The sequence below is a fragment of the Rhinolophus sinicus genome, linkage group LG04, assembly GCF_036562045.2.
Source record: "Rhinolophus sinicus isolate RSC01 linkage group LG04, ASM3656204v1, whole genome shotgun sequence".
NCBI lineage: Eukaryota > Metazoa > Chordata > Mammalia > Chiroptera > Rhinolophidae > Rhinolophus > Rhinolophus sinicus.
This window is the reverse complement of record NC_133754.1, coordinates 51,668,434-52,821,866: the sequence shown is the minus strand read 5'-3', so window position 1 is coordinate 52,821,866 and position 1,153,433 is coordinate 51,668,434. Positions and strand designations below refer to the sequence as shown.

The 1,153,433-nt window shown below is 38.1% G+C and overlaps 3 protein-coding genes, 3 long non-coding RNA genes, 1 other non-coding gene and 3 pseudogenes across 12 annotated transcripts; 6 read left to right on the top strand and 4 right to left on the bottom strand.

The window, feature by feature from the left end:
- Window positions 1-45,410: 45,410 nt before the first annotated feature.
- LOC141571297 (uncharacterized) lies at window positions 45,411-70,978 on the bottom strand. Of its 2 annotated transcripts, none has more exons than XR_012496057.1 (3): window positions 70,714-70,978; window positions 52,568-52,640; window positions 45,411-47,729 (listed from the first exon to the last, which is right to left on the bottom strand). It is a non-coding gene; the product is annotated as an uncharacterized LOC141571297 (long non-coding RNA). The 2 variants fall into 2 exon arrangements; XR_012496058.1 differs by having other exon boundaries at window positions 70,832-70,978.
- Window positions 70,979-106,867: 35,889 nt separating this feature from the next.
- Window positions 106,868-133,970, top strand: IRS2 (insulin receptor substrate 2). 2 transcript variants are annotated; one of them, XM_019731068.2, is made up of 3 exons: window positions 106,868-111,371; window positions 122,725-122,948; window positions 133,595-133,970. In XM_019731068.2, the coding sequence occupies exons 1-2, from the start codon at window positions 107,357-107,359 to the stop codon at window positions 122,931-122,933; spliced, it is 4,224 nt and encodes a 1,407-aa protein (XP_019586627.2). In that variant the 5' UTR covers window positions 106,868-107,356; the 3' UTR covers window positions 122,934-122,948; window positions 133,595-133,970. The 2 variants fall into 2 exon arrangements, with proteins under 2 accessions (XP_019586627.2, XP_019586628.2); XM_019731069.2 differs by lacking the exon at window positions 122,725-122,948.
- Window positions 133,971-555,076: 421,106 nt separating this feature from the next.
- MYO16 (myosin XVI) lies at window positions 555,077-1,098,051 on the bottom strand. 4 transcript variants are annotated; one of them, XM_074329517.1, is made up of 36 exons: window positions 1,097,296-1,098,051; window positions 1,029,649-1,029,819; window positions 958,068-958,331; window positions 926,033-926,103; window positions 917,137-917,280; window positions 897,755-897,863; window positions 890,111-890,235; window positions 881,785-881,910; window positions 872,770-872,845; window positions 869,925-870,078; window positions 855,891-856,041; window positions 846,767-846,877; window positions 838,359-838,424; window positions 832,417-832,544; window positions 827,459-827,564; window positions 818,690-818,807; window positions 806,660-806,807; window positions 769,816-769,927; window positions 766,454-766,571; window positions 765,581-765,652; window positions 763,014-763,155; window positions 736,011-736,083; window positions 724,850-725,002; window positions 720,663-720,860; window positions 700,306-700,381; window positions 695,105-695,280; window positions 692,569-692,649; window positions 692,087-692,292; window positions 653,918-654,020; window positions 637,047-637,143; window positions 631,785-632,031; window positions 629,656-629,927; window positions 617,972-619,096; window positions 595,458-595,616; window positions 582,297-582,388; window positions 555,077-556,454 (listed from the first exon to the last, which is right to left on the bottom strand). In XM_074329517.1, the coding sequence occupies exons 2-36, from the start codon at window positions 1,029,722-1,029,724 to the stop codon at window positions 556,227-556,229; spliced, it is 5,703 nt and encodes a 1,900-aa protein (XP_074185618.1). In that variant the 5' UTR covers window positions 1,029,725-1,029,819; window positions 1,097,296-1,098,051; the 3' UTR covers window positions 555,077-556,226. The 4 variants fall into 4 exon arrangements, with proteins under 4 accessions (XP_074185618.1, XP_074185617.1, XP_019586622.2 ...); XM_074329516.1 differs by having other exon boundaries at window positions 720,663-720,863; window positions 1,097,296-1,098,050; XM_019731063.2 differs by lacking the exon at window positions 1,029,649-1,029,819 and having other exon boundaries at window positions 720,663-720,863; window positions 1,097,296-1,098,050.
- Window positions 681,713-682,361, top strand: LOC109447071 (large ribosomal subunit protein eL29; annotated as a pseudogene).
- Window positions 740,483-766,413, top strand: LOC141571025 (uncharacterized). Its single transcript, XR_012495492.1, has 3 exons — window positions 740,483-740,528; window positions 758,212-758,300; window positions 766,345-766,413. It is a non-coding gene; the product is annotated as an uncharacterized LOC141571025 (long non-coding RNA).
- Window positions 876,838-876,925, bottom strand: LOC141571437 (U6atac minor spliceosomal RNA; annotated as a pseudogene).
- LOC109447070 (glycerol kinase) lies at window positions 963,496-965,157 on the top strand. The gene has a single exon (XM_019731066.2). It carries the CDS (start codon window positions 963,496-963,498, stop codon window positions 965,155-965,157), a length of 1,662 nt encoding a protein of 553 aa, XP_019586625.1.
- On the bottom strand, window positions 1,021,607-1,021,708 carry LOC141571389 (U6 spliceosomal RNA). Its single transcript, XR_012496137.1, has one exon. It is a non-coding gene; the product is annotated as a U6 spliceosomal RNA (small nuclear RNA).
- On the top strand, window positions 1,054,402-1,056,845 carry LOC109447055 (branched-chain alpha-ketoacid dehydrogenase kinase; annotated as a pseudogene).
- LOC141571024 (uncharacterized) lies at window positions 1,096,451-1,147,251 on the top strand. Its single transcript, XR_012495491.1, has 4 exons — window positions 1,096,451-1,096,534; window positions 1,096,704-1,097,131; window positions 1,107,013-1,107,151; window positions 1,146,241-1,147,251. It is a non-coding gene; the product is annotated as an uncharacterized LOC141571024 (long non-coding RNA).
- The last annotated feature ends 6,182 nt before the right edge of the window (window positions 1,147,252-1,153,433 follow it).

Here is a 1,153,433-nt window from a genome sequence, read left to right as displayed (position 1 = left end):
CAGTATTTCCATGAACTGGATAATAAGCAAGAGCTGAGTCATCTCAAGTGATAGAAAAGTTTATGCTTAAAGCTTCCTTGGAGCTATTGTATCCAAGGAAGTGCACGCAGGTGGTGAAGTAATTGTGAACCTCCCTAGTTTATATCAAAGGTGCCGGTGGCATTGGCCCTGAGAAGTTGGACCTGACCACATTGCTATTCCCAATCCATATCAGAAGTGCAAATTCTATTTCATCTGGGGTATTTCAGATCACACTTCTAAATCATAAAGCCATCTGCACTGGTGCCTTTGAATAATTGGGTTGGTTTAGAATCCACTATGAATGACTGAAGCCACGATGCAGCCATCACCACAAATGTTATGATATGAAATTCAGGGAGAATCACCCCTCTGCTGGGACTCAGTTTGGCTTCCTGGGTATCACTGGCTCTAAGTTACGTTGAAATGTGCGTTTCTGATTGCTTCAGCTCATAAATATGCTAATTATGAACATCAAGTGACCAGGGAACACATATCTAAAAAAGATTTACAGGCATATAAAACTAAAATTAATGGCACCCTCAACACTAGAAGAACGTGTTAAGATGGAGGTTAGCACACGATGTCTGCAGGCAGCCAGGGAGACAGAGACTCCGAAGAGTGTGATTTGTGATTCTAAGCCTGCACTTTGGGGAAAATGCAGACTCAGATGATGGGCACCCCTGGGGAGCGTCTCATGCCAGCTGCAACCCTGAAGTCAGCTGCAGGAGTGCTGAAAAGCAGTGGCTCTGGGGATTATGTGTGAAGTAACTCCTAGCGGAGATGAGGTTAGCTCAGCTTCCCTGATATTCCAGGGGGAGGCTTCCTTCTTGGCATGGCTGCTGGAGCTGGCGGACAGGGCTGGGTCTGGACCCTGGAAGGGGCCAGGCACTCAGACAGGGTGGTTGTTGGCCATTGGTCAGGCCTGATTTCCCCTTCCTGTGCACGGCTTTTTCAGAATTGAGACATTCATTTCTTTGGTCTTTTATCATACATACTTGCATGTGCCATTGTAAAATAAAAAACCTTTTATAGAAGAGCCACGAAGAGACTTTGAATTCCCACTGAACAGAGCTGTTGAAAGCCACAAAGGTTACTAATTGTTACCAGTGGACAGAACATAGATTAAAAAAAATAGATTATACAGTGTGAGAGTAATTTATTTGTACAGTATTTTGACATAGAACTGTTTCTCTTAAAATTTGTCTAAGAAATAGACATTAGAGAAATAATAAAAAAGATCACAAACTCTTAAGAGGAAATCAAATGTTCTAAAAATCTAGTTTGGCGACAGTCATAAAGTACCGTTTTAACATATTTATTTGCAACATAGGTTGAGTTAGTTCTATCAGATGCAGCAAAGAGTGTCATCTTGCTAACTCAGAGGACCATTACGTGAGATATTCACAGAGGCTGAGCCAGGATGGTGCTCTCAGGATAGCACTTGTCCCAGGGACCCTCAGAATAACTTGAGCCATGAAGCCATCAGGAATGATTCAATGCTAGTGAGTGGCCATCCCCTGGGTCCCGCTTTCATTGGCTGCCTGATTTTGTTTCTTAGTATTTCTGAGTCTGCATATGTTTGCTCTATTTTGTCTCTTCACTGTGGCTTCTCATCTTCTCCTGTGCATGTTACTTGTGGTTGTTTTTCTACTCCCTTTCATCAGTGCTCCTTCCTAATTTCAGCTCACCATGATCTGCTATGGCTCAGCCTCTACCTCATGGAATTTTCCAATTTCAGGTCATGCCATTAGTTGCTTTATTTTCTTGTTATTTCCACATCTAAACTCCCAAGGGAGGGATCCTGACTGGCCCAGTTTGTCCTTTCACGTTAGGTAACTTCTTGGGTCAGCCCATAGACTCTGTCCCTTGGGTTCCACAGAGATGACTGATGGAGTGGTGTCGACAGAAAGGAGTTCTACCAGGCAGGCACATTTGCTGGTGTGTCCAGCATGACAGGGCCGTGAGAGAGGGTTAAGTGAACAGAGGAGGATTGAGAGTGCTGGAGGTTTCCATGGCAGGCTGCCCCAAGGAGGTGAGTTTTGAAGACAGATAAGATCAAGAATCCACAGAGGCATTTCATAGTGAAATGAGAAAGAATAAATGATGTGAGGTGCTGTGAGATTTGTTTGACTTGAGGGCATTGGTATTTTGAAAATGATAGTACCCAAAATAAGTCAATGTATATTATTTAATGTACAGTTAGCTATAACGAAAAAGTGTTTGGGAAGACCCGACATATATCTATTAACATAGCAAAGCCCTTGCATAATAGTTAACTAAACCAGTAACTTATAATACATTCAAGTATTAGAAATGAGAGTGGAAAACTGTTCAAAATGAGCAAATCAAATCATTTGCTTCTCTTGTGTACATCACTATCGTACTTACACTGTCAAAACTAGTTCTATTTATGCTTCTAAATAACTGTTGTGGTTGGTACCAGTTCCAATAAATATGAGTAGCAAACCCCAGCCTCTCTCTCCTACCATAAAGCAGTTATCAGAGACTCTGAAAGCAAATAGCAGCAGGCAAACTTGGAATGATTTAGATGTACCACCAAACCAGTGGGGAGCTTATTATTATTATTATTATTATTATTATTATTATTATTTGCTCCTGTCCTCCTGCCATTTGGCCCAGGCCTAGCTATAGTCACAGGAAGTGTGTGCAGAGTGAGATAAGTAAAGACCCCATTTTTGGGACAAAACATCAAACTGAAGAACATCAGGAACCTGGAAAGTAATGGGAAGATCATGAAGAGGATAGATGTTCAGAATGTAATCTTATAAAGTTGTTTATGAACTCCTGGCCTCATCTTTTATCTGTGCAGGAAAAGCTCTAACTCTAAGGAGCGTGCTAAAGACTGAGAACTGACCACACCGCCCACACTCCAACAAGGCCACAGGGTGGCGTTCACACGGGACAGACCCAAGCCGTACTGCAAGAGCTGATTTGACATTAGAACACAAAGCTCAGATGATAAGATGGAACTTGGAACCTGGAACCTACCCAGATCAACAACTTGCCCAAAATATGAACATTTTCCATAGGAAAAAGACATAAATCTACAGATTCAAGAAGCTCAGAGAACACAACCCATACCCAGACATGTCATAATCAGTCATCTGAAAATTAAAGACAGTGAGAAATCTTAAAAGTAGCCAGAGAAAACACATTATCTATAGGGGAACAATGGTTTCAGTGACTGAGAATTTATCATCAGAAACTATGGAGGCCAGAAGACGAAGAAGTGAACAAAGTTTTGAATTGCTGAAAGAAGAGAACTGTCAGAATTCCATGTCCAGTGAAAAAATCCTTCAGGAAAAATGAAATAAAGACATTTTCAGATGAAGAAAAACTCAAAAATGTTACCAGCAGACCTAATCAAAAAGAATTGCCAAAAGAAGTTCTTCAGACAAGAGGAAAATGACATGAGGAGAAAACTCAGAACAACAGAAATAAAGGAAGAGAAACAGAAATGGAAGATATCTGGGTACATATAATAGACTATTCTCCTCTTGAAAAATATGTCAATATAGTAAAAAACATAATATACAATTTAAAATAGCACACCATAAAATGTTTAAATAACTAAAAAAGAAAAGGCAGGAAAGGAGAAATAAAAACAAAAAACAAACAAACAAAAAAACAGAGGTAACAAACAGAAAACAAGTAATAAAAAGCCAGACCTAAAAACCAAACATACCAACCATTCTATTAAAAGACGGAGATTGTCAGAATGAATTTTAAAAACATGACCCAGCTATATGTTGTCTGCAAGAATCTCACTTCAAATGCAATAAGATAGGTAAAAAGTAAAAAAATAAAAACAGAAAAGATGTACCATGCAAATACTAATCAGAAGAAAGATAAAGTGGCTATATTAATATCAGACAAAGTAGATTTCAGACCAAAAAATAACTATCATAAGTAAAGAGGCACATAACATAGAAATAGAAGGGTCAACTCACCAGGGAAATATGATAATACTAAATGTATGTAAACCTAATAACGGAGAATTAGAAATGTTTTCATTTCCTTTGGATATATTGCTAGAAGTGGAATTGCTGGATCACATTGTGGTTTTTTAAAACAAATTTTTTTGAGGGTTGGATGGATGGTTCAGTTGGTTAGAGTGTCAGCTCTTAACAACAAGGTTGCTGGTTCAACTCCCGCATGGGATAGTGGGCTGCGCTCCCTACAACTAAAGATTGAAAACAGCAACTGGACTTTGAGTTGAGCTGTGCCCTCCACAACTAGATTGAAGGACAATGACATAACTTGGAGGTGATGGGCCCTGGAAAAACACACTGTTCCCCAATTAGAAAAAATATATACATATTTTTTGAGGATCCTCCATGCGGTTTTCCATAGTGGCCTCATCAATTTACAATCCCATTAACATTGCACAGGCATTCCCTTTTCTCCATGTCTACACCAGCATTGGTTATCTCTTATCTTTTTGAAGATGGCCATTCTAACAGTCATGAGGTGGTATCTCATTATGGTTGTAATTTGCAGTTCCTTAATTACTAGTGATGTTAACCATCTTTTCAGGTATCTGTTGGCCTTTCATATATCTTCTTTGGAAAAACATCAGTTTAGATTTTTTGTCCTCCATTTTTTTTGCTATTGAATTGTATGAGTCCTTTATATATATTGGATATTAACCCCTTATCAGATACATGGTTTGCAAATATTTTTTCCCATTCTATAGATTGTCTTTTTGCTTTGTTGATGGTTTCTTTTGCTGTACATTTGGACTTGTGCATTTAAAATATTAACCTTGTACTCTAGATATAAGTGATTTGGTAACCTGGTTAGACATTTAGTCAAAGCAAGGTTAGAAGTATCATTTTCTTCTTCCTGACTCATCTAAGAAGATGTTATCTAAACTCTAGGCTATTAATGGACCAGCAAACAATTCTGGGTGAAACTCACTCTCCCTGTTCCCTTTTCAACTGGCTTGTCATAATTCCGTCTTTTTCACTATAAAACACTCATACAGGGCTGTTGACCTCTGAATGGATGAACCCACACAGAAAAGAGAAGAAATGTTAAGGGAAAATTTTAACTTGAAAAGTTAAAAGACTTTAGAGCTCAGCGCATATATGCTAATAACACATAAATTACATACAAATCATATGCAAATCTATCTCTCATCTATTCAACTCACCTACTTTGATGTGGCCCTTGGGAAGAGTCTTCCTAGAGATCATTAATCTAAAGAGTTGATTTAACAGCTTTCCCATTCTTTAACCTTTTGTTATCTAATTGCCTTCATTAGCTAGAATAGTGCATAAACGCATTTCCTAGAATTTTGTAAGTAACAGCCCATAATTTTCACAAAGGGATTTTTATTCGGTAAATAGTAATATATATGTGCATATATATATATATATATATATATATATATATATATATATATGAAAATATGTACACACAAATACATGCATATATATACATACAAAAGCTCTATTTTGAAAGATGTTATTAGAAATTAGAATCCAAATAGAAGATAGGAGTATATTTATAATAGTTACCACTTTCAAATTAAACACATTGAAAGGAAGGCCGTCTTAATGCCATCCTTAAGTATTGCCTTTTTTGATTACCCTATATCTTTGGTAAAACAAAGCAGTCACATTTAGGTATATGTCTGACAAAAGCTGTATCACCAGATGATGAAATTATACTGATTTTTAAAAAATCTCTCTTATGTACATTGTTGGACATCAAGCAAATTGTCCATAAGTATTTTCTAAGTATTTCTAAGGACACCATGGGAGCAAACAACGCTGAAATCTTTTTTTTTCTTTTTTTTATTTTAAGTGTGTTTTTTCCAGGATGCTTCAGCTCCAAGTCAAGTAGTTGTTTCAATCTAGTTGTGGAGGGTGCAGCTCATAGTGAGCCATGTGTGGTTCGAAACAGCAACCTTGTTGTTAAGAGCACAGAGCTCTAACCAACTGAGCTAACTGGCCACCCCACAATGCCCAGATCTGAGAATGAGGAGGGGACTCATTGCTCTCATCTCCTGTGTTCACAGGCTGATACACAGAAAACACTCAGTAAATGTTTGAGGATGGCAGACAAACCCACAGACCTGTTTACATAAGGGTCATAGCTTCAGGGGACAGTGTAGCAGAAACCTCCAATAGCAAATTAAACTAACAAAAGTTCCTGTTTTGATGAAGTCACTGGGAAACTGCATGTGCAGAAAGAGTAACCAAAATTTAACCAGCAGGCATCCTCCCCTCCCCCCCACCCCCCCACCCCCCCAGCTTCACTTTGGCCTCAACAAATCAGCAAATACTATCTGAACACGTCTTGTGGATGAGATCCCATAGCTTGCACTAGGGGGAAAACAAAGACATAAAAATATACACCAGCTACCATCAATTAAAATCATCTTATAAACCAACATCCTATTTAGCTATTAGCGATCTCATCCCTGAGCTTTTTCTCTTCCTGCAGCCAAGAGTGAGAATATAAAAACATGAAAAAGCATTTGATGGGAGAAGGCGGACTTTCTGCAGTCGTACTGTGGGCCGTGGGCCTGGATACATAATATAGTCTGCAATGGGTAAAAAAGAGGTTGACTTTGTTAAGAGATATGATAACCTGAACAGTCTTATTAACATTATATTGCATTTAAACAACATTAAGGGGAAATTTTTATTATAATTTGACACTTACATGTGTGAGTGTATCTGCAAATATTGTACTTCTCTTTGCACATTATTTATCAATTTATTTTTTCACTCACAGATTTACCTAAAAGCTGAACATCTCATGAGTATAAAAAAGAATAGATTCAAAGCAGTAGTGCCCTTCTAAAGGGAACTGCCATCCCAGGCACTGCATTGATCTGCAGACAGAGCTATCCAGGCATAAAAAAAACTGACTTAATTTGCTTAGGTTCTCACCATGCAGATTCAAACACAAGACCATCTAGTTCCAGAGTCTAAGCCTTTAATTACTACGCTATGTTGCCTTGTGTTTTAGTAGACACACATGATATCCTAAAAACTTCCGAAATTTGGTAGTCAAATTACGGAAGAGTGACTCCAAGAATTTGGTGCTGGAGGTGATCCCAAGCAAATTCGTTACCTTCCAAATTGGGAGGAAAACCTACTTCCAAAAGTCTATTAAGAAATGGAAAAAAACTTTGCTGATAATCTCAGTGCAGGAAGTGAGGGACCAATCTGGTTATCATCTGAGCTATAGGATAGTTGCGTTCTGTTCTGCCAGAGATAGGAGTGTGCACTGCAGATGAAGTGCAGGGCCAATTATTCCCAGGGACCAGACTAAAGATTTCAGCTGAAGCAGAACAGAAAATGCCTAAGGTTTTGAAAACTGCAGCCAGGGAGGAAGATAAGGTGGAAAGCAGCCAGACAAAAATCAAAGAATCCCGAAGCAGCCTCTCTAGCGCTTTCCTGTGATCCGCAATGCTGCCGAAAGGCAGGACCTGAAAGGGAAATTAGAGACATTTGTCAATGGGCAGGCATTCTGGATCTAGTTTTCAAAACAGCTATGTGCTTCTCCTTGGAGAGGAGCATTGGAGAAGTCATGAATACACGTCTTGTCAAGCCCACCCTCCGTTTTCTCCCCTGCCCCTGGAGGAGATGGGGCTCCTTCTAAGTCTGTGGAAAGAAATGACCTTAATCGGTCATTTGGCACCTTCTGCAACCTGGCTTCCATTTTCTCTGCCACCCACCTTTTGACTATACATTGATCTCAAATATATACTTAATTTTTATTAGTTATTCTCTAGCCAGTCAGAAAATTTAGACAGAAATCGATCTTTTTAAGAGAACTCAGATTTAGCCAGTGTTGGGTCTAGGAAAGCAGGAATTGTTACAGAAAGAAGTATCGATTTAGAGTGCATCAAGTTTGGTTCTGAAGGGTAAGCTGGGTCAATTCCACCCAAGCACACTGGAACATGTGAGTGTTATATGGGGATTCAATGCTTATTAAGCATCCAGCATGTGCTCACATCACATTGGGGTGCAATCACTGTGTCTGAGGGGAGAGGCCAACCTGGAGGGGCAGCTCAGCTGTGCAGACCTGGCAGTGCCCAGGCCAGACAATGGCACATCCGACATTACCAGTGAGGCTAGTTGGTAAATACTGAGCACTGTGACCGAAGAGCCTTGTCTGGGTTAGTTCAGCCAGGTGAGTCCAACCTGTTTTAACACGGGGAACCCACTTGGGTATTAGGAGCTGAGATGTGGTACCACCTGGGTCACAGACCTGGGAACGGAGAGACTGAGGGTAGATGGTTTGGGTTGGCAGTGACCAGGAAGTAGTCTGTACAAACTTGCAGCCTCTGTGTCTAGGATTGATTTGTATAAATTCCTAGTATACATTTCTATTGAGATTCCAAAGTTCTGAATGTTTTTGTGGCATGGACCCTTTGACCTTCTGATGATAAATATGCAGCCCTTTGCAGATAATGCTTTTAAATGCGTAAGACAAGATATATAGGACTATAAATAACACTTTTATATTAAAATACAATTCTATTCTCAGAGTCCTTGCCCCAGGTTAAAACCTAGAGTGTCACAGTGAAAGATCTAGGTGTTTTCTAAGAACCTCCCTGGGAGCAGATGGTTCTATCTCTATGTCACAAACAAGGGAAGCGTTAGGTCTCAGAGGTTAAGTCACTTGCTAAGACCCAGAGACCCAGGTGCGAGGGATTTCAGCCAGGACTGAAGATGGCTTTTCTGACTCCAAACTGCCTAACTCATGTTGCAGCTGAGGGACAGGCTGAAGCTGGCAAGGGACGCAGAGTCAGGGTGCGCTAGATCTGCTGAGTAGCTGCTCTGCTGAAAGCTGATAAAACAGGGATGCAGGTTCCAGTGTGCGCATGTCCTATTGCTCCCATAGAGGGCGCTTCTCAGTCTGCCATTGACATTTGGGGCATGTATCTCTTTGCTGAGGGGGCTGCTCTGTGCACTATAGGAAGTCAGTAGCATCTTGGTTTTTACCCACTCAATGCTAATAGCACCTGCTTCAATTGTGAAAAATCGACCCGTTGAGAGCCACGACTATAACATGGTGGAGGTATTGGGACCTGTTGGACAATTGAATAAATTTAGAGCTCTCTCTGTTTTTTATTAATTACTCTCTAGGTTGTTCACTCCCAATGGACCTAGTCTCTCCAGTTAAAAAGTGAGACACATGATCCTAAATGTGGTCTGAACAGGAGGCACAATGCTTACAAGTGGGATCCTGCTTAAAAATCTCAGACATACGGCTGATGAAACTCTGAAAGCAAGCTTTGCTGCGGGTTTGATCCTCTTCATTACTGGTGTCTGGGGGAGACCCTGTCACTCTGACTAGGCCAGGTCTTGCTTAGAGCATCAGTGCTCTTCCGAGTAAACCTGGGCGTTCCCCAAGAGACCACACAGCCTCCCCTGTCAGAAGTCCTCATTTCTAGGCCTTCGTCACTCAGGATAGTGACGGAAGTTTGGGGTCGCAAGGAGTGTGCCTTCATCTTTACCCACATCCTAGAATCTCACAAATGCAGTATATCTTTATATTAGCTCTGTCCACCCGCAGCATACTTATGGTTAATACTGAGTTGGTTTGTCCTTAATGAAGATTCTTAGGTGCAAACCCAGAGCTCAAAATCTGTTCACGTAGTTAGAACTTCCCACTTCAGGGTAGGAATCTGTGGATGTTTGTAAAGGAAAGCACTGTATCAGTATATTGTATCACCATAGTACAGTGCCTGCAATTATCAGTCAGTGAGTTCACCGTGTTCTCTAATTTCATTCTGTGGTGTGGCACACCCTCCACCTTTAACTTTCCTTAAAAATATATATTTTGGAAGAATTTTACATTTGCAGAAAAGTTGCAAGGATAATACAGAGTTCCCTTATATTTTTACCCAGTCCCCACATTGTAAACCACTTACATTACCAGGATACGCTGGTCTAACTAAGAAACTGATATTGGTGCATTAGTTTAATTAAATGCCCAGCTTTATTTTGATACCACTAGTGTTGCCATTAGTGTTCTTTTTGTGTTCTAGGATCCTATCCAGTGTACCCCATGGCATTTAATCATCACATCTCCCCAGACTCCTTCGGTCTGTTACAGTTTCTCAGTCTTTCCTCATTTTCCAAGACTTTGCAAGATTGGGAGAGTGCTGGCCAGGTATCCTGTAGAATCCCCCAAACTGATTGCATGATATATATATATTTTTTTTGTTTGTTTGTTTGTTTTTGGGTAGTGACTAGACTGGTGTTTTTGGGGTTAAAATGTCCTTCATAAGACAAGCAATTCATTTTGCCTCTTCTGGCTTTGTGTGATTTGCAGATAATAATTGAGCCTTTTTTATATGTCATTAAGTTGCTAATGAAGATAGAGGTGTGGATAGGGACAAGTGTCTCTACCACCCTAAACCCTAATTTACAAATGAGGCAGGTTCGATATGTTCCCTTACTCTTCGGTGTCTAGTTATCACAGTTTTCCTTTTAATACTGCATTCTAAAGTTGTTTTATTTATTTTTGTTCTGGGATAGACATCAAATTTATCTGCTTGGGCCATGTTCTCCTGCTTTTGAAAATGTGTAATGGTGTCATGCCCATGAGATTCTATGTTAAGTGATGTATCTGAGTTACTGAATTAGCACATGGTGAAAATTCTGTCGGTAGAGTTTTTCTGGATTTCAGCCAGGCATTTAACAAGGTGTCTCAACATAGTATAGACCAAATAGAGTGACATGGACCATCTAAGAGTGGAATGAGGTGACTTTGTTTCTGGTTGAGTGACAGTCCCCAAGTTTTCTAGTAGCGCTATGCCATGAGTTCCATTCTGAGCTACACTTGTAGCCACAACTTGTAAAAATACAAAAGGCAGGATAAGAAAATGAGTGGATGACCCAAATCTGGTAGAATTACTTATCTATCTAACTCCCTAGGTAAAAGCAACAACAAAATAGAATGATCTTGACAAATGAATTCCCTTTCCTTCCTTCCTTCCTTCCTTCCTTCCTTCCTTCCTTCCTTCCTTCCTTCCTTCCTTCCTTCCTTCCTTCCTTCCTTCCTTCTCTTTTAATTTGTCCTGTTAAATAATTCCTTTAGTATATTCCTCATGTTCTGTTGATTCAATTTTTTTCATAGGAAAAAAAAATCTATTTAAAAATCCATCCTATGGCATACAAGACTACTAATTCAAAGTTCTGTTCCACTGGACCCTGAATAAATCATGCCAGGCTCTGGTGAGTTCATAAGAAAGTTTTTGAAAATAAGAGAGAGCCAAAGCAAAAGCAAAGTCCTTGAATGCATGTAACAATTCAATGTTCTTGTGCAAACAAAACCACTGTAAATAGTTTTTTGTTTCAAAGAAAATCACACAAATGTTCATGTAAGAATCAGTACAGAGTGTTTTCATCTCAGGGAGAGAAGATATAAGGCATATTATCCATTAGAATAGAAACTGCAGACAAGCCTTTTCTGTCTTGTGATTATGGGGCTAGCATTCACCAACAATAATTAAAATTCTTCCCAGGCTTCAAGGAGCCCTATATCTCTCTCCTCGCGGTCTTGACACCACAGGAAATTCCAGCTACAGTTTCATAACTGGTTTACGCCTTTTCTCATGCTACGGTTTTCACCTTCTGATTCTTGCTCTCTCAGTTCATAAGGGGTAAGAATCACTCTTCATATTCACCTGTAGATTTTCCATGATGACTGCCAGAAACTTTCCAGGAAAATTTGCCACTATGATGGCTCAGGAATGCTCTCTCCCCACTGACCCCACCCCTTGCATATACATAGAAAGGTGACCTGGAGGTCATTAGAAGTCCAGTTGAGAATTGTTTTCTCAGCATGTCCCTGTGTCTCACCATTGTTCCATCACAACCCAGAAAACAATGTGTCCTCAAAAAGAGATGCACATGTGTTATAATATCATGGCTAACACTTCTAGCCCATCCTCTGTCACACCTTATATGAAATCTAGAGTGTTCACAAGGAAGTTAGAATTAGTCGTAATGTTTATATAAAAATACACCCATTGCTTTCTTGGGGTTTGTTTATCTTCTTGAATTAAATGCTAAATTTATCTCTATTTCTTTAATTCTTGATACAATTTTTAAGGATGAACTGTTTTCCTCTGAATACAGCTTTAGCTACAACGCCTAGATTTTGCTACTTAGTGGTCTCAATGTTTTATTTTAAAAACAATCTGTAATTCTAGTTTTTATTCCCTTTTGTCCTAAATGTTATTTATTAACATTTTTATTCCCATATTCTATGTTTTAATAAAATGAGAAAATTACGAAAAGGAAACACAAAGCATAATAAAGCTGTCATGCCCATTCCCATTATTCAGCATAAAAAATATTACTGTCAGTTAGTATTTCTTCCAGTAATTTTTATAACTGCACATGTAACCAATGTGTATGTTTTTCATAAGAGGTAGAAAAAGAAATAAATATTATAGCAAAGCTGACTTCTCCTTCGATGGCTAGGACAGTCCCATTTCTAACTCCCAGAGCTCACTAGCATGAGTTACATATATACCATTTTGTTCATGTATTTAGTTTTAAATTTCTTTATAGGAGTCAATCATATTCTACCTTGTATTTATTCATTCCCCTATTGAGGCCTGTTTCTGTTATTTGCCCCCTTTCCTTCTACTACGAGCATTGCTATAGTGAACCTCTTGCATTTATGTCACATTGCGATCCCGTAGGAGTGTTTCCTGAAGGTGTGCAAAGAGAAGGACACAGTAGAACTGTTGCATATGCACGTTTCTAAGTCCAATAAATACTGTCCAATTGTTCTTCAGAGTCCCTGTAGCAATTCACGCTCAGAGGTTAGCGTTTTAAATGTAATCTTTTATTAATAATATCTAGTTTGCAAAGGTTCAGCGCATATGGCTTTGTCATGGAGTCATAAAGAAATAATAAATGTCATTATATTACATTTTCCTTGAATTTAACAGATCTTAAATTTTTTCATAGTATATTTTTGATGCATTCAAGTTCATAGCTTTTTTTCAAAAATTTCAGTTTAGATTATCCCCTTTATCAATATTAAGTAACCTCAGTCTCATTTGATTTTTTTCCTTGTGTGTCCTAAAATTGTGTTAAATTATATCATTGCTCTGCTTTTTTTGTTTGTATTTGCTTAATATTTTGCCCATTGTTTTATTTCTCCCACCCTCGATGTCATCCAGTATATTATATACTCTATTGTCTTCTAATGTGTCACTTGGCCAAAGAGAAATCTAAGGGCAGTTTCATATTTGTTTCTTTAAGATAACTTGTTAATGGCTTGCATGCTTGTAGCAATTTTCTTTATAATTGCAATAAAAATTCAATATTTTCAAATGTTTATTTCCTTTAACTTTTTTTCTAATTGTGTATTTAAATCTATATTTCTAAGTCATTTTCTTCAATTATGTTTTCATTCTCTGCATGAAAATATCTTAGTTATTCTTCATGGTGCAGCCCTTTTCTTCTGCAAAGTTTTCAGCTTGCCCCACATTACTGATTTTTTTTCTAGATTATCAGTTCCACTATTTACTCCTCCTCATGCCGATTTACTTGCTTTGTTGCATTACTTGAATTGTTTTAAGTTTTTGTTTTCTCATCCACATTCCTTTCTTACAAGTCTTCTGGAGTTTTCCTTTGGCTTTTTGGAGACCCTTCTCCCATTCCATTAAGGTCATTAAACCATATAGAAAGCATTATTCTAGGTGTGTTGTTCAACTTTCAGAAGCTTCTTCTGCCTCTGAGAGTTGAGGGGATGACTTCCACGTCCTTTACGTGTTGGATTTTCCCATGTTTTCTCCATGGGTGCATGTGTATGTACGAGGTCTGACAATTAGGTTCGTGAACTCATGTGAGAAAAAGTGCTACATACCTCATTGCTTAATATCACTATGATCACCTTCAAAGTACTCTCCTTGGGAAGCTATGCACCGATGCCAGCATGTAGTCCACCCTTCAAAGCAATTTTGGAACTCTTTTTCTGGAATCGCCATCAGAGCTTTCATTGTATTATGTTTGATGTCCTGAATGTCATCAAAATGTCTTCCTTTCAATATTTCCTATCTCTTCAGGTAAAGAAAAAAGTAATTGGGGGCCAGATCAGGTGAGTAGGGAGGGTGTTCCAATACATTTATTTGTTTACTGGCAAAAAACTCCCTCACAGACAGTGCCGTGTGAGGTGGTGCATTGTCGTGATGCAAGAGCCATGAATTGTTGGAGAAAAGTTCAGATCATCTAACTTTTTCATGCAGCCTTGTCAGTACTTCCAAATAGTAAACTTGGTTAACTGTTTGTCCAGTTGGTACAAATTCATAATGAATAATCCCTCTGATATCAAAAAAGGTTAGCAACATCATTGCAACAAGTTCATGAACTTAATTGTCAGGCCCTGTATATACTCATCCTGAAGGGAGATTTATTCGGACCCAATATTTGCCAAAGGGCAACATAGAGCAAGTGCCAACATCCATGTCCCAGTGCCTTGGGTAGTGAGAGATGCCCATTCATGTCAACCATGGGACTCAATGGAGATAGCTCCGAGTTCTCTGTCAACATCAGCTAAGTTTTCTTTTAGAGTACTTTCCTTTAGGTATAGACACGTAGAGAGGCTCTTCTCAGTGCCTCAGTTGGTCCTTTGGTAAGTTGAACTGACATGATACACACAGGTCCCACCATGCTTGGCCACTATGCATCTCTTCCCCTCCACAAATACTTTACTTAATGGAACTACACTGTCCCGAATTTCCAGTGTCTCCCACATCTTCATGTTCCTTCTCAATTTAGGGTGTTTCTTCATTTTTCTTATTTTTATGCAGACATGGTATGAATATGAAAAATGGTGATTGATTGTGGTGCTGTTTTGGTGTAGGGGGAGCTATACTGTACAGTCCCTTCAAAACAACACCCATTTTTAGAAAAAGATTGGCTGCCAAGTTTTCTGTTCCCTGAGCAGAGAGTGGGGAGTGAAGGAGGGAGAAATGTCTCCTTATCGCTGTCTGTCTGGCAGTTTGCTCTGTTTGGGGTAGGAAGGAAAACATGTGTAAGATGTTCATTTCAGTGGCTCAGATTAGCACCCTGTGAATATATTTTTTCTAAGATCTATGTAAGTGTCATTATGCTTTCCCATCTTTTGCTTTATCATAAAGACTGTTTCAGAGACTCCTGGCTAGGATTCATGCAACATGCATCTTAGTAGATTTTCTGGAAATCCCATTTCTCTATTATAAATGCTTTTCATTAGCTACACACTAACATTGTTGAAACAGCAAATAGTTATCAAATAGCATCAGTACCATGGAACAGTTAAGGGAAATCATCATGAAACAACTCTTTGTATAATGAGTGCCTGGAAGTCAGGGAATAACTTACTCATGGTTGGTGCTCAATAATGTGGGTGGGCTGACTGCCTGGATTTACAGAAGAAAAGGAAGGAAGGGAGGGAGGAAGGGAGGGAAGAAGGAAAGGAGGAATGGAGGGAGGAAGGACTACAAAATAGGATCCAAAATCTGCAAGATAATTAGAAACATTCATGAAATGAAAGAGTAGACCATTTTCTACCTATAGATCAATGTAAGTAAAAATCCTAATTAAAAAAGAAAATGCAACATTAAAATAAGCCAAGTACATTTTATTTTATGTGCATATATACTAATATTTTAGTTAAAAGCCATAGCCAGAATACAAATTCTATCCAGATAGTTTTATTGCTATTTTTGTTATAAATTTAGAAGCATAGGACATACTATAGTTTTTATAAACGTCACAGCTTATAAAGTCACTGGAAAGCTGGCAAAAATCCACAGTTTTTCTGTATTTCAGTAATAATTCCCATGCTGTTCTTTTGTGTATCCCCTTCTTCTGCCAAGTGCCTCCACCAAACAATTCATTTATTTCACATTAACTTCAGACGTGCTCTGCAGTTACTTCATCCATAGCCTTAAAAGTATGCAGTTAGGCTTGCCAAGCATGTTTTCATGTTTCTGCCTTGCTTATGGTTTATCTGCTTGTTTCTATAGCTTTCGATTCCAGACTTAAGTGACACAAGAAAGAATGCATTGGAAATAACTGTCATCCCCTTACTATTTTTAGATGTCCTCTGAATGCTGTCTCTTTGGAGAGACATCCTCCGGCCCATACAGAATTTTTCTCTGATAGGCTATGGAGAAGTCTTCCGGACATCGAAATTTTCTTTTCAGGGAAATTGTTTTCCCAGATAAATTGTGACTTTGTGCCAATGAATCAAACAAACTGTCTGGAGTGTTACTATGTGTGATTCAGGACTTGCATTTGGTTTTTATGAAAGTGGCTCCATTTGGCCATAAGCCTGCCATGCCCTCAAATTGTTATCAACATGGAGTATTACTAAGGATGACGTCTCAGTAGGAAATCCTGTAATTTTTCACAAGCAACACGCTAAAATCACAGTATATTTTTTGCTTGCCAAAAAATAATTACCTTCAAAATTACAACGTGTAAATTTTTGTCAGAAATTCTGCTCACAAAGGAATGTGAGTTGATAGCTTTTTATGTCAACCTGAGGATCTATGAGTAAGTCACGGCCCCAAGAGTGTTTGGAAGACATAGGTCTAAATACCATCCTAATTAACACCCTTAGACAAAGATTAATTAGTTTACCATGGATTCATAGGGCACCTGGAACATGATTATTCATTATAAAGGGGAAAAAAAATTCCACTACACTGAGATGAAATGCCAATTCTGGAGTGTATGAGACCTGACAGAGCTTAAACAAGCTAATAATAGTTTAACAAAGATCTTAGTAACATGTTGATGAATAAGACCAACGGGAAAGCATTTTCAATTACACCATAGCATGCTCTTGTCTCTTGAACTATAAATAAGAGAGTCGTGGACCATCACTCACATTGTTGCACATGGGAATTATTCACCACTGAGCTCACTAAAGCTCATTCTGGATTACAGGTTAATGACCCAATTGTTTTTTCCTAGAAGGAATGAGGGGTGTGTGTGTGTGTGTGTGTGTGTGTGTGTGTGTGTGTGTGAACTACGTGAGTTGCTAATTCAGTTCCTCTCTTCATTAGGTCTGGGTCTATTTTCAGCAAATGATATCAATGCAGTCGATAGAAGGAACACACTGCATTGCCCATGATGCCCATATGTGAGCAGATTGCTTGCAGTTTTTTATGCCAAGCAAAGGAGTTTGGCTTTGGTAATGAGAAATACATAAGGACAAAAAATAAGAGAAGGGAACCCAAACATTAGGCACCAATAACCTAGAAAGAAGCAAAGGAAGGGTGATGTGAGAGAAAAAGCCTTAGAGAATAACTAAATTCAGAAAAAAATTGCTGTATCATGGAAGTCACAAAAAAGTAAGTCAAACATAATTTAATTGTATGTTCTGTTTAAGACTCATGATGGACACGACACCTCTGCTAGCAGATAGGAAAATGTAACAAAGGGGAATTGTCAATTCCGGAATTTCCCAGTAAACCCCCTCCCATTCTTAAGAATTTTTAAGGAACATAAAACTTTTAGAATGGTGTAATGGTGACATGACATTCTTTTAAACCTCTCTTCTTTCCAAATTATTTGCAAGTCAAAATGCAGCTCTTAGGAGGAAGAACTCTTCTGAAATAGTAACATATTGAAACTGACATTTACTTTGAGCCTTTTAAGTGCCATGAGCTTTATTGGCATTATTTCATCATTTAAACCTTCTAGCAATATACAATCAGCACTATTGTCTCTGCGAGACCTGCTACCCCTTGAAAAGAATGCCAGGTCCAAACAGTTTCACTGGTGAATGCCTTCCAAACTTCAAGAATAGTGCCAGGTCTATTTAAACCACTAGAGAGCTTTAAAAAGAGTTGTTTTATATAAAGTCAACAAAGCTACAATATCAAAATGTGATACAGACATCACTCTGGTACACACACACACAAAACTCAGATGAAGGTAAATTCATAAATTTATAAGTATTTATAAATATGATTTGTAAATATCAACATAAAAACCCTACTTAAAATAATAGCAAATAGAATTAAGGAACATCTAAAATATAATTCTTCATGACCAAGAGTGATATGCCAGGCATACAAAGAAAACTTTCAATTAAAATATGTATAATATATGCATATGAGTATGTAGCACTTTTTCTAGGATGAGTTTGCAAACTTAGTTGTCAGACTTTGCACATATAGAAGTGAGGGGATAGGAAGAATTTCTTGATATGGGAACACTCTCCAAAACTATAGCATTTCATTACCTGGCAAGGACCCTGGAAGATGGAGCTAATGTTGTCAGTTTAGCCTTGCAGTCTTTTTTTAATTGTTTTTTATTTTAAGAAATACATTTTTGTGTGTATTTACATTGTTTAAATATATAATGTAATGTTTCCACCTCAAGATTAAGAAGATAAGCAACCCAGTAAAAAAATATAAGGAGGTGTGTGGAGGTACTTTACAAAAGAAGATATGCAGATGGGCAATAAACACATGAAAAGATGTCAGCCTCATTAGTCATCAGGGAAATGCAAATTAAAACCACAATGGGATGCCAACACACACACCCATTAAAAAGTCTAAAATTCTCCTTGCAATCTGTCCCTTCTTCTACCCCAGCTAACCGCCTATTTTATTCCTGTCACTAGAGATTAGCTTACGTTTCATAGAATTTTATATATGAAGTGTGATCACAAAATGCGGTGAATGTTTAAATTTAAAAAGTTATTACAGCAAAAGACACGTTGCCATTAATCCCCCTCGACATACTTCCCCTCATTCCGAACACACTTATCTCATCATTCTTACCACTTTCTGAAGCGGTTCTGGAAGTCCTCTTTCGTGAGTGGTTTTACTTCATCCTCCATCATGACAACGCTCCGTAACACACATCGCTTCTGGTACGGCAATGTCTGTCAAATAAAAACATTGTGGTGTGTCTGCATCCACCTTATTCACCGGATCTGGCACCACGTGACTTCTGGCTCTTCCCCAAAGAAAATGATCATGAAAGGTAAATGTTTTGAATTGATTCTGGACAACGAGGCAGCCAGGACAGCGCAACTAAAGACACTCATGAAAGAGGACTTCCAGAACTGCTTCAGAAAGTGGCAAGACCGATGGGATAAGTGTGTTCGGAGTGAGGGGGAGTATATTGAGGGGGATTAATGGCAATGCATCTTTTACTGTAATACATTTTTTAAAATTTAAACATTCACTGTATTTTCTGATCAGAACTTGTACATTATTTAATCCTTCATGACTGGTTTCTTTTGCTCAGCAAAATGGTTCATTCATGCTGTTGCATGTATCCGTTTTTTATTCCTGTTTATTAGTGAGTAGTATTCCATTGTATGGATACATCAAAATTTGTCTGTCCTGATTATTGTGCATTTGGGTTGTTTCCTGTTGGGCTTATTACAAATAAAGTTGCTGTGAATGTTTGTGGACAAATACTTGTGGGGGCATATGTTTTTGTTTCTGTTGAGTAAATACCTGGTAATGGGATGGCTAGGTTACATGATAGGTACATTTATAACTTTTAAAGAAACTGTTAAATGGTTTTCCAAAGTGTTGGATTGAACTGAAGTGAACTGAAATGCTTTTTACAACACTCAACCTCTCTTGAACTTACCCAACAAGGCTTTTATCTCCAACAGGTTGTTGAAAATTTCTTGCCAAGGACATCAAAATCCCTGTCCTCATGCTTTATCTTACTCTACCCATTAGCAGTCTTTGATGCAATTAATCACTCTCTCCTTCTTGGAATGCTTTCTTTGCTTCTTCCCAAGACAACTTACTTTCCTGCTTTTCCTTTTACCATTCTGTTCATTTCTTTCCCTGCCCTATAGGACCCCCGCTCCTCTTCCAAAGGTCTAAATGTAAGACTGTCATAGGGGTCCACGCTCGGTGCTCTGCCCTTCTATGTCTCTGCACGTTGTGGGTAGCTCATCTATGCTTGCCGCTTTACATGCCACAGTATCTCTGATCTGTCTACATCTCCATCTAGCTACCTATTTATCTTCCTTCCCTCCTTCTTTCTCTCCCCTCTTCTTCCCTCTCTCTTCCTCTCTGTTTTTCTAATCTTTTCCATCTATCTCCAGTCTTGACCTTTTAATTTGAGCTCCAGAATTATATATGTAAAGAGCTATTCAGTCGGGACAGATATGTATATCTAACAATAGACATGTATGTAGTTAAGGAAGACCGCTTGATTTCCCTTCACCTCCATCTTTAGCCCCACCCCAAACCAAGAGCTTTGTCGTCTTAAAAAATAACTCCATTCACCAAATTGCTTAGGGCAAGTTAATATTGATTTCTCTTTTTCTCACATACCCTGTGGCTAAGTCATCAGCAAATGTTTAATTCCAAAATACAATCTGAATTTGAACACTTTCACAATCTCACTGCTGTTGGCCTCGTTCAGGATACTGTCATCATCTAACAGGATCTCCTGAAAGCCCCCTGTTTGCACTCTTGCTCCCCTGCTGTCTGTATTCCACTCAACAGTCAGATTGAAGTCTTTCCCATATAAATCAGGTCACATCACTCCCCTGCTCAGCAACTTGCCATGGCTTTCGTTAAACATGGACTCACATCAAGTGAAAACCATATAACTGAGCAACAAGGTCCTGCGTGATATGGACCTGCGTGTTCCGTTCCTCGAATAAGCCACGCTCATCTGGCTTCTGGAAATGTGCACCTGCTCTTTTCCTGTCCTGAAGTGCTTTTTATTCAGTTTTTTCATGAACTACCTTCTTTGCTTTTTTTCAGATGTCTGATCTCTTCAATAAAAACATCTCCTAAACATCTGCTCTACACAGCCTGCTCAGTCTCTCCTTACTCCACTGTCCTCCAATGCACTCTTTCCACGTAAAACAACCAGGACGTAGACTCTTTGTGGCCTGGGACTTCATCTGTTGGTTTCAGTCAGGTGGTCGAGGCAATGCTGCACTTGCAAATCACCTTAAGATTTCTGTGCTCAATGCCACAGCGGTTTGTTTTTCACTCATGACAAGTCCATCGTGGGTCTGGATGGGTCTTCAGGGCCAAAGTCCGTATGCTTGGATGTAGCTATCAGGCTCAGACATGCTCTTCAATCTTCTGGCTGCACTATCTGGAGCACATAAGCAAGACACTGGAAGATACCAAATGGAGAATTATGCGCTAGATCTTAAATACTTTTGCCTAGAACTGACACAAGTTTCTTCTGTTTATACTTTATTTATAAAACATGTTACTCGACCACACCCAACTTCCAAGGGCCTAGGGGAAGAGGAGAACCAACTGAGAGTGAACAACAGCAGACATGCCTACCCCACCTGTCTTATTCATCTTCTACTACCAGCACCTGGAGTTTGGCAACTAGGGCTTGGCTTAGAGTGGATCCCTAATAGGCATTTGTTGAATAACACAAGACTGACTATGTCCAGATCTTGGTTTATCTTGCCATGGAGTAATGGTCCTCAGAAAACCAAGATCTCTGACTGTTCCTTCTGGGTGCCCTACCGCCTTACTTCTGGCACGTGTTATTAGACATACAATTCTCTTGTACTTCACTTTCCATCCCACTAGAAATGACTTATTTGGTAATGCATTCACACAGTAGTGTGAATTAGTTAAATATGTCATCCTCCTGCCAAGAAGAATTGATGTTACACATAGTGGTTGCAGTCTGGGAAACATATTTTTTGTAAGGGAAATCTTTCTGGTGCTTTCAAAATACAAGACAGAGGCAACCACCTACTTCTAAAAACATTGTGTTTTCTGATACTTTTTTTACCTTATTAATTTTAATCACTAATAATGTTACCTACTGATGTGCAATACATCCTAAGCCTAGTGCAATGGACTAAAGCGAGGAGGAAAAAAAAGCGACCCTGATTTTGAGTGCTCCTTAATTTTCGCTGGTTTCAAGCAGGTCTTGTCTTTGTGTAGAATGACGTACTCAGTGTGTTAGAGAGATCGTCTATTCGGACTTGCAGATGAGCAAAGAGGGAGCCTGAGACGTTGAAGGTGTGACCCAAAGTTATGCAGCTGGTTCGACAAGAATTAAGCATAAGAACGTGAAGTTCCCACTGCTAACCGAGAGCCAACTTACACAAAAAAACCAAAAACGTATACTTTTATTTTTACAAGGGAGTTGATTCTTTCAAAATTCTTGAAGATGGGAATTAAAAATCTATCTTAATTCAAATATGCCCGTATGAAAGCACTATCTTCTCTCAGAAAGAACATTAAATTCCCACTGTACCCTTAGATCATTATAACTGAGTCTGAATTTATTTAAAAACAAACAAACAAACAAACAAACAAACCTTGAGGTTTTCATGAAATTTCATCCTTCTGAGGAAATAACACAGAAATCCTTCATCTTTGAGAGGAAATAAGTAGGATGTGAATTAAACTTTTTCTAGCAATTTTGTGTACTCTATATATGTCAAGCCCTCAGGACTGATGTCATTTTTATTGTGGAGGAGAATTAAATTCTTGCCAGCTCTTCTTCAGGAGAAGTCATGGAGCCTATATATTCTTGGAATAATTAAAGAAAGAACTAAAAAATGAGAGAAAATCTGGTTTCTTTTTCAAAGGCTATTAAAATCTCAACAGTGTTACCTGCTTAAGCAGCACATTCCAGGCAAAGGCAACAGAGTGTGAAGGTTAAAGGCACAAACTCTGGAACCAGACCTTAAATGCTAATCCCATTGTCTTTTACCAGCTGTGGGCCTTGACAAGTCACTGTGCCTGTTTCCCCATCTATGAAATAGGGATGCTAAAAATAATAATACCTACCCTATTGGGTGGTTGGGAAGATTGGATTAGATATTAGAGCAGTGGCTGCCACAAATAAATGCTATAGAAGCATGAGCTATTTTGAGTTTTGTATGCTGATCAATCGGCAATACTCACCTCTTACATAGCTGTTACCAGCAGTGACAGAGCTGCCATATTGGCAGTCTCTGATGGGAGTAGAAAAGCCATCTTCCCAACAAATAGTTTTTGGTACCCACAGCCACCATTCCATGGAGGTATCTCAGACTTCAATTTAGTGCACATAATTACCTGACTAATATTAGCTAATTACAGAGGTCACAGGGCCACCCCATGCCTAAATTATCAAAACTCAAGTAGTGCGAAGTGGAATATGTATTTTTCCTCTAGAGACTTCCTCTTCTTATACAAAGTTCCATGAGTGCTCTGCCCATCCACAGGGTCACTCACGGGAAAGGCCTCAGAGCCATCTATAACTGCTTCCTCTTTCTCAACCCTACTTTCAGTCACTCCTCAAATCCAGTCCATTTTATCTGATAGATATGTACGTCGCCTACTGTGTGCTGGCTCAGAGTGCTGAGACACACCTGTCAAGTGCTGTGTCCATTCATCACCTCCATCAGTGTCTGCCTGGATTAATGCAGTGGCCTTCCCTCCACCAACAGAGCCCCAGTCCACACAGGTGTTCGTTCTAAACACTAATAGGTTTGTGTGCTGCCCTGCACAGAAGTAAAACAAGATAAAATAAGTAATTTCCCCCAAGATAAGGCCTGTCATGACTGACATACCATTTTCCTTTGCAGGGGATTATTCTTGATTCTACAAACTTGGGCTCCAAGCCTCATGTATATACTCTCTTTCTGCTGCTTGGAATATCCTGTTTTATTCATCCCTGAAATTCCTCACACTCCAAAGTCCAGAAAAATACACACCCCTTTTGTTCAGTCATCCACTGGACCCTAAGGGTTCCCATTAGGAGCCCTGCAGCTCTCCCAGCATGGACCACACTGTTTTCCATTTGTTCCTACCATTCCCTGTAAACGCTGAGCTACTCAAGAGAAGCGACCTCGTCTTCTTCATCATTGTATCCCCAGGGTCAAACCTGACACACTATACATTCTCAATCAACATTGTTAAACAACCATAAATTGTGGAGACAGGCCAGAAAGCAACCCTCACTCCAAAATGTCTGTTCATTGAATTGCCCTGAAGTGGCCACAGCTCTGTTGACCCTTTGTTTCAGGCATTTGTCATTCCCAAGTGCAGTGGAAAGTGCATGGCCTTTGATGTCAGGCTGGCAAACTCCACTTTTTACCATCTCAGTGACCTCTAGCAAAATTCCTGCTCAAGTGGAAGGGCACTGAAAATGCCTGCCCAGTGCCTGGCCCATAGTGAATGCCTCTGGCGCTGGTTCTCAAGCCAGTCTGCACATTGCAATCGTCTGAGATGCTCCAGCAACTACTGGGGGCTATAGCCCCTAAGATGATAATTTAATTGGTCTAAGCTATAGCCTAGAGTTGGAGAAATATCCCCCAGTGGTTCTGACCTGCACATGTTTAGGAAGCACCGGCTTAATAGATAGCTATTGTTGCCATTCCCAACATTATGATCACATCCAACATAATAAATAATAATATAATTTAATGTACCATAGAATATGTTTAATATACATGATAGAATTTAATCGTATCTAGAGAACTAGGAAGAGTTTAATGCAGATTTTACTTGGGAAGATAAATTTATTAAAATAATTATTTCTATGTCTGGGCTAGTTTATCAGATTACTCCTATTCTTTCTGAGGGAGAAACTAGACTACAGAAACCACACTGACAGAAGGAAAGGAGCAGAGAGCTGACAGCACAGAGAGGCCCTGGAAGGCTGTCTTCTCTAGACTCATCTTGCATGGCTCAGTTGCCTTGGGGTCTCCATGCTGCAAGGGGAAAAACACTGGGCTGAGGGAGAAAAACACTGGGCTGAGGGAGAACACGAATCCCCAGAGCGTCACTTCAATCCTGCTTGCCTCTCAGTTCTTTAAAACGAGATGGCAGCAGTACCGGTGTTAAATCTGCCGTCAACAAACAGCTGACACCAGGCTGGCCCTCGAGTGGCTCGCTGAAGTGTTTGGTATATACCCAGCAAGTGTGCAACAAACCACGCAGTTCATCCTAGGTGACCCTGTGATCAGGCTTAACTCTCATGTCTTGTATTATAATTACTTCCGTTTCTTTGCTATCATCCTCTTAGTATGGATTTATGTCTTTTTATGAGCAGGAAATTTTCCACAGGTTTTTTTTTTTTTTTTTTTGTCATCATGCTAGTTGTTTGTGTTGAATCATCTTTATTAGAAAAGAACTCACAGGAAGTATTTTTCTTTAAAAGGGTGTATATTTTTATAATTGTGAGAGGGAACATTTGCTTTATCTACACAATTGTATTTTCCAGACACAAAACATCATAACACATAGAATCAGTTGGATTATTTAGCTACAGTTTTCTCATCATCAGTATTTGATATAGTATGTTGCGCGTTCGTCAACCTAAATTATGTAGACAGGCAAGAAAGTTGTTTTGATTTTAAAATTCTAACGATAATGATTGTAAAATTACAGAGAAACTGATAAACATTCAAAAATCAAGTGATAAAATGTTTATGTTCGGAAATAGGTAAAAAGCAGTGTGGTGGTATCATTAAATCCACAGTCAAACTTCTGATAATACTGGGAAGAAATGTCGCACTCCAATGTGTTTTGTATAAGGAGACACAGAGGTGGAGGACGATGGGTCCACAGGTGGGGCGTCCCTGCTCAGTGAAACAGCCTGCAGCAGTCGCCTTGTGCCTGTGAAGATGTCCCCACTTCCTGGTTCCCAAGACCCTGACAAATAGGAGGATGTTTAGGCTGGTATCCTTTTGTAAAAAAAAATGAAATGTCTATTTGGAAAAACATCAGCTAGAACCACTGACGGGAGGACATGCTCTATAAATAGCACCTCCATTCTAGCTTCTCACCACGACCAAGCTCTGACATTTGACAGTATTTGACAGTGTTTTAAGGGACAGAGCCATGGCCTCGGCTGCCTTCGATGAGTTTCTATCCACATGCAGGGTTGAAGGGAACATCTGGGGCCGCCCAGTGCCTTCACGTACAGCCAGCACAGAGTAAGGCCACCCTTCCCTTTCTGGCTGTACCTGAACTTGCTGCTGGGAATCTCTTCTTCACAGCGCAGCACGAACCTCAGCCCAGTTGCTCCTGTACTCCCACAATAACCTCTATGGGCCTTCATTACAATATTAAGCACACAGTTTAAAATTCTCCCAGTGCTCTGCAGGAACTGGGTCTTGTTTATCTCCGTGCTGCTGGATCTGACCATGGTACCTGGTGTAACCTGTGTCTCTTCGACACAGAGCTATAAATCCTCCCAGCACATTCGTGGCTTCTCAGTCTGCACTCCATGGATGAGGCATCAGCAGCAGCAGGAGACTCGATGTACCGAATCGCAAGCCCCACCCAGACCTCCAGCATCAATCTGCGTCTTGCCCAGCTCCCCCGGGATGTGTGTCCACTCTGAAGTGTGGGAAGTGCGATCCTAAAGCCATGCAGAGTTAACTGGATTGTTCAACACCGTCTTTGCTTCCTGAATGCGTCTTAGATAACGGGAGGCGTGGAGAAAAATGATTAAATTCGTGAATCTCTTATTCCTACATTTGATGCCACCCTACCATTAGCTAAGAAATGAGGGCTCCTGTGAAAGTGGCTATTTCTGTAACTTCGCTTAACTTTTGTTTTCCATTAATAAAACAGACCCCCAAAATATTATAGTCTGAATACCACTTACTTGTTCCATTTTTAGCTGAATATGGTACCTAGAGAATTAAATACTAAACCTGAGTGTCGTGAAATACAGCCTATTACTTCTTCTGAAGAGAAAGGAAAAAACAAACAAACAAACAAAAAAACAACTTACCTCAGCTACCAAACTAATTGTACTTGAAACTTAACCCATTTTTCTGATCCATGACCTATAAATAGGTCATGACCTACAAATATGCCTCTTCCTTCATTTACATGCTCTATCACTCCAAACTGCATTTGGGTAGCACACGTTCATGCTAAAATAAAACTAAGGATACACTACTTTCAATCGAGTTTGATGAGTGATCTCCATTTATATGATGTTTCTTTGGAATTATTCAATTATTTTGTTACATCTTTATTATTTATTTATTAAAAATATTTTTGAGCTGGATTTAAAGCTAAAGTCCTAGGGACCCTTGAGCTGTGTGTTTGTCAGCTGATTTTCCTTACAGGGACTCACATTCTGTGACCAGGCATGTCTGGCTAGCGTTCTAGTGTGGAATTCTCCATGCACCCCTGCCATGCCTAACACAACACCTGGAATATTCAGACTTACATTTTCTCTCACCCAGCCCTTTACAGAGGAGGAGAGGTCACTTGGGTGAAATATAGACTCAAACCTTCAGGTTCTTGGTCCTCACTCATTCTAAGAACAAGTTGCCTCCAGCATGGTGGACCCATGGGGAATTGGGACCTGCTCCCCTGCAGGCATTGTCAAGTGCAGTGACCTGAGCCCTCCTAGCTGCATCTGCCCCAGGAGCACCGACCCAGAGCACTGTGCATGGGGAAAAGTGTGGAGCTGATGACACCATGAGCTGTAGTCACTGAAAACAATACCTAGAAAAGGAAAACAGCACCATGTGTGGCCCCGGATTTGCCTTCAGTCTGCCTCCTGAGACTGTGAGTCTGGCTTCCCTCCCTGCTCAGTCTTGCAGTATTCTGCACAGGATCATCAATATAGGAAGTGTTTAATGCATGTCTTTTTGGATTAAAACTCTCTGAAATATGTTATCTGGGCGTGGCATTTTAACCTTATGCCTGGCGTCCCTAATTGTGTGACATTGAGCAATGATAAATAAAATTTTATTACATACACTCTTTTGAGCCTTGGCTTTAAAGGTGAGTGGGGGTGAAGAGGAGATGCCTGGTTTAATCAAGAAGAGGACCAGAAAGAACAGACTAGAAACATTGAAGAGAAGATTTCAAAAAAAAAAGAGAAAGAGAGAGAACATTTTGAAATAGAAGGATGATGAAGAGTTACCATAAATTGAATTTTATTTAAACATACCTAAAATGACATGCTTTATAAGCATGGCAGCTGCTTCTGCCTCGGTGGGTGGACGCCATGAGTGCTGCTCTGTTTAACCTGTCAGAGCCTGTTGGTCATGGGAGCTAGCACACCTGGTACTCTTGGGAAGAATAATGTGACATAACCACTAAACTAATTTTGCTTGAAATCTAAGTCATAGTTTTAACCTCCAACCTTCTGACCTCTGACAGCTCAGAGTGATGCTTCTTCCTTACGGGAGTGTGTCTTTGGTCTCCTCGCTCATCTACCTTCCCCAGTGCTTTTCTTTGAGATGTTTCTTAGGGTTGTGACTTTTCTCTCAGTGACTCTAAGTTTCTGTGAAGTTTATTCTCTCACGTACTTATATTCTGTGGTCATGAGAAAAGCTGAAGAGATGTCTGTACTGAGCCATGTGAGGGCAGAGCTTTCTTCACAGTGCCACCAAACACTGGTTGCCATAGGAACAAGGTTGTGAGTGCACACGTTCAAATAAATAGCTGCCTGTTTTCAAGCCTTTTAGGAAGGGAAAGTGGCATTAAGTTACATGTCTCAGTCTGTTCCCCGTAATCTGTGTTAGAATCCATTAGATACCTAGTTCCAGGTAAGGGTCTTTCCCACTGTTTGCAGCCATGGCGGCTGATTTTGATTTTCCAACTTTCCCCCTGCCTCCCCCCTCCCCCCACCCCACACACTCACTCCATGACAACGCTGATTGCCATTCTGTGAAGTAATAGCTTGTGAGCTCCCATGGCAGGAGCGGCCTCCATGACCCAAGGTCACTAAATGCAGGTGTGACACACACCCATGAACATGTTGGGACGGGTGAGTGGTTTTAATATTAAAGTACTGTCTGACTGTGCGTGGCCTTGACCTGTCTGTTTTTGCACAAATGTATAGTCACTCTCTGCTGTACACAAACCTTAATGCAGTGAGACAGATCAGCAGTGAGATTGCCCCGCTTCTGACTGTGTTGCTGTTGTTGCTTCTCCAGGTGAGCATTTCAGGTGTTACTAGATCTATTTTAGCACCAGCTGTGGAAGAGCTCTCTGGTCTGAGCTCATGGAATTGAGGAAGGAAGCTTAACATTTTTGCTGTGACATTCGTCTATAGTCAAATGATATTTCCATGCCCCTGACCGCGCCGTTCTATTTTACCCCACAAGCTCAGTGTTCCACACAGGAAGTTTCGGAAAACAGATGTACATTTTTCTATATTTTTGTGTTTTTCAAGAATGAATAACAATAGCAATTTTTTTATACTTTAAAGTAATCATTCATTTTAATAAAATGTAGCACCTTAACTGTATTTCCTTAAAAATATACTGTCCTTATTTTCTGTGGATTTTTCACACATTGTGGAGAACAAACTTGAAATCAATTAATGCACTGAAAAGGTCAAAGTTAATGTAACTGAGCCTCCCTTCCACAGACGAGGAAGATGAAGGTAAGAGAAGCCCTCACAGGCTTCAGGTCACTAGGTGTAGTAAAGTCAGAGCCAAACGTCAACGGCAACGTTCTTGTTCTTTATCCAAAAGTGTTTGGATATGAAATAAGGAACTGGATTTTACATATGTCACATTATAACTAACAGTGTGAGACGGTAGTAAAATATACTAGAAGGAAGCATATCTGGGTTATTGATCTTATTCTACAGCTCAGTTTTTGTGTGATTTTTGAGCAAATCTCTTCAAGCTTCTATCACACGATTGCTTCATTGGGCAAAGTAATCTAATAACCCCTTGCCTGCCTATAAAGGTAAGACCAGATACATTGTTGTATCGAGGTCACTTCTGACTCTCAGAATGATTGCTCATGGTAAAGGGTGCTTCCTGCTGCATTCAGACAGGACCTCTGGCTAGCGGGTATGTGCCTGTGTGACATGCTGCCTGGCATCCTTACTAAATGCTCAGGATTTACTCTGAGAAGCTTTGTTAAATATTTTTAATATCACCCTACATAAAAGATGTCTTTTCTTAAGTTCCTTATGTTTCCTATTCATTCCTTTAAAGGTGTACAAATTTGAGATAAAGATTTTTCCTACTGTTTGAAATCATCTGATATTAATCTGATCTTGACTCCCTAGCAGGTTCCTTTTCCAATGATTTATGGACTCTTTTGAGTAATGTTCTCTGTACAAAATCATCCACCTGCTACCTCTATTTTATTTCCCGTCAGAAAGTTTCCCATCTCTCCAGCAATATCCTACAATTTATTCCAGATTTTTCCAATGCATCTTAAAGCTTCTCCAGTCCACTTGTGCTCAATTCCCACAACTGTAATTTCTTTTCACTTTCCTTTGGAAAAGAAATCATGCTAAATTCTATCTGTATATATGCTTATTTGGCTGTCTGGATTTTCAAAATATTCTTGAATTTTTGCTGCAAGAACTTCATTTTTTAACTTAAACAAAAATAATTTATTAACCTTTATAGAAACACATTTTTGCAGAATAGGAAATGTCACACATTTTTATTGATTTAATAATAGAAATACATTATGAAAAAAAAGAATTTCAAATTTTTATTATTTTAAGGAAAGATTAAAAGTAGCGTATTAAACATTAAAAATACAGTTACGTGTGTGCTAAAGCAAGTAAATAGCCAGTAGACTTTGTGGCACACCATACAACGATGGCCACACCTATATATATTCCATGTCACATGTCCTTACAGTGCAGTGTTGACATCCTTCCAGTTAGAGGTGGGGCCCTGTGTTCCTTCCCCATGTTTGTAATTGCCTCAAACAATAGATTGTGTTGAAAGTGATGCAGCATTTCTAAGGCTAGGTGGGAAAAAGCTTTATAGTCTCTCTCTCTCTCTCTTTCAATGATTGCCTTTAAAATCCAGACACCATCTTGTGAGGAAGGCCGGACCACGTGGGGGCCCGTGTGTGGGAATTCCAGACAACTGCTCCAGCATAAACTACCCTTTATATAAGGATGAGTCCTCAGATGATTCCAGTCCCTTGAATTAGAGTGTTTTAGATGAGCTCCAGATTTCATGGAACAGAGATGTGCCACACCCAATGTGTCCTGCCTGAATTCTTGACCCATAGAAAGCATGGAAAATAATAAATAATTGTTGTTGTATTAAATTGCTAAATTTGGAATAATTTGCTATGCAGCAATAGAAAACTAAAATAGGCTTTAAAACTCCCTTCCTGTAGTAGGTAACTTACAAATAAATGTAATTTGTATGTAATTAACTGTGAAATACATTCAAATTACAAATATGTAAATTACATTCCTTAATTATGGTCAAAGAGATTAGGAAAAATATAAAATATGCTTATTTGCACACCAGTTTTGTTATTTAATTCTAATTCTAGTTCTATATATGCATGTATTTATTTAAACACAGTTATGAAATTTTAAACAAAATTTAAGCATCATTTTACAGTACATTTATGTTATTGATGCTTTTTTTATGAATCAACTTTGTTCTTTGTTTTGTAGTTTCATGTTAAATGGTTAGACATGTAATTGACTAAAAATTTGTATATTACACTAATTAAAAAGTTCACCCTCAGGATAAATAAATATTTATGCTGTGGGAATATTGTGCAGTTTCTTGAAGGATTATTTCTATGGCTAATTGGAGTTTAACTTTTATTTTGCATGGAATTTTTCACACACACACACACATACACACACACACACCCTCACACAAAGTGTGACAATTAAGTTCATGAACTTGTTGCAATGATGTTGCTAACCTTTTTTGATATCAGAGGGGTTATTCATTATGAATTTGTACCAACTGCACAAACAGTTAACCAAGTTTACTGTTTGGAAGTGCTGAAAAGTCTGCATGAAAAAGTTAGATGAAAACGACCTGAACTTTTTGCCAACATTTCCTGGCTCATGTATAACAACAATGCACCAGCTCACACGGCACTGTCTGTGAGGGAGTTTTTAGCCAGTAAACAAATAGCTGTATTGGAACACCCTCTCTACTCACCTGATCTGGCCCCCAATGACTTTTTTCTTTACCAAAAGATAAAGGAAATATCTAAAGGAAGACATTTGGATGACATTCAGGACATCAAGGGTAATACGATGACAGCTCTGATGACCATTTTAGAAAAAGAGTTCCAAAATTGCTTTGAAGGGTGGACTAGGTGCTGGTGTCAGTGCATAGCTTCCCAAAGGGAGTACTTTGAAGGTGACCATGGTGATATTCAGCAATGAGGTATGTAGCACTTTTTCTAGGATGAGTTCGCGAACTTAATTGTCAGACCTCGAGCTTGTGCGTGTGTGTTACAATATTTACCTAATATATATATAATATGTATTGTATTTATATATAAAATATATATATATATATATTTCCATGTGAAATATCTAGATTAGCTAGGTTATTACCAAAGTGATAATAATCCAATATAATGACATATATGTGTTATATATTCTAGCATAATATCATATATATTGTGATAATTGACTCAGAGAATTGTAGTACACATGTACATTTAAGCCACATGTTATGGTCAAAAATTGATTTCTAACATGATCAACTCAAATTAACTTTGCAAAAATGTTAAGCAAAAGTAGGACTATTTACTAATGAGACCAGATTTGGGACATATTCTGAGATTCCATGGAACCAAAGACACACATACTTCTTTTATTCATAATCTTAGCGATCTTTTTTTTTTTTTTTTAGTGAAATCTAACTCTAGAATTAAAATTTATTTAGTTTTATCAGGAAAGTATTTCTATTTTTTCTAAAATAATCACCTTGATGAAATGTTTATCCAATCAGAAAGATTTCACAAGTATGGCCGTGCTGATTTTTTCGGACTCTCACGCCCCACTTTCCGTGCTGCATAACACAGGGGTTATTCAGCTCCCACATTGATAAGACTTCTAGCGAACACTTGGATTTGCAGCCTTTTTAAAACCTGAAACCTATGTAACTTTACTAATACACGTTAATTAAAAAAAAAAATTTAGCATGCCCTAGATGCTCTTTAAACTTTGTTTTGGGCTATTTCAGGATATCAATGTTTATCCTGGAAAGAAAATAGCAAAGTAGCAGTTGCTTCTGCTTTGAAGCCCCATTCTTCTTTCATTTCCCTACCTAAATACCATGTCCCAACATAGCTTGGGGGTCTGGGAGAAGATGTGCAGTGGGGGACACTGAGAAGGAGCAGAGATGTGTCCTGCTAATGCCACGCCTTCTTCTGAAGTCCCCTGTGGGGCCTCATGCCACTCTGACACACGTCCTCATGAACAATGACTGTGCCCCCCTGACAGGTGTATAGGGCTGCTTTTCAAAACTAGTTGCAAGGGCAGTGGCCCTGCTCTTCTGCCACAGGCTGATTAGCCACACTCGTAGAAACAGAGATGGGCTTCTCCCAGGTCAGACAATGGGTCACGGGACACCGGGAGAAGGATATTCGTGGGTCGTCTATCAGCTGGTCATCCTGGTGTCTAGTCCCCAGAAGCTCATGAAAATTCCTTTTACATATGTAAAATAAGCAGTGATAGCATTAATAAGGAAATACATGATTAACTAGGAAAAAAATCAATTTACATTCTGTCACTTCTTAGGTACTTGGGGTGGAGAGAGGACTGGAAACTCCTCACAGAGCCCAGCCTGTCCCAAGTCCCTGCCTTCTACATAGCCATATCTGTTCTACACCACGGTCTCACCAAGGCAGGTACCTCCATGTACCCCCTTGCCCTGTGGAACAGTGGGGCATGCACAATAGCTACAGAAGTGTGAAAGCCTGAGAGCTCACACATGGCAAAACACCTTTTAAATAATGAACATTGTGATTGGAAACCCAATTTTCCCTTTTCTGAGGGCAAATCCTGGCTTATGTCCCAAAGTGAAACCAACACTGAATGAATGAACCTTCCTCGTTTCCATAATTGTTTCCTCCCTCCCCCTTCCTTCTTTCCTTCCTTCACTTTTTCCTTTCCTCTTTTCTCTTCTCTCTCTCTCTCTCTCTCTCCCCCTCCCTCCCCCACTTCTATTTGCTCTCTTTCTTCATTGCTTCCTTTTTATTCCCTTTTTAGCCTAAAGTACCCAAAGTCTCCATTAAATACATTCCAAAAATGTTATTTTGAGGGGCATTATGCATTAACTCAGCTATGGTTTCTAACTAGGGCAGACTGTCCTGTGTCATCAGCATTATGTTTCTGCTCAGCAGGCCATCACAAAATTAAAAGGCTGTGCATGGATAATAGTCTCCATTTACTGTGTGGAGATGAACCGGCCTCTCATTTTTTGATACCTGTCAAAACCTGGCCAGAAACCAGGGAGAGTCAGGCCTGTTGTGGATTTATTTTACCCACAAATCAGTATCAAAAAGTACTTGTATGGCTGGCCCTTAAGTTTCTTGGATTTTTCAGATGTTTTTCATACCAGTTAAAATGATTATTTTATCAGTGACCTTTGTAGACTAACTCTGTAGTAAACAGGAAAATATTCAGCCACTATGAATTATGTAATACTCTGAAATTGTCTAGACAGTGTTAGGAGGACAACAGATGGAGCAAATTCTTAGAAATGAAAAGCAGTTTAGCAATAGACTTCCCAACCAAGATGATGTCCATCTCTCTCCTGTCACAATCCCTCTACCCCTCTCCTTTGCCCTTTTGCTCCTCGATCCTTTGGCCCCACGACACAGAAGGATTTATTTGGAGTTGGTTTTGGCCTACCCTGCCTGCTGATTTAGTAATGGGTGCAATGTCTGCTATGTGCTCATCTCCCATATTTCTTTCTCAGTCTTCTTGCTGCCTGGTGACGTTTTAATAGGTGAAGAGTCAAGGGTTTTACATAGCAAATAGAATCCTCAGCTGTGGAAGTTGTGGCCCTGGTACTTTGTGTACACAGTGGGGAGAAACAGGGAGGACAACAATTAGGCCCCTTTGGATTGCATTGTTGTGTAAACACAGACATCATCTTTCTCCTAGAAGTGCTTTATTCCTCCCATTACAGACACCGTGTGTTCCTGAGCTTCCCCTGGGGAATTCAGTGCAGGGATGGAGGGAGGGGAGCAGGGGCTGCCCTGCTAGGATATTCCAACCGTCCCCACAGAGACTCTAATGTGAGACTAATATGAAAAGATATGAGGAGAAGTATGTCAAGGAAAGTATTTGGCGACGTCATTGACAATTTCAGTCTATGAGTAACTATTTCTTGGAAAATTTTGTAAGAAACCTAACAATTTATTAATTCTAGATAATTTACCTTTTGCCAGCTGCCTGCTTTTTCTCCACTGGAAAGAAACTCAGTGTTTTGTGGAAACACAATGATTGATGCTGACATACCATGAGAAATGGAGAGGGTACCTAAATAGAGACCTGCTTCTGTCATTTCTACGTCCCTTTTAAAAGGATGTGGGTGATTCAATTAGTGGATTCAATTAAAATTGATTGAGAGCCCCCAGACACCACAGGATCAGGTGTCCTTTCTAGCCTTCTCACCTTTCATTGTCTGGAAATTAACCTCCTCAGGGTTGTCGCATCAGAAACATTAGCAGGGTCTTTATGTGATTACTTGAGAGAACAAATGAGACCAGCATTTTTCATAAGCGTTGAAAAAATAATCTCCCCTCTCAGCTGTGTCCTCCCCAAACCAACAGACCACTCCTCCCTCACTTTAAATTTCTTCTTTGTGCTCACTGAAAATGACCAAGTGTGTGCAATGCATTTAGAGAGGAAAGTCAACTCGCCCGACAGGTCGCTAGAATTCCACTCGCCTCTGAGGAAGTCATGTATGTTGCTTGAGCCCTCCAGTTCAGAAGACTTTTTTTTATATGGAGCAGAAGCAGAAGACAGAAAGAGGACGAAGGAGTTGTAGGGTTAGTTGCAACCTTCTCTGCTTACCATTTAGACAGATACACGTATTAAGTATATGTCAGTGTTCACCGAGGGAGGATTCTAATTTACATATATAACTAATAAGAAACTAACTTACATTGCCGACCTCAGAATAAAATTTGAGAAAAGGTATGTGTATGTGTTTATGATGTCCTGTATTTTGCCCGTTTAGAATAGAACTGCAAGGAATAAAACTGCAAGGTGTTTTATCATTTAAAATGTGTATCACATACAGGATTGCTGCCTTCATACTTTATAGTGCTAACCAGCAAAAACACCTGGTGGGTTGTTTTTACTTTTCCCCACCGACGTGTAGGGCCTGGAAATAGAAAGAATGCAGATTTGTATCTTCTTCCTGATGTCTGAGTCTGAGGTTGCATATGTCATCACGGTGTGGTGATCAGATTCTTTGCTTTTTTTGTAGGAAGAAACTGTGAGTTTGAGCTATAAAATTAAAAACAACAAAGCCATCTCTCTCGATGCCCTCTAAACTGTATTATTTGCATGCCTCTGCTGCTGTGTTAATTGTTCATTTAACCATTTATTTCGCACTCACCAGGTGCTAAGAAGACAGGCTAGATATACATGGTTGGCTCTCTTGAGGGGCTTAGGGGCCATTGGAGGGGACTCCAGATTCTTTCAGCCCCTTCCTTGAAATCCCCTCCTCCACGTTTACCTGGTTAAATCCTCCTGAACTCATAGATCTCAAGTGATGCCTCATTCTTGGAAGCCTCTCCTGACTCCCCAAAGTAAGAAATGCATACCTTTCTCTTCTCATTGTTCTCGTGACACACACATCTTATGTTGTATTCTTGTAATTGTCCTTGACTCGACCATCCTACTACATTCACAGAAGTGGGAGCTGTTATGTCCTATGTCTGAGCAGAAAAGCCATACATATTTTACGACAGAATGAATGAAATCAGCAAAGTGGAGTACACAATCACGAGCTACTTGATGGGTGTGCATGTGACGGAGATTTCCAAGACCAAAGCATTGCAGAGTTACAAAAATAAGTAAGAATTTGTCCAACTGAGAGTGGAGAACAGCCTTGCAGGAAGAAAACCAATATACACAGAGGCACCACTCTGTGAAACTGTGTTGCTGGGGCTCCCAAACAGATCTCCACTGTGTGCTGTAGGGCCCCTGAGTGAAAGAGGAAGGTGAGTCCAGAATGGCAGGCGGGAGGCAAAATAGAAAGGACATTGAAGAGATAACTGGTGCGGTGATGGGAGGATCTTCCTAGTTCCCTGATGAGTTGAGAGACTTTGGCAGGTTACATAACCCAAAGGTTCTGAAATGATTGCCTGTGGAGTAGCTCCACTGAAAATCTCCTGGAGGAACATTCTAAGATGGACTTTCTTAGGTCTCAGTCCCAGTGGTTCCGTTCCATCGGTGTGGGGTGGACCTCCTTCTAATTCAGCAAACATTGACATAGCCGTTATAACACGCTGTTCTTAGAATTTATACCAATACTAACTCATTTAACCATCACAATCACCCTGGAAAGTGGTTCTGTGCGATTCAGTGTACAATTTGAGAAGACTGGGGCTGAGATGTTAAGTGACTGTTACAAGGTCTGGCACCCACCATGGGGCATCTCCAGGGTATTCTGACTGGTAGCCCGATTTGGGGAGAACGGGCAACCTGTGCCTGTTCATCCAGATCACAAGCACCTTCTGTGTGGCCTCACACTGTGGTGAGGGGCACAGATGGAAAGATCAGCACGGAGATGCCAGCACTGTTTTCATGGCAGACAGATGCTGTTATTCTATCATTTTTATTAATTATGGTAGTTACAAAATTACTAATAGTTCTGTCAGGGAGGATGGAATTAATCATTCCATTTTTCCTGTGAAGGCTTCGTGAGAAAAGGAAGTAATTGCTTCTCCACTCAGCCCCACCCTTCCCTTTAGAATCTGGTCGGGTTCCTTTGAGATTCCTAGTCTGTTTCTAGTCTGGTTTCTGCGTGGTGCAGTTTTCCCGAGTTCCTAATTTATTCTCTGCCAGCACAAGGAGGGCCTTCTGGGGATCAATGAGAGAATGGCGGTCTCTCCTTTGTAAAACGGAGCCAGGCCGAGTTTTCTGCAGTGTTCCTGCCGCCTCCTCCCGGGCCAGCAGCATCTGCTCTCTTTTGTATGCGAGCGAGCAGAGGATCAGCCCTGCTGCCTTTTGTCTGAGCTCCCAGCCTGTGTTCATTGCCTGGCAACATGCTGGTGCCTCCAACTTCAGAAACCACTTTCTCTTCTCCTCATGTCATGTGTGTACTCACCCAGAAAGATGACAAAATGACTCCTGGGTCGGTCGTTTTCTCCTTCATGGCTTTTCTTCGCCTAGTGGTCCGTGTGCTGCAGATGGTTCATTTGCAGCTGATGCCTGATTATTTTTCAAGTGACTGTTCTGTGTTGTTCTCAGAAACGTGGCCTTTTTCTTTCTGTCTGAAAGGAGGCTGCAATGTCTGCCTCCAGGAATGAATGGAGGGAGAGTTTTGAAATGAATGATATTTTCCTCAGCTTCTTGGTAACGGGGCGATGGAGCCAGGTCTGCTTTGCATCCTGCTATGACCCTTCCTGACAAATGAGGACCTAAGTTAGCAGGGGGACCTATTTCTGTATTTCCCGTGCAGCTACTCCAGGCTGGGATTTTCTTAGAAATGATAACAACTAGATATTTTTCTCCTATGTGTTAAACAGGCACTCTCGTAACAGTGGATCCAACTGGTTGACAGAAATTGGCATAGAGCCAGCATATTGTTTATCTAGATGTGACCCTGGGATTACTCAGGATTCTTCATCTTTTGCTTCAGTCTTATTGTTTTTAATATTTCAAGGCAACAGAAGGAATTTTTGAAGTTGGATGACCTAAGGTCAAGTTCTTTCTTGGAATTTTATGAGCCATATAATCTTGAGGAGGTAATAACAATAAAAATCATTGTAATAACTAAGGCTGGATCTATTGAGCCCTTTCTATGTGCCAAATATTGTGCTAAGTACTTAATAGGAAATGTCACATTTAAATCTCACAGGCACTCTAGGAGGCAGGTGAGTCACTCACCCTATCTGTTTAATGTAGTTTAATGTAAGGATAATTAAGTTGCCTTACTAAACCCAAAGAATGTCCTGGAGATCAAAACAAATGACCTACTTGAAAGCACTTTGTTCCCTCCAGAGTACCATACAGATGTGAAATGCTATTGCTCTGGTTCCTGTCTGAACACATTGACTCACCGTTCATAGTACAAGCATGCAAAGGTATTTTTCCCAGAGCAGTGTGAAGCGTGTGCTGTTCAGTTCAGCACACACTGCTTAGTGGGTAGCCCTCGTGACTGTAAGAAAAGCAGCTAGCACAGGGCAAGCAAGGTCTTAGCTCTTATCACCCCACAGCCCTGCATTGGAACGACCTGCACACAAGAATCTGAAATTCTATCACTCATGACTCTTTGGTAGTATTAATTTTAACAATGTTTTCTTAATTTTTAATAAAAAACTGACATTTCTCTGTGTAACTAAGTCTGAAAAAGCAATTGAATCCAATTGTAATTTCTACTAGTGACACCATTTCCTCCATGGAATAATTTTGGATTAAGGACCAATAAATAAATTCTACTGAAAAATGATGTTGGACCCCTTTCAATGTTTTAGTCATATATCTAGAGCTAAGTTATTGTGGCTGCATTTTTTTATTGTCCCAGGTTATATGTTAAATACAAAATATATATGTATTTTGAACTTAGCTATGAAAATTTGCCACTAGGTATTAGAATAAAATTGTATTTTCGAAGAACAAGCTTTGATCAAAAGGTAGGATTTTATTAAAGGACTAAATGTTTTATGGTCTCGTGTGTGTGTGTGTGTGTGTGTGTGTGTGTGTGTGTGTGTGTAGCTATAAATAGTGTTACTGGATGAATTATGTATTCCCCAAATTCATATGTCAGAATATTCACCCTCAGTACCTCAGAATGTGACCTTATTTGGAAATAGGGTCTTTGCAGATGTAACTCGTTAAATGAAGTCATTAGGGTAGGCTCCAGTTCAATATGACTGTGTCCTTATAAAAAGGGGAAATTTGGACACACAAGCACGTACACTTAGAATGTCATGTAAAGATGAAGGCAGTGACCAGGCTGATGTGTCTAAAAGCCAAGAAATGCCAAAGATTGCCAGGAAGCCACCAAAAGCTAAGTGAGAGGAGCAGCTTCTCCCCCACCTCCTCCGAGGGAACCAACCCTGCCCACACCTGGATCTCAAACTTGTGGCCTCCAGAACTGAGAGACAATAAGTTTCTATTGTTTAAGCCACCCAGTCTGTGGTATTCTGTTATGGCAGCTCTAGGAAATTAATATGAATTTATAGATAGATGATAGATAGATAGAGAGACAGACAGACAGACAGACAGACAGACAGACAGACAGATAGATGATAGTTAGATGATAAATTCAGGATACAACCTATTTTGTATACACAATTTTTTCTTGTCTGTTTTAACACATATATTCATTTTTATTGAAGTAAAATATACATTCAGACAAGTGCACATGTAATGAGTATGCAGATTGATCATTTTCCCAAAGTGAGCATACCTGTTAACCACCATCCAGATTAACCAACAGAACCTGACCAGCAGGCTAACAGGCCACTCTCATGGCCCCTGGTAGTCATTGACCTACCGCCCTCCCAGAGACTACTGCTGCCCTTATGTCTATCAACACAGGTTAGTCTACTGATTTTGAAATTTATAAATATAAAATCACATAATATGTAATATTTTGTGTCTGACACTTTTTTTCTTAATATTGTATGATTAATTCATAGTGTTGAGTATAGCTACACACCATTCATTTTTATTGCTAGATAGCATTCCACTGTGTGAATATATCACAAGTGGTTATCATGTTACTATTGAAGGACATAACGATTGTTTACAGTTTGGGACTACTACAAATAATATTGCTAGAAATGTTTTCATTGAAAGCTGTGGTGCACAGCTACAAATGCATTTTGGGTGAACATATACTAAGGATTACGGAGTATGCATATGTTGAGTTTTAGAAAATACCACCAGTTTTATACAAGAGTTCCAGTTCTGCAAGCTCACCAACATTTTGAATTGCTCTATTCTTTCTCTCTCTTTTTCCTTCATCTTACTTACTTGCTTTTCTACCTGTCTCTGTCTCTCTTATTTCTTTTCCTTTTTGTCTATTTTTTTTTATAACTGTAGCCACTCTGGTGAATATGCACTATGATCTTATTCAATTTTATTTTCATTTCCATGCTGAATTTGAGTATCTTCTCATATGCTTATTGGCTACTTGGGTAGACATTATTGTGAAGTACCATTTCAAGTCCAGGCTTTTTCTTTTTTCTTAAGTTTCTATCTGCTTTTCTTATAGATATGCAGAAATTCTTAATTTATTCTGACAACTCTCCTATTAGATATATGTACCACAAGATTTTTACCCACTGTAGTTTGAATTTTCAAGTTCTTTTTTTGTCATTTTTATTTTATTTTATTTTTTAAATTTTATTAAATTTATTAGGGTGATATTGGTTAATAAGATTATATAGGCTTCAAAGGTACAATTCCATAATACGTCATCTGTATATTGCTTTATGTGTTTGCCACCCAAAGTCAAGTTCTTAATAGTGTCTTTTCATGAACAGAAGTTTTAATTTTAATGAAGAATGGCTTATCTTTTTCCCCCCTTTCTGGGGGAGAAATTGCATTCTGGTTAAGAATTTTTGCCTTCTCCAAGGTCATAAAGATACTTTACATTTCATTTTTAGATCTACAACACATCTGGAATGTATTTGTGCGCGATAGGAGTTAAAATGTATTTGTAAAACACAGACGTTCCATTGATTCTGTAGCATTTATTGAAAAGATCACTTTCTCACTGCATTACTATGTCACCTTAATTCTTATATTAAACAAATGCATATGAATAGGACTTTACCTAGGTTTTCTTTTAGTCTATTTGCTTATCCTTGTGACAGTAACACACTATTTTAAAAACTGTAGCTACTAACAAGTTCTCTAATTTTGCTGTTCTTTTTCAAGATTGTCTTGGCTATTCATCTTTTTAAAACCCAATGTTATTATATAAATTTCATATATAAATATATCATGTAATATATAAATTTAAGGCTATAAATTTCTTTCTAAGTATAGTTTTCACATCACCCCACAAGTTTTAGTCCGTTGTGTTTTCATTGTGATTTAGCCAGAAATATTTTCTAATTCCCTTTCAGATTGCTTCTTTAACTCAGAGGCTTTTTATTAGTGTATCACTTAATTCTCAATATCTGGCAGACCCTGGTTATAATTTTATTGATTTCTAGCTTATTTCCACTATAAGATAATCTTTCAGTGTTTTGAAGTTTGTTAGCCCATTATATTTTCAGCTTAGGTAAATGTTTATGTAGTATTTACAGAAAAACCATGTTCCTCACGTGTTGGTTGGTGACTGCTAACTTATTTTTGGATGCAATTGGAGGACACTTGTGTCCTTTTGTCACTCCATTGGCTTTAGGGAGAAGAAGAAAAAAAACTTTAAAGTTCTGGAAGCCTACGTAGCCATCAGCAAAAGGACATGCTCTGTTAATGGGACAGGATATAAGTCAAGCAAAGTGGAAGCTCAGTATGTGAACAGGAGATTTGTTCTTCATCTGAGGTCTCGTACCTCACTGGGGGCATACGCTTTGAGATAGACTTGTTCTTCTTTGTAGAAGAGTACAGAAATATTTCAGGCTGTTATAAAGGTGTGCTTTTCTTCCTGTGGTCCTAAGATCTCCCTCGTATCTCTTCTCTCTTGCCCTTGTGCCTTCACTTTCTTTGCACAGGTTCCCATCCATCCTTCTTAGAAAGGACTGCCAAGCTCAGTGCCAACAGACTCCTGACTGGCCCTGTTGCCTCTAATCTCTCACTTCTGCAAATATGATTGTTCTTAAAATCTAGGCAGGGCCACCTCACCCACATCTTTAAACTCCTTTAAGTGGCTTCATGCAACCTATATAACAAAATCCAAACATACAATCGTGGTATCTGAGGCCCCATGACCAAGACGTACCCTTGTATCCTACCTCATCTTCTAATGCACTGTGTGACCCAGCTCTGCCTGACCACCAAATATGTATGATTTGATGCTATGTCATCAGCATGAAATGCTTGTCCCTCCTCATCAAAGCCTATTTATTCTTTGTGCTTCAGCTCCATTTCAGCATCCTCTCTGAGACATTTTCCTAAACCCCTCCATAATCCCACAGTCTTTTTTTTTCTGAGATCCTCTCCCATTGTGTTTCTACTGCTCCAGTTTTGTTTTATTTTGTTTTTCCATGCATAGTGTCTTGTGTGTCTCTCTACCTGACTCACAAGAGTGCCAGCGCCTGAAAAACAGGCGGCCCTCCCCCTTGTTTAAAGCATTTTTGGTATCCCCTCCAGTATTTTACGTGGGTCTTTGCAAACTCACTCAATAAATGAATGTGGAATTGAAATCCCCTGGAGTCTCTTATTGCTCATAGTAACTTATAAAGTATATCGCTTCTTAGAAGCGGTTTTTGTTAAGTGAAATGAGTCATCTGAAGGTCAGGTTATGTCAATGTGATATTTTGTAAGTAAGCTAAAGCAGGAAGCATGAAGAAAGCAGCAGCTCAGAGTTGGGGATAAACAAGATTAAGTAGAAAGGGAAGTACAGGGTCGCCTTCCAACTCAGAAGATTAGAATTTCCACTTTCTGTGTATTAAAAATAAATCTACTATCAAAGGATGTGGTCAAGAGGTATTCCCTCTCCTGGCTCCTGGGAGAGCTTTGCTTCTTGGCAGTCAGTGTTTCAGAGTTTGCCTCTAGAGTCCTGAGTTCAAATACATCAGCTGCAGCTTGAGATGCTTGAGATGGGAGTTATTGAATTGGCAGCGAAATATTATAACCAAGAAGTTGTTCACGTCCTAATGCTTCTCTGGAAAAAACAGGAGAAAACTATTCTATTGTATACCATAGTTTAGTGGGCTTCACATCCACCCAGCTAGAAACCAGGCTAGAAACCTTGGATCAAGTTTCGATTCTATGTCTCTCATTCTTTTCTTTCTCTGCCAACAACTGCTGTTATTTCTTCCTCCGAAAGCGACCTCAAATTAGATATTTCCTTTCCATTCTGTCTCCTCTAATCACCCCTGACTACATTGTTTCCTGCTGTTTCTCTTGCCTTCAGGTTTCTCCTCTTCAAGCCACTTTGCATATATCTGCTGAGTTGTCTTCCTTAATCAAGGTTTAATCAGATAATCCTGTACTGAAGAGCACATAATGAATCCATATTGCCTCAACAACCATATTCCACCTCCTCTGTCTAATTGTCAAATCCATCCATTACTTGGGGCCTCCTTATTTGTCGAATTCTGTTTCCTTCTTCTTTCCAAAATGCAAAATCTAGTTCAGAAGTTGTATGACATAAAGGTTAAAAATATGAATTTGGCTCCATCATTTATAGGCTGTGGTACCTAAATAACCTCTCTGTGCCTCAGTTTCCTCATAGGCAAAGTGGGTGTAATCATATCACCTTACACACTTTGGTGAAAATTATAAATACTAAAAATTCTTACAAATATATGTAAAGGAACTAGAATGGCACCGTATATGTATGGTCAGTGCTGTAAGTATGAAGAAGATGACAGTTACTGCAATCAAGTAGATCTACTTACTTTTACTAGCTCTGCATTTGCTCCTGTCTCTCCTTTTCTATGGAATTATCTAAACTCTGTAGTCTTTCAGGACTGTGACCACATCTCACATCACTCACAAAGATTTAGCTCTTCTGTTTGCTACACTCTTCCATCTTGTTCTTAGCATCAGCTCTTTGCGGACAAGCACACTACTAGATTCTTTTGTGATGCTTCATTTTATGTGTCAACTTGACTGGACATGGGGTGCCCAGATTAAACATTGTTTCAGATGAGATTAGCATTTGAATCAGGAGACTCAGTAAAGCAGATCCCCTCCCCAGTGTGTGTGGGCATCATCCAATCCACTGAAGGCCTGAATAGAACAAAAGGTAGAGGAAGGAGGAATTTGCCCCTCTTTCTTCCTGCCTGCCTGCTGTGCTGGGCTATTGGTCTTCTTCTGCCATCAGACTGGGATTTACACCTGCTACCCTGGTTCTCAAACCTTCGGACTTTGACTGAATGATGCCGTTAACATTCCTGTGTCTCCAGTTTGCAGATGAAAGATCCAAGACTTGTCAACCTCTATAATGATATCAGCCAATTTCTTTTAATAAAGAAATGAAATCTATCATCTATCTATCTATCTATCTATCTATCTATCTATCTATCTATCTATCCTGCTAGTTCTGATTCTCTGGAGAACCCTGACTAATATGTTTTTCAAGTAGATTATGTTGATCTCCTCAGATAAATTTTAATCTTCATTCATTCATTTATTAATCCATTTCCTCAACAAATATTTATTGAGACCATGTACCTGGCTTTACAACTTTCTGTTCAATAAATGCATCCTGGGTTTAACTGTAATATGCATTAATATAATATAATATATAATATAATACACATAACGCAATAAGCTACTTTAAAAATTTTCTCATTTTTATTTCAACAAATGTTTATAGGCATTAGATGCGCAAAGATAAGACAGAGTCCTGCCCTAGAGCCCACTGTCTATCAGGAGATAGAAACTTAAAAACTTCTCATTTTAGTATCATAGCATCAGAGCTTACATTTATTTATGTTCTGGAAATGTTTGCATTTGCATTTTTTCCCTCTTAGTAAAATTTCCTGTGTATCCCTTTATGTATGTACATATATGTGTGTATATATGTATACATGTATAGATAGATACAGCTATCGCTATAGCTATAGCTAGATATAAATATAGCTATAGATATACTGGGGGTGCTAAAAAAAGTATACACATTTTAAGAAAGGAAAACTGTACTAAAATTGTAATAATATACACCGATAACAAGATGAATACAAGTCACGTTTGACCTCTGCAATTACAAGAGGTGCTCAAAGTTGTTAGATCAGCATAATTTTAATACAGGTATTTCCTTTCTTAAAAAGTGTATACATTTTTTTGGCACCCACACTGTGTGTGTGTGTGTGTGTGTGTGTGTGTGTGTGTGTCTGTATGTATGTTCCATTCACATATACATTCTGTTCATATATAAATTCCATATATATCATATATATTATCTATATTTATATATATATTATACATGTATTATATATAATATTGTATATTTTAGGCAGCCTCACGTATTCATACCTGTGAAAAAATGTTGATTGGTTAATTAACGTATGGAGTTTTCACTGTGCAAGGAGGTTACTGTTCAAAGAAGTTTTGGAAATGCTGACTATTAGAAATCCCTCTGTGATACTGACAATGCACATCAGTGTGTCAAAGGCTCCAAGCAAGCCTTCAGGAAAGAAAATGATTAACTTTGTTTAATTCAGTATTTTCCACCCTCATATGACCCTAGACATATTTTCCTGGGAAATGCAAAGGGAGAGTAATTATGACTAAAACTCTATTTCGTAAAAAGGAGTTATCATGGGATTTTGTAGAATTGAATGTACCCACAATAGATCTGAGAAGATCAAATATTAAATGACTAACCATGCTACCATGGCAATTATACTGTTAGTGTAAACATAAGTATGCATATATGAAAGTTAATTGTCTGATTAAGCTTATTATCTAAATTCTTAATATTCTGTTTATTCATTACCTAGCTGATACAAGTTAAAAAACAGAATTTCATGTTAAGTTACATTCCTATAGTATTCAAGGTTAGCTTGTTTTTTTTTTTTGTTTGTTTTTTAGGATTTTATTGGGGAAGGGGAACAGGACTTTATTGGGGAACAGTGTGTACTTCCAGGACTTTTTTCCAAGTCAAGTTGTTGTCCTTTCAACCTTAGTTGTGGAGGGTGCCGTTCAGCTTCAAGTTGTTGTCCTTTCAGTCTTAGTTGTGGAGGGCACAGCTCAGCTCCAGGTCCAGTTGCCATTGCTAGTTGCAGGGGGCGCAGCCCACCATCCCTTGTGGGAGTCTAACCAGCAACCTTGTGGTTGAGAGGATGTGCTCCAACTAACTGAGCCATCCGGGAGCTCAGCGGCAGCTCAGCTCAAGGTGCCGTGTTCAATCTTAGTTGCAGGGGGCGCTGCCCACCATCCCTTGCGGGACTGGAAGAATTGAACTGGCAACCTTGTGGTTGAGAGCCCACTGGCCCATGTGGGAATTGAACCGGCAGCCTTCGGAGTTAGGAGCATGGAGCTCTAACCGCCTGAGCCACTGGGCTGGCCCAAGGTTAGCTTTTTTATTATATGGTGGTTTTTTTTTTGTTTTTTTTTTAAATGTTAAGAACCCATAGGATTTGGCTGTAATTAAATTTGATTAATTAATAAACCAACTCAAAATTATCCATCATTCCCTTATTTTAGTGATAGTTTTATTTCACTTTGAATTTTCATGGCAAGTGTCCATTCTTTGGTTTTTAGCCAATTCAAAAAATCTGTAAGTTTTTACCATAGAGTACTAATACACTAAAATGGTCTTTGAGACGTGTGGAAGTTTGGAAAGACCAAGTTTGTGGGGTTAGGGGGAAATAACACACTTTTTTTTGTGGTAGACAGAATAATGGACCCCAAAGATGTCTCTGTTTTTCTCCAGAACATGTAAATAAGTGATGTCACATGGCAAGGGGAATCAAGGTTGCAGATGGAATTAATGTTGCTGATCAGTTGACCTTGAGATGGGAGAGTATCCTGGATGACTCAGGTGGGCCCAATGTAATCACAAGGTGGGCCCAGTGTTGTCTTGATGAGTGAAAGGAGGACTTGGGATTCAGAGCCGGAGTGATGCCATGTGAGAAAGGCATCTCCTGGTTGGAGATGGCAGTTGGCCATGAGCAGACCTATTAGCATCTTGATTTTTCCTAGTGAGACCCATTTTGGACTTCTAACCTGCAGAAAAATAAGATAAAAAAAATGTATTTACTACCAGGTTTTTGGTCATTTGTTATAGCCGCCATGAGAAACAAATACACCCTTAAGTGATGTGTGGGAGGAAAGTTGAAGGATAACAATTCTCCTGAGTATCAGTGTTTGTTCTAGCTATTTAGACAGAGAGGATTGAAAGCTTTGTGCTTGTTAGTGAGGAAAGAAAATACCACCATACATGAGGCCAAGAAGTGGCATTTACGCAGGTACAGTAGCTTACCTAGGTTCCTAGCCCTACACACTCCCTCCCCTCACCTAGCTCTCAGGCATGAACTATGGATCTTGTCTCCACAGCTGGGGCCCCAATTCCCACATCAGCCAGGGATGTAGGAAGGAACCATCTTTAGTGGAAATTCAGGGGATCCTCCTGAAGTCCACCATCTTCTACTCCTGCTCAGAACACCTGTCCCAGTTGTAGTGAAGAGGTTGAGAACTTACTTTAGTGAGCACACCTCACACATACCTATGTAAAATCTTGTATTTTCCTTTATAAAAACTTGCAATATCTCCCTAAAGCTAAGTCCCAAATTCCTAAGAAAGACATTCCTAGTCATTCATAATCTGTTTAAAGTCTATTGTTTTTCTTAACCTCATCCACTAGGTCTATATTCTAGATCAGTGATTCTCAACACAGGCTGAATGTTAGAATCACCTATGGAGATTTAAAACACCAAAGCATCAATGCCCAAGACTGGCTGTAAATCAGAAACTCTGAGAGGGGGGCCCCAGCATTGGTGGTATGGAAATTAGAAAAGGAGTAGACAAGGGTTCCTGAAATTGAAGGGCATACCTCTTTCTGTGACCTTCTAGCAGGTGGCATTTAAATCCCACTCTATAGCAAAGAATCATCCGTATTTGTTGGAAAAATGAAAGAGAGAGGAGAACATTCTTCCCTTTGCAAAGGCAGCCCTTCTTGTACTATCCATAAATAAGTATTTCATTTTCATTCCAATTTAGTAAAGATGAAAGCAAATGTAAGAAGTCCCATAAAATATGATCTACCAGTAATTAAGACATGCCAGGGGATGCATTAACTTAATTGGTCTATATTAAATAGTATAAAGGAAAGTAACAGAGTGGTCTTCATGATGTATCATAAAAGCATATTGTTTAGATTTTCAAGAGAAAATCATAAAGTGACATGCGTGTATGCATGTGTGTGCTCATGTGCCCATTTGTGTGCATGCATGTGTGAGTGTGCCAGTGCAAGTGTGTGACTTCTTGTGTGAGGGTGTGTGTGAGTGTGTGGGTATGTAGTCTTGAATTCTCTTCTTTAAGTAGATTTTGCGAAGTCTGACTTCAATTGCTTTTCCACTTGGAAGTTTTCAAATCCTCAGTGGGAACAAGATTTAACTAGTATTCTCAATGGTGATGCAGGCCATTTTTAAAATCTCAAACAAGTTGAAAGAATGAAAACAAGTTTTGCCCAATATTTAGGCTTGTCTTTAATTTGCTAAGATAACATATTGAGTTTTCCATGATATTCCCTGCATGACTGTGTGATTTGACTCTTTCAAATAGTAAAATATGTTCCATTTAGTATCATCATTTTGATAAAGTACCATCTCCCCCAATAAATCAGCAGCTGGCTGAAATATTTTTCTTAGACTTTCATTTCAAAGTTATATGTACTAAAGGTATATATATACATATATATATATATATATATATATATATATATATATATATATATTATAATATATATATATATATATATATATCCGGAACTGTTAAAAACTATTCTTTGGTAGATAATGGTAGCAGTGTAGTTTTTGAATCACCTTAAATTCCTACCCACTCCCCAATTAAAACTCACAGTACAACTAGGGTAACAGCAGAAATGACAAAACAACAACATTAGTAACAAAACTAGGTAAAAAAAGATAGCCCTATGACCTTCAAAATACAGATAGGAAGCAACGACAGCCACAAGACTTGAGTGGAACCATAATCTGTTTGGGACCACGTGGAGGGAAGTGGCGAGACAGCTTATGGCGATGAGAGCAGGAGAACCAATAGCCTAAAGACTCACCGGAAAGCGCAGGGGCCAGTCTGAGAACAGTGGTAGAAACAGGAGAGGCTTTGCAAATTCAAACTGTGGGTGAATGAAAAGGGTCCACTCTCAACCTGACCGCCAAGCTCCCTTCCAGGACAAAGGTCCACACAGAGTCGAAGCTGCTGTGGATAGAATCCAAAATGAGCAGGCCAGAGACAATTGGAGAGAGAAGGAGAGACGAGGGGTGGTGGTGAACACAGCCAGGAAGTCTCAGCAAGGGCCAGTCACACCCCGATTGTTCACAGAAAAAAGAAAAGGGAGCTCCAGAGCCAGGAAGCTAGAAAAGCTCTTCGAACTCATCTCTCCTAAAACTCAGAAAAGTTCATCTCAGGTTAAAATGAGCAACAGAAAAGGATCCCAGTATAATTTCATACAAAGTTATTCTCAGAAAAAGAAGACTAAGGACTAGAATGATGTTCCTGTGGATAATGGGACTATACCTAAAAGACATGTCCACATAGCTGATGAAAAATGGAACCCACAATATTTGAACACGAGCTAAAAGACATTAAGAAAATAGAAGATATTAAAGATCAATTAACTCAGAACTAGCAAAATTCAGGAATGTGGTGGCTGTCTTCAGGAAATTCCTTTTAGAAATGAGAGCTAAATTAGAGAACCACACTATGCCTCCGTGCGAGTAGAAGATGAAAAGGAAGAGATGTTTTCAAATCAAAAGGAAGGGGTTGAAGAAAAAGAGGAAAGATATAGATTATAGGCAAAAAAAGTTTTAAAGTAAATATAATAGAATTTCCCAAAGAAGAAAGGAATGCAATAAAGAGTAAACGCTATAATTTAATCAATCTTTCCTGACATGGAAAAGGAAGACAAACTACATAGTGAAATGGGGCACCGCATTCCTGAGCAGAACCATAAAATTATTGCATTAAATATGCAGAACCATAAAATTATTGGATTTTTTAAAGAGAGAAAAAAATCCTTTGGACATTTAGGGAAAAAGATTATTCAGTATATTTACTTCGTCTCTTATTTTGTATTTGTGTTGTATGTAAGAACACGATGTGAGATTTACTCTGAACAATTTTTCAGTATATAATGCATTATTGTTATCGATAGGTGCAGTGTTGTACAGCAGCTCTCTAGATCTTATTCCTCTTGCATAACTGAAATTTCATACCGATTAGCCAATCTATAAAGGAAAGAAAATCAGATTGTCTTCAGAATTTTCAATAGCAACTTTGAGTAATATTTATATTTATCATACTCACGGAAACATATGAGCCAAACATTTTGAATTTCAGGAATTGACTTTCAAATATAAAAGTTACAGTTATAAAGTTGTAGAAACTTGAGAAACATTGTCCTCATTGGCCTTCCCTGAGGAATGTACTGGAGAATAATGAGCTTCAGACAACCACAATCAACACGAGTGATACAAACGACCTGAGAAGTCCCAAGGTGAAGCACCAGGGGTACTGTGGAAAGAAATATCCTTCACTGCCTACTTTTAACTACTTATCGAAGGGTTTTTGCAGCCAGAAACATTGGCCATGAATGGTCCCTGGGAAGCAAGTCCACAATACACAGAGGGTGCCGAAGAAAGGTATATACATTTTAAGAAAGGAAAAACCTGTATCAAAATTGCAATACTCAATATATACCAATAACCAAAGATGAATACAAGTCATGTATGACTTCTGCAATTACAAGAGGTGCTCAAAGTGGTTACCATCAGCGTCCAGACACTTCTGATTACGGCGAACTACTGCTTGAGTAACGTTGACCAAAGTGTCCACTTATATACATTTTTTTTGACACCACCGGTGTATAGAAGTTTGATGACTACTGTGGTCAATGCTTGAATGCCACCTGAGCTATCAAAATAAGTAATCTCCTATAAGAGAAGCAAGAACTCTGAACTTTTACAGATAAATTACAATTTGGAAATTATATTTTATTGAAATCATAGTTAGGAACATTATGTCATCTGGGTAGAGATGGACTATGACCTTACCCCAGTATACTTAAAAATAGTTTACATGTGGTTGTTAGAAATTATTCTTTCCTTCTATATATGTACCTTTCGATACTTTCCAAAACTTCCCACCCTCAACACTGATTAGTTTTATATACCCCTAAAAGTTATTAAAGATGGGTAAATGAAAATAATTATTTAAAGCTAATAGATAGTCACTTTAAAGAAGGGGTCAATTTATTTGAGTTTTTAATTCTGTCAGAGAAATAGTTAATCAAGGAAGCAGATGAGCTTGAATAAGTCTAATTCAGCCACTAGTGGTATTAGAAATAAGAAAAGCAGCCTCTTTAAGGAGAATATTGCTAATGTTACCATCCTTTATTAGACAGAACTGGTTGTTAGCATGGTTCATTCACAGGGATATTTCCTATTGCTTTTTCTCTTTTTCCATATCAGATACATGGAGGGATGAGATACTCAATCAGAAGGAAACTAAGACTTAGGACAAATAATTTCTATAGCATATTTTTAAAAACTGCAATTAAAGCAATGCTCTTTGATCAGGAAACCCCTCCACTTTGGGCAGGTCATCTCAAGTCCTTTGCTGGCAATTCCCTATCTATTTCAACACTGTTTTCCTATATACCTTTTATTCCACCTCAAAATATTTTTAAAATTTTACTAATGACAATATTCTTCCCCACTGTCTTTCCGAGGCTAGCTGTCCATCCAGCAGTCACCGTGCTTCATCCAGTGGCCATCGTGGTTCAGTCCCATTCCCCTCCTAGGATGTTTACTATGGTCACTCACCTTCAAAACTGCATGCGCCATCTCTCCTTTCCACTGTCTTTCCTCTTTGCTCAGTTTTCTTTTACATGGAAAACTAAAATGAAAATGAAATAAGGTCACCCCTCAAACAATCAGCGGCTCAAGTTTCATTTTTCTCTTGCTTATGATGATGCAACTTCTCATCAGAAGTCATCTACTCTAATGTCACCCAGGGTTCCTGTCTTCAATCCATGACCCTCTTCCTTCACTCCCACTGTAGGTGGAGGAGACTGCTCTCTCCAGAGACCCAGACGGCTTCCAAATTTCCAAACTCTCCTATGAAGTCTCTTGGTCTTGGCTTCCCTAAGTCCACCTTCCTGTTTCTCCCAGCACCTCACCAAGTTCTTCTCCATCTCTTTCACTGTCTGACATCCTTCCCACCCCATGTAACCCTAAGACCTTTCTACAACCTTCCAGAGGATATTATATGCATATGATGGCCATATGTGTCAATATTCTTTGTATTAACGTAAAATATGTTTACACTGTGCTGCATCTTAAGTTAACTCAAATATTGTCTGATGTGCCCATGTGTAATTATCTGTAAGATAAATTTTAAGAAATGCAAATGTCAGTGTATGTGCTTTCACTACACATAGTTTCATTATAGGTAATCTGAAATGGACCTCCAAAGACGATGTATTAAATTTCTCTTCCCATGATTTCTGAATGCTATTTCCTCTTATGCTCTTCAACAGAATGTGTTTTCAAACTTCAATCTTTGCCAGTCTGCTAAGTGACAATGAGATTGTCTTGTGGTTTTAATTCTCATTTCTTTTCTTATGATAATGGTTGAACAACTTTTCATGTTTAAAAGCCACTTTTTTTTTTTTTTTAAATTGTGAGTTGCCTATTCATATTGTTTGCCTGTTTTCTGTTGGGTAGCAGATTCTTCTCTTACTAATTTGTAAACTATGTTTTGGTACGTTAAGGAAACTAGGATTTGGTCTATCAAATACAGTGCAACTCTCTTTCTTAGGCTTTGCCTATCTTTCAACTTTGTATTTGTTTATCAGAAAAAAAGTAGTTTGGGACTTACAAATGAAGAAAATATTTCCATGCAACTTTTTCATAACTCGGAGTATCTTTACATAGAAAAGTCTTCGGCATCAGTGAAATGGTACGGCATCAATGCCGGTCACTTAGTAAGCTCTTTCTGTGTGAAACTAAACAAGAAATCTATTGGTAAGGATAGATTGATAGATTACCAACTTTATCAGCCTTTTTTATTGCTCCAGAGTTTTATATCTTCCTATATTGGGTGACTTCTCCCATATTTAACTGCCTATAGAACATCTCCAAGTGGATCTCCTGTTTTCACTTTCAATTCATATATAGAATTGAATCCGTCCTCACTCCTAAGCCTATGTGGACTTTTACATTTTTGCCCATGTCTTCATTGTTCTACTAGACAGTCATGGTTGAATGCTTTTCTATGTAAGGATACTCCAAGTTATGACAAAAGTTGCATGGAAATATTTTCCTCATTTGTAAGTCCCTTGAATTTCCACAGTCATCAAAGTAGCAAAGGAGACTCTCTCCTTGCAATCCCAGATCACTAGCCCAGGGACAGTCTTCCTGTAACCAATCCCAGCCCTCTCCCCATCAATTTGAAGGCAAGGGAGGCATCTCACAAATCTTTATTTAAATGTATGCATGCTATTGTTCAACATCGAGGAAAATCATATAAGGTCAGACAACTAAGTTTGTGAACTCATCCTAGAAAAAGTGCTACATACCTCATTGCTGAATATCACTACGGTCACCTTTGAAGTACTCCCCTTGGGAAGCTATGCACCGACACCAGTACCTAGTCCACCCTTCAAAGCAATTTTGGAACTCTTTTTCTGGAACGGCCATCAGAGCTGTCATCGTATTACCCTTGATGTCCCGAATGTCATCAAAATGTCTTCCTTTCAATATTTCCTTTATCTTCGGGTAAAGAAAGAAGTCATTGGGGGCCAGGTCAGGTGAATAGGGAGAGTGTTCCAATACAGTCATTTGTTTACTGGCTAAAAACTCCCTCACAGACAGTGCCGTGTGACCTGGTGCATTGTCGTGATACATGAGCCAGGAAATGTTGGCAAAAAGTTCAGGTCGTTTTCATCTAACTTTTTCACGCAGCCTTTTCAGCACTTCCAAATAGTAAACTAGGTTAACTGTGTGTGCAGTTCATACAAATTCATAATCTCTCTGATATCAAAAAATGTTAGCAATATTGTTGGAAAAAGTTCACGAACTTAATTGTCAGAACTTGTATGATCTTGTATAAAGTCTGCTCCGTTTTTAATTGTTGCAATTGACAAATTGGGTGCCAATAGGTATTTATCCTGATATCTCTATATTGCATAATTGCAGTTTTTCACAGTACAACAACAAACATATAATATGATTGTAAGCTATTCATCTGAGTATTCTCACCTTCAGTGACAGAATTACCAAGTGACAGAACTACCTAGTTGAGAAGAGACAAAGAAAACCAAAATAATTTTACATCCTAATGTTGTTTTATTGCTGAAATAGTATCTGTCCCAATGCAATTCTCCTAAAGCATAAAATCAAATAACTAGACCTGCATGGGGTTTTTCCTTTCGACAGGTTTCAACCAGAACTCAGGGTACATGAAAGAGTGTGCGCATATATATGTGTTCAGTTCATGTTTTTGAGAATAATGTTAGAATTTGACAACATAAACATGGAAAAGAAACCAGTGAAGAGAATTATTTCAAAACTCTACTTTGTTTTGAGATGTGAAACCATAAGTTTACTGTGGTTTCTATACTTAGGGAAACTCATTTTCTTTTTGTAATGAGTTTATCCAGACCCTACATCCAGAAAAGGAATCACTGCAATAAGTGGATATTGCCACTTAGCACATTCTCTTTCCACAAGCGTTATCCAAAGATGCATCAGGTGAAGAAACAGACCAGCACAGTAAGATGAGCTGCCTCCCACAGCAGTAAATTAGGAAGCTCCTAGGGCAACCCCGGCTCAGTCATAAGGTAATTTTCCCCCTTAATTAAAAGAAAACAAAACTGTGTGGGCTGAAGTGTTTACTTATGCTATTAACATTTATTTCCTGTTTGGAAATGTCATCAGATTCAGGTAATTGATAAAGTTCACACACGACCTCTTTTTCTGTCACAGGTATTTTGATATTCCAGTAGTGAACAGTATAATTTTGTGTCCATTATGATTCTTTTGGGTATTCCCTAATTGGTTGCAGAATTGAAAATTGTTTTTAGTTGTGAAAAATAAAGAATGAGGATGTTTTGAAAAGTTCATTCTAAGTATCTCTGAAAACAGCAAAATGATACATCAATGCCGGTCACTTAGTAAGCTCTTTCTGTGTGAAACTAAACAAGAAATTTATTGGTAAGGATAGCTTGATAGATTCTCTTAAAGGCAATCAAAATTGATTGAAAAATAAAACTTTCCATATTTTAGATCAGAAAATAGACAATGCCTAACTATCGTATGCATGTTTAAGTATGGGATTCCCCAAGAAAGGGACTTATCAAAAGAAATAAATTGTTTTTCAGACTAGAAATAAAATGGGAAAGAAACAAGGGTTATTTACTCTATTTTTTATTTTAAATTTAAAAGTTTAAAAAATTTTAAATTTATTACCTAGTTAGTGAGCAAACTTTAAAGTACTATAGATAATTTTCCAGAAAGGGTATTATAAGTAGGAAGATCACTGCACTGTACACCTGAAGCTGAACAATAATGAATGTCAACTACAAGTTTATATATATATAATATATATATATATGTATATACTTACAAGAAGCAGAGTACAGCATTAGGAATAGAGACAGTGGAAATGTAATGGCTCTGTGCGATGTCAGAGGGGTAGTGGATGGGGGAGGGGGGTTGACACAGTGTGAGGGATATAAATGATAAGCGTCTATTACTTTGTTCTGTGCACCTGAAACTAATATAAAAAAAAAAGAAAAAAAATAAGTAGGAGGATTACCAGAGATGGTATTACAACTAAACCAAATGAGCAAATATTTGGTAAAGAGGGCGTGTAAAACATCCCAGTTCCTTAGAATTCCGCAGAACATAAATGGTCTCTTAAGAAATAATAAAATGTACCACACCAAAGTCATATATTCATTTAACTTTCAAATATTAAAATTTAACTTTTGAACTTTGTTGTTAGGTGCCAAAGTACAGCAATATCCTAAGGACGTATTTTGCTTTTATGGAAATTGAAGAACAATAGGAAATTCAGGAACACTTTTTTATCTATACCCATGAAAGGAACAGTCTGATGCCTCTTTATATCTTCCCTTCTGACCTCACCACCTGTTCATCTAGTTTGGGGATTGTAACCCCCTGGGACAACCCTGCTACCCTGCTAGTCTCCTCATCTGCCTGCATTCACACAACCCCCTGTTTCAGCTTCCTGAAGCATACATTGACAATCCTACCTAAAACCCTAAAATGACAGCCCCATACGCCATGATGTCATACTGAATAAAGTCCAAACTGCTTCCCTGGCATGGAAGACCCTCCAAAATACAGGCCTAGTCTACCAGCCCAATTCTTAATACAAGGATGCGTTTTCCTAGACTACTGTCAGTCGGGGCACACAGCGTTCCTACCCCATGTCTTCTAGTCAAGCCATTCTTTCCCTCAGGAATGTCAATGTCTAATTAAGGAAAATAAATGCCCATACCTTTGGCCTTCATTTTTATTCTTCAAACTTCTATATTCTAAATTTCTATGAAGTATATAAATTTATAATTAAAACATTTAAAGAGGGACAATTCCTGCCCAATTTTCCCAGCTCCTGCTGCTGTGTCATCTCTTTGATACCAAATTGTTCAGCGAGAGCTTCTCTCTCCCTCCCCTTAACTCCTAAGGAAGTTTCTTTATCCTCCATGTTCCTCCTATGCCAACTGCCATGCACCACTTTGTAGTGTGGATGAAACGTCATTCAGGAGTCTTCAGGATCTACGTCTGATTCAGGCTTTTATCTATCATGATGAATCAGACACTTTAATCTTTTTCCAAAGACATTTGTGACAACATGGATGGACCTTGAGGCCATTATGTTAAGTGTGATAATTCAGACAGAGAAAGACGAATACCGTACTATCTCACTTACATGTGGAATCTAAAGAAAACTGAACTCATAAATACAGAGACGAGAATGGTGCTTACCAAGGCCTAGGGGTGGAGGGTGAAGGAATTAGACTGATATTCTTTAAGGGTGCAAACTTGCAATGGGTAGGTAAATAAGTCCTGAAGATCTAATGCTCAGCATAGTGATTATAGACCCCAATATGTATTATAAACTTCAAAGTTGCTAAGAGGCTAGATCGTAATTGTTCTCACCACACACACCAAAAAATGATAATTATGTGACACGATAGAGCTAACAGTAAGGTGGTGATCATATTGCAATGTATAAAGGTATCCAATCAGCACTTTGTACACCTTAAACTTACACAATGTTATATGTCACTTATATCTCAATAAAATAAAGACAGTGAGTGACCTTTGTCCCAGAAGTTACATCCAGGTTCATATATCTGTTACCTCCCAAGAGAAAAAAAATGACATTTCTGTGAAAACTGGCAATTTTTAGTAAAGAACGAGGAGCTATGTCTTTGCATCTGGGAGTATGTTGAAATGAGTTAATGTTTGGCAAGACTCTACTAATAGAAGCGTCGTCTATACCTGGTTGCCATAGTGAGAGTGACATGTTGCTACTTTGTTTTCTAATTAATCTTAAAGCCCTCAACTACCTTCTGATGCATTAAGTATCAATGGTGATATACTAGAAGATTTTTATTTCGATAACAAAGTAAACCCCTAACTTAAGTTAGAGAGTGACCACCACCTCAGACCGCCCAGAAAACAAGGTCTTGCTAGAAGGCAAGAACATGTGCTAAGAAAAATATTCTCAGCTGGCATGCTGGAAAGGGATTAGATCATAAAGAATTCTTGGTATTTTATGAAACACTTGTGCAGTTTTAAATTTTTGCTTGGTTTTCTTTTGCTGCCTAACTTTGCCAACCCTTAGATTCTTTTGCCCTTTCACTAATCAGTCTGAACAAAGGGAAAAACAGTGGCGTTCTGGCCTATTGTTTTTTTTTTTAAGAGATTTGTTATAAGTTAGAGCCACTAAATAACAGACTTTATCATGAGGTAGTGTGAGGCACTGAAAAGACAATAGATTGTGGGCTGATAAACCTGCATTTAAATTACAACTCTGGCATTTATTAGCTGTGCAACTTTAAGTGGCTTAATTGATTTCTCTGACCTGCAATTTCTTTATCTATGAAAATGTGGATGATTTATAGAAGAGAATCAAAAGAGATGAAGTATGCCCAGTAAGCATTCTGGACGTCTTAGTTTCCTTTCTCTTCCTCGTCTTTCACTCAATTTTGCCACGTTGTTGCCATGGGTGACTGACAGTTGGCTTAGTTTTATTTATTTTTTGAATACTTTAATGGTCCTGCATAAGTCTCTGGTCAAATATCAACTGACTCAAAATCTTCCTGCTCAGGAATGCGCGGTCACAACTCCCAGGCTGACGTATTTTCATACCTCGTGGTATGCAAGGGGTGGGGGTCAGAAGGACATTGCAGCCTTCACCCCACAAGGCCAGCTGGACCAGCTGACTCAGAGGGAGCTGCTCTTCCTCCTGTTACACCCCACGGGGGTTCCTGAGCCCTGCCACCTGCTGGCCTTGCACTCCACCGTGGGGTTCCCTTCTCCTGTCTTAAGTTTCATGTCTGTGGTGGGGTAGGGTGGGCCCTTAGTCACCCAGTGGTTTCTCTCGTGGCATCATACTTAGTTCTTGTCCTTCCCAAATATGGGAAGGGCTGAGTTCCTTCCAAAGGAACAGGCTCACTTATGATATTATTTGAACATGTTTTGAGATCTATTTTGCTTTCCTGTGAGTTAGCTGAGTAACACTCACTAACTGAATTTCATTTAAATAGCTTTTACACAACAAAAGATGGGATATTTTAAAATTAAGACCGCATACGAAATAGAAAGTGGCTAAGTGCCACCTGGTTAGGTATAGAAGTTTGATGTTGTTAACAGGTATTTGGGTGGCTCACCTTCTCCAGGACTCAGACTGGTCATGTCAGTGTATAATATGTCTCCACGGACTGAGGTGATGTCTGCCTAACATTAGGTCTAGTGTTATTGGGAAGGTAAGTGGTGAATAAAACAATTCTAATGATTCATATCCTGGAGCATGTTTGAAAAATGAAGGGCAGCTATTAGATTTAGTTTTCCGAGGCATCACTAGGTGACAGCAGATGGGACCTAGCTTACCACACTATTTTTAATAAATGAGATCACAGAGTATTTATATGTACTCTTGGGGCAGGCCCCTGATTGAAACAGGAACCAACAAACTTACACTGTAGTGACCCACTGCTCACCAACTTCTAGTTTCATTACATTTAGAATATGGTATTATTTTTGTACAAAGAAGTAGAAAAGTGAAACAAAAGAAACAAAACTAATGGATGAGGAAACATTGTCTTTTTACTTTCCTCCAAAACTGTCATTTTCTTCATTTAAAAAGAGAAGACAGACAGACTGTGATACATCCTAACAATGGAATATTATTTCTTGATAAAAAGAAATGAGCTATCAATCTACAAAAAGATGAGGAACAACCTCAAATGCATATTGTTAAGTGAAAGAAACCAGTCTAAGAAGACGGCACACTGTGTGATTCCAGCTGTATGACATTCAGGAAAAGCAAACAAGGAGACAGCAAAGGTCAGTGGTTAGGGAGGAGGGGAGATCGTTAGGTGGAGCACAGAGAGTTTTTTCAGGGTGGTGAAACTGTTCTGTGTGACACATGCCACTACACATTTGTCCAAATCCACAGACTGTACAACATCAAGAGTGAGTCCTGAACTATAGATTGTCACTTAATAATAAAGTATCAACATTGGCTCAGCAATGCTCACAAATATACCACATTAATCCAAGGTGTTAATAATAGGGCAACTTGCTGGGGGTATAGCTGCCTCCCTTTAGCTGCGGGGGGATATGTTCCAAACCCCCAGTGGATTCCTGAAACTGAATAGTACCAAACTCTACATATGCTATGTTTTTTCGTATACGTACATACCAATGATAAAGTTTAATTTCTGAATTAGGCGCAGTATGAGATGAACAACAATAACTAATAATAAAATAGAGCAATTATAATAATATGCTGTAATAAAAAGTTATGTGAATGTCGTCTCTCTCTCTCAAAATACCTTATTGTACTGTACTCACCTTTTCACTTGAAGGAAGCACTTAATGATTCTATTTGACAGATGTGAATTGCCAGCATCACTGCTCTTGTGCTTTGGGGCCATTATTAAGTAAAATAAGGGCTACTTGAATACAAGCACTGCGATACTGTGACAGTCAATCTGATAATGGAGACAGCTAAGTGACTGACAGGCAGGCAGTGTACACAGCCTGATACACTGGACAGAGGGATGCAGCAGAATGGTGTGAGATTTCATCATGTGACTCAGAATGGTTCCCAATTTTTTATTTCTTATGAATTTTTTATTTCTGGAACTTTCCATTTAATATTTTCAGACTGCGGTTGACTGTGGGTAACTAAAATAGCTAAAGCGAAACCGCAGATAAGGAGGACTATTGTATATGGAACTCTGTAGTTTCCACTCAACTTTTCTATAAACGTAAGACTGCACTAAGCATACAGTTTATTAATTTATTTTTTTAGGTGAAGATATAACTTGGAATTTCTTAGAGCCCTTGCACTGCACTCTAAAGGGAAGCTTTGGGCCATTTGCTTCTTCCCCTTCTTTTGCTCCTTCATTTTCTGTCTCACTGCTCTAAAGAACCTCTCCCAAGAAACAAGAGTGCAGTGAAATTAGCTGTCAATTTTGTTCCTGTGACTCCTTTCCTGGCCCTCTGTGCATCAGGCATTTGCGTGGCTGGCCGGAGTTAGCCCTCTTTGGAAGCTTTAAGCCCCTATTCCACTAGCATTTCCACTGAGAACATCTAGTCCCCTTTCAGTGACTTTAGTGAAAACCAGCAACTTTCTGCCATGTTCTCAATGTCGAGTGCAGCATAAATGGTGTTTCTTTTCCTTCAAGATGACTCCCCATGGGATGAGAGAGAACCCCAGGTGTTCAGTAACAATGTTTTCCCACACTCGCGCTGGTCCACAGCACTGCCGAGAGGTGTCTGCACGGTACCCCTTGACAGACACTTCAGGGCAGAGCCTCTGGCTGGCACTGACCCAGCCCCACTCCATGGGCATCTTCCAGTCATCTTTTAAGTGCCAAGCCCTGTACCAGGCGTGGGATGGACACAATGGGACACCAGACCTACCCCCAAGAGACTTAGCAGAAAGGATAAATCCAGCAACACAGTAAGTGCTGTGCAGAGAAAGAGATTTTGCAAGAAGGGTGTTTAGAGCCTGACCCGAAGGATCAGTAGGAACTAGCCAGACCCCGGGGAGGGGAGGAAAGCTCCTCCTGGCTCCAGAAAGCAGCCAGGATGGGCCCCACAGATGCTCTGTCTGAAGCCCAAAAGGTGGGTGCAAGGTTGCTATTTCCTATTTCACTGTTTCCCCAGCTCAACTCAGCTCAGCTCAGCTCAGCTCAGCTCAGACATCTCAACAACCCCGGGGTGGGGGTGGGGGGCAGTCCACAGCAGACAAGGACCTGGCTTCCCACTCCTGTGGTATTTACGTCACTCCAAGGATCTTTCTTACATTACTCTAGGGACGTATTCTTCAAAGGTGAAGAATAATCCTCATATGAAAAATCCCTGGAGCAAGGTAAGTAACATTTCCAGTCTTTAAGGACAGTTGCCTTACAGAGTAAGCCCCTGAATCACTATAACATTTAACACATCTAACTCATCTTGTCATCTAGTATCAAAGCTGGAAGGAATGCGAAAGCCTCGTGAAAGCTAAAGCTTAGGAATTCCTGAAGCCCGGCAAGGTTAATTCTGGTTAAGGGTTTCCCCTACACTGCAGAGATATTTCTCAGAAGCAAGGCAACAAAAACAAAAGAAGTCTTGTGGAACTCTCATCTCACTGGGGCACATCAGGCTTGAGCAATGGTATATTTATCACACCAAGGATACAAATCCTCTGTTTTCAGAGAAGCCCATAAATTACATGTAAGTACATGGTCCAACCTTTCTCAGGATGCTGCCCGCATACCCTATTCTTGGTTCTCTTGGGCAAAAGCACAGGCGTGGGGACTTTTTGTGCCATGCAACATTCCCTGACTGGCAAGAAGAGTATGTCTAGCTAAGTTGTCACCACTAACACACCAACAGTAAGACACAGGCGTGCTGGCCAGAATTCCCAGGGCAGATTCCCAATTCTCTCACAAGGATAGTGAGCGAGGTCCCCTGGATCGAGCACCTTTATTTTGCCTTGATTTACCTCTTCGGCATTATCTGTTGCTTTCCCTTTGTTTTATTGGTTTCTAGTTTTCTTAGAAGAGGATCAGAGCACTGCAGTGGCTTTGCTGTGTCACATTAGTGGAAGTAAAACTGAAAAAAAATACTGATCTTGGCATTATGAGTGAGTGGCATGGTTGGTGACAGCTTCAAACAAAAGTGTTTAAAGAGGGAAGCTCTAAATAGTTTCTCCAGGATGGCACCAGCAACAACAATGACAATAAAAACACTAATAATAAAAGGTAAGTTTTGCAGTTCCAAACTTTTAAATTACTTTTATAATTGTGAAACAGCAAAGTTCTAGTTTGGAGAGAGAGAGAGAGAGAGAGAGAGAGAGAGAGAGAGAGAGAGAGTGTGTGTGTGTGCCAGTCTTGATATCACTCATGTAATATTTGGGCTATAAACTCCAGGGGCTCTTTATGCTGAAAATATTTTGTTGGTATTGGTTCTAGTAACAGCCAGAAAGGAATCCCACAGCATAGGGAGAAACAGGGCCTGGGTGTTGTGCTGGGCCCCGTGTCTCACACTCCTAGTGACTCCTGAGCCACAGTGCCCTGCCAGTTGCAAACCTTAACTTACAGCTTTAAAGTGGCTGCAGTGTAAATGTCACCACCCAATGTAAGCAGGGATTTTCTCACAGCAGAGTGAGGCAAAGTAAAATTACATGCAATTGTTCCAAGTGAACGTTACACACCAGGGAGAAGGTTTAGAACAGATTTACAAACGCATGTGAGTGCCACCAAGATGGATCCTCCCACGTTAGCCGACTCCTGCTCTTCAACCTCCAGGAGTCCTTCCCACATGGTGACTGGAAACATATTTGAGAAGGAAGTGGGTAAGGGGGTGGCTAAGCCACAGGGAATGTGGCTTGGTTATCCTGATGACAAGGCTCAAGGTTTATCCTTGTCTTTCATCCTGCCCTGGAACTCAGGGTGCTGGGTGCCCACACCGCGCTTACTTGAGTTTGACTTTCCAAAACCTGGCCATTCTCCTACGTGCCCAGCTGAGCAGCTCCTCATTCTGTGAATCAGTTTAGATGATACCTCTGGGAAAACATTCCTATCCTTGAGATACCCTGTGTGCTCGTTCTTCTGTGCTCCCAAAAGCCTTCCTACAGGATGGCAACGTCACTGTGTGTCTCCGTCTTGCCTGGGCCCCTGTACCTGCGTCCCAGGGAGCAGAGGTAGGGTCCTGAGTCTCAGTGTTCCCAGTACTGGCAAGGAGCCTTCCACATGCTAAGTGTTCAACAAATGCTCTTCTTCAAGAGGTATTGAGATGAACGAGAGCCTGGGGGTCACTGGCAGGATGCAGACAGACAGTGACAGCCACTGCATGGCCCCCACACTTGCTCTGGGCTGGCCCCACTGTTAAGCTCCTGATTTGTAGGCCACAGGAAGTACACCCCACACTTAATGGTGGCTTCGTTCCTCCACTTTTAGGCTAATCATTTTTAAACACTCTTCCTGTTTTCTCTTAAATGCCTTTTGTCTTCCATAATTACATGTTTTAAAATGTTTCCTGTACCTTTGTTCTTTTGATATTGGTTGTCTTAATTATAAAAAGTGGCTGCCTTTTTTAGTTTAACTTATATGTTAGCTTATTACACCATTTAAGGTGTGTAACTTGTGCTCAGGTTGATTTATCCACAATACACTTAATTCATTCAAGGTAAGTGTACTAATTTTTATTTTGATCTCTCATGATTTCAATAAAATGTCTTTTATTTTAGTATATGCCCTGCTCAAAATGGATATGTTATGCCACAGCCATCAAAGAAAGATATTGTAGAAGAATATCTAATGGCATAAGAAAAATCTGGCATACATTGTTTATTAAATAGAAAAGTGTGTTAGGGTTTCTATTACATCATGATCCCAAATATAAAAAGAAAAAAGTCATAATTATGTCAAGTTGGCAGGCTTATAGAATTATTTTAATTTTTTTCTTTATTTTTCTCTGAATAGGGGAGTTTTCTATAAACAGAAATTTTTTTGTATCAAGGGAAAAAAAACTATTAAAAAGTCTTTAGTATTTTGGAAAGCTTAAGTTCTCCTTTTTCTCAGATACCTAGAGAGTGAGGGCCCCTTAATTCATAGAAAGACCAGGGAATTCCTGAGCTCTCTGGGAAATCATTTCCACAGTAGGTTTATGGCAGATGGGATGTCATCAGGGTTAGAAGGTTGGGAACCTGGATTTGGGAAAGATAAGAGCCTTCTGTAATTAGATAAGTCATTGCTGAGTCAGAAAACTCATATACATGCTCAACCCATGGGCCATGAAGGGGAACTCATTGTCATTTGGGGAACTCTTATATTCAGATAAGTCTAGGTGATCAGCCCTCCAGGAATAAACACTGGGTTTTATAATAGATCATTTTCTCATATGGGTACATACTGTCACCTCATTACTTGCCTTCTGAGGTAACTACACATAACAGCTTATTGAAGGACGGATAACACCAGATGATGGTACAGCTAACTGATACAGTAGGATGACCCAAGACTGAAATCAGGCAGGCTATCCTATCACATCCGCCAGCTCAAGGTGCATTTAGAAAGAGGGACAATCACATCTCCAAGTATCTTAATCTATAAACCAAGCATTTTACAGACAGCATTCTGGCATTTGGTTAATGTCTGTAGAACAGGTGGTGTCTTCGTTATACAGTGAGGAAGAAAACTGAGGCCCCAGGAGGTCATATGTCTAGAGTTAAAAAGAGGCAGAGTTATAATTCACACCTGGTCCTCAGATTCCATCCAAATTTCATGCTTTCCCACTACCTGGTGCCTCATCAGCAACAACATGAGGTGGCTACTTGGCCTTGAACAAGCCAATGTCTCCAAGCTTGGGTTTCTGTCTGCGAAATGAGACGACTGAGTTAAGTGGATTTTGAGGTCTTCTTCCACCCTCAGATTTTATGATTCTTTAATGGTTTTTCTCAATACTAGAATGATGGCTTAATACAGTTTTTAATGAAATGCTACATTCTCTCTGGCATTGACTTCACACAGTCCCATGAGCAGTGCACTGCAAAGCAAAGAAATGGTTATGGGTTCAGATAATAGAGGACTCCAGGAAGGCCATAATCAGAACTGCTTTTCCAGAGGCCTGTGCCTTCCCCCACTGAATAAGACAGAAACGTAGGTGAAATTGAAGCATTGCCTGTAGTGTTGGAGTTTCTGAGTAGTACATTTAATTATGCATTTATATCACTATATCTATCCCCCTTCTAACGTTTACAGGATATGTACAATTTGGGATGCACACATTAAATTTTCATCTTTTGGCAATTCTAATTTCCTTAAATCTTTTGAAATAAGACCTCAAAATGGCAAATAGAATCACTTCCACCTTCACTCTGATACTCAACTATGATTGAAATAAACATATCAGTCTCACAAGCACACAATAGCAAATATTTTCAGTATGCTGTAAAAGGTCTGAGTTTGTGAGATGGCTACAAACCAAGCAAGTTAACAAATGCAGCACTTCAGACAACTCACCAACTGAACTTCTATCTGGACTTTTATTGTTCATGTTGTGCGTTCTTTGGACTAAAGATTTTCTGCTTATAATCATTATTAATGTCTGGAAAGAAGAATATGTTTGAATGCAAAAAATGTCAAAATTGCATGTGTTTTTTATCCAATGATAGAAATGGGAAGTTCAGTCCATAATTTTATATGAAGGTACGTTTATAAAGGTATACAAATTATTTCAATGAATTCCTGAGAATTGTTGAGAAAGAGAGATGTTTGGGCTTTTTGGAGAAAGACTATGAAGAACAGTGTTTAGATTTCATTTATGTTCAAAGTTATGTAAAAAGTACCTAGTTGGCTCAAGTTTCTGATCGCAGCTGACATTCAGTAGTTTTGGCCTGGGGACTCAGGAAGCCTCGATGGCTGACTTCAGGCTATAGTGGGGAGAGGCAGTTTGGGGATTGTTTGGAATCCAGCTCTGGATTCAAGGGAGGCTGTGCTGTTCAGAGGATGAGTGATGTATAGAGGAGCCATGCATTGGCATTAGCCACCCCTCTGCCACTTCTTTCTTCCTGAGCTTTGCTGGTTATATGGCTTTTTCTCTTTCTCTTTTTTAAAGCACCAGTCATTTGATGGCTCTTGCCACTCACTTATTCTCACCTCAAGAAATAACTCTCACTTTCATTTTCTCATTGTGACTCTTCCTTGTGTTTGTGGGAAACCTGAGTTAATAAATACTCATCTCCACCTGCCGCGGGTCCAAGGTGCTGTCTCTGTGTTTGTGCAAGGGACGTGTGCAGGGTGGAAAAACTTAACTGACAGGCCGAAGTTATCAGCCAGAAAGCCCTGGTTATGTGGTTAAAGCAGCCTATATGACGGTGAGGAATCCAGACAAGCTGGTTGTCCAGAAGGCCATGCAGCAGGACAGGGCACAGGCAGACAGAAGAGAATAGTGTGCTCCATGATAAGGACGAGGGCATGATGAGTCACATGGCCACCCTTTGCCAAACTGCAATTTAAGTTCTTTTTCCCCAAATTTGGTCATGATTCTCCCTGGACTGTGTGGTTAATCTTTGATGGACATCATGCAACTCTTGGAGTCACTTTGTCATTAATAAATATGAAATAACACTATATGTCAAAGTTTCTCTTTGTAATTTGAACAGGGGAGAAAGATAAATATAATTTTTAAAAACTTTAATAGCCTCAAAATGGATCAGAGTGCAAGGCCCATCATCCATAGACCAATTTTGTCATTGGCTTGGAAAATGGATGGAAAGAATTTTGGCAAAAGTTCTGAAGTCTTGCAATGCTAACGAAAGTAGGCCAGTTTGCAAAATTCTACTCTTACGGGTATTGATTAATCTGCAGGCAGCCATAAAATGAAAACTTCTGAGTTTAAAAGGTTAATCACTTCAGAGCATCCAAAAGATGTTGCCGTTTTACCTATTTCTCATTGAGGACCAGCAAAAGCACAGACGGACTAGTTATTCCGTAATTTTTACTTCAAATGAAAGAGCATGTCAGAATCAAAGGCTCATGCAGGAAAAATAAGGCTATCTTATGGGTATTTCCTTAGGATGGGCCCATTGCTGATTTTCCTGACCAACAGTATTTCCCCAGTGATTTAGTCCATGAGTGAGGGTGATATTTAGAATCTAAAACATGACAGATGCGTTTTCATAAAAAATACAGTCCTATGATCTATTATCTGTGTAGTCTGCCAGATTTTTAATCTCATTATAACATAAGAGATATAATTTTTAATATTATGTATGCCTGGGATTCAATTAAAAATATAGCATCCAGAACAATTTGGATTAAACTGTACTTTGGTGCTTTAACCTCAGGAAGTATAGCGCACTTTTGATGACAATGGGAAAACGTGGGTTTTCGAGTAAATTGCCCAAAGAGACTAGTTTAAAAAAAATATTCTTCAAATGGTTAGGCATGCGAGGTATGAAAATTAACTTTGAGAAATTGTTGCAATGATGTTGTTAACTTTTTTTGATATCAGAGGGATTATTCATTATGAATTTGTACCAACTGGACAGTTAACCAAGTTTACTATTTGGAAGTGCTGAAAAGGCTGCATGAAAAAGTTAGACGACCTGAACTTTTCACCAACAATTCATGGCTCTTGCATCACAACAATGCACCAGCTCACACGGCACTGTCTGTGAGGGAGTCTTTAGCCAGTAAACAAATAACTGTGTTGGAACACCCTCCCTACTCACCTGATCTGCTCCCCAATGACTTCTTTCTTTACACAAAGATAAAGGAAATATTGAAAGGAAGACATTTTGATGACATTCAGGACATCAAGGGTAATAGGAGGACAGCTCTGATGGCCATTCCAGAAAAAGAGTTCCAGAATTGCTTTGAAGGGTGGACTAGGCGCTGGCATCGGTGCATAGCTACCCAAGGGGAGTGCTTCAAAGGTGACTGTAGTGATATTCAGCAATGAGGTATGTAGCAGTTTTTCTAGGACTTTATTGTCCTACCTCATATGACTCGGTTCCATTGCATCAACTAATAGGGAAACCAAGCTGCAAGAAGAGACACAATTTGTTTCATTTGAGACTTTAAAAAAAGAAAGGAAGAAACAGATGATGATGTGAACAATTCTGCCAGCAGAGTACAGCTCTGTCCTGGGGAATGACAGGACCAACTGAAAGAGCATTACATCACATGTTGACTTGTTTATTAATTTTATAGAAAGACAGTTATGTTTCCTTACCCTGATCAACAACGACATTTCCTTATTCTACTGCATGCTGATGCAGGGGATTTTTCAAAAAAAACGAATCTTGAATACTTCCTGACTATTCATTCAAGCTATTCGTATTTTGTCTCAATTGATTTCAACCACAGCCACATGTTTATTAATGGATCTCTACCCTGCTGTGAGAGAGAACTGCTCCCTTCACCCAAGGGGATGGTGTTCATAGTAAAATCTATCATCGGGGAAAAGGAAGTGGCACTGGGCCACTGTCACTGGCTAAAATCCTGTTCCCACCAGAAATCCAGGACAGCACATGGGACACATGGAAAATGATGAGCAGCTAGAATATCTACTGGGGAAATATTTCAAAACTAGGAAATCTCGATATTCTGGTTGTAAACCCTATCGTATGGCAAAGTAGAGTCACATGAGCATAAAGAGATTCTCTGATCCATTGGTTGTTAAAATATTTCTTAGCAGCAGGTCCTGTTCTCAAACAAAATCTTAGTTCTCTAATATTACAAAGTAAATAGTAAAGAGAAAGGAGAAACTGGTTTACTAAAAGCAGGGGTTGGGTGGCTAACCCAGAAAGACTCATTCTAGATGATTCTAGATGGTTCTAAAATGATTCTAGATCAGAGCAGCAACCCCGAAGAGCAAGGAGATTACTAAAGCACTATTTTGCTATTCAGTGATCCAGCAGTGGAAGCAAAAGTACTGCTAAAACCCAACTCCTTTTAAAAACTAAGAACACGTGTGGGTGATGTTCTTTCTAGTACACATTATGTCAGTAAGAAATGTTCAGTTAAGTGTGGGGCATATTGTTTAAGAAGCTGAGATACCTACACTTTAGTTTAGAAAGCTTTCTATTAAGTGGTCAAATTAATATATTGGGTGTTGAAAGGATTCACCTCTACTTATCTAGATAAGTTATTCTCGTGAGAGAAAAACTTCATTTATATAACACTGGATAACACATGGCTTGGTACATATGTTGATAACAATAGAAATCCTTTGCTCTTGTTTATTATATTAGTAATAAACCTCACACCTTTCAGGGCCTGGGGACCCCAAACTACAATATACATCATTCCACTCTCCTTCTCACCATCACCAGCTGTCCTTGTCATATCTTGGAATTATCTCATAATCAAGATGCTATGCCCCATGTCAGCATGCTTCCCACTAGTTTCATTGAAGGTAGTAACATTATCTGTGTGAATCAAAGAAGAAGTTCTTCCTTTCACAGTAGTGTATAGTAAGTACACGGGGCATGTTTAGCCACGGGACCATGGGTTGTCAGAAGCAGGATGATACAACAGCAATGTAAGGTACTATCCATGGAGAAGAACAGTTTTAAAGATCTCTCGCTCTACGATTTTTGCAACTTCTTGTTACAAAAAAAAAAGTTTTTTTTTTTTTTTTTTTGCTTTTTTTTTAAAGCCCTGGGATCTCACTTCTAGTTGAGACTTGCCCATTCTCCCCACCTTTCTCTGGGTACACCGCCTCCACAGCACAGGTCGGCTGGCAGCAGTTGGCCAAGCTCTAGGAGAACCATACTTGAGAGCAGCACTGGAGCCTGAAGAAGCTGAGGGACTCCCATACCTTCTCTTCGCCCCTCCTCTGCGTCGCCAGATCCAGGCTCTCCACGCACATCAGCCATATGACCAGGATGCCCATAATTTATGATGCATCTATTGCTGTTTTGCATTCAGTATCCATGTCCAAGTCTGTGTATGACAGACCTCTTGAAATGTGGGTTTAAAAAATAGATTACCATAGAGGAGGAGCTCACGGGTTTCCAGCTTTAAAACACATGGCTTTCTAGGTACTTTTCAGTGTTGCACACCAATCTCTGTTATGATAACAGAGCTAATCAGAGGGTGCTCTGTGGGCTCACTGTGGGACGAGGGCCAGGAGTCTGGAACTCTTCCTGTGTCAGTTTGTTTGGAGGTATAGGAAATCTAGGTACTTTTTTCCCCACCAACATTAAAGTTCTGTATCAAATGAGTTATATCATAAAACAATGGGAAAACCCAGCAAGAAATTTTCAAGTAGTTTCCCAAATATTGCTCCTTTGAAAACCACTCATTTACAGTGGTCACACTTCTAATAAGACTTATGCCACATTGTATATACACGGAGCTTTTCCCTCTGAGATATGCAAATCAGAAACCTGAAACAATGAAGCAGAATTAAAACATCTTCAATAGGCCAATGAAAACATTGCATTTCTGACATGTTGGCATAGCCACTGTTACTTCTCACTATATCACAATTCTAATGATTGCCAGATTTGCTATTTAAAAAGTTTCAGTTGTGAAAATTTTTTTTTGGAAAATGGTATTTTCTAATTTGCAAACCCTGACTGCAAATGAAGTGCATTTAAAAATTTTCTCAGGGATTTGAGTAAATTATTAAAGATTTGAAAGTAAAGGGAAATAACTAATCCTTGTCTTTGAAGTCCATTTGAAACTTAATTGACCGTTAGACCACCAACTACCTTGGCACATGACCATTTAATAATGAGAAACTCAACCTTACATTAGGAATGAGAGCAGCATAATTCATCAAAAGCTACTCACCATTTACATGACTTTCTGTGGAGCTTTCTTGGGGGGAAAGTACAGAACACAGTTTTAATTAATTTATGAGCTTTTTAGTAATGCTATAGCAATTAAGTCCTGGCAATAATGAAAATGTCTGTCTACAACTATGCTTAAGTTTTATTTGACTTGGGCAGCGATTGTACCTCATCTCTTGCCTCAGAAGCTCAGGCTGCAATAATGAAGTCCTGGGCGGGGCGGGGGAGGGAATTTTTGAAAAAAACTTGGTAATACTGATAAATATAAACATCTTAAGTGTTTAAAAGCAGGATGAAACAATAATACCACTTTATATCCAAACAAAATATATTTGTCAAATTGCATTACTATTCTGAAAAATCCCATTTGATCCATATGGATTCAGTTGTTAAAATATCAATTTAACAATTTTCAAACTTGAAAAAGCATTACTCTCACATTAACCCTATGATAAGCTTATAACAAAGAAGTATGAGCAACACCATTTTTTCAAGTTTTAATCTGAAAATGGGCATAAAACCCTGACCACTGGTGGACCACTGGTGAATTGATCCCCAAGGGCTTTTCTCTCTTGAGCAGTCCAGCATGATATGGCAGTAGGGGGATTCTGCAAGCTGGATGCTGACTTTTCCTTTGACCAACTCAATGGCCTTGAATATTGCATTCAGTCTCTGTGAATGCAGATTCCAGTGTGTGATTCTAAAATGTGATGTAGAATTGTGATTTTCAAGCTTTGTGCATATGAGGACCATTTTTATGACATCCATAACTATTTAGACCACCATACAGTAATAGATTTACCTTCATTCTCCACTGATGAAAAACGTTATATCTATATCTATAGATCTATATCTATGTCTATATACTGTGTATCAGTATCATCAGGACTTCTACTAAGTGAATGTGTAATGTAGTAATAACAATACCATCTCCAAGTTCTATAATTACTACCATGTATGTGTGAGAAATGGAATTTATTCAGTCCATAAAACCATCAGAGCTGAGCCTTACCAAGTACTTACGTGGTAAGCATAGTGCTAATTACGCACTCGACATTATAAGTGTACATTATTAGTATAGTTATTTTACAGATGAAGGAACTGAAGCCTTGAGAGATTAATTAACTTGCTCAAGGTCACAGAACTAGAAAGATATGGACATAGTGAACCCTTGCAAATTACTGCAGACACCTAAACTCCCACGTTCCCAGACCACATGTTGGGTACTGCCTGAAATGACTAAGCTAAGCTTCATCATTTCATTATAATGCTTGACTCTAAGTAAATTCTTCCTCATTAATCACATCAGATGGAAAGACCATACCCTGTTTTATTTATTGCACAAGAATTTATTTACTCAGTTAGGTGCAATGGTAGTTGGTAGATATATGCACGATGTAAGTAAATAATTTATTAACTGTGTAGGTGAACCTGTCATTGGCTAATAACGTGTTTTCCTTTTGACTCCATCTGACTTATAGAATGCCCCAGATAAGAACCATAGAAAGCAATGTATTTTTGGAAAAGCTGGCTTCAGATGAATAAACAAAATGCTAACTTTAAACTTCTTTTCATACACGTAGACTCTACTGTAATATTTATCAAATGGTGTAAATGCCAAAATTTAAGGAGCTTTCCCAAGTAAAAAATGGCTGACTCTTTCCACCTGCCCTAACATTCAAGGAGAAATTTCCTGCCTAGATTTTAAGATATGACCAAATTGTCCACCAACATTTCTGTGAGGATACTCACTGTTATATAATTTAGCACCTCTAAAATCATTTTAAATGTCTCTGCTAGAAGAACCTTATTTTCCACGGTAAACATTGGGCAGACATAAGACACACTTTTAAACTTACACCAAACAGAGACCAACTTACCTCTGATAATGTTTGTGTCATAAATACAGCTCTAGTCCCTACATTCTAATCAAACTCCTTAAGCAGCTTTGTACTTGGTTAATCCCACCTGTGATTCGGGAAGACTCTTCTAACTACAGGATTCAAGTGTCGGGTGGGGGTAGGAGGTAAGAGTTGGGGACGACCCAACAACAGCAGGTACAAACGAATCAGTACATCTATTTGATCTCATTGTTATTTTAGGTTGACATTTTATCTAATCAAGCAATACCTCCCTAACATTGCATTCTGTACATATGCATTCATATAGTTTTTCTAGACTGAAAAGTATATCCATACACACATTGTCATCACTATGAACAACAGTAAAACATTCTAAATTGATATATTTTAGTGTATTGATATAAATCCTGCTATGAAAGGTTTTTACATATGGAATGTTATTTAAAAGAAATTGTCATTCCTAATTACTTCTTAACCATATCTTTTATTTATTAAATTGAATATTGACTTCGGTAGTCCATAAGAGACAAAATTTCCATATAGGAATCTACTTATTCTGGAAATATTTTTATATAATATAATTTTGCAGATGCCAAGTGTTGTCCTTTTTCCAAGTTCTATTTGTTATTTGAAATTTGACCAACAAGTATTTACCAACACTTCATATAATTTAACAAGGTGCAGAAATGTTCTTAATGATGCTTTTAAGAGAAATATTGTCTCAATGATACTTAGATTGAAAATTAAATAAGTGCTTCAAGAAAGTGCCTTAACATGCATGAATAGTCAATGCATATGTACTAAGTACCAAGAGAATAGCATGATATATTGACTTCTGTAATTGAAATTACAACAAAAACCCCTCAACCCTATGTGTTGTTTCTAGTTACAAAAATGCAAATATGTACTTTTTTTTATTATTAGTTTCAGGTGTACAAAGCAATGTAATAGACATTTACATCCCTCACAAAGTGATAACCCCCCTCCCGCAATCTACTATCCCTTTGACATCGTGTACAGCTGTTACAGTTCCACTGACTCTATTCCTTATGCTGTACTCCACATCCTGTGACTCTACATATATATATATTAAATTATAGTTGACATTCATTATTATTCAGCTTCAGCTTCAGGTGTACACTGCAGTGGTTAAACTTTTCAATAGCCTCACATTTTTCCTACAAATTGTATTCATAAAATCTTACTTTTGACCAAAATTATATATTCCAGGTTAGCCTCTCAACATTAGTTTTACATTCATTTTTTTAACTGAAGTATTTAGTTGCTAAACCTGATGGCTCATTACTTCCCTTTAAACAAAAATATAAACCAGAAATTTTTTTCAAAGGGGTATGTCCTCCAAATATTTGACAGATTCTAAAAAAAATGTTTGGAAGGAGTTCTTGCCTGCACTGATAAATTAAACAGCTATTGAAGACCTACTAGTTCCCAGACAATTAGCGTGTCAGTGAACACAACAGATGTGGCGCTGACATTCTAACAGTGGGAAACAATAAATAAACAGATTATATTGCAAGTTACAAAGTGACTTCTATTATGAAAAATAAAGTAGAAAATGGTAAAGAGAATCAATTTAAGTGACATGTCAGCAAAGTCCTATGGAAGAAGGAAGGCCAAAGGATGTCAGGGTAAGATCAGCAAGGCCAAGCATGGCCCCAAGTGAAGTGTGCCTGGGGTCCAAAGACACCAAGTTTGTTGAAATACGGGAGCAGTGAGGGGCAGAGAGTTAGAATAGAAGGCAAAAGAGAAAACATGGCTCCAGGTGCAATAGGTCCTTGTAGCCCTTGGCTGTTTTCTGTTGAATGAAATAAGGAGCCAGATGGTCATCTGAGAGAAAGCAAACTATTCAGAGGAAACAAAAAGGCACAAATCTGCTTGTAGAGTTGAATCGTGTCCCTGAAAGATACAAGGTTGGACAATTAAGTTCGCAAACTCATCCTGGGAAAAGTGCTACATACCTCATTGCTGAATATCACTATGGTCACCTTCAAAGTGCTCCCCTTGGGAAGCTATGCACTGATGCCAGCACCTAGACCACCCTTCAAAGCAATTTTGGAACTCTTTTTCTGGAATGGCCATCAGAGGTGTCGTCGTATTACCCTTGATGTCCTGAATATCCCCAAAATGTCTTCCTTTCAGTATTTCCTTTATCTTTGGATAAAGAAAGAAGTTATTGGGGGCCAGGTCAGGTGAGTAGGGAGGGTGTTCCAATACAGTTATATAAAAACTCCCTCACAGACAGTGCCATGTGAGCTGGTGCATTGTTGTGATGCGAGAGCCATGAATTGTTGGCAAAAAGTTCAGGTCATCTCACTTTTTCACAAGCTTTTTCAGCACTTCCAAATAGTCCAGTTGGTTAACTGTTTGTCCAGTTGGTACAAATTCATAATGAATAATCCCTCTGATATCAAAAAAGATTAGCAACATCGTTGCAACAAGTTTGCAAACTTAGTTGTCAGACCTTGTATGTACCAGTGAATGTGACCTTATTTGGAAATAGCATTTTTGCACATGTGACCAGATTAAGATGAAGTCATTAGGGTGGACCCTAATCCAATATGACTAACGACCTTCCAAGAAGACAGGGAGACATGCAAGAAAACACCATGTGAAGACAGAGGCAGAGATTGGAGTGTTTTGTGTTTATACCAAAGATCCACAGCCACCACCAGAAGCTGGAAAAGGCTGGAAGGATCCTCCCCTAGAGCCTTCAGAAGGAGCAGGGCCCTGCTGACACCTTGATTTCAGACTTCAATCTTCCAGAACTGTGAGAGTGTAATTTTCTGTTGTTCTAAGTGCCCCTGCCCCCCAGTGGGTAGAGGATTTGTCACAGCAGCCCTGGGAAACTCATACATCAGCTGAGAGTGAGGATGAAGCCAAAAGTGATAGAGGTTTAAGGGGAGAGGAGAAGGAGTGGGGGAGTGGAATGAGCACAGGATCACAGAAATGTTGCACAGCTGTTCAGCCATCCTGGGCTTACTCAATGTTTGTGTTTGTGAAAATTCACTGAAGACCAGTCATTGTGGCCTGTATTTTCTCTTGCTGCACTCGGCTGTCTGGTGCAGCTGCTCAGTGGTGGAGAATTGCACATAAGTACAAGTGGGTATGTTACAGGTGAGCGAGGGAAAAGGCAGCAGAGGGTATGTTTGAGGGAGTGATATTAATAAGGTGACCTTGGAATTAAAGTTGGGTACAGAGGGAAGTAATGGCTTGAGGGAGGGGTGAGAAACCATGTAAAGCGGGAGAAGCAATGAATTCTGGGTCCCACTAAAGTTACCTGTTATTTTCTAATTCCTGGCATAGTACCTCATATATAATTCTGTCCAATTCTGTCTTGGCTAATTGAAATAATAAAACCTAAAAGCTGTATTGCTTACAAGATTAGTTCTCTGGGTTTAAACATTGGAGAAGAATATCACTTTGTAGAGCAGAAAGAAGCCTTACCAAGCATTTAGCCAGATACCCACATATTTTTAGATGAGGAAATACTTAGGCTAAGTACACTGCCCATTACGTAGCTACTAAATGGAAGAAGCCGAGACAGAATTCATGTTGTTGGTTGCTGTGTTGCTGCCACATTTATACCTTACTTGACTTAAATGTCCATGAACAAACCCATGCTGGAAACAACTTTGAAATGCAGTTCTATTCGTGTGTCTATTAATGATGATTTAGAACAGTTTTCTTTACAGGACGCATTTTCAGAATCAAGTAGTATTAGAATACAGAATAACTACATTATTATCTCTATTTTCTATTTTAACCTATTACCTTTTCCACTGTTACATCATAAAAGGAAAAACAACACTACAATTATTTTTGTGTCTTTTAGTAACGTAAGCAAATGCAGTTACTAGGCAATTGCTGGGAGGAGTATGCGTACGGTGAAAAGGAATTTTATTCTCATGTAGTCATTTGCATTAAAATGTATGCCAGATGCTTGGTGATAATTTATGGACAGTGCCTTCCCTTGCATTCCCTTGGTTGTCACACACTGACAGAAAAATATCAGTCATATGTGGGAAAATCTGCACCATCGGCCATATCTAATGCACGATTTTGTGTTTCAATAAGCTACTTTAGTGTGGTCTGGAATTTCCAGCACTGCCGAGCATGTTTGTTCTTGGCCTTCAATACACTGTTCCTTTGAGCGATTTACCTATTTAACAGAATGTTGCTATAGCCTCAGTACTTTCATTTTCCTCCACACAGCATCTCACAGCTACAGACACCAGGGTACAAATACTAGACGGGAGAGGGGACTGCATGTCTGTTCCATCGAAGATGAGAGCAAAGTAGATGTTAAAATGTAAAAGGGCTCCAGTCTTTCCTGAATGAATCAAAAGCCTTTTGTGGGCGGCTCTCCCACAGACTCCTCCTGTGGGACTCCTGTTTATGGCGGACTCTCCAGTTCACTGTCAGGGCTCCTAACAGTGGACAAATGTTATTTTCTTGACCCCACACTTCTCTTTCCACTGGAGAACATTCCTTATTCATTCTAGATGACTCTGGTTAGATGGTTAACTCTGGGACTGCCTGTCCCCAACCACAGAAAGGAGACATGACTGAGTCTGGCAAATCCTGGTATCCCATTTATCCTCTGCAGGGATGGGTTCAGGGGATGGAGACAACTCCCAAGCAGGCTCAGTCAGAGTCCTTCTGTGACAAGTGGGAGAAAGAGGTGCTTTCTACCCTTAGATCACTAGCTATGAAGAAATAGGAGGAGGTTGCCAACAGCCATCTCTCCCACCATATGGAGACAATAAAGCCAACAAGGAAGCATAAAACAGATTGAAAAACAACAAACAAACAAACAAACAAAAGCCAGAAATAAGGGGAGAGAGCAGATTACATTACACCATTTAAACTCCAGACCCAAATGTACATTCAGCCCATTCAACTGCTGAGCTTAGAGCTGCAGTTCAGTACGTCTTGTCTTCTGATTAAACTCGTGCAATCACCGGCACAGCTGACTTCAAACACCTTCTACACCTTTCCCCTGCTCTTTCCTCCTAAAGGTACCTTAAACCAGTCCCATTAACTTTTCTAGTCACTCTTGGGTTTTGGAACAATCACATTCTCAGATATTTAAAATCCCATGCCAATCTAAACAAAACTTTACTCTTTCTTCCTGTCCAAAGATCTCTGCCTCCCAGCTCAGGGATTCCCTGAAATCCCGGGGACCATCAATGAGGAAAGGGCTGGCATTTGTCCCTCCACCACTAGTGTTCTGGCTCTTCCCTCACTTCTCTGGCTTCTCTAGAAGAGAAGGGAGAAAGTCCCACTTGAACATATTTCATAATCTGGCTGTTTACTCCTTCTGTTTGCAAATGTTGACTCTCTGAGTGTTTCTGTGTTCTAGTGTCAGAAGCCCCACCCTTAGCTGAGGACTGCTCCCTGGCATTTTCTTTTCCCTGCAGCCCTCTTGGGAGATGTCTTTGAGTGGGGTTCCAGCTCAGCTACTTTTCCTGGTATCCAGCTAGTCAACGCAAAAACTTTGTAGCCTTGCCCCGCCCCCCGAGTCCCCAAATTTGGAAAGAGCATATTTCTCCCACAGCTACCCTGTCTTTTTGGTCCTGTCACTGTGGGCTACTCCAGCCTTCCTGCCTCCCTGCTTCTCCAGGTAACAGTCAGTCAACAATCTGTGTTCCAATCTGCCCACCAATTCCAGGGGGTCCTTTCAGCCTCTCGGAACTCCTGGCTGCACGTTTCTTGGTCCAATGCAGGTCTTGTGAGATTTTACATGTCAGGAAGTCTCTTCCTCTTGACAGTACATCCTTGTTGCTCAAAGATGTTCATGGGTATCCATCAGTTGACTGGGGAGCACAAATGACATAAAATTCAAACTAGATTAACAACTCTCTTCAAGGAAAATGAGCTCAATAATCAGTCTCCTTGAATCCTCGTCTCCTTTTACATTGGCTGGCCATGGATAAGAGGCAAAGGATCTCAGAAATGACTTTTTGCAAGTCCTATATATATTTTTTCCCATTAGCGATGAGAACCATCCTGCCCCATTGTCTTAAATCTCTGAGGCACTAGAGAAGTTCAATTTAATATACCAATACAATGATTTTAGTTTAAGTTGTGTCCGTTACAAGAAAAGGAGTCCTGGCATGTATACCTCCTGTTTCTTATTCATTCCCAAGGCTTTGGGGTACTGTTTATAGAAACTCACTTCTCCCCCAGAAGGCCCCTATGAATGCCAGGTTTATTACTGCTGTGTGTCAATTCTCTACCATCCACTTGGCATCCCCTAGGAATTCCCCTCTGCTTACATAGAGGTCCTGAATATTCTCTTTCCCACTCCTTGGCAGCAAGTGGTTGATGAATGCACAGACAAGTCAGCACAGGAATCCATGCACTGCTATCATCTTGATGTACTCAAGCTAGTAATTTTCCATGTGAGAGTTCATGACCAATTTGCAGTACTCCTGATAGACCATTTTCCCTCCCCACACAAAAGTGTGCGTCTATCTCTATAAAGACATGTTCAGCACAGAGAGGTAAAGTCTTTCAAATGATCAAAAAAGACAAGGAGGGCTCTCAAGAAAGGGCAGTGAGTTGCTACCAGCTTGAAAACAATGTGAAGAAAACAGGAGCCTTTTATGGGACAAACTTATAAAACACAGGTACCGTGGCACCCTGAACATATGCAGAACTTAGTGAATTGTGACAAAGCCAATGAGATAAAAACAACTAGCAGGTCAATACAATGAACCATGTCAGCCTCCCCAGAAACCCTGCATGTGTACTTATCCCAATGGTAGGTTCTCGCCCCTCCAAAGTCACCACTGTCCTGACTTTTATACTAATCATTTTCTTGCATTTTTTATTGTTGTACTTAAACTTGATATATTCTTACATCCACACATCTCTCCTCCGATCCCATTCTTTTTCTTAAAAATGTGGGCTATTTCTTTTTCTTACAGTTTATCTGTTGAAGAATGTGGGTCATTTGTCCTGCAGTGTTTACCACAGACTAGGTCTTGCTAATTGCTGGTTGCACACAGCAGTTATCCTATGTCCTCTGTGTGCAGCTGGATTCAGAGGTTTGATCAGATTTGAGTCTGATTCCTTTGGCAGGACCACTGGTGGCACTGGGCTCCATCATCAGGAGCCACTTCATGTCTGGTTTTTGCTCCTTTTCAACAGCAATAGCCATTGGTGCTCAATGCTTCTATCCTTAGAGTCATTGGAGATTGGAAAATAGCCGTATTCTAATTCTATCATTCTGTTTTCATTTGTTAGCTGGCATAAATCTGTAAGAAGACCTTTCCACTCATATACTCTTTAGTTAGATGCATACAGTTGGTATAGGATAAGTGTAATAAGTGCTTCATTCTTTCCTTTTCTTTACTGAGGTTTCCAGGTAATGGACTCATTACTCATCCCCCTCAAAATCTGACCAATTTGTTTTTTAAAAATATCATCATAATTACAAGGATTTAAGCCTGTATGATATATGTCAATCCTTGCCATTACTACCCTAACTGAAATTCAAATTTCACCCTTTTGGCCAGTGGGAAATTTGTCAAGCTGGCTCCATAGTTCTTTTGAAATAAGCCTAATAGTTTTTTATTGCTTCTTAATTATGTGGCACTACAAAATGTTTTAGGCTAATTGTATTAGTTTCCTAGGGCACCCCTACCAAAGTACCATAAACTAATGGTTTAATGTGGCAAAAATTAATTCTTTCAGTTCTGTAGAGCAGAAGTCTGAAATCAAGGTATCAGGAGGGCCATGCACTGTCTGAAGGCTCTGGAGAAGAATCTGTTCTGTGACTTTCACTGAGCTTCTGGTGTTGCTGGCTTTCCTTGGTGTTCTTGGCTTGTAGACACATCATTCCAACCTCAGCTTCCATCGTCACATGGTTTCTCCCATCGTCTTCCCCCTGCATGTGTCTGTCTCTGTGTCTCTTTTCTCTGTGTTTCTCACATCATCTTCCCCCTGTGTCTGTCTCTGTGTCTCTGTCTCTGTGTTTCTCACATCGTCTTCCCTCTGTGTCTGTCTCTGTGTCTCTTTTCCTCTTCCGTAAGGACACAAGTCAAGTAGGATTATTAGCCCACATAATATACTGCCACCTACGTTGTGGTATAAAAAGGAGACACCCGTGTCTATCTATCCCTCACTTCCATTGTTTGAGAGTTGCCATGTGGTAAGCTAAGTCCCCTGTACTTCCAGGTAGCATACACATGAGTGCTGAAAGCACATTTCCTTGTATTTTCAGTATCAGAAAAGCCCAGGGAAAACCAAGAGAGGAGTGGCGTGCATTTAAGTTGAGGTGCTATCAGCATGAAGCAAGCTGCAGCTTCCCTGCACTACCAGCCATCCCTGTAGCTAGAATCTGAGATGAAGCTGAGAAGATGGGAGGGATTGCACAAATGCATCCAAAACATGGGCCTTTGATTGGGCTCAATATCAATCCAGATGTAGGCGGTGCAGAATTGGTAGAGCAGCTCCGCCATCCTCAACACAAATCTTCCACCTGTGCATCCAAAGTGGTTCAAAAGCTAGAGAGGTACAAAAGCTCATGCCAATTCTGGAAGGGCTTATACTTGAGGTGGCACCCATCACATCCCGTCACCTAGAACTCAGTGACTCACAACCATCAGGCTCCAAAGGAGATTGGAGAGTCCTTAGCAGGCTCAGCCAGGTGGTCTTGTGCTACCCAAAGTCACCATAAAAGGAAGTAGAATGAGAGAATGGATATCTGTGGACATGGATGTCAGGACCTACAGTGGAAGAAATGATGGCAGCAAACAAGAGCATAGGAATGCTCATGGAGTCCTTGAGAAGGGCAGTGGTGACACTTAGGCCGAGACTGGGAGGACCCAGGGGAGTGCCAAAGATTTAAAGCTTATGGGATCCCTTTCTTTCATTAGTTAATTGTGGTTTCAATATGAAGGAGTTGGTATTCTTTCTTTTCAATATTCAGCCCAATCTTTTGCTGGTTGATTCCCCTTCCTCTCCTCTTGGACAATAGTCCTTTTGGGCTATACCAGGATCTCACAGTAACTTTTTCCCATCTACCATACCCGTATGGCCTGAGGCAAATATATAATAACTGTTCCAAAGATTTACAAAGAACAATAGCTTAAAAACATTTATACCTACGCCAATTTTTCAAATAATTTTGTAGCCAGGTACTTCCAGGAACGCTCTTAGCCCGTCACATTGGCAGGCACCACACTAAGCCCAGTGTTCAGTGCCAGGGCACATTCAGTGATGTATTGAGGGGTTGTTTAAGTCTAGGCAATCAGACTCAAAATACAGACAGGCTTCCCCAGGGCACCCCTCACCCGGAGTTAATTGGAAGGATCTAGACAATAAGTAACCATCTGTGGATGGAAGTTCTGCGAGTTACTTTGGGGATTCTGGTTGTCATTCTGCTGACTAAATAGTCTATTGGTCATTCTCTGAAATTCGAGGCATTTCGTGAACCAAACCTAGCTCCTTCAAGAATTTTTGGGCTAAGAGTGGCCTTAGGAATTGCTCATTCTCATTCTGTCTCCCTCCTGATCTTCGTGACCCAGAGCGTCTCCACTGGGAAGAAAGGAAGAGGTGCAAACTCAGGATGCTACCCTGGGTGACTGGTATAAAATAAAAGCTTAATCAGTGTAACCATCCATTACTATTTCATCTGTTTCCTACCCAATTTTATTATAAGATTCCTCGGGCAGAACCTCTGTGACATGCTTCATTTTCCCGCCCTCTCCCCAACACATAGCACAGTGAATTGCACACAGTAGGCCCAATGTAGCACTGTTTGCTTAGCTAATGAAGAGCATGGAGAAAAGCACGTCACTGGCAATCTTCATTGAATACTGGGTCTGAACCTGCCCCGTGGCTGAGTGCATCACACAGCTTTAGGAGGATGTGTCCAGTGTGGCCTGCAGAGCTCAACCTCCCGGCCCTGAATTTCACTCTGCTATTTACTGGCCATGTGATTTTAGATTAATTACCTCTGTATGCCTTAGTTTCATCATCTATAAAGAGGGAATAATGATCCATGTGAAGTATTGAGGATGATCCCTGGTATGTCTTCTATTTCCCTTACGCAATTTTGTGTCCCTGTCTCATTTCTCTTTGGGTCCTCAGGAGCCAGGGTTCCTGCATGCAGAAGTTGCACAAATGCTCAGTGAACTGAACAAAGCAGCACTCCCCAGGTATCAGCGATAAACTTCCCATTATCTTGCTAAATCTGCAGCATCGTAGAGACAGTACCCATCAGAACTGTGGTAGAGATGGCTGTGCTCACAAGTGTCTAGCTCTTCTTTCCTTTCAGCACACAAGACCACTCTTCCCAAACACGAGGCTGTGGGACAAGTTCCAGCTCATGGGCAGTGACTGGAAGTGTCCCGTGAAGCTGCCGTGTAATTGTAGGTGTAGGGCCTTCTACTCTCTTTTCTGCTGTCTGGGAAACAGGAGACTACAAGTTTCAGGTGGCAGAACCTCCACCAGCCTATTCCACAAATTTTACAGAGCTGAGCCCACAACAACCTACAAAGACACATACTATGAACTATAAACCTTGTTGTGTTCAGCCATTATGATTTAGTAGTTGTTATTCATAGCTTAGCCCAGTCTAGTTTGATTAATGCAACTAGAAAGGAACACATACACATCTACACAAGCACAATTAATGGTGAGAAGATTGAAAATTGAGAAATAAATAATTCTAACTCGCTCAAGAGAAGTGACTGATCTTGTGACAAGAATCTAGATTCTGTCATTCCCACACCAGTGTTCTCTTTTTCCCTCCCTCAAGGCTGCCCCCATCAGATGGATTTCTTTGGTGTCTCCCCACCCAAATGGCACTCTCTTGTGCCTAGATTTTGTACAAGTTATTCTTTCTGCCTAAAAGGCAACCCCATACTTCTCTAGCTTATGTCAATTCTAGACTCCCAGATATTTGTCTTTCTGGGCTCAGCGTAGATAGAACTTCAATCTGGGAAACATATATAATCCCCGAAATCCTGGTGAGGGATTTCTTCTGTGCTCTCCCATGGCTATCCTTTGCCCCACCCTTCTAAAATAGAAAAGACCACACTAATGTGCATTTACACATTAACTTCTCTATAATCTACAACTAGACTGAAAATATTGCCAAGCCAAGACCACGTCTGTCATTGCTCACTGTGCCGTCCTCTAGTCTCGACACTGCACCTGTACATGGTGGAGACTCCATGGATGTTTGTTGAGTGAATATATGAACATTATAGCTACCACTTTGCAGGTGCTTCTCAAGTGCCAAGTTCTGTGCCTGCCTCTTCACATAAAGGATCCCAATTTTTTAACCAATATTGTGAGGTAGATACTGCCATGACATATTTAAAGATTGGGAAAACATCTGAATCCAGAGAGATTTATGATTTAAAATTTAAAAATATGTTTAAGCCCAGAGAGATGAAAAGTCTTACTGAAAGTCACACAGCCAAGTGAGGTAGAAGCAAGATGTGGACCTTGGTCTTACTCCATCAGGCTACTTGGCTGCACTGCAGAGAGCACACAGAGCAGCCGACCCATGCTGCTCTGGGAGAGATGGGCTGAGATAGCCTGCATGTCTGGCAGTTTATATTGATGTTTCCAAAAGAGTGGAGATGAATTTCAAGAAGGTATGGTTCAAACCTTATGTCATCGTAAAGTCTTTCTTGCCCATCGTAAAGCATAGTATTTCTCCCTCCTTTGAATATTCATAAATTATCCTTCTCAACTCATGATTTTGCCATGGACTATTCCTGTCTTACCTCAGTGCACACCCATTTATAATTCACAGAGAATACACACATGCTCATGAGTGCTTACATAGATGAGCGTGTGATTCTCCTGTCACCACCTGACACTCTAGGTGCTCCGATGCGTATGGCTGCCAGAGGAGGGTGTGCTGAGTATGGGATGGCCAGACAGAGTCACTGTCAGGGAGGCAGGCTGCCTTCCTTTCTCCTTTGTGACAATCCTGGCATAATGTTTAGATGCTTCCATCCAAAGAATAAATTATTCTATTTGCCTTCTTCAGACCACAAAATACACTTTGGGATGAAGAGAGCGAGCCCCCTATGATAGCGCCACAGAAATGATCTGATGCACTTGGGCTCATTGGCATGTCAGATAAGGAGGATCTGCTGTCTGCAGCAACAGCCTCTTCCTTGGAGGCAATAGTTGGTCAGGGCCAGCTCAGGACCCCTTTACTCTTATAATGAGGAGCCTGAGGCTACCACCAATGCCAATAAGGGCAGGACAGGTGCTGACCCACACCTGCCCATGGTGGCCCAATGGGGGTCCTGGAAATCCCACTGAGAACCATCGGATGCTATGCAGCCGAGGTCCAGCACTGCACTTAGCACCTCGTCACCCTGAGAATGTCAGATGTATCCACCCACAGGGGCTTCTGAACTATCCTCTGAAGCCAATAAAGAGCACTGGAAATTGGATTTCAAAGATTTAAACTTTACCATGTTCCATTTAATATATATCTACTTAACATTAAGCAGCACAGGAACTACGATTGCACATGTCTCACCAAGATTTGACATTACAGCATTAGCTCCAGGGATGTCGGCCCACTGGCCCTCAGCATAGTGATGGCACCCACACTGGGTAGCAGGGGGGCAGGAGGGGACTTCTCGTGTCTGTGCTAACGCCTTCCAGCACTCTGCTAGGACCTCCTTGTAGCTTCGATCGGCCTCAGCCTGCTAATAAAAGGCCAATATCTAGGCTTTGTGGACCGTAAGATTATGGACACATCATCAACAGACAGTTTGGAGCCAGGATTGGAACTCAAGTTTATCTGAATCTAAAGCCCCCGAACTTGCCCCTATGGTTACCCCCAAAACATAGTGATTGTTTATACTTATATGCCTATATATGCCCGATATTATTTTAGTACTCTTCAAATATTAGCATATGCGATCCTCACACGTCAAGAATGTAACCGATTTGGTTCTACCTAGTATAAGGTAAGGATGACCTTTATCTCGAGGCACAGTGTGTGCTACTAGTAACGTGCCTGGGGTCACACAGATGGCTGTGAAGGTGCTGGCATTGGAAATCAGGCAGGCTGCCTGGACAGCCTGGGCTCCATGCTAAACCACCATGCTAAAACACAGGTGAACCAAACGCCCATATAAAAGATGCATAAATTAATGCTAAATTGGGTGAGAAGGACTCCAAGTGAGCCCAGAGTTTAGAGAAAAGTCCACCTGGAACAGAGTGGTCAAAGCGGTCTCCCGAGTGATAGGAGAACAGGTAAGAGAGGAGGGAGGGACTCTAGTCAGAGAACGTGTCTCAACAGCAGCAGGAGACAGTGCTGGTTTGCACGGAATGGAGTTCCTTGGTCCTTGTCCAGTTACGTGGTAGCTATCTACGAGTATAACTAAAACTTATCAAGCACTTATATTGTGCCTTACCCCAGTAAATGCTATCATTTCCCTACAAGACAAATTAATCTGTTTTACCAAATAATTAGAGAATATAAAAACTAAACATGGCTTTAAAAACCATCTAGAGAGTTCCAGCTGCCCTCCTGAAGGAAAGACTAGTTCAGCACACTGGTGTTGACACCTGGCAAATAAAGGGCTTTGCGTACTGTACTACCATTTTCTGAAAGACTTATCAGGTGGGGCTTTTCCTTGTTCAGGTGGCAGACCATCCCATTCAAACTGGCCTAAACCAAACATGGGGAGTTTAGTGGCTGCATCCCGAAGGTCCAGAGCCGTCCCCTAAAGCAAAATCAGCTGTGCTCACAAAGTGGCAGTGGGAGCTGGTGTCCTGAAAGGAAGCTATGTCTACTGCATTCAGTCGTCTCGGGCTGGTGCTTCATCCTAGGCTCATCTCCGTTTCCTTATCCCCTCTACTCTAAATACTTTAAAGAACTGGTGTATTGAATGTAAAATCTTTAAAACTGAGTCATCACTTTGCCCCCACCTGAGTATCCTGTGATTCCTGCTATCTCCTCTTACCTCTGCCACCACCACCAATACTGCAGCGGAGTCCTTCTTGACCTGGCCCAGAACATTAGAAGGCCCCTGGCTCAGGGTCCCAGGGGCTGAGCATGTGCCCATGAGAACCTGCACTACCCGTCTTGTAGAGTGTGTTCTAAAGACCCTGGACTTGCCTGCCACACACGGCAAGGGGCCACACATTCTTCTGTGGCAGGTGGGAGAATCTGAAGCACAATGGAGGGTAGTCTCTCTTCCTGAATTCTTATCTTTAACCTCATGTTGCATAAAGCTAAGGAAATACTATAGCTATCCAAGAAAGAAAGAGAGAATAGAAAGAATAATGCTACCCGACTCACTGTGATATTAAAAGAGAGTGGAACAGTGGGAAACTAGGACAAGAGAATTTCTTTGGCTGGTCCCTTTGGCTTGAACCAGGTTGTTTGTACAGCTTTATTATGTAACTTGAAGTTCTTCATGAGGTTGAATTGGTGGCAAAAATCCAACAGACTTTGTCCAGCTTTGTAGGTTCTCTGAAAGGTGCACACAGAGGTAATAATAACATTTTCTAGAATAATTTCATGCATCTGCTCCTGTTTGTTCATTGCATTAACCCCACCATGAAGATTCTCATTTCATACGTGCATACCTAAATGCTCAAGAATGTCATCTGCCACAAGACCAGGGCCATCACTCTGCACAAATCCAAGGGCCACCATTCATAGTGTACAATGACCCTGAAGTTGTGTGTGGCTTTATGTGGTAGTCCTGACCAACCAGACGTAAATTGTGAAAGGTATCACTCAAAACTAGGTTTTGTCAGCTCATTCCAGAGTACATGTCACTTAAATCCGCCAGTAAGCAAAGGAAGATTTCTGCTCTGTCCTTTCTCTTCCCATATTACAAAATATAACTTATATTGCAAATAAGTTCCCATTCACATATAACTTACTAAGGAAGTGAATCATCCTGCTAGAGCTCAATATCTTTAAAATGTTAACTTTGTTGAAATATATTTTATTTCATACAGCTGTCTATTGGCGTGATATAGTATTCACCTCAAATGTTGTTTAAAGAATATGTATAAAAATATCTATAAGCTATAAGTGTAAAAAAAAGGAATAAATCACAAGACAGATTTCTAGATTGAATTTAAAAATTTGAAAGCCTCTGGTTTTCCCTTTCCAGCAAACTTATAGATTTGCTATCCTGAAAAAAATTTCTGTTACAAAATATCTGTTATAAAATAAAATAAAAATCCACATCTTTTTAAGTTTATATGAACTTGAAAGAAAGTAAGAGAAATCCTCAGGGGTCAAAACCAAATGGGGCAGGAGTCCAGTGGTGAGCCAGCAGTATGAATAAGGGCTCCCTGGAGGTATCAGCCAATAGTCTGAAACTTTGTGCATTGGGTTTAAAATAGACAAAGAAGCAGAAAAAAAAACAAAAAACCTAGGGCTCTTGGAAGAGGAGAGTCTGGCTGGACCTTCTCATGCAGCCAGAAACTCCAAGAGCACGTGCAGCAAGAGGATGGATATGGAAACGTATCTGTCCCTCAAAAAGAGACAAGGTAACTTAGACATCTAGGCACAAAGGTTGACAGTCAGCAAACAAACAGAGATGACAATTCAGACACACAAAATCAGATGCTGGACTTATCAGACACAGGGAATTTATCTCAAGGTCGGTTTTTATGGGAACTCAATGTTAAAAAATGACCAGGTTAGATTTATTCCAGAAATGCAAATTTGATCTAACATTTGAAAATCAATCAATGTACTTTGCCATACTACTAAGTTAAACTAGAAAATCTAAGGCCATCTCAGTAGGTGTTGAAAATATTTGATAAATATTCAAATCCCTTCAGCTGAAAACCATCAGCCTATTGGAATAGAAGAGAATATTTTTTTTAAGCTAGAAGAATGGATTCTACCAAAATCCTAGAGTAAACATTGTATGAAACGGTAGAATGTAAGGCATTCCCTTTAAAAATCACTAAGACAAGGTTGTCCTTACACCGTGGACTGGTGGCTCTAGACCGGGGGTGTCCAAACTTTTTTCAATGTTTTTTACCAAGGGCCATATGCGGTAAAATACACAAACAGCCGGGCCACTCACTCGACGTGAAGTACGTATTGCCTCACCTGGTTTATTTAAGTAAACTAAATATATTTTTGGAATTTGCTGTGGGCCAATTAAAAATGGATTGTGGGCCGCAGTTGGCCCACGGGCCGCAGTTTGGACACCCCTGCTCTAGACAGTTCAGTAAGATGAGAAAAATAAGGAAATAAAGAGTTTGAAAAGAACACACCAAAATCCCATTGTTTGTATACTATGTACGAAGACACTCCCTCCAAACATCTTTAAATTATTCAAATTAATATAACAGGGTTTAACAAAATTGCTAGATATAAGATAAATTAAAAATCAAGTTGATTTCTATCACCAAGCAACAAAGAGAAAATGTAGTTTTTTTAAATACAGGTGCTATTTACAACAGCAACAGAATATATAAGTTGCTGGGAGTAAATCTAACAAAATACATTTAAGATCTCTGTAGGAAAAATTATAAAACTTTATTAAGAGATATTTTTAAATTCCCTGAATATATTGGGAGATGTGCCATATTCATGGATAGAGGAACTCAGTATCTTAAAGATGCCCAATCTTGCCAAACTTATCTAAACTTTAACCAGGTGATTTATTAAACCTGTCAAGCTAATTCTAAAACTTGTAAGAAATAGGTTTATGAATATTCAAGATGCTCCTGAAGAGGAAGGTGAAGGAAATATTTTACCAGACAGTGAGATTTATTAATAAAATACAGTAATTATTATAGTGTGGTATTGGCATAGGAAAAAGGAAATAGAAAAGTGGAAGAAAGAGAGAGCACAGTATTTACCTGTGCAAACATGGAGACTTACTGTATCAGAGAAGTGCTGATTCACATGGGTGGGGAAAAGCTAAATATCCAAAACAAGCTTCAGAAAGAATAAGAAAACAATGAACTAGAACCCTTATTATACACTATACACCAACATATAATAAGAGTTTTAAAGTGATTTAAAGACAAAAAGAAAAACAAAAAGTAAGGAAGAAAAGAAGGAAATATAGGAATAAATGTTTATGACTTTAGAGATAGGGAAATTCTTTTTAACACCCCTGCCAAAAAAAAAAAAGTACAAAACCCAAAAGGGAAGTTTGATAAATTTGAATCCATTAAAATTTAGAATTGCTGCTCATTCAAAAGACCACATGAAGAAAATGAGGAGACAATAACAGATTGGGAAAATACATTTTTATCAAGTATCAGTATGCAGCAAAAAATAAACAGCTCCTACAAATCAGTGAGAAAAGACCAACAGCCCAGTAGTAAAATGGGCAAAAACTTGATATTCACTTCACAGAAGAGGAAATGCAAATGGCCAATAAACCCATGAAAAGAGGCTCACCCCAATTAGTAACAGCGGGAAATAAAAATTAAAACCACAATGAGGCACTATTTTACACACATGCACACAGGAAAATTTAAAAGTTGATGATACTGTTTTGGTGGGATTTTCAATGTGTATACTCACTTTAAAAAATAAATTTTAAATATGTATTAAAATTGAATATGGGCAGAATCGAGACCAGACCTTCCATTCCTGTGTCCTATTATGTGCATCATAATACCTATGTACATAAAAGCAGTTGTTAAACAGTGCTTTAATTGGTAAACAAACACTTAACTGTTAAACATACATTTTTAAAACAAGCGAGGTTAAAATAAAAGTTAAAAAGTAAACTACAAATAGCCTAAATTTTCATTAGCAGAAGTGAAAAGTTGTTATATATTTATTCCAGTTGAAATGAATGAGCTAAAGCTACATGAATCAAAGGCGATGACTCTGAAAAACAGAACGCTGACTAGAGACAGAAAGTAGGTAAGTGATGGACGCGGGTGGGGGGAGGAATCAGGAGTGAGTTACTAATGGGCACCAGGGTTCTTTCTGGAGTGATGAGAATGTTCCAGACTTAGATAGTGATGGTGATTTCACAACTTTGTGATTATGCTAAACCCCACTGCATTGTATCTTCTTATGTTATGTGAATTACATCTCAATAAAAGATTGAGTAACACAAGCAAGTTGCAGAAAATACAAATTGTATGATAATGCTTGTATAATGCTTAAACATAAGCATAATGCAGAAATACATTATTTAGGTTTATGTACATATGTGGTAAAATCATAAAGATAATCAAATACTAATAAAACAAAATTTCAGATAGTAATAAGACCAGTCAATAGACTTCAAAATATTGGTAATGCCCTATTTATTAAGCTTGGAGCTGATTATATTGATTTCACATTATTACTTATAGTTGCCATAAAAGTTAAATATCCTTGTGTGTGTGTACCAAATTGTATAATGTCAAAGAATTCTTCAGATAAACAACATTTCATGAAATATGTGAGAGAAAAGTTGGAAGAGATGATATCTGCCTCTCAGAGTGTGAAGAATAGAAGAGATAATAAGATAAATAAGAGATAAAAAGAGACAAATAAGGAACTCAAAAAAATTAAGACAAGGAATTGACACAGAGGTGAGTGGTGGTAGAAAGAAGTGAATAGGTTTATGAGACATTTTAGATGGAAACTTAACAGGACTTGGTAATATAATAGACTGGGGTTGGGAATGAGAACCATAGCAAGAAGGACATCGGTTTTTAGCTCACATGACTAAATATATTGTGACGTACTTACCAAGATAAAGAACACCACAAAATAATGTTTAGTTGGTGCTGTTTAATTTTTAATGTAAGAAATTAGCAACAACAAAAAAAATGGGCAAGTTTAAAACAGTGGTTAAATGAATCATGATACAATTGCATGGAGGAATGATGCGTAGCCACACAAAACCATGTTTTAAGAAATTGATGACATTCAGAAATGTAAAACCAGACTAACATCTGCATATGCAGCATAGTTCCCCTTTTACACAATAATATATATGCGTAGAAAGGGACGGCAAAAAAGTCCTTACATTGCTAACAACGGTCGTCTCTGGATGGTACAAGTATCATTCATTTTAATTTTCTTTGATTCACTTTTCTGTAGTGTAAACATTTTCTACAAGAAGCAACTATTTCTTCAATAATCAGGACATATATGTGGCATTTTCCATTGCGACTGAAATCATTGCCAATCTCTTCAAATGTATGTTAAGACGTTGAAGTTGTACGGTAGGCTGGGAAACCACATATGAAACTGCAGGTGCTGTGAGATAGTGTGGGAAATCAATGGGGAAGAGACATGTTTGTTTGTTATGACATAATTATGTGGTTGGGGTTTAAAAGCCTCTTTGGGCAATCAAATTACAGCTTTCATTCAGACACTTTTAATGCATGATGATAAAGCCTTCCTTTCAAGTCCATCCCCGGTGATTCAAAGTGAGTGTTCAGCACAGCACATTCTGGCACAAAACCACCTTAAGAAAGAAGGCTTGTTAATTTATCAGAAATAATTTTAAAAAAAAATCCTGGTGGGATGACAGGCACTACATGTTTTTCTCTTCTTAATTTTGGAAAGTCACAGTTTTGCATGTTCGTCCTGGCTTTGCCCTTCTTTCTTCATTTTCTCTCTCCTTTTCTTCTACTCTTCTTTCCTTTCTTCTTTTTGCAATAAGGGCATATTTTGGAATAAATATTACATTTTGGTTTGTCTGTTTGCTACAGTAGGAAAACCATGGTGTTACTTGAGCTCTCTCCGTAGAGGTGAAATGCTTTATTTATGGCAAATATTTTTTAGTAAAATTTACATTATATAAAAATAACTATGTTAAAATATACACTTCAGTGACTTTTAGTACTTTCTCATGGTAGTTTTATTTTTTTAAGACTTTGTTTTTTAGAGCAGTTGTAGGTCTAAAACAAAATTGTGAGGAAGGTACAAGGAGTCCCCCCGCCCCCACAAGCCAAGCCTCCCCCACTCTCAACATCATTCATCAGAATGGTACATTTTTTACCAAAGATGAACCTAAACTGACACACCATAATCACCCAAAGTCCATATTTTACCTTAGGACTCACTATTGGTGTTGTACATTCTGTGGGTTTGGATAAATAGGTAAGACATAGATCCATCATTATACTATCATACAGAGCATTTTCACTGCCCTAAAAATCCTCTGTGCTCTGCCTGTTCATCATTCCTCCCACCCCAGCAATCACTGATTTTTTCAATTGTTCCCATAGTTTTGCTTTTTCCAGAATGTCATATAGTTGAAAATTATACAGTATGTGGCCTTTTCAGGCTGGCTTTTTTCACTTAGTGATATGTGTTTAAGGTTCATTTATATTTTTTCATGGCTTGATACATTATTTTGTTTGAGTTTTTCTATAACCACAAAAATGTTTAATTAGAAGAAAACGTATGCAAGTATAATACACAAATATAGAAGAACAATTGTGACAAGAATGTATTGAGCATCTACTATGTGGTAGGTTCTTTAAGAAATTGTATCAAGAGTAAAGAATGAATCAACAAATGTCTAGGGCAAGTTCAAAGGGCCATTAGGAGAAATTCTTTGTGAATGTGCAGTCAAGAAGGGACAGACAGTCTGTAGGACTGAGTACAGGAGGAAATGTCGGGTGTTAGTTTTCATGTCTATTGCAAATGACGCCCACATTTGATTCCACATGTTTGGTAACATCTGTCTTCTAATGGAGCAGTCTCTGGAAATTCTTGACCTGAAGGCATTCAAAGGGACTTTCTGAATATAAACAAGTTGCATCCACTCCCAGGTATTATATGAACAAGTTCTAACAAGCTGTCAGCTTGTGAGTTGAGGAAAGGGGGATTTTGATCCATGTTCCAAAAATGAGAAAGCTGAAAAGACAAAATGATATTTACTTTGGAGGAAAAGTCAGTAATGGGGGTTCTAAGCTTTACAAGGAAACCATGAGATTGAAAGGAGTGATGGAGAACCACTGCCCAGATATGACAGGGGCCCTCCAACAGCTCTGTGTGGGGATCCCAGAGGCACTGACTTACAGAAGGACCCCAGGCACACGTGCATCCCTGCTTCTGCCTGTCCTACACGAAGGACCCCATGGCTGGAGCCTCTCTGTTCACCCATGCCAGCTCTTGCCGCACCTACCATGGATGCCAACACAAGCAACACAGAGAGAGTGAGTCTTGAGTGCCCTCACAAAGGCCAGGCCTCTCTTTGTGGCTATAGTTTAATTAGTGTCTTCATAGACACAAACCTCAACCTGCCATCCTTCATAATTCTGACCACAGTAGAAGCCCCTCCAGCCATCCAGCTGCTCACACAGGGTTATCTTAACTGGTCCTTGCCTTTCAACCAGCCTCATTTTCCTCCTTTATCTCCCAAACACTCCCAGTAGGTTCTTTCAAGTGCCCATCCCCCTATAAACCTGAGTGTTATCTGAAACCCAGGTCCATCCTGAGGACACCAATTGCCCTTTGCTCCTGGAAGATGCTGCTACTCCCCACCTCAGCTTTCACCCAAGTTCAGTGCCTTTCTTGGTCCCCACTTTTCCTGCCAGCACAATACTTTCAACCCATAAAAGGAATGTGTTTCACTCATTAAATTTCATCCTCAGGGACTCTGGCCATCTCTCATGCCATCTCTGGGCTGCATTCCACCTCCCCATGATTCTACCATGAACACCCCATGAACACCTGCGGAAACTAAGTGGGTCTAAATCAACAGCGGTTTCCATGTTCCAGAGCCACCTCACTGGATTGCTCAAGGGCCCGCTGATTCCTCCGCCACACTCTCCTCTGCTCACTCCTGTGATTCCTCACTTGCTAGTTTTCTCCTGCTTCAAAGATGCTTCTTCCTCGTGTTCTCTATGGGCTCCGCTTCCTGCCCCTGCCTTGCAATGTTAGACTGGTCTGGGCACAATTCCGGTGCTTCGCTATCTCATCTCTCGCACTATGAGCAGCTGTATGCCCCTGACTCCCAAACCGGTACCTCCAATCCAGACCTCTCTGAGTCTACCTGACATCTTCTCTTGGATTACTGACAGTCAATGTCAAACCTCCAGGGTCACACAATCAGTCTCCCAGTTCTCCTCTCTCCGGGGCCAGTCTCCCTTATCACAGGGAAGGGTGCTACTGCCTACCCAGTTCCTGGGCAAGACATTTCAGGAACCATTCTTGATTCTTGCCTTCCTCCCTCACACACAAACCACCAATGTCTACTGAGCTTTTAACATTAAAATGAATTATGTGTACACTTTGAATATCTAATAGATTCTGCATTACAAAATTCAGAAAATCCAAAAAGTAACTTGGTGAAATGCGAGTCCTTTCTGTTTCCCATGCCCTCACCCCCGCCAAATCTGCAAGTTGCCAGCTTGTGTGTGTGCTTCCTGAACGTCTATGCAAGTACACACACATTTGCGTTTTATAAAAATGGTAGCACTCTTCTGTACACATTTTCGGGCTTATATTCCCATCTTACGTTGTATCCTCAAATAGTAATCACGAGTCAGTGTAAAGACAGCTGCCTCATTCATGTCACAGTTGCATAGTATTCTGGTATGAATATGTATATTTTTTAACCAGTTCTAAATTGTTGGCATTCAACTTGCTTCCAAATTTTTACTATTCTAGACAAGACTGTAATAAAGATACTTTAATACATATTATTTCACACATGTGTATAAATTTTTATTCTAAACAATAACGCAATAAATACCCTTACCAAGAAATCATCTCATATATGCACAAGTAATACCTAAAGTTAAATTGTGGGTCAAGCAGCATAGACATTTGTCATTTTGATAGATATAGTCAAATTGCTGTGTATAGATGCTGTTTCCATCTCTACCACCAGCAACCCTGGGTGGGAAACTTTCCCAACATTCTGGCAAACATACTATATTATCAAACTTCTTGATCTATGCCAGTCTGATAGGTGAATGGTTGTACCATGCCATGGTTTTAATCTGCATTTGTCTTATAATGAGGAAATTTAAGCAATCTTGCATATGTTTAACACTTTCTTGCATTTATTTTCATTATTGTGAACTTTGTGTTTAGATTTTTCACCCATTTCTATATGTGTTTTTGGTCTCTTTATTATTGTCTAACAGGAACTTTTAAGGTATTAAAACTCAACCTGCCATCCATCATACTTCTTCTGCCTATAGTAGACGCCACCTTCAGCCATCTACTTGCTAGAGCCTACAGGGTTATCCTAACTGGTCCTTGCCTTTCAACCAACACTATTTTCCTTCTTTAAAAAACAAGTATTTCTTTCGATTATAGTTGACATACAGTATTATGTTAGTTTCAGGTTTACAACATGAGACATTTATATAATTTATGAAGTGGTCACTCCCATTAGTCTAGTACTCATTTGACACCATACAAAGTTATTACAATATTATTGACTATATTCCCTATGCTGTACTTCACATCCCGTGACTATTTTTATAACTGGCAATTTTTACTTCTTAATCCCTTTCACCTTTTTCTTCCAATCCCTCAATGCCCCATCCATTTGCAACCATTAATTTGTTCTCTGTATCTACAAATTTGTTTCTGTTTTGTTTGTTCATTTATTTTGTTTCTTAGCGTCCACATATAAGTGAAATCATATGGTACTTGTCATTCTCTGTCTGGCCATTTGTGGCAACGTGGATGGACTGAGAGGGTATTACCCTATTCTCCTCCTTTATCACTCAAACATTTTCAGTAGGTTCTTTCAAGTGTCCATTCCACTGTAAACCTTTTATAAAACCATACATAATTAGTACTTCATCTGTGATACTCGCTGTGATGTCTTCCTAGTTAGCTATCTGCACTGTTTTTACTGTATTTTTTCGCACAGAATTCTATTTCAAAAGTCATATTTATCAATATTTCTTTCATAGTCTTCTAAATTTTATGGTTTCACATTTTAATATTTAAATCTTTGATTCACCTGACATTAGTGGAAGACAGGGATCCGACTTTAATGGGTCTTCAGATATAAGTTTTCCAGTTATGCCAACTCCATAACCTATCTTCTCCCCCAGTGAAATAAAATGTCAACTTTATAATACACTAATTTTCTCTGTAATTGGATCTATTTCTGAACTTAACCCCAGTGGCCCTTTGATTTGGCTATTTGCCTATAGGTTCTCTCTCTCCCACTAGACTGTGAGCTTCCTGAGGGCCCTGCTGGGGTCTGAGATTTCATTTCACTTCCCTTACAAACTGATCAGTTAGCCTGCTGCAGGTGACATGTGTGCTGGCAGAGTACCTGAGCATCTTGAATCAGAAACTCCTGGCACAGAAAACAGCAGGATTCCTTTCTGTTCCTCTTGCCCCCCAAGCACTATGTGGGTACAGGACATTTGTCACAGCTGACACACCAGGCTTGGGGAACCCACCTCTTCTGTAGCAGGAAATAAGGAAACCAGGTATTTGTCCTGGATGGAGCCATCACTGTATCCCTTAGGGTGACTGGCTGCAAAAGCAATCCTGTAACCTGGCTTGAGTAGAGGGAGACCAGGGACTTGCATATTTCATTTATCCAGCAAGAGGTTTGGGAAACAGAAAAACCCATGGAAGATGTTGCTCCCAGTTAGGAACAGCTGGGGGGCTGCTGTAGGTTTGCATTTTGGTGCCCACAGGACCACACACAGTGTCTAACACAAAATGGATCTTAAAACATATTGATAAATATAATGGAATCAAATATTTCATGCGGTTAGTATGAATTTATCGCCAGACTACATAACTGGGAACCATCTATTCACTATTACTCCATACTAAGCAGATTCTGAGTTCTGTAGACCTAAGCGGGATCAGTAGTCTAAAACATTAACTTAAAAAAAGAAAAATTAACCTAAAAATAGACTAAATAGAATTACTGATGTTTGACTAATTAAAACTAATTTCCATGAAACGAAATTTAGAGGCTTTATTTCATTCCCTGTGAAGTATTCAGCTGATAACTTTGAAAGCATGCACTGAGTTTAAGCACCCTTAATAGCTTTTAAATGGATGTGCCTTATTTATAAAATGGGCACTTGGTTATTATCACTAAAATGTTGTAATTATGCAGTATTATGTTTGAAATTGTAATCCAATCATGACTAGGAATGCCATCCAGAAAACAACTTTGGGAGACTAAAAGGAGTTTCCCCCGCCTATGAAATTAGCTCGATTGCAAACACATTCAGAAGAGAGAAAAGTAAACTTGTTTAAGAACCTTAAGGAAAAAAGGAACCAAAGGAAAGCAACAGTGAGACACATGAGCAAATTGTTTCATTATATTTAAGGAACATTTTGAAATGAATGACAGGGACTTCAGTACCATTAAAAGTGGTGTTGTTACTCTGTAACTGAACATTGAATAATGGAAGAACCACAGTGATGCTTCTGTGGGAGCACACGCAGGATATCTCACAGCACAGACGGATGTGTCAGCTACCACATAAAGCTGCAGTACTGAAGACAGCTCTCAGGTCACTTGCAAATCAATGTACATGTTAACTGCTCAACACCTAACATCAATAAAATAAAATAAAAAGGCATTTAAAACAAGATTACTTTGAAAGTTGCCTCACTTCACCTTTGACTTGTTTTAATTTTTCCCCTTTCTTCTAAGAGCCAACAAAATTTTAATTAGAAGTTAGTTCTATTTAACCAAGATGAAGTTCAGTTCTTCTTTTCTTACTGTATCTTCATATTACCTTTTCCTAGAATTTCTCTGAATATGTAATCTGATATGATATAAGACGCTTTGTGAAACTTCCTAGACTCAAAGATGAAAATCGCTTTTTCTACCAGGTTATTACTAGTAAGAACAGGCAAGTATAGCAACATTAGGAATTAAAATAGATCTTTAAGAAAATTAAGAAATGCCAGATGATGGTTGTAATAACACATAATGATTTTCATTTCCAAATTACGCGGCCAATATTGCAATAAAAGGTGCAAGAAATAGAAATTTTTCAAACATAAGTAATTGAAGGAAAATAGTGCTATATTATTTAGATGGAAAACTCAAGGGGGAAATATCTATTCTAGATAATTCCTAAAATATGTTTGATGCTTAACAAATACTTCACATGTTTAATAATTCAGTGTTTGCTGATTTTCATATTTTGAATTGAGAACTATATACATTCACCTGTGTAATAAATTATAATCCTACTGTTTTTATTATTCTATAAGTGAAAAAAAATGATTTTAAACAATGAGGCTCAATGACATTAATCATATTAATTTCCTTTTAATTTATACTGTGAGGGATATAGGTATTATTTTGAAATTTTAATACACTTTTACTCTGTAGAAGTTTTAAAATTAGGTACACATTTACCAAAATAAAAACTGAAAAATGTCATGTCTCAAAATATGAATATATATCATTTTCTGTGTACTTTTTAATAGCAGTGGAAAACATAACATTTTAATTCTTATTTACTACCTAAAAAGACACTCTTGCAGTATAAAATGTAATTTTAAGAAATTTTTAATATAATTCTTATTTTTTCTCTCTCTTTAGCAAGACATCTTAATAAAGAACTAGCATACGTGAAAATGCAGGCTGATGTTTACACTTCCAATAGTAATTCTTAGAATGAGTTTATCTAAACTGAAATCTCCATTTAACATTTAACAGTCCACGGGAAATAGCAATAAGTGGCATCTGCTTTAATTTCACAAGTTGGTGCTTTATTTTTTTATGAACTTCACTAATCCCTATTTCCTCAAGTTACTTCAGTTTAGTTAATACCATTTGTATTATAAGTGTTCTAAACAAGGTAAGAAGTGTAATGTCTATGTAAATAACTAATCATTCTTCTTAAACATTGTATGAGGGCTCAGAGGACAGGTTATTAAAGATCACCCAGTAGGCGAATTAAAAGATCTAAGCTCTATTGTCAGTTGTGTTGGAATCACATGTTTATAATATCGGCATTAGGAGAGACTAATATATTTTTTTATTCATTCCACAGACTGGTAAAAAGCAAATGTCTTAACATACATAAATATACTGATAAACTACTCTCACTAGTTTTATTATTATTATTATTATTATTATTATTATTATTGCTATTTTATGTACCAGCTTTTTGTTTGTTTTTGTGCTTTTTTTTGTTTCACCCACAGATGAAGGTACGTGGAGGACATGTTTGGTAGCAAACAAATCAAGTCTTCTGATCTCCTCACTCTATTTGGATAACTTATTTGGATAGCTCTAAAATACTATCACTAACTGGAATATCTCTTATCATTTGCATCGCCTAAAGATTTAGACTAAAGCAATTAAGAAAGATCTAATTTATACGTTTATAGAAAAAAGAGAGCCACTTTTGACACATTAACTGCTATTTTTTAATAGTTTAAAAATGTTTTTTGTTATTTATAATTTTAAAACTATATTTTCTTTCCCATCCATAGTTTTTCAAATTTTGCTTTTCAATATCTCTAAAGTACACTTTGGCTCATTCTAAAAATATGAAACTGATAGGGAAATTTAGTGGAGAAATATAATAAAAAGTTTATCTTCAGGACAAGCAAATCTTGATTGTAACTCTTATGTTTGTTTTAGGAAACATTCCAAAACAATCCTGAGTTTAGATTCGTGTTGGTTTTTATTTTGTTGACCAAATAGTTTTCTAAAATCTGAATGGATATTGATACACACTTTTTTACACAATAGCTGTTCTTGGTAAGTAAATATGCAAATTGAGATATAAAATGTATTTAAAAGTGTGAACATATTAGCTTGATACTTTGTCATAAAAAATTAAGTTCTTAAACTTACTAATGTATCCATTCCTCATTTGTCATTTGATATTGCCCTTAGTCACTCATTGTCAATGTTTCTTTGTTTTATCTCAAATTATTTATATCAATTTATTTTAAAGATTTGTGCAAAGCAAATGTAGTTAGATTGTAACCAACTTTCTACAAAAGCAATCACCATTCTAGCTGTAACAACTTGCAGGAGAGCCCCGTTCTGTCTTAGGAAAAAACATTGCCAGTTGGTGGCAGCATTCACAAGAGCGGGTCACATTTCTTCTGTTATCTTTGGGTTGGATTTCAAAACAACTCTAGAAAACAGACTCAAAGGCAAGCCTAGAAACAGCACGTGAATTGCAGAAAAGTGGAAGATGTCTGACTGCAATCCAGTTCCACAAAACACTAGAGCATCTGGCAAAAAGCAGGGTGGCTCCTATCCTAGTATTTACCTCCTGAGCAGTTTAGAAAAACAGGGTGAAAGCTTGCTCCTAGAACAAACAGTGGGATCAATGAACACTGGCTGATCTTTCTCCTTCCTAACATTTGCTCTCTGTTCAAGGACACTCCCAGCCATCCTGACTGCTCATCCCCCCTCCCTCTCCTAGAAAATATAGCTGTGTCATTTTAGAGACTTTTTCTCATGTCATTTGCTCATGAGCTACAGATTGAGAAGCAGAAAATTTTGTTCTGCTCTGACAGAAAACAACAACAACAAACAAACATTTTAATCCAGCAGCTAGAACACCAACAGCAAGCACTACATAAGGCATCGATTTAGGCAGGCAAAACGTGAGTGTATTAGATTACAAGTCCAGCATTCCAAGGAAGAGGGATGGTGTAAGAAGGAATCCTTCTTCTTTTTCTTTTCTTTTTTTTTCTCTTTTCTTTCTTTCTTTCTTTCTTTCTTTCTTTCTTTCTTTCTTTCTTTCTTTCTTTCTTTCTTTCTCTCTTTCTTTCTTTTCTTTTTCTTTCTTTTTTTCTTACTACTCAGCAATGTTATATAGTCAATAAAGTGAAATTTTGTTTTCAATCACGAAAAGTTTTTGGGAAAAAATTGTTTTAAATTTAGAAATACATATTCAAAATTCAAACACAACAAAATCGAGAGGTGAATTAATAAGAATTTTAAGTTACTAACTGCAATCATTTTGTAATTGGTTGTTTATATATTTAAATTACTTCAACATAATTACATTTAAAATGAAAATGTTTTGAATATTGGGTTAGCTGTCCTTGTGCCTAATGAGTAAATGAACATTTTTCTACACAGTATTAATTCCATGCGTACATTTTACAGAATTCATATTTTAAAAGTTATGATAGGGGGTGGCCGGGTAGCTCAGTTGGTTAGAGTGTGGTGCTAATAACACTAACGTTGCCAGTTCGATCCCCACATGGGCCACTGTGAGCTGTGCCCTCCTTAAAAAAAAAAAAGAAATTATGGTAGTTTGCTCTACCATATATGCACATGAAATAGTCATTTATTTTAGAAATCCTTTCTCCCTAAATTAATATTTAAGAAAGAGAAAAATACACCAGTATTTTTAATGAACAAAATAAATAATAAAGTGGAAAGTCTTTACAATTTCCAAGGAACTGACCCAATCTATTAACAAATCCTGATTCTTTAGACATTTGGAATGACATACATAGATAATAAGTGATCCAAATAACAGTTGCATTCACTCATGTAAATCATTCTGTTGCATAGAATTAGCATGTTACAAAATTCTTGTGAAATTTCAGTTGGAACATATTAGCAAATATATTTGTGAAAAAAAAAAACAAAAAAACTAGCTGCTAAAATGCAGGAAGTCCCCTTATGAATCCTAAATGAGGAAAAGTCTGTTTTTGCATGGTTCATTCATCAGAGAAAGGGAATTTATTAAATGAGCTACTGACATACATTATTTAATAAAGCAAAATGTGATGAAATATTGCCATTCTTTTAAAAGACTAAATATATCCCCTGACATAAACCTCTGAAGTTAAAATCTATATCTCCTAAAATACATTTTAAATTAAAGCTATTTTAATTGGTCATACAGTATTCCACTTAATGATCTGCTTAATCAATTTTTAGATAGAATTGATCTAGATAGAAAATATTGTCAAATAGCTACAGGATTGAGAAATAAAAAAAACAACAACATAAAAGCACTGAAATGTTATCTACTTTTGTCCTCCTATACATGCCTTTCCTAACTGAAATAGAGAAGAGTATAAGTGATGCTTACTATTATTAGTAGTAATAGTAGTATGGACTTGTGATACATTGTTAAAATCTATGTTTTTATGAAATTGACTATTTCATGAAAGGTAATTAAATTATTCCAGAAAGGACTTTTTGTTTAAATAAAAGAATCATTGCTTACGATTTTATGAAAAAACAAACAAACAAAAATAAGCAAACTAAAAAAACCCAAAACACTCCTTGCTAAAAGATATGGCCATTTTGTTATCCATTAAAGGAAAGGTAACTTCCGGCGAAAGATTTTGGACCATGAGAAAAAATTTCACCCAGGCTGCTTGCTGGCAACAGGCCATGGAAGCAGTACCCATCTCTGCGTGGAGAGCAGGTTGGCAGATGTTGTTAGCTGACTTTTGCTGAAAAAGTATGGGAAAACAGTTGGAAAAATCACAAGGTGTCGAACAAGCTTTAAAAAAATAAATAGCTTATTTGGCAATAGAAAGGGAGAAAGACAACGAGTTCCTTCATTGAGGAAGAAGCTGGAATATTTCTAATTAGAGTTCCTTACAGCTAGTTTCCTGGACTGACTTCTTAATGAGAATGAAAGTTGTATGTAGAGGTTCTAAGACTTCAAAATGGCAATTAGTTTGCAGTTTTGCTGTAGATTTGTGATATTCTTGTATGAGACCACTGATACAGGTGATAATTCTTCACCCTTCCCTCTTCTGCTCCTAACTGGTGACTGAAGCCATATGCGTACATAGGGCAAGTGCCAACTGCCAATTTAGAGCTTCTGACAGCTTAAGCTGAATGCTGGCTTTTAACATTAGAATAGTCCTGAGGGTTGGGGGGAGACCCCGGAGATGACACTGTTAATATCTGATGGGCACAGCAAGTGCCCAATGAGTATGTGAAAATCTAATGTTGTATTAAAGTCAAAATCAAAAAGAAATGAATGGAACTATTGCAAAAGATACTTTTCATGAGAAACCATTATCATATGATGCTGAAAAGAGGTTGCTCCATGATCCGTGCCTGCTAGTTAGTTTTACTGAACATATAGCAGGCCCGTTTACAACCCTCATAAAATGTGATGTAAATCATCACTAAGCCAATAAAATTGGACCACATTTTCTTCAAGCTCCAAGATAAGAATCCCTTCATCTCTCTTTTCTGAGTAGACATATTGCTAGGCAACGTTTGTGAACATAGAAAGAGCAACAAGATCTAGAAAGGAAAGAAAACCAGAGAACAATGTCCCTAAAGGTGAGTCCACCAATACATACACGATCATACCCCTACATACACATATTCGTACACACATACTCACATCTATAGACACACATATACGTACGCAAAATCATACACACATATACATGCATACATTATACACTTATAGATACACATATGCATATACAAATGCATACATACACTTAAAAACAGCATTCCTAGAGGTATTTTTTAAAGCACGGTTTAAAACGGAGGTTCAACTTCAAATATACCTCTCTGAGCAAATTCTATCATATTTGCCTCGCTGATTATTCTTCCCAAATTTATGCTACTCATCATAACTGTATACATGCTAAAAATATTAATAAAAACGCTATGATCTTTGTGTAGGTAGGGATCTCTTGGCACGTAATGTTAACTAGCAGAATCTTTAAGTCACATTCTTTAAAAACTTAAAATATATCATCCTTTCAAAAATTACAATCTTTAGTTATTTTCCTTAGATTTACGATTTCATTGCATTTAATAAAATAAAAATTTGTATCTACTACAGAGGATATTCAAAAGCAAACTTCCAGGACTTCATAAAAAATTAGCCAACATTATTGTTTCAAATTATTTCATGAAGAAACACAAATTTTAAAAAGGGGTCGGGGTTGTTTTGTTGGCCTTCTTAGTTTCTGCCAAGACCCGGAGCCTGCTGGGATCTAAACTCAGGGACTCCCACCCTCACCAGTAACCCTCACTTTGTCATTTAGGAGAAGCGACTGTATGGGTCCCTATTTGTAATCGACTTTTGAAAGTCACAAAAGCCGGGGAGATGTAAAAATTCGAGGCATCTTCAACACAGCAGTGGCTGTCTGGGAAAGACGCAGTTCTGGAGCCGCCCATCTCCTGCGCCTCGTCGCTCGGTGTGGAGGGTCTGGTGGGAGGGGGGCACTCCGCCGCGAGAACCAGGCTGTTTTCTCGCTGGAGCCCGCCCTCTTTCCGGCGCTATGGAAACTGCATTTTTCTACGCCTGCTCGTCCTCCTTCTCTTTCTCCTATTACATCCCAAACAGACGATTTCAACTTCCCGAGAACCTGCCAAGTGAATGGCGCTGATGACGCCCGGGAACGAGCCCACGACCCGGATGCGGGGGAAGGGCATCACGAGCTTGTGGGACCCCGGGAGCCACCGGAGTTGGGGTGCCGCGCCCGCTCCTCCTCCCGCACCCGGCTCTCCTTCCAGGAAGGGACACGAAGCTCCTATCGATCCAGAGCTCACCGATGACTAATGTGATGCTCGTAAACAAGCTGCCGGCGGGGCACCGAGGAACCACCCAGGCGCACACCCACTGCGGCGGGCAGGCGCGCGCCCACCCAGAGCCTGGGCGCGGGATCCCCTCGCCTGAGAGAGTGTGTGTGTGTGTCTGTCTGTGTGTGTTGGGCGTGCGTTTACGAGATGGCAGTCAAGTTCCTTGCCCCTTCTTGCCCACCGCGAATGAGGCGGCGGAGGGACGACATGGGGCCCAAATGGGGTGCTACTGCCCCGTCCCCTGCGTCCAGCCCTCACGGGCAGTCTGGGTCCTCGATTGCCGCCAGTCCCGCCCCCCGCAGTGCCCCTCCTGCTATCCCCTCTCCCGCGGAAGCTCGGAGCCCAATTAATTGAGTCAAAGGCGGGAGGGACGGGCCCTCCGCGAGACGACCGCCCGCCGCTCCTTCTGCGCGCCCCTTTTCCCGCCCTGGGTGGCATCTCCTCCGCCGGCATCAACAACGAGCCTCTGATTAATGAGGCTCAGGCCGGCCCCCACCCTTCCCGGGCCCCAGCCTCAGCGCAAGGGGGGGAGGGGACGGCGGGAAACATAACCCCTGGAGAAAGGAGGGCGGGGCGGGGGTGCGCTGCCCGCCCCTCCGCGCCCCATGCTCATTGGTCGCGCGCGCTGTCCGTCCGGGGGTGCGGCGCCAATACTGGGAGTGGGGCGGGGCGGCCGCGCCGTGTGTGCCTGCGTAACGCCGAGTCACATGTTGTTTTGCTCTTCTTAGTTCAGTCACTGGGTGCGCGATGTGTTACTCACTGTGCGGCGGGGACCGCGACGAGCCCGGGTCGCCGTTGGCAGCGGTAGCGGCAGCAGCAGCTCCGGCGGCGGCACGGACCTTGAGTGCCCAGGCGCACCCCGGCACACCAGAGCGCGGTGCGGCGGCAGGACCTGTGTGGCCGCGCGTGCTTTAGGCTCGGCTCTGCGGCTCAGGGACCCCCGACTCTCGGTTCAGCCAGCGAGTCCCCAGGCGCCGCCCGGTAGGCAGCGGCTGCGGGCAGCCGGGCCAGGGGGCGGCCACCGCCGGCGCTGGGCATCCTCTGGGGCCGCGGAGGGCGCTGCGCCACCGCGCGGTACCGGCCCCCGCGGGCCTCCCCGAACCTTCCCCACCTCTTGGGCCCAAGGGACGCGGGCTCCGGCGGGCGAGCAGGGGTGGAGGGAGCCGCCCCTGCCCGCACCCCCTCCGCTCCCTTGAGCCCCTTCACGCCGGGCCGGGCGGCGCGGCCTGAAGTGCCAGCGATGGCGAGCCCGCCGCTGCATGTCCCCCCTGGGCCGGCGGGCGGCGACGGCCCCAACCTCAACAACAACAACAACAACAACAACCACAGCGTGCGCAAGTGCGGCTACCTGCGCAAGCAGAAGCATGGACACAAGCGCTTCTTCGTGCTGCGCGGCCCCGGCGCGGGCGGCGACGAGGCAACGGCGACAGCGGGCGGGGGTCCGGCGCCGCTGCCGCCGCGGCTCGAGTACTACGAAAGCGAGAAGAAGTGGCGGAGCAAGGCGAGCGCCCCGAAGCGGGTCATCTCTCTCGACTGCTGCCTGAACATCAACAAGCGCGCCGACGCCAAGCACAAGTACCTGATCGCCCTTTACACCAAGGACGAGTACTTCGCCGTGGCCGCCGAGAACGAGCAGGAGCAGGAGGGCTGGTACCGCGCGCTCACCGACCTGGTCAGCGAGGGCCGCGCGGGTGCCGGCGACGCGCCCCCCACTGCCGCCACTGCCGGGTCCTGCAGCGCCTTGCCCGGAGTCCTGGGCGGCTCAGCCGGCGCCGATGACAGCTACGGGCTGGTGGCACCCGCCACGGCCGCCTACCGCGAGGTATGGCAGGTGAACCTGAAGCCCAAGGGCCTGGGCCAGAGCAAGAACCTGACAGGCGTGTACCGCCTGTGCCTGTCGGCGCGCACCATCGGCTTCGTGAAGCTCAACTGCGAGCAGCCGTCGGTGACTCTGCAGCTCATGAATATTCGCCGCTGCGGCCACTCGGACAGTTTCTTTTTCATCGAGGTGGGCCGCTCGGCTGTCACGGGACCCGGCGAACTGTGGATGCAGGCCGACGACTCAGTGGTGGCACAGAACATCCACGAGACCATCCTGGAGGCCATGAAGGCGCTCAAGGAGCTCTTCGAGTTCCGGCCGCGCAGCAAGAGCCAGTCGTCGGGCTCGTCGGCCACGCACCCCATTAGCGTCCCCGGCGCGCGCCGCCACCACCACCTGGTTAACCTGCCCCCCAGCCAGACGGGTCTGGTGCGCCGCTCGCGCACCGACAGCCTGGCTGCCACCCCGCCGGCCGCTAAGTGCAGCTCCTGTCGGGTGCGCACAGCCAGCGAGGGCGACGGCGGCGCGGCGGCGGGGACTGGGGCGGCGGGCGGCAGGCCTGTGTCGGTGGCGGGCAGCCCCCTGAGTCCCGGGCCGGTGCGCGCGCCCCTGAGTCGCTCGCACACCCTGAGTGGTGGCTGCGGCGGCCGTGCGAGCAAGGTGACTCTGGCGCCGGCAGGGGGCGCCCTGCAACACAGCCGCTCCATGTCCATGCCGGTGGCGCACTCGCCCCCGGCTGCCACCAGCCCCGGCAGCCTGTCGTCCAGCAGCGGACACGGCTCTGGCTCCTACCCGCCGCCTCCGGGCCCGCACCCGCACCTGCAGCACCCCTTGCACCATCATGCGGGCCAGCGGCCCTCCAGCGGCAGCGCCTCAGCCTCTGGCTCCCCCAGTGACCCCGGTTTCATGTCCCTGGATGAGTATGGCTCCAGCCCTGGGGACTTGAGAGCTTTTTGTAGCCACAGGAGCAATACGCCTGAGTCCATTGCCGAGACACCTCCGGCCAGGGAGGGCAGCGGGAGCGAATTGTACGGGTACATGACCATGGACAGGCCCCTGAGCCACTGTGGCCGTCCCTACCGTCGCGTCTCTGGGGACGGAGCTCAGGACTTGGACAGAGGGCTTAGGAAGAGGACTTACTCCTTGACCACACCTGCCAGGCAGCGGCCGGTGCCCCAGCCCTCCTCCGCATCCCTGGATGAATACACCCTGATGCGGGCCACCTTCTCCAGCAGCTCTGGCCGCCTCTGCCCGTCCTGCCCCGCGTCTTCTCCCAAAGTGGCCTACCACCCCTATCCCGAGGACTACGGCGACATTGAGATTGGGTCCCATAGGAGCTCCAGCAGTAACCTGGGCACGGACGATGGCTACATGCCCATGACCCCTGGTGTAGCCCTCATGGGTGGTGGCAGTGGCAGCTGCAAAAGTGACGACTACATGCCCATGAGCCCCACCAGCGTGTCTGCCCCAAAGCAGATCCTGCAGCCACGGGCTGCCACTGTGGCCTTGCCCCCCACGGGAGCTGCAGTGCCAGCGCCTGCCTCTGTGGCCAGCAGGGCCTTTCCGGTGAATGGGGCCAGCTACAAGGCTAGCTCCCCAGCGGAGAGCTCCCCCGAGGACAGTGGATACATGCGCATGTGGTGTGGCTCCAAGCTGTCCATGGAGAACACAGACAGCAAGCTGCTTCCCAATGGGGACTACCTCAACATGTCCCCCAGCGACGCGGGCACATCGGGAACCCCGCCAGACTTCTTCTCAGCAGCCCTGCATGGCGGTGGGGAGATGCTCAGGGGCGTCCCTGGCTACTGCTACAGCTCCTTGCCCCGCTCCTACAAGGCTCCCTACACCTGCAATGGGGACAATGACCAGTATGTGCTCATGAGCTCCCCCGTGGGGCGCATCCTGGAAGAGGAGAGGCTGGAGCCACAGGCCAGTTCGGGGACCACACCGTCGGCCAGCGTCTTCGTGGCTGGGGTGGGTGGCGGTGGCCACACCCAGCCTCCTCATTCTGTAGTGCCTTCGCCTGGGAGACTGAGTGGCAGCGGCAGTGGCCGCCCAGAAGGCTTCCTGAACCAGCGCTGCCGGGCAGTGCGGCCCACGCGCCTGTCCCTGGAGGGGCTTCAGACCCTGCCTAGGATGCACGAGTATCCTCTGCCGCCTGAGCCCAAGAGCCCGGGCGAGTACATCAACATTGACTTTGGCGAGGCGGGGGCACATTTGTCGCCACCTGCCCCTCCGCTGCTGACTTCGGCAGCCTCCTCCTCCTCGCTCTTGTCTGCCAGCAGCCCAGCCTCATCCCTGGGCTCCGGTACCCCAGGCACGAGCAGCGACAGCCGGCAGCGCTCCCCTCTCTCCGACTACATGAACCTCGACTTCAGCTCGCCCAAGTCCCCCAAGCCGGGCATCCAGAGCGGGGACCCAGTGGGCTCCTTGGATGCCCTCCTGTCCCCCGAGGCCTCCTCCCGGTACCCACCGCTGCCCCCACGCCCTGCCGCCCCCTCCTCCTCCCTGCAGCCACAGCCGCCGCCACCGCCCCCCCCAGGAGAGCTGTACCGCCTGCCTGCAGCATCCACGTCCCAGGGCCCCAGCGCTGCCTCCTCTTCGTCCTCGGAGACTGGGGACAATGGTGACTACACCGAGATGGCCTTTGGCGTGGCTGCCACCCCGCCACAACCCATCGTGGCTCCCCCGAAGCCGGAAGGTGCCCGCGTGACCAGCCCCACATCTGGCGTGAAGAGGCTGAGTCTCATGGATCAGGTGTCTGGGGTTGAGGCCTTCCTGCAAGCTGGCCAGCCCCCAGACCCACACCGAGGAGCCAAGGTCATCCGCGCAGACCCGCAGGGGGGCCGCCGCCGCCACAGCTCCGAGACCTTCTCCTCGACCACCACTGTGACCCCCGTGTCCCCGTCCTTCGCCCACAACTCGAAGCGCCACAACTCAGCCTCCGTGGAAAATGTCTCTCTCAGGAAAAGCAGCGAAGGGGGTGGCAGTGGCGTCCTCGGTGGGGGCGACGAGGCCCCCACATCCCCCCGCCAGTTGCAGCCACCGCCTCCCCAGCAGGGGCGGCCATGGACACCGAGTCAGCCTGGAGGCCTGGTTGGCTGCCCTGGGGGAAGTGGCTCTCCAATGCGCAGGGAGACCTCTGCCGGCTTCCAGAATGGCCTCAACTACATCGCCATCGACGTGAGGGATGAGCCAGGACTGTCGCCGCCCCCACAGCAGCACCCGCATCCGCAGCAGCATCCACATCCGCAGCCAGGCGACAAGAGCGCCTGGGGCCGGACCCGTAGCCTCGGCGGTCTCATCAGCGCTGTGGGGGCCAACAGCACCAGTGGGGTGTGTGGGGGTTCGGGCCCTGGTGCCCTGCCCTCCGCCAACACCTATGCCAGCATTGACTTCTTGTCCCATCACCTGAAGGAGGCCACCATTGTGAAAGGTGAGGCCCTTTGACCTTGTGGCTAGTGGGAGGAAGGGTGGGAAAGTGGGTGAGTGACTGGGTTCACTTCTCCTCCCTTCTTTGGTACCTTGACCTAAATGCCAAAATATTGGCTCAGGCTTCTTGGGTTTTTTTGTTTGTTTTACTTATGGCTCCTGTGTTCTCTTTCCCCAAAGACCTTGCCAAGAGCAGTCAAGTTGTCTTTGAGTTGAATATGAAGCTCCTGACTCAGGAGAGTATATTTTGTTTCTTTGGTCCAACCCGTTTCTTCTTTCCCACAGCTCTTCTTTTCCCATCTGTTAGCATTGGATGTGCTCCCCAGGTCAGCCACTCCAAGGAGGTGGCAAGCATTGTCTTGCTGATCTGCGAGGTGGGAAAGTTCTGCTAGGAAGGACCCTGAAGTTATGACTGCTCCCAGGCTGTAGCCTTCACCTTTCTCTTTGTTTTCCTGGAGCTGAGTCCAAACTGATTCTTGCTGAGCCTCAAAGTTTATAAAAACAGGCCCGAAAGTCACTTAGGAAATAAGCATCCATTTTCATGGCTTCTAAAGGGAACAGTTCACCATTTACAGTTTATACATAAATTGTGGGAGCTGTTGTTCCATCAGACATTCTTTTCCTCCTGAGGGGCTGAGATGGTAACACTGCTTCAACACAGCTTAAAAGTAGTGATTCTCAAACTGGAACATACCTGGGAGTCACCTGGAGAGTCTGCTGAAACCTGGATGGCTGGGTTACGTAAAGAGATTCTGATGCAGTAGGTCTGGGGTGTGGCCCAGAATGTGCATTTCTAAGAAGTCTCTAGATTGTGCTGATGCTGCTGGTTGGGGGACCATCCTCTGAACACCCTGCCCCAGGTTAGACCCACTTGAGGAGGTTTGAGAAATTACCCATTAAGCCTCACCCCAGACACATTCAAGGGAAGCATCCAATGGGCACAGCTCAGGCAGGAACATTTTTCAATTGTCCAGGTTATGCTAATGTACAGCAGGATTTAGAATCAGTGCTTTAGACAAAACAAATGAAAGACAACAACATGGGGCTTTTCAAGAATAATTGGACAGGATTGTGCCCCGTATTGTTCTTCACATTCTCATCAAATATCCATGAGGAGAGACAGACTGCTTGCTTTGCAGCTGGTGGTGCATTCTGACTGTCTCAAACTTTGAGTGATGAGAGGAGAGAAGGAAGTATAAGGGGGCGAGGGGAGGGGGGGTAAACATTCAATTCAAGAGAGTTTCTTCTTTAGTTTTGTAGCTGTTTCTGTGCAGTGTTGACAGTAAGGCAGAGGCTCTGTGAGCACCACAACACATAGTAGTGGGTAGTGTTAACTGAATGCTGTCCTAGATGCTGGCCTAAGGTCAACAGTGTGCCAGGGTTACAAGGAGGTGATCACGGTGCCATGGAGATCCCTATGCCTTTTCTTAAAGTAAACAGACCAGTTTAGTACTGTCTAAATGCAGCGTATGTTTGATAATATCCACGGGATTTAAAATTATAGCTGTAGGGTAAATAAATACCCTGTTACTCTAATATAATAGAGGAAAAGCTATTTATGTTTTTATTAAAATCATAGACTAAAAAATGAAAAGAGTCACAGAAAATTATCAGGGGTTTGGTGCTTCAGCATCTAATGAAATCAGTTGGAAGTTGTAAGAATGTGTCCCATAAATGATGACTCTCAGCTGAAGGTCACTTTGCTTAGAGTTACAATAAATAAGCACTACAGGTACATCCGAAAAATTGCTCGTGTATCAGGGAGTTGAGGATTAACTGTTGTCTAAGACACAGACCACATAAATGTACCAGCATAACTAGATTGAGTGGGGAAAAAATACATACACAGATTTATTTGGTATGCCCAAATGGGTATATGCTATAGTGAACATGAAAGTACATTTTACTGAAATCTGATTCTAATCAGAAAAACAGTCTGAGAACATAACACCTTTTACTGCTTTTGGCGGAGTAGGCAGTAAAAACCTGGACTGGATTCAGGAGGGCCCCAGGAGTGGGTTCTTGCAGTAACAGGAGGAGTGAGCCGGAGTTTGCGCCTACAGGCCTAAAAGGATTCAAGACCTTTCTGATAACATAGATACATTCAGAAACGTGATTCATGTATGATATAATGCCCTTTTCAGACTAGGGAAAATTTTAAACTGCAAGAGATAAGTTTGGTTAGAGACCCAATTTAGCTTGTTTTGTTTAAGATTTCCCACCAGTATAAAATTCCTTTCAACCTATAGGATTCAGGATTCTGAAATCAAAACAGCAGTTTATATGTTTCACGGTGGCTGAACAAAGATGAGAGATCGTTTTTGGTTGCTGTTTTTCCAAAGTCTGTGTAGCATGATGGTAAACACCCTTTTAAGAAGGAAAAAAGCTCTTTTTAAGCAAAATAGATAACTGTAATCGATCCATTGTGCCAAAACCACATTTTAAAAAAAAGGACTGCATGGTAAATGAATGTCTTGTAAACTCATTAGAACACAGAGAACAGTAGAATAGGAAAGACGAGGGTGTCATCCTAATTAATGTGGGAGCTAAATTGTGGTCTGTGAAGCCAGAAAGAGAACATTTAGAAATTCGAAATGAATATCCTCTTTTATTTAACTCACGTATGACCATAGACATTTGTTTGGGGTGCTCATAAATAAAAAGCTCACAGGAGATAAGTATTCTTTGAGAGAATGATTCTAGAAGGAAGACTTGCAAAGCATTTCTTTGAAGATGAAATAGAAGAAAAAGAATTTCCCGGGTCATTGCATGCACTGCTCGGGCTCTCAGAAGGAGCATATGTTTCCACATCGAGCTTCTCGGGTTCTGCATGGAAAAACTTCATTGGTTATGCTGAAACAGAATAATTTGGGGTCACTTGGGTAGTGTTTTGTATTTGCATAAGTGGTGACACTTAGATTGCAGCAGTGTTTGATAGTTGTTTACGCGAGAATTGGGAATGGGGGTGGGGTTTCAACACCAAAGCCTATATAGGTATAGGTATGTGTACAGAGAAAATAAATAAAAATTTAACTCTAAATTATGGCTCATTTGGGCATAGGGGAAGGTTACTTACCATGTGTTTTGTGTGTGTGTCTGTGTGTGTGTGTGTGTGTGTGTGTGTGTGTGTGTAGAAAAATCTAACCAACCTGATGGTGTCTTTTTGGGAAACTGGAGGTATGTTACTGACTTTAAACTGCTTTTTAAAATTAACTTTATATATTTTTGTGTTATGATTATAGATTGGTGCATACATAAAATAGGCTATTTTAGTGTTGCTTTTTAGTGGGAATTTAATTCTAAAATTGGTTTTTATGTGTGTACAAGGCAGATTAGATAGGAATTGCCACTGAAAGCATCTATATTTAAGTTTTATTTGGTAAAAAGACTAGTTATTCATATCCTATGATAAAAGAATTGTGGAACAAGAGAAATGTTTCCACAGGAACAACAATCACAATTTATGTTTAAAAATATTGCCTGTTGAAGTCTTAAAACAAAGAACTTGAACATTTTTAGAACTTCATTGAGATTGCTTGACAAACCAATACCCTTTATTTTTTCTGTTGTGGATGCTTTTCTGCTTTAGCTGGCTAGCTCTTGTCATAATAAGATAACAATATACACTACTCCCACCCTATTCCCAGTAACAGACAACTAAGGTTCTAATGAAAATACACAGAGGCTTTAGTGAATGAAAGTCACATGACTTGTTCTATTTCCTTTATTGAAAGAGAAACCTTGACAAAAATAGTGCTTTGCAGAAGGAAGCATAGTGTGTGGAACACTAAACCAGGAATCAGGAAACCAGGTTTCTAGTTGCTGATCTTAATGAGTTATTGTGTGACTAGAGGGAAGCCATTTAATGCCTCTTTCTCACTTTCTCTGTCTGTAAAATGGGCCAATTATAAGTCTCTCCCTTCTGTGTCACAGGACCACTGGGAGGTCTAGGAGATAGTAAACATTGAGAGTGGTTAAGCTCTTGTAAAGAATTGTGCAAATGAATCCAGTGCCGCTATTGATGCTGGTCACCTTGAAACTGTGAGCATATACAGGAAAGACACTTGTAAATGGTTCTTAAATTAAAAAAGCAACAAAACAAAACAAAAAACAAAAAACTCATAGTGGTTTGAAAGTAGAGCCAATACCTTCTTAAGAAATGCCTGCCTTTTCTGCTTGATTGCTCGTTCCTCTCCAGTCTCCATTGTTTTTTCCCTCTTTATTTAACTTGAGATTTTTTTCATAGATAATAATCAATAGTACCATAGTGTTTTAAATTACATAGTAAACTAACAATTAAGGAAAATAGCATCCCAATCCTGAAACTGTATTAAAACTACTTTTGATTACCTTTTTTGATTTGTTTGTATTATATATTAAGAGAGATTGTCAAGATGAAAATGTATAATTACAATATACATTTGCTTAAATTTACAGTATTGTCTCTTAATGGGGGATACATTTAAAGAAAAACAGAACCCTTAACAGTTCACTAATTGAATCATCCATTGTTCAACCTTGTAGTTTCAGTCTTTGCAGTTGGTTTAATTAGGGTGGTCACTCCAGCACTGTTTTGATTTGTCAAACACGGTAGGAAAACCTGTAGTTTTTTATTATTTTGTTCTTCATATGCCCACTTCCCCCAAAAAGGACTTTTAATAGATAATTAATGTTTCATATTCTTTAGAACTGTTAGTATTAAAATGAATCTTCTTCTGGAAAGGGGGACTTGCAGAAGTTTTAGCAATAGCACGTGTATAATGGGTTTTCTGTTCAAATTCCCACTAATGCATTTTCTGTAGAAGCATAGTTCCAAGAGCTAGTTAACTTTTGGTATCAGATTTGGCAAGTGGAGAGGTTTTTTTTTTTGTTTTGTTTTTTTGGGTAGCACAGAATCAAGTGTTCCCGTTTCACCTTAGAAACTTAAGGGAAAATGTAACTTTACTCTTTTATCTGCATTGCCAAGTAGAGTGGGGGAAACACTCAGAGGGACGCAAAGCCCTGTGCCTTGCCCCAAAGCCAGTTGTTCAGAGGCCACGACAGAAGGTGGATTCTCTGTAGACTCGACTACAGACATGAGCTGAATGTGTATTTCTATCCAAGATGGGCAAGGCATTTTCATGTTGGCATTTTAATAAACAAATGAAAAACATTTCGGAACTTCCATAATTATCAGTCAGTTCACGTTATCAGGTGGCAGGTATTGTGACAACAGTGCTAGCTAGCCACATTAAAATGGGGACACTCTTTCTGTGTTAATTTTATTAATTGGAGCGTGTTCTTTGAGATTGCAATGGTTGTTTTGAATCGTTCAAGGTAGATTATTGTAGATAGAATTGAGTGGTAGATTTTTTTTGTGATGAGAACTGGTGAAGTCATCACTCAAGGCAGAGGAAATGCTGAGGTTGATAATTGCTACAGATTATTCGATTTCTTTCTAGATAGCTACAGAGACATATTAACTGCACTAAACTAAAAGGCACAGAAGAAAGTCCTGACTAGAGAGAGTTAGAGTATGTGATGTATACTAGCATTTTGCTTTGTGGATGCAAATAATGCCAAGAATAGTTTTCTGCATTGTATTAGAACTGAATTCATTGAATTCTGCTGAAGTAGAATTTAGTTAAAACATACAGGCTGCCTGTTCACAAATGATAAAATAGTCAATTTGGAGATTCTGATTTCTTTTCTGTTGGGCTAGAAAAATACTAAATTTGCAGAAAGTCACTTTTACATGTCCAGAAACTTTATAAAACTTGATCAGGCAAATGTATCTTCAAATTTGGCCCAGTTTATTAATGCTATCTGCAATATTTATGCACACAGACAAGATTTATAAAATATTCCTTGTTGGGCTGAAAATTCCCATTAGTGAAAATGGGAATATTTGGTCAAATATTGTGATTTGTAATATACTTTAAAGATAAGTGATCACATGCATAGTGCTCTGTAAGCACTGGGTTGGTTAGTACTCATTTTAAAGAGTATCGGATTTTCTAGAAATAAATGTGTGTGTGTGTGTGTGTGTGTGTGTGTGCTGTTCTATAACATCTCAACCAGTCGTGCTCCAGGAGGCTTGATGTAGATTTTTTTGTATTGAAACTCAAATACTGAACAATGTTGTGTGCTCGAGTGATTATAGTCTTACTGTGACTTTAATCCATCCATATGGTATTGGTACAGATACTTCAGTGCATTGTTATGGTGTAGAATTAAATTGCAATTTTTTCAATGTGTAAAAAGAAGTCTTATGATAGAGTGCATTATATTATGTGATTTTAATTGTTACCTTAAAGTCCATATTTTTATCTTATGAATAACTTGTGCGTTTGCATAGTATTAATGCATAATCTTTAATATTTGTCAATGTAACATAGGCCTTTTTTATACAAATTTAAAAATAGTGACATAATGCCTTTCCATGCACATTTAAAAGTAGTTACTTAAATCAGTCTATCTTTTGCCTCCAAATTATAAGTGTAACTAACCCCCAAAATTGATGGGCAATGAATGATTTTGAAAGAATGCTAATGAAGTTGGAGCTGATGAAAATGTAACCATTATTCTGATCAATATTGGAAGACAATTGTAAGCCCCTCTCTCTTTTGGATCAAAAGAATTGTTTATAATTAAAAAGGTGTTTTTTTTCTTCACTTCATAGTGCCAAGACATTTTTATACATATAGTATCATGTAATACTCCCAAAGCCCTATGACATAGGCAGGGCCATCTGGATCCCCATTTTTTTGAAATGAGGAACCTACCGCTTATAGAGGACCAGTGACTGGCCCAGGATTCCTGGGTCAAAAGGAGTAATGTTGGGTTGAACCACAGAAAGATGCCATTTTACCAACATTTTCCTTTGTTTCCACCTGGTACCATCTTCCCCTCCCCAGCTAGTGCTTTTTATAGGATACAAATTGTGTCTGCTTTGGAAGCTCAGATACAATAGTTGCATTTAAGATTTTATCAATAAACTCCACCTGAGGCAACTTTCAAGTTAACAGTTTGTGTTTTATTTCACTTGGGTGATAGTTACTTAATTTCTCTTCCATACATTATTCATTTAGAGTAAAATGGGGACAGTTAAGCAGTAAGACTGGACATTGGAGGAAAACCCTGTTTGTTTTTTAACCAGTTTTTACACCTGCGAGTTTGAAGAGCTTAGGATTTGATATTATTTTCAAGGCTCTCGTTTTGTCAGTGAATTTTAGGGTTGAATCAAGTTGGTTGGTCATCTGTTCTGGGCTTTTCCAGCCTTGCTTCCTGGACTTCTCGTAATCTGCCAAGTGGAAAACTTATATTCCTTCCCCCATTTTTGTTTTAGTAAAGAAAACTGTATATCCTACTTGATAACAGAACTTCCCATCACCACCACCAAATACACTAAAACTCTTTCCATGTAGTGTGGTGACAATCAAAAATATATAAGGTCATTTGGAGGGAAAAGGGTTGGGAACCATTGTATAATGTAACTTATTTAAGGTTGTGAAAACAGAGCCTGAGGGAGGTGGGGCATCATTTCCAAGGTCACTGATTTAATTAGTTGGTAGAGAAGTTTGTAAATATTATCAAGAAAGAATAGAGAATGCTCTGTCTCTCTGAGTCTTTTGTGTACTGATGAATAACTTTTTCCCAGGATATGGCCTGTTCTCTCTAGAACAATCTAGTATTTGGAAAAGTGGCATGGTCTTCTCACTTTGTAACATTTCAGTAGATTGCTTCATGCATAGACTGGGTATGCTAGTGGGCAGAAATAGAGCATGCAGAGGCACCTAAATAAGGAGATTGTACATCCGGGAAATACAGCTGCTGACGACCATGTGGGCAGTGTCACTGACGAGGCAGAAGAGTGAAGGTTTGGTCAACATTCAAGATCATGTGCTTTACTTGTACAAAAAATAGAAGAAGAGAAAGAAGAAGAAGAAGAAGATGGAGGAGGAAAATTCTTGGGATAATTCAGATTGAAAGCTATTTGGGAAAATGTTAACTTCTTGCTCTTTGTGGATTAATTCCTCCTGGTCCACTGATCTGGTAGCTAAGGCGTCAACTTGTGTTTCCGTCACTGCTTGAGTTGTCTTTAAAGTACGTTTTATTCTGTAAGTGGAATATCATACACTCCTCATTATGAATCAGTCCATTAACAGTTTGCTAAGATATGAGTCATTCACCTGTTTAATGTTGAGTTATTTGAAAACCAACCAGTTTAGAATTTGCCCAAGGACCTCTAAGTAACTAATCAGTTGTTGCTAGGTGGTAATCTTCAGGGGAGTAGAGTTTTTCACCAGTGCTCTTCTTGTTTTAAAGATCCTTTTCTTTTGTTTCTAAGAAAAACACTTAACCGGATTTTTATATGAAGAGAAAATGTTTTTTTTCAGAAGGTGCTACCTTTCTAGTGATATGACTACAACCCCATATTCAAAAGAATAAAGAAGACGTATGCAAACATAAAATGCATAAGCTATCCATATTTTTCAAAAGTGTCATTGGGAATCTATGGCCTGGTGCACGTGCGGGTAACTCTCAGGGTTTTGTTTCCATTAGCTGTCAGTTTCTCCAGCATCCTAGGAGAGAGTACTTTCTCCTAGTAGATGGCAGCCTCAGGGCTGGGCGCCTGCCATGGTAAGCAATGAGCACAGGTCATCTACCCAGCATTTCTGTTGACACCTGTCCGAGTGGAGACTGTCTGCTGCACAGGGTAAACAAAATAGGGGAAGGCCTTTTCCTTCTATCGGGGATTAATAGAGTGATGAAACTGCTTTTCAAGTTAAGAAGAAAGCAAAGTTCAGAATACCCTGTCTTACAGTATTGGGTCTGTTGTGCACCTACCAAGTTAGGTAGAAAAGTTGACTGGATAAAGATTCTGATGTGCTGTGTAGGGAGTCGTCATAAGTAAATCCTGCAGGCTTCCCCCTGGGTGAGGTTTGGATCCCTTCTGTGAAATCGTGCCTTCCTCTGAGGACCTGGGAATTGAGCACTGGCTGTGTTTCCCAGGGCTGGTGGTAGGAAGTCATTGCAAATAGGGACGGAAGTCAGTGACCATCTGATGCCTGTGAATTCTCTGTTGTACATGCTACCCCCAAACCACCACGTGAGTGGCATCACCCAGCCGCTGCCCTGCCAGAGCCCAGCTCATGCCCATGGGGGGCCTTCTACTTCCCTTGCCTTATTCCGCGCTTCCCGAGCTGCTTGGTGGAGGGATGAATTGGGGGGAAAGTGCGGTAGGGGGAGAAGTTTGGAAATAGGCCAGGATGTTCTTACTAAATTTAAGAATGATGCAATGAATACTTGAGGAACTCCAGACAATAAGCAGGATTAAGCATGGCATGGATTAAAGTGTGGTGAGCAGCTTGATTTTGTGTGAGGATCAGAAATAGAGGTTCCAGCACTCTGACATACTGTGGACGGCACGGAGCTCCTGGGCTTCTAAGACAACAGACAAATCCTAGACAGGAAGGTTTTAGTGGTTAGTTGTTTTACACCACAGCCTGGATGCATTTGAAAAATAAATAAATTACTAAAGGTATTTGAGGCCATGTTACGCTTCTATTTTATTTTTCTATGATAGCAGGGTTTTTTGTTGTTGTTGTTTTCCAGCATAAAAGTGACCTAAAATAACACTTATGCAAATGAAACAGAAAAGAAATCCATAAGCTACTCACATGCTCTTCCAGTTATATATATCAAATAAGTTTGGTGAAACTTCTACAAAGAACTGTTGTTACTTCTCCAAGTAGACTTCTAGTAAATATACAGTTCAGTTGAATATATTCAGGTGTGCTTTAGCAAAATATAGTAGTTGCAAAACTGGAAAATCTGTATTTGTTTCCTTCCTTAGGATATTATTCAATCCAGGAGTGTGAATTTATTGTATAGTCATTTTCAGAAAATTAACTTGAACTGGTTGAATAAACAAAAACAAAAATTAAAACTTTAATAATGAATGGTGTGGAAATATTAGAGATGAAAGCCTGATAAACTATTATGACTATAAACATTAATGAATTTTTAAACATTCTTTAGATTTTAATTTGGCAAACTTTAAATCAGCATCTTCTTTTAAAGTTTAAAGTTTATGTAGCTTCCAAATGACATTTTGGTAGTTAGGGTCATATCAAAATTTTAAGGATGCAGTAGAACTGACTCCCCTTAATTCTGTTTTTCTTATCATTATTTGCAGTTTAGCTTATCAGGAGTGCTGGTTTATTAGCAGTCTTAGTTACAAATTAAATAACCACTGTGGTAAAATATCCAAGTTTCCCCAGCATGGAGCATTTAATTAAGTTCTTAGAATAACTCTAGGTGATAAGAATTCATCTTCGCAACTCTGGAGTCCTGGCAGGTCAGCTGGAGTGTTCAGAATTGATGGGGTCTTCAGCAGTGTCCGAAAGCTGGAAGACAGCTGACAGTTATAAGCCAACCAAGTTACTCAGAGTTCATGGTGTTCCAGCACAGGAGTGGGTGTTCTGGGAGATACAGGGGAAATCGGAAACAGGCTTCTGTCCATTCGGTGCCTTTATAGTCAACTTGGACAGCACCCCACACAAGCAGTTTTCTGGGCAGCCACTCAGTCCTTCAGCAGATGCCCATTCTTCAGGCATTCTTGGCCGAAGACAAAGAAAGCATGGATGTCCCTGCTGGGACTGTGGGTGTCCTTGCTGGAAAATTCTGATGGAACCACTCAAAGGTGTAGCCCCCTCCCCCCACACACTAGGGCTGCATCCAATGAGGCCCAATTTCCAGATCAGTTTTCTGCTCTGAGAAACCAAAGATTTCATTTTGCGGGGGTCCAGCTCCTAGATGCTAGCCTACTCTAAGCTCTTGGCAGCCTGGCCTCATAACTATCCCAGTGTGTGTCTTTGTGCACAGGCAGTCTTTGTTGGCACTGGTAGTATTCCAGAAACTTCCCAGTGCTAGGATATTGGTCTCCTTTCCTGTGCCTTCTGAGTCTTTTCAGCTTATCCTTAACTGTTGCTTTAAAACAATGCTCCCTCTTTAATCTGTGTGATATGAATTCTTCCTGTGAACTCACCGCTTCTTTCAGAACCTCTCCCTGTGCATTCATAGCTATAGATGTGAGAAAGCTCACATTTTACATGTGTTTAATACAGCTGCTTGCACGACTATCCTTCCATAAAAAGGAAACATTTAGATCTTAGTTAATACTTTCCTCATAAGTAATCCACAAACACTGAATATAATCATAGCTCTTTTTATATTTTATGCTTCAAAATTGCTTACTTTTTAGTCGTCCTAATAATTTCAAATAAGGTTGTGTTTTCTTAAGACACACCTATGATGACATGCAGGTGGCTTTAAAGTTTTTTTTTAAAGTGTGTATCCCGTCCTTTTTACAGACATCCATGATCTATCCAGGAAGACCCCCTTCTCCTCCTGTGCGGAGGAGGCCTCCTGGCCACCATCAGCCCCCTCCACCCTTAATGCCTCCTGCTCTGAAAACCTGCCGCTGCTGGACCCTCTGCCCTCTGCCACAGTGGCCACTGTTGTCAGAGGAGGGCAGGCCCACTTGGCTGGGCAGCTCTGGGTTACCAACCCATCAGGCTGATGGAGTCAGTTCCAGGTGAGTTTCCTGTCGTTCTTACTTTTTACCACCTTTTATCTATTCTTTCCAGAAAACAAACAAACAAACAAGAAACGACAGGAACTTCACTTAAGGACTGCTTGGGAGGGTAGAAGGATGGGCCGTGAGGCAGGAGGGACAGGCAGAAGGAGTTAGATTTCCTTTCAACTTTCATATTTACCCAAATTGTTAAATTTTCATATTTTTCATTACAAAGATGCCAGTTGTTAAATACATTTTGAAATATTTCACCCACTCAAAAAGTATTGAAGTCCAGACTAGTAAGAAAGATTTGGTTTCCAAGCTAAAAAGAAAACAGAAGGTAGAGAGTCTTCATGTCTAACTTTGAAATATAGGAAATAAGCTTAATATGGAATGGGTTCAGAACACGAAGGTGGTAATAAATGCTCTAGGAAATAAAGCAGGAAAGAGAAAGAAGAAGGTGACAACTTGAAAGTGGTGAGGAAGCAAGTCTTATAGATATTTAGAGGAAGAGTCCATATAGGCAAAGGGAATGAATAGCCATGCAAAGGCCCTGGGGCAGAAGATTGCCAGTAGTTCCAGGATAAGAATATAAACCCATGTGGCTGATCAACAGGGAGAAGAGAGAGAGTCACAGTGAAGTGAGGGTGGTAACAAGGGGCTATGATGTGTAGGGCCTGGGGTGCCATTGTAAAGACGTTAGTTCATATCGATAGTGCAAAAGGGAACTGTAGTCTCTTTGGAACAATATGTAGAGCAATTTTAAAACTTTTCTACTGGAGTCATCTTAATTCGGTCATAGTGTCTTTTTTTTTTTTCTTAGTGAGGTGTGTGTCAATTCTTGAATTTCCTCCTCAAATATGGTACATAAAATGTGAAAAAAATACCTAAACTTTTTCTAGTGGAATAAAGACACTGAGATATAATTAAAGTGGGGAAGACAGCCAGAAATTTTCACAAGATAAACAACGAAATCCAAGTATAAGTATTTAGTCATAGACTTGCAGACTTGATTACACAAACAAACTTGTAAAGCACCTGATAATTTATAAAACATTTTACAATGGCGTTTAATCCTCAGAACCTCCTTGGAGGGCAAGTTCTTGTTTGTTACTTTCCTTATTTTTAAAAGGAAAAACCCAAGGGTGGAGAGATTTAGACACAGGCCTGCCAAGGCCATACTGGAGAGCCTTTCCCAGCTTGTGGGGGGGATGGCTGCTGCTATCTGGTTCTGTGTCTTCTAGGGAACACAGTGCCCTCATTTGTTAAAAAAAAAAAAAGACCCTCTCCCAGGACAAACCCTGGACAAACCTCTTGGAGCTGGTTTAGTGACATGTGTGACCTCTTATTCCTAACTCTCACTGACCTGGAGCGTCCCGAATATTCTGCATTCCTGTAAGAGGTGCTAAACTCAGGCTGTACAACAAATTGATTTTTGGTTCTTCAGCTGATTTGGAAACTAAAATAATAGGTCCTTTATTAGTCTATATATTTCATAGAGATTCCACCTCAACAAGAATACGCTAATGGAGTGAGTTTGGAGCTCAGGGTGTAAAACTTGAGCAACGCTAGTGCACTGCGTGTAAAGGACCCTACTCTCCTTCTAGCCTGTCTGTGAGGAAAATGCACGTTTCATAAATGGACATGGACCAGTTACGTCTCTCACCTGCAGGGGAATCTAAATGCCGATCTCCGTTTCGGTTCACCTTTGTGTATAAACGAGAGAGAACAGACTAGCCTGTGGCCCCGACTAATCTGAGCCCAGCTAGTTAATGACGCCTCACGCTCACTGGTCACATGCGACATAAAGAGGGATTTATGCATTCTCTGATGGTGCAGCTGCCTGCACATGGACACATGCGACCCCTGTCCGGGCGTTTTGTCCCATCCCCAGGGTGTGAAGAAAGCAGCTAGGCAAGGCACTTTGTGCAGCCTTTAAGAACTATTAGCTGTAAATGGCCTAGAGTTACCCCCAGGAAAACAATTCTACTTCTGTTCTGCTTCTATCCAATTAAAACAAGTTTATTCATTTTATTCCAGGAGCTATTTGCCATTGTTTTTGTGTATTCGTCAGTTGATTATTTGCTGCTGAATTTGCAATTGTTCATGATGTCATTCATGGATATAATTTTGAATGAAGGAAAAGCTGTGATGGCACATGTGCTCGGAGAGACCACGGCTGTGGCTCCACAAATTAGCTGAAGAGCAGGGTGGGAGGAGCAGGCTCAGCTTGGCAGCGAGGGGCTGCCCGGGCTTCAGAAGTCTTTGTAGTTCAAAACAAAACGTGTGGTTACATGTGTACATCATTTAAAGGTGCGTGAAGAAAGCAAAGGGATCCAACCACAAGATACAAGTCATGCCAGTAGCATGGGCTTCTCGGCATATGAAAAAAATTTATATATGTATTGTTTATATAGATTTATACATTTTATACATAAAGTCTCATTTGTTAGTTTCACAATGACCCAGTAAGAAATTCAGAGCAGGAGGAGAATGTCCCCATTTTCATAAGAGAGAACAGGCTGGTAAGTGCTGCCCCAGGACCCTAACTGGTGAGGCCAGTGGCTTTCCACACCTACGTCTTCTTGAGCCATGGGAATGGCATGTGGTTTTAAGGCGTGGGGGCAGCTTGCCCTGAGTCATTCCTAAGCTCCCAGGAATGCGTTTGAGATGGCTGATGGTGGGAATGAGGACTAGAGAGTGTGCACTGCAATTCCTGAATAGGGTTTGACCTTCAGCCTTGATCTTACTGGTAAATCCTGCACCTAAAGGCTGGGTGCCCATTTGCACAAGGCCTTTGAAATTAGATATATTCTTCCTCCCAAGAGGCAAAGCTGACGTCCTGTATTATGCAGATGTTTCAGATGGGAAGGAAATTGACCTACAGTTTAAAAGCAGAGGCTGCTCAGGCCACTTCACGTTTGTGGCCTGTTGAATCTCAGTGTCTAGAAGGAGGATGGCCCTGTCACTGGCTCGGGGTGGCCCTGTCACTGGCGTAGGGAGTGGCAATCGATTGCACAATTTTTCCCTTTTTTCTTTAACCTTTTTCTGTTTTTCTGCAATGAAAGCTGTACTTCACTACACCTATTTTTATACACTTTCAAATTACTGCATTTTTGTTAAATGAGAAAACCAGAGGATATTTTGAATCCCAAAGTTATCCCTTTTTAACTATACTCATGAGTATGTTTCTTATTCAGTGATATTATGCCTCATAATTGAGTTGTATTGGGCATAATTTCAGACTTCCAGAAAATGCTCATTTCAATGTCAATGGTAAAAACAAAAAAGGAATTGAATCATAAAACTAAAACAAAACCAAAAAAAAGTAATAGCCACTCTTAAATATTTGAAGGAAAAAAGATCTATTTGTAATGATATATAACAACAGGCTACTGGGGATTGATGTATGTTGAATAAATTGTTACTCTACGTTACTTTCATAGGAAAAACATACAATTTAGGTTCAAGAACTTCAGCAACATAAACAATTTTATAGTGTACATAAAAGACATATTTTTTACATCAATAGAAAATTATAAATAATGTATTAAATCTGAGGGAAGAATTACACTGTACATAGGATACTTGCAATTTTAAGGCAAGCTATTTTCAATTGCCTTAAATATTACATTACCATATTGTAGGTTAGAAACATAATGCTTATATTCACATTCTCAAATGACCTGAGAAAAGATTTGGGCCCTTTTGAATTGCAGATCTAATGTCTATAAGTTGACCTCTGTAAAGCTGAGAGTAGTAGTGTAGGATATATTTAGTAATAATCAGAGTTATTTAGTACTTTTGTGTTATTCATGAAAAAGCACATAGAAGAACCATAGGTAAAGGAAATTAATTCAAAAAGTGTGCTGGCTTCATAAATGATTTCATGACTTGCTTCCTCATTTTCAGTGGGGTCTGTAATTGGATCGCATGGTTTTTAGTAGATAGTATTGCATTTCTAATGTACGTAAGTAAGCGTGCAGATAATTTTCAAAGGGGGTATCAGTTAGTCTCCAGGTGTAACATACAGATGGAAACATGCAGTGTTATTTTGACAAATTTGCCCTTCATTCTCCTCATTGTCTTACTTATGTGGTGGGGCATATAGTCTCTGTAACAACCACTCAACTCTACTGTTAAACTGTGAAAGCAGTCATGTGCAAATGAATGCATGTGGCTGTGTTCCAATAAAACTTTATTTACAGAAACTGGCAATGGGCCAAAATTGGCCATACTTTGCTGACCTCTGTTTTAGAATTCCACTCTCATGTGAGGTCTTTTCTCTTGGGCTTCAGACAGTTCTAAAGTTTTGTTCTCCTTTAGAAGATTTTATTTAGCTTTTCTGTCTATGAGAAATGGCATAAACCACATGGGTTTTTATTTCGGTTTAATGCAACAAAGCTTTATAAGGACCAGACAGGCACTGTGCCAGATGCTGGGGACAGGCATAGTCCAACTAACTCCTCAACTTGTAAGGAAGACAGATGCACAAAGCAGAAATTCATTGTCTGTGCAGTATTCGGTGTCATTGGGAGAGTTTTAGAAAGAGCTAATGGTACTATGTAAAAGTTTAAACTCTGGGTCCCCAAGTGAAAGTTCCAAACCTCTTCCCCATTCCAGCCCCAGTTGCACTCCCCTTTCATTATTTCCAGAAATTGACAGTGATGGCAGTGAGGAAAGTTCTGGAAGAAGTTAAGGACTCTCCTATTGACCAGCTAGTAGGCTTTGGGCAAATCACTGATGCTCCCTCCTCTGGATTTTACCTAGAAAGGTCTAATATTTCAAAATTGAAGAGAAGAGTCCCCCAGCAATTCAGGGGGCATTTTTGCCTCTTGGGTGTTTGTGCTGAAGAATAATCAATATTTCTCCTATGACATTGGGCACTGTGGCTGCAGCTGTGGCGATGAGCCTTTGCCATAGAAGAATAGTTGATAGGATATGCGTGTCATGCTTTTTAGTAACAAGCACAAAAAAGAAATGAATACTTAAAAGTATTATGATATAAAGTTGGCTGAGGCTATACACTCTAAAATTAACACGGGTCACTGTGAAACTGATTATGTGGAGAAAGTTTGAAGTACCGTCGTTAACAGGCCAGGAGGCCTGGTTGCCCTAGTCTTTGGTGATTAAGACAAAGTCTTATGTGATGGATTACACAGGAGCCAAAGAAAAAGAGATACCTTTTATTAACCCCAGCCTTATACGAAAATTAGATTGTCTCATCCTGTTTCATGTTGTGTCGTTAACATCAAGTTACAACTTGATGCTCGGAAATTTCTTTAATAACAAACATTCAGAATGAAATGACTTTAATTGTCAGTGGAAGTGATGAGCTCATATAAAAGAAAGTTTTAAATCTTTCACAAGTAGGGTTGGTGAAGTAATAATGTACTGCCCCCATTTGTCCTGGGGAACTTGTTCTTCCATAGGTGATTTTTTTTTTCAATTTAAAAGAAAAGTCCAAGTGACCGTTTTTCTTATTTTCTCAGAATCTCTGGCTTGTTTGTTATCATACCCGACCTTACCTTTTTTTTTTTTTTTTTTTTTTTGTACGTCCTGAGAGTACTTTGCTTTTAGTAAAGTAAGGAGATACTGAATTATCAGGTTTATTTTTCTAGGAATTTCTCATGTAACTGAAAAGTGTATTTTCTCCCGTAATTCTGTGTTTAACACAAAAAGTCTAAATGAGCCTGAAGGACATGTTTGGGCTCACAGGAGAGTTTGTTTTTTTCCTTAATCATAGTTGATACTAGAAACATAAACTTTAATCTTAAAAAGTATATTGTTCCTGTTTGTCATGCAAATCAATATTTGTAGCACTCTTAATTCAGATATGCCTGAAAATGGTAAGTTATTTTTACCTACTAAATGGATTTGCACTGTTTGGTCCAGTGCTGCTCACCAAAGGCCTGTGAGGCCACGTTCCCTTCAGCTGTGCCTCAGAGACCCTGTGTACATGGGGGGGTGCGCATGAAACTGCACTGGGCTCCACAGGGGGCCTACATGAGGCCCTACATTCTAGACCTGATGTTCACTGTATTTTCCACTAATATTACTGGAATCATGGAGCCCCGCTCACAGGTGGCATGACATGTCAGTGTTTTGACATTTCTGCTATCCAGAATAAGGGAGCTTCCCACTTGTTTTAATGTCAGAGTTTTTCAGTGATTTGTTTCCTTCCCTTCCTTCCTTCCTTCCTTCCTTCCTTCCTTCCTTCCTTCCTTCCTTCCTTCCTTCCTTCCCTCCCTCCCTCCTCCTCCTCCCTCCCTCCCTCCCTCCTTCCTTCCTTCCCTCCCTCCCTCCCTCCCTCCCTCCTTCCTTCCTTCCTTGCTCCTTCCTTTTGTAAAGCAGAGCAAATTGAAAGCGAGGTCTTTACCGGACCCCACCTGTACTCTTGCTCATTTGCATTCTGATTGCTCTTTTAAATGGAAGAAAAAAGGCATGGAATTATCGCAAGTCACCAGGGAATCATGATAACTGGTACATGGGACTGTATCCCTCATGTGAACATCATTTGTCATATGTGACAGAGCAAATGAAAGACGGGGAATAGCTGGCCTGCATGACCTGTCATATGGAACAACTTTAATCTTTTTACTGACAGTTTTTTGGTTTTTTTCATCAAGTAAGTCTAGATCAATGCTTTTGTGAATGGGTTTCTTTACAAAGCAATGTATGAGCTACAGAATAGTACAGTGTGTAATTATATGACAGATTCAATGAGTATCAATAAGTTTAAATTATTTTTAGATGCATTACCTCTAGGAGCAGAATTGGTATAGGTTTTTCAGTAATTGCATTCATGAGTAACACGTGATTTCTTGCTATAGTTCTTTTTTGTTTTGCTGCTGCACCTAACATGTTCAAAGAATGTTTCACATCTTAAGAGTATTCAGCGTGAAGTGATCCCAAAATTAATCATTTGTTCTTTATTTCTGCTAGAATTAACATAGATAATAAATAAAATTTTGCTTGAACCTCATCATTAGGAAGCATAAATATTTAAAGGTTGAGGATGTCAGATTAGTGGTGTTGGAAGGCTTTTTTTTCCTAGTCTGGATGAACTAGATTAATTTTCGGAGGGAGGGATAATTGAACTTACTTCAAAAGTAAGTCAATAAAAAGGCAAACAGTGTTCATATTTCCAGGTTCCAGCTCCCGCCTCCTTCCCCTTCAGGAGTGGTTTCCAGGTGGCCTTCTGTGTTTGATGACACCCAGTCCAACTCCTGAGAGCCAGCTTGAGTGACAGCACGTGCGCTAGTGCTTTTAGCCCACGCATCTTTCCTGACTAGTTTCCACGCCACGTTTCCTGTCATCTGGTTCCCTCCTTGTGGTCCTAGTTCAGAACCCTTGCTGGCATGTGCATCGGAGATTCACAGCTGGCTCGCTAGGCTGGAAAGGGTGTCTTAGACCTCAGCTGAGATGGACAGCTTCTGTCTTGGGCCTTCTTTCCATAACACATTAAGCATTGTAATTCGATTTCTAAAATGGACCCCTTTTTTTCCTCTGTGCATTCTTGGCATTTACGTTCCATAGATTTTGTCTGAGTCCTTTTGCTTAGCAAATCATAGTCATCCCCATCTGATTTGGAGGTATCCACAGCCTTTTTCTTGCTTTCCTCCTTTTGTACCTCCATAGGAATTGTTTCTGATGGCTAGCTCTGTTTATGTTTGGTGGGTTACTTCTAAGACGTGGCACTGGCTCCCTGAACTGGCTGAGCGTGTGGAGTGGGGGAGGATGTCCAAGGAGTCCATAGTAAACTGCAGGTGTTTCAGTGGCTGGCTGCTGGGTGGCGTGGATTGAAGTTCCACAGGCCATGAGGAGGCCCACAGGTTTCTTCTCTCTTCCTTTGCTGTGACAGGAGGTGTCCATGGAAAGCAGTTGTTTTATAACCTAATAGGAGACAGGTTGCATCCACATTGTGTTTGCTCTAGTGTACATCTATAGATTTAAATATGTGTTGGCAGCACTGCATACCTCATGCCCAGACAGCTGTCTCTGAGCTGGTGGCCATCCTCTTACTGTATCCCACGTGCCACAAACATTTCTTTCCCTGTGATAGCCCGTGTGTGTGTGTGTGTGTGTGTGTGTGTGTGTGTGTGTGTGTGTGCATGTGTGTGTGTGTGTACATACACACATGCATTGAGCTTCCTCACTGGCCCACATGTATGATCATGTTCCTGCCCCTTCCTTTCCAGAGAGGGCTGCTTGGCCTCTTGGGGGAAGTGGGTTCCTTACTGTCCCAACATTAAATTGCATTACTGGGTTGCTGAAAGCCTCACTTCTGTTGAGCCTTTGGAATAGCTTTCTCACTGTGCTGGTAACCGCAGCCTGGCAATCCTTCACAATCCAGGCGTTTGCAGAGTGCTGCCCACATTTGAAAGGGCTGCTTTCACTCCCTCCCTACAGAATAACTGTCACGTGACTCCTAGTCTGGCGGGAACTCTCTCTCACGCCTCAATATCCCATGTGCCTCAGGGAGGCCCTGCACCAGAGTAGAATTTTTGAAAAATCTTGAAAGGTCATTGCATGAATGAATTATTTCCTTGCCTTTTATCAACTCTTTTCTTTCATAATGTAATGCATAGAAATTAAGGTTTTGATAATTGTATCATACTTCAAAAAATAAAATTACATGTTCGACTTGATTAGAGCTCACGAACATCTAATGATAGGACTTGTTTCATAGCAATAAAGCATCCTTGAAAACAGTGAAAATGGCTGTGGGCCTATAGATTTGCAAATGGAAATGGAAAGTAGATTTTACAGCAATAGTTAACCCCTCTGTTTATGTGACTGTATGTTTAAGTTTGGGGAATTAAAGAACTTACATGTTTAGCTGTTTTCAAGATAATGGGTTTAGATTTAACAGGAGACAATTTAGCCACATGTAGCAAATTATTAGTGTAAAAGTAAAATAAACTGTGAATAGAAATCTTTATGTAAGCGGACCCAGCGGGGTTTTGATGACCTATTCTGGGGTGGTGGTGGGATTCGTCTCACAGTCAAGGCCTGAGTGACAAAATGAAAACTCATTTTAGGGTGAGAGGCAAATCCAGGTGGATTTTAGCAAATGTCTGCTTTTTAAGGGATGCAAATGTTCAGGTTCTCACTGCAACCTCTTAGAACTGGAAATCACAGTGATAATGAATGAAATTGCTGGAGGGGACACAACTTTCCTTCAGAGGAAACTTTGAGCCCTGTTTTCCATTAGGTTTCATTTGCAGAACAGTTTACTTACTAATTTTTTTGAAGGACCTAAGTAAGGCTTTTTAAAACTAATGGGATAAAGTTAGCACTGCCTTAAAATGTCACATTGTAGGGAACTTTTAAACACAGTCCTGAAAAGATGCAACATTTATGATGTACGTTGACAGCACCGTGTCTTACAGGCTATTGTTTTTCTGGCTACACACGATGCTGTACTTCCAGTGTGTACCAGGGAACGGCCTGGCATGCAGAGCAGAGTGGTTTCACACGCTCATGCTCGGTTACAGGGCACACTGGAAATGTCTCTCTTCCTGGGATCATTCCTCTGAACTCAAAAGAATTAGATTCATAAAAAAGTAAACCCAAGAGTATGGTGAACATCCAGGGTCAGAATTCTAAATGATCAGAAATGGAGGTTATGTACCTACAACTGCAAGGAAGAAAATTGACCCGTTTAAGACAGGGCGTGACCAACAACGTTCACATGTGATCAGGTAGCTGCGATTGTGGTGAGTGATGAAAACAAGCAACTTGGCATTTTTGTTAAAAAGCCTAGCGGCTTTTTAAAAAAGGGTAAAATATTATGAAATGTCACTGTCTCCCAAGTTGGTCTTGTCCCTTAAGGAAGGAACACATCAAGTGCTGAAAATGCTGGAAACTGGGAAAAGGTTACAAGAGACTGAGTCTGCAGTCTGGAAGGACAGAAGCAATTAGAACTGGTTAGGGGTGTAATGCTCTGTCTGCACCACACTCAGCGGAGAGCACATTATTGGACCTGAAACATGGGGAAGTTGGGCAGATGGAGGAGGGTATGTAACAAGTGTGTCAGTGCAGGAGCTTTTGAAATCTTGGGTCATTTTAGGAATAGGATAGAGTATCTAATTGGATGGGTGTTCTGAGGGCAGAAGTGTGGACTCATTACTTCTCCCACTTTCTTACTGTAATACACATTTGCGCAGTTGGTATAGTTTACAACACATTTTAATACTATGTGTCATGTTTTTTTCAAAAAGCTTATCAGTAGCCTTGTCAGGAAGGCAGTGGTTCCACCCCCAACCAAACACACACACACAAACACACAGTGCACGTGAAGAACTGAGACCCAGCAGTTAGAGGGGCGTTGCTTGTTAGAACAGCCCCATTCTTTAAAGGGTAGAATTATGTCTCTACCTGTCCTTCAGTGGAATGGAATGTCCTTCACAAAAGCACGTGAATAGTTTCCTTAAATTGAAAATATGAACCTCACTCTATGGACCTCACAGCTCACTCTCAACCTAATAGTTCTGCCTCCAGGGAAACTGAATAGGAGTTTACCCAGGGAAAACAATGAATACATGTTTGCTTCCCAAAGCACATCATTTCATGGAAATGCTACAGATCGGGACAGCGGGTTACGAAGGACCTTTTCTCTAACTCTCCTGACACTCATTACTGACTTCTTTCTTTTTCAGAGTGACGCTCTGTCTGGCTTTCTCACCATGACATCACACATCAGAGAATCACATTAAAAGAAGATGCTCAGCATTTTTTTCTGACCTGAAGCTGCTTACAATTTTTCTTTTGGATCTGAGCAATTACTATGTTTTGAGACATCTGTGACTTTATTAAACATGGAACCAACCAACAAGGCAAGAACACATGCCTCGCGCGCTTGTTCCCATAGGGGGCATTCATCCTTGTGCTATTTGTATTGTGTTTTGTTTTGTTTTCTGACACAATTTGCCGAAGGAACTATTCTCAAGAAAATGGGATGTTTTCATTGGCCTTTTCAGTTGTGGCCAGTGTCTTAATTGCTTCTTATTTTCATTTTGGCAAAGCAAATTTGTCCCTCAGCATGCTAGGCAGTTCTACCAACACCCATGAAAGTGGTAAAATCTGGTATTTACTGGCATACACTCAAACTACCACAGTCCTACCTCAGTTCCAGGTAAAGCCGGATTTGCGTGGTTAGGGGCCGGCAGGACCTCCTGTGTATCTGTGCTGAATGTGTCGCAAGTGTGGTCATCAGCCTTACTAAACTGGTTCCAGTACACAGCTGCTTGTTGGACTCCAATCCAGGTACTTGCGTGTTTACTCACAGACAGAGCCCAGTGTGGGACTGACATTTCTCAATTGAAATGAAATTTGAGATTGGACTTTGAAGATGGATTAATAAATAATAAATATATGTAACTGAAGCAACCTACTTTTGAAAATCATCAACTGTATTGGGTAGTAGGGGTGGGGGGCAGGGGTTTGGGAAGGGGGTGAATATCTCTTTTTACCTTTAACAAACTTGGTTAATCTCTCTATGTAGATGTTTATGTAGGTACTTCAAATTGCAAAAGCCTTTGATCCTATTTACAAGCTCAAATGTCTCTGCTATCCTTAATCTTGAGCTTGCATTTCTTTAACCAAAAATTCACGTAGGCATGCTAGCAATTCAAGGGTGGTCACCGATTTAGCAGATTTTAAAAAAATGTATTTATTATCTTTACTCTAATGCTGTCATGTGGGGCCACGAGACTGCCCTGAACAATAAAAAGAAAAAAAAAAAAAAGGAAGGAAAGAAACTGATAAAACAGCCATTCTGGCCCCTCTGTTACTAATGGAAAAAGACAAGAAGAAAAACAATCTCACAGTACATGTCACTTGTGGAAAAACTTCCTGACGAGACGACCGTTGTTTTATGTTTTCAGTGTTCTGAAAATATCAGTGTTGTGGCGATTATCACAGGTGTCACCTAAAACTGCTGCCCCTGACCAGCAGAATGTCATGTCATCTCGCTGCTCCCTTGACACGTGATGGAGGGCTGTAGACCTTTTTCTCCCATGGGTGCATCCCCAGTGCCTATCTTCTTTGATAGTCCTGTAGAGGTTACACTAGTTCATTGAGGTGTGAGCTTTTTTTTTTTTTTTTTTTTGAGAAAAAATATATATAAATATATAGATATATATATCACTATAGAATAATGCATTAATAAAAATGAGGCTTTTTTTAGAGGAAGACCAAAAAATTCAATGTCTTAAAAATATATTTAATGGCAATGCAAAAGTCTTCCTGCTTCCATGCTGAACTTTTAGAACAGAGGATTGTATTGCAAGACAAAGTTGAATGTAAAGTGATCCCCCTGAACATTTTTAAAGTTTTACTTTTCTAAAATTACCCATCCCAACAGTGCATAGACCATACAATGTTAGTTTGAAGGTCAATTTCAGTGTATAATATATATACTTTATAAAAATGTATAAAATGTCCTAAAGTTTTGATTTAGTTTTGGGACTAGGAATCGATGGGTGGTATTTGCTTTGTAACGCTCCCCAGGTACAATAGAACTGAATATGGACCCCACTGAACACAGTGTATGACACGTATTTAAGTAGTTCTCTATACTTAGAGTAGTCATGCCGCTATACAAATGGTTCATGTTCATACTGCAACTTACAAGCAAAATAAAAAGTTAATAATATACTAAATTTTTCTCTATCTTGTACATTTCAAAAAAAGGCATATGCAATATTTACATTTTTAATTTAGTTTACAGAATGGAACCAAAATGTATAAATGTTATGTTTGCTAAAACTTCACAATGTATATTGGGTCTTTGTACATTTTGCCTGACTTACCTTAAATTTAAAATATTTTTTGCTATATAAACTTTAACAGTTATTAAACAGTGTTTTCTTTTTGGGTACGTATTGTTTCTGGATATCGAGATGTTAAATATATTTCTTGCTATTGTGATATGACAAAAGACTTACCTTATCTTGCTCTGTCTTCCACTGTACACGCTGTATATAAGGGTCAATGTGACGCTGCTGGAGACGAGAATAAATGGAACTAGAATAGTGCATTGTATTTAGTCTGTATTGATCATGGATGCTCTCCTAATAGCCATATGCAATAAAATAAAATACATTATTTATGAAATGAATAAAGACTTGAGGATATTTTTTCTATGTGGATTCTTAGTTTAACATAAAGCCACTCTATTGGTGTTTTGGAGTAAATAAGTAAATATTCACCCCCTAAAAATACTTGGACACCTCTTAATTCGGAAATATTTATTCTGGGAACCAGAAAATACTCCTCAATCACAAAATGTATGAAAAGTCAAAGTGTTAAAAAAGACTTTGTTGACTTTACAAAACGGAACCCTTGCAAGGTGCTGGGTGCTGTCCTAAATGCTGGAGTAACATTAAATCCTTCACAGCTCACAACAACCTCCGGTGTTAGGAGTCGTCATCCCTATTTTCTCAATGAGGAGACTGAGGCACAAAGAGGTTAAAAGACTTGCTGGAGAACAGAGCTCCTGAGAGGCAGACGCAGGAGTCACCGCCAGGGGCTGTGCACGTGTGTCCTCTGCCATGCAGCCGCCCAGACACTCACAATTAGGACTAGACCAATGCACACATCAAGAAGACAGAAGTAAAGACAACAGAGCCAGGAGATGTAATTTAGGAGGCAGAAAATGTAAAAAGGATGCCTATTGATTTTTATCAAAGATGATTCTACTTCCTTAGAAATATTGTTATACCTCCATTTTACCCTAATATTAGAGTAATGCAATAACCTGGGCGTCATCTCTTTTGAACGAATAAAAGCGGAGGAACTTGGAAGATGATTTTAAAATAATGGCTCTTAATTCACATGACTGGCATGCACTATGTGGTATTTGGGGACTTGTAGGTGACCGTGTGGTCTGTTTGTGCCTAGATGACAGCTGCCATTCTAGGGGTGTTGTTTAAGGCAGGAATCAGCAAATGTATTTACCCAAAAGAGCTGACGGTAAATGAAGTGAGGAGTTGTTTTAAAGGGCCGTAGATCCTGGAAATAGTCACTCAAAACCAATTTATAAACTTTTAGGAGAAGGCTAAATGTTACACGAGATACGGAAACGAAAGATAAAGACCGCACTGCACTGCCTTGATTCGGGAAGTTTGATTCTGACCCATGGATGGTCTCTGTGGTCAGCTTAGAAGATGCAAAAGGGCATATGGTGCGGTCATATTCTCACGGTGGTGTCATATTCAGAAGTCCAATATCTTTGAGCCAACCTGCAGGATCATAGCGAGTCTCTCTTGAAGCCACAGTCCCAGGTTAAATATCACTTAGCAAGTTTGCAGGTTGACTTGGGCAGACTGTTCCTTCACTTGTGCATCTAAGTAGACTAGAAGTCCTAGTATGTGAGTGATGCAGCATTACTTATAGCAACTCTTAGATGACACCAGGTGAAGGATACAGTGCATAACTGCTTCTTTTAAAATATACAGTGTCTTTATCATTGCTCTAGTAGGGCAGCTCTTCCATATTTCGCTGATTTATACAACTAAGTGAAATATGTTTACAATGCTTGTTTTGGCAATGATCTCTATGTGATCTCTCTATGTAACTATGTAGTGTCGTGTTTTTGACAGTTTGAAAATGCTGAACATCCCTTCAGGATCTCCTGTTGGCATTTTGACTCTTTCAGCTGCATCTCTGTTTTTGTCTCTTCAACCTGTTTTCACTCCACAGCTTTAAAGGACCCTGTGTAGCAATTTGGTGGTTTCCTTAGCACCCCCTTGATCTGATGCTATAATTACTTTTCTTGAATCCACCTGAACCCTCAACCTCTCGTGGCCTTTGGCACTGCATGTAGAAAAAAATTCTGCTCTCTTCTGGGCACTGGTTCCGCTGATCTGAGCTGTATCTCCTGTTTTTCTTTTCCCCCCTCTATTTCAGAATTCCCTTCTTTCACCTGGGAACTCTAAAAGCTCTAAATTTTTACCAAAGTTCCTTGTACCTCAGAAAACATACCTCAACTCTTGACCAGCCTACAGAGGTGGCCCCAAACTCTTATCAGAAAATATACAACATTTTCCCATCTCTCCAGACTTTCCCATCCATGACATTGTAGATTCTCAGATGACTTCAATATAAAACAAAAATATCAAATTGAGTTTCTCAGAAAAGACATAAAATACAATACAAGTAGCTGTATGAATTAAGATGCGTTTAGCTGCAAATAATAGAAAACCCAATTCGGTGGTGTAAACCAGTGGTTCTCAAATGTTGGGGCTTACCAGAATCCCCTGAGTACTTGTTAGACCAGTTTGCTCGGCCCATTCCCAGACTTTCTCTTCAGTAGGTCTGGGTGGAGCCCAAGAATTTGTGTTTCTGACAATTTCCCAGGTCATGCTTATGCTGGGACCACACTTTGAGAACTACTAAACAGTAAAGGAATTTATTATCTCATATAGCAAGAAGTTCGGGGTTGGATTAATAAGGCAGCTAAATGACATCATCAGGGGCCCAGGAGCTTTTCATCTTTCCACTCACTCAGCCATCATCAGGATCTTGACTTGTATCTCTCAGGCTTGTCCCCTCGTGTTCACAAGATGATTATAGCAGTTCCAAACAGCATATCCTCCCATAATAATATCCAATAAAGACAGTGTCTCTTCCTTGGGTATCTTTTTGGAGTGGTGAAAACAGTCCCAGAACCACCCGCCTCCACCCAGCTCTGCCCTACTTCCATGACCAGCACTCAATCCCATGGGAGGCTGTGCTATGGCTGATTTACACTAAAAGAGATTCACTCTCTAGCCTGGGAAGAAGTCAGCATCCCATGAAGCCCAAGGCTGCAAGATATGGAACAACAGGTGGGTTGTGGGTAGTATCCTATTGGGAGACAGCTAACAGAGTCTACGATGGCTGGAGAAAAATGAACATGTGATGAAAACATTTCCCAAATGCAATTACACCTCAAGTGTGTTCATGGTGCACATATTCACAATGTCCACTGATTTTGAAAAGGTAGATTTCTAATAAAGCACAAGTATAAAGAATGATTAATTTAGAATTATCAGGAACATAATAGTCACGCTGGCCTATATTTACAGAACTGTTATTTTCAAGACCCCGGATGTAATTCTACTACTGTGTTTTTCATGTATGTTTGTTTTTCTTATTGAATTCTGTGCAATATTGGAACTGATTTTATGAAAGATCAAGATACAAAGGATGGAAAATTGGACCTTTGAAGGTGCATTAAAGAGCAAGGAACATTAAGATGAGAAAAGAGAAACCTGTGGTGATTTATCAGCATCAGTTACATTAGACGCTATGATAAGAAATGATTTGTCAGCCGACCTTCTCAAAGGAAGATATACCCAGAAAAAGGGGCAAAAGACAGGGAGAACAATGTGTTCATCGTCCACAAGAAAAACTTTCATAATAAGGATTATTAAATACCAATATTGATTTTCAGAAAATTTTAGATTTTAGATTACATTCCTTGGAGGCCTTAAAAAACCTAGGACTTTGTAGCCTTCTTTCTTTGAAGGGATGGGGGAGTGGCCGGTAGGCCATACCAACTCAACTAGCGTTTCCCACTGGGGCCTCCACATTTCACAACTCCAGAGACGGGTGCCCCTCTCCTTGGTGCTCACGTCAACAGCTCCCTGGTCTTGTTTCATGTCTTGGCATGTCTGCGGATTAGCACACTACTTAGCATTGAATTTAAGCAGCAAAAAGGAAATTATTATAGTGTGCCTTATACCTAGTTTACTTTGTAATGAAAGTATGTACCAAAATAGCATTTAAGAATCTGAAAGAAAGATCTAATCACTTGAAGGACAGATCAGGATTTTAGATTAATCTTGACTATCGTCTAGTGTTGTAAAATCATGCTGATAGAGCATCTCTAATTCATGTCATTTCAAGAGATTATATAAAACACGATGTAGCCAAAGTGACAAAATAATCTTTTCTTTAAGATTTTTATTACAAAATAGAGCTAACATACAACATTATATCAGTTTCAGGGGTACACCATAGTTGTTCAACATTTATAAACCTAAAGAAGTGATCACCATGATAAGCCCAGCAACCATCTGACCCCGTACCACGCTATCACAATATATTGACTATATTCCCTATGCTGTACATTTCATCTCCATGATTTATTTGTTTTATACCTGGAAATTTGAACCTCTTATCCCCCTTCACCTTTTTACTCCCTTTTGTAATTTTTAAATTACAGTTGACATTCAATATTATTTTATAATAATTTCAGTTGTACAGTATAATAGTGGTTAGACATTTATATAATTTAAGAAATCATCCCCCTGTCTAGTCTAATATCCACCTGGCACTATACATAGCTATTACCATATTATTGACTATATTCCCTGTGCTTTATTTTACATCTCTATGACTAGTTTGTAACTAATAATTTGTGCTTTTTAATCCCTTCTCCTTTTGTACTCACCCCCAATCCGATCTCTCCCATCTGTCACCCCGATAAATCTACTACCCATCTGACACCATACATAGTTATTACAATATTATTCACTATATGCCTTACGCTATACCCTACATCCCCGTGGCTACTTTGTAAAAACTAGTTTGTACTTCTTAATCCCTTCCCCTTTTTCATGAACCCCTGATCCCCCTCCCATCTGGTAACCATCAAAGTGTTCTCTGTATCTGTGAGTGGTTTCTGTTTTGTTTGTTTACTTTGTTCTTTGGATTCCACGTGTAAGCAGAATTACATTGCATCTGTCTTTCACTGTCTGACATACTTCACTCAGCACTATATCCTCCAGGTTCATCTATGTTGCTGCAGATGGTAAGAATCCATTCCTTTCCACGGCAGAGCAATATTCCATTGTAGATATGTACTACCTACTGTGTATCCATGCATTTATTGATGGACACCCACGCTGCCTTCACATCTTGGCCATTTTAAACAATGCTGCAATAAACATATGTATATACACGTCCTCTCGAAATAGCATTTTGGGTTTCTTCAGGTAAATACCCAGAAGTGTGATTACTGGGTGCTTCTTTGTCTCTTATAGTAAAGACTATAAGTCTATTTTAAAGACTTAAAGTTTTAAAGTCTATTTTGTCTGACATAAGTATTGCCACTCCAGATTTTTTAAAAAATATATCGATTTACATGAAATAATACTTTTCTATCCCTTTACTTTCAGTCTGTGTGTGTCTTTCAATCTGAAGTGAGTCTGTTGTAGGCAGCATGTGTAAGGCTTTTGTTTTCTTATCCATTCAGCCACCCTATGTTTTTTATTGGAGCATTTAATTCATTTACATTAAAAGTAATTGTTGATAGATATGTAGTTATTGCTATTTTATTCATATTTTTTATCCCTGCCTCATCTTAAAGACGTCTTTTTAACATTCCTTGTAATACTGGCTTAGTGGTAATGAATTCCTTTAGCTTTTTCTTGTCTGGGAAGCTTTTTCTCTGCCCTACTTTAAACGATAGCCTTGCTGGGTAGAGTACGCTTGGTTGTAGTTTTTCATCACACTGAATATTTTGTGCCCATCCCTTCTGGCCTGCAAAGTTTCTGTTGAGAAATCAGCTGACAAATTATGGGAGCTCCCTTATAAGTTACTAGTTGCCTTTCTCTTGCTGCTTTTAGGATTTTCTCTTTGTCTTTAGCATTTGCCATTTTAATTATAATGTGTCTTGGTGTGGGCCTGTTTGGGTTCATCTTGTCTGGGACTCTCTGCACTTCCTGGACTTGTATGTCTATTTCCTTTGCCAGGTTAGGAACATTTTCAGTCATTATTTCTTCAATAGGCTTTCAATCTTTTGCTTTCTCTCTTCTTCTTCTGTTACTCCTATGATACAAATATTGTTATGCTTGATGTTGTCCGGAGGTCTCTTAAACTATCCTAATTTTTTTGGATTCTTTTTTTTTTCTTTTTGCTGTTCTGATTGGGTGTTTTCTGTTACCTTATCTTCCAAATCGCTGATTTAATTCTCTGCTTCATCTAGTCTGCTGGCAATTCTTTCTAGTGCATTCTTCATTTCAGTTATTGTAGTCTTCACTCCTGATTCTTTTTATGGTTTCTATGTCCTTTTTTATGCTTGTTGTCTCTCTGTTGAAGTTCTCACTAAGTTCCTTGAGCATCTTTTTAACCATTGTTTTGAACTCTGTCTCTAGTAGGTTGCTTGCCTCCATTTTATGTATTTCTTTTTCTTGAGTTTTCTCCTGTTATTCCATTTGGGAATTATTTCTTTGTTTCCTCATTTTGGCTGCAATTCTGTGTTTGTTTCTATGTATTAGATGGATCTGCTACATCTCCCAGCCTGGCCTGGTGGCCTTAGGTAGTAGGTGTCCTGTGGGGCCTTGGCACAGTCTCCCTGGTCACCTGTGCTGGATGCTCCAGGGTGTCCCTAGTGTGGGTTGTGGGTGCCCTCCTGTTGTACTTGAACCTTGATTGCTATTGGCACATAAGTGGATAGGATTGACCCTCAGGCCGACTGGCTATGGGGTTTGGCCACGTCCACAGCTTATAGGCTGCTGGGCAGGAGGCTTACCCCGTGGAGTGGGATTTGCCCCAGTGGGCGTTGGTGCCTGTTGAGATCGCCCTTTGTGTGTGCCATTTGTGGAGCTCATTGGGTTGTGTTCTGCTATGGTCTGAAGCCAACCTCCAAGTATGATGGTTCTGAGGACTGTTGGGAGGGGCTCCGATGCAGGTCCAAGTCTCCCACTGCCTGTGACTGGCAAGAGACCACCTGGTATGAGCTACATAGTGACCTATGGTTGGTTGCTGCCTGTGCTGGAGGTGAAGGCATGTGGGAGAGGCCACGCTGTGACTCTAGGATGGCTGCCACCAGTACTGAACCTGGGGTAGCTCTGCAGAAGGCCAGGACGCTCCCAGGCTTGCTGCCACCTGCTGGCTTCCATAAAGTTCAGCTGCTGATAAAGCCTCCAACAGTAAGCCAGTTGGTGAGGCAGGGTCTCAATGAGTCAGCAGGGTGGAGCAGCGGAGCTCACCAGACCAATCAGATTCCAATTTGGCCTGTGGGGGTGGGCTCAACACAGGAAAGATGACGCCCGCCTGCCAGCTGCATGAGAGGGGGACCTCCTCAGAGGGAAAATGACAATTGCCTTCCAGCTGTCTTCTCAAAGCCACACACCTCAGTCTGCACCTCATATGTCTCCAATGCCCCCTGAGTTACCATTCCTCCACCCGAACCCAAGGTGAGTTCTTGCGAGTGAGTGAGTCTGTACGCGGGTCATTTAAGAGGATGTCTGGGTTTCCCACAGCCTTCCATCCCACTGGGATGGTGGGAATCCCCACTGTTTTCCATAGCCAAATGTTGTGGGGGCTCCTCTTCCCAGCACACCTACTCCAGGCTGGGGTGCCTGGTGCGGGGCTAGGAGGGAATCTCTGAGACTGAGATAACCCTCCTGATCCTCAACCACCACACGCAGGTGTGGGGCCAGCCAATTCCATGTCTCTGCCTCTCCCACTAGTCTCTATGTGGCTTCTTTATATCCTTAGTTATAAGAATTCTTTTCAGCCAGACTTTAAACGATTCTCCAGGTTGATTGTTCTATAATTTAGTTGTAATTTTGATGTGTTCATGGAATGAGGCAAGCACAGCGTTTACCTATTCCACCAACTTCCAGAATGAACTTTATAAATGTGTAAACATGTTTCCATCAGAGTAAAAAATCCCTTGTTTAAAATTTTTTTACCCCTCCCCTCCCCTTATTATCTTATAGGAAAAGTAAAAATTCCTTAGCCTGCTAGACCAAAGTGCTTTATTATGTGGCTTCTGCCTACTTCCTTAGGTTTATCTTCATGGCCCTTTTCCCCATGTTCCACCCTTTCTCATAGGGTATGCCTGAGCCTTATTAAATTGGATGAATTTCACCCAGCTCATGTATGAAAGGAAACATATAATGAAACTGAAAAGAATGAGTGAACTTGAAATAAATGTCTATTTACTAAGAGATATTGTTTCTTTCATAAAAGATCCCTCAAGAAAAATTAATGCAAAATATCAGAAGTTGGAAGCATTTTTAAAAATATAGATTTAAAGGGCACACATTATTCCTTCACTTCTTCCTTTGAAATCTGAGGCCATTCGCATTCTCATTTCCTCTCACTGTGTCTTTCCTCTTTTCCCTCCTCATATTTATTACTTACATTATTATTTTTGCATTGTCAAGGTAAAGTGATGCCTATCTTCTATAATATAATTAACATTATTTTAAAATATTTAACCTCAACTTAAAGCGATTCATGTCCTGCCACTGGTCCTTTGTATGTGCATACTTTTTGATCTATTAATTGTCTGGATTTTGTTACTAAAACCAAGCAAACAGAAAACTCAAAACTTTTTTCAAAGAACCTTTATATCTGTGATGTTTCCTGAGTTCTCTCATATATGAGAATATTTGCCTGTTGCCTTTACAGATGAGCAACAAATTGTTTGGGTAAGGATATGCTGAGGTCACATGTTCTTTTCTCAAGAATTTGATGTGCATTTCCCCATTGCCTTCTGGCACCGAATGTTGGTATATAAAGATCTTACTTAACCTGATTTCTTACTCTTATAGTGATTTTTCTTTTCTGTTTAGATGCCTTTATCCTTTGAAGTTGAGTAGCTCAACCAGGGTATGTCTCAGTGTTGAGTATTTTATATCAAATACTTTCAGCAATACTGTGAACTCTGCCTTTGCAGGTACAGATCTTCCTTTATGTCAAGGAAATATCCTTGTTTTATACATTTGAACACTTTTCATTTTTAATTTATTGAGTGTTCTACTTTAGGGACAATAATTATTTCTATGGGCTTAGTCTTGACACATGTTCATATCCCTATCTTTAGCTTCTGTCTAAATGTCTTAATGTCTTTCTTCTTTTTCACCTGTCTGAATTCATTATGATTAGTTGAAGTTTACTCTCCATCAGTAACTCAGGTTTCAGCCATGTCTATCCCGTTCCTTATATTTCTAATGTATGAGTTAGTGCTACGCCACTGTTGTTGTGGTCCTCAAGCCATTGATGTTAAGACTACATCCCCCATATTCATCTTATTCTAATTTTTGTTTACTATTTCAGTTTTGAGCTCTTAATTTATTGAATTCAGAGGTTCTGTTGAATGGTGTCTGAGTTTGAATCACTTGTGGGGAATTGGCCTTGTTAAGTTGGCCCTGTACACAATGCCCCTCTCCACCCAACTTCAGGCTCAACTTCTGCCTCTGCCCCAAGCTCCCAGTGTTGGTAGTAGGTGCATTGAACTTGTCTCCAAATGTTAATCTTTTGTGTATCTGTGTCTTTGCATAACAAATTCCCTTTGCCCTCGGGTGTTGAAAACTTCTTTACTTGGAAATTGGTACTCAGTCTTCAAGCATCACCGGATCTGTTGGGATAAGTTGGTGATCCCACAGTGATAAGCAACCCTCAAATCTCAGAAGCTAATTTCTTACTCACAATAACATCACCAATGTGTGGGTGGAGGGAGGAATGGGGTGTGGGTTTTGGTAGCTGCCAGAGACCTAGGCTGATGGAAGCACCATCATTTGCTCCCACAATCACTGCACAGTTAGTAGGAAACATGGTAAATTGTTCACTGCCTCTTAAATGTACACTCAGAATTGAAACATGTTGCTTCTTCTCATGTTTTCCTTGGCCAAAGCAGATCCTATGCTACATCTTCAAAGGGCATGGGATGTAACCCCACCATATGTCAGAAGGAAGACATCCAGAAATACTTGGTGAACAATTTAATAAAAACACAACCTATTTTCAACTTACCTAACTAGAGCTAGTTACTCACTTCTCTGGATTCAAACACACATTGCTCACCCCTCTGTTATTGCATCTTCCAAGTTTCACTGTATTGTTATGCATGTTTCTCCCATGAGAGAGCACCCTGATGGAAAGGGTCACATTGTAGATATGAGAGCTACCAAAACTCTGTTTCCATACTGTGGAGCGATTGCCCTGTGACATTTAGCCACATTCTCATTTCACATTCACAAACCCTCTTGGGCTAAGTGTTATTCAGTACACCGGAACTCAGAAAGATTAAACAACTTGCTCAAGGTCGCACAGCTAATAAACCATGAGTCAGAATTCAAAGCACTTATTCCAAGTCCCAGCTCTTTCCCACTACATTTTAGTAAAACTAGCACGACACATGATACATAGTAGGTACACAACAAATATTTGTTGAATATTTTGAATGCATGCATTTGTCTTATGTTTTACTAGAATAATACCAGTCCAGGTGAATGTGTTGGTTTTAATGGCTATAATGTATGCTTGCATTATATATCAATGTTTACCTTGTTTATTGGCTTTATAAAGGTATAACATCACTCATAGAATTAAAAATATATGCTCTGATTTATAGTGACCAGTATTGAATCCCAATGCTCCCCCAATAGCTAACTTGTATGGGAATTACACATTTAGCCTCGTATAACAGAGAAGCCAAAACAATAATGGTTTAAACATGTAAAGGTTTATTCTCTCAGGTAAAACTAGACCAAATGTGGGCATCCTAAGGCTGGTATGGTATTTCCATCGAGTTTCTCAAGACCAAGTCTCCCTCTGTCATTGCCAAGCTCAGTGCACATCTTTTGTCTTCAAGTTTGCTTCATGGTCCAAGGTGGCTCCTGCAGCTCCAACCATCCCATTTGCTTTAGCAACAAACAAGATGAATGGGGAAAGTATAAAAAAGGTGACCCTCCTGAGCCTTCTGTTCAAGTCTTACAGGAGGAGCATTAGACACATGTAAAAGCTGCAAGAGAAGCTGAGAAACAGACTTTGAACTGGGAACATTGCACCGCAAAGTGCAGTCAGGTCTCAGTCTAAGGGAGACGGGGAGAATGATGTTTAGGTAGACAAAAGCCACCTCTGATACCTTATATATCTAGCTCTGACTTCAAAAGTAGCTGCTGCTTTGGTGTTAACTTGATCATGTGTTTTGATTTTTAAAAAAATATATATCGTTTATTAGGTTTCCTTTTTTTTTCAAGGATTTTTAAAGTAGCACACTCTGAATGGAATGAAGGTCTTAGTCTAAAGGTAGAGTGTTTGTGGATAAGTGCTAAAAGCATTGGGCACAACAGAATAATGGTTTAACTAACATGCACTTACTTTGACTTAGGCAATGCTGGATTGGAAATATACATATGGATGTATCCCCTGAAAATTGCATTATCTTATCTTATGGGAACACCTCAGTTTTTTCAGGGAAAAGTGTACAAATTTAAGATCACTAAAATTACATGTGAACCTCAATTGTGATAGGACAGTCTTAGCTCTGGTCCCTCACCCAGCTGCCCAGAGGCAAACAGAAATTCGTTCAACACTAATTCATGACAGGAACTGCTCGGCCTTGCAGAAAATGTACTCAGCCTCCCCTCTTACTGAAGACATAGAAAAGCACAACCCTCCCTGTCCAATTGTGAAGATGGCTGCCTTCAGGTAATCGAGAAGGCAAATCACAATATCTGCCTGCATATTTGAAACACTTCACTGAGAACATTTCTTTTCCATTACTCATTTCTTCCACAAATGTTTACTGTATAGCTCCTCCATACCAGGTTCTCTTCTAGGCACTGGAGATAGTGTAGTGAAGAAACTTGAGTCACTGCACTCACCAAACCTCCTTCTAGTGAGAAACAAATAAACAAACACAAAACATGACATGAAGACAAACAAGACAGGAAATAAATGTAGAGAGGGCTAGAGTTAAGGTGAATGGCAGGAGCACTATTTTTTGTTAGGGTGGTGGAGAAACACTCTCTGAGAAAGTGATATTTAAGCAGAGTCCCGAGGGGGCCATCCATGTGGCTATTCAGAGGAAGAGCAAAGGTCTATGGACCAGCATGTGGAAAGGCCCTGGGGCAGGACCAACTGGAAAAACAAGAGGGAGACCAAAGACTTAGTTCCTGCTCTACTCTTTACAGTTCACTATTTAGCTCTCATGTTTAAATAAGAACCAATTATGCAAATAATCTATCAGAGTCTTGCCATTTAAATGTGACCATTAACAGCTTTGGTTTACTGCCTAATACAAAGAATGGCTGAAATAGGAGGAAGGACAGCATTAAGCAAACAAAGAGAAACTTCCCTTGGCTTTGAAGGGTTATTCATTTTGGGGGCGAATATATCCTATGAGAAAGGTTAGGACATAGGTAGCCTGGATATTAGTGTAGACAGTGTATCTTCTAACAGAGGGAATGTGTGAAGTCCCCACACCCCAGAAGGGCTGTAAGTGAAATATCAGGCAACACTGAAGCACTCAAAACCAGGTTTCTGCTGGGGAACAAAGTACTTGATTTCCTTAGTGTCCCAGAGCTGCCGCAGAAACCACAGGTGACAGTACAGTGATCCTCTTCGTACTAACAGTGAAGGATGGACAGTGTGTAGGAGCCGAGGTGCTCAGGGCCAGCATGGTCATCGCACGTGGGCATGAGCTGATAAGCTGTTGTCTTCGGCACAAGTGCCCTGCCTTGATGAGGCTGGTCTCTGCTGCACGATAACACACATGCTATCTCATTGCTGGCTAATCCCATAGGAGCCTCCCTTTGAAAGCTATGGTTGGAGTGAGTTGGGCCCCATGCTAACAAGATTTTGATGCCAATGAACCCACCGTCCCCACATTTAAGATAATTTTGTGAGTCAGTGTAATCAAAAATTACTAGGCTGTATATTTTGTTTATCCACTGATACAATTATTGTTATCTCTTATCTTGGTGTCTGTCATCATCTGTGACGACTGCTAAAAATGTCTATTCTGTCCAAAAGAAAGCAAAACACACAAAAGTCACGGTCCCTGTTCTCACACAGTGATGAGTATTTACTGACAGACTGAGGAGCAGACATTGGCATGTTCTGTTGAAATAACCAGAGAGAAGGTTTTTAAAAAGGGGCCATCTCTCCTGCTGTGTTTTACATGACATCTCACTGCACCATCCAGGGAGGCCAGAAGATGCCTAGAGACCAACACGCCCACATTGGCTTTGTAAGATTAGAGATTTGGTTTATACCTGTGTCATGCTGGGTGTGGGTGAACAAGTTTCCCCTAAAAAGCAACAGAGGCCCAGATTTTGTGATGGCAATAGATGATGAAAGATAGGGTCTATCTTTGTGAAGCTCCTTTATCCTTGCAGATGTGTTCTCGAACCTCTCAGACTCTTTGCAACAGAGAAAGGGAAGCCTCTGGCTAAGACAAAGCCAAGCCCTCCATAAAGAACTCCATAACTGTTACCTGAGTAGTAGCACAGCCTTCGCGTGAACAAGCTCTCTGGCCAGCTAGAAGCACCAGCTAGCAAGAGTGCAGAATGATGCTTTGCTCTCCATCCCGCTGAGCCTGGGTTGGGCTTTTCCCCAAACACCAAACCCATGCAAACTCTACCATGGCCCCACCTCGTGGAGGCACAAGAAGAGAAGGAGTGCCGACTGCCCCAGGCCCAGCAGCCCTTGTCCAGCTGCCCCATTCACAGCGCTAAGGAGTCCCCATCACTGGCCTGAGCTTTCGAGGATCTGTTAGACATGTCAGCCTCTCCTCCCTGGCAGGCAGCCAAGATTTTGTTTACTGCTCTCAAAGCAAACTCTCACTCCTTCCTCCCGTCCAGTCCATTTTTTGAAAACATTAAGCACTTGGCTCACGGTCATTACTTCCTGCTTTCATCTGCTTGGCCTGAAGTGATAATGTCAGGCTAGTGGCCAGAGCCAGCCCTCCAAGGCAGCACTGCTGCCCCCACAAACACACAAAGGACCATGCACACTCGGGACAGCACTTGGTGCTTCAGAGAACTCTGTGTGTTCCCTTTTCTTATTACCTTCCCCTACAGTTATTAAAAGTTAGTTGATTTTTGAAGACTGCCTATGAAGGGGAGTGTGTCTAACTTGGGTCATGGTGATCTAAAACTAAAATAATACAGTAGGTCCCCTTTACCCTCAGGGAATTCAGTCCAAGACCAAGAGGGGATGCCTCAAACTTCAGAGAGAGCTAAACCCTACGTATGTCATGTTTTTCCTATCCATACGTGCCTATGATAAAGTTTAATTTATAAATTAGACACAGTAAGAGATTAACGACAACAATAATAAAATAGAACAGTTATAACAATATACTGTAATAAAAAGTTAGGTGAATGTGGTCTTTTTCTCTCTCAAAATATCTTATTGTACTGTATTCACCTATCCACTTAAGGGAAGCTCTTTACGATTCTTTTTGGCACATCTGACTTGCCAGCACCACTCTTCTTGCACTTTGTGGCCATTACTAAGTAAATAAGCACTGCAGTACTATGACAATTGATGTGCTAACCGAGAGGGTGAAGTGATGAACACACAGGTAGCGTATACAGTGTGGAGACATTGGACAAAGGAATAATTCACGTCCTGGGCAGGATGAAGTGGGAGGGCACAAGATTTCATCACACTCCTCAGAAAAGCGCAAAATTTAAAACTTATGAATCATTTATTTTTGGGATTTTCCATTTAATTTTCCTGTGGTTGACCACTGGGAACTGAAACTATGGACAGCGAAACCGTGGCTAAGGGAGGACTACTTTACCTCTGCATCTAGTTTAGTCATGCGATCATCCCACCTTGGTTTCACAACATGTTTGCAAGATGGCAGCCCCCTGAGTTTTTCTTCCAGTGTTCTCCTAAATCCTAGAGCTGTTCTGGTAACAAAGCTTCCTGCTAACATCTAGAAGCCTAATTGAATAGAGCAGGAAGTAGTCATGAGAGGCTAGTAGCGTATCTACTACTCCTTTAAATTGCACATGTTTCTAATAGGAAGCAAAGCTGCCACATTCTGAGGAGAGTAAGTAAAACACACAAAAGTGTTTTACTTACTCTCCTCAGAATGTGGCAGCTTTGCTTAACTTTCCCCCTGCACAGACATTCCCACATTCCAGTTATTCAAAGGTATGTTGTTTCCATTCCACTAAAAGTTTTCTTCTAATTACCTGGAGGCATCCAGGTGTGGCTGCAAATATGCTCAACCCTGGGAGTAAATATCTGTACCTAAGGGCAGTGATCAGCAGAGCAAGACAGCCTGTGCAAGGTGCCTAGTACGCACAGTAACCTGTAGCTATTTACCTGGAGACTCAGGCAGGATACACAGGCCAGATGCTTGGCATATTGAAAAGGCTGATGGGTATTTTTTGATTGCTTAAGAGTAAGTATATGAGGAAGGGGTTTCAAACAGCCTCATCCTTTCTGTAATCCCAGAGGTTTTGGGTTTTTTTGTTTTGTTTTTTTTTTAAGATTTTTATTAAAAAATATAACTAATATACAATATTATATCAGTTTCAGGTGTACACCATAGATTCTCAAAATTAATATACATAAAGAAGCAATACCATAAGTCCAGCAGCCATCTGAAACCCTACCATGCTCTCACAGTATTGTTGACTAGATTCCCCGTGCTGCATGCTACGCACCCATGACTCACTTGAGCCATACCTGGAACTTTGAACCTCTTATTCCCCTTTACCTCTCCCCCCCTTTTAAATTTTTCCATTACAATTGGCATTCAATATTATTTTATATAAATTTCAGGTGTAGAGCAGAGTGGGTAGACATTTATGGGATTTGAGAAATGATCTCCCTGTCTAGTCTAGTGCACACCTGGCACTATGCATCGTTGTTACCGTATTATTGGCTATATTCTCTATGCTTTATTTACATCCCCATGACTATTTTGTAACAATTTCTACTTCTTAATCCCATTCATTTTTCACCCACCCCCTCAACCCCTACCCCATCTGGCAACCAACAAAATGTTCTTTGTATCCATGAGTGTGGTTTTTGTTTGTTTGTTTGTTTGTTTGTTTTGTTCTTTAGATTCCACATATAAGTGAAATCACACTACACCTGTCTTTCTCTGCTGACGTACTTCACTCAGCACAATACCTTCCAGGTCCATAGTGCCTCCACAGATGGAAAGAACCCATTCCCTTCCGTGGCTAAGCAGTATTCCATTGCGTATATGCACCACCTCCTCTTTATCCCTTCATCCATCAACAGAAACCCACACTGCCTCTACATCTGGGCTGTTGTAAATAATGCTGCAATGATATATGGATACAGACAACCCCTCGAAGTAGCATTTTGAGTTTCTTCAGATAAATACCCAGAATTGTGATTACTGGGTCCTTCCTTTTCTCCTGATATAAGCTTTGTTTTAAAGTCTATTTTGTCTGGTATAAAAGTATTGCTACCCTACCTTTTTTTTTCTTTTTCATTTTCATGAAATATCTTTTTTTATCCCATTACTTTCAGTCTGTGTGTGTCTTTCAATCTGAAGTGAATATCTTGTAGGCAGCATATGTAAGGGTTTTGTTTTCTTATCCATTCAGGTACTCTATGTTTTTGATCGAAGCATTTACTCCATTTACATTGAAAGTAATTGTTAATAGATATGTAACTATTGTCATTTTATTATTCATTTTATACATATATAATTCTTTAAGAAGTAAATACATACATATATATCATACAGTCCCTGTAATGCTGGTTTGGTGGTGATATACTCCTTTAGCTTTTTCGTGCCTGGGAAGCTCTTTATCTGTCCTTCCATTTTAAATGTTAACCTTGCTGGATAGAGTAGTCTTGGTTGTAGATCCTTGCTTTCCATCACTTTGAATATTCCGTACCAATCTCTTTTGTCCTGCAAAGTTTCTGTTGAGAAATCAGCTGACAGTCTTATGGGAGCTCCCTTGTAGGTAACTAACTACCTTTCTCTTGCTGCTATTAGGATGCTCTCTATGTCTTTAACCTTTGCCATTTTAATTACAGTGTGTGTTGGTGTGGGCCTGTTTGGGCTCATCTTTTTTGGGACTCTGCGCTTCCTGGACATGTATGTCTAATTCCTTCGCAGGTTAGGAAAGTTTTCAATCATTATTTCTTCAAATAGGTTCTCAATCCCTTGCTTTCTTTCCTCTACTTCTGGTACATCTATGATGTGAATGTTGTTACACTTAATATTGTCCCAGAGATCTCTTAAACTATCTTCATTTTCTAAAAACTCTTTTTTCCTTTTGCTATTCTGATTGGGTGTTTTCTACTACCTTGTCTTCCAAATTGCTGATTCAATCCTAGTGTGCTGGTGATTTCTTCTAGTGCATTCTTCATCTCGGTTATTGTATTCTTCACTTCTGGCTCTTTTTTATGTTTTTTATGTCTGTTTTATACTTGCTATCTCTCCGTTGAAGTTCTCCCTGAGATCATTGAGCATCCTTATAACCAGTGTTTTGAACTCTGTCTCTGGTAGGTTGCTTACCTCCATTTAGTTTAGTTTTTGTTCTGTAGTTTTCTCCTATTTTTTCATTTGGGACATATTTCTTTGTTTCCTCATTTTGGCTACCTCTCTGTTTGTTTCTATGTATTATGTAGATCTGTTATGTCTCCCAGTCTTGACCAGGTGACCTTACATAGTAGGTGACCTGTGGGGTCCTGGCACAGTCTCCCTGGTCACCTGCTTCGGATCCTCCAAGAGTGTCTCTTGTGTGCCTTGTGTGTTCTCTCCTGTTATATTTGAGCCTTGATTGTTATTGACATGTCAGTGGGTGGGAATTACCCTCAGGCTGATTGGCTATGGGTTTTGGCCATGTCCACAGCTTACAGGCTGCTGTGCTGGGGGATTACTACATGGAGCAGGATTTGCCCCATTGGGCTCTGGTGCCCGTTGAGACCACCCTCTGGGTGTGCCACTTGTGGGGCTAATTGGGTGGTGCTCTGCTGTGGTCTGAAGCCAACCTCTAAGTATGTTGGTTCTGGGGCCTCTTGGGAGGGGCTCTAATGCAGGCCCAGGTGACTGCCTACCTGGTGGGAGCTACAGAGTGATCCACAGTTGGTCACTGCCTGTGCTGGACCTGGAGGCATGTGGGAGAGGCCACATGCGAACTGAGGATGGCTGCACCCAGTACTGGGCCTGGGGTAGCTCCACAAAAAGCCAGGACACACCAAGGCCTGCTGCTGCCTGCTGTCTGTTGCCAGTTCCAGTAAAGTACAGCAGCAGATAAAGCCTCCTGTGGTATGAAGTTGGGTGGGGTGGGGTCCCAGTGAGTCAGCAAGGCAGAGTTGCAAATCTCAGCAAACCAATCAGATTCAGATTTTCTGTAAGTGTAGGCAGCAGGCTCAACACAGGAAAGATGGCACCTCCCTGCCAACTGCTGGGGAGGAGGCTCCCTCACAGGAAAAATGCTGACTGTCCTCCAGGCCTCCCCCGGAGGCCACACTCCTCAGTCAGCCCCCATATATCTCTGATGCCTCAAAGTCTGAGTCACTGTCCCTCCACTGAAGCCCCAGGTGTGTACCTACAAGCTAGTGAATCTGTGCATGGGCCCTTTAAGAGGACGGTTGGGTTTTCCACAGCTTTCCATCCCCCCTGGATGGTCAGAATCCCCACTGTTTTTTACAGCAAGATGTTGTGCAGGCTCCTCTTCCCGGCACCAGTGCTCCTGGCTGGGGAGCCTGGTGTGGCTGGGATTTCTTGCTCCTCCGTTGGGAACCTCTGTGGCTCAGATAGCACTCCCAAATTTCCTCTGCCACATGGAGGTTTAGGGCCAGCCTATTTTGCATCTCCACCTCTCCTACCAGTCTCAGTGTGGCTTCTTCTTTATATCCTTAGTTATAAAACTTCTATTCTGCTAGTCTTCAGATGGTCCGGGTTGATTGTTCTATAATTTAGTTGTAATTTTGATGTGTTCATAGGATGAGGCAGGCATTAAAATAACACTTTTAATAATGTTTCCTTTACATTTAAGTTCAGGTAGAAAGATGAGACTTTCAATTCTTGAACTGCACCAAGATATACATGTATGTAAGTTTAGAAAATACATTGAAATAGTTTTTTGGTTGTCTATAATTTCTAATCTTTGTTGTGGTAGATTAAATGTTTGTGTCTCCCCCAGATTCATTTTTTGAACCCCTGAGGTGATGGTATCGAGTGGTGATTAGGTCATAAATGGGATTACCACCCTTTTAAAAGAGGCCTGAGGAAACTCCCTCGCCCCTTCCACCATCTGAGTATACAATGACAAGTTGGCAGTCTGTATCCCAGTAGAGGACTCTCACCAGTCTGGCACCATGATCTTGGACTTCCAGCCTTCAGAACTGTGAGCAACAGATTTCTGCTATTTTGAAGCTATTTGGTTTACGGTAATTTTGTTAGAGAAGCCCAAACGGACTAAGACGTTTGTAAAGTACCCACTTGTGACTAGTATTTGGAAGTAGCTGAATTGACACAGATAAATTAAAGTCAAAACTAGTAGATGGCAAAAAATGATAGAGTTTGCTCCTCTCAGTGTTTGGCACAGGAAGATTGCAGGTAACTACAGTATCAAAGGGCCCGGGGTATAAACTCAGACCCTGGGTCCAAGTCCTGCACAGCGTAGGGCAAATGGCCAACATCACTTAGCTTCACTCTCCTTAGCAGCTGTTAGAGGGGTGATCTCTTAGGCTTCTGCAGGGTCTGCAAAATAGTGAACATACATAAGGGCGCTCTTTAGAGAGTGAGAGAGTGCTGTAACAAGTAGGTATGAAGGCCATATCAGACACTAAGGTGAACATCAGCAATCTGCATTGTTTCACTGCGCTGCTTTGGTGTACACCTGAAATAGCTCAAATGAGCCCTTTACTGAAAGGTGAAGGGTTTGTGTAATTTCTTTGAAAGTTTTTCTTTGGAAATGCATAAGTGGAATGTCATTTCATAATATACAATAGTGCTTCTCAAACGTTAATGTGCACATAGACATCAAATGCAGTTCTGATTCAGCAGGTCTGGGATGGAACCTGAAATTCTGCGTTTCTAAGGTTCCCAGTTGATGCTGATGTTGCAGGTCTGGGGCCCACACTTTGGGTAGCAAAGGGGTATAATGCAAAGCATGGAGTGAATGGGAAATGCACATTGGGAAAAGGAGCTAATTCTTAAAAGTTCGTGTCTTCCACCTTGTTCCACTCTTCCTCAAAATCTGCCTTCCCCAATTGGCACAATAATAGGGCTAATGAACTAGAGCAGAATTGATAGGTCAACTCATGACATGGTATTAGGATAAGTGTTAACTGGTAATCTGAGTGTCTCTCCTCTGAGACTTAAATGCTGAGGGGCTTGGCCTTCTTGGGGAGCCTCTAAGGCAGGATGGCCTGGGCCCTCCTGGCATAAATCATTCAATTGTCCCACTAATGACACCGTGAGGTGGAAAGCATTTCTGCAAAAGCATCCTGAAATGGGAAAGGACTTCTTCAATGAATAACTGTCTTTTCCCTAAGCCTCTCCTTACGTCACCCTCAGAGGTCCACACAAGAGTTGTTTTCTGGTATTTGGGGTGAAATGATGAGAAGTCACCCAAAGTCATGGTAAGAACTTCTTTCCTTTCCCTGTTGATCCATGGGGTCCTACTCCATTGTGGTCAGAGTATGACTTTCCTTCTCCCTTTCCACGTATTTACTTGAAAGTACCTTAGGTGTGATTACTAAATCAAACCCTGTTTTCTTACATCTGTACTGCTTGGTGGCCAGAATTTTCATGCTTGGTAAGAAAGGACGCTGACGCTAACCCAGTTGTACGAAAGTGATTTCCTCTTGATTAGAGTTTGTATAACACAGCTTCTTTCATTAGTGCATTTTCTTCTCCCTCTCCTATCAATCAGTGTTCTTATCTGTCCCACTCTCACCTCACTCGACATCCTTCCCTGGATGCTCTCATGCACCCTCATTACTTCAAGTCTCAAATCTATAACCTGTCCTATATCCAACTCTATATCCTATCGTATATCCAGTCCTCAACTCTGACTTTCTTGACTCTCAACTCCCAGTTGGATAACTTGTAAGAGTGTACCACAGGCACCTCATGCTCAACATATCAAAAAAGCAAATCATATTTTTGCCTAGACCTGCTTTTCCTCCTGAATCCCCCATTCAGCTATTCTTGCCAAATATTCTCTCCATCCTCCTCATTATCACCTCCCTCTAAAACATGAAATCTGGATGGCGATCTCACAAAAACATATGGCCCCAAATATCATCTATATGCCAATGACTCAAATCTACTGAACATCTCCACCTGCGTGTCTAACACATACCTCAAAATCAACATGATCAAAAAAGACCTCTTTATTTAACACAGCCCACCCCACCCACCAGTCTTCCCCACTTTAGTAAAGAGCACCACCAAACTTGCAGACCAAGAAGCTGAGAATCATCTTGGTGTCTTCTTTCCATCTCATACCCCACATTTAACTCTTCAGCACATGATGACGTCTTCATCTTCATCTTAAAAGTATGTCCTGCCCCAATCCAACCCCTTCTCACCACCTCCCCTCACAGTTCCAGTCACCATCATTTCCTGCCTGGGCTGCAACCGCCATCTAAGTGGTCTCCCCGTCCCACCCTTCCCACATTCCAATTCATTCTCCATACAACCCAGTGAGATGTATGCGCATAAATCAGATCAGATCACTCCCCAGCGGCTTTCCAGTAGATTTGAAGCAGAATCCACACTCCTTTCCATGGTTGACAAATGGCTAGCCATTTGTTATAGCCATCCATACTAGTACAGATCTATATAATCAATACATTAACTTACCTTTAAGTGTTTTAGAGATTAGGGAGTAATTGAAAATGAGAAAGGTCAAAAAATGATTTAATTATTATTAGATAATTAATATTTACCCATTAATTTGAATTAAAAGTTCATACATAGATATGTATATCTGAATATTCACACAGACATGGAAGTTTTAAATATAACCAATATATGAATTTATATAATCAATGACTAAGAATAGGATCCATTATAGAATAAATAGGAGCCCATGGTTTTTTTGTTTGTTTGTTTGTCTTTTACAATTTTATGCCAACAAACCCAATTCTAGCACCCTCAGCTATCACTTGCTGATCATTTCTGCTGCTGCTACAGATGTTTCTAGTCAAATCACTTGCGTATCAGTCACTTCCCGTAGTGCATGCTCGTCCTGGAACCTTGTCTTTGAGCTATTTCCTCTTTTCTTGACTATCTTCTGCAGCATGATTCCTCTGTGGTCTGGGGCTGTTCTTAGCCAAGGGCCCTGCAGTTTGGGAACGGAATCCCCATTTGCTTCTTGACAAAAGGAAGCACTGACAAGCAGATTAAGAATATAAACACAAAGATCCTCTTTTACAGAAGCCTTTCTTGAATAAATATGGAATTAGCTGTTATAGGAAGTTTTGAGGCTGAAATAAACAGGGTATGATAAAATGATTGAACAACATTCGTGGGTTTGATTACCCAAGCCCTGATGTTAAGTATAGGCATAGAATCTGGTTCCTTATATGATAGGGTAATCTGTTTCATACCACATAATATGTCATGTTAGCCACAGTACTTCTTTGGAGAAGATGGGTTAAATAAAAATTATTATGTGACTTAATGTTACTGTGACTTCAATCACTTTCTCTTTTCTATCACTTATAAAAAACTTATTAAGAAAGAGTAAAAAGGAGATGGGAAACACTAGTGTTCAGGAAAAAGATTCTTCTCCTCTGTGACATTGAGCAAATTATCTTCCTTTTCTGAGAATTATCTCATAGTTGACTAGATGAGATTCATTCAGCAAATATCTATACCACTTATATCACTTATCTTGTATCAGACACAAGCCTTTCATGAAGTTTATTAATTTTATAATGGGTCATAAGCATTAAAATGTATCATATAAGAAATGCTGAAGATTTCTTACCCGATTCACTAAATGACGTTCTGCAAGACAGATTACAGTATCCATTAGAAACTCCAAGATCCACTCATCAGGCCTCACCAGTGAGTTGAAAGTGATCCATCTCCAAGATTTCAAACTTCGAAGTCCCCTACCTGGCCACTCCACCAATCTTCTTTGTTCCCTTTCTCTTCCTCAAACTTCACATAGTAAAACAAAATTAAAAAAAAAAAAAAAAAGTCCCACATACTCCCTTCTCTGGCCCTTTGTGATGTGACTTTGATCCTCTTCTCCTCAAGAAATGGTTTCTTTTTCCTGAGTCTGGCTGGGCTGTGACTTGCTGTGGCCAATAGGATGTGGAGGAAGTGACAGGTACCAGTCCCAAACCTAGTTCTCAGGAAGCCAGGCAGCTTTTGCTTGCTCCCTGGAACCCTGCCCTCACTATGGAGCAAGACCTGGCTAGTCTGCTGGCTGAGGAGAGACCACACGGAGCAGACACCAGTCAGTCTGGTTGTCCCAAACACATCTGAGAGCCCCGTCTAGATTAGAAGTCACACAACTGACTTACAAATGCAAAGCAAAACCTCCAGAGCAAAGGTAAAGGTTTATTGATGTCTCCCATGGAGGTTCTGTGGTTTAGCTTGCAGCATCATGCGACAATAGGTATTCCTCTTGGACTTGTACGCCAGTCAACTGTTACTGCTAGTCCCTCACTTCTCTGTATTATCCCAGACCATCCTCTCTCCATGGTTTCACATGCCTTTCTATTCATATTTACCCTGAAGCAGGTGTTTAAGCATAGGTAGTCAAGAGATCAGTCAAGAAAGGCCTGACAGATGTCAGATTCCTGACCCCAGGTCATCCTGTTGTTAGGGGGCATTCCTGACCTTGGGTTGCAGGTGACACTCCAAGTCAAATCTATAATTTCTCATCTCATTTTGGGTCTCTTTGATGTTTTGTTATTTTTGTTTCTTTGTCTTTTTTATTGACACCACAGAGCTTAATTTGAACCTGTCATATGACAAGAACACTGCATGGGCTTTCTCCCTCCACCTTCTCTGTCCTAACCACCTAACAGTGGCCATGGTTTTGCACAAGTGATCCTTATTTCCATATGATTGCATTCACCAAGCAGAGCTCCCTTCTCCCCTTTCTTTAAATTCTCCCTCCTCCTCACATACTCTTTCTTCCTTCCTTCTGCCTCATCCATAGTCAGTCAGCTGTTTAACAGGCACTTAATTTGAACCTGTTATATGACAAAGACATCATTCCTATTTGAGTCACACTCCGTCTAATCAGTGTGGGCGGGTTGGTGGAAAACAAACATGTAAGAAAATGAATGACTGGATTGTATCACTGGGACCTAATATAAAGAACAAAGACCCATGGAGACACCAGAGGCTGGAGCCACTAATTCTGTTTTGAAGACTGAAGGAAAACTTTCAAGGGATAAATTGTCAGCTACAACTTGGAAGGAAGGCAGAAAGATTTTTTCCAATCAAGAAGGGAAGACAGAAATGCCTGTCTATTTCCTCCCTAGTCACTCACTCCCTTCCTACTGCTTTGCAATCTGGCTGCAGCCACTCCAGCCAGTGAAATGGTTGTGTTGACAACTTTCTAGTTACCCAAACAATAACTCATTGCTCCTCTTGAGAAGCTCCCTCTGTTGACTCATCTCTACTTAGTGAAGTCACAGCACCATTTCTTGAGTGCTAGTTGTGGGCTAGACCTCCCACCAAACACCTCATATCTCATTTCACCTTCACAACAACTCTCACTGAAGACATGATGGAATGCTGACAGACAGAGTTGAGACCAATTTCTCTAGGTTTCTTGACCACAGAAGAGCAGCAGGGCTCACAACCCAGTCTGTCTTTATCCAAACCTGTAAACAGAGTCACCATGCCCTCCCTCCTTGGTCTCTGATTGCTGAGCTATCCTCTTCCTTCACCTCTTCTGGCTTCTTCTGTTCTATAAACCTCATCAACCCCAAGTTTCTGTCAATGACCTTTTCGACCTTTCATTTCCTTCCTTTGTGACCTTGCTATTTGGTTCCTACTCTCATCTCTCTGCAGCTGCATCTCAAATCCCAAAAGCCACAAACTTGCATGTACTCATATGCATACAATTGCCTGCAGGATACCTTAATTTGGCTGTCCTAATGGTATCTTAAATTCAACATGTCCAAAATTGGATCATTGTCTTCCCTGAAAACCAATTCTACCTCCTGACCCCTTTCTCTGAGTCAGTGAGGCTAAGGCTTAGAGTGGGTGGCTTATTTCTGACAGCCTCCTTCACACATCCAAACAATTTCTATCTTTGACATGTCACTGGAATCCATCCCTTCTTTGCCATTCCCACTGATACATTACTTATTACACCTGGACTTCCTGTCCCACTTTATCTCACTTTCAGTCCACATCTGCACTAGCCAGATTAATCATTCTGATGCTCAACTAAGATTATATCACTGCTCTATGCACAAAATCTTAACAGTTCCCTGTTGTTATCAAATAAAGTCCAAAGTCTACATTAGTGTTCCAGGACCTCACAGCTCAAGCTTCAACTCCAGCCTTATCTCCTGTAGCTCATCTGCACATCCCCTGTGCTACAGCAGCCCAGTGGCAGGAAGGGATCAGGTGACCACATCTCTGTATGGTCATACATCCTACTTTCACTTGTCCCCTAACTCTGTCTGGTAAAAGCTTGCCCATCATTGAAGGTCTTTCTCCAGTGTTACCTCCTCCATGAAGACTTCCGTGATCCCCTCAAACACATGACTGACCCATAGCACGTTTTTTGGCCCATATTTGCCCCTGAATTGGGGTTGAGGTTTGATCCCTCTACTAAAGTGTATGTTCCTTGAGTGTCGGAATGAATAATTGTCCCATCTACCATGAAACTTGACTCTCATGGATGTAAAGATTTAGAAAATTGACTCAAAATAATAAGTTATGATTATAAGAGTATGGTGATAACTATGGTATTATAACTCAGGGCTAATCCTTTTAGAAATGTGAAAATGCTCCAAAAGAGTGAACTGAGAGGTGTGCCACGTGGTTACTGAGGAGCAAACAGCTTGAGATCTAAGGGGTATTGGTCTCTCACTGACTTAAGTTTTTGTACTAATAGAGTTGGGTCTCTTAAAGAATGTGAATGTTTGGGTTTTCCAAATCATTTGTTTGTGGAATTGTGGGTTGGTTTGAAAAGGCAGTTCCTTAGGAAACTGACTTTGTATTTTGATAAGTGACTTTTTGTGGCAGGTTTGGATAGCTCAGCTATACTCTTCTGTATATGAAGTGTGATAAAAAACTACAGTGAATATTTAAATTTAAAAAAATTATTACAGTAAAAGACATATTACCATAATTCCCCCTCTCTTTGAACACACTTAGCCCATTGTTCTTGCCACTTTCTGAAGCAGTTCTGGAAGTCCTCTTTTGTGATGTCTTTAGTTGTGCTGTCATGGCTGCCTCAATGTCCTGAATTGATTCAAAACTTTTACCCTTAATGGTCATTTTGACTTTGGGGAAGAACCAGAAGTCTCACGGTGCCAGATCTGGTGAATGTGTATGAGGACACACCGTAATGTTTTTATTTGACAGAAATTGCCATATCAGAAGCAATGTGTGACATGGAATCTTTCCACTGTGATCAAGAAATATGGTGAATGCTGCTGCAGAGTGCCATCCAACAGAAAGGCAGGGATCTTCAATACCGGAAGTAACACATTGAACCTTAGTAACAGTGTGTGACAAGTTTCAACTTGTTTGGTGCAGTTAGTTGGGTATGAGCTATGGCTGAGAGAAGGTGTGTTTTAAAGTGTGCCATAAATCATCCTCCATCACGACAATGCTCCATGTCACATATTGCTTCTGATATATGGCAATTTCTATCAAATAAAAATATTACGGTGTGTCCTCATCCACCTTATTCACCAGATCTGGCACTGTGTGACTTCTGGCTCTTCCCCAAAGTCAAACTGATTCAGGTCATTGAGGCAGCCACGACAGCACAACTAAAAGACGCTCACGAAAGAGGACTTCCAGAACTGCTTCAGAAAGTGGCACAAATGATGGGATATGTGTGTTCAAAGTGAGGAGGAGTATTGTGGGGGGGATTAATGACAATGTGTCTTTTACTGTAATATATGTATATATTTTATTTAAACATTCACCCTATTGTTTGATCACGCCTCATATTTTGTCAGGTATGTTCTTGAAAGATATGATTATGTGTAACTCAGGCAAATATATCATAAGTGTGTATTCTTTTTTTTTTTTTTTTTTACCTCTTAGGTTTAATAAACCTATTCTTAAAAGGAATCCTAGAAGTTTCTTTACAAAAAGAAACATATAACCAATTGATATTGGCATTTTGAGAAATCCTCTACCTGAATTCCCTCATTCCTTGAAAATTATGTTAAACCCCACAATATGCACGTTCATTTATTTTAATGTGTGGGTACATTACAAGGAATCAAGTAACAGTTTTAGTTAACAGCAACAGAATACAGCTTTCCCTCCACTAGGCTAAGGTATCTTAACAGAAAAAGAACATCATTCCCACACCCACACTTCTTACCCCATCAGTGACAAATGCAAAAGTTTCCTCACTTTAATAAGTTGGATTTCATATTCTCCACTACATTTAAGGCTCAAAACCCTGACCTGGTGTCAGAAAGGCAAACACACAAGCAAGCACACAAGAGGTGACTTGTTTTAATTCACACTTCCTTCTCTTCTTTTCCCCTCCATTTTTTCTCTCTCTCCTACTCTCTCTCTCCAGATGGTTCAGTCGTGTAGATTTGACCTAATAGTGGCCTCTGACACAATTGACCATTCTTTCCATGACCATGCCATCCAATCCCATGGCTGTAAATATGCAGACATCATCCATATGCCCAGGGCTCTCCACTTTACATCCCCAGATCCATAGAGCCCCAGGCCTCCTCAAATTATTCATAAGCATTGGAAGTTTAACACGTCCCTAAGTGAGGCTCCCCTCCACCTTATTGTTCCTGTTGCCACCCCAACCCACTTTATAGCAGCTGCATTCTTCCAGTTACTTAGGCCAAGACAGATGACAATCTTCCTGCTGTCCAGCGTGGCAGCAAATCCTGTGGACTGTCCCTTCAAATGTGCCCACTGGTGAGGCTTCTCAGCTTCCCCTGCTACCACTTGACCCAGCTGCCTCCTCTTGCCAGGATCTTGGCTTCCTTTCTAACTGATCTCCCTGTTTTTCGCCCTGGCCCTTTTCCAGTTTATTCTTTATGAAGAAGCACTGTGATCCTTTTAAGAAAATAGGTCAGATGTGTCCCAACTTCACTGGGAGTAAAAGTCTAAATGTGTCCTGAAAACCTTTCTGGTTTGGTTCCCAGCTTCTGTTCTGAAAGTTTCTCCTTAAACTCCTGTGCCCACTGCCTGCTGTGCTTCACCAGGTCACCCTTCAGCTATAGCTCCAAGTCACCGTAGCAGGGCTTGTGGCCCACTCATGTCCCCCCCTCTGCTCATCCTGAAGGGCAGCTCCCTGTGCACGATGCCTTTCTGCCTCCTGTGCCCAAAGTCCCTGTCTGAGGCAACGCCTGAGCTGTGTCCTCCATGTGTATTGGCGACTCCGCCACGTTGAGTCCCAACTGCCCTGGTGCTGACTCACGCTCAAGCACACCCTCCACTGCATGTTCCTTCCTTGTACACCTCCCTAGTGACCCACTAGGCTGAACGGAGTTGCCTCCCAAATAAGTGACTTCAACCCACTAGATAGTCCCTGAGGCAAGGATTTGGGTTCAAGTCATTTCTTTTCCAATGGGTATGACATTACAGACTCTTGGAGTGGAGCCTTATTTCCTTCTCAGTGCAGAAACTTCAGATGACATTCCTGACTGATAATCAATCATTTCTCTCTCCTTGGATTACTCTTGTGATCGGGACTTGCACCTTTGCGCAGTCTGTCTGTTCCTCTGCTAGAGATCTCCACTGGCTCCGTGCAACAAACATTGCTAAGAGAATGCTGACTCCAGGCAGAGCGTATGACGTGACAGAGGCTGGCCCCACCTGCAGCTCCAGGAGGAGTGACTCAGCCACCACCAAGCTATTGAATGGTTCAGGATTGCTTTGATGACGTGTGACGGAGGCTTGCAGGGCTCATGGAAGGGGTTTCCCAGCCCTATTGAGAAGTCTTTTAGGAGCAACTCACTCAGGGGAGGTAAGTTCTCAGTCAATCAGCCCAGAGCTCCAAGAGGTGCCAGCGTGGAGACAAACCAATGAAAGATGAATGGGCAGAAAGACTGAGAAAATGAGAGACTGATGACACAATGGACTTGTGGCTCCTTCAGTCATGAAACAGCCCTGCCTCTCGACTTTATAGTTACAGGAGCCACTAGATTTCCTTATGAATTACACTAGTTTAGTTCAAAATTTCTGCCATTTTACTGGCTCATGCACAGTATTCAGAAAGGTTATATCATAGACATATTTACAAGGAATAAGTCAACAGGGATGGAAATTCTGATGATACAGCTGATATACAAGGCATGAAGGTCACGTTTTCATGGCACCTCTAAACTCTCATTAGAATGAATCCTGAACTTCATTAATCTGTCTGGAGTTTTATAAATAAATGTTAAGTAGGAAATATAGAGAGTAGCTTTGTTTTATTTTTTTTCCCAATAAATCAACAGGATTTGCTTATGTATACTGGGATCTACTTCCAGCTGTCAAAAAATACGTTACATAAATTTTGGAATAATTTGCTCTTAGTTATATAAATTTAATTGCCTTCATTACAGATTACAAATTTTCCCTACATTTGGAATTTTATAGTTTAAATCACCTTACACTTAATACTATTGGAAAAAAAAAGTTGTCTAAAATCACAAAGAAAAGTGTTTATTTAACATAATCAAGAAGTCCACAGATACAGTCCAAATTATAATTCAAAACTGAAAAAATTGTGTATGGTTAAAGTATCCAAAACTTAAGGAAGAAACTATGACTTAATTTTATTGTCTTGTGGCAGATACAGTAACCATATGTAGCTAACTAGAAAATCAATCCTGGCATTATTATATACTTAAGCACCACTATGAACGTTCAACACTTAAAAAAATGATATTTAACGTTGCAAATCGGGACACAAAGTCTGATAATGGAACACGTTGTTAGAATATAAACTCTGTTGAACAATTTCACACATCAAGTGGTCAGATCTTCTGTGGTCTTCAAACTTTAAGCCACCATGATTCCCCTAAACTATGCAAATTCAAACAAGTCAACTTATTCATGAAGTGTGAGTTGTTTACAGACGTTTTCCAAGCACTGCTGGAAAAAGAAAAGAGAAGGAAAGAGGCTCATGAGTGAGGTAACCAGGGTTGGAGAAAATGTTTGGCCTCTTTCTCAACAATTTCTTCCTCAACACAACTCCCCTGAATTTGCTCTGCACAATCTGTCTTTGGGAAAAGGAAGCAATGATTTTTTAAAGCCATATTAAAGTGTGTGCTCTCCCCAGCCACGTCAGTGAAGGGAGGACCTGGTCTACAGCAGACTTGGGGGAAGTTCAATCCTTGAACTCTGCATAGCCATGGCTGGGGCTGAGCGGCAGGGAATAAACTGCCTTTGCAGAACCAAGCCAGCCTGCAGGCATTCCTGATCTGAGGAAAACACTTTAATTAATATGTAAAACAGCAGTGGGAAGAAAAGCAAGGCTAATTTCCAAACCACATCACTGCGGGCAGCATCCAGGTTATGAAACCCGAGGACACTTACAAGAGTTCCTATTTAAAGGCACAGAGGTACTTTTGTGTGTGAGCAGCTTCTAAGGTGCTCAAAGCCCATTTATCCCATCCCCAACCTCCCAGTGGTATCCCTTTTGCTGTGCTAGAAAACACTGCCTTTGACTGGCAGGCTGTTGTTTTTAATTTGCAATGCACCCTCCACTTTGTGAAACCACCGAGGGCCTCCCAGTGGCCTAAAAGCCATGTTGATGGGGGCGGAGAACTGCTGGCTTCCTTTCTCTTTCTTGCTGTTTCCTTTGTTCCTGCTGCAGGCTACCTTTGGAATGTGCAAAGCAGGCTGTCTATGGCCACTCAGGAAACTCTTCTGTACTTGCCTGGGGTGAGACGGTAGCTCATTTCCTGCGCTGAGGTCTCAAACCCTGACCTGGGCAGAAGGTGTCACATTCTCACTTCTCTGAGGCTCAGTCTCTGGCTGAAACATGGATTCACCAGGTGAGGTGTGTGAAGAAACAGACATGACAAGTCTTCCCTGGATTGAACTGGAGCAGCTTCATTTGGTGCTTGAACGATGAACCCAATTAAAGAGCACGTGCAGCTGCCTAAAGACTTGCCAGCGTGTGAATGTGTGTGCACCTCCTGGCTCCTGCCTTCTCAGGGGCTCACAGATAACTCAAGAGCAACGAGTCTACAGACTGCCCTCTTCTTAGACACCCCATGGAGGAGAAGCCAGAAGCTTGGAGGTGATGCTGCATCCCTCCTGCTCCTCATTATCCAATAAAATACCCAGTTCTAGCCACCAAACACCCTAGCGTCTCCAAAATATAGGGACACTTTCTTTGGTCAAACTTCTTTAAGAATTCAACTCCGTCCCCCCTCCCCCGGAAGAAATGCATCTATGCAAAATTTTACACACATTTTCATGTTTTTCACCCCCTTCTAGCCCAGTTAAGATGTGTCTCTAGAATCTGCTCCTCTGTCCCACTTCCTCTGCCATTGCCTCCATTTGGAGCACCACGCACCAACTGTCTCTTACCTGGATTGTTATTATAACCCCCCCACCACCACTGCCCAAGTCTCTGGCACTAGTTTCCCTCCCATCCAGAATGCTAGCACAGTTGTCTTTCTGTAGGTCCAAGGGCTTCTGGTGGCCTTTAGAAGAAAGTCCAATCACTAGCTTGGCATCACAGTCCTGTGGAGTCCCTCTCTTGCTCAGGGTATACCGAATGCCTTGGCTTTTCCTGAACTTTCTCGTTTACCTTCCCGCTTCTCCCAGTACATTCTGTTGGCTCTCTTCTCTGACTGGATAGCTCATATTTGGCCCTGCTAACTCCCTCTGGGAACATTCCTTGCTCCTCGTATGGAACCTTATGTCCCCATATATACACTGGAGCACCCTGGGTCTATGTCCTTTAGCGTATGCTACACAGCTGGTCTTGTCACTATTGGCTGATTGTCTCCCTCCTTCACTTGACTTTGAAGTTCTGCCGTTATAGCTTCTGCCTTCTGTGTCCTCATCTCTAAACATTCCAGGGCAGTGGCATCCCCTGATTTCTACAGGGAGGATGGTGACCTGAAGGGAGGTGGTGATCCAGGGAGGGCACCTTTTTTGAAGCTGAACTTCATAGCAAATACAATGTTCTAACTTATATTCTATATGTATCTGACATAGCTTGAAGGGTTCGAGAATACACAGAGTGGGAGCTAAAGCCCTAATCTGACTTTGCAACTACCCCCTTGGGAGTTGTTACATCTCTGCGCACATTGCTTGGCATGTAAGGTTCTCATTACATGTTTGTTGGATGACCAGATGAACGCCTCTGGAGAGACATAGTGTAGACATACGGGTAGAAAGAGCAAAATCTGAGAGTTGGAAGTTAAGGATTCCAGCCCAACTCTGCCCTGAGCCACGTGATCTCTCTCTCTCTCTCTCTCTCTCTCTCTCTCTCTCTCTCTCTCTCACACACACACACACACACACACACCTGTACCTGCACCCATGAGTGTCCCCACTTTCACTTTGTCAAGGATGTTAGCTCACAGGTTATCCCATATCTCCTCACTTTTCCATTGCTTTGTTCTCACTTCTCCCCTCGTTTTGTAAGTATGCAGCAATCCCTTCTCCCACCTCCTAGAACAAGCCCTCCTCCAGGCTCTACACTAACTACCCACCCTTCATACTCTGTATCATGAGGCGTACTCCCAAGACAACTGCTTGTAGCATCTACTAGATCATTTGCCAGCTTAGTTTTGCTCCTCTCTCTCGCTCACTCTGCTTACCAGCTTTCTTGATTGGCAAATTCAAAGGACCCTTCTAAGCCCCAGCCTTTGACCTCTAAGAGGTGTTTTAAGCCACTGACCACATTCTGCTTCTTTGGGAGCACTCTATGAAGTTGACTACACAAGTAAGCACTGTCCCCTCATTCACTGTTCTCTTTCCTCTGATCTCCTACAGCATTTTTCTGGGCTACTCTTTCTCAACTCATTTAGCAAAAGTAAAGATACATTTCGCTTCCAACAATTCAAATCTTTCTTCAAAGGCTTCATTTTCTTTCATTTTCTCTTCTTTGGTATAGTTTTATATTGTTTTAATTATGGTGTTATTCAATGGCCAGATCTAGACTTCTAGCCCCACCATCTCTCTGTGGCCCAGACTTTTTTGCTAACTGCTTTCTGCTTAATTCTCCTGTACGACAGGCAACTCAGATTTCATATGTCCAGCAGTACGTTCCAGTGTGTAGCACTCACGGTGTCAGATAGTATTTCCATCTGTGTAGCTTCAAATTGCCCTTTCTTACAAAGATCAACGGGGTGTTTTTTGTCACATATAAACAAACAAAGAACAAAACTAAAATCCTCAAGAGAACTTATGTACTGAACATCTTATCATTATAAAATAATTAAATTTGCTTGTAAATTAGAAAAAAAAACTTTGTAAGTTAATTTTTCATGAAAATAACTCAGAACTATCTTGTTGTTTTTTTCTCTTATTATAATCAAAGTCTATGCGAAAAACAGGAATTTATTGGCTCATGAAATGAACAATTCTATGGATTGATCTAGAGCAGTGGTTTTCAAATGGCTTGTGCATCACACTCACTCTGGAGGGCTTGTGAAAAGACGGAGCTGGGGCCCGGCCCAAGACTTTCTAATTCAGCAAGTCTGGGGTGGCTGAAAATTTGCATTTCCAAAAAGGTCCCCAGAAATGTTGATGCTGCTGTTCCAGGGACCCCACTCTGAGAACCACTGTTGAAACTTGTGTTTAGTGACATTCCCAGGCAGCTATTTCTCTCCTCACCTCTCCAGGTCGTATTCCTCTGTGTTGATGCCCGGACACGCTAAGCTCCTGTCAGTCCCAGGCTTATATCCCCTTTAGTGTTAGTAATTTCAGGAAGAGATTTTCCCAACATCCATAAAAATTTCCCCCCAAATGACTCTGGCTCCATGCGAGTCACACGCTCACTCCCAGACCAGTCACTTGGTATCTTGTGGGGTAAGCTCTCCGGCTTACCCACATTCAGAGTCCTATTTAAAGGAAGGAATGTAGGGCAAACCAAATGTTATATATGTTACTATATATTGAGCTGGGCAAGGTACTCAATTTCTCTGAACCTCACTTTACGTCTCCAGATAATTGATTCAATAATACCTACATTTCATGATCATTGTGGAGATTAGAAATATAACCTGCTTAAAACAGCCAGCACATTGCCTGACACATAAAATATATGGAATAAAAGGTCCTTAGATACTAAGGAAACTTGCTTTGTTCCGGACTCCTACCTCTCCCAGTAAAGGTAGTTCATTAGGTGCCTGGCAACAGACTGGGTGGACGCCGATTGAGGATATGTACCCTATCATTTGTCCTCACCCATCTTTTGCTCCTTGACCAGTGACCACCCCGCATTCATGTGAGGGCTGAGGTTCTCCATTGAAAAATGAGGCATATATTTAAGAAACACTCATCCATTTAGCATCAATCAAGTATCTGCATCCCTTGGGTCACAGATGCTAGGGTTCAAATGGCGCTCCTTCTTGCTGCTAAGTGTGGCTCTCACTGTTTCTGTCTTGCTGAAGCCTTCTACAAGACTTCGGGTTTTCACAGGTCTGCAAGGATGCAGTGAGGTGAAAATTACCCTCCTGTTTTAACTGATAATTACAACTTTTTAGTTCTTTCTTGCACATCTCTCCTCTGAATTCCGATATAGAGAGCTCCTCATGGAGCTTATATTAGGATAATATTAGGGTACTCAGTTGTTCGAAAGGAGGTATGGGTCAAAGACCTCCACGTACTTTGCTTCTCCGTTGTAGACTTCCTTCAACCACAGCAACCTGGGGGGGAATGATAATAATAACTATTACATATTTGCTGAGCACTTGTGGGCTGGCATTGAATCCTCACAAAATATAGGAGGTAGGTATTCAGTTTTACAGGTGAGGAAACTAAGGCTCTGTAAGGTAAATATCTCCACAAAGCATGCAGAGCTGAGGAGCCAACTCTCCTCTGACTGGCCTATGAGTGCAGACCTCCTGCTGGGTGCACTGTTCTTTTGCTCTCTTCGGACCTGGGCTGGATTTCTCCCAGGCAGAACCTGGAACATTAAGTTGTTGATGTTGTTGTTGTTGTTCTAAATTGGATTACATATAAATTCTCTCTCCCTTCAATATTCGGTGAGATTTCTGGCAGTCACTGAAGACTCATTGCTTAATTGTTGCCACGGGTGATTTTCTGAAATCACTGCTCTGGGCCCCAGGCCATCACACCAATTCACCACACTGAAGAGATGCCTTTGTTAGTGCAAAGGCAACCTCAGGTAATCCACATTTTGATTCACCTCTGATTTTTAAGCACTAAATTAATTTTAGAAGTTGCATAAGGAAAGGTCGACCCTTCTGTTTTCTCTGGGAGTGGCAGCCATAGCTCTGCTCGGGGGTGAGCAGGCTCTACCTTTGTCCCCGCTCTCACTCCATTTCTGCTTTCATCAGGCCAGAGGTGCATTCGGGTGGGTGGAGAGTACTGCTCCAGTGTCATTGACAAGCACTTGACTTATAATAGCTTGAAGATAAAAATACTGGCCTTTAAATCCCAAGGAGTCCTATCGTCCTGTCATAATCTAACATGAAACTTAGCACACCAGTTCTTTTCTTGGTAGGGACATGCGTGTACTTGAATTACACTTTAATTCTTTAGAAAAGATAAAAATAATCACAATTAGGGGGCTCCCCATGGTTTTTATTCCTTCCCGGCAATCCCACTACTGTCCTATACATGGCTCTGAAGCAAATGAAGAATGAATGAATGAGTTCTCTGAACATAATGAAATCAAACACTGGAGAACACAAATGATGATAAATATGTAATCTAATTTCTCTTTGGGGCCAATTAGAGCATCTTAAAATTTTGGGACTAATTGGAAAGCGCCACAATTTATGGAGAAAATAAATCACAAATTTCTGGATGTCTGACACCGCGTGGAGAATACCCCTTACGTCTCTGAGATTGAAAACAGCTCACTGTAAACCTAGTGCTGTATCTCTGTCAGGACTCTCCCTTGACCTGAATAGGTTCCGCTGAATGACGGTCGCATCTGCTGAGGTTTTATTCGACACCCAACTGGGGGAGAATAAGGCATGAATTATACTAATAGTAAGCCATTTTGTCTGGCAACCTTTCTCACGTGCTTGTTTTTCCTTCCCCTGTTTTTCATTGTTTTTTGGGGAGGGGGTGTATTACCTGAGAAGAGGGGAACGCCAATCACTATCTGATTGGGTGTTGAATCAAACAAAGACTGGAAATGACAAGAGGAAACCTTATGATTGAATATTGTCTATTAATGAAAGTCCATATAAATCACTGCTCACATGGTTCTTATATGAATAAAATATTATACCTGGAGGCAGAAGGATGTGATATATTTTACTATCTTCATTAATCTGGAAGTTTTCTATTCAAGGCTGAGGCTACTCATCACTGTACAGAAGAGATAGTCCCTTCTGTATTTCTGATTTTAGGTCAAGAAAACGTCCTTTCTTTAGTAAGACAAATCTTTTTCTCCGATAAACACCTGACTTAATTTTTTTCTAGGATTTACAAAATTATGTAGACATATTCAGTTCAGGGGTTGGTTAAGTGCTTGAACCATATCTTAAGGCGACTACTGCTTGTATTTCATAATGATTGTTTTACTCAGTTATACTCAGGTCAGACACATTATAATGATAAGGTCCATTGTGGGGTCAATATAGTAACTGATCTACAGACACGCTGCACAGGCTTCTTGCCATCAGCACAAGCCAGGGTTTATAAATGAAGGAATGTAAGAAAGCTTGAAGCTTAAGCTCAGGTCTTTGGTGGGGCAGTTATCATGAATTCTGGAAAATTCGATACATTAAATATTTTGGTATGGTCCAATCAAACAGTGTTCATGACCTAGTTTGACAGTTATTCAGGATGTGCACTAAGGTGATTTTTCTTTTCAACTATCTTATCAACCAAGCAGATTCTTCCATGTGGCCATCTGCTCAGTTTTGCAGCCCTCAGCTGTTCTTGGAGCTAAAAAAAAATCTTGCTGTGGAAAAATCAATGTACTTCTCACATAGACATAGATTTAATATGTCACAGGAATAGATGCCATAGAAATACCTAAATTGATAACACTGATTATGCCTCCATTTCATTGAGAGATCTAAGTGTAACTAAAACGTGGCTCAATGTAGGGTCAGTCAGATTATTTGGGTTATTGTTTTAATAATAAATTTAACAGTTTTACAAAGTAGGATAAGAAAACTATAGCATTTTTACACTGAAAAAGATTTCAGACATCTTTCCTGTAGTAGTCTTGTCTATACTATTTTCTTGGTGTTTTTAAAACTGTGGTTCTGTTTGTAGTTTCAAAAATAAAAGCTTTGAGTTGGCTCTGTTTGGGATTCAGCAAATTAGTGCAGTTTGTTCTGGTTTATATGTGAGGTTCTGTCTGGTATGAGGCCCAGGAGTTGGTGCCATGTTTGTGAATAGGGTCCATTTTCATCGGAGCATGTAAATAACAGGAAAAGCTAGGTTGGCAGCACGCCACCATACCTGTGCCCCTATACACACACAGATTTTCATTCATATCCAAAACTCTGCCTTTGTACCTGCAGGTAAGATCAGGGCTTCCCCAATCTAGATTTTTAGGGGTGAGCTGAATGAGAGACAGCAAGGATGCCAGTTAGTGGGTAATACAGAGATCAAGATATTGGACTTCTGCTCCCAGCCCTAGCACATCTAGGGAAGGGTTGAGACACACCTGTCAGTGCTGGTGTTTGTCCTGGGAACAATGCAGAGGTTTCTAAAGGGAAGGGGGCTGATTAGCATGGACCAAATGCCTGTCAGCTGCCAGGCAGTGTTGTCAGTCCTTCCATATACATGAACTCAGCAGTTACAGGAGCTCCGCTGTAGGCCATGTTGCCCCCACTTTCACATTTGAGGATAATCAGACTCAGAAAGGACTCATGTTTGAAAACCATATGACAATAAATGGTGGAGTTTATTCAAAAGCTTTTTGGCTCCCAAGCGGTCCTGCTTTCTATCTTGTAGCCTCCATAAACACAGGTAGACAGTAGCACAAAAATTGTAAACTTCAGCATTTTGGCAGGCCCAACATCTGTGAAAACCACAGTAGTATAATCATAAAAATCTCATGTAAATGAAATATTTTAATATGGTAAAACCAAGTAACAGCAACCACTTTTATCTGAATACAGCTGCATTATTGGCCAAACAGTGTTTTCATAAAAAATAATCCTATCTAGTAAACCTGTTATTTTTTAGAAATAGTTTCCCTCATCCTTGCTATAAGAATGGCTATTTTCTGGATAAAAATAGACTATGGAGCGCCTATCTTGTTTATTGTTCACCAGAAATGGGCAGACCAGTGGGAGTGGGGGAAGTAATACATTTACAATAGTTTCATCAAGCCCCTTCACCTTAACCAAAGGGGATGGTAAGACACTCACTGTTCATTTAGTCAGGTAAACACTGAAGTTCAATCAGTGACTCCGTTACAAAATGAAATTTATATAAATCTCTACTTTCCATTTCCTCCAGATTAGTTAAATCAAGCAGACAACAAGAATATGCTGCCAATGTAGAACATGAATAAAATAAATAAATGAAGTATTTCCAGCAGCTGTGATTATTAATTTTAGTACGTAGTAAAACTCTTAGAGTGTAGTCTGCTGTAGAGGTGTTTTTTGAGTTTTTTTTTGTTTGTTTTCTTTTGACTTTTTCTTTTTTTTTTAAATTAAAGAATGATGTTTCGGTTTCCTTCCCCCCCACCCCCCCACCTTTTTTTCGTATTTTGCGATTTCTATTCTTAGGTTTTCCAATTCGTTTCAACTACTTACACTTTCAGCTCATCTTCCTAAGCTGTGTCTTCATATATCGTTACAATGACCCTTTAAGTGAACAAATGGTCCCTTTGAACCATGGAACAGGTGAACAACCTTTGAAACGAACACTCATTCTGGTGCAATGCAGCCAGAAAAACCAAATGAACTGACAGCCAAATAAAAAGTGATTGGTTCTGTTGAGCTACACCTGCCAAATCAAGGCTTCCAGCTGGGAAATTCTTTTGCATTTTCCTAACTGACTTTTATATAAAATATTGAAGCTATGTGTATCTGTAAGTAACCACTGCTCTGATATTTAAAGAGCCTTGTTCTTTTATTTTGCCTTCCTGCGATGGAGCATCAAGAGATCAGGGTTTATATATTGAAAACGGGAAACCAAATCAAACAGTGGATTATTCTTTAAAATAAACAGAACAAAGGCTATCAGTGACAGATGTAACCAATTGCTGGCTTTATGCAGACAAAAAGGAGATTATGAAAACAAAAATCACTTCCACTGAAATAATTATCTTTAATTACTGCGCTGCTTTTAATGTTTTTAATATGCGCAGAATTTTAAGGGTAAATGATGCTGACAAGTACAAATGAGAAAATGGGAAAGATTGGTGTATACATTTGGGTGGGCTCTGAAAGTCCGTCCTTCAACATTTGCCTATGTGGACTCTGCTTTTCCTTCAAAGCTCTACAGGGAGCCTCCTAGACCACCCCAATCCTTTGCAACCTCCTCTTCTCTGTGTCTGAAAATCACAATGTCCTACTGTCAGTGCAACACTGTGTCACTTGGTTTAGCTTGTTCTCTTTAGCTGATACCTTGGAGGAATGCTGGCTCCACCCAGGGATCATAGTTGAAAAACAAAGTAAAAACCAGAACACTTTTGATTAACTCTATTCTGTTTTGTATATTGTCTGTCACACCGTCTCACCTTAAAAGGAGCAGAGGTACTTTACATCTGTCTCTTTCCTCCACAGCCCCTGGCACCATGCTGAGTCGAGTGTGAGTGCATTATGGATCGAGGGATGTAGAAATGTGCCCAGGTGATTGCACTCTGGCTTTACAAGTTGATTTAGATATTTGGAACAAGATCAGAGACTATCTCCAACAGGTAGTAAAATTCAATCCTTTAGCTAACTAGCCAAAAGTGAACAGACTGTCTGTAAAATTGTTCCAGTGTCACGCCTGCTGCCAGTTCCCAGAGAACTTGAACTCTACTCTTGGTTACTCTGTATCAGATACCAGGCCTGATCTCTGATGCCTGTGAAGTGGTGTGTGGTTGTTGTTGTTTGGCTTCTCAGGTCTGACCCTGGTTGGAGCCATTCTGTGGCCTAACAACTTCTGGGAGGACCAGTTCAATGTGGTGGACAAGTGTTGCTGTGGGAGCTGGGGTTTCCTGGTGACATCACTGGACCCTTCAATAATCCCATGACTGGTCCCTTATCAAAAGTCCTTAAACAGAATATGGTCAGGAGTCTTTGACTCTTTGTTAACACAGGTATTGCCAATTTACCTGTTCACCTTAATAGCAAATTACTTGGGACATCTCTCATAAATATCTCGCAAAATACTAATTTTTTTCTCCTACAGAAGCAGTAGTTGCTCTCTTTTACTGTTTTTTATCATGTTCTATTGAGAACTGTGAAATATTAAATCCCTGTTATATATGACAGACCAGCTATTCATTCTAAGTGTAAAACTAAACTGTCATATAAATGTAAGCATAGTCCTTTAGTCCTGGTGATAATATATCTCCATTAAATGATGACTGTGTGAGGATGTATTAAGACATAGATTTGGTATAAATAATTATTATTAATATATGTAGTACAAATATGTGATAAAAGGTATATATGTGGTATATATACATATATAATATGATATATACTTATTACATAAGTATATATATGTGTATGTGTATATGTACCATCAACTGTGAATCAGGTTCCAGGAACAATTGAGGCTGTTTTGCCTAATCAATAGAAGAATTTTATTGCTTTTTTCCCCAAGTCTTCTTTACTTTCTCTTTTCCTAAAGTTCTGCTCTAGAATCTCTTTTATGTTAATCAATCAGAGTCTCTGTATAAATATCTGTTTATATGAATTTGCTATTGCCCAGAAGAATTTCCAAGTACTCCTTAAAACAAAGAGAAAAGCGTATTTTGTAGAAAGTTGAAATCGCCCACAAGCTACTTACGATCATATTTATAATCAACACATTGAATTAGGTATTTTGAATTACATTTTGTGTATGTGTCCCATTGACTTTATAAAAGGACATTCTTCTTTCTCATTTTTGAGCTGTAATTCAATCACAGTTGGCTAATAGGTATATATGAAGTGATATTATAATTTCTTAGAAAAATGAGTTTGACCTTCGAGATAAAGCAGATATTCTCTTGTATTAAAATCAAAGACAACAAAACCACACACACACACACACACACACACACACACACACACACACACACAAACCACCCCCAAAAAACCCTAAAAACAAAACTCTAAGTCTACCCAAATATTCACTGAGTCTTTTCCATACCCAGGAATCTCTATGTTCCCCATGCTATCAGCTCAGGGACAATGTAACCTAATTCAGAATAGAACGATTTCTTCTGGGCCACCTCTCAGGATGGCTTCCTCAGGGGATTCTGAGATGGAGCCAGACAGCCAGGGTGTCTCCGTGAGCTGTGGTCTCTACAGCCTTCTCAGTGAGGAGTGTCCTGAGCAATTCTCTAGTTCTCCCACGTGTTGATCCCTAAGCTGCGTACAGCCATCCAGAAGGGTCCAGAACTGCGGAACTTCATATAACTGCAGGAAGGAAAAAAGAAAAGCTAACATTTTTTTGTGTTTACGATGTGTAGGCTCTGAGGTAGGTGCTTTATATACATTACCTCATTTAATCTTTGTTCCAGCTCCAGAATATTCAGCTTTGGCTGACCTTGAGCTTCAGAGAGGTTAATTAATTTGCCCAGTCACAGAGCTGGTAAGTGGGGGAAGAGGGAAGGGAACCCAGGTCAGCATCAAGCCTGCGCTGCTGCAACTTTCTTTCTGCTCTTAGTTCCTCTGTGGCAGATGTCCTTGCTTTGTCCTTCTATCCCATGGCCTTAGAACTGCAGATTCTTGATGGGGTTTCTTATATCTCCAATTCATGTTCCAGCATCTGGGACTGTGCCACTTACCCCAGACATGTTGAATATGAACCCTTAATGATACTAATATCCTGCCCACCATTCACCTATTCATTCATTCATGTAGCCACTCACCGCCCCCCCGACCCCCGCGGCCCCAAGTTATCTATTACATTTAGGCACTTGGGTAAGGATTTCAAGTTTCAAAGACATCATGTACCTCACTGGAATGAATGACCTTTGCTCCAAAAATGACCATAATAATTATAGTAATAACAACAATTACTATTATTATTTATAGCAACAGTGTTCTGGGTTAAATTGTGTCCCCTCTAAATTCATATGTCAAAGTCCTAACCTCAGCATGTACCTGTATTTGGAGACTGGATCTTTACCAAAGAAATTAGTTTAAAATAAGGTTATTAGTGTGGGCCCTAATCCAATATGACCGACATCTTTATACAAAGAGGACATTTGGAAACAGAGACGTGCACAGAGGGAAGACAATGTGAAGAAATGCAGGGAGAAGGCGGCATCCACAAGCCCAGGAGAGAGGCCTGTACCAGATTCCCCATTGTGGCCCTCAGAAGTCACCAACCCTGCTGACACCTTAATTCTGGACTTTGAGCATCCAGGACGGTGAGAGAATACATTTCTGTTCTTTAAGCCACAAGTCTATGTTACTTTGTTATGGCAGTCCTAGCGATGTAATAACAACAGCAATAACTAAAAAAAAATTTAAAAATATATATGTCATATACTATAGGCCTTTAATATGCGCAAGGAGCAGGGCAAAATGCTTTTAGTGCACCATCTTGTGTAAACCTCCCAAAAACCTTAATGCTGCTAATACCACTGCGATTTAGAGATGATGAAACTTGCTCAAGACCACACAGCTAGTAGGCAAGAAATCCAGGGTTCAAACCCACACCGTGTACCCGCTCCAGAGCTTTCGCCCTTTGCCAGCACCGTCAATTATTCTCCTCAGTCTAGCTTCATGAAGTCCTCTGAGTTGGCTGAATCTGAGCCGTAGGTGTCCCCACTGTGAACTGCTCCTGTGTCTCAAATGTCAACAATGTTAAAACAACAATGATTTTTTTTCAAATCACTACAATGTTCAGGGGACATTAAATTAAGTAGGGGTTCTCATATTCCCAGTCTCCGCATAGCAGAAAAATCTGCTAGAATGAAGAAGGTAATCTCATCAGTATGCCATTATCTCGGAACTGAAGAGTAAACATGGTTGTTGTTATTTCTGGCAACAGGGCTTTGGTCCCGATCAAAAGTGATCCTGGTACAACAGAGTATGTACTTTTATGAATAGGTCACTGTTTACTACACACAACGAAATGTTGCTTTAGAATCAGCCTGGTTTCCTGTCATGTGGGTCAGGGATTGGCAGCAATAAATTTGTGTGTGGCAGATCTCTGAGGGTGTGTGGAGAGATGGAGTATTTCAGGTTCCCTTCTGCCCCCGCCCCTCGCTGAGGCAACTGAAGAATATCATTTTCTCTTGGCAGACGTAGAAATTGAGGTAGGGGCAGAATGAGAGTGAGGCTTTGAAAATCAGACATAATAGAGTATATATTATACATTCTGATGAGCCCATGTTAACAATATGTCTTTCAAATTCATCCATTTTGGGTTGAATCGTGGCCTTTATAAGTGGGTTTCTCTGACTTATATTTTTCATGCTGTTCAACATTGAATACTTTCTGTAAGACTTACTGATCTTACTAAGATTTTCATACAAAGATTTCAGGAAATCAGGATAGATTTAGAGTATTTATACAGCTAACTAATACAACTTTCTGCTAAAACTGTTCAAAGTCCAAAATCTAATAGCAAAAGATCGCCTCTCATTTTTGGCAGCCTTCCTCAAATCAGATCAATTGAATGACTGTTCCTGTCAATTATGTGGAATTCTTGTACTAACAAGGTGAAATACATGGTGAATCCAGGGGCTGTGTAGGCCCTCATTACCACTTGATATTTTGAATTTTTTATGTAATGAGAAGTTGAGCATTCCTCCCGCTTTATCCCTAAAATATGGCTCATTTCACCAATTAGTGTGTACATTGAAACAATTATTCTTTGTTAATGGTTAAGATTCTAAACTAAGAACACATTCCTCCTTCGGCAGAGAGAGAATATAATGGAAAGACTGGAGGCAGCAGAGTCCTGTGGGGTAAACCACACATAGGACTGAGGCGGTTTGCATGATATAATGGACACCTGACAAGTGATAGGCATTTTAGGAATACACACTAGCTTTCCCCCTCAATGAACTTGACTCTCACTGTGGAATCCGACAATTGTGATTGGAAAGGAACCATCTCATTGTGGCCAAGTGTTAAATATTATGGGAGAGAAACCTAGAGATAAGAGAGACACAGTGACTTGTCCAAGGCCACGTAACTAGTAAATGGCAATATTGAAATTATAGCCAAGTCTCCACATCATTAGTTCAGTGTTTTTCAAAAGAATTCTGATGTGACTAATTAGTTCATAAGTCAGACCCAGTTTGCATGATGCGGTCTTGAAAGACATGGTCCGTGCTTGCTCCTCTTGTCATTTCATACCCAGTGCATGGTGCACAAAAGGAGCTCACCGGTCTGTCCAGTTAAAACATAAAGAACAAATATGCTTTCTCTTAACAGTCAGTTTCCAATAATTCTAATATTCATTTAAGAATACTAATAGTTTTGACTGTTACCTTGCTCATAAGTATGATCATCTGAGGATGAAAATAAGGAAAACAGAGTAAAATTCACCTGTTTGCTACTCGTTTTTAGTGATAGTGAAAAGTTTCATGGCAACAGAAGATAAAAATCAATGGGACCATGGAGTGGAGAGGTTGCTTTTGATATCTTCTGTCAGTGGTATATGTGTTCCTCAGTATCACAAATGGAGAAGTGGAGGTAACATGAACAAAATATGTATTTACAAAGTTCTTACTCAGAAATTTTTGATAATATTTAAGGCCATTAGGGTCTACCAAGACAGTTATAGAACCAAAGAGGTCAATTAGACTTTGAAAAACTTGTTCAGCTCTATTGCCTCCTAGGAAGTCTATGGGAAAAAGTGTGAACAACTCAACAAATTATTTTCTCTATATGGTATGGTTCCAATAAAACATTGTGACAGGTTTCTGCCCTAAGTCAATCAATACAAGTAGACATTTGAATGTCTAAATACTATATCCAGAGTAGTAAGAAAAATTAAAAATAGATTCCTGAAACATAGGAATATAATATACAAGATGGTGACTATAGTTAATAATACTGTATTGCATATTTGAAAGTTGCTAAGAGAGTTAATCTTAAAAGTCTTCATCACACACACAAAAATGTTTTGTAACTATGTCAAAAAGAGAAAAGGAGATTCCTGAGACAAAAGAGAAACGTATTTTTCTATTCCTTCAGCAATGTAGTTTTTTGTAGGGGATCTCAGCTGCTACACTAAAAGAATCTGATGAGTTTTCAGTATGTAGATTTATCAGTGCTTTCTGTTCTGTTGACTGTCTTTTACCACAAAATGCACTTGTAATTTTTTTAATGTCTGCTCTCACATGCACAATCACTCCTCAGGGATGGTCTAAATATGTTTGACGTTAAAAGTAAGTAATTTTCAACTTTACTTAGGGTTAATCTTGTTTTCTCCCCAAACTGATTCAAGTTACTTCCAAGATAATCTGGGAAATTGTGCTGAAAAGGTTCATATAGCAAAGAAGGTAGCAATCATTTATCTTTTTGGTGAAATGATAGCATCCTGAGGTTGGAAGTCTGGACTGTAGATCCAAATGCTCTTGAGTAGGTGAATTAGTCTGTTTATCAACTAATCGACAGATGTGTTGACTAGTTAAACTTTCTCCCCCAGACCTAGCTTTCCCTCTATCCCAGGCACTTTGCCTAAATCTCATTCTTTCTCTCTGCTAATCTCTCTGAAAATGTTAGCTGATAATTTAAGGTGTGACCACTCCCAGGAGTATTGCATTTCAAAAGAGGCCTCCAGATAGAAAATACTTCAATTAAAGGAGCTGGGGAAGGGAGGACAGTTGTTATTTAACTTACTTGTAAGTTGAGTTCCAGACCATTTAACTCAGTCTTTAGCTGGAGAGCCCCCTCTGAGCTCCTTCCTGCACTTAATTTCCTCCAATTCAGAGAGCCAATGACTGAGCAGCATTTCCTCCCTTTCAAGCATCACATCGCAATAATTTCAGCCTAAAATCTAAAAATCTAGTTTATGCACCTGTGTCTTAGCTACAGATTGTAGCTGAACAGAAACATTAAAAGTATTTAGTTCCTAAATGATATCTTAACAGTGTGTGAAAGAAAGAATTTGTATTTCCAGGATCCTGGACCTGCTACACGTACTCATGCTTTTGTAAACGTGGTTACATATTTTATGCTTTGAGTTTAAAATACAATTACAAATTTGGTTTCCTTTTTTCTCAGATATTTGGACATATTTAAACTGGAAGCATTCAGTGTGCCAGGGCTCACTCACTAAGGTATTTTTCTGTCCAAGTCTCTATGAACAATATGTATATTATACATACTTCTGTACGTTAATATGTATATGGGATGTGCCAGCATTTCCAACTTATTCTCATATAATGAGAGTTATAATAACAATGATTTCTATGCTCAATAACAAATGTTTCTGGAGTTCTTTCTATGGTCGGCCAACACTAGACATTGGATATACAACCAGGAATGTATACATGGAACTTTAGTTTATGAAGGTTTGTTTCTTTCATCACACATTTCAATCTTTCTCCATTTTTCTCCTTCAAAAATAGAAAATTAGAAAACAAATAAACACAACTGTTCACAATTTAGGGAGATATGCTCATTTTTTGGGGGGGAGGTTTCATTAGCTCTTAGTGTTACCATGGTCTACTTTCTATTTGAATTTATCAAGGATCACAACAATATGAGACTATGCTTCCTAAAGTGGCTTTGTCTTATATATTTAATATTCACATGCACATATGTACTGTAGACATTCAGGTATAGATGGCCAGCCTTATGGACTGTAAGGGAAGTGAAGATGTTTATGGCAGTTTGCTTTCCCCACCTGCCTTCTGCTAATTAATTGGTTTCAGTGATCTGCGCCCAGGTGGAAAGATCTATTTTGGTATATGAGCAAAAATAAAATCAGTAGTCTTGATTTGTTAAATTTGGTGAATAATTCCTTATAATTTAGTTTTCAAATACTTAACATCTCTAAATATTTTTTAAATCTTTTCTGAATAATAATATTGTGTTTAAGGTTGGGGTTTAAAAAATGGCTTTCTCCCTGAAACAATGTGGCAGCTCTGTTCAGCAGACAGTTATGCAATAGGATAGAAGGTATTACACAGCCTTTCCCCCTTCTAGGTGATAATTTTCCAAATCACCTAGGGCAGTTGCCTACACTGCATAGTCCTAGACACCTGCAGGCACCTGCTGGGAAACAAATCTGAAGATGTCATTGTCACCCAGTTTTCAGTTTATATTGTTTTCTTCGGAATCTTTCTCAATAAACTAATTTTGAGTGACACATTTATTTGTTAATGGATATTATTGTTTTATCCTCATTTAAAAACATTTTTAATGAGAAATTTTAAAAAAGTTACTAAAGTAGAGAGCATGATCTAAAGAGTCGCCATATGCATATCACCTAGTTTCAACAATTACAAACTCATGACCCATCTTGCTTCATGAACATTCCTCCAGCCAGGGCAAGGAGGAGTAGAAAAAGGAAGTGCTTAGAAGAATAGAAAATTAATGAATTAATGATCCTGGGGAGCAGATATCGTCTGTGTGTGTCTTCTCTGTGTGTATATGTGTGTGTGTGCATGAGACAGCAAGAGACAGAGAGAGACAGAGAGACAGAGAGACAGAGAGAGAGATTTATAGGATTAGGGCTTTAAGTGTTCTTCCTTTTAAAGTTATTTTAAACATAGCTTGTGGATGCTTGTAATATTAGTATCGTAAGTATGTTTCCAGAAAACTTTAAACCTACATTTTTATTTTAAATTTCTTGACTTAATGTGTTTATTTGCAAGACATCAGATATCAATGTGTAAACAGAAAAATACAGTCCACTTTCTGGAAGTCCATATATCTAGATAGCTATCGTTTTGTGGATAAAACATCTCGTTTGTGTTTAACAAGGAATGAGGCAAGAATGGGAAGAATGGGCTCTGGTTATGGAGGAAGAGTGACCCTGGATCTTGTCACTGCAGGGCGACCTTAGGCAAGTCACTAAATCAATTACTCTGGGCTACACTTTTCTGCTTCTTTCATTTTTAAATTCAACCTGTATTAAGCGATTATTTTCTACCAGGCACTGTGGGGAACGCAGGGACAAATAAATCACCATTCTATTAATAGACACAAGGACCTCCAATCTAGAGAAGCTGGGAGTAAGTGCTGGATATTCTCCAAGGCCATTTCCAACTCTGGTAGTATGTTTTAATGATTTGTTTTATGTTAATATTCTTTTTCTAAGCATTCACTATTCCTCATTACTTACAGGATAATACTTTTAGTCTAATATTTGAGAATGACCATACTCTGACCAAAATCTGCATTTCTAACTTACATTTCTACTTTACCCCTACTAAAATCATTCTCTCCAGTTACAATGATTTCTATGATTATTGTTACCTGAACAACTGGATCACCAAGGAGTCCTCTCTGATTCTGGGCCCTCACTGCTTCCCTCTAAGCATTCAATTTCCACCTGTTCTTTAAAAGCCAGCACAATTCTGCCCTTCTCTGTAGTTCCTTCCCCCACCGTCCCTACCATTTTTGTGCATTTCCAGCAATTGTAGCATCCCTTCTCATTTAGTATAGAATCATGTCTTCAGATGTCCACCTCTCCCAGAAAAACTCCCTGACCTAGCCAGCCAGCTCTGGATTCTCATAGTAACCACTGATTTCATCCTCCTCACCTCTCTTTCCCATCAGGAAGTTTGTGAACAGGATGTAGCTTATGAACAGGAAGAAAAATTGTGGACAGGAAGTTTGAGTACAGCAAATTTGCCCCATTCATCTTTGAATCCCAAATGCTTAACAAACACAATGTTTGCCCGAAGGTACATGTTCAGTAAATGATTGATGGTGGATAAATGGATGCCTCGGTACATTTTTTTCCTGTTTTATAATGTTATTTTACCTTTAGTGTGTGGGGAAGAGTAGTGCAAAGCTTTAATTCCTTCACGACACCCAAGGTATGATTTAGAGAGAAGCTTTTCAATTAATAGGATTCTGTTTTCAACTTATGAAACACTTAGATTTTCAAGTCTTTCTCAAGAGCTAATAATTTGCAAAAATTACTTAATCACTTGCTAAAGATTTTATAAGACACTATAAAGGTATTCTGTGATAATTGATAATGACACACAAGTCCAAATGTTTAGATATTTGGAAACACCTGGATGTCCTTAGTAGGTACATTAAATATGTTTTTAATGTTTTCACAATCTCATTGGTGAAAACTTTCTTAAAAATTAAAAAAAATTTTTTTATTAATTCTGCTTCAACTAAAATAAAATCTTAAAAACCCCAAATGAAGGTAATCCTTATGTTCAGAGCCCCTGAAAGGCATTTGAAGCATTTTCATGGATCCTGTTTTGTTCGAGCCTTAAAATAGACAGTTAGGTAGGAGGTTTCCAAGCTTACATGTTTATTCACATTTAGTGATGAGGAAACTGGGTTTAACACCAAATCTTTGTAGTGCTGTATAAAGAGCAATAAACAAGCTACAGTCTTTCTAGTTTGTTTGGGCTAATCTGTTAGCCACATAACTTGAAAGCTTGAAACACATCAGGAATATTCATAATCTGAACAAGATGAATTGAAAAGCAAATATGACAATCAAGAAAAGATAAGGATTCTAAAAATTGTTGTTGCTACATAACAGAGTTTGAGAACAGTGACTGGTCCTCAACTCCCTGACGTCAAATACCGCCTTCCCTCACCCTCTCCCCTTAGGCCTACCCTCTGGGGCTTAGCTTCCTCCTCTGTGGAATGGGAATTATGTAAAGATTGATTTGCTGCAATATCTGAAAAGCCCTTGGCTCAGTTCCTGACGCACGGCCTGGTCTGTGGTGCGTGCTTGCTTTTATTATTACACACCTGAATTTGATAACAAGGTACTAACTAAGTCAGCTTTACGCCATATCTTGTTTGGGTGTATTTTGCTCTTTATTCAGTTCATCTATTTATCCATAGATAAAATAAACTATTTAAATAACGACTTTTAATTCACATGGTTATATATGTTAGTTGAGTGCCTGTTATGAGAAAAGCAGTGTGCCAGGTGCTACATATTCATGTAAGAGCTGGAGAGCAAGTCTCTCCACCTGGGCGCCGAGACTGCAGGAGGATCACGGACATCATTCTCACCAAGATCTCTCCCAAGGGGATGTGATGTAAGCTGGGTATGCTTCCCGCTCCCTCCCCGCCCAGCCCCTGCACCACGGGACACATCCTCATAGCTTTCCTTCTCTTCACCCAGTCCCCCTGCCGGCCTGGCCAGCATTCACCTGCTGTGAGATTCAGCAGGCTGCCTTTGCTCCTTGGGAAGTAGGGAGCAGAAGAAGACGCTCCCTTTCTAGCCCCCACAGCCTCCAGCCTAGAAGGGCACCAAGGACCACTACACCACTCCTGATTACCCCCTTTCTTAGCAGATGTTGCTATGAACACTCTATTCTAATCCCCCTTCCCATGCCGCTGAAGTGTTGACACAGACATTCTGAAAAAGCATTGCACTTTTAATCCGAAGATGTGTTTCATGACCCCCTGACTGCAATAATTTCCACTCCGCTTTAATTACTGGACCCTGATTTTTCTTCAGAACCACACAGTGTTTCCGTGAACACTCCCAAGACGTTCTCTGCCCTACTCTGCCACGGCTCAGCTCCCACTCCCTGGTTCTCTGGAGAATTTCCACACCAGCTGCAGAATTACTCCCTCCTCTCTTTAAATTTCTCCTGTGACAAGATGCGTATCGCTTTGCATCAGGTTGCATCATATGATGTCAGAAAGCTGAAAGAAAACAAACTTTTCCCTAAGGCACAGGGCACTGACAACAACAAAAGGAGACTGTGGGAGGGAGCCACTGTGAGTTTCGATTACAGAACATCTACCTCTGGCTTTAAATAATCATTCTTTAGATCTACCTTCTGTGTTGTATTTTTTTCACGCACATTAAAAACACATCCTTTTTTCTTAGGTGTTTTGTGAGGCTTAAAATTCATTTTGTTTGTATCATAATGTTCAAGGTTCAACACCCTACTTGATTTTGTGTTCATCTTATTCCAAGGATGGCTGATTAAAATATCATCAACAATATAGGAGCACCTTGTCGAAAACTTCACCCCAGAATTAATATAATATTGATGACTGTCCTGATTTGCTAAAAACTCACTTAGTGTGCAAAACTTTCTTCGAATCTGATGTTTGAAATAAAAATTTATATGTAAAAAATGTATGTGTTGTTGTGCTTAAAATAGGCAACAATTTGACTTGGATTTTACTTATTTTTATCATGATTTCTTCAGCTGGTGCTGTTTGATGAAATTTCAGAAAAAAGCCTTTATCTCCTATGGATGCTTTTGCTCTAGTGAGATGCTGGTCCACAGGAAGCTGCACAGCCACCTCAGAATGGTCCTATCCCGTTTGACTAGAAGGTGCTGAATTGCTTTTCAGGGACCAGGACCGCAGGTCATGCAGCCGAAGTATGAGCAGAGGAGAGAACTTTGGCCTCCAGCTGCACCCAGAACCAAAGTCTCGCCCCACCCCCCAACCAAAGGACCAGGACAGAGCCAGGACTTGAACACAGGAACCCTTTTAGAAGCTAAGGGTTCGTTGTCCAGGAAGATTTGGTGCTGACACCCCTTTACCATAAATGACCAAGTTCCAAAGTCCTCCAGTGAAAACTTGCCCCCCAGCACTCCTGCATACTTATTCCCGCTAGCCCCTTAAAAACCCTTAACCTAGTCCACCAAGGAAGATGGATTTGAGGCACCTTTAGGTCTCCCATCTTCTCAGTGGGCACCTTCTCGATCAATAAACCTTTCCATACTCCAAACTCTGACGTTTTGGCTTTTCAAAGCATCAAGTACATGGACTTTGGTTTGGTCACACACATAACCAAGATAAAATTTTTGAGGGTACCAGGCCCTGTGGGGAACTGGCTGAGATCCTTTCTCAGAGGATGAGGTTCAGCTATGCAGGCCTTTGGAGTGGTTATGGACCTGCCCCACTGCACATGTGGAGTCTGCGCAGGAAGGCTTTAATGTGCTAAACTTCTCTGACACCAGGAACGCACACGCGGATATGTGGGAAACTAACTCACATGCCATGATCTGTCCCTGTAACTCACAGTTCTAGGATAAGGGTAAATAAGATAAAATCAGTCCATGTCCTTCCCAGCCCATAATTATTCCGATGGGGAAACCAGACCATCATCAAACCTTTGCGACTATTGTCACCTGCGTGACTTTCACTCCCCTTCCATAGGCCAACCTACTTTGAGGGGCATCCCCGAGACAGAAGACCTGAAAAAGTAGGGTCAGGGATTCTATCTTACGCTCTGTTCTTCTAAGATAATCTAGACCTTTCAATTTTGTTTGAGGACATTTTCTCAACTACATTTCAGACGAAGGGCAACTGGTTCCAATGTTGGTGGGAAAATATGGAGGTCAAAGGAAAATAATAGTGTATAGCTAATGACTGTTGTTTTGCTTACTTTGGTTCTGAGCACGTCTGGGATTGTTGAATTCCCCACCTGGGAGTAATTCTATGTAGAATAATAGGGGTTTAGGACAAGGAGCCCTTCAAATGATTCAGTCTCACAGTTCTTGACTTCTTCAGTCTGTGGACTATTAGTAAATCCACTAAAGGTCATAGAACAACACTTGACAGGAATCAGATTTTGTAATTTTATGTGCTCTGTGCCAGGGCAGCAGCCAGACTCTCTCCACCATCTGCCCACTTCGTCTTTTCTCTCTCCATTCCTATCTGCATGTGGAAACCTGATTCCTGCCCTGCTCAATGTTGTGGCTGCGCGTTGCGTGGCATCTTCCTGCCCAGCCTTTTCTTATTCCATGCCTGATGCCTCTTGTTCTTCCCCTCTGTTCTCCAGCCACATGGATTGTCTTCACTTACTTGAGTACACCGTGCTCCTGCAGCCTCTGGCCTTTTGCAGCTGCCACTCCCTTTGCAGGAAGCACTCTTCACTTCCTCTTGGACCAGTAATTCCTGTGGCTCCTTCAAGCTCACCTCAAACATTATTTCCTTAAGGGACGTTTTTATTTTTCTTCGTTCCCTCTCAGATTAGGCAGATTCCCTTGTTTTATGTCAACTCAGAGCTATGTATTTCTTCAATTTCTTACAAAACAGTGTAAATATTCTTGAGGTACACTGATGTAATTTTATGTTTTGCATTTCATGGTGTATAGCTTTCTCCTTTCTCAGCCTGGGCAACCACCTGTCCTGGAGGGAAGAGGGTGATCAGCAATAATGTAACAAAACGGGTTATTTGAGTGCACAGAGACACACAAGGCCTGAAGGCTAAACTTTATGCAGAGAGAAAAAGGTTTCCCAAGTTTGGGGATCTCCCTTTTTGATATATGCAAAACTAGGCAAAGCAGATTTGACCATGGAGTTTTGTATAAGGAAGGTGGTAATGAAACAGAGAAAAAAAGGGGACAGCCTGTCTGTTCCCAGCAGAGAAAATAAAGCAAATCGAGATAAAGTTAGTTGAGTACATATCAGAGTACATGTCCATCCCCAACTTTGGGCCTGCTCTTCAAGATTGACAGGGCACAATGTTGGGGGGTGTGGATGGGAGTCCCATGCAAAAATCCAGAAAGATCCAGGGTAATCTGTCCAGAGTAGAGGGCTTTCGTCACGTCTCTTATAGAGGATTTTGGGAGAAGAGAGCCATATAACTGCCCTGCTCCAATACCTGAGGTGACAGTGACTGCACAGCACAAAGAGGTAGAGTGAGTTTAGTGTCTTAGTGGCCAGTGGCATGGAAGGCATCAAGATGTTCCCACAGATCTGTGGTGGGAATAGACAGTAGCTGAGAACATTCCAGAGCATTTCTGTGGTGAAGGCTGTCTGGACCTAGACCCCAACAGAAGTCATGGACAATTTCAGGAAGCACATAGGGCCAAAGGAGAGTGAGACCCAGAGAGAAGGGAATGGCTGGTGCTTTCCAGAAGAATTATTAAGTTAAAAGAGACTAGTTGTTGACCAGCCACACACTTCATCTAGGAACGGCAGGAAAGCATTAGAATGGGTCATTTGGGACAACTATAACCCAGGGTTCACACAATCTGGGAAGATTGTGTGAAGCCTGGAGCCTGCACATATTAGTGGTCAGCACATTCAGAGTCACTGGCTTTGCAGTCAGGTCTGTATTTGAGTCTTGCATCCACCACACACAAAGTTATTTGAACTCTGCAAGTCTCAGTTTTTCATTGACAAAATCTTATTTTGTTGCTGTGAAAATGCAGTGAGTTTAACCAAGTAGAGAAGTGAGAATAGTGCCCCCTGGGCAGAGAGCGCAGTGATGTTCACCATTGTTCTGTTAATATGTTTTATTAAGATTTCATTTTTTAGAGCAGTATTAGGTCCACAGCGAAACTGAGGTGAAGGTACAAGAGTTCCCATACTCCCTCTTATTTCACACACACACACACCAGCTTCCTCCATTATCAATCTCCCCCCAACCCCCAAAGTGAGACGTTTGTTACAATTCATGAACCACATTATCTCCCATTGTCTATACATGAGGATTTGCTCTTGCTGTTGTATATTCTGTGGGTTGGGACAAATGTGTAATGACGTGTATCCATCCTTATAGTATCACATAGAGTATTTTCACTGCCCTGAAATTCCCCTGTTAATATTTTCAGAAGGTAAGCTTCAACTGGTGAACATAAAAAGCAAATGGCTTCAGCTCTTCTCCTCAATTCCACTTGTATGCTCTGTGTCCTTTTAAATGTTCATCTATCTATCATCTATCTATCTATCTATCTATCTATCTATCTATCTATCTGTCATCTATCTATCACCTATTTATCTCTGTCTAATTTATATGTGCACATGTGTGTATTTAGCTTCTATAGGATAAGATTATTCATTTGTTCTGCAACTTGTTTCTTTATGACATTATGGATGTCCTTCCGTGTCAGTGCATAGTATTTTAATTATGCAAATTTTATTTCCTTCACAACAAGGTGTGTGATTGAACAGGTAGCAAAGGAAATGTAATCCCAGGGCATTCATTCCCATTCATTCCTACCACTTGAAGAAGAATGATCCAAGGCCACACTTTTAGATTCTTTAAAAATTCATTGGAGTTTTCTTAGCTTCCTTGGTATAGTTGCCCCAGGCTCATTTGCATCATATTGTCCTCTGTCTTTTGTTGCGGGAGCTTTTAGAATTTTCTTTTTCTTTTTGGTGTTCTTAAATTTTATCAGGACCTACCTGGGTGTGGATGCATTTTTTTCTTCATCCTGTTCTGTCCTTGGTGGACCCTTATATAAGAAACTTCAGCTCTGGAGAAGATGATTCAATTATTTGTCTTATTGTTTCTTTCCACTAACATTTCTGTTGTCTATTTTTACAAATCTCTATTAGACAGTTTAACCCTCCTGGATATATCTGACAAAACTTTTAAGTTTCCATTTACTCATCTGCTTTTTCTTTTTTTTTTTCCCTTTGCTTTTAGATCTGGGAGATTTATTTGACTCTATCTGCTGATAGTCTGGTCTCCACAGTGACAGAGAGCCCTCATGTAGATAAGCAGATTGGTATTTCAATCAAATTTTTATTTTGTCAATCCTATTTTAATTACCAGTACCTCTTCCGTTTCTGGGAGTGCTGTTTTCTTCTTCTCCTTCCCTTCCCCCCTGCTTCTTCTTCTAATTGCAGCCAATTCTAATTTTATGGGGGCAATTTCCTCTCTAATATCTCAGGATCAAATTGAATTATTATCATTATCATTATCATTATCATTATTATTATTATTCCTATTTTCTCCCAGGTGAGCTATTTCATTTGGTCATTATTATCATTATCTTACACGTTGGTATTTTCCTTCTGTCTGGGGTGGCCCTTGGTTTGGTTCATTTTTATGAATGAAGGCCTGGGTTGATTTACGTAGGCGGTGATTGTGGGTTTCCTCTGTAGTATGCACATCTGTTTCCTGGACAGGCCTCTTCCTTGAATGGCTAACTACAGGCCCCATATAAGTGGGTGAGGCATCAACAGCAGGAAGAATAAGCAGCGGACATCCTGAGGACCTCCTCCTTCCCCACGCCCCTCCTGGGCCAAGTGCCAAAACGGGGCAGTTGTTCCTTGAGAGTTGATAACACAGCAAAGCGATTTTCTAGCTTTTTTGGTTCATGGCTCCTTCATTGTTTAACTGATTTTTCATAGCACCCTTGAGCCAAAAGAACTTCCTAACAGTCCTTTTTATAAGTATTAGGTCTACGCAACTTATTAACTATTTATGTCCTAACAACTTAGTAGCCGTTTGAAAACTAAAACACACAAATTAAAAGAGAAAACAATGTTTTCCTTTCATGCTTAAGTAGCCCCCATTAATTAGTCGTGAGCAGTATGTACCCATTGGGAACTGCACAATGTCTCAGACCCTGAGATCAGATTAGATATCTCTTCCCACACTTTCTGTTCCACCTTGATTTTTCTAGTGGTACTTGCTTTTTATCATAGCAGCTGCTGGAAATCTTGCTTCTCTAAGATATAAATGATATCATGGAAAAGAATGTAATGCAATCTAAAGTTGAAGCTGTGAACTGCCTAACACAAGCATTTCTCCTGGAGTTCGTTATCTTTCCAGAAGGGCTGTTTACTCCCCAAATGCAAATCACCACAGTGACCCTATGGGTGCACATGGCATCCTGGGGCCCGTTTGTTTCTACTTTGGATCAGCTTTAGTAATTTCCCTTCTGGTGGCCTTGCTGTCTTTTCTTCCTCATACTCAAATGGAGGTCTGGGGTTATTTCAGCCATGATCTGCTTCTTTTATGTCCCCCAAACCTCACATCTGTTCCAACCACTAGGCATTTTGCTTGCCAGTGCCAGACTTACCATAAATGAGCTGTGTTTTCTCAAACAAACCAACTAGTATCCTTAGGCCTCAGCTTCTTTAGCTGCAAAATGAGGATTGGACTGGGTCACTATATAGATCTCCATTGGTTGTAAGACCTACGACTTCATGGTTCTCTGAACAGCTCAGTGGCCCATCCATGCAATCATGAGATAACAAACCATACTCACAATGTTTTAGGGTGGACATCCTTGACTCCTCTCTTCTGTCCTCCTCTAGCTTTTGGGATTTTTCTTTCTCCTGGTTCTTCTCTTATCTTTGGCCATGCATGCTCAGGTTTCTTTCTTCTCTATTCTTTTTGGATATTGTGATTCCTCTAACTGCATTCCCAAAGTGCTTGCTTTCCCCCTGACCCTCTATACATACATCAGAGACAACTTCATCCATACATATGACTTGCACTATTAAATTGTTACTATGATGGTCTCAAACCTCTTTCCAGAGCTTCAGACGCAGATATTCAACCCCCTATACGAGTAGACATCTTTGCTTCAATGCCCCATAAATGTTTCTAACTCCGTATGTTCAGAGCTGAATTCATTATCCCTTGTCCTTAATTGATCTCTCTTGCAATAGAATACTAATTGATTTCTTTTTCTTCAATGTAACTCTCTCCAATCTATCTTCCATACTGTCAACAGAATGATCCTACTAAAACCAAAATCTAATAATCTTTCTCTCATGATTAAAAATCTTTAGTTTTCCCATCACTCAAAACTCATTTAAGAACTCTGTGCAGCTCTTCATAGCCCTGTCTTCACCTACTTCTCAAGTCTTTGTTCTTTACCACTTAAACATTGCAACCACACATTAAAGTTGACATTTTTCTTTCGGTGTGCAGTTCTATCAATTTTGACACATGTATATATTCCTGTGACCATTACCACAGTCAGGATACAAAACAGTTCCATCACCCCAAAAAGCTTCCTCTGACTATCCCTTTATAGTGACACCCTCCCCCACCCCCAGCCCCTGTCAATCAAATCTATTCTTCACCACTATGAGTTTGTCTCTTCAGAACATTCAAATGTAATTATACAGTGTATAACCTTTTGAGATTGGCTTCATTCACTCACCATACACCTTTAAGATTCACTCAAGTCATTGTGTGTATCAAGTTTATTCCATTTTATTGCTGAGATGTATTCCATTGTACCAGGGTTTGTTTATTCATTCACCTGTTGAGGGACATTACGGTTGGTTCCAGTTTAGGGCAATTACGAAAAGAACTGGTGTAAACATTCATATACAAGTTTTTGTGTGAACACATATTTTTATTTCTCTAGGGTAAACACACAGGAGTAGAATTGTTGAGTCATATGATAAGGTTATGTTTAACTTTATAAGAACATACAAAACCGTTTTCCAGAGTGGATGACTATATTTTCAAAAACCGGATTCATAGTTGATGCTGATATAGTCTTAGTCTGTACAGGCTACTATAACAAAATGCCATAGATTGGGTGGTTTATCAACAACACACATTTATTTCTCACATTTCTGGAGGCTGGGCTTTCCAAGAGCAGTGTGCTGGCAGATTTGGTGACTGGTGAGGCTCCACTTCCTTGTTCATAGACTGTCTTCTCACTGTCTCCTCACCTGGTGTAAAGGATGTGGGAGCTCTCTTGGGTACTAGTCCCATGCATGGGGGCTGCACCCTCTAACCTAATCACCTCCCAAGGGCTCATCTTTTAACACCATCACTTTGGGGGTTACATTTCAACGTACAAATTTTGTGTGGATGCAAACATTCATTCTAAATACACAACCAGTTTGTGTATAAACCATGACCTTGTATCATTATTTACATGTTCGTCTCCTTCATCAACTATAAATGGCTTGAAGACAGAAACTATGTGTGTTTATGTTTGTAATTTCTGTATCCCCATAAACCTAGCTGAGTGCAGCACATACTTGATTATAGCTGCATAAATAAAAGAGGCTGTAGTCGTCCATGGGGGTGATAAATGGGGTGCCAGTGGGCTTGTTTTCCCGTGGTGGTACATCCAGAATATTTGATAAAAACTACAAGGTAGTTTTTAACACACCCCTCCTCCATGTAGCAAAATTATTTTTAGTGATGGTCATGTAATAATCAGTAATAATGATTTTTTTCTTTGTTCCTTACTTATAAAACAAATAGTTAAAATAGTACATTTCTATTTAAAAATATTTTCCAACTTCGGTAAAATATTTTATGAACTAAAATTTGCACTTAACAAATAAAAATATTCCATCTTGCAGCCCCCTCTGCGTCACTGCTTTAGATTTTAAGCATAAATAAAAGCTCAGAATGCTCAATTTGAAAGACATTTTGAAATAACTCGAGTTGTGTTTCTTTGTCTTTATGTCACTGTACTATTATTTTTTACTTAGAATTTAAGTTTTTAAAAATATTTTTTCTAAAAATATAGTTAGCATACAATATTATATTAGTTTAGGTGAATACAATAGTTATCCAACATTTATATAACTAAAGAAGTGATCACCATGCTAAGTCCAGCAACCATCTGACACTGTACCATGCTATCACAATATTATTGACTATATTCCCTAAACTGTGCATTACATCCTCACGACTTATTTGTTTTATACCTGGAAATTGGACCACTTGTTGCCCTTAACCTTTCCCTCCTTTTTTCATTTTTCAGTTACAGTTGACATTCAATATTATTTTATATTAATTTCAGGTGTACAGCATATGGCTAGGCATTTATATAATTTAAGAAGTGATTCCCCTGACTACTCTAGTACCCACCAGTCATTATTTTTTCAACTAGGTTCTCAATCCATTGCTTTCGCTCTTCTCCTTCTGGTAACTTAATGATGCAAATGTTTTTACGCTTTATGTTGTTCCAGAGGTCTTTGAAACTATCCTCATTTTTTTGGATTCTTTTTTCTTTTTGCTGTTCTGATTGGGTGTTTTCTGCTACCTTAGTTTCCAAATCACTGAGTTGATCCTCTGCTTCATCTAGTCTGTTGGTTATTCCTCCTAGTGCATGCTTCATTTCAGTTATTGTATTCTTCACTTCTGATTGTTTTTTTTTATGGTTACTGTGTCATTTTTTATGCTTGCTATCTCTCTGTCAAAGTTCTCCCTGAGATCATTGAGCATCCTTATAACCACTGTTTTGAACTCTGTCTCTGGTAGGTTGCTTGCCTCCATTTCATTTAGTTCTTTTACTCGAGTTTTCTCCTGTTCTTTCATTTGACACGTATTTGTTTCCTCATTTTGGCTGCGTCTCTGTGTTTGTTTCTGTGTATTAGGTAGGGTTCCTATGTCTCCCAGTCTTAGCCAGGTGACCTTATGTAGTAGGTGCCCTATGGGGCCTAGTGGCACGTCTCGCTGGTCAACTGAGCCAGGTGCTCTAGGAGTGTCCCTTGTGTGGGTTGTGAGTGCCCTCCTGTTTCTACTTGAGCCTTTGATTGCTGTTGGCATGTCAGTGGGTGGTATTGACCCTCAGGCTGACTGGCTGTGGGGTTTGGCCACATCCACACTTTATGGGCTGCAGTGTGGGGGTCTGACCCCATGAAGCAGGATGCACCCCAGTGGGCTCTGGTGCCTGTTGAAACAACCCTTTGTGTATGCTGCTTATGGGGCTAATTGTGTGGTGGGTGCTCTGCTCTGGTCTGAAGCCAACCTCCAAGTATGTTGGTTCTGGGGCCTTTTGGGAGAGGTTTTGGTGCAGGCCCAGGTCAGCCACTGCCTGTGACCAGCTGGGATGTACCTGGTAGGAGCTACAAAGCAATCCACATTTGGTTGTGTTAAATCTGGATGGAGGCACGTGGGAGAGGCCACACTGCAAACCAAGGATGGTGTGGGGACAGAGTCCCAGAGAGCAGTTTCCAGGCTCTCGGCCTCATGTGGAAAGGTGCCGGCTCGGGTAGTGGATGGCCATCAACTGTGACTAGTGGACCAACAGCTGTAACCAGTTAGCCAATTAGCCACTGATATAACTGCCGTGGCTATGCTAGGGGGTGCGTTGCTTGGCAGAGAAACGGATGGAGGATCACAGATTGTGTTGATCCCACTTCCTGTGTCTCACCCAGCTGCCAGTGAGATGGGGGTGCAGGAAGACCCCTTGTTGGGGTACTGGCGGATGTTTGCATTTGTGTCTCCAACCCAGCTGCCAGTGAGAATATAGTGGTGTGACTCCTCTATCTATGGCTCCGTTGGTGTTCCTTGTTGGCCTCACCATATCCTGCATTCTGGTGTGGGGAGCGGGAGCAGAGACCCTACATTACACATGGCTGCCACCAGTACTGGGTCTGGGGTAGCCCTGCAAAAAGCCAGGACACTACGAAGACTAATGCCACCTGCCAGCATCCATAAGGTTCAGCCGCTGATAAATCCTCCTGCGGTAAGCAAATTGGGTGAGGCAGGTTCTCAGTGAGTCGGCAGGGTGGAGCAGTGAAGCTCACCAGGCCAATCAGGTACAGATTTGGCCTGTGGGGGCGGGCTCAACACAAGAAAGATGGCGCCTGCCTGCCGGCTGCACAGGAGTAGGATGCTACACAGGGAAAAGGGTGACTGTTCTCCATGCCTGTCCTGAAGCAACACACCTCAGTCTGCCACCCATATGCCTCTGACGACCCCCGCCCCTGCAGTCACTGTCCCTCCGCTGGAGCCTAAGGTGAGTGCCTGTGAGGGAGTGAGTCTGTGCGTGGGCCGTTTAAGAGGATACCTGGGTTTCCTGCAGCCTGTGTCTCACCTGGACTGTTGGAATCCCCACTGTTTTTCACAGCCAAATATTGTGGCGGCTTCCCTTCTCGGCACCAGTACTCCAGGCTGGGGAGGCCAGTGTAGGGCTGGGGTCCCTCGCGCCTCTGGGGGGAACCTCCATGGTAGAGATATTCCTCCTGATTCTCAGCCACCACACACAGGTATGGGGCCTGTTCCGTGTCTCCACCCCTCCTACCAGACTCAGTATGACTTCTTTATATCCTTAGTCATAAAACTTCTGTTCAGTTAGACTTCAGATGGTTCTCCAGGTTGATTTTGCTATAATTTAGTTGTAATTTTGATATGTTCATGGGATGAGGCAAGCACAATCTTTATCTACTCTACCATCTTGGATCTCTAGAAACTAAGTTTTAATGCAAGAATGCATATTACCACAGGGGTTAGAGAAGCACCTAGAACAAGTTTGAACTGGTCTATGCTGTTAAGCTCCTCCCCTCCAAATGAAGGCAGGTAGCTGAGTTCTTCTGTGCAGGGGCCCGCTGTATAACCTGGAGTTTTCTGGATTAACTTTCATGTGGAATACGATGTTTATGAAGTGACATAAACCACAAATGCATTAATTAAAGTTTGCATGTCTGTATTAGTTTTCTATGGCTGCAGTAACAAATTACCACAGACTGGGTGGCTTAAAACAACAGAATTTGATTCTGTCATAGTTCAGGAGTCCATAAGCCTGAAATCAAGGTATAGGCAGGATTGGTTCCATCTGAAGACTTTGAAGGACAATCTGGTCCAGGCCTCTCTGCCAGCTCTGGTGGTGGCTGGCAATCCTTGATGTTGCTTGGCTTGTAGGTGCATGGCTCCAATCTCTGCCTCCGTCTTCACTGGCCTTCTCCCCGGTGTGTGTCTGTTTCTCTTCTCTTTTTATAAGGGCACCAGTCGTATTGGATTAAGGGCTTACCATACTTCAATATGACCTCATCTTAACTTGATTACATCTGCAAAGACTCTCTTTCCAAATAAAGTCACATTTACAGGTACCAGGGGTTAGGACTTGAACATAAGTTTTTGATGGACACAATTCAACACATACAAAAAAGTCAACTGTGACTGCAATAATTGTTTAGAACTTAGACCAACAAATGCTTTTATGTGTGTGGAGGAGTATTATATCATTGTATTTACACTGATTAGCTTATGGTGACAATAAAAGCAATCAATTTTAGTTGATTTTGTTATTGTATTTAAATTCTTTAAATTTAAAGATGCACCCTCAGCTGGAACCCTCAGCCCAGCCTGTGGGAGCAGCTGACTCAAACATGTCAGTAGGTTTGTGATAGTGCTTGAAATTCCTGGTATTGTTCCTTTTGCCTTACGGCCATGCTTTCACACAGATGTAGAACACCATGAAGGGCATTAATAGCTTATTGTTACCCCAGTTCATTGAACCTCTGGAATACGCACCACTTTTCTTCCTGGACCATGTATTTTACTTGATGGTAGGCAACTTAAATATTGACATAAACACAGTATAAAGTAGGTTGTGAATGTTACATGTACTTGAAACATTAAAAGAAACCATAATTCCAGGCACCTGAACTTACTTTCCTGTGTCATTGTGTTAAACAAATGAAGAGTGGAACCAAACCAAGAAAACATGCAGCATTTCTAAGTATGACTTCATCACTTATTTGCTCTAACTCATAAATGGACATAGGAATCATACCATCTTCTTGTTATCTCCTTAAACAGTTTGTAAACAGTAAACAGTAAAATGGTTTGTGTAAACGGTATCTGTCATAAGGGGGGAAAGTGCCTGAGTTCTCAGAGGCATGTTGTTTCCCAAGTTCTTGGAGGTATCTCAGAGCAGGGTGGATGATCTTTTCCCGCAAAGAGCCAGGTAGTAAATATTTTAGGTTCTGTGAGTCAGGCTTCTCTGTCCTAACTGGTCAACTCTGCCATTGTAGCCTGAAAACATCCACAAACAACACACAAACAAATGAGTGTGGCTGTGTTCCAATGTGATTTTATGAAAACAGGCGTAGGCCAGATTTGGCTCATGGGCTGCAGTTTGCCAACCTTTGACTTAGAGGAAAAAATAATTGGGAGAACAGAGTATGCACTGATAGAACAGAGGGGACGGAGCTAAATTTTTCTCTATTAATTTTCTGTCTTGATGGAAAATTTGAGATTTTTATACTTTCATAAAACAAAGAAAACTGTGACTTAGAGTTCACAATTTATGTCATTGATTTCAGCAGCTTTGGTACTTGAAGCATTTGCTATCAGTCTCCTGAGATATTGGGGCATTACATGGAGACGAGGGATGCAGGAGGAATTGGGAGGAGAGGAATGGGGAAAAGGACCCCTCTTTGCTCTCACCACACCTTATTTCTATGATAACCCAGAGAGACCCTTAACTGATGGTTTTTGAGCTGCGGGGGTCCTGACTATTTGCAGGTCACTAAATCAATTTAATGTGGTTCATGATCTGCATTTAAAAAATACATCTGATTTGACTACATTAGCTTTGCATGAAAAATAACAAGGTGCATCATTTATAATATGCAGTATTTTGTGGCTTTTTGTTGTACACTTGAACACATATATGTCTGTTAGGTTGCCATACTTAACCATAAAGAACTATCAGTAGGAGAAGAAAGTTATTCCTGTGAAGTTAAAGTTTTGGAAAGAATATAGTCAAGTCACTAGTTTTTTGTTTTTTTTTTCTGTTAAGTTGTATGTATATGTGGCAATTATGAAAAATAAGGAAGCAAACAAATCTAGAGGGATTTAGCATTTAGATTGTCTCCCAAGGGCTTCTTAAATTCTTTTAAAAAGTTCCAACTAGAATTTGGGAACAGGCACTAAGGGTGTTATTTATGTAGAAAGAAAAAAGGAAAGAAAAGAAAAGGAAGGTGCTAAACTCCGATTACTAATCCATATTTAAGAAATACTTTTATCTCTAAGCAAAATATTGGTGCATGAGTATACAGTGTTTGGACAGATCATTTTTATGATTGCCTGCATGTGCCCAGCTTTTCTTTGAACAGACAGGCTCACAGTCCCAGTTCCTATCTGTTAAGACACTGCTTGCTGAGGATAGCAGATACTCTCTCCTACCTGTGAGCTGAGGTAAAAGTGAGAATGACTTCAGGAGATGTGAGAAACAGCAATTTCCCTTCCTCACCATCTTGGTATGGTTGATTTTGATCTCATTATTCCACTGTCTCCTCCTCACCCACTAATACAGATGGGCAACCCTGGGCACAGAGGACTTGAGGGGTGCAAGATGGAGTGTAGCAAGGCAGCCAGACAAGCTAAGCCGCCTCCCTAGGCTTCCTTTCCACCACAGAGCATCTCCCCCTCCTAGCTCTTGGTGGAGCGTGCACCTTGCATAACCTATGCATTTGCCTCGTCTGACCTGAATGAGGGTCGGGACTCCATAACCATCAAACGACCTCCTGGTACTAAGTGGACTCCAGAGAAGCCAGCAGAGGGTTAATCTAAACAGCAGGCCAGCAGCCACAGGTAGTCAGTGCTAAAGGCAGGGATAAATAAGCATTGGGAAATACACTTCACAACCCCAAGAACTCAAACACAATTTGTAATGTTGAGGCTAGCGACGATTTGTAAAGAACACACCACTGGATAGAAAAAAAATCTCCTGCTTTTGCAGTTCGATGAATTCTCCTTAGGAGGGTCTCTTGGGAGTTGGGGTGGGGTGGGGGTGGGGGAGGGGTTCATACTAAAAACAACAGAAAGCAGGAAACATTCGCGTCCAATGCTCGTCACCTACCTCCTGCCTTCACGGCTCAGCCCTGGCACTGACGTCTGCAACCTGGCCCGGAGCCTCAGCCCATTAGTGCCAGGCCAAAGCGCTACTCTTGGCTGCTGGGCTGGGGACTGCGTCCGGCTGGTGGCAAAACCTACCATTCCAAGTCTGTGTCCACGCAACGGGTGATTCTCAGCCCTGGGGAAGAAATGTTTTGTCCCAAGCAAGGTGGCATTATATGGAAGTTTAAATGACAATCTCTTATAATATCATCAATTAGCTACAAATAGACCCCACGGAGTAAAGTGGTATCTCCTCTGCTTTTCAGGACCCTGTGGGGAGAGGAGGGAGGGATCTAAATATTAACTGCAAATGCTATCAATGAAAAATATACAGGTCTATTTAGCACAATAAATTGAGGCTCAAAACATCCAGTGGTGTTTTTATTAATATATTTGATTATTACATATTAGTTACTATTTATTATATATTCATTATGAAATATCTATATATTTTATTAAAATATGTACATATGTAAAGATAGACTAATGTAATGAACACTCATGTCCTCACCGCCCAGCTTTTGTGTATATTATTATTAGCATTTTGCCACATTTGCTTTGGATGATTGTTAAAGAAGTAATACATTAGATTCTAGAGACGCCCATCCTACTTCTTAACATCCCTTCTGAAATATTTTAAAGGATCCTTTTTGTAAAGCAGCAAGTTAAACAGCTGATGCTGTTGCCCGATGGTTTCTTTCTGAGCTTGAAATGCAGAAGTCGCACTGCAGGAGAACATGAGCTGCAGAATACACTGAATTTCAAACTAATGTCCTTTCTGCGTCAGTCTTAGTTTTGGTTTTGTGATGGAAAAGATATATTTGCTACTGTGAGGATACGTTCTTCCCTGATAACTCATTCTATCCCTGGATTGCCAGGAGGCCTGGAATGAAATACATTTCTATCTGGTCCAGTGGGACAACTCAAGCTCTGTCAGACCTCCAGCACCCACCTTACTAGAAAGATTGGTGTACCTCACTTGGTTATGGATATCTTTGCTGCATTTCTGTGAAAAGGTAACTTTCTAGTAATGGCCACTGAGCTATTTCTGATTGTATGGGAGAAGGAAGTCCCCCATTTTGATTGCAGAGGTTTACGCCCTGCTATTAGTAAAACTTCCATGGGCATGCCAGCTCTGTGCTCCCACTGCCATATTCACAGCAGAAGAAAAATGGAGACTGACGCTTCTCGAGAGACAGGGTGAGATTTCTCTTTGTAATCTGCAGTGAGAGATGAAATGCGTTCTGGACAGGTTATTCTTAAAAGCCATCAGGTGGAACCAGCATGCCAATGGCATAGTGTCAATTGACGTCGATCATTGTGAAACGAACTGCTGCAGCATTTGGGTTGTTCCTGTGCTGGTTGCACTGCGAAGTTGCAGGGGGTTTTGACTCAGGACCATGGAAACCCTGGCCTTCTGTGGAGAACCACGCGGCTCTGTGCTCTGAGGGTGGTTGCTGTTCACACACCAAGTGCAAGTAGAACTGGGACCCTGCTCCCATTTGCTCACTTGTTTTCCTGGCTGTCGATTTCAAAGAAATCTGGGTCAAATGAGGAAGCTCTCCGAGAATTTTCAGGAAAATATGGAGCTGAGCTTTGGCAGGAACCAGGTGCCTTCTCAAAGCAGACTAGTTGCCTGCAGTCTCAGTGAGTTTTCTCACTGAGGATGATTGCCAGAGCTCATCCTTCTTGCCCCCCTTCCTACCTCTCCCCACCCTCCCTGTGCAGTGAAAGTAAATTAGTAGAAATCATAAAAAGAATGCTTTGAAAACTTGCATCTGAGGTTGCGGATACGGGAGAGTCTAGTGGAAGTAATATGGGGATTTTGAATAGACAATGAAGTTCAAGCCTAAGGACTTTGCCTTTTGCAGTTATCTTATAAAAGAAGTCACTTGGAGGCTATTCAAATGTGTGAAGCTACAAAGGCTTTAGGGACACATTGGTTCTAGAAGGGTTAAAGAGCAAACCCTGCCCAGAGCCAGACACCTGCCATCCTCTTCCTGGAATGCTCCTGTCCCAGATAGCTGCATGCCTTGCCCTGCATTTTTATTTAGTTTCCTGTTTAAATGTCACCTTATCTATGGGGCCTTCCCTGACCACCCTAAGTAAAACCTCCTATAGCCTGCTTATTTTTAATCATAGCCCTTCCTACCACCTGCCACGTTGTATTACTAAGTGTGATTTAATTGTTTGTCTCCTGTTTACCCCTTCCAGAATGTCAGTTCCATGGGAACAGGTACTTGATATATTTTATCTACTGCTTTATTACCAGCCCTGGAATTGTGTCTAGCATAGATAGAACAAGCTCCCGTTAATTGTTTGCTGAATGAATGAAAGATTGAATAAATGACTAATTTAAAACTCTAAATTTCTAGATTTCAAAGTTTATTTTGGGGGGTAGGGTCAATGTTTGTTCTTGTTTCTGTATCTAAATAACTCACTTATATCTTTTTCAAAAGGATGTATATTGTCTCAAAAAATGTGTGGGGAATAAGATAAAAATAGTCAGTGAGGTCAGAGCCAACTGAAACATAAGTGTGGTTTCAATCTTGTAGGCAGAAAACACGTGTTCTAGAAAATACATTCTAATATATTGTAAGACAGAACACAGGCAGTGAAAGACATCTTTGGACAATGGATCTCCAACTATAGTCCAGTGGAAAACCGTGTGTTCTACAGGCTGAACGAAGGGTTCTACCACTAAAATAAAACAAGGGCCTTTTCCTTCCACTCCACACACAACGTTGAGAGAATGGATAGAATTTTCTCAATTTAGAAAGTTTCCCAATAACTTTTTCTCAAATCTTTGGCACATTCTACTGGTTATCTGCCCAAAAGCACTTAAACTGATAAGAAAAAGAATGAACAACTACCAAACCCTTAGCAGAATACCTTGGAAACAGCTAATTGACACAGTTTGACAGCTGGATTTTCATGGAGAGCTATGTACATAGCTGTGAATTTGTATCACATGCTTTCAATATTGACGTAGTTTTAAGCACTAAAACAAAAATCCTAGATTTGGAAAATAGAGTTAAATATCAATATTTTATTATGTTTCATAACTTACTGATGTTTCACTCCCAAAATAATTTTAAGAACCCGTGTTTAGACATAATGGCTCTACTGGATAGTCAAAAACATGAACTGAGGCATTTTTCCTAGATAATTTATGCCCAGAAATATATTACTGAAAATAAGGAGGGATCGGTTTTACTCAAGTTTTTATTTGTTTTTGTTTTTTTTTTTTTTTGTGTGTGTGTAGATTAGCTTTCCATTGATCAAATTTCCCCAAATAATTGTTCAACACTTCAGTTGATGTTGGCTATTTTGTCACATCCTAAAATGTCAACCAGAACATTACCCTTTAAACACGAAAGTCCAGGTTTGCCCCAGTGACTTTGGTCCAACAACTTTTATATTTGTCTTTAAAAGGCTCAATTTGCTCCAAGAGATTTATAATGAACTGGTTGCAATATTCAGCAAATGGCAAATTTCAGGAGCATAAATAAATGGATGGAGAAATCGCAATGGTCCCCTATATAATAACATGGATTTGTGTAAATTTATACAGCCACTCCTCCTTCCTTCCCTGCTCTCATCCCTCCCTCCCACTGAGGTTCTGAGACACTGCCCTGAGTATTCATTCTGTGTGGTTTCCAGCATGTCGAACCAACACACAGAGAAAATCCAACGTGTGCTGAACTTCTTCTCAAAGGCAGGCTTGGGCCGCCTTCCTCAGTCCACTTTCTCAACCCTTCCCTTCATTTTCGCCTGTTGACATAGGCTTTCTGGGCTCCAGATCTCAATCTCTTTTCAGATGGTTGCCTAAGTTTCCCCTTTAGCCTAAACGTAACAGAGCTGCCTTGGCTAGGGTCGATGGCAGTGACACTGCGTCATTTGCTGCAGTTCCAGCTCTTTTGCTGCAGAAACCTCCACATTTCCCGAGCCCTGCAGTAAACATCACCTTTTCCCCAGTGGACCTGCTGGTGTGCTAAAAACACACCCACCCCTTCCTGCTCGTATTACAAACTTAGACTTGACCATGGGCCAAGTTCCTTTTCACACAGGAGCAATATCTCTGCCTCACACTTGGTTTTCCATGAGCAGCCAGGACTGAGGACGACTTAAACAATACCTAAGTCTTTTTATTCTCTGGGCCTCAGAGAGCCACATAACATTTATTTTGATTAAGTGAAATTTAATGTGCAGAAAGCAACTGGAAGGCCATTTCTCATGAGTCCCATTTTCAAAAATTTGTTGGTTCCCTGTCCAACCACATGTCTCTCTTTTCAAGCAGATCGTTCGAGTTCTGAGTTAAATTTGCTCAATCCCTCACTTGCTTTGGGGGTGCCAATATATCCTGTGAAGGTTCTACATCTGGAGCTCTTGCAGGTTTGTCCTGGGGCAGGCTTTATTATATAGATGGATTAGGCTGGTTCTTGGAAATGTTAGAAAAATCCAGTGCTACTAGGTGAGTTAGGCCATGAAACACGTTAAGAAATATGTTAGGAAATTCACATACCATAAAAGCAAATCAAAGAACTGGAAGCTCCTGAGTTAGATGTAAGTGTTCTGGGAATGGGGTCAAATTATCTTACAGATTTGCCCAACTTTATGTAGTTTAAGAGAAGGGCTCTTCTTGGCTTTATGAAGCAAAACTTGCCAACTGCATTATGCTGCTGGTGCTAACCTGCCCCCACACATACATCACTAGAGCCCAGGCCGGGATCATATTCTGGAGCTGCCAACCCGTTGTGCTTCGCTTGCTTTTGGGAGCACCTGCTGGCTTATGAGCTTATTCTCAGCAGCAATCCCATCCCTGCACCTCTGTTCTTCCCCTCTGCACCTGAGCGTTGTCAGAGGTCTTCCCTAGAAAATCACACAACTACGTCAAATGATGCCACTGTGACTGATGGTGTGCAAACAGCTGGGTGTTGGTGCTGCTGTGGGGGGGCGATGAGGGGAGAGGTCCTCTTTCAGCTTCTGGAAAGCTGCCTTTCCTGTGCTTCTCAGGGGTCATTTTAAACTTTCAGTTTCCTCTAACTCCCCACCCTATCCCTTAGCCACCTGCCCCCAACCCACACCGAGCAACTAACCGTGACTTTGACTTTTCGAAGAAAACAGAACAAATGCCTCAACTTGCAGATCACTCCCCCACCAACTTAATTCTATCTGTTCACGTATCTTTTTTAAGCTCGTATCCGTGGAGAAGTTATTTCTCTGTTATTAACTGAATGTTTGCATGCTCCCAAATCCATATGCTGAAGCCTAATCCCCAGTGTGATGGTGTTAGGAGTTGGGGCCTGTGGGACATAATTAGAGTTCGATTAGGATGTGAAGGCAGAGCCCTCACATGTAATGGAATTAGTGTCTTTAGGAAAGGGATGCGACACCAGAGCTCTCCACAATGTGAGCACACAGCAAGGAAGTGTCCATCTGCAAGCCAGAAAGAGGGCCCTCCCTAGAACCTAAGCATGCGGGCACCATGATATCAGCCTGCCAGCCTCCAGGAGTGTGAGAAATAAATACATGTTGGTTAAGCCGCCCAGTCTGTAGCATTTTGTTATAGCAGCCTAAGCTGACTAAGATGCTCCGTCACTCTTCAAGAAAGCACTAAATACTGCCTTTTTCTTCATCAACGAATCTGTCACCTTCCCCCTCTTGTGTCTCTTCCGTCTCTTTTGTTACTACCTTAAAAAGATAAGAGCAAACCTTCTATATACCTTCAACGTTAAATATTTTCGTCAGCCTCCATCTGTTTTCTCTACATTTCTCTGCACGTCTCTTCTGCTAGATATCTCACGTTCTCGAAGCCTGTTTTTCTATACTCAGTACCGCATTATCATTATCATGCTGATGCTTACCATTTCACACTCATTCAACGAATTTTTCGGTATGTACCTTACATCAAAAACTAGGTTGGATCTTGGAGGATAAAAAACAAAAACCAAAAACTACAGCTGTAGTGTACCCATAATTTTCAGAAATTATGTTGCTGATTTATGTAATTGCTTATTTATAAGCATCAAAATTCCAGACCTTGTGCCTTCTCTGCTGTATGCCCAGTGAGTGGCTGGTATATAACAGGGTTGAAAAAATAGCTTTTGAATGAATAACCAAAATTTTCTCCAGGAGGTTATAGTGCAGGAGACAAAAGTAACAGATCTTAGCACAGCTGTGCATGTGATGTGGTCTAAAAAATGTCTTCAAGGTGTGCTGTGGCAGAAAGTGCTCCCATCTCTGGCTGGTGGGGAAGGTTTTTTTTGTTTTGTTTTTTTTTTAAGCTGTGTCTTCAAGATGAAAAGAAATGGGTCAAGTGAAGGAGAAGAGAGGGAGTGGGAACCTTCTAGGCAAACAGACAAGAAGAAAGCTCAATGGTGAGGGGCTGAGAATCAGATTGATGTGTTCAGGGAGACTCTTAGCAGGAGAGATTTTCAGAGGACAAGATGGAGCAGGTGTGGACTCGAGGGGGAGGCCTTTGCAAAGATGAGCTCAAGCTTTGTAGCTTCTGACTATGGAGAGCCATTGACAGAGGATGTTCTAGTTGGCGTTTATAAAGATTTTGTTGATTGCAATGCAGAGTTTATTAGGATGGGACAAGATTGCAGCAGGAAGACCTTTCTGGTGACTCAGGTAAGGAATAAGGAGGGCTGACTACTGGCAGTGATGATGGGGTTGGATGGACGAGCACAGGTTCCCTGGGCCTTGAGGCGGGCGACATGAAGTCCTCACGGAGTGGGGCAGGGGGAGACATCTGTGAAATTCTCCTTGGTTTGGGAACAGGTTTAACTTTACAAACAATTGATTCTATGTTATTTATCCCTCTAATTTCCTCAAAAAAACAGCTGCTGTGCTATTGAAGGGCAGATGACTTGTTTTTCTATGCAACGAGGAGCTTGTGTGAGGGCAGGGAGTGAGAGGTGGAGGAGCGAGGGGGCCTCCCCTTTGTCCAGGCTGCCTGTGTTCTGGTTTCCAGGCCCTCGGCTCACACTGGCTGTGGACTGTTTCTCAATTGGCTTCTATTGTCCTTCTCCATAGCTGGCTTGGCTCCCAGATTTTGGCAGTGGGTTGATAGGCAGTCTTGGTTTTCTCTGTTGTGTTTTATCCTTTTCTGTGTTTTCATAGGTATTCTAGTAAGAAATAGAAAGTGTGTGAGTCAGGCACTATTTGAAAGATATCATTTTAATCCTGAAGCACCTCTGTTTGAAATAACTGTTTTGGGGAGAAAAAGTAACTTGTCGGAAGACAAAAAGAGTAACAAAAGTGAACTACTTGGTGTTCAGAACTTTCCAGGCAGTGCGTGTGCTTGTGTATGTGTATGTGTGCATACATGTGTATACTAAGAGTGGCGAGGTGCAAAAACAATGTGGTGTTCTGGAAAAAGCATAGAATTGAGAAATATGCAATCTGAGTTTGGTCAGCTGTGTGACCTTAGTCATTCTTTAACCACTGCGGACTTCCTTTCATCACCTGGAAAATAAGATTAATAAACTATCAGTCCTGCATTTCTGTGAGGAAAAATGAGATTATTATATAGGAAGCATGTAGTTTGAGTTGAAAATGAAAGCAGTGCATACTTAAAATCCATTTATTCAATAAAAAAATATTTATGGTGCACGAACTATGTAGGTAAATCAATGTATGCCACACCCCATTTATACCACCCAACTCTCCCCAAACATCCCTGCCCTCATAAAGCTAATTTTCCAGGAGGGGAAGGCAGACAATGAACTATATACATAAGAAATATGTCACAATATAGTATGCTAGTATATGGTATATGGCTGTAAAGCCAAGACAAAAGTAAAGCCAAATGAGGGGGTAGGGAAGTTGCTAGGGGGTGGGGAGACTGCAGTTTTAAATATGGTGGTCAGAGTGAGCCTTATTGAGACAACCTAATGTGAGAGAGAGAGAGAGAGAGAGAGAGAGATTAGCCAAGTTTGCATTTAATGTTACAATTGTTCAGAGGTATATGGAAAGGAATTTCTATTTGGAATGTAATCTATAAATAAGGCTTGTTGGGTTTTGAACATAATTTAACTGTATTTTTTTCTGTAGCCGTACATTATAACTCTCCTAGAGGTAATGAAAAAATTAATTGAATAATGTAGTAGAGTTTTTATTATAAAGGGAGATTTATAAATCCTACAGTAAATGGCATTGATTCTATCTTAATTTTCAAGCTAGGATCCAACTATCTAATATTTATCGAATATATGTACCTGGATGAATTCTCTTTTTTAAGTTTCTCATCTGTTATCTCACCCATCTGGATGTATTTTTTCTATTCAAATTTCACTAATTTTCTCTTTGACTTATCCTCCCAATGGTTTTTTGTCTTTGTGATAAGTAATTCATGTGTTAGGAAATAATATTTATGAGTATATTGATTGCATTGCATGTCACCACAGCTCTGTAGTTAGAGTTATACAAAGCTGAGTTTCAAAACAAATAAATTAAGATATATATAAAGCTATGACTCAAGATCAGTATTTTTTATTGAAATTTTTATTCAGATAATTGTAGAGTCACATGCAATTATACAGAATAATATAGAGAGACCACGTGTGCCCTTTACCTACATTTCTCCAATGGTGACGTTTTGCAAAATGATGACATTTTGCAACATTATGTCAACCAGAATGTTGACATTGACACAATCCACCAATCCTGTTCAGATTCCCTCAGTTTTACTTGTACTCCTTTGTACAGCACACACGTATATTACTTTCCAAATATCTGTAGGCAATCTCATGACCAATACTAAACTATAAACTCTACATCATTGAATTTATGGTAGCTTTGGTTACATGTTTTCTCAAAGTTTTTTTTTTTCAAACAGCAAGATCCCTTCCTCACTTCACATATACACTCACACACACTTAAACACATACCACATATACACTCAGACATACAAACTCACACAGTTACAGACATTCACACATAGCACACATGCACTCACAAAACACCACACAAACACACACAATTACACACACCGCTTACACTCACACACACATGCACACACACACGACACACAGGTGCTCACATACACCACACATACACACACACACATACTAACACACATACACACAAGTTACCCAGCCCTAAGAAGCAAACTCATTAGGCCCAGGGTGCGGTGTGGTCATCTGCATTTCTGAGGTTCCTGGGTACTGCTGATGTTGCTGGTCTGGGGACCACACTCTGAGAGCCCCTGTAGATGGGAAACCGTAGATTCATGTACTATTTCTTACCACCTACTCATCCCACTCCTTGAATAACTGAATTCCTCTCCTGAGTGTCACCAGGGACCTCATTATTGCCCACTTTCATGGCCTTCCGTTAGCCCTGTTGTCCTCTTCCATCTTGGCAGTGTCTGACCCAAATGACCCTTCTAGGAAGGCCCTCATCCACAGCCTCCTGTTATCCTGTACTCAGCTGCTATTATTCCTCCTCTTTTACTTCCACTGGCTCTCCTCTTCTTCCCAACTCTTAGATATAGTTGTTCTCCCGGGTTCCTTTCTTGAAGCCTCGTCTCTCAAACTCTTCTCACCTAGATTCATCACACCCATTTCTAAGATTTCAACCTTCCTTACTAGGCAAGTGATTCCCTAGTCTCTGGTATAATCCATCTGACTGCTGAACCCCAGTCCCTCACTCTTAGCTGCAAAGCATCCCTCTCCCCCTGAACACCTGCTCTTACCTTTGACATGAATCATTCAAAACATTTGAGTCCAGTCTTGCTTTCCAATTAGCTCCCCTTGTTCCCTGTTTCTGACAGAAGCCCCGTTACCAGCACTGCCCAGTTTCATATCTGAAGAGTCACCCTGGAAGCCTCTTCATTCTGATCCTCCCAACCCCTCTACAGAGCCTTTCTCCTCTTTTCTCTCTCTTTTCTTGTTTACTGTCACCAATATCACTCGCCTTGGGCCTCATTGATTCTCAGATGGATTGTGCCTCTCACTCCCAATCAGTTTTTTTCTAACTTTGGGTGTTTGTTTTTCCAATCCATTACTGCCAGGTCCAATTTCCTGAATGCAACTCAGATCTTGATGCTCTCTAGCCAAAACCTCGGCTTCAAGTCCAAACTTCTCACCCTCTCATTCGAGGTCTCTTACTCTGGATCTGGCAATATTTTACGTGCCTTGTGCTCTAGTCATGTCAATGTATGCAACCGCCTTTTCTCAGCTTGCTGCTTTTGCCATGCTCGTCCTTCCTCTCGTCCAAAATTACAATGATCATTTATTGTTAATTAATAAACACCTTTAGGAGCCTTTTTTATATGCCAGACACTCCCCTAAGCATATAACAAGTGCTAATTCATTTACTCTTCACAGACACCAATATAAATGCCAATATTATCCCCATGTTATGGAGAAGATAACTTTGCTGAGGTCACCCAGTTCCTAAGTGGCAGAGCTAAGGTTGGAACAAGAGCCTGTGCTGCTACCCACTACAGTAATGTAGGTTAGGTTTGGCGTCTACTCTGTTTAACACATTAAAAGCTCAATATACTTAAACGCATAAGACAATAAACCTTCCCCTGAGTTGCCATCCCTCACAGCTGTCTGGGATTATCGGAGCAGTGGTTAAATTGGGGGTGGTGGTGCTAGAACCAGAATGCCCGAGTTAAATTCCAATCCTGAAACTTGCCGGCTCGGTGTACATGTTTCATCACCTGTCAATCAGGGGTGATAACAGTGGCCACCTCGATGGGGGTGAGGGAGCTTCAGCGAGGTAATACTGGTCAGGCAGCAACACCAGTACTTGACATGCGTAGGCACTTCTAGTTATCATTGTATGGTATTCAGTAACATGAACAGACTCACTCTGCAAATTTTGTTTTGAAAAAGAACTTAACAAGATTTGCTTCTAATTTTACGAGAGTATTTGAAGTTATTAGTCCCACTGTGAACAAAATATGTTCATCCGGTATACTTGTAGTGTGTGCTAATATTACAAAACATTTTCTTCTTTACTCTTAATCTTGTAATAGGGGTCCATGGAATTGGATTGTTAATAGTCTTTACAAAAAAATATCATGAGCCTTCAGGAAATAATCTGGAGATTTCTGAGAGTCCCAGGTACAGAACTATAGTCAGATTATAAATGCTGCGATTCTTATTAACTCTATTTTTACACTGGAATGGCAAGGAGACATGACTTCACTTTGCCCTGGCAGACAATCTTAAAACAGTTTTACCAAATAAATATGTTATTTTAAACATGAGATGACTAATCATGACAGCTCTGACTCTGACTATACTCTTCTTCAAATGATACTGGAAGCTCAGCTCACTTGAGCAGCTATTCATTGTGTACCTACTATGTGCCAGGTATGCCATATACGAATAAGACTCGGCTTTATTGGGAGAAGCTTGATTCATAAACAGGTGATTGCTATGGAGTGTGGAAAACACACATGACCCTCCCCGCAGGAAGAGCTCACCCCACTGTCCCTTCACGTGCATTTCAACTTTGCACAGCCTCTCATGGAATCCCTCGTCAGTTTCTGCCTTCACTTGTCTGCCCACCTCTATCTGATCTTGTACCTTAGAGACCAAGAACCTGAGCTTTAGAGAGGTAGAGTCCCTGCTGAGGCACATAGCCCATCGGTGGCAGCCAGGATTCAAGCCCAGATTTCCCGACTCCCAGCTATCAGCACACCATCATGGTGGAAACCTCGGGATTGGAAATCACAGTTCTTAGCATGTAAGGAGCTCTGCACTGTGCTCCTCCTTTCAAGTGTTACCACATTGGGTAATTTCCCTGATTGTGATCAGCAGGATATGGAAGAAATTCATTTGTTTATTTCCCTTGGTGAACAAGAGTTGTTGAGGATTAGCCTCTCCAGGAGGCACTTTAAAAGTCAACAGGGCAATGCTTGGGGTGAGTCACAGTCAGCTCGCTGCTCTGTGCAGGGTGAGAAGCTGGGGAAGAGAGGGCAGAAAAAAAGAGGAGCATATGTATGGATCATAAGGGCAAGAATGTGTGGACGTTTGTGTACGAACAATGTGAAAAACCAGGAAACTGGGTGAGTTCTGACAGAGTTGTGGCCTTGGGAACTGTATTTTTATCTTTTACCTGTCACTATAGAGTGGGGTCCACGAGAAAGCATATTCCCACTGAAATGCCTGAGGATTGGGGACAACTGAAGTCTCTGTCGTCTATTCATATTCTTATTGCCTTTAGATCCACTTCATGTCTTCTGTGGTTATAAGGACACCATGCCATTTCCCCCGTTTATCTGTCCTTGGTGTCCAAGCAATTAAGAAATATAATTTCTTACTCAACATTTACTGATGTGGAAATTGGGGATCTCAGCCAGGGATCTCTGTTGCCATCAGCGCACGGGAAGTGTGCATAATGGAACACAAAGGCAGCATACCTAGGTTGGGAAATCAGCTTGCCTACAAATCCAGCTCAAGTTGGCAAGGAAGCCATCTCCTATAGATAGCAAAAAGAAAATCCCCTGACACTAGTTAACTGAAAACACATTTCATTGAGTTGGGGATTTGTTATGAAATACACAAACGTGCGTGGTTTCCAGGCCAAAGTTATTCAAACAACTAAGGTCTTGGCTAAGTTTGCAGTTCCTTCTAGATGTCTCTTAGTTTCACTGCAGGTTTATTAAAACTAAAACTCAAAAGGGACATGTGAGTTAGCCAGAAAACTGAGTAAATCAGGTCCTCTAGAAAGTTTCATTGTATAATAACATTGGGTACTTGTCCAAATCCCAGTGACCTTTGCTTCAAAAGAGATTATTGCATAAAAGTGGTGCAATGTTCAGGCCTGGTGCGAAGGTGTAATGGATAAGGAAAGTCTTTCCCGCCATTGTCCCTCATTTATTCTATTTTATTCCTTTTGAGATATGATTCAGATATCAAGTATCCACCCGTTTAAAGTATACAGGACAATTGATTTTAGCATGTCCACTAAATTGTGCAACCGTCACCACTACCCAATTCCAGAATATTTACATCAGCACCAAAAAGAAGCTCCATATCCATTTGTAACTCCCCATTTCTCTCTAACCCCAACCCCTGGAAACTCCTAATCTACTTTCTGTCTCTATTAATTTGGGCATTCTGGATGTTTCAAATAAATGGGATCATACACTATGTGGCCTTTGTTTCTGGCTTCTTTCACTTAGCATAATGTTTCCAAGTTCATCCATGTTGTAGCAGGTATCAATACTTCATTCCTTTTTTATGATTGAGTAATGTTCCATTGTACAATATATTACATTTTGTTCTGTCTGTTTTATAAGATTTCTTTTTAATACACCAATGCAGTACGCTATTTTTTTATTTTTATTTTTTTATGTACTAATCCTAACACAGTAACGTCTGAGATGTCGCCCATCAATGCTCCTGTGTTTCTTTGGCGATTGGTTTACTTCCTCAATAATGTTACATTACTATTTCTATCCTGCCTGGGTTCTATTTTGTTGGCTTGAAAGTGGCTTTGACAGCACCCTTATGGTAGGTGACTGCTGCTGGTCTGAAGTTGTGATTTTCAGGTTTTCCCTGAGATGCACTCTCTGGGCTGCGGAAACACAGGATTTTCTGAACTTACTGAGGAGAAATGCATTTGCTAGCTCCAATACTTGTGCAGCACATACTTTTCCCGGAGTTGAGAGCCAGCCATGATGTGTATGGAGGGGTATGGAAGAGAATCAGTCTTTTGTTTCTGATAGCCTTTCAAGACAGGGAGCAGACTCCCCAGAGAGAAGTTGGTGGTCCTGAAGATTTTGTTTTCTCCTTTCCATTCTCTGATCCTCATGAGTTCATTGTAATGAGCTGTTCTGAGGCTGAGTACCTGGTGGGGTCCAAGCATTTAATAACTGTGTAGGGGTGAGGGGCTCTCACCTTGACATGACGAGGGACTCAACAGGACTGACTCGATGCAACATCACAGCAGATGTGGGTGTTGGGCCGAGTGGGGGGAGAGGAGGGGTAGTGTTGGGTAAGAAGAGACAGTTGAGCTAAAGCCACTGCATGTGCTCCAGCTGACTCCATAGGTCACATCAGCCACCTGGGAGGATGCGTCATCGCAGACTGTAAGGCCAGGATCCTGCATGGGTTTAGAGGAATAAACGCCCTCCCACCTTCCGCTCCCAGAGCGATGCTGCATTTGGCTATGTTGCTCTCATGGATGCAGCCCAGAGCAGGGATGATGAGAGAAGGGAGAAGGCTCTTTTAGTGCAGGCTTGTGTGTCGTTCAGCTTTTCATCCTTCATCCCCACTCGGCCCACCATGCAGCACATGGCCAGCAAGAGGTTGTGAGTCATTTTTGAAGTCAGCTACGAAGGTTTCTGGCTCTGAATGTAGTGTTCCCTCCTTTCCAGAGCTGTGTTTTTGTTTTTTCTGTATGAACAGAATTAGTAACTAAGCATGTCTCTGAGGATGCCTGAACAAAGAAATCCAGGAGATCTATTGTGGAATTATCTTATTTCAATTGGCTTAGAACAGAGAATGTAGAGTTGGGCCCATGGTTGTTACTTAGGTCTAAATATTTGTTGGATTGAGGTTTACAAGATTGGCTAAGTCCTAGTTTAGAACAACATTGGAAGGAAAAGTTGTCATTGTTAAGGGGACCATGGATTTGGACTGGGTGGAGACTGACCCTACTGAGTCAATTACGAAACTGCCAACTAGTGTTTGGCCTTGGATGGCCTTTCGAAGGCTCTCTCTGGTACATTTTAGGATGTGGACTTCTCCCTTAATTTTTGGATTTATTTGGTGATAATTGGCTCAGGAAATGTCAGCAGAGGTTGAGTCTGACCTGACTGAGTTTCCAGCTGACGCCAGATGGACACTGTGGGGGTTAGAGCTCATCCCAGATCTTCTTTTCAGGAGAGCAAAGGAGGGTTGAAAGTCCAACCAAGCTACTCTCCAATCCTTCAACAGATCCTAGATTGTAGGAGTGCAAGCTCCTGCCCACCAGTGGGCCCAGCAAGTGGGCTTTGAGCCAAGGTTGGCTCACCTGCTCTGTGGGCTTTCACCTGGGCGCTGGGGAAGGATGCCACTGAGCACATCTAGAGCATCTGTTTAAGATCTGTCCTCACAAAGTGATAACCCCCCTCCCCCAATCTACTACCCTACTGATGAACTAGTACATTGTTTTGCACACCTGAAACTAATAATAATGATAAAAAAAGATCTGTCCTTAGGAGAGAACTTTCTCAAAATTTTTGATTAAAGACAGCATGGCTTGGACAAATGGACACACTAGAGAAACACTAAAATTCCTCGGACCGTCAGTGACAGCAGCACAGCTTGGACCCGTGTCTGTGTGAACCTCTGAACTGGATGCTTTCTGTCTACTCTCTCTCCTGTGGGGCAACTGGGACAGCAAACCTCCAGGCTCCTAGGCCCCAGCAGGTGCTGCCCAGGGGACAGCAGGCCACAAAGCCCAGGAGGACACTCATTCCATAAATGTTAATTGTGCTCTTTCTATGCGAAGACTTTGCTCACCATGTCTTTTTGCTATGGAAAGTGCTGCAGTTCCAGAGGACACAGGAAAGCACATTCCTAAAAAGGTTCTCATATCCTAGGAAGGGGTAGAGAGGAGAGACCCATCCTACCTGATTCCTCTACCCCTGCCCGTTCTGCCTGCGTTGTGATGCAAAGGAGTATACAAGGGGAGCATATAGGCTCAGCAGAGGTGGAGGTGCCCAGGTCCTCAGAGTAACGGAAACAAAGTGGTCTCCCATAATTCACTGCAGATCTTGGGTATAATTAAAATTTGAATTACAACCTTTCATGAAAACGCACTAGAAAACCGGATCCAAATACTTCATCTCATACCAGCGGGGCCTAATTTTACCTGACAGTTTTAAGCCTTTTGGAAAAATATCAAAAGGAAAAAAAAAAAGGCAGGGTTATGTTTCTAACATGGGAAAAGCTCAAGTAACGAAGCTTCTCTCTTAAATGTACACATATCTTTATAAATGAGTGTATCCCACCTTCCTGGCTACCTGTAACTATGTGTTTTCAAAGAAGCATTCATTTAAACACACACACACACACACACACACACACACACACAAATGACTTGTCCTGGTTCTTTCAAAGCAAGTATCTGTAGGGACGTTTATCACATAATTGTATCTCTGGTTGAAAACAATTATATTTTTGACTTGATAGATTTTTTTAACTGTTCAAAGCTGCTCTTTTATTCCCCAATGTAAAATTTTAGCTTCAAAGTAAATACCTAGCCAATCAACACCAAACAAGGGGGGGGGGGAAATGAAAGAAAGAAAGGGAAAAAAAAACACACACACAAAACCCCAACAACCTCACAAAGCCATAGATTGTAGGGACTTCTAATCAGGTTTCAGAAATTCCAGTCCAAACAGGCATTCCTAACATATTCCAGGCAGCTCTGACCTCCAGGCACTTAGCAACGCGCAGTCTTTTGAATTTGCTTAAAACTATTAAGAAGTAATTAAGTAGTTAAAGGGTCTTTTTCAGCCTGGCTGAGGTTTGGGAGGTGGGTTAAGTGAAAGAGAACAGCACAATCGCCCAGCCTTGCCTTCCTTTTAGCTGACCTTGCACGCTAATAAATTCATCCTGTATTTTTCTGCTCCTGCCAATTTATGGCCTACAGGAAACTAATCTTGTACAATAACTACCTTCCTGTACTTAGTTCCTAAATAGAGCCAAATGGATTTGGTGGCGGAAGAGCTTCTCCGCGGTTCATGTGAAACAATGCTGAGCCCGCAAGAGCGGCGAGCCCTGGGTGCTCACAGACCCCAGCGTGGCATTAAGTTCTTGTTTTGGCTGCCACACACTTAAGAACAGAAAATAAAGAGCAATCTTCTGTGCAATCCCTACGACAATGATCTCAACTTCAAGCTGGAGGGGAAGATGTGTATTTGAAACATGCTAGATAGACAGGGGCAAGCTTAGGGAGTGAGACGCACACAGGCAATCACCGCGGCACTGACGTCTTTGATAAGAAATACAAATCTGCTCAGAGATTTAAAAAAAAATAATCACAGCGGAGTGGAGTTTTTAGTGAGCTAATGAAAGAATTGTGTTCTCATTTCAAAGTCAAGTGCCTTATTTAGGATAAGGGGAGGAGGACAGAGAGAGGAAGAGAAAGAGAGAGGGAGAGGGACAGAGAGGTGGGGAGGGAGGGAGGACGAGGGAGAGAGACTGAATTCAAATTGAGCAACATTAATTCAGTAGTTTACAACCAGGTTGAGAAAGGCATCGAATAAAACAAGGGAATATTGCCAAAAGGCAGGATAAGCTGTGTGATATCTTTTTAGAGCCACCAATAACTGGGGGCGGGGAGGGAGGGTACTGAGTTTGTCCTTTAGTGAAACCAAAAGCACTTAGGCTTTGCTAAGCGCAGGGCTCCTCAGTGTCGCCCCTTCTCTACTTCTGTCCCCACCGGTCTGATGACTTCATGTTCACACCGATCGGTGCCGTGTGGACAGAGTCCACTTCCTGTGTTAATTTAGAGTGTTGTTCTAGAAGTGTAATGAAGCCACTAATGCAAAGGGAAGTGGAGCCTTCTGTAAAGGCCTGAAAATATCACCCTGACCAAGATGAAAGGAGGGCATAACTAATCGCAGCTGGCTCAGAGGACACTAATCTGTGGAGCTTTTAAACTCCAAGAGGTCAGACCCATTTAGACATACTGGATTGGGACCCCTGGGGCCACACCCCGGGTGGGTGTTTCCCAAAAGGTCCACAGGGACAGACTGGGTTAGCGCCAGGGGTTGAGAAGGACTGCTCTTGGCCATTAAATATCTCAGATGTAGTAAGACACCTATGGCCTCTGTTGATGATGTATTCTTTCTTGTGAGGATTAGGGATTATGAATAAAAAGTAACAAAAATGCTGTCTATGTTGGGTGATACCATCAATGGTTTTCAAAATCTCTATTACGTTAACTAGCCAGTATTATCATCATTGTTATTAATATCAATAGGAGTCTTGTATGATTCAAGCGGTGCTTTTGAACTGTGGTCCTTCTATGTGGGATTGGATCACAGGAACTGAAGGTTCCAGAGTGGGTTAGAATGAACCACATAAGGATTATTGGAAGTGGCTAATAAAGAGATCAAAGAAGTAACTTTGTTCCTAATTCATTTAATAGTCATTCCACCTCAGGGTCCTAAAAGTAACTAGGATCATAATATTTATGCCTTATGTTCTTACGCACTTTATAGCTTGGCTATTCCTTTTATGTCCCTTGTCTACTTGAAACATTTAAGTTGAAACATGAAGCAGGAAAGAAGTGAATGTGGAAGAACACTTTCCACATCCCAGAGGTGCCAGAATAGTTCCAGATTGTTATCAAAAAAGAGAAAAAAACATCAAGATTTGGCCCTCCTCCCTCAAGAGGGCTTGACACTACAAAGGAACAGGGAAAACCTGAGGAAAACAGGGCTCAAGAACAGAGATGTACTCAACTCTGACTCACAGCTAGTTGTGGAGGCTGCATATTTGAGATCCATCCCTTCTAATTTCAGCCTTTCATTTCCTGCCTTAAGACATGCGTTGAAACCATGTTTTTAATCGGCTTAAAGGGCATCTTGTGTAGGGAAGCTCCTTGCAGAGTTACTCCATGTTGGCTGCTGGGAATATTGGAGTTTTCTGCCTCCTTCTTTTTGCAGCACAGGGAAGATCCTCAGTGTATGTTGGGGTCAACTGGGTAAGAGAATAGATGAAAGAACACTGTGGGACTGTCCCCAGAACCAGAGCTCTCCCCAGGTTCTCCCTTGCCTCAGATCTTAGCCTTCCACTGCTGCCAGGTGCAGTAGCTCAGCCCTCACTCAGACAGACAACAGGGGGACATCATTGGTCACAGGGAGGGAGGGGCAACATGATAATTACACCCAAGTGAAAAAGAGATGACCTGGTTGGTTAGCAGCAAGGTTAACTCCAGGTTGGCCATGGAGCTCTGGTTGCTGCCATGTACCTCTCCTGTATCCATGGGCGTGTCCCCCATCTACCATCTTCAGTCATGGGGATGGCCCTAATGGGTACAATGACTATGTTTAGACCTGAACGTTGGCGTTATTTATATATTTCAAAGAAAAGGCTCAACAAGAGCAAGGATGTCTATTGCCGAGTCCCCCAACCTGGGAACCCCTTATCCTGAGCATATTGGGTGCAAGTTCGAGTTGCAAGATATCACTTTACTTGCTTGGATGTGACAAATCTAAAGAGTCGACTGAAAGCATAGAAAGGACATTGGGGAGATTGGGAAATAGGAAGGAATGCTGTCTGCTTCCAGCACAAGTGGAAAGAACTGAGCAGAAGGCCACTGCCAGCCAGGAGTGGAGGTTGAACCTAAGAAATGCTGTTCCCTGACTCCAGGTTGCTTAAAAAGTAACTTGCATTGAAATGTGCTCACATGGCTTTTGCTTCAGAGTTCTACCTTGACAAGGACTGTATCAGTGAATGCAAGCCCTGGAAATAAGGGGTTTCAGGGGGACACAGGGCTCAGAGAGCAGGTCGTGAATGAGAAAGCCCACCGATTGTGTGGCCACAGGCAAACCACCAAGCACTGCTCTTCTTTGTCTCACGTTCCTCATCTATGAGAGAGAACAATTGTGCCCCTTTGTGGGATTACAGTGATGATTAAATAGCAGAGTGAGCTTAACCAGGTAATTTATTTATATATTAATTTCTTTATTGAAGTATAATCAGCATAATACCATTACACGAATATTAGTTTCGGGTGTACAACATAATGATTCGATATTTGTATATATTGCAAAATGGTTACCACCATAAGTCTAGTTAACATCCACCACCATATGCCAGGTTATTTGACCTTTCTGAGCCTCAGGTTTCACATCTCCCATGAGGGTACTAATTATACTCACTTCGAAGGGTGGTTGCGATGGTCACATGAGATAGTGTGAGGACAGGATTTAGCACAGAGTGTAAATGGTCACTCTGGTTATTTTTAGTGTTGCCATTAGCCCCGGTCCTCAGATTCTCTAATCTCTTCTCATTGGATGTTCATTTGACTGGATTCCAGGGGCAGACATTCCTTGACCTGCTCTGGTAGAGCCAGTCAGCCTTTCTGATCCTCTTGGATTGGCAGCCAATGGACATCATCTGTTGGTCTCACTGTCCTTTATTTAGGATGCTGGCAGAGTGCAGCAGTTTTCATCACCATGCACGGCAGCGGCATTCTGGAGCATGCCTGTGTCATTAGAGCTAACACTCCTGTGACCTGGGAACCACTCCAGGTCAGTGCTAGAGAGAGTGGAGACGAGAATACCCCAGGTGGGTGCAGAGGCTGTGAGGAGTCCCAAGGACATATTTTTATCAGAAATTGTTATCCTCCCTTCATGCTTAAAGGTACCACCCATAAGAAGTCTAAATGAGTGTTAAAACAAGCATAAACTATTGACAGAAAAATTGCAAGGCTAGTACAAATAATATTTTTTCTGAAATTTTTGAGAATAATTTGCCTACATGATATCCCATAATCCCTGGTATTTTGGTGTGTTTTCTAAACACAGTAATATCCTCCCACATAACCACGATAGAGTCAACAAAGTTAAAAAATTAACAGTGATACATTACTACCACCTAATCCTCACACCACACTCACATTTGCCCTTAAAATGGCCCTTAAAATAGAAGGATCCACTTCAGAACCACCTGTTGGATTTAGTTGCTGTATTTCTTTATTCTCCACCATCCTAGAAAAGTTCCTCAGTCTTTCTTTGACTTTCATGACCTTGGCAGTGTGACAATTACAAGCTGGGTATTTTGGGGAATTTCTCTTCATTTGGGTCTGCCTGATGCTTCCTCATGACTAGATTCAGGTCATGAGTCTGGCAGGAGGGACACAGGAGTGATTTGTCTCGTTACTAAGGATGTTCATTGACTGCTTGATGGGGGTGGTGTCTGCTGGCTCTTCACTCCTTTTCTCCATTGTAACTAATCCGTATTGGGTGGGAGGCTACCTTAATACTATGTAAATATCCTGCTCCTCCAACATTTAATTTATTCATTTCTGTATTTATCTCAAGCAGTATGGACGTGTTTCCATCTCATTCAGTGGATTATAATCTTATTATCATCACTTATCTTCATGCTCAAATGTTCTCAGATATGGGGGAGTCTGAGAATGGAGATCCTTCAAGCTGGCCTATGTGTCATCATTCTTTAAGCCCTTCTTCACCATCTGGCTTGATGATAGGCTTCACCTCATCTTGGCTCTTCTCTGCCCTGGACCATAACTCAGCCAGTTATCCGGGGAGCACTTGTTCCTCTCAGATGAAAATGGGATTTAGAAACCAAGATCTGGGGCCTAGATGTATTGATCTCAGTGGGATTTGACACCATGGCTACACCACATCCCCGTGGGTGCCCACCCATCCAGCTTGGGCTCCAGTGAGCCTCACCAGATGCCATCCTCATCCTCCATGCTCCTCTGTGGCTCCTTCCAACCAACGCAGACATCCACCTTGCTCAGACCCACATAGTAGTTGTAGGATAGCATTGTTTGGGAAGGGAAATGTATCAAAGAGAAGAGAAAGACCTGAGGAAATGTTGTAATACTTTTGAGAACAGTGTTAATAAAAATTCACTCTAAATACTCATCCTATTATGCCCTAAGGATTAGAAGGCATGAAGATTGGTAAGGAAAAGGCATTTTCTCACCTAGATCTGCATGTTGATCAGCAGTGCCTCTGGTGTAACTGGAGATGAGTGGGGGGCACCTTGTGTATTTGCTTGACCCAGTTTTTGATAGAAGTACAATGGTAGTGACTTAGTCAGGAGCCTCCATTTAAATATCTACAGTTGGACGTGCTCTACTGTCCCAAGCTATTGGATGGATGAGACCCTCTGGCTTCTTTCTTACCCCTCCTGTTGACCCATTAGGTGATTCTGGAAGTCCACCTGGGCAGCTGATGGCAGCATGTCAGCTCTTATGCAGTGTGGTCAAGGGCCCAGGGAAAGGCTCTCAAGATTCTTCCCGTGGTCTTGAGAAACAACTTGTATCTAGAGGCTGTACGCACTGTGCCGGGTTTGTTTGGTCTGGCCCAGATTTTACATTTGCTAAACACTTCAATATGCAGTAACTTGTTTGGTAAGCTGCAGTTGGGATTAATGTTTACTCAGGAAATGCCAAAGAGCCAGCAAAAGGAATCCTGAGCTCAGTCCTATTAGCAAAGGTGAGTTGTGTAGACAAGGAGAGGAAGCAACCGTGGGAAAGGGGTGGCTCACCAGAGAGATTTGTTCTCTATCTTCTCAAGTCATACAGGTGTTGAACTCTTCCCACCTCATCTGTAGGTATTGACAATCTTTAAGAGCATTTTTAGGGAGAACTGCCTATAGATAAAGAATTTATTATGTGATAAAGTAGGCATTTTAAAATTAAGTGGAAAATGACAGTTTTCTTTAATAAACAATGCTAGGATATCAGGTAATATTTGTAAAAACAAAACAAAGCAACAAACAAACAAAAACTTAGATTCTTACTTTGAAGAAAATACTAAAAGAAATCCAGGTGGATTAGAGAGTCATAAATAAATAAATAAATAAATAAACTATAGTGTAGGTAGAAATATAGCTAACATTGGGAGGATGTTTTCTAAGTATAAATCAGTTGCAGAAACTACAAAGGGAATAGTCATAGTTTTGACTATGTAAAAATGAAATACAAAAAGTTTAAATGAACAAAAAAACAAAAGCAGGAACAAAATTAAAAGGCAAATACAGATAACGTAAATATTGACAACATTTTTGACAAGTGGTTAATGGCCTTAATTTATGTAGATCTCTTGCCAATCAGTATAAAAAGGATGATGACTCCCAAAGAGAAAATTTCCAAGGATAAGAACAACGGAAATACAATTGGAAATGGCCTAAAGGAACTTTGGTTAAGTATAGAACTAGAGAAGGATATTCCAAATTGATATGTCAGTGCTGATGTAAAGACAGTCTCGATTTGACATAGATTGTTGTGAAATATTCTGGTATTACTCACAAAGGAGAGTGAGAAAACATTGTAAGAAAAATTCTTATGTCTTACATAGGAGCTTTGCCAACCCCCTAGCAGGCAGAGTGTGGTAACACAGAACCCCACTAACTAATCTGAATTATATATGCTTTCATGATGACACACAGCTTATTTCATGATGACACACAGTTTATTATTGTATAAAGTGTGTCATACATTTTTCCAATTAGTTTTCCACTATGGGTATTGACTCCCTATCAAATAATTGATCTGATAAAAACAAACAAAAAAAATAAAAGTGATACTAGCTAACTTCTGTATTAACATTGTATACAATCACCACAATAAGCCTGTGAGCTGGTGTTATTATTATTATCTTCATTTTATGGGTGAGGAAATGAAGCGTTAGTGCCTGCGCCACGTGCATGTGTCAGTTAGTGTCAAAGACAGAATTCAAACCCAAGTCCCAGAGTTTAGCTTAGTGGTCGAACATCGCACCTTGATGTTGGATACTTGTCACCATCATTATCATTCCTGCTTTCTAATTCTTTAACTGGTGTTAGTTATGAGCATTTCTCAAAAGCATCACCTTGGAAGGAATAAACTGCCAACATACAATTTCTTTTGCTTTAAAAGGAAAGATGGTAATTGTGGAACGAAATACTATACTATAACTTAAGAAAAAAATTCAGAAGTTTCCAAAATGCTTCCCTGCTTCCCATTTATTTTCCTTTTTTCTGGTTTGATTATTAGGAGTGTAGATTCAAGACAGGCTTTTCTGAAAGCCAGACACTCTCCAGGCAGCTGATTTAGGCTTGAGTTTTCCTTTCCTGAAACTTATAACCAGAGCTACTGGCTCTGATGTATGGTTCCCAACCTAGATTTTACCAGATTTAAGCCCCATGCAGGCAAAAGCCGAATCTGCTTGCTTATAGCTGTGTACCCAGTGCCTCACCCAAGGCCTCACAAGAGTCATTGTGTAATAAGATTTGCTGAATTCCCATCATGCACATTAGGCTATGAGAATATGTGCATTTATCTTAGAGATAATACTTAAAATAAATGAGCAATTTCTACAAATTAGGTACCTTTCAAAGAAAAGTCATTGAGATGATTTGATAGTTTCTCCAACTTTCAGTTTTATTAAAACCTTTGCCTTCTAATTTCTAGAACCAGCTGGCCTCACAAGAATCAGCTTGGTAAGTTAAGTGCATTGAGGGGTCCCCATTGAACCAGAAGAAAGGCCGAGTTCCTAGTTCGGCACTGACTGTCCCCCATGATCTGGTCTGTGCAGCCTTGTTTCCAACTGGCCTTTCCCAGGCTCCTGTGCCCTGTATACCCCAATGCTACAATATTCTTCCAGTCCATCAACCACACAGGCTGTTAAACAGTCCTGGGCCCAGTTGATACTGCTCCTGTGCCCCAAATACCTGCCACCCCATGACCTTTGACACCTCCCCCAACTTTGGCTGTGGAAAGATATTTTTCTCTCAAGGTGCATATCAAATGTCTCGTCTCTACATCTTTCTGTGGTTCCACATCCTCAACTCCAGGTGAACTGATCTCTCCCTATAGGCCCTTGTATCTGTTCTCTAGGGCTGTTTAACGAAGTATCACAAACTGGGCGGCTCAGAGCAACAGAACTATATTCTCCCATCGTTCTGGAGGCCAGAAGTCCAGAAATAAGGTGTTGGGAGGGTTGGCTTCTTCTGGAGGACTCATAGGGAGAGTTTCGGTCCCATGCCTCTCCCCAGCTTCTGCTGACAATCCTTAATGTTCCTTGGCTTGTAGACTCATCACTCCAGTCTTTGCCTCACATGCCATTCTCCCTGTGTCTCTGTTTTTTCTTCTTATAAGAACCCTGGTCATTGGATGGGACCCACCCTAATCCAATATAACCTCATCTTGAAGTTATATCTTCAAAGTCCCCTTTTCCAAATAAGGTCACATTTTGAGGTTCTGGGTAGACATGAATTTTGGGGGAACTCTATGCAACCCAGCACAAGACCCACTCAAACATGGGACTTCCATTATACCAGAACATCGTCCTACCCTGGTTCCAAATACCAACCATTGGAGACTTTAGGATTGATAGAACGGTAGTATAACTAATAGATCAAAATAGCTTTTCTAACTACCCTTTCTTGCGAGGGCTCTTTTTTATTATGGGATTATGTCCTTCCTGTTTCTTTTTCTCATTAAAAATTATTTTTTAAATGAAATGATGGTAGTAGTTGACAGGAAGTATTATATGGAATTATCTTCATTTTGAAAGTTGTCTTTAATGGCAACTCTAAATTTGTCTGTCATTTTTGTTTTCTTTTAAAAAATTTTTTATTAAATTTATTGGGGTGACATTGGTCATTCTATAATACATCATCTATCTAATGCATTGTGTGTTCACCATCCAGAGTCAGTTCTCCTTCCATCACTGTATATTTGGCCCCTTTCATCCTTTCTACTTCCCCTCCTCCCCCCTTACCCTCCGGTAACCACTAAACTGTTGTCTGTGTCTGTGAGTTTTTGTTGCTTGTTTGTCGCTTTCAGTTTTATATACCACATATGAATGAAATCATATGGTTCTCAACTTTTTCTGTCTGACTTATTTTGCTTAGTATGATAATCAAGATCCATCCATGTTGTTGCAAATAGAAGTATTTCATCTTTTCTTATGGCTGAGTAATATTCCACCATGTATATATACCACATCTTCTTTATCCAGTCATCTATGGTAGGACACTTTGGTTGTTCCTATGACTTGACCACCATGAATAATGCTGGAATGAACATCAGGATACATATATCTTTACGAATAAATATTTTCCGATTTTTGGGGTAGATACCCAGAAGAGGGATTGCTGGGTCATATAGTAATTCTATTCTTAATTTTTTGAGGAACCTCCATACTGTTGTCCATAGTGGCTGTACAAATTTACATTCCCATCAGCAGCGTATGAGGGTTCCTTTATCTCCATAGCCTCTCCAACACTTGTTATTATTTGTCTTTTTTTCTTTTACTGTCCACATCTACTCCTCACCCCATTTTAATTCACTGATCTATTAAGCCCATGTCTGGAGACCACAGATTTATGGTGATTATTTATTTGTACATCTGTTACCCTCTACCTGATAAAATTATTTATTTGTACATCTGTTACCCTCTCCTTGAAAGTAGAAATGGAATATTTTTTACTTTTATTTCTTCACCGGTAATCCTCTGTCTAGCCTGTCATACTCACTGAAGGAAGAAATAGGTGATGAGTGGGCACAGGAAGTGGTGATGCTCTTCAGGCTGTGGCTACATGGCTACATTTAAGAGAGAGGACACTTTTGAGCAAGACCAGATGATAAGGCCAGCAGAGTTCTGGTCATGAACAAGAAAGAGTGCAACGTGTTAATTATATCAAACTGCTCCATAGGGAGCAGCCTGTATCTGGTTAGCCATGACTGGCTTTCCGGTGGGAACATTCGTTTAGTAAAGGTACTCAGGTAACTCAAGTGATAAGCACCTAAACATTCATTGCCTGTTTACTCCTCCTCCCAATTGGGTCATGACAGGGCCTTTAGCAAAAACAAACCCATGACTACTGTGTTGGTTATTTGTGCCCCAAATGATGTTTCCTAAACAAATTGACAGGCTGTTTTAAAAAAATAGGTGCCTTTTCTCTGAAGAACTCATTGGTTGTACAATAGCTTTCATATGGTCCTGGTAGCTTTTAGAATGAATGTTTTGCTTTCCTGACACTGAAGAGGAAGAAGGATAAGAGAATGTGTGAAGGGCTGAATTAACCTGCCTGAAAGGATGGGTGTACTTGGGAAGCTGAAGGTTCTAATTGTAAATAACAGAGGTCTGGGAGAACACAGGTTTGGGGCTCAGGGGTGACTACCTGGAGGAGAGGAAATCCCTTTATGTTGGTATACCTTTCCTGAGGAATCCTTTCAGAAGAGAAAGATTTTCCTGTTTTCAACTTCTTTAACTTTTGCAACTTACCTCTGTTTTCAGAGGCTCACTGCAAAATCTCAAGCTACCATCCCCATAACAAGCTGCCTCCTGCCCAGTTTTCACCCTGAAGGCATGCTACTGCATTCTCTGAAACGCGACCATTCTTCTTACAAAAAAAGCCGCTTACATTCAAAATAGATAAAGAGCAAAATATGGATAACCGAAAAGAAGGAAAAACAACCCATAACTCCCTGGCCCAGAGATAATAACAGTTAGAATTCTGGTGATTATTATTCCAGAAATCTTCCATACATTTTGCTTATGTTTACAAAAAGACAATCATACTTGGCATACTAGCTTGTAACCTGATTTTCTTCTCTCCACTTAACACTATTTGAGGAACATTTTTTCCTGTCATCAAGTAACTATGTCCAATACTATTTTGGTAACTCAGCAATATTGAATTGTAGAATATGTCCTCATTTATTTCAGTAATTCCCTATGATTATATAAGCTATTTGAATTAACTCTCTAAGAGCCCTCATTTAAATCCTTGGTAAATTCTTGACATTCATCTTTGGAATGTATACATATTTAATTTAAAATAAATTAATTTTTAATTAATTGAGAAATTATAGCTTAGACCTGCTTGGGTGTCCAGTCCTATAAAACTGCAAGTTATGGGTATGTAGAAACCATGGAATGAACACACTTCCTATATCTGAATCAAATAACTTGGTTACATACTTGAATTGGATGAATTCTGGGTCACCTGCTCCTTCCAGAACCACAATATACTATGCAAACTATAGCTACAACCAATAGGCTCAAAAATTCTTGTGCTCATTTTGGAACAAATGAAGTTATTTGATAGCTAAAATGGACTTATTTGCTGACAGAAAAAGTTACATTTATTAGATTTCGCTCCATTTTCTGTGGAATTTGACTCATTAAATATGCCTTTAGTGAAAAGGTTAAACACTAAGTATGCTTCGGTGATCTATCTCCTGAGACAAGTGAGTGATGCTTCTGAGCTGTGGCCATCATTGTTTTAAAGCAGTGATGAGAAATTATATGAGCTAGTTATCGAAAGAAGATATGTTGATCTGCACCAGCATTCATCAGGGACAAATACCAGATCCACTTGCAATTTTTTCCTACTGTTGGCAAGGCATTACCAAAATAAAAATTGGGCTGGTGTGAGTGAGTTTGGAGATATATATATATATATATATATATATATATATATATATATATTTGTTTTAAAGCGATGTTCTAAAATTATAGCTGAAGTGTATGGGCTCTGGTCCCAGAGTACCGCATTCCCTTCCATGACAGCACTGCTAGAGAGAAAATGTGTTTACACTAGTAAGATTTGCTTTTAGGATTTCTGAATTTGTAGCTTGCTAGAACCCATCCAGAAAGATGAACAGTTTTTAATCCAGTCTATTCCAGTAAGCAAATATATATCATTACGTGTGAAGCATATTGATATCACCCACTTAGATAGAGGCACATAAATATATATATGAAAGCTTTTGTTTACATTCTTTGATTTAGGGTTTAAGATAAGAGCGATTAAAAAAAATGTGCCAAGTTCTGCCCACTTCCCTCTGAGTCTCTCGAGACTCTTTCCTCTGTCAAATTAAATAATTTCATCTTTAGCACAAATGTTTTCATACGACTTAATTCTTTTTAAAATAAAAACTAAAGCGTCACATTGCAAATCTGAGACTCGAGACCCTGCAAAAATGCGGCGTTTGGATTCTCACTGCGTGGCAGCATCAAGCATGGGCCATGGTCCTGAAGCTCATTCAACGATTAGATGGTTGACTCCATGGCCATCTGCTGACACAGTCAGTGACAATTGCTGTGCTTGTTCATTCTGGTTGTCACCAGTAAAAACGGACAGCCATTTTCTCTTGTGTGCATTTTGTACAAAGATTGGATAGTGCAATGGAGAGAGTAGGGACAGAATAAGAAAGATGTCAGGTAGGAATTGCGGAGGGGTAAGAAAACTAAACAATCTGGCCAGGTGAAACTGACATGGAAGGGAGGGCTTTGCAAGATAAAAGGCAACTTAACTTCCAGCAAACACATTCAACAACATTCTGAGCTTCCTCCAAATTGTAGTTTATACTTGGGGAAGGTTTTTCAGATCAAAACTAGACAAGACACGAGCCACTGGCAAAGGGAGTTTCACCACTTTCAATATCATCATAAACCAACTTTTTATTCCTGGTGTCTGGATTAGCAGAAGCCTCTTCAGATGTACTTTAGCCCCCACATTTTAAAAGAAAATGCAGAAGAGAAATTCTGTGCACGTAGGAAGCAACCATCTCATATGTCTTGTCTTAGGCATTTTAGAGAAGTCCAGTGAACTCTGGGTTACTGTGAAGGCCTCCATGGCAAACTACCACTTCTTACTTCCTGGTTTGGTTCCTCTTCCCGACCTCCCCCACAGAGCATACTTCTCCTCTAGCATCCACTTGGCTGTCCTCCCTGAAAACGACTTGCAAAGCCTCTAGCTGATCAAACTTCCCAGCCACGGATTCCTTCTGAGAGGTTCAGATGGAATGCATGGCCATATAAAGCCACTTGTTAATATTCATAAGTGCGAGGCCCTGCTCTAAGCTTTTTTCATGTAATTTCTTATGCTTTCCTCTCAAAAGCTGCTATATTCACCCCCCACCACTTTTTATAATTGAGGAAAGTCCTAGAGGGGTCAAAATTTACCCAGCTCTTATGTAGGAGCAGGCAAGATACAAAGCAAGGTGTTTAACTTCATACTTTTCAGTCTTAACCAAGCAGGCGGCTGTGAGTAGGTCTCCTGACTTACTGTGAGGCGGTCCCATAAACCCAGCCTGGCCTCCCCAGAGCACCCCTCACAGAACTCTAACTGGGCTGAGAGGAATGGACAGCTAATCATCTATGTGATACTTTTGACTCTTACACTATCTCCGATACTCTCGAGTGACGTGGGATCCAGGGGGCTTCTACTGTGAGCCAGGAAGGAATTCTGCGAGGGGGCCCGTACAGAAAGTTCTCAGAAGGCTTGTATGGCTAAGAGTTGTGATGCCTTAGATTAATCCGCTCTGTATCGACACTTTGTGATTGGTTCTCACCTATTCTACATATGATAGGTTTTTTCTTGTTGTCCATCACTGTTTTGGGAGAATCCATTGAGAAATCCCTCACTTGTTATTCGACTGCATGTTATTTTTAAATTCAAGAGGAGAAGGACAAAAACTGGAAATGAAGACATTCTTTGTTTAGAATTTAACTCTTCTCCTGAAATTGGAAATAAGTGTGTCATTTATGTTGAAATTTCGGCCTGGCTTAGCTCACAAAACACCATCTAACAAAATTCCTAGCTTGCAGAGTCACGCTGCCAGACTCAATTAGAGAGTTAATTCTGCCCTAACTGGAAACAGAGGTTTTGGTTCATTTCCTCTCCAAAATCTCTGGGGATGCCTTTGATACAATTCTAGTATGTCCAAGTTCAAGCCAGTTCAGTGTGAATCAATGGGCGCTTTCTAGCTCATCTTTTATGAATATAAACACACACACACACACTCACACCCACACCCACTGACACACCCTACAGCCACACACATACACACATGCACTCAACACACATGAATGCACACCCTCACACACATGTGTGTGCACACAAGCGCACGTACACACACACGCACACACACACAGAGTCTGAGGGTCCCTTCTGGCATTTGGTCAGCATATTTTAAATGGTACATTCGTATTTTCTTCAATATTTGCAAGCCATATATGTTTACTTCTTTGCGTTTTTTTCCTCATAATTTGTGTTTTTAGAGTGCTGCTTTCGTTCTCTTCCTCATTGCAAACGTTACATTTAGATGAACAGGAACTGACAAGAACAGAACACTGTGTCTTAAGTGAACTCACCACAGTCTGTATTACAACATTGCTATCATCAGATCACTTCCTGAGGCTGAAAGAAGTCTTGCCAGTTCTGATATGCAATCGAATTATGGCTTTAATTCCTCCTGCTAAGAATAACGTGGGCAGTCTGATGTAGCGCACATCGTTCATTATATATCTGTTCTGATGCATGTAGAAAAATATATTTGCATGAATATATAACATGGAACTCCAATACATACTATTCTTCTCCTTCATTAGCTTCAAGATAATATTTGCAGTTTTCTGCTTTTTGTTCAACCAGATGTATTAGGTAAAACTGCACAAAATATTATTTCATAGGTGACAGTGACCGAATATGATGACTTTTATATGTCTTACTAAAGTTAAGCTTACATGGTTAAAAATTTCAGATATAAGAGGAGTCTGATTTTTGACATTATTGTAAGATGTGACAGGTAGCTCAAAACAAAGCATAAAACTTTAAAATGTATTAATGAATGAATTAAAGTATGGTAATTTTCAAAAACAAGACTACATAAATACCTGAACTTTCTAAACAAAGACACTTATGTTTAACAACAAGCTGTTGCATAAGGCATAAGTAAGCATGTACTTCAGTAGCAAAATACAAAAGTACATGATATGATCTGAGCAGATATTCACATTTTGTGAAATGATAGTATATTTAATTTTATTTATTCTCAAGATATTAATAAAAATCATACTGTGGTCATACAAAGCAAAATACACTCCTGAATAGGAAAAGCACTTTGTAAATTGTATATAGCTAGTATTACCATAGGAGAACCTGAAAGGTAGATTAAATTAAAAATAAAAATAAAAAAACACAGAAAGAGCAGATTCATAAAACTATAATTTAATGGAAAAACAGTAGTTTTGCCTTTCTTTTGTGAAGATGAACCATTTTGATTTTAAATGTAGCTCTATTACCAAATTTCATGTTAGTTTTTCTTATAACTGGGGATTTTTATAACATTTTTTAATGCTAGTGTTTGAATAGCCAGTTGCTAATAAGGTCAAGTCTGAGGAAACATTCAATGTTCAGAAGTGGTTCTTCTGAAATGGGTCAGTTAGCTAATGGACATACTATGGGGATTCCAAAGGGCAGAAGAAACCCAGGCCTCAGCCTTGTAGGACCGTGGTCAATAAACCTCAGATCCACGTTAGTCCGAATTTCATTTGGGAGGAGGAATGTAACATTGTTATTTAGCTGGGTACGTTCCTTTCTGACACTAATTCTGGACATTTAAATCCCATGTCTTTGGGTTCCAGGTGAGGGGTTAGTGGTCAAGAATGTTGACCTTGGTGTCCAACTTCTTGAGTTTGAGGTCCTCCTTAGTTGTATGACCTGGGGAGAGTTATTGAACTTGAGAGTCATGTTCCTCCTGTGTAAAGTTGGGGTAACAACAATCTCTTCTTCATAGAATTGATGCAGGAGTTAAGTTAGAAAATCATATAAAGCTTCCAGCACTGTGCCTGTCACATGTTGAATTCTTGGTCATTGTTTTCTGAATTACTTTATGTGTTGGGACTTTTAACCCTATATCTCAGGCCTTTGGCAATAAGGAAACACTTCATTTCCGACTTGGGAGCAAGAACCATGACTCCAACTTTATGACAGGAAATACAATCCAAACAATACCATTTTCCCCCTAGGCTTAAAATCCTTCTGAGAACTCCACCATTGCCTTTGCTTGAATCTCAGCTGGCTATTACAATAGCGGTTTCCAAAGGCTAGATTTGTAAGAGAGTCCTGTGCATTTCAGGACATGGAATATTTATGTTTTGCATGTCAGAATTATCTTGCCCAAATGATCTGAGTGGGAGCTCTAACTCTCCACTCTGTCACTTTTCCTACAGAGGAGAAATTTCTCCTTTTTCCTAAGAGGAGAAATTCCTAATGGGATCAAAGGAAGCATTTGGATGCCAGAACTCATTGGTTTCGCCATAGTGTCATAAATCTCAGAGTTGAAGGGAATGTTCAATATTATTATTCTAATCCCTTCAATTTGCAGGTGATGAAACTGAGACTGAGAAAGGAGAAGGCAGATGTGTGTAGTTATTTCCTTGTAACTTTGCAGAATTTAAATATTATAGTCTACTAAATCTTAAAGAAACAGGACATGGTAATAAGCTCTTCTTAACAGTTACTCATTGTAAGTCTTACCTCTTTGCCCTGTGAGCAGCGCACCTGACTATTGACCTGACGCGGCCAAACTGTGAATGTGGACATTCATTAGAAGAAAATTGTAGGGGATTTTCCTTCTTGTGCAATTGATAAAAAATAAAATCCCAGCACTTTTTAGAATTTCCATATGCATGTACTGCTTGCCATTTTGTGCATTTCCCCTTGGCGTTTGCCTGACCAGCTGGAGGGCCGGTTGGAGCTCCACTGTTCAGTTAGTTCCCTGTGCATATTTTCTTTCCCACTTTTGCCTTTTGAAGTGTCTGGCTTCCAGTCATCCAGAACACTGTCTGATTGTAGCATGATCTTTCTGTCAGGGGTATAAACAATTTCTCTCTGATCTACTGTCACAAAGCAGCGTAAACTCAGACTGGTCCCTGAGCCTCTGTAATTTGGATTTACTCGAGGTTAATGCCTTCATGGAGCTCAGATCTGGAAGGTATCCAAGAGAACAGACATACAACCCATGCAAAGAGCAGACAAAGATTTTTTTATTTATTTTTTTTTAATTCTCCTCTCATAAATAGTTTAAGGAAGTATTCACTTCATACTTCTTTTCTTTTTAAATTTACTCTGGGAATGTTTAAAAAGTGAAAAGCATAATTATTGTTCAACCTCTGAATTAGTTGATACCTGCACATCTAGACCTCCATTTACCTGTTTACAATGCACTTGTCGTCTTCCATTCTTCTTCATTTATTTTTTATATCATTATCTGTGTCAGAAGCATTTTTATTGTTTCCAACATTTAGCTTGGATAAAATTACCAAAATTAGGGGAGCAAGCTGATGTTCATCATATTCTGTAAATCTAAAATATTTACTATCTGTAAACAGATAGTAAATACAGATAGTAAATATTTCAGGCTTTGTGTCCCTATATTTTCTGTTGTAGTTGCCATTGTTGCACAAAAGCAGCCACTACAATAAGTAAACAATTGGCCTACCATTGGTTCCATAAAACTTTATTTGCAAAAACGTGTGGTGGACCATGAGCTGTGGTTCACCATCAAAGCTGGTGTAATAATTACTAAAATCTACCTTCTGTCATTGTTACCAAACAATTTAGGGTTTTTGTATGCCCTGGAGTGAGTGGGCTCTGTGCTGAAGGCCTTCTCTCCTGTTGTCTAGACTAGAGGTGGCAAAATTATCTTGACTGTAGATTTGTTCATGTACCTTTATCTATATCCAGAAATCGTCATGTATAATACTAGTAAAATAATCATCACAGAAATTTAAATCGCCAAGTTATAATTATCATGCAATAAGTGTGTGAGTTAACATATGCCGTGGGGGGCACTTTTAAATAACCTGTCTGGTAAATCTAGTTAATCAATTCCACTTAACTGAAATTTGTTTCTGTAAGATTCATTTGCCTTTCATGTAGTTGCATTCAGAGGTTACTTCTTTGAGAAGTGTATTGTTCATTCTGAGATGTTACTTTTTAAAAGAAAATATAGATTTTATTTTTTTAGAGCAGTTTTAGGTTAACAGAAAAATTGAGCAGAAAGTATAAAGTGTTTCCATATAATCCTGTCCGCATAAATGCATAGACTCACCCAATGTGATAGCTAATTTTATATGTCAACTTGACTGGGCCATGGGATGCTCAGATATTGGGTCAAACATTATTCTGGGTATTTCTATGTGGGTGGTTTTGGATGAGATTAACAAATAAAACAGTAGACTGAGTAAAGCAGATTGCCCTCCATATGTGGGTGAGCCTCATCCAATCAATTGAAGGCTTGAGTACAACACAGACTGACACTCCCCTGAGTAAGAGAGAATTCCTTTTGCCAGACTGCTTTTAAACTGGGACATTAATACTTGCTCTGCCTTAAAAGTCTACTGGCCTTGGGACTAGAACTTATACCATCTGCTCTCCTGGGTCTCTAACATGCTGATTGGAGATCTTGGGATGTGTCAGCTTCCATAATCATGTGAACCAATTCCTTAAAATAAATCTCATTCTATATGTACATTCTACTGGTCTTGTTTCTTTGGAGAAGCTTAACTAATACATCCATCGTCAACATTCCCCACCAGAGTGATACATGTATTACATTTGATGAACTTTCATTGAGACATCATAATTACCCAAAGTCCATACTTTAATTCACATGAGGGTTTACTCTGGGTGTTGTTTGTACATTCTATGGGTTTGGACAAATGTATAATGATCTATATCCATCATTATAGTATCAGAATAGTTTCACAGTCCTAAAAGTTCTCTGCTCCATCTATTCATCACTCTGTCTCCCTCCTCTCCACACCCTGACAACCAATGACCGTTTTTACTGTCTCTATAGTTTTGCCTTTCTCCAGAATGTCATAATTAGAATCCCATAGTATGTAGCTTTTTCAGATTGGATTCTTTTGCTTAGTAATATTCATTTAGGTCTCCTCCATGTCTTTTTGTACTTTAATAGTAAAATTATTTTTAAAGCTGAGTAATACTCCATTGTCTGGATGGACCACAGTATATTTATCCACTCACCTACTGAAGGGCATCTTGGTTACTTCCAAGTTTTGGCAGTTATGAATGAAGCTGCTATAAAAGTCTGTGTACAGGTTTTTGTGTAGACATGCTTTTAACTCATTTGGATGAATAACGAGTAGTATAATTGCTGGATCATATGTTAAGAGAATGCTTAGTTTTGTAAAAAACTGAAAAGATGTCTTCCAAAGTGGCTGTGCTATTTTGCATTTCCACAAACAATGAGTGAAAGTTTCTATTGCTCCACGTCCTCACCAGCATTTGGTGCTATCAATATTCTGGATTTTGCCCATTCTGATAGGTGTGTAGTGGTATCTTTTTGTTGTTTTAATTTGCAATTCCCTAATGACATATGATGTTGAATATTTTTTCCTATGCTTATTCATCATCTCTATATCTGAGATGGTGAAGTGTCTATTGAGATCCTTTGTCCATTTTTGTTGTTGTTGTTAAGTTGGGTTGTTCATTTTCTTATTGTTGAGTTTTAAGAGTTTTTTGTATATTTTGGTTAACAGTCCTTTGTCAGATATGTCATTTACAAATCTTTTCTCACAATCTCCTGTGGCTTGTCTTCTCATTTTCTCAATGGTGTCTTTTCTAGAGGAGAAATTTTTAATTTCAATGAAGTCCAGCTTATGCATTATTTTTTTCATGGATCATGCTTTTAAAGTTCTATCTAAAAAGTCATCAGCAAATCCAAAATTATCTAGCTTTGCTCATCTGTTATCTTCTAGAAATTTTATAGTTTTATATTTTTCATTTAGTTCTATGACCTATTTTGAGTTAATTTTTTTGAAGGGTGTAAGGTCTGTGTTTATATTCAGTTTTTTCCTGTGGATGTCCAGTTGTTCCAGTACCATTTGTTGAAAAGATTAGCCTTTTCTCATTGATTTGCCTTTGCTTTTTGTCAGAGATCACTTGGCTATATTTGTGTGAGTCTATTTCTGGGCTATCTATTCTGTTCCATTGATCTATTTTGTCTATTCTTTTGCCAATAACATACTGTTTTAATTACTATAGCTCTATAGTAAGTCTTGAAGTTAGATGGTATCAGTCTTCCAACTATTTTCTTCTTCAATATTTCGTTGGCTAGTCTGGGTTTGATAATCTTTTTAAATTTTATAAGATTTTATAAGATTTTGAGGCATGGATTCTTCACTCTTATCTCTTTTTTGTTACAAATCAAAATACATATGGATTTTAGTATATATCTCATATATATTAATATCAATATACTATATATATGATATATATGTATTATATTCCTTGAAAGTTCTTCCTTGTAGGCTCCAAGTCTTCCCTCTATTTTGAACCCCTTGGCATTCTTGTAGTACTTGATTTTGTTTTATTTTTCCTGTTGAGATAATCACGTGTATAATGATGGTTTTTGTTATAGTAAAAATTTTCTATAAAGTTTTAATGCCCCACTTATCATCTGTAGAAGCTACAGTTTGACGATTAGAGACTCCTTTACATGGCTGAGAAAAGTGAATTTCCCAGTGTTACATGGTGTGGACTTTGGCATGTTCAGTAAAAAAAACACACACAAAAAACCCCACAATAGTAAAAAGGAATTTCTAAGAACATTCCCTTACCTATGAGTAATCTTGTTTTATTTCCTGTTTGACCTGTCTAAAAGAAATTGATCCTCCTGGGAGTACCCCTTTGTTTCATGAGACCCTGAGGGAATTGTAGTTTATGGTCAGAGCTAAAAGGAGTTGATAAGCATTGATATTACGGAAGAGGTAATTGACAGCTTTGCTTTGTGACTAAAGATTGCTTGCTTTCACCTTCTCCTGCCTAATCTGTGAGGTTTTTTGGGGGGATCCAGAAATGTGATTGAGGAAATCAAGTAGACTAGAAAATGTCATTACTAGTGGTTTAACACATGCCTGTCTGGATATGAGTTTGATAGAGCGACTGGTATAATTGTTACTTGAAAGGAAATTGGAAATTGTCCGTTTTGAGATTAATGTTCATTTTTAAAGCAGTGGTTTTCAGTCTTTTCTTTCTTTCTTTCTTTCTTTCTTTCTTTCTTTCTTTCTTTCTTTCTTTCTTTCTTTCTTTTTTTTTTTACACTTTGGGAAGTTCTTAGCAGTTATAGATTGGGTTCCTAGAAAAATACAGTTACACAAAATTTTGCTTATAATTTTAAAGGGATTAACTCACAATGAGAACCCATGTTTTAAAATCCTACTTTAGAATTTACATTTTGAAGGGCATATATCACATATACTATATAAATTCTTCTAAGTCATATTTTATGGGTAAATACTTTGTTTACCATGACAGTTTTGTTTTAATGCCATAAGCCAGGAGTGAACAAACTGAGGCCCAGTGGCCTGATATGGCCAGCCACCTGTTTTTGTAAATATTGTACCACGGCCACAACCATTTGCTTATGTGTTGTCTATGACTGCTTTCATGCTACAAAAGCAAAGTGAATAGTTGGGAGAGAGACTGTATGGCCTGCAAAATTGAAAATATTTACTATCTGGACCTTTTAAGAAAATGTTGGCCAACTCTTTCTACTATAAAGAATGAGATTTGGGACAATGAAATTTATAGCTTTATATTTAACACATCAATAATTAACTATTTTTGAGACATTCTCCTAATCACATGGCCTTAACATTTATGTAGGAGGATGCTCAGTGGGACTTTTCCTGTTGTCCCAGAATTTGTTCCAAGTCTCCAAGCTGAAGACAAAGATTGCTCAGGGTGAATGCAAGGCCCTCCCAGGCCCAACCCGCCTCCCTCGCCTCATCCCTGATCCAACCTGCAGCTGCTGCACTCAACCTTGCCTGTTTGATTTGTCCCTATATCCCCTGCCCTTGAGCATAATGTCCAGTAAATAAATGGGTAAAACTCCAAAAGTCACCATTTTATATTAGTGGAGTATAATGTGTACTTACCTTCCTCCCGCTACTGCTATGAGAATCCAGTAAGAGTATGCATCTTAACCCCTAGCCCTCCCTTTGAACCAATGTTCCTACTTCTAGTAAAAAAAGTAGAAACAATCAGTCCTGAACTTACTAGGGATAATGTAGGGTGGTTTGGGAGTTTCATTCATTCATTTCTTCAGCAAGCATTTATTGGGCAGCTTCCACATGTGAAGCTCTGTACATGATACTGAAATAGAAAGCCAAATCAGGCATTGATGAAGGTCATGCAGCTGGTGGCAGAGTCTGGACTCCAATGCCTGCCAGTGAGCTGTCATTCTAGGGCTCTGTCTTCCTTCTTCTGACCAGCTATCAGAAAGGAGGCTGCCCTGTAGGCTGGGTTTGCTCCAGTCAGTGACTGAAAGGAAGTCCAATCTTACAAATGTCTTATGCATTAAGATTTGTTCATCTTTGTCAGAATCAATTCACAAGAGTGTAAATACATCCCAGTGAGTGGGCCAACTCTGCCATCTTGGCCAGTTTGCATCTTCTTGGTAGAAGAGGATCTGAAATGCAAAAACTGTTGGAGGTGAGAATGTGTTGTGATGAGCCAGCCCAGATGGTTTCTGGCTGCCATGCACCCTTGAGAGCCACCCGACTGGAATGCATCTGCGGGAGGGTTCACCCTGCAGGAGCCACGGGTCTGCCCCTCAGGGAGCAATGCTGGTTGCCAACAGCTGGGGAACCCCATCTGCAGCTGGTGGGCATCTGCTGGGAAGAGTGGTCTGGAGGAGATGCCATTGAGAGCCTGTTCTTCCAACTGGCTTTGCAGGGGAAACAAAGCCACAGCTGAAGAGCTGTTTTGCTCTGATCTTTGCAGTGCTGAGCTAGTACTGGGCGCGGGTTGAGATGGCACGTTCTCTCACCCTTCACAGGAGGATGAACTGTAAGAGCCACATCTGCAACCCACAAAAGATGGCCGGTTTTGATTAATGCTCAAAGGCAGTGCGCATACCTGTTACTGGACATATGCTTATCATTACGGCCATCTGCTGGACTGGCATGTGGCCCGCGCTCAAACACTGGTGCCAAACACAGGCTGTGGAGGCATCAACTGAAGGTAGGCTGTGTATCAGTAGGGAAAATATGCTGTGCCTGGGGGGCTGATGTCTTCACAGAAACAAAGTAAGTGGGGACTGTTTCTTTCTGAAAAAGGTTACAAAGGTTCCCATATTGAGGGGTATTGAGACATCATAGGTCTTTTGTTTGTGTAAAAGTTAATATGTATTTTATTTGCTACTCATAACAACTGAGATATTTAAATATTTTTTATCAACCTATTAAATAGTGAATTTCTTTTCCTACATATGATATGAAATGCCTGACAATACTTGTCACTTGGCACCCTTCCAACATCACATTTCTTGCCCTCTTACTACCTTCACTCAATCCTCAACCAACATCAAAGGGAAGATGTAGTCAGCCAGCATCACATTTCAAAAACCTTTAGTCGTCCATGGGAAGAAGTTGACATTTCTATACATGGGGAAATATACAGTAATTTCATAAAGTTTTAAGATAAGAAGGATCATTTATTAAGAATCACTCATTTGGAAATAGGAAAAGAAACAATTCAAAGCTATAATCGATCTCCATGCACCTCTTTTTATAAATGAAATGGAGAAATCATTGATTTAGTATAACATCTGTTCTTAGCAGGGCAATATTGTTCCCAGCAAGCAAAATTTGATTCCTAATGGGCAAAAAACCCTTAGATATCACAATAGTTTGGGGGCCTTCAAATGACCACAGTACACAAAGATATAGTAAATGTGTGACATTAAAATTTAATAGGAAGAGGTTAGGAAAATAATGTCAAAAAGGCTCCTTAAGGGGACAATAGTGAAAACATTTTAGAAACACCAATGTAAAGAAATAGCACACATTGGTGTGCAGTCACTATGGAAAACAGTATGGAGGTTCCTTGAAAAATTAAAAATCAAACTAGCTTATAACCCAGCAATTCCATGCCTGGGTCTTTATCCAAGAAATCCGAAATATTAATTCAAAAAGATATATATACCCCTATGTTTACTGTAGTGCTATTCACAATAGACAATATATAGAGTATTACGGTGCCATAAAAAAGAATAAAATCTTACCATTTGCCACAACATGGATGGACCTAGAGGGTATTATGCTAAGTGAAATAAATTGTACTGAGAAAGACAAATACCACATGATCTCACTTATATGTGGAATCTAAAGAACGGAATAAACAAACAAAACAAAAATAGACTTATAGATACAGAGAACAAACTGATGGTTTCTAGATGGGAGGGGTGTTGGGGGGATGAGTGAGAAAGGTGAAGGGATTATGAAGTACAAATTGGTAGTTACAAAATAGTCACAGGGATATGAAATGCAGTACAGGGAATATAGTCAATAATAATGTAAAAAATATGTATAGTGTCAGATGGGTACTAGACTTACTGGGGAGATCACTTCATAAATTATATAAATGCCTAACCATTATGTTATACACCTAAAACTAATACAAAATAATATTGAATGTCAACTATAATTAAAAAATATATAGTCACGGATGTCAAGTAGAGCATAGGGAATATAGTCAATGATCTTTTAACAGCTATGTACAGTGTCAGATGGGTAGTAGACTTGTTGGGGTTATCCCTTTGTGAGGTATGTACATGTCTAATTACTGTGTTATTTTGTACAACTGAAACTAATAGTAAAAAAATAGAAGAAGAAATAGCACACAGAGACTACTGAAGCATGCATGTGTGGCTAACGTAAAGTCTGTACAAATGTTGCAGCATTCCCTTTCTTTGGTCCAAGAATGGGTTGACCAGAAGACAGATATTTAGTAGTTTATATGACCATCCTGGGGGATCCTCACCCACTGGCACTGAGCCTAGTAGAAAAGATAGACAAGAGTTTACCTCCAAGGAGATTGCATTCCAATGGGGAAAAGGAGAAAAATATCAATTTTGAAAACAGAAGGACCTGCTTGAATAGGTGACTGGAAAATCTTTTCTGAAGAAGTGCCACTTATGTTGAAACCTGAGCAATGAGAAGAAGCCTGCCATGCGGGGTCTGCAGGCCTATCCAGAGGAGGCAATGAGAACAGAGGGAAATTAGAGGAGCCCAGGGCATGAGGGAAACTTCAAGGAAAGTTCAAATGTGACTCAGATTTGGGAGTTATGCTGGTTTGAACAATGTCCCCAGAAATTCATGTCCACCCAGAACCTGTGAATGTGGCCTTGTTTGGAAGTAGTCTTTGCTGAGCTAAAGATGTTAAGACACACACAGTGGATTAGCATGGCCCCTAATCTATTGCCTGGCGTCCTTATATAAAGAGAGGAATTTGGACACAAACACACAAAAGGGAAGATGACCATGTGAAGATAGAGGCAGAGATTGGAATGATGCTGACACAAGCCAAGAAATGCCAAGGATGGCTGGCAACCATTAGAAGCAGTAAGAAGCAAGGACAGATTCTTCCATACAGGTTTCAGAGAGAGTGTGGGCCTGCCCACACCTTGATTTTGGACTTCTTTCAGGTCTGTGAAAGAATACATTTCTGTTCTCTAAGCCACTTAGTTTGCGGTACTTTGTATGACAGTCCACTGGAAACTAGGATAGTGGCTGAGCAGCAACAGCTCAGTCAGGGCCATGGGAAAGATCTTTAATTAGTGTGGTCATATGATCCTATTTCCATTTATAAAGATCTTCCCCTGTTGGGTAGTGAGGAGGTATGAGAACAGTAAGTGGAACCCAGGAGATGGTAGCAGGCTACTGCAATGTCCAGGTGACAGGAGTTGGGGCTCTATCCAGGTGGCGGCAGTGGGACATGTGCCATAGAGCTTGCACATAGGTCCAAGTACACTTGTTATCAGACACCACATTGTGGAGGGACAAGCGTGAAGCTAGGTTGCAGGAGGGAGGTTGTCAAAGTCATTCAGGGAGAGATGGCGGAGGGCAATTATAGTAGAAATGGAGAGAAGGGGATGGTGGTGATGGGCTTGGAGGGGTGAATAGAGGGAGTGCAATTCCTGGGTTTCTGGTTCTAGACACTGCGTAGATGGAGGTGCCATTTACTGAGATGGGAAAGATTTGGGTGAAACCAGGGTGGAGGAAGAAGATAAAGTGTTCTGCTCTGGAATTGTCAATTTACAGACATCTGTGGTAGTCTGAGTGGAGATGTTACCATTTCTATCCCATTTGCCTATCCATTGCACTATTTTTTTTTTTTTTCAAGGCTGGGGAACATTTTTCTCTCATTCTCAACCCTGGGAAGACAAACATTTAATGATATTCACAGTGACATAATGTTGGATTTAGAACATGTAGGTTTGGAAGAGGCGGAGCGTATCCACTCACAAGCTCCCCCTGGGGTAAGTCGGCCAGTCCCTCATTGAAATGGCCTAGCTGCAGCCATAGTGCTGATCTTGGGACCCGGGGACAGATAGTCCTGGGTACTCCTGGTGCCATGGAAGGGCAGCTTCCCCCCATCTCCACCAGGGCAGGGCCCCATCACTCCTAGTGGCCCTGTCTACGTACTCATGCTCAGGGACATTTCTGTGGACCACTGGACCACTTGAGGCTGCTCGGTTCCAGGTGGATAAGGGACATTATCCCACCAGCATCTGAATTCCTGAGCAGCTTTCCAAAAAGGATGTACTGGCTTATTCCTTTCCTCACTGTGCCTTTTTAGTGTAACACATTGTTTTTAATTCAATTTAATTTTTCAGTGTCTTACAGTTCTCTGTCCCAAGGAACTTTGGAAAAATTTACCTGAAGCTTGTTTGGGGAGATATTTATAGGGTCCCACTTGCTGTGCCCCAACACCTGCTTTCCCAAGATGTCAACCCAGCCACAGTACAAGCCCTTTCTTGGGGAACCTCCCTTGCTCCAGCAGGGTGGACCTTCAGAGGGTGCAAATAAACTGTGTTGCCTTCTATTTCAAAAGGCTTAACTCCAACTGATAACCTGCCTGAGCAACAAAGATCTGTTTGCCATCTCATGCTTGTACACCCCTGTGTCGCTGGACAGTCCAACACCTGGCCACTCTCCTTGCAAGTCAGGACTTCAGTAGAGCATCTAATCACCAGGAGGAACCTTCCAGAACCCTCTTGATGCCTACAAATATGTTTCAACTCTCTTGTCACAATCAATATTCCTTTACGTAGAAGCAAGAAGGAAAATTTATAGTTCCTAATGAATTGATTTTCTCCAGAAATTTATCACATAAAATTAAGTTGAACAAGACATGATGCATTTTGTAATTATTTGTAATGTCTTTGTGGAATCTTCCTTTTAAAAAATAGGAATGTTTTAGTGCTCAAGCACTCTGCAAGTTGCCAGGCACCAGTTCACATTTTGGTGTGACATAGTGCAGAAGTTTGACAGGGCAATTGTCCTCCTGAGGCAATCATTTTCCATGTAGAACAAAATGTCGGGAAATGTCAGAGAATTAGGGGTCTTCTCATTTTCTGACCCAGAAGGGCTGATCCAGACTCATTTGTAGAGACTTGAGCTGCATCAGCTATTGTGTAGAGTAAATGGAGCATTCTGAAGTGTTTAGCCTGTTGGCAATTACATAATCGAAACCACTGGATCAAAACAAACAAATAAAAACAATGTTTTGGTGTTTGTGGGAACCTACTGCACAATTTGAATTCATGGCACTGACTGTATAATTAGTTATGAAGGCCCCTGACATAAAGATACCTGAGTGAGGTGGAGGGAGCATGAACAAAACTGCAAAATTCTTATTTTTGCATAACCTAACTTGGCCTCATTTCTCCCGAAGCGTAAGTCATCCATTTGCGCAAATGATGTCCCCAATTTACAAAATCTAAGAGTTTGTAGATGCAATGAAACTAACAAAAATGAAAAAATGAAACGATTGGTGGGGAAAGAGAGAAAAATCTAAATCAATTCAACAATATAAAGAGGTGAGGAAAAGCAGGTGGTTGTCAGTGTAAAACATAAAATAATGACATGGAAGTAAAACATGGGACTCCAGCTCTCTCCTCAACCATGGTCAGACTGTGCCTCCTTTTTTAATGTGACACGAGCCCTGGAAATATGAAAATGAAATATGGCAAATTGGTACCCTGGGTTTTTTGTGCTTTTGAACAGCACAGACTTTTTGCTTATGATGAAAATCAGTATATGAAAAGAAATCGATCTATCAATAGGTTCTTGTTTTTCTCCACCAGCAAGAAGCTCAACTTATTTTGAAAAGCCGAAAGGAACACGGGCTGCTTCTTATAATTAACTTCCCCCAGGAAGCTTAGCCTTTGGAAGTCACACTTTCTTGAGGGACAATCAGAGCTACTTAGCTTGTCTGACCTTGTAATGGTGGTGAAAGCAAGACTGTGTTGATGAGATGCACTTCCTCTGTGCCTCGGAAGCTGCGCTGCTGCCCACTGTGGAGAGCGGGTCATGCAGGGCAATCCACAGGGGCTCATGTGGTTGAGAAGAACATAAACTTCTGCACAATAAGAGATCTCGGGGATGCAGGCCGACAGAGATCAGGGCACCTTCTTAAGCTCTCTTTCAAGGAGCTCTGTGATTGACACCTGGCTTAGCTAGAGAAATACACTATTTGACAATTACCAAGTGCCCTGAAAGTTTGGGAAGCAGAGGCCAGACAGGGTACTCTAACTCCCATGAAGTGGTTTATTAAGAAAAATAATGTAGCCTTAATCTGTCTTCTGTCTACAACTCCCTCTCCCCCTGTGCCCCATACCACCTTGGCCTCCTCATCTTAAAGGAAAGAAAAAAGAGAATTTATATCAAGCTCTAGGGTATTCTTGCTAGACCTACTAGATTCAATTGTTCATAGCTCTTGGATTTGTGTAAACAAACAACTGTGAAAGCCCTAAAACCTCGAGTAATTTGAAATACACAGTAAATGAGTGACAATATTTATCTTTTGGAAAAGACCTTTAAATAAAGACTCAGAGGAAAAACAAAAGAAAAATAATCATTTGGTGTGTTTCCCCAACATATTGGCTTTTTAATTGTCTGTGTATGCATTTTAGCTTCCACCAAGAAATCTGCATCCTGCTTATTACTAAAGATTGAACATCACCAGGAATGTCTGTTACTATGGCAAATGCTTTTATCGGGAGAGGAATGTAAATGAGAGGAACTCTCATAAAATGTACTGCTAAAACATGAACACAGGAAAAAATTCATCATTCTTGGGTTTCAGCATTTTAATGGATATGGTGACAATTAAATCAGCTATAAATATTTTAGCAATAAATTATTATGTAAACAACCCTATTTTAAGAGCTGTGGAAGATACAAAAGCAAACAATGAGATCTGCTTCCTGGTCTCAAGGACCTTCCATTCTAATTGGAGAACGCAGATGTAATCACATGATAAGTTAAAGATAAGCTCAAAATAACAGGCAGATGATTACCTTAATGTAATACATACATGATCAACTGAGAAATAAATTATTTAGACATTAGTTGCTATAGGAATCCAGATGAGGAAGATATAATAGCAATGTTTGATTAAGAAAGGCCTCATTAAAAAAGGGGTTTAAATATTGATTTTTTTTTTTTTTTAACATTGATTTTTAATGGTGGATGGCATTGGGACCGGTCAGGGAGAGAGTAAGGATTATGGAAAAGTTAAAACATATTTGAGGGAATTGGCTCAAATAGGGAATCTGTGAAGGGAAAATTTGGAATTCCAGATTAAAAAGATAAGTCTACATTCCAGGGGTTTCCTTTGGAAATGCTAAGGGATTTGGATATTATTCTGTAGGAAAGGAGTAAATGCAAAAGATTATTTTTGTTGGTTTCCCACTTTTTTCTAAATAATGACAACAGTCTAACGATGACAGTCGGGTCAGCCTTGCCCAGCATGGTCTCAGACGGGGGAATGGAGGTCGTCCTAATTCAGTAGTTCATTTGCTCACCATCCAGTCTTGCTCTAGTTCCCATTCCAAGGCTGGCAAACACATCCGTGAAGTGTATTATACTTTGTGTTTCCATACTACCTCTCACATAGTTCAACCTCTCCAGAGCTTAGGCTTTCTGCCAACAAGCCCCAATCTGCCCATAAATCAACTTTCAGTGTCTGCTGTGGTATCTTCCCAAAGCTCAGTGCCCACCTGCTTGAACCTGCTGGTTTCCAGGGCTACAGATGCAGCCAGCTCCTGCTTCACCATGCTGACTGTGATGGGTAGTTGTGGGCTTTTGTATGGATGGCACACTCCAACACCCTTGACCAACCTCCAGACAGTCTTCTGGTTACCACTCAACTCTTGAGACTCACATTTTCAAGTGCCTGTTTCTAGAAAAGTCAAATTTTGATCATGCTTTCATAGCTGGATGCTTAGACCTAATGAATATTCTGACTCCACCTGGAATCTTGGCTCAGCTCTTCCTCGCCTAATCCATCTCATAGCTAAGTAGTTAAGGGAAAGCAATATGATAAATAAAGCAATGCATTAGGAGTATTAAATATGCTATTCTGTAAAATAAGAAGAATAAAAAAATGGTAGCAAGGAGACTACCATTAAGAGGATTTAAATGTACCATGAAGTAAAAAGATCTGGGCTATGATAGTGGTACTGGAATTGAAAAAAAGGTGATGGTTTATCCCGTGAATACAGGATAAATGTGTAATTTGGGAGTAAGAAATTTACTGATGGTCAGTGGTGCAATTTCTCTCTAGTGGGTGGAAACAGAAGCCAGACTAAGCTAGCCAGCAAGTCTATAATTAGAAATAATGCTGGAAGTTTGCACCTAGATGTGGGTATGAATAGTAGTAATCACTGAGAAATTTGACAGTGAGTAAATGAAGAATTCTGCTCTGTGTGTGTAGGCAAAGAGAAACAAGCCCCTGCAGTTGTAAATACTTGAGAGACATAGGTAGAGAAAATAGTTACTTAGAAAGGGAGAAGCAGGTGGAGTATAGTTCTCATGCCTCTTGACCTGTTTTGTAAACAAATTGGAAGTGAAATCATTTATTTAGAAGGACTATGGAGGATTGGGAACTTGAAGAAAGGGAAAATGGCAGGGATAGTCAGTATAGATTATGTATTGGGGGAAAACACAGGCACAGAACCTTAAGAAAATCATAGTGACACATCAGTGAGGGACAATTCAAAGTAGAGAACACAGTGAGTTCAAGCAGCTTTATGAGAACACGGACGTGGGGCCCAACAGCTGGGTAGGAAGCAAACAGTGAAGATGACCCAAAGGTAGACCTTTTCCCAGTACACCTGGCTGAAGTTTAGAGGTGAAGGACGTCCGTATTAGTAAGAGCCCAAGCAGCTGACCTTTCAGTCCAATCTGGACAATGTTTGAAGTTCACGGTTATCAACAGGGGACTAGAGAGCGATAGGAGTTTGCCAAGAAGGCACAGAGGTACAGATCTGTTTTGGGGTAGAAGGTAAGGAACAAGAAGTAAGTGGAAGATGAGTTGGCTGAGAGGGAGGGTGCCCTGTTTCTTGGCTGGTGCGGAGTATTCAGAAGGGTCTGTGACATCATGAAGTGAGGAAGCAAGTAGGTGGAGGCACTTAGCAATCCCATTAAATCTCATTTTAAATATGGACCTTTTAGACAGAATTTCTCAACTTTGGCATGTGACACTCTCTGCTGTCCTGTGTGTTACAGGATGATGCTTAGCGACATCCCTGGTCTCTGTACATGAGATGTAGTGGTGCGCCCTGTCAAGACAACAAAAATGCCTCCAGACGTTGCCCTCTGGGGGGAAGGTCTGTGTGCAAAATCTCCTCAGAATTGAGAAACTCTGGGATGAATGACATTAATTTCAGGAAACAAGAAAAAAGTAACCAGCAAAGAAGTTGTCTAAGTCAGAGAAAGGAGTTGACAAAATGCAAGTGAATTGCTGAATGGATAACAAAATGTGGTGTACGCATACGATGGAATATTATTCAGCTTTCAAAAAGGAGGCATTTCTGATACATGTTACAACATGAATGAACCTTACAGACATTAGGTGGAGTGAAATAAGCCAGACACACAGAACCAAATATTGAATAGTTCATTTATATGAGGTACCTAGAGTAGCAAATTCATGGAGACAGAAAGTACAATGGCAGTTACCATGGGCTGTGGGGAGGGGAGAATGGCAAGTTATTGTTTAATGGGAACAGAATTTCAGTTTCGGATGATGAAAAAGGTCTGGAGGTGGATGGTGGTGATGGTTGCACGACGTCAATGTACTTAGTGCCACAGAACTGTGCATTAAAAATAGTTAAAATGGTAAATGTTATGTATATTTTACCTTAATAAAAAGTTATTTTCATGCATTGGTCACGCATGATGCTACACTTGTTTTGGTCTCTGATATAATGGTTCCAGAAGGGCAATTAACAACCATAGTGGTGATTTGAACACAGTGGAACAGAGTGGTAAGCATGGGTTTGAGGAGTCAGTGCTTCTATATTAGTCAGCTTGGGCTGCCACAACAAAATACCACAGGCTGGTATGATGGCTTAAACAACAGAAACTGATCTCAGAGTGTTGGAGGCTAAATGTCCAAGACCAAGGGGCCAGCACAGTCAGTTTCCAGTGAGGCTACTTTTCTGGGCTCTTTGCAGATGGCCACCTTCTCACTGATCCTCACCCAGACTTTGCATTGTGTACACACACTTCTGGTGTCGCTTTCTCTTCTTATCAGGATACCAGTGCTGTCAGATGAGGTCTCACACTTATGACGTCCTTTATCCTTGGTTACCTCCTTCAAGCCTATCTCCAAATACAGTCCCATGGAGTGTTAAGGCTTCAATGTATGACCTTAAGGGGGATGCAATTCAGTCCATATCTGCTTCCTACTCTTCTCCTATGTTGACTGGGCAGTGAATGGGCAGAGGCAAATTTGAGAGGACACTGGTGGTCGTAGCTTCAGTGTGTTCCTGAGTGAGGCACAGGTTTTGCTTTAGGTAAGGAGATGATGAAAAGAGATGATGTAGAGAGTGGACAGAGCAAGAAAAGCAGCAATTATTCAAGGGAACAGAAACAGCAGTCTTGACGGGAGTGATAATGAGAACTAAATGTCACTAGTAAAATGCATACATGGTTTATAACCTCAGGAATAAATGACAACCAAGGCATTTGTTTACATAGCAGAGAGCAGCGTAAAACCCATAAATATTTGCAGCACTCTAAATGTATCATTCCTCCAAGGAGAGTGAATTAACCCACTCTTTTTCAGCACTATTAAATATTAATAACAAAGTGATGGCCTTCTCTTTAAAAGCACTTGGGGAGATTTGTGCCTTGCAGGTGACAGACTTGAGTTAATCCCTGACCAGCGAGACCAAAAACATTTAAAATAACAATCTTTACGGGTCCAGTGTTTTGGGTTTCTTTCCCCCCATTTATTCTAAAGGCCTAATCTTCCTATGCTTATATTCTCATGCAGCTGTGTTGAAATAAGTGCCATTTAGCTATTCAACATGATGAAACGCTAAATATGGTTTATGCCAGATTTAATTGCCACTACAAATGACATCAAGACTCTGTCCCTTGGCATAAAATTGTACTGCAGCTTGACTGATCTTGTCATTTTGGTCATTTCTGTGACTGATGCAAATCACTGCAAGATTCATTTGACTAACATTGATTGTAAAGAGAGCGCACGTGAACAGTTGGGCTGGACCAAAGTCTAGTTCAGATATTCAGTTGAGATATAGCCATAATCTAAATGCACATTTACAAACACAAATTAAAGAGTGAGGAAATGTTCAAGGTGGATCAATAAATGCTTGTTCCATGAATGAAGGAAGAAACAAAGGAACAAGAATTCCTGATCATATTTGTATTTCAAAAAGAGAACTGCAGACTGGGAAATTGATTGGAGGAGGCAGGAGTGAATTTAGGCAGACCAGGCAAAAAGCAGCTGCACTGCAACAGACAGTAGATGATGATGGCTGGGTCCAGCGTGGGACAGTGATGCTGACTAAAGGAGCACGGCAGACTTGTGTTACAGTGCCCTGTGTCCCGCTGAGGTCACAACCATGAATTTCCAGCGGTACCAATGCACCTGGGTGTGTGATATGCTCTGACAACATTCAATATTTTCAGCATAGGTTCAGAGAAGATGGACATTTTGATTCATTTCCTCCCTCTCATTTTCTAGGCAGATGAACGGAAACTGGGGCAAGGACTTTAGTCTGTTGTGAAGAGAGCGACTGAAGTTATGGACAAGCAAATATAAGCTGGAAAAATGGGAAAGTGAAGAGGAAGAGAGATGATGGTGAAGGGAGAAGAGGAAGAGTTGCTGGGCCAGAAGGATGAATGAGGTTGAAGGAAGTTGTGCTCAAAGAGTAAAATGTCTAATTTTAGGGGTAGAGCAATTTTAGGTGGTAACAAGTAGAAATGGAAATCATTAGAGATGAGTAAAGAAACTGAGTAGCCAAAATATACTGATGGTTGTCTGTACAGACACTGAATCCTATGGGCTGCTGCAAGATTTGGTGGTGAGGAAGACTGACCCAGTTAGTAAAACCTTCAGTAAAACCCTTCAGGAGGTCAAGACAACTGCAGGAATCAAGCTTCATCATTTGGGAATGTTCCCATGACAACTATGTGCCAAGCAGCATTCCAAGAGCTTTAGGTGTACTCAAAACAAAGTAGGCTTTGTCCTACTTTCATGGAGCTTTCTTTGTTGTGGGGAAAGATGGACAGTACTCAACACACAAATAAAGGACAACAAGGGACAACCATTTGGTTACACTATATGAAACTGCTGATATTTCTTAGAACTCTCAGTCAATACATCTGCTTACAACTCATTGGCCAGAACTTAATCATGACCACACTTGCAAAATGTAATGCAGCCACTGGCCCAGATAAAATTAGGGATTCTATTTCTATTGAAGACACACACACACACACACACACACACACACACACCCTGACAGTTCTCGGAAACTTACTAAAAGATAAGTTGTGCATACTCTTTGCTATTTCTTCATAGTTCTTCCTACATCCTGTGTCTGGAATGCACTTATGATTGCTGGAGCTCTAGCAACACTTTTGGAACATGAGGATAAGGGCTATATCCTAGTGATTATAGAGAGGTAAGCTGGAAATCGAGTGAATCCCTAAAGTCTTTGGTGGCAAAGCCACTATATCAGTCCTGCACAAATAGAGAATTTTTAATTTATTAAGCCAATGTTATTTGCAGTGACACCTACTCCTAACTGATACATAATGAATTTGAATTATTTTTTTATATGTTTGCATTCTCACTAGACTGAGTTCCTCAAGGGCAGAGGTTATATTTTTATTTAATTAAAAAAAATTTTGTCCTATTTTACTTTTATTTTCAATTATTGTTGATATACAATATTATATTAGTTTCAGGTCTACAACATAGTAATTCAACATTTATACAAGTGTACCTCATGAAATGATCACAATAGGTCTAGTAACCATCTGTCACCATACAAAGTTATTATTATTGACTATATTTCTTATGCTGTACATTGCTTCCCCATGACTTATTTTATAACGGGAAGTTTGTACTTTTTAATCCCCTTCTCCTTTCTGGTCCATCCCCCCACTCCCTCCCTTTTGGCAACTATCAGAAACAAACTCATAGATATAAAAGAATTATACTTTTAAATCTTTGCACCCTCAAGCATTCAGTAGAAAGCACTGGGAATCACATATACTCGGTAATGTTTGTAGAGTAAACTGCTTTGTTGTTTTGAACACAATGATTCAATAATAGCTTATGTGAATAAAAGACAACATTTAAATATTATCAAAGTTAAAGACAAACAGACTCTGAAAGAATACCAATAAATGAATAGGAAAATAGATGAAATTATAATGCACAGACATTTTTCACATGAGACAATGTCAATATATATCAAAGTATGACAATAGATATTTAATTTTGGTGAGAAAAACTCACCTAAAGCACTTCACTCACTCTGAGATTCAATAGATTGAAACCAATAAATAGTAAACAAAGGAAATGGTCAATAGACACTTTTGGAGAAAGATGCAGGAAAAAAATGATAGTTGGCGATACGTGTAAGTTTCTGCAATAATTGACTTCGATGGGACTGAAACCTGAGTAAATCTGCAGACATAGCCTCAACGGGAATCCATGATGTCTAAGTTCAAATGACGCCAGCAACCATCTTTTTTCAAAACTGAAAAAGTTAGAAATTCTAAATCTTCTTTCCATAAATTATGGTTTTGTGTTTTAATTGCCAGGAACAACATGAGCTCTGCACATAGTAGACGATAAAATTCTTACATATCAGAAATCAGGCACATGGCTTCTCAATGACTATATATGATTGTATATTGCAGTCTACACCCAGTTCAATTCAGCCTATAAATCATGAGCTTCATAATTAGATGATAGCAACCCAATTTTCACTCGATGTGAAGAGTTTCATAGTGCAATTAAAACTATCAAAATAATCAATTTCAAAATCTAAACAAACCATTAGGATGAAGGAGCCCTCGTAGATATCAGGGTCAATGTCTAAATCAATAATATTGTACCAGTCAGATATATAGCAAAGGATCAGTTTTGCTGCTGCAAATGAAATCACTAGCATTCAAATATAATTTAGTATCACAAAAGACATGTGGCAGGTATAATAGATCTAATTTCCTCCTCTGATCAAGGAAGAAACAGCTCAATTATTGTTTCATTCACCGGAAAACAACTTGCTAAAGAAAAAAAAAATGTTTTCACTATGTAAAAGACAGGCAGGCAAAGGTAACAGTGGCAGTGTAACATTACAGAAATGGAAAGGGATGAAGGTGAGAGAATCTGAGATTCTAATTTGATCCATTCTTCTTCCTAGCTAGCTGAACTTGGATAAGCCATTTCACTTCTCCTGGGTTCAGCAACTTATATAAAATCAGGGAATAATGGTTTTGGAGGAGGGAGAGTTCAATGAGCTGTGAAATGTTTTGGGAGGCAGTACAACTCACCTGGCCAATTTGGAATCATGGAGAGAGGGGAGAGGTGGCTTTAGGCAGAGCCCACAGCACAAGCAATATGAGAGGTGGAAATAGGCATCTGCTTTTAGAGAATAGGAAACGAACCAAACTGGCCTAGTAGCAGGTTAGACCAGTTCATCAGACCCCTCTTGTGCACCATCGTGAATTTCTCCCCTTCCTTCTTACTCCATCAGCAACCTGCTCTGCCCAATCTTCAGGCAGCTTTGTGAGGCTGCCAGCGTTCAACCCCCAACGTACCCCATGTCTACCAGTTTCCTAAGGCTACTGAGCAGCTTAAAACAACAGAAATTTATTGTTTCACAGTATTGGAGGATGGAAGTCCAAAATCAAGTTCTCAGCAGGGCCATGGCTTTCTGAAGGCACTAGGGGAGGATGGAATCCTTTGCTGCCACACCCTAACTTCTGGTGTCTCCTGGCGATTCTTGGTGGTCCAGGCATGTAGAGCTATCAGGTGCCTCTATCTTCACCTCATCTTCCCTCTGTGTGTTTCTCAGTGTCCTCTCCTCTGTTAATGAGGACATTTGGAGTTAGGTCCCATCCTACTCCAGTAGGACCTCATCTTAATTTACCTAAGTCTATCTGCGAAGACCCTATTTCCAAATAAGTTCAAATTCTCAGGTTCTGGATGACAAAATTTTGGGAGGACGTCATTCAACCCACCACACCCTGTATTTCTCATCTGCCCAGAGGTTTCTCTGTAACATTCCATGGGATGCCCTCAGGAAGTGACGTAGTCAGTCACATGTGTCTAAACTACAAGTGACCTATGACATGCTAAACATTTGGAGCCCCTAATTTCTGCTTGTTCCTTTGGCCCTGGCAGAGCTGGAAGATTACAAAGGCCACCAGAATGACGCAGTGGGTAGAACCCAGCTTCCTTCAATGCCCTTCCTTCTTTCAGGAATTCACATCTCAGTTTCTGGCTGACTTGGTTGCTCTTGAATGCCTTAACACTTGTGTGTGTGTGTGTGTGTGTGTGTGTGTGTGAGCGTGCACTTTATTCAGTTGTTATAGTTGTTCTTGGAAGGGTTGGCCTTCTACCAGCCCTTGTCATAGCTGGGGGCAGAAGTGTGCTGCCTTCCTTATGTTTGCAATCTGTCTGCTTGTCACCTGTTCTCCTTTCAGTAGGACAGAAAGAAGTACTTTATTGAATTTACATATACTCCATCTCCCTCAAATACCATAATCTCAGGACTGTTTCGAATCTACTAAATCTGGGAAAGCAGCACTGGTAATTTAAAACAGTTCTTTCATATATACCATTCTGACAACCAACTCTGTGAAGGCATTAATGTAGATATTATATCCCAATCTTGAATATAAATAATGATGCAGAGAGTTAAATGACTGAACTAGGGCCTATAGCTAGTAAATTGAACAAATCTACACATCCTTGCTTTCTAACTCCAAACACAGTGCTGTGGGAAGGGATTATCAGGTGACAAAATAAGGAGAAGACATTATAGACAGATCATAATACTGATTTTATGTGAAATAAATTTGTCACATTTTTATCCTGTATATTTCCATTTTGTTTAGAAAACATATAACTAATTAAATATTATTAGTCCATTTGGCTAACTTTCAGAAGGTGGGCTTCCACTGGGAAAAATGATTTATTCCTTTCCATAGTTAAATTGATTTTTGAGCGTTTTTTGTCATTTATGTTCTAGGTAACCCAATCTATTCTAGGCTAATGGTTCCATCTTGAGCCTACATTTCATGTGATATTTGTGAAGGTAACTCATGGTAAATTGCAAGTTAGTCATTTAACCTTTCTGCTTCAGTTATTCAGTTTGCAAAACAGTGATAATTTAAGCCCTTATTAGGAAAGAAGAAAGAAAGAGAGGGAGGGAGGAAAGGAAATAAACTGAATATGCAACTTTATCAGAATATGAGGAAAGTGGCATGTTCAATATATTAAAACACTGTTTATGTATGTATAATGTTACTATGTGAAAACATTTATATGAACTAAGACTATGTTAAAAATGGTACGTACTCACTATACTGCTGAATTTGAAAGATAGGAAAAAAAGGTATTTGATATTTAATGACACTTTTTCTATGATGATCAGAAAAGACTAGTGATATTCAAAAGCACATACTAGACAGCCCTTGCAGTTTATGAATAGTGTACATAAGTATCATCTCACTCAATACACTCCATGGGAAAAACACTGGAAAAGGAGGAATGTGGAGAGGAAATGGAAGTTTCATTTTAGCAAACATCAATTTGTGTCTTTTGATGATTACCTTAACCATTCTCTTGTGAGTGTAGAAATGATCCTTCTCTGTAGTGTTTCCCCACATGCCACACTCACAATGTGTAGCTTGCCAGATGATTTTAGGTGCTTTTGGCTTATCGGTTATGTTTTCATTTATGTAGCTGCCTTCTATTGATGGCACATGATAATGCCATAGGATATAGCAATGAGTATAGAGACTCAGTGTAAATCAACCTTAACTAAAACATAAAAAATATGAAGTAAATAATAGACCAGGTACTGTATGGATATGGCAAAAATCACGGGGAGCTCCTCCAATGACCAAGTTGGGGAAGACATTGTTTTACCACATTCCTGAGTCATGATAAGGAGGAGTCGCCAAGTCATGGCAAATTGGTTTTAAAAAGAAAACTAAAGATATTTCAATCTGAAGTCTCTTACAGTCTGATGAGGGATTCCTTGTGTTTTTCTTAGTCGAACATTATCCATCAGTAATGTGGGATACCCTTCCACTGCTAGAGAATTTTCCATCCACTGTGTTAAGGGTGCCAGAATCTGGAAATTCAGGGAGACATCTAGAACTAGTTCTGATGTTTTAGAAGAGAGTATTTATCCGCAAGGGAAGAACTGCATGTATGTCATCCAATCATATTGTAAAGATTCTACCACTGACTTTTATTTTAAAGACTTATTTTAGAGCAGTTCAGGTTTACAGCAAAATTGAGGTGAAGGTATAAGGATTTTCCATATAACCCTGCCTTCACACACTCACAACCTCTCTCTTACAAACATCCCCCCACCAGAGTGGGACAGTTGTTACAATCAATGAACCTACACTGACACGTCATCACTCCATAGTTTAAATTATGGTTCACTCTTACTGTTCTACATTGCACATTTGGCTTTGGGCAAATGTACAGTGACATGTATCTACCATTACAGTACCATACAGAATATTATCACTGCCCTAAAAATCTTCTGTGATCCCCTTATTCATCATCCGTCTCCCCCAAAAACCTTGGGCAACCTCTGATCTTTGTACTGTCTATATAGTTGTACACTTTCCAAAATGTCATATGATTGGAATCGTACAGTATGGAGCTTTCTCTGATTGGCCTTTTTCACTTAATAATAGGCATTTAAGTTCTTCCGTGTGCTGTCATGGCTTTTAGTGCTCATAATATTCCATTGTCTGGATGTACCCACTGACTTTTAACAGACTTTTAAAAAAATGATAATACATACAAAAATGAAATTCAGGGCAAGTGACACAATTTGAAGTGATTTAAACATGTTTTTTCTCAGAAAATCACATCTTTTGCCTATATCTCAGGCCAGCTTACTTTCAGCTCTTTGATTTGTGTGCTGTACTTTATATTCTGTGCCATCATGTTCCTTGTAATTTGACAGTAGACAGGCAATGAGAGAAAGATTAAAATGGTGGGGAATTTTAGACATGAGGTTTCATCTGGTCAGACTGGATAAGTGCTAGAGATTGGTGTTGGGGAGTTGTGTCGAGTTTGGTAATGTTGGGGGTGGTTAGTGGGGATAACACAAACAGGAAGGTGATGGATATGGTACAGTGAGCCAAACATGAAAGTAAGAACTCCAACATCTTATTTATTCAACCTCAGGCTCATAGAGAGACTCTAGTGTCCAATCTTTTTCCCGGATACAGGTTAGGTGGTCCAAACATACAGAATGAATAAAATCATTAAAGTACATGATCAGATAACTTGCATCCAAATCACAATCCATTTGGTTGTAACAGTCTTTTGAAAAATGGACTGGGATCTTGATTTACATATTTACTTAGGTGTTTGTTAGTCACCTACTGTATAAAAAACACCATGGCCTTTCCTCTCTGTTTTTTTCTGTGATTTTTTTTTTTGTGATGCCTTTGTTGATCAAATTTCCTTACCAGTAGATTAGTCTTTCTGTTACTACCTTTCTGCCAAGCTCCCTGATAACCCAAATGAAAACTTGATAATATTTTATTTACATTTTTGGTTTTTTTTAAAAAGTATCTGTTTAATTTTGCTGAAGGTACATAATATTTTGTGGTATATTTCTTCTTTAAACTTTATTTTTGCTGTTTGTCTTGCTGCAGTGGAGAGCCTAATGTGTTGGCATTCTTTCAGATTTTTTCCTTAAGAGTGCTGTCTCCTCACTAATACCCAATGAGCCAGGTTCGCCCCCTGTTTTATCATTTTGTATATTGAATTATGGAGTATGCTAGTAACTGAAATATAAAATAAATTAAAAACATAAAATACATGAAAACAATGAAAAAGTTTGTGCTTTTGATAAACAAACTGGTTTTGGATAAACATGCAAATAGTAAGGAAGGAAAATTTTAAATTGTCATTTAATTTAATACCAAATTGTGAGGTGAGATTTGAGGGCTGTAGAGATTGAGAGAAAAAAATTAAGGATTTCTATGTTTTATTAGATAGGAATGTCTTATGCGGTAGAAACAAATGAAACTGGTACTTACATGAAAGCGTTTGATTTGGCAGGTGTTGTAAAGGATGGAAATAAGAATGTGACAGATTTTGAGCAGCAAATGTCTTTAAGAAGGACCAGGAAGTTTGGGCATGACAATACTTGTTTTAAAGTTCTTTGTTTGCAAATTGTTAGAGGTAACCTGTTAGAAAGAGATATAATCAAGTGGGGTCCCTGACTGCCAGAGTGAGGTGTTAGATTTGCCTAGTTACCAACAGACAGTGAAACTTTATTATTATATCAATATTTTCTCATAGGTAATGCCTATTTTATTGCAGAGAATTTGGAAAACACATGAAAGCGTGAGGAGTTAAATATAAGTCACTTGTAATCTTACCACCAGAAGGAAGCACTAGAATCATTTTAGTATTTATTTGTCCTGGCCTTTTTTGGGGGGGACTGTGGGGAGAGACTGTATATAGGTACATATTTTCTTAGTTGAAAATGGAATTCTTCTCCATAGATTGTTAATATCCTGCTTTTTAAAATTAATATTATCCTATAGTTATTTTAAAGTCATTATTCTTTGAAATATGTTAAATGCTACTCATATGTTCTCTAATACTAAACTATTCTTGTATTCTTGGAATAAGTTTTTCTTGATGATTATGTATTACTCATGGAATATGCTGCTGGATTAAATTTGCTAATTAAAGAAAACTCTCTATTCATAAAGAAAATTGTCCTGTGGTTCCTCCTTCCTTGTGAGTACAATTGAAAAGAAATGCATCAGGCTTATATAAGTGTTGCTGAATTAATTAAGAAGCTTTTCATATTTGCCATGCTCTGAGAAAATTTAAATACAACTTGGACAAACACTGCCTGTATTGGGACTTCTGGTTCCAGCAACGAGTTTGACAAAATTAACATAGAACACTCCTATTACAATAGCCAAGTTCGAGAGAGACAGTAGGTGAGGCTTGATCTCAATGTCAGTACAGGGATTTGAGATTAGAGGAAGCATCACTACAGTTGGGGTTTGAAATTGTTTTCCTCTTTTAGCGCTGGGCTTGGCAGTATCAATGCCCTTGTGAAAAGGGCAGCATGTGAATAACATCCTCTGGATTTCAGACTCAATTTATATATTCAAAGGAATGATAGAAACAATTATTTCTGTTATATCAACAGCAATAATATTAGGAGACAGAAAACACAATATCTTCAATATCCTGAAAAAAATAAATGCTGCTGGCTTACCGTGTTTCCCTGAAAATAAGACCAGGTTTTATATTAAATTTTGCTCCAAAAGACGCATTAGGGGTTATGTTCAGGGAATGTCATCCTGAAAAATCATGGTAGGGCTTATTTTCCAGTTAGGTCTTATTTTGGGGGAAGCACAATATATTTCTGATCCAGCAAAATATCTTAAAATAATAAAGACAAACTTTATTTAATTTTAGAAAACAAATGCTGAAAGACTTTGACTCCAGGGCACTAATTAAGGGAAATTTTCAAAGATATACTTTAAGCAGAAAGAAAGGGAATCCAGATGGAACAACTAAGATAAAATAAAGGATAAAGAGCAGAAAGTAGTAAAAGTACAGGTTAATCTAAACAAATATTGAGTATGTAAAACAATAATTATGGTTTCTTATGGGACTAAACATATAGAAATAAGTTGCATAATCAATAATAACATTCTCATTATGAAGTGTAATAGGCTTTAAGTATTTTAAAGTTTGTATATAATCTAAGATGGTAAATGTCTTGGTTAACTTTAGATTGAATAAATGAATGATGAATAATATAATTTTTAGGGTATCACTAAAAGAATAAAGGGAGTGCATAACTTTCAACAAATAGAGAAAAAAGTGTGAAAAATACTTATTTTTTAAAAGAAGAAGTGTACAAATTTGGGACAAATAGAAAACATAATATTAAATAATAAATACAAATAAAAACAACAACACAGCAGCAATTTCATTAACTATAAAGGGATTAAGTACCCCAGTCAAACCATGATGATTTCAGACAGAATGAAAAAAGTAAACCTAACATGTAACAGATAAGCAAGCATTCCAAAAGATTTAATGTTAAGGGGATATTTTGTGAAATTGGACCAAAGAAAATTATGTGACAATATTAATATAAGATAAAATAAAATTTAAAACAAAAAGCACTAATAGACATAGAGGTTACACTATAATGATAAGAGGTTTAATATACTAGCCTCCTCCACCCTTCCAAAAAAACCCCAGCAAGAATTTGTATGTGCTAAAATCTATAGGGCAAAAATTGACAGAAGAAATAGATAATCACAGTGGGTAACTTAACACATGTCTCTCTGTAACTGTGATAGAACAAATAAACATAAATAATTGCTATAGAAATGTTAGACAACACAGTGAAAAAATATACTCAGTAGTCATATATAGGACATGGCATCCCTTAGCTGTAGAATGCATATGAGACATTGACAAAAAGTTGATCATATTCCAGATGATTTAGCCAATTTCAATACATTTCAAAGGACAGAAATTGCACAAGGTATTTTCTCTGAATATAATGCAATTAAACTAGAAACCGGTAACCGAAAGATAACTAGAAAGTTCAAGCAAGTTTGGAAGTTATGAAATACATTACCAAAGAACCCATGAGTAAAAAAATATTGTAATGGATAATAGAAAATATAATACTCTGAACCTAATGAAAATACTACATAGCAAAACTTGTGGGATGGAAGTAAACAACAACTTAATGGTAAATGAAAGTATCACTTTAAGGGCATTAAGAAAGAAATGGTAAAAATTAATGAGCTAATGTTATCTCAAAAGTTATATGAAGACTACCAAATAATTCCAATGAAATAAGATAAAAAATAAATATAAGCGAAGAAATTAATGAAATATGAACATATAAGAGAGTGTATCAAAAAAGTTATACAACTGACAAAACACTGGTGAAATTAACCAAGAAAAATAAAATAAAGACACAGATACAACTCTCAGGAATGTAATGACGGAATATTACCATAGTTGCTGCTCCCATTAGAAAGATAATAAAACAATGAGAGAATACTGTGAGAAACTTCATGAAAATAAATTTGAACATTTATTTTAAAAGAAAAAAATCTTAAAAATATATTACTTTCAATTTCATATCTCACATATCAGTGAAATCATATGGTTTTCGACTTTTTCTGTGTGACTTATTTTGCCTAGCATAATAATCTCAAGATCCATCCATTTTGTTGCAAATGGCACTATTTCATCTTTTCTTATGGCAGAGTAGTATTCCATTATGTATCTATACCACATCTTCTTTATCCAATCATGTATCAAAGGACACTTTGGTTGTTTCCATGTGTTGGACACCATCAGATATAAAACTGAAAGCAAAAAAGTGACAAGACAAACAAATAAAGAAACAAAAACTCATAGACACAGACAATACTTTAGTGGTTACCAGCGGGTAAGGTGGGAGGGGGGATGGATGGTTGATGAGGGTAAAAGGGATCAAATACATGTTAATGGAAGGAAAACTGACTCTGGGTGGTAAACACACAATGTGATATAGATGATGTAATACAGAATTGTACACTTGAAACCTATGTAATTTTACTTACCATTGTCACCCCAATAAATTTTAATTAAAACACACACACACACACACACACACACACACACACACACACACTCATATATTACTTACCTAAACTGACTAAAGAGGAAATAGAAAATTTGAATATTCCTACAACTGTTACAGAGGTTGAAACAGTAGTTAAAATATTTTCCCAAACAGAAAATTGTAGCCTAAATGGCTAAACCAGAATATTCTATCAAACATTCAAATAACAAATATTTCTAATCTTACACAAATTTTTCCAGGTAGTAGAACATGAAGATATGCTGCTCCCTTATTTATTTTATGAGAGTAGCCAGGGAACAATCTAGGTTTTGTGGAGCCTCAAGCAAAACAATTTTGAGACTTTTTAAATGAGAAAGTAATATAAAATTATGAATATAAAATTATGTAATGGGCATTTGGTGGAGCTCTATGCAAGTAAGAATCCCTGAAGCTCAAACTTTATTAACATCATGGTAAATCTACCTCTGAGGCTAATAAAGCTTGAGATTGATAGCAAGAGCTGACAAGGATAATGTGATAAAGAAAATGACAAGCCAATCTAATTCATGAAAATAGAATATAAATAAAAAATTTAACCAATCATACCCAACAATATCTTAAAGTGAGATAATATATCATGATAAAGTTGGGTTTATTTCCAGAGCGCAAAAATTGACAAAAATTAGTTAATATCATTTACGTTATATATTGATATAATTTACATTACCAGATTAGGGAAAGACATCTGATTATCTCAATAGATGTAGAAAAATATGTGATAAAATGTTTCTATCCATTTGTATTAATATTCATTCATATATTTTTTAAAAAACATCTTTTAGCCAACTGGAAATAAAATGGAACTTCTATTGCTTCATGAGAAGCATCAAAAAATAGCCTTCAGCAAATAAATACAATGTTTAGTGAAATAACTGAGAAAACCTTTTAAGATTGAGACCTAGGCACGAATGCCTGCATTACCACTTCAATCAATAGCATATAGTAGGTTTTACCTAGTATAGTAAGGCCAGAAAAATAAAAGACATAATAATTGGAAAGGAAGAAACGAAAAGTGTCACATGATTATGTAAATAGAATATCCAAAGTCTCTAGTAATAAATTATGAGAATTAATGAAAGGTTTAGTTAGTTGATGGACACTAAATAGAATTGCATTTCTACGTATGGACAACAAATTAGAAAATGCGATAAAAACACGTCAGTTAAAAGAGCATAAAATACAAAGCACTTTTATACAAAATTTGTACAAATATAATCTATGTAGAAAATAATGAAATTTTACCAAGAAACATCAAAGATAATGGAAGTATCTAACATTTGCCTTGTTAGAGCACTTATTAAAATATTATCTCATAACTGATCTATATATTTAGTAAAGTCACACTAAAAATTCTATCACTATTTTTTTCTTTATTTTGTGCAGCTTCATAGCTTCCACATATAATGTGTGTTGAAGCACAAAGATTTACAATAGGAAAACATTCAAACAAAATAAGGTAAGACCTATTTAAAAGGTTTAATATTTAAGAGAGTATAGTATGAGATAGAAATATAGAACAATATAAGAGGACAGAGAGCTAACAAACAAACATATGCCTAAATGGACTTTTGATATACGCACATGACATAAATTCTATTGCAAATAAATGCAGGAAAGGCTTGACTTTTCAACTAATAGTTTTGGTATAACTGAGCACCCATTTGGTAAAAAGGAAAAGAAAAAGGGATAAAAAGGAAATATGAGTCCTACCCTATATCATCAAACTCAAGCTTCATTTCCAAGTCATTAAAGACCTATAGGGAAAAATTACAAAATTTTTAGCAGATAATATAGAAGACTTTATGATCTCATTGTGAGAGAGGATTTCTTAAGCATGAAAAATACTAACTATGAAAGAAAGTATAAATAGATTTGATAATATTAAAATTATGAATTTCTGTTCATCAAAGACTACTAAGAAAATGAAAAGATAAGTGATACTCTAATGAAGATATTTGTAACATAGATGATCAAGAAAAGACTAGTACCCAGGATATATAAATCACTAAGGAAAGAACAAATGAACAGGTGACACAATAGACAAATAAACAAAAATCTGAATAAGGACTTCACACACACACACACACAAATGGCCAGCAAATATATTAAAATAGATGTAATCTTATAATTAATCAGAAAGATGTAAATTAAAACCAAAATGAAATACCATTACTCACTGACCAAATAGGTGGAAAAAAAAAAACACAACAAAGAAAAGTCAGACAATATTGTTAGTGTGGATGTAGGGCAAAGTGACCTCATATGCAATGTTTTGGGGAATGTTAATTAAATCTACTTTGGAAACCAGATTGATATTATCTAGTACATTTGTAGATATCCATACTTTTTGACTCAATAGTTCCACTCCTAAATACATATCTAGAAAAACTATTGCCTTTGTGCATGAGGATAAACATTGAAAAAATGTACAAAGCAGCACTTTTTATAAAAGCAACACTTGGAAAGAATTACGATGTCCAACAGCTGTAAGTGGATATAGTAAAATTGTTTAAATATGTACAATAGAATTCAACATGGCAATGAAAATTAACAAAATCACATCTGTTTCCAAAAAGATGGATGAATTCTACAAATACAAAGTTAGGATAGGGAAGTTCAGAAAAGAATATGTTATGGACTAAATTGTTCCCCTCCGTGCCCCACCAAATTCATATGTTGAAGTCATAACCCCCAATGTCAGTGTATTCAGAGACGGGGCCTTTAGGAAGTAATTAAGGTTAAGTGAAGTCATAAGGGTGGGTCCTAATTCAATAAGATTGGTGTCCTTATAGGAAGAGCAAGACACACCCAGGATGTATGGTCATAGAACAAAACAAAACAAAACAAAAACCATGTAAGGATACACAGAAAGTGGCCATCTGCAACCTCAGGAGAAATCAAATCTGCAAATACCTTGATTTTAAACCTCCAGCCTCCAGAACTCTGAGAGAAGAAATTCTATTGTTTAAGCTGTCCAGTCTGTGGTATTTTGTTATGACAACCCTACTACACTAATACAGGATGCATACTTGAGATAAATGATTTCATTTAAGTAAGTTTCAAGAACGGACAACATGAAATTTTATTGCTTAAGAATATATAGGAAGGTGGTAAGACTATACAGAAAAGCAAGAAAATGATTTTCATGAAAAGTCTAGATAGTGGTTTTCTGTAGGAGGAGGGAGCTGAATATGATGGGAGAAGATTCCAGAGAGTTCTTCTGAGGGCTGGCAATGATCACGTTCTTTACCTGGATGGTGATTGTACCGGTTTCTCTGTGTAATTCCTTGTTCTGTACATATATTTTATGTACAGATAACTTTCCATAACAATGATATAAATGATAACTTTCACAATTGAAAGAAAAATGCTGCGTATTGCTATAGAGATAATTTAAGGTGGTGCTTGATTCTGTGGGAGGAGCCAGGAATGAAATGGGGAAGGCAGAATGGGGAATGCTCTTTTTCTCAACCTGATAAGCGGTGGAAATAAGGGTGTTTATTCCATCACTGTTAATTTATGATACAGATAGAGTTTATATTCACCTTGTATCTACTCAATATTTTAGAAAAGCAATTGTTTTTACAAAAAGGAAAAAAGAGGAATGGCATTTAACCACCTCAGAAATTCAATTACTATTCCACTTACAAAGGTGCCTAACTAACAAGATTGCTAGAAAAAATACAGGATACCCAGTTAAATTAGGAATTTAAATAAACAATTAAAAAATAGTGTGATTTGTCCCAAATATTGCATGGAATATACTCATACTAAAATTTTTTTACTGTTTATAGGGAATCAGATTTACCCAGCTGTCCTCTACTTTTATTTACAGAATCTGACAACCTTACTTAACATCAGTGCCTGAACAATTCCACGGCAATACTCACTCCCACACTTTAAGTGCTGAGATTTATTTCCTTTTTTTCATATCATCAATTCTTCTCTCTTTTACTAGCAAAGAGCTGTTGCACAAATTTCTTCATTTCTTGGACATCTCCACCTAACAGTGTCTACGAACAAGCTCATTATCTTGTCTCTAAAACAAGATAATGGCTCACCCCTGAAGTTCCCTATTTATGTCAAGAGTGCTGTTTTAGGATTCTTTGTTGTAAGTGACAGAAACTCAATTCGACCAAATGTAATCAAATGACAGTTTATGGCCTCATGTGGTTGACCTGCTTAAGAGGCGGGAAGCAGTAATTTCAGGGAAGATGGAAACTTGAACTTGAAATACTTCCGCACTGCTTTTCGTCCCCGCTCTGTCTGGTGGGTAGCTTCATTCCTACTCAGCTCTCAAGGCTCCTAATGGATAACCTGGGCTTAATTCTGTTTCTGCCACTTTATAGTATGGATGTTGCACAAGTTTGTGAACCTTTCTGTGCCTCAATTTTATCATCTCTAAACTCCCTTCTAAGTCTGGTTCTCTAGAAGCAGATCCTGGGGTGGGGAATTGGACACATTTGGTTTACTGAAGAAATCCTCTAAGGAGAAAAGGAGGGAGGGAATCAAAATAGGCCCATGGAAGAATGTGGACTCAGCTAGTGTCATATGTTCCCTCCGATTCCACAGGAGCTCTGCAGAATGAATTGCAGTACAAAATTGGTCTCAGTTTGAGGCAAGGAACTGGCCTTTAAACCCCTGTGTTACTTGGCTGCAGCCTGCCTCTTTGGGAGGCAGAGGCGGGTAGGAATAACTTCCCAGGAACAGTGTCTCCCATTTGGTCAAGGGCAGTTAAGGAGAAGGGAACATCCCAGAGGCATTAGCAGCCATGACACCCAGTAAGAAAGGGAGCCAAGGTAGAGCACCAAAATTTCCTAAGCTAGAGATGAGACTAGGTCCTCCCTCATGGTGTCATGTGTGAATGAATGGATACATGTGAAGTGCTTCAATCATTACCTGGCATACAATAGGCACTCCATAAATGTTACATTATGATTATAATTACTTCTGTTACTAGTAGTATTATTTCTAGGAAAACAAAAAATAGGAAAAAAAATACAGATACCAATATTTTCCTGGGAATCTAGGGTTCAAAGTCGGAAGATATCATTAGTTCCACCTTCTTTCTCTATCATAATCATCTAATCCTAAGGCTGAATCTAAACTTTTCAATCTGTGCGACCCTGTGATATGTCCAGGCCCACACTACTGAAACTGTCCACAGATTTTCCTCTCAACAGCGCCATCACACACACACGCACACACACACACACACACACCCTCAGCCACGTGATGTTTTCTTCCTCTCTTTCTATTATTGTCTTTCACAGGTAGGGCTTGATGTCTGTTGTAAATATTTATTTTTACCCAAATAATGCATGCATGTTTAAACTAAAGCGAATAGCAGTCAAGTTGTATAACAAAATCCAGGAACTCTCTGCCCTACCCCTCAATCCCACTCCCCACTGCTGACCACTTGAGCCCTTGTAGAGATTTCTCTGTTTATCTACCTTCTTCATATGTTTGGAATCATTCAGCATTTATTAATTTTAGGTATGATCCATTTTCTTTCCGATATGATGGATGAGCTCCCATAAACAATTCCTCTCCTCTATTTATCACATTCTCATAATGACATTATATCATAATGTCTGGGTAGCTCAGGAAGCTCTGTCTACATTTGTACATTTTCATTATTCTTTTGCAGAGCCAGGTAGTATACTATGATTACATTTCCTTTCTCATACAATCCTTTAAACTGGAGATACATGTTTTATGTTTTCTACATTTGCATTGAATTCTATCCCAAGGCCCTTGCATGTCTCAAAATGTCATTCATCTTCCCTTGCATTTAGTATTTTGAGTGATTCTAGAATTCTAAACTGAAGATTATTTTCTCACAGAATTTTAAATATCTTGCTCCATTTTCTGTAGTACTCAACACTGCTGTTGGGAAGTCGTGCGTCTTCTGATTTCTATTTCTTAGCATGTTATCTGTTTTGTTTAGTTTTGTGCTGAGACTTCAGCTGCATAATCAAATTATAAAGTGTTGCAGGTATGAGGGATCACTGAAGATGCCTTTCCCTCACTTCACTCACTGAAACTTGGACCTGTTGATAACTTACTCACACTAAGGTTTTTCTCTTCCATCCCCTTTCTATTCTGAAGTTCTCTGTTGTTGTTTTTCCCCCATGTTCTTCTTAGCATACATTATATTTCACCGTGAGTCACTCTTTAGCGAATGCCTCCAGCACACCAATTAGACTGTCCTCATTCAGAGCTCAAAGAACACACCCTATGCTTCTTCAGATCACCAGAACTCGACACAACTTTTGGGTTTTGCTCAAGAAATGTGGTCGGTAACCCACAGTCTTCCCAATTTTTTGCACAATTTCTCAAATTCCAGATATTCCACAAAGTCAACATCTATGACAATCTTTCAACTTTTGAAACACATTTTTCAACTCCAAATCACAGGTCGTTTTTGTTATTGTTGTAAGTCAGGCTTTAAAGTGTGGATCAAGGAGATAGTACTATCTGTTCCTATTCATTCATTGGCAGTCTCTCTTTTGCTTTCTGATCTAATGATAGTCCCAAGATACACAAATATATTTTGCAAGTGGGATTATGTGCAATACTGTATCAAATGTCTTAAAATTGTCATTCTAGACATATTACATCAACTCCATTGCTTTCATCTGTAAGTCTTGTAATTCCATCAGAAAAAGCAATCAAGTTGTCTATGGAATGATTTGTTCTGCACAAATACCTGGTGATTATAGCTCCTGGTTCCATTATCCTATGGATGCCTTCAGATTTTCACCTTTCCTTCATTCGTTATTTACTGGAGATTCAAGGTGCGCACAGATAATTCAAATTTACCGTGCATCACTGATCATTTTCTAATGCCATTAAATAGGAAGAAGTTAAAACAAAGGTATGTGTGAATTGAAGTCCAGTGATCCAACTGTAATTTTCTTTGAAACGGAAAATTCGGTTTGGACAGAGACCACTTTGCTCATCATTTTCTTAGTGAAGTTATTTTAGTGAAGTTATAGGTAACCACATGTATCTGCCTACATAAAACCAAAGCCTTATCAGTGTGGTTCTTCTCAATATATTTAATTTGTAGTGACAATTTTTAATACTTTCTCCATTTTGCACAATTTGGGAACACATCAAAATATTGTAATTCATACACTCATTAAGCCAGAATGTATCAATGTGCATGGAATAGGTGTGGCCCTCAGTCCAAACTGCAACACTGATCAAGCTGTAGGACAAAGAAGATGGTTCCAGGTGGCCAGCTCCGCTGCCTTCGCCCGGGGCAGAGCACTCAGAGGCTGTGGGTATCCACTCTTTTCTTGACAGATGATTAGTTGTACTGGGCTTAGGGAAAGAAAATAAGAGGAAGAAGTGGAGGAAAGACGTGATGGAATTTGTTTGTGGCTTGAATGGAAAGTGGTAAGCAGGATATGCACACAGCATTTGCTGTCTTCATGTTAGGAACCTGGAATGCCTTTCATGTAAACTAGCTCTTTTCTGCCAGAGGGCACAAGAAATTGATGTGGACGTTTAGGAGTAGAGAGGGTTAAGCTGTACTAGTCAATGAGGTTTTGAAATATCAAGTTTAGAGGCTAAAGATCAAATTTCAGTCAGAGCAATTCTGGAAAACTATTGGCACAATTGCTTTCCAACATTGTATTTTGTTGAAAGATGAAGGAGAGTGAGGTGGCTGTTTGTAGACCCTGCAGAGATTCCTAAGATACTGGGGGACTGGGGGATGTTAGTTCTATTCACTGGCAAAGGCAGCTTCATCTCATCAGACAATGGGATCTGAGAGAGGGAAGCCTGGGCAGCTTGCCTGCTGGGCTCAGGTCTTACAAAGAGAACAGGTTTCTTCAGTGTCTGAAGAGAGGGTAGAGCATATTCAGGACTTACTGTTCATTGCCAAGTAGAAATGAGTAAGGATGCTTAGTCACATTGTTTTTACATTTGGTGACTGTCTGTGGTTGCAAGGCAAACATTTGAGGGAATCACAAAGTAGGTTTATAACTGGAATTTACATGTATGCATTTGATCTCGTTTGTTTTTCTTCTTGTAGAATGATGGCATTCAATTTATGTCATCTACACACTAGTTGCCAAACACACATGCAACTCATGAAATGAAGACAGAGAAGAATTTCCAAAGCATTGGATTAAAGAGATACCATGAATAGATATTTTGTACGTGAATACCAGTGTGCTTGTATCACAAAACTCTACCGTCTCTTGGATTTTATTGGCACTGTAATGGAAACTGATGGGTTACATAAACACTTTAGATATTTATGAGAGAAATGCTCTGGACCAAATATGCTACATTTACTGTGGGGTCAATATTTCCAGCTGTATTCACTCCACCGCTTGTACTTTGCACATAATTTAAGCCATGTGCTTTTTAATATGTATAAAGTGTAACATACTTATTCTCAAAAACAAGTAAGACTTGCTCCTATTTACTACAATTCATCCAACTGCAAGTTAAAGGTTGTGAAACTGGATGTTCCAGACTCACCCTTTCCCATCCATAAAAGCAATAGCCCTGTGGAGATGGAAGCCATCTTCTGGGGGAGAAAGGCTGTGGGCTGAGTATAGGCACCTTCTGTGACTGTGGGAAGCTGGCAAGCGTAGGAGACAGTCCAAAGCTTGCAAAGGGGTCTGTCTTCTGCTCTTAAGACGAAAGCAATGGGTGTCATTGGCAACAGAACTCCCATCACTGGGAGTGGGCAGGCTGGTTTGTTTTGTTCTATGTCCATCCTCAGGGTAGCACAGATTGTAGTGGATTGTGAAACCCTTGGGGAAGGATGTGAAATGAAATGTTATCTTCTTTGCTATACTCTAGTTTGTGGAAACCATTCTCCATGTATTTCCTGAGCCCTGCTCCTCCAAGAATTAACAGTCAAGTGAAAACAGTACAATTTTGATGTTAAACAGATGTGAGTTTGAATTCCAGCTTTGCCTCTGTGTGACTTTAGGCCTCTATTCATCTGTGTGAATCCTCTGTTTCTTTCTGTGGATGATGGTTGTCCTGATAACTGCCTTGCTAGATCTTCAAGCGCTTCATCTGTGATGTATATGCAGCAGTTGGCCGAGGAGGATCATCTTTGAAATTGCAGTAATTTTTCCTCCCTTTATTATAACAGGTAAATAAATGAGGAAGCATGTTATAATGTTCTGGATCATTTTGCTTTCATTTAATCTTCAGCAGTAGTTGCAAATTATCCAGAAAAAAGAAGAAATGGAAATAGCTTTGAAAAACTGAATAATTTTGTATTTCTTGTAAAACCATCTAATCAAGAGTCTATCGATTAGCTCTGATGACAGGTGACTTCTGACTCCCGAATGACCGTATTCTGCCTATAAGAGGTCATTGTTTCCTCAAGAGTTCAATTCTTTGGCCAAGGTCAAGCATGAAAGACAAGAGATATTTCTTTAGTGAAAAGTGATGGGGAAACGTTTAAATAAATAAATACTTAAAAACAATAGAATTTATTCCAAATAAATACAGGTGACTAGAAATTCCAGAGCGTAGGAATACAGTTATTTAGTCATTAGTCAGGATCTAAAACCTTATCTGTTAAATTTTTCTTTTGTTTTATTGGTGCTAAGGATGAGAATAACTTATTATCTGATAGATATTTGTATTTTATCTATGACTCAATTTGTAGATCTTATTAGGAGGTGTTTACTAGTAATACTAGTAATACTGGGTAGTTTTAGTCTATAGAAATGTGTATGAAAGGAACAGAGAAGTGCTGATGCTTGCCTGAGTACATGTTTGCTTAAGGTTAGATATAGGGGGATCTCACAGCAATGAGTCCAGGAAGCACAGCCAGAGTACAGGGAAACAAGAGAGTGAGAAACAAGAAGTTTCTCTCCCCTTGCCTTCGCAGCTTCTCATCTCAGCACATCTGGGAGCATCTACGCTCTTAAGGCCACGTTCCCTTGCTTCCACGTGGCCTGACCAGAAACCAATCACCCTCATGTCCAGTTCATCGTAGGTTCTCATTCATAGTAGTTATATTCTACAAAGTCACCACAAACGCCGAATTAGTGAATACTAGCCCATTGCTTTTAGGGAACATGGAGGATTATGTTTCTGTGAGCCTCTAGTTGTGACATTTTTATCAACTAATCAATACGTAACCCTGTTTTATGTGTGATTCTGTTTAAAGACAGCATATTGACTACATACTGTTGCTTCATTAACATTGAACTCAAGGCCTTCAGTGCTATCACTCAGGCCTGCAGGAAGCTCATCTAACACATGTGTTTTCTCCATGAGGCACCTCACAGCCTGAGCTTAGGAACGCCAGACAGCACATCAGCATGATGCTTAGGGGCCAATTTAAACAGGGAACTCCCCAACAAAAGTGCACAAAATATGGCACTGAGTAGACTGAGACAAGGCACTTATTTACAGTATAAGGGATGAGATGAGAAGGCAGAGCCTGGCCTTGCTTGAACTTACTTGGGCACATGTGGGTCAGGTGACTCAAAAATGTGCTGCTCTGCACAAGTCCACGAACAACCGCAAAAAACCCTGTTAGTACTATTTTGGGGTTATACATGTATTTTCATGAGTAGGAAGCTTTGCAAATATGTACTCTGTGAATAACGAGGGTGGACTGTCTATGACTCTGTAGTTCTCCTGGCCTCAGCCTCTGTATTTTGACACCAAGACATGTGGGAGAGAGACTCTGATTTGCTCTTCTGGGATCAAGCTACACCCTGCTCCAATCAGCTCGCTGGCTGCAGAGCCCCGTGGAGGCCAGGGGACTTTGGGGTTTTGGATCTCTTTCTTCCAGGGCTGCTGCAGCCAGAGTTGGGCTTTAGCAGAGAGTGCTAAGGAGGAAGAGGAGGAGACTGGTACATCTGGTACTTAGGTTCCTAGCAGAGTCCTTCACGTCCTCTGCATTGCTGCAAAGAGTGACTTAGCACCCCAAATACTGAGTGTTAGAGGCCAGAAGTGCAAGGCTGCATTTTGCAATTGGACCTCTCATTTTCCTTGCCCCATAAGTTGTCATGGGAGCCCAGAGAAAGGAGGACTGACCCTACTTAGTGTTTGCTTCTGTAGCGCACATGCAGAATGGTTGTAAACACTTTGCTCATCCTGTTGAAGCCCTAAGCCCGATGTCTGAAAGACAATGGTGCTGTCACCTCTCAGGATTACTGTGGCAATCAACCGAGAGCCTTAGACTCGAGTATATACAAAAATATACAAAAATAAGACGTGTCAGTTTGGAGTCTTGGGTTTGTGGCCCCAGGACTGCCAGTGTTTGCCTATAACTGTGGCACCAATAAACAAAGGTGCTGAGGAAGCTTCCACCCTGAGACTCTCAGGACTATACATGGACAAGAGAATGTCTATGGCGATGCTCTCTGACCCTGTCCTCTTTCTCTGGGGTGTGACTGACACCCTCTGTAGGATATACCTCAAACCCAGAGGGTAGGGTGATGAATAGGTCACTTTTTAACTACAACTACAAGCCTTTAAGTGGAGGCAGACATCTGAGAAGTATCCCCATCTCTCACATATGTCTTTTTCTGCCCTATATAACTAAAGAGGCTTTGGAGTTTTCAAAATCTTTCTCCTCCTGGACTATGAAGGTAGGGGAACAGAATGGATGGCCTTTCTGGGCATCCTCCAAGCCCTTGATTCTGATTTAAACAGAGTCACTAAATAAACACAAAAAGACTGCTGAAGTCAAGCTCTGTGGCAGTCAACCCGCTCATGGAAAGGAGGATGGTCTGAGACAAGAGACCCTGAGAGGGACCCACCTGCTCACTGAGATTCTGGCTTGGCAGCAGAATTTACAATGGAATTTTGTCCCAGCACTAATAGCCAATCCCCAGAAGAAGTCATAAATGGGAGGAATACACGCTGAACTAGACACACAATTCAGAAGGACTCTGAAGTTTTGTTTTTTGAGTCAAATCCTGCTCTCACCAAAATCTCAGGTAGGAAGACAAAGAGAATCAAATAATTCAATTCTAATAGCTGTTCAAAATCTTGAAGGTGGTGGCACCAATAACTATTCCACTATTAGTGTTTGAGACAGCCCTCTAATTCATATGAGATGTATTGTCCAAAAATTGTGCTTCACAATTGCTTGTCCAAATGTTGAACAATAGACCAAAATGACACAAATGGCAAGAGGGCCCATTTTACCTATTATAATTTCTTTCTCCCAGGTCTAGGCAGCCCCACTGCCATATCACTGGGAGGTTCAGATTCCTTGTTTCCTCTTCCCCCAGCAGTATCCTTCTTTCCCTCTCTTGGGAGACCAGTCTGCACCTGTATTTTCCAGGTATTTCTGCTTCTCCCCCAGATTTTATGAATATTAGGAAGAAAGTGGTTTAGCCTCTAAGTTGTAAACCTTCCTTCCAAAATTATTATGTACCTAGAGCGAGAGGAAAAAAAAATTGTCTCTCAAGGTTCAAAACTCATCCTTGTGTTCCGATAATCCCATTGGGCATCTCTCCGGGCTGCCAGCTCACAGCACCTAGCACATTAGCATGAGTGAAGACAGTCAGCACAGCTGGGTATAGAAAGGTTCTGTGGCTTGATAAAGCACTGCCCTCCTTGTTCAGGAGGCCCAAAGAGCAAACAAGTTCCAGTCCTCTGGGGTGGATACAAAGATGGATGAGATTACCAACACCAATCACCTATTCTGAGAGGGGTTACATAGTTGGCTTTTGTTTGACTGAATGCTTATGACGGCCTATTCCTGATATGCCCAGTTAAGAAGCTAAAAAAGAGAGAGGGAAATAAATGCTGATGAGGTCCAGAGAAACAACAACAAACTGTCTTATCATTTGAGACAAGTCATTGCCCCCAAACATATTGTGACCCTCACTTCCACTGTCTCAGTCTTCCTCTCCTTTCAGAGTTCCCCCAAAATGACAATCCAGTGAGTAAGGGATTAACAGAGATTTAGCTAAGACCTGCATCCTTCTCATTGGTCTGATTCTATGGCATGCCAGTTAACTATTTTGAATATCACCCTGGTCTGCTGCACAATATTGCCTTAGAAAGAGGAGGTATTTGTTTCATATAACACATCATAGAAAGAGAATTATCTACAGCCAAATGAAGATAAAGTTAGAAACAAAGAGGATATTAGGGCACATCGTGGGGATAAGAGCGTAGCATTGCTTTAATTGAGATGCCATCTTATTTCCCTCCCAGCGTCCGACTTAGAAGACTGTCACCCTGATGGTGACAGCCAAATGGGAAATAGCACTGAGGTACCACAAGCAGTTGGCAAGAAGGATGGCACAGGGAGCAGGGGATGATTTATAAATGCTTCTTAGAGCAGACAGCCATCTTCCTATCAGTTTTATAGCTGATTCCTCCAGCTCTCCTCTCACAGACAGACCTGTGATATCTGCATTATTACAGCTTCCTGCATTCATCCCTCGCACTTTTATAATGTAGAAAATAGAGAGATTAATTGTATGGTGAAACTCTTCAACAATTTGCTGAAGCTCTGCATTCCTGACATTAATCTTTCCCCAAGTGCCCTATCATTAACTTGAAAAATCAACCGGGCAAAACCTTAGAGTAGGTTCATGCAAATGGAAACACATAAATAGTGTGCAGGATGGAGATGGGGAAGGCTGTTTGGCTGCCTGAGAATCTGTATCAAGATGATATATTAAGCTTTTTTCCAGAATGCTTCATCCATGGAGCATGTCATTTATCCATAACCCTGTAGTATTGAGTTAGAATAGTTTATTTTGGGCCTGGGCCTGGTAAGAGCATGGAAAACATTTCCATTTTCAAGTTGTTTTCAGATTATGCAAATGAAAATATCACTTCTCTTCCTGGTTTTGAAAAGAAAATGTCTTTTTCCTCTTCATTTATGGAATTCACAACCAGCTGTCTTTACCTAGATCATCTTCAATGTGAAAAGTAAAGAAGCAAAAGGCATTTATTTGGAGATTTTCCCATATAATAAATGTTTTTATATTGCCAAATTTGATTAGTCTTATCATACATAAAATTGGCTAGAGCCCTCAATTTATGTATTAATTTTGCAAGTTTTGAATCTGCTTTTTCTGAAAAGACTCTTCTACTCATGAATTTGTTCTTATATAAATAGAGCTCTCTATTTGTACTCCAAGAGTAATGACGATAAGACAGATGGAAAAATAGAGTTTCTACTGAGGAGAAAGTGGCCCTCGAATGAAGGTTGGTGGGTATGGATTTCACCCCAGAGGTAGCCCCTGGGGTGACCGGTGCAGGCTGTGTGGCTTTGCATAGGTCACTTCTCTGTTTGTTCTCTCTTTCTGCCGCAAACTGTGATTTAAGTCTTTCATTACAGAATTGGATATTAAAAGTTGGTAGTTTTAGAATGAAAAGTAAATATGCACCATTGGTTTACCAACTACTTTTGAACTTGATTGTTTATATCTGCACTGAGTTGAATCTCCTCAACATGGAGCAAACGCTCCCGCATTCACCTTCACCTGTCACCTGAAGTAGGCAAAGTGAAGAATACATAATTTAAATAAAACTAGGTTAAACGAACAGATATAACAAGAGATTCGTAAAAAAGGAAATTTAGGCATATGCTCAGACTGTTTTCTAGGTTTGCTTCAAAGTTAAATACATAAATCATACCCAATCTGTAATGTTTGTGGTTGAAATAAAAATGAAAGTGGAATTTAAGATTGAAAAGTAACTCATCATTGATTATATACCTTTTTCTTGGTAAATGGTAAGTGATTATATGATCAAGAAAGTTAAAACTGAGCAAAAGCCTGGATTTAAGTAAAAAGGCACGTAGGCTTATTTTCAATTATTCATTCAATTAATGTTTATCAAGAGTCTCTCGGGTATGCATCTCAGTATTGAATAAGGCAAACGGTCAAGAATCTTATAATTTAGACAGCCCAAGACAAATAGCTGGATAATAGTTAACGTAATCACATGTAAACAAGTAATATGCAAAGTCTCCTGGAGCCAACCCTCTTCTGTCTCCCTTGCTAGTGTCTATAGCTGAGAAGAACCAAAGAATAATTAGAGGCTTCATGATCAAGGATTGTTTGGACTTTGACCACTAACTAAATTAATACATTAGTTTTATAAGCTAGATATTCAACTTAAAGTCATTTGAGTTTATGTGCAAGGTAAATATGTTTGTATTTCCACACTTTTCTGTTTTTCTTTTTTTTTTTGTATCATATCAGGGAGTCAGATTGGACTAAAATATGGCGGAAATATCATTTACCTACACAGATCATTTTCTTAAGCTAAAAGTAATAATTCATACTTACATAACACTTACCAAATGCTAGGCACTGCTCTAAGATACACAAACACACACACATAATCCATTCATTCCTCTAAAGTAACCTTATGAAGAAACAATCATCATCTACATAAAACAGATAAAAGATGGCAGAATGTGTCACCTGAAAATATGCCACTTTGGCATAAGGACTATTTTGAGTTAAAGCCACTTGAAAAATAGTAGTTGCAAGGATACTCTGTTCCCCCCTTGTCTTCCTGAAAGCAGGAGATAAAACTCCCATGTGAAAGGTGCCCTCCCTGTACCAGGAGGAAAGAAACAGTCTGATCAACAGAGGTGGGAGTGGAGGCAGAGAGAAACCTGTACAAACAGACCTTGTGAAAATAATTCTTATCTTCCTTTGGCCTGCCCCTATTTTTTAGTTACTTTTCCACAATTTACTGTCTTTGTTCAACCCAGTATATGGGCACTTAGATTTTTGCCACTCCTTTGGATCTTCCTTTTTCTGTGGGGACTCCCATGTACATGGAAATATCTACATGTTTTTCAACTGTTAACCTGTCCTATGTCAATTTAAATCTCAGGTCCAGCTGGAGCCCCTACGAGGGTAGAGATAAAGTTTCACCTCCTCTACATAAATTTGTGCAGCTCAATAGCAGTATTAATAGAATTCTTTCTTTTTCAAGGGACTTAGGGAATGATGGAGATCAGTCACACATTTTTCAAATACCTACCGTATGGCAAACACGAGATAAAAGATGGTCAAGACCTGATTCTTACCCCATGACATGCCAGCAGATGAGTGCAGAGGGTGGTGGGGGCACTGTGATGGAGATCCCTATGGATGGAGTGAGACATGCAGTTTCCCTAGTCTTTACAGAGTATCTGACACATTGAACTCCTGGGTTGTTCTTTTTTCTATAAGGTGGCCTGGACAAGTTGAAGTCACGTCTAAAGATTCTCAAAATTATAACCATGTACTTGAGGCAATATGGTGGTTGTAGCTCTAATCTTTTACCAAACAGAGCAGTGATCTAGGTTAATCTCCTGAGCAAGTAAGAAAGTGTGTTGCTAGGTTTGTTACCTAATATAAAGATCTTGGTCAGCACCAGGAGGCAGAGAATGGAGACAATGTCCATCAGTTAAAAGTAGAAGAAACTAGAGGTCTCTGTACAAACAGAACTTGTTAAAATAACTCTTACTTCTTTTAGTCTCCCCCTATTTTTGCCCCATTCCGTTCATGAGAAAATCCATCAACAACAGTGCCTGACATTGACGCAATATCCAGAGTAATAAGAATATAAAATGCAACAACAAAGGGAAATGAATACTTTTGAGAATCATATAATCTAATGATTTTAGTAGTACTTGAAATTATTCAGTAAACAGTTTTGAAAGAGGAAACATGCCAGGGCTTACAAAGGACTTCATGAGAGCAGCGTATTAGAGTAAGATCGTATGGATGGTGTTGCCCAGTAGCTTGTATGTGCATGCTTTTGTGTGTGTGTGTATGTGTGTGTGTGATTTAACAGTCTCAAATAGTGACATGTGATGTATACATCCCAACATAATTTACCTAAGACCCTTTACCTAATCCTGTAAGATCAGGCTCCCTTGCACATACACACTCATATCTAACTAAAATCATGCACATTCTATAGTTGTTTACTTATGCTAGCTCCACAGTGGATAAGGTTGAACTCCTGCCCTGAGCACACTATAAATTTTCACATGATAGCATTTTAATAGAGTTTCAAATATTTGTAGGTCACTAGCAATCTGTCCTAACTTTTAAAAGGTGAGTAAATCGAACATGTTATTCAAACCATGAATTCCTGAAGACTCACTGAGTTGGTTATTCCTGGCTATCATCTTGCAGCACGCTGTGCATCTTAATTTTTGCCTAAGGAATGTGCCTGAGGGAAATATTTGCCTATTTGCTCTATAAAAACTTTATCAGATGACTGGGCACTGGTTTCATAAAAGATACACAGTAATCATAAGAAAAGTCAAAGTTCCAATTAGAATATATAAATAACCTCTATGAAATGGGAGGCAAATCATGAGTTCCTCAGCCTTCCAGCCCGAAACAACATGTGTCACTTGATTTCTCTCAGCTTGCACGCTGTATTCTTTGTCTGCATTAGGGAGACGCACTGAAGGCCCCAAGGCAATGATCCTTCCTGCTCCAGGCGAAGTTTGAAAAATGGCTGTGCCACACGGAGAGTATACAATGCCTGCAAGGAATTCCCTTTCCATAATTCTGGAATCCTGGCATGCCGGGTGGCACAGGGATTTGAGAAGCTGTCAGCATAAAAAAAGGGTACCATTTCTCACCACCCCTAAAAATATTATTATAGTGTGTTTCATCATATTCTTTGATATGAATTCTGAGAAATTAAGGCACATTATTCACATGCAAGTACAAAAACCTTTCTGAAACAACTGCTGGTGTGGATGTGTAGAAATTAGAACTCTCATCCATTGCTTGTGGAAATGTAAAATGGTGCAGCCATTTTGGAGAACACTTTGGCAGTGTCTCAAAATGTTAAACATAGAATTACTGTATGACCCAGAAATTCTGCCGCTAGGTATATATTCAAGAGAATTGAAAACTTATGTCTATGCAAAAACCTGTACACAAATGTTCTCATCAGCATTTTTCATAATAACCAAATTGGAAATAACCCAAATATTCATCAACAGATGGACAGATAAACAAAATGTGGTATATTTGCACAATGGAATATTTGATATTTTATAAAAATAATGAAGTTCTGATACATGCTACAACATGGATGGACCTTGAAAACATTATGCTAAGTGAAAGAAGCAATAATAACAGGCCACATATTGTGTGATTCCATTTATATGAAATGTCCGGGTTAGGCAAATCCATAAGCTACAGAAAATAGATAAGTGGCAATTACACAGTGAAATGGTTTCACAACTCTCTGAATATATAAAAAACCACAGAAATGTACACTTTAAAATACTGAATTTTATCGTTTGTGAATTTTATTTCAATGAAGTTATTATATTAAAAAAATCTGCTGCTTCAGATAGTCTAAGCCTATAAATTGTAAATCCCTCTAAATTCCTGTAAATAATCAAAATTTAACTAGTTATTTTGAGATGTATTATAACTTGAAGATGAAATAAAACATTTTTTTTAAGATAAGCAAAGACAACAAAGCAATAACAAGTTATTCTTTCACATGTGTTGGAATTTCATGTTTTCAAATACCTGAAGGGAATCATCTATAAAATGAATCAGGATGATAATAGATATGTTTTTGCAATGCTGTCACAGATGGTCTTATTCAAACACATTCCAGGTAATGACAAATACAGAAACGTATAGAGTTACATGCTATGAGATTCTGGATTGAAGATGAGACTAGACAGCAAGTTCTCTGAGGGAGCGTTTCTTATTTGTCTTTGCATTTTCCAGGGCATGGAGTATGTGATAGGTGAAGGAAGGATTAAATGAGTCATTGTTTTATAGTTGTCTATTTCTGAGGGGTTTCCCTCAACCAGCAATAAAATAAATATCCCTTTATCTCTGAGATAATGCAATTTTAAAGAATAACCCATTCTGGAATGTGGTATACACTTGAGAAATGTTTCACGAAAAAATGTAGGAAGTAATAAATATGTGAATGAATAAATGATATATATATCAATGGAATCAGAGCAGAACCCCCTGCCGTACTTCTTTGTATCCAACGTAAGCGTTGGAATTCTGAAGCATTTTTAAGAAAGGAAATGAAATTCCTTAGACACGTTGGGTCACTTGCCATTTTTTAAAGTATTTTTTTTAGCAAAAATCAGCAGTCTTCCTTCATGTTATTGCATTGGCATAGCTTATAGTTACTAGATTCTGATAATTTGTTGATCTAAAGAACATGAAGGTCCTTAGTGAACTTTCTCTAAAATAATCAACAAACAATGAATCGATTCACACTTGCCATTGCCTCCATCAACATCTGTTTATGAGGTCAGAGCTCACAACCCATGAGAGAAAAAAATGACAGGTCAAATCAATTGATTTTTAAACATTTTGAGAATTCCTTACTGATTTATTTACATGTATTTGCACCTTCTGAGATCAGATAAGAAGTACATCAGATTCTTCATGGAGAAATTGTTAAGTTAAAGAAAATGGTATGAAAATATTACAATATTTGCCAACATCACTGTGTTTTACATGTAGAAAAATATTATACAGTCTGTTCTCTTACTTCCAGAGTATAAACAGTTATTCTAGTTTTGTCTGATAATGTGGCACCTTCTTCCCATCCTTTGACAGCTCATCGAAACTAATAATAAAATAAGAATTCTTCATCGCCTTCATTCTCAATCACATCTCAAACTAGTCCTGTTCATACACACTCCTGTCTAGTCAAACTCTCTGAATTCTTGGCCCTCTAATTTTATCGCCTCTATTTCCTTTTCTGGCATTTTTTTCCTATCAAAATCTTACTCAGCATTCCTTAACTCCAAATTTGTGTATGCTGTAAAATGGTCTCTGTATGAAAGATTACATGTATATAATCCTATTCCTCACTCTTAACAATTATTATCTGTATCAGACATGTGGCACGCACATTTACAACTTTGTTTTGAAGTGAAATGTAGGCATATTCATGCCCAGAGCAAGCTCATAAATTCCTGGAATTCACGGACCACCCTGATTGATTTTTGCAAGGTACTTCACACAGGGCAGCCTTGCAACGAATGTCTGTTGACTGCGTGAGTGAAGGAGAAGAGATGAAAACTGAGGCAGTTACTCATCTAAGAGGTGTCTAAACGGTGACTGATTAAACAAACGCAGTAACACATAGTGTTCTCCCTTCTGACCTGTGCTGTTGTTTTGGAAGCCCAGATCCTTTAGTCACTAAGTAATCAGATGTATGGATATACTCCTTTGAGGTGTACTTGCAAAGGACTTTGATCATCACACACAGAGCAACAATGAGGGCAGATCTGGTGCCAGCCTGCTCTTGTTTTTTGCAAAGGGGCCTTCTTCATGTAACACCCTTTGGCCACAAAATGGCCATCCATTGATCAAAACAGTGTTTAAAATTTCGCTTCAGAATGCTTACAAGTAACCCAAGAATGACTAGATGGATTTTGGGATGACAATAAGTTTGATTCTGTAACTGAAATTGTAATTTTGGTCTCTCTTATGTAGCAGGGTGGTATAGCAACAGAGCTGCATGATTTCAATAAGTACCATAAGGACCTTCAACCAGGTATATTGTTTTCAAAAGTTTCCAACACAGACCACGCGGTACAAAGGGTCAAATGCAGTCCAAACAAATGCTTGACAATAACAGGTACAAAGGGCTGTGTCCTTGGTGAATGATTAATCATAAGCTATCATAAACAAAAGTGTTCTATACATTTGATAAACAGGTTCATAAAAGGGCACAGGAAATATAGAGGCAAGTCACATCTTTCAGAATTAAATGTCAGTCATAAGACAGCTGGGTGATACTTTGAGCATTTATGTATTTGAGGGGCTTTTGTTTAACACTTTGAGTCAGGCTAGGGTGCCTATGTCTGCACCCTTACATTGGTAACATATATTGCAGCCATAATTAAAATGTACCCTTAGCATTCTTACAGATTTCTTTCATTCCTTTCTCCATTCAGTAGATTATGTTATGCACACTGACTCCCAGAAGCCGATGTAAAGGGACACCACTTTTCTTCTCTTATATTTTCTCTTCTGCTGGGAACTGAGGGAGCAGTAGCCACGACAACCAGTAGGACAGAAAGGCTGATAAACCCACTTTGCCAAAATAAAAGCAAAACACCTTGTTGTATCTTCAGAGCAGCCTAAAAATAAAAATGGGACTATAAAAAAAAGAATAAGTTTTTTTTTTTTTTTTTTCCTACAAATGCGCTGGAATGATATAGCCAACCGCATGTGACCATCCCAAGTGCCCTCCCTGGAAAATTACACAAACATTTTCCAGTTTTCTAATAATTTTGCGGTAGTTCAGGACAATTTTAAAGCTTAACTCTTAAGAATTTTATTGAGCACCACTTTGTAAGTCACATAAAAATACAACTTTCCTAGGTAAGAGTCAAACGTAGCATGGGCAGAGTTATTAGCACCTTTCTTGGTGTAAAAGAGGTGAACTAACTCAGCCCATTATGCAGGGAGAGAAATGATTGCAATAAAGGGCCAACCGTAAGTTAGGCAGGCCTCAATGATTTATGGAAATTATCATGAAAATGCAAAGGAAATGGACCCTAGTGATGACAGTGCTTTCAAGGGGTCACATGTCAATGGAAATGCTTTAGAAATGGTTTCTTAGCCTAGTCACTGGGGAAACGGAGCCTCCTCTCCCTCTTCTTCCACCACATTTCCCACTTCTTCAATACCAAGGTCCGTGCATCATGTTTCTATAGACAATAAAAGCAAACAACAACGAAAACAACAAAACATGAATTCCAGCACATTTTGGTCATGAAGGATAAGCTGTCTGGTTGAAGCATGGGAAAAAAAGGAAATAAACAAATGGGAAGGCACAAAATGTAGACCCACGAGTCCTCTAAAGTACATTCTTTCTCTTATTTGGATGATCTTTTTTTTCTTTATAAAATTCTAGAACCTGTATTCTCTTCATCCTCCTCCTCTCAAGAATACAAGGTCTGAAGGATCCATGAATGGAGTTTTCCACAGGAAGCACTTTTTCTCTACTTTTTATGGTGGTCCCTCCCATAGCAAAAATCCCCTGAGTGGATGTGTAGCCCCAGGCAGGATGGTCCTGTGAGTTTCCTCTTCTGCCCTAGCCTCCCAGTGCGCTCCCAGTATTTAAACTCCTCTTCTAGTCAAGACTCTTGCTTTCCTTCTGCCCTGCCCGTGCTGGATCCTGGAGGCCAAAGCTCATGGGTTTTGAATGAATACGTATTACAGTTTCTGTGATTTTGTTAGCATTTTATGCTGGAATTCTCCTTACAACATTTCTTTGAGAGGTCCTGCAATCACCTGGGACTCTTTCCCTCTGAGAGAAATCTCAACCCCCGCAAAGTGATACAACCATTAAAGGAGACAATGCATGTAACTCATGTAGTGCAGGGCTGGGGTACAGGGGGAGCTCATCTGGTGAATTATTCCTCCTTCAGAAAGCTCGGTTGATTCTTCTGTGTCTACTGTTCCCCACGTCACACAGTCTTATTTTTAGCTGTTTCTCACAAGATGTGATTGTTCTCCTATCAGGTTCCAGTTTATTTTTACCTGTCAGACAAATATTAAAAATTATCATTTTGATGGATATGTTAATGTATATGTGCATCATTCATCAAATTGTAAATCTTAAACAGATACAAGTTTTAATTGTCAACTACACCTCGATAAAGCTAGGAAATATAATACAATATATTATATATTTATAATATTTATATGTACATATATCATATATATATCATATTGTTATACTATTTTGTAGTTTATTTTTTTAACCTGTGCTTCCCTTTCTAAAATGTTTTCAAACCATGCTTAAAATTACTTTAATTAATAATGGTGGTAAGAGTGAATATGTAATGACCACATGTAGACCACATACTGTATCAAACATATTTCATTCATGTCAATACTCTGAAGTAGGTATTCTTATCATCAGCACCTTACAGATAAAAACCACAATCAAACTACAGTGTATACAGTTCAAAAGCTACCCAAGCTCACTTGGGAAGAGATGGACAAAACCAAGATTCAAAGCCAAATATGACCAATTCCAGAGCCCACACTCTTCTCTGCATTCTGTTGTACCATTCTGGTTCTCCTTTTTATTTTGACTATGGCTAAAAGGTCCCTTTTGTTCCCTGTAAACATTGTGTAACTTCAACTCTTTGGAACTTTAGCTTAGTGATAGTATTTTCAGAGGTCCATGTTTCTCTCCTGTACTTATCTTTGTTCATATGTCTATCTTTCAAAATTATGTACATTAACCGCAAAGAATCTGAGCCTGTAGATTATGTATCTGACACCAGTCAACCTCGTGTTTTCAGGCATGTTCCCTTTCTTCATTTGAATCAGAATTGCCTTTCAAGATTCGTTTCATGGGATCTATTTATATTTCCTCAGAAACTATAACTATTGAACTGTATTGCTGATGCCATGGTTATATGTATGACTTTGGAAAGCTTTTGTCTCTGCCTCCTAGGATATCTATTTCTTCCTTTTTATCAACGAGTTTTTTTTGTTATTTTGTTTGTTTTCAATTTTTGACTTGCAGGTTATATGGTCTCTGTCCCAAATGGTCAAATCTGCTGTTGTAGTGTAAAAGTAGCCAGAAGCAATATGTAAAGAATGAGCAAGCTGTGTTCTAATAAAAGTTTATTCCTAAAAGCATTTGGCAAGCTGGATTTGCCTGTGGGCTATTGTTTGCCTCCCCCTGACTTAGATTATAAAATTTCCTTTGGAAAATCAAAGTTGTTATCCAATATAAAATTATTGTGAATTGATGATTAAGTTCAACATAGTAAAAACCAAACTTCTTTTTCCACTAAAATTAAGTCCATCCCCACATTTCCCTATTTTTGTCAGTGATGGGAATATTTTCTAACTCATACACATTTAAAAATGTGGAGTTGAATATTTGATTCCTCTTTTTTGCCAACTGCCATATATCTCACATCTGTGTATTTCCATTTTCATAGCTGTCATTATTTTATCACTTCACATCTGTATTTATATTCTTGGCTGAACTAACTCATTTGTCTACAGGTTTCCACTCAACTCATTCTTAGCATGGTTTTTGGTTTAATAATCACTAAAATGTTACTTTTATTGTTTACTCTCCAATCTTTAAAATCTACCAAATTCTGATCTCAATCTGTCTTTCTCCTTCTCTTACTCTCTGCATATGCCCACTAATGCTCTTTCCTTTCCTTTCCTTTCCTTTCCTTTCCTTTCCTTTCCTTCCTTCCTTCCTTCCTTCCTTCCTTCCTTCCTTCCTTCCTTCCCTTCCTTCCTTCCTTCCTTCCTTCCTTCCTTCCTTCCTTCCCTTCCTTCCTTCCCTTCCCTTCCCTTCCCTTCCCTTCCCTTCCCTTTCCTTTCCTCCACTGTATTAATGTATTCTTGACATGGTGAGAAGCTGTGCATATTTAACGTGTACAACTTGATGAATCTGGGATAAGCTTGCACCATGAAATTATCACCATGATCAAGGCCATAGACACATCCATCACCTCCCAAAGTTTCCTCCTGCCCCTATTATTATTATTATTATTATTAGCGTGTGTGTGTTAAGAATGCTTAATATAAGATCTACCTTCTTAGCGAATTTTAAGTATATAATACAGTATTACTAGCTATACATACTATAGTGCATCTCCAGAAATTATTTATCTTGCATAACCGAAACTATGTACCCTCTGACCTTCACTTCCCCATTTCTCCCTCCCTTTAGCCCCTGGCAATCACTATTATGCTCTCTATTCTATAAGTTTGACTATCAGATTCCACATACTCATATAAGTGACCTCATATAGTATTAGTCTTTTGGTATCTGGTTTATTTCACTTTATACAATGTCCTCCAAGCCCATCCATGTTATTGCAAATGGCAGGATTCTTCTTTTAAAAAATATTCCATTGTGTGTGTGTGTGTGTGTGTGTGTGTGTGTGTGTGTGTGTGTGTATCCATTCAGCTTTAGGTATTGATAGATTTTTAGGTTGTTTCCATATCTTGTCTATTGTGAATAATGCTGTAATAAACATGGGAGTGCAGGTATCTCTTCAAGATTTTGATGTTACAACAAAATTGAAAGGCAATCTATGGAATTGGAGAAAATATTTACAAAACATGTATCTGATAAGGGATTAGGTTCCAAATTATAAAAGGACCTTCTATAATTCAGTAGCAAAAGAACAAATGCTGCTTTCCTCTGACAAGGACATCTGCCTTCTTATGTTCTACCTGTGTCCTTCTGCTCACACGATTTCCTCAGTGCAGAATACCATTCTAGCCACAAAACACCTACTTACTTTGCATCCATTTTCAAACGCAAAGCTCAGTTCTTACCTTCTCCATGAAGCTTTCTTTGTCTACTCTGTCCCATAATGATGTCTCCTGCCTGTGTACTCTTGCAGTATGAGTTGTCTTTAAGACTCATTTGTCACCTAATTCTATACTACTTGCATCGTTTTCTAATGTTTCAGAAGTGTTTGCCTTATTCCCTAATTAGAGCAACATTTGTCAAGGTCAACAGCATATCTTACAATGACAGGTCATGCTATGGTTTTATAGAAGTCAGTCAACATTTTTGGTGAATGAATGGATATGTGAATGAATGGATGAATACTGATGATCTTTCTTACCCACACATCGCCCTGTTCTAGCTCCTTATCAGCTATTGAATTACAATAGGATGTAGCTTGTAAAAAAAGTTAACTGAATTACTTTATGGGCAATCCCCAATTTTCAAATTAGCTATGTTTTAGATGTTCATTTGTAAGTTAAATGCTGAAATTCAAACTACTATTCCCATAGAAATGCTATTAGAAGTTATAATAGGATCCCAAATCACTCCATCCAAGGCTATTGTTCCAATAAGTGGTTTGAAATCCAAGCAGATGGATAGCCACACAAAAGAAAAAATGCCATGCAAGGCCCATAATTAAAACAAAAATAAAGTGTTTCTCTCTCTATGGGGTGGGGGGGATACTTGTGCTTAAGATAAAGCAAATTTTATTATAAGAAAATAAAATGATAGGCAATTTTGTGGATTTACTGAAGGGGATTTTTATGTATCTTTAAAGATATTAGATGTTGATTTTTAAAAAGTGTTTTTTTTCCTAAATATCCAATTTTCCTTCAAAATTAGTGGCTTTCATTTTCTTTTAGACATAGGATTATCATTGCTAGTGCTTTTATATGTATCAGCTTTAATTGAAATCCTTTTGTTCTGGATCAAAAATGGAAAGAAAACATTCATGAAGCATAGCCTGCTTAAATGAACCATCATCTATTTCTCACAGCCTGCAAATTAAGAATGATTTTTACATTTTTAATGTAAAATACTCTGAAAAAATTAAACAAAGAATGATATTACATACCATGTGAAAATTATATGGAATTTGAATTTCAGCATCCATAAATAAAGTTTTATTAGAACATAACCAGGACCACATGTTTATGTATTTTCTGCAGTTGCTTTTGGGCTGCAATGTCAGAGTTGAGTCAGACAGAGACTTATAAGGCCCTGAAAGTGAAAATATTTACTGTCTGGCTCTTTACTGAAAATGCTTGCTGACCCCTGCTATGCAGTAATAAAATTAGCAAACAAGAAGGAGCACTTATACAAACACATGGAGTGAAAAAAGCTAGACTTGAGAGTATACGCTATATAGTGCAGCAATGTTAATCCATGGTGAGCTAAATCAGGAGAATGGTGATTTCCACTTGGGGTGAGTAGGTGAACTGTGTGAGGAAGGTTTCTGGATGCTGATGTTACCATAGGCAGAAAGAATAGGGCCTCGAGGAGAGAGGGGGAGAAAGGGAGGGAGGGAGTGAGGGGAGACAAAGGAGGGAGAAGATGAGATCATCCTTAAGAAAAAGTGCACTTCTCTAATGATTAGTGATGTTGAGCATTTTTTCATGTCTGTTTGCCATCTGTATGTCCTCTTTAGAAAAACGTCTCTTCGGGTCCTCTGCCCATTTTTTAATTGGGTAGTTTGTTTTTTTGGTGTTGAGTTGAATGAGTTTTTTATAAATTTCGGATATTTTAACACCTTATCAGATGTATCATTGACAAATATCTTCTCCCATTCAGTGGGATGCCTTCTTGTTTTATTGATGGTTTCCTTTGCTGTGAAAAACTTTTTAGTTTGATATAGTCCCACATGTTTATTTTTTCTCTTACATCCGCTGCTGGAGGGGATATATCAGTAAAAATATTACTAAGGGTAATGTCTGCAAATTTTCTTCAAGGGGTATAAATATCTAACAATTACATTGTTTTGTACACCTGAAACTAGTAATAATAATAATAATAATAATAATAATAATAGTAATAATAATAATAAAAAGAAAAAGTGCAGCTGCCAACCAGCCAGAACTAGATCTTGGTGGCTGAGAGCAGATTTAAGATGCTATCTTGCCACTCTAGGTGAACTTTAGCTAATTATAATGGATTATAATGTTATTAGCATTGCAGTTTAGGAAAATCTACACCCCCCACTCCTGTCACCATGACAGTTTCCATAGAACCAAATACGATGAATATCCCTCCGCCCAACAGGAAGGAGTGGTCAGTGAGGCCCCGGCTAGAAATGCCTATAACAGCCACCCCTAAGTCTTCATTTCGCGCCTTTATTTTAAGTATAATAAATACCAGAGCCTTCTTTTCTTCCGGGCAGCGGCTGTTCTCTGGGCCAGCCCCCTCTCACCGTCTTGAGAGTGGACTGTTCTTTAATGAATGTACTGCTTCCACGGCTTACTTGGTGTGTCCTTGAATTCTTTCCCGTGGGGAACACCAAGAACACTTTTCGGCAACCCTGGCAATGATCTACTTCTTGACCAAGGTTCTGGATAATTGGTGTGTTCCCTCAAATTCAATGGATGGTTAAGATTTGTGCTCTTTTCTGCATTCTTGTCATACGTTAATCTTAAAAGTTGACTTTAAAAGAAAATGGAGGCTAAGAAGACTTTTTAAAAATGATGGAAAGGAGAAATAACAATAGAGGAGAGACAATGTATGCTGAGGAATAGATGTGCCTGGGCCTTGGTTGGAATGAAATGGCTGGAAGAGAGCTTGAGACCCTTTGCACGCACTATTAGGTTGGTGCAAAAGTTATTGCGGTTTTTGCAATTATTTTTAACCTTTTAAACCGCAATTACTTTTGCACCAACCTAATAGTTTAATTGTATGTATCACCAGTGCCGGGCAAATAATATCATCTTTGTTGTATAGAAAGGGAAACCGAAGCTGATAAAAATCCAGCATCCTGTCCCATGACTCCCAAGTTATTTGAAGGGAATGTATTGTAATCTAAAAGGAAACCGGCTTGTTCGTCCTCTGAAAGAGAGATAGACGGCTGGAAGAAATGACCAAGATACCCTCAGTGACTGCCAGGAATGGCCCAAATCTTAGAATGGCTGTATCACACCTTGGCGTGGGTAGGCTCGGGTCCTAGGGACATTTTGATAAGAGCTTTGGAAGACAGAGACCCTGTCTGCATCTGAATATTTATATCACTATTTGGCATTCTTAACTCAAGAGGCTCTTGCTTATTTACAGTTTTTAATTTCTTCCACGTATGGTGCAGAATTTTTCCCGTCTCAAGGTAGATGGTTTATTCATATGTGATATCCATATGTAAACTATAAAACCATTTTAAGGGAGTATAATGTAAAGATTAGTTTTCAATAAAATAAAATATATTGTTAAAAATTATTGGCTTGCATATAACTTTGAAGTATTCTTGACTATAAAGAGAAAACAGGAAAACATGTTCTCTTTTGAAATGACATACAGTTTCCAAGGTTCCTTTTCAGGATCACATCTATATGGGCCTGAATGAATGCGGATTCTGATTTAGCTTAGAGGAAAATTCAAATCGTTGAATTAGATTCAGTATAATAAAAACAAAATGAACAAATAAACGTCAAAGTACGTTATTTCAGTTTGTGGGTAAGCCTAAAGTTAATGTTTGTGTTTATTTGTTGTTCTTTACACATATGTGTTCTGTTTCTGTGTGAGACTTGGGATTCTGTTTGGTAGAACAGAATCTGTACATTAAGAAAGTAGGTTCAAAAGGACAGTTATAGAAGCATTTGGACATTCAAGCACTTCTATAAATTATGCATACACCTCACTGGTAATGAGTACCAGCCAGTTTCCAGCCTAAAGTAGACTGGCTCAGATACTGGCTTTAAGTTCCTTGACTTATTAAAAACCACCACCAGCAGCAACAACAACAAAAACCAAACCCCCTCACATTTCAAAAATTAGTCCTCTCCTCTTCCTTCTGCTTATTTCTCTTCTAAGCAATTGAATATGGTGTCCTGTCACCACATGTTAAGATTCAGAGATATCACAAGAGTTATAACTCCCAAATTTTTTTTTCCAAGTCAAGTTGTTGTCCCTTCAATCTTAGTTGTGGAAGATGCCATTCAGCTTCAAATTTTTGTCCTTTCAGTCTCAGTTGTGGAGGGCGCAGCTCAGCTCCAGGTCCAGTTGCCATTGCTAGTTGCAGGGGGCACAGCCCACCATCCCTTGCGGGAGTCGAACTGGCAACCTTGTGGTTGAGAGGACACACTCTAACCAACTGAGCTATTCGGGAGCTCAGCAGCAGCTCAGCTCCAGGTGCTGTTTTCAATCTTAGTTGCAGGGGACGCTGCCCACCATCCCTTGCAGGACTCGAGGAATCGAACTGGCAACCTTGTGGTTGAGAGCCCGTGCTCCAACCAACTGAGCCATCCAGGAGGCAGCTCAGCTCAAGATGCCATGTTCAATCTTAGTTGCAGGGGGTGGAGGCCACCATCCCTTGTGGGACTGGAGGAATTGAACTGGCAACCTTGTGGTTGAGAGCCCACTGGCCCATGTGGGAATTGAACCTCAGCCTTCGGAGTTAGGAGCATGGAGCTCTAACTGCCTGAGCCACCGGACCAGCCCATAACTCCCAATTTTAATCTACTTACCTTTTTTCTATTGACAAACAACCCCCAAGTCCATTTGTTTGTTGTAATACCGTCATGATTCTTCATTCTCTTCTCTAAAAATGTGAAACTAGGAGGAACACCACTCAACTTACTTTGTTTAAATACAAAACTACAACTTTCCATCACTTTTCCTATGTGATTGATAAAACAAAATGTTATTTCTTTCTGGAAAAAATTTCTATAATGATATATTTATAGAAGAACACATTTCCAGTCACCTCTCAAGACAGACCTAAGCCCTAGGCTAGGAAATGGCATTAGGCTTACTGGGACCGGTTCATCTAGAGACAGAGAATATCTTGTCTGTGCTGCTTACAATGTGGACACTTGCCACCTCCTATGTTGGCCATTTGGGAAAGACTAGTAAAGGTGTTTATCTATTATTGTTGAAGGGAATCCATTTATTGAATGTAAAAGGAAATACCTTTTCTTTGATCCCAAGTGGGTCATTACAGCAATCCAAACTCTGGTGATGAGTGAATAGCAAATTACTGTTTCCAGACGTGATTATCCAGGAAGTGACCTCTGAAAGGAGCCAGAACCATCCAATATCAATAAATTGATGCCCGAAATGTCACACATTTTTATTTATGTTTCATGTATGAATGATAAAAGTACTATGCTAGTAAGAGACATCTGTAGATGTTGTACATTTGGACTCACACACCAACTTATTTTAGTTTTGAAAAATGACACTATGAACACAGGTACAGGTGTGGCTGTACCTACCATGTGAGGCACCTGACAGCTCAAATGTACTACAGGTGCGTAATGAGTGTCCTTTGGGTAGCGATCACAGCCGTTGTTTGCAGATCTTGGGTTGTCACAGTGGCTCTGACTCTTACATTTTGACAGCAAATTGACTCCCTCCGCCCCCCTTACCCCCTAGTTGATTTGGTTATAGAGTGAGGTGTAGCATATTAATGACTGATATTCCTGTCAGGAGATTCAATTGAATGCACTGTAATCCAAATTAGCTATTAAGATGTAGACATAGGAACATTAAAAAAGAGAAAGAAGTCACAGAGTGTTAAACTGACGGCTCATCTCAATCAGCACTCCCTCTTCTACAGTAACAGAATAGTTGATTTATGATCTACCCCCCACCCCCAAGCATTATCTCCATCTCCAGTATGTTACCTGTCAAGTTGCTCTGTTCTTCATTGTGTATTTTTCTATATGCTTTCTTTGTAGCTTTACTCCATCCTTGAACAAAAATATGTTTTTATAAATAAGAGATAATTTATTCATATTGAAGATAAGCTTTATTTGTTCAGAAGATCTTGAAAGTCTTTGGGTGATCATTAGGATCCTTGCCAGGGTGCCCAATCAGGGACTATCAGGAAGGATGCTCAGACAAAGAATGGGGAAATGCAAGACCCTCTCCAAACCCTTGAAACACTGATACTCTAGATATGTGTGTACAAATGGTCTTTGTATATAGCTTTGATTTATTATTGAGCATGAAACAAAAAAGAATCGGAGAGAGGTGACCTTTCTTTGGCATCTTTCTAACGTTCCTTAAGACCCCTACCTTCTAATTATGGTATCCTGTTTTTTCTCCTCTCTTATATTGCTGCTCCTTTGACAGGTGGTAGGAGAGACATGAGAACAGAAATATGCCAAGCTTGTGGTTATGGACAAATGGTGATGTGTGGTACTTAATAAGCAGCATATTATCTCATGATATTATCAAAATAATTCCATGGTTTAGCTTGTTCCCATTTTAGAGGTAAGGAAACAGAAATATGGAAGTGCTACATAGTCATGCAAACTGTATCGTCCTTCTAGCCCCTTACCTCCTGTATTAGTCAGTGTTCTCCAAGAAACAGAACCAATAAGATGTTTTGATTCCTTGTTTGTTTGTTTATTATGAGTAATTAAGTCACATGGTTATGGAGGCTGGGAAGAGCCAGGGTGGGCAAGCTGGAGACCCAGAAGAGCCTGTGGTCCAGTTTCAGTATGATTCCAAAGGCTTGAGGAAATCCAGGAGAGATGATTGTTTAAGTTCCAGTCCAAAAGCCAGCAGGCTGGAGATCCAACAAGAGTCCATGTTTCAGCCTGAGTCTGAAGGCCAGAAAAGCCCAATGTTCCAGCTCAGTAGTCAGGCAAGAGTTCCTTCTTACTGAGCCCTTTTGTTCTGTAGGTCTTTAATTGATTGAAGCCCATCGACATTAGGGGGAACAATCCACTTTACTCAGTCTACTGATTCATATGATAATCTCATGCAGAAACATCCTCACAGATACACCCAAAATAATGTTTGGTCAAATGTCTGGGCATCCTGCGGTACCAGTCAAGTTGACATATAAAGTTAACCATCGTGCCTCCCAACCCACATTCCTAGCTCCTTTAAAGATATTTTAATACTAAGAAAGAAGGTTACATCTTCCTCTCATGCCTCTCTTGGAGAACATTAGATATACTAGAAAATGGATGATAACCACTGGCAGTCTAAGAGAGTGAACTCTGGGTAATACTGTGCATGAGATTAATGAGATATGTGATATAAACAAGCAAGTTTACAATAGGCTTTTACAGCATTTTACACACTAAATAACTGCAAGTACATCAACTATAATTTGCTTTTCCAAATAAACTGGCACTCGTACATCTCCATGCAACCTGAATGCACAGATTTCTCCCTGAAGCCGCCTTAGGCATATTCTAAAATCTCAGTGAGCCAAGTGTTGTTGAAATTATTCTTCATATCGTTTTTCCCTTTCTGGAAGTAAACATGAGAGGGGAAGACAATTTACATGCTGTTTAAATGTCTGCCCAGTTTCACAAGATAACCCCTCAATATTCCAAAAGAAGGATGGGTCTAGTATTAGAAGGGTACATGCTTCAACTCTCCTACTGCTGGAGGTCATAGGCCTGTATTTAAGTACGATTTTCATGGAGAAACACACACGTACACACACACAGCACACACACATACACACATGCACACATATGCACACACATGCACACACACACATGCAGGCACATTGGACAACTGAAAAATGAGAAGGGAAAGGAAAGATACCAGTTAAAAAGCGATGTACCTCCGGGACTTCTGCTTTTCTTAGGCAATTTTCATGTCAGTGGGAAAATAGAAAATGTGAGTAAGAGCTTGTTTTTCAAACCTGAGGGAAGATTCTATCTTTACCCCCCAAACTCTAGTGTATTCTGTGAGAGCTGTCAATTAGGTAGGCTTTTTAAGTGAGGTGCCTAACTCACCTTTCCTTTAGATGGGGAATGGCTTACTGTCACATACATAATAGAATCTCTCCTCCTTCCCCTATATCTTGACTATTACAGAAATCTATAGCTTTGCTATTTTAAAGTTAGAACTGTTACCAAAACTCAAACCTTTCTCTTTAGGTAAAATAACTCCTTAGTCCCATTTTGACAATTTCCTTTCTCATCACTGTAGCTGATTAGAAGTATCCCATGGGATTGTACTAATTTAAATTAATTCTTTTGTACAGAGATGATATTGGCTAGGTTATTCCTTTCCATCGTTTCAATAGTTTCTAAATTTTACTTTTCTGTAAACCTCTATTGGCTACCAGACAGATTTAAGGCATTGATTTCTATCCATTCCCAAACTTCTAAAAACAGCCACCTCAGGCCTTCTCAAGAGGACCTGTGTCTCTCAAGATGCCTTCATTAATTTGCTTTAAACTAAAAGTAAAATGTAACAGAAGTGTGCATTTTGTTTTATAATCTGGGATTACCAGCTGAGTATTTTTATGGGGGTCTGTTTCTACGTGTACCTTTGTTGCTTGTTCCCAAAGTGTTTGTCTTAGCTGGGAGGCTCCAAGGGTAGATCTTGACTATTCATTTTGAATAATGGGTATCAGGGCTCCTTCAATAGTTCAAATAAATATTGTTGATTATAATAAAGTGGAATTCTGGAAGAAAACCTCAGTTTAACAGACCTCGGCCAGGCTTCAAAACAGTATTTTAATATCATATACAACTACAAAATCATTTGTAACGTGAGTTAATTGTTATCATGATTTATTGACCTGATTCCTCTCAATGTCAGGCAATGGTTCCAATGACATCACAGTATACATATTGCTTTTTGCTTACCATAGTAATAGTTCTCCATGGGGTGCACTATTCCACCGGGGGGTCCAGATGTATGAAACTGGGGTACTGTGCGGAAAGATAATTCTGGGCTCCATTCCTCCTCATTAAGATCTCAGCAGCCAGAGGATTTATCCACTAGGTCTGTATAAGAAATCACTCTACTTGACAACGAATTTGTTTCCCTTCTTTTCCCAGCAACCCCATACAGATTCTATATATATTGTGAACTTGGTGGTACTCTAGGGGTGGAGGTGGGGTTGAGGGTGGGGGTTGGACAGAGGAAGATGCTATTTCATTGCTACCTATTGGAAAAAGGATCAACATTGTCACTAAGTAAAATGTATAACAACTACAGTGTAATACTGTAGCCCCATTAAGAGAATTACTTTGGGAAGTTACAAAATTCTCCCTGAGAATGTTGCTATCACTGAAACATATCTTGATTCACAGATATTTTTCCAGGATTTCCAAGGCAAATCCCTTTATTTATAATTACACTTCCTTTAACACTATTAACAATGTTATTTAGCTTCAGAACTGATCCCATTTACTTAACTAGCATTGAGATATTTGCTTGTTTCCCAAAATCAAACCCTCTCTCAAAGTTGGATGATTTCATTCACTCAGGGATATTCAAAAGAGTGCTTTGCCCTTTGAAGGGAATCTTTAAAAGATGAGTTCCAAGAGTGTTTAGAACAAAGGAAGGACAATTGAATTAAAAGCACTGTCTACCAGGTGATCCCATTGCCCCCGATGAACTAGCTTGAAAGTATGCGAGTTCCTATGCTAATATTTTTAAAAAGGCCCCCTGCTCTGTACAATCAAATACCTAGGTGTGTGAAGAGAAACACATTGGTGGCCAACACCTAGAGATGAGCCATCCACACATTCCCTATTCTAGTTTGGATTTTGAAGAGCTCAGTTGTGACTGAACACATGTGACTTTCTCCAACCTGCCCCAGTCATGGACCATTATAGAAAGATTCAGGTTCTGAATCTGAATGTCTGGATCCTCCCAACTGTCTGAAAAAAAGAAAAAAAAAATAGAACCCTTCCTACCAGGTCCAAGGGAAAATGTCCAGTAGCCCTCTGGGTAGCCTACCTCTGGCTCAAGCTTTCTTAGGGTATGAATGAAGTCAGTTTGGCTTCAATAGGAACAAGTGCAGTGAACCTTGAGAAATCGTATATCCTCTTCCTCTTTTGCTTTTCCTCTTGGCAGGTTTTCATGGGAATCTATGTTTATTTGTTGAGGGCAGACCTTTGCGTTCCATTCGTAGTTAATTGAAAAGGATAAGTAGGCGGAAGAGGTAGTCAAATGGGCAGGAAAGGCTTCATTGACAAATGTGGGTGTGTCTAAAACAAATTTTGATTTTTTTTTTGAGGACTTAATAACCTTTCAAAATAATTTTTAATCTCATCAGGTTTTTAAAATCTAATAATAATAATAAGATAATGACGATGGGGCTGGTAATCATGGCAGATAATGTTAGAGAATCATTTTAAAAGCAGGCTACTAATTCATGGTTTTTTATTTCTTTCCTTGCATTTTCTAACTTTTGCACAGTCAGGGAACAGAATCTTATTTTAAACACAGAGCAATTCTAAGGAGAAGGTGGGAGACCTATCAGTATTCCTCAACTGTAGAGTACAATTGAGACTCACAAAAATCTCTAGGATTTGCCCACGATCTCAAGGCTGATGGCATACAACTGACTATAGGACAGAACAGGGTCATTTCATTTCAAAGCACATGATCTCTGTTCTCTCAAAGTAGAGGTTATCTAGCATGCTATGTCAAGTGGAATTTTCTAAGTGATTCTGGTCTGCACACAGATGGACTATGTCAAGTCAATGACGTGTCTCTCTTTTAACACAAAACAATTTCCCTCACAGTTGTCCCCTTGTGCGTAGATGGTGGCAAATTATTGTTTGCCAACCCTTCTATCTCCTCCCTTTCTGTATTCCATTGAGATCATGGAAATGCAAAGTAAATAACCATGGAGTAAAATATCTCAGAGAGTATTTATTTAAGAGTATTGTTCCAGGATATGCGCAAAGATAAAGACTGTGTAATGAATGAGTGACTCCAGAGACCAAATACCAAGAAGTTGTATTTTGTCCCCAGTGTGCTCTGGCCAGGGTGAGGTTACTACAGGCTCCCTCGGGACATGCCCTTAAAAAAGAGTCATCTTGCCAGGGTAAAAGCCAGTCTTTCAAATCCACAGGGTCAGGAAGAAGCTCAAGGAAAAGGAATACAGGAAAAACTGTGGGCCATTGTCAGTTTTTCAAAATTGCGAGGTGGAAAGTAGGCAAACTAAAACTGGTTCAAGAGGGAAGGACAGGTCCACTGCAGCAGCCAACATGTGGGGTGTCAGACATCAGAGAAAGGCCATCTTGGAAGGGCAGGCCTGGGGCAGCCTGGGCACAGTTGTGGAACTGGAAATACTGACAACAGGCAGCTTTCTTTTTACTTGGTTCTTCAAGGGCCAAAGAAGAAATAGCAGTTTTTGCTTTGGTGTCATGCAATCTCCGTATGAAAGGCAAGAAAACCATTGTTATTTGGTAATCCAGTATAATAGGTTTCAATGTCACCCCATTCCCTATAGAAACAGCAAACAAACAAACAAACAAACAAAACACTGATTGCCTAATTTGGAATAAAACACAAAGGGAAAGCACACAAATGTCTGCATGTTTAATGATTATTGACTTTTTAAATTGGTTTTAAAATAAAAGCTTTCTGGATGAAATGCAGATTTGAAAGGATTACTAGAAAGTGCAGTTTGGGCACCCCACTTATTTTACATTAATTCCTTGCCTTTATGCATTAAGCTCTACCATTCCTCTAATTTCCCATAAATGTATATCTGCAGTAAAAATTGCTTTACCATGGAAAATGCCATCGATGCAATCTAATGGTGTAATGAACAGATTTTCTTTTTCTTCTTCTTTTTTTTTTTTTTTTCTATAAACAGACCTTTTATTCACCAATTGCATACGAAGTAGGCTGTAAGGTGCTCGTAAAGAAAAACACAATTGGACAAGACAGATGCTGTCTTCTTCAGGGAGTGGGGCTGATTGTTTTACATAATAAGAACATAAAGAATTGTGCTTTCTTGATATGGGAACACATTTTATTGCTTTCTCTGATTTAACGTATTTACCCAATGTAGTGGATTAGACTCTCCATTTCATTAAAATGAGATTACTGGCCCTGTTTCATTATCACTGTTCTGATTCTTCCGATGGGGGAAGGAGGGTGGGAATCTTCCACATAGCTTTTTGTTACTTAATTATTATAGTGGGTTGTGATTGTAAAATTTTTATGGAACTCTCATTGTAGAAAATCACAGAAAGCATGGTCTTTATGTATGGGGCATAGAGAAAGCAAAAGATTTTCTTTCTTTCTTTTTTTTTTTTTACTAGGTAGCCATAGTGGAAGAAACCCTTACAGCTCACAAGTGATTCCAGAGATTTTCTATTAATCATACACTATATGATTGTTCATCACTGGTGTACACTGACTGTCAGGTCAGTTGGATTCCAAAGAAATACCCATTTCATAGATGCAAATACAGAGAAAGTCTGTGTCAGTAACGCTCCCAGGAAGAGAAAATATGCCAATGGAAAGGCCAAGAGGAGAGTTTGAGATGCTCCTAACTTCTCATCGACAACTTAACCCAACACAGTCGAAAAATGGCATTGGGTCACAACCAAAGTGTTTGCTAATTGATATGAAATACAATCTTTTCAGTGTCTCCTCTCTTGTCATGGACCCAAGAAAACCCTTTGTTTGTCTCTTTCCCAAATGTTCTGTTCCCCTTGGACGCTTGCCTGCTTCCAACAGACGATCCCTCACCTGCAGCCGCTGGCCCTGCAGCTGCCAGCAAACGCAAGCCAGTTCAGGCCGCCCACAGATCCACAGGCCCTGCTGCCAGGGAACCAGAGGGCATGGCTCCCTTTGACACACCTTGTCCCGTTTTCTGTCTACACTGGGAACGGAAACACTTACCCAGCAGCCATTACTTGTGGGAGATGCTTACAAAAAGCACAGAATTGACCTCACAGGGCTGCTGAGGATGGAAAAAAAGGCATCATGTGTACAATGCTAGAACAGTCCCTTCTACCTGGAGAGGACACAGCTTATACCAGCTATGATTTCCGTTATTCCTAATAGAATATTGATACTAATACCATTATCTCCTTTAATGTCCCATCCATGGGTTCTCAAGCATAAAGTCCCCCGGGAAGCTGCAAAAACACTGAACCTGAAAGTGCTACCACATATTGTGGTTCAGCTGGGGTGGCCCCAACCTGGCTGTAAACCTCCCAGATGGTTGTGATAAGCTGCCATCATTGAAAACCCACTGCTCCAATCCCTGAGGTGGAAATGACTGTCCCCTAATTTACAGAGGAGAATACAGAGGCCCAAAGAGATTTAGTCATTTGTTCAAAGTCCCACAGCTATGATTAGTGGGAGCATGATTATAACCCTAGGTTTTCTGAGCCCAAAGCCAATACCCTTCAGACAATAGCTCCCAACTCTGGCTGAGTATTAGAATCATCCAGGAAGATTTTATAAGGACCTCAACGTCAGATCCCACAGCAGGTATTCTTATTTTCAAAGTTCCCAGAAGAATCCAATGTGAAGACTGGATTTGAAAACAATTTCATTAACCTAAAAATGAACCACCTGCATCAAAATTTCCTGGGATGCATGTTAACAATATCTATTTCAGGAAAACTACAGCAAATCTACCAAATCACAATATCTGTGGTACGGGCCAAGGATCTGGATTTAAAATATAGATAACGCTTTCCTGGTAATTTTTTGTTTTACGCACAGAATTTTGTGAACTAGTGTCTTCCATTATGCCCCAGTGTTTACATTTAAGTAGATTTCTCTCTGCCTCTCTCTCCTCTTCTTCTCACTGTTTCCCCTCTCACTTTTCTTTTCCCCACTACATCTTCTTTCAATTCTTATTGTAATAATACTAACGATAATTTCTAAATTATATTTTATTTGACCTCTGTGACCTGCAAGTATTTTATTAGTCAACAGCAGTACACAGAAAAAGATTTGGCGCACGCGCGCACACACACACACACACACACACACTCACATACACACACACACACACATCGTTAGTAATTTGTGTATGAAAAATAATGAATCCAGCTTCTTAGGATAAACTTATTTTTAGACTGACAACTTTTAGCAGAAAATTATACATGATTCTCGTCTAGTAGTGAAGTTATCTAAGAAGTACAGTCTTGCCTTTCATTGCTTAGCAAGCAGAGTTGTGTATATGTTTGAAATTTGTTTCATTTCTAATTTAGATTAATTTGGTGCTGTCGTTCCTTTTCTTGACAGTTAGGGTAAAGTGGTAAGGTATTCTTTTATAAACACTTCCTGAAGCCACTGACCAGAGAACAGAGGAAGGGAGAACACAAAATGGGGACAAAAGGAAGAAGATGAAACTGTGGAAGATAAAAGGACAAACTGAAGGTAACAAAGCAATTACTGAAAGGGATAGAGTAGAAGAGAGTCAGAAAGGAAGGGAGATGGAAGAAAATGGGAAGCTGGAGAAAGGTGTAGAAGAAACAGAATAATAAAAGGAGAGGGAGAACCACGCAGACTTTTTGTTTTTGAGAGTTTCACCAAGTCCTTTCTTATTGGACCCTCAAACAATCCTGTAAGGGAAACAGATCATGTGTCAACAAACTCATGTAGCCCATGAGAACTTTAAGGATCAAAGAAGTCAAGGACCTTTCCTATGGTTATCTTGCCAGGAGGTGGTGGTGAGAAACCCAAATCCTCTCTTTCTGATTGCTCTTTCAGTTTTGCTTTCTGTTCAACCAATTTTATGAAAAGCACACATGAACATTGTTTTCCTTCCAGGCAGTGGGTGCTGGAAGAAATAGATGGAGGGTGTGAAACGAGTAGAGAGCGAGGGCCCAGGTCTTTACCTTTAGCTTTGGCTTGCTGGTCTGCACCTGAATTGTCACGTCAGGGAAATCCTAACTCAGAGCACAAGTCAAATATGCTTTTAGATTTTTAGTTTTCTTTTTCTTGCCTAACTGGGGCCAAAGCTCAAGTTTCAATCCAATGTGAAGGCTTAGTTTCAAGGCGACTGGAATTTTCTTCCTGGTGGTTAGGAGAACCCAGAAGGCCAAAACCTGTGGGTGCCCTGACCTCTATGGCAATAACTAAATTTGCATAGTTGTGGGGCAATGCCATCGCTCCCCACAATGCCAGCTCACATGAGTCCACACTGAGCCGACTGACACAAAAGGACATTGGTGTGTTATACGTTATAACTTGCCAGCGTATCTGCCTTTTCTTTTTCATGCTTTAAGGAAGAGGTGTTTTAAATTTCCTGTCTCTTATATCTCCTCCACGGCTTAGAAATACACAGAGGGAGCCTGCTGCCTCCAGCTGATTTTCATGACATGCTCTCTATGGTTGTTTTTTCTCTCTACATTTAGAAATGTAGGAAGTAGTTCTTTTGTAATTGAACGTAAACACATAATAACCACCTGCATCCAGAGCTCAGAGTAGGTGGAGGTCTGGGAGATAAGATAGATATTCATTTTTTTTGTTTAACTGTTGTTGATGATTTTCTAAAAAAATTAAAGTATAACTGACATACAGTTTATATTAGTTTTAGATATATGGCATAGTGATTCAGCATGTATATACCTTATAATATGATCACCACTATGTATCCAGTCACAATACAAAGTTGTTAATGATATTATTGACTATGTTCCCTGTGGTATACATTACATCCCCGTGACTTATTCATTTTATAACTGGAGGTTTATACCGCTATTCCCCTTTACTTTTTTCACCCATTCCTCCACCCTCCCTCCCACCCCCCCGGCAACCATTAGTTTGTTCTCTGTATCTGTAAGTCTGTTTCTAGTTTGTTTGTTTTTATTTTTTTAATTCCACATACAAGTGAAATAATATGGTATTTGTCTTTGTCTGTCTGACTTATTTCACTTAGTATAATATCCTCTAGATTTATCCATGTTGTCACAAATGGCAAGGTTTCATTTTTTTCTATTTATGAATAATATTCATAATAATAGTAATGTCATATATTATCTATGTATCTATATATCTCTATATACAGATATCTATATCTATATCTGTATCTATCTATATATAGATACAGATATATATATATATATATAGATACAGATATATATATATATATATATATATATATATATATATATATCACATCTTTTTTTATCCATTCTTCTGTCTATGGATACCTCAGTTGTTTCCATATCTTGGCACTGTAAAAATGTGGACATTAATTTTAACCAGATGGAGCAGAAGGAAAAGATTCCCACTAGAGAACCAGCATGGACTAAGGAATTGAATTAAATCAGTGGAAAAAGTATAAGGCTCATAGGAATTAGGGGAAAATAGGAAAAGTATACAAACAGTCTGGATAAATTTACCAAAATCTGATGCATTACTAGGTCTAGGCGCGTGAGATACACAGGGAAGAAGCATCTCTCATTGCCCCCTGCCCCGCCCCCCCCAGGTTGGGTAACTTAAAAAGCTTCTGTTTATTGTCACTGGATTATTTCATATGCCTGCACTTGTCCTGTGCTAAGGATGGCACATCAGTGGAAAAAACCGTCACAAGATTATCGTGTTTTCCTCCACTTATCACTAATGTATGTTTTATGAGCCAAAAGTTGTGTCATCTGAGCAACACAGGAGTAAAAACAGGGGCACAAAGATCCTGCTGTGTGTGCAAGTCTCAGAAATCTGTTTTCCTGAACAAACAAGTTAGTTAAAAGAACAAAGTCTGAAAGTGAATCATAAACTCTTGTTTTGTTAGAGCAGAAACTGTTTTTGAAAACATCTCTGTTGGATTTGAGGACACAGATGGGCAATGGAAGACCAGAAATTAACTATAAACTTCCAAGGAGAAGCTAGACCAGCTGACAAGTCTGTTCTCTTTTCTTTTCTTTTTCATTTTCAATAATTCAAAGACAAGAGAACACAAATTTTTCAACACATTGAAAACACTGTATACTGTTTAAGGCTTCAAGTAAACAGCTTTTGTTAACGCTCACATAAATGCATTTAATAAATGGAAAAACATCCTTAATATAAAAAGCTTTGTCAGAAGCCCAAAATGAATTTTGAATTTGGCTTCTCTGGAATTAATGTAAGTAATCTGGTGATGACTTATTTTTTTAAATAAATCCTAAGGCATTATGAATTATTTAAAGTTATGTAGCTGAAAGAAATCCTCTAAATTGTATTACTTTCACTACTGGAAGTTGTTATTACTCTTTTGAATGGGAAAGCAAACTACATTAAATTAAAAAGTCCAAATACTTGACTTTCAGATAATACATTCAAATACTTTTTTCTCAGAACATTAACATATCTATTGGGAAAGCTTTGGACATCTGAATGAAATGTAGATGGCTACTTAGAATGTAGACATACTTGCTTAGACTACTTAAACACTATTTAAAATTTATCTTTAACATTATGATATGGGGATTAAGCCTAAAGAGGCCAGGTTTCTATTTGCATACACACGGTGCTTCTGTGATATTTGTCTATTTGTAAAAATTGGCTGACTTTGAAAATGTCCAAGAGGACTTGATCAAGCAAAAATACAATCTGAACTTAAGCTTTAGGCAAATTATTTCAAAACAAAAACGAGGAGTTTTTCCTGAGTTGTAAAATAAGTATGTTTATAAAAGTTCTCCACTTTCGCATAATACATAAAAACCATAATAACTTTAATTTCGGGGGGCAATCCCCGAATCAAGCTCTGTGTCCAATTCCCTTTGCCTCCAGCAGAGAAACTGACCAATATTTGATTAAACCAAATGACTAGAAATATATAAAAGAATGAATTCTCTTCTTTGACTATCTGTCCTAACTTTATTTTTTTTTTCTGGCTTACAAAATATGTGATCTATGTTGCCTCCCATTCCCTTTCATGGCCATATCTAAAGGTTCAGGACATGAAAATATAATTTTAGTTCTGTACAGGCTGAGTTTTCAAACAAAGGTATTTGACTAGTTTCTTACTTTGTCGTGATCTATGAGTGTGAGCACAGGCCAGTCATTACTTTTGCTTCATACGACTGAGGACCCCAAATGTGCTAGAGAGCGGGTGGTCCCTAGTGAACATTTACTGAATGCCCGTGCCCTGCACCGGGCAGTGCCGCCTCTCAGGCACAGAGTGCCTTTGAACGTGCCGTTTAGGTGCGGCACGGACGTGATTTTGTTTACAGGGCAATGGTCCTCCTGGTTACAGCCTGACAGGAATCCAAGCTCTTTTCCCAGAAATAATGCTTTTCCAAAGAGTAGATAAATATCCCCTCCCATTATATGGAGAGTTAATAAGATAACCCGAGAACTGCAGGCACACACCCAAGGGCAGTGTTGAGTGTAAATGCTGGAAGCATGAACCTGTCACGAGGAAGACTGAGGGCATGCAGGGCACCAGATAGGTGGCGGGACAAAGCAGCCCATAGCCCTGGGTGCCAGCCAAGAGGGGGCTGCTGCAGAGCTGCAGAATCAGAAAGAGCAAGGAAGCACCTAAGTTATACAGAAGAGAGTGCAATAGAAAAACTGAGACAAGGATCTATCTGTAAGTGGTGGGAGATAGGTTAAAAAAATAAATAACCCTTATACATTCAGTTATCAGTGTACATGGTGAGCGTAATAACAAAGACTAGAGAAAGAGTAGTTAATAAAATAATGTCTGTTTCCTCAGAACACAGCCCAGAGGAACCAAAACACATGAGGCAAACAATTGCACCTCAATGTCGGTATGAGCTGAGAACTGGGCCAGAACAAAGGGAAGAGCTAACTGTCCTGGGACTGTGGGAAATCTCTGCTGAGGAAAATGATTTGAATTCTGTCATAGAGAATGAGATATAATTCTCTAGATGTAAACTTGAAAGTTAAGTATATTCTTGGCATAAATCAATGACAGGAAAATGCACACCTAAAGCATCATAAGAATTTCGGGGTGACTGGAGCAAAGGTGGTACGTGGGGAAAGAACGGGGGCTGGAATGGGAAGGGATAGGATATATGGGAGAGACGAGGTTCACAGAGAAGTTTGGGGCAAGACTATAAAGGACAAAATGAATTCCTGTGGCATTTAGATCGGCTTCCGTGGAGCATGGGAGGTGTGTGTGTTGTGTGTGTGTGTGTGTGTGTGTGTGTGTGTGTGTGTATACGTGCACACCCATGCATGTATGTGATTGTATCGATGCTTATTTCATTAACTGAGAATGAGAATAGAGATGGAGGAGCAGACTCTGAGGGAAAGATAATGATTTCAATCTTGGCCATCTTCCACTTGAAATGCTGTGAGACCTCCATGTAAAGATGCCCAGAATGCAGATCAAATTGCAAGTATAAGGAAATATTAAACAAAATGATACCTAGCTCCCTCCAGGTTGGCCCAGGCAACCTGCATCCATGTAAGAAGTGCAGCTGGAGGCAGGACTGATTCGCCTTCCCCTCAGAGAGAAGCACAGCGTGCCACTTCTCCCTTCAACACAGTCGCACCTATGTCGTTATTTCTCATTTTCCACATCACTCTCTCGCACCACAAAAAAGAGCTTGGACTATCTAAACAGACATAACCCAAGGTGAATAAAGGACTTGCCAGAGGATATTTCTGAGAGATTTCCATTAAAAATAATCTGTTTCACAAACACTGTATAAAATGAATATGCTGTCAGTTCTAAGCACATATTAATGTACATTTTGGCATCTCTGAGGTTGCTATGCTCCTGCTAAGCACCGAGGGCCCGGCAGTCTTTGCGCTCATTACGTGTAACCTTCGCTATTGCTCCTATGGCTTGATGGAGGACAGTGAGAAACCTTCAATATTTCAGCCAATGTAACACTTAAAGAATAAAAAGCTCATTTGACAATGATAAAGGGAACAATTCATCAAAAGCGCATAACAATCCTAAAGGTTTATGTTCATAATAGAGCCTGTAAGTACATAAAGCAAGAACTGATAGTGATGCAAGGAGAAATAGAGAAATCTAGTCAGAGACTTCAATATCTATCTCTCAATAATTGATAGAATAAAAATAGAAAGTTGATAGAACAGAAGATTTGAACACTATCAACCAAGTTGATCTAATTGACATTTATATCCCAGTACATACCGATACACAGAATTTTCCAATGCACACAGAGCATTTACCAAGATAGACTATATTTATGGCCGTACAATTTAAAAAGTGTATTTTCATACAAGGATATGTGCAAATGAAAAGATTCTGTGCCTGGAAGTTTGGGTTGGGAGCCATGAGTTTAGAAAGGCAATTGAAACATAAAGAAAGGATAAATCCATCAACTCAGGGAGGAAGAGATTAAAAGAGAGACAAGATCAGAATTTTAAGGACAAATGAAATTCCTGCAAAAGGAGCCTTCTAGATCCCTTCACTAGATACAAAGTTCTGATAGAAGAGAGTGAAGAGAAGACAATGGATAGAAATAGGGCAAGTAGGAAAACAGCCTTGTCTTTGTTGGACCATCCCTACATGCTAAGGGATGCATGGTCCAAACTGCAGTACATGCATGCAGAACAATTGCAATTACTAGGAATAACTATGTTACCTGTATGAGGTGTTACATTAATAACTAATAACAAGACAACACTACATAATTTTGCCCTTTAGTATAACACTTCAACTTTTAAGAAATGCACCTTTCTTCTCTCCAAAAGGAAGTTTTGCAAACAAAACTAACAAACCAAACCACCAAATGAAACTTTCAACGCAATGGAAACAAAGCAGGATAAAGGAGCTAATTGCAAAGAGTCAACACCAAACTTGAAGCTTTGTGGCAGCCACAAGGCAGCAGAAAGCATAGCACTGTACAGCCCGTATCACCTGAAAAATGGAAGCACAGAGCAACTCCTGAGGAGAGATTCCTTTCCTCATCTCCTGCTCCCAGCCTAGAAGATTCAGAAGCTACATTGGACAATCACATCACAACAATTTCACAACAAATACATTAATAGTACTCATCTACATATAACTAGAGGCAACTTTTAATACAAATCAGACATAATATTGAGGAATAATTTCATCTAGTCATTAATTGGGTCCAAAGATAGAGCTTAGAACACCTTGATTAGAATATCCCTTTGATTATTTCCTCAGTGCTATTTCACTGAAAGCAGGCTTGGATAGCAGCTGGGTGGCAGGAGATAACAATGGCAGTCGTTAGCATGGAACACAGACCATTTTAATTGCTGACTGGGACAAATACATGAACTTTGGCAGCCAGATAAGCAGGGGTAGAGTGAATTCTTCCCTTAAAAAATTAGGGAACACAACAGGAAGCCTACCCCACTATGCACAGATGTGAAATGTAGGGGCAGCTGACTGCAAAATTGTAATTTTTCTCAGAAAGCAGTTTGGGGTCTGTCCCAGATGTGAGCCTATGTTCTGTTGAGTTCTCTGCGACAGAGCAGTGATTCTCTTCATGTTGCCCTCCCACCTGTCCCTCAGGCTTTCTCTACCCCTGTTACCTGAAGTCCTTGTAAGGAATGCAGACTCCTGGACCTTATTCCAAACCTGTTGAATAGGAATATTAACAGTGGGAAAGCTAAAAGATTCATGGGTCTGTGGTTTAACATGCTCCCCAGTTATTTATAGACTCTCTGAAATTTGATAATTATTGTCCCAAATTGTTATAGCTTGAAAAACTCTTAGAGCTGGTGTTGTTATTTAGGTGGGGGAGGAAGTACCCCCTCTTCCTTCCATCCTTTGTTTCTATTTTTATTTCTTCCCTTTATTTCTTCCTTTCTCTCTTCTTTCCTCATATATTTATTGAGTAAACAACTATATTCAAGACCCTGCATAAAATGCTTAGGCCACAGAAATGAATGAAATATCATCCAATATGACTGACAGGAAGAATTAACTACAAAAGAAACCCCATGGAGTGAAATAACCTGATCTATGGGAGTTTTATTTTTTTTTATTTTATTTTTTTTAATTTATTGGGGTGACAATTGTTAGCAAAATTACATAGATTTCAGGTGTACAATTCTGTATTACATCATCTATAAATCCCATTGTGTGTTCACCACCCAGAGTCAGTTCTTCCATCACCATATATTTGATCCCCCTTACACTCATCTCCCACCCCCCACCCCCTTTACCCTCTGGTAACCACTAAACTATTGTCTGTGTCTATGAGTTTCTGTTTCTCATTTGTTTGTCTTGTTCTTTTGTTATTTTTGGTTTATATACCACGTATCAGTGAAATCACATGGTTCTCTGCTTTTTCTGTCTGACTTATTTCGCTCAGCGTTACACTCTCAAGATCCATCCATGTTGTCACAAATGTTCCTATATCATCTTTTCTTACCGCCGAATAGTATTCCATTGTGTATATATACCACAACTTCTTTATCCATTCATCTATCGAAGGACATTTTGGTTGTTTCCATGTCTTGGCCACCGTAAACAAAGCTGCAATGAACATTGGAGCACATGTGTCTTTATCTATAGATGTTTTCAGATTTTTTGGGTAGATACCCAGGAGAGGGATTGCTAGGTCATATGGCAATTCTATTCATAATTTTTTGAGGAACCTCCACACTGCTTTCCATAACGGCTGCACCAGTCTGTATTCCCACCAACAGTGTATGAGGGTTCCTTTTTCTCCACAGCCTCTCCAACACTTGTTACTATTTGTCTTGTTGATGATAGCCATTCTGACTGGGGTGAGGTGATATCTCATTGTGGTTTTGATTTGCATTTCTCTGATGATTAATGATGTTGAGCATTTTTTCATATGTCTATTTGCCATTTGTATGTCCTCTTTGGAGAAATGTCTCTTCAAGTCCTCTGCCCATTTTTCAATTGGGTTGTTTGTTTTTTTGTTGTTGAGTTGCATGAGTTCCTTGTATATTCTGGATATTAGCCCCTTGTTGGAGGCACTATTTGCAAAAATCTTCTCTATGGGAGTTTTTTTGATGTTTAAAACTTAAATATTGGGCAATATCCACCACAAATATCTTTGTTTTGACATGAAGAATGTTTAGCTGATTTTGGGGGGAGAATAGATAGAAACTACAATCATTTATTTGTCTCATAACAATTTCTGGTTCATGATAATAAAACTCTGAGCTGTTTGTGCTTCAAATTCCAGCTTAAAGACCCTAATATAATATCAAAAAATTCAAAACGTAGGTGCCCCCTGCCTAGGCTATGTTATAGAACCAGTGTCTGGGAGAGGTGAACCTCACTGAATGAGTCCCTCTGAAACTTTGCCTGTTTGGTATAAAAAGATGAAGAGGGGATTACACATTAATTAAGCCCTAGGACACCTGGGCATTGTGAGAATTTAACTTTGAATTCTTATAACATGCAATGTATAAACTGCAGAGATTTAGCCAACAGCAAACATTTCTTGCATACCCGCTATTTTCTAGGCATCATACAAACTTCTGGGAATTTAAAGATAAATAACATTTAGTCCCTTTGCTTATGGAGCTGAGGGCCTGGCACTGGAGAGAAGTAAGTGCATCCAGAACAGATACATTCATGGCTCCTCTGAAATCTGTCTTGATTATGATCAAATCTTATTTTTTATTGATTGATTAATTCTTGAGCTTATTTTTCCTTCTGTTCTCTGCCTCCACCTCTCACCCCATCCAGAGTAAGGGTGTAAGTGCAGAGGCCCCAGCTGTTTTTGGAGCCCAGGGCAGTTTCAGGCAGGAAGCAATTGTCTTGTGTGGAGCAGTCCCCACTAGTGTGCTAGTTTCCTGTTTTTAGCTGGGTGTGGAAATACCAAAAGGACAGCTTCACTTTCTGGCTGTATTCTGATATTTCTCTTTGGGATTGCAAAAGAAGTATTGAGGTTTCAGAAGCAAAGCCTCAAATTGTTAACCAAACACTTTAAGGTTGACAGTCGTTATATCCGGACAAGACACATGTTGCAATAGGAACCCTGACCTGCTCAAGATGCTATCACTCCATATGAAAAAAATGCCCAATGATCAGGGCCAGAGAGGGAAGCACTCCTTCCTTGACAGGGTTAGTGCCTCTTCCTCTTCACTTATACGCTCTTCTGATGTACACCCCAAACTACCACGTCATTGTTGATGTGCCTGTCTGTCTTCATGGCAAATATGGCACCCTGTTTTCTTTATTTATTCTTTCATTCATCTATTTAATACATAGGGCTTTCCATGTGCTAGGCAAATGTGGTGTTCAGCTGGCATAGCATGGTATGGCCATCCAGTTGTAAAATAGCTCTTGCCTTAGTTTTTCAGGTGTCCATATATCCTGCTTAGCTACCTCGGAGGTTGCGTAGTCCCAGTGTGACAAAGAACCCTAAATATTTCATCACATAACATGGTGCACATCCCAAGGAATCCCTTCTCTACATCCACTGCTACATCCTTGACATACAAGGTGACCTGATGCACAAAGGTTTGCATGGTGCTGCCCTCAGCACTCAAGGTAGACGCTGCTTCTCAGTGGAGACGGGATTCGAGGCACAAAGGCTGACGTCAAAGAAAAGACAAATTAATTAGCTTGTCAAATCCTTCTTCTTAGATAGCACAAATGCAATAGATTCTTGCATAATGAAGTATCATTTCCCAGTAATGTGTAGCTTCCATTACCCTGCTTCTCTTCAGACACTAATTTCTGTTCCAAAGGTATTTGTGAATTGGCACAGATTTCACAATAGTTGTATAAGACAGGTCAAGGAACATTTTGCAACATTAAATATGTCAAATTACTCTAAAATCTATGTAGGTCTAGATGTTACAAGGTTGAAACATGACACCGTTTTCTTACATAGGAACTTAATGGATATCAAACAAAATTGTGAATTATTTTTAGTAAAAGTAGTTAAGAGTTTTATTAAACTTTCAAAAGCACATTTCAGCTTGTTTGAATATTTTGATGTAAAATTTTGTTATTCATTAATTTATGTTTTTATTTTGAAGGACTATCACGGGGAAGATTCTTGTGCAAATAATCCTGAGATGAATTTCTAAGGAGGCTGTTCTAACTAACCATAAGCAACATAATTTTACTGTTGGTTTCATTTAAAATTTTCCTGCATTGAAAAATTTGAAAGGACCAAAGAAGTACTTTGTGTATCTAGCTACTGACTTAAGTTAAAATTGCATTGTAAATAATAGTCATTTATAGGATAAAATTAAAATATTTTTGTATTTTCTTCAATAGCAATGACTCATCCCCTCCAACCTACACGTTCAAATGCGATATGTCGAACAGGTAGAACTCGTAGTTTATTTTCAAATCTATTAACTGTTTTAAGAATTTTATTTATAATTTCAGTTTCTGTTGTTCAGCAGTGTGATGTTTCTTCAAATTGAAATAACGAAAACTTCCTACAAAAATCTCAAAACTACAAGGATCCAAGGAAGTTTGCTTAATGTTATTACTGTCAGTAGAACACACATTATGTAAAAAAAAATATTTATTGTAGCACCGTGATTAGTACATTTTTTAAAATAAAGGCAAGAAAAATTATATGAAATAAGTATATAATTTACTAATTTTGTATGTAACTATTTTATTACTTATCCAAATATGTCCAGTCCATTAAAAGAACATCTAAAGCTATGTACATTTAATTTATTTTGTAATTATAAAGATATACTTGTCAAGGTAGAGGATAGATGGCATTTTATTTAGCAATTTGTTAGTGCTTTAGTCCATTTGGGCTGCTATCACAAAATACCACAGACTGAGTATCTTATAAACAGCAGAAATTTCTTGCTTATAGTTCTGGAGGATATAAATCTGAGATCAGGGAGCCAGCATGGTTTGGTGAGGGTCTCTTCATAGACTTTTCATTATATCCTTACATTGTCAGAAGGAGCAAGGCAGCTCTGTGGGGTCCCTTTTCTAAGGGCACTAATCCGATTTATGAGGGCTCTACCCTCCTGACCTAATCAACCCCCAAAGATCCCACTTCCTGTTACCATCACATTGGGTGTTAGGATGCCAATGTGAATTTTGGGAGAACACAAACACTCAGACCACAGTAATTTGATTTGTACCTTTTAAGTGTTGAGACATGGTATGCAGGCCTTGATTTTTACTCTGACACTGGTCTCTCTGATGTCAGGGGTGAGCCTGGATGAGGGAGAGCACAGCCTTCCACCAGAACTGATGGTGTCAGAATCTTTGGCTTGTTTTGGGGGAATTATTGGGGAGGGTATTTGAAGAATCCATTGTCTGTTGAACTTTTCAATAAAGGATTTAATTCTGTTGTTGCAGACTCCCACAATTTTTACTGTAGCTTCTTGTGTCAATGGTCAAGTAAGTTTACAGGTGTTTGAGTATACAGGTGAACCAGGATAGCATTAATCTAGACAATTATAATCCATGAAGGAATTGTGCTAAAGTACTGAACATCCCATTTTATTTCCCTATCTTCATAGAAAGAATCGAGGTTGTCAAAGCCAAAGTACACTGAGTAATTAAGCCCTAAAAACTTGACATTGGAATATAAAGTGTAAGGAGAAATAAATTTCCCCAACCTTCACAGAGGCACTCTAAGGATATCAGTAGTATCACAGAGCACAGTTCCTGGCACATAGTACATGTTCAATGATCAAACAAAGGAATCAATGAAACATACTCGTATATGTATATAACCTCATAGAATAACTAAATTCTAAAAAGAGCTTAAAATTAGCTTGATGTTAAAGGTGAAGTGAGAACCTATGTACATAGTGCAATCTGACATCTGTCAAAGTAACTGTGACAAGTGGTTTATTTGGACCAATGTCGAAATATCTAACATTTTCTTCCAAATAGTTCTTGCTTCTGGAAGGCCCCTGAACTCCTAAAGTAGGGGAGGAAGTAGATTAGGCATCAGAAGAAAAAAAAACCAGAAAAGATTTTTTCTTTTTTTTTTGTATCTTAGAGTATTTAGTTATTATGACTATGTAATGGTGACTTTTAAATATTGCCTTAATTCTATAAGTATACTTCCAGAGTTCAAAGGCAAAAAAGAGGGATCTCTATTTTCCTATTTGATCCTCGTCAGTCTAAAGCAGTGAAAAAATTGCCTAGATTTTCCAACGACTGAGGTGTTTCTGGGTTTGAGGAACGCCTCCTATGATAGGTTTCGGATCACAGTGACTCCACTTAGCATACTGGCTTGGAAGTTGCATGTAATTTATAAATGAACTTTGCTAACTTACACACCAGCAGTGGTCTGGGAACAAGGAGAATTCAAATTTTGGTTTTTAAAAACATTGAAATGGGCATGCCTATTAAATGGGCACTCATTAAAATTAAGAGTAACTTGTTAAACTTTAAAAAGGCAAAGATCAATGGAGCATCCTGGGACTGTCAACATAATTGTAGCCCAGCATCTTTAAAATGAAAAGCAACACTGGTATTACTCGAATTCCCTGAATCATCATCTCTTCCAGTTTTACCATATGCACGTGGCATTTCACTGTCCTGAAATCTATTTTCCTTAAACTGGTTCCTTTGTCCAGTATTTTTATTGCCTCCTTAGAAAGATCTAAAACAATTTTGACAAGTCCCTCTAATTAAGAAAGGGATTCATAGTGTGGCATTTCCATATTATATGAAAAAAATGCCAGAGTAAGAAATTAAGAAATAAGATGAGTGGAAATCCAGGAAGTCTCGTGTAAGTACCAGTGACCAGATTCGGCTTGCTTTTGTGAGCTAACAGTAGTCTTGCGTCATTTCAAATGAGCCTCATTTACTATCGAATTTTTCCTAGTTCTTTGAAATAAAACTATTATATGGGATCTCAAGCCATAATGAATATTTACTAATAAGCTTATATCCCAAAAAGTAGATTTAAAATTTTAATCTGGACTGACTTTTAAATGTAATATAAGCCCAATACGAATCTCTATTAAGAAAGAAAAATCTGAAGCATTATATAGCTTTGGCATAGGCAGAAAAAGTGCTGATCCTACGCAATTATGAGCTCCCATCCCCCTCCCCTCGTTTGGAGAATTAACATATTATGTAAATTATTTTACAAATATGGTGCAGATGTCATTAATAAAACATGAAAGTGGGATCTGTGTCCCCAATTAGCATTTTCATTGTATTTCCAGTCCAGTCCTAGTTCACAGCTTTCTCTACCTTATGAAAAACTGTGTTGCCATCATAGAAAACTCTATTCAATAGTTACAGCATAAAAAGTGTCTGTGCTGAAGAGTTGGTTGGGAAGGTCTGATAGAAGATGAGGAAGGGGACAAGAGGAAGAAAGTCTGGGTAGAGTTAGCATCACCCCAACCTATCCTGGTACCTCAGCCTATCCTGGAAAAGCCAGGAATCCATTCCACTTGTTTCCCAGGTGATGACATTATGGGCTTGTTTATGGACGCTCACTAAGCAGAAGGTCGAATTTAGATACGGTAGAGTTTACTTTTTTCTAATAGGTTGAGATATTGTTTGGTGGCTGGATTCAGGTTGTCAGCACAGTGTGGTTTGACCTTCAGCCATTTGTTCTCAGGTGTTTGTTTTTGAACAGGAGATGCAAGTTTTCTATTTCAAGGGTGAGGTTTCTGGTAGGCCATGGTAGAACAAGCATTCGTTTTTTCTTATTGTGGATATTTAAAACCAAAGATGCTTACTTCAAAGCAACCCACATCTCTCTGTCAATATGCACATACTATTTCAGAGGAAAATAAGGTTTTCTTTTTTTTTTTTTAAACACCGGTAGTGTAGCAATTGTCGTGAATCTTAACAAGACATCACATAGAACGAGGTGAGGCTGCTAAACTGCATAGAAACCATTGGAGGAAAATTACTCTGGAAGTTATATCCCAAGCACATATTCTGAAATTAATTTCTCAGGTGAGTGAAAACAGGGCTGCTGATAATTAAAAGTTATGTGTTATCAGAGGGCCAAATAAGAGAAGAATTTATGTCTCTTAGCTCAGATCTACTCAGATGAAATTATGTAGACTATTCAGCAAGAAAGGGACCCTGCTGTTGCCTCAATTAACCAGTGGTAAACTGAGGAGAATGATAAAACCAGGCAGGGTCTCCTAACCCTGCCAGGCTGCCATGCTGACCACAGTCAAGGACTGCTACCTTTCCCTTTCTCTCTGAGCTGGGCGGGCTTAGCTACAGATCAAATGTGTAACTCCTTTCATGTTTCGGAATTCCCATTTTGTTCTCATTCACAAGTGACCCTTTGTGACGTTGTCAGCAGCTCATAGGTGAGGATGCACACATGAAAACCTGAACTATCCAACAGGTAAGATCCACGCAAAGAAAATACCTGATCCACAAATGCCAACGTCTTTGCTCACCACAGCTTCCAAAATGTTAGCAGGAGACAGTGACACTGAAGCATGTCACCCACGTACCCTCTCTGAGAGACTCAAGCTGCATTGAGTTTTCAAATATTTAACTTTAACCTGTTTAATATTTAGTAAGGCTAAAGGAATAAAGATGAATTATTGAAGAGATTAATGTTTTTAAATCCCCCCCCCAAAAAAAAGTCACAGCCATGCAGCTTTGTATCAAAAACTCATTTCACAGGCATTAATTTTTTAATAAAATACTGATTGTGCGATGAAGTACATACAGTGTTTCTAATAAGCTCCAATATTCAGTGGGAAGGGTGTTCTTATTTTCTTGTGCTAAATGCAATGTGAGCTGAATTCTTTCTTATGTGGGCTCCAGAAACTTGGGGGGAAAAAAAAATCAGGAGGAATAGACCCTTCAGTTTTCTTTGAATTTGTAACCTGAGTGAACAATTTGAAACCCCATGACACTGGAAACCTCCCTCAGGAAGGGGAGAACATGCCTTTTCAGACCATAACTCAGCAGACAAAGGGATCACCATTAGGAATTGTACTTTCTGGGGGCAAAAGGAGAGGGAAGGGAGCCAGGGTGGTGAACTCAAGCAGAATCAATAGGTGGGGCTTTGTTAATGGAGAGATCGAGCAGGAGCCAGCACAGATGGCGGGTGGGGGAGGGGCGGGCATCTAGGAGGGGCCAGAGAAAGGATGGTGGCTATTTTCTCCCCTCCACCTTTTTTTTTTTTTGCCATAGATGTAATTTGCAATATCATCTTGTATTTCTGTTTTACATCTGCAGTTGAGAAAAGATATGATCCCTCCATCAACTATTGTAACTCAGAGAAGCTCCTTAGTAGTGCTTCCCAGGGAGCAGATATTTTCAGTGGTCTATGGATGTAGTAATGCTAGAGAACTCTCCATTGCATATTGTTTTTAAGTGTAGATAGAGGCATAAAAAGAATGTAGATGAACAAACTGCAACTTGGGGAACAATGACAGGGTTGAGATTAAAAGACCTTGTCACCGGGAGAAATTTTCGAGGTCACAAAATCAAATTGGAAAAGAAGGAGAGAGAATCTGGGATTCAGAAAAAGGTTAAATTGTTTTAATTGGAAAGGAAGAAGAGAGTCTGTCCTCCCGGCAAGCGCTGTGAAATTTACTTTTTGCCTAGCGGCAGTTGGTGGGGGTTTAGGCCGGCCCCACTGCAAGGGTGCATTTGTAACTGCATATTTATAAGTCTTCCTGAAGCTCAGCAGCAAAGCAGGGTGACATGTGAGGGCTCTGTTCCGGAAGTGACTGACTCCTCTGCCCCTGGGCTAAGAAAGGCTCCAATTATCATGAACTAGGGACCCTCTGTGCTCTTGGGGGAGACCAAGTCCTGCGCTGCTCTAGACATCTTTCAGAAGCTCCAAGAGCCGTGCGTGCGTGTGTGTGTGTGTGTGTGTGTGTGATTACAAGTGTGTGTTATTACAAAGACAGTACTGGTGGTGAACATTGCTTTGGTGAGCAAGAGGAGAAAAAGACAGGCTAGCTCTAAAATAAATGGGAAGGGACTTTCTAGAGATTCTATTTCAACAAACTGGAGACATTCCTTTTGTGTTTATTCTTTTGAAGGAACAGAAATTAGCTCCCTAGGTGAAAGACAGTTGTAGTTGCACAAGGAAACACATAGTCCTGTATTTAACTTTCACTGGAGAAAATGCAAGACAGTGAAAACTCCTTTTCACAAACATCAATACCTTCTATTTATAGAGCTTGTGACAATGATTTGAAGTCAAAAGCAATAAGAGCCAATGCTTTAAAACTCTACACATGCAAAATAAAGTTACAAAGATCTTTTAAAAAATTATGTCAAAGGTCCAGAAATGTACATCTGAGTCTACATAAAGGTGGGTATTTAAAATGACCCCAGAAAACAGTTTTTATGGCAACTCTTGCAATCTGATCTGACCTAACTCACATGTTTGCTTAAGAAAGATTTCTAGAAATTTGTGGGATGATTTTTTTTTAGTAGGTTGTGTGTTTTATTTTTACTGAGGTACAACTCACATATTTTAGAGAAAGAAAAAAATCTCAGTTTATGGATTATAATTATGAGAAATTGTTCATTGCAAACGTTTGTGACTGAATAGTTTTAGAATCACACGAAGATTTTCAAAAGCACTATTTTACTTGAACATGATCGATCAAGGCTTTCAATCAAATAAACTTTTTCCATTTGTGGGGGTGGACGGTGGGAATATGAGGTAATTTCTCTTACAAAGCCCTTATTACGATACACACACATACATCCTTGGTTTTATAAAATAGTTTATTTAGAAAAATATTTGGGACGCCTTAAGGCGCCGATGGGGATGGTTTTATCTGCATATGAATTTGCTTCCTACACCTACAGAATCAAGAACTGATTCTTATCAGGCAGAGCTCTGAGCATCTTGTGACACAGAGACCACACCAAATGTTTCCTGTTCTTCAGGCTGTCCACCTAAATCCCGATAACTCTGAACAGATGGCCTCCTTTTCAAATTTGCTGAGATAAACATACCAGGTTATTTACTATTCTCTATTCTTCTGCATTGATTTTCATCTTTCTTACTTGCACCCTCTTCACAATTTTTTTTCCTTGTCCAGCTAGGAATACGTTTTTCTCCAACAGTGGTCAGCTCTGTCCCATTGCCCACATTGTCCCTGACTTTTCTTTCAAGGCCCCCTGCATGCAAAAGCATGCTGCCTCCTTTTCTTGACCACCTCTCAATCCTTGACTGCATGCAATTTGACTTCTAACCCCGCTGCTTGATAAAAACTGCTTGTGAAAATCACTGATATACCTAAAATCCTCCAGTGCAGGTTTTCCTTCCTCCCTCTGGGACCTCTGTCTTCCTTCTGGCCCCTCCCATACCACCGCTGTCCAACTTCCACCCCATCACTGTTCTGAAAATTCTCATGGACCCAGATCCAAAGGACGCTTCTGGAATCCTGGTGAGTGAGGGTTACCTAACCCATGTGAAACAATTCCCCCCAGGCTGAGACATCTTGTCCCTCTGCTTCCAGGAGCCCAGATAGGCCTTTCTCCATATCTGTCTCTGAGATAATCATCTCTTGTTTAGCTTAGTTTGCTCATCCCATCTGAACAACAATTCTGAGTGCTCCCGAGGGTTCCCTCTTCATTCCTTTCCCTGCAGGTTCTCATCCAGCCCATCTATTTAGAATCACGGGTGGAGGCATTTCTTGTTGCGTACAAAAGACAGAGAAGAGCACAGTCTCCCAGGAGCTGCAGGTAGCTCAGTGTGCGTGGAGCAAGAGTGAAAGGTGACGACTGTACAAGGAAGGAGATGGGGGCAGACAGGATTTTGTTGCCTTTTACAAACCTTTGTAAAGAGCTGGTACTTTAGCCTGGGTCACTGAAAGGCTTTTAATCAAAGGAGTAAAATAATCATATTTGCATTTTAGAAGGTGGACTCTGACAACTCTGTAGAACACTAACTGGATGGGTTTCAGTGACAAAGCAGGGAAGACTATTAAGAAGCAAACGGAAAACTTGCAGTAATGTAGGCAGCAGATAAGGCTTGTGTGAATTAGCATCATGGTGGCTGAGATGGATAGACAGAGAGATTATTGGCAGACAGGAGACTCACTCCTAATTTTAAACTCACTACTAGCTTAGCAACTAATGCTGGCAAAATTGGACCATCTTTACTGATAGCTTTGGTAGATAAATTCTAGGGTGGATTCTGAGTTGCCTGCCTTCAGTCCTGTGGCAGGGTTATACACAGCCTGCCTTACAGCTGAGGCAGGCTAGGGAGTAACATCAGCTATGATTCTACCACATGAAAAGCGCCCCTATAAGAAGAGTTCTTGTGTTATGAGACAAAGGGGAAAATAATGCAAAAGAGTCTAAAGCAAAGTAAGTCTGTGACACATTTTTTTTAATTAAAAGCACTTTCTCCTGTGTTTCTGGAAGGCTACATGAGGAAGTAAATATAAATAAAGGCATCTGTCAAAAAACATAAAATTATAACCTGCTCGGTGAGATTCTGACAACACAGTTTTTCCACAAAGTTTCTGATGCAGATATAAGTGTATCTACATCACACCACACAGTTCAGTGACACTGTGCACAGCTGTGTCTCGGAATTGGAAAAGTGAGATAGATGCCTTTGTGGTTCACAGTCCAACTTTTCTAGCGTCTCAGCGCTTCCTAGAAACAAAGGCTCCTTTTGCTCAGGCTCTCTTCCATTTCTAGAAGAGAGCGTTATCATCGTCGGTACTTATCAATCCTTTTATGTTTTGTGCTTTGCTTTACAAATTCCCAAGCTTATACATAAGGTAGCAGCAGAAAGAAGAAGTGGGAGGAAGAGAAGAAATCTTCAATAACAAAAGTTGTCAGAGAGTGCAAGCTTATATAATATAGTGGGAGGATTGGGAAGCTTCAGTTTGTACTTTCATTCTACCAATAACATTTGAGCGTCTCGTATTCCAGTGCTTTCTAGGGCTACAGATACAGAAACTAGTCAAAGATCATCTACTTTGAAATTCATATCTAGAGAGACAAATCGATGTGCTCTTAATTATAGTGCAATACATTAAGTGCTTTGAAAAAGACCAAGCGGAAAAAAAAAGTCTATGAAAAATACTTGTAAGTCCCAATTCAGGAGGGAAGCTTTATTATAAACATCATCTGTGTTGTGGAATAAAAATAATAGAAGTTATACAAAATAAAAATAATGGTAACAAAAGTATATGTTCCACGATGTATCAGTTATTTTAAAATTGAACTATCTCGTTTGGGTATGCATGTCTGAGAAAGCACAGCTTTGGTGCCTGTCATTGCTTCATTAACCTACTTCCCATATTTCCAACGTTGAAACAGATGTTGGGATTATGGAAATGCATCAGTCATGATTCCTACCTTTAGAGAACTCACAGCCCAGAGAGAGAGAGAGAGAGAGAGAGAGAGAGAGAGAGAGAGAGAGAGAGAGGAGAGAGAGAGAGACACCAACCAGGTAAAACATGGGATAAGTTACCTAAGTCAGAATACAATATGACATGTGTGATAACAAATGTGGAAATCCCTAGTTCACGAAGGGGCAAGCTCCTGCCTTTGCTTACACTCACAGAGATGATAGTTTATTGACCTGGAAAATCAGTCAGTGTTGACCAAACATGCTGCATCTCCTCAAGCAAGAAGAACGCAGTACTACCACTAGAAAACGCCAAGACTCACTTTTCGGGAGACTCAATGGGTGGGAAATCTTCAGGTATCAATGACTGCTTCCAAACACATTGAGAAAGTGCTTTTGTTCTGATATTTGTAATTTTAAAACAGATCTTCATTTTAACCATATTTATTAAGTAGAAATTTCCAGCAATTTGGGGGTGGGCTTTGGAAGCAGAATTCTTCCTTGCTCTTCTTCAGTTAGAGGGTTCCTGCTGGGGTTGCCATACTCACAAAGGTCTACATCCAAAAGTGAAACAAAACACTATTTTACAAATAGCTGGGCAAGCCCTTGATTCTCCCTGATAGCTGGTGAATGCTAAATTTGACAATTTAGGTTAATGATTAAGCAACGTGAGGAGACCTAAGCAAGGCCTTTTGCTTCCTACTATTTCTTCCCCGAAACCAGACTTCATGCAGCCATCCACCACATAGGGTACCGTGCTAAGCTGTCCCTCAGAGGCCAAGCTCAGTTGTTTCACTGCAGGTCTTCTCATCCACAGATGCCAAGTGATCAGGCCGCCTACCAAATCGACTTCATGGCAAAGAGAGAGTAAGAAGTCTGACGATGGCTCTGTGCTGCTAGGAAGGGGAAGTGCTTACTAGTAGAGTCAAGCTTGAGTCTAACCCACCAGGTAGAGTTTTGTCCAATTGTGGCATGTGGCAGGGTGGCTCAGAAGTGTGTGTGCATGTGAGTGTGCATGTGTGTGATACATAGTGGTAGAGAGAAAGAGAGACCTCGGAGCCACAGTTCTCTCCTCCTTTCCGCAGACTGGAGGAAGAGCCCTGCCTCAGAGCAACTACAGTCGAGGAAGAAAGGGATGAAGAAAAGAAACATGGGAACCATATTTCTCTAAATACGTTATTCTGCCTTCAGGGAGCTTAGACTCTAGACAGGAGCAGCCTTTATTAAACAAAACTGATCATTAATAATACAAATTAGCCTCATAGAGGAGTTGGAGAGAGCAAGAACACTGAGCTGGTGTCATTAGGAAAGATATGGTACTGGAGGCAGGGCTTTAATTAAAATTTGAATGATGAATTCCATTTCAATAAACAGAGTGAGAATGACATTTTGATGGGTGAGCCTAAAGCAATATTAAATGTTCAATTTCTTACCTGGTTATTCAATAAATCCTTTGATTTTGGTGTTACTAAGTTGTAGCAATGACCAGGTAGCCTGATAATTTCACATAAAACATTTCTTTCTGTTTTACAGAAAAAAAAATGTAGTTTTTACAGAAGTAACCAAAAAAAACCCCAGGATTTTATCAAATGCTACTCCTTCTCCACTTAATATCTATATTTTAGAATCCACGGTAATTGTATTAGCTGTTGCACAAATAATGAATAGTTTTCTTGTCTTCAACCACTTTAGTTTCTGAAAGTAAAGCTAGAATTAGAAATGTTAAAATAAAAATTCCCCAAATATTGGAGAAATCATGCTTGGAGCGGGGACATGTTTGTCATTTGAAGTTGTGTCTCCTTGCCCTATTTTCAGATAAGGCAGCTATTGACGCATTCGAGTTTGGGTGCATTGAGTCCTGTCATACAATCATCCAAAGCATTACTACGGCCGCACCACATGGGGAAGAAGTATGGTCTGTTGTGCAGATTCCAGCCATGGTTTTGGGGATTGTCCTAACCTCAGATCAAAGTGTGTGAGATTGAGGAAATTGGCCTTCATCACTGTCCTCCAGTATTCTACATCTCGGTTGCTGTCAGCATTTTTACTTGACAGGCGAAAAGAAACCCCAGGCTTCTTGGAAATTCACCCAGCTAGTAACTGAGCATGATTTTTTAAAAAGTCCATCTCTTTTTATCTCCAAGATAAAAAGCACCTAGAAGCAGAATTGATCCCATTTAACACCCACTCCTCATAAACTTCTTCTACTCCATGACCCAGATATTTTATTAAAGATACTTACATCTTTCGCAGAATCCAGTTACTGATTAACTGGTCTTCCATAAATCATTACACTTTTCTCAGCCTCAGTTTCTCCATCTGTATGCATCAGGAATGATAACACTTACCCCACATAGCATTATAATTATGTGCAGGTAATTTTACTATATAGATTGTTTAAATTCATATTTTAAAATGCATTTATTTATAAATCAAACCTTATTCATTGAGTGTCTAGCATGGGCCAGGAATAATGATAGCTAAGGTGTAAGAATGAACACAACAGATTCTCTTACCCTCTCGTGGAGCTTACAGTTAAATAGAGGAGGCACAGACCATACATCTGAATAGATACAGAAACAAGCCTGGTGTGAGTAGGGCGCATTGAAGAAGATCAGCACTGGTGTCCAATTTGTCAGTATCAACACAGTCCCCTTTGAGAAATTTACCTTTAAACTGAGATCAAATGGTGGTTTGGATTAATCCATGCAAAGGGAGGGAGATGGCACATTCCAGAGAGATGGAAACAGCATGTGTTGAAACAAAGTGAGCAGCGCCTGTGGGTGTGGTGCATATTCTAAAGGGCCACGTGGAGAATATGGGTTGTGCTTTAAAAGTGAGGGGAGCCACTTAATGATCTTGTTATAGCATAACGTGTCTCTCCTTCTCTATTGTAAACTCCGTGAGTCTAGAAACCAAAACGAACATGTTGTTGCCTCTCTTACAGCATCAGATACCATGATTTGTTAACCAAATATTTTTTAACTAGCATGCCCTAAAGTTACAGAGATAGCAGAAGTACTTTCTGAGGTATTTTTCTCAAGCTTCACTGCAACGTGACTAGCCATGAAGCTGCATGAAGAAGAGAATGTTAACTTGGTTCTATCAAACCTTAAAATTAGAGGCAAATACTTCACCCAATATAGACCATGTGTATATTTGAGTAATGACGAATAACTCCGCATATTACATTTCCTTCCTTTTGAAGTGATTCAGATTTGTTTTTTCTTGTTCCCTTTGGGTTTTTCAGGATATTACAATGATGCTGGTGAATGTTTCACGTGGCTCTTGGCTGTCACTTCACAGAAGGAAAAACAAATAGAAAGACCTTAGGGTAATTGTCTCTATGTTCTGGACAGGTATCAGTAGCCATTCCATAAACTCGTGCTCCTTGTGTAGCAGACACCAGATCCAGTAGTGGATGTTTCATTTCATTGCTTACAGTGTGAAGGAACAGCGGGGGTGTCCTTTCCGTAATAATAGTTCTGCTATCCTGCTATCCTTACTTCTGCTACTTTTATTTATGGCTTTTTACACCGCAGAATGAACACTTGATATCTCCTTCCAGAAAAGGTTCTGTAAAAATTGAGAAGCTCAAATTCTCATTATGCTTTATATGTGGTTTCTCAAAGTGTTTCTCGATAAATGCACCCTTTTGTAAATTCATCATTATAATAATTAGGTATACAAACAGATTTGATACAAAATTCTCTCAATTCTCTCAGTTGTATCTATTTCTCTATATGTTGGGTAAAAAATGCTGAGGAATTTGTTTTACTTTCATTCAAGCCATTACCTCAATGTGAAAAATGCCTTATTATGAGAATATTTTTTAGTGTTATCATTGGGGAAGGTGAGTTTTCTGAGGGGCAGTAGTGTGCTACAGGAGGAGAAAACTGAACTTTTTATAGTACTAGGAATTCAGTTGATGCCTGGAGCCTTTTGTATTAGGAAAATCATAGTGGAAAATATTCATTTGATAAATATGAATTGAACGGCAATGAAGACACAGAAGTGAACAAAACCCAATCACTTCCTAAAGGAGGTCGCTTCTGCTGGGTAGACGCTGGGATGAAGGCACTTTGGCTGTTCACACGTGTCAGGCTGTGCAGCTTTCAGTGACCAGAAGCAGGAAGAACTGTGGGCTTCCTCCCCAGTGATTGTTACCACCAGTGATATGACAGCGGGAAAGCAACTCACAGGCCAAATTCCACATGTCCAAACTTTTATTATCAAGTAGGCACTGAAGCAGTGATACAACCTTTTCTGTATGTTTGGTGAGTCTCCAGTCTATGTTTTTTTTGTTTTGTTTTGTTTTTCCATGCAGTCCAATGAGTATTTTATGTGAAAGGACAAATACAATAACATTCTGATGACAGGATCACTTAACCTAGTGATCTTCAAAGATTTCTGTTCCTGTGCCCTCTAAAAATTTTGGAATAGCTATGTACTTCTTCACACATTTGAATTGAAAATGAGAATTTTACGACAAGTGTAACACTTGCAGGGATACACTATAATGTGTACTGTGGCATATTTGTACTAAACATCATTTTATAAAACCATGGAGTTGAAGACTTTTCCCATTACATTTATGTAAAATGTTTGTCAGGTAATCTAACAGAACGAGCCAATCCTTATGGTCAAACCAATTAACTAAGGCAGACTTATTTTCTGACAGAAAAAGTCTGATTTTGTTTTCTACTTCAACTAAACAGGCCCCTGTGACAACCATGTCAGTTCTGAGTTCCATCCTAAAGTGGGTTGGTAGGTAGGTACGTAGGCACTGGACTTTGCTGTAAACATAAATTTGTCACCTAAATGAAATAACATGTTCCTCCTTAGTATATCTTTCCTAAGCTTTCTTTGTTTATTGCCAAAGGACTCTGAATGTCATATTCTCGCTTTGTTCAATGTCTGGAGTCTCACCCCCGACCCCAGTCCAGTCAGCATGGGTGTGTATGACTCTCTTTGTTAAAGAGGGAGGTGAGATGGACAAATGTGAATAGGGGTTTATGGGGGTGGGTGTCATTTCAGGGTAAAGGAAAGAACATCTATATAAAGTAAGGGTCTGAATAATGATTCCATTATAATTATTTCTCCCCAAATACTACCTAAAAATCTCATACCACCAGTATACATGCCCTCCCAGATTGAAGACTGCTTGCCAGGATGTCTCTGTTGTAGATAATAGTAAGACACCTTCATAAATGACAAGATATGACAAATGTACTGGAGAGGGAAAAACGTCTAGAAAAATAATAAAAGATGAATTTGATTTTTGATGTGATTTTGATATGTAACTTTTGACGATGGTGTGAAGATGTTCTTAAGCTCATTGGAGTTGGACTCTGGTCCCACCTGGTCCTCCTTCCTACTTGCCTTCATGGACGACCCACTTACTCCTCTCTGAGACAATCCTTCACCTTTGGATTCAATCCCATTCACATTTTGGAAACTAAAAGACTTGGGAATCAATACAACTCAGTTATCAGTCGCTGCCTGTGACTGTTCAGGGACTACTTCCTGGGAGCTACAAAGCACTCTGTGGTTGTTTGCTGCCTGTGCTAAAGCTGGAGGCGCATGGGAGAGACCATACTATGAACCAAGGACATCTACCGCAAGTACCGGACCTGGGGTAGCTGTGCAGAAAGCCAGGACACCCCAACATCTGCTGCTACCTACCAGTTCCCTTAAGGTTCAGCCACTGATGGAGCCTCATATGGTATGCAAGTTGGGTGAGTCAGGGTGTCATGGAGTCACTAAAGTGGGAAGAGTTGTGGTCACCAGGTTAATGTAAATTCTGCTTGAGTCCAGTGCTGAGCTTGGAGCTACTCAGCAAAAGTCTCAGAGCACACTGAGTCCAATCACTGCCCACTGGAAGCCTACCAGACTTCCATAGTTTTCCAAGAAAGTGCAATGCCGGCGGGGCTGGCTGCTTGAGGAGAAAGTTGGAAGTTGGGTGGGGTGAGGTCCCAGTGAGTCAGCATTGTAGAGCAGTAGGGCTCACCAGGCCAATCAGATTCAGATTTGGCCGTTGGGGGCGGGCTCAACACAGGAAAGATGGCTCCCGCCTGCTGGCTGCATGAGAGAAGGACCTCACACAGGGAAAATGCTGACAGTCTTCCAGTCCTCCCCCCCTCCCCCGGAAGCTACACACCCCAGTCTGTCCCTGGTATGTCTCCCATGCCTTTGGATCATTATCCCTCTTCTGCAGCCCAAGGTGAGTGTCTGCAAGCGGGTGAGTCTGTGCGCAAGTCGTTTAAGAGGTAGTCTGGGTTTCCCGCAACCTTCTGTCCCATCCGGATGATAGGAATCTCCACTGTTTTTCATAGCCAGATGTTGTGGGTGCTCCTCTTTCTGGCACTAGTAATCCAGGCTGGGGGTAGGGTTGGTCCCTTGCTCTCTGGGGGCAAGATCCAGGATATATCTCTCCTGATTCTCTACCACCACATGGAGGTTTGTGCCCTGTTCCACATCTCTGCCTCTCTTACCAGTCTTGGTGGCTTCTTTATATTTTTAGTCATAGGACTTCTCTTTGGCTAGATTTCAGATAGTTCTCCAAGTTGATTGTTCTATAATTTAGTTGTAATTTTAATGTGTTCATGCAAGGACACAGAAACAGTGTTTATCTACTGCAGTATCTCGAATCTCCTCCCAAGTCTTATCTTCTCAATGACACCTATCCTGATAACCCTGCTTAAAAATTATGCCTTGCTGTCATTACTTCTGGTATCTTTTATCTTGCTCTACATATTTCTCTGTTGTATTACTTAACACTTTATAACATGCTCTATCATTTCATTATCTATTATGTTTCGTATTTATTGTTTGCTTTCCTTTGGATAAAATGTCAACTCTATGAGGGCTGGGAGCTACATCTATTTTGTTCAGTAGTATTTATTTCAAGAACCTAGAATAGTGCCTGGCACATGGTAAAATAAACCAGTCATTAGCATTAGAATGAACACTGAAAGTAGGGAATAAAAGAAGAAAAAAATAGATGCTTAAATTCAAAACAGAGGACTGCTACATACAGTAGATGGAGAAAGAGGCACAGTGATAAACAATTGAGAAAAAACTATTCTCCAGCGGTGCCAGATAATGAAGGTCTTGGAAGGAGTTTCTGGAGCTCAGTAATACCAAGTTTAGGAGAGAAACTGAGGAATTAAGAACTGAGACTTGACAAGTGGCCCCTGGGAGGGAAGAAGGCACTGTCACTCTTAGAGTTTAAGTGAAGAGCCAAATTGGAGTTCCAGACACAGGCAGGATCCCTAAGACTAGCACACATTTTGGAAACTAAAAGACTTGGGAATCAATACAATTCGGTTATCAGTTTCTCAGAAAGTGAATTTGTCCTTCTCTACCTCATTTTCCCAATTTGCCAAATGGGAATGATTTTGGTTTCTTACAGTTTCCAGAGGATATCAAGTTTAAAAGAGAGTGACAGAGAACTCTGGGTGTTCCCGCAGGTATAGAGCGCTATAAACACAGGTTTTGTTATGGTGATTCAGCCAGTCTGTGGGAAGCACAGCTGGCCATACCTGCATTGCTGGCCTGGTTTCCTTTTGACCTATCAAAAAAGAGTGACTGTCAGCAAAACATTCTCCGTTGCCCTGCATTTGCTGATTTGCATCTTATAATGTTCACTGCCCCCTTTTACAATGAGACTGCCTAGTGATTAAAAAGATTAATATGGAAAAATGACTAATGTGGTCAAGGCCTGGCTTTTGTTCAAAATGTTCTTAAGTTTTTATTAAGTAAGAATCTTGAAGGTGAAACTCAAAGTATTTTTCTTCCTATAAGGAAAAAGAGGTCAGATATTTCCCTAGCATTTTAATATTAATGCCTCAGAAACATTTTAAATGACATAAAATGCTACACTATTGAAAAGAATTGTACATTTGTAAATACTGAAATACTGTAATCTTTGAATTTTTAATAAGTTTTGTTACCATCTGAGTGTCAATAGGCGTCTACTGAATTTCCACTCTTTACCCTCTAATTGGAGATTCTCTTCAGCATTAGAGTTTATATATTATTAGAGCGACATGGACTTTCCCCTCAATATTTGTCTCGTGCATTAATTCAACAATTTGTTGCTATCAGAAAACCTACTTAGTGCAAGTTGTTTTTTCAATGCTCTGGGAATTTAAGGAAGTGCAAGTCATTGTTGCTGCCTTGGGGAATTTTAATGCAATTGCTGAAAGAACACAGAGGAGAAATTAGGGAACAGAGCTTAGGCTACCAGACAAATCAAAGAAAGCTTTGTGGATAAAAAGAGACAGTTATTGAGTAACATATCTGAAAGGTGTCAACCCAAACCTGTCATTTCAAATATGAAGAAACAGAAGCTAAGGGATTCACCCAAAATGAAGGTAATCAAAGTAGAGTAAATAGCATGGATCAGTAGAAAAATTGTTATTTTTTTTGTTGTTGTTTGTTTGTTTATTTGTTTGTTTGTTTTTTGATACTGGAAACTATATATTGAGAAGAATATTAAAAGGAACAAAAAAGGATAGGAAAGGTAATCATCAGTAAACTGCCTGAGTTAAGATACAAAAGACCAAATGGGTAGGTCAGGCACCATTTTGCTCTCTAGTCAAAGGGCTGGAAGAAGGTCTCACAGAGCAGAGGACTGTAGATCTTATGCCGTAGCCATAGGCTGGTGCTCTCACTTTCAGCAAAGAGAGCAAGACAGAACCTACTCATCCTTCTCTTTCTTTCTCGTTGCCGGTCACTTCCTTGCCCTTGGAATTTTCCCTTCATACCCTTGTTATTCACACCCTGTTCTTGATAATTTCACTGCTGTCTCCTTAGTCTGGGTTCTCTTCACCTTTTCAGCTCCTAACTAGTCCCTTGGTTCTTCCTCTGGCTGAATGTAGTCACCCTCCTTGCACAAGTGTTGGCAAATGTTGATGTGGTTATTTAGTTTTATCTTTTGCTCTTTCTGGGGACTTTTCCTCTCTCTGATTTAAATTGTCTGACAAGTCCTCCTTTTTAATGTCCAGTGTTCTCACCTTTATCAAATTATTATTACCAAAGATGGTTTTAATTATGACATTCTCCAGCTCAAAAAACAAACCAACAAACTCAAAAGAGTTATAATGTCAGTGATAAATTTCAGCCTCCTTTGCTAGCCATTCAAGAACTCCTGCAATTTAGTCTCAAATTCCGTTACCATCTTATCTAATTGACTACATGATTTTTACTCAGTGTGGGGTGAATAAATGACTCCGCGGATTATCTTAGGTTACCTGCTATTTGTATTTTTCTCCAACCATTTTGCCTACCTGGATTACCTTTCCTGTTCTCATCTATTTCTGTCAAAATTTTACCATGCTTTCAACCATAACACAAGCTCCAACCTCCTCAATAGAATCGCACTGAATCCCTCCCTAACCTTCTTTTGAAACATTATCGATAACACTTGTACCTATATTGCTTTTAAGTCACTCCCTAGAATCTTCCTGTTTGGGAATCACTTCTGTGCTTCTGTAGGTAAGCTCCTGTGTATGAATAAGGCCAAAGCATGAAACCTTATATACAAAACGTAGGCCACAAATTAAGAAGCTTTTGAAAGTCTGACTGATGAAATAATGTGAAAATTATCCCTCCTATATTCCCTGGAATAGTTCCCAGTACATAGTTAAATGAGACTTCTGCTGGGACACGATCATCTAAGGGGGATTCGGGGGTTGTTCGATCTTGTTGTATTGCCATGCATTTAGTTGTATATTTATTGAGGAGTAGATTTCAATAATATTGCAATGGGTCATAATTTTTTCTGGACACTGACTTACAATGGAAGCTTTCTTTCTATTTCTTTCTTTCTTTCTTTACTTTAAAAAATATATTTCAAAATAGAAACAGAAGACTTTTAGCTGATTTTTTAAAGGTTTGTTTGTTTTTTAACTTTGTCAAACGTTCAAATGACATTGGAGAAAAGGCATTAAAAGAACTTATGGTAACCCAAGTTAGCACCCCCAAGTTTTAGGGCCACTATTTAAAAGCAGATTTTTGCAATTGGCTTTGCTCCTACCACTTGATAGTGAGTAACACTGAAGTTTATTTAGTCAAAAATATACTGAAAAGAAACTAAATGTTCAGTCACTGGAAATCATCTTTTCCATGAAGAAATAAAATGAAAGCTTAAGGGTAAATTTATTCCTCATCTCAGGAACTAGAAAGCCAGCTGCAAATATATACAGTAGTTTCAAGCTCTACTGAGCCAGAGTTGTCCCATTAAGTATGGATGACATTATGTTTTAAACAAATAAAAATTGTTTTGCACTCACCTTTAGAACCTCCTGAAGGAAATGTTTGATTCCCAGTGAGAATCATTTTGCAAAGCTCAGGTCTTGAATTACTAGAAAAGCTACAGTAATATTATGCCATCCAAAAATATAACCTTATTTTGTTGATACCTGATTTCCATTTTATTGTGTCCTGTTATTTAGTGGGAGGGTGGAGAGGAGGGAAGAACATGATTTTCTCTCCAGTTGCTGAAGAAGATTCAGTAAACAGGATGATGAGGGAAAGCTTCCTCTCCAGACCAAGGATTGTACCTATGCATTCTGACATTTTCTTCTATTCTGGGCTCATGGCAGATACCACTGATAAGTGAAAGCTTTTCCTCTCAGCCCAAATGCAACTTAAGACTTTGTTAATGCCACTGCTGGGACTTCGCATAGCTACACTGACTATTGGAAAAACAAAACAAAACAAACAAGCAAACAGAAACGGAATTTGTTAAGACGTAGTACTCAGGTTAGCCACTAGCAATTGATGGAAGAGGTTGACCCAGTATCTCAGTTACATCTTATCAAAGTTAATAAATCTGTCTTCTGGGTTACTATGAGCATGGATGGGTTGGTCTGGTCTATTCTACTCTATTCTGGAGGTTCAAAGTATTTTGAAACCTTTTCAGAGCTCCCTTCTGGACTGCTGTGTGGTATGGATAGAGACTATGATGTCTACACTTTGTACAACCCCGTGTCTGTTTTTCCATGTGCTAATTGCCCAGTTTTCTTCTACAGTACCAACTTTTGGGAGGAGCCCCATGGGAGGGAAGGTACTTTCTCTGTTATTTTCACCATTGTTCACATGAGAAGTCACACATTGGAAGCTCAGTCTATGGATGCTGGGTGAGGCTTAGTGTGGGGTCTGCTAAAATGGTTTCTTGGGGTCACACCTTGTCATTCACCTTCAAGGCTTCTCTACTTGGCTCAGAAATCTCTCTTGACAATCTCTAGGCTGCAAATATGATTTAATGAAGAAGGATACTGGATCTGGAATCAAAAGTCTTAGATTCAAATCCAGTGTTTTATTTATCTTACAAACAAATATCTACTGAGAGCTTATTATATTTTATATACTGAACCTTAACTTTTTAACTTCATTATCTCATTTAACTTCACAACACCCCTCAAGCAGATTTACTGATTATCTATATTTACTGTGACGAAAATGGAGGAAGAAAGGCTAGGCAGAATGTCACATGGAGACAATGTAGAAGCTATGATTTGAACCCAATTTTAGCCATTATTGGAGATAATGCTCTCAATCAAGATACTAAATTGTCCCTTGCCAAATCTGTGACCTTGGACAAATTAAGCAATATCTCAGACCCACTATCTTCCCATCTGAATTTCAATTTTCCCATGTGGAAAGGTGAATGTAATAATAACCTTAGGGCATCATCATGTTGGTGAAAGGGATGTGAAAGCTTGTTATAAGCATTCCTGGCCTATAAGAAGGTTGTTATTTTTATAAAGAAGAAGGAGAACACAGTTTAGAAGTGGGGAGTTCATGAGAAAGAATGAAGCAAAGACTTCTTTATGCCTATCCTGAGAGTGCCTTACTTTCTGATCTATAAGTAGCAGGAAAAGCTTAAATTTCTCTTCACCCCTGGACTTTATGCATATGGAATGATCTGGTAGAGCAGCGATGACAGGAGCTTAGCTTCAAAATACATAAAATTGAGTCAATAATACAGTCAATAAAATTTTAATAATATTATGGTATAACAATAATGTTGTATAGTGTCAAATGGGTACTAGATTTATTGGGAAGAGCATTTCATAAGGTATATAAATAGCTAATCACTATGTTGCACACCTGAAACTAATATTATATGTCAACTGTAATTGAAAATAAATTTAAAAAAATTTTAAAAAGTAAAGAGACTCCACTTCCTCCCCAAAATAAATAAATAAAATATAATACATAAAATTGATATTAGAATAGAGACGTTTATACCACATACAGATGAATGCATAAAACAGAAAGAAAGGAAGAAAGAGAGAAGGATGGAAGGAAGGTAAAAAGGAAGGAAGGAGGGAGAAGAAAAAGTCTACAGTTTCATTAAGTAATAGATTGTAGTCATAATGGTAATAGATGATGAGAATGTCAAGAAGAAAAAAATTTTTTTATGGAGATATGTTTTTTAAAATATTTTTTTACTGGGGAATATTGAGGAACAGTGTGTTTCTCCAGGGCCCATCAGCTCCAAGTCATTGTCTTTCAATCTAGTTATGGAGGGCGCAGCTCAGCTCCAAGTCCAGTCGCCGTTTTCAATCTTTAGTAACAGGGGGTGCAGCCCACCATCCCATGTGGGACTTGAACCAGCAACCTTGTTGTTGAGAGCTCGCACTCTAACCAACTGAGCCATCCGGCTGCCCCAAGAAAATTTTATCAGTTCCTTATTGGTGATGATGATGGGGAGAAGCCTATTCACAGAGAATCTAGGCTTCAAAAATTCATCCCTTTTTCAAAGAAAGGTTTATAAAAATACTGATAACATGAACATGATAAAATTAATACTAAGGTGAACAGGGCAAAGAGAAGAAAATAAAGCAAAGTAAGGCTAGGACATGAAAATGCAAATCTTATGGCCTATACAGGTGAGAGGCAGGTAGCACACTTTATTCTGGGCCTCCTAGCAGCCAAGTGAAAGTGTGATAAAATTAAACAGACAACAAATAAATAGCCAGGCAGGTGGAACACATCTTCTAATATTTATATACAAGCAGCATTTCTCCTATGGCTCCTCAGAAATGGTATATATAAAATTATGGGGACCTATACATTAAATAGCTTTAATAATGACTGTTAGGAAGGTGGTTTTTAAAATGTCCATCAATGTCGTTCCATGAAAAATCACAGCAATGTGTCCCTCTGATTGTATGCCTTGATTCAAGTGGAGAAATAAAGCTGTAGATTTCCCAACATCTCAAGGAAGTGGGTGTAGGGGGTCATTGTCTGTTCCTCTTCACCTGGTGGATGAGAAGTTGGCAGAACCCTGACTGCCAAACTCAGAGCCAGAACACACAGGGCTTGGAGACTCTGACATAGCTCAGAGCCTGACCCACAGCTTCACAGATGATCTACTACTGAAGTTTGCAGGACTACACTTCACAGAGGCCACTTGGCGATGGGCATGGAGATTGACCTTGAGCTGATTTCAGGTATAAAAGGAAGTCACAGATAAACAAAGATAAATCTCCTGCAGTAGAGGCTGCCACTCCTTCCTATAATCTCCCGTAATCTCTTGGCTAGTTGGGTTTCCTGGCTTATTAACTATTCATTGAACTGTTCCATAAACATTTATTGAATCCACTTTGTCCCAGGAACCATGCTGAGCTTTTGGCTATAAGATTATTCCTAACTTACAGGGGCTTATACTGTCTCAAAGAAACTTGACATCATGTGTAATCGTCTCAGATCAGGAAGCACAGGAGGCCAGGAAACAGGGCTAAGGAAGGTCTCCCAGGGCAAAATGATTAAGTTGAGCCTCCAGTGAAGGCAATAACGATAGATGTTGGAGGAGAGTGTGTCAGGCAGGAGGCAAGGAGGAATATGTACTATTGTGGGAGTGAAAGAATTCTACTATGCCTGGAAGATGCAGGGGTGGGAAGCATAATGGATAGCATGAAGAAATTCAGGAATGGAAAAGACAAAAGAAAAATATAAGAAAGGAGACAGAAAGTGAGATAATTGATATGTTGGTGCTATTTTATAAAAATTAATGGGAATGGTTTAAAGTACCTTATTAAAAATTAAAAATGCTCGGATTTCATATATACAAAAAAGTAAATTCCAACCATACATCACAAAGTCTAAAAATGGATAAATGGAAAACACATACCTGGGAAAATGCAAAGAGGAAGGAAAGATGGCAGAAAGGGAGAAAGAAAGAGAGGAAGGAAGAAAAAGAAAATTAGTAGACATAAATATGATTCAGTCAAGGTATAATTCAAGGTACACATAAAAAAAGAAAATATAAATTTGAAAAATTATAAGTATAACCTGGAAATAAAATATCACAGACATTCCAAATATCAGGAACTCTGGTGTCTTTCCTCTAGTCCTGCCAGGTGAAGCAGTGGTCAGTTCATAGCAACTGATTTGCTGTTCTGATTTTCTCTAGTTACGGCCGTCACAGCTTGGGATATTTCTGTGCCATACATGTCAATTTTCACACAGAGCAGATAGTTTAAGGAGGATATGAGTAAAGATGCTGTTAAAGAGTATAATGGAGTCAAAAGGCTTCCTATGCTTATTTCAGACACAGGAGCTAAAACTGTTTTGGGGACTCAACTGGAGAGCAATGCAAGTTGATTTGAGGGGTACCATACCCTTTCCTAAGGAATCTTTCGGGGAAATTTTGATCACTACAGATGTATTCAACTAACTGGTAGCCAATGAAACAACCTTGAAATCACATGGGTGAGGGATGGAAAGTTTGTATTTGAAAGGCAGCTGCTTGACTCAAGCTGAGATGATTCACAGAGGGAGAACACAGATGACGCTGTGGTGGGGGAACTATGACAGTGACTCAGTAGTAAAAGGTGAAAAAGTAGGCACGGAGTGGGTGGTATAGATCTGTCACCCACATTCCAGTTCATGGTGTTCCAGTTGGCACATTTGCACACACAACTCCAAAAGGATGACTCCTACCTTGTTGAGAGGGAGAAGAGCTAAGGATGGGCAACATATTGTGATGGTTTTCCCTACATGAAGAGGTTTTCTTATGGAATAGATAGTAAACAACCAGGTTGAGCAATTAAATTAAGGCAGATAAACTTCATTCCACTGGGTCATAAACCTGGAATGCAGTATGGTGATAGGAAGAAAAAACAGTGAAGATACCTGGACCCTTGGCTTTGTATCTAGAATCTGGTACTAGTATCTGTGTGACCCTGGTCTCAGTTTCTATATGTGTCCGTGGGGTATAATAGATGGACTGGCTTTCATTTTCTGCTATACTGTAGTTATAGATGCAGAGCAAGATGTCTGTTGTAGTCCTGTTGTAAGTAAGCTCAGGAATTATGTTACTGCTGTCAAGTGTTGGTTATATACCATGTATGGATTTCTGACCTGGAGATGGAAGGAGGAAAATACCAGATGGGAATGCATTGACAGAGGGTTCAGGAAGAAGACACACAAAGGTGCCCCCAGCCATGCACAGAAATGTGGGTCAACCCTTCCCACCCAAGAGAGGCAGCTCCAAAAGGATGCAGACAGCTGTCTCTTTTCATGCCCCACCTTGAAGCTCTTCCATGGCTTCCCAATTACCTTCAAATTAATGAGGTGAACAGGACAGATTTCACAGAATCAACGTGAGGACCAACTTAATGAACTAAGATGACCCCCGCCCTCTGTGATTTGCTGCGTGTCCAGGTGACTGAGGCCCAGCTACAGGTCTACAAGACACTGACAGGATTAACCCCCTTGGTCTCTTCTAATCCCACAGTTCCTTAACTTCTTCTCTGGACATGCAGTGCTAAGTCACTGGTTTTTGATGATCCCTCCTGTCTTAGGGACCCACCAGACTCTATTCCCTCCCACCTCAGATGATTTCACCATTTCCTGCCCTCCCAATTTTTGTGAACTATATTCCCCTTTTAAGACAACAGAAGTGTCTCCAATTTGAGGAGAACGTCCTTGACCTGTCTCCCCTGAATTGAGTGGTCAGTGGTAATAACTGAGTTATATACAAACATGTGTGATTATGTGTTTGTCTCTCTCACTAGGCTGGAATCACCATGAGGTAGATACTGATTTTGTTCCCAGCTGAATTCCTAATACTAGTCTAGTCCTGTATATAATACGTGTTAAATAAATGAACATACACAATATATCTGTCACTGCACTTTGAAGACTTTCTAGCCTCCTGTTGTGGGTTGAATTATGTCCCCCAAAAAAGATATGTTGAAATTCTCAGTCCCAGTACCAGCGGATTTTCACAGATGTAATCAAGTTAAGATGAAGTCATTAGGGTGGGCTCTAATCCAATATGACTGGTGTAGTTATAAGAAGAGGAAATTCCATGTGAAGACAGACCTACAGGGAGAAGGTCATGGGAAGATGGAGGCAGAGACTGGAGTGGTGCGTTTATAATCCAAGGACTGCTGAAGATGAACAGCTACCACCAGAAGCTGGAAGAAGCAAAGAAGGATTCTACCCAAAGTCTCAGAACACAGTCCTACTGATACCTGGATTTGGGACTTCTGGCCTCTAGAACTGAGAGACAATACATTTCATTGTTTTAAACCACCCCAGTGTGTGGTTCTTTGCTACAGTAGCCCTAGGGGAAGAAAAACAAACAAACAAACAAATGAACAAAAACTAATGCATCTGCCAATGTATATAAGGAAAACCTTTTGACGTGGAGTCTTATGAAAGATTTCTCTGAATGAAAGAGAAATTCATGTAAACAATGAATGCTGAAGTGACATTAATTTTCTTATGATGTTTGAAAATCCTTACAGAGATTTAATCTGTAAAGAATACCAAGACGTCAAGATGCAAATATTTCAAGTTTTTTTAACATGTTCCTGTTGGTGAGAAAAAAAGGACATTATCACAGCCTAAAAATTTCCAGGAAGTTTCCATTTCTAAATGTCATCCAGTTTTTGAGCATGCAAAGATGGAGGACATTTAAGTGTTAACGTATGTTCTGAAATCGGTCACTTATTAATAAGAATGCCCTTGAAAATTTTTTCTTTTTTTTTTTTTTTTGCCCTTGAAAATTTTAAACATCCCTGTGCTTCCATTTCATCGCATGTAAGTGGAAATAACCAATGCTATTTATAGTGTATTAGCATCAAATAAGATAAGATAAGGTAAGATAAGAAAAATTCTTAGAATAGTCCCAACATATATTAAACACACACTGTTATTTTATCATTACTTACATTACTAAATATTCTATTCCAGAATCTAGTTCGAAATAGTTTTCTCTCCTGTTTTGCTCTTTGATGTCTTCATCCCTTATCTGATGCTCTCACAAGAATCCCACCTGGATTTTTGAAGTGACCATTAACATTTGTGTTACTATTGGTACTCCTTTGCATTCTGTTTAATCAAGGACTTTCAACATCTATCTGCTTTCCCCAAAGGAAGGCAATTTATATAAATATATAATATTTCTAACTAGAAAAATTTGAAGAAAAAACTTTCCTGGCTCTTTCTGGACCAGGAAGAATAGTATTAAAGGAGGTACCTCAGGGACAGAGAGCCTGAGACAACTGTGACAATAAACAGAGACTCAGATGTCTCTGACCCCCAATGCCCCAAGGAAAGGAGCCGGGAGAGCACCAGCAAGTGGCTGCTCAGTACACATCCTACTGCAGCTGTTTTCTGGGATGCCACACAAGCCTTGGAAGAATCCACATCTCCCAGGTGGGACCCAGATCATCCCTCACAGCCTTATGGCTCCAGCTCTCTAAGGAATCTGGCAGCGCCAGCCCAGCCCAGGCTGTGGGCTTTCTGAGGTGCGTGCATGTTCTGGTCGGGGTTCTTCTGTTGGCGGGACAAGTTTCCCACAAGCTCAGACTCAGGCTGAAACAACAAAAGAGGAAAAAGCAAAGGAATTTTGAGCTTGACTGGGGCATAAAGCGCTTGGCAGTGTAAAACAATGATTTTTTTCAGTTCAGTTCCAGCCCACCACTTGTGCAGTTCCTTCTTGAGTATAATAACCCCCTGAATATTCATATGTAACCTTTCTAGTGCTGTGTTTAGTGCTTTAGCTTATTCACACTCTCACTGTGGGTGCTGATGACTCACGGTGCCTGTTCCGGGGAACTAATGTTCTTCTCCAAGTCCCCATCCATGCTTATCCTTCCATTCATTCTCCATGGAAAGTTTGTATTGGTATTTATTTAGGACTTTGAAAAGACATGCAGGGCTCAGTGGACTAGGTCATCTGAGCCTTCCATGCCCTCCATCCCCTGCCCTGCTTGTCAGGATTTGCTGACCTCATCTCCGAGGAGAAGAAAGCCACCACTGCTTCCCAGTGGACCAAGCCATTGTTACAGCTTCCTGCCTGTGCCTGTGCATTAACTATGGTAGGCAGGACGATGTCTTTTCCTTCTCCTAAAAAACCCATGTCCTAATTCCCAGAAACCATGCCTATGTGACATTACATGGCAAAAGGGACTTTGCAGGTGTGAATAGTTTAGGGTCTTCAGTTGGGGAGGTGATCCTGGATTCTCTGGGTGGACCCAATATGAGCAAAAGAGGGAGACAAGAGATTCAGTGTCTCAGTGATACCATGTGAAAAACATTGGACTAAACATTGCCGGCTTTGAAGAAGGAGCCACGAGCCAAGGAACACAGCAATCTCTAGAGGCCAGAAAAGGCAAGGAAATGAATTTTCCCAGAAAGAAGCAGCCCTGCAAACAGCGTGAATTTAGTCCAGTGAGAACCATTTTGGATTTCCAAGCTTTTTACAAGTATATAAGCTAATGCATTTTTGTTGTTTTAAACTGCTAAGTTTGTGGCAATTTACTACAGCAGCAACAGGAGACAAACACAACACTTTGTCATCTTTAAATGCTGCATTTCCAGTGGTGTTTTCTTTCCAGCTTGTAAAGTATATAGTGTGGTGATATAATTGATCATGCAAACCAGGACACTTTCTTGGGAATGAAAGAAGGTGGCGTTAATAATTATATGGAAACAATGGGCATGGCTGAGAATATCCAGCTCAAACTATGATGTCTATTGCCCTATGAATACACGAGAGAAACATTCCCGTGTATCATTTGACTCAACTCTGCCTGTTTGGTTATTGTTTATGTGGAACATTGTGAGATGAAAGAAACAAGTAGATAATCAGAAAAGGTGGGTGGTAGCCTTTTCTTACTGCTCAGTCATCTCACTTCAATACAATGACTAGGGCTGTTTCTGCTTCAGTCTTTTTTCCTCAGCCACCATCTTCCAGATACCTTTGCTCAGATGTCCAAAGAGACCACATAAACCCTGGTAGAAAAGAAGGAAGAATGAAGCTGAGAATGTGCGTTGAAGTCTTGCCCAGGGAGGAAATGATAACATTGAAGAGGGTAATGTTTTTCCGCAGTTCCAGCTCTACACAATTTCATTCCTCATCATCTTCTAGATCCATTACTCTAGAATTTCACTTTCCATCTTTCCTCCTCTCTTTTCTATCAGTAATTTAAACATGTAAATAAAGCAACAATAGACCCCTTAGAATCAAAGAAGGGTAATGAACTTGGGATGCTGGTGCTGTCTCTGAACTCACCCCAGGCTATAGCACAGAAGTCGGAGAGTTGGTGGGATTCTGAATGTAGTAGCAGTGAGAATTCCCTGGGGACCCAGGAGCTGATTCAGCACCCATTGAATATGTGTCCACAGAAAAAAATATTACTAGGCATTTGACCAGTACCACTCAATAAGAGAAAGAACACAGACTGAATAACTTGTTGCAGGGAGAATAGAATTAACGGACAATACAGAAGTTAATTTAAAATAATATGTGTCAAGAATTGGGAAGAGTAAATGAGGTAAAGTTTTCCTACTTTACCTCATTTACTCTTTTCAGTAGCTCCATGATATTGGTAATTATCTCTATTTTACAGGTGGAGGAAATGAAAGCCAAGAAGAGTTAAACATCTTGCTGAAAATCACACAGCTAATAAGAGCCAGAGCCTCAGTTCACACCAGGAAATCTAGACCCAGAGCCCACAGACTTAAAGTCAGAAAGGTAAGGGATCATAGCGGAAATATGAGATGGGAGCAAGCCATCACCACATAAAACAAATGGAAATATTTTGTACAGAGAATATAATAATTGAAATAAAGAGTATAGAAGAAGGCCATATAACAGAATGGTTATAGTCAAAGTATGCAGAAGTGAGACAGAAAATTGAGAAAATTTCAAAGCACTTCTGATAGGGTAAAGAGATGGAAGCACTCAAAAATGAAGTTAAGAGAAATGGAAGAAAGAAGTTGAAGTATCAAAACCCCTAATACAGGTGAATAAGTACTGTGTTTCCCCAAAAGTAAGACCTAGCCAGACCATCAGCTCTAAAGCACCTTTTGGAGCAAAAATTTATATAATACCTGGTATTTTATATTATATTATATTAATTATATTATATTATAACCTGGCCTTACATTATATTAAAATAAGACTGGGTCTTATATTAATTTTTGCTCCAAAAGATGCCTTAGAGCTGGTAGTCCAGCGAGGTCTTATTTTCGGGGAAACACGGTAGGAGAAAAATAACAAACAGAGGAGATGAACTATTCTATTAACAATGACAGAGAACCTCCCGGTATTAAAGAAAGATGTATGACCTATGATTGAAAGGGCTCACAGCGTGTCAACCAGAAAAGATAAGAGAAAATCCACACCTAGATAGGTTAGAGGGCATTTTAGAATGGAAAGAGAAAAAAAAAGCACTGTAACATGTTCCAGAGAGAATAAACACATCACTTTACAGAAGAAACAGTCAGGTTGGTATGAGACGAGCCAATGGCAAACTGAATGCAGGAAGACGAGTAAGTCACATTTCCAAGTGTTGGAGGAAGGAAACCTCATGTACAAATCTGTGTCTATATAAATACTATTTAACATGAGGATGAAATAAATGTATTCTCTGGCATAACGGCCCACAGAAGTGTACCACACAAGTTTCCCTTTGAAAATATACTTGGAAGACATGCACCTACAAGGAGAGAAATAAACGTATGAGCTCACTGTATATAAGGGACCAAGAGTTAGTGAAGGCATTAGAACATTTCCTTGTTTTCTCAGTAAGGAGTGACCAAAACTGAAACAACACCAGCAACAATAGTAACAACAACAGCAGAAAAGAGAAGGAATCTGAAACCCTGACTCTGGATGACAGCAACATTATTGGGAGGTGGGGAGTCCAATGGCAAGACAAGCAAAAGAACAGCTCAAAGATCATTGGGAAAAAGACCATGCTCAGTAGGTAAATACTATCTTATTCTAAGGAGAGATAGAGAAAATGATTGACTCACTAAATTAGTAGGACAATTTAAATTATAGGTCTTATTAAAGTAAAGAGAAATATAAGTAGATTAAAGATAGAATAAATTACTTTTTAAGCCACTAGAAGAAAAGAAATAATTAGAAATAACAAGGATAAAAGAAATAAAAAATGAAGTTTAGTAAGTAAAACAAAATAGAAAGTATTAGCTGTATGACAGATATTCTCAGATTTGGTGGATGACGAAAAAAATCAAACAAAAAACAGAATCAGCAATTAGTTGTCATGAAGAGACACATTGAAAACAAATATATACTGCATTTTCTAAAATAAAGGGATAGAAGAAAGATATGCTATCAAATAGAAACCATAAGAAACTTGAGATGGTGGTTTTGTCACTAGACAAAACGAAATTTAAGCCAAAACAGTTGTGAAGGACACAAAGGAGACAGTTCTGATAATATGGCCATTTGACAAAATAGACAACAGTGATACTAGGTGTACACATAACCCAGAATGTACACATTGTCAAGGACACGTGATGCAGTCATGGGACTACATCCTGCCTTCGACTACAAAGAAAACCTCAGTTAATTCTAAACTTTCTCTGGACATGATTCTCTGTCCATAATCCAATAAAATTGTAACCCCGTAACAAAATAATACTTTAAAAAAACCCACATAGGAAGAAACAAACAAAAATATATTAAATAACTTTTGTTTAAAAAAAAGAAATAAGGAGTGAACCCAATTCAATACAGATGTTTGCCTCAGCTCACGGATCCCTTCCCCAAGTCACGGATTGTGTCCTTTCTAATTCTAGTTGTCTATTGTCATTCGTCTCTTACTTGGCCCTCCAAATGTATTTGAAAAAGCACATTCCTCCCCCTTCCTTGAAACATTTTTTCTTGTTTTCCAGGATGGCATTCTCCATTGGTTCTCCTTCTATCTCATTGGTTTCTCCTATTTATGTCCTATGCTAATCCCTCCCTTTGTTCCCACCATCATCTTACTTCTCAAATCTGGTTCTCATGCTCATTGTTTCCATCTCTGGAATTGATGATAATTCCAGGTACTCAGTTCAGTTACTCTGAGTTTCTTTAACTACCTTCTTTCTTTCACATCCCATATTGATTCTACTCAGAAGTCTTGGGATCTAGTTTAAAATACATCCATAAACTATTTTCTCCTCACTCTCACTGCTATCACTTGGTCCAAACACGGTCCATTTTCTTTCAACTAGTAATGAAATAGTAAATGGTCCCCCTCATTCCTGGTAGGGTAAGAAATCAGGTTCATTCATCCTGGAGAGCATTCTGTGGCATTTATTAAAGACAAGCATGCATACACTCTATGAATCAGAGAAGCTCACACAGGTCCACATGGGGATATGTTCAGTGTTGTTTGTGGTGGGAAGAGTTGGAAGAAACCTAGGTGTCCATCCCTAGGTGAACAGATAAGTATATTTGATGAAAACATATGGTTGCATTTTATGTGACAGTGAGAAGCAAAATTTAGCAACATGGAAAGATCTTGAAAACACATCATTGACTGAAAAAAACAAAACAGGATCTGTAGCAGAAAATCATTTGTGTGGTTTAAGTTCACATTTATACTGTCTTTCAAGGATACACTTGTATCCAAAGACATTTAATAAACACATTTGATTTGGTGCCTTGGTATGGACAAGATTGCGTCCATGATGACCAGTGACAAGGAAAATAATGACATAAAATAAAGCAAGAGGGCCCTTGGATAGACCAGTAATTAGTGTGTGCTGTGACTCATGCAACTCTCTTCACTGGCAAGAAAGAGAGGAAATTAAAGCAAACAGAAGTTTAAGCAATTATTTGAACCCAGTCTCTGCTTTTAACACATACTATCATATCCAGCACTAACTGAGCTTCCTTCAGTCATTCCACAGAAGATCAATTAAAAACTATAGGATCCAACTGTGAAAACTGCTCTTTTACAAGAAGCGCTGAGTTTTGCAAAAAGATTTGCTGATGGAAGAGGAGTAGACCAGGTTTGCTAAAATGTCCTCATACTGAGTAACTCACAAAAAAAAAAAAAAAAAGAGAGAGAGAAAGAAAGAAAGAAAATAAACCTGTTGCTCACCACACACACACACACACACGCGCGCGCGCATGCATGAACACATACATCCCAGAACTCTTTAAGGGCTAGAAAAAAACATGACTGAAGTGAAACCAGAGCTGGGTGAAGGCAATCATAGAAGCCAATGTAACACAGTTTGGGGACAAATGTCAATACTGGAAACCTAATTCTGGGGATTGATGTGGCCACTTAGGGGAATGAGAGATTGGGCTTTGAATATGCTTGCAAAGTCACATAGTTGAATTCACGTAGTGAATTCACATGGGTGAAGAAAACTTGACCACCTGAAGGGAAAAAGAACATCTCTAATTCTGTCCTTTTCCAAAAGGAAAAATAGTCTCCTCTGAGAATATGTGATTACAAGTTTAGTTCCGTGAGGATCTGGGTTTAACTGTAAACTACCCGATGCTCAAAGAACCCCCAGGCTAAGGCATCATGTGAAAATTTTCCAGGCAGGTGGCATCCAATATATTTTAAGCAAATCCCCTCTGGAGAAAATTACCCTCAATTCTGGTCCCTAGGAATTTCCACATATTACATTTGGCCAGATATTAGCTCACAATAAAAACAAATTACCACACCATAAGGAAATACGTCTTTATGAGGGAGAATAAGCAGAAGCCATAAATGGCTTATTTCAATTCTCAAAGACTTCACAAAGTATAAGGATCAGACTTAGAATATAAAATGGCCAAGAAAACAGAATGTGAGGGAAAAAGAAGAGTTAAAAACTGAGAATTTTTCAGAACTGCTTAAAATAAGTGAAACCAAATACACATACCAAAACAGAGCAGTGTGCTATCTTTAAAGGAATGGGAAGAATAAATTTTGGTCTAAATTTCTGTATATGACAAAATGATCTCTCTAGATCAAAAGTGAACTAATAACACTTTTTTGAAAAACAAAAACTGAAAAAATTTACAACCCCACATCCTTCCTAAAAGAATTTCTAAAGGCTCAACTTCATAAAGAATGAAAATTATCCCAGAGGAAAGTGTGGGGAACAAATTACCTGGGAGCATGTGTGAAAGTCTAAGTTACATTGGGATGGGATGATAAATGAAATGTCTGCTTTAATGGGGTAAAGTTAGTACTATAAGATCATATGAACAACAATAGCCCATAAGCAAGAAGAAGGATGATAAGAGAGCATCCTAAGGTCTCTGTCTTTCATGAGAAGAGTAGATACGTTGAATTAACTTTAGACTTATTATTTTAAGTGGAGATATACATATGTTAAATATATTTTATATATCAATCTGTAAAATAAAAGAAAAAGGAAAAAGAAAAAAATGATACATAAAACAGAAGGACAAATAGAAAGCACAATATGAGGTGGTGGAAATAAATCCAAATATTAATAATCACAAGGAATAAACTTTCTAGGTGAAAAACAGATTTCCAGATAGGATTTTAAAAATCAAGGTATACGTTCTTTGCAAGAAATACGCCTAAAGCATGAGAACATAGAAATGCTCAGGTAATTAATTGAAAAAATTGTGTGCCAGGCAAATAACCAAAAAAAATAAAATAAAATAAAATAAATCTGGCATAGTAATATGAGTATCAGGAAAAAAGGCTAAAAAGCAAAAAACATTATTACAGACGAAGAGGGTCATTAAATCTTGATTTAAGTTTAAATTGCCCAGAAGGGTATAAAAATTCCAAATATTTATGGATGTAATAAAATAGCTACAAAATATTTTTAAAAATTATAGAAGTACAGGGAGACATGGGCAGATGCACTAACAGGTTTAGATATATTCATATAACTTGGTTGAGGATTGATAGGTCAGGCGGAAAGTATTTTGTATAGATAAAAAGATTTAAACAACACAATTAACAAATTGAATTTAATGGGCATATAATAAAAACTCTGCTCAACAATTTGAGAATACCATTATTTTTATTACTGCAAGGAGCATTTACATAAATATCATGTACTGTGCCACAAAATAAGTCTGAATAAAATTTGAAAAATTAAAATAAAGTTGGCCACATTCTGTGTTCATAATGTAATCAAGTTGTAAATCAAACAAAGGAAAATGACTTTTGAAAACTGCATATATTGAGAAAAAATTTCAAACTTGTAATTCATATGACAAATATCAAAGAAAAATCCAAATGCAAATAAAGAATTCAACTAAACAATAAAATACCACATATCAAAATATGTGGGGGATAATTCAAGTAAGGCTTCAGGGAAATTCAGAACATGATATGAGAAAATAAAATTAATGAAATATTAATAAGTTAAGTTTCCTGTTTGAAAATTAGGAAAAACAAAGCAATAGAAGCCTAGAAATTGGAAAGAAAGAGATGATAAAGGTAAGAGCAGAAATAAAAATGAAATAGCAAACAAAGATAAAGTAGAGGGTCAAAAATATCCAAAATTTGTTCTCGGAAAAGATGGGAAAATAAACCTCTGACAATATTGATCAAGAGAATTGTGCGGGGGTGCACAATTACTGAATATTCAATGGCTTTAAAGAGGGAATGGCACAACAAAATTATTATTATTTCATGTTCCTCCTTTCAGCAAACAGTCCACCTATGCCTGTCATTCTCATCTCTTAGGAATCCCTACAAGGGCTGCCCTTTGAGAGTCATGATGACCTCTATGGATAAACCAAGGTGGGCCAGAATTGAGTCTACACTCTAAAGGGACAAAGAAGGAAGAGATAAAAACGAAGATACACACTATTTTGTAATTTAGATTTTTTTTTTTCCTTTCCACAAATCTTTGAGACTTCAGGCCAAATGACAGCTGAGAGAAATGAAAAAGAAAAAAAAAAGGGGCAAGTATGTTCAAATTTCTATATTTAAATTGTTCATAATTTGATTATTTTTGCTGGTTCTACTAATCTTCAGAAGAGTAGCCAAATGCAAATGTAGGCATTTTAAGGCATTACAAGTTATGCAGAAAAATCTGAGTAAAATTCCAAGAATATGTATGTATATGCAACATATACATTATAATTTAAAGGACCTTTCCAAGAACATTTGCTTAATAAACAGGAACAAGAATGGAAATTTTTGCATTGCTAATTACTATACTACTTTCTCTCTTCAAATCTTACAAGATGCTAACAGATATGTTACAGGTATTCATTTGGAAGAGAAATGATCTTTAAGACCTATTTCATGAGAAGAATGAAAGATTAAAGAAAACCAAAGTATGTAGTTCAGAAAGGGTATTCCAGAATATTGTACATATTAATCATTGTTTGTGTAGTGATCGAAAGAAAACATATTTACTCAAAGATAACAAAGAGCTTCACAATCTTAGTCCAGGAAATGGGTTGGAATAAGTTCATGCATCATTTCAAAAATAGAATATGGAGAAGCATGATTCCGACCATGATTGCTTAAAGTACTCTTTCATTAAGGAAGAGGGTATTGTTATAATAGAAGCCCTTACCTCTAAAGTATTTGCACTACCAGATCACAAGAGTTCTCAAGCGATATCCTCGCACTAACTGGCCTCAGGTAGGTTCCGCAGAATGGAGAAGTCAGGCAAGAATTCAGGAATGTGAGTGAGATCACATTTCTTCCACCTCTGGATGATCTGTACCAATTTCAGTGCTCCTTCAGTTACTGTTCTGAATCCTTTTCGTTTTATTTTTTTCTCCAGGTAGAGGCAGATTTCAGCCAGTCCCACTGTAGCCAGTTCAGAAACTTAGAAACAATCACTAATGGTTCAGGATGAGTTATAAAAAAACAATCTATTGAAAAATGCTGGATGTTGCCCAGGAAAGTGAAAGAAAGTCTCTCCTTGATTAAAATATTTGTCCCAGATCTGTGCCTGTTTGTTGTTGCAATTCTTTCATGCTGGACACATAGATGTGCCCCATAATTCTGACTCCTTGGAATATGAGCCATAAAAAAACATCAAAACATAAACATAACGTTGCGGTTTGGCAACCATGTTCTCTGCCCCTAAAAGCCTGTATAGATAGATGGTGGAAAGCACTGGCTCCTCCACTGACTGTTGGGCAGTGATATGCCTAGCAACTGAATTCCTTATGTGAGCCCATACTGAGAACCAATTATCACTCCAGAGAGCCCTGGGATCCTGGCTGCAGCAGAACAGGAAACCCCTTGCATAAAGCTTGTAAAAAGTTCAACTGTGTGGAACAAAGGTATTGTAAACACAAGCAAATCATTACTTCAATCTTGTAAGTCTCATTTTTCCCTTTAAAGGTGGTAGACTATGCCAAGCTTTGTTAATACTGAGAACTGAAATTAAAAGAGATTAGCTAGGCAAGAAACCCATTTTCCACAGCCAAGCCAAAGAGCTACCATTTAGGGCCTAGCTGGAAGTGTCCTTAAACTTTGTGGTCAGTTTTGGAGACACCTTCATAATCATGCAGGTGTTTTATTGAGGGAATGAGGAAAGTGTGGCTCAAGCTTTACCTTAAATATCTAAGATGAGGATAAAATTAGTTCAAATTCTCTCAAAGATGGTATGTTTCTTATTGTTTGAAACTCTGAGATATGAATGGAACTATAAATTGAGTGGAGATGTGCATTCCTTGGTGCCATTAAAGTGGCTTAAATTGCTATTAAATCAAAAAGTAGTTCACTTATTTATTATTTTGTTTATTTTTCTTATGTTTTGCTTTTTCTTCCCTCCCTCCCTTCTTCCCTCCCTCCCTCCCTCCCTCCCTCCCTCCCTCCCTCCCTCCCTCCTTCCTTCTTTCCCTCCTTCCTATATACCTTCCTTTCTTCCTTCCTCTCTTTCCTTCCCTTTTTCCTTTCCTACATCTTTTCCTCCTTGTTTCTCTCCTTCCTTCTTTCTTTCCTCCTTGTTTTCTTTTACCTCATGTTCCTAATGTTTTCACCTATCCCCACATTCTCCCATTTACTCCTGCTGCTGTCGCTATCAAACATTGGAGAGGTAGAAAGAGAACCAAACTTCTGTCACCTCAACATGCTTCCCAGTAAGGGTTAAAGTATATTCTGGTTTCCCCACTCCTCTGCCTCCCATCTTTGGAGTATGATGGGGGGTTTTGCATCATCTTCACAAGGGCAACTTGGGAGACAGAACTGGTGACTTTTATCAGGCAGCTGAGTTTCTGAGATTCCAAGCAACGAGACAGATGTCTTTGATTTTACACTTTTTTTATGTTATCAATTTTGATTTCTAAATAAAATGATGGAATTACTTATTGGCTTTATTATACATTGCATAATAATTCTTTTAGAAAATAGCACTATTATTACTAATAATATGATTCTGAAATAGCTTCGGGTTTTATGCTTTGTATGTTTTTTTAGTTCTTTTTGTCCTTGCATTCTATGTCCCTGAGAAACCACAGTGAAATTACTGTTTTATAAGTCACTTGAAATAACTCTTTGTGTAATTATGCCACCATCTTAATCTGCAGTTAGGTTCATTTATCCCATTTTCTTTTCATTTTTAGGTACTTATTTATAAAATTATGTAAATTATATAAAACATTTACATAGTTCCAAAATTACATCTACAAAATATAGTATACACAAAGAAGCTTAGCTCCACTACTCTTATTCCCTTTTCTCTCTTTTGAATTATAGATGGCCTTTTTTATAGATATTGGCTTAATTTCCCATTTTTACATATATATGTGTACACATATAGTTAATATATTCTGTTTTGGTTATTTGTTGGTTTATAAAATCTGTCAGAAAACTAAATGACTTGAAAAAAACAATAATCATTTTAGTATCTCTCTCAGAGTCTGTGGTTCAAAAATTCTGTGGATCAGCTGAAGGGCTCAGGTGGACAATTTGAGTAGAGGGTCTCCCAGGCTTATAGTCGGATATTACCTGAAGTTGGAGCAGAAAATGGAGTTGCTGGGGGCAGCTGGGCATTTCTTGTTGTAAGTCTCAGGACTTCTCCAAATAGTGTCACTAAATGGGAGAGTTTAGTCTTCCTCATAGCATGGCAGCTTTCAAAGATTACTGGAGTGATGTAGAAAAACTTAGGAGTCTACTTGAAGTAATCCCCACTGGCCAATGGATACTACAAGCATTACTAATAATAACTGCATCAAAATGCATCAAATATGTTTAAATCTATTTGTTCATAGCTATTATTACTATTATTATTTAATCTCATTGTCCTTACTTGTTTGGAAGATACTAGAGAAACGACTACTTGGAAAACTGGCAAATAAAAGGAAAAACTCAAACATTTATCTTGTATTTCCTAAAAGAATACAGTAATCAGAGAGTTGATGAGGGAGAGTTTTATTTTATAAAATTTTCTGGCTTATGAATGAAAAAACAACAAAAAACAACTAATAGCAGAATTAGAACATCACCATTTTACTATCCACAGGAGGAGTTAAATGTTCTCATATTAGAGTTGGCCTTTACACCAACTCTATCAAATTCTCTCCGCATCTGAACAGTATATATTAAATAAAGTGTCTTTAAACAGAAACACACAAAAAACAAGTTTATGTATCTATTGGTTGATAAAAAATATTGTGACCAGAGGCTAGCAGGAGCCTAACCCTATATTTCCCCTAGGAGCAATGGTTCTGTATTTGCTACATTCATTGTTCTTGGTGACTTTATAAAACATAACTACCATTACCTACAAAAATTGACTCCTTGGAGGTACATGAGGTAAAAGAAAGCAAGGAGGAGAGAAGGAAGGAGAGAAGCAAGGAGTGCAAATGCGAACTCCAAGGAGTCCATCCTGACGATGCGGAGGAACAGAAAGCCATTTGGTGAAGCTTATTCTCAAAGCTCATGAGTGACACAAGCTGTGCAAAGGGAGAGTTGCAACTAATATTACACTGTTTTGTCTTCTGCCTAGTTCTGCCCACTCTGATTATGTCTCACGTATTGATTCATGCATTGGCTGTTTGGGCTGGAGACACCTTTCCCTGCACCGGAGAGGAATGGAAGCTCCAGGAGATCCTGACTTTTTACTAAATTCCCGCCTCTGCCTAAAGGTTGGCACATGACAGATGCCCCATAAATATATGTTGAATGAATGATCATCAAAAGCAAACAATGTCAGGAAGTACTGGAAAGAAGGCCCATCTTGCCCATCAACTTGCTGTTGAGCTGCCGTCAGTTAAATAATTTCAGCCTCAGATGGTCTGGGTGTAAAGCAAGTCATTTAAGCATTTAGTCCTATATACCTTAAAAGACAAGTGTGAAAAAATTTTAATTGATCTGGAAAGTTACCTCTGGAAACCTCTGTTCATTTATTGTAATGGCTGATGTGAGGAAGTCTGGAAAATTGGTGATGATTTTAGATCAATTCTCCTATGATTAATTTAAACCCACCTTTAGGTATTACTTGTATAAAAAAAAGAAAAATATCATCTTTTTCCTTATCACATAATAACCTCATGAAGAAACATGAGGAAAAATCAATTAACTATAATCTGTAAGATTTGTAGGTAGAAGAATGAATGCGAAGCAATGACTTTTGTAGAAGGAAGAACACTGTTTTGTCTATTCTGTTCTTTGTTATAGCCATGATTAGATACTCTTTTAAATTAAAGCATATATATTAAATCACTTCATAAGAGCCTATCACTAAAAGAGGAGCATTTATTACATTCAAACATAGGTAATAGTATTCTAATTTGTAATGTATCATACAGTATTTGCCTCCTATCCCCATACAGCATGAGTAAAGATAAGTGGAAGAACTGAGATTAAGTAACATAACAGATACTGTACTTTATCCATCACCCCACAGGACAAATCTAGTTCTTATAATGAAGCTTTCCCTTGTAAGATAATGTAGCTTCTTTTTTGAGAAGGTGAGTAAACATTGTTAATGCACTAATACTCCCTGGACAATACGTTAGCTTTATGCTAGCTTTTAATGTTTGTGGCTAAAATCAAGTTGATATTTCTTCACAAACACAGCACTTTATGTCATCAGCTTTATGAGGTAACTGATGTCAATCTGCAGCTGATTAATAGCCAGTGGTTAAAAATAGATTGTTCTTGAATAGTGTGCCATTATAATAACATCTACAACACACCCAGAAATGATAAACCGGGGCAGCCAGTGCCAGTGCCTGTCTGTGTTTGTGACGAGGCATTCTTTTGTCACTCTTCCTGATCTGTAAAGCTTTCTAGAAAACAATTTCTGTGAAATCTAGGTTGTCAGCATGAAAAGAAAGTTGTTAGAACACAGGGTTTTGTTGCTAAGCAATCCTTGGCAAATGTGATATGTGTACATTATGGCATTTGATGACACCTTCAGGAGAGGAGAGATTCCAACTGGATGGAAAAACACAATTTCCAAGAGATGGGTGAAAGACACAAGAGCTGAGCGTGGGGAGTCCGTCCTGCCTGCCTGAGAACCCCAAGCCTGAGGTCACTTCAATTGGGAAATAAAATTAAGTTCTACTTAATATTTAGCATAAGTACTTTCTGCCTGTGTCTCCTCTTACCTAACTTTTGTAAAGGAGAGCGTGATGTTTCCATGTATCACTATGTCAAAAGGGAAATTTAGTAATAGCCCTATGCGTAGGTGAACAACAGCTTATAGGGCTTCTTCAGGGCAATAGAGAAGAAAAAGAAAATTGTTTACCATTACTACATGTGCCATTGGGAAAGCATCTAGTAAAATGCCAGAGGTCTTGTGATTTGTAGCACCAAGTTCCACTCAATTAGACTGGAAGAGGTTCTGAGATCAGCTGGTCCAATATCCTATTTTCCATATAAGATCGAGATGCAAAGGGGTTAATGGATGGCCCACTCTCGGTCACAAGGATAACTGATGACCTGCTGGACCTGAGTCTACCCTCAGTACGTGGGAATGTCTCTGCAAATAAAACGCCAGGTAAAATACACATGCTGATCTTTGAAAATCACAGAACCTTAATTTATTATCCCTTTAATTCCAGTGAGAGTTACCCTTAATGGTTCAGCAAAGACATGTTCCAAATTAGAGAAACATGAATGAAAGATTTGATTACGGTATCGCCAGGTTGCTTAGTGGAGTTTCCACAAACACACACATGAGCTCTGTTTTCTCAGTTGGTTTGGCTGTGGATATGTCCCCCTTGATTTTAACTAAATAAATCATATTTATTTTCAATGAGAATTGACACCTTCATCCAGATTTTCTCAACACTTCAACATGACAGATGTACCCATGATAACCATGCAGCCCTTCCTGTATCTTTTGTGTATTAACATTATAGTCTTCATTCTATCTGCTTCCATATAACTGTTGCATATGGAAGATGGTCACCAGAGTGATCAGCAATAAGGAAACTTGACAAGCGTAATCTGAAATTTGTAACACTGGCGGGGAAAAACATTTTGGAACAGGATGTTATTCAGGAATGAGGACATTCTTTAGTGAAACAACATGGACTTGACAGTTAAAAATTGCTTGATTTAGGTGTATGTTCAACATCCATCTCATTTCGATGGAGACTACTTTACCAGATGTAGAAGAACAGCATAACTGAAAGCTTCTTATATTCCTTAATCCTCCACAATTGACACTCTTATAGTTTTGTTGTTAACAAATGGGAAAATTCCCAATGCAAGGATTTTTGAAGGCTGTGTCAGAGTTTAATCCAGGGGCCTTGAGACTTACAAACTTATTCTCTGGATGCATTTAGATATAACAGGGTGAGAAGTCTTGCTGTTACCCACTAGCTGCAAAACTGGATACGTCACAGTCTCTAATTTTCTGTAAAACCTCACCTGTAAATTGCGGAAAATAAAACGACCTACCTTTTAGTTGTTACAAGAATTAAATGACTTAATATGTGTAAAGTGCGTAGTACAATAAATATTTGTCATTATTTCTTTTTTCAAGATTTTTATTAAAAATATAGTTAGCATACAATATTATATTAGTTTCAGGTATACACACTAGTTATTCAACATGTATATACCTAAAGAAGTGATCACCCTAATAAGTCCAGCAACCATCTGACACCGTAACATGCTATCACAATATTATTGACTATATTCCTTATGCTGTACATCACATCCCTCTGACTTATTTGTTATATACCTGGAAATTTGGGCAACTTATTGCCCTTCTCCTTTCTCGCTTTTTAATTTTTTCAATTGAAGTTGACATTCAACATTACATTAATTTTAGATGTACAACATATGGTAAGACATTTATACAATTTAAGAAGTGATCCCCCTGTCTAGTTTAGTACCCACCTGGCACTAGTCATAGTTACTACCATGTTGTTGACTATATTCCCTATGCTTTACTTTACATCCCCATGATTATTTTGTAACTACCAATCTGTACTTCTTAATCCCTTCACCCTTTTCACCCTGCCTCCCACCCCATCCTATCTATCACCCCAACAAATCTATGACCCATCTGACACCATCTATAGTTATCAGAATATTATTGACTATATTCCTTACGCTATATCCTACATCCCCCAAAATACTATGTAACAACCAATTTATACTTCTTAATCCCTTCCCCTTTTTCACCCACCACTCCAATCCCCCTCCCATCTGGAAATCACCAAAGTGTTCTCTGTATCTATGAGTCTGTTTCTGTTTTGTTTGTTTATTTTGTTCTTTATATTCCACATATAAGCAAAATCACATTTCATCTGTTTTTCACTGCCTGACATACTCCACTCAGCACAACACTCTCCAGGTCCATCCATGCCGCCACTGATGGCAAGAACCCATCCCCTTCCCTGGCCAAGCAATTTTCCACTGTATATACTCGTATGTACCACCTCTTCTTTATCCATTCTTCTATCCACACCCAGGCTGCCTCCACATCTTGGCCACTGTAACAATGATGCAATGAACATATGAATGCATACATTCCCTCAAAGTAGCATCTCGGGTTTCTTCGGATAAATACCAGGAAGTGGGATTACTGGGTTCTTCTTTGTCTCTTGTTATAACTTTTGTTTTAAATTCTATTTTTTCTGGTATAAATACTGCTACCCCAGCTTTTTTTGAAAATTTTTATTTACATTTTCATGAAATAACTTTTTTCATCCCTTTACTTTCAATCTGTGTGTGTCTTTCAATCTGAAGTGAGTCTCTTGTAGGTAGCATATGTAAAGGTTTTGTTTTCTTACCCATTTGGCCACCTTATGTTTTTGATTGGAGCATTTAATCCACTTACATTGAAATCAATTGTTGATAGATATGTAGTTATTATCATTTTATTATTCATATTTTTTATTTCTCTCTCTCTCTCACTCTCTCTTTCTTTCGATCTTAAAGAAGTCCCTCTAAATTCCTTGTAATACTGATTTGGTGGTGATGAACTCCTTTAGCTTTTTTTGTCTGGGAAGCTCTTTATCTGTCCCTTGATTTTAAATGATAGCCTTGCTGGGTAGAGTACTTTTGGTTGTAGATCCTTGTTTTTCATCAGTTTGAATATTTTGTGCCAGTCCCTTCTGGCTTGTAAATTTTCTGTTGAGAAATCAGCTGACAGTTTTATGGGCGCTCCCTTGTAGGTAACTAACTGCTTTTCTCTTGCTGCTTTTAGGATTCTATATTTTTGTTTTATCCTTTGCCATTTTAATTATAATGTGTCTTAGTGTGGGCCTGTTTGGGTTCATCTTTTTTGGGACTCTGCATTTCCTGGGCTTGTATGTCTATTTCCTTCACCAGGTTAGAAAAGTTTTCAGTCATTATTTCTTCAAGTAGATTCTCAATCCCTTGCTTTCCCTCTTCTCCTTCTGGTACTCCTATGATGCTCATGTTGTTATTCTTCGTGTTATCCCAGAGGTCTCTTAAACTATCCTCACTTTTTTGGATTGTGTTTTCTGTTCTGATTGAGTGTTTTCTGCCACCTTATCTTCCAAATTTCTGATTCAATCCTCTACTCATCCAGTCAGCTGGTGATTCCTGTTAGTGCATTCTTCATTTCAGTTATTATAGTCTTCACGTCTGACCCGTTCTTTTGTATGGTTTCTATGTTGTTTTTTATGCTTGCTATCTCTTTGTTAAAGTTCTCACTAAGTTCCCTGAGCATCCTTACAACCATTGTTTTGAACTCTGGTAAGTTACTTGCCTCCATTTTGTTTAGTTCTTTTTCTGGGTTTTTTTTCCTGTTCTTTCATTTGGGATGCATTTCTTTGTTTCCTCATTTTGGCTGCCTCTCTGTTTGTTTCTATGTATTAGGTAGGGCCTCTATGTCTCCCAGTCTTGGCCCGGTGACCTTATGTAGTAGGTGTGCAGTGGGGCCCAGTGTCACAATCTCTTTGGTCACCTGAGCCAGGTGCTCTAGGAGTGTCCCTTGTCTGTGTTGTGCATGCCCCCCATTATAGCTGAGCTTTGATTGCTGTTGGCACGTCAGTGAGTGGGATTGACCCTCAGGCTGATTGGCTATGGGTTTGTCCACATCCACAGCTTATGGGCTGCTGTGGAGGGGGGCTTACCCCACAGAGTGGAATTTGCCCCAGTGCTCTCTGGTGCCTGTTGAGACCCTTTTGTGGGGCTAATTGGGTGGTGCTCTGCTGTGACTCCAACCTCCAAGCATGTTGGTTTTGGGTCCTCTTGGGAAGGACTCCAATGCAGGCCCCAGTCACCCACTGCCTGTGACTGCCCAGAGAGTAACTGGTAGGAGCTACAAAGCCATCCACAGTTGGTTGTTGCCTGTGCTGTATCTAGAGGCACATGGGAGACTCCACACTGTGAACTGAGGATGCCTGCCACCAGTACCAGGTCTGGGGTAACTCTGCAAAAAGCCAGGACACTCCAAGGCCTGCTGCCACCTGCTGGCTCCCGTAGGTTCAGCTGCGGATAAAGCCTCCTGCGGTATGCAAGTTGGGTGAGACAGAGTCTCGGTGAGTCAGCAGGGTGGAGCAGTGAAGCTCACCAGGCCAATCAGATTCAGATTTGACCTGTGGGGGCGGGATTAACACAGGAAAGATGGCGCCTGCCTGCTGGCTGCATGAGAGGAGCTCCTCACACAGGGAAAATTGGGACCGTCTGTCCAGTTCTCACCCTGAAGTTACACAACTCAGTCTCTCCCCATATATCTCTGACACTCCCAGAGTCAGCGTCACTCCACTGGAGCCCAAGGTGAGTGCCTGGGTTTCCTGCCTCCTTCTGTCTCACCCAGATGGTCAGAATCCTCACTGTTTTTTGTAGCCAGAAGTTCTGGAGGCTCTTCTTCCTGGCACCAGTACTTTTGGCTGGGGAGGCTGGTGTGGGGCTGGGTTCCTTTGCTCCTCTGGGGGGAACCTCTGTGGCCGAGATATCCCTTGTAATTTTCATCCACCACATGGAGGTTTGGGGCTGGCTTGTTTTGCGTCTCCATCCTTCCTACCAGTCTTGATGTGGCTTCTTCTTTATATCCTTAGTTATAAAAATTCTGTTCAGCTAGACTTCAGATGGTTCTCCAAGTTGGTTGTTCTGTAATTTAGTTGTAATTTTGATGATGTGTTCACGGGATGAGGCAAGCACAGTGTTTATATCTACTCTGCTATTTTGGATCTCAGGTTGTCATTATTTCTTCATCTGTATAATTACGATAATAAAAAATAGCTACCTCATAGGGGTGTTGTGAGAATTAAATAAAATAAGTAAAGTACTGTAGGGACAGAGCCAGGAGTGCAGTTTCCAGGCTCTCGGACTCACGTGGAAAGGTGCTGGCTCGGGTAGTAAATGTCCATAAACTGTGATTGGATGGCCATCAGCTGTGGCTAGTTGGACATCAGCTGAAACCAGTGAGCCATTGGCCACTAATATAACTGCCATGGCTACACTAGCAGTGGATGGTGGCTGGCAAGTGTGGATTGCAGTTAGCAAGTGAGGTTGGTTGACAGAGAAGCAGATGGCAGGTTGCAGATCATGTGGCTCCCACTTCCTCTGTCTCCAGCCCAGCCGCCAGGGAGAATATAGTGGTATGACTCCCCTATCTATGGCTCCGTGGGTGTTCCTTTTTGGCCTCACCATATCCTGCGTTCTTATGCGGAGAGCGGGAGCTGAGACCCTGCATGACACCCTGCATGACAAGTACCTAGAATATGCTCAATAAGTATAGCTAAAATAGTATTGATAATGAACCTCCATTTTAGCGAATTAAGAAGATTATGGAGTCCATACCAGTATAAGTCCTCAATCATTCCACCCTATCACTAGGTTTCTGTTGATCTAGATGTCATGCAGGGCGGCCTGCGGAGCCTCTGGTCCTGCTCCCCACATGAGAACACAGGATATGGTGAGGCCAAAAAGGAACACCCACGGAGGCATAGATGGGGAGTCATACCACTATATTCTCACTGGCGGCATCTGCCTCTCTGCAATCCGCTCTTGCTAGCTCAGCTACCACCTTCTTGCTAGCCCCCATTTTCTGCTAGCGTAGCCACGGCAGTTATATTAGTGGCCAATGGCTCACTGGTTACAGCTGACAGCCAATTAGCCACAGCTGACGGCTATCTACTACCCTTGCCAGCACCTTTCCACGTGAGGCCGAGAGCCTGGAAACTGCTCTCTGGGACTCTGTCCCCACATAAATTACCTTTTTTGGGTAAGAAGTCTTACCCAGGAGATTTCTGGAAGAAGAGTGTGCCTAACTTGAAAATACATATTTAGCAGTATCCAACTTAGGGGGCTTCATTCTTAACTCCCTGAGATCTGTTTCCACATTACTCATACCTGACATAAATCTATGTGACCATGTAATACAAACTATACATTTCATATCAACAAAAAGGTGTGTAGTATCTTAAGAGCAATTTCTTTTTCCCATGGGCAAGTCAATAGAAATTATGATACAATATAATATCCAAGTAAAATAGTTTACCTTAGCAAAAGAAAACTGTAATGAAACCAATTAGTTTCATTACAATTCACATGTGATGTGCATTATCAAAATTTACAAAGATTATTTAGCTGTATTCAAAATCACCAAATGAAAGAAAACAGGTTCTGTCATCACAAAAATCATTGGTTTGGTGCTTTTACACACAAGAAAATGATTGCAAGTTTAAGGCCCAATTATCACTGCTAATTTAAAATTTCACAACCAGATTTTAAAGGAGTTGTTAGTATTTAGTAAATAATAATTATTATTTTTTTGTATTTTGTGCAAACACTTCAAAGAAGGAATTACTCTGTTTTAAAGTGCTATTGGTCTGGGGTTAAAAATCATTTAAATGTTTACTCATAAGGAGTGAGGAGGGGAGAAGAGAAAGTTAGAGAAAGGGAGATGTGTGCTAAGGAAAGATGTTCCCATTTATTCATAATTTAAAAAACAAACAAACTGGAGATTCTATTATGGGAGACTGTATACTGTTTCCCAGAGTTTTCTCAACAGTTTAATTAACGGGAAAATAAAGGGATGAGGTAATATAACTTAAAAGAAACTTAAAATATAAATCATTTTTTAAAATGGGAAAGCCTAATATGCACACTTTGTGAATAATTCACAAAGAAATATAAGGGAGTGATTACCATGAAAGTTAGGATATAGAGAGGGTTTTTGAGGGGGACAGGCTTTATGGAAGTGTTCTAACAAATGTCTATTCTGTACCTGAATGGTGGGTAGTTTACTAAGCTACACCTTTGTCCTGGGTGCTATTCTGAATATAGGCTTTATTTTACAATGAAAGGGATGTAAAAAATCTATAATACAAAAATAAAAGTTACTATGAAATATAACATACATTCATTCTTATATTTATTCAGCAAATATATAAAGAACACTTCAGATGTGCTAGGCACTGGCTCTACACTGAATATTGTCCCTGAGAGAATGCCAAAAAGAGCCAGAGGTGAAGAGTGAGATTAAAGCCTCAGAAACTTCAGAAACCTGGGATCACAGCCAGTTAACTGGTTTTCTGAATCTTGATCAGTATTCCAACCAATTTGAAAATAGAGGTAAAACACTCAAAGATGTTTACCCCTGAAGGAAAGACCTAAAATTAAGCATTGCCATTTGCAGGCATAATGAAACCAGTTCTGAACACTCACCTGTAGGTCTGGAATGTGAGAGGCATGCTATTATAATCCCACGTCCTATAGATTTTTGACTAGTCAAATCTCAGTTTAAAATGCAGCAGAAGACACACACACACACACACACACACACACACACACACACACACACCTGCGCACGCTCCAACAGTTCCACCACAACATTTTCTAACAGCATTGGCAAAGAAGAAAACTTTATAGAAGATACTTGAATATAATCTAGATGCCTTAAGCTTGTGTTATAAATTAGGAAGCAAAGTGATTGGAAGTGCTTCTAAAACAAACAGCAAAAGTAAAATATCTATGTAGGTTCCAGCTTGTGTCCACAGTATAAGACAAAAGATTGTCTTTGAGGACAGATATTAAAGGACATGTCACCTTTGGCAAAGGATTTAGTTATTGGGAAAATATCTTTATTTAGCGACACTTGATCCCTTTGTTAGAAGCTATTTTATGTTGCATTTGTATGTGAGAAAGGAAAGTTTCTAAGCAACCGTATTGTATGCTGACTATCTTAATCCCAGTAAAACCAGAGTGGTTTTTTTTCCTTGAAAAAGGTGATGTGTCTATTTCTTATAAACTGAATCCTTCAAGCATATGTTGCTTGGTTTTCAGAACTGTTTGGAAATTGATAATATTTTTTACATCAAAGTTTCCAAGTGAGAGAAAAGAGAAAGCCAAAGGGATAACAGACAGAGCCTAGATTGTTTTCCTCTGCCCACAAATAAGATACCTACAGCTTATTCCCATTTAATCCCTTATCCTTGCTGACAAATAGAAAAATCAAATGAGTTTTCTTTTTCCACCCAACAAACCCATTGATGGATATGACGATAAACTGATGAAGCATCTGTTGCCCAATGAGTTTAACTGGTTTGGACTTGTGGAAACAGTGTTTCCCCAGGAGAGTCGTTCTGTCAAAAAGGGCGGTATGGCCAATTTCTGTCACTTCCCCTACATTTGTTAATGAACAAAGCAATTTTTCTAAGTCTTCCAATGAAGCTAGTTTTATCCAGTAGCTTGGGGAGTTAATTTAGATGATTGCCTTTTCATTTTCATATGCTCTCTTCCTGATAGATAGTATCTGCTTGTTTTTGATATAACAATGTTCAATTCATTATATTCTACTTACAAAGCAACACTATAAGACAATAATTATGGGACCAATAGTAAACAGTGGTTCTTTTCTTAGCTCCTTGGAGTTGGGTGTTAAATGCTGAGAAGCTATGTTTCTGTAGATACGCATGCAGACTGGCCAGACGAACTAGGTTCCCTTCCTGGATCTGCCACGCATTACCTGTACTTTTGGACACGTTAGTCTCTGTGTCCCTCTATTTCTTCTTTAAAAAAAATGGAGCTAATAGCTTCTCTCTTATATTGTGATACAAATGCTCAACAGATGTTACCTATTAGGTGAGATTCTGTGCTCAGCACCACAATTTCTCCACAAATCAATATTTATATCAAAGTAATAATGTGTGAAGGGTTTTATTTTCTAGAATTTCTCTCTCTCTCTTTTTCTCTGTCTCTCTGTTTCTCTCTGCAAGAGATGGCATATTTGAGCATGTTTGACCTCTATTTGGGAATCAATCTTTGATCTTATTGAAGTGTTCTTTGAACTATACACTCGAGAAAAATTTAGAAAGTGAAAAACCCTGGGCCTTACTTCTGACCTCGAGAGGATAGGATGTAGCTGACTCATTTGTGATTTCTGTGGTCAGCGGGCCTGCCAAATGGTTTTGTATTTAGTACGAACAGAAAATATCTCTCCTTGCATGTGCCCATGTTGGAGGAGACCGGTTTGGTTCTGAGCAAGACCATGAAGTGATGTGTCATTTTTTGTTTGTCAACATCCTTTATCCACTGCCCCTGTTTCACTGTCCTTCTCTCTCTGAGGAACCTTCTCCACCATAAACACAGTAACCAAGGAGAGACCATGATAGAATACTAAATAGAAAACAGCCAAAGGATTCAACCCTGGGTTCACTGCCAGGTCATCTGGAAGCAGAAAGGAAAAAAGAAGCCAGGAGAATAATGAAGCTGGAAAGTGTGCAACTTGGAACATGGACAGTCCTAAGTGGACAAGTGCCAGTGAATGTCTGAGCATGCACTGTGCATGCGTGTGCCCCAGGAGGGATGAAGAGAGAGACCTCAGTTATCTGGTGTCCCCTGCAGAGCACAGCTGAAGGCGCTCCTGGGATGCTCTACTTTACCTCCATGTACGTTAGTTTTTGAACTTTGACAGCACAAGATATAACCTCAGGGAGATTACAGAAATGCCCCTTGAATATCTAGTATGCAGTGTGCACGTCGCTCACCTTCTGCTAGGATACAGCAGGACTTGGGTAAAGGGGTGGGAGTGTGCAGGAAGCCGGCAGCCTCTGGACCGAAGAGAGTAGATGGAGAAGCTCCTCGGTGTCAGCACATGCCCGCCTTTCCTGTGCCTCTGTCAAGTCCTAGGAGATTCATGGCCTTTCCAACTTTTGACTGTGGCACCAAGGAAAAGCGCACAGTAACAAAATCAATGGCAAGTTTGTAAGAGCAGAATGAAGGTAGGAGAGGGTAAGGAAATGAGAGAAAGCACGTCTCTCTTGCTCCTCCATGGTTCCACAACCTCTGGTGCTCCGGGCACCCTGTCTTCTCCACCTGCACCCTCTGCTACAATCAGTCCATCCTTGGGTAATTGCACCCTTGAGAGAAGGCCTGGTTCCATGGCTTCATCGAACGCCTGTAGATTAAAGTGAAGGCCCCCTGCAGGGAAGAGAACCGTGGGGTTGGCGATCCCTAGTCACCATTTTCTCTCAGCTGCAGCATTGGGCTGGAATCCCATGTAGAGGCCAGCTCCTCTCCCTGACCTAGCCCCCCACTTCCCTCTCCATCTTCCCCTTGTCTTCCCCTCACTGAAACCTGCAGTTCATACAACAGAAGCTACTCCCCTGGGCCCTCAGGGCTCCCAAGTCTCCTGCTCCCTGAGGACCAATGTTCTCACACCCCAGCTCTGTAGCGCCCCTCAGGAATGCTGGCAGAGAGCTCACTGAAGGTGGTGTTGACATGTGCTGCTGGCCCTCTTTCTCCTGCTCTGGGCACCCACATCTGTTTCTCAAACACTGGTAGCCACCCAGTCAATGATGACAGAATTATTCTAGTTGGTCATGACCACTATGATTTTAGTGAAATAGAATAGAAACAAAAGTCAGCATTTGTCACATTTGATAAAGACAGATATTACTTAAAGAAACTTTTCATTCCAGTGGGTTGTGTATGTATGGGTGGATGCACACCCACAGCTGAGGTTTTGCAATGTGTAAAATGCATTATCGTGGGTCATGGTCTGGGAAATCAGAGTTAGAGCAGAGCTCCATGAGGCCAGGATTGATGTGTAGTACCTGCCCACCCTACCTGGCACCAGTTCACACCTGATGTGAACAGATGGGGGGGTTGAACTTCCAGATACTACAATTGAACTTGGCCCACAACTCTCTTCAAATCACTCTAAAAAGTCACTGACGTAGCAGATAGGTGGCCTATTTTCAATTTTCGCTTTATTTCATTTGATACTTGATGAATTCCTTATTCCTGATTGTACTTCCTTGATTTCTATGCTTTGTGTTTTCTCATTTCCTTCGGTCTCTTCTTCTGCCTGTCCCATAAAATGGCTGTCTACTGGGGCATGGCCGTTGGTGCTCTCCTTATCTCTTAACAATCATGACTGTGCTTAATATGTCCAAACTAATGTTCAAACTAAAGGTGTTTAAAATGCTACATTTGATTCTGTTATAGTCTTCTCTGATTTAGCATGGTCTTCTTCTCATGAAATTAATATAATAGGTAGACACATTACATGTGGTTACAGTTTCCATAATTATGAAATTCATAATTTCAAAATGTATTTTATATGTATATATATAAACTAGAAAGAAAGAGAGACAGGCTTCTTGATATTCTCTTGTCAGAAATGAATGCTTGTAAAAAAATGCTTCGCACAGCACACACATGTGCCAGTGTGCTACTTGTAATGACGTATAACAAGAATGCGATTGCAACAATAATAGTTGGGCCCTTCAGTGTAGAGCCCCACCTCCAGTGAGGAAAAGCTTTCCAGGAAGTGATATTTTCTAGAATTGATGGTTGGCTGGCCTAAGGCTCTGACCTGATAACCTGACACTCTTTGCGGGGCAGTTTTTAATGCTTCAGCATGCATTGGTTGTCCATAATGGCCACACAGAACAATTAAAACATTTCCATGCTGCATGTTGTGCTTTCAAAATCATTTACACCATCCACAATTCTTTTCCAAGTCAGCCTTTTCCTGTAGGTTCCACTGTGTAATTTTCTATGCAGCTTTTTGTTCCTAATTCTATGGCTAAATTGGTCTTGAGCACCACATTCAGAAAAGGGAAATGAAGCTTTTGAAACTTGCTACTGATTCAGAGAGCTTCTCTCATGGCGTTATCTATGGTCTCAGCAATTATATATTGTTTTCATTGAAGACATTTTTATGTGAATAAAATAATCTCAGTTTCTTAAATGAGACAATTGAACTTTATTTTACCTTGTTTCCCCTGGGCTGTGAGTTCCTTAAACTAAGAGAACACCTTTGTTCAAGTCCCTGATAAGAGCACAGCTTTTATTTTCTTTATTGACTGACAACTATGTTCGGAATATTGCACAGCTGCATTACATGGACAAGACAGGGTGGAGTTGAGCATTACCCTGTGGATGCTGTCTGAATAACTTAGACCCACATGATAACTGCCAACACAGGAACTGAGCGTCCTGCTGTCTTGTTTATATCGTCTTTGGGTCTGTAGCTCTTTCTCACCAACCTATGTCCTGATAGGAGCAAAGAGTTAGTTACTCCACTGCCAATTCTTGCAATTCCATATGCACCAGCATTTTTCTTCTATGTTTAAGGCCTTGTAATTTGCAACTCTACTATCTCTGGGAGAACGTAAGTCCAAGAACTCAAAGTCACACGTAAAGACTGTTGCAATGGGGAAAGTCCTTACTTCCTGAGGTAGATTTCGTTTTTTATTGTTCAAATATTCATTTTTCTTTCCTGGGGACATGATACTTCTTTGCCAATGGCTGTCAGGCTTGGCCATGAAACAGTAAATGTTTCTTCTGATAGGATAATTTGGAGAATTCCGTAAGCCCAGCACCCACCTTGCTGAGTGGCATGTCACTTGTGTGAACAATGTAATGTGAAAGGAATGACATACATTGTCTTTGGGCAGAAGCCTCAAAAGTTAGCTCATGGTTCCCCTTATCTCTCTTTTCCTTCTACATCAAGACTGACAGCGTCCCAGAGAATGGCTCCATCAGACTAGGTCCCAGATTGAAGATAACACCGAACAGAGCCAAAGTGGAGTCCAGCTAGAAATAGAACATGAGCAAGAAGTAAAACTGTGGTGTCATAACCCCTAAGAGGTGAGGGGTATTTGTTAATTAGCAGTGAAACTTAGACTTTCCTGACTGATACACTTTCTAATCTGTGGGTATTTCCTATAGAGTTAACATAACTTTGAATCTGGAGCTACTATGAATCATTCTTTTTTCCCCCCTCAAATCATAGGATTTGAGTTCTATTTATCCTCCTCAGTAAATATTGTGCTATACACATTTGTGTGTGTGTGTGTGTGTGTGTGTGTGTGTTACTAAATTATACAATGACTCTTAAAGAAAGGTCTCCAATGCAGGGATGTCAACCCTGATGATGAAAGACATGTGACCAAAGAGAGTTCCTGGGATGACTTGGAGAAGGGTCTGTACCCACAGTGCAGAAAACACGTGATTGATAAGGGATTTGCCTGTCCTGGCTGGAGGTTGCTACAGCTGCTCTTACACTTGCTGGATGAGCTCAGACTTCTTTTGCAGGATATGTGGAGCCTTTCAAACATAAAATTCATAAACATTTTGTCCCTCTGCATTCCATCACAAGTTTACATTCCATCTACTATAATGGCCTGCACAAATTTACATCAAAGCTCAAGAGATAGGAAATGGTAAATGAAATCCACCAATACCATTGAACTGGTATCGTATGACTTCCACACATCAGATTTAAGTGCGAGACTGTAAAAGAAAAACAGACTGGGTGAATCTTGTTCACTTAAAAAACATTTCTAATTGAACTATTATATAAAATTTGTGGATATATAATGTTTATCTGTGTATGTATTTATGTAGAGATGTATACTGATTTTGGCAGGTGCATTGGGCACAAAGAGCTCACAAAATTCATGGAAAAGAGGAAAGTTTTTGTTGCTGTCTAAAATGTTAGAATATTTTAGAAACAAAGATTAAAGTTTTTGGATGACACTCTTCAGAGAGTTAGAGAAAAGTGTGCCTGCAGGGGTGGAGGCAGTAAAGTAATATATAATTTCATAATGATGTATAGCTATTTCCCTAGACTGTGCTGGCCTTGGAAAAAAGCAAGAGTGTGATTAATAATTATGATAATACTGGATATCTAACAAAGTCAATATAAGTCTATATTTACCTTTTTCCCTTAAGGTCTTAGTTGCTACTATTATTCTGACTTTTTAACGTTTTCTTTCTTTCTTTCTTTCTTTCTTTCTTTCTTTCTTTCTTTCTTTCTTTCTTTCTTTCTTTCTTTCTTTCTTTCTTTCTTTTGTTTTTTGCACTACTAGAATACAGACTCTAAAGTTAGATGAACTAGGTTCAATTTCTTGGGAAATTTACCTAATTTCTCTATCTTTGTTTTTGCATCCATAAAATGAGAGTTTTGAAAAGTACCTATCTCAAAAGATTGTTTGGAATATTAAGTTAGATAATTCGTATAAGTACTTAGAATAGAGATTGTCACTCTGTTAGCTGTGAATATATATTATAATGTTCTCTGTGCTATTTTATTTAATTTTGTCATTATTTGATACAGTTTTTTAAAATAATTCTCTTCTCCATCTATCTTCTCCTTGCACTTACCTTTTTATAAATTTAGAAAAATAGGTATTGATTATTTTGATTATTCTTCTAACCAAGATGAAGTTACAGAGACTAGATTTCTATTCTACTCAAAACAATAGAAGAAACAGTCAAGAATATGAAACAAGGTTTTCTGGTATTGGATATCATCTAGAGCAGGACAGCAGTTCTTAGAGAAAGGAAACAAACAGAATGCAGCTTGTAATTGTTACCACTTACTATCAGGAGAGTCTTCAGATTCAATGTAAGAAAATGATTCCCCAGGAGAAACCTGACTATTTCGCTGAATTGAGGAGATGGAACTGAGAATTCAGAGGTGAAAGTGGATGGAGTAGCTCCTATAGGTACCTGGGAGGAGAGAGAGAATGCATTCTGAAAATCTGTAGAGGGGTCCCCTGAAATCTTCAGCTGAGGGTCATTGCTCATAAGGAAACTACTCTCATCTGGGAAAAGCACTACCTGAAAGAATCAAGGAAACAGTCCCTGGAGTTTGCACAAGGAATAGCATGTGTTCCCACCATCCAGAGAAAAAAATACTTTTAATTCATGGGGTATCAGTAGGGTACTGAGTGAGATTTTGCCTGAGGAGTGGGCATGCATATCCCTGGAATAAAGTCTTCTTTGGTCCCACTGAAAGAAAGACCTGAAAAGTCCAAACTGTTCCCAAGTAACATAACTGTGTCCTAGAACAAAGACCAAGGATTTGTATAGGAATAGAAATATCCATCACGGACAAGATACACAATGTCTATCATTCAATAAAAAAATTTATCATTTATAAAGAAGCGGACAAATTGAAAGAGACCCAAAACAGATCTGAAAATGACACAAGCAATACAATTATTAATAAAGACACGAAAACATTTGTTATAACAGTATTCTACATGTCCAAGAAACTACAGGAAAAACGGAGCGTGTTTTTGAACATTGAACAAAAATTGAGGCAGAGACTCAGAAGATGTAAAAATGAGTCAAATCAAACTTCTAGTGATGAAAACCACAATATCTGAGTAGAAAAATTATACTAGATGAGATTAGTAACAGACTCGTCATTGCAGAGGAAAAGATTGGTGAATTTCAAAACACAGCGAAAGAAACTATCCAAAATGAAGCAGAGAAAAAAGACTGACAAAAAAATGAAGAGTGTCATTGATCTGTAGGTCAATTTTAAGCAGTCATATATATGTATAATTGGAGTCCCCAAAGGAGAGAACAGAGGAGGAACAGAAAAACTATTTGAAAAAAATAATGTGAAAAAGTTTCCCAAATTTGGTGAAAACTATAAAATCAGTTCTCCAAGTAATTCAACCAACACAAAAAAGCCTAAAGAAAACAACACAAAGGCATACCATAATGAAATTACATGAAGAGCTCTCTTAGCCAAATTTTCAAAGGTTTGGTATGACAGTGAATAAATATTTTAATTTTTTCCCCAAAGGCTACTTGTTCTTTTTTGTTTATTTAAGTCCATTGAGATGAACATATCCCAGGACTTGATCTGGAGGGTCATTCATTGTCCTCAGTGCTCTTTGGCCTGAACAGAAACTTTGACCGTAGACATGTCCCCTCGTACCTCAAGTCTTTTCCCACTAGCTTCCTTTGGGAGTTCTGGGATGACCTACAGCATCCCTCCATTTCTTTTGTCTTTCCTGCCTCTGCCTGGGGCACCTTCGATCTATTCTGTGTTTTTATATCTACTATAAACAGAATTCCTGATGGCCTGTTCTGATACTCCTGCAAATCCAAGGTGGGCAATTGGATTTGCCAACACTTCCTATCTACACCAATAGAAATTTAAATCACCTTTGTTATTTTCACTTTACTGCTTCGGGCTACTGATAGACTTTGAGAGATCAAAAGTCAACCTGTAGTCACCTTAGCTATAATCGATGTCAGGCCTTTAGAGAGCATCATTTTTTTCTCCTTGGACATGACAGATTTTATTTCATAAGCACATTTTTATTTGCTTTTTCCTTCACTTGGGAACATTCCCCTCTGCATTTCACAGGACTGTGATCTTTTCATTTACATCCCAGCTTAAATGGCCTCCTTGCCTCAAGTGGATTCCATTGTTATTCTCCATCACGGCACCGTATCTTTCCTTCACAAACCTTATCACACCTTGTAGTCAGGCCGATTTTGATGCAATGGTCTCTTTCTCTTTCTCTCTGATACATGAAAAGGGGTAGGAAGGACCAAAGAGTTAGGGGAGACACTATTATAGTCAGGAACCCAGAATGCTGCGTTTCAGTGCATGAATTCATACCACCAACCAGCTGATATTAACCCCGTCAGCCCTGGGAGGGAAAGCCAAGAGAACTGCCTTCCTTGCACCTTTTGAAGCATCAAATGGAAACCTCTCACTGATTACATAGATCACTGTCACACCATGACACCGTATTTTACCCTAGACACAACCCTGGTTAATATTGCATGAGGTGCTCATTAGCATGCACAGAGATAATAGCTGGGCAGAGGGCTGTGGTGCCACTTGTGCCCTTTGGAGGGTTTTATAAGTAAATAAAATTGTTTTAAAAACAAAAAGGCAGGGATGGGGCTTGCCATTCCAGGAATTATTCCCAGGACACACTGTATAACAGGATGAACGTGTTTGAGCATTAAATGGAAGAGCCATGAAATTCTTGAATTAAAAATGTATTTTGGCCTAAGAAAGGGGAAAATATTATTTTCATGGTGCTATAAAGGAATAAAGTTTTGGCATAGCTCATGAAAATAAATGGTAAGCTAATAGAACACACAGACAAATATGTATTATCAGTAAACTCTAGAAAATACTGTCAGTGAAAGGAATTTTCATATACTCATGACTTTAACATGCAATAAAGAATAAGTCTTTTACGAGGCACAGGTAATTTGGTAATGATAAAATGTGCTAGGTGGGTGGTTTATTCTGCATTAATTAGAAGTTAGGGATTATTAAAAAACACATTATTATACACAAAGTATTACTGTAAAAATTGCTCACTCATATAATTCATTACTTAACTACAGTTAAGAAACTATTTTCATTACATTTATGTGCGCCTGTACACAGATAGTAGATATGTTTATGGCTTCATGAATTTTATTAGAATGTTTTATTTATCAATCCTGTTTTACTATCTTCAACATAGACAAATACATTGAACTATCTTTTTTGTATTTGTTATTAGGCCTCTCATCTGTTATAAGGAGTATTTAAGTATGTTTCTCTCTCTCTCTCTCTCTCTCTCTCTCTCTCTCTCTCTCTCTCTCTCTCTCTCTGGCTCTCTCTCTCCCTATACCCAGCAAATTTGCCCTCCTCTGTATTGAAATTATGTAAAACACTTAGAAACCACAAAAACACTTTATTTTGGGAGTGGACATGTGAAGGCAGGCCTTCTCTATACCGAGGAATTCTTTGAAATGGAAAGGAAAATCCCAAGAGTGAAATTTAACAGTAAATTTAATCAAGAATAAAGATCAATAGTGTAAATGTAACAAAGGACAGATCATTTATTGCTTATAATTTACAAAACTACAACAGATGAAGCATATTAATAAGACTCCTAATAAAATAATAACAGAGAAACCATGAAAGAGATTTTCAAATCCTTTGAAATCCCTAACTGGTTAATCCTTGAGAGTTTAGGGGTATTTTTCCAAGTTATATAGATGAGGAAATTGAAGGAGGCTATGGCTCAAGGCCATGAAACGAACAAATAAAAGGGTAAAACTTGTAACCAACAGCTCTGTACTCAGACCACAAAGAGAGACAGCATTTCCAGCTTACAAAAAAACAAAACAAAACAAATCCATTGCTGTTTGCTGAATGACGGGTACAGCTGACATACGTATTTGCAACTGACAGAACCTGCTTTTGCTCTCTCTACTTTCTTTTACACAAAGCACAGTGCTTGGCACAATAAGCATTCGTTTAAGAAACAAATGAAAAGAACAAACAGGTAAACAAATAGGTTTCTGAGAGAATATCCTTGTGTAAACTCGGTTACCAAATGTTTGACCACAATGTTCTCAAAGAGAATCTGATCACGTAGGCAAAATCAGAAAAACTAGGAAATTATTTATTTGACAAATTAACTCTGTGGCCCATTCAAATGATCATTTTTGATACTAAGCCAGAAACAGCTGGTGGTTATATTGGAAAGACAGCATGTCAGTAATGTCGTGCTGGATCTGGGCTTCTTAGGCTTCCTTACTCTATTTACCAAAAATCATTTTATTCTGTGTTTATGGACTGAGAATAATACTATTTAATAGCTAAGAATTCCGTTTTTGTTGTTGTTACTGTTATTTCTGTTGTTGTTTCTTCTTCTCAACTTCTTAAAATGACCCCGGCAACAGTGAGATCAGTACCTTTCTTCACTTAGAACTATAGGTTTTGTAACTGAAGTTGTGACATGTGCAAATTTATGTACACAGCAATGGTTTAATTATTGAATGTCCTGTTTTCTTTCCCTGACCTTCCTTTCTATTGCTTAGCATAGCCAAGTATACCAAATACCAGCATTTCATGCAACATTATTTTATCAATTTAGTAATGAATTCACAAGAGACATTACCCACGCCCCCAAATGTCTGTTTATAAATGTACACTGACCTGGTCATCTTCCTCTTGCTGTGTTCCCTTCTTCAGATAAGATTAGCTGCTAGACTCGAATTGAATACAGTCAGATGAAATGGGAGTATATGGATATGTGCCAGTTATGGGAGCTGGTACCACACTTAAGCTTCAGAGAGGTGAGACCAAGTAAATGCTTGAAGGGCACCCCTTCTCAACATCTCAGGGTGAAACACTTGGAAAGAGCAGACCCTTTTTGTTGGTTGCAAGTTAAAAAATATATGTTGAGTTCAACAGAAAAGCCAGTAGTGGGCCATAGGAATTATGAAAAAACATCAGAATCTGCCAAAAATGGATTTCCTTTGGTATAGATCTCTTACTTCCTTTATCAAGTGTGAGAGTTACTTTGACTAATAAGATCAAGAAGACAGCCTTCAGGTCCAGGCTTGTTTGTCTTCAGGAAAGACAGACAAAGACAGATAAACTTCAGTCAAGATAATGCTTTTCTGGACTGAGAAGGCACACAGTTACTGACGGGCATTTCATTTTAATTAAAAAAAATTTCAGATGAGAGGACAAAAATTTTTAGCCAATCAGCATAACTTGTTCTATTTATTCACAGTGGCACTAAATTGAAACATTCGTGACTTCCATTCTTGCTTTGCAATAGCACAATACATTTCTAACTATATCTATTATAAACATGTCAGTCTATTATCACTAAAATGTATTTTAATGCACTTTAAGTTTAAAAAGTGTATTCAAATTTACTGGTGAAAGAGGTTTGTGCAGGGGATGTGTGGTGTTGGAAAATCAAACAATGAGGTTGTACAATCCCTGAAGTCTTGAGAATCCCAGTGGGAATCATTCTCCTAAAGTTTTCTCCAGTCCTTTTCCTCATCCATTGGCCCCTGACCTCAGATATATACCATCATCAGTGACTTCAGAACAGCTTAAAAACACCTTTCCAAACTTCCAACATCCCTACCACCTATTTCAGGATGTCTTGCTTGTGTTCCCTTGTGCTTATTTGGTGAACTGGACCCTTTTGAGCACAGCACAACATCAGTTCAGGGCCTAGTCAACATCAGTTCTCATTCCCGTTTGGTAAGATGGAAACTAAGCATTATAGCTTTTATTTCATGGAATCACGTTTAGGCAGATCTGGCTTTGAATGTTAACTGTCTCAGTTCTTTCTTGGACTTAGCCAATTTCCATTAATCACCAACAATCACTGAGAACATACAAGGCTGTTCTCTTCAGGTCCAGAGACAATGACTGCATATTAGTTTTTACCCCACAAAAAATGGGGTTGGAAAGTAATTTTTAAATTTTATTTTATTGGGGAATCTTGGGGAACAGTGTGTTTCTCCAGGGCTCATCAGCTCCAAGTCGTTGTCCCTCAATCTAGTCGTGCAGAGCACAGCTCAGCTCCAAATCCAGTTGCTGTTTTCAACCTTTAGTTGCAGGGGCGCAGCCCACCATCCCATGCAGGACTTGAACTGGCGACCTTGTTGTTGAGAACTCGGGCTCTAACCAACTGAGCCATCTGGGCGCCCCTGGAAAGTAATCTTTTGTTATCTCACATCTGGGGCTGAAGTGCCATGCAGAGACCCATCAGAAAGCCTGTCACTCCTCCAGGCAAAGAGTTTGTCCAAGGCTTCTGTCTTTCTGATTCTCTGGAGCTCTGTGGCACTGTTCTTGTTCCTGAGCACTCACTTGCTGCCTACCCTCACCCCATCCTTGTCAGACCTGCTGCCAAGGGCTAAGCCCTATTTCTAACTGTGCTCCTCATGTTGGACTCATGGGCACAAGGTGGTGAATCTGATAAGGCCACCATCCGGCCACCTCCTTTTTTTCTTTCTGTCTTCTCACAATCTGCGCCTGAAGTTGGATCCCAGTTTGAGCCCCTCCCTTGGGTTCCTGTGTTAGGGATTTACAGCCCTCCCTGGGTCCATGGGGAGAGAAAGGCTCCCACGCCCACTCCCACTCATGATTCTTTAGGTCAGCTCTTCTTATTTCTGATCTTGCCCTTGTGGAAATTCTTAATGACCCTAATTACATAGGTTTTAGACAAAGTATGTATATTTAAAAAAACAAACATCTATTCCCAGTGGGGGCGGTAGTAGGAATTAAACTTGGTAACATACGTGAATGGGTCTAGAACAGGCCTGGTAAGTGCCTGGTAATGGTTTTCTTTCTCTGCTGAGTACAAAATACTTAATCTCTAAAATACTTAAATGTTAGATATGACAACATTTGACTTGGTGTAGATACTGGATTATCAAAGATTATTTAAAAGGAAGGATGGTGGCTTGAGCCCAAATCGTGACTTGATGGTCCAACAGTCAAATACAAGTTCTCTGTTTTATAGAAACATGGAGGTAAGTATCAGCCACAGGGGCATTAGCTTAGCTTCACTTTAAGCACTGCAACATCTTCTGGGAACAGCCTTGATCTCTTAGACATTTTATTAACACTGTTTAAATTTTACACACTATTAAAATTCTCCCCAAAATGGCTGGGAGGAAGGATAATAAGAGACATACTTGGACACTGTGAGTACATTGGATGGGTGTATATGGCAGATCCCATCTGCTGAGTATCCAGAGCTCAGACACAGGGGAAGGGATTTCTGTCTGTTTTGTTTAGTGCTGTAATGCCAAAACCTATTATGGCAGTTGGCATAATCAGTAAAGACTTGTTGAATGAATGATATACATGTTATGAGGGGGCAAGCAAAACTTGGGGGACACTTTTTCAAAGCAGGTTTCAATATTGCCTGTCTGACTTTTAGGTTACAATGTATTAGTTACTAAAAAATATTCTCCTTGATCTTAAAAGATAAGCAAACGACAATTGATAGATATTTTTTCTTTCTACAGTTTCTATTTTTATGTGCAAGTTTGGCATTTTGTAACACTATCTGAATGAAATCACTGTCACATATAAAGGACAAGGTCAGCTGAACTGAGAAAGCAGCACAACAATCATTATACAGAAGGGAATGGCAATATTCATATCCATAAAGTAAATTGTGACCCAATAACCAGAAAGGGAGGTAGAAATACAACCATATGGTGGCGAATGGAGAATTCCTATCTCCATTCTTTGCTGAAAACACGCATTCATCATTTTTTTCTCTCAAGAATGAAAGCAATAAAACAAATAAGAAACCTAATCTTTACTTCAAATAAATGAAAAAAATGGGCTGGGATCTGCTCAGTTCCCTGAGAGAAATAATAAAAATGAGGTTTATTATGAGGCTTTTGGAAACCAATGATCAGAAGTCAGATATAGGAATGCGCTCTTTGACAACATATGGTTAATCAGTGCTGCTATGTTTCAACTTGGTCTAAAAGGGTGTACTTTTGCTGCACAGACTTGAAGATGCTGTACATTGACTAAGAATGTGTGGAATTTCAGCTATAGGTAACCTTGCCCTATCCCACTCCCATCTGTTTTTAATGTACCACTTTACAAACATCTCTGAGCCACCATTTTGGTTCAGTTGAATCAGATGCTCTGAATGAGGATGGACATTCCTTTGGGCCAGCCTTGTGCACTTACATAAGCACAGATTTTCGCCCAGATACCATTCACCTTCTTCAAAATGCATGCATGTCCTCACAAAGCTGTGTATGCAAGTCTAGAAAGTATCAGCAGGTATAAAAAATTAACGAATAAAAAGATATGACTTAAGATTGTCAGACTAATATCGTCATCTTTGACTTCCATCTGAAATCCATCTTTGTGTTTATAACTTCCTTTCCCACTTGCTTCCCCTCTACACTTACCCAACTAAGACATTATCTACCAATGGCTGTGGACAAATCTTGTTGTTAATGAGCAGATTCCTCATTATACATCATTTATTAAGATGACCATCTTGTTTACAAGGAAAAGCTCCCCCAAATTAATGTGTCATTTACATAAACCCCATACTACACTTTCTGCTGTTCTACAGAACACTTTTGACTTAAAAACTTTATGTAGTCTCCCACAAAAAAGTACTATTGAACTCCATAAACGTTCATACACATATCAAAATCCACAGGATGGGTGTGTACTTGCCTTCCTAGATTTCTTCCCAGAGACTTGTCTCATTATGCTCCCCTCATCCTCATGGTATTTGCACACACAACAGCATCTCAGTACTTTGCATGTGTTACAATAGTTATGAAATAGAAGGAGCTGGACTAAAGTTCATCTGTAACTAGCTATATTTCAAAGTTATTATGTAGCCAAAGAAAATGGAAAGAAAATTATTTAAATTCACATTTCATATTAAATGTCAAAATAAACTTTGAATAAGAGCTTAAAAAATAACCAAGAATTTATGGAAAAACCACGAAAAATATTTTTCTAATTTCTCACAAATTTGAAAAATGTATGCCAGACAAGAAATGAAATTATGAAAGAAATGGTTAACAGACTCTTTACTATAAAAATGTTAATCATACAAAAGATAAAATGCAATAGAAATTAAAGAAAACAATATTTGAGAATAACTGTCATGTCCAGTTTGCATCAAATAAACCAGATAAAAGGTTAATATTTATAATAAATAAACTGTTCACAAATATAATAATGACAAAGACCACAATAAATGAAAAAGCTCAGGATATGAATGGAATATAAATAGTAAGAAGGAAATGTCTATCTCCCTAGCTATCAAAGAAATGCAAATTAAAGCAAAACCTGCAACCATTTTATCCCTGTTAATTTTTTTAAAGGCTAGCATTTAACACTATTGGGCCTGTTGGAATATTGTCATAAATAATAGGTGGGAGTATAAACAGACACAGTTCTTTCTTGGTGAAAGTAATTGGATAATATTTCAATGCCCCAATTTTTCAGTCAATCTCTCATTCATTCAAGATATATTTGTTGAGCATCTACCATGAGCCAGTAATTCCACCATATGTTGGGAATTCAATGACAGACATGATAGACATATTGTCTTCATAGTTCTTACAATTTCTCTAAGAAAACAGGTACTAAAAAAATAACATAATACATATTTTCAATAGTTGAGGCAATTCTGATAAAACACAAGCACAATGTGTAATTAAAGTGGATTATATGTTGGGAGACCAGATGCCTTAAATCAGCAAATGAAAGGGGGCTGTAACCAGACAACGGGTAAAAAACCTGAACTGCCTCCATAAACCAGGACAAACAGTGACCTTTGTTACAGAAGATTTAACTTCTCTGGGATCTGGAAAAGTTTCCCTAGAAAGCAAAATTTCAGTTGAAGACCTGCAATTTGAGTAGAGCCCAGCAGGTAAATAGGGAAGGAGAAAAGAACATTCCAGAAGGTGAGCAGTGAGAGGGAAGCACTAAGGTAGGAGGGAGGGAGCTGCACGTTCATGGGGGCTCCTCCATGGTGAGTGCAGGGGAGACTGCAGGGTCCAGGAAGATCTGAGTCGTGCAAGGCCAGTAGATGATGCTGAGAATTCGCTTCTTTATCCCAAGAACCATGAGAAACCATCTGGAAGGGATTAGCAGAGACAAGGCATGACTTCAATTTATAAAATATCCATCTGGCTGCAATAACCATAACGCTGGGGGCAAGGAAGTGGGGATGAAAGTGTATAGCAGGATTCCAGAATGGATGATGTTGAGATATTCTAGGTGAGAACAGATGATGATAAGTGGTCTCTAAATTGAAGTAGGTATAAGTACCCTTAGAGATACACAAACATTTTCCATGTGGTTTGGAGCAAATAGGTAGCATTAAAAAAAATCAGTTTCAAGATCCTCAAATTCTTTATGCAATCCTTCCGAAAACTCATCAAGCTGAAAACAGGACTGCAGTTTTTAGAGAACATAATCTAGCTTTCCTTTCTAACCTCCCCTTCAGCCAAGACCATTTATCAGAGAGGAGCTTGGCTGGAAACTCTTCAGGCAGCTGCAGGATGAGTACCCCTGCCCTGGAAGGAGGCCTGGGAGGTACTCCTACAGCATCCACTTGATCTGATCTTCTACAGCATGCACTTGATCTGCTCTCCTAGCCTCATCCGTTTACCCCACTGGGAACAGCTCTTCCAAGGTTCTGGTTGGGTTTTTCTTGGGAATCTTATCAAGAGTCAGACTACTGTTACAAAGTATAGATCACATTGCTATAGATGGTCATAGGCCTTCCACTGATACTAATTGCCTTCCTCCTTTACTACTCACTCTAGATTTTCTTTCATCTTGACCATCTTCTCTTTTGGTCCATGCAGCTTACCTGTGGACCCGACCATCATACCTAAGGAGATCCAGCCCGAGGTCACCACTCCTTCCTCAGGCTGTGGTTGCTGTATTTGACAGTTACCATCAAAACTGAGCAGGGACTTAAGAGATGCTCCAGTGGATCACCTGGGGACTAAATATATTTTTTACCTGCCACCATTTGTGGTAGGATCCATAGTTCCTCTTGATGACCACAGTCAATTACCTTTGTGTAGACTGTGGCTCTTTTCCTTGTCTGCTGGTCTCTTGGCACAAGGAGCTTGAAGTGACTGGGTAAGATGCATAGCTGAAAGTTTAATGGGACTCTTTCTGTGTATTATGATGGAAGTGATCCACCGCTAAACCCACAATATCTAGAGTTCCATGCACAAGAAAAACAAATTCTCTAAGCAAGCCACTGGGAACACGAGAAAATGGGGCTACTCCAATTTCCACACCTTGGTTCTTGGAAGCATGCATCCTACCTACTGGGGACCTAACATCTTACAGTGGTATTTGATTTGAGGTGTGTGATATGTAATGGAGAATGGTGTCCCATTATCAAATGATATCACCTCCAAACTTACTCCTCAGCTCTGCCTTCAAGAAGTTGCCCCATTGCCCTATCAGATCAACAGTCTTGTGGGTGGTATGGTACCTGAGAGGACCACTGTGGCACATGTTCACTCTTCATCAACTTTACTGTAATATGGTTTCTTGGTCCAACACGATGTAGTCAAACAATTAAATTTCTACAAATCCTTGAAGAGTGGTATTGGTTGAGGTCCTACAAGGTAGAAAAGGCAACCCATAGCCAGAATATATGTCAATGTCAGGCAAGATAAATTGTTGTCCAATCCAGAGGAATCAACTTGCTACCAAGAGGCTCATTGGCCTCCTCAAGGGTTGGTGCCATACTGCGGGGGAGGGGACTCATCATTGGTCTCTGTTATTATCAGGTTGAATACTCTGCAACAACAGTAGTAAATTAGCCATAAAGAAGGGAAGACTTTGATGTTGGGCCAACATAGCCTCAATTCCTGACATGCTGGCACTCCACTCACATGCTCATTGTGCCAGAGCTAGGGTAACCAAAGATAGCCACTAGCTTACATCACCTAGCCAAGTCTTTCTGTCTACATGGCTGTTCAGTATTTCTTCCACAGTGGATAGTCTCTGGTAGAAATTAATCCATATGGCTCTGGTGGGCATTAATGTGCAATATGAAGATTTGCTTACTTTGCTTACTTATAGATATATCTTCTTGCATTTTCCTGTACTGTTTTATACGCAATATTTATTTCAATGTTTTTCTTCCACATCCCTGACCAAGTAGCCAAGCTATTTGCCACTGCCAATGAGTCGCTATAAATTCTTGCCTTGCCCACTTCTCTTTCTACACAGTCTGGATAACCAGGTGAAACACCTGAAACTCTGCCCATTGAGAGGATTTCCCCTCACCATTGACTTCCAGTGTCATCCCAATGGGATTGTAGTTCAATACCAGTTCTTTGTCAGCTGGGACCCATGTACTGAACTGATCTATTTTCCTCCAAAACAAGTTATAGAACATTTACAAGTTCACAATATCTAGTTATTAAAGGAACTTTGTTGGCCAATTCCTTGTTAGCTTTGTGCATTTATTGGACTATGATAAAATTTTACTTCTTAAACATTCTATAATTCATATGTTGAACATATTTTAGTCTTTATTATTCAACAGAGACTTCACATTCTGTTCAAGTATGGTGCCTTTTGATGAACTTATGGGAAGCAAGGTGAATTTGTTCAGATCTATCTAGATAGACTCCAAGACAAGATTTGAGAGATTGCTTGGAGTGAGCGCAGGATATGGTGAGGAGATCATGTAGACCATGAAACAGGTCTGACACCTGTGAAAGGAGAAAAGAAAGGAATAGGGACTGGGTACAAAGAGTCTAGGACCACAGTGCAGTTCTAAGAGAAGGTCGGCAAGGACAGTGGGGAGTATTGATCTAAAGTTCCCCAGTAGAGGAGTCTTGCATAATTAGTGTTTAGTCATTTGTGAAAAGCCTGTGGGAAGTGATGGTGGTGGCTGATCCAGAAAGGCAGCAGCTGGGAACATCAGTCGTTTACGCTCCCTGCAGCAGGAGATCTGAGTGTTGTATTTTCATGGCAACCACATCAACTCTGGTGTGGCTGGACCCATTTTCCATGGCCTGCTTGTGGATTGACATTAGGAGAAATAGCTATGCTGAAGTCAGGCATCAAAATCAAACATGTCAAAGCTTCTCAGATTGCAGTGATACTTTCTTATTTTTACCAAAAAATTACACGTGAGGGAAGGGTCATAACATTTTATTTCAATGAACGTAAGATTTCAGGGAACATTTTTCCAGAATCATGTGATGCAGAACCAAGGACCATACTTTCCTGGTGATTATAGACAATATCAGCACAAAGCATTTATTGAATTTCTGGAATATTTCTAGCTTTTCATGAGTTATTCATGTAAACCCACATCTGCTCTGCGTGACTATAAGAACGTTGCTATGTCTCACACCAGATTCTCTTCCTGAGAGCTGATTAAAGCATTCTATGATTGGAGAAAGTCGTTGGCCTGTGTTTTGTTGACTTCACAAGGGTAAGGTTGTACTCTAATCACTGTGGTGTCTGTTAAAGATTCATTGTACGTAAACACTCAACGAATGTACCTTGGCATGTGAGTTGCTATTTTTAGCCTAAACTGTGTTTCTTTCTTTCTCTTTCTTCCTTCCTTTCTTTCTTTCTTTCTTTCTTTCTTTCTTTCTTTCTTTCTTTCTTTCTTTCTTTCTTTCTTTCTTTCTTTCTTTCTTTCTTTCTCTCTCTCTTTCTCTCTCTCTCTCTCTCTCTCTCTCTCTCTTTCTCCCTCCCTCCCTCCCTCCCTCCCTCCCTCCCTCCCTCCATCTTTCCTTCCTTCCTTCCTTTCCAATAGAAACTTCACTCTGCTACTCTTATCTTAAGCACTGAAAAACTATTTTTGTGATTGATTATTAAGAAAAAGACAGGAATTTCTCATGGAATTACTGGGGGGAAAGTTGAAGCTTCATCTCTTGCTTGAGGGCATTTGCATTGTGCTTATCAAGTCTATTGCTTGGCTTACAATCTTCCAGTTGATGGTAATGGAAAGGCTTCCTATGTTTTAAGTGGAGACTAAGTGCTTCCTCTGAATAGATAATCAGAGTATAGATCAGAAAGAAGAATTATGCCCATAATAAAACACTAATATGCCTCAGGAACTATTTGCCATTGCCTTTTCAAATTGAAATTGCCTTTTTACATCAAATACCTAGTGACAAGGGTACATTTTTAAGCTTGAATTAAAAATAATAAAGAACTACAGAGTTTTATAAACATATTTAGAAAAGTCAGCATAAATCCAAAAATAAGCCGAAGAGAAAAATAAATAAATAAGCTAGCCCCATACTAAGGTTTCTTTATTTGAAGTTTTAGCTTGAAATAGTACATTTAGTGGATGCTGAAAAAATTAGAGTAGAAAGAAGGTACTGGTACTTTTCTAACTCTTCTTATGAATTGCAACTAAGGCTTGCAATATTGTGAAATTTTGTTGGCTGTTGTGAGATCCAAATAGGAAGGAGATGATCTTTAAATTATCTAGAAAGAAAGGTTGGTGTGCTAAAAGGATCAGTTCCCCTTATTCAAAACAGACTTAGAATACTCTTCCAGTTGTAGGTTCCTTGACTGTATCATATCTCACACTTCTTGAATTCCAAGAAGGCAGAAACTGTGGGTTACTTGCCCCCGACCCATGGCCAATTTGCCTTCCTAAAAAAGATTACAGTCTCTTTAAAGAGGCTGTGAATTCAGGTCAGGGTGAGTACAACTGCCATTCCTGGGGTGGCTTTTGCTTAACTCAAGCCAACCCTAGAGGCAGATTCTTCTTTTTAGAACTGAGTTTACACAACGGCATGTGGTCTAATTGTAGCCAATGATGTTAAGAACAGATTTGCTGGGGTATTTGTGGAATATTTCTTTGCTCTAAAAAAAAAAAAACACACAAAATACCCTCAGGGAAATAAAGGACAATTATAATCATGCTTGTGATGCTTGGATGCATGGCAACTACCTTATAACTATGAGAGATATTAGGCTGAGATGTCCATGTCCCAATTCCTGAAACCTGTGGATAGGTTACCTCTGTGGTAAAGAGACTTTGCAGATGTGATGAAATTAAGGACCTTAAAATGAGGAGATTGTTCTGGACTATCAAATTGAGCCCAGTATAATCACAAGGGGCCCAATCAAAGGGAGAGGGAGGCAGGAGTGGGAAGGAGATTTGAGGATGGAAGAGAGCAGAGTGATGTAATATAAGAGGGATTCAACCCCCCATTGCTGACATTGAAAATGGAGGAACCGGACCATGGGCCAAAGAATGTGGGTGCCTGAAAACAGATTCTCCCCTTGAGCCTCCCAAAAGAATGCAGCCCTTCCAAACCTTGATTTTAGCCCAGTGAGAGTGTGTCAGACTTCAGACTTACAGAACTGTTAGATAATAAATTTGTGTTCTTTTATGCCACAGAGTTTGGTAGTACTTTGCTATAGTAGCCATAGAAAACTAATATAGTGTTCAAAAAATACTTATTGAAAGTGAACCAAAGAACTTACAAATATATAATATATGATACATTAAATATACATAGAGAGAAAAGAATTTTAATGCTAGAAGTTCCAGTTATTAAGTTCCCGATCTTCATGCTTCAGGGTATGAGAATAAAGATAGGACTTGATTTAAGATTCAGAAAGGAGAAAATTTCCTTATTGTGAGACATTGCAACCAAGTTGAAGAAACATTATGCACAAACTTCTTTGAAGCGTCTCCTGGAATAGTGTTCAAAAAATAAAAAATATTAGACAAGACATGGAAATTACTGCATTTCCATTGCTTTTATATATATTTTTTGAACTTGCATTTCTGCAGCACATTAAAAAGTGATTTAAAGCCCAGTTAGTGGCTTTTCTTTTGTAATATATTCCTTAGAAATCCTCATTCCCCTTTTCTGGTTCATGACTCCTCTGATTAGGTAAGGTTTTGCTTTCAAGAGCTCTGCATGAGAAATAATGGTTTTCGTTAATACAGTATTGTGCAAACTAGCAGACATTTCTGTCCTCCCAAGTTATGTGTCTGATGAGATAATTGAGGGACATTACATCTTTTTTGTTCCTAGATAATTTTTATAAATCTTATTCTGATACGTAGTCGTAGTAACTCAACACTGAAATCTGCATTACTATAAATGCTTCCTTAAACCCCTAAGAATAGTATATTACTAAAAATCTTTAATTTTTCCTTGTAGCCATATAGATCTACTGCTCTATAACTAGATTTGAGAATATAGTACAATTCTTCCTGAAAAAAAACTTATTTTCCTTTTTTATCCTTTAGTTTCTAAAAATAGGCTGGAATTAAATGTCATGTACCTTTGGAATTCATTTTATAAATACACATGGTAACTAGGAAACTCACATTGTCATTATTTATAATCTAGGAATTCTTTCCATGGTAACTGTTATAAGGTCACAATTATGGAGCCACCATGGAGGCTAAGAGGCTATTTAAGAATTCACCAAAAAAAGTCTATTCACAGGAGGTGGTAACGTCTGATGTCCTGATCACCCAGATTTATGAGGTGCAGGCTTATGGATTTAAGTGAGTGGCCACACCTACAGTTCAGCTCTGTCTTCTCTGCCATAGATGTATTTTTGGCCAAGAAATGTTGCCAGCAGTGCCAACCCTTTCATTTTACAGTCCTTGGAGACTCTGTGTGCCATTTATAGTGTTTTCTCCTTCTTGTGACATCATGTGTAAGTTAATTATATTGGCACACAATAGGGCCGCCGGAGCCCAAGATTTAGGGGAGAAGTGGGAGGCAGCCTCCATCTGAGGCTCTGTCTACACAAGTTCAAGTACAGTTTTCACCATATTCCAGAACTTTGCAAGGTATCTCCTGAGGGAACTTGGGAACAGGCTCCCAGAGACAAGTCTCTGTAGTCCAATCCCACAATAAGTAGAAATGAACTCTTAAATAGTCACACAAATGACACTTGCTCTGAGATGCCTTCATAATAAGGAGGAACACAATCCTCCTATGAGTGAGCTGACAATCCTTACAGAGCTGACATCTACCCTAACCCTCCCAGACATGGAAAGCAAGTTGAATTAGAACTGTAAGGTGATGACAGACAGCAGTCAAAGAGGATCCAGGTGTCTAAAAAGGATCAAAGAGTTTTGCTTTCCTTACAACTAGAGTTGTTAAGAAGGACTTAATCCACCACCCCCTTTTTTTATATAACAGTAAGGAGAGATATTGGTGTAATCAAACACATAAAGAAAAATGATGTAAATTAAGAACAGACAGAATGAAATTCATTAAAATAAGGATCTCATAAATGCCAGAAAAACAAGTTAAAAAAGAAATATCTTAAGGTAAATCACATGGCTCATGAGATTTGTTCACATAGTTCCATAAAATTAGCAGTAACTACCTGATACAGCGTGGTCTCACTGAAGTTTGTTATTCAAGGGACTTGATATTTAAATATCAATATGAAGAAAGGAAATAAGTACCACCTTACTCATAATTAAATAATAACAAATAGAAATGAGTTTTTTTAACCTAGCAGATTGGCAAAGACTGAAAAGTCATATTTAACAGTATACAGAGGATGTGGGTCAACAGATGCTCTCATCTGCAATTGGTGGGAGTGAAATTTGGTAGAATCTCTTTGGAGAGCGTTTTGGTAATATCAAACAAAATAAAACGCATATTTATTTTGACCTACCAATTTTACTTTACCTTAGAGTTATACGTATTTTCATATCTACATGAAGGCCTGCACAAAATTTTCCTTGTAGCAGTGTTTCAAATACTAAAAGTGGAAACACTATAAATGTCCATCAATAGGACATTGATTAATTAAATTATGGTACATCTAGAAAGTAGAGCTATTTTTTTAAAATGAGATAGCTAAATCTGTACAAATATGGAAATTTATTCAAGATACATTGTTAATGTTTAAAAAAGTTACACAATAATACAAATAAAATATTCCCATCAGTATCATAAAACAAAGGAAAAAATATACATAGGTGTTTATAGACCTAGAAAATTCTGAAAGATACGTAAGGAACTGTTAATGTTAGTTTATTTTAAAGATGATGAATATAGATTCTTGAGAAATATTTCTATTTTATTATAGTTCTACTTGACTCTGTGGTGGGGGGGAAGAGTGTACAATACGCATGAGTTTCTTTTAATTGTAAAATTAATTAATTAAAATTGCCCATTTATTAAAGAAGCATGCCAGGGTGTAGCTAAAATGAGTAGCACAATTAGGGGACAAATTTCATAAGGTATGTATCTTGACTCAATGTTATTACTTTTAAGAAGCAGCCTAAGAAAATTATTTGGGGTATCTGTATAGACAGAGCTAAATATGTGTCCACTGAAGATTTATTTATAACAGCAGAACAATTTTACAAATAAAACAAGACAATTATTTTAGGTCGTGATAAAGTAACTGGGACCAGAATAGCCCCCCTGGCTTAAGTAAGTACAAAACTGCATGATATAGAAAAGGCAACCATTTTCAGTTATCAGAAAACAGGAAGTATAAGGCTATGTTCCTACAGAGAAGAGAAACACACAAGTGAGGCCCAGATCAGCTCAGTTGTCTGCCTAGAGGCCCTCTGTGGACCAAAGGCAGGGAAGCGGAGCCCAAGCAAAGCAGGGTTGGGGCTTGCAAGTAGCTGGCATTTGTGGGCGAGGCATGAGACAGAAGGAAGCTGTGCAGTGAAAGAGCTCCAGAAAAATGCCTTGGGTCCTCCCAAGTCTTTGGGCAAATAGATGTACTTGTTGTGTAGGATGGGACTGCCTGGAGCCTGAGGAAGGAGAGGTCTGGGAAGCTGTGAGCTTCAGGAGATGCTGGCATCATAGCCTGCCTGAAGACAGAAGTGCCATCCAGCCAGAGAGAAGATGCCTCGCAGAATATCCAGGGCATTCAATCACAAGCCAAGAAAGAGCACTTCTTAGGAGAGGACTACGCAAGTCGTATCCTAACAAATTTTAAATAAACCTTGAAAGGATCAAGATGGCAGAAAATATCATGATTATACTGGGCTAATTATGGTTATCTATACAATGTACTCCTATAAAGCGGTGACTATGATGTTGAAAAAGAATATTTAATAATGCAAAAAGATATTGTCTTCGTCAGTTTAGAACTCTATAACACAGTACCATAGATTGGTATGTTTAAACAACAATAAAAAAGCACATTTATTTCTCATGGTTCTAGAAGCTGGACATTTTAGATCAGGGTGCCAGCACGGTTGGGTTCTTGGTAAAGACACTCTTCCTGGTTTTGTCCTCACAGGGTCTTTCCTTGGTATCTTATATCTCGTCCTCTTTTTATAATGGCATTAATCTCCTCATTGGAACCCAAGCTCATGACCTCAGCTAAATCTAATAACCTCTCAAAGGCCCCATCTCCAAATACTATTACATGGGAAGTTAGAGCTTCAACATATTAATTTAGAGGACAAAGTCAGTCCATAGCAGATATTCACCATATTATATTAAATAAAGAATGTGTTTGTGTGTGTGTGTGTGTGTGTGTGTGAGAGAGAGAGAGAGAGAGAGAGAGACAGAGAGACAGAGACAGAGAGACAGAGAGAGAGAGAGAGAGATCTGAAAATATATAATTTAAAGTGCTAAATGCTAATAATGTTTATGTCTGTATTTTCTATAAGATCATGTATAATAATTTTCCAAAAAGCACTTCTGTTCTGTTTTAGGGTCTTCACAATTGTTATTTCTTCTCCTTGGAATATCATGTCCTCTTTAGTCATTAGAAAATGCACATTTAAACCACAATAAGACCACCTCATAACTATTAGAGTAGCCAGTTTAAAAGTCTGTGAACAATTAATTGTGATGATGTTAATTCATTGAAACTCTCATACATTGCTGGCAGGAGCATAAAATGATTAAGCCACTGTGGAAATAATTTGGTAGTTGAACATACACCTACCTTATAACCCAACAATTCCACTCCCAAAAGAAAGGAAACAAATGCTCACCATAAGATTTATAAAAAAATGTTTGTAGAAGCTTTATTCATAATAGCCCAAACCTGAAAGCAGGACAAAAATACCCATCAACAGGAGAATGGACAACAAATTGTAGTGTACTCATGTGATAGAACACTACTTAGCATTAAACAAAAATAAATTACTAAAATAAATAGACAACATAGATGAATCTCAAAACAAAACATTATGTTGAGGACAGGAAGCCAGACACAAAAACGTACATTTTATATGTTTCCGTTGGAAGTTCTAGAACAGGCAAAACTAATCTGTGGTAAAATAAATCAGAATAGAGGCCTTTCTGGGGCTAGGATGGCTTTTGGGAAATGACTAGAAATTTTCTGGGATGGTGGAAATGGTCTGTGTCTTAATAGGAGTATGAGGTATATAGGGAGACGCAAAACTCAGTGAGCAACACTTATGCTCTGAGTATTTCACTGTATGTAAATTATAACTAAATAAAAATATTAAAAGGCAAACAAAAGGAGCACCTTAAATATTCAATAATAAAAGTTTAGCTAATAAATTATGGTGCAGCCATGGAATGCTCTTCCCTTTAAAAACAATTGATAAACCTGTACATGCTGATATAGAAATATCATCAGCATATGTCATTAAATGAAAATAACAAATATAGATTGGTGTCTAAAATATTACCCTATTTGTATATAAAAAAAGAATATACACACTCAAACACACTCAGATGCATACATTTGAATACACATGGGAAATTTCCGGAGAAACACCAGAAACAGTTAACTGTGATCCGAGAACAGTTAACTGCTTCCGAGAAAGAGACTCTGGGTCATTGAGGACTGGGATGCGAAAGGTGGAGGTGATAGTGAAACTTGTTATTATCTGGCTTTTTACTATTAAAATTGTTTACCATGAGCATGCATTTAACTGAAAGTATTCAACTAAATATGAATTGTCAACAGTGATGAAGCATGCCAGGGTTCAGCCAATTTCAGACTCTCTTTGAATCAGCAAACTTATGTCTAGAAATTTACCTTAAAGATAATAAGAACGTCCTTGAGAGAGCAATTTATAACAGCATAAAATTAGAGGCAATTTAATATCCAAAAGTAAGGGTTTGGTTGTATCAACCACCGCATATCCATACAAGTATTACCATGTAACCTTTTAACTAATGTTGAAGAAAACATTCAACAATCCAAAAAATAACAATCACCACATAGGATTTCAGAAAAGATGTGCATACACGTGTGAGGTATGGAAGTTATGCCATGAAACGCTAATAATGACTATGTCTTTATCTTCTCTAAGAACTTGTCTGAATTTTCCAAAAAGCCTGTCTGTTTTTGCCTGAGAGAGTTCTTGGAAAGCTGTGTCCTGATGACAATTCACAGGACTGGCTTCTCCTCAAACTTCAAGTCCCAGCTTCCGTTACTCTGCCGCCAAGCCTATTCTGGAATGGTCCCCAGCCCTGCACTGCCCCAGCAGTATGCTTAATCACAGCTCTGTTCTTTGCTCTCATACTGCTGTTTGTCTCCATTTCCAATTCTGCGATGATTTATTCACTGTCTGATTCCCTCCCACTCTCTTTAGATTGTGTGTAGGGACCATGTCTATTTTGGTCACTAGTGTGTACCCAGTACGTAGCTTCATGCCTGGCACACAATAAGCACACAGCATAGATTTGTTCAGAGAGTAAATGAAGAGACAAGAGAACAAAGCTATGTACAGAAGGGTCTGGGGTGGGGTGGTCACAATGTCATCTACACTGAAACCTACATACTCATATGTCAAAAAAATAAAAAGCAACTTCTGTATTTTATCTGTAGCAAATGTCTTTCTCACAAATGCTTCCCATTTTGGATAGAAAAGGGGATGAATGTAATCAAATTTGTTGTACTCTCAGGATGATCTAAAAACGTGACCAGCCTCTGTGGTCACCCAGAGCCCATAGAATCGTGCTTGGCAAATCTTTGGTGTTCAGTAGATGTTTGTTGAAGAACTGAAATTAGCCTGTTTTGAGCAATTGCTCAGTTTTTCAGATTTTCACCTCTTCCCTTGGTTGAATTGCCAGATGATGGTGGGGTGCTTATGTGACTTGCCTTTTTTGGTCCCTTGCTAGACCTACAGGCTCCTCAAGGATTGGAAGCACGTGCATGGAGCCCTAAACTGGAGATCTGGTGTGTAGCTCCCAGTTGCAGGTTTATTTCACCTCGTGGCAGGCTCCTCAGGCCAACACAACCTTCTCTACATTGCCCAGGAGTACATAGGAGTTTCTGGCCCCTTTCTTTCTTGGAAGTGCCAGGCCAGTCTCTGTCTCTAAGTATGAAGCCCCACAAAATCTGTGCATGGGTGCCTAGCAGCAGAATCTTCTTGATGAATCCTGTGGTGGGCGCACCCAATGGTCATTTCCCCAGTCCCTGAATGTATAATCGGATTGACTTATTTGGTATTTTGCAAAATTCCATATCAGGTCCTCATCCTGTAGGATAAAGACTATCTTAGTGGGGATGGTCTTTTGGAAGCTTCAGAAAGTGCATCTCTGGCCAACAATATTACCTCCTGGGGTGAGGATAGGACAAATGAATGATACCCTAAAGGATCTATTGTACCCCATTTAATTTACCATGTTGGTTCCCCCAAATCCTGCATGGGTCCTGGAGACTGTCAGTAGACTGTCAGTAGACAAACTCAACTACATATTATCCATAAGCTGCAGCTGTGATTTCATATGTAGTCACTTGCTCTGCAGATCAACGTGGCCTCAGCCAGCACATTAGTGCTTGATGTGCCAGCAGAGATTTCCACACAATATCACATCAGATGAGGGGTCCCACTTTAGGGAAGGGGATGCGATAGTAAGACTGCATACCACATAATGACCCACCCAGAAAATCCAGCCAGCCAAATGGAGGAGTGGAATGAACCGCGTAAGGTACCAGTTTTGAGGAGGTGCTTCTTTGAGAATCAAGTGCCATCTTCCAGGATACACTGTATACATTTAATCAAAGACCTTTTGATGGTGCCCTGTCTCCTACAGGAAGACTATCTGGGGCTGAGAAGGAAACATTGGAAGTGGACTGACCTCAACTGTCATCCTTCTGAATGGCCACCTGAGTGAGTTATGGTTCCTATTCCCCCAATCCTGGGTATAGCAGGTTAAGGTCCTGGTCCCAAGAGGAGAGTCCTGTTGGTCAGGGGACACAGCAGCAAGCATCCTAGTTCTATTAGACTGCAAACTATGGCTGCTGCTGGAACACCTTGGATTTTTTGTGTCCAAGGACCAGCACATCAGAAAAGAACTCACCATCTTAGCAGCAGGAATTGCACCTGACCATGGGTGGGAGGGTGGGGTAGGGAAAAATATGCATGGCACCCAACCAATAACTGAGTTGCTGCAATTGGGTTGCAAAACTCTTGCCTAGTTTTGATAGTCACTGGGGATGTGAAACTACCCTCTCTGAAGAAGGGAAGAATGACCAAGGATTCAGAACCTTCTGGCATAACATTGTTGGTCATGCCCCCAAGCAAGCCACTGAGACCAGTACATGTGGTAGCTGAGGTGAAGAGAATCTAGAATGGATTGTGGGCGAGGAGCATGAAAGTATCAGTGTGGCCTTGTTGTGGCAAGACCTATAGTTCTTCCAACTTTCTAATTTCTCCAAAGAAGAGAGATTCATCAGGTACGTGGCATGGCTCGTTAACAAATGTACGGGAAGAAGCAGATCCCAGGGGCACGGGAATGGACAGCTGTGGGCAGGAAGCTGTGTCATCTAGAACGCCTTTCAAGGAAAATACTTGTTGACATGGCAACTGGCAGAGAGGCCCCAGCTGTCAGCTCAGAGCTGCCTCACCCAAGAGCCCACCTCTCCTAAGACAACTAACATCTACCAAGTGATCTTGGCAGGTGAATAACAACCCAGCTACTTCAGCTCAATATGGGAAGACTGACATGTCATGTACATTTGAGTTCTTCATGAAGGTGGCTGAGGCTTTGCTGGAGTGCTTTGGAGTTGAACATCTCACTCCTGCAAACTCCCATTTCTCCCCCTCTCTTCATAGTTGTTAATTCCTAAGAAATTCCTTGTATCCTAAACTTCATCTCAGCATCTGCTTCCCCAAAATGCAACTTATCAATCCTAGTCAGGAAGCAGGGTAAATAGCCTGCTTTCAACAGCTTTTGTCCTCTCTCCTAAAGATTGAGACTTTAGGGAGTTCAGGACACACATGTCTCATCACCTACTTTCCTTATCTGTTGACTCATTTCTTTCTTTCAACCCCTGAGAAGCTAGAAAAGATGGCTTCCCTCCTTCTACTTGTCCTACTGACACTTCCTCATGTCACATCTTCCTACTTACTAAGGTGGCAGCAGCCACTTTCTGCCTTCTCTGATGTTATTATGGTAGACGTATTGCCAGGAAAAAATATTTATAAAGAAGATCTCTTTACTAAGTATTTTGAAAATGTAATCCCTGCTATACAAAAGACGAGGAGGTAAAGGAAGAATGCCCCTACCAGGAGATAATTCCCGATGGTTTCTCATGTTTCTCTGTATCAGATGAGCAGAGCCACTGAGAGCTCAGTTCTCGACTCTGTCTGGAAGGATGTTTGTGTAGCAAGTTGCCTTGGAAGATAGAGGTAGTACCTCCTTCCAGAGCAAAGGGTATGTTTTCTAACAGCCTTGGAAGACAAAGATAATGTCTCTCTCCAAAGCAATGTGAAGATTGGCTTATTGTCTGGTATAATGATTTGGGTTCCTCTCCTTTAAGGGCACCTGCTGTGTGTACCCAACTGTAGTGACCTTTCAGGACATGGGGGCAAAGGAAGCTGATGCAAATAGGTGCATGCTCATGCAGCTTGCTGTGCTATGAATAATGAAGTCTTTTGCCTCTGACCCAGGAGTCTTGTATCTTTTGCCAGCATCCATGAAGCTGTGCCAGTCTACCTCGATGGCTTATAAATAAGGTAGAATCTTAGGCCCTTCATGGTTCTTGACAGCTCTGACAGAGCCCAGAGGCTGGCATTTTTGGATATAGACACTGAGCCACGTGTTTCATCAAATGTGGACACATGATTCTTCTCAACTTTCTTTGATCTTGAGCATTACTTTATTATGGCTCAACTTGAGTTTGGGGGGTAATTTACAGCTTCTGACCTTGGATGCTGGTCTCTGTGCTCCTCTCTGAGCTCAGCGAGTCTTCTTGTTAGGGCAGACCCCTCCTATTCTAGGAACCACCTTGCTGGTGCGTGACTCTTGCAGGCAGCTCCACCTGAGGGCTTCCTCCAAATAGTAACAATTTAGCGGAGGATTACAACAGAGGGGGGAAATGGCAGCCCTAAGTCAGCTCTTTCATCCAGCAATAAATCAAATCAGTTTTTAGGACACTGCCAGGGTTGGTCAAAAGAAGTGTATCTCAAAGGGATCTAGTTTAGGAGCATTTCTCTGAGTCTCACAAATAGGACATGCTCCATAAGAATTTATTGAATTAATGAACAAACTAAAGCCAATTATTGGTCTTTAGATATGAAACAATTATAGTATTTCAGCAATTTTACAGAGAAAAACAACGGCAACCTGAAGGAACATTAAACTTTAGTCTAAAAGATAGAGTGCAAATTGACAAATGATCAAGGAACTGCTTGGGTAACTATAAGGGGAAGAGGATACAGCTGATCTGTAGTCTCCAATAGAATACCGACAAGTTACAATAACACAAGTGTTGCATTTATCTCTTTGATCATGTTGAAAATGGTATCATTTTTCTTTACACTAATGTTAACTTTCAGTAACTAGTAATTTGACTTTAAAATAACATCCTTTAAATAATCAAAGTCAATCATAAAAAATTATATGGATGTGTTTCTGAATATTTTTGCAGTGAGAATGTTTCATTAAGTTGTGGTGTCCGGTTGGCTAGTGGAAAAATTGTGACTAGAAATCAGCTTCTAGAAAAATAACAAATACAATGAAAGAAGAATGTAAAGGGTTATTGTCTTTTTCTTGAAAAATGAGCTATAATAGTACATAAACTTCCTAATATAAAATTTATTAAATTATTGTTACAATTGTGACCTAATTATGTTTATGGATGTCTGTAAACCTATCCTGCTTAAATTTTGTCTGTTTACCTGTCTGGGAATAGATACAGGATATGCTATTTCAATGCCTCGGTTGCAGTGTATAACATTTTAGAGAAAAAAATCCTTACAGTGAGCCATATTCCATCTAGAAAGGAGAATAGATGCATTTAGGTGGAGAAACAGAACTTATATGTGCAGTATAAATTCCAATGGTATAAAAACTATGGTGGGATCCTGGACAAAGTCTTTTTCTTAAGGCTTAATTACCTTTGGATCAAATAATGGAAAGAAAGCCGAACTGAACTCACCATCTTCCTGTGCATGCCTGTGTGGATGCTGTGGTATGGTAGAGACTGCCCCACAGTCTGGAACCAGATCGGAAAACTTTTAGATGTTCACTTTTTAAAGCATTCCTCTATGAAGGCCAAGGTTATGAAGGGATACATCTAAAAACACCTAAACATAAAATACCAAACAGCAGAAAATGAAAGAAATTCAGTAAGTAAGATACTAGCCCCTCTACACACACACACACAAAGTCAAAAAAATTTCCTTTAGTATGCATCTCACAAATAAACCCCAATCTCTAATTAAATTTAGAGATTTAACTTATAATAGGTGAAACTACTTCAGAAATTAAATAGATGTAGTGTTGCCATTCACAGGCGCCTGACTGCTTTATTTAATCAACTTATCTCATGAAACTGAAGAACTCATGGAATACAGAGGTAATAGATACCCTGGTGGTCAGCCAAGTAAGGAGACCTTCCCATGTGCCCTTGGGCATGAAGCCCAGCTCCCTCCGACACAGTCCAATCGGCCTTATTTCCTGTGCCACCTCTGTTTGCTGGGATGGATAAGTCAGACAGGGAGGATGTGTGCTCAAGGCCAAAACAAAAATAAGAATGACAGTGTTTCTTTTGTTGTCTCTTCTGGATTTTCACTGGTAACATCTCTCTCTCTCTCTCTCTGTCTCTCTCTCTTCCCCTCTCTCTCAATATATACACATGCACATATATTATACACACATGTATATGCATACATATATATGCAGTATATATTATATATAGCTATTGTGTTTCTGTGTTTTACAATTCCAAAATATCTTCACATCTGTTACTTATTTTATATTTATATCCAAATAGTTGATTTGGAAGATAAGACAGATATCAGTTTATTTGTTATTTACAACTCATCTAATAATTAAAGCAAAAACACCAAGAACATATTACACAACATGAAAAAACTTAGCAATAAGACTGAAAGTCATAAGACAGAATGAAAGAAAAATTAAAAATTGTATCACATAAACAAGATTGAGGATGTCAAAAGGATTGAGTATAATACTTAACAGCCAGGAATTTTAAGGCTTTTAAATTCTCACTGCCTAATGAAAAGAAACCATAGGAAATATTAATTTTGTTTTCCAGACAGTAAACTGAGACACAAGGTGATTTAGAGATATTTTAAGGTCACATGACCAGCTGGCATCTGACTCTCAGTTCAAACCTGGATTTCTAGATTACAATGTTTGTGTTCTTTTGACCAGACCCTGTAGTAAGACAGGCTTGCTCAGTGCTGAACAGCGAGTTACAATTTCAGGTGATTCTGCTCTGCTTAAAAGAGCCACTAGCTGAGTCTTTATAACTTTAGCACTGTCTTTCCGATACTTTAGAATCTCTTTCAGCTCAACAACAATTTTTATACAATTGAGTTGGCCAGCGTGTAATGGGTATTGATTGTGACAATGGCCCAAACAGTGATTGAGTTGGGAGAGCTACATTCTGGTTCATGGTTGATAAATAGACAGACTCTCACTCTGTCTACACTGAGGAAAAAGCAAATGTTTTAATGGGAAGCAATGCTTATGCTTTCTGGGTGTCATTAATGCCCAGATGGCTATGAAACATTCAGTAGTAGGAAGTCAGCAGACTGACCTAATAGATAGATGATTGCCTACCTGACACATTGCTAAACATGGCTTTACATAGGATAACCGTCCTACTAACTGTCCTACACTTGAGTACAGAACAAATCCAACTGGTGTATGTAAATTCATTATGCAGAAACTGGTATGGGTGATTGGAAGCTGTGGCGTGCACCAATCCAAGATGTTTGTTTGGACATGCCTGACATGCTTTGGTCTGGAAAACCAAAGCACAGAAAACTGAACTCACTTGCCCAAAGGCTGAACACCTTCAGACTGGGATGAATGCAACAACACAAAGGCAGCTTCAGGCTCGTTCTCCTCTAATCCCAGTGCTCCACAAACCACACACTCTCAGCAGCTGGGGATGGTTTTCCATCAGGAGAGATTTATCATTGACAACACTCACATTCTGTTGTCAAAGTACTTCCCTAAGCTTAGAGCAGGCAAGCAACCCTCTTATTAGCAGTTCTAATTCAACTATCTTTCTATGTCTCTCCATATCTTTCAATTAACTCCAACCGAATTCCTCCCAGAGGATCTGACTTAAACTGAAGCACGGCAGAGCCATTCTTTCCTTGAAAATACCTTTTCATTCTCAGCTCACTAGAAGTCAATTCTTATTTGGTTTGTTATTTTGTTCAACACAGATCAGGAGTCCTTGCATGCGTGAAACCAATTTCCACTGGACATGGAAACGGTCCTCTTTAAGAGACCAGTTACCAATAAGAGTTTCAGCAACCATCATTATCACTCTGGAAAAAAGTACAGTTTTGTTTTTAAAATCTCTGCTTTCATCTTTTAAGAATTACATTATTTTTATCATCTACAGAAATACTTTGACTCTTTTACACTGTGCATTTCTCTCCTTTATGTCATTTATAGCATTGAAAACTAAATTCTATTCCTCTTTTACCAAAAATTGTAATTTATTTTGTAGTATTTCAAAATACTTAAAAATGTTTATTTTAATTTATTAAAATTTATTTAAATGTGTTGATATAATTTTAAATAACAAGAGTTTCTACAATAATGTGGGGTTCATTTTATAAAGAAAATAAAAAAAACTTTATTGTTAAAATATTTATATGAATTTATCCAGTAATTCTTGTACCCAGTGATACCATGGTACATCATAGCAGGATACATGAAGAAGGCAGTAAAATGGGATCACACTCTGAAAATAAAATCTGAGAAAAAAAATGTAGAGGGAAATGATCCAAAATTTAACCTGAGTTGTGCTGAATGAATAGTGACTTGTTTTCTTTTCTCACTTCTCATTTTTCAGTAAAATGAAAACCTCATTAAAAATTATGCTTCATTTGTCACCAATGAAAGCATGTCAGTAGATGCTGGACAGTGTAAAACTAACTTAATATAATACATTGTTTGAAAACCCCTTCAATAATGTAGTTATAATTATTCATGCTATTTTGCATATGGGTTATGTGCTCAGATGTTTTAGGTGTACAAAACAATGCACAGTTAGACATTTACACCCCTCACAAAGTGATAACCTTCCCAATCTACTACCCCTCTGACATCATATATAGCTGTTACAATTCCATTGACTGTATTCCCTACTCTGTGCTTTACATTTTGTGACTATATATATATATATACATATATATATACACATATATATACAAAGTGATCTCCCTGCTAAGTTCAGTGCCCATCCGGCACCCTACATATTCATTACAACATTATTGATTATATTCCCCACACTGTATTTCATATCCTCATGACTATACTGTGACTACCAATTTGTACTTTCTAATCCCTTCACCTTCTCCCCATCCCCCTCCCATCTAACAACCACCATTTTTTCTCTATATCTCTGAGTCTATTTCTGTTTTGTTTGCTCATTTATTCTGTTCTTTAGATTCCACATGTAAATGAAATCATATGGTATTTGTCTTTCTCAGCTGACTTATTTTACTTTTTTAAAGAAATTATGCTTCATTTGTCACCAATAAGAGCATGTCAGTAGATGCTGGACAGTGTAAAACTGACGTAATACATTTTTTGAAAGCCCTTTCAATAATGTAGTTATAATTATTCATGCTATTTTGCATATGGGTTATGAGCTCAAATATTTACGCTCTTTGGTCTCCATGGCCAACGTGCCTGTAAGTCAGACACACTAGCTCAGAAATCGCTGTCCACTTTCCCAAGTCACCATTGGCTAATGCTTGCACACTGGCAGTGAAAGGAGTGCCCTCTCAGAGTCTTGCAACCAGAAATTTCTTTGCTGTCCTGAACATTGTAAGGTATAAAAATGTTGAATCACTATATTGTACACCTGATACTAATATAACCAATACAAGGTTGTATACCAACTATACTTAAATTTGAAAAATATACATTGTTTAAAAAAAAAATCTCTCCCTGTTTTCATTTTATCTATGTGGCCATAGAAAACAAACCTAAACCTCTTCTAGTTCACAATGGCTCACATACCTGTAGATAATGCTAAACCATTTTTGAATCTCAAGGTCTCCAATTCCTTTCTCCCTGTGTATGGATGATTCTAAATTTCCCCACTGACTTTAGTCTCTAATCTGAATATGCATCAATAGAAACTTAAAATGCATGGACACTCCCTTTTCTACTTCCATTGTAGGTAGGCAAAGACGTGCTATTTAATCTCCGCCAATCAGAAGTAGCTGCCTGGGATTTGACTTGGGAGCAGATGATGGGAGAAGCAAGAATGGCAAGTCAAGCTCTCTCGATATTTCTGTCTCCCTCTCTCCCTCTCCCCCTCCCTCTCCCTCTCCCTCTCCCTCTCCCTCTCCCTCTCCTCCTCCCTCTTCTCTTCTCTGTCGCTACAGAGCCAGTATTGAATTTCCAGCAAAGAAAAAGCACTGTTGCAACTGCTCTCCTGACCAGTACTAGCAGGTGTAGTTTTAGGAATTGTTTCTGGAAGCTTTGGCCCCAAGCCTGGGTCTAAAACTATTCCAGTGATTCTATAAACTCCACTATAAACTCCTCTATAAACTCCATTGAAAGTATACCCTCAATAAATTCATTTATTTTACTGAAATCAGCAGAGATCAGTTTCTATTGTTTACAAATAAGGACTCTATCCAGTAATTCTCTCTCTAAGAAAGCGCTTCCCAAATTTTCTCTATTCATGGCACCCTAAATGCCTTAGTACTTTTTTCATAGCATGCCTAGACCACAAGAAATATCTAACAGTACATATTTATTAAATACTTATTTATAACTAACATTTTTAAGCAGTTGGGTCCAAACATCTTAGTATTTTTACCCGAACAACTTAGTTGTCATTTGAAAAAAAAAAATGCATATGTTGAAAAAATATTTATTTCACTCTTAAATAATCACAATTGCTTGCTAAAGAATGTGTATGTCTGTTGGGCACTTACAACTCACTCAGATTAAATAAAACATCATCCTTTCCTGTTCACATTGATGTTCATGTAGAACTTAGTTTTTATCATAGCAATAGCCAAAATTCCAGCTTTACCAAGATACGACGTCATCAAATGAAGTGTAACTTGATTTAATGTTGAAACTGAATTACTTTGAGCTGGTAGATCATGAGATGTCCAACACATGTGGAATGTGGCTATATTTTCCTCAAATGTGCAAAATATGTGTTTGCTGTGCTCCCTGAGGACACCTCAGTATACTGTTTGAGAATTTTATCTCTAGGGTAATACAACTTTTCATCAAAATGCACGATACAGGATAATATGCAAAGTAAGAGTCGTTCATGTATTCAACAAGTATTTACTCGGTGCTGCTCTATGCCCAGTGCTCTATTAGCAGCCCAGATGTTAAGATACATAGTTCCTGCATTCAAGGACCTTGGAAGCCATTGAGAAAACAAACATCTGCAGAATCTAAAATACAGTTAAGTTTTTATTTTTATGGAAGCATGTGAGAACTGTATTGGGAACACAGAAAGAAGAGAACTAAACTCTACATGAGAATCAGAAAGGGATTTATCAAAAAGTCAACACAAGGTGAGACATGAAGGATGGGAAGAATATGTGCCTGTTGGAAAGATGGACTGAAGGCATTTCAGGCCAGAGGAAAGAAGCACAAAAGCCAGAAGTGGTAGAAAACTGGTCTGACGTGTTCTGGGATCACAGTTTGAGTTGAAAGGGAGAGAGGCATCAGCTGAGGCTCAATGCAACAGGTTTGAGACCATAATCTGTGATGACAGTGCAGTGAGAAACTGTGGACAGGACAATGCTATCTCATTCTCATGATTCAGTGATGAATAGAGGCGTTTTTGGCATTTGGGAATTACATCGGGAAATAAGGGGGAGATGGGAAGCTGATAGCAAAGCTAAGAGACTATAAAGGAGGTATAATGTTGATAAATCATCAAAATAGAGACACAAATTGGACGTAAGATTTTAATGGGGGAGGAGAGACAGGTTCTAAACAAATCAGAGAGGTAAAATATATCAGGCGGTGATAAGAGCTAGGGAGAAAAATGAAGGAGGTAAATGAGATCACGATGCCTGGTGGGAGTATAAAATGGGTGCAGGATGGGTTGCAGTTTTAAAATGATGGCTAGGTGTGGCCTCACCAACAATAAGCCATTTGAGCAACTATCTGAGGTGAACACAACATGTATGAATCTTGGGAAGAGCATCATAGTAGCTCTTAACTGGGCATAATTATGCCTCCAAGGGGACATTTACCTGTGTCTGCAGACTTTTCTGGTTGTCACAACTCGGATGGGGGTGGCTGCAGATAACTAGTGTGTAGATTCCAGGAATACACTAAACATACTACAACACACAGAACACCACCACCAACCCACCCTCCACAGGGATCCTGCCACAACAAAGAATTATGCAGCCCAAATTGTCCATAGTGCTGAGATTGAGAAACCCTAGATGGAGGGAGAAACTAGAATCAAGTCCTGAGTCATTTCAATAGCTGAGAGAAGATGAATGTTTGAAATGAAAATGTGACAGTGGAGATAAAAAGCAGTGGTTGTATTCACAAAATGTTTAAGGGGTAGATCCACAGAATTCGGGATTGATTGGATATGAGCTACAGGAAGAAGGCTGGGTTCAGCATGGCACTCAGGTTTCTGAGAAAAGCGACCCAGCACATGGGAATACTGCTCATCACAGCAGGGAGCATGCAGGGAATGGTCTGGGATGGGGCATTAATGAATTTTACCCTTCGGTAATTTCTTGACCTAGTAGGAGTTCAATATCTGTTGAATGACTGAAAATTGATTTTGAAGGTGTTTGAAAGTCCCAGGTAGAGATATTGAGTGGCTCTGCCCTAGGAATCTATCACATCACAACATTTTCTTTTCTTCGTGCTAGTGATTTAAGAAGGTTTTCTTGTCATACATTTGTTCCCTGGTTTATTGTTTCTCTTCCTTCTAGAATGTAAATAGATGTGGGAATTTTGTCTACCTTCTCGGTTGCCATGTCCCCAAATCCTAGAACTGTGATTGTCATGCTTTTTAAGAGGGTGCTCAACGTGTAATAGTAAAATGAATGAATGAATGAATGAACGCATATATACATATGTGCATATATAAAAGAAACACATGTATGAAACTTAGCAAAGTCCAAGGATGGAAATAGAAATGGTGGAGTAGATGTTGCCTATGCTTTTGACATTGTGATGATAATCTTGGGAAAAGAACAGCCAGACGGTGAGGAAGGCACTTTAGGAAGAACATATCCCAAAAGGAGAGCACACACTGTAATGACGCCACGAAACAATACAGTTCAATAAGGAATTGGGGCAGCCTGTCTAACCTGCCGAGGGGAGGCCACTGGTCACTTGAGAAAAGGTGCTCTATGCCTGTGACCCCTTGTGTGAGCAGCTCCCTATTTATGAGCGTAACCCTGACCAGACCCTCCCTGACTGCAGCCCAGTCTCCCCACTGCAGTCTGGGCCTCTTTCTCCTTCTTCCCTGCCCCCACCCAAGGCCCCATTGTATAGAATTTTTGCTTCCTCTGTCAAGGGTCTTGCCCCTTTGCCTAATGGATCCATTTATCACTTCTAGCGATAACTTCTCAGAGGTTCCTGACACCCTATTGCAGTTTCTCATATTCCAATAGCAACTGGCATGCAGTAGGCATGCAATAAGTAATTGTTAAACTAAATAATTTTGTGGTGTGGAGATAACTCAGATCATGATGGGTTATAGAACTGAAGGCGAGGGAAGGAATTAGAAAAAGCAAAAGTGAACCATTGTTCCTGGAAGCATGACTTTTTAAGAAAATAAGAAGTGTGAATATACTGATTCTCCCAAATGTATCATCATACTGTCCACATTCCTTTATCTTGTCCTCAGAGATAAGCATCAATAAATCTTATAAAAATGTCTTGCCCAATCCCAGATATTTTTATAAGAGCAGCAATTAAGCCAATATTGTTTGGGTACTTCCCATGTGCCAGGCAATAAGCTCCATAACACGACATAATTTATTCCTTACCGCAGCACTGACATGGCAATATCCTTGTATTTATGAAAAGAAGACACCGTTCTCACCGTCATATTTGTGTACTGTTGTATTCTCAGCACCCAGTAGAGGGTCTGGCCCTCAGAGATGCTTAGTAAGCATTTGTTGAAAGGAAAAATAAATAACTTTACAAATGAAGAAACTGTGACTCTAGAAAGATTAACTTGCTAAAGGTCTCACAGCTAGCCAGTAAAAGAGCAGGCATCTACACACTAACTCTAAATGCTGCTAGGACAACCCCTTTGATTTCCTTACCCCCTTGGTTGCTAATGGTCTGACATGAGGTGTTCTAAACTTCCGGGGATTACTGCTTCCTGTGCAAGAGCTTACTACCCACCTTTTCATAACATATTTTAGGATTTCACCTATAATCGCGCCCCCACCCGCCAACTCCTGTTATTGCAGAAGATACATGCTCTCTCTGTAGATGACATTTGGGCAACTGAACAAGAACCAAAGGCTTTACTAGACCTGATGAGTCAGGTGTTGCCATCTTTAGGAGGAGAAACTAGATCCACTCCTTCCCCAGGAAGCCTCTTTGGTTCCTTCTAAAGAATTCTGGGATCAATAATTCAAGGAAGTCATCTTTGATCCATCGTTGGTTTTCACCTTCTCACAAATAGGAGATTGTTTCCTGGGACTATTGATTTCAGGATTCTTGGAAAAACAGCAAGTGTCTTCCTGTGTGTGTGTGTGGTAGTGGAGGAGGGGGGGCAATTGTCGTGAAGTGACTGTTATATGCATGTAGGGAAAGTTTCAAGTGTACTTGAAAATATAAACATTCACATCACCCTGTTATTCATGGGTGCCTTGCAAGCACTAACTCCGTATTAAAATTTCAGTGCTCAAACTGTTAAGATCAAAGATTCCTTGTTATTTAATCACAGTAAAGTGCCTGTCCACATAGTTAATGAAAGCACATCATCCTATAAGGCTGTTAAAAATGATATAGACGAAGTATAGAAAATGCTCAGCAGGGAACAGTCTCATGCTGATCCCTTTAGGGATGATTGAGATGGACTAATAGTTCTCTTTCATGTCTAATTTATATGATTCTAATTATAGAGTCATTTTCATTCCTGTGGTTATTCTCATCTGCCAACATAAATGTGCTATGCTTGTGACCCAGCTGGCCCTTCCTCCTCTCGGTAACTCTCTCTGGGGTCTTTTCTCAAACTTTGATATCAGTCCTTTTAAGAGACATTTTATAAATTGCAGACTTTCTCAAAGCAGCAGTGTACATTTAATAGGGAAGGGAGAAATCCAAGACAGAACCCTTTTTCTGTGACGAGCATAAAAATGCTTCTTATGGGTAAACAGAGGGAAATGATAGACAGAACCTCAGGTTAAAGGAACATGTTGATCTCTCCACGGAATCTATGATCCTGTTCATTGGTTGTGACTGGATATGATGTATCACATTCACATTCAGCATTTATGCAAACACCTACTGTAATTGCAGAGAGGATGGAGTATGTTCTGGATCTAAGACTTTGGAAGTTTTTGCCTCTACTAAAATTCAGCAGATTTCAAAATGGCTGAGAAGGAGCTCCAGGAAGTGCCATGCAAGCCACAAAATTCTCCAGCTTGTGCTTAGTTTGGGGCAAGCACGGGGGGAATGCCTGAGCAAATTCAGGATGCTCTTAGGGCGGAAATGCTTAGCCCAGGATACATACCCCGAAAAGAACTTCTGAAGCCTGGATAGTTCACTCTTCTCTCTAATAAAACTGCGGAGGAGGGAACTGGGCAGACAAATGGAAGAGCTCAGAGAAGGTCACAGACCCCTGAGATGGTTTTAGCCCAGGTGCTGGCTCTGGAATGTGCTTCTCTATGTCCTGCAGGGCCATGTGTGCAGGAGGGGAAAAAGAACAAGCTGAATAAGGCAGTGGGCATTTCTCCAATTTGTTTCCCTGGTCTTTGTCCCATTTTTAATGCGGTAGAGTTATGAAATCCATTGCTCCAGTGACCACATGTATATTTTACCTGCATTATCAGTTTTTAATCATTCCATAGGGCTATTTCCTTTTAGTCTCTGCAAAGGCTACACCATGTTTCACTGTGTTCGATTTTCTCAAAAGATTTAAGTGGCAGTGGTGGTGATGGTGGGCTGGCAGACATAAATATTCAGCCTTGAAAATCCACACTAATCAAACAATTTCCCTATGTCATTTGCATATTTTGGTTAATAACAGATGAAATTAACTCACCAGGCAATCTTTACATACACTCTTTCTTCATTGGAGAATTCTAACATAGTGTCCTGTATGATATATATTTTGTTACATAAGGACACTACATCCAGATGGGTATCCTGACCTACTGAAAAGTGTACTCTGACCTATTGAAAAGGGAAATAAAGCAAAACACTCCACTAAATAATTTTAAGTGTGTTTAAAGTGTGACGTTGTTCCTTGGGTCCATTAAAGCAGTCTGTCTGAACAACAAAAGATGGAATCAACACAGGACAGGATTGGAATTATGCATGTCATTTATAATGAACCTCATTATACAAGGGGGCCTCATTCTATTATGAAAGCACTGCAGTTTACAATCTTATTGCTATTCAGCTTTGAACAATGACAAAGGAAAAAAAAAAAAACCTACCCTGTGTCAGAGCTAATCTTTTTTAATGCTCACAATTTTGTATTGTTTGTATATTTCCCTCAAAGAGAATTCTCCTGCCATGTTCGTTCCACTCAGCAGCATGCATCCTTCCTTGCCTATATTTGGCATCTCACTTTCGCATTTCTTAAGAACAGAGAAAGAATTCCATGCACCATTTTGCTTCTGAGAAGTCATGACACAATGGCCACCCCCACAGACTAATCTGGCATTATATTTATAAACAATAAGGTCCATTTACCATTCCATATAAGCCTCTGATTCTATCAGGTGTTTATGTGCCTTTCCTTGACAGAATTACAGCTCAGTGCACATTATTTGGCCCAATACTATGTTGTAGCTGTTTGCATGGCTCCTAGGTTTTATAAGACTATTCACCATCAAACCCTTTTTACACATTTTTATTACTCTACAATAAATACAGAGGGGAGATTCTGTTTGGTGCACGCATATTTTGAGGCATTTTGGGGCCATTATTTTTAAGCACCAACTCATAAATTCCAGAATATTGTTTTAAATTCCTGAGCATTTCATCCTGGTGTGGCTCTCATTTCTAACATAACACCCTGGAGCCTACATATGTCCACTCGGAACTGTTCACCTGGGGTATTTGTCAACATCTTTTATTTATCTGCACCGAGAAGAGTGTCATGTTAGGGCCTGTGAGGAGATTGAAAAGAAATAGAAAAAGTAACCTTGTTCTAGCAGAGGTATTTGTCTGTTGTATATTTAAGGAAGTGGAGGAACTACCTGTAAATAGAACACAAGGGCATTTAAAATGCCATGAACAATTAACTGAAAATGAATAAAGGGAAGTGTGAAACTAGATTTTTCCTTCTTTTTTCTCCTGCTCTTCCTTCTTTCCTCCCCTCTCCTTTCTATTCTTCCTTAGGTAGAGAGTCTGTGACACTCAAGTTTGGATTCTAGCTCCATTATTTGCTAGCTGACTTTAGGCAAAGTATTTAATATCACTAAGCCTCATTTTCCTCAGTTGTAGAATAAAGGTAATAATAATTCTTACTTCATATGTATGTTGTTAAAATTTCATTCACGTGAGATATGTGTCTAAAGCACAGTGTGAGGTTCATAATAACCACTCAGTAAATGTTAACTATTATTTACATTACAGCTTTTCTTTTAAACTTATATCCATGTCAATGAAATAAATGAGAGCATTAGATTGAAACTTGTGTTTTTTGGTAAGCAAGGCAAAAAGGAAAACAATTTGTTGTGGGGTTCTTATTATCTGAATCATTATTGCAACAGTGATCAGAGACAAATTAGAGCTCAATTTGGAGACTAGTCAGCAATAACTGACCTGCTGTATCCGCCTCAATCACCTCCCTGCTGAAACATTTATGAAAACACAGGAGGATATTAGGTCATCAAAAGGAATGAAGTACCAATATACGCTACAACATGGATGAACCTTGAAAACATTATGCTAAGTGAAAGAAACCAGTCACAAAAGACCACATATTGCATGGTCCCATTTATATGAAATGTCCAGAGCCGGCAAATCCATCGAGAGAAAGTGGATTAGTGGTTGCCAGAAGCTGAAGAGAGGGGGCCTCAGGAGTGAGTGCTAATGTGTATGGGATTTCTTTTTATAGTGATGAAAATTAGATAACTGTGATGGTTACTCAACTCTGTGACTAAGAACCACAAATTGTACACTTAAAAAGGGTGGATTTTATCGTATGTGAATTATATCTCAATAAACCTGTTATAGACAATGTATATTGAACAGAGCATGGGCCAAGTTCAGAATTTTGAGGCTCTTACTAGAGATCGTGTTGTGGTTTCATAAGTAATGAATTATTTAATGGGTTTTTTAATGGGATTTATTCAACAGAAATAAATCCACATAGCATCCAGCACACACACACACACACACATGTATGTACACACAGGAGACGTGAGGTTGCAGTATTTCTGAAAATACAGAAAGTCCCTGCTAATCCAAATGTAATATGTCTCTGGATAGAAATATAAGCTAAATATGAGAGTTGAAGATGATTCCTGCCTTTCTTCTCCCGGAAACTACCCTTCACCCTTATTTGCTAGCAAAAAGTTTCCAGTAAAAGAAGATACCTAAATAAGGAAAATTAAGATAACGGCATGAATCATTTTGCTACTATAAAGTGTTTGAATAGTGTAAACTCCTGAAAAATTTTACCAAAAGAAGATTGATAAAGACAATGAAAAGGTTTAGAATGAGCCACCAGAATTTTCAGCACTATTTATTGGTTGGTGCAAAAGTAATTGAGGTTTTTGCAATTATTTTTAACCTTTCAAACCACAATTACTTTTGCACCAACCTAATAGTAGTTAGAAATTATTGAGTATTTTAGACACTAAACATTACATAGAACTTTATAAAGATTAATAGCGATAAGAATGCTTCATTGAAAATTAGAGTTGTAAGCCCTGTTATCACAAAGCTTTTATCTACTCAAATAAGATAGTAACTTCTTGAAAAAATGTAAAAAATCAAGGCAGTAAAATTTCAATCGTTATTGAGAATAGGGGATTCATATAAAACTGTTTTAATAATTTCATGTGAAATTTAATATATTTGAACTTATTAATGTTTTCTGGTGATCGTGGGGAGATGCAAGGAATGTCATCTATAAAAACTCAAACCTTATTCTTCATACATGGGAAAATATTTTAAAGAGAAAGATTTACAATAAAATTGTATGGAATTTTGTAAAGATGTTAGCAAGGTAAATCTATGGAGAAAATCTGACATTTCAGCCAAAATTTAGAAACAATTTTACACATTAAAATTTGGCAACATCAAAGCTATTATAGCTACATCTGGATATGCTATCAAAATATAAATTAAATCAGTCACTTTACCACTAGTCCAGGTCAATCTCACATTTACACTATGTGCCAAATAGACAAATAAAAGAACATTAAATAACATATCTAAAGAGGTAGGGATTCAAATAAGGAAAACTGGAAGAATATTTGGATGTCAACAGTAATACAGTAGTGCTAGAGTTGCAAAAACTGTTTGAAAATTATATTACAATTTGTCCATTCACTTTAATAGCAATTGAATGTGGAAACAGTTAAACATTAGAAAATAATTATTTTTGAAATTTGACTTTAATAAAAATTCTGAAAAAGTCGTTACTCTCTTTGGCTTAACAGTAGAGACCTGTTTTCCGTTATTAAGGCTGATCTATTCCTGCAAATCTCTTTGGGTTAAAAGTGATTTAATTAATAAAATTAAGTCAACAAATGGCTAGAGCATGCCAATAAATGATGTTTGTGCCTTTGATAACAGAAGTATTTAATATATATAAAACTCAGTCTATATGACTGAGACTAGAAAATACTTTGAGTATAATTGCTGTTTGTGTGAAAAAATACTGAGTGTTCGACAACAGTACCAGTGACATGGATGATCATAGAAATTCTCTGCTTCATCAGGCTACAAGTTACCTACTGACTATCAAGTCAGTAGTTTTCTTTGGAAGCCTGATGCAGTTGCCTATGTCAAATTCTAATGTAGACCAGGTCATCATTTACCTAGTGATAGTAGATTACAGAAACAATTCCTAAACTACCAAAAAATAATTTGGAAATCAGTATGATGATTTTAGTGAAATGTATGATAAACATTTCATGTGGTAAACACATTTTAAAAATATGTGTAGTTTAATTCAATTAGTTGATGGACAAAGGAGGATTTTTTAAAACTTTTGGTTCATATATTTATTCATATATATATATTAAAATTTTAACAACTGTTAGGATCATGTAATCATATATATATGTATGATGATATGTATTATGTTACATATATGATTATATATTATATGCATGTATGGTTATATATGTATGATATATGATTATATGATCCTAACAGTTGTTAAAATTTTTAATATCACAAAAAACCTACCATTTTCCACAAAGGGATATAAAACAACTTAAACAAATAAGAGCTAAAATTCAGAAAACTGAATAAAATACTTTTTTCTTCTCAAAATTAGCTTATGATATAGGTTTAGTACAATTCCAGTCAAAATCCCCATGGGAAATTTTTAGGAATGGAGGTTATTGGCAAAGTGATTCTGAAGTTTATCTGGAAGATCAACCATATGGAATTAAAGAGTTAAAATTTGAGAAGTTAGGGTAATGAGGGGCATTTTTGTCAGACATAAAGCTTTGGTAGAGAAATCACTTTGGTCCTGGTCAATGCATCAATGGGTTAAATAGATGAATTAGCAGCACACTGACATATTGCAAAAACAGTAAATAATAAAAACAACATCATGAAGTTATGAAAACTAGAAGAATTATATATTACATTTTTCTGAAACAATGTATTATCCTTTGAGAAAAACAAAAAAAACAAAAACAAATCAGAATCTATCATCACATATGGTGGAAAATGCAGGGGAAATGGTTCTCTGTTTTAAAGATGATGAAGAATTTTATCATCACAAAGTGATAGAAGAGAACATGATGCAAACAATCAATACAGTCAACTACATAAAGAGCTTCTCTATTTCATAAATCAGCATAAATATTATTAAAAGGCAAACAGCACCTAGGAAGAACTGCAACAAATAGGGCAAACAATAAATTATTGTCCTTCATGCATAAAAGCAGGGTATAAATCAATAATGGAGACAATACATTTGGGAGAAAAGATTGCAAAGAACATGAATGGGCAGTTTATTAAAGGAAATGCATATAACAAGTATAATATGCTAAATATATTACCTTTACTTTCAAATTAAACAACTGTATCTATCGTGTTAATGACATTTCCCCCCTGAGGATGCTTATAAAAATATGTTGTGTTTGCCATGTTTTCCCACAGTAAAGTTACTATTTTTCCCTTTGTAATTAATAAGTATTACATAGAGAAAGAATTTGAGATTATGTAAATACCTTGTTTCTCATCATGTTTTGGGTACTTCTTTTAGCATCCAGTGATGATTTTTGCTTGAAATAATATTTACTGTGGTGTTTGCCAAATGGGGATTTTCTATGTTCATCATCCTTTCTATATTTATTAATTATAATTCTACTGAAAGGTCAGATTTAGCCATTGGTGAAGAAACCTGGCAGACACCACCACCTATGGTGTCTACCAAATGGTGATTTTCTATTTCTATCTTTCCTGCTACAGTTGATAATTGGGATTCTACTGTGAAGACAGATTTCTCTGTCACTGGAGAAAGCAGGCAGAAGCCACATTAACCAAATGATCAAAGTTAACATCATCAGTGATGGGGTAAATTGACGTGTGTCCCTAGGTGTGATGAACCAAGAACCTAACATGTCATGTCAAGAACACAAAATGAGAAATATTAGAGCAAAATGGAGGGACATTATATAAAGTAAATGGCCAGTAATTCTCCCCAGTGTCACAGACTGATGGGCTATCCCAATTAAAAGAGATAAACAAAACAGGGCAACTGAATGCAAACAACATGTGATCTTGAATTATATCCTGTACCAGAAAGTGGATATTAATGAAACAAGTGATGAAATTTGAATGAAATGTGTAGGTTAGGTCACAGTATTGCACCCAGTGTTTCTTTAATTTTTTTCTAATTTTTATATCTGGACTGTGGATACCCAAGATGTTATGGAAGGAATTGGAGTGAAGGATACACAGAAATTCTTTGTTTAATATTTGCAACTTTTAAAGTCAGCAATTATTTCCAAATGAGAAAAAATATGTAAGGTGGAAAAGAATGCATACTGTGGTGTGGTGGGACTCTATAATTATATGGCCTTTTTGAAAATATTCTAGTATCTATTTCAAGACACTTAACAGTGTTTCATGATTCCTCTACTTCATACTTCTGGATAACTATCCAAAAGAAATCATCAGAGTTACAGGCAAAAAAAAAAAAAAAAAATTATATATATATTCCTACCAGGATTTTAATTTTCATATAAGTGTAGCATATTTGTATAAAGGTGCCATAGAAGCAACAAAATTTGTATTTAAGTATTGTTTTATGACATGATATTTGGGAGTTTAGTGGGGGTTTTATACATAGGAAAATCCTACACCAGACCAAGAGCCTCAAAAGAAGATTCATCCAAAGATAAAAATGAGTTGAAAGTGTTCAGGTACAGTTCATTATTAAATAGGTCTACTGTTATGTTGATGTGTTCAGATGAGTCTTGTTACTTTAAAAAATATCATACATGTGGAAGAGAGAAAAGACAGCTGCTCAGACCCCATGGTGGCTATTTGGGACTTTCAGAGCTTCTTGGGCTCCTGTAAATGTTCTAAAGATGAGAAACAGAAACTCATAGACACAGACAATAGTTTAGTGGTTACCAGAGGGTAAAGGGGGTGGGGGGGTGGGAGATGAGAGTAAGGGGGATCAAATATATGGTGATAGAAGAACTGACTCTGGGTGGTGAACACACAATGGGATTTATAGATGATGTAATACAGAATTGTACACCTGAAATCTATGTAATTTTACTAACAATTGTCAGCCCAATAAATTTAAAAACAAAACAAAACAAAAACAAACAAACAAAACAGCAACAACAACAAAAAGATTGATGTTTAAAACAAAAATAAAACAAAAACAAGACAAAAAAATCCCTCTGTACTCACAGCCTCTAAGCAAAGTAACTGCTCATCATGACTATGGTGTCCAAGATATTGCACCACCTCACAGCCGTTACACATGGAAAAGGTTTACGATACCAATGTAGGTTATGATATACACTGCACTTAAACATTCTGTGTGGACGTACAGACAGAAGGATAAATGGAAAGATAGAGGCTAGATCATCAAAGATAGGCAAATGAATATCTCGTAGCTAGAGGCAGCCACACCACACTACAGTGGGGGTTGGGGATCCAGGAAGGCTTGGGAGTGAAAACTAACTCCTATAGTCTTTTGAGCCCAATTCTTTGACTTTTTATCGAGGTCATGCTGACTGTGGGTCCTCTGCACACAGGTCTTTTCCAAGAAGTTCATTCAGGGAGGTGAACAAAGATCTGTCTACTTGTCTACCCCATTTCCGCATTACGTTGCCCCCTGTGAAGAGTTCTCATTTTTTTTAGGTAAAATTAGGACCCAACTGTCTGCTCTGTGTAGATCAAGATCTTCCCCAGGAAACAATTGGCTTACTCAAATAGCAAAACTGAGAGGAGTTTAATATAGTGACTATTCTCAAATTTGGAGTTTGAAACACATTGGTTTGGAGGACCTACCAAAGGATGAGAAGTCAGTGTGTGGCTAGCAACACAGAAAATCTTTATGGTTTCCTGGATTGACAGGCTAAGAGGAGAGTGTCCAATGTCTGAGAAAGTACCTCGATGAAGCACTTGCACTGGAGGGAGGCCCCAACTCTCAGAGACCGGCAGGTAGGACTCCTGGGAACAAAGACTCCCTCCTCACTCTCCACCCACTCTCTCATTTCCCACTTCTCATTGGCTGACCAAGTGGACCAGGAAGACCTCTGATGCCCTCCGTCTAGGGTAACCTATGGGTAGTGTGTGGTGGGGGAAGGCAGCAAGGTGGTGTCCAGCTCAAGGCTATACCTACTTCTGAACATTTTGATTTTTCCACTCTCAACTCCCAGGCAGAAAAGATAGACTCCCAGCTTTTCTTTCTTGATTACCTGGAGCTTTCTCTGGTGTGAACCTGTACTCTAATTACTCTAATCCACCCAACCTGGCATGTGACGTGTTAAAGGAGGTGGTGGAAGTTAGTAAACCCTTTCTCTGGGCAGAACAATTATGAAAATGTCCCTGAACCATGAAGTGTGAATCACTGACCCCTCTGAGCCTGAGATGAAGACAAACAAAATACTTGTCTTTCTCAGCAGTGTCTTATGGGGGAGAAAGTGCCATTTTGAATGCCAGGAGCTGAATCTTACTTTGGGTATCTCTGATATAAAATCTCCTCAAGGAAGCTCTGTATTTGGGACAGGACAGAGACTATTTTATAAATGAAAATGAAAGAAACCCAATATTTTCATATTCATATGTTTTCTAATTTATTCTTCTATTTCTCTAGCATAGGTGAAAAAATAACTAGAAATAAAAAATGACAAATTAATATTGGTTCTATCCAAGAGATGGTATTGTGAGAAATTCTTACTTTCTTCTTTCTCATGCATCTCATTTTTCCAGAATTTTCACAATGAATATTATTTGGTCTTATAATAAGGGGAAAAAAACCACTTTTTTTCTCCCCCGCCCCCCCTCCCCCGCCAAGTGACCAAGGTTATAGGTTGATAGAACATTGGAATTAAAGAGGTTATATTTGGGGAGAATGAAGTAAGTCTAAGTAAAAGACACGTTACCCATCATTTCTCTGGGTACTCAAATTCTTTTCTTTGATAAATTTTGATCTTTATAGGCACACATAATTATATTGTATTAGCTTTTGGCAGAATCACGTTTTCCAAATTCTGTTATAGCCTTACCTTTTACTCAATGTTACTGCTCTTTAACAATTTATAAGACTTTACATGCTTATGTTAAAAGATATCTTATAAAATAAAATTGCTCTTTTCTTTGTAACATCTGTCTTCCTTATGTGGCAGTTAAAGGGCAATTTCCTGGAAAATTTATTATTAAAACAGGGGAAAGAAAAAAAATCTCAGGATAAACTATGGAAATTACGGTGTGTAAGTCATGATTAAGAGATAATATGCTCTCTAACACTGGAATTCTGAAAAAGGCTTTTTTTTTTCTTTTTCTTTTTCTGTTTAAATTTTCTTGCTTTAATGTGAATAATTTGAGCTCACTTTTTGCCTCAGTTTCTAGGGTGTGAGATTAGTTTGAATATATGTTCAAAGACAGTTGGCACAAGCTAATATTTGGAAATATAAAAGCACTATATCCACTTTCTTTCAAAAACTGTCAGTTAAATTGATATTTTCTTCAAGACACCATAACAGGTGCCAAATTAAAAGGCAGTTTCTGCAACAAATGTCTCTGTAGCGTAGAGTTTTTATTTTATTAAACAGGAATTATAGCAACTGCCCAAGAATTTGCCACTCGGAGGAATGGTGTGACCTGGCTAGTAATTGTTAAATATTCTCCCTCCCATCTCTCTCTCTCTCTCTCTCTCTCTCTCTCTCTTGCTCACTCTCGCTCTCTCCCTCTCCTCCTCTCCTCCCCCCCATAAACACACAACACAATTTAATGTCAGCAAACTGCAAGGCACTATAAACTTCAAGGCACTATCCAGGATAAGAATTATATTTTAAAATTCTTATATATTACAATTTTTCATATATGCCTATTATTCATATTTGATAGAAACAAGAATGCATAAGTTGTAAGGTCTGAACAATAAAGTTAATTTTTTCTTATTCATACTAACATGCTACATATCTTGAGTACTAGCCACATACTTCTCTGCTTTTTAAAAATTATTATTATTATTATTATTATTATTATTATTATTAGGAAGGAAGCCCCGAAAAATGAATTCACTCTAGAGTCTGCAAAAATCAAATATTTAATAAAAGTAGACTATTTGTTCAAACCTATAGTGACACACTTACTTATGTGAAGGGGACAAGCTGGAAAGATGAGGTTGAGACACTGCCTAAGATACGCTATGGAATTCAGCCAGGGTCCTGAAGACATTCACTACTTCACTCAAAACACAGAATTTTAAAATATAAGACTGTAGATCATCAGAAGGCACATTTCCTAGGACTGAGGGGCAGGTAAGGGTGCTGAAACTTATCCCTATGGACCACTAGCAAAACCAGTCTGAATTTTCAAAATTAATTTTGCAAATGTAGATAAGGAATTGTAATAGATTAGATTGGGCCACACGTTTTATACTTTCCTGACATACTGGAATATAGGTGGCTCTTTCTTTAATGCATATATATAATGCATAAGTTGTAAGGTCTGAACAATATATATATATATATATATAATATATATATATATATATATATATATATATATATAATCTTTATATAATATATATATATAATCTTTAAAATTCATCTCCTGAAAAAATACATGAGTTCTATGTAATAGGGTTTATTTTTCAATTCACTATGACCTATAGTAAAACTTCTTATGTAAAATATCTCTTTAAATTGTACCTTTTTAAAAATATTAGGCCATTCTCTGAAACGAGAATTTATGATTAGTTCAAAGTGAATAAGCTATAGTTCTTTTTTCCTGCGTGATCCTTTAAAAAGTAGGAGAAACGGAGTTCTGTATTTTTGTCTAAGTACAATGAAAAAGAAAAGAAAAGTTCTTTCACTATGTACAATCAAAAAATGCAAGTTATTTGTCCCATGGTGTCTGATCTGGAAAATCTGTTAGCCACGGGGCATTTTAGTGCTTTGAAGATTTCATTATAACAAGTAGAATAACACATAATATAAAGAATGCACATCCAATATGGAGAACATGCAGCATATAAACTTTTATTGAGTTAATTCCTTCATTAAATAGGAGAAGTTACTTTGAACTGCTGGGTTAACACCTGCGGAGTAATAAGCTTCACATGGATTATAATACTTCTATTTGATGTTTAATGTTTCTTGGAATCACTGTGCACATCTAAGGTTTTGACTTTTGAGGTTGGAGCTAGTGCATTTACAGCGAGCCCTAATTGGGAACTGTGAACCACCGAGCTCTTTTAAAGCAACAGTGTTTTAAACCCTGGCTCTCTATCTTTCTGAACAGTCAGGCTCACTCTCCTTCTCAACAAGGAAAATTGGGTTCATCATTTGCAAGCAAATGCCCTTTCACAGATAACTGCAGTGGCTGCAAGAGCTTTTCCTTGCAGGCAGCCACTCACTATTGGAGAGGGCCAACTGCTCTGCAGAATTAAGGGACAGATGCAGTGCCCTTGAATCGCAGTGTGACCCTTGCAGCGTTTCTGCGACAAGCACTTTTGGAATGTAATGTTTTTAAAGGAAGCCTCAGCGAAGGGCCGTAGGAGCCTGCTTTTGGTGTTGAGAATAACAACCAAAACATACGGCCTCTCCCTGTCTAGACAGAATGGTACTGTCCCAGACAGAAAGGTCTCCACAGGCCAGACAGTCCATGTAGCATGCAGTGCTGAGAGTGCCACGATGCCCTGGTGTGAGGGGGCAAAACACAAAAACAACCATCGTGTCCCAGGGATAACGAGCAGGACCAGCTCAGCAGACAGCCTGTGCTGTGTGAGTGAGTGTGAGTGTGTGTGTGTGTGTGTGTGTGCGCACGTGCATGTGTAGTTCACTGCATGAGGTACATGTTCTTGTACAAAAATTTAAACACAAGCCTGATGCAGTAACAATCCCTGTGGAGTTTTAAATGAGATAAGGTGCAAGAGTAAATAATTTTGAGACTAAGATTGCTTATAATGAAAAACAAACTGCCGTTTTAAGAATTTATGTTAAAATCAGTTTCCAAATGCAGCATTCAAAAACTTAGAATTCAAAGAATTATAAGCAACACCTAAGTTTCCTTGGATTTTGTATTCAAAAGAAACATGGTTCAAAATAAGTGTCATAGGGAGGCTGTATATTTTTAAATCTTGACCTGGAAAATTTCACACTTAAAAAATAATTCTCCTCATTTTGACAGCTGGTTCACAGCTACAAAAGACAGTGACCACCTGGCTGTCCTGTCGGGGTGCCCTGTCTCTCAACTAACTTCTACATCCATTTGTCATTCCAAGTAGCTGTTGGGTGTCAGTGGACCCAAGACAAAGCCTGTGTAGGTTTGGGGTACATTTAATTCTTAAGGGTCTTACTTTGCTCTTCCACAGCCCTTATTGAGTGTCACAGAGAAGAGCAATTTAGTCCCTTTTATGATATTTTTCTGCTCTAGGAAAACAGCAAAATGTACCTGGCTTTAAACAACTTGTACTATGTGCTAATTTGGACATGGAGTAAATAGTCACTGTGTATCTCAGGGTTTATTCTGATCGGTGCCTATTAAATGATGAAAATTGCATGCTCTGCTTATGGACTAGTGCGATTAATTGCTTTGTCTAGAAATGACAGAGATGTGAGAAACAGTGCCTAAGATAACGACATTGAATTCAGCCAGAGTCCCAAAGATGCTCACTGCTTTACTCAAGACATTATAGAATTTTAAATATAAGAACGTAGATATCTCTGCCACTGTTATTTCAAGGTGTAACTTTTAGACTTAATGGGTAGGTGAATTTTCTGAAAGATACTTCATAAGAAAATGTTCAGAACTTGTCCTTGTTTAAAGGAATTATTCTGTTAGCAGAAGAAGGTGTGACCAGGAGCACAGCAGTCATTGTGCCTGCTGCTGCTCTGCGCTTTGTGTCCACGGACAGGACATAGACTAGAGTGGGCTTTGGGTGGGACTGTTGTCTCCTCCCAACCACCAGTCCTCATGTCAGTACGTGCGTTCATCTTCAGGCAAGCATAGGTTATGCAATGCTAGACATGGAGTCACTGAAGTTTGAGAGTCAAGTGGGATCCTAGACGTCATTCCCCCAATAAGATGGCCTCTCGAGGTTCTGGAGGATGTGGTCAGTGAGAAGGTGAGCGCAGATGCCACGTCACATGCCTAGAAAGATGCCTCAGCTGTACCTTTGTCCTGAGGAAAATTATTCTTCTCCTGTCCTTCCATTAGTGTTCCTCAACTCCTGCCCCACATGGCATCTGTTTCCTGTGCATTATGGCTGGTAGCCTGCCAGTCAGGTTATATTTGTCCCTTTCCACCTATCCTTAGAGTCCAGCCAAGGATAAGCTGAGCATTTGCTTGCACACAGCCAAACACACTAAAGCTTCCCCAAGCTGCAGATGGCCACAAACTGCTAAGAGTCTATTTTTGTCTATTTTGTAGAGTCTGGACATGTGGGCCAGCACTTAATTTTATGCCTAATATATAATCTAAAACTGTTCTTGAAAAAATGCTTAGAGATTGGTTATCAGAATGGGGAAAATGTATAAACAAAATGATAACAGTGCAAGACCCCAGATAATAGCTGCCTTACACAAGTCACAAGGAGAAGCTATTGTACTGAAATTGGTCCTCCAAATACTGCTTGAAAGGTACAGAAAGGTTACAGCTGAAAAATTGGTTTCTTTGAATTTTGGTCTACAAAATTTTAAATTATATTTTTGATATTTACATATGTAAGACTATTTAAAATATTTTAATAGAAAAATGTCCACTGTAAAAATAATTTATCAATTCTCTATATTTAACAATCACAATAATAAGTGCATTTTCGTAAAAAGTGTACTATATCATTATATTTCAAAGTACAGAAGTCAACTGCAAGAAAAAAACTAAAAAGCAAATTCTTATATCTTTTAGTATTTTTTTTTTTCAAGGAATCACTAGTTTAAATGAGGCATCTAATTGAAAGATGTGGAAAAGTGTAAAAATTGGTTATTCTGGAAGGATGAGATTATGGGGAAATTATATTTTTTTATGTAAAAGGTTTTATATGTTACAAGTTTTAAATAATAAACGGTGTTAATTTTTAAATCATAAGAATGCTCATTTCAAGTAAACAAAGAGAGATTATGCATTTCTGGGCAGGAGAGAACGTTGCTCCTTTTCAAATTCCTTCTGAGATTCCACTTTTTCTGTAGCCCAAGTGTTTATTGTTCACTGGGTCCATCGTTTGGGCTCTCCATTTTATGCCCTCAGTCCTAGCACATGGCTATCACACTTGACTTACCATGTATATTCTTATCACCTCCACAAGGAATTATTAGCCCAGCTGCCCACATATCCCAATCCCCTCTGTGGAATCCCTAAGGCATGTCAAAAACACCTGAAACCCAACTTTCTGAATTCATCTGCTTCACCCAAACTTCTTTCTATCCTATATTCCCAGTCTTCACTCATTGAAGTCTCCATCCAACGGGGACTTCAACAAGAAGCCTAAGTCTTTCTTTGATTGTCCCGCTACAGCTGCCCTCTGTAATGTCATCAATTTCTGCCACTTTCAAACTACGAAATGCGTGTATAGTGCGCTCCCTCCTCACCATTGCCAAGAGTCTCGTAATTGGTTTTAGTAGACTTTATTCTCACCCTCATTCCTTACCAATTTATCTTCTTTCAAGGCTGCCGAGCTGATTTTTATTTTTAAACCAAATCTGAGCATGCCATTCCTCTGCGTCTGATCTTTCAGTGGCTCCACATGGCCCTGAGATGAATTCAAACTTCATAGCCCTGCCAGAAAATTCCATGATTTGCAACCTCATCTACTGAGATGCAACTAGCTCTCCTGAGCTGGCTGGCTACAAAAATATTTGCTATTTTTTAAATGAGCCCCATTTTTTTAAGCTTCCCCGACAATGAACATGCAGCCCTTGCTTCTCAAAATGCCTTGCTTTTATTGTCCACTGAACAAAACTTCCACCTTTTATTTCAAAACTTAGATCTATTGTCATCTCCATCAGACTGTACATAATTTCCTTCAGCCATTCTCTTCTGCTCTAGATTTTGAACTCTGTAGAGGCAGGCATGTTTTTCATTCATCACGGAATTCCCAGTGTTCTGCACAGTAGCTGGCATATAGTAGGTGCTCAATAAATATGTTGAGTGGATGAATGGATAGAGGCTGTCTCAATAGATATTTATGACTATATGTAAATAGATTTTGGTACCATTATGATGCCAATTATGATTCATCATTGTGAACTTCAGGATACGCCATAGTTTTTAATGTTTTATTTTACAGTTTCTTATTTGATACATCTCAGGCATGAAATTATAAATAATATGGAAATGTAAATGAATTTTAGATAGTGTTGTTAGATAGGAAAGCCTCCTACTGAAGGTGAAAAGCATAGATCTTGCAAGTAACATACGACTGGGCTCATATACCATGTTTTCCCTAAAATAAGACCTAGCCAGACAATCAGCTCTAATGTGCCTTTTGGAGCAAAAAATAATATAAGACCCAGTCTTATTTTAATATAATACAAGGCCAGTATAATACAATACAATACAATAAAATACAGTACAGTACAGTACAGTACAGTACAATACAATACAATACAATACCAGGTCTTATATTAATTTTTGCTCCAAAAGATGCATTAGAGCTGATTGTCCAGCTAGGTCTTATTTTCGGGGAAACAGGGTAGCAGCCCTGGCTTACTAGATGACTTTTAGGCAGATCATCCAGCCTCTTTGAGCCTCCATTTATTCATCTATAGAGCATGTCTGTAAAGTTTATGTATGAAATACCTACACTATATGGCCATCTCTTTGGGTGAGGGTGAGGAGTGCTTTAAAGAAACCGAGATCCAATTGTAGCCATTTTCAACTTAAGAATTTCTCATTCTCAACAAATAGTTCATTTTTTTTTTTCAATTCTCAGCTTCACTGAATGTATTTTATTAGGTGTTATTCTCCAAATAGCTTGGCATCTTTGTGTCTCTCTTACTTTTTGTCTAAATCTGGCCTAGTTTTAGGTTGTTATAATAAGTATTTTATTTTACTTCACTTAATATTAGTTATCTTTGATGCCTAGATACACAGTTTGAAACTAAATCAATATTTAGAAACAGTAATCAATTATATTGAACTAGTGTATATCTCTTAAAGATTCATTAAAACAGTCACCAACACATATGAAAAGTCTCAATCTAAGATTTTAACATTTCTTTTCCTTTGAGACTGATCTACTATATACTTAATTGCCAATAATTGCCCACCAGGTATAATATTATAAGATGTAAATATCAATAATTAGTAATTGTGTAAGGCAGTTTAATTTTTTTCTTTGGAGAGATTTATTTCTAACTGTTTCTCTAGTGTGTTGCAGTTGAAATATTAGATAATGGATTTGTATTGATTTTAGCAGAACATTGAAGATGTACAAAATACATTTCTATAACTTTGATGGTCATGAGTTTCAGAGTGTATTGATTGGATTGATGTAATACATTTGTTTGTTTAGAATATTAACGTCATAAGAAGAGAAAATGCATTCCAGCAGATTGATGTGACATAGGCCGTTCGAGGAGGAGGAGAAATATTTGAGTTTAATGCCAGGGATCAGGCTGATTTATGGTGTGGTTCAAAGGCCCACTCAGCTCATATATACTGCTGCATGCTTCTGTTACAGAAGCACATCATGCAAATGCTGACTGGCTTTAGCCTTCCTCCCTTTTAAATGAGTGAGACCATAAAGTAGCAACTGCCTTTTAATATGTTTGGGGAAAGAGGGCTTAGGAAAACACAAGCTACACTCTCTGTCTTTCACAACAATTAGGCAAGTGATGGTTTTTCATCAGGGTCGCTTTGAGAGGAATGATTCTTCAAAGTGACGGTAGGAAAGGAGTCCCAGAGGCTGAGTTATGTATGGGATCTTTTTTCCTTCCTTAGAGAGATCTGAAAAGTTCATTCAAATGTAAATGGCATTCGTGACAAATGCTATGTTAATTTATCAGAGACCATTTGGGTTAGATAATTAGTCCTAGGGACGGTCTTTACATCTGAAATAACTGGACCACAGCAGAGTCAATCCAGTTACTGTAGCCATCTCAGAAAATAAATCAAATTGAATATATAATCAATCCAATCATTTCCCCGCCTGTGGATCTGGAAAGTTGGAAACACAAAACGGATGGTGCACAGCCCGTAGGACTGCATTCCCTAGCCTTGGTGGAAGTAGATTTTCCACTAATTGCTAGTGAGTAATTGCTACCTGTTTCCCTTTGTGCAATAGCGAAAAAGCAAGTGTTCTGAAGTCAGAAAAGCTGTAAATTTGAATCCTGCCTCTTCCGTTTAGTAAATAAATGATAGTGGACAAATTGGTTTATTTCTCATATTATCATCATCTATAAAGTGGGAATTAAAAGACCTAGCTCATAGGTTTGCTATAAGGAGCAGTATGCCAAGTGTATATGATTGCTGTTCAACATCTGATGGTTTCCACCTTCCTCTTCCCTAATTGGGGGCTCTTCTCAGCTTACTGTTGTTTTGTCAGAGAGAATAGTTGGTTTGGGGGGAAGGGAGGTGTGAAAGGTGAAATAATACACTTTTTAGAATAAAACATAAGAGAACATCTTTATGACCTTGACTAGGAAAACACATCTTAAATAGGAGTTCCAAAACACTAATCCTTGAAAAGTGATTAATTTTACCACATTAAAATTAATAAATTCTGTTCACAAAAGAGACCATTAAGAGACTGAAAAATGTCAGCTACAGAGTTGCAAAAGGTATTTGAAATTTCATATAAAAAACACTTGTATTTGGAAGATGTAAACAACACCGACAAATGATCAATAATACAGACACAAATAATCCAGGAGAAAGATTAATTTAAAAAAACTCCTAGAGTCACATCAGGAGAGAGAATATCCAAATGGCTGTTTAACATATGAAAAGGTGCGCCACTTCATGATTCAGGAGGGAACTGCAAACAGAAGCTGCAGTACAGTAGTACTCTTCCACACTCCCCAGAATGACCAAGTGTCAGTGAGATTGTGGCACAACCAGCACATGGGTACATGGTTCGTGAGAGTGTAAAAGGCATAATCACTTAGGAAGACTCGTGAAACGCCTACAAAGGTAGAGTATGTGTATCAACTATGGCCCAGCAATTCCACTCCTAGAGATGTGCTCAAAGAAATGTACGTGTAAGTTTACCAAAAGTACATATAAGAATGTTTATAGCAACACTGTTCTCATTAACTCAAAAATGGAAACAATCCCAATGTAGCATATTGATAATATGGACATGATGTAGCAAAGAGAGTGAAAAATCATTGTTACATGCAAGAGCATAGATGAATTCTCATAAGCATAGGGTTGATCTAAATAAGTCACACACAAGAGTAAATACTGCACTGCCCTCCATTTATTAAAAAAATTCAAATTCTGTGGTGTTAGAATTTATCTTTGAAGGGAAGTAATGATTGGAGGGGGCATGAGAGAGGCTTCTGGACATACTGGTAATGTTTTCTTTCTTGATCTGGATTCTGCTTACATAGAGGTGTCTACTTGAGGAATTTGTCTGGCTGTACAGTTATGATTTGCACAATTTTATTAGTGTATACTGTAATTAAAAGGCGGGGGGGGGGCTGTAAATTTCTGGTGACAACTTCTTGAAGAAAAAAATTCCTGAACATGAACACAATGAATGTTCATTATCAAGAATTTAGACCATATAGGGCAGGATGTTAAAATCACCTACAAATCTGCTGCTCTATTTGTTTTGACATATTCTCTTCCAGTGTTTTTCCTTCTATTCACACATTGTGTGTGTATGCAAAACATAATATACAGCATATCAATTTTTCAACCTGCTTTCTTCACTTAATGGTATGTCCAGAGCACTCTCTCTTGCCATTAAATACTCTTCAGGACACTTCAAAAGCCTACTTCTCCAGACGTGGCCCACTGCTGCATTTAGCCCATGGCTTTGACCATATGTACTTTCATCTCAGCATTGCTTAAACTACACATCTGCTGGAGCCTGAAGGTAAAACCGGGTCATTAAAAAACAAATCAATTGAGACCTAACAGGATCTTACCAACAGTCTTTGGCAGTGGGTGGCCCTGAACCCAATATTACTTAATATTGTCATTGTTGACCTGGGTTAGGAAGCCCTTGCAACATCATCCCCCGCAAGGAGCAGCACTGATTGCGTGCAAATTACGTCCCACACCCACGTCTAGTCACTTGCTCCTAATGCAGCAGTTGGCAAGATTGTGCAACAGGAAGACGCCAGGGTTAGGGAGACTTGGCTCAGGGCTCCAAGGGAACCTGCTGGGCAACTACCAGCAGTGTGACTCTGGGCAAGTGACCTGAGAGTCAGGGCCCAGTTTTTCAGCAGGAAAATGAGGATAATAACTCCTACCTATAGCACAATGTATGTATTTACACCGAGTGGCATAGGTACATAATAAATTATAGAGACATTTAAGTAAGTAACGATCTCAGCACTTCCTTGCTTACAACCCTTAGAGTCAGCTCCTTAGCATGGCAGTGGAAGCTTCATGCTCCTGTGCAGCCTTTTCTCCCAGCGATCTGCAACATCAGGCCCTGTGTACCAACCACTCAGGGTGATTTGCAGCTTTCTGAATACAAAATGGTTTGCACAGTTTTTCCTATCTGGAACCTACTTTTCCTTAATTCCCCACCTGCCTGCCACCAATTCTCACTCGTATGATTACTGATTTATACTCACCTGTATGTTTTTATCCGGATTTGCTATCTCACCATAGAAATGGTCTCTGATGCCTCCCTCCCTCAGGCCTGGTTCGAGTCCCCTCCCGTGAGTTCCTATTCCCACCTCCCACACCCCTGGACTTAACCACATCACAGGAATTATCACAATGTATTGAAGTGGCCTATTTACCCTGAGACCCAGTGTAAAGTTTCATCCTTATATCCCCTGGCAAATAGCTACGGCACATTAAATCTTTGGTAATTGAAGAACTGTATGTTGCATCTTAATTTCAATGAGAACTAACTTCACAAGGTCCAGGACAGTGAAAGTCAGAACAATCAAGTTTTTCCTCCCCCGAAAACCAACATGAAAAACCAAATCACATCAGAGGGAGAACAGAGTTTTCTAACACCTAGAAAAGTCAGAAGACTCTGGTATCTAGTACCTCTGGCTGAGGGTTTTTCAGGCACCTATCCTACTGCAGAGACAGGATACTTTTCATTATTCCTTTTTCTGATATTTCATTGTTAGTGTAGAGAAACACAACTGATTTCTGTGTGTAGATTTTATATCCTGCAACTTTACTGATTAGTTCCAGCAATCTGTGGGTTGAATTTTTAGAATTTTCTCTATATAAGCTGATAAGGGGGTGGGGGTGGGAGATGAGGGTAACGGGGATCAAATATATGGTGATGGAAGGAGAACTGACTCTGGGTGGTGAACACACAATGGGATTTATAGATGATGTAATACAGAATTGTACACCTGAAATCTATGTAATTTTACTAACAATTGTCACCCCAATAAATTAAAAAAAAAATCATATCATCTACAAATAACAACAGTTTTACTTCTTACTTTCCCATTTGGGTTCCTTTTCTTTCTTTGTCTTGCATAATTGTTCTGGCTAGGACTCCAAGTACTATGTTGAATAGGAGAGGTGAGTGGGCACTCCTATCCCTGATCTCAGAGGAAACGTTTTTCATCTTTTACTGTTGAGTATGATGTTAGCTGTAGGTTGTTGTACTGTGTTTCCCTGAAAATAAGACCTGACCGAAAAATAAGGCCTAGCATGATTTTTCAGGATGACATCCCCTGAACATAAGCTCTAATGTGTCTTATGGAGCAAAAATTAATATAAGACCCAGTCTTATTTTCAGGGAAAAACAGTATATGGCCTTTATTATGTATAGGTATGTTTCTTTTTCACCCAATTTGATGACAGCTTTTATCATGAAAGGATGGTGTATTTTGACAAATGCTTTTTATGCATCTATTGAGAGGATCGCGATTTTTGTATTCCATTCTATCGATGTGATGCATCTATTATTGAATTGTATATGTTGAACCACCCTTGTATCCCAGGGTTAAATTTCACTTGATCGTGGTGTATGAATTTGGTTTGCTAATATTTTGTTAAGAGTTTTTGCACTCATCAAGGATACTGGTCTCTAGTTTTCTTCTCTTGCAATGTCCTATCTATCTTTGGTATCAGGGTAATGCTGGCCTCAAAAAATGAGTTTGGAAGTGTTCCCTGCTCTTCAGTTTTTTAGAAGAACTTGAGGAGGATTGACATTAATTCTTCGTTATATGAGATGGTTTTGTTCATGGGGAAAAGAATGCTTTGAAGTATTTGAATAAAGCTCTGACTCCTTAAACAATAGATAAGCAATGCCTACCGTTGTGTCAGCTACTGTAATTTTGTCTATGTGTTCATAGCCCCATCCCTCCCCAGCCATTCTCCTAACAGTGGTTTTCTTTAGTCATACAAATATTTCCACTACATTAAAACTAAGTTTTGTAGGCCTGAGAGCTGGTCGTTTTTTTTTCTTTAGGTTGATTTTCTATCTTTGCTATAATATGTGCTTATTTCATAGCTGGACTCTCTAAAATAAATCTTAACTTTAATATTCACATTATTGAGATGCACCTTCCTGAGAAGCACCCATTATAGACTACAGCTTATCACTGATTTTATAATATGAATATATAATAATTATTATAATTACAATATATTATGTTTATAATATAAATTATATGATACGGTTATAATATACAATATGGTCCTCAATCTGAAGAACTTGCAATCTGATTAGGGCCTGAACACATGAATTAAAAAAAAATAGTGGTAATTTATCATAAGAATAGTCTCAAAGCAAAGAATTATTACAAGGCTTTGTCACAGTGTTAATTATTTTAGTAAAAATATAGAAATAGCCAAATAATTGAAAATTTAAATCATAATGGATTCTTTTGGTGCTGCTGGAATTATACTTTAAAAAATACCGAACAATGTTTCTAAAGCTAATTCACTTAGAGAAGAAAAATAAAGAGCAAAAATTCAAAATAGAAAGCCGTTATCTTCTATTGTTATTGGAGGAAAATGATATGGATATTGGAAAAGAAGGTGTGCTTAAGCCAACAAAGTTGCATTTTAAAAAATTAATCACAGGTATATTCTACTTTTATTTACTGTTCAATAAAGATTTATATCTTTAATACTGGTGAGATTTATTTTTTTGGTAATTAAAATTTCTTGGGGTGACTATTATTAGTAAAGTTACATAGGTTTCAGGTGTACAATTCTGTAATATGTCAGCTATATATTACACTGTGTGTTCACCACCCAGAGTCAGTCCTCTTTCCATCACCAGCTATTGGATCCCTTTTACCCTCGAGATTTTTCCTAGCCTCTTATTTTTAGTTCTGAGTTCTCTGGCAATGTCAAGAATTTGGAACCCTCTCAGAGAAGGGCCAGCGTGTGGGTGGGAGAGAAGGTTGTAGTGTAGATGCCCATTTTCTACAGTTCTTGAAAATACGACTATATATTTGGTCTCTCTCTGTCCTGGTCTTAGGTTTGATCCTGTGTCAGTATATGAAGATTGCAGGCTCATGCATGATCTGTTTTTAAATCACTCCTAGGAAAAAAAGTGCTTTCTAGGTAACTGTCAGAGGGCACTAAGCAACATGGGTTTTAGTTTTGCAAAGACCCTTGATAGTTCTAGGTCAACCTCTTTCTTTACGAATGGGGAAACTAAGGTGCAGAGAGTCTAGGGGACTTGCTCAGTACCTCATGGCAAAACTGTTTACCCTGAGTGTCATAGTCTACTTGCTTTATATTTGGCAGATAAACCTGCAAGGCTATTTGGGCTAAGGCTCTGCCATTGTCTGCATTCTTACTGAGCAGTGCTGGAAGACCCAGGAGAAAGCAAGAGCTGATGAGTGTAAAGGGGTGTAGCTAATTTACGGTGGCATCAAGCATGGTGAGCCTTCCAGAGCACATTCCTAGGCGAGGATTTAGGAAGCAATAGAGAAAACTTCATGGCAGTGTATGCTATCCTTAAAGCACCAGGTTTACTAGCTCTGATATACCTACGTTTTGATGACATATTTATTTTCTCAGAATTATCTGTATTAACTTGAAAGCCTTTAGGAGATAATATCATAGGGATGGAAATAATTTAAGAAACTAAAGTGACCTGATATTATCACGTTTTAATCATATCGGAGGAACATTCCCGAGAAATTCAGTTCAGAATTAAATTTGGGAAATAAAAATAGTACTCTAAACATTTTTGGTTGACCAGGGAATATAATGAAACTGTTAAGGCAATTATTCTAAAGAAAGGCTATTGCTGCTTTGCATTCAATACCTTACAGCTGGTAATTCTCTTTAAGATTCTCTAGATCATGGTGCACATCATAAAGCAGGCAGAATAATACTCTCCCACTTTCCTGTATTCTTCTCTCACCATTAAGAAAATAAAACACACAGCCAATTCTTTGACCTTCAAAGACCAGGTGAGGATACTGGGTGAAACTGAATGTCATGTTACCCGTGGGGTATTTTCTTAAAGAAAACTTGGGAAGGGCCTCTGTCATGTGCTGGCCTGACCCAGCTGGTGGCAGCAAAGCCACCGGTGTTTTCCCTGGACTTCACCTGCAGAATACTGCCCAGGCACCTTTCACTAGATCCACTGTTGCATATTTCCCTTTCTTTCTCCAGAAAACCCATTTTTGAGGAGTTCAAATGACCGCTATTTCCCAAGGAACAAAGAGAGCAATGCAGGTATAATTTTACCTTTGTTACTTCATTAAAGGGTCACATGCTCACCTGTACATCAAGTAGAAGGGTCCCTAATGGATTTCGCTCAAACCAAATATATATGTTTTAAATCTGCTGGAGTCCTTCCCTTCACCTTTCTTCAGTTTTCATGTTTAAGGAGTGGAAAAATCAATAGAGCTGAGGACGGCAGGACAAAATTATAACTCATCTACCCTCCTTTGCTATATGCAAGATGTAATATGACCTCTATATTTGCTCTGCAATTTCCTAACGTTAACCATCAATTCCTTGTTTATGTGCTTCCCCTCCCCTCTGACTGTGATCCATATTTTGGTAAGTTGTCTTGTTTTATATGTCAGTTGATTTAAGTGAATAATCAAAAAAGAAATTGATGCCTAATATTGTCACAAGATGAACTGAGGATTAATGTCTGGAGAGAATGGTCCATGGTGTGGCTGGGATATCTCCCGCCCTGTTGTTTGTATAAATATGTAAGTCCTTCACGCTGAGATGATGCTCAGGGTTGTTTGAATAAATTACTCTGAACCTGTTATCCTTTCTACAACCATAATGCGTGCAATTTTTTTTGTTTGTTTGTTTTTCTGCTCTGTGGTTGCAGCAGTGCCCTGTTTATAGAGATGTTTGCTGTTCCCGATGATAACCCACACTGGTCTTGTTTATGTTTTTACTCCATCTTTTTTCTGTGTTTTGGTCTGCTACAGACTAATATGTTTGTCCACTAGCTGTTTCACTGTAACATTATTTCAAGATGTTTAACTATATTCTGTCTTTCTTTTCTCCTCTCATATTGTTTCTAATTTCTCTACCAGAACTTTCCATGGTACCCAAGACTGTCCTGGTTTCCCACCTGTTGTCCTGTTATTATTAGCAATAGTTCCCCTTTTCACGCTGAAAAGTGAAGGCATTGATATAAAAGTTATTTCTTTACCCACACAGTCATTACTTCTTTCAGGTATTATATCTGCCTCTTGAGAATCTTTATTCCAGGGAAAGACTGATTTGGTTGGTATTTAATTTACAGCCACCTTCTCCTGTCATGTATGAAACACAGCATGGCCAGAGCCAGCACCTGACACCATGACAAGTAGGTCCTAATGGGATGAATCTCAATAACAGGCAGGATGGGGAAAACATTGAAAAGTCCACTAATATCCTCTGGTCATTGCTGTTTACTCAGAAATTGTGTATGATTCTGTACTTGTCAGCAACGATTACTCTACTCCTTATTTTCTTCCTTTCCCCAATGGATATTTACTACGTCAGATAGATTTCCTACTGTCGTGGTGTTTATTCCAGAGGATAGTAAAGTCACAAAACTAAAAGTTAAATAATTAACCAAAGAGTAAGATAATGTTGAGTGTTGTTAAAAACAAAAATTAAGAAGTGAAGCAATAGGAAGTGGAAGTTGTCTCTGAGAGTAACTTAAAATGGGAGATGCAGAAAGTGTCCTCAAAGGAGAAGGAATTAGCAAAAGAACTAAATGGTAAGTTGATGCCAGTCATGGGAGGATGTATAGAAAACACATTCCAGCCTGAAGAAACCATGAAAGCAAATGTCCTACGGAAGAGGGAGCTTGGCGTCGTTGAGGAAGAGAAAGAAGACCAGTAAGGCTGGATGTCACAAGACAGAGGAAGAATGTAAGGGGTAAGGCCAGAGAGACACAGGGGCTAGGTCGTTAGGGGTAGGCCAATGCAGAGAGCCTGAATGGACATCTAGGTAGGTATGGTTCACATGGCATTGACAAACCTTGAAGTACATTAAAAAACATTCTGGCTGTTATGTGCAGAACAGAGTGAGAAAGGCAATTAAAGAAGCAGAGAGGCCAATTGGATGGCTCCTATACACTCCCAGGGGAAAACGATAAAGGCTTTGGCTGGGGTGAAAATAGTGGACATAGGAAGAGGGGAACTTATTTGGTATATTTAGGATGTAGCTTATCATGACTGGCTAAAAAATGGGATAGAGGAGGTGAGGAAAGATGATAACTCAAGGATGCATTCTAAGAACTGTCTGGAGCAACTGCATAGGGAGTGGGCGTCTAGCAGGGCACATAATGGTAGGGAGAAAAATTAAGAGTTTTGTGTTGTCATGTTCAGTTTTGAAGCCCATTAGATTTCCAAGGAGAGATGTCAAAGGGAAAGTTAGCTGTTTGATCCACAAGTCTGGTATGACGGCAGAAGTCAACCCCGAAGATATAAATGTGAGAGTCATTAGCATATAGATTATGTTCCACGTCATTGGACAGAATTGGATAATCTAGAAAGGAAGAATAGTGAAGGAATCTCATCCAGACCCAGCATTTAAAGTTTGAGCAAAGGAGACTGCAGCATAAGAAAAATATGAGAGTGGGTATCATGGAAGCTAAGGGAAGACATGTTTTAAGAGGTAAAGTATATTCATCCATGCTGAGAGGCCTGGAGAGCAAAGAAGGGAGATGAGACCTCTGGGTCTGGAAGCAGCAGTGCCAGTAGTTATCTGGGGAAGAGAGCTACTGGGGAGAGTTCAGAATATGGAAGAGAATGCAGGACAGATGAGGCCTAAGGAAGCAGAAACATTGGCTCCAGATTCTTTCAGGAAGATTTGTTGTCTAGGGGAGTGAAGAAATAGGGTTTTTATTAGATTAAAATTGGAAATCAAAAGAGATTTTTTGTTTTTCAATAAAAGAAGCCAGGACACATCTGCATGCAGAAAGGAGTGATCCAGTAGAGAGAAAGTGATGATGTAAAAGAGAGAGGTGACAAACGCATTAGGAGGACAGGGGATGGAGTAGAGCAGAAATGGATGGTTGGCCTTTGATGGGAAAAAGAGCAATTATCTACTGAAACCAGAGATGGGAGAGATAGGAGAGCGCAGAGAGATAGGAAAACTCCACGCTGTTAGGCTAGGAGATGGTGGCAGTAAGATGAGGGATTTCCTCTCCATTTACATCTGTTTTCTTAATGAAGTATGAAGCAAGACTGACAGATGCGTGGTTTAGGACAATGTCGCACAGTGGAGATTCAGTAGGGACTATTTTGACCGACTGTACCTTGTACATCGTAAGATGACTTTCTGCCTGTACTTCGAGACTGGTTGGAAAGGTGCCCTTTGTGCTATGCTCACACCATGAAAGTCCTTACCAGTCACTGAGCTTAGTGGTGCTTTGCTCAGATGTCTGTGCTTACTAAATAATGCTCTGCAGTCTTGGTCCATCTACATTTTTTCCAATATTTTCTCACATTTCTCTACTTCACCATGTCTTTCTTACTGTTCTCCATTCTTCTCTTGAGACTTACTTCTTCTTGACCCTTGTTCCCATCATTTTCCTAGCTGGAATATTCATATACTACGTTTGCAAGGGAAATGGGCCAATTCTTTTTATCCCAGTTCACATCTTCCAGATGACACCTCCCTGATAACCAACCCCGTCTCCCTCCTTCAATCTGAAATGAATGAGTTCTATCTCTGGAGCCCACAGAACTTTTATTCATTATTCATTCATCCATCCATCCATCCACTCATTCAGCAACATTTATGGATCATTTACAATGCACTGGAAGTATGTCAGTTAGGCTCCAGGAATACAGTGATGAACAAATTGACGTGGTCCTTGTCTGTATGCAGCTTACAATCTAGAAAAGGGCTATGGTGGAGAAGATACCCTCAGCAACTTTATCCCCTTCATCTCCTTATTTTTAGCTGATGACTGGCCATCCATTGCAAACTGCATTTTTTTTTTTTTTCATATTTCCTTGCATCTAAGTGTGGCATGTGAATAACTTCTAGACAATAGATTGCAAATTGTAGTGTCATGTCCAATTCATGGGATATAGTCTTAAAGTGAGAGGCATGCCTCTATTTTTTTTCCTATTTCCTTATCCTGTTGCTTGGAATGTAATTTTGATTCCTGGAGCTTTGTTAAGCATCATGGACAATATGGTGAAGGCCAAATATTAAGTTTGATTAGAGGAAGATTCTAGAAAGACCCTGAGTTCCTGGCAACTTCAGAGTTCCATTTGGTTCTGTTCAACTGTGCACTTTTTAAATAAGATGGTATAGCCTTGTTGTTTTATTTCAAGTTTTCTGTCACACACAGTTGTGTCTAATTAAAATAAAGGCTGAGGTCCAAAAAATACAGGATGCTCTAAGAATGTGTAATATAATCCAGTCTGGTGACTCAGAGGAGTATTTCCAGGGTTGTAGACTTGGCGCTGAGATGAGAGGAAGATCTGGAGTTTAATACAGCCGTGGAAGGACAGTATTCAGGTGTATGTGGAGGGGAAAGTCTCGTGCAGATTCTAAAACAGGAGCGATCATGCAAAGATCCAAAAACTGTGGCTTTATCAGAGTAAAAGAGGAAATGAGTGGTTCAGCGTGAACCTGGAGAGGTCGGCAGAGGCCAGGTTACCCGGGACATTGTAGGCTACGGTGAAAATTTTGGTCTTTATTCTAAAAAGAAACAGGAAGCTATTTAAGAGTTTTATGTGGGTATTTCAATGATCAGATGTGGGCTTTTAAAATCCCATGCCGATGGCTGTATAGAGAACTTCTCTGCATGAGCAAGGGTGGGCATAGGAAGAACATCTAGGAGGTTAGTTAGCATGGTGCTATTTTTCCATAGAGGAGGAGGAAATGTCCAGAAATAGAGCACGCATTGAGTAGAACAGGGAGCATCAGGGAGAGGTGGGCTTTCTGACTTCACCTGGATTTCCCTTAGACGGGAATGACTTCTCCTATATTTTTTAGATTAACTACATAATTTGCCTCCTCTACTACATTACAAACTCTATTTTATGCATCTTTGTGTCTTCTCTCCCACCCAGCAGAGTGCCTGCTCACAGTAGGTTCTCAATACATATTTATTGATTTAGTTAACGGATGGATGAATAAACAATAGTTGTATAATTCTTCCCAAAGGAATCCAATGATGCTAGCAGAACTTGCTAGAAAGCTCCTTTGAGACTTGTTTATTTGCTGACTTTGTTGATATTTGTAGCTAAGGCAGCATAATCTAGAAGACTAGGTCTGATTTTGCAAATTCATTTGCCTATGAAAACAGCCCGTCGTATGGAGCTACCAGTATAAGCAATAGGAATGGTGCATTCTATGTTCTCCGGCAAATATAGTTTCTGAGGGAAAAAAAAAATACAACTTTAACCCACTTGCTCTTCTGCAATCATGTAGCAATAACTGTAGGAGGCTAGTGGCTTTTTCTCCTTTATAATAATGTAGGTTTGAGTTGCAAGTTTTGAATAACAAATGATTTCACTACATCTGGTTAATTATTGTGGGTGGTTTATCAATTGATTTAATGCTCTTTACAAGTATCAGGAAATGAACAGAGAAACAGAAAACCAACTTCATCACATATTCTGGGAATTGATAGTGACTAAAAGAATCAAATGTTCTGTGCTTAGCGATATCATTCCTGAGCTGTGCTCTCATTTCAGGATGAAACATTCCATGGCGGTTAGGAAGCCCAGGGTAAGACAGAGCCACATTCAGAAAAGCACACGGCTCCGATGTCAGCGAGACCGTATGACAAATGGGAACAAGAATGCTCGCAGACCACCACACAGGGGCTGCTGAAAACAATGCTCTTTAAAATAATTCAGTTTACTCCTGATTTTAAGAGCCCATTCAGCATTTTGAATGGTGGTGTTCTCACCACCACGTTCTTACTTAAAGGAGTGACAGAAGTCAGTGAACCTACTAATGGTCTACAGTAACCACAAAATGGGGCACAAGTTGTAGCACTTCAAGGAAAGAGTTTTAGATTAGGAGGAGTTTAAAGATACACCAGGTCTCCTGAGAGCTGTGGAGGGATGGTGTTTTTTCCAGCAGCAGGTCACCATATTCTCCGCTTACATAAAATTGTTGACTGCCCCCCATGAATCACTTTGTCTTAAAAACTTCCCTGTAATATGGTATAATTCACGATTTGAAAAAAACAAACAGAAAACTGCATGAATGTATGCATATTTTTCATCTCCCTCACATACTTTCTCTCTCTCTCTCTCTCTCTCTCTCTCTCTCTCTCTCTCTCTCTCACACACACGCATACACACACACACTCCCTATAAATAAATTTTGGAAAGTCACAACTCTCTTGATTGTTGAGCTCCCAGTTATTAATCAACAAATTTAAATAACTCAATAATTATCAAATAATTAAGTCATCCAATAAAACTAAAAACAACTACTGAAAAAATAGATTTAGGTCAATTTGGAGGCTATATTATGGGGCTTTTGGCTGCATTATTGCTTAGTTCTCCATCTCATTTTATGACTATCAGAATTAGCCCTGCCATTTAAAAAAAAAAAATAGTTACTATGCAGGTGGTTTCCCTCCTTTCTGTAAATAATTTTGTTTTAATTAGGAATGCATTCTACATTCACTGCAGAAAATTTAGAAAATACATAAGGATATAAAGAACAAAATGACCTGAAATCCTATTTTGAAGATTTTGTTTCATATTCTGGAGTTTTTCAAATGTCCAGATGTATATTATTTGAGATAATAACGAGCATTGATTGCACACAGTATACCAGGCATTGTGGGATATAATGTTCTGACATCAGCTGATTTATTCAGTCAATTCTGCATGGATTTTACATTTTCTGTTGTGACGTTTTAGCACTCTACTGTATTTCCTTCTCCATGTCATTAGACATTCTTGGTAAACATGGCTCTTTAATGTCTGAACATTTTATAGTATAGATGTACCATAGCAGTTTTACGTAACTCAAATAATTAGATGTTTCCAAATTTTTATTAGTGTAAGGAGTATAAATATTTTCACTTACTGCAATTGTATTACACATATTATTATAATGAAATTATAAATTACATCTTTGATATTAATCCTGATACGTGTTTCTGATTTCAGAGCTAAGATATGTTCCCAGAAGTGAAATGCTGGGCTGAAGACTTGGAACATTTTCTATGCATAGTATTTTTTAAAGGGGAATTTTCACAGTAAGAGATATTTTACTTTGATTAGCTGTACCTCGTTGAAATGCAACTCGAGGGCTGAAATCAGTTAATTAATCATACATCTCTCCAAACAGGCAACTTGAGTGATTGAAGCCCTTAGTTGAGTATTTGCCTCTAATCCTGTTCTGGTTTTATTCAGATTCCCCATGGCAAGTGGGAAATATCACAAACAGTTCTCCCCTTTCTGACTATCTTCAAGGACCGAGGTATATGAATGCTATGAGCCAAGTCTGCCTGTTTATCAGTTTGAATGGTGACAATGGAAGAAGGACGTTTGTCAGGAGATCCCGGCAGAGAGGGAGCCACCCTGCATGAGCCAAGGATGTGATGTCTGCAAGCCAATGTTGGGGTATCTAGTGCTAATAATGCTCTGCCTTCACTCCCTATGCAAGAGGACAGTTTTGTCAGGTCTGTTCTCATCAGAGCAAGTGAATGCCAACATCCTTTGTTCAGTACCCAGAGAGTATCTCTCTGACTCACCTGCCCTTTCAAATCCCAAGAGTGCCTTCCATGTAGAGAGAGCCAGTTTGGGGGCCACATGTAAAGGCCTGGCTTAGTAAATCTCTGAGGACATCATCTTCTTTCTCTTTCTCTCTTTCTTGAAAGTAAGGACTGCAGTGCTTAATACAGAAATGAACTTGGTATAGACGCAGCATAACTGAATAAGACTCCATTTGGGAAACCAAAAGGCAGGAAATTAGATAGATGTTCATAAGGAAAAATCATTGTGATCATTTTATCCCACTTCATGCTTAGAAAAATGTACCTGAGATAGTGGAGTAAAATTGAGACAGTATCACTGAAACATGAATTAAGCATATGAAATGACAATGAAGAAGAAAATGGTGGAGTGATTTATAAAACATGATAGGTTATAATTTACTCAGGAAAATTTACTCTGATTTGATAATTAAGTGATAGGAGAAATGTTGACAAGATTTTAGATTTGGTAAAAGATTTTGCATATTTGGTGAAATATTCAAGCAGAACATAACAAAACGCAACTCATTCTATGAGATTAAAAATGTAGATTTAATTTGAACAACTTTGTTGAAGTATGATTAACAACGAAAAATGCACATATTTAAAGTGTACAACTCGGTAAGATTTGGCACATGTATACACCCATAACTCATCCCCACATTTAAGGTGATGAACACATCCATTATCCCCAAAGCTTCCTCGTGCTCCTTTGTAACCCCCCCTCAACTCCTTCCCCAGGCAACTACTATTCAGCTTTCTGTCACTATTGATTAGTTTGCCAGAATGTTCTAGAAAAGACAAAACACAACCATTCATTCACTGATTTAAGAGTAAATAATACTACAAGCAGCATTTCTTTAAATGATAAGAAACAGCAATGCTATAGAAAAATTCATCGTCTTGGTTGAGGCAGGGAAGCTCATAGTTACATGGATCATAGTTTTTTCATTTTCATCTTTCTGCCTCCGTCTCTCCTATTTTGCTGGGCCAGGGTATAAGACTTGGTATTATGTTATGCTATGTTATGTTATGTTATTTTATGTATGTCATACCCAGTCTTATATTATAGTAAAATAAGAGCAGGTCTTATATTGTGTCTTGCTCCAAAAGACACAATAGAGCTGATTGTCTGGCTAGGTCTTATTTTCGGGGAAACACGGTGTGTAACAACGTAGTGAGATGTTCACGCACTCTCACTGCAGGCAATGCAGGTGCAAATTCCTCTCGCCACAGTAAATAATATTAGCAGCAATAGCAACTTCAAAGATGGAGCAATGTTTATGCCTAGAAAATCGTAAGATAATAAGACTAGGTGATTATTAAATACTATGTGTCTGGTACTATGCTATATACTTGATGTGCAATAGCTTTTTTTCCCACTCATTTCCCGAAATCTCTCTCTATAATTTTTTATTCACATTATGGTTATTTCCTTAATATTATGTTGTATGCATTTTCAGTATCATTAACACTGTAAGTAAACATCTAAGAAACTCTATTACAGAGACAATACTTATACCTAGAAATAAACAATTGATAGCATTGTTATAAAATCCCCAGTAACATTATTATGGCTCCAATTAAAGTAAAAGCAAAGAAACAATTTTGGGAAAATATGGCTCAGAGAATATGCGCTAAGGAAAGGAGATTGGGCCACACACGTAAGAATAACATGCAGGTGATAGCTCAGTTAAATGGCAAGAAGGAATCTGTTAATGGGCAGTGGGAAGAAATTAGAATACACCCGGGAGTGTGGGGTCAGGCCACTCTGGGCCTTGACCAATGAGCTGTGTGCTAATCTGCACATTTAGAACATCCTTTGGGTCCAAAGAGAGTGCAGGAGTGGTGGGCCACCTTTATAGTCTGCCACCTTCACAGTCTGCATGGTTCTCTGGGCCATAGGAACTCCACCAATTTGTAGCACTAACACCATAAATAACTTACCCTGAAAGAGGGTTGTGAAGAACATGTTCAAGGTTCTGAGTAATTTAGACTAGATTTGATTTGGGGTCTCGGGTCACCTGTATCAGGAAGATCATTCAATCTTCCTATATTTCCATCATCTAACACTCCCAGGAGCTGAAAAATGTTATTGATTTGAATGATCTGTTCTATGTGGGAGGTTTAAGACTTACTACAAGCCCAAACAGAGTCTTTTGAGAAGTTGATTTTGTAAGGAGAGAAACAAGAAATGATTTTTTATTCTGCCTTTGAGAACAGGCCTGGTGCCAGTGCCGCAAAAACATAACAGATAAAGAATCACATGGCCTTACTTAAGAAGATGGATGGATGGGAATGGATCAGGAGTAAGCAATGTGCTTACAAGGAAACGCAGGTCAGGCATGGATCTTGGTAAGAAGGGAACCAAAAACTCTCAGGTCTACTGTACACAAATAAATACCAGCTCCAAGGAAGTAATACTCGCAGCAGTATCTGATGTTTAGATTACCTCTACCTTTTCCTTGCTAATTATTCAAAATGCTTATCTTAACCCCTGAGTCATGAACTCACCAACTCCGAGAGCAGACCTTCCCACATTTAAACATCTGAGCATGCCCTGAGGTTCTTGTTGCCTTTGCGCTTGTTTGTTTTTGTTTTGTTTATCTCCAGTTGGAATCTCTCTGCCCAGAGTTTCCACCCCCCTGTCTAAATTTTGTACCTTAGAGCTGTATAGAGTGTGTGCAGTCTCATTTCCTATCCTATTATTAGGCTGACCATTCTGAGTTTCTTTTCACTTGTCTCTGGTTTGTTTCCCTTCACTGTATGAGTCATTTCTCCCTTCCACCTCTTCCAGTTTCCATGGTAGTCTTCTGGATGTGATGTCCCACACGCAGCACCCCAGCATGTGATTTGGACCCCAGGGATGTTCTAAATGTGCAGATTAGCACACAGCAGAGTGAGTGATTCCTCCTCACCCTCAGTTACTGTGCAGGTAGAGGCAGAGCAGCTCAGGGCCTGCACTCAGGTGCTGTTAGCCTAGATGGCACCTTGTGGCCAGGCCACATCTGCCATGTGCTAAGAGCCAAAGAGTAATCCCAGGCCTTCCTGCTCTGGACTTGGACTTCACACTCCTTGGGAAATAGCAGGCAGTTTTTTTTGTAGGGCTCAGTGCTGCCGTGTGTTCAGAACTTTTTGGGGTTCTCACTCTGCCATCCATTGTATTTGCTGTCCCTTGTACTTTGGGGACTTGCAGATTTGATGAAATATTTTCCATCCTTGCATCAAAACATTGATAAAAATGCCAAACAGAACACAAACTGAAGACTGCACACTTTCCTCCATACCAACACTGATTCATTAATCAGTAACCTTTGATTTTGGTTATGTAATATGTACCGACTCTCTTCTCTTAGCTAAAGCTGCAGTCACCATGGAGTGACAGCCACATTTTTTCATCTTTGTGCCCCTAGTACTAAGCAGAGTGCCAGGCACATGGCAGCTGCTTACAAATAGATATTGGTTGGATAAGATGCTTGTCAACATGTTTTGTTTTAATATCTGATCTAGTCTGTAAGGATATTACAAGAGACCCTGTTATACCTGACTGAAGTCCATAAACACATTTCTATGAAATCTGCATGGACTAATCAGTCCTACCAAGGAAAGAAATGCTGTTTCATGGCTCATTCTTCTTGACTCTTACTGGATCTTAGTTAGCATGATTTTCTCTTTAAATGTTCTCTGACTCATTTTAATAACCTGTTCTGGATTCTTTCTAGGGATCTACTGTGAATTCATCAATCTATATTTTGCCTTGAGCGAAACTTCTTTTGTGTTGTGATTATTGAGTCCCATTTAGTCACTTATGTCTTCTGCAGTCATTCCTTCCTCTCTCTGTTTTTCAAAGCTCACAAAGATGTTTCAGCCACCACATTTGGGAGTTCTCTGGCTCCTGCAATTGTGTTTAAGATGCTCACAGACTGTCTGTTTGCTTTACTCACGTTGGGTTTCCCATCTACTAACATTTACCTGAAACTGACCTCCCGTTTGTATCAGCGCATATTTATTTTCAAGATTACCCTCATGATGAAAGAGAGAGAGAGAGACAGAGAGACAGAGAGACAGAGACAGAGAGACAGAGAGAGACAGAGAGAGAGAGAAATAGAGAGAGAAGGAAAAAGGAAGAAGGAAGGAAGGAAGGGAGGGAGGGAGGGAGGGAGGGAGGGAGGGAGGGAGGAAGAAAAGAAAGATGGATGGGAGGGAGGGAAGGAGAGAGGGAGGAAGCCCTTTTGTCCCAGCATTATCTTGTCCCTGAAAAATAGAGCTTTGGATTTGAGTTAGTTTGGCTCAAAGTGTGGGGGGCTTCAGAGAGTGAGGGAGCGGAGTCAAGTGTTATGAGCATTTGGGCACAGAAGAAAGGATATTATGTCGCTGGTGCTGAGCTCCTTTTCCAAGGGACAGGGAATAGGTTTCAATTTACAGAGGGAAACATTTAACAAAGCCTGTATTCTTCTTGTGGCATCGGCATTCTTTAAAACCCACATGTATTTCTTACCACAGCCACCCAAGCAATCTGGGATCCCACACAAACGTGCAGTGCCTTCTGGAGAGGAAGTTTTTATGAATATTTTAGAAACAACAACAACAAAAACAAGAACAAAAACAAAACCACCTGGCAAAGTCTGAATCTCAAAAATCTGAAAATTCTTATGCATTTTTTTGAGACTTTCGAAAACAATATGCACATTCTCCTTGGTAAGTCAATAAGAAAAGTCACTCTTAGGAACAATAATGTTCTGTTTTACTCAAGTTGGGGAACTGAAATGATGGAGAAAGTTTCTGCTCTTAATTTCTCTAACTAGATGAAATCTAAAAAAGCATGAGGCTGGAGTCATCACTGGGTAAACAGAAACAGGACTGTGGAACACACATGAATCTCCAACTAGCTGGGCACTCACACATTTTCCTTCATTCCCTGAAGAATTGCTAAAACCAGCAATTAGGAACAGTAAATACCAATACTTTGCCTTGAGGGGAATTGGGGGTTGAAACTAAAATATCTAAGAGGGTTGAAATCTGTAATTAAATACAGTCTTGGTCTTAAATGTCCATAAGCCTCTCTTTGTCTTTGACTTTCTGCAGTGACTTCTCTCTGAATGGCTCTACCTCAGTTTACCAATTTAGCTTTCTTTTGTAATAATCTCCATAAACAACCACCTGAACAACTGGTCTTCATTCCTGTATTGTTTGTCCAGTCATCTTAATTGGAATAAATGAACATAGGACTTGAATTTAACCTATCTTTTCTTGTGCTTAAAACAAAGGGTATAATGTTATTGATATATGTTTGCACTTGTTTATTTTCAGTCCCAAGGACCTCACCAATGTGAAGTAAGTGGTTAAGCAAAATGGGGGAAAAAAAAAAGTTATTCTTACCCTTTGCTGTATCCTAAGTCAATGGTGCAACAAAAATAAAAATGGAGTAATGATATTTTGGATAGTATGTTCTTTGCTGAAAAGCTAACTGTAGTTGTATTTTGGACAAAAGGAGCTTGCTAAAAATATTCTGTTGAAATATTTTCGTGGTATAGTTGATTCTCATTATTAGCAGTAGTCATGTTCCAAAAAGTCACTATGAATACGCAATTATCAGATACTGAACCTCACTCCTAGGGGAAATACAAGGTCGGGTTTCTGTGAGCCTCTGGTTACATTTTCACCAACTAATCAATTCAAGCCTTTGTTTTCTATGTGTTTCTGGTTAAAAAGACCTTATTTAATGTATGTTGTTGATTCATTAACATTGAACTCACGGCCAATGGCACTGTAACTCATTCCTGGCTGACGCTTATCTAATACATATTTTCTCCATAAGGCACATCACAACCTTCTTGTACTTGGGAACACTAGACGGCAGTTCAACACTGCACTTGGGGGCCATTTTAAACAGCAAAATCACCAACAAAAATCACAAACACGTGAAAAACATGGAACTAAATATCACAGAAAGGGCGCTGGGTTATAGAGAGCTGAGACAGGAAGGCAGAGTGTCACCTTGCTGGACCTCAGCTGGGAACACGCACATTGGATGACTCAAATTTTGGCCACTCTGTGCATGTCTGTGAATGAACTTGTGTATTGATTTTGGGGTTACAAATAAATTTTAATGAGTAGGTGAATTGTGTAAATACAGTCTGTGAATAATGAGTATTGACTGTACTTCTGAAAGAATCATTTAAAGTGTTTATATTCGGTACTAATATATAATTTTGCCAATACTGACACTGTCACTTCTGAATAATCCCAAACATTCTCCTCTTAGAAAATCCTTTTGAATTAAAAAAAAAAAAAAATTCCCCTGGTATTACTCTTCACACCCACCCTCCAATTTACTAAGGATTACATTTTTGGTTATTAGTTGTTAACATGTAAATTCAGTGATGGGAAAGGGGGTTGCAGTGGATGCAGTGCCCCCTCCCACATGCCCTCAGCCCAACCCAAATACAACTTGCAGACATGCTCCTGTCTTTCTTTGTCTTTTTGTCTGAGACATTGTCTATCCAAAAGAATATGACTGACCCACAGAGGGCAGACTAGAAGTGAGGCAGACAATACCTCAGGAGAATCCAATATGCCACCTTCTTACCCCTCAGGGAAACAATTCCGGGTCACCTTCCACATTGTCTCTAAGAGGGTCCTGGCAGGATTGTGCCCTGTCACCCACAACACTCACCTGAACTGTTGCCCGTCCCACCTTTCCTGTCTCAACACCCCACTCTCTGGTTTCCCTCTCACATTAACTACTTTTATTCAAATCATTGAATCAGGTTCCGCTTTTATGGTAACTCACACTAAGGTAGAAATACTTTTCTCTGAGAAACCTGATTGGACAATGTGCATTTCTGAAGAATTGTTTGAGCTTAGAAACACAACAGGGCCTACTGGAACAGAGTTGTATCAGACACCAGCCTGGGTTCTGCCACTGACTGTTTCCTTGGTGCCCATGTTAGTATCCTAGAGATGCTGTAACAGATTACTGCAAACTGAGTCACTTAAATCAACAGGAAGGTAGTCTTTCACCGTTCTGGAGGCCAGAAGTCTGAAATTCAGGTATCAGTAGAGCCATGTGCTTTCTGCAGGATCTAAAGGAAAACCTGTTCCAGGTCTTTCTCTTAGCAGCCTCCTGTATTGCCAACCGTCTTCGTTGTTCCTTGGCTTATAGATGCATCACATCAAACTTTGTCTCCACCATTATATATGTGAATGTACGTGTGCATGTGTCTATATCTTTTACCCTCTTCTTATAAGGACACCAATCATTGAATTAAGGCCTATTCTATGACCTCATCTTAACTGCATTGTATCTGCGAGGGCCCCGTTTCTAAATAAGGTTACATACAAAGGTTAGGATTTGAATATAATCATTTTGGGGACACAATTCAATCCTCAACAGTGCCAGACATCCCTCGTTTACAAAATTCAAGCATTTCATGAAGAAGATGATTTCTGCGGCCCCTTTTAGCACTATAGTTCTGTAATTTAGACTTCAGAGATGAGTGTTACTTTGTTTCTATGATTCTTTTTCTCTTTACTCTCTTATCTCACCATTATCATCACAGCATACATCCAACTATGATTCCTTTAAAAAGAAGTACACATATTAACGCCTGTTAAATTATAGAGAAAACAAAGCATATATCAAATTGATGTCTCTTAAAATAATTATATTCTCCACCCTAAGCATTTAACGTTCTATTTCAACCTAAGATACTCATTGAACATTTGTCAAATATTTTGAAATCACTGGGTAAAAGGAACAATTATTAATGTCATGAATTTCCTCAAAGACTGTTATGTTGCTCAAGCTGTGTTTCTCAGGTACAATCAGATAAAAAAAAAATTAATGTCAGAATTCTACCTGGCCAGGACTAGATGTGAGTTTGCAAAGTTCAGGGTGCTTTCCACACCGTTGAATCTCTCCTGCCAGGGCATTTGTACAAATAAGGCCAAGCGTATTTTATTTTTCTCTAAGTTATAATGTATTCTGTACAACTACGCTACTGTTGACTGGAAATGAAAACAACAGGTATAAATCATATCATTTACCCTGAGGAGCAAAGCTTTAGAAAGACTGCTTCTCCTTGAAGGTTGTTTTCCTTCTGATTGCTTATTTTGTAAGATTTTTACTTTTTTTAAATGTTCTGTTTATGCTACGGCAGCCAATGGAAATGAAAACCAATTACCCTTGGAAGGAGGTACACAAGTTGTTTACAGCACTGTGCAACAGAGCCCCAGGCACATCCGCTGAAAGGCGAGAAGAGGCCTGGCTGCCAAGGTGCTGATGGGAGCAGAGCTGGACCCACTGAGCCCAGCCCCAGCAAAGTCTGTTGGGCTTTAGCGACAGGAAGTCACATGTGGTGTCATTTTCAGCTGCTGAGAGAGACAGATGCACCCAGATCAATATCACTGTCCAGTATCAAAGACTTATTGTTATCTCACTGGGCATTTTAACCAAGGAGAACAACACAACTCTTATTCCATTGGAATGAGCAGGAGCCTCCAGGGTCTTTCCCCTTCTCCTGGTCACAGGGGGGAATAAAGTCTTCGCAGGTGATTGGGATTCTTATTTTTGGAAACCTCCTTCAGCTAAAAGATATTACAGTCATTTTGCTCTAATTATATTGCTTGTTGGTGTCGTAGAGTCTGTAAGTAAGCTAATGATGGTAATAACCCTTCTGACCTTTGATGACTTTAAAGGAGACAGAAATGTTTTTTGTCTGCGGAATAAGCTTGTCACCATCACACCTGTAGCATTTGTGTTCCATTTCAAAATGTTCATGAACTTTTTTCTCAAGATGGACAATTAAATATTACTATTCTCAATGTTGGGGAGAAGGGGAGTGAAAAATGAGAATTTTTTTCAGAAGTTACTCAAAGCAAAGTCAGGTAGAGAATTAAGCTGAGACAGAAAAAGAGAGATTGGTTTTGTTTTTCTATTAACGGGATAATTGGCCTAATTTTCCACTTCACACTGTGGGTAACCATGAAGTTAGATGCTTCTGACAGGTAGCTTTTCCATGGCTTTCGTATTTGTCTTCAGGTGCCACCTACCATCAGACCATGTGGTATTTAGCAGGCGCATGCAACAGGTGTGGGGCGTTGTAAGAGACCTTCAGAGTCCCTCCAAGGTCATTTTCTACAGGTATTTCCATAGGTGGTGGAAAGAGGTTATATTACCACATGCCTGGAAAGTGGGAAAGTAGCAAACATTTTTATATGCATTTTAAGAGATGGAGATGAAATGACATCACTGAGGTCATTCCAGGGCAGAAACAGTGAAGAATATTTGTGAGGCCCAAGTCCTAGTTCGCTCTACTGCCCACACTGAACCAAAAGGCAGCGGTCATAACACAACTAGATTCAGGGAGAGGGACGCTAGCTGACCCCTGAAATAAGAAATAGACATACTTTTCTTATGCAACTGGAAACTTTTAGTCACTCACATTATAGCCCTTACTATGTATCTTTTCATTACCTACTTACACTGTTGACTTGTTTGGGTGAGAACCAATTCAGAAGGGTGAAACTATGCAGAAAACATTATGAGGGTGAGACTCCATATACTGTGATAATGGCTTTTAATGCCGTTCTCCCGGTATCATCACAGAACACAGCATGCTCATTATCATAATGTTTCCATTTTCTTATGAGAAGAATTTTTGGTGAAAGAAATAGCCCAACAGTTTATTTAATGGGTAATAAAAATACATTCTTAAGGACTGACTTGGAATAGTCCAAGGTTTCCAACCTGAACTGGAAAATGGGCTGCCATCCAGCACCTGTTAATAATGTCCCCAAAGCCGAAGGCTCCAGTGAACAGATAGGCTCGACATACATTTGGGTGCCCATTAAAATATTTTAAATTCCCCAAATCTGGTGTTTAATCATTTACATATTCTCATATCACATTGTCTGCCCAGTGATTTCTTCTTCAGAGAGCCTTTAAATGTTACTTAATTAGATAATGTGCTCTTGCTGTACCTTTAAGTCCAATTCACAATTGCATCTGGCATATGGTGCCAAAGGAATCTGTCCCAAGACACCACTGACATGCACAGAGCAGCGTGGAGGAGACCTTCCCATGTGGCCCCGTTCCCTGCAGTGAATTAACAGAAGCACACAGAGTGCTGTCTAGAAAGAAAAGAAGTCAGATGCCACTAAACTCAGGAGAGACTTTACCAAAGGATCAAACATGGTTTTCATCCTGCATCATTAGAAATATGTTGTTTTATTTTGCTTGAAAAATAAAAACACGCTGTTAATGGGTTCATTCACTTATTCATGAAACAAACATTAATTGAGTTGAACAAGGGCCAGAGACCATGCTGGAGGCTGAGGGCTCAAGGTGAGGAAGCACACCTCGCCTTCCACAGTCAGAGGCTCCGAGAAAGACAGCTGAGGAGTCCTCTGAATAGAAGCCATGTTATTTTGACAGAGCTGATGTAATTAGATGTACAGGTGATGGGTGCCATGGAGAGCTGCCCAGGTTGCCCTTGCAGGACAGGGCACTCCTTTCCCTGTGTGCTGGGAGTCCCTCAGCTGGAGGGAGCTGATTTGGCCAGATTTCAGCCCTTCCCTACGGCACTGTCTGTCTTATTTCATTCTGACTATAACAAAAATACAGTAGACTGGGGGTATACACAACAAACTTACTTCTCATACTTCTGAAAGTCTGAGATCAGGGTGCCAGCATGGGGAAGGGGAGGGTTCTCACGAGAACCCTCTTTTGGATTGGAGACTGCTGCATTCTCACTCTATTTTCACTGCTTACATGGCAGAAAGAAGATGGGGGAGGTCTCTGGTGTCCCATTTATAAGGGCACCAATCTTATTCATGAAGACTCCACCCTTATGACCTAATTATCTTCCCAAGGCCCCAGCTCCTAATACCGCCATACTGACGGATAGGATTTCAACATAATGAATTTGGGAGGAACACAAATATTTGATCTATTGCATCTCTGTCCAGTGACTGGCCAATGCAGGCATACCGAAACTCTGCCCATTTGTCTTAATTCTCGGCAACTATCAAGGACCATCCCAGCTCCAAAACTCCCTGTAAGATCAGTGAAGTGTAGGTTGCAGCTGCGTTGCACTTCAGTTTCTCCTGCACGATCCTGCTTTCTGGCTCCCTCGTGGGTGCCATTCCCAACTACTCTCCCCAGTATGCTTTCTATATGCAAATATGTGTCTGCAAGTCAGCTTCCTGGGAACTTGACCTGTAAGAATTGGGGCCAAGGGCAGCCAGAGAAAGCCGCAGGACAACTAGCTATGACAGCTGTCACTCATGGTACACAGAGCACAGACAGCCTCTGGCATGCAGTAGGGCTGCAACTGCAAAAACTTCCACTGCAGGTAATCTGGGTTGGGGTTGTGGTGAAAGGGAATTCACAGGCAGGTGCATTACCTTAGGTGGTTTAGAAGTTCCAGGGAGTCGTAATTCTAAGGACTATGAAATCCAATGTTTCTTGCTGAGGGATATTGATTCGTTAGTGCGATGGTTCTCATCAAGGACGTATTTTGCACGCAGAGGGTATTTGACAATGTAAGGAGACTTTTTGCTTGTCACAGCTGAGGAGGCAGCATTGCTACTGACTGACATTTGGTGAGTGGAGTCCAGGTATGTTGCTAAACACCTACAGTTTACAGGAAAGTCCCTCAAAGCAAAGAATGATCAGGCCTCAAATGTCAATAAGTGCCAAAATGGAGAAACCCTGAATTAGAGAAAAACAATGAAGGGCTACGAGTGATTAATTCAAGGCAAGTGTGGAAGTCAGAGGGCCTCTGCTATGGTCTGAATGTTTGTGTTCCCGCTACCCACCCCCATCAGATTCATCTATTGAAGCCCTAACTCCCAATGTGATAGTATTGGGGGGTAATTAGGTTTAGATGAGACTCTCAGAGTGGAGCAGTGTTGGGATTAATGCCTTTATAAGAAAGGAAGAGACACCAGAGCTCTCTTTCTGCCATGTGGGGACATAGGGAGAAGGTGACCATCTACAAACCAGGAAGCATGTTCTCACCAGGAACTGAATCTGCTAGCACCTTGATCTTGGACTTCCAGCCTCCAGCACTGTGAGAAATAAATGTTTGTTGTGTAAGCCACCCTGTCTATGATATTTTGTTATAGCAAATTGAGCTCACTAAAGCCTTTTTAGCAAAATAGAAAGAGATTACCCTCTCTTTCGCTGGCGGGTAGAAGCAGCTGAGAATTAAGAATCAGACAGCACTTTGTTCTTAGCAGGGTTGTGGGCCTCAGAGAAGACTGAATTTTCAACTGCAATACATTTGTAATACCATGCTCAGGACTCTGATTTCAAAACAGTGGGGCCCTGAAAATTAGGGCAATGAACTTGAAAATCTTGACTCTCAAGACACCTATCAACCCTCGGTGACTGCACAAATGGCTCATGTGTCCCTGATCCCTGGGAAAGGCTGGCACTCTCGTCCTGCTTGACGGTTGTTTGGTGCTCTCTGCCTTGCAGGCACACCCACCAAGTACACTCAGAATCTGCACTCACCTCTCCAAATCGTAGCATAGCCCAGCTAAGGAAGGGCAGTGTCTGCTAAGGTAGGAAACAGACTTTGTAGTGAGGGCACTACAGGATCTGGCCGACATTTTCAGCAGAAGCCAGGAGACGACATGTGGGGATAGATATTGAAGGTGCTAAGTCATGGTGGTGGCAGAACACTGAAGAGGAGAAAGAAAAATGTACTGATATGGAGGCGCCTAATACATACAAGATTTAACACCCTATCAAGGACATGGGGAAAAATGCTATGGCTTTGATGCTTGGATGTTTAGAAAAAGTGATGGGTGGCACTAAGTCAACTTAAAATGCTAGAAGTTCCATGGTAGATGAAGGGAGTAGGGGAAAGTTTCAGAGAATTGGCTATATTGTTTGGGAGCCAAGTGTCAGAAGTAGGGGTGACCAGCTTACCACCGTCCCCAGTGGCTCCCTGGAAGTTGTGTATTCCGTACCCGTGAGCTCACTCCGTGAGTTTGGACATCCTTGACCTCAGAGGGGGTGTTTCCATTCAAAAGAGTCTCATGCAATTTTAATCCATGACTGCTGCCCAGTCCCACCCAGCGGGTCCCCATGCCAAGATGCCAGGGGAAAGGAATCACTGTCCTGGTATGGGTAACAAGCCCTGGTTTCAGTTACAAACATAATAGATTTATACAGTAGGAGCACAGAGGAGAAAGGGGTTACTACAACCAGCACACTCTGTGGAGTCTTGGGGTGGGGTGGCCAAATAGATGAGGCCACATGTGTGCAAAATCATTGAGTCATCTAGAAAAAGCAGGTCTTTAATATATATATTTTAAATGCCTCCATACATACCTGGTGTGGGGATAGAGACTGATTACAGTAGTTCTCCCTTTTCCATGGTTTCACTTTCCACAGTTTCAGTTACCCATGGTCAACCCAGGTCTGAAAATATTAAATGGAAAATTCTAGAAATGAACAATTCATAAGTTTTAAATTACATGTTGTTCTGTGATGAAATCTCACACCATCTCGAAACATCCTGCCCGGGATGTGAATGGTCTCTCTGTCCTGTGTGTATCCATTCTGTATATACTACTTGACCCTGAGTCACTTAGTAGCTGTCTAGGCTATCAGATTGTCTGTTGAGGTATCAAAGTGCCGGTGTTCAAGTAACCCTTATTTTACTCAATAATGGCCCCAAAGTGCAAGCGTAGTGATACTGGTGACTCAGATACGCCAAAGAGAAGCCATAAAATGCTTCCTTTCAGTGAAAAGATATGTATATATAGAAAAAAACATAGTTATATAGGGTTCAGTGTTATCCACGGTTTCCGGCATCCACTGGGGGATCTTAGAATGTATCCCCTATGGATGAGGGGGACTACTGAACATATAAAGTGAAAAATACTGCAGGTAAGCAAACAGCTGAGAAGATATTCAAGTTCATGTGTTGAATCAATAAAAATAAACAATAAAGGACTTTTTTTTTTTCACTTCTCAAATAGCAAAATTTTAAAAATTCTAATATTCAGAGCAGAGTTAACAGTTCTGTAAAATAGACTTTTCATCCACTCATGGGAGTATGATTGGTTCAATCTTTTAGGGAGCAATTTAGTAACTATATCCTTTGAATCAATAATTATTTTTCTGGGAATGTACCTAAGGTAATACATCTAAATTTGAAGAAAAAAGTTTGACAAAGAAATATGTTTAATGGAGAGGTTTACAAGATAAAAAAAAATAGTAGCAAAACGATTAAAACCATATTCAGTAGAAAACTGAACTGGCTGTGTAATGATTATGGAAACTTTATAATAATATGGAAATATAGATAGAATAATATTGAAATAATATGGTAAGTGCTTTTAACGCAATACCAAATATAAAAAGTAATACAATATAAAAAATTAAAAGTATATAAAATATTTGCTTTGAAATGGAAAACTTATCAAAATAGATACTTTTTCTGTTATATTAGAAAGTCAGAACTCTTTTATATGCAGAATGGTTTAATATTTCCCTGCACACAATTGACCCAAATAAAACACTATTTCTGAAATATTTTTCTTAATAAAATATGAGTATAAATTAATAAGCACACTACCCCCTGCCACACATAAAATTTATATAGTTACATGCCCTACTCAAAGGCCTCCAGCCTGAGGTGCTTTGGGGCTGATATCCAGCCCAGAGTTGGGTACCTGGGTCTATTTCCTCCTGCCTAGTGGGGGGAATTTTCTAGAGGGCTTTGCAAAGGAATTCCATGGGTAAAGTGATTTGATCCATAGAGGACTTCAGCGTTACACAGATCGGCCTCTCCTGGATATGGGGCTTGAGTAACTTACCTTCTGTAAAATGGGGATGTGTAAATGAACTAGTATACGGCTAGCTTTTCCAGGTGGTTCTCTTTCTCTTCTTCTCCAGCTCTCCAGTGAAGATCCTGCTTTCCTGGACCAGTTCTTGGGCTTCGGTGAACAAGCCAGGGCGTACAAATACTGGAGGCAGGTGCTGGGAAGCTGGTGGTGTGGATCTTCACCAGTGCCATGACTCGTGAATGTGGGGGCAGGAAGATGAAAAGGGAGGAAACAGGATGCTGTGGGGTTAACACTATGTATCTGCTGGCTGCCTTGGAGAAAGAAGGAGAGTAACTAATGAACATAATTACCTTTAATGAGCAGTGACTACCCTTGAGCACCTTTGGAGACACAGCTTGATGACACAATAATAGGACATTGACCTCATGGAGCCCTGGTGATAGATGCCTGGCACCTAATAGGTGTTCCACATATGTGAGATTCCTGCTCCATTGCCTTTCCTCTGAGACGGAAAGGAAATAGGAAAACAAGAGTGGGCTATCAATGACAGCCAGTATGGATTGAAGCGGTTTTCACTTGCCCGATTCCCATTATCTGGGAGGTAATTTGAGGGGCAGGGTGAGGACGCCAAAGGAAGGTGGAAGTTGCAGTGGCAGCCCCAGGGACTGGGAAAAGGTGCTGACCGAGGTCAAGGGAAGTGATGACAAGTGAAATGGCAATGAGCTGAGTTCTGAGTACATTGGGTGATGCATTCCCCCTTTGTTGTGCGACCGGGAACACCGTGTTGGTTTGTGTCTGGGCAGTGCTTTTGTGACTGCTTCTCCATAACAGTACAGGAGGTTTCTTCTTAGTGAGATGACAAAGGGTGTCCTGAGCCAGCCTCTGATTTGCAGCAATGGAGTGGACAGCAGTCAGTGAGCAGGATCAAGTGCTCTTCACGCCCTTGATGTCAAGTGGCGGCAGAGAGAGCATAGGAAAATGAGAGCTTTTACCTCAGGGTTTGGAAAGGAACGGGAAGCTCCAGGAAGCCCTTTTATGGGATAGCAGGCGACGTGTTTCGGAAGGTTCTGTCCTGGGTTCAGGTGCCTAGAAGATACAGCCTGCTGAGGCAGCGCAGCCAGTGATGCCGCTCGCTCGGATTCCCTGGGTGAGGTTACAGAATAAACAAGCAGCAGAAATAACGAATGAGAGTTCATCAGAAAGGCTGCAAAGCCAGGACTGGCAGAGGCAGCCCTACCTCCCCCATTCACTGCAGGGAGGCCATGGGGCTGTGCCTGAATCCCTGCTTTCAGCCGACTCCAACTGGGGAATTCTGAAACTGGTGACCCACATGCTTTGAATGGATTTTTCTATTTTTGCCACTGCCTCTGCTGCCACTGACAGATTCCAGCACTTTCTATTCTTTTTACATCTCTTGCTGCCTAGATGGAGACAAAAACATAATACATTGGGCCCGGGCTCTTCAAAATCAGGACGCCAGAGGAATTAGAACAAGAAAGAAACATATTTTTATGGTGTGTTATCTTTTCTCTGCCAGCCTATAGCACTTGGGTATGTCACTGGGGTGGAGGGGACAGGGGGCTTATTTACTATACATTAGCATTCTGGTGACTTATTGCTGTTTCGGTGATCTTTAAAAAGTAAGCCTGCCTCTTGCCCTGAAATATCAGCTGTAGAGATTTTCTATACAGGACAAATATACAAGAACACACACACACACACACACACACACACACACACACACTCACAGAAGTTTTTCATTCAAACAGCAATTTTTAATATGTACTACAATTAATTTAAAGAGAAATAGTAACCCTTTATAATGAAGCTTAGAACAGACACAGGGGCTGGAATACTGAGACATTATCTGGTTAATTTAACCAAAGCAAATAATGGTCGAGAAATTTTTCAGTAGGACCAGCACTTGTTTGGGTCAGAATACCCAAAACATTACATCAGGGCTCCTCTTCCTCCAGCTGACACAGGTCAACCCCTGGGTTGGAGCAACTGGGGCCAGAAGGAATCATGACAACTTTTTGGTGGTGGCCCAGGGGAGCTGCTCTGCATCGGAAGACATCTAGAAATTAAATGATTAAAGAGATAAAAACATAATCAGAAGTACTTAACTTAGCATTTATCCTGTTTTTCCTACCCTTAATATTACCTAGCATGATATCTGGCCAAAAATATGTGCTGAAAATATGCTTGTCCAGTGAGTGAATAAATAGCTAAACACATTTCTTTGTGTTTTCTTGTCTTTTCTTTCTTGTTCTTTAGGCCTGTTTGTCTGTTACAGATGCAAACATCTGCACAAGGTTTTCTTCTTTCACTTGATCTTTCTGTCACTTAGGGCATAGCCAGAAAGACCTACTATTGTTATAAATCTCTTCATCTGAGGTTCTCCTAACACTCAATGTTGATGTTATTTAATATGTTCAGAGTCTAAGTAAAAAGCTGACGGTAATACTACACAAGTGAGCAGGTCATGAAAAGGGCTCATTTGGAGGCTAAATCCTGAGAGATTTACTCCTCTTAGTTCTGGGAATGAAACCACATAGGGAAATGGGAGTTCACCCTGGGGTTTGGCACATGGGGTCTTTGAGGTTTGAACAGGGGAAGGAGGAGTCAGAGTGTTAAAGAGATTGTCCCAAAATAAATTTGGCCCTCGATTCCAGAGCTTTGGTTATCGGCTAATAAGTAGAGGTGCTGTGATAGTTTCCTAGGGTGGCAGTAACAAAGTAACACAAAGCGGGTGGCTTAAACAACAGAAACTGATTGCCTCCCCACTCTGGGGAGACCAGAAGTCTGAGATCACTTTGTGAGGTTTTGGGAGCTAAGACTTTCTTTCTTTCTTTCTTTCTTTCTTTCTTTCTTTCTTTCTTTCTTTCTTTCTTTCTTTCTTTCTTTCTTTCCTCCCTCCCTCCCTCCCTCCCTCCCTCCCTCCCTCCCTCCCTCCCTCCCTCCCTCCCTTCTTTCTTTCTTTCTTTCCTTATGGGGGACACAATCAATCCATAACAAGTACCAATGAAAACTCTGCTCTGCCAACTCATGCTCTGCCCTAGTGACATGTTCTATGTCACTTGTTTACTGTGAAGGAGCTTCTAAGTCCCCTAGATAGAGCTTACTGTCTAATCAGAAAGAGCTTAAAAACAGTATTAAAATTAAATATTTATCCTGATCTTTCATAACCCTACTTCCAGGAGGGACAGTTAGTGTCATGCTAATTAGTTTTACCAACATACAGTTCTTGGCAATAAAAGGCTTTGTACATAATCAGTGTGTATTGAAAACAACCCTGGCAAATACTAAATATTTGATAACTCAAAATAACTACGTTGTACTTGACCATAGAATGCACAATTCTGGATTCAGAGTGTGCTGATGGGATAAAGGATTCATACAGGAAATGTGTCTGTAGCTTTAAATCTTACCTGGAGCAAGCTGACCTCTGACCCTTTGCAGTTCAGCTGAGTTAAAGCCCCTGGTTCCCCTAAGCGGCTCCTCCCTAGTAGCTGCCTTAGAGCCTGCTACCTGTAGCCTGTCCACATGCAAGACAAAATGAGAAACGGAGCTAGCGCTCTTTCCACCAGACGGCAGGTGTGAATGTCATGTGTAGAAGTCTTATCACGATTTTCAGTTTCACTCAGGGATCTTGAGATTGAGACAGTGTGTTCTGCCAAAAGTTCAATTTCTTAGAAACAGTCTTTAAGAAAGTACTTTGTGCACTTTAAACTATGACACAAATGGAACTATTGTGCTATCGTTATTGTCATCATCATTTGATTACTTCTTCCAACACTGCGAGTGTGACCTTCTGTGTCTGTGTGTAGCCCTGTTCCCAGGCTGGGACCGACAGACAGCTGTGTAGGCAGCATTTTCACATGCGTCCCAACGACCCCCACTCCCTGCATGCATAGTCCCCTCCCCTGGCTGTGGCTAGACTTAGTCACATCTCCTAATGAACAGCTCGTACAGCAGAAGTGCTGCATGCCATTTCTGAAGTCAGATTTAAAGGTATGACTCCTGTTGTCCTGCTCTCCTCTCCTCTCCTCTCCTCTCCTCTCCTCTCCTCTCCTCTCCTCTCCTCTCCTCTCCTCTCCTCTCCTCTCCTCTCCTCTCCTCTCCTCTCCTCTCCTCTCCTCTCCTCTCTTCTCCTCTCCTCTCCTCTCCTCCTCTCCTCTCCTCTCTCTCCTCTCCTCTCCTCTCCTCTCCTCCTCTCCTCTCCTCTCCTCTCCTCTCCTCTCCTCTGCTCTCCTCCTCTCCTCCTCTCCCCTCCTCTCCTCCTCCTCTCCTCTCCTCTCCTCTCCTCTCCTCTCCTCTCCTCTCCTCTCCTCTCCTCTCCTCTCCTCTCCTCTCCTCTCCTCTCCTCTCCTCTCCTCTCTCTCCTCTCCTGTCCCCTCTCTTGTCCCCTCCCCTCCCCTTCTTCTCTCTCTCCAAATGCTTGCTGTGATGAATCTAGAAAAGCCCACAGGACAAGAAATGAGGGCCGCCTCTGACCAATTGCCAGTGAGGAAGTGAGGCCCTCAAACCCACACCCTCACCAGTGAGCTTAAGACGACGTGAGTGACCTTAGAAGAGATCCTTCTCAGCAGTCTGAGATGACTGCAAACCTGGATGACATTTTGATTGTAGCCTGAGAGAGACCTTGAGCCAGAAGTCCCAGCTACGCCGTGCCCAGGTTCCTGATTCATGGGAATTGTGAATAATAAATACTTTAAGTTGTGCTAGGGACTGAATTATGCCTCCCCCCTATTCATATATTGAAACCCTAACCCCCAGTGTGACTATATTTGGAGATAGGGCCTTTAAGGAGGTAATTAAGGTTAAAAAGGAAGTCATAAGGGTGGGGCCCTGATCTGATATGACTGGTGTTCTTATCAGAAGCAAGAGACCCCAGGATACACACACAGAGAAAGACCATGTGACGACACAGTGAGAAGATGGCAATCTATAAGCCAAGGAGAAAGATCTCAGGAGAAAGCAAACCTTCTGACACCTTGACCTTAGACTTCTGTTTTGCAGAACTGTGAGATAATAAAATCCTGTTGTTTAAGACACCCAGTCTGTGGTACTCTGTTATGGAAACCCCAGCAAACTAATACAAGCTGCTAAGTTTGGGGGTAATATGTTACAAAGGGACAGGTAAATAATACAATACTTAATAGACTTTGGACTCCTATTCCCTCTGGGCTGGGAACAAGATAGAACAAGACAAAACCTCTGGTTCTTAAGAATCTCAGAGTGTGCACAGGGAGACCAACAAGTAAGGTAAAGTGAAAGAGCTCAAAAACAACAACAAAACAACCATGTTATTGGAAAGATGGGCAAAGTGTAATTGGAGATTTGGGTCGGGGCACTTTACTCTGCCATGAAGTCGGGGGAAGGAACTTCACCTCTCTGAGGGAGGAGTGGTGGCTGAGGAGACACGTAAAGGATGAGTTCCACAAGCTGACCAGGAGGGGACAGTGTATGAAGAAGGCAGTGCTTTGCGAAGGTATGGACACAAGACAGAACATCACATGTCTTCCCTGCTTGCTCTGTACTCTGTGACTCCCTCAGCAGTACACAGGCTTTGCCTCCTGTGGTCCTCGTAGTGACCCCCTGAAGTCGGTTCTGAAATTATCTTCATTTTGTAATTGAAAACATGGAGGCTGAACAAGGTTAAGTCAGTTGCCTACGGTCATATAGGTCATTGTATGGTTGCCAAGATTCACACTCCGGTCTGCAAGGTGAGAAGAATAAGAGATATTTGGAAGATACCAACTTCTAAGAGGTCAAAAAAAACAACATAGGAGACAAATTGAGAAAGCAGGATAAGCAATGAAAGATTAATATTGTTCCAGAATCCAAAGAGAGTTTTTCTAGGTTAAGACAGTGTTTGCTGCCAAAGATAGTAGAGCCATCAGGTAAATGGGCTTTTTGGAAAGTCTTTGGTGACAAGTTTCAATGGTTTAATAAGAACAAAAACAAGATTTCTGTCAAATGAGTGGGAGGTGGGAAAGTAGAGACCATAACTCTTCCTTCAAGAAATTTGATTGTAAAGTGAAGGGGAAAAGTAGGCAATGGCTGAATTATCTTGTGGTAAATTCTGGTGTGGGATCCTTCCTTACTTTATATCTTCTCCATCGGATGTAAGAAATTTCTGAAGTCAGTAGGGTGTTGAATATCCAGACATCTGCATACTGCTCTCTTTGAACATTTTCTTCCTCTATAATTGATTCAGAATATCTCTAGTAATTATGCCATCTGACTTTAACCAGCCTGTGCCTGAGAAAAGTGCTGAAGTTCAACATGAGGCAACAAGAGATCTAATTATAGTCTATTTGTCCATAGAGAACATACCTCAGAGCAAGTTCCCTGCAGCAAGGTCCTCCCAGCATCACCCATCCTGTAAGTATGGGGCAATCGAATTCTTGTGCCAAAGAGAGGGTTGAATTGGAAAAGATAGACTTCAGAATTTCTTGAGATTTTGATTTTTTAAAAATCCTGTGAAGACTCTCTGAGCCAGTCTTGGCCCAAAAAGTTACTAATTCCCATACCGTGGCGAGGACCTATGAAAACAATACACTTTCCTATGATTTTTCAAGCTAATACTATCTTTGCTTTTCATTTGTTTTACCTTGATATCCCAGAGGGTCATGTTTATAAGGGACAATGAATGCTGGAAAGTTGCAAATGCGTCTGCACACAAACATATTTGATTGCACGGTGAGAGATTAAATCTATGAGTGGAGTGATCATGGAAGCAAGGTTTTAGAAGGGAGTAAGAAAGCTAAGAATTAGAGCAGGGGGGTGCTTAGGGCTGGATAGGAAGCAGGAGAACAGAGACATCGTGAGAGGAGGAACAATGGATGCAGAGATGTCTGCAGTGGGTGTGGGACGTAGTTGGGGTCCTGCTTCATCTCCGTTCTGTAAAAAGACATGCAGATTTAGGTGATGCTGGATTCAGTTGGTCATTTCTAAATCCTACTGTGGGATTCCACAATGATCCGGGGCCCGATTCCATACGTTCTCCAATAGAACATGTCACGGTAGGACTGCATCAATAATCCAGCACAACCCTGGGTGGACGTGGTTGTCTGTGGAGACGTAGAGCCCACGATAATATCATATTGAAGTCGTTGTTGGAATTTTGTAACTGTCAGAACCGTCCAAAGAGACATGACGTCTTCTAGTTATACACTGTGACAATGTAAAACTAGCAAATTGACCTAGAAAACCTAGGTTTCTGAAGAGAGCTTGTGTGTCCCATCTGATGGCGAGACCAGCAATGACCACAAGTGAGCTACGCCCAGACGGCCCGCACCAAGGTAGCCCCTACGCTTGCCCGATCTCATGAGGCTGCTTGCTATTTCTCTACCTAGTGCTTATTATGAAGCAACATTTGCCTGTTAATTCATATTTCATTTATTGTCTGATGGATTGGCTGTTTATTTTGTTGGTCTCCATCCCCAAGAAGATGTAATCTATATGACATTAGGGCCATTGTCCCTCTCATTCACTGTCGTCTCTCCCACTCCCAGAACTCTGCCTGAACTGTTAGGCACTGCGGTAAAAGGCATGAATGTACCCTCCATCTCTTCCCACCTTCCTATTTCCAACTCTTTCCTGCTGTGCCTGTGGAAAGGCTGCAGGGATAACAACTTGAGAGTCAAACTTCTAGTCACAATTATGTCCTTAATTTGCTTGATTATTTTAGGTAAATGCTATGGGTTAGAAATTTGTGTCCTAACCCCCAGTATCTGAGAATGTGACCTTATTTGGAAATGGCGTCATTGCAGATATAATTAGTTAAATGAGGTCATACTGGAGAAGGTGAGCCCCTAACTCAATGCGTCCTTATCAGAAGATGACCGTGTGACATGCAAGCAGGCATGGAGACAAAGGTAGATATTGGGGTGAGACAGCTGCAAGCAAAGGAAGGTCTGTGGCTTCTAGACACTGGAAGAGGCAAAAGATTCTCCTCCAGTTTTTACTGACACCTTGAGTTTGAACTTCTAGTCTCCAGACACGTGAGAAAATAAATTTCTGATGTTCTCAGCCACCCCGTTTATGGGACTTTGTTACAGCAATCCTAGGACACACATACAACAAGTATTGCGTCTTCTCTAAACCTCACATTCCTCACCTCAAAAAATGAGAATAACTGTTACTTAAAGAAAACAATTAACGAAAATTAAAAGAAGACTTTTATTAAATTAATAAACATACATTGCACTTGTTTTTCATCATTAAAGTTCAGGCAGTTTGCCTTGTAAAACATCAATAGATTGATCCTTGCAACAATTTTGCCACTAACTTGCACCCAGTTTTCTCATCTTTAAAACTAGTGCTGGGGTAATGACTCTACTCCTCTTCATTCACCCTCACAAAAATGCAACAGTTCTTACACATTTAATTTATTTTTTATTGCTATCTCATCTACTTCCACCATGGATTTGAGGCAGCTTCCCATCAAAACATGGATACCAGTTTTATTCATTCCAAGCATGGTAACACGGGTAAGACAAGACAGTAAAATGCATGATAATATATGGTTATGTGCTATACTACATGTTGAAAGGGTGATAAATTTTTGTGACTCATGTATGAAGATGTATCTTTCTAATACTGTGTGACTCGGGTTATTTCATTTATTTATTTCATCAATTTTGTTCTTTTGTTTTCCTAGCGATTTCTAGGAATGACAAACTGATCATGGTTTAATACAAACTGTGAATCTTGTAGTCCCCTGTGTGTGACTTATACGGTAATGAATGGCGGCGGTGGGATGCATTTTGAAGACACTCTCAGTTTTCTCTGTCTTTAGGCAGTATTCTGCTTGATTGATAGGTTGCAGGTCACACATCAATTTCTGTTTGGTAATGCAGGCTGCATGTATAGTTTTGTGTCTACGGGTGTACTCTCCAGCACTGCTCTGTTAAGCAAGACAGGGGAAGGCTGACAATTGAGACTTCTGGCTGGAAGAGGTAAGGACATTCCCCACTTTATTCCCTCTTTTCCTACTAACTCGTTCAAGGCCAAGGTCAAATCAATTGTCACTTACCATTTCACATAATCTTTTGCTTCACTTTTTAACTAATTAACCAAATGTGACTTTATATTAGCATAATGATTTATGGTTAATAAATTACTTTCATTTTAAAGTAATTATCGTGTGTGTGTGTGTGTGTCTGATCATTTCAGCAACAAGGAGACACCTGACTTGTCCCAGGCCACTCTTTAAGGAAGTAGAAAAGCTGATCCTGTTGTCTACTCTTTCCAGGACACCTGGACTTGCAGGCAGAGATTCTGAATTCTCCTTAGGACTTATCATAACATGCAATACAACAAACACTCCGTACACATGTGTCCTAATGATCAGGATTGGGAATGGTTTGGGGGCACGGATACAAAGCAGAAATCCCGTATATGCTCATTACCTTCAGAAGACAACCCTGATGAGTGTTCATTAAGTGGAAAATTCACTTCCGTGAACTACCTTTCCATCAGTAAGGTGTTTAGAAACATGTCAAATGCTTTCAGATTAAGAAGAACCCAGATGGAAACCTGAGGAAGCAGCATGTTTGTCTGTTATGGAGAAAGAATGTTGAATTATGGACTAAGGTGGCAAAAAGGGGGGACAATAGCTTTTCCCGGAGAACAGAAGAGCGAGGCAGTGTAGGCCACCACCTCCAGAGTTCTTCCCTTGGATGGAAGTTGCAAGACACGTGAGTTGATTCTTCCCCTCTTTTTCTCCCAAATCAACAGATTTTGTAGACTGTTATCAATTGACTTTACTAAATGTTATGCACAGATTAAAAATTAAAAAAGGCAGGGGAAGACTGTTATCTGCCTTCGTGTGGAATCCTGTTTGATTTCTGCTTTCTATCTTGAACTCCTTTACCTTCCAGTGTTAATGGGTCATCTCAAGTATACCTTTCTTTAGTCTCTTGAGGGAAATACCAGACATGTTTTCCCATTAGAGACTATGAGTGGGATTGATTAATCTTGCTACCATTGTCCTTGGATCTAGTGTGCTTGGGGTAAACATGGATGCCAGCCTGCCTTTGTAGCATCAGTTTTATTTTTACCACTTTGTGTGAAATATTGACTTAATGGGTCCATGCAGAAATAGGAAAGCAGGGCCAGGTGAGTGAAAAATTGAAACATGGGATAAGGAAAAGGCCAGAGGAGAATTACACTTAATAAGTATCTGATAGTATAGGGAATATTTTATGACTGACGTGAAACTTCAATTCCATCTGTCATTACAGGATGTCAAAATTGGTTTTTCTTCTGTGAATGTGTCTACATGTCTTGTGGAGGAGACTATGTCTTTATGTCCTGAATGATTAGGAGAACTGAATATCAACTCTCATATTTACTTTTCATATGTACATCTAACTAGTTCATTTCAACTGGTAAGTACCAGGCACCCGGGATGTGAAGGTATGAACACCATGGAGTTTGTAACTGAAGTAATATTTTGCCTAGTGGGCATGGCTATAGGTATTTCTCACAGTAGTTCGTGTTAGAGCTACAAATAAATGGAAATATTCTGATGGATCTGGGTCATGTTAACTATGTAGAAAGCAAGATTTAAAGTATCTACGGAAAGAATATTAAAATTTTGTAACTAGATAAGTAGTTTGTGTTGGAGTATATGGCGAGACAGTCTATAAGGAAAAATGAATTAAAGAACCAGTGGTCTCTTACAATGATGAAGAATTGTGTAAAGTAGAACTGTAAGAAAGATTATGGAAGTAATTGAATTTCTCTTTTTAGTTTTCTTGACACTTCTGTGTTACGTGGTCATCGCACTCTTCCTCATTTATCTACCTCTGAGTAGACAGAGGGGTCTGGATACACCTAAATACCGTAGTGATAGAGATATATTAACAATTTATCCATAGCCAGCTAGTGAGCAAGTCATATTTCATAGCTCTAATGTAATCAGAGGCTACAAAATTTAATCAAGGGCTACAATATTTCATGTTTGTGAGGCCATTACTTTGAAATATTGTGGGGCACAAGAAAAGACCAGTACTTACAATGAATTTTAAACCAATACTATAAAATATTTAAAAGAACTTAGATGAATCTTGTACTATTTAGCTCACATGATTGGAAAACTTAATTTTAAACCTGAAAAGATTTTCCAATGGGCAGAGAAAGAGCAAAGTTATCAATTGTTTATTTTTCTCTGATTCCTCAATGAGGAGATGACTAACGGATGGCAAATGCATAGTGCCAAGTCAAAAGGGAGACCGATATTTCAGTTATAATTATTGCCTTAAAATAATTTTTTTTCTGGATCATTTTTAAAGCCAAAATATCAAAGAGTGATACTAAACTTAATGTAAAGTACTGAAGCATGATTAAACTGCCCAACAACCTATGTCATGTTTTTTTGCAGCAGAGTTTTCCAATTCAGGGCCTACAGAACTCATAGTTAGAAGGGAGAGTATATAAAAAGGTTCAATGATCAAGTAAATTATGGAAATATTACATATATGTCTTATTTGCCTTTTGAAAAGTCACTAGATATATTTGCAAGTTAAAGACTAGTGATTCCTACAGCAAAGAGACGTTAAAAATCATTGTAATTAGGCAACCATCATACAAAAAGCAAAGGTACCTATATACATCTTTTTGTTCTGAAACTTGAGTGGGTAAGCAGATTATTCAACAGCACTGTAGAAGGAAACATTACCTGACACATTTTCAAAAGGTGATACCTATGTTTTCATTTAATTTATAGGTATGGAAACAACTTCATCACCATCTGTCATACAGAAGACCTAAAATTGCTTTTAAAACAATCTCTTTGGCTTCTAATACAATCCAGAATTTCTAGGTATCATGTTCCACGGTGCGTGATTTGGTACTCTTCAAAATTGGATCAATTTTCCCTGTCGTGATATTACTTCAGATGAAAAGCAATGGCATTGAACCACAGGTTACAGTAATGCACGACGATGGGCTTCCCTTTTCTCACTACCTTATCAGGGACTCCAGTGATCACAGGGAGAAAGTGGGTTAGGCCTGGTGCTTCAAGTGAGGCTGACAGCTCATCTAGATAACATTCTAAAAGGGAGTGAAGAAGGAAGGAAGTGTGGAAGAAGATACATAACACTCACAGTTTAGGTTCTTTGATTTCATGAATAGTAATAGTGTTGTAAGTTGAATTATATTCCCCCAAAAGATATGTTCACATCCTAACTGTTGGTACCTGTGAATGTGGCCTTATTTGGAAATAGGTCTTTGCAGATGCAGTCAAGATGAGGTCATTAGAGTAGGCCTTTATCCAATGATGGGTGTCGTTAAAGAAAAAGAAAATGCCACGTGAAGATAGACACACAGAAGGAGTACACCATGTGAGGAGATTGCAGTGAGGTGGCGGCAAGCCAGGAAACAACAGAGATTTCTGGCAAGAACCAGAAGTTAGGAAAGGAACAGTGCCCTGAAGATACCTTAATCTTGGACTTCTGGACTCCAGAACTTGTGAGAGAACAATAAATTTCTGTCTTTTTAAGCCACTCAATTTGTCGGTACTTTGTTATGGCAACCCCAGGATGCGAACACAAATACATAGCGTTTTTTTCCCCCCCAACTATTTTAGGCACGGTGCTAAGCCATTTACATATTTTATTCCTTGCAACGGCTCTGGCAGGAGGTCTGTTATCTCCCACTGTACAGATAACAGAATGTTTTGATGTCTTGGAACAGCAGTATTAGCATCACCTGGGAAATTGCCAGGAATTCAAGCTCTCAGGCCCACCCCAACCTAGCAAATCAGAAACTCTGGGGGTGGGCCCAGCAATTCAAGTTTAACAAGATCTCTAGATAATACCGATGCATGATTAAGTGTGGACACCGCTGATCTCAATATCCCAATAGCAGTGAAACAGAGATTTGGATTCAAATGTCTCTAGCTCAAAAGCCCATGTTTCATTTGACAAACTGGGTACACATACACACTCACACACAACCACTGTGGGGACAGAGTCCCAGAGAGCAGTTTCCAGGTGCTCGGCCTCACGTGGAAAGGTGCCGGCTCGGGTAGGAGATGGCCATCAGCTGTAACCAGTTAGCCATTGGCTGATATAACTACCATGGCTGAGCTAGCATACGCAGATTGCAGTTAGGAAGGGGTTGGTTGGTTGGCAAAGTGGATGGCAGGTTGTAGATCGTGTGGCTCCTGCTTCCTGTGTCTCTAACCCAGCCACCAGCAAGAATATAGTGGTATGACTCCCCTATCTACTGCTCCGTGGGTGTTCCTTTTTGGCCTCACTATAACCTGCGTTCTTGTGTGGGGAGCGGGGCTAGAGACCCTGCATGACAACCACTCACTCACACATAAACACAAATTCACACACAACCCCTCCCACACACAAACACAAATTCACATGTAAACACATCTGAACATGCAGTTTAAAAAAAGAAAAGACAAAGAAAGAAAGGAAACACTTGGAGACAGAGAAGAACGGGTAGTATTGGAGGACTGTTCCTTTTATCCCAAACAGCAGAAAGCCCGGGGGGCACTTCCATAGTTTCTATTATGTCTTGTAGGGTCAGGCTCTCTTATTGCTTCAAGTCTGTAATAATAGCTATTGTTTCTACTCTGATATATGTCAAGGGCAAAGGCTAAATGACAAAAGCCAAGCAGCCTCTTCATCCGGGAAGAATGAATTAATTCATTTAAAATAATTTGTTTGCCTTGCTGCTCTCTTTTCAAGGATCTTTGTTTTTTTAACATAACAGTTTCATTTTGCCGAATACAAGCTTTTGGTAGAATCTTTTCACCTGCTTCTATATGAAATAGTTAGCCATCCTGACTCCAACCTGTGAAGTTTAAAGCATTTGCAAAACAAGCAGTTTTCATTTTTTAACGCCTTGGCACTGAGGCCAAACAGGCATTTCAGTTGCTGACTTGGGAACTGAAGTGTAGGGCGAGCCCTGTTTGTGACTCAAGCTCTTTATTCTTCTGCCATGGGCATTAGCTAACAGTCTGCAGCTAATACACTAGACTGTGATATAACATCATATTGGTCATATGATAATTATACCAGAAAAGCCAATTCTCTTTCTTGTGAAAACAGCCTGAGTATAATGGCTCAGGGGTTTTCCTACCATCAGATGTGTGGGAGCTTCCAGAGACCCCGGATAACCCCAAGTTTATCTGATTTACAGGTCACCTCTGTTTAGATGTATCTGTAGTTCATAAGTAAGCATTTAAAAATCTTGGGCCAGCCTGGTGGCTCAGGTGGTTAGAGCTCCATGCTCCTAACTCCGAAGGCTGCCGGTTCGATTCCCACATGGGCCAGTGGCCTCTCAATCACAAGGTTGCCAGTTCAATTCCTCGAGTCCCACAAGGGATGGTGGGCAGCACCCCCTGCAACTAAGATTGAACACGGCACCTTGAGCTGAGCTGCCGCTGAGCTCCCAGATGGCTCAGTTGGTTGGAGCGCATCCTCTCAACCACAAGGTTGCCGGTTCGACTCCCGCAAGGGATGGTGGGCTGTGCCCCCTGCAACTAGAAATGGCAACTGGACCTGGAGCTGAGCTGCGCCCTCCACAACTAAGACTGAAAGGACAACAACGTGACTTGAAAAAAAGGCCTGGAAGTGCACACTGTTCCCCAATAAAGTCCTGTTCCCCTTCCCCAATAAAATAAAAATAAAATTTAAAAAAATCTCATTGGCTGGATGCTTTCTAAGGTTTCTTCTGGTCCTTGATGCTTTACAATCCTGTCTGCCTAATCAGGGGACTTTGAAGAACTGAGAGTTCTGTTTTGCAAGCTTTTGGCTTTGCCACTATCTTCCCTAGCCAACCTCCGTCTAAGAATTTAGTGTTAGGAAGGATTTAGGTGGAAGTACTAGGAGAAAGACATGTTTTTGCAGAGCTTGTCTTTGACAATACATGCACCCAAAGCATAAAAATTCATTTGACTCTGAAATTGAATCAAAACTGTGCCTCTTTCCCTCCCACCTCAGGACTGTCTTCAGAAAGTTCAACATGCTTTCCAGTGGTAGGTCCCTGGAAGTGCAGAGAATAACTGTCTTTAAATAGCTGCTGACCTTCATATCATTAATTTCCTGCTCCGAAAACTGAAATGCCTTGTAATTATCCAGCTGTAGGAACACATAAGACAGTACTAAATTTTGCTTAAGTACAGCCTATTGCGAAAACGGAAGCCAAAATATATAATTAGGTTGGCATTACCATTCGATAGCTGTGTGATCTCGGAGTGGCACAATGGCTGGGACACTTGTGAAGGGCAGGCTGTCTGGGTAATGTAGCAGAAACACTTATCTAATAGCATGCCCTCCCGTGCCCCTGTCACAGTGCCAGAATATTAGTACTATTCCCAGTCTGCGAATACAGTAGGATTCCACTTTGCAGCCCCTGCCAAAATAAACAGCCTTCCCTGTCTTAGGAGAGAATGTCTGCACACATAAATGAAAGTGAAAAGTAATTAGATTATGGTGTTTCAGGCTGAACTTGGTGCAAGAAAATAGTCCATCTTGCCCATTTACATGAATAAACATCCCACTATTCTTCCCAGACGATGTTCACAGGGCAAGGGTCATGGTTCTCCATAATGAATTCCAAGAGAACTGTTTAGACAAGGAAATAAAAGTGGTTGCTCTGACCTATCACCTGCCTATAATCGTAATTAAAAGTCACTGGTGATTTTGTGACAAGTATATTGTTTCCATTTCCAGTCATGATTTTTAAAAATCTGCCAGGTGGCTATGTCAGGCCAATTTAGACATGCGGGCAAGAAGTAAATAAACATTTTCTGCTTAGAAGTTGCTTACAGCTTAAGACGTATTCTTAAGAAACAAAATGATGTTGTCAGTTTGTTAGAGGGCTGTCTAGTATTTAAACTCTTTTGACCTATAAAAGGGAGGGTATTAGCCATGGTAGCTTGGGGGAAAAATCCTAATTACTATTAATGAGATTTATTATAATATAGTGTCTCCCAGCAATGAATTTTAAACATCCCTAGTTGTTTTTTTATCAACATGGCACAGAAGAAAACACCTGCCCCAGAGTGCTTACGGAGTTGCATTCTTATTAGCTGATATGGATAATCTATTTATTGTTGTACTTGTCATGTTGGTAAATGAGAGATAAATCCTTCCCTCAAATCAATTTTTCCACTGAAAGCTAAAAGCTAGGGTGTTTGTGTGGTATGTTTTTAAAATCATATATTAAAAGTAATTGAAAGGAATTAAACTCTAATTCCCTTTTTTCTTCTTTTCTCTGTTTTTTCCTATTTAGACTAATACAAATTACCCTCATTGTTTCTTGTTATCAGGGGGAACTCCATGCTAATACATTTCAGAAAAATCAAGTCTTTAGTGAAAAACATAATTCTCACTCTTTATTGGAGGCTTAATAAAATCTTCCTAGAATTTTACTGTCTTGAAAAGTGATGTCCAATAGAAATGTAAGCCACATGGGCAAGTTACAATTTTCTGGTAGCCACATTGTCAAAATTGAAAGCTATATGGGCAATTAGCTTTAATAATGTTTTATTTAAGCCAATAGATCTGAAATCTTATGTCAACATATAATTAGCATAAAATTGTAAATGACCTATTTTGCTCTCTTTTTGTATCCTTCACTTCACTGTACTGTTTGAAATTGTTTAATTTCCATATGCAATATAAATAGTGATAAATCATTTGTCTCTACATGTGGAAGATATAAATTGCTTTATACCTTGTGGGAACAGAGACCCAGAGAGCAGTTTCCAGGCTCTCGGCCTGACGTGGAAAGGTGCTGGCTCGGTTATTAGATGGCCATCAGCTATAATGAGACGACCATCCACTGTGGCTGGGTGGCCATCAGCTGTTACCGGTTAGCCATTAGCCACTAATATAACTGCCGTGGCTATGCTGCCAAGGGGGTTGGTTGGCAGAGAAGCGGATGTGGATGGTGGATCGTGTGGTTCCTGCTTCATGTGTCTCCAACCCAACTGCCAGTGAGAGTATAGTAGACTCCCCTATCTATGGCTCCTTAGTATTCCTTTTTTGGCCTCACCATGTCCTGCGTTCTTATGCGTGGAGCGGGAGCTGAGTCCCCGCATGACACACCTACTGAAAGTTTTGGCCAGATGTAGATATTTCTAAAGAGCTGAAACCATTTGACTAATGAAAGCCATCCATGCCTAAGGCATTTACTTAAGTCTTAGCCTTTAAAAAGTGTTTGTATTTTAGCAATGACAGATTATTCAAACTTTAAAAAGTAAGGCTTAAGAGCTGTAAGATGTTTATCCTATTCTAGGGAAACATAATTGCAAACAACATTTTATCTAAAGAAGTATAATTGCAAACAATTTTTTTTAATCATCCATTCCAGTTTCTCAAGTGAGAATTAGAGAAAAGCATTTCCTCAGAACCAGCTCTGTCCGTTGTGGAAGCTGCTAGCCACATCAGTCTGTCAAGTTCTCGAAATGGGGTAGTGAAGGGCTAGAAGCGCTCCCAGGGACACGGACCAATATTTGTTGTACTAAGATTCCCAATAGTTAATAGCTTCCTTGCGCTTGTCTGCGCCAGTGGGTCAACTCATGAGAACACAAGCTGAAAAAAAAGATACTAGTTCAGATCATTAAAGCAAAGCTTCCAAGTTGGATCACACATCATCACCCACCACGTGCCACAGCCCCACACAGAGGTCCTGTCTCTAGATTCTGGTCTGTTATTCTTGAATCAGATACAGATGTCCAGTGTCCTGCAGTCCAAGGGTAGTGCCTACTCTCAAACTTCTAAGGCTGAGCCTACTATGCTCTTTCTTATTCTTATTCCAAATCAAGTATTTCATAGAAATGTATAAAACCTTTTTGTTTTAATTTTCATTGGGGAACAGAGTGTTTTTCCAGGACCCATCAGTCATTGTCCTTCAATCTAGTTGTGGAGGGCGCAGCTCACTGGCCCAGGTGGGAATCAAACCAGCAACCCTGTGGTTCAGAGCTTGCGCTCTAACCAACTGAGCCATCGGCTGCCCCCTGTATAGAATTTTCTTATGTCAGTTCTCATACGATTTAATTATGGAGATACTAGGGAAAATCAGGAATATCTTGGAATTTTTCAGGCATGTCAGACATTATCCGCAGTCCCTGGTTATACTTTGTAAGGAAGAGCATCCACGCAGTCCCTTCAATTTGAGGACATAGAGAACCACTACCGGTCACTTTATGGTTTATTTTCTAGAAGGGGACCAGTCAACATTTGACTCCAGGTCTTCTAACTCTTAGTCAAGAGCACTTTCTACTCCATACTCTCTGACTATGATCTAGTAGTAACTGTTAATGAACAAACTTGTATTGACTTTTAATTCTTTGTAGTAATTTTTAAAACTTTGTCATAATCATTCCTTTGTAGGCCTTTAAACATTCTCTTGTTTGATGTTAAACTCTATTTTTCCATTAGAAATGGCAGAACTACTCAGTTTTGCCAATATTTGGGTGGTTACTCCTACTTGCAAAGGTCTTTAGAGAAACAATAACTATGTGTTTTTAGCATTTAAGCAACTTTAACAAGTTGAAAATCATTATTATTTATTTCTACAGAAAACCCTGTGACCTACGGAGAATGTGAAAACACTGACTTTTATCTGGTTGTGCCCAGGTATCAGTGGCAGGGTTGGGACTCGATCATAATTCAAGGGAATACTGTTTACTGCATAATCCCTTCCCATTCTGGATGCAATATTGACCATTCAGTGTTTCATGTGTACTCTTAAATACTAATATATGTGTCCTGACTTTAGCTGGTTGCTCCAAACCTTGAAATTTCTGCCCTTTATTGAGGGAAGCCCTAATATGTCACATGGGCTTGATTGAAATAAACTTTTGTACCAAATACGGTATTCTAATTTTTCCTGGATGATTTGTAGGTTCTATCCTTGCTGCACGTTACTTCCAGGCTCTATGCTACATCAATTCTAAACAGTTTCAGTTTGTAGAACAGCCTGAACCACCACTACTTCTGGTCTTTGCATGTTCTCATTGCCTAAGCGACGCTCTCCAGACCGTTTGTCCATGCAGAATATTCTGATCATCCCTCCAGACAGAGCTCAACACAATTTCCTCATCTCCTCTTTTCTGAAAGCCTCACTTCTCCCCCAGGGACTATTATCCTGCATTTTTTTGTGCTACACTAGTATGGTAGATATTTATGTTATTTTTTCCTGTTATGTAATGTCCCTGAATTTTGTGTTTGTTTTCTTAGTCATTGTTACTAAAGAGAGATCTTTGTTTGAAAAGCTCATAAGATACATACAACTGGAAGTGATAAATGGAGTGACACCTTAACATGTTTGGCACGAATCTAAAAGGACATGCTTTACCATTTCTTAGGTAAATTGAAGAGATTCACTTTTGTAACATACACTTTTATAGTTGAACATTTTCATGTAGTTTCTGGATACTTCTCTCTTTTTCATTCCCTTAGTTTCTTTCATGGTTCATTTTCACATTAGAAGTTTAATTTTTAAGGGCTCTGAAACAAATGCATGCTTGTACAACTGGAATGCTATAATTCAAAGCACATAAATTATTAATTTAACAGGAATTTATCTAATGATCTGTTGTGCACTTGGCACTGGGCCTTTACATCTAGTAGGGAATTAGAATCTCATTAATAATAATTCTAAAGTATTTTTTCAAATCAATGAAACTACAACAGCAATGAAAAAGTTAAAAGCATTAAGAAGAGTGACTGCACCTCAAATGTGTTATTAAACATCTTTGGGAGTTAGAATATGATATAGTATATTTGTCATTCATTTCCATTTAGTTATTTGGAAGTGACGCATTTTATATATCTACATATCTCTATCCTTATCTATTGATCTATTATCTATCTATCTAATTTGTTTTAATCAAAAGATGAGTTGTGATCTTTTGAGGTATTCAGGATTTTCACTATTAAAAGTGGTAATTATCTGTGTATGTAAACTCAACTTCTTTGGAAAACATCCTATCTATTTTTTTTCTTATATAGTGTAGAGTTGATTCAAATGACAGTTAACACTTTAAAAACTTTGATAGTAGAATTAATAAATGCCAACAATTGATAGTTCTATTCAGCCTTTTTCTTCCCACATGTATTTTGATGTCCACTTGAGGTCTCATCTTTATTGCTCCTAAGGATACAGCATCATAACTGTCATAGAGATATTCAAGCTACAACAGCAGGAAAAAATCCCACCCACAGATGTTCAGGTAGATCAATACTCCAAAATTAATGCAACTCTAAGAAATATTAATAGGTAACAAATCTTTTCCTTTTCTACAAGTTTAAAGTAATTATTGATTAGGCTCAGTATCCTCCCAAGTTTAAACTTAGTTGAGAACGAATAGGTAAAGCATGTAGAAGAGTGGCCTTGTTAATTTTCTCATTTTTGCATATTTAGTGCTGATATGTGAGACAAATTTTAACAGGACATATTTGATCACAATCTTTGCTGATTTTTTTTATTTGGCGTTTCCATTTCTTGATTACTGATTTGGAAGAGGTTTCAATATGTTAAAGAGTCTTTAGCAAGCTGCTATCATTATCAAACTAATGTCTTAGAAATACTTACCTTTCAGCAAAGGGCAGATCTGGTATCAGGGAAACTGACATGAAACATGTTGAACTAAGAAAAAGGAGAAATGTCAGGGAATAGTGTAAGATAGTAATAAGAGAAATGAAGAGGAAGTAGAGTCAGTAAATTATGGAGGTGAAATCAGAAATCGATAGATCTACTGGATACACAGAGGAAAAGAAAATAATGGTTGTCTTGATCAATGCTTTGCCCTGTCCTGCTATAAGGGAATTCCATGAAGGGCAGGCTTGGGAAAGGCCAGAAGAAGAGGAAAACATGATGAGATGGATATGATTCATGGTCAGAGACTATTAAACAATCAACCATTTAAGACAGATTAGTAATTCTTTTTAAAAATTCCTATTATATCACCAGCGAATTTGGTGAGGAAAAAAATTTTTGAGGCTGATAATAAAATTATGTCTCTAAAGAGTTTAGATTTTAAAGTCATGTACAAAAAGTAAAAGGAGGGACACATAATCAAAAACTGTTTTAAAAATGTGGCAACCAGCATTTACTATCAAGAAGGGAAAGCTAATGTCAGTGAGCTCACCCATTAAAATGCCATGGATAATAATGGTGACAATGAGATAATTAATATTGATTCATTTAATATTGATTCATCAATTAATATTCATGCATTTACTAGGTGCCAGGTACTGTTCTAAGTATGTGAAATGAATAATCTCTGTTCTTGAAGAGGCCTATCAGGTAGTGCTGTGATTATCCCAATTTTAACAGGATGAAATTGAGTGGATAGAGGCGAAATTATTGGCTAAAGGACTCTCAGCCAGAGGAACTTTGTAAGAATGCTCAGAACAAGTGCTATCGAGAACTGCACAATCCCACAGTTCTGGGTCAATGTTAATAGATGTCAGAAGGCAAAACTGCTCCTCAGCTACTTTTTTCCCAAAACCTTCTCTGTTAAGGAGAACAAACAAGGAATGATGGGAGGTGGAGTCCCAGACAGCTGAGGAGATGATAAGAGAGCTGGCTCCTTGACAGGGCTTCAGTCTCTAGGTCCAGATAAATTTTATCCCAAGATGTGCAGAACTTGTATGTGTGATTAGAAAACCAATTTCAGCTATCTTTGAAGAATCACAAAGAGTGAAAGAGTAAAGCCACAAGTGCCAGAAATGTCAAACAGACATACTTGATAACATTTCCATGTAAAATTGTAGAGTGGAATTACTAAACGATAGATTTATAAGCCCTTTAGAAAAAGAAGTGATGATTTCTAGGAGTCAGCATGGGTTCACTGCCAACAAGTCATACTTCATTTGCTTTCTGACGCTTTTACTAGACGGGCAGCTCATGGGATGACACGGACATGGTATATCTGGGTCTCATCAAAGCATGTGACAGAGCCTCTTCTAATGTGTTCATGGAAATACAACAGGATGACGTGCACTGACTGATAGTAAAATTGGATAAAATGTAAAAAGGGAATAACTGTACAAAAAAAAAGTAGTGATTAATGTACTGATATCAACCTGAAAGGAAGTTATTAGCTGTAAGCCAAAAGGTTCTGATATAATTAAATCCAGTCAAACACTTTTATCATTCACTTACTTGAAGGCCTAGAAAACATGCTTTTCATGTTAGTGTGTGATCTAATAATTGAGGGGTGGGGTGAGGAATCTACTACAGTGGATTAGTGCATCGAGATTCAAATAATCCAGGTTGCCAGTGTGAAGCTGAAAAGGAGATGTCAGAAACTTCCATAGAAATCTTTCAAAGCAAGGTAGGTACTCATTAGTTCAAATTTGGTAAGGATTTCTATTTTTACCATGGTGAAGTGAAACTGGCATTACTCTCCGTCCTCTAAGAAATAACTCCAAAATAAGAAGCAAAATAGAAAAAAATAAAACTCACTTTTGATGACACAAAGAAGGTGGAAAGGAGGAGGAGGAGGAGAAGAAGATGATGAAGAAGGAGAAAAAGGAGAAGAAGAAGAAGAAGAAACAAAATAGGAGGACAGTTTATCAAAAGCAATTGGATGTCAAATATGGTAAATATGGAGGGTGTACACTTGTGGTTTTAGATCCCAAAAGTCAATGAAGTCCACTTCTTTAAAGTAAATGACAACTCAGAAGGCCAGGTCCAACCTCATCTTCACAAGATAGAAATAAGTTGCTTGAGTTGGCCCTAGGAGTTACCTCAGAATGAGTCTGGTTCTGAGGAATAGTGTCTGAGAGAGGGACCACACAAACACAACTTGGTAAGTTAGATCTAATTAATAAATAGCAAACACATTAAAACTATAATGAGATTCTGTTTTTGGCAAACTCCAAATTGGCAAAGTTCACTACATTTTGTAACATACTGCGTCAGCAAGAGTGTCATGGAACAGTTGCTTTCATGCTTTACTGGGGGAAGTATAAAGGTGAATAGTATTTAAGGAGGGTAATTTATCAAAATTCAAAGTGTATATAATCTTTGACTCAACAATTCTATTTCTAAACATGTATTTTACTTATATATTTACATGTTGGCAAATGATGTGAAAAACATAATATGTAAAGTATTATTAGATTACTACCCAAACATAAAATAAATATTCATGCTCCATACTGATTTTTAAAAAATGATAATATAAACTAATGAGAAATAAAAACACAAATAAATCTCCAATGCAGAAAAATTAGAAATAAATTATGTAGATTCTTCACTCTCAAGGGGGGGGCATTGCTCCCCACTTTACAATGGAAAAACCTGGCTGACACTATACCTGAACCAGGTGATCAAGGTCAACATCAACAGTGATAAACCATGTTGATAGTATGTTCCAGGATATAATGTGATGAAAATGGCACTTTATCTCTGGGATAGTCCTCCTAAAAACCCATAACCCCAGTTTAATAATGAGAAAAACGTCAGACAAATTTCGTGCTGAGACATTCTACAAAATGCCTGACCTGCAGTCCTCAAAATTGTCAGAGTGGTCAAATAGAAGTGAAGTGTGGGAAACTGTCAGTCAAGAGAAGCCTAAGGAGATGTAGCATCTAAATGTAAATCCTGATGTGAGATCCTGGATATGATCGCAAAACAGAAAAAGTCATTAGATAAAACTAAGGAAAGCTGAATAAACTATGGACTTAGTTAATAACAAAGAATCAATATTGGTTCATTAATTGTAACAAGTACACCATACTATCACAGATGTTAATAACAAGGGAAGTTGCATGTGCTGGTATATGGCAACTCTCTCTTCTTAATTTTTCTATATTTCTAAAACTGTTATAAATACAAATTTATTAAAATTAAGGGAATGGTAAAAATGGAAATCACAGCATACCAAAACCTGTGAGATGCAGCTAAAGCAATGTTTAGAATGACATTCATAGCTTTAACAGATTGCATAAGAAGGGGAGAAAGTTTCAAAATCAGTTATCTAAACTTCTACCTTAAGAAGATAGAAAGAAGATCAAATCAAAACCAAAATATTAGAATTAGGAAAAAAAGAAAAAATGGAAATCAACAAAATACAAAAATAACAAACCATAGAGAAGATCATCATTGAAACAAAAGCTGGCTTTTTACAAAAGTAAATATAATTGGCAAACTTCTAACGAGGTTTAAAAAGAGAAAGAGAGAAAGACAAAAACAGAGACAGACAACTTTTCATCTTTTTCATATTTCTTTGTCATATTTTGCTCACGGTCTCTCAATTTTAAAGAGATTTTTACATATTAGATATATCAGCTGTTTGAGTTGTTTGTTTAGAATATTTTCTCCCAGTTTTTAACTGCCTTTGCTTATGGTGAATTATTGACATAATTTTTTGTATATTTTATGTAGTCAAATTTATCAGTCTTTTAATGAATCTAAAATGTGAAAGTTAGAAATCTTTACACCAAGTTCAAAGAGAATTTCCATTTTTCATCGGGTGTGTGTATTTCTTTCATTATATTTAGTTCCCTAATCCATTTTGAGTATAATCTTAAGTATAGTGTGAGATATGAATCTAATTTTATTCTTTTCCCAATGGCTGCTCATTTGTCCCAACTCTATTTATTAAGTCCATCTTTTGTCCAATAAATTGAGAAGGTATCTTTGTTATATACTAAATTTCCATATGTACTTGGGTCTAATTCTATACTTTATATTTTCCACTGATCTATTTGCCTATTCCCATGCCAGCACCATATTATTTTAATTATAGGAGATATATTGTATGCTTAAATATATGATAGAGCAACCCCCCCTTAATTTTTTTCAGTATTTCCATAGGTATATTTTCATATTAGTTTTTCCGTATAAATTTTATCAAGTTGTCTAACACTATAAAATACCTTGTTAGTATTTTCATTGATCTTACATTTATTTTATAAATCAACCTAGAGAGAGCATACATCTTTAAAATGTTAAGTCTTCCTAACAAAAAACAGAACTAACTTTCCATTTGGTCAAGTCGACTTTTTCAACTTCCATAAACCAATTTCAAATGTTCCTCATATAGGCTTTGCACTTTCCTTACTACATTTATTTCTAAGTATTAAATTTTTTATTGCTATTGTAAATGGAACTTTCTCTAACTGTTTATTGTTTGTATGTATGACGGCTATTGATGTTTGTGTGTTAATTTTATATCCTATTATATCACTGAATTCTGTTATTGTTTGAGTTAATTTTATCATTGATTCTCTGAGGTTTAACAAGTATACTATCATATCATTCGTAAAAAGAAAAAAAGTTTTACATTTTTTTTACCCATTCTCATATCTATAATTGATTTATTTTGCATGATTGCATTGGTTAATACCTCTCCTACAATTCTGAGCTGTAGTGAAAACAATGGGCATCCTTGCTTTGTTCCTAATCCTCGGGGAAATGCCTCTAAATATCTCCATAATTCTTAGAATCCCCCCCTTTAAATAACATGGTAGATTTAGGACTATATCTATATCTATCTATGTGTGTGTGCATGTGTATGGAATGCATGTTCTCATTTTTTTTTAAAATCCTTTTTTCTTGAGAATTTTCATCAAAAAGGGGTGTTGAATTTTGCTAAAGGCTTTTCTACCATCTATGGAGATTGAGAAGAAATATAAGTTTAAATTAAACTAATTTTTTTAACTGAAGACATCTCAAATCTTTTAATTAATAATCATTCAAAATCATCACGAAAATACAATAAACAGTATTTCTTAATTTAAGAAACAAAATCTTTTTTTCAAAAGTGATCTTTCCAAACTGTGTATCAATGAACATACTTTGGAAAACAACAACCGTGTTGATCCCATCCTATCTCCTTTATTTTATGTATGGGTAATGGTGGTCCTGCAAAGAGTAACACAAGCATTAATCAGTGTTAACAGTCAGAATGGAAGCCTGCACCTCAGCACCCTTATTCTCATGGTAGCCTACCTTTCAAAGCCATTTTCAGGAATTTTGTTACAAGATTTCAGCAGAGCTCTCACATAACAAGCCCAGCCAATTGGTATGGTTATCTTCAAAACCAGGCTATTTGGAGAAGGCAGCACATCATTATGGAGAAAACTGAGCATGGGGTAAGTGCTCACAGGAAAGAAAAACTTTCGGTGGTAAAGACTACTGACATCTTGACAAATTATTTTGCATGTGTTTTTTCTTTCTTTTCTTTTTTATTATTCCTTGTGAATTACCAAGGTTTCTACAAGTTAGACTATATGAGAAAATGGATTGTTTGGTTTGTTTCTTCTTTATTTTTCTTCTTTCTAGTGGTGAAAGAGGCAGGACATAGGATAAAACTCCATGGTCAAGACTGTAACTGTTTCTGAGTTGAATTCTAAGAATAGAATCACTGCAACTGGAATTGGAAAAGAGGAGAGACAGAAAGAAAAGGGGTGCACCTTTAGCAAGCAAGTGTTTCACATCACTCTCTTTGGCTGGGCTTTTAGCCCAATGAGTTGGCTTGTCTTTAGGGCCAACTCTGCATAGCCTTAAGTTCCAACAGGTGTGTTAAAGCTACACGCATCATGATTTGCTTTTTCCTGGAGGATGGATTACATTGTCCACCATCCAAATGGGCACAGACATTTTTACTGTCAAAACTGAAAACCCAGTTTTGCTTATCATCTGGTAATATCCCCCAGCTTTTATCAGTTGTCTCAGGAAATGTGACTAAAAAGTGCCAGATGAGATATGTAGTAATGAACAACCGCAAATGAAGGCAAAGCCACCACAGATGTGACATTTTTGCTCTTTGCCATGTGTTAATTGACCTTGTATTTTCATGCACACAGAAATAAATGAAATCCAAATTTGATCTTCATCTATTCCTCAGAGCTCCAGGATTTTAACAACGACTATAAACCAGCATGCACAGAGGGCATGATTTGCAGATGTATAAAGATAACCTATTTATCTCATTATGGCACAGACATTGTCATTTTATGTTGTGGGCTTGGTTACATTTTTTCTTGTAGCAGAATTAATCATTTTGTTAGGTGTCCGTTTCCGGTCTTCCCGGTTTGCTCTCATCACCAGTTCTCTGCAGGGACTCCTGCTTGTAGTCATGGAACGTTTTGCAAGTTGAGTCAAGATCCCAGTTTCCCCTGAAGTCTTGGACCTTGGGCTCCAATGCAGTCTCTGCAGTCCTGACCTGATTTTCTTTCAAATCCCTTTGGGCTATGTTTGTATTCACTGTCTGCTGGCAGATTTATTCTGAACCTTGAGGCTTAAATGCATTTTCTCAGGAAAAGTCAGCCATAATGTTGCATTAATGAAACGTATTCATTTAGGTTATGCAGCATTCTTTTCTTCCATTGATGTGCTTATTTAGATCCCATTAGTGGTGAATTATGTGGACGTATTGACATAAGACTAGATCTCTTGGGCTCTATGTGTAGAGTACATTTGTTAATTGGGAAGTACTTAAAAAATACATCCCACAAATCAGTAAAAAAAATAATAATAATAATAAAATTACTTGGAAAGAAAGAAAAAAAAATCTTCTGCTGACTTGGGAAGGTTCTGGTTTGAGAGGATGCCAAGCTATAGTTTCTAAGTATTGTGGAATGTTTCTCCCAGTATGAGGTATCCAGAAAGAATTGCACCATTAGTTCGTCCCAGATCCTCATTTTTCCCTCAGTTCTTTCTTGCCATAGTCTCCTTGGGTAAAAACCATTCTCTTTGTAGCTATACTGCTTCTGATAGAAAAAGGGGGATCCCCTGCACCCACCATAGTACGTCCCTTTGTGGACACAAATGTACATTAGTTGTGAGCTTATCTCAATAGAGCTTCTGCTCAGAGGACTTTCTCTTATGACCTTTGTCTTACAGAGACTGTTCCCAGGATGCCGGCTAATTTAAGATGCCTTCTCTGGTGTTTCCTAAAATCTGTTAGTTCTCAGAAGATGGCCAATCCTCCAGACTCCCTTTGGACAACTTGTTTGCCTGTCCCGAGCTGTCTCATGGTGATTATGGTGAATTTGTGAGTGATAATTTTATAGCGCACCATACACATACTATGGAATCAGTTTTTTGACCAGAGCACATTCTGAGTCATCCTGTTCCTTGAATGGCACATTACGTCACATAGCAATTTACTTGCATTTCGTGGACTCTTTGGTTCAACTAACACAAATGAATAATTTTCATCGCAAGGTGCAAAAGACTCAGGTCTGCTCTGAAAAAGTGCTCTGTTTCACCGAGGCTTCCTCAGGATTAGACAACCTGACCTGGTGTGACAACCTGCACAGATGGTGTTGGCAGCTGTGAGAACCAGGTGCAGATTTGGACTGGCTTCAGGAGGTTGACCGTATTGTCATGACGATGTACATACTCTCCAGAGAGCAGCACAGAAGAAAAAAGAGTGGGCAGGAATGCCAGCTGTCCCTCTGGTCGGCCTGGGTTGGCACACCCCTTATGTGACCTTCATGTCACCTGTATAGAAAGCCCGGCTCTCACATCATCTGTATAAAAGCCTGGCTCTGTCACTGTCTCTCCAAGCCATGAGATGTCACAGAAGCCACAGTGGGGAGATACAGAAAGTTACCTTTTCTTCCATTGTTAGGTGTCCATTTCCGGTCTTCCCAGTTTGCTCCTCATCACCAATATAAAATTAATATTATATAAGAGCCGGTCTTATATTACAGTAAAATAAGACTGGGTCTTATATTAATTTTTGTTCCAAAAGACGCATTAGAGCTGATTGTCTGACTAGGTCTTATTTTCGGGGAAACACAGTAAATACTCATCAGAAGCACAGGAAATAGTAAACAAAGGCTTTTCTCTCCCCTCAACTGCCCCCATTTCAATTGGAGATGTAAATATATTCAAATACTCTGCCTGATACACCCTAGGGTGGTGCTGGGAATTTGCTGCCCTAGGCAAGATGGGGAAAAATCCACCTACCCCTTCACAGCTTACAGACCCTCCCATAATAGACTCACTAAAACATTTCACTGCCCTAGGCTACCACCTGCTCTTCCTGTAAAATCCATCCCTGGCACAACTTAATTCTTCTCTGCCCAGTGGATCCTTATCGCAGGTAGACAATCTAAGGTCAGGGCAGGACAACAATTCAAATGCATTCTGATATAAAATTGAACCTTTACCGCCCACCCCAAACTAGACTGCCTTTCTGTTCTACTTGTGAAACCATGGATATTCAGTTCCCTACATTACTGTCATATTTTCTGTGAGATGACAAATGCTAGACAACTAATTAGGAAGAAGGAAAGAAGGATGCTTGAATGAGATTTTTCTCAGAAACAAATTTTAGCTCTTTCCCCTCCCTTCTAACCTCTTTCCTAATTTTCTTATTATTGTTTCTACCGCATATCCATTCCAATGTTACTAGGTCAATCAATCACTATATAATTTTTAAAAATCCTTTTGAGGGGCGGACGGGTGGCTCAGTTGGTTAGAGCACGACCTCTGGGCAATGGGGCTGTCGGTTCGATTCCCACATGGGCCAGCGAGCTGCACCCTCCGCAACTAGAATGAAGTCAATGAGCTGCAGCTCAGCTCCCAGGTGGCCAGATGGCTCAGTTGGTTGGAGCGTGGGCTCTCAAGTGCAAGGTTGCTGGTTTGACTCCTCGACTCCAGCAAAGGATGGTGGGCTGCGCCCCCTGCAACTAACAATGGCAACTGAACCTGGAGCTGAGCTGTGCCTTCTACAACTAAGATTAAAAGGACAACAACTTGACATGGAAAAGTCCCGGAAGTGCACACTGTTCCCCAATAAAATCTTAAAAAAAAAAAAAATCTTTTGAAAAAGGACAGAAATAAACAAATCAAAGTGATTCCACATAGAATAGTCTCTTGGTGTTAATGTACATGCTATGCATCTGTGTGATGCATATACTGTGTGGAATTCTGCCACTGACATTGGGGGAGCCAACTCTACAATGTAAATGGAGACTTTGCACCATTCTCATAGATATTATACAATTATAAATCAAACCCATAAACAGCTAAATAAGACTATTCTGTCTACCTACCTCGACATACATATAGAAATAATGATGTAAAAGGCTGGGTTTGAATTTGAGCTAGAACAAAGAGGACCAGGAATCAAGGACCAGGTCCCTTTGTCTCCCTTTCTACACTTGGCCTTGTGTGTGTCCAGCAGGGCATCCAGCTGACAAGTCCAGCTTCTATGCTCTACCCACAACCCCCCCCCCCCCACCGCCCGGGGCCATGAGTACCCCTCAGGAAGATGGATGGGAATGTGCTCACAGGCCTCGGCCGTGAACTGAAGACTGTTTCCTCTGGATTTCCAGGCTCCTGGCCATGCAGCACATAGACTAGAAAAGAAAGCAAGTCCCCTTGGCCCATTCAGCATCTTGCTCCTTTAGAAGGCCAAGGCCAGTGGAGGAACAGAGGAGAAACTGTAAAGGCTGAGACCGACAACAGGCGCTCCCTTGTCCAGGCCTAAGAGTGACACTGAAATGGCTGGTTGTCTTGTGTTGATCTTGTAAGCTTGACTCTAAGAACAGCACTGGCCAGGAGTCTGCATTCTGACCACACATTTCATATTCATGATCTCATTTAATCCTTACAATTCCTGCAAGGTGGGTATTGTTCCAACAAGGAAGGTGACCTTGGAGGCTTAAGGTATCCTGTTCCTATAACTAGTAAATACAGAACAAGAAACTATACTCTGGCAGAGCCTGGGAGGGGCTTGCTTGCCTTCCTACTCTCTACCTCATTCCCTGTGTTAGTTAATGTGAGCAAATGTAAACAAAGATGGGAGGGACATAATTGGAAGCAGTTGATTCTGATAATGGGCTTGGAAGGAAGAAAAAGGATCTGAGAGTGAGGAACAAAAAAGACAAAGGAAGGAGAGGTGGGGGCTTGTAAATGAAGACAGAAGAATAAAAAGTTACCTGTGGGCATCCCCTTAGAACAGTAAAGCTGCCTGGCCAGAGTTAAGAAGATACCTAGGCTTCATGTGTACCTAAGTACAGCTCTGTCACACCACCAAGCTGTTCTTAAAGGGGCCCGTGCATTAATGTGAACATGATTCAGCTTGACCTTTCATCTATTCTCCGTTCCCAATCTCCTCTGGCCTGTGCTTTCAAGAGGTTTTGGAAGCTGAGGTCAGACACCTGTTTTACAAATTATGACTGCTAGAGAAAGTGGTCTTTATGACCCCTGCAATGAGCTGCTGTACACAGGAGGCCTCTAAGTCCTATCTGGAAACTTAACACCCACAAAGCTCCACTCCTTTCTGAAACACCGATGCCTTGTATTCTGATATGTCTGTTTAGAATCATGTTCCAAACCCTGAAAGTCAGGGGTTGCAATGACAACATTTCCCAGTCCACAAGCCTCCTTCATCACGTAGGTTTGGGTAGCGTTGCTATAGTAACCTCTAGCCTGTTTTGTGATACGCTGATGGTCACAGAGCACATGACAATGGAGAAAAGATCAGGTTACAAGGCCAGCCGCCTCCATCAAACATCCTGTGTGATGAACACCTAATTTCCCAGCACAGAGTGGTTTCCTCCACTGGGGAAGGAGGAGAGACGCACAACGTCACAATACAACTCGGGTTTGCAAATATTGATTGCAAACATCATCCAACAATTGTGTTTGAATTGTACTTTTGTCTTCCTGAGGCATTGAGTCGGTTCCTATTCTTCACAACTATTATCCCAAACTGTAAGTGTCGAAAAGAAGAAATACGATCTGTGAAATTATTCTTTTGTGTTTAGATGGAGAAATAGACATAGTGACTGAAAAACACCACCTTCATTTTCCATCTGCCTTTTTGCACGGCAGTCTTTAGTGTGCGGTGGGAAGCAGCTAAACGCACCCATTGGTCAACTGCCAGCAGAAGGCTGAGAATTCCAGGGAGGTGGGGGCAGGGAAGTAAAGAGCACTGAGACGTGCTGAGTGACGCAGTGGCCTGCACAGAGCGGTTTAATGACCACAGCCAATATTTGGTAAAAAGAAAAAGTTAGGCAGTATTTCTTGTCAAATTAAACTGACTCAGAAAAATTAAGAACATTACACTTACAGTTGAATCATCTGGTTCAGAAACAGATCCATTCTTTGATTTTAAAAGACCACAAACACTCTGTACTGGAAACATAATATTTATGCCATTATTATTGACGTGTACAACACAAACAGGAAAGAATGCTGATTAAATTTAATGTGGAAATGATGACCTGTTTGTCTGTTGCTTACATCACTATTACATCAACAGCTTGTCATCGTGCAGGATGAACAATTTGGTATATTAAAAAAAAATCTAGGCTCATTGAGAAAGCAAAGTGATTGTTAATTAAGGGTTGAAGCAATAACAGAGATGCCTGCTTATGACTCATCCAGGTCAAAAGCAGATTATGAATCTTGAAACTCCGCACTGATAATACAGCACACATTGTTTCCTAAATGCTACGTGGATGGTTCCCTGTGCTTGCAGAGGGGCTAACTAGCTGTGAGCTCTAGGGCTGCTTGGCCCTCAGGGCCGCCTCTTGTGTATCAATAGAACGAGGGATTGGGCACTGGTGATTTTCAGTCTCCACTGCATTTAGAATCATCTCAGTAGCATTTTTCAAAACCATGATGTTGGAGTCCCACCTCAGACAAATTGAATTTAAATCTCTGGGAGTGAGACCCAGGCATATGTGTTGTTTTATAAGCGCTCCAGATATTTCCAATTGCACCCAGGATGTAGGACTACTATACTAGATACATTCTTAAAATCTCTCTTGCTCCTAAAATAATGTGTTTTAGGGCAGTGCTTCTCACGTTTGAGTGCATCAGAATCAAGTGGAGAGCTTGTTATACCATAGATGGCTCAGCCCGCACCTCTGAGTTTCTGATTCAGTAGGCTTGGGTGGAGCCTGGTCATTTGCCTTTCTAACAAGTTCCTCAGTCGTGATGCTATTGCTTAGGGAGCAGACTTAGAGAGAGAATCTCTGCACTAGAGCACATTTACACAAAAATACCCATCTTAATGTAAAACACAAAACAATTTTACAATTTAATGATATGTGTGCTAGTTTGGTGTGATTTTGCAACCCAGTGACTTTGCATTACAGAATCCCCAAATCAAATGATTGCATTTCTGTCGTTGGTTAATGGTGACACAGCCCAGCTGGTAGGAGATTGTGAAGTTTCCTGAGGACAGACACACTTTTCTGGAGTTGTCTGGAGTGTAGTTCTTAAGTGTCATAGCCTTCGATTTCTGATCAAGTCTGGAACATGCCCAGGGAGTGACAACGCCTGGAGTAGTTTGAGCCATACTGAGGTGATTTGGATGCTCTGAGTATACCATGCTTAGCACTGTTTTGTTCTTATGACATTCGTCCAGAACTGGTATGTCTCTAATACATTCATGGCACTGGGATCGTTTTTTGTTCCCCAGTGCTAATCAGGTAGGAGGAACCAATCATTTGCAATCGTAGAATCTGTGGATCTTTCCCAGGATGCCCATGACCTGTCCATACACTGAGGCTTTGCATTATTATTGCTCAAGTCTTAACCCAAAACTGGCAGAGACATTTGGTTTTCCTGCCGTGATCTTTGCTCTTCCTCCACTTCACTCATTGGTCTACAGCCCTGGCTTTGAGGCTAGCATAGACATAATAAAGAAAGAGGGTGCAGCCTCATTTGTGCTGTTTGCCCTATCTTCCTAGTCCCCCCACTTCTTGGTACTTAGAAGCGTCACACTTTCTGGCCCGTTGGGGAGGTAGCACCGTGTGATGGTAAATTGTGAGCTATGTGCCCTTGTCCTTAGCAGGTTGAGCATTCAATCGCTATTATGAAATACCCATAAGAACATACCTTTCCTTCTGCCACCTTCACAAGCTCTGTTTCTATTCTCTTGGCCTTAGTTGCCGAATGAGGACTGTGCTGATATCAGAGGAGAGTCCCAGGATGGTGGGCAATGGACATACAGAGTAAGAAATAAATCCTGCTGTTGTTAGGCCTCAGAGACTCCCAGGTTGTTTGTTACTTCAGCAGAACTGAGCATATCCTAACATAGACCCTGTGAGGTCATATTGCCTTTGTATAGACTCATGCCAACAATGAACTATTCCAGTTCTATGGAAGTCTAGTGCACTATTAATATCTCTGCTTTCATCTCTTCTTTTGGTATACATTACTGCCTTTTTGGAAGAGGACTTTGATATTGCTACTTTAAAAATATTAATACAACTAGAGATCTTTAAAAGTACTTGATGTCAACAAGAGAATATACAACTCCAGCTCTGGTTTTTTAGCTTTCACAGTTAATTTTTCTTCAAGACAGTGTCACATGATACCAGATGCAGAAGAGACCTTAACAAGACTGGTGGCCTTTGATTTCAATGGTCTGTAAGAATTCCAGTGAACTGTCACTTTCCAAATTGACCCGTGCCCCTGACTGTACATTTCATATTTTCCAGTATGTGCTGAAAAATCCTCTCATGGTGGTAAGTATTCACCTGGTATCCTCCCCTCTGCAGCTTCTTTCTATAAGCCTGCTTCACTTACTACAGCTGGTTCTCTGAAGAACTAGTTTGGAGGAAAAATTAAGTGTTTTTATTTTGATGCATCAATGATAAAATTGTACATTTAAAATGGGGTTCATCCAAATGTACTGATGTGTCATTTCCTATGTTCTAGAAACTCAATTAAGAGCTTCACATGAATCATTGAACCTTCACAACACACTGTGAGACAGAAATAAGTATTGACTACCATTTTACAGATGAGGAAACTGAGCCTCAGAAAGAGCAGGCATGCTGTCCAAGGTTATATAACTGGTAAATAGCAGGGGTAAGTTTGGAATCCAAGTCCATTTGAACACAATCAGTGACCCTTCTAACTGATTGACCAATGTGGTGATGTAATACTTTATAGATGTGGGAAACAGAGCCTCACCTGGAGACATAACCACTGGGAGAATTTCTATAGTTATCCAACCCTAACTACTAGAATCGTTTCTCTCCAGGAAACTTAATTCAAAGATAATGGTGGAGAAGGATGTGACTGGGTAGGAAGAAGAAAAGTATATTAAAATGCTTTTATATTTAAAATGGTTTATTATAAACAATGGGGAGAGAAATATGCCAAATTGATTAACTGCTCTAAGAGGCAGACAGAGTTGATTCCTTTTCAACATACAAATATTGAACAAAACCTACATTATCTAATTCCATTTCTGAATTTGAAAGTGCACATATATGGCTAACATTCAAGCCACATTCTTATTTCTTTTCATTTCATGAAGAGTGTTGAGTTTTTCCCATAAATTTTCAAATAAATGAAGAATTTTTAATAAACTGTAAAATCCAATTTCTGCAAGAGGCTTTAAAAGTGCAAAGTATGGTGCTGGGTATGGGAATTTAATGTTGTTTCCAAAGGCTGGAATGAATGGAGACTCACCCCAAGCAGTTCTCAAACATAATAGCTCATATAACTATTCTTGTTAGTGACTACCAGTGGCATATTATTTTCTCTGAAGTCATTCTGTCTAATTCACTTTAGGTATCAGTAATAGGCACTTTCAAACTGTAGGCTGAATGGAAATGATCCACTCAGCCATCCCATAGTGGGAGCAAGACAGAGCAGCCTGGATAAAGTACAATTATCTTAATACACTCCCCATCTAAGTCTAATTTGCAGGGGCATATGTCTATTTTCATTTTCTCTCGAGATAATCCCATAAGACAAAGCTTCTACACTGGAGAACATTCTACAATGGAGGATGAAGGGGCCAAGCTGTGCACTGAGGATTTACCTACAGAGTATCAAGCTCTATGCCTGGGCTCAGCTCGCCTACGTCCCACATCCCGTGAAGGAGAGGATGAAGCCCAACCACTCTTGATCTAGCTCCCTCTCAAAGTAGAAGACATCTAGCAAATCATCAGCTTCCATTTGACTAATTCATCAGAGAAACAAAATTAATACTTGTGAAATTTGGGAGGCAGCTTTGTTTCCCTCTAAAAGGATTTGCCCATCAAAACTTAATTTCTGCAGAGTCTAAATAAACACAGATTAACTGAAGACCTTCAATTTTTTTATTTATTTTTTTTTGAGTTGGAGAAAGAAGAAATCAATTCCTTTGCACGGAACCAAAATGGAAAATAAAAATTTTTTAAGTTTCCATCTCTGAATAGTTGAGTTTTACGTAACAGTTTTGATTTATTTGGAGAAGGGAATCACTTTTGAAGCTTCTGCTATGTTTTGGAAGTGAAGAAAACAGCCAAAAGTGAGGGAACGACATTCATTTTTGTGAATGATAACAATTGGCGTTCAATTCTCTAAAAAACGATAAAAATAATCTCCTTACTGAGTCTAAAGTTGACTAACCAGGGGTGAGGTAGAGAATACTCATGTACCATATTTTTTCCACTAAAATATGTTACAATTTAGAATTATGTTTAGTGATGTGTAAGTGCAACCCAAATAAATACGAGCCAGGCAGCTTATGGGAGAAAACATCATGGCCGCACACATTTCTCGAGGCTGTTCTGCAGATGGCTGTACCTGCGCTGTGTCTGCCAAATGCTGTGTTCCTTTTGACTGACTGCTTAATGCAAGCAGATCCACAGAAACTAAGCATCCGTTACACCAGGTTCAGCAAGGCTTTGATGTTTATGGGATAATCATTTAGGTCAGTTCAGCTATCTGTATAGCCTAGAACCAACTTCCACCCAACACATTTTGCTCTATTATTTAAAGAGATAATAATTTCAAATGTATAGGGAGTTGCATTCTTTACCTTCTGGTAACAGAATATGCAGCGCAGATGTACCCCAATTTTAGCTACACACACGCTGACAAATTAGGGAATGACTTAAGTATATTACAATTTCTTTTTGCTTTTCAAATAGTTCAAATTCAGTACAGTATGTTATTTTTTTCTATTTCAATATAACCAAAGGATAAAACACTCATCTACCATTAACAACTTTTCATTATTGCCTTGCCTCTCACTAGAACTCATATGCAACTATTCCAGGGGTAATATCCAAATCTGGGTACAGGATAGAGTTTGAAACCATTTTAGGTAATTCTGATATTCCACCCACCTCAGCCATAGATAATATTCCATTGTGTAAGAATTAATGTTTTAAGTGAGTATTTGTTCAATACATTGAAAAAGAACCTAATAAACTAATGAATACAATACATGCCTCCCTTCCTCCTCCCCACCTTTTCCTTACCTCTTTTTTTTTTTTTAGTAATGAATGAAGCATGGCTGGCTACAAGGCAACACAGGAGGCTAATCTTACATGACAAAACACGCATTTTTGGTACTTCTATTGAGACAAACCATGGTGTTCTGCCATCGAGTGCATTTGTACCTTTTATTTTCCACCTGAAATTCCACCTTGGTTTCAGAACATTGGCTTCTATCAAATACAAGAGTTTGGTTTTTTTCTGTGTTTTTTTTTTTCCTTCCCATTCTATTTTATTAGCCATTAGTGGAATAGCACACAGGATAGCTTATTTTTATCATCTTGATTGCCTCTGTCTAGTCACCTCAAGTGCCTTTCTCAATGATTGGTCTGAAGAACATCTAAAGACTCTGTTTATTTCTCTAATAGCTAAAATAAAGAAAAACTACCAAATGAAAAATTTCCTCACTAGGATGGCCTCTTGATTCTACATGACTCTAAATAACTTATTTGATCTATTATGTCCCCAAATGTATTAGATTCCTTCTTGAATTAGCCAAAAGTTTTTATATTCCACAGAGACAACCTGTTCACCATACTACCAAGGAATTAATATCTATCAATATGCTCCCTTGCTATTCAAGAAGCATCCCAACTGTTACTATTCATTATGAACCTAAAAAATAAATAAATAAATAACAAAATAGGCATGGCCGGTTGGCTCAGTTGGTTAGAGCACAGTGCTTATAACACCAAGGTCGCCGGTTCGATTCCCACATGAGCCAATGAGCTGCGCCCTCCACAACTAGACTGAAAACAATGACTTAACTTGGAGCTGATGAGTGCTGGAAAAGCACACTGTTCCCCAATATTCCCCAATAAAGAAATAAATAAAAAAATAATAACCATTTGACTTACTTAGAGACAAGCGTGGGGAGGATTTATTTTAAGGAATTAGCTCACAAAATTGTAGAGGAGCTTGTCCAGGATCCACAGGGTGGAGTGACAGTCTGGAGTCCCAGGGAAAGATTGCATATGTGGTTAGCTCTGATTCTAGCATCATCTCCTAACGTGACGCTCCAAATATCATCTCCTAATATGAGGCTCAGATCATAAGCATGCCTTGCATGACGCCCCAGATGCTGAGGGTTCTCTCTGAGGATGTACACACCATCAGTCCCAGCCATGCTGGGAAGGGCCACTTGAGAAGCTCCTACGACGCAGGCTCCCCTGTGTTGGGATCCAAAGGGTGATTTTCAGCGTACAGTTCTCAGCAAGAGCCTCCGCTGATCATGATTCATCTGGTGGGGTGATCTGAACATTTATTCCTACAGGGTCTGGGACATAGCAGTCCTACTTGTATAGGATGGTTGTAGTTTTTCATTAACTTGCACTGCAGGACGTGGGAGAATTAAGAAATATCCCAGACACACACTTCCCTGCCCTCACTGTGTAAAAGCAACCCAATTTTCCCTTAATAATCAAGATTGATTACCCTAGCCAGTAGAGTAACACACTCATTTGACTACTGGTTCACTGGTATGAGAAGCAAAAATGGCCAAGAGGAAGTCTGACCTTCCATTTAATGGAACCATTGTGGCCCCTGGTGGAGGCATTTCTCCCTTGGCAACTAAGATCTATAAATCATCAGAGTCCAAAATTGCAAGGACAAGAAGGAATAATTTTATCAGCAGGGTTTTAGTGAGGGGAAGGGGATTTGGGGATCAATCCCAACTTGATTCCCAGACCTGAATCCTGGCTAACAGAGAAACATCACCATATCTTGGTTGCGGATTCAGAGAGCCTATACCACATCCTGTAAGACATGAACCCAGCACCACACTATGTGGCCACTGACACACACATAACTAACTCTTCGATAAGCCATTTAATTGTTTTCTCAGGTCAACTGCTTCAAGGTGATGAGATATATGATAAGACAAATGAATTCCATGAGCAAGAGGAAATTGCTCCACTTTGTGGCAATATGAGTTTCCTAATCAGAAGCCATGCCGCGAGGTGAACTAAGACTCTGCTGACTGGAATATGATGTAATCCTAAAGTATGACAGAGTAGGTAGACAGCTGGCCCTACCAGCTGAAAGCAGACAACCTCTAATGGTCCTTATCTACAGATCTAGGGAAAAAAGAAATGCATCTGTCATATCAATAACTACATACTGGGTGCCCAGGGTGAGGAATGGAGCTGCATTTGGAGGAGTAATATGGTTGAAGTCACCATTTGACAAAGTTTATGATATTCTGCTGTCATTTTCCAAGATATGCACAGGACAAAGAGGTGAATTGAATAAGGTTCTGGTAGGAATTGACACTCCTGCATCCTTCAAGCCCTTGATCATGGTACTAATCTTTGCAACTATGACAGAAATAGAATACTGCATTGTTTTCCTACTTTTATTTAATAGCGGAAGAGACCATAATCATCATATTAAAATTAATCTTCCAAAGTTTAAATATAGCTACCTGAAAGATATGTCCATTTTTAGAAACATTTACTTTCTTTATAAAGTGTATCTTTCTTGACACTTTTCAGTTTTTTCAATATGCAGATTTATCTTTCTTCAAGTCTGCAAAACTTTTCTATTATTATCCCTTCAAGTATTTCCTTATCTCCATATTTCTCTTCATTTCCATTTGTAATTTATGCTGGAGTTTTTTAATCTATCTGCAATGATTTTAGCAAAAAATCCGTGATGTGTTCTAGGTGAAATTTTCAATTCTAGTACCCAATTTACCAATTCTCTTTTCAGCAGGGTCAACCCTACTATTTATCTCCTCTACTGGAAATTTTGTATCAATGACTATATTTCATTTTCAAGACTTCCATTCAGTTATTTTTTTCATGTATCTGTTTTAATTAACAAATTCCTCTTCTTGTTTTAGTAATATTATTCCCTCCCATATCTCTTGTAGCATTTATATATTTATTTTAAATTTCTTTTTTAAAAGTTGATTCATTATTTCTCTTTTCTTTGGTGTGAACTCTCCCAGTTATTAAGTCTGATGACTGACTTTCATGACAATGGGCTTCCTTTTGCTCTTTGTAAATGTTGTTTGCGAGTTCCTTTCACAAAAAAGATTTTCATGTTCATGTTTGTTTCGCCTCAGCTTACCCCTCCCCACATTGTACACCCTGAATCGTATCTCATTTTAGGAATTCTCAGCCAAATTGCAGATTTCCACCCCTATAGGCAAGGCTACCTCGTTTCCATTCTTCCACAGTTGTCTCTTATTTTTCCATGAGACATAGACAATATCAAGTTTCTAACTGCAATATTAGATAGAGAGGCAGAGCTATTTCATCCCCAATTCACTCTCAGAGAGCTTATATCCCACCACTCAGAGAGCTTAGCTTCACACAGAGAGCTTGATTCTGCTGTTTGAAAATGTTTATCATTGATTCTTGCATGGCATTGAGGACCCAGTCCCCAGTGTTCATATCTAGGCCTTTCTCCCATAAATAACATGGCTTTAGGTCCTACTCACTTCTCTCCATTCCTGGATCCATGGGGATTTTGCTCTTGTTTGCAGACATAGGTATAATTGCAAATTTATGATGATTTATGATGATTTTTTACATTTGGAGAGGAACTGGGAAAATGACCCTAAAAATGTCATTTCCTCTTCAGTTTTCATTTATTTTGAATTAAGGAAACATTGTATCAACTAAAGTGAGTTAGTAGGTGACTGACTCTAGGAGGTAAATTAAAGTCAATTAATCAATTTATTTATATACAATATTTTTCTGCACCCATAATGTGCCAGACAGTTATTAGTCCTTGGGTAACAAAGGTTAAACAGACTGTAATCAATAAACACAACTCAAAGTGATTTAAGCAAAAAAGGAAATATTCCATTTATACCACTAAAGTCTTCTGGATCTAGGAACTCAATTAAATACCTCAAGTCTCATTTGCACATTGGCTTCATTCTTATATGTTTGATTTTCTTGGCATAGCAGGAAAAATGTCCTGGGAATTCCAGAATTACATGCCTTTATCTCTCAGAAAGAGAGTTACCCCTCTCCCACAGCAATCACTGTGTTCAAGGGTGTGCAATACTCAATTGCCCAGCTTAGAGGAAGTCCTGGGGGGGAATCAGCCCTCCTGTAAGAAGGTGTTTCCAAGTAATGACTCTTCATTATTTTGCTCCCTCCATCTCATATTCCTCTTTGTTCTACTGATCAAATATCCTTTCTCTGAAAATGCATTTCTACACCTCCTTTCAGATGTATACCTTACCTAGTTTATTGTCTATGCTTATCTTCAAGAAGTATATTTGAACTTCTTTTCAAATATGTATTTTATTTTGTTTACATTTTCCCTATGTCTCAAAATATACATGCAAATGAATATTATCAGCCTTTGTTTACTTTTGAATATAGTGAATTTTTTGCCCTATGATCCTTCAGTGCTTCCTATAAGGATAGTGGGGGAGAGGGGCACAGTGAGGTCTTAAGCTGTATTGAAGTGTAAAGAGAACTTGAAAACCTGATGAGTTCAGAACTGAGGAACTGAGATGTGAGAATCCCCTTTTTGTGGCTGGGGGGGTCAGTCCTTCTCAATTCTTCCTGCATGCAGTAAGTAAACACAAAAGCCATGATTCCAAATTTCTGAGCATGGGGTTTTATTTTAACAATAATGGGGCTGTATGATATATAAATCTAGTTAGTATATAAGGGGCAATTCTTGAAAGAGAATCTCTAAGCAGACTCGAGAAATAGCATCTGACCCTAAAACCTGGAGTTTCAATTACAAATTATTGCAGTGCAGGGTGGAAGTGCAATGACAGACACATTCAGTGCTAGGAAAATGAGAGGCCATAAGATGCCAGGAGCGGAGTCCAACTCCAGTTCTGCAATGTCAGGGGAGGTTTCTTAGAGGAGGAAGCACATGGCCCCTTGGGGTTTCCATATTTGTGACTGTTGTTATTATCGATACAAGTGAAAAGTATGACACTTGTATACAGCACAGCCCTGTCACCTCCCAAATCCTCTATTAATGGTTGTAGTTATATTAATTAATTTAAAGCACTGGTAATATTTTTGGTACTGGTGTGGGAGAATTTCTCACACTTTATCCCAAAGATGAGCCACAACTTTTCTTTAATATAGAATCTGATCTCATTTGTACTTGTTTGCTTCTCAACAGGCCCTTGTGGTTGGGAAGGGGAGGTTTGTTTAATTAGAGAGATGTGTGCAATTTTGGCTCGTGGTTAAACATGGCCTACAGTGGTGCGAACTCCAAAGTTAACAATTATCTCAACACAATATTTACCTTATTAGGGGGAGTTGCGCTGTTTGCCTGTTCCTTCAGTGAGATCTCCTACTGAGCCCCGCTCAAAACAGTCAAGACAAATGTTAGCTCTTCGGAGAACAGTGCTATGGAGCTGGGAAATGATGAGAATCAACATGGTCTCGTGTGACATTCAGATCTTTACAGTGATGCCACCTCACTGTGGCACTTTAGGTGCGTGTCAGATTGATCTCTTCCAGTATGTTGTGTCTACATCTACACATCTTTCTTCCAATGTGTGCCAGGCAACATGGTGAAGCCCTGATCATTTTCTTCTGCTAAAAACAAGTAAAATTTTCTGAAAACATTACCAAGAGGTGACTGTATTGACTATTTTTATTGATTATACTCTCCAAGTGTTTGCCCAAACTCCCTTTAACTTACTGCCATGTAAACAGTCCTAGGATGTGGGGCACATGGCAAATCATAACTGAGGTCCGTTTGAAGCTACCAGAGAGAGCAATTGACAAAACCATAGCCCCAGCTATGTCTTTATACTGACCCTATAAGCAGGCTTCTATACCTATTGTACAAAAGCAGCTAAGATCTCTGACTTTTCACCTACATTCTGAATTATTTTAAAATGGAGGCTGACTATCAAATTACTGTCCTCTTTTCTTAAGATGTTGAGATGCCTCATTTGACTATGGTATACTGATTACAGATCTGAAAGGTGAACATAAAATCTTACATAGATCTGCAACCTGTCAGCCTCTAAATTGACCTCTGGAAGGAAGAGCCTCTCCCTCTCTCAGTGAGGGCCCAGCTGTGGAGGATACAAGAAAATATGACAGTATCATACTTCTCTGAAAGAACTTAAAACCAGGATGAAAAGATTAATGGTCAAGAAGTAATTAAAGAATAATACAATTTAGTAGATAGTAAAGCACTTAACAGACTATAAGTATGACCACATTTATGAGAAGAGGTGTTTAATGAGTGCTGAGAGTAATAGCTTTTTTGAAAGAAGGAGAAAATTGAGTTAGATTTGAAATATTTTTATTCCACATATATAATATATATGTAGCTTTGCCAAAACTTATTTATGCACAAAATGCAACAAATTTAGCACACACAACACTGCTGTTTGAAGTGGTTTGTTACACACACACACACACACACACACACACACACACACACAGTACTATTTGCTCCGACAATACTAAACTATTTTAGTCCTCAAAGAAGTGGCATGATGCTTCATTGTTTTGTTGTACTAATCCTCTGCCTTGACCACACAGATAAATCACTGGGGAGATTTAATAATTAGCAGTGTCTGAAATACAGTAGTCCCCCTACCTGCGGGGGATACATTCAAGACACCCCCCCCATGGATGTCTGAAACTATAGTGAATACAGAACCCTATAAACTATGTTTCTTCCTATACATACAGACCTATGATAGAGTTTAATTTATAAAATAGGCACAGTAAAAGATTAACAATAATAACTAAAAATAAAGCAAGTGTAACAACAGACTGCAACCAAAGTTACGTAAATATGGTCTCTTTCTCTCTCTCTCAGAATATCTCATTGTACTGTACTCATCCCTCTTCTTGTAATGATGTGAGATGATGTGTGCCTACACGATGTGATGAAGTGAGATGGATACAGGCGAGGTGGATAGGTGGACAAAGGGATAATTCCCTTCTTATACAGGATGGAGCAGGATAGGGCAAGATTTTATCATGCTACTCAGAATGGTATGCAATTTAAAACTTATGAATTGCTTATTTCTGGAATTTTCCATTTAATATTTTCAGATTGTGGTTGACTTCTGGTAACTGAAACTGCAGAAAGTAAAACTTGTGATAAGGGGAGACAACTGTAATCAAATCCCAGAATTTGCAGGTGGGGTCCAGGACCTGCATTTGGAGGGCTCCCTGGGTGATTCTAAAGGGCAGCCAGGGTTCAAACACATTGTCGTGGACAAACACACTATGTCTTCTCTCAAATTCCCTCTGTTAATTTTTTGTCTTTTAGGTGAACCCCTCTTGACCCTTCAAATCCCATCACAGGGTTAATCTTTACAATAAAATCTCTGCTCTCTCCGCCTCCCAAGCTGATAATGAAAAGAGTCATCATTTTCCTTCCATTTTTTCTTGAACTGTTTTCAATCGGCTCTTACCCCACCACCCCACCAAAACCACACATGAAGCGTGCTGCTGGCTTCCATGCTGTTGCTCACGCGTTCATCTTTTTAGCTTCCAGCAATGTTTGACACACTTGATGACTCCATCTGTGAAAAAAGACATTCTGGGTTTTCTCTACTTCCCAGGTGATTCCTTCTCAGTCTTTTTTTGCTGGTTCTTCCACATCACTCCAACTTCCTAACATTGGAGAGTTCCAGGACTCTGTTCGTGGTCCTCTTCTCTTTATATGAACTGGTGACTTCAACCAGGTTCATGCCTTTAAATACCCCCCACCTCCCAAGAACTTCCAGTCCAGACGTCTTCCCTAAACCTCAGCACTTGGATGGCTCAGAGGCATCTTGGATTGAGCACATCCAAAACCACAGAATCACTGCTGCCCAACACACACACACATACACCTTTCCCTTCCTTTGGTCTTCCGCCTCTCAGAACACCATCCTTCTGGTTTTTCATCTTTGACTTATTCTGTTTTTCACAGTCCACATCTAATTCATCATGAAATCAATGGCTCTCCCTTCAAAATATACCCAGAACCTGACCTCATCATCTCTGCCATGACTGCCCTGGTCTAAGCCTCTATCATGCCACATTAAGGCTTTGGAAGTCGCCTCCCAACTTGGCTTTCAGTGTTCATTCTTTCCCTCCTACAGCACATTTTCAGCACACTGATCAGAACATTTATCATTCCTCTGCTCAGAACCACCCAATGGGTCTCCATTTCTCTCTGAAACCAAAGTGCCTGCAGTGGTCAACAAAGGCTTCCATGATCTGACCCCTGTATTTCTCCAAACCTCACCAGCTGCCTTGCTTTCTTCAAACCTAGCAATAGGCTCCATCCAAAGCTTTTGCACTCGCTTCTCTCTGCTCAGAACTTCTCCCAAATATTACAGTGAGGTTTTCCACACTATTTAAAGTTGCAATTCCTTGCCCCTTTAGACTGTCACTATCACTCCCCCTATTTTAGTTTTCGCCCTGGCATTTTCACCACCTGACAAATTGTATAAAAGTTCTCTGCACTTCTCAGTTCTATTTAATTCCCAAGTTTGGGTGCTGAGTTTGAATAGCAGGAGATAATGCATTATCTGAATTTACTTGGTGCCTGAATTTCAGATAGCAAGTAACAAGAATTTGGATAAGAGATGTATCCCAATATTTACCTGTATATGTGCAGTTCCTGAGTTTGGATAGTCAGGGATACTTATTAAGTTTACTTATTTATTTTATTTCTCTCCCCAAATATGAATATAAACACAATGGATTTTGCCTGTTCACTGCAGTGTCCTCTAAAACAACACCTGGCACAAAGCAGACATTCAATAGATATTTGTTGACTGATGAAAGGAAGGAAGGAAAGAAGGAAGGAAGGAAGGAAGGAAGGAAGGAAGGAAGGAAGGAAGGAAGGAAGGAAGGAAGGAAGGAAGGAAGGAAGGAAGGAAGGAAGGAAGGAAGCAAGGAAGGAAGGAAGGAGAGAAAAAATAAAAGACATAAACTGAACATAGATTGAGGTGGGGGTTGGGGTGGAGAGTGAATATATTCACAATAGATTTACCTCTTCCAACCCTAAAATACTGGCATTCAATGTTTCTAGCCTTATTATTTCTAAAAACAAATGGCAATTCTGGTCCCAAGATCACATGTCATCTCTGCACAATTCCATACATTTCCATGGATTTCCATATCAAGAACCGTACCTTCTGAAAGTAGACATTTTTCTTCTGCAGCCACCGTTGAAGCAGTGGTGCCTATGTATGCCATGGTCCTCTATAAGATCTATCTGTCCAAGACATTGATTGTAAAGCTTTCAAAGGGAACAAAAAGCCCTTGCATGATCCTTCTTTCTCTGGGTGATGATAGAGGCTGGACCCCTGGCACCAAATACGCTTGGTTCTGAGGGCAGCAACAGGAGTGGAGTTTTTGCATCAGGCCATTTCTGTGATGTGTTTTGCAGCAGTTATGGGAAGCTTAGCATTACCCTCTTAAAGTAGCCTTCAAGACAATTTTTTGAACTACCTAATTTTCTTTAATAAACTTCTTAAGATAGCCAGAAGGGGTTTTGATTTTTTCACAGGTTAGTACCAGATCTTGGAGAAGTTTTAGTTTCTGTGATACTTCCTATTGTCTCTGGTGGAAAAGGAGGGGAAATGAAGCTCCTGGTAGTTAAGGCTTTTAATTCTGCTTTGAAACTCTCAAGGTTGAAATGCTTGAATTCCTTTGTAAATTATTTAACTGCAAAACAGGTACTATAGGCCAAGGTTTCTCAACCTTGGCACTACTGACACTTGGGGCTGGACCATTCTCTGTCGTGGAGCTGTCCTGTGCACTGGAGGATATCTCAAATCATCTCTGGTTTCGACCCACAAAAGGCCAGTAGCATCCCTCCTCCATTTGTGACAACCAAAAAATGGCTTCAGATGTTGTGCAATGTCATCTCAGGGGCAAAATCACCCCCAGTTGAGAACCACTAATGTAGAGGCAGTTGAATGTATTCTACTGTGTATTTCCTTGTCATGTTAGAAATCCCTAGTACAGAGACCAAACCAAGTACTTTGTTCCTTGGATATGAAATTCAGAAAAAATAGTTTTAGTCCAATACATTCTTTTTGCTGTATTAAAAATAAAACAAAATACTTGCTATGAATCATAAATATCCTAAACTGTTTCATTGCTTAAATATGTATGACTCAGTCACCTCTTTGTAAGAAATGCCATACTTTAATATAAGACACAATTTCTTGAAATGACTCAGTAAGCTGTCTAAAGCTAAAAGAGTAGTGACACTTTTGGAAAAGTATATAACTGGGGCTAAGCGGTGATAGTTTATGTTTTTTTCCCCCAAATCAAACTTTGTTTTCTGTCAACCTATTCTCATTTAGACCACGAAGCTCTGTTATTTTCACATTTATGCTGTGCTTTGCATTATCAGTCACTCCCCATTTTACATTTTGCTAGAAGTTTTTTTAAAGCTATTTCTTGTAATAATAAAGTAGATGAGATATTTACGGCAGTCTCAATTTTGAAAATACTATAAAAACCTACTACAAATCTAACAGACCATAACTAGAATTTTGATTTGTGGAAATTCTGTCATGATCATGAAGAATTATTCATTTTCTAGCATAGCTGCTGAGACTGCTATGGCTACCAACAAATTTTAAAGGTTTATAAAAAACAAACGAAACTATTGTTCATATTATGAATAATTGATTATCATTTATTTATTACAAATAGTTACCTTTAAGCAATTATCACAGTCAACAAGTGATTGCTTTGGGATTATTGCTTAATTATTATTAAATAACAAAGTACATATGGCATACAAAATTCATTGTTTATTATTATTTTTGCAAGCACAGATGGCTTAGTACAATCAGGAAGACAAATGGAGAGTAATCTTATTTAATGTAATTACCACATGATTATATCAAATGACTTTTTTTGTTTTGTTTTGCTAACATTATTATGTTATTTTAATTAAGAAGCTAAGGACAGTAATTTTTCCCACCTCACTAGAAAGAGAAGGAAAAGATATACTCATATTTTTAAAGCTTTATTATAAAAAATCTATATTTCATAAATATTAATCCCCTTGGTACATCTATATCTTGCTTTCATCTCAGCTGAAAAATATTGCATTTAAAAAATCTATGACTCAGTGATAGTTCAGTATATCATAGGACTCTGTATCAAAATAACAAAATATATATTGTGGATGGATTTAGTTTGGGAAGGAATGGTGATAATAAAGGAAGACGGTAACTGTGACAACTGCCGGGGCAGAAGATAAGTCAGATTTCTGCAGGTCTTTATGAGGCCAGTATGGCTATTCATAAAGACAACATATGACTCCACATCATTTTTGTGTATCTGGAGCTGATAATACAGATATATAGTTGTAGGATGTGCAGATGACTTTTTAATTGAGGGCTTGCCTTACCACCAATATCTCCCTTCGAGGCTCTGAATCCCACCTTGCGTTCCCCGTGATTGAGGCTGACATGTGCTTTGTCCAGATCCAATCAAAACCAAATGGGGGCAGAAAATAAACCCGTGAGGGTGTGGGGGCCTGGGACTCTCAGGAGGATCAGGGTTTCCCAGAAGAGCTGATTCACAAGTTTCTTCCTGACACCTAGGGGACTAAAGGACTTAGCTAAAGTGTCAAAGCAGATCCATGCTATCTTTGGCAAAAAAGGGCAAATGGTCAACTGACTTCCTGTAGGTTGTAGGAGGATTCATTTTGTCAAAACTGAATAGCTGGCTAGAAATCTGGATCTCGTGTCTGGTCAGAATTATTGCTTTTGGCCACAGATGGTTGCAAGATGGTGGCACATATGGTTATTTCCGACACTGGCACCATCAGTATTGTCATCTCCTAATATGAGGCTCAGATCACAAACAACATTGCATAACTCCTCAGGCAGATGCTGAGGGTTCTCCCTGAGGATGCAGACACCATTGATCCCAGCCACGCAAGGAGAAGCGCCTCAGGCCCAGGACCCAGCTGTATTGGGATCCAAAGCCTGGTTTCTAGTGTACAGTGGTGACCTTGTCCAGATTTTGTGCAGTTTTTCTTTCCAGTGGACATATCACTTCCTTCTACTAAGGCAATTCCCAATTGTCAAAAACATGTATTTTCTGAAGGAACCTCTCCTTCCCACTCAGAGGCAAAGCACATATGTTACTTGCAGAAAATGGGAGGACTTGGGGCTGTGCGACTCTAGTAACCTATCCCCAGTGTGTTGCCACTGTCCTCCCCTTTACCAGCACATCCCTCTCATGAGCTACTAGCCCTCCACTAGTCACCGTGCAAGAGGAAGGACGGCAGCATTTACAAGGATCACCTCCCTCTCACCTGAGCTGAGACTAGAAAGGTCCAGCTTCTGGGACAAGTTGGAGCTCATTTCTTTTCATCATTTGTGGCTTTCTTTGTCCAAAGATTTATTTAAAGTCTTTCATAATTCTAGTTCAGGCCCTTATCAAAAACTATAGGCAAATCACTAGAATTTATTGGCTTTTGTTCTTTCCTCCACACTACCATGAGAATACATTTTCAAAAGTACATCTTGAAAGCCATCATGATCCTGCTCGCAGATCTTCAAGGGATCTTCATGCTACTCAACAGTGATTCCCAACATTAGAGTCATCTGGGTTTTTTGGGTTTTTTTTAACTACCTAAACCCAGGTCATATGCACATTCTCACATCCTTAAGGAGAGAATGGTTTTCATTCTGTCTAACATTAAGCCTTACCATTTATTAAGAAAGTCTCATTAAATAAATGAAACGGTTTTAAACCTATAAATTGTTAATCAAGAAATGATGAAGAACTAGGCAGAATAACCAAGGTTCTTTCCTGATTCAAGAAATAAATAGGAAAGGAGAGGAGAGGAAAGTGAAGTGAAGGGAAGGGGAGGGAGAAAGAAAGAAAGAGAGAGAGAGAGAGAGAGAGAGAGAGAGAGAGAGAGACAGGGAGGGAGGGAGGAAGGGAGGAAGAAAGGAAGGAAGGAAGGAAGAGAAAGAAAGATTACCCATAGGAAGTCTGACAGTTAAGTTCGTGAACTTGTTGCAATGATGTTGCTAACATTTTTTTGATATCAGGATTATTCACTATGTATTTGTACCAACTGGATAAACAGTTAACCAAGTTTACTATTTGGAAGCGCTGAAAAGGCTGTGTGAAACTGTTAGACGACCTGAACTTTTCGCCAACAATTCATAGCTCTTATATCACAACAATGCACCAGCTCACACAGCACTGTCTGTGAGGGAGTTTTTAGCCAGTAAACAAATAGCTGTATTGGAACACCCTCCCTACTCACCTGACCCCCCAATGACTTCTTTCTTTACCTGAAGATAAAGGAAATATTGAAAGGAAGACATTTTGATGACATTCATGGCATCAAGGGTAATACGACGACAGCTCTGATGGCCATTCCAGAAAAAGAGTTCCAAACTTGCTTTGAAGGGTGGACTAGGCACTGGTGTTGGTGTATAGCTTCCCAAGGGGAGTACTTCGAAGGTGACCGTAGTGATATTCAGCAACGAGGTATGTAGCACTTTTTCTAGGATGAGTTCGCGAACTTAATAGTCCCACCTCATATAACACTTATTTAGGCTGTTCTGCCAAGAATAATTATCATATTCTAAAGAAAATGATGAATTGTTAATTTCAATAATGTAAAAAGGCCTTCAAATACACTGTTTTTGATTGAGAAGAATAAATGATAAATCACATATACCAGACCTCACCAGGCTTTGACTACATGTGTGTATCCTACACACTTCAAAACATTTCCCAGTTATTTTTGCAAGGTTTTTGAGAACTTGTAATCCAGAAGCAGTCCCCTCTTCCTGGCTTCTTCTCTTGTCACCCTGTCACTGTGGTGGCTGATAACTCTCTGAGATTACTGATCTGCTGTGCACGGCTGCATGGTCAGGATATGTGTGGTCCCACAGGACCTCAAAAGGTGTATCCTACTGCTCCTGGTGACAGACATTCATCCTTACTGCCATATAGATTGTAAGAATTCATTCACAACTCAGATGCACCCAACCTAAGCTTGAAGTCTCTGCCACAGTTGCCTTGGAAACTGGCTCTCATGGATACTTCCTCAATGCCCCCTTCACCGAGCTGCCTTTGGAAGTCCAAGCGAGTGCCCACAGTATCAGCACTGACCTGGATTTAGAACTCACCCCTAGTCGGAGCCCACAAGGTCAGCACAAAGTACCCCATCGCAGGAACTACTCTAGGCTGCCTCTTGTGGTAGAGTCGCGGCTGAAATCGTAAGTCTCACAGAGAAGAAGAATTTCCATCCTTTCTGATCTAACAGGCTCCCCCATCTCTTACTGAAAAATTATCCAACACCTAAAACCACTGAGCAAATCCCTTGACCCCTTTTCTTTTCTCTTGTCTTCTCTTTTCTTTTCTTCCTTCCTCCCTTCCTCCCTTCCTTCCTTCCTTCCTCCCTTCCTTCCCTTCCTTCCTTCCTTCCTTCCTCCCCTCCCTCCCTCCCCTCCCCTCCCTTCCCTTCCCTTCCCTTCCCTTCCCTTCCCTTCCCGTCCCGTCCTGTCTTTTCTTTTCGTTCTCTTTTCCTTTCCTTTTCTCTCTCTCTCTCTCTCTCTCTCTCTCTCTCTCTCTCTCTCTCTCCCCCTCCATCCCTCCCTCTCACCTTCCCTCCCTCCTTTTCTTTCTTCCTTCCTTTCTCTCTAAGCAATTATAAAATATTGTTAGATTATATATTTTTCAAAGTGTAGTCAACACTATCCAATACAACTTTCTGTGAGAGTGGAACCCTCCTGTATTTGCACCATCTAATATGCTAACAACCAACCACATGTGAACATTGAGCACTTGAAATATGGCTAATGTGACTCAGGAACAATTTTTAATTTAATTTAATTTATTTAAAATTAAATAGCCTTAATAGCTAGTGGCTACTGTATAGACAGCATAAGTCTACACTAGTCAGTGGTCACTCTGTTATAGATAGGTTATTTGTCATGTTTAAAATTAGGATTATCAAATCAAACCCATCATCCAAACATACGCTGAAAGTGTTTTTCTAAACCATCGGACTATCTTAATAGTTTGCCTCAAATTCTGCATTGGGGAATGCAGAACTTCTATGAAATCCAAACTTCTTAGGAAAGCATGCAGTCTCCATAGGATGGACCCAATCCCATCTCATCTATGTCACTTCCCAAGATTCACTATGTAACACTATTGGTTATACTGATTAGCATACAGCAACATGACCCTAAATTAAATTGTTTGTTGAATGAGTTGATCCTGAAATAATAAAAATACTGTAATCTTTCACCCATCCCTTTATTGATAGCAACATAATAATTATTGCATTATTATTATTTTTTTTGCCAAGCACTATGTTAAGTGATTTCCTATGTTTTTTCTTATAATCCTCATAGTAACTCTACAAATTGTCTATGCATAGGCCACTCTTACTACTAAGGAAACCGATCTTCAGAGAAGTAGCTTTCCCCTAGTTTTCACTATCAACTGATGGGACCAGTAGAATGTAAGGTCTTTGAGAGTGAAGGGTCCTACCTCATTCACTCTGCCATCCTCGTTACCTGGACTAGTACGTGACACAGTGAGGACATTCTATCAATGTTTGTTGAATGAATACATGAACCAGGTTTTAAATCCAGGTCTATCTACCTCCCATGTACATATGTATTTTTGACCGCAACTATACTGCCCCACAATCAATCATTTCAAATAATTTGGAATTTAAGTCTCTCTAGGGCAGGGGTTGGCAATGTTTTTCTCTCAAGGGCCAGCTACTGAACATTTTAGGCTTTGCAATTTATAAGATCTCTGTTAGAACTACTCAGCTAGACCACTGTAGTGCAAAAGCGGGCAGAGACCTAATGGATAAATAAGTGAGTAGAGCTGCATTTCAACAAAACTGTACTTGCAAAAACAGACATAGCTGGATCTGACCCAGACCATAGCATGCTGACCACTGCTTACTAGCAAGTGGAAAAGTTCCATATGCTTTGCAAAGCCACATCCAATAATCTGGCCAGGCATCTTCAGCCTGAAACTTCTCTTTGTCATCCAAATGTCAGTCAGGTATTTTGTATTAGTTCTCTGTCACTTAGATTATTAGAAGAAGGATGTTTGATTCCCCTGCACAATTCCCTTGCAATCCCATTAGTGATAAATACCCTAGAGGCTGGGCTTAAATTCACACCCACTAATAAGGGTAATCCTGTCTAATAGGAGCTCTGATGCATTTCCCAGATGCCAGCACACAAATGGAATTTTTGCTTACTCCAGATCTCAGACACTTGTACTCAGTAGCTGGGTTGTTTTTTGTCATAAGAGGAATAAGTGATATTTGGACTTTAGAAATACAGACTCCAAGGATGACTTTAGAGTTCATCGGACATGAATAAAAAACAAAACACAGGATGCAGGAGGCAATCAAGGAGCCTGTTTCTAAGTGTTTGATGTGAGATCGTATCAGTTAGATCTTGCAGTAACGCTTCAGTGCAAGCATTTTATGTTTTCATCTTTTTTCCCCCCTGTTTTATTTTGCTCATGTTGTTGGAATTCACCTGAAATGATGGGAACTAAGTTCAGGTTTCAAAAATAAATTTGGTTGTTAACCTGCTTTTGTTTCAGCTTGATGAACTCTACTGGGATCCATCCACACCTCTAAGTACTTGTGCAGACTTTGTCTATATATGTGAATGATAAACTCCTAGGAATCACAGAATTCCAGCTAGAAGGACCCCAGGCATGAAGACCACTCTCCTGCCCGCTTGTTCCTCATCAAAAGCCATCATTTGTGACTGTTAGTTTGAATGCCCCTGGCCAGACAGGGGGTGAAAGTGTAGACCTGGCCTCTGATGAACAATGAAGGCAGAATGGTGGTGAGGAGCAGCTGGAATGAGGAGCCGTGGAGTCAGTGCTCGACAAATGGCAGACATAAAGTCAGATAAAGGACTGGAACATAGCCCCTGCCAATTGTTGCATTGAGGAAATGCCCTGGGTTTCAAATCTAAGTTTTGAGTATTGGTGTGAAAATTCCTGATTTGGAAAATATCAGTAACTTCTTGTTTTTCTCTCCATGAGGAAAAGGCCAAACTTCCTCTAAATGCCAGTTGCATCTGATCTGATGGTTAACTGCTACTGATCTCTGCTTTAGCTGTTTAAGACTGTTTTAAGTTTTAAAAATCTTCTCTCAAATATAAAGAAAATAACCTTGGGAGTGGTAATAAAATCATTATCAATAGATTTTGTGTTCCAGAAAATCACTAACCACAAAAGACCACCCTGTTCTCACTTGTTCTAAGATAAGACCCACCTTCACCTTTCCTCAGTGACCAGATAAGACTTCTCTCCAACCTTCACCCAATTCCCATTACCCAGGCACGACCCTTGTCTACTTGCCCTGTCCACCCGCCTCTGAAATCCCAGGACCCTTCTTTTCTTTGAGATATTACTGATCAATGGTCTCCCTGTTACAATAGACTGAATAACACAATTTCCTTAATTGTTTGGTACACTGTGTCTTTCTCACCTGTGTATGAGTATGTTTCCACATAAATGAAAAAGAAATACTGCAACTACTACTAGTAATAGCCTCTTTATATGGTGATAGTTGTGAGTTTTAAATGCACTTAGCATTTAAGTGCTTAGCAAGATACTTATACACAACAAGTGCTTAATAATTGTTAGCTATTTTTACCAGTAACAATACATTTGTATAGTAGTTTATGCTTTACAAAATAATGTCAAAATTGCTTTTATTTAATCATTGACAATTGCTCTCAAGACAGATAGTATTTGCTCCCATTTTATAGATTAGAAAACTGAGAAAGATCCTGCAGCTCACTCATATTAGCTACCTAAGGGGCAAAGCTGAAATTCAAACCTATAGTATTTTTAACCATAGTGTAGTTTAGAGTTAGAGCTAAGTTTTCAAGGCTAGCTTTGAGGAAAAAGTAGAATCTCATATTGATTTCCCATTTTCCCTCTTTCAAGGCATTTTAATACGTGCTGTCGCCTCAGGAGGGTGTGATGTGAGTAGGCCATTCCACCTCTGACAACACACTGATCTTAATGTTGCAAAACAACTAAATAGTGCCATCGTCTCTTCTAGGCCGCAGGAACAAGACCTGCAAACATCCTCATAATTGATTTGCCTGCAGTGCATCTGTTCGGAACAGGAAGCCTGCCTGCCTCCTGCAAAAAACAGCCTGCTTTTAGTGTGCTGACTGCCATGGCTTGGGCCTTTGAAACGTGCCCGGAGTTTAGAAGATTTAGTGACAAGAATAATTAACTATCAAAATAGATTTGAAAACTTCCTTTTTATAAAATCAATTCATCTAAAGTACTTATTTATGAATATGTCTACACTAGTATCTTTTTTTTCACTACAATATCAGTTTTAGTCTATTGTTAATCTAATGAGCCCTAAAAAACATATTCAATGCAGCAGACATTTACTGATTGCTTTGCTCTCTGTCAGGCACGCTGCTTGTGCTGCATAGAACAGCAGGATGCATTTGAACAACATAGTGTGAGAGACACAGGAAGTGTAATTGGATAAGTGAACGCATTCCTATTTTCTTCCTCCCTCACTCCCTCCCTCTCTTCTTCCTTCCTTTCTTCTTTCCTTCAACTATTTGTTTAGTATCAACTGTGAAACAAACACTGAGTATATATTGGTGAATCTATTAGACATAGTCTCTGTCTTATATAGCTTGCAATCTGGTGGAGGAGACAAATAATAAATAAGTAAACAAGATTGTAAAGTGCCCTTTTAGGCTATGATACACAAGAAGAATATTGAATGCCAGCAGAATGGTGCTGTTCTGCGTGGCAGATGCTAATTGCACAGGAGCTAAAAGTCATGTTGTGTCCCCTTCACCTTTGTCAGATGGCCACAGATCACGCTTGTGCTGAAGCATGGCCCATCACAATGGCTTATTGGTGTGGTTTAGTTGGCACTTTCTCTTACACATTTTGTTGCTTCAAACAGAAGCACTACTATCTTTCTCACCCTTTTCAAAGGAAAGGTTTTTGTTTTGTTTTTTTCCATCTGACCCTCCAAAGCATTCTATTCTGTGCAGATGTTGGTGGCAGGATGTTAGAGAGTTCCCTGGCAGAGGGACAAGTCTGTCTTTCTAACAAAAACAAACAAACAGCCAAATGTGTAGGACAGGCAGGCTTGGAAATAGCTTAAGAAATTAGGCTATCTGGCTTTTATTAGAAATCTAGCCTTCCTCTCAGGGTGGAGTTGTCATTACTGCATGTTGAAATACAGTTAGAAAAGTGGGTTCTTCTCTTTTGGATGAACAGTTTTCTCTGGGACTCAGGGGCCCTCCGTGGCCGATCAGCCGTGTGAGACAGAAAAAGGCAGAATCTGAGAAACAAATCCTATGTATTAGATCCTACAAGACTTTTCTCTACGTACATTTTTTTTTTCTCCAAGTGATAACCTCAGAAGCCACACAAGTACAGAAACCGATTTGGAAGAGATTTTGCAAACAATGTGAAAAAGTCTACCAGAAATCAATTACCCCCTTCCACTTGAATAAGAAACAGTCACAGACAGTCTGGCCATGTTGAAATGACAGTAACGAATATGAACCTAAGTTGTGGGTAGAACGACCCAGGTCTTCAGTTATATGAATTGAGAGAGCCGTCTGTCTAACGCCTCTAATCATAAGAAACACAACAACAATCTCTGGCATTTATCAACCATGGTATGTTTCTCAGTGTTTTCATGTAGACATTCTATAGTACACTTTGATGTGAATCTGCACATGTACTGTCAGTCACATATATCAACAATTTGAATTCAAATAGTGTGAAAGACAACCTGGGCTGAATCTTACTAGAAGACAGGTATCTTGCTTGCCCACTTTCTCTTCCCTCTTTTCCTTTACTCTTCTGCATCTCCACCCCCCGCCCCCACCACCCACCCCTACCTTTACCTTTTAAATGATGACAACATTGCCTTCCTTTAGGACAAACGCGTACCAAAGAGTAGGATGACCAGGGTGGGGGAGACAACACAGGGGAGCCACTGCTTTGGGAGCTGAGGCCAACAAGACCTCCCTGGACTGCAAAAAAGCTGAAGTGATAACTTAGGAACAAAGAAGGCACAGTAAGGCTAAACCTTAGTTTTCCAAGATCAAAAGAGCTTATGTTGTTATAAAAGTAAAAGCGTAACCATTGTTAAAAACAAACAAACACAAACAAAACAAAAAACGTAGACAATACTATAAATTTTGAAGAAGGAAAAATCATAAGTAAATCTCTTCGGGAAAACCACTGCTAATATTTGATATTGGTTTCCAGAATTTTGTCTATGTTTGCATGTTAGGATGTATACTTTTTAAAAGGTTGTTAATTTTTCTAAAATCTGCCTTTTATTTTTTCCCCATGCCAATAAATATAGATGTGTTTCATCATTCTTAATGGACACATATTGTACATACCTACAATAATTTATTTAATAATGCCCCTATTAATAATCAATAAGGTTTCTGACGTCACTTATTTAAAAGCAAGGTTGTGAACATTCTCCCACCTTTGTATACTTTTCCTCTTATCTCTTTGGATCAATTTCTGCCAGGGGAATTGCTGTGTCAAAAGTTGCTGACCTTCAAATTGTGATTCTTATGGCCAGATGGCCATCAAAGAAGTTGACAAACTTAGAGTTCCACAAGAGGAGCATGCCCTATGCTCATCCCAGGCAGATGGAAGGAGAGAGTATTTAAAATGAAAGATGAGCAGGAGTGTTGATTGCCCAACGTCTCTGCTGACTCAGTGGCCTTCCTCTGTGCTCTCAGAAACATTTAAAGGACCAGCTTCATCCAGAGTTGTTACCCCCAAAATATGTCCTCTTTACTCTCTCTAACTTTCCACAGGTTTCATAATTATCAAGAAAAGACTACTGAGAAATAAAGAAGAGGTGGAGAGGTATAAATGATTTTCAAGTACTAACTGTGTGAGCCAGGAGAAGGTGACAGGGCCAGAGGGGTGATTGGGCTAAAACAGGAAGCTGTGAGGGAAGTAAGGACAGGGATTGTGGGGATGAGAAGTTGGGCAATTCTGCCAAGCTGGTCAGGTGATACTTAGTCCCATTTTTGTGTAACAAATTACTCATTTCATCCAAGCACTTTCTTAAACAATCACTATTTTATTCGGCTCACACTCTGTGCATCGACAAGAGTCTGGAAAGATCCACATTAAACTTAATGATTCTCTTCCAGAGAATGGGATTGGAGGGACAAGGATGAACTTTTTAAAATTTTGTATTTTAAAAAGTGCTATTGGGAGTATTTTAAATTTTATTTTGAATTTTATGATTTTTATATATGAAACTAAGTATTTGTTGATTGAATAGCTGGAATTTTAGAAGGTGGAATTGTTCTAGGTCTACCATAGGGAAACCTCGTGTTGTAAAGAATACAGACAAAAAGAATCTCTTGCTGAAAAAATCAGGAATAAAAATAAGTCACACAGGTAGGAGTGAACATGCTCTGCTCATTTTTCCTTCATATATTCCACACTAAACAAATATATAATAAGCCCAGATAGTCCAGGTATCATGCTAAGAACTAGGGACATAGGGGAACAGATAGACATAGTTCTTACATGGTCTACTGAGGAAGGTCAGCTATTGTTCAGTTCATTGCATATGCCCAAGTATTACAAAACGCAATGATTATAGCTAACATTTATCGAGCAATAACTGTGTGCCAGACACTGCTGCTTTAAGTGCTTTATGGGTGTCATTTTAAAATTATCACAACTACCCTAAGATTCGGGTATTGCCACACTGTACAGACAAAAGAACTTAGGCAGTGAAAGGTAAGTCATTTGCCTAAAGTCACATGATTCAGTAAATAAAATCTGAGGTGTTATCAATTGTAAGATATACCACGATTTTATGTACTATTATAAAGAAGTGCTGCTTATTAACAATATAAAATGCATGGATCGAAAGACTGATTTCAAAGATATTAACATGTGAAATAATGTGCGTCTTTTGTTCAAGGAAATATGGGAGTTTGCAAGTGTTTAGAGCTGTAATTTGAACACCAGGTCTTCCCTCCCCCAACTTACACACTTCTGAAACTGCGCCATTTGATTATTGACTACTACTCAACATTGAGCAAATGATGCTGGCTGCTGTAGGAGTGCCTCATAATATTACTGTACAGAAGCCCACACTGAAGGCTGAGGCTGGAAGTGATGGCAGAGTAAGTTAAGGAAATACTATTACAAGGATTCGTCATCAATCTCAAACCCAAATAGTGCCTAAAAATTAGCCAAGGAGAAAATTTAACAATGTTCTCCTTATAAACAGGAACATTGTGCTTTACAAGAAACAGAAACAACCTAGAGAGGTGAAAGCTGAGAAATGCGGTGGGGGATGTGTGAGTATGAGAATGGGGAGGTTGGGGAAGATGCCATGGGCGGATTCTGGGAGAAGACTGGAGAGGAAATTAGGGGTCAAACCTGCAAAACTCAGTGGAACAAGGTTAGGGTTATAGTCATACCCTGAGATAATGGGAAGGTGTTTAAAACCTTGAGATGGCATAACCAGATTTGTGTTTGAAGAGAAGAGTCATTTTCACTAATTAGTGAAGAAGAAATTTGGGGAGGGAGGGGGTAGGGACATCTGGAATGGTTAGAAGCAGAACAGTGAGGAAACTGTTGTGTTCTTAGAAGTGTGAAAATAAAGCCTCACCCAAGAAATGGTGTTGTGATTCCATCTTCAGGACTGGGAAGTATGCCTTGCCAAATGGTGGAGATAAGATAAAAAATGAGCAAAAGGGGGCTGCCAGGTGGCTCAGGTGGTTGGAGCTCAGTGCTCCTAACCGAGACCGTCGGTTCGATTCTCACATGGGCCAGTGAGCTGCACCCTCTACAGCTAAGATTGTAACAACAGCTCTCCCTGGATCTGGGCTGCCATGAGCAGCTGGAGGTTGAGGTTGGCATAAGCTGCCGTTGGCTGCTGTGTGCTGCCGTGGGCTGCTGTGTGCTGCCGTGGGCTATCATGAGTGGCTGGCAGCCGGCAAGAGCTTCTGTGAGCGGACAATCGACAACTGGCAACCGACTGCCTCAGCCAGGGGGAGCGCAAGGCTCATAATACCAGCATGGGCCAGAGAGTTGTGTCCTACACAACTAGACTGAAAAACGACTTGAACCAGAGTGGGGGAGGGGGGAGAGGCGGAAGAAAGGGGAAAAAAAAAAAGAAAATTATCAAAAGAATGAAGACAAATATGGAGGATTTTAAAATCCAAGTTGAGGAGTGTACACATTGTTCATTCACTCCACAGCTACAAGAGTCATCCTAAAACCATGAAAGGAGCACCAAGAATACTGAAGACATCTCAGCTCAGGTCCCTCTGAGCCTCCATGCCATTGTCAGTAACTGCCCATCTCTAAACTTCTTCCCTTTTTGGTGAAGATACTGAGGCTGTGTTACTGTGGCATGAACCCTGCAGGTTGGCTTGCAGAACTGGATGGAAGCTAGTGCCATTCATGGAAAGAGGGAACACTAGCAAATGTACCAGGTTGGTCTGGTGAAGAAGGGAAGCATGCAAAAGAGACAGAGAAGGAACAACCAGAGAAATGAAAGAGATCCCTGAAGAGTGTCATGTCATGGAAGACACGGGAAGTAACTATTTCAAGAAGATGGGAGAAGGTCAACTGCTTCCTGGGCTTCTAAGAAGTCAAGTTAGAGGGCATTTGAATTCACCAGTTTTTGAAGAGTAGAGGATCCTGACAACTGCAGAACATATGTCTATCCAATATTTATTCTTTCCATCTTTTCTAACAGAACCTACTTTGATTTGGGTAGGCATTATGTTTCCCTTACAGCAGTGATGGCCACATGGTGGGGCCTGGTAACAGAGTCTCCCTGGCTGCACAGTCTTTAAGATATTTTAAAGGCCACACTCAACTTTGCCTTTCTTCCTACCTAGAAGTCAGATGTATGGCTGACAATGGAATAACAATCTTACACTTATCAGATAGTCACGAAGATAAAAGTAACATGCTAAGAATGGTATCATGGCAAGCTAGTCAGCTGGGATCTTGAGGACACCGTGCAGTCACCACGTCAGCCCTTCGCTTCTTGTTACATAAAAATAAATCCCCTAACAAATAATTTAAGGCCAGTATTTACTCTGGTTTTCTGCTATGATAAGCCCTACATCATTCTAAGTGATGCAGTCATCTTAGGGAGTACTGTTTTATTGTGATGGGATGAAGTCTAACTGGTAGATTAAAGAGTAAATTAAGAGAGATTACATGTTCAAGAGATGGATAATCTAAGAGAAGTAGCCTGGGGGATTGAGGGAACCAAGGGAGTGTTGTGAGGATTTTTATTTTTTGATGAGAAAGACTTGGGAATGTTTAAGTGAAAGTGAAAAGGGCCTAGGAGTGAGGAAGAGGATGAATACAGAAGATAGAACTGGTAATCATATTCTGATTACTAAATAGGTGAGATAAAATGGGATCCAAAGCACAGGGGGAAAATGTGGCTTTAAATTCAGTAAAAATGGTTCTTCTGTGTAACAAGGGAGAAGGAGAAGAGTTGGTGTGATGCTTACAATGGTCTTTATGAATAAATAATAAATCATGAATATCTTTGATGGAAGAAATGGCATGAACAACCCCTGTAGCATTCTGCATACGGAGGAAAAGCTGGAGTTTTGGAGATTGACTGGGAGATCATGCAATTACTGCCGGTAGTAGGTGATAAGAGCCTGAACGAAGGTTTTCATGTTGCAACCAGAGAGGGAGACAGATAGAATTTCAAGGAAATTTCCAGTTTCTCCCTATCTTTTTCATTGCTCACTAAAAATCAACAAAAAGATAATAGTCATTGCTTCCTGCTTCCACTCTCACTTCTGAGCACCAACCCAACCCCCTATTTGCGGGGTTCCAAGTCATCCAAGTCTCACCTCACATGCTGCCTCGCTTCTCTGCTTCGGTCACTTGATGGTGAGCATGTCCACCTCAGAGACCACTTACCTTATCAGTAAGAATTTGTTTTACATTACCTTTCTTGTGTTCCTATCATTTTTTAAATCTTGAATTATAATGACATATGTTCCAGTTTCATCTCCTCCATGAGATTATAAAAAGATTACCTCCTATCATCTTTGTTTTTTCATTCTTGTGTCCCCCTCCCCTTATCACAGCACAATGTGGTACTACTAAGCTAACATTTGTTTAACCAATTAGACACATGCATTTCAAACGACACATTGAGTGCCTGGTTTGGATGTGAGAAGAAGAAGGAAAGAGATTATAAAAAATGATTCTTAGGTTTTGAAACTGGGAGACCAGAAGACAGAGAGTCATCACTGACAAGAGGCGGATAATTGAGAATGACAAGAGGCGGATAATTGAGTCTTATCTCCCGTACCCTTCCAATAAGGATAATGGAGAAAAAAATACTCTATCTCACAGGCAGTAATGATGAGGAAATAAAAAGAGTGTTGTGAAAATACTTTTTAAAGCTTTATAGGACTTTTTGTGTGTCAGTTGTTATTATTATGAAATGTCCCCCAACATTATTTCCTGTGTGAGAAATAGAGCGAGCTCTGAAGCCAGATGCCATCTGCAGTGCTTACTTCATCGGGTTGTTGTTAGGGTTAAATAAATTAATATATGTAAATTCCTTACAACAGTATCTGGCACATGATAAATGCTCAAATAAGAATAAAACACTTCCTACCAAGCGCATTGTTATTGTTACATGAATCTGTGAATGGAATGAGTATAGAGTGGGGAATGCATTGTAGGAAGGCTTACTGATTAAATAAGATAAGAAACAAGATCTGACTGGGGAAATTTCCTCAAGTGGGTTATTTGGAAGCAGTAGATCTCACCCAAATGACATGTTTTCTTAAGAGCCAGTTTAATTAGAGTTCAAAATCACCCATTTCTCTCACATAGCTCAGGGAAATGTGGTCCTGTTGTCTCTTTCTGGAAGCTCAGGAAAACGTTTTTCTCAATATTCAAAGAAGGCAAATAAAACAGAACCTGAGGTGTGGCAGAAGTACTGCCTGCTAACTGTTCACATGGGAAAGGTCTTTACTTTGTGGTTTCTGATTCTATCCTCCAGAATCAATTTATTTTGCAATAGGAAGATTCCTAGGAAACCAAGCAAGAGCTGTGAGCCAACTGGTTGTAGGCGGAAGACTGGAGAGGAGACGAAGCTGCAGGAAACCGAATGCCAGGTACTCAGGACCAGCCCCTTCCTCCTTAGTCAACCATCTCAAAGTGACATGTCATGTGTGCAAAGAGTCTCCTATGCACACTGAAAGTTTCCCCAGATTTTGAATCTTCAAAATAATAATTGAGGAGTTTTCATCATGCTGTCTCTTGCAGTGAAACAGTAAATGAAGATCAACTTACAGGCTGTCCTTGTGAGCTCTCACCTTCAAAGAAGGGAGTTGGCCCAGAGTTGGTGTTCTAAATGCAGCCTTCCAAAGGGAGGCCAACCAAGTTCCTGTGTGGCCAAATGAGTAAGCATTGGCTATAATGACTTGTTTGGTCTGTAGTGATCTGAAGAGACTCCAAGTTGATTGGCTTCAGAAAGATCTGCCCTTTCAAATTTGTTATTTCTCTCACAGCCATTCTGTTGTGAGTGAGAGATAAAATAAATAGTAACCTCCACTTGCTTTCATCCAAGGATCAATTGTTGAAAAAAAAAAAAAAGGAAGAAAGAAAGAAAGGAAAGGAAAAGGAAAATACAAAGCAAAACAAATATCTCTAGGCAACCATTACTTTACAAAATAAAAATCCCTATTAACAAGGCGTATGTCCAGAACACTTTTGATTGTTGCAGTATATATGTTTGCTGTTTTGCTTTACAAATGAACATATACTTCTGGTATGAGATTCCTATGAATGTACTGTTAATTGCTTCAAATTCACCGGTTTTTCAAATACAATGCCCCAGCCAGCTGCCTCCCCTAATGTGATACGGTAATCCTCCTAATCTGTAGGGGATACATTCCAAGACTCCCCGCCATGAATGCCTGAAACCATGGATAGTACTAAAACCCTATGTATGGTGTTTTGGTTTTTTTCCTATACACATATATCTTTTCACTTAAAGGAAAGACTTTACAGCTTCTCTTTGTCATATCCGAATTGCCAGCATCACTTCTCTTGCACTTTGGGCCCATTATTAAGTAAAATCAGGGCTACTTGAACACAAGCACTGCTATACCGAGATAGTCTATTGGATAACTAAGACAGCTACTAAGTGACTAACGGGTAAGAAACATATACAGCATGGAGACTCTGTGCAAATGGAGTGTTCATGTCCTGGGTGGGACAGAGTGGGACAGCTAGAGATTTCATCATGCTACACAAAAAGGCATGCAATTTAACACTTAGGAATTATTTATTTCTGGAGTTTTCCATTTAATATTTTCAAACCTCAATTGACCAAAGGTAACTTAAACCATGGAAAGTGAAATACCATAGGTAAGGGTAGGGGAACTCTTGTAGTTAATTTTACGTGTCATCTTAGCTGGGGTACAATGCCCAGATGTTTGGTCAAACATATTCTATATGTTTCTGTGAAGGTATTTTCTAGATGAGATTAGCATGTAAATCAGTAGACTGAGTAAAGCAGATTATTTTCCATAATGTTGGTGAACCTCATCTAATCAGTTGAAGGTTTTAATAGAAAAAAGGCTGAACTCTCCAGAGGAGAAGGGAATGCTATCAGCAGACAGCTATTGGACTCTAATTGCAACATCAACAATTCTCTGGGCTCTAGCTTGCCATTCCGCTCTACAGATTTTTGGATATACAGAGGGTGCCAAAAAATGCATATATATTTTAAGAAAGGAAAAAACTGTATTAAATAGATGGAAACACATGCCATGTTCATGGATAGGAAGAATTAGTATAGTTAAAATGTCCATACTGCCTAAGGCAATATACAGATTCAATGCAATTCCTATCAAACTACCAAGAACAGTTTTCACAGAAATAAAACATATAATCCTAAAATTTATATGGAACCATAAAAGACTCCAGATAGTTATGGCAATCTTGAGAAATAAGAACAAAGTGGGAGGTATCACATCAAATTATACTACAAGGCTATAGTAATCAAAACAGCATGGTACCAGCATAAAAACAGACACATAGATCAATGGAAAAGAATAGAGAGCCCAGAAATAAATCCATGCCTATATGGTCATTTAATCTATGACAATGGAAGCAAGAATTTATGTTGGGGTAAAGGTAGTCTATTCAATAAATGGTGCTGGGAAACCTGGAAAAATACATGCAAAAAAAATGAAGCTGGATCACCTCCTTACACCATATACAAGGGTAAATTCAAAATGGATTAAAGACTTAAATGTAAGATCTGAAACCATAAAACTCCTAGAAGAAAATTTAGGAAGAAAGTTTGTAGACATCACCGTTAGTAATATTTTTACTGATATATCCCCTTGGGCAAGGGAAGTAAGAGAAAAAATAAACATATGGGATTACGTCAAACTAAAAAGTTTTTTTACAGCAAAGGAAACCATCAATAAGACAAAAAAGATATCCTACTGAATGGGAGAAGATATTTGTCAATGATATACCTAATAAGGGGTTAATATTCAAAATTTATTAAAAAACACATTCAACTCAACACCAAAAAAATAAACAACCCAATTAAAAAATGGGCAGAGGACCTGAAGAGACATTTTTCTAAAGAAGACATACAGACATATGGCAAACAGACATATGAAGAAATGTTCAACCTCACTAATCATTAGAGAAATGCAAATAAAAAGCACAATGAGATCCCACCTCATCCCAGTCAAAATGGCTATCATCAATAAATCAATAAATAACAAGTGCTCGCAAGGATGTGGAAAAAAGGGAACACTTGTGCACTGTTGGTGGGATTGCAGATTGGTGCAGCCACTATGGAAATCAGTATGGAGGTATCCCAAAAAACTGGAAATGGAATTATCTTAGGACCCAGCAATTCCACTCCTAGGTATCTATCCAGAGAAATCCAAAACACTAATCTGAAAAAAATTCATGCACCCCTATGTTTATTTCAACACTATTCACAATAGCCAAGACGTGGAAACAACTGAAATGCCCATCAGTAGACGACTAGATTAAGAAATAGTGGTACATTTATACAATGGAGTATTACTCAGCCATAAAGAAGAATGAAATCTTACAATATGCAACGATATGGATGGACCTAGAGAACACAATGCTAAGTGAAATAAGTCAGACAGAGAAAGACAAATACCATATGATGTCACTTATATGTGGAATCTAAAGAATACAATAAATGAACAAACTAATCAGAAACAGTCTCAGAGATACAGAAGAAAAACTGAGGGTTGCTAGATGGGAGGGGGTGGGGATGAGGGAGAAGGTGAAGGGATTAGACAGCACAATCGGTAACCACGAGATTGCCATGGGGATATGAAAGACAGTTTGGGGAATGTAATCATTAATGTTGTAAAGATTTCGTAGGGTATCCGATGGACACTTGTCTTATTAGGGAAACCACTTCATGGATGGTGTAGATGCCTGACCACTGCAGTGTACACCTGAAGCTGAAGCTGAACAATAATAAATGTCAACTATAATTATATATATGTGTGTGTGTGAAAAAAAAAAAAAAAAAAATATATATATATATATATATATATATATATGGTCACAGGAAGTGGAGTACAGCATAAGGAATAAAGACAGTGGAAATGTAAATGTCTATTACATTGTTTTGTATACTGAAACTAATAATAAATAGAAGAAAGAAAAAAATGTATTAAAATTGTAATACTCAATATATACCGAGAACAAAAGATGAATAGAAGTCATGTGTATACATTTTTGGCACTCCCGGCATGCCCTATTGAATGTTCTTTAAGGAAAGTAAGATGGGGTGAGTGCAAGTCGGAGCAGCCTGCAGTCACTGCGTCAAGTAGAAGGACGTTCCTCCAGGAGCCCCAAGCTTCCATTTTGAGAGAAATATGGAAAAGGTGAGGTCAGGGAGGATGTAACTCACACAAGTCACATTTCATATGACCAGTGGCAGGTGTAGGGGAGAAAAATGTTTTCCTCAATCTTCTTAGAGTCCCTGGAAGGGTCTGAAAATTAAAGTGATAAACACAGAACAGGAGAAACGCATACAAATTCATTTAAGGTTTCCTTGACATGGGGACCTTCATAAGGAAGTGATAACACAAAGGAAAAGACCTAATTATTTTAATGCTAGGTTTGATGAAGAGCAGACAGTCATAGAGGACGATGATAGGTCGAGGAGTATGAGGGAAGCGTAGCCTGTGTGTTAGGCTTCTTCCTGGCATCTCTTTGTCTTCTGAGCTAAGGATGTTTTTTCCTCAGAAATAGGAAGGGTACTTCTCAGGTGAGGGTCTTATGACCTGCCTCGGAGAAGAGAGGCGGTCACAGTGACCTTCCTGTTTCTGCCATTTTCTCAAACTCCTTCAACTTAAAATATTCAATATGCCAATGTGCCGTATCTTGGGGTAACGTGTCCTGAACCTCATGAAGGGCTTGGTGCTGACTTGGGCGTGGGGGAATCTCTGTTTCCTTTTTTCCATTGTCATTGATCAACAACAGGACAGTGACAAATGAGAAGACAGAAACTAGAGGATGTGGGAGATAAGTGAGCAAAGAACAGAAGAGGGGAGAGGGAAAGAAAATAGAAAGGAGTTCAGGGGAGGAAGAGAAGAGAGAACAGGGTGGTGTTGATCCCAGAGACATTTTACAGTATAGATGATTCCTGTGCTTGCATTCGTACCATTGACACGCATCCATTTACCCCAACCACCTTTCTTCTTTAGACATTTATTACTTGAAAAATATTTTTTATTTAAATTTAAACCAGAAAATAATTTGGTCTCTCTGAGCTGAAAGAAGGGAGGGGCACTTAAATGTGGTTCTGAAGCCTCCCTTGGAAAGTCAAGAGTCCCTCAGAAATCTCTCCCCAGGGGACTTCAGGTCCTAAGACAAAAAAGCCTCCTTCAAAGCTGCTCAGCAAGGGAGGCCTCATTTACTCTAAACAGGCAGGTGTGGCCTGCTCCCCATTCCCAGGGTCTGGCAGCCCAAGACACAGAAATTCCAAGACCACAGCGCAAACAAAGTAATCCTCGACTCTGTGTTCGGATTGCCAGTGGTAGTAATCCTGAGAAAAGTTTTTTCCCTCCAGAGAGCCCTCCGTGTAGACTCAGAATATTCCCTTGATGAGAAACGTGTCAGGCTTAGAGTCTGTTCCATCATGAGATCAGTGGGAGTCTTTCTACTGTAAAGAGGACACGGAATAATGCACACTCGAGAAGAATGCTACTGTTCTGTAATCAGATCTGAACACTACGATAAGTATTCAAATACTTTGAAAAGAACTATGAATCCTTTGTAGAAGCCAGGGAAAAGTATAGAAAAAGTCATGCTTTTCTTCTTCTGGAAGGGGCTTCTTCCTGCTTCATTTCTTAGTCCTGCTTTTTTTTTTTTTTTTTTTGCCTTTCTCTCACCCTCTTTTCCTCCTTCCTAAGAAGGGGATTCTCTGGGCAAACTAGAAATGCAGCACTCCTTCAAGATGTGAATGGTCACTAAGATATTATGCTTTTCACCTTCATTGTCTACTATATTGAGCTCTACTCAAACAGGCTGGTGGGAGCTGGTTAGAGGAGTCTGGATTTTAAGTACCTGATCGAAGTCACACTTTGCGTTAAAGCAGAGGAGGGTAGGAAGAGCCAGCCCAGGGAACTATGTATACTTTGGATATTTATCAATATCCCTCCCTTCCTCTTATAAAACTCACAAAATTTGCCCTCAAGATACCTACCTTTAGTAAAAAGGGAAACGTCGCATTTCTGTCCATAACTTTCCCAATTGGTTTGTGGTCATTGAACCTCTGTTGCAAAGCTGAGCTGTGCATTGAAAATTCCAGGTGATCTACTTCATTCCACCCTGTGTACTAAACATTTGTTCCTTCTGTGATAGGCTGAAGACTCCTCTGGGATCCTTCTCAGAAGGTAGGTTTCTTGCTAGACTTCTGATTTTGTTACCGTAAGCAGAAAGAACAGGACCACGGGGAGAGAGGGGCCAGGAAGGGAAAAAGGAAATAGGAAAACAAAGAAGGGAGCAGATGAAATCATTCTTAAGAAAAGTATAGCTACCAGACTAGCCAGAACTCAATTTTGGCGGCTGAGAGCAGACCCAGGAGGCCACCTTGCCCCTCAAGGTGAACTTTAGCTAATTGCAATGAATTATAATATCATTAGCATTACAGGGAGGAAAAATCTCCACGCCCTGTGTCGCCATGACAGTTCTGATAAGGGCCAAATAAGGGGAAAAAAATCCCTTCTCCCCATGGGAAGGAGTGGTCATCAAAGACCCGCCTGGGACTGCCTATAACACCACCCCTAAGTCTTGAATATTTCATACCCTCATTTTGAAAATAATTAATTCCCAAGCCCCAACCCTGTTCACTGCAGTGGTATACTCCCAGCCTGCTCATTCCCACCTCTCTGGGAGTGCACTGTCCAATCTTCTTTCTTTCAATAACTTCATGGCTTTCTCAGCTTATTCAATAGGCCTTTGAATTGTCTCCTGTGGTGTAACCAAGAACTCGGCAACAATTTGGCTGTGTGAGTGTGTGTGAGTGTGAGTGTGTGTGTGTGTGTGTGTATCCAAGTTCACACAGCATCCACTGTATAAGTACCAGATGGAAATCTTCCATCGGAGGACTTCCATCTGACCGAGGACTAATTAAATTGCTCTCTTCCTTTTAATTGTTTAAAAATAATTTTTGTTTCTGCCATAGTGAAATAGAAGATTTCATTTTACACTGAAAAAAAAAAAAAGGAAAGTTCGTGTTCCAAACTAGCTCTATCGGGTTTGTAAAAGATACTGGAAAGGCCAGGAAACACACTCAAGTTAGGTTTGTCGACGCTTAAGGGCCCCATCCTCCTTCAGAACAAAGGAGCCCTCGATTTATATACCTCTATAGGCCAATTTTAGCAAGTTCAATCTTTCCATTAACCCCTGGCAGCCATAATGACTTCCTAATACCAGTTAATTAACAAATACTGGTGTGCTACCAAATAGAATCCTGGGAATGTCTTTGGTGTAGTCTCAGGTCTGCTAAAATGAAGTGTGAGCCACTCTTTGTTCTCCCATCACTTTTCTTATGGGCTCACAGCACTTGGAATCTCAAATGAGCGGCCTAATTAATCTCTATGACTCTCCTGTGGGATGGGAAGGGTCTGTCCATTATCTACACTTTGCAGATAGTAACAGTTTTAAAGGGCTTGGCTGAGGTCACTGGAGAATTAGCATCTGAACCAGAATAAAATTCCAAGTTCCTAAACCCATCTCCTCTTATCCCGTCCCCTAGACAACATCATTTCATCCTCTTGTTATAAATATAGCGGACCATTATTGCATTGTAGTAAACTATTGTTTGGTGTATGCAACCTAGCGACTATGGGAGCTTTTAAAAAGGCACAGCCTGAAAAGGTAGTAAACATGTTTATTTTTAGAAGACATCTTACAGAATAACTTCTAAACCCCAGGCATGAATTGGTCTCTATGAAAGCAAAGACATTTATTTACGCTAACCACCAAACATCTCCTCTGCGCACCCACCCACCCACCTCACGTATTCCTGTGCCGGGTCCAGATAACATGTCGTCCTTTATGTGTTTCTTGCTAATGAAGTATGGGTGAAATGTTTTGAACTCACTGAGTGCTGTGATGATTGCAAATGAGATTACCTGTGTGTACATTTTCTTGTGAGCCTTTGTTCGATCTCATTTTCAGTGTGGTTAATGGTTATGTTATGGCAAGAGACATCTTTCCCCACAGTAGGAAACATCTAAATAGCATTGCATGGCTGAAATACAGGTCTGTTTTTTAGAGCTAGATATCTGACAGGAAAGGATATGAATCCAATTTGTATTCATTCAATTCAACAAGCATTCATTAAGCACCATCTAATGACAAGCCAGTGTCAGGGGCCATGAATGGGATCATAGGCAGGCAAATTTCCCAAAGTGACTTTGGGGTGACCTTTCCCATGTGCTGATTTGGAAAATCAGAAAGGTGGTGATGATCTCTTGATTCCCTCCAGCTCAAATGTTCAGGGACAGTGTGACCCCTTCAGACATGTTCATCTTATTTTTGAAGTTCAATTGACAGACTCCTAAGACAGAGACTCCCCACGCTCTCTGTTAACAAGTAAACAAGTTCTTAAGCAGATTATGGGAACTAACTAAGGAGTAATTAGATGAGTTCTGTAAAGTCACTAGAATGGAATCCCAGGGTGGACCCTTTGGGAAAGGGAGAGCTCTTTGATAATGCAAACACATTCTTTGGATTCCAGGTTCCAGCTGGGTTTGTGGGTGGCAGAGTGACTAGCTGGCTTTGGAGCCGTGGAGCTGACCATGGAGGGCATATCTGACATGATTAGCTGTTATCAGTCAGGACTATCCGGCCCACGTCACTGTAAACACTAACACAATTCTAGTATTTGTTGCATCTGCTTGGAGAATGAAAACAATTCCAATACAGAGATCATACTAGTCTATACCTCTAGGCTTATTATCAACCCGCCACATTGAAAAGCTTTACAATTATTATTAATGTATTTGAGTTGATTATCAAAGAAATAGGCATTCTTTACATTTAGAAAATTGCAACCAATAAGAGGCAGTCCATTTATTATGCATTTAAATTCTGAGACATAATAAATAGTTCTCCTGATAATTATCAAACCTGGATATTTATGGAAGAAACACCCTCTCCATAAATATAAAAAATTGCATACCCTTACAAGTGAATCAGGTCTCAAAATTGGGAAATCATTACAAACATTTATTGACTATTTAACGCTGACAAATGGTAAAAAGAAATGTCATTTCTTTCATTAGTACTGAGAAAGCACTCTCTTTCCCCCATCCCCAAAGTCTGCTGTTTTCTTTGATAAATTGGTCGATTATTCCAAACAATATTGTTGCACAAATAGACATCAACGTGAATGATGATGACTTATCTCATCTGCAGAATTGCATTCAGGAGGTACGTGTATGACAGCTCACACGTAGTCCTCAGGCCTGTGTTTATGCAACAATAAAATAGGCTTTCTTCTTCAATGGATCACTTCATCACAGGTGGCTTACCTAACTGAAAGACATCCTCCTGTCAAAACTGGCAGACTTTCCCATGCATAACTAACCCCTATTCCCATGGGAACTGAAGGACATGCTTAATCAGTTAAACACAGTTAATTTCTTTAGTATGTCAAACTCAAGAACAAGCTCGAAGGTTTAAGTTTTACAGGAGACAGTACTTTTTATAACATTTAAAAGAAGAACAAGAAAAGATTTAAAAAGAGAAAGAAAAGAAAGTGCATTACGTTTTTGATACTCACAGAGATTGAAAATTCTGAGAACATCAAGGCTAACCCCTTATTTTCCAGGAGGAAAGTGAAGCCCGGGGTGATACTATTTGGCAAGTTTACAGAGTGAAATGACACCTAACAGATCTTTCATACTACGTGTTGGTGCTGGGGGAGGTTATTGTGGGAAGGTTGTCAGCCAGCTGGCATCAGATGACACTACCCAGATAAAATCACCATGGTCAAGGTCTTGCCCTTAGCTTGGAACTCCTTGAAAAGCAAATCTGTCAATATTTCCATGATTATTTGGATTCACAGGAACTGATGTAAACGCCAAAATATTAATTTATAAAGGGAAATACTGTGACTTTTTATGTCCTCTACATAGAGCACTCTCATCCTTATATCACCCTTATGACAGGAGACGTCTTCATAATGCCTCAGACACTGAGTAAATCAGAAGACTGTTAGGTGAGCATAGAAAAGACTGAGGAAAAAAATGGTATCAAGGGCATGACATCTAGTCCTTCTGATTTTATCACTGCTTTAGTAATGAATTAACGATTGATCATGCCACTCCCTCTTTTCTCTGGATAATTCTGGAAAAATTCTGGTCTCTGGACTTCCTTCATCAATAATCCAGGCTGGTTTGTTTGTTTGCTTGTTTGTTTGTTGTTTCAGTTTCCAGGTAAGGTTCAGTAAAATAGATTTGGTTTTACTTGATTGGATTTTATTCACATTTTTATTTTTTCCCTGAACCAATCATCTTGGTTGGAGTTCTGGGTATTGTCTTCATAAGGGTTATTATGGGATATTGTCCCTTCTGCTTGTTTAGTCACTTCACAAAGAAGAGGGTCTTCCTCAAACTCCTGAAGCATCAGATTTGCCCCCAATGGATGCTACTGCTGTTATACTGTTGGGAGCAGATGACAGGATTGTTGCCCCTCTGTCTCCACAAGAGGAGATTGACCCAGGACCCATGGTTGCCAGGTAATGCCAACACCTTTCTCTGTTGTTGGCATGTGCTGTGACCTGCCCAAGTGGGAGACACTCTCCACCTCTGAACCCTTTTTGACTACTGATGCTTTCCCTTCATCTCCACAGGGTTGCTGGACAACAGGAGGCAGAATTAAAACTTGCTTGCATTTTTTTATTCAAACTCAGTGTTTTACTTCCTAGAGATACAATCAGTCATCAGACCTACTGTGTTTCCCCGAAAATAAGACTTATCCGGACAATCAGCTCTAACGCATCTTTTGGAGCAAAAATTAATATAAGACCGGGTTTTATTTTACTATAAGACCGGGTTCATATAACATAAGACAGGGTCTTATATTAATTTTTATTAATTAATGTGGCAGAGTATATGGGTAGAATTCCAATGACAACTAACTGTAGATAAGGGACAAGGGAGAAGACAATATCAACATGATCATGGAAACAATTACCAAGAGAAGGGTTTTATGATGAAAGAAGGTTCTGGGAATTGAGACAATTGTTAAGTGTTTGTAGCTATTTCCTGAACTAGATTGCAGTTTCTCCATTAGCAGGGAAACTGTCTTTCAAGCCATAAAAGAGGACCGTCAGATGGGTAGCTGGCCATGATAGAAATTTACAAGGAGTGCCAAAACAGCTCTGGGAGATAATGCAAGTGGAGAAATTTCAGTCCCCACAACTTCTCTTTGAAAGATTCCCATACATGATTAGAAATAAAATTTCAACAAAGCTCCTTGTGTTGGTGACCGACGCAATTCCTTCAAGAGCAATACTTGAGTCATAACATTTAATAATTAAATACTCTCATAATTTCAGGGCTTTTGTTTTGTTAATTGGGCTTACAGGTGTGAGGACTTTAAGTGCTTGGGATAGTAAATGTGGCCCACACACTATCTCAGTGGTCCTTCATTCTGTTTCTGCTCTTCCCTGTTCTGTATTCAGCTTCTCTTAATACATATTTAACAAATCTTTTTAGCCTGAGACACCAAGTTGTTAGCCTAACATGGTGCTCAGATATTTCCATATGGACTTCCCCTTCCTTTGTCTGTCCTACCAGGCATGTCAGTTCAATATCCATAATCAATATTGATGGACAATAAATATTGATAATCAAAAAATACATCAAATAAATATGCAGTAGAATATGGCACTCAAGAATTCAGGCCACCTGGCTTGGAATCCTGACCCTACCACTTGCTAGTGATATCAATTGTGTAATGTAGGGGAATTTCATTAACATTGTATGGACTCAGTTTTCTTATCTTTAGAAAGGGAATGTCCATATTTACCTCATGAGGATGTTTGAGGATTAAATGAGTTAACACACATAAAGCACTGCTATTAATTTCTACCACGTAATAATTGCTCAATAATGCTAGTTGTCAAATATGTTCATTAAATAACAGCTGGTTGCCTATCATCCTTCTTTCCTCTATCCTTGACATAGTGCACCTAGTATTTTAGAGTTCACATGATCACATTCCTCATTATAATAGTTTTCAGAAATAGGCAAGGGATTATGATCTTTTTAAAACAATATACCAGGTTGATGATTGGGAAGATTAAAATGACTTGGACAAAGTACATATGGGTTAGTCTTCTATAATTGAGGTAAGTCATATTATCCCCTCTATATTATTAAAATAACAGGTCATTAATGTATATGAATATCTAATTCATAGAACTTTAGAAAGTACAACAAATAAGGTAAAAAGTTCAAGGCTAAATGCTATATGTTGATATACAAATCCAGGTCAGTGAGATTAAAATACTTCTATTTAAAAAAAAAAAAAATCTTTATGCAAAGTAGAAAAAGGCACCCCTCCAAGACTTTTTATGATTTTATTAAAAGATGACACTACTGCCCTATACTGGAAATGCAGTAATGAATATCCCGATCTATAGTGTTTATGATGTGAACCTTTTGTCTCTCGTGGAATGTGGCTCGGTGGTGTACTATCCAGTACACACCACACTGTAGGCAGCAGCCCTGAGCCCATACCCATGTAAAAGCAGGAGCTGCCTAGGGGAGCTGCCCCTCCCGAAGACCACAGTCCCATATGAAAAATGGGCCTACCAATTTCTAGTTGTGGCTGTAGAATGGCAAAGCGTTTATTAAAGGTTATTCAGTGGGTTCTTCCTTCCACATATGATTTCTTGGTGATGTCTTATTAAAATTGTAAGTAAAATGCTTTGAAGTTGATCTTACCTTGAGTAATCTTGGGTCAGCTAGATTTATTTTCATGACTTTTTAAAACTCTATACAGACACTGAAAAGATTTCTGTATTGATCATGGTTTTTCCTTTCTTCTTTCCTTCCTTCTTTCATTCCTTCCTACCAGAATTTAGAGAATGTTAACTTTTGACTTTTTTACAATCAAGAGATCTACTAAATTTACACAGATCTTAAAACTTCTTTTATTTAAACTAATATCAATGGTGAGGCACTTTTAATGACATTAAAATTATTATGGAAATTTCAAACCTATAAGAAGTGCAGAGAGGATAAGATAACAATTTCATATACTGGTTGCCCAGATTTAAATATTAATTTGCAGACAGTCTTAACTTCATCTGTAATCCTACTTTGCACAACTTTTCCCTAATTTTTTTGAAGCAAATTTCATATATTGTATTTATTTCTTCATAAGTGTTTCAGTATGTATCTCTGAAAGATAAGGACTCTTTCTTACCTCAAAACTATTATCACACTAAAAAATTAACAGTATGGCATATTAGTATTAAATACCTAATTAGTGTTAAATTTTCTTGATTCTCTTTTATGGTTTGTTTGATTCAGAATTTCCATAAAGGTCCACTTATTTCAATTGGTTGACTTGTCTCTTAAATCTCTTTTAATAAATATATAACCTCTTCTTTTTTTGTTGTATTTTATTTGTTGAAGGAAGTGGGCTGTTTGTTGTCTACTTGTTGTGTAATTTCTTTGAATCATATATTTGCTGTAAATTGGTAGTTAGACCTAGAATTTTGATGAGATTTAGATCATATTTTTATTTTATTTTACTTTTTAAGCAAAAACTCCTTATAGGCAGTATTATATATTCCTATCAGAAAACACATTATATCTATCCATCTTTCTTTTTGTAAAGATAGATGCCATTAATAATCTGCCTATAATAGATTTAAAATAATTTAGGAGTTATAAAATGGTGATATCTTACCTCGATCATTCTTTTTTTTATTTATTATCTATAATATGTCTATAAAAAATGTATTACCTTCATTTATTATTCAATTACCCTGAGGTAGAATATTTATAGAAAAGGCAATATAAGTGCTTGGTTATTTCTTATTTACTAGTTTTCAAAAGAATAAGTTGTTTTCCTGACATCCTCTAAATATGAACAATGAGATTTAAGTACTTTATAAACATGTGAATTAACATTTTTTGATGTACTTTAATTTACTGTATTCATCAGTCTTAAATTTATGTGCCAATTCACCCACTGTTGGCTAGTGAAAGCCTCTTGAAGGTGTTTTCTAAATTCTTTGGTGTGAGTGCAGTAATCTTTGCTAGATTCTTGATTTCTGGTACTGAACTAGCCCTCTAGCCATAAACAACTAGAAAAACTGTACAAAATACATGTTTTTCTAATATAAAACCAAAGATAGCATGGGAATCTAATCCATGACAGGAAACACATTAATGAGGTGATCCCTGATAACTTGGCTTTCTGTCTGAATGATTCTTCGGGATCATGGCCCAGGAGGGGCGAGCCCAAGCAGAGCATGGGGCCTCACTGAGGTAGCGTGATAAAGATCAGAGTTCAGAGATGCTGAGATTTCTGGTTCAAAGGTAATTTCATATTTTGTAAGTAATGCACATTTGGAATTTGTGGGGCAGAATACTAGAGAGCAAGGAAATAGGCAAAGAAAGAGCTCCAGAATCTACTTTGAGTTTCCTTTGAGATAGTCTGAATGTTAGTCTGAACTAATAGTAAGGTAATGAACAACTATTAAGAGAAAATAGCTATCAGGGAACTACAAATTGAAAAAGAGAACTACTGGATTCACATACAGCTAGAAGATATTTGAGATCTATTAGCCTGAATGGAAAGACCTTGTTGAAATAACCAGGGTTATTCAGTAGAGGCTTCAAAAAGGCCATATCTTAGGAGCAAGGCTAAACTAGCTCTGGAAAAAGCTGCTCTAAATCTACTCTAACAAAGCATGAAAACACCCTAATGAATTATAAGGGTCAAGCTGGTACTCAAATAAATGAACTGCTTTCCAGAACAAAGCTCTTGAAAGGAAGGTAGATATCCGGACACTGAACAATATAGATGATGCTAATTTTATCCAGTTAAAATTATTAGATATGTGGAGAAACAGGCCCACAAACAGGAGAAAAGTCAGGGCTGTGCCTTCCTAATTATCAAACGTAAAGATTTCAGGTAAGTGATCTTTCTACTTGCCATTGAGTTGCATGATGCCTGTGACTACTCCTCTCCATCCTTGGCTTTTATAAGACCAGACATGCTAAGGTACCACTACTTCTACCATCCCTTCTTCTCACTCTCCTTTGCTGGCTTTTGGGTCAGCCTTATTTCTAAGTCTTCGTCTTCCTCGTGGATTTCATTTCGTTTGCTTCTTTCTGACTTACACCCCAAGTTCTCTTAGACATCCTCACTTATTCCCACATCTTCAACTAAAAATTTGTTTTTCAGAAATTTTGTTTTTATAATAATAAAAACATAGTAATTATTATAATGTCTGTATGCATTAGATTTCACTAAACATTGTTATATACATGATTTCCTCTGATTTTCATGCAAACTCTGTGTGATAGAAAACTTAGGAACTCCTTAACAAAGAAGGATGTGAAAGCTCAGGGAGATTAAGGAACTTGCTCAAGGTCACCTGTCCGGGAAGTGGTTTGGCACAGTCTAGAACCCAGGATTTCTGTCTCTTCATATCATGCTCTTTTTAAATTTCCTAGAGTGTATCCTTCATAACCCACAAGGACTGAACACCTGGTGGATTAACACATAGTCAGTAGTTATCACACTCGATGCTAAGAAATTGGCTGAGGAGTTCATTAATTTTGACAGAGAAAAGTCTCCTTTTTGGGCGAGGATGTGTAGACAGAGTTTCTTTGAGTAATGTCTTTAAATGGTCTGAGGCAAAGCCTGTCAGGTGATTCATACATCACATTGACATTCCAAAGAGTCGGATTGCACAATGTGCTTTTGACTTTCTCCCTCTGAGCAATTTGAACTATTTGTGCTCACATGTCCTATCATGGAGTTATGTGCCAATGTGGATGTTCAACTTCATTATAGACCAGGATTCTTATCTGTGTGGAAACAGGTAGGACAGTCCAGGTTAACTCCAGTATCAGACCTTGAGTTGCTTATATTTTGAATCCATTGGTATTTGCTTTCTTTATAGGGAGTCCATGACCTTATATAACAAGCATTTGTCAATGGTGATGATAGCTTCCTTATATAGCTCATGCCCCATCATGGCAGTTACGAATGTTACACACGTTTTCTTCCCTTAACTCAGGAATCTCTAATATGCTCTTTGATGTAATCCCATAGTTTTTGTTCTGGTATCTGACCTAGAAAGTCAAATAGGTGGACACATTTAGACTTTTCTCAGTTTGCTAAGGCACACTCAAATATTTATCAAACTCAGTGGTCCTCATAAAACAAGTGTACCTTCCCCTACCTTCTACACGTAACACATACACATACACACACGCACACACACACTCAGCAACAAAAACACAAACACTCACGAACAAACAACACCCTGAGGAAACTAAGTTTTCATTAAAGCTCATTTCTTTTCTAGAGCTTCAAAACTATTTTCTCACTCACAATTTAAAAGTATTAAGGCAAAACTTATTTTAAAGTAACCAAATAACAATATTTTAAATTGCTGCCTCTGTTATATGCGTGAATCTAACACACATCTTTTATATTCTTCAGAGTACCACATATGATTGTTCACCTAAATTCTGCATAACAAAATTAAATTTGTGTTTTTAAAGGAGAAACAAATTTCATATTTATAGGTAGTAACATTTTAAAGGACTGTAAAATTTATGTATTAATGCCCTGTGCATATACTGTTTATTTCAGTGGGGATAAAATAGTATTTTGTAACTTTATGTTGTTTTTTCTATATAAAAAATATATGCTTGTCACCAGAAAGGGAAAATAATGATGAAATGAGAAAGAACCAGAAAAAGAGTAAATTTGTAGTGTCATTTCCAAATTCCTTTTGCCAGTGTGCCTATATCACACAGATATATCACCACAATAAAAGTGTTAGTTTGTATTGTTCTGTGAGTTCTGGGTTATGTTTGTCTCACACTTCATCAAACCAGGGGTATATTCAATGTTACACAATTTTAAGTGTTCCTGTTTTCCTAATGTCCAACCACATACCACATCAATAGAATGTGCTTGGTGACAGGCTGTATTTCCTATGGTAAATAGCCTAAACAAGTAAAGTTCTATACGTTTGTTGCCACCTTGAAGCAATTAGGTTTAAAATGGAGGCTTAGAATTGGTGTAGCAATTGAAAGCAAGATAGGGCATTGTCGACTTATATTTCTAGGAAATATACAGTGTTGATTTCACTAAAAAAAGTATTTACATCAGTGGTTTAATAAATAGATTACTGTGTGTTTGTTTGCCAAGATGCTTAGAATTTAAAGTTGAAACTGGTAATAAAATAGCACTGAGTCAGAAATTCTTTTTTTTTTTTTTTTGAGAATTCATTTAATACATTAAAGTGAACTGGAGAGTTTATAGTGCAAAAGGAGTAATATATAAAAGAATTAACTTCAGGCAATATGGTTATTGAAGGTAGTAGCAATTTTAAGTTAATGAAGCTTTCTTAGTGTCTCTCAATTCTCAATACTACTTTTCTTCTAACTCATTTATGTTTGTTCAGACTTTATGGTGTCAAGTGTTTTAGCTTCCAGGGAGTGCAGAGATGTGGTAACAACTACCTCTCAGATCTAGCTTCAAGACATTTTTCTTTAATTCTTAAATTGAGATTCTCCAAGACCTATGGAAGCTCCAGCAAATGTGGAAACTTCCTTCTGCAACACAGTAAGGACTGAACTGCTTGGTAGTCCTGATTAGAGCTAAAGATCTGATCACTGTTCCGGTAATTCTGGTAAAACGGGTATTAATATCCCCGTTTTATAAATGAGATTCATCTAACTTGTCCAACATTAGAAAGCAGTAGGGATGAACTAAATCTTCAAAACCCATTCTCCTTCCATTTTAATAATCTACTTCTCTGGTTATTCTACATTTTTATAAAGGTGGTTTCTCATGTCCATGAGTAACAAGAATGTTGCTTCTAAGCCCCATGAATATTTAAATCTGATTTATATTAAGTCAGTTTCTTTAGCATATGCAAGATGTGTTAAAATGATGTTCCACTCAAAAGGGAGACAAAAAAGGGCTCAGAACTAGGAGTCAGACAATTGGGTGTAGCTGTCGGTCCATTGCTGCCTGACTGTGTTCTGTCTTTGTATAAGCCTCTTAAGGTTTTGGAACATAGTTCCTTCTTCTGTGTAATAAAGACATTGGGTAACACAATCTCTATGATCTTCCATTTCTAAATATCTGTGATTCTATATTGTATCATTTAGCTAAAATGCATGTTCTCTTTCCATGTCTACTGCTTGTCTACTTCACAATCAACAACATAGAATAGAAACAGGCTTAGGTTAAGTAACATAGTAGTACCGTGTTTCCCCGAAAATAAGACCTAGCCGGGCCATCAGCTCTAATGCGTCTTTTGGAACAAAAATTAACATGAGACCTGGTCTTATTTTACTTTAAGACCTGGTCTTATATAATATAATGTAATATAATATAATATAATATAATATAATATAATATAAGGCCGGGTTATATTATTTTTTCTCTAAAAGATGCATTAGAGCTGATGGTCCGGCTAGGTCTTATTTTCAGGGAAACAGGGTATGCTCTATCAGAATTGACCCCTGAAGGACATAAGAATTGACTTTTAAAAGGGAGCCTCAGAGAGAATGCCACTTATCCCCAGTAATCCATTCAGTGATGGCAGATAGCCCTGGGTCATATGGGTGTTACCACATTGCCTCTAAAACTCTGTCCAAAATAGATTACATAAATTCTTCTGATTTTTCAAGAATTTATATAATGAAAATGTGGTTTTAGCTGTTTCACGCTAATAGATTATTTGGCTGAAAACTTCCCTCCATACTGAAAAATAATTGCATTCCAATCAAACAGTTAGCTAAAATGTTTTCTTTTATACTAATTTGATATCAGCCTAAGGAGCAGTGATCCCTATTTTCAGTACCTATTTTATTCCCTTTCAATATATTGATGCTGAATAAATATGTAGATTTTAAACTAAATATGATGAAAATGTTTAAGTATTTTACTGTTTACTAAAAGTATATACATAACTATAACCTACATGTTTTGATTCATTTATTTAAGTAGAAATGGGAAGACTTACTCAAATAGAAATGTAATGTTCGCATCTACAATGTAAGTTGTATTTACATTTCAGTCCCCCAGTTGCAGTATCAATCAGAATGGATGAGGCTAGACTATGCTACGGTAACAAACCCCAAATATCTCAGTTGACATAACACAAAGTTTTGTGTCTCACTCGTGTCCCCATCTGATGTGAGTCAGGCAGCTGTCTCCCAAGTGTGCGTTAGGGACCCAGGATTCTGCCATCTAAAACAAACAAACAGAAATTTACACAGGTGTTTATAGTCAGGCTAGGAAGTGGCTTCTGCCTACATTCCATTGGCAGAAACTAGTCACACTATAAGAGAGGCTGGATAATGTAGTTTTTCTGTGCTCAGGAAGAAAAAAGTGAAATGGGATTTGGTGAAAACATAGTGTTATGCCTGCTACAATTCCTTATTCAAATTTAGCATGATACTCCTTGGCAGAAACTTTCAAGATGAAATGGACAAATGCATTTTTCCCCCATGGGCCATAAAATCAAAGAAAAACAAAATAATTAAAATTGTCTAACAAGATGGCAAGAATGCTGTAAAACATACTTGTTCAATGACAGTGAACATTTCTCTTAGTGAAATCAAAGTAAACAGAACTGGCTCCTGAAATTCTAAAGAGGGCACTGACGTTGATTCTTCTGTGGATGTATTACTCTAAAAAAAGTCATCTTCTAGATTGAGGAAAACTTCAGAAGGCACATGACTTGTTTCTTCCAAATATATTTTCAAGGAAAAACTAATAGATGGAGGGTGAACTGATATATTATAAATACTTAATATATCAACCAATTGCAATTGTGGACCTTATTAGGATTTTGATTCAAACAAGCTGTAAAAAATGTGACATTTATGAGACAATTAGAAGTTGTATACTAAGTGGATATTCAATGATATTAAGTGATTATTATTAATTTCAGATGTGATAATGACATTATGATTATTTCTGTTTAATCATCTTTCAAAGCTTTTAGAGATACACACTGAAATATTTTAAAAAATGAAACTATGAGATGACTAGTTTTTCAAAAGAATAAGGGAGGCAAGTTCGTGGTATAGGAATGAAACTAGACTAACCTTGAATTGGTAATTTTGGTGGAGAACAAAGATGTTGTTTCAAAATGAGTACATGCAGCAGAACAACACAGAAATTGCACCCAACATTGAAGCCACCCAATGTAGAGAATCAGTGCTATCCTGAGAATCTTGGGGTGTGGAAGTGATGTGTTCACTGATTGCTAGGAGAGACTCAATAGAACTGGCAAATTAAAGAATCATTCCTTCTCTCCTAACTTCCTGAACATCTTTTTTTGAATTTTCATGGTTGCTTGAAAAAGATTAAGTTCCCTAATAATAAAGGGCCATTTTCTGGAAAGAGTCCCAAGCTATTTAGCTTAGCAAACTTGAGAGAATCTCTGTACCAAAAAACAAACAAACAAAAACCTTTTATTCCTGGCCTGGCAAATTGTGCTAATTCAATTATGATGAGAAATATTTTTCTCAAGGTATTTTGGGTCTCGTTCTCAGTTCTGAAGCTCTTGGGTGTCAGCCGCTGCCTATTACTTGGAACATTCTCAGGACAGAATTCAGGGACCCCCTCCAGAGTAAGCTCTGTAGTCCCAATTAGCACCAACTATTGACTTCCTAAAGAAGTCAGTCACTGCTTTTTTTTCTTTTCTTTTTTTTTTTTTTGGCTTCAGCACTCCTTATCAATGGAATAAGTTTTATTTTTGACACTCTGGGTGGAGGGAGAAGATTTATAAAGTTACAGTTCATAGTTTAAATCTGACCAAATGCTACCTGTTTTCCTATCCAAGCTGAATTTCTCTCTCTCGAAAGTCTGATCCGGTTCCTGATCGGTAGCTCCTAACCATTGTATTGTATTTCAGGCCCTTTAAATTGAACCCAAAATTATACTTTGGAGACGAGGCAACTATTTTAAAGACATTTCAGTATTGAGAATATGTCTTTCAATATTCTGTGAACCTTTCCAATTGGATTGCTGTTGTTCCTGCAATAGGATTTTTTTGTCAGAAAAGAAAATTCTCCATGATCTGGTCATTCTGACTTTCTAGCCCAGACTTTTCTTGTTACACCCTTCCATTCAGTTAAATGACCTCCAATGTGCTATACTTTATGTCTTTCAATGAGTTTAGAAGATGCCTTGTGAACTATTAAGGTTTGGAGTTTCACTTGGAAAATAATGCCAGTATTAATTCAAGAAACTTGGAAGAAACCAATTAGCTTCCTCAAATCAACAATTCAGATTTTCAGGTGGTCCTCAAGGAATTGTTGATAATGAACACCTAGAAATATTGATTTAGAAAACTCCCAATATTACTTTGAACAAATCCCATTGGGTCCATAGACAGGGAAGTCAAACTAAATTTGGCAATTGCTCAAACAACGATAGGAATGGAGGTTGTTCTATAGGCTTGCTAGACTTTTCAGAGCCTTTAGCCAATCAGTCAGATAGTAAGTGTCCACTGAGTTTTCACTTTTTACATAAATGAATGTCACCAAAAGACATGGTGCTGGCACCACAGGACTATTGTTATATACCATATAAAAATCGCAAAATCATATTATGTTGTGCTGGGGTCCTTACGTGCTGATGGAGTATTAAACTTTGGAAGACTTGAAAATAATGGGTGATGAGGAAAGTAGTGGAGTAAAAGACCCATCCATGACGGGCAGTAATGAGATAGATATTTTGATAATAAGAGCACTTTTTAAAACTTTGCAAATGAAACCTAGGGGACTGTGTGATTAAGTCCATTGTCATCATCTTTCTTTCTTTTTTTTTCTGTGTGGCAAAAGGATCCATTTCTCCTGAAAGACCTCTTCATTAAAGAAGGACCTCTCCATCAGAGGCAGTGAGAAGGTGAAAGATTCCAGTCCTCTGTGTGGTCCCCTCACTCTGATCAGTTCCAGTTGGTCCCACATTCCCCACTCCATTCCATTTTCTTTTCCTGTCTATCTGCTCTGCTGACTTCAAGCTGTAGCATCAGACCTTTGGGAAATGGTCTCCCATTGAATATTTCACAGCACTCATAGTTGCCTGAGGTTAATAAGTTTTTTAAAAAATCTATAGTGGTTTATTATATCATAGTGACTCTGCTTCTTTGATCAAACACTGACTCACTGAATCTCCAGCACTCTCTTCTAAAATCCTACATTCACTTTCCATTGTTTCATGACCTTGGATACCACTCAGAGACTAAGCATTGATGTCTTTGGTCAGTTAGTAAGAATTAATTGAGCAATTGTCATGTGACAGTCATTCTGCCAGTCACAGGTATACAAAGATGAATCTTTAAGGAGCTCTAGTGAGAGAGACACAGACAGATAAACATGTACTATGAAACTGCTAAAGCTTGAATTTTATACTTCTTTACCTGAAAGGGAGTCTTCCAAAACCCTATAGTAATACCAATTATGGTATTTCTCTTTTCTTTTTAAAACAGGTTTATATAGGTATAATAGACATGCAATAAACTACATATATTTAAAGTGTATAATTTGATAATTTTTGACCTGTGTATGTGCCTGTGAAACTATCAAAACAATCAAAACAACAAGCACATCCATCAGTTCTCAAAGGCTCCTCATGTTCCATTGTACTTCTGTCTGCCCCTCCCCCAGCCTCAGGCAACCACTGGTCTACTTTTTGTCACTATAGATTAGTTTGAATGTTCTAAAAATGTATATAAATAGAGGAATATATTTTGTATTCTTTTCTGTCTACCTTCCTTCAGCATAATTATTTTGAGAGCTATTCAGTGGTAGTGTGTATCAGTAGTTCATTCCTTTTTCTTGCTGAGCAGCAGTCTGTTGTATGAATATTCCATCATTAGTTTACCCATTCATCTGCTGATGAACATTTGAGGTGTTTCCAGTTTGGGGCCATTACAAATGAAACTACTATGGACATTCACATACAAGTCTCTACAAACATTTGCTTTCACTACTCTTGGGTGTATACCTGGGAATGGAATGGTTGGATCATATGATACATGTATGTTCACATTTTTTAGAAACTTCCAAATTGTTTTTCCAAAGTGATTATAGCATTTTACATCACCAACAGTAATGCACGAAGTTCACATTCCTCCACAACCCCACCAATACTTGATATTACCAATCTTTGTGATTTAAGCCATTAAAATAAGTGGTTTTAATTTATTTACCTTTTCCTAATGGCTAATGATGTTGAGCATCTTTTCATATGCTTACTTACCATTCATATATCTTCTTTGAAGTGTCTATTTAAATCATTTTTTTCCCCATTTTTTATTGGGTGATTTGGTTTCTGACTACAGAGTTTGAGAATTTCTTGTATATTCTGAACACACATCCTTTATCAATATGTGATTTGCACCTTTTTTGTTTTTATAATCTCCATTGTTATATGCATAAGCTTTTAAGGTTATTATAGACTCTTAATGATTTGAGACTTTAATGAAATGACTTTCTTTATTTTTTGTCTCCTCTGCTCTGAAGTTTATTTTGTCTGATGTTTAATGTTGTTAATCTAGCTTTATTTTTATTAGTTTTCACATAACATATTTTCCATACTTTTGTTTGTGCCTATATTTAAAGTGCATTTCTTTGATGCAGCAGAGCTGGGTTTTTTTTTTTTTTGTTTTTTTTTTTGTCTAATTTGACAATCTCTTTAATTGGGGTATATAGAACATCTACATTTAGTGCCATTATTGACATGATCGGGTTTAAGCTAACAATCTTGCTACTTATTTTTTGTCTCATCTGTTTTTTATCTAATTTCCCTTTTTTTCCGCCTTCTTTTGAATTGAGTGTTTTTCATAATTCCACTTCATCTCCTATGTTGGCTTATTGGATACAACATTTATATTCAATTTGTGGTTTTAGTGGTTTCTTTAGGATGTATAATATATGTCTTAACCTTATTATAGTAAAATGTCCATGATATTATATCACTTTACACATACTACAAAAATCTCACAATAGTAAACTTCCATTTTCCCCATCATAACCTTTCTGCTACTGTTGGCATATATTATACTTATATAAATATTATAAACCACACAATCCATTGTTAATTTTTATTTAAATATTCATTTTTCTTTTACAAAGATTTTTAAAGTAATATAAAATGTCTTCTATGTTTGCCCATGTAATTATTTCCAGTGCTGTTTTTTCCTTATGTAGATCCACATGTCAATTTGGTATCATCTTCCTTTTGCCTGAGGACTTCCTTCAACATTTCTTGTACTATGGGTATGTTAGTGACAAATCAGCTTCAGTATAACTGAAAAAGTCTTTATTTCTACTTCATTTTGATAGACATTTTGCTAGTTATTGAAATCTACATTGATGTTTTTTTCTTTCAGTACTGTAATGATGTTGCCAAACTGTTTTGTCATTTGCATTTTCTTGATATTTACCACCATCCTTGTCTTTGTTCTCTGTGTAATCTCTCTCTCTCTTTTTTTGATCTGATTGCTATTGCACTTTAAATTAAAAAAAAAAAAATCAGTCTTTGTACAATGTAAGTATGGTATGCCTTGGTACAGTTTCCATTGTTTCTTGTATTTGGGGTATATTGAGCTTCTTATATCTGCAGGTTTCTTATTTTCATCAAATTTGTAGAATTTTCAGTCATTGTACCTTTAAATTTTTCTTTCTCTCCTTTGGGGAGTTCAATTATACATATTTTAGACTGCTTGAAGTTTTCTAACAGCTCAAATACTCTTTATATGTATTTTAAAATATGATTTTCTGTGTTTTATTATGGGTGGTTTCTATTTCTGGGTCTTAAAATTCACTAACCTTCCTTCTAAATGTCTACTCTGCCATTTATCCCATCTACTGTATTTTTCATTCCACACATTGTAGTTTTCATCTCTAAAATTTAGATTTGGTTCTTTTTTTATATTTTACATATATCTAAATAAATTTTGAATACATACATGTAATATAGGTATAATAATTGTCTTAATGTTTTTATGTGCTAATTTTTACATCTGTGTCATTTCTCAGTCAGTTTCAGTTAACTGATTTTTCTCATTTTTAGGGATTGTAGGAGGTCTGACAATTAAGTTAACAAATTTCTTGCAATGATATTGTTAACCTTTTTTGATATCAGAGGGATTATTCATTACGAATTTGTACCAAAAGGACAAACAGTTAATCAAATTTACTATTTCGAAATGCTGAAAGTCTGCGTGAAAAAGTTAGACAGAAACGACCTGAACTTTTTGCCAACAATTCATGGTTCTTGCATCACAACAATGCACCAGCTCACATAGCACTGTCTCTGAGGAGTTTTTAGCCAGTAAATAAATAACTGTATTGGAACACCCTCCCTACCACTCAACTGATCTGGCCCCCAATGACTTCTTTCTTTATCCAAAGATAAAGGAAATATTGAAAGAAAGATATTTTGATGACATTCAGGGCATCAAGGGTAATACAACAACAGCTCTGATGGCCATTCCAGGAAAAGAGTTCCAACATTGCTTTGAAGGGTGGGCTAGGCACTGGCGTCAGTGCATAGCTTCCCAAGGGGAGTACTTCTACTGTGACTGTAGTGATATTCAGTAATGAGGTATGTAGCACTTTTTCTAGGATGAGTTTGCAAACTGAATTGTCAGACCTCGTATTTTCCTGCCTGGTAATTTTTGATTGAATGCCAATTATTGTGAATTTTATCTTTTTGAATGCTATAAATTTGTGTATTTATATAAATATTTTACATCTTAGTTCTAGGACAGTTAAATTATATAGAAAACCATTTGATTCCCTCCTTTTTATGATTTGTTAGGCAGGATTGTAGTACTCTTTAGTTTAGCCTAATTATTTCCCTCTACTCAGTCAAAACTGTTCTATGTACCCTACCCAATGTTCTGAGATTCAGGAAATTTCAGGGGTAGCTGATGGGGACAGGCTCTGGTCAATAGTCAGTGCCAGATACTATTTTTTCTAAACCTTGGATACTTTTTTTCCTAGCTGTGGGTAGTTTTTTCACATGCATGTGCATATCATTAATTAGCTGAATCATTGAGGTGGGCTCTCTTAGATCTCTAGATTACTCTTTCTTTGCAGAACTCTCCTGTCACTCTATCCTACTCTGTCCTGTGAACTGTGGTCACTTAGGTCTCCTAGCTCCTTCTTCTTAACTCAGAGAGTCCACCTGGATCTGCCTCACTTCCATGTTTCTGACCTGTGGCTTGGAAACTCTTAAGGCATTATGCTAAGGCAGCTGTAGAGCTTATGTTAATTGTTTCCCATCTCTCACAGATAAGTATCCTTAATTGCTTGATATCTCATGTCTTCAAAATCACTGTTTTATATATATTGCCCTTTTTAAATTGTTTTAGGTAAATCTAGACTTTGCCACTCCATCTTGGACAGAAGCAGAAGTCCTGTCAGATATCTAATGTTGTATTAACAAATTTATAATTGTTTTTAGAAAGTACCCCTACATCCTAATGTATTAGCATCCACTCCCATAATCCCCCAACTAAAGAAAACCCCCAAAATCTACTGAACCAATGACGAGATTGTGATCTACATGCTAAGTACAATAATGGATGCATATTTTGGTGGCACTTCACATGGTCTGGAAGTTGGTCATGAGGCCATGGTGTTGGAAAACTTCCTAGATAAGGTGACACTTGAGTTATTTCCAAAGAGTGAATAAGAGCAAAGATGGATAAGGCAGAGAGTAAGAGGCAGAAGGAAAGCTAAAGAGAACCTAATACTGCTCTCCAACAGCTTATTTTATAAAAGGCAAACAGACTTAACTGTAAGAAAGAACACAAGAAAATAAACATAGTTATGCATGGTCTGGCATCTTTGACAGAGAAAAAGAAGGGTAGGGGAAGGCAGTCAATTTTAATTTAAAGTGAATTAGTGTTATGTGGTGAATGATGAAAATGAACAGTTATTTTATATAATATGAAGGAGAAGGAGAAGAAGAAGACGATGAAAGAGACAGAGAAGAAGAAGGAGGATGACGAGGAGGAGGAGGAGGAAGAAAGATGAAGACAAGAAGGAAGTGGAAGTGAAAACTACAGCCGAATTAGAGCACACTAATGAAACTGTTGCTTAAATATGAGGATGGTTTTCCATATGAAACAACTTTCCTATAGACTCTTCTCCAAGTTGTGAAAAGACATTAAGTTTACCTCTCTTAGCCTTGCCTAGCTGTAGGCTTGTCCCCAAAATACCACCTGGGTTACTGTCAGGTGGTGTTACCTATTTTTCCCATCATGCTTCTGCTTCTCAAAGACTTTGCACATTTTCCCTTATTGTAGAGTTGACCCTCTGAAACAAAATGAGTCCCCATTTACTGCCAACATTCTACTCCTTCCTCACTTTAGTATAACCTTTGTAGCCATCACAGATTTTTCTCTTTCCTCCTGACAATGAATTAGTTTTGCTTTTCTGATGTTGGTTTATGTGATGGTTGCTGTGTGCTTACACCTTCTTGGAGGTGGGAACAGAAGAGAACAGGGTGGATGAGTTGCAGGAAAGAAGCCCCAGAGAGTGTATGTCTGTCCCCTTTCCATGCTGTGCCTTTTTTTAATGCTCTGGGCCTCCTGGCATCTAAAGCTCAGAGGAAAATGAGGACACATGATGCTCAGCTTTGCTGACTTCAGAAAAAAAATCCCAGGGTATCACCGTGCAATAATAGGTCTTAGTATTCCTTAATATTTAATAAAGCCCACAGTGATAGATGCTGAACATAAGCTAGTGTAGTATGTTTTTGAAAAACTGAAACTCATAAAGACAGACTAGAGTAGGCAAATCATACAGATGGACAAAGGATAGAAGAAAATAGGAAAGAAGGGGAACAGAGACAGATGGCCAATTCCACAGATCTTTTTTTTCCTCCAAAGATTATTCTTCTGAGTAAGGACCCCAGGACATTCTGGAAGGGATTTTTTTTTTTCTTAGTTCCATTTGCTTGTTTGTATTTAATCAAGGTTTGCTGTAAACAGTAAAGCCAAGCTTCTCTTAAATACAACACTCCTACTTAAAATTACAACTATACTTTGATGAAAAACCTTCCAAACCCACTTCATTTTACATGTTTCCCATTGGTTTTCTAAAATAGGACTGGAGAGTGCTAATAGAGTGTTTGGAACTTAGAGTTCTTTGTGGTTTTTTTAAGTCTCAAAAAAAAAAAAAAATCAGTCCTACTTATGCCTTATCACCACTAATCAGGGCTTATGTGTGACTGGAAAATTAGAACCTTCACACGTGGCAGGCAGGAGACATAGAGGCATGGTCTTAGAAAGAAAACAACTAAACATTGATGTGATTACTAAGGACAGAATATTCCCCTGTACCCATGTGGTTCTGGAAGTCATCCAAGTTATTAATAGCTATGGTGACAGGACTGTACATTTTATTGTTTCCTCATCGACGAGAACGGAATGTTAGGCTGTGAGGATTGTGACATGGAAACTATGTGGGTTGGCTCTGGTGTGTTTTATTTTCTCCTTTTGAGGGCTTTCTGTCTTTTGTGCTTTTTAACCACTGCTTGTGGGTAAACATCTTTGTAGATGATGAACAAGAAATGACCTCATGGAAACAGTCTGGTGGTGACCCAAAACTGATTTAAAATAAATAAATACATTGATCACCCTCCAAGGTATACAGAGGCTATGAAGTGACTTGGTTCCTCTAGTGCTGGTTTCATCCACATAATAGAATAAACCTGTACCTCTTAATCTGAATCATGGGGTTGAAATGCCTGTCTCATCCTAGGCTGGCCTCAGATTTTCATCTAGTCAAAAAGAAAGCATTATTGTTGCTATTGAGGTTGGGATTAATTTAGAAAGGGAAGCACCTATCTGGATGGTCCCAGACTCCCACTAAAACCTCTCAGGCAAAAGCCAGCTCTGGGCACAGAAACACAGTTAGTACCCTGGGCAGTGTAAAATGAAGAGATGAATGAAAACCACAAAATGGGAACATTTGAAAAAACAAAACAAATCTGAGATGGCACAAAATAGATCACTTCATTAGTTGCTAATGCATTTTTTTCAATTGTTTTGATTTCAGGATCTTCCTAGATTTTATGGAGACTCAGACATTAATTCTTTAAATTTTCACTTTACAGTTCTTGCCACAATTTTAGATTTTAAAGTATCCTTTGGCATTGTCACAAGTGTGGATCCATCCTGAAAGAAGTATGCTTTCGTATTTCCTCCTAAGTTCCTCATTTGGTCAAGTTAGAAGTTCTTTTCGATTAAATCATCTTTTAAACCTTACTTGAAGTTTTTAAGAGATACTGTTTTGACTTTGATAAGCTCTGGCACTCTGAATTCCTTGTGTTTCTTTGTCTTTCTCCTTGGGCTTGCCCGAGGCAAGGTCTAACATTGTCAAATCATTAGGGAGAGGGCTTTACTTCTAATTTCAAATCATTTTTATTTTCATCATTCAAAAAGAGACGCCATGTCTTGGGGATAAGTGTCATCACCTCCTTTGAAGACAATGGGCTCATATTTCTAGCACAGTTAATCCTTGAAGTCATTTTCCTGTTTTTTGTTTTTTTAATTTAATTTAGGTACGTATTCTATAATGTGTTACCTTGAATGCATTTCATTCTTCTCTCTGATTAGAGACATGCCTTCTGCTTTGGCATCTACCATTAGTTTTATATTTTCTGGTTGGGACAAAATAATCTTTTGGTTATTCTATCTCATTTTTTCAAAAATGTCAATTTTTCTATTATGACAACAACCATTATATTCTAGAACTATCATTTAGGAATTTACTACACGTCCTCTTACCTCCCTGTCCCCAACACACACACACACACACACACACACACACACACACACACACACACGCATACTAACGACTAAACCAGGACTAGAACCTAGATTCCTTGTTCCCGTCCAGTGCTGCTTATGAATGAACACACATCAAATACTTACACTCTGCACCTTGTAGTTACTGGCCTATTAATTTTATGTTTCCTGAGGTAAAAATAGAATAACAACTAAGACACATATTTATTCTTTCTCTTTCTTTTCCTTAGGGCTCTCTGAAATCACTTAAGAAAAGCAAAAATTAACTATTATTTTGCCATTTAAAGAGCCACAGATAGTTAGGTAACAAAGCAGTAACTCTAGGTAAAATGATAAGTGATGCTTGCACAGTAAACTTTCAAATTAAGCCTTTCATTTAATACTCATTTTGTGTATGGTAGATATAAATATTACCCCACTTTATGGTTGAACATATCAAGGAACATGATACCGTGTTCTCCCCAAAATAAGACCTAGCCAGACCATCAACTCTAATGTGACTTTTGCAGCAAAAATTAATATAAGACTCAGTCTTATTTTAATGTAATATAAGACCAGGTCTATAATATAATATAATATAATATAATATAAAATAAAATAGTGGGTATAATATAATATAGCATAATATATAAGACCGGGTCTTATATCAATTTTTGCTCCAAAAGATGCATTAGAGCTGATGGTCCAGCTAGGTCTTATTTTCAGGGAAACACGGTAGATGAATTTTTCATGTTCAAACACCCATGGGAAGGCAATATATTCTGACACCAAATTCTATATCAACTCACTGGACTTTTTTTGTCTTTTCCCTTTCCTTATTTCTTTCCTCTTTTTTTTTTTAAAAAATGCATTTTTAATTTCACCATCTTTTCATAAACAAATATAATCTATTCACATTTACTGTATTTCATATGTCTGGAAACATTCTGGGAGGGATATCTTGGCTATGTGGTCCCCCCCAGAGGAGTCAGGAGTCCCAGACCCATACCAAGCTCCCCAGCCCAGGGTCCCAGTGCCAGCAAGAGAAGTCCCCATAAATTCTGGTTGTGAAAACCAGTAGAGATTGTGGCTGAGGCAGAGTGAGGCTAGAGTCCCAGGCTCTCCTCTTAAAGGGCCTGCACATGGACTTACTCACCAATGGACTCACTCTTAGCTCCAGCTCTGGGGCAGTGGTTCAAAAGATGCCAGAGACATACGGGGAGGAACTGAATTATCTGGCTTTAGGGTGAGGCTGGAGGGGTAGCTTTCTCTCAGCGTAGGAGCTGGCAGAAGCCATTGTTTCTTTGTTGAGACTTCCCTGTTCCTTGCATGCAGATGCACACAGACACCATACCTGAGTCTCTATCAAACTGGCTATCACTTTTCATCAGACCTGCTCTAGTAACTCCTAGAGACCCCACCCCACCCAGCTTTCAGGCACACCCAAGCCGTTTCTAGTGGTTTTTCCGTACAAACAGAAAAACTGTCTTAGCTCATGCTGTAGACTTTCCTAAAATCTCTCAAAGGTTCATAAATCCCAAACAAGCAGCATCTGGCTTCTGCACATTTGGTTACTTCTGACTGAGCAGCCCTAAGCCTGGTATTAGCAATAGCCAGCCTCAGTTCACAGATTGGCCTCTCGAGGTACCTCTAAGCTCAGTGTTGGTGGAAGCAATCATGGAGTGCTTTGTGGCTCCTACCAGGTGGTCCCAGGCAGAGCACAGGCTGGGGCTAAATTTGGCCTGTGGTGAGTACTCTCCTAGGAGGCCCTAGGGCTAGCACACCTGGTGCCAGCTTTGGACCAAGCCAGAGCATCACCTGGCTGCCTCTGAGGATAACACAACCAAAGGGCACACTCGGCAGGCACCAGAGCCAAGCTAAAGTGGACCCTGTTCTGTAGGGTCAGTCCCTACATAACAGCTCCTCCACTGTAGTCACAGCCAGTCCTCACAACCAATAAGGCTGAGGGTCAATCCCTCTTATTAATGTGCAAACAGCAACCAAGGCTCAACACAACAGGATGGCACACACAAACCACATAAGGGACACACCTGGAGCACCTGGCTCTGATGACCAGGGAGACTGCACCACTGGGTACCATAGGACACCTACGACATAGGCCATTCTACTAAGATCAGGAGGCACAGTAGCCCTACCTAATACATAGAAGGCAGCCAAAATGTGGAGAAAGAGAAACATGTCCCAAATAAAAGAACAGAACAAAGCTCCAGAAAAAGAACTAAACAAAATAGAGATAAGCAATCGACCAGACTCAAAGTTCCAAACACTGATTATTAGGATGCTCAATGAATGATCTCAGGGAGAACTTCAACAAAGAATAAGAAACATAAACATGGAAATTAAAAAAACAAAAACAAAAACAAAAAAACAAAGCATAAAAACAACCAGCCAGGAATAAAGAATACAATAACTGAAATGAAAAATACATTAGAAGGAATCAAGAGTAGATTAGATGAATGTCGTGCAGGGTGTCATGCGGGGTCTCTGCTCCCGCTCCCCACATAAGAATGCAGGATATGGCTAGGCCAAAAAGGAACACCCACACAGCCATAGGTAGGGGAGTCACACCACTATAGTCTCACTGGAGGCTGGATTCACACTACGTGTGACATGCTGTCCACTTTTCTGCCAACCGACCGACTCCACTTGCTAACTGTAATCTGCCGTGCTAACTGCAATCCATGCTTGCTAGCTCAGCCTCCATCTTCTTGCTAGCCCCCATTTTGCTACTGGTGCAGCCACAGCAGTTATATTAGTGGCCAATGGCTCACTGGTTATAGCTGACGGCCAACTAGCCACAGCTGATGGCCATCCAATCACAGTTGATAGCCATTTACTACCTGAGCCAGCACCTTTCTATGTGAGGCCGAGAGCCTGGAAACTGCTTTCTGGGGCTCTGTCCCCACAATGAAACAGAGGATCAAATCAGCAATTTAGAAGATAAGGTAGCAGAAAACACCCAATCAAAACAGCAAAAAGAAAATTAATCCAAAAAAATGAGTAGTGTTGAAGGAGCCTTTGAGACAACATCAAAAGTACCAACATTTGGTTCAAAATGGCAAAGTAGATAAATACTGTGCCTGCATTCTTGCATGAACACATTACAATTACAACTAAATTATTGAACAATCAACCTGGAGAATGGGCCCCAAACCACCCTGTGGTGGTTGAGAATCAAGAAGGTTATATTGGCTGCATTAGTTACCCCTGAAGGAGCAAGGAAGCCCACACTAGGCTTCCCAACCTGGTGACAAGAAGAGGAGCCCCCACAACATCTGGCTGTGAAAAACAGTGGGGATTCTGACCGTATGAGTGGGCTAGAAGGCTTTAGGAAAAACAGATGTCCTCTTAAATGGTCCACTCACAGACTCACTTGCTCGCAAGCACTCACCTTGGACTCCAGCAGATAGACGGTGACTTGGGAGGCCTCAGAGACACGGAGGACAGACTGAGGTGTGTGGCTTTGGGGGAAGGACTGGAAGGCAGCATTTTCCCTGTGTGAGAGGTCTATCTTCTGTGCAGCCAGCAGGCAGGCGCCATCTTTCCTGTTTGAGCCCGCCCCTTCTGGCCAATTCCGAATCTGATTGGTCTGGTGAGCTGTGCTGCCCCAAACTGCTGACTCACTGGAACCCTGGCCCACTGAACTCACTCACTACTGGAGACACTTCTAACGTGAACAGCCAGCCCCACCCCCATTGTACTCTTTCTTGGAAAACTATTGGAGTCTGGCAGGCCCCAGTGTGCTCAGTGTGCTCTGAGATTTTTGCTGAGTCACTCCAGGCTCAGCACAAGCACCAAACCAGAACTTACATTAACCAGGTGACCACAGTTCTTCCCACTCTAGTGACTCTCTGGTGTCCTGCGTCACCCAGCTCTCCTACTTCACAAGGTGTTATCAGTGGCTGAACCTTAAGGGAGCCGGAGCAGGCCTCGGGGTGTCTTGGATGTTTGCAGACCTACCCACATCCTGTGTCTAAGATCACTTAATTCATAGAGCTCAGTTGACATCACAAGAACTTTGTGAGTGTGCTACTAGGTATAACAGTGAGTTGTCAGTCTCATTTCCTATCTGTGGATGCCTTACCATGCTGACTATGGGAGGATTGTCACTATATGTTGGTCTCTGTTTTACACATTAAATTGCATTTTATAAGGCAACAGTCTTTCCCTACATGGTGCTGAACGCCAGCTGGTTTCAGGACTAGGACTCTAGTAGAACATCTCGTCATTCTTCGAGGCCAAGCTGCTCTGGGTAACAAAAGCCAATAAATCCTGCTAGCATCCGTCCATTATCCTAATTACTTTTCTGTAAAATGAGGGTTTGGGTCAGAAGTATTTCAGTTGACACTATGATTGTGATAAGGCATTCTAAAATCTTATGGATAGTGTTGCTGAGAATAGCTTGACTGGAAAGAATGACAAATTCATAAGCAAAATAAGTGTCAATTCCAGGGAAGATAAATTTCCTCCTCCATGATAGAAGAGGTCCGTTTTACTTGACTTGTCACAGTGGCTGGTGCCTAGGGGTTTTGCATCATGCTGGGTATTCAGTGTTTGTCTCACCTTCTGGCAGATTGGGCATTCAGAAGTGCCAATAACCAGACAAGACTTGGTGAGGAGGAGTCCCTATATCGGGCCCATACAATTGCCATCATTATTACCATGATCACTTTGCTCAGAAGTCCTTAGAGAGAGTTCTTGGTGTGATTGAGAAATGATTCTGACAGACATTAACAAACTTTTCTCAGTTTGTGTAACATCCTCCAAAGTGAGTTTTTTTGGTAAATATTCTCAAGTGATTTGATTCTGAAAGTTGAAGTCTCATAATTCTTTCACAAACCTCCTTGTTACCTCCTAATTTTGTTCTCAAAGTCCCAGACTATGTAGCCGAAACATTAGCACTTGTCCACGAATTCATGTAGACCCCTGCTTCTATCTCACCTTCTAGGAAAATGGACAAGATGTGTCTGTCCACTAGGATGATTTCAGTAATCTTTGTCCTCTTACATTCTTGTATGAAGACATAATTGAAACTAAATAAAGAAGCACAATAAAACATATGTTGAATGGTGATATATGATATGAAGAAAAATAATGCATGAAAGGTGAATGGAAAGTGTGGGAAATTGCAGTTATGATTAGGTTGGTCAGAAAAGGCTACCAGGGAAGGTAGAAGGAAGTAAGAATTGATAGAGGATGGTATAAGATCAACTGGAATGTCCTTACAGCAGCGGTTCTCAATCTTGGCTTCACCTAGCAATTATCTGGGGAGTTATACAAATTCTGATGTCTGGGTTCTACCTTCAGATATTCTGATTTGATTGGTCTGTGGTATAGTCTTGGTATTAGAATGTTTGAAAGATGGACAACTCCCTGAGGTGTTTATTCTATAGTCTTTAAGGCAGGAATAGTCTAATGAGAAAGGAAAGGAAGAATGCCACCTGCTAGTGGTGGGACATGGGGTGGGGGTATTCAAGAGTTTGGTGTTTTGTGGGTATTCAGAGTAATTAATTTCTCCCATTAATCATTGTTCTAATTCTTTGGGTCTCACACTTTTGCAAACAATGCCTTAACCTTGAATCCTGTGAGCCTGCAAACTCTGGACTTATGATCAAATAATGATTTGTTACTACATGTACCTCATAGCTACAAGAGATAAGATATTCTTGAAGACATAGAAGCTCCCTGGTCTCCTGACCGTACCATGAGCTGAGAATGAAAAGCCCTGAGCTTTTTGTTTCCTACCTTTGTGATCTCTAACACAGATGAAAACAACGAAACACACACTCCATAACCATTGTATCTCCCATTCCTGCCATGCTTGTCTATGACAGCAGTCAAGTAGCCCACCAAAGCCTTTCCTTTCCTTTCTTAGGTACTTTATTTCCCACAATTCTGGGGGATGATTAAAGTATCTGCCATACACTACCCGTGCCCCATCCTTTAATGCCAGCAGAATTTTTGCCGCCTTTAAATCTAACCAGGTCAGATAACACGTTTCAGATTCTCATTTCCCTGAGAGTCTGTCATCTGCAGCTACCGCTGGTACCAATTACTATACCGAAAAAGGTTCAGGAGAAGAAACAGTCACCTCTAGCTAGTTTCCCCCAGATTTTTCACAGGATGTTAAATGGCTTACAGAATCTTTGGGAGGGCTAAAGAGTAGTCTCTAGATTGATGCTGAATTTGAGAAAATCATGAAGATGCTTGCAGAATCAGAAAGTAGTTCCAGAGCGACCGCCACAGAATCTGCCAAGTTGGAAAGTTGTCCCCACAATTATCTACTACATACTTATATCAGCATAGTTCTGATTGCGCCAATGACCATTTCTTTGGGCATAATTTCTTTCTCTTGTTGACATTATTGTCTTCTTTTTCTCCAATACTTTGTGACTCATGATTTTGCCTTCATCCTTTACCCTGAGGCAGTTAGATATTCTGCTGAATTTATTTGTGTTGCCACCTTAGGGAGGGGGTGAAATGTGCACCTGTGTTTTCCATTAGAGATTACTTTCACGGGAAGCTGGGAGAGCTGAATGGACTGCCAGGCGATGTTCCTTCTTGACTAGTCTGAGTGGTCCGAGGATCCCAGATACCTGGGGCGCTATCTTTCCCTCTAAATGAGCTCTTACATACACTGGTCCTATCAAATCTGCTTGGCTGAATTCATCTATTAGTAAGTAGTGTAGGTAGTTGTATTCTGTGGACCAGAGAGTATTCTAGAGTCTGAGGAATACTAAGGTCCCTTAAGTCCTCACAGTGTATAGGGAATGATAGAAATTATGATACCGGTTGATGGTGCTATAATGAAGGCATATGCAGGGGACTTTGAGCACTGGGAAAGGCAGTCAGTTAGAAGAATACAGTACATCCGAGTTTCTTCCCCATTTCTGGGGCTTTCTACATTTTAAATGGCAGTATGCTCTTCTCTTTATCCTACACCTGCCCAATTCATGTCTCAGTACAAATGCTATTTTAGAAAATATTTCCATCACTCCTTTAAGTATATTCAGTTTTCCTTCAAATTTTTCTAATACCCTGCACCACCTTCATAGCAATTCACAACATCGCTTTTTAAAGTTATATAAAATTGTATCCAAAAAGTTACTTTTGCAGTATTATTTTATTCAACAACGTTGACGAACAATAATAGCGACTCTGTTAGGTGGACTTTCTCTTTCTAATACAAGTCTCCGTTTGGCTAAATTCAGTTTAATAGAGCCCCCAAAATAGGTTCAATAAGGAAACCTCTCTTCAAAATGTGACAGAATTTATACACTTTTCAACCAATTGTTTTAGATCATGGACCTCTAGCCTCTTTGTTTGCTGAAATCTTAAAAGATCAAAACCTCAAATTGAATTTGGTTTTATTCCATTTTTCTTTAGAGCTTTGATCTCCCCCTTGGAATGTATCAATAGTTTCATTCTCTTTCATTTTCTTTAGACTTTGGAAACTAAGTGGTGACATCAGGAAAATGTCATCTGGGAAGCTCAGTCTTCCTTTGAAGCAGCACATGTTCCCTGGGGCTATAGGAAAAGGCAAGCTAGCAGACATGCCAGGATGTCTGTGGATGACTAATTCAAAGGAGAGAAAAGACACATTTGATGCATTCCTCTTATAAAACAACAATTGAAATGAATACATAGATTTATTCACCTTTAATATTTCCTTATGAGAAAACATCAAGATTTTCTTCTGGCATTGTAATGATAAGGTAAACTAAATAAAATCCAGATTATATCATGCTGATGTCAAAGCATACAAAAATGATATTTTAGGTATAGATTTTTTTTAAATCTGAAAAGTGATCTGATAAATTAGAACAGGTGATAGAGATGTATTATTATAGGCATCTAATAAGACTTACCCTTTGAAAAAGTCATCTTCAAAGTTTTACAAAGCATCCTGGATTTTAGAGAAACTTACTGAAACCATAATAATGGAACACCCCAGGGGTCTGCAGTACTTAGGTAAAGTGAAAAACTACAAAGGTAATTTTTCCAGTGTGTAACTCAGCATGCCACAACCCTTTGCTACACGGATTATCTTTGTAACTCACATGGGTAGAACATTGCAGCAGAATTTGATAAAGTCATTGTTTATGAATAAGATGTAAAGGCAGTCGTACGGAAGTGGAGAAGATAGTTTTAATTTTTTGAAAGCCACGCTGTTTTGGAAAATGTATGAGCATTGTAGACCATTTACTATTGCACAATAAATACAAATGTAATTGCTTTCATCTTCATCACATGGATTTTTATGTGCAACTAAAAACAATTTGAAAAATGCAATGAAATTAAACTAAACTTTTACTTGGCACACAGTTGGGGCTTTTTTTCTAGCTAATTTAAGAATATTTTTGTAGAAAATTTCCTGATGAAAATGAAAATAAATCCTACTAACTTCTAACTACAGATCTATGTTTAAAAGTTAGAAAATAAATTAGTAGTGCAGAGTAATAGCCAGTGTGTGAAATGCGTCCCTTTCTAGAATGTTATTATATAATAAACTCGTGCCCTTTATTGTGGTATGAGTGGAGTTTGATGTCTGGCTAGACATTGACAGCAATAGAATTTTGACAGAAATATATCCATCCCTTTAGACTATGGAATTCATAATATACTTTTTGTCTAAGTTATGTAGTGTTCATATGTAAAGTTCATTTACATATCTATTTTAATTGGTTGTTGCTTTTACTGGGTAGATTTAGCAAATGTAATTTTTCTAAATTAGATATCACTATTTAAGAATAGTAATGATATATTTTTCCACTCTAAAAATACATCTTAAATCACTTTAACTCACAATAAACTTTTTGATAGTTTTTTGAGACCCCTCATAGAGCATTTTTTTTAAAAGCAGTAAGATTGGGCAGTGTTTGAACATAGGGTAATAATTTATACCAATTATATTGCTAAACATAAGGTCTTAATCCTGATAATATATCATAATTCATACCTTATGGTCTGATAACAATTAAAATACCATCATTAAATTTACTGCAAATATGCATAATTGTTGAAATCTTGCTTATGTGGAATAAAATTCAGTGCTTTATTATCCAGAATAATACCTGTTTATTTTCTTGGTAATGTTGTATTTATTAGAGAACCATTCTGAGAATTCCTTTAATATACACTCAGACTCGGATTTTAGCTCATATTATTATGACTATTAATACTGTTACTACCACCATGGCTATGAATGCTTTTGAATCTCTGCTGATTTTTCTATGCAAGTAGAACAGGTATAATCAGATGGTTCTAAAGTAGTGATTAACACATACCTGAAATCGCTCTCCACTGTGGAAAAACAAACAACTAAATATAAAAGTCAGTAACGACTAAGGAGTTTGTGTTTCAGAAAATCTTTAAGGGGGTTCTCCCCTATCTCTGGGTCAACAAATGTTAGATGAGTCTAAGAGATTACTAGACAGATCAAATGTTTACTATTTCATGATGGTCATGGTACCTTTAGTAGGTGATTGTCAGATTCAGTTTACAACTATACAAACCCTAATCTGTGACCATGTCAATAGGCTAGAAAGTGGTTTTCTTTGGATCCACGTGTGCTGGAGACTGCTTACTTCATGGAAGCTTTCCCTCTAATAGTCTTCTATCACAATTCCACACAACTATGTATCCCAAAAAGGTCATTTAATTTGAAGTTTTTAAAGACATATTTTGATATAGTAAGCAGAAAATTTCTGTATATCAAGTTAAAATTTCATGGACATTGGAACTATAAAGATGAGGGTTTATGTTCTATCAGCCTACTTAAAGCTCTGAGTTTCAATTTCAGGATGATTAATTCACAGATGATAATAATTACCATGGAGTCATGTGTCAGTTAGAAATAATATGTGCAAAGCACCAGAACATCACTGCAAGTGCTCAGTGCACATTTGAAACAAGTTCTCACAAGGTACAATGTTGAACAGTTCACACTGTTCATTCTGGTCTGAAGAAATCTACTGTGTGTGTTGTTGAGGGCAGGAAATCCCGTTCAAGCATTTAATTCACCCAAGGTCACTAAGTGCCTATAAGGAGCAAGGCATAGCCAAAGAAGCCATGCATATTAAGGAAAGTTGGCTTCTTCTGTTTCGTGGCTGAGGTTAGGAAGTCAGACATTAGGGAGACAGGGGAGAAACAGGCAGGGTGTGGGGCTTGGTTGTTGTTCGGGAGGAGGCTGGGCGGAATGTCTTCTTGTAATTGTTGGATGGCATTAGTAATTTGCCAAGTATTAACTATGCAGTAATTATGTCTTTTCTTTTCTGTATTCTAATACTTTGATATCTGGGCCGTGCTAATCCTGGAGGAACTGTCTCTTCCGGGGCTAACCACGTCCTAGAGATAATAAAAACTCCAGCAAATCCAGAGCTTACACCCTAACCGCACCCTTTACTGGTCTTTCCCACTTCAGGTGCCCATCACCCTGCCCAGGGCCAGGTATCCATTAACCAGGTTCAGCCTCTGCACCCCAGGGCCTGTTGAAATTATTCAAATTCATCCATTCTATGCCTGCATACCCCGCCTCACCCAGTCCTTCCCGTGAAACCATGAAAAAACCCTTATTCCACTATTTCCCTCACTCCCTCTGCCTCCCGACCAACCCAGGTGCCTCTCCATGTGGCCTTCCCGTGGCATGGTGTGGGATTTGTGAGTACGACAAACTCTCTCTTCAATGGCGGGCATCTCCTGGTCTGTTGGCCTATTATGATTCCTAAATAATGAGCATATTATTCCTAAAACTGACAGATGCCTACATAATTATATCTAAATAACCATGAAAGCTTTATTTGAAAACAAGCCACTAGACCCCGAAGCTTGCAAAATGTTGTGAAAAGAACACATGAAGGGAGGCTGGATAAATGAGATCACTTAATTGCCCCTACTTCTCAGGACACAGAAGCATTCATGGAAGACAACAACAATAAATACATAAAACCACGGAAGCACATAGTTGTACCCTTTTATTGGCACAGTAACTTTTCAAAGGCTGGTATGAATAAAAAGTTCCGAGTAGCAAGACATGGTGGAGACTCTGATGCCACAGCTCAGAACTCCCTGGCAGCCAACAGAAGAACATCAATAAACAAGGCAGTTGCATTACAGGAGGGTTGAGGGTATACAGCAGGTGAGCCATGCAGCGGCGCTCCGAGAGGACAGTTGTCTTATTATGTAGCATTACTGCTCAAGCCAGTAGACCTCAGCGTGCTTATCTGTACTGTGAAGACCTTGGAATGGATATGACCCTTTCATACTACCAGCCATGAATTGGAAGCCATACATGTGGAGTGATGCAAAATTTCCTGTAACCTATGGTGAAGTCGGCAGATGAGTTTTAACTAGAGCTCACAACCCCCATATCCAGAAACACAGGGCCTAGGAAGGAATTGCCTCCTAATCAATGAATGGAAGAAAGCGTGGGACTTGGTCCATATGTTTCAGGGCTTAACACGGGCGAAGCTAAAACAACAACATAGTCCTGTAATATTTAGGTACTTTCGGTTTAAAAGTGGTATGTAAAAGAAAAAAAAATCTAGAAATGATTTTTTTAAAATCTGTATTTTGAAGAAAAGGAGCACCACCAACTGCATAAAGTTATAAAATACAGTAATAAACATGTAAATAATTTTCAGGTTTGTAATTCCAATAAAACACAAACGCCTACAAAGAAATAAAACATATGTCCTGCAGAGTGGATTATAGTAAAACGATCGGAGTACAATAAACATGTTGTCGGACACACAAAAACAAGTGTACAGTGTGCATGGATCCCTCCTCTCCTCCACGACTCTTCCCTCTCTCACTTCATCCACACTGTTCATGGCCTTTCTCTTACTACCAAGAGGTAGCATGGCCCTATAACCACGAAGCCTGACAATCAGAGTGTATCTCCACAGAACGGGTAAGAAAACACACACACACACACACACACACACACACACACACACACACGGAATCTGGTGTATTTAACTTCTCTGTCCTGTGCTTTTCTGTGTAAATGCGTGGAGAGCACCCAGCATGTAGCAGAGGCAGCCTTCTGTCGGGGCAGCCTGGAATCTGTAGGCAGTTTTATGCTGTGACTCTGCAATTCGGACCGCGTCAAATGGTTGTGTCCCAGAACTCAGAAGGCAGCCTGCTGCAGGAGGCCCCTTCAGGCTTCTTCAGAAGAGTTGGCTTTTTGCAAGGAGGTGGGGGAGGTGCTCTGGGCTCTGAGTGCTGCAGGATTTGCTGCCAGTCTTCTCTTTCCTCACAGAGCTTCCGCCTCCAGTCTAGGAGTTCCTGCAGGGCCACACTTTCATTCTCTGAGAGCTTCAGCTGATGGATTACCTGTGGGAGGGAAGAGGGAAACAAAAAGAGTAGCACCAAATACGTATTGTGAATGAGAAGTAGAATAGCAACAGCTGGATGCCAAGGGGCTGGAGTGGAGTCGAAAGAGATATCAAGAATTCCCTACACAACCTCCAGGCACTTGGCAAACGGCATCCGACCAGGCCAGCTGTGGGCTGCTGAATTAGGACGATGAGTGGAACAAAATATTTAGGATAGGTACACGGGTTAACACGTTATACACCTCCAGGTGATACAACAGAGAATCAAATGTCTGTTTGCCCTTTGCCCTCTATTAGTATATACATTCTTATGACATCGTGTACTTTTTCTCCATTGAATTCATTACAATCATAATTCTGTCTGATGTTTTCAGATTTCTCAAGTTTCACCCCATTCTAGGATCCACTCCTCCATCTATCTACAGTTACTAGTCAATATCTTTGAAGGTAATATGACCCCACTCTGCCCACCATGCATCAGCCCAAGGATGGACCTCTACTCAACAGGACCCATTTATAGTCAATGCTGACAGAGGACCACACTAATATAGAAACTGTTTCCAAGAGATAGGTGTGGCAAGAGACAGCCACTGAAACATCAAACGGGCTCAGTGGAGAGAGAGGAGCTGCGCTTGAGGACACCTGCAACCTCACTGGTGTGTCGGTGCATGTGCTATGTGGTGGCATTCAGTCAAAGCAGTGATCTAAACTGGCAGCTGTGTGCTCTCTCACACCTTGAGACCGCAGAGATGGGAATTTTAGGGGCCTTTGCAGGAGAGCATCAAAATGTGCCAGTATCAGCTACTTCCTCTCACTTCCTTAGGGCATTGGAAGAGAGACACCTAGAGACTGAGCTTGTCCCCTGACGGCAGCTGGGCCACTTCAGGACAAGCAGGTGACACTGCGATGGGCTCCCCTTTTGCCAGTCCCCAGCAATCTATAACAACTGGACATTGCAGAAGCCGACTTTTCTGTCAATTTAAAAGTGAGTATTTAGGTTTTAAAAAATGAGATTCTGGACATGGACAATAAATGAGAGCGGAAATATTGGGGGAGAAGTCAGAGGACATGAGAGGGCTCATCCCACCTTCCAAAGCACCTACTACTTTGTTTCAGGGCCAGTTCCATCCTCTTCATCAAAACAGCGAAAAACAAAGCGGGACACATGTGGTTGGCTCTTATGTGAAAACAGGCCCTTGAAAGAAGCATGGGTAGTCAGCGTTCCAGGACAATTCTAAAACCAACACCTTCACCCAGACACCGGAGCCTACTGTTTACTTAGGGAAGAAGATTTGGAAGGCTAGAATCAAGGAAATGAGCAACACATCGAGACATGGGGTTATAACTCAGAAACCAGGGGGTCCAACCCATATCCAGAATGTATAAGTAGATTTCTAGAGCTGGTTTTTAGCAAAAGGAGTTTCCCAAAATTGAACTTACAGACAGAAAAAAAATAAAAAAAACCCCAAACAAACAAAAAAACCCTAAGTGTGGAAAATAGGACTGGGATTGCCCAATCCCTGAAGTAATATCCAGGCACTGATAGAAAGTGAGCTGCTCAAGCAGCACACTCCACTTACAAGGGTATTTTTTTGCTAGTGTCCAGGACTGCACCAGAATAACCTGGAAATGAGGCATTCTCCTGCTGGGAAGACTTTTGTGAGGCCAGATTGCTTCTACTGTCAGGGAAGTGAGCCAAGAAAACAGGGTGGAGGATGTGCGTAAAAATTATTTATTTCATAAACACTTTAGAGTGCTAAATATGTGCTAGGTATTTCTCTAAGCACCTTAGAATGTTAACTTACACGATTCTGCTAAGAACTCTATTAAATAGTGTTAGCATTTTGCAGATGAGGACACTGACGCACAGACAAGCTAAGTGATTTGCCCAAAGTCAAACAGAAAATGGTGGAATCAGGCAGGCCGACTCCAGAGTCTGTCTTCTTAACTATTACTCTGCAGTGCTTATCATTTACTTACCAGTTGGTGTCCAGGATCTGATACGTGCTAAAGACCAGGGTCTCTGTACCATCTCCCATTTCCCTTCATTTTCTGAATGGAAATTGAGTGAAATCTGTATGTTTCCTCCACTAATGTATTTTACTTCCTCTATTTTCTCCACTAGTGTATGCAGTGTTGATTATAGTGTCATTTACTCTATGAATAATGAATATCCGTATATATGTTCCTCGGCATACATCCAGCATATAATAGCAACTTATGAAAATGCTGTTACTGGATTTATTTTTATGAGAATATTTAATTGATGGAAGGGTACCTTTACCATATCATTTGATTATTTTCCCCAAACTTCCTTGAGATACCATCTTTCAGGCTATTGGCACGTCACTGCTTCCATCACAAAAATGATAAAAAAGAGATAAATTACAAAAAACATTTTAAAACATCACAAACCTCTGGCAAAACTGAGAACTAGAGAAACTGAAATTCTAGATGGAGAGAATCTTTCTGAGTGAAGGAAAAGAAAAAACGTACGATATTTTGCAGGTGCACAGGACTAGTGACACAAATTGGAAACTTGAGGACCCTCAAAGGCATGGCCATTTTCCCCAAGGGAAATTTGTTGTTCTTCAATTGTAAGAATAAATGGTGCCGTGGGCCAAAAACTTATAAAAATTAGAATGAAATCTACAATGATAGAGATGCTGCAGAAGCAAAAAACATTAATAGGGGACATGATCGCCTCAAGCACCTAACTAGTCTCATCTTCAAGACGTGCAGGCTTGAAATCTGAGTAGGGCACGTGACTGGAAAGTGGGGCCAGGAGCTCTGAAATGCAGAGCGGGAGCTACTATAATGTTTCAGTGCTAAGGAACAAAGACCTGACAGGTTCTCAATCAAAGCTCAGGAGGGTGCAGCCGGAGGATTAGAGGAGAACCAGAGGTAGACTGGTTCTCCACACAGTTCAGCTTATGATTAGATTAAGGTGACCACCCCTTGCCTTTGCTTCCTAACAGAGGATGGTGGAAGCCTTTTAGATGGAAAACATCACTATAGCATCTGCAGTTTGTGTACACACAATGCTGTCTGTACAACCTGAAGTTATTATACATGTGAAGATACAAGGAAATTTACTAAAGATCAAAAGATGAAACAGATTCACAGATGATCCAGATTGAGCGTTAGCAGATACTTTAAAATCTCTATGATTAAATGTGTAAGTAAGCGAGAAAAAGATGAGCAACTAGAAGAAATAGCAAGTATAGACATAAATATAAAGAGAACCAGAAGTGGAAGAGATATAAAGAATGTGGCAAAGCAATCTTCAAAGAGATGTTTCCAAAACTTGTGAACAGCATCAACGCACACATTTAAAAAGCTCAGCAAACCACACAAAGATAAGCACATATACTATCACCAACAATACAAAAAACATAAGGCAGACCGTATTAAAAATGCCAAAGGCCAAAGACAAAAAAGAAGAAGAAAAAAAGCTTTAAAAATTCAGAGGAAAAAGACACATTACCATCAAAGGGATGGCAATGAGAGCAAAAGCTGACTTGTAAACAGCAACATTGGAAGTCAGAAGAAAGTAATTCAACCTAGAATTCTATACACATAAAATATCCCTCAAAAATGAAAGTTTAAAATAAAAGTGTTTTTGGACCAACAAAAGTGAGGAGATTTGCCATCAAAAGCCTTATGTGTACTTTTTTTTTAAGGTGAAAGAAAATGATCCCAGATGCAAACATGGAAATTTAAGAGAGAATTAAGGACACTGGAATTAAATGCAGGGGTAAATATAAGTCATATGTTTGCAATGTCTTATAGGCTTTAAATTTTATGTAAAACAAGAATGGACGCCAACAATAACTACAAAAGCCAGGAAGGGTTACATGGAGTTTAGAGGTTCTAAGGTTCTAGCAGTATTAAAAAATGGTAAAAAGTAATAAAATCTGTCAACATGCAATAGGTCAAGGATGCATGTTTTATTCTCCAGTGAAACTACAAGAATAGTGAGAGAATGTATAATTAGTAAGTTAACATAAAGGGAACATGAAATAATAAGTATTCAATTAATCTAAAAGAATGTAACATGGAGGCCAGCTCCTAACAAAGCAGAGTAAAGCCTAAAAACCAAGCTAACAGAATCCACATCTCCACCCAGCCGTTGGCGTTGCTCTTCCATAGACTGATGGCATGTGCTGGATGGTGTGAGCATGCAACTCTGTCCTCATACCAAGAATAAAACATATCTATTCTCTATTTCTTCTCAATATTAAACTCTTTTCAGCACCTTTTCATAATGACCAAAAATATATAATAGGTGTAACCCTCTGTGAAGACTTTCATAATAGGAACAGATGTACAGATTTAGTCACTCCATAGAAGCAGCACCAATCTGCTGAGACTGACTTTCAGTGGCTTCTGATCTGAATTAGGCTTGTGGGGAGATATTTTGACATAAAATATTCCGAATCCCCTAAGTTATGCTATAGTGAAAAAAAAAAAAAAAAAAAAAGGGTTCTCTACCCTTTCAAAGCTTCTCAATATTTATTAAAACTATCTGAATTCCCAAGTACATTATAAAAGGTGAAACTTATACACACAAACCATTAGAAAGCACTTTCTTAATGAGGATATTGATGTCTTGAATAATGTAGTGAGTAGAGAAGAATGCCATCTTTGAATCAACAACCAAGAGCTTTCTATGCTTCCTTGATAAGCAAAAATTTGACTGATGTTTGCAATAATCAACTAATGCTCAGAATAAACCCTTTCATTGAGAGATCCCATGGACCTTTATTTTCTATTATGAAGATTAATAGGTATTGAGTAAAATCTAATAGGTATATAAAGATAGTTGCCAGAATGGCATAAATGAGATGTTAAAATATTAACATTATTGATCGTTATTTAAAAAAAAGCAGCAAAGAATCTTCATAGGTTGTGTCTTAAAGGAAGGTAAAAATTCTGTGTAAGGACATATGATAGGTCACTACTCTCAATATAGTGCAGTTCAGGGGGCTTTTAAAAATTATGATCTGTGAGACAACAGAAGATCAGAAGATGAAGACAGAATGCCCTGACTAATGATGTTTAATCTGCCTTATTTAGGTTTATTAAATTTATTAGATTGTAAGGCAGAAGAATCATTATTTGTCACAGAAATTGGACAGTTTTAATATTTAGAATAGCAAACAAATGTAACTATAAATGCTATTTTAAAATGGTGGTTAAGTAATATATAAGCAACAAAAAGTATTTGCAATATTATTCAGTCCTATAAAAATATCTAAATCAATGTTTCTCCATTTTTTAAAATTTCAGGATCCATTTCTAATAACAAGAACACTCACAGCTTCCTTTATCATTATTGATATTTCCCAATAAATTACATTTTATCATTAAAAAGGCAATAATGATTTTCTAACAAGAATTTTCGTTTTGATATTGAAAGGGAGCCGTTTCTTTTCAGAAAGGTAAGAAATGACTGGGGATTAAGGACGCTGCTAGCAACGTGGCTGGGGAGTCAGCTGGCTTCACACCAGGTCTCATCTACCCAGATTTGTTTGTCGGATCAGGATGCCACATTGGTGTGTTTGAACTTAAATCCTGTTTTCCATTGCTTTAGAAGATACTTTTCTGCCCCAAGTCACCACATTGGGTAGCTAGTCACTTACTTATTTTCTTTTCTGGCCTGTTTTAGATAATAGTGTTTGTATGCCAAATCACAGCTTTTCAGAACCAGAAGGCAAGCGCTATAACTGGGAAAGCAAAGTGTCCCATACCTAGGAACCTTTGGGAGTCTACATTTCACTGCTCCTGTCCTCCATGGCTATGACAAATGCCCTGCTTTTAAAGGAATGTTTAGACATGCTAATCACACAAGTGTCTTGATGAGTCACACATAACCTAGAGACGGAGCGAGCCAAAACAGGTAGGTTTTAAAAACCTTTTTCTTTTCTTTTTTATCATTTACCTGGGAAAGGAAGTTCTATGGAGCAGGGTCTGTAGAGACTTCAAAGAGGTGGTAACTTTTGATCTAAATTTTGAAAAATGAGATGGTTAACCAGTTGGAAAAGGGGGAAAGAAAAGATAGGGAGGGTGTTTCCACAGGGCTTGAGGTAGATAAGTGCCAGTAATGACACTGAATTTTATTCTTTAACAGGGAATAATAAAACCACAGACGCTGAGGTTGGTTTGAGCAGAGATGCTATGGTTGACAAACCCGGACTCTTGGGTCAGTGTGCCTGGAGTGAAATCCTAAATTTGCCACCTAATGGTTGTGTAACCTTGAGCAAGTCTACCAGCTTCCTCATCTGTAAAGTGAGATCACAGCAATATTCTGCCTCAAAAGCATGGGTAAGGATTACGTGCGGAACACATGTGGGCTACTTAAAAGTGAGTGTCTGTACATGTGGGCTAATATGATTTTGTCGTCGTTAGCTCTTTGACTTGAGAAAATCCCTAAACATTCTGCATTATGATTATCCTGATGACTCAATCAGACAATGTTAAATGAAAGCACTTCTCACAATTTATGGTCCTATAGAAATATAACATAGTCTCTTCTTTATTAATAAGAAGCTGCCAAAATACTGAGCAACACACTGGATTTATAACATAATGATCATTTATATATTATATAAAACTAGCAGAAGTTATACAGGAAGAAAATGATGAAAGGTCTAGAGGTTTCTTTGAATTTCAGGAGTAAGATAAAAAGACTATACACATATTTAAACAACGGTTAAAGGTATCTTATATTGAGATTCGTATATGTAGTTTCAGGCTTGTCAAGCCGTAACTAATTCTACCCACATCAGTCAGCATTTGTTCTTTTTAAATTTTTTTTTGAATTTTTATTTTTATTATATTTTTAAAAAAGATAATGTAACTGTGTTTTGGATCCTTTGAATACCTACTTTTTAAGTTAGTGATCAGTGAGATTTTATTTTCTGACTTTGTATTTTATTTACAAGATGATTGACACAAGTAAGATTATTTATATTGTTACAGGTTAATGAGAAAAGAGTAGATGGATTTAATATGCAAGCAAGGCATTATCCTCCAAGAAAAAGGTAATTGATTTGACAGCGTACAGTAGGTTGCCCAGCAGTTCAAACAGAAAAAAAGTGACAGAGACTTGTGTAAAACCAAAGGCGGGACATGGTAAAAATGTCCGGAAGTTCACAGAATCTGAGTCAGTACCATATTCGTATTTTCAACAGTAGTTTCATGTCAGCTAACCATAATCATACCTAATACACAATGTTGTAAATTTTTTTTTTTGCTTTAGTAGATTTTTGTTCTACTGAATTTGTAAATTCGCTTCAGTTTTACAGCTGTAATGAGAGCTAAGAGGATAAAGAGATTTTCTATAACAATGTATTTATACATTGAATTAACATAAAATAATTTAAGAAATGTTAAAAATCAAGGACAATTTTTCTTTTAAAAAGGGTCATACATATTATGAAAGTGAGAAAAATGCTGACTGATGTGGGTAGAATTAGTTACCGCTTGACAAGCCTAGGGTGTGCTTCGGAGTCCACAATGAGTGAATTAATCTCTGTCCCGCACAATGCATCCAAGTGCACTAATTAGAGGGTTAAAAGGAGTTACTGTTTGAATGCCTGGCTGTATGAGAGAAGGGACAAATGTTATCACAGCACAGGCATACCTCATTTTATTGCTCTTCCCTTTACTATGCTCTGCAGATGTTGCGTTTTTTTACAAATTAAATATTTGTGGCAACCCTGAGTCCAGCAAGTCTACCAGTGCCATCTTCCAACCAGCTCAAATGATGGGGAGCACTTTTTAGCAAGACACTATTTTTAAATTAAGACATGTATGTTGTTTTTTAAAGACATAATGCTATTGCACTCTTAATGGAGTACCACATATTGTAAACATAAATTTTGTATGCACTGAGAAAGCAAAAAAATTGTGCGACTTGCTTTATTGTGGTATTTGCTTTATTGTGGTATTTGCTTTATTGTGGTGGTCTATTGAACCCACAATATCTCTGAGGTATGCCTGTATATTAGACCTGTGGTTTCAGTTGTTTTTTTGTTTGTTTGTTTGTTTGTTTTTTTGGAAACTTAGGTACAATTGGATACTTCGCCTCCATCAAGGCCAGAGAAAGGAAAAACAGAGAGTGCCTTTAAGTAATGCCAGACTGACCCTGGACAAATTCTCATACTTCAAACGAAGTTTACATCTCACAGGTTCAGATAAGGCCCTTTCAAACACTATAAAGCCCGGGGAACTTACTAAAAATGCTCTGCAGCTCTGAAATCACATAGGGTGTGGGTGGTCCCAGATCCATCAGTTACTCTGGATTCAGACATGCCTATATGGATTTTGATGGCTAGTGAGTGGGGTCACTGAAGTAAGTGGGACAGTCACTCCAGACTTAAGGGTGGCTAAAGAATGTGATGCCTTAAACAATGAAATAAGCTTATCCTATGCTATGGTTTGAATGTTTGTGTCCCCCAAAATTCACCTTGGAATCCTGACGCCCAGAGTGATGGCATTAGGGGGTGGGGCCTTTGGAAAGTGATTAGGTCTTGAGGGTGGAGCCTTCATGAATGGGATTCGGGCTTTTACAACAGAGATCTCACAGAGCCCCCTCCACACTTCTGTCCTGTGAGGACAGTGACAGGTCTGCAACCGGGAAGACAGCCCTCACCTGCCCATGCTGGATTCCTGATCTCGGAATTCCAGCCTCCAGAATGAAGACATGAATTTCTGTTGTTTATAAGCCACAGGGTCTGTGGTATTTTGTTATAGCAACCCAAAAGGGCTAAGACATCTTATGCCCAAAATTATTACTTTGGGATGGCATGGAAAAAAATGGTACAACTTTATAACAGGTATAAAACTCAGGTTTCTAGAAAAGGGCACAATCTGTCAGCTAAAAGTTTTTGAAAGCATTTTTTTTTTTTTTTAAATGGAGAAACTAATAATATATTGGAAATTATTCTGTGATATTTATTTTTAAATTTGACATTTGAAAGAGATCTGAAAGTCAGAGCTTGGGGGCCACTTGTGATTCAGTATGACAAAGCACTGAATCACAGTTTATTGGGAGCTGGGACAATGTGACCACTCAAAGAAGTTGACAATGGGACTCACTCCACAACTACTGGAGGCCAGGCAGTATTATTGACCCACCCTCATGCTGGATACACTTGAGAGGAGGTCAGTACTATTTAATTTACACGCCCTGTCAATTTAGAATGCCTAAAATGTGGCTTTGTGTCACCTATAGCTCCATATTCTCCTTTCTGCTTTTAAAGGAGAATTAGAGAAGGGAGAAGTTGAGCCACCTACCTTCAATAAATAGGTATGCCTCTTAACACCCATTTCAACCTCCCAGCACGTGTGAACAGATACAGAAATGATCCTAGGCCAGATTCCTTTCCCTATGACTAGGATACTCAGCCTCAAACAAAATCCTTTCCTTTTAGCAGAGTTTCAACAGGAAGATTCCTTCACTGAAGCAGTGATCCTGAGAAAATAGTGCTACTTAGGATACTGGTGATGACAACCTGACAGCTCAGTATGGGGGTTAAAAAAATGCCTTTATTCTGCTATTGAGAAAATCTTGCTGATTTGATATTTAGCAGTTCAAGATGTGAATTTAGTTTCCATTTATCAACCTTGATTTGTAAAGTATTTGTGTCTTTTAATGTCCAGGAGATATCAATTAAATATGAAGAGTTTGATAAAGGGATGTCAAGACTGAGTTCATCCAAGTTCTGTATCTGAAGCGAGACATTTATAATCAGTTCACTTACTCTCAGGGGTTAAGGTCCACTAAATCTCTCACTGTCTGGAGGGGAAACACATGATGTTTTAAAGGCTTAATGAGGTTTATTACTTATATATCTATATACTATGTTTCCCCGAAAATAAGACTTAGCCAGACAATCAGCTCTAATGCGTCTTTTGGAGCAAAAATTAATGTAAGACTCGGTCTTATATTATATTATATTATATTATATTATATTATATTATACTCGGTCTTATATTATAGTAAAATAAGACCGGGTATTATATTATATATTATAGACCTGATCTTATATTATAGTAAAATAAGATCAAGTCTTCTATTAATTTTTGCTCCAAAAGACACATTAGAGCTGATTGTCCGGCTAGGTCTTATTTTTCGGGAAACACGGTATTAATTTTTAATAGTTGTCTATTGTGTCATTAATAGAGTTCTTCTATAAGATGAACTAATTAAAAATTAAATATACATTTTCTTTACTTCCTGTGGATATGCATTTCTATGAACAATATTAATAAATGAAAATTAATACTTTGCTGCTGAGTTTTTACCTTAAATCTTTCCCTTCTAGGATAAAAATAGGCTTTGTTAAATAATTCATATGTAAAATCATGTTACTGTTCATTTGTCACAGAATTGATTTTTCTATTGACTATTCACCCAAAGGTGAAAAGAGGCATTTACTGACATTTATGGAAATTAAAAGAAGGAAACATCCTGGCTGACTGAATAGTGAGTATTAGTGTTTCAAATGCAAATCCCATTTCCACTTGATGCTAACAAAGTGTTGGAGGAAAAACATTAAAAAAAATTGAAACTTGAAAAATCACAGTTTTGAAAAACCAAACTTGAAAAACCAAAGTTTATCTAAGTAGATCTTAAGGATGTGGCATAAATAAAATGTGATTCAAAAAAGTCTGATTAAGGGGCTGTATATTTCCATAATTCTAAAAAAAAAAAATGTAAGAAAATGATCCGAAAGTAAGAACAGCATTTTTGGTTTAAGCAGGAAAGAGTTGATCCTTCCTAATTTAGAAATAGTCACTTTTACAGCAATTCAATTAAGTTCATTCTTGCTATTTTGTTTCCTTTGTTGCCTAAGGGTTAAATAAATGGGAAAACATCCCTTATAAGGCATGTTACAAGTTCAACTGGAAACAAGAGTAGCTGTATCCAGACAACTGGCAGTGAGGGAGGGGAGAGAGAATCTTAATTTTTCACCTTGTCTGTACACTTTGATTTCTTAAAAAAAAAAAAAAAAAAAAAAAAATAACCACTGTTCTTTACTTTTATAAGAAGTAATATTATATTGGAACACATTTAATATAATTTAAATGGACATTTATTTGCAATTTGCAGCTGATTTTTAGTTCATAGCTATGATTAAAAATGGACTCTGATGAATAAATGCATGTTTCTTTCTATTAATGGAAAGTTATAAAATAGAAATTTATGATTGTACAGCACATCATGCAATATAATTAATTTGTGACATTTCAGGATATGGATTTTGTATGAGCTCTGGTCTCGTACCTCAATTCATTTAAAAATCATGGCAGTATAAATGACTAATATATTATAACAAAAATTGATAATATATATTTAGAGTATGCTTATAGTAATGACATATTATAGTAATGGGGTGCAAATCCAGGGAGTATATGCAAAAACATAAATCTATTATATTGGAAACAGAGAAAGTAAGAGTATTACAGTTCCTCTAAAAATATTTTTTCTTGGGATTATATGGGAGACTCACTGCAAACACTAGGAGGTATTACTGAGGAAAATTAATCCACTAAATTTTTTCTCCAAAGAATAAATCTGTTCATATAATTTTCTTATTCAAAAATCTTCAATGCTGCTGCTGTGCCCTAGCCTAAAAAATCAAGTCCACACACCTTAGCATGTTACATAAAATCCTTTATTTTCTGGCCACACTAATTATTCCAGCTTCATCATCATCCATTCTCACATAGTCTATGTATGCAGCCCAATCAGATGCATCCAGAATACACTCTGTGATTCTATTTATGTTTTCTACAGTAGTCCCAGGTCAGATGCCCAAATACAGAATCCTCTGTATTTCCAAGGCCCATCTTTAAAAGTCATCTCCATGATGTTGTTTTCTATTCTTGAAGCATTTTCACATGTTATTATTCTAATAAATTCTTATAACCATGTGAAATAAGCAGGTTAAGTATTATTAGCCTAATTTCACAGATGCTGAAATTCATCTTCAAAACCCAGACTCACTTGGCTAGTAAGTGGTAAAGGCAGACACAAATTCAAATACATTGTGTTTAGGCAATCTTAGATACTAAGTACATTGCCCTCCAAGAACTTTTCCTTGTCTTCAAATCAATGAACACATGTGCTTTAAATGATTATGAAATGGAAGGTGCTGTGATGAGTTCTATAGGACTTAGAATCACACAATGTGACCTATCCCTGCAAGAAGCATCCATTCAAAATGAGCAAGACATAAACACATAGTTAAATGTAAAAATGCTTAACCAAGACATGAAAGCAAAAAATGACATGGCAGCACAGTATTAATTGACTAATAAATTATATAATTAAATACATAATTTTTGTTGTTAGAATATAGAGGAGACATGACTCATTTCGAAGCAACATGGCCAAGAAATTCATATGGGCTGTGGGATTTTTTCTGGATCAAAAGGATGAACAGGATGCAAAAAGAAGAAAAGACATTTGGATTGAATGGTATAAGGAATGGTGTTCATAGTTTTGTTCATGTCTGCATTTACAATTACAAAAAACACAAGAGAAAAGTACCGTGCAATGTGGTGTTGGACATGAGAGTTGGCTTTGAACTAGCAGCAGAGCTGCGAATAAGGCTTTCCCTCACTTGTTTAATTAGCCAATACCTTAATTTACATTGTTGTATAGGATGTAGTTTACCTGTTAAGTTATTAACTTCTTAAGGTATTCTTTTCTGGAAACAACCACAATCTGTATGCTATGGTGTTAAATATAGTAAATAAATAAGAATGAAGAAAACCATTTTATGAAACTGGATGGTAAAAAAAAATGTTAACTCAATTGAAACAGATATTGAAAATCAGCTATAATTAAGAAAGGGGCATTTGGCAAGTCCACTGGCCATGGAATTTACTTCACGGGGGAAAGCATCTCCTCTGTCATCAACCTTGTTTCTCCCTCCAAAATTTAGTTACCAGTTGAGTCACCCACTTGAAAACTAGAGGTAAAAGAGGTAATTCTTTATAATCATTAAATACACCAAAAAGTTTCTAAAAATATTAAATATTTCTTGGGGTGCCCAACTTGTTATAGGGGGCTAACTTTGTCCCTGAGGAAAATTAAGTCCATTTTGAGGACTAGTTTTACAGAAGAAGGAACGAGGAGGTTGGATCCAAGCCTGCTTGCTACCTACGTGCTACCAGACACAGAGCTCAGGCAGACATTAATCAATCACACAGAACAGACCATCCGAAACCTATTGAGCAAAGAGATTCCATTGTAATGGCCATTCCCATAATTAAACCTATTACAAAGTAGCCACAGGCTGTACCTTACAAAAGTTAAAGGTAAATCTGCCTATGTTCTTTTTGTGCCCTTCAGAAGTTCCCCATACCAAGATATTTTCCTGGAAACAAGAAGCATATATAAACCCTACCCCGATGGGTGGAGAGGGTCTCTCTTCCACTAGCAATTACAGACCACCACTCTGTCTGCAGGGTGGCTTTTTCATACGTATTCTCTGCTAAATAAACTTACTTTCATTTTAAACTCTATATCTGCTCACATTTGAATTCTTGCCTACATGAAGCCAAGTACCTTCTTGGACCAGGACTTGAGTGCCCACTCTGGCGGATTTGCTGTGCCAGCATCACATTGATTGCAACATTTCTGAGACCAGTTGTTAAGAGTTATAAGCTTTGGTTTTATACATATGTGTGACTTGGTGGGAGCACCACTCATCATTATTTTGCATTAAAATGTCTGATAAGCAATATTCCAATAATTCTACCATCACAAGATATGAACAGGCACAATTTTGCTATCTGAAAGAATAAAGATGGCTACATAATGGAGGTTAAATGAAGTGCTATAAAAAATAACGCTCAGCAACAACATGTGAGACATCAACCAAATAAATGATGAAGAATGTTAGTGGTACCCAAGATGCTCTAACAGGCTGACCACAAATACCAGTGGCTTGATACAAAAGAAGTACATTACTCACATTAAGGCCAAAAGGGATATTTCTGATTAGTGGATGATCTTCCATGTTGTCATCCATGTTGCAGCTTCTTGGATCTTGGAGTATTCTATATCTAGCTTTTGGATGGTAAAAGGCATTGAATATTCATAGGCAAAGGGAGATTTGTATGGATCAAGCTTGGAAGTGGATCACATCCATTCCATTGGCTAGATTTCAGTCACATGACTACTTCTAACCAAAAAAGAGGCTGGGAAATGTAGTCTAGCTGTATGCTTATAAATAATGGATTTGGTGGTCACGGTGTCTGCCTCTGTGACCCTGGGGTCAATTATAGTGTCTTGAAGACACAGTCATGGTGAAAAATTCAGGTATAAATGCTAGACAAAATAGGGAAAGGAAAACGTATTTCAGGAAGGATTAGGAAGGAAAAGAGAAGATTTTGCTGAAGTGGGCAACATATGAGAGGAAATCTTTTTTAAATCAAGACTTATTTCTAAAAAAAGATAATACAAGTCACATGCAAGTGTATAAAATTAATTTAAATCCACTTGGTCTTCAAAAATCCAGGCTTGTTATATCATCGACTTCATGACACTTCTTTGCAATGTCACAGTTCATCTTTTATAGAACCTATTTCTGACAGAATCAGAAATACAAAATGACAGTTTCAAATAATAACATAATCATAGAAATCAGAAAAAATCAGGTCTCAAGGTCTTCTAAAGTGAAAAAAAAGAACACCCTTCATCCAAGTTTGCTTATTATGTTTCAGCACCATGGAACAAGGCGTGACACTAAACAAGCCAGGAAATCTGGGGCCCTGATTCCCAGGGGTCTCTCTTTCAATTCTCTGTTATCTTGAGCAGCAATAGAGCTATTTGTCTCATATTTTCTTCTCCTTACAGAAAAAGCAAATTTAGCCTTGACTTATATTCTAAGCAGACGAAAGTTTCTATAATTGGTAAATGGGTTTGAAGAAAGACAACACAATAGAGTCCTAATTGATATTTTACATTTAGCCTTTTGCTGTAGTTTATATCTTAAAAGCATCCCTTTTCTTGAGTTAACTTTTTATAGTTAATGGTGATTCCAACTTCTTTTCCTTTAAACATCTAGTAATATGTAGAGTTACTCCAGTCCAGCCACACTGGCCATCTTGCAATTCAGACATGCTTCTTAGGGCTTTTGCTCTTCTCCCCCCTGAAATGCTCTCCCCTGAAATCAACTAACTTCCTGAATTCCTCACTTTACATTTGCTCAATGAGGCCTTTTTGACAGCCTGATTTAAAATTACAACTCAAACCAACCTTCTTCCACACCAGTCCTGCTTACCCTGTTTTACTTTCTTAAACATAATTTTACAGTAGCCCCCCTCATCCTTGGGGGATACATTCCAAGACCTCTAGTAGATGCCTGAAACTGCAGATAGTACTGAACAAACACTTTACGGCTTCTCTTTGGCATACCTGAATTGCCAGCATCAGTACTCTTGTACTTTGGAGCCATTATTAAGTAAAATCAGGGTGACTTGAACACAGCACTGTGATACCACAACAATTGATCTGATATGCAACAGGGCTATTCAGTGATCAATGGGGTGGGTAGAGTACACAGCATCAGTATGCTGGACAAAGGATGATGCACGTCCCAGGTGGGACAGGGTGGGACAGCACAGAATTTCATTACGTTACTCAGAAATAGTATGCAATTTCAGTCTTATGAATTGTTTATTTCTGGAATTTTCCATTTAATATTTTCAGACTACCGTTGACCGTGGGTAACTAAAACCACAAATAAGGAGGGACTACTGTATTACCTTTAAAAATATTATACATGTAAAAGGTGAAGGGACTAAGAAGTACAAATTGGTAGTTACAAAATTGTCATGGGATATAAAGTACAGCATAGGAAATGTAGGCGGTAATATTGTAATAACTATGTATAGTGTCAGGTGGGTGCTAGATTTGTCAGGTGGATCACTTCATAAATTATATAAATGCCTAACCTCTACACTGTACACCTGAAATTAATATAAACTAATACTGAATATCAACTCTAACTGAAAAAAAAAATTATACATTTTACTTAAATACTGTTTACTGTTTGATTTTCCATGCTAGCATTTAACTTCCACGAGCACAAGGATGTTTGTTTTGTAGCCCAGGTATCTCAAGTGCCTGGATCTGTGCCGGCACAAGTAAATACTCGATTAGTATTAGTTAAATGACAGAATCAATGAACATCTGAAAATCCAATCCACTTTCTTAGAATTCAAAATACTATACATATTATATGCTTTATGTTGTCTTATGCACTATGCATTAAATCCAATTATATGTATATAACAGTTATATACATTAAAGCCATGTATATTATTCTTTATGGGCAATATAAGGGATCTTCCAGAATCAGTCATTTTTATTGTGACTCTCACATGTCATGCTAACTTTAAAACCGAGTCACCATATAAAACGTGACATTAATATCCTCCAGTCAGTGATCCTATTTACCAAGTGTATTGGTACAGTTTTAACATGGGAGTGAAATAAATATTTGATAATCTTAGGAAACAGTCTATCAATCTGGTTTTCTTAATTCTTCTGAAATTGCTACTGGGTGACAATTACCTAGAGCTGGAGATTTATTAAGTACTTTGTTTTTGGAACACAAAAATGATTGAGATGAATACAATGTGTTTTCTATATGCACAAAAGTCCATCAGGGTCTAAACACACACACGATTATAATACAACAACATAAATTATATAAAAGAGATTTGCATTACAGAGTTATAGGAACCAGTGTATAGAGACAAGTAACTACTTTGCTTGGAAAGGGTGCTCAAGGAATGCCATCAAGAGGAAAGTAATACTAAAGAAGAGTTTGGAAGGCCAGAGACAAATATGGAGGACATCCATTTCTGACAGTGTACTCAGCCTTAGGAGGAAGTCATCAGTATGGTCTTACGTGGTATAAAGTGTGGAACAATTGTTACCAGTACAGAAAAAAGTAAAATTACATAGCAAATTTACACTATTCTGAAAAAACAAATTCCATGTAGCTTAAAGTCCTAAATGTAAAAAGCAAAAACAAACAAACAAAAAAACCCTAAACTTAAAAAAAAAAAAATGTATGTAGAAAGATAACTTTATGGCAGCAGGGCAAGAGAGATTTTTCTTTTTTCTTTTTAATAAGAAAGATTTTCTTGAACAGGATAACCCATAAAGGTAAGGCTCAATCGATCTGACTATATTAGCATAATAAATTTGTGTGTGATAAATACATAAGCTGGGCCAAGATGAAGTAAGCACACTACAACCTATTTGTCTACTGTTTATAACTGAAACTTTGAATAAAACACGCAAACATCAATCTGAGAACTCAGAAAAGTAAACAAAAGCAAGTGAATTGTTGAGGGAATCAAAACTTGGACAATGAAAGCAGAATGAGGGCATGCTCAGATGAAAGGAAATGAAGAAAATTCTTACATCTGCTGTGAATAAAATGCTAAAGGAGGTTTTTCAGGGTGCAATGAATGATAGTGAAAGGGAACTTAAATTCCAGGAACAAAGGAGAGCCTCAGACATGTTAAGTTATGGGATAACAAACAGGATGATTTTCCTCCACGAAAGTTGTCTAAAACATGATGACTGTTGAAATCAAAGTTATAACTTTCGGAGAATACATTCAATGTATGTAGATGTAATGTATGTGACAACTATAAAGCAAACATCAATAATGAAAGTTAAAAGGAACAATTACATTCCATAGGCATTTGGTGATTGCAGCACAATGGACCCAAGCACGTGTGGTTTGGAAGCACACACTGCACACGTAGCAGAAGACAGTGGTAAACCACTGCTGCATTTTACTTTCTTACTCTTTTTATTTTTCCCATTTTACCTTGAAAACCCTACGATAAGAAAGCCCAAAATGAAATCTGACATAGTCCCAAAGGATGAGACTCTCAGGTCCGATAGCACTCAGTTATTGGGGAAGAGGAGAGAACAAGTATGAACAGCATTGTTGCCAATGGTGCAACTAGACCAAAGCTGGAAGGATGTCCAATGGCTGAAATACGCAGAAGGCGAAAGGAAAGCATGATGCTGCATAACACGTACAATTGGAACGTGGAATGTAAGAAGTATGCACCAAGGTAAACTGGAGATTGTCAAGTAAGAAGTGGAACGTCTAAACTTTGTAGTGCTTGATGTTAGAGAACTAAAATGGGCTGTAATGGGACATTTCCAGTCAGGCAACGATAAAGTCTTCTACTCTGGAAATGACAAACTCAGAAGAAACAGAGTGCTTTAATACTGACTGAGGCAAGATGTAGCACAGGCAATTAGAGGCTATGATGCAAGGTCGGTCTGAATAATATCAGTCAGACTTCTAGGAAAATCTATTTACACAGCCATCATTCAAGTCTATGCTCCATCTACAAGAAGCTGAAGAAGGTGAAACTGAAAGCTTTTATGCAAGTGTTCAAGAAGAAATTGATCATATACCAAAACAAGACATACCGATAATTATAGGTGATTGAAATGCAAAAGTAGAAAATAAAGCAGAATCAAAGGTTGTCAGAAAATTTGGACTAGAGGTCAAGAATGAAGCAGGAGATAGGCTTGTGGATTTCTGTAAGCCAACAACTTGTCCATCACAAATGCATGCTTCAAACAACCAAACAAATGACTGTATACATGATGGTCAGGTAACCAGATGGCCAAACAGAAATCAAATACACTATGTAATTGGAAGCAGGAGATGGAGAAACTGTAATCCCTCCATCAAAACAAGACCAGGAGCAGACTGTGGTACTGACCACAAACTGTTAATATCAAACATCAGAGTAAAGATGACGAAGAGAACTAAAAGAATCATAGTGCCCAAAATTAATGCAAATAACATTCCTGATGGATTTAAAGTCCACATAAAAACAGACTTGCACTGTTAAATCTAAGTGACCAAGAACTAGAAGAACCATGGACTGAAACGACAAATATTATCAGGGAAGAATGCAAAGATAATGCCAGAAGGATAAAGGATAGAAAAATCAAGATACATGACAGAAGAAACACTAAAAATTGTCAAAGATTGGTGAGAGGCAAAAGTAAAAAGGTGATACTACCAGGGTTAGAGTCCTGAACACAGTTTTTCCATGACTATCATGTAGTGATAGAAAGAAGATTACAATAGTTGATGTTAAGAAGATAGGAAAGAACAACAAATAAAAAAGGAAAAACAGTGATCCCTACAAGAAGATTCAAGAAAGTAAAAGGGACTAGGGATTCTGAATGACCAACAAGAAAGCACATTGTGTGACCAGAAGAAAATAAAGGGAAGGTGGAAACAGAATCCCGAAAATCTATACAGAAGAGATAAAAGAATGACAGACACCTTTAAAGAAGAGTCCTCTGAGGAAGAACCTGAAATTCTGGAAAGTGAAGCGAAAGCTGCCCTGAAAGTGTGGGGAAGAAATAAATCACCAGGGGCAGATGGGATACCAAGAGAATTATTTCAAGCCACAGAGATGAAATCTGTCAAAATCCTAACAAGAATAATCTCAACAAACATGGAAACAAAACGATGGACTACAGACTGGATGCATTCAACATGCATCCAATGTTCAAGACAGGAGATGCCAAGGTGCAGTAAGTATGGGGCCGTTGTTCTAATTTCCCACGCAAGTCAAGTGGATGTTCAAGCTGGATTCTCATTGTGAATATTCATTGGCTACTGGAGCGCTCCAAAAAATCCCAGAAGGTTAGTCTGTGTTTCATAGACGACAGTGAAGCCTTTGACTGTATGGATCTTGAAAAGCTATGGGTTGCTCTGAAAGACATAGGCGAGCCTCAGTACTTGCCTGTCTTGCTGCATAACCTGTACTGTGGGTGGGAAGCCACTGTCAGGGCAGAATATGGAGAGACTAAATGGTTTCCCATTGGCAAAGGTGTCAAACAAGGATGCAATTTATCTCCCTATTTGTTTCATCGGTGCATAGAACACATCATATGAAAAACTGGGCTAGACTCAGAAGAGTGAAAATTGGAAGAAATATCAATAATTTAAGATATGCAGATGACACTCTCTTACAGGCAAAAAGTATAATAGCAATGATTTGCAATGACTTCTGAAGAAAGTGATAAAAGAAAGTGCCAAAACAGAGCTGTATTTTAACATCAAGAAGACAAACGCACGACTACAGGAGAAATACACAACTTTAATATCGGCAACGATAATGAAATTGTTAAAGATTTTGCTTACTTTGGTTGCGTCATCAATTCAAAGAGAGACTGCAGCCAAGAAATCACGAGAAGGCCGAGACTCAGAAGGGCAGCCATGGAAGAATTAGGAAAGATCACCAGGAGCAAAGATGTGTCATCAGAGACCAAGGCTAAGATCATTCACACCCTCCTAATGCCAGTAATATGTAAGGATGTGAAGGCTGGCTAGTGAAGAACATTGGTAGAAAAAAGAAATTGGTTCGTTTGAAATATGGTGTTGGAGGAGAGCTCTACAGATACCCTGGACCAATAGAAAGATGAACAAGTGGGTCCTAGAGCAAATTAAGCCTGACACATCGCTGGAGGCAAAAATGACCAACTCTAACAGTACAATAGTGTATGGAGGGTTTTGCACTAACTTCAGGATGGGATTCACCTTGGAGTGGCAGGCAGAGATGGGCTCAGGGCCTGGAATACATAGTTCTCTAAAAAGATGGTGCCAGAACAAATAGGTTAAACTGTTATGCTTTATTGAAGTTGGGTGTTTCACTAACCACTCTCTCTTGTTTTTTTTCTAAGTTTATAATATGCCATAACAAAATACTTTTGAAAATCAAATATGTGACGTACTTTATCAAACTCCCCAATAAATGTTGGGTCCTACTGATTCAATCTAAACTCCTACATATTTTAGGTAGCATCTATTCTTTTAGAGTCAGAACTGATGTTCAGAATATTGACCTTGAGTAAACAAGGAATACTATGAAAATAATACCAAGCATTTTTGAGCACTTATTATATTGCAGGCAGCATGTGTGCCATGTTACATCTATTCTCTTTAATCAATCTGAAAAATAATTACTACGTTCTATAGCCACATGTTAAATAACAGATATGGGATTCATACCTAGGTCTTTAAAAAAAATGAATTAATATTGAAATTCTTAAGTTAACTAGAATTTATAATTAACCACATTTTCTCAGTTACATTGTTTCCCTTATGCAACAGTGTTAGCTGATTGCAGCTTTCCCATCTGGAACACGAGCATGCACAGATATCACAAGAACTTTTTCCTCTTTAGAAACATAGTCACAATTTTGATTTCTCATGCCTTCAATATTTCTTAAAATTGAATTCTCATTGATAAGAGTCAGTGTCTTCACTAGGAAAACACTGCATTTGAACACATTTAGGATATAACCATGCTGCAATTTTCTGAAGGAAAAAGTACAAAATACAGGATTTGTTTTTGTTTTTTATTTTCCAAGTTTCTAGACATCTATCCAGGATATGCCCCTTTTCTGCTGAAAATGCTGCCATTTAACTCATTCCATCAAATTAATTTACTGCATTCATCTCTTGCACATAAAATGGAAGTCATGAGTGGTACACACTGACTCCTGGAAACTTCAGTTTTGTGAAAGAGAATTCTATGCTAAATCGTTTGTTTGCAGCTTATAAATGAAATACGCATATACTTCCTTTTGAAATGGTTATATACTTTCTATTTATGCTTTAGAATTATCTCTTAATGATTCAACTAAATGTGTCTACATTTAGTTATTTTATCTAACACGCTTGCTTCTCCATGCTACAATATATTTCAAAAGCAGCACAGGTGACAAATAAAATGAATATAGAAAGAAGGCATTGGGTTTATTTAGTGCCCTGCAACTTTTCATTTTGTTGATATGTGACATGACAAAAAGGTTTCTTTGATTGTTCAGTAAAACAAACCACATAACAATTTGTTTCTTGATGTGGATCAATTGCATATTGATTATGTTATGCCTTTCATTGGCAGCTGTGTCAGGAGTGGGCTAGATATATATTAAGCTCTTGGGTGCCGGATTGCCACTATTTTATCGGAGACCATCAATGATTTCTTACACCGAATATCTTAATATGACAGACATTAATAAAAAAAATTATGCTATTTAAGAAAACAAAAGAATATTTAAAAGTTTGGTATGAAATGTGATAAACACATATAATGAAAATCAAAGATCATAAACCACACACTATTACTGTGGAGAATAGACAGTGGAGAGGAATACAAGGCATGGACTGAAAGTTGGTAAAGTTACAATGAGAATGTAAATAAAGTATGCTCAAAAGAAAACACCTTATTTTTCAATGTCAAGTGTGGACCCCTAAGCAGATGTGTAACTAGCAATTTTATGCCAAGGGCAAGCATGATGCATTTATTTTATCCAACCTTGTCTGGTACCCTCCTGCTTTCAGGATACCCCTCCTTCGCTGCTCATGCTTTGCTCTATTTATAATCCATGGGCTTCCTGTGTCAGGTTACCTGGCCTTCTGAGTCAGCAGAGGATTGCAACCACAGCAAAAAAACGCTAAGAAGTCATTCTGGGTTGGAAGATGTTCTCAGTATTTCATTCACTGCTGAGTCTTTTACCCCTGAATTACTTCTAAGGGACTGCATCATGCCAAATGGCACAAACTTAAAATATAGATATATTTCACATCTCTTAAAATGGCAAGTAGATGAATGGCATATTATTTTTGTAAATGCTGTAAAGTTTCAAAACCAATCTGAAGTGGCTTTTATAATCTATGGAATTCCAGATTTGAGTACTGGGATGTGCCACAAAGGCCCCCTCCAGGGCCAGTCTGTGGAATTCCATGATGTCACACATTCACTGCTGGATTTATTCATGCCAAGTGCATTGGAAAGTCATGAATATTTTATCTTGCTTCACAGCACGGACCTACCAAGCCTTCTATATAAGGAGCATAAATGAAGACAGCCACATTTACAATACAGCTAATATCTCAGTTTTCACTATTTTCAAATGCTTTAAGTAAAATTATTTTTTCTACTTTTATGTAAACTGTATTTTGCAAATTACTAAAAATTATGCAATAGTATAAAAACTATATTTTGTGTATTCTGTACCTTGAGGAAAGAAACAACTACTATTTATTGAGGTGCTACCCCTATTAGAAAATGTTTTACACCTCTATCAAGAATAAACAGTTTGTATGATTTGTGTAAAAAAAAAACCCTGTGTTTGGATATAAAGTGAATTTTGTGGATAATAAAAAATCAGATAGTGTGTCAGTCAAAATTCTCATTTGCAAGCAATGGAAAATAACTCTGCACATCTTACTAGGTAAAAGCTTTACTGAAAGGCAAAAGAATGGCATGAAGTTAGGAGGAAAGATCTGGCACATGGGACAAACCAAGGGGGACGCAGTAACTGGACAGTAGACAAACACTGACCAACATCTGCTGCCCCTGGAGGCAGCCACCATGGCCAGATGCGACCCCTCCCCCCACTATGGAGACATCTATTGTTCTTTTCTTTCCATTATGTCTCTCACTCCATGGTTAATAGATTGACTGAGCCCATCTCACATATATTTGTCTAGTTTTCAAAGGGGGGAGGAAGAGGAGTCTCTCCCCTTATATTTTCACTGTGGTAGGTGAGAAACTTAAATATGTGACCGGCAGCTAAAAAACCAAATCATAAATGTCCACTACGGCTACTTAGATTATTGTCTTGAACCAAAAATTCGTCAAATGTTATGTAAAAGTTGAATGACTCCTTCATTCCTTCTAATGGGCTATGGTAAATTCATTCTCAAAACAGGACATATGATCTTGATATCCATTCAAGCTATGGACTCTGAATTTTCCGTGACCTTTGGTACATTACTAAATCTATTTCCTGTTTTATTTACCTACAATAATGTCCATACATTTTATCTTCCTTAAAGATATTTTATTAAAATCACTGATCATGCTAATTAAAATATTGATACCCTCAAAGAGGGATTATTCAATTTTTAGTCAACAATTAATTTTACTGCTACATGCCCAATCAGTCTAGGATTGATTTTATAGAATTCCAATTTAATTGCATTAGTAGAAAATCTAAAATGTAATATGCCTGCATATGTCCACACTTCCTTTATAAATGTCACACAAGAGACATTTATGCTGAGACATCTAGCCCTTAAATACATAGTTTCATATAACTTGTATAGTTTCTCAACAGTGAGGAATGTGTCCTACCATGAGAATGCCCACATTTTTGCATGGAAGAAAATGAGCCTGGTTTTCCATTGCCTTGAAAAAAAGGAATACACTGTGAGATAATTGGAGGCAGGGATGTTTTCATTTGAAAACAAGTTCCCATAAAAAACTAGGAATGGAAACTTATTCTTGATGACCTTTCCCATTTCTCTTTGCTTCTTGGCCACGTCCATGAAAGATCAGACAAGTTACAGAGATGTCTATTTTATGCACCTTCTTTCAAAGTTAACCCTTTTCTCTATGAACCACATTGTAGTGGAAATCCTGGAAAGGATGTCAGATGGCCTGTCATTGTGCTCTAATGTACAGGAGACAACCGTATAATAAAAATCAAACCAATGCTCATTACAAGTAGGGTCCCCTGGGAATTATCTTAGCTAAAGCATCTATAATGCTTACAAGGTAAAGTAAATGCATCTCTAAGGAACAGAGGGGCGATTAGGACAATCTATTATTGCAACCAATCAGCATTTTCTTTCTATTTCAGTGCCTATATATCAATGTAAGTGATTTCAGCAGATTGCCTCCTGTAAGATTTATTTTTAAGATTAAAATTATTGATTTTCTTACTACCTCATCAGTGTTATTTAGAAAAATCTCAGCTGATAATCAGGCCATGCGAAATATTCAGATGAAAGCTGATCGTTAGCTGGATAGTTGATTTCATAAAAACATCTGGCTACTCGACTGAGATTTTTAAAGATTTTTATGTAGATATTTGACATAATAAAAGTTGTACTGCTCATACAAAATAAGAATCTTGTGGATACACTTTGAATGTATTGATAATAAAGTCTTTGATATACTGTTGTTTGCAGACCTCCTTGAACGCAGTCATATCTTTTTGAAGATAATTATTGAAAACAGTATTTTAAAATTCAACATAAAAAGAAAATTAAATTATGTGATATAGATCTTTTTTCTTCCTACAACACTAGTGCTTTTTACTCCTGAAGTGAATATTTTCTTTATTTTGGTGAACTTTTTAAGACCAAATTTGTTAAGCATATACACAAAATCACTGTAACACATCAAAACACAGTTTTGCGAACTGTCATTTCATTTTCATTTTATAGTGCGGTGATCATATGTTATTTTTTAAATGAATTTGGATTACATGGAATTTGGAGATAGTAAGTGAGATATAATGGCATGCCATAAAACCACAGGTGCTACAAGCATTTTATTTCCATGTGTTGTCACTTAAAGTCCTCATATTTTAGCTGAGATCAAATGTGGAACACATATTAACATCATCCAGTAAATTTAATATCATCTTCTTCCCCTGACAGTGATTTAAAATACCATAACATAAATTATGTCTACAATATTTCATTTAAAACCATTTAGCAATTTTTATTTGTTTGGGACATTATTATTATTTTTTAAATCAGTAAAAACCTGGATTCAGCTGTGATAGAAAACAATGCTGAGTTGGAGAAACTTAGGGCAGAGATAAGAATAACTGCCTTCTCTAATCCAGTGCAAAATACGTTCTTGGTCATACCTTAATGAATATGTTGTCATAATATAATATGAGCTATTATTGTACATGTAAATATCTAGGGGTCATTACCTGAGTGGTATGACTTTCTCTATGTCTCTGAAACGATGAGGTCGCTGTCCCACTCACAGACAACCTGGAAAATCCATCTTCTTCAGGTAAACCTATTGAGGTCAACACAAAGTAGTTAAATTGTGTGTCTTTTCCCTGAACAAAGTAAGTTGTGTATTTACTGCAATAAACTAAAATTATTATATTTTTTGGATTGAAATGATCATCAGTAAACACAGATTGAATAACAAAAATTTTCCAAGAAAATATTGGCATACGAAGTATTGCTGCAGTTCCATTTAATAAAAGAGGAAATATACTGGCAAGAGAGATAAAATGGTAATGAAGAAATATGTCATAACAGCACAAAAGTGAGCAAAAATCAGCAAAGAAGTATTGGAAGGGAGAAGGAAAACTTTTCTAGAAACTGAAAATTATTTGATAAAGCATCGATGGGGACAGAGAAGTATGCATGAACAATGAAGAGGAAAAGGGTTCCTGGACTTGTTATTGAAGACAGAGTTTGTATTTCATTTGTAGGATAGCAGGGATACAAAGAAAGGATTAGAAGGCAGAGAAGACATAATCAAGTGTATGTGCCAGATGAAGTCTATTGACTACAGTTTATTTTACATACAAAGGGGGGGGAAAAGATTGGGTAGAATTCCATGAGGAAAAGGTCGGGGTAGCTGCCCAATCCCCAGACCAATTCATAACCAACTATATACAACGAATGATAGGTTTGAGGAAATTTATCACCAAATAATATAAAAGTCCCTATGAGGTACGAAAGGATTTTATTAATTATCCTTTATTAAAGAAGCAGGGTTTCTCAATCTCAGCACTGCTGACACTTTGGGCTATATAATTCTCTGCTGTGGGTGCTGTCCTTTGTATCATAGGATGTTTAGCAGCATCCCTGCTCTCTACCCTAGATGACTTTAGACATTGCCAAATACCCCTGGGAAATGTCCCCAGACATTGCCAAATACCCCTGGGAAGCCAAATCATCCCTGTCTGAGAACCACTGTGAGAGAGGGATAAGTAATCATCCCAAGTGACTTATTAATAAAAATGCATAGATTAAAAAAATAACTATCCGGTGGAATGAGTTCAACCCAGAGGACTTCAAATTCTAAAGTGATTGCCGCTATTATGTGAAATCATAATTAGCCAGCATGGTGTAATTGATTAAACATATACATGATCCCTAAATTATAAATCATTAGAAAAATCACTGCAGATTTTTCCAATTACAACAGAGAGTTAGTTGCTCGGGGAAGTCCACAAAATCCTATCAATACATAACAAGGCCTCCACATTGATCTTGCTGTATGAACACAAATACTTTGTATGGAAAGGTTAGCTTCATCGAGACTGGGCAGACTAAGGCCAGCACCTAAAAACTGATATACCTATGGATGGGGTCATGTGCTGGAGAATGGGTCCCCGCCATAAGCAGCAGCAATGTCTTCAGTTGGCTAGGGGAATATTGTGTTAGAGACTGTGGTAGCAGGTGTGGGAAAGGTTCCAAGCAGTTACTGTTCGAGTGGTCTGGAATCTAAACAGATGGAAAGGAGCATGGAAATCTAAGATCAGGCACAAGTTAGAATTCCGGGCAATTAGATCAGTAGATACTCGTCAATAAAATGTGTGTCCAGATAGTAGGGCACAGCAAGGGGTTTGGGACTCATGTGAAGAAGGAGTGTCAAAGATGTGTGTGTGTGTGTGTGTGTGTGTGTGGCGCGTGGTTGACTGACAAGCAAGACAAACGTCCACTTCTAGAGAATCTGGTTCACTGCATGTCTTACTGAGACCATGAATCTGAGGAAGAGGGAGAAAATTGTGATCCATCTCTCAAAACAAAATTGTAAATGAGAAGTTTTGCTCTCCGAATCAAAACAGAAAGTCTGTTTAGTAAAGATACACACTCAGAGCCAAATCAATAGCATAACATGTCTTATATATTATAAATTAAATAAAATGAAGAAACATTTATGGTTAGCCTCTGAATAAGGCACTGGGAAGTACAATGAAGGACAAAGCAAAGTTTCTACTCTTGAGCTCAAATTGAACAGGAATGACCCTTAACAGAACATACAACCAGATGAGTTAAGTGCTAAGTAGTAGTACAGGGAATATTGAACAGGACCTTGGAGAAAGCAAAGATTCATTCTAATTGAAGGGATTCAAGGAAACATGATGGTGGAGATGCCAAAGGATCTGGGCCTTCTAGGATGAGAAAAATATTGAAAGGTGAAGAGGGAAGAGAAGGGCCTGCGTGGCTGAGAGAATAAATGAGATAAGACAATGAAATGTGAGGAGGGTGCTCTGTGTCCAGGGGATTGGCCTATAAGACAGTATGGCCAGAGAAGGGAACCTGGAGGATGTGTTGGAAGGTAAAGCAGGCCAGATGTTAAAGGACTTTATATAACATTTCACAGAAATTTGACTATTTGTGGGTAATGGGTAGCACTGTAGATTTCTAAGATGGGATGTGACACCATTTTACCTAAATGGTAAGTTAAAAGGTATTTCTTACCTGTTGACCAAAGAAATCATTGACCCCAGAATCTGTGGCAGGGTCAACAGAATAGGGACAGATGGCTTCAGTTTGGGGGAGGTGAATATGTGGGGATGGAGAGCCAGGTGATGGCAGAAGAAGAGTGAGGTAGAAGAGAGGGGTGCCAGAGAAACTCTGCATGAATGGTCTCTTCCTAAAGAGGTGAGGAGAATATCTGGAAAGAAAAGTGTGGGTTGGAGGAAATCCTTGACAGTTGTAGAAAATAGGTGAGAGAAGCTCCTTACGGCTAATATACCAAGGGGGTATAACTAGATACAGTAAGAGCTGGGAAGCACTGAACTGCAAAGGAGGTCAGAGGGCAGGATATTTTTCTTTTGACAAACATAGTATTTTATTTTCCTGCCATATTGGAAGCAGTACTTTGTTAAGGCAAATGATCTAAAAATGATACCAAAGGCACAAACCGTGAAGGGGAAAAAAAAAGGATGAATGTTTTTATTCAAACATTAAAAATAAATATATGTTAAAATATCATAAAAATAAAATTCAAATCAAAAACAATATAGAACATTTAAATACACTGAACAGAAGGCTTTATTTTTCTTAAAACATTCTACAAATCAAAATAAAAGTCCTACCCTCATAGTTTAAAACATGGGTAAAGAACATGTACAGAAAATTAAAGAGACTATAAATGACCGTTAAATACTAAACATGCTCATTTTCATTAAGTATTCAAAGAAATACATAAGATTACAATAATTTACCTATCAAGATGGCAAATACTTCAAACCATTTTATTATAGACATTTCATACCCATCTAAAAGTAAAGAGAATAGGCAGTGAAACTCCACATACTCAGCATCAAGCTTTGAACTTTTCATTATTTCAATCTTGTTCCATCTACTCATTATCTTTTTTAAAAATTTCCAGAAATTTAAAAAATTTCCAGAAAGTCAACTCACCTGCAAATTCTTGAGCATGTGTCCCTAACTGATAAGGATTTAAAGGACAAAAACAAAACAAAAACATTTCCTCATGCAGCTAAGGAGAACACTATTATGCCAAGGCTCCAGAAAAGCCCCAAAGTCCTGGGGATAGAAAATTCCACTGTATGTTCCCCCAGGGTTGAAGATTCCTGTTTTTTTTTTGGTTGGTTGGTTGGGGTGGGAGGAGTAGAATGGCATTTAAGGTTAACCTGGATCCACTCATTTATTGACTTCCATTGGGAGGTTGGTTTCCATCACAGAATGATTGTACGCCAGAGCTGGGATCTGAACCCCGGCTAACAGGAACAGTGCAATTCTAATAAGAAACTTCAGTTGGGAATACCATCTTCATGTTCTTTCACTTGAGCCTTTGCAGGCTTTGTACACCCAATAAGAATATTAGAGAACGTGTTGGTATAAGAGGCAAGAAAATCAGAGTGAAGGATGACTCTAAGAATTTGAGACTAATAATAGAAGGGAGAACAGTGCACTCACAACAGACAAGGAACTGCAGGGTCAGCATTTCATTCCAACCATTTTCAACCCTGACTTCTCAACCACCATGGAGGAAATTTAATTAAAGTCCGAATTAGAAATTATTTAATATGACTGCCAAATATTTTTAACTAGAAGGAGGAGTGAGGCAGGACTTTCTAAATGCCTGAGGGGTTTGCTTTCTTTGCAGAGCTACCTTCTGTTGCTCAAAAATAGATAATTGCACAATATTCCAGATTGTCAAGTGAAAGCTTGCTTCCTCTGGCAGTTAGCCTTTGAGTCAGACAACCGTATGAGTTCCAAAGAATCTATACACTTCCCGTAAACAAAGCGATGCTATAAAATGTATACATGAATATATTTTGTAGGCTCCAACCAGAGGCTCCTTTGCCAATGGTCTGGCTCTATCCTGAGGCATAGCTGATGAAAGCCACTTTTTGATGTTCCCAGAATCAGTGTGGTTTGGCGCTCCAGTAGCGCTAAATTCAATATGGTGCTGAGACTATGCAAAGAATGCAGACTTCTTGGTCCTGCAAATGGTCTCACCCAGGCCTTCCCTCTGATAATCTTTACTATGCAGTGAGGATAAACATAATGCAAATAAAAAGAGACAATCCACAGAATGATAAATGTAAAAATTCAAATACAATAACTGTATTCTTTAACTGCCATTTTTGCCAATGTGTAGCAATAAAATGTATATTCATTGACTAGCAAGAAAGAAAATCATACTGAGCATAAAATGCCCTAGTTGGAATTTCTTATATCTGTATTTCCCCACAAAATAAACATCTTTATATTCACAATATTTGGCTTCATATAGCTAAAACGTTCTAACACTAAAAACTGTTCTCTAATCCAATGATAAATAACCACAAGTCCAGGGAATAATTAGGTATACAAAAAAGAGCTAAGTCAGTGTTCACATCAGTAAAAGGATGGCAATTAAAGTAAGTGATAGCTATAATTACCCACACATAACTATATTTCAGCAAATGAACAAACAGATAATTATTTCTGGGAAGCAGAGGTAGCATGCAGATACTGGCATTCAAGAGAGAAATCGTTTCCTAGAAAATAACACTATTTCTGATTCAATTAGAACTTCAAGTTATTTTAAACATTTATTTCTATCTGGTGCCTTTATTTGGAAAGCACGTTGACTGCATGTTGTGAATTATGAATCAGTACTGATAACTGCCTTAAGAATTATAATGGTCAAGTATATACCATGTGTTGCACAGGTGTAATATTTGTTCTTTTTATCATACTGACTAGGGGAAATTTTCTCACTCTGCCCTCTGCATAGGACTTACTGGGTCATTGCAATATGCAACATTGTTTTAATCAGTAAATGCTTACTGAGTGCCTAAGTATCCAGGGCATTGTGCCAGATATTACAATAATCATAAGAAGGTTTTAGGAACCCAGAAGTTCACTGCGTTCACAAAGCAGATCAACACAAACCTGTCAAGTGGCTTTGAAAGATTAAAAACTCAATTGAAGTAATTTTCCTTTTGTACATGTAACTCTTGAGATTTTCAAGTGGTCTTCAATTAATGAAAACACAGAACTAGTTTTATTTTAAAATTTGGTTCCTATAAGCATTTAAGGGACAACATAAACATCTGTGTTGTAGGGTTTGAAAGTATACTATGTTGAAGCTTAGAAGCCTGATATTCCTGGAGAGGTAATTTTATAGTATTAACTTCAGGGAATGTATTACACAAAAATTTCCATTTTGATCTAGAGGGGTTTTTGTTTGTTCTGTTGGTTTTTTTTTTTTTTTTTTTTTTTTTGGAGTAAGAATCACAGTTTCTTATATTGTTTGCTAGGACCACTTCCCAAGCCACAGCCTTTGCCTTCTGAATCAAAACACAGACAAATTAAATATTTTGGTGAAAGGAAGTTTCTATTTTCTTTCTTTATGGTAGGATATCCATCATCCAAGGTAAACTAGGGAGAATGCCATGAAGTGAAATTTTAGCAAAAGTGATGGGCATATGGCCATCTTTCTAAAATATTTGTGTATTCAGTTTTGATCATTCCAATATATTTTAAATTCTCGTTTTTGTTTAGAGGCTATCCTTAAATCTTCCAAAATTGCAAGCAAAAATGGAATTAATCACCTTCTTATTAGATATACAACCTTTGTGAAATATTCTCCTCTCATATACTTGAAGCCTATTACTGTTACTCACATTCCATTTTAATTATTTTAGGAAGATTCAATTTGAATATAAGGGCATACAATGTTTTTGTTAAACTTACCTCCTCACAAAGGGTTCTCACGAGAGATTTCAGAAGTTTTTGTTTTAAAAAGATTATATTTCAATATTTCTATCTAAACACAAAAATACGAACATTACACATTAACATGGAAAGTTTTACAAAATGCCTATTTTAATCAAGTTGAAGTAATACATCATAAACACTCAGTACTATTTTAAGAGTGGAAAATTGGGAGATAATTTTAATATCCGACAAATAGGGATTGGTTATTTTAGTTCATAATAGTCCTATATGATGGAATGCTATGCAACCAATACCATTAATGGCTAGCTCTAATGCAGATCTGTATTTGTTGACACAGAGATAAATTACATGATATTCCTAAGGGGGGGAAAAGCATATTATTAAAACTATGTGTGTAGTATAACCCAAACTTTATAAAAACATAACCAAACATATTATGTAGACATGCACATATATTTATATGAAAAAAATAAAATTTGACACAGTGGAATATTAGACATATTTATAGTACTTCTAGGTAATAGAACGGATGGTAGTTTTTATTCTTTATTCTATCCTGTATTTTCCAAATTGTCAAATAACGCATGCGTAATTTTTATAAACTGTATAAAATTATAAATGCCACGTGAAGAAATGATATAATTTTAAAGAAAGCTGCTAAAATCATTGAAGGGAAAATATTAAGATAGGCCAATACTTGGGGATCCTGAGAGACTATCTCATTATTTGCTAAACTTTTGTCTGTTCTTAGCAGTAATACATTTTTGGTAACTACAGTTTTTTTTTCTGGATGTCTTTATTGCTGGTCTGAAAATCCTTCTGTATCTTACTGGAGTCATTTCCCTCACCCCTCATGACACCACAAAGCCTCCTTCTTGTGAGCCAAATACTTCTAATCATTATACGAGTATGTATTCTCTGCTTAATATGTTGGGGTAAGATTCATAAATACTTGGGTCTCTGTCTCTCTCTCTCTCTCTCTCTCTCTCTCTGTCTCTGTCTCTCTCTGTCTCTCTCTGTCTCTCTGTCTCTCTCTCTCTCTCTCTCTCTGATTATAACAATCTTTTTTCCTGAGCCAACAGAACATTCCCACATTACTCTGGAGAACTTAATGCTAAGCTGGAACAAACCTGCCCCATCCAACTACTTACCCACTGTCAGACTACTCCTCAACAAAGTGTGACTTGTGATTAAAATTGCCCTCACTAGTTTTTATCCTATGTCCATTCTTCCCCTCCTTCTTAGTAAATCAGCAATGAACATCTTTGGGTCAGCAATATGCTCAGCTGAAAACCTACATTCCCAACACTGACCACGAGGGCAGCAAGAGATAGGATGGTGAAGCCCAAATCTCTGAAAACCATGAAGTTCCACAACGCTGGGTATCGAACATGCGTTCTGAAATCTCTCTTCCTCTCTCGCTCTCTCTCCCTGAGTACTTTTAAATTGTGGAATTGTAACTACCAAGTCAAGGAATAGAACACTGTTAGCTACCCAGAAGCCGCTTGTCATTCTCTCTACAAATCACTACTGGCTTTTTCTCCTCCATATGAAATAAATCATTGTCCTGAGTTTACGGTAATCCCTTTGCAGAGTTCCTCCTCTTTGTCATTCAGTTCTTAATTCTACAGGGTGTGTAGTAGTATCGCATCTTGGTTTTAATCTGCATTTCTCTAATAACTAGTGAGGTTGGACTCTATTAAAAAATGTTTATTTAAGTGCTTATTTATGTATCCTGTCCTATTTTCCATTCAGTTATCTTTTTTGTTTGTTTGTTTTTAAGTAAACTGAATATGCAATTTTGTTGGTTAAAGATGTTGAAAATATTTTCTCCCTATGCATATATATTTTTTCCTGTATTGTTTGTACTCTTTTTTTTTGTGCTGTTTAAAAAATCCTTCCTAGTACAGTAGATAATTTTCTGAATTATTGTTTATATTTGGATAAGATGTATAAATTATAAACCTTAGAAAAATGATAATAATAATTACATGTTTGATTATAATGTCAAAAGCATATAATAAAATGATTGTACCTGAACAATAGCAAAAAAAAGAAATCGTTCCTTTTTTTCCCACCTCTGAGGTAAAAAAAGATATTCTCTTATATTTTCTTTTATAAATTTTATTATTTTGTGTTTGACATTTAGATCTATAGTCTACTAGGAATTGTTTTGTGTGTGTATCGTGAGGTAGGGTCAAGTTTCAGTTTTTTCCTGATGTGCATAGCAATTGATTATCCTTTCGCAAGTGCCCTACGATGCCAAGCTAGTCATAAATTAAGTGGCTATTTATGCAAGCTGGGAGAGTTCTTTTTTTTTTCTCTTATCCTTCTTTAGTCCTGTTCTCTGGAAGAGTTTGTGTTACACTGGCATTATTTCATCTTCAGAATTTTGGGAGAATTTACCAGAAAAGCCATTTGGGTCTAGAGATTTTCTTGTAGAAAAGTACTCAATTAAAAATTAAATTAACATTAAATTACTACTTAGCTTTCCTATTTCTTTTCTCCATTTTGATTAGTTGTCTTTTTTTTTTCAGAAGAACATATCTGTTCATCTAAATTTCCAAATTTATTTTGACATAAATCTGTTCATAATATATTCTTCCTGTTTTTTGCAAGATCTGTGGTAGGTCCCCTTTTTTCACCCCTAGCACTAGTTATTTGTGTCCACTTTCTTTATTTCTCTATTGCCCTTGTCAGAGAATTATCAGTTTATTAATGTGTCAAAGATATATTTTTTAAAGAATCAACTCTTGGCTTTGTTGGTTGTTTATATTTCAATAACTTATGTTCTATCTTTATCACATCTTTCCTTACATTTTCTTGATGTTTAATTTGTTGTTTTCCTAACTTGACATTTTTAACGCTGATTTTCAGCTTTTCTTCTTTTGCAATATATTTAAAGCTATAAATTTCCATTGACTAAGATATTAGTAGCATTCTGCAAGTTCTGTTATATTTTTATTGTCATTAGTTAAAAGTATTTTTTGTGTGTAATCAAGATGTAAGTTTTATTTTCCAAATAGATGAGAATTGCTGTTTTTAGATATCTTCATGATATGCCTTTTCTTTTTCTATCCCATTACATTTAAACTTTTAGTATCCTCATGTTTTATATGTTCTTTAGAAATCTTAGGCTTAAAAATATTGTATTAATCAATGTATCTTCAATGTGAACTTATACTAGATGAGGAATTTAAAATTTAATGGTATTCAATGAACTGGTTTCAAATATGCTTTTATGTCTACCATCTAAGACCTTTCTATTTGTCTTACCTTTCAGGTATTTCTATTTTCCTCCCTTTTTGCCATCTTTGGGTTGACTGACTTTATTATTCTATTTTATTCCTTCTATTAGTTTGGGAATTATATACCCCACAACTATTCTTTCAGTGGTTGCCTTTGAATTTACAATCTGCTAGCTTGATTTATCAGTGTATAAAATTAAATATTTTTTTTAACCCTCTCCTGACCTCACTAACTTTTAAAAATTGTCCTTTATTCCTGCTTGAATCTTGAGCATTTCGGGTCTGCTCGTGTTAAATTCTTTCAGTTTTTATTTTTTCTAAAAAAAATCCTAATTCTTCTTCATTCTTACAGGAGTTTTATTATTATTGCTGTTGCTGTTTATAAAATTCTAGATGGGCAATTATTTTATCTGAGCACGTTAAATACATTATGTCATTGTCTTTGGACTTCAATTGCTGCTCCTTTGAAGGTAATTTGACTTTTACACTTCTGGCTGCTTTAAAGATTCATGCTTAGTCTTTATCTTACTATTTTACAAGTGTTTCACTATGATATGCTTAAGAGAGGCTTCTTTTTATTTATTCTATTTAGGTTTTGCTTTTTTTTTAAATTTTTTTATTTTTATTTTACCAAAGGAACATTTACTGACCGAAAGATTCACTCTTATTAACTGTACATGTCTATGAATTTATAGGAACACAAGCATTCCTGTTTGTCAATAGCACCACATGCCCCTTTGCAGTTGACTTGTTCTGAGTGTTTGTCTCCCCAAAATTCTTATGTTGAAATCCAAATCCTCAAGGTGATGAGATTAGGAGGTGTGACCTTTGGGAAGACATTAGGTCTTGAGAGTAGAGCCCTCATGAACGGGACTAGTGCCCTTATAAAACGGTTGCCATGGAGCTCCCTCACCCCTTCTGCCATGGGGAGACACTGTGAAAGTGGGCAGTTGGCAGCCTGCAACCTAGAAGAGGGCCCTCACCAGAACCCAACCACGCTGGCACCCTGATGTTGGACTTCTAGCCTCCAGGACTGTGAGCATACTTTTCTGCTGTTTATCAGCCACTCAGTCTGGGGCATTTTGTTACCTGAATGGACTAAGACAGTGGTCCATCCCCTGCCACTACATCCAGCCTCTGAAAACCACTTATTTGTTTCCTGTCCCGTAGATTTGCCTTTTCCAAAATGCCATATAAATGGAATCACACTTACAGTCTTTTGACACTAAGTTTTTTCACTTAGTGCAATGTGTTTGAGATTTATCTATTTTGTCATGTGTAATTGTAGCTCATTGTTTTTTATTACAGTTTTTCCATGTACTAGTCGGCCTGAAAAATGGCCTCCAATGGGTCTACTTCTAGGAATTCACACCTCACATAATCCCCTCCCATCGAATGGGCTGAATCTATAACTGCCAATAAACAGAATGTGGCAGAACTGCTCGATGTACCTTCCAAGAGCAGGCTGTGTAAAGGCTGTGGCTTCCATCATGGGTGTTACTTCTGACTCTCTTGTGATTGCTTGCTCTGGAGGAAGCCAGCTGCCCTGTTGTGAGGCCACCCTTATGGAGAAGCCCATGTGAGTGAGCCTGGAAGTGGATCTTCTGAGACCTGCCAGTAGCCATGTGAGAGATCTTGAAAACAGACCCTCTCGATCGAGTGTCAAGATGACTAGAGGTTTGACTGAGAGTTGATTGCTGCGTCACAAAGGACTTTGTAACAAAGGCACTCACTCAGTTCATCTACATCCAGATTCCTGACCCACAGAAACTACGCAATAATAGCTGTTTGTTGTATTTAGCCCCTAAGTTCGGGGGGATAATTTTTACACAAATAGGTAGCTAATACAAGCCCATCACCAATTGAAGGAAACTTTATTTCCAGTTTTAGGTGATTATGATAAAGGTACCACATGCATTTGCATGACAGTGTTTGTGTAGACACTATTTTCATTTCTCCTGGGTAAATACCCAGGAGTGAGTTTGGTGGGTTACACAGAAAATGTATTTGGAAGTTTGTAAGAAACTGCCAACTTAAATCTGTTTCTTGGTGCTTTCATCAGTGTTCAAAAATTCTTTAACATTTCTCACCAAATCTCTTCTCTTGCCCATGTACTCTTTCTTCTTTTCCTAGGATTCCAATAATCCTTTTCACTGACTATCTTTTATGCCTCTAGACCATTTTCTGGAATTTCTACTTTTCTTTTTTGTTTCTTTACAACTTACTCTTGATATTTTCTTGATATTATCTTTCACTTCCTCAGTTTTATATTTTCTAATGATTGTGTCTAATTAACTTTAAACTCATTCTCTGTTGTACTTCATTTGACGGCTGCAGTTTTTAATTTCAGAATATCCATTTGACATGGTTTTACGGTTTCCAATTTCTGCTGAGATTCTCATTCTTTTATCTCCTTGGGCATAGTAAACATACTTAAAGAATGTGCTTTTGAACTCTGATCTTTTGAGCAGCCAGGGATATATTACAATTGACTTCTATTTCTGCTTGTAATTTTTCAGCTTATTTTGTGTCCTCCGGTGCCTGGTTCTTTTTTGGCTATGTGTTGAGTTTCGTATTTGAATAATGGCTTATCAGAACATTTTGAAGCCTAAGACACTGTAATTGTCTGTTGGGATCTATCCATCCATCCATCCATCCATCCATCCATCCATCCATCCATCCATCATCTATCTATATCTTTTTTTTTCCCTCTCCCAGGTACCTATGAGCCTGTCAGTCCTAAAAGACCATGGTCCAACCTCAGGGATTGAGATGATTCACAGCTCAGCTGTGGTTCCTCATTCTAGTTCATCTGACCCTTAGGATGGACACTTCAAAGCTCCACCCCATGGCCTGAAGTCTGTCCCCACAATCCTTGGAGGCAGTCAGAAGCACAACCCTGCCTTCTTTGGACTCAGTGAGTACCCCAAACATCCCTCAGAGCATACATGGGGTTCCTTGCTTGGCCTCCACTGTATTTCATACCCACTTTTTCAGTCCCTTCCTAGTTGTTTCACTGTCTTAGTTTTCTAGTGTCTTTCATCAGATTAAACAAACAAAACAATTTTTTCCAGCTCTTTTGGATGTTCTCATAAAAAGGATGGTCCGAATCATCCCATCAGCCATTACTAGAAGCCATAAGCTTCTTTTACATGTGAGGGAAATAAATTATTTGTTTAAGCCATTATTACACAGTTTTTGGATACAGACAGTCAAGCCAACTTCTAAATGATACATTCACTGATACACTCAAATGAAATACTTAAAGCCAGTTTGGCATTTACCATATCTTCAGTATTATTTTCTTTCACACATTTCAGGTTTGAGAAAAAGACATATATATATATATTTTTTTTTAAATAAATTAAAAATATTGTTAGGGCATCCATCTCCTCCTTCTGCTCAGTATAAGTCTCATTTTATACTGGTTCCCACAGGCCAAATACTCCATAAATATTTCTGAAAAGTCAACTAATCCTGAATACAATTTTATTCTTGAACTTAACCTATAAGAGGTTGACAATATACCCTACAGTGAAGTTTCATAATTTATATTCTATTTTCTAGGTTTTAAGCCTATTTCATTTTTATGTTTTTAAGTCCATCCTCCCTAGAAAGTTGATGCAACTTAAAATTTATCTATTTATTTCTGAGTTTAAAAGTGCTTACCATTTGAGACAGAATTTCCATTTTCAGTAGTGATAGCAGTAGAGAGTGAATTAGATAGCTGAATTCCATGGTTATTTGCATTTCTATCTTGAGTCTCTGATGCAATTTCTGATGTACCAGGATCATCTCGGCTAGTTAGGTTCATGTTTGTTTCAAAACCTAAAATACATTTTAGAAAATATTACCCTTTTCTGATGAAATATTGAAAAAAAAATACAACTTATCAAATAAAACGTTAATTACATTTGAAATGATAAATTAGTAATAATATGTAATGAAAGTTATGGCCTAAAAAATATTCATCAAATTTTGCCACAACATTGTTAAACATAATGGGAACTACTAAGTGGAAAATGAATTTCATAATTTGTTAGTTTAAAACATATGTGTACAGAATTTTGATGTCATAGGTCAAATAACTTGTCATAGAGAAGGCTACTTCTTAAAAGAAGTGTGGCAATAAGTTCATGTTTCAGAAGTTTTCTGAATTATTAAATTAAGTAGAGCTGAGGCAATCTTACAGCTTTGGACCAAAATACGAAATATATTTTCAACATTATTATAAAATGTATTATTATTCATTTAGGAATACTAAACTTCAAAACCCTGTTTCCCCATTCTATGCACTATGTCCCAAATTGAGCACTCTGAGATATGCAAACACAGAAATCACTGTCCAAATTAGGCTGAACAGCCAACTAAGATTTTTAAAAACTATGTAGTAATAGTAAAGTAAAACATAACAAGTGCTAGGTCTCGGAACAATGTCTGAGATAGAATTTTTTCCATAATGACTGAATTATCCTTAGGCAGGATCTATGAGGGACAGAATATACAAATTAAGCACAACTGCCATGATGGAGTCAGGCTCGGCCTCCTCTACCCCTCTTCCTCCCTCTCTCCCTCCCCCTGAGTCAGGTTCCCTCTCTCAGACTGGCCAAGGGTACCTGGGATTGGCTCTTGCTTCTGCAGGGAACTCAAAAAAGCTCCAACCTACTGGGGGATTTTTGTTCAAAATCAAGTACACGTGCTGCTTCTGCTGTTGTCTGTTGGTACACAGTAGATTCTGGCTGTCTGTACCTAGGCCTTTCTGAAGTTGCAGGCTAACAAATTATTCAAAGGGGATAATAAGCATAATTTGCTTTATTATACTTTACAAGTCATAGAACAGTTTATCTCCCGTGATCCCAATAACCAGGAACTCGATAGGCAGAGAGGTTATCCCTGTTTTGTTGAAAAGGGAATTAAGCTCACCCAGTGTCATGCAGCTGGACAGAGGCAGAATACGACTTTATCTATGTATTCGGATTATTGCTCAGTTTTTGTTTTTCACTAAAAGACAAATTAGACTATATCATTTCCGTGCTTAAAAGTCTTAAATGAATTGCTGTTGCCTAAATTCTAAGGAAGGAAGGAAGGAAGGAAGGAAGGAAGGAAGGAAGGAAGGAAGGAAGGAAGGAAGGAAGGAAGGAAGGTAGGAAGGAAGGAAGGAAGGAAGGAAGGAAGGAAGGGTCTAGGGTAGGGGAGGAGGGAGGGAAAGAGGGAAAGAGGGAAAGAGGAAGGAAGCAGACCAGCTAGCCCTCTAGAGCTTGTCTCCCAAGGCTGGGCTTTACATCATCCTTTCAAACTCTTTCTCCTGGACATTCTCTCCCCTTGCCCTTGAGACTTACACTCAAATAGCACTACAGGTCTACGGGCCTTTTCCCAGATGCTCCATATTGACTCCTCGTTCAGTGCTTTGCCCTATGCATTCCCTCTGTCTGGAATGTGCTCTCCGCTCATCAACCCTGTCTCTTCCTACCCACCAGAAAGGATCTTGTTCAGATCAGCTGCAGTGCAGTGACTGCTCATTTACAAGTAAAGCCTGTGCAGCACAAAGAGGAGCCCGGGCTTCCCAGACAGGGAGGTGTGCTAGGGTTTAGAGCAGGAAATGCTGGATAGACAGAATGAAGCCCAAGTAGGCAGGGCTTTGAAACCAGGCAGAAGAGTTTATATTTAAATGATCCCGTGAACCACTGCAGCTCCTGACTTCTTGCACTTAAAAAAAACAAGCGAAGGAACAGGCTCTGTCAAGCCAGCGTGCATAAGAATATCAGGTCAGGTGATCTTAACCATCTTAACCATGATAACAAGCAATTATCAACCAGGCTAGAACTGACAGACTATCTATTCAATTTGGTCAACTCTATTTTCTCTTTTTACTTTTTTATTTGTAATCTTTGGAACATTAGTAAATCAGGTTTGGTTTTAAAGATATTTCACAACATAGACATTCACCTACTTTTATTTCTCTTCAATGCTATCTTTTAAATCCTTTAATCCAGTTGTTTATTGAATGCCTACTATGTGCGCAATACCAGGTGCTGGATACACAATAATAAATACCACAGATAGGCAGCTTGGATCTTACTGCCCACTTTGACAACAGACAGACAAGCAAATATACATCATAAAAAGAGGTGGCCACCCAGCTGGGTAGAAAAACTGCTGGGCATTGGGGCTGGGCAGTCAAAGTTTTCAGGCAATGCAGGTTCAAGGAAACATCTCTAGGAGGTCGCATTTAGGCTCAGAGAAAAAGGAGGGAAAGAAGTAGCTGTGTAGGAAGACAACATCTCTCCATGTGTGAAGACCCTGAGCAGGGAAGAGCTCACCTTCTCCACAGGCCAGATAGTAGAGTCCTAATGACATGGGCATGTGGGAGCAAAGGGCATGTGAGAAAGGGAGCTGGGCATGTCACCCAGGGCTGGGGAGACCACTGCGGCAGGATTTGAGGTTTTGTGTTCAGTACCAGGGGAGGGTACCACCAAACGGTGGGAAGCAGGGAGAACCTCCTTGGGTTAACGGCGACAGTCCTCTTATGTCTGGTGGTATAAGACTCAATCAATCCTCTGAGACACGGGGCAGGCTCTTGGTATGAATATTTGATGCCAGCTTCCCTCATAACTGAGTTCTAGCTCATAAACTATTGATATATCTAAATTATAGTAAAAACCTCCACTTTTGCTCTTAAAGTTTAAAAAAAATATTCACATTTCCAATCAGCAGGTTAAATTGTAGCCAAGAAATGTTTTAAAATTTGTTTCAGTAGTGCGATCCTTACATTAAGTACTAAAACGTTCTTTATATTTTTATATTAAAAGCATAAGTCTACCCAAGGACGACTCTGGATCGAAGTAAGGGAATTAGTCCTTCTCAAGGTAAGATGTAAGAATGACTGGCCACCCTAATGATTATTATTCACATTGCTTTTAAAATAATTGCCATCTCCGGAGTGTTTATCTAACATGTGCTAATCCTCTGCTAGATGTGACACTTGATTTAGCTCTTGTTTTCCTAACAATTCTGAAGAGTTGTCACTGTCATGCCTGTTTTCAAGATGAGGTCACTGAGGCTCAGGGAGGTTAATCTACGTGCAAACATTTCACAATTAGTTAGTGTCCCTGATGGACGCAGACTACGGCATGCAGGGTTCCACCACTCACCCACGCTCATTCCTGTACTTGGCCCCTTATGCAAAGTCTTTCTTCCTTATTTTATTTGCTTCTGTCAAAGGATCAGGCAACTTCTTTTCTGTGGCTTTATTTTATCACCCACACCTCAGTGATAATGAACTGGGAAGTGCAGGTTGGAAATAATGTACACTAGCCACTGAAGTAGAGTCATGAAATCAATACAGGTGACCCCACTGCGGGGTTACCGTTATTCATTAATATTAACTGGGGGGTGGGGGGTTCTTGGTTTACTTAATCCTGTGTCAGACTTTGCTTAGAAACACCCTTACTCCAAGTTAGATCCAAACACGTATCTGTGCCCTCACTTGTTAATTTCTTGACTCAGTCACAACGAGGGTCAAGTGCAGAAACTCAATAATTAGATTTTGTTGTAAAATGCCAGTTTAGCCCATGAAAGAATGGTTGCATTGTTCCTTGTCAAAAGTATGCCCATTGCTCTGTAGTAAAGCATTGAAGGAACTGCAACAACGACAAATCCAGAGGATGTTGGCATTACGTCAGAAGAAGCCTTAGTTATAAAAGTTCATTTACAAGATGCATGCTTCATGGAGACTTTTCAAAGGAATAATACAGAGCAAATAAAGTCATCAAGTTCATTCATGCCTCCAAGCAACGGCCATCGGGGTTTTGAGGATGAAGAAAAGTCGGTCACACCAAAAGGAAATATTTGAGTCTCAAGGAATCTAAGCAAACAAGTAGAGAAGTGAGAACTGTAAAATCTTGCATAACAATTTAAGGTATGTTTGAGTCCTTTTTATATCGCTGCATCTTGTGAACTCAGTGGTTTGTGTAGTTCAGTGGCATCCTTTGGTTGGGTGCATTGTAACACTAGTTGATCTGAATACCTGTGGTGCTTTCTTTTAGCCCACAAACAGGATTTTCTCTGTGACCCCTGCCTGGTGTGTTGCTTTTATAGGTCTGGGAGAAATGAATCACACTGGGCTCTGACTCAAAGATAAATACTCCATCTATACATTAGGATATGATTATTAAACACATGTATGCAATGCACGCACATTTAAGCTGAATTGTAATCTAGTGAGAGAGTTCTAGCAAATCTCTAAATGTGAATACAAGAAAAAAATCAGTTGGCCTATGTTAGTTTTTATGTAACTAAAATATCTTGCTGGGTGGGTATGATTGTTTGAAACTGGTTTTTAATCGGAGGTGATATTGCCACACCTCCACCCTCCTGTCCCCCAGGGACATTTGGCAATGTCAGGAGATGTTTTTGGGTGTCACACTGGGAGAGGGAGATGCTACTGGCATCTAGTGGGTAGATTACAGAGATGCTACAAAACACCCTACAATGTACAGAACAGCCCCCCCCCCCCCCCCGCAATGAAGAATTATGTGGCCCAGGATATCCATAGTGCTGAGGTTGAGAAAGCCATTTAATAAAACCTAAGTTAGAACACGCCATTTTCCCACTCAAGTCTCTCCACTGGTTTCTTATTTTCTTCCGATTAAGACCCAAAGGTTTCCTGAGACTGAGAGACCCTCCAGGGCCCGACTCCCTGCTTCCAACTACCCCTCTTGTCACACGCCACCCCTGCATCCCTCACTTAGCCTTTCATTCTCCCTGAGGAAGCATGGTGGCTCTGCTCAAACCTCCCCTGAGTAAAAGGGACTTCTAGACCACCTTCTAGAAAATAGCACCCCTCTCTCTGCTCCAGGTCAATTTCTGTTCTACTCCCTGCTTTAGATTTTGTACATAGTGCTCCTCACTGCATAACATATTACTTTTTAATTGTTTATCTGTTTTCTGTCTCCTCCCTCTGGAATGTTGGCACCATGAGCGCAAATGCAATGTTGGTGCCTAGAACAGTGCCTGCCCATAGTAAGTGCTCAATACATATTTGTTGAAAGAAAGAGGGGAAAAATGAAGTATTACAACAACATTGCTATAGAAATTGCATTTTCTAAAAGGAACTATATTTTTTTGTAACTAAAATAGTTGACAAGTTTACTAAATGAAAAATTCATTTGAATAACTACAGAGAAATCACATATCACAACGCCAATTTCTCCCCATTCACATGAGATTATTGGAAACATACGAAAGGATTTCCACTGTTAATAATATGTGTTGAGTTCTAATCTCTACTTATTTAAAATTACATGGTAAGGGAAATATCACAGTGTGTGAGGTGACGATTTTCTACTTATTCAAGGGGCCAGGGATGTTTGCTTTCCACCTAAGAGTGTTAACTTGTGGAAGAAAAGCCTGATGGATATTTGAAATCTACTCTTGACCCACAGTGTGGGGATTCATGTTTTCAGTACTGCCCTGCCAATTGTCATTGATAAATATTTCATTATTTTCCCACCAATATGCAAGGTCCATGCATAGTTAGTATTTCAGAATCTTACTTTACAAGTTATAATGTCAGGAAATTACAATCAATTTGATAAATGTTGGCTCTGGAGTCTTTGTGGCCGGAGGTGGACAGAGGCAGGTTGACTAGGATTCTAGTGAGTGGAGGTTCCAGACCCCACCCCCACTTCCAAGGGTCACTTCTAAAGCTTGAGATGGAGCCGGGCAATGAATGAACAGTTAACATTTGCATACTTCACAGTTTTTTCTGACAACATTTCCATAGTAATGCAGTTGTAATGATTCTTTTTATTATTCATTCATTTTTCTACTTTATTCTACTTACTCTTTCTTGCAACAAATATTTATTGAGCACCTACTATATGCAGGCACTGTTGTAGGCACCGAACAATAATTTGCTTTATTTTCTCATTTTTAATAAATGTTCACTTTACTTCCTAAATTTTTGCAATCTATATTCTTTTTCTTAAAGGAGTCCCTCCTCTTCCTGATTGTATAAGCTTCAGTATCTGGAAAAAGAGAACCTGTCCCAGGCATGGAGAGGTTTAGCTGTAATCTATCTGATGAAATCCTTAACTCTGGGTGTTCACACTCACTGGGAGAAGAATGGGTGTGAACTCACTGAATAAGACTACAGGGCAGCATAGCCTCTAGCTCTCATTGATGCCATTTTTGATGGTCAGTGTTGGTTTATGCAGGTCCTCAGGGCAACGTCCAAGTAGGAAAAGCCTAACTCCTCACTAGTTACAGGACTATTTTTCAAGTTTACTCTGATATGGAAGGTATGAATATGTTCATGAAAGGGGGTGTGTGTAGGAAATTGCAGGCAGGATTTTGTTGGGGGGAGAGAAGAGGCAAGACAAGGGCTAAAGAGAGGAACTCCTCTTGGAGAATGAATACAAAGACTCTGCACTGGAGGAGAGAAGCTTCTTAATGGGGAGAGAGGAGCTTCCCTGAATAACTCTGGGCCAGCTAGAGAAACATGGTGAGTACAATGAGCGACTGAGGGAAGCACTCACTCCCAATCAACAGAAAGGAGAAATGTGGCCAAGGGCATAGTGCTTGGTCATTCTCTGGGAAACAGAAAGATGTCCCTGAGCTGTGGCCACTCTGGGGATGTGTGAGAGCTGAACATAAAAGGGAAGGGTGGTGAGCCAGGAGCCAACCACATTCTTTCTCCAAACTGGGAGAATTCTCCAAGGATTCAATAAGTATTTATTAAGTCCTACACAGTCCAGACTTTATGCTAAGATTTAGCTGAAAGCTTTAAGAAATGTATGTCTAAAACAAAAGATCCCTCAAATGCTTACATTCTAGAGGGGCGATAAGACACAATAAATAACAGGAATTTATGGTACAAACTGATGAGGGCAAGAAGAAAAAGCACAGATGACTATACATCGATCTGGGGTATTTAGGAATGAATAATCTGGAGTAATCACAGGATTCTCGTCCTGCTCAGCTGAGTTAATGTTTGTTGCTTTTTGCATATGTGTGTTAAAGCCTCTGACACATAAAATGCCAATATGTGTGGGAGAGACATCCAGAGTGCATTCTAATGGGTGCCTTTTCTCAGGCTTCTGGGTGGTGACTTGACTTAACAGCTGATTGCCTTCATGGTGCCTTCAGTGCAAATGTTAAGGCAGCAGAAGACAAGGGGATGAAACGAGAGCTGTGCAAAATGCCCCAGGAACCCATGGAGGGGCAGGGCTGCCATGGCCAGGTGAGTCTCTGGGGTGCTGGCAGGAGGAGAAACCAATGTGGAGAAGAGGAAGGAAAAGGAAGCCAAAAGCGTAAAGCAGGAGAATCTAGAGCTGAGTGTGCTCGAGGGAGAGGAGGCTGGCTCTGCCACAAGTCTGCCGTGGGAAGTGGGAGACATTTGGAACTTAAGTGGCATCACGCGAGTGGGCTCCAGCAAGTATTTTGAGTAAGGGCGTGACATGAAGAAGACTATTTTTAAAGTGTTATTAATCTAGCAAAAAGTGTACAGCTGGATTAGCTTCCAGGAGAGATTAAAAACAGAAAAGCAGTGAGAACTTAGACTCAGACAGTGGCAGAAGGAACGGGAAGGCAGGGAAGGGGCCAAGTTAAAGATCCCTTTGCGAAGAGGCAATGGGAGAAAGTCAGGACCAGCTAGGTGCCCGGAAATCAGGACGAGTTTGGGGCTGTACCTGCTGACTTTGAAGTGACAGCTACATACCCAAGGGTTAAACTCTGTGGCAATTATTTGAACAAGAGCATTTCTTAAGATGGAAAAGCAAACATCTAGGAAAGACTTACGAATCTCTCGGTAGGGAGGATTCTTCCAGGAAAAGCGACATTCCTATGAGTAAGGAGGCAGAAGGTGACGCACAAGTGATAGTGGATACAAACAGGCAGGTACAGGCTTGAAGGGGGGAGCACATGGGGCTAGGTGGGGGTGGCAGAAGGGCTGTGCAAAGCTGAGGGAGGCTGACAGTACCAAATGCCGTGGAAAGGTCAAGGAAAATGAGGAAGGAAGGAGCAATGTTATGTTTCTTTAAGACAAATGCTCAAAAACATCATTTCCCTCCCAGTTACCTTAACTTGAGATAATTTGAGAGTGTATTTCGGAAATGTGTAAGATAGGATCCAGGTTTCGGTAAAGCAGGAGAAAAACAAACTATAGCTTTTTGACTGATTTAATACTGAGAGTGCTATGCAAGGCATAAAAAATGTGAAAATACATTTTAAACTCATTACTCATGCTGGCTATAATTCATTCTGCAACTCTATAGGAAAATTCCTCTTCAGAAAGGCTACTGCACGAAGGGAATGTGCTTGTTTTTTCCTATTTGGCATTGAAGGAAAAGTACAAACGCTGAGAGAGGTGGCTGGCATGGTCTTGCTACTTCTCAGGTTATCGTTTCTAAAATTTAGAAGTTACAGCTGGACTGTGCTAACAGATACACATAGGTGGTGTGTAATTAATATGCATCGGGACACTTAGACCCCAAACCGACATCTAGATTGTGTCAAACGAAACCTAGTTTGTGTCACAAGGAACAATGTCTTTTAAATCTCTGATTTTTCTAAAATCGTATGTTACTGCACTTGAGGAAGAACTGCAAACAAGGGATTAGAAATTACTTGGAGGTCCCCCGCATTTTGCTATCCCAAGCTTCTAGGAAGTGAATTAAACCTTTTTTCTTATACGTGAAAGCGCAACCCAAACATTTGGCATATTGCCTCAGAGAAAGACAAATGTCAAGTGTGCAGATTCACATAGGCACAGTGGGTGATCCGAAAGTCTAATAAGAAGAGGTTTCACATATGGAGTTGTATAATGAGATATAAGCTGTCAACAGAGGGGCATATTATTAAGGGGAGATGAGTTTGCTTATGAAGGGTGCATACTGAGTTGGTGTTTGTTTGGTACAACACAAGTCAAACTGACCAAACCAGGTGAATCTGACTTTACAATCCCTTTGCTAATAGTTGCAGTAATGTATCAAGAGAGGGCTTCAGTGTCTAAGAGTAACGCCGAACTGGGAACAGAATACTGGGTTCCCATGTGTTTACTCCTGCGACACAGCAGTATCCCACAAGGCAGTTATATTTCTATGAGAACCGATTACTTAAGAAACAGGAAAAAATAAAACACTGTGGCAATTGGAAAGGAGGGATCTGAGGGAACATAATTGCCCTATGTGCTACTGACCTTAAAAGGCTAGAGCTGGCCCCCGGCATTCCTTCCGACTTTTTAATAACCCTTTATAAAATCACCACTCTTTAGTAGATCAAAATTCCTCTTGAACCTGTGTTGTAAGCATTCTTCTGTGGCAGAAGTACCACAGACACTTATCTTCTGGGTTCAGAGGTAGAATGGAAACGCTTCCTTGACCCCCTACTCTTAGCTCCTGCTACCCACTCCCCTGCCAAGTCTACAAAATACCAACAGAAGCAGGAAATAGAGTGATACCTTCAACAACATATATGCTGAGCAGGGGAAGAATGTATTGATGGTAAAGTTAAAAAATGACAGTCAGTGTGAATAAGGTTTTCAGGACCCAAAAATGCATAGAAAATCAGGTGTCAATTTTCTTTTAAATGTAACTAAGTAGATCCTGTTGTTTTCATCTAGTCTGTCCCTGCCATCACGGGGAAGGGTGAGAAATCACATCAATTCCCTGTACTTGGTTAGCTTGCCCTTCCTATAATTAGCTGAATATGTAACACCTAAACAACAAGCTGGCCTGGCCAGGAGACCCATTCCTCATGTATAATTTCATAGGTCATGCAGTTATTTATATTGCTGTTATTTTTACATTTCCTAAATGCCAGGTAACGTAAATCCAGGCGTCCTAGAACGCAGCTCCTGCAAAGCAGCACGGTTGGTCTTGGCAGCGTAGGCTTTAGTTTAGTGAAATGGTTCCCCTTCATTTTCTCCAGAAAGCAAAAGTGCAGAAAATAATATTTCTGCTCTTTTACTGGGAACATTTAGTGTTTGTGACACCTACATGGTGTTACAGGGATGGGAAGTTAGCAAAGCCTATCATCTGAAAAAACCAACACAGGGTAGCCCCCATAACACTTCTACCAGTTCAGGCGTCCTTTCTCAGGTAAACAGCACATTCCTTCAGAACAAACGAGTATTTATATATTTATTTACTTTCATGAGAATTATATTGACTCTATTTTGTCTGGTACATAACCACCTTCATATATAGCTACTAATAGAGCCCTTCTTGGATTTTTTAACAGAGAAAGTGCTTTAAGAATAACTACCGCAGTCCTTAAGGAAAGTATAATCTACAGTTGCTCCATTTCAAGGATACAGCCTGTGCTCCAGTCGTAACATACCGTTCCAGTGCCTTCTAGCCATCCCCTATCTCTGCCACATAAACCTCAGCACAACTAGAGATTTGGTTGAATCACTTATGTGCTACAAGACAGTAAAGCTCTAGTTGTTAGCATTAATTTCACTGATATATATGTGCAGCAGGTCAGAAAGAACTAGTAAAATCAACAAAAGTTAAAACCTACACATATAATCTGTGTTCAGAACTAATTACAAAATTTACCCACCTGAAATATTTAATAACCAAAGGGCACAAGCCAGGACCCATTGGAACAGGTGGGAGCCATAGACCTTTAATCTCTTGTCGTGTAAATATTCAACTGAGAAGAAGCTGGGAGCAGGACACCCAAGGTGGTGGGGTAGGCTTGTGACCCTTGAAGGGCTCAGGACAGCATTCATTTCCAACTGATACAAAGATATTTCAATGTTTTAACAACAGCACAATGGTAACCCTGCACATCTGGAGAAGAGCCCTTGCCCACATTGGTTGACTAGCAGCCAGTAGCTCTGAGGCCTTCCATAATAAATTAAAAATATGTATGAAGACTTAAATTCTTGTCAAAATTCTCCTCAGGCCACTTGGACTATTTCTTTGATAGCTCCTACGTGTCCTTTACTGTAGGCAGATGGGCTAGCGTTACTAATGCGTTGTGCCTTTAAATCACGTGACAGAATTACCCTAAGCCATTCAAGTGACATATCACAGAGTAGATGTCACTTACTCAGAAAGGATGAGCAACTGCAGCACTGTAGGCAATACTAAACCTGGGTCTCAAATGGTTTCTCATTTCACCCAGTATCACAGGAAGAAACCACCAACAGCGAGGCAAGTGATGGCGTTTCCCTTCTCATATGCCTCACAACTAATCATTTCTCATGAATCATTTTTAAAGTCTATATGTTTGCATGTGAATGAATATAGAAGACTCCTTTCTACATACCCTGGTGTAGTTATTCCAGAATGTAACTTGATTATGTCTTCATGCTCTTGTATTAATAACAGTGCAGGATGGAGCATACACTGGTCTGTAACATGAGGGAGGGGTCTTTCTGTCCTGGTACTTTCTCTCCTGCTGTTTTAGTCTCATCCCCTTCCATCCCTCCACATAAATCCGACATTTTAGACCAGTGTTTCAATGGACATATATATGGGTTGGGAAATCAATTTACTGGGTCACAACAGTCATTTAAAAAGGGAAGAGAGTAGAATGAATTGAATAAAAATGTAGCATTTAACAAGCATTAAGGGTAAGTAGTGTTTGGTGAAGCCCGAATAATAGTGTCAGTGTTTCTCTCTGCTGAGACACACTGGACTTCTCGTTTCCATGCTGTGAGCTGCTTATGAGCAAATCCCACATTTTGTTTTTAAAATCCATACAACTTAGTACAATACCAGGCATAAAATATATCCTCAATGCATTTTTTAAAAATAAATGAGTAAATAAATAAAGCTTGCCCTTCTTACTTAATGATTTATCCAAACCTCTTTGAAAACTTGAGGCAAATAGAAAACAGCAATACATTTTGCCTTACATTAACCTCTGAATTTTTAAGCCCTGCAAAAAAAAACCCAACACAACACACGTCTTGGGGCCATGTCATAGAATGTATTTATCATCTGAAAAGTGGCACATTTTTTTCTAAAAATCATTACATAGGGTTCCTAGGATGCATTCAGTCCCCACAGCAATGGAAATGCTCTCTGATGAGCAGCTGGACCACATCACGGGGCTTTCGAATGATCATTGGATTAAAGAGACATTTTTATGATTCCCTCATCACCATACAGAAAGCTCAGTGCCTCTGTCCTGTGACACTATTCCAGCCTCTGTAAATTACACATAATTTCAAGTCTGAATAGGTGAATGAAGGAGAACCCCCACATAGCTGCAACTACACCAGTGAAATTAATGCTAACAATTAGAACTTTACTGTCTTGTATGACATGTAAGTGATTCTACTAAATCTCTAGTTGTGCTGAGGTTTATGTGGTGGAGATAGGGGGTGAACAGCATGTTACGACTGGAGCACAAGCTAATGTCCCTGAAATGGAGCGACACAGATTATATTTTTCCTAAGGACTGCACTAGTTATTCTTAAAGCAATCTCTCTATTAAAAATCCAAGAAGGGCTCTATTATTAGCTATATATAAAGGTAGTTAAATCCAAGAGACAAAATAAAGTTAGTAAAATTCTCATGGAAATACATAAATACATACACACATACATACATATTTACATACATACACATATACTCTTTTGCTCTGTAGGATGTGCTGGGCATTGATTCATTACCTAAGAAAACGTGTGAACTGATAGAAGTATTATGGGAGCTACTTTACTGTAGTTATTTGTTCTCGTCTGTGTCCTCTCCATCCTTCTGTTAAAGCTGGCCTGGCCCCATCCAGTCGGTGATCTCGCCTGAGAACTGGAATTAAGCAAGTGTAACTCTTAACATATAGATGTTGACTTTAGGAAGTAATTTAATGGCTGCAGGCTTTGGTTTGCTTTTTGGCAACATGGAAATACCTGCATAGTGACAGTTTTTACCCATTGCTTTGCTTAAGTCTTCTCTCTCTCCCTTCTTCCTGAGTCATCCATCTCTCCATATCAAAGAAGAATAATAAAACCAAAATTCAAAACATGGGTATTTGCCTGGGAAATGCCCTGATGCACGCATTGTGTATATGTCAGTTCTCCCTTTCTTGAAAATGAACATTTCTTTTGGAAGAGTATGTTTGATTATGAGCCAGAGTTTTGAGCATGAGAAGCTCTTTTGTAGGTTTTTCAGGGACGTGGATAATACACAAATTCTCAGGTATCATGCTACCGTGATTGTTCTCTTGTAAATCTGTGTAATCTCGGATCTAGCTCATGCCTGCCATTGTTTGGGCCCTGCATATTTCAGGACCTCGTCATCTGTGTGGGGAGCAAAATGAATGAGATTGTTGTTTATTGTCTTATTACAATTAACATGTACTATTCAGTTACAACGGGCCAGTAATTGTAAAGGTACATTGCAGAGTTCAAGGAGAAACCAGAAACAGAAAGAAGTAAAAACCAGGGAGACTAGCACGCAGTGATGCTAGGTGACTGTTGTTCACTCATGGAATGGAGCACTCAGCAAAATGATAATGCATAGCGCTAGCTCTCAGGTGGCATGAAATTTTCTAGGCTAATCTGAGGATTAATCATAAAAATGATTCAAGGCAGCATAAAGGACCTAAATACTGGTAGGTAATTAAGAAATAGGTTTTTCTTTTCCAATACTCTTAAGAAGAGAGAGAACATGGCACCAATCCAGCCCATTTTTAGGAAAACATTCTGCACACCATGTCGCTTCTAAGCATTTCTTCACAAAAGGAAGAAAACCCCAGGATATTGTATTATGTGGTAATAATGAGATGCAGATAGTCAGGAAGGTCTTTATTAACTCGCTTAAGGAGAGCTGCTGAGTGGCTTAGAGGATAAAGCACTGGGTTTCTCTTTGGAGCCCCCAGTGGGAGTTTAATTCACAATCCAGTATAGAGACCCACAATACACAATAGCTGCTAGCTTTAACGGGTTGATAGCATGAAAAATATTTACTGGTTATGAAAGATAATCCATTTCTGAAAGGACTGTCTTTTCTTTCTCTTTTTTTTCTTTTTTCTTTCAGAATTCCAGGTACAATAGATTCTTCTCCCGCTGACAATACATTATAGAACATCTCAGTTGTGATGGCCTCTTTGCAGCGTTTGGCTCATCTCAAAAATGATGAACGATTTATGCAAGATACATATCTCTGGTATGACTGGCATGCTAGAGGCTGTAGATTCACAGCTAATATGTTAAGGTAATTTCCCAAGATAATTCATACTATTTGAAGGGTAACTTTTTGATTAGGTTGATTTAAATATTTAATTGTCATAACTCTCTGCTTTGTTTTGCTCCTGGGTTTCAAAGAATAATGAAGCAGCATGGCCTAGTGGCAGTACCATGGTCACAGGAAAAATATTTGAGGGGCCCTGAGTATGTGCCTGACACTAGATTTTTATTCAGTCATGTTTCTAACTTTGCCGTCATCATATCTCTGTTTCTATAGTCACATAATCTAGAAAATAATGAACTTCTACCTTGTTTTTTTTCCTCATTTTTTGAAAGTTACTGTAGAGACAGACGATGAGAGCTTTTTTGAGTGTGTGTCTTTCTCCTGCCCCAGTTACTGTTGAAAATCACTGCTGACCATCCGTGCAGTTCTTAGCATAGCCCCTGGTACAAGGTGAGGGGCCACCACACCTTTTCCTTTCTGGCTGGTCCTGAGCAGTCCTCTGATGCCCTACCAATAAGACTGAAGCTCACATCCTACAGAGTTAAATGCTTTCCTTTTTAAAAAGGAAAGACGAGCACTTTACAAGTGAATGTAACTTTAGTGTGTATTTGTATGTCAGTTTTCAAGCAAAACCTTACAGAGGCCAGAAAACAATAGTTTCGAATGTGAGGCATTATCCTGGCCCAACCTGTGTGCTGTGGGTCCCTGGCATTAGAAAGGACACTTTGTGGGACGGGTGAGTAGCAAAGAGTTTTCCAGAGAAGTGAGGACAAGAGGAGGGATAGGTGGAGAAGTACAAAAGGCGCATCCTCTTAGCTTCAAAACTACCCATGGATGTCCCTCAGGAACATTTACAAGAGGGGGGAGACGTTTCATCCCATATCTTTTCCTGGTAATGAGTTTATGTTTAACTTCAGAAGGGAATTACTTTCTGAGACAGAGGCTTGGTATCCTTTGAAATATTAATTGTGTTTGGAGACCAAGAATGGCATAATAAAAAGAATCCAGGGTTTGGGAGAAAGGAGACATGTTTGATCCCTGATTCTGGGACCCTTAGTTTCTGTGATTATGGGAAAATCACTTAATCCCTCAAAGTCTCAGATTGCTCATTAGTAAAAGGGGATGCTAACATCTGCTTCACTCGCCTCACAGAGGCAAGGACTGGGGAAGAAAAGAGATGTCAACATGCTTGGCCAACAGGAAAGTGCCACTTACAAATATTAGCTGTTAATACTATGAATAGAATACCTTTAACAAATGTTCCATAGCGTTTCTGAGTATTTCCCATTATATGAGGTCACGTGCACATACCTAGAATTGCCATTATCATTTTGTTTCATTGTCCTCCCCTGATTCTTTCCACTCTTTGTAGGAGAGATCCTAAGCATTCATGCTGAATTCCCAAGTGAGGAAGAGAAACAAATGGAGGTAATTCAGGGCCTTGTCATGGAGCTTCCATGTAGAAAGCTTAGCCTGCTGTAATTCCATGCAAGGCAAATAGGACCTTCTCTTCTCTCTCTTTTTTCCCTCAACATTCACAGCTGTATTCTAAAAGGACCATGTACCCTAAACTTGCATGTCTCACCACACTTTGACTCTTCTGGCTGCCACAAGTATTCTACTTCTGCACCCAGAGACCTACATCCACTTGTTACCATCATCCATTACTCTTTCTGTTCATGGATCAGCTCAGTGGAAGCTCTCCTTGACTCTCAGGCAGTAACTCACTCCTTTTCTTGGCCTCTAAGAATACCATGTGTGCACAACTGCTGGGGCTCATGGGCCTCCTGGAGCTCAGTTCTAGACCCACTAATGGTTTATAATGCCTAAACTAAAGCCTCTCTGGCTCCTCCACCAGAATTTCACTCATTGAAACTGGGTAGACACACCTGTCTTCTACACTGTCTGTGAAAGGGCCAGATTTCTTTCTTTATTTTTTGGATTCCCAGCAGCAAGCCTTGTATTTACATTAAGTAAGTGCTGATTGGATGACTATAGGGAATTAGCTCTACAAGTTAATGCAAGTCCAGTTTACAGGGCCCTGGTTGCACAATTTCCCTGTGTGAATTCTTGGGCATTTATAGAGAGAAGGTGCTATAAACTATGAGGAAAATATCACAAACATTCAAAGCACAAGCATTCAAAACCAAAAGCTCATTAAAAATGTCCAATTAGGGCCAGCCTGGTGGCTCAGGTAGGAACTCCATTCTCATAACTCCGAAGGCTGCTGGTTCAATTCCCACATGGGCCAGTGGGCTCTCAACCACAAGGTTGCCGGTTCAACTTTTCGAGTTCCGCAAGGGATGGTGGGCTGCGCCCCCTGCAACTAGCAACGGCAACTGAACCTGTAGCTGAAATGCGCCCTCCACAACTAAGATTGAAAGGACCACAACTTGATTTGGAAAAAAGTCCTGAAAATACATACTGTTCCCCAATAAAGTCCTGTTCCCCTTCCCCAATAAAATATTTTTTTTAAAAAGTCCAATTAATATAGAAGATAAACAGCTCTATGCTCTTAACATAGGTAAATTTGGCTACTAATTGATGTATTAAAATTGAATGCTTACTTCTAAGTGGAAATGAACTAAGTATTATTTCTATCGGACATTTGGGGAATTAGGACAGCTGCAAGTCCCAAACACAGATACTCTGTTATTGCAGAGGGACCAAGAACTTGGTGGAAATATCATTTTCTCACAGAGAGATATATTCTCTTTATGTGAAAGCTCAGGTTCATCGGCATAGCAAGGGAAGAAACTTTACACAGCCCATCTTTGCCCAATATCCACTTAGTGATACATGGAGAACTAGTTTCTCTGTGGGGATGGATGTTAAGATCATCTTCACAAAGGACTTACTGATTTGGAAAATGAGGGGAATTTAGTGTTGATTCAAAATGGTTCCAGAATGCAGAGGAATGCCTTACTTTCACAGGAGGGAGACTATGCAAGGCAGGAATGCAGACAGCAACACATCAGTAAACTATGTGCTTGTTCTGTCCACGCCCTTTGTAATTTTCATCAAGCCTCAGGCCACCACCCCCCCACAAATAAATCACCATGGAGAGAAAGCTTGCAGGGAGTGAGAAAGATTAACAGTTCTGCACAGGATACAGTGCTACAAGGACCTGTGTAAAGGTAAGAAGCCTATGGGATGTCAAGGTCTGCATCCCATTATGGAATGGCAAGATCTGCATAAAGGCAGACCAATTTCTTATTCTGCCGTCTCACGTATCAACGATTAAATGAAGATAGTGTGGTAACTTCTGTTTCACACACAAGGAGCAGAGAATGGCAATTTACAAACACTATCTTTAAACAAGTCACAGGTTACTGCCAGTAATTCCATGATATTTCAGTGATTTTTAAGCATTCTTCTTATTACTAAACCATGTATAAGGAACTGACCTTAATTTGGCATAGAAACATCCAAACCTCAGAAAAATGTTGATTTAAGATGTAATTGTATGTCTTTTGGAGCATTGCTCTTTCATACGCAGCTAGTTCTGTTTGGATGTAATATTTAGACCTCCACACGTTTTTTTCTTAATAGAAGGGGTTGTCTGCACCAGCTGCCCAGGTCAGGGGCTGTCTCCAAATCAGTGTGGAACATCTTGCAAGCCAGTGTTGCTTTGGGGGAAAGCCAACCCTTGAGAATTATTTTGTTTGTATCATGAAAAATGATGCCGTGGCTTCCAGAAGCTTCTGCCATGAGCAGTGGTCTCACGTCGGTGAGGGCTGAAATGGATCGACTGGTCTGTGCTAATTAAAGTGACTTAATAATAAATCTTTGATTTTTTTTTTACTAAAGAACATCTGTAATAAAATATTTATAAGTATTTATTAATAAATTGATTTGACTTTGGGATGTACTTCAAAATAATCTAACGGTGTAGGAGGGAACTGGGCAGGAAAAGAGATGGAATAGGATTGGCCCTGGAGAAAGTTCATGAATCTATTCTCTCTACTTTGGTATATGTTTGAAATTTTCCACAGGGCTAACTTTAAAAAGAATTCCGTTTTAAACAAACGGCCCTACAGAATAAAAACATAATAACATAATATTGTAAAAATTCATTTATATAATACTCCCACTTAAAATCTCAAAACATTCTTATTCAAAATGTTTATTTGATAAAATAAAAGATTTGAAACTAACAGTTATTTCCATTTGGCTCAAGTGGTTCTTAAGTAAAAATGCCAAAGGGCTAAATCTATCAAATGTCTTTATATGTCAAACTGCTTTTTTAAGTTTGGTATTAGGTATTTAATAACCACCTACTATACGCAAATAAATATTGTACACTATTTTTGTTGACTTCATCTTTAACTACCTATTTATATCTTATAAATTAAGAATGCATAGTATCAGAAAGTAATGAAACAATTAAAAAACATTCTGCAAATCAGACTTTTCCTCAATTCATCCTGGCTGTTCTCCACTTTCTTTTCCAGATTTCTGAGGTGTACTGCATTTTTGTCAATGTCTTATCATCTTGATCACCATGAGTGGAGAATAAAATGCTCGTTTTATTTCATGCTATAGATAAACTCAACCAAACGCTGCAATGCCATTTAGAGCAATGGGGCACCCTAGTGGCCTAAAGAGCCAATGAATCTCCCTCTTGTCTTGAATTAGGTCTCACAATTTTTTGAAACTAGGCAACTAGAAATAATTAGCGTAATAATATTAGCCATATTATAGATGTAAAACATTTTGTGAATGAATGGAATAATTGTTATCTAGAAAAGCATAGACAATTAAACATTTAGTCATTCTTAATTTTAAGGGCCAAGTGGTCCCCATGTAGTGTTACCAAATTGTTTATATATTGTAAAGTACATGTTTGGCACTTTTGAGTTTATGGAGCAATTTTCTCCACCCAAATTGTATGATTCTTACTTCCTGCACCTCAGGTGAACAAATATGAATTTTAAAAACCTTATCTTCTGCTTTTGTTTTTTGTTTTAGTCCTAGGCACCATTGTACAGGTAGCTAAGAGACTAGCCACTGGTGACAGAATTGCTGTGTTCAATTCATTCTCTGTCTTTCATGAGCAGAGTGACTTCGAGAAAGCTGATTAACCTCTCTGTGACTTAAGTTTTCTCATCTGTCAAATGGAGATAATAGTAACAGATTCCTTTAGTCTTGTGAGAATTAAATAGGTTATTAAAACAATGCCTGGAGCAAAGCATGACAGCTCCTTGCTGCTAATATTATTCCTCTCAGGCTGCAGGCACATCTAGCATTTGCACAGTCCCATTTTGTCTCTACGTGCATGCTGGACTCAGAATTTGTGTTGACTTTGTACGCCTCAAATGGAATACCCAAGAGTCTATAGAAAATGAACTGTTTTAAGGAATGTAATATTTATGAAATCTTATATCTAAGTCTATCAAGTACTGAGGGGGCAGAATTACACACCAAAGGATCTCATTTCCTATACACAACTCATAATACTTTATATTTTAACTAGAAATACCTATAGCAGGGTAATAATGAGCAGTTTAATCTCCTCAAGGTCACTTTCCCAAGACGTGAGGGGACAATTTTGAATCCTTCTTCCAAATTTGCAGAACAATTTCCCCATATAACAACCATATGAGAAATGAGCTGTAATTAATTTAGGTGCCTTGAGGGTGAATTAGCCACCCACTGGATTATTTGGTAAGAAAGCTATTTCAGATGAAAATAAGACTATCTTTAAACATAAAGTGGGTAAAGTAGAAGATTTAAAACATTAAAAGGAAGAAGTCCCAAGACTACAGTAAGTCATTAATAACAGTCATTCAACTCATTCAGAAGAAAATGGATGACTGACTTCAGGACCAAATTGTGTAAACCTTAGTAACGTACAAGCAGCTCCAGTAATTAGCTCCAGCACTAACACTTTTTTCTTCTACATCTTATCTTTAGCCCCCTTTACAGTCTAAAATAAATAAATAACCTGTAAACTTATTTCCCACATCACAGACCATCAAGAATCACACAGTTCTCAACTGTATAGTTGGAACTCTTCTCATCTGGTGTGTGAGGATGACTCAGTCTCATATTGCTAAGTTTTCCATTATTATAGCTATTGTGCTGGGACAGGAGTTGCCAATTCATGTATTTATGAGAAAATCATTGGCTCAAACCAATCTTTTCAAATTAAAAAGTGTTTTGTAAAAGCCCACAGTAGAAAAATAGATGTTTCATAATTTTAGAGTTGAACTAACAGTATTGTACCTGAGGTTTTGATATGTGTTCTCAAATACTGGTTAGTGCCACCATACAGAAATATAATTAGCAAATGCATGCACCATGCCCGGAGGCCTCACAATAATTCTCACTATGCTCTGAGCCCTAGACTTAGGGGTTTCCAAATGATGAGGTCTGTCTAGAAATTCATTAACTACACTATCTTGAATAGAGCCAAGAAGAATTCACCCATTCCCATCCCTCGTAAAATGAGGTTTATGAGGTTTTGATAAAACTTTCAGTTCTAAAAACAAATGTTAATTTGTTCATTTAATGCTTTTCTCTTAGATTCCATTTTGTTCCTTGGAATGAAACATATGACTTGCGAAACCCAAATAGTCTCTTACTTACAAGGACAATTTTATTTATTAATGGCCTATAATTAAGAAGAAATTGTTAGCTAAACAAACAATTAGCTTATGTGTCTGAAGAAAAAATAGGGAGTAGGTTATTCATTCATTTGCTAAGCATTCTTAATCTTGACTTACTTTTCAGTTATTCAGATTGCTTTCTTTATTTTCTAGAGTTTTTGAACTGAAAATAATTTTCCTAATCAAATGATGAAAGTTAACATATTTATGTATTTTCTTTAGGAGAAAAATCAGGTTAATGCATACATAAAATGTTACATCATAAGTCAAAGTTTTATTTCCAGTCCTATCACCCGACCCTAAGGAAGGTATTTAACCTCTTCACCTTGAAGTTTTCCATCTCTGTAAAGTGAGATATGAATAGTTGTCATCTACCTCAGGTTAATAGCGTCATAACTAAAGGGACCTGTTATAATTTCCTTAAAGAGAAGATGGTTTATATTAATGCAATTCTTGCCCAAAATACAGAACACTGGGAAATATTTTAGATTTGTATAAAAGCCTTAAAATATTTTTTGGAAGATGACTACATTCTTTATAATTATTAAGAAAATCTGCCAAACTGGCATCTTTGGAGCACCAAGGCAACCACATCTGAATGAAGTAGTATGTGGTTGGCTTACAAGAGCTTGGCAAAAAATTCTTAATGAAGATTTTTTTGCTAGCTACATTCTGCCTTTATAGAGACACAAAATACATTTTTTTTTTTTTTTTTTTTTTTTTTTAATACAGGAAAGCCTCTGGGTGCTGAGCTCACTTGAGTGGAGGGTCAACTGTAAACCATTCCTTAGGCTGAGGTGCTCAATGAGAAGACATAGATAGAACTGAGTTAAATGTACCTCTCCATGGTATATGAATGGAAGAAAGTCATTCATTCAAAACAATATAAAGGTGAGAAGTATTATGTGTAAGGAAGTAACTGAATAGGTAATCATCCCAGAAGCCAGGAGTGGCAGTGAGATGAACAGCAAGACAGCAGGACAGACAGGAGTTAATGGTGAACTGTAAATCAAATGGGAATTGACAACATAATGTTACAAAAATACTATTTCCATGTGCCAAGGAAATGTTATTACCGAAAAAAAGAATCAGTAGCTAAAATAGTTATCAACTCTAGTTGAGATAATAGTTATCTTGCTCTAATAGTTATCAACTCATAAGAATGCATTGAATCCAGGTTTAGTGCTATGTATTTTTATATCATGAACTTTCATCTGCAAAAATGGAAACATTCAGTCTTACCACTTGGCCATATTAGTTGCATAAGATTTTCTTTGAATGATCACTACAATCACCTCAAACGTTATTTAAATTACATATATACGCATATGTGTATATGTGTATATTTCCATCCATCCATCCATCCATCCATCCATCCATCCATTTCAATACCCAAATGGAGGACATGTTTTATTCTGCTTACCTTCAGGTTCCCTGATTTTTCTTCCCGCTGCAGACTTCCGAAGCATGCTCCTTCCAGAGTTAAAGAGGCTAGTGAGCTCGTCCAGAGGGCTGCTGAGAGGTCTGGAGTTCGGGGGGCTGTAGGGGACTGGAGAGGAGGAGTTGGAGTTGGCCTTCCTATGGTCAACTCTAGCTGCCGCCTTCCCTGGGGAATAAGGAATCTTGGAGAAAGAGCTGCATGGACCCGCAGTTGGAGCAGAGTTTGGCTTTTGCTGCACTTTGGGCAGATCAGTGTGTGTGGCTGCTTTTGCCACATTCACCACGCTGGTCTCAGGTGGGAACGTGAAGTGTGTGTTCGGCCGGTGGGCAGCTGCCAGAGGCGCCGGACCAGGCGGTGGTGAGGAAGGAGGAGATGCTTTGTGGGAGTCATTAAACGCAGGCAGGCCGGGGGACACGGGCCTGTCACCGTCCCCTTTTTGACTTTTGGAATACTGTGGAGACACAGGACTCGAGCCTTCCGACGGCACAGGGTACTTGAGGTTGGTTTCCAGGACTGGCAGCTTTTTCACCTCCAGGGGCGTCAAAGGTGATTCGTCGGACGCGGGGGAACAGGTGATCGGGGTTGGGGGGAACACCAGGAGTGGGGGTCGGTGAGGGAGCAGGTTGGGGAAGGGGGCTGGAATGTCACACGCGTCTTTGCAGGGCCCGGACGTATAACAACTCACGTCGCTGTCCTCCAAGTTGATGGGGCTCCGACCCTCACACAGCAAAGGGGTGGATGCAGATGCCCAGGCGCCCACCCCCAGACCACCACTATCCTCCGGGGGAGCGAAGTACTTCATCTCCTCGTACACGGCCTCTGCCTGGTCTGGGCTGCCTGTGCGGCCCACCATCTCGATGTAGACCGGCTCCGGCTCCGGCTCCGAGTGCGTGGGGTGTGCAAGGACCCCGTGCACAGCCCCTGGGCTGCACTGCAGGCCCGCTGCTCTGCGTTGCGTGCCGGGCGCCCCCACGGCCCCTGGTCCAGCGCGGGAGATCTCCTCGGAAGAGCCACTGAGTTTGGTGTTGGGGCTTCGTTTTGGCTTCCGAGGAGGAATCTTTTTCATGGTGCTGTAGTCATCACTATGCGGTCTGGGCCGGGTGAGAACTGAAGGGGGGACAAAGAAGTGATGGGAGGTGTTAGCGAGACCCCAGGGCCAAACCATAACGGGAACAGGGCTGGCTGCAGCTGCCCCTGCCTACGCTGCGCCTTCGCATTCTCACTGATACAGAGGCCCAGGCCTGCATCCCTCCACCCTCCGGCATCCCAGCTCAGCCTCCACCTCAAGATTGCCAATGAGAAAGAGAGTTTTGGTCTTGGAGCTGGAGGGCAACTTCTACCCATGGAAGAAGGCATTGGGTGAATAATAAGGTAGCCCTGGACTGCCAGCTCCCTGCAAACGGCAAGTGCCTGGCAATGCAGCACACTTCAGATCAGCTGCTCGGATCTAGGTACACTTGTATTCTTAGGGCCTGATACAGGTGTGAAATAAGTGTAGGTTGAACTGGTTCTTCAAGATTTTAGAGAAGAGAAAACAGGAAGGTAGGGAGAGCAAGCCGATTAGCTAGTTAGTAGTATATGGGTATTTCCTGTAGGAAATGAGTAAGCTTGATTATTGAAATGGTATAAAATGAACAAAACACCTACATGCATAGAGAGATGATTATTTCTTTAAAAAATTGTTATTAAAATGATGCCAAGGGTTTTACGATTAATCAGTGTATTTGAATACATAACAGAAACACACATTTAACAGGGTAAAAGACTATAACATTTCACCAAGAACTTTTAAAGTGGAAACTTCTTAAGTTGAAAAATGGGGAGATACTTAGAAAAACAAATGTGCATGACATTATCAGTAAGAACTAATGTTGAAAAAGCCAGAAAACTATTTAGATATGACTTTAAAACATTTAATGAAGTTTAAGTTAAAAAAATTCCAAGACTTATTTTGCTAAGATATTTTTACTATAAAGTGTAAGTTTTTAAATTAAACATAATTTCTCTGAAAACTGAGATGTTAATTTTAGGAAATTGCATAAAGTTTTACTGACGTATCAAAACCTCAAAAATCTTGAACTATTTTACTAATTTGGTATTTTACTAATCTGTTGGAATTATCGATATAAGCACATCTAATTGAGTTGAGTTCCTGAGTTGTTTAAGGCAGCCAGATTTTTCTCTCACTATGACTGCACGTGACAGCAGTCTCTGCTCCCAGTTTTGGGGAGATAAAGTATAATGGTTAAAATTAAGGCTTTGGAGTCAGATCAGGATTCAAATCTCAGCACGACCGTCCATTCATGCATTCATTCAGTCATGCATTCAACCAGTACTTAATGAAACACATTAGTGAACACAGAAAATATGTTCCCTACCTTCCTCTTTCCTAGTGGGAGGTGTCAGACAATAAAAACAAAGGTAAATTAAACAAATGAGTAAATTCTATAGCATGTTAGGACATGATATATGCTATGAGGATGAGAAACAGCAGGCCATGACAAGGGGTCACAAAATTGTATGTGTGTATGTGGGGGGGTGGGGTGGGGGGGGCGGGCAGTGGTACAAATTGTAATTTTAAAAGAGGTCCTGGGAAAATTTCTCTAAGCTTCAGTATAGTCACACATAAAATATCAGTAATAATCTCAAAGGCATAAAATAGATATTGTATGCAAAGTGTTAGCTCAGATTCTGGCACATTATAAACATGAAACAAATGGAAGACATCCAAATGAGAATGGAAAAGAACAGAGTTAATTTTCTAACTCAATGGGCATCTTTGTAAGCCAGCATTATACAGGGTTCCACAAACAGCCAACTTTTAAAAGCAGAAAATATCAAAATGCACAATTCTCTAATTAATAAGCATTATTCTAAAGGCTTTCATTGTGCTAAATCATAGCAGCTCGTAAGCTTCTCCTAGAAAGTTAATGAACCAAACAAAATTTTAACATTAGTGTTATAGAGTTGTTCTGAAGATTTGAATAATCTAAGGGATTTGTGGCAGACTGTATTTTCCAAAACTGGCTTCAACAATATTTTCAGTCCCACATGCTCGTCTAGAACCTTGACACAGGGAGGACCTTGGTGAATAAAATATGGGGAAGGAGACACTGCTTGTCTTCTGTGGCTGGATCATAGGCAGTACATCTTCTGCCTGGCTCTTGACCTCTTGGGGCACATGTTTTGGCAGCCCTGATCTCTATGTGAGAAGACTGTTTACCCTGAAGCACCCATGCTGTGGAGAACATGTGGAGAGGCCACATGAAGGTAAGAGCGATGCTGGAGGACCCCACTGCTTCAGCTCTCAGCTGTCTGGGTTTCCTTAGCCCAGCCCTCAGAAATGTAATGAACCGTGTCTGGATGATTCCAGCCCCAGATGCTTACTACAGCTGTGAGAGAGCCTGTGAGACATCGGCTTAGCTGAGCCCAGTCAACTACTAGAACCTAAGAGAGCGATAAGGATATTTTAAGCCACTAAATTTTGGAGAGCTTTGTTACATAGCAGTAGACCATTAATACAGATATCGGTATCTGGATGTACCATAAAAACCATTAAAAAATAAAACTTTAAAAGACAGGCAGTAGCTTTGGGAAATTGGAGGAGTCTTGAAGAAAATGTTAGCAGAAGCGTGATCAAGAAAGCTCTTGGTGAGGCTTAAAGGAAAGTGAGGAAGATGCTGGAAGCTGGAGGAAACATGACCCTTCTTATGCTACTGTGGAAAGACTAGCAACACTGTCACCTGCAGCAATGTGGAAAAACAAAAAACAGAAAAACAAAAAAACACATATATGGAACTGATGACCTAGCTAAGGAGATTTTTCAGGCAGAATGTAAAGTCTACTTCCTGGATTCTTATAGCTGTCTATGGTAAAATGTGAGAGTAAAGAGATAAGCTGAAGAAATAACTATTAACTATAAAGGAGCCTGGATTTTCTGGGTTGGAAAATTAAACCGTTTCTCACTGCCAGGCTGTCTTGATGGCAAACAATTCTGAAGTTAAGAAGTAACTTTCAAACAGAGATGAAATCTGGGGCATTTTCAGGAAAATAGGATCTAAAGATGAAGTCAAGATCATGAGTATGAAAGCTTTTATTAAGATCTCAGAAAGATGTAAGGTGATGCTTCATAGATTTTTTTCAAAGAAGCAAAACCACAGGACTTCTAAGAATAATAAGAGGATTGCTGCACAGAAATCTTGCAGACAGCCCAAAGTAGAGATTATCTCAAAGAAATTTGTGGATGTGGCTTTTGAATAATGGAGTAGATTTCAACTGATTCACAGGAAACTCACAAAGCTTTTAAAGGAATTGAATCAGCTTGCACTGAAAGGAGCAGAGTCAATACAGAATGAAGAGGCTCTGGTGCTTCAACATTTTATGAGCAGGAAGCAAGCTGAGAGAATTAATAGCCTCAAACATGTCACCTCTTGTGGATTAGGAATTATAACGTAAAGGTGAGCCAAGAGTCCAGAGCATGGATCTAAGAGCCATGTGAAATCATTTCCAGGCACCAGGACTAAATCCTAATCAAGGCACAGGCAACATGTGCACCTCTGTTGGTCAGAACTGCTCTGTGCAAGTGCCTGCTGTGTGCCTCCCAACTCCCCCCTTTCTGACCAGGAGCATCCTGCACCTGTCCTTTCAGTGTATGTTGGCTGTATGGAGAATAGGTAACTTGTCTTCAGATAGATAGGGAGAATACTGGAGTAGCTGTCCACCTAAGGAGCTTACCTGAGCATCCAGAATACCTGGATCTGATTTAGATGATGAAATCTGGGTCTTGCACCTGACCTTGACGTGTTGATGGAATGAGGCTTTGGGGGAGTTTGGGGGAGGGATGAGTGTATCTTGTATATGGGAGGGATGTGCATTGTTTTGTCTAGAAGGTGGACTCAGGCAATTTGATTTTTCCAAGAATTGGCCACAATAGTGTTTCCAGTCATATTGAAAGCTGGAATCTATTTCTCCTTCCTTAACCTGGATGCATCTTTGGGACTGCCTGCCTGATAGATGGAATGTGGTAGAAGTGATGCTGAATGATATCAAAGGCTGGCTCATAAAAGGTAATGTAGCATCTGCCTGGTGCTCTCTTTCCTGGAGAATGTGCCTTTGATGCATTGATTCTCCATGGAAGAAGTACAACTACCCTGAAGCTGCCATGTTGCACAAATTATGTGGAGAGACCCCCAAGCAGTCCCAGTTCTCAGAAATCTGGGGCACCGGGTGTGTGAGTGACCAGCTTTCACATGATTCCAGTCACCACCTGAAACTTCATGAAGGAGCTTGAATAAGAATCACTCATATGAATCCAGCTGACACCCAGAACCTGAGAGATAGTAATAAAATGATTGTATTTTATTTAAATCAAGTTTGGGATGAGAGGTTAAGCAACAGTAGATGAAAGATATGATAGTCCCTTACAATTTGCTTTAGAAGCAGAGAAAAGTATTTTTGTGGTTTTTTTTTTTTTGTATTAAACTAGTATAAATAAAAGTAGCAGATTTTGTTTGGAGGCATTTGAGTGATTGGCCTCTAGAATCTGACTGCCTTGAATAAGTGACATGGGACAGGTTACACCATTGATCACTGACTCAGTGTCCTCATCTCTAGAGGGGTCATGATAATATCTCATTCCGTTGAATAGTTCTAAGATTGAAGATACTTAGCATAATACCCGACACATAATAAACACTCAATACATGTTAACTATTCTCATCATTATCTTATTACTATACAACTAGAATTAATCGTGAATGATAGAACACGGTTCCTTTCAGTGTGGTCTGGGGTTCAGCAATATCAAATCAGCCAGGATGCTTTATTGAGAATGTAGACAGCACAGATCCTGCCGTATTCCTTAATCACTAAATTATAACCTTTGGGGGTAGGAACTGGAAAGCTTCATTCTTCATAAACTAAAATTAAAACATCAGAGCTACAGAATTAAAGTATAATTTGTTTTTGTGGCTATTTCTTTGTGCTTGTGTGTGGGTCCACACAAGTGCTTGCTAATAGTTCATTTGAAAATATGGATTTAAGGGTTATTGAAAATAAATTTACATTAAGAATTTAGTCCTAAGATTTGTGGGTAAAAATCTGGCGATTACTTGACAATGTCAGTGAGATGGGGTCAGGTAGACATTTCATGGTCACAGATCATCTTTAGGACAAGTCTTGGTGTCCTAATGGTAACTTAAGGATTAAGCCCCACATTCTCAAGCTGTCTCACCATTTTATAGACTTGACTCTTACCTGAGCTACTATGCAATGATCTAGGGACTTGTGTTACTTCAAGTTCTGTTAGGAGATAAACATTTTCTTGTACAAAATACTTCCCCATTGACTTTGTTGCTAAGGCATGTCGGGTGACTTTGAAGTTATCATGTGCTCCAGGACATGAGTTATTTGGTCCCATTCTCATTGAGAACAAGATACCTACATAATCTATGAGAAAAAAGGAATGGAAGCTTGTTCAGGAAAAAAAAAAAAGTATATATGTGTACGTATCCATTGCACTCCAGTTCTTACGGTGTGATTTTGCCTAGTTTTAGAGCAAACTGAGTGCCTAGCACAGGACACAAAGGATTCCTAAATAAATGGCGGCTAGCTGGCTGGTGGCCTGCTGCATACATGAGTAAGTATAGTTATCAATTTACATCTAGCTACAAATTGGACAAAAAGGGATATATCTTCTACTGAGATATGATATATTGTAACTTGGTTATACAGCTTTTTGGGGAGAGGAGCCCATTACCTTTGTTCTCATCCCTTCTTTATCCATTGGACTGCACTCTACATGCGTAATGGCTGTTAAATGTCCTTCTAGACTATTCCTCACTTCCCAGCAAGGATTAGCCCCTCTTGCTCTGTGTTCCACACCATCCTGTTCTCAGCTATTACTCTGCTTATCTCATAATTTGTTTGCCCAATTATCTCCCCCACTGGACTCCAAGGCCCTCAGGGAGGAGCCAAGCTCACGGAATGCACTAAATTGATACGTATTGAATGCACAAATGTGTCATGCAATCATGTTCTCTTATTACGTCCAGTAACACATCCTCAGGAAAGTCTATATGGAAGACCTAATTTCTGTCAAATTTGAGGTAATAGAAAAAAATTATAAAGGGGCTTCTGCTTAATAATATGTTGTGAACACACAATGTGATATATAGATGATGTATTACAGAATTGTACACCTGAAACCAATGTAATTTTACTAACAATTGTCACCCAAATAAACCTTAATTAAAAAAATAATGTTGTCAAACCAAGTCTGACAAGTTTCAAGGGTACATTTTGAACCTTGCCAAATTGTGCTCATTTTGACTTACTGATAGGAAGCTAATTCTGCTTCAATGAAAACACTACGGAGAAATATGTTTCTATGACACTTATTTCTTTGATAAGTATTTATTGAGTGCCTACTATGTGCCAAGTGCTGTCTAGAATAAAGACATCAATAAGACAGAAAAAAGAAAGGAAACAACGTTATTTCCAAATTCAGCCACATGGCTGAACCCTCCCTGTATCTATACATACTATAAACTGTGTTGTGTTGAGAATGGAGTTGCACAGCAATTTAAAAAATGGATTCCTGAAGGTGGTATTTATACGGAATGGGCTGCTGAAGTCTGAAGGGAGGGTGACTATGGACGTCACATCACAGAGAGTACAATGGTGGAGGCTACAGTTGCCCCACAAAAACCTGTCTTTTGCCATTTCGCGATCCAGTTATCACTGTCTTTGGGAGAAAGCCTGCAAGTTGGGTTTACAGAATCAACGCTGGGGAAGGGCACTGGAGCTGGGAGTTCCCTAGCAAAGAGAAAGTGAAGGCAGGCCCCTATTCTTCCTTTCCTCGTTACTGTTTGCAAAGAAAAACCCCAGATTTTTAAAAACAGTACTTTCAAATAGTTGGTTTGTTAATAGATCGTAAACAAGTGTTAACATTTACTTGCCCATAAAAGTGTTTCAAACTTTTCAGGCACAAAGGTACCATATTTTCCTGAAAATAAGACCTAGCTGGGCCATCAGCTTTAATGTGTCTTTTGGAGCAAAAATTAATATAAGACCCGGTATTATATTATATTATACCCGGTCTTATATAAGACCTGGTATATTATATTATATTATATTATATTATATTATATTATATTATATTATATTATATTATATTATATTATATTATATTATATTATATTAATTATACCTGGTCTTATATTATATTAAAATAAGACCGGGTCTTATGTTAATCTTTGCTCCAAAATACGCTTTAGAGCTGATGGTCCGGCTAGGTCTTATTTTCGGGGAAACACAGTAGTAAAAAAAAAAAGAATCCTCTATCCTACCTCTTTATTACCATATGTTTATTGCAAAAGAACCTATAGGAAAGGCATGTGTTAATAAGAACAGGACTAGCCACAAAGATTAAGATTTTAATGTGACCTAATAACTGATTTCTCTAAGATTCTTGGCCTTCATTCTCCAATCATATCTTTCCCTCTATAACCTTCTGAATTGATTAGCAACTTTATTTGTAAAAGAAAGTAACTTGAACTTATTCTTTAATATTCCAAAAGGAATGGCTCAGATAATAAACTGACCTCAATTGTGGTTCTTGTTCTTCTGAAACCGGGTTCAGAGCATTGTAAATAGTGACCAAATTTTCTTCCTAAATTTTCCAGAAATAGATAATTTTGTGGCATCTAACTAGGTGCAAAAAAGTACAGCAGGTCCTCGACTAACGTCATTTCATACAACCTGCTTCGGTACAATGTTGAGGCGATGCCACAGGAACTTATCTCTTGTTTATGTCAATTAGCATGAGGTAAAACTGGTTTCATTCTACGTTCTTTTATTGAAAGTCACAGAATTTATGGACAACATTAAGTGAGGACTTACTGTATTGCCCTTGTGGTAAAAACATGAAGCTCTGAGAATCAGTGCTGTCTGATAGAACTTCCTGTGATGATTGGAGATTCCATACCTGTGGCTGTTGACTATTTAGAATGTGACTGATGACTGAGGCACTGAATTTTAAATTTTATTAATTTTAATCACTTTAAATTTAAATAGCCACATTACTAGTGGCTACTCCATTGGACATCTCCAGTTCCTGTCATATTGGCATACACGGGACCAGAGCCACTGCTTACGGTTGGTTTATCACAAAGAGTATAGCCATTTTGCGACTGTAGATTAGAAATCCAGAGCCCTGACAGCCTGAGTGACTAAGCCCCTCGGAGACTGGCCCCTAACTCCTAATGCTACAAAAACTAACCAGCACACCTGCCCGAGCCAATCAAAGAGGTTAATATTTTTAAAGATACATTTAAAGCACCTTCTGAAATGCAGGAATTCATCAGCAGCCGTAGGAGATATGGTGGTGATGGCCAAGTCATCCGGATTCGGAATCATGAATTGTAAGAATAAATAACGTAGATAATAAAAAAGGAACTGATTTACGGACTGGCCTCCAAAGTGTGAGTTCACTGGGCTGTTATCTGTGGGGGAGACACCTACATGGACCTTAATCGTATGTGAGCTGAATTTAATTTCCAAGGACTTAAATTTTATATAAAAATCTTGCAAATCTAGTGAATCACACCACGTATTTTAAACAGCAAGTCTTGAGAGCCTTGTGATTTCCCACAGTAGTAAGGAGTTTCAGAATTTTATAGCTGTGGTCTTTCTTGCTTTTTCTTCATTAATCTTTTTCCTGTTATTTTATTTTATATGTTTTTTTTAAATAACTTATTGATACTTTTCTTGCTGCGCATATAAGAGAGCTCAACTTTATCCCAATACTTTGTTTTTGTCTCCTTTCACAATGGTGTGACTTCTTGGCATCAGACTATTCCAAAATCTCAACTCCAGGGCAGCTGGTCTTCTAATATGCACAAAAATGGAAATTGTTGTTAGACTTCACAGGCTATTCTGAGGTCTACTTAGTCAAAAGTATAGAGCTTGTTTGCCTTGATCAAATTTGGATGGGGCTTTATCTTATACACACTGCAATTTTCAATTTTGTTTGGTATTGTTTTTGTCAATTTCTGATGCTATTCTGAGTCTTTACTTCACGTCCCCCCATCTCATTAGTCTTAGCCTGTTAGACACTATCCCTCCTCTTCCAATATGCCCTAAACAATCTTTCTTCTTATTTCAATCATGCCTTCTTGAGTTCTGTACCAGAAATCCAGTATAGAGGTCTAAAAGTAATGATGGTGAAAATGTGATTTATTCTATTTTCTCAGGAAATGTCTTTAAGATTTGTTTAAACTATAAGGCTCGTCTAGTTGTGTACATTGGGAGAACATCTTGTTTCTTTGGAGGTTCTGTTCCAGTTTTATATCTATGTTCACATCTATATGCACCTGAAGACACCCTCTAGATGATTTTCTTAATATCTTTTTCCATCTTCAGTTGTTCTCCTTATTCCCATGATGCTAAAAAGAAATACTTGGACTCTTCTCCCCTAAGTTATAAATTTCACCTACGTCTCCATCTAAGTATTATTGTAACATGACTCATACATTACAACAGCAGCATTTTTTTAAACCAAAAATTCTCCTAAAAATCGATTCTTTCATAAAGAAACCAACAAAAAGCATCTTTGAAAATAATTAGGGCATACTCATTGTTCCAGGCTTCCAGCCTATGGACTTCTCACCTTCTCCTTGGTGTCAGCCATCTCCTCCCAAAAATGAGCTTATGGCTTCCCCATGTTGTTCTGGTTCATTTATTTCTTGAAGGAATTGTGATCCATCTTATGTTCAGATAATATTTTCTAGTGAAATCTACGCAGGCATTTTATTTAGAATTTGAACCACCCCCACTCTACACTGCCACCTCTTACCATACTTATTTTTCTCTGAAGCAACATCTTCTAAGATACTTAGTACATTTACTTGTTTATCATGTCTTCCTCTACTAGAATGTAAACTCCATGAGGAAAGGTAGTTTTATTTATTTCATTTATTGTGTACCCCCCTGGCCTAGAACAAAGCCTAATTTTCAGTAGGTGATACATAAAAATCTGTGAAATTAGTAAATGTTCTGCAAAGAAGTACTTCCTCCAGTTTTCACAATTCTAAATGTTAATAATTAAGCAATAGTCTCATGAACCAATCTATGAGAGATCTGACTGAGAATAAACTGTGATTTTCCCCTTTTTTGCATAAATAATTCTAGACCACAGATGCAGAAACTTGTTGTCTAGTCCCAAAAGTTTCACTAACTGAATTTTGCCATGTCATGACTCTCATTTGTGTGAATCGTTTTACTTAATGCATAATAAAACAGGCTTAATTTTTAATTAGATTGTGATAATAAGGGAGACTGATGATTTTTTTTTTAGCATTTTAGTTAGTGAAAATTTACATGGACTAGTGACCAACTTTCTGAATTGCTCTGGTCTGAGGCTCCTCAATGAATGTGGAAGTGGCGGTTAAGGAAATGATATATAAGTAGCTTTTTCCTAAGAGGCTTAGAGATTTGAATAAATATTATTTATATTTAATGATTGAAGAGCTGCTGGCAAGCCAACAATTGGATTTATTCCTATTAAAAATATATTAGGGCAGCAATACCACCACGGGGCACTCAAAAACCGGAAGTCAGTGCATCAATAACCCAACAAGCTGGTTTCCTCCTTCCCTGTGGCTAACCTTCAGTCGATGATTCCTTGGCTGCGGTCCACAGGCAGGCGCTCACAGCCTCATAGGAGGCGCTCAGCCGCGTGGTGGGGTCCCTCTTTGGCTTGGGCGGAGGCTGTTTCCGTGGTGATGGGAGGCCACTACTGTCATCCAGGCTGAACACGGAGTGCAGAGAAGGAGACCGGGTAGACGGGGAAGCCAGGGACTGGACCAGGCTGTCTATAGCCACAGGGCCTGGGGTGGAGCTACAGTGGAAATGCCTGGGTCCACCCTTGTCTTCAGCTCTTCAGGGGAACAAAACACAAACAGCACCCCACCAGAGAGGCCCAGATGCATTATTCAGATGGTAACAATGGACCTGCTCAAGCAGACATAATCACGGAGTTTTGGTAAACAGCCTTCCCTGCTGAGGCTGAAGGATGCGTGTGTGGCACTCTGGTAACCAGCATATCTAGAGAAAGCCACCCCATCCTTCCAGCCCCTGCTTTATGATAAATGAGCACATTGGAGATTCATCATTATTACTGAAAAAAATATCTCACACAAATGCAACATTTCTTAAGGAGTACCACATTTTCTATCAGGCATTTGCTGAATGAATTTTTCACACTCTGATTATTAAGCAAATAAAAAACCAGAATTTCAATCTGAATGATAATTTCTGGAGAATCCATCTTAATCGAGAGTTACTGATGCATTAAATGCTGGGAGTTCATCATCACTTCCCCTTGCAAAACAGTATGTACTTAAAACTATCAAAGATTTACATTTTCTCTCTCTCTTTTTATCTCTCCTTTCCCCTTTCCATTTACATTCCATCGGCAATTATTTAATTATGTGCAGAATTATTATTTTTCTTCTGTTACTCCATCTGGTTGTCCAATGCCAAGTGAACTGCTGGTATTCAATAAGTAAACAGACAAATACTTCTTCACTTAATTTTATATCAGGCAAATGAACACAACATCAAATTGAGAAATTGGGGTGGCTGTTTAGCTCCAGCCGAGAAAATAACAAATATTATTCTTGAAATCATAAAATTAATAGTTATCTGGTTTAAAAAAAAATCCTTCTGGTTTCACATGTCAGTGTAATCATGCACTAGCGAGATGCCAATGCATTTATTTTACAAGGATTCTCTGAGCATTTATTTTTATAATTATATCTTTGTGTGGCAGAGCACCAACAGGGCTGAGATCTACCGCAAGGCAGAGCCAGACACCCATGTAGAAAATGAACTAGCTGAAGATGAAAGCATGGCACTCAGTGGATAATTTGTTTTCCCTGTAATGTTTAATTACAGTTTTCCATATAAAGGGATTTTTTTCAGTATTTAATCACGGAGATATTTGAAGCTAATTAGCAAGAGACACATCACCATTGCCACTTTAATAAAAAATCATTTGACATAGGCAGTCAAGGCGAAGGGGTCATTTTCAGTGAGAAACAACTAGATATCACCAAGTTCCTATGAAAAAGCAAACATCTCCCTGACAGTAAATTAGGATTCAAGGTACCCAGGTCCCTCCCCTCTCAGGAAGGAGTACTGTGAATCACAGGTGTCCTCATCATTCACAGAGAGGCAAGAGTGATTCAGTGGAGAAGGACCAGGTTGCCCCCATGTTTCTATTTCAAGATCACCCAAAGTGAACTTTAAAATAAGAGGCTTTTCCCAAAGCTTTCCTTATTGGCAAAGAAAATGTGACAGTTTACGAAAGGGAAATATCTATACACCATTTCACTACTTTTATGTTTTCAGAGTGGCTTCTCCATTTTTTTGGTCAGATTTCCAGAAGTTTCTATGAGTCAGCCTTATACACATGACATTTGTAGAAAGATGTCAAGAACGCAGCTAAGACAAATATTAGATGCCTTAAGGTTGTGCTTGAGGTGGTGAATGACTCAAGCACTGTAGCAATAATTATTTCATATGACTAAACTAACACATATAGCATTTATTTCATGAAAAGAAAGCACAAGAAAAGCATCCTTTTAGATTGCTAGGAGGTTTCAAGTAAACCATGCACACATGCCTGCTGCCGTAACTACTGTCATATTTGATTGAACTTTGCATTAAGGGCTATGGGAACTTTCTGGATCAATTACACAGGTAATCAAAGTTGTATACTATCTGCCTTTACCTTTTGGTTCCTTCCTCTTGCTTGCTCCTGGCCTCCAACTTCTCTTTATGGTAAGTAGAATTCATTTCGTTCCGGAGCCGGTCATTTTCTCTGGCAATGTCTGAAGCATTCTGAATGACCAGGGCATCATAGGTCTTCAGCCCCATGTCCTCTGTTATCTGAAGAAAGCTGTTGATGGATGTGACCTCTTGCTGTCTGATACTTCTTTTCTGAAGCAAGTGCTGGCGTGCTAGAAATCCTCTTATAACTTCCATGTAAAAGAACACAATCATGGATCAGTGAGAGGAGCAAAAGCAAAAAACCCAGACACACACAAACAAAAGTCACAATACATTTGTCTGTGTAGCTACAAAATAAAATATGTAACTCAGAATAAGAATGTACTAACACATTCTAATCTTGTATTAAAAAGGATATCTAAATTGAGCAATGATAACACCAGAAGCACAGGTAATATAATAATAAGGCATCCACACTTCTTTTGGTAAGAGAGGCTGGACATTGACAGACTAAACTAAAGTCAGTGGGAGAGAACTAGAGCTAAACCCCAGAGAACTGGGGGTGTGGCTCCAACTGGACCATTCTGGGATGCACTGATTATCTTTCCTCATATCATGTTATAACAAAATATCTGAGGCTCCTGGAATTAGTCTTTGAAAACATCATGCACATATTGTTAATAGGATTGTGATTTAACTCCTAGAAGAACTAACACTGCATATAAAACTCTGAGAAGAGAGAGTGTAGAAACATAGGACATCCTTCCTGCTCTCTGAGGAAGCAGGGCTAGAAGAACGTGTAAGAATTGGTGTGGAAATAAGTGAGTGAACACACTTTGAAATTGCTAATATATCAGTACATATGTAAGACTTGAAAATAAAAATAATGACCCCCATTTAAAGGCACTTCCATGTGTTAGGCATTCTACTCCATCACTTAGTGCCCAAACTCTGTGATGATTTGTATACCATTATCTCCATTTTATACACAAAGAAAGATAAGCTTGGTGAAGCCTTATTATAGTCTATAAGTCTTACTATAAAAATATTTTGATGATCTCTTTCAGGTTAAGGATTTTTGCCTTTAGTGGTATCATTGCGAAATTTAGGTATCCCTTTTTTAATATGAGATTAGAATGTTTTAGGAAATTCCTATTCTGAGTTAAATGTATCTTCCTCCAAGTAAACACAACCAGTGAATGGTAGACACAGATTCAAGTCTCTGTGCTTATCAGGCCAATGTCATTCCCTTAGCCTTCAAACACATAGATGCGCTCTGTAGCTCTGCAGACAACAGACCACCAGGGGGGATGTCATAGGGTAGCATGTTTGCGATCAGTGTGAAGAAGAACTTACTTTTTTAAAAAATTAAATTTATTAGGGTGACATTGGTTGATAAAATTATATCGGTTTTAAGTGTACAATTCTGTACTACATCATCTGTATATTGTGTTGTGTGTTCACCACCCAAAGTCAAATCTCCTTACGTCACCATATATTTGACTCCCTTTACTCTCTTCTACCTCCCCTGCACCCACCCTTACCCTCTGGTAACCACTAAAGAAAGAACGTTCTAACAATGAGTAAATGGATCAGGCTGTCTCGTGAGAAAGGGATTTTGCTTCTAGTCCCCGAGCATGTTCAAAAGAGCAAAATGGCCCTGCTCATGGATGCTGTGGACAAGTGCAGGTAGAGAAACCCCATTTGGGCCTTTTGACTCGAGGATGCTGTACATTCTGATTCTCAGTTTCTAAGATTTGAAGGAATTGTTCAGATTATAAGAAGATCTATGGAAAACCAATGTGTGTAGCAAAGACACTTTATTCTTGTCTGTAGGGGAGGAAAAAAGCCTGTAAAACATTGAGTCCCTTAAAATAGTCCATGGCTATGGAAAAACAAATGTGTGGGTTATCTATGATATTCACTTTACGTGATCAGAAGGTAGAAAGCTGAACACAACTTTCCACAATTATGTCTTTAGAAGAAAGCCGTACGCAGGCATCTAAAATGCTTAAGGCTTTTTTTTTTTTTTTTTTTTTCTCAGATGGCAATACTAAATGTTTAGTTACTTTGGAATGCAGTGGTATTGAGTTCCCTGTAAAACAGTCATGCTGAACTAATCTAAAGGGAAAAATTTAAACAGTAAAAAGTACAACCAGACTTCCAGGAAGATAAAATGTGGAATAAAATGCAGAAGCATTCACCATGTGACGGGCACACTGGGAGAGACAGACGCAGAATTCAAATTGGTCTGTTCATTTGCTCATTTTTGTTATGTTAAAAAAAAACTGAATCATTGACTTTTAGAAGGATGAAGGTGAGGGTATATTCAAGATTTTTAATTTCTTGGAATAAAGGGAAGATTATGTGGACATGCCAGACTTCCTGTGACCACCGATGACAGCAGGGCTCTTCTCTGAGTTCACATTCACCCAGAAACCTATTGTCCTGTATCCAGGGGACTCCATTTTCTTACATTTCATACTAGCAGCCTTTTCAAATTCTTCAAAACCAGTTGCTAAAAATTCTTATCTTTGATAAAGGATAACTAATAAAAACAAATTTGCCACAAATATATATTGATACTTGTTCTCTTTCTGCCAATTTGAAAAGACTGCTTTTATAACACAGCATTCAAATTTTAAGTTTCATCCAGGACAAAATGAACATACATAGTCAGAGAGAAATTTCTATTAGGAATACTCTGAGAGAAAAATGATAAAATTTAAGGCTAAAAGTGACAGCTTTCTTCCCTCCACATTTACAAAGAAAAATGAGAACTCTTGAAAAACTGGAAATGACTCCAGATTATATAAATTCTGAGTAAATTTCATACTAGCAAAAAGTATTGAAGGAACCGTTCCAAGAGATAAAAAAAAAATCAATAATGCTTTGCATTTAAGAGCCTATCATTTAAAAAATGCTTTTACATCCATTATTTCATTTATGTAATAGGAAATTATGGTTTTTATCTTAATGCCATTTTTTAGATCATTCTAAATTTTTAACTTTAGAGATGAAGAGATCACTAGAGTTCTGCTCATTTCTTCTGTTTCAGGTTAGGAGGGCACAGCAACTTAATCTTTATAACTAAATAGAAGAGAGACCTCCAGTGAGCACCCCTGATGGAAGACAGGGTACACCTTCTTCTAATTATATTTAAGGAACATTTCCAGGAGAATTTGATGCCCCATTCTATGTATATATAATATGATGTTCAATGAGATTCTCGGTTGGCTCCATAGCTAGGTGGTTAGAACACTAGTCTTGTAAATGAGACTCTTCCCATCCAGTTTCAGCTAAGGCTGCAAACGGAGATTCTGAGTCAGGAGGCCTGGGGTGGATCCTGAGACTCTGCATTCCTGACATCTCCCAGGTGGTACTGAGGCTGCAGATGCTATGATCACACGGTGGTGTGTCAGGGCTGATCATACAGAGGGATTGCAAAGGCATAGTCCCAAACAGACCTGTGACCCCAGCCTCTCTCTACACTGTGCAGGATAAAGTTAAGTGGGTCAGATTATCATTACCCACAGAGAAGCAAGAATTGCTGAGAATTGAAGGTGGGTCTTCTCTTTCACCTAAGGCTCCCCGTCACCATCCCCAACTTCCAGGCTGGTGAAGGTGGCTTCAGGAGACTACCCAAACTGAGTGGACATGGTGGGCTGTGAGGTCTGAGAAGGCTGATGCTGTCCCAGAGGTTGCTACCAGGTACTAAATGCAGGGCGGCTCTGCTGGGAGAAGCTGCACCTGTCAGGGTCCCAGAGGGCGTTTCTCGGGCACCAGGCATGGTTTTCAAGACAGAGATGCCTGCTTAGACTCATTTAAAGAGACTTCTTCTTAGAGAGCACCTAAGCCTGGTCAGGGAGTGTCCACGGGTGCCAAGGGGCTGAAGGCGGATTATAAGTAACCATCAAAAGAGAGGTCTTTCCAGTTCTCAGGTGGGTAGTACAGATGAGCCCTGAAATGCACCTACATGTTTGAAGATCACTGAACACCTGTTTGCTCCGCCAGAGCACCCACGGGTGCTGGTCAGACAGGAGCTGCCCTGTCCTCTCACTTTTCCCTCCCCAGAGTGTCTGCACACACCTGAGTGGGCAGGGATGAGGACCATACCCAGTGGCCACCTGTGGGGTCTGGGACTGCCAAGAGGGATATTCATACTTGGAATGAGATTCTGAATTTTGAGCATTACTTGGGCTGGGCTAGCTAAATTCTGAATGAGAGTGTATGAGGGACAAGAGTGTAGCAGAACTTCTTATCATCAGAAAACGGTGGGACATTGGAGATTTCATGAGGGGCGTGCCTGGACGAGTCCCACAGAGGCTGAAATGGACAGAGGTTTGAACAGAATAAAACCAATTTCTGCATCCTATGAGGTGCTTTGCTTGTTTTGAACAGTTTCAAATATATCAGAGAGCTAATCTCATGACAAGTTCTACCAAAAAGTAGCATACAAATGAATTTCTCCCTTACTTTTCTTTTAAAAAGTATATATTTATGATATACATAATTAAATTATTAAGCACATTAAACATTAAAAATCTATTATGTGTTACAGATGAGGCATAGTTACGATTTTTATGTTCACATTATGTACCCATTTTGGATGGTTACTTGGGTTTTGACCGGAGAAAACTATTTGAAGTAGAATCTCTCTCAAAGTGAAAATAAAAGAAAATGCTATCTGCTATCCAAATAGTATTATCACTCCCAAAGGAAAATAAAGTCAAGGATTTTCCCATGGCATACACAGAATTCCATAAAATGTGGTTTGGCTAATTGGCTGTTCTGGTCCTCCAAACTCGAGCATACCAGTGGTGCTGACTGAACTGGCCTAGGAACCTGGCTCTGTAGAGGGACCTAAGTGCCACATGGTTTTTCCCCCCCATAGTAGGTTCAAAGGTACACTCTTTTTGTCAGGGTCAACAACTATGAATATTTGTGAGGTAGAGGATGTATAAATCATAGGATAGGAACAACCCCATTCCAAATTGTGACTTAGGTAAGAATTTCAGATAGAATGACTACCAAATAAAGCATGAGCAGTGTCTGCATACACTGACTTAGAGACAGGTGAAGAGCAAACTAAGCCATAGTGCTTCCTGAACTCCTGAAAACCCTTTCCCCAAAGGTGGTGTGTGTCATGGAATGGATGGAGTGGTCCACTGTAATGTAGATCCCACTGACATTTAAACTTGGAGTGCATTCAATGATTTTGCATTTCACAACTCAAAAAAGTTAAGAAACGTTAGTGAGTTACCTTTTTGGCAGGTGATGACCTTTCTCTGCAGCTGTAGGCACAAATCGTTGAGCTGGGTGACATGCCAGTATTTTAGAAACACTTTTTGGGTTCCCATCTAAAATGCAAACATCAGGGAAATATTTAATGGCATGAAGATGCCAAAAAGGATGATGGGGAAACCATCAGGAGAGAGAATTTTCCAGAAGACAATTAGAGGAAACAAAGCTAACGAAATTTATTCCAGTATATCTTCCTTCCTATTTTTAACACTATTATATTTAATCACAATCCCAAAGGTTTTGTGCTAATAAACAAGTATGTTTGTTGTGTGTATACATTGTCACCAATGTCTGCAAATGTCCACGCACTACAGTTGTGGTCACACCATGCAGTGCAAAACACTGACTGACCCTTTATCAGAAGAGAAAACCATCTCCATAAATGAAACTCGCACACTCCAGAGCCAGACCCCTACCTTTCTTCTGTGATCCTTTTCTGTAGGGTGGTTGGGTCCACAAAAAGGAGAACAAACAAAAAAACCAACACAAAACACTTTGTGGGGGGTGCAAATGTCTAACAATTACGTTGCTTTGTACCCCTGAAACAAACAAACAAAATAATGCAGACACACAAAATTGTTTCATTTCAATTATTTTTTCTACTGTACTGTAGGTTATTGAATGTCTACAACTGCAATTATAGAACTGCAGCACCAAAGTAAAAAGTCTCAACAAAGCCATGTATGAGCAATAATCTTCTAGATGCTTGCATAAACAGTTGTATACAATGGACATTCTTCTCTAGAATTTTTAAAAAGAAATTTCAGCATGTCACCAAGTTAGTTTCTATGAAAAGTGCTGGTGGTATGCAAGCTAGTCCAAACCTGCTGCTATTGATGAAGACAGCTGCCAAAGAAAATTCTTAAAAACACATAACAATAAGCCACATCCATGCATTTAAAAAATAATTTTCTTGTGTATTGTGCTTATTTTCTAAGAGTTCACAGAACTGTGGTAGGTGTCAGGAATGCCCTTCACAATGTAAGTGCTCACAGTCTCTTAGGGGAAGCAGACATAAATAACTGCAGAAAAGCCTGGTAAATACACGACGTGCTTTGGAAGCTTGGAGGTGATATTCTGTTAGGTAAAGAAGAAACACTGCTTAGGCAAACTTTGTGATATGTTCATAATCACGTTCTCAGAACTGGAGACAAAACACCGTTAAAATAAGAGCAAGATGAACATGTGTGCTCCCAAGCATGAGCTGGGGACATTAAAATGATAACACCGAACAGCTTATGTCATACATCAAAATGACACCCGAAGCTTGCATGTATCTACAGACCATTAGGTACTGGAAAGGTTTATAGGTCAGACTTGTCTTTAGAGTGCTTGGCCAGAAGCAGTTTATGAACCTTTTTATATGGAAACTGAGTTTACTCCAAACATATTTGTCACTTCCCACCTTTCCAGCTAACTCTCCCGTTAGCCACGATCTGTTGTCCAAATGAAACTCCCAGTTTTGCAAGAGATTGGGACCTGAATCTTGCACTATGACAGTCAGGCTAGTTAGTTAGATCAATGGTGAAAGCTCTCAACTACTGTCCTGTTTCAGAGGCCTCTGGTTGACTAGATGGTTTTCATTTAGTTTTCTTTTACTTGGCTGAAATTTGAGACAGTTGTCTGGGTGGGTGGCTAGAGAGAGTTGTTACTTTTTTCCCCATTGTATTGCCATTCTCCCTAGTTATTTTCCATAATTCACAGTCTTTTTTTTTTTTTTTTTTCCTTCCCGACTGTTGACTTATTTTGGCAGTCAACAGGAAGAACAGTTGGTACTGTCTGTGAGCACTGCGGAACAAATCTGTGAGACAGGCACCGGGAAGGAGGGAGCATGTCATCTTTCTGTTCATCACCGACTGTGGTATGTTACTCATTGTGGGAAACTAAATCATAAAGGCAAAATTCATGCAAACCTGGATTCCAAAATGAAACTGTAAAAGAGTGATAGCCAACAATACTCCACAATAGGTGGAATCAATAATGATCATTAGGGGAAGCAACGTATGGAAGTAGCACAACATGGGAAAAGACTGATGGGATGGAAATAAGAGAACTGGATCCTAGTTCTACCCACTTACATAAATGGAGACCCTGGGCAGGAAGAGAGTTGGATGGATGACTAAGTTTTCTTATAGTGAAATTTCTAAGAGACATTAAAAAAAAACCACAGTAGATTTATCATGAGAATTGTGCTAGATTGTAGAGATACAATGGCGGTCCCTCTCCTCGAGGAGCTCATAGTTTACTGGGAAAAATCAGCAGTGAGCAAATTCAGCAAGAATACATGCTGAGTGCAATATCAGCGTTATCTGCAAGGAACATCAGAGAGGGAGATGTGATCAAGACTAAGCTACTTAGTCTTGAATGATAAGCAGGAATTTTCCAAAGTGTCTAGGGATTCTAAGAAAAGTTGAGTTTAGGACAGAAAAACTAGCGTGTGAAAGGCAAGGAGCAAAGAGAAGAAACCATCTCGGGATATAGCTGTGTGAAGAGTAATGAGGGAAGAGGCTGCACATGTAACTGGTGGCCACATAGTGAAGAGCATTCCAGAAAAACACATGGACATTTAACTGTAAGCAATATAGTTAAACTGGCAGACTTAAAGAGGATCAGATCTAAATTTTATAAAAATAATTTTTGAAATTATATTTGAAATCTATGAAGTTCCTTTTAAAAACTGTCTGGAGAATGGACTATTGACCTTGGCTTTGGGAGGTAGTTGGTTGGTGAGGAGGGACAATATAATGTAATCAACAATTTGTGTTTGAAAGATTCTACCACAGTTGCTTGTTGGTTGGCCAGCACTTCTTAATCCTTTACAACTGAAATCAAACCCCACCTCTATTATTAGAGTTTTGATACCCATTTCTCCGCTTACTGTCAGGCTTTGATGACTTTCATTTGTGTTCCCGGAGCACCCTATGAATGATTCTTTATTTCTCTTATTATATTGCATTCATATTTGTCATTATACATATGTATTTATATCTCTTAAAGAATATGAAGATATATCCTTGATCTTACAAATGGCAGAGATGTGGGAGGGTAGATTCAGGTTAGAAACAGAATATGAGGAACTGTGAAGACATGGTATGAGTCATGAGATGGATGATAATGTCTTCAAGGTGGAAAATAAGGTATGATGGACAATGAAAACATAAGCCAGACCATGAAGTCATTCAGCAAGCTGGAAGTAAGTCAGGGAAGTAGGTAAGTGGTGGAAATAAAAGAAAAAAGAAAAGTGGAGTAAAAATGGTCCAGACATGGTATAGACATAAGACATAAGGTTTAGGAGCAATGATTCAGCTGACCCCTCTCCTCTATTGAAAAAAAGAAAGTGAGAAAAAGTGAAAACTTATAAGAGAGTATTTCCAGGAAATAGCCCATTTTTAGTTCATATATGGAGGCTAAATTAGAAGGGGAGTAAATATGGAAGATGAAGTGGATTTTTCTCATGATATATTAGAGATTCCATAGGACCTGAGAGTGGGTAGTTAAGAAGTTGTATGAGTGTTTCTCACGGCAGACGTACATGTAAGGCCAGACTTGGAGACAGAAAAATGAAGTTCATTGGGATAATGACAAGGAAAGAGCAGGGTGGGCACATGAGGCACAGGGCATGTGACAGGGAAGGTGGAATGCTAGACAAGTAGACACATGTAATGGTGGCAGTCAGAAGGACAGGCCAGTTCCCAAAGCTCCTAGTGAGTTTTTGGTGTAGTCATGTCCATGAAAATTCTCCCTGCAGAGGTAAAACCAAGGGCTCTGAAAATGAGCAGGGCTTCTGAGTTTCTGATTCAGTGGGAGGAGGAGAGAATAAAAATCTGAATCTACATTGCAAGTATCCTGCTAAGACATAGCTAAAGACTTTGTGGAAATGACTGAGTATTGTGCTGCCACCACATTCAGATAATTTAAAAAGTTCTTCATTCAGCTATTTGGTATACTTTACAGTTATCCAAAGGACTGGTTCATTACTTATTATTCATTCATTCATTCATTCATTCATTCATTCATTCATTTTTTTTTTACCATATAACTTATTTGTGGATTGACAATATTTGGAGATGGTCACTGAAAATATTAACATTTGTTTGACTTTGTTGGTCTTTTAGTGATGTTATGTTTGTAGTTAACGTTTCTCTCCTGAAAGAATAAAATTAGCCCTTTAGTAGTATTTTGGATTTCTTCCTTAGAAACTATTTTTAATGAATTTTAGTCCTTAAGTCCTCTGTTATTACCAATGCTAAGGGTTAGTAGGGTATAAATCTAGGAATCTTTATCAGGAAAACCCAGGCAACAACACATGAATTCTAAATCTGCAGGAATTTATATTGTCTATTAATGATGCGGACTAGGAGAAAAATGTTGGCTATTTTAATTTTTCTGTGGAATGTAGTCATATAAAATTACGCTGTATCAGTGCCTTAGAGTTCTATATCAAATCCAACAAAATAGAATTCATCCGAAGGAAATCAAATGTTCTGATCACCTACATTCTTGATTTTGGTTGCATTTTCTTATAAAATGATATTTGTCACAACCAGAGAAAAGGAGAGATTGAAATGTTCTCCCACTGAGCCCTCTCCCTGTGTACTCCCTAGATGCAGAGGGTCCTGATCTGAGATTGAAATATTAATGTCATTCTGACTCCTGTAAAAGTAAACCATCTGTGAATTACAGTCATCGGTATTTTTATTAGAAAACCATTATTTTTTTGAAATAACACATTAAAAAAAATTAAACAAAATTGTCATTGATGACTTCAAAAGCTTTAATTACTGCTACGGTTTTCAGGGACGTTTTTAGAGGCGCAGGCTGCAGGAGCACAGACAACTGCTGGAACAGCAGTTGCAATGGAGTGTAGGTGGCCTGGAGGCTGTACTAGAGAGAGATATTGAGGGAACCTGTGAAGATCTTCTTCTCCTCCTCCTCCTTCACTTTCTCCTCCTCCTCCTCCTCTACCTCTTCCTTCTTCTCATCATTGATTCCTGCTTCCAATCATAGAGGTAGAAAGGGGAGGGTGGCCAAGCTTCAGCACAGAGGTGGTGGAGGGGTAGAGGGGCCTATGCTCTGTTTCTATGGCAACCTCAGGATCCCACAGGAGGTGCACATTACTGGCTTTGCCTCTTTAGGGACATCCCCATGCGACCACCTCTCACTCCAGAATAATCTTTCTAAACATTGATCTCATTACTTTTGTGCTTAAAATGATTTCACTGCAGGTCATAATTTTCAGGATAATGTTCAAACTTTTAATATTGATTAGATTTTCTATAGCATGGTTCTTTTTCAAAGCATTCTTGTTTATTCTCAAACTATAGCATATTGCTTGCTGTTCCAAAATGGGAAGTTGTTTTTCTCCTCCGGCTTACCAGATCCTATTTCTTTTTTCTTCAATTCTTTTCTCTAAATCATCGACTGGATAAGCTCCTATTCATCCTTTAAAACACAGATGACTTGGTGAACTCTCAGTCTAGCATGTGCCATATAATAATGAATTCATTATTATAGTATATCTATGTCAGTGATGTATCTTGTATATATCTCTATAATACCACTGAATTCCTAGTTTTGTCATTATTTGTATACCTGTCTGAATATTCAACTTGATGTGAAATATTCATGGGCTAGGATAATGTTGGAAAAATATAAAGGTCATAAGTTACATATGTTAAGGTGAAAGAGATGAATGTCAATAGAATAATAAAACGGAGAAAGAATTTCAAAGAAAGTGATTTTAATGGACATTAGTTACATACAATATGAACTCAGATATTTTTAAAAAATCATTTACTATAATGAAATCTTAAAAATTAAATCTGGTTGTGCTATTTAAATTGATTCATTTTATACAAATTACATCTAATGTGGTTCAAGAAATAGTGATGTTAAATTTCTACTTTTGGTGCCAACCCACTTTTGGTATAAGATTATTGCAAACCCAAATCTAAAATGCACCTCGTCCTCTAATACTTTACCGGCTTTTCAATTCACTCGCCTACTACCTCCAATTTATCAATCTTCCATAAACCTTCAATGATTCTATACTTCCTGTAAGTGAAAATGCCTACTTCTGGGTTTAGCATTAAAAGCCCTCCATCATATGACGTTTATTCATCTCTGAAGAGCTAACACTCTTTACTCCTCTAAAAGACATGCTATTTACTATTATTTTAACTTCCTACATGTTCCTGAGAGCAGAAAACCACTGTGGAACTTCTGCAGTTACTATCAAGGGCCTACAGCATCCTAACGCACAGAGTTCTTACTGAATGATGCTACTGTTGTTCTCAGTGTTATCTTAGATTCTTTTATACCTACACCTCTAATTATTGCAATGTTTTTATTAATAATTACTACAGATTTTATTTTAATGAGAAACAGTTTATTGTGAATGCTTATATTTTGCTGCAAAATGCTTTATTTTCATTATTAGTGAAACAAAGTTGATCTTTAAAAATTTTAATCTCTCTTGCTCTAAAAAATATTAGCATTATTCTAATAAACACTTCCCATTTAAAAACGAGATATATAAGATCATATCTCATTAAAAGTAGTCATCTTCTCTGGGTGGTGAACACACAATGCAATATAGATAGATGATGCATTATAGAAATGTATACTTGAAAACTACATAATTTCACTAACCAATGTCATCCCAATAAATTTAATAAAGATAAAAAAAATAGTCATTTTCTTTCATTATAATAGCATTCCAAAAAAAGCCCTGGTATTTATAAAGTGCCTTATCGTGTAAATCTGTTCCCAGTTTTTCAAACAGCTTTATTGATGATGATATGAACAATACACTCTTTCTTTTATGTAATTTGATGTCTCTGTCACTCTGCCATCAGACTTGTTTTCCTTTTTGCTGATCTGAGAATGTCACTGTTCCCATCTCAAATACTATCATTTCTACTATTACCATGCAAAGCACTTTCTGTACCTATTAGGTAATTTCTTCCAAATAGAACCAGGACCCCAAGCCCTAACTTTTCCACATGCATGCTATGAACAGTCCCTCATTCGTTCCTGGTTCTATATCATTTTCACGTAGCTCTCAAGTGCACTGTATCTTGTATCTTTCCTGATTTTCCTTGTCTCACATTTAATCATCCATTGAACCTATCATGTGTCTGTCCTATCCATTGATTCCTCATCCATCCATCCATTCATCCATCCCTCCACCCACTCACCCACTCACAGACCCATCCATCTATCCACCTATCCACCCATAAATCAAACATTTGTCAAGGGCCTTCCTGATACCAGGCACTGTGCCAGGCTCTAAGACTACAGGGATGAACAGAATACCATCTATCCTTTCAAGAAGTTCATTTTAAAAAAGCATTTAAGTAACATTCATTTTTTTCAAGGCTGAATTCGTATATTTCCCCCATTTGCTTCTTTAATTCATTAAGTTTCTCAGGATGACCATTATTTTGTTTGTGCATAATTTATTATTAATACTTCAATATTTTGTGTTTTCATGGTAGCTTTGAAAAACGACTAAATAGAAGTACTCTAATGTTCAGCTTGGCTCTGAATGTACTTTTAAACATCCTCAAAGGATACATTTATACTAAAATACAAGTTCTCTTTGTTATAAATAGAATATTCTTGAAGTTTAACTTCAACATAGAAAAGATAATTATAGCCATACACATCTAATAGAGTACTGTATCTTCTGGTATTTGAAGAAGGTGGTTTGGCTTGAATTACATATAATTACAGGTTAAGAAAAATTAATTACTCTCACCTAGAACAGTATGACCTGTACAACAAGCAGTGATGAATAAAAATGACTATTTTGAGCTTACTAGTGAATTGCTCACTATGTGATGCTATATATTATTTCATTATGGAAATCATATCAATAAGCTCAAGAGCGTTTAAAAAAACAATTCTCTCCCAAAGTGACACATTGTGAAAAGCAAATCCAAGCCAAACCCAAATAAAACTGATTAGCTTCAAATTCAAAGAAGAAAGTGCACTGGAGAAGTTAATATATTCCTTTAAGAAGCACTTGTAGTCTTTCTTCTTAACAAAATGGCCTCAATAATGTCAATAATAATTACTTGCCCCATCCATGGAATGTATATGTTATAAATGATTCACGGCAGCATAAACACAATCACAGCCCATCGTACTCACTGGGGCGGGATAGACACATATGCTGGGAGCCCTTCCACCACCAGCACCTGCTGACCTTCTGCCCTCGATGTATTTTGATGTTTTCTTTATTTCCTAAAATATGAATACTTACAGCATTTCATTCTGGGCATCTATGTTGTTCCCCCTTAAGAGTATTTTTAGATATTAAAAAATACATAGCTTTCCTAATTTTCCAAATATTTGCCCTGTGGTGTGTTCATATTTGCTTTGAGACTCATCTGCATTTATTTTCGCGAACTATCTTCTGCTTTCAACTTCTAAAGGGCCAGGTCTTTTCCATCATTTAGTGTTCTGCACATATTTTGTGTAGCGAATGCATACCTGTTAATAAGAGCTTGAGCATGTTCCTGACCTAGATTCATATTTTGGTTTTAAAGGAGCTTTCACTCTTCAAATCAACAGTTTAATAGGCCTATTTATTGAAGGCCCGTGTGACAACCTCACTTGTCCCTTCTCTGCCTCACTGACCCTCTTTGTGCTATGGACCATCATGCTATCGTGTGTGGGTTACTACATTAGTTTGTTAACTCGTTTCCCAGCTCTAGTGTCTCCAACAATATATCTTTTTCACGTTTAAAGCATACATCAGATCATGTTACCACCCTCTTTAAAGCTATTGATGGCTTCACAATGAACTTAAAATAGAACGTTGTGCTTTGACTCACATAAGTCCCATCATTCACAGAGGCTCTGGCCCCTGTTTGCCTCTAATCATTTATTCTTAACGTGATGATTCTGGCCACAGAAGGCGAAACTGGTTCTGGATGGGCAATAAACAACAAACAAACAAACAAACCTACCTTAGCTATTGCAAGGTTTGTGGCATACAATAGGTGCTTAATAAGGGCTTGTTGAAGAACCACCATTTTTTTAGTAGTTGTTAAGAGACACATATTGATGAGGAGGATTAACTAGTGAAGGACCACAAACCATTTTAATAACTAAGATTCTCCCCATCCAGTACTAGTTCCTTAGTAATTCTCTCATTAATTGTTCTCCTTAGTGGGGCAATACAAAAAAATAAAGGTGAAGAAATACTGTTATACAGCATAGGACCTCTTCTCAGTTCTCAGTGTTCCTGCCATCCTGCTCTCACCAGTTCTCTCAGGCTGCCTTTCCCTCAGGGTCTTGGCACACACTATTCCTGCCTCTAGACCCTGCTTCCCTGTCCTGTTATGGGACTGGGTCCTTTGTATCCTTCCCATCGCAGCCTACATGTGTCCTTCTTGGAGATACCCTTCATGACCATTGCCCTATATAAACTACGGCCCCTTTGACTCACTGTCACTGTGTCCTTGCTGGTTCCCCCCCCCCAGCACGTATACTAACCTGTAATTATTTATCAGTTTACTGTTCATGGTCCTACCCCGACCCCACTAGACGATAAGCTCTGTGAAAGAGAGACATGTCATTCTTTCTTCATATTGCACCACAATTGCCTTGTGCAACTTCAGGGACATAAATGGCACTCAATAAATGCTTGTTGATTCAATCATTCAAACTGAAGTTAGAGAAAATAAGACTGATTTCTAAAAGCTGAAAGTTGGATTAGTAATAGGCATAGCCACTTTTTACTTAGCAATTGTTAAGTGCCAGATATTATACTCAGCCTTTTGCTGAGTATATGAGTATATGAAGTTTCAAGGAAAAATATAAAATTACTTGAAAGGGAGAAACTATCACACATGTTAGCAAGGCTTGATTGTGGATACCTGCATTTCCAAAGACAAAATGTGATAATAAGTAGGAGGTTCGTTTATTCATTCATGTAACAAATATTGGCTGAGTGTCTACTCTGTGCCAGGCCCTGTAGAGACATAACAGTGAAACATACACACACACAAACACACACACACACACACACACACACACACACACACACATCACGTGTGAAAACGTAAGAAAAATAGAGGTGTATATTTGTCTTCATAAAGTTCAGAGTGATCAGCCACTTGGTCCTACATACTGACCAAGAATCAAACATCTGTAATATTATTTTTAAAAACTGAGTGAGTCAATACACCCAAAACATTTGGAGTGGTTGTCTCTAGATAGATCGTGGGTGATCTGCATTTTCTTCTTTATTTTTCTCTATTTTCCAAGTTTCTTATAAAAAATGAAAGCTACTTTCATAACAAAAATGTGTTCATACATATGTGTATGTGTATGAATGTGCATATTTATAGTCATCCCCAGTTATAATGCACATAGTACCAAGAGATACTCCTGGATCCCTAATGTCTACTATTCGCAACATTACTAATTCCAGAGGAAGAGAGGAATATGAGAGAAAGAATAATTTCATAGGCTCTTTTCTCACTTGTACTTATAGTTGATTTATGAAGTGCTCCTTCAGTAATAAAACAAAGGTTATAAACCATTAAGTTACTGTACTAATAAGAGCCAAGGGTCCTGATACAATTGTCTTATCTTAGAAGATGTGAAAAAAGTGAAGAGTGCTTAAAACTTTAACAATTTCTTGCTCTTACTTTTATTATCTTTTCTCCACTGTACTATTTTAGATTAATGAAATAATAAATCTTTCATCCAACTGATTTTATTTAATGGTATAGGAAAATGTTAATCTTGCAATTCTCAGCGCTGTAAGAATGAATCCTTCAAAGACCATATATTTTATAGACACAATGAAATCTAGGCTATTCTTTGAAAAATATATTAGAAGATGATAAAGAAATGATTGTAATTTTTCGTTAGTGAATGAACACAAATAGAAAAAATAGATTTCTCTAAAATTTGGGATTTGTCTTTATGAGCACTCTGTTATTTATTTTTTCAGTCTCAGTGTCTCTCTCTGTCTCTCCACACACACACACACACACACACACACACACACACACACGCACACAGACACACATAAGTAAGCATCATATCACAAGGGTAGTTGAGATGAAGTTCTAATTTCATTTCTTACTTCCTGTGTATATAATCTTGAATAAGTTACTGAAAAGTCTCCCTATGTCTGACTCCTCATCCTTAAAATGTTAGAGGAGATGTAAAATCTCTCTCAGGCTATAATATAAATTTCTCCTTCCTCAATTTCCAGTAGAAGATCTCACGAGCACCTGCTTCAAAGGAACAATGCAAGACATTCTTCTTTGCCTGTCCACAAAGCTTCCCCCACCCCAAAATTCAAGAAATCTGTTTGAAATGACAATGGAACGGATGGCTGTGAACGAGTCCCTACATGGGGCCAGCCTGTTCCCCAATCCTGACGTTTCCTGAGCTCTGTGAGTGTCTGTGTTCTGAAGCGGCACCCCTGGCATTGCATGAACTGACTCTGACAGATTTGTTTCTCCGTTCGTCATCCCTCCAGATGGCTTTAAATGAATATAGCATTCAAATAACTACACAGAAGAAAGCATCCTCTAACCAGTTGATTCATATAAAATGTGTGAAAATCAGATTATACCATTTATTTTTCCACTTAGAATTAGTTTCAAAAGTTTTCACTTTACATAAATGACATAACATGGCAAAGCAAGCATGTTCCACATGGCCCGAAATGCCTGCCAGTCACTTCTCTGTGGCTTGGGGAAATCAGGGTGGAAAGTGTTTGATGAAATGTACATAGTTCTGGAGGGATTACTTTCAAAGTTACCTTAAAGTAGGACTGAACTGAAAATATAAATTTAGATAAATAAAATATTTAGAATAATTAAAAAGAAACCAAATAGGAGATTAATAACCAGGGGCTTAATTTAACTTGTTTTCAAACTATGACTTAATTCGAACTATTTGGATTTTTTCCACAAATAAAGTAATCCACAGATTCGTTGTTTTGTAAAGAAAAATATATCTGGTGAGACAAAAAACAGTACTGGAAGTTAGTCATGTAGAGTCTACTCAGGTCATTTCAAGAACTTTCCATCCCTCTTTAAACAACTTACTGAAATTCTGCTTTGAAATCAGGACAAAGCTCTGACCCTATTTTTTAAATATGCCATTTCATCGGACATGTGAACAAGAAACCGCCACCGAGGAGGACTCATTTTCAGCCACCACTACACACTGATTTTTTTTCCACTTTTTTTTCAAAATAAAGCCAACTTATGTAAAAGCAGCGATGTCGAGTGTGTTAAGGGAATAATAACATGAGTGAGTTTGCGAAAACTTGTGGTTACCAGTTCAAACCATGTAAAAGAAGGCTGAATGTTCCTTCAAGAAGTAAGGGCTAGTGGTGTAAAATGTATAATTAGTATGGTTAATTATTATTTGAAAGCAAAAAATGCTTTAAAGCAAAACACAGTCAGTGTGAGTTATGTTTTCTTTTTCACAAATGCTTAAAGTAATTAATTTGACCCTATATATTCTTGAATTGTATTTACGTAGTGGTTACAAATTTTAAAAATAATTTTTAATTACAGAAGTAATGCATGCACACATGTACCTTGTAAACATAGATATAAGCTAACATTCCATTTAACTGTTATCTCAAAGTAATTGTTAGCTTTTTGTTGTGAATTGTTCTAGATTTCTTATATGTCTATTTATTCATATAAAATATATGGTACGGTTTAGTAAGTCCTTATTGACCAAGGCTCATTTATTGGCCCAGCATGTGTGCATGAAGTATCTACTGTGCGTCTTTCTCTGTCCCCTATGCTGGAGGTATAGTAGTAAATGGACAGACACAAATCCTTTCTGATGCAGCTTACATGCTAGTGGAAGAGAAACAATCAACGACTTTGTAGAAGATTTGCAATCTAAGGAATAAAAATAAAGCTGAGAAGAGGGAGTGTATGTATGCTGCAGCGAGGTGAGGGAAGCTGTGTGGTTAGTGAGCAAAGCATGGCAGACTAGCACGCCGGATGGGTTAACCAAAACAGTTGAATAAGGCTGTTCTCAAATTGTCTTTGCTCAAGTAGTGAATTGGAAGCAAGTATTATCCTGACTCACACGCCACCCAGCACCACCCATGAATTGTCTCCCAGCCCTGAAACTTCCCCTGGACAGCCTGGGTAGCCTCACGTCTCAGCTCTCGGGACTAGAACTGATAGTAAACACTGTATAAAGTCAAACACTTCTTTACTTGATTCCAGTTCTTCTTATTTTCTTTCTACCCCTTTCGTCTTTCTCTTTCTCCTTTTCTTTCCAAGATGCAGTTAGAAGCTAGAGTCTAAAAGTGCTGTGCTATTGAAGGGTCCTCTGGCTGACAGTTTGGGTATGAAAGATTCTGATCAGAATCCGGGAAGCAGTCCGCTTGTTTTTCCTTCATCTACTGGGTGAATTATAAACATAAAAAAAGACACTAACTACAAGAAGCAATCTACTCCGAGTAATAAAGGAATATATAAATGCCTTTGATCAAAGCTCAAACTGTGATGTATAGCCTATGCCTTTCAAGTTGTTATCTGAATAAGAGGACGTTAGATGGTTACATTAAAAGATATAGATCGAGTTAAATGCAGTGGAAAGAACAGAGCATAGCAAGACCTAGATGCTGGTCTCAGCAAAGTGGCCTTTCCACTGAAACTAAATATTAACTACACCTAATATTTTGATCATTATGCTGATCTCTAAAACTCTATTTCCTCATATTTAAAATGAGGTCATTAACTGTTCAGCCTGACTACTTCCCTTTTTCTGCATAGTTGTTGTTAGGCTTAAATCAAATAAAGCAAAAAACTGAATAGTTGAAACATTCTTTAGAAGAATCATTATTTATGAAATATTAAAAATCCCACTGCCTCACACACTGACTCCAAACCCCTAACTATGTAAGGAATAAATAAAACATATGGATCGATAAACAAATGCAACAGCGCTGCAGGTCAGATGTCTCTATCCTCATCTGAAACAGAAGGAAATGCTGGTGTTCACCACCATTTATGCAATTGTTACAATGTACCAAAGTGTGAAAACTATGGATTTAGAATCCTGCACTGGTGACTCAGAGGCTGTACTGAACAGGGTCTGATTAATATCAAGGAGACATGAAGAAATCTCATAAGATCTTCAAGACCCATGAGAGCAATGATGAAAAGATCATAGTTTTAGTTAAGAGAATTGAATTTCTAGCTAATACTCTATACAGCTTCACACAGTAAAAGATAACTCCAATCAATTCTATATTCTAGTGTTACTTCTAAAAATAGGGAAAAGTATAACTATTAATTCATGCTAACCATTCAGAGACAAAGGATGAACAATGACTATTTAATAGAAACGTACATTGTAACTCTTAGCAATTTGGGAATCATGCTACAGATACAATAATCATCCATTAGGACCTCATTGCTGCTTCAGACAGCGCCAATTTAATCCTCGTCCTGATTAATCACCAGGAAGAGAGGGATAGTAACTCTTCCTGCAACTATCAACACATTTCGAACAAATGCTTTGTTTTTGAAACTCAGAAGTCTGACTTTCCAGGTCAAGCATAAATGATTATATAAATATACATATATATATATATATATGTATATTTCTATAATTTATATTTATGTAATATATATAATATAAATATATAATATTAGATATAATATATGAATTTTGCTCTCTAGCATAAAGGTGAAATATGAATAAGCTTTACTTCTGTGAAGTGAATGATTTGTTTTATATGATAAAGTACACAAGGTATTACATTTTAGAGAAGCTGAAGAAAGCAGTCTTTTCTAATTATTCAATAAAGCAGTCTTTTGCTATTCAACATAAGCAAACATGCTCAGAGAATGAATCAATTTCTTTTTCTTCCCCCCCCACCCCATATTTTTAGGCTCTTTTTTTAAGGAGTGAGGGGAAATGGAGTAGTGCAATGAAATGGGGGCTCTTTCCTATTTTTTATTTTGATGCACAATTTCAAATCCCAAAGTGTGTTTCAATTTAATGCCATCCTCAGTCACAATTTCAAGTATCCTAACATCCACAGACATGTGGAAGGAATGATGGCTGCCAGCGTGCACCAGTTTGTCCTCCAGTCTTCTTGCACAGTTGACCTCATACACTACACAGGTGTGTCAAAACCGATGGCTAGTCAGGTGTGTGGTTACCGCCAGTCACTTAGTGGAATAATTATTCCTGACTCCCTCATTTTATCTACCACTCAAGTTTTTTTCTCAATATTAATTTTTATAAATTATTCTTATATGTGAATATTCTTAAAAAAATACAAGAAAATCTTAGTGTTTACTTCTTCATGAATCACTACTATCCAAAGACTTACTTAAAAATTCCCGCAATGATTCAGTTGAAATGACTTGTTACCTACAAACTTGAAAAACAATTCTATATGTGTCCCCCACATCTTATGTCATTGACTTCAGAGTGATTAGCTGACATCATTCTGTGTTAGTAATTCTTTCTTCCTCCTTCTTTTTTTATCCAATCTTTTGGCACATCCGTGCATTCATGACTACTACAGATTGTGTAAGCTTCCTCCTTCAGACTGCTATTTAAAGTTCAACTCCGTTATTAGTCAAAAAAAAAAAAAAAAAAAAAAAAAAGGAAAGGGGTAAAAGATTGGGTGGCACAGACAAATCATTATTCATCAGTGATAAAATTCTAGGTTCTGAGTTCCTTGTCATAGAGGAATCGCTGTGCTAATGTCAGCCAGTATTCTCTACCTGTTTGCCTAGCCTTGGCCACGTTCAGAAACATTCTGAACCTTCTGTTCATGTCATTTTTGAAGTAAATACCTTGTTTTTGGTCTCATCAATTATTATATATTTTCACGTACAGATGTTCTCCCTACCATTTTTTCAAAATGAGGTTTATATCTGCTTCCCACCAGTTGTTATGTTTTGCCAAAGCTATTTGCCACCAAGCCCTTTGCCACCCAAGCACTTTCAGTTGTTTCATAGGTAGCAACTTCCAATAATTCCTGGCCTTCATTCTGTTTCCCATTATTGCTCCAATATTACCTTCTCAATAGTTTTTAAGTTTCAAACCTCCTCTCCCGATCACTAGTCACAAATGGCACACTGACATTGCTTAAGGTATTAAACAAAGTCTAAAGCTGTGCCCTGCTGTTTTTGTGACGCACTTCCTGTGTTATTCTGTGTCAGTTACTTTCTCCTTTTGGAATTCCAGCTATTCCTTCAGGGGTCCCTGGGCTCTGCCAACCAAAGAGATCACAGGACATAATTAAGTGTTTCCAATTATGAAGATTTTGCCATTAAAGGACATTGAAAGGACAGTGACATTTTCAGTGTGTGGTAGGTGACAAGCAGTGCAAGGAGAAACAGAAAAAAGGAGCCTACGCAGGACTTGACGAGCCTGGGAAGTGTGGATCTAAAGCACGCTTGTGAGATACCAGCAAGGAGCCAATGAAATCAATGCTCAGTCCTCACTGCTGGGTTGTTCCGGCGTCTGCAACCTTTCAGATCATGCAAAAGGCTTTACCGACAACGTCTGAATCTGCGTGCACATGGGCCAGAGAGTGGGGCTTCACGAAGGAACTTCTTGTCAGCACAGGAAAAGGAGCTCCTTGGCGTCCCTCAGCATTTGCTGCGTGTTGCTAAAACCGGGGAGTCAGACTGATGTGTTTCCAGGGAATACACTTAGTGTCTCGCCTTGCCAAACACATCAAAGCAATTTGTTTTTGCCAGTGAGACTCTGGTGGCTCCCCACAATGAGTCAGCTCACTTATTTAAAATCCTAAACTGGTATGTTAGTAGCTTGTAGGTCACTAACCTGCCAGCCTTGTAATTTACACTGCTGCAGAACAAGTCGACATTTCTCCTCAGCAGACAATTTCTTCTTCTCGCCAGGGAGTGTATCCGCCAGTGGCTTATACCTGTAAAGAGCAGCAGGGACATGAAAACGATGACTGAATTCGTCAAGCAAATGACTATATTCAACAGAGTTGTCTTTGTTACACTGTTTCTTAAATTTTCCCCTGTTCTTAATTTATTCCATGAGTCCCCCAATACTCCATCCATTGTGCATTTAACAGGCAACTGAAATAACACCTCTTTTACATGAAGAATGATTTTTTAAAATGTGTCAAACATATTTTTCAGTCCTTTAATGCACGTTTATCATGGAGTGATTCTAAAGAAACTCTGAAAAGGAAGAACATTTACATATTAGCTTTTATTTAAATATTTAGAATGCTCTTAAAAAACACACCTTTTTAAAAAAAAAATTCCAGCATTTTTTATTCCCATTTGAGAGTGAAGCTAGACGTAGTTAGAATCTATAATAAAGGAATATCAAAACATTCAGAATTCTTATTTAAGTGAGAGGTAGAGTAGTTTCCTCCCCATGTATTAGATAATTGAGGATTTTAAATCTTCTAGAAGCACATTTTATTTCGTTTCGGAAAAATTCCTTCAAATTATTATATTTGATTCCCTAGACAAAATGCATGGCAATATAGTTTTCTATGGATTTTTTAAAGAAATGTCTTTCAAAATTACATCAGCCATTTAAAAAACTGTATGTAAAATTTCCCTTTGCACTTAAGGTATTGAACCTAACATATACGTAAAACCGCATTAGGAGGAGGTGGAGGAGGAGGGGGAGGGGGAGGATGAGGGAAGGAGGAGGAGGGGGAGGGGGAGGAGGAAGAGGAGGAGGGGGAGGAGAAGGAGGACGAAGCAGAGGGTCGGGGAGACAGAAGAAGCAAGCACAATGTGTGCAATCGCATCATGTTCGTTATGGTTACGATTCTCATGTTGGGTTGCTCTGGGAACTCAACGCCAAAAGTTAAATCACCTGAGATTTCTGTTATTTTCTGTGGAATATCTTAGCATTTCATTGAAAGTTTGCTGCAGCAAATTCAGCACCTTCTAAAATTAAGTGTTTTGTTTCCTTAGGGCAACTAAGGAAGGAATTAGGTTGCCTAAACATCTTTATTTACCACCCTTCCTCCGAGCAAGCACTGAGAGCATTGGACAACTCCCACTGGCAGCCACGCCATATTTACACACACTTCTTTATTTCTGCAAGTGCTGTGGAGAGATCAGGTGCACGGCACACAGGGCCATGCCGCAGTAACTATGGGTATGCCATCTAACACAGACGGAGAAAATATACCTATTTGGCTTTGTCAGTAGCAGACATTTATCTCCTTTCTTACATCCTTAGCATTGCCGCTGAAAACTCAGTACTGATGCTCCTTGACTTACGATGAGGTTATGATCCAATAAACTCATCATAAATTGAAAATATCTTAAGTCGAAAATTCATTTAATACACCTAACCTACAGAACATCATAGCTTAACCTAAACTACCTTAAACATGCTCAGAACTGACATTAGCCTACAGTTGGGCAAAATCATCTAACACAATGAATACACTATAGGGTATCGGATGTTTATCGCCATGATGGCGTGGCTGACTGGGGGGCTGTGGCTCATTGCCGCTGCCCAGAATCACAAGAGAAGTATCAGACATATCTATAGCCTGGGACAAGATTAATATTCAGATCCTGAAGTTCAGGTTCTACTGAATGTGTCTTGCTTTGGCACCATTGTAAAATTGAAAAAGCTGAACCATCGTAAGTCAGGGACCATCTGCATAGTGTTTGTCCTGGATTGAAAATTGTCATAATCTTCCTAACCATGAGTCAGCCAAAAAATATATATATCAACATCAGTAACAACCCTTCCTTCTCATGTATAGATTTTTGCTCATGTGTCAAACTCAGGGTACAAGAGAGTGTAAAATTAGCAAGTAACAGAGACTGAACATGCAATTGTAGCGCCAGAGGCAAGGATATAAAAATCCTGCTCATTTTTTTGATCACACAGAATGGACTGAAATGATCTGTGGATGACAGAAGTGTTCAGTGTTTTTTTTTTTCTTTTTTAATAAGAGGCAAGAATGTGATTTCCGACCCAGCAGGTACTCAAGTGAGTATGTATATTTTTACTGGCCATACTATGGTTGCTGCAAAAGAGAAAGATGCATTTCAAGGGTAGAAGAGAACAGAGCAAATGGGCCTAACGTAGTATGTGTGTGTAGAGGGTTAGGAACTGGGAGGAAATGTGCAGAAGGCAGTGGGGTGGATGCTTAAAAGCTTATGGGCATCCCCAGAAGATGCTGGTGTATGACATCGGTGCATCAGTGAGCAAACTTGGGTTTTGTTTTACGATGTTTGAGGGACTCAAAGGTGACACATGATATAATTGTATAATGTCTTAGAACAGGAATGAAACTGGATTGGGGATCCAAACACAGCTTTGGTTTCCAACTGTGCAGCAAATTTGCTATGAGGCCCGTGACAAGCCACACAGCAAATAATTCGCCCTCTCAGTACTGCATGCATGTGTCTTAGGATGTGACAGAAATCCTACATGGCATTACAAACACTAGTTTAATTCTGATCCATCCACAAAGTGTGAGCTTCCCTAGGGCACGGGGTCATCTTTGTACCTTCCATGGTGTCTGCTAGATTGTTTTTGTATGGAGCCAAGTATATATAATACAAACAAATCATGGGAGGCCAAGAAAAGGGGTGGGGAATTGGGGGAGGGGAAGTTACATTTCTTGCGCTCTGAGGAGTACAAGGAGCTTTTCTATGTCCCTTCGCATACTTCTCATAGCTGTAGGAGGTCTGTATGATAGTCTTTTGATAGTGAGAAAGTTGATAGTCACAGAAATTAAGTCACTTGTTCAAGTTCGCAAAGATGGTGTATGGGTTGAATTGTGCCCTCCCCAAAAGAAGTGAATGTGACCTTATTTGGAATTTGAATCTTTGCAGATGTAATTAAGCTAAAATGAGGTCATTAAGGGTGGGTCCTTATTCAATATGACTGGTGTACTTGTCAGAAGAGGAAAACGACATGTGATGACAGAGGCAGAGATTGGAGTTGCACAGCTGCAGGGCAAGGGTACCGAGGATTTCAGGCCACTAGCAGAAGCTGGAAGAGATGAGAAAGGATTCCACCTGGATTCTCAGAGGGGCATGGCCCTGCTGACACATTGATTTTAGACTTTCAGCCTTTAGAACTATGAGAGATAAATTTCTGTTTTTTAAGCCACCTAGTTTGTGGTACTTTGTTAGGGCAGTCTTAGGACACCTATCAGATGGTAAGAGTGGCTAAGCTGTAATTTGAACCCAGGGAAATCTGACTCGAGAGGTAATCTCTCCATTCCTACAGTCTAGGCAGAAACTAACAAGCCCCCGGCACATGATGATTGTAGAATAGAAAAGGAAGATACCGAGTATGAAAGACCAAAAAGGTAAAACCCAACAGTAACCATCAAGACATAGGACATGCAGAGTTAAGAATCTGTGGCTCTCTGACCTTTGGGTGACTGGGCCTCTTCTATAACAGTAAACTAGAACTCATAATGAAATACAGACTCATTCAAGCACTCAGGAAAATCAATGCATTTCTACCATTTAGCCAGAGTTACACAATGAAATGAAATCACTCAAATTATCTTTTTATTCTCCTATAATTGTCTCATTCTGGATCTTTGTTAATTATCAGTGAGAATTGAATTGACATAATTCAAGTATCTGAATACAATATTAACAAGTCAGAACAAAATTCTTACACTTCTTGCCTTTTTCTCATTTTATATTGTTCTTTTGACACCTAAAATGGTGTAATTCTGACATGTCAACTGAAAAGACAAAAACGTCACCTTAGACAGGCTAAGGTATTCTATTTGAGTGTAATTAAAAACATCTTGTCCTTTGGAATGTGAGTGTCATCTATAGGTGGTGTCCCTGGTCTAGTGCTGTGCCGAAACATGCCTGATCTGACAGAAACTTCAATCCGAGGCCAAATGGTAATAACCAGCAAGGAGCACTAGCTGGGCCCTGAGCACAGGTGTGGTCAGAGATGGCTCTTCTCAGCTCTCACCCCCCTGCCACAGCCTCTTTTGCTCAAACAAGGTCACCTCAATCCACTCAAGATCCGTGTATTCTGGCTGACACCTGCCCTGCGTCTGAGATAAACCAACTGACTAAGAAATAAATATTCACTCTTCCAGCTAATCTACTCTTGTCTCCTCCTGGCTTGGGATGAGGGTAACGATTGGGATCTAGTTCCATGTCCAGAAATGAGGTTCCATGCCTCATTCAATGGGGCTCCATCAACCAACCAATATTGACTGAGCACAAAATATACAAATGCAGCAGGGAACAGAACAGATGAAAATCCTTATAGCCTCTGATGGAGACAGACAATAGAAACGTAAATGATAAAGGATGTCAGATACAATGAGAGAGGTGGAGAAAAATAAAGCAAGAAAGGTTTCACTGTGAGCAAATGTGTGAGGGTGAGGAAGGAAGCAGTGGCACTTTCTGGGAACAGCCACATTGAAGGAACAACAGGTCCAGAAGCCCTGTGTGGGATTGCGCCTGCGTGTTCAAGGCATATCAAGGAGGCTGGTGTGGCTGGAGCACAGCAGGTGGGAGGAAAGGTAGAGGAGAAGGATTCACAAAGGCAACCACAGCGGGAAGGATGCAGATCATGTAGGTGACTAAGGACTTTGGCTTTGACTCTGAGAGTCCTGGGGAGCGAGGGTTTGAGCAGACGAGTCCTCTCACTTGACATTAAAAGAATCACTGACGCTGCTAGGCTGAGCATGGGCAGCGGTGGCGCAAGCAGGGAGCCACGGAGCCTATGTGGAGGCTCTCCCCACAGCCCAGGATGGAAGCAATGGGAGTGGTAGGAAAGGGCTGAACTCTGTCCATATTTGGCGGTAGACCTAATAGGATTTCCAGATTGACGTGGTGTGAGGGGAGAGAGGGCGACTCCGAGGTTTTTGACCTAAGAGACTGGAGAATGAAGTTGACATTTACTATGATGGAACAGAGTGGGTAGAGTAGTTATTTTCCTGGACAAAGGCTGCATAAACAGAAGGAAAAAAATAGTGCAACCGAAGAGAACCAAAAGGAGGAATTTGGGTGGAAATCTGCAAGGAGGTATGGACTAAATGTCAGCCAACATGCCCAAACCAAATCTAATCTCTCCTTGGTTGGCACTTACTCAGCTGGGTCGTTTCTTCTCTGTCATGACCTTCTGCCTGACTAGATAGAACAGCACTGACTGACCATTTAGGAAACTGGGTCTACTTCCATTATGGTGCTGAATATTCGGTGCTCTCTTGGGGTTGAAACCTAAAGCCATGTTCCAAGCTCTGTTTGCCTCATTTCTCTTGTGAATGTGTCTTTGATGACTTTCAACCTCCCTTTCTTGACAGTCTTCATCCTAAGTTTCTAATATATAAGTACGGGGTTTCACGACCAGTTCTATCACAGTTACTGATAAATTGTTTAACATGCCCACTATTCATCAAGTACTTTCTCTACATCAAGGATTCAAGTATGAAAATTCTCCCTAATACACTCTCAGTATGTGGAGTATAGTGACATTAAAATAATAAGACATCATGAAGCCTTACAAAATTATAAGTGAAAGAATTCCAACATAGGTCATATTCATTTTGGGGTCTCTGGATTCCAAGAGGGATAGACTGAAGTTGAAAAAGCAGAGAAAAGCTACCAACAGTTCAGAACTGTAAAGCAGAACCTTAGGAATGTGATGAATTAATATTTCTCTTTTCAAAAGTAATTGTTCTTTCTAGTTTTAAGAAGAACTCGGACATCCTACCCCTCGTGGACCTAGAGATTAAAAAACAAAAATGAAAACAAACCCAAAAAAACAAAACAACGCACAACATATACAGCTACCATGGAAGTCAGGTTAAACATGGTAGTGACTCTTAACTGACTGCTTTAAGAAATCTGCCATGAAATAGTTGAAGCGTTTCCTTAGCAAAATACAAGGTCTGTATATCAAACTAATGCTTTAAAAAACCCAACTCAGATGCAGTTTCTCTATAATTGTTTCTGATTGCTGAGTATTGACTTTATCTCTTCATTCTCAAAGAAAATTCTGTTGTGAAAATTTCAGTCCTGATACCCCTTAAAATGTAATTGTATCCAACTAATATTTACTGAGCACCTTTTATGAGCTAGATATGCTGCCAAGAAATGTGTAAGTTTCTAAGATGTGTAAAGTGATGTTCTAATTTCACTGCATATGCTCAAATATAAAGCATGAGTTTTTTCTGTTTTTTGTTTTTTTTTTGCCAAAACTGTATGTCAGAAAGGTTTTCTTATTTCAAGACCTTGTGAAACTTTCTTATCAGGGACATACTTTAATTACTTAGTTGGGAAGAACAAAACAATGTTTGGGGAGAGTGATTTACCTTCTCATCCCCCAGGATGTACTGGATAATCTACGGAAATAGGAAAACGATGTAGGAGCTCTCTATTGACAGAGAAAGACAGCTCACTAAGGGCAGAGCAAGGAGGCGTAAGACAGGAAGGCAAGACTGGGGCTGTGCAATTTAAGAGGGGCTGAGGGAAGGCAGAGGTTGGAATGTGGTCAGCAGCACTAAATGTCACAGAGAGGTTAAAACGTGTCGGCACGGAAAAGCAGATGGGTGTTGTGATTGGGGAACGAAAGGCAATGCCAGGGACCTGGAAGAAACCAGATAACTATGGCATCAAGACATTAGCAGCCGGTGGCGACACACAAGGCTGGGCTCTCGCAGTTCACGACATAAATAAAAGTAACGGTCAATAGCTTGAGGGTGAAATAGAATACATCAAAGCTTTTTGGTGCTTTGTTTTTCAGTGGCGCAAAAGAACAAAGCTTATCGACAATATCTGTAGAAATATACAAAATCTACATTCTATTGACGCTTAATTTTGTATGTTTCCATTTTACTCCAAATAACTTTGTTCATTAATTTTCAGCTCTGATGGGACAGGGATGCAGCTTCTTCTTTAACCCTTTCCTTGGTCTTTTTCCATAGGGCACTGAATGGTTTCTCTACCTGGCATGGACGCCACTAATGGAGCTGTTTGGCAATGCTTGAATAGGGATGCATTTCATTGGTTCTACGAACTTGCCTGGCTTGTTCTTTTCGCTCCTCATATTCATACTCTCACAGTAAACACAGTGCAGGTGCAGAAGGGTGATTTTCTAGCTATTTGGGGCTAATTTCCAGCATTTAGAATGCTGAGTGGTGGGTTGAGTGGAACAGCTGCCTAGCAACGGGACTGACATATATCATGAAAATAGTGAGAAGTATGAAGGAAAAGGAGCACAAGTGGGCTTGAGAGAGAAATAAAATCTATTTCAACATGGAAGGGAGGGTACGATACGAAGGAAAAAATGGGACACAAAGAGAGAGGACTTGCAGAAGTGCTTTGCAGTGACAGGAACACTTTTTCTTTTAAAGAAAAGGATGTGAACGCAGAGATAAAGTTGTTAAAATGGTCTAGTTCACACAAAAATCTTTCATGTTCCTTAAGTGTGCACATTCTTTCTCTTCTTCCCATGACTCTTAAGGTTTAAAAATCCCACCTGGCATTTCAGGTTTTGTCCAGGTTTTCGACCCTTGTACTGTCTGTTCTGAGTGGGTTGGCTCTGCTATCGCATACCTTCCCCATGTCCACACTGCAGAATGAAACCGGCACTGCTCGGCGTACCACCTGGAGCTTTTTCCATGTATATCTGGCCCATCTTTCTGTTGCGTCTTCTACCAGTGCCCCACAGGTCCTGTGCATCAAGCCAATCAAACCATCCAAACTTCTCACATCTCTCTGCACTCGCTGTGCCCTTTGCCGGGGGCACATCAGCACCATATACTTCCCAGTGCGTTCACCTCTCTCCACTCTTCAGAACCCATCCTGTATTGGCAGGATGCACAGGAAGGAGACTTAAGCTGTGCTTTGCAAGGACCTTTGGGCCTGATGGATTGTTCAGGCCTGGACTTTGGTCTTGAGTGGATTTTTACTTCTATTGGACTGACATTAAGTTTATCAGCGCTCACATGGGATCTACATATGACTCTATTAAAGGAAAAAACAGTCTTTACATTATTACTATGGCAATTCCAGGCCTACTTCTTATGCCACTGGTTAAGACTGATTTCTCTTTTAAAATTATGGTGAACAGGCTGCTGTTATCCTTAGAAACATGGATATGCCATTCAAAGTGTATTTCACGTTCCCATGTTTTTTCTGGTTCAAGAGCCCCGGGGTGCAGTCCTTGGGAAGAGTAGGGAGGACAGTACAGAAGAGCTGCCCCACTGATATCACCCTCAGCTCCACACCAGTTCTGTTGGGGGCTGGGTGACTGGCATGGTTAAGAATGTTCCCAACTTCTATATGCAATTCTCTCGAGCTGAAACTGGAACAGGGAGGACAAAAGAGAAGGAAGGAGACAGGCAGGGAGGAAAGGATGAAGGGAGGGAAGGAGATTTATAAAGTGCCTATAAATTCTAGGTGTGATGATAGGTTACTCCGTATCATTACTGAATTCTCACAACAACCCCAGAAAAGAAGTTACGTGATAACTTCAAAGAGTTAGTTTACAGTAGAGCTAGGACCTTAATCCAGGCTGCAGGATTTTGAGTCTAATACTGCTGCCACTGAATTAATATGGCAGATGGGATAAAAACAGACACTTTTGCCTTTTGTTTTTGAGCTTAAAAGGATAAAGGTAACGATCATACAGAATAATAATTAAATGAGGAATACTAATAAGGTAGGAAATGGAAAAAGCAAAACTCCATGCTGTGCCCTTAAATTCCAAGTCTTCTAAATCAAGGCTTTATTTCCTCTCTCTCTCTCTCTCTCTCTCTCTCTCTCTCTCTCTCTCTCTCTCTCTCTCGTTATGGTGATGGTTGTTCTTGTTACTATTATTTCAATAACATCATTATGTTATTATTTTAATGCCATCACAGCCATCAACCCTTTAGCCTCTAAAACAAAGCATCCAAAATTGAGACTCACTGTCTGACTTCTACACCACAGTGAAAGAGAGTCAGGGGAAGAAACGAGCTCACAGGGAGGAGTAACGGGAATTCCTGAGTAGTTCCTGGACCAGCGGAGAGGCCTTGATAGAACCCCTTACCCTTCATCCGAAAACCCCAAGATGATCTCGCAGCTCTCACTTTGTGTGAGTTCTAACTAGCCTACATGTGTGAATGGCCAGCAGAGTGAAAGTGGTGAATGTGAATGACCACAACAGAAATTTGTCCACTTCCACCATAGCTACCTCCATGAAAGCATCTCCTTCCAAATCTCATGGTAAAGCAGATCACCTGGAGGTTTTAATGCTATGACATTCACTTGCTCGTTCGTTTGTTCGTTAGTTCATTCATTCATTCATTCATTCCTATGCTTCATGTAATTAAGCCAAGAGGCTCTCCTCCCAGGGAACATGAGAGGTGAATAACAAGAAAGAAAGCTAAATTATATCTTAGCTCCTGGGATTAGCCAGTATCACTATGCAGATAAAAAATGAATTCAGAGCATCTGCTAAGAATTTACATGACAATGCTCTCAAGTTCTTTTACTTAAAACCATCCTCACCATTTCATTTTAATTGTGACATGTAACAACATTCTATGTATTCAATAAATGGATGAAAGTGAAACACTAAATTAGAAATGCCCCAGTGTGAAACATATACTGGGTTTCATTTCCTGAGCAGCCTTTGCAGCATGAAACATTTATTTTAGCCAGGTTTGTACTTGCTTTTAATACAGCCCAAGGATATTTTTCTACACAGAAACCCCATCCGTGCATGCATAACACTCCAGAGCCATCTACCACAGGGGACATTAAAAACTGTGCCCTCTTGGGGGACTGAATATGTGATGGAGCTAATAATGGTTGCAGGCAAAGGAACCAATCCTGATGCTTTCTGATCTCATTACACATACCCAGGAGAACGCTGAGCACAATCAGTGCGTACATTCAAACTGATGTACTTTCGTCCACGCTTTGCAGAATTTACTGGTTGAGCCATAACCTGTATTTATCAGGTACAAGAACAGCTTGTTTAGTTACACTGAAAAGAACAGATACTCGTTTGTTGTTGAAGTCTACATAAAAGATCCCTTTAAGCTATATGGCTTTAAGTAAAATTATCCCATTCCTAAAGCAATTTGCTCCTTAACCGAATATTCACCAAGGTCAGTCTGACCTCCTATCTTTGAGTATGGACTGGAAACCAGGTCAATTTATTTGTTGGAGATATTTGCTATTCCTATGTTTTCTCTCTCTGCTAAACAGGGAAGGCAACTCTTCTCCTTGGAAATGGCTAAAAAGTTTTGTGGAGATTAGTGGCTAATGCCAGTTATTTTATTAATATGACAGGTTTATACCTATTTCAGACACTGAATTGAGTTAGTTAGTAACATATGAATCTGTTGTTCAGAATATCACTATCATTGGTGGGTTAGCAAATCGTGTGGAAGAATGAAGTATGGTCTCTAAAGGAACAGTCTGGCACTGAAACCAGATCAGACTATTTCAACAGTAATGAAGCCTTCTTTTGTACATTTACTTTTTTATTATAATTAAAATTTATTGGGGTGACAATGGTCAACAAAACTACATAGGTTTCAACTGCACATTTCTATAATACATCATCTATATATTGCATTATGTGCTCACCACCCAGAGTCAGTTCTCCTTCCATGACCATATATTTAATCCCTTTTACCCTTTTCTACTTTGGAAAGTGTGTGGCAATGGCTGAATCAAGACTTAGGGTTTGATATCTGAACCTAATTATGTTTTTTAAATTTTGAAACTTAGGATTTGATATATGAACCTAATTATGTTTCTTAATTTTTAAAATTATGTATTATTTTTTTAAAAACTGCTTTATTGAGGTATGGTTGACAAACAAAAAGATGTACATATTTAATATATTCAATTAGATGAGTCTGGAAATAAGTACACATCTGTAAAACCATCACTGCAATCAATGCTATAAACATATCCATCACCTCTAAAAGGTACTGCTTGCCCTCTTTATTTTTATTTATTCTTTTTTTTAACACATCTATCCTCTTAGCAAAAATTTAAGATGACAACCCAGTATTGTTAACCCTAGGCACTATGCTGTACAGTAGATCTCTAGGATTTATTCATCCTGTAGAACTGAAACTTTGCACCCTTTGACTAATACCCTCCCAGTTTCTCCCGCCTCTCAGCCCCTGGTAAGCGCTTTTCAATTCTCTGCTTCTATGAATTTGACTATTTTAGATTCCACATCTAGTGAGATCATATGACATTTGTCTTTCTGTTTCTGGCTTATTTCACTTAGCACAATGTCCTACAGATCCATTTATGTTGTTGCAAATGGCAGGATTTCCTTCATTTTTAATGCTGAGTATATTATATATTATATATTTGCTATATGTAACACATGGCAAATATTAATTTTTAAAACACAGTCAGCCAATAGTTGTAGCTAAAATGGACATTCATATGGTGAGTCATACACATTAGCAGTAGTTACTTCTAACATCACTTGACTGAGTTATGTCATCTTGAGCCAAGAAATGCAACATGCACATTTTTTTAAGAACATATCAAAATGATCAATTTAATATAAAGAATGGAATTTCTATTTCTCTTCAATGAGGCACTTTAAGTACAGATGTGTTACTTTTGAACACTATAACAGAAATGCTTTGATAATAGGGAGGGACAATTAGGATCCAGTACATTTATATTTTGAGTGAAAATAACATGGGCACTCAAGTCATGTTAAATAGTGATTATGTATTTTCACTATTTGAAAATATTGGCTGGATAGGTCCAAATGATATTTGTGATATCTTGGAAATTTAAGTATGTTATCACTCACTGCTAGGTACAAGTATCGCTAATGAAAGTTTTCACTCAAAGAAAGACATGATTAAAATTAGCATGAACTAGAACTCTAAAGGAATCAATAATATGCAAAACGTTCTATCTTTTACTGTCCATTGACATACCATATACCTTTCACATAACACACACTTAAATGTTCCAGTTCCCAGCATTTCTATCTCTTACATTACTTTGATAATTATCCATTAAGATTAACACGTGTACAACACTTTTTTGGTACAGGAAACAGTGGTAAAAAAGAAATCGTCTTGCATTTGGGTGCCTTCTCAATAATGCTGGACATTTTCCAATGAACCCTTGGGTATTACCTAATTCTGCAGAGGTGTGATCTTCGATTGCTTTTGACTAAGGTATGTTGCAGCTCTGTAGAGATAGAACTTAAGCTGTAGAAAACCGATAATGCAAATTAATTCCTCTCCAGAGCAACATAAATGACATTAATCTTGGCAGTACGAAATGTTTTTTTTTGTCAGAGAATATAAATCTCTGTAAATCAAATTTTCACTTGAACTGCTTTAATATCTTCTTAGTTTCCTTTTTACACAAAGAGCTGAATACAATCTTTTATACGTATTCAACATATATTTGTATGACCATGTTTTTACCTTTTTGAAACTTATACTTAACCATAACAGGGTGTGGTAATTGAGAATTAGCAAAGATGGCTTAACATTCTAGTAATAATCTAGTAAAAAATTAGATTCACTCCTTCATTCCAATATATTCTCCAACCTATGCAGTCTAGTTTCTATTTTTGTGCACACCACTTTATAGAAACATCATATGTTATGATAGTAAATAACAATTTACATGTCAAATCCAATAACTATATTTTGTGGCTTTTTCCTCCTACTGCACATTTCTGATGTATATAACTTGATCTTTTCTGCAGCATATGAAACCTTTGACTTCTCCCTCCTTGAAACAGTCATCTCCCTCATTGCCCTCCCATTCTTTATTTTATCCTTTCACTGCTCTCACAACTTCTCCTTTATAGACATAATTTCCTCCATCCTTCTACTAAATGTATGTACTTTTCATTCAGCATTTGCTTCTTGGCTTTCCCAGAATGTCTTCCCTGAGCAATCTCAAACAGAGACAAGGCTATAACTATCATTTATAAACTAATGATTTTCAAAGTTTTTATATGTAAAACACAATAACCACTTTCCTGAACTTCACACAAATACATTGAACTGCCTCCTGGACAGCACAGTTTGGATCTCCCAAGCACACCTCAAGACCAACACGTTTCATTCCTCCCCACCCTCCACATACTTTCCCATTTGGTCCTACTCCATATGACCTACCATCTAGCCACCTCCCTGCAAACCTTGGAGTCTGTTCATCATCGTGTTTTGATCATTTTACATCCTAACATCTCTAAAGTTTATGTCCTTTTCTTCATCTCAGTTAATTTTTCTCCATAAAGCCTCAACAACAACATCTTTCTTAAATATTGTAATCAATAGTCTTCTAAATACACTTTCAGGATACATCCTTCAGGAACTCCCATCTTCAGCATATACCGTGTTTCTCCGAAAATAAGACCTAGCCAATTAGCTCTAATGCGTCTTTTGGAGCAAAAAATAATATAAGAATTATAAAATATAATTATATATATTATAGTAAAATAAGACTTGGTATTATATTATATTATATTATATTATATTATATTATATTATATTATATTACACTCGGTCTTATATTACAGTAAAATAAGACTGGGTCTTATAATAATTTTTGCTCCAAAAGACGCATTAGAGCTGATTGTCCAGCTAAGTCTTATTTTCAGGGAAATGTGGTAGTACTAGATTTTCAAGGACTGCAGGATCCTTCATGATACAGTCCTTATTTGTCTCTTCCTAGTTAAATACCTCCCAGTCATTAAGATCATGCACTCTTGCCATTTTGAAATTTACTGAACTCATCATTCTTCCTCACTGTTGTGTGGACATACTTTGATTTCTTTTTTGGCTAACTCTAAGGGGTCTTAAGGCTTCAGCTTAACGCCATCTACTCCAGGAAATCTTATGAACCCCTTCCCAGAAAATCTACACTGCCTGGCCTAGATACTGCCTGAATAGCCTTATATCTCCTCATTCCACAGTCATTTTCTATTTTCCCTAGATTCTGAGGCAGAGAATATTCTATGTATTCCATATTTTCATCCCTAAATTACCTTACAGTATCTGGTGGGTTGAAAACATTCAATGAGCTCTTGTTGAGTGAGTCGATAAAGGAAGGAAGGGAAAACAGGAGAAATGAGAGGACATAAAGGAAAACAAATTTTTAAATAATTATTTAAATACTATTTTATATATTAATATAATTCAATCAATAATATTGATATATAAGTATATTTATAAAGCAAAGGTCATTAAATAATCTTTAATATTATTTTAATAACTCAGGGATATTGTTTTGCTGACCAACTCCTAATACAAACATATAAAAACTAGTGATTGTACCATCACATAACATATTAGCCATTGAATAAAAGCACATCAGTTTCATAGTCATTCATTTTTTATTTTTATTTCTAATTTATATTAAAGGGTATGGGCCATTGTTGTCTCACTGGCACCAGTCACCATCTGTGAGGTCAACCTCATTGTCAGGTTTCTCATTGATCCTTTCTATAGCAGCGAAGAGGTGTTGGTTGTGTTAGAACCATCAGTCCCGAGTAAAGGGAGCAGACGCGGTCATTAGGAGGAATTGGCAGCACTGTCTTTTCTTCTCCAGGCCACGGTGCTCTGCCAATTGTTACCTAATAGCACTCTTTTCCTTTTATTCATCAATTCTTTTTAAGTACCTCCCCATTTTTCTTCAGATGTGCCTTCTACACTTTCAGACTGGGTGACATTAAAAGAAGGCTGTGGCTGATTTATTTAAAACCATTTACAAAGCATCTAAAAACAGGACTGCTGAGTGGATCAGCTTCAGTGAAAATGACACAATGGATCATCTCTCAACCTGTGTTTATATGTAATGCATAATATATATATGGTGCTATAGAAAGATGTATCCTGCATCTAACCATAGATCTATATTATGAAGAGAGAGAGTTTAATCCCCAAACACTACTTGTCTTTTACGGACTGCTGCTAATATTTGGGGCGACGTTGGTACCCTTGCAAACCCTCTCCTGCTGTCATAACTGCTACCCACCAAGTGTGATATCTGTATACTCTGGAGGTTTACGAGAGACCTGCCCTTATAAAATATTTAAGCAGCATCTTGCTCACTCACACTATTCTTGGAAATGTTTCTGGCTGCATTAAGTGGTGACTCTCCTTATAGTAGTCCTTGGAGGCCATGGAGTTCTTGACCCTTCATCTTTTCTCTTCTTGCCTCTCTTCTGATTATCTTTAAAAACTTCTTGACTATCCTTCATGCCTCAATCTACTGGATTTTTCTTTTATTCATTACCCTCCGTGATTCATTCCCTAACTTAGAGATACAATAGATACTTTATATCCTCATTTTTGATTCCATATACTGCAGAAACTCTTTTGATTACAGTTTCCACAGATTTCATATTCTCTTGGCTCTTCTGACACTGCACTCGTTGGTTTTCATCTACAACTCAGGTCTTAAATACTAGTCATAACCTAGCGACATTCCAATATACATCTTCTGCCAGACTTTTCTCATATTCAATAGCTTATCAGCTTTGTTACCTTAGCAAGGTAGATACCTGGACCCACCACATTCGAAATTGAACTCATTCTCTTCCTTTGACACCTGCTTCTCCCCCACTATTATTTCTCAGTTAAAGGTACCTAACAGTGACCTGAGTCACCATACTGAAACCCAAGTTAGACCTCCAAAGTCAGCTCCAACTTTCATCTGCCTGAAGTCCTGTGTTTATATCGACTGATGCAAATTTCACATTCAAAATATCTCTTTGTCCACATCTGTCCTTTCAGCCCATTCAAATTCCCACTGTTTTGACTTTAGCTATGATCAAGTCACTTAAAACCAAACTCCACTTAAGTGCTAGAAGTAGTTCTGACCTACAGGGGATTCTGACCTCTGAGGGGATATTTGGCAATGTCTGGAGACAACTGGTTATTGTGATGGGAGAGGTGGACTGCTCCTGGAATCTAGTGGGTAGAACACAGGTATGCTGCTAAGTACACTACAATGCATAGTTCAGCCCATCACGACATAGAATTATCTGGCCCAAAATTTCAAGTGTCAAGATTGAGAAACTCTGTGCTAGAAGAGATCTAGCTCAGGGGTCAGCAATCCTTTCTGTAAAGAGCCAGATAGCAAACATTTCAGGCTTTTAGGCCACACGGTCTGTGTCAAAACTATTGAACTCAGCCTTTGTACCATGAAAGTGGCCATGGGCAAAATGCAAACAAATGAGTGTGCTATGTGCCAATGAAATGTTATTTCATAAGCTGGCTGCTGACTAGATTTGGCCCACGGTTCATAGTTTGCTGACCCCTGATCTAGCTTAAAGGAAAATAAAACCACATTATTTCACTGTCCTAAATGTTTAATTCCTATTAGTTACAGGATACATTTCAAGTTTTGTACCTGAAAATACCTGCTCCCATTTTCTTTGCTTGTTTTTATGTTACTGCAGTGAGAATGTCTTTCTCTGCACACCTTTGCACGCTTCTCACCTCCTTCCCTTTATGCACATTAGCTGTAACTAACCTCACCCTTAGTCACATTCTAAGTCTGGGAATTCCTCCATCATTTCCTTCAACGAGTTTATTTCTCATCATCACTCAAGACTCCTCTAGGGATTCTTTACAAGCAGTTCCATCTGGTAGATAACATGCTTTACTTCTAGGACACCCCACAGGACTATCTTATGTATTTATTCTCCCACTTAACTGGGAGATACTTCAGACTTGGGCAAGACATATTCATCTTTGTATCCTTAACATTTTGAATGGCCTCAGGTAGTTTGTAGGAACTCAATACTAATCCCAATGAGTAACTTTTATAGAGATGTCTTTGAGCTATTAAGTTTTTAGGTTTTTAGAGAATATGGGTAAGATTTAATGCAAGAAATGATGTTTAGAGGAGGAAAAATACAGGCGTAATATATTTTACTCTGTTAGCAAACACACACACACACACACCCTGACCACTGAAATGGAATGGTGATAGTACATAGTAAAGTCCAAAGTTATTTGCTTAAATCTTAATGTTTAAGCCCTATTCCTGACCTGATAAATGTCTGATAAGTGGCTACAGCAATATTTGCAGATAATGATTGTTATAAAGATTTCTGAGATAACATATGAGAAATGTAAGTGAAAGTTACTTTTTAAAAAGCATATCCTCCTATTCTTATTACTTATTCAATTTTGAAATACTTTAAGATTTTTAAAAAAAAGTCTCAGAGTTTCCCTGGGTTAAAATACTGGTAGACCATCAATAAGAGAATGAGAGATCTCTTGCTAACTCTTAAAATTCTACTGTGGCCAAAGCAGGTGTCACTTTTTTCTTGAACCAAAGCAGTGTGTGTGTGTGTGTGTGTGTGTGTGTGTGTGTGTACGTGCATGCAGGGTTGAGGGCAGAAAGTTCAAAAGTCTGTCTAGAACCATGTGCATAAATGTGCATTTCTTACCATTATGATCATAGAAGTTTCCAACCCTTAATTCCCTAAGGAGAAAAATGAAAGTCATCGGCTTCATGGACAACTTCTAACGTGCTTAATTTTAGCTTAATTAAAATCCCATGCACATTCAAACAAATACAGTATTTGCCTCCACTTCCTATTCCAATCTCTTGTCTAGCATCATTTTATAAAATACCCGCTGCTCTATGTTAACTTTTATATAGAAATACGAGTCTGTTTAGGAAAAACTGTATACATAATCTGAATAATCAACAGAAAAGTGTACCATTATCTAAGCTATCGAAAATTATCTTAAAAAATATAAGCTTTCAAAAAATACCATAATTTTAGGAAGTTCTCTGTTGGGACTATAAATTGTAGGTGCTCACAGAAACAATTTAATAGAAAAACTGCCCATTTAGTAGGAAACCAATATAAAAAGTAAGTTCTCAGATTTCTGCTTCCAGTCAAGATGGAGGAATAGCTAATGGTTTCACCCTTTATCCGTAAACAATTTAAATAAAACTGGAGAAAATATGTGATGCAGTGGATACCAGACAATGAAGGTCAGTAATCCCTGAAAGACAGGAAATAAATGAGTTAAAACCTACGACTGCCAAGGCCACTTCCTGGGGGAAGGTTCTAGGCTATGGACGAAAGAGGGGGGTCGTGAGTGAGGACTGAGCCTTTCCCTGCGTTGAGAAGATGGCATGGGGAGATGAGGGCTGCCAAGGCAGTTTGAGTTCACAGAGCACAGAATCAGAGAAGGGACAGTTGCACGGAGAGAAGATTGTAGGGATCTTCAGAATTTCCTGCTCAAGTCTTCAGCAGAATACTGATCAACACATGCATATAAATAAACTACCTAAGTCCCAGAAGAGAACCACCCAGATGGATGGGAGGGAACCATCCCAGGGCAAAGACAGGAAGGAAGTAGGGCTGTTCCCATCACCCAGAGTGCAAAGCTACATAATTCAAGGGGCGCTGGATAGAGAACTTAATCATTTTGCATGAAATAAGTAGACTTAGATTACATAGTGGTCTGGTTTTACCTAACAAAGCTTAAAAGCAAAACCTCAAAACAACAAACTGTTTCCAAATGACTTGTTTCCTAGACCAAATTCAAGAATATTTATAGAAATGTACAAATATATACCACCTGAGAAAGTAGAATTCATAATATCTAGTATCCATTCAAAAATTACCAGACATACAAAGAACAACAATATCTAAAATAAAGAGAAAAATAAATCAACATTGACTTAGAAATGGCAGATGAGATAAGTAGACGGATAGATACTAAAAGAAAGAGAAAAATATGTTAAAGACATGAAGGGTTTTTAAAAGATCCAAACTGAACTTCTAGAGATGAAAACTATAGTAACTGAAGCAAAAAATATATTGGATTGCATTAAATGTTGATTAGATATCACAGAAGAAAAGGTTAGTGAATCTAAAGCAAAGCAATAGAAACGATCCAAAATGGAACAGAGAAAAAAAGACTGAAAAAGATGAACATCAGTGACTTGCACCAAAAAATGATGAGCACCAGTTATATGCAGGACTGCTGCAAGTATCTAATGTACACATAATTGTAGTTTCTGAATGAGAGGAGATAGAGGGAAGATAGAAAATAAACTTTATGATATTATAGACAAACATTTTTTAAATTTGATGAAAGCTATAAATTCATAGATCTGTGAAACTCTTAGATCCAAGAAGCATGATGATCCCGTAGCATAAGAACCATGAAGAAAATGACACAAAGGTTCATCATACTCAAATTACTCAAAAACAGTGAAAAAGAGAAAATGCTAAAAGCACACAGAAGCAAAAATCGTGTATAGGAGAACAAAGCTAGGAATGACAGCCAATTTCTTCTTGGAAAAAGAGCAAGACAAAGGAGTAATACACTTAAAATACTAAAAGAGGGGTGGCTGGTTAGCTCAGTTGGTTAGAGCGTGGTGCTAATAACACCAAGGTTGTTGGGTCCATCCCCACGTGGGCCACTGTGAGCTGCGCCCTCCTTAAAAAAAAAGAAAGAAAGAAAGAAAGAAAGAAAGAAAGAAAGAAAGAAAGAAAGAAAGAAAAAGAAACAAAAAGGAAAAAAATACTAAAAGAAAAATATGTCAACCTAAAATACCTTACCTCATGAGAATATCTTTAAAATATTTTTTTAATAAAATAAAAATAAAAGTGAGAATGTATAATACAACACTAAGAGTGAATCTTAATGTCAACTATGGACTTTTTGGGTGATGATGATGTGTCAATGTGGGTTAATCAGTGGCGACAAATGTGCCACGGTAGTGGGGGATGTTGGTAATGGGGGAGGCTGTGCACGTGTGGGGACAGGGGAGATATGGGAACTCTCTGTACCTTTCAGTCAATTTTGTTGTGAACTTAAAAAGTGCTCTAAAAAATAATCCATAAAAATTTATTAAACATAAAAACAAATGAAGGTGAAATAAGTATAAGATCCATATACACACAGCTTGGAGGTATGTCATAGCTTCATGGAAAGCTTTATTGTGTCACTTTTCAGAGCTCCTCCTACTTCCTGGTCCCTCTGGACATTTCTCATTTCCTGGGTCTTTCCTTTCCTGTCCTCCAGCCTGAAGTCTGGGGCTCATTACCTGTCTCCACTGTGGGCCTCCGTGACTGCACCTGGGGCAAGCTGCAGACTGACATTAAAATGAAAAGATCAGTAGGGTTTACCCACCTTCCGGGACACTACTGTTCTAGGGGAGGAAAGGTTTCCTCCCTCAGAATATTAGGTGGCTCCAGGCATTCTGCTACAGGACTGATTGGGATGAGACAGGAGAAAATGGACATAATGAAAAACAGAGTATTTCCACATGCTTTGAGATTCATGAGTTTCATGTCCTGTTCCTTGAGCCTGAAGTTGAGGACTTCTCCTAGAGCTGTTTTTGTTGGCACCAATACCCACTTTTGCGTTTAGGGCTGCCTGGATTCCAGGACAGGAAACATTGGGTGAAAAAATGGTAAATTCACCATCATCAGTGCTACGGTGCTGTTTAAACAAATAAAGGGAATTTTGCATTGAATGCTTCCATTAGAAAAAAAGAAAGCTTTCTTAACTCTAATCTGAACTTCCACCCTAAGACTGGAAAAAGAAGAAATAAAGAATCCTAAATCAAGCAGAACAAAAGAAATGATAAAGATAAGAGTGGATATCAATTAAATTGATTTGAACAATCTGTTAGTCCAGACTCATTTTATAATAGCAAAACTTAAAATATTTAGACATAAACTGAACAAGAAATGTTCAAATCTATGAAAAAATATTTATTTATTTATCTAGCTAGCAATTAAATTTATTGAGATAACATTGGTTAATAAAATTATAGGTTTCAAGTGTACATTTCTATAATCATCTCTATATTGCATTGTGTGTTCACCACCCAGAATCAGTTCTCCTTCCATCACCATATATTTGACCACCTTTTCCTTTTCTACCACCTCTTACCCTCTGGTAACTGCTAAACTGTTGTCTGTGTCTATGCGTTTTTGTTTCTGCATTCATTTATCTTGTTCATTTGTTGCTTTCAGCTTTATAATATACACAGTGGACTATTACTCAGCCATAAGAAAAGATGAAATACTGCCATTGAGACAACATGGATGGATCTTGAGATTATCATGCTGAACAAAATAAGTCAGATAGAAAAAGTCAAGAACCATAAGAGGAAAATTTTTTAAGTTCCTGAAATGTAAATATGTACATTTGAGCAAATTGATATATACTATGTTCTTGGGCAGAAAAAAATTAACATTGTAAATGTCAATCTCCGTAAGTTAAAACAAAAACAAAAACAATACAGGTAATCAAAATCAAAAGCTGGTTCTTTCTCTGAATAAATAAACATAATTAATAAAAGTCTAGTAAGACTGGTAAGAAAAAAAAAATACAGAAGACACAATTACCAGTATCAGGAGCAAAAAAGAGGATATAATCACTGACCCTACAGATATTAAAAGAATAATAATGGAATACTACAAACAACTCTACATAGATAAATTTGTCAACTTAGATAAAATAGACCAATACCTTAAAACCCACAAATTACTAAACTACAACCAAGATGACATAGGCAACAAGAATACCTCTAAACCATTAAAGAAATTGAATTCATACTTAAAATCCCTCCAAATAAGAAATCTCCATACCCAAATGGTGTCACTAGAAAATTCTACAAATATTTAAAGAAGAATTAATAGAAACTGTACACAATCTTTTCTACAATATGGAAGTCAGCACACAGTTTTGGTGAAAATGTTTGCAAATCAAATAACTAATACACATGTCTTCAGAATCTATAAAGAACTCTAAAAAGCAATCAACCCAATGAAAAGTTAGGCAAGATATTTGAATATAAAATTCAACAACAAAGACATATGAATAGCAAATGAGCTCATGGAAAGATGCTCAATATCATTAGGCATTAGAGAAATGCAAAATAAAATCACAACGAAGTATTAGCACATATCCATTAAAATGTTGAAAATGAAAAAGGCTGATTAAACTAAGTGTTGGAGATAAAGCAACTGGAACTCTCATATCCTGTTGGAGGGAATACAAATTGGTATGATCATTTTGGAAAACAGTTTCGCAGTTTTTTAAAAAGTAAAACATACCTTAGTCATATGTCTCAGCCATTCCTCTCTACATTTATACTTCTCCACCCCCCAAATGAAAACATATCCACATAAAGACTTGTACAGTGTTCATAGTGGTTCTCTACTTGTAATTACCAAACACTGGGAGCAACCCAAATACCTGTCAACAGGTGAGTAAACATATAAAAGGAATAATAATACTCAATGAACTATTGATACACAACTGCATGGGTGATGTCAAAATTACTATGCTGAGTGAAAGAAGCCAGACCGAAAAGTCTACTTTATGATTCCATTTATAAGGTATTATAGAAAATGAAACTGACTTATAGTAAATAAAAGCATATCAATGCTTGTTTGGGGATAAGGAAGTAGGGATGGGTAAGAAGGGGAAACTATCAAAGGGCATGAGGAATCTTTTTGGGATGATGGATATGGTCACCATCTTGATTTGTGGAATGGTTTTTAGGATGTACATTTATGTTAAAAACTTGTCATTTTTTTAAAACCAAAAAACAGGTGCAGTTTATTGCATGCCAATTATATTTTATTAAAACTGTTAAAAGACTTTAGAAATAAATTTACATTCACAAAAGGAATTCAGAGACTCTTAACAAAAAATCTGTCCTGCATGCCTATAATAGAAACCCAAATTCTCACTCCTTCTGATGTTTAGTTTGCATGTTAAGTAAACACCAGAGCAGTATCTTCTCTTGGTGGAAAAAAGCTGGGGAGATGGAGTCACATGAAGTGAGTTTCAGATTTTGATGGGAATTACATATAGCTCACATAACTGCTAGACAATAAGAGTATATAATGCATGTTTTGACACGTTTTGACATAGTATCCCATCAACAGCAAAAAACTATTAAGTATTAGTCATTCGTATTTGCCATGTTACATTTTTGATGTTACAATTATGAATATATTTAATGGGTAAAAATTATTCTCAATAGGATATACTGAAGGGTAGGGAAAAAAACATCTATTATTTGGTGATTATGTTTGTAGCCTTTCCAGTAAAATTTGATCATAATACATAGTTTACTTAGTATCCTAATGGTCAATTCACGTCCTAAATTGCCACATTTCTATATATGCCTACAGTTATATATTGGTTAAAAGTATATAAAAACATGGAGCTGTATCTGAAAACATATATTTCTATATTTTTCCTAGGAATAAATAGATACCCTTTATCTCTGAATAACAGGCAGATTAAAACATACACTAAATAAAATAATTTCATTTTTTTCTCAGTATTTTTGAGTACAGATCACCAAATTCAGACTCCGTAGTATGATATAAAGACGTTCCATTATTTCACCCGATACTCTTAACATTTGGCAATCCTTAATGTAAAAAAACAACAACAACAACAAAAAACAAAAAAAACAAAATGGAAACTTATGAAAATAATAAATTTGAATACCCTAGTCTAAAAGAATTGGAAAAGCACTCAATTAACTAGTGTACCTAAGAATTCCTTGTACATAGTAGATAACCCATAAATTTTTGTGGAAGAAAGAGAAGAAAGAAGGTGAGAGTAACGGAAAGAGGGAAAGAAAAGGGAAGAGAAGAGAGAGGAGAATACTTAAAATTGTGATTCCGGAAATGTCATGGATACTTAAGAGGTAATCATTTTTGTCAATCCTCAACATTTGTTGTTTACCTAAAATTTAAATTTAACTGAATATCTTGTATCTTATCTGGCAACCTTACCTACTGTCCCAAACTCCATCTAGCCACCCAAAATTGAAAAAAACAAAAAAAAAACAAAAAAAAAAACAGAAAAAACCTTAGTGAGTCTACTGAACTGCCATGTTTGAGAGGCACTGATTTAAAGAATTTGGTCTGAAGAATACGTGTGTGTGTGTGTGTGTGTGTGTGTGTGTGTGTGTGTATGTGTGTGTTTACTGACACAGATTTTATGAACATTAGCAGAGGCATAAGGAGAAGAGCATTCCCTGGAAAACACTCAGTGATAATTTGAATTTTTATCAATTATTTCAAGAACAACAACATAATTATTGGGCAGAAACCTAACACAGGCCCTGTGTTAGGTCCTGGGAGCACAGTCTAAAATAAGAGACTGGCATATACCACTAAGGTTGCATCTAGATATGATTGTGAGAAGATATGGTACAGTGAGAAGGCAAACTCTTTATCCCAATAAAGATCTTTTCTATTCCAATAATAAAGAGCTGGAATGGGAAAAGACACGTTTAATATTGTATTTCTAAGGTACATTAAAGCATGCCATGCTTTACTTGGAGTAGTGATCAAAACATAACTAAGAATCAGAAGTCAGCATATAAAAGTATCTAATTAAACAGTACTGAACTGTTAAATTCAAGTATGGGGAGATGATTATGGCATTATTGTTGGTCTTGACAATGGAGTGTACCGGGCATAGAAAATGGATTATCCTGTATCTGCTCCAAATACACCTTTCACTGGGACAGAGCCAGATTTTGTAAAAGACCACATAATGACTCCTTGTAAAACATCGCTTCCTGAAAATTCTATAAAAGTCAACCTTACAATGATGTGTAGGTCATCTCCAATGGAAAATGTATAGCTGTAACTTTCTTGTTTTACTGTCTTGTGAAATAATCATTGCTTGATTAAATCTAATGTATAAATAATTACTTCCATTTCTTAGCTTCACAGAGACCTCAAGGAGGTTCCTTCAGAAAAAGGGAAGACATGACTTTGATGAATGTCGTATTTGGAAGGGGACTCTGAGTTTTAGTGTTATGATGATCAGAGCTAGAAAAATGTCACATTGCCCCTATTTCTAACCATCTGTCAGTTGTTGAGATTGCTGAAATCACTTCTTTTAAAGTATTTTCTTCTTGAGTCCCTCACTATGTGCATTGATAATTTTCAGGTCATTCGGTATGATTCATCTTTCTGCAAATTTCTTTGTTTTGAATGTATTAAAAGTTCCTTCCTAATATAAGTTATTCCATTTTTGACAGCTGTGGAGAAAGTAGCTGAGATCTGGTACAGAAATATGTTTTTTGTGTTTTTTTTTTGGTCACAAATGGAGAGAAATTTGTGAGAATATTAATTTAAAGTTTAAAAACTATGTTTTAAAACTATGTATTTTTTTAAAAAAACTATGGATTTACTAATAATAAATTACTTTCATTCCAAAATTGAATTCTGCTAAAAATAGACAGCTTTACTTTATATAATCTAAACATTTACTTATTAAATTGTTACAAAAGTAAGTTTTCAAGTTTAAGTAATACGGTCTTACAATTATGTAGTTGTGGTAGAGGATTCAAGTGAGTATATTGTAAAATACTGTAAAGTGTGTCAGCTCTAACTGTAAATTACCCTTAGTTAAAAAACAGCTTCTCTCCTAAACACAGATCATCAATACAGTGTCTATTGTGATTTGGTGTTTTTATTGCTAAAAATATTCCTACTGCATAAATCGTCCTCGGCCTTTGCCATATCACAGAAGGTGCTTTTAGTTAAAGCATTTCAAAGAACAAAGAAAGAAATATCAAATGATGCCATTTTAATCAATGAAGGAGAACAAATCTATGCATCGTTGTATAGTTATGACACGGCTAGAAATTTCAGAGAATGACTCACAGTGCTTTTTGGGAAGTGAGAATATTTTAAACTGTGACAAAAAGGCAAGACTAGGATCATTATCTTACACTAAAGTCTAGATGGCTACCTTAAAATATTTAGGCACAATAAAACCAAAAATTGCATGCTGGTTAGATAATGAAAACAACTATTTTGGCCCACCAATGCATGTCATATAGGATATCAATGAATGCTATTATCTTGGACACAAAATTTATAGCTCAACCATAAAACTATACAGAAAACTAAAACATTATTCATTCATGTCTAGGTCATTCAACAAATATTTGTTGGCCACCTATTATGTGCATACAGAAGTTCTTCCTTAACAGACCTTAGAGTCCACTGGAAATGGCTAAAGAGATTAAAGAATCCTAGTAGAAATGAGATGAGTTGCACAAGAAGATACGTGCAGGGTAAAGATAGTTGGCGGTGACCAATGGCCTAGCTTGCCAGGGACAGTACCAGTTTATGCCTGATTTCCTGTCAAAATTATTCCTAGTGCCCCATTTCACTATAAAACATGTCCCGGTTTGGTCAATATATTATACAGTCACCCTTGTCTTCAGTAACATAAAGTATTATATTATAGAGTAATTCTGCCTATAATATACTTCTCTAGAGACGAGGGGTACAGTCTTAAGTTTAGTGTGTATGAAGTTAGTGCTTAAATAACCTCATGTCACCTATTTACTCATTGGATTCTCAAGTGAAGATGATGAGACTTGACACTGAGGTAACAACAGCACATGAGGCCTGAATTAGCCACATCCATCAAGAGGACTACTATGGACAAAATATGTGTGTCCCCACCCCAAAATTCATATGTTAAAAGTCCTAATCCCCAATGTGACTTCATATGGAAAGAGCCCTTAAGAAGGTAATTAAGGTTAAAGAAGGTGATTACGGTTAAATGAGGTCCTAAGGGTGGAGCCCTAATTCAAAAGGACTAGTGTCCCTTTAAGAGTGACCAGAGAATGCTCTGTGTCTGTGTCTCTCATTCTCACTCTTGCTCTCACTCTCTCACTCACTTTGCAGGCATGCACCCAGGAAAGGTTATGGCAACACACAGTGAGAAGGTGGAGAGCAACGCAAGGGGTGAGTTCTTACCAGACACCAACCCTAATGGCACCTTGATCTTGGACTTCCAGTCTCCAGAACTGTGAGAAAATAAATGTCTATTGTTTAAGCCCCCAGGCTCTGGCACTTTGTTATGGAAGCCCAAAGAGACTAATATAATTAATTCCTGCTCAGACTGTTACACCGAAGGGTCCAGCTCAACCAAGATTTCTGGGACCTCTTTACCTAAGACTGAACCAAGTAAGAAAATGAAAAGATGATTCAGGGGTAATAATTTCACATATGCATATGGAAATCTGTGCATTTAACTCAATGCTTAACTCAACAAGACAAGATAATCAGATTTGGGATTTGAATTCCTTTGGAACGGAGTATCTCTGGACTTTAATTTATAAGACGTTTTAATCTTTGAACTTTCATTTCTCACTGGGAACTTAAAAAATATAAGAAGATTTAGAGTCAAATTTGGGAAATATCTAAGCTACTGTGATTTTGTTATTTGAATTGTTCTTTTGTTTTAATATTTTTGCTTATTCTGATTGCAGAATACCTGATGGACTCTATTAGCCAGTATACGCGGACAGGTTTTGGGATGGGAAATAAAATGTATTCACCACCTTGAATACAGAGCGGCCTTGGGATCAGTTAAAGCAATTCATTGTTGGCCCACTTCAGAATCTTTGGGTGCAACATCTGTGTTGCTTACCAGTGGTCAGAGGGACACACAGAGAAGCAGTGGGGTGCTCATGAGGATGAGAGAAAGAATGTTCTGAGACCAGAGTTACCCCTCAGGGGTATAACCACACCCCTAGTTATGTACAGGCTTACTGGAAGACTCCAGTGGTTCCAGAACACAAAACACTGCAGAGGCACCGTGGGCTTCGGTGCAGACATGGCCAAGTCCAAGAACCACACCACATACAACCAGTCCCGAGGACGGCAGAGAAACGGCATCAAGAAGCCCCGATCACAAAGATATGACTCTCTTAAGACAGTGGACCCCAAGTTCCTGAGGAGCATGCAGTTTGCCAAGAAGCACAGCAAGAAGGGCCTGAAGAAGAGGCAGGTCAGCTTCGCCAGGGCCGTGAGTGCAGGGGCTCAGGCTATCCAGGCCCTCCTAAAGCCCAAGGAGGTCAAGTCCAAGATCTCACAGGGTGGCAGCCACATGCTCAATCGGCTTGCCTACGTCACTCACCCCAAGCTTGAGAAACGTGCTCTTGCCACACACACCGCCAAGGAGCTCAGGCTCTGGAGGCCAAAGGCCAAGGCCAAGGCCCAAACCAAGGATCCATCTGCGGCTGCCACTGCAGCTCTGCCTCCAGGTCAGGCTCAGGCTCTGGCTCCCAAAGGTGCCCAGGCCCCCATGAAGGCCCCAGAGCATAGGCCTCTGTCTGCCGACACGAGGCTGGAAGAACTGGTGTGACCCCTGGGCTGCTGTCTGCACTCAGCTGGGGACCTTCTGTGCTATTTATACAAATAAACCTGAGCAGGCTCTATCAAATGAACAAACAAACAAACAAACAAGCAAACAAACAAAAACACTACAGAGGGTTAGCCAAGGAAACTTCCTCTTCTTTTCTTATGTTTCCTTAGAGATGGAGGTAGGGTGACCCTCTGCGCCACTCTAATCCTTTACACTTCACAAGGGAAGGTGAAGTGAAAGACTAATCTCATTGGTAATTTTGGTGAGAATGAAACCTAGAGCATTCTCACCTGCTAGTGAACAAACTGCTTGCAAAGAAATTTTTCCTCAGGTTCTCCAAGCTCCAAGCCTTACCTGAACAGCCTCCTTCATTGGAGATCAACCTGAGTCCAGGTTGTCTGTAACCGGGAGGTAAATCTACCTAATTCTGGGGTTCTGCTAGCAGGCACTTCTGTCTCTTTCACCAAGCAATGTCCTTCCTATGTGCAGGACAGGTTTTATTTTGATCTCTCCTTTGCCTTACTTTTTTGTTTTCTCACTTTGGTAAAAGATTGGATGAGGAATAAGATGATATTGATTAGGTCCCCTCAAATATCCCAGTGATGACCTGCAGTTAAATTATTAAGACCATTCAGATATAATGAATGAAAACTATCACCTACTAATACTCACATTAAATAACACTGTTGTTTTATAAACAGAATTAAATGACTTATAAGTAATGAAACAAGCAACTTAAAGGTAATTATTTAAAACTAGTTTGGTCCTGAAAGCAAGGTCATTTTGTGATCGCTTTGCCTGATTTAACTTATCATTAAAAATATTAAGCTACATTACTGGAGGAAAGTAGGGAAGCACAGATACATCAAATATTAAATAATAAGATTTGGGATTCTGGGACTGAATTTTTTAATTTAATCTCAAAATTGTATTAAAATTACAAAGCATTTTGAATTCACACTGAAAATAGCTTCTTGTCCATCTTTCTGTAATAGCAATAATCACCCTGATTTCATTTGTTTTATACTGAATGCTAACTCAAGTGGGGTTATATAGTCTTTTTAAGCCAGTTAGACTGGTCGGTTTTTGGTATTATTGCCAAGGTGGTTAGAAAGTTATTAAAGCCTTTTTGCTTGCAGTTTTACATTATTTTAAATAAAAATATGCAGTTCTCCATTTTCAAGAATCACTCTTCTAACTCTTGTTTGAGCTAAATTTTCAGACGTTATGACTGATCCATCCACATTCTATATCACCCAGATGCACTGTCGCCACTGCCTAAGTTGGCAAGACAGCTGGTGCATATGAGAATAACCTGTAATCCAGGAAAGTCAACAAAATTATTTGGATTGTTATTTTAGGAAACAGAACAAAGATAATCCAGAGTGAAGGACCCAGCACTGAATTTTAGAAATCTCCGTGGATTTCTTTTCCCCATGAATGTCAGTGCTCTCCTGGCATTCCTGTCCTATGGCCCGTGGGTGCTCACGACAACCAGGCACAAAGAGATGGAAGATCATAGTAGGAAAAGTAAAAAGCGCAACTACTTTGGAATGGGGCCAATATCAACACAACTATTGCACTGTAGAGGGGTTAAAACACTCTCAGGGATGAGGCATGAGACTTTGGACCAGTACCTAACTCCTCGGGAATCTCAGTTTCCCAACTATAACCCAGGAATGACGCTAATGATACTATGCATGGGAGTGTTACCAGGATTTAATGAGATTATGCTTGTGAAGAGTTCAGTTCAGTGCCCAGTGCCTGGTCAGTGCTGATACATATTATTTAAAGCAAATTTAAATAAAAGTCCTGGTAATTATTAACTACATAATGATGAATATCTGTATAATGAGAAAGTTACGTGGAAAGGTTATTATGAGGGACAGAATAATGAGTACAAAGAGTAGATTTAGGGTTTGACATCACAGTGGTACCCAATGGTGCTGCCCGTGATGCTACTGCTGCTTCCCAAGTCATAATGACCATTTAATTCAGTGAAATGCTTGTATAAAGTAAGAGTGAATGAATAATGAAGAAATGAATGATGAATGGATGAATGGATGCTGTTATGGGCGATCATATAGCTGATTAGAGTAAAAATTAGGATCTAAACAAGATTATGAACTATAAAAGCAAACATCAAAATCAACTTTCATCATCTGTCCTTTTTACTATAAAATTTGTTTTCCTGATTCTATCAGAAAGGGGGTGAATGGGACCAGATAAACAATTAGCTGCCCTTGGATTAAAACCACCCACCTTCTGTTTTTGTCAATAAAGTTTATCGGAACACTGGCTCACCCATTTATTTATATACTGTCTACGGCTGCTTTCTGCCACAAGGTAGAGTTGTAGCTGCATCAGAGACCGTACGGCCTGTAAGACTACAATAGTTACTGCCTGGCCCTTTACAGTAAAAGTTTGCAGGTCCCCAGAATAGATGATGGTGGGGGGAAATTTATGATTCATAAGCCACTGATCAGGGTAACAAATTCCCTTTAAAGATATACTTAATTACGTTGAAGTCGAAATGACCTCTGGAATCTATTACTTATACCTCCCGCTCCTATTTTATATCCCATTGGAAAGTAACAAGTTCTTTTTCCTCCTAAAAGTCATTAAAATCTTAGACAATCAACCAATCCTGCATAAGGTTTTCAGCAGAAAGAATACAGTTAGATTTGGCAAAATTACACTGAAGCAAATTTATTCTTTGCCAATTAAAGCTCTTAGAATATTTAATAGCTCCTGAATTTATTAATTCACATTTCTATTAAAGCTATATTGACGGTAACTGGCATCCCTTCCATGTTAACAAGGAAAACTTTTAGAAGATTCCAACCCATATCTGTAACTGATGATTCTGCTTCATTGGGCAGCTACTGCCCATTAGTTTAATCCAATAAACTGAAGTGTGTCTTCTTTCGTCCCTCTCCCCACACCCAATTTAATCATAGCTGTGTTCTTTCACAGCTTGACCTTTCAGCAACAACTGTGTCATTGACACAAGCTAAATGATTCAGACTATTTCTAACAGGGATCTCGTCCAGTAACAATCTGAAAACACAGATCATGCTCCCTCACCATGCCAAGCATAATAGCAATCCTTGTGGTGCTTTTACTGGACAAGTCCTTCTGTCTTTTCCAAATAAGGTCACCTAATTAAAGGGTCAACCTTTCCCTGGAGTGATGTTGTCCTACTTTCCCCTTCCAACCATAAATAAGCCTGTAGATGGATGATGGGCATGACACTTAGAAGTTTGCCACCCAAGATTCAGAGTTAGATTCCAAATGATTTCCCTCTTAAATATGGAAGAGGATGAAAATTCAGAAGGTTAACACCCCGAGAAGAGTGGAGACACACATCACTAAAATCTGGCACAGGTCACCATTGAAAAGCTATATTGATTATAATGTCACAATCATACGGGATACTATACAAAGTTTTGGAAAAGGATGGTATGGTGCCACACAAGATACAAGGTATGGTACCATACCTTTCCTTTAGGGACTTCTCAAAACCATTTCTTCAGCATTCACTCATATGATTCTTTCTCACAATTCTGTAATTTGGAAAACATATATGATGCTATTATACCATTCAACACATCAAACTCACATACATTTACTGGGAGTCATGAAAATAATAGCAATTCATAAGTGTGGGAATGGAAAATTTTTTATTATTCCTAATTACTTGCATGTTCTTCCTCTAAGAGGATATGGTAGCTTGTCTCAGTTGCTTCCTTCCCTTTGAATAGATCTGGGCTGGTCTGCAACTGTTTTGACCAATAGAGTACATGGGCCTGTGAGGCTGTGCTAGCTCGAGGCCCAGCCTTTAAGAGGACTGCAAGTTTCCTTTCTGTCTCCTCGGAACTGTAAGCTGCCATTTAAGAAGTCCAGGCTATTCTGCTGGAGAGAGAGGCCATATGGGGGAACAATGAGGCACCTGACATATAAGTGAAGAAGCCATCTTGTACATCCAGCCCAGCTGAACCTTCAGCTAACATCAGCCTCTTCTGCTATATGGCTGCAACTGTTACAAAGACCCTATGCAAGAATTGCCCAACTAAGTCGAGTTAACCCACAGAACTAGGAGAAACAATAAATTGCTGTTATATGCACTAAGTTTTGGGGCAGTCTGACTCACAACAACAGATAAGTGACCCGGAAATGTACGCGTTCCCACTCTGTTACATATGCGTATTTTGCAGTACTTGATTGGGACACTACTCCACCCTATTGATATTGGCCTTGGCCAAGTAACTGCGTTTAACCAATGGGACATAACAGAGTGCCATGTGCTACAACTCAGCAGGAGTTGTAACAGCCATTCAGCTATTTCTCTTTTCCCTCTTTCATAGAAAGGTCACGTCCTAGATGTGTGCTATCTTTTCACCCTGAAGCCCACCATGAAACAGAGACACAGAACAGAGCTGATTTGAGCTTATGCATGCTAGCTCGAAACCACAGTCAAATGTAACGTAAGAGAGAAATAACCCTTGGCTGTTGCAAGCCACTGACTTGGGATTTTTTGTCCTACAGAATACACTGGTGAGAGTTGTCTTTGCAATGCCATCAGAAAAATCGCACAAACTTGGGCATCAGGCCAACTTTAGAGAAAGTTATTTAGAAGGAAGGGTAGATCAGATCTTTCCCGTTCAGTTTCACAGAGATTGGACCCAGAAGTATTATGGGTGACTGACATTCCGCTAGAGGCCAGACATTCAAAATGAGGATATCACTCATCCAAAGAGGCTATGGTCTGGTGCAGGGATCGCTATTTTTCTGTAAAGGCCCAGAGAGAAAATATTTCAGGCATTGTATACCAAGAGGAAAGGATATTATGTAGCTATGCATATACCATTTAAAATGTGGCAAATTAAAAATTAAAACAAAACAAAACAAAACAAAAAACATTTCTAGCTCTCAAGTTATATGTAAGTAGATGGCAGGCCAGAGTTGGCCTGTGGACTGTAGTTTGCTAACCTCTCGTCTAGTGGTTGAGACTGGAACATAAATAGATGTTTCCAGTGTGATCTAATGTGCATGATATGTGTGTTACGCAAGGCCCTTTTTGAAGCTTAGAGAATACACACAATTTAATCGGGGATTTTAGAAAAGATTTTCCAAAGGAGAGGATGCCTGAGTGAATCTTGAATATCAAGTAAATGTCATGGAGTAACTGGAGAAAAAGGTAGAAAGGATGATATGATTGCATGAACAAAGCCACAGAGTTTTTTGAAACCACATGACATGTGCAGGTAAATTATATTTCCTTCTATTAGCACAAAAGTATCAAATAATATGAAGAAAGTACCCGAAACTTCACAATGTAACTTGTCCAGCGTTGCTATCTATTGACACCATACAAACAGATACCTACAAACTCAGGTATCTTAGCCAGCTCGGGCTGCCATAACAAAACACCGTAGCGTGGATGGCTTGAACAACAGAAATTCATTTCCTCACAGTTTTGGAGAGTGGGAAGTCCAAGATCACGGTGCTGGCAATTTAGTGTCTACTGAGGACTCTGCCCAGCTTGCAAACAGCCGCCATTTCACTGTGTTGTCACATAGGGAAGAGAGGGAATGGATTCTATGGTGTCTCTTCTTACAAGGACACTAATCCTGTTGGATCAGGACCCTGCTTTTATTACCTCATTTAACATTAATTACCTCCTTATAGGCCCCGTTTCCTAATACAATCAATTGGGGGTTAGGGCTTCAACATATGAATGGGGGTGGGGCATAATTCAGTCCACAGAAATAGGTACTCCTATTATGTATATGATTTTTACATAATAATTTAGTTCTGCAGTTCTTTTCTTCTTCTTCATATATCCAAACTTGTGAAGTCTCTTGCTATGAGAGACAACCTTACATCTTTATCATCCCACTTGGAAGCCACTGACACTAGTAAGAAAAAAATTCGACAAGCATACTTCTACACTTAATCAAAATAGGATCCTCTCAACTAACACAATTCTCTAGCTTCAATTAGGAAGATTCAGAATGATGAACAGTTATTAAAGCCAGGGTACCAGGGAGCAAATTTGCAATATTATCACGTCCACCTACAGATTCCACGGCGATGTCCATTATCCACATTTATCATCATGTTGGATTTCAGAAACAATAAGGGCTAATGCTGTTCAAATAAGTAAGTGCTTGCTTCAAAACTGGATATCTTTTTCCTACTTGTCCAGTTTTTTTTTTTTTTTTTGAAACTGCATTCCTTTTTGTACACTAAACCAAGTCATTTGTTTTGACAGGATTTACTTCTCTAACACTTAAGACAAGGTGCTATGGATAGAAAATAAACATTCTAGATACGAACAATACATTCTGTTATCTGATATTTTGGCAACCAAAAATTTCTATTAAATTGCACCTCTAGACTTTGTTTATATAATGATGCTTGATTTCCTGGGGGCATTTCAAAGTTCTGATGAGCTTACTGAATAAATATGAAATTGTTATTTCTTGATGTAACAGCACGTAGATTATGTTTTATTCAAGTTCTATAGAAACTGATGATGTCTCTATGGAGTTTTTGTGATAATATTTCAGACTGGTATCCATCATTTAAGAGAGATGGTGACAAATTTCCATTGAAATAAATTAATAATTCCATTTCTACTGATATGTCATTGTAAATAAGAATGATAAATAGAAATCACATTTCCTTTAAATAAGGGTCTGGTAAAATGCAAAGATTTACCAAAAAGTATCACTTCCCATCCCCACTACTCTTTTAAACTAATAAAATATGGCGCTGATCTCCGTTATGCAAAAACATTAAATTGAATAACCATTAATATACAATGCCAGGTTCATTCTGAAAACACTGATTGAACACCTACAATGCACAGGAATTGTGACTGAATAAGAGATGGTCCATGCCTAGAAGTCACAGTACAGCAAAAGACACGTACATATGAAAAATTGTACTTAATTTTAAAATACACTAATTGTATACACTATTTTAACAGGGGTAAGTCCTGGTAGAGTAGATATGTCAAACTACACTAGGTAAAATTAAAAGGTACTAAGAATTTTCTAATCATCATGATATATAATATTTCTCTCTCTCTCTCTCTCTCTCTCTCTCTAACCTTTTCTGGGGAATAGGGCAATTAAAATAACAGCTTGTTGGAGGAGTGGTAAGGAAAATTCATTCAGCTACCAAAGATTATAGTTGGGAAACATTAAGGGAGCCTTTAATGAAAAGCCTCTGTGATTCCATGATTCTAGGACACTCTAACAAAATGAAGTAGAAGAAAATGCTTTAAATACACTTTAAAAAACTATTCATAGAGTGAGATTAATCCTATTTCACATCCAAAGAAGAATCCACTAACAGTGCTTCTCAAATTCCAAATGAATACAGATCAATTGGGAATCTCAACAAATTTGCATATTTCAATTCAGTAATTCAGTAAAAAAAGAACTATTTTGCTTTCTCAACAAAGTCACTTTGATTATTAAGACATTCACATACTCTCAACCCTTGGGAACAAAAAAACAAAAAAGACATTGTACCCAAGTGACTAGGTATTTTAGGCCAGTCGTTCTCAAAGGGTCGTCCACATACCAGCAATGTCAACATCACCTGGGAACTCACTAGAGATGCTAATTCATTGGCCTCACCTAGACCTACTGAGTTGGAAACTGTGGGCATGCTGCCCTGGAATCTGTATTTTAACAAGCCTATAGTGATTCTGATGGCCAATAATGTTAGGGACCACTGTTCTCAGCAATGCCTGCTTGGGAAGGGAGTTACCACTGATGATCACTCTACAATTTATTAAAGTCTTGGACCCTGAGACTAGCAGATAATGTCACCTTACCCCTCACCACAAGACAAACCAGGGGGTCCTTGGAAGTCACCCCCTATTGATTGTCATTCAGTAGGTCTACGATGAATTTGGGAATCTATTATTTTAAACTTGTATAGGGGCACATTTTAAACTCATTAATCCAAAGACTATTTGACTTAAATGAGTGTGAGGGGGGATTTTTAATGCCCCAACTATTATGTATGGGTAATATGTTGCAATTCTTCCCTATAAATAGGAGACAGTTTGTGTTTATTAGTTCATTCATAAGCATCTTTTAAGTTTTAAAACAAATATTTTTCTATTTGAAATACATATTATGCAGGTTAAACTTATTCATTCCTCAAATAATTTATTATGACATGTGGCTGATTTTATCTTCTCTCTTCTAAAGATGTTCTACCAGTTTTTAAAAACTGGATGGCTCAAGAAAACTCTTGTGATTTTTGTTTGCTTCTTTGTGCCTTTGTGAAATTTATCAGGATGCACAATGAAGAAATGCTACTTCTTTCTTCTGGAAAAAGAAGTGTTACAAAAAATTGAACACAGAATTTTAGTCAGAAATATTATGCCCTTTGTTCCAAACTGAATATTTACAACTTATTGATTTAAGTTTTTAAGTTTGTTTTGTTTTAGTTTAGCAGCTACTTCACACTGGTGGCTCAAATTGAACTTCTGATCAACAAAAATCTTTTTAAAAAAATCTCTTAAATGAATGGTTTCTCAAATAGATTTTCCATGCTATAGTTGAACAGCTAGTTTTAAACCATAAATGCTAGTTTTTATTCTTGTAATGTCGATAGTATGACTTTATATCAAAATTATTTTAAAATTTCTTCTTTTTTGTGTAGAATTAATAGATATTTCCTAGTTTTCTTTTGTCCACCCTTTTTTATTTTTTGATTCCCTAAAAACAGACATTCTCATTATTTTCACCATTGCCTGTGTTCCAATAAAACTTTATTTACAAAAATAGGCGGTAGGCTGGTTTGGCCATCAGTGGTTTATCACTCTCTAACCTAAAAAAAATTTGTTCATAGTCATAAAGGAGAACATAGTCATACACACACACACACACACACACACACACACACACACACACACTCTCACACGAGGTCTGACAATTAAGTTCCCAAACTTGTTGCAATGATGTTACTAACCTTTTTTGGTATCAGAGGGATTATTCATTATGAATTTGTACCAACTGGACAAACAGTTAACCAAGTTCAATATTTGGAAGTGCTGAAAAGGCTGTGTGAAAAAGTGAGATGACCTGAACTTTTTCCCAACAATTCATGACTCTTGCATCACCACAATACACCAGCTCACACGGCACTATCTGTGAGGGAGTTTTTTTGCCAGTAAACAAATAACTGTATTAGAACACCCTCCCTACTCACCTGATCTGGCCCCCAATGGCTTCTTTCTTTACTCAAAGATAAAGGAAATATTGAAAGGAAGGCATTTTGATAACATTCAAGACATCAAGGGTAACATGACGACAGCTCTGATGGCCATTCCAGAAAGAGTTCCAGAATTGCTCTGAAGGGTGGACTAGGTGCTGGCATTGGTGCCTAGCTTCCCAAGGGGAGTACTTTTAAGGTGACCGTAGTGATATTCAGCAATGAGGGATGTAGCACTTTTTGTAGTATGACTTTGCAAAGGTAATTGTTCAACTGTGTATGTGTTCTTCCTTTAAATAATAACTTTTATGCAAACATTATATGCAACAATTTTATAAATCTTTAAATCCAAGGAAATCCACAAATTTAAGAGACTATGAAAATGATTTCCAAGGTATCAAAGTTTAGTAACTTTTTACATTAGCTTTGTCAATGCATTTCATTGTTTCCCAGAGTATTTTGTTTGTGCAAGATAGAATGTAAACAATAAAAGCAAAGCAATGCCAGAAAAAAATCAGAAGACCTTTGCTACAATATCATCAGTATACTACACTGAACAATGGACACAGTATTTCAAGAACAGAATTTACCTTAACAGAAAATCTGAGAAGGAAAGGCGAGCTGGGTATCCGTATCTGATGATCTTCACCATCTCCAGGACCCCAATATATTGTAGCTGGGCAGACACATAAAAATTATCAAAAGTATCTGGCAGCTTTGAGTTATTGGGCTTGATGCAATGAATAAAGTGTGGAGAGCACTTCTGAAGTTTTCCAATAATATCCGTTAGAGATTTCTAAGGAGAGAAGTAAAACCAAACTGATTCTCCAAAAAAAACACCAACTGAAATAGAAAGCAGTTTTTAAATAAAAGTCTTTATCTTCCATCCATGACTTATTAAATTTATCGTGCCTTCACTCACTCTGTGTGTGTGTGTGTGTGTGTGTGTGTGTGTGTGTGTGTGTGATTTTTCTGAAAGTACTCAGGGGTCAAAAATGGGGAAAATTCTATGTAAATCCTCTACAGTTGATATAATCAAAATTTAAGTTTTGAATCTGAAAACAACACTAACCCTGAGTTGTGATGCAATGGTTACCGGACCTCCTCGTTCTAGTCTTTGAAGAAATGTAGAAGTTCCTTTCTTTTTTAATAACTATAATGAAAACAAAAAGAAAAAAAGGGTAAGCAAATTTAGTTTACTAAGTTCCATTTAGAAGGAAAAAAAACACCCTTCCCATCCATGTAAATTCACTGACAGGCAGATATGGATTTAAAACAGACTATAAAAATCAGTAACAAATGATTTCTGGAACAGAACCATAAGTTGGGGTAATGGCAACTACATGTAAAATAACAACCATTATTGCCAAGCTTTGCAGTCCATGGCTGTCACCATCCTTCACCCACTTTAATTTGAGAATAAACATAGATCAAGAGTTGTTTGGTGGTACAGTAAACCCACTCTGTTATTATTACTGGTTGTATTATTAATTGTCCACATTTATCATGGAACATTTCTGGAATAATCATAATAGATAAATCTCTATCCCTTATTCTGGGGCAAAAGGATACTATTGTATATTACAAAGATTTGATGTTATAACAGTCATTGGTTTGTTCTCTGAAGACTGACTACAATTAGTTTCTTACCCATTTGTTTTCCGTCCCTTCCTTTCCTTCCGTTTTTTTTTAAACACTAAAAGGTGTTAGTCAATTACCTGTCTGTGAAAAATGACAATAGACTGTTTTCTTCAAGAATTAATTATATACAACTCTTAGAAGAAAAAAAAAATCCCATGTAACAAAGATTAAATAATAACGTAGACAGAAGAAGTCAGTAGAAATGAAGTTAGTGGGTGAAGAACTAAAGGGAAGAAGGCAATTAATTAAATTCTACCAGGGGTTAAAAGGAATCTCAGCCACTAATGAATTATTACATTTCACAAAACCACACAGACTTAGACATATATGCATATAAAAATGTATATAAAATATACATGTATATCCAAAATCATACATATATATTAAAATAAAAAAGATCTTGATAGAAGAAAAAATTCTGATAAAACACATTCTTGTCAATTTGATGCTATTGCTACCATGACAATAGCTCATTTCCTTCCATTAAGATGAACTGTCAAACTGAAATGATTAATTGTAACTGACAAGGGACTGTAAAATGAAGCAACTGGTCCAGGATCAACCTTTTCCTACAAACACAAAGCCAAGTGGGATGCTCAGTTGAAGAGCAGGTAGAATCCTACCCTGCCAGTCACAGGGATGGGTGTGCAGGGATGAGGGCCGTTTGAAGAGAAGTGAGAAATGGAACACTTAAGGAAAAATCATAATAAATAAATCTCCATCCCTTGAAATTGAACACTCAATTTCCCTTTCTGGGTGGAAGAACTACGGTGAATTATCTCCCCTTTGCAGTCCTTTAGGGAAAAGACTAATGGCATCTATGCCTAGTAATGTTTAATAATTAAGGTTAAAAATTACAGTTTAGAGGTGTGTGGTGATTTCTTGCTCTTGATTTCCAGGGTGATTGAGAAAGGAAGGGCCAGAAGGTTCAGGGAAACCCACAGGGATAGCGCTCTTCCTTACAAAGCGTAATGCTTAGTCTTTTGTATGTAAAATATGCCATTTTGTATTCAGTGAGATTGAATTCCTGTGATCGTCCAGTGCTGGAACAGCTATATCAAAGGACCCCCAAGTCTAAGGCCTACCGGCTATACTCACATGTGCGCGTGTGAGTGCATGCATGCGTGCACACACGTGCATTTCTAATAAGGTTACACACTTTACTGCCACTCTTCTAAAATGGAGCTGATTTTAATTATAATTTTATTTTAATTGGTAAGCTAAAATGCATTTCTGCAAGCTACAACTGAGTATCTAAAAATGATTGTCCTGGATACCTTCCCAATCGTATTTCTCATCTTTTAGGGTTTTGGTAGAAGCAAGCAAAACACACTGGGCTACAGTCAGGCACTGCATTTTAAAACTTAAAACATCATAGTTTGTAAGAACTGAATTCTTTACAGAATTTTGAGTTCTATTTCACAAATAGTTAGACCTGTGAGGTTGTAAGCTCAACCATACTCGTGTGGCACAAATACCCATTAAAAAATAGTGTAATAAAAAAATAAGTTAAAACTCTACGAAGTCCACAGTGACAACATTCCAGCACCTGAAAAATACACTATGTCTGGAAGAAACTACAATTTATTGTTTAGAGACCTAAAACCTCTGAAGTGATCAATGTCAACAGAATGAGGGAGCTAAGTTAGTTACTTGTAAGCCAACTATCTCTGAAGTTGCCTCCCATTCATCACAAAGACGGTCACAGAGATGAAACATAAATCGGAAGTTGCACAGACAACCAGGGCAATTACTAATACTGTATTCGCTACTGAATTTTCACTGTCCAGTACTTGACCGTCTCCTCTCTCATGGTTATAATTCAAGTAGGCATCCTTCTCTTTCCATTTTTAGAACTTAAAGTATCAATTTATTTCCATTAGTACTCAGAATTGTGTTTTTTAAAACGAAACAAATGTCCCAAGCACACTTAAAAACAACCCAACAATAATCCCCCAAATTCCTACCTTACTAAGTTCTAGGTAATTCCGGTTTTCTTTGATAATTGAAGACGCTGTCATTCTCTTACTGAGCAGGGCAGATTTATGTCCTCTGAATTTAAAAGAAGGATAGGAAGGTAGAAGGGATCCTGTTGGTGACAGTTTCGACTGGAACAAATGATTGATCACGACATTTTCACTAGCTAAGTATAAACAAACAAACAAATAAATAAATAATATCGTCAGTGGCATTAAGATCATTATTTGTATTAAACTCACTCCTCATCCAAGTGCTTTACCCACTAAAACTTTCTGAGTGGAAGAGGTGACTGAGGAGTCTATCTTTCCCTTTGCCCTATTTTATTCCCCCCACTATCCATCATTCCGTCTGATGAATTTTGACCTTGCCCTTGGCCAGGAGTCATGGTCCTCCACCTGAGCACTTGGTCCTTCTCTCTCTCATTGAATGTTACTACTCTTCTAGCTATCAGGACAGAATCTTACCTGCTCAGACCTAAGGGACTTCAGTGGTGCACTTGCCCGAGTCATGAAGACATGCGTTCTGTCAGCAATTCCCCATTCCAGGAAAATAACTCCCCAGGAACACATTTTCCCAGGATCTAACCTGTCTTAGCTGTATGTAAATACCTATGGGAGACACTATCTCATCTGGTTGTATCAGCTGTTAGGTGAGAGAAGTGCCTCTTTTTCTGACCCTATTAAGTTGCAAAGGTAAAAGCTGATACATTTTAGATATTAGATTACACAAAGTCTAATAATTCTGGGCCCATATTCCTTTCTTAACACTTCAGAAAGAAATTGGAGCAATAATGAATGGATTTTTGGTTATAAATTTAAATAGCATGGTGAAAACTATATATGGTGTTTAAGGATCTAGAAGGCAAATTTTCTTATGTTACCTATATCTTTACATAGACAGTTTTTAAGCCTTAATATATTTTTCTATAAAATGACCACGGCCATACTTATTTTGAGGATTACTACAAGATTAAAATGGGACATAAGTACATAAATCCTTTAGGGTCATGCTTAGCCCATCAGATAGTTAGCAATATTTAGTAGCAAAGCAGTTTAGTTTCTACCTTTTCCACACCTAGATTAGTTTGCTTGCCCAGGCTAACATAATTATTAGCAATGCATTCAATGCAAAGTCACTACATTGATAAATAAACAGGGAGCTGTTTATTTAACACCACAGGGCTCCTTTTTGCCTTCTTGCATTACACAATTATATAATTCAAGAGGGCGAAAAGGAGCCCTGTGGTGTTGGACGGAGATTAGAGGCATAAGCATAAATTTGTGACTCTTAATATGTATTATAGCTAAGCATCTCTATATTATCTATGTCTATATATTAAATTTTATTGTTTTGAAAGGCCCAAAAAACCATGACATCCCAGTAAAAATGAGCTCATCAAGCCCCTGGGGCTTAGTGTTTAATAATATTATTCTCCTCTAAAATAAATCAAGGCTTCTTGGATATAAGGCTGATTCTAGATCTGAGGCAAGGTAGATAATCCCTAGAACATCTTGGAAGGCCAAAATGGAAGGAAGTGCTAAAAAAAATCATAAGGACCTGCTAAAAGGACCCAAGAGCTGGCTTGAAGGGGTTCTTACTGATCATGTCTTGTGAAATTTCAGCATCAAAATAATGATAGTAATGGATTATGATTCATTGAATAAAATGAGGGGGTCAAATGTATGGTAACAGAAGAACTCGACTTTTGGTGGTGAGTACACAATAGAGTATACAGATACCAAATTATGCAGTACATCTAAAATTTATATAGAGTTATCAACTAATAGTGCATCAATAAATTTTTAGAAAGGGCAGGGAGAAAAGCAAACAGAATCAATGAGTCCATGTTGATAATTAATTAATTAATTAGAAAGAGGAGATCTTAGTAGAATGTTACGGTTGATGGAAAAATGGGGTTAGAAAAATCACAATTTTGAAACCATTAGAAAAATAATTAATTTAGTAAGAATCATTCATTGATGCAAAACCAATGGGTGAAATTTTGATGAGGAAGAGAATATTTACATTGCCTCCAAGTACTTTCTTACAAATTACTTATCAAAGAAACAACAGCGACTTTTGATTAGGAAAACCTGAAGGATGCACCTTAAAACAGCGATCAAGGTTAAATGATAAAGTTTTATAGGGACTCTGGATTAGACATTATTATCATATGGATGTTAAATATTCTAGTAATTTATTGATGTTTGTAAGATAATGTCCTCGATCACAGGATATATACCAAAGTGTTTAGGCATAAAGATGCATGTAACTTATTCTCAAATGGTACAGAAACTATATGCACACACCCATATACAGGGAAGGGGAGGGAGGGAGAAAAACAGGAAAGTAGGAAGGGAAAGGGTGAGGAATGGAGGGAGGGAAGGAAGGAAAGAAGGAAAGAAAGAAGGAAGGGAGGGAGGGAGGAGAGAGCAAGAGAAGAAGGATGTGAGTGAGAGAAAAAAAAGAAAAATGAATCTGGGATAAGAGCATATAGGATGTCTTTGTGCTAATTTTGTAAATTTATTTAAGTTTAAAATTATTTCAAAATAAAGTTAAACAGTAAATCTATATAATACCGTGGCCATTTAAATAAAATTGTATTTATAGCAAGTCTACGTATAGATGGAACCACAGATAAATATTGCCACATGTTATTCCTATAATTGGGGGAAAAAAGTCTTTTGTAATCTATGAACACTAGACATAAATATGGCCCAAAACATGCAACTGACAGGTTTCTCTCTTTCTCTGAATCTTATGGTCAGGCTGCATGAAGATACAGAAGTACTAGTGTCATCCTGACACAGGAAGATGCCATCACTCATTGGGACATTAACATTAGAGCCCTGACCACAGCTGAGCAAATGTGAGGTGAGAACAGATTCTTCGGGACATGAAAAGAGAAATTCTGCCACCCTTTTGCCTCTCAGAACCTGATAAAGAAGCCCTGGTGAAGAGACCAGTTTCGCCTTTCTTTCCTATTATAAAGGGTCACTTACTGCCCACCATTTTCTTCATGTCACTCTATACTGTACACATTGAAGTGGAAAGCATCCCTCGCTAGGGTCTATATTTATGACATCAGGTGTCTTTCTGTCAGTAATACAGGTTTAGCTAAGTCAGGTGCCCAGGGTTTACAAGCAGGTATGCAGAGACACTCAGAGACAAAAAGACTCAATAATTAACAGCATTATTGACAGTAAATCACAAATTTTCCTATTCTTATAAGCAGACTTAATAGTCTAGATGTTGACATTTTTTTCCTCTTTCTGAATCAAGTAGACTTTATTTCTAATCTCAGGCACAAATGAGAGCACTTACTGCATGTCTGCAAGAGCTGTATCTCCAAGCCACCTGCCTGATGTCTCACAGACACAGCTATACTTGTATGTATCCTACAACAGACAATACCACATTCCTTAACTGGGGGCTTTTTGATGATACGAGGATTGAATTAGACACTGGGTTCAAAGTACTTAGCAAGGTACCTGGAAATAAAAATTATTATTATCTATAAATTACATTTTTAATAAGGATTTACATCATCAAAACATTGCACAGATTGGTAAAATACTATCACAGCCATGCATTTTTTGTTTATATGTTAAATGGGTGAGTTCCATGGGCCAAATCTGACCCACTGTCTATTTTTGTAAATCAAGTTTTATTGGAACACAGCCATGCCCATTTGTATTGTGCAGGGCTGCTTTCTCCTTGTAACAGCAGAGTTGAATAGTTGCAACAGAGATCTTACAGCTCACAAAGCCTAAAGTATTTATTCTCTGGCCCTTTACAGAACATGTTTGTTGTGTACTGCATAAACATATAAAGGCACATTAAATTCTGTTCTCTTGCTCAATGTGCCTATAGCCTAAGGTGTTTAGAATAAAACAAGACTCACTTGTTTTTCCTCTTGGAATTTGTTAGCAAGTGTACACAAAAGAATGACTTAAAATCTAGAGACTCTCTTAAAATACTCATAAGCAGAATTGCAATATCATTAGCTATCATATCCTCATTCTAAATATATATTCTATCACCATAAAATACAAAAATAAAGAAAAAAAGGCACTGTACCCATTTGGAAAATATGCTCTATATTAGGTTTTCATAAACTATATGGCTTAAATGGAAGTACGTTATAAAGTTCAAATAATTGAAAACTAGAAATAAGATATTTCTAATGATAATCAAGAAGATCAATTATTTCAGTTTTTCCTTCTGTGCAATAATATTCCAAGTCCATACTGTTATCATTAGTTTCAGTCATTAAGACAACAAACAAAAATCCTAAGTTCTGAGAGGCAAGCAGAATTAATTTCCTGGGAAAAACAATATATTGCAACCATGCTGCTTGGTTTAGGGAAAAATGTTCCTCAAACCAGAATGGATATGGATGTCTTATTTCCAGCTCAAAGACACCCAATATTCTCTGAAAGGCTTTCGTATGCTTCTTTCCTCGGGAAAGATAAATGACTCTACTTCATTTAGAGCAACATCAAGCACAGAAGATGATATGTTTTAATTCATTGAAAAGGTTGTTAGGAGAATGTGAGTCACTGCAGAACTGCTATTAAAATAATTACTAGAGGATATATATATATATATATATATATATATATATATATATATATTTATGCCATATATAAATGTAGTATATAGTTTTACATACAGTATAGAATTATGGATAGATGCATACAAAGGACTAAAGTTCACTAAGTACATGGAACCTATACATTTATGTTGCTATGTATATATATACATGTATATGGTCTACTGTGTGAGCATTATTTCTTTATATGAAATACACAAGAATAAAATACCACCCTTAGGTGTGCTCCAGAGTCACCTTAAGTAATGAAAGTCACCCTGCTATGGCCAAAATAACTCTGGAAGTCATATTCATCTTCATTAGTCTTCACAGAAGAGCTTTTTTATATTCATAACACTAGAGTTAAAGGTGCTTTATATTTCTATCTGCTAAAAGCTTAGTTAAATTATGGTTTCTACTAGACTCCAAATTAAATTGTAACCAATGTATAGTGTGGAAAGATCCATTCTTTATTTTTCTGGGCATTAGAATGTAAAAGATATTTCAATTACCCTTTAGCTGGTGGCATATTTTATAGGACAACGTTCAGAGAAATAATGTGTGGCATTTTAACCACCATCGGGGAAAACTTACTTTTCATTACGAATAGAAGATTCTGTGAAAGGGAGTCTTTATTTTTTTCAATTGCTCCAACAATTTCATACATTACCTATAATAAAAGAAAATAGCGTAATTACTAATGATGAAACACGATCACGAAAACAATTTCCTTTAAAGAATAATTTGACTCAGGGGAAGTTTTAAATTATTCATAAAAGAAGTGTCTTCAGGTCTTAGAGCTCACATTACATGCAAGTTCAAAGCGCTCACCCGTGTGTCCTCGTTCTGTACATTAAATAAGGGACACCTCTCCTGTTCTCATTTGTGAAGCCCTCCTCTGATCGTGAGATTAGTGACTCACGTTCACATACTCCCTTGTATTCTTAAGGACTCTAACCTGCTCAGAAAATTCACTAAACCAAGTAGAAAGACTCCGTGGCATTTGGGGGAAGGAAGTGTGATTTCAATTTCATCACTTCAATGGTCTCTATTGAAACAGGTTCTTTTGGATGATCAAAACCATTAAGCTGAAGTCTTTATAATAAAGAAAACATGTGAAATAAGTCTTTGAATAATTGTGGATTATTCAAAGGACCATTTTCTTCAGCATACTTTACTTATGTATACACTTAAATGCCTTCATGGTCTGCTTTTACTGGTATTCCAGCCCGGCCTGGGATCTTGGAAGAGAGACACGGTTTTACTGCCTCTCCCACTTTCAGCTAAATGTGAATTCCAGTGTGGTCCTGAGAAGTTCCATCCGCTATAAGCCTTATGGATTTCAACAGCTGCTTCTGCTTCTTGTGGAAACATGTTTGGGCAGGGCACCATGGTCAGGGGTAATAGGCTGTCGGTTGCCCTGGGTGGGGCAGGACTGAACCCAGGGAGGCAGCTGACCAATGCCTAACACCTCTTCACCATACATTCCCCATGAAGAAGTATGGGCGGTCAGAACAATAAAGGCAATAATCACTCCTTTGCAAATTTTAACTAGACAGCCCAGAGAGGACTGTCTCATTGGCAGCAAGAGGGGACTAAACAGGGAAAGAATCTATGAGAAAGAGGCTAAGTGGCTAGTGAGAGGAACCTAGAAAAGGGCCAGATAATCCCTAATAAGCCTGGATTCCTAAACATCGTTTGAATTCTAGTACCTGACCAAGTCATCTTACAATAAAGTCTTACTGAATTTTTATGCTTTACTGTCACAAAAAGCCTAAATGGCATAGAAATCCCAAGACATCCTACAGATTTTCAGATGTTTCTAATGTGAATTTGGATCAGAAGACTGGTAGAGCTGATGCAATGCCAAGAAACTAAATAACTTTCACATGCTCTTAAAACATAACCAAATTATTCAGTTTTCTCTTGCACCACAACATGGCTTACCCATATTAAAATGTGAGCTATGTATTAAGTCACCTATTGTACACTGTTGAATATGAGCAATTTAATATAATCTAGCATAGTGGTTCTCAAGCCGGGCTGATGGTGACCCCAGGGGATACCTGCCAGTGTCTGGAGACATTTATGTTTGTCACAAGTGAGGAGGTGGGTGGGTAGAGATGCTACTAAACATCCCACAGTGCACTGCACAGCTCCACAGTGAAGAATTATCTGCCCCAAATGACCATAGTGTTGGTGTCGAGAACCCTTAATCTAGAGGTTTGTCTTCTCTACATCTTTCTACACTAGAGACAGCAGTACCCAGTAAAACCACGAAAGAGAAATCAGAACACGTTCTTCTAAGCCGCTTTGAATCTATGTGGACTCTGGCATATCATTTAATGTCCCAGAGCTGATCTTGTAGCGAAGAGTTCTCCATATGGCTCCAGTCTATAATTCTAATGCATTCTTTTCATGGGAATCTGCTTATTTTGAACACACACACGCACACACACACACACACACACACACACACACTCTGCACCTTGAACTACCTGATTTTCTCTAAACACATTCCTTGTCTGCCTTTGCTGCTGTTATCACCCTGTTTTGTGATGGCCACTCCTAACTCCTGCAGTCAAATTGCTATTGAGGGCAGTGGCCATGGTATGTTCAGCTTTGTCTCCCTACAGCATCTAGCCAAATGACTTGCCCAATAGACATATTCAATAAATACCAGGGGTGTCAAAAAAATGTATACAAGTGGACACTTTGGTCAGCATTGCTCAAGCAGTAGTTGGCCGTCATCAGAAGTGTCTGGATGCTGATGGTAACCACTTTGAGCATCTCTTGTAATTGCAGAAGTCAAACGTCACTTGTATTCATCTTTTGTTATTGGTATATATTGAGTATTACAATTTTAATAGTTTTTTTCCTTGCTTAAAATGTGTATACATTTTTTTTGGCACCCTCTGTATTTGGTGAAATGAACAAAAAGGTTTTGTTGTCTTGTGACCAAATATAGCTGAACATTGTGCTGGTCTTTTTAATTTAAGATTATGCTGATGAGTCTTTCGTTATACAAATCATGTGCTTTGGAAAGTTCTCATAAATGGCATCCTGGTTGTACTTGGATATTTAAAGAAAAATCTGAAAGTCTACCACTAAAACTAAAGTTCAGAATTTCCCATTTGGAGATTCCAACTGGCCAAGTTACCTAGAAAAAGATATTTAACACATACATACAAGTGCAAACATTCAATGAGGGCAGTTTGATGCTGGTGGGAAGCAGAGTTTAGCAAAAAAATTTACTTTGTATAAAATTACTGAATCATGAAGCAGGTGGCCTTAATTACTTTTGTGATAATAAGCAAACTACTTTAGCTCTTTGAGTCTTCCTTCATGTGTTAAATAATGTTCTGCAGGGGCCCTCCAAGCTTAAGAGCTTCTGACCCTATTGATAAGATATGGACGACATTAGTATTGACAGGGTTTGAGTTGAAAGCTCAACACAAGTATTAGACACTCAAATAGTTTAGTTATTTTATCATAATTGATATAATAATGCAAATGACTGAGGATGTGTTACATAAAATTGGCATTAGTGGAATATCAACACATATTCCAAATAATGTCTTCTTTTCCCTGGTCCCAAATCTGGAATCAAGTGGTTCCTCAAGGGGCATTTATATATTTTAATGAAAAATTGAAATTATAAATCACCATCTGGACCCTAGAAGTGCAAAATAATATATTGTTATTGGGTTAGTCAATATTTCCAGGAGTTTTCAGTGGACAAAGCTTAGAAATACATGCACATCACCCACACATATGTGCAGTGGTTTGTTTTGTTTTTTCATTTTAAAGATAAAATACAATCTGATTCCAAATTTTGTCTTTCTGTCATGATAATTTCTTGAATTTAATGAAGTTTCACATTGGCCTTGTTAAAGGTAATTTAAAAATATAAATAAATAATATTTACTCATGCCCATTTATGCTCATATATAACTTGCTCCCATCACCTTTAAATATTATTAATTAAAGTTTTAATTTTGAGACAATTTCAGATTCACATGCAGTTGTAAGAAATAATACAGAGAGATCCTGTGGACCCTTTACCCAGTCCCCTCCAGTGATAACATCCTACAAAACCATCAAAACCAGGATAACGACATTAATGCAGTGAAGATTCAGTCACCTCATGGGTCAGGCACATCACCACATGGGTCCCCCATGTTGCCAACTTATGGGCACATTCACCTCCCCAAAATCAGTTGAACATATTGGTATGAGCCTATATCTGGGTTCTTTAATCTCTTCCATCCATCTACGTCTCTCCTTTCACCTCCGTCTTGATTACTGAAGCTTTATAATAAGACTTTAAATTAAGTACACTAACTCCTCCCACATTATCTTCCTTATAAAAATTATTTTAACTATTCTAATTTCTTCCCGTTTCCACATATGTTTTAGAATGATATTGTCTACATCTAACCATAATTTCACTGTAATTTTGATAGGAATTACGTTAAACCTGTGCAGCAATTTGGGGAGAACTATTACTATATTGATTATTAGTACATTGTCTATTGTGTTGTCTTCTAATCCATAAACATGACATGGATCTACTTTTACTTAGATCTTTGTTTTTTTTCATCAGCATTTTGTGGTTTTCAGCATACAGATCCTCTGTTTTGTTAGATTTATACCTTTGCATTTTTATGAGCTATCATAAATGTTATTGTCTTTTTAATTTAGTGCCCATTGCTAGTATATAGAAATACAAGTGATTACTTTATATCTAACGCATGCTGTATCTTGTGACCCTGATCAGCTCGTTTATTAGATGAGTTTTGTCTTTTCTCTGTTTCTGGTAGATTTCTTGAGATTTTACACATAGACAATCATGTCATCTACAAATACAGATTTATTTCTTCTTTTCCAGTATGTCTGCCTTTTATTTCATTTATTGCTGTATAGCACTATGCCTTCCAGCACTGTGTTTAATACGAACAGTAGAGAGAGCAGACATCCTTGCCTTGCTTCTGATCTTATGAGTAAAACATTGTCTTCTAACATGGAATATAATGTTGACTGTTGGATTTTTATAGATGCTCTTTATCAAACTGAGGCTGTCCCCTCTATTCCTATTTTTTTGAGTGTTTTTATCATGAACGGATGTTGAATTTTATCAAATGCCTTTTCTGCATCAATTGATATGTTTATGTGATTTTTTTTCTTCTTTAGCCTGTTAATGTGGTGGATTACCTTGATTGATTTTCAAACATTGAACCAGCTTTGCATCCCCAGGAAAGAAAATGAATTATTCATCGTGAATAATTCTTTTTACATATAATTGAATTATGTTTGCTAATATTTAAAAGTATTTTTGCATCTGTATTCATGAGGGATACTGATCTGCAGTTTTCTTTGTGTGCATATACGGTGTTTGTCTGGTTTTGATGTCAGGGTAACACTAGCTTCATAAAATGAGGAAGTATTCTCATTTCTAATTTGTAGAAAAGATTATGTAAAGTTAGTGTTAATTTTACTCTAAATATTTGGTAGAATTCTCCAGGGAAACCATCGGGGACTGAAGTTTTCCTTTTGGTGAGAGTTAAATCACAAATTCATTTTTTTCATAGTTATAGGGCTCTTCAAATTATCTAGTTCATATTGGGTAAACTGAGGTAGTTTGTATTTTTTGACGAATTGTTCCATTTAATCTGAACTGTTAAATTTTTATATAATAGTTAGTTGCAGAATTCCCTTCTGATCTCTTTGATATCTGCAGGGTTTGTAGTCTATAGTGATATTTCCTGTTTTATTCCTGATATTAGTAATTTGTGTCTTTTTTTTCTTTGTCATTCTTATTAGAGGTTTGCCATTTTTATGGTTATTTTAAAAGAACCAGCTCTTTGATTTTATTGATTTTTCTCTATTTTTTCAATTCTATTGATTTTTGCACTTTATTATTGCCTTCTGTTTGTTGATTTGGTTTTATTTTGCTCTCTTTTTTCTAGGTTCTTGAGGTGGGAGCTTAGATTATTTGAAACACTCCTATTTTTTAATGTATGGATTTAGTGTTATAAATTTTCCTCTCAGGAGTGTTTTAGCTGTGTCTCACAGATTTGATATGTTGTATTTTAATTTTCATTACGTTCACCATATTTTTTTGAATTCCCTTGAGGCTTCTTTTTTCATCCATGGATTATACAGAAGGGTATTGTTTAGTTTCCAATTATTTGGAGACTTTGTGTTATGTTTCTGTTGTTGATTTCTAGTTCAATTCCATTGTGGTAGGCAAGTGACTCTGTATAATTTCAATCCTTCTAATTTTGTTTAGTTTTGATTTATGGTCCAGTAGCTGGCCTTTTTTGATATATATTCTCTGGGTACCCGAAAAGAATATTCTGTTTTTGTTGGTTTAAGTGTTCTATAGATCCTGTTGGTTGACAGTGTTGCTGAGTTCTTCCATATCCCTGCTGATTTCCTACATAGATTTTTCTATCACTTGTCCATAAGAGGGTGTTGAAGTTTCTAAATGAACCTTTTGTTTTTGCTGGCTCCCTGATACCACTCAACAGGGAAGGGGAGACAGGCCTCATTACTGCCAGGTGGGGGAAGTCTAGGTTCCCCATTCAACCTCCTCTGACATAAAAGAGGGAATTCTCATTACTGCTGGGCAGGGGTAGGAGTTCTGGGTCTCTGCTGGGCCTCCAGTCACACCTTCCTGGCTGCAGGGTGAGCAGGTGGGAGTGACTGATGTGCATCTTTACTGCTTCCTAAGTGGCCTCCTCTGACTGGGTGTGGAGAAAGGGGGGCTGTGCCCAGGTTACCTCTGAGTGAGTCATGATCCCCCACCAGGCCTCCTCTGAGAGGTCCCCTTCCCCGCAGCCCTGCTCTAGAAGTTTTTTACCCTACTGACTTGAGAAGGACTCAATGAGTCATGTATGTCATCTATTTTGAGGCTGCTAAATGGGTTGCCTATCCAACACAGAGACTCTCATCCTATACCTGAGTATTAATCAGCCAAAATGCATTCATTACTTTATGAAGGAATTGTTTCCAAATAAAGCAAGTCTCCCTGAAAGGTCACCACATCACATTCATCAGCCAGCTACACCTCAGCATCTGGACCTCACTGAGGCTAGTGGGCTCTAGGAGGCAGAGGGGGCAATCACTACACAGAATAGAAACCATGGTAGATGCAGAACTTAGTGGGACAAAGCCATCGAGTTCCTGGGCTATTCAAAGGGAAGTGAGCCTGAAAGCCTAGATAAATGGACAGAGGAATTTCTATGAAAGGAAAATCACCAAGGAGGAACTCGATCCATCCTAGATGTCACCTATAGTTTTGTGAGTCTGCAATGTCACAAGAATAGATAAAGGTTTGTCCTCTCAGCTGTGCCACTCTGGAGGGACATAACGGGTGCCGCTGGAACAGCGGGAAGCAGGTTTTAGGCAGAGGCCTTTCTAGGTCACTCGGGACAGCTGCTCTACTCTCAGCCCTACCCTTCCTTTTCTGGCTGTTTTGTTATTTGGGGGATGAAAGGAGAAAAACATGAAAGTCACAAAAGATAGAGGCCAGGTTAAATGCTTTCCTTTTTCCCTCTATCTTTACATAACTGAAACTCAGACTTTATTTTTTTTCTCTCTTAAGGTTTGGAAGATAGGATTCATGCTATAAGTGACAGTGTCCCTCATGCATGTAATACAAAAATTTATATTCATACAGCCCAATACAAATCTTTAAGGAAATTGTCACTTATTCAAAGATTTCCTTTGGCATGATTCTGTTCAATAAAATGACTCCAAAGGAAATTCAGCATTTTGCTTATGTTTCAGCAGTTAGCAATGCTCATCTAAATGCTTCAGTGTGGATGCCAAATGAGGAGTGCAATATAAACTAGGGAGCACAGCAGTATGCCGCTTTTTGGGAAGTACTTGCTGTAACACTCCAGTGCTGAAATAAATATAATTGAAAGAGAAATTATGTTAGCTATATATGAAAAGCGGAGTATAAAACTTTCACCATGACTGTGAATCACAATTCAGCAAGATACCTTGCTTCCTGGGTCCACAAAGAAAAGTGTTAGGAGATGCCAAACCACATGCATTTTCTTTCTACAAGCAGACTGTCAGGCTCACGCTTGGCTAATCACCAAGGAAACTGAAATCAGAAGGTGAGAGAGCTCCACGGAAACAACTCTCTCCACCATCACTGATTTTAATTCCCTGAATTGAAAGCAAGAGCAGCTGGCTTATTTGACCTCGATAAAGAAGGTGCTGCGGTGTGCCAGAGCTGGGACTCAGTGTGTTCTTTCTGTCTGCAGTCTCAGCCCCTCTGGGTACCCGGCACATAGCAAGAGGGTGGTGTGAGGTGGTGGGATGTGTGTTAAACGGATCACCAACTCTGTGTCTAATAATACCTTCAGTGTTTCTGAAAATGTGCCTCACAGGTTACCTATAGGAGAACATTTTCTGGTGCTTAATAAACACACACATACTTTATACCTCACCCAGACCTCTTTAATCATCATTTATAGGACTGGAGCCAAGGAACCTGCATTTTTAATATATTCCCCAGTGGATTCTGGTAAACACTCAAGTTTCAGAATCACGGCTCCAGGTACTAGTGATTTACGATGCTCTGTGAATTTTGTCCTCCTATGTGATGCTGGCAGAGAATAAGGGAGCCCAGGGACAGAGTTTGCAGAGGATAAACGCTTTCTGAGCATTTTAGGTACAAAACAACTATTAGAGCAGATATTGACATACTTTTAAATTGCTGATAAGTTTAAGATGAGACTACATTATGATTGTACTCAGGCTAAACTTTTCGGAGAGTTAGCATTTTGCAAAGAGCTATAGAAAATTTTCAAATACTTTTATCTAAGACCATAGCAATAGAAGCCATTATTTTTCAAACAACCCACAATGCCATATACAGTGCTGGAAGTTTGAGGAAAATAAAATGAATAAAAGTATGTTAGAGTAGAAGAGGCAATGGACCAAGAGTTATGAAGAAGAGTACTTATTCAAGTTTCCACCTATCAGCAAAAAAAAGAAAAAACACCTGTGGTACACAGCTGCGATCGTTAACTGTGGGGGCAGGAGTAGTCAGTTTCTCTGAACTCAGTTTCTTATTTATCCAATTTAATGTGGAACTGGGACCAGTTCTCACTGAAGTTTAATGGCTTTATTAGCATAGTGTATCAATAAAATGTATGTTTTAGGGGATGAGAACTGGCTATATGTGGACATAGTAAATGGCATGAGTGGATACCATCTATGTAGATTTTCAAATTGCCTTTGAGGTGGCTAATAGCAAAAGTTAATACATATAATCTTCACTGAATCCAGTATAAAAGACTATGTTTGGAAAAAATCAAGGAAAACAGCTAGGAGCGATCTTCTAAAAATATTTTATAAAATATAATGCATATGCCTTTATAAAACTTGTAAAATACTAAAATAATGAAATAAAATTTATCTCTAATTCCTTTTCCCAGAGATAGCCTATTTCCTTTCCTTTCCTCCCTTTCTTCCTCCCTCCCTCCCTCCCTCCCTCCCTGCCATCCATCTATCTATCTATCTATCTATCTATCTATCTATCTATCTATCTATCTATCTATCATCTATCTGTCTACCTATCTTTCTATCTAATCTATTTTTGTCTAAGCATGCACTTTCAAAAGAACTGGAGTCGGTTGCACACTACTTAGTAATGCCTTTCCCTTTTCCACCATTTGCTCTCCAATGAATCCCTGCCCTTGTCTGCTCCACAGTCTCTAACCTAGCCCTCCAGTTAGGGCTGCGGCTGCAGTGCTGGCAGAAGTCTGGCGGGTTGCATGAGGATGGAAGCTTGGTAATTCCTTTCCACCCCAGCAAATGCTGAATCTCCTCCCTGACTCCATAGCCTACTCTTCATGGCCTCAGTTTTTCCGGGGCAGGCTGCCCTGGTTCGGGCTCCTACCAGCTGTCCTTAGCTCCTGGTCCAACAGTACCATGTCCTCCCTTCCTCTTTCCAGCCCTAGAGGAGGTGGCTGCTTCCACTGGGGACACATCTCTGGGTCATCTCACTGTCCCCTGTCTGTCTCCTCAACTTGTTCTGTATAACCTATTCCCTGTAATATTCTTGAAAATTTGGCACTGTTTCTTTTTCAGGCTAGTTCCTGACCAACTTCCACCCTTCCCAGTTTCTTCTTTTGTCTACTCCTGCCTTGGTGCTGACAGCTGAGATGCTTCTACCTGCTCTGCAGCTCGCAAACGAACAGGGATAGATGCTGTGTTCATCACTGTTCGAAACACCTGAAGAAAGATAACAAAGCTCTGGAAGGTATAAAGGAAAGCAAAGAGAATGACACAGGGACTATAAGGGCTGATGGATGAAGACAGACAAAGTGATAAGAACTATTCATTCTAGAAAGACTGAGTGTGAAAGGAGATACCATCTAAGCCTATGAAATGAATCATGTGGAGAGAGCAGAATGGATCTCAGCACACTTGCAGGGATGCACAGCCTTACAGGTTAGAGAAAGGAGAAATGGAAACAATAGAGCATTGCATTCCAGGCTAGAAGCATAAATATTACAACTCTTCAATTCTTCATTCAGGCCAGAATCAGGAAACAGAAAAAGTGCCTGAGTGGCAAAACCACGGTGTTATTGTCTTAGGAGAGCTTTTGTGGCCTCCCTTACATTCACTATTTAGACTTCATATTCCTTAATTTTTCTTCCCTCTTACTCTTACCTAGCTAAGAGATTATCCATTAAGATTTCCAGGTCAAGCACCACATTAGAATGAGACAGTTCTCTACAGCACGTACACTCTACATTGTAGAGCAACATGCTAAGGACAAACCAAACAGCCAATGCTATTATCACATAATTAATGTATTTCTGATATGCAAATCTGTATTTTCATGTGGTTGAAGTGCTAAAAGTTAAAGTTTCTCTAACAAAACCACTTTCAATGACGATATAGGCATTTCAGAATATCCTGGCTTATAGCACAGGTAACTTACATGTGTTTCTGGCAATACTGATATTTGATTTATGCATGTCTCTCTCTCTCTCTCTCTCTCTCTCTCTCTCTCTTTTATCATGTATCTCCTTCTATCTATCCATCATCCATCCATCCATCATCCATCCATCCATCCATCCATCCATCCATCCATCCATCCATCCATCTACTGCATTTGGGTTCTCTAAGTCTCCATCTCTGGGTCTACTGATCCATTGCTGTCATATCAATTTGAGTACATACACAATAGTGACTGCTTTATAGAGCACGTGAGTTTGGCTATAATTGCTTTTACATAATTTCTTCCCTCATCCCCTAAGCCAAGAGGTAGGAAGCTTCACAGGAAACTTTCTTCACTTTGACATTGTCCTACTAGTTGGGGGGACATTGCAAACTGGGGTTTGACCCCACTAAGAAGCACGAGAGCAGGAATGGGCAGGACAATGGAGAAAAGAAACAGCCCCTGCTGCAGGGGGATGGGCTGTTCTGTGTCAGCTCTTAAAAGTGGAGGCACAGAATATATTTTGTTTTTGATGAACTACAAAGGATATAGTTATGCTTCCTCATTTGGTTCATAAGCCAAATCTATGTTACATCCTGCCCAAGAGGACATGTGGGGGTTGGGAATATGGAGGCCAGGAAAGAGAGCCTGTGTGGAATGAATACCAGAAACCAGGGCCTTGGGGAAGCAGCCAGCCAAGAAAATCAGCATTGCCTAGGTCATGGGAAGGGTGTCAAAGGTTCCCAGGAGAGGAGTGTCTCAGGGACACGTGAAAGCACTCAGGTGAGAGTTAGCCCTGAACATTGAAAGGCACAGTGTTCATGAAACCATACTGTGACAATACCAGTCAGCACAAGAAAAGAAAAAAAACAGGACACCCAAGGCCCCTGTACAGCGCCTCCTCTGTGGTTGACACATGAGGGGACTTAATTTCAGTTACGTGTGTCATTCTGATTATTATAAAGTCCTAGAAGTTCTTGATTACTGAATTGAGACTGTGAGTTCCTATGAAAGCAAATAAAGAACTTTCTATTACTGGAAAAATATCACTGGAGCTGCCTGAGTTTTTATCTGGTTACAAGAAAAGGACTGTCCCTGCTGAATATATTTTAGAAAGTAGTGTGAGCCAGAAGTAAAATTGAATCCTGATCACATCCGCCAAGTTGTGCATGTTCAACTACCATGTACATGAAAAACAAGAGTGTTAAAATGATCTGGAAAATCTGATTTTTTAAGGAGAGAGCAAAATTTATTCTTCTACCAAGGAGAGGTAAGCTAAAAGGTAAACATCTTTAAAAGAATGGTTTATGAACAATTGATAAAGCAGTCATTAGTGTCACTAGTTTAGGTCTATTATTAACAAGTTGAATGAGAATAATCACATTTAATTTTGAACAGTGTTATCAGAGAAGCACTAAGATAAAGGAAATAGTTGTAGTTAGTATGCCTTTAAGTAAAAATATCCATTCAGTCCTTTATTGATGATTACTACTTATTGCCTCATTTAGTGTTAGGAGACTATCTACTAAACTAACCTGAGGGAGTAAAGAGGGCGATGTGAACTAGAGTACTGGGATAAGAAGGGAACTTTTTAGATTCGAGAGATAACTAGGGGAGAGAGTAGCTTGTGTTTGGTAATTAATTGGGTTTCTGATTTTACCAATGTTTGTAAACTGGGGCCAATAGGGAAAATCAGTTTTACTTATTTATTTACTTTTTGAAGTGAGGTAAGAGGGGTTCGGGAGGTGGCTAAGGAGTTTAGTTTAGTTTAGCTTCTGGATCTGTTAACTTTAAGATGCCACCCAAGTAGAAATATTAAAAACTAGATATACAGGTATGAAACCCACAGGAGAAATAGTTCGATAGCAGAATTGGGAGTCATCCTATAGACAACACTGGATCAGGACTGTAGGTAAACTCCTAGGAAAAGACATCAAACATGACTCTGTGAAACATCAATATTTATGAAATCAAAATTCACTTATCAGTCAAATTTATAATTCCTCTTTCCACAATGTTATTTACAGGATGCAAAATATAATCCCTAGAAACGAAGTGCTCCGGATTAACAGATGATAAAAATGCAAACTTCTGAGATACACTCTAGAATATGGGTATATCGCATCAGAACATATGTAAAGACTGAAGTTTAGCCAAAGAAATAAAAGATCATTTTCAGCGAATACAAATGGGTCTGATAATTTTTCACGCTTAGTTCCATCTTTCTATCTGAGGTTTGTTGAAAAGAGTCTTGATTTCATGTGCAGTTGTAAACCGATCTCTCTATAGCATCAATATTTATAAGTAGAGGCTTCTATTTTTTACTTTTCCATTAAGTGATCTTATCTAATAGTTTTGCTTGTTTTCATTCTGATTCACTTTAAGTTGATAAATACTAATAAAAAAGATATTAGGAACACGTAGCATTATTGTTAAAAGTCTTTATCTAGATATCTGGAATATAAATATGGACATTGCATTGAAATTGACACATCTGAAATTTACAAATAGGCCTCATTCGTTCTTTTTAAAGAAAAACAAAACAATCAACTAACAAGAAGATATCAATATTCTAGGAAATCTAAAGTTCCTCGTTTATACATTTCTGTCAGCCCGTGAAGAGAACAGATTAAATCTATGAAAAAAGAGTAAGGTTCCCTAAATGAGAGCCTGCATTTTCTCTTCCTAACCAAACCCTGGATAAGGACACATTTATCAAATCTCCTACAAAAATGGATGCCAAAGGTGAAATTGATTTAAGCAACAAATTAGTGAAGTTAATTTTTACTTTTCTAAAGGTCTGCCCAAGAGGTGAACAAATAGAGATGTAAATTAAGCTTTCTGTGTGGGTCCAAATATCCTTGTCAAATAACCTTTAACAGTATCAGTTTGGCTTCGACCAGACAGATTTCGTTGTTATGTCTGGCGATTCTGCCTGGAGAAAAGAAAGAGAAATAAATGGAAGCCTCCTTATTGATTAGTCCCGCTCCTTTTTCTTTTGATTTAAAGGTTCACTTTCAGAGTCCTCTTGGGCACACTGTGTCTCCCATAAATCTCGGGTGGTGAAGGCCAGTTGACGAGCTACAGAAGGTATCCCTGAAACAGGTAGAATTGGGAAATGAAACATGTTTTGCATACATGTTTTGTAAATATATCTAAGGACCAAGAGGCTGGCTTTCACCGGTATGTCACCTAGAATGTACTACAGTACCAATGGGATAAAGATCTCTATTTTTCAGAGATCTGGGTAACAGCATAAATCTAAACCAATACATTCCAAACTTAATTTATTTAACAATCGGGGTAGATCTTTTCCAAGGAGAAGGAAAAAAATAAAATCTGGTATGTTATAGACTGGCCACAAATCAGTAACATCATTCTTTCCCCACATCACTTCTATCAGCAACATTTTAGTAATACAGTTCCCATAAAGGCCTGCGGAAAGACATGAACAACACAGGGATTACAACTGCGTCACAGAGATGTGGTTTAGGGAGATGGAAAAGGAATCCTGATGAACACAATCAAAATTTCCCCACGGAAAGACAGATCTACAAGCATATTATATAAGGGGGCTATTCTGTCATAAAATTACATCTCAGATAATGTATATAAATTGCAGACAATGCTTTGTCTTCAGGCAAATAATATTGAAAGGATCTTTTAAAATCTGCAGAAAAATTGCACGCACCTGTATGCACGATTAAATATTAGTCATAAAGCTAAATGGTAAAGAACATAATTTTTTACAAGAATCTCTTTAATCAGGGTAGAAGTTCTTATCATTAAAACACACTGTATATTCAGCGAAAAACAGAATGTCACATTAACATAAGTTAAAACATTGACCTAAATGTTTTCTCTTTGAATATAGTTTCTATAGACAGAGAAGTATCTCAAGTTTTTGTGCTTATCTTCTGCTAAAGTCTTTCAAGTGGGAAAAAAAGTCTTTCAATAGGAAAAGCAAGGAAATATCATAATATAACTGGTGGTTACATCTTCCCTATCATCTGGTGAAGTGACATTAATAACATTGTGAAAAACAAAAATAAATATTCTAACACGATTTATAAAACATTGCTTTATGCAATGTGAGCATATCTATAACATACAAGAATTAACAAATATACAGTTTTTAACTAATCAAGGACATTTCACTACTAGTATAATGTGAGCAAGTCAACTGGGTCCCTAGTATTCTCCCTGTGAGCATACTGACGGTTGATCAGATCTCCAAAATTTTTTCTGGTCTTCAACATCTGTGATTGATGAGTTCAAAATGTTGCTCAGTACGGTAGCATTCCTCCATTGAAACCTATTGTTAGCAAGATATGACTCACCTATTTGATTCAACTTCTCAAAATAATCGGACTTGTATTTATTGTTTGCTCACTTAATGTTCAGAACAAGTTTATGAGGTTCATAGTTATATTCTCCTTAATTAAAAACTTCATGTATATGTCAACTGAGAGCCAGTGTCCTCCTCAAAGTCCTAGTACTAGCACCCCCCTCCCCGCCCCCGTATCTGAGTGCACCTTCTCTTTCTACTACATAAAAAGGATTCGATGGCTATAGGCAATAAACACTTCAAAAACTTCACCACATACCATGGTGGAAAGAGAAAAGCATATGGGACTTGAGGAAAATGAGACATGGTATTTTGTCCTACTCGGCTGTAGTGGGTTGCACAGTCTACCCCCAAAACATGTCCATCCAGAACCATAGAACATGACCTTATTTAGAAATAAGATCTTTTCAGAAATAATTAAGATGAGGTCAAATTGGAACAGTGGACCTTAAATCCTATGATTGGTATCCTTAAAGAAGAAGAGAGGGCACATATAGAGAGAAGAGCATGTGAAGATGGAGGCAGAGATTGGGGTGCTCTGTGTAAGCCAAGGAATGACAATGGCTGGCAGCCACCAGAAGCTTGAAGAGTGGCTGGGAACAGATTCCTCTCAGAGCCTGCAGAAGGAACCAACCCAGCTGACAACGGATCTTGGAATCTGGCCTCCAGAACTGTGAGGGACTAAATTTCTGCTGTTGTAGGACACCCAGTGTTTGGGACTTTGTTATGGTACCCTCAGAGGACTCATATGTAGCTGTACAACTTTTGGTGAATCACCGAACTTCACCAAGGCTTACTTAACTAAAAAACTGATATAGTAACATTTATATACAAGGTTATGTTGAAAATGTCTCAGAAGCAATTTGTAAACTAAAAAAAATGCTACGAATGCATCAGACATTACTGATCAGAGAAGGCAGAGTTCAATGAAATTTGGATTAGGCCAAGAAGTTGATCCTTGGAAAGATGGATAAAATTTGGAAAGAAAGAGGGCATTCCAGGTAAGAAAAAAGCACGTGAGAAAAATAGTGATGGAGAAATATAGGGATCACTTTCAAATGAATCAAGTGTGGTAAAGAAATTCTCTAATGTGATGAGTTAAAACTACTCACTTCTCTTCTAATCTGTAAATGCTGAACCAATGAATGCTTGTATTAGTTTCCTGGGGCTGCTTAACAAGTGACCACAAACTGAGTGCTTCAAAGCAAGGCAAATTCATTATCTCACAGTTGTGGAGGCCAGCCTCTGAAATCTGGCATCCCTACTATTCTGGAGGCTACAGGGATATTCCATCCTCGTTTCTTCAATCTTCTGATAACTCCAGATATTCTTGGCCTGTGGCTGCATCACTCCAGTATCTGCCTCCATGGCCACATGGCCTCCTTTTCTCTCTTAAATCTCTCTTTGTCTTACTCTTATAAGGATGCGTGTCATTGGACTTACAGCTAACCCAAATAACCCAGGATGATCTCCTCATCTCAGGACCTTTAATTACATATGCAAAGACCCTTTTCCAAATGAGATTCCATTCACAGGTTTTAGGGATGAGCATGTGAACATATCTTTTTGGGGGGAGGGGCACCATTCAACCCACTGTAATACTATGTATTTAGGGAGCGAAAGAGGATGAAACACAGATGCATCATCATCTTAGGTAAGAACAATATCTTCAACTTGATTTATGTAAACCATCACGGCCAATCACAGAATGGGACATTTATCTATAAACAGCTTTCCGACAAAGACCTTATAAGCAGACAGCAAAGAGGGTCAGATATGTGTTATACATTTCACAACTTTTAATTCTGACCTATATTTTCATTAATTTAATTTTTATTACTTCAGTTTGCCTTACTATCTCCTAATCTATTCCCCTTTCTCACGTTAACATTTAGGAACTTCAAAATACTATTCCTGATTAGAGTTAGTTCAGAATCACCTTCATGGAAATTAAACTTTCCTAAGAGTGCATGTCTTTTACCAAATAATAATTCTTCTTTTCTTTGAGCTTTTTAATTTTAAAAGTCAATAAAATTAGACACACTTCTGAATTCAATGCTTATCCATCATTTATATATCACCAGTATGTTTAAGAGCAATTCCTAAAACAGGTAATCCCTTATGTAATCTAAAACTTGCTAAAACAAATAACAACAAAACACAACTCACAGCCTTCTTTAATGCAAATTCATGTTCATTAATGAGACCCTGTTAATATTTCATGCACAGTCTCTTCCCATTTACTTGAAAATATTTCTGTAATGGAGATTAGAAAATACACCATGCTCCTATGAGTAATGAAAAATTCAGATGTGTTTAGGGAAGATCTTCAGCTATAATGCAAATAATGTTGCTTAAACATTTCTAAAAGGGCCTCTGAGCCTCTGCTCCAAGCAAGATTTAGAAGCATGGGAGGGTCCTATAGTCAGAGCAGGATGGGCGGGTCCATCCTGGTGGGCTGGATGTCAATATCATCACCAGTAGTAATGATTACCCCTCCTATGAGATGTAGTGAGTTTTCACTTACAAAACCAGATAAACCAGTCTCAGAGGAGCAAGTGGTGATAAGAGAGACTCTAGCTCATCCACCTGGCCAAAGAACAAGCTACAAACCAGCCCAAGAACCCCGGAGCCAACATACTCTTTTTTGGGATCAACTTTATCCTCAAAGAGCTATTCAGAAATACTCAACCTACTTACTGTCCAAAATAGACCCCACTGGCTTATTTTAAACCAATTAGCTCATTGCTACACCTCTTGATTTATAAAACGCAGAATGTGCTGCTTTTCTTGAAAATTCAATAGCTCAAAATTTAAGTACATGTACCTACATCTGATTATTAGAATGGCATATGGCTTGACACAGTGTCACAAATTACATATAATCTATACTGTAACATGTGAATGAGTCCTTAGGGAGTCCTTGGGCTAAGACTCATTAGTACATCTCAGTGAAATGAGTGATTTTTATAAAACCACACAACTGACTCCAATTATGGAAAATTCTGCTTAAAATATAAAGGTGCTTTTACAGGAAAATTCATGATTCCACGGGGTTTTGGGCTTGTGGCAACTAATCAAACAGCTTTCTCTGCTTTGCTTTATTGCTATTAGAACTCAGTTAAATACATTTATTCATTCAAACCATTCATTGTTTATTTTCCCAAATTTGCTTAAAACAATTGAAATTGAAATTTCAGTAAGTGCTTAATGGCTGAATAATTTTTGAAATCAAACATAAAATAAATTATTATTCCAAAGCTTGATCCCATTCAATTTTACACAACTAGCATTTACTGAATGAACATCTAATACCTGTCCAAGATACAATAAAAACAGACTTACAAGATGTGTCAGGTATATAGTGACATAAAATAGCTCGTATGAAACCTATAGAAAAATCATTTTCCAAAATCATTAGTTATACTTTATTGTAATTTCTCAACTAAACCCTATGAATTCAATAAAGAAAATATAGATTTAAAAAATCTGAATACAAGACTAAAATACTGTTATTATTACCAAGAATTTGTAAAGGCTAAATAGAAGAATTAGGAAAGATCACCAAGAGGAAAGATGTGTCATAAGATCATCCACACTCTCATATTCCCAATTACTATGTACAAATGAGAAATTTAGACAGTGAAGAAGGCTGTTAGGGGGGGAAAAAAAAGATTGATTTGAAAAATGGTGTTGGAGGAGAGCTCTACACGTACCCTGCACCACCAGAAAGAGGAACAAGTGAGTCCCAGAGCAAATTAAGCCTGAAACATTGCTGGAGGCAAAAATGACAAAACTGAAACTGTCCTACTTCAGCCACATCACGAGAAGGCAGGAGTCTTTCAAAAAGATAATACTGATGAGAAAGATAGAAGACAACAGGAAAAGAGGAAGAGCAAACATGAGATGGATCGATTCCATCAAAGAAACTATGAGCGTGAGTCCACAGGAGCTGAGCAGGGCCGCTGAGAACAGGACATGGTGGATGTCACTCACTCCCAGGGTCAACAGGATTCGGAGTAGACTCAGTGGCATGTGACACACACACAAATCTCTCAAATATAAAAGAATTAACTCTGGGAGAGTTATTGACTGTTACATAAAAAATCTTCCACTGACTTCCTCTCCACATCCATGAAATACTCGAGCCATCATATGACATCATTCTACTATAACTTCTCACAAAGCTATAACTGTTTCATACAGATGCATTTCCTCTTGACCCCTCCTTCTCTTTCTCTAGGCTTCTTTGATTTTTCTCTTTCCTACAAACTTCTTTTCTCCATTTTCTCCATGTTCTTTTTGGGTGAAATGATCAAGATACACATTTCCAAAAATATGACTGTGTTTCTAAAAACAACCAACCTCCTTCATCCCCGTGTCAACTATTGTCACCGTCCAATTGGCAATTCCATTAAAACCTCAAATTCGAAACGTCTAACACCAAATACTTTTCCTTTCCAACTGCCTCATGCTCCAGAATTCCCTCTCTTAATTGGCATAACGTGACCATCCAGAGGGGTGGAAACCTCAGTCTCATTTCAGTCTATGTCTCCTCTCTTGCTCGGCACCTCCAGCTAGTCTCGGTCCCCAGTCCCTCTTCCTTATAAACGCCTCCCCTGCATGTCACTGCTATTGCTCAAATGCAGTCCTTGCTTGAGGATTCCGCTAGCTGTGTTTCCTTTTTTCCCATCCATCCTGTAACATGTTTTCCCCCCCACCCTGTCTGAGACACTTCATCCCCCACCCTGTCTGAAAACATCTGGTGGGTTAAGTGCCAAACAGCGGGAAATACCTGAGGGCTACAAATTCAATGCAGAGGACATTAGCTATAGACGGGAGCAGGACTGAAGGTAAGTGGGACATGGCTTTAAGTATTACAGGACGGATACACTTTGACTTTGTGAAGAAAACAAGAAGGATATTTCAAGCTTGAACATGAGGGAGGTTAAGGGGGGTGATGCAGGAAAACAATGAGTGGATTAGAAAAAATAACCTGAACAGAAGTTTTGTACAGGGGAAGTGTAACAGATGAATAAAGCCAAATAACAAACAAACAAACAAACAAATAAAGAAGATAGGCATCGGCTTAAAGAAGCCTAATGGGAGTTAGTAAGCCTAAGGAGTGTGATATTTTTCAGACAGGTAAGAATGCTTCCTTGAAGGTTTTAAAGAAGCACGCTTTACAAAGCTGGTTAGGGAATCTAGAGAGATCTGAGAGCAGCTTCCTTTCTTAGGCCGGCATACTTTACGGAAAATAATTTAATACCAAAACCTGTACTATGGGTAGGTACACTCAGATGTTCGATGCGTGTTTGGATTACAAAAATGTCCCAAAGTTCACAGCAGGGCTCTTTGTATTAAACACAGGTCTCTTTTGCTCATACTATGTTATAATTCTCAAAACATTATGAGAAGGATCGTCCTGCATGCTTCCTCACCCACATTCTAAAGATGCTAAGTCCTTATGAGGTTCAAGAAAATAGCTTAGAAAAGCAAAATTGTATGGGCTGTTCACCCAACTTTCATTTATCAAAGTAATAAACTCTAAAATACCCAAAACTTTACCCTTACAACCATTGGTCCATAACTACATATAATAAACTACACCGCTAACTGTTAACTTACCCTTCCTGCGTAGTGCATAATAGTGAATGCTGTGCCTTGATCTTTGAGTGCGACATTTCCATTCCCATCTTTCATGGGGGAATACACTGCATTTGTATTTGAGGATTCTAGGAGACTTTGTAGCTTTTTGGGAAGATTTGGTTCCACTGACCAAATCATTTCACTTTCTTCATCCAATAAAGAGAGAAATCCAGATGGCTTCTGAAAGTTAAGAGGAAAGAATTATTTCCTTTCATTACTCAATTTACTGTTTTTGTTATTGTTCATGCATGCTCATTTAGATTTTCATTATTTCATATAAAGCACTCAGAAAATGAATGTCTTTACTTTTAATACACATCTATTTTTACTCACTGTTGTATGCTCACCACTTAGCCAAAACTCTGATGTAATGTAGTCCCTCAAAAGTATTTACTGATTAGAGAAATGAATAAATGCAAGAGTGCATTTTAATGTCAGTAAAATACTGGTGTTATTAAAATGTATAGTCTCATCTCAATAAGAAAATAAAATTTCCGTCTACAGGAAAATTGTCCTTTTTCTTGACCTATGTGACCAAATCAAAAACTTCATACTTACAGTGGAACAAGGAACTTATCAAAAAACAAAACCTACAATGATGTTAAGTCTTAAAAATTGTGACAAAATTCCAGTCAGCAGGAAGTAGACATAACTCTATGATAGTCCAATATTTAAACTTGGGAAAAAAAGAGTTTCAAGTTATAACTTTGTAAAGCTCAAATTAATATAAGCAAGGAAAATAAAGTCATATAGGAGGCAACAATTTAAAATTAACACCATGCGAAGGAAAATGCTGCTTAAAGAACTCCCCAGCCTCTGAGCCTGTGCTCCCCTGACAGATAACACCGCGCGGCTCATGTGGTTTACACATCAGCTGAACACCGCGTTACTGAGTGCTGTGCTGCTTATCTTTTCTTTTCTAGGCAAGAATTTCTGTTGACCTGTTTTCAAATAAAATACCTTATATTATTGATTACATTTTTCTGTCATATATCTTAATTTTTTACACCGAATCAGCATGTTTCTTGAAGGGCAAATACCATCAAAATAATTCTCAGAAAATGAAGAGATCTATGTGACCCATTACAGCAATTTCAGCTTGTATTTTGATCCTACCACGAAAAACCTTTCATGATGTCATTTACTTGGACAGTAGAAAGTCATTTCTTTGTGTCATAAATAGTTTCGTAGTTTTAAGTTTTTCAGAGTCTCCCACTCATAGTAAAGAAAATTCCAAGACTGTATACAGTTCTCTGAGAGCTGCAAAAGTTGAGATCATCTGGGCACCACCCCACAGGGAACAAAGGTGGAAAGGACCAGCCATGGGAAGGCCCTCCGCCTGGTGGAGGCACACACATCAGAGGGTACCCTTTTGGAGACATCTGGCAACTAGGAGGGCCATCTCTAGAATGAGGAACTGATAAACTCCTGGGAAGGAAAGGGAAGAACCAATGAGGTGAAAAACAGCACTATGAAAGAATTGGAAATGTCTGCTAAAAGCAAGTTCATCCACCTCAGCACATTACCTAGAACACCTGCAAAGACACTTCTTACCTATACAAAAAATATTTTTCAATAAGGAAATTTGAAGAAGAAAGTTCATTACAGGAAGTGTTAGCCCAGCAGGCAGTTCTGTGTAATACATCACAAGAATCTCCATGTGACCAAGACCTCATAAAGAGTCCTTAGGAAGAGCCCAGAGGTGGGGGGGAAGGAAAAGAAAAAAGGTCTATAAAAAGTGGCTGGGGAAAAGCCCTAAAAGAAAACAGTCAATGTAAGAGGTTTGCTGAGGGCTGGTCCTGTCTGGGACATTTTAAAACCCAGAAATTCTTCATTTCAATCTACAGAAACCTATAAAGTAAATAAAATGTTGATATTATAACACCAGAAGCCATTCCTCCATCTATCGATTTGAGCTTGGTGTCATGGCATTTCTCCATAAGCTCTTACACTTATGTACATTCACATGCAAACATACACAAGCACATACACATACACCTTGGAAGGATAAGTGGAATGTTTAAAGGCTGTATGAAAGTGTGTCCATATTTCAGGGGCAGTGACAGGCCTCCTCTCTGGAGGTGAGAGTTTTGTGTGTTTGATAAAGCCATTAATGGTCGGTAAATCATAGGCCCTTATTTGGATAAGGGAAGGGACTGATTCAAACAGAGCTAAACCACCCTGCCCCAAAAGCAAGATGATATTTTGCAAGGATGGGGTCATTTGTTACCAACAAGATATTTAGTTAAAGCATTATTATTTGTACTGTCTACAAAAACTGTAAAGTTCATACTGTGTTTCCCCGAAGATACGACCTAGCCGGACCATCAGCTCTAATGCGTCTTTCGGAGCAAAAATTAATACAAGACCCAGTCTTATTCTAACATAATATAAGACTGGGTATAATATAATATAATAATATAATATAATACAATTCAATACCGGGTCTTATATTAATTTTTGCTCCAAAAAAAATGCATTAGAGCTGATGGTCCAGCTAGGTCTTATTTTCAGGGAAACACGGTAGATGTTGTATTTCCTGGATGTTTGGTATAAAGCCATGAAAAAATGGTGATAATTAACTTACAGACTGGGAAAACTTGCAGACATTTCTGAAGAAAACAGAAATGGAGAAGTCATTAAAAGGGATTAATGACCTTCAAGTCCTTCAGAAATGAAGGCTTAGGAGAAATTGAATTATTCTACTGTATGTGAAAGGTTATCATATGTAGTTTCACCATAACAACAAAAAATAGTGATACTGAGAGTGTGACAAAGGATACTAGACATTTGGAGAATCTGGAAAGAATCTGGATTGACACTCTCCATTCAGGGACATAAGTCAAATATATGTTTGTTGAAATATAAAAATGGCCTATGCCAAAATCACAAATGTTTATTAGTAGTGGAGGCTTATGAGCTGCTAAAAAGGCAATAATAAGCTTGTTTTGTATTGTAGGATATATGCTTGCCTGGTATATAGACCTACATATTTCACCCTATACTTGGTATGCCTTTTCAGTCCATTTCTATGGGTATCCAAGAGAAGTAGCAGCCATTTCCAACTCATACGGAAAGGGTCCTGCTATTGAAATGATCTTTCCAAAGATGAAATCTCAAGGATAATAGCCAAATATATGGAAATAACTTCATCCTGCTGACCACTGTTTACCAGTCAAGAATAGAGCACCAAGCGAGAATGAGGATGGTGGTGCCTGCAGCTTTCCATATACAGTTAAGTATGTATTGCTGTCAGTTTGAAGGCAGTTTTAAGAATCTCAAATAAATAAATTATGTACTACATGTGTCATGATGAGGAAGGGCTTTCTGGAGGAAGGAGGCTTCTTCTGTAATTAATAAAAAGAATGTTGCCAAGTTGGTAGCAAGAATGAGAGCATTTGACAATATTAGGAAAATGCATAAAATAATTTATGAGTCTATATTTAGAAATAAAGAGTTGAAAATTAAACACAATGCTCTCCAATAGATGAATATTATCAGTTTTAAACAATGCTCAAGGGTTTTACAGATATTATGGGTAAATCTACATAATGTCTTCCTATATTAGTAGATAGGGATTGCTGTTGATATGAAAAAATTTTGTTTATATGATAGAGATAGCGATGTAAAGATTCTTGCATTATACTTATACAAAGATAAGTATAAACACCTGCAGAGACTCTAAGATTACGTGTATGCATAAGTATTTTTTCTGCCAATTCTTCCATATTTAAATTTAGAAACTTTGAAGACAAATTAAAAAAAAAGATTTTGTTGAATTTCTTTTAGGATCTTGTTAGTCTTAGATATTATTTTATTAAAATACTAATTTTATACATTGGGCATTTGTAACTCTTTTTTTTTTGTACACTGGGCATTTGGGCATTTGTAACTCCAAAAGAAGAGTTTTAGCAACATACTCAATGCTGAATATTTTTATAATAAAATGATTTAAAATGTCTTGTCCTTTCAATGAATTGGTAATCCTTCAAATGTCCCTTCAGAAAAAGGTAATCTGTGTTCCTCAACTGACTTTGAAAGATTATAAATATACTGCAGTCTCATATAGAAAAATATCTCAAATATAAGGCTCCTTGAAAGAAAATTATTTGTCTCTAGTATATTTAAAGGCATGCATTCTGTAAAGTAACTAATTATATGAATACCTGGAAAAAAAAATCCAAAACTCCAGTCTGGTTACCAGGAGAATAAGCTGTTTCCATGGTAACTCCCTCTTGTACACATTCTGTTTGCTCCTGTAGAAAAAGCACTTCATTGATATACTGGTGCATCTTCTCATTGGTCATGTTGACACAAAGCTATTGTGGGAGGAAAAGAAAACAATTTATAAGACAATATGACCATGTATATCCACTCTTTCTACAACACATTTTCAGATTGGTGAAATATTGCCTCAAGAACGTTCCACACCAATTAATCTATCGAGATAAAGTATTACAGTATTGCCTGAGAACCCAAAGTAAAGTGTTTCACATGATATTGTTGACTTCATATGGTCTGGTTATTTAACATAAAGTATGCAGGAAAAAACAGGTATAATTACAACATTAACTTACAAATTTTGGGTCTAAAATACATTTGAGAATTTAAAAATTATTTCCCAAAGGAAATACTTGGTCTCTAGTCAACAAGTGAAGATAAAAGCTGGGTCAACCATGAGAGCCCAGAGAAAGGAGAAGCATTTCTTGCCTCCTGCTTTCCTTGTATATCCATGATGGGCAAGAGAACTGGGCTACTTTCAGAAAGAATAACTAGTCTAAGCATTCTATTGCAGAAAACTATTTGCTTTCTCTGAAATTATTTTATATTCCTCCAACTGTCAATTTTTCTCTTCCCACAAGACATTCCCATCAAATATGTCATTTCTTAACCTCAAACTTTTAATTTCTTAATCTTAAAAAATTATCTTAAAATATTTAAAAAAAAATAAAATAACCCAAATCTAATAAAGTCTTACTTCCCCTTCTAGGCTACACTCTGACTTTTTTGCTTTCTTTTATAACAAATAAATCTCAAAAGAATTCTTATTATCTCCTCCCCACTATTGAAACAACCCTAATAAAATTTTGCCCCCATGGTGCTACCAAAATTGCTTTTGTGGAAGTCACCAGTGATGTGTGCATTTCTACATCCAAAGCGCAATTCTCAGTGTTCATTTCCCTGGACCACCCAGAGATATTTGACCGTCGATCGCTCTGCTTCCCCAAAGCACTGCCTCACCGGGCTCCAGGGACATCACACTCCCTTGGCCTCCTACCTCTCTCCTCCTCTATCTCCTTCTGACTCCATCCTGGAGTGGTCCAGGGCTCAGTCCTTGGGACTCGTGTCTTCTCTACCTGCACCCACTTCCTTCATGCACTCAATCAGTCTCATAGATCATTATCTCTCCCATCTTCACCCTAACCATTGTATTATACTAGGTAAAATTTTAAAATCACTTAGAAATATTTAGAATTCAATAACTCACTGAAAATAATTAAAGACGAATAATTTATATAAATCAAAATAACTGATAAAAAGTTTTTAAAAGGAAATCAGATATCATTTGCAAAAGGAAAAATATCTGAGATTATATTTGATGTGAAATGTGCTGCATCTTTGAAGAAAATACCAAAGCTGTTGTAAATCACACAAGACTGGCATGGATACTGGAGAAAAGAAAGGCCACCCTGGGTCCCTCTTTGATATGTACCCATATTCTTCTCCAAGTCGGGTGTCTTCTTATCACCTGCTAAGTAGGAGCTCCTCCAAGACATTCCTTTCCCTCTACTGGGAGCTCATGGCTTCTCTCTAGGACATATAAGAGCATCCCTCCCGCTGCAGCTTACAATCAGTGAGTCACATCACCTTCTCAAATGAACACCAGGAAGGCTTTAATTTCCCATATGGTATCTGTGCCCGCCATAAGGGAGAGGCTAGTAATGAATTCATGAATTAAAAAAGAGCTGTTTTTCTCACAGGTCCAGCTCTTTGGGAGGATGAGAGTTTATGGGACCCTAGGGACACGAAGTCTCAGCAGGAAATTTTTTTCAGGGAAGACGCAAACATATCAGAGTGCGGGAAAACTGTCAGAAAAGAGAAGGAGTTTTTCCTGAGACTGGGATGCTTTGCTTTAAGTTCCCTTCTTGCTAGGGCTAGAATTCTGTGAGTAGGTATAAAAAGTTCCATGGTCCTCAGAAAACACGGTGACTGGAGAATGGCAGGATGGCAGGCACAGGGCTGCCTTGGCAGGAGTCAGAGAGCTGAAAATTGGAGGCTCTGATGACCTAATGCAGTCAAGTTATTTCAATGACGAATGTACATCAGTATTTCATTATTAATATGGTAGCTGGAGACTAATTGATATACTTGAACTATACCAAATGAAATAGTTAAATAATATTAATAACTGTATCGAAAATAAGACCTATATAGCATATACTGACATCCCAAAAATAACAAAAGTAATTCTTGTCTCCAGGTGAGAAAATGATGGAAAAACTTTCCAATAGTTTTTCTTGTACCTCTGCTTCATAGGAAAAAGTGGTTTCTGTAAATTAAGTGATAAATGAATGTCTGTAGATTGAATAACCTCCCCTATTGTACTCTATTACAAAATAAGATCTAAGTTAAAGTAAAATAAAACATACCACATTTCTACTGTCTTGGAGGTCATTTTAAAACCTAAAAAATTTTGAGGGAATTTGCTTAAACTTGGAATCACTCTGTGCATCATATTCTTCCTTCTACGCCTTCATCTACGATACCTGGAATTACTTGAATTTTCTCCCTTCTATCTGATTTGGCCAGTAGTTAACTACCACTTTTCCTCTCTGCCCTCTGACAACTGGATTTCATGAGATATACACAAACATGAAAGTTCTTTAGATTTACAGTTAAATGTTTCTTAAACTCTTACTTACACTGATCAGTTCTCCAAATATAAAAATATTAAAACTATAGTTATTTCAGTTGCGAACATGCCATACAAAACAATTAACTTTACTTGCTTGGTTATTAAGGCAAAAACAATTGAAAATGAATACAGACCAATACATTCTGCACATTGTAGCTGGTAAAGGGAGGGATGGAATTCATTATTTAAATGTCATATGAAAAAATATTTACTTCCTTGTAACTGATACCGTCTAGCAAATTCGTCCTATTATATTGTTCCATCAGAATTAAGTGCTATCATTAGATCAATAACTGTGTTTATGTCCAGGAATGATTCCGAAAAGACAAATTATTTTCTATAAAACTGTGTAGCATCTGTCCACAGTAGCATCCCCATTGTGAAAGGAAAACATTTAACTGTCAGTCTCATTTTAATCCAAAATGAAAAAAAAATAAAAATGAAAGTTCAGAAAATTGTTGCTGGAGGAAAAAGAATGGAAATTTTAAAAATGAGTTCACTTTGCTTAAAAAAATAATATTTTGATGTGTGCCCCCAATCCAATAATGTGTTAAACTCCTTTAATGCTAAAGCAATTTTGTTACTAAAGATTGATAAAGACTTAAAATGTGGGTAAAATATTTACAGTAAATGTACAGAAAAAGAATGACTCCATTACAGGCCAGAACCATTGGGAAAAGATTATCTTTGATTATATGATATACACTACTGTAATATTTTAAACTTTGATATTAAAAAATACATGAATCATGTAAGAAAACAAAAAGAGGTCCTATAATTCAGCAGTTTGATTTAAAAGTGGTTATGGAAAGTGTGCCCACATATATTTTAGGAAATAGGTTGCTCCAGAAGTAAATGTTGAAGCCCTGAAAATTAAGGTGAGGTCTGTTACTGCATAAAACAATAAAAAGAAATCCAATAAAGGATTCCAAAATAAGGACATCAGTGGCTGATTGTCCATTTGTACAAGAAATAGCCAAAGTATATGACATGACACTTATCTTTCCCCTCATTTTGAGATTCTCTAATTGAAATGACTTAGGTAGATGTGGATGTCTCAAGCATGCTTAATATAATTCTCTTATCATTTTGCATTCAGAATAGACTGCAGGCCTGTAGCTACAAAAATTACTTTGGATGACAATCTAACTAAATCCTCTTGTTCTTGATTGTCTTATAGGCAACTGACCATCTTTGTATGTATACCTGGCTGTAGTGTTATGACTGACTTGAGCATTAGTATAATTATAAAAAAAAAAAAGATATTTTAACTGGTTTTTGTTTACTAATTTTTTATGGAACTCAATTTCAGCTTTATGGAATTGATCCATTGTTTTAGTCAAAATGGTGACAGCAAGTGTGGAATGTGGATGCATCCACAGTAAATTAGAAAGAGCAAGAAGGGGTCAGAGTACCAGTCTTCTTTTCCTTCCTACCTCTCCCGCTGCCTGGGGAAGATCTAAAGAATCTGTCCACTTTTGGCTAACAGAAAAGGGCTTGGCCTGTGCTTTTGGATAGAGCATCTCAAGTTGTTACTTTCCTTGTCAAAATGATTCCTAAAACACGCAGCTTCTCTATTGAGCTTCTAACATTTTTAAGCTTCATCATCGGATGGTGCTTTGTGACATGGGGTGTTCCTTACAATATATCTAAACCTTTTATCGTACATCATGCTCTTCATATTCTGGAGAGGGAAACAAAGTAATTTATTAAGATCCCATAGGGAAAATTCCAGGGTGCTGTGTAAAACTGAGTAGACTGTGGAGTGATTTTTGACTTGTAGCTTTAATTACAGTGGTGCTTTCTGAGAGGAAAAATGTGTTTGTATTTCTAACAGAGGAGGGCAACACTGGCTGGTGGGTAACGGAAATCACTGGGAGCGTATGCAGCCCAAAAGAGAGTATGTTTCAAAGTAATGTGTACATCAATTTTTTTTCCCGAAACATTTTACCTTTCCCTATTCTAGACTGTTGAAAGCATTCACTGTTTGCACCAAAGTTAAAATATAAAAGAAGTGCCATAACATGAACTTTAAAACTGCCAGTAAATGTACCTAGGGAACTAATACAAACATATCATCCTATGTCAGCTATTAAGCTGAAAACTGGAAAAATGCATTCCATCAACCAAATGGTGGCCAAAATCATGGCAAGAACCTGCTTATTCTTGATTTTGTTTTCAACGAACTGTGTTATGTGTACATATGTGGGTGTGTGTCAAACACAATCAGAGAAAGATACAGTGAAAGATTCTTACAGGCAAATTAGTTTATGTATCTAGAAGCATAAATCTGCATCAATAATTGAGAATATCATTGACTTCAATGAAAAACAATCATTATTTTTGCTTCTCAACTCCATCCATCAGAATTGTGTTTGGGTTTCATTAAATTTCCAGGTATTACTCAGAGTTGACCTGACTGTGGGTGAAAGGTGAGTATTCATTGACGACAATGAACAATTATTCAGTATTGCTTAATTAGCATGTACCATTCTCTGATTAAAATACATGCTTTGTACATAAAGTGCTGTTGCTAACTGCTTTAGTAATAAAAATTACACACCCTTTGAAAACACTTTTTAGTAACAGAACATTATTGCTTATCCAGATGGCCTATCATTTGTATTAATGACAAACTTAATTTCTTGAGTAAATTTTCACCAACTGTTCTCCCTTTATTACTCAGTGAAATATATGGGAAGCAAAAATATACATAATAGGGCATGACATATACATCACAGAATTAAAGTAGGAAATTAATTAAAGTTGACTCCAGTTAAAGGCAGAGCCCCAGGCATTAGACAGTGATTTGCAATCCTACTGCACATTAGAATTAAGGGGCTTTTTTAAAAAGGCTGATCTCTGGGCCTGACCCCAAACCAATTAAATCAGAGTGGGGCACAGACATTGATATATTTTGAAAGATATCCAGGTGATTCTAATATAACAACATGGCTGAACGCACTGAGATAGATATGGAATAGAGCATGCACAATCCATTAACTGATTTGCATATATATATATATATATATATATATATATATATATATATATACACACACACACACACTTATAAATATTTATATATAAGTATATATGTATATTTATACACACACATATGTGATATATCATATATATGGCAGAGCAGAATGATGTGGTATTTCAGATATTCGGTATTTCTCGAATATATTCAACAAAACACTAATTGTACAAGATGTCAATTTCTATTGTCTAAAAAGCAATAAAACAGAGCCTAGTGGAGAAACACTGAGCTCAGCTAATGAGCTTCTCTGCAGGACTTCTCAGGGCCTTCACTGTGCCAAGTGTACTGTGAATCTCCAACTTACATTTTCAAAGAACTCCTTGGGGCTTACGAGACTGCTATGTGTTCTTTCCCCAACAAATTAATTATTGTCAATCTTGGCTCATTATCTATAAAATGGCGGGTGTGGAGTTTGGTGAGACGGTGTCTCTTCAATTTGTTTCAGCTTTAAGATTCTATAATTTATTTTGCCAACTTTGAATCTCCTGTTACTGTAGAGTTTTTCTTCTCTCCAACTTTGTTTGGGAAAGGACTGTTATTTAAAATAGTATATGATGGAAAATTTTAAACATATTCAGCAGTGAAGTGAATAATAAACCTCCATCTGCCATCAACCAACTTCAACAATTATCAACAATTACCAACTCATGGCCAATTCTGCTTTATCTATTTCCCTACTACCCTCAAAACTAGACTGATTTGAAGCAATTCTCAGACATTGTGTCTTTAGTTGGCAAATATTTTGGTATAATTATCTAAGATACAAGAACTGAAAAACACACATCCTTAGTACTTTTATCACACATAATTTCTATCAACAATAATTTCTTATTTTCACCAAAATGCGGATTTCACATTACATTAATTAATTCATAATTTTTTATACTTAAACAAATTAGGATCCAAATAATGTCCAAATATTTAATTGATGTATGTATCTATTACATCTCTTTGAATCTTTTACCCTCCCTCTTTTACATTTTCACCCTTGCAGTTGAAGAAATCAGGTCATTTGTTCCATACAGTTTCCCACATTCTGGATTTTGCAGAGTGCATCCTCATGGTTTATTTCAGTATGTTCCTCTGTCCTCAGTTCTTGTTAATTAGTAGTTAGTTCAAGAAACTTCATTATATTCAGGCTTTTTTCCTTTCCTTCCTCCCTGCCTCTCTTTCTCCTTTCCCCTCCCTCCCTCCCTGCCTCCCTATCTTCCTTCCTACCTTCTTCTCTTTTCTGTTTTTCTTAGCAAGAACAGTTGATATGCATCTTGTATATGTTGTCACTCTTTTGCTAATGTTATCAACAATTGAAACTCATTGCCTAGAGTCATTACTTATTAGGAGCTGCAAAATTGAGTTGCTCTGATTCTGTCATCCATTCTTCATTTGTTTGTAGTGGGACTACCTCAAGTTATATTTATAGATTAACTTAGAGAGAATCAGCATCTTTATAATATTAAGTCTTTTTGTCTAAAAATGCAGTATGTCTTTCCATTTGTTTTAAATGTAATTATGTGACTTTCAGGAATATTTTACGGATTAACTAACTTTGGCTATTTACTTATTTTTCACAATGTTGTCTTCTTTTCCGTTCCGTCTTTTGAAAAGGTATTTTAAAAAAATATAAAAGTCACTGGTTTTACATGCTGATTTTACAACTTGATAGTTTCTATTAACAAGAAAGTATCTCCTTAATAGAGATAAGAGGATAACTTTTTTAATCAAGTTATCTCACTTATAGTAATGTTTACATTCATTCTTTCCAGTTTTCTAAATATATCATCATCTCTTAAAGTGGAAATATTACTATTTTTCTCTCTTCTCCACTTTTTGCCACAAATTGCTTTCTTTTTTCTAATAGTACCGGCACTGAAATGTGTAAGAAGTTACCCTTGTGTTGTTTATCATCTTTCTACTTATCAAGCATTATCAACTTGGAATTCACTGACTGTGTAAGTGAAGAGGCTATCCTTTAAACAATTTAGGAGGTATTTTTGCAGTGCTAGAGATCAACTTCACACACACAAAAAAAAGAGTTTATGAAGTTCAGGTATTACATGACAGACAGTGAGCTGGTAATAGTGTAATTATTTAATTAATCAGGGTAGTAGATTTAGAGCCTTTTGATATATACTTCAGGACTCAAATTACTTAGCATGCCCCTCCCCATTGAACTACTGCTGACATATATAACATTTATGTATATATATATATATATATATATATATATATATATATATATATATATAATATTTTTACTATAAATATATTTATTATACTATATGAAATAGCTCTAAATAGAAAAGACTCATTAAAAGTCAAAGAAAATGGGATTAGCATTTCCTATGAGCTGAAACAAATTCTTGTCTAAAGAATCACAAGCATCCATTTAATCTTTCAGAGGTACTTGAGGGCACTGAGGTCAGAGATGCTAGGGTTTTGGAGTGCTTCTTGCTATCTCCTCTAATTTGTCCCTTTTCTGAACATTTGTCAAGCTTCTTATGGAGGCACGATTGTTAAGAAATACATACAGTTAGTCCTCAGCAAAGAGAACCACTAGGAAATACACTATGAAGATTTTTTTCTTATGAGTTTATTCTTAAAATTTCAATTAAAAGCACATTTGTTAAGCTTCCATTATAAACAAAATGCTGCACCAAACAACATTTCAACTCTGCAGGAGTTGACATTATAATGAATAGCTGATAGATGGGTCAAAAAGCTCAAAACGGAATGACATAAATACTTATAAAAGCACTAATATTTTTCTGGGTTTGATTCTGAATACTACCTTGACTTGTTAAACATTTCTTTGAAAGTTTCCAATGAAATAAAAAATGAGAACGTTCACATTCTACTCACAACTCAAGAATTTAGAATGTATCATCCAAACCAATGGCCTTTAGAAAATCCCCATGCAAATTTAGGAATTTGCTAAATCGATCCACTGTAAAATGAGTTTCATCCCAAAGAAAATAATTTTATTCTCCAAATGGCTCCTAGTTAGTGTTGTGTACAACACCCAAGCAAACCTACTAAGAAAAAGGTATAAATTTAAAACATATATTTCTCTTTTTATAACTTGTCTAAAAATTGGTCTTGAGATTTTACCCATAAATGCCTAAAACTAGCTTTGGATTTTTAATAGAGACTCATTTTTAGGGTTTGAAAAAATGTCATTCCTTGTTATATAAAAAGCTCAGATTGTAAATATATTCCAAAATAAATCATTAAAATATTTAGCAGAAAGAATAATAAGGGATATACATAATTGCAGTAAAATTAAAAAAGGTTTTAATAAGAAAATAATGTAAATGTTTGCACGTATCCATTGTCAGCACAGACAAGACAGATAATTGCGTGGGGGGTGAAGCAGGGGACTGACCGCATGGCCCCTAGTAGAGGCCCTGACACTGTTCCACCTGAGATTCCTTCACGTTACTTACCAGGTGAGGGAGAAACCAGGGAGTCTCATTGCAGACATGAAAGCATGCACGCTTTTGAAGGTAAAAATGGAAGGAATCAATACGGCTGCCAGATACCATTCAAACACTTGGCTCTGAGAAACACATCACAAGAGGCAGTCTGCAGACCTGTGTATATTGTTGTACGTCCTATTGGTCATTTTTTAACTGAGTTCTTCCTTATGTTCATCACTATTTTTTTAATAATAAGCAATAAATAAGTAAAACCATGAAGACCTCCTTTTTCCATGAATCCATGGATACAAAGTATGAAAAGAGAAAAAAATATCTATGGCCTCCTTGGTCTTATTTCATACTAGACTTTTTGTAAAGTTTTGTAAAAAGCATGATTCATGGTGATTCACCCTGTATTAGGTGAGTCAGCATGATTTAGGATGTACTCACAGGATGCTGCATCACCTTTTTTTAGGAAAAACAAATGGCTGGATTTTAAAAATTTAAGTGTTCCATTTACAACAGTAACAGTGGCTATGCACCATTTCTCAAACTGGTTCAGTAAGCAAGCAAACAACACCAGAATCTCTATAATAATAATCTTGTTTGATATTACAACTCTGTAAATCTATAATGATCCTGAGTTTACAGATAAGGAAACCAAAACTAATTATAAACTCTTCATCTTTGCCAAGATAGCTCTACTAGTAAAAGTCACAGAACTGGGTTTCAGACTAATTCTATTTAATTCCTTATCCAGTGTCCTTAATCACCACATCATCTACTTTACAATATAGCTCAACAAGTTATGTAATTATTAACAATTCTCCCTAAACAGTGCAGAGTTGTAATTCTTCATGCAATACAGTGCAGCTTGGTTTTCTGTTTCCACCTGTACCTTTTTTACAGGTTTATTTTACCTTCTCTGTGTGGTCAAGCAAACTCTATTTCCACTCTATTCTTTAACACTTAATTTTTAGAGATATCTAATTTGATGAAACTATTTATCCAATACTATCAAGATACGTAAAGAATTTAGTGCTTTTCCAAGTGCCCTAAATTGTAAATGGATTAAAAATAACCAACGCCTCTTTAATCTATTTTCATGAGTTCTCCATAGTCATATGTATGCATGTCACGTAAAGATGAATCTACAAATAACAGCATTTAACATAAAAGAGTATCTTCATTCCGATTTTTGGCGAAGGTTTCTAAAGATCTTTGCCCTGACTGCAAATACAGATGCCTTCTGTCTATCTGTCTGACCTACTTGAAATAGTAAAAGTACAACTCAGCTCTTTATCTAGTATTGTCTTTCAAGACAAGTGCCTCTGTTTAAAAAAAAAAAAAAAATGGCTACGGCACTTGTTTACAATGCCACAAAAAATGATAAATATGTCAACAAAGCAGGGACATTAATTTTAAAACAGGATTGTAAAGTACTTATTTCTGCATTTGTAAGTGTTAGGTCTCTGAAGGATAGAGACCTTGACTTAACATTAGGTCTCAGAATGTCAGGTCTCAGAGATCTCGACTTACAGACAGAGCTATGTCCGCAAGAAAACAACAAAATGTCTGCTGGCCTGCACCTGCAGACAGAGCCAAACTTGCGATTAACAGAAAACGCCACAAAACAGCTACTGGCTTGCAGGCAGTCAATATTTTCTGTTCAAACAATGCTACCCTGTGAGCACAGCCCTTATAACACCCTCCTCACCCTTCCTTCCGGGCTGCAAGTCTCCTTTAGATATGCAGCCTGGGCTGTAGCAGTCTTTGCTCAGTCCGATATACTTTTCTTTCTTACAATAAAAACTTTCTTAACTTGCCTGACCATGCATGTTCCTCTACCGACCGACCTATCAATAAGTAATTATGCAAATAGTCTCCGTTGAATTAAAAAGAGTGAACTTATTTTATAAAGTTTATAAAATTAAAAAAAAAATCCCACTTACTTGTTCAAATTCATTCTTTTGAAATTCTTCAAAACCACAGATGTCCAGTATTCCAATATCTAATGTCTGGGTGCTGAAATGAAACAATGAAACAGTGACTAGGATACTTAAACCTCTTACATGACTCCTGCCCACGCTAACCTCAGGTCAGAGAAATCCAGCCAGCTAGCATCTCTCTACCAATATGAAGTACAAGCATGCAAATAATTATCTTAGAGTCTGGTGAAAACTCTGAAAATTAGGGGGGAAAGGTATTCTTTCAATGCCCTGCTTCAAACACAGATACATTGACAAAAATACATTGATTTTAAGTTTAAAATGTCACCACGCATGGGTGGTTTAATATTTGCTTCTCTGAAACAGTCCTGTCTTTTCTCCTTTGACTAGACTTGCTTTCTCTGAAGGAATGTGTGCCCACCTGGGAAGTGGCTCTCACAGCTAATATTGAATCTTCTTAGGCTGCACAAGCAGGAAGCAAGCAATGTATTCAACACACATAAGTAGAATACAAGGTAAATCACAATTAAGCCACGTGCATGTTCTTTGATGGCTCAAAGTGAGCCACTTCATAATTATATTATGATTTTCCTAAAAGAATTCTTATAAATAAAGAAGCACGAAGAACATGAAACTTGGTTGCAAAGTTTAATGAATTCAATGTAAGTACCCTGTGAATTTCTTTTTCTAATTTATTTATTTGTTTGTTTGTTTGTTTGTTTTTATGTAAACAACCCTCAGAGTTTGCTACAGTCTTGGATGGTCAAATCACAGATGTCAGAACCCTTGTGGTGAGTGAGGAAAGGAGGAAGAAAACCTGTCAGCAGTGCTGACAACCCGGGTTCTGTGAGGAATGTGGAGGCCGCACAAGGGAGTGTGCATGACGCTGCTTCTTGTAAAGAAAGCTTCCAGATGATTCTAGAATGCTGGTCACCTAGAGGGCACACACCCCACCCCTTCCATATTGCTGGTCTAGGACTTTAGTAGGATGATTGCTTTCCTCATTTTCTGATAGTGGGTGTGATATTCCATCACCATTGTGATGCTTATTGTTTTAATCCCACTACTCTTGTTGATGGACCTGTTTTGTTGTTGTTTCCTCTCCACCTGATTTGTCCAAACTACACTGGCGACTGACTCTTTTTGTATCTATATTTTGTTTTCACAATCATTACATAATCATAATACTTTAGGGTCTGTCATACGTCACTTAAATGACCTCCCTCCCCTTGAATAAAAGGTAGAGTGTTGATTCTATGATATCCTGCCTGTGAGATTATTTGTTGTACATGGTACACACATGAGATTCATAAGCAGGAGGGAGAACGTTTTAAAAGCTCTTAATATGAACTTCACATGGCCAAGGATATGAAGCAGTGAGGGAAAGGAAGAATCATTCTAGGTCATTGCTTTAGTTTTTTAAAAGAAAATGTATAATTAGCTTTGTACCTCACCCTGTGTGCCCAAATAAACTCCACATGGATTAGAAAGCTGACTATTAGAATAAGAAGTTGTAAAATGTAGAAGAAAACAAATGCGATTACTTATTTTTTTGCTTTCAGTTTTGCAGGATATTATAAATAAAATTAAATTCTGTTAGAGGTAAGTATTATTTTAAAGTGTATTGTCTCATTCATTTTCATAGATATTTTTTCAATCCACTGACCTTTGTGTTCAGTCATACATCATCTCCCATCCACCCATCCTTCTTTCCATCCTGCTATCTTTATAAGCACAAAGAGATGTCAGCAATGGTGTTCACTGAGTGGTAACAATGATTTGAGAGAATTAGGATACTTTGTTGCTGTGTGTGTGTGTGTGTGTGTGTGTGTGTGTGTGTGTGTGTGTTTTCCATGTCATGAGCTGCATTGTTTCTGTTGTAGGAGCTTAGTGATAAAACTTGTCAGGTTTTGAAGTTGTTTTGCCTTGGGTATGAAACTTAATTCAAAACGTTTTAGTTGGATAACTTTGGGCAAGTTACTTAAATCGTCTGAGCTGCAGTTTCATCATCTATGAAACTAAGATAACAAGCACTATGGGATCACCTAGATTGTTGTTAAGATTAGAGGTGATGTACACAAACCACTAAGATAATAGCTAGTATTACAGTATATCTCCAATCACTGGAAGATGCTTTAAATACTAGTTTTTTAAACTTGCTGTAAAAATTAAGAGAATGGCTTATAGAAGAAATATAAATGACTAATAGGCATGTTAAAAATGTCAATCTCATTGAAACTGCAAAAGAAATAAAATTTTAAAAATTAGGATGAGAAAGTTAGTCCCACACACTTTTCTTAGGAGTTTAAGTTGGTAGAGCCTTTAAAAACAATTTAGTTATATGGCATAAAGCTTTGAAATGTTCATTTGAACTAGGACTTCCACATATCGAACCTTTACTAAGACAATTATCAGGAATGCAATTAAAGACTTATGAACAGGGTTTTCGTTGTTCTCTTAATTACAGTACCAAAACCAAAAAGGAATAATAAATACCCCACACTAAAGACGCATTTAATTAAATGGCATGCATCCTATGATGAACTCATTTTGGGAAACTGTCAAGTCAACAGACAGCAATATATAAGTTCCGTATAAAGAATAACCCCAACTGTATATAGAAGACCTAGAAAGAAGTACAGCCAGCCTGAGAAGAAGAACTAAAGATGGTTTGTTTACTTCTTTTTATTGTTTTGAATTTTCTAAGGTTTCTCTAGTGAAACAATATTATTTTAATTACCAGTAAATACAGTTGTGTGTATAAAGACACTATGAAACCACGGCAAATGTTCTTGAACAACAAGCTAAAAACTACAGCTGGAAGAAAATGTATACCTTTTGAATATTTACAGTAACTTATAGCATAATTTCAACCATGTTAAAAAGGAAAAAAAACCAAAAGTAAATCCATGGCACAGTGAACAGTGTCTTGAACAGGAGACCGAGAGGTACTTTCTTAATTTTTTAAATGTCTTATACTGGGTATTATAATACTCTTTATCATTAACCTTTATTTAAAAGACATATGATTAAATACTTGTTGGGTATTTTCTGAGTTGGTGGAGGAAGGAACAACAATACCCTTAAGGGCAGAGAGAAAAAAGCACAGTTCAGCAGAGATGGTGGAGAAAGGTGGTTGTTTAGGGATAGAAAGTGCAACAGGGACCCCAGGAGACGGAAGAGCAAGAGCAAGGGCACTTCCTAAAGGCCATGTGCTAGTCATGCTTCCTGCCAACTTCTCTCAGGACCTCATATCTGACTCCCCTGCCTGATGGCTAGCTGGCATTGGTGACAACAGCCCTATAATTACGGCACATGAGGTTGACAGGAGTTAGGAAAAAGGGCAAAACGTACCAGTGACACGATGACACTATATACGTCCTTCCCCTTCTCGTAAGGATGGTGACTTTGTGGTGACGAGCAGAGAAAGGATGCTGAGGCGACCCAGGGATGTGGGTGCGCAAAGTATAAAAGATTCTTGTTCAGATTTTGGAAAGTAAATTATTAATTAATAATTTAGAGCAACATAAATTTGGTTTTAAGAATACTCCTTGGAAATAATCTTTCACATTTCATAGATACTGGATTCCGAATTATATTTAGTTACACAATTAAAATGCTATTTTAAAAAAGGATGGTAAGGAAGGAAAAACCATTGTCAGGAGAAAAATTAAATGCAGGTTTAATGCATTTTAAAGATTACTTTTGCAACTACTGACAGACATAGTGTGTGTGTTTTTTTTTCCAAAAATCTATTTCATCATTTATGATTGAATGAAATATGTGTCTGTTTTTGCAGTAGCAACCTTGGCAGGAGGGTTACAAGACTCTGCAGCCAGCAAAGGACGCATACTATGTAGTAGTCAGCACTACTGTCATTTTTCTTATTGATCTCTTGACTTGTATTGCACAGGCATTTACTTCAACTCCAACTTCTAGCCAGAAGGAGCAGACAGAGGTCATCTGATCACCCAGGATTCACTCCTGTAGGCAAAATTAACATATTATTGAGGTGGTCTGTTTTTAGTTTGAATTCTGCCTTAGTATTCTCCTGAGGGCTTTCCTGATGGGTGTCGGACTTACGTTAACATATTACTAAAATAAAACACCTTTTATGTCAGACAAAATATTAAGTGCCAACGCATCTGTCTGGTTTTGGTTTTGTTTTCCATGTGTGAATATGGGAAAAGGAAAGGTCCAAATTAAAAGCATGTCCACCTTAGAACATGGATGAACTAATTTTATTTGGACAGAGAGGTCCAAAGTCAGGTTTTGTCCTCAATCATCCCTAGGCAAGGAGATTAACTAGAGAGTTAGCTAAGTCTGTAGTCAGGTTAGGGAATAGCTGAATCCTGCTTGGCACAAAACCCTTAGATTGAGCCGGAGTAAAATCCACCCCCAGTTGATCATTGACCAGTAGGCCCTCAGACAGGGTAAAAACAAAATACAAAAGCATTCCAGACTTGAGTAAGCTGGCTGTCCAGACACAGTGCTCTGGGGATCAGATGGACTCGCACAGAGGTTAGTGGTGCAAAGTCCCTGGGGGTTTGGGGCTATGCTATGGCATTCACCAACTCTGCTACCAATATGCTGGAGAATTTACTTAAAATAAGTTTTGTTTTTAATTGGCAAGGTGCACTCATTGCAGAGGCTAACTCTGCCTATTCCATAGCTTATCTGAATCCCCCAGGGTTTTCTCTAGTCCGTGAGAGGGACTTAGGATGGAGAGATGTGACTCCAGGATTGCATACTTTGGGGAGATCCTCCCTTTTATTCTTTGACCGAAGAAAGTACGTGCTGTTAATCATTTTCTGAAAACATGTCAGAAATTAAGGAAAGAGTTTGCAGTTACTGACAAGTAGAGCTGGAAGCTGGTGATGGTGGGGGTGGGGGTTAACCAAGCAGCCATCTGCCTCCTTCCATCCTTTGTGGTATTGTACATACCAACATCGTTCCTAAATGTAGTCCTTTTTTACACTTCTCTCCTACTGGAAATATAGGTTAAAAAGTAAAGAAAGAAAGAAAGAGAGAGAGAGAGAGAGAGAGAGAGAGAGAGAGAGAGAGAGAGAGAGAAAGAAAGAAAACACTGGAGATCCCTAGAAAATTACAGTTAATTAGCCTGGATATACAAGGAAATCCTGAGATGGGGATGAAAACTAGAGCCACCCTTCACCAAGGACTGCTATGAGCGTTTAAAATGCCATCCCTCATTTAGCCTTCACAACTACTCTATGAGATAAGTACAGTAATAATCCCCATTGCACAGAGGAGAATACTGAGACAGAGGACCGTGAACTCCTAAGTTGTCCAAGGGTACACATTAGCTTTAGAAGGATCCAGGATTTGAACCCAGGTTGTCTAACACTAGACTCTGTGTCTGTAAGCCCTATGTGCATGTAAGACATAAAGTTACTTCTAATTGCTACTTCTATAAAGAAGTCTAATTCTGACCTACAACAGGGAAACCAGGAAGGGAACTCTCCCCAAGAGTAAGAAGAGTACAAAGAATAAAAGATCACTTAAATCCTGATCAGTGAAGGCTACAACTCACAGATTAAAAAGCATTAATACTTAGTACTTTTAATAAGCATATGTCCTTATTCATTACAAGTTGCATTTATAACAGTGATATATATGTATGCTTTGTTACCAAAAGCATCTTTAGAAACAGGGATTAACCTATCATACAATTTACTTTTTTAAAGTCATAAATAATATTTAGTTTATAGGAACTCTTACATTGCTAGTCTAAAGCAATCTTCATCTCAGAATAGCAGACTATTTAAGTAAATTATGACATCACTGCTCTACCAGGTATTCTGTAGTTATTAAAAATTGTGTTTATGAAGAATAGATAGAAATATGAATAAACACTTATCACAATGAAAAGAGCCAGATACCAAACTGCATGCATTGGAGATGGAGTAACTGAAACCTTCATCCACTTCTGGTGGTAGCTTAAATTAGAAATTTAGAACATGGTTTGAATTCATCCAGTAAAGCTAAAGCACATGCCTACTGAATGACCCAGAAATCCCACTCCTGGGCATGGATCCAGAAGAATGAGTGATGTGTCCACTAAAAGACATGCACAAGAATATTCATGGCTGCTTTATTTATATAGTCAAAACCTGGAGACAACCCAAGTGTCCATCAACAGTAGAATAAATAACTAGTGGTATGTCCATACATGTTTTTACAAAGGGATGCTATGAAGGGATAGAATAAGAATGAACTACTGCTGCACTCGACATTGTAGATGCCTCTCACATACATAACATTGAGTAAAAGAAGCCAGGCATAAAAATAGGGCATAAAGGAAGCTTTCCAGCGTGCTGGATAGATTCTACATCTCAGTCTGTGTGGAGGTTACGTGGTCATGTTACACATGTACAATACATCAAATGGTACACAGAATATGTGCACTTCTGTGCTATGTTATACCTCGATAAAGCAGGGAAAAAAGGTATATGTTTACTAGGCTCATGGCTATGCATAGGGATGGAGAGACTATTAGTTGAATATTTGTTAAATGAGAAACACTCAAACGCGTGCTTACTTTGGTACTGCCGAGTCTAACATGATGTTCGAATCATGACCCTTCTTATGGTTAACCTTGGCTACCATCAGGAGCTCAAGCCCCATTCATCAACATTAAGACATCAGTAGGGAAGACAATTACAAAGAGGATGTTAGAGTGGCCCAGAGGTCAAGGGAGAGATGGAACTACATTCTTGAAGCAGTTGAATATAATTACAGCAGGATTTATACCATTACTGTTTTCATTTAAATCTATCATCCTCGTATGCCTGCCCACTCTTTTGGCCACTAACTACTGCTCTTTGAAAGCAGAGTTACGTTTCTTGGGAATGCCTTCAGACCAGTAACTTTAGCCCCTCCACCAAAAATAAAGTTCTTATGTTGAACCAGTTACCTGGATAACTTAGTCAGAGAGACTAGGGGAGGCTCCCTGTTGATATCTGCCAGTATTAAGGAGGAGTCATGGATTTCCTTCAGAGCACGCATCAGCCAAAGAAAGCACACCATCACTGAAAGCTTTTCGGAAAAGCAAAACAAAGCAACAACGACAACATGAAAGCAACACAGTTGTGGGTTACTGGTGGTCTATCCTTGCTGCCACAAAGTCAGCGGCCAACCATATCATTCTATATACCATATGATAACAAGTCGTGTTATATCTCTATGCCTCTAAATTAGAATCCTACATCATTGCATTGGGACTACCTTTTATAAATCAGCAACTGTCAAAATAAAAGCCTATACAATAATGCAGAAATTCTGTAGCTTGTCTTTTCAATGAAACATTTAGTTCAGTCTCGTGTCAAGAAGATACCTCTCCTTTTGTTTGGGTCTGTGTCAGTGGTAAGTGACTGCAAGACACAGCACAGCAGCAGGATTCAGGACTTGGGCCAGGTTGCCCTGGTGTGTATGGGAGATCCATGCCATAATATAACCCACACACATCACATAGAAGATAGGACCGAAAGGAGAGTGAACTCCGAAAGTGTATCTGTGGTTCATGTTTTGTTTTGTGACAAGCCTGAGGTTTACAGGAGAGATGGTGAGTCGGGTATTTGGCCAAAGTCAGTCAGGGAATTCTCAGGATAAAATGCAGGGAAACTCAAAAGGTGTGAAAATGTGCTAGGTGGGTCTTGTTTGGATGGCACAGTAAAGACAAGATCCCAATAAGATGGGCAATCCAGGTAGGTGGGTGGGAGTAGTTTTCAGAATGCCATCAAAGCACTCCAGCTGCAATTTTCTGTGATCTTCAAAGAAGAGGTATGATTACTAACCAAAGAAAGGGAGTTCCCCTATGTGTGAATGACCTGTGTGAATGGGTGGACAAGTGCTAGGAGACACACACTACTCTGCAAAGCCGGCCACGGCAACTGCTTGTGGATGGTGATTGCATCACAGGGGGGAGTCTAGATTCTCAGGGGAGTCCAGCCCCTCTCTAGGCTTTGATTTGTTAGGGTAGAGCCACTGAAAGCGGTGAGCTAACGTAGGTCATGGTTATAAAGATTTACAGGTATGATTTGATCTGCAGCCTTTAAAATTCACCAAATAATAGTGGTTCTACCAGTTCTACTAAGACTGAAGGATCCATTAAAGTTGACACATTTTAGCATAAGTTGGGTCAGGGAGGACCATGTCACAGTTTACCCATTAAGGTATAAAGTCATGAGGCTAGATTTGCAGAGGGAGCATTTCTGTGAGAAAGGGTGGTGAAGCCATGGTGGAGCTGCTGGCTAAGCCTTAAAACGGGTCCTTCCACTAGGTGGATACATAAGAGAATGCCTAGAACAACTAGGTCTTCCTGGTGGTGAAAACATGTCTGGGCTGATTCATCCTATTTTGCCTTTTCTAGATGTTAGATCAGTTCCATAAGAATGGTATTGGCAGTTAGGTCAACTGTTGGCAATGACAGATGATGAAGATCTCAAAATAACTTCTTTGCAAAATGAAGGACAAGCCTATGGGTAGTTCTTCACTATTTCAATCTGTCAGTTAGAAAGTACAGTGAAGCCTCATCACTATATTTCATTACTTAAAGGTTTGGGAGTTTACTGCCAAGGTGATAATGGAGCAGAGTGTTTGAGAAGGGGGAATCATCTCAGCATTTCTCAAATCCCCTGCAAAATGGAGAACTGTCTTTCTAACAATTGCCTCAAATGTACGTACTCACAATTTATGGTTCGAAGTAGGAGCGACGAAAATTAAAGTAATTAGATAGTGACTTGTAGCAAATAGATGCTGCTGAATAACAAACCTCCCCAAAACTCAGTGACTAAAAGCAATAAGTATTTATGATGGTTCACAAGTCCTTTTGTCAGCTTGGGTGGCCCGGCTGGGGGTTGGCAGGTGTAGGATGAACTCAGCCAAATGTGTTGGGGTTGGCTGGCGATTTGGCTGGCTAACAGAGTGTCTCTCATCTTCCTCAGGCTAGCCTGGGCTTACACACATGGCAATGACAGGGATCTGAGAAAACAGATTTGTGCAAGGGCTCGGAATTGGCACATCATCATTTGTACTGTATTCTGTTGGCTATGGCAAGTCACAAGGGCAGCGCAAAGGGAGAAAAACGAGATGTAACCTCTTGATAAGAGAAGTGTCCAAGTTATACTGTACAGGGCCTGGGGACAGAGAAGGATAAACAACTGGGAACATTTTTGCAATCTGCCAACACCTCTTCTCCTGAGAGTGGTATTTAACTAAATCATTTATTAGTTCGTTCACCTTTTCAATGACTATACACTGAACAAGCAGTTTTCCAAAGCACGCTGCAGGATGCTAGAGGCCCAGATACAAAGGAACAGAGAACAGACTTGCCCTGAGGGTCACATCCATGTATATACATTTTAAATTTTAAATAATAATTTCATTGGAAATAAAGAAATCATCTATATTTCAAAAGGTTAATTAAAAAATTAGTTTTAAAACTATAACTTTTCATTACTCTTCTGACACTCTTAAATATGGGAGGCGTATTTGGAAAACCACAGGTAGTAAGTCTGACATACTGGGGTTCATATGTCAAGTCCATCACTTTGTGGCTGTGTGACTTGGGCCACATACTTAACATCTCTGAAGTCCAACTTCTTCATTTGAAAAAGTGAGACAATAATACTTACCTCATGGGTAATGTCAACATTAACTGTGAGCATCCTCAGCACAAAGCCTAACTCACTTCTAGGCAATATCCAATAAATGATAACCACAATAATTGCACCTTCACCACTTACCACATCTGCATACATAAAGAAGCCAGGCTTGGAAAGTGTATTTTTAATAAGACAGCATGTGAAGAGAGAAAAGTTAAAAAGCATGGAGCTGACAAAACTAAAAAAAAAAATGTCCTCTAGTTGAAAAGCACATCCTCCTCAATTAGAAAATTATATTAGAAAAAGGCAAACAGTATTTAAATTGTAATACTGACATTTCCTTCCTGGTTGTTTTCTTCAGGGAGGAGAGGCAGGGTCACTAAGAGGCAGAATGGGACATTCTGCTCTCATTTCTGGATGGCACTGCAACATTATTTATTCTGGCAGAACTGCCACTATGCTCAAATGACGGGCACAGAGGAGCATAATAAATACAGATTTGGTTAACTCTATTGAGCAGGACAGGTTATCAGGGGGTTGAAAAGAGGCCAAATGCATTTCCCTAGTTAGAAATGAAACAAGAAAGCAGCATGGCTAGCAATGCAATGAATTTTATGCTTTGTATAAAATATACAAGGTTTAGCCTCTGCACTCTTGGCTCAAAAAAAAGAACTAGAAAAGTAGAATACTAGGTTTTTATTAGTCTTATAAATCACTGAATTTCTTACACATTTCGTTGAATTTATTTGGTTCTCAAATAGTATTTGAAAATCACATAACACTCATCAGCAAAAAGGAAAAACAACTACCGCTTGATACTAAAAATGGCATATTCTCATAGATCTGACAAATCTCTTTTTTCTTCCATCTCCTCAAAACATGTACTTAAGGGAAAAGCATTTATGGTCCCATAAGCTGCTCTACTTTTGAAACAATTTATCACATTATCATGATCAATATTTAAATTTAAGCATTATTGTGTCCAGAGTATACGGTAATTTTTATAATAAAGGTGGTAATTGTTAACCATTATTTTGTATTTATTATGTGGTAATTTAAGATCATTTTGAGTATTATCATACACATGCTGCTTTGCTAAATCTCTAATATTATTACTTATTCCTCTGAATCCTTCTATTTGAAAACAAAAAAGAAATCTCAAAAAATAACGGAAAACAAGTGTACAGTTAAAGAGAAAAAGTTCTTAGCTCTTTAGGAAATCATTACACATATGGGTATTTTGGTAAGGATCTGAAGCAGAAGGAGAATTATTTAGAAAGCTGGTTTTGTCTCAGATATTTTGCTAAATTGTGTAGTTTTTGTTGTCATGGCAATAAGCACCACGATTTAAATAAGTCTATGCAGATATAGAAGTCACTCATACTATATTCATAAGAATCAAAGAAATCTCATTATTTAATGAAAAAAACAAAATAAAACAAAACTCCCCTGTTTGGATGAAGCAGAGAAAAACATGGTGTGTCAAATTATTTTTCTGACAAACTGCTTGTTATTTTATTTTTAAAACAACATAAAGACAAAATATTTTGAACTAAACAACAAAGAAAGCGCTACACAGAAAACGTCTGGAATGCACTGAGAAGCACACACTCAGGGTCAACAAAATCATTGGAAAATATGAAACAAACATTTCATTCAGGAAATGAGGAAAAAGCACAAAAGGGAAAAATTCAAAGAAAATCAAAATAGGGAATAAAAATGCAGAAATTAATAAAATAACAGACATGAGAAATGACAACAAAACAAAAAATAATTTTTGAAAATAAATAATTCTTATAGGCAAAGTTCAAGCAAGACTTATCAATGATATTGGGGAAAAAGCATAAACAAATTAGGAATGCAAAAGCTGTCAAAAGACAGCTAGCTAAAGAGAGACTGAAGGATTGTAAAACAAAGCTACAATTCAGTTGATGAATGAATTTAAAATCTTAAAGTGGACAATTTTCTAGAAAATACAAATGACTCAGAAAATAATCTGATTGATTTATATACTTTAAAACAACCAGTATTCAAAAGTCAATTCTCCCTCTACCTTCCCAAAAGATTTTAAGGAGACTTTCACCAGACATTCGAGGAACCTATCAGCTTCATTTAGCATAAACCATTTTAGAGAGGAGGAAAACAAAGAAACCTATTGAATTTATTCTTTAATATAAACTTGACATCAAAGAATTGTATAAGAAAAAATAGAACTCATTTAACTAATGAAAATAAGTGCAAACTTCCTTAATAAAGGCTAGAAAATTGAATCTACTGCATCTTGACCAATAGGGTCAACACTATCTATATGTGGAGATTATTCAACATCAAAAAATATACGTCAATACAATTTACCATCTGAGCAAAGAAAAGAATCATTACAGTAATCTTAATAGAGAAAGGAAAAACATTAGATAAAACTTTGTATCCATTCATGATTGAAAACACTTAACAAAGATTACCTACTGGAACTCTAAGTAAACAGATTATTTAATGGCAAGCATTTAGAAGTATTACATTCATTTGGAAATAAGACAAGAATATTCATTATCACCACAAATTTTCAACATCATACTGACAGTGCTAGCCAATGCAATAAAATAAGAAGAACAAATAAGAGACATAAGAGAAAATGAAGAGAAAAAGATAATTATGATCATAAAATAGTAAGATGTTACACAGGAAAATAATTAGGACTAATAAGAAAAGTCAGCAGGGTTTCTAGATATAAGATCAACATATGAAACTCAAGATTGAGTATCCCAATAAACAAATTAAAATATAATAGAAAAATAGCACTCATCATAGCAACAAAAAATACAGAGTACACAGAAAAAAAAAATATATAGGAAATTGGCAGAAAAAAATACAAACATTATTTAAGGAATAAAAGAACACATGAATAAATAGAAATATAGATATTTGTGGGGAAAAAATCAACAGCCTGAAATGGCCAATTCTCCCTATATTAATCTATAAATGTATTTCTAGTCAAAATCCCCAAAGAATTATTTTATGGACTGAGTGAAAGTGATTATAAAATTCATATGCAAAAATGAAGATCCAGGGACAACAAAAACAAATAAGAAAAATAGGAACTTATGAAAATTTACTTATTAAGACAATATATTATTAATACAGTTTTAGCCACATAGATTAAAAATCAGAAGGGGGTAAAATAGCATTTCTAACACAGGAGGTAGGGATAATTGAATATCTGACTAAAATACAAAATTATATCAACTATATAATTATAGAAACAAAAATTCCTGCTGTACTGAAATCTAAAAGTTTTCAGAAAACAAAATAAAGATAACCTTGAAGTAAGAAAATAATGTCTATGATAAGGCCCTAAAGTCAGACCACTACATATAACTGCACAATTCTCACTGTACGTCTATGGGCATGTATGTCACCATGGGGCAGTGCACCACCTGCATTGCTATGTTGAACTTCACTCATAACCAGGAAAATACAAATTAATGTTCTTCCCGATTTTGCCACTAAAAATATACCCCAGAGAAAATGCTAAACATATATCTGAGGAGACATGTATGATGGTGAAAAACTGTTTATAACTAAGGGAAAAAAAAGGAAAAGAGTTAAATGTCCATCACGAAGAAAATAGTTCAGGATATTGTGATTTCTCCATCTAAGGGAATTAGTGCAGCAGTTAAAAAGAATGAATTAGTTCTTTAGGTAATAATATAGTTACATTTCAAAAACCATGTGGAATTAAAAGAGAAACATAGCATGAAATGTACTGTATGATAGTGTATTTTTAAATTCTTAATGTCTCACAATGTTATACAGTTATGAAAAAACAATATCTAGAGAAATAAAAAAAACAAATTGTGCAAAATTTACACAGAATTGGTGAAATTTTTGTCTCAGGGTAGGAAGGACAGGAATGAACCTATGTTGATAAACAAAAGGAATTTCAGCATTTAGCTGCAAGTCTATTTCTTTTATGTTAATAAACGTCTGAAGCAAAAGTGACAAATGTTAATAGTGTGAATTCTAGATAGTAGGTAAGTGACTTGCCTATATCCCTTTGTACTCTTTCTGATTATTAAATCTCCCCCCCCCCAGTAAAGTTAATGAAGATATAAGTTAAATGGAAAAAAAGAAAACAAATGGATAAGTCTATTTTCATTTTCTCACAAAAGCAGAGCAGGCGATTTAGTATGTCTACGAGGTATTTGGGCATTATTAATATAAATTCATTTATTAACAGTTAAGTATATTACATGTAATTAATAAGGTAATATACAAAATATCTTTTTACCAACTCTTAATTATGAACTGATTGCCTAGATTTTTAAACTGGTATCTAAAAATTATCAGAAATATTTTTTATTTGTAAGTTCTACCAAAGAACTTAAATCTTCATAATCATTTCAATAAAGTGCTGAGGAAGTTGAAATTAATAACTAGGGTAAATATTTAATTTTTAACCTTATTTGTTTAGAAATTAAATCCCTGTTTCAGGACCAAGTTTCACTTTGTTCCACTTTTGTGTCTGTTAAACGAGGACAGATAATATCTGTGACCTTTTTTGAACTTTTAAAAGCAATTTATTATATATACAGAGGGTGCCAAAAATATATATATACACATTTTAAGAAAGAAAAAAAACTGTATTAAAATGTTAAGACTTAATACGTACCGATAACAAAAGATGAATACAAGTCATGTTTGACGTCTGCAATTACAAGAGGTGTTCAAAGTGGTTACCATCAGCGTAATTTTAATACAGCTTTTTCCTTTCTTAAAATGTGTATACATTTTTTTTGGCACCCTCTGTATATACATATAATATAAAAAGAGAGAGAGAAAAATGTGATTTTACTTAGGATTCTCAAGTGATGTTAAATATATCATATACAGTAGTTGGATATTTTCTTGGGGAAATGAATCTCCAATTTTATTATCAAAATAAATGAAAAAAATTAATTTCTGGACATTTTATTCTTACTCCACTTTCATATCCCCTAATTTACCATTTAGATTAAGTTTCTTAACTTATTTTAACTTTGAAAAACCTAAGGGGCATTGCACACTCACACTGTGATTCCTTGAGTATTATAGGGGGGTTGTGTGGTTTGACAATAATATTTAAATTAATTGTAATATCTCTCTGCTTTAGAATGGTCACTGAGCCCTGCCCCGCCCACACAGCTGAGAAACACTCCATATTATCTAGTCATTGAAGTGCATAGTCCCAAACAGCAGAAAATTCTTAAATCTAGAGTTAGGCAATAATTATGAGTCCCATTCTGTATTGGGTAGGGTAAAGGGATGCAAACATTCTGAAAAATCACGATGCTTCTTTTCAACAAAATCTTTCCTAACCATCTGACTTAGGAAGGAATGGAAGAATACTGCCCACTTTAAGCCTTCCTGTTGGAGGAAATGATGGCAAACCCTCATGAAAAGGGAAAGTGAACTGTCTCTAAGGAGGCATGGCAGGGGTAACTAAATTTTCTGAGATTATCAAATCCCAGTAATGGACAATTCTCATCACCTGGGATGCTGCCAATGGCTGTCATACTTGGAGGAGATTAATCTTCAAACTTTTAACTCACAGAGTTAACTTACCCAAATTAACCTTGTTTCCTTGTAAAAGATAAAACAAATTAGACTTTTGGAAGGACCATTTATAACTATGTATGGCTACATTTCAGTCCTTTTAAAAAGTTACAGGTTGCATCTGACATTTAAAAAAAATGTCTTGGCTTAAATAATTGAACACACACACACACACACACACACACACACACACACACACACAGACCCCTAAGTTGAATTTTAGGGTTATGCATCCTGCAAAACAACAGGACATGGTGCAGAAGAAATGACAAATCCCCCTGCACAGAAAGCAAAAAACAACCTATATATGGAATTTGAAAGTTGTCATAAGATTAGGTAATGTATTTATACTCGTAGGTGATCTATGCAAATAGGGTAACTATAAATGGTATTCAGGAAGATATTTTTAATGGCTTGCCTGCAGTGCATAGAAAGATGCTCCCTGCTTAGCACCATCTTCAGGCTCCCTTGCGCACTCTAAACTAAGTTACTGACTTTCTGTTGCGAGTGGAGGAGATCCTTGAGGAATACTTGCTTATAGCTGAAAATCAAATCTACCAAAAATAATGTTACAAAATAAATTAACACACTGACCGTCATATTAGTATTTTAAAAATTATGTTACTCATCTATTAAGAGGTATCTCAGTGTATGTTTTTAAAAAATCATAGATTTTGTCTAAAAATTTAAAACATACTTTTTTAACTAAAAAAAGGTCAACAACAAAATCATCACTAAAAAATATTTTGACTTAAAAATCCTCAACTACCAGGAGGCTATGAACAACCTCGAAGATATTAATTCAGAATTTATTAATTTCTTTAATCAAAAAAATTAAGAAATTAGTACAGCCCAGGTATAGCAATGGCTTGTTATTCAGCGGGTGGGTGCTATTAATCCCCAGAAATCATATGAAAAACTGTGTGTGTATATTTGTGTGTGTGTGTGTGTGTGTGTGTGTGTGTGTGTGTGTGTGTGTTTATGCCATTCATTGGATTCCCAAATTGGACTTTGACCTAAAAAAGATTAAGATACTCTATAAGAAATCATAAGAACCTGGCTATCATTTCAACATAAATAGCAAAAAACTTCTTTTCTATTTAAAATCATTAGAAATTCAGCAAACGTGCATATACACCACTAAATATTCAAAACTAACTGTACACAAACTGAATTCAGTAGAACAAAACTAAGGAGAATTCCCAAATGAAATCTTAAGCCTTATATCTATTTAACTCAGTTAATGCACCTTTCTTTCATTTCAGAGCATCAAGGTAAAGATCAGCCCTCTCTGCCATTAAGAGTCTTCAGACAAACACAAGATTATTCAAAATGCTGACATGTGGTTTAATTTTTAAAGTGGCCTGCAGAATTCTTCAAGGCTATAATTATTTTTCCTTATATGAAATATTTGTTTCCTCTAATTAAGAAAGAATAGCAAATCTCACCTAATGAAGGAGTGAAATTTTTCTGAAGATGATTATTACATTGCTTGTTAGGATCCTATGAATACAGATTCTCTATATTCATTTAGATCCTAATGTTATTTTAAAAGTTGTTAGATGCTGGAGTGAAACAGTCTCACTTCATACAGTGGTAGGACCTTAAGTTTATGTCCTACTGGACATGTTCTTTTTTTCTCATTTCATAGTATGAATCATTAGTTGTGAGATACTGGGAAGCTGAATGCCACTGTTACCATCTCCATTCTTTTCATTAACCTCAACCAGACTATTGGAGAACACATGGGCCATTTTGTAAATGTGCTGATGGAAATCTTTTTGGACATCTAGGATATTCATTATTGACTGACAAAACCGTTTTCCTTATGATCAACATATACAAATTTAGAAGCAGGATGAGTTGCAAAAATACCCTACTGATGATTTCAGGAATGAAATCACTGAATTGATATGTGGGGGAAAAAACAAAAAACAAACAAAGCAAAAAACAAAAAAAAACAAAAAACTTTAGAGAGGAGATCAAAGATGGTGGAATAGGTAAACACTGTGTGTGCTTTCTTCCGTGAACACATTAAAATTGAAACTAAATTATAGCACAATCATCCTGGAGAACCATCTGAAGTCTGGCTGACCAGAAGTTTTATAACGCAGGATATAAAGAAAAACCCACGTCGAGACTGATAGGAGGGGTGGAGACATTAAACAGGCTGGCGACAAACCTCTGTGAGGCTGTTGAGAACCAGGAGGAATATCTTGGCCACAAAGTTTCCCCCTGGAGGAGCAGTGAGAGACCCCAACCCCACACCGGCCTCCCCAGACCAGAGTACTGGTGCTGGAAAGAGCAGCCCCCAAAACATCTGGTTACGAAAAACAGTGGGTATTCTGACCAGGTGAAACCAAAGGTAGTAGGAAACCCTTGGCATTTGCTTAAATAGCCCCCAAACAGACTCACTCACTTGTAGGCACTCACCTTGGGGTCCAGAGGAGGGACGATGTCTCGGGGGACATTGGAGGAGGCATAAGGGGGTCAGACTGAAGTGTGTGTCTTTGAAGCAAGGGCTGGAGGACAGTCATCATTTTTCCTGTGTGGATTCCTCCTCCCATGGAACCAGCAGGTGGGTGCCATCTTTCCTATGTTGAGCCCACTCCCAAAGGCAAAATCTGAATCTGACTGGTCTGGTGAGCCCTGCTGCTCTACCTTGCTGACTCACTGGGACCCTGCCCTACCCAACTCTCCAAATGCTGGAGGCACTTTCTCACGTGAGAAGCCAACCCTGTCCATCTTTCACTCTTTCTTGAAAAACTATAGGCATCCACAGGACCCAGGTGGGCGAGGACTGGCCTCAGTGTGCTCTGAGACTTTTGCTAGTACCTCAGCACTGGCACCAAACCAGAGTCTACATCAACGTGGTGACCACAAATCTTCCCACTCTAATGACTCCCTGAGACTGTCTCACCAAATTTGTGTACCGCACAAGGCTTTCTCAGAGGTTGAACTTTAAGGGAGCTGGCAGGTGGCAACAGGCCTCCTCAGTTTGCAGTGTGGACTCTCCCACATGCCTCCAGGGTTAGCACAGGCAGGGGACAACTTTGGATCACTTTGTAGCTCCTACCAGGTAGCTCCCGACCAGACACAGGCATAGGTGACCTGGGCCTGCATCAAAGCCCCTCCCAAGAGGCTCCAGAACCAACATACTTGAAGGTTGGCTTCAGACCACAGCAGAGCACCAGTCCATTAACCCCACGAGTGGCACACTCAAAGGGTTGTCTCAACATGCACCAGAGCCCGCTGGGGCAAATCCACTCAGGGGGTAAGCCCCCTGCACAACAGCCTGTAAGCTATGGATGTGGCCAAACCCCACAGCCAATCACCGAAGGGTCAATCCTACTCCTTGACATACTAATAGCGAAAAAGGCTCAATTATAACAGGAGGGCACACACAACTAACACATGGGACATACCTGCAGCACCTGGCTCAGGTGACCAGGGAGACTTGCCACTGGGCCCCACAGGACACCTACTACATAAGGCCAACCAGCCAAGACTGGGAGACATAGCAGATCTACCTAATACATAGACACATAAAAAAAGGCAGCCAAAGTGATGGAACAAAGAAATATTCCCAAATGAAAGAACAGGAGAAACTCCAGAAACAGAACTAAACAAAATGGAGGAAAGCAACTTACTAGAGGCAGAGTTCAAAACAGTGGTTATAAGGATTCTCAGGGAACTTAGTGAGAACTTCAACAAAGATACTACAAGCATAAAAAAGGACACAGAAACCATAAAAAGGAACTAGTCAGGAGTGAAGAATATAATAACTGAAATGAAAAATGTACTAGAAGGAATCACCAGCAGACTAGATGAGGTAGATAATTTAAATCAACGATTTGGAAGATAAGGTAGCAGAAAACACCCAATCAGAACAGCAAAAAGAAAAAAGAATCCAAAAAAATGAGGGTAGTTTAAGAGACCTCAGGAACAATATCAAGTATAACAATAGTCGTATCATAGGGGTACCAGAAGGAGAAGAGAGAAAGCAAGAGATTGAGAACCTATTTGAAGAAACAATGACTGAAAACTTTCTTAATCTGGTGAAGGAAATAGACATACATGTCCAGGAAGTGCAGCGAGTCCCAAAGAAGATGAACCCAAACAGGCCCACACCAAGACACGTTAAAATTAAAATGGCAAAAGTTAAAGAGAGAATCCTAACAGCAGCAAGAAAAAGGCAACTAGTAACTTATAAGGGAATTCCCATAAAATTGTCAGCTGATTTCTCAACAGAAACTTTGCAGGCCAGAAGGGATTGGCACAATATATTCAATGTGATATAAAGCAAGGACCTACAATGAAGATTATTCTACCCAGCAAAGCTATCATTTAGAATCCAAGGAGAGATAGATTCCCAGACATGAAAAAGCTAAAGGAGTTCATCACCACCAAACCAATATTACAAAGACTACTAGAGGGACATCATTAAGATGAAAAGAAAAAAAAGATCAAGATTATGAATAATAAAATGGCAATAGGCTACATATCTATCAACAATTACTTTCAATGTAAATGGATTAAATGCTTCAATCAGAAGACATAGGAGGGCTGAATGGATAAGAAAACAAAACTCTTACATATGCTATCCACAAGAGAATTACTTCAGATTGAAAGACACATACAGATGTAAAGAGATGGAAAAAGATATTTCATGGAAATGAAAATGAAAAAAGAAAAGAAAAACTAGAGTAGCAATGCTTATACCAGACAAAATAAACTTTAAAACAAAGACTATAACAAGAGACAAAGAAGGACCCTGTAATCCCACTTCTGGGTATTTATCCCACGTCTGGGAAGAAACCCAAAGGCTACTTTGAGGGGACATGTGCATCCATATGTTCATTGCAGCATTGTTTACAGTGGACAAGATGTGGAGACAGCCTGAGTATCCATCAATAGAAGAATGGATAAAGAGGAGGTGGTACATATATACAATGGAATATTGCTCAGCCAGGAAAGAGAATGGGTTCTTGCCATCTGCAGTGACAAATGGATGGACCTGAAGGGTATTGTGCTGAGTGAAGTACGTCAGACAGAGAAAGACAGATTCAATGTCTGTCTAAAAAGAGTGATTTTGCTTATATGTGGAATCTAAAGAACAAAATAAACAAACAAAACAGAAACAAAATCATAGATACAGAGAACATACTGATGGCAGCTAGATGGGAGAGAGTTAGGGGGCAGGGTAAAAAAGGTGAAGGGATTAAGAAGTACAAACTGGTAGTTACAAAACAGTCATGGGGCCATAAAGTAAAGTACAGGGAATATAGTCAATAATAAGTTAATAACTATATACAGTGCCAGGTGAGTACTAGTCAGGGGTATCACTTCTTAAATGATATAAATATCTAACCATTATGCTGCATACCTGAAATTAATATAAAATAATATTGAATGTCAACTGTAATTGAAAAATTTAAAAAGGGGTGAAAGGTGAAAGGGAATAAGAAGTCCACATTTCCATGTGTAAAACAAATAAGTCATGGGAATGTAATGTACAGCATAGGGAATATAGTCAATAACACTGTGATAGCGTGGTACAGTGTCAGATGGTTGCTGGACTTATCATGGTGATCACTTAGTTAGGTATATAAATATTGAATAACTATGGTGTACACCTGAAACTAATATGATGTTATATGTTAGCTATATTTTAATAAAAATCTTTTAAAAATACTTTTAAAGAATATAACTTCAATCTCTCTTTAAAACAACCCACCTTTCTCACTGGTATAGGTTTAATACTTCGTTCTGTTATATAAGCCCATCTTACAGTTTTATTGGGTGGGAGAGGAAAGATTTAATAGTTTGAGAAATTTCACAAGTGGTAGTTTTTTTCTCCAACGGCCTTCTTTTCTCTCTCCATAATCAATCTCAATTATGGATCAAAGGACAAAGACTCTAGACAGTTCCAGGATGATGACACCTTGCCTCTCAATAAAAGATGGGTTTCATATTAAAGCTTTCATTCCAATTTGACCTAATTCTCCCACCTTTTCTCTGATGCTCCATCTCTACAGAGCACCAGTTCCACGTTCATCTACTGTGTCCTCCACCTGGCAGGCAGTGCCTTAGTTCAGGCACCACTTACTCACCTGTGCATGATTAGGAACCAGTGTCCTGACATGCAACTTTTTCTTCAAGGAATCTCTACTGATTGGGAAATATCACGGTTTCTAACCCATGTAGACCTTATTTTCACAATAACAAAAGACCACAAACTCTGCTCTGGACTCTAGTCAGACATATTGCAAATGTGTCATAGGTGTGTCATAAGGGACAGAGGGAAAGAGTGTGTACATTGATCTATGTAAACCCATTATTATTGCTTACCACAAAGCAAAACTGGGCAACACAGAAAACGTCACTCACATCCCAGTAGCATATGTCAATAGCAGCATCCTATTTCTAAAGAACAACATATTTCTTCTCCTTGCTAATCTCCAAAACAAACAAGATAACGAAATCAAAATTAAATGGAAGAGACTAGACTATATCCAGGGCTCCCAACAACTTTCCTTTCTCCACAGATAAACCATCATAAATTAGGAAGCCTTCTTTCTAGCCACAACCACTGTGATTTTACTATAGCACCAATTCCCATTGTGTAAGACACTGGGCTAACAACTTGACAACATTCTGTATGTCATTTCATTATCCTCAGCTAACTCTGGAAACCAACCGAAGCTCTTGCAACTAGGTACTAAATGAACAGGTGAGGGTTCATGAGAACTCAGGACAAAAAATGAGTTTAAATAAATTGCAGGTTTTGGTATCTGAGGATATTTAGAGAACTCTCCCAAAGTCTCTATAGCTCATTGAAACTAAATGTAATTAATCATCTATGTTTAGCTCAACTAAAATATAAGATTGTAATATAGTATACTTAAGAAACTGAAGGCTCAGTGACAGATCAAAAATCTCAATATGTACGCTTGAAACTCAATTTATTTACTGTATTATATTTGCAGGCCAAATTGTGCTGTCCAAAAATGTGGACTTCAGAACATGTAGACATAGATGATGGATGAATGAATGAATGAATGAATGACCAAATAAAGTAAGTAAGTAATTTTCAATACCCCTCTACTGGGTTATCGCTTAAACTTCATCTATTAACTTTCAATAACTTTCAATCTACTTATTTGTAGGGTGTTTCTAATGGTTAAAAGGAAAATAGTCCACAGTTTATATCTCTCAAGTGTTCCCATAAATACAAACCATTGTATTCAGAACTCATAAGACGAACATAAATCGATTAAACTATAGATTTCAGTGTCTGAAGATACATAGAGAACTCTTCTAAAGTTTCTCCTACCCCTCTGCCTGCCCAAGACTATTAACTTGAGGGTGTGTCTGCAGTAGTGGTTTGCACCAAAACTCTGATGAAGACGTCAATTTAGGGGGAAAAAAATAAGGTACTACTCATTTGACTTTAGTAAGATTCTCCAACCATTTATCTCATTTCAGAATCACAGGGATGGCATCCTTTATAAAAAGCTAAATATACTTTAGTGCATATCTTTGGTTTAGGAATTATAAAAAGTGAGTAAATTAAAACATCCAGAACTTTTCAAGGCACTGTCCCCCCCTTCCCAATTCCAGCTCAATCCAGAGAAATCCTAACCAAGAGGCACACCTGGGAAGGTGTGGGGTCTCAACCCATGTGTGGTGCGAGCGTATGTCTACTGGACTGACCAAAACATGGGCGAAGGTGGGAGAAAGTAGTGCTGGGATGAACACACTTCCATTTCTTGAGGACTGTATGAGGAGAGGTACAGCAGTGGGAATCTATGAGGAAGTCAAGAGAAAGAGTGAGGAATAACTAACGTCCCCGCCAGAAAAGCCTCAGGATATCAGGAAACCAAGACATCTCTCACTTCCTTCTTCCCATCCCCCATTTCTCATGAGAGCCGAAGTCACAGCCGGCAAACTGGAGTGCAGATGCCTACCTCGCTCCCTTCCTGGGAGGGAAGCAGCTGCCACCACAGGCCTTACCTGCGGGAGAGAGGGGAGAACTCTCACCTTTAGACACTATTAATTTCTGTTCAAATACTGGATATTTGGGGACTTAAAGGATTCATAGAAATGTGATTTATTTAAGAGTGAGCAGAAAAGTCTTGGGATTTAACTGTTTTTTCTCTCAGGGTCTGAAAAATATCCTCACTGAGTTCAGTTTAAAGGAAGGTGAGGCATAAGAAGAACATGTGTTTTCATTACACCACAGATCACATGTTTAATATAGTGGCTACCCCGAAATAGGTAACAGTACAATACAGGTTTGAAAATTTTGCGAAAAATTCTGCTCATAATGTTGCTATAACAATAAAACAAATACTCTTCTTGTGGCCAACATAATTTTATCCATAATGCTGCCTTTTCAGACCAAGGATTAATTTAATGTGTTTCCCTGCGTTTTTCAAAAGGCTTATAGTTTTATTAAGAAAAATAATAACCGATACTTAAGAGCAAGCCTTTCCACTTTGAATGTTTCATTGAAAACACCCAACCAATATCACCAAATGAAAAATAATTTCTATAATAATGAGGCAAAATAAACCATAGGAGAATAGAAATATTAAGGATAATTATTCAGAATATTCTCCATGCCATGAAGTTTATTTTAACATGGCAGTTAGACTCTGGAAGGAACCTACTTAGAGCTATAGCAAGGTGCTTTAACAGAAATAAAGGAGTTGTTACATTATATCTGCTCTCTCAGGACAGACCAGTGATTGAGCTCACTGGGGAAGCAGGAAAATTGTAAAGCTGCAGGACACCATTTCCTGATCCAGTAAACGAATATAACGAGGCAAAGAGATCCCTGCAGTCATCTTAACTATTCCCAAGAATAAGGAGACCACAACACTGGTCTATCTGCGATGAATAAAGCATCTGAGGGAGGAATTCTCCTTGGAGAGAAAGGCTGTATCCCTGGGAAGGGTCTGGAAACACACTTTGGATTCACTGAGGTAAAACTGGCCAGTGAAAATGGAATAGAATGTCAGTATCTCCACTGTCCTTAGGAATTGCCTACGTTCTACATACGAAGTTGTAGGAATCTATATATGGATCTCCACGTGGTTTAAACACAGAATTTATTTATGCCTACACTGGGCATTGCATGTCAGTCGACAAATTCGGTGGCATTGGGGCCAAATAATACTAGAAAAGTGAAATCAAACTTAACCACTTTATTAGTTTTCTTTAGAAATTCTTTGACATTATTTAAAATCCTATTTTCATTATTAAATAAAGTTTTAAACAAATAGAAGGCATTATTTTATGGTTATTTTTATTATTGCTATTATGATCATTATTCCTTCTTACCTGCTTAGACCAAATCATTTTCAACTAAACCTAATAAATACATTTTTAGTGTGTTTCTATTTTGAAACACCCTGACCACTAAGTGTGGCCCATGAAGAAACGCTGCCCAGCCCAGGTGATTGCCAGCCTGCGGAAGCTGGTGCCAGCAGCCTGCATAGAAACCAGGACTGCGGCAGGCAATAGGCTGTGAGGTGTCCTCATATTAATTTTACTGACTTGATTTTGGCCCGGCAAACATGGCGAACACTTTTGCTCATATTGATTAACTAATTGTCAGCTTCTCCTGCATTATACCCCAGGATTTTCATTTGGAAGGAACCCTATTTGGGATCTAGGTCGAGAAAGTGGAGTCTTTTAAAATATATATATATTATTAAAACTGTACCTAGTTTGCTGTAATCCAGGGAATTCATCCAGCATTCCAAGACCAAATATTGCATCTGCTTCAATTTCATTTGTTTTCCCTTTATTATCTGTCAGAGTATATTAAATATATATACAAATATCTATATATGTATATATGTATATATATAATATATATATATATATATATATATATACACACACACATATATATGTAGTATTGCAAAATTTACAAAAACATATAGTGTGAAAAAATATTTCCCTTCAACATCAAGGGTGCTTGACAACTTAATCATATCTGATATAATCTTTTTTGACATGATTACAAAATTTCAAAAAAAATAAATAAATTGGAGATTCATAAACAATAAAAGCCTATTCTAAATTTATCCAAATTTTGAGACCGTTCTGTGACTTTGGAAATGGGTCTGTAAATCTGCAAATCCTTAAGCTTTCCACAAAGTTCAATGAGTTAGAAATACTGCAAACATAACCTTTCTTTGCATTATTTCAGGATTTAAATTTAGGTTTGGGTGACTCATGGGAGAAATAGGGAAAAAAAAAAAGGGGGGGAGTTATGACTCAAGTGAGAATATTGTCTCTTAGAAGCTAAACTTAAAATAATTCATCTCTAATTTCCCACTCATCCCAGTCCTCATTCACACGCTTAGTAAAAAAAATTTAAAAGATAAAACTAACTTCATTAATTTACCTATTGACACAGTGGCAATATTGCCACTGAAAGGAAAATATGTGTTTTCTGAAGTTTGTGTTTATAGTTTTTTCTATGTGTGCATGCGTGTGTGTGTATGTGTTGTCAAAAATCTAGACTATCTGTAAGTGCCTCCAATTATATAAATTTAAGGTTCTTTAAGATTTAAATGTCAAATGGGAATGTTCTAAAAGTTTCTGCATGCAGCTGGATTTATATATTAATTTTTTCAATGTCAACTTCAGCAGAGCTGCCAATAATTTTATACAAAACTCATTTGTTAGACATAGCACATTAGCATCATTCTGTGAATAATCTTCCTATTTAAAGGAAAATCACAAATTAACTGATAATAAGCAATAACAAAATAAAAATGCTCACCATACCAAATACTAAGGTATGTCTGTGAAAATATAGATAATACTATATCTACCCTCAAATCCCAGACTGTATATTGAATAATACTGATCAATACACAATGGGATTTTATATATGTACTTTTTAATGAGAATTTTAGCATCTCTTTATCCTTGAAATCTTCTGAGATGTCTATATTTATTTAACAAATGTCCCATTAATACATGTTAGTTATAATATTTTCCAAGAAACCTCTAAAGGCAGCAATTTTCAGGAATTTGGTAAAGAAGCCTATATGGACAACTAAGAAATTCTCAAAAGGTTTCATCCAAAGATAAGCATACGTGTAATGACTTCTGGATGCAATTTTGCTTTCAATGACCTGCTCAAGGTCCTTATTTGTGACAAGAATATTAAGAAAGTTGTCCATTGACAAGATGCCATGGAGATCTATAACTTTTAGATGATCAAACAGCCCTGAAAATCTTCTACTTAAAGATGATTAAAGCTATGAATGAAATGATTACCACAGAGACCTTCATCAAGTAATCCACAAAATAAGTGAAGAAAACAGGAAGAATTGCCAATATGAAATGCATCGTTGAATTGGTTCTGAGAGAGACATGGGCTCTTCAACAAACTTAAGTGCTCCACACATTCTTGGGCTGTCTTCTTCCTCAATTTATAAATATTTTATACTTCTTGGTGCTCAAATGGTCATATATGCCTTCAGTCCAGATAGAATGCATTTGCATCTCTATGCATGAGACATTATTTGATTAATTCATCAATGCCTCTGTGTGTGTGTGTGTGTGTGTGTGTGTGTGTGTGTGTGTGTGTGGCTTAAATCTCTAAAAAGTAGTCAAGTAAAATCACCTTGCTAAAATGAGATGTTTTAATAATAGTTTAACTTGTGGGTCACACTGGATTGTGAAGCATCTTTACGAAGTGAGACTTTTAAAGTTAGCTGTGACAAAAATAACACTAGCGACCTGCATCTATCAGTCTTACCTGCTGGGCTCATCTTGACTATGGAGGCAACAATTCACGGTATTCACCAAAAAGCTAAAGAAACGACTGTACAAGGACTTGGCCAGGAGATCCCGGTAAAATTCAGCCATCTCTATAGTATGACGTCGTGTGATCATATCTCCTGAAACAGAAAGGAGAGGAAGCATAAGAACAAAGGTTTGTCTCATTTAGAAGCAAACAAAACTGTGCACATACTATTTATCCCGCACACATCCATATACGTACGTCAAAGATGCTAAAAAAATATATCGTAATTCTAATAAATGAGGTCTCTGTCAGTTATTACATAATTTTTTTCCCCTAAAATGAGTGTCATATATATTGCAATCTTGTTTGTTACAAATGTAGACCAGAGCTTTTGACCTCTTGCAGACTGTGTAATTTTCTGTCAGTTAGGGAACCAAGTCTTTGAAAAGCCCCTCTTAACAAGTTTCCTGCTAACAGCTCACTGGTTTGGATACTGAATCATCCACAAGGCATTTTCAAACCTGGCCATCTGGAAAATTATTCATATTTTAAATATTTTCAAAGAAATGGTCCAACTAACTACAATGTGTGTCTGGAATTTGGGAACAAGATTGGGCCTTAAGGCAGAAATCTCTATGTCATTCTCAAAGGGACCGTAATTGAAATCTTGAGTTGATAAGATTTGTAGAAGAGAATAGACTAGAGAAGAAAGTAAGAACAAACTAAGTGAGGATGATTTGGAATTGAGCCTACAACAGCATTTAGGCAAGAGAGTTGAGAGGGAATGCGATGTAGTATTCATCCCCTGTGGCCTTGCAACCTGGCTAACCACTGCGGCTCAGGCAGGGCGGGAGTTAAGTATAGGATAGGACCATGTAAACTGAGGTGTGAGTAAGTTGTTAATCATGGAGTTACAGAGAAAGGGGGAGAACTGCTTCTGAGGCTGGTTGAGATTAAAAAATGAAACAAAACAAAACAACCTACAGCAGGTAATCAAGAGTCAGGGAGCTGCCAGTTCAAGGCCATTGAGGTGGAACAACACAAGGTGGCAGGGAAAGCAGTGTGTCATTTATGATATTATAGAATTGAGGTCTCTACAGTCAACATGATTAAGAGGTTCTGCTGGGTCGCCAACACGGTGGGTGTGTAAGGAAATGAGGGTACTGTAAGCAGAGGGAAATGTATATGTTAAATTATAGATATTAATGGAGGGTTCAGTTTTTCTTTAAAAATTCATGAGAAAAAATAATGCATCTGAGTAACTTCAAGAAACACAGTATAGTGGAAGCAAGGGCATGAGAGGGAGAATGGCTAAGGATGAAGCATAAAAGTTAGGTACGGTCCAAATAATAAAAGTCCTGTGCCACCCTAAAGTGACAAGCTTTGCTCAGAAGGCATTGGAGAATCTTTGAAAGACTGTTATCCATGGGTGAAAACCACAGTTGCATTTCCAAAAGACTACTCCTGAAGCAGCACGGAAGGAAGGTAAATGAGAGAAATCCAGATAAAAGATTAACAATGATGTTCTTGCTAAAATCTAGGGAAGGAATGATAAATTAAGGCAATGCCATGGAACTGAAGAGATGGCAGTGAGAATGAAAGCTATCTATGGAGTAGAGTTGGCATGTGTCTAATCTACTCAATGGAGAAGGAGGAACAAAAGGTGTCAAGACTGACTTTTGGGCAACTGAATGAATAATGGGGAGATTCATAAAGTTCAAGAAGATGCAAGATTAACTCTGGATCTGAGGCAGAAATTATGTCACATACATAAATACCTTCAAGTAGGTCCAGTAGGAACAGAGGTAAGAATCGTGGTGATTTAGAGAAAAAAAAAAATCAGGTGCATGGTGAGTCCTCAAAATTATAATAAAGAGGAAGGTTGGTAAGGCAGTGATTTATAGTGAATAATTCAGAGCACGTGGGAAAAACACTCTCCTTGCCCATTAAATAGAGATGCATATAGCATAGAGATTCATCTTGGGACTCAGAGGGAGATTCTAATTCCAAACATGCCATTTACTAGTGAGTTGCATTCAAAGTTATGTATTTAACCTCTTCAAATCTCAGTTTTATTATCTGTTAATATAGAAATAGTTATGCCCACCTCATTGCGATTTGTAAAAACTGAAAAAATTCCCCAATTTATAGTGCTTGGCACCATTTTTGTCGTAAGTGTCCGATAAATGGAAGCTATTATTATGACTGATGAGATAGAAGGAAATGAATGCTCTTCATTGAAGGGGGCAGCATGGCAACACATACACAAATGGATCCAACGTTTTAATTTAATAAATCCTCTTGGGTTGATGACTTTCTTTGTCTAATGACTGATGAGCTAGATGACAGATGAGCTAGACAAGATGACCAGTTAATCAAAATGGTCTCTCAGGAGCATAGTTTACAATAGAGAGTCAGATCAAGTGACCAAAGGGGTTCATAATGCTTCTCTCATTTGGCATTCACTTCAGAGAAATCGTTTCACTAAGTGGGGAAAAGGTAAGTTTGTATTTACTTTCTGTATTTCGAAGAAGACCACAACTGCACAAAGGTGAAAGCAAGAGTATAGGAAAACGTACCTTTAACATATTGAATATCAGTTGTTAAAGCAGACACCAGTTCCTCTGCTGAGACTTGTAACATCCCAGCCACTAAAATTAAAGCAGCATTGAAAACATGAAGTTAGTATTAATATATATTTTGACAGAGAACACTGTATTTTATGGTTATAACTTTTAAGCTTTCTATAGACCCGTTAGAAAATGTGTATATTAAAGAAAACTAAACTACCACCTTCGTTGTCAAATTCAACTAAAGAAACAGTATATAATAATCCAAACATTAATGAGTTGTTGGGGCCCCTATGTTAAATCACAGCAGGTGTTTTCCCTCCTTGCCCTCACAGATGGCCCTGAATGTTTCCTCCCAATTCCTGGTTAAATTACTTTGATATGAGGTGAAGATATGCTGTTCACCAGCAATCTCTGTTTTTAAGGTATTTTGAAAAAAATGTGGGAGTGACTAACCAGGCAACTTCAAAGGAGAAAGATTTTTGGCAAGATCTTTGCCGGGAAGTAATTATATTAGGTTTAAAGTGTTTAGCTAATAACATGCCCCCCTAATATACTGGGTGGCGGGGTGGGCGTGGAGAATACTTAGAACAATGTAAATAAACCCAAGTATGTGCTGATGAATCACCCTGTTAACGTGCTGGGATACAGGAGAACATAAGTGTACATTTTGTTATTCATTTCCATAACTATTTATATAAAAGAACAAAGTGGTTACGTTTGTTTTTTGTTTTTTTTTTCTTTCCCACCGGTAACACTGAATTCTACTCTAGAAGACAGGTTTGATGCCACCTGGCTTTTCTGTCCTGTGTCTCCATCTACTGCCCGGTCTGCAAAACTGCACACCAGTAAGATTAGTGTTAGCTCCTGTGTTCCACTGACCTTGTTCCAGAAGCTGGAGGTCAGAAACAAATGCAGAGTCAGCCTCGGTCAGAGCAGTGAACCGAATGTCTCCAATGTGTAATATTGCTGCTAGAATCACAAACAGATTCTCCACCTCCTACGCGTTTTACAAAGAGAGAAAGTGAATAAGATCGTCCAGAAGAAAGATTAAAAAACAAATCGTTTAAAAACCTAAAAAAGTAGGTTTAAAAAATGATGTGCAACTTACTAATGCTATTGTGAGTTTTCAATCGCAAATGTTTGATTAAAAAAAAAAAAAGAAAAACCACAAAACTCCCAATCCCTCAAAATTAAAATCTCATAATTCAATGCCCATTTCCTCTAAATCAGTGTTTCTGTTCCTTACACAAAAGAGCGTAAGGAAGTGTTCTGATATAAATTAACCGCTTCCACGTAAGTATCATAATGAAAAATGAATCTTTGGTAATGTTCTGACTGGCTGGCTGTCACTGGTAAGGTCAGACTTCACAGGGCTGACACAGAACTGTAAACAGAGGATAATCGTATTTCATGGCTGCTGTAGCTGCTACACCAGAGAACATATGTGATGGTGTCCATCTTCTACTTATCTCTCTTATGAGATGAACTGATACTACCATTATAGACTTTTTTTCACTTCTGCTGGAAAAATAAGGGAAGCATGATGAAAACCGTGATATTATGCCTAGATAAAAAAAAATGCAAATTGTTTTGTTAGGTTATTTTAAGGAAAACTGGAAAAAAAAAAAAGGATGCTGGCAAGAGCTATCATTGAGCAGAAGGTAGCAGGAAGTAAGAGAATGTTTGCTGAAAGAGAATATCTGATGATATGGGACGCCACATAAAGAAAAAATTACCGTAAGTTTGGTTTTGGACAGTCATTTTTGTGGCAAGAATCAAAAGTCAAGAAAAAACTGTAAATTAAAATATACTTTTCTAGAACAAATATTTAATGTGATGGTATCAACAGTAAAATTGGTTAAGTTCCATATAAAGCAAGTATCATAACCTTTCAAATTTTCATTTTCCTAATCAGTAATTTGGAAAACAAAATCTCCTGTTTGTGGAAGTTTTACTAAGAACAAATCTTATTTGCCTTATAAAAAGATAGTTGGAATAATATAATCTATGGGACATCCATGAATTTCTTCCAGAACTTCCAGTTTTCATCATAGATTTATTAATAATTTCGTCATCTTTAAAACGAGGGCATTGACAAGGACGATCTCTAAGTAATTTTCAGGTCTAAGACTCTATGACTGTGGCATTACTTAAAAATCACAGATTAGTGTTTCAAATTTTATTCATTTATGCTTGTTTGAATCACTTTTTACTTCTCACATTACCTGACAATGTTTCCCTCCCTTTAATAAATGCAAGAACTCCTCATTAAATTATCTACTCCCCTATGAGATAGGCACTTCTGAAGACACAGACAGGAAGACTTCGTCCTGTCCTCAAGGATTCTACAGGGTAGGGGGAGAGGCAGAGCTGTGAAAACTAGCCATAACACGAATCATAGTGTGGTGAAGACTATGACAGAGGTAAAACAAAACTGCCCTGTGAGCAGGGTTAGGGGCTGCTCTCCTGTGTCTCCTGCTGTGAACAACGATTCCTGCCCCCTTGTCGGCCGGCTGGTGTGCTGGTTACCGAGGGCAAAGGTGGAGGCATCTGTATGAGCGGACCTCCCAGGACAACAGTCACTTACCAAGTCTTGATTCAAGGCCCTCACCAGCCTAGAGTTGTCCTCCTTCCAATCTTGTTGGACACGGTCTATTCCTCCTAAGCTGTCACCACCCCAGTCACCCCACAGGATCAAGAGGAAGTGATTACCTTCATGTCTTTTGTTAAAATGCACTTACTTCTTTTACCAAAAAGGTGGTTTGACTCTCTGTTTGACTCTAATTTAGGTGGAAGGTATATTTTATGGGCCCTACCTTTGAGGGTCAATCATGGATTTTGAAAGCCCCTTTGCCAAGCAATTGGTACTTTGGTAGAATGCTTCCTTACCTACCACAATATCCCAGTTTCCTATAAGAAGCAGACATTTCAGGCATGGAAGAATGGGGGGAAAAGTAACAAAACAAAAAAATGATGGTAGCAAGTGCAAAGATAGGAAAATGCAAGTGGGTACGAGTCAGTAAAAGACAGAAATATAGAGATTGGATGGATAATCAGAGAGAAAAAATAAAAAAAGAATGACATGATTGCATGTTCCTTGAATTCTGATCACTAGATGGATGAGGGTGGAGTGAAGAAAACTGCCCACAACTAATTCATTTAGGGTGAGTCCCCAACTCTTCACCCCTTCCTTTTTGCTACCTTCCAATCCCTTCCCACCCACTGGCTGCCCCGTTAGCCCAACCTATGCCGGCAAGAGAAAAAAACGAAGACCAAAATCAATCAACCTAGAGCTTTAAGAAGAAGAAAAGGAATGCATTTAAATCTATGACTAAATCTGGGTTCCTAGACTACTGGCATGCCAAAGTTACCCACACAATCTTATATTAATTGCTAATAAGGAATTGGTCATAATTCAAAATGACACCGTATTGAATAAGGGGAAACAGAGATAATGTATAAGGGAAAGAGACCTGTGGGAATTCTGAGAAGTCTCAAGGCTTAGATCATTTCATATCTCTTATTCAGCTAGACCTGTGCTCTACAATTCAGTAACCACTAACCACACAAGATGGTTTCAATTTAATTAAAACAAAGAAAAATGAAAAATCCCTTTCTTCAGTTTCACTAGCCTCATTTCAAGTGCCCAGTAGCCACTGGTCCGGTGAGCAGATCCAGTACCTTTCCAAGGTCACAGAAATTTCTACTGCACAGCAGTGGCTTAAACATTTCAAATTATATTTTCAGCTTCATAATGTTTGCAAGTCATTGGTAATTCTTTCAGAATAAAAAACAAGCTTTAGATTGTCCAGGAAGATATTTTAATAAAGTGATTTGATTATTCCAAGTGATTCTTAGCAGTAAACAGTTCTTGCCAGTTTTCTCTTGAGTCGGTGAGCGTCAAGTTTTTTGATCCATTTGGCCCACAGGGTTCATTTGGGAAAAGGTCTCCTCGTCCACCTTCTTGAACCTAGCAGCCCCTTCTCTTGTCACTCTCTGTCTGTCTTCACAGTACCTATGACACGCATGAACACACAGCATGCTCATGCTGTGTGTTCATGCTTATCTCCCCCCGCTAGAACGTAAACTCGAGGGGGTAGAGATTGGGGCTTATTTTTTGCTGAATCACAAGTGTTTGCAACAATATCTGGAATATGACAGGAACTCAGTAAAAGTTTTTGAATGAATAACTTTGACAAACTAGAAGGTTGCTTTCTCAGTGAAATATTTATATGACTCACCAAGTGACTGAAGCCAACTACATTCAGGGCTTGTTTCAAAACAGCAAATCTCTCCCTGTTCAGAGAATGCTCGGCTATTGATACATCATCTCGTAAGTTCTGGTTCAAATACCTGTTAGGATGAAAAGCAGATAGCATTATGGTCTGGCTTATAGTCAAACTCCAGTGGTTAAAAGTCACTTCAGCCACAGTTAGTCTCCAGAATAATGGAAATCACCTGGACATTGTGTACCCATGTGTTTATAAGGCTTTGGTACATAATAACACATGATGTTTCAGGAAGGGAAAAAAAGGTTCTTGTTGTACCAGAACATATTTACACTGTTTTACTTGGTTCTCACCTTAGCTGCACCCTTCCTACTGAAAGGAGAAGGTCAGTGTTTTATGTATTTCACACAGAAATTTGGTGGTTCCTATCATATGTTCTGTAATTCATATTTGTATTAAAGATTTTTAATTTAAAGCAATGTATCATTTCTTCTTATCAATATATTTTAATGATGCGGTAGATGATTAATTCATTGATTTATTCTTTTCATTCAACAAATACACAAGAATCACCTACCAAATACCTTGTTTCCTCCAAAATAAGACCTAGCCAACAATCAGCTCTAATGTGTCTTTTGGAGCAAAAATTAATAGAAGATCCGGTCTTATATTATATTATATTACATTATATTATCACATTACATTACATTCAGTCTTATAGAAAAATAAGACCAGGTCTTATTTAATTTTTGCTCTAAAAAATGCATTACAGCTAATTGCCCGGCTAGGTCTTATTTTCCGGGAAACACAGTACAGAATACTAGCAGCTGAGGATATAAAGATAAAGGGCTCATCCCCGGAAGCTCAACAGCAACAACGGAAACAATGTATCCAGGGCAGAATCAAGAGAAGATGGGGGTACAGTACACTATGAAAGTAGAACAATAAAGACAAATGTGAAGTGTCTGTAAGTCTGTTGGAAGGGGACTGAACCCAGAAATGGATGATGAGGAAAAGCTGTAGGGGAGGAAGAAATTCTAGTTCCAGAAGCTGACACTTGAATAAGAATTTGTCAGGCAAATTCTTAAAGGTGTCCCTGGAATAATTAGCAAAACATGCAAAGGCACACAGGACTGAGCATGCATGATGTACGTGGGGAGCTCAGGGAGCTCAGCAAAAATTGGAGCCTAAGGTGAGAGGAGCAGAAATTGATGAGGAGGGAGAAGTAGTCAGGGTTCTTGTATATTTTGCAAAATAGTCTCAACTATATCAAATCAACTCATGGTCTTGAAACAAAGAAATGGAACCATCAAATTGTTGTTTCGGAAAGAACATCATGGTAGCCCAGCGAAAGATTCCCTAGAAAGAGATGTGGCAATTCAGGGTGCTAGGTGATCCAGTGAGAGGCCAGCAGCAGTAAGGAAAAGGAAAAGAAACAGAGAGGCATAACTGGCAGCTTGAGGGAACGGACTGGATACAGGGAAGAGAGAAGCATTAATGCTTCTCAAGTTTCTGTCTCGGGAAAAGCATGGATAGTGGGCTCATTCAACCAGAGACGAAGAGGAAGATCTGTGACAGAGAGAATCTTATATAAGTCCTTTCGACTTTGAACATCTTGTTAGAGTTCAAGTGGAGTTCAAAGAAAAGATTGTGTATAAGAACCTGAAATTCAGAAAAGATTAGAAAAGAAGATCTGGAAGTCATCAACATGAAAAGAAACAACAACACCAAAAACAAAACAACAAGAACAAAACAACAACAACAAAAAAAAACACATGTGAGTGAATGAACTCCCCCAAAAAAGAGATGTTACAGTTTTAGGGGTGAAAACAAACTGACTGTTCAGGAAGGGGATAGGGAAATTAAAAGAAATCAGTCATCGAAACAAAGGGATAACATATTTTCAAGATTGATGATATTGACAGAAAAGAGATCATAGAAACAAGGAGACGGATGGTGTTATGGGGAGGACACAGATTGCAGTTGGTGGTGTGGAAGTGGGGTCTGTGAGGACTTCTTATTTTCTCAATCTTGGCTGTGAAGGATAGAAGTAAACCAGTCTAATCTGTGGGTTGGGGAGTGGGAGAGACTTCAGAATATGTATATGCTGAGACAAAAACACTAAAGACTGGTTTTAAAAATAAAAATAATAAAAGAAAGGGAGTTGTCACAGAGGTCAGGAGTTGAAGAGAAGGAAGTTGCTGAGAAAGAAAGAGGGGTTTGAATTGGGAGTACAGAGGGTGTGTCTCCCACCTAGGAAGGAACAGTGCTTTCTGTTACATGCCAGGGAAGGTGATAAAATAAGGATCTAAAGGTGGTAGCTTGTCAGGGGAGTAGAGGAACCACTTCATTACTTAGGTTTTTCTAGTGGATAGACTGGGTTTAGATGACTAGGTGAAATTGGCTGTCTTAAGAGTCTAAGATATTCACTATGGAGAATGGAAATGGCTGCCAGGCAGGGAGACATGGGAAGTTTAGCTCATGCTGTGGAGGACCCGGGTGAAGACCAGCTCATGTGGTGGTTTCAGTGTTTCCAGAGGTCCTCCACTGCCTGATGTAGGATGGGTGAGTTGGGGTTTGGGGCAGTGGAACAAAAGGAAAAACTCAAAAATATTAGCAAGAGATTGGGTTATGATGGTCAGAGAGTCATTTTGCCTAAAACTTACAAAATTGTAATGACTAAAATGTCTTAAATGATAAGAATGGTAATCACGCTCAATTCTTGTTCTCACAGTAGTTTTTACTTTAGTTAAATTCCAGGTAGAATAAGCAGTGCAAAATTAATCCTGGTTGTTGCAGACAGGGTTGTTATGTAATAGTCCAGCAGAAACCCAATCAGAATAGAGAATTTTAGAGAGCAGTTTGCCTAATGGTGGTTAATGGTGTTTTAAAATTGGTTGTATCTTCCTCTATAGCAAGACCATTTGTTGGCATGAAAATGATAAAAAAATATAGCACTCAGTGTCTTCCACACAAATTTTAAATTTCTCCCACTATCCAATAGTGTCTGGGATGATTTCACTAGAAATATAGTTTTAGTTATCAGCAAAACTGTCTTTAAATGAGGTTAGCGTAAAAAAAAAAAATTAAAAGTTTATTTGTTAGAGATTAAAAGTACTCATTTCCCTTTGGCATCATTTAATAACAAAAACTCACACGAAGACAGAGAGATACTTGAAAAATATGCCAAGTAGGGCCGGCCCGGTGGCTCAGGTGGTTAGAGCTCCGTGCTCCTAACTCCGAAGGCTGAGGTTCAATTCCCACATGGGCCAGTGGGCTCTCAACCACAAGGTTGCCAGTTCAATTCCTCGACTCCCGCAAGGGATGGTGGGTTGTGCCCCCTGCAACTAGCAATGGCAACTGGACCTGGAGCTGAGCTGCGCCCTCCACAACTAAGACTGAAAGGACAAACAACTTGACTTGGGGAAAAAAAATATGCCAAGTAAAATATTACAACTAAGACTCTGAAGACTTAGAATTGAGTCCTATTTACCCCTTTCTGATAACATTTTAAACCTTTATTTTATTTGTAAAATGGAGAGAAAAGAGTTTAAAAATAAAATTGAAATATTCTCCATTTTTAGTCCATGGTGATTTTATGAGAACGAAATAAGACATTGTGTGTGGTATGCTTTCTACACTCAGTACTGGTAGAATATGAGTATTTTCTGGAAAGAATATATCTTGTATATGTGGGGAGCTTTTAGTCAATGTGCTCTGTCATTAATGAAACTCTTAATCAAACAATTAACTAAGCCAAATGAAGGGATATTTTCAAAAATTATAACAAATGCTATTAACAACTGATAATATTTTATTCTATAAAATATGCTTTTCTGTTCTTCTCAGACAAATGAAATTAATAAATAGATACAATGGAAAGATCAGAGTTCTCACTTCTTGACTCTTTTTTCCTGATATGAATCGCTTGAAAGTGACAATCACATGTGGGACATTACCATGGCATTTCCAGATGTTTTTAACACTTGAAAATGAGTGAGAATGATTGTGGTTATGGGTCATAGACTTCCCTGTAGACTAGCTATAACTCCACTGATGTTTCCCCACTAATTGTTTCCCCACTAATCTCAACATAGCAGTTGAAAAACAACCTAGATGAATCTGTGCAATTGCTTCATCTGACAGAGTTTCCAAATTTGTCACCTATTAATTAGTGGTCCCACAATTCCCAGTATTCAAATCTTAGAACTCAGTATTCAATGTATTTTAAATTAACTCATTTTATAATTCAAAATCATATACTTCCAACTCAATCTGTTTTTTGTTTTGTTTTGTTTTGTGTGTGTTTTTCTTTTTTAATCACCTCACTGTAACTCATAACTTGGAACAGTAATGTTTGGCAACAAATAGATATCTCAATGCAGAGTCACCAACATCAGAGACTACCATTTGTTGAATCATTATAATTTTGTTTTGAAAAGATTGGCAGGTCAAGGGAATGCTCTAGGTGTTGTTTCTATCTTGGAGTACAAGACTGTAATACGTAGGCTGTTTGATATTAAGTTATAAATGGGTTAATACTGTTTGACTAATTCTACTCAAAGTGAAAGGCAATGGAAACTAATGCGTGTCAAATCCTCAACTGGATGTTTCAGAAGCATTTCTTCAGTAAATCTCCACATTGATCATGAAAAGAAGAGCTGTCATTGTGCCCACTTAAGGCGTAAGAAAGCTGAAGCGCGTATAATGCAACCAGGCCAGTAACTGGCCAGTGGATACACACTCTGTCCTGGTCCCTCCCTGCTTCTCAAGCTCAATTATAAGTTCCCTGCAGGGGAGATGGGAAGGAAAGGGAGATTGAATAGCCTCACCAGGCCTCGTCCTAGAGTTAATTTTTTGCTTGAAAATGTGGGAAGAGAAAATTAAGCAGTGAAATTATTATTAAACATGGATATATTTTACATAGAATGCACGATCTCATGAAGTCTTAAGATTTCATAGGATACTTCACTATTAATTTACTCTTTTCTGACTCAACCCTATACTTGCACTACTGGTGTGAACTGGAGTAGCTCACAGCTCAGAGGAAGCCTCTGACAAATGCTGCAGAGCCCATGCTGCCTGTCAGGGTCTGGGGCTCTGTCACTGTGCTAGACCTCTAGCAAAATGCCTGACCTCCATGGTTGAAGCATCTTTGAAATTTGAAATTAGAATGGAATTCAATGATGGCTTGTTCAAGTCACACTCCAGTGACTTGATGACCTCATTTATTAGTTCTACTTTTTGTTTTTTTGTTTTGTTTATTATTATTATTATTATTATTATTATTATTATTATTATTATTTTGGTAGCTTCCTTGAAGTTTCACACTTTTTTTTTTTTTAAAAAACCTGATGCTAGTTTCTTTTGACCAACTAAGTTTATAAATCTCATTTTATAGATCAGCATGAAAAAGAGGACAGCTGGACCAAATATAAAAATATCTTTGTTTTCACTTACAGGAAAAAATAGCAAACTAGATGAATAAGTGTTACAATTGGGCAGTGTAAAATTCTACTTGGACTTTGGATAAGAAAAGGTTTTCATTACAGGTTGAATTTATTTAAAATAAGTCAATAACAACAACTGTTGACTATGTGCTATTTCTAACCAGTTATTCCCGTGTCCCAATTTGTTGACTGTCTGACAGTAAGTAGCATTCCATACATCTTCTGAGGTAGGTCAAATTTATAGTCAAAATCATGTGTGTGATATGTGTGTATGAGAGGTGTGTGTGCATAAGTGAGTGGTGTGTGTGTGTGTGTGTGTGTGTGTGTGGATACTTATGCTTTGTGACAAAGAAAACCAGATACTGGACTAAGTGTCTCAGGCCACCTGAAAATATATGGACAAAGTTAAGCCAATGCACTACATCACAGGAGGCTTTTCCTTTGTTAACAAGAGTCCACACTGGAAAACTCTTTCAGAATGCCATGCGTAGAGGGACAAATTAAAAATGCTAACCCCCAGTCTATGGCAGCATTCTGACATGAGGATTGGGAATTCAAGGTAGCAGTGGTATGATCAGAATATCAAATCCAAACAATGGCCGTGTGCAAAAACTCCACCTTGGAATTTCAAGGCCCCGAGCTCCCCTTTGGTGCAGGAACCTCCTGACTCACAGTGGTGTGGGCACATTAACACCGCAAACTTGCAACTAGCAGAGGAATAAGTCCTGGAGATCTGATGCACAGCACAGTGATTTTAGTCAACAGTACTGCACTAGCAACTTCAAAGTTGCTAAGGTGACTAGACCTGAATTGTTCTCATCACAAAAAAGAAATAATTATGTGACAGGATATAGTGGCTGTTAAGGTACCGCTACATATTGCAATATATAAATGTATCAAACCAACACATTGTATACCTTAAACTTTCACAATGTTATATGTCAATTATATCTAAACAAATAGATAGATACATAAATAACCAAAGGAACAAACAAACAGCAACAACAAAAACCCAGCTGCCCTGCCCATGTTCACCAGGGGTCACCGTTCAGCAGACAGGAAAGAACTGTTGTGTGCCTGTGTGTGCGCCCAAACACATGGGGATGAAGACTCACATATAAAGAAAATATATTATTACTATGTAATTAAAAGCAAGTGTGTGGCCCTTTCACCAAATCAGAAGCTCTTGATTACAAACAGGATATTTTGCTCAGCATGAATACAAAAGAACAATGTCTTCTCTATTGTGGGCAAAGCTGCCTTCTCCTTGGAGATGTTTAATATGTAAACAGAAACCAGGTAAGGCAAAATCAATAAGGTTGGCATCAATAAAGAAAGCACTGTTTACTGGTTTACCAGTGAAGATGGTCAGCTGTTGCTTCGTGCCCACCCACTCTACCTTGCTCCTAAAAAGGAAATTATTTTCCTTATTGTTTTGAAGCTATCTGGAAAACATTAATAAATTATAAATCCCCCCAACAGAATATGAGTAAGATTTTTACTAACATAGGTCCAGACACATAAATCTCCACCAATGAAAATATTAATATGTTAGCCACAACCTGTTTTGTTTGGAAAGAGCAAACTCTGTCAGTGGTCTTCGGGAAAAGAACAGAATCATTTAATAAATTCAGGAAAAGAACAGAATCCATTTAATAAATTACGCATTCAGAGAGACTCTGGGTCTTGTGACATTCCCAGAATAGTTTGTCCATATTTTTCTAATCAGTCAGAATATTTCTTCAGAACATCTGGTGGAACAAATTAAACTCTTACCATCTTTCAAATAGTGAATGTTTATGGTTAACTAACTTGTTTCTTGAAAGTGTCTAATTCAGAGAACTAGGGGTAGAGGAGAGCAGTGGCTGGCTGTGTTCTGCACTAAGGGCCCAGGACTAGCGTTTGAGGGGCCAAAGCCCAGTCTAAGCCTCGAGCCTTGTACCCAGCTTGGGCCCCTTCTGCCACAGGAAAGAGCACCTTTTCCTTCTCACAGACACACAGCGAACCAGCAATATTTAAGTGAGTGAATTAGTGAAATGGAGAAGTCTTTGCTCACAATGTGTGGCTTAGTCTGGCTTTCATGAACCAGTTTAACAAAACAAGGCCTGGGCGGCTGTATCTGTGAGGGGGGCGATGGAGGAGGAGCTTTCTGTAATTCACCCCAAACAATTCCCAGGCCTGCTCCAGCTCTGTGTGCGGGGAGGGGGCAGCATGTATGTATATATAAATATGCTTCTGCCAAGCTCCAACCGGTGCTAAAATCCTCCTCAGGGGAAACTGTTACAAAAAAGCATTGTGTAAGGTCTTGTGTAAGTCATGTCTGTAACAGTATTATGAAGGATAAACTTAAACGGAACCCTGTGTCCTAAACATTGACTGAGGTAGGCACCTGCCATGAAAACTCCAATAATATCTAAATATTACAAAAGATGCCATTCAGACACGTGACCATTTATGGAGCTACTACTGATAAATGCATTGTTTCCCGGGTTCTGCTGGGACCTGTTCATGAACTTGCATCAAACAATTATGCAGTGCTAATTCTGTGAGACATACCATGATTGTAACCCACAAATACATCAAGCAAATTCTTTCAGTTTGGTAGGTCTAAAAGGTAATTTTAATATCCTCTCAAATGAATTATTTCTCTTATCTACCCTATTTCTCTCTCCTTTCAGTTTCACTATTAAGATATTCACAATGTCCCAACCTACTTCTCCTCCTATTGCGTGGAAATTGCCAACCAGGATTGATTCTTCATTCACAGTGAATTTAAGAGATGTGCCTTTTTCTCCATATTCCCCACCTCCAGCACCTACAGATCAGTTTATCTCACCTTACATCGTGGGGCTACATCATTCACCACTTCCATCCTTTCACATAACCCAAATACTGCAGGTATCCAACCCTGTCTTCAGGTATCCAATCCTGCTTACCTCCAACCTATTTTCTGCATTACAGTCAAAGTTCTCTTTTTAGAATGCAAATTTAGTGAATTCACTTCCCAAGTGAAAACGCTTCCCACTGCTCGTAAAATCCAAACACCCCAGAATGGCTTGCCGGGACCTATATCATCACATCATGGGAGTCTACACATTTCTCCAGTTTCTGGTCTTGACAAAACCACTGCTCTCATACCCTCTGAGCTCTTGCCACATGGAAGTCCCTCCGTCTCTCATCACCTCTGTGCCCTGACTCCTTATTCCCTCCACTGGCAACATCATCCACATCCAAGCTCCACTGAACTTCCTGGGTCAGTCCCATTGTTCTTCGCAGGCCACTTCCTCTGGGAAGTCTTAGGCTGAATGTCCTTCCTATGAGCGCTCCCAATCTCTGCATTTCCTCCACACTAGCATAATACGTATAATAAATCATCTTCTATTGATTCTTTTTCTCTAAGAAATCCTAAATAATACACTTTCCTTCTCCACTTATTCACGCATTTAAATATTTAATAGTTCTTATTTAACATATAAAAATTAAATGGCACCAATTTGATTCTTTGTGAATACAAATAATGTCTTAAAGTTCTTGGTTGAGTCTCAGAAAATCTAAGTTAGTATTGGATGAGTATAGGTTTCATATACACCTGGAAGTTTCCATATCTATCTTGAAGTTTCTATATACATCTGGTTGGGTCCCAATATACCTGGTAGGTTCCCGGTACACCTGGGAGAGGTCATATGCAGCTGGACGATAAATAAATAGTGAATGCAAGCTCTCTTCTTTTACTTTGGTCAAAAGTTGGCTAAATTAAGTAAAAAATTAATGCCATAAAATTCAGTCATTCTTTTGCTAAAATAAAATAAAAACAAACAAAATCCCACAAGTACTATAAGAAGAATTTATTTGGGAAGCTGTCTAGTGAAGATAAAGTTTAGTATAAGAAACAAATATACAAATAGGTGATCAGAAGTGAAAAATCTGCCTTAAATACTCCAAGGAGTGGCAAGAGGAAAGTATGACAAAATGAAAGGGAAGGGGAAGTGAAGAAATTGAAAAAAAAAAAAAAAAATTAAAAGCAGAAATACAATTCACTTAATTAGTTTGATGGCCTTTCCTGGTAAGATAAATAGAAAAACAAAACAGCAAACTGAACCTTCACCAAAACAATTGCTGCCCACATATGTGCACAGACACACATCCCACATACAAAAGTTCAAGGCCTTGGCACCATTACAGTACCCAAAAGTGATGCTAAAATGTTTCAACATGTTAATAAGAAACATCAGCAACTACCTTTTTAAAAACTGGGATTTTTATAAAGAACTTAAAATGAGTAAAATAAAAATATACTATATTTATAATTTTTAAAAGATTAAAAAAAATAAAACTCAGGAAAATCTCCTCAACCATAATACATACCTTATTAAAATGCAGAATGTACCTAGTAAGTAATCTTGCTCAAGACTAAGTATGCAACTAGACTAGGTCAGAAATGGGGTATTAGAACTGGTTATTTCAGGATATTTTCATAAACAAAATACCCTAATTTTTCTTTTTGCTAAATATCGATTCTCATTTAAAAGTTGAATAAAAGTGATTACATTAGCACACATAAAAATACTCCTTTACTCATAATTAACCCTAATAAAAGAAAGAAAACAAGGGATACAAAGTGTGGGTTCTACTCCAGGACCTAATATCCTATTACATCTCTTTTTGCTTCTATTTTTGTATATTTTCTGGTAAAGTGTATCTGTTGGACCTGTCATTGTGATTATACATATGCTACATTATTTTCAATGAAATTACGCATCACGTAAAAATATAATTCTCATATAATATTACAACATAGAATTTTTAAAAACAGAGCTAAGGTAATCTAAAAGAAAATGATTGGAAGGATGTCATTAGCACTCAGAGCAAGCTTTGTCCTTATTCTCCGGTTAGTTCTAAACTTCTCTGAAGTACTCCAATATTTCTACCTGTATCCTAAATTTAAACTACTTATTAATAACAAACAAAACACTATTCATGAAGAAATAAATGGAGGTCAAATAATAGGTTAATACTCTAAATAAGTGGTTACTGACCATGTTGTACTGTATTTTTAGGTCAAAATCCTTTTACATAAAAGAACATTTGCAGAAAAGACCCAAGCACGTTGCCGAAATATAATTATATCATTACATTGAAAAATTAACTGTGGCGACTGGCCAAATAATTCTCCAGGTAATCCACCAAAAGAAAACAGTTTATTCAGGAAAAGAGAAAAAAAGAAAAAAGAAAGGGAACCACCAAGGAGCGCAAACACACTTCTTGGAAAAAGGAACCAAGTGCCCAACATGGCTTCTCCCTTTATTCACATCCCTCCCCCCAGAAGTTACCATATTATTCAACAGGAAGTCAAAACTAGAGAGTTAACAAAGGGCTGAGCTCCACCCATAGTCCTCCCAGCAATATGGTTGAAAATTTTAAGATGCCAGTTCACTTTCATCAACTGAAAATCAAGCATTCTGAAAACATTAAACATCAGAATTGTGTACTTTAGCTCCAGACGTGATACATTTTGAGACATTAATATAAGATATCTAAATAAGTTACACAAGAATATAGAAAAGCAATCAGTCACATAGAAAGGCACTGAATCAATAAAAAAATGTTAAGACTAGTTTTTCCAAAGATGAATTCTGGAATCTCCAAGACCAGTAGGCATGACTATTCTGGGCTTAATATGTTTGTCAACACAGAAGAATAATTAAAATATTGCTATAGCTTTTCCCTCATACACTAACTATTATCCCAATATTGTTATTTGTAGAAGTAACTTTACAGTTTTCTAAATCAATTACACTTATTACAGATGTTAATAAAGTTATAAGGAGAAATATAATGAAGTTCAGATGCAGCTTCACTGTCAAATTTACATTAATTTTCAAGTGTACAAACTTTATATTTCCTTAGAAATAAAGTATATTTTTGGTACTGTGGATCCTTTGAACATTATGCAAATCCCTCTAGAAGCTTCTTTCAGCTAAATCTGCTGTTTCTAATAACTTCAGTATTTAAAGAATCAAACACTTCATGGTTAACTCTGAAATCTCAACTTTTATGAAAATACAAGCTTCTAAAATTAGGAAGGTTAGAATTAGTAGATATTTACTTCTGATTTTATAGAAAATCTGAAAGTTGGAGGGAAGAATTATACAAATGAACTAAAGTAAAGTAAAATCTATAGTCATCGTTAATAAAAAAAAAGAAAGAAAGAAAGAAAGAAAGAAAGAAAGAAAAGAAAGTGCCCATGCCCTATTTCCCTTTTCCTTTCTAACCTAAACAGATGCTATTCTTAAGAAAGTTTTATTTAAGAATAAAGTGGGCTGGTCTGTCTTTCTTTTCTTTCCTTTTTAAATCTCCTCTCCCCAATAATGTGTCTACCACAAGTACTACCGAAAGCACGAACTTTATATGTGGTAATGGGAGAAAGAAGAAATCCAGGGAAGGTAGAGTACAAAGAAGAAAAACATCTAGTATTAAATTGCATCATGTGTTGTGCTTTGTTTTTACTACTCTGGCTTAGAACCTTTATCAGCTGATTTGCTAACACCAACTACTCTGAATGCCCCTCTCACTTCCCACTAATCTCCAGTTTCAGATAGGAAATCTCTTCCTGCTGAAATTGAAAATCTCCACTACATGGAAGAAATCACACATTTTAGCTAAAGAGACAACAAAATCCATTTTAAAATGATAATACAAGACACTTAAAATGTTGATGATATTACATTTAAACAACCCTACTACATCTATATAATGATCTAGATCAGGAAATTGCCGTAGGGTTTAATGACATGTTACTAAGTTATTTTGCATTTCAACAACCACTCTATATTATGATGTGATCCTGGTAAATAATATTCTTGTAGTTTAAGCAGAAATTTAAAGGCAACATTTTATCAACCATGATTTAATTTGCTTAGTGCAGGGTGCTAAAAATACAGTGTTTATGTTTGGACAACGAGTACTCATAAAAATGTTTTCATACTTTTCCTCTTTTGGGCTAGAATAGTCATTTTTTTCACTGGATGGACATTCTTATCGTCACAGCAAATGAGACAGCTTCATTCACTCATCAACTTATTCACTCTATCTCTAAATGTTTAATTTAATACCAATTATGCTTCCTTGCTGGGGCCATAGGCCTGAATAAAGCAGGTTTCCCACCCTATTATTACTCACTAATAGGTGAAATTTTAAATAAAAATTTAGACTATGAAAATTGCCCTAATAGAGGTAACTGTGCTACAGTAGGTCTATGTTGCTTTGGTGAATAAAGGAAGCTTTATAAAGAGACACACTTGAACAAATTGTACGCTGGTGAGAGAGAGTGTTCCATGTTTCTGTTATTATAAATTGCTAATTTAAGATTAAAAAAAAGTTTCAGTCAAGTAAATAAAAATACTGAGTGTCTACATATGCCAAGAATTGTGATTCTTGGGGATTCAGAGATGAACGAGACACAGTATTTGTCCAGAGATGACACAATATACAAGTCAGCAGGGGAGACTGAAGTGTCAAGACATGATAGCAAGATATACATATAATACATTATCTTATGTATTACCTAGAATGCTTATATAATAGCAGTGATTATTTAATTATTAAATCTAAGAGTTGTGTAAACCACTATTTAAAAAGGTGAAGATTTTGGTTTTTTTTAATGCTGAAACACTGGTGCATGTTTCAATCAACAATTGGCTCGATCAGAAACTCTAAATGTGCACTTCAATTAGTAATGCAGTAAAATGTTAACAATTCTGTAAATGCACTTACTCTTATCAGCACATTGTCTAAAAGGCTTTATAATCTTGGGGATTCTTCAAACATTATAAAAATCCCTTGTCTCAGGGAAGTGAACTTACAAGCAATGCAGATACTTAGAGGAAGTGTGATTGTAATAATCATTATATTATGCAAGACAAAGAAAAAATCGTGAAATAATTGAGTTACTATTTGAAACAATAAATGATTTTAAAAAATCAGTCTCTAATCAAAGAAGAGGTAGAAACGCGCTATCCACGAAATACAGACCTGTTGACCGCTCTGGTATTCTTTGGGAGGTTGGAATTGAGTATACTATACACTCAAAACATATCATATTTGGGCCAATTTGTCTACAAAATAGATTATTGTATGTATGCGTAATTAAATTGACTTTTAGATAGTTAAGAAAATTCAAAGTTAATTAATTTGCTTTGAGACAAGGAGGAGAATATTTTTGTAGTACCCAAAGCAGTAAAACACATGTTAATTTTAAATTAATTTGAACTTTCATTGTTTCAGTGAGCATTGCGTATCAATCCAAAAAGAAAAAGCAGTCAATGTTTGGGGAGCATTCTTTAAGAATGCAAAAGGGCAAATGAATATGGATGTCCATTTTTCTGGATCCTTCATGCAAGTTTGTAGCACACTCTTTCCATGGTGGTTTTCTCACTTCTGGTAGGATCCTCTTTCCCTTCAGGATACTTTCTGAAGAGGGAGGAGGCAGGGACGCAAGTGGAGGGTAGAGTTTCACTGTCAGCACAACCCCAGGTCCCTCCTCCTGCACCTACTCCCAGTGAACTCTCCTTTCTGGTTTCTTCTTGCTTGAAATGGATCCACTCCTTCAGATTTCATCAAGCACCAAGAGCGGGCTTTGTCCAGAGCCTGTTCTCCCCGGGAAGCTGTGTGTACTGAGCGTCTCCAGCCCATGGTTCCCCTGAGGATCCAGGGCAATTCATCTCAGAAACACGACAGAGAGGTGGCACACGTTTAGAAGAACATACAAAAGTAATTTTTCTCATGAAAAATAAGTAGAAGTGGCCTACTGTGCAGCATAAGCCCACATACCTGAGTTTTATTTCATTTTTAAGGGATTCACTATGATATACTCAATGTGATATCAGAATCTTGTTACTTTAATTCCTCAGTTATTTGTAAGTCTCCTCTGCTGTTTTTAGTGTTTAGGGTCTCTTTTTAATTTTTTTTTTTTTTTTTTTTTTTACAAAGGTTATCAGCAAGCAGCAGTTTTATGACAAGGGTTTATAGGTACAACATGTGGATTATTTTACCAAACTAATGCATTTGATGTAAGAGACAACTGAGAAATAAAATCAGTCATCATTGTGTGATGTTCTGTTTACCATGCAACATTTAAACAGGTGCGATATTGCAGCATGCCTGGGACAGTGTGTTCTGTACCTGGTTATCACACAAACACTCACTCTCACACACACATTATATTATACATGGCCCAATAAATCATCAACAATAGCATGACATCACTGCATGTAATGCCACCCAGTGCCTTCTGTTGATCTCTCCAGTACCTCATTTCAGATAAAAGTGTTAGATTACTCAATCTAAAAGCTAAAGCTCTGAATTAGTTATCTCTAACAATAATTCCAAAATAAGTACAGAAGTGTTTAGAAGTTGTCAAAATACCTAGCTGTAAGCAAATTTAGGAGCATCCATTTCCTTGGTGGATGGAAAGATGCTTACAATCACACACAGGCATGCAGAGCTGCATACACACACCTCAGTATGATCTATTCTACACATACAGGGAGCCCATATACCTTACTCTAAAGTCACTATTCACTCTGTAGTGATAGTGAAGAAAAAGAGTCTCTTCATTTCTTCAAACAGGAAATGTATCATTAGCAAAGATCCCCTTGCTTATTACACACCTGGGATGATGTGGACCATGAAAACCTGCTCTCAAAGGACAAGCTGACATCTCACTAAGCAGGAAACAGTCCCTGGACCACCAGAGGGGATTGAAACCTGAACCTCATGGTTAATGGGCACTTTGCCTTGTTCTAGAAACCAAGAGGAAGGTCCACATGGGGAGGGGAATATGTTACAGGCCCTCGAAGTTACATAAAGCCATACACTCAACAGGCCAGTGCCTCAGTGGGAGGGGTATCATAACATCTGCCCACAGATACAGACAGGCAACAAGGAAACTTTTCTGGATGGATTTTGGGTGGGCAAATGTCTCCCCTCAGAGAAAGCATAACCACAGCCAGCCCTCTTTGGTTTGAGGAATTTAAACTTAAGACTACACATGTACTTAGGACATTTTAACTAAACAATTAACAAACGTGGCCCCAGTCTTGTAACACTCCTGGAGCAATTGATCAGAGCAAAAGGACAACATCTCTAAAAGGGTGACCCTCAATCCTGGCCACACAGGATTGTTCCAACCTGGTCTCCACACCAAGTCACACCCTGAACGACAGACACTGGGAGAAATAATCCTCCCTGTCAGCAGACATAATAAACAGCAATAGAAGCTCAAGAACTTCCAATAATATTGGTTATAAATTGACTATAGATGCTGTAACAAGCATGTTTAAAACAACTAAAGGAACTGGTAACATGAGAAAAGAAACAATATTTAAGAAAATCAGATGTGAAAAAAGAAAAAAGAATTCGTACAAAGAAAAGCCATTGGAATTAAAATGCACTGTGTAAGTTGAACATCACATTAATCACTGCTCAAAAATAGATTAATCAACTACAAAAATGCACTGCAGAAATTACCGAGAATGAAGCTCAGAGAGATGCAGGGATGGAAAATATAAAAGAGGAATTACGGGAGGAAAAATAGAATGAGAGAGAACAGCATGCGTCTAAAAGGAGTTCCAGGAGAAGAGACAAGAAAAACAAAAAATAGAAAAAGGGAACATTCACAGGGATAAAGGCCAATATTTTTTCAAACTTGGTAAAATAAATGCATCTGATGATTTGCAAATCAAAGTTTCAAACAGAATAAATAAAATAAAATTTATGTCTAGAATCATTGCACCGAAACTAGAAATCTATACACACATACAAATGTAACAATGTTTATTTTTTCATCCATTTCATTGCACACCTCTTATTTGTCAATGATGGTGCCAGGGCATAAAAGTGATTAAGACATGGTCTCAAGTCTTAGGATACTTGCTTTTTGGTGAAAGATAGCAATGTAAACAAACAATATATAACACACGATAAATTCCACAGTAAAGATATGCACAAAATGTACTGGATTTCAAAAGATGGAGGGACTACTTGTGACTACAGAGGAAAGAGAAAGGAGTCACGAAAAACTTCAAAGGACAGAGGTACTCAAGATGAATTTTAGAATGAAAATGTTTTCTACTATGTTTTCCCGAAAATAAGACCTAACAGGAAAATAAGCCCTAGCATGACTTTTCAGGATGACACCCCCTAACATAAGCCTCAATGCGTCTTTTGGAGCAAAAATTAATGTAAGACCCGGTCTTATTTTCGGGGAAACATGGTAGGAGGAGAATCCATGCAAAAGAGCATGAAGGCATTCCTTCATTTACTCATTCATTCCCTGAACACAGTTCGATCACATTCAAGAGGTGTGCTGCTCTTAGAAAACTGAAAACTTGTTGGGAACTGGTAGGAAATTAGGTTGGACGGGAAAGACAGAGAGATGGATAAATATGGCTGGTATATATGTGATCCTTTTATTTTTGCATATGTTTGTTTTGAACTCAAAACTTTACTGAAATACATTATTAGAAAAAATACTTTACCATTCATTTATTGGATTTTTTAGGTGGACAGTCTTATTATTTATAAATAATGGTCATTTTGTCTTACCCTTCTTGATAATGTTTATTCCTTTTTATAGTCTTCTGTTATCATAATGATTACAACTTTCGAATAAAGGCTAAAAAGGAGCCTGGATCTATTTCACAATTAAATCTGATGTCTACATAGGATTTAAGATAAACAGTTTTTTTCTTGTGAAAGACTCCTTTTACTTCTAATTTCAAAAAAAGATTTGGGAGTTGACTGTTTTGTCTTTTGGCACCTTTTGAAATGGTCAATCGATTTTTCTCTTTTTACTTATTTATGTGATGTATACTAATATTTAAATTTCCTAATATTGATCATTAAGTATCTTTTAATGGACTGCTAGATTCTATTTGCTAATGTTTTATTTATGCCTCTATATCTATAAGTCAGATAATTGTCTATTCTTTATTTTATTGGTATATCTTTTGATGTGTTAAGAGCACAGATATGATAAATTTTTAATTTTTGAAAAAATTTACAGTCAAAAAAGTTTAGTTTTAAAAGATGAACATGCAGACAGCCAAGATATCAATGTCCAACAACCTGAAAATAGCAACACATTTACTTCAGATCTTTATTTTTTAACAAGTAAATGTCACAGATAAAATTAACACCTCCATCTCCACATTCTTTTCCTTCCTTATCAGATGAAAGTATTATGATCAATTTTGCATCTATCCTTTCAGTCTACTTTTTAATTTGAATTACATATAAGTACCTATCAAGTACATAATGTTATTATGTTCACTTAAAATTACATAAATATTATTTCTGTATGCATCATTCAGCAAGTTGCTTTCTTAACTTTAGCTTTATAAAAGCTATTCTTAATAGCTATAGTTTAGGCTCATTAAATTGTTTTAAAATACTCTACCACCACTCCAGTCTGATTAATGTATTCATTTTCCTAAATATGGTCATTTATTTTCTTTTCCATTTATTTGCACATTTGGAGAATATGTCAGTGAAGACCATGTACACTTTTTTTTTTTTTAAATGCACGTGTGTGGGTTTTTCTAAGCCAGTTTCTCAGCCTTAGGACTGTTGACATTTGCGGCCAGATAATCCTTTGCTGTGGGGCCATCCTGTGGATGCAGGGTGCTTGATAGCACCCTCTGCCTCTGCTCACTAGATGTCAGCAGCACCGCCATCCCCAAGTTGTGACGACCAAACATGTGTCCAGACATTGTGAACAGTCCCTTGTGGAGTAACATCGACCTATGATATGTTATGCACATGTCCATCTTTACCAAATATGGCCCAATTGTTCTTCAAGTTGGTTGTACTAATTTAAACTCTCATCAGGAGTATGTAAGAGTGCCCAGCTCTTCCTATTATCTGATTTTGTTAGTGTTGTAAATGTTTTCATTGTGAAATGGTATCTAATTATTTTTTCAATTTGCATCTCCTTGGTTACTTGTGAGAATATGCATCTTTTCATATGAATATTGGAACTCTGAGGTTTCTCTTCTGTAAATTCTGCCTTCTGAAAAAGGCACAAAGGATTTTCTTCATGCTTTAATTGCTTCAGTGATTTAAACAATTTTCTGTTCTTTGAAGATTTGAAAGTATATGCTTAGGAATTTCCCGGCCATGGCTCCTTTTGTGGATGGAAACAGTCTAGGTTCCCTCTATGGCTATTCATCTAATTTGATTTCTCATTTCTTTTAGAGTCAATTTCAGATTTGTGCAAAAGAATCTGATTTATTTAGTGTCACTAAATAAATGTGTGTATGTGGATATACTCTTTCTCCATGTTGTCAATGATCAATATTTAGTTTCTAGTGATTTTTATTTGTTTGCCTTTATTTCCGTATTAAGTTATAATTTTATTACATTATGAACAGAGGATATACCCTGCACAATTTCTGAATTTGCTAATTTATAAAACTTTGTGGCCCAAGATATGCTCAATTTTTAAAGAAGTGTATCATAAGTGTCGGAAATATGGGATCAATACGAAAAGCTATAATTTGCTTACCTAATATACCTTTATTCATTATTTTACTTTAGGCAATTTAAATTCAAAAGTAAACACACATTTAGGCCCATTTCTTTTCTATGAATTTTTATTTTACAGTACTGCTACGTATTTGAGTGGTCCCTCACATAAATTTTAAATCTACGCAATTTGTCCACATACACTCCTTTTACCTAACAACCTTCTCCATTTTCCTTTCAGATATTCATATGTTTAGCTTTTTGTATGCATCATAAGTCATTCTTCTATGTTAACATCTACTCAACACGACTTATCCAAATGCAAAAATTCCCATATTTCTAGATGAGTGACACATTGCTGCTCAGATATAAAACATATGGAACTATGTATATTAATAACCATACTGTTACATATAATGTGTATTATATGTAGTAATATACATTTTATATAACATATGGAAAATGATGACCTATAGTACACTATATCTGATACAATTCTATACTGATAGAACATTATTAGTAACTATATTAATGCATGTATTGATATATGATGTTTGACACTTGCATAATAAGCCTTCCTGCCCTTCAACCTCAGAGCCTTCCTCATTTCTAAGCTGGTTCCATGCTCTCCTCATTTCATTTTCCTGAAGACCTCAGGAATTCATCTGTTTCCTCTTTTTCAGGCTTTTCCCAACCGTCCATCCTTGGCATTCCTCTCCTCTGAGACTGGAGAAAGAAGAAAGCCGGGAAGGGAAGCACACAGATGCCTCTTTGGAAGAGTCGCTGCTGAACACTGAACCGAGCAGAAATGGGCCAGAAAACTGCAGCAGGGATTTCTAAAATGAGAGACTTGGGAAGACAGAAAGTTCTAGACATCTCATAGAGTTCAGACAGAGCCCTTCCTGAACAATTTTGGGCCACTTGACTGAAAATGTGTCTGGCAGAAATCAATGTGGTGGCGTGAGAGATGTCTCAGCTATGAGCGTGCATTCACTCTCCTTGCCTGACTGCCGTCTTCGTTTCAAATATTCTAGAGCTTGTGTGTCTGCATTTTGTTGATTTCCTTATCGGTGGAGATGGCAGGAAAGCCCACCTCTGCGTTGTGAAAACTCAGTTGCTGGTTTAAATTTCTGTGATGTGCTCAACACTTCTAGTCATGGGGGCAGGAAAATGTTATGTCCATGCCTTAGGTACGTTCCCGCACAGCAGAATATTTCTACTGCCTGACTTTACCTTGTCACAAAGGAACACTGGCAAAGTTTCCAAAAGCTCGTAAAATAGAAATACATTTCCAGGTCAGAAGGTCTTATTTGAGAATCAATTGCTTAAGCTGAAACTGTATTTGAGTTCCTCAGGGAACCTCTGGAAAGATGGCACCTGCAGTACCACAGCACCTGAGTGACCTGAGACTGTGGTTCTCGTTGGAGCACATTGGGATCCCATGGCGGCGAGTCCCAAGGCCCGGGTCCCGCCCTAAACCACTAACACCAGTATCTCCGGGAAGTCGCTGGCACCAATAGGTTTAACACTCCCCAAGGGATGCTGGAAATCACTAATTTAGAAAGATGATTCTTGCTGTTGTGTGGAGGAAGGCATAAGGAAGAAGAGACACGAAAGTGCAAATATAATTCATTATTTAGTGCCTCCTCACTTAGGACAGTCATTGGTATTTGGGCACGACACACTCATTTTCTCTAAGAGTCCTTTTGTTGTGTTACATCTCCACCTGGGACATTCTCTTTGTTTCGTGAACACTTACTCCTCTGATCACTAGGGCATCATGCGTCTGAGATGTGCTTCTTGGCTGAGGTTCACAGATGGCTGTCATTTGTCATATCACACTCTAAGGGCTACTTATGAGCCTTTTTTCCACTAAGACTCTGGAAATTCAGCCACAGGTTATTTTACATCTTGGTATTGTTGGCCTCTGGCACAATGCCTGTAAACTAAACAGAACTCTAATGTGAAATAAGTTATATCTATAGTGTGCTTTATGCTTATAGTATCATTTAGCACCTGCAGTTCAAAAGGCACACTGATTAACTGAGCTGAACACAATTTATTAGCATTTGTCACTGTGAAGGATGCATTCTTCAGGTAAGGAAAGAGTGTATCTGGAATGAGCCCACCATTGGGGAGCATTCATTTGTGGCACTGTCCTTATTTCTCTCCAGAACTCACATTAGAAAACACCACTCCTGTTTCTTTTCCATATGGCTATCAGTTTCTGGATACTTGTTCCATGCATGCCTTCCTGTCCCTATGGACCTTTAGACTCAGCCAGCGCCTCTGCCTCTCTCCATTCCCTGTGACTTCACCCTTTACAGTCACACCGTGTCCATCTCTCTGCTCACAGCCCCTGATTCACTCTTCTCCCATAGCCTGGGCACAAAGCAGCCTCAAGTGCCCCTGGAACCTCGCAGTCAGATGTCCGGGACATTTCTCACGTAATGTGATGGCTACATGCAGATTGCTTAGATTTTGAACACTTTGAGCCACTTTAGAGCAGTAACCATCTCTTATTTTTGCATCCTCAGAAAAGGTATTGTGCCTCGGATAGTAGATAATACCTATTCTTGAATCAGTGAGAGAAAGACAAGTGAAGACTTGTGTCTCCTTGGACTGGCTGCCCACAGCCTCTTTGACAGCTGGTCTCCCAGACTCCTCCCTTCTCTGCTCAGTATGCTGTCCGAACCCCTCAGCCCATTCCATTTTGCAAGAGCTGTGTGAGCACATGATGCCTCAGCTGAGGCCTGAGTGATAAGAAGGAGGACTGGGGGATGAGCCATTTGAGCAGGTGGCTCAGAGTGGTGGGCGTCAGAGCAAGGTGGCTGCAGCAGCAGCCCCATGACAGTGACACAGAATGGACCAGAAGCCCACGAACAAAGCCAAGAGATTGAAGTCTGTTCTGTTCTCAAGGGAAGACGCTGGGGGTTTCAAGGAGAGTGGATAGTGACAGGAACTGACTTCAACTTTAAAAAGAGCATCTTTACTGAAAAGCAGGGTATGGATCTTTGTGGGAGGCAGTCGGTAGTAAGAAGCCCAAAGGAAGCCTGGAGGAATTTCAGGTAAGAGATGATAGTAGCCAAACCCAGGACTGGAGCAGGGACACGTGGAGAGGTAACAAGGTCTATTGTATACGCGTATGTAGGAGGCATAGCCAACAGGACTTGCCAATGGATTGGTATGGGAGGGAAGGAGAGTTAAGAATATTTCAGGGTTTGGTATAAGTCGAGATGCTATTTGCTGAGGCAGGGAAGACTTGGTGGCAGAACTAGGTTTTGGGGGGAGAGAATCAAATGATCACCACAAAATGATTAGAAACTGACAATTACAATTCTACTGCCATTTTTATTATTCTCATATATGTCATCTTATATTTACCCTATCTCTGATCCCACCAACAACCATTCAAGATCATTAATATTACCTTTATCTATAAATAACAGACAGGGTTCAGAGCGAGATGCAGAACAATCCAGGATCACACAGCTAGCGAACGGCTTAACCCTGGTTCATCTCTCCCTTACACTCTCCCCTTTACTCCATTGCTATTTCTTAAAACAAATGCACTGTAAGAATTTCATTGTTTTAAAGGTGAGCCAAATGTCTTAAAAGACACCACAGAAAAGCTGGTACTAACAAGCGTGCTACCATTTCGGGATCAAGGACACCTCATTCATCGTTGGTCGAACATCCTTAAACTCTGGGATGCCCGTAGCTGACCCTCAGTTAAATGTGTAAAACAATGCTGTTTACTTAATTCTGAATAACACAATGACAGGAGCACACAGGAACCAATGAACACAAACCCCTTTCCTGGAAAGCCACGTATGGACCTTTCGTAGGCTCCGAATACCTTTCTTAAACACCTTTCTTAAACACCAAGGCTCAAAACACCATTCTTAAACACCAAGAAATAATCAAAGAGATGTCACATTCAGAACAATAAAATGCAGAAATCATGTATGGGCTGGTATGAAATAACATTACAAAGTTAAGCTGAGTCCCTCAGAGTGTGACAAACCAATGAAAATGGTCTTCAGCTGCTGAACAAAACCCACTAGCTTTCATGCAGCAGGGGAGCACAATCACAAGAGTGTGAGCGGCCAGGCCATGTCGCTGAAGAGAACCCACCTACAAGCACGGATACAGCTCTCACTGACTTCTTCTGTGAGACAAGGAAATGACTGACCTCTGCGATACAGAGCTTCAAGGTCATGGAAAAATGCAGCATTTACAAGTCAATAAGTGAAGAAAGTTTGGGAATATCACACTACTCAATCTGATTCTAAGTGATTTCCGTAAGCTACAACTGACTTGAATAATGAAAATTTCTTCCTATTGAAGTTCAAGCATCATCGACCCTTCAGACCACAGGGGGTGAGAGTGAATCTTTGAAGCACTTTATTAGTAATGATCACACAGCACTTTGTATTTGCTCAGAGGAAGGCATTTGCAGGGGAATGGGTAGAGGCACAATTAATAACTTTTCTCATGACTCAGAAACAAGTGGACTGGGTTCTGCTGTGGTTTGGGAGCTCTGTTTAGATTTGTGTAACTGGGAAGAGCCACTCGAGGGAGGAGACAACTCCACTAGCTTACAGCACCTTAGATTCTATTTACATGTCTATGAAATCTCATACTTTATGCATCTTATCTGTAGTGTCCAGCTGGGCAGACTGATGGAGCCACGCATCCTATCCAAATGGATTTTTAAAGTATATAAACGTAGAGATTGGGTATATTTTAATATACGTTTTTGACTCTATGGCCTTAAGCTGATGGTGGAAGACAGCAGAAACCCTTAGCTTCCCCTAAAATTCTGTATGGAAGTTTCATACAGCTGAAAAAGTTCAGTAACAAAAGAGATGTCAGTGTTAAAACAGACAAAACTAACAAAGTCTGAAGATAAACATCCTCAGGAATAGTGCTGGAAAGCCCCAGGTTAAGGCAAATAACCCAAACAAGAAAAATAATGACCTTGCTTTAAAAATCTTGTTCTTTAAATCTTGAGCTAAAGCAATATTTTGGCAGATAAGAATAAGTCATTCTCGATGATTTCGGTTAAACCGATTTCATATATTCCACAGTCAACACATATTTATTCAGAACCTAACCTGAGAGGAACTATTGTGGCCACTTTCAGTTCATCAATGATTCAGACAAATACCCAGTGCCCTCATGAAGCATCCATTCCCATGGAGAAGGAAAGACAAGGCACATGGAGCTTCTGCTCCCATAGTGGGCAATCAAGGCACAGAAGGTATCATATGGGAGTAAATTATAGAGTGTGTTAAGGTGCTGAGTGCTATGGACAAAAGCAAGCAGAGCTGCTAAGAGGGCTTGGGAGAGCAGGGCTCAGGGTTCAGGTCACAGTTCTCTCAGGTGCTCAATGAGATGGGGAGACGTGAGAGAAGTCTTGAAAAGGTAAGGAAGTTCACCAATGTGGAATCAAGAGGAAGAGTACACTGGGAAGAGGGACCAGCTAGAGCAAAACTAGGCTGGGAATGTGCCTGGTGTCCTCAACGCACAATATGCAGGCCACAGTGGCCAGGCAGGGAGCCACAGGGAGACCGGAAGAAAGGTCAGCACTGAGAAGGACCAGTTCAGACAGAGCCCTGGGGGCCACTGGTGGGTTGCTGCCCTCAGGAAAATAAGGAAATATGGCAGGGGAAGCAGAAGAGTGCTCCAAAGAATCGTTCTGACTACTGACTGTTGCCCTGTGGATTGGTTCCTTATGGTAACATGGAGGACGTGTGAAGATGAACGCCATCATCCTAGCAAGGCATATGAGAGAGTCACCCGAGTGAGAAGTAGAACCAGCTTCATGGATCGCCTATGGTTGTGAAAAGAAAGGCATCAATGACAATCTAGGGAATTTTTGTCTGGGCGACTGGAAGCCTGGAGTTGCCGGCAGCGTATGGAGCAGGTTTGGGTGGGGTGGGCTTGTCAAGAGTTCCAAAAGTTCAGACTGGGACATGTTCAGTTAGAGATTTCTGTTTGATGTTCAAGTGCTTATGGGGCCATAAATCTACCTTCATATGAAGATTTGTTTTACATATTAGCTCCACACTCAAATGTTTTAATAAGCTAATGCCTCTGGAGGCACCCAAGGTCTTAAACTGATGGTTGAAGATGGGAGAATTCTTCGCATCCTCTGAGGTTTGTGAGGAGGCTTCATGGAGCTGAGAGTTCAATAATAAAAGAGATGCCAGGGTCAGAACAGACAAAGCTAACAAAATGAAATGCCACAGCTTATGCATCAATGCCCGGACCTAGGTTCTGAAATCAGTCTACGAATGCTGGCTGGGGAAGGTCTGGCTTAGAAAGAATTCACGACAAACATAAAGGCCCCGCACGTTCTTAATGATAAGGTTCACAGGAAGTGCTGGCATGGCAGAATCCCTCAAACAAGCCAAAAACAAAGGAGCCGGAAATGCTCGTCCCGAATTCTGAGAAATCTGAATCTGCTAGAAAGAGCAAGAATTCAGAAGGCAGAGGGTGAAGGAATGTTTGCAGGCAAAAGGCTTGTGGGCAGAATGCAGGCATATTTGGGGAAGTTAAAGCAGGGAGGCTGAGGGCACAGGTGAGGTGGGTCTACTCAGACTGGCCAGAGGTCAAGTTTCTCTCTCCTCCTCCATCCTCACTGCCTAGGCAGTGTTGTGCTGGGAATGAGACCCCATGACCTTCAGCAATCTGCCTACTCCAGAGCCCTCCCTGGCTCAAGCCCCTGCATTAGCTGCAATAGACCCCTGCCTTTAAAATAATTCTCCTACAGTCAGAGACTGTGAGCAACAGTAACCATTTACACACACTGTCTTTACTGTATTGCCAGTTCCTGTGACTCTTTACCCTTCCTGTGTCTGAATTTCCCGTCATGCTATAGTGAACCAGCATCCTCCCAGCAGGACACCCAATACCAGGACACAAGATAAACAACTGTAAGCTATGCCCTCAGGGACGTTAGCCTCTCCTTATGTGTTAGGGACCCTTTCTTGGGTGTGGCAGTCCTTTTGTGGCTCCTTTTCGAACATTTCCACCAAATCTTTCACCTGTTATTTGGAAATCAGAATTTGAAAGGGGTACTGTGATGTGTTTCAGAAAGGTCTGGACAAAGCCATGCCCCTGCACTCCTAGAATGGTGACTGTGGGTGATTCACTCAACCCGGCCTTGTGTCAGGTGGGGTTGTGGATGAAGTGGGATGGTATATGTCAAGTTCTTAGCTCCCTTCACAAACTCAGTACTGAAAAAATGCTGCTTATGATTTTAATTATACTGCCCACATGTGTTTAGATTTTGGCTGTGGATTTATGAGAATAAACAGAATTAGTTTCAAAGTGCTCATTCTTATAACTGCGTGAAATGTAATTTCAGAGTTGTGTGCACACACATAGACACATGCATTTTATCAGGATTCTACATAAATATGCACACAATGTTATCAGTTTCAAAACCCACCCTGAAATATACACAATGCATGTCTGATCCGAACCTAATAGAATCCACTTGAAGAGACAGATGATCAGTGACAAATCATGCATTCCAGAATCTTATCGAGGTCATCATCTCTTGTGATTAAGTAAGTGCAGGTTTCTAGACTTAAAGAAAAATCTGTATTTTTTATTTTTCCACTCTAGCTGGTACAGAAAGACAAAGTATTTGCATTGATTTTCTTTTTTTCTTCTTTGCCCCGTGGAAAATGTGAAACTGGAAGTTTTCCAGAAGTGTTCAAGTTCTGCCTTAGGTTGTACTCTGTTTTGTATCTCAGTAATGTGACACTCAGTTCTTGTGCTGCTAGGGGAAGAGCAGAGAGGCTAAGCCATGGGGCTGCTGAGAGACCAGTCTGAGACTTGTCAACACCAGCTGCAGCCCATGTCCTGGGCCACCGTTCTTTCCATATCTACTCTCAGTCTCCCTCATTTCTTCAAAAAGGCTATGATAACTTTCATCAAAAGGTCCAAGTAAATTTTAAAAAATTGAAATAATCAACTCCTCACAGTAACATGAGAACCCAAGTCCAGACTCTATACCCAACAGAAGTGCAGCCCTGGGCAGCGCTGCACTGAGGCGGAAGCAGAAACAGGGAGAAAGGCTGCTCAAGATCCAGTTCTTCTATGTGAAGTATAATCTTTTGCACTAACAATTATTATGTCAGTTCTTCTCACATGGCTTCAGTGGGAAAGAGCCTTCTACAATAATAATCAGCTACATGAGCTGGTCTTTCTGCAGCATTTACTAGGGCTGGTGCTTCTCTAAGGGCTCACGTCGCAGCCCACAGGGTCTTCACGATGGTGCTCTGAGGTTGGCTCTGCTTCATGAATGAGCAAAGGGAAGCAGAGAGTACATGCGATTTTCCCAAGTTATCCAGCCAGCAAGAGGAGGGTCCCTAACTTGTGTGCTTTCAGCTTGAAAACAGCTCTTAGCAGTTTACACATATTTATTATTGAATTTTTATGAAATTCAAGTGACAGTCACCCCATACTGAGGACACAAACCCCTAAATGTCAGCAAATGCAGGATTTGGCTTTATAGGCTACATAGGCGCCCTTTTGCTAATAGTGATCTGTGTATACCGATTTTGGCAATGTGATTATATCAACAGGACAAAGAACAACGTCTTGTCTTCCCTGTGCCACGTCTATCCTATACTTCTGTGAAATTCGAAGATTTGGGGGACCACTGGGGAGAGCACATATGGAAAGCACTGATAAGGGGTATTTTTTTGTGTTCTGTCCAAGAAAAATGACGAATGGCCACTGAGTCAGTAAGGGGACAAAGCCAAGCTGGAGCAGATATGGGCCAGGCCAGTGGGTGACTGCTCACCCAGGCTCCGAGGATGCCTCATGTGGCAGGCCTGTCACAGAGAGATGGACACTCCACTGTTGACCCAGAGGAGGGCTTGGTGAACCCAGTAATGTGGGGTTGCCATGTGCAAGGGGTGGAAGAGGCCGGCAAGTGGAGCTTGGAGAGAAGGAAATGTCACTGACAGCCTTGGCTGGACATACATGGGTGGGCATGACTGGTAGAGGGTCCCATCTGAGTGTGGTGGGCTGTCTGCTATAGCCACAGGAGACAAATTCTCTCTCTCTCTCTCTCTCTCTCTCTCTCTCACACACTCACACACACACACAGAACTGTGACCAAGTCCCTCTAAAATGCCTGGGGAATCAACAAACACTTGAGAAGACTGTGGCCTTTCTCAACAAGCTTCATTAGTCTGCAAGAACCACACCTCCATTTACAAATGATATCACCACCACTGGTGAAGAGAAGAAATTGCTTTCTAAGTCCATGCCTGTTTAGTGTCTCAATACACTTCTTTAGAATTTAAAATAAAATAAATTTTATTTATAAGGGGGAGACAGAGATGATAGAAACAGAGAGAAAGAGAAATTAAGAGGGAAGAAGGACGAGAGTGTTTTGAAAGTAGATGGATCCTGCAATCAGACACAGAAGCAGATGTGAAGATTATTTTCAGTGAGGGTCTGGGGTGGGATGTCTTCATTTTGATGAGAAACATAATTACTGCCGTGTTTTCAGACCTATACAAACTAGATTACCCAAGCCACACCCCTTATCTTAAACTTTTGAGGAAAACATGTTCGGTTTTTCAGAATTTTTTTGGATTTTTGAAAGGTAATGTAGTATTTATATTCCCAGTGGGGCTGGGGAAGTATCCCCTAATCAAACATTTTGGTTCTGGGAAAAACCATATGGACATTATCAATACCTGAAATATATAAAGATAATTTAAAATTCCATTTCAATTCAGGTTTAGATTTTGCCTCCAATGAGTTCAGGTTGTGTTAGTTTTTGTTTAATTTAATTAATTAATTAATTAATTAATTAATTAATACCAACACATGAGTCATAAGTTTGGTTTTCAGAGATTTTTGGATTTGGGGATTATAAAGAATCAATTGAGAATCTATACTAAAGTGCTTTTAATTTATAATGATTCACTCATGATAACACTAAGAATGTGTTATCACATCTAATTTACTGACTGGGAAAGCAAGATACAGAGTATTTAACTCTCTCCTGACACACGAGTAACTTTCTATTTTCATAACTGAAAAATAAACATACTGCTTGACCATCTAGTTTCAAGCGAGTTTATTTGCTTCATTCAGCAAACAACCAAGTTTCAACTTGACTGATACCCAACTCCACTCCTAAATGCTAAGACAACCAGAGAGAATTTCAAAGAACAGGTTAACAATCCCTTCCTCTAAATTCCTTGAGGCCTACTAGGCTTTATTGCATTGCATCATCAAGGAGACTTTATTTGATAAGACAGAAAAGCGATGCTAATTAAAGACTTCTGAAGTAGGGGGTTTCATCCTTACATGGGAATTTACCAAATGTTAATCCGCCCTAAGTCTAATGGGAGGGATGGAAGAGGGACATAGACAAGAAGCTGCACAGAGAGGATGGGGAAGGGAGATGATATCAACATGTTCAGCACTTGGCGTTTCATTTAAAGAACAAAGATGTGAGAATATTTGAGGATCATGGTATTTGCTTTTTGCCCTGATAAGTGGGAAAATGGACACAATCAAACTGGAATTCCAAGGACCAGAAACAAACTCTAAAAAGAGTGTAATTGTCTGGGTATGCTGAGAAAAGGTGTATTTTCATCTGTTTTCCCCAAATCGTGACTGTGCAGACAGTATCCTTAAAGTTTATATGCCAGAACAGAGTATAAATTTCTAAATTATATGCCTGGCCATCACACCTCCCAAATGGACAATAGCTTTCAGTAGCGGAGGCTAAGTACTTGGACTCTGGAGACAGACCACTAGGTTTTGAATCATTGTGCCCCCATTCCCATCCTGCATGGCCTTGGGTAAGTTATTGATCCTCTAGGTCTCAGTGTCATCATCCATAAAACAGGGACCATATGAGTATCTATCTCAGAGTTATTAAAAGACTTAAATGAGATAATCTAAGTAATTATTAAATATAAAGCCTAGCATTCATTAAATGTCAGTAAAACACTCAATGCAGCCTTAGAGGTAGTTTCTTGTTGATTTTTATGTGCATGTGCCTATGTGTGTGCATATTTATTTATGTGTGTGACTGCACCGTCAAAATTTTAATGATGCTACTATTGTCAAAAAATTTGAAGAAGAAAGAAGATTTAAGAAGTTGATTTTAGCAAATAATTTTCTTGCTGAAGTAGAGGCAGTAAAATTTATCTGTGATGCAAATTTATTTACTATATAGAATCATTTCAAAACTACTCATACAAATAATTGAGAATTAAACAGATTAGAGTTCAAATATAACCTGTTCGCAATGCTGGTTAGTTAACCAAATACCCAAAGCTCTCAGTTACCCCATCTGCAACATGGGAAGATCAAGTACAACCTTCCATAATTATCATGAGTTGATAAAGAGAAAAATCTGCAGGAAGTGCTCAGTGAATAACAGCTATTATTAGTTTCAGAAGTATCACCATAGCAACCATAAAACCAACAACAAAAACAATAGATGTCACCATATAATACATCTCAACCCCTTAAAGGTAAGGTAGAAATCTGAATTTTTTAGGTATATTTAGATAGTAAAATCTTCATACAAAAGCTACTTACTAAAATTATAGACTGGGTAGATCACAGTGTCATTTTAACCTTCATCCCCTCAAAATATTTTTTTGGGAAACATATATAAAACAGAAATTATATGAAAATATGTTACAGGCTTTCTTTGCAGGCCTCCTGAAATACACTTATTTTATTAATGGTCTTTTATATGGGTAACTATTGGACCCAGCTAGTTGGAAAATCAACTTAGTAAGCTGAAGCAGTCACTCAGCAGGGGCAGGGCAGTGTCCGCTCTCCAGGTTTCCTGACAGTTGTGTTCTGACACCAGGGCTGACACTCCCTTCAGGCAGCTGGGGAGCAGCCTGGTGTTTGGAGCCGACTGGAGGAAACAGGCTTCATGAAGCTGACTGTTTATTTGTGTGCAGCTCCCAATGTCTCCTTCTTTGATTCAACAGTTCCTACCCTCTACTCATGGGTCAAATATCTCACCCTCTCCCCTTGAGTCAGGGACCAGGGATGGGCCTGAGGCCTAAGCAGGGTTGCCAAGATGGCCTCTTTGAAAGAGAAAAGTTTTGCTTCTTCTCTAGTGTTCCTAACTTGTGGAATGTTAGGGCTGTGTGTGTCACATCCTTCTCCTCATTAAAATACACATGCAAAGTAAAACAGATGTGTATGTGTGTGTGTGCGCGCGTGCATGGCGGGGGGTCGGGGGGGAGGCAGCACTTGAGTTCCTGGATCTAGTTATCCCCTGGCAAACACTACTTCTGTCTCCTCCAGTTATGAGACCCTATCAATCCTCTCCCTCTTTTCTTTTTTTTTTTTTTATTTTCTTTTTTCTCTTCTTTTCTTTTCTTTTTCTCTTAATGTGCTAGAGTTGGGTACCTGACACTGACAATCAGAGTTCTGATAAACAGAACATTTGAAGCCACATGTACCTGAGTTTGAAGTCTGGCTTTCTCATTTACTAAATTTACCAGCTAAATATCATTGAATAAGTTATACATCTGTGCTTCAGATTTATTATAAGTGCAATTCAGGATACCCATAACTTAGACTAACTAAATAGGCAGAGCATGGTGCCTGTTTCTTATTTTCTTTTGTTTCTTATTTCTCTTCTCTCCTCTTCTGGGTACACATCATTCAAGAATGGAAGGAAGTACTAGGAAAGCCACTGACCCTGCCGCCTCCCTGCTGACTTTCACAAGTAACATTTACGTGCCCATTTATAGAGATTAACCAGTCCTTCCTATATTTTCAATACTATAACCTTCAACTAGGACAAGGCAAGCTCTTGTAGTTTCAAAATTTTTATTATGTTACTGGACAAAGAAATGACCCAGAATTTCTTTTAATGGTAGAGATAACAAATCTAGAATGTCCTTAGTTTTGCTTAACCAGTTTTAAATAAACACACACACACACACACACACACACACACGTTAATTTTCTGCTTTTCCTTCCATTTTCTTTAAAAATTCTCCTGACACAAGGATGCAAATGCAGTGGTTGCTGTTTTATAGGCAACACTGCTGCAGAATTAATACAGGGTTAAGAGTCAGCAGGACCTGGATTCATACCTGGTTCCCGGCTGACTCTCCATCCACAATCCAGGTCTATTGATGCAGATGTGGTCCTGCAACCTCTGCATAGTTACAGGTGAGGATTGAACGACACAAGGGACATAAGTATTCAGACAGGATTGAGGATATGGTAAGTGCTCCATGAGTTATAAGTTGTATGTATTACAATTGTGATTATCATTTTTAATAATAAGAGAGTCCGTTAGAAATAGATTATAATACCTTTTGTCTCTCACCTTTGTCTTGGGAGAACCTTCAAGCTTTGCTTGCCTAAAATGTGCGGCCAAGTAAGTCTTGTATTGTATCACAAAATCATGAAGAATCATCCTTGAATAATATCTAAGTTTACCCTTACCTTATTATTATTTTAATTATGTGAGACTTTCTCAGGTGAATAATAAAGCCTTAGCAAAAAAAAAAAAAAAAAAAAATGAACTTTCACTGAGAGTTCATTGCTGCCGTGTACTGTGACAGGTGTACTCCCGGGCAGCAATCACAAGTTCAAATACTTAGTGAGTCAGAGTTTCCTTTCACTAACACATAAGGTTAGAAACAGGTCACAGCTCTGAGTCAAACGATTGCTAGCTTTCAGTTTATAATTCAAAACCTGACCTTTGCTGAACATGTTATTATGCAGCACCAAAATCATTTCCATCATTAATCAATATGAAGGAAATTAGGAATAACTTCTTTGGATAACTGTTGGAGCCCAACAGTTCTGGGGCTAAACCCATAAAAGCTGTTTAAAGGAAGTTGAAGATAAGCAATTAATGACTCTTTCTAACTTTCATTAAAGCTCAAGTGCCACAAACATAAACTATTTTTATTCCCCAGATATAGTGAGTATTTTGTACCAAAAAAAAAATTGAAATAGAACTTGAAAAACAAACAGCCAGGAAAAGAAAAAGTCAATCACAGGAAGAACCACGAATAAAAAAAGAAACCTTTAGAGATGAGCTTTTTTTGTTGTTGTTCCTGTCTGACTTTGTGCAGAGTGCACCATCTAGTGGGAATTCTCAAGAAGGGCAACCTTATTGCCACCGCTCAAAATGTTGAGAGACTAGAGACTGTATTTCTTATTGCTGTTTTAACAATCTGTACAGGAAGATTCTTATGTAAGATGTTATAAATATCGCTTTCATGCAGTTGCACTATAGGAGCTAATGTCTGTATCTGTATCGTTTATGTCCTATGGTTGAGCTGGAGTGCTACTGGCGTGTTCCAGACATTGTCTCAATTTTACAAACAGGAAAGTATTTTAAGGTACATTTAGCACTGAAATAAGCCTCCATAAATTTTCATGTGATACTTTAAAAACTTTTAGTTCCAAAAACAGAGTCAAAGTTACAAAGCAATATTGCAGCTTTAATTACAAAAGCATTAGTTACAACAATGTTTTCTTCTCTTTGGAGTTCTAATCACATAAGAACATGTGATAAATATTGAGTGTTTTCAGTTCAGTCACTGTTATAAATATATACAAACATAATACATGTTTATGTAATGTTTCATGTAGGTAATGAGTTGTTTATAATAAAGACAAAAGATGTATTTGAAGGAAGCAAGCTTAAAATTTTTCATATTGTTTAAGGCTCAACATACATCATCAAAATTTCATGACAAGCTGTACTGTGGAATGAGTATTGAATGAGCAAAGGGAAATTCAGATGGTAATGTAGTAGCTGATTTGTTCTATTCAATTGATATGGCAACATATTTTTAAAAGAAAATCAGATAAGTATATGTGATAATAATTGCATAATTAATGGTGTTCATATATATACACACACATATGTAGGTATTTAGGCATACGTATGTATGTGTGTGTGTGTATGTAGATATATACAAATATATCTACATACACACACACATACATACATACGTATGCCTAAATATATATGTATATATTTATGTATATACACATATTAAATATATATGTATATGTATAAATATATATGTGCATACATATATATGTATATGTGTGTATATATATACATATGTGTGTGTGTATATATATATATTGGTACTCATAGGTAAAGGATAGCTGTATATATATATACATCCTTTACCTATGAGCACCAATTCTAGTAAGACTCAGAAAAATCATCAATTTGTGAAAGGCTGGAAAACTAGCAAGTTCAGATTTATATTACCGATTATAAACATGCAATTTCTAAAATTATGTTTATACATTAATATACATAATATTCAGTGATTAATATGCATAATCACTGAACAAAAGATTAGACCTCTCAAACGCCTCAAACCTTAGCAGCACTGCAAAGTAAGATCCACCAATATTGTAACTGTAAGAAGACTCACATAACACAAATCACAAAAATATTATGATATATATTATAAATTGTAAAACAGCTTGTTTTATTATTAAAGAATATTTTGTCTATGGAATTTTCATTGTAAAAATGTTCCAATTGATACTTTTATGAATCTGGAGTGGCGGAGTATATTTTTATTGAGGAATGTTGTTTTGTGCCCATTAGACATTTATAACACATTTTAATAAAATAACTTCTTTGTTCCAAGGAATTGAATTATTCATTATTTTGCTGAGTTCTTTCCTGTTAGAGTTTCTCACAAAGCAACCCCTGACTGTTTGACTTTCTAAATAGCTTAAGTGATTCCAAACTCTCTTTTGCAAAGAGAAATGAATGTTAGAACTGGAGCTCAGTAAAGAAATGCTTGTTTTCTCCCACACTCACACACTTCAAAAGACTGGTACAAACCACAGACCAAGAATTTAAATTGTTTCTTTGAATGGTAGATTGCCTTTTTTCTTCAATGGCTCTATGTCCATATTGCCAAGTGCACACGTGCGCACGCGCACAAACGTACAGACACACCCTGTAAACCAACGATCTGTTGTAAGTGTTGAGTTTTGCTTGTAAGAAAGATTAGGGGCCCAGAAATGCAAGTCTTTTCTTTCTCACAGCTGATCGCTAAACACCTAACAAATGGGTCCCAATCTGATGCTTTTCCTCCTAGGGATAGGTCCTATTAGAGATGTTCAAGGTAGAAATGTAAAACGTTTATTCCAGGTAATGTATTTTTCTTCTTCAATGTTGCCATTGTATAATATATTCACTTTGGTATAAGCCTCTTTGTGATCTGGGTTTGATTTCTTCTTTTATCAAATGAGGGGATTAAATAAAAACATTTCTAATGCCCTGGGAGCTCAGAATTTCTTTCTTTCCTTCTTTCCTTCTTTCCTTCTTTCCTTCTTTCTTTCTTTCCTTCCTTCCTCCCTCCCTCCCTCTCTCTCCCTCCCTCCCTCTTTCTCCCTCCCTCCCTTCTTCCCTCCCTCCCTCTCTCTCTTTCTCTCTCTCTCTCTCTCTCTTTTTGTCACTAAAGTCTGGGATACCATGCTTCAATATTAGTGTTTTCTTTTTCTTCTGAATTTCTGTTGTTTTGGGAGATTCTATACCCCAAAATAGTCTTTCACTTTAAATAAAACACAGTTTTGATAAGACCTTCTTAACTTCTTGACTACGTCTCTTCTATTTAAAACACAAACTATATATACATTGCTTGATGTAATATTTTTTAAAAAATTGAACGAGAAGGGTTAATAATGTAATGGTAAATTAGGAGACAACTAATTCATTTCCTACCGCTGGCCCTATGCCCCACCATCATTCAACCTTACAGCAACAGCCACAACAGAGGTTGTCCAATCACGATCGCTTCACCAACCAGTTCTAGTTCAGGCGCATTTAAACCCCAACGCCCTGAAAAACCCCACGTCACTCCAGCTTGCACTTGAGGCCTCCACTTCTTTGTCTAATCAGCCTCTCCACCTTCAACAACTCTCAAAACCATCACAATTGGTCCTCAGGCCACGCTCCTCCTCCCCAAGCATGCTTTAGTTTTTCTTACAGAAGTTCTCATAAAATTATGAAAACTCACACCATTCTTCTTAAGCCCAGTAACAAATGTTCAATAAACTATAAATCAGGTGATAACAGAGATCTTAACCTCTTTCAGAGTCTAGCTCCTCTGTGCCCCACCACAGATTCATTAGTGAGTTTGGATCAGCACCCCTGGTCCAGTTCCCTCTTTCTCGCTTCTCCCACCCATTTCTCTTCTGAATGATGTTTCCTCTCCTGATTGTTTTGTTCTCATCCTGATTCAAATCTGGGCCAATCCCTCTGGGGAGACATCCTGGATCAAGCAGTGGCGGAAATGTACATATTGCAAAGCCATTCCTCAGCTCCCTATCTTTATGACCCCTCACCTCCATCACCATCCTATGACCAATGTACCCTCATTTTAACAAATGCTTTCTGACTGCAGTGCAGAAAATTGGCCCCCCAGTTTATGTGTGTGGTTTGTCTTAAGCTATTATGTAACCTCATTTGCCTGGAATGAATAATCAGTGCCCAAGTAATATTTCCCATTATTTCAAAAGACTACCAAAGATTAGGAATGCATAACTAATGTTATATCCAAAATACCCAAAAGGGATATAAAGGTTACAGATGTGCAAATCTGTTTTTCTGATCTGAGAACTAGGAAAGTAGAAACATAAGTTAATACACATTCACAAAACTTTACCTCAACATCCAATAAATAGTTATAACCCCATTATACAGATGGTTCTAACCTAATAGGATCTAATTATTTTATTTTAGTCACATTTCTTCTCTGAAAAGCAAGAAAAATTTAAGACTGCTCAAATACAATCACAATTTGAAGGCAGAACTACTAGGTAGAAAATGCATAGTCACTTACCGGTGTGCACATAAATTATTAAGGTGAAGGCCATATCTTTCTTCAGCAGATAACCCATCCATCAACAAGTAGAAAATGAGAAAATTGCTCTGGCCAAGAGGTTGTGAAACAAGTCTGGATTTCTCTAGCATATATGTATAAATTCTGGCTGGTTAAGAAAAGAAAAGTGATTCTGTTAAATGGCATTATTAGTTTCATTTCCATAAATTTACACATATTAATTAATTGCAAGGATACTATTGTAGTTTCTTTTCCAACACAGACCTTTTCTAAACAAAATTAATAGTCTTCATTTTTCAGAGCAATTTTTTTTTCGGGTCCAGAACAATTAAGCAGAAAGTACTGAGCGTTCCAATAGACCCTCTCTCCCCTCCCAACACACAATTTCCCCTATTATTAACATCTTGCATTAGTGTGCTATAATTGTTAACATGGATAAACCAATACCAACACATTATTATTAACTAAAGTTTATAATTCACATTGGTGGTCACTCTTTGTGTATACAGTTCTATGGGTTTTCAGAAATTCACGTATACACCACTATAGTACCATACAGAATAGTTTCACTACCCTAAACATCTCCTGTGCCCCACCTATTCATTCCTCACTCTCACTCTCCCCTAATTTCTGGCAACTACTGATCTTTTTACTATCTCCATAGTTATACCTTTTCCAAAATGTCACATAATTGGAATCATACAGTATATATTCTTTTCAGATTGACTTCTTCCACTTGACAATATTTGGTGTTGTCAGTGTTTCAGATTTTAGCAAGTGTGCAGTGGTATTTCATTGTTTTATTTAGAATTTCCTAGATGACATATAATATGGAACATCTTTTCATATGCTTATTTTCCATTTGTATATCTTTGGTGAGGTGTCTGTTCAGATATTTTGTGCATATTTTAACTTGGGTTGTATGTTTTCTTACTGTTGAGTATTAAGAGTTCCTTGTATATTTTAGATAACAGTCTTTTATTAGATATGTCTTCTGCAAATATTTTCTCCCAGCCTGGTTCATTGTTTTATTCTCTTAAGAATGTCTCTCACACAAAAAAAGAAGTTTTGAATTTTAAAGAAGTCCAGCTTATTGACGATTTCTTCCATGGATTGTACTTTTAGTGTTGTATCTCAAAAGTCATAGACAAAACCAAGGTCACCAAGTAAATCTCCTTTATTATCTTTTAAAAGTTTTATAGTTTTGTTTTTACATTTAGATTTATGATATATTCTGAGATTTTTTTTGTGTGATATGTTGGTGTCTACATTTTTTTTTTTTTTTTTTTGCATGTGGATGTCCTGTTGTTCCATCGTAATTTGTTGAAAAGACTATCCTTTCTCCTTTGAATTATTTTGCCCCATTGTGAAAGATCTGTTGACTATATTTATGTGGGTCTAATTCTGTACTCTCTACTCTGTTCCACTGGTCTACCTGTCTATTCTTTCAACCAGACAACACTGTCTTGATTACAGTAGCTTTACAGTAAATCTTTAAGTTGGGTAGTTCCAGTCCTCCAACTTGATTCTTCTTTCTCAATGTTGTATTGGCTACTCTGGTTCATTTAACTCTCCACATAAACTTTATGCCAATATCCACAAAGTAATTTTCTGGGATTTTATTGGGATTGTGTTGGATGTATAGATCAAGTTGGGAAGAACTGACATCTTAACAATATTGAGCCTTCCTGTCTATGGATATGGAATATCTTTCCATTTCTTTCAGATCTTCTTTAATTTCTTTCATCAGAGTTTTGTAGTTTTCCTCTTAAAGATCTTATATATATGTTGTGAGATTTATAACTAAGTATTTAATTGTTTTGTGTGTGTGCACTAATAGAAATGGTGCTGTGTTTTTACTTCCAATTGTTCATTGCTGGTATTTAGGAAGGTAATTGACTTTTGTATATTAACTTTATATCCTGCAACCTTGCTATAATAACTTAGACGTTCCAGGAGTATTTTTGTGTGTGTTTGCTTGTTTCAATTCTTTTGGATTTTCTATGGAGACAATCATATCAACAAAGAAAGCTTGATTCCTTCGTTTCCAATTTATATACCTTTTATTTCTTTTTCTGTTCTTATTGTATTAGCTAGGATTTCCCTTACAATGTTGAAAAGAACTGGTGAGAGGGGACAGTCTTTCCTTATTCCTGACCCTACATAAAACTTTTATGTACAAATACAATCTGAAACAAGACATGCTCTTGCTTAACAAAGGCACCAATATAAGTTTCAGAATTTTTTTGATTAACAATTTGAAAATACCAGTCATATTACTATGGTATATACCAATAGACATCGATTATAAAGTGCTCTGCTAAAGACACTAGTATTACTATCAACAGATCAGAAGGTTGCACTACTAAGGCCCATGAATGAATATAGACAATACTCTCTCATTGTTGAAAAAAAAATGCAGGAAAGGCAAATATTACTTGAATTTATGCAGATACAATTAAATATACAGAATGTATGTTACTGAGTCTCCCCAATCCAAAAATAAGACCTAGCTGGACCATCAGCTCTAATGTGTCTTTTGGAGCAAAAATTAATATAAGACCCGGTCTTATATTATGTCATATTCTATAAGACCTAGTCTTATGTTAAAATAAGACCAGGTCTTTTAGTTATATTATATTATATTATATTATATTATATTATACCCTGTCTTATATTAATTTTTGCTTTAAAAGACGCATTAGAGCTGATGGTACAGCTAGGTCTTATTTTTGGAGAACCATGGTAGGAAAGTTTCAAGGCCTATAGTGAAATTCTAAAAGGAGCTAAATCAGTTTATTGTATAGTGATAGATAATGAAACAGGTACTTCAACAATAAAGCTTACATTCCAGTTGGGGAGGAAGACTGATGATGTGTCTATAAGGTAATCCATGCCCAGTGTGAGTAGTGTCCAGCCATCTTGCTAGTTTATTGTGGCCTCACATGTACAGTAGGACTTATATCTAATGTTCATTATTTTGGTCCTGCCTTTAAACATTACAAAAGCAAACAAACCAAAAAATAACCTGCATCATAAATGTATGTGGTTGAAATGTATTTCATAGTAGCTAAACAATGACAAAAGTATGCAATATGAGACTCACAACCCTGATTTTGTTTCAGAGATAGGACTGGCAATTCAGTAGCTAATGTTAATCAGAATTTATGGCTATATGCTTGGTATGCAGAAAATCTTATTGGTTTTAGAGCATTCTTTTTAATGAAACAGGCTTATTATGATAATTATGTATTTAAATATTTAATATAACTGTGAATTACTATAGTTTCCCACTTTAAAGTAAGAATTTGTGGTCGATAATTTTTTTAGATCAAAAGGTAGTAGCTCTTAGGAAGGCAAATGGATTTGATTATTCCTTACATTTGAACTATAAACAGCACCTCATCCAATGTGTCTGCCAATAATTATTCTAGAGTCCAAACTCTAAAAGCAATAATGTGAGGTCTCTCAACCTTGGTTTTATACAGCAAGTCTACTTAAACAAATGGAACCACTATTACAGTGTTTTGTCTGCTATAAATATTGTGAGTGGTGTATTTAGCCAGACAGAATGATTATCCGTATTTTTTTAAAACTCTCAAAATTAATAAACCTTATTAACAAGAGTAGTCTTATTAGATATCTTTTAGAAAAGCTGTCATAAGTGCATAAAGAAAGACACTTTCAAAATACCCCTTCAATTAGTGGCATGAAAACCCAAAGGTGATGCTAAAAGCAGGATGAGGTGGTATAGTTTCTTTTCCATTTTGCCATGAGTATTTAGTCAGGTGGTAATTTTAAGTTGAGGTCTTATTATTAAATTTTCTTTCTTTTTTTCCTTCCTAAGCAATGATTTGCTGAAAACATTTTCCATTTAACATTAATAACATTAACCATGAAATAATTAACTAATCAAGAAAATATTTTTAAAAAATCTATACACATAGGAAATAAACTGCCATAGTTTTTCCCTTCCGTTATTGTCTAGCCATCAACGACAGAAATATCAGGTGAGACTGGAGGGTTGAGTGGTGACCTCCTGATCATTAGGCTCCTATACTCAGAGGAAGGGGTGGCCTTATACCCAGTTCTTCCAGATAACATTCAGGCTTAATTTAAAGCAGCATTCAAAACTAATCAAATTCCACATCAAACAGTGACTTCAGTACCTTTCATCTAAATTCAAAAACAGTATAATTAGTCATCATCCTAGTTAGTGCATCTCCAGCAGTGAATAAAATTGCAGTAGATTAGCAGGATTCTGATCATCAGAATTTAAAAGATAGACAGACAGACAGACAGATAGATGATAGATACTCTTGAAGACACTGTAAGATGGAAGAAAACACAAAACAACCAAATATTCAAATTTCCATTTGAGATCTTTTATGTCAGACATATTTTTGACTCGCTATATATATTAAGTTGGTGCAAAAGTAATTGCAGTTTAAAAGGTTAATAAAAATTGCGAAAACCACAATTACTTTTGCACCAACCTAATAAATATTCTTGACTGGTGATCCTCTCTTTTCAGAAATCTACATGAGAATGTTTTTCAAAAAATTTTAGTACTGTAAAATATTAAATAAATAGTCATGGGGATATGAAATACAGTGTGGGGGATATAATCAACAATGTTGTAAAGATCACGTAAGGTGCCAGATGGGCACTGGATTTATCAAGGGGATCCCTTCATAGACTGTGTAGATGCCTGACCACTGCACTGTACACCTGAAGCTGAAGTAGAAGGATGTCAACTATTGCATGTCAACTATAATTAAATATATATATATACATATATATATTTAACATATATATGTATATATATATACATATATACATACACACATATACATATATATACACACACACATTCACGGTAGTTAGGAGTGTAGCATAAGGAAGATTAGTCAATGGTATTGTAACAGCTATATACAATGTCAAAGGGGCAGTAGCTTGGGGAAGGGGGTTATCACTTTGTGAGGGATGTAAATGTCTAACTATTATGTTGCTTTGTATACCTGAAACTAATAAAAAAAATTAGTACTATAAAATATATATGTTTGCAAATTATATATAACATGATACACAGGAAAATATTTAATGGAGCTATATCAATTTTTGTTCAATATGAACTAACGTGGAACAAATAAGACTCGCTCTCCTTTAAGAAAAACAAATGCCTGCCTTTATGGCTCTTTCAACATCCAGAAATTTGCAGCACCCACTCTCACCCTGCCCCACTCATCTACTTATAAATCATGATCTCTTCCCAGAAAGCCTAATCATACTTCAATTAGCAATCACCAAAAGCATACTACTGATTAATTAATATAGCCAAATAGTCTCTTTCACACTTATGCAGTTCTTTTTACTCCATTATTAATGATCGTAAATGCTAGGCAGGGTATAAGTGACGGATATCTCAACTAAGAGTCAAAAGTATGTGGTCTAGTCCTGAATCTGACTTTGACAATCTCCATGTCCCTTTTTCACTTCATTTTCCCGTCAGTAAAATGAGGATTAAAAGACACAAAGGTCTGAGGCTTCCTGTGTTCTCCAAGAGGAAGGGATCACCATTTAAATTACCTGCTGTATACCAGGCATTGTCTAGGTGCTTTTCAAACATTGCCTCATTTAAATTCTGTGGCAAGCCTTTCTACATTTAAACCCAACTGGCTTATCTCCAAAGCCCAGACGGTTTGCACTTAAAAGAAGCTGTTCTTCAAAGACGATAAGATCAATTAAACTTCTCTGAAACTTTTAAAAGAAAGTCCAATTTTGAGTATAATACTAAGGATAAACAATGATGATAAAAATGAAGAAGACTGCCTTCTGGTTTGTTTTTAAAATCAAAATTTGAAAAAAGACAAGGTTAAGACCCTTCTGTATTTTCCATCTCATTTGTGTTAACTGGAAGATGTAAGTTTCCCAAGTAGATAACATAGTCTTGGCCCATTTACTGGGAAACCTTTCCGATTGTTAGTAAATTTCACTTTCCACTTAAATATATGTGAATGTCTTCAGGGCACAGGAAAGATAAGAAGCCAACTATTCCTGGCTTTTCACATGTGAACTCTGGGGCTTCCTCCTCAGCATATTTCTGCTTTGCCAATCCCAATGTAATAGCGTGGGTATAAGAAAGTAGAAAATAGTTCTATCCTTACCATACCATACACAAACTCTGATTATGAAGAGAACTTGGCTCTGGTTTTACAAAAGATAAGCCAGAGTTAAATATTAACACCTTTCCTTATCTATTTCACACTCTCAATAATATGTGTTCTTTCTTGGCATGAATGAATTTGTGATGGCTTTATACAGTTTCCTACCTGAACGGAATAGTGACTGCTTTACTTTATTGTTACTTTACAAGTCATTCCTTAGATTCATCAATCCCACAAATACTTACTGTGTGCCTCCTATAAGCCAGGGCCGACAAGACCTCTGTCATCAGTGGACTTATATCCTAATAGGAGACACAGACGACAAACAGCCTGACAATGAAAAGGGCACATTCAGATTTTGATAAGTGCTCTGGAAGAAATAAGGAAGGAAACACGATCTAGAGTCAAAGGAAATGAGATGGAGGACCACATTGGAAAGGGGTTGGGGGAATAAAGAGGGGTTTCTCTGAAGAGGTGACTTGAAATAAAACTAGTATAGTGAGAGTGACCACTGAAAAGAGACTAGTACAGTAGGTGTGATGTGGCCATGCCAGGAGAAGAGCCAAGAGATCTCTAGGGAGCAAAGAGGAAACATCAAGCCTTGGTATCACATCACTAAAGAACTTAAATAGTCCAGTGTGGCTGGAGAGTGTGGAGTAGGTGGGGCGCAGGGGGATATGAGAGGGAGTTGGAGACCTGGGGCCGAGGGGCCTCACAGGCTGTGGTCAGAATGTCACTGAGAGAACCGGGAGCCAGGCATGGGTTTAAGCCCGAGTGCCAGGCTAGAGTTGATATTTTGAAGAGACCAGTGAGACACTACATGGATTGAAGCAACGACATAAAAGAAAAGTAATTCTGAAAACCACAAAGTAGGCTGGATCTGTCTCCTTTGGCGGGAAGAGTGTTAACAAACTAGGCTAAATTCAGAAAACGTAGAAACACAAAACTTCATCGAGAGCCCTCTAGTGGAGTAAAAACCAGAGTGGTAGTGTTTTCATGCACACTGAAATGAATGACACCACAACTGCTGGGTCACCAAGGGCTCCAGGATGGAGACCAATGACCAGCAGGATGGCGGCACCAGGATGGGAGGGGTTTCCGGGAATACTGGGGGGTGACAAAAATGGGACGAGGCAGGAATGAGCCGGCACATTCAACTTCTCTTAACAGTGATTCACCCGAACTCACAGACTGGTGAGCCCTGGGGGAGCCCAAATGCATTATAACATGCAAATAATATTTGTTTATGCTAGGTTATAAATGATCAATCAACAGGACAGGCAGAGTAGGTTGTAAGTATTGGGAAAATGGAAAGAAGTAACTTTGGTCTCCAAAGACTTCAGGGAAGCAGCTTCCAAAGTTTTTGAAGTTTTAGCTAATAGTCCTCATAGTAGAAAGTCGGATGCTTTTCAAATATCCCACTTATTTTGTTATTATCAAGTATACAATTCCACAATAAAACATATCAACAAGTCTCAGCATTCATGATGTTCTAAAAACTTTCCATAACTTCCATTATAGAGACAATCTTCAAGGTTCAAGAAAAAAGCCATTTCTTCAAACGGTGAGGAAAGGAGAAGCAAAGCTTTGAAATGAAAGTGAAAGAAAAAGGTGAGTGACTTAAAGAGAGATGTTAACAAACTCAATATTCATGAGAACCTTAAGTGATTGGGACAATAATTATCCCCATTGCACAGAAGAGGAAAACGAGGTATAGAAGGGACCTGCCCAAGGCCATGGAGCTGGAAAAGAGCCAGACTAACCCAGGAAGTGTGGCGTACAACCACGCACGCCACAGGTGCCCAGGGACTAAGAATCCTGCCAACATCTGTCTTTGGACCTACCCGCTGATGTCAATGGATGAGGCATTCTGCACATTCTGGATGCAGTGAAAGCATAACCTTATCTACTCCCAGTTCTACCAGTCCTTCACATGTAAGCTTTACAGAAAAGTGCAAGAGAAAGAAAATATATTGCAGGAAGAGACCATCCCCTACCCCAAGGTGACCATATAAGACTGTGTTTCCTGGGAGGCAGAGCACTCCTAAAAGTCCTTCAATCCGTGCTTAGTGAATAAATCACAGTCTCTTCGACAATAAATATCCCAGAAAGGGAGATGTTATTGCCTGACAAATTACCTGGTTAGTAGTTAGATTTACCTTCGATAAATAGATTGTTTCAGTATTGAGCCTCTTGTTGCCAAATGAGGTTTGGGACTATCAACTATAATTATACTATAACCATACCATACCATACTATACTATACTGTACTATACTAGAACTATCTATACTCACAGCTAACTTAGCTAATGAAGAGGCATGATCACATCAGCTTCATGGGCTCTTTGAAATCTAACAAAGACCTGTAAATGGCCAGAGCTTTCAATCCGCTGTTCCTTTAGAACTCTTACTCTAAATTAAACTTACTTCTACACGCTCAGTCGGCACTACATTCATTTATTCACTCAGTATTTATTGAACATTGACTATTCCAGACATTGCGGTAGACCCTGTCGATATAGCAATGAACACACATTTACATTCTGGTGGGAAGACAGATAGACAGACAGAAAAATCTTAGCTCCTTGACTATCCTGAAAGCCTTTAAGAGCGGGACCCAACCCAATTTACTTTTGAGCTAACACCTAACACAATAGTATAAGTGGAAGTGTCCCATAAAACAGAATCATTTTGTCAAAAGATGACATCATACTGCAGTAGGGTAGGTCCTAATCTGACATGACCGGTATCTTTATAAGAAGAGGAGAAGAGACACAGGGAAAGGCCTTGTGACAAGGGAGGTAGAGACTAGGGTGATGCATCTGCAAATCAAAGAACACCAAGGATTGGCAGCGACCATTGGAAGCTGGAAGAGGCAAAGAAGGATTCTTCCTTAGAGATCTAAGACAGCATGCCCCTCCGACATCTTGATTCTGGACTTCTGGCTTCCAGAACTCTGAGACAATAAATTTCTGCTGTTTCAAATCACCAAGTTTTTGGTACTTTGTTACAGCAGATTTTAGACACTAATATACTGTATCATATTATTATATCAACTCTATTCTATACTGACAGGCAACAGGAAACAATAAATGCTAATGGAAACTAAACATCAGAACATCTGATGAACAGTTAACAGAGTCCTTCATATTTGGACCTAGAGAATGTGGAGTAGTAGGTTGCGTCTTTTGAATAATCTCGTCCAGGTGCCCTACCTCAGGTGGGACTATTTTTAGTACTCTAGGTGTCAGCTCTTTCGTCAAACTTGCAAACATCCTACATCAGGGTTAGAAAGCACTTTATAATCATGAAGAAGTAAGGTGGAAAGTTCTTCTGATAAAGTGAAGATACACCTTCTCTGAAACATTTACCAACTCTTTATAGTATGCATAATAAATCTTTCTACTCAAGACCCTTTCCATGTGGTCGTGAATATTTGCGACACCTGTCATATTTCTCTGGAGTCTCTTCCTTCTCTCATCGTAAACATTTTTAGTTTCTTCAGTGCTCACTCCAAAGACATGGCATTTCAATTTTCACACCCTTGATAAACATTCCCTGAACACATTCCTTATTTTTTCCTCTCAAATACAGGGAACAAAGAACTGAACTCCCAGTCTGACCTCTTCAGACTTCTCCTACCACTTATGTTCTAGGCATTATGCTTCTACTAATGTAGTCTCAACTAGCGCTGGCTTTATCTGTTTAGTTATTTGTTCATTTATTAGTAGTTGTTCTATAGTTAAATTTTGAAAAACCATAAACACCACCACAAAATCATTTTTCTGGAATTTTAAAAGAACACAGCAAGAAACTACCAAATAAACGTAGGCAACAAGAACTGAATTAACAGTGTTGAATAGGAGAACAGAAGGAATAGAACAACAATACAGGAAGAGGAGAAACGTGGACAGTGCCTACGTAATGGAAGTTTGGACTGCTGCTTTCCTAAGAGAAGAGTAAGCTCAGTTCTGCACAACGCTCAAAGTATACTAAATTTGTGCTCATCACTTCTTAACGATTCTGAGGGCACTTCAGAATCATGAAGTGCCTCAGGTTCATCCTAATGAATATTTATTATCTCTGTGTCACAGTGTGCTGCCTGCAGAAGCCGCGTGAGAGGTATTTGTGGATTTGATTATGCTGAAGCTGTGTGGGACTGCGTGCTAATAGAGATTGCTGATTAACAGAAGTCTCGCTACATCAGTGCTCACTGCAGCGTTTTCTAGTTATTTTTCAGATGTGTATATAATTATTTTCTAAATTAACATTCCTATAGAAGTGGACATGTTAAATTCTGGCCGGAAAAAAAGTCAACAAAATTAGTAATGGATAAGACCTTCAAAAGCCAGTTATTGTGTCTTCACTTTGGTGAAGGGACTATCAAATGGAAGCATAAAGAAAGTCAATAGAGTGATAGCGCAGATGAGCGACTTCTCCACTGTGCCAGTGGTGCATGAACACGAGTGGCTGGCTTTACTTGGGTGAGGCCAGAATAGTACCTCTCAAACTTCAGTGTTCATAAGAATCACCTGAGAAACTTGTTAAACACACAGTCCCAATCAGCAGACCTGCCGTGGGGTATAAGAGTCTATATTTCCAACAAGCTCCAAATTATGTCCATAGTACTTATCTTTGGGACACACACTGGAGTGACAAAGGGCTGGAACATGAAGCTTTGGAACTTCCTACTCCTCCCCCACACTGGTCACTGAAAGTTCAGAGGGAAATTATGGACAGATTAAAGAGCTGAGGCTGGGCCCTTCACTTGGAGGGACAGTCTCACTGGAGCGTCATAAAACCAAGATGTGAAGATATTTGTGCCTCAAGACATTTCTCTTCTGAGGTCTTCCTAAAATGATAGACCTTCAAATAGAGTTCCTAGCCATGGATTTCAAAAACAAAACAAAACAAACAACAAAACTTTTCTATTGCAGAATTTAAGTCTAACTTCAACATTTAAAATGATTTTTTTCTTACATCTTTATGCATAATTTCTTACTGAATTTCACTTAGTAAAAATTTTGATTTTGATATACAGTTTTTTTGTTTTTAAATTATGGTCAAAACTAACTTTCATTTCCTGAAGGGAAGACAGCATAACTTGAAAACACCAAATAAAATTGGTATCTCAAAAATCATTAAAATGATCAAATGTTCACGTGTTGACAGCTCTTACGAAAGTTTTTTAAATAGTTTATTCCACCAAATAGGTTAGGCATTCCACCTATAATTATATGTATATTGTTAATTTGTATAGAAAATCTATTTTGATTAGAAAGATGTAAAATCCTAGGTGAATTCTAAATTAGTTGAATTTTAAATAAGGGTTTTTTATAAAGTACACCTTAAATATTTAAAACAAATAAGAAACAGTTCTGTTTGGGTTTAGTTGGGTGATTATTTTGATGTTTTGATTTGTTTTAATTCAAGTGTTTTACAAGTATAAATTCAGTTTTATTTAAAATAGATTTCAATGTGTGTTGTATGAACAAATTATATACTCAAGTTAAAATTTATTTTAATTGAGTATTTGTGTTTCTTTCTATGTTCAGCAAATATGATTAATCCCAGCTATTTTTGATTTGGTTACATATCATATAGTTTTAATCCTATTGAAAAGTTCACCTTGCATTTCAGAATATGTTTTAATTTACAGTAATTTTAGAACTCATAACCTGACATCTCAGATACAGTCTCTCTCTCTCTCTCTCTCTCTCTCTCTCTCTCTCTCTCTCTCACACACACACACACACACACACACACACACACACACACACACTCACTGTTGTTGCCATGCTTGGTGTTTCTCTGCCCTCTGCTGGTAGCAAATGAGATTTCCCTTTGTTAATTTTAAACTTACCTCCTGTTAAGTGTTTTTTCCTGTCGCAGAATTGTAGTTCAAAATACTTTATGAAGCAACTGGACAGATCATTAAGAGTTGTCTTAGCATGTCCAAAGGCTTCTAAGATGGACATGGCCTGTAGTAAAAGAGAAACAGTTGCTGAACTACTCATTTTTTTTTTTTTTACATAAAATTGGAGAATAATAGCAAAGATAGAAGGAATATACCATTATCTAAGAGGTTCTCCATTGTTCATATAATACCATGTTGGATTTTTGAGGACATCCTCCTTAACTGCAAACTACACTAGTCCCCCCATTATCTGTGGTTTTGCTTTCTGTGGTTTCATTTACCTGTGGTCAACTGTGGTTCAAAAATATTAAATGAAAAATTACAGAAATAAGTAATTCCTGTTTTAAATTACACACCATTCTGAATAACACGAAATCTGCAATGACCCACTCCATTCCACGCAAGAAATGAATCATCCCCTTGTGCAGTGTATCCACACTGTAGCTGATTAGTCACTTAGTAAGGGTCTCAGTTATCAGATCAACTGCGGAGGTATCGCAGTGCTTGTGTTCAAATAACCCTTATTTTACTTAATAATGCCACATTCACATAACATTTATTACAATATATTGTTATAATTGTTTATTGTTATTAGTTATTGTTGTTAATCTTTTACTGTGCCTAGTTATAAATTAAATTTATCATAGTTATGTATGTATAGAAAATGTACATATAACGAAAATGTATGTATAGAAAATCATAAAGTACGTATGTGTGCTTTTGTGGCTTTGGAAAGAAGAAATTAGAGTTAATACAAGTTATAGTTAGAACTTCTTAGAAAAAATAAATTCACTTCAACATTGGATTATAACTTGAACTCTTAGTTTACACACTCTTTTCAACATTGAACCCCTAAATAACCATCCTTCTACCCTGTTATTGCTCCATGCCAACCATTCTCGCCCACAGAAACAGGAATAAGAACTCTAGACGAAGCTGTGTTACCCAGTGTGTCTTATTCTCAAGAGCCCTCCTTCAGAAGTGGGGAGTTTGGGGCTTCGCCATTAATAAAGCTCCTCAGATCAACCTGGCGTCTGAAATTCTTTCTTGACATGTTTCCTTAAACGCTGACTATAGAACAAACACCATTTTGTCTCACAATTGATTGTGCCTGTGATAATGATGATGGCCAAGCAACTCTATGAGAAAAGCATGAAAATCTGGAGAGGTAAAGGTATTTTTCCATCTTTCAAGATAGAGATAATGTGAAATATAGTTCCAGCATCAGTCACAAGAGGGAGCTCAACAATACCTTATGGATTCTGAGTGGTGGTTTTTCTGGCAATTATATTTTTTGAAAATTTTATTGTAAATTAAAAAAAGAAAACTTTGCTCCTAATTTTTAATTTTCTAAGTCATTCAATTCACCTGTAAGTAATTTATATTTTGAAGGGTTATAAAGCAACACTTGGATATTAATCAAAAGTGCTAAGAGTTGTGATAATAGTGAAACATTAGGTTGGTGCAAAAGTAATTGCGCTTTAAGGTTAAAAATAACTGCAAAAACTGCAATTACTTTTGTATTAACCTAATATATTAAAATATCTATTTTTGAAGTTTGAACATTTGGAGAGAAACATATGCTTAATCTTTACAGAAACTCTATAATTTGTCTCTTTATAATAACCTAATTTTAAAGATCATAATGAATTCAGAGTAGTAATGGAAGAAGTGTTACCTGAAAAATATTTTTAAATAGCATTTATGAGGATCCTAGTTTTGTTTCTTCTCCAATAATTTAATATTAAATCAATATTTAGTAAAATTAATAGTGTGATTATACCACATTTTAAACATAATATTACAATTTAAAATTGTTTAAAATGCATTAAAAGGATTAGAATGATTTTTTTTTAAAGTATTTTGGCTTGTAGTTGTTTAGGTGTTATATCTGATAATGAACAAATTTTTTTATTATTATAGAAAAAGAACATAAAAGATAATTAATGGCATATGCTCAAATAGGAAGTATAAGTAATGGTTCAATGTATGTTCTTTGGAGTGAGAAGTAGCTGCCTCACATTCCAGTTCTTCTAAGGAAAAGTATATGACATTGAATAATTTCCTAAGTTCCCTGAACCCCATTTCCTTTATTATAACACAGGTCATCAGTGGTTATCAGTATCAGGTATATAAAGCCCTCAGATTGGTGCCTGGCACATACTAAGCATTCAACATATAACAGAGATTAATTTTGTTTATGTTAATAATAATAGGAAACATTGATATTGTGCTTACTATGTGCCAGACACTACTCTAAGGCTTTATACACACATAAATTATACAGAGGGCACCAAAAAAATGTACACACATTTTAAGAAAGGAAAACTGCATTAAAATTGTAATACTCAATATACACCAATAACAAAAGATGAATACAAGTCACATTTTACTTCTGCAGTTACAAGAGGTGCTCAAAGTGGTTACCATCAGCGTCTAGACACTTCTGATTGTGGCAAACTACTGCTTGAGCAATGATGACCAAAGTGTCCACTAGTATACATTTTTTTTGGCACCTGGTATATGTATACATGTAAAGCTATAATATGTGTATATATGCATATGTGTATGTGGTGTGAGTGTGTGTACATATATTTCTTTTAAGCCTCACAACTAGTGTCTCCATTTTACAGAAAAGGAAATTGAGAGATTAAGTAAGTCTCCCCAGGTTCAGAGCTTGTAAATAGTGGAGCTGGAATTAGAACCCAAGCAATCTCTGCTGAATTTGTGTGTTTAACCACTGCATCATTGGGCTATTAGTGCTAGAATAACAATAAAGACATATAAGGGATAAAAGTAATATAAAACTAAAACCGTTAAACAAAATATAAATACTAACATGGCATTCTCTCACTATGCATTTCTGGTCCATAAATCAAAAGTCAAACACTAAACTAAAATAACCAGTGGTGTTCAATCTTCAATTAGCCCCTTGGCCAATAGGTGGCACTAAAACAAATATGTTAAAAGAAATACTAAGAAAATGCAAAACTGATACTAATTCCACCATTCAATTTGATTTTGAAACAAAATAATGAGAATGTTGTAGTGCAAGAAAACTCTAAATGTAGGCAAAGGGAAGTAAGGATATATTTCCTCAATCCTTAGTGATTCAAATTTTATTGGCGTGATTTTTTTTTTTCTATTTATACGGGTTTGTTTGTTTTTCCATAGAAGTTTAGCGGTTATGCCACTAAAAGTTATATACTGTTATCATGATAGTGGTTAACCTATTGTATTTTCTAAAAGTAAAAACCTGTCCTCCTCAATGAAAAATAATGGCTTAATCAAGTTGACCCCATCACTCTGCGCTGTGAAAACAGTTGCTCAATACATGTTTAAATAATTTGAATGGATATGAATATTTCTTAAAGTTGAAAATCAACTGGGCAAGAATTAGTGAAAAGTCTCTGGCAGCTTTTTCCCCCCCAAAACATGACATTTATGTTCCAATAAACCTATTGCTACGGAAGATCCTCTGCTTTCACAGTTTGAAATACAAATACAGGAATTAGAAACTACAGCCTTATTAACTGATCTCATCTGCTTTGAAATTGTACAGGGGCACACAAGCAATATCTACGGAGATGGGATTCAAACCCATCTGTTCACTGGGGAAAACACACTCTGAAGCCGTAGCAGAGGAAGGATGTAGACCTACGTGCAGTCTTTACAGATGGGGCAATTGAAGTATAAGACTAAAATTCAGAAATATCACAGCTTAAATATACATGTATCACCTACATAAAATGATCAGAATCATCTCTGGAGCTCCATACTGGGCTCTCCCTCACCTTCCAGGTACCAACTAAATCTCTTTCTCTTCCCCTCTGCAACCTCTTCATAGAGAGTACTGTTTATCATGACAGCGTGAAACTTATGAACAGCCAACTGCCTCCCAAACTCCTTTACTTTATTCTTTTGCTCTCCACACTCCAGATTATAATCTTCCATTTATAAATCTTTAATTATGCCACCGATGAAAACCACAAAGAAAATGCTCGCTATTCCACAGCCTCTGCCAGACTCTCTGCTGAAGGATCATCCCAATATGGCTTCCCTTTTGTGTCCCTACCATTCTTCCACTATTTATTCTTTGGTAACTGCGGATTAAAATAACCTCCAATGACTTTTTTTTTTTCTCAAACTATACTAAGATCCAGGGCAAAACTATTTGGTTTAGACTCAATCAGTATTACCCAAAGGAAGATACCATGTGTATGTTTGTCGCTCACATGGCCCCATGTGGCAGTATTAGGTACTGTGTCTGTCAGGGTGGTACCTTAAAGAAATGCCTCCCCCTCTGATCTGGCTGAATCAGCCCTCTAAGTCAGCCAACTTGCTTGTTTTCTTCCAGGGCCACCTAATGAAGGTTTCTTTCATCTCATCTTGTACTGAACTTCAAGCTTTCTACTAGATAGCTCCATATATCAAGTATGCTCTTGTCTACTCATCTCTTTAATCAGATTTTTCTTTCATGCAGCTCCTCTTTTAAATGTACATAATTTCACTAAGCCCTTGAAGGGTTGTAGTGAAATGTTATAAAGATTTACAGTCAGTTCATAAATTTATCTAATGCTTGTAATTCCCACACACTGGACGCTGTGCAAAAACTGTGGCTGGGTAATTTTCAAGAATGTCTTGGACACTGAATGATATTCATGCAGGTAATTTAAAGGGAAACCAAACACAAAAAAAGAATTGACATGAAGTTTAAGCTATACTCAAATCTGTGCGATATTATTTCATGAGACTAGAAATCACTTATTTATGACATCCCTAATTTGCCATGTGAAATAAGTAAAACAAAAAAAAGTGAATTAGAAATAGTTTTACCTGAAATTTGCTTGATATTATATTGATTTCCAGATGCTATAATAATTTTGAAAGAGTTAAATCTATCTAAGAAATACAACTTAGAATGTATTCACTTGAAATAAAATGCAAAACCAATTTACATAAAGTAATGTAGAACGCATTTAGAAATTACAAAGCCTGCTCTTTCACAGAGGCTCACTTAATAAATGATTGTTTTAATCCCTAATTTACAGTGGAGACTATTGTTCTTTGTCATTACAATTAAGCCAATAGGTCCTGTTATTCTATTAGTTAAGCTGAGTCTATTTTATAACTGTGTTGTTTTATAAATTCTCTATTCCTTAACTGTCACTAGTCAGTATATTACAATATCTGAACAAAGAAGATATTTTATGTTATTCTTTCCAAGTCAATCTAAAACGCTATATTATTTTGAGCTTTGCTGTAGAATTACACAGGTGCTCAATATATAGTTTGAACGTAATAAATGGTAATGAATTAAAGTCATTAATGGCCACACATGATACCATGGCTACATTGCAGAATTTATTATATAGTCCTCATAAAGAGAAAATCTCTAGAATCAGGCATATGCTTGAGAACCCATAAAAGTACATTAATTTTTTAAGGACTTATTCGAAAATAGAAAATACAAGGAAATAACGTTAACCTAACAATTAAATATAAATTCCTCTCATTTCTAAATGAGGACTCCGATACTAAAATTTCTAGAATATTCCTATGTAAACACCACCATGGCAGAAACAATTCTGACCTGCAGCCATGAGGTAAAAAGGGCAGGTGACACAAAAGAAAACAGTATAATAACACAATAGTCATCGTGCAATACGTTGCAGGATTTTTAACATTTGAACCTCTAGAATCTAGAGGTTCTAAACTTTTTTCAACGGTTTTTACCAAGGGCCATTGCGGTAAAATACACAAACAGCAAGGCCACTCACTCGAGGTGAAGTATGTATTGCCCCACCTGGTTTATTTAAGTAAATTAAATATATTTTTGGAATTTGCTGTGGGCCAATTAAAAACGGATTGCGGGCCGCAGTTGGCCCGCAGCCGCAGTTTGGACACCCCTGCTCTAGATGGTATTGTTTTAGGCAATAATCTAAGATAACAGCAACTGTCTTCATTCCAATGTAATCAGACACTTTTACATATAAAATTGCTGAATGAAATGCAGGTGTCTTTCTGCAAAGATGAAAGACCTGTACAGGGGAGATTCTGGAGGAGCAAGCTGTGTAAAGTTGAGACTACATCCCTGTATTTGCAATACTTCCCTTTGAAATACATGCCGAGAGAGAGTGTACTGGTACAACATGGCTATGGTGTGCCTCATGTATTTTTTTTTGGTCAAGGAAATTATACAGCATATAGGGACATCATTTCTTGCATGTTATACAAAGCAAGTTGACTTATATTTAACAAAACTTATATTCTTATGTGTGTGAGGAATTTAAAATAATTTTTCATATATATAATGTTTTTTTTGGCCTGAAGAGAGACGATAATTAAAATCTTTGAACAAATATATCTTCCCTAATCTTGACCAAAAAAATATATAATAATTTTTAAAAAAAAGAAAAAAATTTCCACTAACTAAAGGCAAACAAGACTCAAAACAAAACAAAAAAATGACAGTGTTGTTCCATAAATCACACACACGCGCACACACACACACACACACACACACACACACCCCAAAATGTACAGGGTTGATTACAAACAAATGGTTTATCCACATTAAATTTATTTGATACATTAGAGTAAATTAATATCGGTAACTTTGCATAATTATTTTCTAGAAGTGCCAAAATACTTATAGACATTGTATTTATATATTCATTTATTAACCATACAGAAATTGAGCTCCTATCATATGGCAGTCTCTAAGACAGTGTCTCTGAATTCAAGGGACACACACATTGAAGCCACTTAAGATATGTGTAGAATAATGGAATAAATCATGACATCACGGCCCAGTTTGTGAGGGATACGTGTTCAAAGGAGGTGTCAGCAAGAATAAGAGGAAGGTAATTCTATAAGGCCCATGAGTTAAATGACACCATCCCAAAGAATGTTGGGCCATGCTGATTTACTGGACTTGATCTCCAGGGAACAGAACCATGCAAGGATTTTGAGCAAGGGGATTATGATATAGGCCACTAATAGTCAAAATCAAGTCTCCTCTCCTTCCATCTAATAGTGTCAGCTAAGCACTTGGCTGCCTAGTTACAGTTCTAACTGCACAGCTAGGTCTAACTGCACAGTTACAGAACTAACAAAATTAGCCATCTCCCTGCACTCCTGCTTCCTGTTCCCTTCCCCTGAGCTGGAATGCAGATGCCTCACCACGCAGGCAGGGATCAGTGTCCTGGAGAATGACAGAGCAATGAGACAGAAAGAGTCTGGGCTCTGACTGACACTGGGGAACAGAGCTGCCCTGTCAACTCAGACTGCCGATGTGTACTTGCTTCAGAAGATAAGAATGGCTGATGCAAGGAAACACATTAGGTTACTCTTCAAGAAAATCTGGTGAAAGGAGATGATAGTCTTACTGACAGTGATGATCCTGGGCCAAAAGAAAACTGATTGGCTAAAGAGCTAGGATTGATAGAACATTATGATTGTTTGGGAGGCAGAGAAAAGAGTCAAAGTGAATTCCAGGTTTCTGGATGTGGAAATGAAAAAAATGACTGTACCATTTACTGTTATGGGAGGAGAGTGCTTGGAAGAAGAAGATCAGGCATTAAAATCTGGACATGTCTTTGAGGCACACTGTGGGGTGTGCAGGGAGGCTGTGGGACAGATGGGTTTGCATCTTATAGACAGGCGGGACAAGCTTAGGATGGGAAGTGACAGTATGAGAATGGGGCTGAATCGTAGGGCACAGTGTAGAAACCTCGGGTCCCCTAAAATAACAGGGCACATAGGAAAGTCATTTGTTGCCATCTTAGAACAATCATCATGAACTTCCACTAGTCTGGGGTGATTTTCCTACAGAAACGCTGAAGTGTGGAGAGTTAGCTCTGTAGGTAAAGGCTCCAGGGCAGCACACTTCTGAGTTCTGATCACTGTCTTTGGTTATTGATATTTTTCTGTCCGTCCCCTACCACTAGGGGTTCCTTCTTGCACGTGTTCAATTGCAGGAGTCCACTAGCAACCCCTCCAATATGCTGTGGCCTGGAAAAACCCTGTTAACAAAACCTGCTAAAATTATGTAAAAAGAGTAGAATCAGTCTGTGAACAAGAACCTGTGAGTGTCTCTCTGAGTAAAATTTCATAAAATTTCTGAGCTTTATTATGTGAAATTTGTGACCTTTATCTTACCTCCTAAGAGGTCTTTTCCTTCCTCCTTAAATCCTGGTAGTATTTTAGGTAGATAAAGAAGACTTCAAATGAAAGCATTACTGAGTATAATTTAAAATCACTTCAGGGGTTGAAGATTTATTTCCTGCCATCAATGTCCTTAAGTTTTACTGTTGTCAATTTTTTACATACATTGAAACTTTACTATCAGCTCTCAGTAATTCCCCACAGAAGTTGCTTACCAGTCCAGCCCCCCAGAATGTACCTACACGCCAAAGTGGCACTTTCTATGTGAATAACAACAATCTCTAACTATAGTACATATTTTCAATTCAACTATTCCAAGCTAACATGAAAATAGAGTATGTTAAAAATATTTTTAAATGTATGCAACAAAATAAAAGTTTACTTGAACAATATTAATTTATACCAACCTTCAATCTTTTTTTCTTTATTTCTACAAATTGTGACCAAATCATGATTAAACTTATGGTCTATTATGATGTCATCCTTTATCTGTAAATGACATTTTTCTTGGCTCAACATATTTTCCAAGCTCAATAAGAAACTTACATGTTTAAATTTGGAATCAAATACAGGCTTGTTGGTGCCAGATCTACACGTTAGGTGTCTCATTATTTGTTTGCTGGCTTCAGACTTTCCAGATCCTCTTTCGCCACTAAAATAAAGCACAGACAGAAAGCACAAGTTCACTGTTTTTGTGAATGTAGTAAAACATTAACTAACCATAGATAATTTTTAGGCACAAAGATGGTGGGAGGGAAAAACATAAGTTCCATTGAGTTTGTGGTATGTATGGTTTAACTTTTCAATTTGATTCATCGTTCAAAATATTTAGCAAATGTAAACTATGTCATGTACCCTAGGGTGTTCCAAATGCTGGGACTCTAAATGAATATGACAGAACTTCTTACAAGGCAGAACCATGTAACGTAGGTGAATTATAGCAGAAAGGTGGTAGACTGAAAATAAAGACACTACAGACTTGTCCTCAGCTTTGTAAAGAAACGTAAATGAGGTGGACCTAGGGTGATGGCCTCTGCACCAGAGGCGCATGTGTCCTACAGCAACATGGCCTGGACTTGTTAAATCTTTCTGGACCTTTCATGAAAGACACTATACCTTCCTTGGAAAAGTAACTAGATCTGTCTGAGTCTTCCTTCTCTTTTGAATGACCATAAAGTGCCCAGCTACTAAACTAAAACTAAGTAGATAAGGTGGTTAGATGTGACGAGGTGAGTTGAGTGCGGTCATATCCTAAACTGACCCGTTTCCTGTTGAGGTTGCTATCCATTCTGACAATCCATGTTTCCCATTTTCCGTCAATCTAGGAATAAGCACTAACTAAATGACAGTTTAATGACAATACTTTAGCTATTTCCCAAGCGTACTTCATAACTTAGCTAATTTCTATAAGCAATAACTATTATTATATTCCTGAAACAAGATGATATAGGGTTACTATAAAATTCCAATACAATAATTGCTATACCAAAGGAGTCTGATATAAAATAAAATTTTCCTGCATCCAAATAGAATACTCATAAAATCAGTCTTTTATCTATTAGCCAATTTTTAAAAATATACCAAGTATAAAACTATTTACCAGTGCTTTCCCTTAAACATTGGTTCTAACAAACTTAATTAAAGAGTGCTTGCCAGAAAAGAAGCTAAAATTTAGTTATTTTATTCAAATCTCAACTTGTAAATGAATGTTTCTGTCCCCCTCATTTGTGCATAAACATTTTAACCACTTTTAGAACAATCCCCCTGGCACTCTCAGCAGAGCAGGTGACAGTGACCTGCACAAGACAAGTAGCTCCTTTTCTTGATTCAAAGACCTTTTCTTTTAACCTAATTTTCCAGCAGAAACAATCTATATCTTTCATGATGGAAATTTAATTACTGCAATTATACTTGTTGTTACAAAAATTCTATTACCCAGGAAAATAATTAGATGTTTCATAAATCTTTATTTAAATAGAGCGTTTGTTTGCATTCACTCAGGGATGAATCTTGAAAATATCATTTTCCTTTTTAAAATACTGCTCATTATTTCAAATGAAAGTTACTGAAGGCCTACTACGTGCCAGAGTCTATAGTAGATTTCAGGGGTAAAGAGGTGAAAAATACTGCCCTGTGTCATCTACTGGGGATACTCCCAAGTAAACACTAAGTACATAAATAATGCACGATTAGAAAGCAGCAGTGCTCAACAAGCAATGCACCCACCGGTGAAGAAGCAGGTACATACCCTGGAGGGAACCAGGGAAGACTTCTGGACGAGGTGGAAGCTGAGCTGATTCTTGGAAAAGGGGTGGCACAGAAGGTAACATTTATCTAGCATTAAGCATTCAACAAAAATTTCCTGAGCTTCTATTAAGCAACCTGAAATGGGTGGCGAATCCAGAGTAGTGAAGGAGGTAGCAACAGTCTCTGCAGAGCTGGAGACACAGAGGCATGTGAGGGTATGGGGCTGACCTGGTGGTTATGTGAGTCTCTCTCTCTTCTCCCCACAATTGTGCTCACATGGTTACCAGATCAGGGGTAGGGAAAGGGATAGCCAAAATCACACACATTTTAACTGTCTCATAAAATCTCAAAATGGCCACATTTCATTTACACTTTGAGTAAAATAGAATGAAATAAAAGAAAAGTAGGTTATGACAGGCTTCATTCCTCTACTTCAGCTTAAGAAACATTTTTTTCACCTGAAAATCCAAGTTTATGATTAAACTAGATACTGACCAAGGATTTTAGGTGGTGCCAATCATGGGTTCATAAGAATTCTTACGCTTATTTGAAGAGTTTTGTCTCCTAAATCTGTACCCAACAGAAACTGACCACATACTGCTTATTCACTTCGGAAGTCACTTGTATGTTCAGCACATAACATTAATTTAGATATGGTCAGCATATAGTTAGGATAATGAATATTTGCCACACATGTTCAAACAAGTAATTTAGAGCTGATGGTCCAGATTGGTCTTATTTTCGAGGAAACACGATACCTTATAGGACATCTATCCCAGGAATATTTAAGTTTGATCCCCAAATCTGCAAAATTATCCTTTGCAAATGCTAGTTATAGGACACAATAAAAACTGAATAAATGAACTTTAAAGAATGTATTTAGTTGATTTCTAAATGTCAACTATAATTAAATATATATGTATATATATGGCCACGGGATGTGGAGCACAGCATAGGGAATAGAGTCAATGGAATTGTAACAGCTATATGCAATGTCAGAGGGGTAGTAGATTGGGGGAGGGGGTTATCCCTTTGTGAGGGGTGTAAATGTCTATTATGTTGCTTTATACACCTGAAACTAATAAAATATAATAAAAAACAACTTAAATATATTAGTATAAAGGCAGAAAGTCTTTATCTTAGGTAAGACAATCGAGGAGGTAGAGAAGCTACATAAAAAGTGCTAATCTTGAAAGAAGACAGAGAATGACTCTAAGAATCAGTTCTTGTGATCGCAGATTTGTTCTTCAATTCTGGATGCCAGGTCTAGGTGATACGCTCTTGAAACTTAATGGAAAAATCTTTTTTTTTCCCAGAGTAAGTGGTTAATACATGGCATTACTGGCCTTAAAAAATGTCCCAAAGAGATACTAGTACTGCAGAATATTAACAATTCCTAATGGGAAAAACAAGTCCATGAGCAAATACACTGTAGAAGTCTTTGAGTTACAGGTATCTTTACTGAAGAAAATTGCTAGACATTGTGAACTCTGTAATAGGCAGATTTCCAAAGGATATGAATCCAGTAGCCCCTCAGAGCTTCGCTAAGGACCAATATCTTTCCCAAAATTAAGTAGATTCAATAAGCATTAAAAATAATAATACTAACAAAAAATAAATCAAATAAAATAAATAAAAATTGAAAAAAAAAAAAGAATTGAGGTAAATCCATGGAGTTATGGCCATAATTTTAGGAGAGATTGGGGTGAGCAATTGAAAGCCCCCTTGGGATAGCAGCAGGAGGCCAGCCATGCACTGGTATTTGGCTATGAGAATGGTTAAGCTTCAATTAGGCTCAGAAGCCAGACTCAGGCTCACATCCCAGATACACCAACTACTGGACCATCTACTAATTAATCACTATTTACTAATTTACACTGTTGGGCTCACATCCTAAATTCACTATTTACTAATTATGAGAACCTGGACTAATCAGTGAACTCTTTTTAAACTCAGTCCTCTGAGATATAAAATGGTGATCATAATAACAAGAATAATACCTATCTCATTAGGTTGCTAAGGCAATAAATAAGATAATAGATGGAAAGCATCTAGTGAAGGGTCTGGCCCTTAGTAAATTCTCAATAAATATTTGTTGTTATTATTGTCAACACTACTAAACACTCCCCACAATGTCATAATTTTTAATAAGTGTTACCCATTTTGTCAAAGTAAGGCCAGAAAACCCAACAGAAAACCCAAAGCAGTAAAAGTAGAGTTGCTTGCTTGAGGAAGGGATGGGCTACCCTCCAGTGCCTCTCTTATCCTGAGGACACTTCAGAACAAGTGTGAAAACAACTATTTGCACACTATTTTAGAAACATTGAAGTTTGCAACAATCTGACCGTCCATGAAATTTTTGATCACATTAATAATGTAAAAGTATACAAATAATGCGTATTTAAATACTTAAAAGTCTCTCTTGGTTCTATCCAGGATTCCATCTTTACACTCTTTCATTTCACTTTGACTTGAGTTGTGCAGTGGTTTATTTAAAGGTTCAGTTTTCAAAAAACACTACACATAATAAGCAAAGCCATGAGTATTTATAGAAGTCCCCTCTTTTAGAGATTGCTCCTAATGTAAAACACAATTCTCAATGCAGATCTTATTTTAATACTTAAATATTTCTTTAATCTTCTATGAATACATAATCACATTTCACCTTGACTTCTTGTGGTATTTTTTTTTTTTTTGGTGTGAATAATCTTTGCTCCGTTCAATATAAATCATCGTCCTGAGCATCTTGATATTTATGAGCTAATGGTACCATTATATCTCAATAAAAAAATACTTTGGGTGTATAGTTTTGATGAAATATAAGCAAAGGTAAATACTTAGAAGTAGGGGGGGAAAACCCACATTTGCCAGGTAATAATTTGTATTTTGTTTTTTGGGCAATACCACATTTTGGAGAACTGTGGTATAGATAGGTTCATTAACATTGGGTGGCTTTCTTTCCTCATGTGTTCTAAGGTTTGAAAGCAAAAGCATTCTGGTTCTAAGTCATAAACCCTCAAAATGAACTGAGTTTCAGGTTAACTTTGTAGATATTGATTCAGCTGTACTTGGGATTATTTTAAACAACAGAGCTATTTCTCCTTTGTAATGAGTCAAATGTAGTTATTGCAAAGATATACTAAACTGCAAACTGCTGAGCAAGCAAATCAATGTAAACCATAAGAAATTGGGACAATTTTATTGCCAAGCCCCTCATGCAAAACTGAGAATCAGGGATAGGTGAGGGGTGGGTTTACCTGAGAATGAAGCATTGGGGACGCTGCTCCTGGAAAAGCTGGTGGAAGGCCCTCTCTGCACAGGAGAATATGTGAGGTGGCAGAGAGGAACATGGCTGCCCCATGATGCTCAGGTAAAGCTGGGAGACCTGAAAAATAGTGCAGCATAAAGACAGAAAGCTCTGTGAAAAGAGTTCAGGATACTTTACTTCATGACTCAGTTGACTTATTTCCAAAACACAAAGTGATTTTATCTCTAATTTTGAATCTCATTTGTAACTACAAAACATTTGTAAAAGTATGCACTTCTCAGCACATTTTAAGTGTTCATAATGATAAAATGGACGCTCATATTTGATCCTTCATTACTAGGTCACAGACTTTAAATAAATCTGCAGGCTTTAAATAAATCTGCTGTCTTTAGGAAGGACAACTCACAAAAATCTAGTTTAATCGATAGCCATGAAGTAAGCTGAAGTTGTGGTAATTTACATCAAATACAGTTTCTCTTGGCAACATTTAATTTCAGTAACAAATAGAAAGGGCTTTTAATTTGAAGAGAAGGCAGTTGTAGCTGGAACACATATGAATTTATCAATTTCTCAGAAAAATAAAAATTTAATTAACTTAATTTCAGTGACAGTGATTTATGATGATTGCCATGGTGATTCAGTGCCAGTATTTTTAGTCCCTTTCAGTTTCTAGTGAATCCTGTTACATTTGAATAAAAATGAAATGACAGCAAGACTTCTGAGCCATGAAGAAATATCAGACAGACAATTTTTATTTCCCAAAATAATTGGCTTGCATCCTCAAAGATGTCAAGGTTGGAAAGTTCAAGAGAAGACTAAAGAATTGCTTGAGATTGAAGATTAAAGGGATTGGTGGTTCAGTGCACTCTACAGTGGTGGCCTGGATCGTTGGCTATCTGGGCGTTACTAGGATAATGGGAAAGACGTGAATGGGGCTTCTTGATTAGACGATAGCAGTACATCAGTAGTGATTTCATATTTCTGATGGGTGTATGGAGGTTACTTAAGAGAATGTTTTTGTTTGTAAGAAAATACAGAGTACATGTCTTCAAGGTTGATGGGACAATATACCAGCAAATTATTTGAAAATGGAATCCAACAGCAAGCGGAAACTAAAACTAAACAAAGCCCTAACCTGATGCCACATGTGATGCCACTTTACATATTGGGAGAGTTTCATCTCATTAAAAATCACAGGATAAAAAGAAACTGGGTACTGCTCAGTTTTGCATTGTGTGTACTCAAAAATATAATCTTGAAAAATTATCCCCAGGTAGCTTATCCCGAATGGTGTCAACATTCTGAATATTGAAATTTCAAGGTGATACATCCTTGGTTTGTGAACTCCATAGTAAAAGTAATAATGAGAAACACTCGAGAAAGGTCTAATACTGATATGTGAGGGGCCAATGAATATTCACTGCTGAAGCATTTATTCTCAGGACATTCACTTGTTCACTGGTTTTCTGATTACTACTTTGCAGTATATTAGACCTGGTTCTTTAGTTGCCACCATATTTCCTGTCATTGTCTTCCCTCCCTCTCCCCTCCTCCTTCTTCTCCATCTCCTCTTCCATTTTCTATTACTTTTCTAGCTTATTTTCTATTACTTTTCTAGCTTATCCTTAAGTGTGGTGTGAACCCTAGAAATCTCACAAAATGAAGTTATCTATGAGAATTATTCCTAATCTTGCATGCAGTACAGAATCTCAACATTACTTCAATTTAACCTCCAAAAACTTCAGATAGTCACCTGACCCTGATATTTCCTCATGAATTTCTTTCCTTTTCTTTGTTATCAATACCTTTACTCACCCAGATTGACAAATTCAAAACTGGCATCAGTTGACCTTTTCTTCTTATTCATCCCTAAAACGAAACTGCTTTTTGGATACTACTTATGGTCTTTGCACTGACTGACTCAGCGCCATCTCTTTTTTCCCATTACTAGAGTCCCCATATTAGACCCTGATAAACTTACTCCTGGATTATTTCGGTATCTACTAACTAGTCTTGCATAAGTATCTCTTTTCCTCAAACTGGTGGTAAAAAATAGACTTAACACACTAATTGTATCAAACTTCTTTTTTTCCAATGACTCTTTATTTTCTGAAAAATAAAACCCAAACTCTCTAACTTAGCTTTATAATCTAGGCCTAAACTCGATTTTTAGTTATTCAGCTTTTGAACTTCAGAATTTATCAAACCGGTCTATGCATTCCTCTAAGTGGTCTTATATTTTGTCATCTCCATAATGTGGCTCTGAACAATCCTCCAAAACATACTCCTTTCCCCTTATCGGAATGTTACTCATTCTTTAAGATTTGCCCCAATCACATTTCTTTCCCCTGTAATGCCTTTCTTAACCTAAGATTTCCTTCCCTTCTAACCTTCTGACGTGTCTATTAATAGTGTACCTTCCCAATACAGGTGTTTTACAGTCTTCATCTTCAAGTGGAGTCTGAGATTATCTTTTTTATCACTATTTGCATTTTGTCTCTAGAATGTCTATGCAGTTCTTAAGAACAAGGAGACAGTTAAACAGCATCCCTAAATATCTAACACAATATATTATATTTAATAGACTAAATATTTGTTGGTTTGATAAAGCATTCTTGTTCCTGATTGTAACGTTCCTTTTTTTGTAAGACCGATTCAGAAAAATCTGGCTATTTTTCTGTCTCCTCCTTCTTTCCTACCTCTTTTGTGTTTAAAATGAGCAACAATCTTTGGCTTCAGCATAAACAGGCAGCACAATAATGAATCTTTCCCTGTTGGTTATACTTCATTTAGAACTGTCTGCCTACTGGCCCTCTAAGTGCCACTTCTCCCAGTGATTGGTAGCGTCAGATCAACATTGCTTACAGCAGCAAGCCATCTAATGGACAGGGCTGCTTGCTGCCATGTGCTTATATTAGTCTCAAAATGAAGTTCGTCACAAAAGGTCTTCTACATCCATGATTGATGACCTGCTAGATACGAAATGAATATTATGCAAAGGCTGAATATTGCACAGCTAATGGTAATGGTAACAAAATAAAAGACACAAATGGTGCATGTGGATTTATTTTTTTCAACATGAAACACAGAAGTTATTCTCCTGGATGGTATAATCTTTATAGATGCGATCATACTCAATGTTTTATTTTCTTCTTTTATTAAACTAATCAACATGGGAAGAAACAAAAGTATTTTAAAATTTTTATCATTTAAAACAATAAACTTAGCCATAATTATAATCAGTAGACACACAAAGAGAAATGAAACTTTTTCTTCTGTGTCCATAGAACAATGAGCTAATTTTAACCTAGTTCAGTACACAAGTAACTGATTTAAAATTATGAGGTAGTAATATTGCTACAAAGGATGTCCACTAATTCAACCTAAACATTAAATCCTTGTATCTACCTAGTATCTATAATTTCATGAGTCATTACTTATAGACCAGGGGAGTACAAACTATTTAATTCTACATAATGTATGTGAATTCCAAAACACCAGACACTGTAAAATTTCATTGTTACCTGGTAAAAGTATATAATTTTACTTTGAGCTTTATATCAGTCCATATTTTACCTAAATATATTTATTTTCCTCTTACATTCTATGCCAGAGTCAGCTGGAAATGATAAATGATGAGTATAAAGTACAATACCTATAACTTACATATTGCATTCACTGCTTTAAGTTTTAACAAAGCATTCTGGCAAAAATCTCAACGCATTACATCTCATTCCTACATTAATAACAAAACACAAGTCTTAAAGTTTCTCTTCTCTAGTAGCATGTATTTCTGAAAGAAAATGTAAATACAACATAATACTTGAAATCATAAAACTGCCATATTGTTGACACCCTAAAAAGAAACAAACCATAAAATAATAGGTTTGTTACATTACAAGATATAATATATGACAGTCAATGCCATATTATAATAATTTATTATGTTAAAATTTCCCTAACACTTATAATTTGACCTCTAGTTCCATAGAAGCATTTAAATAATATTTATATGTGTATGTATTTTTATTCAATTATTTAAATTCCCTTTTGTTTCATCATAGGAATCTTGTTAACTCTACTATCAAATGTGACACGCTAATATAAGCCAGGGACAATACATCAATAGTTAACTTTAAATAGCATGTATATGTTTCTCTCTCTCTCTCTCTCTCTCTCTCTCTCTCTCTCTCTGTCTGTGAAAGATGCATACAGAATTGAAAAATAATGGACATGGAATTCCAACCAATCTTAGGCATTTGAAGGCAAACGATCTTCTGACACCAATGTAATAACAGATATAGCCCATTTTATCATATGGCTATAATAAAGTAGCTGGTCTCAGACTAATGATCTCGCCATGAACAACTATAAAAGCTGGATAAAATACAAATTAAACACCTAATTGGAGACCTCTGAATATCACCAAAGCAACTAGCATATAAGAGGTCAAGATGTTGGAGAATATCAAAATGCATTGAGCCAAACAGAATCTTCTCCACAACTTTTTCTCATTCTGCATTGCCATTTTGCGGAGTAAAGCTCAGAGGCCTCAGAGAATGTAAACGTAAGTTTCTAAAAAGCTAAGCAGACATAGCAGCTGCATACTGCTAGGGAAACACAATTTCAAGATTCAGATCTCAGTAACAAAGTAAAGCCAAGTCGACATCATCCAACGTCTCAGTTGAAACTAATGGGGCGTGCCTTCCTTAAGCATAAGGGCAAACACAAAGTACAGGAATTTTACCAGAGTCTACATTATCTGCCTATAATTTACCCACCAGGAGAAAATAAACAAAACTTCTTGGGAAGATAACACCACCCCAACCTCTGTAAATTTTATACTAAAGGTTCAGTATTCAACCAACATTTTCCAGGAATGTCAGTAAACACAGCCATGTAATGAAAAATGAATTGACAAAGACAAACACTAGAAATATACCCAGATGTTATTAGATATTATTTAGATTAGATTAGAACTATTAGAATTATTACCTAGTATTAGTTACTAGATTAATAATAAGTTATTATTAGAGTTATCAAACACATATTTTAAAATAAATTATTAACATGTCCAAGAAAATAGGTAGCAAGACAAAGAATTTCACCAGAGAACTGGAATCTTTGAATATAAAATGAAAATTTTAATATTGAAAAAAATGATGTCAACAATTGAATATATGGTTTTATCTGCAAATTCAAAACAACCGGCAAGACAATTAGTAACCTAGTTAGTCAATATATCCAGACTATAGATCAAAGAGAAGCAAATGTAGCAAATAAAAAAAGAATAAGGTTATATTTTTATAGAATTCATACAGCAAAGAAAAAATACCAATAGAAAGAGATGATATCTTAAATTCAATAATGAAATTGTGAAATATCTAAGATGTAGAATTTAGACTGTTTAAAGCAAAATAAAACACCTCAAATACTTATTTAAAAAGGGCAGAAATCGATGACATTTTTGACTATACAATTTAAACAACTATCAAATAGACTCAAAGAAGGTAGAGCAAAGGAAACAACAAAGATAAAAAGTAGTAATCAACTGTATAGAGAATAAACAATAAAAAAATTAGTCAAGAGTTTTTTTCTTTGAAAAGATTAATACCATTCATAAAGCCCTAATAAATTGATTTTAAAAGGTCAGACAAGGCATAAATTACCAACAAATGGAATGGAAAGAAATCACTCAAAATTCTATGAACATTAACAAAATTGTATTATGAATAATTCTATGTCCAAAACTTTGAAGATTAAATATAATGAAGAGAATTATTATGCAACTACTCAATTCAGAACTTTCTGAGAAATTTAACCTTTCCTATTGTTATGGTTTTTCTTCTTAATTAGTCATTTGATGCAAATAATTATGCCTGGTTTGTGTTAGTCTACAATATTAAATGATATTTTAAATTTTATACTCACCATGGTGGAATAAATTGGAAGCTCTTTGAATGGGTTAACAAGCAAGAGGATGTCCCCAATAAAAGTCTGTTAAAACAAAAGTATATAAATAGTTCTTGAACTGTATAAACAGCAGCTTTAAAATAAAAAAATCACTGTGCAAAAGAGAGTATAAGTAAAAATCACTTTAACATTCTGTAAGTTGTTTTAAAAGTTTGCAAATAAAGAAATAGAAAAGTCAAATTCAAATAAAATGAAATAAATAAAATAAAATGAAAACGCTTGTTCCACTGAACACATAACCGGGGAAATGACTGAATTCTAAGAATTTCTTAAGTGGGTTTTGTGAAAGACATTAAATAAAAAACATAAAATTAATACATGGCAAAATATACTGAAGGAAGTAAATGGGTAATGAGTTCTATGTTGCTACACAGTAATAATAAAAAGTGTAACTTAAAAAGTAATAAAGCACAGAATGCATCTAAACATATTTTTAATTAAAAAGGGAAAAGTAAATAAGGCACAAAAAAACAGATTGAGCAAATAAATATCAAATAATAAAATGATAGCTTTAAACCCGGATACATCAGTAATTGCATCAAATATCAAGCTACAAAATATTCTAATTAAAAGACGGAGATTATGAACTAGATTAAAATACTACGTGCTAGACAGCTACAGGTGTAAATGACTAACTATTACATTGTTTTGTACACCTGAAACTAAAAAAACAACAAAAAAACTATGTGCTATTTTAAAGAGAAACAATTTAAATATAAAGGCAAAATCTGAAAGTTAGAAGATCAAGCAAGATATACATGCAAATAATAATAAAGCCAAAAAAAAAAAAGGTGGTTTAGCAATACTCCATTCATAGAAAATACACTAAGGCAAGAAGCAGTACCAGAGATAAAAAAATGATCATTTTACAATAATAAAATGATAAATCAATCAAGAAGATACAGCAATTCTAAATTTTTATGAGAATAAAATCTAGCATAAAATAGACAAAGCAAAAACAGCTGTAAGGAGAAAAACATGGATTAACAGCAATAGTAGGGAATTTTAAGTTTATTTTTCCCTAGTTAGTTATGGAATAAGCAGACAAAATTTTGAGATAACTAATTACTGAGTTGATTCATTGACATACAGAGAACACTGTTACTAACAACAGCGATATATGTACATTCTTTTAAAATGAACATAGGCCAGTTTCATTACATTTAAAGGGTCTGAGTCACAGAGTATATTCTCTGATCATGGTAGAATTAAAAATTAATAATGGATACCCACAAAATCACAAAATGTTGAGAACTTATACATCTGCAAATAGCTATGAGAATCACAATGAAAATGAGAAAATATTTTGATTACAACATATTATAACTTGTGATTTGCAACTAAAGGTATACTTGGTATAAAAATCATCACCTAAAATGCATTATGTTAGAAAAAAAGAAAAGGGGATAGTTAATGATCCATTTCAAGCAGCTCATAAATTATACAGAATTAATCAATATAGGAGCAGAAATTAATGTAATATAAACAAAAGCCAAAAGACGATCTTTTGAAAAATTGTACACAGTAGAAAGTACCATAACAAGACTGACTTTCCAGAGAAAATGCACAGATTACCAACATCAATAATATGACTATATCATTATATATCCTATAGATGTGAAAATAGATGAAAATACCAGATGAAAATGAATCACATTTTAGTAACTAAGTTTGTATATTTAAATAGGTGGGCGACAATGCACCATCTTTCCAAAATGAACACAATAAAAAAGAGAAAATATAACTAGTTTTTTCTGTATAAAGGAAATTTATTCTTTGTCTAGAAACCTTTCCACAAAGAAAACTTAAACTGCACTGATGAATTCTCTCCAACATGATGTACAAAATAAACAAATGTTACATAAATTATTCCAGAAAATAACAGGAGGTAACACTATTCATTTCACTTTAAGAGAACTGCATAAACTTAATATTAAAAACTTAACCAGTATATTTAAAGAAAGGAAAATTCCAGGCTGTTCTCTCAATAAAATACATGCAAAAATTCTGAGCAAAATATTGACAAATTAAATTAGAGTAGTACATTCAACAGAATATATTTCAACCAAGTAGGCTTTATTCTAGTAGTCCAAGGTTGACTTCATACTAGAAGATCAACTCTTGTAATTTATAATACTACCATGTTTCCCCGGGTCTTATGTAAGACCTGGTCTTATATTAATTTTTGCTCCAAAAGACGCATTAGCGCTGATTGTCCAGCTAGGGCTTATTTTCGGGGAAGCAGGGTAACAAGTAAAATAAAGTCATATGATCATCTCAATACATGTCAAAAAAATTTAAAACATTTAATTTCCTCTTTTGATCAAAAATAACTGAAAACTCTTAATATAATGGAACTTAATCTAATAAAAAGTAACTACATCCACAGTATATTTACAGCAAACAACTTGCTTAATGATAAAACATTGAAAGCTTCTCCCTGGGATCAAAAAGGAGACAAGGGTGCCACTTATTGTCACTTCCAGTCATCTTTTTATTGACAGTCCTAACCCATAAAATAATGCAAGAAAAGAAAGAAGCTATCAAAATTTAAAAGAGAGAAATAAAAGCCTTTATTTACAGACAGTATGATACTATATGCAGAAAATCTAAATGAATCTCTATATAAATTTTAATATGAGTTTGGAAAGTTTGATAGCTAAAAGATGAACATAAAAAAATCAAAATTGTATCTATATATTAGCCATAAACAATTAGGAAATGAAATATGCTTGTTATTTTCAGTAACAACATTTATTATAGCACAAAATTTGAAAAATACATAGAAATAGATCTTATGCAAATGGGCAAGACTTCTACACAAAAAAATTTAAAATATTCCTGAAAAATTAAAGATGATCAAACACTCCATAAAATGGAAAATCAAATATTGTAAAAAATCTCAATTATTCCCAAATAATCTATATGTTCAATGCAATGCCAATAAAAATCCACCTGAAATTGATAAATTGACTTTAAAGTACATATGGATATCCAAGAATCATGAGTAGACATTTTGAAAACAAAGTCAGAGGACTTTCTATATATCAAGATGTATATGGGTATAATGATTCAAATATTTTGGTATTGGTTTATAGATAGATTAAACAGATCCATACAACAGAAGATTCTAGAGACAGACCCTTTCCACATGTCACCTGATTTATGACAAAAGTGCCATTGCAACACAGGGGCAAATCCACTTAGGAAAAACATTAATCTTGACCTTCCTCTTTAACCATTGTGAAATATCTTCCACAATGATAATACACCTCAAATGTTAAAGTTAAAACAACCAAACTTCAAGAAGAAAATATAGAAAAACATTTTCATTTTCATGAACAAGGCCAAATTTTTTAAGCAGGATACAAAAAGTACTAACCTTAAAGAACTTTATAAAAATTACATACTTTTCTTCATCTGAAGACACTATTAGAATACCAAAATGCAAGTCACAAACTGGGAGAAAATGCTTACAATATGTATATTTAAGAAAGACTATCATAAATATATAAAAACCCTAAACATCAAGAAGAAAAAGCAAAACAACCCTATTTTTAAAAAATGGGAATATAATTGAACAGGCACTTCACAAAACAAAATAATGAAATGAGCAACAAACTCATACTGGTTAATGTCATTAGTTATCAGAGAAATTTAAGTTAAAACCATAAAGAGATACCACGGCACAACTGCCAGGATGACTAGAATTTCAAAAAAACATTAATAAAACAAATAATACTGACCATGCTAAGTGTTGGTGAGGGTGTGGAAACCTAAAAGCCTGTAGTGGGAGTGTAACCACTTTGAAACACTACTTGGCTGTATTTACAAAAGTTGAATATACCTACTTACAATGCTGGCATTCCAGTTTTAGGTAAACGCCCAATGGAAATACTTCTATATGTTATACCACAAAAATACTTACGTATGTGTGCCCACAAAAAGATATGACAGTTTATAACAGTATTATTTATAATAAACTAAAAGTGAAAAAACTCAACTATAGAGTCAATAAATAAATTAGGATATATTTACATAGTAATTTATTGTACAGAAATAAAAATGGATACGTGCTGCGATAAGCAACAGTATAGATGAAGGTCAGAAACATAACAATGAATGAAAGATGACAGTCACAAAAGAGAATATACTGGATGATTATTCCTTTTATATAAAGTAAAAAAAAATCAGACAAACCTATTCGATAGTCCTACATGCTGAAGCTTTCATAATAATTAGGATGAATTGGGGAAGGGATTTCTTAGATTTGACTTCTTTACAAAGCTGCTGGTTACATAGATGCTTTTGCCAAATAAAAAGCCATGAATTTTTGAATTAATGAGTTAGGCATTATTCTTGCTATATGTTGTAATTCAATATAACATTTACTTCAAAGGATTGGCCCGTATTTTATAGCCAAGTAGTGGAGAAAAGGAATAAAAGTGAAATAACTGAACCGAAGGGAGACCTCATTAGTTCAGTATGTGAAAATTATTCTTAAATTCCAGAGAAGAAAAAATGAAGCTAGAAAGTAGATTGAGGGAGAATTGGGAAACCTGCTAATTAAGAAAGATGAAAATTTTAAAAATAAAATAAAAATGTAATACCTCTAAATTGCATTTTCCTGAAATATAATTTTTATATTGGTTTAATTATTGAAGGCAATTGAGACTGCATTTGAAAATATGTTTTGTGATAAGCAAAAAATAATTTATAAAAATGTGATTTGAATATTAATGATAGTCATAAAGGATGACTTTATATAGGTTTAAGCCACATTTTTAAGAGGCCATTTTGATGAAATTGAACATTTTAAATATACTGTAGAGAAATTTTTTTTTTTAATTGTAGAAACCTAAACATTTGCTGTACATCATTTTTCTAATACATTACATTTTCTTAACAGCTTACACACGTCAAGTGTTCAAAAGTGTCTCTTAGGTTGAATGGAAAGACATGCAACTATATGGCAGGTACTGCATAATATAGCATAACAAACTGCAGATAAGGCTTTAGATAAGTAGGCTGGGATTGCATAAGCTTGGAAAAATGTGTCTATCTACATAATTTCAAATATGCTGGAAGCGAGACAGACTTCAATATCTGACACCATGTCAACTTTTGCCTCTTGAGTGATGCTCTTAAAAAGAAAACCTGCTATATCCAAGTGGGTCACCTTGAGGGGAATATTAAGTTATTAAGTGGCTGAGATGAGCCAGGCTCCATACTTGGCTAATCAGATGTTATAGGATTTACTTTTATTTTGTGGGGGTATTTTTCTTTATGAATCTCCAAGTTCTATTAGTATGTTTCTAAAGAATATATTAAGTACATACTTATTGGCCATCCATGAAGAGATTTTGTTGCATGTTCTATTCTCTCTGTTACTGTTGACAATAATTATTCAGAAAAATGCAGTGCATTTACTCTGTGCATTTCCTAGCAAATATCTCATCAACTGCAATTCATTTTCTGCTTGATGGTTTGAGAACTTCCTTTTGCTACAGACTGTATGGAAACTTCCCAACCTAATATATAAATAGAATGTTATACACTTACTTAAAAGAGCAATTTACAGTTCATTTTGAAAGATCATTTTATATAATAAATCAAATTATAGAAAAAAGAAGGTGAAAATCCTTGTTAAACAATTAGTTCAACTGAAATCTTTTATCTTGGCTCTGATTGGCCCAGGTGGCAGCAGTGGAAATCATATTCTGTATATATTTTGAAGGTAAGGCTGAGGATACTTACAGTAAAATCAGTCTAATATGGAAGAAAAGCAAGCATCGATACTTTTACCAGGCACTTTGGCCTAAAAACTGGAAGAAAGGGGATGCCATTAACTGGAATGGGAGAGGCTATGGGAGGCATGTGTTGGGAGTGTGGGTGTCCATATCAAATGATAAATTTGAATATTTTAATCTTGAGACATACATTGCAATTAGTGCTTTTATATTTGTGGGAAAGGAACACTTGCTTTTATTTCCAATTCATCATAGACTGACACTTTTGCAAAATATAATAAGGATTATTAATTCCTGGAAAAATAAAATTGTAAAAGACAAAGACTTACAAAATGCAAAACGTGATTCTTACTAAATTCAACAGATGTAAATGAAACCATCAAATTGCTGTAAGTTTCTAAATGCTTACTCTCATTGCAGACTGGTTACAAAAAGTTCACTTACCCAATCGTCAACAGGATACACTTTGAGTATTGCTAATTATTATTCAATCAATAATGTTTGAAATGCTTGTGTATCCATGAGAGGTGAATTCAAATACCATAACTTAGAAAAGTCATCATAGAATTTATCCTAGATGATCTAGCTCTTCAATATTTCAGGTATAAAAAGGAAACCATGATTCACACAGCGGGGAATTTATATTTTATGTGAACTTTAGCAAAGCAGGGAATATTCTGATTATCCAGATAGACAGCAAAGAATATCTACGAAGATGGTCCATTGTGTGGAAGAGTTAGATAAACAGATAGAACGTATTTGTTATTTAAGATTAGAAAGTGTTAGGCCAGGCCTCTTGGTGAGCAAAACCACCTTGGCTCCTATTCTCACTGAGCTCAGAGTGTATCCAGTACAGGATTCACGTGCTAATCAAACCATGACTAAAGTATATAATCTTAAGTGTTGATTGAAGCTCTACACAAAGATCCTCCGCAGTGAAGTCATCTGGAAAGTCTGGGAAGGTTTACATAAAGAAAGACTGAACAACCTTTGAGTGGGAGTTTATAAAGCTAAGTGTTCATGGAGGTGGAAAGAGAACTTTATGGAAGGAAAAGTAAGTCAAGTCCCTTTGCAGGAAGGAGGAGAAGGATTAATGCCTAAGAGTCACAAACGAAAGTGTGCAGGGGCCGGATCCTGATGAGTCTCATAGAAGATTCTAGACTCTGGAATAAGGATTGTGGTCATCCTCCCACGAAAAATGATAAGCTATAGGAAAGTTTAAGGACTGGGAGTTTTGACATTACATTTGTTCTATACAAAAGTTACTCTAGTTCTTTGTGAGGTCAGATTGAAAGGGAGTGAAGTTTCCTCTAGAAAGTTAAGAGGCTGCTAGAGAAGGGATGACAATGGCTTTGAAGAGGACGGTGGCCACTGAGATGGGGAGAAGTAGATTAAATGGATATTTGGGAGACAAAGCCACTTGAAAAGCTTGAAGGAAATAAAGACGTTCAAAACAATTCAAGCAGTAATCTTCTGATAATATAATTACAAACTTAAAAAGAAGAAGAATCAACACAATGATGGGTAAGGCAGGAAAATGGACTACAAACAACACACAAATAATGGGGCAGTAACAGACCAAAGTAATTGGGTTTCACCACTTTCCGCCAGTGATTCAACTCCATTAATTTTGACAGAAGCATTTAATTTTAAGTGTATTTACAGTGGCAGGCAATTTATCCAAGCATTAAGGTGCTGCACTGAATTTTCATAGGCCAATCAGCACCTGACAATTCATTACTTGTAAGGAAATCTCAGACTTCACATTTACATGAAAATTACTTAATTTCTCAGTAGACTAGGAAAAAATGGGTGTTGCCAAAAAGGGATAGAAGGCATGTGTATGATTAGATTTCTCTATAGACCTTCTGATTGAACTGCTCTAAGTTGAATATAACAAAATCAAGGAGAGAAAGAGAGAAAGAGAGAGAGAGAGAGAGAGAGAGAGAGAGAGAGAGAGAGAGAGAGAGAGAGAACAGATTGAGATTTGAAATCACAGTGTCTAAATTGTTACTAGTATTGGAAGAAATAACACATATAAACCAGGATAGAACCACAGCAAATCAATTCTCCACACTGTTTGTCCTCTGAGTCATAATATACTTGTATCCTATTATCAAAGATCCCTGTATAAATTATTTATTCAATACATTTACAAATACACTTTACAAAGACATTCCCTGATAATGTAGAGGAACAATAGTTTATCTTTTCATGCGAATACCGAGGCAGTCCTCTATGCATGATCAACTTTGCCTCTGTAGCTTTCCTTACCAGATCTAGCAGACTAAATTAAAGCAGAGGAAACACACAGTTTTAAAAGTGACATGCAGCTCCTACTGGCTCTAGCAAGACCTTCCACAGCAAGCAGTACAAGCAAGTTGTCTACTCTCAGGATATTTACTTTCACTTAACACCTCTAAAAGTTGGAACTTGCCTGAACTTGCCTTATAACTGAACCAAAAGAATCAACCTGAACTCTAAGAAATCCACCTTAAGCTATCAGCATGACCAGAAGCAACAATAAACCCATTATCTGTAATCTCTGCAGCACTGAAGGGTGAAAATATGCAGCAAGACAAATGCAGTGCGAGAGGCAATTTCAAGGGCACTTACGTATATCTGATTGTTCCCGAAGCGCTTCTGAATTTCATAAAGCAGGCTGCCATCGTTGAGCTCACTGAGTGTTGCTAGGTCATCACTTGGAGCAGGAGGCATTAGTTTGACCTGGGGAGAAGAAAAATAAGTAAGATCAATTCTAATTGCTTTGCAATCATCTTTCTTCACAGTTGGGTGTTCCATTTCAATTACATATCAAAAGTTAAAGACCACATTCGTTTGAAATTGTTATTAAAAGATGAAATGGTTCACTTGCAAGGAACAAAAAACTGAACAACCACAGAGAAATATATTCAGATGAGAATTTCTGTTCTCTGTCCACGAGTGTGTACACACACTTACACACACACATCCCAGATGTTTCTTTACGTCCTTCAAAGTCATTAAGTCTGTCAAAATCATTTCAGCATGTTGATTCTTCCTAGTCTCTACTTACAATGTAGGCAGCTCTGAACTGTGCTGAGTCCTTTCTAAGACAAGCAGCTGAAAAAAGCTCATGTATTTGCAGTGTTTCCATAGCTAAAGCAAAATTTCTCTCATATTACTGTTGGCATGGAAGCAATGTCCCTGGAATTTAGTTTCTGCATACACTTAGGAGGAGGCCAGATTTTAAAAGTAAACTCTAGAATTCTGGCTTGTGATTTTCATTCTGCTCTACATTATTCTTAAGATTAAAGTAGCTATGAGATTAAGATAATTCTGTCCAAAAATGCTTTCCTATTCAATTTAATATGGAGTGATTGATTTTAAAAGCTAGGGAATAGTAAAAATAAAGAAGAGATGTATTTGGATTATTTAATTAAATGAAAACCTATCCTTTACAAGTTAGAAATGGGAAATGTTTACTTTTATATACACAAGCTATGCTCTGAAAAGTAGACATTTGATATAATATGACAGCTTTGGTTTTCTTATGTGAAACACGGTGGAGCAAAAGAACAAGAATATTCTTATTAACGCTCCTGTGGGTTCATTGTTGCCCATAGTGGATTTTTAATAACAGTAAGTTTACTTGTATTATTAGCATTTGTGTTTGTATTCTATTAATATATTTGTATTTGCATTTTATATTTGTATTATATATTGAACTACTGGATATACAATTGCTAAATAATTTAAACTTAAATATTACTACTGTTTATCAGCTAAATGTTTATAGAGTAAAAAATATTATATATATATTTTAAACTAAATTTAGGACTTTTTCTTATATGAGTAACTATTTCCCAAAATGCAATCTTTCTCATGAGTATATAAATTCAGGTCATTGTTTTCCCAGACTGTTTCTGATCCTAATGCATTAATAATAGAAACTTAAATTCTTTACTGGGAATTTCAAACAGTCAGAAGAGTGGTTTTTTAATGTCTTCCAGTTGGAAGGATGTCATGGCAATGGGCTCTCGGGCATTTGAGATACAATCATTTGTATAAGTGGGAAACACAATATTCCAATAGCAGCATGTTTATTCATTACAAATTAATTTGTAAAATATTCCAGACCTCAGAAATGTCAGGAATAACTTTCCCCTCCCCATAGCATGCACACACTCAGCCAGGACCTCGAGTTCATTTTCTCTGTTTCTGTAGCATTAAAAATAAGTTTCAAAAATTCCTTTCAGAATTAACCTACAAAGAGCATATAAAATAGTCTTATTAAAACCAGCTATTTAACTTTGGGTTAGAGGCATAGCTTTAAGGATTTGATACTGTCAGAAATATTTCCCTAAATCGTTCAAGAACAGCATCCAAAAACTAGTACTTGTTGCTGAGTAGAAGTCATAAAACTCCAGCTCTTCTAATATTTTCTGGTCTGTCAAAATCAATTTGGGGATTATGTGACATTGTTTTTTTAACACTGTACACTTAGTTACACTTTGAAGAATCATAGGCCCACACGCTGCCGAGACTGATAGTGCCCAGGAGCATGAAAATAAAGCAGTGCTGACCACCTCTGCCTAACCCCTAGGCAAAGTACCTAGTAGGTACTTTTTGACCCACATAGTGTCTCATTCTGCTTTTTTTGCCAGTCATGCTAATTATGGTAAAAATCTTACACACTGATGTGACATACCCCTCTTTGAAAACTTGAAAATTCAAGCTCATTTAAGTCTAAGACATCGATTACTTATATTCACCTCGGTGAATGGTGTTTAAATAAATCCCAGTGGTATTATCTGTGAGATCTTGAACATTTTTCTTAACATCATGAAGTGACTTTCTATTCTTTTATAAAATATGATAAATTGTAGTATGTTCCTCAGAGTCGGTCGTGAGAACTGAACTTATGTGGAGGGCCTGGCATGGTGCCTGCTCTGCAGATAAGTGAGAAATAAGGGGATGCATTGTTACGCAGCTAGTAAAACATCTAGGAAGGGCCATGGACACTAATGGCTGCCATGGGAGATGGGAGGAGGCAGGCAGTGGAGAGGGCTCTGAGTCTGTCTCTGCTGCTCTCAGCAAAGACAGTCAGCTTTCATCTGCTTCAGGAATTGGAGTTCTTGTTCATTTTCTTGGGGGGGAAAGATCTGCTGCGAAACAATCATTTGTAAAAGTTTCGATTCATTGATGTATTCCAACAGCCTTAATTAATAGATGTAGAACTTAAGGCCCAGAGAAGCCAAATGATTTCCCTAGGGTCACACAGATGATAAGTCAGAAGTAGGAGCTGGGATTATAACTATTAGATAACAGTGGAGGAATTCCACCAGGCAATGAATACATCTGATAAAACATATTTGATAATTTGCCTTTTATTCCCTTTGCTTACCTACTCTTTGCCAAGCATTATGCTGGGGGTTTAGCACAAAGAGGGAAAGGGAATGAGGTCTTTTACTTCAGAATGCTTAAAGTCTACTATGGAAGAAGTAAGGACATAAATAAGAAATTACAAGTATGAAAAGTGCTATGAAGGAAAAATACAGGATGCTCTGAAAAATAAAAATTGCACTTTTGATTAGATGGTCTCAGAAGTCCTCTCTGAGGAAGTCCTATTATAGTTGCAATTGGAAATAACCTAAAAAGGCCATCCTTTGGGGTGTGGGAGCAGATAGGTCCAGGGAGAGGGAAGACGACGGCAAAGTCCCCAAGGTCAGAAAGAGACTGCTGCGGCGAGGCACTCGATGTTGGCTCCTGAGGCTGGAGGGTGGGAGGACAAAGTCAAGGGGAGGCTATGCTTAATTCCAAGGACTATGGAACGTCACTGAAGGATTGAAGCGAGGGTCTGACATTGTGAAGCAGTTTCACATTGTTAATGTAATACTCCTGCAGCTTGTGGAGTGAAAGGTGGGACTGTTGAGACCAGTTAGCAAGCTCCAAGTAATGGTCCAGCAAAGGGTCTGAGAAGATGGACTGGATGTAGATTTATTTAAGAGGAGGAGCAGCTACCACGCTCAAATGTGTGGTACTCAATTGCATTTGATGTATTACTTAGGATTAATTTAGACTAGATCAATGGTTTATTTATATTGATTGACAACTTGACTATATTTCAGAATCACAGACTGCAATGTTTGCCCTTAGATATAAAAGGAATTTAGAAAATAAGTGGAAACGGGTAAGTATGTATTTTCTAGAAATGACAAGACTACTAGCAAAAATCTTTATATAGAGAGAGACATAAAAGGGAACTTTCATCAATTTAGGGGTGGATGTAAATATCCTTTCTTTCAAAAGTCTGCAAGCATTTTCCAAAGCATAAAGATTTATACATACAGATATGCATCCTAGAAAACTAATATGCATGTATTTATGTGTGTGTGTATATATATATACAAAATTAATACACACATATACATATTCATACATATACATGCGATAAGCCAATAATATGATTGCAATAACTTTGAATAATGTAAGGATAAGACAAAAGTCTCCCACAAGTTAGCACACATATCTAAGTCCTGAAGAAATCATAAAAAGAAGAAAAATCAAGAGCAAGGGTTTTTCCTTCAGAAGTAATGATTTACATTAAGATAATAAAATTCCTCTTATAACCACAACTCTAACGAGCTCAATGCAAATTTCTTCATGCGTATTTAGAAAAGGTATGAATAGCACTAACAGAAGTTCCACATTTGTTCTGACAAGCCTGAAAGAGCTATTGCAGACATCTCCTTGGTATCCTTGAGGATTTTCAGATACAGTGGCACAGCTGTTGCATGGGTTAGAGAAAATACTAGGCTGACAGTAAAAATGTGAAGACTCCCTTGTCTGTTTGTAGTAATAAAGTATGACAAATACAGTATTAGAGTAGATCAAGGGAAGAATTCCTTGAATTTATCATATCAAAATTCCAAAGTGATTAGGAAGGAAGCTTTGATAATCAATCTTAAGCAAGGTTATCAAAGGGACACATTCTTTATAAAGATTTCAAAAGCATTGTGACAGCTGATAACAAGTAGAAAGAAAAATATGTCTGTGAATAGTTTTCTGTTATAACTGTAAACTCAATAGTATGTTCTACCAATGTGTACCAAACAATTATAACAGTCAAAAAAGAGATGCGATCAATATGTAAAAAAAAAAAAAAAAAAAAAAATTAACATTCTCTTTAGAATTGACAATTATGGTTCCTCTGAAGACATGTAAATATCCATTATACATCTCTCCATATATATTTCCAAAAATATAGATCTAAAACACAAAATTCAGATAGAAAGTCAGGGAGAACATAGTAGAAACATTTCTAGAAATATTTCAAGATCCAAAGAAAATTTAAGTTTTGAAAATATTCTGAATTCACTGATTCCTTGTCTCCACCATTCAATACTGCTTTGAATGCTGTCAACTTTGCTGTTTTGTTTGGTTGGTTGTGACTTTTATCTCCAGGAGGTTAGTGGTATGTATCCAAGATCTACATGTTCAAAGGGCAAGGGATGATTGACAAATGGGCTAAGGGAAACAAGATCTTGGGGAAGGCAGATTAGGTGGAAAGGATGGAGTGTGCATAATAAAGAGATAAGAGGAAATGAGAAAACAACAAGGTGCCTACCCATAGCCATGGCAGAGAAAGGGGTGGTAACCTGACAAAATATACTGAACTTCCCAAAGCTGAAGCCCATCACCAAGCACGTTAACTGTTTTTTTCCTAGCTTTTGTTATTCTGTTATATGTCTCTAAGTGAAATTTATCAGTTCCTTTCACTTACTATGCCTTTGTTTGGCTGAGGAGTTTTGTGTATGTGAATGTTGGTATACCATGTTTCCCCGAAAATAAGACCTAGCCGGACAATCAGCTCTAATGCATCTTTTGGAGCAAAAATTAAGTTTAAGTTGCTTAAGTTTCTTTAGTTTGAGTTTGGTCAGTTTAAACTCAATTTGAAACATGAGTGTTAGTTAAGTGTTGAAAGTACAATAAATTGCTCACAGTGGTATTTTGAGGATAAAGATGATAGAGGTAAAAAACATTTTTAAGCTTCAAAATGTTAACCAATATAAATGTTAGGCCATATTTAGGACAGGAACAGGAACCTTCTTATTTTAAAAGCCATCTTGTCTTGCTTTGTATCCTGTACCCACTGGCTTGTGTTTGCCTTAGGCCTGGAGAAGCCTCCTGGAATGTAGAAACCATCTTATGCTGTCTTGCTTTGTACTTTGTTTCCTAGGGGCTTGTGATGAGTGGGCCTGGGCAGCGTGGGCAGTCCGGAGGGAGGCCTGGGGGCAAGGGTGTGGAGACTGAGGGCTTGGTCATGCCTGGAAACCTTTTGTTGCTAGAGACAATGCAACAAAAACTCTCTGAAGCATTGAAGGGGGGACAACCTGGTTTACCCCCTCCTATAAACTCCATACCCTTTTTTTTTTAAATTTACTTTTTAAATTTATTGGGGTGACAATTGTTAGTAAAATTACATAGATTTCAGGTGTACAATTCTGTATTACATCATCTATAAATCCCATTGTGTGTTCACCACCCAGAGTCAGTTTTCCTTCCATCACCATATATTTCATCCCCCTTACCCTCATCTCCCACCCCCCATCCCCCTTACCCTCTGTTAACCACTAAACTATTGTCTGTGTCTATGAGTTTCTGTTTCTCATTTGTTTTGCTTGGAGAGGTTATGGTCTTTTCTAGCCTGACCTTCCACAGCTCAAACACGCCAAATAAATTCTAATAGACCAATTTTGGTCTCCCGTGACTCATTCCTCCGGCTGTGCCTAACAATAAAGTATTACTTTGTATTATTATATTCTAAAATTATAAAATAATCCATATTTACACTGAAACAATGAAACCCGGTCAATGTGCTGCCTGGATTTACATGAATTAAGAACAGATGAAGTAGTGATTAGAGGACTCAACTACTCTGGCAAAACCTAATATACAGTCTGCATAAATAATAACAATAAAATAATGAATACAGTCTGCATAAATAATAACAATAAAATAATGACTACATCTTATTGAGTTTTTATTCTGTTTTTGGTAAAAAGCTGTTAACTTAATCTTTTGTCATTTTCATAGCAACCATATGAGGTCAGTACTATGTACCCATTTCACAGATGAAGCTTAGTGAGGTTAAAAAACTTCCTGTCATAGTGTTCCAGTGGCCGACCTGAACCAGAGCAAATCTGTATGACTTTATCATGCTTTCTCTTTACTCCCAGGCTAACACACCTTCATGGAATAAAAATTTGACCTGAATTTCAAGTTGGAACTAAATTTAAATAAATATATTCTGAAAGGAAAGAAGAGAGAAAGGAAGGAAGAGAGGGAAGAAGAAGGTAGGAAACTAGAAAGAAAATGGAAGAAGAAGGCAGGGCAGGGGAGCGGAGGAATGGGAAGGGAAAATAGAACAAAAAGGGAAAGGAAGGAAGAATGTCTTACCCATTTCCAAGCAACTTAAGACAAATTCTACATTCTCATAGACATTATAATAGCAATTGTTAATTTTGATGATTATCAGAACCAAAACAGTTTAAATCAATATTCCTTTATTTTATTGAATATTCATTTATAGTTACCATTTGTTAAGACCTACATTTTATAAAAATCCAAAAGGAAAAATGCTGTGTTTTCTGTTTCAATTTGAAAAAAAAAATTCTAATTTATATATTCCTCTTTAAAACGTTAATGAGAAATTCATTGTTCTGACAAGCCCTTTCTAAAGCTCTCCTGGAATGTGAATGTATAATCCAGTAAGGATTCTTCCTTTGTTTTTCCTTTGGAGAGAACTGCCAGGGAAGCTCATGGCCAGGAATGTATGACAGTGTGATGGATAACAGCGGGAGATACGGGAAAATATTACATAGATAATATATGAACATAAGACCAGAATAAGCCATTCCTTTTTTAATACCAAATAAAAAGAATGTGAATACAACTGCTTTTAATGTCTAGTATACAATAATAAAGAGATTACATTAAAAAAAGAACGATCATTCTATTTTTAATTGTAAAGGATTTTAAGTATAAAAGGATCATACTTGACATTATGTTGTGGATGTGCTCTCATTTTGTTTAAGATTTTATTTTTTTTAGAGCAGTTTTAGATTCATAGCAAAACTGAGAGGAAGGTATAGTGATTTCCCATATACCCCTGGCCCTACACACACAGCCCACCCCATTATCAACATCCCCACCAGAGTGGAACTTTAGCTACAGTTGATGAACCCAAATTGACACATCGTTGTCACCCACACTCCATCATTTACATTAGGGTTCACTGTTGGTGTTGGACAGTCTACGGTTTTACCAAATGTATAACAACATGTATCCACCATTACAGTATCATATACATTAGCTTCAAGGCCCTAAATATTTTCTGTGCTCCACCTATTTATCCCTTCCCCACCCAAATTCTGGCTACCAATGATATTTTTTATTGTCTTCGTAGTTTTGCCTTTTCCGGAATGTCAAATAGTGGAATCATAGTATAGGTAGCCTTTCCAGATTGGCTTCTTCCACTTAGTAATAATGCATCTAAGTTTACAGAAAGTTCATAGGATTATTAAGAAAGTTAAGAAAAACTTTGCCTTAAATTTACCTAACATTCAATTTGCCTACAGCTATGGACGGTATTGTGTCCCCCACAATTCATATGTTGGGACTCCAACTAACAATGTAACTGTTCTTGAAGATAGGACTTTCAGGAAGTAATAAAAATTAAATTAAATCATAGGGTGGTATCCTGATCCCATAGGGTTGGTGTCCATATAAGAAATACCAGAGAGTTGGTTCTCTCTCTCTTTATCTCCACCATATGAGGACGCGGTGAGAAAGCAGCCACCTGCGAGCCAGGAAGAGGGCCTGAATTAATTCAGAAACTGAATTAGCCAGCACCTTGACCTTGGACTTCCAGTCTCTATAACTATGAGAAATAAATTTCTGTTGCTTGAGCCACCTAACTTGTGGTATTTTGTTATGGTAGCCTGAGCAGACAAATATATTTCTTAACATTTAAAAGTATTTCAAATGTTTTTCTATGTGCTTTAATTATTTTAAAATAAAAATCAATGAAATAAAGTTTTTTTGAAGAGTCTTTAGAAAAATCTAGTTAAAATGTCTTTAAAATATTCAAAATTAGATACACTAAAACAAGACATTACAAGTGTTAGTCTAATTTATAAAATTACTCTGCCATGTATAAAATACAGCACATATAAAAATCATTTATTTCTATGGAAGTGATCACATAAAATACATTAAATTCTGTAACTCCAAAGTGATCTCCTACAACTTGGGCACTGAGACATGCACATACACACACAAACACATACACAATACACAATCACAGTTACTTTTAAGGATAAATGACTCACTGATTGGTTTGTCTTTCTTCTTGTTGTGGAAAATATTGGGATATTTGAAAGAAATAAAAAACAGAGTCTACATAATAATTAAAATGATGTCTAAAGATAGAACTGGAAATATTTGGGAATTAACATATTGGCTGTGCTTACATTCCTGATATATAAGACCATAAAATTCAAATCCTTTTAAAACATAATAATAGTTATGTATGTTAATGGTCAGTAAAACACCATAATATTTTATCAATAGAAATTTTAAACAAAATACTAATCTATGCTTTCATTAAATTTTCTTTGACAGGAAATTAGTAGGTATTTGTTCTTGGACATAACAGGACACAATACTAGCAGATATTCAGTAAGGGTGTAATTACCTGCTCAGGTTGGGTAGGGCCATTCACAGTGGCATTTTCAGGAGTGCTGTCCTGAGCTTGTCTCTTGCATAGACCTTTTGTTGCATCTTTGAACATAATGTCTTTTTCCAACAAACTGTCTTGTTTGGCAATTGGCAACACCAGGGGACTCCTACAGGAAATAATCAGTACTACAATTAGTTTTCTTCTTACATGGTCATATCAATCATAAATTATCACAACAGGACATCTCGACTACGGAAAGTTGTTTTATTCAGATAAAAAAGTTTCTCGATAGTGCATGAAGAACAAAAGGAAAACCTGTAAACCTTTCTTAGCTCTGAATTTCATTCAATTTCACATATAAAAGAAAAAATATTCAACTTGAGAATAATATGTTTCCAAATGTATATATGACTGTAATAGACAAATCAATAAGCAATTTAAAAGCTAAGGGTGAAATGCATGACTGAACTAAGCAGATATTTAAATGTGAAAATTAATCACAAACAAGTGAAGGCAAAATTATACAGCTAATTAAAATACTGTACATATAGGATTTAAAATATGTTATAGCATTATGGGCAATATTTAGAGTTTGTAATTAAATAAAAATAGGGTAATAACAGAGAAATGACAGGCGTAAGATTGCAATATAACAAGAGAGTAAGTTTCATTATTTTCACCCAGCTCTATCAAGGCAAAAATAAATAAACAAGAGCTACTTTATGTTTTTGTTTTCCAATAGACTTCATTGCCAAAAGAAGGCCATTATTTTGTAATGCTCATAAAAAATAAGCACAATGTAAATGTTCAATTGTTATCATAACATTTTATACTAAGATTTTAAAATATATTTTCTGAACTATTACCATGCAAGCAGAAATACTTACATATTTAATCAAGTGCATTGTGTATAATTATTTCATGTAGTCTACAATAGTAGTTGTGATTCTAATTGAAACTCAATGCACTCTTTTAGCTTTTTTAAAACTCAAATTTCTCAGTTATATTTACATATAGTAACCTTCACCCTTTGAAGTTCAAGAGTTTTGACACATATGTATGCATACTTAGTGGTGTAACCAACAAAACCAGCAATATGTAGAGATTTGATCATTCCCAACTGTCTCTTTGAACCCATCCTCTGGAGTTAATTATCTCCCCTAACCTCCCAATCATTGCAACCACTAATGAGTATTTCTTTCACTACAGTTTTGCCTTTTCTAAAATGCCCTGTGAAAGGGATCAGAGAGTATGTAGCCTTTTGTGTCTGGCTTCATTTACTTAACATAATGTTTTCAAGACTCATTCATGCTGCTGCATACAACAGTTTTGTTTTTTACTGCGGAGTAGTATTCTACTGTAGAATGTAGTACTGCACTTTGGCTCTCCATTCACCAAAGATCTGGGTTGTGTTCAGTTTTTGTCAATTCTGAATGGAGCTTCTGTACACAGTCACGTACAGGTATTTGTGCAGACATATGCTTTCATTTATCTTGGTTAAACATCTAGAAGAAACACCAAACTGTTTTCAAAGTAGCTGTACCATTTGGTTCTTCCCCCAGCAATGCATTGGAGTTCTACTTGTTTCACATCCTTGCCAATACTGGTTGGGTTTTTTTGTTTTGTTTTGTTTTTGTTGTTTTTATCCATTCTAGTAAATGGTAGTGGCTTCTCACTGTGGTTTTAATTTGCATTTCAAATGTACTTATTTAATACAAGCATCTCTTCTTTGGTAGAGTTCAAATCTTTTGACTATCTTTTACTGAGTTATTGTTTGTAAGACTACTGAGTTTACATATTATGGATTAAAGTCCTTTATCATACATACACTTGGCAAGTATTTTCTCTCTGTCTGTGTCTTCTCTTCATTTTTTTAACACTCTTTCAAAAAACATTTTTTTTTCCCTTTACAGGTTGTGCTTCTTATGTCTTACCTAAGAATTCTTCTCCAAACCAAGGTCAACAGGTTTTCTCCTAGATTTTCTTTCAGAAATGTTACACTTTTATGGTTTATATTTAGTTCTATTATCTATTATGAGTGGCTTTTTGTATATGGTGCTATATATAAGCCGAGGTTCATTATTTTTTCATATGGCTGTCCAAATGTTCCAGCATCCTTTCTGAAAAGAACATATTTCCCCAAACAATACCTGAACACCTTTGTTAAAAATCAATTGACTATATATGAATGGGTCTATTTTAGGATACTCCATCATGTTCCATTTATATAATAGTCTATTCTTACACTAATACTATACTGTCTTGATTAATTGTCCCTTTACTGTAAGGCCTGAAATCAGGTAATGTGGGTCATCCAATTTTGTTTTCTTTTTCAAAACTGTTTTGACTATTTGAGATTATTAGCATTTTCACATAAATTTTTGAATCTATTTGTCAATTTTTACAACATGTCTGTTGGGATTTTGATTAATATTTCATTCAATTGATAAATCAACTTGGGAAGGATTTATATATTCACAATGTTGAATTGTGTATATAATTGGGTATAAGCACAGTCTATTTCTCCATTTATTTTGATCTTCACTAATTTATTAGTATTTTGTAGTTTTGGGCATTAAAATCTTACAAATTATTTGTTAGAATTATTCTGACGTATCCCATGTTTTTATGCCATTATACATGTATTTTTAAATTTCAATTTCCAGTTGTGGATTCTTAGTATATATAAATACAAACAATTTTGTATCTAACCTTGACAAGGGAGGAAGAGAGTAATTTGAAGGGCTTTTCTCAGTAACCACCGTGTCTCACTGTTTTGCAGCCCATCTTTATGGCCTGTCTGCCAACGCTAACATAGGAAAGTGGGAACAGTAAAGACAGACTAGTAAATGAGTGCATTTGGGCCAGGCCCGAAGGAATAGGAAGGATAGCTAAAGAACATGTTTACAGAAATGTATGATCAGTTTTACTCCTTTTGAACTCTGGATGATGATGTTTTACAGTATTTTAGTCAATGAAGATATTTTCAAGTAGGTATGGAGGGAGGGACATATATTTAAAACAGGCAGCAAGGTATAATATAGCTGTAACAAACATGCATTTTTGAGTCAGAAAAACTATGAAGTTTGATACCTGGCTCTGCCACCTGTGGGAAGTTATACAAGCATTTTGTAAAACCAATTAGTAAATAAGGCCTGTCTGAGGGATTACTAACATAATGCACATAAAGGAATTAGCACATGGACTATGGTAATAAGCAGGCAATAAAATTTGCTGTTATTTGTCCAGAACTGTGAAGTATCTGGGGTTTTACTCTGCTTACAAGCTCTAACAGGTGAGTTTCTTACTGTTTCATGAATGGGTACAGAAGACGAGATTCTGGATCAGAGACAGAGAACTTGTTACTCGCGGAAACACAGTCTCCAAGGCTTCATGTTTGCACCAGTTCTCCTGGACCCTCTGTCCCATGAGGAGTAGGAGGAGGCACCTAAATGGATGCCTACACATGCAGTGTGTGTGTCATAGGAGAGGAATTTGACAAGAGCCGGGTACCACTTGATGAAGCATCAAACATTCTAACAAGCAGCAGACAAGCCAGGACCCTTCTTTTAGGAGTGTGTGCTGCGGTCTCCTTGAGCTATGTATGCCTTGTCTCCTTGTAGCCATTGTATGCCTTGCAGTCTGACAAACTGAGCAAGAAAGTAGAAGTACTCAAGGTCCGTGGCAGGTGTCCCTCCCAAGAGTATAGTTATTAATTTAAAAAATTCACTATAAATATGGAATGCTTATAATGCTCATAAAAAGGTCATGTCCAGCTCTGCTTGAATACCATCAAGTGATAAGATATCCGTAACTCTCAATGAAACCTTATTTCTTCCATGAGTAACTTTGGAACAATGTCTGTCTGTTCTAACTTGTATTTATTATTCCCAGAGCTCCCAAGAGTGTACGCTATGCTTCTTTGACACGAGAGCCCTTCAGATATTTGAAGACAGTTGTGGTTTCCCTATATTTTCTACAATTTCAGTGAACGACTTGCAAACCATTTTAATAATTACATGGTATTTAATGAGTAATAGTCTGTTCTAAGTACTCTACACATATTAATTCTACATTTGACAACAACATTAGAAGGTATGCATTATTTTTCTGCTTACTCTATAGATGAATAAACTGAGGGCCAGAGAAGATCAGAAATTGACCTAGACACATAGCAGGCAGTAGAAGAGGTAGGATTTGAGCTCCAGAGCTTGTGTTTTTAACCACCATGTCATACTGTCTACATCTAAATTCCACCCTCACATCAATCAAAATGTTTCCTTACGTATCTCCCTTGATATCCACTCATCTCCTTTTTCTGGAGACTGAAAAAAATATTAAAGAGAGGTTTTCCATATACCAAATCTTCTGAGTAAAAAGCTAACAATAAAGCAGTGGTCAGGTAGAAACTAGGAAGATTGTTTATAAAATACATAAATCACCAATTATAAAACATTTATGAAAAGAAGAAATAATGAGCTTACTAAAATAGTTGAAATACTCCTTTCGTATTTCAAATCTTATCACAGTGTTAACAGCAGGCTCCTTGAGAGCTACAGTTAGAAAGAAGATTGGTCCAGGAATACACAGACTTCATTCTAAATCAGTTTTTACCTAAAGTTGACTGCTGCCTGACCTCGTAAAGCCTTCAAAATGTCTGGGACACAGTTTCACCTTTATCAAATGCAGGAATTAGACTAGGTAATATCTAAGTGTGTATAAAGCCCTATGATACTAATGCATAATCTCTCGATATAATTTTTACCTGCATCTTTAAAAAAATTATTTACACACTCAATAATATCATAGGTTGTATAATTTAGGATCTTTTAGGTTGTTGCAAAAGTAATGGCGGTTGAAAGGTTAAAAAAAAAATTGCAAAAACCACCATTACTTTTGCACCAACCTAATATTATTAACAATAATTGCAAGTAGCTGGTTATAAATACTCTTATTCATATAAGAAAAATGACTCTAAATAATTTAGTGGCAACATATTAATTAATCATGCACATATTTTCAACAAGAAAAACGCAAAACATGTACCTAGGCTGATGGCATGTGATAATGTTTTAAACATCTATGGAACAATTTTTCTTTAGGTCTCTATGTATTTCATTTCTTAAATGAAATGCATTTTATCCATAATCATTGTGATTAACAACAGCACTCACACCAGTTATTTTTATAGATTTAAATGTTCACTGATTATCGATTTGTGGAATATAAACATGTATTAAAATGCTCTTTTTCTAGAAAAAGGAATATTTTAAGTAATCATTGGTATATATTTTAATAGTTATTAAACATTTATTAATCATGGTAAAATATTTATAAGGTGTATTTCTAAACAATAAGATGCAATTGCATCTATAGAGCAAGAACTCAAGTTAATAATGAAGAAACATAAAGGATAAGAAGAAATATGCCAATTAATAGTAGTTTCATCAAAAAGGTAGACTAATGATGAAAACGGATTTACAGTTCCCTTCATTTCAACTAAATTATTGTCTTCTCCCCAGCCCTAGACCCCTCCTATCTCCCTTTTCCTTGAGCAATTATTTTAGAGAACTTTTCAGTTGTAAATTCTTTCTCTGCCTCTTTGAGATAAAACTCTTCTACAACCCAGCAATGTCTTTCTCAAGGACTTGTGAACCATCAGCTGAAATGTAATCATAGAAAAGATACAGCCATTGTCTCCCAGTCTCTATGAGGCTAGGAGCCTAACTTTCATAGATGCCAATTAGCAAAAAAGATGGCCTAATCCCATTAACCAAAGTTCCAGATGACATCCCCCAACACTTTTCCACTAACTCACTTCAGCACTGAAAAGCTCTCTCCTTGGTGTATGGAGTTGAGTTCAATATCATTCCTCTCTTGCAACACTCTTGAATAATGTCTTTCTTGTGTTTTTAACTTCTCTGGTGCAATGTTTCTTTGAGACTAATGAGTGCTTTTTGTTTTGTTTTGTTTTGTTTTGTTTTGTAATATTATTTTGATTACAAAAAAGGAATTATTAGAAAAATAAATTTATCAGTGAGAAACAGAAAACACAGGATTGAAATAGCATATTTTTTTTAAAAAAAAGAAGGCTTATGAAAGACTCCATAAACATAAAGAAAAGGAAATAGCTATCATGCAGGAGAGATAGTTCAACCTGACTGTGGAAAAAAACTACATGGGACTATACCAGCAACCAATTTCTGAACTCTACTGGATTTATTCAAGATTTACTTATTCCTACAAACATAAAAAGCATTTCATGCAGAGCAAATGTGCCTGTAGGAACTGAGATTTTATTCTGAAAATGGAAAGAGGAACATAATAAAATAAAACTAACAAAGGCGACAATTATTGCCCATTACATGTAAAGCAATTTTAGAAAACCATAGAGAACAAATAAAATTGACTATATTGAGATATATTAGGCCAATAAAGAAAAAAATCTAATAGAAACAAATGTGATGAAATGGCATATGTGACTCAGTTATTTCAGTGGTTAAAGTAATGGACTGAATAGATATTCTCAAATTTAATCCTTGGAACATAGCTACATAAATTATTTATTATAGGGAATTTGGGATTTTCTGCATCTATAAAATAAGATAATGATCCAAAGACTAACATTGAATGAAATTGTTCCTGGAGAGTTTTAAATTAATTGTTTTCTGTGGTTCCCCTCAAAATGACTTTAGTTTTTACAAGAAAAAAATTTTACAATTCATAAAACCATTTTGGTAAAATATAGCTTGTACACAAAGTGTAAAATACAAATAAAAAATTAAACGTGTGACTTGTGGTTGGGTTAAAAATTATATTGTTTTTATGACATCTCATATTCATCTTAGTAGTTCTCGAAAGATATCTGCAAATAATTTATTTTTAATCTCTAAAATAAGAGGAATCCAGCAACTACATACATATATGAAGGGAGTTTCTGAAGATGCTAAGTGTTCATTTGCTAGCAGTGACTCTCTAGCAAATATTTATTTTGCTGAATAGGTATTTAGCATTTGCCATTTTTATGAAACATTATCATTCACTGAGTATGATACTTTAAGCCAATCAGTAAAGTCTGAGGTAACTAAAATGGCTTTATGTAGATGAAGCTTCCATAATAAGATTTCACTTCAAATATCATTCCTGCTCAAAAGGGGAAGTCTCTAAGACACCGTTTACTTTTTTAAGGATAAGTGTCAATATTTGAAATGGACTTACAGATTATTTCTTTTACACACAAAGCTAGTACAAATGAAGAATGTTTCTGATCACTGAAAATGTTTATTAAACAGTAATAAAGATCAACATACAAAAACAAGGATTCTGGTACAAGTGCTTCGTATGTTTATACCTCAATGCTTATTTTCATGAATTCCTCTGGACAACATACTAATAAAATCCAGACTGCTCACTGCCAGCCACAGCTGCCCCGACATCTACGACAATGGCACAAGCGCTTGCAAATGAAATAAAGACTCTGAAGAATCTAGAACTGGGGGTCTGGTCTAACTTCATCTCAGGTAATGCTATTTTACTGCAGAATGGTTGCTGCAACTGTGCTGATTTTGAAAATGCTTGAGTCATTCAGGGTCAGCATTACATTTTCAAGAACAACTGCCTTACAGGTGTAACCAGAGATATATGTAGTGTTCAACTAGCAGGAGTAAGGAAATTAATGGCTTTAGCACAATTATATCTAAGGGTCTTAGAGTAAAGTGCACTTTTCAGTGTTTATCCGAGTGTCCTGGTCCAAATCACAAGGAGGCATTTCCACAATGACTGTCCCCATGTACAGTGCTGAAGCATAGGTCAAAAGCTACTTCTCTCATATGTAGTACTTTTTTAGATCTGCATGCCAAGATTGTGCACACCATGAGGCTATGAAGATGCTCAGACCATCTTCCTGAGCTTATTCCTGCCTCAGGCTGGAGAGCATGAACAAAGAATCCAAAAACTTGGGTTCTAATGGCAGGTGTCACTGACTAGCTATACCCTTTAGTCTGTCACACCACTGAGCTTCTGTCTGTGTGAGCAAAATGTGGATGATGATGGTATCCATCCTAAGTCATGGAGTTTAAATGAGAATCAATGGAAATGATTATTGAAATTACTTCAGTATGCAAACCATACTGATTTTCAATTGAGCAAGAAAGGCCACAGGAGAAATCACTGTGTAGCCATACGCAGGCTTGCTTTTGAACGAATTCAACAAGTTAGGCCTGTTTCATAAAATAGGACACCTTCTAGGGCTTCCACAAAACCTACCTAAGCCTATTGAGAACATCAGGTGTTAATGAGGTCAAGAAGGACATATTGCATAATTCATTATGTTCCACTCAAAAATCCCCACAGGCTATTTCTCCTCCTCATGGCTACTTGGCGAAAGCCACCCTGAGATGCCCCCGACCCCTCCCGCCCCTTGCCCGTGTCCTCAGCCCTGCTCAGTTCTGCCTCCTCTTAGACTTCCTGGCCCCATGCAGAGCAGCTTCTTTTTTCCAGCCTAAGTTCCAGAGGACTCAGAAGCACTAGAGACCCAGCCTCAAGCAACCTAATCAAAGAGTTCACCCAACCAAAGCTGGTCTTCTCTGAAATTGGATTTTCTTTCCAACTGCCTAGAATATAAGATTTTCTCCATATGGTCATAATCAGTTTTAAAGCACTCGAGCTGAAGGCTTAATTCTGTTGTCTCAGCTTGTAGCTAGAAGGCTTTTATTCTTTAGATGATTTTGCAGATGAATAAAGAACATCTGTTTTGTTTTTTGTTTTTTTGTCTTTTTGTCATTTCTCAAGCACTTATGTAGTATTACAATGAGCCAGTTATTGCTCTAAGCACTTAATACATAGTAACTCAGTTATTCATCAAGAACAACCCCATGAGACAGGCCTCATCAATCACCATCATCATCATCATCATCATCATTGTCGTCATGACCACCCTGTGGCATGTACTGCAGTGCAATTCTAAGGCTGACCACCTACAGTCAGCACCAACCCCACAGGTTAGAGGCATCGTCTTCTGCACAAGGCTGCTCCCCCTTCAGATGCCACCATAGGTTTGGGAGTCTCTAAGCCACCCACACTTCTGTCCAACTAGCTACAAATTCAGGGCTCCCATGACCCCTCTCAAGTTAGATCATTCACTAGAACAACTCACAGAATTGAGGAAAACCCTGTATTTGCTACTATTGCACTTTTATTATAGAGGATATAAATCAGGACCAGCCAAACAAATAGATACACAGGGTGAGGTCTGGGAGGGTCCTGAATGCAGTGTTGTTTTGAGGATGAAATGAAGTTAATCATGTAAACTTTGTAAAAGTCCTGACCTTGTAACTGCCCCCAAAAAAGAATTCATTGTTGTTATTATAAGTATCTTATGACTAATAAATGGAAACCCACAATTGTTTAGTAAACTACTCTACTCAACTTAGGCATTATGCAGAACCTTTGGGGGTTCTAACTCAAGGACTCCCTGAAATAGAATATTAGAAACAAAAATTGGCACATATCAAAACTTCCCAGTGATTAAAAACCCTAGGAGAGCACCTCCATGTTCAAACAGCAAATGGCATATTTAGCAGCATCTGGTTCATTAGCAGCAGTAACAGTAAATGAGGCACTCAGATAATATCAAAGGATGGAAAAGACAGCACAGAGGAGGCATCCCGTCAGCAGGCAAGAGTGCAGTAGAGAATAGCAGTCAAGTAGGAGGAGAGTTGTTGCCAACTCAAAGCAGAGAGAGGAAGCCTAAAAGCTTTACAGATAGAGAATGTTATAATTGGAAGGACCTTTGGAGTTCAATCTAAGCTGCTCATTTTGAGACATGAACTTGAAAGTCAGATGACTAATAAAGACCATAATAAAGTTCATTGCATAGAAGATATCTTAGAAAACATGAAATATGGGATAACCCAATAATGTATGTATTTCCTGTTGATTAAGTACCGAAACAAAGAAAGGCATTTACTACTAACAAGGCATAGTAGAAGTGACATTCTTATCCTGACTACATCACGATTTATCACAGAAAATGTTTATAAATTGACAGTGAAAAGGACATTTGACTTGTATGATGCAATATTAGAAAGAGTAAACCACATGATTTTTTCTTAAAATTTTAGCAAAACTCAGGAAAATGTAAATAATAATAATAAAAAGACAAGTCTACTTTGTTATGCAAAGCGATAGGAAGTTGGGGTTAAAGCTGATGAAGAAAGATGGCCAAACATAATTCAGATGAGGTAATACATGGTAAGTCTTCAGAATGAGGGCTAGAGATAAAAGGTGGTGAAGGAAGGATTTATTGAAGAAAAACGATAGATTATACACAAAAGAGCAGAAGGCTTCTTAAGTTCTTCCTATTTTTATACTTCTCATACCAACGAATATGCACTGTTCTTTTTGAGCAAATTAATGAAATTAAAGGAGCAGTGAGCGTCAGCAGAATGCTTGCTCTTGACTGGAGCAGAGAAAGATTGACCAGTATTTCCATCTCTACTTGTTTTTCCCCTGCTTCCTAGATTTTTGTTTTGTTCTGTTTTAATTTCTTCTTCACCTCTCTAAAGGTAAGAGACTTGTGGAAACAGGTAAAGACCAGGCTTCATATTTAAAATTCAGGTATTAAACAATTCAAGAATACACTTGACTTAAATGAGTGAAACTTGGGTTTTCACAGAAAGATAGCATTTATTCACATAGAGCAAAAGGCAGGGAACAGAGCAAAAGGAAGAGTTTGCAGAAAATTGCAGTAATGTTCAGAAGAGGAGAGAGACAGAAGACACAAACCCTCTCCAAACACCCTTTCTAAGCCACAGACCCTCAACTAACTGGTTTGTGAAGAAATGCTGCTTTGTAAGTGACGTAGGAGAGATTTTTAAAAGAAATTCATTTATATTTCCTGTTAATCATGTAAATTCTCTGACTCACTTCATCTATGTTCTCTATCAAATGAATAGCATGTTGAAAAAAATGTTCCAACACTTTTCAGTAAATTTGTTGCCCAAATAAATCACTATTGTGATGTCAAAATACACTAAAATCAACAAGTATTATTTTTTCTCAACAATACACACATTTATTAGTTTTAGAGAATGTTTTGACCTTTATGATGTTTGTGAGTCTGTTTATGGACAAATCTTAAATGTCTATATTTTTCCTTCTCATACTAAAGCAAGGCCCAAAAAATTAGATTATAGAAAGCAGACTTTTCTGCATGAAAACATAATACCTAGTTGTTATTTCATCATATCTATTTGCTCCTCGTTCCATTTATTTATAATATTATAAAGACAATGAGAAAAAGGTGTGGCGAATTTGATCACAACCTACGACATCCAATTCCACATATAGAAGGCTATATTCTTGAGAATAAAAACAAGTTTATATGAGTAATAAGATTCAGAAGTTGTATATAAAAAAACAGACGATGAAAGCCAGATAAAATGTGTCAAAATAATGAATTGTAAAAGAAAATTTACAAATGTACTTAGCTGTTTTCCTTAAACTAATCAAGTCTACTTGTTATTTTTTTCAGAGCTAAAGAGAAAATTTAAAATTATGATTAAGCTGTTCTTTGCATTAATTTTCAATTCTCTCTCTGAAGACAAATAACAGTAGGCTACAAGAAACAGTAGGTCAATATTCAATATAAAACTTATTTCAAAATTTCAAAGCTATGCTCTGAGTCAATAAGAGAAAAATGTAATTTAAACAATAATATTTAACTGTGTAGAACAAATAAGCCATTGATTAATCTGCTTAAAACCTGTTGTCCAATCAATGATACAAAAAAAGACTCCACTTTTTGGCAAATTAGTTGTTTTTGTTTCATTTTTACATAAAGCAGAAAACAAAACTATAGACACAGAGATCAGCTAAAATTTATTCAAAATAACTTATTATGAAATAATTTGGGTTTAACTCAAACTTTAATTCTGTTTATATTTTAACATCTATTTACTTGGAAGCTCATAGCATAATTTTAAAAGTAAAGTAGAACATATTGGGTACTGATTTTGATATTAACACCTGGAAAGTAAAATTCTTCCATAGCAAATATTTGTATTACTCCTCTCATTCCAGTGATACCAGTAATATAATAATGTAGAGAGTAAGGTCAACATATTCTAACCACTCATTTTAGGTAACTTGAAATGTGTCTTATCAATTCCTGATTTGACTCCGACTTTTGTTTCTATGACTTTCTTCCTTTTTCTCCTACATAAATGTGATACCATTTTTTTTTCACCTGTGAAAATAGGAGACGGATAATGTGGTGTAGATGAGAATGATATGGGATATGAGTGCCGGGCTATAAATCTTGATCTGTCATTTCCCAGCTCTGTGATCTTAGGAAAATAAAAGAACCTTAATAGGGCTTTGAAGAAGGAATAAGATAACCCACGAAGATTCTTAACATAGTGTCTGACATAAAAATCCAGCTCCTTTACAACACAGTTGAAAAATCCAATCCAATAATGAATATATCTTAGTGTCAAGTAGAGGTCAGTGCACTATGCATGCCTTTAGCCTCTGAATAATCTAGATTAAAAGTGTTTTTAAATGCCTGTGATGGGACAGGCTCTGAAATAAGATTTTCCCCCTTTGATCTCACTTACTCATCGCAACAGTCTTTTGACACATCTATTGGCAGCACCTTTTCAACTTCCCAGGAAGAAAAAATGAGTCATGCTAATTCTGGGCCTCCCTCTGTACCTGGAAAGTGGAAGGAATTGTCTAATGGATGAATCTGGGAAGAATGTCTCCCTCTCTCCTTTCTCTTAGAGCAAGCGTTCCTGCAGAGAGCACGACTTTCCCTCTTTCTAGGCATCATCACCTTCTCTGGGAAGCCGCTCACTTGGGAGACCAAATCTGGCGTGTAGGTGCCCAGTAGGTAAAGCTGCCTGAGAATGGGATATACTTATAAACCCTTACAGCTGCCACATTCAGTTATGCCCTCCAGGAGTATCCTCTATCACTGACCAAGTGTAATTTGGGCTCCATCTTTTCTCTTTGATTATTTCTCAGCTTGTCTAGAACCCAGATAGTGCTATTGATTCAGTACACCCTCAAGTATTCCAATATGAGACATAAACTCCATTGCCAGAAAATAAACATGTTCATAGAAAGGAGATACCTTCCTCAAAGTCTCACTGCTTATAAACAGCAGATTTTTATTTTCAACTGGAAATATATTTTATCTTTTTTCTCTCTGTTTTGATTTTTTTTAACATTTTCTTTTTTTAATTAAATTTATTGGGGTGACAATGGTTAGTACAATTACATAGATTTCAAGTGTGTAATTCACATAGCACAAAACTCACACTTCCAAAGTGTACAATTCAGTACTCTTTAGCATGTTTACAAATTTGTATAACTATCACATCTACCTCTAGAACATTTCCATTATCCCCCAAAGACCCATATTCATCAAGAGTCACTTCCCATTACCCTCTCTACCCAATCCTGGAACACACTAATAGATTTTCTGTTTCTACAGATTTGCAAATTCTGTAGATTTTATTTTAATGTATCATATGTTGACTTTTGTATCTTGCTTCATTCACTTAGCATGTTTTCAAGGTTTATCCTCCTTGTAGTGTGTGTTAGTATTTAGAATATTTTAGACAACAAGAAATCATTAGTTTTATAGCTTAAAGAGAAAAAAATGAATATTTGTATTTTCTACTTCAGGAAATTTAGCCATTACGATAGTCATTGGAAACCTTACATATCAGTTTAGCTGAAAACATGGAGTGTGTTTAAAATATTATCCTTGATTTCATGGTGACAAATCTAATAATTGAAATAGTAATGTTTTTTAAAAAATCAAAGGGTTTTCATAAAAGTATACTAAACTAATTGTCAACAAGTATTTTGTGATAAATATATTCATACGTAGCTTCAATTTTCTAACTTTTAGTTGAGAGCCAAACTTTACATTAACTGTAAAATGACTGCCTGGTGATTAGAGAGCAAGACAAACGAGAGTAATTAACTTATCAATGAACCAGGTCTATGACTTTATCAGTCTAGAAACAAGGCACTTACAGCTTACTGGAAAGTGCTGGAAGATCATGAACGATCTCTTCATATTGCTCCTCTTGTGCTAAGGTAGGCACAGTTAAAGGCTCTTTCATTTTTTCTTCCCAGACAATTTCAGCTTTCAGCAGCATTTCCTCAATAAACTCAGAGGCAGCGATATCTACACGAAACAATAAGAAAATCAGAAAAAGTGGGTGGTGAAATCACAGAATATTATTTACTTTAAATAGTTCTCATATGCTGAAATGCTAAAATTTATGAACATACATGGCAAAACAAAAAGATTAGAAGTTTATGATAGAAATAAAATTGCAGCTCTGCCATTTAAAGACTAATGTGTTTTACATCAGTGACATATTTAATTGCAAATGAAATGAAAAAAATATAAAAATAATTTTCACTGAGTGGTGATGTGTAAAATATAAAATCACTGAGAAGCTAAGCTTGATAGAACTTAATGTCATTTTATTCTCAGTAAAACTCCTCCTTCACCTTGGTGAATATGAAACAAAATGCTGAAAATATTTATACCTTCTGAATGACTGGGCTATTATAAAACATCTATAGTGGGCATTCCAAAACATTCTACTAAACAGGTAGATGGACAAATAGATACCCAGGATGTTGTTCAAACAGTGGGTCTAGCCTCTCTTCATGATCTGCTTTTTTAAAAATCTGAAGTATAAATAATTATATTTTCTTATAAATTAATGTTAACAGTGGCATCTGGACATATTTGAATAGCACTAGAGAGGTGCGTTAATCAAATTTATACTTATTAACAATTGAAATTGAAAATCGATAAATCCTGAAGAAAAACTCATATTAATAACAATTCTGAACCTAATGAAAGCAACATCTCCTTTCCAACCCTCATAACTAACCTGCATGTCCCCCTATGTCTATACACTTGAGTTATGCAGCCTTATGGGCTAGATGCCGTAATTCAGCTACCACAAGAAGATATGCCAGGATTTTGTCATCATTTGCTTTAGGTTAAATCACAACCGTGTAATGAGTTGGGAACAGCTCAGCTTCCTCGCCTCAGGAGATTATTTCTGTCCCACCTAACAGTTACACCCCAAACTGTTTTTATCCCCCAGATAAATTTTTATGTGTCCATTCCAAATTCATGATACCCCAAATAGCAAGAATAAAATATAGTACTGTGATGACTTTCATTTGCTCAGTGATACTATGGTGTCTAGTTTACTGTTCTCTGCACTATTGTTTTATCTAGTTCATTTTTCTTGCTGTTGGATTAGATGTTGGGATATCCTGCACTTACTTGAAATATTCTACATTATAGCTTTTTGTCCCTTGTGTGTGAGAAGTATTTTCATTCGATTAACCAATTCTTATTGAGAGTCTACTATGGTCCCATGACTGTGTCTCTTGTGACCGACATGGCACAAAAAGAGATTACACTGATGGCAGAACTGGCATGACCAATATGGGAGAAATTATCTCACAGAGTCACCATACGCTAGGCCTGAGGTGACCAAGGCTAAGTCTAGATCAGAAGTTTAGTCATTTCCTGGTGCTCTAGAACTGTCAATTGCCTTGGATGTTCATTTTGGCACAGCTGACAGTAGACCTGAAAACTGAATGTGTGACAGATGAAGTCTATGCAGTCAAGGGTCAATCATATATTCCCTTCTCTGGGAAAGAAGCCAGGGATATGAATTTGAACAATGTGATCAGTTAGACCAAAGTAGAATTAACAGAGGATGTGATGTATATTTCACAATAAATATATTTCTGAAAAACAAAACAAAACAGAAAAAGCTACAAATTTCTATTTACTCCTTTAATATTTGGACATATTATTGCAGTTAATATTGAGTACTACACTACACTATCATTAATATTAGCCTGATTCTAAAGTTTGAGACTAATAAGCTATCTTATAGTTCTGTTTGTTAGATCTGCAGTTTATTTTAGCAGAAAAATGAATAAATATTAAACAATACTTAATTCCAATAAAATAAGAAATAGAGCCAATCTTTCATCCTCTCTTAAATTGGTGGTTTTACAGGTAATCACAGTCCTGTAAGTACATCAGATAAAAAATCTCAGGCATAAAGTGCTTTTAGGTGAGTGGAAGTATAACAAGAAGAATAATTAGATACATACGTAAGTTATTCAAATCAAACACTACCTTGCAATGTTTATATTATTTTGTTACTTATGCTAGACTTTTCTCTTTGCTATTTAGAATTCTTTTATTTTTAATATATAAAAATAACTCAGTAGTAACATAGTTGTCAAATTTTTTAAAAACTAAAATAGGAATGTGGAATCCTTTTTTACAATAAGTATATGAATATATAAAGAACATTAGTAAAAAAAAACTAGAATTTTTAAAAATATATATTAAAAATAGTAACATTAAGACAATATTTTCAAACTTTTAAATTAGCTTTAAAATATTCGTCTCTATTTCTTGCAATATAAATACCTGCGCAGAAAACAACACAATTATTGTTTTTAAAATACCCTAATGAATAACTATGCATTTGGTGTGAAGAGAAACTAGTTAAAAGCAGCAAAAACATATTTTAAAGTAAGTGTCACTGCAGGAATCACTACCCTGGAAGTGTAAAGCCTGAAAAGCAAATTGTAATGAAGTACACGGTACCCTATACACTTAACTGCTGTTTCATAGACTCCTGTAATGGAGTAGTACATATGAGTTTGTGAGTCACACTTGAACTGGGGTGGTTTTCACAGAGCTTCTCAGGAGAGGCTGACTCCCATTTTCCAGCTATGCTAGTGATAGATGAAAACCATACACGTGATGGGAAGGAAACAGTGACTGCTCAGGGGTCCCAGGACGTTCATAACCTACCTGAGGCCTTCTCTTCATTGCAGTTCAGAAGGTTTGGATTTGCCTGATGCATCAAAAGAAGTTTCACCAGGTTTGTCTGAAACATTAGAGATAATTGAAATAGGAAATGTCATGCTGGATACTGACGATTCATGAGTAAATAATACACAGTTGAGTCCTCACAGGGCACTTAAGTTTGGAGAAAGGAGACTGCACTAGCATAACCTACTATTACACTAAGTGTTTCTCTTCTCTTTTTGTTTTTTTTATTAGTTTCAGGTGTACAGAACAATGTAATAGTTAGACATTTATACCCCTCACAAAGTGATTACCCCCCTCCCCCAATCTACTACCCCTCTGACATCGCATACAGCCATTACATTTCCACTCTCTATTCCTTAATGCTGTACTCCACATCCCGTGACTATATATACACATATATATTAAATTATAGTTGACATTCATTATTATTCAGCTTTAGGTTTTTCTTCAACTCTCTGTTTCCAGTTCCTTTTTTTACAATGGCAGATATTTCAAACTATTTCAGCAATTAATGCATGCAAACCAAAAATTATTTAATCAAATGAGAGATAAACCACTAAGAATTTGAAAATCTGCATTTAACACCTTTCACATTTATAGCAGGGCACCTTCTGGGCAGAATTCTATGTCATCAGGTGTTTTGTTCTGTTTTAATTCAGCAATTCATAAAAATGTCACTTATTGGTACTGTACACCCATTATAGCACCGTGGACAATATGAACCTAAAGTCACAACGGAGAGTTAGAAAAACTTAATTTCAAGTTATAAGAATTAAGCCACTTGATGAGAGATTAATATATTTTTAAAGTTCTATTATAAAATACAGCATATATAAAGAGTACATATAATGTATGTGTATCATTGAAAGAGCAATAGTGAAATAAATGCCAGTGCACCCAACTTTTAAATATGTCATAGTATCTTCATGAGTTCCTTTCCCTATTTCCCTGAGTTCATCACTATCGTGAATTTTGGGCTAACCATTACTATACTTCCTTTACATGCTTAGCCCTTACATATGGAAGTATCCTTAAACAATATATTGCTTGGTTTCACCTGTTTGTGATGTTTATAGAAATGGAATTGTTGTATTTATTCTTCTGTGATTGATCACAGATAACTGACCCACGGAAAAGAAAACTACTATAATCACCAAAACTATCAGAGGTTAAGATGACAGGTATTGTGTGTGTGTGTGTGTGTGTGTGTGTGTGTGTGTGTGTGTAAAAGAAAACACTATTGGCTGGTAGAAAATGTATTTAAGTTGAAATTTAAATACACACAAGTTACTGGATATATACTACTCATTCTATGGGTCATTGTATTTCAGTTTGGATAAATTTAGCAAAATTAATTTCTTCGTGGTCATTTAAATTAGCTCTTTAAAAAGTTAAGAAAAAATAGCAATGAGTGTTTGGAGATAGTCGAATTCCTAGTTCAGAAGCTAAAAATGATTGTTTCACTTAATTTAAGAAAGAGAAATTATGTTAAAGGTCCTCAGGGATTTCAGAATTTGTATGTTTTACGCTCATTGGTACATACTCTCTCTACATTATGAGTAAATGCCTCTAACTCAGAACTACCTGAAGGATGTCAGATTTGAAATATAAAAATGTCAAATAAATCATTAACATTAAGTCTATTTGTGATCCAACTTTGCCTTCTTATTGAACAAACTGTTTTGCTTTCATCCCTCAAAATTACATGCATTCTAATCCCACCAGTAGTCTGTACAATTCTCCTGTGTTTCCTTCTGAAAACACTCCTTCTTTACTTCCACACAGCAGCCTCATTCTCCTATGTGCATTCCACCTCTGACTCTTCTGACAAACCTTTCGATACTACTAGATATGGTGTGGCCCATGATATTTGGTCTTTCCTGCCCATTGCCCAAGATTGCTTTGAGTAATACATCATAAATTTCTATTTCCAGACCTGCCGCCCAACACCTTGCATGTGCCCAAGCACCTCCTGCATATCTCCGTCGGAATTTCTCCCATTGGTCAACCAGTTTCAAGCTGTATGCTCACTTGTCTACTCTTCACACATGTATTCACAATAAGCCACTGAGGAAGCCAAGCATCTGTGAAACGAGGACACTTGCTGACTCTCTCACTAATAAATAGCAACTGAGGACTCTGTATCAGGCCCTGTGCTGATAAAAAACAGACATTGGACCTGCACTCAGTTGTCACAGACTAGAGGGTGACACAAATGATGGAAGAGGCAATTCTGACACATTGTCATAAGCGATGTGATACAGGAGATATAGGGTGCTACAAAGGGTACATGAGGGGAGCCATTTCACCAGAATTCAGGAAATTAGAAAAGACAGCCAGTGAAGCAACATCTCAGCATAGTCCTTCAAGGTAAGCAATATTTAACCACATAACCCTTTCAGGAAGAGCAATGGACATGAACGGGATGTACATGATGGCATATTCCAGAAACTGCAAATTCAGTATGGCTATGTCCTCTAACCTGGTAGGGGGAGGAAGAAGAACTAAAGTTGGAGAGTTAAGCAGAAGGCCAGACACCTGGAGGCTCATAAAGTGTCCTGGAGTGGGCATTGCATATCAACAGCAATGGAAAAGATGTTGTGTTGAAATAGTTTGGTTATTTCTGCATCTAGAAAGCTTACTGTGGCCACATTGTTGAGAATGGAGTAGGGGAGGGGCAGGGAGCTCTGTTGGGAGGTTGGCAGGTTAATCCTTCTGTAAAGATGCTGAAGCAATGGACAAGAGAAGGAGCAATGAGGATGCACAGATTAACTGCTTATGATTATAGCTCAAATAGCTCAAAACCATTTACTAGGTCAGAGTTTGTGGGCTCAGTGATTTATTAGATGTGGGAGAGGATGGAGAGGTAGGAAAAGGATAAAGCCCAGTTTGGGGATGACTGAATGATGAAACAGAGAAGGGGCAGCGGATTGGGGATGGGAAAGAGTAGATGATAATTCCCTTTGTACGCAAGTGGAGCTTGAAAGCAGGTTAATAGAGATTACCCACTGGGAAGTGGCCTTAAGGGGCCTGGAACGTGGTGGCAGAGAAACAAGAGAAGGCTTTGGGAGCCACGAGCAAGCAGAGTATTTGAAGCAGTAGAGTGGAAATTCCCTCAAGACATGTAAACATTGAGAAGATAGGGAACCTGGGATAAAGCACTGAGCTTATCAATACCTTATGTTCAGAGAGGCAGGAGGAAAACCAGAGAGTTTTTATTTTTTTCCAAAGCAAAGAAGAAACAGCTGAAGAAAAAATATATCTCAATTCTAATGTGCTTGGGTAAAAATGTATTTGAGAATAAAAACGACTCCTTTGAACATCAAGATAAGCAGGTTGTGGAATACAAAACACATTTGAAGGGAAGGATACGTAGAGTTGAGCGTTTCTACAATTACTTTCTTATCTTTTGTTGCAGTATATCCTACTATAAACACTAAAAGTATGTATAAGGGTAGAATCAAATTTTATTTTACTGTGTACAACTCATGAAAGAATTGTTACTCACACAACTTATTTAGTTCCCAGTTTTAGACAAGAACGGCATCTCTTTTATAAAGTGAAGTTTTAAAATACATATGCCCTGCCAGTATAAATGTCAACAATAAATAATGTTATAAATTATAAACTACCTTCTCCATAAAGGAATTTATATTTGTAAGATATTTATAAGAAAGTAAAAGTGCTATCAATGTTTAAAAAAATGCCATTAGTCTTTCTAAAATGTTAGCATTTCTGGAGCTTTTTTTTTTCTGAACTGAGATACATTTATTTACAGTAAATGTCTTTAGAACATTATAAATCTCCCATGCATATAAATTGAGAATCAAATAAAACCTATTTCTAAAATATCATTTCCAAAATGACTATTAAATGATATTTTATCGGTGAACAATTTTCAAAATAATTCTAGATAGCATATGGTCTATTCTTGACAAAATAATCAAGATACAATTTACTCAAAATCTTCTATTAACACAAATCTCAGCTATTTTTTTAGTTTGAATCAAGGAAGAATAGTTTGGTTCTGATGTCACATATTCTAACAGAAAATCCTCATTCTACCTCTCAGTATTAGTACTTTGTTTCTATCCTTGTCAAGGGCAGTGCTAACCTCTGTCCTTAAATTTAAATAAAAAACGAATGAATGAATGAACAAATGGATGAATACATACATGCATAAAAATTTACTTCTAGTTCTTGGTTGACTAATTTGTCCATTAAATTCCTTCAGTTCCTCTGCTGGCACAGCAGGCAACACAAATACAATCTCTGCTGTTTTGGAGCTTACATTCTGGTGGAGACCCCATTCCAGAAGATGTAATGGAGAAAAATGGAAAAGATACATATAATCCTCAGGCCCTATCCTCGGTACTAAACTGTATAAGAATTTAGAAAATACTGAATTAATGACTAGTCATTTTCTAGAAAAGCAGAGAATAATAGTGAGATTATTTTAAAATCTGCCTCATTTGCACACTATAAAAGGCCATTTCTGGAAACCATTATGTTGGACATCTGTTTGTACAAATCTAGCAACTGGATCAATCGACTAGGACACATGTTCACTGACGCTTCGATGATGCATTAGCCTTTGTTATTCTCAACAATATTCTGAGCTACGTAAAAACTCGCCTGTAAACAGATGCATTGGAAGTTCTTATTAATTGAACACCCTGGGGCTAGGCTTTATGGAAGAATTATCAAGGCTTATTAGGTTAACACAGCCAGCAAGGAGTAGCTGGTACTCAGAGCCAGTGAGGAGGCCATAGAAGTCCTCAAAACAAACCTGGCATAATCACCCAGTTGGGCCGAATAAAATATAGGTGTGCTTGTGTGGGGGGAGTGTCTTGGGAAAAGACAAAAAAATAAAATAAAATAAAAAGAATAGGGAATTTAAGAAGAAAGAGAGAAATAATGGTTTTTAAAAGTTGGGGTCAAATATTTTTGCAGTTGGGTTTGAAAAAAACAGAGCAATTGAAAAGTTTCTTAATTCGCTTAATATTAATAAATGATGAATGTTGGAAATGTATCCGGCACGTTGAAGATGTAGTAACGAAAACATCGATCTTAATTACTCTGCATCTTGCAAAGCAAACACACCTTTTGAACCATATATCCCATGTAAGTTCATGACTATGTTTCTCTAGGCTGAAAATGCCGATTTGGAAAACCAAAAGTTGGGAAGTTTTTCGAATGTGATAGGTAAATGATGTGAGAGTACTGATATCCACAAATATATTCTCTCTTCCTTATTAATAATCAGTGGTTCTTCTTATGACTTGTGTGTGACAGGAAGCTTTATAAAGGAAGTAGCAATTGCACTGGGTTTATCTTATATCACTGAAGTGTGGCAGGGATCACATCTGGCATATATGTTAATCATTAAATGATTTTTTTTTAATTGTTAAATGTAACTGTGTAAACTAATGTTTTAAAAAATGTACTTTCATCATTAAAACCAAGTACAAATCTTTTTATTATACAGCTAACCCGTTTTATTAGTTTAATATATTCCTTAATCTTGTGTCATGGTTATACAAAATGTGTCTCTCTCCAAGACACATTTTATTTGACTGTGATTTTGCCTTTGAACACTTAGCATATAATAAAGATCTCTTACAGGACCTTTAAAAATGCGTTTTCTTAGCTTAAAGTTTCCATTTCTGCAGAGTAGGGTTTCTTATGAACTCTTGAAAGGACTATGCCTTGTTTTCATGGAGGATTCTTGACCTCTGAAATTGTAGGTATACTTTTGTGTCTCTGAATTCTTTGAAAAGGATTGGTAGTTTCATCTGATTGCCTGAGGGATATAATTTCTTATAGTCACTACTTCTTTCTGCCTTAACCAGTATAGCTTCCAGGATATGAATGGAAATATCTAGCTGATCTTTCAAAATGTGAGTCAAGAAAAATTGGGTCACATTTAGGCATCCTCAACAAGCAGAACCAAATACAGCAATAGATACTTTATAATAAAATGATCATAGACATTCATATTTATTTCTATGCTGCCTCATAGGTGGGTTTCATGTGAAAATAATCATAACTTAATTTCTTCTCATCACACTTTCTCAAGCTTTATAAGGCTTTCAGAAAAAAGTATTTTTCAAAACAGAAACAGTTATTTTCAAACACATCCACTCAGATTGGTTTCTTCTTGGTCCTCTCTGATCATTACAATAATAAACCCTGGAAAGAAAAAGCAACCCAAAAGGAACTCAAACATGGAAGGATGAAGGTAAACTGGCTCAGGACCCCAAGATGGGAGGAATCACAGAGCAGCAGGGTGACCTATATCCTCACACCCAAAAGAAGAAAGCATCTCCAGACAGGGTGTTTCCCACCCCAAACCTAGCAGTGCTTTCTTTCCACTGAGCCTGAGACCCCTCCTTCCCAAGAGAGGAGAGGCTGTGAGGGGGCGCTTGCAAGAGGAAGCGTGCCCCAACAGGCCTCAGCGCTGAAAGTCTTCTTGAACCCAGGAAGACTCCCCTACCCCACCAAGAGACATGGAACAGCCTATTTTAGGAAAAAATCGTTCTGTCTCTTCAGGGGGCACTAGCAGGAAAGAGCAGGAGCACGCCCACCCCCTGCCAGCCACCAGATAAACCAAGTATGCTAAAATAGTACCTCAAAGCTTCTGAATATTAAACTGTCATTGGAAACACCTACCTCTCAAGTAGACCAGGAACTATGTGCTAAACCTAAAGATGGTGACTGCTGGCTAACATAGAAGATTTATATAAAACCAAGATTTTATTAATAGCTCAAATGTCCAAGATACAATTAGAGATCACTCATCATACCAAGATCAGGAAATTACAACTTGAATGAGAACAGAATGATTAACTGACACCAAGAACAAGATGAATCCTGCTGGAGTATTTTGATGATAATTTTAAAGTGGCCATCATAAGAATGCTTCAATAAGCAATGATAAATTCTCTTGAAACAAATGAAAAAACAAAAAAATCTCATCAATGACATAGAAGTTTTAAGAACCAAATGGACATCATAGAACTAAAAAATACAAATACACAAATTCATAACAAATGTTTCATTTGACCTTCAGCCAAATAAAATATAAACCACATACTGGGTTTTGATAAAAAATGTTAAATTTCTATTAACAAAAATAGTGATATATTTAAATAACCTTTTCAAAATCGAGTCCTAGTCCCCCAGAATTTATTATCTCATAAAAGTGGTTAAAGGGGGCCAATTTGTTGCTGTTGAAAATGATATTGATCCAAAATTTAAAATCCCAATCAAGAAAAGTGAAAAGTTGGGTAAAATGAAAGCCTTGATTCATTCAAGTTGGGGTAGTGTTCTGCTATGCTACATTTTATCAAACTATCACTCACTTCCAGAGTTAGCTCCTTCCAGAAGCAATCCCTGAGTATAATGGGCACTTTTTGATAATCCACTGATTACCATTTCCTCAGCAAAGGACAACCATTTGTGTTCTAGGAAAGAGTATTTGTTTATATGTTTGCTTCTCTGTTTTTAATTAATGAGAAAACTTCTCACTCAGTATCCAGGCTGTTGCTGTGCTAGAAATGGAGTCTAGAAGAATGGATCCCCCACCACTCCCGTGGTCTAGTGGGACCTGGGGACCCTGGATCACTGAGGCCAATGACTTCACTACCTGCAGCCTCATCCCCTTAACCCACTCATTTATTTACACACACACGCACTTGCCAAAAGCACAGTTTGGAGATTGTTAATAGTCTGTTGAAAGTATTTACTGAATGGCTAAACCTTTTCTTACAGAAAATGTTGTCAAAGGCAAACCATGTTTTTATTAGTTTGAAGACCTTCCCCAAGCAAGGTGTTTTTTCTAAAATGCTTGAAATGAAAATACTTTCAATTTTTTCAACAATTGCACTATTCAAATTTTAGGACAGATATTTTGCATGCTGGTTGGTATCTAAGGGATTTAACTTACTATAAATTCAATGAGTGTGATTGTTACCTCAAACTAACATTTGGAAATCAACAAGTTTAGCCTAAATCTCCATATATATATATATATATATATATATATATATATATATATATATATATATATATATATATATATATATATATATATATATATACATATATATGTATATATATACACACACACACATAATATAATGTATACATTTTTGTGGTAGAGAAGGACTTAGTAGTAATAATATGAAAAATAACTCAGTTTTACATATATACACACATATATATATACATGTTTTTATAAATTGATTTTAATATTAATGAATTATTATTAACTACGTTGTCACATTCACCCATGTAAATCATTTAAAAGTTAGAGTTTGCTTCTTCTTTATGACATAATGGTACTTACTGAGAAATTAATTTGTGCAATAGTAACTCAGGATGTACGAGCTATAGCCAAAAGTCAATTCAAAGAAAGAAGTCTGCTACTCATTCTTCATTGATTAAAATGAAATATAATTTATAGAGAAAAACAAAATATAAAATGTAATTTTGCTTTACACTTACTAACTGTAGAAAACAAGATTATTACAGACTCATGAAATAGTGAGCTCATAAGGACTATATAATATGAAGAAAATTTCATTAAGTACATATTATAAAGAATGTTTATAAGTTTTCATTATTTCTCCAATGATTTTGACTACAATGTGTAGTGTCCTGAAGGATGCATGCTATTATGTGTCCTTCTAAAAGTAAATGTTTTATTTCAATCATAAAAAATGTTTAGTAAGATGATGTCATTAAAAGTCATATTACAGTTATCAGGGCAATCACTTTGTAAAGTATATAAATATCTAATCACTATGTTGTACACCTGAAACTAATATAATATTGTATCTCAACTGTAATTGAAAATAAATTTAAAAAAGCAAAAAAAGGTCAAATTACAGAATGATTAGTATATGATCTGAAATAAAAACAAAATTAAACATGAAATGATGCACTGATTATAAAATTATTTTTTAAAAATAATTCAGGAAATCATTTTACCTGGCCATACTTTGCTGCCAAGTGGAGCGGGGTCCAGTACTGATTATCTACTATATTGAGGTCCCCACCATGTTCCAGGAGAAGTGATACAACCTCCTTGTAGCCACTTGCACATGCCATATGTAACTGCAACAAAGAGATATTTTGTTATTCATCTTTAAAAAGTAGGAATAGCAATACAGTTTCATTAGTGGTTTAAAGAGAGCTACTTAATCAGTATTGAATCTAAATACAGAGTCCTTTAAGAAAAGGAACATACACATAATTTTATTTATTTGGTACAAGTGAATGTCATCATTTTTTTAAAAAGGCTTATGGGTGAATTATTTATTATTTTCCTTCTGACTGCATTTTTTTATGTAATTCCTATTTCCCTCTCCAGTGTCCCTTTCTACTATAATACAAACACTTTTAAATACAAAATATAATAATTCAATACTTGACCACTTCTTACACAAAAGTCAAACATGTATTGACTAGTTGTAAAATTCCAGCATTATATGTGGTGTTATACGAGAAGGATTCAAAGACATAAATAACAAAAAATCTGATCATTGTGATGTTTACATACATATAAAAGGGACAGGAAAAGCAGAAAGGATGAGATAATTTGGACAGGCTTTAAAACGATTATGTAGCTATCATTTGCACATTCTCCCAGTTTAGTTTCTTAATGCACCTGAAGTTTACAAATGAGGCTTCAGGAACTACAATGATGAGATTAGGTTGGAGAATCTTTCAAATTTTTTGGATGGGGGAATTCCTGTTTCTAAGGCAACAACCTTTATGTGAGTAAGTAAATTATCAGCAAACTCAATTTAAATTAGGTTATTAACTAACTACATGATTTATTTTGTAATCATAATAATTAAGAAGAGGAATCTTCAAGGAAAGGAAAAAAATGAATTTAAACATAGTAAAAACAACAGCTTCTAGTTTCATAGCATGGAATTTTGTATCTTCTTTTCCATTTTTGTTACAAAAATGAAATTACAGTAAAGTCAAAAAGGTTTATTAAACATATATAGCTATACATATCTATATTTATATCTATCTCCTTCTCTATCTCTCTCTCTCTATATATATATATATATACATCTGTTGATAAAATTCAGCAAAAACATTTGCTTTTCTACCTTTGAACTTAATATTCCTCAACCTATAGTGATAATTATATGTTTATTTCTTATACTTTCATTAGAATAAATTCATCTAATTTAAGGCATTCTTAAATTTATTAAGTTTCACATCTACCCATGTTTTGTTACATACAGAATTCATCTCATTAATATTCTAGATAAAAGTCCCACGAATAATATATCCACAGGTATTTAAGAGACACACAATTTTATACACTTGTTTTCCTAGAGAACTAATCTTTCACCCACTTCTAAATTTATTGTACATTATTTGAATCAATTATTTGAGTCAATGTTTGGCAGGTTACGCTATAGATATACTAACATCTGCATCTCAAAAAATTTTCACTTTTAATTTAAAACTGCATTAAGAATATGTCCATTAGTTGGTTAGCAACTGATAAAAATGTCAGATTCATAGGATTAACCCTTTTATGAATAGATTTGCTTTCCATGCAGGAAAAATCAGGTTCCACCATTTAAAATTTAGCCCAACTCTCAGCCAGTCATCTCACACACGGCTCATAAGGAAAAGACAAGAAGGAAGACAGTCATGGCTTGCTCAGTAGAAAAGCTATCCAAAGCAGGAGCTACCAGAGACATCACTGAAGACGGACAAATTTAACCATAAGAAACGTCAAACCAAAAGCAAAACAACCTAACTTTGAGTGCATCCACTTCATCACAAGAGATAACATAATTTTTTAAACTCATCATAATAAAATATCAGCAGCCTAAAGCCTTTTTACCTTGATTCTCTGGCAATCAATTTCTGAATCCATAAGCAAGTCACCAGACTCCATGGGGTATAGTTTCTCATCATAAAGTAAGACTCAGAGTTAAAAAATATATAAATGAAAAAATGTCTTTTTTTTTTAAATGGAATTTATACTCCTACCTTGTCCTGACTATGGCTGGAAGATATCGGTTGCCAAAATGTGAAAGTGTTTATCACTATGGTGTCTCAGAATACTCCTCCCCTGCTATTTAATGGGGTCTTATGAGAAACAGAGGGGGTTGCTGTTTCTGTGGAGAACTGGCAGCAGCCATGTGGAAGCACAGTTCTCATGGAAAATTATTCCAAATTGGAAATCACCTATTTAGGTACAATGCAGGACAAGACCTTAGAATGGTTTCACAACCACAAGACATAAAAGTTATAAATTAGTTCTTCTATTCTGTACAACCTGTGATACAGTTATTATCCTGTTTTTACAGCTGGAGAAGTTGTGGATTCATCATTTAGGTAACTAGTCCAGGGAAGCATGGCCACTGTGGTCTGAAACCACTTTCTTCTGCACTCTCCAGAACTGACAGTTTGAAATAGCAAAGGAGAGTGGACATCCAAGTTGGCCAGGCTACAAGGATGACACTGCAATATTAATGCTCCTAACAAACCTTGCATTCACCCCATAATTTCTTTGTTTTAATACACAATTTTTCTTCTTCCTGTAACCCACCTTCTCCCCGACATACTAATCTTGTATTAAAATGTTTGTCTCTAGAAGATGCACACGCACTATTTACACACTTGCTTTGGTTTTCCCTTGACACACCACCCATGTAGGCATAGCCATGTTTGCTAATCTTGGCTTATCGCCTTTTTTGCAGACTTTGCAAAACCATCATCAGGTCCTGATATTTTTCAGGTAACAAGAGTCTTGGACTCCAGTCAGACGTCTGAAGTCCACCCAGCCAGGATGCTCTCTAACTCTGCCTCCCCCTCACACAGGTAGTGCGACAGCCCTGGGTGCAGACAGAGAACAGGGTCGTGAGTACATCTTATTTCTTATCTCCTACAAGGATCCTCTTTTTACTGCATCACGTCAAAGCTCATAACATTGTATCTATTTCATACCACCTCATCTCACACTTTGGCAGGTGGTTTATTTCATTTAATGACAGCTTTAATTGCTAGAAAATATAATATAAACTACTGATCTTTTTTCTAAAGTTAGAGGTTTTAAAACAATTTTCCCAAATAAATAATAGTTCTCATATTGCAAAATAGTACTCCCACAATAATTCTAAAAACAAAAGTAAGTATCAGTGATTATGTTTTAAATGATGGTTCTCAGTGGCATCGATTGCTCTGGACAGGGTTTAACCCACACAGAACAGTCATTCAGGAATGATGCCATGATGGCCCTGCCTCGTGTTAGCAGTGACATGTTCTAGGTCCCTATCAAGGATCTGTTCAGATAAAATCCAGAGATGTTTTTCTAATTATAAATTAGTTTGTATTTATTTTTTCTACAGAGTTTTAAAAATACATAAAATATAAAAAGAAAATAAAAAATTTACTGACATTGCATTTTCCTGATAATTGCTTTTGACATTCTGGTGATTTATTTCTATGTAACAATACATATGCATGCCACTTCTCTATTTCCATGTAACAATACATATGCATGCCACTTCTTTATTTCCATGTAAGAATACATATGCATGCCACTTCTTTTAAAAAATTAGGATCATTATGTACTTACTCATTGAAAGTTAATTTTACCTAAATATATTGAATATTTCCCATGCTATAATATGCTTTGATCACATAATGGCTAACTTTATTGAGCACTCATGATGTACTAACTAGACAAAACGTTTAGCAATTTAGATGCATCTTGTTAGACCTGCTTGTCATGCAATGTAGGAGCTATTATTATTACAATTTAAAGGAGGAGCAAATCATGACTCAGAAAGTTTAAGAAACCAGCAAAATTCACATCTAGGAAGTGATAGGCACCAACAAATTAAAATTAAAATGTATGTACTGAACAATGAGCAAAATTAAGAGACAGATAATAAACCAGGAATAACAATTGCAACAGGTATCTCAAAGTGGTAGTATCTTTAAAATATACAAAGTTCACAGATATCAATAAAAACGATGACCATCTCTTAATAAATATTAAACAAGTAAACTGAGAGTCAATTTACAAAAGAAAAAATACAACTAGCCTATAAATATATGAAAAGAGACCCATTGTTGGGAATTAAATAATTGCAAATTATTTGCAATCACTTTAGACATAAATAATTGTGCGTACCAGAAAAACTAAGGATCTATGAAAATGAGTACTCCCACATAATACTGGAACCTAGTGTGACAATATGCATCAATAACTTGAAAGAAAAGTTCATGATTTTACAATCAGAATTCCATTTGTAGGAATGTATCACGTGAAATATCAGAGAGTTATGTATATTGATTATCAACAACAAGCTTTCTATAATATCAAAATAGGGCAAATACTCAGGATTTGCTCAGGTCAGTTACAACGCTTCTGTGTGACTACAACGTGTTCCTGGAAAACGAAGGTTTAGAAGAACATCACAGTAGTGAAGAGCTGACAGACCTCAGCGTTCATCTCTTCTTGCCCATCTGTCTCCTCCACTCTTCCCCATCTTCAATTTCAGAAACCCCAAAGAGGAAAAGAAGGGGCACGACAGACACAGTTGATCATGTCCACCCTCCCTGTTAGGGACTTCTTAATCTGAGGAAGCACTACTCCAGGAGCATGATCAAGATTTAACTGAAATCCGGGTACTTCACACTGGGGCCTACTCACAGTGCCCCGCAGGATCTGTAGGTAGATTTCAGGGGTTTTGCAACCTTGGGTGGGAAAATGCTTACTTTTTTTGTTTTTCTAACTCCTAACAAATTCTTCAATGACAAACAAGGCAGCACAGCCATGATATCATTATCAGAAGAAATAATGATTTGTCCTATCACAGTACTGCAATAGCAGATCTCTCAAAGTATAACCGAGGTTCAACTCTGCTGTAAAATCATGGTAACTGCTAGATCTGTTATTTAATGCATTAATTAATAAAGAAGCACAAGCATTACATACCACAAATTTAATTTCAATATTATGATTACCATATTTCAACATAATTGGCTCTCTTTGTAATTCTATGCACCATTTTTTTTATTCCTTAAAAATATCATATTGACAAGGGATTCGTGGGCTACATCATGTGGTTAAAGGAGAGCATGGCATAGAATGATCAGCCAGCTTTGATTTTATGCCATTCGGGAGTATTCATTATTATATGGGTTCAGACACTGTGATCTCTAAATTTGAGGCTACGTTTTGTCACATAAAGTAAACATAAAAGCTGTATTTCCTAAATATGACCATAAACCTGATGGCACTAGCTAAGTCTTCATCCAGAAGTAAGAGATGAAACAGAACTACTGAACTAACCAAAAAAAACAAAAATAAAATTTCTTGATATTTACATCTCATGAATAATTCTTTTCCAAAAACCTATGTCGCAAGGCCAGATGTGATACATAAAATTCTGTGATAAAACAGTAAAGAACCATCATTTTGTGATACATATGCTAATTATTACAGTAGTATTTTCCAAGAGCATTTATACACTCAAACTCAGGAACTCAATTTCATGTTCTGTAATGTGGCTTTTTTTTTCCTTTTTTTTTTTTTGCACTGTATCCTTGTCTAAGGTCTGTTTTCTTTTAAGAAGAATATTAGTATATAAACTAAGAGATCTTTTTAAAAGAGCTATAAAATATTTGGTTATTTTACTGCATATTCTAAAAAAGAAGGAAGAGACAAGATAAAAAACATTTTACTGGAAGTTTATTTCCATTGAGCCTTTTGTTGATAATTTCACTTCTTTTGCACAGCAATTTAACAGCGTGGGAAATTATGCCTAATTTTGTACTACCACCGACATTCCAACTCAGGATACAGAAATCGTTCTAAGGACAAAATTGTCTTCTTATGTTATCACCAACAATAGACAGAAATGCACAATACACATGTGCTTTACAGAAAGACAACTCTAGAGATGGCAGTCATTAACATAATAGACTAAACAATTTAGACCAAAGAATCAAACTAAACAACCACTTGCTAAATGCTCTGATCTCCAAGGGGCATCTTGCTAGTTTTCCATTCATTGTTACTTTCCTTGTAAAAAGCTCACAGATGAGCACCATGAGATTTAGTTATAACTGAACAATTATTAGCAACGTTTATGCCTTCTGTTCAATAACAAATGTCACAAGGAACGTCAAAATTGAAGATGGCTGAAAATAACAGCAATCTATTGCTCCATATTTATTATTTCAATAGCTTTTCTACGGAAGTATGGTAGGTCCTTTTATTCAACAGTGATTGAAGCATGTACATTAGTTTTATTTAAGAGTGATTTTTAAATATATATATTTAAAGTTGTATATATATAAATATGTATTTATATACAGTTAAAGTTATATATATATGTATGTGTGTGTGTGTGTGTGTATATATATATATATATATATATATATATATATATATATATATGTACAGTTGTAATGTCTTCTGCCAAACAAAGAAACAAAGGTTCTTTTGGGTTTCTAGTGTGTGTTAGACATTAGTACAGTACATGTGTTAAATGAACTACTAATTAAATAGCCCACTTCAAGCTGAATTTTGACCCCTCACTCCACTGAAACTAACCTAGATAAGAAGACCAATGACCTCCACGTTACCAAGTCTGATAGCAAATTTGCCATCTCCATTTACTTGACGTCTCAGTAGTATTTAATAGCCTATCATTTCCTCCTCCTCAACACACTTCATTCACTTAACTCCCAGGACACCTGTTTCTCTTGGTTTTCTTCTTACCTTGGGAATTGCCCCTTCCCACCTCATTTCTGGATCTTCCGCTTCTTCCTAAGCTTCAAGGCACAGTCCCAAATCCTTTTTCCTTCTGTATCAAATTCTTGATTTCATCCAGGGTCAAGGATTTTCAATATCATGCATATGTTAATGTTCCCAAAATTATTCCTTCAGTCTAGACATCTCCTGAATGTCAGATTTCAATATTTGACCACAAACTCAACATCTCCATGAAGATGGCTAAGAGGCACTTCTAACTCTACATTTCCAAAACCATCCTCATCGTTCCTGCTCTAAGCTCAGTCTTCAGCCTTCTCTATCTCATTTGATGTTAACTCCATCACTCCAGTTGTTCAAGCTAAAAATACTTGGAGTCATTTTGAAGTCTTTTCTTTCTCTCACACCACCTTTCCATCAGGAAATTCCAATGGATCTTCCTTTAATGTAGACTGAGATTAGCAACTTCTCACCACCTCCACTTATATCACCTTCGTCTTCTATCACCTATGTCTTCTATCACTCTCACTTGCCTAGAATACTGGAAACGCCTCCTAATTGAACTCTCAGCTACACCGTTCCCTTTACAGTCCATCCTTAGCACAGCAATTAGAGGGAGTGATCTTTTCAGAACTGAAATACAGTCGGGTTCCACCTCTCTTCAGATGTGTTCCTATCTCGCTCAGAGTAGCTGCCACTATCCTCACATCGGCCCACAAGACCCTGCATGATCTGATCCTGGTCATCACTCTGCTCTCCTTTACGTTGCTCAGCCAAACTGGCCTCCTTGCTATTTCTCAATCACACCACACCAGGCTCTGCCTCAGGGCCACTGCACTCACCACTGTTCAGCCTGGAACGTTCATTATCTACTGTGTTCAACCTCACACCATATTTTTTCCATGGTAGAAGCTGAGTCACTGGTTCCAACCCCCTCTGTGCATCCCATGCTTCCGAGCATCATACTCTTCTGCTGCCCTAGTGTACCTTCATTTTTGACCGCTGAGCCTTAATATTACCACCATAATTAATTTTAACCCCAGCATGTGCAGTCCAGGTAAATTTTATGAGTCAACAAGAACAAATGTTATTTTGATGTTTGAACATTATGCTTATATAAACACTAATCCAAATTTAATTGCTCTGCTTTTAACTCACTGCAGCCATGACGGATAGCAATAAAAAAAGTAATGAAAGGCATTCCCTTGAATTTAGAAATACATTCAACAAACTAACCCATAGATTGTTTTGCTTAAAATTACAATAAAAACATTCTCCTATAAGTTCATCTCAAAAAACACATTGACAAAGGAATGCATAAAAAATCTTCTAAATTTGTAGGAAAAACATACATAAGAAGGAAGACTGGATTTGCATTTTCCTCTGCACATTTATGTGTTTCCTAAAATTTCTACAATGAATATACATTACTTTTATGATCAGAAAATAAGATATTATTTATAAGTTAATTATGCCTAGTTCTATATTTTAAAAATAAACTTAAATTCTCCATTTAGCAATATTTCTGAGTCAAGTATATTAACTTACCAGTGTTACTCCTTCATCATTTTTCTCGTTAACATTTCCTCCACATGATAAGAAGTGTTTGATGTCTGTTAACATATTCATTGGTCTCTGAAGCTTCATGTGGCGCAATGAGGTCAGATCCACTCCTAGGAGGAAAAGAGACTTTCAAACAGAACATAGAGATGCTTCTCAGCTGCTGGGGTAAACAGTTTTATCTTATATTCTTTCAATATGTTATTCTTTGAAGCCCCACTTCCAGTTTCAATTCTCACTCAGAGCACTATAATTGTTTCTCTTGGAGGTATTCTATTTCCAGCTAGAGCATAGTCTTGAATAATTTTCCTCTTATTATATCCCAGAGATGTGACAGAATGCCTTATACATGTCAGGTTCTCAATGGATATCTGCTTTAGTATTAATCAACACGCAATGTCCAAAGTATTTTAAAGTACTTGAATTGAATTGTAACAAGATACAGTTTTTACTCTTTATGATTTTCTGGCCAAAATAGTTGCTCCTGAAAACAATGTAGTATGCTAGAATAGAAAAAAACGACTTTTGTGCAAAAACTGGAAGAATCTCAATAAAGTCTGTAGTTTAGTTAATCATACAATGCCAATGATAATTTCTTCGATTGGATAACTGCACCCTGGCTGTGTAAACTGTCAACATTACGGGAAGGGTATACGGAAACTCTGTACTTTCTTTCCAATGTTCCTGTATATCTGAAATGTTTTCAAAATAAATTATTTTAAAAGGATACCCCAACTGACCATTTCTTGACTTTTCATGTTAAGAAAGAAAAACTAACATTGAGTGAAGAACTGATAACGTTTCTCCGAAAATAAGACCCAGCTGGACAATCAGCTCTAATGCGTCTTTCGGAGCAAAAATTAATATAAGACCCAGTCTTATTTTACTATAAGACCAGGTATAATATACTATAATACTTGGTATAATATAATACCAGGTCTTATATTAATTTTTGCTCCAAAAGACGCATTAGAGCTGTTTGTCCGGCTGGGTCTTATTTTCAGGGAAACAGGGTAGTCAGACTTAGTGCAGGTGGGTGATTATTCATCAAAGATTATGCTCATTTCCTGTTTACACCTCTATTCAGCACTTGGTTTAATCCCAGGTTTCACGATAGTACAATCTCCGTGGCAGCTTGTATCCCTTCATTTATGCATCCTCTATTCCTAGCATTGGTTCCTGACATCACAGGTTTTTACTAGGTTGGTGCAAAAGTAACTGTGGTTTTTGCAATTATGTTTAATCTTTTAAAGCACAATTACAATTGCACCAACCTAAACAAGGGGAAATAATTCACCTTATTCCAAGTAAAAGTAATAATGATGATAATGACGATGATGATGATATCTCCCTCCCTGCAAGAGTCTGCTATGAACAGCCACTCGTCTGAGACGTTCCTATCGCTTACCTAATTCAGCCCTTACTGCAAACTTGGACAGAGAGCATGGGACAAACACTGGCGTGACCCTCCTGGCCGTGCCCGGGCTATGGCTGACTTCCCCAGGTGACCTTGGGAAAAATTATCTAACCTATCCGGCCTTCTGTATTCTCAATCACTCAGACAATAATACATATCCCAAAGGAGTAAAGATATACATAATATTTATAAGCTCGGTTTACATGGTAGAGATCATATTATCACGTGGCACACTGTTGTCATTTCACCTGAGAGCACAGCACATCTGCCTCCCTGCATAGCTTGTTCTCTGAGCCTGGATAGGTCCTCAGGAGTCAGCCTGCCTTGTTTTTAGTGCTGTGTCTTGTACTTACTATTTGTGTCAAATGGGGCAGATAACTTATTCTCTGCCTCATGGGGCTGAGAGTCTTTATTTCCCTAGTTGTTATAAGAATGAGTTATAACAAACAAGTATTTAGCTTACAGTAAGCATTCAGTAAAAGTGAGCTATCATTATTTGTCAGCCTTCTGATATATGGCGCACATGGCATTCATTTAAGAGTGTCTTTCTCTGCAATATGAAGGCAAAGAGGAAACAAACAAAATAAAGCAAAATGTTGGAGTAGCCGGTTAGCTCAGTTGGTTAGAGCGTGGTGCTAATAACACCAAGGTTGCCAGTTGGATCCCCACATGGGCCACTGTGAGCTGCACCCTCCTTAAAACAAACAAACAAACAAACAAACAAGCAAACAAACAAAAAACGACCAAGAAAACAAAAACAAAAAACACCATCATTGTGAATAAGTGTTAAGAACTAAGAGTATCTGCCTAAAAAGGCAAAATAAAGCAAAATGAAATATTTAAATAATGTGACTTGTTTCAGATACTCTGTTCAAAGCAATCTGTTTTTGTAGAAACATGAAAGAGGAATGCCATTAACCATATCTCAGCTTCTGAATCATACGTTATTTCAGAAGAATTAATACATTTCCCTAATAGGCACATTTGAGGTTTGCTAAGAGCCAACTAAAACTGCCACTCTATTCTTACTTTTAGTATTATGGGATTTGACATGTGAGTTAATTTTGGAAAATATTTCTCAGATGTCAGTGTTCAATTTTGCACATTAAAATAGAAAAATCTGATGGCTACATTACCCTACTCTAAGCTTACATTATCTTGTGAACTTTTACAATGTTGTCATGTTTACTGAAGTGGTATGTATCTTTTAGATAATTATTTAAACATGTAATTAAAATTGAGTGATAAGAATGGAAGTCAAAGATGAAAGACACAACTTAAAACAAAGCTTAGATATCACTCATTTCAGACTCATTTACAGTACAACATATGGGAAAACAATCTATTTCTGGTCACTGTTACAAAGATATCAGAGGGGAATATTATGACATTATATTCTATTATTTTAAAACATAATTTTGAATCAAATATGACAGCATATAAATGGGATTTTTAGATTTTTCTTATATGTCCAGGAAAAAAAAAAGTACAAGTTTATTTTTAGTAATATAATAGAATGGAAAGTTCCTTTTTTCTTGGTCAAACACATTTCTTAAGCTGCACCTGGAAAAAAACCAACCAAAACACCTATAGCTATAGCTCATAATAAGATTATTTCATAATGGATCATGGCCCAATTATCTGTTTTTTTTAAAGAAATTGAATTTTATTTTCATACTGTTTCCTGAAAAAAATAATAGAAATCCTACTTAGATTTATTATTCTTATAGGAACTTGGTAAATTTTTTTATTTAGGAAATACGAAACAGTAAAATTTACCTGAAATTCACAGGTTATCACATGTGATACTAATTACTGTTGCCTGATCATATCTGATAATATCAATAGATGTCTGTGCAAAACTGAAAGTACATTAACACCTCCAGTCACTGTTAACCCTACCTGAACTTTCCTTAACTGTCCCTCTTAAGATGAGATTGTTTTTTTAATACTTCAACATTTCCTTTACTCCATTATCCATTCTGCATTGGGGGTACTCTGTGCTGCTGTTCTAGATAATTTTATCATTACTCTGACTATAAAATGACCCATCCTGTGATTTCAGCACAAGATTCTCTAATAAGTTCCTAGAAGTGCATCTAACCCCAATTTTTGTCTCATAGTAAGCTTTCTAAAAGATCTAAGACTTGAAGGAAGCAAAAGAATTGAGCAGGCAAATAAAGGAAGTTTAGAATTGAGCAGGCAAATAAAGTCCTAGGAAAGAGAAATAAACATGTTCAAGCCAAAAGGGGGCTGAAACCCTCTCCCCTATCTCTTCCCCCAACCCTGACCACAGGCATAACGTGGGATCGTCCCAGGCAAATTGGTATGCACTGTCACCCTAATACTGGGTGATTCTGAAGAGGTTGATGCAGACACAGCGTTTTGAATGAACTTTATTAAGCAGAAGAAATATACAAGGCCATGCGTGGACTGATTAATCCGGGAGTCCTCTGGCGAATAAATAGGAAGGCTAAGACTGGAGGCAACAAGACCAGTTTTTGAAGCTGTTCTAAAATAGAAAGACCAGGGTTTGAACAAAGGCAGTAATAGCATAACTGGTGAAGGATTTACACATATCAGAGAAATGTCAAGGAAGGAGAGCCTGTAAGATTTGGTGACAAGGTGGTGTGAGGAATTTAGAAGAAAAGTGATGTTAGATACTTGGGTTCCCAGCAGTTACAGTAAAATGGAATATAGATAGACTATGAAAGGACAGCAGTAAGTTCCATATTGGACATGTTATTTCAAATTGCCTGATATCCAATTCAAAATACTTAATAAAACTGCATACATAAGGCTGACGGTCTTGAAAGATATCTAAGCTGCAGGAATATTCTTGGGTGCAGGCAGGTGGTTAACAATACAAGGCACAGTGGCTGATACACCAGAATAGTTTAAAGTGATAAAAGAAGACAGTTAAAGACAAAGCCCCAGGAACCACCAACATTTTGGGGACTGAATGCACAAGTGGCACATCCAAAGGAAACTAAGTCGAAGCTCGAAGAGAAGGGAGGAAAACTATGGAAAGATCATTGCAGATGAGTGAGTTTTCATAACAGAGCATGATCAAAGTGATCAAACTGTCACAGAGAGATGAGGTCATGGAAGAGAACAGAAAAGTGACGAACCGATAGAGAACCAAGGAGGGCAAGAGCACTCACCGCAAGGACCTTTCCAGCAGATCGGTCCTTGGAAAGCCAAACTTCAGTGGGCTGAGAAGAGGAGAGTAGGAACTCAGGAAAATAAATGTGAGTTACTTGTTCTAAAAGGATGAATTTGAAATGAAGGAGAAAGGGCAGTGAACGATGATGTATGTTGAGCAAAGTTTTTGTTTTATTTATTTTTCAGGGACTTGGAAAAAATACAAGTATACATATTTTTTCCCCATGGTGAGCACGTATCCTGGGCCATCTTGAGCTCTCCCTGCATCGCCTTCTTTCCTGACTGGCTCATTTTATAATCAATTGCTTTCCCTGAATGCCAGCTGGTTAGCCTGCACTAGAGATATAATATGCATCAAATGCTCAATCAGCCCTCCGTGGTTGTCTCATTTTCCAGCCTGGAAAGCTCAGGCGGTGAGCCGAGGTTAATTGCTGTGCCTGGGTATACAGTGTATGTCGGCGTTGACAGTACAATTAGAACTTGTGACCAGCGATTTTCCATGTAATCAAGTTGCCCACAACCTCGCCTGAGCCTCCTGCCACATGCATCCTGATGTGACAGCATGATAAGTACCCTGATTTGAAACTGTATGATGCAGCGTGAAAATTCAAGGATTGCAACTACCTAGTTACAAGAATGCAGCGCTGAAACACAGAGCATCAAATAAAAAGAAAATTCTCATCTTGGAATATTAGAAATCACTAAGGACATTGGCTCACACTGTCACAGTAGATAACTCTAAAAGTATACTAACCAGGGGGCCAGAGAATACATCAAATTAGATAGTATTTACTGGAACTGCGGCAGCTGATACAGATAAGTAGGAGGGACACTGGCAGACAAGGAAGCAGATTGTGAATGAGGGGATGGAGGGCCAGATGCATGGCAAGGCCAGGGCAATAGCAGTGACAAATGGAAAAGAGAATTAAAAATGTAAGAGATACTACATTGAATTTGTTCCAGCAAATGTGTATTTTACAGACTGATTGTGACAACCATCACTGTGACAGAGTTTCTACTAACCGTTCAGAATCAGTATCTTCCTGTCATCTCTTTTTTCTTTCTTAATCATTTTTAAAGCAACCCCTCAAAGGAATACACTTATTTTTACTTAGATAGGATAGATAATACTGCGTCTGCAAATACTAAGATGTCTTATCAAACAAAATCCTTTAAAGAGTTGGAAAGGTTTATAAGTCACATTAATTCTTTTGTAAATAAAGATACTTAGTTTTAGTTTCCCAAGGGAAATATTTATTACAGTGGCTGTTAGAAATTCAGAAAGTAAGAAGAACAGGAAGCCACCACATAGCTAGCACAGCTAAATAAAAGACAGTCAAGTTCTTCACGCCAATCCGGCATTGTGTGACTACAAGTCAAGTTTTGCCGATGTCCTGCCACTGTTGGAATAATAAACTTCCAACAGTGGAATTTGCATAACTAAGTTCATTCCTTTACAAGTCATGAACCTGTCTCACAGCTGACAAGGCGTGAAGAGAGCACATGATTCCTCACCTCGTAGTGGGTACAAGGAGTGAGGGAGATATGGAAGAAATGACCACACAGCCTGCACCCCAGGCTGCTTCTGTCACCCTTGCAAGCCCTGACTCCGTGAACTTCAATAGCACAGCTCAGCTCACATTTTCTCTAATGAAAATAACGATACTTACCTTGCTTTCAAGTTAATGAGACTTTTTTTTAATTTTTTTTTTTTGAATTCATGGCTGCTAAGAGTAATTACTATTATTCTCAGCTCTCCTCAGAATAAACCTTTTGATACAAGTAATCTGGAGGAACCAAAGACCACAGGGAACAAAGAGGCAGAAGTGTGGGATTTTCTTAGGGGCAAGAAGGGTAGCGTCACAAGTGAGGTGTGGCTCTTAAAATTCTCCAACGTTTTCTCTGACAAAAGATCATACTCAAAGGGATTGGAATTTCATTATTGTTGTTTAATACCTAAACAGCCGAAAGAAAGCAAAAGCAAAAGGAGAGCATACTCCTTTAGTTTAATACCATATCAGGCTCAAGGTTTCAAACACCTCCCACTTCGCCAACGCTACACTTACTCATGAAATTATACGCTGCGTCTGTGCAATTAAACATTCTTTGTCACTGAATACATTTGGGGTCTCAGCCTCATCCTTTTAGGCTATCACCATGACCGTGGGGCTTTCTTCTGACATTTCTGTTTCCAAGTGTTACCAGGAGTGGATGCTGGGATGCCTGTACAAACTGCCCCTGACTTAAGCCCTCACTTACCCGCATGCAATTCTTAAGAGGACCACCAGCTCCTAAGAGAATACACTTAGGATGACCTCGCTCTCATTAACTCAAAATTCAATTGTGCTGGTTCACTTCCCTTCCTCTCCCAGTGGAGAAGAGATTATAATTACAAGTCCAGTCCCACTAATTATAGACTTCAGATGCTTGTTGAAAAGTTCCTTCATTGTTGGCCTCTAGATTTTTGCTGGTTTACAAAACTACACTGACTAAATCAACAGTACATGGCAATAGGAGAGTGAAATGCAGTATAGAAAAATAGACTAGATTTTACAAAATCTAGTGAAACTACATCAATATGAAATCACGTAAGCACACTGTCATTCAGGGTCTCTGCTCCTGCTCCCTGCACCAGAACACAGGATATGGTGAGGCCAAAAAGGAACACAAATGGAGCCATAGATAGGGGAGTCATACCACTATAGTCCCGCTGGTGGCTGGGTTGGAGACACAGGAAGCAGGAGCCACACGATCCGCTATCCGCTTCTCTGCCAACCAACCAACCTTTTGCTAACTGCAATCCGTGCTTGCTAGCATAGCCATGGCAGTTATATTCATGGTTAATGGCTAACTGGTTACAGCTGATGGCCAACTAGTCACAGCTGATAGCCATCTATTACACAAGCCAGCACCTTTCCACCTGAGGTCGAGAGCCTGGAAACTGCTCTCTTGGCTCTGTCCCCACACACACCTAAAAAAAAAATACACTTAAAATTCTACCAAGCGATCTCTTCATCTATCTTTCCACAGTTTTTCAAAGCTCAGCCTACCATTTTCATCCAGATAGGTCAATAGGATAGAGCTTGATTCCGTCCCTTCTACAGCATAATCCAGTGGGATATTTCCATTAACATCCTGGAGAAGGACGTTAGCTCCAGCCTGTAAGTGAAAAAGAACAAAAGTAACATTATGTATACTCTTCACATAGAAAGAAGCTCACAACTTGCATTTCTACCTTAGTCAGAAATCAGATCCAGAAAAGTTTGCATGAGATACAGCCCTGCAGAATCATGCAGAAAATTGGAAATGTTTTTTTAAGACAAATATACAAAATACTTTGTGAGAAGCTCTGAGAATCTGAAATTGTTCAACTGACCTGAGTCCCAACTATTTCTCCCCAACCCTCTTGCTAAACCCAAATACACAACCCATGGCTGCTAAGCCACCTAGGCCTCCGCGCTGCCTGCCCCTATAACCTGCCTCGTTTCTAACACAACAGAAGTGCCCCATGGCTTCAGATAGTTTACATGGAGAACTCTTGTATGAACTCTGATTTTCCCCCAACTATCCTATAAAATCTTTAAGCCTTTTGCTCGCCACAGAAACTCATCTGAGAGCTCTCTTCCCACGATGATGTTTGAATAAAGCTTTGGGTTAATGGTTGGTTTTTCTCTATCCAAAAACTGTTTGCTAAGAAAAAGCATAATCTGCATACAATAATGGAGGAAGTATATTAACTACGGCTATTGCACATCTTTTAGCTTCAAAGGGCCCTGAATCAACCACCTCTGAGCACACTTGCTCCACCCTTTGCCCATCTCAGCTTAAATACAATGATATATGTGCTTTTGCTCTTAAAAAAAAAGGTCACGTAAATTGTCACCATTGCTCTATATTCTTTAATAAGCTCCATAAAATTTATCAGGCATGGTTTACGTCTTTCCTACAAGGGCATGATATGAACATGTTCCCATTGTCCAAGAGTTTCCACATACCTCCCAATAACATGTCATTAAACTCAGGACAAATGAAAGTTTCCTCCTCCTCTTTTTAACGAATAGGAGTCTGTATTGCAATGTGAATATAGTTAACATATTTCATGTAATATCCAAATTCATAACTTTACATGAAAAGGTATGTCACATTCATAATTTTATATACTAAAATATGGGCTTTTGCCCATATTTGTATGTTTGTGTGTTTGTGTGTACACATACACACACACACACACACACACACAGAGACAGAGACAGAGACAGAAAGAGAAACAGAGAGACAGAGCACTTTTCTATATCTTAGCAAGCCTGCACAGGTTTTCCAACAGACTTCTCTAAATATATTGTGAAAACAAACCATAATGTAGGTCAAAATGGTAGAATAGTCCATATCTTAATATCTGCCCTCCAGATAAGCTGTGTTGCTTACCTCACCATCTAGAGTTACCACATTATATTTTTCTATAACATACAAAGATACTACTTTATTTGAACAGAGTAAGTTATATATTTCAGATTTTCACTTATCTAAGGACATTAAATAATTTTAAGGTCTTAAAGACTTCAAGTTATCTTAGTGCATACATTTAATTCCATTTTAGCTATTCAAAGTTTGAAAAGAAATTACTTGAGGCAATATTCTTAAGTAGACTTTGCTAATAATTCTCTTCCTGTAGTCTCCAAATACAAGAATAAGATTTTGCATACTTACCCAAGTATCAATTATTAAAAGATTCAATTAAGACACAGAACTACAGGGTGTCATTACCGATTTCTGTACTAATAGGAATGAGACAATCAAGTTGTTCTTTTTTTCCCCCAATGCATTCGTTTCTGATAGAATCTTATCAATGCCAAACATCGGGTATCAGACCACAGTGAATAGAATTAAGAGTCATGTAGTATCAATCACAACAAAAATGAACTGGAGAGGTACTTGGTGTAGACAGAGACGGTACACTTGGATATAATATTTTCTATTCTTTTAGAAGTAATGGGGCTCTTTCAAAGAAAGTCTGAAACTGAAACATGGTGCTGAATATTTTAGCTGGGCTCATTCATTGAAATATCACCCCATTAATCACTCACTGGTCTGTGCTGCTAAATTACCAGGTATTGTTCCCTATATAGAAGTCAGACTTTCCTGGGGGTTGGTAACTTCCCTAATCACAGACCATGTCTTAGTCCTCATTTGTTTTGTTTTGTTTTGTTTTTTCATTAGCTTCAGGTGTACAAAGCAATATACTAGTTAGACATTTATACCCCCCACAAAGTGATGCCCCCTCCCACCCCAACCTTCTTCCTCTTTATATTCTCATCACTTAACTACAGGGCCTGGCACAGACTAGGTTCTAAAAAGATTAAAATAAATTGAAAAATAAGGAGCCAAACACTGAACTTAAACTAATTATTACAAACTGAGGCCAAAAATTAAAATAATTCTTTTCAACAAAGTGTTTGTGACCTTTATTTTCAGGGTTGCACAGATAAAATTACAAAATCACTATATGCATACTTACGTTATCTGCCTTCACTCTTTCCAGATGAATGACATTTGTCAAAGGCTCTTTTTCTTTCTTTCCTCCCTCCCTCCCTCCCTCCCTCTTTCCCTTCCTCCCTCCCTCCCCTCCTCCGTCCCTCCCTTTCTCCCTCCTTTCCTCCCTTGTTTTCTCTTTTTTGCCACTGGACATGGGCTAGAGGGCTCCACCTGTGGTGACCTGGGTGCTCCGCCCCCATCACACCGACTGCCTCATCTTGGTAGACGGTCCCTGATGGGCTGAACCATGTGCAATAATAACATAGATTTGAAAGGATCCCTAGAGAAGCTGTATTTCTTGAATTAGAATTCTGAAATTGTACATCTATTAGAAAAAAACACCATTGATAAGATTCATGGCTGATTATTATTCTCAGTCTGACTAACTCAGGAGTTAATGTGCAATTATACTTGTTAATGGATCCCACTGGAAATAAGGTGCTGATGACTTGCAAAGCAGGGCTTTTCCTCAGCATGTCAGATGACCCCTCGTAATATTATCAGGACAGTCTAATTTCTAGCATACAGAAAGGGAAATGGCCCAAGGGGGAGGGAATTAGTAGCATTTATAAGGTTTTGGGTTAGTACTTATTTTTTTAAAAAACACTTTCAACCACTCAGAAGTATAAAATGCACTTTCTATATTTTGTGAAATGAGAGCTAATCAATAACACAATTCAATAAAAATACCACTCTTGACATTGCTCATTTTTAATATGAAAATTTGAAACAATATGTGATCTAAAACACTATTTTTCTCTTCCAAGTCATGGGATTCTTAAACATCTTTTTAAAAACAACTGTTCTTTTAACATTTCAAATTTCATCCCACTGATGTAAGCATCCACTATATGACTTTTTAGCTATCAGTATAAAAGTCAGAGAAAGGGATTCCTGAACCGGTGCACATATTAATTACATTGCTTCCTTGGATACATGGCTCCGAATGAGGACGCCAACAATAAGTATTAACTTTAATTTTCTCATATGTCAGTGTCTGCATCTGACTGCGTGCATCATTATTCTTTTGCAAGAGATGAGAAGTAGGATGAATTGAGGATTTTAGACTAGATGTTCAAATACAGGACAGGAAATATCCAAGCCTGCCCTTATCTTATGATAAAGGCACAACAGCTTCAGCAATCACTAAACATTTTCTAAATCTGAAATAATATTTTAAAATTACTGAATGTTGTCCTTTATGAAAACATGGATTAGGAATTGGGTGTGTAAATAGGATATTAAGAGTGAAAGTAGATGGGAGACCTCTATTCTTTGTCATGATTCAAGAGAACTCATTTATATTTGGTGCCTGGAAACAATAGGCCCTAAGGAGGGGTGGTGGTGGTGGTGGTGGTGTGTGTGTAATATCTTCCTAGTTTTATATTCCTACACCTAATTACCAGATGTCAAAATTTTTATACTGACAGTAATGATTTTCCTTTGTCTAAATGAAAGAAGAAATTCCAAATTAAGAAAAACTTGCATTAGTAAGAATAGCTCAATAAAAAAATACCTGTACAATGTAGACTCTGAGGCAAGTTCTTCAGCTTGGTTTCAAGAAAATCAATTATCTAGTGATTGGTTTTCATCAGGGAAATGAAAGTAATCAATGTTATATATGCAAAATCAACAGAAACTTCTCAAATGCTTTTTGTAATTGAGGACTGTTTAGTTCCTATTGGAATCCCTAATTGCATTTCCTAATTATTCAAACTGGGAGGCTACCCAACCTCCAATTTGTCCTAAACTATGTTCCTGGAGTATTGAAAATGGAACTCAAATATATCATTCCCCCAAATAGGAATTTCATTTACTGCCTATCATGTAACATATGAAAAAATAAAGTAAATATTGTTTTACTTTATGTAACAATTTAGTATCAATGAATATCCTTATCAGTTGTTTCATTTAGCAATTATTCTCTAAACACATTAATACTGAAATTTTAATGACAGGTACCTCATTGCATTTTAATAAACAAACACCACTTTTATATGCCAATATATTTTGGTATTTTTTGTTTTGTTTTGATATAATTTCAGGTTTTCTCAAAGTTGTAAGAGTAATACAAAAATCTCCTGTATACCTGTTATGGGCTGACTTGCATCCTCCAAAAAGAAATGTTGAAGTCCGAACCCATAATATATATGAATGCAATCTTATTTGGAAACAGGATCGTTGCAGATGTCATTAGCTAAATTAAGATGACATCATGTTGGAGTAAACAATGAGACTGGTGTCTTGGGTTTAAAATATTATTTTTTCTCTTCCAAGATATGATATTCTTAAATATTTTTTAAACATTCCTTTTACATTTCAAATTTCACTCCACTGATGTAAGTGTCCACTGTATAATTTTTCAGACACAGAGGGAAGATGGGCAGGTGAAGGTGAAGGCAGAGATTGGAGTGATGCTGCCACAAACCAAGAAATGCCTGGGCCACGAGAAGCTGGAAGAGATAAGGACGGATCCTCTCCTAGAGGTTTCAGAGGGAGCATGGCCCTGCTGATGCCTTGACTTTGGACTTGACCTCCAGAATTGTGAGACAACAAATTTCTGTTGTTTTAAGCCAGCCAGTTTATTGTACTTTGTTATGGCAACCCTGGGAAACTAATAGTCTACCCTTTACCCAAATTCACCAATTATTTATACTTTTCCCTAATGTGTTCTCTCTCTCTCTCTCTCTCTCTCTCTCTCTCTCTCTCTCTCTCTCTCTATTTCTTCTGAATCACTCAGAAGTGAGTAGCATGCACCCTGTCCCTTTACCCCTAAATATTTTATTACATATTTCATAAGATCATGTATTTCATATTCTCTTGCACAAAATCATCAAAATCAGAAAACTTTCACATTGATAAATGTTATTATTTAAACCACAGTCCCTATCCAAATGTCATTAATTTCTTCCAATTATATCTTGATAGTGCTAGTTTCCCCTGACTCAGGATACAATCCAAGATCACCCAGTGTATTTGGTTGCCCTTTCTCTTTAGTCTCCCACAATCTGGAACACTTCCTCTTCTTTTTTTTTTTTTTTTAAGATCTTCTCTGATATGTCCTTACAATAAGATTTTGGGCAAGAAAACCACAGAGGGGATGGCATGCTGCTCCCATTATGCCATAACAGAAGGTACATGCTGTCCCTTGGTCCCATAACTTTGATCACCGAATTAAGGTGATTTTTTTTTTTTTCATTTTAAAGTTGCAGCTAAGAATCCATGAGTTCACGCTGCTATCAATAAACAAATAAATACCTGAATATAGGGGAGAAGGAAAAGTGTTCTGTAAATTATAATAGCAACTAATAAATGCAGAAAAATGATAAAGTTAGAATTTACCATTCATGATAGTAACAACACTTTCAGATAAGGGTCATCAGGAGTGCTAAGACTAAAGCAAAATTCTGATTAGGGATAGAATATGTACACATTCCTTACATACAGTGCCACAAAAATATTCAATTTAAATATAAAATGCTGGTATCTAACATGTTAGGAAAAATAGAAAAATTCTGCGAGTGGACTTGTAGATGGTTTCTTTTGAATTGTAGATGGTTTCTCTTCTTTCTGTAGAAAATTCTGAATTCACGTGCTAGTAGGAAAAGTGAAGTTTATCCCAAACTCACTTATCTAAAAGTCCACATTCCACAAAACTTTACCACTTCACATTACCTTACTCTGTTCTAATTTTCTCACCGTGATGATTATGATCCAATATCTTAAATACATATATATTTACTTTTTGACAGTATCCCACACTAGATTTCATGCTCCATGAGAGAAACTATTTAGATATTGCTATATATCTAGGCTCTATTACACTTTCTAGTGTACTATATGTGCTCAGGAAATAATTGCTAAGTAAATAAATGAATTAATTAATAATATTAAATTATATACATTTATATATATTTTATCACTGACAATTTTATGTTAGGACTGTTTGGTTTTATTGTTTTCTTAAAAATCTTTAATTGTGAACATTAAAATTTGAATGTCGTGTAATTTTCAAAGGTCACAGATTCTTGTTTTGATATTTTCAACCATTTTAAAATGTAAAATTTTAGCTTAAAGTCATACAAAAATATGCAGTGGGCTGAATTTAGTCCATAGGACAGAGATTGCCGACCCCTCTAATCGAATAAAATATACAATCTCTAATACAGATGAGTACAAGCTCTCAAAGTCTTGTTTGAAATTTGAGCTCCATTATTTTTTTTTTCAGCTTTATTGAGATATATTAGGTTGGTGCAAAAGTAATTGCAGATTACAAGGTTAAAAATAATTGCAAAAACCAAAATTACTTTTGCACCAACCTAATAATTGACATATATCATTGTGTCAGTTTAAGGTGTACAATGTGATGATTTGACACACACATATATTGCATGATTAGAACTTCTTTTAAAATTAGCAGTTTCAATTATAGGGAAAATTATATATTTCTTATCATGTTTGCGGCTATTTATATTTCTTTTCTATATTATCTTTTCAAGTGCTTTGACTATTTTAACATTGGGGTTTTGTTTTTGTTGATATTAAAAATTACTTGTAGTGTTTTAGCACAAACTCTTCGGAGAAAAGACAAAAAATTCTACAAACCAATCTATTTGAAATGCTAGGTGTTCCAGCTGATGAATCATAAATACAACTTAACTTGAATTTCACTATGTTTTCCTCAAATGTAATCATCAAATACATTGTATAATTTTTTTTTAAATTTAGATTTGATTGAAAAATCATACTGGAAACATTTTATGCTCCATATCTTACAAAGTTTTGGGGGTACATTAGAATATAAGTCCTACACTAAAGAAACTAGTTGAAAAAACTGTCCTCAAATTTTTCAAATTCATTTAACCAAAAATACCCTATTTTGGAAATGTAATAGCATTTACTACTGAACTATTCATGTAGCCTCATATTAAACAATAAAAGTTGCTATCCTACAAGAAATACACATTAAAAAGAAAGGAAAAAGATTTAGACAAGAATAAGAAATCTAAATGGGCCTCTTATATAGAAGTCCATAAAATTTTAATTCTGTATTTTCCACTATTTTGCATTCATTAAGTTTTGTAAAACTATTAGAAAATGGAAAATTGGATATAGAACTCAGAGAGCTGCAAAATAGAGATGCAATAAGATGAGGGATAGTTTGAGTTGGAGGAGGTAGGAAGGAGAGGAGAAGGAGAAGGGAACTTCGTTTAGCATAATAAAAAGAAACAAGTCTTGAGGTCAGAAAAGCCTGGCTCTGAGTGCCAAGTTATTGTTCACTGGTTTTGTTAGCAAGGGCAAACCCCCTAATTCTCCCCATTAGTTTTCAAAGTGGAGCCAACTATTAGTACTTAATGCATATTACAGTTACCTTCAGTGTAAGTCTACTTAGTACCCAGCCCAGGACCTGATATACAGGATGTACTCATTAACTTGTAGCTATATTAACATAAGCAATTGGAAGAGAAGGAATGTGACATACAATAAGTTATTTGCAAAGACAACCATTAGCTATCATATATCAAATCACCCATCCTTTTCCGTCAGCACAATCTTTCGCTAAGTGTAAGAATTCAAATCCTAAAAAGAATGGGACAGATTAAAATAGTAGGGAAGAAAGAAGGGAAATTCAGCCTGGAGGTCTTTGAAACATTGGAAACTTAGATTGGCTTTGCTTTCCTTCTCCCCTCAGTGTTACCATGCAATATATTTGACAAAGCCAACCATGCGGAAAGCAAGTAATTTTAGTAAAAGGCAAGAAACACTTTTAAAATGTAATTCCCAGACTACACAGGCACAAAAGTATTAAAATTTCTGAGTGCAGTATTTACAGGAGACCAGAAGCAAACAGAATGCCCTCTGTTATTTGTTATTGGGGGAAAAATTACAACATGCCCTGAGATCTACAAGGGAACCCTCTATCCATCTGTTTCTTAAAAACAACCCAGATGTAATAAAACACATTTATGAAAGATTAAGTGGAAACTTTCAGGTACCTCTGAAACAGATCTACAAAAAAATGTGCCCAATTCATTTATTTCCAGGTAATTTACTAGTTTTTTGAAAGTCTATCTACCAGCCAGAGACTCGGAAAAGCACTGCAGAGCTTTCTCTATTGCTCACAACCAACTATGTGAGAATAAAAAGAAAAGGTTCTCACAATTCTGTCCTTGTGTTCAAGGACAAACTCCAAAGACCTGCTAAACCTTCAAACAAATCAGAACAAAGATAGCAACTGTTTTTATAAAAAGACAAGCAAACCCATAAGAGTTCCCCCAAAATGAAAACCCAAATCACTAAAGAAGTAGGACAGTAGATAATGCCCCAAAAGGCACCTGAATGCAGTCAGGTATAACAAACGCACCTGTTCTTGTGAAGTACTTCCTATCTCTACCCTGCATCCATTTACATTCTTTACTACTGTTGAATTGGGCAATTGGCAGGAACTTATAAGGATCATTCAGAAAGCAACCCCTCTCATTCTGAAATATGCATGTCATCAAAAGGAACTGGTGAAGAAACTCTTAAATCTTGCTACCCCCAGCTATTGAATTGTGACCTCTCTCCCCAAACTGAACTAAGACATCACAGTTGAAAGCCCTGTAGCAGCTGGGGAGAGAGGCTGCCAGGTAGGGTGTGCACCAGCAGAAACCTGAAACACTTAATTACCCTTGATAATTACCAGTGAATGGAGCTGAGAAGGAAGGAACCAAAGTCTTGGCACCAGCCGTCCTTGTTGTACTTGAAGTCTGATGAACCAGAGGGCTGTTGAGTTTCTGCAGGCCCACAATCATGAAAACATAGAGAACTGGAGGAGAAGATTCATGGGTCTCTGGTCTCAAGCAGAGACTTTCCCAAAGGTTTCCATTGTTTAAGCAGAGAGAGAAAACTAGAAGCAAGTAACTGTCCTTCAGGGTCTAGTTTTTGGGCAGATAACGTAGGAAGCTATACAGTTGGGGAATCCACTTATTCATTAAGAAACTACGTATCAAGCCCTCATTATGATTAATGTGTACTTTGAGACTTTAATGATTGCAAATGTTTATGGTAATAAAAGTTTTCAACCTGTGTTACAATTTAAAGGTTTAGAACACTTGAAATTATGTTGCACCACATGTTTATAGCTCCATCTGTAAACGTCCTGAGGTCAGTAATTGTTACTTCAGACGGAGCATATAAATATTTATGTGTCACACTACTGCCATGCTAAATGACAGACCATGACGAGAAAACAAAATACATAAGGAAAGCAATCCTAGAATTCCAAGTAGCCAGAGTGTGAATAGCATTTACAGTCATACTAAAGAAATCTCTACATATTACTATGATGGAAGCTAGATGCGATGATAAGAATGGGCACAGTGTACGTATCTCATGGGGTGTGGGAATGTGTGAACAGAGGGCTGAATATCCATCTTCCAGACTAAAGATGGAAAATCAAGGGGTAGCAATATAAACATAGATATTTAGGATGAAACAGATATAAAAACCAAAAGAATCATCTAAAAGAGTTCAAAGTGGTTGTATCTGGGAAGAAAAATTCAAAGGGAAGGGTTGAAGGGAAGGAAGTGGTTAATTTTACAAGGCTTAAAATAAGCCTCATAAAACTATTTAACTTTTTAAAATACGGGTACGCATGACAGATAAAAATGTAAAGTGAAAAGAAATAACGGCACACATAAAAATATTTGTCATATTGATTGTCATAATCATGAAATGATATAATTATAGTAACATAGAAATAGAAAAAAGGAGAGAAATGTATGTAAAATCTCTAAAATAAATAATTAATTAATGATATATACATGATGCAACTTCATACCATCAAAAAATCCATATTATGGAAGAAAATTTTAAGGCCTGGAGAAATGCAGAAAAATGTGCATAAATAGATAGGCTACCAAGAGGTAAATATGGTATCAGATAAGTACAGTATTACTAGTACCGTGTTTCCCCAAAAATAAGACCTAACCCGAAAATAAGCCATAGCATGACTTTTCAGGATGACATTCCCCTGAACATAAGCCCTAATGCGTCTTTTGGAACAAAAACTCATATATGACCCAGTCTTATTTTCGGGGAAACATGGTGTGTGTGGGGAAAAAAGGAGAGGGAAGGGAGATTAAGAAATAAACTGAAATCAAAACATATTCAGGATTATCTTTATGTGATGGAATTAGTAGTGATTTTAAATTTTCTTCTTTATATTTGTGGTGTCTCAATTTTCTACATTAAATGTGTGATATTCATATTGAGAAAATATTTTTCAAAATGCACAGTGAATAAAACTATAAAACTAGATGAAAACACATGATGATTGTCTTGAGTTCATCACGGCAAGTTTCAAATCTACTAAATTCAAAAGTGAGGAGTAAAACTTTACATAAGTTAACGATTACCTGGTGAGCTAGATAAAAGATTAAAAACTACAGTTTCGGAAGAAAACCTATTGAGTGTTTCTGAGAAAAAGCTCAGAAAAGAAATGACTCTAGCTTGTAAAGAGTCCCAGATTGTTAGGGTAAATTTAACATCCTTCCAAGATATTGTGCAATTCACTTTTATTATACATCCTATTAAGCCACTCATTTACCCTAGTATGATGGTTTTATGTGAACCACACTAGGTACTTAATAAATATTTACTGACGAAAGACCTTGCATAAAAGAGCCAGTGCCCTCCTACTGCATTATCATTCATTGCATTATTCTCGAATACCAATCTGTTCACTTTGCTTCTTAAAAAAGCCTATGTTGCTAATCTGAACACTCCATATCCACTCTGAGAAAATACAGCCTTTTCCAGATCTATTTACCAACAAACTGAAAATATGGGCAGCTGATATTTTCTCTGCCTTAATACCCTGTGCTAATGGCCTTCATGTGCAATTTATCTCTAGTGTCTTATGGCACCAGCAACTGTACTTCTTTTTCTTTCTTTAATCTAGAATATTCTACTACAGTTTTAATGTCCCACACTGTAATATATATATATATATATATATATATATATATGTGTGTGTGTGTATATATATATATATATATATATATATATATATATATATGAGGGGGGAACCACAAAAAAATTAATATACCCTCACATTTGATCTAGGGATGCAGTTTGCAATGTTCTTAGCGTTTGCTTTCCCATGTGTAACTAACTAGCTGTCCCTGTTAATTACAGCTCTCCCACCGCCACAAGGAAATTCTCAAAGCATTTTTACCCCTTGACTTTCATAGCAATACAAGCTTCTGGCTTTCCTTCTAAATATGGCTTCTCTTTTCCAGTCTTCTTTGCAGCCTCCCGTTTGTCTAACAATCGTTTAATTGGTTTACTTTGGACATTCTTTCAAATGTTCTTTCTTTTTTCGGACTTCATATTTTTATGTATTGATCTGATGTACTCAAGAGCTTCTGTTACCCTTATATATGCAAATAAAGCTTTCCTCTCTCTCCTGAGTTCCGGGACCAGCTGCCTCCTAGACTTCTCCAGGTGGATGTCTTCTGTGGATCATGAACTTGATGTGTTTAAAAAGGAGTGCATGGTTCTGCACTGGTGTTAGCTTCCTCAGTAAATTGCACCATCCCTTCCAACTTCCCCAAAACAGAAAGCTTGGAGTCATTTTTAGATTCCCTCCCCTTTTTTAACTCCTGCATTAACATCAACATTACTATTGATTTCACCTTCAACATATAGCATCAATATGTGCTTTATTCCCATCACTGTGACCCTAAACCCACAATCACCAGGGTTTTACGTAATGTTTTCCCAAGGGCAGTGACTCTCGTTAGGTGCCCCTTCAATCCTTCCATTTTACTCCACCACTGCCCAGTCCTCTTAGGTGAGGTCAGCATTCCCTTCTCTGAGCTTCCAGAATACCATTTACTTACCCATCACAGCCCTCACTGAAATCTAAGATTTGGTATACGGCATTGTGTAAAATTTTACATAATATAATCAATGATTATACACTAAGAAATGAATTCGTGTTTATGCTCGTTTTTTACTTTCTCTACTACACAAGAGTATCCATGTTTAAGAACAGAGACCCTGGTTGCTCATGTTTCTCTTGCTGCTCATGTATTCTCAGGCACAAGCATAGCACCTGGCACAGAGCAAACCTGATAACGCTGGTAACAATGAGAGGACATGGATGTCTCATCATTTCACAAAGTGGTAAGCATTTCACAAAGTAGACGTGTATCAGATGACTATGTTGTATACTTAAAATATATACAATTTTACTTTTCAATTATACCTCAATAAAGATGGGAAAATTAAAACAAAACAAAACACTAAGAAGCTTTTATGTTCAATGGCCACTAACAGGGCTTAGGAGCCAGAGTAGCTTCCTTCAAATTCTTACTCTGATTAACCCAAAAAATATAACCTGAGGTAAAACCCTTGACATTTGCCCAATTTCCTTATTTGATCAACTTGCCTTTAGATCAAGTGAGATAAATTAACTAGGAAAAACAATGGAATGTGCCCACTGACTTCATCACAAAGATATACGACCAACGTGTCCCTGGCAAGCGCCATGCTAAGGGGCTCGAGTGGGCAGGAAGCAGACTGCGTGGATGGATGGAAGAGTGACCAGGAAGGGACAAACTAGGCTCAGCAAGAACATATTGTTCTTCTGAGAAGCTTGGCCACACGAACGAGAAAGACAATAGGTTGACAACTGGAAAAAAATAAATTTGATTTATTTTTCTTATTTTTTTTAAATTAATGGAAGATACCAGAACATAACTATACATTTAAAAGAAAAAGCTAATAGAACAATTATGAAAATAAGAGATGATGAAGGAGAAACCCTTGGAGAGGTAGTAATTAGTGGAATCTAAGAGAAGATGGGGGAAGATTTAGCTTATAAAGGAGAATAATAAACATCTCTTTAAGAATGAAAGAAAGACTGAATAAATAGAAAAAAGAACAACCAATAGTTAGCTAGTAGGAAGTACACGGCAGAAAGCCTAAAGTTTTCAATTTTCTCAGTGAGGTTGAAGTCACTATCAACTGTTGAGAAAGAGAGTAAATATTATATGATAGTCATGAACATGGAAAGCTAATGAGGCTCTTAGCTCACTTCTGCCATAGTTCTTATTGAATATTGAATCAGATTTACTTTGAACCATTTGGATTTATAGCTCATTTTCTAGGGAGGACTATAACCTCCCAAAGTAGCAGAGTACCATATGTCTTAATATTTTACAAATCAAAGTGATGGAGAGGGTTTTTTATAACTAAAAACCATAATATTTTAGAGTAGTATTTAACCCAGGAACCAGGAATAGTCTACGCAACCAATGAGTTTTAGAATGACTTAATTTTGATCTATCAATGACTTAAGCTACCTAACACAAAGCAAGCAATATGTTTTTGAAATATCATTTGCTATTTCAGTTATGACAGGATTGTTGGGTTCCAGTAGTTGCCTGTAGCGCCCATTAAAATGATCTAGTTCTACACTGCCCATAAAACACAGTCCATGACACACTTCATCCAACAGGCGATGGAATTACTAACATCACATGTTCAAACACAAAAGACCAATGATTGAGAAAACATTAACTGCAATTTCCAACAATCATTCCATTGTTACTGAAGTGAAACAATGATAAAGACATTACAAAGCCTCACTAAGTAAATGACTATCCATTTACTAACATTTCCTCCTGCACTTGATTTCAAGGAGTTAAAATGTTTTTAAAGGTCTCCCCATAATATGTAACAGTAATAATTCAGCAATACATATTGCCTATCAGCCTTTTTAAAAACCAAAGCTAATTAAAATGACATTTTATTTTTCACTTGCCATTACTCATTTCTTGAAATTATGTACAATAGATATCCTTTACAGTAAAATTTATTAATTGGTTCCAGGACATGTGAGTATGAAATCATATCTCCCCAAAAAAAATTTTTCAATAGGAGAAAGAAAAAGTCTGAGATGATTAGTCAGGAACACAGGTAATCATTTTCCCCAAACACTGGAGTACCATCTAGTGTTTTACTCAATTAAATTATTTTTCTTTCAAAATAATTAATGCCAAAATAAAAGTAATTTTTTATGGTACAAATTCAATGATCTGTTAAAAGTGCAGATTCGTCACAATTTTAAAACTGTTAACAGAACAGAGTAACTTAGCAACTGTGGCTACATTACAAAATTAAATGTGAAAATTCAGATCTAGCATGCTGAAGATAAATGATAATCTTTAATCCAAGGTCACATCAGAAAAGAAGTGAGAACTGAGCTAGGTTATTTAGAGACAATCCCCTATGAAATCACATGGTGCAAAACAGTAAAAAAAAGAAAGTCTCTTGTTACTCTCCCAGCAGTCTAGTGATGGAGCACCTACTGAACATATTTTACAAGTATTTGTTTAAGGCACAGATGCACTGATACAGCATGCTACATATATATATATATATATATATATATATATATATATATATATATGTGTGTGTGTATATATATATACATATATATATATACACACACACACACACAACACATATATACATATATATATGAACATATTAAAATAAATATGTCAAGGTTTTCAAGAGAATAAAGCCTGACATGCTTTGAGTTCATCACTTTTCAGCCTTTATGATTTATTCTTAAATAACAGAAAAGCTTCTTAAAATCTGGAATATACACATTGCAGGATAATTATTTTTTAAAAACCAGAAAATAATTTGAATTATAGAGCATTGATAACATGGCACAAAATAGAAAATATTTTTAAAACTGGATAACATATTAGAATGTAAAATAAAAAATTTATATATGTGAGATGCTCAAATAATCAATAAAATAACGTAAGTGAAAGAAAAGTCTCAGTTAATAAACTTTGTATAATTATAATGTATATTATATCATACATAATTATATGAAATATATTAAATATAAATATATATAGTGCATTAAAGTATTATTTTACTGAGAGCTAAAACACATACATTTGGGATTCTAGAATATAATATCTTTGATATTAGATTTCTTTATATAAAAAATAAGAATTACATAATAAGTGTATTGCTTACATCATAGAAATGTTCTACATTCCCAGTAAGATATTTCTCAAACTTCTAAGAAACTACAAAACCCTATTCAACTATATGATGGAAACTGCAAGATAATAACAAGACTTTGTCTAAATTTTGAAAATATATTGTAGAAATCCATCATTTTCTGACTCACTCCAATTCCTAAAACATACTGGGTTTAGATGATTTATATTTCATACTTAAAATTCTAAAAAGTGCCAATTGTTTTGCTTAGTAATAAATACAGAGTCAACCCTCATTCACAAATTCCACAGTTGTCAATTTGCCTACTTGCTAAAATTTATTCCTAATGCCAAAATCAGTATTTGTGGTATTGGTGGCCATCCATGTATGTGTGAAAAGTGAAAAATTTTAATCACCCAATGTGCAGGTTTGCAGTTGAGGTTCCTCAGGGTGACACTCTGACTTCTTGTTTCAGCTTTCACAGTGTAAATAATGTCCTTATTGCAGCCTTTTAGCACCACATTTGTTCATATCTCTGAGCCTTCTGTTGGTGATTTCATTGTTTAAAATGGTTCCCAAGCATAGTGCTAAAGTGCTTTCTAGTGTCGGTAAGCGTAAGAAGGCTGTGATGAGCTTTAATAGAAAATACGTGTGTTGGATAACCTATATTTGAGCATGTGTTATAGTACTATTGGCCATGAGTTTGATGTTCATGAGTCGACAATATATTAAATAAGGTGTCATTAAACAGAAACACATATAAAATGAGGTTTGTACCATTCTTTTGAAGAATATGTTGTGACCAGAGTCCTGCAGGAACCTAACACGGTATTTCCCCTAGGAGTAATAATTCAGGATTCACTAACTCAGTGTGCTGGTGACTTTATACAACAAAACTACTACAAATAATGAGATCAATTGTGTACATAATATTTCTTAATTTTCCTCCCAAATTCTAAATAACCACGTTAGAAAGCTGTGCTTAAAAGGGAAATGTGTGATATTAAAATACAAGAGTGATCTAATTAGTAGTCCACTTTGGGGACTTTTAACTCTATCATAAAGAATATTGCAGCAGATAAGAGTGGTCAGGGGTGCAGTTCTCAAGTTGGCCTCTACGGGATCAAATACTGTCTCTGTCTCTACTATCTGGCTTTCAGCATGTAGATTAGCCTCTCTGTGCGTAAGTCAACTCACCTATTAAAAAGCAGAAAATCTAGCACATACAAAATAGAATTTTGTGAGGACAACCTATATTAATAATTACAAAGCATGTACAAAAGTACCCAACACATAGGGAAGGCTATATAAAAGTTAATTATTAGTATCTGATGGTAGTATAGATCATTTGGAAGAGTACTGACAAAACTCACAGTAGCTATACCTACTCCAAAATATAAAATGTCTGTGATTCAAGTAAAATATCAAGATACTAATGCTATTTAGTATATGACGACAACACACACATACCTCTACTTAACAAAAATTCACAATCATTATCTCAAAAATCAATGCAAATTTTTATAGATAATGATTTCCTGAAGAATGTGATTCAAATATATTTTTCATTCATTTTTAAACCCAACCCCATGTATCTTCATTCAAACATTCTTTTCCATTTCATCAAACCCAAATTGCAATCCAATGTTCTCGGGCCAAAAAAGTACAAGTCATCCCTGACTCTTATTCTTTCTTTCAAGCCCTAAATCCAACCCCACACCAAATACTGACAACCTGATGTTCAAAACATCCAGATGGCAGCCACTTCTCGTGCTATGTCTAGCCTGGATAGTGGCAACAACTTCCTATGAGTGTTCCCTGTACTTCCCTTCCTTTTATCTATTTTCAACAGAGCATCCAAAGTGCTCTTTTTAAATGTAAGTCAGATCATGTCACTTCCCAACTCAAAACCCTCCAAAGGCTCCCTTAATCACCTGGGGTATGTAAAAGTACATGCTAACTAACATCCTTGCAACAGCCTCGATTAGCTCCATTGCCTGTCTGAGTTCATGTCCTGCTCTGACCTCATCTGCTCCACTTGAGCTGCACTGGTCTCCTTGCTGTTCTTCAAGCACAAGAGGTTGCCACACAGCTGTGCACTTGCCGTTCCCTCTGCCTGGCAGAAGTGCACCCACATTTCCATGGGGCTTGTGGCTCAAATCAACTTCTCCAATAGGCAATCCTTTAGTACTCTCTATTCCTTTCTTCTTATTTCCTCCAACAATTTTTTTTTAGTTGACATACTGTATATTTCATTCACTTATATATTTGTTTTCTGTTTTTCCCCAGGAGAATGTAAGCTACAACAGGCAGGGATTTTGGCTTCGTTTGTTTCCTGCTGACCCCGCTTAATACAGAACAGAAGGCATTCAAATATTTACTGAATGTGTGAATATGCACAGTCTCTCTTACTCACCAATAGGCTTTGGAAAATGAAAAGTATATTGGACATGAAGCACTAAATACACAATGGCATGTAAGTAAGATAAATCTCAATTTTGAGGCTGTTAGCAGGAACATATTTCTATATTAATTATAATTTTTATGGCAATGTATTTCATCAACATTTATTTGAAAGTAAATTATTTCTGTGGATAGATGGTGGGCTGCCTATAACATTGTGGCAATGAGCCTACTCAGACATGCTAATCCATTAACGAAATTGCTTGATGGTACACTTACATCGCTTGCTTTTGTTTGCTTTCACCATTACTCTATGATGTAAAATGCCTTTTTTTGTTCACTGTGTAGCATACAACATTGTAGTCAGTCTATAAATATTTGCTGAATGAATGAATACACTATAACTTACTTGAGGGAAGAAATTATATTAAAAATAGTTGGTGATCAATAACTATTAGTTAAATGAATGAAGATAGTTAACGAGTATATGAAGTTCACTGAATAATAGTAAGTAGGAGATGTATAATTTTCCATATGAGGTCAGGCTATTCTATGGTGTGAGAAATGGCACTGCAGAACCATAAAAATATGAATAGTTTGACAATTATAGATTTAACTCTATGTTTATACGTGAAATAAAACCAGTTTCTATTTGTCAATTCTGTCTGGTAAAGAAAAGCAACATCATCGACACTGAGACCATTTGTGTGCTGAAGTAAGCACTTCTAAATATAAGTATAAAATGAGTAGGATGAGGAATTCTAGAACATGTAAACAAAAAAATCAATGTGGCTATAAGACACTTTTTAATAGAAATTAGTTAATAATACCAATATTAAATTCAGGCTGACTTCCAAAAGTAGGCCTGCCATTCTTTCACTCATTTTTTAATTTATGTATTCAACAAGTATATATTGAGTGTGTATAAAGTACTGGCACTATTTTTTAACAAAAGAATTAACATATGTATAAGGATCAATATTATGGTCTAAGCTATAATTGAAAGCAACTCCAATTATTTTTATACTAAAATTTTTCATTTTCATATAAATAAATGTAGACAGTTCTTTAGTAGATATAAGCTTGAGAACAGAGATTCAATACAAGCCATTATCTTCTTATTACTGTATGCCTAGTTGGCTAAAAATTAGGAGAATTAATTGAAAAATAAACAACAACAATTATCAAACCATTATAGTTAGGACTGATTTGCAAAGCATCAAGGCATATAATATCCAAGAAAAAAGCAAGAGGAGTAGAGCCTGGCATAATATCTATACAATTTGTTTTATAAACTATGCAATCCACAATCCTAGTCTCTAATTATCTTACAATTGCAGGCAAAAAAGTAATGACATTTCACACATTTTTTTCTCAAGTGAAGTATTACATGTTGTGAAATATTATTAGATAATTATGTAGACGTTTACATGCCATCAAATCTTCAAATGGTACTAAACTAAATTGCTTTACTTACTAACACAAGGAGCAGGACAATATCAGGGTTGTCACATGCACAGGCAATGTGCATTGGTGTCCAAAAATCTTCATCCTGGTGGTTGACATTGACCCCTCTGTCAATCAGGATCTCTGCAATGAAGGCATTATCATACCGAGCACACTGAAAGAAAGAAAAAAAGGAAATATAATATTATAACAAACTATGATAAGGTTTATTCCAAGTTTCCATGGATAGAAAACTTCAATGTCAAGTTTGGAAATTTAAAGGTGGAGCTAATCTGGGAAAGAATGCATGCACGTTTCCTAAGTATTAACCCACAAGGAAGCATATATAAAACTTAAGGGGAAATTGAGTCCATGGACAGTGGAAAGAAAATTAAGAAAAAAGGGGCAGATATTAATAAAAAGGGAAAAAAAAATTCACTATTTGGGTCCTCCTCATCTATAGACAGTATTATTAGAAAATCTTGGCTTATTTATCAGAATTCTCTTTGTAAAACACAGACTTGATCATATGGTCCTTTTGCTGTAAAACATGCAGTTTGTCATTGCCAAAAGAATAAAATTTCACCATTTTATTTAATCCAAGACAGACAAGACCCTTCACAGCCTTTCTAACTTCATCAATCAACATTCTCATAGGTAGCCTTCACTCTATTTCCATAAGACAACTAGGCATTATCTTGTAAGACAATCTTCTAACAAAAGTTTTAATGATTCCAAATACTGTATTTTATAGATGTTTCATAATATGCTAAATCAAAACCTTCAGGAACTTACTTTGTTCTTATTTTTCATTTACTATTTATAGCTAGAACTTATATTAATATTATTAGGTTGGTGCAAAAGGAATTGCAGTTTAAAAGGTTAAAAATAATTGCAAAAACCACAATTACTTTTGCACCCACCTAATATTTGTATAAGTCAGGGCTGGCTTCAAGGTGCATGGTCTATACAGTTGTGCTTAGATGCATCCTCACTTGGTTTAATGCTCTGCTGTCATCCTCTTGAATTTTTAACAACTTTTGTAGAATCCCACATGTTCATTTTGCACTGGGCCCTGAAAATTATTCAGCTCTTGTATAAGTCTTTTTCGTATTTGTATCATATGCTACATTAATGTCAAATACATATTAATAAAATTAGTAAAAAAAAAAAAAAGACCCATTAGTATGTTAAATGCCTATCAGTAAAACGTCTGGGTTGTAGGATACATGCTTTTTATAATATTGGGGTACGTAGAACAGACTTCCCTCTCAAAAAGAAGTACAAATCAATGCTACCACCAGAACTACTGTCATACCAACGTATCCACCTATTCACTGGATTAAAAGCAATTCATTAGAGGATTTCCACTTTTGAGCAACAGCAATTGTATTTACTTTCCTACCTAAATCAACTAAATAAACACAAAGGATGACCTCTGAGAGCTGGGAAGGAAACACAGCAGCCCTAATGTTGCTGTTGCTCCATCCTACTGCCTTGAGGGAGTTCCTAAGCTACAGCACAGAGAAGAGAACCCCAACCACCCAAGGCCACTCATGAGGAAGTCCAGTGAGACCAAGTTGGCTGGAATGCACAAAACAGAGGAGCAGAGGGGGCAAAACGCCCCAAAGGGAGAACATCAAAGATCTGCAGATACTCCCTCAAGTATTCAGCTGAGTCATGATCAGTTCTAGGAAGCGACCCAAGGTCAGAGAAAGAACTTCCTGAAAAGGAAGAGGACTCAGAGCTCATAAATTACCAGAAATAGTGCCTGTTTCCACCAGCCAGGCTGGAATGAAACCTCATAATTGAGGGGACAATGGTAGTGTACCAGATGTATTTTCCCTCTATGATGGGAAAATATTGGCCCTAAACATTACTCTGTTTCCTCCTAAAACAAATATTAAATTCAAGTTCAGAAAGGAACAAACCATTTATAAATAAATTAAGTGACCCAAAACAGAGCCCAAGATTATTTACAGAAATACAAAACTATTCAGTCCCCAACAAGACAAATTTTGCTCTGTCTAGTATCCGAGAAAAAACTACCAGATATATAAAAAGGTAGGAAAGTAGGACCCACAATGAGGAGAAAAGTGATCAAAGGAAACCAACTCAGAAGTGATATAACTATTAGAAGTAGCCAATCTGAGTGCTAAAACTGTTATTTTAACTATATTCCATATGTTTGGAAAGGATGGGAACTATTGAACACTGTAAGTAGAAATAGGAAAGATAATTAAACAAGCTCAAATTTAACTTCTAGAGATGAGAAAAACAAAGGATGGGATGAAAAATATACTACTGGATAGGATTAACGATGGACTAGATACTGCAGAAGACAAGATTATTGAACTTAAAGACAGTAATATCAATTATACAAAATGAAACACAGAGAGAAAAATGACTTAAATAAATGAACAGAGCATCAGTGAGCTGTGGGAAAAACTCAAACAAACTAACATCAAATAGATGAATAGCATGGAAACAAGGACTACGTGAATATGTTTATGTTTTTATTACAATTTAATTACCTTTAAAATTAGTAATTAGAAGACAATCCAATTTGAAAAATTAGGTAAAAGATTTGAACTCACCAAAAAAACATGAGATAAATGAATTGTGGTTCAGAATCATAATACGTAGTCACTGAAGAATATTCATCTCTTTCTCCATTACCAGATAGTCTCAAGAACATGCAATAAGTTACAATGCACAATCGTGGTGTAAGTTCCATGTGGAGAAAGATATGAGCAAGCATCGGTATTGGGATGCACCGAAGCCCTTGGGGCAAAGTCAACAAATAAAGTATGAGGGATTCGTTTCAGTTTTGAAGTAACCTCTTTGCCTATCTGATGCTTCACATCATGTGTAACAGTGACAAAGAGTCACTACTATCAGCCCTGATGGTATGAACTGTGACTTCATCCACAGTACCTGCAAGTTTGGATACAATGACTGAGAAGGTGAGGACTAGAGCATGAAAGCTGAATAAACTTTTAGAATTTGGGGCCTGGATCCACTTCTTTTTAGGAAATTCATAAGGAAGTAATTTCTACTGTACTCTCATATCTTTTTGCTAGCTCACTGCATAATCAACAAGGATATGACCTCCTCCTTCTGTGCCTGTCAAGATATCCTCAACCTGCACCTCAGGAATCCACATTTGTAATTCAAAGATACCCACGGTTTGGTTTTTCACTGTCTTTTACCAAAAAAAGAGTTAATTAGATACAGTGTTAGAAGTGCTATCACCCCTCTCAAGTAATGTTATTTTTAGACTCACATTTCAGAGGATTATGAATAATAATTTGACAGCAATAAATACCTTCTAATAACACTTGTCTGAAAACATTATGATGGCTGAACATTCCTGTTACATATTCTTACAATATTATTGTTAGATAGTAAACCTAAGTCTCCCTAAAAAAGAATTTTCTTCAAGTTAGCATATTTTCCTCCCAATTCAGGTTGTTCTCCATCACTTCAACCAATGTCTGGTGGCACTTTATAGCACCAGAAAAAGGGCTGAACTGCCACTTTATCACCCTCAACAGAACTCTGAGACCACCGTAATCTCCACCTACAGCATGGAGCCAAGTGTCACCGCTCCTCTAGTCACTAACCTCTACCTCTCAAAGTGCCAATCAGGGCTAGTGACATAATTTGTGGGACCCAGTACAAAATGAAAGCGTGGGGTCTCTTTTTCAAAAATTATTAAGAATTTCAAGGGTGTCGGGATGGCTCAGTTGGTTAGAGCGTGAGCTCTCAACAACAAAGGTGCCGGTTCAATTCCCACATGGGATGGTGGGCTGCGCCCCCTGCAACTAAAGACTGAAAACGGCGACTGGGCTTGGAGCTGAGCTGTGCCCTCCACAAGTAGATTGAAGGACAATGACTTCGAGCTGATGGGCCCTGGAGAAACACACTGTTCCCCAATAGTCCCCAATAAAATTAAAAAAAAAAAAATGAATTTCAAAACGATCACATCAGAGCATGAAACGAAGCATGGGCCCTTCTAAGCACAAAGCCCTGTATGACTGCATGGACCACATGCCCAGGAAGCCAGCTCTGAATGGCCAAGCCTCTTAATCAACCTGTCTCCCAGATTTCCTCAAGTGTATACATTACTCTTTCTCTCATTGACATCATCCCTTTGCTCCCATTTTGTGCCTCTATTTGCCTCCCTGCTTCTTGTTGTACCATCTTGTATGGATACCTCCAATTTCACATCCCCCAAGAAATTCCCCACAAACAGCCTTACAGAGGGTATGATTAATTTTATGGCCAATTTACCCTTGCAGCTTTTTCCCTTTCTCTTCTGGAAAAGTAAAGGAGGTTGGAGTTACATGGCCGATGCCCAGAGGATCTGGTGTGGGTGGGCAGGGCAAAGGGTGGACAGCTTCCACGTAGTGATCATTTTTGTCAACACCTAGAAGGTTTTTGTAAAATATTTATTTAGACATTTTCTCTAGTGTCCTACTTTTCTGCCTCTCTTCAAAATATACTATTTACTCCTCAATTAAAAAAAATGAATTTCAAAACGATCACATCAGAGCATGAAACGAAGCATGGGCCCTTCTAAGCACAAAGCCCTGTATGACTGCATGGACCACATGCCCAGGAAGCCAGCTCTGAATGGCCAAGCCTCTTAATCAACCTGTCTCCCAGATTTCCTCAAGTCTATACATTACTCTTTCTCTCATTGACATCATCCCTTTGCTCCCATTTTGTGCCTCTATTTGCCTCCCTGCTTCTTGCTGTACCATCTTGTATGGATACCTCCAATTTCACATCCCCCAAGAAATTCCCCACAAACAGCCTTACAGAGGGTATGATTAATTTTATGGCCAATTTACCCTTGCAGCTTTTGCCCTTTCTCTTCTGGAAAAGTAAAGGAGGTTGGAGTTACATGGTCGATGCCCAGAGGATCTGGTGTGGGTGGGCAGGGCAAAGTGTGGACAGCTTCCACGTAGTGACCATTTTTGTCAACACCTAGAAGGTTTTTGTAAAATATTTATTTAGACATTTTCTCTAGTGTCCTACTTTTCTGCCTCTCTTCAAAATATACTATTTACTCCTCAATTAAAAAAAAAAAAATTAAGCTGTTGAGCCACCTCTCCTGTAGTAAGGTGCTGGTTAGAGCTACTTCTTACAGCTCCTGAGACTTCAGAGAAATGTAGAGGGAAGCCCAAGTGCATCAGGTTTTCTTGTAAGAGTAGGAAAGTGACCTAAAACATTTAGAATTTAAGCTTCTAATAAAAAAAAGTCCTAACTATTTTTGTGTTAACTTCTTTTATTATATGAAACACAATTGCTTATTATTTAAAATTTTAAAGTATTGTATAAAAAAAAGAGTAAAAATCATAGACCTTGTCAACTTCCCCCAAATTGAGCCACTGTTAAAAATGTGTCTAGTCTTCAAGACTTTCCCTGCTGACGAAAAAGTATGTATGTATGTACGTACGTATCTCTCTCTCTCACATATGTACACACACACACACACATATATACATATATGTGTGTGTGTGTGTATATAGACATATATATATATATATATATATATCCCTTCCCCATCAATCTATTTGATTGAACTATACATATACTATTCTCTAGCTGCTTTTGATATTTATCAATATGTCTTGGACATATTTGCATATCTGTCATAGCTGAATATTTTTTAAACTTTTTATTACAATATAGTTGGCATACAATATTAGTTTCAATTATACAATGTAGTGATTGGACACTCGTATATACCTTACAGTGTGATCATAATCAGTCTAGTAACCACCTGTCATCATGTAGTTATTATGATATTATTGTCATATTCCCTATGTTGTACACTACATCCCCATTGTTTATTGATTTTATAACTGGAAGCTTGTACTTCTTATTCACCCATCCGCCCACACCCTCCTCTCTGGTAACTATCAGTTTGTTCTCTGTACCTATGGGTCTGTTTCTGTTTTGTTTATTCATTTGTTTTGTTTTTAGGTTCCACGTATAAGAAAAATTATACGTTGTCTTTCTCTGACTTATTTCACCTAGCAGAATACCCTCTAGGGCCATTCATGTTGTCGCAAATGTAAGATTTCATTCTTTTTTCTAGCTGAGTAACATTCCATTGTGTGTGTGTGTGTACACACACACACACACACACACACACACACACACACACACATCCTTTTATCCATTTCTCTATTGATGGACACCTAGGTTGTTTCCATATCTGGGCTATTGTAAATAATGCTGCAATGAATATAGGGGTGCATATATCTTTTCAAATGAATGTTTTTGCTTTCTTCAGATAAATACACTCAAGAGGAATTGCTGAGTCATATGGCAGTTCTATTGTTTGAGAAATCGCCATACTGTTTTCCACAGTGGCTATATCAATTTACAACCTAACCGACAGTGTACCATGCGTTCTTTTTTTCCACATTCTCACCAACACTTATTATTTGTTGCTTTTTGATGATAGACATTCTGATGTGTGATGTGATATCTCACTGTGGTTTCAATTTGCCATTTCCTTGATGATTAGTGACACTGAGCACCTTTTCATATGTCTATTGGTCATCTGTGTGTCTCCTTTGGAGAAAAGTTTATTCAGACCCTCTGCACATTTTTAATTGGATTGTTTGCATTTTTGATGTTGAGTTGTATGAATCCCTTATATACCGGGGATGCAAAAAAAAAGGTACACAAATAGACCCCTTGATCAATGTTGCTCAAGCATACGTTCGCCATAATCAGAAGTGTCTAGACTGTGATGGTAGCCATTTTGAGCACCTCTTATAATTGCAGAAGTCAAACGTGACTTGTATTCACTTATTTTGTTATTGGTATATATTGAGTATTATAATTTTAATAGTTTTATTCCTTTCTTAAAATGTGTATACATTTTTTGGCAACCTCTGTATTTTTTATATTAACCCCTCATCGGATATATCAGTTGCAAATAACTTTTCCCAGTAACTAGGTTGTCTTTTCATTCTCTCAGTGGTTTCCTTTACTGTGTGGAAACTGCTTAGTTTAATATAGTCCCATTTATTTATTTTTGCTTTTGTTGCCCTTACCCATGTAGCTCAATATTTTTAATAGCTGCATGGAATTCCACTGCTTAAATCACTGTCTTTATGTTAAAACTAGAATTCACCAGGTAAAAGAAAGAATATTTCTTATTTCTAGTGTATTTCACTTAAGCTTCACTATGGTCTGCTGCTGTCAGAGGACCAAATTAAAAGAATTTGCATTTCACTCTCCATTCAACAGGGTTTTATTAGCAACAGAAGCTCCTCCTCCTCAATAGCTCATTTATTAAAGGCCATGAAATAAAACCCTAGGTAGCATTTTAGCAAAGCTTATGTGATTCTGTTTTCAACTCCATAAATATCATACTTTTTAAAAAGAGTGAGGGGATAGGAGGGATAGTAGAAGAGGGTAAAGGGGGACAAATACATGATGATAGAAAGAGAACTGACTCTGGGTAGTGAGAAAACAATGTGATATATAGATGATGTAATACAGAATTATACACTTGAAACCTATGTAATTTTACTAACCATTGTCACCCCAATAAATTTTAATTAAAAAAAAAGTTTAATCTGAGTTTCCATCTGTATTATCCTCATGAGACTAAACTCTTGGGTACTGATACTTTTACTTGTTGTCAGTATTTCCTCTTTGTCTCTAACAGTACCTGACACCTGCCTTAGGTTTGATACATGAATTACTTAATGAAGCGTAGGTAAACAGACAAATTTAGAGGTATCTGTTGAAAATTTATTTTAAAAAAAGATAAAACTAAACATTTTAGCTGCCAAAAAATACTAAAACTTTTTTAAAAAGCCTATGTTTCTCAAGTATCTATCTGTAATAAAGTGGGAATTGTTCATCTCCAACATAAAATATTATTGTGACACTTCTTAAGAGAACTGTCCTACAGAAATCTACACTTAAGAGTCAGGCACTCAATGAATAATAATTGAGTTAAATAAATGAAACTCTGGGAAATCATAACAATATCTACAGCTGATTCTGGATGCCCCACAGACACAAATGCCGCCTTTTTCTCAAACGCACTGATCTAAGACTATATAATTAGAGCTTCGGTGCTGATAAAGCACAGGCTTCCTAATGTGGAAGGCCTAAAAGGTAGGGCGAACTGCATAGCCACCTACTCACATGTGACATTGTCGATAACTAAATTGCCTTTTTCAGTATCTAAGTCATTTTGAAACCCTGTAATTTTGTCTCTCTGGCAACCTGCAATTTTTCATTTGTTTTTATTTACTCAGTAACTCCAGGAAAAGGAGACCCAGCACTGAGCTCATAATCTCCAGAACTCACTACCTTTTTCTTATATCTATTTCAGTTCCCATCTTTCTCTTCATCTTTACCTCGCAACCTACGGCTAACAGTATAAAAACAAAATATATCTGCGTTGGATCGAGAGTTAGTGAAGTGTTTCTCATCTACCTTATCACTTTAATCTTCTCATTTTGATTCTTAATGAATGTAGATAAGTTTTATTGACATTTATATGAGCGGGGCCACAAGCGGAGCATAATAATAAAGTTCACTGAAGCAATAAAGACAACTTATAAATGTAAGAGAGACTGATTACCTAATACTCTGTAATTGATACAATACCCTCTTGCTTATTTGTTGAATACTATTCATTTTCAAAAGCATCTTCTTTAGGGCAGAGACTCTAACTCCATTTGCTGAAGATTATTTACAAACTGTAATGAAAATAATTAAAAAACACTAATTTATTACGATCCACACGTGTTAATTTGAAACACATCATGTTGCTGATCGTTTGTCAAGTGTACATTTTGCTACTGAGTTTTGAGCTCATAAGCGATTCTCCTTTTCCTTGGTGTAACCACACTTGCACTGGTCGTTACAATTCTTACCAGATGGAGCAAGGACCCTCCTGAGGAAACGGGAGTGTGGGGATCTGCTCCCTCCTTCAGGAGTCGCAGTGCTGAAAGAATGAAAGAGAAAAGAGTTAGAGCACATCTCTCTTCCACACCCTGAACTAAATGTAGCATTTCACTAATATCTAAAATGCAAACAACCACGAAAGCCAAAGAAGACACCTTAATTGCCATTTGACCTTATTTCTTATATTTACAATTGGCAGCATTTCTCTTCACACTGAAACTTATCCCATGATTTGTCAATGTAATCACCTATTACAGCCGTGCAAATTATTCAAAACGGGGAACAAATTTTTACAGTTTATTGTTTCAAAGTGCCTAGTTTATATATCCTTTATAGAACAAAAAATAAATTTAAAGAAATTAGTTCACTAGGTTCATATAGGTATTAGTTTCCTTAATTTTTAGTTTTTTAAACTCATTAGGACCCATTGGCTTACAACAATAAAAGTTGACATTTGGAGCATTAAACTTCTATTCATGTCATTACCCCTTGGCAGTGCTTACACCAATTCTCAAAAAGCACTATGGGAAAAAGCCTTTTACATCTAAATTACTAACATCAAATAGATGAAAACATACTCCAATTTTCAGAATAAATACACAGTTGGAAGGTGACCTATGTTTCCATTTGAACAGCAAAGGTTAATTAGTACCGTGTTTCCCTGAAAAAAAGACTTAGCCAGACCATCAGCTCTAATGCATCTTTTGGGGCAAAAATTAATATAAGACCTGGTCTTATTTTACTATAAGACTAGGTATAATGTAATGTCATGTAATGTCATGTAATGTCATGTAATAAAATATAATATGAGACCGGATCTTACATTAATTTTTGCTCCAAAAGATACATTAGAGCTGATTGTCCACCTAGGTCTTATTTTCGGGGAAACACGGTAGGTACACGGAATGCCACAGGCATTAGGAGATTAATAGTATTACATTCTCTGCCTCTTACAGTGGCTGTGAGACTAGCCTTATACAGAGGCTCATCAATTCCCCGAAGAGCTATAATGGTTTCCATGGCTAATAGCAGTATAATTTTAATGAAAAGCCGTTAATGCATTTTCCACAAAAATATGACTAAAGCAACAGTCATTCTTTTATTCCATTATGACACAGAACCGCACAAAATGGCTTAGATTCAAACTCATACTTCTCTGAGCATATTGTCTTTCCTTTATATTTTTCTGTCATTGGAATAGTACCTGAATGTACCGTTTCTCAGTGGCACACTAAATCTTTCATGTGTCCCAATATCTAGTCTGTTACCATCTTCCCGAACTCTAATTGCATATCACAGAAGGTGTCATGGGTCTTGGCAGACACCATTCATCCTGCACAGTTTCCTCTCAGGGAAGGCCATCTCTTCGACAATGTGTGCAATAGGTGTGAAGAGGGAGGCAGATCAGCCCCTCCGACGTGGGGGTAATGTGGTGAGAGGAAAGACAGCCCACACCCAGACCCGTGTGCTCTCCATACTGCCTGTCCTAAAACCAGAGTGCCCTTTGTCCAAATCTCTCCCCCCAGGGAAGCCAAACACATTCCCATTCTACCTGACCAATGGCAATACTTGGTTGGACTCTGTGATCTTACAACTGTTCACTCCAGCTCTCCCCCAGAAAGCAGTTTCTAAATAGAAGCATGTCCACATATACTCATTTACTAAATGACTTTCCTTTGAAAATATTGTTCCTTCAATTAAGAATTTCTTTTCATAACCTGAATTCTCCTAATGTTGGTAATTTGTGTTACAAAAATTTCTCTTGTAGGATCAACTATAACCTGACATCACGTGGTACATCCACTTGCTGACTTGGGTCTCTTCCTTCTCTGCCATTAGGAGAAAAATTCAGGAAGATAAGGTCCTTGGAAGTTAAGGCCTTGGAAGAAATATCAATAATTTAACAGATACTGATGACACCATCTTACGGGCAAAAAGCAGCAATGATTTGAAACAGCTTCTAATGAAAATGAAAGCAGAAAGCAGGACTGCATCTGAACATCAAGAAGACAAAAGTCAGAAGCAATATGAAACTTTAAGGTAGACATTGAAGACACTGAAATTGTTAAAGATTTTGTCCAACTTGCTTCAGTCATGAGTTCAAATGGACACTGCAGCCAAGAAATCAAGAGAAGGCTGAGATTTAGAAGGGCAGCAATGGAAGAATTAGGAAAGATCACCAAGAACAAAGATGTGTCATTAGAGACCAAGGTTAAGATAATCCACATCTTCATAGTCCCAATTATTATGTACAGATGTGAAAGTTGGACAGTAAAGAAGGCTAATAGATGTCTTTTTCCTTTAAAATGCTAGAGAGTTCTATGGATACCCTGGACCACCAGAAAGATGAACAAGTGGGTCCTCGAGCAAAAATAAGCCTGAAACATCACTGGAGGCAAAAATGACAAAATTGAAGCTGTCCTCCTGAGGGCACATCATAAGAAGGCAGGGTTCTTTGGAAAACTGAATAATGCTGGGAAAATAGAAGACAGCAGGAAAAGAGGAAGACCAAATATGAGATGGATTGAGTCCATAAAAGAAACCATGGACGTGAGTCTCCAGGAGCTGAGCTGGGCTGGTGAGGACAGGACGTGGTGGACATCATTCATTTATATCATCCCAGGAGTTGGATCCAACTCAATGGCTTTTAACACACAGTAAGATCCTTGCCTTTCTTTTCACTGTTTCTCAAAAAACACCCTGTTGCATGGTATGTACATGCTCTTTCTCGCTCTATTTCTCCACATCTCTCTATACATATAATAAATGAATACACTTCTTGTTCCCTCACATGCTTTTTACCTTTAATTTTAAGAAATCTATTCAAGACAACAGAAAGTTCATTAAATATGTGTATCAATGGTTTCCTTTGAAGATATATAGCACTCTTATCCTAACATGTATTTGTTTAGCAAATGAAACTATTCATCTTGAATTAACTAATATCAACACTTTATAGTCTTTATAGCAAAGCATTTGTACAAGTGTGATCTCACTACAAATATAGCGTGAGGCAGATTATATTGTATTAGTTAAAACATTCGTAAAACGCCATCATATTTTTACATACAATCAACTACGCACATGTGTGGTGAATTACACATAATAGGAATCAGTCATACACTGGTCTTGAGGTTAGACAGATTTAATTAAATAGAAGGCCTGTCCCCACTGGAAAAGCTGATAAACTTCTCCATGCCTCGGGTTTCTGTCAGTAAACGAATGAACAATCGTTGGACTCACGTCATAGGGGTATTACAAGAATTAAATGAGGCAAAATATGTAGCATGCTTATCATGTCTCCTAGCACTTGGTAAAGATCACTAAATGATTTCCATTAGTATAATTGTTGTGTCATAAAACCTCATAATAATGTGTCATAAAATCCATATTCAAGGTTTATTCTAAATTTTCTCAACCCTCTGATTATTAAATGTTGAATTTAAGTATAGAATATAAGCAATGCATATTTAGCAATATTCACTTGAAGGATGAGTGAGCAATTTACCATGCAGGAAAAGGGAGTGAAAGGACAACGTATAGGGCAACAGAAGAGTGATGAGCAGCGCGCAGTGAACAGTCCCTTAGGAGGGGAAATTGGGGAATGGCTTGGAGCAATGCACTGCGGAGAATGATGTTCACCACACTGCAGGATTTGGAAGTCATTTTGTTGCCAACCAGGAGGACCACAACATTTTAAGCGAAGGAGGAAAAGATTCATTAGATAAGTGCTATGTGGACTGAATGTTTGCATCCCACAAAAATTCATATGTTGAAGCCTAATCCCCAGTGTGATGATATTAGGAAGAGGAGCCTTTGGGAGATAATTAGGAGGCAATGAGGGAGGTCATGAAGATGGAGGCCATTAGTGCCCTTAAAAGGAGATGGAGCGTCCAGAGCTTCCTCTCTGGGCCCTGTGAGGACAGAATGAGAGGACATCCACCTGTAAACCAGGAAGCTGGTCATCACCAGGAGCCAAATCTGCTGGAGCCTCGCTCTTGGAATTCCAAACCCCCAGAACTATGAGATATAAATGTTTGTTTTAGATCCCCAGTCTACGGTGGATTTGTTCCAGTGGTCTGAGGTAAGACAATAACAGAAGTCACCACAGAGGCGATGGGGTATCTTGCTCCTACTTTCCATTTAAATTCTGCATGGAGGTTCAGGATCACCCACGGGGCGGTGGCTGCAGTGAGGGTGCATGGCGTTGTGCTGAGATTAAGAAGGGACTCTGTTCTGTTGATGGTTTCTTTTGCTGTGCAGAAGCTTTTTCATTTGATATAGCCCCATTCATTTATTTTAGCTTTTACTTCCCTTGTCTTTGAGGTCAAATTCACAAAATCCTCTGTGAACCCAACATCCGTAAGTTTAGTACCTATGCTTTCTTAGTGGTAAACACACAATGTGATATATAGTTGATGTATTACAGAATTGTACACTTGAAACCTATGTAAGTTTACTAACCATTGTCACCTCAGTAAAACTAATTTTTTTAAAAAGGAATGGATTAATCAGCCTGGGACTTAATGGAATCAGAGGCATATTGCAGAGGGGACTAAGGCAGCACCGACAGCCAACATAAGGCTGAGCCACCAAGTCCACAGAAACCAGTTTACAAGATGTAAAACATGAATGGGTAATCTCCACGGGAGCAGGATGGGCCACAGACGTGTACTGGGAATGCTCAAGGACAAATCGAGATGTCAAGATGGATGGATGGGTAGATGAGCACATGGATGGACGGATGGATGGAGTGATGGACAGATGGATGGATAGGTAAGTGTTTATGAATTCATTACACATTTTACTGATATAAAGGTGGTGTAGCCCACAATTTACAAATAATAATTGAATATACAATACTCATTATTATAAATTCCATATAGCCAATTATTGTCACAGAATGCTTTTGATGACTTTTACTGAACCCTTGTATCCACACACAATCTATGGTTAAGATTAATAAATGTGACCTTGATGTATTGGTTGATATTTTCATTGACATTAATACTTAAGAACCAGGGGTCGGGAAACTATGGGAAGCAGGCCAAGTCTAGCCCTAGCCTGTTTCTGTACAGCCTTTGAACTAAGAACGAATTTTACATTTTTAAAGGGTATGTAAGGAAAAATAAATAAATAAATAAATAAAAAGACAAAACAGAATCCAAGAAGAATGTGCAACACAGACTTTTTGTGGCCCCTAAAGTTTAAAATATTTACTATCCGGCTCTTTATAGAAAAAGTTCCCTGACTCCTGAGTAAGATTAAAGTGAAACAATGAAGTATGTCAGAACATTACTCATTTATCAATGACCTGAGTGACATCTTTGCTGAATCAGATAATAGTTTTTGATAATGTAATCATATTTCATCACATTTGTGCTGTTCACACCAGAGTGGCAATGACACATTTTTAAATATAGACTGCATCATTAATATTTACTCCATCCTTTCATCAATTCTAAACAATCAGTAAGACAATAAATCCAGTTCTGATTTGTAGCAGTTACAATTTCTGTGGTATAATTCTCCCACCATGCTTGATTTCAAGCTACCAATGTGATGTCACTGAACCCATAGTCAGGAACAGACATGACATACCTCACAATTATGTAACATTTCCACCATACACACACAATAGATGTAAATAACTTCAAGAACACAAATGAGAGAAAAGGGTAGTAAACTAATTAGGAATTGATGAGCTTTCAGTATTTGTTACTTTTGTTTATAATAACATCCACTTAGTTGTAAGTTTATATGCTTTAGTTTGTAGTATAGGATTCATTTTAACAATTTCACAATCAACTCACTAATTCCTGAAATTTGGACAATTGGCTCCCAGGGGCTGTAGGGTCAGCTCCAGGATATCACAGGGTGTGGCCTCCAGATGGATGAGGAACATTGTCCAAGAATGTCCAGGGATAATAAAGACACTACACCCAAGAACGTCCTTACCACAGTGACAGAGATGAATAAGCCCCAGCCCTCCCTTCATTTGACTAGACGTTAGCCTACAGAGAAAAGGGATGGGGACAATTTGAGCATTTTTTTTTTCCTTAGAAAGAACTATTTTCTGAAATGGCTGTTCACATAATCATATAGAACTGAATCAGAACTATTGACTGGCTATTGACTGGTTTGCCCCTGGATGCTATGGGAGGTGACCCAACATTAAGATAAAATCAACTATTAATAACAAAAACAAACCATGCTCTTCACATACCGTGTTTCCCCGAAAACGACACCTAGTCGGACAATCAGCTCTAATGCGTCTTTTGGAGCAAAAATTAATATAAGACTCGGTATTATATTATATTATATTATATTATATTATATTATATTATATTATATTATATTATATAGAACTGATCTTATATTGTATTATATTAGACCTGGTCTTAAATTATAGTACAATAAGACCGGGTTCTATATTAGTTTTTGCTCAAAAAGATGCATTAGAGCTGATTGTCTGGCTAGGTCTTATTTTCATGGAAACACAGTATATAAATTGCAGAGTGAGCTAAATTCTATGCCTCTGCTAAGGGTTAAAAACCAGATATGGTAAGGAACCTAGTTATAAAGATATTATGGAGAAAACACAATTTGCATAATTCATTTATAACAAAGAATTTTGAAAAAGAAGGGGGCATGTTTTTATAAAACTAACACACACTGAGAACTTTATGTACTTAGGGTCTGACACAGCTCTCAGTACTTTAAATATAATAATTACTTTATCTCAACTCTACAATGTAGATACTATAATGGTCACTGTTTTACTGATAAGGACACAGGCTCTGATCGATTATGTAATGTCTTAAGCCACACAGTAGGTCGGTGCATCTAGAACTGAAGTGTGCACAGTATGACTCCAAGGACTATGTTCTTCACCAACAAAAGCAGTAGGACATTTGACCTCTCACGTCACAAGACAGTTGAAGGTCACCCCTCAACTATAAAACAACAGGAATCAAAATCCATTTGAATGTCCTCAGAATTACTAGCTTTGTGGGAAATTGCCCAAATTTAGGTTAAAACACTTTGTCCGAAAAGATATGGGTTCCTAGCAACCTTATAACAACATGCTTCAAATCACCGCCAGTCAAGTGAAAGGGCACCACTACTCGGAGTCTTTCTGTTACAATAAAATCTGCAAGGAAACAGCCGAAGGAAAAACTGCCATCTGGGGACCAAACAGAATAATGAAGCCTAGGTTTCCTTTTATAGTGTTACTGCTTGGAACTGATTCAGCATGTACTGTATATTTGTGGCTTCATCATCAAGCTGCCACAGAGCTCCATCGGATGATTTGATATTTAAAAAGAAACATTCAGTCTCTAAATTTCAGCTATTGGGGTAAAAACGACTAAAATACATCACAAAATTGTGCTAAGTAGCTTTACTGGAACAGGCAGTTGTCCCCACTGAATGTCCCCCACCATCACCAACAATAACCAAACCCAATGATCCACCTGGTCATCAGCATTTATTTTAAGTCTCTCGATATCACCATGGTCTACCTGTGTTGATGGCAGATAGCACATTACTGACAGCAACTTGATGATAATAAATGCTTTGGCATCATAGGAACCAGTGTGACCATTTGATTGTGTAGCAATCTCCTATAATTCCCATGATGATAGTGGGTCTGTAGTCATAAAGATTTTACATTTAACATCAAGAGAGAAAAGAATAAAAGAAAACATAGTCATGGGTTCTAAATTTTGTCCTAGTTACAAGCCGTGCAAAAGGCATTTTCTAGAGAGAGGAAAAAGGGAATAATATACACAAAAATGTTAGCAATTGGTAAACCTGGTTGAAAGGTATATGGGAGTTCTTTGTATTGTTTTCCCAACTTTTCTGTAAGTTTGATTTTATTTCTAAATAAAAAGTTACAATGAATAACCGGTCTTTTAAAAGTGTAGACTTCACATTGATGTTTCTATTATTGTTTCAGAAGAAAATGGCACTGGCTTGATTTCCCCCCCCCCCCCCCCCCCCCAGCTCAGGATGTGTTCTGGCCTGAAGCCTTACCATCTGCAAAGACTGGACCCTCTCCTCTCAGATTACCCCACTAAACCAAGGTTCGGGTCTGCTGAATTTGGCTACATATGTATTTATTGAGAATAAATTGTGTGTTCTCAGGGATACTGTGGTATACGCAGCAGTAGGGGCCAAATTCTCAATGGCAAATACTGGGATAAGATCTACCATGAATTGATAACTTGGCCCCTACTAGTTCTGTTGTTCCAAGAGAGGCGTTCATTGGTAATTTTCTGAGTTTGTAAAATCCTAGCACTTTTTCTCATAATATCTTCAGCGGGTATTTGCATCAGAATCTCCTGGAGTGTTTTTTAAAAAATGCATAGTTTTAGGTCACATCTCGAAACTACTGAATCGGAGTAACTGAAAGCAGTATTGAGGTATGATTTCAAAAAGGACAGAAATAGCCCCTAAAGGTGGAAAAGTTGGTTCTTGGGGGAGAAAAATTTTAGCTTTATTTGGTTTGTTGCCCTACATGGGGCCACAGTACATAAGGAGATATACAGAATGCGGTATTCCAATTTCATGGTGGAGATTGTCTGGGAAGGGGTGGACAATAGAAAGATAGATTGAGAAGTATAAAACTAGGAAAATCTATTTTTAAAAAATCCTTAAATCATTCATAAACTTTTTAAATTAAAGTTTATTGACTTAAAATTTGTGTGCTATGTAGGGCAGGAAATCTATATGTTACCAGCATTCCTGTGGTGTTGGTAAAGTAATTTCTATATCCCTGCTCTCTGCTTTCCTTCTTTATTCACATGGTGATGAGGTAGGATATTCCATTGAAAGCATTTCTTAGAGGACTATCAATTGTTCTTGTAACCCATTTCCTCCTCTTCCCCTTCAAGGACCTCACTGATATGTAGCTGGAAAGATATTCAAAAAAGGCTATAATCAAACTCACCTGTTCTATACAATTTCTAACATATATTATTGTGGTATATATGCCTGTTGGGTATAAGAAATGGCCTCTGTATCTAAACAAATTCTAAATCATTAACTCTGCAAATATTCCAGAACAGACCCAAAGTGACAGTTTCATGACAGCATAAATTTAACTGCATCATACTTCCTCAGACCTTCATGCAGGAATAGTATCTCCAGAATGCATACAGTATAAATATATGCTTCACTTTTTATTTTCTCTCTATATAATGCACTGTCAATTTATGTTATGTAACTTTAAAAGGCTCTTTTTTGTATGTCACTGCATTGCACTAACATCTTTGCAGGAAATCAGATAAGTGTATATGTGTAGGCTTCATTCTGGACTCCTATTCTTTCAGCTACTTGTTCAGTTTTTGATAAATCATAATTGCACATTTTTTGCAATTTTATTGTGTTTTATTTCATATTAAAGGATTATATTGAAAAATTTGCTATATTACTGTTAAAATAATGAGTACTAACATTTCAAAATCTTGGTTACTAAGTAATAACTATTCTTTGGTAAATCAACCGATTACAACTAATATCAGTGAACAAAAACACCTACCCAAGAGAGAAACGAGATGGTAAACTCTTTTCAAAAATGAGATGGTAACTGCCTTCATTTCCCAGGATTTTCCTTATGAAGAATGCCATAATGCATCCTATCAAAACTCCTTTTTTTTTGGCAGAAAAAGGAAAAGCTGACCCTAAAATTCACATGGAATTACAGGAGAGCATGAATGGCCATAACAATCTTGGAAAAGAAAGAAAAAGAAAAAAAGAAATAAAATTGGATGACTCACACTTTCTGATTTCAGAACTTACTGCAAAGCTATAGTAATCAAAACAGTGTGGCACTGACATAGGCTAGATATATGGACCAATGAAATGGAAATAAAGAGTGTTAAATCCATAAAATTGAATATTATTAAACCATAAAAAAGAACGGAGTACATGCTACAACATGAACAAACATCAAAAAACATGCTACCATGTTTCCCAGAAAATAAGACCTAACCAGAAAACAAGCCCTAGCCTGATTTTTCAGGATGACATCCCCTGAACATAAGCCCTAATGAATCATTTGGAGCAAAAATTAACATAAGACCCAGCTTTATTTTCGGGGAAACACGGTTAAGTGAAAGAAGTCAGACACAATAAGCTACATATTATATGACTTTACTTATATGAAATATCAAGAATAGCAAAATTTATGGAGATGGCAAGCAGATTAGTGGTTGTCAGAGGCTGGTGTCGGGTGGGGAAAATGAAGTGACTGCTTAATGTGTACGGGATTTCTATTTGGGGTGGTTAAAATGTCTTGGAACTAGATGGTAGGGATGAGTGCTATATGCCACTGACTAGTGTACTTTAAGATAATTAAAATGGCAAGTTTTATTTTAGATGTAATTTATAAAAATAAAAAGCCATCATTCCCTTAACTGTGCTGTTCTTAAACTTTATAACCTTCTTAAACCACATGTACTTTATTATAATTATTTTTTATAAAACTATATTTACACAAAATCTAATGTCAAATAATTTTATTTGTATAAATCCTACTTGTGTTTTTCAATAATTCAAAGGTAGGAAGGGAACAACTTTGGGGAATAATTAAGCCTTACTACCTGTGTAATATTCATTTAGAATTTTTTTTTCTCCAATGTGTCAAAACTATGTACGTTTAGCCCCTAGAATGACAAGTGAGACTAGTTTTGAATTCATAGTTTCTGGTCACACAGAATGACTCAATATAGCTGTCCAAGTCCTGTCAGTATTATGGACACCAGTTCTTACAGTTTTCAACTCAGCCTCAAATAAACCACATGCTCTTAGTTGTACCTCACCCTGCTATTTCCACATTCCTATTTCAACCACTACCTTTCTTTTTGAGTCTCATTAATCAGCATATTTTTCTCTTTTATACTCAGACATACACCCCATTAAGCATTTATAACTGTTATCCCCAGAGAAGCTCATGTAGAAAAATTTGGGCCTTGTGACATATTAAGGAAGAGAGATAAATGCTACCTTTCAGGAAATTATCAATTTCAGTTTCAATACTTGCCAGAGGTATCTGCATTCAACAAAATCAAGTGAGCGCACCCCATCCCAACTACTCATGACCACAGAAGTTGCCAGAAAAATGTATCCACGTTAGGTCTTCACATGAAAAAACTGCCCTACAAATGCAAAATCAACAGTTTAAAATTCTTGCACATTGAATGCTTTATTTTAATTAAGCAATTTTCAGTTTATTTCTTAAACATTTTTTAAAATCCAATATTATGTGCTCCGACTTTCACTGATAAATACCAAATACCTCCTTTAGTCTCAGAAATGCTGAGGACATTTCTGTTTGTAAAATTATAATCTTATTGTAATTGAAGGTTTTGATTAGTTTAGAAAGTCAAGGAAATAGAAGGCATGCATGATGGATATAATTCTTTAAAGAGTAGCTACTAAAGAGAAATCTTATCCTAGTGCCCAAGCTTGATTTAGCTTAAATCTATATTGAGCATTTATATTTGATTCATGATGTTCTTTGTTTAAAATTTCATTATTGAATGTGAAGAGACAGTAAAAAAGAGTCAGAGGAAATGGTAAAATGAGTCAGGCTTGAAGGATATTTCAAAATGTTGTTATTGGAAATGGTACCTTTCAATCAACTTAGAAATACTAAAAATAAATTTGTATTTGTCCTGAAAGGGGTGCTTCCTGTGTTGTCATCTAGTCAACCTCTAAAACAAGATCTTGTCCATGTGGAGTGTGCTTTCCTAAAAGTTCAGAAATGTGACAATGGTAATAACCTCAGTGCTTTTTGTATCCTATTTCTGTCCATCAAATATGGGACCAACTATTAGTGTGGACTGCAAAAGTCATGTCTCTATTTTTCTATACTACTCAGCCCAGACCATGCTGGTTTTCTGGTTATACTTGTTATTCAAAAATAGTATAACCTAATAGGCAAAGAATTGGTAGATCACATACAAAACAAATTTGCTGTGAGGAATAAATGAAGTAGAGTCAAAACACTTTCCCGAGCTTCACGCTTATTTAGATTACCCAAGGGTCTATTCTGTTCAACAGTTACCTGAAAATACACAGAAAACAGAACTACGCCAATATGTTGCACACCTAGATATTGTAAATATTGTAAGTTAACTCTAATTTGGACATGTGAAAAAACAAATTGAAAAGTCTATTTAAATAATAATTTGTTACTATCTTGTCATGTTAAACTAATCAGAACCTACAATTACAATAAGAATTAGAATTCTACAAACAGAAGAGAATGGTGAGTCAGGACATATAAAAATACTCAGTTACTTAATAGTGCAGTAGTGATTGGGGCTTTATGATACTTAGCAATGTGAAGAACTGCTAATACAGCTGAACTGAAACGCTCCTGCGCCCTTCAACTTTCAAACCTTTTCAGAATATGTCCTTTAGAGCTTTGATGCTATCTACTAAATGTTGTTTTCTTTTTAAAAAGGAAAGGATTTCAAGAAAAAGTTTAAATCTTTTCAGGAACGTTGTAGATTACAAATATAGTTAATAACACAGAGGTGGAATGAGTTGACATTTGGTCACACTGATGTTGTGTTACTCAAAATAGCACTGGAGGCAAAGTGTTATATAAATCTCAGATTTGCTGCCAACTTGAAGAGAGAAACTTAAATAAAGTAATTAAATTACATTTATCCTATTTTAGGAGGATTTTGACCTTACGGAATCAGTTAAACACTTAACTATATTTAAATATACTTTTTTACAATAAACTTATTAATCCAGTCGTCACTCAATAAGTCCATGGCATGAAATAAAACTCCCTGTGGTTTCCAATGCTCTTCCTGCCCCATAGTATGCCCATCACTTGGGTGGTGATGCAGCAGCACGGTGGGTACCACACCACCCAGAGGAACTCACCAAAACCCACAGGTGGATGGAATGTGTCCTTTGAAAAAGAACTGTTAAGAAAATCTGATACAACTCGTTGCCTCTTTCCTACTTCCAATCATCCAAAAAACTACACATTGATTGTTCTGTTTCCAAATTAACCCATTGTCCAACCTCATTTGTTAAATAATCCTATCTCATGTTCTTAGATTATAAATTCTCTACCATGTATTTATTTCTAACAAACACCATTTTATAATAGTTACTTAAACAACGTGCAGAATTTCTGATTGACCCATATATTGCTCCTCATTGCTTCAAAGTTTTGTCTGCTGTATTTGAACCTGAGCTCCTCAGGTTATGAGAAGTTTCATTTTTGTACTACAGTAGAACTTTCATTTTTAAATCATCAAAAAATGTTTTAGATTATCATCTATATACCCAAAGTTATTAAAAAAGGGATTAATAATAAAATTTCTCTAGGGATTCTATATGTGTAATAAAAAAAACATTTAAGCCCCAAACTAAGAAAAATATAATATTTTTTATTTGTATCAGATCAAAAAGACTTAGCAACTTTGAAGCGTTTAATACATTGGAAGCTACAGTCTAGAGTACAGCTGACAGTGAAGATAGGCAGCTAGCCATAGATTAAAGAAAGGATTAAAAAGTGAGTTAAAAGGAAACAGGCAAGTGACATCCCTACAGGATTAAGGAACTGAGATGACAATAGCGAAGCAATGAGATGTAATGATAGAGGAAATGTAAAATGGTATAACAGTGGAGCCAAGTGATAGAACTACCAGATTATCACAGAGAAGATGAAGAAATAGATGTTCCATCAGCAAGGTCACCCAGAAATTACAATAGACAAAAACGGAAGAAAGCTTTAGGTTAAAGCCTCTCACATACAAAAGCCCAAATGCACATGGTATTTTACCTCATGATTTTGTGAGTGGGAGCATGTGAGTGTGAGAGAGGGAGAGATCCAGTATTTTGGGCAAATATGACTATCTAAATTTCCCTGATTATAGTCGCTCCTAATTATCAGAGGAATTAGTTCAGGAAGTTCAATTTAAAAATTGATGTTATGTACAACAAAGTTTACAGAACATATCTGGAAAAATTTACGTAGAACACAGGTGATTGTGTTCTATTATACAGATAAAAATTGGTTCAATATATTTCACATATTAAAATAATCCTTGGCATACATATATAATACTCTAATCTTATCTAACTTGCCTATTCTTTCATTGTTTTTTCTTCTTCCTCCCACAGGAGTTTTTGTTTAATCTTCTAACTTAATGAAACAAAGAGTATCTTTGAGTTGCTAGTTTTCAAGATAGGGTCTTTAAAGATGTAATTAAGTTAAAATGAGGTCATTAGGGTGGGTCCTGATCCAATTGGATTGGTGCCCTTCTAGGAAGAGATTAGGACAAAACACACGTGAGCCAAGGGCTGACCATGAGGGAACACAGCAAGGTGACCATCTGCAAGCCAAGGAGAGAGGCCCCAGAAGAAACTGAACCTACTGGCATCTTGATCTTGAATTTCTAGCCCTCAGAACTCTGTTATTTGAGCCACCCAGCCTGTGGCAGTGGCTTTAAGCAAACTAACGCAACTGGTCACACCACCATTGTGTTCTGGAGGCTCTCCCAGCCTCCTCTGGGTCCTTCCCCTTTTCTCCTTACAAGAATTTCCCCCCAAATCTCTTGCATATCTAATCTTATTTTGCTGTCTGCTTTGCAGTGAAACCAAATTAACACAGGCTCCTTGAAATGAGAAATCAACCAAAATAAACGCATTACGGACTGGAAAACGTCCTCCCAAAATTCACGTTACAGTCCTAAGCTCCAGTGTAACACTCTTAGGAGGCGATTAAGGTTAAAGGAGGTCATAAGGGTGGGGCCCTAATCCAATAGGCCTAGTATTCTTATAGGAAGAGACACCAGAGAGCTCTGCTATGGAGGGCAGGAGAGACGGCAACTGTCTACAAGCCAGGAAGAGGCCTCAGAAACAGATTTTGCTGGCACCTTGATGTGGAATTTCTGGCTCCCGCAACCATGAGAAAATTAATTTCTGTTGTTTAAGCCACTCAGTCTGTAGCCCTCTGCTATGGCAGCCCCAGAAGAGTAATACAATACCTTTCCTGCTTCAGACAATCCCACAAGGTGAAACACAGGAAAAAAAAATATCCCCACAAGTTGTACCTCATTGTCATCCAGTTCACATACCCTTTCTGTGTTTCTGAAGAAGGCAATCCATCTTAACTTTTCCCAAGTTTCAAACACATAAAGCATGTTGCTCTCTATTGTTTTTCCAACTTGAAAAGGAAATTCAGGGGATGAACACAGAGACCCTAATTTCTCAGGTTTAACTCCAAGCCTTGTCTTTCTAAAATTCAAATTAGACATAAAATTGTGTTCACGATCTTCATTTTATCAGAACAAGGTAATCTTGTTTTCTTACAGAATTATTTTCAATTGACAAGGAAATAGAGGCAATTGTCAAATTTATGTTACCCCAGGGTATTCAAAATTAGCTTCTAGAACCACTCAGCTGGAGTAAACTGGAATTATAGCTTCTGTATCATGCACCAATTCTGCATGAAGCGGCTCATTTATCAGACACAGATTTCTTGCTTGCAGATGCTTCCCAGGAGAGTTTGGTCACAGGTTGTAACGTATGGGTATTTCCTTTTTTTTTTTTTTTTTTTCCATATTTGCAGAAATTGCTAAATCAATCAGTAGTGCTCTGTGTTTCTTGTGCTCAGGGGCTACAACAGTGTAAGGAGGAAGAAAGGGAAAAGGGTTTCTACTATGAGCCTATCACAAACAAGCAACTCTGCCTGGGACAGAAAGTAATTGAAGACATAATCCTGTCCTGAGTTGTGTCGAGAAGATAAGACGTTTATATTAAGAATTATATTAGAAGGCAGTTATTAATAATTCTAGATCCATGGATAAAATGCCTATGGGAGTACAGAGAAGTATTATTCTTTCAGCTTAGGAAATCAGGGAAGATTCCTGAAGGAGGAACTATTAATTCAGGCCTTGAAAAATGAATAGGATATAGACATTTTGAGATGGAGATAAGGATAAGAAAGAGAATGAGGAAACACACACACAGGGGCAGGAAGCCAACCTTTATATTCAAGGCATGGCAACATTTCTGTTAGACCAGATTCATCATGTTCCCCATAGGGATTACTGGGGCATTTGAGACAGGACAATTATTTTTGTTTGTCACTGTCCTATAGATTGTGCAGTGTTTAGCATCTCTGTCTTCTGAACAGAGAATTGCAATGGAACCAACGAGTAAGTGTGACAAATCTGCCCAGCTGAGAACCACTAGGATCTAACTAAAACTCCAGCATGCATCAGATTCACATGGAGGGGTTGCTGAAGCACAGATTCCTGGGCCCACTCCCAGAGTCTCTGATTTAGCAGGTCTGGGGTGAGGCCCAGGAATCTGCATTTCTAACCGGCTCCCAGATGAGGGAAATACTGCTCTCCTGGGACCACTATCTATGGTGCACAAAATAGAGAAACAGAAAGTACTCTTGGAATGATAAAATTATGGAGGCCAACACTTGTTACTATTTGTCTTGTTGATGATAGCCATTCTGACTGGGGTGAGGTGATATCTCATTGTGGTTTTTATTTGCATTTCTCTGATGATTAGTGATGTTAGTGATTAGTGAGCATTTTTTCATACACTGTTGGTGGGAATCCAGACTGGTGCAGCCGTTATGGAAGGCAGTATGGAGGTTCCTCAAAAAATTACGAATAGAATTACCATATGACCCAGCAATCCCTCTCCTGGGTATCTACCCCAAAAATCTGAAAAGATTTATCCATAAAGACACGTGTGCTCCAATGTTCATTGCAGCTTTATTTACGGTGGCCAAGACATGGAAACAACCAAAATGTCCGTCGATAGTATATATATAATGGAATACTATTTGGCGGTAAGAAATTATATAGGATCACTTGTGACAACATGGATGGATCTTGAGAGTATAATGCTAAGCGAAATAAGTCAGATAGAAAAAGCAGAGAACCATGTGATTTCACTGATACGTGGTATATAAACCAAAAACAACAAAAGAACAAGACAAACAAATGAGAAACAAAAACTCATAGACACAGACAATAGTTTAGTGGTTACCAGAGGGTAAGGGGGGTGGGGGGTGGGGGGTGGGAGATGAGGGTAAAGGGGATCAAATATATGGTGATGGAAGAACTGACTCTGGGTGGTGAACACACAATGGGATTTATAGACGATGTAATACAGAATTGTACACCTGAAATCTATGTAATTTTACTAACAATTGTCACCCCAATAAATTTTAAAAAAATTATGGAGGCCCATGAATAGCAATTAGGTAATAGGAAAAAAGAGTCTCTGAAGATAAATGCGTAACTACATTCCAACTATTCCATTCAAAACTTAAAGAGAGAGAACATAAAGCAGCTGAATGGCTTTAGAAATCTCTTATGACACTCATGCAGGTGGGTCAGGGAAAGCCTCTCTAATCACGTGACATTTGAGCAGAAAAAGGTAAATGAGTGATTGCTGCAGAATCCAGATCAAAATGTGCAAAAGGCTGTGAAGCAGGAGAAGGTGAAGCATTTTTGAGAAAAGGTAAGAAAATGAAGTGGCTCAGGAAGAGTGTGTGAGGGGAAAAATGGGAGATGAGATCACAAAATTGGCTGCAGTAGGGCAGGACGGGGGCAGATGTCACAGGGTCTTATTGTTCCTGACAAGGGCTTCAGATGTCATCCCAAGTGAGCCTAGAAGCCACTGGAAATTCGTAAGCAAAGAAGGGCACTCAAAATGATTGAAGTGTTAGAAGGCTGCTGGAAAATAGAATGTAGGGGATAAGGTTAGAAGTAGGGTGATCCTGTAGGAGACTACTGCAATAATACAGGCAAGAGATGGTGATGATTAGAGCAGAGCTTCACAGCAGTGGAGACAGGTGGTCAGGTTGTGAATGCAGTCAGAAGGAGAGCCGACAGAATGTGCTCCTGGATCAAACGAAGGAGTGGCAGAGAAAGACAGGAGGCAAGGAAGACTCCAAGATGTGTGGCATGAACAACTGTTAGAATGAAGTTACTCACTGAGTTGGAAAGATAGAAAAGGAGCCGGTCTTGTCGGAGAAAACCAAGTATAAGTATGAGAGTGAGCAGGTTTGTACGTGATGCCACAAGGATACGCTGTAGGGAAGTCTGACATTCAGGGAAGAGGTCCTGATGGGAAATAAAGATGGGGTTTGCACTATACACATGGTATGGGAAAGCTTTCAAGAGAGTTAGGGAAGATAGAAGAGAGCTCTACAGTCTCAGGATACTATGGTATCCTGACTTTCAAAGTTTTTCAAAGTTTGAAAAGCTGAGAAGTATCCTGCCAAGAAGCCAGAAGGGACTGGTGCGGTAGATATGGAACCAAGGAGAGAGAATGGGTCCAGAAGCTAGGTGAAGAGTCAATTGAGAAAGGAGACATGATCAAGAATGTAAACCAAAAGCAACAAAAGAACAAGACAAACAAATGAGAAACAGAAACTCATAGACACAGACAATGGTTTGGTGGTTGCCAGAGGGTAAGGGGGGTGGGGGGTGGGAGATGAGGGTAAGGGGGATCAAATATATGGTGATGGAAGGAGAACTGACTCTGGGTGATGAACACACAATGGGATTTATAAATGATGTAGTACAGAGTTGTGCACCTGAAATCTATGTAATTTTGCTGCCAATTGTCACCCCAATAAATTTAATAAAAAAAAAAAAAAAAAAAAAAGAATGTTACATGCTGCTTCCAGTTGACTGTGATGAGGACAAAGAAAAATCCCAAGAATTTGGCAACAAACAGATCCTTCATAAAAGCAGGTAGTAGGTTTGGTGGAATCAGTGGGCGAAAGCCTGGTAAGAGTGTTTTCAAAGAGGCAAAGAAGGAGAGAAATAGGACACAGTGTATATACGCAACTTCTTCTAAGGTGTTTTTGTTTTGTTTTTTAATGAAATGAATGGGAGGTGGTTTGATTTAGTTTGGTTAGTTTTTACTTTGGGAAACATTACAGCATTTTTCTTCCATGGAAATGATCCATGTGCTGTGGATAATAAAGGGGCCAACTGGAAGAATGATGATCTTGAGAAGGCCAGAGGGAGTGGGTCTAGTGGATGAATTTGAACTGTTGCCACTGTTTTGCTTTACAAAGCAGTATTTATAAATTTCCAATTCCTAGAATTTTTCTGTGTATTGAAAAACCTCAGGAAAAAACTCTGATAATATATTCTGTTCAGTCCATTCTTACACACACTAAATGACTTCTCTGATCTTATAAATGGCAAATCCACATTTTCCCTGTAAAGCATTTTACTTTGGCGTGTATTACACTCATACTGTCAAAGACAAATATGAGCTACAGATTGTTTTGCTGCTGCCTTGGTGCATTAAGCAGCAGTCTGGGCCTCTGACAGATTGTGCCTTTTTCCTATGAAAATTATGAGTTATTTTTTTTCTTTTTTTCATAGACTGTTCTGAGCACAATACATCAGAAAACTCTTGGCTTATACCAGCAGCAGCAACACTGTCTAAAATTTGATGGATCAGAACCCTTAGCTGCAGCATTAATTCACTGAACTAAGATGTTCTTTTTTTTTTTTCAGTTTCAGTTTAATCCAAACGTGAGAGTGTGCAGAGTAGAAATTACAGATTTCCTGTTTTGCCATTAATTCTTATTAGACATTGACCTTAGTCAGAACAGAGCAAGTCTAAGAAGTAACATCAGAGGGAGCAGAAAATTGACATAGGGGAGTGCGACTATACAATCATGAGACAATATTTAATTGGACGTATCAAAACCCACTACCTGCCTTCCTCTTCCCTGAAAAAAAAAAAAAAAAAAAGAAAAATGAAAGAAAGAAAAGAAAACCACTGGGGTTAACAAAAGAAAAAAAAATGGACTTTTTAATCCAATATTTCCCTTACATGCATTTTCTTACATTCATGTAAGGAATGTGATGAAATAAAGTAATTAATGACACCTAAAAGATTAGCTTCTACATATATGCTCTTGCTGCCATGTTGCTATTTTTTTGAATATCAGAAAATGCCTTAAATCCTTGTCCAGGGAAGGAAGTGTCAGGGGTGGGGGGCAGTGTCCGCATTAGGAAGTTCACAACTGTATAGAGTGCTCACCGACAATGGAACACACTTCAGTAAGACCAATATCCCCTCTCTCTTATATTCCAACTCCTAAGCTCTCTGCGTAGCGCTCAAGATCTCTGCAGATCTATGCCAACCTACCCAATCCCAATCATATCCAAGTTCTGGAAGATCTTCCAGAACTTCCGTTTCATGACTCAGAAAAGACAAGAGGTGTCATTTCCTTTGTCCCCTTCACCTCCCACTCCACTTCAACCACACTGTCTTGGCACCATCTATCTTCTCCTAAGATATAAAATACTGACTGCCTTTGTTTGCTGTTGTCATTTCTTCTTCTGCCAGGTGGCAGAAACCGAGCTCTATTTCTCAGGGTGTCCCCAATACTTAGCCCAATGCTGGGCATGCAAGAAAGATGAGCCCTTAATTTTGAATGAATGAATGAATGAATGAAATGTGATAGTTGATATGCTCATGTCATCACTCACTAAGTGCTATTCTAATCTATTTGTAAAATCTGAGAGAAGTGGAGTTACATATGCTGCAGATGAGGAGGCTGACGTAAATGAATACTGGTTTTAACAATAAGGAAAATAACCTGACTTTTCATGTACAATGTCTTGCAACATCATCAGAAAAAATAATTTGCTCTTCAGCTAATCATTAATACCAAACACTTTTCATGACCCTCCAAGTAGTTTAAGAGTACAATGTGACTGAGTGCTCACAATTGCCCACTACTTAGTTTGACAACTCTATTTAGCCTTCTCTCTTCCCCACAGGCCCCTGGACTCTGGTTTTCCTCATATTTAAGTAAGTACTAAGGTACTGAACATCTTCCCTTAACGGCTCATTTTGAAAATAATCTAGTCACAGAGAGAAAGATGTCCTGTTGACCCACCCAAGCACTCTGTCTGCTTGTCCCACCTCCTGGCCCTCCTCCCATGAAGTTCCTGCTATCCCTGCTTACCCCTCCCTATAAAAGAAAAATGTTTCTCTTCTTGTTTGAGTTTGAGATGCTTGCAGGTCCTTAGGTCCAAGTGTTCCCCTATTGCAATAGTCTTTTCAAAGAAAGTTTCCTTATTTAAATCCAGATTTACTTTTGTCAACAGGCTCTGGAACTAAATTGCCGGGTTTTTAATTCCTGTCTACTACAAATAGCTGTGTAAACTGTGGACAACTTGCTTAATGACTCTAAGCCTATTTTTAGACCTCTTCTGAGATCGTAGGGCTATAATGAAGATTAAAGAAGTTAATGCATATAAACCACTTACACTCAGTAAATCTCTTATTACAACCTTGTGAATTTTAAGTTAATTTTAAGTGTTGACATGACTAGGCGATAGTACCCAATGGTCTGGTCAAACACCAGTGTATATGTTGCTGTGAAGGTTTTTTATTTGTTTGTTTGTTTGTTTGTTTAGATGAATTAACTTTTCAACCAGTTGACTTTTAGTAAAGCAGATTACCAAACGCACTGTAAATGGGTCTCAGCCACAGTTGAAGACCTTCAGAGCAAAGACTGAAGTTTCCAGAAGAAGAAATTCTGCCCCAAGACTGCAACACAGAAGTCCTGCTTGAGTTTCCTTCCTGTAGATTTTGGACTCAAGATTGTAAGATCAACTCTTACCTGAATCTCCAAGCTGCCCCCCAGATTTCAGACTTGCCAGCCACCATAATCATGTGAGCCAATTTCTGATTCATTCATTCTCCCTCTTTCTCTCTGTCTCTCATTATAGACACACACACACACACACACACACACACACACACGCACACGTGGGAGGAATACAGATAGAAACACTAGGAAGGTCACTAGGGCAGGAAAAGAAAACATACTTTCTTACTGTGTCTTTGCTCCAGCTTTTCTTTTTGCCCAAAATACCTTCTTTCTTTTCTGTATATTTCTAGCACTTAGCATAGTGCCTAGAAGATGACAGAGATTAATAAATGTTTGCTAAACAAATAAAAGAATGACGAACAAGTAATGATACTTTTCCTGCATAGCACACACTCTAGTGGAAGATACCAATGTGTAAACAAATGATTATTTTACCCTCAAGGAATTAGCAATGGCAACACAGTGGAAGAAGGGATTAATTTAGCCTGAAAATGTCAGAGAAGGTTCTCTCAGGGAGAAGAAAGGTTCATTTGGAAGAGAAAGGCAGAGAATATTCTAGGCATAGGGGAAAGCTTGAGCAAAGACCCAGGGGACACAGCACTAAGTGTGTTTCCCATCTTTGGAATTCTAGACCACTGATGACCAGAATACAGATGCATTTCTATCAGTTCACTCGCTCTCCCATAACCCACCAGGGAGCAGTGGAACGTAGCCGGCCTAAGGTGGTGAGGGAAGTGTAACCCCAGAGTTAGTGAGGAAAATGATCATCCCCTCACCCCAACTCCTAGTCACCACAGACGGAAAGTGGCTAGGGCATCAGTAAAGATGAAATTGATTCTCCTAAAACCATTTTTTAAAAGGTTCTGGAAAAGAAGTCCCAAACTCAAGATTTTGGACTAGATACTTTCCCAGTGTCTTCTAACACACTGATTCAATCCTCGTCACTCATTAAAACCACTGTTCAATGAATACATGTCTTATCTCAGGAAGCCTGAATATGATATCCCCAGGGCCACAGATGGGGTCAGGGGAGGACATGACTGAGAGGGGCTGTAGGGAAGGGAGCTGTGGTCTGGGGTGTGGGGTGGGGGAGTGGAGGGAAGAAGGGGCCAGGACAAGGTGAGAGGGGGACAAGGAAGCAGCAGGGCCTTGTGCACGTCATACTCCGTTGACCTACAAAACGCTAAAAGCAGACAGGAATTTGCTTGAAGACAGAAGTGAGGCTGATGGAGATGGAGTCCTGGCCCAGGGCCCCTCTGCACCACCACACGCCACCACTTTGGGCTGGAGTGCCGTTTGCATCCTGGATTGTGACAATGGAGCAATCAGAGGTGCCAATGTCCTCGGAAACAATTAGATACCAGACGGCAATCCGAGCGTCAAAAGTTCTACCAACAAGAATGAGGAAATCAGATGGGGGGAAGTGACACTTGGTATCTGTGATTGTTTTCCATTGCTCACAGCCTGACCCCTGCTAGGTCCAATCTCGACCCCATGCTGCTGTCCGAATAATGTCCTTTCTATGACAGTTACAGTCAGGATAGAGCAACTGGCTGTAGCATTTCAGAGTCACAGAATGTTAGATGTAGAAGTAGAGTTTAAGTTCTCCTACACATTTACACACAGGAACACACTGCTAGCTCAGACTCACCCTAAGAGTTAGTGTGCCATGAAAATTGAGACAACAGAATGCAGCAGTTAACACCTTGAACTCTAAACTCAGACACACATGGGTTTGAATCCTTACAGCCCTCTGTTCTTATTTAATTTCTTTACACACTAGTATCCTAATCTGTAAAATTGAAGCAGTGTTTGTATGTATGTACTTGTATTAACTGTAACAAAGTCCCACAAACTGGAAGGCTTAAAACAACAGAATTTATTCTGTCATAGTTTTGGAGGCCAGAAGCCTGAATCCAGCAGGGCTATACTCCCTCTGGAGACTCTGGGAGAAGCCATTCCATGCCACCCTCCTAGCTTCATGCGGCTGCCAGCAACCTCTGGAGTTCCTTGGCGGGCAGCTGCGTCACTCCAATCTCTGGCCTCATAGTCACATGGCCTTCTTCCTTCTGTGTGTTCTTGTGTCCAAATTCCCTCCTTTTTATAAGGGCACCCACCAGTCATTGGATTAAGACCCACTCTAATCTAACATGACATCATCTTCGCTTCATCTACAAAGATTTCATTTCCAAAATAATAGGTTTTGGTGGAAGGAAATTTGGGGTAACACTATTTAACCTAGTATAGTACCTTATAGAATTATTTTGGAGATTAAATAAAACAATGCATATAAAGTGTTTAGAGAGATGACAGGCACACATTATGTTACATATATATGTGCATATATATATGTATATATATATGACTATACATATATATGTAACACATATATGTGTATGTATATACAGTAATCCTTCCCTATGTATAGCGGATACGTTCCAGTGGATGCTTGAAATCATGGATAGTACTAAATCCTATACATACCATGATTTTTCCTATACACATATACCTATGATAAAGTTTAATTTATAAATTAGGCACATGTAGGGTAGATGTTGAGGAAAATTTGCCTTCATTGGTTGATGTGAGCTTTTGTCTATTAGCTTTTGTCTGTTCCTGTATGTGAGGTGATTTCTGTGCTGTCATCAGGGGTTGAGTAAATTCCCCCTTTGGCCTCATTCTCCCGAGCAGGGGAGATATGAGATGAGATTTTCTGTTTGGTCTCATCCTCTCGAGTAGGGGAAATAAGACCTGATGTTTGTCATTCTTTCTATGTTGTGAGGTGATGGTGAGCTTAGGGTTAAATAAATTCTTGATCAGGGGTTGAGAGAATTCCCTCTTTGTTCTGTATGTTTCACCCATATCAGCAGATGAGGTAAAGAAGTAGCTAAGTTATATCACGTTGCCAGGCTTTGGAAGACCTTGGGCTAATGGTCCCAAGCAAGAACAGTAGGTATTGCTTATCCGGATGAATTGGCCCTTTGGCCAGATGGGCAACATTCATATCAGTAACTGCCGGACCCTCCTGGAACTGGCCATTCCTTGAGAGGGGAGGCAGGAACATACAACTTGGCTCTGGGGTGCATCTAAAGAGATATATAAGATAGACCTCAGGTGGACTGATATTGATTGATTGCTGTTTCAAAAAATTGCTATTCAGAAGATTTGCTGTCTCAGGACTGATTTTCAAGATTGGATTGTTTCAGAGGAAGAAATTGGAACTTGCCTCAGTGGACAGTAGAGACTTCTTTTGTTGGTGAATTGTCATCATTCTAGTATCTTTGAGAACTTGTACATAACTTGCGGTTGCAGTATCAGAAGACGTCTTAACTTCTAACAACAACAACAACAACATTCTTCAGATTGTTAACACCTTGAAAACTTATATACGGCCTGCAGCTTATAGCATCAGAAGACGCCTTAACTTCTAACAACAACAAAGACAACAACAGCAGCATTCTTGGGACTAGCAAGCAGCGGTGTGGGAGACGCCTGAGTTTCTCTGAGCTACAGACCTGGCAAGGTTTTGATTTATGACTCTTCCAGTACTGTTCTCCCCCAGTTTGGTGAGCTTTTGACATCTACTGCAATAATTACTATCCTATAGAGCTTATTACTGCTTTTGGATACTCCTTATTTATGTTATTTGTGCATTTAGCCAAGTCATTTTCGATCAATAGTAAACATGTTGGGATCTCTTAAACTTATAAGTATGTGTACTCCTTTGACATGACATTCGTATCAAGTATACAGTTTAGTCCTAACCACCTTTATTTTCTGTCATTAGCATATTCTATTAATTGCCTTTGTCTTTTGCTATTGCATATTGCTAAATAAATTGATTAGATACTGCTAAATAAATAATCAATTAGCCGCACTCTAGCGTATGTGCCTCCCCTCTTTTCTTTTCCCTGCTCGTCATTACAGCACAGTAAGAGATTGACAACAATAACTAATAAAGTAGAACAATTATAACAATATGCTGTAATAAGTTATACAATTGGGGTCACTCATTTCAGGGGATCTCTTGTTGAAGTCTTTGTATAGGCAGAAAACTTTCTGGCACAACATTTTGTTGTGAACAGGAATACATTTTCTGTTCATAACTTCCAGCCACAAATCTAATGTTCTTTCCATCTTAACTAAGCATTTATCATGTGTTGTAGTTGTAACTTTTGCAGTTTGAGGTGCAACAGCAAAACTAGCACAATTTTCTTTTTCCTTCTTCACAAAATCACGGATCGAAGATTCATTCTTACTACTACAGATCTTAGCAACCTCAGCATATTTTCTTTTTTTCTTTCTTTCTGTATTAAGTCCAGTACCTTCATGTTTTCAGCTAACGGAAGCATTTTGAAGCTTCCTTTCGGCACATCCAAATTGCCAGCATCATTACTCTTACAGTTTGGGGCCATTATTAAGTAAAAGAAGGGCTACTTGAACAGAAGCACTGCAATGCTCCACAATCGATTGGATAACAGAGAGGGCTAAGTGACCAACGGGCAGGGAGTCTCTACAGTGTGGAGAAGATGGGCGAAGGGACGAATCATATCCCGGGTGGGACGGTGTAAGATTTCATCACACTCCTCAGCATGGCATGCAATTTAAAACTTATAAATCATTTGTTTTTGAAATTTTCCATTTAATATTTTCAGAGCATGGCTGACCAGTCACTGAAACCACAGTAACACCACAGTAAGTAAAGCCCACAGTAAGGAAAGTAAAATTGCAGAAAAGGGGAGAACACTGTATACACCTATATCACACACATTGCCTTAGCAGAAAAGAACAAATTTTTTAAATGCTCTGAAATTTTTATATGAATAATGTGAATTTTTCCCTTTCAATTGTTTCCAAAGGTACTATCCAATTTCTATACCTCATTATCTCATGTTCATATTAATGCCCTGAGCTTGTGTCTAGCCTCAGTCTTTTTCCCCTCTATAATTTCATTATAATGTATGATATGAGTGCCCCAAACATTCCAAAAGCTGTTTTTATTCATATAGAGTAAAACCTACTGTGATTATCTTTGAGTCACATGCCAGACACCGTTTTGAGTTAGCCACTCTTTATTGCTTCAATACCACCTCTTAATTCCCTTTCAAATCATAACAGTAGCTAACATTTATTATGCACGTAGTAATACATGACAGATACCATTTGAAGCTCCTTGCATGTATTATCTAACTAATCCTCACAGCCACTTAGGAGAGAGGTTTGCCTCTCTGCTTCTTAACCTTGTTTGAAGGATAAGAAGGTGAGACGCAGAAAGTGCCCTGGCCAGGGACACACAGCTCATGAGTATTAATGTAGGGATGGAACTCATCACTCGAACTGAGAATTATTACAGAACCATTGATGCTAGCTCCCAGCAATGCTTCTATTGCGATGCTCTCACATCAGAAACCTGATTTGATCTGCCTCTGTTCCTGCACTCAAGCTGTTTTTCACAACCAAAAAGTACCTTTCTCTTCTCCAAACTCTAAAGTTTTTCCACAGAGCAGTTTCAGATTCATCTCATCCCCACCTCACCCCAACGAATGCCCACTGCATTTCCTTTTAAATGGATCAATTTCTAGTTTGTTTGTTTTCTCAAGGACAGTGTCTTTCCATTGAGATTATAAATGCTTTTGAAGCACAATTTTTTTCTGCATTTATTCAATTATTCTTATAGTACCTGGCAAAATTGTGACTACACAGCGGGCCGTTAACGTAATTAATACTTCTCAGGAATATAAATTTGGTATTGGTGAACTATTAAGCCACTCATTAAATTCAAACAGAAACCCTCAGAATTTAAATGCACTAAATTTCCAACTCTTTATGATTCGAAGACTGGTTTTGAAATGGGAACCTTTAATTACCTAGCAGCTGTTACCTATTAATTGAAAGCATCATGGTCCAGTGAACACAGTTCTGTGAAATTCAAAACTGCCTGGGGTTCCTGGACGAGCATGTACACAAGCTATGTACATCTAGCCTTTCAGATCCCTAATGCAGACGTTGCCTGTAGCTGAAAAGCTTCCCTTTTCTCTAAAAAATCTAGAAATGGCCCTTTTGTTCCTGTGTCTGCCCCATTAAACATCTTATCTGGGCTCTCTATCTTACCATAGCCTCTCCCTCACTGCCAAGTTAAACAACAGGACTAACTTACTGCTTAGCTTTGAGGATTTCTGTTGCCATGTTATTGAGACTTTAACAAGATAGGGTGGTTCTGATAAACCTGTTACTTCTCGCACTCTGCTCAGGCTTGGTACTGCTCTAGAACGTGGAAGATGCAGACAACAGTACACTGCTGTCATTTCACTGGCTACGGTCCTTTCCCCTATTTCTTCCTTAAATACAAGATAATGCTTTATATGTGCTTTACAACCCAAGTATCTAATACACAAGACATTTATATTTGTTGAATTCAACTCTTTCAGAGAGGGTCTAGTCATGCCATGTCAAGTATAACACTCCTAGTTTTGTGTTCTAGAAATATTTATCCTTGTAGAGAACTAAACAGACATCACACATGTTCATTTATTATGAACATTTATTATATTAATAATAAATGCATGCAGGGACCCAGTGTTGGGTACCTACTTGGTCGATATGGCTACTGTTCTAAGGGTGGCAGAGCCTTGGTTTCAATCTCTGTGAGGGTCGGTCTAAATCCACTTATTTATTGTCACATTTGCTAAGTGCCAATCTGTGCATCTGGTTATGGGGAAGTTAGGGAAAGAGAATGTGCCTTCAGGAAAAATCTATACCTACCATTAGGGAAATGGTGCCAGAGCAGATGGGTCATCTTCATAAAGACAGCAATAATTAAAGGATAGCAGTGAAACATTATAATTGCCTCCATTTTCATTTACATTGTGGATACTAAAATATAAGTAAATAATTTATTAACAATTTATGTATTTATGCAGTAACCAACTACTTAAAAATTTTAACTTCTGTGCCAAGTTAATCAATGCAAGGAAAGACCTGGGCTAAGTATTCACAAGCTCTAAGTTAACTGGCAGACTCATTTCATGCTTCACATATAAAACACTTAGGAAATATATGAAATTTATTCTTTGACTAAGGCTACACATTTATGGGTGGGGGCTGGCATGGGAGAGAAAACTTGGTCCTAATAACTTATTTATGAAATTCTAAGTGAGGAGATGTTCAGCCGAACAATAGATCATTCAATATACACTGAGTATCCACTGCATTCTAGGTGTATTCTTAGAGGGCTCTGGTGAATATACGAACAGTTGACCCTCCTGTAAAATATTTCAGGGAGGTACAACCATTAACACTTAACAAATGTGCACTTAAATCAACATGACATCAAGATTTCTGGGCCATAAGACCAGGAGAGTGATAGTGACATTAACTGAAATAGAGAAGAGAAGAGAAAAATTTGGTTTGGGAGGAGATGAAGATAGATACTCAGTTTCAAACATGATAAGTTAGAAATGTAAGACCATTACAAAGGTGGAGTCTCGAGCTCAGAAGAAAAGTCTGGATATAATTTGGGAATCACTTGAGTGAATGGAGGTGGATGCAGAGGGAAAAGGCGAGGCATTCCAGAGAGGATGGGGAAAAAGAGAAGAGAGTTAGGGTATGAGCACTGACTTTAGACCTCAGCCGTCCAAGGAAACCAGGCCCAGGGGCCTGAGAGGTAGGAGAAGGAAACAGAGTCTCATATTGTTGTAATTTATATTTTCTTTTTTCCCCCTAAGATATTACTTCAAATTTTAGATTAAAATGGAGATATAAATGAAGTTTGATATCACTTGTCTATAACTATACTTTCAAATTCTTTGCATGGCTGAAACAGTAAATATTTGGCATAGAAATTAACATAAAATTATCTTAAATTCTAAAAAAAAATAACAGCGGGGCTGATCAGGGAAAGAGGAGGGAAAACAACAGAGCATAAAGAAAATTGGTCCCCACCTTTGGCTATTCTCTTGACCGTGGGAAGAGAGCCCAACTAGACAAGAGGAAGAAAGAAATCCAAATGGCAGTGGAGGCAAATAATTTGAGGAGTTGATTGCCACCAGCATTTAGCTTGAGAAGTGGCATGTCAAAAAAAAACATTTTAATTTAAAAAATTGAGGAGGCGGGAGAAAACTTTTGGAGGTGATGGGTAAGCTGTGGCCTCGATTCTAGTGATCATTTCACAGGTGTATGCTTATCTCTAAAGTCATCAAGTTGCATACATTAAATATGTACAGCTGTTTGTATGTCAGTCATATATCAATCAAGTGGTTTTAAAAAAAATCAGTTTGAGAGACAATACGGTGTTATGGACAAAAACATGGTTTCCAAACTCAGGTGGACCAGAGAGCGTGCCTATAATTACTTCTTCTAAGGCTCAATATTTTCACCTTTATAATGGGGAGAAAATCCTATCTATTGCATATGATTATCAGGAGAGTTAAGTGACTAAAGTCAAGTAAGGTACAGACAGTGCTGAATATGCCTGAAAAGTACTAGTTAATAAAAGCATAATGAAGTCACTCCATCGCCATTTATATTAATTTAATAAAATCATACTGTGAGTTAATTAGTAAAAGCTGATATTTGGGAGTAGCAATTCTAACAGAGGAAATTGCATTCCCATTTATGTTTTTTTTATTATGTTTTTTTATTTTAAATCAATGTAGGGATATTCTCCGCCTACATTCTAATTTAGATTTGCTCCGACAACTACTGCCTAGTGAACTTGGACAAATCCCTTCAATCTTTCACTCAGCACCTCTGGGAGGTGTTCTTATAGCAATTATTGTATATAGAATATGCTGTTACTTTTCTTAGATACAGAATCACGATCCCTATTTGAAAGCTTTGGGATCACGTATGTTACTAAATTTATTATTTTTCAGATTGAAAAGGTTAAAAAATACAAATAGTTCAGAAAGAGTTTGCCACTAAAAGAATTACAAAAAAGAAAAAAACCCCCAACAACTTGGTTTTCAGAGATTTTGACTTTGAAATGTGGTTAATGGATATTGTGGGTCTATACTCTTTATATGCCTATTTTAGATTAATTCAACAATGGGTTTCAGAGCTAATCAAGATAAATAAATTTATATTTGCTTCCTTGAAGCCTTCCATATTTATATCTATAGCTGGAAAGTTCTCTCACATTAGAACTTTGGAATGTAGAATCTAAAAACAAAAACAGAAAAATGCATACATAAGAATACACAAAAGATGAAATGTATGATAGTTTTGTAAAAACAACTGAAATTTGGACTGAGTAGTCTTAATACAATTTTATACTACAAGCCAACCAATTTAAAGAGATAAATCAAATGACTCTTATATCCTTAGAGTTTTGAAGGAACTGACTTTACCACTGTATCTATTTATGCATGAGATAACAATGAATTTTGCAACACACTCTCATCTTCAAAGGAAACAATTTCATTTAAAAAAAAGTTTCATTAACAATTCCAATGAACAATGTGCAAGGAAATCACTTGTTTTTCAGATAGGTAATTCTTAAAAACAGAATTTTGTTTTTTGTGTTTCCTCTTTACTAGGAGACTTGGAACTTTTAACTATGTTCATTGTAAAGAGCTTTTTTCCTTGAATATTTCAGCTAGTTAAAAGAAAGCCCCTAATATTTCAAAGAAATAGTATCCCCTACTTCCCCACCAAACAACAACTATACAGATCATTAATTATGAATACAAAATGGACTCTAATAATTCCAATAGCTATGTCAGTCACAGAGTGACAGTTATGCCAGAGCATCATGTGAAAGGGGAAGCCCTAACCAGATAACTCAAGACGCAGGGTGGAGTGTGACCATCTGGACGGCTTTATTGAACTGCAGATGGATGCACCATACCCAGACACAAATTCAGAGCTCTCTGATGGCTCATCATTCAGGCCTCAACTGACAAGCTGACAGCCACATCTGCACTTGTCCCAAACAGAGCGCTTGAAGCCTCACCCGCTGACTGTCTCACAAGCCTGACCTGATACCCAAAGCTACGCACCCCAGCACCGTAGGGACTCTCACTGAACACTGAACTCTCTCTCTCTCTCATCCTTCTTTCCTAAGCCTCTGTTTGCCTTGCTTAACCCTAATGCTTGCAAACCTGTGTGACCCTCTTGTGTGAAACCGCTCTACCTTGACTATTGGCCGGAGCCTTGGCTGATGCCCATGGGAAACCGAGTAGGACTAAATCCATGTCTTTACTCTAATAGTCTGACATTGTGAAAAGACACAAATGTGTGTGAGACTGCTACTTTGATAGTTACGTCTCGCTCCTGACAGCCAACAAACAAAAACATGAGAAACCACGTCAGAAAATGTTTTTCTTTATGTCATATACCTTCTTTGTCATCGTGATGGATAATTGCATCCTGTATCATGTCAGCAAGGTGAAAACGAACTTTCTGATTCTTCCCATGCTTCAGTTTTTTCAGGAATCCTTCCTGCTTCTGAAAAGCCTTCTCTCTTTCATAGTAGGCTTTAATTTGTTCACAGCGCATGCGTTTCACCAGCCGCTGCCTTTGGCCAAGGGGAAGGGTCTCCAGCAAGCACTGGTCAATTTCCATTTCATGGGATCGAAAAACATTACATAGCTGAAAGCAACCTGAAAGAAACACAATGGGAAAGTCACAAGACCCATTATTACAATGAATATAAGCATAGCAGCACTACAGGACATGCTTGATTTTCTATTACCCATCACACAAGTCAGAAACTCATTACTTTCTCTTTGTGCTTGACATACAAATACAAAGTCCTATTTACAGATGAAAAGCAAAGAGAGTTGGTATTTTACTCAAGAATGCATGGTAATAAAAATAAATAATAGAATTAAATAGAGATGTGTGGTTTTGCTTAACATCTAACAATCCGTGTTTTCCTATTCTTTAAATCTATACCAAAGTCCTAAAAATATTACTACTGCCTTTACATCCTTCATCTAATTAAACAATACTGACTAAATTTTGCATGGTAAATGTTGGCAGAAAGCCATTCCAAGTCTTTCAGCACACCCTAATAAAATTGGTTTTGCATATCCTGATGACTCTGCTTATCTAATATAAAAGAATATATGTAAGCTATCAATTGTTTATATAAAACAAAGGTATACTATCAATTATTTTATATGGCACAGTGATCATTTTCCACAAATGTACTGCTAAACACTTTTCCTAGTGATTGGTAACATTCATTTCTAAGCGACCTAACAATGGTTAAGTATAAAGATTGAGCGACGGAATGGATCTTTTTCTCTTGGCAATTCAACATCATAGATAGAATTGTTGCTGCTGTGGTCTTCATCTTATTGATATAATGATTAACAAACTGAGTTCTCAGTCCTAAAACTGAAAATACTCACTTTCTTTCAAGATGCTACTTCCTATAAACATCACCAAAAACACTTGTAATGGAATTATACTAACTCACATATTTACCACTTGGTTAAAATTTTACTATTGGCAGAAAATTAATGTTACAGCACTTAAAAATTCCAGAATCTGACAAATAAGATATTCAGATAAGTGTTTATATGTTCTTCTCTTAAGATATTTATGATGCAAGTCTCAAACAAGTAAAATAACTATGCATGCATGAAGATATGGTTCATCACATGCTGTATCTGAAAAGATCATGCAGTAAGGATACTGCCACTTCACCTTTGGAAAAGTGCCCTATTCCTTTGAAAAGACAGCAAGTTGTGACAATGATATTTCCATTTCTGTTTTACTTGATGCTTTGCAAAGTGTTATTCTCATAACCACCAGGCATGACCATCCCTATTTTGCAAGTAAAGAAAACTAAGTTGAGAGAGGCTGTGACATGTCCAAGACCAAAGAGATGAATTTGTGACAGATATAAGTGTTCCATGAAGGCTCAAGAAAAACACAAACTAAGAGACAGTGATTCACTGCAGCCACATATTTAATACATTTAAGGGGGTAGGAGAGAAGCAGTGTTGGGAAATTTTGTTTTAGTTGTTAATTAGCATTTGACAATATTTTAGCATCATATGTTTTCATAAAACTCTTCATAAGTATCTGAAAGAGTGAAGTTAGAAGTACCAAATAACCACCCATAAAATGTTCCCTTTCTAATAACCTAAACACAAAGAGACACCAGTGGTTCTGAAATAATGATGGATTTCCCCACAGTATCTTTGTTTGGTAAAAGCCATGATCACTATCAGAGTGTGAGAACTCATTAACAATGGACAGGAAATATCTTCTGCTTTCAAATCTGTTTAGAAAACCGCACCCAGTTTGATGCATTGACTAATTCTCAGGACCCTTTGACTTCCATGACTTTCCTGGTTTGTCAGTAGGTGCCCGGGGAATCTTCAGAACCACTAAAAAACCTAAAAAAGTAAAACCAATAACACCACAGAGTGTCATGTGCTGCTTAGCATGCAGTTGAATGTGGAGGATAATCTAAGAAACACAATAAAGGTCTTAAATAATGGTTAAGGAGTGTGTGGTGAAAGCTCACAATTCATTGACCAACCCTCTCAGGATGTCAAAAAGGAGCGCTGAGAGTTGTTTGTAAGTTAATTCATTTATGATTTGGAAAATCAGAAGCTAAGGATGTTAATTTTCAATTCCAAATATGTATAAAAGATTGATTTTAATGTTTTCTTGTTAAATAATTCCCCATGCTGTGATTTTAAATGGGCTAAACACTGATTTTATTTCATATTCTGAAAATACATCGGGCACTATACTTTTATTTTCTCGAATTATGGATGGATCAGCTATACTTGTATATGTGCTGCTATCAATCTACAAGACAGTCGCTAAAAATAGTTACAGGAAACATAGTGTTGAGGAAGTCTGCTCAAAATTTATTGAACTTCATCATTGTGACACTAAAAAGAACAGTAATTAATACCTCAGGTGACTATCTGGACAGCCCAGTGAGGCAGGGGGTTAAGGCTGCAAGAGGAAGTACATGAATCTGAGCTGGGCAAGGCTGGTTTGTATCTCGGGGATGGAGATGCCAGCAGGTACTTGTTTTCACTTGTACGCAATTTTCAAAGAAGGAAAAATTTTTCAAGAACTCATGAATGATTTATACAATTGACTAGGTCTTAGGCCACAATGCAAAGCAAATTTCAACAAATGGTAAGGAACTGAAATTATACAGGCTTTTTCTTAACACAATTGATATCAACTACAAAAGCGCAATCACACTTTCAAATATGTTAAGAAACTTAAAAAGTTGATTCTAAATAAAGCATAGTTTAGGGGGAAAAATTAATAGAAATAATAAATTTTTAGAACAAACCACTGATAAAATAAAGTCTACATCAAAATTTCGTTGATGAAACTGAAACAGTTCATAGAAATAAATGTATAACTTTCAATGTGTATATTAGAAAAACTATGGTATCACAACCAATGAGGAAAGCATCTCATTCATAGGCAAAAAAGAAAATAAAGGAAGTCTAAAAGGAAAGAAAGAATAAAATAATAAAATGAGAGTACTAATTAATAGAAATGAGGAAATAACAAAGATGAAGAAAGACATGAGAAATGGACAATATCTAGAAAAACATAACATTAAAAGAGACTGAAGAAGAAATAAAAGACTTGAATACATTTCTAATCATTACATTAAACTGTTAATCTAATCATGAAAGAAAAAAACAAAAAGCTAAACAAACAAATAAAAACATGATTGAGATGACTTTACAGGCCTTTAGGGAATGGATAACCTGCACTTTCCCCCAATTCTAGAGAATAGAAAAAGATGAAAATTATCTCAACTTATTTTTGGAGACTAACATAAATTTGATAGTAAAACCAAATGAGGACGTCACAAAAAAGTGAGTTACAGATAAATCTATACATACAAACAGCCTACATGAATATTAGCAAAATGCACCCAGGAGTACGCAGTTTGTCCATGAAATGCAAGGATGGCTTACTTTAGAACATCTATGAATGTATGCCACTACTTTAGATTCTGTTTCAAATTTAATAAAGAAAGGCTTCTATTCTACCTCAAAAATGAAGGTTTTAGTCAGCATAAGCAAGAAAAAGAAAGAAAGTAGAGCCATACAATGTGGGTAGGAGAGGGAAAAAAATCAGTTAACATTGTAAACACTGGTATCTACAAAGAAAAACAAAATATGACTCAGCTATTAGAACAGTTAGTCCAGAATTTTGCTCAATACAAGTCCATATACACAATATACAGAAGAAAGCTATATTTTCAAACCTAACAATAGATGCAGAGCCTCACTAATGCATAGAAAAAACTGAAGATATCATTTCATACTCTGACAGAGATAATAAGTGTTGTAACACTGAAAAAATTAGTTAAATTTAAGATGTATCTCTCTCACAGCCAACATACGGACTCTAGAAACCTTTTGAAATACATTGCAGATGAAGATAAACAAATACAAAATAATCTAGCATGCAATGAAAAAGATTCGGAGTAACAAAAAACAACTTGTACACAAGCCTCTCCTTTATTTTTGGAAGAAAGTAGTCTATCTCACCAATATCTCTTCAATATTTTCTAGTTTTGGTACGGGTGGAAGAACAGACACTTAGATCTGTGGAACAGAATAGAGAACCTAGTAACAGTTCCACACACAAACAAAGCAGCCGACTGGTTTGTGACAAAAGCAAGTCAATTAGAATAGACTGCTCAGTATATGATGCTGGAGCAGCTGGACATCCATAATCAAAAATAAATAAATAAAAATGAACCCTAACCTAAACCTCACACCTTACACAAAAATGAACCCAAAATGAATCATAGATTTAAATGTAAAGCATAAAACGTAACACTTTTAGAACGCAGGAGAAAAATCTTTGAGATGTAGTGTTCTTAGGCTTGACACCAAAACACAGTTCACAAAAGAAAAAAAAAAAAGATAAAATAGATTTTTGTCAAAACTAAAATCTCTGCCCTGTAAAAGTCCCCATTAAAAGAACAAAAATAAAACCTACAGACTGGGGAGAAGTTCTTGCAAACCACATAACTGACAAAAGAATCACATGTAGACTATATGAGGAACTCAAAACTCAACAGTAAAAACGCAAACAATCCAATTAGAAAAATGTGAAAAAGACATGAAGAGACCTTTCACTGACATATACTGATGACAAACAAGCACATGGGAAGGTGTTCAACATCACCAGCCATTAGAGAAATGCAAATTAAAAGCACAATGACATATCACTACACAAGTTTGAAGAGCTCAAATAAAACTAAAATTTGTGACACTATCAAATACTGGTGAGGATGAGGAAAAACTGGATCTCTCAACGTTGCTAGTGGGAATGTAAAGTAGCACAGCCATTCAGGAAAAGAGGGTGACAGTTTCTTAAAATAACTGCATTATGTAGTAATCTTTCTACATAATTATGTGGCTCATCAAGACCAGTCAGGTTGGTTTCCCACGCTGAGGCCAAGGCGAATTGCAAACTTGAGATGAAAGCCTAAGAGTTCCCTCCAAAAGTGGGTGTATCAGAGTGATCTATCTTGGAACGTTGTTAACCTACTATCTGGTGCTGAAACAACTGTCACAATGGAGCACCAACAAGAAAATTAGGATAAAGTGATGGTTTTGCTTGACCAATATTTCTTAAATTGGATATTTTGTCCTTCAAGAGTACACAGACCTCAAAAGGCTGGGAACGGACTAGACCTCTTGCCCTCCGTCCTCGCGGCCTGCACCTCCCCCACTCTTCACCGTTCGTTACCGGGGAAACCGGCTGAGTTCACCCCCTTACCGCTTACCGGAAGCTGGTTTCATGGCAGCCATGAAGAAAGCAGTTTGGGCGCCATTGGTAGGGGCAGTGGACCAGGGCACCGGCTCCACGCGTTTTTTGGTTTTCAATTCAAAAACAGCCGAACTACTTAGTCACCATCAAGTGGAAATAAAACAAGAGTTTCCAAGAGAAGGATGGGTGGAACAAGACCCTAAGGAAATCCTGCAGTCTGTCTATGAGTGCATAGAGAAAACGTGTGAGAAACTTGGACAGCTCAATATTGATATTTCCAACATAAAAGCTATTGGTGTCAGTAACCAGAGAGAAACCACTGTAGTCTGGGACAAGTTAACTGGAGAGCCTCTCTACAATGCTGTGGTATGGCTTGATCTAAGAACCCAGTCTACCGTTGAGAGTCTTAGTAAAAAAATTCCAGGAAATAATAACTTTGTCAAGTCCAAGACAGGCCTACCACTTAGCACTTACTTCAGTGCGGTGAAACTTCACTGGCTTCTTGAAAATGTGAAAAAAATTCAAAAGGCTGTTAAAGAAGATACAGCCCTTTTTGGGACCATCGATTCATGGCTTATTTGGAGTTTGACAGGAGGGGCCAATGGAGGTGTCCACTGTACAGATGTAACCAATGCAAGCAGGACGATGCTTTTCAATATTCATTCTTTGGAATGGGATAAAGACCTCTGTGACTTTTTTGATATTCCGATGAAAATTCTTCCAAATATCCGGAGTTGTTCTGAGATCTATGGCCTAATGAAATCTGGGACCTTGGAAGGTGTGCCAATATCTGGATGTTTGGGAGACCAGTCTGCTGCATTGGTGGGACAAATGTGCTTCCAGGATGGACAAGCCAAAAACACGTACGGAACAGGATGCTTCTTACTTTGTAATACAGGCCATAAATGTGTATTTTCTGATCATGGCCTTCTGACCACAGTGGCTTACAAACTTGGCAGAGACAAACCAGTATATTATGCATTGGAAGGTTCTGTAGCTATAGCTGGTGCTATTAGTCGCTGGCTAAGAGACAATCTTGGAATTATAAAGACCTCAGAGGAAATTGAAAAACTTGCTAAAGAAGTCGGTACTTCTTATGGCTGCTACTTCATCCCAGCCTTTTCAGGGCTATATGCACCTTACTGGGACCCCAGTGCAAGAGGGATAATCTGTGGTCTCACTCAGTTCACCAATAAATGTCATATTGCTTTTGCTGCATTAGAAGCTGTTTGTTTCCAAACCCGAGAGATATGGGATGCCATGAACCGTGACTGTGGAATTCCACTCAGTCACCTGCAGGTAGACGGAGGAATGACCAACAACAAAATTCTTATGCAGCTACAAGCAGACATTCTGTATGTCCCAGTAGTGAAGCCGGCGATGCCGGAAACTACTGCCTTGGGAGCCGCCATGGCAGCAGGGGCTGCAGAAGGAGTCGGTGTTTGGAGTCTCGAACCTGAGGATTTGGCAGCTGTCACGATGGAGCGGTTTGAACCCCAGATCAATGCTGAAGAAAGTGAAATTCGTTATGCTACCTGGAAGAAAGCTGTGATGAAGTCAATGGGTTGGGTGACAACTCAGTCTTTGGAAAGTGGTGACCCTAGTATCTTCGGCAGTCTACCCTTCGGCATTTTTATAGTGAGTAGCATAGTAATGCTAATCGGAGCAAGGTACATGTCAGGTATCCCATAAATAATACCAATGCATGGAATCCAACAATGCGAGCTCTTTACCTAATGAGAGAATCCAGCGATTCTGTCTCTTAATGTGATGACAGTATTCATAGACTGATTTTATTTATAAACCATTTGCTGCATGACCCTTGAAGTAGACCTGCAGCATGAAATAAAGAAAATGCAGCAGAATAGGGGAAATAAATGCTGGGAATGAAGCACATTCTGATGAAAGATCAACCCATTTCTATTCGGGTCATAAGTAGAAATAAAAATCTTATTGCCTATTTTCCAAAAGAAAAACTGAATCACACAATGAAATAAAAATGTTACAATTTTCCCTATGAAGGAAATAAAAACATCTTATCATTTATGAACAAGAAGAATGTATATTTATTTGAATCTATAAGGATGAATTGTATTTTAATTCTATCAACGTATACTTGCAATTTAGGGGATGCTATCAAAGACCTAAAATTTCTGTATATTAGGTAGATACTCCTGATACCCTACCCAGAACCCCTTTATTGCCTAGTGTACCCATCCCCAGCTGCTTGGAGTATTATCAGCTTATAAGGACACAAAGCTGTTCCCTTCTCTGGAGAATTCCCTGCCCCATTCAGTCTCCCAAGGAGCGGAAGGTTCTACCAACATCCATGAGCTATAGTTAATGAATGACCTATATAGAGACATAAAACATGCCCCGTTGACTCAAGGAGAGAAAACTCTATGATGTGATTTATACCCCAGAGCAAAGTGACTTAGGATGAGTTTAGACTTTACCCAAGACCACATTGTTTTTCTGTTCTTTTCCATTTGATGTCTTGCTTCCCTTCCTCCATGACTCCGTCCCTCATGTTTTCCCTGATGAATGTTCCCTCAAGACATCATCATGTGCGCCTGAATCCCCCTCTCAGACTTTGCTTCTAAGGGACACAATTTATGCCTTATAAGATTATACGTATTTACTTTAAGTTTCTATTAATTATCATGGTTTACAACAAAGGAAATCATTTTTTTCATAGATGTAAACTCTATACAGATCAAACATGCCTCATGATGTAGGTTTTCCAAACCAGAAATAATAACAACACAAAAATAATAAGATACACATGCAAAAGAATGAAGTTAGAGCCTTATCTTAAATCAAACACAAAAATTAACTGAAAATGGCTTAAAGACCTAAACATAATACCTAAAACTATAAACTCATAAAAGAAAGCATAGAAGCTTTATGACATTGGATTTGACAATGATTTCTTAGCTAAGACACCAAAAGCACAGGCTACAAAAAAGCAAAAATAGACAAATTTGACTACCTTAAAAACTTTTGTGCATCAAAGAACACAGTCAACAAAGTAAAAAGGCAACCTATGGAATGATGGAAAATATTTGTAAATTATACATTTGATAAGTGGTTAATATCCAAAATATAAAGAACTCTTACAATTCAACAGTAAAAATATCAAATAACCAAACTTAAAGTTGGGGAAAAGATTTGAATAGACATTTCTCCAAAGGTGATATACAAATGCCCAACAAGTACATAAAAAGATGCTCTGAATCACTAATCATCAGCAAAATGCACATCAAAACCACAATAAGCTATCACCTACCTCACACCCATTAGAATGGCTATCACACAAAAAAAAGAAAAAAAAGAAAAAAGAAAAAGAAAGCCTCAGAAAATAAGTTTTGAGAATCCTTTTGCTTTGTTGGGATTGTAAAAAGGTGCAACCACTATGGTAACCATATGGATGCTCTTCAAAAAATTAAAAACAGAACTACCATAGGACCCAAGAACTCCACTTCTAAGTATCTATTTGAAAGAATTGAAAGCAAGATCTCAAAGAGATATTTGCCCACTTATGTTCATTGTAGCATAGTTCACAGTGGCCAAGAGGTGGAGGCAACCTAAGTGTCACCAATGGATGATTGGATAAACCAAATGTGGTACATACACACAATGGAATATTATTCAGCTTTAAAAAGGAAGGAAATCCTATCACATGCTATGACATGCATGAATGCTGAGGACATGCTGAATGACATAAGAAAGTGCTGTATATGCTACTTATATGAAGTGTCTAAAGTAGTAAAATCTATAGAAACAACTTAGAATGGTGGTCATCAGGGACTGGAGAGAGGGAGAAATGAGGAGTTGTTGTTTAATGCGTATAGAGTATCCTATTTTAAAGATGAAAAAGTTCTGGATATCTGTGTCAATACAATGTCAATATGCTTAACACTACTGAACTATACATTAAATAATGGTTAAGCTAGTAAATGGTATGTGTTTTGCCACATTAAAAAAGTGGGTGAGGGGAGAGAATAAGACACAAGGGGCTGCATCACAGGGGTTCTAAAAACATACCTTCATAATTTAAGCATTTAATGAAAAATGTGGTTACAAAGATATTGCCTTTCCCACTTTATAAATATGTTTGCTATGAACTCTGAGAGACTAGAAGTTAGCCCTTTGGGAAGGAAATTAGCACAGTTACCTCTCTCTCTCTCTCTCTCTCTCTCTCTCTCTCTCATCTACACATGAAACAACTCTCCTGGCAGAAGTTTTATTCTCAGAACCAATTGTTATAATGTGCTTCCAGAGTTATTTTTACTGCTTATACAATGACAATGAAACAAAGGCAGAGTGAGGATTTTCAAAGACAAGAGTATAATCAATTTCAACATACTCCCCCAGAGCTTTAAAAAGACCTTCTTAAGCGTTAAAGTCTTTAAAACTTGCTAGATTTTAACATCCTTGTAATAAAGCTACAAGTCCATGTCCCTATTTATAGAGCAAAAAAGAGTACAACATGAAAGATGGAGAAGTAAACTTAAATAATTTAAATTTTTCTTAAGAAAATCAATAATATTTTTCATCTCACTACTTTACTGTCTTTATATTTAACTTGTGTATTAAGTGACCATTTCTTGGGTTTCTATCCAACTGTTAGGGCACACTTCTCTAATGAATACGAAAAATGTTATACTTTTCACGAAATAAGTCAGACAGAAAAAGCAGAGAACCATATGATTTCACTGATATGTGGTATATAAACCAAAAACAACAAAAGAACAAGACAAACAAATGAGAAACAAAAACTCATAGACACAGACAATAGTTTAGTGGTTACCAGAGGGTAAGGGAGGTGGGGGGTGGGAGATGAGGGTAAGGGGGATCAAATACATGGTGATAGAAGGAGAACTGACTCTGGGTGGTGAACACACAATGGGATTTATAGATGATGTAATACAGAATTGTACACCTGAAATCTATGTAATTTTACTAACAATTGTCACCCCAATAAATTTAAAAAAAAGAAAAAAATGTTATACTTTTTAAATTAAAATGGAAATAAAACAAATACACGTGACACAAAACTACTGCATACCTTAAAGTAGATTTATTTTTACATATCAATCTATACTTTTCTACATTTAATATTTCCCTTACAATATTTTTCCAGTAACAAGTGATTTGATTATGCTACATAGCTTTTCAGTGGATATAGATTTACAATCTTAATTCTTCCCAGGATTTGTTTTAGGGTAACAATATCTTTCCCTGAATTGATGTTCTTGGTTCATTATCCAAGTGGACACACATGTCTAATCAAATCTACGGTGGATGGAGGGTACCATGATATGGGTGCTCTGTCCTGCATCACAGATGGTTCCAAAATCATGCCCATGACTAATGCCCAACACAACGATTTACCTTCATATATGTAGAGCACTGAATAACCAGGTTCCTCTTCAAAGACAACCCAGCTACATTCAGAATCTGCGGAGCCTGGTGATTTGGAGCCCCTCCTGTGGATAATAGCTAGCTGTCATTGTATCAGATACATACTCAATGAGAATTACCCTAGGGAAGTCCAGCCCCTTTAAGATCAGAACTGCCTACTAATGGCTATTCTCAGATGCTTGGGATGGCATGCCACATTGCTGAAATCAACCCTGTCTTTTTCTGATTGACCCTGCTCTCCTAAATGCTATGCTCCCACTACTGGGTAACTCCAAGATTAAGAACCGCAATTGCTGCCCTGGCCCTTCCAAGAGAGGGCAATACTGTGCAATTAAAACAGTCTCAACATACACAAATCCATCAATGTGATACATTACATAAACAAAATAAAAGACAAAAATCATATGATTATATCAATAGAGGCAGAAAAAGCATTTGACAACATATAACATCCATTTATGATTAAAACACTTAATAAAATGGGTATAGAAGGAAAATACCTTAACATAATAAAGGTCATATATGACAAACCCTCAGCTAATATCATAATTAACAGTGAAAAACTGAAGCCCTTTGCTCTGTGTTCAGGAACAAGACAAGGCTGTCCCCTATCGCCACTGCTATTCAACATAGTGTTGGAAGTTCTAGTCAGAGCAATCAGGCAAGAGAAAGAAATAAAAGGCATCTGAATTGGAAATGAAGAAGCTAAATTGTCACTTTTTGCAGATGACATGATGCTATATATAGAAAACTCTAAAGACTCCACCAAAAAGCTATTAGAAACAATAAATGAATACAGTGAAGTTGCTATCTACAAAATCAATGTACAAAAGTCCATTGCATTCCTATATACTAAGAATGAAATCTCAGAAAAAGAAATTTAAAAAAAAATCATTTTGCAATTGCAACAAAAGGAATAAAATACCTAGGAATAAACTTAACCAAGGATGTGAGGACCTATACAATGAAAACTGTACGACAGTTTTAAAAGAAACTGAAGAAGACACAAAGAAATGGAAAGACATTCCATGTTCATGGATTGGAAGAATCAACATAGTTCAAATGGCCTTATTGCCCTAAGGAATATACAGATTTAATGCAATCCCCATCGAAACTCCAAAGGCTTATGTTAAAGAAATAGAACCAAAAAATTATCAGATTTGTTGGAAACCACAAAAGACCTCTAAGAGCCAAAGCAATCCTAAGAAAAAAGAATAATGCTGTAGGTATCACACTCCCTGACTTCAGCTTATAGTACAGGGTAACAATAATCAAAACAGTATGGGATTGGCAGAAAAATAGACACACAGACAAATGGAATAGAATTGAGAACCAGAAATAAACCCACATAAATATGGACAGACAAATTTCAACAAAGAAGCCAAAAACATACAATGGAGAAAAGACAGCGTCTTCAATGAATGATGCTGAGAATAGGAAATCCATGTGCAAAAGAATGAAACTAGACTTCTATCTGTCACCGTGTACCAAAATTAATTCAAAATGGATCAAAGACGTAAACATAAGACCTGAAGCAATAAACTGCATAGAAGAAAACATAGGTATTAAGCTTATGGACCTTGGGTTCAAAGAGCATTTTATGAATTTGACTCTAAAGGCAAGGGAAGTAAAAGCTAAAATAAATTAATGGGACTATATCAAACTAAAAAGCTTCTGCACAGCAAAATAAACCATTGACAAAATAAAGAGGCCACCAACCAAATGGGAGAAGATTTTTGCAAATAATGCCTCTGATAAGGGCCTAATATTCAAAATAGACAAGGAACTCATACAACTCAACAACAAAAAGACAAACAATCCAATTAAAAAATGGGCAGAGGACCTGAATAGACAGATGAGAAGATGCTCAACATCACTAATCATTAGAGAAATGCAAATGAAAACCACAATGAGATATCACTTCACACTGGATAGAATGGCTATCATCAACAAGACAAATAATAACAAGTGTTGGAGATGCTGTGGAAAAAAAGGAACCCTCATAACACTGTTGGTGGGAATGCAGACTGGTGCAGCTATTATGGAAGGCAGTGTGGAGGTTCCTCAAAAAATTAAGAATAGAAATACATTATGACCCAGCAATCCCTCTCCTATCTATCCCCAAAAAAATCTGAAAATATTTATCCATAAATATATATGTGCTCCGATGTTAATTGCAGCTTTATTTACAATGACCAAGATATGGAAACAACGAAAGTGTCCTTCAATAGAGGAATGGATAAAGAAGTTGTGGTACATATACACAACGGAATATGATTCTGCCATAAGAAAAGATGAAATAGGACCATTTGTGACAGAATGGATGCATCATGAGATTATTATGCTAAGAGAAATAAGTCACAAAAAGTCGAGAACCATATGACTTCACTCATATATGGTACATAAAACTGAAAGCAACAAAGGAACAAAATAAACAAATAAAGAAACAATAGTTTAGTGGTTACCAGGTGGAAAGAGGGGAGGGGGGATGATAGAAGAGGGAAGAGGAGATCCAATATATGGTGATGGAAGGAGAACTGACTGTGGGTGGTGAACACTCAAGGTGATATATAGATGATGTATTACACAATTGTACACCTGAAAACTATGTAACCTTACTAACCATTGTCACCCCAATAAACTAGAAAAGAAAAAAACAAAAAACAAAGACCACAATTCACAGGTAAATACCCCTATGTGTAACATAAGGACTCTCCTTATCTCAAGTCTTAATTATTGCATTAAGCACCCTTGGTTTTAGTCTCTCACCACTCAACTCTGCTAGACAGACTTTTCAGAAATACATTTGTCTTAATAGCAACCCAGAATAATGGGATGGGATAGCAAATAAAACTAGTCAAAATCTACAAGCCCATCATTAATGGGCTCCACCTTGCCCATTGAAGATTACTAATTAGTGCCCCAAACAAACCAGCCTTTTCCATACCTTCCATCTTTATTCCTGTCTTCCTGCTACTCCATTACCTGGAATCTGAATGTATCATTAACCACCTGCAGTGGCCCATTATTTCTTCTATGACAATCCTCCTTCTGGGCATCACCTCTCCTCTCACTTCATGTAGTCCGAGTGGGGGTATTAAAAGGTTGCCCAATTCAATTGGTCACAGGATTGGCAATGTGACCTAGGTTGAACCCATCATAATGGCCCATATACTGAGGATCAATGACTGGTCCTAGTGTGGGGATATGAACTTAGTAGGGACAATTCAGGATCCTTCCATGAAATTCGATAGATGGACCCTGGGAGATTAAAAAAAAAAAAAGACCCTATCTTACTGTTTTAATATTCATCCACTAAAATGCAGGTGTGTGCTATCAAACCTTGTTATCTTATGAGATGGAGGAAAAAGACACATTGAGAGGCAGAAACAGAGAGGAAAAGTGAAAGAGAGAGAGAGAGAGAGAACAGAGACAGAGAAAACAATATCAGTTAAATGCCCATATCCCAATTCCAGCAGTACCTGAAGCCAACTGAATTTAGACTTTCTGGGTATAAGGGCCATTTTCCAGACATGAGCCAATAAATTCCCTTTGGACTTAAACCATTATGAGTTGATTTTCCATCAAAGGCTACCAAGTGATTCGTATAACATATAAGTCTATGATGATCTTGTTTTTCTTCCTGCTAAAAGATACATCCCTTTAGCACATCGTTTTCTTCTGTCATGAATATATAGCTTATTTCCACAAGCAGAAGAAAGGTTTAAACTTTTACGTTATACTAAATATTTATTACATATTATTTATTTTAAAATAGTACATTTTCCAATTTCAAAAACACTTGATGGTATTTGTTCCATATGTGTTGTGCTTAACATGAAGGACAAAAATTCCTGCAAGTCAGCCAATCCTCTGTAAACAAAATATTCACTGAATGGAAGAAAATGGAGTCAAAAGTGGAGAAAGAGAGATGTCTGCAAAGTTTCAAACGGCAGTAACTGGAGCAAAAGAGACACCAATGGAAGAAAGAAAGAAGGGAGGGAGGGAGGGAGGGAGGGAGGGAGGGAGGGAGGGAGGGAGGGAGGGAAGGAAGGAAGGAAGGAAGGAAGGAAGGAAGGAAGGAAGGAAGGAAGGCAAAGACATAGCACTGATTATGGAAGGGGCAGACACCAGGGCTGCCAGAAAAACAAAAACACATTTTAAGACATGTTATCTTCAAATATGTAGACATTTTTTTGGCACCCTCTGTAGATGTGTGTAAATCTATTGTTGATATCTATCAATCAATTGATATACAGGAGCATATGGGTTTATGTTAATTGATAGAACATCAAGTAGGAACTATCCAAATAGAAATGGGAATATTTTACAGATATCAGCGGTTTATAATTTCTTTATACCAATTGTAAGTTAATGGAGATATGCAACAAGACTTTTACCCTAATTAACTACTACGTATCTTAAAACTTTATAGTAGAAAATGAGGAAAAACTGATATGTGATTTTGAAAGGGGTGTATTTGATTATTTTTAAATAATACCAAATTACCAATGTTGTCTCATTTTGATAGAGTAAATAAACCCATCACAAAACACTTTAACAATGTGACCCATCATATCATAATGCTAATATATTAATGCTATCCAGTGACATTACTTAATTATTTGGTAAAGGAAGGCATGGGGAACTTGCCCTAATGTATACACTTTATTACCGTAACTTTTAATATTGCACAACACTTTAGTACAACACTTTCATGGCTGTTTTTGAATCACAAATGAAGAAAAATATCTTTCTAAATATAAAATTGGGATTATATGGTTTACCTGTGTGCCTCTGAAATCTTTGCACACGTTTTCAGAATTAATTGGATAACACAGAAAGACAAGCCTTCCAAACGCTATGGTACACTTGGATGATAAAACCCAAATAAACTGAAAAAATCATATGCCAACAGAAAACAAAATAAAATAAGCAGAAAAAGGCCCCTGTTTTTCTAATTTCTTCTATCATTTCATGAAACCACCATTTTCTCCACTTGTAGACTTTGGATCGCAAACGGGATTCATGAAAAATTTGGAGCCCTGGTAGACAGGTTAGATACAGTCAGCTTGAGTCTGGGCAGAGCTGCAGCATGGCTGGGGGGTAAGTACTTGATTTTAACTTAAGGAGGGTATCCTGCCTAACTCCTGAATCCTCACCTCCCTGTGCCCTGTGGATGGGCTTCTCACACTCTGTTCAGTCTAATCTAGGAAACCTAGAGACACTGATGCTCCTTTCTCCCTGACTCCAGCTTCACGTAATTGGCATACGTTACGGTGGAGCATGCAAGGACATGTGGAGGATGAAGGATGTTATGGGAAATGTTGGGCTCTACTGCCATTTTTGGCCATATCTGTTTCTTTCAGATACTCCCAGATTCCTGATCTATCATCCTCCCTGTAATCCCATACGTTGGTCTGTCTTGCCTTTTGTAACTCAGTGTGTTTGCTCTGCAGAGACACAGCTGGTTCAGAAACCCTGCTGGAGGTCTTTTCCCCATAATTCTTCTAGGTAGATGAGCCAATGATCTGTATCTTGTGGGAGGGAGAAGGGGGTTTATAGGGAAGGTGGTGTAAGGAGATCTGATGTGGGGATAGATGAAACTGAGATTGCTGAATATGAAGAAACATATTGCAACTTTTTAAAGATATAAGGAAACAATGTACATACTAACCCATAGAACGTTTAGAGCCCATTTTCAACATAGAAAATTACTGTGGATACTGAAGAAATAAAGAGGAAAAACTGTTAAAACATGGCTATGCTAAGAATATTAATGACAGTCATTTATGTGACTATTAATGACTCATTGCATCAAATATTATTGTTTCATTAATATGCATCCAATGTTATTAATATAACATTAGTTTTAACACCAATCCAGGCTTGGTGATCAGTCTTTCTTTTCCTGAGAACCTGCAGACCCAGCCGGGATTCGGCACAAGTAAGCCCTCACCAGAAGGGAGGGAATGTATGAAAGACGAGCAATGGCCACCACATCTGCTCCTGTTCCCCACTTCTGGTGTCTCGGCCATTCATTGTCTGGGGGAACAGCGATAAGGCACAAAACTAGTTATAACTATACCCCAAACAATACTTAGGAACTTCAAAATTTTCAGAAAACTGGTAAAATAAATGCCACTAGTATTATTCTTTTATAATCTTGAACTAAAATTGCTACTACTAATTCCATTAAAATATATAAATCAAAAATCCTAAAAGTTGGCCGGCCCGGTGGCTCAGGCAGTTCAGTTAGAGCTCCATGCTCCTAACTCCGAAGGCTGCTGGTTCAATTCCCACATGGGCCAGTGGGCTCTCAACCACAAGGTTGCCAGTTCAACTCCTTGAGTCCCGCAAGGGATGGTGGGCTCTGCCCCCTGCAACTAAGATTGAACAGGGCACCTTGAGCTGAGCTGGCTCCCAGATGGCTCAGTTGGTTGGAGCACACGGGCTCTCAACCACAAGGTTGCCAGCTCAATTCCTCGAGTCCCGCAAGGGATGGTGGGGCAGCGCCCCCTGCAACTAAAATTGAACACGGCACCTTGAGCTGAGCTGTGGCTGAGCTCCCGGATGGCTCAGTTGGTTGGAGTGCATCCTCTCAACCACAAGGTTGCCAGTTTGACTCCCGCAAGGGATGGTGGGCTGCGCCCCCTGCAACTAGCAACTGGCAACTGGACCTGGAGCTGAGCTGCGCCCTCCACAACTAAGACTGAAAGGACAACAACTTGAAGCTGAACGGCACCCTCCACAACTAAGACTGAACGGACAACAACTTGACTTGAAAAAAAAAAAAAAGGCCTGGAAATACACACTGTTCCCCAATAAAGTCCTATTCCCTTTCCCCAATAAAATCTTAAAAAAAAAAAAATCCTAAAAGTATATTTACAGGACTGGGCTCCACACTAGAATTTTACACAAGCATGTTCTAGCATATCTGGCATTGTCATGTGTGTGAGTTTCACATGCGGATTTCTCTTTCTAGGAAATAATGGATGCTACTGAAAACCAATTATTAAGACAACTTTTAAAATTTCATTTATACTCAAATCAATACAAGAAGATAGAATTAAATCAAGGTAAAAAAAAAAAAAAAGAAAAGAAAGATGTTAAATGTGATGTACTTTAGAGACTACTGTCCATAAATAGAAGCTTGAGTTTCATTAAGAATTCCTTTTTAAATTAATATCCAAAATATATAAAGAATGTATACAACAAAACATTCAAAAAACAAGTAATCCAATTAAATGATGGGCAGAAGACCTGAACAGACATTTCTCCAAAGAAGACATGCAGATGGCTAACAGACACATGAAAAGATGCTCAACTTCACTCGTCATCAGGGAAATGCAGGTAAAAGCCACAATGATATCACCACACACCTGTCAGAATGGCTGTCATCAAAAACGTAACAAACAACAAGTGTTACTGAAGATGTGGTGAAAAGGAAACCCTTTGTGCACTGTTGGTGGAATTACAATTTGGTGCAGCCATTATGGAAAACAGTATGGAGGTCCCATAAAAAATTAAAAATTGAACTATCATACGATTCAGCAACCCTAGTTCTGGGCAATTATCCTAAAAAAATGAAAATATGAATTCAAAAAGATATGTGCACTTTTATGATCATTACAGCATTATTTACAAGAGCCATAATATGGAAGCAACCTAGTTGTCCATCAATAGATGAATGGATAAAAAAGAGGTGGTGTATATACACAACAGAAAATTACTCAGCCATAAAAAAAGAATGGAATCTTAATATTTGCAACAACATGGATGGACCTAGAGCATATTATGTTAAGTGAAAGAAGTCAGAGAAAGACAAATATTGTATCATTTCACTTATATGTGGACTCTAAAAAAAAACAAAAACTAAACGATGAACAAACAGAGAACAATCTAATAGTTGCCAGAGGGTTGGGTGGTAGGGGGGCCGGCAAAAAAAGTGAAGGGGATTATGAGGTACAGACTTATAGTTATAACATAAATAAGTAACGGAGGATGTAATGTACAGCATAGGGCATACAGTGAATATTGCAATAACTTTGTACAGTGACAGATGGTTACTAGACTTCTCATGGTGATCACTTTGTAAGGTACATAAATGTCAAATCACTATGCTGACCTGATACTAATATAATATTGTACGTCAACTATACTTTATTTACAAAGAGCTTTGTATTTCAGAAAATAAAATAACTCCTTTTTTATAAAGTCATTTGAATTGTAAACAGACTGTGGGTCTTCCATTAAAAATCACCATCTCTACTAATTATTTAAAGAGAAAAGCCTTCTCATTGTGCTAATATAGTAAAACAATTATAAATTTTATTTTGGGTACATAGTTTACAATCATTTAGATAGATAGATAAGATAGCTAGAGAGATAGATAGATGATAGATAGATAGATAGATAGATAGATAGATAGATAGATAGATAGATAAATGTAGATAGATGGAAGGATGATGAATGGATGGATGGACAGCTGGATGGACAGACAGATGGACATAATAAATGCTCCAATCATTTGAGACGAGGTATGTGGAAAAGAGTGAGCAGAGAAAGCACAGGAACCCTGGAGATGAGAAACAGGAGAAAGTCCAATGTGTGCACTGTGGGGAACCTCCCTGAGATATCACTGCTGGACCACACAGACATGGAAGCCAGAAGCCTGTTCTGTTAGCCAAATGAGCTCAGGAACTGCTCTCAACTAGAGCTGAGGACACAAAAATCAAGGCTGGACCCTGGTTAGTGGACCCTGAATATACAGGGCTTACAGAAAGTGTGGAGTCCAGCCATAATTATCTGTACTAAAAGTGTCTAATTGAGATTCTCTAAAAATAGGACCATTTGTTATTTCCTATTCCTGAGGATCAATAACTAAAACACAGTGGCTTGTGTGCTTTAGTATTACATCATATTTCTATGATTTCTGCTCATCAGTCAAATTCGCCATGACACATCAGGAAGTTAAGTGTCTCAAAATGCAAAACCCACTGTCTATGAATATTTATAGAGGCTTTACTTGTAGTCAAAGACTGGAAAAAAATCAAAATGCTCACAAACTAGCAAATAGATAAACACACTGTGGTATGTCCATACAAGAGGATACTACTCAACAACAAAAGGGAACAAACCTGATGCGTGCATCAACATGGACGAATGAATCTCAGATGGATTACACTGCAGGACAGAAGGCAGTCTTTTCAAATCACTAAGCACACACTTACTATACATCTAGCAATTGCACTCCAGGCATTTATGTCAGAGAAATAAAAATGTTATGTCCACACAAAAATCAGCAGAGAATTGTTCATAGCAGATTTATTTGTAATAGACAAAAAGTAGAAACAACAAAATGTCTCTCAACAGGTGAACAGTTCAACAAACCATGGTACATCCATACTATGGAACACTACTCATAATAAAAAGGAAGAAACTACTGACAGACACAACTTGGATGGATCTCAAGAGCATTATGCTGTGCACAAGAAGCCAATCTCAAAAGATCACATTCTGTATGAGTCAATTTACATGACACCCTGGAAAAAGCAAAACTACAGGGACAGAAATCAAATCTGTGATTGCCTAGAGCTGGTAGTTAGGAGAGGAAAATGACTACAAATGGGCACAAGGAAACTTGTAGAGTGAGAAAAATGCTTCAAATCTTGATTGTAAGACAGTTACATGATGGTATGCATTTGTCAAAATATATTAAACTATACACCTAAAAGAAGTTCTGTATGTAAATTGTACCTCAGTAAACTTGACTTAACAAAACAAAACAAAACAAAACAAAAACAATAGTTAAGTTTAGAACCAAACTTTGAAATTGCTGCAAGACAGAGTGTTAAAATAGATGCTTTAAAAGACTGGGGCATATTCAGATACCTGCTGCTAAAATGAGTATTTTTAATGAAAGCAAAATACTTTTTGGTATCATATGTAAAAAATAAAATAAAACAAATCACTTTAAAATGATGGGAAACCTTTTGTGAACAAATGCCTGCCTTTAGCATTTGTTGTAAATCATAGGAGTAAGAAAAAAGGGAATACCCAGTGTGGCCAGGTGTTTAGTTAAAGTTAAGAAGAGCAGGGTAATTCCATTCCAGCCCTAAATTTTCAATCTGTATCACATGTTACAGATTTCTAGGTTTTTACATATCATCACTCAGCCGCAGATTTCAGGGTTCAGGCAACAAATATTCCATTGTCACGCCTATATTCTCAGTACCAAGGACAGCACCTGTGCATGCTCTGTCCAGCAGTGACTCAGTAAGTTTTCATTACAGAGGTGGATGTGTGTAAGATAGATAAAAAGAGGAAGTGAAGGGGAATTATTAATGGACTGATTAACTTTCACAGACACCAATGAAGTGAACAGGGATGATATTATCAGCTACATTTTTCAAATGAAGAAATCAAGTATCAAGCCCTAGAGAAGTTAGGTGATAATATCAAAGATGAAAAACAAAACAAAACAAAAATCTAGAAAGTAGCTGAGACACTCCAGCATTGGCTCGAGTGGTCCCATAAATAACAGCTGAAGCACCCAAAATGTTTGCGGAGGATGTGTGCTGCCTCCATCACCCACACTGGCTACATGTGTAATCAGAGTTCACACCAGCAGAGAACACCACACCACACATTGCTGGGCATATCTTAAAGTGATTTTGCTGGTACATCACAGGTGATGTTCTTTACAGATCACTGGTGATATGAAAGTAAAGATTAAGACTTGTCTAGGATCTCATGAAAGTAGAAAAGGTGAACCAACATGTGGCCCTACACTAATCTACTCACAAGTGCCCTGAGGAAAGGGTGCAAACTCACTCCTCCAAAGCCAACCTAATACATAAAGATGTTTAGAGTAAAGAATAATGAACTAGGAATTTAGGAAACTATTCAACATCTGAATGTTATTTTTTTTCCTCTCAAGGATACTCCACAGACTTGACTTTTATGTACTTAAAATACGAGGCACCAAGAGGCATATCCTCCATCAATCTCATATTTATTGTCAGCCTACTTGAATTAGTGACTTCCCCTTTTTCTACTAAGAGCCTGAATATAAAACAGTCCATTGATTTCCACAAAACCATTCATTAAGTTGTATCTGTCTCTCCTGTCACTCCTCATTTATAGATAATAAATAATTTAAGCATCTTTCATCTTTCCATATTCAGAAGATCCTGAAGCTCTGCTCTTCAACCATTGCCTATGAGCCAAAGACTTTTGCAAGCTGAACTAAACAAAATTGAGGACAGTACTTAGAATGCACAACTGATTCATGCAATGTCATAGTTTCCCTTTTCATTCTATCATCTTGTTTTAAAGTGTAGAGCAGAGCTTCGAATTAGCTTTATTTAACCACAACTGTCTATGGAGATGACATATCTACTGAAATGTCCACAATGACCTCTGAATAGTTTTCTGAAGATATCATTTAAAATGCAGCACTAATCATTTAATGGACTCTGCAGTTGTATGCTTTCTCCTTAGAAAAGAAAACATAATTCACCTGTGCTTTGGAGACGGGTTTTCAAAGGATAGCACAAAGGGTCATTCTCATAAAACAGGATATTATAGATTACCATTCTAGCATGAATTTATTTATGACAATTGGTAAAAAAACAAAGTTTCTTGTATGTCAAGTCTATGTTAAATACGCATTGTCAATATTAATAACACTGTTGTCATTTTAGTTTCTCAAACAATTGGAAATGTCAGAGATTAAAAAAAAAAAAAAAACAGTCCCAATACATAGCCTTTAATGATGGTGAGTGTGAAGGTATATATGAGTTTCAGTTTTCAAAGACAAGGGACTAGATACAGTGAATTAAGAACCATGCAAATATCCTATCTTAAAAAAAAAATCACAAAAACTTCTTTCAGAACCACATCTCTGTCCACCAAATGATCTTCATCTCCTTTTCCTCTTAGAAGCCAAAGCTTATACGTGTTCTGTACTCACATTCCCCACCATTGATGGCTCCAGTTTGAATTCCACTCCCACCTCTCCAGTGACACTGCTGGGGGTTCACATCAGTAAAGGCCTCCTTGTTTGGGGTCCCAGTGAATCCTCCAAAAACTCGTACCTTAATCTTGTCGCATCATGTCATGCTATTTAGCAGACGCTGCCTCTTAACACTGAGATGCTTGTGTGCTTGACTAAAGACCTGTTCATTCCTTTGTGAACTCCTCTTCCTCTGTTTTCCAGAAGTTTATGATCAGAGTAATCTATTTTTTTTTTTGGCTGGCTATTTTCTCATGTACCAAGGCTTCAATAAAACCATGACCCCATGTCTACCTTACACAGCTATCTCTCACCTGAGGTCCAGACCTGTATATACAACTATAGTGGGCAGTTCTCCCTGGACATCATGGAGCTCGAGATGTCCAAGCCTGCCCTTTGCCCTCTGGTTCATATCCAAAGCTTAATGGTAACACCATACACATAGTTGCTCAAGCAAAAATCTTAGTGCCGGTCTTGAATAGTCCCTTTCTTTCATCCCCCGTAACTCCCAAATTGGTTCTAAAGCCTAAGGTTCCTAGTACTCAAGTCTCCTTCACATCTGTCTCCTCTTATACATTCTCAGGTCACTCACCAATAGGAACTCCCTTCTACCCAGGTGTGGACTGACACAAGAGCCACCCAGCTGACCTCCCACACTCCACCACTGCTCCCCTCCACTCGTTATCCATACTGACCTCACTAATGCATGGCCTTGCTGTCTACTCTGACAATCAAAAGTTTTGGTGGATTCCAATCACCCTCAGGACAAGTCTAAACGTGGTGACATGACATATATGCCCTTCAACTTAGACAGTCAGGTCTGGGAAGAAGGAGCTTGGATTCAGTTTGGACATTCCAAGTTTGAAGTGCTGATAGGATATAGTTGTCTGTTTGGCTTTGACAATGTGTACCTAGAGGTCCTGACAAAAGCATGGCCAGAGATTTTTTTTTCTGGAATCTACCTGCAAAGGTGTTTGAGATGAAATAATTAACCTAAACAGGATGTGTATAAAGAAAACGGGTTAAGCGAAGCACAGAATTTTTCCCTAATTGGACAACAAATTCTGTTAATTCTACCTTATAAATGTCTCCCACATCAGACCACACTTCATCATCCCTATGGCCACTTTTCTGTTAAGCTGTCACCTGCCCATGGACTTGACTGCCTCCTTTTCAATCTCTCCTTTCATCCGTCTTCTGCATTGCGACCAGAAGCACAGCTCTGAAACACAAATCTGATCCTAACCTTCACTCTTTAAAATCACTCAATGAACTACCTCATATGATGTATAACATAAAAACTCCTCGTGCTTGCCCAAATATTGTACACTGTCCTCCTTTCTCCACCACACAGAGCTTTTTGTTTGCTCTTTGAATGTACCATGCACTCCTGACACTGTTTCGTGCAAGTCTTTTGCTTTTCCCAAGTCCCTCATCTGCTGGTCATGAGCAAATGCCTCCTCATCCTTAAATGCCATCTCTCTCACTCTGAGAAGGTGGGTCCAACTCCTCACATACTGTCCCCATGGCAGAACCAGGTACCTGCCTCTGCCTTCTCTTATAACAGAAGTGTACATATATTACATACAGAAATATATTGAAAGTGTTTATTCAGTTTTGAATCTCCCTTGGATTGTGAAGTTCTTGCAGAAAAGAAATCTGTACATATAAACTGAGTGCATAGCATAATGTCTAGTGGGAGGGAATGATCAAAACATTTCAAAATAATGGATATAAAATAGACTAAGGCAGGAACCTGGAAGAGCAGAATAAGTCAAAGAGTTACAAGGACTCATTTTCAGGAAAGCAAAATGGGAGGGAGACTTAAGAAGTTAGAGATAAGTTACTGAGTCAAACTATGCAAACATTTTGAGATAAATGGGGAACAAAAAAGAGAGTTTGACATTTCAATACATTAATAATGTGGGAGCTAAAATGTAGTAATTAGATAAAAAAGCACTTGAGGTGCATATGTAAATAATTTTAAAGATGTTTGGAAGTGAAAGGAGCTATAGAATATATGTTTGAGTAGTGAAGGACATTGAAATAACAGTATTTACTATGAGTTGAAAAGTATTAATAAAATGTTAAACAAAACAAGTTAACTTTTGGGAGCCTGGATTCTCTGAATTAACAATGGGAAACATGTCCGTCCTTGCCTCAGGGCCTCTGCCCTTCTATCCCCTCTGCTCAGTACACTCTTCCCACAGATCTTCTCATCCTGGCTTCCTCACTTTAATAACTCAGAGGTCACTTCTTGAGAGAAGTCATCCCTTACCAACCTATTTAAAATTGCCCCTCTCCTGATCCTGCTCCCAGGTCACTTATTAGATCTTTAAATGGTTTTATTTCCTTCACATGAGTTGTTGCTAACAAAAATATTTATCTACATGTTTGTTTACTTGTTTATTCTCTGTCTCACTACTGGCATGGGAATTTCACGATGGAAAGGATGTTAGCTGGCTTGATTATCATTGTGTCTTTAGCCGTTAGACCAGTGCTCAGAAAAGAATCAGTAATATTTCTTGAACTAATTAATAAATACATGAATTAATGATTAATACAGAAAGAAAATGAAGTCAACTTAATCCATCCAGCTCAGTTAAGTTACGAGTGCATGTTTATGTCTCTAAAGTGACACAAATTGTAAACTACTCATTGAAAACATAAAAAGCCCCCTTCTCTCATTCACCAAACCTACAGAAAGAGAGTATCACATTTAAATAACAGATGTCAGGTAAGGACATAGGTGTGGAACCCTCCAGATAAAATCACAAGCCTTTAATAATGCAATGTCAGCACTGTAGCAATACACAAGGATATATCATTGGATGGACCATCAGAACACAAGTAGCCATGACATTCCTAAGAGACTATAAAAGTGAAAGATGTAAACAACACAGTCAAATGTTGAATAACAGACATATACTACAATGTTTTATGAGTTGATACACATTATTCAACTTTGTTTCTTCATAACTGTTAACACAGGAAGAATATAGATATAAAATTAGATAGATAGATGATAGATAGATAGAGACAGAAATAAAGATACTTGTAGACAGAAAGAGAGATCATTAGCACATTTATTATGTCTATCTTTTTCTTAATTGTGTTAGGTTTATGAGTCGTAGGTTTATCACTAGCACATGAGCATTACTTATTTTCTCTTTTATTCTAATAATAGTCAATAAAATAGTGTTGATAAAATATTCTTATAATTCTTGTAAATATATAAAATATTCATATAATTATCAACATAATATTATAAGTATCAGTTTGGAACAGTTTTGCTATGTATTGAAACTAATTTATTTAGCAGAATTATTGGTACTATTGATCTACAGATCTTATGTTATTAAATTTAAATATATTATTATATTGTTTATATTTAAATACATTAATATATTATTTATTATAATATGTACATTAAATATAATAATATATTATTAAATTAAATGGTTGGGTAAATTTTTTAAGACATGATTGGGAATTTTATTTTCATTTAAGATTAGTTAAATAACTTTAGTTTTGAATGAAGACATAAATATTTGAGGATACCTAATAAAAGTATAAGAAAATAATTAGAAGCTATTTCCCTTATTATATATTAAAGTCACTATAAAGCCATAATAACCTAAACATAATGGCCATGAACTAGACAAACCAATCAGTGTAATGTAACAGAAACCTGAACTAGATCAAAATACATTTTGGAATTTAAAATGTGACAAAAATGTAATTCTGATCCAGTGGATATGATGCATGTAGAAATAAAAAGTAATAAAAAAAGTACCCTTTCTGCATCACACATACATCTTAATTTTTCAAGATTAGAATTCAAAATATAAAAATAAAAGTTTAGAATAAGATGTTGAGGACAATCATTTAGTTTTAGGAATAACAGACAACCTAAAGCAATAATAAAACCAAAATCCATAAAGGAAAAAAGAGACCTATATCATTTCTGTACAATTATGAGAAAATTAGATGCCCAAAATACCCAAAGCAAAGACAAAAGAAAAAATAGGAAAGTTATCTTCAGCACCTATCCAGAGAAATGTTAGTATTTCCTAACATAAAAGAGTACATAAAATTAATTTTAAAATTATAAACGATTCAGTATGAAAATGAGGACAGATATAAAGAAATAGGGCTAATAAAAAATGAGGAAAACACCTTAATTACCAGTAAAATAAAATTAGAGCCTTATGAGAAACTATATTTCAACCATAGAGTTGACAGCATTTGAATAGAACACCATCCCAGGCTGGCAAGGATGCAGGGATGTTCATTCTGGGCTGGTGGTGGGAATCTGAAGTGCTAGAGTCTACTGGAAAGAAATCTGGCAGTTCCTACAAGCCTTAAAAACTACACAAGCCATTTGATTTAGCAATACTGCTTTTGTGAATCAATACTCTAGTAATGTAAGCCAAAATACTGAAACATAGTGTTTTAATGCCTATCAAAAAGGGAAGAGTTTACAAATATAACAACTGGCTTAATAAAGCTACAGAATATCACTTAACTTATCAAAACAAGAATAATTTTGTATGTCTTCATTGACCAGAAAAGATGCCCAGGTTATTACGGGAGAGAGGAACATCTGAGTTAAAGGTGTGTATTTGGGAAAATGCAGACCTTGTTTAAAGTCATAGGAATGGATGAGTTCAACCAGGGATTTTGCAAAGTATCGTGGCCAACCTCTAAGAAGGAGAGAAAGCCAGCAATGAGGCAGAGGAAAAGTTGCCAGTAAAATAGGAGAAAAATCACAGTATTTTACAAGAAGAGATAGTAGTCAAATGAGAAATTAACATGAGGAAGGACTAGTGTTCCTTAGATTTGGGCACATAAAGATGGTTTAACTGAAGTGGATTCAGTGGAGTGCTAAACGGAGCAATCTGAAGAGTGAAAAAGGAGAGGTGGGCCAGAGATAATGTGTACGTACTCATATAAGAAGTTTTCCAAGGTGAGATTATGAAAACAAGGAAATGGGGTGGTGGTCAGAAAGAAATATGAAGTCAAGGGGGATTGCTTGATTATATGAAGATGGCTATATTAGGCCATGTGTTTATGCTGATGGAAATGGAGCAGTAGAGAACAGACTGATGATGTGGGATAAAAAATGGATAACTGAAGGAGTAAGGCAATGGAGGATAGAGTCCAGAGCACACTGGCTTTAGAAACATGGAGGGACAATTAATTCCAGAACAGAAGTAGGCAGAGGAATTCATATGTCGGCAACTTTGTAGATTTAATGATGGGAAGATACAGGAGTTATACGTAATGGTTTCTATTTTTCCAGGGTGGGAGATCTAAGGGGTCTCTCAGCAAGAACAACCATGCCTACTGGGCAAACACAGTAAGAATGAGAAAGAGTGTTGCCTGTATGAAACTAGCATGATTTTGCTCTGACATCCTCCTTCAATGATCATCCAACTACCTTGGTGTAAGGAAGACAAGTTGGAAAGTTAGGTTCAACCTAGATTAGGCATTTGTCGCTTGAGTTCAACAGAGGGCGACGAGAATGAGGGAATGGAATGGCTTCAGTGATGGACGAGGGATCTGGTTTAGGCAAAGAGTGGCCTAAGAGAGAGTGAAGCAATCGTAGGACCAACATGTTGGTGTTTCTATGAGCTTGTAGACTTGCTGCAGCAGAAGTTTTAAACAAGTGAACAGCATGTATGTACAATGTGGGAAAGACTGGGGAAAGCATTTGAATGGGGGTAACATTTGTGAGAATGAGTGATGAGAAAAAAAATAAGGTGACCTTGGTATTGTAAATCTTGTTTAACATGCAAAATGTTTACCTTTCTGGTATAATTCATCCTTAGTTGCTGTGAATGAATTAGCAGTTCTGGAATGTATTCATTTTAAATAACTTTAACCTTCCTCTTACCGTAAACCATGCTGCCCCAACCCTAAATACTTCGCCATGAATTAAACTAGGGATGATATAGCCCAGGCACAGTTGTGGCAACACTTTGATTCCTGAGGCACAAGAGAGACTATAACAGGGCAGCCTTCAAGCTTCTGCTCCAGTTCGTTAAGAGTAAACCAGAAATATAGCTCCAAGTTTTCATAAGGCACTAAAACTCTGAGCCCATTACTCCCTCAAGTTTCATTTCTCATTTCTGCTTGCACCTCAGCCAAGGCATCTGGCCAAGTTCACATGTCACTCTCACCAGGAATGACTCAGAGATAGAATCGTACTGCAGATCCATCTTAGATACTTCTTGGCCACGAAGATACAAGAAACGTCAGCACTTTTTGTAGCGGTGTTCCTAAACTTTCCTGTGACATCTTGCTTCCATGATAAATTTTTATACTGCAATTTTTAACATGTCTATATATGATATACAGAACATACAGAATTACGCTAGTTCCCAGAGAGTCACAAAGGAATCTGGGTCGTGATAGAAAGCCAAGCCATTTATTTCTTTGAATATTCTCTTACATTCTCTGAAAATTTTGTTTTTCTAATTGTAAAAGTAAAACATGCCCATTGTAAACACTTTTGAAAATATAGGGCAGTTTACGAAAGTAATTAATAATTCTGTCATTACAATTAATTATATAAATAACTATATTAAACATTTGTCATAATATATGAATAGTTATACTTTATATTTATATATCATTAATCATAATTATAATATAATTAATACAGTTATGTTATATATAATTATATTAACTGATATTCCATAAGCCAGAGTTAACTAATGCGGGCATTTGAGTTTAGATCTTTCAGTATATGCATATTTTAACAGTAAATAACGAGTGCTTCCCTATATGAGTAAAAGTTCCTTGTAAGCATTCTTCATGGGTCTCCCAACATTCTGGCATAGGCTCCCTTACTAGGATTCAGTTGTTGCACTTTTTCAGAAGCTTTTGCTCCTGCCCTGGAATCTGACTACTTCCTGCATTGTTACCCAGCTTGGAAGTGGAAGTGGTGCAGTAATAAACCAGAGTCATAATGAAAAGACAGGCATGTGGAAAAAAGAAAGCACGCTGAGTAAGAAATGGATGCGAAGAATGGGAACCAACTGACCTCATTAATAGAACAAGCAGTATAAGGGAACCCACTACGGGAACATCATATGCAGCAGGAACAATGATTAAACTGTGGGTTACAATCCTTATCAATAAACATTTCTGATTCTGTAAACACCCTCACTTTGCCTTCCAAATTCTTTTCAACTTTCAATATCCAGCTCAAGACTGCAATGTCCCTTGACTAGTAACACACAATGAAATACAATTTCTGAACTCCTTTAGCACATTGTAGCATTCTGCCAGAGAAGTTAACATTTGACAATATTCATGCTTTTTCCCCATTTTAGAGATATTGGCAAACAAGGCGTTTAGAACATAGTCAGATCTTTAGCATGCAGATGGTAATTACTTTCATAAATTCATCAGGAACATTTTTTCCAGGTATTTGGAACATTTCACTATTCATTAATTTTAGATTTTATCTGGATTGCAAGAATTATCTCAAATGCTTCCATTGAATAGACATCATCATTTCCTTTAATTTTCTGAAATTCTAAACTCAAATAACTCAGCTGAAAGAAAACAAAAGTAATATAAGGCAGGAAAGGGCAGTCTCATGATATATTTAGCAACCAACTGTGCCCTGAACCTCCCAAGTTCATGTCACTCTGTCCCTTTGAGCTTTTAACCATGTTCCATGGCTGCCTTCCATCAGATGTGTCCCCTCTGCCTGATGAGTGAGTACCCGGTTCCTTATAGAAATGGTGCAGAGGGTTTCAGGAATTTCCTCTGCAGAGGCACAGAAAGGAGACATAATGACATTCTGCTAGTGCAGTGAAACATGAGGGGCAATATAAAAACCAGTCGAGAGTGCTGTGCTATATATATCTCACCAAGATAATAACCCCAAGACTTCAGGGATTAAGACAAAAGGCTATTCTCATAATTCCTAAATATGCTGCACATACCCAATTTTTATTAATTAAAGAGCTAGTTTTCAAACTTACAAATCAATCTATGCGTTCCTTTTGAGTTGAAATTGTTCTGCAAACCAAAAACATGCCTCTTTTGGGTATGCTGAAAAGCAAGGCATTTTTATTTTCATTCATCAGTTTTAATTCCTACATACACCCCCCACAAAAGACAAGAGGAAGGTAAATATTTTCTCCTTCTCAATTATCATTATTTTTCAGTTTCCTTTAGTGCAAAACTCACGATCCTTTCAAAACATGTGTTTTTTAACGATGTGACTTAAATGTAACATTGTAATGTCCTTTGCCAACAAAACTGTCATCCTAAAAGGAAACCATGACCTACAAATGGCATCTGTAACTTTAAGATGATGACACAAATGTACAGAAGTTTTCAGAAGGGCTACTGGACAAAAATGTGTATCTAACAAGCCATCTGTGCTATAAATGTGTCTCCCTCGTTCATTATTACCATCCGGAGAAGGTTCAGATGCAGCTTTTATCTAGCTCAGAAAATTCTGTTAAAATTCAGGCATTGGAGTAACCCTTGATGGACCCACCCAAAAAGCCAGTGACAAACTATTTTTTTCACCTTACTGTGCAGAGCATTTGGTACAGATGTCACTGGAGTCCCTGAGCACTGCAAGGTGAATGATGCAAGGACAAAAGTTTACAGTCAAGGATAATCCTAAAAATAAAGCTTATAAGTTGAGCATTGGATGTAGCCATATGCAGTCAAACTTGAGAATAAAATAATCACTGAATGGCCTCAGTCATATATTAATGTATTAAGTTTTATGCAAACACATTATTAATATATGCTGATATCTAGAAATATTCTTATAAAATTCCTTTTTATGGATTGCTTTTTAAACATTTCTGTGTGCATGTATCTTTTTCTTAAAAAGCAAAAGTTTTAAAGATTTCTCTACTATGAGCATTTGGCTGACCCTGGAATTATTGCAGAACCTGAAATTAAGAGGAAACACATTTAGCATGTGAAACATCTTTCAAAGTCACCATTCTATGTCACTCACCCGGACGTGGCATACCAGAAGACCTGTCTTAATTTTGACATCTGCATAAAACAATATTTCAAGACAACCATATGAGCAAAATATCAGGTTTACTTACAGCACTTGATAAAATGATAGTGAGACATCTTCCCATCTCAGACAGAAATCTTGCTACAGGTTCCAGCATTTCTCTTCTACAACTGCCGTCCCCAGGAAATGCATTATTTAGAGCCCTGACTCAGGTAACAATTTACCTCAGGATGCATTATTGAACCCAGGCTCTGTTTCATGATCATGCAAAAAGCTTCAAACTCATTCTCATTCAGCAGCTGGAGTTGAGATAAAGCCTCTCAGTAGGTCTGGAGCCACCACTGCTGCACGTGCTATTGTAGTGCCCTTGATTGACAGGGCTCCTAGTGCCACAATCCCGGGAATAGTCAGTTCTAATTGGTGCTCACATGCAGCCACATTCTGCCGGCACGGAGGTGTGCTGCAGTGCGGCTCTCCCAGTCCTGCCCGTTAATGGCTCTTCAATAGCTTTCAAATGGCAGCAAACTAGCTGATGAGTGGGCTGGAGAGAAGCAACTAACGAAGGATCCTAAATCTTATTTGTGCACATTGTCCATGAGCCAAATGTGACCAGATTCTTAGCTGGTGGCAGAGCTGATTATTTTTAGTTGCCACCAGTTGCTGTGTGTGAATAGGAAATTGATAGCAGGATCTCAAAATAACCACCTCTTAGAATCAGGGGTCTTTTGATCTTCCTCTAGTAACGAAGAAATTGCATTATATTTCACAACACATCTTTTTGGTTTTCTATGCAGAATGTAAAACTTAGAATTATCCACAAAAAGCTTTCGGTTTGCATAGCTTTACAGATTTAGGATTCTGCTACCTCTGCAGATTGCAATGAATTTCACTGTACAACTGGGTGAAGTAAGTCTGGCTGAATTGCAATCAGAAAGAAAGAAACATATGTCTTCAAGGGTTATTGCAATAAAAATAAATATACTCATAATGCAATAACTACGTTAGCCAAAGCAAAAGATCACATTTAAGTCACAAATGCCAATTATTTTTTTTTTCCAAAAATTGATACTTTTTTCATGATCTTCTTTGAAAATGACCTGACATAGTATAGAATTTGTATTTCAGATTTTGAGGGTATTACAAAGGCAGATATGAACAGTATGTTAAACACGCATGACTTTTCTCTCTTGGGTCAGCCCTCTCTCCAAGTCTCCAAGTGTACTTGCTTTTCCTAATAAATTTCTGGCTGTCCTACGATACAAAACAACAACAACAACAACAACAACAACAACAAAAACACGCACATCGTCCTATAGCATAAGTCTAGGTTTTAGATTGGCACACCAAGCAAAACTCAAAGAGTAGTGCCCTTATTAAACACAAAGATTATAAATTTCAAATCTACACAACAAAGGATCATGACTTGAATTTTCACTAAGGAATTATGCTAAACATTTTCGTAGTAAGATGGCGAAAAAGAAGGCCAAGGTTTGAATCAGAATGGCTTGTATTCAAATCCACATTCTACCAGTTAAAACAGTAGAAACATATGCATCAACTTGGACAAGTTATTTAACCTCCTAGTGACTCAGTTTCCTCATCTACACATGGGAAGTACAATTCCTAACCCTTATTCTGAAGGTTAGAAAAATGCATATAAAAATTCTAGTTTATAATGCTGATGTTCAATAAAAAGTTACTATTAACAAGGAAAAAACATTTAGCTATACATCAAAGGGCTGCAATGGACACTTTAGCTTAGTTTCCCAAGAATTAGAACGAGGATTTTTAGCTTTCACCACTAATGTATATTCCTCATGTATTCATTCATTCCACAGTTATTTACTGAGAGTCACTGATAGGCAAGTCACCATTTTAAGTGCTTTTCGGCAATAAAAAGATGTGGAAAACATAGCCTACATATACAGGAATATATAGCCTATCATTCAGAATTTTCTTGTGTATTTTGAAATATTCCCTAACAAACTGTAAGATGCAATTATTAACGTCTGTTATTAAACAGCGAGCAAGGATGTCTCCAATGAACTCAATACAAGTCTTCCTACGAGCATACAGTAATTATGAGTTTATGTGGATGCTGCCTACAGTCTCTTTGGGGAAGGTGCTATCCATCTAGGTAGCCCTCATCTTAATACAAAGGCATGTTGTCTACATACCTTCCTTAAGTATGTGAATTTCTTCGTTTTCTGCAAATTACATGCGGCCATATGATTATCTCAAAAAATATCTTAAGACAACTGATCTCTATGACACCATTTACTCTTTGAAACGAAAAAGGAAAATGTAAGAGACTCAGAGAAGCATGGTGTATGCTTGGCAAAGAAACCATGTCCTTAAAAATATGGCTGATTGGAGCCCTAAAAATTGCTTGTTAAATAATTTACTTAACTATTGCTCTTGTAGGAACTGACCAAAATTCCCTGTGAACAGTAACATCTGTCCCCATATCCTAGCAGCTCATTACCAAATGTGTTTATTACTCATTTATTCATTTATTCCATAAATATTTGGCAAGTCATTGTTTTTGCTATTCAGTATACACTGGGAAGGATAACTTCATGTCTGCTCTCAAGCGCTTATAATTTGGGAAATACAGACAATTAATCAAGCCAGCACCCTGAAATGTGCTGGGGGTTACAACATGGGAAATGTAGCCCCTCTAAAACAACTGCTAGGCACTAAAGGAAGCTATCCACGCAATTCATTATTAGCTTTATTAAAGTACTTAGAATCTGCATCATATGTATGAATCGTATATACACATACTTCCCCCAGATTAAGAGATTCTCTCATCTTTTTGTCTCCAGAAACCACGTTTTCATGCTGAAAACACTGTTAGAACTACATTTAATCACATATATATCTTTATACTTTTGTTGTCAAACAAAAATTAGTTTAAAATGCAGGCATTAATATAGGTGGAAAATAATTTTGGCTCTATTAACTTAAATCCATTTGTAAAGTATAATAATGGTAATTTAAAATTGATTAAAATTTCTTCATCTCTGCCCATCCTTAAGAAACTAAACTCAGTAGTAGGACATACCACTAAAGATTCTTTGGGTTCCTTCTGGGGAACCCAAATCTGGGGTTCTTTGAAGCTGAAATGTTAAACATAATATCAGAGATGGTGATGATGGTAGCAATGAAAAACCTGACTAGATTATATTGTTAGCGATTTACATATTTTGCAGAATATGATGAGTAAGTACAAAATGAAATCATGTTTTTAAAAAGAAAAGGTTGTTCCTCATTGCTACAAAACTTAAACACTAATAAAGTACAAGTATTTTATTATCTTTCAGAATTATTACAATAAAAAATGTTCTCAATGAATGTCACATACAATATTTCAAAAGAAATTTGAAATAATAAATTCCTTTTTCTCTTTTATACACGAAACAGCTGTTCACTACTCATAATGATTTCTGATACAAACATGCAATTTCTTTTCTTTCAAATGTTAGCATCATTGTATACCAGATTTCCACAAATAAGGCTAAATTATTTCCCAGCCAAAAAAAAATGAAACTGAAATGAGTCTAGTAACAGACAAGCATTTAAGAATTACACACTTGCTTATTATTAAATAACTTTTAAAATGGGCTATGTGTGATACACAGCTTCAAAATAGTTTTTTCTAATGAAAGCTCACAGGTAGGATACTACTCCATTTAGACCCCTATTTGGAGGGATCTATTAATCAGTCTTTTCATAAATAATTACTAAATCTAATAATTCTGCATTTTTTTCCACTTTAGTAAATGATATAATTAAAACTCAAGTTTACAAAACCCACTAGCTTAGGTAGTGTGTGTATACAAAATAGGTTACTACAAAAATTCCAAATGAAGCTATAAATCACATGCACAAATTGTAATGCAAAGTCAAGCTCTGTGACACAAGCATCTTTGCCTCTGTTCTGGGAATAGATTGGGGCTTATAAACACTAGACTTTCATCAAGAAAGTCACACAGAGGTTTAGGGACTTTGATCCACAGGTAACCTCCACAAAGTGGCTGGAAATTAAATTCATGGTATCTCTTCTCACAAATATTGACTGCTTCTGGGTGGATGGAGTCAAGATCTTCTCTTCTGGGAACAATACTCTGGTTTAAACATTTGGGGCCCTAGAAGGCTTAAAGGGTCCTTTTCTGATGGCTGCAAGGAAGGGAAAGTTCTAAATTGTGAAGAAGAAAAAAGCAACATAAACTCAGTTCTTGCTAGAAAATCAGTCTCACTGGTCATCCCCCAGGAGCCTCCAGACAAGGATCAAGCTGGCCTTGCCTGACCGATCAGATCCCTGCCTTTCTGGTCAGATCCCCTCCACAGTCTGCCACCTGTTAGGGCTGATCGGGATTTGAGCCAATCTAGTAAACCACTCCCTATTGGATTCCACACTCCTCACCTTCAGGCAGCCTCACAAGTCTCCTAACAGAACAAATGGACATTTAATTTAGATGTAGAAAATTGTGGGGTGAACAGAGGAGGGAATTATAATATAGATCTCCATTGCTAAAAAAAAAAAAAAAGTAGGGTTTATTGTGGACCACCCTCTCTGTGGCAGCTGAGCTGTGAGGATGCTAACCCAGCTGAGAATTTCTTTAGTGCCTAAATATAAATATGAGTATGTAATATAAGGGCTGAAAATTACTCATCAGCATTTACACTAATATTTTCATAGAACAGCAAAGTAAAAAGAGAACACAATTTTAAAATTGCTCCAAAAAAGACTGAAAATTCCCCCTTTATATAATGCAGTATAGAGTAATATAACAACACACATATGGTGCATTGATATGGATATATATCTACACAGACACACACACACACACACACACACACACACACTACATGGAATGCTCTGATTGTCATCTGATTATCTACACTCCCTTTGTGATTTGTTTTCTCCCTAATCAAAATGAAATGCTTTGAATTCTAATGAGTATCAATTAAATTAAGTATCTAGGAAAGGAAATTTGTACAACATTTGCAAATTTATTCAGTTGCATGTTAACACCACTTTGAAGTATTTCCAGCATATGTGTTACAAGTCTCTAGGATGACTTGCCCATTTGCAGATATTGTTTTACCTCACTATAATTTGACCTTGAATAAGACTTTGCATACCTTTACTGTAACTAAGAAATGGACAATATTAGTGTGTTTGTATGACGATACGTAGGCTTGTGTGCATATGTGTGCTATGACACATGTATGTAAATCATGAATTAAGTATTCTCTGACTTGTTCTTCAATGCATTTGAGGGAGTTAACAGCTTGATGTAACTAGTGGAATAATCAAATAAATGAACTGTCACCGATGATGAAGAGTACTACAGAGACCAATGATGGCCTAACTACTAAGAGAAAGTTGAGAAATGAGGCTCTAATTTTGAGGGCAGATCTATATAGTACAGTCACCTAGAATATCTGAAGTAGTTTGATGATCTAAAAGATAATATCAGTTTTCCTAAAAAGGATGATAGAAATTTTGAGGCAACTAAATTTGGAGCCTCTTCTTCAGACTTTCCCAACTGACACAGTTTTTTAAAAAGTACATGTCTCTGTTGAATCATGTCCTTATCTACAACTTAACCACCCGTTTTATCTACATACACACTAGTTATTTATTCAATTTCTATGCATCTTTTGAAATTAACTTGGAGCCAGTTAAACCTACAAACTCTTCTCACTGTAGAGACAGTGTATAGCTCTGGGGAGATTTGGAGAATTATCATCCCAGACTCATTTGTTTACATTTCAGTGATAAAGCAAGTGACTTTCCACTCCTCTCCTCCCTGAAGATTTGTTTAATTTTCTCCCTCTCCCTCCCCTCCCCTCCCCTCCCCTCCCCCTCCCTTCCCCCCTCCCCCTCCCTCTCCCTCTCTGATGGGAAGATATGCCAAAAGAATATAAAAGCTTACTTTTCTAATTCTGTGGTTCCACTCCTGTGCTACAACCTACTGCACATACAGGGTAAGATCAGGCTTTCAATGCATTGTTCTGTGGGGACTGGGCTCAGCAAACCAGTGTTAGGGTGCTCTGTGAACAGAAAGCAGTCTGTTGTCTGATCCATGATCCATGACTTCATGTTTCCTGTCAAAAGCTTCCTTTCCTCTTCCCTTCCCTCCCCACTTCCCCTCTTTTCTCCTTATCTCTACCTCTATAGCATCTCTATCTCTTTCTCTCGCCTTAACACTCATATGGGTGATTGGAGGATCTTCTCAGAGTGAAGCAATAAACACAAGTAAAATCTACCTATACTGGGGAGACTAATGAAACTGTAGAAGGATGGCACACCCTTTCCATCACCAAGGCTGTTCCAATGGGTGACCCTTCTTTACTTTTACATCAGTGAACATGCTTGGATAGCAGTCCTGTCTCTGCCACTCCCTGAAGGTCAGACTACCTGTTTGAGGTTGAAATGTCAGATGAAAATGGAGGCAATAATACCTATTGCACAGAATTCTTATTCACAGACTAGGAACTCAACAAGTGTATGTCCAACCAGTATTTTCAAAACATTTTGTATTATTGACCAAATGTTATCTTTATATAAGTGAAAATATTTATTATCTGATTTGTCCTGAATATATCACCACCTTTCGGTACAGCCTTGCAGGTATCAATGACTTATAAAACCCATTCACAGTAAATATTTACCCCATGTTTACTATGGGCCAGGCACTAAAAATGTAACTCCACAGAATTCTATCAACCCTGGAAATATATGCTGTGTATTGTGCACACAACAGTTGTGAATCAGACTAGACGCTGCCTTATGGAGCTTACAAATAGTATTACAGACCATAGACATATGGTCTATATAGACCATACAGAAATAGGATTATGGAAAGACTATGCATGGCATCATAAATGCATGGTATTATGAGGCAGACAACCAACGCTTGAGGGTTTGGAGCATGTCCTGAAGAAACAGTACCTAAGCCGACACCTGCTAATAAGGAGAAAGAAATTAGGTAAAGGAAGTGAGCAGAGGGGATGTGCAGATGTTCATGAGATGCTCAGACAACAGCAACAACAACAAAAGTTTGATATGCCTAAAGGAGAAGTACACGGAATGGCTGGGTGAAAGGTGAGTCAAGAGAAGTCATCAGAGGCTATTTTGGAAGCGAGGGGGCAGATGGTTCCATTCCCTCTCATGAATCATAAAGAGACAAGGGAAATTTGAATCCCAGAGAGGGAGGTGATTTGCAACTTATGAATATCACTCTGATTGCAGGCAGTGATTGGAGCAGGAAACAATAAGAATGATATTGTCGTTTGGAAGCTGTGGGGGAATTCAAGGCAACTTGGATTGCTCCGGCAGCCACAGCAAAGGCAGCGATAAGTAGTGAGAGCAGAGAGCCCATCCTTCAACGCAAATATAAGTTCCTCCAATACCTCCGTGAAACCCTGCTCCCTGTATTTCTGTTCCCTTCATTGTAAACTTCTTCAGAGATCTTCAGAGATCTTCTTTCTTCAGAGATCTTACCCAGCCCTTTCCCCAGTGTCCTCACAAGGGTAGACGTGATCTAGTGTGCTATTTCTTTCATTTATCTCATATCACCAAACCTAGACGTATCTCTTCTCTAGAAACCCAAATTCCAGAAGTCTTGAACATAGAATTAGCATCAGAAGAATGAATTTGGGATGCAAAACAAAAAAGTCACTTGAACTAATCGTCCCTAGTGTTTTTCAGCACTCCTTCCTTTGTTCTTCAGTGTGGCTTCAATCTCTCAGAATTGTCCTAAAACGCAGTTAGTCAAAAAAATAAATATGTAGTGTCATTCCCTTTAACACTTGCAGACAAACTATTCAGATTAGTTGAAAAACGTTTTAATTATAAATAAACTTCTAAGTGAACAGTTCTGGGAAGTGACTTCAACTTTTTCTTTAGGCTTGATTTTACAAAGCAAACAATTAAAAAGTGCTTATTATGTGCCACACATAATTCTAAACACTTTATAGGTATCAATTCATTTAATCCTGGGAACAGACCTAAGCAGTAGGCACTATTGTGGTTTTTTTTTAAAACAGATGAAGAAACTGAGGCACAAAGACTTAGCAAGATGTCCCAGATCACACAGCCATGAAAGCATATGACTCACGGAAATATTCTGGCCACAGCTCCCACCAAACCCTTGATCACAGGCTTACCACCTCCTGCTCAGTGTTCATGCCATTTTTTAAAATTTGTGATCCTTGAACATGCCAGGGACCCACAACCCTTTGCACATATTTCCGTCTGTCTGGCACATTTTTTTTCATGCTGGTTTCATTCCCCAACCTATTCTATCTGATTAACTCCACCTTATACATTAAGTACCTAGGGAAGAATAGGAGAGAATGAAGATGCACATAGAAAAGACGGATAGGGGAAAACATGTGCAGAAATTAAGAAGGTGGGTAAAATGAGGTAGGTGAACAAGCACTCAAGGATCACAGGTGGGTGAGTCACCTGTCTTTCTGTGTCCCCCACCCCTTTGTTCTCTGCTCAATTGAGCTGCACTGATTTATTGCTGTGATGCCACCTGATTCTGCATCCTATTAGGGTTTATTTATGTCCTATGTGGGCTTCCTCTCAAAATTCTAATATGATGTTAATGCAATGATGTTTTATGTTTACACCTTAGAATATCCACCATCCAGAGGTTGGAATACGCTGGGTTAGGCAACCATAAATGTAAAGAGAAGGGAATGTTAAAAGATTTACAGATAAGAAGTAGGACCTTACAGAGATAAGAGGGATATGTTTTTATATATGGGATTTAAGGGGTAGAGAGGAAAGGAATTTTATATTCTCATGAAATAAATAGCTAAGCTATAACAACTGTAATAGACTTTTATTTTTCAATTTAACATATAGCTGCTAGCAATCCCATGTAAGTTATTAATATTATAGGATCATTTTCAGAGCACAAAGGATGTTAATACACATAGCTAGTCCCCAATAGGGAGGTGTTAATTAAGTGGTTTTAGGCTGGTTATAGTGTGATTGGGTATGCAGAAATATCACCAAAATAAAAGTCTCACATGAACCTGAGGGGGGGAATATTTTGAGAGTGTCAAATATATGACTTCATTTACATTAAGCTCAAGAGCAAGTTTAACGTATGATGATAGGAGTTTTAAAAAGTGAACTATTGGTGCAAAAAGGGGCACGAGGGAACTTTCTAGAATGACGGAAATGTTTCATATTTTGATCTGGGTGGTGGTTACACAAATATAAATACATAGAGATATAAGGATTATAAAGATTTATTGAGCTGTAAGATTTGTGCATTGTGCTGTATGCAAATTATATCTAACTTTTTTGTGTTGCAAAAAGTGACATAGTTCTTAAGATAGCAGCAAGAGGTATAGTATAGCAAAAGAAAGATTACCAAGACATATAGAACTAAGGTAGTTCATCCTATATTCACTCATTCAACAACCACTGACTGACAGGCTACATATTTATGTCAACGTATACATACGAATATGAAACACTGTGCCAGTAGAGTGACTTCCTGGCATGGTAACATTCAATTATAATGCAATATGGTCAATGCAAAGGTAAACTATGAACAGGGCACCATGAAAGCATGTAAGAGGTGCATGTTATTCAGAGAAGAGTGCCAATGAAGAGGTGAGAAAAGACTTCTAGCAAAGGTATGGTGCATTAAGGCTGCTATGAGCCAGTTGGTATTCTGGCATATTTGCATTACAGGTAAGAAGTGGCTAGAGTTGAAACTGTAGAGATGGACAGGCCAAATCACAAAGCACACTGCATATGGTATGAGAAATGTCACCATCTCTGTCAGATTTATTTAATCTGGCATCCCTTCAAGTCCCACAGACACTCAGGACAGGGTCCATAGCTCTTCGAAGGGGTCCCTGATCCAAAATATTAAGACCTTTCTTAAAGCTAATGAAGAATGGTTAGCAGATTTTAAACATATGAATTAAATCATGGGACGCTGTGAAGGACAGATTTAAGGAAGATAACATGGGCAGCAGGGAAGTTAACTAAAGCTCTTCGAATCTTAGAATAGTCTAAGGCAGAGATCATGAGGGCTTGAAATTGAGTCTGGATAGAGGGGACAGAGCAGACTGGATAAATTCTCAGGAAGTGATGCTTTGAGATTGTCAGGATGGAAAGTGAAACACAGCACAAGAGGAAAAACAAACAAAAACAAACCTGGCCACCAGGTTTCTAAGTGCGTGTGTGTTTGGTGAGGTCATCAGTAGGATCAGAGTGGGAGGAAGGAAGCAGCACAGTGGAGGTCAGAGGAGTGGTTTGGGGGATAATTCTTTGGGGGATGGAAAGTCTGGGTAATGTTCAGCATAGAATAAAAAAGTACATGTAAGAGGTGTTCAAAACATCTTGCCTTTGGCTGCCTGTGAAAGCATCATTCGTTAATTAAGCAAATATCTGTGGTGCTTCGGCCGTGCAGAAAGCCTGCACTGGTGCTGCCGAGAACAACGGATGGAGTAGACGTGGATTCTAATCTCCATCGATTTCGTCTTTTTAGTTAGCCCTTAACTATTGTTATGGGGTCTGTCCTATAAAGCATATGTTCACCAACTCAAAAGCTGTCTGAACCCCATCCTTTTGAGTTTTTCCGGAGGCTTCATTACATAAGTATGATTGATGAAATCATTGGCCACTAGCTATTGATCCAAACTCCAGCCCCTCTCCCCTCCCTGAGATCAGGGGGTGGGACTGAAAGTTCCAACCCTCCAATCACAGGTTGGCTCCTCTGGATACCAGCCCCCATTCTTAGGTGCTTTCCAAAAGTCGCCTCCTAACACAACAAAAGACAGCCTTTATGGCTTTGATCACTTCAGAAGTTCCAAGGGTTTTAGGAGCTCTGTGCCAGAAATGGGATGGGGACAAAGACTGAATATATATTTCTTATAAATCACAGTATTACAGCTATGAAAGATACGGGTGTAGGTAAGATCACCATGAAGAATGTGTCAATCAGAGAAAAAAATGCCCTAGAGCAGGGGTGTCCAAACTTTTTTCAATGTTTTTGACCAAGGGCCATATGCAGTAAAATACACAAACAGCCAGGCCACTCACTTGAGGTAAAGTATGTATTGCCTCACCTGGTTTATTTAAGTAAACTGAATATATTTTTGGGACTTGCTGCGGGCTAATTAACAATGGATTGCGGACCGCAGTTGGCCCACGGGCCGCAGTTTTGACACCCCTGGTCCTACAGCCAAATCCTAGGAATGGAAATAGCACATATACACAAACAGGAATAATATACACCAACGAAGATGGAAAGAGGAAGAACTGTTTTCCCCACGCTCAATTAGTTTGGTCTACTTATGTTAAATCATACATACTCCTTTGGTGCACTGCAAGTTTTACATTTCTTAATTTTCCTCCACTAAACTACGAACTTAGCTTTAATATTTTTGACTCCTTACTGGTTAGTACCTGGTTGTTTAATTAGTACATTAATAAAATAATGTGTATGGTACACAATTAAGATAAAACAGTAGTGGTGGTTTTGTAAGTTCACTTAAGCAATATTTTATCTTTCCTGTGACATTCCCTGTGTTTCCATAGCTAATTAAGATATATGGAGATAACAGACTAGGTCCTAATAGCTCTTCTCTTTCTGTATTTTTCTCTTGCATTGATTTACTGATGCATTCTGATAACATTCTCAAAACAGTAAATAATTCCTAAAATAATATGACATTTGATCCGCTTAGAGGAACAAATAAGGAATTCAGATCCACACAAACAACTTCATACTTCCCTGAAACCACATGCTGCTTGAGGACAGAGAGAAGAATCTCCAGCTTAATTCATTGAAATACTGGTTTACACAAGAACAAGGGAAAAAGGAGAGCTGCCGACCATTGGATTCCCAAGTCATCATCATATAATTCATCGCCAAATGGCTGCTATTGATCTAAAAGTGAAAATGGAATAGATGCTATCCAAACATTTTCTCAACTATCAAAAACATATACTGTAACAATGAAGAAATTAGAATTCCCAGCACTCAGGGGTTGCAGTTAGTTCAAAGCATTTCATTTTGTTCTGAATGCCTGCTAACAGGGTTACTTGGGCATAAAACATAGAGAAGGTGAACAGGTCTTCTTAATGTCTACTACATACTCAATTTTCATTTTAGCACATTATTCTTCAAAGATTCAATTTAATAAATAGCTATTGAAAGATAATTATGTGAAAAATGTTTTCCCTAAAAACTAACTTGAATAAGACAAACAAAAGTGCACGGGCCACATCCTCAAGTAACCTGACAGTGTTCTGCGCAAAGGAGAGCTGACAATCTTAGCTAAATTTGGCACAACTGGTTATGCCAAATCAAAGTGCTTTATGCAGTGCTATAGGGATACTAAAGAGTGATTCATTTTAATTAAGGATAAAAGGGACTGCATTTGAGCTGACCAAGGAAGACAGATAGGAAGTCTAGATTGCAGAATAGTATAAGAAAGAAAGAAGTGCATGCTTTATTTTTATAATAAAATGTCCAATATGGAAATATATACCAGGGTGCCAAGAAATGTATACACATGACTTGTATTCATCTTTTATTATGGGTATATATTGAGTATTACGATTTTAATATAGTTTTTACCTTTCTTAAAATGTGTATACATTTTTTTTTGGCATCTCTGTAGATACAAGTTTTTTTGGTAACTAAACCCAGAATAATCTGAATGCCTCTAGCAACTACTAATCGAGTTTCTGACTCTGGATGTGCCAACTCTGGACATCTCATAAATGGAATCATACCACACGTGGCCTTTTGTGTCTGGCTTCTTTCACTTAGCATAGTATTTTCAAGATTCATACACTTTGTAGCATGGCTCAATACTTCCCTTTTATGGTGGAATGATACTCCATTGTATGGAGATACCACATTTTGTTTGTCTATTTCAATTGATGTATTTTGGGGTTGTTTCCACTTTTTAATTATTTTAAATAATACTGCTATGAATATATATGTACAAATTTTTGTGGACATGCATTTTAAATTCTCTTGGGTATATTTCTAGGAATGGATTTTCTGGGTTATATGATAAGTCTATTTTTAAAATTTTGCAGCGCCACCAAACTGTTTTCCAAAGTGGGTACAATATTTTTCAGTATCATCAGCATCATATTAGAGTTCCAATTTCTTCACATCCCCAACAATACTTGATATTGACTGACTGTCTATTTTAGCCACCCTAGTAGATGTGAAGTATATCTCATTGTAGTTTTTATTTCCATTTATTTAATTTTTAACAATGTTGAGCATCTTTTCCTGTGCTTATTAGCCATTTGTATATCTTCTTTGGAAAAATGTCTACTCATGTTTTTGGCCCATTTTTTAAATTGAGTTGTTTCTTCTTTTTCTATTCTTGAGTTGTAAGACTACTTTATAACACTATTATGAAAAGTCCCCTCATCAGATATGTAATTTTCAAATATTTTCTCCCAGTCTGTCTGTTGTATTTTCATTGTCTTAATGATATCCCTTCTACCACAGAGATATTAATTTTGATATAACTTAATTTATCATTGTTTTCAATTGTGATTTTGGTGTCATGCCTTCTTATATGTAACTGCCTTTGGTGTCATTGCCAATCCAAGGACATGGAGATTTATTCCTATGTTTCCTGCTAAGAATTTTATAGTTTTAGCTCTTAGTTTTAGGTCTAGGATCCATTTTGAGTTAATTTTTCTATAGGGTACGAAGTATGGGTCCAACTTCATTCTTTTCCATGTGGATATTCAGATGTCTAAGCACCACTTGCTAGAAAGCCTAATGATTCCCCATTGGATGGTCTTGACACACTTGTCTAAACTGACTGATCATAAATGTAAGGATTTATTTCTGGGTTCTTTATCCTATTCTACTGATTTATATATCTAGCCATATGCCAGTACTACAATGTCTTGATTACTGTAGCTTTGTAAGAATTTTGAAATTGGGAAGCATTATTCCTATAATTTGGTTGCTCTTCTTCAAGATTGTTTTGGCTAGTGTGGGTTCCTTGCATTTACATATCAATTTTAAGCTCAGATTGCCAATTTATGCAAAAAGTCCAACTGTAATTTTATTAGGGGATGCATTTAATCTGTAGACCAATTTAGGGAGCACTGCCATCTTTCCAAAATTGTCTTTTCATCCATAAACACAAAATGCATTTCCAATATTTGGACTTCCTGAGTTTCTTGCAACAATGGTTTGTAGTTTGCACAAATCTTGCATTTCTTTTCTCAAATTTACTCCTAAATATTTTATTATTTTTGATGCTATTTATAAATGGAATTATTATCTTAAATTCATTTTTGGATTGTTTATTGCTACTTTATAGAAATCTAGTTGATTTTTGTTTCCTGATCTTGTATCTTATAAACTTGCAGAACTCATTTATTAGTTATATTTGTGGGGGAAGTTACTTAGGATTTTCTATATGCAAGATCATATTATCCAAGAATAAGTCATTTTACTTCTTCCTTTGCAATCTCATTCCTTTTTATTTCATTTTCTTACCTAATTGCTCTGGCTAGAACCTCTACTATCCTTATTGAATTGAATTCATGGGGACAGACATCACTGTCTTGTTCCTGATCACAGGGGGAAAGCTTTCAGTCTTTCACTGTTATGTATGATTTTAGCTGTGGGTTTTTCACAGATGCACTTTATGAGATTGGGGAAGTTTCCTTCTATTCCCAGTTTATTGAGTGTTTCTAATATGAAAAGTTGTTGATTTCATCAAATGTTTTTTCTGAGTGTACTGAAATTATCATGTGGTCTTTGTCCTCTGTTCCATTAATATGATGTTATGTTGATTGATTTTCATATGTTAAACCAACCTTGCATTCCTGGGAAAAATCCTATTTTATTGTGGTGTATAATCCTTTTTTATATATGTTTCTGGATTTGGCTTCCTAGTACCATATTGACTCCTTTTCTTTTTATATTCATTCATAAGGGACTTTGTATATCATTTTCTTATAATGTTTTCGTCTGGTTTTGGTATCAAGGTGATGCTGGCTGCATATACTGATTTGGGAAGTCTTTGTTCCTCTTCTGTCATGATACTATGTTTTGAGAGTTACACATTAAAAACTAACTTACATGAGCAGAATCAGCTGGCATGTTAACTAACTGGATGCCAAGAATTAAAGACAGGGAAGGAGTAAAGATAAATTTTAGGATATCTCAACCATATCCAGAAATGAGGGCACATTTGGATTCAATCATACATTTACATATCTTCAATGTTTTTACAGAACATAAAATTATGTATATTTTCCTAGACATACAAATGTCTATACTATATTTAGAAAGAGGTGAAACAAATATTTTCATCAAACTTAATTAAACTTTAGCCATCTTCAGACAATGTACTTAAATTGCTTTCTTGACCTTTAAGTGCATTCTTCATCACTTCCACTTCTCCAAGCCGTAAATGTTATTATATAACTTCAGTCAAGTTTACTTGTCCCTTTCATTTCAGCTCCACTACCTGAGGACTACCATGTTTCCCCGAAAATAAGATCTAACCGGAAAATAAGCCTTAGCATAATTTTTCAGGATGACATCCCCTAAACATAAGCCCTAATGCATCTTTTGTAGCAAAAATTAATATAAGACCTGGTCTTATTTTCAGGGAACCATGGTATACCACCTTCAAACATGCAGTGCTATTTCTTCTTTCAGATTGTGTCTTGAAATACTCTCCTGTCCTCATCCTGGCTATTTCTCTACTAGTTGCATCCTAGTTTAATTTCGAGACCTATTTCAAATAAGAACTAAACTTTCTTGGTTTCTTTTCTCATTCAAGAGGAGAAGCAGAGTCTATTAACAGAGAAGCAAGAACATGAAACAGGTATCATGTCTGATGACCCACATTACATTTCCCACAGTCTGAAAGGAGGAGGTGAGATTATAACTAAAAAATGAGTTGTCATGGTTCAGCCCCTACCCTTGTTCTCCTCACCCAATCAAGCTCATTGCCTCATACCTGATAGATGGGGCTCCTTTCTCTGAGCTACCCTGTATGTGGTATACAGACAATCTTAGCATCTATCACTTGATATCCCATTTATTCATTTGCTTGAGTACCTTCTGTGAATTCCATGTGGGAAAGGACCATGTCTTACTTGATATTTTAACCCAGTCACAGTACTTGGCACATGTTAAACGCTAAATCACTAAATAGTGAACTAGTATTCTTAAAAGGTATTATTCCATCAAGATTGTGCAGACAGTAACTAGATCTATCTCATTAGTGTCTACCACCAAATATGTCATTTTGTGAAGAATCTTATATTTTCTCATAATGATCAGCTTCAGTGAAACCTTGATTCAAGCATATTAATACTCTTTTTTTCTGGCACAAACACCTACCCTTGCTTTCTTTTTTCTTCTTGAACTTCCTTTCTTTCCTCATTGAACAGGCAATATGTAAGGCATGAGCCTGGAAGATGAATATGTCACAGTCTGTGTCTGCGGGGAACTTCAGTAGACTCAACTAATTGGACTATTAAAACATTATGCTATTCATATCTTAACCATAAACTAAAGCTGGCAATTGATTAAAATCTCTACAGAGATGCACACACATATGTGTACGTATAAAAAGCAAAGCATATACTTTGGCAGCACAGGTCACCTGTCTTCCATCTAGGTCTCCTTAACATATAACTAGGACATGAAAATTCAGCAGACAGAGATAATTTCTGTTTCATGCCTCTTGCCTATTTTGTTTAATAAGTGCAATGCCCTAAAACCAGCAGTTTGTACAGTTGTGGGTTTCGATTCTAGGTGAGATACATGTGGCCCAGATGCTTGCCTTCTGCGAGCCTCCATTTGTTTATTTGTTACACAGGATAGAAGGCTTTGCTGGACTTGGGAAGTTTTATAGAGGGCAGAAGTTCAAGTGGAAGACTTGAGTCTCTAAATCACAAATCTATCTTTTCAACTCAGACAAGCACCAACATTATTTATTGTGGTTTTATGTTCTTTAAATGGCCTTTAAAAAAAAGCTGTCCTCATATAGGAATCTCTCAAGATTGTAGTATTCAAATTTTACAAGGTTCTTTGTGAGGCAGATGGTAAAACATAAAAGTTGTCCTGATTTTAAATTGAACTGAATCCAATACTGGCTACATGTCATTATTCTACCGGGTTCCCCCCAAAACAAGACCTAGCTGGACAATCAGCTCTAACGCATCTTTTGGAGCAAAAATTAATATAAGACCTTGTATTATATATTAATTATATTATATTATATTATATTATATTATATTATATTATATTATATTATATTATATTTTATATCATATTATATTATAAACCTGGTCTTACAGTAAAATAAGATTGGGTCTTATCTTAATTTTTGCTCCAAAAGACGCATTATTGCTGATTGTCCATCTAGGTCTTATTTTCGGGGAAACACGGTAGTAGTTTCAAATTAATTCCTTTCTCATTTGTTTCAGTGAGACTTCCAACTTAGAATTTTTTAAATGATTAATTTGATTCACTGAATAGGTGCTTTCTAAGGTCCCTTTTTGTCTCTTTACTATGATTTAATGTAAATGAAAACAATAGATGAGGTCCACCACCCAGGTGTTTGAAACTAGAAGGCTATTAAGATGTCAGCATATCAGTGTCTCTTTATATTTTATGCTGACTTTCTCTTCCTTATAGATATCTACATTATATAGATTTTTAGATCATTGAAATGATACTTCTTTCAAATTTAGACAGAAGACATGGCATTATTTTCAAAATGATATATGTGATACCTAATGGACATCTTTAATTTTTAAAGTTGATGTCAGAATGCATCATTCTACACATTAGGGCTGTGGTGCCACCGAGGGCTTTTCTATCATTTTATTTAAAAAAAGAAGAGTCAGTTTTTTATTAAAGCATCTAGAAATGACTTCCAGCCGCCCTTTGTTTATCTGGAGGGGGAAAAAAAATAATACTCTAACACATTCAAGGTGAAAAAAAAGGCAATTTTTTTTTTTTTAAACCATTTTCCAATTCTGTCTACTCAGTCCTCTCAGCTTCTCCCCTCCCTTCTGCCTCAAGGTCACCTGTTCCCTTTGAGGTAGTGCTCATCCATTTGCTTATCAAAGCTTCTGCCAAATCCAACAATAGGAAAGCCCAGAGTGAAGCAAATATAAAAAGGAGGATTTACTATGAACTACAGTGTGAATGCAGCTGAAACGTAAATGCTACCACCATTTCAGCAAAGAGCATTTCAGCAGCATCTTCCCACTCATGTTTGCAATCTTCCTCCAGGCACCACTGCTCTGCACACTCTTTCATAAACCACTGCTGGGGCCTTATCTGTCTGTTCCACCAGATGAACCACCATGCAGGGGGATTACAAAAAGAATAGAAAAGTACTCCTCCCCACAAAACAATCAAAGTCCCAAACATTATGAGGAACAGTCCAAGAAAGCAAAAATTTTAACAGCATCATCATTAAAAAGGAATCCAAAGAGAGGAAAGGGCTGAAGCAGGGAAATGTTAGTAAATGTAGTACATTAACATAAATGCCTCCTTCTAATACCACCCAAGAGCTATTTAGCAAGCGCGTTACATTCTTACTACACAGGTGCCAGTCCATGTGTTAAGAACTTCCTGTGCATTCATTCCTTCAATCCTTACCAAACTCCAATGAAACACATAATATTATTACCTCCGTTTTACAGATGAAAAAACAACATTTACGTTATATCTTCAAGGTCAAACAGAGAGGAAGCCTGAATACCTGTTTCAGACACAGCAATCTGCCCCAGAGCTTCACATGAACTTAATTCTGCTTATACTAAGTCATTTCCTACTTCTATATATTTTATGAATTACAGTAATGACCTTATTTGTGAGAACATAAGTGAATACTTTCAAGCACAACATTTTTTTCTCCCCAGTATTCCTTCACGTGTCCATCATTTATCATTTCAGATTACTATTAGTGGTATTCATTCTAGCCCATCTGTTTTGTTTAATGAGAGTGCAAGTTCACGAGACTTCTATTCACGTGAGTATCTTACAATATCCATCAGCGTTCCTACTATTTTTTTTTCTACAGATAGTAGGGGCCATCATTAAAAAAAGAGGAAGCATTTGTACCAGATTCAGTTCAGATTTCACACCATTTTCCTTTTTTTTTAAGACAAGGAGGGAGAAGTGAAATTTCCATCCTAGCAAACACAGAAGAAACTTGACTTCTGTTATATTCATTGTGTGAAAGTCCTTCTCTGATCTCCCTCTAGTGTTTGCAGTTTAGTACAGCATTGACTCAGCAGCTTAATGACTTCAAAATTGCTCCTTTATATAGGCATTCAGCTGATTCCCCTGAGCAACTATTGTTGGCCCAGCACCACGCGAGATGTGCCAGTGAAGCAAACACAAGTGGCCCCTGCCCTTGTGGGGCCAGCAGTCAGTCTCACACCAAGCAGACATTAAGGACCCAGTCACCCAGTGGCCCCACAGCATTCCTGGCCATCTTTCCTTGCTCTGAGCCCCCTGTCTTTGCACCCACTTTTAGCACTTTCTCCCCAGTGAAGAGCCTGCCTCCTCTGCTATTTACGTTACAGAATCAGAAAAACGGCCAGGCCTTGTGGGTACAAATCACATGGAGAAGGACATGCAAGGAAGGGGGGAGAGAGTTCTGAGTGGTGCCACAGTCCACTGCTGAGGGCAATTCCAGGAAGCAAAGCAAAGAAGAAACAAGCAAATACGAGCCTGAGAGGCAGAGTTAGTTCAGTGGCCAAGACCTGCAAGATCAAAGACAGCGCTCATGGGCCGGCTCACGGTAAAGTCGGTGCTGCCTGGCAAGTGAGAAGTACCGAACCTGCTTTTCGGGGAAATCAGGAAAACAGAAGGCATTAAGGACAAGGGTTTGTGAGGAGTGCGATAGGAGTCTAAATTGGATCCCTCTCAATGTCCTCCAAGAAGATAAAGAAGATAAATGCACTGAGTATATTTCTCACATTGATTTTGGGGGGCAAGGGTATAATTATTTAAAAGGCGGCTAGAGTATGCAAATGAGCTCAAAGTTCATTCAGGTTATGCACAGATTTGTGTGAACGCGTATATGGATAAATTTTATGGAAAATACTATGTAAGTCAGTGTGGGGACAGAGCCCCCGAGAGCAGTTTCCAGGCTCTCGGCCTCACGGGGAAAGGTGCTGGCTTGGGTAGTAGTAGATGGCCGTCAGCTGTGCCTAGTTGGCCGTCAGCTCTAACCCTTGAGCCATTGGCCACTAATATAACTGCCACGGGGGCGCTGGGGAGTCGAGTGGAGGAGAGTCGAGGGAACTCAGCCAGTCGGTCGGTCGGCAGAAAAGCGGACAGCAAGTTGCACGTTGTGTGAATCCAGCCTCCAGTGAGACTATAGTGGCATGACTTCCCTACCTGTGGCTCCGTGGGTGTTCCTTTTTGGCCTCACCATATCCTGTGTTTTTGTGTGGGGAGTGGGAGCTGAGACCCTGCAGGCCGCCTCGCATGACAGTCAGGAATAAGATAACATGAAAGAAACAAAAAGTGTGATTTCATTGCTGGGGAGGAGGGCTTGGCCAGGTTTGGATGAGAAGTGGGTTTAAGATGAGAGATGTTCATGATGAGTAGGTGTTAGCTAAGGCTAGACTTCCTAAGCAGTGTGTGGGGCATGGGGCAGGGCGGATAACAGCAAATTATCATTAAATGAGTGGGGTGGGCGGGGGGGCGGGGCTGAAGGGGAGGAGCCCATGTGGTGCAGTGTGACAGGAAGTGGGAGTAGGGTAGGTTACAGGCCAATCATGCAGGATCTGCAAATACTTGATAATAAGCATATAATGTACTTCAGTAAATACAAGGTCATATTTAAACACTAACTTTGGCTGCCTTACATGACTAAAACGCTCATGTGAGTCTTCCAAACCAGTGATGGAAACTAACATCAGAGTTTCTAGAAATCTGCAAACTGGAAGTGATAATTATCAGTTGTTAGAATTACAAAGTGCTTTGGGAAAAAGATTCTGACTAGCTGAGAAAATCAAGGAAAGCTTAATGATGTTTACACTGCCTATTTCAGAAATGGGCTGGTTTTGGGGCATTCTGACATTGAGCTGAGGAAGACCTCTTTAAGATTAGACAACTGAGGGGGAAAGAAAATGGTGAAACACACATGGAAACAGCCAAGAGTTAAAGTTTGGTAGGAGCATGGAAGCGATGAAAGACGGAAGAGGGTAGCAAGGTGTGTGAGACCATTGCATCACTGACCAGCACGGGAGAACAGATGAACTTGTTGAGTTCAGTCCCAAAACATTCCATGAGGGGCAGTGAGAATGTGGGGGTTCCTTTCTGTCCACACCAACACTACCTGTCTAGGAGTCTGGGAACCAATCCTCCATCAGAGAGATACTAGAATGCACGTTGTAGGGCATTAAAACATTGTGGGGTATTAGAATATTAGAAAGGATTTGTTTTCTTCACCTAGAGTAAGTCAGCTGTGGATTATTCCTGTTAGATAAACAAAGCAAACAGTCTTAGGTATGCTACTAAGACAGGATCTTTAGAAACACAGATAATTGTGTTCTGGGTATTCATGGTTCTCTTTATCTCCAAAGTGTAATTCAGTGAGTCAGTGTGTCAATGAGTCAATCCTTTAAGAAATGAGATGAACATGTAACAATGACAAAGGATACAAGGGCTTTGCTTATAACCAGAACCCTATTACGACTACCAATTTTGGTTTCTTTCCCACAGAACAGTCCACTGACAACTGCTGGAGGAGAAATCTTTACAAATGGATTGCATGTCTCAAAAGTACACTGTTCTAATGGGGCATTGCAAATTCATTCATTCATCTAGATATCAACCAATCCATCTCTAAATGTTACCATCATTTCTTCAACCTTAGTACTGCATTCTACCTTCAAATGTTACAGTTCATATTTTAATCCTTCCCTGAACTCCCAGAAAGGGAGTCTGAGAGCTAGCTCCTTGTTACAAGCATCTTTTCCACCAAAATATCTCTAGTACCCTTTAGAAGGTCAAACACAATATAGGTCGGCACTCAATGCATTCATTGAATGTATGTGTTCTATCACTCAAGGATCACCAGTGATTAAGGAAAAGACTTGGAAAAGAGGAATCCATTAAGGCTTGGCTTAAAGAGAAGAAAATAGCATAAATGCATATGTCAAATTTAGTCAGAGGGTAGATTAACTGCTTTGGTTCCTTTAATCTGCTACAATCATAGCCACTGAACTGCTGAATATAGATAGCCAGTGCTGTGAAAAATATGCCATTCAAATGAACTTAAAGTGAGAAAAAATTAAGAGATTAACCTGAAGAAGTTAATAGTATCATTTAAAAGCAAAGAATGATGATAAATACTTTCAATTTAAGTGTAAAGACATTGACCAATTCAAACATCAATAGAAGATACTATCAACAAGTCAAATATTTTAATCAAAGATTCAGCATCTAAAATCAGGGGAAAAAAATTACACCCCTAAAGTTGTATGTTAAATAAAAGAATAAGATTTTAGATTAAGCCATGGATTTTTGTCACCCTTGGCTCAGTTTAGAAATAAAATATAACTAATCCTAGAGTCAATTATCATTCAGAACATGTGCACTGTCTCTACTAGGAAAAGCAGTTCATTTAGTGCTTCACAGATTGATTATAACATTTTAGAATGATGTAAATATGTCTAGTATTTTCTGTAATTCGCAAAACTGGCCATTTGCCCTACTCCTTCATCTCCAATACCGTCATGACACACACCAAATCTAATTGCGTCAGCTAGTTTTTAAGCAAGGTTTTCTATGATAATGCACAATATCCTCTTAGAATACATCCTCTAAAATAGAAATAAATCCTTTGTAAATTATTTCAGACTCTGAGTCTAAATTCTCCTTTATGGATGCTTTCTGTAAGCCCTTTATTTTTTTCACTTTCAAACCACGTTCAAGTTAGTCAGGGCTTTCCTTGATGTTTGAAATACATAAGAAAATGAAGACTGGAAATTCTTCCAGTTTCTTTCTCTTGTAGGGTTCCCTCAATTGGGGGTATGTTTTTTATTTTCCCACAACTGTGGTATATTCTTTTCACGTTTGCCTACAAATTCTACAGAAAGTTTTCAGTCAACAACAGAGGGCTGCACAAGCAGTGGATTATTGGTGGTGATTTAAAAATAGGGCTTTTCTAAAAATATTGAACTATTTCCTGGAAAAGAAAATATTCCTCAGTATTCTTCAGAATATTATAGGACCAAACTATCCATTTAAAATGTGCCCTTCATTTAATATTGTAAAGTCGAGACAGACTGATTTCTCAAAAGCTAGACTCTACCATGTTTCCCCAAAAGTAAGGCCTAGCCAGACCATCAGCTGTAATGCATCTTTTGGAGCAAAAATTAATATAAGACCGGGTCTTATTTTGATATAAGACCCGGTCTTATTTTGATATAAGACCCGGTCTTATTATAATTAATATAATAATATATATAAGACCGGGTCTTGTGTAATATAATAATAATATAAGACTGGGTCTTGTATAATATAATATAACACCAGGTATTAATTTTTGCTCCAAAAGATGCATTAGAGCTGATTGTCCAGCTAGGTCTTATTTTCAGGGAAACAGGGTATATGGAAGAGCTCAGAATCATCTCAAAACTTGAAAAAAAAAATCATTATATTACCATTATTAATAAATAAATAAGACTAGTCCCCAAACTGAGTTTTAGGTGACCATATGATGTACATACAGTTCTCTAAATAGGGAGACATTATTTTTTATTCCCCATTGTCTCTTACATATGTGACAAAAAGTGGTTTCCCTTTTCATTTAAAAAAAAAAGTCTATTTCAATGGAACCTATTGAAAGTTCAAATATTAGGTTGGTGCAAAAGTAATTGCAGTTTAAAAGGTTAAAAATAATTGCAAAAACTGCAATTACTTTTGCACCAACCTAATAATTTATTTTTATGATGCTGTGTGGCTACAATAAATAGCAGAAAATTCTCTAACTTGGGTTTTCAGAAGCTTTCTAATTTTCCACTTTTTTTCAACACAGTTCAAAGTCCATCAAACACTAGTTTCAAAAGCTTATAATTCCATTTCAGTGCTCTATGGAATACACATTTCCAAATGAACCAGGTATGCTGAATGGAAACACAGTCACAATTACCTCTGACCTTCCTCTCAGGAAGCAGTCTTTTTTTTTTTTTTTTTGGAGAGGTTTTTATATGGGTCAAAACACCCTACACACTGAGTTCAAAGTTGTCTAAGAATCACTCAAATAAAAAAGACCTCATATTTCATTTTTTCTCTCTCTCTCCATATTTCTTTCTGTAACGCAGGGGAAAAATCCTCATGGTGAAAAATGTGTCACAGCATCCCAGTCGGCAAAAACCGACCTATTTTATTATTAAGACCTGCTGGAAAATATAAAGTTGAGAAAGCTGATTTACTTATAAAAACCACACTAAAATGACTAAATGGACAGCATTTAAGGCCAGACTGATTTCACAGTCAGAGATGTCATGGGCTACCTGTCATGAATACCCCACAGCAATGGGAAAATAAAAGAAAAAAAACGGTGCTGCCTTTGTAACAGTGGTTGCTAAGTTTCAAAGCGTTTTCACTTCAAAGTACTAGAATTTGTAACAAAGTCAGAGGTCCAGTCACCACAGTAAGACTAAGGTACCATTTTTCTCTCCACCTTTCACTTTTAGTGTCTCAATTTAGCTAGATCCCCTCCGAGCAAACTATTTTTAAATGCTTAAATGCAGTAAATTTTATAGTAGCAAAATTCTCCAAAGGTGATTGATGGAACACAAAGTCCTTTGAGTATAAAAGAGTCAACAGTAGTAGTGTTAATACTACAGTGTTAACAAAAGAACGTTACTGGTTGCTTACTAGGTGCTGGATGCTGCTCTATGTACCTTACATGCATTATGCTCACGACTCTATGAAGTAGATAAAGATGTTATAATCACTCAGAGTTCCTAAAGGAGGCTAAAGCTTAGAGAAGTTCGGCAAATTGACCAATGTGAAAGATTGGTTAACTATCAGAGCAAAAATAGAGACACAGTTCTGTCTGATACCATCACAAACTCCTGAGCAACTTTTGTTTATCAATCCCTCACCCCACACTCTCAGGCAATATTGCCAACATTTTTGCCTTAGAATCAGAGTTCTAGAAAATGGAGTGTTAAAAAGTCAAGGATTAGGATAAGAAGGAGTAATTAAAGAAGTACTGACTGTTCACTTGAATAATTTTGTTTGTAAAAATAGGCCCTTGGAGAGTGTGTCTACACAGAGAAGATTATGCAAATGGATGGCCAAATCACTACACATAAAACTGAGAAAATTTCCCCAAATTTTGAATAAAATCAGCTATAATCACAAATGGCTTTTTTTTTTGGTTGCCTTTTTATTATGTGCGACTATACGAAAAGTCAAATAAAGAAACAAATTTCTTTTCTTGTCTCTCCCACTACAAAATTGGGAAAGCATGAATAGTCTTGTGAGACAATTAGAAAATTTTACTAACTGGTGTAAGAAGCACTCTTGAGCCAAAAGGAACCATACACACATTGGCCCCTCCGGAATTGACAGAAATCTCAAGGAAGGCATTTGATTTCTTACTTCACTGAGTGGGGTTTCAGTTAATTATTCACTCACCTATTCCAAACATTTCATGAGTACTAACCATGTGTTAGATGCTCTCTCTGTCTTAGGCAAAGTGGACTGTGAATTAGAACTGACACTTGAGTTACAAATTTATAGCCTAAATGAGCACAACCCTTATTGTTTTTCCAAGGTATTTGTGACAAGGAAATACTTACATGAGGAGCAAAAAAAACCACACATAATTTTGTTCAATATTCCAGTTCATATACACTAATTTTGTTCTCAAGGCAGTATACAAATCAGGCCAGCAATACTGTTTTAGATCCCAGCGAGTAAAAATAGTGTAAATGGAGATCATAATTGTCTCTTCAAATCACATAAGAAATCAACACCAATCCTGTCTCTCCATTGAAACCATTTTTTTTTCTATACAATAGTAGGTCCGGCAAAATAAAAGATGCTTTCAACTCATATAGGAACTATTTAAAAAAATAAACAAAATGTTAAAAGCCCCATAGTATCACGTTAATAACAGTCTTTAAAAAATATTTTTCAACCATGGAAAGACAATTCAATTTTGGTTGTTATATAAACTTGGAATTTAATTTAATAATTATAGAAACAGAATCTTTCCAGAGCAATTGATACAAATGAGAATTTTATTAGCCCTGTGTTACAGATGAGACAACTAATATTAGAGTAAAACAAAGTTATTTGTACGCTTATCATCAGTCAGTAGAAATAAGAAAACAATTAGATTCACAGGAGACTCTAAACATGCTCTAAAATCTCTGTAAATTTGGGCAGAAGCCTAGGTTTACACACATACACACACACACACACTCAGTCACTCCAGTGTTTATTTTGTACAATGCCACAAAATACTAATACTAGAGTATCAGCTCCTTGAAGTCAGAGGTCTGTGTCTGATTTATTCTTGTCCTATCCGTACACATTATCTGGCACATTGTAGGTGCTCAATAAATATTTGCAGAATAAATGAAAGTAACACCGATCTTGATCCCTACCCACCTTTCTCATTTATCTCACACAGCTAGCGCTAACTCCAAAATGTTAATGACTGGCCTCACAGGTACTAAAAGCAGCATTGAATAAATATATGGTACTCTCAGAGGTAGAGCAGCTGTGTCTAGGGTTAGGAAATCATGGACTACTCAAACGAAGACTCCATAGTAAAGAATATAAAGGGCTCGTAAAAAAGGAAGAGTTCATGTTTTTCACTGTGTGCCACTTTATAAACAGTTCTGTAGTCATGAGGATATAAATAATAATTGGTTTTCCATTTTAAAACCATCCCCTAGATGTGGAAGACTTACCAATGGTTATGAAATGTAATTTTATCCACCTTGACCACGACCACATGAAACTGCTGTTTTTGTAGGTTAAAGTAATCGCATATCAGCAATTCCATATGCTTCAAACTGATCAAAATCAAAGTGTGGCCAGCTGATAAAGACTGGAAAGTAGAGGAGAAAATGACAGTGCAGGGAAGTGTGGGAGAGCTAACAACTGTTTTTTATAAAATGAAGAGTTAAAAAACACTGTCTATAGTCACCAGAACAATATATATAGGTTTAGAAATGTTTCTGAAGTTACAGAGGTGACCAAACAGGAGAGAAACTAAAAATAACAATATATGTATATTCAATTAAGGGGGCGAAGGGAGGTGTAGGAAGGCATAAATGAAGGTGCAGAATAAATTTAATTCATATCCATGATAGCAGGATAACAACGTCTGAATAAAATAAATGCAATATATTGTTAGGAATGTGGGGGTAACTCCCTAAAAACCTAGAAACAAAATAAATATGGTTGCCTCTGGGGTGTAAAATTAGGTGAACATTCTATGGGACAAGAGATGACAAGTTTCTAATATGAGCCTTTAATTATCACTTGGTTTATTTTAACAATGGTATGTACCTGTTTGATATAAATATATTTTTAAGGGAGTAACAAAAATGCCTAACTCATGAGTTTGTTTTAAGTATGTAATGAAATAATAAATATAAAGGACTAACACATAGGTTTGGCACAAAGGAAGCATTAATAAATGGTAGCTATTACTTTTTTAAAAATCGTTGTCAAGGTTGAAAAATTCAGCAACCCATGACTCACATCCAGACATTCTATCTAAGTACTTACACAGAAGGGAATGACCACCTTCATTTTTAATAAATTCAACAAATGACCATAATGCACTGCAGCAGTTTCCTAGGTCTGCCATAACAATGTACCACAACTGGGTGGCTTACAAGAACAGAAACTCTTTCTCAAGATTCTGGAGGCTAGAAATCCAAAAGCAAGGTGTTGGCAGGGTTATGCCGCCTCTGAATGTTCTAGGGGAGAATGCTTCCTTGCCTCTTCTAGCTTTTGGTTGGTCATCCTTGGTATCCCTTGGGTTGTAGACACATCACTCCAATCTCCACCTCCATTTCCACAGGGTCTTATTGTTTTTGTGTCTCCTCTGTCTCTGTGTTACCACAAAGCATTTTCCTCTCTGTGTGTCTCTATGCCCAAATGTCCCTCTTCTTATAAGGACACCAGACATTGGAATAGGGTTTACCCTACTCCAGAATGACCTCATCTCAACCAATTACATCTGTAAAAACCCTATTTCCAAATAAGGTCCAGGGATACCAGGGGTTATGACTCAACATATCTTCTTGGAGACAAAATGCATGCCCACCAAAATTTGGGATCCACTAAAACTTTGCTTCTCAATACTGATTACTCATTAGAATCAACTGGAGAATTTTCAAAATTACACAAGTGCTGGGCTCCAACCAATTAAATCTGAGTCTCTAGGGGTAAAACTAGGCATTACCATTCTTTAAAAACTTTTCAAGTAATTCTAGTGCAGAGCAAGGATTGAGCACCACTGTGCAAGACTCAGATTTTACAGTCTTTTATGAAAATGTGGAATATTTTTAACTCGAATGTTTACATTGTTTTTCTTAGTGTGTATTGGAAAAAACATAGCCCATTTTTAGTCTAAATATAGTCTAACAATTTAGTAACATAGTCTATGCTAAAAAATGCTGTTTGGAGAACAGAGGCTTTTTGATAGTGGCCTTCAAGAACTCAAAATTTTCTCATCAGTACACTTGTAGGTATGTGATAATGTGTTTAAATGGGCATAATATGGATTATAAAATATTTACTTGTATATATAATTATAGACATTTAGAAATAAAGGTAAAGGAGTAAGAAAGAAAGTGTATAGCAGAGAATTAAACTGAAGAAGTTTGAGCTTGGTAAGTTTAAGTAAGTTCATGATATCTTAACACTATTTTACAGTCTTGTCCTTCATGTTATATTTCTAATTTTGCTTGAAAGAGACTATAATATACGACTATATTTGGACTACTCTCTCCAAACTGCCCCCAATTTTCCAGAGCTGTGATTCCAGAAAACACTTGGCAATGACTTCCCCATTTTTAAAACAGAAAGATACAATTTCTGGGTAAAACATGAAAACAAGAAGAGGAAAGAAAAGAAAGAATGAGGTATTCAATAGAGTCAGACCTGGAGCCCTAGAAAATACTTTGAAAAACTGAAATGACTAATATTGGGTGTTATTTTCTTGTTTGGGTTGAAGACAATTGTATACTGGTATTTGCTTTGTTGTTACAGTGATTAATGGCTAAACTAGTAATAATTTCATGAAATAATAAATTTCACTGTGTTTATTACAAGACGGTATAAAGAAGCTAAAGTAATACTGATGTATTATAATCCAGAGGAAAATAAAGTGCATTAATGAAAATACTAGAAGCTAATAAATTGAGAGATAAAGCCTAATAAAATGTGAAAAGTAAAATACTAATATGGAAGTATACCAAAACATATTAACCAGGTTAATCATAATAAACAAATCACACAACCTCTTCCATAGGAAAAGGGTAAGGATAAAGAAGTCAACGTGTGGTTTTGTAGAACTACATAATAATTCATGATCCACACAAGGACCCTTGAGAGCAAAAGAAGTTACTGTTAATAATATATCATGCAAGGACAACAGCTACAATCAGGGACTGTCCCCAAACCCAAGATACATGGTAACCATAGTTTTAACCCACTCTACCAATATTTTTGGCTTCACTTTACCATAGCTGCTGCCTTAGCCTTTGAAATACCTTTACAAAATGTTTTTTCCATGATCAAACATGAAAGGGTACACATTTAGTCAATATCTATTCCAAAATGTTGTACACACAATCCATACACAGTAAATCATTTCATGAGAAACAATGGGCAAATTACGCTTGTGATGAAATCAACCCCAAATCTCAGTTGGCTGAAAACAACCAAAGTTTCTTTGTCTTTCATGTTACATGCCCATCAGAGGTGGGCAGGGGGTCTCACCTCACACCACAGAGAATGACATACCCTGGAAAAGACACTTAACACTTTCTCTCTCATCTTATTTGCCCAAACTCATCACATGGTGCCATGCAACCACGAAAGGCCTAGAAAGTGCAATCTTACCTTATGTCTGGCTGGAAAAGGTGAAGTAGAACTATTTGCAAATATAATTCCTAGCTACCATAAAATATCTTTGTAACTCAGTATCGTTTTGAAACTTGTTCTGTTGTAAACACCTATTTTTTTTTTCGGGGGGGGGGGGGGCAGGGTGCATGTTGTTTTGAAATGGAGGCAGTCTACTCTCTTTTCTTCCGTCTATTTTTCTCTCTGATTTCTGTCTTGCTTTATATTGTTTTTATAACTTCAAATAAATATAAGCCTGCTACAGAAATGTTGCAAAACAAACTATTTCACATATGCCTGTTCTGTGCCAACTCTTCTACTTAACACTTAGAAAGCAATGAGGCATATCTGCACAATCTCTGTGATCAGAACGGCCCGGAAAATAGCCACATTTATCAAAGTACAAATTAGGAAAATTTCTCTTTCCCAAACAGGCAAACTGGTGATTTTAACACACAGGTAGCATTCCTTTCAAGACACAGGTATGTGAGCCTGGAATACTGCATTGAATACTCTGGGAAGCAGAGTACACACATGGTCGAATGAGACTACCACATAATCTTAACGTGTGTATAATATATAAGCTCTGCAAAATCATTTTAAAGGTTGTAATTCCTAAATGATGGTATTGCACACCATTTTTAAAAATATATTTCCTTCTTTAAATATTTGTTTTCCAATACTCTGCAGTACACTTGCATTTATTTACATTGCTATATAAGAAAAAAAAATGTATGCTGCAGGTCCTGGCTGTACATTCAGATGTGTTTGTCCTTCTCTGAGAAGGCTGATTTAAGGCCCAGATGCTAATCTCTGCTTACAGGTGTATGATGGCTTTAAATTGCTTTTAGAATATATTTGATTGTAGTTATAAAAACCTGGTGTTTCAGAAATAGAGTTAGGTGCTATAGAGGTCACTCCCACTTTCAACAGAACTTTAATGTGAAAATTTGGTTATATATGCATGGAGTTACATGGTGGACAAAAATTACATATGAACCATTATTCTCAGTGGTACGAAAATATTAGCAAATACCTCACTTTATGCTCCCTCACTTTATGCCTCCCAATAAGAAAAATCTAAATTCAAATCCTATTCCTAATCAACGGTATAGAATAAATTACCTAAATATGTTAAACTTGCTGTTCAATTCAAAATGTATAAAATTTTGTAACACATGTAACCCTTCCAGCATAACACTGTGTGCTATTTAAGGAAGGTGAACTATCATATTGCCCTAATAACTAAGAGCCTTAAACAGGGCCTTACTTCATTAGCTATATAATGGCTCTTGCTTAAAAAAGAGGAGGTATTCTATTGAAAAAGAACATTTACAATTTTATATTTATTTCTAGGGAGGGAGTTGAGAATCCAAATCTCTACTTGCTGTGTTTCTTTGGCCTCAGCCTGCCAAATGGAGCTATAATTGCACCCAGCTTAACTTCCTTTAATAATTTTTAATGTAAAATGCTACAAAGACAAAAATATTTTCTAAAAACAAAATATTTTTTAAATAACTAAGGAACTTTTTTTTCTTCACGAATTTGTGTGTCGTCCTTGTGCAGGGGCCATGCTAATTTCTATTGTTCCAATTTTAGTATATGTGCTGTTGAAGCAAGCACTGGACATTTCATTTTTGAAAAAGGTTATTTCTTCACTTTCAGCATAAAATGATCATTTTTAAACTTCTTGTTAATTTTAATTTAGTTCAAATCTATGTATTGTTCTTTATTCATTTACTATAAGTTAGTATATTTTCTAATAACCTCTTCTTACTATATCTGGGATGTGTGTGTGTATGTTTCATGTAGTAGCACATATACAAATATATAACATTGCATTTCTGAAGTGTAATATTATTTAAAATAGTTAGTGCTAACTGAGTGCTTACTTTGTGCCAGAATCAATTATAAAAACATTTCTGTTAACTTATCAAACCCTCCAACAATTCATCCATCTCAGTTTATAGGTTGAGTCTCGGGGAATTTAAAACAATTTGCTGAAGAATAAGCATTATAAATAGAAACTGAATTATTGCTCCATCCTTCAATTTATAATAATTTTGAGAAAACAATTTAGATTTTTATCCAAATATAAATCTAACTTCAAATATATCTGATTAATGATAACCCTTAGAATATCTTTCTAGTGGTTCACTATTCATCTCAGTTCAAATATGAACTGCAACAGCAAATTAATGTCTTGCTCATAACTAAACAACAAATTTGATATAGGGCTAAGGAAGGGAAAACCGTCAAATCTCAGACTACATCTTAAATATATTGATAAATTATGCCTCCACTGGACAAACTCTAAGACCAGAATTAAATTGATTATTACTATTTAAAAACATAACTTTAAAAATATTAAAGTAAGTCATGATTAATGATAATTGTTATAGCTGTTAAGTCACAGAATTCTGTCTAAAGTTGCTCTAATAAGCATATACCTGACTTGAAATACTATTTGATCAGAAGTCACAGACAATGTAAATAACTTTATCCAATTACATATATTAAAATTGATTAAAAATAATTTTAATGGAAAATAAATCTCAGAAATTCACTCCTTGCTTTGAATCCTTAATTATTAAACTTCCGATAATGTCTTCTCACTAGGATTCTAAGGCACTGTTAAATTACATCAAACAACAGTACAATAAATGATGTGAAAAAGCAAGTTATCAAAAAGTGAGATTCCATTTTTACATAAAGTAATATATGCACATCTTATATGTAAAATATCTGTTTTTTAAAGAGTGTCTGGGTTAGTACCAAAAAGCGAGCAGTTACTGTTTTCTGCCTGGTGATACTGACAGTGGTTTTGATTCCTTCATTTTTATTATCTTTGTTTTCCAAATTTTCTACATTGTGCCAGAATCAGCTTTGTAATTTGGAAAAATTACAGAGCAATACAAAATCCAGAAGTGAGTAAATTATTATCATTCATCATTTCCAACACTTTGTCAAAGGATCCATTTTCATTTCATTAAATTGTCTTCCACATTAATCTACTCGTATATACCATGTTTCCCTGAAAATAAGACCAGGTCTTATATTAAGTTTAGCTCCAAAAGACGCATGAGGGCTTATGTTCAGGGGATGTCCTCCTAAAAAAATCATGCTAGGGCTTATTTTCCAGTTAGGTCTTATTTTCGGGGAAAGACAGTAAATGCAATAATACATGCCACAATTTCATTTAAAATAATTGTAAAATTAGTCTCAGTGAAAAAGTAACAAAAATAAAATATACCACCTTTTTAACTATTCAAAAATAATGATACATCACTGGATTATAATATTTCAAGCCCATTATGTTTACCTGTGGTGTTCTTACTGAAACATAAGGTTCAAATCTGCAATGTACCAACATTTAAGATTTTAGCCACCCCAAAGAATACTACAATCATGTATCAGGAACACTTTTCGAAGTAAACTCTCTTCTAGAGTGCTTTGCATCTAAAATGACGAATTCTCCGTGAATAATGCCATCAAGCCTGTCAACTTGATGTATGGGCTCTTTTCCCATCCCCAGGATGATTTACAGATGCTCCAAATAATAGCTCTCATATTACCTATTGAGTACCTTCTTTGATCCAAAATATGAAGAAAATAAGTGTGTACAAAAGAAAAATCCTACTTGTATTTCTGAAAAAAAGCAGAAATGCAAACAAGATAATCACTATTGCTCCTTTCATTTTGTTTAAAACATAATAGCAAAAACACACACCATACAATTATACAAATCTTCAAATATTATTTATCTTTGAATGTTTTCCTTGATATTTCAATATTTACTCATAAAGTTGAACTTCCAACATTTTCTGAATCGAAAATATCAACGTCAAAGCTGAACATTTATGGTAATATTGCAATTTAGCTTTTTTTTCCTAATGGTCTTCCATGTATGAGCCCTTTGGGGTGGATGACTCTATAATCCTAGAGATCAGCAAATAGGTAATATTTTCATCATTCTTCACCTGCCAAAACCATTCATAAACTTTAGGAAATGACTGCATGCACACTTATATAGCTTAATGAAAGCCTGCCTGTCTACCTTTCGTACGAAGGGGTCTTCATCTCCACCCTAAGCCCCGCCACCACACACACTCATTTCCTTCTTTTGGCCAATCCCTATTCATCCCTCAATATTCAACTCTGTCTTCACATGACATGGTAGCCATCTCCAAAACAGTGTATAAAGAATGCTTGGCAATTGTCCCTGCTGTTTGTCCCCTCAGCACTGTTTCCTAATATTTACGCTATGAGTTAAAATGTTCTGCTTAAATGTCCTCCTGGTACCCCTGGCTGGGTTTGGGTGTGCTAGGTGCTAAGTAGGTGTGTGTCACCTGCCTCTCCTGGTTGAAACATCCTTCTTCTCCTTAAAAACATCCTCAAGTTTAGGAAGTTTGTCTATTTCAGTTTGTACTTCCTGTCTGTGTGTGAGTGTATGCATTGTGTAGAATAGGCTCAACACGTAATTTGTGGGACTTCACAGGACAGAAACAAACTGATAATATGAGGTCAAGATTAAAGAATAAATGACTCAGTGGTGTTTTATCACTGAGTGCAATATGGAAGGTTTTCACCACCTTCCATCATTTCTTTGAATCTGAAATAGACACAAATCATCAACAAATGTCCCAAAAATCAAACCATCATGATGAAAAGTACTGGGGAATCTGAACTAATTTACACAAAAATTATTCTAAAATTAGGAAAAAAATGTAAGTGTTCACCTAGCCCTAAAATGTCTGTAATGGTACACAGAAAATACATTATTGAATGTATCTAAATAATTTAGTCTGTCAAATCGAAATAATGAATATGCATTAGTTCAATAAACCCATTGTGAATGCCAGAAAAATCTAAACAACTTCACTCGATTCTAACAGTGTTGACATACTTCACTTACTTAATAATATTGCCTAGGGCTACCCTGTGAGAGAGAGCAGAAAGAGAGTAAACTCTGCTGGTAACATGATAATAAAAATACAGGTATCATATACAAAAAATAGTCAAGAAGAAGGGTGGAGCTTTAAAAGTAGAAAAAAGTCACCTCATTTACTGGAAAACACCTTTGAACAAGAATTAGATAGTAATAGAACTTGAACGTTTTCTTTAACTAGGTTGCATATTATGTGTGTATGTCACCTGTATACGACTTAGGATTCTAACAGTCCAAAAGAATTTAAACCAAAATCTCTAATGATATTCACATTACTATGATGTGATCCTACGTTCAGAAATTTGTATTCGTTAATACATGCTTCATCCTTTTTGCCATGTGGTTTTAGTGAATCATAAATAATCTTGTATATTCTTGTATCTCTTTTCACTCATCTAAAATAGATACTTTAAAAATGATTACATTTATTTTATTAATTATATGCAACCACATGGATTTATATATTCATCCAACATAAAGTTAATTTAATTAAAATACTACTCCCATCTTCTGCCATACCAGAAGAAAAAAAAATTGAAATTGTATTTTAGAAAAAAAGATGTGTTAAACTCTCATAAAACAATTTACATACATTTATTTTCGTGAATATTCTTAGACTGTCTATACAGTCTAAATGTTAAATATATTTATATATTATTTTCTTGATTGTTCAACTATACAAATCAAGTGCCGCTCTAGGAGATATTTTTAACTGACTTTCCTTTATTGGATGCCCTCCATTCCCTCAGTAAAACATCCTGATTGATGTTGGTGACAACCTGGGTACACACTGCCACTGGTCTGGTACCCATCTGGCCCGGACAACTCTATGCCCAGCTGTAGAAATGTGAGCTCACAAAAAGTGCATTACCTTTAGTCCCACATATGGATATGCCATTTGTACTTGTTATGGTTACATAATTTAACTCAATTAACAGATGAATGAGTACAAAAGAACAGTTATTACTATGAACCAAGCTTAATACTTTGTAAACACAAAGTTGCTGAAAAGAATATTGTTCAGTGGGTTGGAGGATAAACAACTTCAAATGCTCAAGGGGAGATTCATTAAAACCTAAGACGACTGCACTCAAATTGTTGCATGTTTCTTTTAGTTCTAGTTCCACCTGAAGAGTTTTAAACCTATAAATCACAGGGCATGTAACATGGGTGTGATTCAGGCAAGAAAGAGAACTGGACTGCTATCCTGTGGACTTGTACTCAGAAACGCCCTATATCAACATGTGTGCATTTACATTTAAGTATCTCAGTATGTGCAAATCATAGTATTAATTAGAACTCCTTTACTGATTTTATTTTTAAATTTTCCAATGTGAGTGAATTGCTCCAAGTAGAGAAAAGCTATTCCAAGTAAGAAATGGCATATGCAGCAGCCTTTGTTAGATGGGTAGGAATTAGCAGGTGATACGCAAAGATTGATGTGTACCTAGGGTGTGTGGTGGTAAACAGAAGAGAGGCTAGTGGGAGAGGCCTGAAGGGGAACAGTAGGTCTTAGGTGGTAACTTACAAAATCTAACTTTTAAATTAAAGTTTTTCCTTATTTGGTAATAAGTTTATAAATTGTTTCTTATAAAAATCTAAGTTTTAGACTTTCCTTTTTCACTTGTAAGTTTCTAAATTGATCTCAATATCTGCGCACTTTTTTTTTTCTGTAGTATACACTAAGTTACTTATTGTTTCTCAATGGAAATATCAATAGAAAATAACATTACACCACCTATTTATTAGAGTTTTCTGTACCATTCTTTAAAAATACTCATTGCTTTTATTTCAAATAATTAGATATACTTATGTAGAATATTTTCTAGGATGTTTTTTCTTAGCCTTTCCCCATATCTACTACCCTCTCTTTCATAATTATCCATAACTACTTTATATTGTTAGGCTAAAACATCAAGACTATATAATATGAACTATATATCGCTATTGATTACATTTTTGTGCGTTTATTCAGTTCCTCAGTTGATAGTGAATATTGACAGGTAATTTCCTCTAAATACCCAGTGTAGAAAATTGTATGCAGCTCTATTTAGGTAGCAAAAATCTGGATTAAAAAAAACTACTTGCTTATTAATTAGTACATAATTAGGTATTTCAAAATAAATATCTAAGGCAAATTATTAATGTACATTCACTTCAAATACTTCTATGCCCTTTTTTATTTTAGGAACATTGTCTACCTTGTGGAAGTTCTCCTGGCATGATGGACACTCTTGCATTGAGCCAGAATTTGGAGAACTCCAGTGTAACAAGTATGCCGTTGGTCACTCTATCTACTTCTCACCAAGTGCCAGAGGGCTGGTGGCTATGGGGACATATGTGCTCAAAAACTATTCTCTTTTGCATATTGTTATTGTTGCTATGCCACTATTATTAATATAATTCAATAACATTGTGTGTTAGTATGTATTTGCAAGCTGGCCTTAAAAAAAGTCAAGCCACTTACAGTTTCAATAGAATAATACTTTCTCAAGTATTTTTCATTTAACTCAAAAAAATTAACAACCGGGAACTATGTTGAGGACTAGGGACTAGAAAGAAATATAAAATGTTAACCATTCCCCTGTAGGGACTACAATCTAGTAAAGAATGATAAAAATGTAAAGAAATACATATGAGCTTGGGTTATAAGAAGGTATTTCAGGAAACTAACTTAAAAAGTTATCACGGAAATTCATCAATTTACAATTGTATGTTTATCTGCATGGGCACGTTATTTGACTCCTTTTTATCATCTACATTTTTAAGGGTCGAATATTGACTTATTGTAGTTTACTCATATGATTTTCTACTCAGGAAAATGTAAAATTAGTCAATTGCATATAGATTCCTGTACCTGTAAGTTATCATGAATCTCAAACCACTTTGATGGTAAACCATGACAACTCCAAGTTACCTCAGTTATCAATAGCAGTCATTGTAAACATTGGTTTGAAATATTTGTTAGGAGTCATCAGATATGCCCATTAACTAAAATGCTCAAACAATGGCTATGCCTCTAAATTCCTATATAGTAGTCTCTTCTTTTGGAGATACGTCCCAAAACTTGCTTATAGCATTTATAGGAATTCAATTAGCAGCATTAATCCTACATCTCTGGCCTCCCATCCAGGTTCCAACTGACTGTGCTTTGGGATTATCATTATAGATACAAAATTTCTAATTTTAGTTATGGAGCTTAGTCCCAAAGGCAACGGTGATTGGTGGAAAGACTCCAAGAGACCTAGGCAAAGATACAAGCTACATCCACATCAATGAGGATACACAATCTTAACTGCAAATAAAGAACTTCATGGGGTATGGGCCACTAGTGTTCCCAGGTTCCACAATGCCCAGCAGCCTAGGAGGATCCCAGTAGGTCCCCCTTTCCTTACGTCTCTAACGGGTGGTGTTATATCCACCTATGCTTTCCCTAGACCCCCAACTCTCACTACTAATTATTCTGGGCATCATTACTCTGTACTCCTTGCTTCCTAAACACAAGTCACTGGAGAAGAATAGCCCTCAGCACGTTCCTGAATGTTCCCTAATATCCCAGAAAATCAACCCTCAGTTTCCTAGGTGTTGCAATTTTTGACACATGGGAGCACAGGGCTTTCTGAGATCCATTCCAGTGCTCAATAATATTTGACCCAAGCCTTTTGCTTTGATGACTTCCTTGGACATGATTCACTTTACTCATTAGTACCTTTCCTCAGATATGATCCAAATACTAACCTCTAGTCCTGGGGAAAGATGCTACCCTTTCCCCTCTCCCCCGACTCCACGGAGCATTACAGGGTAAGAGAATTTGCCATGAAGCACCCCATTAGCTCCATGAGGTAAACGGAGGGTACAGGAGTGGGTGGGTGTGTTTGTCAGCACCCATCAGGAGACAGAGCCACACCAACTGGGGTCTCAAGGGAATAAGATACAAGAATTGATAGTTACATGTCCAAGGACCAAAAAGATAAAAAGGAAATACTAAGGTATCAAACAGAGGTGGCAACTGTAAGATGTAGCTGTGACCTCTAGAGTTTCAGTAGAAGCTTGGTAGAGAGTACTGGAGCTGAAACTGAGGTCTCTAGAGGAGAAAATACTGCCCTGCTGATGTTAGCATTGTGAGAAGAGCATACAAAAAAAACTGGAATATAATATGCCAGGAAAGAACTGCCAGGACTACCATTTCTATTTCAAAATCAACTCTGCAATTTTTAAAAGAGTATCAGCATTTGCATTCTAGGACATTCAACTACATGAAATACCTTTGTTTTCAAAAATACAAAACCACTATATTCACTACTTAGTTTTGTTGTGAGGTACACACAAACCCATGCCCATACAGATGCAAGGTTACAAATCTACAAATGGGGTACCGTCTTTATTCTTCCATGTCCTGCACATTTGAAATGTTTTAAATTATATTTTACTCTCAATATACAACTAATAACCTTAAATTGTAACTCTTTACAACACTCCTTATTAGACGTTCATTATTTTAGAAACTCCTCAAATCATGAGGTGAACATCTGCAATCCTTTCCAGATTTGGCACCACTTGTTTTTTTGTTTGTTAGTTTTGTTTTGTTTTTTTCTACTCTCAGCAGTTCACCAACCTTGACAATTTTGTCTTTTCTTCCTCCCGGGGCTAATCCTCAATTCTGAGCCATCCTCTGAGCCCCTTGCTTTCATCTTCACTGGATCCTCTTATGTTTAACTGGTGAGCCAACTCCTACACTTCTACAGTTCACTGGGATTCAGTCATCAAAGAAGGATTTTCTTATAGCCTGAAGAAAAGAAAATAGTGGGAAATGCTGCACAAACTACTTGCCTTTTTAAATCTTGTTTCCCCTTTCAGCTCCATAATATTAAACCTAAAATAATCAGATCTGTACTTACTCATATTTACTTATACCAAAACCCCAAATGATGTTAACTTGTCAGTTTACATTAGACCTCTCCGAATGTGTCTGATAAATGCTCTGTCCTTAAAGCTAACTTGAAGCAAGTGCCTAATAGACCCAAGGGGTGTTTTAATTCAAAATAATAGCTATCTCAAAGGAAAGCCCCAATTTCAGTATAGAAGCACGGAAGAGCATAACTGGAAAACAGAATAATAGCTATCTATTATATAACAGCAAAGAGGCAAACTCTTAGCCACAAACATGCCATTTATAATCATAAACAGAGTTGCGCATTCTCAGTTGGTTTCTTAAATTTCCGTTAAGTCCTGAATTAAATAAACCTTCCTTGTATTATCTCAGATATACACATGGACTTCGTACAACCTACAGAGTATTTCAGACTCTTCTGCCCAAGGGTAGACAAACAGGTAAGAAAAAAACATCTGAAGGGTTAACTTCCCCGACCCATTGGGCTTCATTGGGAGTTACAGCAAACACTCATTGGAGAATTAATACCAATTCTTCACAAACATTTCCAAAAAATGGAAGTAGAGGAAATGGTTTCCAACTCATCATAAGAGGTCAGTATTACCAAAACCAGGTATATATCACAAGAAAACTACAGACACAGATTTTATGAATATAGATGTAAAAAAAACCTCAATAAAATATATACAAATTAGATACAGAAACATAGAAAAAGGATTCTACACCATGACCAAGTAGGATTTATCCTGGGAAGGCAAAGTCAGTTTAACACATGAAAAACAATGCAACACACCACATTAATAGAAAAGGACAAAAAACACATGATCATTTCAATAGGCAAAGAAAAACATTTGACAAAATCCAGCAACATTCCTTGTTAAAAACACTGAACAAACTAAGAAGAGAAGAAAACTTTCTCAAGTTGATCATGGGAAGAACTGGAGCTAACATCATACTCAACAATGAAAACCTGCAAGTTTTCTCTGGAAGATCAGAAGACGACAAGGATGCCTGCTCTCACCTCTTCTATTCATCATTGTAATGCAGGTTCTAACCAGGACAATTAGACGATAAAAAGAAATAAAAGATATCCAGATTGAAAAGGAAGAGGTAGAACTATTTCTATTAACAAAAGACATGATCTTGTATATAGAAAATCCTAAGGAATATACACAAAAAATCTACTAGAACTAATAATTGAGTTTGACCAGTCTGTAGGATATAAGATTAACTTTTTAAAAAAGTCAATAATATATCTATTATTAACAATTAACAAATCAAAATAAAATTAAGACAAGTCTATTTACAATAAAAATAAAATGTTTAGAAATAAGTTTAACAAAAGTTCAATATTTGTACACTGAAATCTACAAACATTGTTGAAAGAAATTAAAGATTAAAATAAATGGAAAGAACTTCCATGTTCACAGATCGAAAGGCTTAACATGTTAAGATGACAATATTACCCCAGAATGACGCACAGATTGAATACAAACCCTATCAAAATTCCAGCTGAATTTTGTAAAGATATTGGCAAGCTGATTATAAAATTTATATGAAATGGCAAGGGACCAAAACTAATCAAAACAACCTTGAAAGGAAGAACAATGTTGGAGAGTCCACATTTGCCAGTTTTAAGACTTAGTAAACAACTAGTCATCGAGACAGTGATACTAGCATTAAGAACAGACAGATGAATGGAATAGAACTGAGAGTCCAGAAATAAATCATTGCATTTATGTTCTACTGAATTTTGACAATGGTGCAAATAGGGAAAGAATACTTTATCAACAAGTGATGTTGAGCCAACTGGGTAGCCACATGCAAAATAATCAAGTTGGACCTCTTCCTTACACTAGACACAAAAATTATCTCAAGATGTAGATCATAGACTTAAATGTAAGAGATAAAACTAAAAAACAAAAAAACTCTTAGGAGAAAACATAGGAATTAATCTTTGTGGCCTTGGATTAGGCATGTTATTAGACTGTAACAAAATATAAAAACTTTTGTTGTGCAGTGGATACCATCAATAAAGTGAAAAGACAAACCACACAATGAGAGCAAATATTTGAAAACATGTATTATAAGGGACTGGTATCCAGAATATATAAAGAACCTTAACAATTCAACACTAAAAAGACAACCCAAGTGAATAATGGGTAAAGGATTTGAACAGACATTTCTCCAAAGAAGATATACCAATGGCCAACAAGCACGTAAAAAAGGAAATGCAAATTACATCCCTACAATGGAATACTACTTGGTGTTAAAGGGAAGTTCTGATACATGCCACGATGCTGCAAGGATGAATCTTGAAAACATTGTAACATTGTACTAAGTGAACAAAGCTGCTCACAATAGGTCAGACATTTATATTTCTATTTATATGCAATGATTAGTATAGACAAGAAATCTATAAAGACATAAAAGTGTGTTAGTGGTTGCCTAGAGTTGGGGAGTAGGTGGGTTAGACTGGGGATTGACTACTAATGGTTATGGGGATTTGGGGAGGGAGGGGAGGTGATGAAAATCTAAAATTCATTGTGGTGATGGTTAAATAACTGTGAATATCCTATAAATTGCTGAATTGTATACTTTAAAGGAGTGAATTTTATGGTTTGTGAACTAGATCTTAATAAAGATGTTTAAGCAAAAGTTGACTTAGCTATGTTCTTGCATGTTTTAATATGCTCTATTAACATAAGTTCAGAAATATTACTTCATTCACCAAGTTCTCTTCCTTTCATTACATAAAGTTTGTACATGCCATGAGTATCCTCCTGTGTGGTTCTCTTGGTAATTTTCAGGTAATCACAAAATTTCTTTACATCGTTTTCCACGCCCAGATTTTGTTTTCATGCTTTCAGATATCTATTTGCCATTTTTTTGCTGCAGTTTCACCTGCAGTTTTTGCTGTATCTCAGTGGAGGTAACACATCTGTCTTGTAACCTGGGCTGATAAAGCTGTTCTCCTTTATCAACTCCCATGATCAGCCAAGAAATATTTTTCCCAGGGGTCCTGCTGCCAAGCTCTGAAATTGGCCTCTACACTTCCCTTTCCTTTCATATTCACTTGTCAAGTTTCATCAATTCTTTTGATTTTTCTCTTAACTGTCCCTCCCTGTATCTATTTCTATCATCCTGATTCTTTGCCTTATCATCTCAAGGCTAGAGTATTTAATATCCTCCCTACTTTTTCTCCTGTCTATAATTTCTCCTCAATCCAACTCATATTAAAAATAAATTCCTAAAATCTCTTTCTCTGTGGAATTTTTTGGCTCAAAAATACTCAATATTTCTTCACTGTCTATAAAGTTCCATTTCCGACATTTAAAAACTTCCATATACTAGCTACATTGCCACCTTTTTCCATGTTTATTTCATTTTATAATATTTATTATTTTATTTTTCAATTACAGTTGACATACAATATTATGTTAGTTTTAGGTGTACAACATAGTGATTAGACAATTATATAACTTACAACGTGTTTTTTGCCTGAAATTTAACATAAATGGTAGACCTGGGATTCAAGCATTTTTCTAAATCTTAGGCTCTCCTCAGATGAGAAGGACATATTTAACTGAGTGGACATTTTACGTGAGATAAATAGGTAGGTGAAGACAAGGATGGAGGAATTTCAGTGTTAGCAAAATGTTATGTACAGATATGAGGGTTGGAGACCTGAGGATGTGTTTCAGGATCACCCTGGTAATCTAATACTCACCTGGCACTATATACATAGTTATTACAATACTGACTATATTCCTTATGCTTTATTTTACATTCCCATGACTATTTCGTAACTACCAATTTGTGCTTCTTAATCCCTTCCCATTTTTCACTCATCCCCCCAAACTCCCTCCCATCTGGTAACCATCAAAATGTCCTCTGTATCTATGAGTTTGTTTCTGTTTGTTTATTTGTTTTTCTAAGATTCCACATATAAGTGAGATCATATGGTATTGGTCTTTCTCTGTCTGACTTATTTCACTTAGCATAACACCCTCTTGGTCCATCCATGTTGGTGCAGTATGGCAAGATTTCATTCTTTTTATGGCTGAATAATATTCCATTTTATTTGCAACATTATTTACAATAAGTAAGATATGAAAGCAACTTAAGTGTCCATGTTATTTTCTCATATTCCACATTCACTAGACTTCTACCCTCGTCAAATTGCTCTAATTACCATCCTGAAACACACCCTCAGGTCTCCAACCCTCATATCTATCTGTACATAACATTTTGCTAACACTGAAATTCCTCCATCCTTGTCTTCACCTACCTATTTTATCTCACGTAAAATGTCCACTCAGTTAAATATGTCCTTCTCATCTGAGGAGAGCCTAAGATTTAGAAAAATGCTTAAATCCCAGGTCTACCATTTATGTTAAATTTCAGGCAAAAAACAAAATCACCCTACATTTTAATTTTCCTCATCTCTAAAATGGGAATTATATCACCTACTTTAAGAAATGTTTAAAGAACTAAGTAACATCATATAGGTGAAGAACCCCACATAGTACCCCAAATATACTTAGTTCTCAATAAGTGGCAGTTATTTTGTTGCAATTGTTCTTGTTCAGAATCAGAATGATTTTCTCTTCTTAAATTATCTGTGTCAATGACCTTTTAAAAAATAATTACGGATAAATATGTGGTCCTGTAATTGAAATCAGGATCCCAACATGGTATCTGCATCCCCCATGTTCACTGCAACACTATTCACAAAAGCAAATATGTGGAAACAACCTAAATGTTCACCAACAGATAAATGGATAAGGAAAATATGATGGAGTATTATTCAGCCTCAAAAAAAGAAGGAAATGCTGCCATTTGCAACAACATAAATGGATGGACTTGGAGGATATTGTGCTAAATGAAGTAAGACACAGAACGGCGAACACTGTATGATCTCACTTACGTGTGGAATCTAACTCAGTCATAGAAGCTGAGATTAGAATTATGGTTGCCAGGGGCTACAAGAAGAGTGAATTGGGGAGGTGAAGGTCAAAGGGCAGAAGGTTTCAGTTATGAAAGGTAAGTTCTGGTGATCTACTATACTGCATAGTGCCTATTGCTAACAATACTGTACAATTAACATCTGCTAAGAGGATAGATCTTATGTTAAGCATTCTTACCACACAGAAAAAGTAATAACAATAAGTCATAACAAAGAGAGCAGGAGGAAACTTTGGGAGGACATAGATATGTTTATGGCCTTGATTTCGGTGATGGTTTAATAGGTATATAGTTATCCCCAAACTTATTGAATTGTATACATGAAATATCTACCACATTTTACATGTGAATCATCCCTCAATAAAATGGTAAAAAAAATCTGTGGTCTTGCTAAAGTAAGCAGCCCACACAACTTGTAAACATCACACAGATTCAACAACGCCATAACTGGTTTATATTAATGAAATGTGCCCTGATCATGCAATTAGATGTCACAGCAATGCCACGTGGGTCTAAATATTTCCAAGCACATTCTGTCAATGTTTCTACTTATTACAAACCAGTAACAAAAACAAACAAACAAAAAAATCATGGACCAGCAGTGGTCCATGTAAATATGCCAAAATAGTATCACAATTATCTACAGGTATAAAGTTGTTTTTAAGTGCAAGTACCCTAAGCAGTTTGCATAATGAATTTCCTTATTATCAGTAATAATTGTCACAGCTTTAAAATCTGCATCAAGTGATGTGACTGTGTGAATTGTGGCAGTGATTTTAAAATGAATAATCCCTTTTTCTACTCTTCCTAGCTTTTCTTGTATGTTCTCTGACACTTGGGTACCTTCTGTGGGAAAACTTACTTGGGCAAGTAAAATTAGAAGGTCTAGTTGATTGCAGAGTTCAGATTCAGGAATGCCATAAACACACTGATGGAGTGAGGTTGTATTTAGAAATATTTTCTTGTCTTCTGAGATTCTGTCTTGAAAAGGCTTTCTCCTTTCATACCAGAAAATACACAGTTATTCTAAAAGTGACTTTGTACCAGAGAATTTGTTTGATTTACTTGTTTGAGTGGCTTGTTTTATTTAACATGTTGAATATACATTTTATGCTAACTATGGGTGTTCACAGCTCTAAATAGGTTTACACATAAGAAACGGACAATAATACTTACATAGGAGTTACATGTGTGACTCAGTACAAAGTGCAATTTGATCTACAGCATTCTATTAATGCGCTAGTGCTTCCACATGTCAGTGTATCATCACAGTGTCAGGTTATGAAACAAAAGGGAACACACTGGATAATACCTAACCTCAGCTTTCATTAAAATATTTGTATCTTTTCACATGAAAAATCAATGGATCTACATGTAACTATTGAAAAGTCATAAAAAATACTCAAGCAGCCCTGCTTTACTTTAGAGTTCCATTTTATCGCCCAAGAAGAAATGCATCGTCAGCAAGGGTTTTGCCAGGATCTGGCAAACATTGCCCTTGGAAGTCTATGCCAAGAGAAGAAAAGAGAGCAAATATTGGTTTCTGTTATGTAAACAAGTCATGCTCTTCTGTTCTACAAGTCAAACTAATGGTAAAACAGACAGCTCTTAGTATGGAAGGATCCTCTGAGATTAGACATGTTTTAATTTCAAATTGATTCTGCCTGATAAATACATTTTCTTAATATAAACTGCATTTAATATTAGATAAAGGCATTGCAGTAATTACCACATCACAGATAGACCCCTTTCTGTTCCATAGTGTTTTCAGCAACCTCAGGAAGCAGACAATGCCCAGTGTATGTATTATAAGTAAGAAAAGAAAGGAAGCAAATCACATCAATTTTATCAAATTCCTTGAAATAAACCATTTATCATAAAGGGTGACACTGACCAAGTTCAAGACATACTTTGTATACACAGTAACACTGTGTAATAACTGCATGCTAAAAATGAGTTTTGAACACAAATAATATGTCATGTGAATAAATTATTTTTATAGAGCCTGACCATAGGCTTAAGTATTAAAATATTAAAACTTGTTTAATTTGAACTGATTTGTAAGACTTATAGTATTCAATGCAAAATGCAATTTACAGATGTTATCTAAAAATAAAAACATATACATGACAACTTTCATTTATGTTTCCCTAAAAAGTCAGTTGTATAAACATGTTAATCTAAAATGAGGAAATAAAAGCAATTTAACATCAAGGGTACATTACTTAAAATACACATCTCAAACAAAATTCTGCTTTAAATATCCAAATTTAAGTGAATGGAAACAAAATCGGTGTTACCTGAAATAAGTGTAAAGCATACATAAAAAGCACAAAATTTCCATAATTCATTTAATTTTCAAATACCGTTTTACTAGACTATCCAAAGTAAATACTTATTATATTCATCGTGTCTATGTAATTAAAAATGCAGTTTCCTACCAGAAATGTTATCCTGACAAATTTGGCTTGAGCATATTCCTGTGTACAACTGAATCAATTTCACACTTACTCACCTCCCTGTCTCTGGGAGGTGGTCCATTCATTGGTTTGATATCGCCATAGCAACTCTGCAACATGGTAACATGCCAGCCGAGCTTGGCTGTTCGAGTCCCAGTATGTGATGAACTGCCTCATGTAAATAGAAACACTGTTCCTTTACAGATGGATCTTTTTCCACTCATGCTTAGCCTGATATTTTTATTCCAATTAATGATAAATTAATAAAAGCAAATCTAAGGTTAATTCTTACTGCTAGAGAGTAAACTCTGGTACATATCTAAAACATCTAAAAGCTCAAAAGAACATGTACAACATGTCTTACCATTGTTAAGTATGTTAGAGGGACTGTGGTTTACCTGAACAATGTTTACGTAACTAATTTTCAGGTTGAGTATCTAGTCACAATACTATACTTTCAAATAAAAGGCAATTCTCTAAAATCAAAGCTTTTAAAATGACAAAGTAGCGCAAACTAGGTGGTCTAAACCAACAGAAAACTATTCTCTCAAGGTTCTGGAGGCTAGAAGTCCAGAACCAAGGGGTCATCAGGCCCATGCTCTAGGGGCCCATCTGCCCCATGCCTTTCTAGCCTCTAGTAGCTGCCGCCAACCCCTGGTGTTCCTTGGTTTGCATTATCCCAATCCTTGCCCCTGGCTTCTCGTGGCTGTTTTTCTTCTGTGTCTGTCTACGTGGTGTGATCAAACAATATGATGAATGTTTAAATTTAAAAAAAAATATTACAGTAAAAGGCACATTGCCATTAATCCCCCTCAAAGTATTCCCCCTCACTTTGAACATACTTATCCCATCGTTCTTGTCACTTTCTGAAGCAGTCCGGGAAGTCCTCTTTCGTAAGTGTCTTTAGTTGTGCTGTCATGGCTGCCTCGATGTCCTGAGTCATTTTAATTTTGGGGAAGAGCCAGACGTCCCATGGTGCCAGATCTGGTGAATAAGGCGATGAGAACACACCATAGTGCTTTTATTTGACAGAAATTGCCATACATCAGAAGCGATGCGTTACATGGAGCATTGTCACAATGGAGGATGCTTTACGGCACACTTTAAGACACACCTCGTCTCAACCATAGCTCACACCGGACTGACTGCACCCAACAAGTTGACACTTGTCACACACTGTTACTAAGGTTCGATGAGCTGCTTTCCGTATTAATGATCCCATCTTTCCATTGGATGGCACTGGGCAGCAGCATTCATGTATTTTGTGATCACAACAGAAAGGCTCCGTGTCACACATCACTTCTGGTACAGCAATTTCTGTCAAATACAAGCATTATGGTGTGTCCTCATCCACCTTATTCACTGGATCTGTCACCGTGCAACTTCTGGCTCTTCCCCAAAGTCAAAATGATTCAGGACATTGAGGCAGCCACGACAGCACCACTAAAGACACTCACAAAACAGGACTTCCAGAACTGCTTCAGAAAGTGACAAGAACAATGGGATAAGCATGTTTGAAGACAGGGGGAGTATTTTGAGGAGGATTAATGGCAATGTGTCTTTTACTGTAATAAATTTAAACATTCACCATATTTTTTTATCATACCTGTTGTATGTCTCTTATGAGGATATTGCTCATGTTGAATTAGGGCTGCTCTAAGAACCATCTTAACTAATTATATCTGCAAAGATCCTATTTCCAAACAAGGTCACACTCAGAGGCACTGGGGGTTAGGACTTTGGGTGACACAATTCAACCCACAACTGTGCTGCTGAGGGAATGTATATACAAAGTGAGGAAAAAGCAAATGTCTCATCAGTCCACTGTTTCATTCATCTTTGAGGACAGGCAGCCACATGTACTACTGTGCTCACCAATATATGAACAAGTGAGAAAAGTTGTGGTCTCCTCCTACAAGGCAGGAGATGTGACACTTGCATTAGAGTCTGCACTGTTCTCTAAGAGATCATTTTACTCAAGGGCATCACCCTGGGTCTCTGTAGCAGCTCCCCGCCCAGCGGAAACTATAAGGAGGCAGCAGGAGCAAGAGACAGCTCTGCCAGCCATACTAGGAAAATTCTCTGAGGGCACCTGCATTTATAACCCAGCTGGGGTGGGTGGAGTGGCTTTAGCTGCACAACAATGAATGCATCCCTCCCCTCTTCACTTCCCTCAGACACAGATTTTATCTGCCAACCCCTTATGGAGCCCTCCTCTGTGTGTCTCTCTATCCACAGCTGCAAGTCTTCTGCAAGAAGACCCTATTGAGGGTCCCTCCCATGCGGGATATTCAGTCAGCAGTCAGCAGCTTTGCCCTTTGATTCAAAGTGGAGCTACGGAAGCATGACAAAGTATGACTCTGCTCAAACTAAGCCCCCTACCAAATGTGAAAGGGCAGAAGAGCAAAGAGACTTTTCCTAGGGCAAAATTCAGTGGGAGAAGGGGAGCCAGCAGGGAAGCCAAGGCCGATTGGACTTCAAAGTAAAACAGGAAAACTTGGCACAGTGAACCCCCTGAATAGAAAAGGAGCGAAATCACAGGGGTCCAAACCCCCAGCGTCATTATATTGGCTAGGAGAATAATTCAAGCTCTCTTGGTGGAAAACTGAAATCATATTTTTGTTTTCCATTTTACTGCAAAGCTCCTAATATCTGGAACCCGTCTTTAAGAAAACGGAAAAGGATGTTAAAGATGACTTAATTGTTCTCAGGGGATGTTTGATATTGGTTGCTTGTGCATCTGTCATCTATCTATCTATCGACCTATTTTTATATGCATATATAATTTTATATATGCTTTTATCACTATATAAGAATAAATTTAAGAGAAAAAAATGCATTGTAGTACTTAAGGTTTTCTGGGGGTTTTTTGCTAACCTCTTTGCCTTTGTAAGAGATAGTGCTGTGTAAAAATGTCAACTCTTTCTTTTGAATAATTTATTTGCCTATTTTCACCCATTCTATTTACGTAATTGAAAACTTTTAATCTCTTCTAAGGCTTTAGTGTAAATACACCACTTCCCACTTGGAGGACAGAAACCAATGGCAATTGTCTCTACCTTCCAGTAAACCACAATGGTGTTATGCAAACTGTGGTTTATGAAACCAATTTAGTGGGTAGCAGCCAGCACTGTTTCTAGACTGCAGACAGTCTGTTTCATACAGTAAGACAAGGATTGCTTTGTGAAACTTTTGTTGTAAGTTATACTTAGGTTTCAGTACGTGTGTGTGTGTGGTGTATAAATGGTGCACTGTTAAATGTATTAATGTACATCATCATTTTTAGAAATTTAATTCTTTAATTAAAAATAATTAAATTTAAAATTTAAATTTTAACGCCCCTCAGGGACCTTTCCCACTCTGCTCGTACACTGGCAGACATCACAGGTACCTGTGTACCTGTGACTCTACCTTACTTCTTACAGAGTTTTAGCTCACAATGAATCCTTGATAAACACTTGTTGAATGACTGGAAAAAGTGATGAATAATTGGTTGAAGGAATATACATAGGTCCAAACATTTAACAATCTTCTTTTGAGACTAGCCAACCAATTAACAACTACTTATTAAAACAACTACTTATTAAAACAACAAACAAACATCGAAAAAATACGTGGGATGTTCGATGCTAACAAATAAAATAAAATACATAAATTAGATTTCTGTATAGTTTGAGAAGTTTGTATTTGTTAGATAATACCCAGATCTCATCAACATTTATGAGAAACTGTCACCAAAAGATGGGTGGAGGTACCTCATTTTCAAATAAAAGATGATAAATGTAGATTGAAAAAGCTGGTGGACGCTGGAAAATATTAAAACTCCTCCCCAAAGTAGGCAATGGCAAGAACGTGACTAGTACTCAAATGAGATGGCAAAACAATTTAGAAGAGGGAGCCAACATTGTAAAGGGAGCAACTCAAGGCAAAAGAACAACTGGACTCTGAGAGAGGGGCTTTCAGAAAAGTTTGGAAGATGACCCCTAACCTCACAAAGAAAAAGACTAAGGGAAAGAAGCCAAAAAAAAAAAAAAAAAAAAAAAAGGCGGAGTAACACAACAGGGCAGTACCACAGATGTCATACCAGAAAATTTTCATGAAGGAAAAGTACTGCCATAGTGTACAACTTCTGTAATTTCTCGGCAAGTCAAGACAGCATTAAATTGGATCCATGAAAAGAGTATAACATAAAGCGAATGTTTTCCACCAAATGCAGAGATTTCCCCCAAGGAGCTTCATGTGGCACATCAAAGAAAACGAACGTTACAGCAACTCTGAGAGAGTGCAATGTCTTTGGAGCATATCAGGGATGGTGCACCTTGATTTAGTACCAGCACCTTCAGCATAGGGACAGTTTCAACCACTTATTTATCTGGGCACTAGTCGTCAGCAGCAAATGACACGAGAGACTGAGGGAAGAGCAAATGTGCAATGGCACAATCCGTCGGATAGCCAAGAAGACTGTGATGCACACATGTGAGGTATTTCTTGCGGATTTATTAAATAATGGGGGGAGGTGCAGTCTTAAAGTGGAACCACGATATTTACAACTGGAGGTGGAAGCAAACCCACAGAAATACTGTTTGTTATCAACACCGTACCTGCATGTACGCAATGTGAGAATAACAGCCTGGGATAATTCAGAATACCAGCAGATAAAAGACAAAAGTTCTGCGTAAAGATGTTCCCAGTATAGTATGAGAGAATGACACAGTAAGTATGAAATTGTAGTAAACTATGATTAAATGTTATAGAGAGAGATAAAGACAGAGGAAGCGTTATTTCTAGGGATTCTAATCCAGACTGGTAGGCTCACCGAAGCTTCCTAGGGAGAAGAAGCAAGAACTGGGCCTTGAAGGGGGAATGAAAACTACCCCGGCAGATGGAAGGGAGGCAGATATGACTGGAGGGAGAAGCTGGGTCAGGAGAGCACATCACAGCATACAGCCGTACCGCATATTATGTATTGGAGGATAGGAATTTGACAATATGTTTGAGAATATTTAGCTATAGGGACAAAATATGCAAACAGGCTGGATGAAGTCCTAAAGAGGGTTCAGTGTAAACTGTAGGTAAGCTGGTAGTTTGCGAGATAAAGGCAACATGCCAGGGATATGTTAATTATAGGTAATGTGTAAAGAAGAAACTTGTGTGACACAGACAGAACTGAGAGAAATGTTGGTGAGCTGTAAAACATGCCAAAGGTAGAGGGAATAAATAAAAATAAAATGTTTTAACAAACAAGAGTATTTTGTTTACTAAACAAGTGTATACAATGTCAGACAATTAAGTTTGCGAACTCATCCCAGAAAAAGAGCTACATACCTTATTGCTGAATATCACTACAGTCACCTTTGAAATACTCCCCTTGGGAAGCTATGCACCAACACCAGTGCCTAGTCCACCCTTCAAAGCACTTTTGGAACTCTTTTTCTGGAATGGCCATCAGAGCTGTGATCGTATTACCTTGATGCCCTGAATGGCATCAAAATGTCTTCCTTTCAATATTTCCTTTATCTTTGGGTAAAAAAGGAAGTCATTGGGGGCCAGATCAAGTGAGTGGGGATGGTGTTCCAATAGTTATTTGTTTACTGGTTAAAAACTCCCTCACAGTCAGTGCCTTGTAAGCTGGTGCATTGTCGTGATGCAAGAGCCATGAATTATTGGTGAAAAGTTGTGTAACTTTTCCACGCAGCCTTTTCAGCACTTCCAAATAGTAAACTTGATTAACTGTTTGTCCAGTTGGTACAAATCCATAATGAATAATCCCTCTGATATCAAAAAAGGTTAGCAACGGCATTGCAACAAGTTCATGAACTTAACTGTCACACCTATAGCTAGTAATAATGGCAGAACTAAACTGTTATCTTGTCATTTCAGGGCTGACAACTCTGTCAACCAAGTTTAACTACCCACTGGGATAAATTAAGCTAGTGAACAGAGTGATTTAGACATTTTAATTTGATGTGTGAGCTTTTTTGTTCTGCAAGCTCTGGGACACCCTACCTGGTAGTGCATTTGGAAGCTATCCTTGCAACAGGATTATAGTAAACAATAGTAACCATGAAGAAAACACAGGACTTTTAGTGTGCTTAGAATATTAGATGTTAGTTGTAGAGTGATGAGAGAGAAGTTTAGAAAAAGGGACAGGGATCTAGTCAAAGAAGGTGTTTCCTACTAAGCTTAAGGGTGAAGAATTTACCCTCTAGGCAATGCAGAATCATGGGGAGATTTTACAGAGCAAAAATAAGAGGATGTGTGAAATAATTCTACAATAATTATAGGGAATGAACTGGAGGAGGACCAGAGTAGAGGTTGAAAGGACAGTTAAGATGGTACTGCACAATTCCAGTAGAAAAACAAGACTAAATTAGAGGCTTAACTGTAGGACTGATGACAAGAAAACGTGATTAAGAGATGGCAAGTAGGCAAGACTAGGTGATGCGAGAATGAAGAATGAGGCATCAGAGCTATAGCCAAGCAGGGCAGGCTTTCAGATGTGGAATAAAGCAGGAGTTCAAATCTCAGACCTAGGCAGCTAGCCAAAGGAAGACGCCCACTAGACAGTTAGGTATATGTGTCTGAAACTTACAAGAAAGATGTGGGCTGAAGATGTAGATAAGGGAGTTACCAGGTACAGTTACAAGATGAAGCCAAAAGAACAGATGAAATTACTCAAGGGGAATGTGCAGTTGAAAACAGATGAAGAGGGAACAGATGGATTCTTTACAACCCCAATACTTAAGAAAAGTATAGAGAAAATTAACATGTGAAGGTAAGCATGCAGTAAGTAGCTACTCGATCACAGGTGACAATGTTATTTTGGTTACAAAGCCAAGGAAGAAGTTTCCATTAAAAGGCACAGGTACAATGCCGAGGGCCACAAAGCATGGACTCTTTGACACTGGTATTTATCAAATGCATAAAATATTAGGCACATTTTGAATTGTGTCTGTGGTTATAGTACTTCTCTTTAAGATGCATTCTCAAAGATCAAGTTAACATTTCCGGCAAAGAAGAGAAGAGAAAAATCATGGCATGCTTTTCTCCCAAATACAATATTTCATTTTCAAAGCATTAGCAGGCACTCAATAAATATTTCTTAATTGAAAAACCAAATTTAGAAGAGAGAAATAGCTCGGGTAAGTATAATAAAATAAAGACAAATGATAACTATTACTTTCCCCTTTCAATTTAGTTTATTTCTATTACAGATCCACAGACATTATAGCTTAAATAATCTCTAAGTACTATAAATGATTCAGTATTATCTGCCTTAGTTTAAAGTCAATACGAATGGCAGATTTAACATCACCAGCTTGCTTTCTATTTTAAATTTTGTTTGTACTCTAGCAGGTGAGAAGAAAACTATTTTTATATTTTCTCAAAAGAACAAAAGACTCCATTTTCAGGTCCAAGGTATTAAGTCTAAATAAAGTGTCAACATCACTTGGAGGATAATTTTCTGACATTGCTTAAGCATATATGCTCTGTGTAATACCCACAAGTGATATTTGAGTTAAAAGCTCAAGGGTCCAGTGGGGCTGGACTACCAGGAAACTGGAAAACCTTTTGTGCTTCCAAAGACCATGTGCACAGCTGCCAAAGGAGTGACACCACTGGAAGCAGCACCCCTAGCAGCTCTGTCAAACAGCAGATGGAGAGGAATGGTGTCGCCAGTGGCTACACTGTCCCCCAGGCCTGCTGTCTCTCCTCATTGCTCATATGTCCTACTCTTTGCCCATCAGCAATGGAGGTCGTGGGTGCACAAAGACAGTGAGATGGTCTGCCAGCCAGCTGGCTCCATCAGCATCATGGACATGAAATAGAGCTGGATTCAGTTCCAACTGCACAGGGGACCATCAGAGACAGAAATCCAGAGTACCTTGCCCAGGGAGGGGCCAGAGAGTCTGCAGCAAAGTTCACTGCAGGAAACTTGGGCATAGGGTTATTCCTTCTGCTTTGCATTATTACCAAAATTAGCTTCTATTGTAAGTCAAATTTGTTAAGATTTTTTCTCATATTAAGACTTTATCATTTTTTAGAGCAGTTTGACATCCATAGTAAAATTGAAGGGAGGATACAAATTTCCCATATATCCCTGCACCCACAATGCACAGCTTCCGCCATTATTAACTTCCCCCACAAGCGTGGTACCTTTGCAATAATTGATGAATTTGAATTGGCACATCATAATCACCCAAAGTCCATAGTTTACATTAGGGTTCACTCTTGGTGTTGTACATTCTATGGGTTTGGACAAATGTGTAATGACACGTATCCTCCATTATAGTATCTTAGGGTATTTTCACTGCCCTAAAAACCCTCTACGACCTGCCTATTCATCCCTTCCTAGCTCCAACTCTTAGCAACCCCTGATCTTTTTACTATCTCTATAATTTTGCCTTTTCCAGAATGTCACATAGTTGGAATCATACAGTAAGTTATGTGGCCTTTGCAAATTGGCTTCTTTCCTTTAGAAATGTGCATTTAAGATTCTTCCATATCTTTTCATGAGTTGATAGCTCATTTCTCCTTAGAGCTGGATAATAGTCCATTGTCTGGGTGTACCACTTTTGATTTATCCATTCACCTGCTGAAGGACATCTCGGTTGATTCCAAGTTTGGGAAATTATGAATAAAGCTGCTATACACATCCATGAGCAGGTTTTTGTGTAGCTAGAAGTTTTTAACTCCTCTAGGTAAAGAGCAAGGAACACGATTACTGGATTGTACGGTAAGAGTATGTTTAGTTTTATAACAAACCACCCAAGTGTCTTCCAAAGTAGTTGCACCACATTACTTTACCACCAGCAATGAATAAGAGTTCCTGTTACTCCACATCCTAACATCTTTTTAAAACTTTAACCACTTTCTAATGTCTTCCAGTGTAGTGGGAGTTGGGTTGTAGTTTTAATGACATTTTGTACATTATTTCCATCATTTCAGTGGCTGTTTTCAGTCTCAGATATCTACCAGCCTCAGTCTTCTTTCCCCTCCCACCACCCCATCAATATAATTTTCTTTCTATCTGCTAAGGACTGACTTCCCCTCATGCATTTGATTTAAAATCTAATGTGCTCCATCATATGCTCCATTCTATCATTCATTTACTTACACATCAAATATTTACTAACTCTCTCCCCTATATATTTTATATTGCTTTCCCACTGTTACTATAATACGTTATTACAAACTTGATATAAAACAACACAAATTAATTATTTTATATTTCTGGAGTTCAGAAGTCCAACATGGGTTTTACTGGGGAAAAACCCAAGTGTCAGAAGTATTGTGTTAGAGGATCTAGAGGAAAATCTGTTCCCTTGCCTTTCTCAGCTTCTAGAGGCTGCTGGCATTTCTTGATTTCTGGCACCTTCTTCCATCTTCAAAGCTGGCAATGTAGTATCTTCTAATCTCTCTCGCACTCTGACACCCATGCCTTCTTCTTATAAGGACCTTTAGATTACTTTGGGACCATCAAAAAACCAAGATAATCTTCCATCTTAAGATTCTTAATGTAATCATATCTGCAAAATCCCTTTTGCCATGTAAGGTAATATATATTCACAGGTTCTGGGGATTAGGACATGAACATCTCTGAGGGATTATTCTGCTTGACACATATGGGAATATAGAAATCAGTAAGACATTCCTCAATTTCGTGTTCTCAAGAATACTGCAGTCCAGTTGGAAGGTGTTGCTGTCAGATATATACCTAGAGACTATCGAGGTTGGACAATTAAGTTCACAAACTCATCCTAGAAAAAGTGCTACATACCTCATTGCTGAATATCACTACGGTCACCTTCAACGTACTGCCCTTGAGAAACTATGCACTGATGCCAGCACCTAGTCCACCCTTTGAAGCAATTTTGGAACTCTTTCTAGCATGGCCATCAGAGCTGTCATCATATTACCCTTGATATCCTGAATGTCATCAAAATGTCCTCCTTTCAGTATTTCTTTTATCTTCAGGTAAAGAAAGAAGTCATTGGGGGCCAGATCAGGTGAGTAGGGAGGGTGTTCCAATAGAGTTATCTGGCTAAAAACTCCCTCCCTCACAGACAGTGCCGTGTGAGCTGGTGCACTGTCATGATGCAAGAGGCATGAATTGTTGGCGAAAAGTTCAGGTCGTCTAACTTTTTCACGGAGACTTTTCAGCACTTCCAAATAATAAACTTGATTAACTGTCTGTCCAGTTGGTACAAATTCATAATGAATAATCACTCTGATATAAAAAAGATTAGCAACAGCGTTGCAACAAGTTCACGAACTTAATTGTCAGACCTCGTATGTATGCATTATTTCCCTGCCAGAATTATGAAAGTGAACCACATAATTCTGGAAGCCCATAATTCTGAAAGTGAAGCACATAATTCTGGATCTTTCTGGATAATGGGGTAACTGATTCTCAATGGATGAACAATAATCAATTGCATATGGAATAGGGATAAGAGATGAGCTCAGGACTGAGTAGTTTGTGTAGGGAAACTAGAAAATGTCCACTTCGATGAAGTGTGAGGAGGAGAAAAGTCAGAGAGAAGGCTGGGCAGTAGTTAAATATTGTCTCTCCTCATTGCAGAGGAAAGAAGTTGAGACTTAATTGTTAAGAAATGGAGAGTTGTTTAAGCAGGAGGATGATTTGTCTCTAAAGAACGTAACTATGACAGCTAAGTGGCAGATGAATTTGAAACCAGAGTCAGGAAAACTAATTGGGGAGCTGCTGCTGTGTTTAGGAACAAGATAAAGATTTGACATCGAAGCTAAGAGTGGCAATAATGTGAAAAAACACGTTAGCATGTTTTGCTACAAGGTGCTAGCACTAAGCAATAGTATACAAGAGGAAATATTGACTTGAGGTAGGAGTGATGAATGGAGTATGAATAACTTGTGGAATGCTGCATAAATTAAGTCAGTCTGAAGTCCAATACGATGTGGACAGAGCTGAATTAAAGACACTGATCCCTGACTTAAAAGTTTTTCATAAAACTTCCCCGACTCACTGCCTTCTGTTCAGAAGAGCTAATCACGTGGGCCCCATTGGACCCTCAGCTGTCACTCCCATAGTTTCATTCGTACAATGTACAATCCATTGGCACTCCAAGTCCTTTTCCTGGATAAAAGTTAAGACTCTAGCATCATTAGAAACTTCCAGACTCATTTGTTTGAGGTTAAATTCAAATTGTCTTAGTCTCTCCATGCTTCCCACCTAGGCTGTTGCTGCATTTTCTCTATGTCCAGACAACACTTGTTTTAAAGATTCAAATAATGGACAACATAACCAATAATGTGATCCACATATTTATCATAATTTAGTGCCTTTTCAGTACCAAAATGCTTGACATGTCTGCCTCTCTGATCAGTGAGTAAGCTGTAACAACTCTTTATTGAGTGCCTATAGTGCAGAGAATTACACGTACATTGGGAACTGAGAATTAAAAAGAAGCTCAATAAATAAATGTTTATAAGTAAATTAATAATATTCAAGAATTAATTTATAAGATTTTCAGAGGCTGAAAAATCCACTTAATTTGTAAGTAATGAAATCACTGCCCTCAGTTAAATTATTAAACTCTGGCTACTACTGTGTGTAAAGAGGTGTTATGGAAATATGCCCCGGAAATGGATCTGGGTTTTGTTTTATTGTGCTGTGTTTTGTTTTGTTGTCTTATCTGAAACGTAGAGAAAAGGAGGTCTGCCCTATCGGGTTATTGTGAGAATTAAATGAGATAATATTAAGAGAACTGTCTGACCCCTAGCAGACTCTCAATATGTGCCAGTTTTTCTTTGTCTTGTGCAAATAGCGAACTCATCGGATTCAGACAGAAAATGCAAATGCCTGCAAAGGTCAGAGAGATGAATGATTAATAAAAGGACCAGCTGGAGGGTCAAAGGAGAATAGAGACTGTGACTGTGTGAGCTAGAGAACGCTGGGCCTTCAGCAGGGACCAGTTGGCCAGCGGTCATGCACATGGGGCAGCAGAGGCTGGGGCCCACCTGCTCTGCCAGTTTGTCTAAGGAAGTCAGATAGCCAAGACGGAAACAACCGAAATTCCCATCGGTAGACGACTGGATTAAGAAACTGTGTTACATTTATACAATGGAGTATTACTTGACTATAAAGAAGAATGAAATCTTCTGCAATGACATGGATGGACGTTAGGAACATTATACTAAGTGAAATAAGTCAGATGAAGAAAGACAAATACCATATTACCTCACTTATATGTAGAATCTAAAGAACAGAACAAATGAGCAAACAAAACAGAAATAGACTCAGAGATATAGGGCAAAAACGGATTGTTGCTAGATGGGAGGGGTTTATAACATGCTCCTGAGAAGGGGGAGAAGGTAAAGGGATTAGAAAGTACAATATTGTCACAGGAATATGAAAGACAGTTTGGGGAATATAACCAACAATGTTGTAAAGATTTTGTAGGGGGTCAGATGGGTACTTGTCTTATTAGGGAGACCACTTCATGGACTATGCCTGACCACTGCACTGTATACATTCAGTATTATTCAGCTTCAGCTTCAGGTGTACAGTGCAGTGGTCAGGCATAGTCCATGAAGTGGTCTCCCTAATAAGACAAGTAGCCATCTGACCCCCTACAAAATCTATATGCAAAAGTAATTGCAGTATAAAAGGTTAAAAATTGCAAAAACCGCAATTACCTTTGCACCAACCTAGTATGTATGCATATTTATATCTATACATACATACATATATATATGGGATGTGGTGTACAGCATAGGGAAGCTAGTCAATGGAGTTGTAACAGCTAAATACGATATCAGAGGGGTAGTAAATTGGTGAAGGGGGTTATCACTTGGTGAGGGGTGTAAATGTCTAGTACATTGTTTTGTACACCTGAAACTAATAAAAAAATCACAGAGCTCATGTGGGTATCATAGAACTGAAATAGAAGTTTATTAAACCTTGTTCAGGGAAGAACAAAGATGTCTGCTAAACTTGCCATAAGCTGCCAGTTTGCAATTTGTGCTCTAGAATTTATTCGCTCAATGTTAATTATAGTAAACTTCACTTAAAATAAGACAAATTATGAAAAATATCTAAGTCCTCATTTAAAGTAGAGATGTGTTTGGGAGGGAAATTGTTAAGAAGATGGAAGAAGCATACCTATATTTACTTTTATCTATTCAACAAGTATATTTTCAGCATTCATTATGTGCCATGTACTATGAATAGCACTGGAGAGCCAACCATGAACCAAATGAACAAATTCTCTCCTCAGGATAATATTTTTTATGAAGAGAAACAGAAAATAAACAAAGAAATGTACTATGCTTCATGTTATAGAAACAAAGTGTTTCTCAAAGGTATGACTGGTAGATATGTATACTTATGTATGTATACACACACACACACACATACACACCTACACTCATTCACACCTTTGATATATATGATAATTATATATCAACAATAAATTTCTAAAACCTATGAGAAAATTTGTAACATGCTCCTGAGAGACAAGAGTAAATTTAAACTAATGGGAATGCATGCCATGTTCTGAGAGATTCAATATTTTAAATCCTGTATGTCATTAAAATAGCATTTTAAAAAGCATAACATTATAGGCTTACTTATATACTATACGTTACATAAAGTACTATTATATTAAAAATCATACTATATAAAATATAATTCATCATGAGTTATAGGTCAAAATAGAAATAAAGAAACTTTTCAAGCAGAGGTCTTTTATACCAAGAGAAATGGTTTTTTGTATGCTCAATGTTTTTGAGGTAAGTAGATGAGCTAAAATTTATAATTAGAATATGTACTGTTTACTTTCTTGTTAATAGCTATAGAACTCCTGGTTGATATGATCCCAGAAAAATATAGAATTTATAACAATGTAAGTTAAGCAATATTAGTTGCTCAAAAGAGCTCTGATTGCACCAGCAAGCCTGGAAATCTACGTGAGGTGAATGTAAAATCTGACCAAACAAAAACCAGTTGACAGCAAATAAATTGGAACCAATAAGTAATCATCATACCTTAACATTTAATCTTTATAAGGAAAAAGACAGATATTCTGGGGCATTCCTAGTCAACAAAAACGACCATTTACAACGCTGATTTCTATTATAGGGTGTACTTGGCAATGGGATGTATTGTCATGTTACAGTTATTCTGATTGATTACTCGCTTTACCATATTTTCCTAACAAAATGAATCATTCTTGATAAAGTGTATTATGTGATCGTGCATTAGTGTGTACATACACACACACACGCACACACACACACACACACACCACATTCACACATTTCCAATATAACCTGGAAATAACAGGGATACACTTGTGGAGATAACAGGGATACAATTCAGTCCTTTAAAAGCATCTAATGAAAAACAGTGTAGTTTTTCTAAATTGTAGTTACATTTTTAAATGAGATTGTGATAGGGAATGAAAATAAAGCAAATCATTGCATAAATTAAAGTATAAACAAATTCTCATTTGGTAAGAAAGGCATATGTGACATTTATAGATATATACTGACTACAGATGTTAAATACCATCCTTCCGCACTTTAGTCTCTCATACAGGTTCTGTTTATTTAATATTTCAGGTGGCATGCATGAAACCGTATTAGGAATGGTAGGAACAGGACTATGTAAATATTAGATAACTTCTCTTTCTGCAAAACTGTTAATTTTTTCTGTATAGAACAAAATCTTTTTCAGGTAATTTCCTTTCCTTTCTTTTTGACCTTATAAAACTATTTTAACACACCAAGGCTAGCCAAGAAGAAGAGAGTACAGTAGGTTGGTAAATCTCCAAGTTCTATATGAAATTACTCATAGTGTCATCAGAGCTTCCTCCCAAAATGGAGACTAGGACTTTGGTAGCTGTGCACAAGGAGGAACGCATGCACTGGGATTCTTTGCTCATTTTCTCTTACTAATCCATACCAGTGACACTAGTTACAATAATTAATGAATTTCCAAGACATTCCAGTTTGCTAATTTTGAACCTGAATGGCTGAGATGGGCAGCTGAAGTGAGAGTATTTATTAAGAGCCCCATCATCAGCATCACCGCCTTCCTTTTCGGTCCCACCATGCCATCACCAGCATCACAATCTCCACCATCATCATCACCGTCATCGTCATATGCCACAGCATTATACAGCAGGGTACACTTGCAAACTGCTTTTTATCATTTGAATACATCATTTTCCCTCAAAGTTTGCAAAGCAGACCACAAGTTTTGCAAAGGACTATCTCACATATTTCATATATGAAGAAAACTTGGGCTCAGATAACAGAGGACATTTAGGGACCTGCCCAACACCTTCTATTTGAAGGTGATGGACAATTCAGTTCTTTAACCTAGACTGCTCGATGACTCAGCACTATCTCCTCAAAACCTTGCTGCCTCTTGGAAAATTTAAATGAAGTGGCATCTGAACTAGAAGGGACAGTGACAAACTCAAAATAATGATCCAAATTAAAAAAGGAGGACAGGAACTGCCCTCATGATTCAGTCTCCACACTGAAGAGTTCCTCTTATTTCAATTCTACCTAGAAGTCAAAGTACTGCTCATCCAGCCTTAAGTGACCTTTCTCACCTCCATAGCAATGGTGAGACAACCCATGCTGAAGGATATCGTGAAGCCCTCCTTCAGGCATCCCATTTACCAATTTTAATTCAGATGACAGACACTGTATGTCCTACGTCTTTACAACTGCTATAGTACATTGTGTTGCTCCTGGAAATAAAGATCCAGTAAATGACTAACTGGATATACAAACAGTTTTGTTTACTGGGTGTGAAAAGTTGGAAAAATGGTGTGCAGCAGCCATCTTCCACAGGCTCTCGAAAGACAATGGTATGCATCTTTGCCAACTTTGTGTTTAGAAAGAGCACATCAGTAGCATGAAACTAGCCATGGTGGGCATATTCATACTTTGGAAACTAGGAAATGCTACTATCAAGAGCCCTTCTGCCCCAGAAAGAGTCAACAATTAAACATTACGGACAAGACTGCTTGTAGACACAGGTGAACTGACAATGCGTTCAGTATTCCGCAGTCCTAGATTTTGTTCAGAGCCCTGATATGAGCTTACTAAGTGATTCTGAGCCAGTCTGATTTTTGTTCTCTGTCTTTACTTTGGAGGAGGAATAACATTTATCACTTACCAACCTCATGTGAGTCTCTCTTTTGAGTGATTTGAAAATCAGTTCTGAAATGTATACTACAAATAGAAAACTCTATTGTTTTTATTATACCGAGAAACAAAAATGAGGTGAGAAGGGAAACACAATGTTCCCACCTCCATTGGGGGCACTGTGTTGTAATGGGTGGGAGAGAGATTATGACATGTAAAATTAAGTCCTTTGGGCCTCAGTTATCAGGCAAATGCTATTTCAGAGAGCATTTTCTTCGCTAAACTTCAGAAAGCAAATAAAGAAAATAAACATTTAGCACTGGTCATATACGCCAGCCAGGCTTTATAATAAGCTATTTTGGAGACTGTGCGTGTGTGTGTGTGTGTGTGTGTGTGTGTGTGTGTGTGTGAGGGAGAGAGAGAGAGAGATCTGAGATAAGTCTATTCTCCAGAGATATTACACTATCATATTACACAATGGGTACTATTGTACATTTTACAATCATAATAAACATAGATTATTGTAATTAAACTTTAAAGCTCTTTCAACTTTAAAGCTCTTTCAATGTCTTCTCGATATAGTTTCAACAGCTAAAACTACCTGCCCTAGAAAAGCCTATTTTCAGAAGAGCCTCCCAAGACAGCAGTTTCAGTTTTCTTAGAACAAGAAACCAGAATAAAAGATGGATAGCTGCCTGCTGGAAACCATGTGCTCAGGCTGCAGCCCTCAGGGCTACTGGCCAGAAGCAGCCACAGCCGCCTCTAGAACTCTCTGTTGTCCAAATGCCACTACTCCAGGTCACTTCTTGGCTGCCTCTGACCTCACTTTTCTCTGTACCCCCATTTACACACACAGAGAACACACACAGACCTGGGTGGCTTGAACCTATGAGGGTCTACGCTCATGCAGAAAAATGAGAGCACAACTCAGCTAGAAAGCTGTTGTTTCATCATGGCCAAGGGTCACAATCCCAGTAGCATGGCAACCTTTACCACCGGTATCTGCAAGATTATGATGTGGCAGACACGCTCCACCCATTTTCACATTTGGTCCTCAGGGAAGCTATAAGGTGGATATTTCCATTTCACGAAAGCTAAGAAAATTGTTGCAGCACACGGAAAGTGAAAACACAGGAACCCAAACCCAGTTCTGACTCATCCTGTCCAAGTCTCGGTCACTGCCATGCCCTACCCCAAAGCATAAACCAAGTGCCACTTCTCCTCCACTGATCCTTTTATCTAAAGTATGATTCAACAATTCCATTTATTCTCATGTAATGTCTAAGGTTTTACATAATTGGGAAACCTCTGGAGACTTGTCCCGTCAAAGGAAGATCAATTGAGGGCAAGAACTGATCTCCACATTCTTCTTATAATAAATTAGATCACAAATTGGAATATTAATTTAAATATAGTAATACAAACAAGTGCTTAAAAACCATTAAAAATCTAACAATGTATAGTAGTGGATGCAAAATATAAAACTAAGGAATGTAGAATATCATTTTGACAAAGTGTACAATAAGAGTATTAACTGAAAGTAATTAATCTGCCTGGTACATTTACTTTGGTCAAACAAAAAACTGAATCTAGGATTCTACTTTCCTAAAATAAGGTCTTATTTTATTAAAATTTTACTAACCTTAAAATACGCTGAAATTACTGGGTATTACTGTGCATTTTACAGTCACAATAAACACAGATTATTGTAATTAAACTTTAAACACTCAAAAATTTACCTTTCTCCAAACCTTCCTTAGAAATCATTATTTTATTCACTCAATAATGAATTTCCTTATCCTTCACAAATATTCCTTTGATACCTTCCATAAGGAGAGGTTTGTGATAATTTATATTGAAAATGCTTTGTAGACACGCAGACCCCAGCCCTGGCTCTAGCCTGGGATGGGAGCTGCTCCCTGGGGGCTGCACTTGCTAGCATCCTCCAGTGGCCCTCACCCCTGAAGTTAGAGAAGAGCCCCTGCCCACCTATGCCCTTCTTGCCCCGTTTTGTGGTCTCCTCCGTCTATCTGGTCCTTAGCCCTAGTCACCAGCTAATCCGACTAAAGAGCAGGACGGTGATACTGACATCCATGCTGGGGAGTGGCCCCCAGAGCAGCCCTCCACTCCGTCCCTTCCTGGGGCCTGCACTCTTGTTCCAGGCCAGCTCCACCTCAGCCATGGACACACAACACATGGAGATGGTACGGGAGCGCTCCAAGGTCATCACCTCTTTTTACAACCAGTTGGCCATCGACACGGCAGTGGAGAAGCCTTCAGTCCACCTTACTCCAACCATGATGCGCTACACAGGCCGCTCGCAGGACAGCAGCCACCTTCTGAAAAGTGCCCGGTATTTGCAGCAAGAGTTGCCAGTGAGAACGCTCACCACACCAAGGGCTTCTGCAGCCTTCCTTTCATCATTGGCTGCAACCCCACCATACTGCATGGACACGAGCTATACATCCGTGCCTTCCAGAAGCTGACAGACTTTCCTCTGATCAAGGACCACGTGGATGCGACCCAATACTGCCAGCTGGTGCATCAGGGGCTGGACAACCACAAGGGCGTGGTTGAGCCTCTTAGCTGATGGCCTGTCTACGTGAGAGCCGGAAGCACATAGAGGATGAGAACCTCATCTGCCCCTTCTTGGACAAGACACTGACTTCGAGGCTTGGGATCTGCATGTTGGCCACACATCATCTGGCACCACGTGAGGACAAGCCTGACTTCTCGCCATCATCTGCCGATAAGCTTGTCTCTCACCAAAGAAGACGATTATTGAAAAGTGGGTGGACTTTATTGAAAAGTGGGTGGACTGTGCCAGATGCCTGCACGGGTACGGCTATCCCGCCCGCCCATGTCCATATCAATGGACACATGGCTGCCCAATTCCCCTTCATCCCTATGCCACTGGACTACATCCTGCCCAAGCTGCTTAAGAAAGCCATGAGAGCCATGATGGAGCGTCACCTAGACACTCCCTGCAATGTCCCAGATGTGATTATCACCATTGCCGACAATGATATCGGCCTTGTCATCAGGATTTACGACCAAGGCAGGGGAATCGCTCACAAAGCCCTGGACTGGGTTATAGACCACCACTTCATGACAGCCGAGTCCAGCACCCAGGAACCCCAGACCAAGCCCCTACGTGGCCACCTGAACATGCACAGTCATGGCCAGTCAGGACCCACGCAAGGCTGTGGCTTGGGGCTGCTCATATCACGGGCCTACACAGAGTAACTGGCTGGTTCTGTTTGGCTATAGTCCCTGCAGTGCATTGGCACAGACGTCTACCTGCGGCTCTGTCACATGGAAGGCCGGGAGGAAAGCTTTCGCATCTGACCCCACAGCCCTTGACTTGCTCGCCTGCCCAGCCTGGGCCACCCACCCTGCCAGGGTGCCGCCCTGCTCCACACACTGCTGCATCTTCTGTCTTAGGACTCCAAACAGATGGACTTCCGTGGAGTTGGTGCCAGCCCTTATCAGGGCTGCTTCCCTGCCTCCAGGCCTCAGAGGGGAAGACGTGGGGACTCTCGAGGCCTCCAGCACCAGCTCCATCATTCTCATTCCTGGAGAACCCCATTTTGACCTGCTGTTTGTTATTCAAGTTCACATTTTGAATGCCCCTCTCCCCCCCCCAAAAAAAGAAAATGCTTTGTATTAAAACAAGTAAGCACAATATTTTAGGATGAAATCAAACATCTGTGGATACAAACAGTATTTTATCTGCACACATCCATCTTCAGGTTGATGATAATATACTCATAAAGAAAACACCACATCTGTTACATTACAATAAAATCTTAATGTGAGAATTAATAGCTTGTTTAAAAATTAATAATGGCATAAAATGCAGCCGAGCGTCATCATAATTTTCCCTGATTCACTCCTTTACTGCAGTTATAGAAAACTGTTTCTCAAGAATATTGTTAAAAATTATAGGAATAATTCATTTTCTCTTTACTGTTATTACAGAAAATGTGATACCTTGTCCAAATATCAGTAGTAACATTTATATAAATTCCTATGTGTTTAATATTTTCTGGGAATTTGTAGATAATACTTCAAAATGAAGACTTACCCTAAGGATAAATTTGTATAATTAACCCATTTCAAGAAATACATGGCATTTGAAACACTGAAGGCAGTCACAGAACCAAAAACTCCAATAACTCTTTTGTTAAGAAATAAATATTAATTGTTGAAGTTAGAGTACCTAAAGGTTTACTATAGTGTTATCTCTATTTTGAAGTATGTTGGAAATTATTTTCAAGATACAATGTTCAAAAGAAGGATGAAAGAAAATGTTGAATCCATAAACTTTAAAGCATAAAAGTATGGAATAAAAGAGCCTAGTTGTTAAATCAATTGTCTATTGAATATTACAGTGCATCAAAGATGCATTCCTTACAGAATATATTGTATATCCCTATACCCGTTTTAATATTTATACAAATATCTATATAAAGATGTACAATAAGTAAATACACATAGATAGGTCTTTAAAGTCACTTGTAGGAAATGTGTAAATTTTTACTTGTTTCCCACTTTTGACTTGAGTAGTACTGTAGCAAATAGCCAATGGTAAGGGGTCACCTAAGGACATTGAGGACTTATGAGTGACCAGCATTCACTAATGCCAACTCTCCTTTGAAAATCGTGTGATCTTCTTAGCAAGGAAAGCCTCAGGACATCAAATGAAAACAACATCCACTGTGTCTTGATAGCTATCTCACCTAAAGTTTTCCTTAATTTTCAAATTTCCAGTTATCATGTGTATTTTGAGTAATACAATTAATCTTTACCATTTTTAACATGTGGGAAATTAAAATTTTACTATGACTTTGTGACTAAGACAGAACCTACACTTTCTTGGCTAACTGACTTTGAGACTACATTCTTAGGATTGTTCTGCTCCTGGGGAAAAAAGAAAACTTTACACTTCTGATCCAATTAAGCCATTTCATTTTAGTTTCTAGGAGTGACTCTTACAGAAATAGACACTTTACAGCGTTTCTGTTATGATGAATATGGAAACAGGTGAAGAAACAGAAATAGTGTATTTCTAAATAAAGAGGTAATATTGCAACAAAATATTACTAAATCTCTTTTCTGTGAGTGGCAAAAAAGATCTCCAATTTCCTAGCCTTTAAGAGAACAGAGCCTTGAATCACACAAGTTCTAAATAATTTCCTTCTTGCGGAGAGGAACTATTAATTATACCATATACTACAGTTTTCAATGAGCTCCTTGGTCATGCCAGGCTCATTTCTTTTGCATGACATCTGCAAGTGTAATCTTTAACAAAATAAAGGCTTTCTCCAAGTGGACAAAAGAAACATTTTCCAATATCCTCATTTTACACAGGAGCTACTGTTATTTAATTGTTCTACAAAATACTGGCTCTGTCACAAAATACAATCCATAAAAATAACACATTCAAAAGTCATAGTATAGACACCTTGGCATTTCTACCATTATGCTGACAGCTGCATGTCTATACATACAGTATGAATATATCAAATATTTTCCCACCTTTTTCTGTCAGTGCAGTCTAATCTATGTAGAATCTAATTCAAGAGTTGTATCAGAAAATGGATGAAGCTAGCCATATAATTACAGAAAACGAGCTCATCATTATCCCTAAATTTTTGCATCTTTTTCTTAGGAACGTTCTGTTGATGTGCACTTCCCCTGTTACAGATCTATTCATTTGAATTTTAGTGATAAACACTGGTTGCATAACCTTGGCACGTAACTATCATCTTCCAATGACACAAATGATCTAATACTCTTTTTCTAGCTCTGCACCCACTTGAAAATTATGCAAGTGTAGGGCCAAACAAAAAGCAAGAACATGTGTATATTTCCTCCCACTAGATTACCAGTGACAAAAGACAAAATAAAATATTGATCTACTCTTTTGAGTAAGCTTTCTGAGTTTTGCAACCATTTGCTTCTTAGCTGTGCACAGAGCAAAACCAAAAATTGATTATCACTCACTTCTAGATCTGAGCTTCATGGATCTTCAATGGCTGACTTGTTAATTACACATGGTAACAGAATCCCAGATTAGAACTTTCTTCATAATCATGCCATTAATAAACCCATTTTTCAGTGTGAGAAACATCCGCACATAACCATCATTATATTCCTTCTTAACCACAGCATTTCATTCACTAGTTGACAGATCATAAGTTATTTGACCCACAGGGAGGCAGATCGTCAATTCAATCCCTGTCCTGGTTTCCTGGACAAACCATGAAGTTTAATATATGTTTTAGATCATTCATCATTCATGTGCTCAAAGGATAAAATACTAGCGCTCTAAGAACTGAAAACTGAAAGGGGAGCGGTCCATGCAGACTGCTATTTGACTAATATCAGTGAAATGTAGACCTGTTCTGCTTTGCAGTGTGTGTTGGTGAGGACTTCTGAGAGTCATTATTAAGCATCATTTGTTTGTGCGTCATGTAAATTACTGATGCTAGAAGGATATTTTCTTAGAAAAATAGAGTCTTTGGCAAACACTGATCAAATCCATTTCTCTTAACTCAAGTACTGACCGTGCAACTCTGGAAAGCAATTTCTCTGATAAATGACAACTCGGCACAGTATAGTTTTTAATCTGGTAGTGCAGCACGAGAGCTGCAGCTGGTACATGTGGGCTGGGGAAAACACCGGGCGAAGGCGGAATGGCATGGCTTGTAGGCAGGAGCAATGAGGCAGAACTTGGTAATGTGTCTTTTTCAGTTGAGAGAATTTAAAAAAAAAAAAAGAAAACTTAAAACTTATGTCCATCCTTTTTGGTATTTAGATAAAATATTCTTTAAGACACCAGGGACCCGATGTAAGTTGGGGACTGGTGCCTGAAATAACACAAAATCCAACTTTGTTCTGCAATGTAAGACTTTATTCATTCCACAAATAGATTTTGAGTGTTCTAGCCACTGTGCTAGCCACTAAGGACTAAGAGATAAATAAAAGTTGGCACCTACTCGTATCCTTTAAGACCTTACACTACAGCTGGACAGAGGCAAGGATACCAATTGGGATCATCTTCACAGGACCTCTTTAATTCTTAGAACCAGAATGATAGGTTTCCTGGAAAATATCACCCTTACTCTCCTGAAACTCCTGACATTTTCTTCCATTCATAGCTAAGCTTCCACGAGGAATAGTCACGGTTTGTTTTCTCCATTTCATCACCTCCACATTCATTCTTCTACTCACTGCATTATGGCTTTGACTATTCCCATCCCACATCCTCATGTATCACCAGTTAAATTCTCATCCAAAGTCACCAATAACCAATTAATTGCCAAAATAAGGTTCCTGCTCACTTCTCACCAAGAATGATCTGCCAGTTTTAATGCTGATTTTTCTCCCCACAGCACTATACTTCCCTGGATCTCTTCCTAAATTTTCAATTACTTCTCCTCTCCCTTACAGTTTTTCCATTCTCCCACCCTTTAAATAGTGTTATTTCTTCTAATCCAATCTTGGCTTTTTTCTCTGTGACACTTTTTATATTAATCTTCAAAAATTAAATTATCTCACTTATATAATGGCATTTTGAGTTACTGGAAAGAGAAAGGGCATTAGTTTTCACATCAGAAATCCCAGGCTTTCGTTCCAGGAATGGCAATAATGGTATTTGTGACAATGGATTTGGGGATGAATTTATTTACGATCCTCAAGCCCTCTCAGTTTCCTTATCAGTAAAGTGAAAGTCTTAGGCTTTAAATATTTCTTATGTCCTTAGGTTTTTATAATTATTCATTAAGACTTTTAATTATTGATAAATATAACAGAAAAAGTGAAAAATCAGAAATAAGAAAAGTCACAAAATCTAGTTTATATTATAAGTTTTAGATTCCCTTAACTCCTCCACCAAAATTACTGCCAAGTAGTTAAATGAACTGATTTGCATTCCAGATTTTCATTATTAATGAAATATTGGATAATACATTAACTTTCTCCATATATGGATGAGAAACTTTAAACTATAGAGAGGTTGTCTAACTTTCCCAAAGTTGCACAGCTTGTTACTGTTATTGTTGAGATTCAAGCCCTACCATGCCTCCAAAATTCATGGGATGCATCTTTAAGAAACCAAAGAATCCAATGCCTTTTATACTCTAAGCTCTTTGCTGTCTCTTGGAACATTATTTTCAAGACGCGTCTCCTTCTCAACTTCAATAGTTTAATAAACTCCTCCTGCTGGGGAAGTCCAGTGTGGTAGCTGCAAAACTCTATCTCTGAGTTGTAAGCAGTTAGTTGTAATCTTTTGATTACTGATCCCGAAGAGGTTATATTAAGACTGAAATCGTTTCTGTCTTCTCCGAGTGACCTAACTGAGGCAAAGCTAAACTGGATCACTAGGGAGTAATAACTATTCTCAATTGACCTATACCATATATTCTGATGCTGTTGTTTCTTGTAAGTTGCTGAATCTAGCAATGTTCCTGTACTCAAAACAGTACACACACACACACACTTAACATGTTAAGTTCCACAAAGGTGAAGTTTTCTTGTATCAGCTGAACATCTCGAAAAATATTCCTATTCGAAATGTTCTGGAGAGAGTGTATGAAGGCAACTCAAACCATTACTCCTGCATTAAGTAAATCCCTGGAGTGTGCTTAGTATTCGGTTAGGAGCAAATGGACATGTGGGAAAAAAGAATAAGGCATGATTTTATTATTTTAGCCTTCAAAACTGAAACTCCGTTGAAGTAATACAACTCTTAAATACAAGCTTAACAAATGGTCACCTAGAATAGAGACTATATATCCCAGCATCTTTTGTTATACGTGAAGCCATAGACTAAATTCTATCCATTGAAATGTAGGAGAAAATGATGAATACAGGCAGTCCCCTGAAAAGCAAGTGGCCTTCTCTTCTCCTTTCCTTATCTTGGTAGCTAGAATGAGAGATTTATCACTGGAGCTGGAGCTATAAACTCAGACCATGGAAATCCACCAGATAAGCATCCTGGTCCATGATGACCATGGGGTCACCATGCCGGCCCCAGGTTGTGCATGTCACTAGATTAGAGAGAAAAATAAATATCGATATCATTTAGGCCACTGTCATTTTGGATGTTTTGCCACTTTAGCTAAGCCTGTATTTAAGTAATACAATGGGAGAGAATTAAGATCTGTCGATGCTTGGAGGGTTCTTTTTCCACTCCTCCCATTTCCTCTTTGCTGACTTTCAAGTGTTGTTACTGACACCTATACAGATTTGTTGGCTGCAGTTCACCAGTCAATGAGAAGCAGAGACTTCTTCCAGCAGTCTCACCCAGAACCGGAGCCAGTAGAGATTCCACTTGGCCACCTTCACCCGTCCTGAGTGGAACTGGAAAAATAACCATGATTCTTACACAAAGGGTTAAATACCTTGTATACAGAGGTCATTCGAGAAATACACCAGGTGTCAGCTACTCTGACAGCAGCGTGAAACATTTTTCTCGTGGTTGCCATTACAGTCATCACCAGACACCAAACTGCTCTAAGAACAATCAAGGGAATGTGGGATGTTCTGAGCACTGGGCTTCTTCTGGGGCTGATGAATATTATATTAACAATGTAGATCTCTTTCTCCAGAAATAGGATAGTCAAGATGAAACCATCCACTTTCAATAACAACAAGTAGAAATGGTGGCCCAAGGAAGATACATGGTTTTTGATTATGACCTAAAAGATAACACTAACATAGCATTCTGGTTGGAAGTCTCTCTCCCGAATTTCCCATTAGTATAGCTGAAACATAACTGTCAGCATAGACACAAACACAGTGTTTAGAAGACATGGAAACAACCAAAGTGTCCTTTGATAGATGATTGGAGATATATATAGATATATAGATATAGATATAGATATAGATATAGATATAGATATAGATATAGATATAGATATAGATATAGATATACAACGGAATACGAATCTACCATAAGAAAAGATGAAATACTGCCATTTGCAACAACATAGATGGATCTTTCAATTATAATGCTAGGCAAAATAAGCTAAGCTAAGCAAAATAAGCCAGACAGAAAAAGTTAAGAACCATATGACTTCACTCATATGTGGGATATAAAACTGAAAGCAACAAAGGAAAAAGAGAAACAAATAAACAAAAAAAAATCTCATAGACACAGACAACAGTTTAGTGGTTACCAGAGGGTAAGGGGGGGATAGAAGAGGGTAAAGGGGGTCAAATATATGGTGATGGAAGGAGAACTGACTCTGGATGGTGAGCACACAATATGATATATAGATGATGTATTATAGAATTGTACACACTTGAAAACTATGTAATTTCACTAACCATTGTCACCTCAATAAATTTAATTAAAAAAGAAACATAAAGCCAGAATTGAAATGCAAAATGAAAGAACCTCTTATAATCAGACCAAGCAACATTTCAATTATTGTACAATGATTATAGTAATTAGTTTGAGTTCTAACACTTTCAGAAATATCCAGCCTACCTGAACAAACATAAATAAAATATGCTTTCACAACTATCCAAAAATAAGGGAGTGGAGCAAAGCCATGTGAAATGTTCACTAAAGAAAAAAGTCCTGCACTAAAATCAGAAAATCATTTCCAGGGTGTTATGTATACTCAATTGAATATATACAGTTGAAATCACTACCCAAAAAAAATCTGCATTTTTTAAAATTCAAGGCAATTTTTCCTTCAAGGAAATATGGATTCATTTCTATGGACAATTCCCTCTAACTTTTCTGGCCTAAAATTCCTCAGTCAGTCTGATATCTCAGTGTAGTAGTTTTACCAAGTCTAGAACCAGCCTTTTCTTCTCACTCTTTTCTGACCCTGTCAGCTCATCCACATCCATGTTAATCAATAGGACACTGACTCCTATGTTATTCCCATGCCAGGCTTTTTCTGTCAGCTTTATGAAGCATAGATATGTCCCACACTGAGCTGCTCTTCATCAGTGTTTCCCATTCTAATAAGCAGTACCTCCACCCACTAGTTGCTCAGACCAGAAATCTGGTCGTTTTCCTTGTCCTTCCAACCCTGTTTCAAATCTGTCCCCAAGTCCGGGCTGTTTTACCTCTAAAATAGATCTCTGCAATGCACCCACTTTTCTGTACTTCCACTGCACTGGGGAACAGAGGTCTCACTTTCGTGTGGACCAGGAAGAGCACCCCTACTACTGCAATTTCTACTTGCTTCTCTGTCTCCTTCTGATGCTGTCCACACGACCACCATAAGGATCTTTCAATCAGTCATATTATTCTCTTATTCAAAACCCTTCAAATGACCGGTCATTTCTTTCAGAACAAAGACACCAATCCCTTAATACAGCCTCAAAGTCCTGCATACTCTGACCTCTGACTGTCCTGACTTCAGTGTAACCCATCCTGTCTCTCACTCAGAATTTCAGTCTCACTGGCTTTCTTTTACGTCCTTGAATCCACCTCACTAGGCCAATTCCAGTTCTGTACAAATACTATTCCTTCTTCTGGCAAGGCAGATTTTTGTATGGCCAAATATTTTCTAAGCTTAAAACAGTGAAAGAGATCACTTAAAAAAAAGATCAATAACTTTCAAGGTAATCTGAAAATACTTCCAGTTCAAAAAGACATCACAAACCAAAGTAAAAAAATCCAGAAAATATTAACAATATTCACAGAAAAAGAGTTAATAGCAACATATCAATGAATTAAAAAATTAAGACCCAAATGATAAATGGGTAAAGATAATTTTCCAAAAAGGAAGTACAATGATTAACAGTTATTAAAAATAGCAAATCTTGCTAATAATTATTATAGAAGCACAGTATAACAAATACGTGTGGGGAGCCATGGTTACAGGAAACTCTGAGCTTTGCAGAATGGCTCGGTTTATGCTACCTGTTTCCTCCCCCTGAGGCAATTGTCTCTGCCTGCACCTGAGGGGAGCTTGAGCTTGTAAGCTGCTGAGGAATTTGGTGGGAGCGGCCCATTCCCAGACACAGAAGGCTGATGCCTATCAGGGCAATTGATAAGATAATTACTTGTGAGTTTCGGTGAATTTTGTATCCTCTATGTGAAAGCTAAAGAATTTACATTTGTTATGTTAATACATACTTGCACGTGCTCAAACTGCTTATATGGGTGCAGTAAAATAAACTTAGTGTCTTCAGGATCACTGAAGTCCCGCGATCGCCATCATATGTGAGAGTGTCTTTTATTCATTCCCACTCCCCCATTCGGGAACCCATCGACTCGTGACGGCTGGCCCGTCACAATACGTTATACAATTTTATAATAATTGGAAGATAAACACAAAAAGTTAAGTTTTTACCATGAGCTTGGCACTTAGCTAACATTAAGAATATGGCAGCAAATGGATGTATTATCTGCCTCCACAGAACCAAAAAGACCACAAAATGGAGACTTATTAACCACATGATCATATATAATTAATGGGCTCATGACATAATAAAACTAAAAATCTCTTTCTGGAAATAAGGGTCCCATTATTAAATCAGGTAACACAGCTGGACCTCTGATCTATCTAAATCCCATTTTTCTAAAAGACACAATGCTTGAAATAAAGAACTGGTCCTACAATCCTATCACACCATTAAATTAAATAATCATTGTCCTGTTCTCTGCAGCTTTTACAAGTATCCATCTTCCCTTTTAGTCTCTTTCTTTTTTCAGAACATCTCCTATTTTTTTTTTTTTTTTTTTTTTGGTGGCCCTTTCTCCTCCTACTGACTCCCTAAATATGGTTATCGTTAAAGTGTGGGCCCTCATCCTCCCATCTCTCCTCTCTCTTGGATACACCTGTCCACAGAACTTGGAAGTGACTTGGAAGCAGCAGGGACAGAATTTGACACAGTTCCTGGGGGGTTTGAGCAGCAGGCGATGTAGAGCGACATAAGCAACGGAGCCCACTTTGGGGGCAAAAGGAATTGGGAACTGGGACCCACACAATCATATTATGGGGATGGCAGAAAACTGTTGGGAGAAATCTGGGGTTTCCGAAAATCCCGGTGAGAGAGAAAGCAAAGGCATGCTCTTCAACAATTCCCTGCTCTGTCACTGTGCTGTAATGGAGGGGACCTACCGGAACACAGGCTGCACCACCAGTGGGTTACGAGCATGCACACGTAGTGAAAATCACCCTAAGACTAGTCCTGCTGAACCAAGGATCATCGTAAGAGGTATGTGGTATTCCCACTGAGTTATAAATAGATCCCTGGTGGTTAATCAAATCAGCATTAATTACATTAACATTATTCAAGATGGGGCTGTACTGTGTTTCCCCAAAAATAAGACCTACCCGGAAAATAAGCCCCAGTTAAGATCATCAGCCAGACAGACGCATTTCGTACATTATGACGATGTTCCAGAAGAAGAGGACATGACTGTATTTGAATAAATGTAGATTGTTGTACATAAAAAAATAAGACATTCTCCGAAAATACACCTTAATGCATCTTTTGGAGCAAAAATTAATATAAGACCCGGTCTTATTTTCGGGGAAACATGGTATATTCTTTTTATTTTCCAGAATCAATTGTAATTTACTCTGCCAACTCAGTAATGCACTCCACAATTAAGTACCAGGTTGAAGGAAAACATGCCTTGAAGATGACTAAACTGGGGTCCAGAGTCTGTCCCTGATGATCCATTTGATGTTACCCAACATTTCTAGGCCACGTGCATGGGCAACATTGCCAGCTCCAGCAGAGCAAGGAGCTGACCCTGATGGGGTTTTAACAGAGGAAACACAAATCCAAAATAAATATAGAGGTTCTTTTTCTTCCCCCCTGGAGTACCTTTAAGCTTCCAAAAGAAGGCACTTTAAGTTATAAAAACAAGTTTAATGCAGAAATACGTAAGATTTCCAGACTGACAGTTCAACAAATGAAGAAGTAAAGTATTTAATGAAGAACATATTCTCTTCCAGGATAACATAGGTGCTGGAGTGGTAAGAGTGCATGAAACTCCCTGCTCTAAATACCTTAGTAACCGTAACAATCTCAGTGAAAACATGAGAATTAAAGACCAGAACAAAATATATAAGAAAACACTTATAACAATAAAGTAAATGTAATTCAATACATAATTATATGACAGTTAAACTGTAGGCATCATTGGTGGCTGGGGTTTGAAAGTGGAGAGATTATTTCAAATTGGGGTCATTTAATAAGAAAGGCTTTCTGGAGGAAATAGTATTGAAGTTATGTTTTGAGGGATTTAGAAAGGTAGAGAAAAAAATATAAGGAGATATTTTAAAAATATGGTGGCCTCCTTGGTGACAAAGAAATAATAATTTGTGTGAAGCAAATCCAACTCTTTATTTTTTAATTAAGGAAATAGAGACTAGTTCAGTGCATTCCTTGCACAGCTAGTTAGTACACACCTAGAATTAAAGCCTGCCTTCTAGATCAAGGCTTTATCCACTCTACCATGGTACACCAAAAAAAGGGTTGGCCCAGCCAGTGTCTAAAATGCAATTCTCTAAATATGCTTTGCTAATTTTCTGTTTGATCTCAGAGTCTTGGTCTTGAGACATTGCTACTGAACCATCTCTTCTCACGTGGCACTCAGGTAGACTGGTTTAATCCCTTGACTTGTCTTCTTTCCTCTTTATCTTCCCTTTTCTTTCTTCGGTTAAAGTATTATCTTTTTTTTTTCATCCCACATTTTCTTAGAAGAAACACAAAAGATGAATGAAAGAAGAAAGAAAGAAAGGAGGGAGGGAGGGAAGAAGTGGGAAAAGGAAATGAAATAATGTCAAAAAGAAAGATGAGAGTGAGAGCAAGAGAGAGGAAGGAAGGAAGGAAGGAAGGAAGGAAGGAAGGAAGGAAGGAAGGAAGGAAGGAAAAGGAAAGACTCTGTACTGTCTCCTACACATATTTTCTTCCTTGCCGAAGTCCCATCCTCAGTCCCTACTCCTCCCATCCATGGAGTATAATTTGGAGAAGTAATACTTCCTAGTTAATACAAGAATTTGCACTTTAAATCTTGCTGTATTTATTCAAGCAAGATAAATCCACATCTCCTCACTATGTTAGTTTTTTGTCTTATTCTTGGCACTGGACTTACTGTTTCTTGCCCTAAATTCTATCCTCAGATCTTGATAAACAGCCTCAAGTTGTGCCATCTGGCCCAAATGTTAACTGTTTGTAGGGTCTTTCTCTTTATGGAATTTTACCCTTCACCATAATTATTCACAATGTTTTCACTTAAAATAAAATACCATATTAAAAAAAAAAGCTGTTAGATATGGTAAATATATATGCTAAATGGTTCCATGAAGCACTAGTTCTACTTAATTGTTTTAAAGCTTCACATCTGTAAATGCTTATCACTTTTTTTTTCCCTATTCCTCTTGTTGACTCCAATCTTAGTTCCTCATGACTCAACAGACACTTGAGTATCTCATGGTTACCAGTTCCCCACGTGTCAAACTTAATGAAATCAGGTCCTAGGGAGTGCACTGTCACTACAGTGAGGTGTTTACTCCAGAGACACATAGACTACGAAGGAAGCATAAAACAAGGAGCATATTTTGGAAGTCCATGAATAAGTAGAAAAACTAACACCCTCGGTTTCAAAAAATCCTTTCATTGGCACACCTGTCAACACAGAGATGCTAGAAAGGCCGATTGGAAAAAAAAATGTAGTCAGGAAGGCAAAACAGGATTATGACTGAACTTAGGTTCCCATGTTAGTTAATTTTTACAAATGAAATGAATAAGTTTTGATACTACCCGCTCATGTTCAAAGAATCCTTTTATTGGTATATACTATTACCATGGAGATATTAGAATGGCCCCCTGCACAGATTGATAACTTATATACAATAATTCACATGGCCAAACCATTTTGAGCACCTTCAAGAATCTGTACTAAATGATTTCTTTAATGAGTGTGTATAGAAAAGGAAAATTATAAGCCCTGTATTCTTTGTTTCAGCCTTTACTCAAAACTATAACTGAAACCAGAGGCTACAAGCTTTAACTGACAGTTTAATAAGGAAGCATGAAAAGAACTGAGAGAGTGATATAGGAAATTTGATGAAACAAAGCATGCATTTGTCTATTACATACTATTAAAAATAAGGAAAGGGTATTGAAATTTACTTACTAGTTACAATCAAACTCAAGTTCACTCTACACTTAATCTGTAACTTGTCATTGTAAATTTGAATTTCTAGATGTGGAGACAAAGCCAGGAGAGCAGTTTCCAGGCTCTCGGCCTCACGTGGGAAGGTGCTGGCTCGGTTATTAGACGGCCATCAGCTGTAATCAGAAGGCCATCCACTGTGGCTGGTTGGCCATCAGTTAGTTGTTACTGGTTAGCCGTTTGCCACTAATATAACTACCATGACTATGCTAGCAAGCGTGGACTGTGGCTAGCAAGTGGATTACATTGCGGATCGCGTTGATCCTACTTCCTTTGTCTCTCCCGGCTGCGAGCGAGACTGGGGTGCAGGAAGACCGCTCGTTGGGGTACTGGCAGATGTTTGCTTTTGTGTCTCAACCAGCCGCCATCAAGAATATAGTGGTATGACACCCCTATCTATGGCTCCGTTGGTGTTCCTTTTTGGCCTCGCCATATCCTGCGTTCTTGTGCGGGGAGTGGGAGCTGAGTCTCTGCATGACACTAGAGAAACTCAGTTTGTCATGAGGAAAACTGTTTTTTATAAACATTGAGAAATATGTTTAAATAATTTAAAAGTTCCAAGGATTATATTTATGATTGCTTGTTCTAAAAAGCTACATTTATTAGAAATTTGTGTTTGAAAGCTGGGCTTGTTCACTTAAAGTGATGAACCATTTTGTCATAGTAGATTGATTTTATCCACCACCCTCATCATAATTAACTCACCATCTGTGAACTCAGTATTTTGTAACTCCATCCAAATTTAATAACTTGACCTTAATTGTCAGTAAAACAACAAGATGGCACCTTGTAATGACTTTTTCCGAGATTAGACTATTGTAAAACAAAGATTCAAACCCAGGCAGTTTGACAGTAAGTTTGGGCTTTTAACCCCGAAACTATACTGCTTCAGGATAAAATGATATAGTAGAGAGAAATATTAACAGTCAAATCAGCAGCGTGATGACTAGGAAAGAAAGGCAGAAATAACATAAAATATTCACAGCAATATCCAATGGACTAGTTACTGAAACACTTTGGCCTAAATTCAAATTTAGTGGATTGAGGAGTAAATGGAAAATGAGATATTGGAAACTGTATGTAGATTGTATTTTTAAGACTATTAAGATCCTTCTTTTCAATTATATAATTCAAATTAAAATGATTTCACTTAGAAGATTTATTAATATAGCAATATTAGTTCAGCAATGATATAGTTTGCTGAAACTATATTTTTTGAAAGGCTCCATTTCAATGCAATTAAAGCATTAACTTATCAGCATTTGGTGGGGAAACGTCTCCCCAAAAATTGTTGCCATGAACACAGTACATTTTAAGGGTCACTTAAATGTTGTTGAGATCACTCTTTTTCAAATCCAATATGAACAGAATGATCCACCTTCACCTATCTCAAACTTATCTATTCTTAAGACACATGTGCTTTAATTCTAAGCCAGTATGTTTTGAAATTTACTTATATACATATTTGTATTTAACCTAATTAAAGTACTACCAAAAAGTTAATGAATTAATGAGTTTTATAGTGGATTTCTAAGGCAATAGCACATATAGTCTAAAATTTTCATCAGAAGTGGCATCTGTAACAAAGCTTCTAGTGTCCAAATCCCCCAAATTGCAACATATACACTTACAAGAAAAAGAATAAAGTATCTGTCCAGTTACTGGTAAGGGGAGGAACAGCTGCCAGAATCATTAGAGGGTGGTAATCCATGTGTGTCTTTTTTGAGGGAAACAATCTGTAATTAATTCTGCATTCACCAGCTGGTGTCAGTACTGCTGCCCTCCCTACCCCCCAAAAGAAATAAATCAGATGTAGGAAGATGAAGAGCAGCGTCTGCTGCCAAACTTCAAAAAAAAAAAATTGGCATAATTTGCTCAAGCAATACACACAGAAAATGTGTTAAATGAGTAAAAATTAATTAATTCTACATTATTTAAATTATGTGTAATGCACTCATTGAAGGAATCATAAATGTATAGGTTTTATTTCAGGGCTCTTGTTAAAGTCCCTTTAATAAGATAATATGGCATACTGAGCAACCACAGGGTGATTCACTGAGTAGGAGTTTCCCACAAAGTATCTGGCCACTCAGTGTAACGAAAAGCAAGATAATGGAGTTGGTGCTAATACCTAGATCAGTGTTTTTCAGCTGGGAGTGACTTTTGCTTCCTATACCTTTTGGCAATGTCTGGAGACATTTTTAGTTGTCAAGATGTGGGGGAGGGGGCACGCTTGTAGCATCTAGGGTGGAGGTCAGGGGTGCTGTTAAACTTCCTATGATGCACAGGACAGACCCCAGAATGAAGAATGATCTGGACCAAAATGTGTATAGTGCTGAGGTTGAGAAACCCTGATCTAGACATCTAGATGTTAATGAATTTACCACTTCATATTTCCTTACTGCTGCTTCCAAAGAATCAGAACACGTAAGTTGGATCAGGATATGCCTAAAAGTTACACAGCTGGCCACCTGATGACCTGGCCAGTACTGGAGGCCAGAGCTCATTTATCTTTAGATGAAAACTGCATGCCATAAAAGGCTACGATGAAACAGGTACAACGTGCTATTGGAATGAAATTATAAAATGTGGCAATTTCCCCCCATGGTCCCAGAACCAAAAACAGAGCACAACCTTCACAAGATTTGATATTCAGTATTTCATTAATTTACTTATTTTCATTATAAACAAAAAAATGCCTAACATCTGATGATTACTTCAAAGTTGTCAGATCTAAGTAATTTAACTACCACTTTGATCGATTCCTAACATCTACCAGGGGTGCCAAAAAATGACTACAAGTGGATATTTTGGTCAACGTTGCTCAAGCAGTAGTTGGCCGTAATCAGAAGTGTCTGGACGCTGATGGTAACCACTTTGAGCACCTATTGTAATTGCAGAAGTCAAACGTGACTTGTGTTCATCTTTTGTTATCGGTATGTATTGAGTATTACAGTTTTAGTAGTTTTTTCCTTTCTTAAAATGTGTATACATTTTTTGGCACCCTCTGTATATTAAGTAGGATTATTTTTGAGGCAATAATGCTCCACTATGGAACATATTCATGAAATAAGGGAATGAAGTGGGATAGTGTGGTTTGCACCACCTGCACTCATTCACATTTTATCTAATGGCATCCTAAGGTGATTTTGATTGTTATTCTTTATGGGACCTAAAGGTAATGTCTGTGCCTGTTATATGTGTACCCTTGCTCCTCACACTGGACCCTTCCTCTGTTATTTCACTTCTGGATATGGACTAGTCATATCATAGTAGTTTGACTTTTTTTAAAGGGGTTTAAAATATAAACTACAGGGCAATTTTTTAACTTGAAATCAGAAATAATATCAAACAGGCAAGTCAATTATTAAAGGTTTCACATTTTCAAAAATAATTTCATGTAAACAAAATTCCAACAAAAACCTTTACATCCAAATTCCACTTACATCATTTCTCCTATATTCTCCTATCATCTCAATTTTTATTTCATCAGTTTGCTCATCTCTGTCATTTATCCCGTCATCACAGCACAATTCTTGAGTCAGGTGTCATAATCTGAGTGCAACAGTCATTTTTCATAGCAGAGGTCGCGTCTGCATCAGATCTTGAATGACAGGATGAACACGGGCAAGGGGGATGATGTCTCAGAAGAAAACATAACGTTGGCATAAATAATGCAGAAGTGAGAAAGCACTCACACGTACCTGAAATGTACATGAACACAGGTCATGTCTGTAGGCAAAGTTCCTGGAACTGGGGACAGAAGACATGACCACTTAGTTGAGATGTTGTGAAGAATGCATGCATGCGATGGAGAGATAAACCAGATGACTTTTAAAGTCCGTTCCCAAGCTGAGATTCTTTAATGCTTGAGGAATGTAGGTTGGGGCCAGGCTGTGAAAAGATTTGACTACTAGGGTAAAGCGCTTGAATGAGATTGGTAGGTAATAGGAAGATATTGCAAGTTTGGGGCCTAGAGAATAATAACCAAATTGGTACGAAGGAGATGAGTCAAGTAGTGACGTGCAGGATGGATGATGAATAGAAGACGGTAAACTCAGGGATATCACAGGCATCCCAGAAGTAAAACCGGATGCTAGGGAGTAGCAGTGAAAATGGAAGGCAGAAAAGGGACACAGTGATTCTGTGAGGAGAGAGGAGGTAAGATTCACAGTCTGCATGGATATGATGGAGGACAGAGAACTCCAATTCTATTGGCTCCGTTAATGGAATTAGAGAATTAAGGAGAAAATGCATGTCAAATTAGAAAACTCAGTTTCCTATTAGATAAGTGAAATTTGAGATTTGTGTTCACTGGACAAATTCTTCACATTCTTCAACTCAAACTCTATCTCTGCTGTGAAGACTGCCTTGAATTTCATCAACTAGACATGAAGACTTTGGCGTCATTACTATTACACCTGATACACCTTTCCATCCTAATATTCATCTTACTAAGTCTCTATTATGTCTCATAGTCTATATTTAACCTAATCCTCTCTCTAGATAACTCTTACATAGAAAGGACGGGGCCATTCTTTGACACTCTTTGTTAAACTGACACTCTTATGGGTTAAACTGTGTCCCCTCCCCCACAAAAACAATACATGTTGAATAATGCCCAGTACCTCAGAATTTGACCTTATTTGGAAACAGGGTCATTGCAGACATAATTTGTTAAGATGAGGTCATTAGGGTGGGCCCTAATCCAATATGACTAATGTCCTTATAAGGAAATTTGGACCCACAGACTGCCATGCACAGAAGGAGAATGCCATGTAAAGATGAAAACAGATCTATAAGCCAAGGAACCCAATGTCGCAGCCTAACAACCAGAAGTTGGGGAGAGGTGTGCAACAGATTCTCCCTCACTACCCCCATAAGGAACCAACTTTGCAGACACCTTGATCTTGAACTTCTAGCTCCAGAACTGTGAGATAATAAATTTCTGTTGTTGAAACCACCCAGTCTGTGGTACTTTGTCACATCAGCCTTAGCAAAGTAATATACTCATAAAAAATTACATACTGGTATGTTTTTACAACTTATGGGACTCAAGAACTGGACTCTCCTGAAATACAATTTTAAATCCATGAAGAAAAGAAGTTACATAGTAAATGTAATTTTTATATATTCATTTGTTCATTCATTCAGTAAACAAATAGGGATACACTTGCCAGAGGTTGCTTGCCAGCACATTACTTTGACCACATAATTCATAGATGTCATTGTTTTCTGAATGGGGAAGAATTTGAACATCTCCCAAATTCTGGCCCAGTTCTGTGCCACATCAGAGCACATCAAAAATACTTCTCTTTCTAGTACATATCTTCAGTAGCTGTAGAAAATAGTCTCTGTACTTAGATTTGTTTTCTTCTTCCCTTCATGACTTCGATTTTGCTTTTATATTTGGAAAATAAGTAATAACTATTTATTTAGCATTCTTTGTGTACAACTCTGGACATACTCTATTGAGAAGAAAGGTTGGGGAAATTGCAAAGAAACATTTCCACAAATCTAAAAAAACAACATAATAACTTTGTTGTTTGATTAATAATAATGAAGTTGTGTTTAATGTAAATCTAACAAAGTAGTAAATATACAAAATAATGGATATGTTTTCTGGAATGTGGAATGCTCAGAGTTCTTGTCTTTATTTTTTCCACATTCACAATCAATTGACTACCTACAGAAAGGAAAAATCATGGTATTTATAAAACAGATCATTAAATATAATTACACTTAAAAGCAAAACTACTTCAGGTCCCAACTACCATGCTCAGAGGCAGATTATCAGACATAAAGAAGACAGTTATTAGTTTGAATAGTGCTATTTACCAGACAGCTGCGCTAGGTGACAAGAGTAAGCAGCATGCAGACACTTAATACATCTATATTACAGTCAATTATGTTTGAGACAGAAGGCAGCAAAAAGCAAGACGCTCCTCCTCTAATAGATACCTGTGTCAGAAATAAACTTTATAGATATTAAATTCATGGAAATTAAAACAAGCTGGAGTCCACTTTAAAAGCTTCAGTTGTTTACCCTGTTTGCTACCCAACATTAAATTTTTAAAAATCATTAACGCAGGACAAAATCTTATCATATAGCCTTTCTTTAATTATCTGTATAACTTAACTGTTCCTGTCCTTGAGGCATTCAAGGCTCACAACACTTCCAGGAAATCCCCCCGACCTATTTTAGTGACACTAACCTGCCCTTTTCCTGAATTTCTCCAGCACTCACTGCCTGTTGCTCTCATGCTGGGACAGACAGTCATACATTGGCTTGCACCTGCCTTACCATTCTGCTATGCTTGATTCTCTTCTCTCCATTTAGATGGTAAATTCCAGAAAGTCAGAGAACATGTCTTGTGCTGTTTCTATCTTATATCTAGCACAACAGAGCCACAGGCACTTTGGGAAAAAAGGAAAAAGGGAAAACAGAAAATGGAGGAAAGGATGGAAGAAGAGCAAAGGGAGGGAAGAAGAGAGAGAGAGAAAGAAGGAAGAAGGATGAGGGATGCAGAAGGGAGAGAACATATGCAAGATGGGAATTACCCATTACATAGAGTAATTTGAGTCCATTGGCCCAAGTCCTAATAAATGCCAGTCCTCTGCCGACTGGAAGGAGCGCGTCGGAGCATCTGCTGCTAGTTATCACCAGGCGAGAGAAAGCTTATAGCCCCTTTAATATTTTTACTTCTGATAATACACACTTTTATTCTGTTGAAATCCCATTTGATTTCTATGCTTTGAAACTGAATGTCCTTATCATTCATTTAAAGTTTATTGACTTAAATGCATCTCAGACTGAAGAGAATTTCTATGTATATTATGATTTAATAGAATTGTAAAAATATAACAGATTGTCAATAAATTTTTACTAATTTTCTCCTTGACAAATACCAATTTTGTTCAATGTGACCTATTTTATTAATTCCAGGTATCAAGATGATTAATTCACCCAAATCATTTTTTACGTTATAAAAAAATATAAAAATCTCAAATTCACAATGCAGTTATAAAAATTATTTCTGAAATCCAAATAACACATATAGCCTAATCATATTTTTGCTCACACATACAAATTGGATTTTTTCAAATAAAGTGACCTATGATTTCATTATGACTATAATTGCATATTTTACATATTTGTGGTGTGTGTGTGTGTGTGTGTGTGTGTGTGTGTGTGTGTGTGTAGAGTGCATATTGTAACTTTGCAAAAAACTTTCACATGTATGATTTCATTTGATTCTCACTGAAACTGAAGCAGACCAGACAGATTTTATAATACACTCCTTAGGACTCTAAGTTATGACACTATTACAATGATATTAAATGACTCTCCCCAGTTCATATAAAGGTACGGAGAGAGGGAAGAAAGAAGAGGGAGGAGGGAAGAGCAGTGGAAAGCCAAAGAAAATTAATATGTCAAAAGTTTTATCCTCACTTGCTCATTTCCTCAGTAACAATATACTCAAAATTCTAATAAGCTGTTGCTTTTAAACTAATGGTCCCAGAATTATAGTCTTAAAATAGGCTTCCGTGATTATTAAAACAGATTTGTATTAAAATGTACAAGTACTTAACTTTTCAAAACTTGTATTTTCAGTTAGTTTATATAATGCCAGTAACTTTAGTGCCTTCTTTTAAGGGGAAGAGGAAACAGGAGAGCCATTACCTGGTACATTTACTTTGAATCCCACAAATAGTCTTCCTGTTGATACTTTTACATAATGTCCATTTATGAGATAGCCTTTGTAAATTCTTAAGAAAACATCTGGACATTTGAAATTTTGGGGTAAAAGTTAGATTTTTTTTTTCCTGATATACTGTGTATGTGATATTTTGCATATTGCTTCTTTTGGCCAAGTAAATCTTATTGTTATTATTCTTTACATTGTTCAAATTTGTGCACGATATCCATTTAAGTGTAAATTTGCTATATAAGCAATACTTTTACCCAAGCAAGAAAACAACTAAGTGCAATTAAATCCATAACAAGGAAAGGAGGGAGATAAACAGATTTCTAGCCTACAAAAAAAGTCATCATCCTACTTTATTTTTATAAAGCAGGTTGCATTCCAAAGAGAGCTGGCTTCCTTACATTATCATTGGTGTGTTATAAATTGTTATTGGACACTGACCTAGAGCCATCTGCTATGCAAGATTAAACTATTCTGTGCTCACCTGTGTGAAATCTGGTCTTCTTGCCTCTGGTAAGATGATCATAATGCAGATTTAAGAAACGTGTTATGCTACTGATCTCTTGAGAATGTGAAAGCTCTAAGAATGAGATTTCTTTTTTCTATTTTTTTCAACACTTTTAAAGCAGCATCTAGTCCAAGATGCCTAAGGTTGGTGTGTTTCGTTTTGTTTTGTTTTGTTTTGTTTTTTTAAGTGTTTCAATTTCAGGATACATCACTAAATTTATGTCCATCCTTTGGGCTGATATTTTTAATTCTATTAAATTGCCTTAGAAAATTAAAATAATCGTTGCATTTGTAAAGCATCTTGAATTTGACATGCTGTTTTCTCAATAATAACCCTCTCCACTGGAAACCCTGCTTCTATAAACCAAAATTGTTCTGGGCTATGTAAATTAAAACTCTAAAGAAGGCCACATAAAGGGTTATTCACTGTAGCATGTGATTTTTGCACAACTTTTGGTTTTTTACGTATATATCCTTAGGAGTTACTTTGTCCTTTGTTTTGATGTGATCCCTTTTTCAAGTAGTAATTATTCTTACAGAAAACAGGTGCAATTGTCTAAGTCACATTACATATGTTGAATGGAAGCTATAATTTAGGACTAAAAAATACCTCTCTGTTCAAGAAGTAGAGAAATGCTTTGAGCAGGATATTTAAGGTTACCCAGGATTTCCCTGTTTTGGGCTGTGACTTTTTCCTACCTATCTTGAAAGAGATATACTAAGAAGACTCTAAAACACGATTGTCTAAACTCAGGAGGATATCTAGACATCTCAGGGAGATGCTCTTCCCATTTTCATTTGAAACTTATTTGACGGTAAGCTCCCTATGGCTTAAGATTGTCTTTTCCTTCCTTTGGAATTATTAGAGCCCATATTATATTAAATTATGGGGCAGATGAAATATGCCTGAACATAATCTTGTACCAACCCTCTCATTGGTCCAAGGTTGACTACATAGATAACAAAATAGGTATAATTGTTTTTCAATAGCAAAGGTATAACACTTTCTCTACCCTTTTCCAGGGTAAACCTTTCCCTGGATAAACTTTTCACACTGCTTTTTCTGAGCTTTAACCATTCTAGTTTAATTCCTCTGTATCTATTCCAGTTTGTCAAATCCTTAATTATACATGACTCCCCAAGATGAACACACTATTCTAAATAGTACTGAACTCATCTACTTAGAATATTAGACATTAGGTTTCAATTTCAATAGCACATCTGCATTTATTATGGTGACATTGGGCTTATTATGTTAAGCATTAGTCAAACTAACACCCACATCTTTATTCCAAATGTGCTATTATCAAGACATGTCTTGGACATTCTGAACCTGTGACATTGATATTTTGAATCTACCAATAAGACTTACAATTCTCCCTAATAAATTATCCCTTGTTATTCTTGGCCCAAAATGTCAACCTATCAAGATCTCTAAAATGTTGATCTAAATCATCTGAAGTATTCGTGTTCATGACCTAGCCCTTCCCTCCCAGGTATATACCATGCATACATATATACACATATACATCTAGAAAGCATGCCAGGACTCACAGAGTAGAATTATTCATAATATACCAAATTGAAAACTAAAAACCCAAAGCTCAGTAACAATAGAATAGATAAATGCATTCTGGTATACTCACAAGAAGAAATATATCCAGCAATGAAATTGAATAGGCAACAATTATCAATGATTCCATTCACAAAAGTTCACAATCAGACCAAACAAAACTATAGTGTTCCGGGATGCATATATGATAAGCTTACACAGGAAAGCAAAAGGAAAAAATACTATAAAAGTAAGGACAGTGGGTAGTGGAGTTGCTTACAATAGTTTATTTCTTGACACATGTTTACCTTATTATAGTTTAAATGTTCTTTTACATTATATTTATTTTTTTCTATGAATTTCATAAACAAATTAATATTAATTTAAAAGAATTCATTAGAATGACTGCCCTTCTATAACTCACAAACATTCCAGGTCAGAGGTAGTGACAGGAGGGATGTTTAAGGTGATGTCTGACCATGGTGTTAGCCCTTGTCTTCTCATTCAATTTCTGCTGTATCTTGAGATAGCTTTATTCATAGACTAGTTTCTGTCATGGTAGCACCAGGGCCACAGTAGGGCAATATGGAAAGACAGAGAGAGATAGAGAGAGAGGGAGAGAGGGAGTAAACCTCAATAATGGAAGAAAAGTCCTGAGCCATAATCAGTTGGATCACATTCTTAACACTGAAAAATCACCAGAGCAAAAAGGATACTATCATATTGATCAACCTAAGCCAACCACGTAATTAAACTGAAGTTTGATTTTTGTCTCTTTCACCCAAACCACATGCTACTTCGCAAGGAGAAAACAGTGAAATAGATGGTGATTTATACACACTCAGATGCATACATACATATATATACATAAGTATACACATTCTTACATACAGACATTGTTACAGAGGGATCTACACCAAGGTGTAAAGAGTACATTTTGATAAAGTGTGAGAATACAAATTTTTTTTGTTGTTGGTTTATATGTACTTTGCAATGTTCCTATAACAATCACATACCCTGTCTGTAGTTTCTGCATGAGCGTGACTTCTACTCATGAAGGGCTCTTGTACATGTACCTTACTGATCTTGATGCTTATCTTGAATTCCATTTCAGTCTCTTGTTCCTTAATGATATGATCCTGATCAATCATCAAGATCAATTCTGCTGCCTCTTCTAGGTGGATATAACTCAGACACTCAGCCTACCTGAGTAGTTAGCACCATTTTTAGATGTATCTAGAGAATCACGAGAAGATGGACAAATTGAAACAATTCTAGGACTTGGATTCAGAAATGGAGAATCTATTACTTGTAGTATTATTTTATTTGAAATAAGTTGTTTTATTGTATGTTTTAATAAATAAATGCTAAGTTTTCAAGTATATATTTTTAAAAATATTCCTTCCTATAATTAATCATCAGATCTTTCTGCTTGTTCTTTCAAATATATCTCATTAAAGTTGTTCTTTGATTATCTAAGGCTGACACTAGTTGATTAAATATTTTGCCTTAACGGCAAAAGGGCTCAGATCAGCCTCTGTCACTTTATCCAGGTTCTCCTGTCCACAGATATGAGTCACACTTAATGAGGGCCATGATATTTTCTGTCAAATCCAAGATAATTTGCAGAATGCCTTATTAAAATCAAACTGGATTCCAGTACTTAGAGTGACATTAGCAAGATGGCAGAATAAGAAACCCTAGTCTTTATTCTCCCACAGAGACATTGACTTAAAAAAACATATAGACCAAGATGCCTTTGTGTAAATGCTAGGAACCAACTAAGTAGTTGCAGTAACCCAGGCAAGCACAAAACTTAGAATAGCTGCATTCAAATAGGCAAGAAAAACCTTTGAATTCTACACATGATCACTCTGCCCCCAAGGAGGTCCAGCTGTGCATGACTGGGAGAAAATTTCCAATTCACACCTTCGCCCCCAAGAGGAAAACAAACAGACAAACAAAAAAACACAGAGAAACGTGCATGTAGTATGCCAGCTTTTGGGGGCTATACAAGGGATTGGTTTCTGTCTAGCCTGACATGGAATGCTGACAGAATCAGCATACTCTTTATGTCTGTGGGCCACTGAGAGCAAAGAACTTGGTGACTTGCGGCAGCAACAGAGAACCTGCAGCACCACAAACAGACACCAGAGGGAGCAAGAGATTATAAACTCATGAAAAAGAAAAAAGCAAACCTCTCTAATTGGGAAACTCTACACTCACACCCAAAGATGCATCCCCAGAAAGGTATGAGAGGCTCCCAGCATCTCTAGCTGAGCTGATTGGTGAAGATCTTCCCCTATACAAAGCCAGTCCATAAAGACTGGGAAATGTGGTTGTTTTTCCAAATGTCCCAGTATCTACTAAAAAATTTGCAAGGCATACAAAGAAACACAGAAACATAGCACAATTAAAGGAACAAAATAAATCTCCAGAAACTGATCTTAAAGAAATGGAGATCTGTAAAATACCTAACAAAGAACTCAAAATAGCCACATTAAAGAAGCAAAATGAGCTTAATAACAACAAAAAGAGAGAACTGAATAAAATCAGAAGAATGGTGAATTAACAAAATGGGAACATCAGCATAAAGCTATAAACTAAAAATCAGAACTAAACAGAAATTCTGGAGCTAAAGAATATAATAACTGAATTGACACTTACTGGAGAGATTCAACAACAAACTTGAACAAACAGAAGAAAGAATCAGCAAACTCAAAAACAGGTCATTTAAAATTATTGAGTCAAAGGAGCAAAAAGAAAAAAAAGAATGAAGACAGCTTAAGGAATACATGGAACACTATTAAAAGTATCAATGTACTCATTATGGGACTCACAGAAGGAAGGAAAGGAAGGAGGGAGGGAGAGAGGAAGGAAGAGAGAAAGAAAGGGACAGCGAGCTTATTTGAAGAAATAATCGTTAAAAATTTCCCATATCTAAGGAAGGAAATGGGCATCCAAATTCAGGAAGTTCAATGGATTCAAACTAGAATGAATCCGAAAGACCCACACTAAGACATACTGTAATTAAACTGTCAAAAGTCAAAAACAGAGAATCTTGAAAGCAGCAAGAAAAAGTTGACTTGTCACATACAAGAGAGCTTCCATCATGTTATCAGCAGATTTTTCAGCAAAAATCTTATAAGCCTAAACGGAACAAGAAGATACATATTCAAAGTACTGAAAGAAAAACACTGCCAACCAAGAATATTATGTCCAATAAAACTGTCCTTCAAGTATGTGTATGAAGGTGAAATAGACTTTTCCAGACAAACAAAGGCTGAGGGAATTCATTACCACTAGAACTGCCTTACAAGAAATGCTAAAAGGAGTATTTCAAAATGAAATGAAAAATGCTGCCAGAATAAAGAAGCCATATGAAAATATAAAGTTCTCTTGTAAAGGTAAATATATACTCAAACACAGAATCCTAAAATACTGTAATGGTGGTGGGTAAATCATTTTTAATTCCGGTATGGAATTTAAAAGACCAAAGCATAAAAATAACAATAAGATTATGTTAATGGATACATAATATAAAAAATGTAATTTGTGACATCAAGAACATAAAGCAGGAGTAGGGAAGATGTAAAATAGTAGAGATTTCATACGTAATTGAATTTATTAGCTCAAAATGGATTGTTATAACTATAGGATGTTTTATGTAATTCTCATGGAAACCACAAAGAAAATACCTATAGAAGATGTGCAAAAGAAAATAAGAAAATTATCTAAGTATGTCACTACAAAAGATTAATAAAACAGAAAGTAAGGCAGCAACAAACAAAGGAAAAGAAGGACAAAATAATTATAAGATATACAGGAAACAACAAAATGTCCATACTAAGTAATTCTCTATCAGTAATTACTTTACATGTAAATAAATTAAACTCCAAAATACATAAAGTGGCTGAATGAATAAAAATAAAAACAAGATACAACTGTATGTAGTCTACAAGAGACTCACTTTAGATGTAAGGACACACATAGGTTAAAAATGAAAAGACAGGAAAAGATATGCCAGCCAAATAGTAACCAAAAGAGAGCATATTAATACACATATTAAATAGATTTTAGGCTAAATATTGTCAAAAGAGATAAAGAAGGACAGTATATAATAATAAAAGGATCAATTCACTTGCAATATATAACAATTATAAATATATATACACTCACATGTGAACATCCAAATATATGAAGCAAACATTGATATAATTTAAGAGAAAAATAGACAATAACACAAAAGTAGCAGTTTTCAATATTTCATGAGATGGTTAATTGTGTGTGTCAATTTGAGTGGACCATGGGATTCCCAGATTAAACATTCCTTCCAGGTGTGTCTATGAAGGTGTTTTTGGATAAGATTAGATTTGAATTGGTGTACTCAGTAAAATAAACTGCTCTTCCTATATGTGGTTATGCATTATTCAATCCATTAAGGTCCTGAATAGAACAAAAGGAAAAAGGAGAAATGTGTCCCCTTTTTTCTTGCCTCACTGCTTGAGCTGGGACATTTCATTTCATCTTCATCTTCTTTTGGACTGGGATATGCACCACCAGCTCTCCTGGTTCTCAGACCTTTAGTTTCAGACAAAATTACACCACCTGGCTTTCCTGGAACTTCTCACATAAACATGTGAGCCAATTCCTGATTTTTAAAAATCTCCTTTTCAATCCTGTTGGTTCTGTTTCTCTCAACAACCCTAACTAATACACTCCACTTTCCTTAATGGAGAAACTAACTAGACAGAAGATCAACAAGAAATCAGAGGACTTAAACAACAATGTAGACCAATTAATCACAGTCATATACAGAACACTCCATGGAACAATAGCAGAATACACATTTTTCTCAAGTGTACATGGAACATTCTCCAGTGTAGATAAGGTATTAGGACATATTAAGCTAGGAAACAAGTCTTACAAATTTAAGAATACTGAAATCATACCAAATATATTTTCTGACCAGAAAGGTTGAAATTAGAAATCAACAGCAGAAAAATAACTGGAAAATTCACAAATATGTGGAAATTAACCAACATATTCCTTTAGAACCAATGAGTCAAAGAAGACATCACAAAGAAAATTAGGAAACATACAAATCAAACTGAAAGCAAAACATACCAAAACTTATGGGATGCAATAAAGTAATACCCAGAGGGAAGTCTATAGCAGTAAACACCTACAAGCAAAAAGAAAGATTTCAAGTCAACAATCTAACTTTACACATCAAGGAACCGGGGGTGGGGGGAGCCAAAAATTAGTAGAAGAAACAGAATAATAAATAGAGCAAAAATAAATGAAATAGAGAATAGAAAAAAAAGAATCAACAAAACCAAGTGTTGGTTTGAAAAGATCAACAAAATTGACATATCTTTAGCTAGACTAGAGAAAAAAAATGTCAAATAAATAAATCAGAAATAAAAAGGAGATATTACAATTATGCCACAGATTAAAAAAACATTATGAGACAGCTATGAACAATTACATACTAACAAATTGGATAACCTACAAGAAATGGATAAATTCCTAAAATATGCAACACAGTGATACTGAATCATAAAGAAATAAAAACTCTTAGCAGACTTATACCTAATAAGGAGATTACATTGGTAATCAAAAGCCTTCCAACAAAGAAAAGCCCAGGACCAGGTGGTTTCACTGTTGAATTTTAGCAAACATTTTAAGAATTCCAATCCTTCTCAAATCCTTCCAAAGAGCTGAAGAAGAGGAAACACTTTCAATAACATTTTATGATCACAGTATTACCCTAATACCATGCCAAAAATTCTCCAAGAAAACTATAGACCAATGTCCATGATAAATACTAGTATAAAAATCCTCAGCAAAATACTAGCAAAGTGAATTCAACAGCATATTAAAAGCATTATATAAACCAAAAGCAACAAAAGAACAAGACAAACAAATGAGAAACAGAAACTCATAGACACAGACAATGGTTTGGTGGTTGCCAGAGGGTAAGGGGGGTGGGGGGTGGGGGGTGGCGGGTGGGAGGTGAGGGTAAGGGGGATCGAATATATGGTGATGGAAGGAGAACTGACTCTGGGTGATGAACACACAATGGGATTTATAGATGATGTAATACAGAATTGTACACCTGAAATCTATGTAATTTTACTAACAATTGTCACCCCAATAAATTTTAATAAAATAAAATTTAAAAAAACAAAAACAAAAAAAAACATTATATACCATGACTAAATGGGATTTGCTCCTGGGATGCAAGGATATTTCAATATATGAAAATCAATTATTTTTATACACCACATTAATGGAACAAAGACTAAGACTCACATGATTATCTCAATAAACACAGAAAACGCAGATGACAAAATTCAAAAAGTTTTTATGATAAAAATGCTTGAGAAACTAGGAATAAAAGGAAATTATGTCAACATAATAAAGGCCATATTCAATGCCACGGCTAATATCATACTCAATGGTGAAAAACTGAAAGCTTTTTCTCTAAGATCAGGAACAAAGCAAGAACATCCATTCTACCACTTTTATTCAACATAGTACTAGAAGTCCTAGCCAGAGCAATGAAGCAAGAAAAAAAAATCAGAGAAATCCAAATTGGAAAGGAAGAAATAAAATTATTTCTGTTCACAGGTGGCATGCTCTTATATATAGCAAACCCTAAATATTACACACACAAGAAAACAAACAAAAAACTGTTAGAACTAATACATTCAGCAAAGTTACAGGATACATAATCAATAAACAGAAATTAGTTGTTTCTATACACTATGAATTAACAATCTTAAAAAAGGTAATTAAGAATCTATAATAGAATCCAAAAGAAGAAAATACTTAGGAATAAACTTAACCAAGGAAGCAAAATACCTGTACACTGAAAACTACAAAATATTGATGGAAAAAATTTAAAAAGACACAAGTAAATTGATACATATCATGTGCTGATAGATTGGGAGACTTAATATTATAAAATACCCGTATTTCCCAAAGTGATCTACAGATTCAATTCAATCTCTATCAAAATCGCAATGTTGTTATTTTTTGTTTTGTTTTGTTTTGTTTTGTTTTGTTTTCAGAAAGACCATTCTAAAACTTGTATGGACCCTAAATAGCCAAAATAATCCTGAGAAAGGACAAAGCTAGAAGTAGGTCTCATACTTCCTGATTTCAAAACATATTACAAATCGACAATAATCAAAAGAGTATAGTACTGACATAAACATGGATATACAGGCCAATGGAAAAAAATGAAGAGCTCAGAAATAAACCTTCATGTATACGGTCAAATGATCTTCAACGAGGATGTCACCTTAAACTTATATAATGTTATATGTCAAATACATCTCAATAAAGCTGGAAAAAAATTAAAATAGAATTATCATATGATTCAGCAATCCTACTTCTAAATATATATAAAAAAGTATTGAAAACAAGATCTCAAAGAGATACTTCCACACCCATGTTCATTGCAGCATTATTCACAATTACAAAAGGCAGGAGTAACCTATATGTCCATTGATGAATGAACGGATAAACAAAATGTTTACATATAATGGAATGTTATTCTGCCTTTAAAAATCAAATCAAATCCTGGAGTATGCTACAAAATGGATTAACCTTGAGGACATTATGCTAAGTGAATTAAGCCAGTCACAAAAAGTCAAAAAGGCCATGATTTAATTTGCATGAGGTATCTAAATAGTCAAACTCATAGACAGAAAGTAGGAGGTAATTACCAGAGGCTGTGGGCAGGGGAGGGCAAGGGAAATGGGAAGTTGTTGAACAGGTATAGTTTCAGTTTTGCAACATGAAAACGTTCTCGTGATCTGTTGCACAATGAACACTACTGTACCGTATATTTAGAAATGATTAAGATGGTAAATTTTATCTTAGGTAGTTTTTACAAAAAAAGTCAAACTAAACTCTACCACAAATTCTTAGAATATAGGAACCTTAAAAATTAATTAACCTAGATCCCTAATTTTACTGATGAGATGTAGCATTTATTTTAATTTGCTTTATTAGACTATGTAGTCCAGTTAGTTTGTAATGACTTACTTTTATTCATTATTCTGCTCCTCACATTCTTCTATATAATGTATTATTTTTGATGGGAATCTATATACCAATGTATAGCTTCTAGGATGATTAATGAAACTCGGGACACTTGGCTTACCCCAGTTCTTTAGCATTTCTGTGATTCTCCATCATGTCCCAAGATTACCAATAGCACTCATAAAATCACATTTGAAGTTATTTCAGTATCCTGGAGTGGGATTAATGTGAGTCTAACCTAAATTCACTTAAAAGAGCTAAATGAATTTTTGTTTTAATTTCCTCACCTATATTGATCTTTAATCCAAGATTCTAATTTGTTTGGCTTTTTTAAGCTCCTTCTCTTTGGCGAAAAGGGTGGAGACCAAAATTATGATGACTAGATCCACAAATCATCTTTTCTTTTTAGGTATATCATCAGTCCCAAGTAGAAGTTGACCACTACCTTGCTCTTCTTACTCTAAATGTGACAAAAATAAGCTTGTTTATTGTCCTTAGCACTTTTTCATAGCTGCACTCATGATAAGATTTAATCCTGACATTCTTCTTAGGGGTTCACATCACTCTCTTTTACTTTGTTGGACACTTGCCCAACACTTTACCTTGTACACATGTCCTAGCTAAATACTGTCTCACAGGTGACCCTGGGGTGTGACACGACATTTCTGTGTGACTTCTTTCACTTCTCCCTAATGACATGTGACTGCAAAGCCATTATTTTGCTTTTAAATCTGCCATTCCATTTATGCCACATCTGATTTTATAATTTCTGTCCACTGGGCTATAATTATCTTTCCTCGTAACATGTCAAAATCCATACTCCTATGACCTACTATGCACCAGACATAATACAAACCAAGACAGTAGGAACATTTTTTTTTCTAATATTTTCATCACATATATGTCACCAAATTCCTATTTATTAATTAGAATCAAGTCCACTATAGCGTTTCTTCTCGCTGTTTTATGTTGCAATAATAAGCTTCTAGAGAGCAGCTCAAACTTTTTTAAGTAACCCAGGCACTTGCAGAATAAAACTTTCAGCAGAAGTCTTAATACACTGACATCTTCTCTAAGGCAGGATAACAACAGCTAAAGTTTGCAGAGATTCTGCTCAGCAATAAGCCCTGAGCTAAACACCTACAGACAATCTTATCTCATTTAATTCCATATTTCACCTATAAGGCAGGTAGTGTGCTCAGCTCATTTCACAAATGAGTCCTACAAAGGTTTTTTCATATATTCATGGTCCCAGAGAAGAAGCAGAGCTGGAATTCCAACCAATTGCATGTCCACCTAAAGCTCATTCCCTCATTGACCACTTATAACTTCCATTTTCCCCCGAAAATAAGACCTAACCAGAAAATAAGCCCTAGCATGATTTTTCAGCATGATATCACCTGAACATAAGCCCTAATGCTTCTTTTAGAGCAAAAATTAATATAAGTCCCGGTTTTATTTTCAGGGAAACAAGGTACATTGCAATTTCCCACTCCAATGCAGCTCTTATCCATCTTTATGAGGAAAATTCAGTTTATCATCCTTATTTGAATTCTTACATGTCTGTAGCTTTAGCAAACCCCTTCCTGAGAAATAACATGTCTTAATTTCATTCCAGAAAACTATTGTTTCTTTTCACACACTAAAAAATGAAAATACCAAGCTAAAACCTATATACTGTATCTTCTCGGTATTCTGTTCTAAATTTCTTTATTTCTTATGTCAAAGTTCTTTTGTCTTGCTCTTGCATTTAGTTTTTAATCACTGAAATAACTGTAAAGTTAATGACTCGCTGTTCCAAATCATAAAGATAAAAGGCATATTAATAGACTTTTTGAAAGAAGATTTGGGATTTCATGAAGCGATTTCTACCCAGGGACTCCCAGCCACATATTACTGAGCTGCTTATAACCAAGAATCTAAATTAGAAAGAAAATGAGTAAGCCTGAATAAGACTTTATCATTCTTCAAGGAATTATTTAATATTTCAAATGTGTTCATTAAAGGCATACAGTGCCACATGCTAGAGGCTTTAACCTCCCAAGTTTATTTTTAAAAGACCAACTAATTCCAGTAATAAAAATGAAAAAGAATGCAGTCAATATTTTATTAAAAAATAGCATACTCAAATGCCTTTTTTTATGTATACTTCAATTCAGCTTATGAGAACTTGGGCATCAAACTCACTCTTATCCATACCTTCAATCGTATTGTTTTTAACCCAAAAGGCCCACAGTGATTTTTATGAGGGTTTACCTGATTTATTTTACTTACATTACTTAATACTATTAGGTTGGTGCAAAAGTTATTGCGGTTTTTGCTATTATTTTTAACCTTTTAAACTGCGATAACTTTTGCACCAACGTAATAGCAGTGTCTATCATGGTAATTATTTGTGGATAAATGAGAAGCATCAAAAACTTAAGAAATAAATACAAGACATCAACCATTCGAATGAAGTATGGGTTATGCCTTAATTTTTTTTCTCCTTAAAATTCAGTAAATGTACAACTTACGTCTAGTTTTTGTTTTTTGGTATCACTACTATTTATCAAAGTCAATTTCTACATAAATTACACTAAACATGACCTTCATGTTCCACTGTTTCTCAGTATCAGGCTCAGCAAATATTTTCTGTAAAGGAAAAGATAGTAAATATTTTAAGTTACCAGGGCCATAGGGTCTATGTGGGATACACATTCTTGGTTTTGTTTTTGGTTTTGTTTTGTTTTTAGTATCCTTTAAAATGTGAACAGCATATTTAGCTTACAGGCTGTACACAAATAGGCCGCAGGTTGTATTTGGCCCTTGGGCTATAGTTTGTTGCCCCAGGCTACAATGGTTTTCTATATGGCACTTGTTAAAGAAACACACTTTTTTTTGTTTCTCCTAAAAAGAGTGAACCTGGATTTTTGCTTAGTGATAAGAGCACAGGATTAATAATCAGACCTCTATGCTAGTCCTAATCTACCCCAATTTAGTCAGTGTAACTCTGACTAAATTACTCCATCTCTATGGGTTTTCTTTCCTTATCTGTAAAATGAGCAAAGGATTTTCATGGGATGAAGAAGAACACAGAGTCAGAGGGAGCAATCGGGTAGGATCAGGAGAGATGGGAGAGAGAAGAGATTCAACAAAAAGTATGGACCGTGAAAAGAAAGATTCATTTGATACTGTGAACCCTGAAAAAGAAGAGACCGACCAAGGGCTCCTGGTGGCTAACTGGGCTCAAATATCAAAACAGAGCCTAGCAGCCATTTCTAAACAGGGGTCTCTCACGTAAACCACACTTCAAGAAGAAGGCTGCACTGAGCTGCCTCCCTCCTGCACTGAACTGCCTGCCTGCACTGTGTTCCCGACAGCTGAGCCAGCCCTTCTAAAGGAATTCCTGAAATTGTATGGCAACCAATATAACTAAGGCTTTCCCCATCCCATAGAAGCCATGCAGCTACATCCCCATCAGAATCTTCACCAACAAATCAGAGCAGCTCCATTATGACCTACCAGAACAGTGATTTTTGGACCAACCAAACTGCGAAGGTTTGGAGTCCTTATTTATGTGAGGATGGACCAATCAGGGACCAGGGGCAGGGACTTCTTCTATATAAGTTAGTTCCACTCTGGCTGAGGGAGCACACGTTCCCTTTCCACCAAAGACTGAAGACTGAATTTCCCTGGCTGGTACTGAAACACTAAAGATAAAACATTGAAGACATCTTGCTGGACCAGAGTGAAGAAGAGCAGACAAAGGAGACCAGGGCAGAGTGGAGCTGACACACATAGAGCAGAGCAGAGCTGTCGAGCCAGAGAGCAGCCTCACCCAAGGGTCGCCTCGCCTCAGGGCCACCTCACAGCCAAGGTATTCCATAGCCATGATGCTTCATAATTGAGCTGTACTACGGAGCTGCTCCACAGCCATGCTGTTCCCATAGCCTGGCTGTATCGCAATCAACCTGTTTGCACTGAACAAAGTTTCCCTCTTCACCTCACCCCAAATTGGTGCCAACAACCATCAGTTGACAATGTGAACCCTAAGAAGGAATTTATCTCTTGAGAGGGACTCCCATGGTCAACTGAGGGCCCAAATTTTATGTATAATAAGAGTCTAGTGGCCATTTGCTGACAGAGGAGACCTTCAGACTGAACTCCAGTTTCCCTCACTGCATCTGACTTGTTGACACATTCTGAGTGACCCACTGCAGCTGAAGCCCTGGTTTCATCTTTCTACCAACAGAATGAGACCTACCCTGAGCAATTAGAACTGTGCAAATTGCATCTTTGTTTGCTTCTATACTGACCAATCAGAACTGCACAATCTGGCATCCTCATTCCCATAAAATTGGGAACTTGGGCGGGAACTTTCTCTATAAAAGATGGCCTCCCCTTTGTCCTGATGGGACACAATTTAGGTTGCTACTTGAAACTGTCTCCCGAGCTGCAGCTCCTTTGCTCAAGTAAATGCTTTATGTTCTTTTTACAGTCTAAAATTAATTTGGGTTTACAAGAGTGAGAAGAAGTCTCCAGGTGGGCAGAGTGTAGGGAACTGTGGGGTTAGAATCTCCAAAGGGCATTTTCAGGCCTCTAAGGCAGCTTGCCTTTTGCCTGTGCAATGCTTATATCCATTCATATAACATTTACCCACTATAGAGGCTTACACGAAGATGAATAAGGAAGCAGTAATTACAGCACCGGGAAAAGTTGGACATTCAAACAGAGCAGGGAACACTAAGGATTAAGCACAAGATGCCCAGACAGAAAGGAGAGGTCCAAAGAGGGACATCTATGGGGCAAGAGTGTTTGGAGAAAGAGGGTCTGCCTTTGACTCCAGCTGAGCAAAGTGAGAAGAAGCACATGCCCAGCTCACAGGAGCATGAATAACATCTCCAGATTAAGAAATGCTAAGTTCCATTGGAGAACTGCAAGCAAGTTGGTGTTGTCCAAGGCAGAAGATGTAGGTCAGAAGAGCCGAGAGGAGGCTAGAGGGTGGGGTCAAGGACAACTGAGGGCATGCAGAGAAGCATGCACTGCATGCCATGGGTAACAGGAAATCACCGAAGTCTTTTCCACAAGAAGTCCATTGGCCAAATTTGCATTTAAGATAAATTACTCTGTCAACTAGAAGACGATATGAGGGGAAGACTAGAGCAGGAAGACGAATTAGGAACTGATCCCTTACCCCCGGCAGGGGGTGATGAAGAGTTGACCAAGGGCAGTCATAAAAAGATCAGAATAGAGGAGACTAATCTCAGCAACACTTATAAGATAAATTGTAGACTTGATGACTGACAGGAAATGGAAAGTGGAGGAGGCAGAGGAAGAGCAAATAAATGAAAAGACTGTGGATGGTGCTTCCTCCACGGGGGCAGGAAAGAAACAGGGGTAACAGAGGTAGAGTAGAAGAAAGTAACAGAGATTATGAACTACAGTTTGGACAAATGAAACCAGACTTGGTATGCAACACACAGGTAAGGTGTCCCACAGGCAGATACAGGTCAAAAAGTACAGAAATAACAACAACAACAAAAAGTCATGACTAGAGATGACAGTCTGGAGCTCAGCCAGAGGCACGTAGAGACTGGAAGAGAAACCCCGTGCAATAGGGAAGTTAGGAGAAGCAGAGGCCAAAGGGAAGCGTATGGAAGAACCAATCTGAGGAGGTGGACAAGAGAAGCGAAGTCAGAGAAGATATAAAGGACCCAGTAGCAGCTAAAAGGTGGGACGTCTGCTGTCAAACGCTGCTCAGTGAGAGGACAGAAGAGTGGGAGAACAAGTTCACTAGCATCATCTGAACAGAAAGAAGCTGGAATGCAGAGCCTGAGGAATGAACTCTAATGAAGGTGAGTGAATGTAGACACCCTAGTCCCAGCTTCTTCCATATCCAAAGAAATAAACACATTGCAGAAATTATAAAGACTAGGTCATTTAAAAATCATTCCTTTAACACAGTTGTATACAAAGTACTGTAATCATATGTTGGATATACAATAAATCAGTTGATACAATTCTGGCACTTTAAAGTTTACAAATCTATTCAAAACCAGCCTCATTTTGTTTATGTATGTTTTTCATTACAGTTAAATAAAGGTGAATCTAAACTACCGTAGAACAAAAGACCTGGTTTATTGTCAAGTGTTCTGGAATCAAACATGAGGATAAAAAAAGTAAGACAATCTTTGCAGATTCCTATATAAGATAGGGAAGAGAGGTGATTCTAGCTAGGTGGAAGAGACTAAATGTGAATTCTTGAATGATAACTGTGGTCCTCAAATGCAGTACTTATGAAAATCACTCAGGGCTGGTGGAGGGAGTGTCCTTTGTTTCACCCCAGATTCTGATTCTGCAGGTCTGGGGTGAGCTGAGGAAGTCCACTTTCTGGGCACCTCCGGGAGACCTAGAGTTGGCAGGCTGGGGAGCACACTGCCCTATCCTTAGAGATATGCAACCTTTTCTAAGTCAGGTTATTGTGCACTTGAATAACTGCTCATTCTCAGGAAAGGTCACAACAGAACTGTTAAAATTTTTTCCATCCTTTTATCATTTAAAAATTATTGGCACATTCCCTTGAAAAAAAGTACAAGCTTAAAAGAGGCCAGTTGAGGAGAAATGCTTGATTTCAATTAACTCATTAGCTCAATATATTCTAAAAGCATCCAGTGAGTCCTTACTCAGGGCCAAATCCCAGGCAGGTGATGGGGATGTGAAGGTGAAAACAGACTTGGGATGGTAACATGCAGAGTGATTATCACTCACCTATAGGGGAGCTCCAGAAGGGCACCTAATTTTGCCTGGGGGTATTGATACGAGGGAGAAGGAACAGATTTTGGTGATCAGAAATAGGGAGTGTGGAATGACCATGTCTACCCTGCATCATTCCATAGGCAGTTGTGAACATCAAGGGAGATCTCAGGCGGAAAAGCAACTTACAAAATGGTCAGGTGTTGTTACTATGAGCTTCTCAGTTTCTAAGGGTAAAAGACACTTTACTTCCTAGTATAACTGCTTCCTCACCTCAATGCACTTCAAGCAAAAATCATCTTTTCTTACGCCTGAACTTTTTCTTAAACCTACATAGGTAACTTGCATGCATTTTTAATGTTTCCTGTTCTCCTGATATGCTCACTCTTTGCTCTCTGGAACTCTTACAGAACAATGTATCATTCTTAGTACAGAGAAGAATAGAACAAAGGAGTGGCTGGAAGAAGGGTTGGCAGAAGGAGACCCTCAATGGAAAGGGGTGAGGAGAAGATCATTGGTGTAATAACTTATCATCTACGAAAGGTTTCACCTGTATGCCTTCCTCTCAGGAGGAAATAACCAAAGCCCCTATCTTCCCACACACTTTCTTGGTAGAAAGAGCAAAGACCTTGCTAAGATCTAGCTCTGTGATCTTGAAACAATGACCTAAGTCCTCTGAGCCTCATTTTCTTCATTTGTTGTACAGGGAGCTTGAGCAGGTCATTCTACAAGCTCCTCTCTGTGCTGGTGTTTTCTCGTTCTATGAACGTGTGTTGTCATTGGCCCAGATTTGCCCTGGTGATAAGATCCCAAAAGGGCAGATACATTGACTGAACATTTGAAATGCTCAGCTAACCAACCACAGGCTCAAATTTAAAGAAGTATCATTTTCAAATATCCCAGTTCCAATACAATATCTTTTCTCACTTATATAAATGTTTTACTATATTTAAGGATTGGCAAGTTACCTACATATATATAGGTGCACATATTATGTGCACCTATATGTATTATGGTTTTACTCAACAGATTTTATTTTCTGATTTCTTATGGAGTAGGAAATGTTTCTATTTTTTTCAAGAACATCCACGTTCTTCGGTGGGCTGATATTTAGTGAGCCTTTATCTTCACGAGTACTGACCTATCCACAGATCACATTAACGCCTGCCACAATAGCTACTGAAGCTTGTATCTTCAAGCATTCTCAAATCAGAGAAAAAATCTTTAAAGTATTAATTGCACAATGAAATCATTCAGCTATTTTAGTGTGTACTGAACAAATCAGTTCACTCCCCCAGTTCTCACAGGACACAGATAAAGTCAACCATAGCATCATGCCTTCTAGATGGAATTTCATTGATTAAACTTAGTTTTCCTTTAGTAAATATCACACTCTGGATGATTTTTACAACAACTAATACATCCCTGGGTTATATTAGTACTGTTTCTTAAGCAAAGCCATATATTCTGGTCTCCAAAAAGTCCATCAAATATAAATATCATATGCTCACACAGCTTGATCACATGTGATAAGGGGCCATAGCTGTAAAGCTAAGTATATGTCACATATGTTTGCATAATCCTAATAAGCTAAACAACTTCATACAAATAGACACGTTTTGGAGGACCCTTAACCCAAGGATGACAAATTACCTTCAAAGCCTTTAGCAATATCAAGAGTAAAATTTAATTTACTTTGACAGCTATGCAGTGATCCCATAAAGAGGGAGCTGAGGGTCCGGGTGGTTGCCCCCTCCTCAGTCCTGTGGCTTTAATTTCAGGATCTCATGGATGACTTAGGGTCCCTTGTTTTTTCTCTTGATACTAAGTGAAAATCACCAGGAGATGCATGAATAAGACTACAGGGGCTCCATCAGTACCCCCACTGGGGCAAATATACGTGTGAGACATTTTAACCTTCACCTGAACAGATTCCAGACATTTTATGAGATCCTCAAAGAAAGCCAGGACTCAAAGAGGATGAGGCGCTTCCGGGGCTTTTGCACTTGGGAGGATAAAGACCGCCTTTCCCTCCTGTCTTTTCTGCTCACTGACTCCTCTGGCCAATTCAGAGCAGCTAAGTTTTACTTCGCCCTGCTTAGCAAAACACAGTCCCTACTCCTCCAATGGTTAAATGATTCTTCCAAGTGGCAAATGATTAACACACACTTTAAATGTATTTGGCTCACTCCCCCAAAACAGAGATCTGATCCACGAGCCAGTAGCTACAGCTTTTCAGTAAATGACAGAAATGCAAAGAGAACTTGATGAAAATCACCTCCATTACCTTTCAGGGGCGTCCAAGGTACCAATTAAACCCAGTACTTCCACCGACCTAATTGGTTTTACCCAGCCAGGGAAGACGGGGCGGGAACTGGGCAGGGGACGTGTGTGTGTGTGTGTGTGTGTGTGTGTGTGTGTGTGCCGCGAATGAAGAGCCCCCGGTGCCATGCCTCCCACTTTGCCCACCACAGAGTCTCCGGTCCCTCAAGACAATGGAGCTGATATTGTCCGGCGGGAGTCTCAATCACAGGTCGTGGAAGATCAGTGGAAGACGCAACAGCTTGGGAGCCCTCCTTCACACCTACATCTTTGTTCTCTGAAGTGTCGCTCTTTCACGCTCCCTCCATCCCCACCCCCCCCGCCAAAAAAAAAAAGGGAACAAGGAAGAACTCCCTGCCTCTCCCACAGTGGTCGTATAGGTGATCGCTCGGCTTCGCCCATCTCCCGTAGCAACGAGAGGCTCCCAGTTCCTCTAAACTGCCACTTTCGCCTCCTCTCCTGGGCTAGGTCCAGAGTTCAGACCGCTTCTGTTCTCAGCTCGCGTCCATCTGTCTCCCCGCGTCCATATACCTCCCCGCGTCCCTCCTCTCCACGCGACCTCTCTACTCTGGGACTCAAGGTAGGTACCCGGAGACGCAGGTGTGAGCATCGCACCCTCCCGGAGTCGCAAGCGCTACGGGATAGAGAGCATTGAGCTCCGCCGACCTCTACACCTGGGGGCAAGGCTGCTTGGTCAACTGCCCCGCGCTGGAGACCACGCACGGCTTCCCAATCGGTTCCTACCTGCTGGGGAAGGGTCTGTGGGAGCCGAGTGCCGCAGGCCTAGCGTTCACGGGAATCGATTCCTGGTGCGTCCCGTGAGGGGCTGCGGGTGCGCCCGGGCGCTGTACGGCGGGTCCACTGCGCCCGGAGCTCTGCGCGCTGGGAGCGGGCGCAGTGAGCGCCGCCCGAACCGCGGGAGACTGGTGACTGCCGCTCGCCACCCGGTGGGCTGTGCTCACTCGTCGGTCGGAGCGCAGCGTCTACCGACACACTCGCCCCTCCCCGCGCGCCCTACCGGCCACGGGGGTGAACTCCTCCAGCTCCCAGGGGCGCCGTTCCACCCGCTGCCTGCCGTGGTTCTGCGTCTCACTTGCCTGCCTCCGCCAGGATACGAAGCTCGCCTCCCTTCACCCCGCCCGGGTGGCCCCTCCAGGTCCCCTGCCTCCCTCCTTCCCACACTCGCACGCGTTGTCTGAGACCGCGCCTCTCTCCAATTCCAGCTCCTTCGATCCTCCCCTTAGGGTTCTCCCTCCTCTAGCTTTGCTGCGAATCTAAGAATAGGGCTCACTCTTCAAACTTTTCCGTTCCGACTTCTGCAAGAAGCGAGGGAGCAGGAGGGGAAGAGGGTGGCCTGGAGGTGGGCCATCCGCCCAATGGCCGGGCAGCTGTGACCTGGAGCGGGCATCCCCCTTGGGCAGCCCGACCAGAACAAAGGCCATCGCAGGGACTATGGCAGATGAGTGACCCTTTTTAAAGATACAGAGGCCATAACAGTTCTTCCCACTCTAGGATTTGAAAGCCTCTGAGATTCTTCTAAAATCTGCTCTAATATATGAACTTCAACGTGGGACAAGATGAACGTGGGCAAGGACCAGCCTTTCTCTAGGGAACTGCTCTCTGTTGCAATTTTCATGACAAAATAGAAGGCTTCCACCCCCACCACTTCCAAATTTTGTTCTTGGCTGGCTCTGTAAACATGTTTCCCTGTCCACATTTTGCCATGAGGGCTACATGATATACAGATAATTCTGGGGTTAATATGATATACATGCACACAGATATATACACATATATACACACACACACATAATATAATAGTATGTAACAGAGGGCCTTGTACATAACACATACTCAATAACTGTTTATTCAAATTAGTTTATAACCATATTAATTATTGGGTAGCTGAATAAATCATGATATGTGCACATACGAAAAATAGAGAATCTAGAGTTCTCTTCATGGACTGTAAATTTCATACTTCAGTGTCATTATACCACTGTATGTTCAGGAATGGATTAAATAATGATTCTGAGATAATGTTTTAATTTTCATTTATAGCTCATATGTTTTCTGTGATTTAGAATATATTTTGTGAATTTTAAGATAGGGTCAATTAAATGAATTAATTTACCTTATAATTACAATGAGGCTATATGAAAATGTTTTCCATACATAATCTGACAAGACTGGGGTCCCACGTCAGATTTACTTCTTATAAAAATAATTTACAAAGTCATCGAATTTATCAAAGCAATTCAACAATAGTACTAAGAATAATGTAGACAAGTAAGAATGACTGTGAATTAAAAATAGTACAAATAGCTCAGCATCTAATTATTTTCTTGGCATTTTATACATTGGCGCCAAGACATAGAAACGGGCTATGAGGACTATTACCCATTTGTATGGTTACTGTGTTGCATAATATGTGAAACCATTTTGTTTCTCTCTATATTAAAAGGTATGTACAGAAGAACTTTGCACAGATTTACCTTTCCAAAAGTTAGCTCTGGTAACCAGCACTTAAAAACTCTACAAACGTCAAACCAAAGGTGCCTATTAAAATACTGGATAATAATGTGGATTCATTCAGCAGCAGAATTCGGGCTTTGTATTGCTAAAGTGCTTATATGTCTCAAATATAGGGGATGTATTTAATATGTGTTTCTATCTAGCATATATCAAAGTTTCTACATTAGCAGTTTATAGTTATTAGAAGAAACTGAAAGGAAATTATATAAAGAAAAAGCCCATAAATCATTTAAAAAAGCATCATGTTTGTAGTCTAGCTATTCCCATCACATTCTGCTCATGTAGCCATCACAGTGGCTTCAAATACACAAGTGATTCTGATAAGGCTTTAAAAACGATTATACTATCCAAGCATGTAGGCAATATATTATTAAGAATGTCAATATTGGTTCACTTCCCAGAGGTAATTTTTCTCTTTAAAGTGAACTATAAATGCTGGCTAGCCATTGGCGAGCATTCTGTTTACATGGAGGCATCAGATTCTGAAATAGTAATTCTTTTGCTAGCACGGAAGCATGCATTATCCCGCTTTCACAGCCCCATGAGCTACATAGTAATAAAAGAAGATTGTCTTACTAAGAACCCCAAAGAATGCAGTTACTTTTACATCCTGAATTAAAGTTTTTGTCAATTTTCAGAACATAAATTATTAGCTTCGCCTTATGGAAAAGTTTGTGAAGTGAATCCTTTGTATGTTATTACACTTACAGTCTAGCGTACCTCTTACTGTGTTTCTCCAAAAATAAGACCAAGCCAGACCATCAGCTCTAATGCATCTTTTGGAGTAAAACTTAATATAAGACCCCATCTGATTTTAATATAAGACCGGGTATAATATGACATAATATAATATAACATAATATAGGGTCTTATATTAATTTTTGCTCCAAAAGACACATTAGAGCTGATGTTCTGGCTAGGTCTTATTTTTGGAGAAACACAGTATATACCTTTCTCAAATAAACTAGTAATTTAAACATAAAGTAATTTGCTAATTATTAACAGTTATTTGTGAAACAGAGACATTCGTTTCCCATAAAACAACACATCTAAAGTTATCTACCTAAAAGTATTGGTATGTGCCAGAAAACAGAGAATTTCGTATGTATTATTGGGAAGCACAGCATCATATTTAAAATCAATGCACAGTTATAACTCTTGCTTCACAAGTTGTATAAAAATCTAGTTTCTCTATTTGCTATGGACTCAATGTTTGTATCCTCCCCACCCCCACCTACCCACCCCCAAATTCATATGTGGAAACCCTCACTCCCAATGTGACGTTATTAGGAGGAGATCCCTTTGGAAGGTGATTAAGTCATGAGGGTGGCGCCCTCATAAATGGCATTAGTGCCTTGTGAGGATACAACGAGCAGACAGCCCGTGCGATTCAGAAGAGGGCTTTTCTCAGAAGGACACTGCAGGCACCCTGATTCAGACTTGCAGACTGCAGAACCGTGAGAAATAAATTTGTGTTTTTGATACGTCACCCAGCCTACGGCAATTTGTCATGGAAACTAACTGAGTATTGTATCAGTTGTTGAGATAGGGTGTTGAGATCTTCAACTATATTTGTGAGTTTTTATATTTCTCTTTGCAGTTCCGTCAGTTTTTACTTCACGTGTTTAGAATTTCTGTTTTCAGTGCACAGTGTTTAGAATTATGTACTGCTAATGAATTGACCACTTTATCATTTTGAAATGATCTTCTTTATCCCTAATAATATTCTTTAAAACTAAATCTACTTTTTCTGACACTGAAATGGCAGGTCACTCTAGCTTTCTTTTGAATCATGTTAGCATGGTATCTCATTCTATCTTTTTACTTTTAAAATAGCTGTGTCTTTTTATGTAAAGCGTGATTCTATTGGAGAAGGCCATCAGGAGGACGTGACCAACTGTTGATCTGTCAGCTGGCAATCCCTGGGACTATCAGGTTCACCATCCCCTCCCCTGTCTGTGGAAAGTACGTTCAGCCCGCCATTTCCACACAAAGAGCCTTTCCAAGGACACAGCCTTGAGAGAGCAATGGCTTTTTGAGGCCATCAGGACTGGATAAGTGACTGCACCCCATTTAATCCTTTCTAAAACTTTTAAGATTCTGGTGGGAAGGTACAGAGATCTACTCATCTTGTTATGCCCAGGACAAGCCTTGCATGTAAGTTCCCTTGCTTATTAGAACCTCCATCTATCCATCTGGAAAGGTCTGCTTCTTTCTGTGGTCTCTTCTTACCCTCCATAAACCCCCCTTGGGAGCCATTTTGAATTTTATTCTGGAACACCTGAGGTTGTGTGAGCCAACATTAACATTTATTAGTTACCATGGAGACACTAATGTCATCTGCATATGCAGAACTTATTGACAAAAAGATGAAGTTTAGAAAATTTCAGACATTAAGTAGTGGTTATTGAGACCACATTTGTGGTGAAAACTATTTAAAAATCTATGTATTATGCATGAAGTATTTACAATTTTATTAACATAACAATGATCTAGAAATATTTTTCGTTTTTAAATATTCTTACTTGGGAAAACATAATTGTTTTTCTTTTGATTTAAATATATTTAATTTTTCATTTTTAATTACCCATTATTTCTGTCCATTTACTCCTTTTATTTTCTAGCAGTCAGTATGAAGCAATGATCAGTGGTCCTGAAAACTCCTGAGGTAACAAAGAGAACAAAACATTTCTGCTAAATTCTCTTAGAAGAATGTTTAGCACTGCTACAAGTAATAGAGTACAGTTTACATTAAAACTATTTCAGTTCCATCAAAGGGTCTAAGATTGAGCTCCTTTTATCAAACACAAAGCAGATTGCTTTCCTAGTGTGAGTATCGAGTTTTTAGAACTGGGACACCACTGGTGTGTTCATCACATGAGTTCCACAGCCCAGATACGTCTCAGAAAACCACATCTGTTCCTTCTCCTCCTAGGGTCCTTGTTCTGTCCTACATACTTATTTCCTGGGTCTTATTACCTTATACTTAGTCCCTTCCAGGCTTTAAGGTCACATGGACTCTGATTCCAGTTTAATTACTCCCTCAGTTGCCCCTCATTTTTCCATATAAATGGACTTTTAACATGTGGACCTAAAATGGAAAGTATTTTCCAAACCAAGATTCCAACCCTTGTCTTCATTTGTAGTAAAGCTCCTTCCCAGAGCAATACCCTCACATTGAAACTGATCCTGTCTCCAATTTTATGAAGTCCGCTTAACCTACAATCCTATGGTTCATTCCTGTTGTGATACTGGTGTTTTACTTGTTAGTATATTGCTAATCTCCATGAGACAGCTGGTTCTTCTCCATTTCTCATTAGTGTTATCTACATAATTTTAAAGATGTGATTAAATGACTGGGATAAGTGAGCATGTAACCTTATTATAATTTGAACTATTCTGGATGATTGATATATGTATATTGACTTTATTATTGCAATAAACACATTCAACTAGCTGAATCTGACAGGTTTAGTGATTTATGTAATTACTATTGTGCTTTATGCTAATCGAGACAAGAAAGATAAGACATCATTTAAACTGTTGTAATTAAAATTAAATTCTAGTGACCAAAACAGGTTCAGTTTCTCTCTTGTAGTTTTTTTAATCTTACATTTCTAAATGAGCCCAATAAGACATATTGTTTATGATAGATACCTTCCTATATTTAAAATGTCCTCTAGAGTTTTAAAGGGAAAAGTTTTAGATTTTATCCTTCAATTTCTACCTACCTCTTTCATTATTTAAGACTCTTAGATGATCTTAGAAGCTCATCCACAAGAGTTTATCCAGCCTCCTTCTAGGTCCCCCAAACACATACCAGACAGACACTTAAACAACTCTTCTTGCCCCTCTGGTCATGTCAAGTATCCTAGAAACTGTCAAAGCTGAGATGGAGGCACAGCATGAGGGGAAATGACAGCATCCTTGCTACAGGACACCAGTGGAAAGCAAAGGCACCAGGTAGAGGAGAGGCCATCCTAAGAAATGGTTCTTAAGTTAAACATCTCAGGGGGCTTGGAGCAGTAGGGTTTGAGGGTTATTTTAAGAAAGCATCAGAAGAAGGAAAAGGAAAGGAAAGCAGCAGGACTGTCTCAGAAGTCTGCTCACACTTTGGATTTTGTTTTTTCTCCTTTTTATGGAAACTTGAAAACACTAAGCAGGTTCAGTGTCAGTCTGGTCCCTAGTACAATACTGTCTTAGGTAAGAGTAGCATCCACATCCTATTTTTTAAAATTTTTACTTTCATATTAGCTGAAATTTCTTAACAACAAGTTATTTTCTTCAGAAAGTAAAAAGAAAATATTTACAAACAATGTTTGAAAGCTCTGAAGCTGACATATGACAGGGAATTCATTTTTAATCAGTGTAAATGATGATAAAATTTCTTTTCCATTTGTTAGTAAGTCATAAAATACTCTTAAAGAAAGGTAAAAAATGAAAGATACCACTGAAGGATGGAAGGAAGCTAAACAAAGAGTAGAGATTCCCAAAGCCAGCTTTTCTGATTCTATAATTTTTGTTGCTGTTGTCGTTTCTCCTTAGTCAAGAGGCGAGGGCAGATAGAAGTTCCTCCTGAAAGCATTTCACATATACATGACTCTTGGAAAACCGTCTCCTGCCTGAGGTCTGATGCACCAGAGGCCAGCTTGATTCTCAACCAAGGGCTGGCCTCTCTTAACTGTGCTTAAATCTTAAACGTGAGTGCCAGTTTGCAACTGAGACCTCATTTGTTTCAATGTTGAAATCTTTGTAATCAATCATTTTGCTTTGTTTCAAATCAATTGTGTAAATGCCATCACCTCCGGGCATTTTAGAAATTTCTTTGTACTAGAATACATTTGCTAGAGAAAATCAGGCATCATTTAAAATAAATCTCTAGAGACCAAAGTGGTTTGTTTTAGCCATTCGATTTTCATGTGCTTGTTCCAGATTCTTGATTTATTAGAAAAATCACTAAGAATAAAAGCAAAAATATCATTGGTCTCTGAATATACAATGTTCAAAACTTGAATTTTAAACATTTCATTTTTTTAACCATACCAAGTACAATTGTGATATGTAATTAATACCTAACTCAACATACTCAGTTTGATTCCATCATAAAAGCAATCGTAAAATCTATGTAATGTGTGTTTACCATGTATACATGTGTAGTGTGTGTGTGTATATATATGTGTGTGTCTGTGTGTGTGTGTGTATAGTATGTATGTATAATGTATATTTATCTTAAACATAACTTCTCTATGAACAGTATTCTGAAATATTTATTTATATTTCTTCTCTTTTTTCCAAAAGGACATATAATACCTTACATGGAGAAATATTATAAAGTAGGAAGAAATGAATGAGTTTACAACAAAGGCAAAAAACAAACAAAAGCAAAACCATATGATGAGAAAAGAGAAGTAATTGGTGCACGGCACAGTGTATTGTAAAGTCTTACAGAATGGCATCTATAATAAATAATTGATTAATAATATATTGAGTATGAATGGTCACTAAAATTGGACCTCACAGTTGTTTCAGCCTAAGTGGTAAAAGTGAATGTAAATATAATCCTTTTTAACATTTGCATTTGTCACAAGATACATGTGTACTACTTGCTGTGGAGAAGCTACTTTCCTTTCTTGTTTTTTTGGTCTGGGAAAAGTACCTTCCACAGGGCATTTCATTTAGAGATGCACATAACCAGTTTGACTAACAGGCCATGTTTCAAGAATGAGTGTAGCTAATTTTACTGTTAGGATACACAGGTTTAGAAAATGTCAAGCATTTTAAGATAGAAGTAACAAAAATAACAATTAAAATTTCTGCATTAATAGATACCACTTTTACATATGATAGGTCTTTTAATCTTACCAGTCTTTGAAAAGAATTATTATCATCGCTTCACTTTTATGCATGAGGCCATGGAGCTCCAAGTTTTTGCAATTGATTTGATTGGATAAGAGAAAGATGTAGGACTCAAATCCAGATTCTGTGACTCCAAATTGTATAATCTTTTCATCTCGCCTGAATTTAACACATAAAGTTAGACTTTTATTCTAAATTTATCATTTATATTTTTAGCTTACATTTAAAAGTTTTTCTTCTGAATTTTTTCGGAGCTAGGTATATCTCAATGTATTGAGAAGAATTTCGTTAGGACATAAGCTTTCTCTAAGAAATTCTCTTGAGTATGAAAAGTAAGTTGAGTGTCCTATCTACTAAGGTAATTTAAAAGACTATTTCTCAATCTTTCACATGCATGAGATCACCTGGGGATCTGCTTAAAATACAGATTCTGATTCAGTAGAAGTAGGGCAGGGCCTGACTTGAACATCATCGCATTTTCCTCATGCCACATTGATCTCTGGGGCTCCCCAACTCTGTGCTTTCCCATTTACAGATTGTAGTATAAAGTATCTCCTTTGAGAATGTTACAGAAACCTTGTATAAGCTTTAAATTGCTATTATTGATCTGATTTTACCAATAAAACTGAATCTTTCAAGGAGGTCAACGGGTGCTCAAATCCATTCAGTTGGCTAGAGAGGCAATTATCAAGCCACACCAAGGTCTGGTTTTCTGATTCCAAAGCTCCTTCCACCAGGGCACCACCATCCCAGGGAAAGTGTTGTGACGTTTTCTGTTATACTGGGATGCTGTGTATCAGCAAATTCAGGAGAAAGTGCAACACTGTGCTGTCATTACGCAGCCTGCTGGGAAGAGGCTCAGAGACTCTGTTACAGAAGTTCCATTTTATCCCTTTACAAGACAAAGTCACAAAAGTACCACTTGGCAGGTGCTGCTTTCTGGATTGTGCTGTCCCCTAGGGTCTCAAAAGTGGGTTAAAATGGGGCTGCATCCACCCAACTCACCGTTTATTGCCTGAGCAGCTGCTCACTCAATTGCCCACATTTCTCTCTCTGTCACTCTTCATTTCGCCTTTATTCAACTTCCTCTCTTCCCTCACTGCCATTTAATGACAATCTCAGTCCTAGCTTATCTCTAACTGTGATTTAGCCTCCTTTTTCCTCTATTAAAGCTATATGAGAGGAGAATTTACTGTATGATTAGCAAAGTGGTCAAAAGTACATCCTTAGGTTCTTGAGTGCTTATTTTTTCTTGTGGGAAAAATGCAATATGTAAGGTTTTCATTTTTTAATGTTTTGTTCTTTAATCTCCTATTTTAAGTTTTACCACCTAGGTGATTTTCTTAGAAGATTGCCTTCATCATGGTCAGAAGAATATGTTACATTTGGCTGATCGACACTCAGCCAAGTCTGGTACCTCAGGGTCCCATCCTCACACTGCATGGCCCATAAATGTTGAATGATGGTAATGATTCTTACAGTACCATTTCATGGTAAGCTTAAAAGGTGTAACTGGCAACTGCCTGTAAGAGAAACACTATAAATTTCCGTGAAAATACCGCAGTGATATACAATGATAGCAAGGTGATACCTCAATCCAGAGCAGGGAAGCTCTTCTTACTAGAAGCCCACACTGTGAATCTGGGGAGAGCGTTGTGATGGCCACAAATAACATAAAGAAACTGCGCTTACCAACGAGGCTTAGAAAATTTAGAAGGGATACCACCTACTGTAAAACTGTTCTTTTCCTCCTTATGATTATTTAAGTAGTTAGCATAACAGGCATTGAAGATATAAAAAATAGCACAATTCTCTGTCCAAAATAACCTTAACAGAGTAATTTTATTAAAAGCAAGTCAACTATATACATTTTATATGTGCGTATGTGTGACTGCATACACACACCTACATACACACATACACACACACACTCATATATGCAACACAGCAACTACATATGTAGTTAAACATATATGTGTTTTAAAATATGGATGTTATTATTATTCAGATATGTTGAGACCATTAGATCAGGGAATGACTCATTAAAAAGATGAATTATTATACTCACAGATCCTGAGGAGGCGGCCTGCTGTGCCTGGCTTGGTCCCACGGGGAGCACCGGGGTCCATCAGGAGGCAGAGGGAAGGAGGAGGAAACACAGGCAAGAGCCTTTACTGTGGTCTCTATACGAAGGAATGGACTCGGCAAGGTAAGCAGATTTAGGATTGGCTAGTCTGAATAATTTCAGTGCACTCTCGGGTGTAGGGGTATCCTTGGTTGTCTGGTAACTAGCCCTAGAGTGATTAGGGCCCAGGAATAACAAGGAAGTGTGAGAGCCCCATTGAGGAGATGGTGGGGTTATGGGGGTCTGGACTGGTTGATTTGTATATGAAAGGCACACTTGTAGATTGCTAAGGAGTCCTTTACTATCTATCTCTGGAAAGTGACTAAACCTGGGAGGGGCAGTTCCTTCAGGGTGATCAGGGCCCCCAAATTCCAAAGCATCAAAATACAGAAAAGAAAGGCATGGTCAATATAATATATAATAGATTAAAACATTTCTGTAAAAGGTTTACCTTTTATTGTATGTACTCACAATAAAAAGTATTAAAATTATGCTTATAAAGCATTTTCAGTTTCCCACTTAATTGATACAAAATCCTGCAATGAAGATAGAGAGGTGTAATCCTAATTTTATAGGAAAAAGAAAATATAATCTGTTTTTCTTTTAAAATGTAATCTTTCCATTGCAAAAATACATTCCAAGTGGGTTAAGCATTTAACTATTAAAGTGAAATCATATCAGAACTAGGATGAATTGTAGGTGAACTTTTTATAATGTTGAGTTTTAGGGTTTCTTAAGATAACTACTGTTTTAGTTATCTATAATATTTATGTTTAACAAATTGCTCCAACTTTTAGCAGCTTAAAATAGCAAAAAAGATATTATCTCTGTTTCTATGAATCAGGAACTGGGAGCGGCTTAGCTTGGTGGTTCTGACTCATCTTATCTCAGGAAACTGTAATCAAGGTATGAACAAGGAATCAGTACTCTCTAGGCTCAATTTGGGGAGGTCCAAATACACTCACATAGCTCTCTCCATAGAGCTGTCTCCTGGTTTCCCTTCAGAGAGAGATCAGAGAGAGAGAGAGAGAGAGAGAGAGAGAGAGAGAGAGAGAGAGAGAGCGCTGATGAGCCAAGTCACAGTCCTTTGGTTATGTAATCTTGGAAATGATAGTCCATCATTTTTGCCATGCTCTGCTCCACAGAAGGACATCAACGGTTCAGCCTACTCTCAGTGAGGAGGGCTTACACAAGGGCCCCAGAGCAGGGGACACTGGGCCACCTTAGAGACCACAGATCACATCACAAAGCCAGGAAGAACAAGGACAGGACAACTCTGTACACTACCACTTCAGTCTGCAGGTTTAAAAACTGTAGGACACATAACAGACCAAAAAAACAACAACAACAACAACAACAACAAAGAAAACACACACACACAAAAACAGAATAGTTGAAAAAGAGGTTGTTAGTGACCTAAATATGAGCTTTTCAAAATTAATAAGAAAATAATTAAATTCAAAAGAAGAGCTCCCAGGAGACCCAAGAGCAGTTCACGAAAGAAATTCATGCTTCCACCAAGCATATGGGAAAAATATTCAAGCATAGTAGCAATTAAAGAAATACTTTCAAATATCAGATTGGTAAACATTAAAAAAGAATTAGAACATCCAGAGAAAACAAGAGTCTTCACATACACTACTAATGGTGGTACAAATTGGTAGATATTTTCTAGAAAGCAAGTTGCCAATAAGTATGACAAGCTTTAAAAAATGTTCCCACACTTTAAATAGAAATCCTCATTCTAGGCATCGAGAATAAGAAGATATAAAATGTAGGTGCAGATTTAGCCATAACGATATATATCTTAGAGTTACTTCTACCGGCAAGAAAGTGGAAACATTTTAAATATTCAACATTAGAGGAATTATATAAATGGGAATGACCCCCTCACCTAAATATGAAGTGAAAATGGAAGGAATTCTAAACAAGCCTCTAGATAAGATGTGGAAATAGAAGGATTATCTTCTAAGTCAGAGAATGTTCAAAGAAAGCTCCACAGCTCAGCTCAGGGACAGACACAGCCTAAAGTTGAACTGTTTTTTGAAAGTAAAAGGCAGAAACTCAGTTTTGTTCTTTGAAAAAAAAGGGGGGGCAGAAAAGTGGGTGAACATGCAGAAATGGAGGAGAAGGAGACAGGAACAGAGATAAAGACTGAGAAATAAAATATGAAACTGGAGCCTTTAAAAAAATTTCTTCAACCAAGAAAAGTATTAAGAGCAGTGATGTATTTTTTTAAAAAAAATGTTAGTAATTACTCGTAGGTTGTTTGCATTGCAGCAACATGAACTTCTCCATCTCCCTGAATCCTCGATAGTCACATACACAAATGCCTTCTGTGGTATTTTTATTAAGGAAAATACCTGAAATTCATTTGTGGATCAATGTAGACAAGGACGTCTGATCTGAGACAGTCAGACGCTGAGCATACAGTCAGGAGTGACAGTGAGAAAATAACACCCCTAGTAATTTACAGAAATCCTGGTGAGGGCATTGAACTTTCTACTATCTATTATATGGGGATTTTGAGCCAATCTTATCTTCAGCTTAGGAAGTAGAGTGACCCCAGCTGCCATTTCGATTGCCCAAATCATAGCACTCTATTCATCCCTTATAAATAAAGCTTTAGAAGAATGTGTAATGGCAGAGAAGGGTGTCTAAGCTTTATTGTTTAGTGAATATGGCATAGCTAGTGGTGCAGTTTAATCCTATACACACTTTTTTATACATGGAAAAGAAGACACAAAATATATATAAATGTTAATAGTGGTGATCTGTGAGCGACAACGTTCAAGTGATTTTTCTCTTCTTTGTTCATCGAGATTTTATACAATAAAAAGCGGTGCTTTCTCTCTGAGGCAATCAGATGTCTAAACTCTTGAAAAGGCTGTGTGTTGGTGTGTCTTAGGTCAGCTCCCAAGAAGCTGAGCCTGAAACAGGGGTCCTTGTTTAAGTGATTTGTAGCTCTTCACAGGCAGGAGTAAACGAAGCCGTCTAGGGCAGGCAGAAAAACTAAGCAAGAAGGTTTAAGTATCTCAGGCATGCAACAATATTCTCATGTTCCCCTTAAAACTAATCCTTACGTGGCTGTGAAACTCCAAAGTTAGCAAATTTGATTTACAAAATAAATTCATGTTTGGTTTAAGTTGTTTCGGATTTTTTTTTTTTTCTGTGAATGGTAATTTACAGACCTACTGGGACATTTGTATTGTAGGGTAGGGATCTTTTAAGACTTTGCTCTGTTCAATGATTTCTATTTTCCCACACTGTGAAGAAAGTACCTTGGCTAATCTGATATTAGGTTTACTAAAGTAGACTGAGGTTTCCCCCATAAGAATGAAAATACCATGAGACAAGTCTGTGTCTGTTGGGTGATATGTGAGTATCGCCAACCTGCTCCTCATCGCCCATTTGTTCAAAGCTGTTTTATGTCATCCTCTACTCTTACCCATCAAAGTGCAGGGCAGGCAACTGTTTTTCTACTTGTTTGGACCAAACACCTAAGAGTAAACGTGGAGACTTCTTTTTGTACGTGTAATCCATGAACAAATTCTGTTGGTTTCCCTTCAAATCGCGAACAGAATCTATTCACTTTTCATTACTTCCAGTGCTAGTACCTAATCCAAACCATCATTATCTATGACTTGGAGTGTTCAGCCTCATAAATGGAATCTCTGATACTTTTACTCTTATTATGGTCCATTTTCACCTAGTAGCTAGAACGATCCTTTGAAAATCTAAGTTAGGTTTTGTTTCTCCTTTGCTCAAACCCCTTCAATACTTTTCATCCATTTTAAATTCTGGCTTGTAGAAACAGACACTCTTCCCCAGACCTCAATGAGCTTTAAGGACTGCTCCCTCTAATTCTTTCAGGTAGCCCTTTCCCCAGCATGGTAACCCCCTCACACCCATGTAATTACCAGTACTCTTCAGAATATTCAGTGGGGACATTCTGCATGTCTCCAGCATATGGAGATATGCTCTTTTCTTCTCCAAGGTTCTCCCACGTAAACTCTAACCCCTGTGTTAACCCTGACTCTCAGCTGTCTTGTCAGTCTTCTCAAGCCAGGCAGTATGCCAGGCTCTGCCTAGTTTATCCTGCCTGCACTGCATTGCTTAGCAGGCTCACCTCTTCCCACCTCTCAGGGGTCACTCTCCTTTACTGTCTGATGCCCAACTTTTTGAAAACCATTGTTTCATATATTTCATCCAGTTTTTCAGTTGTTTCATGTGTGAGGGTAGACCCAGTTCCCTGTTAATTTTTCTTAACTGTAACCAGAATTTGACCCTCTGCAATTAATATTGGCCAATTCTCAGCCTAGGATAATCTTCAGTGTGTTTTCCACACGCTCTGTTAATGTCTACGTTAATACAACTTTTTTTTTCTTCATTGCAGGACTTTGTAAGTTAATATCTTAGCCCTAAATAGTTTATTTTTTCTTTGTCTTTAGGGCATAAAAAAGTCCTTTATTAGCCCAGGCTAAATTTCAAAATTTTTATTTCTCTCCTTCCAGTATAAATGGAAAAGAGAGAATGCAAAGATAGTCAGAGAATACTATAATTCTTCAGCAAACGTTGTTTTTAAGTAATATTTACCTATGGTATAGTAAATCATTGCTTAAGATTTAATGGATCATGGACTTTAATCTGGTTTGTCATTTTATAATCATGTTGCCTGGATCAGACTATTAAACTTCTCGCCTGGGTCTCATTTTCCTCGTTTGTGAATTTGCAAAATTATAACAGCACAACTGTTTGGGGGATATTATGAAGATCAAATGAAATAGTGGACCCAGGAGTACTTTGAAAAGTAAAATGTGAAATTTTATTATATGTAGGGCCACTCATATACTTTTACTTTGAGAGAATTTAAAAAGTTCCCTCTGTGGAGAAGTGTCATAATATTATACCCAAAATGCTACAAGGTCTCCTTTTGGGAGGTACCATCACACCGAAGCACAAAACTTGGCAAACAGAACTTCCCAACCCCTTCCCTAAGTGCTAAGGACCTTGCTCACAGCACAGCCTGTACAACGTGAAGGGGGTCCAGGTGGCTGGATGTTGAAGATGCCTGTGAGAACTTCTATCATCCTATACTGTGTCTTTCCAATACCTGTTTCTTTTCTAAGAATTTCTGCTTTTCTGTGGTCTAACTCCATGAAAGTCTCTGTCTCCTCTATCTTCTACTTCTTTTCCTCCACTGGTTATTTTCTGTCTGCCTGTAAATGCAGTCAAATATGCCCCATGAAATTGTCTTCTAAGCACTGACCAACACTACTGAGTTATCACTCTCTGCTGTTTTTACTCTGTATGCTTTAACTCTGTGTATCTCCCACTTTGTTTTCTGTTCACTTCTAAAGCCACTGAAATATGGTGCTTGTTTCTACGACTTCATTAAAACCACACTTTCCAATGTCACCGATAATCTCTATCAAATCCAATGGAATTTATTCTTTGTGTTAGCTCACTTTTTCTAAAGTCAGGCCAGTATATTCAACTACTGATAGTCATTTCTACTTAGATCCTGTCACTCTGAAAAAGCAGATTTCCCCAAACAGAAATCAAATCATCAACTCTCTCCCTTCCTCTCACATCCACCCGAGTGGTTCCCTATCCCCATGCAGGCACCATCACCATGTCAAAATTCACAGCCATTGTCCATATTCAATTAGTCAACAAATCCAGTTGGTTCTGTATCTTATCTTAAATATTTCTCTAATCTGTATATTCTGATTCACCCCTCCCTACTATTAATTCAGAGTTTCTTCCCTCTTTGTTTAGATTATTGCCATAGGTTTTTATTGGCCTTTCTGTCACCAGTCCTGCCCATATTCATTTATTCCTTCATTCAGCAGATATTTATTGACTGCTCAGTATGTACCAAACTTCGTTCTCAATGATGGCCAAACAAACACAGACCCTTCTCTCATGGAAGTTTCATTTTAGTGAGGTGCGGGGTGTCCCAACACAAGCAAACACTGCAAAGAAACTAACAACTAATAAAATATCAGTGACTGGTTAGTTTTTTTCAAAGAGTTTTTGATTCTATGGAGAGGGAAAGCCTGTCTAAAGATGATATTTAAGATAAGATCTAAATAGTACGAAGGGATCAGCTGTGAAGAAAAGTTAAGGGAGGTAGGGTCAAGGTCCTTTAACATTGTATCTGTTATTTTCCTAAAATAAAACTTTGTAATCCCATATCCACCAACATAGAACTCTTCATTGTTTGGCTTCTGGTAGAGTTCCGGCCGAGCTTCTTATCTGAGTATATGAAGTCCTATAGATGTGGCTTTTGTAGGCCTCTCTGGGCTCATTAGCTGCTGTCTTAGTCTATTTGCTAGAACAAAATGCCACAGAGTGAGTGGCTTATAAATAACAGAAATTTATTTCTCAGTTTTGGAGATTGGAAATCTAAGATCCTGGTCGATTGAGGCCTTCTCTCAGGTCACAGAATCTGTGTCCTCACATGTCTCTCTGGAATCTCTTTTATAAAGGCATTAATTTCATTCATGAGGCCTCTGCCCTATGACATAATTACCTCCCAAAGGCCCCACCTCCTAATACCAAATACCATCATACCAATCATTAGGTTTCCAACATACGAATTTTGGATGGACATAAACATTCGAACAGAAGCAGTCTCTAATGACTATTCTTTATTTCAGACATAGGCAGGTGCTTGCTATTCCTGAAATTCATCTTTAATTTTTTCCTCCATGTCTCACACATTCTCTCTCTCTCCCCAGAAAGTCATTGCCCACTTACCAAATGTACAAACATTTACTGAATGACTCCGTGAAGTTGGGAATTACTGTGCTTGTGTATTGCTAATTGTCCTACTCTGCCCACAGCATGTTTTGAATCAGGTTTTTCATTACCTAGACTATACCAGTGATAGGATCTGTGCACATTCTTAGTGGAGAGTCAGTCTGGCTTCTAACTTCGAGAGTTCCTGTGAATACTACAATAAATACGTCTCACAGGGAGACAAACCCAAGCGTAAAACTCAAGTTGAAATTCATGCAGGAGAATATTTGAATTTATATTAATGGACAAAATAAAACTGAATGTAGCAATTCTTTCCTTTTGCTCTTGTACTTAAATTCCCATGAATGCTTAATATTTCTTCCATACACTTATGTATACACACAATTACAGCATATAGATGCAGAGATATGTTTACAATGATACTGATCAGTTCAGTTTCACATACAAGATTATCTTGGTCTTTATTATACTTAAACCTGGTCTTATCTTCTTGTTTAAATAAAATAATAAGAACCATATATCCACTACAAATGCACTATTTAAGTTTTTGTCCTTGAACATAAAAGAGGTAGGATGATTGCTATGGACTGAATTGTGTCCACCCCCAACCCCCAATTTATATATTCAAGCCCTAACCCCCAGTGTGACTGTATTTGGAGATGGGGCTTTCAGGGAGGTAATTAAGGTTAAATGATGTCATAAGGGTGGCAATCTAATCTGACAGGACTGGTGTCCTTATAAGAAGAGAAAGAGACACCAGAACTCTCTGTCCCTCTACCATGTAAGAACACAGCCAGAGGGCAGCTGTCTGCAAAACAGGAAGAGTGTCCTCACCTGAAACCAAAATTTCCAGCACCTTGATCTTGGGCTTGCAGCCTCCAGCACTGTGTAAAAATAAATTTCTATTTTTTAAGCCACCCACTGTATATGTTTTGTGATGGCAGCCTAAGCAGACTAACACAACAATACAAATCTACTGTGCAAAGTAAGCTATAATTTAATGGTACCCTTGTTATATAATCATCCTGAGCACAGGCGGCATTTTAAATTTTCCTCAGTAATCCCCTCAGTGGGCATTTGAGAACTGTGTGGGGTGAAAGGGTTAAGTAATGTTTAACCAGTATGTATACTTAGTTCTTTTTATCTTCCTGAGACTTATTAGCACTCTAAGTATCAATTCACCAAGGATGAATAATACCTTGGATGACATCAGCTTCCGCCAACATGCAGAGGTTACTATGGTAATGGAGAAAGTTTTTCAGAGCACAAAACAAGTACCATGCTTGATATATTAGTCAGCCAGGGAAAGCGGTCACATATAAGCTACAGCATTCATTCAATGAATAGTCATTTATGCAGCACGCATGTTAGCAATTCCGCTGTGTTTTTCTGAACTTTTCAAAACTTTGGCAGTTGTATTGAGAATCTTGGCAGATTTACAAAAGTGTTAACACTCATTTCAGATCCTAGGGTTGTTGTTTTTTTAATTCGTTATTTGTTGGAACCCATATTTTCAACAGGTTCACAGGGTTTCTAATCCAAATGCCAAAGTGAGTCTCCACTAGGGCTCAACTCCACTATTTACTGTAAAATCAGCGGTGTGTTTTTTTTCTCTTCTAGTCATTTATAAATTATTTTTTTTTGCTTTAATTATATTTTGCCTTTTCTAGTATAATGTTTTATTACACTGCCAGTGTCTCTGCATATTTCCTTAAGATTTTAAACTTACACAACTAAAATTGTCTGGTCTTATTAATTATTCTTCAATTCCTCTTAATTGTTCTTCTCAAAAAAGACTATAAACAAAAAAATGAAAAATTATTAAAAATGCAGTGACTACACTGATGTCATATGGTCAGATGTAAATTTTATTTCAATGTGTAGAAAAGGTTCAATTTCTTCCCCATGAGCAGATTACTTGTAAAAAGAAATAGAACCAAAACTAAAGCAGGTTCTCCAAGAAAGAGGCATGCCAAACTACAAATATTTCCTTTCTTAATAATGTTATAATACTGATAGTGTAGACCAAAACCATATGATGTGTATGCATAGAACTCCCAAATTCCAGTCCTGGTAGGAATTTCTAGCTGTAGAAGGTTTCTACCAAGTTGACACCAAGTTTTGTAGGGTCCAGGCCATCTACTGGGTCTTCAGTAAAAGGACCAGAGAGTTGATAATGCCAGCAATCCTGACAATAATACCTGGTAGCAGCAATCCTGACAATAATACCCGGTAACACCTGACAGTGGCATCAGATAGGCAGGTCTGCAGAGCAGAGCTGGATGTGCTGGTAGTCACTCCATTGATACTCTATTTCTCTGCTTTGGACTTAGCGATTATTCAAAACTTGAGGGAATGCAGTTTTCTCCCCCACGTCCATACACACCCTAGCTAATGGTTTAGTGAGGAAACTGAACCAGAAATGAATATTCCTGAGCAGTCTTAAAAGTATCCCTATTGATACGGATATTGCTGGATTAGAGAGGGGACCATGCAGTAACTTTTTTTTTTTTTTTTTAGAAATTTATTTACAGACGTTGGGTTCAAAGAGAATTTTGTTAATCTGACCTCAAAGGCAAGGGAAGTAAAAGCTAAAATAAGTGAATGGGACTATATCAAACTACAAAGCTTCTGTACAGCAAAAGAAACCATCAACAAAACAAACAGGCAACAAACCAGATTGGAGGATATATTTGCAAACAACAACTCTGATAAGGGGCTAATATCCAAAATATATAAGGAACTCATACAACTCAACAACAAAATGACAAACAATCCAATTAAAAAATGGGCAGAGGACCTGAATAGACATTTCTCCAAAGAGGACATACAGATGACCAATAGACACGTGAAAAGATGTTCAGCACTATTCATCAGAGAAATGCAAATCAAAACCACAATGAGATATCACCTCACCCCAGTCAGAATGGCTATCATCAACAGGACAAATAATAACAAGTGTTGGAGAGGCTGTGGAGAAAAAGGAACCCTCATACACTGTAGCATCAGATTAGTGCAGCCGCTGTGGAAGGCAGTGTGGAGGTTCTTCAAAAAATTAAGAGGATTACCATATGACCCAACAATCCCTCTCCTGGGTATATACCCCCAAAAATCTGAAAACATTTATCCATAAAGATATATGTGCTCCGATGTTCACTGCAGCTTTATTTACAGTGGCCAAGACATGGAAACATGGAAATAACCAGTGTCCTGTTATATATATATAACATCTTCTTTATCCAATCACACACACACACACACACACACACACACACACACACACACACACACTGGAATACTACTGTGTCATATGAAAAGACGAAATAGCGCCATTTGCAACAACATGGATGGATCTTGAAGATGAAAACAAATGTATGGAAGTAATATTTTAAAGACATCATCAATTATTTATATTAAAGACCTGTCTTACCTTGTTGGTAGAAGAACACTTAACGATATTCAAGTTAGAATGGAAATAAGGTCTTGATCAAGGCCAAATCACGAAGTCCAGTTTCAGTTCAAGAACTGACAAAAACAAAAACTCAAACTTGACAATGGTTACTTTCACTTAGTATTATAATAATCAAACATAGTACAAGGTGAAAACATAATACAAAGGATCCCCAGGAAGATCTACTGTACATGGTATCGTGTGTGAGCGTTATGTGATTCCCTCCTTTTCACAAATTGGTACCCGATGCAAGGTAGCATCTGGAGTCCACAGGGAGCCCCCAAATCCTGGATAACCTGGGAACTGCAGGCATGGCTGCCTTTTCAACGCTTTAGCTGCAGTTATGGAGAGAGATGGCAGATACCTAGCAGCACTTTGTCAGCTTCCTGCTTGCCATATTTGTACAACCTGGCTACTTCTGTATTTCATTTCTTACTGTGTCTTTAGGCCTGCTCTTCTTGTTAGAGAAAAAGGTCCATCTATGGCCTGTCATAGGCATGATACTCTGAGAAATACTTCAAGCAACAATTAATTTAAAAAGTAAGAAATAAGTTAAGCTACCAGTCATGAAGCTGTCAGGATATGTCATAGGGGCAGACACTATACAGAATGAATTATGGAGTGAAGGAAAAATACTACATGAGATTTTCAATTTTCAGAAGAAAAGTAAGGTATTACAAGAATCCAATAAATATCATGATGCCCCTGAGATACTTGGAGCTGAGAAATATTCTGGGTCAACATGTGTAAAAACAGTGTTGTTAGTGCACTGTTTTTGAGATCGGTGTTTGTAAATGCATGCCTTCAGCTGCAGTGTGCTGGGTATGGGCACGTTCTATGACCCCACAGCGCTGCTACTTAAAATCAATGTCCTCTGTGCCTCAGTTTGCTCATCTGTAAAATTGGCCTAATAATAGCAACTGCCTTGTAAGTTTGTGAAGAGAGCAAATGAGTTCATAGTTATGAAGCCCTCAGAACATGCCTGGTGTGAGTTAAGTATATAAACTAGTATCATTACTGTAGGATTCCTGGACTCTACAAAATGATCATTAAGCTCTATAAATTCAGGTTGAATTCCACTGCTATCTACTTCTTCACTACTGAAAATGTTCTCATTTTCACTGGAATAGTCTCTCTTTTGGAAATAACACATTGGGTAAAAAAGATCATTTCATGTCCTCACTGGGAGTCTTGGCTGCCATAGTCGCTACCAGTAGAAGAGGTAATATCAGTGAAAATATTGCTCACCTCATGTGCTCCTTGATCATCTAGTCAGCTCTCAAGGTCAATGGCAACCTCCTAAAGAATCAAATAATAATAATAATAATAATCATAGCAGCAACTGTGGAAGTAACAACATTACTATGTGCTGATTCTGTTCTAATTCTACCAATAAATGGGCCCTCATTTAATCCTCTCACTTGCAGTCACTATTGCTAATTCTCATTTTATATAGAATCTGACAAAGAAAGATGCAACTTGCCCAAAGTCACACAGCTCCAAACTGGGGTAGCCAAACATCAAGTCAATGTTTTTAAATAATACCCCAAACTGACTCTCAGTAATTACTTGAAATTGAGAGACACAGCAGGTATTTTATAAATTGTAGAGCCGCTGATGAAAAGAAAATCTCAAGATACAATGCTTCTATAAACCCATTGCTTAGCCTCCAAAACAAGATATAATTTGAAAATACCACAATTTTACTGTCATGCTTTCATACTTGTTATATAAAAAGAAATAAAAGAACTATTACAGAAGTTTAGAATAGACTTTGTGCTTAAAGTAAGAACATTACAATTGTGCTCCTTCATTATTACTCTTAAAATACGAGGGGTGCCAAAAATAATGTATACACATGACTTGTATTCGTCTTTTATTATCAGTACATATTGAGTATTACAATTATAATACAGTTTTTTCCTTTCTTAAAATATGTATACCATTTTTTGGCACCCTCTCTATATTTTAAAAAGTATTATTACTTCTGCAGTCTAAGAGAAACTGTTAGTTTGTGAGTCATAAACAATTATCTCCTATGACTTAATTTATAATTCCACTCAAAGATAAATATGAGGGTTTTGCCTTAGAGTGACTACTTTTATTGTGGCAAAAATGGAACAAAGTTTACACTGTCTAAACACTTCAAAACCAGTTTTCTTTTTCTTGTTATTGAAATTACTTTTCCACTGAAAAGATTAAAATATTCCAGTTATACATCTGAGTACCTGAATATATTTTAAATAACACTGACTGCATCATGATTATTCATTTCTTCTTTTATTAAACAAATATGTACTGAGCACATAAGCACTCATAAGTGGTACACAAGGTACTTTCATGGGTGAAACTTCTCAATGGGGGAGAGAAATAATAAATAAAGAAAGAAGAACATTAAAATTTTGGTAGGACTGAGAAAGAAAGAAGGCAGTTTTGTTGGAGATTATCAACACATACCTGATTTGGGTAGGTTAATTAGGGAAGTCCATGTCAATTTGTGAATTAGATTGTGAAAAAAATAACTACATTTCTCAATGAGAAAGATAAGTTTCATTCATGCGGTCTAATTTTAATTTACAAAATATTTTCAAACATTAATAATTTCCATTTTGTCTCCAAAAACAGGATACAAACACATTTTAAAATAATCCCTCTTTTTTTCTTTCTTTTTCTATTCATTAAAATAGATCTAAAAGAAGCCCCACCCACCCACTCAGGTCCCAAAGTAAAATTGACTTATTTTTTTTTTTTTTGACATGTGTTGTGCACAGTACTCACAAGAACAGCTTTGATTCAGCATTAAGTACTTTTCTGGTTTCTTTTATTTCAATAAACTTTAATTAAAAAGAAATAAAGATGGTAGATGGAGATTAAAAAAAAAATTTTTTTTAATCCAGAATGCTAACTTGACATTGATTTTACAGTTTTATCTGATGAAAATCTCCCTCCTAACTCAGGCTCATAGTTTTAACCTTACCCATCAATCATTTGGGTCCCTGAATAATACCTATGAATATTCTGGAGACATGCCCAGCTAATAATAAGAAAGCATGGTACTTCTTTCTTTCCTGTTCCAAAACATATGTATCTACTTTCTTTCTTATAAACATGAGTCCAGATATCTCCTATTTACTTGGTATACTTCAGTTACAATCTGTTTACTTGGTATATCATTTCAGTTGACAATTACATGTGTGCGCTGAGGAATAATTTTGAAAATTAAATATTTGATCACTGCAAGAGACTTAGAAGATTTAAAGATTTTATGCTTTGGATAAAAAGCAACTCCAGGCTGCTTTCCAGACATTTTTATACAGTGAGTTACATACCCAGGCTCCTTTCTAAACTGGGCTTATTTAGTCCCACATATATGAAAATGTTTATTTTTTTCCTTCTATTATTATAAAAGCAATAAATGAATAATGTGGAACATTTGAGAAAGAAGTAAAAGTATAATTTATCTGTATCTCTAACCCCCATAAATAATTATTATAAATATTTTGGTATATATTTTATGTTTCTTTTATAAAATTGGAGACATACTGTTATTACTAAATATAATTTCTTTTTTTCACTTTAAAATATGTCATAATACTCTTCCTATATCTTTAAATGTTCTCCACGAAATTTTAATGGCTTGGTAAATATTTTTAGAACAAAATATATTTTTATTTTATCTCACGTATGTATTAAATTTTATATTTAACCATTGTTCCATTATTGGACATTTTTGCTGTTTCCAAATTTTGTAAGTAGAACTGGGATTGACATCTTTGTTATATAAAGCTCATTATGCATCTCTAATCACCTCCTTAGGATAAATTACAACTGTAGTTATTCAATTAAAAGACAAAATTTATCATGCATTTATACGTATAGCCAGATTAAAAAAAAAAAAAAGTAAAGGTTGTCCCAAATCACATCTCCACTGGCACTGGTTGAGAAGCTTACCCTCATTCCTTTTACGGAGTCTGGTTTTACTTTGCTGAAATCTGAAGGACATGTTATATTTGTAGAAGGGAAGACACATATATTTGGCTATATATTATAAAAGAAATTTAAGATGTGGGTAAGGCAGTGCTCAGATAAAATTCATTGACCTACCCAGTTATATCACTGAACAAGAATGAATGAAATTAAATTAAGGCATTTCCTGGGAATTTAGTAAAAACATGTCAAAATAAAACAAAGGAGAAGATAAGAAAAGAATTAATGATATAAAAACAAAAAGCAGTAAGTTGGAGATTTCAAATTAAAAAAGAGATAAAACAGAAAAGGAAAGTTTCAAGTAGATTATTTGACAATAGTGACGGGTGGTCTCTTACCTGTTCTCGCCAAACCACCACCACATTCAGTGGAGTCTTATCTCCACCGGCAGAAAGAATCCTGGAGCCACATTTCCCAGGTATCTCTTTCCCTAAAGGACTTCAGATTTTCGAGCCCACCAGTAAGAGGGTCTCACTACAGATTTAAAAGGCCAAGGCAAAATAAGAGAGGCCATTATTTCCTCCCAGTAGTTGCTGGCAACACAAGGGCTGAGTGAGGATTGAAGAAACTTCGGTAACGTAAAAGAGAAAGCACAGCCACATGAGAATATCTTGCAAAGTAAATAGAACCCAACATACATGAGAAGAATTCCAGCCCCCACAAAAAGAGATTTATTCCAGTAACGCAGTCATAGTTAAAGATTAGGTAAAATATTACTATAAATCACAACAAAAATACTATCTAGTCATCGCAGTGGATGCAGAAATGACATTTGAAAAATTCCAACACCATGCATGATTAAAGAAAAGGATTTGTATAAAATGGGAACAGTAAATACGTCCTTTCTGGATGAGAAGAACACATGTGAAATCAAACCCTTCATCCTTCTTAAAGGAGAAATCATAAGAGCCGTTCTGTTTAGGCCCCATGGAGGTGGGAAGGCCCCTACCAGCACTGTCACTTCAGTCTTCTCAAGAGTACTAGTCCATGCAGATAGACAAGAAGAGAAAACAATTATAAAATTAGAAAGAAGGTGGCAACGTTATTATTTGCGGGTAGTATAACTACCTAAATCCAACTGAATCAAATGAAAAAAAAACAAAAAAACCTCTTAAATAAAAATGCAATAATATAATAAAAACTACTAAGTGCAAGTCACAAAGTAGTTGGTTCCATTAATACAGCCAAACAAAAACAGTTTTCTGTTTTTATCTTTAATTGAAAGAAAGATATCAGTTATAATAATACCTCCAGAAAGGGATGTTAAAATGCATTAATAAATTTAAATATGCAGCACATGTTGGGGAGATAAAGTAAAAGACAAAAATGAGCAAATATATACCACTCAAGTGAGAGAAAATGTCCATTTTCTTAAAATGAAAAGAGGATTTAAAATTGACAGTAAAAAAGTACAAGAGGTACAATCAATTAATTCATTAAAACATGTTAAAATGATAATTAATATATGAAAAGATGCTCACCTTTACTAACGGTAAGAAAAACAAAAATAAAAGTAACCATCAGATATGACTTTCACTATCAACAAAAGTTTAAACTGAAATAAACCCCATACTGACAAAGTGGAGAAATTCCAGGAACTCACAGCCACCACTATTGATGGCATTGTTACTGTGAGTACAAATATCACTAAACATTTCAGAGAAAGGTATGAAAAAATAATCTACCAAATTTTAAAATTATATACATTATAATTCATAACTATAAACTTTGACCCAATCCTCACCTTAAAATTTCAAACATACATGATAAACAAGGCATTGACCAAATGTTTGGAATTCATAAACAATTTAAAAATGGCTTCCTTGGTTAATTAAATAAACAACCTTTCCTACCATGCAGGCAGGTCTATTTCTGCCGTTGCAAAAGTTATCGATAAGAGCAGTGTTGGACTCCTAGTTGTTCTTCATTAAATTTGGGACTACCGTGTGCAAAACCCAACAGATTGGGTATTAAACCTTAGAAAGCAAACAACTAATCCTCACAGGGACATCTTGCTCCTACAGTGCAGTTCTCTCTTCCCACCACCCCTTAGAAGTGCACCTCTGCACCCATCCTGGCCTCCAGCTAGTGCACCCCAGTGTAATGGAGATGATGGCTTTTCTCTCATCTGAATTGACCCTTTCATCCTCAGAATCCTATTCCCTTTGGAGTCTTCAGAGTCCTCAGTCCATCAGCTATCCCTTTCTGGCCTGCTCTTCAACATCTGTCTTTCTACACACCTTTTCTTAAAATCAATGTTTAAAAGTACTAATGTCTCTCCCTTCAAAAAGTGAGAGAGAGAGAGAGCGAGAGAGCGAGAGAGCGAGAGAGCGAGAGCGAGAGCGAGAGCGAAGGAAGGAAGGAAGGAAGGAAGGAAGGAAGGAAGGAAGGAAGGAAGGAAGAAGAAAAAATGCAAAATGCTCTCTTTTATCCTTCTGCTTCCTAAACTACACTGCAGGTAATCTGCCAAGATTTGTGTCTTTTTAAATGCAAATGTTATTCTGTCCTATCTGACACACTTCCTTCAGGATAAAACTCTTAACTCTTTAGCCATAACATATAAGGCCCTTAGTTAGCTGTTCCTTGCTTATCATTCAACCTTAACTCTTACCAGCCCCATCCTTATTTTACCCTTAAGTTCCACAAACAACTTGTAATACCTCCAATTTGTTATTCTCATACCTCCAGAATTGTGCCCATTCCATTCTTTGCTATGAAAGACCCCTCCTTCTTTAGCTTTATCTAATTCCTCTTTATCCCAAAAAATGGGACCCATGTGTCACTCACTGAAGACAATACACAATCATCGAAGTGTGTGTTGACTCTGTAAATAATCATTATTATTTAATTATAATTAGATGTGAATTATATATGAATTCACATGTATGTAAATTATATGGCACAAACTATAATAATATCATAGAGCTCATTTCTCTGAACATTTGAGTGAGCTTATTACAACATAAATGCATGATTTTTCCAACTTCCCTAAATTTGCTAAAGTTATTTCTGTGCCTTGGAATTCTCTCTTCCTTGTCACTATTCAAAACCCCTTTTCCCTGCAAGGAACCTCAGAAGTTCCACCTCCTCTTAAATGCTCCACCTCATCTCTCTAGCCATCCATGACCACAATTCTTTTTGGTTCCATAGGAATGTGGTTCTTTATATTATTTCATTATTTTATATGATTTTCATATGTAACTGCAACCTCCTTTGGCTTGTAAGTTCCTTAAGAGCAGGGTGAATATTGCTTTGCCTTTTGTATGCCTCCACAGTCTGGTAGAATTCTTTCCACAGAGTTGGCACTTAAAGAATGTTATTTAAATTAAATGTTGGGTATTTCAACCTCAGAATAACTAAGTTAATAGAAGATTCTTGATTACAACAGTGCTTTCCAGTGCAATGTTTCAGGAACTGTGCTAAGCTTTTTACATGTGTTAACCCTTTTAAATCTCATAGCAACCTCATATTTAAGTGTAGTTAATATCACCATTTTATAGACCCTCACATGAAGACTAAGGAGATAAAGTAACTTAGCAAAGTGTACACAACTGATAAACAATATGAACTTAACCACCAGGCTACATAGTTATGGTAGTTATATATTGTCAATGGATTTTCCCCTGATACACTAATATGTTGAGAGAGAGAGAGAGAGAGAGAGAGAGAGAGAGAGAGAGAGAGAACTATGTTTTCTTTTGGGTAATTCAGTTCAGTTTATTTTACCCAAATACTAAAAGAGATTTTTAAGAATCATGGTTAATTTGAGTGAATTCTCATGTACATATGTGTGTGAATATATATATATATATATATATATATATATATATATATATATATATATAAAATTTATATATGAAATATAAATATGTATTATATAAAATATTTAAAATTTTCATATATATGTAATCCATAGTGCATAGTTAACTCTGAAATAAACCAAATTTATTTCAAGAATCCAAAATATGTAATGCTCCTTCCATGTGTAATTACACCTACTGAGTAGTTGCAACTCTCCTAGAAATGCTTATTTCCCTTTACTGACGTGGTTTTGATTCTAGGGGGAATTAGGCAGTTACCTATGCTCTCTCTTATAGTTGATTCATCACTTAGCCTCTCCCTAACTGACAAAGGACCCATCTTCTATTCTGATGAATCTTTACCAAGACCCTCTCATTCTGTTTCCTTTCAGCCAATTATAGGATTTACAGACAATAAAGGGCCCCCTGCATTCTAGGACACCCATTTAGTTTGGCGTTGTCATGGCAGTGTTCTTTTCTTGGTTACAGAGAAGTGGTTGTGATTTTGTATAATTCTCCCACGTTGACAGGGTTTCTTAGCGCTGCCCTTGCAGGATCTGAAGATGCTGTAGGTAAGTCAGTGATGGAATCCTTGGAAGCTGTGGCCGGGCTCTTTCTGCCTACTGGCCTCACCCCACCTGCACAGTGGAACTCTTTACTCTTTCTGATATGATGTGCAGCTGAGTCCAATGTTGTGGAGGGGGGGCTGTGTAGCAAAGGGGAAAGCAGGTTATCAGAACCTCCCAAGGAGATACTGCAGCTTCAATGATACATCCTAGGCCCTGAATAAAGCATGAACACACAGCTCCTTAGCTCTGTAGCCGCTTTATTGGGATGTTGAAAAATAGCCCCTATTCATTGCTAATATGATTATATACCATTGTCCACTCTGGGAGCTGATGAGAGAACCGAGATGGTGGCCAGTTTGCTGTGCACCAGAGTGGTGTGGTAGATGGATCACTGCAATGACCCGATTCTCCATTGCAGTGTCCTGCTACTCTCATGCTTGGCTAGGCCAAGTGACTTGCTTTGGCTAACGGTGTTTAGCAAAGTGATGCAAGCAAGAGTTTGAAAAGCTCAGTGTGCAGGGTCTTGCTCGCTTGTGCTGTCACCACCATGAGCCTGTGTCCAGGCTAGCCCATTGGAGAACAAGGCACACGTGCAGTAGAAGGCAGTCGATTCAGCTGAGGCCATCCTGGCTCAGCCACAGGCCTCTGACTCCAGACATGAGCAACGAAAGCTGAGACCAGAAGAAACACTCAATTGAGACCAGCCTAAATCACCAACCTGCTGACTTATGAGCTAAATACATGCTAACGATTTTAAGTTATTGCATTTCAGAGTCATTTATTACTCAGCGCTGTTATGGCATAGACCACTGATATAATTGGGAATGCCCTTAGTACAACAATGTCCTTTTATCAACTTATCTCAAGTTCAGCATAGAGTAATTTCTTCATAAATTGTTTTGCATTGAAATTGTGTATTTCCTTGTACATCTCATTAGATGGGAAATTCGTTAGAGACATAGACTCTATCTAGTTTGCTGTTGCAGGCTCAGTACCTGGCACATGCCAACTGTTTAACATATTTTTGATAAAGAAATGAATTTAGGAACGAATGAGAGAAGATATTTTTTTGCAGGCTGGCAATAGGAAGAGAATTGTCTGTGCCCAAGCTGGAAGAATAACACATCATTCTCCTTCAGGTGTAGGTAAATTAACATGGAGTTGCCTGCCTCACTCCTGGCCTTTTAAACAGAGGGTCCCTTTCTTACTGTGCTGCAGAGATCCTAGAGTGACTTGAAAGAGAGTGCGAGAAGTTGCCCTTGTCTCAAGTCCCAAGGCTACTCTTCTTAACAGTAAGCCCCGATTGCCTAATCCCATGGCTTTCTATTTTAACTTTCTATATCTGTTTCTGCTTCTCTGTGTTTTTATATCTGTGTCTGTCCATATACACCTACACAAATAATACACAGCAGTGATATGAATTACATGTGTTCATTACTCACTTTGAACTATTACGGTATTAACCTTTTTCCAGTCTTATTTCATCTGCCTCCCCACATTGACAACAAATACCAGACACCATGCCACTTAATCTCTGATACCTTTCCATCTTCCAAACGTTCCACGTAGATTGCTTTTTATAAATCTGTATCAGAATGATGGTTAGAATTAAAGAACAGGGTGAAAGATGTTAATAATGTTACATGCTTTTTCCATAGAAAAAATATGCATACAGTGGATTTTTTTTTCACGTCCACTGTCCTCAAATATAATTGAAGCACTACAGAATCAGCTTGTTTTAAATCTTAGTTTATTTCATTATGAGCAAAGCAGTTAATCAGGTTTTATGCTTGGCCCTAACTGACTTAATCAACTCTATTTAAAAAAAGATTTATAAGGTGAACCTGTTAACCTAAAGCCAAGACCATAAAATAAAGGCAAAATATACTCAATAAACTTTTATTTCTAAAGATCAAAGTGTGTAAGTGCCCCAGGGCCTGTACAGAGTCAAAAGTCTGGACTCAGTTCCCAGGTGTCCTCCTCAATAAGAGGGTATTAACCTCATGGCTTCATCTCCATGGAAATGTCCGTGTTCATTTGCCAGGGCTGCCATAACAAAGTACTGTAGATTGGGCACCTTAAACAACAGAAATTTATTTTCTCACAATTCTGGACGGTAGAAGTCAGAGATCAAGCCTCTCTCCTTGCCTTGCAGATGGTGGTCTTCTCCCTATGTCTTTACATGGTCTTCCTTCTGTGCATGTCTGTGTCCTGATTTCCTCTTCTTGCAAGGACATGAGTTGTGTTGGATTAAGGCCCACCCATATAACCTACTTTTACCTTTTTAAAGATCCTATCTCGAAATTCAGTCATATTCTCAGGTACTGAGGGTTAAGTTTCAACATATGAATTGGCTGGGGGACACAATTTAGCCTGTAACAATATCCTAGCTGAATGAGTTGTTGTGAGGGTTAAAGGAGATAATATTACAAAAGTTACTGGTAAATCATAAAGCACTATACAGTATGTGTTTATCATTTCATCATAATGCATCTTTTAACCCACCAGAATTTAATTACATAAATCAAGTATATTCAATACTGAATATACTCAATTCCTCTTAAAGAGAAATCAAAATTAACACATTAAATGAAAGGCATATAAACTAGCCAGATTTGCAATAGGTGCAAAATCGAGTAATCTAGTCCAAGGAGTGGGGGCCTCTCCATACGGTGAACAGAGTGGCATCTGAACAGTGTTTTGAAGGAAAGTAGGGATTTTATATGGTGGAGTGAAGAAGTGAGAACATGATATTGCTGAAGACTTATTGTCTTCCTGGTACAGAATGAAGTCTGGCTAGACACTACACTCTGCTAAGAAGTGGTAGAAAACAGTTAAATAGGTAAGTCAGGGCCAGATTTAAGAAGGCTTTAAAAGCCTGTCAGATGAGTTTTGGCACAGTGCAAAACTTATGTCTAAGCCATCGATATAAGTATTTCTATGTCAATTGTTAGTAAAATTACATAGATTTCAGGTGTACAATTCTGTATTACATCATCTATAAATCACATTGTGTGTTCACCACCCAGAGTCAGTTCTCCTTACATCACCATATATTTGATCCCCCTTATCCTCATCTCCCACCCCCACCCCCCTTAACCTCTGGTAACCAGTAAACTATCTTTTCTTACCGTCGAATAGTATTCCATTGTGTATATATACCACAACTTCTTTATCCATTCATCTATCGAAGGACATTTTGGTTGTTTCCATGTCTTGGCCATCGTAAACAAAGCTGCAATGAACATTGGAGCACACGTGTCTTTATGTCAATTTGTTCATTCTTGATTTAACTATTTAATAAACTTAATAACTATTATTAAATAACTATTATTAACCATTAAAATAGTTATTAAATAAATATTTAATAATAGTTATTAAATAACTATTTAATAAACTTAATAATAAAAATTGACAACTCTAAATAAAAAACAAAATAAAAATGTACAGTATTATAGTTATAGCTGGGCATGATTTTATTCTCTTTATTTTCTACTCACAATAATATTGGGTCATTGTAGTTATATATGTCTGTGTGCCAAATTACCACTGAATCTCAGCTGCTTAAAACAACATTTATTATCCCACATGGTTTCTGAGGATCATGTATCATCAGTAGATTAACCAGGTGGCTCTGGTTTAGGATCTCTCCTGAGGTTGCAGTCAGCTGAGGCTGCAGACATCGCAAGTCTCCACTAGTGCTAGAGGATGTGCTCCTAAACTCACATGGCTGTGAGGAGGGCTTGGTTCCTCACTAGCTGTGGCCAGAGATGTCGATTTCTTGCCACAGAAGTCTCACCGTGGGCTGCCAGAGTGTACTTACAACATGGCAGCTGGCTTCCACCAGACTGAGTGACGTGAGAGTGGAGGAGGAAAAGGAGGAGAAGGAGGTGAAGGAGAAGGAGAAGGAGGAGGAAGAAGAGGAAGAGAAGAAGAAATAGAGAGGAGGCTGTTCTGCAAACCGACTGGGGGCCATCTTGGTAGCTGTCTGCCACAGCCAACAGTAAGAACATGCTGTTGATCTAAAAAATACTAGCTTTTGTCACTATTACACCGAAATTTATCCTTTTATTATCAAGGTGAAATGAGTTTCACCCGTTTTCATTATACAAATAATGTTATAAATCATTTCGGAGTTTTGTTTGTTGTTCAAATACCTTCTTTTGTAGAATTAATTCTAAGTCAAACACTTGCCGTGTCTTGCAGTTTGTCAACCAAAATTTGTTGCTTCTGTAATCTGAAATTTCAGGGGTATAGAATAAATAAATATGAGGAGTAGATTCACATAGGGGTAGGGATTAAAAGTATACATGGGGAAGAACTCGCTTTTAGCAGTCAGATGAAGATTGGTAAAATACTCGATAATTTTTTACTTTAACAGAATAAGATATAAAGCGTTATTTAAAGACCATTTAGAACACTAATTAGGATATCTAAAAAAAATTTAGCATAAAATAACACTTCTTGCAATGCAAGTGATGTTTACTATTTCTAGTACTGATGACAGGAGCAATTAAGCTGTGTAATAAGTGTTTTGGTTCTACTGGTATGTGGGAGGCATCCTGAAATGTTAGCTTAAGAGGACAGATGGAGAATTCATGATTCCATGAAATGAAGTGAAAAACAAAGAATCTGGAGCAATTGTCACTTTTAATCTCATGGATGTGAGATCTGAATTGGATATCAGGCACAAGCAAGACTATCCAATATAAATAAACTAAATAGTTTTCATGAGAAAAATTCTAAATTGCTATTCTCAAAATATATACAATGAGGAAAGAATAAATTTGAAGTTTCTTGATTTGTAAAAGTTAAGAAGTAAATATGACTATAAACCATCAGTTCTCTGTCACTAGTGTTCCTGAAATAGATAAACTGTTGGAAGCTCTGGAACAAACAATTTGTAAGCTCTTGTAAATAATCTACCAGCCTAGGTGATTCATGAGTCTTATCTTCCTTAGAAACGTGTAAATCTTCATACTTAGGGGAAAAGCATCAGATTCATTTCGATAGTGGCAATATACATAGAGAAAACTGTGTGAGCGTATGCTTGTGTGCGCATATGCATGCAATAAAAGGATCAACTAAGGTAATTTTGGGGTTGCATATGGATACAGAATGTAATATAATCATGAAGCCAAACTTTATCTAAATCAATAAAACGAGTCAAGTATTTGTTATGTCAAAAAGCTAAACTCTGCATTATTAAAGAAACAAAGCAGAAAGATGCATTTATTGCCAGGCTTTCAACTTGCAAGCCAGGAAATTTAAGGCTACAGGAACAGTGAGTTTCAAGTTGCTCACAAACAAAGAAACTTTTATGAGATAAATACAGAAGTTATTTGGCTTTTTTCAGGTGATTGCCTAGAGGTTCTCTGGCTTATTTGGATCAGGGTAGCTGAGTCAAGCGAACCAGGAAGTCCAGAGATGCCGTGAAGAGATTTGGTGTTTGGCAATTGCCTGGTTTCCTCAACTGATTTGGGAGAAAAGCTATAAAATCCTAGAAGGTTAGGTTAAGTTCATACGCTGATGTTGATCTAAGTGACTCCTTGTAAGTGACTCCTGGTTGTACATTTGATTCAGGAAATAGACACCTTTTCCCCATGTTAATGACAGAAATGGGGATCAGGTGAGGACGTGCTTATCACAGAATCAGTGAAAGTCAGGGCACCTTACTGCAGGTCAACACTTCCATTTCTAGCTGAGGAAGCTAACGCTTATATGCAGAGGTGGTTTCCTGGATATGAGACCTACCCAGTTGCACAGAGCCACAAACTTACAGACCCAGGTCTTGGTTTAATGGCCTGCTGTTATTGCCATTAAATTCTTAATCAGTTTTAAATAAGAGGGCCTTCACTTCATTTTGAAATGAAGCCATTTGCGGTGCCTGGGTTAATGTTCTTTCCATGGTTGATATAACATAGCATTAAGAGTGTCACTGGCTCCATCTAATGCCTACATGTCTCGGTTATGTTTCTGAAGTTCTCTGTGCTTCTGTCTACTCACCTCTAAAATGGGGATGGTAACAGCACCCACTTGATAGGATTCCCCTAAACTGATATGGGCAGAATGCGCATTCACTATGCTTGGTATGGTTATAACATATATGTGTTAGCTGCCCATTTTTATTTTGTTGCTATTATTGTGGAACTGTTAAGGAAAAAAAAAAAAATCCAGTCCAGGCTGCCAAAAACCCTTAATCAACACTTGATTCAAGTTGCCTGTGGAAAAATGACAAAACTAATCAATCAAATATCAATCAAAGATTCAAGGTCACTTTTTACACTTTCAATGAAATGACTGGTATAACCAGTTGATTAAATACCTTAGATAAATCACACAAACATATTAATATTGAAGACTCTCTGAACTTAATATTAGCCATATCAATGGAATACAGATAAGTGTTTTTTCTGCTCAAAGCAAGTACTAACCTGTAATAATATATTCATTATCCAATTATGGGCTATCCTGAACATAAGAAAAAATAAACCCTGGGTTGTTTGGAGGAAGGGTGAGGTAGCCAGTAGGTGGTGACAGGGGAACAGAACAATTATAATTGATAAAAGGCATATTGTGATGTGAAGACACAATTGCCCTCTGTATCCTTCAGTGGTGATATTTTTGTTCAGTGAATCCATAGACCCACTCTCCCATTAAATATCCCCTTGTGAGTAACCTTGGTAGCACCCTTTCCTTTGGCTCTCGATTCCAAGGAAATGATATTCCATGGAGATAACCATGTTTTTGTGAAATAGTGAAAGAGTAAGTTCAAAGTCCTTATAGATTTCACTGTAAATAAAAATTCCATGTCCATGTGAATACATGAGAAGACATTCTTTTTTGTTTATGTTTGAAAGGTAAAGCACCTTTAGTGTTCACTTTCTAAATACATTAATTGTCAAGATGCAGCTCAGTAAAAATTAAAATATAGTAATTAGACACACTATGAATCAATGTGGAAGGAATTGTGAGTCCAATTATTACACAAGATTTTTTAAAAATAACTAATTTGAATCATAATATTAGTCAATTTGCACAACCTTAATATGATTCTTCCCTGGCAGAATGTAACAAAACAGACAACCAACCTAATGAAATGTTGCATGTAATGAAACTCAAAGAGGGTCATGAGTCCCCTGGGTGACAGGTGTTATTAAAATTTGAAAGGACATTATTGTTACAGTTGAGCAGGGGATTTCGAATGTTGGCATTGCAGGCCATTAAGGCCATCTGTCTTGCACAATGCGCCTAGTGATATTAAAGAAAACAGAACTAAGCTGCTATATATTTGAAATAAGGCAGAATACTTAAACCACTTATCTTGTAACACATGCATTCTCAATCTGATGCCCTTTCTGAATTTCAACTCTGATTCTGATATACACAGAATCAACCCACTTCCTCCTTCCTGTTTACATCTGTCCAATATTTTCAAATAGTAGTCTTATATCTAGAAATAGGAATGCAAATCACTTATGCTCTGAGTCTGAATCTATCATTTGCATGCAATTAAATGAGTGACATAATATTGTGCTCTTGAAAAAACATCCCTCGAAAAATACCTTCACTGTTTTGTCCACCACACTTAAAGGATGAGGCTGGAATATTCATGGAGATTCCTTTCTTTTAACAATATTTTCTAAGCAATTTTTTTTCCTTTTTCATATATTCATGGTCTTGAATCCCTCCAATTTTATCACCTTTTTATGACATTGAGGTACACTGAATGATGTAAAGTTCATTTCTATTTAGAATTCTCCAGCTTCATTGGTGTGGCAGACGGAAGGATTATATATACCTCAGGGCATGGTGATTCTTTGGATACAGCTGAAGTCACACGGAATTTGCCTATTCTCCAATTGCAAACTCCTATCTACTCTGCAATCTGACAGGTCTTTTCCAGCACTACTGCTCATAGCTTTCTAAGCATTTCCCTCTCTGCTGATCAACTGTGATCAGTATTGTTGGTCCCTAGATCTATTAACTAGAATTATTCAGGCTAAACATTACCTTGTTATTTCCTGTGTGTGTTTTTAACTTCACTGGTTCTATTTTAAACATTAGGTTATTTTCCTTGGTGTTGCTTACAATACTTTCTAAATTGGGATTAGTTCAGAAAAAACAAAGCAGTTGCTGTTTGTTCTTACTTTCCCAGCCAAAAATAAAGACACATAATATTCAGTGTAGTGTTAACCCCTGTAGGCCTTCAAGTAGTAACTTGTCTTGAAATCAGTACATCATAAGTCAGTTGAATTTATTTGTGCTCGGCTCTTCTACACTAAATAATTTTAAACTAACTTTAGTTCTTTAGTTTACCTTACTTACATAAAATGTACCACACAGGCTGAGTCAACTTAAAAAGAATTTTGTTTTACCTTGAAGGGTACTTTGCACCATGTTTTTGTGAAATAGTGAAAGAGTGTGTTCTAAGTTCTTACAGATTCCGCCGTAAGTTAACAAAAAGTTTAGGAGAAAAATTCTGTGCCAAAAAGGCATCAGCTTGATGGGCCTTTGTGTTCATTTTCAATGTTTTGCCAAAAAAACAGGTGCTGAGAAGGTGTGTAATTAAGCAAAATACTCAATGGTCTTTCTAAAAGAGACCTAGCATAATTAGTGTACAAGGGATTTCTGTTCTGAGCTACTCCATACTGAATGTGACAGGCTGCAATTGTCCAAAGGAGGTGGTCCAGCTGCAGAAGCATCTGAGAATAGGGCTTTACTAGGAAGAACTGAAGTTAAGGGGAACACTGAACTGGAAGTGAAAGCTGAGAGAACCATAATTGCCTTGATCACGTTAATGTGTCATGCTGTAGAAAAGAGATTATGCTTAATCCTATTATTTCAGGGTTGCAAAAAATTGGGGCGATCTAATAACTAAAGATAATGAAACTTGGAAGGGACTTCCTTGGAAAGTCTTGCGATTTCTTCCATGAAAAATCAAGCAGAGGCTGTGTGGATGCTACAGAGCTCCTTTTTGCACTGGGTCAGTTAGGTGTGTGTCTGGGGTTGGGCAAGTTATTTCTGGGATGATTCTCTAGTGTTTTCTTTAGAAAATTTTAAGTGGACATGGAATTCATCAACATAGGAACACCAACAGTGCTAGGAAATTGATAATCCACAGAAGGACAAGAAATTGGAATGCCCTCTTTTGAATTTTCCCATGAATCATTGCATGGTGTGCTCTTGACATCTATACTTCAGTGTGGAGACCCCAGAAGTTGTTTCTGAGGGATTACCAAATATATACTTCTTATTGGAAATGACAATATTACAGGGTGTTATAGCCCAGGCAGAAGTTTATTCTCTGCCCAACTTCATTTCCCTTAAACCAGCCGATGGTTTTAGGTGAGTTGGGGAATGAACCTAAGACTAGCTGACCAGGATTCACTGCACCTGTGCAATGAATAAACCACCGTGAAATGTACGCTTATGACGTATCTGCAAATCTGAGGAAAACTGGTGAGTCAGAAGTAACTACTTTCTAAAGCAAAGACGCCAATGCAGTAGTCCCCCCTTCTCCATGGTTTCACTCTCTGTGGTTTCAGTTTCTGAGTTTCTGAGTTGCCTAGGGTCAGCTGTGGTCTGAAAATATTAAACGGAAAAATTCCAGAAATTAACAACTTCTAAGTTTTAAATTGGGTGTTGTAGGGAGTAGTATGATGAAATCTTGAGCTGTCCTGGTCTGTCCCATCCAGGACATGAATCATCTCTTTATCCACACTTTATATGGTCCCCTCCCTTTAGTCACTCAGTAGCCTTCTCAGTTACCAGCTCCACTGGCTGAGTATCGCAGTACTTGTGTTCAAGGAACCCTTATTTTACTTAACAATGGCCCCAAAGCGCAAGAGTAGCGATGCAGGCAATTTGAACACATCAAAGAGAAGTTATAAAGTGTTTCCATTTTTTTTTTTAGATTAAAATATGTTAATGTTTATTGTTATTTTTCAGCAAACTTTTAGGTGTATCCCATAGATCCTATTTATTCTTCATAAAGTTTTTTTTTCCCCTCAGAGAACAAGACACACAAATGAGAAACAAAAACTCATAGACACAGACAATAGTTTAGTGGTTACCAGAGGGTAAGGGGGGAAGGAGGTGGTAGATGAAGGTAAAGGGGATCAAATATATGGTGATGAAGAGCTTCTTTTAAGTTCGCAACTTCATAAGGCACTTCATCACTTCACATTATCAAGTGTAGAAGGGTGAGTACAGCACAATAAGGTATTTTGAAAGAAAAATATTTGCATAACTTTTATTATGGTATATGTAATGCAGGGACTCAGCTCCTGCTCCCTGCACAAGAACGCAGGACATGGTGAGGCCAAAAAGAAACAACAGAGCCATAGATACGGGAGTCATACCACTATATTCTCGATGGCGGCTGGTCGAGACACAGAAGCAAACATCTGCCTGTACCTCAATGAGAGGTCCTCCTGCACCCCAGTCTCGCTGGGGGCCAGGCAAGACATAGGAAGTGGGATCAATACGATCTGCAATCCACAATCTGCTTGCTAACTGCTAGCTGCAATCCGTACCTGCTGACTGCAATCCGTGCTTGCTAGCGTAGCCACGGCAGTTATATTAATGGCTAACTGGTTACAGCTCATAGCCAACTAGTAACAGCTGATGGCCATCTGATCACAGCCAATGGCCATCTACTACCTGAGCCAGCACCTTTCCATGTGAGGTCAAGAGCCTGGAAACTGCTCTCTGGGACTGTGCCCGTATATACATTATTGTAATTGTTCTATTTTATTATTAGTTATTGTTCTTAATATCTTACTGTGACTAATTTATAAATTCAACTTTATCATAGGTATGCATGGATAGGAAAAAACAGTTTGTCTAGGGTTTGGTACACTCTGCAGTTTTAGGCATCCACTGGGGGACTTGGAACATACCCTTCTAGGATAACTGGGTGGGGGCTACTGTATGGATCATGATCTTATATACTATTCATCTAATCATAGCAAAGTGATTTGGTTATAAGGAAAGGGGCTTAAAAACCGCTTCTGATAACAGCCACTGTTAACTCCTCCTCTGCTGATGTAGTTCCCTCTGTAGCAGCACCTGGTGACATTTTCTGAGTTGCCAGAACACAAAGAGACCCCTGTAATTAATTAGCTACCCAGCTGACATGGCTTGTAGCTCAACTCATCATGAAGACACAAGCAGTGATCTGCAAACATGCCTTTTGGCAAAGATTTGAAGGGAAAATCGCAGAGAATTTGTTCTATATCTAGACTGATTCAGTTACTGATAGGAACCATTTGCATTTGTAGCCTGAAAGCAGCCATAGACAATACGCAAGCAAATGAGCATGGCAGTGCACCATTCAAACTTTAGTTATGGACACTGGAATTTGAATTTCATATAAATTTCATGTACATTAAAATATTCCTCTTCTTTGGATAGTTTCCAACCATTTAAAAATATATAAACCACTAGTAGTTATGGACCCTGCAAAAAAAACAAACACAAAAACACACACACAAAAAAACACACCCCAAAACACCAAAAAAAACACATTGAGATTTGGCTTGTAGGCTGTAGTTTGCCAGCCCCTGATCTAGCATGTTAAAACAAAAACAAAAAGAAACTACTGCCTTATTTTAAAATTGGTTTTTGAGCTAATATTGCCATTCTCAATATCCAGAGATAATTATAGTGATTATGATATCTATTGTGTGTGCTGCTGGAAGGGTGATTTTTCTCAAAGTTTTCTCATACAGCTTGTTGAAGAGTGCCATGATTGGTCTTTGTAGTTTCTGTTCAATAGGCAGGTCTATAAGTATAACATAAGCCTCTCTCTTCAGTCTCCATGCCTGTTACACAACTGCCCTGGCTCCTGGAGACTGCTGTGTTGAGTACAAGCACCTGTGCTGTGCAATTAAGAAAAGAATAGTTTCATTTGAGAGAATGGAAATTTCAAATTTGCATAGTCCAAACTCTAACCCATATGACAATAAAGAAGCCTCAGTGATAATTTTTGATCCCACAAAAAATCTAAGACTAGCTTATCAATCTTCTTTAAATAGAATCAGAGAATTGCTAAAGGCAATGTGATAATGGCACAATTCAGTGTAGATGTTGTGTTTTTCCTCCCCCTGACATTGGCATAATCCATGAAGGGCAGTGGGGGCTTTCACTTATTCATAACTACTTAGAATTAGGTAATGGAATGCGACAAGGTTATCTAAATATAAATTCAATGTGGTGCTTAATCTCATTCGGTTATAGTAATAGAAATTTCAGCCAGCAGCTGGTTTATGCTGAAAGACACCTTTTCGTGGGGCTGTGGCGTGTATATCCATCTACGATTCAAATACCAAAGAGACAGAAATTTAATAACTAACTACATCTACCATATCACAGTTTCTTTATAAAATAAAATGCTCTAGGTAAAAAAAATAAATAAATAAAAAATGCAGAAACTTGGGGAAAATACAGGGCAACTAGTATTTCCAAGCAATATACAGAAACTTGTGATATACTTGAAAGTCAAATAGAACCAGAAGTTCATCTGCTGACAAATCAGTGTAGTCCATTGAAGTTTCAGGACAGGGATGAGAACTGAATTCATTCACACACAATTTATTCAGTGGCAATTTAGACCTAAGCCAATATAAATCCATCTCAAAAGATTTTACTCACTCTTCCCTCCCAATGGCAGAAGTTCAAGTTGAACAACATCCCATTTCCAATCACAAAGCAGCCTGGTTGGAATAAATTCTTATTAGTTTTTCCAGGATGCTTACATTTTTCAGCTTTTCAAAATTCTTACAAGTATCTGTTGGCACTGTTATTTACTAACTCACTTCCTCTTACATTCTTAAATTCCATGTATCTGTCCTACTTTAAATTAAAACAAAATGGAAATATGTGAAGCTTACTGATAAATCAAATGTGGACAATTCTTTGTTTTGAGAAGCTACACAACGAGGGGATAGATGAATAAGACAAAAATGGGAGTATAATTCTAGGAGCAGGCTTTGTCTTCCAACAGAGGTGTTGAGAGCTGCTTATACAGCTAGTCAGTGTATACAATACTTAAATTATAAGCCTTAATCTTATTTTTGTAAGATAAATATCAGAGTCATTCACTTTTGACTGAGTCTAGTTTGCAGTTTGAGTAACGGCAAAAATTATAAACATACATTTCAGTATTAGCCATTTACTTGCTTCATTTGTGCATCAAGTGCTATGATTAGTCTACATCTGGACCAAATTTCACATCTTGTGTTGCAGTAATGTTGGTCGAAGAAACATGATTAAAAGAATGTGTGAGTTCAATAAGGAAACTGGTTAAAATTTATATACATATAATCAGTAGTTTTTCTTTGTAACAACAATAAGTAAAAAAAAAAAAGGTTAAGTTAAAATAGAACAAAAATAAAATAGAAACAATATTAACATTAAAATGTTTGACCAATGAGGAGGTCCAAGATGGTGGGGTAAACACTATGCCTACTTCCTTCTATGAACACATTAAAATTACAACTAAATTACACAACAATCATTTTGGAGAACCATCTGAAGTCTAGTTGAACAGAAGTTCTATAACTAAGTATATAAAGAAGAAGCCATGTCAAGACTGGTAGCAGGGTTGGAGACATGAAACAAGCTGGCCCCAAACCTCTGTGTCATGGTTGAGAATCAGAAGGGATATCTTGGCCACAGAGGTTCCCCCAGAGGAGCGAGGGACTCCAGCACCACATTGGCCTCCCCAGCCCAGAGGAGTGGTGCTGGCAAGAGGAGCTCCCACGATATCTGGCTGTGAAAAACAGTGGGGATACTGACCATCCAAGTGGGATGGAAGGTGGCAGGAAACCCAGACATCCTCTTAAACAGCCTGTGCACCGATTCTCTCCCTTTTAGGTACACTCAGCTTGGGCTCCAGTGGAGAGATAGTAACTCAGGGTTTTTTGGAGACATACAGTGGGGCAGACTGAGTTGCATTGCTTAAGGTTGAGAACTGAAGGTCAGTTACCATTTCCCTGAAAGGAGATCTTCCTCCCCAGTAGCTGGAAGGCAGGTACCATCTTTTCTGTGTTGAGCCCACCCCCACCTGGCCAAATGTGAATCTGATTGAGTGAGCTCTGAATCGAGTGAGCTCTGCTGCTCTGCCCTGCTGACTCCCTGGGTCCCTGCCCTACCCACCTCCTGGAGAGAGCAGCCAGCCCCACTTGTCTTGCACTCTACTTAAAAAAACTATCAGAGTCTGCAGGACCCAGGTGGGCAGCAGCTGGCCTCAGTGTGCTCTGAGACTTCTGCTGAGTAGCTTCAGGCTCTGGCGTCAAACCAGAATTTACATTAATATGGTGACCAGAACTCTTCCCACACTAGTGACTCCCTAAGACCCAGCCTCACCCAACTTGTGTACTGCACAAGGCTTTATCAGTGGCTAAACCTTAAGGGAGCTGGCAGGTGGCAGCAGGCCTCGGGGTGTCCTGGCATTTTGTGGAGCTACCCCAGGCCCTGTTGGCAGACATCCTTGGTTCACAGTGTGGCCTCTCCCACATGCCTCTGGGGTTAGCACAGGCAGTGAACAAACATGGATCGCTTTGTAGCTCTTACCAGGTAGTCTCTGGCTGGCCACAGGCAGTGGTGACCTGGGCCTGCACTGGAACCACTTGCAAGAGGCCCCAGAACCAACATACTTGGAGGTTGGCTTCAGATCACAGCAAAGCACTGCCCAATTAGCCTCACAAGCGACACACCCAAAGGGTGGTCTCAACAGGTGTCAGAGCCCACTGGGCAAATCCCACTCATTTTGGTAAACCCCCTGCATAGCAGCCCATAAGTTGTGGATATGGCCAAACCCCACAGTCAATCAGCCTGAGGGTCAATCCCATCCATTGATGTGCCAATAGCAATCAAGGCTCAACTATAACAGGTAGGCACACACAAGGAACACAAGGGACACTCCTGGAACACCTTGCTCAAGTGACCAGGGAGACAGTGCCAGGGCCCCACAGGGCACCTACCACATAAAGCCAACCAGCCAAGACTGGGGGAACATAGCAGATCTACCTAATACATAGAAACAGAGAGGCAGCCAAAATGAGGAAGTAAAGAAATATGTCCCAAATTAAAAAAAAACAAGAGAAAATTCCAGAAAAAGAACTAAATGAAATGGTGATGAGCAATCTACCAGATACAGAGTTCAAAACAATGGTTATAAGAATGCTGAAGGAACTTAGTGAACTTCAACAAAGAAATAGCAAGCATAAAAGAGGACATAGAAACCATATAAAACCACTCAGAAGTGAAGAATGCAATAACTGAAATGAAAAATGCACTAGAAGGAATCACCAGCAGACTAGATGAAGCAGAGGATTGAATCAGTCATTTGGAAGATAAAGTAGCGGAAAACACCCAATTGGAACAGCAGAAAAAAAGAAAAAAAAGAATCCCACCCCCCCAAATAATGAGGATAGTTTAAGTGACCTCAGGGACAATATCAAGCATAACAATAGTTGTATCATAGGGATACCAGAAGGAGAAGTGAGAAAGAAAGGAATTGAAAACCAACTTGAGGAAATAACGACTGAAAACTTTCCTAACATGGTGCAGGAAAGAGACATACAAGTTCAAGAAACACAGAGTCCCAAACAAGATGAACACAAACAGGCCCACATCAAGACAAATTATAATTAAAACGACAAAGTTTAGAGACAAAGAGAGACTCCTGAAAGCAGCAAGAAAAAAGTAACTAGTAAATTATAAGGGAGCTCTCACAAGGCTATCAGCTGATTTCTCAAAAGAAACTTTGCAGGCCAGAAGGGATTGGCACAAAATATTCAACATGATGAAAAGCAAGGACCTACTACCAAGATTACTCTACCCAGAAAACCATCATTTAGAATTGAAGGACATATAAAGAGTTCCCCAGACAAGAAAAAGCTAAAGAAGTTCATCATCATTAAACCAGTATTACAATGTTAGAGGGACTTCTTTTTTATGAATAAGATGGGGGAAAAAAAGATAAAAATTATGAATAATAAAATGACAATAACTGCATATCTATCAACAATTACTTTCAATGTAAATGGATTAAATGCTCCACTCAAAAGAAATGCCGTAGGAGGGCTGAATGGATAAGAAATAAGACACTTGTATATGCTGCCTACAAGAGACTCACTTTAGATTGAAAGACACACACAGAGAGAAAGTAAAGGGATGGAAAAATATATTTCATGAAAATGGAAATGAAATAAAAAACAAAAAACCCTGGGGTGGCAATACAAGACAAAATAGACTTTTAAAAAAAGCTATAAGAAGAGACAAAGAAGGACCTGGTAATTCCACTTCAGGGTATTTATCTGAAAAAAAAAACAACAAACAGATGCTACTTTGAGGGGTCGTGTGCATCCATTTATTCACTGCTTCATTGTTTAGAATGCCAATGTGTGGAGGCAAACTGGATGTGCACTGATGGAAGAATGGATAAAAAGGAGGTGTCGTATATGCAATGCTCGGGCATGGGAGGGAATGGGTTCTTTCCATCTGCGGAGGCATGGGTGGACCTGGAGGGTGTTGTGCTGAGTGGAGTGTCAGACAGATGCAATGTGATTTCACTTAAATGTGGAATCTAAAGAACAAAATTAACAAACAAAATAGAAACAAATGCATAGATACAGAGAATATGTTAATGGTTGCCACATGGGAGGGAGTTTGGGAGTATGGGTGAAAAAAGAGGAAGAGATTAAGAAGTACAAATTTTTTGTTACAAAGTAGTCATGAGGATGTAGAGTAGAGCATAAGGAATGTAGTCAACAACATTGTAATAACTACCGTGTTTCCCCAAAAATAAGACCTAGCTGGACCATCAGCTCTAATGCATCTTTTGGAGCAAAAATTAATGTAAGGCCCCGTATTATATTACATTATATTATATTATATTAATTATATTATATTATATTATATTATATTATATTATATTATATTATATTATATTATATTATATTATATTATATTATATTATTGACCCAGTCTTATAGTAAAATAAGACCAGATCTTATATTAATTTTTGCTCCGAAAGACACATTAGAGCTGATGGTCGAGCTAGGTTTTATTTTCAGGGAAACATGGTATGCATGGTGCAGATGGCTATTAAATTTGTTGGGGTGAGAGATGGGAGGGGTTTGGAGGGCAGGATGAAATGGATGAAGAGATTAAGGAGTTCAAACTAATAGTTACAACATAGTCAGGGGAATGTAAAGTAAAACACATGGAATATAGTCAATAACATGGTAATAACTATGTATAGGTTCAGGTGAGTACTAGACTAGTCAGGGGCATTGTTTCTTAAATATATAAATGTCTAATCACTATGCTGTACACCTGAAATTAATATAAAATAATATTAGATGTCAACTGTAACTGAAAAATTTAAAAGGAGGGGAAAGGTGGAAGGCAATAAGTGGTCCAAATTTTCAGGTATAAAACAAGTCATGGGGATATAATGTACAGCATGGGGAATATACTGAATAATACTGTGATAACATGGTACGGTGTCAAATGGTTCCTGGACTTATCACGATGATCACTTCTTTAGGTATATAAATGTTGAATAACTATGGTGTACACCTGAAACTAACATAATATTCCATGTTAGCTATATTTTAATAAAAATATTAAAAAAATAAAAATTTTTTAAATGTAAAAATATATTTGACCGATATTGTGTGACATTATACATTTTACTAGAATGAGAATTTATTAGAGGCATAAAAGAAGAATATTAAAAATAAGAGACATCATCTTATTCCCTACTAAAACCTATATATTTCCCACAATGCCAATAAAAATTCCAGTGTTTTTTTTTTTCTAAAAATATATATGATTCTGAAGTTCTTCTAAAACAATACACATAAGAGGAAAATAAATTAATGAAACATATGTCTTGTAAGATATCAAAAGATATTATAAAGTTGCAATAATTAAAACCTGGACTAGATCAAACACTGGATTATTGGAACAGAGAAGATATTCAGGAATAGTTTTGAGTATGTTTAAGGATTTAATATATGATAAAAGTGTCATTTCAAATCAATAGGGAAAAGATAGACTAAACAGAGTTATAAAAACTAGGCCATTTGGGAGAACAACACTTATATCATCTTTATATCAAAATAATTATAAAATTATTTTTAAATATATAAGTTGATATTTATATACCATTTGGTAGGGAAAGATTATTTAAGCACCACTCAAGGCTGATAGATTTTTTAAAAATTAACTCCTTTATCTATGTCTCTCATTGCAAAGAAAACCATTAAGAAACAAATAAAAATATTTACATCATATACAACGGACAATGAATTATTACTTTAATAAATTTAAAACTCTTTCAAATCAATGAAAAGCTAGAAAATAAGCAATTATCGTCTATAGAAAATTACCTGAAAAAAGCTAAAAATAGCCAAAAAATATATAAAATAATAAAAGAAGTCCAAAACTGAGATTCTATGTCACATTTAAAAAATATGAATATTTTTAAATATAAAAGTACCTAACTGTGTTTGAGCACACTGGAACTTTTATACACAGCCAGACAATTAGTATTGTATTAATGGAGGTGAATATACACCAAAGACATTTGAATAATATAATCCCTTTGCCTCAACATTTTACGTCTAGAAGCATATGCTAATGAAATTATAAAAACAGTTCACAAAGTTCTGGATGTTAATGATATACTGAAACATTATAAAGGTGAAAATTTAGAACTAATATTAATATCCAATAGCTTTCCATTTTTAAATGTTAATTTGTATGGTAGAATAGTTTGCATAATTAAATAATACCTTAACATATTTCCAAGTGAATATTCTTTAACAATATACAGATATGTGTGGAAAAACTAGGTTCAAAAGCAGTTTACATGGGATCTCCCACGAGCAGACAAAGAGATGAATATTCACGTGAAAGTGATTCCAGGATGTGTTTCCAGGAAAACACAGTGATGGAAATAGGGAATTGGGGCCAGGAAGGGAAGGTTAATCAAGGGGGCAGTACCGAGCAGTCACAGAGGGTCATTTTAGGGCAGTCCTGTAGGGAGCTCTAGTCACTGTGTACTAGGCATTGCGTCGTTCCAATCAGATGCAAGGGGGCTGGACTGTCTCTACCTCCCGCCCACTCCATCCTTAGTTACAAGCTTCTTCCCAGGGCACTTGTAGACCCAGGCACCCATGACCTCCCTACATACCCACAAAGAAACATCCAGTAGGCTGAAGGCAGCCCGTTGCCAGAAAGAGAATGTGACTGTTACCGGAAAGAAAAGCAAACTGGAAGCCAATGAGCAAAAAATGGCAAAGGGATCTGAGGATATATGGGCAGAGTCTGCAAAGCATTTTATATATATATATATATATATATATATATATATATATATATATATATATATATACACACACACACATATATATGTATATATATACTTCACATCATATGTATGTTCAGTATATATTTATTTTGCAGGTGATCTATATGAAATGTCATATACATATATATATATATATACACACGCACACATACACACATATATAATGTGCTATATGTGAAACACCAATTGTTCCATAAATTTATGAGGTGTCTATTCTGTGTGAGGGACAGTTCTATGTGCTCTGAATAAATATATTTAATGTGACATATAGGTATATAACTCTTTTCTCTGTGTTATGAGATGGTTATTTACTAGCTTTACTTTTCTATGTATTTTATAGTAAAACTGGTATATTTTAGGGATATATATTACATATATGAAGCTATTATAAAGATACACACACACACACACACGAAAATATTCAGTTTGAACCAGCAACTTATTTCATTTCTAGGACTTTATCCTAGGGAAATTATCAGATTTTTCTTACAAGACTGTTTGTTGAAGCATTACTCACTGAGAGAAATATTGGAAATAACTTAAGTAACTGATGCTTTGAATGAGCCTCTTCAATTTGAACACCTCTTTAAGAAAAACCTAAGTAGTATTTTGTTGTTCCTGAAATTAACCATTAAACTCATTAAGGTATATGGCTATTTCATGCTTCATTAGATTAAGCCAACTGAGGCCCTTTGGTTTCTACAAGTGGAGAAATACCAGGGAGTTCTTTGAAGGGCAAGCAAATTAGAATGGAAAGCCCTGTGTTTTTATTTCTTCTGCTACTTAACACTGCTTACCATGTCTCCGTCTTCCTCCTTCCTACCCTTCCGGTGCTGAACAAGTCAAGCCTAATGCCATTATGTGAGCTACAGCACGGTAGCCATTTGTTCCAACAGTGCAGCATGGGCAGCCACCATGGCCCAGAGAGGGAATTCAGAACTGGAGTATGATGCTAGGACTCAAATGGGAGGGAGTGGTGTGTCACAGAGTGTCAGAGCGCCACCAGTGGGACGAAGATGTCTCCCCTGAGAGAGAGAGCCTTGCCTGGAGGTTGAAACTCAAGGAGAGGAGGGATTTGTGTAAGGAATAGGGTAGCAGTGGACACAGGAAAATTGGCAATATATATGGAGAGGGATTTAAAAAGTAAATAACTTAAGGATAATTAGAACTCATTTTTTTGTTTTGTTTTGTTTTGTTTTTTTCAGAGAAGAGAGTCACAAAATTAGAAAATGAGAAGACTAGAATAAACCTCTCGTGTTGATGGATTGGAGTTGGATGTATCAGTGTGAACTCATGGTTTCAATGCATGCATCTAGATATAGAAATAAATACAAATGTAAGTGTGTGTGTGTTCCCCTAGCTCTGTCTACAGAGAGAGACTGAGTAGTGATCCTGCAATAAAATAGGCAGAGTTAGTACCCATTTTCTACCTTAAAGAACCAAGGCTCTTTGGAGAAATGGTTGGCTTTAGGGATGGAACAAAAAGAATTACATGATGAACCTGCAAAATCGTGTTTTGCTGGAAGCAACAGAACTGCTCCAAGTTGGTGGAAATGTTGAAAGGACCCAGAAGCCAGTTTGAAGGGATGGCAGTGGTCGGCTCAGGACAAGTGGAGCAGCAAAATCAGTAATAAGAGTAATAGATTACAACACATTGAATAAAAAATTATAACTGAGTTCATAACAAGTTACGTGTAATAACTTGAAAGTACGATAAACAGATTATTTCCATATTTTCAAAGTACTGCTTATAAAGGAGAAAAGAATAGCTTAACTGTGGATACCATCTTAATCCATGATCAAAGTGAATATCAGTGTGTACAATTCAACATTGTGTGTCATTTGAAGGATGGAATGAGAAGAACACGGTGTCCTTTCTGCAACACTCCAGCCAAAGACCCAAAACCTGAATCAAATTATGAGTATCATGCAAATCCAGACAGACGACTAGCTCTCCAAATAACTGTTCTGTAATCTTCAATAGCCATGATCATGAAATTCAAGGGAAGACTAAGGAACTTTTCCAGACTTAAGGAGACTGAAAAGATGTGACAACTGCAATGCTTGCTTCTGATCCTTTGCTATAACAGACGTTGTTGGTACAATTGACAAAACCTGTATGATGTCTGAGGAGTTTAAGACAGTAAAGTATCAATATTAATTTCCTGATTTTGATGTTGTCTTTTGCTGTGTATTTTCCTTGTTGGAACACTACAATATTTAGGGTTGATGGGGCAATGCATTGGTTCTGGAAAAAAGAAAGTTTTTGTACAATAATTCCAACTTTTCTATAAAGTTGTGATTGCTTCAAAGGAAAAAAGAAATACGTCTTTATACCTTGTGTAAGTTCTTTAATGTCTCTTAACTTTGGTTCCTTTTGTACAGGGTGAAGAAACAAATAGTATAATGCACATGAAAACACTTTGCAAACTACAAAGCATTATTAAACATAAGTTATTGCTATACATAATAACGAATAATAATAACAACAATAATAATCTACTTCATTAACAAAATCATTCACTCATTATTCCTTCTTTCATCTATTCAACAAATAATTAGTAAACACATAATTGGTGTGAAGCATTGTGCTGGGTGTGGAAATGCCATTTCAAACAAAACATACAGGAGCATGAAGTACAGTGATGGAGAGAGAATAAGTAAGGCATTTCTCCCAGCAGTTTACAATAAGGACTACAGCCAGATAAACTACAGATGATGATGAGAGGACTGAGGTGGGGCACATAAATCAAAATGTAATGTCAGGAAAAGGTTTATAAAATCATGATGCTTAGACCAGGGGTGTCCAAACTTTTTTTCAACAGTTTTCCCCAAGGGACATTGTGGTAAAATACACAAACATCCGGGCCACTCACTTGAGGTGAAGTACATATTGCCTCACCTGGTTTATTTAAGTAAACTAAATATATTTTTGGAATTTGCTGCGGGCCAATTAACAATGGATCGCAGGCTGCAGTTTGGACACCCCTGGCTTAGACTGATTTTTGTAGGATGAGATATTTCTGTAGGAAGGAAGAGAGACTATTTTAGGAATGTATCATTCCTCAGAGTCATAAAGCACGATGTATTTGGGGACCAACAAATAGTACAGCGTGGGCGTGGAATGAGTCCTGCCTGTGGGAGGGGAGGTGGAGGAGCATTTACGTGACATAAGTGTATAAGAATTTCGCATGAAAGGCACCAGGTTCTAAACTAAAACTTAGGTGACTTGATAAAAAGAATTGGTAGGAACTGATTTTGTTGTTGTTGTTGTTTTAGAATAGTGAAAGTCTTGCATAAAGAGCACTTTGTCTTTTTTTTTTTAATAGTTGCCTTATTTCCTAGCTTTCACAAATATCCCCAGCTAGGGTTCTCGAGTTGCAATTTCTTTGGCTTGAGTCTCTTTGACTGATGATTAAAACTTACCCTTAAGCCCTAGGTTCCAGAGGTTCTTTCTGGTGGGGTCTCTTTCTTCCTCCAGGCACCTTCTCTGGAGTTGTATCTCTTTTCAGCTAACTCCAAGCAAGCTCCCATCTGCAGGGTTCACATTTGGTCCCTCTGAAACTCAAACATTTTCTCTCACTGTGAAAGTGTTAACTGGTGCCTACACAGCCCCTTTGCTTTTTGAGTGTGAGCCAAATATCAGTTGCTCTGATTCTCACTTCTCGGGCATGTGCCAACCCTCTAAAACATACTCTTAGAGCCCCCTCTCATCTAACCTTATGTTAGGTGAGGGAAGCCCCCCTACTCTCTCACACATGTAGCAAGAGAAATGCCATAGGACTCCAACAACTTTCTCACTTTCTAGTATCTTCCGTTTCATCTCATTTTTATCTACAAGGTGGAGGATGGGCTGGCTGGCAGAAAAACTGACAATCTCCAAGCATTCCTGTAGCACATGTATATTCTTGGCAACTGCTGTTCTTGTATTATGCTTGGAGTTTAGAGCCTCTGCCAAAACCCAGCAACATCCTGTTACAAGTACACTGACCTGCGCTAGAAATATCAACTTGGGGGCTGGTGATTCGAAAGAAAATGCTTGATTCTGAGAAATCACTATGACATATCTGTGAGCGCTAAAGGGTTGGCATTTGTCCAGGAGTCCTAGAAAGACTAAGTTCTTTTTCTTACTCTGTCTACATCTCTGGTGAGCAGCTATCAGGGAATCATCAGTTGTTATTGAGGTTAAGGTGAAATCTAACCAAGTTAGATACACATTTAGCATGGGTAAGCCAAGAGAGATACAGAGATAGCATTGCACACACATAGTCACACACGCTTTGTACCTTGTTTCCCTGAAAATAAGACCTAACTGGAAAATAAGCCCTAGCATGATTTTTCAGGATGACATCCCCTGAACAAAAGCCCTAATGCGTCTTTTGGAGCAAAAATTAATATAAGACCTGGTCTTATTTTTGGGGAAACACGGTAAATGTGTCCGTCTGGCTGACGATCTTAACCGAGGCTTATTTTCCGGGAAACACGGTATGTATACCAGGCTCTATATGATCTTATTTACTTAGCTTCATCTAAAAACTAAAGGCTTTCTGATCCATTTCACTTGACATGCAAATACTAAAGAAAAGCTGTGTTTGTCAGCAGAACAACATCACTGCCTGCATATAAAGCACAAAAAAGCCAGGGACCCTGTCTGCAGCGGTCACCAGCTTCCCAGTGCCTGGCTCCTGTAACACAAATGGATGTTATGTTGGTGAAACTCACATGTTGACGCAGCAAACAGTGAGCTCGGTGGCGTCAAGGAGGATTCTGTTATTTGCTTTCCATAACATGGGGAATGAAAACAAGGGGATTTTTTCCCTAATTTTTACTTTGGTTTTACTTTGAAATAGGCTTATACTTTTAGAAAAACTGGAGAACAACATAAAGAACTCCCACATAATCTTTAGTCAGATCCACCATATTTTTAACAATTACTACAATCTGTATATATGAGGTCAGGCAATTAAGCTCGTGAACTCATCCTAGAAAAAGTGCTACATGCCTCATTGCTGAATATCATCACTACGGCACCTTAAAAGTACTGCCCTTGGGAAGCTATGCACAAATGCCAGTGCCTAGTCCACCCTTCAAAGCAATTTTGGAACTCTTTTTCTGGAATGGCCATCAGAGTTCTTGTTGTGTTCTCCTTGATGTCATCAAAATGTCTTCCTTTCAATATTTCCTTTATCTTCAAGTAAAGAAAGAAGTCATTGGGGGCCAGATCAGGTGAGTAGGGAAGGTGTTCCAATACAGTTATTTGTTTACTGGCTAAAAACTCCCTCACGGACAGTGCCGTGTGAGCTGGTGCATTGTCGTGATGCAAGAGCCATGAATTGTTGGCGAAAAGTTCAGGTCATTTTCATCTAACTTTCTCACGTAGCCTTTTCAGCACTTCCAAATAGTAAACTTGGTTAACTGTTTGTCCAGTTGGTACAAATTCATAAGGAATAATCCCTGATATCAAAAAAGGTTAGCAACATCGTTGCAACAAATTTGCGAACTTGTCAGACCTCATATGTAATATCTTTGTGTGTATATTATTTATATAGTTATCACCCAGACCAAGACATAGATCATTTCCAGCACCCAGAAGACTCCTTTGTGCTCCTTCTTAGTTAATATCTGGACCCTGAGGGCAATCACTGTTCTCATTTCTATCATGATGTGTTGGTTTCGCCTCATCTTGTTCCATACTATAAAATGGAATTATATAGTATATTCTCTTCTATGTCTACTTTTTCTTTAATCCTTACTTCTGTGACATTCATCTGTGTTACATGTAGGAATTATTATTTCCTTTTCCTTTTCATTGCTCTGTAGTATTCCATTATATAAGCAGAATTTATATAAAAATGGGAAAAAAACTCCCATAAGATTTGTATGGAACCACAAAAGACCCCAATTAGTCAAAGCAATCCTAAGAAACAAGAATAATGCTGGAGGTATCACACTACCTGACTTCAGCTTATACTACAGGGCAACAATAATCAAAACAGCATAGTACTGACAGAAAAACAGGCACACAGACCAATGAATTAGAATTAAAAACCCAGAAATAAACCTACATAAACATGGACACATAATTTTTGACAACAGAGCCAAAAACATACAATGGAGAAAAGAAGGACTTCTTCAATAAATGGTCCTGGGAGAATTGGAAAGCCACATGCAAAAGAATGAAACTATTGTCACCAAAATTAACTCAAAATGGATCAAAGACCTAAACATAAGACCCGAAACAATAAGTTGCATAGAAGAAAACATAGGTCCTAAACTTATGGACCTTGGGTTCAAAGAGGATTTTATGAATTTGACCACAAAGGCAAGGGAAGTAAAAGCTAAAATAAATGAATTGGATTATATCACACTAAAAAGCTTCTGCACAGCAAAAGAAACCATCAACAAAACAAAGAGGCAACCAACCGAATGGAAGAAGATTTTTGCAAACAATGCCTCTGATAAGGGGATAATATCCAAAATATATAATTAACTCATACAACTCAACAACAAAAGACAAACAACCCAATTTAGAAATGGGCAGAGGACCTGAATAGACATTTCTCCAAAGAGGACATACAGATGGCCAACTAAAACATGAAAAGATGCTCACCATCTCTAATCATCAGAGGAAAGCAAATGAAAACCACAATGAGATATCACTTCACACCAGATAGAATAGCTATCATCAACAAGACAAATAATAATAAGTGTTGGTGAGGATGTGGAGAAAAAGGAAGCCTCACACACTGCTGGTGGGAATGCAGACTGGTGCAGCTGCTGTGAAACGCAGTGTGGAGGTTCCTCCAAAAATTAAGAATAGAATTACCATATGACCCAGTAATCCCTCTCCTGGGTATATATCCAAAAAATTTGAAGACATATACCCATAAAGATATATGTGCTCTGATGTTCACTGCAGCTTTATTTACAGTGGCCAAGACATGGAAACAACCAAAGTGCCCTTTGATAGATAATTGGATAAAGAAGATGTGGTATACATACTCAATGGAATACTACTATGCCATGAGTAAAGATGAAATAGTACCATTTGCGACACAATGGACGGATCTTGAGATTATTATGCTAAGAGAAATAAGTAACACCGAAAAAGTCGAGAACCATATGACTTCACTGATATGTGAAGTATAAAACTGAAAGCAACAAAGGAACAAGAAATACAAATAAAGAAACAAAAACTCATAGACACAGACAATAGTTTAGTGGTTCCCAGAGGGTAAGGGATTGGGGGGTGGTAGATGAGGGTGAAGGGTTTCAAATATATGGTGATGGAAGAAGAACTGACTCTGAGTGGTGAACACACATGTGATATATAGATGATGTATTACAGTTTCGTACAGTTGAAACCTATGTAATTTTACTAACCATTGTCACCCCAATAAATTTTAGTAAAAAAAGAATGTAATCTGACAATTTAAGGTAAAAAAAAAATTCCATTTTTTATCCATTCTTCTGTTGATGCACACTTGGGTTGTTTCCAGATTAGAACTGTTATAATTAAAGATGCTGTGAACATTTGCATATCATGTTTCGATAGATATGTAAACTAATTTCTCTCACTAAAGCCACATATACAGTCAGAGTTTATCTTTGGGATGGGCATGAATAGCAATTGAATTGTGACCATAGAACTGCAAATTATCGTTGTCTAAAGATGTGGGGTAAGGAAAGGTTGTTAAAATTACTTGTATGTCCAACCCAGAGTAAAACAGAAAACAGCTGTTTTTCTGGTCTGATAACTTTAATGTTGCTTTTCGAAATTAAGACTTCTAATCCACTATATTTATAAAAGCACATTGTTTCCATATATGCAACCTAATGATTTTATATGTTAATTTTTCAACCAATCATCCTATTAAATTTTCTTATCGTTTTTCATTTAATATATTCAGCTCATTTTCTGGGATTTTCCCTTGTCATTTGAAAATAATATTGTGTGCTCCTGATTTAAAATTTTATCCCACTTTTTTTCATTCTCTTGAACAAATTACTTTAGCTAGTTGCCCCCAAACAATAAAGAAAAATAGTGGTATTAAGTGTTCTTGATTATTTTTCTGACATTAATAAAAATGTTTCTTATCTTTTAACATTAATCATTATGCTGGATTTAAGATATACACTTATAAACTCTTTATTAATAGTTTTTTTTTTATCAGGAATGATGTAGAATTTTATCAATTAGATTTTCAGCCTGTATCAAGATGTTTTTCTCCCTTGGTATATTAATATGTTATAATGTATTAATTTGTTTGTAAAGGGAAGCTATTTTCTTAAAGTTTTTCTTGGGTAATTTTTTTATGGATTTTAAATATTTTCTCTGGTCAATTATAGACATTTCATTTTTCCTAGTTAATCAAAGAGCTAGATAAGCAAGAGAAAA

Bases quoted from the DNA above. Each gene is read 5' to 3' on its own strand.
- IRS2 (XM_019731068.2), top strand. From the start codon at position 107,357: ATGGCGAGCCCGCCGCTGCATGTCCCCCCTGGGCCGGCGGGCGGCGAC. The intron at 111,372-122,724 runs GTGAGGCCCTTT...TCCTTTTTACAG, and splicing joins GGAGGCCACCATTGTGAAAG to ACATCCATGATCTATCCAGG.
- LOC109447070 (XM_019731066.2), top strand. From the start codon at position 963,496: ATGGCAGCCATGAAGAAAGCAGTTTGGGCGCCATTGGTAGGGGCAGTG.
- MYO16 (XM_074329516.1), bottom strand. From the start codon at position 1,029,724: ATGAAAGCAAGGGGCTCAGAGGATGGCTCAGAATTGAGGATTAGCCCC. The intron at 917,281-926,032 runs GTAAGAATTGTA...TCTTTCTTTCAG, and splicing joins GAGGGTCCTTGCTCCATCTG to TGTGCTCGGTATGATAATGC. The intron at 846,878-855,890 runs GTAATTACACCC...TCTTCTCCCCAG, and splicing joins GCCCTACCCAACCTGAGCAG to GTCAAACTAATGCCTCCTGC.